This window comes from Penicillium cosmopolitanum (genome assembly GCF_028827165.1).
Source record: "Penicillium cosmopolitanum strain IBT 29677 chromosome Unknown utg000012l:1.0-3308103.0:1.0-3310761.0, whole genome shotgun sequence".
NCBI lineage: Eukaryota > Fungi > Ascomycota > Eurotiomycetes > Eurotiales > Aspergillaceae > Penicillium > Penicillium cosmopolitanum.
The window spans coordinates 1,142,117-1,988,430 of NW_026622682.1; the positions used below are offsets into that span (position 1 = coordinate 1,142,117).

The window sequence follows — 846,314 nt, forward strand, 5'->3', positions numbered from 1 at the left end:
TTCCAGATCTGTTTCCAGGTTCATTTTTATCGAGTTCAGGAATTCAAGGCTGCCAAAAAAGGAGGGATACCTATCACCTTTAAGTTTCAGAAACTTCTTCTCCGCTTGATCTCCAAGGTCACTTTCTTGCTGTCTTCACAAAAAAAAACACTTTCAGCAATCGCTGCAATTCCCAGACGCCTCCTTTCAAAACTGCAATACTTGCCTGGTGTCAAACACGCAGGTTCTCTAGGCTGTTCAATAGGCCAGCTCGCGGAATATTTAGCCCGTTGAGGTCTCAGTTTCAACTCCGCTTCTGCAGCTTCAAGTCTTTTCAAGTCGCGTCAAGACTTTGAGACGCCTTATTCTCTTCACACACCTCAGGTGTTCCCTTCACAGGCCTCAGGACAAAACCATATCTTGACCTCATCGCTTCCTTCTTCCAATACATCTGCTGCTTCCTGGTTGTGTTCTCACCTAAGTTCAAGGACGTTTCGGCACCTCAGGATTCACGCAAGATTCTGTCAGCTTTCGGTTGTCTGGTCAGGGCTTCTTTCTTGCTCTTGACAGGGATTCGTTCAAATCGGTAAAACGTCCCGAAGAACGAGGTTATCGATTCTCTTTTCGACAGTGATCACCGAGTCTCTCTTCCAAGACTACCGTCTAACTTCGCCTCTGCAACTTTAAGTATTCGGAGGACCTCTTCCTCCCAAACCCTCACGCACCTAATTCGCATCAAAGTTCACGACTGGCTACTTCACCTTGGCAATTCCATCTCCAACTTTGACCTGCAGGTTTCTTTAATTGTACGGAGTTTCAAGTTCAATTCCGCTTCTGCATTTTCAAGCCTTCGGTTGGAGTTTGGGAGCTGTGAAAGATCAACTGGAGGGGGGACCGCCTTTTCATCAAATCGTGCTCGCAATACTTCTACTGCCGTGACGCCAGCTTTTCAAGGTCAGTTTCTTCCCGTCTTACAGGGCGGCGTTCTCGCAAGGATTCTAAAGCTAACTTCGAATCTCTACTTCAGTAGCTTCACACTATCCTATATCACCCAAACCCATAGGGTCCTTTCCTTGCCTTGCATTTTAAGCTCGCAGGCACCTATTGTGACCTCAACGGCCGCCTCCAAACAACTTCAAGCTTTCTCCAAATACTCCAGCTACTTTCCGTGATCTTGACACATCTTGCCCAAGTTTCGACTCCGCTAGGGCAACTCGAGAAACCAACCATACATAATACGAGTCGCACAGAATCGCACCTCTCCATTGTTCAAAGATTCCTTCTGTGGAAATTGCTTGTCGTCACTTTGCGGTGCGTCTAGATCACATCCCCATGATTTCTGGGGAAAAGGCACCGGAAAAAAACATCGCAGACCGCAGTCTTCCATTCAGAATGGCGCACAACAGTAGCAATCATAGTAATGTGGCTCCTGAGGATGTCCATGACATCGCTCCAGGTACTTTCAGGGACATGCTCCACGAGGACAGGGCCAGGGCAGAGCTCGTAAGTGGACCGAATCCTGTATACTCCCATCGTTTCTCCTTTGCTTCAAATTCATTCTAACCGTCTTCCAGTCTTCCGAACCCATCGTGTCGGAACCAAGCGGCGGCACTAGTTCCGGGCAGCGCATGACAAGCGATACCTCTGCTGCTTCTGCTGCTACACTTGAGCCAATACAAACTAGTCCCTTGGACTTGGAGATGACCTCGTCAATTTCCCTCGGTCAATCATCTACACTGGGTCCCCTGAGCTCGAGCGGTGGTCTTCAGGCGAGCTCAATGGAACTCTCCGATCAAGTCAACAGAAATTCCAGTACTTTCCAATCATCAGCACTTCTTAGTCACCTTCCGACATTGGACAATGCTCCTTCGGGCGTGAGTCCTGTGGAAACGAGCAGTGTTCCCAATACAATGGCAGTTAAGCGCGAGTCTCGGGAGCTCTGCTGCTTGCCAATCCCTCGCCAGGTGATCAATACGGCCATACGGCTATCTCTTTCTCTATCCCGGTGCGAACCCAAAGCCGTTCGATTCGTCCTCCTCCAAGAGCTGATCCCACCTACTCTTTATCTTCTATACTGGATTCAATTCCAAGCTCTGGCTTTGGTGGTGCAATTGCCCCTCTTTCTAAGACCGAGAGCAGCCTGGAACCGGGCGAGGTCAGGAGCATCTCTACGCCTACTCTACATCATCATCAATCCTTTGTCATTGAGGAGCCTCCAAGGGTGAGTAATATCTAGCCAGCGCTATTCCCATGAGCTGTCATTGTCATTGTCTTGGTTACCTATCACTAATTGCCTTTATGAAATAGAACAATCTTGGTTCCATTGACCCGAGATACCAATCTAGAATCCAGCTCCTCTTCGCCTTGGGGGTCATCAATCTTATGGCCAAGCTGCAGCCCAGATTCGAGTTCAAATTCGGCGACAGGGATGGATCAAGGATAGGTGCAAGGCTCACGCTTTACGGCCATACGATCCTGGTCGAGCCTATCTACGCTACGATTGATAGGGCCAGGGTTGAGGGTTGTCGTCTTGCTCTCGAAGAGCTCAAGAAGTACAACCCGACTTGGTTGTTCCCACCCCTGCCCATGGATGGTCCCATTGGGTCGGAGTGGGATTGGACAAAGTTGTTGGCTGGTGAGAAAAAGAGAACCCCCTACCATTCCAAACCATACTATATCTTGTTTTGCAAGATTGAATCTAGTTCAAGGCTGACTTTTTCTTTTCTTCTTCTCAAGATTACTGCCAAGAGAGAGGTTTGGGACCTCCTCGCTACTATTCACATGTCCCCAATTTCTACCAATGGCACAGCGAGGTAACTATCGGCAATGATCACTTCCACGCTACCAGAGAGTGCAGCACGGAGCAGGAGGCGCGAAATAGGGCTGCCCATATTGCTCTTCGTGATTTGATCCTATCCGAGTTTTCTAATGACAATCAATACATCCTGCCGGCTGAATCTCAGTACTTGCCCGAGGTCAAGCTCGGAGGCAATTCTGGGCAGCTTCGGCGTTGGGGGTTGTCGGCTGATCCCTCTTCTTCTGATGATCGAGGAAGGTACTCGAATCTGACCTCGCCTACCTGGAGGGGATCACGTCGAGCAAAGGCAAACTATGTTTCGAGAAAGCGTCGAAACCAAGGACCCCCGCCCCCTCCAGCGAAGAGGATCAAGCAGACCCCTTCGAACGCTTCGGCAACCTATCGCCCTATCCCCGTCGTGGGCGAAGGTCGTAAGAAATTGCCATTGAAAAGCGCCCAACCTAAGGGTACCAAGGCCAATTGTGTCCCGGTTGAGAACAGTCGTTTACCAGAGGTCGAAGTCCAAGAGAAAGTCGACAATCGACTCGAAACTCTGAAAACTCTCCAGGAAATATTGAAGAAGTTTCCTGGAAATGCTGCCTATCTGGATTTGATGACTGGTATGTTACAAACACCCCATTGACCAACAGTCTTTCCCTGTCCCTTTCCCTTTCCTTTTCCTTTCCCTCTTCATCTTTTCTTTTTCTGTCCAATTCCGTGACTGACGTGTCAATCTACAAACACAGCAATTTGCGAGGTCATCAACGTCCAACGCCCTGAAATCCAATTCCACCCAACCAATCCCTCTGATCACGAAGCTGCCCGGGGGCAGCACACAATTTCTGCTTCCTTTGACCAAGGCCATCCCTTCCTGAGCCGTGCGAGTCCCATCTTCTTGGCAAATGTCAATCAGATGGGCGCTAATGCGGCGGAGTCCCTGGGCATCATGAAGCTCATCCTGTATCTTCTGCGAATGCTCCGTGAGGATGCGGGCTTGGACTTCGATGATGCAGAATACAAGAACGATCTGAAGTTTCTCAGGGACCTGGAGAATGAAGTCGAGCTTCGTTTTGCCCGCTCAATCTAGACATGATTGAAGACCTACCCGTGCCCGATGTTTCCATGATTATGATACAAGTGATGTTGAAGCTAAGAAGGTCTTTGTGTGGTGAAGGTCTGTCCGGTTTGTGCTCCGGTGTGGTTCATGATTGTTCTGCAAATCCATGAATGCTTTCGGCTTGGTTGTGGGTTTCGCCATCAAGATGTATGCCATGGCATCTTGATGTTGTGGTTCCTTTTATGTCTGTTGACGTTTTGTGTTTTCATGATGGCGGCGCGTCGGCATACAGAATAGTGCGTGAGTCTGCTCATCGGGGCTCATCACAGTGCTGGGGGTCTTCTCTATCCCCACAAAAAAGCACTCACACGCACTCGCCGCCTGCTATCCACGCACATGTGCCAAAATCCCAGGTTGTTCGACGAGGAGTCGGATACTTTATCGTCATCCGACAGCACGATACGGAGGGTGATACCCGAGCAGCATACCATGGTGAAAAGGAAGAATTTGAACATTCACCGCGAAACATCTGCTGAAAATGGACTGGCAGTGTTTCGTGTTCAACTTCTCTGAGTACCAAATCAAATCAAGTCTATGTACTTTGATTTGATTTGTAGCGGCGGAGGAACCCTTTGTTAATATCCATCTTTATTGTTATCGTCTATTGTTATTCCTAAGGTTTCCATGATGGTCTGAGTCGATGGAAAAGTTGAAGAAAGATGTTCTGCTCTGGCTCAGTGATTCAGGGCAAACAGGTCAAGGTCGCTCAAGTTTACAATGATATCCCCATGTTCATGGACATGGGTTTAATTCTGGGGGATGGGGTTTGATTTGGGATTCGGTCGACTATTGAGCAGCGCACCAGCTGTGGGGATCTAGAATAGTCAGGTTTTCGAGTCGGCTGAAGTCAGCTCGACGGTTGATAGGTTCCAATTTGATATCCATCTCTTTTCTACAGCTTCTTCTAGATCCGAGTTATTTGTAAATGTAGATCTCATGTTTGGTATGCCTTCGCACTCTGCTCGGGTACACCAGGCAATGGAGTTTGACATAGACTGGCCATGTGGTGCGGAGGTCGATAACTTCGCTTTGCTAATGTTAGACATTGTCAGTGACCTCGTAGACGACTGATAGATCATTGACTTGATTATAAGATTTAATTATTAGACTTAATTATTAGACTTAATTATTAGACTCTGTACGAGGGAAATTAGATCTGCCCGCATTGTATCAGGATCGAGGATATTCAGCGCGTGCCCTACAAGGATAGATGGACTGGACTGAATTGAACAGCGGTTGCTGTCCGATGCAGTCCAGTGACCAATCCCCATAAGCGAGGCTATTAAACACTCCTATTTCCCCTGACATATTCATCAAATCAAGCTAAATTGCATACGGTGTGTATGGGTTTATAGTACAGCTGATATTCATAAGGTTTGGGTTTGAGTTTGAGTTTGGATCTAGTTTCCTCTACCCAACAGAATAGAATAGGCAGAGTCCAATTCCAATGATGAGATGATGTGTATAAAGATAATTCAACGCCCGCTTAACCATCATTACAAGTATTATTTTTGTAGGGCTGGGCTGGGCTCACTTTCCAAGTTCGCCGAGCATGAGGTTGCGATCGGAGGAGCAGGAGACGACTGAAAAAAAAATTTGGTTAGCGAATTGTCAAATCATCATTTTCGCGCAAGATTTTGCTGGCTCTGGCTCTGGCTTGTACTCACCGATAGGCTCGTCGTTTGGCGAGAATCGCACATCGTTGACAGTACCCTTGTGACCAGGAAGCTTGTAAAGAAGTTTCCCAGTCTTCGAGTCCCAAACCACAACACTCCGATCGCCACTCCCAGCAGCAATCTTCTCACCCTTCGGATCCCAACTGGCGCGAATAAGATTCTTCTCCAACCCCACCGGCGCACCATCAAACGTAAGAACTTGCCGGTTAGCCGGCGCAAAGGGACGAATATCCCACGTCCGCACCGTAGAATCATGCGAATTAGAACACAACGTCTGCCCATCCGGCGAAATCTGTAAAGAAGTGATCGTATCATTATGACCAGTCATAGAATAAAGGACAGCCCTTTTGCGCAGATCCCAAACATGGATACTGTTATCGATACCACCACTGTAAATTTCATTACCGGCCTCAGACAATGCAACGCTTGTGATTGGTAGCTCGGTCTCGAGATATTCCAATGCGTCCTTTTGTCGCGGGTCCCAGATTCCAATGCAGCCGTCGTCACTGCCGCTGATTAGAAGTTCTTGACCCCGCTTGCTGATGTCGAGGGAGTTGATTATCTCTTCGTGGCCTACGTGGCGGCGGACGCGTTGGCCTGTTTCAACGTCCCAGCTTCCTAGGGTTTTGTCGGCGGAGGCGGAGAAGAGGGCTCGGGAATCGCGCGCCCATTGGAGGTCTAGGACTGCGCCTCGGTGGCCGGTTAGTTGGCCGTAGTTTTCACATTGGCCGTATGTGTTCCATAGTACTGTGGAGTGTTCGCGGTTAGTGGATTCTGTTCGGTTCGGTTCGGGGTGGTTTTTTATCTCTCTTTCTGGAGCTGAGCTGGTGAACGTACAGATTGATCGGTCCATCGAGCCGGATGCGATGTGTTGGGCGCTTGGGTCAAATCGGACAGCGAAGACTTCTCCAGAATGTCCTGTCAATTCCATGATAGGCGCATCTAGTCCACTGGTGCGCGGGACCTGTAGGGAGGGTATGATTAGCCAAGTTGTTTCTAAGCCACAATTTGATCCCCAATCCAAGCAGCAAACCACGAAGGGGAAACATAAAAAAAACATACCGATTGCACAAGAGTCCCATTCTGAGACGAGCCCTTGACTACCGCAGAACCAGGATTGAGCTCTGCATCGGGCTTATTCCTTTTCACGACGAGCTGGTTGGCCGAGCCAAAAGCCGCCTGCGCGGGACGTTTTTCTCCAGACATGATCGCGGCAGCGTTGGCCTTTCAATACCCGGTATGGGCAAAAATATAAAAATATGGGCCTCGTAATTGGAGCTGGTGGGTGGCTGTGGGCGTTTGGTCGTGGGTGCGGAGCGGAGCGACGAAAGATTCACCTTGAAAGTTCCCGGAGGAGCTCAGCGGGAAGAATGATATTCCTCCCCTCCTCTTCCCCCAAAGGCGGTCAAGCTGATTTGTGTACGGGCAGAGCTTCCAGCTAGTTACTTCCCTCCTCCCCGCAATCAACCTTGTTTCTTCGGTCGTCGCATTCGCCTTTGTGTGTTTGGGTATTGTCGGTTTATCCTGGTTTGAATACTATACCTCGTCGGTGTGCCCGTTCAGCAAATAATGTCGGCTACAAAGGCCTCCAGAATAGGGGAAGAGTGAGTTTTGAGTTGCATCTTGTCTGGGTTCTGTTGGAGTCTCCACTAACGCTTAGTTCTTTACAGAATATGGAAGTTAGTATTGCTTTTACACTTTACTTGACTTTACTCGCGATGTGGTGGCGCTTGATACCTTGCCCATGCCATACCATCCTATACCATACCATCCCGTGCCGACCTAATCTCTTCTCCTCTCCCCACTTTGCGCCAACTACCTATATACTTCGAACAACCGGACTAACGTACAAACCGCTAGGACGAGAATCGATAAAGTCAACGCGGAGCTGGTCACATTAACCTATGGCACAATTGTTGCGCAACTATGCCAGGACTATGACAGCGACTACCAAGAAGTGAACAAACAATTGGAGAAGATGGGCTACAATATTGGCATGCGGTTGATTGAGGATTTCCTGGCCAAGTCTGGGGTTGGTCGGTGTGCCAATTTCCGTGAGACGGCTGATATGATTGCGAAGGTGGGTACTTTATTCTTACAGATTTACGGAAGAACTTCATACTTGCAGAGTACTCTTGCAGAGTTACTGGATTGGATGAGAGGAAGATAGGGAGAGAGGTGGAGAGGAAGATTGCTGACATACAGACAAATAGGTCGGCTTCAAGATCTTTCTGAATGTAGCACCAACAGTCACCAATTGGACAAACGACAATAATCAGTTCTCCCTGATCTTCGACGAGAACCCGCTGGCGGACTTTGTCGAGCTACCGGATGACGGGCGCGCACAAGATGAACTATGGTTCTCGAATATCCTTTGCGGTGTGCTGCGTGGATCGCTAGAGATGGTATGTGTTATATTACAAACTTTGTTTTTGCCTTGGCCTTTGCCTTTGTCTTTGTCTTTTCCCCAGCCTCCCCTTCTCTCGGACTCGGACCCCGACCCAGATCCAAACCATGCACCTTACCTTAACCTTTGCGTCGGGACTGATCGCTGTTGCTCGCTCTGACCCTGACCTCTGACCGCTGACGTTGATCCCGGGATCCAGGTTCAAATGCAGATCGAGGCGCACTTTGTGAGCGATGTGCTCCGCGGTGACGACACGACGGAGATGCGAGTGTCGCTGGTACGATACATTGAGGACGAGATGCCGCCGGAGGATGAGTGAGTGATGGGTTGCATGTATTATGGCGTTGGCTGGGATGGTATCTTTACAATGTTCAACAATATTTCTACAATGATCACAATTTATAAAGGCAAAAGAGAGACAGAAAGAACCCTAACAACAGAAAATTCTTACTTTACTTCGTATGTACTCGGATATGGTTCGATCTGGTTCGATCGACCCTGTAGCAACGTAAGGTAAGGTTTCTGATCTATCGCGCTGTAGGAACAAGCGCAGTCCCCCGCCACGCGATTTATCGTGTGCAGGGGTAATGTTTCACCGTTAGTTGAGAAGAAAAGAGAGAAAGAAAAAGGATAATTTCCACGCGAGATGATTCCATATGATGTCTCTATTTTGTCTTGGAGTACTCCGTATACTATACTATACTATACTATACTAGTGCTGTAGTAGGTGGGATGTCTGGCCGTAATACTCGTAGGGCAGCGATGATCTGATCTGATGTGGTGGTGTAACGATACCCGTACGGTGTACCGCTCTGATACTGCGCCCCTCTTTATTCTTTATTCTTCCTCCTCTTTCACCTCTCTGGTCCTTCTCCACGGATTTTTCTACAGATCGAATTTGCCTCTGCATTCTCATATCTGGGCTTGGATAGTGGCTGCAGTGTCCGATTGGCCCGATCGGCGATCTTGAAGCGATCCCACTGTCATCTATCATATCTATAGAGGGCCAGCTGAGTACATTATAGCCATCGCTGTACCAGCACACACACACACATTCTCTCTCTTCTATTTCTACTGCCTTCTCCTGGTTACCTACTTCACCTTCTTCATCTCTCGTCCTTTCTATCTATACTATATCTATACCACAGGTATAGATATCTGTATCTGATATATCTGATACCCTACGGGTACCACCAGACCCAGAAATACGCAGACTGCGCTCTCCGGAACAAGATAATCCGGATCCGAACAAGCGACAGGCCGAACCCGCTCCTTCCAGTCTTGTCCCTTCCAGTCTCAGTCCCCTTCCACCTTGCTGAGATCCACTTCCCTTCGACTTCACCTTTACTCCTCCGTATACTCCTACTTTCCCCCCCTGCGACGGACTCCCTTTGGTGGTATGTCAACCTCTTCTTTCTGTGCCACTTTCAACCATCGCTTTGGCCACGCTTTTCCCCTCCTTTCCGCCTCCCCCCCCCTCCCCTCCTCTACCCAGCCACGTCCAGCCTGTGCGCTTTTTCCCGCCTCCTTGGTACTGCCGTTATCATCGATCGCGCCTCTCTTCCCTTCTCTTGGCCATTTTGAGCCTCTCACTCACTTGCATCTCCGTCGCTGATACCCTTTTTCTCTCAGTTGGATTCGTCCCAGTTGGTCGATTGCGCCCCCAAACAATTATTCCATTCGACACTCTTATCACATCACCGCGTGGCGTGCCTCCATCCGGAAAAGACCTCCCCGAGTCGCCGCACTTCTTTATCGCATTCCACCATCCCTGATATAACCACTTCTCTCTATCTTGCGCCCTTATACTCCCACGCGTCGCGGACTCGGTCTCTCAGACTTGAAGTGCTCACCGCTTCGGTCTTCGTCTTCTCCTCCACCCTTTCCCTCCCTCCCCCGTTCCCACGCGTTGCACGTCCCACCCCCGCGCCTAGGCTTGATCGCCTGAGTCGGTGGACGCGCGCCTGGAACTAATCACCACCTTCGATTTGAATTCGCATCCGACAGTAAATAGGCAAGGGCGGCCCCAGTCCCCCCGATCGCCACCATGAACCAGATGAATGCCGGTGGGATGAATCCCGGGGTCGGAGGCCCTGTCGGTGGTATCCCCATGATGAGCAACGGCTCCACTGCCCCTCGTAACGATCAAATCATGAACAGCAACTCCGATGGGAGTCTCAACAACTTGAATACATATATCTACGATTACTTTTGAAACGCGGCTACCACGACTGTGCACGCGCTCTTCTCCGCGAAGAATCAATGAAGATCAACACGGATCCCGGTACCAAGACAAGTCCCGGTAATCGCCAGAACGATATGAACGGCGTCGATGGTGACATGATGACCGATGGCAAGGATGGCGAGAAGATCAAAATCCCCGATGATCTGCCTCGTGCTAGCCTTCCCAACGACAGTACGCAAACCGCTTTCCTGCTCGACTGGTGGAGTCTCTTCTGGGAGTTCTGGCAGGCGCAGCGCAAGAGAGGAAACAACCACGACATTCGGCAATATCTCTCACACAACCAGGTTCGTCCATGGAATTCGCTTGGGGACCACCAAGCCGTATCGCCCTGGTAATCGAACTGACTTGCTCAATAGGCGCTTATGCGTGTCCGCGAGCAGCAACAGAATCAGCTCATGCGGCAACAGCCGATGATGCCTGGCCAGATGCCGCTCAACATGCGTCGCAATGGCATGCACCCTGTACCCCCCAACCTTCAGAAAACGGTGTTGCAAAACACCACTGGCCTGTACGTCCAGGACATCATGATGCTATTCCCCATCCCTTTTTTCACAGGGTACGTGAAGTGATACTGACACCCCTAATCTACTACAGCTCCCAACAGCAATTGGCCCAGCAGTTCCAAAAGAACCAACAGATGCAGATCATGCAGCAGATGCAACGTGACCAGCCCGACATGGACATGAACGGCAATCGACCCCAGTCCCCAGCATCTGCGGACAACGCCCCATCCCCATCGAAACGCCCGCGCCTGGAAGGAGGCCCCGTTAACGGACAACAGCTCGCACCTAACGGCCGTGGTCAAGGACAGGGAATGCAAGGACAGCCTAACCCCCAGGCTCAGGCTATTATGATGCAGAATGGAATGAACAGGGGAATGAACCCGGCGCAATTCCAGCAGTTCCAGCAAGGACAGGCTGCGCAACAAAAATCTATGCAGGTATATGCTCAAAACTTGGCCCTTCATCACACTCGCTCAGCATTGTCTCCCCAGGGTCTTCCGAACGGCGGTATGATGAATCCCGGCGTTATGCCGAATCAGACGGATCTCGTGGCGATGCAGGATGCCAATGGAGGAATGTTCCCGGGTGCCGAATACTATCAGAACGCCCAAATGCCCCCGGGTCGAAATGGCATGCAACAACCAAACGGCCAGCAAGGCGGCGGCAATCATGCTCTCCAGGATTATCAGATGCAACTCATGCTGCTTGAACAGCAGAATAAGCGGCGTTTGATGATGGCTCGTCAGGAGCAGGACAGCATGGCCCGTGACGGTCAACCAATGCCCGGCCAAGGACAGCTGCCACCCGGCACTTCCCCACAGGGCAGTCGCACAGGTGCCTCGCCGAACCCCAGTGAACAAATGAAGCGGGGTACACCTAAGATGCCCCAGAGTGGTCTTCCTGGTTCCCCCAGCGCCGGCGATATGGGCCAGAACCGCGGATCTCCTGGATCTATGAATCTGAACGGCGGCCCAATGCCACCCGAGATGGCGGCTCAGTTCTTCCAAGGCAACCCCAACATGCGTCCCCCAAGCTCTAACCCACAATTCACTGGTCCCCAGATGGGCCAGCCCATTCCTGCCGGTGCCGGCGGCCGCATGCCCAGTGGGCAGTGGCAGCAGCCCGGTCAGCCGATGCCCCCGCAGCACTCACCCGCATCTCAGCCCCAGGCCGGCACTCCCCAAGAACGGAATGCGATGCCTCCTCCTCAGGCTCCGCCTACTGGCCCTGCCGGCCGCACCCACCCTCAATCTCCCCAGACGGGTGCAAACGCTCCCCCCACACCTCAGCAGGGTAATAAGGCAGCTCCCGGCAAGGGCAAGAAAGAAGGCGCCAAGGAGAACACCCGCAAGCGACCCAAGAAGGGTGCTGCTGCCGCTGCCAATGCTGCCAATGCTCAAGCTCCCGAAGCTGGAGAGACGGCTCAGACGCCTACTCCATCCACCCCTGTCACTCCTCAACATCCTAATTCCTTCAACAAGGCCGGTGCCAACGGGGGTGCCAATGCGCAAATCCAGCCCACCTCGGCCCCAGCTCCGCCAACAATGGTCCAACCTACCATGGATCCCAATCCGCAATCTTACAATGATCTCTCAATTCCTGATGTAAGCTCCGTGGGAACTCCTAACCTTTCGTGTGTGATTGGACACCTCTTAACAATTCCGGTATTCTAGAATGCTTTCAATCTTGACTTCGGCGCTCTGGATAACCCTGATATCCTGGAGAGCTTCGACTTTGACACTTTCCTCAACACTGACGGTGATGGGACTGGCTTTGGATTCGATCCAAACATGCCTTTGAGCATCGACGGTGTCGAGGCCGGTCCAGACATGGGATGATTTAAAAAGTCTTGACGGTTCTCTTCAGGTGTTTAACCCTCTCCGATATACCCTTGTTTTTGTATATTTGATCGATTTAGTGCGTTGCGGTCTTGTTTTGTTTTGCCCTCTCCTTTTCCTTTCATTTTTTTGCCACCGGATACGATACTCTCACCCTTGGTCATTCCTCCTTGTTTTTACCATCCATTTTCCTCCACTTGGACTATTCGTGTGCGCATGCTGTGAGATTGGCGTTGGTGTCTTTGTCTTCCTAGTCTTTGGTTGCATTTCCCTCTTGTCTTGTCCCTCCCTCATTTCATTCATCTGATCTGCTCTGTCCAAGCCTTGGCTCGTTGCTGTTCCTGTTGCGATGCTTGTTGCGATGCTGAGAACTGACTGGAGACTGAGATTTTGATTCTGTATTCGAGATTAGTTGCACTGTGACCTACGAGCTTCGATTCGATTCGCTTCTCTTCTTTCTTTCTATTACTACTACTTATTACTCGACTCGTGTGATTAACCTAATTCCCCCGCCCATTGCCATCTGCTTTCTTTCGATATGGACTTTACCTACTGCACTTTTGCCTACATGGATAGGGTTTCCAGTCCAGTTCAGTCAGTATACTAGCAGCGAAAAGCGAGAATTGCCGCTTTGCTTTGGTTCCTCCTCCACTTCACTTCCTTTTCCTTTTCCTTTTTTTGACTACTACTTCTTCTTCTTGATTCCAGTTTTTGAAACTGTTGGTCCTTCTTTTGCCTCTTTTCTTTTTTCTTTTTTTTTGATAAAACCAACACCCAACCCCAACACCGACCCTTCTTCAACTTTTTGTGATACTTCCCTTGCCTTCTCTTCCCTTTTTTCTATATTTTCTCTTACTCGTCTTGCAAGGTTGACCATTTGAAATGCTGGGCATTTGTGCAACTAATTCGGGCTTGGAATTTATTTCTCTTTCTTCACTTTTTTTTCTTTTCTTTATTTTCTTAACGGAACGGAAGGCACTTTATAAACAGTGCCCCCCCTCAAAATTACCGTAGCAAGGGGGACTCGGAGGTTATGCGGATAGGTCTAGTATGGATGATATGATATATGAGTAGGAATTATGTGGACTCGGAACAAGGCCCCATATTATCAATGACGAGTGAGCGATATAAGAAGAAATGAATTGGATGACTCGAAGAAAGCAGAAGTCATTTGCTGGCTGGGAAATCTTGAATTTGACTTTTCATTGCAAGTTTTTTTTGATGGGTTTTATGGAATGGATTGAGTTGGGTTGAGTATTCAACGAATGTAATGCATTATATTGCCATTGTTTTTTGGCTTTTATGATTATGACTCCGAGACTATTTAGCCCTAGATGCCATGATTCAAGTTGTTTTACCTGTAGGTATCATGATACACCGCAATATAGAACTTGAAATGAAGTTAAAATATCCGACTCCGCAATGACCCACCAGGTGGAGGAAAAGGAAATAACTTCCTCGATTTACAATTTGGTTACCTCATCTATGTATAGAATGGATCTACATATCTGCCAGTGGTTGGAGTTTATGTACTCCGATCCGTAATAAAGTTGACTTTCCTTTTTTGGTATGGATTTACTTACTGATTATGGAGTTTAGTACAGCTATAGCTATAGCTATGGCTTCGAGTCCACGAATCCTGCTCGCACAAATACAAATACATTTCAAGATTTTTGCATGCATTCTGCTCTATACCCGATCAAATAAACTCCATCCTACTTCCGAGTCCGGAATAAGGTCAGGTCAGGTCAGGGCGTGCATAGAACGGGATGGGGATTTAGTAACCACGCGGAAGAAAGCAAAATCAAACTCGACTGTACAAGGGCGTGGGAGTTATCTTAGATAGTTGGAGTTGAAAGGTGCCCTTTATCCGAAGTTGACATTCCTAGAAAGGGAAACAGGATTCGCGCCCTCTTGTCGGCTCGGTTCGGGGGTATAAATGCCGGCTTTTCCAATGTTGCATCCCTAATATGTTGTACAACAATCTGCGTCGGTAATCCCATCCGCGTGGAATGGGACTGACGAGAGAGGGTAGTTAGACACAACCCTAGTGAATATCCCATCCTATCATGTCAAAGCTAGACCAAGTTAGATCCCGCCTACCATGAAGAGAAAAAGAAAAAAAGGCCAGGGTATTAGCTGGAAAGATAAACTTTTTTGCGGACTCATCTGTCTCTTTATTGTGGTTACACTACACTGATACGATGCGATGCGCGTGTCATCGAGCTTTTCTCTTCGGTGAGTGAATCGGAGCAGACAGGGCGCTGCGCATGGTGAGTTTAATAAAAGAAAACGACGGTCCTGCATTTTCCGATATTTTCTCGAGATTTGAATCTTTGGGATTTTGGTTTTATCAGATCGAATTTCCAGATGTGGTTTGTCTTTCTTTCTTTGCTTTATTTTTGTTTTACCCTGCCAAAGATGCTCAATGCTATTCAAATCGAGTTCTGGCAATGATATCATTATAATATACCCTCCTCCGCCCGTCGTTCATAATGGCCGATTTCACCGATGACTTAGGACCGACACTTTGGATTGTGAATAGTGTCTTTACCATGGTAGCGACGGTTACTGTCATCGGCCGACTCGCGGCTCGAAAGGTTCGCCGAATGGCCTTTGGAGCGGATGATTGGATTATATGCATTGCATTGCTACTGAATTGGGCTATGTTTTCTCTTGCCGCGAGAGGTGTGTATATACTATTTTCTTTTCCTCTTGCCTGCCAGTGTTTCTTTTTAGGGCTTCCTACATGAGATATCAGATAGAAAGAGCGAATCTACCTACATCCACATCCCTGTCCATATCCAACCTTTAGAACTAATATCCTCACCCCTCCAGCCCAAATCCACGGAATGGGAAAACACATCTCAACCCTATCCCCATCCCAAATAAAAACTTTCACCAAAAACCTCTACTTCATGCAAATAACCTACGTCCCCGCACCCCGGCCATAAAACTCTCCCTCCTCTGCCTCTACCGCCGGATATTCCAATACACTCAATCGCGCTTCTTGTGGTTTGTCTACGCCATGATGGCGGTGATAAGTATCTGGTGCATAATTAACCTCTTTCTGGTCATTTTCTTCTGTGTCCCGATCTCGGCGCTTTGGACGGGGACGGGGCCAGGGAGCAGTAGAGACAGGGACAGGGGGAGTGGCAAGTGTCTCGATCTGGATCCTTATAGTTATGCTGTTATTAATGTTGTTACGAGTTTGGTTGTTTGGGCTATGCCTATTCCCCGGGTTTGGAGGTTGAGACTTCCTAGGGGGCAGAAGGTGGCGGTTTCTTTGGTTTTTATGTTGGGGCTTTTGTATGTGAAGAGCGTTTTCTCGTATTCTGTTTTTCGCTCCCCTTTCACGTTGCTTTCACGAGGCGGTGTAACTAACATATTTCTCTTCGAAATTTAAGTGATTGTTCAACAGCGCTAGGGCGTGTCATTCTCATGCCCGATAAACACGAACAAGATAAAACTTGGTACTTTGCCAAACCCTGCATGATGCGTATCATCGAGATTTCGACCGGGATTGTCTGCACCTGTCTTCCCACTATGCGGATATCTATAAAGGAAGCGTTGAGCAGTACTTCCTTATGTTTTGGTTTTGGTTCCGGTGGTTGTTGTGCAAGGTCTACTGAAAGGGGGACTAATACTTCGCCGGGTGAGGATGTTGATGGATATCATGGAGGAGGAGGAGAAGCTGGTCATATGGGCTTACCGACGCCGATGAAAATGAAAAAGATACACGCAGATAATACGAGCAATGAAAGTGCGAATTTATGGAGACCCGGACCGATGGATGGTTGCCATACTGAGATCACGCGGTGCTTGAGTTTGGGCAATACTACTCACTGGCCCGGAGAAGAGAGGATATCGAGGCAAATTCTGGTTACGGAGGAGATTGATGTTGAGCTGAGGGCTGTTGAGAGGAACTCGAGTCGATCTTCGAATCGCTAGGATCTGTGTTTATTTATAGCCATTCAGTAAGATCTAAGATTGTTTTCAAGTTTACATCTCTTCTTAGTTTAGTTTACCAGATGCTCTGGATGCTACTTTCTATTTGGAAGATGACTATATATTGCCATGAGATCCAGCAGTAGCTACCCATGTACTGTGGAAATTACCAGAAATGTTACTCTACTCCGTATATATCAATTCATGTAACTGCACAGGCTCATGGGGTCCAGAATATTTTCGTAAAGTCGAATGCCACAGAGTACTTTATATTGATTTTGATCTTTTTTGTATTGAGTCTTAGGCGTCTTAGGCATCCAGGCCGTCCTTTCCATATCAATAGCTATTAGATGGCTTCATCCTCTACTCTCTCCTATTCTCCCTCTTCACATCACCAACTTTCCATCCTTCATCAACTCCAATCATACTTCATCTCGACTTATCACATACAACAAAGCATCCTTCCATCAAACCTCGAAATGGAGTGCATGATCGACCAAATCGCCGCTATCCCCAAGGAGCAACAAGTGCAATCCGATCTTCTTCAGATCCAAAACAGCCAAGCTGAAGCATTCCACGAGCTTCTCACGAAAGCCCAACCTCGACAAGCTAAAAAACGCCCGAAACCATCGCTTCCGCATCCTGAGAAGTTCACTACAAGGACCTGATTCGATACGTGGGACGCTGCCATACAAGGAAAACTCGCTGTCGATGGTGAGGTCATCGGCAATGCCAAAGCTCAGTTCTACTATGTCTATCTGAATCTTGATAGTCATGTGCAGGCAATGGTTCTCCCTCAGGTTGCCTCTGCTCAAACATCTGGTACTTACGAATACAATACCATCCTCGTTCAGCTCGCTCGTACTTTCGGCCGGGATAAGGATTAATGAATGGGATACAATACTCTTGATTGCAAGCTACCGCGCAAGCTCTAGAAATTTCGGTGCAGATGCTAGGTTTACTGGGAACGACGATGACAACGGTTTTTGGATGGATTTTGGTGCAACGGGGCTACTACTGAGAGTGATTGAATAACACGACTACTACACATCGGGATACGGGTGGAGATGGTAGTGGAACGAATCACATATTTGGTGCCTAAACATCTAGACACTCGTCTGCATCTAGCTACTATGTACAGACGCGCTCGAAATCAGTTTCACCGCTTCACACTCTGTAGTTGTTTGTCGAACTCTATCTTGCATAACGCCACACCTATTATGGTTACATTGCCCCTGACCCACAATCTTGGCAGTATCTCAGTACGGTAATAAATAATCGCATAAAAATAGCTCCCGTATCATCGCTGTATGGTCTATGCCCTGTCTAGAACCACTCACTTGCAAACACACCAACAGACTGGGTGACAAAGATTCGGTCGACTGTCTAGCTTTCTTTGATATAGGATTAAAAAAACAATAATAGTTCTGGTGGTCGCTGTATGTCTTGTGGGGGTATGGATAGATATGGGCTATATTGGAAATCTAATGGCGTATATCGGATATGCAGTCAAGATGGTTAGTTCGCACAAGAACAACAACGCAGCACACGACCCTCGGACAAGGACAGCGAGGGAACTCTAGCCTATCCAAACACCATTGAACCCCATACCATCAGTCTAGTCCGTGTGACGGACGCCTTCAGGATACCAGAGCATGTACCCACCACCTTTTTGATCCGGTCCTTCAGTAGGTGGTCTATTGGTGAAGTCTCCCAGACGCTCGAATCCAAGCTTGCGGTACAGGAACTCTCCATGAGAACTAGCCATGAGGCCTACGATATCTCTCTCGCTCTGGGCTCTCTGCAATACAATTGTCACCAACAGCTTCCCGATACCTTTGCCTTGGTAGTCCGGGTGGATAACCAAATTCGGGATGTACCACTTGTTCGTCCTCTCTGGGTGGGATGTCCAGTATTTCGCATCGCCCGCCCTGTTCCATTCTCCGAGCTGCTTTATTGCTGCCGGGTCAAACGCACAAGGCGGTTTAACAATCTCGTCGACCTTGTCATATACCCAGAAGACCCAGGTCAGGATACACAGCCACAGCCTGAACAAGCTGTTTGATGCCACAGACCTCTTGAACGCCTTCGCTCCAGCGTCATTCCCTTGACGCATGAACGAAATGTGGCCCACCGGTGTATCCATATCCGATGCCAAGCAAGCAACGAGCGTCACCGAGTCCCCTGCGACAAGGCGCCGCCGCGTTATCTGCCGGTACATACGTAACATGTCATCGGGGTATTCTGGCGCGCGCGGCGCGAGGAACTGGTCCATCGGGGACAACCAGTACGCTTTGGTGGAATTGTGGGCAATCGTCGAGACATCGGAGAATCGAGCAGGGCGAACGACAAACTTCTCGGGGCCAGCTGAGGTATCAGAGGGTGCATCGTAGCTCGGGGCCGCTTTGGCAGCTGGAGTCGCCATTGTGGTGAGCGCGAGGAGACCGTGAGCAGGTGAGCAGGGAGAACAAAAGAGAGGATAAATGAGCGAAAAGAGGAGAGAGTTGTGATATTCCCGATATTGCCGTATATCGCCCCTGCCTGGAATCTAGAGTTTTTTTCGCCCTAGGAAATGGTAGTCGACATACCCTGTACAAGAGTTTTGAGTAGCTCAAATATACACTTAGACCTCCCAGTCTCCAGTTTACCCCGCTATCAGGTAATCCGATTAAAGACAGCGAAATCAACCGCCTTGATATCACACCCCTATTTGCCTTGAAGAACGAAGTCTCTTCATTTGCACCACTCAGGAGTTAGATACGCGAACGTAGCGCTATTTTTCTCAAAGTTGTCGCGGAATACCAAAGCCTCGATCAAACTGGTGAACATTCGAGTCAACCGTAGCGTAACGATTGTATCTATGTTTCAGGAAAGTTACAACCCACCAACCCTTGGGAATTGTGTAATTTATCGTGACAAAACAATTCCAAGATCTCAAATAGACTAGATCGAATGGGGACTAGTGTGTTTCGGAATCGCGCGCTCCGCAAGCTTCGCACGCCGATGCCCTGAAACGGCAAGGAAAAAGGGAACGAAGGATGGTACTCGATATATAGCTTTATTGGAAGCAGCGATAAGGGGTATAAGAATTGAAATTTAATATGGGCCGAAGTGGGCAAGGCCAGTGCTTGGATACGAGCCCAACGAAGAGAAGACCTGTGGCTGGATGGGTTGTAGCATGTTTAAAGTCCTGGAAAAGCGCAGCCGAATCCGATCAAAAACTGAAAAGCTACAAAATACAAAGAGGTTCAAAATATTATCGTCGTCATCCAGCATCCAACGTGCTTCTTCTCGGGTTAGGCGTGGCAGCAGGGTCAGTATCTAACCAAATTTCATCAGCGCGAGCGCCATCAGATACTGCCAGAGTATACTCAAGATATGTTCCTTTTGTCTCGTATTTTAAGGGTTCACAGAAGTCCCTATAATACTATATCTTATAAGAGCACATCTCCGTTATGTATATCAGACCATGTCGTAGCATTCACCCTGCTACAGCATAGCTATATCTGTTATTGTTAGAATTATATGCACAATATAGCACCAAGTCTAATCCACCTTGGCAACAAAATCCGAACCAAAATACGCCCATGCGAAAAAGCACTCGGCCTTGCCATTGCAAATGCCAATGATCCTAAAAAGGGCATTCTTCTCTGCAAGAAGCCACGACCGGGCGAGATCATTAACGCGCTTGACTATGATAGTAACGGTATTGAAACGCAAGATTATCTCTTCAGTACACTCAATAGGATAGCCACCTCACAAGAAATGACCGTCGATCGTCTTACCGCGTTCATCAGCTCAGAATTGATGCATGAGATGATCCATCTGGGGGACAGTAATCAGTGTAAGTAGTTTCTGGGTGACTGGAACGTCCCAGTTGATTGGATCTACCATCTACGGGAAATGAATGGCACTAACTTACGTCTCTTTCTAGTTCCGCTCATGCTTTCTCCGACCGTTGAGGAGCAATACAGGTATAAGGGTTGCAGGAATATCGTAGGAACCGAGATGAAATGGAAAAACTGCGATACTTTTGCACTGATCGCACAGGGTAGGTCTTCGCCCCCCTCTGTCTGCAACTGTTGACTAAATCTCTTTTAGCAATTTATATGAACGCTTATTACACCGATGGCGACAAGCTCAAGAAACTTCCTGATAACCTTATTCCACCCAGCGAACAGCGCAATATTCCCCTCAAAAAGAGCATTCAATGAAGAAATCACATTCCGGCCTATAAGAACATGACTCGGTTCTTCAATACTCGATTTCTCCAGTTTCGTTGAAATAATATATTTCCGTTGACTTAAAAACGAGTTGATCATTTCTCCTTCAAACGTAACAAGCTGAATACAGTAAATATTAATTTGATTCTGAATATATAACACCAGACAAAACATCGAGATCTTTCCCAATAGTCTATGATAGGACGACCACATGGTTATTTTGAATCTCTAAAGAGGTTATTCTTCTATTATATCAACACAAAACAAAATCTATTCGAGTAGATAGGCATATACAAGAATAGTAGAGTAGAGTATGCCTTGTTCGCCCCTATTTAGCTTTCTCCACTGTCCTACCCACTTGTGTCCCACTCACACCGACTAGCGTTATGTTAATCACGACCGTCGGGATGTTTGAAAACCCCGCTCGCCCGCTTTTCTCTTTTATAACCTTTATTTTACACCCGACCATCACTCAAACACGGCCGCGCAATCGGTCAACACCTAATTCCTGAACCCTGGGCCCTTGCAATCATGGAGATCCTCGAGAGAAACATCAAAGTGGCATTGGTCGGTGATGCGTGTGTTGGCAAAGTAAAGAAAAACCATTTCCCCGATCATCAACGATATCACTGACCATATCCCGTAGTCGAACTGGGTATCTATGTTTCTAGATGACTATGTTTCAGATGATTATGTTCCAACAATTAATTACCAAAGTCGCCTGCGTAAATTTAGTTCTGTAAGTTCCTTTAACTGCTATATATGGTATCATGTGACACTATGAAACCCTCCCTAATATTCATTCTTAGACGATTGGTGTTTGTACCTTTGATATCTGGGATATCTCTGGATCACATAGCACACCCCAAGATAGGGCAAAATGGATCGAAGATAGCGATGCCGCTATTATTATAGTGGATCTCGCTAATCAAGACAGTATCAATAATACAATTTTGTGGTATCGTATGTTCTCTTTGGTTTTCCAAAGCCTGTTCATCATCTTTGGATCCCCTTGCAATACATATCAACAACTAACTCATAGATTTCTAGGAGAGATTCTGTCATCCCAGCAACACTCCAATAACCCAAAACATTTGCCGATTATAGTCTTTGCCTACAAGGCCTATGAAGATGATACTAAATACAAGATAAAGCCGACAGAGATCTCTTGGCCCGAGGAGATGGGTTCCACGCCATTTCACTACAATGAACATCGGGATACGACTAATTGGGAGACGGATGAGACTCACTTCTCCGCAATGCTTCTAGCGGATACATCTATGCGAAGACCCTTTGGATGGATCTTGGAGCAACTAACCGGTCAACCCGAAGTAGTATGTACTTCGAACTCTTTTGAATATTCTATTCGCTTAAGGTAAACTGACCGTCAACTTAGGGTTTCCAAGTCCATTACCCTTCTGGACCCGGCTTTTGGTATCCACCTCGCCCCGGTGAACTTGAGGAAAACCAGAGACAAATGGACGAGGCGTGTAAACTGCCTATGCCAGAAGAAAGTGACGTAGAGTTGTGATCAAGATCCTTTTCTAAGCCACCTCTTGGCTATCGAATTATGATCGTAACCACCGTATACCTTGTCTATCCAGATTGTTACCTCAAATGCTGTGTTGTGTCTATTTATTTGTCAGGCTATATAATCTTCCCTGCTGTACTTTGGTCTTATGACATGATGTCGACGCGAATAGCACTTCCTGTAGCCACTATCTGAAAGTGAGAAATGCTACTTTAGTTTATACGAGAAGCAGCCTCTTGGGTATTTGCTTAACAAGCGGTTTAATGTAATTTTAACCGAGCTAAACCGGTCCATTTTCTTGCTTACGGACTTGAAGGAACGAACATACTTTGATTCCAGTGACTTCGCTCTTTCGGCAGGCCAGCGTGCGATCGAAACCGGCGCCATTGATTCGGGCTGCGATCATCCAAATCGTGATAATATTTCGCACCCTAACGCACCAGTTCCTAGTAATAGCAATGTTGACTATGGTGCCAACAGAACTATTGATCGAAAGAGCGTAAGCCCTGAAAGGAAGAGTCTGCTCCACTATGAAACAGACACGACAGATTCGAAGTAGCATGGCGGCGATGGCAAAGTTTTTACGAGATCCGGACAAAAGTATGATTAAAAGAAAGAGAGCGGTTTGCAGGTCACGAGCTACCGAGTCCCATCTGCCGCAGGAAAGCAGCCTTTGACTTGGGCCCATTTCCAACAAGCTGAAGATCTGTCGGATATGATCACTTCTATATGGTTCTGGAATAAAATTCACAATGGATGCGGATGACGTGGTATCTGGCTTGAACATCATTGAGAAAAAGTTTGCGCGAATGTTGGCCCCAGTTGCAGAAAGGTGAGTGCGAAATTGTGGTATCCCCGTGATATTGAAGGCATTATTCACGGTTCATGCAAGTGGTGCGTAAGCTGTGCCGCAGCACAACAAATCTGGAGAAGAGTTCCATTGCTCTTTCAAGAATTTTGAGAGAGAAGAATCGTTGTCAACCATGCTAGCTCCAGGGGGTATATGCTGATCCGCTATTAAGTGTCAGGCTTCATGGGTCTGTATTTTTTATATCCTGTTCTCTGTCAATCTCTGATGACCAGCTCTTGATCAAGCTCCTTCGAGGAAGGTAGTAGGGAATCCCAACCAAGAAGGTATTTGTTGTGTGGTTCGATGCAGATTGCCATTTCAGAAGCCAACGTACCTAGACGATTTCAAGTGACGCGCAATGTCTTATTTTCACAAATGTCAAGCACGCGACAGAATTGATTGATGCAACCTTGGGTTTGTTCCTGGTGCTTTGTTACTTCGCTGAGGATTTCTTCGGTGGGGAGAGGCAGTGCGGCCAGTTCCTCCATGTGGTGAATCGCCTTTGATAGACCCTTTTTTGCTGCCACGGATATAACGTGGTACTTAAGGCTGGTCCGTCTTTAACACTACGAACGTACAGTACCGCCATTAAGCGAACGCCATAATCAACTCAGCTTCAGCTGGGCTACTAGATCGTCTATTCACTCTGACCGAGTACCTGGCCGTAGTCATTTCCAACAGTATCGAATTTTCTGCGTGAATACTAGGAAATATTAGAATCGGGATCGCTGATGAGATTTGGATACACTTACTTGAGACTGATTATCGAGCTTTATGAAAGTGAAACTCTCGGAATCAGTTGAAATTCCATGAACAGTAGTTCTTCCTTTCCGAGCTCTTTGCGAATTTGCGTGAGCAGCTTTCTGATAGGTCAGTAGTATGAGAGCACGTTCGGGGATGTCGTTAGGTACTTGCCCATATAATCCAACGCCTGGGGAACTCTCAATTGATTAATACGGGAGATGATATGCCTTCCGAGTGAAATTGAATCGACCGATGTACCGAACTCTCTTCTTGAGACGGCCAGGCTTGTAGCTCCTTCAGCCATGCCGCTGTTGGCAAATTCAGGATACAATTGCGTGGAATGATTGAGCATCTTCGCATCAACGTAAGAAATTCTCTGTTTGTAGTCACCCGTCACAATATCGGTGGACTCAGCAAAATCTGCCCCAAGGCGATCGACCTGCTCCGGTCCTTCGGGAAAGTGACTCCAGACAGCTGTTGCGATTTCCGACATATCATCACTTGACAGAATGAAGTCCGATTCGTTGTTCCTTGTTGTTCGAAGAAAATATTCCTCAAATTTGATATGCATTGAGCCCCAAGACTTGGGGCTGCTTTGATGTGGATACTCTGTTTCGTGTGATCGATTGTTCTGGGTAGTATCCAGGTACATTCGCCTTCGTTGGCCGACAGGACAGCAAATCCGTGATAGGCGAAGCTTTGGCCAATTCATGTCAAGCACCAACGCTTCCATGAGTCTCAGATCAGAAGTCGTACCACAGACGAAAGGAGAATATTGCCATAGTTCATTGCTGTTTGAGAAACCAGGAGGAGGAATCGTTGTCAGGCCATGAATAATTGTCATCTGTGCTGCGTCAGAAGATAGGGTTCCCAATAGTTGCCTGTTCCATAACTGCTGGCTCCGTACCTTGTCCTTATCTTTTCGTCATTCTCCAGCACCTGATCTGAGACCCTTGGGTCCTTTCCCAACGCATCCCAGTTAGCCAAAGTTTCCTGGACTTGGTCTGCCAGCTTCACAGATGGTGGGGCAGTTTGTTTGTCTGGGGGAGCGTACATAACCCAGAAACCATTGGGGCGTGGTGGGAGGGTGGCCACGGATATTGTTCGGAGATTGTGGAATCGTCCGTATCTCCCTTTCACATTGTGGTCTTCGGTGGACCAAGTGACAACCCGTTGGATTCGATGTATTCAAGGTTGTAGCTTTACCGGATCAACTCGAGGAACATGTCCACGAGACCGAAACAGAATCGGTGGAGAGAGAGCGAGAACATGACAAGAACAAGAAGAGCGATTTTATGAGCCAGTCCCAAGTACTCTGAGTCGCCAGTGAGCGCGGCGTTTGTATTGTTATTGCTGGCAATGGCTTTAAATTTTGAATCTGATCGGGGATTGAAGGCCTCTGAGTGCAGTGTGAAGCTGGTCAGTATTATGACAATTCTCAGGTACTATGAGGATCAAGATGCACCAGGCAACGTGTAATAGCGGTCTGACGAAAGTAAAAAGCTTGGAGGGAGAAGAAGAGGAAGAAAAGGAAGCGTACAGATGAATGGTGCCGGGGTTGATGCCATCCGATTAAGGCAACAAGGCAACCACCAGGGTTCGATATTGATATCGCGGTTGTGACCATTCAGGTTTTGACAGTTTTCTTCTTCGCAAATCGTTGCTAGGCAGAACGACCTGCAGCTTTAAACTAAACAATCTCTGGCAGATACTGCGCCGTCTTCAGGTGCAGTCGAGACATCAGGGTCGTGGGGATTATGAAGTTTAAGCTTTGGGGCCAAAAATTCTCTGCAGTGAACCTTTGCACTTCTTGGTCGTCGATGGTGATTTCCGAATTACCAATGATCTTCAGCTCTTGTTATTACCTGGTTAATGTTTCTCCATTCTTCTCACCTCGATAACGTCTGCAGCTCATCGCAAAGGGAAGGACCAACCCCCCCCACTATTGCCAGTAAGTATTCCAAAATGTCATCCATCTAAATTCCACACTGACTAGGAATTCCAGCTCCGCGATACTTGCTCATGTCTGAAAAATCCTTTCATCTCTTTCCGAGGCTGCCTACAGAGCTGCGACTGGAGATTTGGCGTCTATGTCTACCATGTCGCGTATGGGAAACGGATCTCCTGACCAGCTTCGGTCTTTACATGAAGCGTAATTCCAATGGCTCCTATCCCTGCGAAGTCACGCACACAGCTAAACTGAATGGCCTTCCACCTGTGATCACTCGGGTGTGTCAAGAGTCGCGCTACATTGCTCACGAATCAGGAAGCATCGTTCCAGATGATTTCTATGACGATTTACCAGGTGATGCTGTTTTTGTCTCGAGCACAACTGCTGGGATTTCCGACGAATTTTGGGTAGACCCCAAACGAGACTCTGTACATACAAATTGGACGCCTTATGCCGACGCAGCTTACAGCAACAACGACGGGAGTGCATTGGCCTCTCTTGCCTGGCACAGTTGCCAGGTAGTCGGTCGTCCTTCATTTATGTGCGACTGGTTTACCCGGATGATCGACCAGAAATATGAGAGATTTGATGTTTTCGAAAAGGTGCCAAGCTGGCTGGTTATCATGCGTACTGTTTTCATTCATGCTAGCTTTCGAGAAGCCGCACAGTCTGGTTTGTTTGGACTGCTAGGCGACGCGTCCGTGCAAGTTGTCTCCGTGTCTAACGAGGAGAAAATCAATGCTCTCTACGACTTTGTCGATGGATGCGATTGTCAGGCTTATTATATTGATGGCCCTCAGCGGGTCTCCTCGGAAGCCATAAAGCAGGAACTGAAGTCCCTAATAATCGAGGCAATGAGATCCGACAAGCTAGTGTCGAGAATGGATCCAGCCATCATGTTCCGCCTTTGTATATTAAGATGTAATAGCTCCAGCGAGGAAGAATTGCTTTCTGAATAGATAGCACAAGCGTAAAATTAAAGAAGTATATTAAACCGAAGATGTCTTAAAAATGGTCTTCTTAGAATTAGGTCAAAACGGGCAGCAACAAAGCGCGTGGCCAACCGTCAACCTTCATCCCCACGATGCTTTGCCTTCTCAAAAGCATCATCTTTCCCTTGGGATTTTCACACTCGTCCCAGTAGGAACCCCACAGCCAAGTACTTGGACATCAAGTTCCTCCATATCTCTATCTCCTTTTCATCTCCTTTGTTCTGCCGCGAGCCCAATCTAAGATCAACTGGAGTTGATACGAATCGTCGTGGATTCCGCGGGGCATCTAGTCAAAATCAGTATCAAATCGAACATGAATCAGAAGGGTATCGACAAGTTTGAACTTTGTCTGGATTGGCATGTCCGGGTCAGGAGAGCTATCATAGCTGCAGTGGTGCTCGGACTCAAAGAAAACAGGGCCATGGGTGTAGAAAGGTACCGCAGGATAATTCGGAGGCCAAGGTCTCACCGAGGAATTCCACGATCCGGCATTTTTGGATAGGCCACGGTGAAGATGTAGCGCTTCGTCGAAGGTAATGCGGATACAAGGTCAGATTTGGACCATCGGGTGACGAGAATGAGGCAGGTTACTCCGATTCTGGGACTGATCACTGGGTTGCAGTTCAAGAGTCCCAGTTTCCAAGGTCCTAGGGTCTTGTTAGTTATCAACACAGAGCAGGGATTGGAGACGGAAAATAGGGGCACTGACTGAGTAGATAACCACTCAATAGGGTGCAAATTTAAACACAGCTTACATGCTCTCAAACGATCGGTTTGAAGACATGGAAGTAGTCGGATTCGTGGAAGGTGGCCACGTTCGTCCAGAGCATCAAACGGTTGGCCGTGGAGAGCCTTTTCAATTGGCAGAAGCTTTGAGAGCTTTTTGCCGATCTTTCGCTGCTCCAAGAACGACAGGAAACAATCGTAAGTGTACTTTGAGGCTAGGGCGAAGCCGATACCATCTTCCGGGCCGGCAAGACTGGAGAAGATCATCTCCATGATCTCCAGGGGGGGGTAGGAAAATATGTTGACAGTACGGGTTGTTGACAGTACGGGTTGTTGACATATTGGCAATATGACTCGGGGAAGATATTGTGGTATCAGTAAAGGGATATCATCTGCTGGTGGGAAGTAAGCGTGGGTAAAGAAAGATATTGTGGTATGAGAAAAGAAGAGACGGAGGTGAGCTAGCTGCCCGACTTGAAAATGTTTAGATATTTCGTGCCCCAGTGAATGTTGGCAGGTGCCGCTTTTGACGATAGGGTATTGGGTCGCTCCTGTCTCCTATTTACTTTGGAAGTGCTTACGGCTAAATAGGCTATATTTACTATATTTGTTATCATATTTAAGCTTGAATACAGGTGATTATTAAATATTCTATTAATTATTTCTCGGTGTACTTCGCTGACAGGATAATTCTATTATTAATTAGTATAATAACTGTCTCGGAAAATGATATCTATACATCAGGAAGATATGGCCCGGGATTTCTCCTGGGATTCTGACAATATCCGTAAACCTACAAGAAATCTATGAGCACTGGCGGAATTCCGCAGAATAAGGACACTCTGTTTACTAACATCTGACTCAGCCCTCACCTGAATCCTATTCATACATATAAACATGTACTCTTAATATAGTACCGTCGTTTACTATCTAAACCGGTAAATTTAGTATCTACAATACGCTATATTAATCTTAGATACCACGTTGCGCGCTCTGATATACCGTTACAAATCACTTATATTACTGCATTATTCTATTGGCACAGGATAGTGTTCGAGTCAAGTATTTATTTGAACAATTAAATAAATCTCTATAGACTCGGAAATACACAACTCGCCCGGTGTATAAGAACTACGTACTGCTAGTTACATGGTGGAGTCGCTACTGCAGAAAGCTAAAAAAAAATGCAGTTCTGCCGTAGGTGAAGAATTTCCAGAATAAAGATAGAAATAAGAGGACCCCACTAGGCTACAGGTGCATTTAAACTCTACTAGAAATAACCCGGATGCTCTCCTGTACTCGAAGATCATCGCGGGCGGCCAAGGCTTATCTGGCCGCATCGACCGCATCGACCGAATCGACCCGCCATTGAAATCCACTGGGACACTTTTCCCTCCGCCATCCCCGTCCGCCACGCTTTACAACGCCCACCACAATCGACGATCGAGTTCTGTAAACTAACAGACCTCACTGGCCCGTCCATGCCCCTCGGTGGCCACCCTTTTCGGTGATGCGCTCGCGATGTTGGAGCTTACAGATGTTCAACCCCCGTCGCGCGTGGATGATGGTGGTCTGGGCCGTCCTGCTGTCGCTATGGCTTACGTCGGCGCAGGCTATGCGAGACTACCAAATTAAAGAGCTCAGGTGAGTTGGATTGCTGTTGCTTTCTCCGGTAATACTGTGCCCTTGCTAACCCTCTCCGTGAATCGCGCAGACAAGAAACAGAACACATGTTCTACCATGGTTTCGAGAACTACCTTGATCACGCCTTTCCCGAAGACGAATTGCGCCCGTTGACCTGTGGCCCCTTGACCCGTGACGAAAAGAACAATGAACATAACGATGTCCTCGGAAATTACTCCTTGACGTTGATCGACAGCTTATCGACATTGGCGATCTTGTCGTCAAGTCCGGAGAGTGGCGATCGCGCTCTGTCGAATTTCCAGGGCGGTGTGAAGGAGTTTGTGAGGCTCTATGGTGATGGATCGCAGGGCCCTGCTGGTCAGGGTGAGAGAACCAGGGGTTTCGATATCGATAGCAAGGTGCAGGTATTTGAGACTGTGATTCGAGGACTCGGTATGATCCCATTGCCACCGTTGTTTGGAAGCTTAGCTAACACTTCTCCAGGCGGACTCCTAAGTTCACACTTATTTGCTATCGGTGAACTACCCATTACAGGATATAACCCGCCAGAACGGGATGCCGAATATGCCAGCGCCTGGGACAAAAGCGGATTCTCCAAGCAAGACCATGGCATTATGTGGGAGGATGGATTCGTATACGACGGGCAATTACTCCGATTGGCAGTTGATCTAGTGCATCGTCTGCTCCCTGCTTTTTATACGGAAACCGGCCTTCCTTACCCTCGAGTGAATCTGCGACACGGTATTCCATTCTACGAGAACTCTCCTCTGAATGCCAACTCCAGCAAGAAAAAGGAAAAGGACAAAAAGCGGAAATATGCGTATATGAACTCTGCAGAAATCACGGAGACATGCAGTGCCGGCGCTGGCAGTCTTACCCTGGAATTCACTGTTCTCAGCAGATTAACTGGTGATGGCCGGTATGAGGAATTGGCTAAAAGAGCATTCTGGGCAGTTTGGGCCCGTCGAAGTGAGATTGGACTCGTTGGATTTGGGATAGATGCAGAATCTGGGAAATGGGTGGGACCCTATTCAGGAGTAAGTTAACATACTAGTAGCAAAGGCTTTTTGAAGTTCACGGATCATAGCTGACTGATATGACAGATTGGTGCTGGAATTGACAGCTTCTTTGAATATGCGGTCAAATCACACGTTCTCCTTTCCGAGGGGAGCGCCCGCCTTTTGACACTTCCAGCCCTTGGAGTCTGATGGATGACCATTATCTCCCCTTGACAGACTACCAACACTCTGCAGATGCCTTTCTCCAGGTCTGGGAAGATTCCCATACCTCGATCAATCGACATCTGTACCGTGGGGAGGGATATCAACATCCTCATCTCGTTGTTGGAGATGTCTCCACCGGCGCGACGCGGGCCTTTTGGATCGATAGCTTGAGTGCTTACTACCCGGGCTTGCTTGCCCTGGATGGCAAAGTAGACGAAGCAATTCAAATCCATCTCCTCACCACAGCCATCTGGACACGCTTCTCGGCCCTTCCCGAGCGGTGGAACGTGGCCACGGGTGATATTGACGGAGGTCTTGCCTGGTATGGAGGTCGACCTGAATTTATCGAATCAACCTACTACATCTACCGATCTACACAAGACCCATGGTACCTGCATGTTGGAGAAATGGTTCTTCGTGACCTCAAGAGACGCTGTTGGACCCAATGTGGATGGGCAGGTCTCCGGAATGTCCAAACTGGCGAGATGATCGATCGCATGGAGAGCTTCTTCTTGGGTGAAACGGCCAAGTATATGTTTCTCCTTTTCACTCCGGATCACCCATTGAACAAAATCGATGCGCCGTGGGTTTTCAACACCGAAGGCCATCCTCTGATCATCCCGAAGAAAAGAACTGCTCCCAAGCAGCCCTCCCGCCAGGCGCAATCGTGGTCTTCTGAAAACCCCCCTCAAGATACTTGTCAAGCTATCACCGCGCCTATTTTCGGCGTGTCTTTTACTGCTTCTCGACCTGATATATTCCATGCTGCCAGCCTGGCGCGTCTACATCTTCGACCTCGTCGTGGAGCACCCGAGGGCCCCATTCTCGGGAAATCGCCCGAGCACCAGAGCGTGTTTGTTTCCGATTTGTCGTCTCCTACAAACTATACCTTCTATCCTTGGACACTTCCGCCGCAACTCGTCCCGTTCGACGCAGTTAGTGCACCGATGGCCATGCGTCCCACATTGGACATATCATTCCCATCTCTTCCAGGCGGCGTCAATCTCGGCCCCGGGGCTCTAGAGCGAGTGCGAGACGGTATTCTAGTCAAAACAATCGGAGGGCTCCGCTTGAGCATGGTACAGGACGTCTCTCTTGGCCACGAGAACGAAGATGGATACCGGGTGCAAGTGATCAACAATGTACCGCTTGGAAAGGATGAGAAGGTATACATCTCTCGCCAGGTCACCTTTGATGTCGTCGATCCGTATGATCCGAACTTCACCCGGGTTCGCGACACAGCCATGCTAGACCTCGTCATTGACGTTCTGCCAGAAACCTCTCGCCAGCGCAATGCTTCAGCTACTCCAGGAGATGAACCACATGCAGCAGAGTCTTCAGAAAGTGAAGAAACTTCGGACCTTAACCTCGGCCGTCGCAAGCCCGCTCCCGCCGTCGTCGTTGACGACGAAAGCCCAGTCGACTCCCCCGAATCAACAATGAGAAGCATGCTATCAAACTTCGTCAACTCAGTCTCCGCCCTACTCCGCGATGACTCCGAGCCCGAGGAAGACGACGACACCACCAAACCCCTCCGCCTCAGTCTCCCCGCCACCCTACCAACCGGTATCGGCGCAGCACCACTCCCCGACGTCGAAGACGCAATAACAATGTCACTATTCAGCAAACCCTCCAAAGACCGCCTAACCTGGTCAACGATCTACTTCGCCAACGAAATCTGCGACGACCGCATCCTGCGAGACATCGTACAAACACACGAAGTCCTCGTCATAAAACGCGGCAGCTGTACATTCTCGCAAAAGTTGCGCAATATCGCAGCATTCCGGCCCTCACGCTCAGCACTGAAACTAGTCATCGTCGTATCCTGGGATGATGAAGAGTCCCAACAATCTCCTCCCAGTTCTCCGCAAGAGAATATTGAGAAGGGATCTGCGCCGTTGGCTGCGCTACGCGCTGAGTCGTCGCTTATTAGACCCCATCTTGATGAGGGTCAGGTTTCGGCTAGTGGGATTCCGCGTAATCATCTCGTTAGTTTGATTATGGTTGGTGGGGGTGATGAGACGTATGCGCTTTTGCAGTCTTCGACTGGGATTGGGATTAAGAGGCGGTATACTATGCGCTCTCAGGGTGTTCCTATTGCGAATTTGCACATAATTTAATTGGGGGTTTTTTTCTGGGTTTTGGCTTATGTTCCTACAAATACATGTATACCCGGAGATCGATTATAAATGCTAGTGGTCTTGGACTGTTTCCTTTCTTTTCGAACTTGTTTCTCTACGATGAAAATTCGTTGTATATGGTTATGGTTGGTTATTCCTGTGGTGTATATGTACATACTTCTCATTCTCAATTCATTCATCTTCCCCGTATTCAGAATGTCTGTCAAAAACCAGTATATAATATATACGTAAACAATCTACAAGTACTATCTAAAATCAAGGGAGATCTTTAAGCCTTACGCCAGAGCAACTTGAAACCAACGCTTAAATAGAAACTTACTTCTACTTCTACAATAAAAAACATGAAATCACATCGAAGAAATTCATTGAATCATTGAATCTTTTTTCTATAAAATAAGATATTAGATCAGATCAGATCAGATCTAGCCTAGCCTTGCTCCGGCACGACCCAATCCAGCCCCAATCCCGGTCCTATTTACTCCAGAGCAATACACTCAATCTCAACAGGAACACCCTTAGGCAACTGCTTAACAGCAACACAGCTACGAGCAGGCTTGTGAGTGAAGAACTTCTCATAGGTAGCGTTCATTTCAGCGAAGTTGGCCATATCGGTAAGGAAGACCTGCGCAAAGGGACTAGGATTAGCAATTGCACCACAAATCCATAGCATAGCATAGCATGGCATAGCATAGCATAGCATGGCATAGCATAGCATAGCATAGTTGTGAATGATATGGTTTGGTCAAGCTTACATTAACCTTAACGATCTTGCCAACGCTGGATCCGGCAGCGGTGACGATGGCCTGGATGTTGTTGCAGCAGGCTTGGGTCAGAGTGCCGATGTTGCCTTCGACGAGGTTTCCGGAGGCGTCGGCGGGGATTTGGCCGGAGACGTAGATTGTGCCGTTGGCGCGGATGGCTTGGGACTGGATTGGGGGGGAGTTTTGTTAGTTTTGCTTTTGGGGGGTTCTGTAGTGTTGGTGGTTTTGCGTTGCTTGCGTTGCTGCCCTGCGCTTGGCGGGGAAGCTCCCCGTTTGCTTGGAGCTTGGTTTGGTTGAAGGAGGGGGGGGAGGGGAGAGGCAGGTATTCAATTCAATTTCCAAGGGAGACGTACGTAAGGGCCAGCAGCTGTGAGAATTGATTGTCAGCATTGGATTCTAAGGGCAGGGTTTGTTTCTAGCTTGGTGCTGGCTGGCTGGCACAGCTCCAGCTGGTTAGGTGACGTGACTCACGAGGGCAGGCATCCTGGGCAGTAACGATGGTGAAGTTGGCAGACATATTGGCAATTCTTGAGAAGGGGATGAATTGAGGACGGGAGAGAGATGGATGAAGATGAAGAGATGATTTGAGAGGGAGACGAGAGAAGAGACGAGAACGATGCATGTTGGTGGAAGGCGGAGAATAAGAAGGGCGGGGCGCGCGGTTGGTGGGGGTTGCTTGCCTTTCCATTCGGTTTCCCTCGGGGAATGGAGGAATGCGGGAAAGGATGGCTTGTTTGAGTAAGTTTTTACGTTTACACTGGGTTTTTGGTTTGTTACTGGTTTGTTTGCAGGTGTAGTAGTGATTAATGTGTTAATGTGTAATGTGTAATGGGTAATGCGTTGATGTGTGGTATTATTGATGCGCTCGCTAGAATACTTGTACAGTAGGTAGGTCGTGGTATCGTGATCGGATCGCTAAGGTAAGTAAAGTAAAGCAAAGAAGGAAAGAAATGTACAGACACACAGAGACCAGTAGGTTAGGAGGAGGGGTTGGTGAAGTTGGCCAGATTGCCCAGCTGCTGCATCAGGCTGGCCGTTTGCTCAGCGGAGTATCCGAAGAAAACAGGGCCGTTGAAGGTGATATGTGCTGGTGGTGGAGGCTTGGCCTCTGACTGCGACGAGGTGGGTTCCTCCGGGTGCTGCTTCTGCTGCTTCATGCCAGCAGGGCCCTCATCCACAGGCTTCTCTTCAAGTGACTTGCCCCAATTGGCCCATGGTGATCCGAGTGACTCGGGCTTAACGACATGCTCTTCGGGCTTTGGTTTGGGAGCATCATGACCGAAGGGACAGCGACCAGCAGGCTTTGGCGGAGCATCGCCAGGTGAGGTATCAAGAGGACCCACGGGCGCTGGTGGTGACATAGGACCAGATGCCGATCCGGAGAAGGGTACTGGGGCAGGTAATTGCTCGGCGAGTGGGACATGAATTCCCCAAGGCCTGCTTGGGGATTCACCCACTCGGACCTCTCGAAGGGGCCGGTCAAAGTGACTCTCACGGCTGTTGTCATCATCCTTGTTCTCCCCTCATCCTCCTCCTTGTGTCCGTGTCCGTGTCCGTTCTCCTGGCCATGGCCATTCTCGTTCGTGTTCGGTGTGTCGGGGGCAACGGGGTCCACGTTCTCGGCCCATTTCTCGACTCGTTCGGTAGATGCGGAGTGGGAGGCCTGGTCATCGTCGCCATTGCCGTTGGCCTGTTGCGGGAGGAAGGCTTGGTGTTTCGCGGAGAGACCACTGATCATGTTGATTAATCCGCCATACTTGGCGTCCAGTTGACGCATATTCTGGGGGTCTCGCTGATATCGCTTGACGCAGATGGCATGGCTGCGAGGAATTTCATGTTTGTGACGTTCCACGTATTCAGCGATCTCCTCTGGCGAATGCTTATCCAGGTACCGGATCGGACAACGAGACACGGGGCATCGACTTCCCGAGGTATGAGCCGAGGGGGTTGTACTGGATCGTCGTTCCTCTATGTCGGCCTTGATGGGGTCCGAGTCCGGATTACCACAGGTATCGATGCGGATCTTAGGCCCCTCACTATTCGCAGCTCCTCCGTTCTGCATGGAGCCCGGGTGGGGTGATCGTGGAGGTTTGGAGAAAGGACAGTGCAGGTTACCCTGAGTCCCGTTGGTGGTGAAGTCTTTTTCCAGCGACACCGAAGGGTCTTCGGGGCCTCGGGAGAGGATGCACGAGTTGGTGGTGGAGTTGGGAGAGGAGCCTTGGCCATCCTGGGAGCGGAGCAAAGCTTTATATCCCTTCACCCCGTCCACGATGGCCCGGAAGGCAGTTTCGTCTACATTTTGGTGTGAAACGAGCGTCTTGATTACATCCATTGAATTGAGCGACTGTTCTTCGACTGGGGACTTGTGCTGCACAAGGCCTAGACACAATTCTTTCTGTTGATCCAGTAACCTTTGCTGCACTTCCATCGCATGCGGCCTATCCTCAGGGGCCAGCTGTCGCGTCACGGCTGTATACTGCGTTTCAAGTTAGCCAGGGTCATGGAATGAGAGAAACATTTCAAAGAATAGGCAAATGAAAGCAAGTCTCAATCAGATAATACATGTTAATCCGTCATCGCCACATAAGTGGCTCCTGATCTAGAGCTAATTTTCTCATCATGTGAGACTGGGGGAGGGTGGTGAAAGGGGGATAGGGGTAACGAGAACAAAGAGCAAAGAACAAAGGAGTATTTACCTGTTTGAAGACATCCTCGGAGTGCTGTTTGAGGTCGTTGTGTCTATTGGTAAGTCGGTAGAGGGTTAGTAGGAGGGCATCGAAGGCTTTGCCCACGGCCTGCAGCTGGTCCTGATGCGGTTCGGACGGATGGTCCTCGATCGGAGCAGGCATGGTGTTGCGAGATCCAATAATAGTATTACAAAGAAAGAAGCATCATTGAGCTTAGGAGCAGAGGAGAGCCAAGCTCGGTGCAAACACCCATAGGAGATGAAAGAGGAAGAAGCTGCAGGCGGCAGATTTATACCGAGGGCGCAGCTCCGGAAAAACGTTAAGCGAGGTGGTCCGTGCGGTCACGTGGATGTACTAAGGGGTGGGCATCGTGAGGATCATTGAGGATCATGAATTAAGAGTAATAGTACTCAGTATTGGGGCCATTGATATTAGTGGTGCTTAAATTGGAACTCATCTAAGTCCATATTTTAAAATAGTATTTAGTATTATCCTTGGAATACAGCAATGTTCAGGCTCTTGGTTGCGGACTCCGAGTGGATGGCTAGCTTGGCATCCATGCTGTATATATATTACGAGTATCAATGAACAGGTACACCAGCAAAGCAAAACACGCAATGGATTGCATGATTCTCCAGAAGTAGTACTAAGAGGAAATTCCACTAGTACTAGCCTGTGAATAATATAGTATAAATTGAAAATCTTAGCAAATATAATACACATACCAGCCTAAATGTATGTTGTAAGGCTCAAATTTGTCCACCTGTTGGTTCCTCTTGGACGTTTCATGGGAGCCTTGGATCTCCCAATCATTCTGCTTCATATAGCCATAGTCTGCTCTGCCAAACAACAGCCCTGCCGGGCTAGCTCAATCGGTAGAGCGTGAGACTCTTAATCTCAAGGTTGGGGGTTCGACCCCCCCCGTTCGGCTATTCCTAAAATCCTTACCTGAGATATCTTTTTGCTTCTCTTCTAAAATCAACCAAACGAATTAGCTAAAATGGCTGTTTCTATACTTTTGCTCCTTTTTTCTTATACATTGGTGGCGTATCTAGTAGTTCCCTCCACAAGGCCCAGGATTTCCCACCCTTCCATTGCCACTCTGTACTCTCAATCCCCTGTCGGACCAATGCACCACTGCAGAACCGATTCATCTTGGACGCAACGTCCGATCGCCTCACTGCAGAACTAATGCACGCAGACGAGTTTCAGAACCACCCCCCCGATCCCCTCAAGCCTGATTGGACTGGTGTCAACACCATCTTCGCCATGGGGTCTGTGGCCTGATGGTCTTAGAACGCCATCCCCGCCATGATGGGGGGGGGTTCCTCGGTCAGGCCGCCGGTTCTAGAGGTTCTAGATCGACACTGGGCTCTGAGATGGACAGGGACCGTGTGAGTCAGAGTCACCTATGCGTACGAGTACAAAGTAAATATGTAAGTATGTACGAGTATGAGTACTCGGTATGAAAGAAGGCTAAACAGGCCAAACCTACCGGCAGCCCCGTATGGTGTGATAGGCATGAAAGGTGAGCGGGTTGTGGATTGTGATTGGCTGGGGAGCGGAACTGCCCTGGCCCGCTGCAGGAAGAGGAGCATTAGTCCTGGCCGATCTTGTTGCGCTGGCCACCCACTACGGTAGCCTAGGGTAGGCGGGATTCTAGAAACCGGGTCGAATGCATGGCGTGACGGGGGGATACAGTAGATATACGTAGACCGCTGTTCGTGGCGGTACTGATAGAGGTACTAGGGGTAGTACATATGTACTAGAGGAGAATGTATGAGTATCATGTATGAAATGTAGAATAAGATATAATAGTATAGTATAGTATAGTATAATAGAATATGATATAGTACTCTATATTATATTATTATTTATAATTAATTAATACAAACCATGTGGTATACTAACTAGCACACCTAGTGTACCAGGAGAACACTAAATCTAGACTTGGAGGGGCAGACCACCTTATCACCGTAATTTTACCGCTGATTTTTTTCGTCCCCTCCTCCATTATCTCGACATCCTTTTTTACCCTTTTTTACCCCTCCTTTTCCCCTCTCCTTCTTCTCCTCTCCCTCTTCTCTTCTCTTCATCATGTCCCAATCCTCAGCCTCCGCCCCCGATGCCTCCGCCCAAGTCACCGGACACCCCGCCGCCCATGCCTCCCGCGCCGCCGAACTCGCCAGTCTTAAAGTAAGCCTGCGCGGCGCCCTGCGTCAGTTCCCGGACTTCCCTTCTCCCGGCATTCTCTTCGAGGATATCCTGCCTATCTTTGCCGACCCGACCCTGCACGAGGCTCTCATCCGTTCCCTGGAGCTGCACATCCTCGAGAACGCCGGCGGCGTCAAGCCCGATGTCATCGTCGGTCTGGAGGCCCGCGGTTTCTTGATGGGCCCTAGTCTGGCCCTGCGCCTCGGTGCTGCCTTTGTCCCCGTTCGCAAGCAGGGCAAGCTCCCCGGTCCCTGTGAAACTCAGGGCTACGAGAAGGAGTACGGTACCGACTTCTTCCAGATGCAGGCTGGCGCTATCAAGCCTGGTCAGAAGGTCATTGTCGTCGACGATATCATTGCTACCGGTATGTATATGTGCAATCACATGCATTATGCGGGCGTATTGCTACTAGCGCAATTGCAGCCCCCTTCAAAAAAAGAAAAGAAAAAGTGTCTTATACTAACGACTCTCATAGGCGGCTCTGCTCAAGCTGGTGGCGAATTGATCAAGAAGATGGGCGGCGAAATCCTCGGCTTCATTTTCCTCCTCGAGCTTGAATTCCTTCACGGCCGTGACAAGCTCCCTGCCCCCGTCTACACCCTTCTGACCGGCCAGGCCTAAGCCAGTGCACTGCTATCGACATTGGCATCGGCATCGGCATCGACTCCACTCGACTCGATTTCAGAGGCGACCGTCCCTTCCTGCCTGACGCAGTTAAACAAAAGTTTTTACCAAATTCACTTCGCTTTCCGCGATCTACCGAGATCGCCATAATGTCCCGTCCCAGCCGAAACCCGGCGGTGTGTTTCGCGCCAGCTCAGCCTCAGTTCAGTTTCCGTTATGGCCTGGCCTGGTCTGGCCTAGCTTAGCCCGCCCACTCCCGAACGGCCCATCCCACGTTCATCCGACATGTCACCGCATTGGTGTGGTTTCTATTTTTATCTTTGAAGTCTTCGTTTGTTCCGGTTGGCTTGATTGACTTGGCTTGGCTTCGCTAGGGCTCGCTGCGCTTTGCGGATCCGCGTCGGTGGTGTGTAGAGCCGGGCTCGCATACCCGAATTCTACTTCCATATTTATCAACATCCGTCAACATCACATCAACAATTTAACAACAATCAAATCTAATCAATCCCATACTTTATAGACAGATACATTTAGCTTCTTGTTTCGCTGCAATAGCAATCATTGCCATATACACCACATTGCCCTATAACCTTAGTATATACAATAGAGTATTGTATCAACTTGAAGGAATGAGCCACGAGTATGAGTACGAGTACCGCAGTGATCTATAGTAAATAGAGCCAGTATCCCCAGTCTGGGGAAAGCTTGTAATGTGTATTGAATATCACACATAAAAAGGAGTCATCTATGCCCATCTGCGTATGCACCATATAACACCACATCCATCCAAGCAAATCATGTACTAGTTGTAGTTACTAGTCAGTTACTCAGTCCACCCTCAACTCGGCCCGACTCAACCTTTCCCATTAGTTACTATTAACCTCATTCCTCAGGAATGAACCTCCTCATAACCCCCCCAATCCACCCCTCATCAACACCCAACTCCGCACACTCCTTAATAGCCCGATTCATACGCCCAATATACTCCAACTTCGGCGGCCCAACCACAATCCTATTCTCATCAACATAAACCAGAACATCCACCTCCTCCCCCGCATTATCACCAGCCTCAACACCAGCATCAGCATCATTTTGAACTTGGTGCCGGGCACGAAGTCGAAGTGCATGCCCCTCACTCTCAGCTAACCACTTCACAACCCTCGCCCCCAAAAACCACTTATTATAAGCACCAAGACCCTGTTCCCTTGGCCGAATCCCCGGCGAAACATCCAACCCTTCCTCCCCTCCCCCCCTCCCCTTCCCCGCCTTCCAATCCCTCCTTCCCTGCAGGCGGCGCATCAAAATCAATACCCTCAAACCCATCCAAAACCCCCCTCATCTACGGGATCCAATTCATAAAGAATGCCATAAACGCCATCCGTCCCATTCCACCCGGGCGAGGAGACTGGGACTTCGTCCGCGGCTTGGCTCTTCTGTTTTCCCGTACGTAACCCGGGTGGTGGGAGGACATTTGCGTAGCCCGCTTGACAGATTAGCCAGCGCCAGTGAGGGAGGAAGGCTATTGCGAGCGGGGTTGAGGATGTTGGGTTTGATCGGCAGCGGGTTGACATTTGGGTTGGGAGAGGTTTGAGCCGTAGGCGAAGTAGAGGTGTTTTTGTTTTGTTTGGCCTGAGGTGGAGGTTGGTGTTTGGGTGGTTGTGTTTGTGGGGGTTGGATTTGAGGGTGTTCTTGGTTCGGTTTGGAGGTGCATTTTGGATTGTTGGATTTGGGGTTTTATTTGGGGGTTTGTTTTGATTGTGTGTAGGTTGTTGTAGATGGTAGGTTGTAGGTGGGGGATGTTGGAAGTGAAGTGAAGTGAAGTCTGGCTGAGTTGGGTTGTTCGAGGTTGAAGGTTGATGTCGGAGTAATGGTGAGCAATTGCGTGCGATGAGTGGGGTTCGTCTTAACTCAGGGCAAACAAGATAGACCAAAGTTTTGTATTGGGTTCAGTGATCTACGAGTCACGATGGATCGAATCAATTTGAGGCTTGGATGTACTGGTTTCAAGGTTGGACTATTGGGGTACTGGGCTTTTATACACTTGGGGCTAAGGTAGCATCCACTCTGGTGGAGAATTGTTAGCTCTGCCAGTGCGGGGTTTGAGGAGTCATGTACTCGTATGATTTAGTTACTAGTTGGCAGTGAGGCAGTGAGGGGTTGAAATGTTTTTGTTTTTACTTTTGCTTGTACTAGATCAACTTGATCCATCTATGCTGGGCTACTCATATCTATAAAAAAACAAAACAATCGTGATATGATCATCATACTGATTCCTATAAAGACAATTACGAGTAAAGGCGCGGTATCCTAAGAACCCCTCTCGCTAACAGGGAAGAAAAAAGAACCACATAAAGAGCACAAGAAATAAAAAAATAAAAATCAAGGCAAGGCCAAGGTCAGCTTCAGCGTCTCGGAATTGTTCCACTCATCCGACCCCCCACCCCAGCCATCAAGCTCTGCTTAACAATAGCATCCGCCGCAGCCAAGGCAGCCAATCTCTCCCTCTGCCGACTACGATCCCGCAAATACCCCGCAGCCTCAGGCCTCATGCGAAGAATCCGCAGAATCATATCATCATTCGGATCAGCCTGTGCCTCGCGTCGCTTCTCCTCCTTGACCTTTTTCATGGTGCCTAGATTACGCGACAACATGATACTCTTTGCGCGGCGGGCAGCGGGGATTCCCAATCCGCCATGCCCGGGCCCCGTAGCGCCGAGATGAGCGGGTGCGGAGGCGCGGTTGCGATTCGCTTGTTGGCGACTTGCTGTTGCAGAGGCCATTCGCTCCGATGTGCGGACTAGATTCTCTGTTGGCTCGAAGTAGAAGAAATTGAGACTTTGGATCTCGTGGTATTTGGGGGATTTGAGAATGTCGATCGGGACGCCGCCTGCTTCGCCGGACTCGTCGTCGATGGCGTGGAAGAAGTTTAATAATAATAAGAGCCAGCGTGAGACGATGTCGACTTCTTGCATCGTTAGCGGCTTTTGGTGGGATGGTTTGTCGGATAATGGTGGGACGAGTAGACTTTCGATCGTGGCTAGGACTTCTTTCCAGAGGCGGGCCATTACCATTTTCATGGCTTCGCCAGTGAGCGTCTTGTTCATGATGGCGAAATTGTCGTTGAAGTAATTGAATAGAGGATCAAGTGCATTTTCAACATCTGCTGGTGTTGGGCCGGCTGGGGCTTGCTGTGCTCGGTTTCGGTTCAAGAAATTGGAGACGGTTGACATGGTGATGCCTCGAGATAACAGAGACTTCAATGTACGACGTGACAGACAGTGACTGATGTAGGCAGAAAGCTGGGAGAAGAAAAAAAAAAGAGGTTAATCGATACAATACGCTTCCTGTGGAAAGTCGTCGCATACCTTTTCAGTGATCCGGCGCGTCATATCCCTTTCCGTACGCTTCAATGTGCGGAAAGCTTTGCCGAAGTAGAACTGTATGTCGTCGCGCTCACCCTCCATGCTGACACGCAGCAACAAACGCCCTTGAGTGTCAAGATCAAGCCAGTATTCCCTTGGCAAGAAGTCGCTGAAGTGGACCGGGTCAAGCTTGATTGATGTTCGACCAACATAGTCATGGTCACCGACCGCGTCCCAATCCCAGATTGTGGCAATGATATTTAGAGGACCTTGCGTTGTAATGTCCACTGCGTCTTCCCAACGGGGGTTGAGGTTGTTATAGATGATGCGAGTCTTTGCAATTCGTTTTTGATATTCATCCGCCAAGACCACGTATGGGTCACTTCCACCGTTCATGTCGCATGCTTTCAGGTCCTCGGCTTCTACTACCTTGATGGTGAAAACGTAGGTCGTAGATTTGCGCACCTTCTTCAGCTGCGGAGGGGTGTTCTTTGCGATGACGTCCGCACATCCATCGACATTGATTTCACGCTCAAGCCTATCCAGTTGGGTGAGCGCATACTCGATGTTGTTCAACTTGACCAGTGACTATAACCATCGATTAGCAATAAGACACAAATATGGGAATATAGAGGTGCATAGTATCCATACCTCGGAGGAGAATTGGAACGGCTCGATCTTGTCTTTGTTAGTCCATGTGTCCTTGGCGAACTGCATGAGCTTCTCCTGAGTGGTCTGATTCAACGCCGCCTCCTGTTCCGGCGTGAGACGATCCAGCTCCCGGGCAAACATTTGCTCCAAAGATTCGCAGTACTTTGCCACGCCCTTGCCAATTGAGTTGGAGAGGGCAGTCATGAATTTCGCATACTGAAGGTCGTCATCCCACTCCATATGCACCAAGTTCTCCACGATTTCGTTGAATGACCGGAATATATCGATTACCGAGACACTGTGTCGATTATCGTCGGATGGCAAATTAGCCGGGTCTTCCCCGCCAATACCAAAGGCATCCTTTTTGATGGCCTGGTTGACCCATTCCATGACGCTCTGATCCGTTAAACGAAGCCACCTCCAAACAAATTCTTCCAACAAAGTTTCAACGTGGAAAGGAAATTCAGTTCTGCACAGTTGCCGTTAGAAAAGGGTGCATGTAAGACTTAAGGTTCGCCGGTACATACCCCTCGATAGTATTATGAAATAAACGGCGAACCGTCGCGAGCTGCTTGTACAAATCCATGCCTTCATCAATGTCGATTTCTTCCCCTCTGGATTTGGAGCGTTCAATAATTCGGATGATCATTTCATGCGCATCTTCAGCAAAGAGATGTAGGACATTGGTGCAGAGCGTTGTGTATGGGTTGACACTGTTCTAGTTAGATTGGACTGTTATAAACAATAGACGAAGTGTTTTCATCACTTACCCCATGATCTCAGGATTATTCCTGTACCGCTTCTGGATCTTGGTTGCGAGCTTTGTGAGTGCGTCTCCAAGTTCAATGACATTGTCGAACCCCCAAGTGTCTCCGTCGACTGGCACTAACTGGCCAAGGAAACTTTGGTACTTCTCCGTCGCCTTCTGAGCGAGCCCTTCTTGCACATACGAGGAGAATCGATCGAGATCCTCCGGGTCTTCTGTATAACTTGGATCCTCCTGGATATGATTCTCAAGAATGTACATCACAGGTCCAAGAGGACGTGGTTTAGCCTCAAAGCAGTCCATCATCACGTCGTAGAGTTCGCGTAGCATGGCTTCATGAAGCTTGGAAAGTGACACCTGCATCGCTTGGAGATCATGAATGGTCCATTTTTGGCGGTCAAAGACAGAGGAAACCGCCATGCTGCTGCGCTTCGATCGAGGCTCGCTAGCCGGTGACTCTTTTACAAAAGTGAAGGCTGAGTCCAGGGTGTTGAGATCGATTTCATTGTCAACGAACTTGGATTGGATGACGTCGATGAATAAAACGATGCGGGAGAAATTAGGGATCCGCCAGCGGAGACATATTTCATTAAGCAGCTCTGTAGACTGCTTTGACAGCAACTTCATCGACGGTGCATCGGAGGAGGCCTGGCTAGCCTCTAATTCTCGATCCCGTAGGTCGTGGCTCAGAGTCTGGGAGAGGATGTGCCGATATATCTCTGGGGATCAGATGGGATAAAAGTATATGTATCCGATTCGTCAGAATCGTTCCCTCCACCTAATGAGAGTGCAGATAAGTCGACGGGTTGATCGAAGGCATGAGACATCCGAGCCGAACGACCAGAGGATGTCCTCAATAAGTCATCTTCAGAAGCTGGATTGATTCCAGGAAGTGCCCCAGGTGTACTCTTTGCTAGCTCGGGGTTCGATTGAACAATGGCGAGCATCATCTGAGAGAGATCGGGTCCTTCGCTTTTCTTCCATGATTCAAAAGCTTCGTCCGTCTCAAAGTCATCCCTCGATAACGTTTTGTGAGTCTGAAGGTTGAGATGTGTTTGATAGGTCTTGAGATCTTGCAATGCTGCCTTTTCGCTCCACGTCGACTTATGCTTATCGATTTCCGATTGGGCTTGGCTTGATGTCATACCAAAGATCTTGGCTACATGCTGCACCAGCGGCATATCCTTGACATCGTAACTCAGCTGGGCCACGACCTCCGTTGTTGCTGGGCCATTACCTTCCATTAGATCCTGATCCTGCAGTAGAAGCTTATTCTCCAGCACAGACAGTCGATTCGCCAGCTCCGGGCGGTCCTTGGCCCAGTCGTGGCCGTGGCCCTTGAGAGTGAGCGCCAGAAGGCGCACGAAGAGGGCAACGTGTCGGTCCACCATGAGCTTCCAGCTATCATCGTCATGTTCCTTGCCCTTGCTCAGTTCCTTGATGGCGTTGGAATAGAAGATGAGGACGAGATCTTCGGCGCGACGATCTTTCTCCATGCGCTTTTTGAATGAATCTTCTTTCAGCGCATTGAGGAAGGCAGCGAAAGTGCGCACCACCAGAGGGTCCTGATATTCCTTCCTCTTCTCCTTGCCCATCAAGACCCCCGTCAAGCGCTTTTCGAGCTCGCCAACAAATCCATGGGGAATCCTTGTGCTTTTCGAATCCCTGATTAGGGAGAAGTCGCTCATCAAATCGTGGATCGAGGTGGACGACCGCTTTGGGCGTGCGGGGGCGACTGGGGCATTTTGGATGCGACGCGAACGAGGGCTGAGGAGATAGGCCAGGTAGGCTACACGGAGAGCGTGGCTGCTAGCGACGTTGGCGCTGAGAGGGCGGCGGCGCGAGACCGAGGAGTTGCGCGAATGGCGACCTTCATTCTGGATACTGTTGATCCGTCGGTTGACTCCTCGGGACTGAGTAGATGCTGTCGACATGGAGTGAAGCGGTGGCGGGATCGTGGAGGATTCGGAGGGGAGAGCAAGTGGAATGCGGGACCATGGATGAAGGACGCAGACCACCCGCTAGCTGTTTGTATTGTTGACGGAGGGCGGAGGGAGGAGGACCCTTGACAGGGAGAGAGGTTTGTAATAAATTTGGGGCGAATGTCTCAGGTGAGACGTTGCGACGGAACTGGTGGAGGTGGATTGTTTACTTTGGGGGTGGAGGAAAGGAGAGGAAGAGGGGGGAGGTTGATGAAACACCACAAAGGCTGCCGAACTACGATAGGCGCCCGAGCTAGAAACACTGCCTGACGAGATATGGGAGATGAGAGTATATGACAACCACTCGTTTGGGTTGAATGACAAAATTCGTAAGCCTTTCTGGTTTTTTGTCCAAGGATCCTGGTTATCCTGCGGGCGCTACGGAGGATACGCAGGCGCAATGCAAGGGTGGTCTAGTATACTCAGTATACTTCCCCCCCCAACTCATGACGAATGGGCATCACCGAGGTCCACCGCTGCTTCAGTCTAACTCTATAAGCTTGGTCGAGCAGAGTCGCTTATTAAAGGTGGTTATTATTGCAAGTTTGCCAAAGAACTCAATATTACGTTCCAGAAAGGTCCCTTCTATGTACTTTTTCTCTTGGTACGCACCACCGCACTACTCCGGAGATTGATCTACAAGAGGTCTATGCGCTGACTGGACGGAGAAAACCAGGCAAAACGAAACAAAACGAAACAGAAATCAGTTCTGGGACTGGGACTTCAGACACATTGCTGCTCTCGTTGTGGAGCCTCAAGTGGCTTGGTGTGGCTTCACGGATATGCGCCTACCCCACAGTCATCACGAGTTGTCACAAGCCGAGGTTGAAACAAGTGGTTGTTGAACAAAAGGAAATGTCATATTTCTTTTATTGGGCTGATTCAATATATGTCAAAGAAGCTGAGACCAATAGGCCTTGCTCCATTGGCCATCAAGGCCCTCAAGTGACGCCGAATAAAGGAAGAAAGTCGTATTGGTATTTACACACACAGAGAGAGAACGAACAAAATAAAACAGATTTGAATCACCACTTGTCCTCACCAGCCTTGCGAGCCTATGAAACGAAAGAAAGTTAGCACTGCTAGATCGATTCCAATCGGCGCATATCTTCTGGGAAAATCGTTTGCTTACCGGCACAGCATTGGGGCCTCCCAGCTCCTTCTCTAGACCACCCTCGTAGGTCTTGGGGACAGAGGGCTTGTCGGGGTGGTAGAGGCTGACAACTCCAACGAGAGATAGGAAAGCCACAACGAAAGCACCGAGGTGGAGGAAACCCTTGCCGGCGGAAACGTGGTTGTATTGCTCGGGACTGAAAACACCAAGGATCTCATTGTCCTCGTGGACGGGCTCGCCGAAGTTACGCTTCTCTTGCGCATCCCACCAGCCACCGTGAGGATCTCTGAACTGACGCTTCACACGGGGAGGGTTGGGGTAGTTGTTGTTCTGGAGGTTCAGTTAGAATGTGGACATGGGTATGGGTATGGGTATGGGCGTGTGCATGACGGTCATGGCGGAGTCGGCCGGCGGCCATTCGGAATTCGTACCTGGTGAGGGTCTTCGATCTCAGCGGAAGAACGAAGAGCAGGAATCTGAGAGAAAGCGGCGCGAGGGGCAATGGCGTGGCGAGCAGCAACCTGGGGGAGGCGCCGGGCCAGGATCCGTTGAGGAAGCATCTGTAAAAGCAATTGAGGTTAGAAATTGGGTGAAAAAGAAAGGCGACAATTCCCAGACCATAAGAAAGGGAAACAACTCACTGTGTCGCCTTAAGGAGTGGAGAGAGAAGGCGGGTGAAAGGGTGGAGGGGAGTGGAGTGACCAAGTGAAGTTGAAGTTGAAGTTGGAGGTTTGGGCGGCCAAACCCGGCAATATTCCCGCCTGAGGCATCAAGGCCAGCAACAACGCGGCGCGCTGACAAGGCAAGGCTCGGATGATAGAAAAAACCACTCCCTCACGTATTCCCCCCCCGTCCTGGTCGTTTTTTCATCCCCATCCACGCCACGAAGCCGATAAGCATGCCAAACTTCGTGTGGCACCTCGACTTGACTCTACCTACCTTCTGATGCCAAAATCGCCTACTCCGACTGCGTCATTGTTGGGAGAACTGGGGTCAACTGTACAGAAGGCCCCTGTCGTCCGCGACTTCAAGTCATGCAAAACGGCAGTTCCAATGGCCCATCACCCCAAGATGAACGCGTAACACCGGTTCCCGACACGCCTGGCCCCGAAGACCCCGTCCTAGAAAATACTCCCGCTTCTGGCCCCTACGAATCGATCCCTTCCGAGCCGAAAGACGATGAAATTGTCCATCAACTAGAGGGTCCCCCTCCAAGAAGCGAAGATTGACAGATACTACCCCGTCGCGTCGCTCAACGCCGCGGCCACCGTCGCCACCATGGAAGAAGGTCGGGGTCGAGGGGCCTACCTCGTTTCAGCTAGAGGGCAAGCGACGGTCGTCTCGTCAAAACGCGGTCCCTATGGAGTTTCAACCCCAATCCGACAAACGACATACTCGCGCCGCGCAAAACGACTATGCCAAGAAGAATACTCGCGATAGCGCAAAACCGGCCACGTCATCACCACTGGCCGTGACCCAGTCGCGTGCCGTGGTCAATGGCAAGCTTGGTGGCAAAGCGACTACAAATGGGTCTCCCCGGACGGCGCCATCAAGGGGAACTTCTACTAAGCAACAGTCTAATTCGCAATCGCCAGCATCTAAATCAAATCACTCGCGCATCAGATCTCGGAGCTCCGGTACCCAGCACCGTCCTCGACCCGGCGCAAACGGCGCAAGTCCCCACCAACTCCGTGATCGCACCTCCGCTTCAGCCATCCCCCCAACCGACGGCGACGATTTAGACGATCTCAATGGAGACACGGAGGAGATGGAATCCGGATCCCAAAAGGTTCCGCGACTTCGGATCAAAGTCAAGAAGCCGATTCTACCCGTTCGACACCCTGGCCACATCTCGACCAAGAAATATACCTCATTCCGGGAATGGGTAGAACAAGAGGATGCTCCGAGTCTGTTATCGGAGCAGGAGGCCTTGGAGGAAGCCCAGAGACGACGTCAAGTGCAGACTGCGGCCGAACCTGGTGGTCCGTTGAGCTCGGAGGTTTGCTCAGCCTACATCACCGACCAACAGGAGGAACCTCCCCCACAATACTCGCACCAGGATCATCTGGTTTCCCATGCACTATACTTCCAAAAATTGCTGGACAAGGAACACAAGCGTCACCGACAAATGGCGAAATTGTTTGCGCAGTGGTGCGCCGACGCCTACAGGAAACGCCATAAGAACCCCGAGGACATTCTTCGCGAACAACAAGATGAGCTACGAGTCAAACGCAAACAATTGGGCAAGGATTTGCAAAAGATGTTTGATTTGGCCCGTGCCGAGATTGATCAAGTTCGGCTGGCACGCTGGGAAGAAGAGCGAAAAGTACAGGATCAGCAAGCCCTTGACCGTGCTATTAAGAAATCAACAATGCTCTTCGAGAAGCGCCGCTCGGAGATTCTTGGAGAAGTTCCCAGCGATGCCCCGACCAGTGAAGGAGAAGAGGAAGGTACAGACTCTTCGTCTGAATCTGGAGCAGATAATGAAAGCAATATGTCCTCTTCGGAGTCAGATCTTGATGATGACGCCAATGTTGACGATGATGCGACTCTTACTGCAGAAGAACTTCGATTGAAATACGCCAAGCTCCCTGCCGAAGATAACGGAGACCAGATGTCTGTGTTATCTGGTGCCACGCCATCGGTGATGAACGAAAGCGAAGCTGTTCCTGGTGACACAGATTCACATGCAACTCCAGCCGATTCCAAGCTGGACGACCTTGATTCAGTAATGATGGATGATAGCGATAACTCGACCGATATGGACGATGACATGGGCGACAGTGATGACGATGACGACGACGAAGAGGAGAGCGAAGAGGAGTCTGGCGGCGAGGGTGACGATGGGCCTGGTTTGTTTGGGTTCTTCTCATCTAATGATCTTCCCATTGCTAAAGACGGAGAAGAAGTGAACGGGGAACAAGAAGAGGTGGACGTTGCGACAAACCCAGACGAAGATATGGAATTCAAATTAGCATCCGATGGGGAAGCCGAAGAGAACGAAACAGAAGACCCCGAGGAAGTTTCCCTTATTCCAAATGGTCTACAGGAAAGGACTTCTTCCGAAGGTACTCCAGCTGAAGTCGTTGAAGCATCTGTGGTGGACCCCATGGATACGGAGGATGTCTCGACGGCTGATACCCCCATGAACGACCATCCCCCACCGCCAGAATCACTCGAACTCGCGGAGCCCGAATCCAAACCCTCTATCGATGAGGAGGAGGAGGAGGAAGTTGACGAAGTAATAGAACGACCCGAATTAACCGGAGAATCCATCCATGATGCTCGGCCCAATGGAGAACTATCTAGTGAGGCCTCTCCTGGGACGTTTGCCACAAAGCCATCCGAACCCGAATCCGTTTCTTCATACGAACACGCCGTGGAGAAGTCATTACAATCTAGTCACTCCCCACCGCCCGGCTTGAAAACACCAATTCCACACCTCCTTCGTGGTACACTGCGTGAATACCAACATTATGGACTGGACTGGCTTGCTGGTCTCTACAACAGCCACATCAACGGAATTCTGGCCGACGAGATGGGCCTGGGGAAAACTATCCAAACGATCGCTTTACTCGCTCATCTTGCTGTTGACCATGGTATTTGGGGTCCTCATCTTGTGGTGGTGCCTACTAGTGTCATACTCAACTGGGAAATGGAATTCAAGAAATGGTGCCCTGGTTTCAAGATTATGACCTACTATGGCAACCAGGAAGAACGGAAGCAGAAGCGCAAAGGCTGGACCGATGACAATGCCTGGAATGTTCTAATTACATCATATCAGCTCGTCTTACAAGATCAGCAACCTCTTAAGCGGAGAAGCTGGCACTACATGATTCTCGACGAAGCTCATAACATTAAGAACTTCCGATCACAGAGATGGCAAGCCCTCCTTACCTTCAGAACCCGGGCCAGACTTCTCTTGACCGGTACCCCGCTGCAGAACAACCTCACAGAGCTGTGGTCTCTTCTGTTCTTCCTCATGCCCTCCGATGGCAAAGGCGCTGGCGTCGAAGGCTTCGCTGATCTCAAAGACTTCTCGGAATGGTTCCGTCGACCAGTTGAGCAAATTCTTGAACACGGAAGGGAAACCATGGACGACGAGGCCAAGCAAGTGGTGACAAAACTCCATACCGTTCTTCGCCCGTATATCCTACGACGTCTCAAGGCCGATGTTGAGAAGCAGATGCCTGGCAAATACGAGCATGTGGTCTACTGTCGACTGTCTAAGCGCCAGCGATTCCTCTACGATGGCTTCATGTCTATGGCACAGACAAAGGAAACTTTGGCTTCCGGCAACTTCCTGTCCATCATCCACTGTCTTATGCAGCTGCGTAAGGTGTGCAACCATCCCGATCTTTTCGAGACAAGACCCATCTCTACGTCATTTGCGATGCCCCGATCCGTGGCTACGGAATACAAGATGAAGGAATCCCTTGTTCGACGAAGGTTGCTTTTCGATCACCCTCTGACGAAGGTCGACCTGGACTTTCTGAACCTTGCACCCATATCTCGGGAGGATATTTCGCGCCGCTTGGCTGATGACAGCATTCGACTGATGGCCTTTGGGCCGTTCAAGACCCTCCGTGAGCGCCAATACCAGCGTACCAATTGGCAGATGGGTTTCGATGGGTCGCGCATGGAAACAATTCTGGAGTCATTGGAGAATGCTTGTCGTAAGAGGAGAATGGCCGAGCTCGAGCGTTCTCTCTACTTTGAATCAAAGCGCCATGGTCGTCGACCTATCTACGGTAGCAGCTTGATCGAGTTCCTCAGGGCTGGCACCAACAAGGAGCATGCGCTCTCTAATGCTCCGTTGCGAAAAAGTAACATGGCTGAATGGCTGTCAAGCCGGTCATCTGTACTTGCGTCTATGATTCTCACACTTGAAGAACGGGCTCTCGATATGGACGGTTACGTCCAAAGGTTCGCCTGCGTTACTCCCGCTGCAGTCGCTTCTGGCACGACAGAAGCTGCCTTGACCCCTGTGGAAACGCGACTCTTGACCAACACCGACAAAGAGCAACCTTACGACCCTTTCCATGAGTCACGAATGCGACTATCCATTGCCTTCCCAGATAGGCGGTTGTTACAATACGATTGTGGCAAGCTCCAGCGTCTTGACAAACTGTTGCGCGACCTCAAAGCGGGCGGTCATCGAGCTCTTATCTTTACGCAGATGACCAAGATGCTCGATATCTTGGAACAGTTCCTTAACATCCATGGACATCGCTACTTACGACTCGACGGTACTACAAAGGTCGAATCGCGACAGATGCTGACCGAGCGGTTCAACAGTGACCCTCGCATCTTGGCATTCATCCTATCCAGTCGATCCGGTGGTCTAGGTATCAATCTCACGGGTGCTGATACGGTCATCTTCTACGATCTCGACTGGAACCCCGCCATGGACAAACAGTGTCAAGACCGTTGTCATCGTATCGGCCAGACCCGCGATGTGCACATCTACCGCTTCGTGTCCGAGTACACCATCGAGTCCAATATCCTCCGCAAATCCAACCAGAAACGGATGCTGGACGACGTCATTATCCAAGAAGGCGAGTTCACCACCGACTACTTCACCAAGTTGCGAGAACAAAATAAGATCATTGAGGAGACCGACGAGCGCGACGGCCAAGACGAGGCTAGTGCAGCCATGGACCGTGTCCTGGGAAATCGTGTCACAACCGCGACCCGAAACCTCGAGCAGGCCGAGGATAAGGAAGATATCGACGCAGCCAAGAATGCGCAGAAGGAGCTCGAGCATGCGGACGATGGAGACTTTGAAGAAGCGCAGAGTGCCTCGCATGGGACCCCTGCTCAGGCTGGTACTCCCTTGCCTGCAGCAGAAGACGGAACCCAAGTCCCGGGCGCCACCTCGGTGCCCGTGGAGCAGCTACCTGGTCACATTGACGATTACCTGCTTCGTTTCATGGAATGGAACATGCGTGATGAACCCCTTGTACTACCACCGGACAAAAGTAAGAAAAAGTCCAAGAAGGGCAAGGAACACCACCTGAAACGACGTCGCTGAGGGAAGCTGAGGGAGAGCCTCGTCATGCAAGGGAAAGAGAGTGAATTTCTCATCACTCGAGTTTGAGGTCTATTGTTTTCTTTTTCCTGACTTCTGTCAGAGATGGCCGGGGGGTTTTTTCCCTGTTTAGCATGAGTCTTCAGCGCCCCACGCAAGAGTCTTCCCCTCGACGTTTCACAAATGCACATTTGTCTATTTCCGGAGCTGACTACCTAATTGAGTTCCTCTTTCTTTTCTTTTTCCTGTCTCTTTGCCTTTCTTTTAATTCTAATCTATTCATTTTGTGTGAACTGTGTATGTTCTCTGGTGTCTTTCTTATCATCATTATTCTCTTCTCTCTTGTGTTTTTTTTCTATATTTTTTTACCCTATAACCAACTTCATTTCTTGTCTTGCTCTCATCCCCACACACAGCCATCTTGTTTCTCCTGACATGATTCAAGAAGATGTGGACCATCTCTCTCACGCGACTTCTTTTGAAGGATGTCGGTGGCGTGAGTGGAGATGGACACTAATAGTCTCGAAGAAAGTGGAGAGAAAGAAGAGAGACGTGCATTATGAGGATATTGGCCGTGTATAGGTACTATACTGGGTGGGAATAGCGCCGTCTTTGTTTTGATTACCGTTTCCTCATCCGGAGTAAGGTTTTTTGAGTTTGGATGGGGGGCGGTGGTGGCTGGGCCTGTTGATGCTCCGATTTGTACTCTGTACTCCCTGTGTTTAATCTACGAAGATCCTCTCAAGATCCATCAAGATCCACTCTGTAATCTGGAGGGAGATCTCTACTCCGTAGCCTCCCCCAAGCCCAAGCCCAAGCCCAAGCCCAAGCAGGACCAGACCTCCCCTGATGAACATGGACCATGACCAAAAGTGGTTACTCTATAGATTGTAAAACTATCTCATTGTTTTCCATCAGCACTAGAGCTCAACTAAGGCATAGTGTTATGGGCCTAATTCCGACGGCGTCAAGCATAGACCAAGCTTACAGGCTTACAGAGAGCGCCATGTGCGTCGTTGTGGAGTACAAGTGGTTTATTCCGAAAATCCCTTCCGATCGGAACCGTTCTCCTTGCCAAATTCCAAATTATTTTAGATTAAACGGGGAGAAGAGGCACAAGCACAGGCACGGGCACACGCATAGGCACAGGCACAATGGCTAAAAGGCAAACCCGGAGAATATCCTCATCTTGTCAGAGTGGAGTATTTCGCAGTTCGGCATAGGAGGAAGCTAGGCTAGCTTCACACAATCCCATCCACAATCCCATACACAACTCACCGTGCACGTTGGTCTTTTTTTTCGTGGTTTTATTTTTATTTTTACGGAGTGCCTAGCACATTGTTTCCGCCAGCTTGAATCACCGGCCCTGCTTAGTACGGTGATCATGATTAGCCCAGAAGGGAAGACTTGCCCTGTGCTCATGATGCAAATGGGGGGTTCATCACGGACTTAACTCATCTTCCGTTATTTTCACGCTGACTGTTCAAGGTTCTGATCTAACGTTAGTCGTGAGACAGTCTTGCGTGCGCGGGTTTCTTGTTAGAGTTCTTGCTCCGATCTTGGAGAGCATCGCCTCGTACCGAGACAGAGCATTTTCTTGTTTTCTCTCTGGGTTTGTGCCTAGGTATTTTGTGAAGGAAGGTTATTTTCTCCAACATGATGACCCAACGACTTGTTCTCGACCCAATGGATGAGAGGAGAGGATCCGGAGAGCTGGTCAGGTCGTCGGTCACAGACCAGGTGGTCCATTCACAGCATTAGTTTACTATGGAGGATCAGGGTCGCCCGGTCGATCCTCTCGGATCACGTCGATCTCCCCCTTTGGAGCTCTATACGGAGTTCTCTTGCGGTTTACTCCGTACTCGAATAAGGATGTCTTGCCCTACCCTACCTTACCTGTGACCCATCTCGGCAGCAATGCTCCGTTGCCTCGTATAGCTAGGGCTAGTCTAGCTCCGTAGTCTGCAAGCTTCTAGACATCTCACCCACGAGGTTGAGGCGGGGCCGAGTGGATCCCTAGAGGTTACTTCCGATACGAAATACGTTGGAGACAGTTGGAGTCATTGGAATTATGGTTTGAGGTTCTGCACGGGTAAGTTCTTATCTTTCTAAGCGAGTCATATCATCGATTCGCTTGGAGAGTAACTACGTATGTAGCAATGTATGTACCACTGTCAGAGGAGGTCATATGGCAAAGACGTGGGTTCATTTTGTTGGGTCTATCCAAAGGATGTGGGTGTCTTCGGTTGAAGAGCACGGCTGTTGGAGAGAGTACGGTAGACTACTCCGTAGTGTAAATTGTGCCCCACTGATCACCGGACCGGGGTTTTGATTGGTGAACAGCATCTCGCAGAGGAAATACCCCATCTGGAGAGATAATCCCGACCTATTGGGTCCGTCCTGAGAAGCTTCGGGGAAACTCCCATGAGCTGCAGATAGAGAGACCCACGGTGATCCGGAAACCAGCTATAGTGTAATATCGAGCAGGGCCTTTGATTGCTCAGGTTTCTTCAAAAAAGAAATAATCCGCCTAGCCTATTGCATCGGGAAAAATGCGTGAAAAGGGGGTGTGGTGAGTGGAATGTCAGCTTAAAAAAAGCGGGCTTCATGCCAAGATAGCTTACCGTAGGTGTACTAGTACTCCTACCTACTCCGTACAGAGCATAGCATGTCATGTCTACCTTCTCCGTATGGAGGAGGTTATTTTGAATATCCATCTTGCATTATCGCAACTGGGGGGTCTGTGTTGCACCCCCTGGTCCATTCCCCGCGGTACCAGCCGCCATCTCTTGCTGCTTGAACGCATGGGTGAACATTGGCGTGGCCAGTGCAAGTCCTCCGATCTTGCTTTGATCTAGTCTAGGCGAACTATTCCCCAGCTTTTTCTATTATGTCTCAAGCTATTTGTATCTCGGCCAGAGTGCTCGGTTTAGATTGGCCAGATGGACGAGTGGCGCGATCCGAGGGAACCTTCGGTGCCTTGCTCTGCCTTTCTCTAGTAGTACAGTAGAATTTAATTTGGAGTTTGACTTTAACTCTCAAACAAAGAAAACTGTTAGGGTTTCGGGTGACGGCTACCGGGTGGCGGTCGGAATTGACGTATATAGAATTATCTCCAATTGTCACGGCAAGTGGAAGGGCTGTTCATTCCCGATCGTTGAACCATGGGAATCGGTGCAGAATAACACCTTGGGTAAAGAGTCCGGGGAAGCAGCCCTAGAAATGGATGTTACCATGTTCCGGATCGACAGGATATACGGATGAAGGAATTGTATGAAACGCGATTTGCACATGGCAAACCTTCTCGGAGTGCCGAGTTGGCAGTTTCTGCATCGTCCGGCGTGTGACAATATGCAGCCGCCTGGCACTGGCAGAAGTGATTGGTGGGGCAGTAGCATGAAAGGCATGGACAGTGCAGGAAGTGCGGTGGCGATTTCGGCCGGGTCTGTGCAGCCTTTCCCAGCTTCACACACACTCTCTCATCCTCTGATCCTTGGCCTCCTCTGTATCGGCATAAGGACTTCAGAGAACTAAGGCTAGACCGGAGTAAGTACCCGAGCTGCTATCAACCACTCACCACCTTAGCCCTGCGGACTGTCTTGGACGGGGTTGGCTGGGGTTGTCTGTACATCGCTTGGTACGCTACTGGGCGGCTCTGTCCTTCGTTGGAATCCAACTCAGATCCACTATATCCACTATTGAGGACCCGGGAAGATCATGGATGATCCACGGCCGGATCGATTGGCGAGCGGACGAACTGGTACCCCACAATCTCGACATTATTGGTCTCGTCCGAGAGGGGGGGGTTTCCCACTAGCTTGGACACTATACCTGTTTCCTTCCTAGCGGCTTCTGTTCAGGATGAACTTGCTGTTCCGCAAAAGGGAAGAACTCACCGGGGAAGGCCAGGGGATGGTGTGTGCATTGAATGGGGGGAGTAAATGGGAATGCGAGAACGAAAGTCAAGCGGGCGTTAAGGGCGCATGTCGATTCCTTCGTTGACTAGGATACTTACTCTGTATGTACTTGGTATGGCCCACGTTTTCTTTGATAGTGGTTGGAAGGGCCGAGGCCGAGTGATCCGAGACGAGGACCCTCCCACGTTCTGATACAGAAAAAGATCCTCCTTGATTTCCCGGCAAATCATCCGTAATTCAATTTTGTGTCCTCCTGTATGAGTATTTTGCACATGTCGAAGCCAGATAGTACATGTAAACTGTAAACCCGAAGGGGGAGAAGGTTTGAAACCGCTCAACGGCTCTGATCCCCTCTGCATTAGGGAAGACATCCGTGTGCAGAGTCCACCCAGAGACACCGCGTGAGAATCCCTGGACCGGTAAAGGATCGACAACCAATGACTTTCTTGGGTGAGAACCTGCTAGTCCCCACTGGAGGGATGGCTCCAACAAGGCCAGGGCCAGGAGGAGGCACAGCACAGCGCAACAGACCCCCTCCCTCCCTTCTTCTCCTCCTTGATCAAGTGGATCCTTTCTGCCTGTGGGGGAAGAAGGAATTGGGTCTCTGGGTTATCGGGACCGGAACTTTCAATCTACCTATCCACAAGGCTAGTTCGGTACCGCATGTAAACCATTGCAGGAGAGGCGACGATTCGTCGCCTAGTCCCTGGAGACACTTCCCATGTTGGAAGGGTTGCCGCCGACCGGATGAGGGGGAAGTGTAAAACGCGCAGTCCACATCGGAGTTGGAGCTGCAGGGAGCTAGATTGGTACTCGATAGATCACGTATTCATAGATGAGGGAGATAGAGCAAGAAGGGAATCGAGGCGGTCATTGCCAGCTGGACGGAGAAAGAAAAAAGAAAAGCACAGAGAATCTGTCAGCTGTCAACAAGATCCTGGCTGGGGGCGGAAAGATGATCTGTCGATTCCGCTTGTCTTTGTCTTGCACGAACACCCTACTGCGCCAAGCATTGCATTAGGGATAGACTGTGCCTCCGGGCTTGAGAGATTGAGAGAATCGTGGTGCAGCGCACGATGGCGCGAGATGTCAATGATCCACTTGGGAAGATCGCCGTCGACCCACCAACAACCACGTCAAGCATCGTCATGCCAATCCCGAGCCATGATCGACCATGCGTGCGCTGGGGCAAAGGGAAGAAAAGGGAAACGTTAGTGACAGACCCGGCACCATGGGAGATTGCGGTGGAGGAGGATCCAGGCCCATCCCCATTTGGGGTTGGCCGAGTTTATATCGCTCCCTCTTTCTCCAAACTTTCTTCTCTTGTTTTGTACTTATATCTATCTCTTCCCAATCTTCTCGTCTCCCTTATTCCTTCCCCCTCTCCTCCTGCTCTCTTCATCGTGCACTGTCCCGATCTACTTTACAACCCAGAATGAAGACTTCGATATCATCAGACGTGTGGGAGAAGAAGAAGGCCCTCATTGCCAAACTGTATATGGAGGAGGAATGGCCACTCAAGCAGGTCATTAAGCAGATCCGTTCAGACGATTTCAACCCAAGGTGAGCAAAAGATTATCCTCTTGGCTACTGGTTATTCCCCCCGCTAACTAACCACCTCCCCAGTGAAACACAATTGCGCAGCCGCCTCAAGAAATGGCGTGTTACAAAACCCTCCCGCCAAACTCGCAAGAAGCCTCAGGGCGTAGATGATGATTTCGACAAGGATGGAAGATCCTCTACGGCCTCTCCTCGCAATCAGAAACGATCGCCGATTCTAAGAGATGCGGGCAAACACCCGGAGTGGGCGCATCCTCTCTGTGCGCCTCAGCCTCACGTCGTTTCTCAACAATTGACTCCCAGCCCATCGGGCGATGGTTTAATTCGCGATCACTCGGCCATATTTGCCGATCCCAGTCCATCCACTTCTTTCGAGCACCCCGGTCAAACATCCACAGCGGCCCCAGGCTTAATGGTCAACACTTCCTCCGTTGTGACTCCGACCTATTCGACTCTCCCACTTTCACCCGAGTCATGTCTCCCTAGCCCGGGAGCAACAAATGCTCAAATGGCCCAGTGGCCTCCTCGTTCGGTCTCTCTCGACTTGGGTCTTAACCAACCGATGCATCCCCGGCCCCTTGGTACTCTGTCCCCTTTGAACCAGTCACTCCGCCATCCACTGTCCCCCACTCTGCACCTCTGCCAGCTTCTGCCTCGGGATACATGATTCCCCCCCCAGGAATGTTTCCTCAAGAATTCACTCACTATCCCGGAGAAGATTACCAAATTTACGACGCAAAGCCGTGGAAGCGCACCATGTCTCTGAACTATGATTACGGTCAACATCAACATCACCACGGCTATGGTCGCCCTGATCACTCCGACAGAAAGTACCACCACCAAGCAGCCTACCACCATCCCCACGGCGACATGGTTTCTCTCCCGCCTAGTCAACCGGTGATGTGCGCGCCCATGATGCCGTACTCCAACTAAAGTTTCCGGCTCGACTTTGGGCAGAACAGAACAGAACAGAACCTTGGGCCTGGCGTTTGATACTCGTGAATGAGTGGTTGTGATTATTTTCCGTGATACCTCCGATACCTCCGTTGCTTTTGCTTTTTTTTTCTCCCGATACTTTCTTTTACTTTTTTATCTGTTTCTTCCATGTCTCTCTATATCTCAGCATTGTAAAATGGGCGGCGATCTGTATCTAATAGATCTTGTTATGTATGAAATACTCGGTGTTGCACTCGTGGGCGGAAGGTTGATTTGTTCTACCTACTTTTGTTTTTGATTCACGGCGTTGTTGGAATCTGTTCTCTTGATACCTTATACCTCTGCTGTGCAGTGGTCTCTATAATCTGAATATTGTCAAATTGTGTCTCTGTCTGTGTCTGTGTCTGTGTCTGTGTCTATGTTTATCTATGCCTCTGTCTGCCTCTCCATGTTCCTCGCTCTCTCATGATAGGGCCTGCATTCTACCATCCTATCTGTTTTCGTTCCTGCATCTTGATACCCCCTACCAATACAATCCAATCATCCATCCATCTATCCATCCATCAATTTTGCTACATCAACTAATACAGCGCGAATTAATTGATCTACTCGCAATCTCCCAAACCCGCACGTGGCGAACTTTCAGATCAGTTTCACTATCGTCCCAATCTACGGAGTACTAGTGAAGACATCGGCGTATCTAGGCCAGCTTAGCGCAAACTAGACCAACTTTATCAATGGCGCAATTATGAGACAGGCAACCGGTGGGAGATTGCCTGCCTGCCCCATCTCCAACGCATGCTATGTGTTTTTCAAGTTTTTCCTGTCTTTTCTACCGAGACCAGAACAGACCGTAAAATCAGACCTGGACTAGTACTACTACTTGCAGTACTACTTACTCCGTTGAGGGTCCACCGGTTCTTTTACCGGGTCTAACGGCTCTCCAATTTGTATGATCTTCGGTTCCGATGGGAGATCCTCGACTGAAACTTTGTTTTTCTTTTTGGGGATATATCCCCGGCCTCTTGATTGAGGTTATGGTTGAGGTTGGGCCTCGGGAGAATGAGGAGGTGGTGAAGAAGAGGGGCTGGAGATCAGACCGTTGCTCGATCTCCGAGGCTTCATCAATACCAGTTCCAGTCCCAGTGCCGGTTCCTATTTTTGGGGGAGTAGTTAGGTAGTTACGGGCACGAGTACTCGCACGGCACTCTGTCTTAGGTAGGGTACTTTTTACAGTTTCTACGATCGCCCTTGGCCGGTTTCACATACATTGCAAAGTTATGGAGTATAATCGTACAGTATATTTTACTTTCCTTCGGCCGAGGAATCTGAACCGACAAGGGTTCTATCCCCGTTTTGTTTCATCAGTTGGGGTAGTTATCCTGGCCCCTGCATCGAACGGCATGATTCATGCTGGTCATGCGGAGTGCCGAGGATGAAACGAGGCTCAAACATCAGGAATAGCAACGGAGTTGAGACAGGAGGATCGCTGCAGGTATGTTGTGGCGTTTGCAGATCTGATTTTATTCGTATACGATGCGCATCGGATGAGGCTGGATACTAAGGCTAGTATCTCGCCACGCATCAGATTAATTAGTGAGCGATCACAATATGTGACTCGTGAGTATGCTGTACATAATAGAATCAAGTTTTTTTCTACTTGTGACAAAAATAGTATCATGATGATTTTGATAAGACTAATAGAAACCTCATATTGGAAACTATCCGATAATTTGATAGTGTTATCCCATGCGATGGGTCATGGTCATGGTCATATGGTCATGGTCATATGGTCATCGGGATATCGACGATCTCGTCTATGCCGTTTCCTTTCGGAGCAAACCACTGGAACCTCTATCCTGGATATATCGGAAATCCATTTTCTTTTTGTCTTTAATTATAATTATAATTATGGTTCCTGGTTCGGTTATCCGGGATACTCCAATTCCAATACCAAACTATTGCGTGCCCGTGGCAAAATTGGTGGTGGTCGGCAGATCGGCATCCCGGCTATTCTGCCAATGGCCATCTTCAGCATGAAGAGCTTAGGGTCCGACAGATTGGATTGACCGAGGTACAATGGGACAAATAGTTCCTAAGATATCCCTCATACTCCGTGATCGCACAGAGGCTATACGAGTAGATGCCAGAGACAAATCATTTTCCATTCCAACTTCATACTGAATCTATGTGTGATTTTCCGATTAACATGTAGCTAGCAGATAGCCGCGTAGACCAGCGTTGCATCGCAGCCCATCCGAGGGACCTCGGCATCTGCGGGGAACAGCTCTCTCCTCTCCGCAATTCCACTCCAACACCAACACCAACACCAACACCAACACCAACACCTCTCCTCATCTTCTTGTTTGGTACACCAGAGCGTACACCAAAGTCCCATCCAATTCAATCCAATCCAATCAAACATACCCGTTAACCTCTTCAAAATGCGTGCTGTTCAAGTCAGCGAATACGTCAAGGTTAGTCCCATTACCCGCCACCGACAGTCCTTCCTATATACGAAATACCACACAAGATCGAACCTCAATCCCCTCCCTCCTAAACAAACACCCCGCAAAAGCAAAACTAACAAACCAATCCATCACTACAGGGCCCCCCTAGACCTCAAAACAACCGAAGTCCCAACACCAACCCCAAGCCCAGACAAATACCTCATCGAAATCCACTCCGCAGGAACAAACTTCTTCGACATCCTCCAAATCCAAGGAAAATACCAACACCAACCTCCACTCCCTTGGATCGGCGGCGCCGAATTCGCCGGCACAATCGCCGCCCTACCCACCTCGTCAGCGTCAGCTTCGTCCTCACTCAAGTACAAGGTCGGCGACCGCGTCTTCGGCGCAACACAAGGCGCCTACGCCACCCATGTCCTAGCACCAGAATCCACCCTCCTCCCCGTCCCACCGGGATGGAGTTTCGAAGACGCAGCCGGTCTCTTCGTCACGGCGCCAACGTCTTACGGGGGCCTTGTTCATCGGGCTGGCGTTAAAGAGGGCGATTGGGTCCTCGTTCACGCTGCAGCCGGTGGAGTCGGATTATCCGCTGTACAAATTGCGAAAGCGAAAGGGGCAACTGTAATCGCAACAGCAGGCACTGCGCGAAAGCGTGAAATTGCGAAAGAATTCGGCGCGGATTATGTCGTTGATTATACCGACAAGGCCTGGCCGGAGATTGTTAAGAAACTCTGCAAAGAGAATCGAAGCGGTAATGGTGCTGCGGGTGTTGATATTGTTTACGACCCTGTTGGTATGATTGAGGCGAGTCTTAAGTGTGTTGCCTGGAATGCGAGACTTTTGGTTATTGGGTTTGCTGCCGGGAGTATTGAGAAGGTTGCGCTTAATCGGGTTTTGTTGAAGAATGTTAGTATTGTTGGTTTGCATTGGGGGCAGTATGCTAAGTTTGAGACGGGCACTGTCGGGGAGGTTTGGAAGGGGATCTTTGATCTTGTTGCTCAGGGGAAGTTCCGTGGTACGGCGTTTAAGGATGAGAGCTTTTTTGGCCTGGATAGTGTGCCTAAGGCTTTGCAGGCGCTTGGTGGGAGGGAGACTTGGGGGAAGGTTGTTGTTAATGTTGATGAGAAGGCGAAGAGTAAGCTTTAGTGGTGGGCTACGGGGAGAATCTGATCTGGAGATATAGTGTATATATGATATAGCAGGTAGATTTCCAAGTTTTATTTTCTTTCAATTGTTTCCTCAAGTAAATGATAGGTATATGTAGATATAGATGTAGGTGCGCAAGGAGTCATGCTCTGGTAAATAAACACCAAAACCCCATCCCAAAGGGAAAGAGTCTGAGCAAGTATAACATGAACTATGAAGGCCCTTTACTTGCTCTAGCAACTTTTTTTCCATTCTTTTTCCCTTTCTCTCGAAAGACAAACGAAAAAAGAAAAAGAAAAAGCACCGGAGTATCCCTAACGAGATCCCCCAGCTCACAATCCAGCTCCGGTCGGTCGCACCCACAAGACGTGGAAGTACGGTGACTGTCCTTGCAAGAAGGGTCCGTGTATTCGTCCGTGAGGACTGGGACAGCTGGATTGTGGAGTTGCGATGTGTTGTGTTTCAAATGTGTTTGTGGTCAGTTCGTTGTCGTTGGGTGGCTGGAGGAAAGGGTAAAAAAGCCGAAGCGTGCTCCCAGCAGAGCTCGATTCGATCTGGTTGATATCGTGTGAGTAGTACGCAATCTCAATCTCAATTGAAGTGAGACCACTCCGACCGCATATTAACGCAGAATGCAGCATCGGTTTCTGGTCCACGCGGTCGGAGTGGTTTGGTTTGGTTTGGAGTTGGCAGGTTGAGGTTGGAGAAGTTTGGAAAAATGGAGTCGAGTCGTCCCGTCCGAATTCCCGCCTCGCTTAGTGATTGTGGTTAGTCAGCGGCTCTACTACTGTACGACTACTATGGTATATGTTACTACTCGTATGTATGCTATGGCATGAATAATTTACTTGAGGTCAAGATCTCAATCTCAAACAAGGCATGAAGTAAACTGGAAGATTTTGTATGAACCAGAAAAAAGGGGGCTTAATTTGAACACTGATAATAACAAAGTGATATCGACAACAGGTCATGGTGCATCGTGTATGCATGAACTGACTGAACACTGCCAAACCAAACGAAGGTCAAGGTCCGAAGTCAAGGTCGAGTTCAAGGTCTTGTACTTGTAAATTACATCGCGAAGGGGTCTAGACTAGAAATCAGAAACAGAAACCAAGAAAAAGCCGAACGAAGCGATCCGAGACAGGACAGGACTCGAAACCGGTGACAGAGAAGAGAAGAGAACAGAAAAAGAAAGGCAACAGCCTCTCAAGTCCCACCTCATCCGGCCAATCAGAAAATATCCTCAGACCGACTCCAATCCTGCGCATCTCGACTAGACCAATATTTCCCATTATGAGCCCAGAACTCCTCACCCGTAACAGGGCACTTATCACGAACGAACCACTGCGGCGAATAAGTCTCGCCTCTAGTCTCACGTTCTCTCCGCTTAGCACGCTGTTTCTCTTCAACGCGATGTTTCTCGTCCGCAGCGAGATCATACTCGCCATCTTCCATAGCACGCTGGTCCGGACGCAATCGCGTATCAGTGGGAGGTAAATATTCCCTCAGACCCTCCGGTAGTGCATTCAGAGTGATCACGAAGGGGGTTAGGTTGAATGGTACACCTGTAGGACGAGCGTGTGCTTGCCAGACTAGCAGTGTCTTTGCGGACTCGGGGTCTTGGCCTGAGACTGGTGCTTCGAAGCCGGGAGTGTGGCGAGCGTAGATTTTGTCGTTCCAGCGGCCGCCGATACTCCATTTTGGTGATCCTTCTGCGTCGACTACTTTACCGGCGACTTGGTAGGCGGAAGAAGCCTTCCATCCGCGGGGTTTGAAGTCGAGATAGCAGACTTCGCCAGTGGTGTGGTTTTTGATTTCCATCAGACCGTAGTTATCGACAGTGGGGTTTCCAGTAATGATACCGATGACTGAGGAAGTAACCTTTTTCCAAGTGTACAGCTCTTCTCCACCGGTGACGGGTCGAAGTTTGAGGAACCATGTGCCCAACAGGTTAATGTCGAAGGATTTGCCGTAGAATTTAGACTTGAGAGATGATTCGCCCCAGTAGTCCCATTTGGGCGATTCGGCCCATGCAGCTCCAATTGGCGGGTGATGGCTGACTTGTTCCACGAAGAACCGGTAGCCCTTGTCGGGCCGGACGTACTCGAAGGTTTCACCAAGGAGGGGGTTGAAGGGCTTCGCAACACGGCCAATGGTTGAGGCGTATTCACTTGCAGCATATGATGCAACGTATAGCAGGCGTTCCATCGAGTCTGACCGATCGGCGGCAATATCAAGGAGATCAGTGTATTCCAGATCCTCTGCAACGCGTTGAAGTAAGGAAGTTGGTTCGTTGAAGGATACCGGCAGAGTCATCTTGGTCATGTCCTTTCCAATCATGGATTTCAAGATGCCCTAAAAAAACGGTTGGTTAGTCGTTTGCATTTGCAAAAAGTCAAAAAAAAGACAATATATCTATCAGGCAACTAATAACTTACCCAAAGGCCAATCTTGGGACGATTGTCATTGTCCATTTTGAGTCTTTGTCGCACAGGCTCTTCGTAGCCCTTAAATGAGGGTGCGATCACGGCAACCTTATCATTACGAGCCTGTGAACTTTCATCTTCAGGCTCCTTCGTCTCCTTCGTCTCTCCCTGAGTCATGTCCTCAACTTCAATCTCCCCCGCATCAATAGCATCGAAGAACTCATCCCCATCCGATTCAGAATCATAGAGACTGCTGATTTGCGACAGGTTAGAGTGCTTGCGGCTTAGGGTAGGACGGGCAGCAAGTTGAGCCGATGCCTCCCCGTCTTCCACGGGTGCGTCTGCATCGCGGAAATCTTCTTGGCTCTCCTCCAGTGTTTCCTGATCATTGACAGGTGCACGAGAAGGCGCTTCGCTAATTGAGCGGCTGGCGGCTGTGGCATTTTCCAAGGCCTCTTTCAGAGCACGCTTAGTTCGTTTCCGCTTCTCTTCCGACTCGCCCATCTTGGACTGAAGCTCTTCATGTTCTTGAGCGACGCGTGCCATACTTTCCTCCCACATTTGGCGCAGATGTTCTTCCCTGTTCAATCGGTATTGCCAATAGGAATCACGATCCCGCGAGATCTTGAGCAGGCTTTGGACCAGTCCCTTGAGACTACTGACGGCGCCTTCATAGGCACCGAGTGCTTGCTCAAAGGAAGGATCTGCAATTGCCGTGCCGGGATTCTTAGTCCGTTCTGCCTGTAATGAAGCAGTGACATTCGCAAGGAGATCCAGTTGGAGCTTCGCAGACTGCGCGGTGATGTTCAGGGCATCCTTATCCTCCGCAGGCGCTTCGTGGCTAGAAGCATAGTCGTAAAATTCCTCATCGTCATCGTTGCCATCACCATCGGGCATGGTTGTGGCATGGCTGGCATGGCTAGCCACCCTGTTGACTTCATTCGTGCTTTGGTCAAGAGAGCCATATGCTGAACTGACCTCGTCCTCGGGGGTAGTCTCAAGTGTTGTGCGCGAGGCATGAGTGCTCAGCCGCGTGATGCTGTTACCAGGCACGCCTAGAGTGGATGGAGGAGCGAGACTCTTTGTGCTGGGACGGTGACTTAGACCGGACTCGGATGGAGTTCCAACTGAACGGCCTTCGCTCTGATCCATCTTTGCCTGGCGAAGGACCTCGGCATTCTGATTGCGCTGCCGCTCTTCTTCCTTCGCCTCATCCTTGGCCCACTGGATCGCGTTGTTCAGCGACCAGAACCAGCGTTTGGCCTCAACAACATGGTTTGCCTTGAGATGGTACTTCACAGATGATTTGCCGTGAATCTCAAACCGAGTTTTATCCTGTGCATCCATGTTGAGTCGGGCAATTCTCATATTAATAGCGCCACGGCAAGCCGAACCAATATCATCTGGACAAACGATTAGACCAAGTCCAGAAAGCCACTTTCAAAAAAGAGAAAAAAAGCAGAGTGAAATACTTACCCTGGTGCTTATAATAGCTCAAAACGCCATCCTCCAAAACGAACCACCGCAGTTTGTAACCACTGGTATAGTTGGTCCATTTCTTAAGATATCCTCTCATTTCACGAGCATCCTTACCAGCTAGAGGCGCCTCGCCACCAATCGAAGCACGAGCCGATAAACCTTGAGCATTATTGTTACCAAGAATCGCTCTCTCCTGAATACCACGTTGTGCGATCACAGCAGCGGGTGATTTCTTAAGAAGAGCACGAGTCTTGTCATCCTTCGTGACATCCTGGGGCAACTTGCCCTTCTTATCACGGCGGAAAGGATCCGCTCCATGAGTCAAGAGTATTTGAATGAGCTGAGAGTCCTTATTCCGAGCACCCTCATGCAATAAAGTACCCCCAGTCTGTACAGTGGTAGGCTCAGTAACCAAGTCCAGAGCGTTGACATCCAAGATTCCCTCAGCGCGGGGTTCTTCCAATAGTTTTTCCAAACTCTCGTAATCCTTCTTCGCGAGCAGGACTTGGATTTCCTGCGTCTTGTTGTCGATGAAGAGCGAGCGGGCTAGTTGGAGTTGTTGGAAGATCTCCGGTGTACGCGCGACGTCCAGTGGTGTTTGACCGCGGTAGTTGACAATGGCATCGTTGACAGAGTCTCGGTTCAGCAGTTCCCGAATGAGAGATACACGGCCAAGTTGTGCTGCAAGATGGAGAGGGGTATTTCCCTCCCGATCCTGCTCGTTGATACACTGATCGTCTCCGGATGACAAGACAAACTCCACGACCTGGGGTTCGGCGCACTGCAAGGCCAGGTGTAGGATTGTGGTCCCGTATAAGCTATTCGCAATCTGAGGGTCCTGGGATTCCTTAATCGCCTTGGAAATGGCCGTTGTATCGCCGCTTCGCAGGATCTCAAATAGGCGGAAGGTCCGCACCGACTGATCGAGGGTCATGCTGCTTGTCTCCAGCTGAGGCTGGGCCTGGGCCTGAGACTGAGGCGCGGATGTGATCGCGCCTTTGTCCAAGCCACTCACAGCGTCGGCGTGGATGCTCTGCCTGCTCTGGTTGGACGGGATATGTTGGAGGGGTAGGCCGGAGGTTGAAGGGGATGTAGGATTGAGGGAGACCTTGCGAGTTTGAGAAGTGTGGCGGCTGTTACTGCGAGTGTGCCTCAGGGAGGAGGAGCCATTTCCAGAGGAAGTCGATCCGACCGAACCTTTATCGCTGTCTTCTCCGTTTTTGTCTTCGCCTCTAGACTTGTCGCGGTGTAAAAGGGAAAGTGCCAGGGCGCTGCGCGAGCGCTTGTGCTTGTGCCTAGGAGAGAGCATATTAGTGGACGGATTCCCATGTGATATAAGCGGGTGGGAGAGTGGCAGATCGCAGCTTCTGGCTAACTGAGAGCAGATCCGATACGATGTTTTCTTCTTCTCCAAAGGATCCCGCCCGTGACGCGCGGCTAGAAGAAGCTTTCGAGCCACTTTCGTCAGAGAGTCAATGGCCTTGGAGGCTAAGGCGAGTTGACGGCCCCAGACAACCGTGGCTCGTCATCCGTGGGAACCAGAGGGGGGGGGAAGAAGGCAATAACAACAGGGAAAACATAACAACTTGTACATACCCTTCTGGCCGTTCAGACATGATTCAAAATACACAAAACACTATTCCAAGTGCATGAATGGAGCTGGAGAAGACTTGGACGAAGAGAGAAAGCCTAAGGATTCAGGGTTATTTTCTCCCCTCCCCTCCTGGGAAAAGGGACGATCACTGCTCCGCCTTGGCAGACGCCGCTTTTCTATACACAACTTACATACATACATACAACACTCGGGGGCTCGGACCACGGGGAGGGGACAGGGTATGTATATTCTAATGCATTGTACAAGTTGATTGATGATGATACAGGGACGGGTCTACACCCCAAGTCTATCTCGTCTCGCCACTCACCAAAATCACCACACTCCCCAACTGTCTCTTCAAATCCTCCTTATTAACATCATGAGTATCCTCAACCTCGCCCCACATATCAGTCTGCCACTTAACTTCCAAACTCGAAGCCTCAGTCGCCTCCTCAAGTCCAAAGTCCTTCCCACCATTCCCATTCTGCTGAACATGACGGAAATTCTCACTCCACTCCGCAACCAACCGAACCGCAACAAGAAGACTCTTAGAAGCAAGAATCCCCCTCTCCAAACCCGCAAGATCATAAGCTTCCAATCCCTGCACCCAAGCACGAATAGCTTCCTGCGTAGCCTTCGGTTGAGCAACAGGTAGAATACTCTGCGTGTCCAGAATAGGAACAATCTCAAGACCAGGCCAGACCTTCGTAGACAGGAAGCTCATAATATCCTGCGAAACACGGACCTGAATCTCCCGTAGACTCTCGATGTGTTCTCCTTTATCATTCTGTCGTTCCAGTGGGTGTCGCTCCCGCTCTGGTTCCCAGCATAGCAATGTGTCTGTCTCCAGGTAGCGCATGGCTGTGGTGATGATTTGGTCGCGGGTCGTGTTGATGCCTTTGGCTTCTTCGCGGACAATATCCTCGGCGCGGGCGGCGAGGGAGGTCAGGGGGATTAGGTGGCTTTTTAAGGCTTGTTGGGCGGAGGTCATGACGTCCCATTCTAGTGCAATGGCGTGGGCTAGTTGGGGCTTTGTTGGTGGGATGGAGAGGATGTCCTTGTTCGGGGTTCGGACGGGACGCTTGTCTAGCAGTACTTGATATTCTCCTGTTGGGAAAAAAAAGCATATTAGTACATATTCACAGCACGATGAGATGAGCCCGGGATGGGAATAGGATGCAATTTGATGCGATGCGATGCGATGCGATGCGATGAATCACAATGGCTGTGCCAAAACTTACCAGGCTTCCCATGAACATGAACATCCTTCCAGAATCTCTTCTTCAGCGAAACATTCGCCCTGGTCGGTTGTGATTCACCCTCTGCTCCCGCGGCAGATCCTGCATTACCCTTCTGCGAAGCTGACTCCCTGAAAGCTTCCGCCGGGGTCGGAGCTTTAGGCGGAGGACCTTGAGCTGTGATGGGATGGGCGACGGCCGCTCTCACGGGCGAAGAGTGGATGTGGCGAGAGAAAACATTACGTCGTGCGACCGAAGCCAGTCGCGAAGGTAACACAACGCGGGGGAAAGCCATGATGGGGAGGGAAATCGAAGCAACGAATGGGATGGAAGACGGAGAGGTTCGATTGTTGCGGAGAAATTGAGTGAGCGGAACTTTTTTCGAGTCTCGGCCCGATCGCCGCCTTGCGAGTTTGGATGGAATTGTACATAGTCTACATACGGTGATGTACTCTCCTGCATCAGGTTTTTATTTATATTTATATTTATATTTATTTGTTATATGTTTTATATTCTTTTTATTCCTTCCATTTCATATTCCGGTTCTCCAGATCACCCAGTCGATCGTTCGTATTTGTCTTGGCAGCTGGCTCTTCTTTCCAGTTCTAGCCAGGGATCAACTGCAGTATTGCATCAGAGCCGGGACGCTATGGTCGGACCATATGTACGATGACACCAGTCTGACTCGCTTCGAATGGGTGGAGCTGAACTTGCTGAACTTGCTGAACTAGCTGAATATGATATCCTACGGAGTACGAGAAGCCTATGTATAACTAGCCTATAGCCTACAGCCTTTAAGAGAAATGGGGACTTGTGCTGCATGAGTTCCATTGATTAGAAATTATCAACAAAAAAGCAGTTCCAAAAAAAAATGATTGGAAAAAAGGATAGAAAACAAATCACAAAGACCTCCCATATTGCATATTGCATCTAGAATCGAGTCAAAGCAAATCAAGGCATAGGACGTGAAAGATGGAGAGAGAAAATGGGGAGAGGGAAAACTTGAAATTGACAAATTCAAATGAGGAAGACATTTCAAATGCTATCGCCAGAAAAGAAAGCCAGGGGAATCAAACCAGCAGATGAGAGCATGAGATGCAACGCGCAAGAGAACATTTCAGAATTCAGAAAAAAGAAGAGAAAAAAAAAGCAAATGACATCCGCCCATGCTTTTGTAATTTACACAAGAAAGAAAAGAAGAATCCAAAGAATCCAAAGAAAAAAAGAAGAAAAGCCTTCAAGGCTCAAATCGAATCAAAAGTTAGCCGCCCATTTTTGTTTTTGCTTTTTGCTTTTGGGGTGTTTTTTTCAAGGTTGTTCTCTCTTTTTGAATAGAGGAAGAACCAATGGTGCGCAGAGAAGAGCAAAAGCTTCAATAGAAAAAAAAAAGAATAACGAGAATCGCACGAATGGCAAATGTTGCCATAGTACCACATATCAAATCTGTCGGATCTCACAAAACTGGTAGGAGGGGGACAAGGATTTTTCTCAGGGTCTGCAGAGTCACACCCACGCCCACGCCCACGCCCTAAGGGACCAAGCCTAGCTGCAAGCAATGAGCAAGGTCCCGTTGTGGATTGTGGTTGTGGTTGTAGGTTGACACTGTATGATATGACCCAACCTGTCTCGATGAGAGGAATGTTCGAAAAGTAAAGCGCTGGACGCATCTAGAATCGAGTATCGAATCGAAAACCGAAGCCGAAACACAGAGAGAATGGGAGATTCGGGAGGAAAAAAGACCATGTCGGGTTTGGCATAGTCAAAAGAAGATCGTCACGGCATATCATCGTAAAAAAACAAAAAAAGAAGAATGAGAAAAACGGGAAAATCGAAAAAAGGTAACAAATGTAGAACCTTAAAAAAAGGTCCCAAGAGTGACCGAGCACATCTTACTTGCCGTGCCCGTGCATGGAGGGAGACGTGGACATGGCTGGGGGTCCCGCGTTATCGCCGCGGGGACTCCGAGTCTGCGGTGGCCTGTGTGATCCCCGAGATGTTTGAAATTGACAAGCACATGCCACAAAAGAGACTCCTTCCCACAAAGGGAAACTGGAGTGGGGGGGGGGGGGGGTTGCAGGAAGGAGGGGCGACGGAGATGGTATCCGGCGAGGCCAAGGTTGAGTTCAAGTTGAGGGGGGGCGGTTGATGTGATGTGGTATGGTGTGGTGTGAGAGAGATGTATATGCAACTGTTGTACTTATTTGGTGAAGTAGCTTGGGTAATAGGGCTGCTTCCTGCGATCCGCATCGGTGCGCTTCTTCATACGTTCGGCGTCATAGTCATCAGCGCCGTCACGGCTACCCCATGTTGTCTGTGCAGGTAAGAGGGTCAGCTAGTAATTCCAGGAAAGGCGAAGGGTGCTTGGATGCATATCAAGTCGATGATGGACCGGATGGATAGAACATCAGACGAATCAGAGGGATCAGACAAAAATGGGTGGGGTGGGGTAACAAAAACACAAAACACAAAACACAAAACACAAAACACAAAACATAAAACAAAAGGAAGAAAAAAAGGGAACGTAAAGGCAGCTTGCACACGGGACAGTGGTGGATAAGGGCATCTGCACGAGGGAGGAGTTGTGATCAAAGCGTTGTGAGGCGGGCATGTCATAGGAGAAAGCAGAGCCAATACGGGGGTTGGCTGGAGGATGAGGGGCTGGTTGACGCTTAGGCAGCCCACTAGTTTTCCCAGACACACAACCCCACGCAATAAGCCAGGAAATGAGAAAATGAGGGAAATGAGGGAAATGAGGAAATGAGGAAACGAGAAATGGAAAAAAAAATACAATACTTACCACATTCAAGGTCATCACGGCATACATCTTGATTGCTCCGTGGAAATAACCGAATACAACGGAGATGGGCAACAGAAGAAGGTCGACTGGGTACCGAATGTAATGACCAACCAACTTGATCCACTTGCTGGTGAACATCCACAAGCCGAGAGCCATCATTGCATGAGCATGAGAAGCATCGCCCCAAGTGATGGTAGCCTTGTGGCACAACCACACCAAGAGGAGGTCGCCCAACAGGGCCGGCGGCGACAAAGTCGTCAAGTGTACTGCATAGGCGCTCCAGGGCTGACGACTGCACGACAGGTTAGCTGCGGCTGAAAATGTAAATGAAAAACGATATACACTTTACCACTTTTACGTGGGAAAGTAAAACATAAATCAGAACCAAAGATTGACGAGGGGGCCAGAGCAGATCAACACAAGCCCATGTCTGATCTTTGCTGAACTGGGATTGGCGTCTAGGCAAAGGCCCACCCACCCCGAAAAGCCATGACCAGAAGGCAATTGCAGGGGAGATCAAACAATAGAGGGAATGGACGGGGAGAAGGACGAGAGAAGGAGGGTTTCACTTACTACCAGATGTGCTTCTCGTGGAACATACTGGTGAGATTGCTCCGCCAGTTACTTCGGGACCACCGCGCGCATTGCTTCAAGAATCGGGGATTATCTTCCAAGGTGGTGAGCACCTCCGCTTCGGGGTGGTACTGCATATAAGTCTCCCAGCCATGCGAGACCATCCAGCGAGTAATGAAGTTGTCGTCATCCGCATTGAGTTGATATTTTCCCCACCACCACTCCTCGTTGGTGAACCCATAAGTAAAGCCCTCATTCTGAAGAATCTGCGTCCGATAAGCCACCGTACGGCCCGACATGCACGGCAATCCTCCATCAATATTCGTCGTCGCGCCACAGTCAAAGTTACGACGCTCTAGGTATAAAGCTCCCAAATATCCCCAAACTCGCTGCGAGAGGCTAGGGTTTACCGCGCGGCGCAGACGCTGGCACGTCACGACACCACCGTATCGGTCATCCTTCTCAAAGGGCGCCAGAATCCAGGGAAGCACGGTAGAAGGCCAGCTCACGTCGTCGTCGGCAAGCAAGGTGATAGCGGTTCGGACTTCGGGAATCGCGCGAGTCATTTGGCGGCGCTTATTCGGGTGGGTGACGGTAAACAGACGAATGCGAGATTTGGAGGCTGGCATAGCATATAGCATGCGCTCGGCCTTCTTCCGGTTTGCTTCGATCGTCACCAGCAAGATCTCGTAGGGCTGGTTGTCGAGGATGGACCGAATCGTCTCAACCAATTCGTCGCCACAACCCTCCAGTGTGGGGATAATAACCGTGACATCCTGCGAGGTGAGTTTCGGGTTCTCCGGTGGCGGGATCGGCTTAAATGACCAGAAAGAGATCAGGTTCACCACTAGTCGAGCGTAGCGATAGATACTATTTTGGGTCAGCTGCAGCTCGTGCAGGTGGCAAAAAAATAACAAAAGAACCGCGACAAGAAACGAGATAATTTCATTATTCAGATGAAGAGGGGGGTGGAATAATTATTATCACTCACAAAAGTGCAACAAAGGCTCGCAGAAAAGGAAAAGCCATGGCGGGTCCAACAATTAATGGTCCGGAGTCTCTGGGTGATTTATAGAGTTGGTCGAATGTTCGGATGGTAACATTCAACTATAAAGTTCCAAGCATTAGCACTGGCATTGGTAAATCTCCGTATTCTCCGATTTGACAATGGGGAGTAAAAAGGAAATTTGAAAAATATAAAAAAGAAAAGACAAAGTAGTCTTCATCGGAAAAAGAATTCTTACCTATAGCCTCAATATTCCCGAATCAACCCTTTTTTTCAATCCAAAAAAAGGAAGAAGGGGGAGGAGGAATGGGCTGGTATTGCAAGTCGAGGCAAGCAAAGAATAAAAAACGAATGTCGGGGAAGACACAGCTTCCTCAACCAGCCCAAGGAAGGAGAGGGGAGGGGGGGGGAGGACGAGAGGAAAAGGAAGAAAAATAAATAACGAGATAGATGGGAGACGAGGTCGAGTTAATTTGTAGGGGGAGCACATGCCTTATGGGCCATCCTGATACTAATCCACGCGATGGTAAGAAAAAGGGAACTAAAATCAAAAATCCGAAATGTCATTGCCAAAAAAAAAAAAATGAGAATTAAAAAATACTTTTTTAAGAAAAAAAAAATAGGAAAATCAAAAATAAAAGAATCCGGACTAGAGCATAGTGCCCCAGTAGCCGTTGTCGTTTTGAGATTCCTGCAGGTGTAGTTTTTGCCTCGTGCGTCAGAGACCCTGGATCTAGATGGGAAAAGAGTGGAGGGATTGGCGGCCCATGCAGCAGTGACATGCGGTGGGGCCACAATGCCTTGGTATGTAGTAGTATAGTAGATGTACTGTATCATACTGTATTACAGCGGTTCGTTGGTTTTGGCTTTTTTGGCTTTTGGCTCAGTTCTTGCTCTCCTCGTATGCTCTGCGCTTCTGCTTGTTCGACTTCCTCCATGCGAGCTCGGTTCTAGCATTCCGGGCCTGAGACCACGCGCCCCTATGACGAAAGCAAGGCAACCACCTGAGTCGTTTGACTCTTTTGACGACGTCTGTATTCATTGGCTACTAGTCGTTCCTCTGTCGCAGGTACACTATCGTGATCGACTAGGTCATTTTAGTCTCGGCATGCATCAGTAGAACGAAACATCAACAAAAACAAGAATGGATAACGGGAAGCCCAAACTAAAATGAATAACGGAGTAAATTGAATGAAATTGAATTAAATCGGAAATAGAATCGGAAATGGGAAATCCGAAAAAAATATATACAGTACATATAATATAACATAAAAGTATTTAGTATTTTATTATGCAATCTCAAGAAAAAAGCAAAAGCCAAGGATAACATCTCCGATCATGCACGCGAGATTCTCTCATCGCTGCACATTCTGCATTTCCGGTTGCATCTCGGATGGAGATGCGTCGGCCCTTCATCATTGGTGCCCAGCCGAACCTTTTTTTTTCTATTCTTAACTTGGTCTTGATCGACATGGGTACAGGTACAGCAGGTACGAGTAGCTATAGATAAGTAACTAGTCGTGTACATCGTACACGTTACTAATAATGACCAATCTGAAGAGTATTCGTACAGGAGTTCTCTTCTGCCGTACTTCATAGAAATGCTGCACGCGCGCGCTATCAGGGGAACCACTCACGAAGAACATGAAACACTGATTAGTGGAAGAAATTGAGCAGACCCCCAGTATGCTAGCGTGTTTGGGTAAAGCCTTTCCGCGTGCTGTATGGAGTGTACCTCTCTCTGCTCAGCGCCAGGACCAACGCCAACGTGGAGCGAGAAATGATCGACCGTGATTCGCACGCCTTATGTGGCACAGGATGGATTCCTTAATTTTAACGTGCGTCTTGGAAGCAGAACAGCGCACCAGACCAGAAAAGCCCATCTCGACGACGAACCCACTCCTGCACGGTAACCGGGGCACGAAAGTCACGCGAAATGGGGCGGGAAATCCTAGCGGCGATCGCCACACGCCGTGACTTGGCCAGTCGTGGGCGGGTGAAGCTTGAGTGGGGCATTCATACATACTAGCGCCAAGTAATGGAGTTAGTGGGGGTTAAATATACACTGTAGTGTGGTATTTGTTGTGATACATGGGTCGTGTAGGGCGTATTTATGTGGTAAGTGTCAGCACGAAGGGAAACCTTGGAAACTTGATAGGATATTGTGGAGGGTGTAGTCAGTAGGTTAGCAAGAATGGCCGAAAAAGGTATCAGGAGGTATCATTCCGACCACCTAAGGCAACTCAAAGAAAGAAAAGGCGCGGTCGATGCCGCGGACGCCCCTAAACAGGGTTAGGCGACCCAACTGGGTGGCGCGAAGGTTGTCAGCAATAGCGACTAACCATCCATTAGCCCATTAGTCCAAGATAGTGCATATCCCGGTGACTGGAGGAGAATAGAGGAGATTGTCTGTTTATGAGAGAAGTACAGTAGATCATTTCGGTTGTGTTCGGTAGAAATATACGACACTTACCACTATACTAGTACATCCCTATATGCCATGGTACTTACTGCATACTTAGCTCTTGGATATACTTTTGCCGGGTGTATCAACTTTTCCCTATAGACAGGGGTTCACCAGTCATCCTCCATCCTCCCTTTTGCACATGGAAATCCTTCCAACATCCTGGCCAAAGTAGACGCGCACTGGCGTCTAATCTCAGCCGGAGCTCGTGCGGCCAGCCATCTGCACCCGGCCTAAAAGGGCCATCGTTATCTCCGCACGCGCTCGAGGATCGGCTGCAAAGTATATTGAAGAGATCACTGCACAGCCCAACCCGCCAAGTACTGGCTGCATTGTTCTTCGGGGTCCACGCAATCTGGTACTTTGTCACTTGCACAGGCCGTTGCATTCGATTTTGACTCTAGTGGCAACCTACAGCCCACCAACCCTTCTCTGCGTACGAGCTGCGACTGTGCTTGCCTCCCCCCTCCCTTTTCCAGTCAAGTGCTGCACCAGCCCTGTCGTTGGAATGCAGGCCCAGCAATAACCGTTAGAGGCGCAGTCCCCCCAGTTGCCTACTCTCGAACCGAACCGCCAGATCGTACCCCCCCCCCCCGGCCGATTCATGGATCATGGAGCACTCGGTCATGAGTGAAACAGACGCGTATCTCGGCTGCACGGACTCCCTTGGACCCAGTGTTGTCCGGGACTCCACACTGGAATGGAAATTCACAGCTCCGACTTCAAATCCCGGAAGAGTCCGGATCCACTGAGTCGCGCGCACTTTGTTCCTTATTTCGATATCTCATGAGGCAACAAGAATCTTGAGTCTTGAGTCAGCATAGCCACTCGGCAAAAATGGACAAGGGGGAGGGAGAGGAGAGGAAAGTAAAGTAATAAAAAGCGATCTTTAGTAAACCGAGATTAAACCGAATCAAACAAAGTGGAAAATCAAATGGTAACTAGAACTAGAACTAGAACTGCCACGGACATCCAACGGAGACGGGGATGTCTACCCCGAAGTGTACGGGAGTGCCTACGGAGTACAGTGCTCTACGGAAACTAAACTAAGTGGGAACTTGAATTCAACTTTCGCACCAAGACCTGACAGGACCACGGAAAGTGGGAAAAAAAGGGAGAGATGACTTGCAGCTGGAGACGGGGACGGGGACGGGGGGGGGAGGAGGTCGATCCCACACGGCTTTCCCCTCTCGTCCTCATCAGTTTACCTTTTTGGCGCAGACAAGCCGATTAGCCATAATTCGCTTTGATCTTCCGACAAATGGCAAGCTTAGCAATCCCACATCTGCGACGCCCGCCCCTCCTCACAAAATACACTATCCAACTCTCGTGTTACCCGTTTTGGTCGGGAATGGGGGAGCAACACCATTTAGATCGGCCGTGGGGCTCTCTCTCTTTCCCTGTACGAGTATCCATACGATAGGTACGGGAGGACTCCGTACAGTCACAAGCGGCGTTACGCCGAGGGTGGATCTTTGCGCGAGCGCGCAAGATCCACGCTTGTCGTCGGCCGAGCGAGAGGGAATTCAAAAAATACAATTAAAAACATCCAAAAAATCATGCAAAAAATAAGACCCTACTAAAAAGTACCTTTGAATAGAATAAGAAGGGGGAAACGACCTACAGAGTCGTATAAAATAGCGTATCCATAGTAAATTGGACAATGAGAAACTCCCCGTCCCATCTCCGTCTCCGTTCTCGTTCTCCATATTGATGCATTTCTGCGACGATAATCGACCCCACCAAGCGCCGTTCCTCTTCTCCTCAGCTCCACTCATTGTCGACGTGGTCGGCTTGTCAGCGTCCACAATTTCAAATCGATGTGCGCGGGACGAAACACATCTTTGTCGAATGGGTACACCCTGGGTACATATGTACTCCGTACAGGTGTAGCGCGTGCGATCTGGTGGCAACGGCCAGCCTCTCTCTCCTCCCCACCCTGCACTGCAGGGGGTTGCGCACTGTCCCGTGTAATATCACATCCGTTCTCCGGAGGCTCAGGAGTCGCTCCGTCTTTCGAGGAGCTTTCGTCCGATCTCCATTGGCTCGATACCTGGGGCATGCTTCAACCGTCTAGCCCTCTGCTCGCTTACTGGACCTGCCCGGCCGACGCCCTGATTTCTTAGCTGCAGCGAGGCTGCAGCCGCTGTAACCATCGAGGGTAGTCTCGGGTTTATCACCGATTTCGGTCCCCACTGGACTGTTCGTAGAGGAGGGTTCTTCCCGGTATTACATTTACGCTCCGTCGTTGGCTATAGTGCGATTTGTACCAAGGCGCGAAGTCGGCTACTCCAGTACCTACAGCAGGTACCTGGTCTAAGTGACCACTCCCTTCAGTCGGTCCTTTTAATTGTGGACACAATGGTTTCGGTCTCGGGCCTAGAAGAACATGGATATGGATATGGCGCAATCAATTCCCATTGATGAAGTGATTACAATTTTGCAATGCCATTGCGTGTTGCGCCTCGTGTTCGTCCCGTTCAAGTTACATCAATGGTCATCGTATACTTTGACTCCGTTCATAATCCGAGTGAACCTATGATTCATGCTCGTTTCCTGTGATCCACATTTAAATACTGCCAAGCCTTCACTCAATAAGTACAATGTATCTTCAGATGTCAATTCAAAGTACCTCTGTACCTTACCCTATTCAGTAGGAATGACATGAAAAAAACCCCCACGAGGATCCTCGCAGATTCCTTCGAATAGAACCCATGTAAGCACATACATAGTAAAGTAAGTATGTACATAGTAAAAAAAACCTCCCAGATAAAGAACGCGACAAAAAAGCGATAATGTACCGAGTAACTACTGCCCCTTTCGTCCAAGCGCATGACATGCATTTTGATATGCGGTCATTGCGCTCCCCAGTTCCAGCTCCAGATGGCTCGGGCCTCTCTCCATGAACGGCGGGAAGCACGAAGCTGTTTTTAGAACCTATGTCTCTGGGTCAGGCAACCCTGGCGTGGTCTAAACTTCAATTCAGACTGCTTGTACGCGGCTCTGAGGCTCATCCCTACTCGTATGTCAAGGATGTGAAACCGGCGAGTCTAGGCCAATACAAACCAAACCGAACTTGGTCGGGCTAGAACCTAGGTCCGAATCGACTCGACTCACGTAGCCGATGCCTCCGGATCTTCATCTTCACAAGAAGACATAAGCCAAATTACACCAAACCCACTGGTAAGCATGAAATGAATGCTGTTCGGAATATGTATGCATGCAAAGAGACGATCCCACCGCGGGACGGGTAGTTTGTGACGTCAACTTGAAGTAGTTCTAGTTCCAGTTCTAGGTTTTGCTGCTGTTCATGCAAGCTCGTTTCATAGATTTACAGTGCGGATCGGACGGGGGCATAAGGGAGGGCCGAAAGGAGGAAAAGGGGAAAACTAGAGAACTTTTTTTTTAATTAAAAAAGAGTACAGTATTCCATAAAAGAAAAAGAAAACCAAAAGTACATCCAAACTATCCCAAAAGAGAAACATATATATTACTTTCTAATACTGCAGAATACTCTCGAATCCTCGATTCCGAATGGAGGACTAGTGGAGGGGGCCCCGGGGCTAATACATACTTGCATACTCTGTACATACCATATGGATGTTCTCCGTAAATACAACCCGCTACCCCTATGTACATACCCCTGCTAGCAGCTAACTAATCTACGCCATACGACAACTGTACTCTACTGCAGGTCGGGAATGCAGGAGTTACTTCCCCCCGAACGCACTAATGCGCACATCTACAAGGAAGTGATGCAAAGGAGCGAGGCCGATAGCTTTCTAGAACCGGGGATGCACGATGGCGGCATGTTACCCCTGCTACCTGCTACATAGCGTCTGGCAAGCCTCGGCAGCCCGTTGAACCAGCCTCTCATATGCCGTGCTCGGCGGTTACCTCGGAGCGCTGGATAATAGTTCCATGCGCGCTGCTTGATTCGGAGCGAAATGTGATATCAGAGATGGGTGGAATGTATTTCTAATGCTAATGCTAATGCCAACAGGGACAGGGGAAGTACACAAGACGGGACTCGGAGTAGATAGTAGAATTCGAATGCAGCCAGGATTTTCTGTCATATTGGAAACATCTCCACTCCCTTTGTTCTAGTACATATGGCTACGATATGGCCAAGCTAAACTAGCTAACTAACTAACCTTCCTCCGTAATTTGATATAATCGTACATATCAAGTCATGTCATGCCCTCAAGCCACCCAGGGTCTAGCAAAAAAATAAGCATCGTGACCTATCACAAAACAGCTGCAAAGCCAAAAATAAACCCCCAATAAGATATAAGAATTAGGTCAATCTCAGCCCTAACGGGTATTTGGTCCCTGAAACTTGGCATGACAAGCAGAAGCAAGATTGAAATCGGATTGGAGGCTGTCCCGGATTGGAAGCCGAAGCCCGATCCTGACAGGGGTGTGGTGTGGTGTGGTGTGGTGTGGTGAGGTAAAATGAAAAAAAAGCACCAAAAGCACCAGACGCACAATGCTCTCGAAGGAATCTACGTAGGCTTCCAGAGCCACCCTGCAGGGTCAAAGCAAGACTCAAAGTCGACGCCACCAAACAACCCAATGGCCCCATACAGGTCAAAGTCCCCTTCTAAGCCATTAACCCCGCCAGAATCCTCATCTACTTCTTCGTGCAAGTTCCACCCACCAGCAGGTCGCCCATTACGGGTGAAAAAGACCTCCACTTTGCACCTTTTCGACTTCTTGCTGTCGTCGGCGCTCAAAATCGGACGATCCGGAATATCAAAGACCATGCCCAGACCAACCGTCTCGCCGATCTGAACCGGTGTTGTGAAGTCTCGCCCTCCCCATGAATCATTCACAAATCGACACCCATCATCAGAGCATACGCCCAAACTACCCCGTTCCCAACCAGGAGATCTCCAAGAAGGATAAGGGCCCGCTGCAAATCCCATCGTGAACCCGGATGCATCGTCACCATCACCACCGGAACCCGGCCCAGCGCGAAGACCCTTCAACTTGAGTTCAAAATAAATCGTCTTCTTCCTGCTCTGCGCGAATGGGGAATCCACCGCGGCAAAGTACAACGGTAAATGCGTCAATAGGACACAGTCGCCGTTCCGATCGGTTGAGCTTCCCTTCCAATGACCGCGGGACGTTGTGGTTAACTTGCCGTGGAATTCACGCGGCTGTACGGGTCGGATGTCGTGGGTGTGCACTTCGTTCCAGACGGTTGATGATGGTAAGACTGGGGTCCAGAGTGGGGTTGAGTCGCAGAATTGGTGGGCTCGATCTGCGTCGGTGGCGGAGGCGTTACCTGCGCCTGAACTGTAGTAGCCTGATACTGGGGGTGGTGGGAAAATCGATGTATCGGGGACGGCTTCTTGCCAGTTGTGATATGGTGGTGGTTGAATTGAGGCTGAGGTTGAGGCTGAGGCTGAGGAGGAAGCCATCTGTGAGTCCTCGTAGCTAGGCGGAGCGCCAGAGTGTTGGTTTTGGGCCATGATGGATATGGTCGAGTGTAGTGAGTGACTGTGACTGTGAGAGGTGAGAGGTGAGAGGTGAGAAGTGAGTGTTGTAGGGGAGATGTGGTGGTGAGTGAATAAGGTTGTCTGTCATCTTGTCCCACGGTTGCCAAGCGGGGCAGTGCCAGAGAACAAAAGATATACCCAGAGTACAGTAGAGTATACAGTAGATGATTACGCTACTGTGTTTATAGAATAGTACCAGTAGTGAATGCATAAATCAGACTTGCTTTAATTCAAGTTATTATCGTGAAACATTGCCAATCCAGCCAGTTAGCAGAGCAGAGCAGAGCAGAGCAGAGCAGAGCAGAGCAGAGCAGAGCAGAGTAGAGCAGAGTAGAGCAGAGTAGAACAGAACAGGCAGAACCATGGCAGTAAACAATAATATTATAGAAATACTAACATCTAGCATTATCGAATAATTCTGACATTCTGGTTAAAATAATCTGAAAAATCTTAGCAGAAACTTCTCTGTCGAGCTGTCACAAAAAAAGGGCACTTGGATCACCGGTCCTGCAGGTCTCACCTCACACAGTGGCAACTCGCAAGTTTGGAATTTCTTTCTTCGATCCCGACTGCGGTTCATCCTCCAATTTCTCCCTTTTCCTTCTTTGCTCGGAGTTCAGGGGGCTTCCCCTCTTCTCTTTTTCTCCTGTCCCCTTGAATCGCAGAGCATTCACTCGTTCAGCTCTCGATTCCACCACTACTCCAGCCCCTGTCTCTGTCCCCATGCGACCAAGACTCTGAACGCCATGTCGGACGATCAGCCCCGCAGAAGTCGGCGATCCTCCATCTCCGAGCATATTCAGCGCGTCTTTAATGTGGATCGACTGGATAAGGTAAATGAACTCCATCCTTTCTCCCCTGCATTTGCATTTGACCTTGTGTTAACCTGCCCGAAGAAACGCGCGAGCGATGGCTTTCAGGCGGATCAGGCGAGGAACGCTGCCTTGGTACCCAAGTCCGAAATCACCATCGGCTTCGACGTCGGTGCTGGTGCCGGCAGCACTATCGCTGGCGAAACCATGCCCAGTTCTTTGACACATTCCTCTCGGAATTCTCGCCTGCCATCCGTCAGTACGCCGGGTTCAAGTCCCCCAGTGCATCCAGTGCGGGTTCAAGATGAAGACCCCAAACAACCGGCTTCAGATATGAGTACCCCTAATGCTAATACCAATACCAACACTACCAACAATGCGAGTACCGCCGACATAGATCTCATCTGCAGATCTCCAACCTGGGAGAAAGACGTCAATCGCAAAGAACGACGCGCCACCAAGCGACTCGAGGCAGAGCGCAAAGAGCTCGAAAAGCGCCTCTCTCATCTTGAAGAGGCCCAATTCAAATTAGATCAAGGCATCTACGACAGAAATTCTCGCCGCTTGACGAAAAAGCAACCTCTAGGCAGCTCAACCCGCTCATCAAGTGCCAATACCGAAAGACCCAGATCATCAAGCTTCACCTCACTTTTCTCCTCCAAGCGACGATCTCGATCGCGAGCGAGTTCAATGACTGGCAGTGATAGGGAATCGCGTAGCTCGATCGAGAATGGACCTCCAACACTCCCCTTAACGCTGCCTGAACAGTTCGGTACTGCCGTCTCTCGTGAACTCGCAACCCGCCACGGAACAAGTCTGGTACCGTCGCATCAGATGCCTCGGACGCTGCACCACACTACGGCCAAGTCAGATGATCTTCGTGAGAACTGGAAGGTGGCTGAAGAATGGAAGGAAAAGAATGGAGGCACGGAGCCAAAGAACACTGTGACATCGAGAAGGGCATCATTCAGATCAAAATTCACAAGGTCGGATAAGCATGCTCCCAATGGATCCTCCACTGGCTATCCCCCCAGTAAGGCTATGGCTACACCTCATCCAACTACCCATGCACATTCGCAGGCGACGGAACTATCTGCAGATCTCGACCGCGATTCTTTCACCGCAGCACTTCGAGTCGAGAGAAACGCGCCAGGCGTGGCAAGCAGAAACCACAACGTATCAATTCCTAATGGTTCCCTTCCTCCGCGGAATCAGAGCCCGAGAAATACTGCACAGCTTGAAGCTTGCCCACCAGCTTCAGTCATAGCGGCCCGTCAAGCAAACAACGCGCTACGTACTCCCCCAGAGAACTCTCCCACTCAAACTAGCCCTAAGGCTTTCCATGGCTCGACAGCGATAGCCGCATCAACACCGGGGAATTTCCCAAAGAAAGGCCGAGTCGATAGTAGTCCAAAGACCTACAAGTCCTCTCCTCTGGCCCTGAATCCCTTCACAAACAAAGATGTCGATCAAAAGAAGGAGCGGTCTTCAAAATCTGCAACACAGCCCGCTGGTCATGGTCATGGCAATACGACGCCGTCTCGTCTCCCCGAGGGACAAGGACAAGGACAAGGACAAGGACAAGGACAGAGAGAACAAGGTCGTTTGAATACGAATGGCTTCAAGAAATCAAGCCCACCAACCCACCCAGTGGCGGACCATTTGGTCACTGCCAAAATGCAAGCTCCTGCCACTTCCCAGCACCAACGCCCAGCAAGTGAAAAGTCAAAAGAGAACCGGCCTACGAGTGTAGTCTCACCCGATCCGAAAGCCGAACATATGCAAAGAGAGGCAAATATGTCCCCTCTAATGGTTCCGCCACTGAAACATTCTGGCAGACGGTCCACGATCATCACGCCGGGGAGCCTGAAGTCAAACAACGAGGCACAGGGGGCACCAATCGTCGTGGCAGAGACACAGGAGGCATCGGCACTGGCACCGACACCAGCACTCGATCAAGTGAACTCGAAGACTGATTCCACACGCCGGGTCTACCAACTCACGGACGGAGGTCCAGGCAATACCTCTATGCAAAGCATACACCGACCGGGACATAGTCGAACATCATCGCATTCATCATACGGGGGATCGAGCTACGACACAGCAGATGAGGAAGTTCTGGATATATCCAAAGCTCATACAAAAATGAAACCTCAGCCCTCGTCACCTCAGACCTCGCCTTCTGAAGCCGCCAAGGCCCAAGCTCAAGCATCCAACTTCCAAGCTCCAAAGTCCCCCAACACAAACCCACCCATGAGTACTCAATTGCAAGATACCGGAACAAATGGAATAACCAACTCAAACGTCCATTTCCCCATTCCCAGGACAAATCCAAATCCACCCCTCGTCCCGGACGGTCCAATCGCAATGATGAGATCAAATCTAGTCCAACGCACAAAAAAGCCACTAAAGGACCAAGTCCTCGCAAAACTATTCGTCATCTGCTGCTCTTGCAAATACTGGCATGACATGCCGTCGGAGATATACGCCCGACTAGCATGTCCAGAGCGCCTCCCATCCGAGTCTCGTCTCGTTCGCACGTTTTCTCGCAAAAGTTCTTCGCGGCGGAACTCGATTTTCTCTTCTTCTTCAGATCCGTCGGGCAGGGGACTACCGAGTCAATTAAGGGTGCAAAATCCTTTGAATAAGGGTACTGGCGGTGGTGGTGCTGAGAATTGTAGTCCCGAGAAGCTAAATGGAAATGACAATGGAAATGGCGCTTCTGCGTTGGTGCCTGTTCAATGCAATTGGTGTGGACATGGTATGACCAGGGCTTGTTGCCAGGGGTGGACTACTCTTGTCCAAATGCGCGACAGACATCACTAAGAAAAGCGAAGCAAAACAAAGCAGATTGATACGATACTTCCACGATACTTTAATCAGATACACACAGCACAAACTCACGTCCCTCATGAGCATTAGCTAATATTCACGACGACACGGATAAATGATCATGGCTAACTTGAACGCTTACCTTACCTACCCTCCTGTACTTTCTCTGCGTCTTTTTCCTATCAAATTCACCATGCACTTCAGAATTGACTTCATATTTACATTTTTTCCTCATAAATTGCGCACACTTATATGGAAACGCATATCGACCTACCTAGGTAGATACTCATTCACTGCCTCTTAAGTGGAATTGTTGCACTACTTACACGCTGGGAGTATATATAGTTCATATGCTTAGCACTGCAATTATACATAGGCTTTTCTCGGTTTCTACATTTTGCCTTTATCGAGAATTATCATTTAATCTAGTTAATCAAAATCCTTACAATTGGCGCAGCTCTTCACAATTCCCCAGATCTGCACAGTAGCCAGTAGTTTTCTAAAATGAAATCCGATCAAACCACCTACTCTCCACATCAAGTCACGTGAACTCGGGCCTCAAGGAAAAACGGCCGGGATCAACCACATGCTTTAGCTCTACCTGCCCCATCACCACCAATTCGCAATGGCAACAGGCTACACCTGTGCCCAGTGCCTTCAGGTACTCCGCAAAGGCGTGCGGGTATCAACCCATACGCCCGCTCGCCTCCAAAGCCTAGCCCACGTCCGCCGAAGATGCGCCATCAGCCCATCGTGGACTCGCAGCTTTGGCTCGGAGCGCAACAACCGCCCACTCGGCGGAAACACCTCTGAGCAGCTCAAGGGTAGCGTTACGGCAAAGTCTCAATCTCAATCTCCTACCACCCTGTCGCAGAAAGCCTCCGCCTCAACCTCCACCGGCCCCTCCGTCGACACGCGAGCCTTGCTAAAACCCGACAATCTATTCCACTCCTTCTCGAACTCGCCCTCGCCAGCAATTCGCCAGCGAGCCGCATTCATCAAACAAAATGCTTTCTGCCCTCACCCAGACCATGCACAAACCCGTGCCCCCGTCTCGCCTCACGATCCCGAATCGCGAAAGACTCAGACTGTGGACGCAACTGCCGGTGGAAGCAGTTTACCCCCAGCTCACTCGCACTTCGAGTGCCCGGACTGCGGTGTACCGGTCTACTGCTCCGAGGGACACTGGATGGATGACTTCGAAGCTCATCTGGAGATTTGTGACACGCTTCGACAAATCAATGAGGACGATCATGATCTTCAGTCTGGTCGCTTCTTCCCGGAATTCAATTACCCCGGTGTTCAGGATGATAATTTCGTGGTTAACATGACTAATTGGGATACCCTCATGTATACTCGGGAATTTGACGCTGTTAATGATGATCGCTCTATGCGTCAGGTTACGCGCATGCTTACTTACCCGCAGACTATTGCTAGTGTTTTGCATGAGCTTAGTCCGTACAGTATTCGGGGGAAGGATCGTTTGACGCCTGAGGGGTTGAAGAGTGTTTCTGGTATGTTCATTGAGCCCAGCCCAGTTCATGGATAAAAGAGAAGAGAAGGGAATTGAATTGTACACACTTCACCAATTCAAGAACCCACCCGCTAACATACCCTCCTCCCAGCCCTCCGCTACTCCCTCCACCCACCCCGAACCGGCGAAGACATCGACCTAAAAGGCCTCCGCCTCAAAGCCCCCCCCAGTCCGAATCTTCATCCTCGGCGCACGAGCCGAATCCTCCCTCCCGCGCGACGTCTGGCTACAACTCCAATACATGTTCCCGCGCTCACTAATCCACCTCGTCTTCATCGGACCAGAGAGCATGTCAAACCGAGACGCAGAATTCCCTCTCTCCCGAACGAACGCCCGAAAACCCATTCGGCGGTATCGTCGAGGATCGTCTCGGCGGCCAGATGAAGATAACTACCTACGTCGATTACTTCCACACTATGTATCAGGCGCAGTATTTCCAGCCCTTCGATCCTTATCTTGATGTCTTTATGCTGTTCCATCCTGGTCTTGGACACCCTGCCAGTTCGCATGAGTGGGAGGAGACGCTGCCTCAGTTACTTGAGACGAAGGTTCCTATTCTTTGTACCGGTTATACGCAGTGGGATATGGAGAGAGATATCAAGTGGGTGGGTGAGAAGTGTAAGGGCGAGTTTGATATGTTGCTTGAACCTGGGGAGAATATTTTTAGAAGTTTGAGGTGGGATTTGAATGATATGGATCCTCATGATATTTCGTGCGGAAATTGGGGATTGTGGGGATTCCGTGGGAAGAGGTACGTTATTGTTCTCCTTTACCCGGTGGAAATTGTGGCGGTGGCTAACATGATATTTCATTTAGATACGAGGCTGCGATGAGTGACAAGGAGTAAGAAAGGGATCCTACACAGAGACAGATGCGCTCTACTCAACGGTGTAGGATAGGATATCAAGCGCCGCGCCCTTTCTTTTCTTCTCTTTTTTTCTGTACTATATTTGTTTTCTTGTTCTCCTGCCAGTGATTTGGGGAATATGTAGTAGATAGAATTTCCTTTCCTACCCAAGTTTCAAGTTACTTATGTCCTCTCCTCTCTCCCCTACGGTGTTCAAGTTGTTACTTCAAATTGTTAGACATCATATTCATATTCAGCACTGGCGTCCAATGATATTTTTTCATGGTTAGGGTCTCCACAGTATTGCAGGATTATGTACACACTGTACGATGCACGTTCTCGTACAGCCTTATACAGCCTCGAATAACGGACTCGGAAGGTGATCTTCAGATCAGTGGAGATGGATGTGATGTATCAATTCAACAAGCTGAGCTTAATGTTACTACGAGTGGTGATACATATATGACGTACTTTCTCAGTGTCGCAGATATAAACCCTACAGCTCTGCCCAGAGTACGAGTGAATCAGATATCAAACAGAACCAATTCAATATAAAAAATTAAGGATAAATTAAGCAATACCAAGTTCCTGAACGGAACAGAAAAATGTGGATTGTTGAGAAGATAAGGTAGATAGTAGAAGGGTATTGGCATCAAAAAGGGGTGGGTCGGAGAACACATCAAAGAGAATATTAGAATATTCACGTGGTCATCGAGCTTCGGAAAAAAAAAGCGTATGTGAAAAAGAATATGTATGGAGGAAAGAAAATAGAAGAGCCGGGACCGTGAAGAAAGTAAAGGTGATCAAATCAGAAAATAAAAAGTCGGCCCGGCCAGGGAGAAATGAAGTTCGGTTCAACAAAAACATGGGAGAATTTGATATGTGTGGTGGGTGTGGACAAGACAATCAAGGATGATTATTGCCGTTCTGAATTGAACAGCACCCCAGTTGTCCATTCCATCCAGTCTGGGATCTTCAAGATCCGCGATCACGATCGCGATCCATTTGCGCGTCACGTACTTCCATTCCATCCAGGATTAATTGGAATCCCAATGCGACTCAATGCGACTCAACACCGAGCCAACACCAAGCGAAGCTCATAGTATTTAAACCATCAGCAAACCAGCAACAGCCAACACACCAGCCATAGCGCCCGAAACCTGCAGCGAGGCAGCACCGCTAGCAGGAGCAGAAGTCGAAGCAGGCGCAGCACCAGTCTCGGTGTTAGGCTTAACGGGAACAGCAGTAGACTTGACCAGGGGAGTCGAGGAGCTAGGAGCGCGACTGAAGCTGACACTAGCGCTCGAGGAGAGAGGGGTGCTAGTAGGCGTGGGAGTGCTGGTCGAGCTGGGGGTCACGGTTGAAGTGGGAGTTGGGGTGGGAGTCACGTAGCCCGAGTGAACTAGGGTGAGGGTTTGGGTGACGCAGGAAGGAGTTGCGGCTGCGGGTGCGGCCTCTGCGGCGATGGCGATGGGGGCCAGGGCTGTGGCCAGCAGGAGGAGGGACTTTGCGAAGTGCATTGTGTTGGTTGTGTTTGTTGTGGGGTTTAGATTGGAGAGATGTTGGGTATAGATTGGAGGATTGGTTTCGTAGAGATTAAATGTAAAGAGTGAATGGAGCTGGAAAAGAATGCGACAGCCCGTGTCTGGGTGAAACGAATGGCACTGCTTCGAAAAGTCAGGAGAGTTGTGTGAGAGAAGAGAAGAGGTCTAACGCGGGAAATGATGGGACGTGGGAAATGAAGGCCCAAAGATTAGGGGTGGAACATCTTACCTGTTTGGGTTTAGTTTGATACGTAACCGCGCGACGGGCGGAATGTGAAGTTGGTTATAGTGGAGTTTAATTACAGAGTAGATTAATGATTACGGAGTAATTATTGCAGGAATTAGAATAATAGAATGTATTAAGCAATGCTCAAGCTATGTATATAGAGTCGAGGCATTGTTCAGCATCGTCAAGCATCGGGGTATCTAAAAAATACAGACATCCAACCCAGTCATGTCAAGTCAAGTCAAGTCATATCGTTGCCGCCAGCAATCTTGGCATGCCCTAGCAAAGCAGCCAAGAGCAATGAACAAGCCTAGTGAAGAAAGAGAAGCAAATATTTTTACTCTTCAGAAAAGAAACAGCAATGAAAAGCGCGCTCATGCGCTCTCGAGGCCGAAGCCGAGGTGTCGAGTCGAGTCAAGACGAGTCGAATCGAATCGAGTCGTTTAGATCATCGAAACAGTAGCAGCCACAACGGCAAAAGTCAACCAGTATCCACTCGCGTGCATAAGGGTCATAACCACGGGCGAAGCCCCCGACGAACTCGAAGTCCCATCATCCGCAGTAGTTCCGTTGGCAAGAGTACCGTTAATATAAATCTTCTCGGTACCGTTGACAGTCACAACGCGCGCGTTGGTAGTGTTCTTCGGCTCGGTGCCGTTGAAGAGGGACTCATAGTAGGTGCTGTTGTTGTTATCGTCGCATCCGCACTCCTGTTTTTCCTGGCACAGGCAGACCACGGGGATGGTGTCGTTGTGGTTGCTGGTGTGGTTGACGTAGTGGTATGGGTGTGAGTAGGGATACGCGTAGGCACCGTATAGCCAGACTCCTGGGAAGAAGGCTAGTGCTGCTACGGGTAGGAGGAATGGGGTTATTCCTAGAGGTGAGGCTCGACCGGCTGAGTAGGGAGTGCGTGCGCCGCCGGCATAGTATCTGCGGGGGTATGTTAGCTTCTGGTGGCGTTCTTCATATGGGTATGGTGTAGATGGATGAGGGGGGCAGGGAGTCCGGATCCGGGACTATGTAAAGACCACGGTCAGGATGAGGGAGAGTACCCTGCGTGTGAGGGAGGAGAGCCAGAGCCACGAGAACCACCACGAGAGCCGCCTTGAGAGGAAGTTGAACCGGAGGAATGGCCACCACTAGAATGACCGACGCTGTTGTGTGAATGGAAATGGGAATGGGAATGGGAATGGGGATCGGACGAGCCATAAGACGAGCCATAAGACGAGCCATAAGAATAAGAATCGGATGAACCGTACCTTCCACCGCCATAGGACGGAGAGACGCCCGAGCCACCGCTGGAAGAGCCGCCTCGATTGCTGCCAGAACTGGTACTGCCAGTGCTTCCCCTGCTGCCACCGCTGCCACTGGAACCACTGGAACCACCGGAGCTGCTACCTGATCGACCACCACTGCTGCCACCAGAGCTGGAACTAGAGCTGGAACTGGAACTGGAGCCACCGCGACTACCACCTCCTCCTCCTCCGCCGCCGCGTCGCTTTTCTAGATCGATGTATTCATGGTCGGCTGGGAGAATAGTATCACGTAGACTGATGTCGAAGCGGGGAATCGACAAGGAAGTGACACCGGTGGAGCCGAGTAGGAGGAGCGAGGTTGCCCAGGCTAACTTCATGATGTAAACAGTAGGTGTGTACGGAGTAGAACTCGTAAGAAGTTGAAGTTGAAGTTGAAGTTGAAGTTGAATGGATGCGACAGTAGTCGAAAGTGAGTGTAGATAGATACAGGGACTAGTTAGGTGCAGAGAGGAAAAAGCAAGTTCTTTAAAAAAGAAAGCGAAAGGATGACGAGAAAGGGTTCGGCACAGCCCCGGTGGACCAGGGACCCTGAACTTACTGGAACTTTACCCTGAACGAAAACGAGCGGAACCTATTACACTCTCCCGCCGCCACTTGAAGGAGCTTGAGTGGGTTCATACGAGTCAGACTTCCAGAATACTACCCTTTCCAGAGTTTGGGCGTCAGAATGACTTCATGTGAGGGTGCCTTAGGTAGTGCCCTAGGTGGCTATGACGGCCCCCAAACAGTACCAGTACATATGTGCGAGGGTCCTCGGAGAAAGAATCACGGAGCGGAGTGGAGAGTGGCGTACTAGTATATACGAGTAGAGTGAATGGGTCCATAGGATGTACAGTATATACGAGTATGATAGGAGTACCCTAGGGTACTTCTGCTTATCCACATCCACTAATCCTTTGAGAAAAGTGCCCAGCAAGGCGCAGTTGGCACTCACAGCCTCATAGCTTATTTATTACTAACAGAGTGACCATTGATTAACGTAATCCACGGCCGAGCTGCGCACACGGTCGGCCTGCGCACCCCATCGAAAATCGCGTCTTCCAGCCACTCTGCCTAGTTCAATTACCCACCATGCCACCAATTCGCACTGAATCTTCGCAGAAATCGGCCAATCAAGAGGGCAGGATCTTATTAGCCCTATCCGATATCAAAAATGAACGTATCATATCTCTTCGCGCAGCAGCAAGGCTATATGATATACCCGAATCAACACTCCGCAGTCGCGCAAAGGGTATATCATCACGCGTCGATATACGCCCAAACGGCTATAAATTGACCCAACTTGAAGAGGATTCGCTTACTGAATGGATACTCTCTATGGATTCGCGTGGAGCAGCCCCTAGGCCCTCTACTGTACGAGAGATGGCCGATATTCTTCTTGCAGCGCGTGGAACAACCCCCCCATTGACTGTTGGTGTTAATTGGGCGTCAACCTTTGTTAAACGACGCGATGAGCTTCGAACACGCTTCTCGCGACGATATGACTATCAGCGTGCTCTTAACGAGGATCCAAAGGCTATACGAGAGTGGTTTTTGATGGTACAACGTACGATTGAGGAGAACGGTATCCAACCGGAGGATATCTATAACTTTGATGAAACTGGCTTCGCAATGGGCCTTATATCAGCACAGAAGGTAGTAACGCGAGCAGAATACTACGGTCGGCGATCAATCCTACAGCCAGGAAATCGTGAATGGGTTACTGCGATTGAAACGATATGCGCTGATGGCTATTCGCTACCGCCGTGTATTATCTTTAAAGGCCAGGTTTATATTGCTGGTTGGTTTGAATCAAATCTCCCTAGGGATTGGCGAATTGAGGTTTCGAATAACGGCTGGACTACTGATGAGATCGGCCTACGTTGGCTACAAAAGATCTTTATTCCATACACTAATTCGCGCGTACGAGGGCGATTTCGTCTCTTGATCCTCGACGGACATGGTAGCCACCTTACACCTCAATTCGATCAAATCTGCTCTGAAAACGATATTATACCACTCTGTATGCCTTCACATTCATCGCATCTTCTACAACCGCTTGATGTTGGGTGTTTTGCTGTTTTAAAGCGTGCGTACGGTCGATTTGTGAGCGATTTAGCCCGAACTGGCTATAATCATATCGACAAGCTTGATTTTCTAGCAGATTATCCTCGCGCACGACTAGAAGCTTTCCAGCTAAATATCGTACAAAGCAGCTTTGCAGCTTCTGGTATAGTACCAGTTAATGCAGAAAGGGTACTTTCTAAGCTTAATATCTCTATCCGAACACCTACACCACCAAGCAGCAGACCAAACAGCAGATCTAGCCAATTCACACCAAAAACACCTAGAACAGCGATTCAGCTAGAAAAGCAAGCTTCTATGCTTAAAGAGCTATTAAACCAGCGATCACACAGCCCGCCTACACCATCAAAAATCATGCTTGATCAGATTATCAAGGGCCACTGTATAGCGCTACACAACACTGCGCTACTAGCAAAGGAGAACTCCAATCTACGCGCAGCGAATGAAAAGAAACGTCAAAAGCGCACTCGATCGACTAGGCAGATTACTCATGAGGGGGGCCTATCGATCGAAGAGGGCCTACAGCTAGCTCAGCAGCCAATTCAGCCGGTAGAAGCTAATGAGGTGGTATCGCATGAACAGGGTAATTTGCCTACTCAGCAGGATCAGCCACGCAGGAGGGCTCTGCCTACCTGTAGTGGATGTGGAGGAAAAGGCCACAAGATTAATCAATGTAAAAAACGCTAGATTAGTATTAATTAATGTGTTTCGGTTGCGATATTCTGTTTTAAAACTATATCATAGGGGTGGGTGCGCAGGCCGACCGTGTGCGCAGCTCGGCCGTGGATTACGTTATATTATTATATTATTTTATTATTTTATTATTCTATCCTATATTTTATGCCTTGGATAATTATTCGAGTAATGCTCTAACTTATACTACTAGCTATAGTAAATACTAAATACTAAACAGTTGTACTATTAGAAACTAGTAGTAGTAGTCTGAGGCAGTCCCAATACTGCAATACTGAGAGGGTACGAAGATAAGGACGTGCACTGCCTCGGGATCTTTTGTCTCTCCTCGACTTTGACTTCCTCTTCATCCACCGCAGCAATGCGTCCTCGAGGTCTGTCTACATCCTCCTCGGTCTCCTCCGTTCCTGACCAGGATCAGGTATGTACACTCTTGCGCCTTGTGCCCTCCTATCCGCTTCCCCCGGCCCCCCTAATGCCCCCGCTCCGCGCTGATCATCCTCCAGGAACTGGGGAGCATGTACGATTACCTCGCCAAAGTCATTCTACTCGGTCCCAGTGGTGCCGGCAAGTACGTTACACAAATGGATCCATTCTCTGCCATGCACATTTGCTAACTTCCGATTCACAGATCCTGTGTACTACACCGATTCGTCAAGAATGAATGTAAGCACCCCGGGCCCCCGCCATTCCATTCTATCCCATCCCCATCGCTAACATATTGCCTCCACGTTCCAGGGCGCATCCTCTCCTCACAAACCATCGGAGTCGAATTCGCTTCTAGAATAGTCAAGCTAGGCACCGGCTCCAGACGAAGACGAATCAAGCTCCAACTCTGGGATACCGCCGGCACCGAACGATTCCGATCAGTCTCCCGATCCTATTACCGCGGTGCTGCGGGCGCTATTCTCATCTACGATGTATCCTCCTACGCCTCCTTCGCCGCCTTACCGACTTTCCTCATGGATGCTCGCGCCCTCGCCTCACCGAACCTTACCGTCCTATTAGCCGGTAACAAGGCCGACCTCGCCGACACAAACGCAAACAACTCAGACTTCCCGGACGAAATGCGCCCGCCGCCAACTCCGTCCAGTACGACCTCAAGCAAGCAGTCCTCTATGCCCTTCGATATAGGCTTCGGCGGAGGGTCGAGCTCGATTCGCTCAACGAGTCAGATCAACGCTGGGACAAGATTGACTGCTACTTTTGCTGAGGGGAGAGACGTTAGCAGTGAGGATACGTCGCGGTGGGCGGCTCAGTCTAATATTCCCGTGGCGGTGGAGGTCTCTGCTTTAACGGGGGAGGGTGTTGAGGAGATATTTCAGCGGCTGGCGCGCATTATCTTGACTAAGATTGAATTGGGGGAGATTGATCCTGATGATCCCCAGAGTGGTATTCAATATGGTGATGGTGGGTTGTTTGGTCATGGGACGAGTGATGCGTCGAGTATTCGGAGCAGGGCTACTCTGGATGATAATGCTTTGCCTCTTCATCGGACGTCGCGGCGGCGAGGGAAGGGGCCTACGCAGGGGCAGGGCTGGATGGGTGGGATGAGAGAATGGGAGGATGTCTTTCGTCTGGGTGGTTCATCGTCGCGGAGAAATCAGGGCTGTTGCTAGATGCGATGCGATGCGTTGTGATGCGATCCACCCCATATGTTTCTTTGGTTGAAACTGTGCTGCACTGCATTGCTTTGCGTTGTTGTTTTCTTTTCTTTTCCTTTTTTGGTCTCTTCCTTTCCTTCGGACTTGTCTTTCGTTGAATATTCCTGCACGATACCCCCCTATTTTGCACTTTCGTTCATTATTGTTCTGCAGATACGTCGTCATATTACCCTAGTCTCTAAGAGGGTGGAATTGTTTTAGTTTAGTTACTTTACTCGAGGATTGGTTGGGTTTGAGTTCTGACTCGACTCTTTTTCCTTATTATTATTCATATCATTTCAATGTTTTTGTTCTCTTCTCTCGCTTCCAACCGATTCCCAAACACAACTAGTTCATCAATCAAATTCTAGACACCATCCCATCCCCATTTTTGGATTCACGCAAAACACCATATAAACCCATCATCATAGACGACATTATCAAAAGGACCCGCTCGCAGCAAAGCAACAAACTCAACAGCCCTTCCCATATTTACTCCGCAATACCAGCAATCAAAGTCTTAATCCCCTTACCAGCCTTAACCTCCTTAAAAGCCTGCTCAGCCTCCTCGAACTTCACAGTCCCAGTAATCAACTTCTTAACATCAACCTTCCCACTCGCAACAAGTCCAACAGCAAGCTTATAATCACCACTGCCGTAGCGGAAACTTCCCTTGAGAGTAAGTTCCTTAGAACAGGCCGCCATAATCGGGAACTGGATCTCGCTGCGCCCCATTCCACCCTGAACATACGTGCCTCCATTACGAAGGACGTGAATACCGGTGTGAACGGAAGGTTCGGCACCAGAGGCATCGATAGCAACGTCCGCGCCAGCACCGAGGTTATTCTCTTTCTTCATACGCTCCGCATTCTCGATAGCGGAAACTTTACCCGGCATGAAGGTAGATGTGGTAGCGTAATTCTTAGCAAAATCAAGCCGACTCTGCTGAATATCAACAGCGATAACAGTTGAAGCCCCAAACGCAGTCGCAACAGCACAACAAAGTAATCCAACCGGACCAGCGCCAAATACAACAACGCTCTGACCCGGGCTAACGGAAGCCTGACGAACAATATGAACAGCAACACTAAGCGGTTCCATAAGAGCGCCTTCTTGCAGCGACAGCGCCTCGGGAAGTTTGTAGCAGAAATCTTCAGGGAGGGTGTAGTACTTGGCTAAGGTGCCGTCGTAGGGGGCGTTGCTGCGAAAGCCATGTTTTCGCAGAGATTGTATTTGCCGGATTTGCAGGGTTCGCAGCGTCGGCAGGCGATTCCGGGTTCCATTGCGACTCGGTCGCCGACCTTCAGGCTTGTTACGGATGAGCCGACTTTTGTGATTATTCCTGCCGATTCGTGGCCTAGGACCATTGGTTCTTTGACGATGAAGGAGCCAATTGAGCCGTGTTCCCAGTAGTGGACCTATAGAGGGGGTTAGCTTTGGCTTTGGCTTTGGAAAGGGACTTTCCAAGGAATGAAGAACCACCGGCGATATGGGCCGGGAATACTGGTGTTATGGGTATACGTACATCGCTGCCGCAAATACCGGTGTAGCGGACGTTGATGATGACATCGTGGGGTTTCTTGAGCTCGGGAATGGGGCGGTCTTCGAACTTGACTTGGTGAATGCCCTCTAGGACGAAGGAGAGGTTCTGTTGGTTCAATTGAGCTGTTAGTCCGGGTGATCTGTACGAGTATGGTGTTGTATATTTTTCCGGGAAAGGAGGAGAGATGGGACAGCGGGGCAAATCTGAGATAGCCCCGCGCTTTGCATAGCAGTACTATTCATACCTTGGCAGTGGCAGCTGAAGTCATGGTGAATATGGAGGGGAGGAGAATCTTAGGAAGAGGAGGATATAGAATATGGAATTAAGAGAAGAAAAACCAAAGGAAAAAAGCGAGGAGTCAGGTGGTATATAAACCGGCAAAATGTGTGAAATGAATTGAACCGAGCTGTAGCTCCCCGCAGTATTAGTACTACTACTACGTAGTGTTAGTAACTCACAGTCGGGCGACCTTCCCCCGGTGGATCCAATTGGGATTTTAACCGCAGGGGGGCTCTTTACCCGATTTTTGCCTTTTGCCTGGGGGTACAAGTATTGTATTGTCGGTAATATCGGCCGAGTGTGGAGCTGCAGAGAGAGAAAAAGAGACTGACATCTGGTACGGACTCGGAACTGCCAAATAGTCTGACCGGTAGAGAATGAGATCATACCTGCTAGTTAGTAACTGCAGAGAACTGACTGTAGTTACCACTATGGAGTAGTACAGTACTTCACTACGAGTATACTGGTGTTAAGACATATTATGACAGTACAATTAGCCTATATCAATAGACCCAGAAAGATCCATTTAGTAACCCAATCCTAGACTTATATCTAGTAAACTAATCTATCTATATCTAATTATATCGAATATCTAATGACTAACTGATCAACTATAAACCTACTACTGTAGGTTAGTTACAATGTGCCATCGCTTCCCCGAAGCACGCCAGGCCATTCCATGATAATAGTCCGTGCTCCGCTCCGCCAAGACCCGGAGCTTCTCCTCTTCCTCACTTCTTCTCCTCACCTCACCTCTCTCCTCCTCTCCTCCACAAGCTCCGTTGCAGCCATACTCCCAATGATGGCTCGCACAAATACCCCCGCCCTTCGAGGCGTCCTCCGCAACCTTCGCGCCCGCCCTCTTACATTCCCGCAACAGAGACTGTTCGGCGCATCATCCCGCTGCTTAGCCAACGACAAGGACAAGCAGTCGCAACAGCCCTCCTTCAAAAGCCAGCTCTACGAGAGCACCCAGCAACGTCTCAAGCGCGAGAGAGCCGAACAAGAGCGTTTCGCGCAATATCAGCAGACCCAATCTCCCGGCAGTCGCTATGCCGCCTTGATGTTCGGTAAGTCGAAAACCCTCCGTCGACTTTTTGAAGTTCAAAAAAACCCTCCGCGAACTGCGATTGGAATTGAATTGAGTCGAAACTGAATTGAATTGAATCGAATCAATTAACTAACACTCCACTTCCCTTTCCAGCACTGGTCTTCTTCTCAACAGGCGCATACTACCTAGGTTCTCTAAAACCCGCCTCCCTCCCATCATCCTCAACAACAACACTCCAAGACCTCGAATCCCCCAGACACAACGTCACCCCCTCAAATCTCCAGGCAGCATGGGTAGACTTTGTCGAAATCCTCGGCAAAGAAAACGTTTCTACAAACGCAGGCGATTTAGAATCCCACTCCGGCTCAGACTGGTCCTCCTACTCCGCCAAAGAAAATGAAAAGCCCTTCCTAATCCTCTACCCCTCCACCACCGAGGAAGTATCCCGCTGCATGAAGATCTGTCACGCCCGTCTTATCCCGGTCACGCCTTACTCGGGCGGCACCAGTCTCGAGGGCCATTTCGCGTCTACTAGGGGCGGCGTCTGTATTGATTTCCGACGCATGGATCAAATTATTTCCCTACATAAGCGCGATTTGGACGTTGTTGTTCAACCGGCGCTTGGGTGGGAGGATTTGAATGAGGAACTTGCTAAGGATGGGCTCTTCTTTCCGCCTGATCCGGGTCCGGGCGCTATGATTGGTGGCATGGTTGGTACCGGGTGTAGTGGGACGAATGCGTATCGGTATGGGACGATGCGCGAGTGGGTTCTTAGTTTGACGGTTGTCCTTGCTGACGGAACTGTTATTAAGACGAGACAGCGTCCGCGCAAGTCGAGTGCTGGATATGATTTGACGAGGCTTTTTATTGGTTCTGAGGGAACGCTTGGTCTTGTTACCGAGGCTACGCTGAAATTGACTGTTAAGCCGCAGAGCACGAATGTCGCTGTTGCGTCGTTTGGAAGTATCGCCAACGCGGCTGAGTGCGTTACTAGTGTTGTTGAGGCGGGGATTCCAGTTGCTGGCGTGGAAATTCTGGACGATGTTCAGATGAAGTGTATCAATGCTAGTCAGAGTACTAGTCGGCAGTGGAAGGAGTCGCCGACTATCTTTTTCAAGTTTACTGGTACACCCGCCGCGGTGAAGGAGCAGATTGGCATGGTGCAGAAACTTGCGAATAAGGCTTCTGGAAAATCGTTCGAATTTGCCAAGGGTGAGGAGGAAATGACTGAACTTTGGAGTGCCAGGAAGCAGGCTCTGTGGAGTGTTATGGCTATGCGACGTGGTGCTGATGATCATGTTTGGACGACGGATGTCGCGGTGCCGATGAGTAAGTTGCCGGATATCATTGAGGCGACCAAGGCCGATATGACTGAGAGTGGTCTTTTGGCTGGTATTTGTGGCCATGTTGGTGATGGGAACTTTCACGGTAAGTTTTCCAGGATGGCAGCAGGCTTGCGTTGCAATGCGTTGCAATCCCTTTGATGGTGTGATTCTGATTCTGACGTTTGCAGCTATCATCTTATTCAATGATGGCGAGAAGAAGGTTGCCGAGGGCGTCGTTCACCGCATGGTGAAACGTGCCGTGGAGATGGAGGGAACCGTGACAGGTGAACACGGCGTCGGTCTCGTTAAGCGGGATTATCTTGCCCATGAGCTGGGTGAGACTACGGTGGATGCCATGCGCCGGGTAAGTTTGAAAAAATCTCAAAAATCTACCTATCTCTACCTATTCACAAATGACGACTAACACAATCTTTAGTTAAAATTGGCCTATGATCCTCTCCGTCTGCTCAACTGCGACAAGGTCGTTCGAATTGAACAGCCTGCACCTGGCGAGATCAAGAAATGGTAATTTACACCAAAGAAAAAGCACATAAACCCGAATTGAAAACCTTCCCACTTAATCCGATCCCGAGCCAGAGCCACGGCGGTGATGGTGGTGACGGTGGTGACGCTTGCGAGAGTCGCTACGGCTACGAGAGCGAGAGCGAGAGCCACCGGATCCTCGAGGCCGACGCTCGACGACCTCGACGACCTCGACACCTCCACGGCCTCCGCCGTAGCTCTCTTGCTGGGACTGATAAGCGGGTCTTCCGTATTCATCGTTGCCGCGCTGACCATAGCCGGACGATGAATCCCTGTATTAAATTATATTAGCATCGGATTTTTCTATAATGTCAATACATATGACACTTACTGCTCATATCCTCCACGGCTGTAGGAACTCTGCTGCACAGACTCATAGGTCGGCCGAGAGGATGAGTACTCATGGTGAGCCTCGGTACGCTGGTATTCGGTACGAGTACCTCCGTAAGTCTGACGGCTTTCCTCTTGGTAGTAGCTGCTGTTGCCAGATGGAGACTCGTGGTATTCCTCGCGGTGGTAGTTTTGAGGGGTGGGTTGGTAGTCGTTGCGACGGACTGGTTGCTCGTTGTAGGAGTCACGTCCAGAAGCGCCGTAGGAACCACCGCCAGAGCCACCATAAGAAGCTCCACCACCGCTGTAGGATGCTTCACCACCGCCATAGGAGGCACCGCCAGAGCCACCGTAAGAAGCACCGCCGCCATACGAAGCACCGCTAGAACCACCGTAGGACGGGGCCTCACTTTGATATCCACCAGTCTCCGGACGACGCGAAGAGTAATCATCACGACGGCTAGACTGCTGGCCATAAGAAGGAGTCTGGGTTTCACTTTGGTACTCAGAACTTCCATAGCGCGATGGAGCCTCGTGGTAAGATTGCTGCTCGTGACGCTCCTCACGTCTAGGAGACTGATGACGCTGGGGCTTGTGACGCTGGCGACGCTCCTCGTCACTATCGCCGGAGTCGTCCTTGCGAGGCTTGGGGCGATGGTGTCGTTCTTTCTTTTCGTCATCGCTGTCGTCCTTGTTTCTGCGCGGCTTAGGGCTGCTCTTTCGCTCATCCGAGCCACCTTCGAGAACCATGGAGCCTATTCCGCCCACCAGGCCACCGATCAGGCCACCAAGGGCACCGCCCCCGACGGCCTCGGAAGCAACCTTCTCCAGACCGGAATCGTTCTTGGATTGGCGGCCCTGGCCCTGGTTGTGGCCGCCGCCGCCGCCGCCAGATTGCTTCTTTCCAGGCAAGGTAATAGGTTTACCGCAGCCATGTCCGCAATCTTCAACGCCCTCTTTGTGGTTTCTGCCATGGAGAACGCCGTCTCGGCTCAATTGATCGCGAAGAGAGCCACGCTCTCTTTCGCTGTGCTCGCCCCACCATTTCTCCACCGTGGAGAACATGATTTGACGCATCTCGTTGGCGCCGTCGTCTCCATATTCGCGGAGAGCGGGGTGGTGGAAGACTCCATTGATGATTCTCGTCAGGGTTCGATCGACGTCGGCGTTCTCATCGTCCCAGCACTGCATCAGCTGGGGAACAGACCATTTCACCACGCTGGAGGCAATTCGGCCAGCGGGCTCGTTGAGAATGTTGGAGAAGTGGTCCTTAGAGAGCATGGAGTGGGTGGGGTTGGAAGAGGAATCGTCATTGAAGACGATGTGTTGCTGTTCCCGACTGCTCTGGATGACTTCCGAAGAGCCAGTTTCCAGCTCGGCCTTGACTTGTTTGATGATGGGGAGAACGTAGGGTGCCAGCACGGAGAAGACGAAGACGGTGATTTGATCCTGAACTTGTTCAATAAGGTCTGGGAGAACTGGGATTTTCTCAATGGCCTCGTTGATGCTCTTCAGCAGCTGGTCGTGCCATTCGAGAACAGGGTAGATTTGCTTCTGAACATTGTCAAGATAGCGAGTCCATTCCTCTGGTTCACGAGGGCTGATGTTTTGATTGTTCTGTCGCTGATCATCCGCCTTGGCCTTGAAGTCGTCCATTTTACCAGCTTCGTCATCGGTGTCGCCAATCAATCCGCTCGGAATCTTGCTAAGCAAATCCTGCAGGAGGCTAGGGCTATCACCCTCTGACTGAGAGATGACACCTTCCAAGTTTTGGAGTTCCGACTGCTTGGTCTTATCAGACAGCTCACCGAGCACGGAGTGGAAGAAGTCCACACCGCCGAAAGTACCGGTCACAATAGGATACACCGAGTTGCGAGCGCCACGAATCTGAACCTTGGTGTTACGACCCACATGGGGGAAGACGTCCCTTTCACCGAGCTCGAGCAGACTCAGTTCAGTGTAGTTTGAGTGCGCAGCATAGTCCTCCAGACAGTGCAGACCGGTACCCAGCAAGCGGAGAGCCTCGTGGAGATCTTCATCATTGCGAGAGCGAGCATAACGACGACCCAGCTGGATAGATTTGCCCAAAACGCGGCGAATCAGCTCGGCCGAGGTATCGATACCCATGTCCTCGGAGGCAATGTAGTTCTTCAAACCGGTGCGTTCGTCAATGGAAAGTTCGCGGCGTTCGTCGATTGGACCACGAAGGCGACGATCGTAGCGTCGGGCATCATCACCCTCAGCATATCCTTGGGGGGTTATCGATGTGTTCGGTGGGTTGGTAGCAGCCCAGTCGCTCGGTTGTGACTTCGAACTCGCGGGTGCCATAGCTGTAAGCAAGTTAGCCAACGTTTCTAGAGGGTAGACTGCCCAGAGGGCCGTTGATATGGAAACTTAAACATACCCAAAGCTCATGAAACCCAAGACCCAGATAAGAATCCGAATGGCCTCGGCACTGACGTACTTGACAGTGCCCACATCAACAGCCTGACTGTAGTCACGAAGCCAGTTACCAAAGTAAACACGCTTGACATCAAGCTTGCCGAACTTGCGGCCACCAGCAACACGGGCCAGGACGAGACTCAGAAGGGTATCTTCAATATCTCCATGACGCCAATTCTGACCTTCGATCTTGGACAAAGAAGCAATATTACCGGCACCAAAGGCATAAGCCTGGCCGGAGAAAGCAAGAAGAATGAGAAGGGAAAAGCCCCAGCTCGGTAGAGACAAACCCATGGTGTGGGGTTGATGGGGGCGATGAGGAGGCTCAAAAAAGATAAGGTCAAAGAGATGCAGAATGCAAGGAGGGGCAAGCTCTCAGGAGGTTAAAAAATGAGGAGCACAACATCCCGCTTGGTTGGTGGGGTTGGGCGTGTTGATGCGCGCTCTTGGCTGCTTGGCTTGGCGACAGCGCGGCCGGGGGGAAGGGGGGCTGTGCTTGGCGGGTTCCCATCAGCATCATGCAAGTGGAAATGTGGAAATGTGGAAATGTGGAAATTGCCATGTGTTCAACGCAAGGGAGAGTTGAGTTGATGTTGGGTTCAGCGTATGTGTATGTATATGCCTATAGTACATTATGTAGTGGTTTCATCTAGCCCTAGGATCAGGGGGCTGAAATGGATGGAATTGTAACATTGCCAGGGTCAATTGGGTCTGGAGAGGAGAGAACAGAGATAAGGATGATTAATTGGGTCTATAGGAATCAAAATGGAGTATGAGTATGGGTATGAGTATGAGTAGTAGATAAAGATGAGATGGAATGAATCCCAATGCAACGGTTGATTTCCCCCAAGTTCCTTCCCGCATGCGGCGGTGAGTCTCCCTCAACGAACTTCAGGAGAGCTCGGCCTATTCTTCCCCCAGAGATTTTTCTATCTTCTTTAGCCTTCCTTTCTTACACCCCTACCCACCCCCATTTACTCTGAACGTGTGACCCGTTGGCAGTAGTGCTTATTCGGACATGCGCCAGCGTAACCCAGACCACCTTCAGCTTCGTGATCTTTTTGCCCCCCCGCGCTTACGCCTTTGCCCCCGCTCCGTCTTGTCCGATACTTCAGCCCCCAGCGCCAGCACCGCCAGCACCACCACCAGCATTTGCACCCTCTAAATTGCTCTTTGTCTGCGCCCCCCCTACGATCGGAACATCTTTCCATTCCATTCCACTCCCATCTCCCAAAAAATCATGCGCAGTGCATCCCATTCTTAAGGCTTCTTTTGTCTCGTGAAGATCGCGGAGGAGATCGCCATGGCTCGTGTAGGCATTCCCTCTGCCCGCGAGCCGGCCTTTCCGGCAAGAAAGGGCAGTCGCCTGTCAACCGATTCAATAACGCGACCGCATTTGAAATTGAAGATGCGCACTTCTTCGAGAACATCGGGCATGGAGGATCAATGGACTGGTGACGCCGGGCAGGCCCCGTCACCCTTAGATGTAGATGCCTCACGCGAGTCCTCGTTTTTTCCAGAGTACTCCGATTATTCAAATTCGCCCGAATCAAAGAGACATGGAGGATCCATACGCTCCAGCAATCCCCGGGAAGGACGCCGATCGATACCGAGTCCGCATGGCATCCCGACTCATCCCATCTCATGTCATCCTCGGGGTTCAATGACTCCTCCGAGGGGCTGAGGAGCAAACCCATGAAACCAAAGGTTCACATCAAACCAATGCTTCGGAAAATGTCACGCGATGATGCGCCGTCCACTTCGATCGACCTGTCCCGATCCTCGACTGAGCAAGAGGGACTGGGCATCTACATGAACTTCGAAAGAGATCGCCGTCGCAGTGAATCTCTAACTGGCGTAACCTACCGCAGAACTCCTTCCGGCCTCCACCATAGGTCCACGAGCGGGACATCTCAGCTTTCTTCGGCGACCGGATCGAGTGGAGGTAAGCCAGCCGCGTCGCAATACGTTTATCCGATGCGCCCAACCCCGAGAGCATACACCCCACCATTGAGTCAATCGTACCAAACATCGCCCAGTGATAGCGACGGCGAGGATGATGGCTTAGAGGCGGAGTCTCGAACGGAGTCTCGAAACGGAGTCTCGGACACCTTCGGTGATGGAGACCCATCGTACACATCGTGCTTCCTCGGGGCCAATGCCTCGGCTCTCATTGCAGATCGAAGACGACTCCCTGACTCGTCTTTCTGGGATCTCGCAGACAAACATTTCGAGCCGACCATCATTTGGTTATTCCCGCGACAATGGAAGCACGTTGGATACGGCGTCTCCTACTTCTCGTCCGTCTCTCGATTTTGTTTTCCGGTCTCGGACGAGGACCAGCACCGACCCGGTCTCTCGGCAAGCCACGGTTCAGGCTGCCAGACAAGCCTTCGAGGCAAAGGAGGCTGCCAAAAACCGACGCCTCGAGAAACAGCAGATAAAGGCCGAAGAAAGGCAAACTCGACGCCGTGTGAAGCGTACACAGTCGGCGGGGCCGGGGCCGGTGCCTGAGTCACCGGCGTTTCAGTTGGGTGAAGAGGTCTCCGAGAAAACCGGGAACACGAATTCAAATGAGCGAGAGCCCCAGCCTAAGACTTCAAAGTCAGAGGGGCAGCCATCCGATTCATGGAAATCGCAATCCAAAAGCACGTGGGTGCTTTTCATGACTTGGCTTCGGACTCGAGTGTTCAAGTTTCGGCGAAAGCTGAAGAAGGTCAATTGATCTCACACATTTTTTTCCAAGTTATTGTTTGTCCATAGTTTACTCCGTACCATGAAGCGATCTTCCGTTCTTTTTTCTTGCTTTTGGGAGTCTACTCTTCTATTTTCATTTGGGCATACATGCAGCTGCACGTTGGAGGGTTTGATATTATTGGGAGTTTGGCAACGGCGTATTGATTTTTGGGCTGCCCCGCGCCTCATCACAAGGCAACGAATTCGAATTGGCGTTTTCTATTACCATCTTTTCAGTAATCCGAGAAACTAATCTCGAAAGTAGTCGAAAGCAGTCAAGGGATGAGTTTGTGCCATATTCCTGAGGCACACGAAAACCTCTGCCATGTGACGGCAGAATGTAAGCGGTGAGAGTTGCACCTCTGGCACCTCTGGCCTCCCATCTCCCCCCCATCCGCTACGGCGCACAGCAGCGACAACAACCGCCTGATAAGAGCTCCATCAGTTCGTGGATCTACACTTTTTCCCCAGGCACACCTCCACCCGGGGAGTGTCTCCTCAATCATGGTCTATGATTGGGCCGGTAAGCGGGACATCTGCTACCGCATGTACATCCAAGACAAAAAGGCACTGGAAGAGATCATGGAGTACATGCGAACCGCTTATCAGTTCGCACCAAGGTGAGTATCCCCATCCCCGCAGGGTACAGGGTACACTTATACTACTCTCCCTGGAACAGTGTCTTTGGAGCAAGCTGACCTTTGTATTCAATTCTTAGCAAACGCGCCTTCCAAACCCAATTCAAACGATGGGGGTTTCCTTCAAAGCAAAACCCAGCTCATAAAAATGCCCAGCTCGTCGCCCGCGTCAAGGAGCTATGGGAACATAACACGAATCAACGCGATATGCTCCGCATTCTCAACGAGGAGGGCTTTGAGATTAAAGAACGAGAGTTGATGCGCGTGCGCGCGAAGAATCGCTGGTTACTTCGTGTTCCTAATGGCATGAAATCGCAACTGCAAGCGCAAGCGCAATCGAACACGAACTCGAACACCACGGCCCAAGATGAAAATGCAAATGGAAATGCCCAGCAACAGGCGGAGGAGGATGAAGGCCTTCTCGCTTTACAACAGGAAGTGTACAAGCAAGATACGGACTTTGAAGGCGCCAATAACAACCTTGGGAATGGTACTCTACCACCATCCCAATCAGTAACGCCAATCATGGAAGACCCTTCGTCACCCAGAGTTTCAGCAGATGTCGTGGCCAAGCGCAAAGAACGCCTCGACCAGCTGAAATCAGAAAGTGCAGAACGATGGGCTTCGAGGAAACGACGGCGCCGAACGAGAGGGTGGGCAGGAATGCCAGCTGATCCACCGGGACCGCCTAGATTTCCATCCGAAACCACGATTGACGAGAGCAAACAATACCTCAATCTGGATAATGCCATGTATCGCCAAATACGGGATCATTTCCAAACGATTTGTGAAGAAGCGGGCTTTGTTAAAAAGACAGCTGCAGGCCCGGAAAGATGGCAAGCAGCTAAGGACAGATTGATTCAGGAGTCGCCGCATTTGCAGCAGGTTTTTAATGCCGAGCCTAACCAGCGTGATGCGAAGGCGTTGGCCCTGGATGTTGTTTGTACTGATGTGACGAAGCGCATGAGAACGCTTGAGCGACGGATGACGATTGCCGAGGCGAAAAATGCTCTGGGCATTAATCCGGAGGAAAGTCGGCAGATTCGAAACGCTTTTTATGATACACTTCGCGCGGATCATTTTACCAGCAAGCTCGAAGCTGGTGATGATCACTGGCAGGATTTGAAAACGCAGTGGATTCGGAGTTCGGCGTTACTTCAACGGATTCTTGAGCCTGGGCAAGCTGATCCGGGTCATATTATGAAACTCAAGGCTATGGAGGTTCTTTGTCGAGATGTGATGAAACGACTGCGTGATGATCAGACCAAGCGAGATCCGGCGCGGAAAAGGTCTACTCCTCGCAGTAATCGAAATCAGAACCAGAATCAGAATCCGGCTTCATCGAATGTCGCTGTCACCCCCCATTCCATGGGCAGCATGATTGACGACGGCATCAGTAATGGGATAAGTACACTCGCCTCACAAGCCCTCGCCAGCGCACCGATAACAGGCCATGATATTGGCGATATGCAAATCGACCCTTCTCTACTGCAAGCTGCAAATGACACATCATTCACGAATTCGCAACATCAACACGAGGCTGTTGGGGGAGGATTCGAATACATGGACCCCATAATCAACGCGAATCTGCTCAATACGCACATTTCGTTCGAAATAAGTCCACAGAGTCATTTACAGGGTCCTCCGCCCAAAAATTGGATGGAGAAACTGGCCACCAGGTCGATGGAGGAGCTCAGGCAGCTCATCTCGGCTAAATACCCCTACGCAATTGTCAGTAAGATCGAAGGCATGGATCGAGATGAGCATGGGATTGAACACTTTTTTCCTATTGAAGAGGATCCTGAGTTGGATTCTTATCTGGCTCATGTGGCTGGTAATGGTAGGAAGGCTTCTTTTAATCTGACCCTGGGACAAATTTGACCGCGGCTTTGCTGGTGTAACGTAACTAACTACCTGATATCTTTATCTCGATACATTAATACAATACCCCTACCCAATGAGAGAATAATTGAACCCTTAAAAGGCACCCTCCCTAGCTGTAGGAACTTTACCTCGCTTCAAAATAGACACATAGTATTACATTCGCGCATCAAACAATCCATTTATCAACACAAGTTTGATTTGAGAAACATACACATGGTTATTAACCTATACATCTAAACATATCCACCATTTTAAGAGTCCTAACTAGATCCCAAAGTCTGAACAACATTCCTGAAAAGAACACCAATAGAAGGCAAAGAGAATGACGGGGTATCGCCAAACACACCAGCCAGCCCCTTTCCTGAGGAGCCAGCGTTCTCGCCATCAGTAACTTGCGCGGAAACCTTCTCCTGTCCACGGCTGAAGATATTCGCCAGTCCAGAGTTCAGGTGACTGGTGACTTCTTGAGGCTGCAGGCTCTTCTGCGACGCCTTGTCCAGACATCCCAGGCGCTGAACGCTACCTGAAGCATCGACAACAATGTAGTCGCCAGAATAAGCGTCCGAAAGCAGAGCCACCGGAGAGCTTCCCAGACTCTCTTGGAAAACGAGGTCGAAAGAAGCAACATCGTAAATTCGAATGTGGAATCGGCCTCGGCGGCGCCTTTTGTTGGCACTACCGTCCAGTTCCCGGGTAGCGATGGCGAAGGATTGGGTCCTGGCGTTCACTGCGAGCATTGGTGAGTTACTGACATCGAGTGGGCTGCCGGGCTTGGCGAGTTGGATTGGCTTCACGACGTCGTCGACTGTGTCCCAGACAGCCACTGATCCGGTAGAGGCCACGATCAAGTATTTGCCGAGGAAATTGACGGAGCAGGGGTTTCCGAAGAAAACGCCCGTCCGGCGATAGTGCACTGTGCAGGTTCGCGCATCGATCAGGAGGACGAGACCATCGTTGGCACCGGAGTCTGATGGCAGGCAGACAGCAAGTACTGAGCCGTCGTCGGAAAAGCTCATACAGGCTGCGGGCAGAGGTGCAGATACATTGTTAAGACATCCCTTCAGATCAATGACACTTCGGCACTTCCAAGTATCCTGGTGCAAGTCCTCGGCATTTGTCTTCAGTCCGCTTCGAGTCCGGGCAGTTGGACACCAAAAGCGCAAGATCGCGTCATCTCCGAGCGTTGTGAATTCATGGCTGGATGGTCGAGCCGTGAGTCCGAGAACGGAAGCGTGGCGGTTTTCACTGAAATGGGGTGCGTCGATGCGAGTCACTAACTCCCAGTTATCGCTGGAAGCATTCCACTTCCAGAACTTCAGGAATATTTCCGGTCGTCGCAGGGGGCTATCGACAGTTTCCAGGTCATGGCGATGGGGAGTCCATGTATCAACAGTTGCTAACCACTTTCCATCTTCGACAATGTCCAAGTGCCGAACGTTGGGGGTCACGATTGGAGAGCCCTCTGGGCTCATATTCAGCGTTGTTGTGTTGGTTCGGGCCAGAGCTTGGCGAGAAATGTGAGAGTTTGCGCGAATGTCAAAGGTCTGGAGGACGGCCGAGCTTGGCCGTTGGGAAGAAGCATGCTGATTAGACAGGTGAGATGCGGGCACGGCAACAAGCAGTCGCTCAGGGTGCTGTGGGTGTAGTTTGGCAATGGCGCGGGATGACTTTCTCGAGGAAGAGTCTTTGTGGGTTCCGACGTCCGACGATAATTGAAGACCAGTCACATTGGAAAAGGGCTGCAACTCTCTCGCGGACAGTACCATAACTGAATTATCGGCTAACTTCACGACATAGGAATTGCCGTTCGGTGAAACGACAACGTTGCAAATTGGAGAGGATAAATGTGGCAGGAATTGCTTCCTGCCAGTATCAAGCTGCCACAAAACCAAAACTGACTCCTGGCCACCCGAGATAACGTAGTTTCCTATAAATCAGGACTGTCAGACATATTCAAACGCAGCATGCAGGGATCTTAAGCAAAACATACCATCCTTAGACCACCGCACGGTGCTAACCGCACCTCGGTGCCAGTGAAGTTTCCTGGGTGGAGACTTCTTCTCTGCACTTCGACCGAAAAGGGTGCTCGAAATATCTTGGTAAATGAGAATAGATCCGTTTCCTTCGCCAATCGCCAAATCAACGACATCAGGTGCGTGAGCAGACTTGACTCCATCGTGATTTTCTCGCAAATGAATGCAGGTTGCAGATACGGGCAGAGTAGCCTCTCTCCATGTGTACTGTGTAGACTCTGGGGTTTCCAGGTCAACATTGGGCGTGGTTCCCAGGAAGAGATGAACCCCATCACTGACAACAATAACACGTCCTTCATAGGCGACCTGGATTGTATTGATCTGTTCGCTGGTCTCGAGGGCGACTATATCGGGAAGCTTCTTGTCGCCAAGGGCACTGACAAGAACCTGTCGTTTCCCATCCTTTTGCTGCCCTATGAAGTATGATGCGACGCGATCAGTTCCCTCTCCTCCAGACACATCGGCGGCGATTGTCGAGTTGGTTGTTCCCCAGCGGGCAAGTCGCTTTCCGGTGTCCCAATTCCATGTCGTGACAAATGCAGGTGTGAAGATGTAGAGGACGTTTGGATCGACGGGGCTGAGCTTGTATCCGGTAACTTTCTGACCAGTCTCCATCTGCAGGGTACGGAGCAGGCGGGAGGTGGAGGTTGCGAAAACCTGCACAGCTGTGTCGAGGCCGACAAAAAGGTACCTAGCTTGCAATGTCAGTGACCAATATCTCAAAAAATTGAGACAATACAAAAGTATGTCATGTCAAAGACTTACGCTTCATCTTCGGTCACGATGGGGTCCAGATTGGTATAACGGCCGCCCACCGGACGAGAGAATGACCAGGGCGCAGGAGAATTTCGCTTCTCTTCGCCATTTAAAGAGGCATCACTCTTGCGCACCTTCTTGATCGCACCGGAAGATGACTTTATCGCAGAAGCTTGGGCTTCATTGGTTTCTGAAGTCCGACGCCGTTTAGTTCCTGCATCAACTGGCTGCGATACCTTCTCGGCGGCATCACTAGCGCGGGAGCGCTTTTGCTGTCGATTCGAATCCTTTCCCATGGTTGAAACCCTTAAATTGAGGAGGGGTTCACGGGTTCACAGTTTATGATTGACGATTTAAGTCCGGCGACTTTTTTTTTCCCGCAAAGGAAACGAAAACTCTCGACCGCCTTCCCTCACCGCCTTTCGCAACTTTCAATTTTCACTTCAAGCAAAGAAGAATGACATTCTAAGTCTCCTCGTCGCCCCGATAGCATCACGTTCACTTTTTCTCCGTTCTTCTCGTTCCTCTCAAAATTCGCGCGTCGTCACGATGATTATCCCCGTGCGCTGCTTCTCGTGTGGAAAGGTATATTGTTCGCCCTGACCTAGTCTCGAGCTTTTGCTGATACATTGTTCAGGTTGTCGGAGACCTTTGGGAGCGTTACCTACAGCTTCTGGATGATGGTATTCCGGATGGGTGAGTGTTGAGTGTCTCTACCACTATTTCACAAAATAGTGGTATTCGGTTTCCCCGTCCTCAGCTCCTGACAATGTTCTAGTGATGCCATGGATCAGCTCGGCTGCCGACGATACTGCTGCCGCAGAATGATCATGACCCACGTGGATCTGATCGAGAAGCTTCTCCGGTGAGTTCTAGTGCTCAAACACCCATCGAACCTCGTCGCTTTAGTCAATTATGCTAACCTATATCTCCTTAGCTACAACTCCGCCGAGAAGGACCGATCCAAGGCTCATGTCTAGTCACATACCTTTCACCTGACCCGCTTGGTTTCTACCCCCCTCGGGAGGATCGTATCGAATACCAACAATCCACTTCGAGGTCGACCTGAATGACCCGAAAGCATTGCATTTTATGTGAATCGCCACATTTTACAAGCTACTCTCGAAAAGAACAAACCACCGCCCACCCCCCTTCGGAGATCACAATCACAACACCAACCCCGCCGTCATTGCTTCCTCCTGCAACTCTATCTTTGTCGCCGCAGTGTTCCCGAACTCTACCTCAATGGCTATGGCTCTGTGTGGCTTTGTGTACTCACGCATTGTGAGGGTTGCTATGGACGGGATACAACACGGGCTATGTTGACTGAACTGAAGCGGGTATGATCGGGTTTGCTCGCCGATATGCATATGGGAAGGCGTTGGACACCACATGGAATTTGGCGTACTGGGAAATATCTTTTTTGTAGATAATTTATTACAATCATCAAAAATCATTTGATATTCTGCGTGTGTGGCCCAGATCAACGTATCAACGGTATGTAGTGTGTAGCTCTGCTTCACGCGCCCAAGTGTATCTTTCCCCCCAGCATCTTTCTGTCTTTTCAGCCCCACGAAATCCTGCCTGAACACCAAACTCACCCAACACCTGCTTGCATCTGCCCGCATCTCTGCATCTCTCTCTACCTTTTAGCCCCACTGTTCCTGGGGAATCAATGAGAATCGCAAGCGCCCGGCAACCCCATACGGACTAGGCGGTCGGTGCTCCGCGGCGTCTGAGTGGATACGCATGCATGCTCATCACGCCCCAGGCGCTTTTGTCTCCCAGTTATGGGGGTCGCTTGCTTTGGTGTTGGTCAATCGTCGTATCAGCAAGCTCCGTTGGAACCAACAGTGCTGAAAGCCCCGGGGCCATTACCGATGGTTTGTCTCGAGACGGCCTGAGCTCCCTCCTGCGTCTGTTGTGCCTGTGCTTGTGCTTGTTCAAGCGGGGATCGACTTTCCTGCTCTTCATCTTCGACTTTACAACTCCCCCGGAGCGCAGTGCGAGTGCGAGACTTTGTCTTTGTCTGGCTATTCGGCCGTGATGGCCGTCAGGTCGCCGATTTCTATTCTTCCATTTCGCGAAACACCAAGCCCATATGCTGGGTCGGACCTGATGTCAGCACCCCCGTTCAGGAACAGGAACAGGAATTCCAAAAACGATCGCATCGCACCCCATCGCTGACAGATACATGTGTAGGTCGCTCGAAGCACCCTCTGCCCCAGAGAGTGTGGGGTATTTCGAGGTACTCCGCCCCTGATCATGATCCTGAATCGATCAGTGCGGCGGATGCATTGGAGACCCCCTCTTTGGCCATCGGAGATCCTCATCACTTACACGAGGCCGATAAGAACGGCGACGGCGACGACGTGATCGCAGCGAACACTCCTATCGGTCACGGTCCGGGACTGAAGGTATGTAATAGAGAGGAAAAGGGAAAAGTGAAATAGCGATATATCTGTTATCGGGCGCTGATGGCAGCAGATCCAAACCGCGCAAACGTATCAGCCCAACCATTTCAGATCAGACGAGGACGAACCACCGCAGTCGGTGATACATGCGCCACCTGGATTTGGAGAATTTGTGAGGATTCCCCTCACCAATTCGCTAGCAGATGTGCCTAACCAAATGTCATATCTAGACAGGTACAGTGCATACATCGGACGAGGATGGTTGCGACGATGAAGAATCATCTTCGTCTTCGATCTCAGATCACGCCGAACCTCTGTATATTCCGAAGAGCACCAGTGGGGTAAGCGCATAGTACCCGAGACTCCCGATCAGAATGGGGGCATTTGAAGTTAACTTATATTCCGTCTCTCGTCAAAGATTGGCAATAGTCCTGTCTCGCCGCCTCCATTGACCACCACCATCGCACCTGTATTGGCTGATAGGGCAACTCCTCGTGCCCAGACACGAAACGATGACTTCGACGAAATCGGACGACGCACCCATTCAAGCAGTTTAGAAGGTTTTTAATCCTGACCATTCAATATTTTTGGTAGCTAGCTAATGATATGGTAGACATACCTGAAGGTAAATTTTTGGATCACAGCATACTCCCATCCTATACAGTACTCGCACGGGCCAAAGCCAAATCGAGCATCTATATCTCCATCTGTATCTCCATCTGCATCTCCCATACTTATATTATCCTAGGAACTTTTGGTAATAAAGAAACTGAAATCAACGTTCTACGAGCGGCTCTAACCGAATGCTGGACATTATGCAACACGCTCGCGAACTTGAGTTATATTAATCGACAACGGTTGTTTGAATCCTATCAAGATAACATGCAGGAAGACGCTTGGAGATCTTGCTGGAGACTGTGCCAAAAGCTTTATGATACTCATGACGACGACTATGCATCGCAAGTTAATCCAACCCTTGATCTCTGCCGAGACTTCTGCCAAGCGCTGTTTGAAGTTCGAGTTTCCGAGAATGATCTGGCCGATTCGGTCTTGCGAGTCAGCTTTGAGCTGAATAATCATCTTTATAATACACACGACCGCAACCTTCCTGATGCCTTCCGGGAACGAACGCTTGATTTCTATATCACACTGTGCCACCGACTCATGAAGCAACGAACTCGCTTGACGGAGACAGACTCTCTCCTGAGCGCTTGTTGGACATTGGCTGAAATGCTGTTCAGCATCCGCCAGAGTAAACGAGAAGGGAAAACGTTGGACGAGGATCTGCTCGGCTCCGCCGTTCAAGCATGTTGGGAGCTCTGTGATATCTTCCGTGAGGGGTGGACTATGCACAGTATGCGCAATTCAGACCGCGGCACGCCACGCCCTAGCCAAACTACATTTGCGCAGGTTTTTCAGCAAGTAGCGCAGCAGTCCGAGGTCGATCTTATGGATGATGTATCCGTTCAAATGGGAAATCCGGAAACACCCACAACTATCTTCGAAGATACAGCTACTGTTTCGCCCGATGAAGCCACGATTCCAAACATACTTGTTCTAGGCCATGGAAATGGCCACGCTTCTCATTCGGGTTGGCCCTCCAGTGCGTCGAGTATCTCAGAGAAGTCTCGATCATCTGGGCAAACGGCTTCCTCGGCAAACACGGTGACCACAATCTCGGAGGATCCTAATTTTACCAGGCTCAAGGTTCTCATCACCAAGGCCGCTATAAATAGTGGTTATCAACAAGGCGGTGCTCAGAATATGTCGTCCTTTGTCAAATCTTTGTCCTCGGACTCTTTTGGTTCGGCGCCCTGGCAGACGTCGCTGCTGAAGAATTACCGAAAGCTGGTGGCTTATGATCCTGCTTTCAGAAATAGTGGCTTACAGGCCCGTGTCAGTGCCATTGAGGTGGGCCGGGCATGTCAGGCAATGCTTCAGAATGGGCAGTACTCTTGGCTGCGGGATCTATATCGGCTGGTCTTTGGGTTTCACATAGAGGAGGCAATGACCAGGAAAGGGGTGACTATTCAGACATAATTGGGGCTAGTTCTTATCCCTGGCACTTCGTTGTTGATGTATAGATGTATATGCTATATATGCTATATATGCAGATGGTCCCTAAAAGGATCATTTTCTTAGTTGTAGTGAATATTACTCTATACTTTTGTTTATAACGATCGGCCTACTTAAGACCACAAAGGCCTCTGAGTACTGTCAGGATGCTGTGAAACATTATCTTAAGTTATGAAATGATATGTATCTTGATTTTTTTTCTTGGTGAAAACATGTCAAGCTTGTGAACATCATAGATACAATGAGGATCAAGGAATCAATATATCGCAGTATTCGATAGTACATGAGGAAGAGGCAGTAGAAGCGGCAAGCACCACAGGCATCGTAGGCATCTATAGCCGACAGTCCCACATTACTAGGCAACTCACAGGCCTGCAGCCTGTCAGAACCACCCCCACCTTACGCTAAGCGACAGTTCAAAGACTTCCAGGCACCAAGAGTGACCAAACGTGACTCCTCGCCGGTTTTATAAAGAAAACTATTACTTTCAGAGATCACTTGGTCCAGAAGCCTGTAAATTTTCTGGCTGCAATCAATCAATTGAAATTCAATTTAGCTCTAATGGGTGCGTTGCAGCTGTATCGAGGGAGAAAACGAATGGCATTAATGACAGATATCTTTAGGTTACTCCGAGGTACAGCTAAACCGTGTCTTTGACAAGAAATACGAACACCTCTCTGACAGCTTCGAAGGTTTACTGCCACATTTGTGGTGTCAGCTTCAACATCCTCCGACGCCGAAAACTGGGAGAGCCGGATCTGGCTAGCTGGGACTACACTGGCGGGCTATGCGATCAGCCGGGAGCTGACGAGGTAGATTTGGAATTGTGCGCCCGGAATGGCTGCTTCGCGGCAATCAATTACCCCAGTGATGACGATGACAACGTGCTCGAGGATTCAGACTATATCCCTCCGGATGGAAGAGATGACTACAGCTACCCTGGTGAATACGATTCAGAGTATGAATCAATCGATTCCATAAGTCTCTCTGGGGAGGATGATGGGGATGTTACAAACAGCGACTCGAATGGTAATGACGAAAAGGAAGATACTAAAGTCGATTCTTACTCGAAATGGTTGGCATTAACTTGGAATCCGCACGCCAGATTCCCCGGAGAGCCCGTTGGGATATTTGGGAACTTTGGTTATTCAATTAATCGTTCTCATGACGAATATGGAAATTTAATCCAGCCACATACTTTGCCAGGCGGATGCAACCCGGAGCTGGAGCATTTTCCCCGTGAGGGGATTGCGTACTCGGGCTATGCGATATCGCCCGAAGAGATGATAGGGTGTCGTACAGCTCAGTGTTTGGTCCACAAAAGCGCAATACAAGGACAATCGCAGCATATCAAATATTTTGAGCCTTGGGAGGCTTCTGAAGATTGGTTCTTGTCTGGGTTGTGTGACGGAATGCCTTCGCGCGATAGTGATTACCCTGAAGTATGGCCCGCGCAAGGTGGAGTCGACGAGCCACACGCCGAGAATATCAATTTTTATGTGGGTTATCTTTCTGAAAGCCAGGTTCAAGATTTTTGAATCACCATTCAACTTTCAGAGAGGCTAACAGCCAGCAGCCAGAAACGACACCCTCGGAAGAATGGGCCATGCCGTTCCATCCTTGGTGCTTCGATATCTTCTGCCGCCAATCCAAAGCTAGGTTCAACCGCATCAATATATCTGGACTTATAACGTGGCGCAATGCCGAGTCCTCCGACTGCGACTTTCGCAAGTTTCCTCGGTCAGAAGACGTTCGCAAATGCCGGCAGCAGTTCTGGCAGCATTTACCAGGCAAGGAATATCTGGCCGCCAACCCACTTTACGTTCCAGGTTTACCGACCATTTTGTTGAATGCAGCCAAAAAGGAAGAAGATTTATCTCACGGTGGAATAGAGGAATCCGAACTTCTGAAGAGAAATCACGCTTCATTTTCGATTGGTCATGGTGATGTGTTTGATTCTATGCCCCTCGAGATATGTCTACTAGTAGTCAGCTTCTTGAATGGTACCGACCTCAATAACTTAAGGATAGCTTCCAAGACGTTTACCAGACTTCCAAATAGCGTTTGGCATCAACTTGTCAGAGAGGAGATGCCCTGGCTATGGGAGTCTCGTGACGACGGCAAAGAAGTCCACGTTCCTTCATTCTGGACAGCAGTGACAGCAAATTCTCTGAAGTTGTTCAAAGAAGAACGAGACCACTATTCATTACTCCTGGAAGATGTTTATACTCCAACTACTGAGATAGTTGATTTCCTGCTTCCATTTCCAAAAGACGTACCCAATCAGCTGCAACTCTCAAGAAGAAATACAGATTGGCACAAGCTTTACACAGAGATCAAGAAAAATTGGAGCAGTCTTAGGGGGTTACAGAATCGACAGCGGATCTGGAAAGATGTGAAAGAGATTATCAAGCGGATTGAAAAGTATGAAACACGTTTATGAGAGTAGATGTTCAATTCAATTCAAGATTCTATAACCAATTCAGCCATACTTTCGAACGTGTAGCTATGTAGGCGTTCCCTCCATCGGGAACCAGAACCATCCTAACGCCACGCCCATGGTAACACAAGACAAAGGAGATACGGCGTATTGCCATAGTAAACAAGTAATCAATCCCACAAAACGGTTGAGAGTAGATGTTACAGTCTGGTTCAAAAGTATTTACCCACCCTACCCGCGACCCTCCCCACCAAAATATATCTCAGATTTATAATTCGAATAACAACACCATTGATTAATAATATCATTTGAGATTGTAAAAACGAGTAAAATATACACAAAACAACAAATGAGCCACTAATGTTTAGTGTAATATCCTCGTACTGCCTGTACAGCGGCCATTCGGCGTGGAAATGACCGAATTAGACTATCAATTACATCTTGATTAATAGCCCACTAAGCTTTCTTCAAAATGTTATGAAACTCAGTCTAAGCTAACCTTGAACGATTATTTAAACGTAGATCCGGTCGATCTTGAAAAATTGACGTTTTAGTAACTCCTCACGGGTTCAATTGGGCTTATATCTGACGAATGTAGCGGCCATTCCATAACATAAATTCTATGAGTTTCAAACCATAAATATGAATGTTCAGCGGTATGAATGCAAGCGTTATCCTGTTGGAAGATTATTTAAGGCTGATAATAAGGCTGTAGACCCTCCTCAATAGCGTTGATGTATGATAATACAGTATAACCTTGTTTTCCGGGACTGGTATCACGCTCTATAATAATAGGGTCAGAATGATCTCTAATCTAGATGACTCCTTAAACCATTTACGCAATATCCTTGCTATAACACCCAATATTAAGTAAATTAGGTCAGTATACTTCTGAACAGAGTCTAAAGACCCATTCAAGATATAAATTTGAGCGTTGTTAGACTGAGCATTCATTAGAAAATATTAACCGCTCTAGTTAAGTAAAACCATACTATTTTGGTACAAATTAACGCTAGCGGAAAGTGCTATACTTCTTTAATGAAATCCCTTTGTGAATTCTCTATTTTTTGATCTTATATATACATAAAATTTGGCGAATAGTAGATTTCGAGAAACTACCGGGTGCTTAATCAACTAAGACCACCTACGTTAAGCGAGGGTTTCTGCAAATAAGCATATAGATATAGCGTCTTGTTTGATTATTATATTTTCGAGGTCGCCTTATTTTAACGTGTGATTCAAAGTTATTTTGTTGATAGAAGCGTTGAATAGTGTTGAATACTGTCTTGCGGGAAACGTTAAAACAGCGGGTAACTTCTGACTGCGATTGGCTATATTTAACAGCCGTTACAATTACAGAATGTGTTTGGATAGGTAATTTGGTACTTGGCCTTCGATTTCTACTAATAATCTTACTGAATTCGTGTAGTTTTGATGTTTTGGGTGCCATTGCAAATTGTTGTGGTGGTGAAATATGTGGGTGGGGCGGGAAGTAGGTAAATACTTTTGAACTAGATTGTACTATCTTTTAAGTAAATTAGTTCAGCAAAATATTTAGAATAAGGTTTAATAGGCACTATAAGGGCTTAGTACTATTATATACCGATATGTAACCCTAATATATATAAATTTATAGCCTTGGCATTTATAACATAGTTGTTTCAGCAAAATAAAATACTGTCATTTACAGTTATTATAGTTTCTGAGTTGAATAGCTCTTAACCAAGAGGTTACTCTCAAGAAAGTTAGGTATTAGTATATATAGATATTACCCTATAATACTATAACTAAGACCTAGTTAAAGATATAACTAAAGATAAATACACTATAACTAAGGATAAATATCAAGAAAATCAAACACGAGTGCCCCTCCAAAACTGGTAGCATAAAACATGAAACAAGATGATTACCTTCCCCCGTAGCTCTGAACAGTGGCCAAATCTGGCTACTAATCCTCGAAGCTAAAGCGATGAGCTCATGTACCGCTAGTAGTAAAACAACTAGATTATACAACCTGCTTGGCACTATGTGGGGATAATGATATGTGAGAAGTAGTGGCTGAACTGGATGAAGATCTTGAGGTACTTTTGTTTGCTACGAGCTGTTGAGGAATTGGTGATCCCCAGGTCGGGTCTATTACTCAGAAATAAGACAATATCGATAAATCACATAATTAAGCTCGAGTAAGAGGAAATTCATAGTCAATCCTGCAGACTGGACAGGATGGTTGTTGTCGGCTTAACCACTCATCGACACAGGCAACGTGAAACACATGGGCACATTCAAGTCCACGGACATTATCTTCATCTTCCATTTTCTCCAAGCATATGGCACACGAGTCGTTTGAAGTTGTTATGCTTACACTTGACGACATTAATGTCAAGTTGATTAGCGTAGGAGCTGTCTCCAGATCTCTAATCTTCGGATCTTTCTTAGAAAAAGGTTGAAAAACCGGGCTTGGGAAGCAAGGTAGGGGGGACTCTGTGTTCAAGCCCGTTGTTATAGCTAGGTCACTCTTGATCATAGGTTGATCTAGGTTAAATCTATGTCAGTCATTAGCAAGACTTTTAAATGTCCCAAGATAGCGGGTTGACATATCGGAAGAGGCACAATTCACCTTTTCTGGGAATGAGTGATCTTCCACAACTTATATGTGGTGACCGGTATATTTCTGTTCAGATCATGTGCTGTTGGTAGGCACTGTTTATGCACCTTAGATAGATGAGATCGCATCTGAATAAAGGCCAGTACAGTATCCGATTCCAGTTGCTGCCATGAGGGTGCTCGGCTACGGCGCCAGAAATTGACACCTACAATAACACTGCTCAGGTAGACGTTAGAGCTTTTGTGACCAAAGCCAAAATTCCAGTCTAGATACTTACCTAAGACCAAGGACTAATATAACGCACACAACCGGGATCAGAAATGAAGGATAAGCGGGCACTTGAATGTCATTTGTTGACCTTGGCGGCATTATTATTTTTAACCCACAACAAGCATCAAGCGTTTTTGAAACTCCAGATCTAGGTCTCCGGAAGCTTAAAAGTAAAAAAGAACTGTTTCTGCTGATTCTCCCTTACGGGCACTCTCGTCACCTGACTCAACTCGCGGGATTTTTCTGAACCATTCCGTAGGCTACGCTAGTGTGCTATGGCTGATTAACAACCAAAGGTTTAGGGATTAATGCTACAAGACTTAGATTGCTAGCAAGTAGGTTTGGCCGTATGGATACGTGTAGGTGCGGGGATCAATACCCGAAGACGCCACTGTTTCATAAGCATCAGAAGCTAATAGCATTGCGGTGATCTCATTTATAGTAAAGAAAATAGAATTGCCGCCCAAAAGAATTTATGGGTGCAGGATATTCGCGTCTAGGACACGGTGTCTTTCATTCTAGTCTTTCCACATTTCACACCGGCTGAAGTACAAGGTGGCTCTCTCCAGCAAAGCTACACTTGTCTGCTCCGTATCAATCCATCCATAGTCCAGATCACTCGATAACCCAATTTCCTCAAATTTTTCGAGAAGAGTCCATGGTTACATTCTAGAGGCAAAGTTACCACGCAATGCGTGCCGTAATCCCCTTTGGCCAGACCCGCACTGACAGTTTGCGAAGTTCATCCATCAACAGTATTCCCAATGCAAGGGGAATAGGTAAGAACCAAAACTCGAGAGGTGCAGAGCCAGTGCCAAAGATTTGCTGAAGGCCCGGCTCCTCCGTGACAAAGATGGCAATGGATAGACTGACAACCATGCTCGCAATCAGCCACGGGTTGCGGCGTTGTTTGCGAATAGGATCGGCCTGTAGAATGGAAAGTCGCTTGTTGCGGACACTGAGAATATTACCCCACTGCATTATGAGAAGGGCAATAAAGTAAACACTCTGGCCAACAACGTTGAATTGGGTCAACTCGGCATCTGTGTAGCCGTAAAATCCATCCGCGTACTTCTCGAAGGCGAAGAAAAGTGCACCGGCAGGAATACCGGCATGCTTCCAGTAATAGTAAAAAAACATAGCATGCGCACAGATGGTTTCCAAGACGCCAATGAAAAGATAACTTTGGATGTAGACCTTCAAATTGATCAAATGGTCCTTTTTGTGATTGCGAGGTGGCAGATCAAGCAAGTCAAACTCCTGCTGTTCCATAATTAAGGACAGCGAGCATAACAAATCGGTGAAAACACAAATTATGATCATCAGGAAGGATGACAGAGGGAGAGGGACACCAAAAAAAACGTTCAGAATCACCGGCCAAATCTCGGACCACGAACCCGCAGGAAGAAGGTAGCTGATAACCTTCTGCAGATTTTGGAAGACCAGACGTCCGAGGCGGATTGCTTCAATAATCGAGTCGAATTTATCCATCAAGATTAAATCCGCAGCTTCAAGAGCCACATCACTGCCAGTAATCACAGCCACGCCAACGTCAGCAGCCCGCATTGCGGGCGCATCATTCACTCCGTCTCCAGTCACCGCAACGACATTATCGCGTGCTCGGAACTCGTTGACGATGCGAAGCTTCTGGTCTGGCATGGTGCGGCCAAATACAATTTCGTCATATTGGCAAACCAAATCCCAATCCTTGTCTGTGAGCTGTGATATAGAAGGGCCTTCAAGAAGCAGGCTGGTCTCTGGCCATCTCGAATCAGGCTCCTTCGACGATTGGGAAGAGGAAGAATTGCAATCACTCCGCCTTTGCACGATGGTCTCAAAGGTATCAGGCTCGGCTGTGCCACTGAAAATACCAATTTCACGGGCAATAGCGGCCCCAGTAAGACCAAGATCACCCGTAACCATGAAGAAACGAGCTCCAGCGCGACGACAAGATGCCACGGTTGCGGCAGCCTCCGGGCGAGGGGGATCAACGATACCGAACATACCAATCAGAGTCAGATCAGCAATTCCAGAAGCGTGGATCTCATCACCAAAAGCATTTGTTCCCAAAGCCTGAGTAGGGCTGTAGGGGCGCTGGCAGAGGAGAATGACCCGTTGAGATTTGCGAGACATCTGTTCTTGAGCAGCAGCAAGCTGTTGTTTGGCTGAATCGTCGAGTGTTCGGACAGTATTGGTAACGCAGGACCAGTAAAAATTGCAATGCGGCAACAGAATATCTGAGGCACCTTTCATTAAGAGGAGATAGCTGTTTTTCCCTGGCTCAGATATCTCAGACTTGTGTAGGGTGAGCATCCATTTATTCTTGGAATTGAACGGAATGGCGAAAACCCGCTGGTATCTTTCATTCAGCTCTTTTATGGCGCCTTGATGTGCTTCTTCAACAAATCTGAGCACAGCGCCATCGGTGGGGTTACCGAGAACCTTTCTCTCTGAAACGGGATAGTTGATAGTCGCGGCATCGAACGTGGCGTCGTTGCACAAAGCTGCAGCTTTGTGAAGATCCATAATGGGCCTCAAGCTTCCTTCTTTGACAGCTGAAATGGCCTTCTCGGCCGACATGACTTGATCCACAAATGTGGCTGTCACGACACTCATCTTGTTTTGGGTCAGCGTACCCGTCTTATCAGAGCAAATGACATTCACACATCCGAGGGTTTCGACCGTAGAAAGACCTTTGGGGAGTATATTATTGTTCTTCATGCGCGTGGCCACGAGCATGAGAGTGAGGGCAACCCCCACAGGCATTCCCTCGGGGATAAATGCCACGACACAACCCATCACGTCGTCAAGCATGGCAATGACATTCATATACTGGAAGTGTTTAACCCGGAGCCAGCCAACCCAGGTGAGAAGGATCAGGAGAGCCAGAAACACTGTCAAAACAACAATGATTCTGACGAATCGAGTAATCTCACGTTGAATGAGTGTTGGCTGCTCCTTGACCGAAGTAGACGACACTGTGATATGTCCCATAACCGTATGCTCTCCAGTCAGGACCACAATTCCCGTGGCGCTTCCATTGGTAACCATGGTTCCCATCAATGCAACATTACGGGTCTCTAGGAAATTGCTCTCTGTCATCTCGGTGGCACCATCAACGTCTTCAGACTCTCCAGTCAACATAGAACGGTCAAAACGGGTATCTCCAGATGTAGTGAGAAGGCGAAGATCCGCTGGCACCTTGTTCCCCACACTGATTTTGACAATATCTCCCACAACTACATCGGCGGCGGAAATTGTAGTAGTCTCGCCAGATCGAACTACCATTGCATCTGTCGGAACCAAGTCCAGAATGGACTTCATCGTGCGAGCAGTGGACCAATCCTGAAACGCCGAGAACGAGGCCTGCAAGAAAATCACAATCAAGACCAGGATAGCAAGGCCCAGGTTGTAGGGTGCTGGATCGGGATCGCCGAGAGGGCGCCAGCAGATAAAGAAGATTATCACACCAATCCAGAGAATCGAGCAGAATCCACCGAAAACATATTTTAATAGTCTCTTAAGGTAGTTCGTTGGAACGTGTGGCAGTTCGTTTTTGCCATTGCGAGCCAGTCGGGAAGCGGCTTCCGCAGAAGACAGTCCATCAATGGTGCTGTTGAAATGCCGATAGAGGACGTCCACGGACTGGTGATGAAACTGAAGACTATCAAAATATCGCGAATCATCGGGCGTCTCCCCCCTCTTGCTTTTGGAATCTTTCAGGTCCACCTCATATTTCTCGCGAGTCTCAGAATCGGCGATTTGAAAACTGATCCTACGGAACTCGATTGGAATGCTGGAAATGGATTGAGCACGGCTCCGAGAACGCGAGCGCGAGATAGATCGTCGATGCTCGGATCCTCTCCGTCCACGTCGCTCATTAGGCCCGAAGGAGATGGTCCGCTGCTGCATGCTGACGCCATAATGCTCGGGTTGGGGTGGGCTCTTTGCATTCTTTTCGGGGTCTTGGTCAAGCTGGGTGCTTGATTTGTCTTTATGCATACCCGGAGAGAAGTATAGAAGAGACGGCCCGATGAATTCAAAGGAGTAAAATGAGTCCGATCGCAGACAGAAAAAAAGCTACTAGCAGGGGTAATATTGGGAAAGGAAGGTTGAAGCAGTAGACTATTGAACGCTGGTTCGATCGTGCAGCGACCTTGCTTATAGACCCGCGTCCGCCTCTCCTAGCACAAACTGAGATACGATACAGACGCTTGATCTTATCCGCTAAGATAGCTTTTTACGTAAATTTTATACAACTAAATGTGTCAGAAGTGTCAAGCTTATGGACTGAGTGGAATCTCCAAAAAGGAGATTGATGGGATACGACAGAAAAAAACCCGCAAGGAAAAAGAAACCCATCAATACGAGATGGGAGTGTGGAGAAAAGTAACGGCCTGAGCTGGAGTGTACCTTCATCTAGAACTGTTGTTTCAAGGCAATCTAGCACCACCTAGGAAGCTGATTCCTCCACACGACCAAATTGGCCTAGTAAACAGGGCCACTAGCTGGGTTGGGCTCGGGACACGCGATGAGGGAATTATTTTCGCCATACAGCCACCATTTCTTAATGTCGTTATGCTTCAACTAAATTTTTTGAGATGTTTTCTTTGTGTTTAAGATAAGCTTTTGCTATGCGGCAATGGCGCGTGGGCTTCAGATTCGCCGAAAGAAATACCTCAATTAGGTAAGTCGATTAGAACAGAAAAGATTATTGCGAGCATTTTTCGCTATTGAATCATCACTCCTGTCTGGAAGGAACCATCAAGCGCCACGGTAAAGAAAGACGAAAAGGAATCAGAGACTATTTAGTATTTGAACCTAGGTTCATGTTTTCTGCTCCCCTTGGGCTGAACGTCCTAACGCCTCAAGTAATGGCCCAGGAATATTCCTGGTTACTAAAATTTGAAAATAGAAAAGTTTGAACAGGCTAATTATTTTGGAAGAAGATTGTATCACGGAGAACATGTAAAATAAATTAGAAATCGTGGTATTTTGGCAAAATAAAAGGGGTAGTATGTCGGGCTGAAAGCCAAAGTACAGTAGTCTATAGAAGCAATAGGAAGGAAATAGGGGGGCGGTAATAAGTGTAGGATAGAGGAGTTAAGGAGAGGGAAGAGAGGGAAAAGAAGGAGAGGGTGAGACAAGAGGAAAGGTCGGCTCTTTTATATTGAGGCGATATAAAGGAGAGGTTATAGGACAGTGTTGGTGCGTTAAACCACAGAAGGTAAGATTCACCACATTCAGTAATTTACAGTTACGCCGTTTACAGTATACACAGAAATCGTACTTCATTACCGGCGATTATTCTATTGCATTCGTCACGAAATCTAAAAAGGAAACCAAGATTCAGGAATTTCGGGGCTTCGTATATCCTCGCCTGGCGCAAGCTCGCTTCTGATGCAGAATATGTTGTACTTTGTGAAGAGCAACGCGAATAAATTCTTCAAATGGTTGGATTACACGAGAAGCAATAACCGAGACCCTCCACATGAGATGCGCCTTCCTTCGTTGCGTTAATCGATGAGATCCCACTGAAGACGGGGTTGCAATCAGAAGAGTAACGAACTTCTCCAGCAAATACCAAAAGAAAATCTCCCTCCTGGACGGTAATGATAGGGAAAACCATGAGAAAAGTATCATCTTTGGGTTGCATGGTGACAAACATAGACTTGTTCCGCGTTGTTGCTGCCTTTGGCTGCAAGTCAAAAAGCCCACCGAATGGTGTAGCTGATGGTTCGTGTGATCTGCTCAATTGAAAGACTGTCTCCTCTACGCTGGAGGACCACCAGTTGATAGCGCTGCGCCATTCAATTTCTGGAACATTGAGCCTGTCCGCTCCAAACGACTGGCTCGCCCACAGTCTTCCTGTCAAATCGCCCTTGCTCTCTTCGGCGAACCATTCTTCCGGTTGTTTAATATAGAAGCCATACTTAATCCCAGAGCTGGACCATCTCTACCAAAGCAGCCCCAGCTTCCGATAAATAGCTTTTGCAGAAGCGGTCGAATTCTTTAGTGCGATACAAGAGGATCTTGTCAACACCCGCATTTCGTATCTGGGACAACCGTTTCCACAAAAGACGGCACTGCCGTTGATTAGTGAGGCTAAGCCCATAGCCCGCTGCTCTCATGACCTGCTCAGTGGCGACCTTCTCGGCCTTAGTAAATTCATAAAGAGGGCCTTAAGGGATTGGCAAATCCTTTGGATCAAGAAGATCCGTGCCTTTCTTGATAGTTTCCCCAGACATGCAAATTTTGGAGTATCAACGGAATGGAAACGTTCGAAGGATGACGTGCCTCGAGGGTTAAGCTCGGACGAATTTGAAAAATGGCTGTGGGGACAGGGTATATAGACGTGCTAAAATGTAGTTGATTATGAATAATAATTACATAAGATGTTCAACTTACTTTCAGTCAGTTTCTCAAAGTTTGAGAAAGCCTCTCTTTGCATGCTTATGAGATGAGTGCAATACATATTGCTCTTGCTGAGCAGCCTCACGAATGAGAGGTTCAAATGGACTTTGGGCTTAGTGGCCCCCACAGAAACTCTCCATTGGGCGCAGCTATCTGGGCCAACATCATCATAGATTAATTCCCAATGGGTCCGAGCATTTGCCGAACCACCAGGTTTGCAGACGAGCATTTGGTTCAACGTACCAGTGACTTGTGAGTAGTCTAGCCACAGATTGTCGATAGGTCCACGGATACCGTGTGTGGCACTTCTTGCTTCTGAGAAACGAATCTTATCAGAAAAAAACACCTAAAAATTCTCCCTCGCGCACGGGAACGATGGAACAGACGAGCAAAGAGTCTCTTCAAAGACAGCTCCGGATTATCAGCGGAAGACTCAGGCTCTTCTGGGGAATTCTGTCACAGAATGTATTGTGGCACCCTCTTATTTCAAGCTAGCATGTAAGAGCACCACAACTAACCTTCTCAGCAATATCTACAACACCAGACCACTGGTCCCAACAACAATATTAGATATCGTTCTTCTAATCTCTGATCTTATGCCCCCATTAGCTTCCTTATTTGAAAAGAATATTTGCCATTGCAGGCTCCTCGTTAGATAATAATTTAATACGCGCCATCTCAAACCCCATAAAGCTATTACAAATGAGCTTTTGTTACAGCGAATGGTAGTTTTGTGTTCTAGGACGATCAATTCGTTACTTTGAATTGGAGGATAGCGCAGCTAAGCGAGTAATGTACTTTATTTAGTGAAGTCAGATGCCTATCATATGACGCGATGTAACTTCCTCTGCCCCTACACATTTGACAGAAAAACGACAGAGCAAGAATTGATATGAACTTTCAGCAAGTCAAGGGACCGACTTAGCCGAAGACAAATGACGCTCTCCTCGTCCATTCTTCCGACACATAAGCAAACTCCATGAGAGTGAAAGACCACATCCATTTTATGCCAGAGATACTAACATTGTTGAAGATGATGCAAATAGTGATCATTGACACTAAGGGCCAGTGATGTGTCAGAGTCAAAGTCTCCCCGATACAGTAGCCAAGAGATCAGGAAGGACTAGCCTCACGGGCATCATGAGTCCTGAGCTCTTCGATTGAAAGAGCCGGAGAGTCATGAAGAACTAGATTGACGGGCCGCTCCGGCTCATCAGTATGTCCTGGGCCAAGCTGCTGCTCATTCGTGGAGGGAATGACAGAGCGGCCGATACGGAACGGCGTTGGATTTGGCGGGGGTCCATTCTCCTGTCCGCCTTATTGGCAGGGCTGTTCTGGAGCGAGAAGCTATTGATATGGATTCAAATTCTCCTTGGAATTCTTTCAATGATTTCTTCTGTGCAAATTATTTGTTACAGTATAGCTTGAGGAGAGCCAATTATATGCTAATACTGGCCTAGCTTCTCTGCATTGGTTTTCAGCAGCTCAATAATCCATTCATAAAACGATCGGCGCAGGTTGTAATCAGAATCTATGCTCTGGTATCAACAGTGTGAAAGATAATAACTACATTCATTGGGATATTTATGCTAGATTTAATTCAATTCATCACTTTATTCCTACTTTTCTTGGATCATCTCTGTGAAATGGCATGGTACCTGTGGTTAGTAAAGGGAGCTACGCAAGGCCGGAGAAAGTTACATTTTATCTTATCTCATTTATCAAATGTGGGTCTTCTCTTGCTAGGAGCCGCTATTTTTGGTGCTATTTCGAGGAAATGGGAGATTGCGCTTGAGGTATTTCTTCCTATTTTGAGCCGACGTGATGGGAGAGCTGACATAAGTCAGATCCAGCTTATAGTTTGCACAATGTCGGTAACTTCCAATCAGTCCATTGCGTGATATATAATGAAGGGCTCGAGGTACATCTGTTCAACACAAATGGGCTATAAGTCGAAAAGATCAGCTAACTCAAAATCTTATCGCTGTATTAATATCGGTTAGCTATGTGACGAGGGGTTGTAAGTAGAGCAAGGTAAAATCGCTGAGAGGCTTGATTGTACCTTTCTTATGCGTGCGGTGTTGTATCTACTGGAAAACGAATGTACGCTATTTATATTAAGGGGCTGATCTAAATAATATTACTCGAGAGCTGTGATCCTACAATATTAGCATACTTACTTTAATTTCTATAAGATCTTGAAATCTTGATACAGGGGGGATTTATATGATCTTATACTATGAGGATTTCTAAGCTTTCTTAAGCAGTAGTCCTATATGAGCAGTACAGGACTGCTCTAGAAATTTTGAAAATTTGAGAAAAGTCGGTAAGAGTACATAGACAAGAGCAAAGAGGACTTGCGATGCGGCAGCTGCGTATTTGAGGGTCACACTGCGCTGTAGCCTATACAGTATCTACTCATTAAGTTGCGGAAGATCAGGTATGTGTAGAATTACTGCTTAATGGACATGAATTATTTTCTGGCTGGGCCAACTAGAAGCTAGGATGCAATAAGGCTTGACGTTTATGATAATCCATTGAGTAAATGAAAGAAATGTTTATTGGTGAGTGATATTAAATGAACTGATAATTTTTGCCATTGTCTGTAGAAAAAACGTGAGGATTAACACTAATGGATGTTGTAATATGTTGTTGATATTTCTGTGATATTGTCGGGTCTGTTGAAATGGTGATAACGACAGGAAAATATTCCTTGTCTGTATTTATGGACCATCAAGAACGAATATTGATCCCTCCGAAACGTACGCTCCCTGTGTTCTGTTGAATTTTGAGTATTTACAGTTCCTGGACGAACTCTGTTGGTGAACTTATAATTTGCAATGTCCGTTATAACGACGCTAGTGGAAGGGCTGGCTACAGTGCTATAAAAACCCTAGTTTCTCGCCGGTAAAATAAGCTTTCTTAATCACTTCTTTATCGTTATTCTGGGTCAAAGAATATGAAAAGCCTTTTATCTCTGCTGGTGATCCTTTGGTATGAAATAAACCCTTGTTGCTATGTAGTTGTGATTGGACTGACTTCTTGTATTACCCCCAGCTTGTCTATATGCGATACCGACTGTTTAAAAGTAAGTAAGTATAACTGCTGGGTCAATTAAAATGATGCTGATATAAGATATGCTTAAGATCAGCTCTCCTCTACTATCCCTCTTAGAACTATTTAACGGGCCTTGAATGACCTTGAAAATGAGCAAATCTGCGATTGCTGTAAGTTATAAGCTAAGTTTATAGACTGCCTACTAACGGTTAATATTAGGTTAAGAGAAATCCTTATACAGCCATTTGGCCTCCTCGGATACAGCGTATAGTAACAGCTGGTAATGTAGGTTTCTATCATTGTGGTAATTTTGAGAATAATTATCCTCTGCTGATAACTCACTGTATAGAAAGCCTGACTTTCCATCACAAGCCGCTTCATACCTTATAAGTTACCTTAGAACGTTGCTTATGCCTAGTACCATGGCTGGGGCTGTATTTTGTATCCCTGTGCGGATGCTGTTTGCTTGAGTTTCTAACTGTCGTGCCCTCTTCCAGTCAGAAAAGATTGCTGATGTTGTAACACTCTGGACCAGAGGCTACTTCCTTTTTGAGCTTAGTGCGGTTCCTGAGCCTCTGCAGCCTATCTGCGAGGCCTCACTTACTCTTTTTATCTCTTTTTATCTCTTCTCTATACTTAGTATCACGTACTCAATGTACTTATTTCTTATAATCAGGCCACTATTATATAATACTAAGTATTGTTTCACCTATTCAAACTCTTTTTCATCCTGTATAATGGTACTAAGGAGCTAGCTAGTAACCAGTTGACCAGATGATTAATAGAGATTAAGTACCTATAATATATAGTAGATAATAAAACTAATTCTTAAAGAACCTTTAAAGAATTAAGTAGTAATTATCTATTTAATATAACAAAGAGTCTAGAGATTTATTCTAAATTAAATATAGATTAGGATAGTATTAATACTGTTATAACCCTATATTATCTAGTAATACTAATAGAATTAATCTCTGTTAGATCTATATTATAATCTTATTAGATATCTTAATAGAATAGACTAGATCTCTCTTAATTCTAATAGGACTAGAGCTTACTACTAATTTAATAGATTCTATAATAACTTATCCTCTTCTTTTAAAGAAGTCTATTCTTAGTATTATAAAATAGAATAATAAAGAACTATTTATATATATAAGTAAAGTAATTATCTCTTTTAATAAGAAAGAGTTATATAGTAAACTTCTATAAATATAAATAAAGAAATATAGATATAAAAAACCAAAAAAACTTATATATTAAGAAAAAGAATCTAGAAAATATCTATCTCTATTACCTCTCTATATATTCTAATCTTAGATCTTCTATTAAATCTTTTTTAAAGTAGCTACTACTACTAGTACTTCTATAGCTACTATTACTCTTATACTTTTAAATATATAAAAGATTATTTATATATATCCCTAAGCAGCTCTAATATTATTTTATATCTATTACTTAGGCTATACTATTATAATTTATACTAGACTAGCTACTTTAGACAGAATATTTACTTTTAAGTATATATTTAATTAAATTAACTTAATAAAATATATTTATTATAACTTATTTAGTATAAAGAGAATATATGAAACTATAAGTTTTAGAGTCTTTTTATACCTTATTTATTACTTATTTAATTATCTAGATTTTTATTAGTATAATAGAAAATATAAAAGATATAAGACAGATAAGGTCTTACTAGGCTTAGAGGAATATAGATAAAGAGGAATTATTATAGATAGTTTATTACTAAGTAATTAATAAGATTAAGAACTTTATTACTTAATTATAGAGAATTCTGATAATTATATTTTATTTTAGATAGAGGGAGGAGACCCTATATATATTAGATATCTTAATATTTTAGCCTTTATTATTATTACCTCTCTTTTTCTATTATAGGCAAGCCTAGGCTGGTGGTACTAGGAAGCCCTTAGGTCTATTATAGGTAATCCTAGGCTAGTAGTACCAGGAAGCTCTGGCAGTACTAGGCTAAGCCCTGGTAGTACTAGAAGGCTCTGGCAGTACTAGGAGGCCTTCTTAGTTATATTTTTAACTAGATCTTAGTTATTATAGGATAATATTTATAAAAGTCTTCTTATATATTCTTATATAGGTCTAAGATATTATAGCTAGTATAATAAATAGTCTAGCTATAGCTATAGAGAGAGTTATTATTAAATAGAGTCTAAATTAGTAAATCTTACTATTTTATTCTATTATACTATTACTATATATATATTAGAGTAGAATTTATAGGCTAATATAGTAGATAATAAGAATAATTATAAGAAAGTATCTTTAGTAATTTCTACTATCTCTATTATGAATATTATACAGATATAACTAAGATCCAGTTAAAGATATAACTAGGATCTAGTTAAAGATATAACTAAGATTTAGTTAAAAGGCTTAGTAACCCAAAAAAACACCGGATCTTCGGTATACTTAGTATCCGACCGGATATTCGGTATACTAGATAACCGGCCGGATAGCTAGATAACCGGCCGGATAGCTGGAATACTAGCTATCCGGTATAACTATTCTAAGGTTAAATAGGGCCTTCTTTCCTTTAGAAATAATAATATACATTAATCAGAATCCTCTATAATCAAGCAACTAAGTCCTTAATCTTATTAATTACTCAGTAATCAACTATCTATAATAATTCCTCCTTTATCTATATTCCCCTAAGCCTAGTAAGACCTTTGCAGTCTTATAGGTTATGAGCCCGGATTGTCTATATCTGGCTATACCACCTTTTTATATATACTTTTTGCCCTCTTTTTTATTTATCTCCTATTTGGGAACTTTTGAAGTCTAAAAATATTAAATCCGAGATACCCCCGTATTTGGCCGAAATCTCAACAAACCTCAAAAAATATACAAAACCTATTGATATATATATATATCTATATATATATATATATATATTATATACTATGGCAAATCTTCAAAAAATTAAGGTGCCTAAGCTCTCAGGCATCAAAAATTATACTACATGGTCAATTAGGGCCTACGCTCTATTGGTCAAAGAGGATTTAGGGTTCGATACCCTAGACCCAGATGGAACAATATCCGATGAAACCACTATAACTCCTGTAAAAAACAGGAAGGCACTAGCTATTATTAAGCTATTGTGTGACGATAATCCTTTATTATATATAAAGGATAAAACTAGTACTATTCAGGCCTAGAATACCCTAAAGGAATTATTTAATCCTAAGGGTTTTACTACTGAATTCCTAGTATTAAAAGAATTTTTTAATACTACTCTAGGAGATTTTAACACTATAGAGCAATACCTTAATAAGGTAAAACTGCTTATTAGTAACCTAAAATCTAAAGAGATTATACTGCCTAATTAGGTAGTTATTACCTAGATTTTGAATAGTCTAGACGAAGATTATTCAGGATTTATACAAAATATTACGCAATCTCTGCGTAATGATCCTAAGGTATATACTATTGATTTACTGATAAAATCACTTATTAATGAATCATGTAGTAAAGAAGATAATACTATTTATAGTATTAATAATTCCTTCTTTAACAAAAACAATACAAATAAAATCACCAAAAAACTATAGAAAAAACAGCCTTATAAAGGCAAATTCTGCAAAAATTATTATAAAACTAATTATAATGTTAATGATTGTTATTTCCTATACCCTAATAAGCGTCCAGATTGGTGGAAATTAATTGATACAAACGATACAAACACTATAAACAATATAAACAACAAAAACAACAAAAATAACAAAAATAAAAACCTACAAAATAACGATCAAGTTGCTGTTGTTAATACTATTCTGTCTGATTCAGATAATTTTGACACTATACCTATTTAGGATATCGATATAGAGATTAATAATCTTCTATTAGATCTTAATAATAATATAAGTATTAATAATACCCCTAATACTAAAAATAATAAAAATATACTTATAAATAATAAAGGTTATCTAGGCAAACTGCCCTATTAGATTAGACCTATTTATAATTTTATTATTAATACTGCTGCTACTGTCTCTGTTATTATAAATTTAAATTATTTTTGTTATAAATAAGCAGTAAATAAATCAGTAAACTGGGGAAAAGCACTAAAAATACTAATAAAATATAAAGGAACTGTTATTATACAGACTAATCTAAACTATATATATATAATGCATAATGTGCTATATATGCCTGAATTAGGTATTAATATACTAAGTACTAATAGACTAAAAGGTATATCTATTTTCAAAGAAAATAGTGTATATATATATAATAATAAAAAACTAACAATAAAAGGATATAAAGATACCCTATATAAAACCAATACTAATATACTATATCCTAATAAGATACATAATATAAAATATCAAAATAAGCTACTATATCTAGAAGATAAAGATATAGAGATAAATAACTGGCATAGAAGATTAGGCTATATTGGTCCTAAAGCTCTTAAATATATACTAAGTAATATTATAAATATAAAAATATCAGACAAATACTTATATAAAATAGTTAAAAACTGTGATATATACCTAAGATCTAAGGCAAAAAGATATATAAATAAAAGGTCTAATAATACTACACTCTATAGAAGAGGAGAAAGACTATGTAGTGATATAGGTGGTCCTATAACACCAAAAATATATAATAACTATATATATTATATAATATTTCTAGATAAGCAAACCCGCTATCTATTTACTATATTATTAAAAAATAAAAACCTGAGATTCTGGAGTGAAGTTGTGTATATTAAGTAGTATCTAGTATATAAAAGGTTATATATATAAGAAAAGCTATCTACAGTAGATATAATATACTGTAATAGTACTTTAGGGATTATATCCTTCCCTATCTAGACGAAACTTATCCTTAAGTTTCTTATTTTCAAAAAGAATTTATAAAAGGTTAGAATTAAACGGTTACTATATTTAATTTCGGCCAGAACGAATAGTGCTAAGTTAATCCGTACGTTACGTATACGTATTATTAACGTTAGGTACAAATAGCCTTAATTATAAGCAAACGGGTAGGAGCAGATAGCTTTGTTTATAGAAGAAGTAGCAGTATATTGTTGTTGTTAACAAAAGTATGTTACCGGCTATTCTAAAACCTCTTCTTTCCTTTATCTATCTCTATCTTACTATTTCTATCTTACTATCTTTATCTTACTATTACTTTAAACTAGTCTGCGCTTCTCTATTATAGATAAGTTATAATCCAGAGCCTTACTTTACGTAGCTGTTACATTTTGCGTATTATTACTGATATTCTTCTGCAGTAAAACCTACTACCCTATCTACTAAGTATAGCCTTTCTCTAAAAAGGACCCCTAAAGTCGTTATTACGTCTAATTATATAGATAAATAACAATCTTATACAGAAAAGTAATTTTCTAAGCCTGATTCTAAGCCTGATTCTAAGTAAGATAAACTTACCCTAATCTATTAATCTTATAGCTTATGTACAACGGTAAGCAGATCTCCTATACTAAAGTATAGTATATCAGATATATTCAGTAAGTTTGTTTGTTTTTCGAGAATATATTTAATTATTTACTAATATATCTTTAGGCTGTATAGGCCTTAATAATAATAATAACCCTGATATAAGCCTATTTAAGTCTGCCTTAGAGCTTTCTCTGCTCTAAATTATTCCTGTTCATAATATAAACTAACGATACAGTCCTAAGTCTTATAGGGCTCCCTTATAACTCTGTACTACATACGTACAGCGTATCAGTTATAAACTTTCTGTATACAACTGCTATAAGAAGTACATAAATTAGAATAGGCCTTTTAGTTTCTGTGTTGTTATAGTCGTTAATAAGTAACCTGTTTTCGATAGTATATATACAAACTGTATATACAGCACCGGCTAGTTACGCTATTTATTCTACACTAAGGTAGACAGTTTTCCTTGCTTCCTTATTGATATACTTTGTAAGGAAAACCCTAGCTATTCTGCAGTAAAGGTATTTACTGCTAAGCGTACTATCTTAGCTACTTATAATACTTTACTTACTAAAGCTACTCTGCTTACTCTGGCTGCTCTAGTTATATCTGCTAGCCCTAATACCCCTAGGTATAGCTTTACTTAAACTCCGGTTATTTTACCTATACGTACCTAAGTACCTACTGTCTTCTTATATTTTTCTATATCTAGCTCTGCCTTAGTTAAGAGCTTTTACTCTTTAGCGCTAACTAATCCTTACTTTTCGGTCTCCCTTAACTAGGCTAACTAGCCTTACTTCTATATAATTTATAAGCGTCTTAATCTAGATCTAGAGAGACTTATCTATAATTATAGACGTCTTTATACTCTTCTTATTAAGTACGGCTAACTATAACCTACTAAGGTTGCTAAACCTAGAAATATCTTTAGGTTATAAGTACTTTTGCTTATATATTTCCTTAAGAAGTTTTAATAGTATTTTTATTTAATTCTGTAGAATCTTATTTATATACTATAGTTTCCTTAATCTTAATTTAGAATACTTCTAGTATCTTTTAGTTCTTTTTGTAGGAATAACAATAGCTAGAGGTTCTTCGAATAATATTTACTTAGCTACGTTAGCGTCCTAACTGCCTTAAATATCTTCTGCTAGAGCAGATTACTCTCCTACAGGCTTATAAAAAGAAGAATCTTCTTAATCTTTATTATAAAGAGAGCTATCTCAACCTTTATCTGATAATAAATTATTGCTTTCTAAAGCTTCTAACTAGATTTTCTCCTAGTCCTTTTTATTTCTGTATAGAAGACTTCTGTTCTTCTTAATAACGTACAATATAATTATATCCTTCTCTACCTTCTTATAATATATACTATTATATCTAAGTTTATCCTATTCTTCTTAAGTAAATATAGATAAATCTAAGTATATAGGAGAAGAATCTTCTTTTTTTAAGGATCTTCTATAGCTCCTTAGGTTACCTTAAGTAAATCCTAGCCTACCTTATAGCGTTTCTTGCTGCCGGTAACGTCTATAATCGTATAGGATTCGTTATATTTACTTCTAGAAGTTAAGATCTATTAATAAGATTCCTTAGTATACGGCTATTTAGCTCTTCAAGAGCGTACGTCCTAAGTAGATAGCTTTTAAGGACCTAATATAGTCTGAACTACTTACTTTTAAACTTTTTACTATTTTTATTTCTAACGAGAACCTAAGTATCCTTCTAAAAGCTTATTTTTATAACTAAACTATTACGGACCTAATTCATCCGGATTATATATACTAGGAGGAGTTTATTTACTTTTGTTCTTATATCCTATATATATTCTAACTTAACCTTATAACTGCTAAATAGCTAAGGGAGTTCTAAATCATTGCTAGATAATTATAGATATATTCTATATATAAGGTAGTAGGGGCTAAAACCTATATTTATATATTAATAATAACGTATAGCTACTATTGCAGTCAACAGATATAAGTCCTATACCTTTATCAGTTTATTTATAAAATATTTCGTAAGTATTTAACTAATTAAACTATTAAAGTTTTCGACCTTACTATTTATTTGTAGGTAATAAGGGGTTGTTGTTTTATACTTTATCTGTATAAGTTTTAAGTAGTATATAACTATACCTAATATAAAACTTATACCTTAATCTAATATAAGCTCTATCAGAGTACTATAATCTGTAAAAATTTAATTATAAAGAAACTATCCGACGGTCTCTTTATCTGCTTTTAGAACAGCCTATATAACTAACTACCTAGTTATATAATTAATAGCAGTAATAATCTATTAGTTACCGTTTAGTATTGTTAGTAATTAACCGATAAAGTTAATCCCCTATCTCTAGAACAGATAAATTCTTATAGTTACTATATACTATACTGTCTCTTATTCTAATAACTTTCTTAAACCTTACAAAACCTAATATTTAGGGTAGTTCTTAGATATTTACTTAATATTATATCTTATTTACGGCTACTAACCTTACAGTTTAACTACTCTATTTAGGCCTAGATAGCCTAAATAACTAAATTCCTTATATACCTAATATAATAGGTCTCTACAGAAGGCTTACTCTATAAACAGTATACAGAGCCTATCCTTATAGGTAAAGACTAGTATACGCTCTCCTGTATCTTTACTATTATATAAGCTTAGGTTTAGAGTAAACCTAGCGACAGCCCTTATAGTAAGTTTATTATTCAGTAGCTTCTAGCCTTCTAGAAAGCATACAGTAGTATTATACTATTCTTCTTTAGAGACTTATATAATAGTTTAAGAGTATTTAACTACCTTAGTTATATTAAGAGCAACGTCCTATACTGGTTAGGATTTTAATACGTTCGTAGGACTGTCTTTAATAAAATCTAGTCTCCTACTTAGTATATTAGAGACTACTGTATCTGATCCCTTCTAATACTAAATCTTTAGATTATACTCTTAAAACTCTTTAACCTAATATACTAGCTGTTTACTGTAGATAACTATTATCTAAAGATATTACAAACTTATATAGTCGGTAATAATTATAGTTATCGTGCTATTCTTAATATATTAATCCTATTTTTAGAGGGCCTCTTTAATAGCAAGAAGTTCCTTCTTATAAACTAGATAGTTTAGTTCTGTACCTATTAGTTTCTGGCCGTTAAAGGTAACAGGGTATAGGATCCTATCTTTGTCTAGCTAGAGCAATACTATCCTAATTACCTATTTAGATATATTAGTTTTGATAATAAATAGCTTACTATAATTAGCCTAGATTAATACAGGAACATTAACCAGCGTATTCTTAAGTATTTAGAAGGTACTTTTATATATAATCGTCTAAGTAATAGGCCTAAACTTCTGCTTTTATAGATCTATATCTATTTCCTTAAATAGTTTATAAAGAGATATATAAATTTATACAAATCTATAAATAAACCTTCGGTAATAGGTAGCTAAGCCAACAAACTAGCAAACTTTATAAACGTTTCTTAGGTATAGCTAGATTTAAATAATTTTAATCTTCTCTGGTACTAGATAAATCTGTCTATTTCTGATAATATAGCTACAGAATTCTAATTCTATAACTATAATTAAGTATTTTATAGGCTAAGTAATTAATTACTCCTTTCTAAGTACCTCTAAGACTTTATTAAGGTACCTATAATACTCCTTTAGTATATCTAAGTAGATTAGAATATTATTAAGATAGACAATAGCAAACTTACCTAAGAACAGATATAATATCTTATTTATAGTTGTCTAGAATATTACTAGAGTATTATATAGGCTAAAGGATATAGTAAGCCACTTATATTTTCCCTATATTATATTAAAAGCTGTCTTTTTAACTAAGTCCTAATCTATTTAAATCTACTAATATCTGGCTATAAGATTAATCTTAGTTAGAAACTTTACTGTTCTAATATAGTCTAAGAGATCCTAGATTTATAGTAATAGGTAACTATTCTTAGCTATTAGGTTATTTAAGGTTTAATAGTCAATATATATTCGCTAGGTACTATTTAGTTTCTTTACAAAGATAACCAGAAAGCCCTATATGCTTATAGAGGGTTAGATTAATCCTTTCTTTAGTAGGTTCTTAACCTAATATATCTGCTCTTAGAGCTTCTTATCTAATAGCAGATAGCTATTAATATTAACTAGCTTAGTATTACTAGTATAAATAGTATAAGATATTATACGTTCTGACAGAAGCTTATCCGGAAGCATATCTCAAAAGACTTTAGAGTAATTCTGTAAGATCTCTATAACCTTCGGATTATAATAGGTCAGAATATACTTAATCTGTTTAGCTTTAGTCGGTTTGTCTTATAGCTATAAAATAAATAATACAGCCTTAGTACCTCTCTTATATATAGCTCTATTAGCTTACTTTGCTAACAGAAGGTTAAAGTAGGTATTATCATACGATAGGGTAATTCTAGATCTAACTAATTCAATTATATAGGTTTCTTAATAGTTATATATCTTTATCTGTAAGCTTACCTAGTTAATTAAAGGGTTTACTAAGTATAGGAAGTCTTTTCCTAAAATAAACTTATAGTCTAGTAGGTCTAGTATCTATACAGTAACTATACTATACTAGGAACCTAGAGTAAGCAGGATCTAGATAGATATATCTATAACTAATCAGCCACTATTAGGTATCTTTATATATAGCTCCTAACTATTTCTCTTAGCTAAGCCTAGATTCAGACTGTTCTATAGGGTCTTATATAAGATAAATATATAAGACGCCCTGTAATTAAGTAAAGCCTTAATATATATACCTGTACTATACTTACCTAGCGCTACCCTATAGAAGAGTAAAGAATCTCCTATTATAAGTAACTATATAGAGATAACTAATCCTTTTATATTAGTGTCTAATTACTTTAATATAGATACTAACAGATCTAGAGAATTATCTGATAGTTAAACTATTAAAGCCTTCTTTATTCGACTAATAAATACTTTAATATTACTAGTCTAATCTAGTTTTCTGCCGGTTTAGCTTACAGATAGTCTCTTTTAAAGTATCCTAATTATCTATAGCTAAAATAGGTATCTCTTAGGGTCTTTTTCAGACAGCGGTTTTACAAACGGCCAGAGATAGTTAGTATTATACTTAGATCTATTAGATCTCCTTAGTCCTGTATAGTACCTTTAATACAGATACTATGTATATTACCTTGTTTGTATATAATAAACCGGTTAATAATATCCCTAAGAGCTTTTAGTTACTAACAGTTTATTTTTTATTTTTGCTAGAGATATAGCTTTATACTAATAATAATAAACTAGGTCAGAATATCCTTATAAATCTGTATATCTTTATAGTTTGCTATAGCAGTGCTCTTATTTATAGTATATTTATTAAATAACTAATAATCTTCCTAACGTATAGTTGCAAAGCATTCCTATTTCTGTATCTTTCTAAGGTATTTACTAAATACTTATAGAATCTATACTTTAAACTAGGGCTATATTCTAATTTTGTCTTAGAATAATAATGTATATTAACAGCGGTACGTCTCCTATTATTTATTTACTCTTTTTACTAGGGCTCTATATATATATATAACCTTATTATTATTATTAAGTTCGATACTAGTAAAACAGACTGTTTCTGTAAAAAAACGTTTGTAATTAAGAAGGAACTTCTAGGTAGCATTGTACTAAACTGTTCTATAATAGTTCTGGATTCCCTTAACTTATTTTAGCAAAGCTTTCTTTACTTCTTAGTATACTTAAACTTAATTATATACTTCTGATTAAATAGGAGTTAGAATGCTAGCTAGTATAATAGAAGGGGTAGCAACCAGAATAGATTACGTAGCTTCTCTAGCAGCAGCAGCAGTAGCTTCTATTTAAGTTTATTCGATTTCTTCTCAATATATCTATTTATATTCTCTTAATATCTAGAGATACCCTTATATATCTAGTCTATTAAGAAGGCCCTAATAGTTATTACTTATTTATATTAGTAGAGTCGATAAGATTTACTCTGTACTAGGTAAGAGCAGATAGGGGGTAGGGATATCGGTTTATATTTTTAGATATTAAGGTAGTTTCTTAGAGAGAAGGCAGTATATAATTTCAGATAGTTTTGGTCTAATCTGTTTATTATTTATACTTTTTCTTTTTATTTTCTTTTACTTCTATACTTTAGACTATATCCAGAGTATTCTCTGTCAGAAGGATACTTTTCTTAGGATAACTTAGGTAATTAGGGCTAGTAATAATAGCTAATCCCTACCTATCTGTTATTAATTATACAGATCCTCTCTTAGCTTCTTAAAATTATACAGCCTAATATAACGTAGCCCTCTTCTGGTGCCGGAGTTATACGATTTTCCTAAGAACTAGGGGTCTTCTGTGTCTCCTAACTAAATAAACTTAAATAGTTTTAATTCAGGGGTTTCGCAGCTTTATAAGGGGAATTCTAACAGTACGATAGTAGTTGTCCGTATACTCTGTCTAATCTTATTATTGTTTTTAGGATAATTTTAATCAGAAGAGTACTCTTTCTCAGAGATAAGTCTTCTTACAAATAGCTATAAAAGGCTTATTCGGTTTCGGATATACTACCATATAAGATTCTGGAGTGAAGTTATGTATATTAAGTAGTATCTAGTATATAAAAGGTTATATACATAAGAAAAGCTATCTACGGTAGACGTAACATGCCGTAATGGCACTTTGGGGATCACAAGGACTTTTAACAAACCTTGCTAAGTTTATTATTAAGCTTAACTATTTTTATTAAGCAGATCCTTAACTGGCTTTGTTAAGCTTTAACTAGTTTTGTTAAGTATTCTCTATTAAGCTTAACTAATTTTTGTTAAGCTGTCTTATATTAAGAGCTTTTTATCTTCTTATATATATATATTCAGATTTATAGTATTTATATAGTATTTATATTGTTTATATTAATTTATTTCTACTAATCTAGGTACTTATTAGGATATAGGAAATAATAATTATTAATATTATAATTAGTTTTATAATAATTTTTACAGAATTTTTCTTTATAAGGCTGTTTTTTCTATAGTTTTTTAGTAATTTTATTTATATTATTTTTATTAAAGAAGGAATTATTAATACTATAGATACTATTATCTTCTTTACTATATAATTTATTAATAAAGGATTTTATTAATAAATTAATAGTATATACCTTAGGATTATTATACAGAGATTATATAATATTTTATATAAATCCTAAATAGTCTTTATCTAGATAATTTAAAATCTAGATAATAACTATCTAATTAGGTAGTATAATCTTCTTAGATTTTAGATTACTAATCAGTAGTTTTAATTTATTAAGGTATTACTCTATAGTATTAAAATCTCCTAAAGTAGTATAAGTTCTACCTACCCGTTAGTATACCTGCTGGTATACCCTGTGGTTATATATAGTTTTATAGGTTCCTATATTCTAGATATAATCTAGAATAAGTAAAAGCATAGCCGTTTCCTGTACTAGGTCGGTTATATAGGTCCTTACTAGGTACTTATACTTATAGCGTAAACTAGGTAACGGTAGAAAGAACGCCCGTTCTTATATTGCGCTAGCCGTCTTATAGTTTAGTACAGTATTATTTAGCACAGCGAATCAGAGGCTAATTCTGACCGTTACTTACGTAATCTGATCCTGCGTTCCTTTCCTAGGAACGGTTGGCTCTTAGTAGCCTATCTGTAGGTTGCGGCCCCTGCGGCCCCTCATATTGCATGGTCTGTAACATAGGGTTTAGATAGATCTTAATATATAGATAACTTAAAGAAAATTTAGCTTCAGATTAGTATTAAGTATCTAAGGTATTATATACTCAGAATCCTATAATAATAATAGGGACCTTATCTTTTAGCTAAAAGATAGTCTTCTTAATATTATCTAATATAATCTTTCTGATTTATAATCTGTCTAGTATTATTATTCTATTAAATAGATACTAAATATTGTTTACTAATAGTTATTTTACTTTTAATATCTTTGTATCTAAAGGTCTAATTAAATAATTCTTTTAGTTCTAATATTATATCTTTCTATAAGACTTTATATAGATATCTATATACTCTTTTCTAGATAAATATATTCTATTTATATCTTTAATCTATAGTAGGCTAAGAATAATATTATTAATCTAATCTTTAGTAATATATATTTATTACTACTAGTATTACTTTTAATAACTAGTTTATCTTTCTTAATATTAATATTTTATTCTATCTTTATCTCTAATTTAGTAGTAATTTAACTTTCTTTCTTAGCTAATTCTACTATAATATAATAGCTTTCTAGCTAGAGAACTAGAAGATAAGAATATTTAGTAATATAATAACTAGCTTTTCTATTAGTAGTATCTTCTACTTTAGTAATAATCTTATAATTTCTCTTTATTAATCTATTAGATTCTTTTTAGCTACTTTTTAGTACTATCTTATTAGTATATTATATATATCTTAGTTTAATTAATAGAGATAGTTAGAATCTAATCTATTTTCTTAGTATTACTTATTCTAGTAGTTTGTAGGGTTTTATTTTATAAAGCTCTAAGATATCCTTATTAGTACTAATCTTATATAGAGAACTAATTAGACCTAGAAAGATATTTAGAATACTATAACTAAATAATACTATCTTTATAGTTATATTTATTAAACTTAGTAATATCTATTACTTTATCTAATCTAGCTACTTAATAGTATTAGTATCTATAAATTTCTTTTCTAGTTATAGTAGAAATTTAGTAAATAATATTTCTTTTTCTTATTTTAACTATAATAATTATCTTCCTACTTTAGTCTAGATATTTAGATTACTATATAGTATTACTAGATAGTTTAAAATATTCTCTAGATTTACTATCTTCTATTAGTATTCTATATAGATAATACTATTCTTTAAAACTATTTTTTTCTAGCTAGAAAAAAATATATAGAAACTATTCTTTCCTTAATCTAATAGCTTTACTATTAATTATTAACTTATTTACTATTATTATCTTCTAGATTAGATATTCTAATATATCTCTAGTATATATTAGAGAGTTAGAAATTTATATATATAGTTAGTAAGAGAGCTTAGCCTAGATTAGTAGTACTAGTAAAGATAATCTTTTAGCTAAAAGATTAGATTCTTTCTCTAGATCTTTAGGCTTTTTTTTTATATATTCTTCTTTATAGTCTTTACTAAAGCTATCTTAAGTTACTTTATATACTCTTTCTACTATATAATTACTTAGTAGTATAAGGTTTATATATATATTAGCTACTGTATAATCATATCTAATAAGGTTTACTATTATAGTTCTTCCTAAGAAAGATCTATATCTATTCTAATATTTATTATTAAATTAATAATATAATCTATATAGATAATTCTTTTACTTATTATACCTAAGAATATTCTCTTCTAGAGCTTTTTCTTTATATATATCTAGAAATAATTACTCTTTAGGATTTTCCTTTATATATTTAGAAATTAATACTTCTAGGACTTTTACTTTATATTTAAATTAACCGGCCCCACATAATATTTGTAAAATATTACTCAACCCTCCTACGGAGGGTCCGCCACCCAAACGCTAGATACCCCCTAAACGCTAGATACCACCTAAACGCTAGATACTACCTAAACGCTAGATTTTCACTTTTTCCTACACTATATGTTTGATCATTAATAACTCCACCAACAATACCTAAGAATAATCAAGAGATCGAGGATCAAGTCCTTAAAGCCCTAGTATTACTTTAAGACTAATTAAAGCCTAATTTCGTAAAAACTATATAAGAATTCGCGGTTCCTATAGATTAGCTTTGTTAGCGCTAGAAAGGGTAAAAATCCCTTTTTACTTAATAACCTAACAGACAGAAGCTTAATCCTATATAAGAATTAGCTCTCTATAAGTATATTAATTACTTTAATATAGTCGGGTTATTGATAAACCGTACGTAAATTAGTATTGCTGCTAATTTGATTCTTAAAGAAGCTTATTCAGATAAGACTACAAAACTACCATAAATCAGTAAACACTGGCTAGTATAATTTCTTTAACATTATCCTGAATTCTACTACCGTTGCTAAAGAGCTATCGATATCAAAAGAGCTATTGTATTAGATAAATTAGTAGTTAAGAGATAGTTTGATAACTATCAATGTATAGTAACTAAGTATAGTATCCTACCTAAAGATATCTATAATTTTAATAAGACAGGCTTCCAGATTAGTATCAGAAAAGATTAGTACATTATTACAAAGGAGCCGAGAAAGAAACTCTTTAATAGTTCTATTATAAATTATAAATCTATTACTATTTTAGAGGCTATCTTAGCTGATAGTTTTACCTATCTACTGCTTATAATTCTAAGTAGAAGACAGGTATTACTATAATAGTTTAAAGGCTTAGACAGTAATAAGTATATTTCTATCACTGATACTGGCTATATAAATAATATATTAGCCTACTAGTAGATTTAGCTCTTTTATAAGTAGATAATTAGTTATACAAAAAGAGCAAAATACCTTATCTTATATAATTATTTTAGATCCTATTTAACTAGATAATTTATTAAGTTTTATAAGAAGAATAATATAATATTATTCTTCTTGCTTATACATTTAAGTTATATCTTATAACCTCTTAATATTAGTATTTTTAACGTTTATAAGCACTGGTATAGTAAGGTAATTAAAGCTACAACAGCGACTAGTTGTATAAAGTTTATAAAGGATAAATTTCTACATATAATTACTTAAATTTGTTAAAAGACCTTTCGTCCTCAAATAATTAAGCATAGGTTTAAATTAGCTGGTCTCTGGCTAATTAATTCAAAGCTAATTATAGATAAATTATCTTTATATAATAATAATAATATTAGACCTCAAGATACTATACTATCAACGATATCACAACCTAGCAACCTCAGCACCCTAAAAACCGCTAAAAAAGTAAAAAGGATTAGTAACTATATTAATACTTATAGTCCTACTTCTTTATACTACAAACAGGCCTTAGATAAACTCAGAAAAAGTACTAAAATAACTATAACCTTAGCATCTGAATTACAGCGTTAGTTCGATACAACTTAAGCTGCTACAGCTGTATACCTTACCCGGTATAATACCTCTCGATGCTATACAAGAATTACTAGTATTATATCTTCTAGTTAAGTTAAGGAAATAAAGCGAAAGGAGTATAAATTAAGCAAGGAAGCTGATTAAAAGTAGCAGAGACAGAAGTAGAAGAAGGTCTTAGTAGAGATCAGGAAGTATAGACGAGCTTAAAAACGTCTAAAAAACCCTAATTCTTTTTGATTTATATAGATTTGTACCTAATATAATTATTTATTATAGAAAACTTATAAATCTACAATATATATTGACGTAATTTAAAGTTAAAGTTGAAATATTTGAAAATCTAGCGTTTGGGTAGTATCTAGCGTTTGGGTGGCGGACCCTCTGTAGGAGGGTTGAGTAATATTTTACGAATATTATGTGGGGCCGGTTAGTATCAAATAGATAGTAATTTAGAGATATATTCTTTATATATCTAGGACCTCTAGAACTTTATAGATAATTTTATAATTACTAATCAAATCAGAAGATTATTGTATATAAAGGACTATAGTAATAACTGTTTAATTAGAGCTATGTCTGTATACTGTTTATAATAATCTTAAAGAAGAGTTATCTATCTATTTAGGCTTCTACCTTGTTTTCCTGCAGGGATAAGGTCATATGCCACTATATGATATCCTATCAGGCCTGGGCCTGTTATAATTACTTAGTAGACAGTATATCTATAGCTTCTTTTTTCTTAATCTTTTTATATATATAGATCTTAATATATAGATTTATGTAAACTTACTTGTATATATTATTATAAAAGATCTTATGATAATAAGAATATACTTTTATAGTATACTACTTTAGAATCTTTACTTACTATTTCTCTAGAAAATCTTTAATTAATATATCTACTTACTCTCTATTACTTATATAACTAAATAGAAATATCTCTATAGAGATCTTATAAAATTTATTAAGAAAGTATTAGATTTTATTATTTAATAATTAATATTCTTTAGTAAGCTTACTAAGGATACTACCTATTATATCTTAATTATTTATTATCTTAGTTATAATAATAGTCTAAAAAGACTTTATAGAATATCTTTTAATTTTATATTTTCTATATAATCTAATCTTCTATCTAGATATATAGTAGTCTATAATATTAAAGAAAAAACCTATAATTATCTATAAATAAATACTATTACTATATTAATAGATATCTTCTAGTTTTCTTAGAAAGCTAGCTATACTAGTTTTATTAAATGTAAAGACTTTTTAGAATTCTAGAGCTAGTATTATACTATATATTATTTAATATATTAGCTAAGAAGGTACTATATAATAATAAGTTAGTAGTATAGAATCTTAAAAAGATATTATTAGTAAAGAAGATAAAGATAGAGATAGTCTTATAGTAGTTTTAGAGCTTATAAAACTAGCAGAATAAGAGAAATAATCAATAGTTAATTTAGAGACCTTAGATAATAGCTTATAAAACTAAGTAAATTATTCTATAGTATTAATAGGTATAGCTATATTAATAGAAAGTTTTTTATTATTTCTACTATTATTAATAGCTATAGTTTTAGAGATTATTTTCCTATAGAAAAATAAGATACTAAAGAATAAGAAGAATAAATAGATATAGTATTAGAGAATAGATTAGTTTAATAAGATAGTTCTAAGATAGAAATAGAAATAGAAGAAGATATAGATAAAAAAAAAAAATATAGAATAGAGAATAGAAGACTTAGTACTTAGTATTAGTAATAATAATAATAATAATAATAATAATAATAATAATATAGTATAGTAGGAATTCCTGCTCTCAAAATCAGTATCTCAGAGTTATATAATCAGGGCCTTAGCAATAAGGCTGCTGTTTAGTTTCAGGAGGATAAATAGTTTTGTTCTATAGTATTAATTTAATATATATATTCCTCTTTATTATAAAAATATTCTACTGAGGTTAATAAGGTAGCAGTATTAGTATACTGCTTATAAAAGGTTCTGTTATTTATTCTGTTAATTCTCTATAGTATTATACTTTACCTATTGTCTTCTTATACTCTGTAAGTATAGTAGTTTTGTCTCTTTATAATTAATCTGTCTACTAATGTAGATAGCCTATAAGTATTTCTATCTTATATATAGTATCTCTAGGAAGGCTTAATTAACAAAGGATAGCTAAGAATAAGAGTAATACTACTATAAAGAGTAGGTACTATATTTAACCCTAAGAAAATATAATAATCAGATATATTATAAATAGTAAAGAGTAGCTTAATCCTAGATAGGATTAGCCTATTAGATATTTAAAATATTAGCTAAAAAGAATATTAGAGTATCCTCTTCTACTAAGTATATATATTTTTTATAATCAATACTTACTGATTAGTATACTAGAGATACTGTAATACTTAAAGATATTTTATAAATAATACTAGGTTAACTATATAAGATAGCGGTTTAAAGATATCCTAGTATTAGCTATATATAGTACTTAATACTATATAATATTCTGTTATTATTTATATTATATTATCTATTACTAAAAGAATTACTGTTAGAATAGTATTGATTATTAACTATAGCGTTGTTATTATTATTAATAAGGAGTACAAAGTCTTCTATTCTCTGTTCTATATCCTTCTCTTTATTAATATTTTTTTCTACTTCTATTTCTATATCTAAATTATCTTATCAGACTAAATTATTTTCTAATACTGTATTATTCTATTTTTCTTATTTCTCTGTATCTAAGTTTTCTATAGGAAAACTATCTACTGATAAAGAAGCTATAATAACTTCTAAAGTTAAATCTACTACTACTAAGTCTGTGCTATTACTGTAGTTACTATTACTGCTATCTTATATTTCTATAGGAAAATAATCTTCTGAAACTATAGCTATTAATAATAATAGAAATAATAGTAAACCCTCTAGCAATATAGTAGTATCTATTACCGCTATAGAATAATTTACTTAGTTTTATAAACTACTTCTTAAAACTTCTAGATTAATAATTAGGGAACTCTCTTGTCCTATAAGTCCTAAAACTACTATAAGACCTTCTTCTTCTCCTCCTCTATAGATAATATTATTATAAGATTCTATACTATCTACTTAGTATTATATAGTTCTGCCTCCTTAACTAATATATTAAATAATATATAGTATAATACTAACCCTAGGATCTTAGAGAGCTTCTACTTTTAATAAAACTAATATATCTGAATTATTAAGGAAATTGGAGAATATCTACTAACAGAGTAGTAGTATTTAATATACTGTAATTATAGACCTTCTTCCCTGATATTATAAAAGACTACTGTATATCTAGATTAAAAGCTATAATATATAGAGAAAAATAGATTAGCAGATATTCTAAGATATCTTCCTAGACTATTATTATAAATAGGATAAAAAGTAATTCTGAATATATATATATAAGAAGATAAAAAGCTCCTAATATAAGAAGGCTTAACAAAATTAGTTAGGCTTAACAAAGCTAGTTAAACTTAATAAACTTAGTAAGGTTTGTTAAAAGTTCTTAACTATTATTAAGCAAGGCCTATATTCTAAGCTTCTGGAGTTCTGCTATAGGCCTATTTTAGCCTAGTCTATTTGGCAATACTGCTTATTAATAATCTTTTGCCAGAGGCTTAATTAGGCCTAGTCTGGCCTGGCTTACTGCTTAGCCAGAGTAATATAAAAAGGGCCTGTACCCCCCTAGCAAACCTATCTTAATCATTATCTCTTTTTGATCTCTCTAATCTAATCTTTTAATTACTAATCCTAAGGGTAATCCTCTAATACTATTTCCTCTTTTAGTAATCATTAAAGCTGTTCAAACATCCCCTGATGCCTGTAGGACTTCCCTGTCTTATACTATAATTAGATCTTTATAAAGTATAGTAATTTTCTTAAGCTTGTTTTAGATATAGATATAAATTTAGCTCTTTATAGTTTCTCTATAACAGTCACCTCAGGCGGCATACTAGGATGCCTGAAGCCTAAGGCTGACCCACACACGCTGCGTGTGGGTCAGCCGGGGGTCAACAAAATTCTGCTCTCAATAATCACACTATTACTATTTTGACTACTAACACCACCACTATAATAGATAACTACTTACTAAATAACCTTAATTAGATTTATTAAAAGCTAGCAGATTAAAATTAAATTACTAAGGAGGATATAGGTATTTTAACTATATAGTATAAACACCTAGAGCCTTTTATAATGTATATTCTACTAAAGTATATATATAATTTTAATAAAACTAGCCTGACTCTTAGCTAAGGCCAGCTATAAAATATTATTTTAGCTAATCTAAAATAAATATAAACCTATTTATCTAAATAAGGCTAGTTATTAACTAGGATTAAATATATTACTGCTAATAGTTAGAAGATAGAACCCTATTTTATAGTACTAGAGTTAGTTTATTTAATATAGTAGTATAAAGATAGTAAACTTTCAGAAGCTACTAAAATTATAGTTTTAGAAACTAGATATTTAATAATAATAAAATACTATAACTATAGATTATATATAGTATTCTAAGCTTACTATCTAAGTTATTAGCTAATATATATTAAATATATATTAAATATATAATAAAGTAAGAGGTTTACTTAACTATAATAATATTCTAGCTAATATATACTGCTAAATATAATGTATAGTAAGATTATAGGTTTAGTTAACTAAGAATATTAATCTCTTATATAATATATTAGAGAACTAATTACCTAAAAAACCTAGAATTATATATAAATTCTAAAAATAATTAGATAAATTTAGTACTTTAACTACTAAAGATACTATTTATTATATAAATAATTAAAAAACTAAGAATAGATAAAAGAAATATAATATAGCTATCTAAAACTAGATATCTTTAGATACTTCTGCTATACCTACTCTAATTATTTTTAGATAAAAGTATCTAGATTATATACTGATAAATATTATAGATAAGTCTATTACTTTTTAAAATATAATATTTATAGAAGTAGTAGTAGTAGTAGTAGTAGTAGTAGCTAGAATAGTAATTTTATAATTATTAAGAGCAGAATTTTATTAACCCCCTGCTGACCTACTTTTAGAGAGAGTAGGTTAGCCTTAGGCTTTAGGTATCCCTATATAACGTAATTCACCACCGAGTGGGCTATACCACCGAGTGGGCTACCTAACTAATTTTTCGCGTTCAACTATATTTATCTATCTTCTATCTACTACTATACCTCTAATTAAGCTAAGACTCTATCTAATAGGAAGGCTGTCTCTTACTTACTATTCAGGCTATAAAATCTAAAGAAATTAGCTCTATTTAGTAAGCTACAGATTAGTTTTAAGTTCTCTAGAATATACTTATATATTAACTATATAGGACTACAAATTACGCTAATACTTATGTAAATAACTATAAATTATCCTAAATTAAGGAGGACCTACTTATTCAGTAGATAATATCTATAGATACTTACAGTAGAGTATCTAGATATATAATAGTATAAGAAATAGCTAATCTGTTAATCTAAAAGTATAGTATAAAGGATTTTAAGCTAACAGACTTAAATTAGGTTATAAAAATTTATTAAATATTATCTAGAGCTTAAATCTTACTTTTTATAATAATATAACTACTAAAGGGTACTTTAAGAAAATCTAAAGATTATTAAAGAATAGTTTAACCTTATTTAAACTATAATTCAGTAATACGGTATCCTTACAGATAATATCTATAACTTTAATAAGACTAGCTTTATAATAGGTCTTTATATAACTTATAGAGTAATTATCTAATTAGAATACTATAGACAGAGATTAGTTTTATAGCTAGGAAACCGTAAATAGGTAACTATAATTAAGTTAATTAGTACTTTAGGATAAGCTTTTCTACTAATACTAATCTTTAAGGATAAGTAATATAACTAAGTATAGTTTTAAGAGCTCCCTTATAATTAGTATTTTAAGGTTAGTATAAATAGATAGATAATCAATAAGATAGATCTTTATTAGCTTAAAAAATAGTTTATTTTATTAATAAATAGCTGTATATATAGATAATATTAATTATTAGTCCTTAATAGATATAGAAGCTATCTTATATTAGAATTTAACTAAACTTATACAGATTATAATATTATACTAATCTGTATACCTGTATATTCTTTATATCTTTTATAACCTCTTAATATTAGATATTTTACTATTCTAAAGTATATATATAGTAGCTTAGTTAACTAAAAAATATAGCTTAGAGTTAGTTATATTAATAAATTTAATTTCCTTATAGCTTATCTATAAGCTTATATTAATATATTTAAATTAGATACTATTTAAAATAATTTCTAAGTAGCTAGATTAGTATCTTTTAATTCTAAACTAATATTATTATAGCTTAATATTTAACTCTATATACCTATACCTCCTAGAAGCAGTAGTAGTTAAGTAAGTATATTTTGTCTATATATACCTATAAACGTTGATCAGCTTTATAAGTAAGTATCCTTAATTAAGGCTTTCTTAAGATAATACTTAAGAAGCTCTCTATTATCTTTATAGACTGTACTAAACTAGCTTATTAAAGGCTGTTAAATTATAATATAAAAGAGTATCTTTCTTAAGGTAGAAAATATAAGACTATATACAGAAAACCTAAAGTAGAGGAAAAAGTATACTTATATAAATAGATAGATATCTTATAATATAAAAGAGTATCTTTCTTAAGGTAGAAAATATAAGACTATATACAGAAAACCTAAAGTAGAGGAAAAAGTATACTTATATAAATAGATAGATATCTTATAATAATAGTCTATCTGTATAAGAAGTATTAGAGCTTAAGAAAGCTTATAATATATTCTTTTAGATAATACTAGGTCTAAGAGTACTACTAGTATAGAGAATATAAATACTAAAGATATAGGCCCTATCTAAATATAGTAAATATAGTAAAATAGGGTATAAAAAGAATACTTATCTAAATAGAGAATAGGGAATATAAAGGTATTATAGTTAATATATAAATATAAATATACAGAAATAGCGGTTAGGTGGCCTACTCGGTGGTGTGGCCTACTCAGTGGTGAATTACATTACTGCCTACAGTAACTGTTAGTAGAAGCTATTATTTATTTAAATTATCTTAATAAAGCTAATATAGTTAAAGAATAGTATTAGATTCTTAGTAATTATTTTAGGCTAAATATAGCTATAGTATATACTAATAGTAGTGGCTCTATTATTAGTATTAATAGTTACCTTAGGTAGTATATAGAGATATCTAAAGCCTAAAGCTAACCTACTCATAAAATTGCTATTCTAGCTACTACTACCACTACTACTATAAATATTATATTTTAAATAGTAATATGGTTATCTATAATATTTATTAGTATATAATCTAGGTACTTTTATCTAAAAGTAATTAGAGTAGGTATAGCAGAAGTACCTAAAGATATTTAGTTTTAGATAGCTATATTATATTTCTTTTATCTATTCTTAGTTTATTAATTATTTTTAAAATAAATAGTATCTTTAGTAGTTACAGTACTAAATTTACCTAATTACTTTTAGAATTTATATATAATTATAGGTTTTTTTAGATAATTAGTTCTCTAATATATTATATAAGAGATTAATATCCTTAGTTAACTAAATCTATAATCTTACTATATATTATATTTAGCAGTATATATTAACTAGAATATTATTATAGTTAAGTAAACCTCTTACTTTATTATATTTTCGATATATATTAGCTAATAACTTAGATAATAAGCTTAGAATACTAAATATAATCTATAGTTATAGTATTTTATTATTAGTAGATTTATAAACCCTTAAGCTAGAGCTTTAGATATTTAATAAAGACTTAATAACTAGGTCTAAATTATAGGGAAATATACTATATATAGTAAATATATTATAAATAGTATATAGTTATAATATATATTTATAAATTTATATAATTTCCTTAAAAAAATACTAATATTATATATATCTCTACCTTATTAAGTAATCTAGTTATTCTTAGTTTAATATACTTATTTTAATATATAGAATAGAGATCTATTAAGTAGTTAAATAAGATAGGCTATATAAGCTAGATAATAATATAGAATAATATTATAGATATTACAATAATCTAAAAACTTATAGATTAGATAGCTATAATATCTATCTATAATTAGAAGCCTAGACTATATTCTTTTTTTAGGTATTCTCTAGTATTAATATAGAAAAAGTCTAGCTAATTCAGTACTAATATATTATTTAAATATCTAGTTTCTAAAACTATAATTCTAGTAACTTCTAAAAGTTTACTAACTTTATACTATTATATTCTATTAAATTAACCCTAGAGCTATAAAATAGGGCTCTATTTTCTATCTATTAGCTATAATATATTTAATTCTAGTTAATAACTAGCCTTATTTAAATAAATAGGTTTAGATTTACTTTAGATTAGCTAAAATAATATTTTATAGCTAGCCTTAGCCTAAGGTAAAGCTAATTTTATTAAAGTTATATATATATACTTTAGTAGAATATACATTATAAAAGGCTCTAGGTATTTATACTATATAGTTAAAATACCTATATCCTCCCTAGTAATTTAATTTTAATCTGCTAGCTTTTAATAAATCTAATTAAGGTTATTTAGTAAGTAGTTATTAATAAATTTATATACCTAGTCTTTATTAAGCAGACGTACGGTAGGATTATCTCTGTATACTCATATATTTATACTTATAACTACTATTCTAGCCATAGGTAGAATATATAGGCTATTAAGGCACTAGATCTAGCCTACTAATAATACTTCTTAATTATTATTTAGTTACTGGCTATATAGTATATACTGCTAGATATACAATTAAGGTAGTATACCTAAAGGTACTGCATTAGAATATTATATTTATATATTAATACAGCGATATTAGAATTTTTTGTAATCCTAGTAGCTCAATAAGCGGTTTAAATATATATTTTAACTGCATTATATTGACTAGATATTATAGTAGTAATATTGGTAGTTAAAATAATAATAGTGTAATTATTAAGAGCAGAATTTTGTTGACCCCCAGCTGACCTATATACAGCGTGTATAGGTTAGCCTTAGGCTTTAGGTATTCTTGGTTACTACCTAAAGGGAACTGTTAGTATTACTATAATAATATTAGTTAGTATCTAAACTTATTATCTTAGTATTTATTATACTATCCATATATTTAAACTATATAGGATCTATCTAAAACTAAAGATAATATCTAATTACTATAGCTATTACTTCTTTATCTAGAAGAATAGTTTTATAATCTTTACTAGACATCGCCAGAACCCATGTCAACCATAACCCAACCCAACCCAACCCAGCCCAAAATGGGTTTTGGGTCCAATTCAATAGGCTCTATAGATAACTTACTAAAACCTAGGTATCTCTTAGAAAATAATATAAAGTACTATTAGAGTATAGAGAATATTTATATAGTATAGAGAGAATTAAAGTTAGATAGAGAGTACTCCTAAGGATATATAAATACTACATTAAGAGAAACTATAGGTTAGAGAATAATAATAGTAGCTACTATAGTAGTATAAAAGTATTTAAAAGCCTCTAAATAGTTGGAGAGATATAATTAAAGATTTAATAAAAGAGAAATATAAAATAGAGCCTAATTAAAATATTTCTCTAGATTATAGATAGTTGTAAAGTTATAAAGCTATTTAGGCTATATATAGAAACCTAATAATTCTAAAGTACAAGATCTTTATCATTATATTAATTAATAAATATTAATAATTTAATATTAATATAAATATTTAGTCTTAGATTACTAACTTATTTTACCTATCTTTGAATATTCTTTTTATATTACCAGTAATTATTTTTATTAACTAAGTAATTTAAGAATTTATAAAATATTTATTAGAATTATAAATATATTTCTTAAAAACAAAAACTTAGTGTTTTAACCATACTAATTAACTAATAAATTACTATGGTATTTCTTATAATTTATATATTATTAGTATAGATTAAATCTTCTTTTTAATAAATTATTATAATTAGATAAAAATATTTTTAGATAATTTTAAAAATTAATTAATTATTAAAATAATAAAATACTATTTTTTCTTTAAAACTTTGAAAAATATTTTAATTAGCTGAGAAGTTACTTTAACACCTACTAATATGTAAATTATCAAAAATATAAAAATAATTTTTTATTACTAAAAAACAATATTCCGAAATTAAATACCTTTACTAATTTTGAAAAATTAAAATTAATTTTATTTAATTATAATACTTAATTATAAAGTACATTTAATCTATAGTAATAATAAATAAATTATTAGAAGTACTTTAATAATTTTATATTTCTTAAAAATTTAATATTTTAGAGAAAATAGTCTATATAATATCAAAATAATAATACAACTAAGAAACAATAGAATATATATCTATATATAGATAGAAATAGATAATTAGATAGTTAGATATTCTTTCCCTAATCTAGATTTTCTCTACTATCTCTACTATTTATTATAGAGTATACTATTCTATTGTCCTAATTATAGTAATTTATTTATATTTTTTATATCTAATTACAACTATTATAATTAATATAGAAAGATAAAAAAAGATTATCTAGAATCTTATAGATATTATTTCCTAATAACTATAGTCTTAGTGTTATTATTATATATTATTTATACTACTATTAGGATAAGACCTTATTGAGTAGTAGAATATATAAAGCAGTAGAGTCGATAATATCTTAGAATTATATATATATATAGTTTCTATCTCTAACTATTATCTTTATTATCTACTACTATCTATAGTCTAATATCTTAAAATGAACCTTATTACATATCTATAACTACTAATAAATAGTAGATAATAGATTAAATCAAGATTTTCTACTCTAGAACTAATAATCCTCTATACATGGTCTAGTAAGCTATAGTTATAGTAAAGAATCTTCCATAACTAAAGCTAACTAATACTAAAGTAACAAGCTCTAGCTAGTAATACTAATAATATGTATATAGGGATAAGAGAAAACCAAAATACTAGAAGCTTATACTACTAGTCCAGGGTAATAAGCTATAGTAGCTATATAGATTATCACTAAAGCTCTAAATTAGCTAAGAAGCTAGATTTTTAGTATAAAGATTATTATTTTAGAAAATACCTCTAGATATATAAGTTACTAGGTCTAGTTATAGTTAGAGTAGTTATCTAAGGTAGTAAAACGAGGCTTAGTAAACTAAAAGTACTATAATAAGATATAGTATACTATTTACTTGTTCATTAGATAGAATCTTAATTAGAGTCTCTCTCTAGAGCTTTTATATACTATTAGTAAAGAATAAAGAAATATACCACTAATATACTCTTTCTAGACTACATCTAGATAAATACTATACTATCGATCTATATACTTAAGAATTATATATAGATTAAATATTCTCTTTATAGATTTAGAGAATATTTTTCTAATTAGTATACTATAGTCCCTAGAGTACTATACAGGTATTTATTGTTCTAAAGTAAGCTTTTAGAGATATATTTAGTATAGAGCTATAAGAATATTAGTAGTTAGAATACTAATATTAGCTATATAGTCTATAATATTAGTCTGCTTATTATCTCTAAATATCTATTGATTAAGTAGATATAAATAGTAGCACTATAGTCGATTAGATAATTAATAATACTAAAAATACTATAGATAAAGTATTATCTAAATTTATAGCAGTTATAGAGATAGCTACTTAGTTATAAGTGAAGATAATAAGACTATTATTATAGAAAAGGAAATAGTAGCTATAGTAGTTAAATAAAATCTTTAGTATAAGATAGATCCTATATAGTTTAGATATATAGATAATATAATAAATACTAAGATAATTAATCTAGATATTAGTAGATATTACTATAATAATATTAATACTAATAATAGAGCTACTATTATTAGTATATACTATATTTAGTCTAAGATAACTATTAAGAATATAATAGTATTCCTTAACTAGTAGCTTTATTAAGAATAGTTTAGATAAATAATAACTTCTACTATAGAGATACTATAAGGAGCTATTCTAGATGATAATACAGATTACTATTAAATTCTAGCTTAGTAGTTATATATCATTCTAGATACTATAGATAAAATATAATAATAATCTATTAAAAAAAAAGAAAATAGATATTAGAGCTTATATTTATAGTAAGATACTTGTAACAGATAAGAGTTTAGTATATAGCTATAATCTATTCTCTAATTAGAAAAGTATAGATATATAGATAAGCTTTCTAAGTAAGATACTATAGGATAATTAGTACTAAGAATATATAGAGAAATGTCTTTAGAACTATATAGAAGAAAGTTACAGTAGTTTAGATATACTAGAGATATAGTATTACTTAACTCTCTATATTATACGTATAGTAGTAGATAATCTAGACTTTATTTAAAAGATAATTATTAATATAGATACTAAAGTACTTAAATATTTTCTAGAACTTTATCTTAATAATACTAAAGTATAGATAGATACAGTTATCTTCTACTTTAATAAATATGTAGTATAGCTATTATATATAGAGAAAGCTAAATTTATCTAATATAAACAAACAACTATAGTAGATAGTCTAATGATTATAGATATCTTTATATAGTAGTTTAAAATATCAGTAATTATAGACGATTAAGTTACTCTAGACTAGAATAAGATATGATTAATATAACTAATTATAGTTATCTAAATATATCCTAAGCTTATTCTATATTAATTAGAATAGCTAAATAGATAAAAATTATTAATAGTATTATAGAATAGATAATGAATTATAAAAAGAAAAAAACTCTACTGAATATTAATAACTACTAAAGTATTACATATATACTAACTGATTACTTAGTAGTTAACAGTTAGTAAATACACCTTATTATTAAGTAGAACTTTAATATATACAGAGATAGCTCTAAATAGTATCTCCTGAATGCTACTAGATAATCCTTAAGTATTAACTTATAACTATACTGTTACTATACTGAGCCTTATACAGGCTTAGGTTCTGTTAAGTAACTTTAAAGAATATACTAGAAAAAGTACTGAGTAGATTAGTCTGAAAAGCTTCCTAACTTATAGTATATTTATTATAAGGATTGAAACTAACTAAAGCATAACCTGAAAGGTATTATATAGTAACTTATTTAGGATTAATTATAAAGAACTAAATATATATAAAAATAAGCATCTGTATATATCTAGTCCCCTATATTATCTACTACTCTATAGCGTATTAGATTAACTATAATATAGTAGATTAGGATACCTTAGTAAAATACAATATATAGCTTCATTACTCTATACCTATTATAGAGTATATTATTCTACTCTTCTGATTATAGTAATTTAATTATTACTCTTTTTTATCTAATTCTAATAATTATAGTAGCTACTATAGTAAAGAAGAGTAAAAAAAGATTATCTAAGGCTATATATTTATTATCTACTCTTTATACTATCTACAGTATAGGTTATATAATCTATAGTTAACTTTTATTTTTATTTTTAATCAGACAAAGAGAACTATAACTAATAGTAGCTCTTTTAAATAGTACTGTAATCTTTAGTGTTATTATCTTAGTACTCTAGAGAATCTTTAACTAATAGTTTAGCTGATAAGTTAATTATAGTATATTGTCTCTAATCTTCTAATGGTAAGATTAAAGCTATTAAGTATACTAACCTACTCAGATTTACTTTATTAAGAATAATGATAATAATGTTAGAAATAATATTCTTATCTCTATAGTCTAGATACTACTCAATAGTAATAATTAGTTTTAGGCTAATTAGCTTACTAATATAGATTATCTTAAGTAAATTATCCTCTATCTTTTAGTTTAAAACTAGCTATCTAATCTAGATTATAGTAGATAAAATAAGGATATACTTTATATTCTTAGTAGATATAGATGTTTTTCTTTAGATTATATATAGTTAAACCCCTATATATAATTATTATACAAAATAACTCCTAGAGCTAAGTATCTTATCTAAAGACTTGGTACTAATTAGTAGTCGTTTTAGTCTAGATTATCTTAATAAGATAATAATAATAATTTTAGTTAAGTTTAATACTTCTATCTTTGCTAATAATACTATTTTTAAAAAATTAGAGTAGCTATACTCTAGAGAACTTTGTTAATCTTTTTATAAACTAATCTATTTTAAAATATTTTAAGTTAGTATAGCCTATATATTATATAACTTTAATAAGCTATTTTATTTTTATATTCTTTAAAACTAAAACAATAATTATTTATATAAAAAGTACATATTCTAAGATAGGAATACTTATAGGCTATCTGCGATACAGGTAGGTTAATCATAAAGAAATAAAACTACTATGCTTATAAAGTATAGTAACAAGATAGGTAAAGTATAATATTATTAAGATATAATAGAATATATAATTAAATATTCTATAATATAGTATACTAATATTATAGTCCTAATAATCTTAGAGAATTGTTTTATAAAGAAGAATATAGTTATTATTATTAATACTATAGAATATAACTATTTATTTTCTAAAACTATATAGTAGTCTTATTACTAAGGGTCTTTAACGTAATCAACGGCCGAACCGTACACACGGTCGAGCTGTACACCTGCCCCTATTACTAGATTTCGAATTAGGATAACATAACCGAAATACATTAATTAATCCTAAACTAGATTTTTTATATTGATTAATCTTATATCTAATCTTCCCGTACCTGCTGTAGGTAGGTAGAGCTCTCTTGTATAGCTGATCCTGCTAGGTAGGCAAATTACCCTGCTTATACGATACTACCTTATTAGCTTCTACTAGCTGATTTAGCTGCTAAGCTAGCTCTAGGCCTTCTTCGATTAATAGGCCCCCTTTATAAGTAATCTGCCTAGTTAATTGAGTACCTTTTGTCGTTTTTTTTTTATTCGCTGTGTATAGATTAGAGTTCTTCTTCACTAGTAGCGTAGTGTGTTGTAGCGCGATACAATAGCCCTTAATAATCTGATTAAGTATAATTTTTAACGGTATAGGCGGGCTATATAATCGTTGCTTTAATAGTTCTTTTAGTATAGAAGCTTATTTTTCTAACTAAACTACTGTTTTAGATGTCTTTAGTATAAATTAGCTAGATCTGCTGCTTAGGTGACTGTTTAGTAGTAAAGATATATTTAGGTAGATTAATACTTAGAAAGTACCCTTTCTATACTAACTTAGTATTATACCAGTAGCTATAAAGCTACTTTAAATAATATTTAGTTAGAAAGCTTCTAGCCTCGTACAAGTATAGTCAGCTAGGAAATTAAGCTTATCGATATAATTATAACTAGTTTGTGCTAGATTACTTATAAAGCAACCGTACGTATACTTTAGTACTATAAAGTACCTAATATTAAGTAGTTATAGTAGATATAAGGAAAACAAAGGTATACAGAGCAGTATAATATTGTTTTTAGTTAGTGTAGATTTAATCAAATTAAGGTATAAGATAGCTGCTGTATCTATCAAGAATTAGTAGCTAAAATTACCCTTGTACGTATAAAGTAGTGTATAGAATAAAGATCTTTTATAGCTAGCGTAGGTCTATTTTATCAGTAGTCTAGCCGTTATTTAATACTTTAATCTGCTAATTCTCAGGGAGATTTAATTTAAACTAACTAGTAATATAAACCTAGCCTTTAAATATAATATATAGTAGTAGTAAATAGCTATTAGAGCAGATAGTTTTAATAGCAGTAACCTATTTATAATTTCCTAGCTGTAGGATTAATTACCGACCGTAGTATTCTACTTATATTACTCTCTTTTACACTAATATAAGGCCTATTGCGAATCTAGTCTTATTAAAGTTGTAGATATCCTCTGGTTAAATTCTGTTATCTTCAATTATTTGTTACACTGTTAAAAACTATTCTTTTATAGACTTTAGGTCCTTGTTAAGAGTACGCTGATAATTATATTGTTTAGAAAAGCATATTTGAAGCTTATCGCAACGTTTAACAAATATTAATACCTAATTAATGCCAACGGTTAAGAGGATATTAGCTATCTCTCGTACAGTAGAGAGCCTTAGCACTGCTCTACACAAATCTATAGAGAGAACCCATTTAGTAAGTAAATCCTCTTCTAATTAAGTTAATTTATAGCTATTTGGGCGCTTATCAACGTATGCTCCTATTCTATTTGTACGATCGGCGAAGGTTGTATAAGGTATTTTGTATAGCTTCGCTACTCTACAGATAGATTTAGTATAGCTATTTTTAATATCGTTAAGGGCCAATAAGATCCTGCCCTCTTAATTAGCCGATTTACGCGTAGAATCAGCTCGAATTAGTGGTATGGTAGGTACTAAGGCCTTAAGCCTAATAGTGCTATAAATAAAATCTTTAATAATATCAACAATAATTAGCTCTTAGTTTATAATAGATAAATATAGCCTTCTCTATGTCTAGTAGCTATAATATACCTACTAAAATAGATTACTATATCTATCTGTAGTACAGAATTATTAAGATAAAGCTCTAGAAAGTAGTTAAATATATTAGTATCTATCTTAATCAGTATTTATTAAATAAGATATAGATTATCTACTACTATAAGTATATATTAGTTAATATCTAAAATTATCTTAATACTCTTACTAACTATACTATCTATATATTTAAATTATATAGAATCTATTTTATACTCAAGATTATATTTTAAGAATAGTCTAATAATCTTTACTATGTACTATAGAGCTAGATGCTCTCTAGACCTCTAATGTCTATATATATATACTCTTTAGAAATACTCAAAGTATTTAAGATAGCTTCTAGCAGTCATACGCTGACCTAATTACCCGCTAGTTGGGTCAACTATAATTAAACCCTTTTTGTATTCTATCGTTATTTTCTACTACTATAAAGGCTTAGAGTATCTTAGATCTGTTAAATATACTTTCTTGTTATTAATAATAATATATAGACTTTTTTGGTTAGAATAGGTATATCTGAGACCTCTAAGCCCTCTGAACTTTCTATATTTACGTTATCTTGTATACCAGACATTAAGCTTTATATTCTAAACTAATAATCGAATAATTACCATATTTGGATTCTAAAGAATCTTATAGCTGTAATAAAGAATAAACAGGGAGCTAGGCACTCCTCAGACCTCTAGCCTTTTTATATATATACCCTTTGGAGTACTTAAAGAGAGTGTTATATACGCTAGTGTAGTATTCAATGTAGCTTCTATCAAGATTAACTATCCTTCTTTAATAACTCTCTATCCTTGCTTCAGTATGTATCCCCCCCCTCCTCTGGGTCCTAATTTAATATATTCTAATGATATCTAGACTACTATATACTAAATAGCTACTATACTATCTCTGTTCTCTACTACTGATTTCTTTACTACAGACTATCCTAACATAGCTAAAATAGCTGTTTCTGCTACTAAAGCTATTACTATCTTTACTAAGAACAAGATAAAGAAGAAAATACAGAATAAGAGAATACTTAGAGACTACTATAATATTCAGAGATATTACTAAGAGTCTAGAGAATATTCTAGAGTTTCTAAAGATTTTTAATAAGATCTTAAAAGTTATTATCCTAATTAAGAATAACTTTAAGAAGCTCTAAAGCTAGAGCTAAGGGTGGTTCTAAGAGGAGAATTAGGTACTAGAAAGAGGATTATTACTATGATTATTCTTATTATTATTAGAGGTTAAGTTATACTTACTATTATTATAATAATATAATAATAAAACCTAACAGGAACTATAAGCTTACTAGAAAAGAAAAAGTACTAGTAAAGGCCTATATTGACTAATATTATCTATTGTATAACTATTATTATAAATATACCCTCATTTAATAAGTATATAATACAGGTCTATAATAACATCAATCTAGTAGAATTAAATAATCTAGCTAATCAGAGAACTATAAGACTATCTGATAATGGTCTACTACTTATAATATTAGAGAAAGAAATACTCTTAATCTAGTAAAGAGATATATGTATATCTTTATTATTAGATAACTCTTGCTATAGTAGTATCTAAAAGTAAGATAGTAGTATTCTAGATAACTATACTAGTTAATTAGAGATATAATAGGAAGCTAGTATTAGAATTTACAGAAACTAATTAATAAGGATACTTACAGAGATTTAAGGCTAAATTAGCAATAATAATATAGATAGTTATAATAGTTTAGTAGCCCTTAATTCTTATTCTGATACTATAGTCTCTAATACTCTATATATGAAAATAAGCCTATATTATTAGTATTACAATAGTATATAAGCTAGTCTAATATAAAGATCTTCTTTAGTAAAATACTACTTAGAATATATATATATAAGAGAGTACTGTATATTATAGACCTAAGATAAACTTCTTATATATAAGATATAGTACCATATAGTCTAAACTTAGGCATCAGGACTTATAAACTATAATTATATATACTCGGATAATTAGAAGCTATATATAGATACTTCTTTTCTTATTATAGTAGAACTTCTATATAGCAGAGAATATCAGAATAAATAGTTAATTGTTAGAGATTTAATTATAGGCTAGACTATTATAGATATCTATAATTACTATAATAGCTCTAGAGATCTATATTATATTAATATTTAGCTCTAATATCTAGTATATATTATAAATAGTACTAAAAGCATTATTAATTAGTCTCTATTTAATCTAGATATTATGTAGAAGTATAATCTAAACCCTAATTACTGGAGTAATATAATTTAGGAAATTTTCTATATTAGTATCTAGAATCTTTACTACTACTTTAGGAGTATTAACTATTATTATATAGAATATATAGACCTTATTAGATCTTAGAGATAATTATAGTCAATGATTTATATACTATTCTTAACTAAAACAATATATAGATTATTATTAAACCCAAGTCTTAGCTAGATAGAGCTAGAATATAAATTATTATATAAGAAAGTAAAAGTTAGCTAGCTATACTTACTTATATTAAAAGTTATCTAAAATTATATAGAATATAATACTCTTCTTATCTTGGCTCTACTAATATATAATTGTAGTTGATTTAACTATAATATTATATATTTAATATAGCTTAACTTTCTTCTATAGTATTTCTTATATAGAGATAGTATAGGTATAAGAATAACTATAATACTCTAGCTAAATAAGATAATAATTAAGAACTAGATTATATAGTAAGTACTCTTTATAATTTAGGAATATAGAAATAGTCTATCTCTATAATAATAGTATTAGATAGTTAATCTTTTTTTTTTAGAACTAAAGATTAAGATTCTTATATTAGCTAATATAAATAATCTAATCATATATCTAGTTAATATTATACTATCTAAGTATATCTAGACGATTAATCTGAGTTTTTTTTCTTATTATCTAGTCAGAAAATAATTAGTAGCTTCTATATAGTATCGATATTAGAATTCTTATTTTTCTCTAGCTTAGGTATATTTTTAAATAGTTCTTTAGAGATACTACTAATCAGTATACTATAATAGTCTATCTTATATATAGCATAGAGTTTATAGTAGATAGTATATATAGTTTTTAAGGAAGTTATAGAGTATACTCTTAATAATTAGTGAATTAGTATCTATTTACAAAGGATAATATAGTATTAACTTCATATAGATATAGTTCTTATACTTATTCTTCTTCTTAAATTAGTAGATTAGCTAATACTAAAGTATATAAAGAAGTATATAAGTTAAAAGGGTTCTATCTTAATAATTATACTTCTAAAGATAGATTGGAAATAGTGGATTCTCTAACTATAGATATTATCTTTAATACTTTATATAAACTAGGTCAGTCTACTAGATCTATTCTTTTAGAATAATTATTACTATCTTCTACTAGTTAGTATAGCTAGAAGAAGAGAGAGAGTATTCTTCTTATAATAGTTTATAAGGTTATATATATATAGCTTAAGTAGATTAGAGAAATATCTAGAAGTAGGTATAAGATCTTCTAGACTAGCTAATCTTATTCAGTAATAAGTTGATTTAGAGGCTTAGTAATTATAGCGTATACTAGATTATCTAGATTAATATAGCTAATAAGCTCTTTTATAATCTAGTTATATAGTAATATCTATAACTCTACCTTACTTATATACTTTAATAAATACCATAATAATACTTTGATATCTATATATACCATAGTATTAGTATCAGCTTACTATACTGGGATAACTATTAGATTACATATATTTAGTATTATATAGTTCTAGATAGAATAGAACTAATAATAGAAAGACTCTTCTAGATAAATAATTAATAGTATAGTCTAATAATCTATAGAGAAATAAAAATATATTAAAGCTCTCTATCTTCTCTAGGGATATATAGATAGTAGGTACTACTATGAAGATATTACTAGATATATTTAACTATATCTAAAAATTATTAAATTATATTAGTTTACTCTAATAAAGTATATTATGTTCGTAAATACATAGAAAGATTAAAAAAAATTAAAACTACTCTAGGTTATATACTATAATATATATCTCCTAAAAATATATAATGACTATCTATAGAGTAGAGAACTCTAGATTATCTAGATAAAGAGTATTTTTATAATTCTTAACTATTCTTAAGCTTGTAAAAGTTATAATTATAGATAGAGCTCTAGCTCTACTATACTAGATATTCTAGATCTAGAAATTTAGAATAAGTACTATCTATTTAAAAAGCTTATAGTAGAGATAATACTAATATACTATGATATAGAGATTCTCTTAGATATTTATATATATAATTTTCAACTACTTGAATTATTAGCTATCTACTACTCTAGACAGTAGAGAAGATAATATATTAGATTATCTTAATAAAGATTAACTACTAATAGTATAATAAAGAGATCGACTAGACCTAGAAAATAGAGTATCATATATAGCTCTTATTAGTATTAATTCCAGTATAGCTAGATACTATAGATAATATTATCTATTAATACTATTAACTAAAGTATCTAGAGCTAAATTACTCTACTAAAAGATAGTCTTTAAAGCTACTATAGTAATAGATTATTAATCTATATATAGTTTCTTAATTATGAAACTTATATAGATAGTAGATCACTATAATAGTATAGTATCAAAGATAGTATATTAAAGATAAGAATATTATATAAGCTATTAACATTTATACTTTAGTAGATACTAAATATAGCATCTATATATTTATTATCTTATAGATCTAGAGACTTTTCTAGGCTATTATATTAGTAGAAAATAAAGATAGAAATATAATTAACAGAAGCTAATAGATATTATTAAACTTATTAATCAGTATTAACTAGAAAGAAGATATTTTAATAAATAGTTAAGCTAGGATATTAGGCTATAGGGTCTATAGATTCTAATAAATAGTATCTATCTCAGCCTATATTATAGTTAAATTAGGGACTATTATTACATAAGGCTTTTTAATATCTTCTAGATTAGTAATCAGAGTATAGTTTAAGTTAGTATTCTTATAGATTAGATTAGAGTTCCTATCTGGAACTTATAAGCAGATTAGATAGATAACTAAGCTATTAATCAGAAGAGTCTTAAGTATAGTATTTAAGATCTAGATATATTAATAGCTAGGATAATATATATAGAAGTATAGCTATTAATAGATAACTAGCTACTAGATATAGAAAATATACATAAATTAGTATAGCTATAGAGTATCTAGTTATACTAGCTAAAGGAAAATAAAGTCTAAGTCTTAGAATAGCAGAGATAGTTAACTATAAATCTTTATAATATTATATATAAAATATATAATACAGCCCTTGTGGTAGTACTATTATCTATACTAGATCTTAATATAAACATATAGATCTGTAAGATAAATATCTTCTTAATCTATATTAGTTTAGATAGATTAGGATATTTAGCAGATTATATGTTATTTTTTATACTATATATAGGATAGACTGTATTCTTATTATACTTTATATATTACGAATAGATATCTTCTTTATTTAATCTTATCTAGAGCTAATATTTATATAAATAATATAGAATTCTATCTTCTCTTTTTACAGACTAGTATAAAACTTCTATAGTAGTATATATTCTCTATTAGATAATACTATATTCTTAAGATATAATATAGAAAGCTTATCTAGTAGAATACTAGATATAATAGATAACATAGAGAGTTTGGGCTTATGATTAAGGACTAGAATAGAAATAATTGAGAGAATAGAGTTTAACAGACTTTAAATAATATTCTTAAGAAGACTCAGTATAAAATTAATTTCTAGTAGAATAGAAGAAGATAAGAGAGATTAATTAATTAGATTAGAGAGAATAGAGGATAAAAGAGATTGTTTAATTAGTTTAACTAGACCTAGAGAAGATAAAGATAATTATTCACTTACTTTAGATGGTAATTATATTAATTATAAGCTTATAGATAAGCTAAACCCTCTTTTATAGAATAGAGAATAATACTAGAGCTTATATTTATTGTCCTATAAAGTATTAGTTATATATACATATATAGCTTAGAGATAACTAGAACTATACTAGTATATACTAGATTAGATTACTATTAGTACTACTAAAGAGAATAAACTACTATATATAGACTTAGTAAGCTATCATTAAAGCTCTATATACTTAGCAGATAAGAAAAAGTCTAGCTCAATATATAGAGGTAAATCCAGTATTAAGCATTAAGATACAGCAGTAGGTATAGATATACTATTAGAGACTAACTAAGCTAATAGTAATAATAATATAATAACTATAAGCTTATAGCTATAATAGCTCTAAATTCGCAATATTAAGATTAGTAATCTTAATACTAAGTACCTAGAAGTAGTACTATAATTAGACTAAAACTTACTCTCAGGCTTTAATTAATTATATTTTATATAGATATAGATTATTAAAGATACTATTATAGGGGCTCTAGTATTATTAGTATAGTAGTAAAGATAGGATAGTAAGAAAAATAGTAAAAGAGATAATGTAAGAGTAATATACTGTATACTATAGTAGTTTAGCTATACAGAATCGAATGAGTATATACTAAGTAGATACTATTTCAGGCTATTTAATGAGTAGATAGCAGTTATATTACTATAAGTTTTACCCTATCTTTAAGCTCCTATAAGACTAGTATATACTCTACTACTAATTTATATTATATAATTAATAGGTCTACCTACAATCTCCTCCTAAAAAGAGAGGGAGAGGAAGGGGAAGAGGGGTAAATAAAAGTATTGCTTATATCTAAAGGATGCTTATAATTATAATTAAGAGATATTAGAATAATGAAAAAGAAAATTATATTAATTATAGACTATATTATTAAATTAATTCTTTTTAAAAAGATATTTTTAAAAGATTATATAAACTAGATTAAGAAATATTTTAAATACAATAATAATATTAAAATTATCTAAAGCATTAAAGCATTAACTTAATTTCTTAATAGACTATGAATAATATATTTCAAATTTATTAATTTATTATTAATTTTTAAAATTATAGACAAATATTTTTAAAGAATTATATACATTAGACTTAAAGCTACTAAAGATATTATAATAGTATTAAAATTATTTAGAGTCCTAAAATAATTTTTTAAAGACAAAGAGAATAAAATTAATATTTTCAAAATATTTTTAAAAACTTAAAAGATTTAGTTTTAGAAATTATCTTAAGATATTATACTAACCTTTTTTTAAAAAATAAGATACCAAAAGAATTTAATAGTAACTAAAAACGTATAGGTTTAATAATATTAAGTTAAGAAAATAACTATATCTTAATAGACTTATAATAAATATATTTTTAGAGAATTATTTTTTTTTATTTTTTTTTAAATATAGTTTTTATATTATTTCTTATAGTACTATTATAAAGACTAAAGCCTGAAGCTATCTTTAATAATGTTAATAATTCAGAAGCCTATAATTAGGATTATGGTTCTTAAGATTTAAAAAAATAAGAATTATTATATTAACTAAGATATATATATATAGCTATAACTCTCTATTATAGGGTATAGTATTCTACTTTCCTAACTATAATAATTTAATTAATACTCTTTTTATCTAATTCTAACTAATATAGTAGCTATTATAGTAAAAAAGAAAAGAAAAGTCTTCTTAAACCTTATAGTTAATATCTCTAATACTAACTATTACCTTAGTATTATAGTCTTTATTAATACTCTATTAAAAATAACTAAATCCTAGAAATAAGCTATTAATAATACCTAAAATCTTGTTTTTCTAGAATACTTTATTAAATATCTTGATACTACTACTTAGTAACTCTAATAACTAAGATAGATAGGAATAAACTATTAGCTAAGTTTTCTAAGATCTATATTCTTCTTATATAGTTTAATAAATTAACTGTTATTATTATTATTGTTGTTATTGTTGATTTATTTATACTATTATTAGGCTTAAGGTGTGATTTAGTAGCAGAATCTACAGGGTAGTAGGACAGATACTATCTTAGAATTATATATATAAAGTTCTTGTTTCTAAAATACTCTATTCTCTCTCTTATTTACTACTAATGATAGCCTTAACAAAATAGACCTTATTACATATCTATTACTACTAATAAGTAGATAATAATAGATTAAATAAATACCTTTCACTCTAGAACTAATAACCCTCTATATATAGCCTAATTAGCTATAGTTATAGTAAAGAACCCTATATAGGCTTAGGAGGAATGCTATTCAGACTATCCTTTTAGTAATATGACTATTTTCTCTGTAATATTTCTGATATTTTCTGCACAAAGATAAGATATACCTCCGCTATATTTAATATACCTCTGAAATTCATCTATATTTGTTTTCTATCTTTTATACTATTATACTACTCTATCTTCGATTTATCTATTATAAAACTATTTATAATAATGCTTATAATACTACTTATATTAGTAATAATAATAGTAATAGTTTTTAATTTTATTTTATTTACTCTCTAAGAATATTATATAATATATAAGATATTGCTAGTAATTATAGTAGTAATAAAAATATAGATAAATATTAGAGGTCTATTATATATATCAGAGGTATATCTTAACTTTATGTAGAAAATATACACTAGAAAATATTAACGTAATCCACGGCCGAGCTACACACACGGTCGGCCTGCGCACCTACCCCTATAATAAACTTTTTAACCAAAATATATCAACAAAATATATTAATTTATCCTAATCTAGGGTTTTCTATATTAGTTAATCTTATGTTTAGTTCCTCTATATCTACTGTAGATAGGAGGAGCCCTTCTAGCTAGTTGAATTAGCTACTGGGGTAGATTAACTTATTTATATAATACTACCTTATAAGCTTCTACCGGCTAAATTAGCTGCTAAGCTATCTGTAGGCTCTCTTTGATTAATAGGCCCTTCTTATAAGTAATCTGCCTAGTTGATTAAGTATACTTTTAACGTTTCTTTTTATTTACTATATATAGATCAGAGTTCTCCTTTACTAGTAGTATAGTGTTATATAGCGCTATATAGTAGCCCTTAATAATCTGATTAAGTATAATTTTTAATAGTATAGGTAGGCTATATAATCGTTACTTTAATAGCTCTTTAAGTATAGAAGCTTGCTTTTCTAGCTAAATCACTATTCTAGGTATTTTTAGTATAAATTAGCTAGATCTACTGTTTAGTCTGCTGCTTAGTAGTATAGGTATTTAGATAGAGATATTAAGCTTAGAAAGTACTCTTTCTATATTAACTAGTACTATACTAGAAGCTATAAAGCTACTTTATACAATATTTAGCTAGAAAGCTTCTAATTATATATAAGGATAATCTACTAGAAAATTAAGCTTATTAATATAATTATAGCTAGTTTAGGCTAAATTACTTATAAATTAACTATATATATACTTTAAAACAGTAAAATACCTAATATTAAGTGGTTATAGTAGATATAATAAATATAAAGATATACAGAGAGGTATAATATTATTTTTAGTATAGATTTAATTAAATTAAGGTAATAAATAGCTACTATAGTTATTAAGGATTAATAGCTAAAATTATCCTTATATATATAAAGTAGTATATAGAATAAAGATTTTCTATAGCTAGTAAAGGCTAATTTTATCGGTAGTCTAGCTATTATTTAATACTTTAATTTACTAATCCCTAGGAAGATTTAATTTAAACTAATTAGTAATATAAATCTAGCTCTTAAATATAATATATAGTAGTAAGGTATAGTTATCAGAGTATATTATTTTAATTATAGTAACCTATTTATAATTTCCTAGCTATAGAATTAATTACTAACTATAGTATTCTGCTTATATAACTATCTTCTGTGCTAATATAAGGCCTATTATAAATCTGGTCTTATTAAAGTTATAGATATCCTCTGATTAGATACTGTTCTCCTTAATTATATATTATACTATTAAAAACTACTCTTGTATAGCCTTTAGATCCTTATAATAATATAACTATTAGTATACTCTTAATAAGGGTCTAAAAGCTTATTGTGTTATTTAATAAAGGTTAACACCTAATTAATACTAATAGTTAATAGGGAGGTTTTTCTATATACTATAAGAAGGATATCGGCTATCTCTTATACAGTAGAGAGTCTAGGGGCTGCTCTATACAAATCTATAGAGAGTATCTATTTAGTAAGTAAATTCTCTTTAAGTTAGGTTAATTTATAGCTGTTTAGGCGTATATTAACGTATAATAATATACCGTTTGTATAACTATAGAGTATTAATTTAGGTATATTATATAGCCTTACTGCTGTATAAAGAGATTTAATATATTTATTTTTAATGTCAGATAGGGCTAATAGGATCCTACCCTCTTAATTAGCTAATTTCTGCAAAGATTCAGTATAAGTTAGTAGTATAGTAGGTAATTAAACTAGGTAGAGTAACTAGAAGATATAATTTTCGATAGGGTGCACAGGCCGACTGTATACGCAGCTCGGCCGTGAATTACGTTATACTATTCTTACTTCTGCTAGAGATAGTAGAGAAGAAGATAGTAATAATAGACTACTAGAAGATAATAGACCTAGTAATAACTCTTATTCTCTTTATACTTACTTTATATATTCTTTCTTTACTACCTATATAAAGTATATAGCTAAGATAGCTCTTTATTCTCCTATAGGTAATATCCCTAAAATTAAATATAACTAGGATTATACTAATTCTGTTATCTATACTCTGTATAAGAATAACAGTAAGTTATACTTTTAGATATAGTACTCTTTCTAATTTAATTAAGTTTAATTTAATACTAACTTTACTTAGATACTCTACAGAATCTATAGTTAGTAATTTATACTAGCTTTAACTTATCTTTAACTAGATATATAAGATTAAGACTAATAGTACTACTACTCCTATTCCTAGGGCTACTGTTCCTATCTAGAGTATTATAAGTAAGGCTATAGCTATATTAGGGTTATATTTTCTTTTAGTTTCCTACTATAAGATAATCTCTGTTTATCTCTCTAAGTATAAGCTTTATTTTAATATCTAAAATATAGACTAGACTATATTAAGTTATATTAAGTTTATTAATAAGTAATAGAAAGAGCTAAATACTAAAGCTAGTTTATCTTCTGCTCTATCTCCTTATTATTCTAATAATCTTCTATACTTATAGATTAGTAATACAGACTCAAGTCTTTAGTAGAGCAGTATTTAATCTTTTTTCTAGAAAATTATAGCTAGTTATCTATAGAATATTACTCTAGATAAAGGAATTATTTTAACTCTAGCTATAGTCTAAACTACTACTAATATTTAGGCTCTAGTAGATATATATAGACTTCTATAGTAGTATCTTTATTTTTATTCTACTTATCCTTTCTTTTTTATAGCTAAGTAGCCTTATTTAGCAGAAGTAAAATAAAGTAGTTTTCTATTTCTTTTTAGTATTAATTTAAGTATATATTAAAGAAGTTTTAATAGTTCTTTATTATTGTTAGGATACTATTTTTAAGTTCTTTTCTCTCTAAATAATAATATTATATTCTTTATATTTTTTCTAACTTTAAAAGTTTTTTAGTTTATAATTTTTATCATATAACTTCTGTTATATTTCTTATATAATTTAGAGCTTCTCTATAGTCTTCTTATAGATATTGTATAGATAAATTACTTATTCCTTAGTATTTAGGGCTTTCTTAAAACTTTTCTTTAGAGTCTAGACTTAGAAGTTAGGATTATATCTAAGTAGTATATAGAAGAGGATTTTATTAGTTAATATATTAACTATATTATTATATATAAAATAAACTATCTTAAGAAATTAAGTCTAATTTAATTACTCTCTATTAATAAAATATATAAGATAATCTTCTAAAATCTAGTTAAGTCTTTTTATTTAATTATTAGTTTAAGAATAGAAGAGTATAGAGAATTATAATTTAATCTTTAAATAATAGTAGAGTTATAACTAGAATCTTCTTATAAAGATAGGGCTTAATTAGAGATAATCTCTTTTAGATTTCTATATTTAAGTTTAATTTAATTAAAGAAAAGGTTAGTAAAGTCTTCTATAAATATTCTTATTAATATAGAGAGAAATTAAGAGAATTTTATAAGTTAGTAGATAATTACTAGAATTATATTATATTCTCTTTCTTTAAAGATTATAATTAGAAGTTTTATTATAAAGTCTATACTTAGCTCTATAAATAGCTAATAGAGAATTAGAAAAGATTAGAGTTTACTATAAGATTAATATCTTAGTACTTTAACTCTTTAGTATATTAGATATATTTTAATATATTTTTAAATATTCTTTAGTGGCTTTTTCTAATAGAATTTTCTTTTTAAAAGTTCTTCTATATAGATTCTTCTAAAATATTCTATAAGTAATTTATTATAGTAAAGTTTAATTAGTTTTCTTTTTAATTTTTCTTTAATAAAAATATAGAGATAATTCTTATAATATAATAGTTTTTAGAGTTAATACTCTAGTATTTTTTCTTTAAATTATCTATAATAATTATATTAGTTCTTTTTTTAAACTATTGTAATAGGGATTTCTGCTCTCAACATTGGTACCCTAGGGTTAACGTAATTTACTACTGAGTGGGCCACACCACTGAGTAGGCCACCTAACCGCTATTTCTGTATATTTATATTTATATATTAACTATAATATCTTTATATTCCCTATTCTCTATTTAGATAAGTATTCTTTTTATACCCTATTTTACTATATTTACTATATTTAGGTAGGGCCTATATCTTTAGTATTTATATTCTCTATACTAGTAGTACTCTTAGACCTAGTATTACCTAAAAAAACGTATTATAAGCTTTCTTAAGCTCTAGTACTTCTTATACAGATAGACTATTATTATAAGATATCTATCTATTTATATAAGTATACTTTTTCCTCTGCTTTAGGTTTTCTGTATATAGTCTTATATTTTCTGTCTTAAGAAAGATACTCTTTTATATTATAATTTAACAGTCTTTAATAAGCTAGTTTAGTATAGTCTATAAAGGTAATAGAGAACTTCTTAAGTATTATCTTAAGAAAGCTTTAATTAAGGATACTTACTTATAAAGCTTATTAACGTTTATAGATATATATAGGTAAAATATACTTACTTAACTACTACTACTTCTAGAAGGTATAGATATATAGAGTTAAATATTAAGCTATAATAGTACTAGTTTAGAATTAAAAGATAATAATTTAGCTACTTAGAAACTATTTTAAATAGTATCTAATTTAAATATATTAATATAAGCTTATAGATAAGCTATAAGGAAATTAAATTTATTAATATAACTAACTCTAAGCTATATTTTTTAGTTAACTAAGCTACTATATATATACTTTAGAACAGTAAAATACCTAATATTAAGAGATTATAAAAGATATAAAGAATATATAGGTATATAGATTAGTATAATATTATAATCTGTATAAGTTTAGTTAAATTCTAATATAAGATAGCTTCTATATCTATTAAGGACTAATAATTAATATTATCTATATATATAACTATTTATTAATAGAATAAACTACTTTTAAAGTTAATAAAGATCTATCTTATTAGTTATCTACCTATTTATACTAACCTTAAACGCTAGTTATAAGGGAGCTCTTAAAACTAGACTTAGTTATATTACTTACCCTTAAAGATTAGTATTAGTAGAAAAGCTTATTCTAAAGTACTAATTAACTTAATTATAGTTATCTACTTATAGTTTCCTGGCTATAAAACTAATCTCTGTCTATAGTATTCTAATTAGATAATTACTCTATAAGTTGTATAAAGATCTATTATAAAGCTAGTCTTATTAAAGTTATAGATATTATCTATAAGGATACTATATTACTGAATTATAGTTTAAATACGGTTAAACTATTCTTTAATAATCTTTAAATTTTCTTAAAGTACCCTTTAGTAGTTATATTATTGTAAAAAGTAAGATTTAAACTCTGGATAATATTTAATAAATTTTTATAACCTAATTTAAGCCTGTTAGCTTAAAATCCTTTATACTATACTTTTAGATTAACAGATTAGCTATTTCTTATACTATTATATATCTAGATACTTTACTATAAGAATCTATAGATATTATCTATTAAATAAGTAGGTCTTCCTTAATTTAGGATAATTTATAGTTATTTATATAAATATTAGCGTAATTTGTAGTCCTATATAGTTGATACGTAAGTATATTCTAGGGAACTTAAAACTAATCTATAGCTTACTAAATAGAGCTAATTTCTTTAGATTTTATAGCCTAATGTTACAGACCCTGTAGCATGAGAGGCCGCGACCTATAAATAGGCCATCGAGAGCCAACCAGTCTACAACCACCACGACCGCCCGCAGATCATATGCAAAAACATCGCAAGAAATCATGGTCTTCTCACCAGAGCTATACGATACAGAATAACTGGGTTAACCGGTGGAGAAGCCACGACGAGTAACCTAACTACCGGACAAAGGGCGCTACCTCACGATTAGTCGGTTCCTACAGATTGTGCCGCCCTACGACAGCGCAATCCATACGATGGGACGGGACGCGCGACAGAAAGTATCGCAAGGACCAGACCATCGCACAAAGCACTATAGTTTTGAGCCAACGCAACAAAACTATAGAGGTTCGCACGATAGTGTTAGACGCAGGAACAAGGAGGCCGTACGACGAGCACGTGATCACAGGGTATACCAAATGGGTATACTAATAGGTAGACGGAACGGCATAATCTAGTATACCACCAGATGTACCCTCCGGTATACCACACCACGAAGGACTAGGATATATATAGGACACTCCCTACGTATATATATTTAGTTCTTCGCGATCAATTAATCTAAGTTACTACAGTATATCTTTAGATTATTCTTTATTTAGTTTTAACTCTTGTGACAAACATACTACGAGTAGGGGAGCTCTTCGGACTGACCTATTCGGTGTACTACCTGGCGCATCCTTTGAAGTTACTCAACAGGATCTGAGTCCGTATAAGGCTTAGTACAGTAACGGTATGATTGTAAGTCAATACTTAAGGATTATAAGTGATAGATATCACCTACAACCAACGACACAGAGAACAACTGGTAAGTTGTTTACCACAAGATCTAACCACTCACCGTGACCAGTTAGCTACGCATAACACCTAAATAGTAAGTAAGAGACGGCCTTCTTATTAGATAGAGTCTTAGCTTAATCCGATACGAATTAGAGGTATAGTAGTAGATAGAAGATAGATAAACACAGTTAAATGTAAAAAATTAGTTAGGTGGCCTACTTAGTGGTGTGGCCTACTCGGTGGTGAATTACGTTATATAACAGAAGCCTTAGCAATAAGGCCCCTGCTTTATTTCTAGAGAATAAGTAGTATTTGTTCTAGATTATAAATTTAATATATATATTCCCCCTTATAAAATATTCTACTAAGGCTGCTGAGGTAGCAGTATCAGTATACTGCTTATAAAAGGTTCTGTTATTTACTCTAGTATTTATTCTATTAATTCTCTATAGTATTATACTTAACTATTATCTCCTTATACTCTATAAGTATAGTAGTATTATTTCTTTATAATTAACCTATCTGCTAACACAGACAGCCTATAAATATTGATATCTTATATATAGCGTCCCTAGTAAGGCTTAATTAACAAAAGGATAGCTAAAAATAAGAGTAATAACTTTATAAGAGATAGGTACTATATTTAACCCTAAGAGAATACAACAGTATTTAAATATACTATAAAGGGTAAAGAGCGGTTAATCCTAGGTAGGATTAGCCTATTAAATATTCGAAATATTAGCTAAAAAGGATATCAGAGTATCCCCTTCTACTAAGTATATATAGTTTTTATAATTAATACTTACTAATTAGTATACTAGAGACACTATAATACTAGAAGGAATTTTATAAATAATACCGGATTAATTATATAAGATAGTAGTTTAGAGATATCCTAGTATTAGCTATATCTAGTATTTAGTACTGTCTAATATTCTATTATTATTTATATTATATTATTTATTAGAAAAAAGATTACTGTCAGAATAGTATTAATTACTAATAGCTATATTATTATTATTATTACCCTAGAGTACAGAGTCTTTAGTTCCCTGTTCAGTATTATCCTATTTATCTATATCTTTATCTATTTCTGTTTCTATCTAGAAATTATCTTATTAGGCAGATTTATTCTCAGATACTATATCTGTTTGTTATCCTTGTTCTTCAGTATCTTATTTTCCTATAGGAAAATAATCTTCTAAAACTATAGCTATTAATAATAGTAGAAATAATAGTAAACTTTCTAGCGATATAGCTATACCTATTACTGCTATAGAACAGTTTACTTAGTTTTGTAAACTGCTTCCTTATACTTCTAGATCAATAGTCAGGGAACCCTCTCGTTCTGTAAGCCCTAAAACCGCTATAAGACTGCCTTCTCTACCCTCTTCTATACTGATGTATTAAATGATATATAGCGCAATGCTAGTCCCAGGATCTTAGGGAGCCCCTGCTTTTAACGAAACTAATATGTCTGATTTCCTTCAAAAGCTAGAGGATACCTGTTATTGCTGTAGTATCGTCTGTTATAAGGTAATTATAGATCTGCTTCCTTAGTATTGTTAAAGACCTCTGTATATCTAGGTTAAAGGGCAGGTTTTATAGAAGATATAGGATTAGAAAATATTCTGTAAAGACTTTCTAGACTAATATTATAACTAGGATAATAAGTAGTTAAGATATAATATATAATATCTTAATAAGCTTGCTAAGGAAGATTAATTATTAAATAATAAGATTAGATACTATCTTAGTAAGTTTTATAAAGATCTCTATAGAGGTATTCTAGCTCAGTTATATAAGTAATAATAAGTAAGCTAATATATTAATTAAAAATCTTCTAGAGAAATAGTAAGTAAGGATCCTAAAGCATTATACTATAAAGATATATTCTTATTATAATAAGATCTCTTATAATAAGGTATATAAATAGATTTAGATAAACCTATATGTTAAAGCTAAGATCTATTAGAAGGTTAAAAAGAAGAATACTAGAGATACTTTACTAAATAAAAAGTAATTATCTGCTGTACCTCTGTATTCTTTAGCCCCTTCTGTTCCGGTTACTTAAGCTACCTCTGTTATAATACTAAAAGATTAACAGAAGGACTATATATTAAAAGTAATTAATAATATAGCTTAGAAGTTAGAAGCTCTTACATTAAAACTAGATACTTAAACAGATCGTTAGAATAATCCTTTCTATAAATAAAACTAAGGGATACTGTTAAATAGTATAGAGGTTAGTCCTCTTAGAGAATACTGAATATATAGGGGTCTATATAATAGTACCTCTAATTAATATAATACTATCTAAGACTTTAAGGTAAAGAGAATAATCTACTAGAATAAGATAACTAGTTAAATAACTCTAGAAACTAAGGTAAATCCGGGCCTAGAACTAAGACTATAAATAGATATTCTAAGAAAAGACTTAATTCCTAAATAATATACTGTATAGGCAAACTAAAACCTATAGCTATCTGTAAGTAATTATATCTAATTAATACCCTCTGCTCTAGTATAGTTCTTAGGCATATCTCTTAATAGTATCTCTAGCTATAACTATTATTCTGCTTTAGTTTAATATATTACTGTATTCCTTCTTAGATCTAAGCCTGTATAGGAAAAGCTGTTAGAGGGTAAGAAAGAATATAGAGAGGAATATTAGATAGGTTTAGTTAATACTATCAGAGAATAAGTCTAGGATAGTTATATAAGAAAGAGAAAACAGTATATATCTAAATACGTATATACTAGGAATACTTAGTAAGGCTATTTTTAGCTGTATATTAAGAAAGCTAATAAGGATAAACTAATACTTATATTAGATAATACCTAGAGAATCTCCTAGGAATAAATACTATAAGGTTTTCTGGTAGGAAACCTATCTCTAAATAATATTCTGTATTAGGTTAGAGAACTATAGAATCCTACTATAGCTAAAAAAAGATCTATAATTACTAACCTAATACTATAGAAGGTTTAGAAAACTAGTATTATAATCTTTATTAGTAAACTCCTTAGTACTACTCCTTATATTTAAGCTAGTATTAGAAAAGATATTAGTATAGATACTATAAGTTAGAAGCTTACTAAGATTATTAACTAAGTATTTATTAATACTACTGCTACAGATCTATCTTAATATATTAATACCTAGATTTAGAAATTATAGAAGAGAGCTTATTCCTATTTTATATTATTAGACCCTAATTATAATACTTTAGTTCCTCTGGTTATTAGTTCTTTAGTTAATTTCTAAACTATATAGGTTATTAAGGCCTCTATAAAGTTATACTAGGAATATATATAAGGGTTTATATATATAATAGCAGTTATCAGTAACCAGATTATTAAGGTATTAATTAATATAGAAAGTATAGTTAATATTATCTATTAAAAGGTAGTTAAGTATATAAGTATATTATCTAAGATAAAACTTAAGCCTTATCTTTAGCTTACCCTAGTAGACAGAGGTTATAGAATTAGTATTATAGTATATCTTAAATACCTATCTATTACTATTAGCAGTATTACAGTTAATTTCTACACTATAGTAATGGATAATACTATAAATAAGTTACTTCTTAGTAGATTATAGGTAAGTAATATAGGATTATAGACTAAGGAGATAACAGATAGCTAAGTTATATATACTATTTTTAATAAAGGCTGTAAGTAGACATCGCCAGAACCCATTTCACAACCCATTTCTTGGCATGCCAAGGAATTTATAACCCATTCAAAACCCATTTTGTATAAAAATTATATAAAATTAGCATAAATTAGCCTAATTAGGAAAGTCTTGGCATTTTTATGTAAAAAATAGGTCAAAATGGGTTCAAATAGGTTCTTGGCATGGGTTTTGGGTTGAAGGTTCCAACCCAAAATAGGTTATGGCGATGTCTAGCTGTAAGTAATATACTTTATTTATTATTTATTATCCTAGTAATAGTAGATCTATCTTTAAGAATTAACTATAGCCCTAGGACTCTGCTTCTTTAAATAATAAGTAGGGTATATAGATATATTATTATCCTCTGTTCTAGTACTATTTACTAAGGCCTTAATCCTCTACTCTAAATTACTACCTTCTAAATTAATTATATCTCTTTCTTCTTTCTCTTACTATTAGTTATATTCTTAGAAAATAAAGATTCTATAGCTAAAAATAATTAAAAATAATAAAACTATATAAAAATATACTAATTATATTAAGTTCTATACAGTACTAGTTAGGGGTTTTTCTGTAGGAAAACTATCTTCCTATTATATATAATAATTATATACTAGTTAAGGCTAACTAGTTATCTAGGAATATTATACTAGATTCTCTCTTAAAAGTATAACCGATATTCAACTATTATAGAAGAATTATCCTAAATATCTGTCTTACTATTAAGTACCGGTTAATATACTCTATAAAAGAAGGGCTGATAAAGTTTATTTAGTAAATTATCAGAATTAGATAGGATAATCTCTATTAGCCACCCTAATTAGCAGTATAAATAAATACCTTAAAAGGTACTATACACAGTATTATATACCTAATATTTAAACTAAATTTAATTATTTACTTAAGCCTTATATCTCTATAATTATAAGAGATACTTATCTTATCCTAGAATAAGAAATAATACTACTAGTAGAAAAGAATCTACTACCTTATAAAAGAGTACTTTTTTTAAGAACTCCTATTTAAAAGAGAAGAAGTACTAGCCTAGGAATAGAAGTATATAAAGAATATATAATAAAGTAATACCTCTATAATATATTAAAACTATCTTCTATAAAGTATAGTAGTACCCTAGTTTTAAGATTCCCTATATACTAAATACTATAGTTATTAAAATACTGTATAATTAACTATAAAATAATATACTTAAACCTTATAATAGACTATATTAGAACCTATAGTTTCTTATCAGTAAGAAGTAAACTAGTAAATATTAAATAGTTAATATAGTAATAATAATTAATAAAGTAACTAAATAGAATACTAATATACCTCTAATAGCAGATAAGTTTACTAAAGAGTTTATAGAAATAGTAATAGTCTCTTTAGTTAACCTCTTCTCCAGATATAATTAAATTAAACTGTATAAGGATAATTATAATCTAATAGCTATTTAAACTTTCCTTAGTCTACTTTACCAGACTATAATTCTCTAAGGTACTTTAAATTTAAGAGCTTAGTTTTAATAAGTAATCTCTATTATTCTGTATAGTATTTTCAGCATAAAGATATACTTATTTCTTAACAATATTGCTATTAAGGGTCTATAAATAATATATAATAAAGACTTTATAGAAGAGAGAATTTACCAATATATCCTAGAGTATATTTAGAATCTTAATAAAATACTATATCTTTTAGAATTAGCTAGAGCGGTTATCTTAGCTAAAAAGTCCTAGTTTATAATAAAGAGAATTAAAGTGTAACATGTTCTAGTGTCTGGATTTCTATACCACTTGGCCAAAAGAGACCATAATATCAAAGCTCTTGCTTTGATATTTCCAGACTATATATATAAAGGATTATAGGTAGCGCGCCAGTATACAGGAATCCCGTTATATAAAGTAGTTAGCTAGGTATATAATATTAATAGTTAATAACCTAATAAAGCAAAGGTTATAAAGGTTATATAATAGCCTATATCTTAGTTAAAGAATAAACTATATTCTTTTATTATTCTTACTATCTACTTCTGTATCCTGATTAAGAAATTTTAGATTATTATAAAACCTCTCTATAAGATACTGTAAAAGAATATCTATTTTTATAGAATAAAGTACATTAGATAGCTTTTAATAAGATAAAGTTATACCTTTTAGAGTTCTCCTTAGTCCTACCTATAGATTATAACTTTAAACTATTTCTTATAATTATTACTACAGATACTTCTATAAAAGGATAGGGTAGTATACTTATATAGGTTTAAAATAGTATCTGTAAGCCTATATAGTATAAATTAGGGGTTTGGTTAGATACTAAATTAAAATATAATACAGGAAAGCTAGAATACTATACAGTTTTAATAACTTTTAAGAAATTTTGCTATTAGTTATATAGGGTATACTTTATCCTAGAAACTAATACTAATATATTAGTTATCTAATTAAATTATAATATAACTAATCTCTCTAGTACCCTTATTATATACTAGATTATATAGATTTAGCTTTTTAACTTTAATATTAAATATATTCCTAGTACTAGTAATAGCACTATAGATACTTTATCCTACTGCCTACTAACTAATAAGAATCTATATAAAAGAGACTAGAAATAGGATATTAACAACTTTATTAATATAGAGATACTATATCTTAGAGCTAGTTATTATCCTATCTCTGTCTATACTAGTATTTCTAGTAATTCTGTTATTAATATACTATATAAAGGATACTATTCAGAATCTAAATAAATTACTAGGTATCTAATAAGCTTCTAAAGACCTAACTGTATAAGCCTATCTAAATTCTATTTATTTAAAAGAAAATATATAAAGTTTGTTGTAGAAGAGCGTTATCTGTTCTAATATATTAAAGGTAATACTAAACTGCTCTGTAGGGTCCTTAATAAGGAGGAAGAGTAATAAGCTATATTAAGAGATACTTATAATAATCTTAGATATAAAGAACGTAAAGCTATATATACCTTAATTAAATATTACTATTAGTAGTCTTATATATATAAAGATATATTAAAATATATTAGGATATACTTATTATACTAGGCCTAAGCCCTAAATTATTTATATAAACCTGCTATTATTATATAACTACTATTACTTTTTAATAAATAGTATATTAATATAACTTAAATACCCCTAGAGAATAGGGAAGGTATTATTATTTAGGTAAGGGACTCTGTTAGTAGATAGCTAGAAGTAAGAGTATTATATTCTATAAAATCAGAGAGTATTATCTAATTTATTAAGGAAGAGATTATTAGCTGTTATAGAGTTTCCTAGAAAATTATAATTAATATAGGATCTAAAAATTATAGAGAATTAACGGTCTTCTTAGAATATAAGCAGATATTAAGAGTTAAGATCTCTGTATACTATTCTAGTTCTAATAGTCCTATAGAATATATAATATAAATAATAAAAGATACCCTTTTAAAAATAACAGAAGGCTACCCTATAGATAATGCTATATAGTAGGTAAAGTAGCTATAGAGACCTTATTTCTAGTTAGTCCTAATAGCTAATTAATTTACTGTTAATATAATAACTAGAATAAGTCTATTTATCTTCCTTTACAGAAAGAACCCTATTATACCTATTAAGTTATAGGTACCTATCTAGAGTATATTACTATAGTATAAAGTCTAGAATTAAAAGTCTTTACTAACAATAAGAGTACAGTAATTTAAGAAGTAAGACTAGAATATTAAAGAAATAATTCTCTATATTTATTATCTAAAAGAAGTAAATACCTATTTCTTTGATAATTATTATTATCTTAGGAATAACTAATTCTAAATTAATAATCTTATTCTTCTATATAATATAATTTAAGGGATAGACTATAGTTTAAGAATAAAACTATAATTCTGTTAGCTTAGGTCTTATTAAATCTATATAGTTAAAAGTAGTTCTTATTTACTAAAGAAACTTAATAGTATAGTTCTATAAGATATAACTTATTAGTATAAAGTATTTAATAGAGATAGGCTAAAGAGATTCTATTCTTAAATTAATTTTAATATTACAGAGTAATATTTATTACTACTATAATATAATTCTGTTAGGTATCTAAGAGCTTAAGAAGATAGCTATTATACTAGGAGACTACAAATATATAGAAATAATTAAATTAAAATATAATATAGTTGATTACTATATTACTAAGGATAACTACTACTTAGAAGAACAGCAATATAGGTAGCTAAAACAGAAGATTATTTTTTCGGTAGGAAACAAATACCTTAGTACCTTAGTACCTTACTACCTTAGCTACTGTTTAATATAATCCTGATTAGAAAGGAACAGAGACTATTAGTTAATACTACTTAAGAAGGATATATTCTGGCCTTTCTCTTCTTTAAACTTAACTTCTTTAATACCCCTATTTTATCTTATTACTATTTTATTATTCTTTATCTCTTTCTTTATTAAATTAAACGTATTTCTATATACTCTTAAGTCTACTAAGCTACTTTAAGATTATAAAGTAGTTACTATAACCTAGTAACTATTTAAATAATTAGCAATTTAACTAGAGAACAGTTAAATAGTAAGGTAGGGAGAGAATCTAAGTTTTAATTCCTTACTTTATTCTTTAAGTAACCTATAGTTCTTTAATCCTTAAGAGTTCCTTAAAACCTTTAAAAGCCCTTACTTACAGTATCTTCTTTAAAGAAACTAAAAGAACTTAATTTCTTTAATTAATATAAATAATTACCTTCGTTCTCTTCTTCCTCTAAAAGACTGTATAAACCCTCCTTTATCCTTAGTTTAGATATAAGAGTACTATAAATATAACTAAAACTAAACTAGGCAGACTTATTTATACTACTTAAGCTATAGCCAGAATAGAAGAACTAATATCTTAGGGTCTGATAATTAATAGAGAAAAGGTCTATACTATTAATAGTATACTTAATATCCTAAAGATCTTAAGCCTAGAAGATAAAATAAACTAGCTCTAAATTATTATAGTAAATTATTTAAGATCTATAAGATAGTTAGAGAAGGTATCTATAAGCTATTTAACTATATTAGCTCTAAAGAACTCTAGAAAGAATACTATAAGGACTAAACTAAGTTTTAACTATACTAAGAATATACTATTAAGCTATAGTAGCAGAAGGAAAAAAATATAAGAATAATTAAAGAATACTGTTAGTATACTATATAAAGATAAGATAATAGTGATTAAGATAGTTAAAATACTATAGAGTTCTTCTAATAGATAACTAACCGTATATTTTCAGAAAAGGTTAGTAAACTACTAAATACTAAATTAACCTATAGTAATATTAAACTATCTATTAATAACTATATTATTAAGCATTATATCTTTATAAAAGGAAGCAGAGGCCTTAGGTTAAAATATATAGAACTAAGCAACCTAACCTATATATTTAATTAGCTAATTCTGTTACTAATTATATAGGATCTTCTAGACTATATAGGTCTATAAATAGACTAAGATAGATTTATATATCTAAAAGATAAAGGAGTTAATCTTCTCTAAATTAAGCTATAAGCAGAAACCCTTCCTTTTTCTTCTAAGAAGAGTACTACTCTACTAGAAACTAATATTATACCTATATCTAAGGATTATAATATAGAAGAAAAAGATAGTATTTCTAGTAAGGAACTACCTATAGAGAACTAAATAGATCTAGATTAAAGCCCGGATATTTAGGATAACCTTTCTAACCCTAAGATATCTCTACTAGCTTCTTTCCTAACTTCTCTATTATCCTTAGCTAAACTAGTTACTAATAAAAGTATTAATAAGGTTATCCTACCTACTTTAGAATATATAAAATACAGATACTTATTATAATAATTAATATTAGATAGGGTACTTAAGGATAAGACCTTTACTAAATAAAAAGAGAGTTTAATAGCCCTCTAGATCTTAGAAAGATAACTTACTTAATCTAGAGATATTAATATAAAGAACCTCTGTACTAAATATACTAAGACCCTAGTAGATACCCTAAAAATATTAAGTATATCTAAGAACTATCAGTAATTAGCTACTTAGGTTCTGCTATTATATTAGTATATTAGTAAGTAGGACTAATTTATAAGGGATTATCCTAAGTAGTTTTATTTCTAGTAGGAAAATAATCTTAGCTTCTATTAATTTTAGCCTAAATACTATCCTCTGCTTATCTCTAACTTTATAGTATATACTGAATAACTATTAGTAGAGACCTTACTCGATAGAATCTATATAGAAACTCCTCTAGATATTTATCCTACTAAAGATATATATAATAATAGTAGTATAATACTAACAGACCTTTTCTTATAGCTTAGTAAAGACCTTAATAGTAAATATTCTGATAACTTATAGCCCTTAATCTATTAGGAATTCTAGATATACTACTACTATCTTAGTCCTATAACTAAGGAACTTAGCTGGCTTAGGGAAATATAGTATTCTAATATTTAATAACTAATCTGCTAGAACCTATTCTACTATATATCCTATATCTTCTTTTAACCTAACTATATATAGTATTTAATCTCCTACCTCTATTATACTAAGAGTATCTAACCTAGGGAGAATACTATATTTTAGTATCTAAATATTAATATCTGTAACTATCTTAATACTAGCAGAAAGAGAGGCTTATTACAGAGATTTATCTCTCTTACTAAAGAGGATAAGAGAAATTATACTAAGCTACTAAAGGGTATATATAAAATAGGGTACCTATAGTCCTAGTAGACTAATATTCAGAAGTAAGATAATATTCTAGATAGTTTTATAGCCAGTATTAGAAGATCTATATAGATACCTATAGATAAAGAAAAGTATAGGATCTAATAGACAAAATAAATCTATAATATCGGTAACGTTTGTCTTTCTCTTTCCTTACTCCTCTATAGTTTAATCAGCCCTACTATAATAGTATACTGTACCTATCTACCCTAGTATACTGCTATCTAGGATAACTATAAGATATTAGACTATACAGAAGCTAATACCTAGCAAGAACTAGCTAATATATATTATATAATAATACTAGTATTAAAAATACCCTCTGGCTATTCTTTCTTATAATATAGTACTATTCCTTTTCCTTTTCCTATAGGGATATAGTTCCGGACTGTTTACTATAAAATCCTAAACTATCTAGCTAGATAGTAAAGATAGGATAGCCCTTTAGTATATATAGAATTAAATAATCTTTTTAGAAAAGACCTAAAAGTAGTAAGGGACTTAATTAATAACTAGAGAACAGAGACCTAGTATAAATATCTATACTGCTTTAAGATAATAAAGTATCTTAAGAAATAAGAGTTTAGAAAGAATTCTTTCTTTAATTAAATTAATAAAGAGATACTTATTAACTTACTAGAATATAGACTGCTATCAGAAGGGCCTATAACCGCTATAGCTAAGGACTTAATACTATCTAGTATTTAGTAAGCTACTCTAGAAGTAGAGGTAGGCTTATCCTATAGGGGCTAGGTACCTATTAATCAGTAATAGGGTCTAGAGAGCTTAATAAAGGAGTATTTAGAGTATAGTTATCCTATCTTACTAGTTTTATTTTAGTATTTTTATTTTATTTTATTTTATAATTAACTAAGGAACGGTTAATTTTTTAGGGGAGGGTAGTATATAATAAGGATTTCTGCTCTTAATATCAGTACCCTAGGGTTATATAACAGAAGCCTTAGCAATAAGGCCCCTGCTTTATTTCTAGAGAATAAGTAGTGTTTGTTCTAGATTATAAATTTAATATATATATTCTCCCTTATAAAATATTCTACTGAGACTGCTGATAGTAGTATTAGTATACTACTTATAAAAGATTCTGTTATTTACTCTAGTATTTATTCTGTTAATTCTCTATAGTATTATACTTACCTATTATCTTCTTACACTCTGTAAGTATAGTAGTATTATCTCTTTATAATTAACCTGTCTGCTAATGCAGACAGCCTACAAGCATTCCTATCTTACACTATCTTATTATTTTTTAGAGCTTCTTAATTAATCTTTTTAGTTTTCTTAGAGATTTATCTATAAGTAGATCTTTATTTATAGCTATAGTAAATATTATTTAAGAAAATATAAATTAAGAATAACTTAAAATCTTATAATATATTATATTATAGCCCTAACTTAGGAAAACTTTTTTATTATTCTCTAGATCTAAATAATTAGTATTACTAGACTTATCTATAGTCTTTTCTAGTTTTTTCTAATCTATAGAGATAGTAATATTATTTTAAATTTAGTTTAGCTCTAACTCTAGATTACTAGATATACTACTTATAGTTAGAGAGAAGAATAATAATAGACTTCTATAGACTAATATAGTTATAATTATTAATCTCTACTTCTCTCTACTTTTCTCTACTTTTCTCTCTAGATAGTCTTATACTAGTAATAATCTACTATATTTTTATAAATAATTTAGCTATAATTCTTTTATAAATTAGCCCTAATATCTCTTCTATAGATAGATCTTTTTCTTCTTCTAGAATATAAGATAATATATCTATAGGATTTATCTTATCTAAGTAATAATATATTATAAAATTAAAAGAGATAAAAAAGAGATATTATTATATCTATCTTCTATTAATCTTTAGTTAGTTTATAAGAAGCTTTAAATTATAATAATTAGTTAGAACTTTAACTTAGTACTAGCTCTTCTAAAATATTAATATTAGTATTTAAAAAAATACTAATATTATAATATTATTTAATATCCTTCTACTAATCAGTAATATACCAGTATATCTTAGGTAAGACCTCTGTATAGTTAAGGTTATCTTATTATAGAGCAAAATAGAACCTTATAGAATATTCCCGCTATAGTCTGTTAGTACAAAATCATTAATATTAATATTAATATACTAAAAGAATATCTTCTCTTCTGTCTGTATACTCTTTATTAGACATCGCTATAACCTATATTAACCATAACCTAACCTAACCAAACCTAACCAAACCTAGACTATAATAAGTTTTAGGTTGAATATTATAACCTAAAACCTATATAGGAACCTACTAGGTCCCTATTTTAGTATAAACAGATTGAATATACTAAGCCTTTAAATACTGTATATATCAGAGCTGTTTTTAGGCCTTATATATAGGTAATTTTTAGTTTTTTCTTTTAGATTATTATTATTCTATATTTAAAATATATATATAATAGGTTAGAAGATTTGTTAGTAGTATACTTAAAAATAAAATAAATTATAGAGCTTTTTAGTAAAGATAGTAGTATATCCTACTAGATTATAGATATATCTTTATAAATAGTCTTATTTCTTTAATAACTTTTTAATTACTAAATATTTTAGTTCTAAAATTTAACTATAATATAACTAATACTATAAAAACCTATATATAAAATCTTAGTATCTAATTTCTTTCAAAAAAAAAAGTTTATATTAGAATACAGTATATAAAAATTATAAAGAAATTATAATAAAGTAGGTTAAGATAGATTAAAATAGGTTACCTATTTATAACCTACTGGGCTTTAGGTTGGTATATTTAACCTAAGATAGGTTATAGTGATATCTACTCTTTATATATTTTATATATAGCTTTGTCTAATTAATTATTCTATATTTAAAATTTAGGATCTAAGTATTAAGTATTAAAAAAGTTATTAAGAAAGTAAGACTTTATATAAAGATATATATATAATCTAGTAGGGTATACCACTATCTTTACTATAGAACTCTGTAATTTAATTTATTTTTTAATATACTATTTTTAACCTTTTTAACCTGTAATATATATATTTTTAATATAGAATAATAATATTATTAAATAAAAAACTAAAAATACCTATATATAAGGCCCTAAAACAGCTCTAATACATACAGTATTTGAAGGCTTGGCATATTTGTCCTGTTTACACCAAAATGGGGACCCACTGGGTCCCCATATGGGGTTTGGGTTAAGGGCCTCAACCCAAAACCCATCAATAGGTTATAGAATTGGACCCAAAACCCATTTTGGGCTGGGTTGGGTTGGGTTGGGTCATGGTTGACATGGGTTCTGGCGATGTCTAGTCCTATATATAATCCTTAGCGGTATAATTAAGCCCTAACGGTATAATTAGGCCCCGGTGGCGTAATTAAGCCCCGGTAGTATAATTAGGCTCTGACGGTATAATTAAGCACCAACAGTATAATTAAGCCCTATCGGTATAATTAGGCTCTGTATCTAGTATACCAAAGATCCGGTAGTTTTTTAGGGTTATTAGCTTTTAACTAGATCTTAGTTAATCTTTAACTAGATCTTAGATATTATAGGATAATATTCATACTAGTAAATAAACAATCCTTATCTTAGATAGAACTAGATAATATAGCATACTCTTAGCCAGTAGCTTATTTACTAAGATATTATATACTATCTCTGCTATATCTACTTTAGGCCTGATTATACCTACTGTTTAATCTCTAGTTCTAAATCCTTCTAGAAAAAAAGATATAGAACTGGTATTCAAATACAGTACATAAAGATTATGAAAAATTATGAAAAATTATGCTAAAATGGGTCCAAATAGGTCGAAATGGGTTACCCATTTATAACCCACTGGGTTTTGGGTTAGGTTGGGTTCTAGCTACTATAACCCAAAACCCAGTAGGTTAGGTTTTGGGTCGGCATGTTCAACCCAAAATGGGTTATGGCGATGTCTAGACAAAGCTATATATAAAATATTAAGTTCTAAATCCTTCTAGAAAAAAAAGATATAGAACTAGTATTCGAATACAGTACATAAAAATTATGAAAAATTATGAAAAATTATACTAAAATGGGTCTAAATGGGTCGAAATGGGTTAGGTTGGGTTCTAGCTACTATAACCCAAAACCCAGTGGGTTAGGTTTTAGGTCAGCATGTTCAACCCAAAATGAGTTATGGCGATGTCTATATAGGACCTTCTCCCCCCCTAGATAAAATAGAGATAATATAATCAGAATCCTCTATAATCAAGCAACTAAGTCCTTAATCTTATTGATTACTCAGTAATCAACTATCTATAATAATTCCTTCTTATCTATATTCCCCTAAGCCTAGTAAGACCTTTGCAGTCTTATAACTAGTAAAAGTAATACTTTTTTATTTTAATCTTATTCTAAATTAGAGATATAATTATAATAGTTACTAAGTTATTAGGCTAGAGACCTGTAACTAGGTAAGGATATTAGATAGTAGAGATCAGATTAGACAGTTAATATACAGACTAATTCTTAAAGAGATTAAGAATTCTAAATACTTAGAGAATCTTAAATATATTAGGGTTCAGCTAGGCCTTAATATATAGGTAATTTAAAGAAGATTTAGCTTCAGATTAGCATTAAGTACCTAAGGTATTATATACTTAGAATCCTGTGATAAATTAGTTATATTAATTAGATATCTAAAATTATTAGAGATTATTTAATCTTAGGCTACTTTTAATTCTAATAAAGATTAAATTTAAGTAAATTAATTTTAGTAGCTAAGTAGCAGCTTAAAAGTAGACTAACTTATATCTATAGAAGATATATATCATTGTCTTCTAAGTAAAAAATAGATATTAGCCTAAGGCTATACTTATATAAGGTAGTTATATAACTTAACTAGCCTGTTAGTAAGTTAAGGCTAGTATAAGTTTATTATCTGTATTATCTTCTTAAAATAACTATATATCTTTAAATAAATACCTAGGACTCTATAATTAATCTTTTAGTAAGTATCTTTAAAATACTACTTAATAATTCTCCTAGTCTTAAGACTATTTACCTTAGTTAGATCTAACTTACTAATTTTAAACAGATATTATAGTAATTTATATATATATTAACTTAGATATATTTCTGACATTATTATTGCTAGTCTGCTATAAACTTTAATTAAATAAAAGATATTAGCTTAATAATAGTTAGTAGAATAACTATTCTAGTAAATAATTATTTAGTATATTTACTGTTATTCTTAAAAACTATACCTTTAGCTAAGTTCTGGCTAATATAGTTATTATAGGTATAGCTGTCTTAGTTTTAATATCCCTAGTATTACTATCTCTAAGCCTTAGATTTTAGCTAAAATTAAAGGCCTAGCCTTGTTTATAATACCGCTAAGATCCTACTGCTAGTTATACCTTCCTTATATACAGACCTCTAGTTTATATATCTGTTAATAGGCTAATTATAGCCTAGGGAGAATATTAGCTTTGATTATAGCTATTTTAAACTTAACTTCTTTAAACTTTTTCTCTTTTACCTTAGTTTCTTTTAACTATTTATCTTAAAACTAACAGAATATTTAATTCTTTAATAATATAACTTATTTAACTACTATCTATATAGTTCTTTATTTACCTATAGATATTTAACTATAGTACTAGATATACTTATGAATATTATACAGATATAACTAAGATCCAGTTAAAGATATAACTAGGATCTAGTTGAAGATATAACTAAGATCTAGTTAAAGATATAACTAAGATTTAGTTAAAAGGCTTAGTAACCCTAAAAAACACCGGATCTTCGGTATACTAGGTAGCCGGCCAGATCTTCGGTATACTTAGTATCCGACCGGATATTCGGTATACTAGATAACCGGCCGGATAGCTAGATAACCGGCCGGATAGCTGGAATACTAGCTATCCGGTATAACTATTCTAAGGTTAAATAGGGCCTTCTTTCCTTTAGAAATAATAATATACAACAATCAGAATCCTCTATAATCAAGCAACTAAGTCCTTAATCTTATTGATTACTCAGTAATCAACTATCTATAATAATTCCTCCTTTATCTATATTCCCCTAAGCCTAGTAAGACCTTTGCAGTCTTATAGGTTATGAGCCCGGGTTGTCTATATCTGGCTATACCACCTTTTTATATATACTTTTTGCCCTCTTTTTTATTTATCTCCTATTTGGGAACTTTTGAAGTCTAAAAATATTAAATCCGAGATACCCCGTATTTTGGCCGAAATCTCAACAAACCTCAAAAAAAAAAAAAAATTATACAAAACCTATTGATATATATATATATCTATATATATATATATATATTATATACTATGGCAAATCTTCAAAAAATTGAGGTGCCTAAGCTCTCAGGCATCGAAAATTATACTACATGGTCAATTAGGGCCTACGCTCTATTGGTCAAAGAGGATTTAGGGTTCGATACCCTAGACCCAGATGGAACAATATCCGATGAAACCACTATAACTCCTGCAAAAAACAGGAAGGCACTAGCTATTATTAAGCTATTGTGTGACGATAATCCTTTATTATATATAAAGGATGAAACTAGTGCTATTCAGGCCTGGAATACCCTAAAGGAATTATTTAATCCTAAGGGTTTTACTACTGAATTCCTAGTATTAAAAGAATTTTTTAATACTACTCTGGGAGATTTTGACACTATGGAGCAATACCTTAATAAGGTAAAACTGCTTATTAGTGACCTAAAATCTAAAGAGATTATACTGCCTAATCAGGTAGTTATTGCCTGGATTTTGAATAGTCTAGACGAAGATTATTCAGGATTTATACAAAATATTACACAATCTCTGCGTAATGATCCTAAGGCATATACTATTGATTCACTAATAAAATCACTTATTGATGAATCACGTGGAAAAGAAGATAATACTATTTATAGTATTAATAATTCCTTCTTTAACAAAAACAATACAAACAAAATCACCAAAAAACCATGGAAAAAACAGCCTTATAAAGGCAAATTCTGCAAAAATTGTCACAAAACCAATCATAATGTTAATGATTGTTATTTCCTATACCCTAATAAGCGTCCAGATTGGTGGAAATCAATTGATACAAACGATACAAACACTACAAACAATATAAACAACAAAAACAACAAAAACAACAAAAATAACAAAAACAAAAACCTACAAAATAACGATCAAGTTGCTGTTGTTAATACTATTCTGTCTGATTCAGATAATTTTGACACTATACCTATTCAGGATATCGATATGGAGATTGATAATCTTCTATTAGATCTTGATAATGATGTAAGTGTTAATAATACCCCTAATACTAAAAATAACAAAAATATACTTACAAATAATAAAGGTTATCTAGGCAAACTGCCCTATCAGATTGGACCTATTTGTAATTTTGTTATTGATACTGCTGCTACTGTCTCTGTTATTACAAATTTAAATTATTTTTGTTATAAACAAGCAGTAAATGAATCAGTGAACTGGGGAAAAGCACTAAAAATACCAATAAAATATAAAGGAACTGTTATTATACAGACTAATCTAAACTATATATATATAATGCATAATGTGCTATATATGCCTGAATTAGGTATTAATATACTAAGTACCAATAGACTAAAAGGTATATCTATTTTCAAAGAAAATAGTGTATATATATATAATAATAAAAAACCAACAATAAAAGGATATAAAGATACCCTATATAAAACCAATACTAATATACTATATCCTAATAAGATACATAATATAAAATATCAAAATAAGCTACTATATCTAGAAGATAAAGATATAGAGATAAATAACTGGCATAGAAGATTAGGCCATATTGGTCCTAAAGCTCTTAAATATATACTAAGTAATATTATAAATATAAAAATATCAGACAAATACTTATATAAAATAGCTAAAAACTGTGATATATGCCTAAGATCTAAGGCAAAAAGATATATAAATAAAAGGTCTAATAATACTACACTCTATAGAAGAGGAGAAAGACTACATAGTGATATAGGTGGTCCTATAACACCAAAAACATATAATAACTATATATATTATATAACGTTTCTAGATAAGCAAACCCGCTATCTATTTACTATATTATTAAAAAATAAAAACCAAGCAATAACAGCTTTAAAAAGGATAAAAGCCTTAATAAAAAATCAAATTGGTATAAATATAAAACAACTATTTACTGATAATGGTAAAGAATATATTAATAAACCAATTAAAAATATAACAAATAAATATGGTATTATACATAATACTAGTCCTGCTTATACAAAGGAGCCTAATGGCCTAATAGAGCGTATAAATCTTACCTTATTAGATAAGGTAAGGGCAATGCTGGCCAATAGTAATTGTCCTAAATACCTATGGGGTGAAGCCTTATTGGCAGCTACCTATTTATATAATAGAACACCACATAGTGCTCTAGGGTTTAAAACACCCTATGAGTTATATAATAAAACAAAACCCTCTATCGATATATATAATCAATTAAAAATATGGGGTTCTACTGCTTATTATACTATTAATAAGCAAATAACTAAGCTAGAACCTAGGTAGGAAAAGGCTATATTAGTAGGCTATACTGATTATGGCCACTATAAGCTTTATATACCTAATAAAAGGACTACAATAATATCAAGAGATATTACAATCCTAGAAAATAAATACTATAATTTTGATAGTATTAAGGATAATATAACTAATATATATCCAAACAATAATAAAAGGGTTACCCTGAAAACCCTAAACCCTAAACCTTTAATACATAAGATGAATACAAGAGCAACAGAATATATAAAAATAGCAGAGGATCCCTCTCATAAAATTGAGGTTCAAATACCAATAAAAAATAATATATACTATAATAATAACAATAATAATATACTCTATACTCTGTCTGATACAGCAGTAGAAGCTATATATAGGCCTATGTATAGTAGTGTATTAAACTTTGTTTTAACTACAACTACTATAAAGGAGCCTAATACACTAAAACAGGCCCTAGAAGGCCCTGATAGCCTATATTGGCAAAAGGCCTGTATAGCTGAAAATAATGCCCTAGTTAGCCAAAAGACCTGGGATATTGTTGATATACCTAATAATATAACCCCTATAAATGGCCGATGGGTTTTTAAGATGAAACCTACTATAAACAGAACAGCCAATAATACTAGTCATATTACTAATAGTAATAATACTATTAGATATAAAGCTAGATGGGTTATACAAGGTTTTAATCAAAGATTAGGAATAGATTTCCTAGAAACCTTTTCAACAACATGCCGAACAGAATCATGGCATATGCTATTACTAATAGCTGTTAATAAAGGCCTATATATATGGCAATATGACGTTAAAAACGCTTTCTGCCATGCTAATATAGATGCTGATATATATACTATATTACCAATAGGATTATATAATAATCCTAAATATAATAATAAATGTGCAAAACTTAATAAAGCATTATACGGGTTAAAACAATCCCCTAGACTATGGTATCAATACCTAAAATCAGTACTGGAATTACTAGATTTTGAGGTATTTCCATATGATGAAGGAATATATATAAATAAAAAGGATAATTGTATACTAATATGTCACGTTGATGATATACTAGTATTGCATAAAGATCTATCCTATATAAAAGCCTTAAAAAACAATATAAATAAATCTATTGAATTAGATGAAATAGGTCAAATTACTACATTTTTAGGTAATGATATATATATTGATTATAAGGCTAAAAAGCTATATATATATCAAACAAAATATATTGATAAATTATTATCTAAATTTAACATATATAACAATAATACATACAAACCAAAAGATATACCTGGAGAACCAGGAATAAAATTAATAAAAAATACTACTACTGCTAGTAATACTGATATAAAAGAATATCAAAAAGAAATAGGCTCTCTGCTATATTTAGCCCTAAAAACAAGACCTGATATAGCCTTTCCTGTATCATATTGTGCTAGGTTTATGTCAAATCCTAGTAAAGAACATTTTAAGGCTATACACTATATATGGTGTTATATACTAAAATATAATAATAAAGGTCTAATATATAACTGCTCAGGTAATAACCTATATATTAAAGGTTATTGTGACAGTGACTGGGCAAATGATATTAATAATAGAAGATCTACTACTGGCTATATATTTAGCCTAGGTAGTGATCTAGGCCTAACTAATCCTATATCCTGGAATAGTCAGCTTCAAAAAACAGTAGCTTTATCAAGCTGCGAAGCTGAATATATGGCATTAAAAGAAGCTACAAAAGAAGCAATATATCTGAATAATATGCTTATATATATAAATGATTATCTAAATTTAGGTTATACTAATACTATACCAATAATATTAATAGACAACGAAGGAGCTAAAAAATTAGCTGAAAATCCTGAATTCTATAAGAGATCAAAGCATATTGATATAATATATCATTTTACTAGGAACGCTATACAAAATAGCCAAATAAAGCTAGTACCGATACCCTCAAAAGATAATATTGCTGATATACTTACTAAAAATATAATTAAAAATATATTTGAAAGCCATATACCAAAAATAATAACTAATATTCAAAGCTAATCCTTATATATATATATATATATAAAGATTAAGGGGGGATATGAATATTATACAGATATAACTAAGATCCAGTTAAAGATATAACTAGGATCTAGTTGAAGATATAACTAAGATCTAGTTAAAGATATAACTAAGATTTAGTTAAAAGGCTTAGTAACCCTAAAAAACACCGGATCTTTGGTATACTAGGTAGCCGGCCAGATCTTCGGTATACTTAGTATCCGACCGGATATTCGGTATACTAGATAACCGGCCGGATAGCTGGAATACTAGCTATCCGGTATAACTATTCTAAGGTTAAATAGGGCCTTCTTTCCTTTAGAAATAATAATATACAACAATCAGAATCCTCTATAATCAAGCAACTAAGTCCTTAATCTTATTGATTACTCAGTAATCAACTATCTATAATAATTCCTCCTTTATCTATATTCCCCTAAGCCTAGTAAGACCTTTGCAGTCTTATAATACTAAATAAAGACAGACTTTACCTACTTCTTAAGCGTTCTGTTCCTCTAAGCTATACTGTCTATAATATAGATAACCCTAATATTAAGGCTAATATAAGCTATAACCTAAGCTATACTGTAGATATAACCCTATAATTCTGTAAGTCTATCTCTAAGGATTCTACTACTTCTTCTACTCTAGTGTTAAAGAGTGTCTTAATTTCTAATTTAGCTAAAATCTAAGGTAGCCTTATAGTAGAGAAATATACTGTTTAAACTATATCTAACTTTACTAAATAACTTATAACTTTACTAAAAATAGAGGTATATTAAATTCTTAATAATTACTATAATATTATCTTTAAGTAAATTAACCTTATTGAACAGATTCTCTATAATCTCTATCTCTAGTCTTAGTAAAACTAGATCTATAAGGGTATCTATAATCTTACTAAATTTAAAGCAAAGTAGGTATTAGTTACTAAGATAGCCCTTAAGTATACTAAAGATATAAAGACTATCTAGTCTATTTAGAATAAGGCTATATCTAACTAGAAAATTAATATATAGTATCTTTTTACTTATCTCTATAATAAAGATATATTTAACTAAGTAAATAAGATACTTTAGTAAGGTTTAATATTTAACTAAGTTTATAATATAATTAATAATTTAATAGTTAAATATCTTAGTATATTAGGTAGATATTTCTATAGCTAGAGGTATATTATTCTAGATAACCTTAAAAAGATTACTATACTTTATAAGTTCTAGAGACCTAAGGCTAAATATATTTATATCTCTAATTTTAACCTTACTTAGAATAGCTTTTACTATAAATAAGAAAGTAGTATTACTCTAATAGATTATAATAATAAATCTACTAGTAATAGTCCTAATAATACTACTACTGCTAATCTAGATTATAATTAAGTTTAAATAATCTTATTATTACTATAATCTTCTTCTGATACTAATATACTAGATACAGATAATATTCTTACCCTTAGTCTGCCAGAGGATATTCTAATAGAAGATATATCTTCTTTCTCTAATACTTTAGTATCTAAAGCTTAACTAAACTAGGCTACCTTATCTTAGATATATAGATTACTAACTAATTATATATATACTATTTATTATATATATACTATTTATTATACTAGTATAAACTATATAATTTAGATAGCTTCTAAGCTTAGTACTCTTAATACTTATCTTGTTTTACTCTATACTTTTAGAAAAATAATCTATATATATAGTAAGATTAATAAACAGAGTCTGTACTAGAAGTATACCTTAAAGCTATTTAAGCTCTTTTAAATAAACTTAGTAAGTAAAAGTTTTCAGTAGTTAGCTAGCTAAATTAATTTTTATATTAGAATCTTAATAGCTTTAATAATATACTAAGAGACTGATAAGGTCTTACTAGGCTTAGGGGAATATAGATAGAGAAGAAAGTATTATAGATAGTTGATTACTGAGTAATCAATAAGATTAAGGATTTAGTTGCTTAATTATAGAGGATTCTGATTATTATATCCCATATATTTTATCTAGGGGGGAGAAGGTCCTATATATAATCCTTAGCGGTATAATTAAGCCCTAACGGTATAATTAGGCCCCAGTAGTGTAATTAAGCCCTGGCGTTATAATTAGGCTCTAACAGTATAATTAAGCACTAATAGTATAATTAAGCCCTGTCGGTATAATTAGACTCTGTCTCTAGTATACTAAAGATCCGGTGGTTTTTTAGGGTTATTAGCTTTTAACTAGATCTTAGTTATATTCTTAACTAGATCTTAGATATTATAGGATAATATTTATAGATAAAATTTATATCCCCCCTTAATCTTTATATATATATATATATATATAAGGATTAGCTTTGAATATTAGTTATTATCTTTAGTATATAGCTTTTAAATATATTTTTTATTATATTTTTAGTAAGTATATTAGCAATATTATCTTTTGAGGGTATTAGTACTAGCTTTATTTAGTTATTTTATATAGTGTTTCTAGTAAAATAATATATTATATTAATATACTTTAATCTCTTATAGAATTCAGGATTTTCAGCTAATTTTTTAGCTTCTTTATTATCTATTAATATTATTAGTATAGTATTAGTATAACCTAAATTTAGATAATTATTTATATATATAAGTATATTATTTAGATATATTACTTCTTTTATAGCTTCTTTTAATACTATATATTTAGCTTTATAGCTTAATAAAGCTACTATTTTTTAAAGCTAACTATTCTAGAATATAGGATTAGTTAGGCCTAGATTACTATCTAGGCTAAATATATAGCTAGTAGTAGATCTTCTAGTATTAATATCATTTACCTAGTTACTGTTATAATATCCTTTAATATATAGATTATTACCTAAGTAGTTATATATTAGACCTTTATTATTATATTTTAGTATATAATACTATATATAGTATATAGCCTTAAAATATTCTTTATTAGAATTTAATATAAATCTAGTATAATATAATACAGAAAAGACTATATTAGGTCTTATTTTTAGGGCTAAATATAGTAGAGAGCCTATTTCTTTTTAATATTCTTTTATATTAGTATTACTAGCAGTAGTAGTATTTTTTATTAATTTTATTCTTAGTTCTCTATATATATCTTTTAGTTTATATATATTATTATTATATATATTAAATTTAGATAATAATTTATTAATATATTTTGTTTAATATATATATAGCTTTTTAGCCTTATAATCAATATATATATTATTATCTAAAAATATAGTAATTTAACCTATTTTATCTAATTTAATAGATTTATTTATATTATTTTTTAAGGCTTTTATATAGGATAGATCTTTATATAATACTAGTATATTATTAATATAATATATTAGTATATAATTATTCTTTTTATTTATATATATTTCTTTATTATATAGAAATACCTTAAAATCTAGTAATTCTAGTACTAATTTTAGGTATTAATACTATAGTCTAGAGAATTATTTTAACCTATATAATACTTTATTAAGCTTTATATATTTATTATTATATTTAGGATTATTATATAATCCTATTAGTAATATAGTATATATATTAGTATCTATATTAGTATAGCAGAAAGTATTTTTAACATTATATTACTATATATATAGACCTTTATTAACAGCTATTAGTAATAGTATATTATAAATATTATACAGATATAACTAAGATTTAGTTAAAGGCTTAGTAACCCTAAAAAACACTGGATCTTCGGTATACAAGGTAGCCAGCCAGATCTTCGGTATACTTAGTATCCAACCGGATATTCGGTATACTAGATAACTGGCTGGATAGCTAGATAACCGGCCGGATAGCTGGAATACTAGCTATCTGGTATAACTATTCTAAGGTTAAATAGGGCCTTCTTTCCTTTAGAAATAATATAACACAATAATCAGAATCCTCAATAATCAAGCAACTAAGCCCTTAATCTTATTGATTACTCAGTAATCAACTATCTATAATAATTCCTTCTCTATCTATATTCCCCTAAGCCTAGTAAGACCTTGTTAGTCTTATATATATACTATAATTCTGTTCAGTATATTATTAAAAGGTTTCTAGGAAATCTATTCCTAATCTTTAATTAAAATCTTATATAACCTATCTAGCTTTATATCTAATAGTATTATTACTATTAGTAATATAACTAGTATTATTAGCTGTTCTGCTTATAGTAGGCTTTATCTTAAAAATCTATTAGCTATTTATAGGGATTATATTATTAGATATATTAATAATATCCTAGGTCTTTTAGCTAACTAGGGCATTATTTTCAGCTATATAGGTCTTTTACTAATATAGGCTATCAGGGCCTTCTAGGGCCTATTTTAGTATATTAGGCTTCTTTATAGTAGTTGTAGTTAAAACAAAGTTTAATATACTTGTCACAGGATTCTAAGTATATAATACCTCTAATACTTAATGCTAATCTAAAGCTAAATCTTCTTTAAGTTATCTATATATTAAGGCCTATCCAAACCCTAATATATTTAAGATTCTATAAGTATTTAGGATTCTTAATTTCTTTAAGAATTAGTCTGTATATTAACTATCTAATCTAATCTCTACTATCTAATATCCTTACCTAGTTATAGGTCTCTAGCCTAATAACTTAGTAACTATTATAATTCTAATTCTTCTTTATTAACTATCTAAGGATTAAAGATAGTATCCTCTATATATTAAAACCCTATATTCTCTTATAATAGTACTTATTCTAAATCTGCTATATCTTCTCTGACTATTTAATAGCCTAAAGTTAAATTAATTCTAGATTAACCTAGAATCCTTATTAAACCTAAACTAGACTAAATATCTATCTATAAAACTACTAAATATATTATTAATATATTATTACTTCCTTTCTCTATATAGAATATAGATCTAAGGAATTATAAGTAAATCTATAACTAAAAGTATTATAGAACTTAATTAAGAGAGCCTAAAGAAAAAGAAATATAAAATTAAGTATATTAAAGAGTTTTTAGTAGTTTATATATATCTTAAAGAACTTACTACTTAAGTCTCTAAAATTTATATAGAAGATTTTTAAATAGTCTATCTATAAATTATAGATAAATTAAAGCTAAGAAATATAAAAAAGTAGAGAATTTTAAGGTTAATAAGTTTAAGAGATTATTTAGTATTTAAAAGTAAGAGAATTAGCTTTTCTAACTTAGTTATATCTTCTAAGATAATTTTAGGGTTTATAAGAATAAGAAGATAAAGATCCTTATAGAAGTTAAATATCTTAATTCTAATTATAAAAATAATTAGACTATAGAAGAGAAATATCTTAAGGATAATAATAATAAATATCTTAGTAACTAGAAGTACTTTAAAGAATAAACTCTTACTCTAATATATAATAAAAATATCTTTATTAGAGAAGTTAGTAATAAGATAAAGTATTATTACTAATAAATTAATAAAGAACTAAAGACTTTTTACTATTATCTTATAGATCTAAAGTATTATCTATCCTAGATATTCTAAGATAAATAAGCTTACTATTATATATTAAAGCTATAATAATAGTTAACTCTATATATCTAATAATATATAAAGAATATATCTACTACTTATATAAAATAGATAGAAAAAGTATAAAGTATATAGAAATTTAATAAAGTAAAGATATAAAAGTATAATCTATTTAATAATAATTTAAATTTAAGTCTAAAATATCTATAACTTAATAACTTATTTTTAAATTAGTCTAATAGTAAAGAATAAGATTAAAAGAATCCTAAGTATTTATATCTAAGAAGCTTTTATAGTTCTAGATTAAATCTAAATTAAAATAACTTTAATTTAAATCTAAATCTTTCTTATTTTAGAAATAAATCTTATCTATTTCTTTCTTAAAATAAAGATAATCTTAATTATACTTCTATTACTAGAACTAGTCTATCTAGTTTCTTTAATAAAATATTCTTTAGCTCTTATTTTAACTATAATAAGCTAGATTACTAAATAAATAAATATTATTTACTGCTAAAAGTTCTAGAAGCTAGGATCTAGAAAATCTACTTAAGATCTTAGTATTATTATAATAATACTTAGTTAAAAAGCTTAAAAAAAGTACTAGAGTTAAACTAACTTCTATAAGTTCTAACTTTTTGTAATGGTTACTAAGTTATCAGGCTAGAGACCTGTGACTAGGTAAGGATATCGGATAGTAGAGATCAGATTAGACAGTTGATATACAGACTGATTCTTAAAGAGATTAAGAATCCTGAATACTTATAGGATCTTAAATATATTAGGGTTCAGGTAGGCCTTGATATATAGGTAACTCGAAGGAGATTCAGCTTCGGATCGGCATTAAGTATCTAAGGTATTATATACTCAGAATCCTATAATAATTTATCCTCTTCTCTGAGCAATAGCCGGCCCGGGCATTAGTATAATATTAGCAGAAATGGGTAACTTGCTTAAAGGTGCTCCTTCTAAATAAAGGCTTCTGATACAATACTATTTTAGATTTGTTTATATAGTATATAAATAAAGCAGTATAACTATAAGACTGCAAAGGTCTTACTAGGCTTAGGGGAATATAGATAAAGGAGGAATTATTATAGATAGTTGATTACTTAGTAATCAATAAGATTAAGGACTTAGTTGCTTGATTATAGAGGATTCTGATTGATGTGTATTATTTTTTCTAAAGGAAAGAAGGCCCTATTTAACCTTAGAATAGTTATACCGGATAGCTAGTATTCTAGCTATCCGGCCGGTTATCTAGTATACCGAATATCCGGTCGGATACTAAGTATACCGAAGATCTGGCCGGCTGCCTAGTATACCGAAGATCCGGTGTTTTTTAGGGTTACTAAGCCTTTTAACTAAATCTTAGTTATATCTTTAACTAGATCCTAGTTATATCTTTAACTGGATCTTAGTTTTATCTGTATAATATTCATATCCCCCCTTAATCTTTATATATATATATATATATAAGGATTAGCTTTGAATATTAGTTATTATTTTTGGTATATGGCTTTCAAATATATTTTTAGTTATATTTTTAGTAAGTATATCAGCAATATTATCTTTTGAGGGTATCGGTACTAGCTTTATTTGGTTATTTTGTATAGCGTTCCTAGTAAAATGATATATTATATCAATATGCTTTGATCTCTTATGGAATTCAGGATTTTCAGCTAATTTTTTAGCTCCTTCGTTGTCTATTAATATTATTGGTATAGTATTAGTATAACCTAAATTTAGATAATTATTTATATATATAAGTATATTATTCAGATATATTGCTTCTTTTGTAGCTTCTTTTAATGCCATATATTCAGCTTCGCAGCTTGATAAAGCTACTGTTTTTTGAAGCTGACTATTCCAGGATATAGGATTAGTTAGGCCTAGATCACTACCTAGGCTAAATATATAGCCAGTAGTAGATCTTCTATTATTAATATCATTTGCCCAGTCACTGTCACAATAACCTTTAATATATAGGTTATTACCTGAGCAGTTATATATTAGACCTTTATTATTATATTTTAGTATATAACACCATATATAGTGTATAGCCTTAAAATGTTCTTTACTAGGATTTGACATAAACCTAGCACAATATGATACAGGAAAGGCTATATCAGGTCTTGTTTTTAGGGCTAAATATAGCAGAGAGCCTATTTGTTTTTGATATTCTTTTATATCAGTATTACTAGCAGTAGTAGTATTTTTTATTAATTTTATTCCTGGTTCTCCAGGTATATCTTTTGGTTTGTATGTATTATTGTTATATATGTTAAATTTAGATAATAATTTATCAATATATTTTGTTTGATATATATATAGCTTTTTAGCCTTATAATCAATATATATATCATTACCTAAAAATGTAGTAATTTGACCTATTTCATCTAATTCAATAGATTTATTTATATTGTTTTTTAAGGCTTTTATATAGGATAGATCTTTATGCAATACTAGTATATCATCAACGTGACATATTAGTATACAATTATCCTTTTTATTTATATATATTCCTTCATCATATGGAAATACCTCAAAATCTAGTAATTCCAGTACTGATTTTAGGTATTGATACCATAGTCTAGGGGATTGTTTTAACCCGTATAATGCTTTATTAAGTTTTGCACATTTATTATTATATTTAGGATTATTATATAATCCTATTGGTAATATAGTATATATATCAGCATCTATATTAGCATGGCAGAAAGCGTTTTTAACGTCATATTGCCATATATATAGGCCTTTATTAACAGCTATTAGTAATAGCATATGCCATGATTCTGTTCGGCATGTTGTTGAAAAGGTTTCTAGGAAATCTATTCCTAATCTTTGATTAAAACCTTGTATAACCCATCTAGCTTTATATCTAATAGTATTATTACTATTAGTAATATGACTAGTATTATTGGCTGTTCTGTTTATAGTAGGTTTCATCTTAAAAACCCATCGGCCATTTATAGGGGTTATATTATTAGGTATATCAACAATATCCCAGGTCTTTTGGCTAACTAGGGCATTATTTTCAGCTATACAGGCCTTTTGCCAATATAGGCTATCAGGGCCTTCTAGGGCCTGTTTTAGTGTATTAGGCTCCTTTATAGTAGTTGTAGTTAAAACAAAGTTTAATACACTACTATACATAGGCCTATATATAGCTTCTACTGCTGTATCAGACAGAGTATAGAGTATATTATTATTGTTATTATTATAGTATATATTATTTTTTATTGGTATTTGAACCTCAATTTTATGAGAGGGATCCTCTGCTATTTTTATATATTCTGTTGCTCTTGTATTCATCTTATGTATTAAAGGTTTAGGGTTTAGGGTTTTCAGGGTAACCCTTTTATTATTGTTTGGATATATATTAGTTATATTATCCTTAATACTATCAAAATTATAGTATTTATTTTCTAGGATTGTAATATCTCTTGATATTATTGTAGTCCTTTTATTAGGTATATAAAGCTTATAGTGGCCATAATCAGTATAGCCTACTAATATAGCTTTTTCCTGCCTAGGTTCTAGCTTAGTTATTTGCTTATTAATAGTATAATAAGCAGTAGAACCCCATATTTTTAATTGATTATATATATCGATAGAGGGTTTTGTTTTATTATATAACTCATAGGGTGTTTTAAACCCTAGAGCACTATGTGGTGTTCTATTATATAAATAGGTAGCTGCCAATAAGGCTTCACCCCATAGGTATTTAGGACAATTACTATTGGCCAGCATTGCCTTACCTTATCTAATAAGGTAAGATTTATACGCTCTATTAGGCCATTAGGCTCCTTTGTATAAGCAGGACTAGTATTATGTATAATACCATATTTATTTGTTATATTTTTAATTGGTTTATTAATATATTCTTTACCATTATCAGTAAATAGTTGTTTTATATTTATACCAATTTGATTTTTTATTAAGGCTTTTATCCTTTTTAAAGCTGTTATTGCTTGGTTTTTATTTTTTAATAATATAGTAAATAGATAGCGGGTTTGCTTATCTAGAAACGTTATATAATATATATAGTTATTATATGTTTTTGGTGTTATAGGACCACCTATATCACTATGTAGTCTTTCTCCTCTTCTATAGAGTGTAGTATTATTAGACCTTTTATTTATATATCTTTTTGCCTTAGATCTTAGGCATATATCACAGTTTTTTAACTATTTTATATAAGTATTTGTCTGATATTTTTATATTTATAATATTACTTAGTATATATTTAAGAGCTTTAGGACCAATATGGCCTAATCTTCTATGCCAGTTATTTATCTCTATATCTTTATCTTCTAGATATAGTAGCTTATTTTGATATTTTATATTATGTATCTTATTAGGATATAGTATATTAGTATTGGTTTTATATAGGGTATCTTTATATCCTTGTATTGTTGGTTTTTTATTATTATATATATATACACTATTTTCTTTGAAAATAGATATACCTTTTAGTCTATTGGTACTTAGTATATTAATACCTAATTCAGGCATATATAGCACATTATGCATTATATATATATAGTTTAGATTAGTCTGTATAATAACAGTTCCTTTATATTTTATTGGTATTTTTAGTGCTTTTCCCCAGTTTACTGATTCATTTACTGCTTGTTTATAACAAAAATAATTTAAATTTGTAATAACAGAGACAGTAGCAGCAGTATCAATAACAAAATTACAAATAGGTCCAATCTGATAGGGCAGTTTGCCTAGATAACCTTTATTATTTGTTAGTATATTTTTGTTATTTTTAGTATTAGGGGTATTATTAACACTTACATCATTATCAAGATCTAATAGAAGATTATCAATCTCCATATCGATATCCTGAATAGGTATAGTGTCAAAATTATCTGAATCAGACAGAATAGTATTAACAACAGCAACTTGATCGTTATTTTGTAGGTTTTTGTTTTTGTTATTTTTGTTGTTTTTGTTGTTTATATTGTTTGTAGTGTTTGTATCGTTTGTATCAATTGATTTCCACCAATCTGGACGCTTATTAGGGTATAGGAAATAACAATCATTAACATTATGATTAGTTTTGTGACAATTTTTGCAGAATTTGCCTTTATAAGGCTGTTTTTTCCATGGTTTTTTGGTGATTTTGTTTGTATTGTTTTTGTTAAAGAAGGAATTATTAATACTATAAATAGTATTATCTTCTTTACCACGTGATTCATCAATAAGTGATTTTATCAGTGAATCAATAGTATATGCCTTAGGATCATTACGCAGAGATTGCGTAATATTTTGTATAAATCCTGAATAATCTTCGTCTAGACTATTCAAAATCCAGGCAATAACTACCTGATTAGGCAGTATAATCTCTTTAGATTTTAGGTCACTAATAAGCAGTTTTACCTTATTAAGGTATTGCTCTATAGTGTCAAAATCTCCCAGAGTAGTATTAAAAAATTCTTTTAATACTAGGAATTCAGTAGTAAAACCCTTAGGATTAAATAATTCCTTTAGGGTATTCCAGGCCTGAATAGCACTAGTTTCATCCTTTATATATAATAAAGGATTATCGTCACACAATAGCTTAATAATAGCTAGTGCCTTCCTGTTTTTTGCAGGAGTTATAGTGGTTTCATCGGATATTGTTCCATCTGGGTCTAGGGTATCGAACCCTAAATCCTCTTTGACCAATAGAGCGTAGGCCCTAATTGACCATGTAGTATAATTTTCGATGCCTGAGAGCTTAGGCACCTCAATTTTTTGAAGATTTGCCATAGTATATAATATATATATATATATATATCAATAGGTTTTGTATATTTTTTGAGGTTTGTTGAGATTTCGGCCAAAATACGGGGGTATCTCGGATTTAATATTTTTAGACTTCAAAAGTTCCCAAATAGGAGATAAATAAAAAAGAGGGCAAAAAGTATATATAAAAAGGTGGTATAGCCAGATATAGACAATCCGGGCTCATAACCTATAAGACTGCAAAGGTCTTACTAGGCTTAGGGGAATATAGATAAAGGAGGAATTATTATAGATAGTTGATTACTTAGTAATCAATAAGATTAAGGACTTAGTTGCTTGATTATAGAGGATTCTGATTGATGTGTATTATTTTTTTCTAAAGGAAAGAAGGCCCTATTTAACCTTAGAATAGTTATACCGGATAGCTAGTATTCTAGCTATCCGGCTGGTTATCTAGTATACCGAATATCCGGTCGGATACTAAGTATACCGAAGATCTGGCCGGCTGCCTAGTATACCGAAGATCCGGTGTTTTTTAGGGTTACTAAGCCTTTTAACTAAATCTTAGTTATATCTTTAACTAGATCCTAGTTATATCTTTAACTGGATCTTAGTTTTATCTGTATAATATTCATAAGAAGATTAGAAGATAATATAATCCTAATATAGCTATAGCTATACTTATAATACTCTAGATAGAAATAGTAGCCCTAAAAATAGAAATAGTAGTACTATTAGCTTTAACCTTATATATTTAGTTAAAGATAAGTTAGAGTTAGTATAAATTACTATAGATTCTATAAAGTATCTAAATAGAGTTAGTATTAAAGTAAATTTAAATTAAATTAAAAGAGGTACTATATCTAAAAGCAGAACTTACTATTATCCTTATATAGAGTATAGAAAATAGAATTAATATAATTCTAGTTATACTAAATTTTAGAAATCTTATCTATAGAAAGATAAAGAGCTATCTCTACTATATACTTTATATAAATAGTAAAGAAAGAATATATAAAGTAAGTATAAAGAGAATATAAGTTATTACTAAATCTATTATCTTCTAGTAGTCTATTATTACTATTATCTCTATCTTCTCTATTATCTCTATTATCTTTATTACCTCTAACAGAAATAAAAGCAGAAGTAGTATAGCTCTTATCTTTTATATAATCTTTATTTTAATAAGTAGTACCTCTAATATCTCTAGAAGAACCTATAACTATAATTAGAGTACTAGCAGTACTAATAATAGTAGTAGTAGCTAATATAATAAAAGAATAATAAATTAAGGATAAGAAGAAACAGATTAAAGAAAATAAAGATAAAAGAAAAGTAAGGATTAAAAGAGTTATAGAAGAAAGCTTTTATTATAGAGATAATAAAGAGAGTATATTACTTTATTTATATCTATATATAAATATACTAAATTAGAATATACCTAAGAGCCTTTAATTAAGATAATACTATTAAGTTTAGTCTATTTAATCTAATTCTTACCTTTATTAATATTTAGATCAGTTATTACTTAGAGAAGAGAATAAATTATTATAGAATTCTAAGTATATAATATCTCTAATACTTAATACTAATCTAAAGCTAAATTCTCTTTAAGTTATCTATATATTAAGGCCTACCTAAACCCTAATATATTTAAAATCCTATAAGTATTCAGAATTCTTAATCTCTTTAAGAATTAGTCTGTATATTAACTATCTAATCTAATCTCTACTATCTAATATCCTTATCTAGTTACAGGTCTCTAGCCTAATAACTTAGTAACCATTATACTTTATTAAAAATAGTATATATAATTTAGCTATTTATTATCTCCTTAGTCTATAATTCTATATTACTTACCTATAGTCTGCTAAAAAGTAACTTATAGTATTATCTATTACTATAGTATAGGAATTAACTATAATACTACTAATAGTAATAAGTAAGTATTTAAGATATACTATAATACTAATTCTATAATCTCTGTCTACTAGAGTAAGCTAAAGATAAGGCTTAAGTCTTATCTTAGGTAACGTACTTATATACTTAACTATACTTTCTATATTAATTAGAGCCTTAATAATCTAGTTACTAATAACTACTATTATATATATAAACCCTTATATATATTCCTAGTATAACTTTATAGGGATCTTAATAATCTATATAGTTTAGATATTAACTAAAGAACTAATAACTAGAGAAACTAAAGTATTATAATTAGAATCTAATAATATAAAATAGGAATAAGCTCTCTTCTATAATTCCTAAATCTAGATATTAATATATTAAGATAGATCTATAGCAGTAGTATTAATAAGTACTTAGTTAATAATCTTAGTAAGCTTCTAACTTATAGTATCTATACTAATATCTTTTCTAATACTAACTTAAATATAAGGAGTAGTACTAAGGAGTTTACTAATAGAGATTATAATCCTAGTTTTCTAAATATTCTATAGTATTAGATTAGTAATTATAGATCTTTTCTTAGCTATAGTAGAATTCTATAGTTCTCTAATCTAATATAGAATATTATTTAGAGATAGGTTTTCTGCTAGAAAATCTTATAGTATTTATTCCTAGAAAGTTCTCTAGGTATTATCTAATATAAATATTAGTTTATCCTTATTAGCTTTCTTAATATATAGCTAAAAATAGCCTTACTAAGTATTTCTAGTATATATATATTTAGATATATACTATTTTTCCTTTCTTATATAACTATTCTAGATCTATTCTCTAATAGTATTAACTAAACCTATCTAATATTTATGTCTATATTCTTTCTTATCCTCTAATAGCTTTTTCTATATAGGCTTAGATCTAAGAAGGAATATAGTAATATATTAAACTAGGGTAGAATAATAATCTTTATTAGAAATACTATTAAGAGATATATCTAAGAACTATACTAGTATAGAGGGTACTAATTAGATATAATTACTTATAAATTACTGTAGATTTTAATTTACCTATATAGTATATTATTTAGGAATTAAGTCCTTTCTTAGAATACCTATTTATAGTTTTAGTTTAGAATCTAGATTTATCTTAGTATCTAGAGTTATCTAACTAGTTATCTAATTATAGTAGATTATTCTCTTTACCTTAAAGTCTTAGATAGTATTATATTAATTAGGGATACTGTTATATAGATCTCTATATATCTAGTATTCTTTAGGAGAATTAACCCCTATATAATTTAATAATATTCCTTAGTTTCATTTATAGAAAGAATTATTCTAATAATTTGTTTAAATATCTAGTTTTAGTATAAGAACTTCTAGTTTCTAGGCTATATTATTAATTACTTATAAGGTAGAGTTATTAGCTTATTAATCCTTAGGTAGAACAACCGGGATAGTAGGTATAGAAGAAACAGAAGAAATAGACTACTACTATAGTAATAAAGATATATAGAGAGAAGGAGATAATTTTCTTATAGGTTCTTTTATCTTAGTCTTTTGCTAAACCTTAGCTATAATATATAGGGTTATTTTTATCTGTTTATAGGCTATTTAGTAGAAGATCTAATTATAGTAAGAATAAGATCTCTCTGTATATTACTTATAAATTCTTTTCTGCTATTTTATTAGAAGATCCTTAATAAGTATAATTACTTAGTTAATATTACTTAGAAGACCTAATAATAATATTTCTATAGATACTTTATAAAACTTACTTAGATAATAATAAATCTTATTATTTATTAAATAATTAATAATAGTAAGCTAGTTAAGATATTTCTTAGTATACCTTAACTACTTATTATCCTAGTTATAGTAATTATCTAAGAAAGCCTTATAAAATATATACTAATTTCTTATTTTTTAGATATAATAATCTTTAACCTAGATATAAAGTAGTCTTTTGTAGTATTAGGGAAGAAGATCTATACTTATCTTATAATAGATAATACTACTATAATAATAGATATTCTCTAGCTTTCTTAGAAAGTTAGATATATTAGTTTTATTAAAAGTAGGGGCTCCCTAAGATTCTAAGGCTAGTATTATACTATATATTATTTAATATATTAGTTAAGACAGTAGAACAGTATAATAATAAGTCAGTAGTATAGGATTATATAAAGATATTATTAATAAAGAGAGGGAAGATAGCCTTATAGTAGCTTTAAGAATTATAGAACTAGCAGAATAAGAGGGTTTACTAATAGTTAAACTAGAAGCTTTAGGAAGCAGTTTATAAAACTAAGTAAATTATTCTATAGTAGAAATAGATATAGCTATATTACTAGGAAGTTTATTATTATTTCTACTGTTATTAATAGCTATAGTTTTAGAAGATTATTTTTCTGTAGAAAAATAAGATACTAGAGAATAAGAATAATAAATAGATATAGTATTAGAGAATAAATTAGCCTAATAAGATAATTTCTAAGTAGAAATAGAAATAGATAAAGATATAGATACAGAGGATAATACTAAATAGGGAATAAAAGACTCTATACTTAGGGGTAATAATAATAATAATACAGTAGTTAATAATTAATATTATTCTAACAGTAATCTCTTTTCTAATAAATAATATAATATAAATAATAATAGAATATTATATAGTACTGAATACTAGATATAGTTAATACTAGGATATCTCTAAACTACTATCTTATATAATTAACTTAGTATTATTGATAAAAATCCTTCTTATACTATAGTATCTCCTATATACTAATTAGTAAGTATTAATTTTAAAACCTATATATATTCTATAGATAGTAGTATTTTAGTAGACCTTTTAGCTGACTTTTTGAATATTTAATAGGCTAATCCTACCTAGGATTAAGCTACTCTTTATTCTTTATAATATATATTTAAATACTATTATATAATCTTAGGGTTAAATATAGTACCTACTTCTTATAATATTATTACTTTTACTTTTAGCTATTCTTTTATTAATTAAGTCTTTCTAGGGATACTATATATAAGATAGGAATACTTATAGGCTGTCTGTATTAGCAGATAGGTTAATTATAAAGAGATAATACTACTATACTTATAGAGTATAAGGAGATAATAGGTAAGTATAATACTATAGAGAATTAACAGAATAAACACTAGAGTAAATAACAGAGCCTTTTATAAGCAGTATACTAATACTATAACCTTAGCAGCCTTAGTAGAATATTTTATAAGGGAGAATATATATATTATAATTAATAATCTAGAACAAAACAGGAGCCTTATTGCTAAGGCTTCTGTTATATAATCCTAGGGTACTGATGTCAAGAGCGGAAATTCCTATTACAATATATATCTTTATAAAAAGGCTTACTGTTTTAATTAAATTTTTAATACTTAATATTTAGATCCTAAAATTTAAATATAGAATAATTAATACTAGATAAAGCAATATATAAAATAGTAAGATCTAAATCCTTCTAGAAAAAAAGATATAGAACTGATATTTAAATACAGTATATAAAAATTATAAAAAATTATAAAAAAATTATATAAAAATAGGTTGAAATAGGTCGAAATAGGTTATCTATCTATAACCCACTGGGTTTTGGGTTGGGTTAGGTTTTAGGTTGATATATTCAACCTAAAATGGGTTATGGCGATGTCTACTTTCGGCATAGTATAGGTAACAGCAGAAAGAACGCCTGTTCTTACATTACGCTAGCTGTTGTTTAGTCTAGTATAGTATAGTTTGAGATGGTGAATCAGAGGCTGATTCCAGCCGTTGGTTATGTGATCTACTCCTGCGTTCCTCTGCCTAGGAACGGTTGGCTCTCAGCAGCCTATCTGTAGGCTGCAGCCCCTCATATCGCAGGGTCTGTAACATAGGATACTAATATTAAGAGTAGAAATTTTTATTATAATACCTATATAGATATATCTATAGGTTAATATAGATCTAATCTGACTTATTATACTAGATCTTAATATCTATAAGTATCTAAACTTCTTCTACTATACTATATATATATTATTAATAAAATCTAAAAATATAAATAGATACTATATATAATTAAATAGACATTCACCCTATCAGCAATCCCCCCCCCCCTGGCAGAGAAATAATAGCAGTATACTGAATTAGAAAGTTTAACATATGGTGTCTGCGTCTCTCACTGTAGCGTCTGGTAATTAACCAAGAAAAGAAGCAGGAAAATGATTGGAGCCCATTGTCTGTTCACCAGGTATTGAAAGATTTAGCCGAAGTTGAGGATCAAGATCCGAGCCCATGAGAGCCGACCTCGTTTGAGGGCTCAACGCGTCCTGTACATCAAGCATCACTTCCGGTCCATAGGAAGTGTCTTGGGCAGGGAATGCCGGAAGCCAGAGATCTTCGTTCGTCACAGTGCCCATGTTATTTCCCCATACGTAAACGGGTGGGTCAATGGGTATTTCACTCAAGGAGCCTTCGCCTTCGGCATGTGCTCGGGAGGTGGTGTTTACAGGCTGTGCATAATCGGGTTCTCTTGGCTTTCGACCAGGAAATAGTGAATCAAGTTGATTGGAGACTTGGCGATCAAGAATCCTTTTGATCCGAGCTCGGATGATCTCAATACTTCGATCCAGACCAGGCATGGCCGTGGCAGTACGTTGAAGAACGTCCAGCAGGAACTTTAATTCTTTCCAAGCTGTCTGGTATGATTGTGAGGATTGAGATCCTTCTTCCGATGTTTCTAGTTGGTACACAGCAGCTGTAGCAGCCATATACGTGCAATAACTGTTCATGTATGTGATATGATGATATCCAAAAGTATGAATATACATTTGGAGAAGTTCATATATCGCGGTGGTGGCCCCTCGACATATTTTCCAGCTCTCTCGGATCGTAGCAGAGGAAGATACATCACCGCCTGCAACATAAGGCCGGTGAAGAAGAATCAGCGTATTGTGATACATCAAGTTGAGTGAAGTGATGTGTGGTGGTGGACTCCTATGAGGTATACCATTGCACGGTATACTAAGGTACGACGCCAGGGAGGAATGCCAGTCATCGAGCTCCTTTTTGATATCTATAAAGACAGCCATTCGCGGATCCGAGGACTTATCTGAGTGACAAGCGGACTGCGAGCTATAGAGTTCGAGCATGACTCGTGTGAGGATTTTGCAAAGCTTGCATAGCTCTGTGAAGCAGGACATGACATAGCCTGGAGTTGGGGGATATGGGGGGAGCTCTGCAGCCTTTGGGTCTGGTCCATAAAATGGCACCCATGGATCATGGTCGGTGAAGTCGTCCAGAAAATCTAATGATACGTTCTCGGCGCCCATCACAAAATTCGGCATCCTTCCTAGGTACAAGCTGATGTGCTTGTCCCAGGCGTACATGCTCCAAAAGAGACGTTTTCTGATCTCAATGTCCTCCGATGAGAGCGAGGTGGAATATTGTTGGAGTTTGTCGGGAGAGACGTGTAGGCCAAGATCAATGGCCATACGAAATGCCATACCGGAATATAACCATCCAGAGGAAGACCGACCACAAGCAACATCCCGAGCCGACTGCTGGAGTAATGCTTGGATTGTAGGAATGGCAGGGGGGGTTCAAAGTTTCCATGGCCAACAAGGCCTTTGCCTCTGCCATCAAACGGTCTGAAAGTCCCTGAAATGATTCACCATGACTATTCGGGCTCCACACTTTATCTGGTGATCGGATGAATCGACAGCTGTGGGCGAAAAGCACCTTCACAAGGGTTGAAGAGCAATGCGTAGCGGATTGATCTTCACGCGCAAGTAGAGGCATATCCCTTGTGAAAGCGGGGCGATAGACGAAAAGGAAACTCGGATGCAGCCAACACCAGTGTAGCTGCAACAAAGTTCTAGCGAGATCATTGGATAAATTTGCTAATGACTGGGATGAATTCAAGTCCATCATTTCCAGGTCTTTTTGCGCGGCAGCATTGGCCACCAGTCCTTGCCTGATATCTGCTGCTCGACTTTTATGTGTTGACAATGATAACAGGGATGCAACATATAATGGCTGAGAATTATTCCGGGGCAGATCTTCATGTATAGCAGATGTCTGGTTATGGTAGCCAATATCGCCGAGTGCATCCAGACTTATACAGTCGCCGCCCTGACTGCTGAAAGTCGAGCCGATAAAAGATGAACTGGATGGCGAAGTTGATGGTGTGTTAGCAGTGCGCTCCAGCTCACGAATGCGAGATTGCAACGAGCGCACATAGGCAAGGGAGGGCAATTTGTCATAGTGACAAGGCGACGCACTGGCGACACAAGCGGAGCAGCTTGGTGAAGCACCATCGCATTTGCTTTTTCGTCGTCTACAAGTCGAGCAGACGATTTTTTGATGTTTCACCATATCTTCGTGACAAAAGCGAAGCGGTGGGGCATGCTTTTGCCGGCTCTACTCAGAAAGAAATGGAAAATGGGGAGATTGGGATGGCAGATTTGCCGGGGAAGAGTGGGGAATGCCCCACGCTTTCCTGTTTATGGTCTCTAGTTCGGGATTTATCTTTGCCTTTTTACTGCTTAGAAGCTTTCGGCCCCCGCTTATTGTTCTACGAGCTCCCAGGATCTGCGATAATGGGCTGAATTGGAAGGGGAATGCAGAATAACAGGTATTCTATCCCAGATATATGTTCTCATAAATATAGTATAAAAGTACTCAGTTCCCGCTGAAAGGAATTTTTGGCAAGAATATTAGAGTACATATCTGAAATCTTTGTTCTCAAACTCTGTCCGGTCTTGCATTCCGGCCTCGTTACTTCTAGCCTTGTCAGACGGGCCATAGCGTGAGTCGCGACGGCGATTGATGATAAACATGTAGCCTTGGCTCATTAGCGTCAATTTACAGAAAAAAGGACAAGGATCCTACCAAGCAATGAAAGATGGCATGCTGCCTTGATTGCATAACCGACTAGCAGACCAATCGTGGCGCCCTCATATCGAGGGGCCTGCGATTCCTTCACCACAAAGGGCCCGGCAAAGTTACCCCAGCAATAGGCAGTACTAAAATAAGTTAGTTCAAATCCTAGATGCAAGCCTCAGACTATGGTAGCGCTTACAACACAAGAGCATTAGCCATAGCCCGGTGGGTATAACCAGCCATATTGGAGGAAATGGTCACCAATGAAACCGTGAAGCCGACAGATTGAGCATTTACTAGCCAAAAGCAGACCAGTCTCTGCCATTTTTGCTCCTGCGGAAGATAAGCCATACAGGCAGCTGCAACAGTGCAAAGAATATTGGCAGCAGTCGAGGTAAGCAGCCGGGAGTTGGGTACGTTTAATGTGATAGCGCCACCGATAATCAACGAAATGATGACAACTGCATCGCCGACAGATTTCAACTCTGTAGTCATCGTTTGGGAGAAACCCATATCCTTGATAATGATCGCCGAGAAAGAGTTCACAACACCGTTGGGAATGGCGGCGGCAAATACGGAGATGAAGAGTAGGATGGCTTTTGGATCCTTAAATGCAACCATACCTTGCTTCAGGTCAAACACCTTGTTCTTGATACCAGTTTGATTGCCAGCAACACGCTTGACCGCAATTATGCGCTCAGATTTGGTGAAGAAGAAGGCACTTGAAGGCGAATCAGGCAGAAGAAAGAAGATCACAAACGACCAGAGACAAGTAGCGCCTCCGAGAATGTAAAACAACAACTCCCAGCGTGCTGGGCTCATGTAAATTGGGAGCTTAGTGATTCCGAATGAAATATAGGATCCAACAATGCCACCCCAGCCAAGTGCCGAGTACCAAATACACTGGCGAAGAGGGATTTCCTGTCGTGTATACCAGAATCCGGTCATGAGGGTCAAACCTGGGGTGACGGCGGCTTCAAAGATACCCATTATAAAGCGAACACCCAAAGCACCGGAGAATGTATGGCATTGGGTCATGATAATAACCATCAATCCCCACATTATGCAGCTCACTCCCAATACACGTTGGGCAGGGAATCTTCCAACAAGCCATCCACACGGGTATTGACCAAAGAAGTAGCCGGCATACACCACTGAAACAGGTCAGCTTCTCATTTACCAGCACAATTGTCCGAAGGGAAAACATACTCGCTGAAAGGTAATTGAACTGTTGACCTTTCAAGTCCAGGGTCTCTTGGTATCCGAGTAAGTTTGCATAATTCAAGGCTGTCTTGTCTATGAACTGCAATGCCTGAGTGATGAGGAAGATAGGAAGTACAACGAGATCAATCTTCCATCTGACTATAGCTTCCTAAGAACTTCTCCATTAGGAATCGGCGACAAACCGCCCGGGAAAAAGCACTCACTTCCTTTGCAGTGAACTCAAGGTGCAATCCTTCTCGGTACTCCTTGTAACCAACCGCATTTCCCTATAAAATATCAGACTAGACCTCCATGAATGCTCCAAACACAAAAATATCACCTCATAGATCGAGCTCGCTTTTGCCTCTTCCAAATCGTCATGAATAGGAATTTGCAATGGAGCCGTCGCCTCAATATGCATACTGTCGGAGCTTTCCTGCTTTTGTGGCATTGCAGCGGATTTAAAGTGGTAATACAAGCAAGGAAAGTGGTTCGCGGCGTTCCTTTTATCTAAATGATCCACTTGGATCCCCATGACATATGGTCTAAACATTTCTCCGCGTGGAGGCTCGCAGATTGTGGGGACCAATCCCCGGAAACCGGGCATCTTCCGTGGCTACCCCGCCCACGGCGGATGCCCGAGAGGTTTTACCGGTCAATTCCAAGTCCATTGGAGATAAGACTCCGATAAACAGGATCGGGCGTTGTCCATAGTATTCATAAATCTAGAAGGCTGGCACGTTAACCTATTTTACATTTTACATTTTTTGTAATTCTATCTATCATTATACAATGCCACCTAGTAAAGATCAAAACAACACCTGGTTGGCCCAGCCATCAGGAACTTGTTGTCTCAAGGGAGATCTTCATGAAGGCATTTCACGTGGGCGTTTTACAATGGTTGCCGGCGTAGAAACTTATATCGTGGAGCCTAAGAAAAGCAACGCAAATGGCCACATTTTACTTTACTTCCCTGATGTATGGGGAATGTTTCCGAATGGTCTCCTGGTGATGGATGCTTTTGCAGACTCTGGTTATATTGTACTAGGGCTTGACTATTTCAGAGGTGTAAGATTTTCTCGGTTTTTTCTTCTTTTGGAAGACGCTGATTGATTCTAGGATCCGGTTTGGAAACATCGTCGCGATCGCCACGACCGCTCAAATCCAGAATTTGACTATGAGGGTTGGAAGAAAAAACACATATCTTTTGCGGATGAAGCCGTCCCACGATGGGTGAATGAAGTGAAGAGCTTGTATGGGCAGACATCGACCAAGTATGCCTGCGTTGGGTATGTATTTCCTCACTTTTATCAAGTTTTAATCTTGGGAAAGCTCTAACTGCAATTCTTGGATCAGATACTGTTTTGGTGCCCCATATGTCTGCAACGAGCTGGCCAAGAACACAGTCAGCGCCGGTGCATTTGCCCACCCGGCATTTTTGAAAGATGTACATTTTTCAGAAATAACCAGTTAGTTCCCCTTATATGGTTTTCTCACTAATTAGTACTAAAAGCTATCCAAAGAGCCACTATTACTGTCCTGTTCTGTGGAAGATCATACATTTCCTCTAGAAGCCAGACAGGTCGCTTTAGATATCCTGGAGGCGGGCCAAAAGACCTATCAACTTCAGCTTTTCTCTGGTGTATCGCACGGATTCGCCCTACGAGGCAATATGAAAAATCCCTATGAACGTGAGTTACTATTCTTAGCTATAAATGTACCCTGGAACTTGAAAATTGATATTCTCCAGGCTATGTGAAAGAGCAGAGCTTGAAGGCAATTATAGAGTGGTTTGACTTTTGGTTATCACAATAGTTTGTGTGATAGAATTATGTCGATTGGAGAAGTGGATATATTACAGTTAGGAGCAGGATGATTGATGAACAGTTAATCTTCTACATCTTTTGTATAGTAATCGATGTATTCTCGGAAAAGCAGTGCTGTAACACACTAATCAACTAATGGGCGAATAGTTCCCTCGGTACATTTTCAATTAAGCGCTCGCAGGGATAATCTAATGGCTCTCATGAGTACTAGTCGATATTGATGTTTTCCCCTCCGACAAATGATCCTATAAATTGAATTTGCCATGGAACATTGCGGAAATAACCCTCAATCAAAATATTCTCCTGCGACGGCGTTTCATGATTCCTTTCTCATGACATTTCAAACTTTTTCACATGAGAGTCAAATGTAGAAATTGTGAAACCAGTTTGAAAATATCATAACACGCGCCCAATTTATCACTGACGACAAAAAACATTAGCAGTATTAGGCTAGCGGTAGCCTGGCCTCAGCTTTCAATTCACAGGGCTCGGCGTTCAACCCGATTTTAAACTAATCTGCCGTTTATCAATTCCCCACGGGGACCAAAGCCGAGACTTTGTGGGGTCTCCGAGGCCTCTTGGACAGCTGGGGCTAGGGAATCGGCGGATGGCCGAAGGGGGTGAGCCAGCCCCAGAACCACAGGAGGATGGCCGCCTACTGTTGTACTTATAGTACAAGAGTGAGTGGCTCTTTATAAAAGCACCTATAAGAGATTTTATTCCTTCAGAAACCCCAACGACTAGTTTTTATAATAATAACTTTGAATATGGCCGCTGGTAAAGCTTTTGATTTCACTGGTGAGGTCGCCATCGTCACCGGTGCGGGATCTCGGATGCCTGGTAAGTTCGGTTCACATTATTGCTTAATCATGCAGATTAATATTCACAAATCCTAGGCGAAATTGGAAATGGCCGCGCAACTGCTATCTTACTCGCCAGACAAGGTGCCAAGGTGGCGCTAGTTGATTATAATGCTGAATGGGCTCAAGAAACTAAGCGCATGATTGGTATTGAGGGCGGCGTGTCAGAAGTCGTACAGACGGATGTAACTGACGAGAAAAGCTGCAAGAATGCCGTGAGTAAGACTGTTGAGCTATTCGGAACTGTGAATATTCTTATCAACATTGGTGAACATCCCTTCGCGCCTCATAACACTTATGGAATCTAATGGGAATTACTAGTCGGGGTTGGTGGTGCCATGGGAGATGCTACCAAGCTTGATCTTGCAGCTTGGGAACGCGACTTCAAGATCAATGTCACAAGTATGGTGCTGATGAGTCGTCACGCTATTCCTGAGATGAGGAAGAATGGACGAGGTGCCATAGTTAATATGTCCTCAGTCAGCGGTCGTAAGTCCCTGTTGCCTCTACTTGTTAAATAAGTTTAACGTGAAATATAGTTCTCGGTGGGAACCCCAGTCTCCTGTACCCTACAACTAAGGGTGCTATTATTCAAATGACACGTGCCATGGCTGCTCAGCACGGCCCAGAAAATATTCGGGTTAACTGTGTTTGTCCCGGAATGGTGTTCACCCCAATGGTACGAGACAGAGGTATGACGGATAGGATGCGCCAGGATCGTATCAACCAGAACCTCTTGAAGCAGGAAGGTACAGGATGGGATGTTGGTTATGGTATGAAAGTACCCCGTCAGGCAGTTCACAAAATACATTTAATAACTTTCAAGGAACAGCTATTCTCTTTCTTTCTAGTAAGGAGGCAAAGTGGATCACTGGATTGATCATGCCTGTTGATGGCGGCGTAGGTTGCCCCTTCAGAAATATCTAACGAGACTCAATCTAACCTTTCTTCAATAGACCACCGCAGGAAAGGCAGACCGACCAGCCTTGACGGCTGATACCCTTGCGGAGCAGAACACGAAGATTCCCAATAATGCTTAAGCAATAGTTATTTTATCTGTACAGGGTTTTGAATAAACCAATGTAGACAAATTCCATTTCCCCCAATATCAAATATCATCTCTAATAAGAAGTGGAATAAATTGATTCCTGGAATGTAATAAATTAAATGGCACTCTATAGCATGTGCAGGGAAGGATATAGCGAAACTGCGGAGAGTTAATAAGTTATGAATAGCTACAAACTATACTAGTGAATCCCCAAAGGCCATTCGGTTATTAAACAGCCATGATCGCCCCGGTGACTGCAAAAAGGAAGGCAACCATTCCGGAAGTGATGTGTAAACCCTGTCATACCCACTAGCAGAATGAGAATATGAGGATGACACCTCCAACCCCCCCTGATTGGGAAGCTTGTCTTTCGTCACAGAGCCCCATTATAGTTGAACCAGAAGCAACAGACACACTCGTAAAAAGAGAGTCTAAGGCGATGTTCAGACTCTCTATAATTTCCACCCCTTTCTTGGCCAGACTGTATAGTGAAGCTTGGCGACAAAGCAAGTTGAATCCTTCGAGAAATATTGAATAGCTGGTTTGCAAATCTGGGTATATCATACTTCGAATGCCGCTAGTAAGAAACCTTCTTTCGTCGAATTGGATTGAAAGCAAAGAAACTCCCAGGGATGCCAGGGCGTCGACAAGGTATATTGGAAGCAAGAACAGCCGCTCAGCTGGTGGGCCACCCCCTTCATTGTCGATAAGAATGTAGAGTTGCGTGATCAATGATATCATATGTGACGTCGTTTGTACCAAAGATCTTCGATGAGAGAGCGCCAGGGGATCTGTTGTGCATTGTGACTCGAGCATTTCATGTGGTCGAAGGCTGTTACATGGATCTGCAAACGCTCGGTAGAGTGAAGATTTTGTACTCGAGATAAGCAATTGAAGGCGCATCCTCTTAATAACAAGGACGGGATCTATGCTGTCCCAGCTTGTATCAGGGGCTTCCATCCAGAGTGGCGGGGGCAATTGATCAATGATGACTTCATCAAAGCGTTGCGCGAATTCTGATACTGTTGCTGGGATGTATTGATCGCTGGTCCATGATGGTGGGCTCAAAAAAGCTGTGATATAACGTGCTATCTTGATGTGAAATATATGATCCGTGAAAGGCGTAAGCACGTATGGGCTAGTAGTTAGTGGTTGGAGGCTGTCGTGCGGCGGCTCGATATCAAAATAGCCCTCGGGTATTAATGGCCAATGACCAAAAAATGTGCACATAAAACTAGAGTTCCAGTCAGCTCCTCTATTGCTTTCAAATAGTCGAGAAGACCAGAAGATCTTACCGGTCCCAGAAATACAAGCTCCAAAAAGTACGTCTGCGTAGTTCCATCTCAGTTTCATCAAGAGCGATGCCAGGGTCTTTGAGATGCAGGCCCATCTCATGCGCGTCCTTAACAGCAGCGCTCAAGCTTGACCAGCTCTCCCGTATTTTCCCATAGTTCTTGGAGTATCCTGTATGGAAAAAGCGATGCTGCACTGTTTCTAGAGAGGGCTTTCTATCTGGTGATTGTGATTTGTCCAAGTCATTGGCTAGCGTATAGAGCCATTGTTCTACAGCCTCTGGGTGTGTCTTCAAGATACCCTGGGTGGGATACTTTGGTGACGGAAGGGTTTGAAGGCTTAGTAAACATGATCGAATGATGAGAATGCCAAAGTCAATGTCCTCGTCGGCAAGAGATGCACCTGGGTCGCCGTTTGCCTTGGTTTCTTGCGCAGCCCACCAAACAGCATACTTGGCTTCAAATGATGATCCGTGAATCACTTCATAGATGCGATTGATTTCCTCTAGGAATATCCGGATGAGGAGATCAGTCAAACACTTTTGCGGCCATAGCCCCCACTGCCTGGATCGGACTGGGTCTATCTTTGAAAAAATATCAAGAGAAGAATCCTGAAGCGCGTTGGATTCTCGAGTCAGGTATTCCAGGGGACCTTTCTCTGTCTCAGAATCAGACTCGTGGGGCGAGAGTGTATTAGATGAACTTCTTTCGGGATTATTGACAGGCAGAGGAGTGCTTGCGAGTCGATTAGGCTGATGACGGTTTCGGGTTCGCCTCCCGTGAGGGCTGCTGGTAGTATACACACAGAGGTGCTTGACCCTCCGACTTATGCAATGATTGCATGGTTTCTGGCGGTCACACTGATATCTTGTTAGTGAGGCCAGTTGGAGTGATTGCAATCTGTGTACCTTTTGCTTCCTGCGATTACACTCCAAGCAGGATTTGATCGGTTTACGTCGAGTTTTTTTTCTCGGTCTGCATATTCTATTGCCGTCGCATGAGGAGGGGAGGATTCTTCACTTTTGCTTTTAGCTTTCGCGGGGTAGCTTGCTTTAAGGAGTCGATGTACATAAGCAGCCAAGGCTGAATCAAGGCTAATAAGCGCCCCTATTATCTTTCAGATCCACTATGAATCTTTAGCTTATCAATGTGTATCGTAGACACCTGAGTCGTCGTAGCCAATTTAGCATTTCGATACTTCGACCCTACTCATTTTTTGGCCTGCTTTCCGGTCTTTGATGGCAAATATATGTGTCGGCATGCCGGTCGATGTCATTATCAAGTCACTGACAAAGTTCATATTGCCAAGAAAGCCAAGTCGACGCCAAGCTGAATCCGTCTACCAAGACGTTGGAAACTGATTTGATTGGTGTTGAAATTCGACCCATCAGCAGTATTGGGTCACGATTCACATGATTTATGGCATGGTGGGGAATTTTGTTGGAGACCAGCAACTTTTAATTTGGGGGCCAAAAAGCAGGAATTTTTTGGCGGCATCTAAAACACAATTGCCGAGACGGTGGCCTTTCATCTCGATTTCTCAAAGTTAATTGATTACTAATGAATGTCCAGATTAGTTCAATGCTTCATTCTTCGGCGACTAATTGGCATGTCTTCGGAAAATGCCTATTTTGTTTCTGTAGATAGTTCTTGGTGATGTTTTACTTGATCCCCAAAACAAGAGTGGGGCCTCCCGGTGTGAAGAGGGGACCAGGTACTGATATTTCCAAGTCTTACGGTTTCAAGAATGTTTGAATCCAAAGTCTATCTAGATTATTAATTTCTCTATTGTAATTTTGTTCGTAGTTGGCCAATCTCCTAACTAGTCACCTGTCCTGCAACTCCTTCCGTTAAACTAATTAAAATAACATTTGCATCTCTTTCTCCTCGCGCACCCTACGTACACGGTGATGGAGTGTGGATATGTGGATGCATGACAAGGTGGTGGTTGGAGAAGACTCTAGAGCGAAAGCTATCTAGACACACAAAGGAACGACATCCTGGATGTCTCGCATGCAGGCATCTACGCAAAGTCATTTAAGGTAAATCGAACCTGGTAAAATAAGAGCATTTTGTAATATCGGGCGCAAGGCGATGTCGAGAAATAAGATCGTGAAACTGTTCAGTCGCTCAGCAAAGTGGTGGTTATGGATTGTGGCGAGTACTTGTTCAACTGGCTGTAAATATGTGATAACTCTATATAACTCTATTTCTCTAACATTGCCATCAAACTGAGAAGCATTCCAGCGCCAGGCGTGCTTGTGGTCCCTCGCTGTAACCCACAGCCCTGCTAGTACTTCCAATTCATTCGATTATCTCGACCCACACAGCTGACATTGGCCTCTTTCTCGTAACTTTATTCATTCAAGTACTAGGTTCAAAGAAAGACAACCGCGTTATCAAACCGAGCCGGTCAAATCACGCATTCTCAACACACTCATCCTTTGCCCCAACCTTTTCCGTATCATCAATATGAGCCAGAAGCTCAGTCTGGAAGGGAATTTCCCGCGCAATCCTCACAGGATCAAAAACAGACTTAGACTGAACGAAAATATCATCAATCTCCTCCAACGTGCGGCCCTTAGTCTCCGGACAGAAAAGATAAAAAAAGATAAACGCGAAAGCACTAATACAAGCGTATATAATATAATACCGCCATTGAATAGTAGCAAATCCAATCGGCGTCACTTCCGCCAAAAGGAAATTGAAGAGCCAATTTGCCGCGGCGGACATAGCGGTGACTTTGGCGCGAGTGCGTAAGGGTGCGATTTCTGCGGCGTACATGAATGGTACCAAAAACAGTCCGATCGGGAAGCAGAATAGTGCCATGAAATAGAATAGGATTGAAGCGCCCGCGGCGGATTTGTTGGAAAGATCGCTTGAAAGACCTGCTAGGCATGTTTGGGCAATTGTCATGCCGGCGGCGGCTGTGAGGAGTAATGGTCGACGTCCGACTCGGTCGATTAATAGAACTGCTATACCGGCGGCTATGAATTGCCAGATTTGTAGACAGCCTGTTATGATGCGGGAGATTGTACCCGATATCCCAGATCAGACTATGAAGAATGGATTAATTAGTATTTCATGAACATGTTTGATGGGTTGTTTCGCCGGATCAGATCATCTCATCTCGAATATTTTGCTTACCTCGAAGATAGTATCAGAATAAAACGTAATGATGTTAACACCCGTCATCTGGGCGAGAATATTGACTCCAACAGCAATAGCCGTTCGGTGCAAATGACGATTATTCGTCAAAGCAAAAGGTGAAGTCGAAACCGTCGATTCGTCCGCTGCATCCAAGAAAAGAGACTGCTTGATGATCTCCAACTCTTGCGCAACGTGCTCAGATTCAACTGGCACATCTTCCATTCGTGAAAGAACCTCGGCCGCTTCTTCCATACGATCAACGCGAGCAAGCCATCGAGGAGATTCGGGCAAAAATAGGATACACGAGACAACCACGAGGGCGAAAATGCCCTGGAAGGCGATGGGGAAGCGCCAGCTCACTGAGTTATCGCTGACGTAGTATAATCTATCCCAGACCAGAAGAAGTCAGCAAGTTTATCTAGCCTCCCGCGGTCACGATGGACGGTGGTGGTGATGCTTACCCAAATTCCAACCAAGTTGCAAGGACGATACCACCGATAGCAAACCACCCTTCTAAAAGAACCATGCGTCCTCGAGCCTCTGCGCCAGAAGACTCAGAGACATACATAGGAATTGTCGCGGTGAATCCACCGACACCCAAGCCTATGGTTCGTTTCCTGTTAGCAGAGCCCACGCATGATGCTATCACATACTGTGACAGACGGGAAAGGAAACCAGATAAATCACTCACCAGTAATAACTCGCCCAGAAATCAACTGTCCCAACGCAAAGGGACTTGCTTGAATAACGATTCCAACCAAGGCAACGCATCCCGCAAGAAAGATCGTTTTGCGACGACCGAGTTTATCGCCCAGAAACACGCAGCCCAGGGCACCCAAAGCGCAGCCGACTTCATAAATCGCGACCGTTGTTCCTGGAATGGCATGTCGGATTAGCCCGGTGCTTCACTTCAGCGTTTTAAAAAAATACCTTGACTCGCTCGAGCAAAGGCCGCGAGCATCCAAAGGAATTTATTTAATATAGGACTAACCTTGAATAGTAGAATTGTGCGATTTTTGGCTACCATGAGTATTGACCGTATCAATTTGGGGGAAAATAGCAATAAAAGATCCCAATGTCAGTAAGCCATTAGCAACAGCTTGGTCATAACCTTGTAGCACGAAACCGACCGCGCCAACAAGACCAATGACACGGCCGAGGGATTTCCCTCTCAGTGTAGTGATTCCCATCCGGGGCGATTGCGATTCTCTTTACTTTTCGCAGAATAGAGAAATTGCAAGATGAGATCAAGTTGGTTGGTTTTTGAGAAGATGAGAGAGTGATAGAATAGCACGTCACACCGCAACCGGAAGAAACAGAAATGCACGACAATGCGGGGGGGGACAACGCTCTACCCCATCAATTTCAATTTCCACAAATCCCCAGCTCTCCTTTACTTTGTTTACACCGTGGAAACCCCGTACTCAGTAGCAACTCTCTCCCCAGAATGGAGCCCCGGACTGGAGATTTTGTGGACCTCGCGGACGTTCACCGAGCCGAAGACAAGCATTTGCCCAGCCGGGCGGCGCTCAGATCGCCCATGCACCCGAGTTGGCTGATTTCCCCGGGCTTTCGATTCGTCGTCGTCTCCGTGGCGGACTCGACCGGGTGGGTCGAGAGGGGTTGGGGGGCGAAGGAACTTCGCCGAGTGATGCCGTGAAGTCGTGGGTGAATTCGCTTATCGGGTTACATGCGAGTTGGGAGCATACTGAGCTCAGCAGATGGCACTACGAGTATGCTAGGCATTCAGGTTGGAAATACTCGGTCTTTGTGTATCGAGGCTCACCTGTGGACTTGGACTCCTGTCGTGATTTGGGGGGGGGATGTATGTAATGTCTCTACTATATGAGGTCAGTGAATGACCACCGTGGCGCCGCATTGGGGTCCGGTATTCGGAGGAATGAATTATACTGCAGACCTTGTGAAGGGTAGGCAGCGAGTGAGACGCTAATTTCTCACGTTAATTGGTTCAAGTTTTATATGAGATATCTATTACTCTCTCTTATCAATAATATGAATTTGCCTTAGCAAAAGTGATAGGCATAGAGTTCACCTTTACTCAAATCCCAGCATAATATAATAATGTAATACATTATCACCAAGGGACAAGTGCTAGTATAGTAAATGAACCGTGTCTGTCTGTCCGAAGGAGTAGTGAAAAAGATTGAACAAGAATTCTAGCACGGTGTGACTTTTTATGAAATTCACTCCACCGAACAAGTCAATGCCCGAGCCCCGATGAACTCGAATTGATACAGTGTCAGTATCTACATATGTGGTCTGTTTAGAGTACTTCCTGCAAATCAGCTTCTGTCTTCATTCCTTGCCTAGCTGGGCCTGAGAATCGCTAACTGGGTGTATGTACAATATCGATTATGCCTCTCTTCTTCTCAGGATCCATTCGGGTTCTCAAAAGTACCCATGGAAATGATCAACTGGCCCATATCTTCTACTAGTATATTTGGATGACCAATCCCATCCTAGGACTAGACAATTGATCCAGGATCACAGCGGAATAGACTACAGTCCAGGAAATTGTGACTACGGCAAAACTATAAATGATTTTCATAAAGATCAAGTGGCCTTGTTACTATTTGACCTCCCCGCGGTCCATCTTACATGAAGATCTTTCATATGGCATTTTCTAGCTAAATAGATAAAATGGTATGATGTGAGTGACAAGAATATTAAGTTCAGCAGAGATATAATGTATCTATTTCAAGAAATAAATAATCGCGCAGTGGTGCCGAAAGGGTCTGGTTAAGAGAAAGAGACTCGGAAGGTACGCATAATGGCGCTTTGGAGTTATCAGATATTAACAGCTACTAGTAGTTGAACCAATAACTTGCCACAGGCCACAGGATAACAATTGACACCCCGCCGAGCGAAGCTTATCTATAACATACTCATAAGTTGCTGGACATAATTTCAAGGAATTCAGACTTCTTTCCAAGCACCTCAGGTTTAAGCGTAGATAATTCAGTTATTCCAAATTTTATTGATAAATATTTTGATTGTTTGTGCCGAAGCGATATTCAATTCGCCCCTCAGACCCAGAGAATATAAGTAAGTCTAACTTATGTAATAAAAATCGGTAATAGAGAGAAAAAGGTAGATAGTCGAGAAGGCGAAAGGGTCTGGTCAAGGTCCTGAGCAACAAGAACAAGAACGGTATGTCGGCAAGGTTCATGGCGTTCCTGTACACACGCGTTTCGTTTGGCGAAAAGTCGAAAAAAAAGAAGAAACAAACCTCCCATAGAGGCGAAAGTAGCCAAATCCGGGATCCCCGCCACGAGATTCAACCACATGCAGACGCTCCAAACAGGTCGTAAGAAAGAGAAAACAAAAAGAAAAAAGAGAAATAAGATGTACAAAAATGCTAATGCAGAGCAGATCGTGTCCAGGCCGTATCAAAGACAACAAGTACAAAAGAAATCAAAATCACATCATATCCGAAGATTCGATGGGTTGTAGACTTCTAATCATCACGTCGACCAAGCTCGTAAGAAGTCTCAGTAGACCCGCTGCGGGATTCTTCATCCTCCTTAAAGCTGACGCGTCGGATAAATGTAGGCATCAATCGTCTCGCTCGGCGCGAGGGAGACGAAGACGACAGGCGTGACGGGCTGATGATGGAGGGAACTTTCGTGTAGCGGTAGCGGTATTTCGATCCGAGGAGCATGACTCGGCCGTATGTCCAGAAGAGGCAGAAGCCTACGACGGCTGCGATTAGGAAGCCGAGGAAGGTAAGGAACATCCAGTGTTGGCCCATCTAAAGCTCAAATTAGCATTTGATTCTCTCTAAAGCATCACGAGGGGAGATATAAAAATTTGACTTACCCAGAAAATGAGATGGGCATCCTTGCCGTGCCAGCTGTTACCAGTGTGGTGGGTGAAGAAACTCCACGAGTGCTTATTGTACTCATCCTGCATCAGGATTCGAACACGTCCAGACTCGGAAGGCCCGTCACGCATGTACTCCTTCCAGAGCACGGACAAGAACAAGGGCCCAGTCGAATACATAACGGTAATGTACGGGAGCAGCCAGCTGCGGTCATAGGTTTGCAATAACTCGATCGTGCGGAGGAAAAAATGGGTGTTGGGGAACTGAGCCCATCGCATCGTTCGAGATACCTGTAGGAACGGTGCGTCGTACCCACGCGGGGTAGGCCAGTAGGGGGTCCAGTCGGCGGTTGCAGCCCTGAGAAAAAAAGCCTGGTCAGTAATTGATTCTATTTGGAGGGATGTGGGGGTGACAAACATCATCCAAATCGATATAAGTGCCACCGAAGTGAGCTAGAACGAAATAACGGATTGAATCCGCGCGCTGGATCGGATACTTGTAGCCGTCGAAGGTATCCAAGAACCAAGGGTATTCGGCAGCGATAAAATCTCGAGATTTTTCATTCGTCCAGAGCTAAAATGATCATTAGTTCAAGGCCAATTGATTCGATCCGGAGAAAGCGATAAGCGGTATCGAATTGAGGAATTGATCACATACAATATATTCGTAGTCCGGGTGCAAGTCAATGCAGCTCTGCTGCGCCTCAACCCAAACCTCAGGGATAGTCTCATTTTTGTACGTTTGGTGAATGATCTTGGGAATGATTTGCGGGCGTTGTTCAATCAAGCTTGAATTGGGCGACGGTAGTTCGGCGCGGTGAATCGCGTCGGCCGAGGCATCCTCCACGAGAAGCGAAAGAAGAGTCGAGACACTGCGGATCAAGAATGATAGGACGAGTAGGTTCACCAAGATGAAGATGAGAAGTCCGCGTCGCATGGTGAAGATGTCGGCGCCGGCCAAGCAAGAACCGAGACAATGGAATCAACAGCGAATAGGCGAAGAGCGCAAGAAATTCGAGTCGAGTCGAGTCGAGTAGTCCGGGGGAGTCGGGAGTGTCGAGTGAGAATCTCACGGACCGGGCCCAAGGCCGCGCGGGATAGAAAAGGGACACGAGATTGTTGTTCGATCGTCACGAGTGGAAGGATAGGTAGATTGGTCGAAAATATTATTATGAGGCGTATGGAATAAATTAGGCGCCGAGAGTAAAGGTGGTGGTGGTGAGAGGGAGAGGACGAGAAGAGGTCGAGGTGGTACGGTGGTAGTGGTAGTGGTAGTGGGTGAGATGGGTTCGTGTCAAAAGGGGGGAGGGGGAGAAAGTGGAGGATAGAAAGTGAGATATTGAAAAACGGCTCGGCCAAATAGGGGAGAATATAATAAGGAGTGACGGAGTGGGGAAGGGAGAGAAGGGAAAAAAGCGAAGGCTAAGGCCAAAGGAGAAGAGTGTTGAGGGATCTCTTCGCACTTTGAGGCGTTGCGCGGCGAAGTCTGAGCAAAGTGGGTCACGAAGGTTTGGTGAGACTCCAAGGGGTTTAGTGTGGTTTCTCCGTACAGAGAGAGTACCTGGTAGTACCCAGTACTGGAACACTGGTACACAGGGACCCAGAACAGACAAGGGGCAAAAAGTTAGTTTACTGTACAGTATGTAGGTACTGCGAGGTATATGAGAGGCTGTGGTGGCTGAGCCCCGGTTTTTCCTGCCTGCGACCATGTGTTGCTTAACCTGGATGAGTGATGATTGGTGGAGATGTTGATGACTAAGGTGGGGCAATGGCTGCCGCGAATACGATTACGCACTCGCAGTACAATACGGTAACACTGACATTGGCACTGGGATTGGCATTGGCACTGCCACTATGCAGAAGGAGACTGTATTGTACTGTACTGTGCCCAGCACTCGCACTCAGCACAGACCAAGTGCGATCGTCTGCTTTATCCCCCCGTCACCATGGGCACCCGACTGTAACTGTACTGTATGCAGTCGATAGTCACGATAGTCACCCCGTCACCATCCACTTTCGTGGGCCGAATGGGCCAACTGGCCAATTCAACTGGACAGTCACACTTGACCCAAGTCTTTTTTTCTCTTTACTCTTTACTCTTTTACCCTGGAACAAACGATCCATGCACTCCATCTCCAGGTTTTTAGCCTACTTTTTGCCTAACATGACGTGGGTGGTCGGGGCCGGGCCTGGGTTACCGGTCATCGCTGAGCCACCCTCTCCACGAGTCGTCGTCCTCCGTACCAATTCGGGACATTCTTTCGTGCCATGTCACACTGCTCGCCCCGCGGGGCCAAATGCCGATTTCTTATCGTCTGGGCGTATCTCAGCCTTGCCCTTGTCCTTGGCCATGGCCATGGCAACTTGGCCAACGCCATAGACTGACGATCGTAGGCTAGGGTCGGATCGGAGTTGTACAGAATACCACCACTGGTGCAAGGAGATAGACAGAGCATATAAGTTGTATACCATTGTATGGTTAAACCATCGTATGTAATTTGAATATAACAGCCATCCTTGCAGCCAATGATCCATAATACAACCTTACGGAGTATTCATCAATTGGGTCAGGCAACAGAAATACCACTAATCAGAGCGAGTCTAAAATAAGAGAGAGAATACGAGTACGACCAAGAGCATGAACTTGAACTTGAGGATAATAATAGTATTACGGCCGTAGTGATAATGATAATAAGAATGCAAAATACTCCGTAATAACAATAATAAAAGGGTATCAATCGCTATCAATGTAAAACAATGCATGAGGATCCCATCCTTCTCATAGGCACTCTGCACTTCATGCTCGGTTTAACGTTCCGCTAGAAGGCGACTTCAGGCGACCCTTTGACCTCGGCACCCCACCTAGATCAGGTTCGATTTCGATTTCGATTCCACCTCAGCGAACTGCCAGCAAGCTACACTTGCACAGCCTTGGACCACCCCCACCTTGCAATTTAAGAACTCTCTCAAAGTGGAGGGTCACCCCGCTCAAGCTACGTGTACATCATCACTAGGACATCACTTGGATCTTTCTCCGCGGCCATTTTCTCTTCGAAATCAGGTGTTGACGCCATCCTCAAAGGACCATCCTCAAGCTGACCTGATCACGCGCGGGGTACTAACTCTAGTCAATTGGCTTTTTTCGCCACGAGTCTGTCATTTAAGGTTCGGAAGTACGCGTCCCGATACAATGGCAATGGCAATGGCAATGGAAAGGCAATGATAAGCTTCCCACAGGAAATAGTCGCAAGAGCATATTATCGGACCTCGGGTGCGGCGGCGGCAGCAGCAAACTCTTGGTTGACGGTCGCATCAGTGGGGCCAGGGCGTTCTCGCTCCTCTGCATCAAGATTGCCCTCAAATAACCGCCGCCACCATCTCGGCGGATCAAAAGGACGATGACCACCATGAAGAGTCGGGTAAACATCATTGAAAAAGTACCAGACATGGCCCACGACAACGCCACAAAGTTCATCCTTGGGCACCATCTTATGCACGACCAGACTAAAGCCCATCAACACCCACGGAAGATATGGAGCTGTGAAAACGAGCAGGCCGAGGAAACTGAGTCGAGTCTCTGGATTCCGTCTCGCCCAGATATAAACGAGACTGGAAGACAGTGCGGTTCCGAGGAACGGTAACGAGAGGAATGGCGATATCAACAGCAGCGAGGCACAAGCGTAAACGATCAACCAGGTGAATTGAGCCGGGGAGCGACCAGAGGATTCTTCCAGAAGACGTGAGTAGCGTTGTAAGAAGAAGACGTGAAATAAGAGGTCAAGGTTTAGTGGACCGAAGTAGAGAAATGTGGATAGTAGACGCCAGTACTGCGATTTCGCATAGACGGTGCGGAAGCTGTAGAAGAGCTGAAATGGAGTCACAATGTGGCACTGTACCAGTACAGAGGTAGCCACCGTGGCCACGGTCCACCACCTTGTCACTGGGGGCATCTCGTAAAACCATTGTTCTAATGGAAACTGACCCATCTGCCCATTGTTCTCCCACAGGGCAGCCATGATGTGAGGTTATGAGGGGAAGGGAGAAAGGGAAGGAGGGGGAGTGCGGAGAATCAATGAGGCCACCTTCATGTATATCCAAGGCCAACCTGTCGAGTCCCCCAACACGTGACCCCGTGCAACGCGCGGGAGACGCGGGAGATCGCGCGTCTCCCGCGCGAGGCTAGACGAAACGAGTTAAACTACTCTTTCAACCCTCCCCAGCCTCCTCTTTTTTGCGCATTTCGCATTCCAATTGTTCTCCAAACTTATCCCCCCACCACCGTTGAACCAATTTCTCCTCTGATAATACTTTTTACCTACGGAGTAATTTCCATCCCCTCACTCCCTTCAACAAACCCCCCCGGGGAACCGAACCTCCTGCAAGGGCGAACTGAAAAAAAAGCGCATTGAACAACCTACAAAGTACCTGCATACGTTCAATCGCATCGCCTCGTTTCGGCAGGGCTTTATCGTCTTGAGCCTTATATCTTTTTTCTTTCTCATTCCCTCGCGAATCATTTTCGCAACCGAACAATGCCAGTCAAAACCGCATCCAAAGTCGGCAGAGGCCGCCCATCACAGTCAACAACAGCCAACCCAAGCTCACCATCAAGGGCGCGCAAAACTACCGGCACACCGAAGAAGAAACCCGCCGCAAAGCGACCATCAAATGTACAACGTATGTCTATCCCACCCTGCGCAATGCGAACCCAGTCCAACCCAGCCGGCGCACTTGTTTTCTTCCCCTCATCCCCATGCCAACCGCTCCCCAATCCACCCACACCAGCCAAACTAACCACCCACCCACTCAACAGCCGGAGACCCAACCCCAACAGGCCGACGCCGCCGCTACAAGCCCGGCACAGTCGCATTAAAAGAAATCCGGCGCTACCAACGCTCCTACGACCTATTGATCGCAAAACTTCCATTTGCCCGCCTAGTCCGTGAAGTCGCACTGGATTTACTACCCGCAGAACGGGGCTCGGAAATTCGCTGGCAATCACACGCTATTCAGGCGTTGCAGGAAGCTTCCGAGGCGTTTTTAGTGCATTTGTTTGAAGATACGAATCTTTGCGCTATTCATGCTAAGCGTGTTACTATTATGCAGAAGGATATTCAACTTGCGAGGAGAATTCGGGGGGTTTGGGCTGGTTTGGGGTGATTTTCTTCTTTTTTTTTCTCGAGCAATTTCTCAATTTCTCTCTCTCCCTACCTGCCTGCTGCCTTGTTGTGCCTTTTTTGCTGCGCTTTCTCTCTGCGGTCTGGTCTGAGCGTTTCTTTTAATTCTGGGTGTTGTGTTGCATTGTTATTTTTTGCAGCGGCTTTTCCAAGCCTACGGGCTCTGGGCTGGGGCATATTTAGTCGAAAACTGCCGGCGTATTATGGACATGATGGGGTGTGTTGTCTCGTCTCGATCGAGTTTCAACTTTTCAAAGTTATTGTGGGTGCTGGGTGCCTTGACACTTGAAATGTTTTGTTTTTAATCCCACCTTTCGTTTTTTGATTTCATTTCCCCCACCCCTTTCTCTCTTGACAATGAATGTTATTGCATTATATGTCTATGAAGTATGATGCTTACTGGGTTTCTTCCCTTCCCAATATACCATACCATACCACCGATACTTGCATGTTTACACCACTGCGGGCAGATTTAATTTTTTGTTACCATCTAATAAGTAAGCGCCGAGGGGTGTGAGAGGACGGACCCCTTAGGCAAAGCACTTGAATGAAACGGAAAGTTTAATCATACATCTATACTGTACGATCTCACCTCCTCTTTCAAGTTTCCTGACTTTCTAGACCTAAAGGCACCTGGTGTAAACCCGGGGTGTGATATCGGAACCGACGGTGTCTTGTACACTTCGAGATGGCACACAGCAGTCCAGTTGAACGGTTATAAATGGTACATATACTAGATATATTCGCTGGTCTATCTCGAGGCCTAGACTAGATAAATGAGACGCCTTCGCACCATATTCATGAGATGGTATCATACACTAACTCCTTCCCAATAGAAAAAGAAATCAAAAGACAAGAGGAAAACGTCCTCGGAAATGGAGAAGAAGAAAAGAACAGCAAGATATTGACGTTCACATCAAGGACATTTCGACGCCACATCCTTTCAAAGCAAGCGGATCTTGATCTAGACTGAACGTTTCAAGCCAGGCGGAAGACCCATAACCAGTCGTTGGCCCTCCTCACGCACACTACTAGCCTCTTCACCTTTACCCTGCCGTTCGAGGGTATCAGCAAGCATTTCATCCGTGACACTCGCCCAAAGTCGATGATTTGCTCGTTTCGCCATGGCCCGACCAGCCCTTGCGCTCTTTTCGGCCTGTTCGCCCACGACGCCGCGGAAATATTTCCAGCTCATGAATGTCAGCGTCATGCATGTGATCTGACTATTGCTGATAGCAGTCGCGGATTGCAGAGCCTGTTGGAGATATTGTTTTGTTTGTATAGTCGAGTCTGTGTGCACAGTAGAGCATACCAAAAAGTAAGCTGCTTGGATGTACTTGTTCGGACTGTGTTGGCAGAAAGACTCGAGCGTAGTCAAAATAGCAGGGAGGTGGGAATGTGCTGGATGAGTCGGATCCCGAATGATGAGGACTGTGTTTAGCGCGGAAAGAATACAGATGTCGCGGTAGGGGTCATTGCGAGAGATCTTGCTGGCGGATGGCGATAGTGTTAATAAGGGTGACTGGAAGATCGTCAAGGCTGATGCTAGATCTCCCGTCGCTTGGGAAATGGTGCCGGCGGCGTATTCCATGAGACATTCAATGGATTTGGGAAGGCTGGGCCCGAGTTCTTGGGTCACCTGGCGGAGGGATTTGAGAGTTTGACTAGCATAATCCCAGTCTGTTCTAGAGCAAGCCAGGAAGACCCGTTGCAGAAGGAAGTTGCAGTACAGAGTCCGGCGCCATTCAACGCGTCTTGCCGCATTGACCATGGCCTCTGGGATTTCCTGTGGCGTCTTAAAGTCCCCTGCAAATGTATGAGTGTGAAGTTTATTGGTGATATAATGGCATGCTTACCTTCGATCATGCGAATGCCTTCATCGAGGAACTTTTCCGCCTTTCGGCCATCGTATGAGTTCTTGGCACTCAGTGTAATGGAGCTCAAGAAATATGAAAGCGCATAGAGATCATGCTGAGGAAGCCAACTAAAACTCAAAAGTAAAGTTCCACTTTGAACCTGCAGAATATCCCCAGTATCGATTGACGATGGCCCGGCAGATTTTCCATTCAGGGGAACGGAGAACGAGCCATCAGGGCGCCAGCTGGGGTCATTGAGTGTTTCGTCCACCAGGGCTTGCATAACCTTGAGTTTTTCAGCCGATTGGTTCACATCGCACTCAAGTAAACTGCAGCAAATATCGACGATCTGTATCAAAGTTGAAAGCTGGGGGATGTTACGAAGTTCGTCATTTAGCTGATGGCTCCGGGCGATCGCTATAGCACGCTGTGCTTGTTCGATTGCATCAGAGCCGGCACCTTGCTGGAGATGCGCCAACGCTTCGATGACTGCTGCCATTGCCGCGACGGTTCTGTCGCCATTGCGATTGGCCATTGCCGCGATCTTATGGAGATGCTGGAGTGCTTGAAGGGAATCCTGATGCGTAGGGGCGGATAGTGAGAGCGAGACACGAAGAAAGCGAAATGCATACTCCCAGGCCGCATGTCGGTATCTGTAAGCTAATTAGTATTCTGAATTTCAAAAGCGTCCATGAAAGAAGAAAACATACGCCTCGACATCTTGGATCATTCCATCGACGGCTTTCAGAGAAGCTTTTGGATTGGACTTGTGAAGCATTCGTGCCAAAAGATGTTGCATGCTGTACTTCAAATCTAACATGCGATTCTGAGAAGCGTTAGTTGATTCCAAATGAGTGGACAAGATATTGAATGGTACTCACTCGTTCGCAGAGATCAATCTTTCGAAGAAGTTAGCCGCTAAACTCGATACAAAACTAAGAGGGAGGAACACTTACGCCTTTACTCAAAGCAGTCTCTGCTTCAAGGTCATTCTCCGTTTCCTCGAATAATGTCCGGGCAAATCGAAGTCTCACCAAGGCTTCCTTGCGGGGCTGTAGTCTCCAGTTCTATTGACAAACAGTGAGCGAATGGCACATATTTGATGTGGCTTGAGTTGCCTACCTTTAGAACAGCCTCTAGACACCCTAGCCCGGTAGAGATTAGCTTATAGTATTCCTCAACATCATCCCTTCTGGTAGATAGTGCCAAGGTGGTTCCATGGCTATGTGCGGCATTCAAATATTCGTCTGCCAGTGATAGAAGCAAGACTTGATAATCCACAGGCGGCTTGGAAGACTTTGCTGGCTTCTCTATGGACTGGTGACTTGGTTGCTTCTTCAATTGTTGCTTCTTGGGGGGGAGATTGCTTTTGCAGGTTGACTTGAATATCCTGTGATGGAGCTGGAATCACAACTTGTGGAACTGTATTGTTCGCGGGTGACGGTGTTGGTTGAGGTCGTACGGAATTGGACTTCGGCGTCGGCGTCGCGGGTGGAAGCTTGACCTCAAGCTTGGCAGGTGGCTGATCCAGGACCTTGACCTTTTCAGGCTTGATAAATTGTTGCGGTTGCGGCAGTTGCGGCAGTTGCGGCGGCTGCTGAGCCTGGAAAGTCTGTTGCGGTTGAATGTTTGGGATATTTTCTTGGGGGGTAATGGCCGGGGCTGATAGATTTCTGGCTGGAGTTGGCGCCGAGACTGTTGCCGGCGCTGGCATTGAAGTTACTTTCGGTGGAGGTGGAAGTGGAGGTACTTCGTCCACAGCCAGAGGAACTGCGTTTATATCGTCAAACTGTGGCAGGGAGGGGTACCGTGACCGTGGCGCGGTTGGCAGTGGGGTCTGGACGAAGAGTTCAGCCGGGTTAATGAACTGATGCTGTTGCGGGACCTCCTGTGGAAGAGACGGAGGTGCTCGAGGCACTGGGTTCACAGGTTGCGGAGCAAGGATAGGTGGATCCTGTACAATGGAGACTTGGCCTTGGGAGATTGGACCGGCGGAATACTGCTCTGGTTGTGGGCGCGGAGATTGCTGATGTATTTGAGGAATTTGGGGTTGCTGTTTAAATTGGGGAAGCGGAGATTGTTGCAGCTGCGGTCGTGGCGATTGCTGCTGGGCTTGAGGGTGCGACGGTCGTTGGACTTGGGGCCGTGGTGATTGCTGTTGGATTTGGGCACGCGGGGATTGCTGTACCTGAGGACGTGGCGATTGCTGTTGCTGCACCTGAAGGCTCGGGGATTGTTGTTGGATTTGAGAAAGCTGGGGTTGCTGTTGGATCTGGGCACGCGGAGATTGTTGCACCTGAAGTCGTGGGGATTGTTGTTGGATTTGAGCAAGTTGGGGTTGCTGTTGGATTTGTTGTATTTGGGCACGCGGGGATTGCTGTACCTGAAGACGTGGCGATTGCTGCTGCTGCTGCTGCACCTGAAGGCGTGGGGATTGTTGTTGGATTTGAGAAAGCTGGGGTTGCTGTTGGATTTGGGCATGCGGAGATTGCTGCATTTGGGGGCGCGGGGATTGTTGATGTTGTATTTGAGGGCGCGAAGGTTGCTGTATCATTTGAGGACGAGGGGACTGTTGATGTAACTGCGGAAGTTGAGGCGGCTGCTGCTGCATCTGCTGTTGCGGCAATTGCTGTTGCTGTTGCTGGTGGTGGATGAGGGGAGATTGCTGCAACTGCGGAAGGGAATTTGGTGCCGGGTGTTGGACAGGATGCTGCGGATGCTGAGGGTATTGTGGATAGGCAGGGTAGGGCATCATCCCCTGGGGGTAGATTGGCGGTTTGTTGTAGCCATTGTATGGCGCGGGTGACGGAGTGCCGGCATTGCTGTAGAGCAACTGCGGCGGCGGACCTTGTCCCTGCCCTGTTTGATACTGCGGGGGTATATACTGCGGGTATTGACCGGAATGGGGTGGTGGGAAGCTCATCGCCTTGATGTGCGCTCCAGCTGAAGCCGATCCCCCAAAGCGTGCGGGTTGGGCTCGGAAGACTGCAAGACGTCGTCGCGCGTCGGGTCACGGGCGGAGGACCATTTTGGAGATCAGCTGATAAGCACTTGCGATAGGCGGAGGTCCGGGCCACCCTGGGGGGCAGCCATTTACTTTGGGCGACATTTAAGTTATACTCGTTTACTCGGTGTGAATTAAAATTTAGAACTGGTATTTCAAGTTGTTAATGACTTAATTATCACGAAGTTGGCATTATATGATTGTAGTAGCCAGTGGTCAAAATAGTTAGATTAAACACGATATAAGGGTATATATAAAACAATTAACATCTAGCCCGCATCGCTTTCCTCCTCCCTCATTTACAACATTTGAATGGAAGAATATAAGGAGTTCATGGGAGAATTCCTCATTCCCGGTCGGATAATCTCTTCACCCAAACTAGGCGAAAAGGCGATCGGGGGGTGTTCACGAATCGTCCAAGGACATAGCTCATTGCAGTTCTCCACGCCAATGGACGGCTCTGCCGGATGGATTCTTTGAACTCCCCAAGCAGCATCGGGAACGTTGCCAGATCCCCCGAGTGATCTTTGTGTCCAAAAAGAGTATGTGACCTTACCGCCCTCTTCAGCATGGTACGGCTGTTTTCGACGGCATTTGAGTGTCGTGTCGCACGCACTACAGACCGTAATCCGTTTGCAAGACGCACAAAATGAATCGAAAATCTGACAAATGGTGGATTGGTAAACGCTCGATAGCCAAAGGTCAACAGAGCGATGGGCGCATCCAAAACGTGGTGTCATGAACTCCTCCTTGCCAACTTGGCCGGATTCGGTTGTAAGTTGATATTCCGAGTGGATGACCAACTGATCCTCTTCATTCAACTCGGGAAACAATGACATCTTGAGTTGAGTTGGCCCGTACTGTTCCGTGCACGAGTGCCAACAATAACGATCGGATACCGTGTTTCCAAACTGTGAGTTCAGGGCTCTCAGTGAAATCTGTCGTATCCGAAGATGGTCGATGAGATCCAGCTTATCACGGAAAGTCAACTTCTTGCACGGGCACAAATCAACAATGCCGGCCAGTTCTCCCACATTGCAGGTCCTATTCTCAGCCTTGCGTCGAATTTCGCGAGATGAGAAGGCGGTCCGAGGGTGTAATTTCAGGCATCTGGAGCATGTGCGCCAGCGGCTATTCTCCAACAAGGTAATGAATTGCCACCGTGGTGTAGTAAAATTATGGCCATTGCGATAATGGTGAAACAGAGGGGCGAAGTCGCGAGTGAATCGTAAGGATTTCGAGCTGAGAATTTCGCCTGAGATCGCGAGCATGCGCTTACAGGTCAGGGCGAAGGCGGCTTCGGGGATCAGCGTAAGGTGGGTGTTGATTTCAAGTAGTAACTCGGTTGGTAATTCCATGATGTAGCAGCGGCTGGGCTGCTCTTTTTGCTGCTTTCGCAAGCGGGTGTGTGGCCACGACTTCATTTTGATGGCTGTCTTCAGCTTTTCAGTAGCTCTATGAAGGCGCTCTGGCAGGGCGAAAGGGGACTCTTCAAAAGCCATGGGAATTGGTCGGTGTATTGACTTTGTCTAGGACGGGTTCCTGATCAAAGTATCGCAGTGAAGGTCCGTGAGTTGCTTTCTTTGTCTGGGTCGGACCACTTTCAATATATTGTAGTAGAAATGCCGCCTGGAGTGGAACTCGGAATGATGATGCTTCTGTTTCTCGGTGGGACGTGCTGAAATATCATATTGGAGTCGACGGGATCTGCATCTTGTGACGAACAGACGAGAGAAGCTTCAAAAAGGGAAAAAAAGAAAAAGAGAAGGGGATCTGTCGACCTAGAAGTATGCACAGGAAGAAGAAAGAGTTGCACGAAAACGGACCATGAGACTGGATAATCGAGGGCCGCTGACAATGTTATCAGCATTACATATCCCGGGGGACAGTGCTGGGCGAACTGATCATCATCAAGGCACGCGCCGTTTTTTGTCCGATGATCCCGATGCAGGGGCCCGACTTGTATTTACGCATTCAAAATTTCCCCATCAAGAGTTTCCCTTAAAAACAATGTCTATTGTCGGAAGTGGGTTGAGGAACTCTCAGATTCCCCGCCGGAAGCTATCGACCATTCAGGGTTTACTTCCGTTTGCGGCGATGCAGCGAACATTTCATCACCGCTTCCCTCCATTACTTTTATTTGAAGAATGGAAACGATCCCGGATATCATTGTGTGGAAAAATAAACTGAGGCTGATTTCTGTGGTGGAAGATGTGCTCATGATGACCTTGTCAACTGACAAACAGCCCTAATGTCCCATGACATTGACGCATGGCGGGATCCAGTGAAGTGCCAAAGAAGTCACGGTAACGTGATCCGGCCCCACCCGTTCGGACTTTTGATATTCCACTGCGGTTCGAGCTGTACATACAGTATAAGAAGAAAAAGAGATGATTCATTGACTTAAGCACGCCGTATTTTACATGATGGGTTAGGAATCGAAACATCACCGATCTACTCTACTCTTGATCTCCAATACCACAATGAACGGTCCCCTACCGATCTTCGAGCTGCCATTATAAGCGCCGAAAGCGGTACAATCCCGGATGACTAAGGCGGCTCCTCAATGGAGTAACCACGTGATCTTTAGTGCAGTATAGAGAGTACATACAGCTATGGTAATACCCTGTTGATCGATAAGAAACAAGACTGAAGTATGAAAATGTTGAATTTAAAAAGGAGGACATACATATCCCCATTGACCATAATAAAAATAACTTAACTGTGTAGTAACAGCTTCCATTCAGAACCTGGGGTAAGCCGAGTTATGACCGCCAGCCCTAAGCCCTGTCCCAATCGGGTACCCAGCGTCATGGGCCTCGACCTTCTACCTCCTACTCCTTGGCGGATCATGATCTGAGGACAACATCTCCAATGCTATCAACTTGACCGGTGGTTTTTTCAAACACCTTTCCTCCCGCCAACGTCCCCCCTCCCACCTACCTCCCTGTAAAAACCCAGAGTCGACTCGATTTTGCATTTCCTACCCCGCCTTCGATGGGCAACAACCCTTCCAAAGGCGGCGATGCGCCATCGGGCCATGTCCCCAATGCCTCGGGAGATCGAAAGGTCGTTCGCCGAACATCCCTCAATGCGATTCCGACACACAAGGCTACTGTAGCCGACCCTTCTGCCTCACGGGAGACAGCTGCGGGCCACTCGGCAGGTTACCAAGGCTCCGTTCAACACCGGCTACAGTCACGAAACACCCCCGATCATACCGCAAGAACCTCCGGAAAGTCAGAAAAATACGATGCAAAGAGTCCTGAATATACCCAAGGGAAGAATATTCCTGCGCCGGATCTTTCCAACCCGGTGCAAGTCCCGGTTGCGCGCCATGCCGCGGGACGCGATCCAATGGCCCCCTCGGCCCCGCCCATGAATTCCTACTATAATGCATCGCAACATCTTCAACGGCCTCCGCGATTGCCATTACCTATCGCCGATGGCACCGCCACGCCGGGATCTCCCATTATGGGGCCCGAAGATTCGCATATACAATCGATGCCGGCGGACCGACTTCTCGACGAAGAAATGAACCAAGAGACCTCCCATATTAGCAGTGAGGCCATGGACGGCGAGGAGGTGCTAGATGAACTCCAACCATTTACCCCAAGTGGCGTTGGAAAGGCTGTGTCTACAGTCATCGAATGGTCTGCACCTGGTCAAAAAGTTTATGTCACTGGAACCTTCGTCAACTGGGAGAAGAAGTTCCGACTACACCGAGGGTGAGTATAGCCTCCTATAATATCAAAATTTGAGAATGAAAGTTGGCTCACCATATCACAGCGACCACGATGGCGCAGTTATGTCGACTACATTGAATCTCCGCCCCGGAACCCACCACTTGAAATTCATTGTTGACGGAGAAATGCGAGCATCCGATACTCTTCCAACCGCAGTGGATTTCACCAACCACCTCGTGAATTATGTTGAAATCAGCGCCGACGATGCCCGTAGAGACAACGACACCCCGGCGGGCGTAAATGACTCGCAGAGTATAGCGGATAATTCCCGGGATGGAAAATCCGAGGAGACAACCGATGACCCTCCGAAAAAAGAAGAAATTGAGGAAGAGGTCCCTCCCGGCGATTTCGGCGGTGCTATCCCCCAGTTTCTCGCAGACCTAGATAAAGAAGAAGACAGCCCGGCGTATCTTCAAGCTGCGAATGTCATTGGAGACACAGCGACACCTCCAAGTCTACCTTTGTTCCTTGGCAAATCCATTCTCAACAGCACTACTCCCACCAAAGATGATAGCAGTGTCCTAAATTACCCTAACCACACTGTCTTAAACCATCTTGCCACCAGCAGTATCAAAAATGGTGTGCTCGCCACGAGTGTGACGACCAGATACAAGCGAAAGGTGAGACCCCGCCCCTAGGCCAGGCCATGCCTTATCGGGAATAAACTGACCCTTTACTTTAGTACGTCACGACCATCTTGTACAAACCAACCGGTGATCTGGAATGAGCGATACTTCAACCTAACCTATGATGTGGATTTTTACACTTGCGGAGTCGATATTTTGAACCATTTCCATGAAATACTACTTGGGACATTATGCAAAGTCCTCACTGCATCAAGAATTTGACGTTCTGTAAATTGGAGTTTAGTACGGCGTTGTTCTGTGGTTTATTTGCATTTCACCCCCCATATCTCCAGGCCCCAGCGACAATTTTGCATGCCCTTTTTGTTGACGGGGTAATTTTTATGAGAATCTTTCGAACCTATCAAATTTAAATATTGGAAAATTAATATACAGCGAAGTGTTCCATAACTGCAAGCAGTTGGTCGGATTTAAGTAGAACGATATCGGGCTGCAGACAACTCTTATTTACAGCCCCCCATAAGTGTACACAAGTTTATTTGGAATATGCCACTGGATCAATGCTGTCCCCACATTCGTGTTTTGTCCTCACAATGCTCGTCTAAGAGTATGGTGAATTTACAGAGGGCTCTCATGGCATTGAATTTATAATTTTTTCCTTCATATCACATAATCATATCTATTTTATTTGTCCTGGCGACTGTTTTCGTAGTATGCAACATCAATCCTCCCGCCACTTGACATGCACTTCATCTGTTCTGAATCGTTGTGTGCAAGAAGAGTCCTTCAGAGCAGTCCGGAAGCCAGACTGATAAGCCAACATTCCAGCTTGCGCGATCATGATTCCATTATCGATACAAAAGCGTTCATCCGTGGCGTAAACGCTACCACCACGATCCCGCGCCATAATTCCCATCATCTCTTGTAGTCGTTCGTTGGAGCCCACACCACCAACGATAAGAACTTGTTTGAGATCCAACATGTGCCATTGCACGCTCGGTGATCTCAACAAGCATAGCGTAAACAGTTTCCTGAAGCGAGAAACACAGATCCGCACGAGTAGGTTTGTTGTCGGAGCCGGAGTCGGAGTCGGAGCCTTGGTTTTGGCTTGTCTGCTGCTCCACGTTTGAGGCCTTCTCGGCATCTTCTCTCGCCCGTTCTTCCCCTCCTAACCCCAACGTCGCAGCCAAGCTATCGATGGCCGCCAAAATTCCTGAAAATGAGACATCCATGCCCTTCACCACGTATGGAAGGTCCACTAGTTGCCTGCCTTGCTTGGCAAGTTGCTCGATATTATAACCTGGGAACGGATCATTGGATATGTGTAATGTGCGCGCGAATCGGTCCAAACAGTTTCCAACAGCGATATCAAGAGTTTCGCCGAAAATTCGGTACCGTTGAGAGCTGTATGCGATGACTTGTGTATTGCCGCCAGAGACGTATAGGACGACGGGGTTGGTTGCGCCGGTAATCAGACGGCCCATTTCAATGTCTATGAAGAAGAGGAAGAGGAGAGTTAGTTAGTGTACCTCGATATAAAGAGAAGATAATGCCGTATGGCTGGGATGGGAAGAAGACTCACGCCCTACACAGTGATTCACACCGATCAATGCCTTGCCCCAAAGAAGACTCAGCATGCGCGCCGCAATTGCGACAGCTTGTAGCGGGGCACCCATTCCAGGTCCTTGGGTGAAGCAGATACAGTCGACCTCCTCGACCGACACTCGGGCCTCCTTGAGGGCTCCTTTCACCAGGTTGACAACCCATGTCCGGTGGTGACGGGCCACATCTTTGGGCAAAAAGCCTTCTCCAGGTGGGGAAACATAGGTGTGTCGAATGTTCGCGAGGACTTGTGGTGGGCTGCCATCTTTGGGATGTGACATAATGCCTATACCAATCTTGTTGGCGGAGCCCTCCATGCCAATGGCGATCATCTTGGAAGTCGTTGATATGGAAATATACGAAGTGAGAGGGAATGAGCTTTGATATGGTGTTGCTGTTGCTATTGCTTGTCAGGTATAACCTTCGGTGCACTGGTGGTCCTGCCGATTTTCGTTATCGTTATCGGTATCGGTAAAAGCGGCGACGGGACTGGACCAATCCCGTTTCGCCGAACGTTCTCCGAGGGCCAAAAGTTATGAATAATTACGGGTCCTCCATCTAGTTACATACTCTTTTACCCTTTCATTTTCCCTTCCCCCACTCCCTCAACTCTTTGCAGAAATCCTTCACCTTTTCTCACCTTGAGTATTTGAGCAAAGACTGGGACTGGAATAGGGATATATTGTCCAATCTTCTCTCTCCTCACCTCCCATCACCTCCTCATTCTTTCTTTCGTCATTCCAGCTACATCCCATACAACATGTCCTCCTCCACCCACTTCCCCGACCCTTCAAGCTTCCAGCAACAGTCGAACAACTTCATTTCTTGGTTGGAAGGAAGCCCTGGTGTTAAAGTCAACTCCAAGATTCTCCTAGCAGACCTTCGAGCCACTGGTGCAGGACGAGGAATCGGTAAATTCAACTTTCTCCCCCCCCCCCCACCACACAAAATCCGCAATGGTCAGCAAAATGGTTTGACAGGAAAGCACCTTCTCTAACAATATCTCTTCTTCATAATCATAGTGGCCCGAACAAACATCGAAGAAGGAGAAGAACTATTCTCGATCCCGCGTTCCCTAATTCTCGCCGTGCAGAATTCAGACCTGAAGTCCCTGCTCCCTCAAGATGTGGAGAACCTGGGCCCCTGGCTGTCCCTGATGCTAGTAATGATATTCGAATACTTGAAGGGACCTTCCTCTCAATGGGCACCCTACTTCCAAATCCTACCCACACAATTCGACACATTGATGTTCTGGTCTGCGGCGGAATTGCAGGAATTGCAGGCCAGTGCCATTGTTGACAAGATTGGCAAACAGGGTGCTGATGAGTCGATCCTCGAATCAATTGCTCCCGTTGTTAGGGCGAACCCGTCTCTATTCCCGCCTGTTGGCCAGCTCTCTTCATACGAGGGTGATGCTGGCGCTGCGGCGCTGCTGGAACTTGCTCACATGATGGGCTCCCTTATTATGGCTTATGCTTTTGATATCGAGAAGTCCGAGGACGATGATGACGAAATGAACGATGCGGATGACAGCTACATGACTGATGATGAGGAGGAGCAGTTATCCAAGGGCATGGTCCCTCTGGCTGATCTCCTTAATGCCGACGCTGACCGCAACAATGTGGGTAGAAACTGTCCTGGATCCCGTGACTGGACTTGTCATCTCTAACAAACCATCATTCTCTAGGCCCGTTTATACCAAGAAGAAGAGTCATTGATCATGAGGGCATTGAAACCCATTCGTGAAAACGAGGAGATTTTCAACGACTATGGCGAAATTCCTCGCGCAGATCTGCTCCGCCGTTACGGCTATGTGACAGAAAACTACGCCCCATTCGACGTGATTGAGCTATCCTTGCGAGATATCTGCCAAACAGCCGGTCTCCCCACTGACGACTTGGAATCGCAACCTAGGGTATGCCAAAAAACAAATCCACCAAAATCCACCATTCCTGCACCTTTCTGGACAATTGACTAATTTTGTTGTCCAGCTTCAATTCCTCGACGAGCACGAAGTTCTAGAAGACGGATATGTCATCCCGAGACCTTTGAACAATGCCACGCTTGAGGATATTCTACCTGCAGAATTGGTCGTCCTTCTTACGACGCTGTCGCAGACACCCGAAGAATTCGAACAGCGTCGATCCAGAAACAAGCTGCCAAAGGCGTCCATGGATGCGAAACAGGCTGCCCTTCTCTACAAAGTCTTACAGACCAAGCAAAGTCAATATGCAACATCGCTCGCTCAGGACACCCAGCTCCTACAAAGTCTTTCTCCTCCCCAGTCACCTGCATCTCTAGAAGGGTCATCTCGTCGACTGAAGATGGCGCTTCAGGTGCGCATGGGCGAGAAGGAGATCTGCCAGGCTGTTTTAGCGATGCTTGATTCCATTACGGCAGCTTGATTTATCGAACGAACTACGAACAACAACGAACAACGGCCCCGAGAATGGTGATTGAGGTGGAATATCGGATATATGATATGCTCTTGAGAGAGCAGGCTCGCGGTGGCCATACGAATTACGTTACGAAGCCAACAAAGGCCCAAAAAAGTGTCAAGATATTGGCGAGTGATTATATTTCTGTTAGATTTTGGAAGTTTCTCCTTTTCTGCCCTTGTTCCCTTTTTCCATCATCACAGGCATCATAACTTCGGTTATCCATCATACAAAACAGCGGTCTCTTCGACCTGCGCGCTCTCTCCTCCACCAGAAATCAAAGAAGGTAAATATGTACACTAACAAACGCAGACATACCCGCCAAGATGCTGGACTAGCAAAATGACAGGCAGTTGCAACAGTATCGAAGGGTAAAGGTGGAGAGGAGCGAGAAAAAGGGGGGTGGGCGTGGGCGGAGAAGAAGGAAGAAAAGAAGAAAAGCACAAGCGGGACCATCAAATCCCTTCGTCGCCCACGATATTCGTCAAAACATGAAAAGGTACTAAAACTACAGTGTGGGAGAAGGTGAAAAGTGGTGAGGTGAGGTGGGCCGACGGGATGATGGAGAAAAAAAAAGACACGAAAACGCCCGCCAAATGCTGCAAAGAGAAAAAACGTTAAGGGGAGAGGAATGGGAATGACAATCAAGCCTCAGACGATGCAGCTACCATAGCTGGCGGAGCTGGTGGAGGTCCATTTGGCCCTGGGTTATTGCCAGCTTGATCGGCTTGCAATCGTCGTTGAGCTTGGACCTGAGCTGCTGCTTGTGCTTGCGCCTGCGCCTGCGCATGAGCAGCTACTGCGGCCTGTTCCCGTGCCTTGGCCATGGTGATGGCCCGGTGTTGCATGATCTGGATGCTATAACCATCTGTTTCATACGAAGACTCTTCATCGGAGTCTTCTTGATCGAACTTGAATCGATCAGACCGAAGGGGATCCATTTCAATTTTACATCGCGCCGCAAGATTTCGACGGTCGATCATTAATCTTCCACCGCGACCAACCCGTCGCCGGAATGACGGCATACGAGATGGTTCTTCATGCATCTCCATGGCCCGCGAGGCAAGTTTATCTCCCCGGCCGGAGAGGGGGCTGACATCCAGCGATGTGTCCATTGCATCAGCCGATGCCTCTGAAGACGGCGGTGTGGGCAACTGTGCAGTAAAAGCCGGACGGAAAGCCGCAGTGTCGAATGTCCTTTCTGGTGACGGTGACAGCGGCGCACGGGTGTGGTCTACAAAGCCCTCGTTCCACTTGATGTGCTTTGCGATATTCTGCTTGATATCGCGCATAATCTCGTTCTCCTTCTCTGCCTGGTGATCTTCCAATAATTGAAGATCTTCTGCGCCTTGCAAGCCTGCCTTGAGTGGCATGCGGATTTGAGGAGCAGTGGGTTGTCGAGATGGCATCTCGGGTTGCTTCTTCTTGGGCTGAGTCGGGGAACTGTTAGCAATTGTGCAACAAAGACAAGGAACAGGACCAGAAGAACATACCTTTTGGTTGATGAGGTCCTCATCATCGTCCTTGATGTTGAGTTTGCGCTTCATATCCCTGACTTCGGAGCGTTGCGCGAAGAGGTGTCGTTCCATGCTAAGCATTTCTTTGCGAGCAACCTCACGTTGACGCACCAAAGCAACCAGTTGCCGTGCATCTTCAAGTTCTTTACGAAGTCGCCGCAGCTTCTCGGCACTCTGGGCATCCCGACCACGCGTTTTGCGGATCTGACGAACCTCACGTCGACGGAAACAGACATACGGATCGCTGTCATCAGTATCCTGACCAGTCTCGAACTACAGAAGTTCAATTGTTAGCAGAGTATTCGTCTGAAGTGCGGGGCGGTTACAAGGGCGCAATTGCGATTTACCTTCAAGCTTGGTTCGAGCGAACGATTACCGGCGGCGATTCGTCGTGACTTCCAATGCTCATATATAACCTTGGCGAAGCGCTTCACACACTCCTCCACTGCGGCATCCATGGAGTCTTCCATGTCTGCAAAGGCTAAAACGGGCGGGCTATCCACGGCAGCGAATGGCTGTTTCGCCTCGGCGGTCTCCTCAAAGAAGTTCATCGTAGCTTCGAAGTCATCTTCTGAACACCGGTTCGCCGGGTTCTTCTGATTGAAGATCTTGAGAAAGACATCATCCTCCTCGTTCATGTTATACGGACACCCGCAGCAGTCCTCCACCGTGGAGGAGAAGCGGATATACGTCGCAGGCTGCGAGAAGAGTGGAGGGTATAATTCGTCATATTGGAGGTTACTGAGGATGGTTTCGGGAGTTGGGATGTGCGCGGCAGTAACATTGCCTTTAGCAGTGGCATTGATCGCGACTTGCAAGTGAAATTCCTAGCGTGGCGCGTCTCGAGTTAGCATCGTGAAAATTTCGTGTCGCTTTGGTGATGTCATCACGTGATGATATGCAGGGATGAGGCTAGGCTAAAATTAGGACTGGGGGGAGGTAAAGGGCAACGTACGGACTCCTCGGCCTTTTCGACGCCGGTTTCGATTTGTTGGAGTGTAGACTGAAGTTCGTCGTCGATTACATCGATCTCATGTTCGCGAACGATGGGGATGGACGCCTTAGCAGTGAGCTTCTTTGGGCGCGTTCGGCCCAGGCCCCCGTACCGAGTCATAGCGTCGGGACGCGCAAAAGCGCAACGACCATGGGCGGGATTGGGATTAAAAGGGTCTCAATCGAAAGGCCTGGTCATGCGGTATCTCGTAGTCGTATTTTTGAGATGGAATTCGATGAGGAAGGGGGTGATAATGACGGTTGAAGTTGGGCGTGTTCGCAGCAGGCGGTTGGATTGACGTTGCAATGTCACCCGGTGATGGCCTGTTTTGCCGCCCGCACGGCCTCAGGGGCTCGCTTGCCTGTCCCGTTCCGGTTAGTCACTTGTCTGAAAGGGGTTAGTGCGGGGCTGGGCATTATCAAACTTGGTCTCTGCTATCATTCTGCTATCATTCTGGTGGTCCTTTCTACCCCGGCTTTGTTTTGTACTCCGCTCTATTCACTAGACCTGTGCCTGTGCCTGTGATTTGTTTTGTTGTATCCTCTCTTCAACCAGTTCCGGTGTTGACTCCTTTCATTCCTCTCTCCAACTCATCCACCTTCCCGCCTTCCCCTCACATTCCTCCCCCTCCTCTTCCACCGCAATGGACCAGCCATCCGAACCCAACGCCGCCGCCATGCACAATGTGGCGCGCCGACGAGGCTCCGTCGGAACTACACAACTGTTCGATAATATTATCTCGACTTCAAATTGTTCGTTTCCCCTGGTAATGTCGTCAAGACGAGGTCACGAGCTCCCCGCTGACACTCAAAACAACAGTCGATCGTGATGAGGTGGACCGCCTGCGCAAGCGCTTCATGAAGCTTGATAAGGTTCGATTAGCTTGAAACTATTTCCGATCTTCCCTCGACAACTTACTAACAATCGATCTCCCGATCTCTAGGATGGTTCCGGTACGATCGATCGCGACGAGTTCCTGTCCTTGCCTCAGGTTTCCTCCAACCCGCTTGCCACGAGGTACGTCCACGCAGTCGATGTTTCCAATACCCTACCACCACCACCACCACCCATATTGACTCGGATTATAATAGAATGATTGCAATTTTCGATGAGGATGGCGGTGGTGATGTCGATTTCCAAGAGTTCGTGACCGGCCTGTCGGCCTTCAGTTCCAAGGGCAACAAATCAGAGAAGCTTCGATTTGCATTCAAGGTCTACGATATCGATCGCGACGGATATATCTCCAACGGTGAACTCTTCATCGTCTTGAAGATGATGGTGGGCAACAATCTCAAGGATGTGCAACTGCAGCAGATTGTGGATAAGACTATCATGGAGGCCGATAAGGACCAGGATGGACGCATTAGTTTCGAGGAGTTCCAAGACATGGTGGAGAGCACGGATGTCAACCTGAGCATGACTCTGAGTAGGTCTCGCCTTATCTCCTTTTCTTCTACATGGGGATTGTGTTTTGTCATACTGGCAGATTCATTTGCTAACACGACTATCAGATCAAATATAAACCCGGCGATGGACATACTTGGAGCTCTACCATTGGTACTGCGTTGCGCTTGACCGCACTTCTCTGCGTGCATTCCCCATTCTGTTTTCTCTTTTCTTTTTAAATTTGTGTTCTGGTTTCGTCTGTTGTCCCTCTCGTTCTCATGTCCCTCCTCACTCTCTTTGTGGTGATCCATGCAGGTGGGCTTTCCGCCTTATGACTCTATGACCAGCGACGTGATGTCCTTTCCCCCCCCTGCAATGTAGTTTACTACCAATGATATTCCCATGCCCCCCGAGCCTCGGGCCAACCTCCGGCCGAACTGTAAGTCTCGTGGTGAGGTGCAATCTCAACCGGGAGGGGGTCCAGTCGCAATCCCAATCCCATTCCACAGCTTTCCTTTCCTATCCATTCTGCCTCGCCGGGGAGCTCTCGGTGTCACTATCCCTCCGAGCAGAAGCAGCAAAGCCCAGCTCGGCTATAAATGGACATCGTCAGCTGACAGGGGACCAGAAACGTCAGCAGCGGTGAAACTACCCAGGTTCCCAGTTGCGGCCAGTATACCGAAGGCGAAGGGTGTACAGGAGGGCGTGCGAGATCAGACCGAGTCCTGGGTTGTGCAGATTGCATCATTTTCCTAGTCTCGAGGGTTGGTCGGAACAGGATGAAACCCACAATTTTTTTTTCTTTTCTTCCCCCTTGACCTCGGCACTGTCCCCATCCCAACCAGAGTATCGGATCTGGTTGGGGGGCGGAACGAATCAAAATCGAAACCCTAGGGCGGATTTTGACTTGACACTTTGACTTGACATTTCTGGCTCCACTCTCCACTAATCGTCAACCTACTTGTCTTGGGTCGATTCAATCTTGCTGCAGATTGCAGATCCGGAATCGGGCAGACGATGCCCGATCTGTATTTCAAATCTTGACACCCTGACTCCCGTTTGGAGGCTTTTTTTTCTTGCTTTCTCTTCGTACTTCTGACCCAAGTGGATCAGATCAACTGTGCCCTGCCCTTTTGTTGCAGATATCCGAGAAGGAAGGGGGGGGAGGGGAAGGGAACAGCAGCGCAGCAGCTGTCCGAGCAATAATATGCGCCCCGGAATGTCCAGTCACCCTCCTTCTAACCCCCCTTTTATTATTATTGTCATTACTGCTACGGAGTACTTCGGTGTACTACTATTATTGCTATTATTGCTATTATCTATCATATTATCATTCTTCTTTTACTTTCTCTCCTCCTGCTTCTGCTTCTTTCGTTTTCGTTTTCTTCTTTTCTTTTCTCCCCCTCTCCGGTTGACTGCTTCACAGCTATACCTTTGTTCAAGCTGAACACGACTCATCTTTCAGGTCTGCTTACTCTTGATTTCTCCGTGGCTGAAAAGAAAGAGAGGGAGAGAAGGGGGGGGGGAGTGAATTCAATCCGTTCCATTAGGGCCTGGGATCCTCAGCCCCATCTCGCAAGTTACACATCCAAAAAGAAACAGAAAATAATAATAATAATAAATAAAACAAAACACCAAAAAAAGAAAACAAAAAAAAGAAAGACACACCTGACCCTGTCATCCCTAGCTTTTGGGAAACCCACCAGGAACCAGCGCACCGGGTTCCTGGGCGATCTCAGACGCGCAGAGTTCGTAGATCGGTGTGCGATCGTCGGCCTAGCGCCATCCCAAGTAGATAGTCTCAAATACTATCCCTTCCAGGTACCCGGTCCTCCACGAGTTGACATGTTTCTTGTTCGGTACCCTCCTGCCCCAGTTACAGCTCTTTCGTTCATTACTGTCTTCGCTTCTTACTGGGTACGTTCAGCCCTTTCTCAGGCTAACTATTCTCCCCTCCCCACCCCCCTCCCTCTCTCTCATCCATCTATCGTCATCCTTTATTTTTTTTGGCCCCCCTCCCTCTGCTCACGTTACGATCAGATTCGTCATATTTTGGGAGCCCTACTTTTTTCTTATTTTTGTGGATTCCATTTATTTGGGTCCTATTGTTTTTAGGTCACCCGTGGCTTTGGCTTCGTTTTATAAATCATCAATCATCTCGCCAATCTCTCATCCTCGTCTTCATGTAATCAATTCCCTTCGACTTTCCCTCGGTGGTCTTACTCTTACTCTCACGCTCACTCACTCTCGCTAAATTATTCTTTGTCGGTACGCCTCGTCTGACTCCGAATTCTATTCTGACGCCTCATTCGGTGGCTATCAATCTTGAAATTCTCCGTGGCTATTCCTTGGGTCCACATCCAGATCTACATCGTCTAGATCCATATTCATATTCACAACCCAATATCTGAAAACACAAAAAAGAACTTCCGGGAAATCACTACATCAAATTGAAATACTTCTACGAGGTACAGAGAAGCGAAAATACCAAGAAATAAACAGTGATCTACTGTAATATATCAATCCAAACAATCCAAAGCATTCTCCAAGCTGGCATCCTACGCAAGTCCGCCCTTGTCCCCCAACCCCAAAACTTGGGCCAATATCGACCTCCACAGGCTCCGGTGGGACGGCCTAATGGATGGCGACAGCCGCAAGCAGAATGAAAGATTGAGGGCAAGATCCGGCAACTCGACAGCCAGAGGCCGTGGAGCTGACTCCTTCGAGTCTTCCACCATGCATCCACGTGGAGACCCAACAGGGCTGTCGCAGGCACCAGACCGCGGATCGATGTCCTACAACTACGAATACACAGGCACATCCTTCGCCGACGGCTCACTGCAGGGCAACGAGATGTCATCCTATCCGCCCGAGTTTGTACGGCCACGCCAGCATCAAACGGCGTCATCTACGAGCGGCCAGCAACGCCGACGACCGCAAGAGGTGCCGCCATTCGTACCGTACGATTCGGCCATGCTGTACGGATTTGGTCAGCAGGGTCCAGCCCCAGGACCCTTTGAAGTTGTTCCACAGTACTCGCCACGGCAGTCTGCAGCGATTGAGGCCCTGTCGAACCAGTTTGCCGTTCCACAATATTTCACCCCCGAGGAACCCTCAGCGACGGGGGTCCCAGTCGGGCTCTCGCCTTATCTCAACGCGCAGATGCCATATAATCAACCTGGCCCCATGGCACGTCCGAGTACTATGCAACCCTTCCCCGCCAACATGACCGATTTCACCCCAATCGGCGGCCCGACTGGCCGATTGGAGCACCCCCCCTCAACAACATCAACAGCAGCAGCATCAGCAGCATCAGGCTGATAGCTCCGAGGCCGTGCCCGTGGACGAATCCTCAACTCTCAGACGAAGCCTATGCTCAGTACCGACGAGCACTGCGCAGCACCTTTGACCACACGCGCGCGGGACGATTGGTGGAAGCCAGCCGATCGCTGCTGGAAATTTCCGAGTGGCTTGTGGCTAACGCACGGGATCTTGGTAGGTTCGGCTCCTTTCCATGCTCTTTCATTTTTTACCTTGCGGGAGGTACAATGCTGGTACAAGGTTGCTGCCGCGCCCCAGAGCGTGTGGAGAGGTCGTACCACAATCGCACTCCAGCCTGGGCCCTGTTTTTTAAACCGGGGAGCTGTATTTTTTCTGCCTCTTTTGTTTTTTCTCTTCTCTTCCTTTGCGCCCTACACGCACGCGTCATACAAGCATCATCTGAGAGGCCCAGTGGGGGAATACCGATACCATAATAACCCTTGGGAATTATTACCAAAGAGTATCAAAATGAGTACTAATTCTTTTTCTACTTATTTCGATACAGGAATTCTGCGCGATGATCATCTTCTCTATCATGATCGATTACAACTCTGGAACGACTTTAACCTTTGCTGGTTAGCCGTGTGTCAGAAGCAGAAGGATCTGTTTCAAGATCTGATCACGACGGGCCATTCACCAGCGCATACGAGTCTCATCGGTCGAGATCAGTTGGAGGCCATGGGCAAGGATCTGATCCACCTTTGCGATCAGCTAGAGCAGCATGGGCTGGTCGATTATCAATTGGGCATTTGGGAGGAAGAAATCCTATGTGGTGCGTGAACAAAGCTTTGTAGAATTCCTGCTTCTTGCCCTCCTCCCCCTACCACAGCCCTCTTTTCAGGAATCGCATTGCGAAATAATTTCGAGTCTAAGCCTAACTAACCTTACATCAGTCCTTGGCCAATGTCTAGATGTGATAGAGAGTCGACCAGAACTCCTACGGGTCCATGCGCTACCCGAACCCACGGCCGCGGCGCCACGGCCCTGAATCAAAAAAAGCCCTAATTGACCAACGAAATCGTCCTCACCCCCTCCATCACGCCCCTCAAAACCAAACCTTCGGCTCCAAAATGCAAACACGGGTCCATCATCATCTGGCGATCAATCGCCAGAGGTTACAGGTACAGGTACAGGTTAGCTGCGGGGCAAAATATGAGGTGGCAGCCACCACGGCGCAAGCTATTGCCTACTAGCGCCATCCACCCACCACCCACCACCCGCGACGGGACGTGAGACGTGAGATCATCCAAAGCCAAGCCAAAGCTTTGGAACTGGTCAATTATCACGATTCGTCGCCTTGAAAGAAACGGCCCCGATCTCGAAGATCAGCTCGAGATTTGGGCACATCATCTCCTCTACCCTACTCTACGCTATGCTACGCTACGCTACACTACCCTACCCCTCTTGACTACTCATACCTATCAATCATCTCATCTCCACTCCACCCCCATCGCATCCCATCCCGTCTTCCCCGTGATGGAAGAGCTGAAATTAGCCCCATTTACGGGGACATCCGACACTCACACTCGCACTCACGCTCACGCGCACACCCACACCCACACACCTCCGCCTCACTCTGTCCCTGTCCCTGTCCCAAATTGGTACCGACTATGGAGTATAGTATACGCTATTGCTAGTCTAATCGCCGTACTACCCTAGTACGGTGTATTTCTACGATAATGACCAAAAATGTACATATCAACTTTTTCTTTCAGTGTTCGTGTTCAAATTCACCTTTGTGGTTTAGTGCCAGTGCAAGTACAAGTACGGAGTACGGTCCCCAAGTATTGTACCCTACCTGTGCCAGTGGTTAATATATATTTCTTCTTCCGAATAGTTGCTTACATTCAAGGCGCGGCGTCGGGAATACAAAAAAGAAAGGAACCTCGGATAGGAAGAGAAATACGATAGGAATATGCTCAGGCTCAGGCTCAAGCTCTCGGCGCAATGGATTATTATTAGCGTGACGATTACCGTATACGATTAATGTTTGTCGTGGTATTTGAGTTTCTAGGTCATGGACGCCTTGGGATCTCTCTTGCAGCTATTGTCTTCCATTTCCGATTGGTGTGCCAATCGATCGGGCCCGGTTCTTGGGGCTAAGAGGGTCAAGAGGGTCTGCCAAATACAGTCATCTGCAGGATGGCTTTTTTCATCACATATGTGATATGCAGACGCCTCATTCCGTGTCAGTGCCAGTGCTCCCTGAATGCGAAAGCGAGGCCGATTAAGACAAATGGTTATCCTTTAAGGGATAGGCGGCTGCCATGATCTGCACTAGTACTACATAGGTTTGTGGTGTCGACTCCGTATTCTCATCGATAATCATATATGCAAGTTAAAAGTCGGCTATAGCACTGGCATTCTCAGAAACTGAATAGTCGAAGCCCTACCCTTGTACGATTCGGATAATTAGGACAGGGAGATTCCTGGGGACATCCACACAGTTCAATGATATCAGTGATATAGAAGGTGCCCGTGGACTTGATCATTCGATGAAAGCTCCATATGCATTGAATATAGGATATAGAACAAAACTGGCACTTTTGAATGCCATGCAAGTGAAATAATACATGAGATAGATAATACAAGATAGTATCGCTGCAGAAGAATATCGCCTTTGTCCGGTTTCAACGCTTGACCCAGGCAGGCATCTTGCGAGCCTTGACATGACCCGGCTTCTTTCTCTCCACACGACGAGCATCGACCGTAATGACACCGGCTAAAGAGAAAAAGAAAAAGGTCAGCAACGCTCAAATATCGAAGACGGACTAAATAAGACAACTTAAACTTACCTCTCCGCAGCAATGGCTTCAGACCAGGTTCGTGCACCATCAAAGCTCGCGCAATCGCCAATGTAACAGCCTCCGTCTGGCCAGTCACACCACCACCCCGAACCGTAACCCAAGCATTGTACTTGTCCATTCGCTCGGTGGTACGCAGTGCCCACAGCGCACTCTCTCGGTCATGTACACGGGGGAAAGCCTCAACAATAGACTTTCCATTCACAAGGACCTCACCCTCACCCTCGACCAAGTGAACAACAGCCTTGGACTCCTTTCGCTTACCCTTGGCACGCGCCTTTCCATTCTCATCCAACTCGGGAGTCTCGCGCACCACAGCATACGGGTTTCCAGGACGAAGGAATGAGTCCAGCACGGTGCGGACTTCACCGGGGACCATCTCTGGCTGAATTCGATTCAACCGCTGGAGAATCTTAACCAGACTCTTATATTTCTTGACCGGCACGGCCTCGCCAACGTATTCGCGGAACTGCTTGAGCTTGAACCAGGCCATTCGGGGGGGCCTCGCCGGCAGGCAATTGAGGGAGGGCGGCGTAGCGGGCTTGTAGGGACTCCAGGTTGAGGACGTGGTCGACAAATCGCGGGCTACCGGAGAAGTAAGATGGAGAGGCGGGAACGATTCGGGCCGGATTGCGAAGGAAAGAAGTCGAGAAATCGATCTCTGGAGCAGCTTGAACGGGCAAATCTGGAATTGATTCGGGTTGGATTGCCGTGTTGGTCTCTGTCTCTGCCTCTGTCGCATAGGCACGGGCTAAATGCCTTGATGAAGGGATCAAGGAACGTTGTGGGAATTGCGAGGACAGTCGTAGGGACTGCATCGCCTGGACGAGGCCATTGGAGGAAGGCCGGGCCATTATGGTGAGTTGGGAGTTGGGAGTTGGGAGTGCCAATGATTGGGATATGATGAGCACTCGGGGAAGTTCAAAGGTTTCTCGGCCTTTCGGAGGAATATTCTTGCAGGTCCCAAATCACGTGCGCGGCGGGCGGGTTGCTGAAAATTAAAAACTTCCCGTTTGCCCCTCGATCTCCTCTTTCTTTCTTCCTTATCCCCCCCATTCTCTCTTTATCCCATTCAAGATGTCTTTCGGCAAGCTTTACGGTCTTCCTGTATGTTCTTGATTCCTTCTATTCAATTGTCTTTTCTTTTTCATCTTGACTGACTTGGTTTCCCCCCTCTCCAGGACAACCCTCGCACCATCTCCATCCTGGTCGCTGCCAAGCACAACGACCTGGACTTGGAGCTGGTCAAGACCGCTGCTAACTCTTCCGCCGAGTTCAACTCTGGTGCTGAGTTCCGCAAGGTCTCTCCCCAGGGCAAGATCCCTGCTTTCGAGGGTGCCAATGGCTACACTCTGACTGAGGCTATTGCCATCGCCATCTACGGTATGTTGTGACAACTTGTTCGGTTTATTTTTTTTTATACCCACCACCCACCTGCATTTCACCACTGGCCTCACAGCCAACCCCTTTCATGATGAGATGTATAAATTATAGTTATCCCTGTCAGAACTACACTGTTGAGAAACTACACAACTCTGAAAAATCACGCAAGAGAAGAATTGAGTACCCCGCTCGCGGGGAAAAATTCTTCACCTTGGGCGTGTGGACTTAGCCTCCTACCCCCTTGCCCCTTTCTTGCTTCACGTTGCCCCGTCAATGTTTTACCATTGCTCCTATTGTGGATCCACCTGTCAAAAAATCAAACCATGACTAACTTGATTTGATTTTTCAGTCACCTCCCAGAACGAGAAGACCACCCTCCTTGGCAAGACCAAGCAGGACTATGCTTCCATCGTCCGCTGGTTGTCCTTCGCCAACGGTGAGCTTCTGCCCCGTTTCGGTGGATGGTACCGCCCCCTCCTCGGCCTCGAGCCCTACAACAAGAAGACCGTCGATGAGGGTGCCAAGGCTGCCCTGAACACCATCGCTGTCCTCGAGGCCCACCTCACCGCCAACACCTACCTGGTCGGTGAGCGCATCACCCTGGCTGATATCTTCACTGCCGCTCTCCTCACCCGCACCTTCGCCACCGTCCTGGACAAGGCCTGGCGCAGCGCCAACCCCGCTACCACCCGCTGGTACAACACCATCATCAACCAGGCCGCTTTCAAGGCTGTTGTTGCCAACCCCGTCTTCGCTGAGGAGGTTATCAAGTACACTGCCCCTAAGAAGGAGGAGAAGCCCAAGGCTGCCCCCGCCGCCGAGGCCCCTAAGCCCGCTGCTGAGGCCCCCAAGCCCAAGCACCCCCTTGAGGCCCTTGGCAAGCCCACTCTCCCCATCGATGAGTGGAAGCGCCAGTACTCCAACGAGGACACCCGCACCGTTGCCATGCCCTGGTTCTGGCAGAACTACAACCCCGAGGAGTACTCCCTCTGGAAGGTCGACTACAAGTACGACGACGAGCTGAAGCTCACCTTCATGGCCAACAACCTGGTCGGTGGCTTCCACGCCCGTCTTGAGGCTTCCCGCAAGTACCTCTTCGGTTGCCAGGCCGTCTTCGGTGTCAACTACGACTGCGTCATCCGCGGTGTCTTCCTGGTCCGCGGCCAGGAGTCCGCTCCCGCTTTCGATGTTGCCCCCGACTGGGAGTCCTACACCTTCGAGAAGCTCGACCACAACGACCCGGCTACCCGCAAGTACATTGAGGACCTCTGGGCCTGGGACACTCCCCTTGTGATCGGCGAGAAGACCCTCGAGAACGTCGACGGCCACGTCTTCAAATAAGCGAGTGCATTTTGCACCTGCCATTAAAGATTTCCTTTCTCCCATCCTTGCCATCAACCCAATACCCCACTTCTTGTCAGCACCTTTTGCCTGACCTGATTAATGGTGGCGGGATTTAAAATACTCCCCTTTTTTTTCTGTTACGCGCCGATGTGGTTCATGTTTACGTTGTGATGTGAGATGATATGACTTGCAAGAGGTCTTTTTTTTTACCTACTTGTTTTGTCCTTGCTATTTAAATTAGCAATCAATGAAGGAGAGACCTTGGTCTCTGAAGAACAAACATTCTCCAGTTTTGTAGTTTCAAGTTCAAGTTTTACGTACACTGGTAGTCCGTAGTAGTCCGTAGTAGTCCGTAGTAGTCCGTTCTATATATATTCGGAGGTTCCCGCTGTTATTGCCATCCACGGTTCGGATCGACAACCTTGGAACTTCGCACAATCTAGACCCTTTCAAACCGAGATCAGCACACCACCTCAGTGCTATCATCAACTATCATACATTCAAGTTCAAGTTACTATCATCCCTCTCATCCCCTCCATCTCGCTTTATATTGCCTCGGTTGCATTCCAGTGGGGGCGTGGCCCGTGCAACGAAGGGGCCATTTGTCTCGCATCTCAACCGCGCCATCACTCAAACTTGAACTTTGCTAGTTCCGAGTCCTATTTTCTCTCCTTCCGATCAAAATCATTGGCAATCATCCCCTCCCATCTCATCGCATCCTATGACCCGAGTCCAGCTGTCACTCTCGCGTTGATCGGCGATTGCAACTGTCAAGCCTCACTAGCGCGGCGGTCTCCACTGCAACGTGGGGACTTCCCCAGGAACAACAAGCAAGACAGGCACACGACCAGGAACAGGACCAGGAACTGAAATAACCACCAAAATAACCCCATTGGACTGGACTCAGCCATGCTTCCACGATCGATCCTCCGAGTGCGCACATTACTCGCCGCCATCCTCCTCACCTCATTCCTCGTCTGGTCCTTTTCACGATACACGTCAGCGCCAACCCTCGACTTCGGCCGCACCGTACCCAACCTAACAACCGCCCAACAATCATTCTGGCGCTCACTTCACACTCTCCTCGAACAACATGGCCCAGATACAAACCCCCCTTGTCGAGGACGTCAAGGCGCCGACAGAAGGCTTCAACGCGGACGATAATACCAAACCACGACCAGACTACGTACTCGTCGCACGAGAAGACGTCGATACAATGCGAGAAGCGCATTCAAACTTTCTAAATGCGCTCAAATCAAAACCCGAGTCTTCAGCCAGACCTTCCAACCTACACCTCCAATATATCCCAGGAACAAAGGGCATCGTTTCAACCGCTGGCGGTTCTTACCTCCCCGTCCTAGTTATCTCTCTACGCATGCTCCGTCGCACCGGATCCAGATTACCCATGGAAGTCTTCCTCGCCGACGAAGAAGAGTACGAAGAGTATATCTGCGACGTCGTTCTCCCCTCATTAAACGCACGCTGTATAATCCTCTCAACAATCCTAGACGCCTCATCATCATCATCATCACCATCACTACCAACTGCCAAAATAACGAAATACCAATTCAAACCCTTCGCAATGCTCTTCTCCTCCTTCGAAGAAATCCTCTTCCTAGACGCAGACGCATTCCCCCTCACCGCCCCCGAGAAAATATTCACAAGCGACCCATTCAAAACAACCGGAATGATAACATGGCCCGATTTCTGGTCGTCTAGCGTTTCACCCACATTCTACGAAATAATAGGCCTCCCGACACCCCCGGCAATGAATTTGCGCGCATCAACTGAATCCGGCGAATTCGTGCTCTCGAAAAGGACGCATAGTCTGACGTTGATTTTGGCCACTTATTACAATTATTATGGACCGAGTCATTACTGGCCTCTTCTTTCGCAGGGTGCGGCGGGAGAAGGTGATAAGGAGACATTTGTTGCGGCGGCTATGGCGCTAGATGAGCCGTTTTATCAGGTTTCGCAGGCTATTTGTGCACTTGGGCATCGGACTGCTGGTGGGAGTGGGATGGCGGGTTCTGCTATGGCGCAGTTTGATCCGGTGCAGGATTATGCTCGAAGGAGGGATCGTGAGGGGAAGGGGAAGGGGAAGCACGGTGGTGGTGGGAACAAGCCAGATGTATTCTTCATCCACGCGAATTTCCCAAAATTTAACCCGGCGACGATCTTTCAGAGTGGGCATGAGGTACAGCCTGTTTTCGATGATGAGGGGGCTTATACGCGTGCTTGGACGATTCCGGAGGATGTTATTGCCAGTTTGAGGTTGAATGGGAATAGTGGGAAGGATGTTGAGAAGGTCTTTTGGGAGGAGATTCTTTGGACGGCTTGTGAGCTTGAAGGGAAGTTTGTTAGTTGGGGGGAATATGTGGGGATTTGTGAGAATGTTATGGATTATTGGAAGGGTATTTATGGAGAGAATCTTCCTTCTTGAATTGGGATGGTAAGTATGGTATGAAAAAAGTATTGTCTTGGATATCTGTCTTGTCTTCTCGTTGTCCAGTCCGGTCCAGTCCGGTCCAGTCCAGTCTCACCCAGGGTCAGCTGGTATGGGTATGATATACTCTACTTGACGACTCCTCAGAACCCCGAGATATCCCCCATAGCGGGCTGGACTGGATACACTATCCGCGGCGTTGAAGCCATCCCATGCCATCGAAAATCGATGTCTGGCTGGCTTCCTCGACTACGCACGATAGTGGCCTGTGGCATTGCTGCAGTATGAGACTTGGTGACTTGGTTTCTATCTTTACTTGGCGAATGTTTACCTCCAACTGGTTTGGAGGGAGAAATTGCCGGATGTTTTTGCCTTCCAGTTTATAAACAAATTTCATAGCGACTCGCACCGTCTTATAATGCAATGGAACTTTCACAAAAGAATCATATCAAAAAGTAGGGAGATACATTCAAGTTCGCATTATTGACACAGCGGCTTATCTTCTTTTCTCGATCGTTAGATTACAGCTGGGATATGATATTGATGTCGTAAGATATCACAGGTAAATAACCGGAAATCCATTCACAAATCTACCAGATTTCTGACAAATCGAAAAACTAGAGTTTCAGTAACTACATCTATGAGATATGAGCTAGTAAATCTATCCCTGCCGTTGACGAATCTGCTACACAAAAAGATACAAATCCAATCCCGTGGCACAGGATCATCTCTTTTGGCGACGTCCAGCAAAGCCCCAATGTATCTGATTTGCTGACTTGACGTCGACATCAAGCTCCTCCGCAAACTGCCAGACCAGGCCGGGGTTCTTTTGGAACAGCCGTCCTACAAAGACCATATCAAGACCACTGTTCAACAGGCCATTTGCCTGAACAGCTGAGGTAATCGCCCCAACAGTTCCCACAAGAAGGCGGTTGCCAAGGGCTTTCTTCACTTGGAGAGCAGCTGGAGCCTGGTACCCAGGTCCACCGATAATCTTCTGTCTTGGATCATTTCCTCCACTGGAAACATCGAGAACGTCCACGCCTCGACTTGCTAGCACTTTAGCAAACCGGATAGTCTCATCGACATCCCAACTGGGCTCACTCTCAAGGTGCTCCAGCCACTCGGTTCCGCTGACACGGAAGAACAGGGGCATACCCTCGGGCATGTTCTGCCGAGAGACATCCACGATCTGCAGCGCAAACCGAATCCTATTCTGGAAGCTACCTCCATAGTGATCAGTGCGTTGGTTCGATACCGGTGAAAGGAATTCGTGGATCAGGTATCCATGAGCGCCGTGGATTTCGATGGCCTGTGATCATCTGCGGTCAATATGAATTTCATGTCTAATGAATCAAGTGAACGCACGTCAAAGCCTGCCCGCACGGCTCTTTCAGTTGCTTTGCCCCATTCCTCTACCAAAGATTGGATTTCGCTATCAGACATCTCACGCGGAATAAGGTTTTTGTCCTTGTAAGCGATAGCGCTAGGAGCGGACACATCGTCTGGCCAGCCGTGGCGCTGTTGAGAAAAATTCGTCAATTTCTTGGAGACAGTAACCAAAAAAGACCAAGGAGAAATGTCATACCGGTGCGAAACCTTCGTTCTCGAAACCATTGACCTTCATAAAATAGTTAGACACGATTTTCCGGGGAGAAGAAGACAATATACCGATTTCATGGAGGCACCAGGGCCACGGGTCATGCTCAACCAGGGTGCTACAGTGCTTGCTTTGCGTCCGGCATGTGCCAGCTGAATGCCAATACGCTGGCCCTGGCCATGGGCAAACTCCACTATCCTTCGCAGTGGCTCAACCTGGGATTCTTTCCAGAGCCCAGAGTCCTCCGGGTGATGCGGCCATTGGGTGTGACCGCAGTAGCCTCCACAAACGATAGTCCCGGCCCGCGCGAGATAATACCACCGAGGTGAGCGAAATGCCAATCATTGTGGTGTCCATCTTCAGCAGAGTACTGGCAGAGAGGGGAAAGCTTTGATCATTAGTCAATTTTTACAATTCATTGCCGTCGAGAAACAACATACTAGAATGCGATTGTGCAGTTCAAGCCCTCTTATTCGCAATGGTGCAAACAGCTTCGGCAAATTTGGGCTACTATGAGCTGGCGAAACAGCTGTGCCGGCAGGTGGCTCTTGCTTCGGCGTGAAATAAGAGACCTAGTAGAAGTCAGCGTTGTGTTGGAACGCGGGTTGAGATTTGATCGGTACGAACACCAGCGGCTGGCTCATTGGGGATCTCGACAATGGCACCTTCGTCAACATTAGCGTACCGGGAGGGCATCTTCAACTGGAGTAGTTAAAATGGAGCAATCAATGGCTTTGTGCTCTCTCGTTTTGCAATTCATCTACGCTTAAATATGTGCCAGGTAGAGTTTATGTAATCTACTCTCGATGAATTTATAATCCGGTGCCTATCTCAGGTATATTAGCAAAATATTCAATTCTCCCCTAGACGCTTGTTTAGTACGAGATCACACATTGCCACAGCTTTAGAGTTCATGTCGATCCACTTTTGACAAACTTCAAGTCCGAGTCCACCGGAGTCGGATCTCTCTCACATTACCCGCCTCTGGAGAATTCCTTATCGATTAGACTGCGCCACAGTGGACTCTCAGGCGAAAGTTTGAGTGTGGGCAACTTGAAATTATCATGATGATATAATACAGAAATAAAGCATTTACTAATCAGCTGTTGAGTCCCACTGGCAAAGACGCGGATTCCATGCAAAGAAACTCGCCGAGAAGTTCACTCTAATTCATCCGAGCCGGAAACTTCCAGAGCCTCTTTTTAAATCCACTGGCCATAAAGACAGTGCAGTAAGCTTCATTTGACATCTTCTTTACCAACCTTATTAGCGATTCAGTGATGGCAAACAAGCTTGGCATATTCCCGGCCTCTGGCGGCCTTGGAGGTAGTACCCTTAGGCACCTTCTCCGGGCAGTCCCGGCCAATGAAGTGGTGCTCGTCGCTCGCAGCCCAGAGAAACTCAGCAACGAGGAAGCCGCTGGGGCTATTATTCGGAAAGCCGATTACGACAATGCCCAGACACTCGACCACGCGTTTGATGGAATTTCGTCTTTGAACTTGATCTCCTATGCTAGTATTCAACACGAGCATCGATTCATGGTAGGGTTTACATTTTCGATACTACCTTTTGGCGCCCAAATGCTAATCTAATTCCATAGGTACATAAATCCGCGATCGATGCGGCTCGAAAGAGTGGTGTTAAGCATATCTTCTATTCGTCTCTTGCGTTTGCTGGCGATGGAAATCTTGATACTAAGGCCCAAGTCATGCTTGCCCACCTTGCGACGGAGAAGTATTTGGCCCAGCTACATGACCAGGACCCACAGTTTACGTACACTGTCATTCGCCAAGGATTGTATTCAGAGTCTTTCCCACTCTATACTGCCTTCTTCGATCTCAAAGCTCCTTCCAACGAAATTTGTATTCCCCACGACGGCTCCGGCCCTGGCCTTGCTTGGGCTAAGCAAGATGAGTTGGGGGAAGCAACCGCAAACCTTATTGCACAACACGCCCAAGACCCCGTTGCTTTCCCTTATTTAAACAAAACCGTCCTTCTATCCGGCCCTCGTGCTTGGACTCTCAATGAAACGGCGGATGTATTCAGCCGCGTGCTGAACAAGCCAATTAGGATCCGCCAGGTACCCGTGGACGAATACGTCAAACAGCCACAGGTCCAAACTGGTCTCACATATGGTGGTGGAAACTGGGCGCCTCTCTGGGCGACTGCTTTTGATGCGATCCGAGATGGGGAGTGTGCAGTAGTGACCCCAAATCTGGCTCAAATACTTGGCCGCGAACCTGAGCAGTTTGACACAACTATCAAGAAAATGCTTTTGACCTAAGTGAGCACGTGTGGTGTGAAATTTGGGCCTAGCATACTGGCAATGAATAGTATGCACTTTTATGCGATGTGTCTGATTCCGATTTTCTAAGAGATTCTCTAGCAAGATCTAAAAATTCGCATGCAGATATATCATATTCAAGCTTCAGACGTATATGCCTGAACCGATACTTCCATCACCATATTCCTTTTAGAAAATTTGGGTGACTACGACCGTGACCCTATATAGCTATCATCTTGAGATTATTTAGCCATGGTCATCTTAGACCTAGACAAAGCCCACCCTTTGGTCTTCAGGTAATATACACTGTGGACTAGGACCTGCCTACTACCCCGCATGTTGCATAATTTTAGCTCAAAATAGATAGATAACTACATAGTCTTACTAGGTCTACCTACCTATGCTTGATCTATTGACAAAAGTATAAGATATCATGGCCAAGTTTGTTCATTTGTGCTGTACCATTTCAACATTTCAAGTTCGTCTTACTTCTAATTAATCATGATTTATCAGACAGCGAGCATTCCGCCGTCCACTATCAAGCTCGAACCGGTGACGAAGTTGCTAGCCCCGCTGGCAAGAAAGATGACAGCTCCCCTCAGGTCTTCAGGGGTCCCCCACCGGCCAGCTGGTGTTCCCTTCAAAATGAAATCATTGTAAACTGAGTCATTCTCCAGCTGTGTTGTCAAAGGCGTACTAATATATCTATTCCAAATTCAGTCTTTACTTCGAAAAGGAGCCAACAAGAGTATTGCAAAGAACCAAGAAAGATCTTACCCTGGGCAGATACAGTTGACCTGAATGTTGTGAGGGGCAAGTTCATTGCTGAAAGACTTTGTCATTTGAACGACTCCGCCCTTGGAGCTTGCATATGCAGAAACATTGTACATGCCCCGATATGAAGTTACTGAGCCAATGTTGATAATTTTACCAGGAAGCTTGAGCTGAAGCAACTTCTTTGAAATTTCTTGTGCGGCTACGTAGGTTGCCTTGAGATTGATGGAGAGAATCTGAAGTAATTGTCAGCGCTTTTCCATATGAGCAAAAGAAAAGCCCACTCATTCTTCATACAAGGTCGAGATCATCATCAGTGACTTCTGTGATTGGGCATCTTCTATTGACACCGGCGCAGTTCAAAAGGATGGAAGGCGTGATTCCTGCCCGCCAAATATCTTGAAAGGTTGAACGAATTGAAGATGGATCGGTCAGATTACACTCAAAAGTCCACATTTTTCGACCAAGCTCTGAGATGGATCTTGAAAGGCTTTCACTGTGGACATCATTGGGAATCTGAATAGAGACAATGTCGGCACCTGCAATTGCAAGGGATTTACACAGGGTTTGACCAATGCCACCTGTAGCTCCCGTGCAGATGACTGTCTTTCCTTGGAGCGAGAATAGCTTTTCGGTGGGCAAGTGATGCATGTTGTGAGAAAAAGACTGGGAAGATACGCTGAGGATCTAATAACAATATGGACAGGTTACAATGAATGAGGAGTAGGCGAGAAATCTTGAATTTCGTAAAAGTGCTCGCTAGGGCTTATTTATTGTTGACTACAGTCCAAAAGTCTGCATCTCAATTTCGACAGGTGCATTAAGCAGGTGAGTCCGCCGGACTCTTTGCCTGGTTTGCGCTATCTCCCATCCCTAATATGGTAGCGATTGATGATGCGGAAACTTTGCTTCCCCGACGGATGCCCACCGGAAGGTCCTTGCGTACGAGGATCAATCTCCGCACATAGATAATATAGGTTCCTCTTGCGTGAGCATATCCATAGGTTACTAAGTATACAACTCTTGGTAGATTCTTAGGCCAGGCCTTCCAAGCAGGCAAGATGAATTCCTTGGCACTGAGGTTATCTGGGTCCCAGCGAGACATCTTAGGAGAACGTGGAGTCTGTTGGAGACATTGTGGGCTTGAAAATTTGGTGGCTGGGAAGCAACGATGAAGCAATAACTACCTGGGTTGCGGCCAAGCCTCTGCATCCTATTAAACGTCGCTAACGGACGACCGGACCTCCACCGGACTCGGATTCATCAAAGTGGGACCCCGACCTTCCACCGGACCAAAATGTCCAAGAAATAGTCCAGCGCGCCTCCAATTACCACACGCTTTTCAGTTGCAATATGCCTTCTGCCTGATTGGCGCAATGTGGCATCTAGCCTGAGATGATTTTTAGAGTATATAAGAGACCATTTTTATAGATAGGCATTCATTCTTATGCCCACAAATCCAATTTCAAATTGCAAGATACTTGTCTCTGCTTCGTCACCTACTTTCGGTATAAATTTCATTATGACTTCTGTCTCAGCCGACCATCGACCCAAGGGGGAGGCTATTCCCTACCAGGGGAAACCTCTACCCAACGTTCCTCAAGACCTCGTGGTTCCCAACATTGTGAATCTGGACTTCGACGAGAGACTCTGGGTTCCCCAGGGTCAGGATGTCTGGTTCCGTCCCATTCTTTTCAATGTCACACAGGGCTATTTCGTCAACCTTATCCGTGTGCGTCGTTCCGGTATTTTGTCCCGCCACCGTCATTGTGGACCTGTTCACGCCACAGTTCTCCGCGGTAAGTGGCATTACCTTGAGCACGATTGGTGGGCGACTGAGGGAAGCCATGCTTTTGAGCCCCCAGGTGATATTCACACGCTCGAGGTGCCAGACGGCGTGGAAGAAATGATCACTTTGTTCCACGTTACTGGAGCATATATCTATGTCGACCCTATGGGTGTTCCTTTGGGAGTGGAAGATGTTTTCTCAAAGCTAGCCAGTGCAAAGGCCCATTATGAGCAGGTTGGGCTCGGTGCTGATTATGTGGACCAATTCATTCGTTGAACTCATGTTTACAAGGGTACACTGCCTTCAGCATTAAGTTCTTGTCTTGGTCAAATCTTCTGTTCGGCGTCCATGAAAAATATTATTGACATGTGTTGGAATGTGTTGGAATTTGTTCATTTCAGAGAGTTCATTCATGTGTATTAATTTTATTCCTCTAGTTCCACGAAATACATGGACCAACTATCAAACACCAGATATTTTCCTTTTTTCTCCTTTTAGCCGCAAAGTGATCGGATTAGAGAAGCATAATTACTGTTCTCGCAAAAAGTCAAAGTCCGGCTGGTTCCACAGCCAACTCTGACCTAGGAAGGAGTTATTCAGGGTATTTATATCTTGGCTTGTAGGGTCAGCTACAGAAACCAGCGAATTCGGCTGAAAGCGATTGTTTTCATCTGCGAAATTCCCCACGAATGGCCTCGGTTGTCCGCAAATATCAGCCTGCGGGCTGGAAGTTGGCGGGATATAAGCTCCTGGGTGTGCCATGGGATCGCAATTCTCCCATAGAACTGTAGACCAGAGCGATCAGCAAGAGAGCTAGATGCATCGGTACGCTCGTACATATAACATAGAAATTGTAGAGAAATCAATACGAAATAAGTTTTAAGAGAGGCATACCTTGCTGCACCGACTCTAGTGCATGGTCAATTCCCGAATAAAATGATGAAACGGGAACATCTTGAGCAAGATCAGGGTTCATCCCTGCGTGATCGTTGGGTGGAAGTTGGGATCTATATTCGGGTTCAATGACGCTTGATGGCGGCCCTGATTCCTCCTGGCCTCCACGCGAGAGCGTTTGATTAAATCGACGGATCATAGGAAACTGCATATTTTCAGATGGTTGAAAGTCGTCAGGCTCATGTGATTGGTCTGGTGGTCCGCCCATCGGATTGGGACTGTTCAATTCTAGAGACGGATTCTTTAGCAATGACTGCATTTCCTGTTTGAAAATTAGCTGGAACAGCCCTTCAAGGACCCTGACCGTCTGAGATGGAACTATGGATGATGCAGCGAGTGTTTTTTGTAATAAAATTGAGTTCGCGACACCTCTTTTGGCACCGCAAGATTGTTCTGAGCCAGGGTCAGACAGCGCCACCATTGCCAAAGTGACACCCGCAGTAAAATTTTGTATAGCAATGTATGCTGCTGCATGAGTGGTTTGGGCTACAATGAGAAGTTTGGCATATCGTGGTAGTATGCTGCAGGTGCGGCGAGCACAGTGCTTGCATTGTTCAAAACTTGTTCGGCGCGCGTCGGACACGCTCAAGCCGGAAAAAGCAGGTAAGCGGCGAGTACATCGAATAAAAGGGCGATGTAGAATTATTTGGATGTTATCATAGGCCAACTGAAGGGCCAGCGCCTGCAGTTGAAATAGTTGGCAGACGTCAGCCTCGGCGCTTGTCAAACTTCCCATGTCTAATTCAACATTGTGCTCCAGCCTTAACTCCAGAGGTAGTTGGTCAAACCACTCCACCAGCTTGGAGTTGATTTCTGCGGCTTGGTTAATTGCAACCTCCGAACTAGAGACATGCACATTATGAATATTGCCAATGACGGGGGCTGCAAGAGAGTATAGATCGAATTTATGCCGTTGGTATGAGCCCAGTGTGACCGGCGCTGGAGAATGGTTCGCAGGGCTCTCAATCGAATTCAACAATGGATGAACAGTTGAGATGTCATCCATATCTTGTGGCACGCTTACAGCGCAAAAAGAGTTATTAATCAAGGATGGCCGACCATAGGTCATTGAAGCGAACCTGATAGATGATTAGTTAGAGTATGATGGCCAAGCACTGGGATTTTAAGCACCTGTCGAGGACATATAGAGCCCACCAAGTTCGCTTGCGGACTTCAAGAACAATCTCAGTTGCCGGGCCCCAAAGACTTTCCTTATGTAGGCTCTGTGCCTGCGCACTGTGGATCCCCGCACCAAGTATAGGCAATGCTAAGTTTGGCTTGCCATTGTAGAGGTAGTAGGTGCTCAGCAAAATGCATAATTGAACACATTCTACGCCTCCAGTGTCCAAAACATCGAAATAGTGTAATCGAATCTGCTTGAGCATATCTCTCTGGAGCGAGGATAGCTCTTCTTTGGATATGTCAACTTTCGAGCGTTCTTCGTCAGAGGCATATCTTGCCCCTATGGTAAGGACCATCAGAATCAACACTGCTGTATTCCGCTGCTGCACAGTTATGTGTTGATTACTAATGATGTGCCTATACTCGTGTTCAAACGAAGGCTTATAGAAAAGCATCATGAACCAATGCACGGACCTCCAGTAGGACTGGAGCAAGAAGTCACAAACTGGGCGGGATGGAAGAACTAGCCCAGGAAAGTGTGAAGAAAGGCTAGTCTTTCCATCATCTTCCCTGTCGCCAGCTATGTGACTATGCGAGAAAGTCCCACCGGGAAGGGCGGACGTATTGCTGTGTGTTGTGGGTGAAATGACTGATCCCTGATCGTGCAGGTGAAAAAGCTAGCAGAGGTTAATATAAAAAAGGGGGGGTTTTAGCGGAAAACAGCAAATTACCTCATCAGTCAATTCCACTGCAGATGCTTGGACATATCTATGTGGCTGCTGGAGAGGCTCAGGTTGCTCGCAGGTGTCCGAGGGGATATCTGTCCGAGCCCTGTTCAACGACCTGAGAGGAGTATCGAGAGCTCGAGAGCTTGGCCTTGAGGTTGCGGGTAAATCGGACTGTATGTGCTGTACGCTTCTGCGCCGCCCATGCATGTTTTTTGCTGATCTTTTAGACTTTCTACAAGTCATGAATCAGTATTTTCTTTACAATACCCGGGTCATGCTGGTCTGTGACAAACAACGTACCGCAATGGAGCTGATGTTGTCTCACAGAGAAAGCCAGACCGGAGGCATAGAGAGCATGGCTTTTCAACATCACACTGGAAGGAAATCTGTCATTAATCAGGTACCCTTAGAATATTCTATCTGCTGTCTCTACCTTGAGTTTCTGCCTACGACAGCGGTCGCAGGCATGTCGACGGCTGCCCAACGATTTGAGTTGCAGTTGCGCACGTCTTGTGCGTGAAAAGGGCCGATCTTGCGCTCCACGTGAAGACGCTCCGGACCCCGGAGTATCAGGATCTTGCATGTTGCAAAGGTGGCACGCGACGCGTGAAGTGGAGTTAACGTGCATGTATGTAGTTGCAGTTCCCCCAAGATCTTTCTCGTATTACTAATGTGACCACCACGCCTTATGTAATCTACAGACACGACCTGACTATCATTTACTTACTTGCGCTTACAATCTTGTAAGCACAGGTATAAGCTTATTTAGATACCATATTGCATTAGCAGTGCTTGGCAGAACGATATTGACCCGTGGGCGATCAAAGATCAAACTCTAGCATATGATAGGACGAACTTTGCATCTTCTTTGATTTTGATTGGATACTTTCAGATCTCTCTATAAAAACTCACTTACCATTCTATGGTCACCTACTACTAGGATGAAGACCTTTTCGGGGGTTGATGCCATACTATTCTCGCCAGATTAGGTAGCAATAACCGGAAGTAAGACCCGCTATTCGCATGACCAAACACTTGCTCCTGGGAGCGTCACAATGTTACATCTTCAAGATAGCCGAATAAAAATAATCTGTCTGTTCGGGCGAGATATTATCATAGGCTCCTGGGAGCTTAAATCTGACCGATACTGCCTTGTCTTAATGAACATAGACTGAACAAGGCTCCCCACACCGATGCCCCTTCTTTAAACAATGAGTAAAAGTGAGTTTAACACTAATATATAGCCTTATTTCTCTCACTAATACTTCTTCGGATGGAAGGACCTCTACCCAGGCCAATCACCGCCCGTTTATGCCATGTATTTTAAGCACTTACAGTGAATCCTTGGCTATCATAACCAAAAGCATAATTAAACGTACTTGAACAACTTCTTCCATCGAGACAAGCGAAAGGTGCCGAATAACCTCAACACCCATAATTACCCTCAGACCACATACCTAGATGGCTGCCTCCATAATCTAGTAGTCCGACCTGCATTGCAATAAGAGCGACATCCAAGGACAAAAGGACTGCCCTTATCCAGTATAAGATTAGAACCAGCGTCAAGTGCCCCCAAAAAAACAAAGCAACCTGCTCATGCCGGTGATAATGACAATCAAGTCTGACACATACATGTTTAAGTATGTTAAAAATGTTGAGGGAAAGCTATACCGGTGCTCTCCGCTTCGGAAAACCCACCGCTGCTTATTAATTCACTGGTAGAATTGATTTTGGCGGCTAAGTCGACTTCTTGATGAGAACACAATATACCTTAAGGTTTGTCAGCTCACTAGATCGAGTTTGCTTTGCACATGGCGAGAAAAAGGAACGTTGATGTTAGCAGCAGCAGTAATGTAGAACTTACAGTGCATGTATGATTCCAGGGAATATCACCTAACAAGGTGAGCAAGATGTTGATGCAAAAGTCTGCTCCACATCCTCTTCGTAACAGCACCGCAAGAGGTGGGATAAAAACAGCGATTATACCGAGGCAGATGTCTCTGATCGAAAGCGGTCAGATAAATTGACATTTGATCATGCGTATAGTGTTCATAAGTCAATCTTCCTACTCACGACGCTGTGACGGCCATTTTCAATGTCCCGAACAATTGTAATCTCCCTTAAGTCTGAATGCAGTCTCGGGATATGAGAGATTATATTAATGAAACGAAAGATCTGGGTTTGAGTAGCCGCCATGATTTTCAATCCAGGAATTGTGACGAAGATACATAGTCGATGACGTAACTACTGTGCACGCTCGAAGGTATGGAGAGTCGGGTAGCATGGCTAAGGTATTATCATTTATAGCTGAAAGAGATAAATAGCTATTTAGGTAAATGTTTGCCAGAGAAAAATCTATCTAACTAAATGACTACTTACTATCTTCGTAGTCGATGCGCCGGATTCACATAAGTTTACCAAAATAACTCGCGGGTACGACCGTTGAAGATGTTGATTTGAACACTGTTATTTGAGCACATTGATGGCGCATAATGTAGTGATTAAAACAGAACGAACTTGGCTTTTTATCAACGGGCTCCAAACTGTGGCACGGGAAAATAAGTTGAGGCGTTCAGAATCAACCTTAGATAGCGCGCCTTCTCACTGTTGAATAAAAAGCGGAAAAGTAAATATTGTCAGTGGAACAAGGGCGGTCATGAAAAATAAAACACGATGTTTGACCCGTCAACGTTCAAGCAAATTCAAGTGCGTTCGTTCAGGCAAGTTTCACCATTAGCAGTTTCACCAACACCGTTTGACGAGATCCGAATTAAACGGTCATTTTGGTGGTTTCGGTTGAACCCCACCCACATCTTGCTGCCTTGGGCCATCGGTCACATGGAGTTCCGGGTCTTATTAGAGTCTACATCGAAAAGGAGAACCGTAAAGTTGCCATGGAATCGACATTGCGGGATGTCGGTATTTGTGATAAATTCTCAAATGTTGTTGATTATCGAACATGACTTAGAATAAAGATTTAATGGCATCTTTACTATGCATTCGCATTGCTATATATTTTTGCCTAGTATCTGTGGTGTGCTGGATCGTGGGCTTCGTCTGGTCGTCTGTGCGAGTCTACTCATGCCACCTCGGACTACCATGAGCCTTAGACGTTTAGTAGACGGGGATGCCTTTCAATCTTCTCAATCTTTTCTCTCGGCGGTCTAATGATGGTTTACAAGAAGCCAGGTGTTAGGGCTACGGCGCGGACAACGGATGAAGGTCATTAGATAAGGGCTATGGCAGGGGCCGTGAAATCCGAGAACTTTTTATGCTATGGCCGAGACTCGAAAGGTACTAAATACATCTTTTGCTTCAAGGTACCATCCTAGATAACCCAGCTACTTGGACCTCGACAGAATTCTCCTATTCTTCCAATACTTCCAATGTCCAAATTGGTGGTGGTCGAATGAGATTGAGCACGCTTGGGTGGACAGGTTACTAAAGTAAAGATGCAATTTTGGGGATAAAACAGATGCCAGAGCCTCCTCAAGTACATCCAGCAAGCTATCCATTCTAATCTTGACTTTCTCGTAATGCTCCCGTGTAACCAATGGGTTGCTGAAAACATCTTCAACGCCTAAAGGCTTGCCGTCGGCACCAGCGGATGTCCGAGTCTCCGGTGAATGTGTTCGGTGTTGTATTCGCATTCGCTTTGGACAATTTAGGAATTATCTATCGGAATGAGGGCTAAAGGTGTGAGGATACTGTGAAAAGCCGGCCCGGGGGTATTCCTCAATTGCTCTCCCCAACCGAAGGAGTTGGAGTTGTCCACAATCTTTGTCCTTCCGCGCAAAGCCATGTTAGTCTGTGAGAAGGTGTAGTAATGGTGAATCATATGTTTTAGATGTTTGAGGTTGGCATGCCTTTTATGAGATAGCTTCTTTGTCTTCTTCATATCTTTGCCACTCTCCTCCACCACCTATTAATACCATAATTATCTACCTCTATCCCACCCTTCATCATCATACAAGTGCTTCACATCACCAGCACCATCCAGGCTGTCAGAATACGGCTTACAGCATTTAAACAAAAATCGTTGTGGACTAATTGATTCAGTGAACGTTGACTAGTGTTTGCATAGTTTTATAGGCTTAAGTACACATATTTTTGAAAATTTTACCCTGTTTGCCCACGAGAAACATTCTGGAGATCAAAGAATCGCAAGTGCGTTACCTAGGCTCGCGACCCCACCTGAGAAAGACAGATGTGTGAGTATCTCTGTTGACGGAAAAACGACATTGAGGCCTACCTGTAATATTGATCGGTGCGCTTGTAAACATAAATGAATACTTATTATTCTGCTCACATTGAACCGACAGAGCCTGCAATGTTTAATGAGCATCATAAAGAGAATAATGGACGGAGGTGCAATTTTACCTCTAGGTCAAACATCTCGCCGATCATAACTCCCCAGCAAGCAAGGAGATACTCATGCAGATACCAGCTTTGGGAAGATGGCCATACTTCAAAGGAGGGAGCGTCGCCTGCAACTGCAGCAAAATAACTAATTACTCACTTGGATATTAGCACATCTTCAGAGATAAGGCATTGTGATACGGTAGAGGAAAGGGGAAACTCACGAGTCGTGGAGCCACGTCTTCATTTCTTCCGACTGCTCGACTCCAGCCAATGTAGGAATGGAGGCGGCAGACCTCTTAAGTTTGGCCGGGTCCGACTTCTGCAGCTGATGGTATCGCGACACGTAACCACTTCGGATGATCAAGATATCTCCCTTCTGAAATCGGGTGCCTTGATAGTTCGCGCAGGACAGAAGCTCATTCAAGGTAATCGCGTGGCTGGTCAATGGATCGTACGGTTTGTTGAACTTTTGCGAATAGCGATAATAGTCGAGAAACACGCCGCGACCTACTATGCCGCGACGGGAAATAACATGCATCCCACACCGATTCGTGAGCATCACATCCTTCGGACTCAGGTTATTGTAGAGAAATCCGTGGGTAAGATGGCCGAAATGTCGAAACCCATCCCACTGACTTCCAGATTGGATGTTCATCTCAAGTGTGTCATCGAATATACAATCACTGGAGGGATTTGGCAGAATCTTGAACTTGCATGGTGAACGATCGAAGTTTGGGTGAGCAGGAAGCTCCATGTTCCAGCTAAAAACAGTGTTAAGTATTTTCTTTTGAATCAATTGGAGAGAGCAATGTGTTTATGTGACAACATACTTGAGCGAAACAACGCATCCACTCTGAACTTCTTCTTTGACTACTTTACTGATAAGCTTCTCAGTCAGAAGATTTAGCCGGCCAACCTGTCCAAGGATAAATTCCAGTAGAAGTCAGCTTCGAGAGAGAGTTAGAAAGCGGATTTGGACTTTTGCATGATACCTCGTCGTTCGGACCCCATATCCAAGCGACCTCGGGACAAATTGCATTGGCATTGAGCTCTCTCAGCTCCTTGAGTGAGGGAAGGAAGATATTGTCTTGGTCGGCCATCATGGGGCAAAGTAATTCCTATTGAACAGCCATGTGGTAAAGGAATATCCCTGCTTAAAACCCCTAGTGGGCCGCAAATCTTCACAGAAAAACGAAACCCCGCAATTGAACGCCGGTGATGTTGTCCACCGGAACTTCCATATATGTAATATTTATGAATTTGACCGGAAAGGTCTCCCCACTGTTGCCTGTGCATTGATACTCCAAGTGAGGATGATTATTGGAAGTTGCGGAAAGGGCACACCTCGCCACGGGATAGAGTTTGGGCCGGGCATAGAAAAGAAGCACACAAATAAAGACAATTTGGTGTTGATCAACGTCTTGCCACGGGTCCGGAGAGCGAGCACAGACAAAATTGTTATATCCGGGCTCCGGTGGACATGCGCATAACGGGTTCCCCGCATATTCCTGCAGCTGAATCCCCAGATCTGCCTGGGGTTTACCTGAATGGAACGTGGGAAATATTCAAGTTGGAGCAAAACTCAATACCAAACTCAATAGCTGGTTTGTGATGCACGTCTCGCCCAGAACTGGATTAACTGGAGCCACATAAATAAGGCTGCTAACGCCTTACCTCTGCTACTGCGAACTTTTTGTAATCAATCCACCGGGCTCTTTTTTTTGCATCTACTTAGCAACACTTGATCTCTCTACTAGATCATGCTTCACAAAATCGTTGTGAATGCCTACAATCTTTGGCTCGTGGTCTTCGTATCCATTGGCACCATTGCAAGTGCTTACGGTCTGGCCATTATTGGATCCACCGTCGGGCAGCCCAATTTCTACGCATACTTCAACTTGCCTACACAGGGCGAGCCAGGATATGAGCACACCACCAACACGATCGGCGCCCTCAATGGTATAAACTCGGCCGGGGCAATCTTAGGATGCCTGGGACAGGCCTGGACAGCAGACTTTTTTGGTCGCAAGCGGACCATGCAATTTGGATGCGCTATCTTGATAATTGGCGGCGCACTATGTGCAGGTGCGGTAAACATGGACATGTTTCTTGCAGGTCGCTTTATCGCGGGCGTGGGAGCTGCCACCCTGGCTTGCATTGTGCCGATTTACCAGGCTGAGGTTTCGACAGCTGAGACTCGCGGTGCAATGGTCTGCGTTACTGGGATTATGTACGCCGTCGGATATAGCTTGGCAGGCTGGCTTGGATTCGCTTGCTATTACATGAAAGCGACCAGCCCGTACGCAGCATTCGCCTGGCGGTTCCCACTGGCCTTCCAAATTACCTTTCCTCTAGTTGTCCTTGCAGGAAGTTCATTTATTCCCTTCTCTCCTCGCTGGTTATTACAACAAGGGCGGCGAGACGAGGCTTTTGAGATCGTCCGTCGTTTGCACAAAGTGCCGGACGATCCCAACGACGCGAGAGCTAAACAAGAATTCCTTTTGATGGAGAGGCAGTTTGAGCACGATCGTTCGATGGTAATCCGTCCTTTCGAGATCTTTCGAACTCCTGCCAACCGCCGAAGAGTCCTTACAGCCTTCTTACTTATGGCTGGAGACCAATTCCTGGGCATTTATGTTATTGCCAACTACGGTGTCATTATCTATGGCTACCTTGGTTTCACCGGCGGAATCCCGCTGCTCCTCAATGCTTGCTGGACAACTTTTACCTTATTTGGCAACACCTGGACTGCCTTTTACTTGGATCGTGTGGGTCGTCGGACCTGTTTGCTTCTTGGGTCGATTGGCTGCACTGTATCTGCAATTTTCCTTTGTGCTCTGTCAGCAGAATACTTAGGCACAAGTATGAAGTCAGGATTGCAAGCCGCAGTTTTCTTTACATTCTTCTACATCTTCTGGTGGTGCTTTTTCATGGATGCGACGCAGTATGTCTACGTGACAGAAATCTTTCCGAATCATCTGCGGTCCCAGGGGGTGGCTATCGGTCTCAGCACCTTCTATCTCACCTCTGAAGTCACACTAGTTGCTGCACCAGTGGCCCTCAACACAATCGGATGGAAGTTTTATCTCGTTTTAATTATTCCATCCGTCTTCTATATCGCGGCCATTTATTTCCTCTTCCCAGAAACCAAGGGCCGCACCTTGGAGGAGATTGGTGCCCTTTTTGGCGATGCCGAGAATGTCGCGTCCCGTTGGTACGATACCACTGAGGAGGAACGCGAGAAGATTGCGCGTGAGGCATTGTCCGAGGCCACGGGTAGCAGTCCTGACGAGGAGCCAAAACCAGCTGCGGTTCATGCCGAGTCGCTCAGTGAATAGGGTGCGGCTTAATCCTCACCTGCCCAGGTGTGGATACAAGCGCATACAAGGATATCCTCACTAGTTTTGGTTTAAATAATGTTTTGTTTAGCTATTATTTAGCAACATCTTTTATATTGAAGCAATATTAAATTTCTATTTATATAGTGTATTATAGACACTCAGCATGCCTATTAAGCCGAACCCCCTCCCCCCAACAACAAAAAGCAGCGTGCTATTGAGGCTTATAAAGCTGCTTATGCCCAAAAGCCAACTTTATCGATTCGAAGCCAATACATTGAAAACAATACAAATAGCTTTAAAATTGAACAAGCCACCGACAAAGAACAGATGCGCTTGGGACTAGTATATTTAATTACGCCCTATACGTGCTCCACTGTGAGTAGGGCATGCTTCTCAACTTGAAAGCTCGCAAGTGCAAAGGCTTGTTATAAGGAGGTTAGGCTTGGTACTGATTATGTGGACTAGTTCATTTTCAGTCTCGCCAGAATTTCTCTCTTCTTATATCGCTTTCGCTCATCTGTATGGCTATCAAATGCGATTGATCACGCTCTCTTGGACAATTTGGACGGGTAAAGAAGCATTTGTTGAGATTCAAACCGGTGCTACCTATCACTGCGTTGATCACTCCAAGTTGCGGACTACCACATTCCACGAAGCAACTTGGAACTTAGAACACTATGTACTTCGAAATGTGTTCCCTACTGCTGGGCTTTTATTAGTCAATCGATCCTATCAACTTTGGAAGTCAGGATCTAGCATATTTATCCTATGATTCGTAAAACTGGATGTTAAAAATACAACTTGGAACTTACACTAATTAACGTAGTGCGTTCCAAGGTCCGCTGTTTACATCTATTTTATATCGTACATCCAATCCATCCAATACACACTCCAAGATCCAAAATCCAACATCTAGAATCTAGAATCTAAAAGCCAGGGCGAGGGCTAGACCTCCTTCACCTCTTCCCATCCCCATCAACCTCCGCCTTTCTAACAATCTCCCTAAACAACTCCTTACAAGGAACCCGACTCCCAAGTCTAGCACAAAGCAAAAAAGCCCCACTCAACTTCCGATGCAAACTATAAGTCTCCTCAGGAGGCGGACTTAGCCGTTCCCTAAGCATAACAGGAATCAAAGCCCTAACCCGATCAGTAATAGTCTGATCTCTAAAATCATAAACATCCTCAGAAGTTTCCATAAACGGCTCCGCAATAATCACCAACGAAGAAACATGCGCATCGGCCATGACCTCCGACTCATAACCCGTAAGATATCCCATCTCAGTACTGAGTTTCTTACAAGAGTCGCGATCATTTTTCGACGCGGCGATCAGCGTGCGCACGTACGTACTGATGAATTCGGCCGGGTATTCACGACTAGCGCCGAAGTCGAGTAATTCGAGTCGATTTGTGGACGTGTTGTATAGGAAATTCGTCCAATTGGGATCCGTTTGCATGTAGCGGAATTCCGCAATTTCACGCAGACAAAGGCGCATTAGTTGCGTGCCTATCCAGTCTCGTTGGTTTTGGGTGAAATCTTGGATTTTGGTTACGGCTACGCCGTCTAGCATTTCCATTGTTAGGACTTGTTTGCCTGAGGCTTCGGGGTAGATCTCTGGAACGACGAAGACGGGGTCATTGGCGAGTAAAGTGCGGAAGCGAGTGGCGGCCTCAGCTTCGCGGATATAATCGCATTCCCATGCGAGTTCTGTGCGGGCGTTGGCGATTGTTTTGTCCAGGTACAAACCGCGGGGGAGGAGGCGGGAGGCTGTCAGCAGGATTGAGAGATTGTTCAGGTCTGAGTCAATCGAGTCGGCGACGCCGGGATACTGGACCTTCACGGCGACGGGTTTACCGGTGGATTTGAGGACGGCGGAGTGAACTTGGCCGATTGATGCGGCGGCCATGGGGATCTCGTTGAAAGAGGAGAAGAGGTCTCGCCAGTTCGGGCCCAAGTTATCAGCTAATACCTTGTCACGCTGGGACGCGGGCATGTAGTCTGCGCGGTCTTGGACGCGTTGAAGGACCTGCTGGATGGGCTCGGGGAGCATGTTTGAGTCTTGGATACTGAGCATTTGGCCTAGTTTGAGAGCTGCGCCGCGCATTTTAGATAGCTTGGCGACCATTCGTTCTGTGTTCCCCGCACTGAACATGATTGATGAACCGTTGTCTTGGCTGCCTGTTGCTCGGCGGAGGGTCTCGCCGACGGCGCCAAATGCCATTGAGGTGGCTAGCCCGCCATACTGCCACATTCGAGCAAATCGAGAGGATGGCACGCGAGACTCCATCATCTGATAAGGGACGGCCTGGGCCTTTTCTCCGATCGCCTCTCCCAGGCCTTCGGGGGTGGGTGTCGCAGCATCCGGGACGACGGTGACGGGTTCGGTGGTAGTAGTGCGATATCCAGCAGCGTCTAATTCCTGCAATAATTCCGGGATCTCATGGGCCTCGAGTCTCTGGTTCTGGCTCTCGGCCTCTGCAGGTTTGGTTGGTGCAGCAGGTTTCGCAGTAGGCTTCGCAGGAATCCAATCTCGTTTCGGCTTCGGCTTGCCCGCTAGCATACGTGAGACTCTCGGACTATGGAATAGACCTTCGACCATTCCATCCGGGATCTCATTCTGGTGTGACTCCACCTCCGCCGATGCCGACTTTTCCGGGCGCTCGGCGGAATGAAACAGATCGGCATTCAGCCCTTCGCCGACACTAGCTTGAACTTGGACCGTGCCAGACGCCTTGGGCAGCTTTACTCGGGGGAGTCCGGATAAATCGGAATTAGACGAGGTCTGGCGCGAAGGTTCGTAAAAGACATCTTGTTGTTGGCTGACGTTCAGGCCACTAGGTGTCTGTGTCTGAGTTTCGGTGCCGGTGTATTGGGCGGCAGAAGCCGGAATCTGAAATTGAGCTTCAGCCTCAGGCTGCGAGTTCAAGGTTCGAGTGGCTGCATCGGCATTCTCAGGGGTTGAGTTTGAGGTTGAGGTTGCAGTGGAGGAATGGGGGTTGGGGGAGGAGTTGGCCGAAGCTTCGGGGGATGCGGTGCTCGGCGATGACGGCGAAGGAGCAGAGGGAGTCGGTGGCGAGTCGTCGAACCGACGAGCCAAAGCGGCCGCGGCTTGTGCGGTCAAGATCAACCCATCCGTTTGGGCTTTGATACCCTTGGTAAGGGAGGAAGTGCGAGTATAGACATCGAGCTGGCGTTGGCGAATACCTAGATGTTTAAGAGCGATGGTCTTGGAGACATTGAGGAACTGGACAGTGTCCAGCAGACGCCTGCCTGACATGGTTGGATGAGAGGATATAATTGAAGGTCCGATGTGGAGCAGTGCATGAAGGGCAGAATAGGGCGGTAGATAGGGAGTTCGATGGAGGGAAAGAATCGAGTAATGCAATCGAATAAGACAATGTAAAAGTGGGTCAAGTGGGTGAATTGGGTGAATAATGAGGGTGACTGTCCATGAGTGTGGTGGTTGATAGAGAATCCGCCGGGGCACGCGGCATTCTCCGTCGACTCCACTTGGCCTCGCCCGAGATATTCCTCTTCCTACATAATTACGACTATAATAGCTCACCTGCCTCCATTTTCACTCTTTTCCTTCAATTATCTCTACACATACACATACACATACACATACACCTACCTACACATATATTCACACATCCACACCCATACAATGCTCTTCGAAGACCGCCCACAGGACCTCGAGTCCGAAATCGCCCAGCTAGAAGCCCGCCTGCACGACATGCGCGCACAGCTAGACATCTCCACATATCCCACACCACCATCCTCACACCCAGACAAATCCTGGACAATGCCCTACACCAACAATAATAAGACTACCAATAATACCACCACCACAACCTCCAAGAAGGAGCAATTATTCCGCCCATCCTCAGTCCGCGCCTCCTCACTACACGCCCTCCTCCTCCTCTCAGACTCCGCCTTACCACTAGGCTCATTCGCCTACTCCAGCGGTCTTGAATCCTACCTCGCACACAACAAACCATCCCGCCGCACAAACCCAGTAACATCCTTCCACCATTTCCTCAAATTATCAATCGCCTCTATCGCAAGCACATCTCTCCCCTACGTGCTTGCCGGCTACCGCCGTCCCGAAACACTAGATACCCTCGACAACGACCTAGACGCCTCAACACCGTGTATCGTCGCGCAGCGCGCGAGTGTCGCTCAAGGGCGTGCCTTGATCGGGGTTTGGGAACGTGCTTTCCGCGTTAGCTTTGCCACACCTGAGCAAACCTCTTCCTCCTCTGATGCTGGCGTCACAACGGCTATCAAAGCCATTGATGAATTCTCCTCCGCACTCAAATCTTCCTTCGAAGACGTGGATGAATACGACCTCGGACCACGAGGTCACTTCGCTCCGTTGTGGGGCGTAGCCTGTCGGGCAATGGGACTGGATCTCCAACAAACAGCGTATACATTTGTGCTCAACCATGCGAAGGCTGTTCTAAGTGCGGCGGTGCGGGCGTCTGTGATGGGACCGTATCAGGCGCAGAATATCCTTGCTAGTCAGAGTTTGCAGGATACTATCATGGGGCGGATTGAGAGGGAGTGGAATACTGAGCCTGAGGAGGCGGGGCAGGTTGTTCCTGCGTTGGATTTGTGGGTTGGGAGGCATGAGTTGCTTTATAGTCGGATTTTCAACTCTTGAAGGGGGAATTGTGAAATATAATATAAATAAACGAATAAATTGACATGTACGAATATGAATAAGAATATCTTGGAACTTGAATCTTGCTATTACTGTGTTGTATTGTATTGTATGCATTGCTTTCGCTTCGCATTCATCGTATCCTAATTCTCATCATCATCCTCATTCTGAGACTCAGAACAACCCTAAACCAAAAGTAATCCTACATAACAGAGATCTAGAGCCACCTACTCTCTTCCAAGACATCAAAACACCGCGACGCCTCTAGAGAGTTCCGAGGATTAATCCAAGAACAGAACACTGACAGACACACAGAGATTCACACGCACACACAACCCGCTTACACAGCGCCCCAGCACCTTGCAAGCGAAGCAATGAAATGAGATAACAAAACCACCGATGCGTCGATCTAGATGCGATCGCATGAATTTTGAACAGAAACAGAAAGAGGAACACAAAGAGAATCAGACAGAAACAGAGCTCACATGACTCGTCAAACGCCGGTCCAGCCCATATCCCAGGAAAGAAGAAAACCAACCAACACCGCACCATGGACCTGTCCGAAAGTGACCACTAAATAAAAATAGAAAAGAAAAGAAGAATGGGTAGAAGAGAAGAAGAAAAAAAAAAAGAAGAAAAGGGGAAACAAAAAGGGTGGGATATAATACACGAATGAGAATTTTGGGAGAATAAGGGAAAATCACAGAGTAACATGCATGTGGTCATTGCTTCCGAACGACTTGTTACAATTGGGACATTTGCGTGAGCGCGATGTAAGGCGCTCTTCCACACAATCCTTGCAAAATACATGACCACAAGTTTTGATCACCGTGTTCTTGAAGTTCCGTCGGCAGACCGTGCATAATGCAAGTGACTAGATTAAGGTTAGCGGACCCATCAGCCAAGAAGTTAAGGTTATTTAGTGCAGCCATCGTGAAACTCACTCTTAACATTTCATACTCCGAAGAGCTGTTGCCCAAACTCTTGCCCTTCCAGTTCTCGAGACTCTTCTTGGTGTCTGAAAGAGTTTGTTTGAGACCCGCAATTTCGATCTCGGCTTGTCGTAAAGCGGATGATTTCTCCCCGAGAGTCGAGTCCTTCGAGGTCGACAGGGTCTTCAGTTCGACAATTTGGTTCTTCAGTCCATCTGCAACAATATCCCGCTCGGTCAATTGCTGCTGGATGACACGGTGCTTTTCAAGTGTGGAATTTAAGGACTCCTTGGTCTCGCTGACTTGCTTATCCATATTAGACAGCAATGACCGTGTGACGGCTTCCGACTCCTTCAGTTGGGAGACAATGTCCGAGGTCTTGTGGTTTTGCGCTCGAAGCGTGCGAACTTCAGCCTCGCGGGCTTCTTTGCTCTTCATCGCAGCGAAATACTTCTGATCCGCCTTGGCTTTCTCGGCCTTGAGACGATTGATCTTCTCCTCCCACGCACCAAGATCAGCAACCTTCTGCGATGCCAGTGTCGCATTCTTCTTATAAGCCGTTTGCATGGAAGTCAACTCGGTGTTGAGCATGGAATACTGGCGTTCTAAGCTGGTGTACTTGGAACGAAGCTCCTCCACCGGCATGTCCGTCAAATTTTCCGCAGCCTTGGCTCCGTCAATTTGCAGTCGCAATCGCTCGATCTCTGATTCCAGGGCTGTAATTCGGGCTTCACGGGCGTCCGCTAACTCTTGCAGTTTTGTGCCAGTGGATTTCTCTTGATCCTGGGCGGCCTTTCGGATGTTTTGGTCGGCCAGTAGTTCATCACGGGCATTTCGTATCCGCGCTAAATCGGTTTCGGCTCTCATTAACTGGGCTTCCTTCTCCGCAATGGCGCTTTGGAATTCTTCCTCCATCTCAATTTTGTATGCTGCCCTTTCCGAGCGAAGCTTTTCAGCTTCCTCGCGCAGTTGAGTATTTGTTGCCTCCAGGTTGTTGATGCGCTTTACCACATCATCATGTTGTGATCGGATTTGTTTGAAAAGGTCGGTATGGGCGTAGTCGTCGTTGGTAAGCTTAGATGACTAGGAATGTTTAGTCAGTGGGAGTTTCAAAAGGGTCTAGCTGGCAAGGAGCCTACCTTGATCTTCTGCTCGTTAAGCTGGCCGAGTAAAGTAGTGTTCTCCGCCTCGAGCTTTTGCAGCTGCTCCTTCTGTTTCTCAGAGACCACAGTGAGGCGCGTATTAGTTTCTTCCAATTCGGCACTGCGGTCTCCGACAGGAGTTCCACCGTTCGCGGGAGATGACTCTTCACGCTTCGCCTGGGAAGCTTCAGTGTTCGGCCGTGAGCCACCCAAAATGTATTGTTTTTCAAGCTTGGCGACTGTCACGCTCCTCGCCCGATCAAGTTTCTTTTCCGCAACCATGTATCGTAGTGATGCTGCTTCGAGGCTTTCTTCAGCTTGTTGCTTGTCGGCTAGAGCTTTCTCGAGGTTGGCGATTGTCACCTTCTCCTCGGCGAGCTTCTTGGCCAGTTGGCTCTGCAGATCTGCCATGTCTGAAGACACATCTGCCGATTTCGACGGTAAATGAGAAATAATGTCGCGGATATCATCTGATCGTGTTTTCAAATGCGCCTCAAAACTTTCCATATCTTCAAACTGCAAGGAGCTCTTGAAAGAGGGTTCTGCTTATATTGTCAATAATGGTTCCAAACATGCGTATGCGTTTGCGTTTGTGGCGACGCTCACGCCGAGTAAAATGGGACCACTAACCTTTCGCAACCCCTTCAGACCCAAGAATTATTTTCATCTCGTCGATTAACTTTTCTCTTGTCAGTTACTCAAATTCTCATATGGAAAGAGTGCCAAGGCTGGCACATCTCACATACCTGCTTGTACCAGGAATCGATGACCCGCAAGTGACTATCATGATACTTGGCTGCTTTTGACATTTCATTCACACGCGATTCCAACGACTGCTTGTCTCGCTTGAATTCCTGCATCTGCCGTAAAATCGCATCTTTTTGAAATCGCTATCAGGGAGGGGTATATCGTCAGCGCTGTGATGGATATGAATGTTAAAGACACCCTTGGGTCTTCAACTTTGAGCAGGATAGGGGCCCACGACATACCTCAAGATCATCTTTCCACGGCATATCGGCATCAGGGTGAGGTTTGCTCCCACCGTTCACGGTGGTTGCTTGCTTCTTTAATGGCGGGGCGGAGTCATTGTTGTCCGCGGCGGGCCTCTTCCGGTCTTCCATTTTCACGAGACCGGACTCTGAAGACAAGACGGGGGGGTTCGGCGGCCGGCATCAGTGGCTAGACTGACATGAGAGGGGGGGGGTTATCGTCACCACCGAACCGTCCGTCAGAAGAATCAAGGTACCGCGACCGTGTCCAATTCTGACAAAGACGAGCCCTGGACGAGATTGAAGGGGAAATATGTCACAATTAAGGTGTTATTTGGAGTGGGAAAGAGAGTCCAAGGGCGTGGTGTGAAGGGGCGGGGGGAGATGTGGTCAAGATTGAAGAAGGAGAGCGTTGAGAATTCCTCCTGGCTTTGCCTTCGCGACCGCACTGCTCACGTGACCTCCCGTTCACCCACCTCGCCCGCTTCGGGTGACTTTTCACATCTGAGAATCTTCAACCTAACAGTGTCGCCGCTCAGCGACGGACAGCAATGAAGTCCTTCTCGAGTTCTGCGATCAGTATGTCCTTCTGTGATTGTGATTGTGATGGAGAATCCCGTGCTAACGCTCTCTGTTATAGACAAGTCGGGCAAAAAGTTCGCCCCAAAGGCGCCCGTTCGCCGCGGTGCGCCTGCGCCTGCGCCCACTGCACCTTCAAGACGACCCAGCGCAGTCCAACAGGCTCAAGCAGCCCAAGCAGCGCAAACTTTACAACAAGAACGCGAAACCAGAGGCTCTGTTGGCTCTGTTGCAGCTCCATCTATTACCTCTGCCTCTGTGGAGCCCGAACAACCGGCGATCCCTGAAACCACCCCACCAGTTGCAGTTGCAGCTGCAGCTACACCTTCTCAAGAGCATCAGCCAGCTCCCTCACAATCCAAAACCGCAATTCCTATCCCCGTCCCAAGCGCAAAGCCTCTATCGCGACTCCTGCCACTCGAGAACCGAATATCATTCCTACCCCCGCATCTGATGTTCCGCCTTCCCCCCCCACTTCGGCAGTTGAGCCCCATCTCGAATCGGAGATATTTCCTTCGATCGAGCATGATCTCGAACTGTCTACTGCCCGTGGCGCCTCCACCGCGTCTGTACAGTTTTCAGATGATGCCATAGCTCCACACGAACCTGCTTCACCCCGCTCGACTGTCGTCCAACCCTCCGCAGCCGCCTCTGCGCCCGCGCCCGTCCCTTCCTTCAACCCAGTCGAATACCGGCCGACAAAGTATGCAAAGAAAACCTCAGAGATCACCAAGTCCCGGCAAAAGAGCCAGTCTCAAGTGAGTACGTCGGTTGGTCCCACCATTGACGGGACTAGTGAGACACCGGGAGGGTCGTTGGCGCCGTCTACCCCCGATCCGAGCCAGGCGGGGAAGAAAACCAAGAAACGACAACGATCAAAGACCGGCGCGTCTGATGCCGAGGGTACTGAAAAGGCAAAACGTGCTCGTCGAAAGCGTGAACCCACGCCGGACGATGCGGAGACTGTGGAAATTTTGCCCAACGTGATGAAGATGTCGGAGCTCTGCAAAGATCTCAAGACCGGAAAAAAGTCAAAGCGAGAGGTCGAACTACGACGATTGGAGCAGGTTGAATTGGAAACCAAGCAAAAAGCGCAGGAGGAAGCAGCGTCAACCACCGGAACTCCCGTGAAGGCCAAAGCGCCAGAAGGGGAGCAGCCCTCCGAACCCGCCAAACCCGCTGCCGGCCCAGTCATGCGTATTGTCAACGGAGAGATTGTTCTCGACACTGCGTCGCTGGAAGTTGATCGTCACGCCGATGCTGCCCGAGAAGCGGGCGATCTAGAAGACGTGGTGGAGAACCAACTTACTCGCAAGGTCAACCAAGCGACCTATGGCAAACGATCCAAGACCGAAAGCTGGGACGAAGAAATGACAGATCTATTCTACCGTGGCCTTCGCATGTTTGGCACCGACTTCATGGTTATCAGCAACATGTTTCCCGGCCGGTCTCGTCGACAGATCAAGCTTAAATTCAACAATGAGGAGCGTCGCGACCCGCAAAGAATCAAAGACACCCTTCTTGGCCCACGAGAGGTCATCGATATAGAAGAATACTCCGCAATGACCAACCAGACCTATGACGACCCCAAGCTCATTCAACAGGAACTGGATGAAGAAAAGAGAGTGATTGAGGAGCAGCACGAGAAGGAAAAGCAGCTTCACGAAGAAATGTTGCGCAATCCGACTGGAGGTGGAGGTGAAGAGGATTCCAAGGGCGACAAGGGCAAGGGCACTGCCAAAGGCAAGCGGAACAGCAGGAAACAAGCTGCCAAGAATGCCGGTGGTGGTACCGAAGAAGTTCTGGGCTCTATTGACGAGATCCCGGCCTTTTAATCAATTCATCTCATGGTTGTACACTGGAGTCTACATTGCATAGATACGGGGTTCTTTTTGATTCTGGGGTTTATGGCGTTTTGGGATCGGGAATGATACACACAGGTAGTTCAAGTTCTATCTCAGGTTTTTTTCGAGTCAGTCTCTTTTTATTCACTTTACCAAGAATTCTATCTTGTTATTTTGCTCCCAGCAAGTGCTATCATTACCATCCCTGACCACCTATCTGCGCCGAGTAGATCCAAACCCTGTCCCCGACGTAGTCGTCGAGAATTGCGGCGTCGCTGCACGTCGCGAACTCCCTTCTCCAGAATCACTAAACCTCGAAGAATCTCGCTGACTCGAGCGACGGGCACTGTTCCGTCCCATCTGATATCCCGCCGCCCCACCAGCCCCAAGACCAGACCAAAAACCAGGTCTCCATCCTTGACTCTGCGATCCAGAAGAACAGTCACTACTACTGTAAGGTGGCGGTGGTCCCCCTGGATAGAACCCATCGTCCCCTCCACCACCACCTCCCCATCCCCATCGTCGTCGTCGTCGCGGCTCTCTAGGTATCGGCGTATCACCCCAACAAGCCGCAGCAACGATGAAAACAAAAACGCCAATAAAAAGCACCCAAAACACAATCGAGACCATAGTTGTAGTCTTATTCGAATCAGAACCGCGATAAACATCCTTCCCAAATCTCTCCTCACCCTCATCCGTCAATAGCATCCGATACTCAACACCACAACTCCCCTTCAATACCCAAGGATCATCGGAATTCCGATACCCCTCACAGATAACATCTGTAGAACCGAGTTTGAATTCAGAAGGGAGGGACGCGGTACATGTCCACTGGATATCTTCCTCGTCGTAATCATAGCCTTCGTTTTTGCAGCGCATTGTTTCGATCTCGTATAGTTTGCAGATCTTCTCGTGGCCGATACATTTTAGTTGAGGGGCGGCGGAGACGCGGCGAGATGTGGTCATGCGATTTGTTCGGAGGGTTAATGCTTGGACGTTGGAGAGGAGGATTGCTCCTTTGCCTGGTGGTTGGTTTGGTTTGGCGCATGTTGTTGGGGTTGCTAGGAGGAGTGAGGCGAGAGCTGCTACCAGCGCTGTGCCTAGGTTGCGCATGGTGGTGGTGGCGGTGGTGATGGGCTTCGTTAGGTGGAGGAAGCTAGAGGAAGCTATCGCATCACAGTGAAAGAGTGGGTAAAGTGGTGGAAATAAGGAAATAAGAACAGGGTCAGACTGGAGGGCAGAATCCGGAAAGGACAGTCTGTCAACAAAAGCCAGTTATAGTTTCTCCGTCAAGTAACTGGAATGAGTTGGAGTTGTCCAGTGGGAGATCAGCAAAGGCAGTTCGGCCAAGGTTGGAAAGATCCACCCAGTCCACCCGAGGCCGAAAGTTGACTTCAACCCTCAACTTCAACCTCAACTCCTCTCATGAGGATGGGCGATTGACGAACTCCTTAACCAATGGCGCTTCCACAAAGTACGTTCTTTCCTGCTATCATAACTTGCATTGACTACCTACTGATACCTTGGTTTCCCAGCTGAGCTGCCCGTCCCGGTTGCGCCGCAATCCTCGTATGTCCAAGCGGAAGCCCCGAGCGAGGAGATGATCTAAAGCTAACCTCAGCTTCCCTTCTAGCCTTTCTTTCACGCAGGGATTTTTGCTTGGCCAGCTGTCGGTAGTACTACTCATCGGTGCCTTCATCAAATTCTTCATCTTCGGCGAAGCACCACCACCCCCATCGCGCGGCCTGTCCAATCGCACAACCCACCGCCGCTACAGCTCAGTCTACAACACGACCCAAGACCAAAAGACACTCCGAGAGAAGCCATCGAACTCCAACGTCCTCCGTCCAGTCCCAGCATCCTCCACAAACACCCGCTCCATCCTCCGAAAGACATACTACAGCGCCATCCCTACCAACCCCGCCAAACATGGCCGCCATCGAATGCACCACTCCTCCCACCAGCCCGAATCGCTGGACTGGTTCAACGTCCTGATCGCTCAAACAATAGCGCAATACAGACAAACAGCATACTCACTCAAGGACTCACCCACCGCCTCAATCCTAAGCTCCCTAAACGCAGCAATGAACAACCCAGAAAAGAAACCCTCCTTCATCGACAAAATCACCGTGACAGACATCTCACTCGGCGAAGAATTCCCCATCTTCAGCAATTGCCGCATCATCGCCGTTGACGACCCCACAAACGCCGACGGTGGAAGACTCCAAGCCCTCCTGGACGTCGACCTAAGCGACGACAATCTATCCATCGCAGTAGAAACCCAATTAGTCCTCAACTACCCGAAAGCCCGCTCGGCCATTCTCCCCGTTGCACTCTCCGTATCCGTCGTGCGATTCTCGGGAACATTATGCATTTCGCTTATTCCCGCCTCAACCGACCCAGTCGGCCTTCACACACCAGCAACATCGCCAGGGCCAAATCAAGATCAAGAACGAGAACCCTTCCCCGGTTCTCCAGGCTCAACCGAATCCCGCGATACGAATTCACAAAAGAGTAGTCCCAAGAGCAATGTTGCCTTCTCATTCTTACCAGACTACCGTCTCGACCTCTCCGTCCGCTCCCCTAATCGGTTCCCGCAGTCGTCTCCAGGACGTGCCAAAGGTAGCCCAACTCGTCGAAGCGCGCGTCCACGCCTGGTTCGAGGAGCGCGTTGTCGAGCCCCGGGTACAAGTCGTCGGTCTTCCGGATCTATGGCCTCGCATGGGGAGAACGGGCGTGCGTACTGGCGAGGACTCGGATGCCGGGTCTACTGCGCCGCCGCGCAGTGCGGGGTCGGCGGAGGGACCGATGCGATTCGATGATCGTGAGCGTGAAGCGGAGGGCTTGAGGTTTCGAGGACCTTTGGATCCGAGGTTAGGCTTGGGGGGTCTTGGTGGTGGGTCGAGGAGTAGTAGTTTTAATCTGGATATGGGTGGATTGCGGAGTGCTAGTATGACTCGTCAGGATAGTGCTGGGGCTGGGAGTGATCGGTTTGAAATGCCTGGTGGGTTACCGGCGGGGACTCCTACGGGAACTCCTACGCCTAGAGATTGATGTGATGTGATGTGATGTGGTGTGGTGACTCGACTCGACTCGACTTGGACGAGTATCACGTCTGGAGAAGAAGGTGATCATGATCTAATTCCCATGTAATGCCAATGCCTACGGATAGCATTGGGTGAAATGGTTCAAACTATATTTAAGAATAAGCAATGAACTGATTTAGTTTCCAGTTACCATTTATCAGACGACGTTAAAGTTCTCACGATCCTTGCTAGTTGCCGCGAAGAATTGCTTCACGTCCCATCACTCGGTCAGGGTCGGTAGTATGTAGGACGGGTATTGCCAATGTGGGTTTATGTTGTGATCATTCTTACAAGTGTGTTCTTTTATCTAGAAAGTGAAAGTGAAAGTGAAAGTGAAACTGTATAAAGATAATAGATACTAGGACACCCTATCCTATTGTCTATTGAAAGCCGTCAATCATTATGTATTTCCAAGATTTAATTTCCGCGAATCAAGACTCAACCAGCCACTGGAAAATCGAAATCTAATATACTTTACACAGCAGCAGCAGGCTGCAGAACAGTATCCACATAGGTCTTGCGATGAGGGTTAACATCGACCTCAGCACCCCGATTCAGCGGTGTCCACTTAGGCTCGTCTTGGAAGAGACGCATTGCCTTGACGTACTATAAGCCAGTCAGTCACTCAGTCACTCAGCGGGTATTTAACTCCAGCATGGGGCAATTGCATACGTTCTGCTCATTCGTCGTAAACCGATGATAAATCCCAGCAGGCAAGATAATCATATCATCCTTATTCAAACAAATCCGAATCCACTCATCCTCCTGTCCCCGAACATCAAAGTATCCCTCCCCATCAAGGATATACCGAATCTCCTCATCCTCATGCAGATGCTCCGCGAAGAACATCTTCACCTTCTCCTCGTAGATATCGCCCATCGTCGCTGGCGATACGCAGACCTGGTCGCGGTTCTTGTACCCGCGCGCTGAGGCTAGGGGTATCCACCGCCTCGAGTGTCGGGCAGTGGTGGTAGAGAACGCCTAGGTTGGCGAGGACTTCTTCGGAGACGGCGCGGCCGGAATCATGGGGCTCGCGTTGATCGCCCTGTGTCGTGGAAAAGATTGTGTTAGTACAGTACTGTTCGTGTTGCGTCATCGGATGGTGGGGAAAGAGGGGAGGAATGAAATGAAATGCGCAGCAGGCATGGAATTGAATGAGATCGGTGGAATCTTACCGGCTTGTTGTCGTACCAGTATGCGCGCATGGTGGATATGTATAAGAATGATGATTCTGCGAGAGGGGTTTGGAAGTAAGTGGAGGAATCCTATTGCTCGGGGGTGAGATGAGATTATATTCGCAACGCTGAACATCTGCGGCCCCGCAATTGGCTCGGCCGATGGTGCAAGTTGGATTATGTCATCCACGATACGGCCGTACCTTATCCCACGTGACCCTTCAATATTTTTATCTTATCGGGGCCTTTCATCCCGGCCTTACGGGGCACGCCTCAATTTGCAACGCTTTCGTTCAAACTCACGCCTTTCGCGATGGCCTTTCGAGCGCGTTCAGTCGTTCTTTTGCGCCGACGCATTGGAATTCCTTTGTCGGTTGGCAGACCTCGTGGGCTCGCGACTGTCGCCAACGGCACGCAGTGCGTAACTTCTTTCCCCTTGAACATGCATGCACATCCCATGGAACACTGCTAACCAAACCCATCAAATAGACCCTACGATGTCGTCGTAATTGGAGGCGGTCATGCTGGATCAGAGGCATGTGCTGCTGCAGCTCGATCAGGCGCACATACTGCGCTCGTGACGCCCTCGCTCTCAAATATCGGCGTATGCTCTTGCAATCCCAGTTTCGGCGGAATTGGAAAGGGAACGATGATCCGCGAGGTCGATGCTATGGATGGTGTTGCGGGAAGAATAATCGATAAGGCCGGTGTTATGTTTCGAGTATTGAATCGTTCCAAGGGCCCCGCTGTGTGGGGACCGCGTGCGCAGATCGACCGTGATCTATACAGGAAACATATGACGGATGAATTGGTCAATACGCCAGGTCTCAATATTGTGGAGGGCAAGGTTGCGGATATTGTTGTTTCGAAGGAAGGTGTTGAACATACACCCGGTGTCCAGGGCAAGATTGTCGGTGTTCGCTTGGAATCTGGAGAAGTTATTCCCACGGGTCGTGTGGTTATCACCACTGGCACATTCCTTGGTGGTGAGATTCATATTGGCTTGAAGACTTTTCCTTCAGGTCGTATGGGTGAAGCACCGACCTATGGCCTGAGCAAGTCTCTCCGTGACGCGGGTTTCCAACTCGGCCGGTTGAAGACCGGAACACCTCCGCGATTGGACATGAAGTCGATTGATTTTTCGGCCTTGGAGGTACAGAGGGGAGACTCGCCTCCTATGCCATTCTCCTACCTCAATGAAACTGTCGACGTCGGTGACGAAGGACAGCTGAATTGCTGGATGACACATACCAACGAGGCATCTCACGAGATCATCCGCGCCAACCTGGACAAGTCGGTGCATATTAGAGAGACTGTCCGGGGACCGCGATACTGCCCATCCTTGGAATCGAAAATCATGCGGTTCAAGGATAAAGAGCGGCACCAAATTTGGCTCGAGCCGGAAGGGTTTGCGCCGAATGAAGTGATTTACCCCAATGGTATCTCGATGACAGTTCCCGAAGATGCGCAATACGCTATGTTGCGAACTGTTCGCGGTCTTGAAAATGTCAAGATGCTCCAACCAGGCTACGGAGTGGAATACGACTACATCGACCCTCGAAATCTACGTGCAACGCTGGAAACAAAGCTGATTAGCGGTCTGTACCTGGCTGGCCAGATCAACGGCACAACAGGGTACGAGGAAGCAGCTGGGCAGGGTGTCATTGCCGGCACAAATGCGGGTCTGGAATCGCAAAACCGCGCCCCGATGACTCTTACTCGATCTGACGGCTTCATTGGAATTATGATCGACGATCTCATCACAAAGGGAGTGTCCGAGCCGTATCGAATGTTCACCACGCGCAGCGAATACCGCATTTCGACACGCTCTGATAATGCCGACTTGCGATTAACCCGCATGGCTCGTGATGCAGGCGTTATTTCAGACCGTCGTTGGAGCGCATTCACAGATACAGAAGCGCAAATCGAAGAATTGCAATCTCTTCTCGAAAATACCAAACTTTCCTCAACAGCTTGGTCCCGTAAGGGCTTCAAGGTTCGCGCGGATACTTCTATCCGCTCTGCGCTCGAAATTCTCTGTCTGGATGGAGCGAACATTGATACTCTGATCCCGCACATTGAATCCTCGGCGGCATACACAGCTTCATCATTTGCGCCTGAAATTCGAACTCGCGTCGCTATCGAGGGTCGCTATGCCCCCTACCTGAAACGACAGGAGAAAATGGCTCAGCGTTTCCAACAAGATGAGAATCTACTCTTACCTGCTGATCTTGACTACAATCTGATCAATGGTATCAGTAACGAGGAAAAGCAGGCGCTGGAGCGTGTCCGTCCTTCGAGCGTTGGTATGGCGCGTCGGATTGAAGGTGTCACGCCGGCTGGTGCACTTCGACTTCTGATGCATGTGCGGAGAGGTAGTGGATTCACCAAGGAGATTCCTAGCGATGACCCTGCCATGGCCGAGGTGTTGCGCTCATCTCCTTAGCCCGGGTGGGTAGTGGAGGTTATGGTTGTGGTTTGCATTTTGTGATTCGAGCGAGCAAAAATGGCGTTGATATGTACATTACAAGGGCTCAACCAAAGCTGATTCAAGTTCTATTCTGGCATGTACTTATACTTATATTTATATTCATACCTGTCCCATATAATAATGACCCAAATACATTAAAAGAGACAATCTCGATTCAGACATTCATTCAAACTATCATTCTTGTGTAGAACGAAACAGACATATATAAAATCCGCCATGGTGAAAGGGGCTGGCTCATCGTAAACATCCAGAGAAGAGCTGAAAAAGCCCTAAGAAGCCCTGTCTATGCCAGGGTGTCGACGCAGTAACTAACCACTAACTACGTGTCCAACAACCAACCAACAAAACAAGCAGGAAACTAAATCCATCCAACCTAAACAACTCTCCAACACTACCCCTACCCCTAAACTATTGTAGGTCATCTACTCGCCACGGAATACTACTAGACTCCTCTTTCCTTTCCTTCCCTTCCCTCCAGCCCCTAGCCCCCAAATCCAATCCAGGAACCCACCAACACGAACCCAACCGTCAAAAGCAAATAAAACCCAAACCCCGTATTCCAACGCCCACACGCGAAACCCAAAGCCCGAGCCCGAGCCCGAGTCCAAGCCCAAGCGCCAGCCCCCCCTCTTCGGCCCCCAAATCAAATCCAATCCACATTTCATTCCCCGCAAGCCCGACACGCGAGGGTCAGCGAGGGGGAGTCGGCATGCATAGCGTGGCGTGGACAGGATAGGACAGGACAGGACAGGACAGGTCGTGTGAATGCGCGCGCCCCCTTCCATTCCCATCCAGTCCCATCCAGTCCGTCCCAACACTACGGGACGAACGCAAGGGATTGCCGATCTTGACGAGACAGGGATGTGATGCCCGACTCCGTACCCCGTACATACTGTGTTTTCGATGTCGATGATGCGGTAGTTACTCACTACTCCATCCAGTATGAGGCAGGGCGGATAGGTAGGGCGCTATTGGTTCGATTGCTGTGATTGTTGGGGTTGGGGTTGGGGTTGGTTTGGTGGTCATGGCGGCGTGGCCATGCTGCTGCTGCTGCTGCTGCTGCTGCGCTGCATTTCACTGAAGATGAATTGCGATGCGATGCGATGCAATGTGATGGTCTATGGGTACGATATGTACGTACGTACGAGTATCCAAGGTGGTGGGATTGCATTGCATTTGCATTGCATTACTTCCACTCCACTCCAAGATCAAGGTTCCAAGATCGAGGCAACTTTTGGAATTATTGTTATTTCGCACTGACGTTTGTTTGCCTCCTGGATTTGATTTAGATTTAGACTTACTGTACGGAGTACAATTAAATTTACGGGGTAGTTACTCCCCTGGAACTTGAACGACATTTTCTTTTCTGACAGCAGCACTGGCAGAAGCAGCAAACAGATGAACCATCCATAGACTACTCGGATCTATGTGGCACTGGTGTACTTTGGCTATGCTTTCGTGGCGTGATGATTTCTTGCAGTACTTTTATTGAAGTTCTTTTATCTACTCCAATGCACCGAGTAAGTAGCCTACTGTATGTACACAGTAGTTAGTTCAAATTCCGTCCTGGTGATCGGGACAAACGAATGCCCAACCCAACCCAGCCAGGTGGATTGGGATTAGATCGTCATGTTGGAAGATGGGATGGAATGGGATGCAAGACTAATAATGCACGATAAAGTTAACTATGACAAAAGCCTTTCACTAATGCACCAGCCCCGATATGTCCTGAGATAGATAGGAAAACTGGGGAAAACTACGGAGAACAAACATACACTCCAATCCAACTCAATCTAACTATTGTACGAGTAGAGTAATCCGTCCGATTCAACCTGAGACATAACCGAAGAGAACCGACAAATTGGCCCCGAGAATACTCCGACTGGGATACTCGTACGTAGTGATGATTATATTTGGCGATCAATGCGTATACTGTATACGTAATTCTAAAGCCTCGTTCGTAAACGTCCCTTTATTTTCATTTCATTTGTCAATGAAACCGATTCCTCGCAATGCAACTTGCCCTTACCCATGCCCCTGCCCTTATTGGTAACTGGTTGCTTCAAAGTTTCTCCGCATTGATTCGGTATGATCGCTAGTAGGCAGCTCACTAGTTACATAGCAGAGCAGGTACAGAATGGCACTAACATAGCTAGTACTAGTTTGAAGGAAGGAGTACAGGGGTTCGTCCTTGCGGGATGCGCCGCCAGGTCTACGAGTACTGTACAGTACAAGTACATAATTTGCGCTTTGGAGTAATGATGGTGCCATTGATGACATCGTTCACTGTACGGTGGAAGGTCGCGGAAGGGGGGAGGGGAGGCGCGTGATGGGTACGGGTGTATCGTGTGATTCGAATCCTTCCATCAGATCAGGGATGGCGGCCGGCAGTAAGCAACCCCCGGAGAGGAGAGGAAATGGTTTAACCCTCTACTCAGGCTACTAGCACTAGTACTAGTAATATGGTGGCGAAAAGTGGGAGGCGTTGTAGGCAAGTCGAATTTGCGGCGTATATTGCAGGGGAATGAGCTAGATACCGATGGTTTGGATAATTATGTATCTCATGCAATGTGGTGCGGTGCAGATTTGTGAAGAACAGGGTAGAGGGAGCATACAGCCCTGGAGAATTATAAGCTAGTGCTTATTTACTCGTAATTATGCATACTAGACAGTATGCATTGCATTGCGCTATACTCGTACACTGCCAGTGTCTCGTCGAATTAAGGTGTTAAAGTATATACTAGTAATCTACTTTAGGGTCTCTGTGCCAGGTGGTTCGCACTGGCAGATATATATACATAGAGGCGGGGTGGGAAGGTAGATAGATAACCAAATAGACAGATATGCTGCATGCATAGTCTGCAGGTATTTTACATTTACGACCGTGTTCCTCTGGCACCTTCCATAATCCCAGCAGGGGTATACATATACTCCGAGTCCGTACTCCATACCAACGTCAGGCTTGCAGGAAACCGATAAGATATCGCATGCACAAACCTTCCTTCCAAGGTTCCCATAGGGCCGGGGCCGGGGCTGGGGCTGGGGCTGGGGCAGACAGACGGTGTCCCCAAATCCACTGGCAGACCAGGCCAAGCAACTTCCAAACGGTTGGGTCGAAACCTACACCAAATCAGATCAGACGCACAACTAGACCAATAGATGTACTCGTAAGTTACTTTACGGAGTACAGGACACTACACAAGACTAGTCTCGTCAACGGCCATGCGTGTCTCGGAGGAACATGTCACTCAGACTTTCCTCTCTTCTCATTCTCCTCTCCGCCGAAGGGAAGGGAAGGGAAGGTTTCTGGCTGTCCAGCCACATAGTCCCTTGTCCAGTCCAGTCAATCCAGTCCAGTCCGGTGCCTGTCCTGTCACTGGTGCCCTATTGCTGGTTGTGCATACAGAGTTCATAGTTTGTTCTGATGACAGCATGATCCACACCTTTGTACGACACGAGATCAAGACTTGGCTTTTCCATGACGAGGAGTACGATGCGGAGATCCTCTCCTCCTCATCCTCCTCCTCATCCTCCTCCTCATCCTCCTCATCCCCCCTCGAGGTCGAGGAAGGGAATGGGAGTGGGAGGGGGTCTCCTGAATACCGTGCACAGTCACACAGGATGGCTGATACGAGTCCACGAGTCCACTCATCCCGCAAGAGCGCGGGTCCGTGGTTTTGGAAAACTCGTTGGGGGCCACATGAGTGCGGGGCGAATACGTTTCTTTCTTTTTCTGGATGGAGTATGTAGTGAACGGAGGTGATTTTTTTTTCTTTTTCTTTTTTCTTTTGCTTTTCGCTGTTTGGCTGAGTGTTAGTCTGACAGACACGGAAGAAGGGGAAGGGGAAGGAGGGCAGGATGCTGCAATGCGGCTGGAGTGGATTGGATAGGATATTGGGGCTACGACGAGCATTATTTTTTAATTAAATTAAATTATCTTTTTAATTTTTTTGCTTTCAGGTGGAACCATCTAGTCAGGGCAGACTGAACAATACCGACTGCCTATTTTGAAAAAATCCACCCTTCAAATGCCGTCTATCACTAGGATCCGTAAACCATAATCCGTATATAAATTATCATTGATCCACCCGGGCACACCAAGGGTGGAGGGATCCAAGCCAAGTGCCAGTGCCCGTGCCAGTGACAAGTGCCAGAGCGAACGAACCAATGCAAGAGAGGGTACAAGGTTAAAAAGTTAAGAGTAGGTACGGAGTACTGGTGCCATGCTTGTACGGAGTATAAAGTTCTGGTTACGGCATTGAAATTAAAGACGACAATTGCCAGTGATCTACGAGATCCAGTCCAGTCCAGTCCACGGCACGGGCACGGTGAGAAGGGAAATAAAAGAGTGGTTCGATTCGGGATGATAGGGTGATCCTCTTTAGTCTACCGTAGTCTGGGAGTACGAGTACTGTAGCAGCTGTACTTAGTTTCCTCCGTAGTCCGTACTTTAGCTGAAGACTCGGACTTGAACTCGGACGGACCCAGAAGGCGTACCATACTTTGTATCGTGCGGAGCACAGTAACTCGCAGAGAGCCAAGCAAAGATAGCGAATAGCTTCTGAATAATGGGGAATAATCACGATTGAATTTCCCTCGGGCCCACACGATTTAGGATCCGTTCTCCACAGCAACTAACTGGGCCTTGGCTTGACTGGACTGGGCTTGGCTTGGCTGGGCTTCCCGGCTCCGATTATTTTTTGCCTCTAGCGTTGTGCCTCCGGTGTAGCCTCTAGTTACGGTATGGAGTAGGTTTACGGAGTCGGCTCGGCGAATTCGATTTCATCAAGCTAAGTGTAGCGCCTCCGCCTCCGCCTCCGCCTCCCCTTCCCTCCGCGCGAGTGCGAGCGCGACAGCCAATGTAAAGCTATGTTCGGAATACTAGTTCCACCGATCCCTTGATCGCTGCTCGTAGACCCCGAGAATGGCATAAATAGACGATCACGATGATCCTGATCACAGACCCCTTCTCTGATCTCATCTGTGTACTCCTTACGGAGTAGTGTACTTCGTACTCCGTACATGGGTCCCGTACTAGCAGGGCGCCGCGTTATTCGGAATGTTTCCCGCAGCTTTACTCTAAAAGAGGTCAGTGCCGCGTCTAGCATGAACCTTGGCACTGAACGGGGGCTAATGATGATGACATGACAGGACATGGGCATGGGCATGGAGATGGAGTTGGAGATGAGGGTGGATCAGATCAGAGAGATCAGCATCAGCTATCCAATCCTTCAGCCTCGAAGAGCCGTTTGTACAAACGAAAACGAGGAGGATCAGACCAGTGTGAGGAGGGAGTAGGAATAGGAATAGGAAGAACGAGGGATTTAACGGGGAGAGTAGGAAGTAAAGAAAAAGAATAGGAAGAGGGAGGACAGGGGGGGGCAAAGGGAAGGGGACCAGACCAGACAAGACCAGACCAAACTTCTAGACAAGAATAGAATAGAATACTCGTAGACCGACGGGTCGCGATTGGGGGGAAAGCTCCGTTCAACCAGACCAGACCAGACCAGAGTCGAGTCTCTACGAAGGGATTCAATTCACGAAGTGAACCTGAAGCTGAGCCACCAATAGGAGGATACAGTAGTGCAGTACGGAGTACTGGGCAGTAGTTTCTTGCCTCCGACCACCACCCCTTTCGCTTCACATGATACGAGTACTCATACTCCGTTCAATACGGAGCGAGCGCTTGTTATTGCTACTGTTGTTTGCTATTGCTGCGACTGTTTCTGCTGCCTACCTACCTGCCCCATCCCATCCCCTGCACCAAACCAAACCGAGAAAACTAGCGCGATCGCAGGAATTGTCCACGCGGGCCTCGTCCACTAGCGCTGGCGCTGGCAGAACTAGATTAACAGACCCAGACCAGACCCCGTACCGTACCCAGCCCAACCCAAACCAAACCAAACCCAAGTTCTGAGATTGACCTGACCCGAACCCGACTGTTACTCGTAGCCATTTGATTCGAGCACTAATGCCTGGTCGGTGCGAAACCGGATCGCCACCAGAGTTCCCGGTCTGGCTTGGATGGAGAGGGGGGGGGGGGGGACTAGCAGCACCACGGAGGACGGAGTACTCGTATGTACAGTCGGGACTAGCGACTAGCACGGAGCAGGACAAGACTAGCATCTCTTGGGAGAGGGGTACATAATTGCAGAGAGTTAGACCGGTGAAGATCATCAGACCCTGGTGCGGGATTTCTTAGCGCACTAGCACCGAAAACAAGGTCGGTCGACGCCACCGTGCTGCGCCCGGCCTCCCTCTCCTCTTCGTCTCCTAGTCTTGCTGCGGTTAGATCAGAGGATTTTATTGGGACAGTCTTAATATGGTGCGCCCCGCTGGCCAATACGAAGATCGACGGGGATTACTGACAGCTTGTTGGGTGGGTGCTTCGGGATTGTACGGAGGGAGAGGAGAGGAGAGGAGAGAGAGAGAGAGACTACTCTGGAAGAAAATACGAGTACTCCGTACTGCTCTCTCTGTAGGGTCCTGAACTAGATCAGAGTGTACTTACTACTCATGCTCAGTATGCATGTACGAGACTGTATGTACTCCTCATCCACGAGAACTTGAACTTTGTCCTCTCCCCGGCTGACAAGACAAGATGCATCATATCACGCATCCCCCTGTGCGGACGCTCCGAGAGTCTGGTACGGTGGTGCGCCGTCCGTGGATGTGGGTTCTTAGGGCGAATGGGGGACGGAGAGGAGAGAGGGGCGATCGGCGGGGTTGGCTTGGATTGGCCATAATGGCTGTGATTTCATTTGTGATTTGTTTGCTCACCACACACAGCCTGCGTAATCCGGGCGGAGCAGGCAGGCTCGAGGTCAGGTCGTGGCTCATCCCATCCCCATTCCCATTCCCATTCCCACTCCCACTCCCCCGTAAGCGCGCTGGGCGGGAAGACAGCTGGCCCAGACCAGGCCAGAACCTCCGGGGATCGACCGAAAGGGATCCGTGCCATGACTGGATCTGGATGAGGCTTCCTATTTGTTGGGGGGAGATGGGATGATTTCACCTGGTCCAGTCGAGGACCCCTTTTCTGGGTGTCCCGGAGGGTTGGGTCAGGCTGAGGAAAGTCGTGGCCGATGAGTGATAAGTGGCAGTATGTACAGTACTTCGCTTCGTACTGTACATACATCATAGGGTATGGATAGAGCAGAGTAGAGCATCCTGCGGATGCTCTACTCACTCTAACTCACACCATCCTCAAACTCACCCTGACATCTGTCATGGGCGTCAATTGAGTTTCAACAAGCGTGCGCCAGTGAGATCGTCTCCTGTTCACCCAGTTTATCGGGACGAACTGAAACACGGAGGACAGTTGTCCGAATGGTGAAGAAGCAAAGCAGAAGAGAGTTTCCGCCACGAGCTGCCGATCATGGGGGGGGAATGGGGTGGGAGAAGCAATACAAGATGGGATGGGAATCAGCTGAATGGTACGGATACTGATACAGATTGTACTGATACACTACGGAGTACGTAGTTGATGCTAATGCTAATGCTAATGCCAATGCTACTGGATCTGCTGGGGATCTCCCGCGTAACTTTTGCCAGGATCCAATGAGCCCCAGTCAGGTACGGGACCCTCTTGCCTTGGTAAAGTGTAATTAAGAGTGAGTACGGAGTACGGATACAGTAGGTTAGCATAAGTTTGTAAATATTTAGGTACCCAGTCTGTGCTAACGGTAGGTCAGGCCTCCAGATCTTGACATGCGGTGATCATTCGTGCCGCCCCAATTTTTGTGGTGGAGGCGATTTCAATAGTTGGTGGATTCGCCGTTGTGGGCAGGACAGAGTACGAAGACAGAGTACGGAGTACGGAGTACTCTGCCCACACACAGGGCAGACTCGGGAGAGTCGAGAGTACCATGGCTGAATAGCCGAATAGTTCTGGGCTAACCCTTGATCCTTGCTAATGCCATCCTTAATTCTAATTCTTCAAGAATCCCATGGATACAGAAACTGCAGACCCAGAGAGATCCTGCTGAGTCAGACTGACGTACGGAAAGAAGTTGGCTCCGTTCCTTCGTTCCCTCCCTTTTCAAGTTTCCCCACTACAATCGATGATCATTACACTTACACATACACTACACTACACTACACTGGGTATTATAGCAAGTATTATTACTCTTATTTTATTACTCTTATTTTATTACTATATTCTCTCCTCTCCTCTCCTCTCCTATCTATTCCATTACCCTAATACCTTACCCTAATAATAGCTATCCTCTACTATAATACTATACTACACTTACTACACACTCGGAGGGTAACCGCTCCCTCTTTTCGGGTCTGCCTACATTAGCGTCTCACTCTTCCCCCCTACCACTCAGAATCATATAATCATATCATACCAGTCCATATACGAGCCTCCTACACTATACCTACGACACTCTCCTCTCCTCTTCTCATCCCTAAACACCCTAACCCTAATAAAACGACCCAAACAACCCTCCCCCCCTAACCATACTCGTATCCATCCATCTCCATCCCCCCAACCAACCACATCTATAACCACTTCCACCACGTCCACCACGTCCACCATTCCACTTCCACCACTCTCCACCCCACAACCCTCCGACTCAGTGGAGCAATCCGTGGAACCAGTAGATCCCATCTCCAGAGATCGGTGCAACCTCTTGACTCGCTGACGCTCCTTGGGTCCGTGCTGACTGGTCGATCCCTGGAATTCTTCCAAGCCGAGGAGGGGTTAACTCAAAACCACCGCATCCGCTCTTCCTTCTCCATACCCTGGTCGATCTCCTAGCTTATTTTATTTTTTTGGGTGCTGGTGCTTTTCCTAGTCCGAGAAGGTCTAAGGTCCAAGTCCAAGGTCCAAGGTGTAGTCTCTACCGTCTACCCTCTGGTGATCGCGACCGCAATCCGGGGTACCTGGAAGGGAACTGCTTCACACACTTCCCTTCACTTCACTTCACTTCACTTCCTCCCCTCTCTTCTCCCTTTCCTTTCCACACTCCCCTCCCCTCCACTTCACTCCACATTCTTTCTCTTTTGACTTCCTTCGAGTCTCTTCCCCCCCCCTCCCTCCCCGTTTGTCTCCCCACCAATCTCATCATGGTGAACGGGACTGCCGCGGTGCTGGAGCCCACATTCACCGGCTATGTGGCCACCACCCAAGATGCCCTCATCCTCTTCGAGGCCTGTCTCACCGGCGTCTTGCATCATGTTCCTCGTCGCCCACACGACAGGGAGCGCTCCCATCTCGTGCGCTCGGGGAGTGTCTTCATCTATGAGGAGAATTCCTCGGGAATCAAGCGTTGGACCGACGGCGTCACTTGGTCCCCGAGTCGCATCTTGGGTAACTTCCTCGTCTATCGCGAATTAGAGAAACCATTCCCCCCGGGTGAGAAGAAGCGCGCCATGAAAAAGGCCAATCGTCGACCGGTCCCCTCCACCAGACCTGGTGAACCTTATCCTCGACATGACAGCAACGGCTCAACTGGTTCAGGCTACTCGCCCACCTCACCCCGGGACCCTTTGGAGAGCGCACACATCAGTCCGAACTGGAACGCGCCCTCGTGGGATCGCTGGTCGATTCGTACGGTTTCAAGGACTCCGGTCTGGTCAAGAAGACCATGTCCGTCACCGTCATGGGCATCACCCACCACTTGGTCTCCTATTATAGCGTTGAAGATGTGATGCGCGGCGCACTCAACCCACCATCCATAGTCGAATCACTGCGCTATATTCGACCTCGTGTTGACCTTACTCAGAAACAAAGCTTCCGGGCTCCGATCGACGATCTCGAGACGAGTGCCATGGAATCCGCCCATGATCCCTCCCACGCCGCTCTCTACGGATACCGGCCTCAACAAATCATGGCGCCACCAACATATGGAATGCCCAACCCACCCGCAGATTTCTATACCATGCACGCCGCCAACCCTTACCCCGCCACACATCCTCCCCAATCCGGCCCGATCGCCGGCTACTCCATGGGCGCGTCGATGCCAACACAACAAGCACCGAACCCATATCTCCCCTCACCCGCCTCAGCGGCATCCATGACCCCCAAGGTGGAAGATTACCACGCCTTCCGCACAGGACCGTACGGTGGCAGCATGGACTCAATGAGCCACTCAGCACTCTCCTCATCGATCCCAGGAGCTCTCAACACCGCGATCCCAAGCTCGATGAGCGATCGCAATCGCTCCACATCCGACCACTCCCCATCCGCCTACCGCAACTCATCCATCTCCTCCCGCAGCGTCGCCACAGACGCAACTTCTCCCATGGACCCTTCGACTCCCGCCACCTACTCCCGCAGCAGCTTCAGTATCCCCGGCCAGTTGGATTCATCGCATTCTCACCCCCACCCTCACCACCAGATGGACCGCGGAATCGGCCCTCTCGACCCGACTGTCCCGCGCCGTGAATCAAATCCCATGCATCAGCAGAGTTACTATGCGCCAGATCGCTCGCAGTATTACATGGGTTCCAACTCCACCGGTGAACCACGCGCATTACGCGACTGCTCAACCTCTGTCAACGTGGACGACGACCGCGCCCGCCCAGCCACAAATTTGATCCAACTACAAATTTGATATGATTCCCCGGTGAACTTTTTTTGGCTTCTTTTTTATTTCTCTCTGGCTACTGGTGTTGGCTATGGCATTATGGATGGCACGTTTCTTCAACAACTTTCTGGGAGGCTCCAAATATATAGAGTGTGTTCTCTGTTTTAAGGGAATTTCACTCTTCCCACTTCCATCTCAATCGGGTCCGGCTTGGCTTGATTTGATTTGATTTGACTTGATTTTTATTTTGACTTGATTGGTATAGTTCGGAGCGGGAGGAGTCGTGGTGGCTTTTTTTTTCCCCTGTTATGGTTCTACTTTTTATCTGCTCGTCGCTGTTCCTTTTCTTTCCTCCCCCTTATAATCCCTTCTCGCTTTCCTTTCCTTTCCTTCTGTTGGTACGACTATTTCTTCCTCTTGCTATGATAGAAACCCCCCTCGCCTTCTCTGGCTTCGTTTGGTCTGTTTCTGGGTGGTCCGCGTGTGCAAGTGCATTGTGCAAGTGCATTGTGCTGTGTGCGTCTTGGCTTTTGCTTTTGCTTTTATTATATCGATTTCCTGCCCTTATGATTACCTGAGGTGTTTTCTTTTCTTTTCTTTTCCTTTGCCGATATTCCCAATTCTCTTGTCTGGAGTGGGACGAATCCAAATTCGGTTCTTTTCAGCTTGGTTTGGAAGGAAGAGAAGAGAGGAGGGAGAGGAAAGAAAGAATCCGAATCCGAATCCGAATCCGAATCCCCGTTCATCATCATCGATCCCCAATTCCTACCCCCGCTGTTCCGTTCCTGTCCCTTTCCCTTTCCTTTCCCCGGTGTACTCATGTCTGTCTATAAGGATTCTGTTCTGTCTGTTCCGTCCTGTTCTGCTCTGTTTTCGTTTGGCTTGGCCTTTATGTCTCGTGTGTCGGCTCTCTGTTTTATCAGGAATAACCCTAGGCGGCGTTTTTGTTATTGTTTATGTGTCTTTCAAGTTTTTCATCCTTTTTTTTACCCCCCAACTCACGATGTGATGCAACGCAACTACTATTCTACCCAGTACCCAGTACCCAAAAGGAAACTCTTTTTTTCTTCTTTAAACTTTATAGGAATTGGTTCTGGTATCCTATCTTCTTCTATTCTATTCTATTTTACCGTTCCCTATATTTACCTCTAGCTTCCGATTCGAGGTCGAGTGTGGTTTGAGTCTCGTCGCATCCCCTGTCCTTTTCTGTTCCTCCTGCACTAATCATTCAAGTTCCAAAGTCTAGGATACGTTATGTATTTCTGAAGGAGGACTGAGTAGTTGAAGAAAGGGCGGCCCTTTGTTGTTGATTCGAGAATTACAGCCCTCTCTCCTGTAGGCTGGGATCTGTGGAAAAGATAGGAAAAGAAAGAAAAGAAAAACAAGTACAGAAAATGAATTATATTCTTCTCAAATAAAATGACCATCTTGAACCTGATTCTAGTATACTAGATACTATCAACTGGTACTTAGTAGTTAGTACTCGCTACTACTTTTCAAATCCAATCCAATCCAATCAGATCAGATCAGATCAGATGTACCTCCCCCCCCTCGAGTCTAACTAAGGCGAGACTTATTCCGAGTCTCTTCTTCCGTAGTCTTCATCCAGTATTCAAGTCCTCGATCACCTACCAGCACAATTTAAATTAAGCATTACAACCTTACCCAACCCCAACCTCAACCTTAACCCTAAGTTAGACTAGATTAGATAAGATTAAACACTCTCGAAGACCTGGACGCAGTGGAGCCTGTATAATACCTAATATACACGTAAGGATTTGAATTGAACTAAATTCCTGAACCTAAAAAATATGGGAACTGCAAGGTTACGCTTTTGGATTGAGATTTGGATTTGGATGTGGATTTGAATTCTGCAGGATCGGTGGGTGGGTGGATGAAAGAAAGGTTAAAGGTTAAATTTAGGTTAGTTATTCTTTGTCTTTGTTGAAAATGGATTTCGAGGCTTGGCGGTGTATGGTACCTGGCTGGGTATGGGTATGGGCATGGGCATGGAAATGAAGAAACTTGAAGTTGGGGATATGGTTAGTAGGAGTATTCCAAAGGTTCAGTTTGATATTGTATCATACTTGAGTGGGAATGTAGAGTTAAACTTGGATTTGGATTTAGATTTGCACCTCTAGTTGATTTTTACTAGGAAGGTGGATTGAAAGAAACTTGAACACGTGGATGGTGGTATTGGTTTGGGAGAGTAGTATGTTTGAGTTTCTGAATATGATTCATTCAGCAAGTCTTTTGAATTGACTATATATAAAAAAGAAAGAAAAAGAAACCGGGGGAAAAATCCAAAGGATATCTTAGCGACCTCGCTACGCTATGCACAAACTTGAAAATAAAAGAAAAGAAAAAGAAGAAAAAAAAAACAAGAAAAAAAAAAACAACCAATGCTAACCCCAAGCAACACTCCAATCACCCTCCAATCACCCTCCAATCACCCTCCAATCACCCTCCAATCACCCTCCAATCACCCTCCAATCACCCTCCAATCACCCTCCAATCACCCACTCTCCTTCAACCTCTCTTCCCAAAGCAACAGCAACGACGGCGTAAGCGGTCGATTAACCATATTCATGACGCGGGACGTCTCGCGCGAGTTCGAGTCCGAGTCGTCGTTCGAGGAACGCCCGTTCTCCGGAAGGGGAGGACCCGGACCAGTGAACTGTTCGGAGCATTCTGGAGCGAATGGTCTCAATTTCAACTCCTGGGCCAGTTTCGAATGGATAGGGCCACCACTCACCGGGGCCAGTAATTTTACTTTCATTCTCGTTTTTGTTTGCATTGTCGTCATCGTCGTCGTCATTGTCATTGTCCTCCAAAGTTCGTTTTGTAAGCGTAGTACTAGTGGCGGCAGTCGTAGCAGTAGCGGTCGTAGCAGTAGTACTAGTACCAGTACAGGTACTACTACTCATCTCATTATTCCCGACCTGACGCGCACGCGGCGAGACCATTGCCGAGCGCAGTGCGGATAGATTCATGATTGCTACGCCGTGACTTGGGCCTAGGGATACGTTGAGATTGTTGGATTGTGCTTCGACGCCGGTAATATTGGCCATGTTTGTCGTTGTTAGGGATGGGGGTGCGGCTGAGAAAGGTGCGAAGGGTGGTTGCTGTGTCGGGTTGCTTTGTAATTGGTATTTTTGTTGCACGTTCAAGATACCCTGCATGCCTTGCATTGTTTGGTTTTGGTTTTGGGTTCCCTGCATTCCCTGCATCGGGTTGAGCGAGCCATACTGGCCGGGATAAGGTTGTGGATATCCTTGACGTTCGGGGAGGTCGGTTTCTTTCGGTATTTCCATCTATGGTGCGAGTTGGTTAGCTTGTTAAGGTCTTTCTTCTTCGCTTATTCGCTTATATTTTCTTTCCAATCTGGTGCAAAGCACACGTTGGGGATGGGCCACATACCTTCCGACTGTATTTCCTTCCTGGCAAAGCAATGTAATCGTCAAAACTGCTTACAAGAGCAGCAAAATTGAAACCACGCTCCGTATCCAGCGGCTCAAACCGCTGTCCAACCTCCTTGTCGAAATCAACATCGCGACGTTTCGCTGGCCGGTAGGAAGGCAAGCTCAGCGACCAGTTGGGATAGTTACCCCACCAGGATTGTATGACGGGGTCAATATCGAGAGACAGCTTGACGCGAGACTTGAAAGACGGCTTCTGAATCAACATGACGAAAGTAAACTCGCGCGGCAGACCAGATCGCTGAAGATTATTCTCTTCAAGAGACCAAACGACTTCGCCGGCTTCGATATCGAACTGAGGACCTCGGGGGCTTTTCAGAGTGCGCGCTGAGCCTTGAATACGCATCATTTCGTAGCGACGGTAGCGACTATTCACACTACCGGAAGGGATCAGGTTAGCGCTTAGTGGAGCCTCGGAGATACCGATGGAGCCGGCGAGACTGAAAGTCCACTCCATCGTCTCGGGTGAAACGGTGCCGTAGATCAAGTGAGGTGCATGCATCAAGATCCGTGGGTTTTTAGGGCGGCGTTTGGGACTTGAAGTACCATCTGTCGCTAGTTGATCTGGTCCTTGGATGGAGGCACGAATTGTGGCGGATTTGAATCGGTGGGACAGAGTGTGAGGTGAATGAAATACAAAACTAAGAGCTAAGAAATCGACATGTTCGGCCTCGGGGTCGGAAACTGCTGAGCTAGAATAATAGCCATGTTGTAGTCGCTGGACATACACTGTGATGTATGCATCACCTGGAAGCTGCCGTTCGTAGATACTCTCTCGGTTGACTAGCAAACGGGGGTTGGATTTGTTCATGTCGGGTGGTTTGTCTTCTTCCTTTTCCTTCTCCTTCTCCTCCTCCTTTTCCTTGTCGGGGATGGTTGGTGGCGGTTGGGGCTGCGGTGGCTGTTTGGGAGGTGACGAAGTGAGATTCGTACCCCTCCCTCTGTTGATAGGTACTGATCCGTCCATATTGGGCAGTTTTCCAGTGGCCACGGTCGCTGTCCCCTCGTCCACAGGTTTGTTTGTTCTCCATCTGGTTTTTGAAGAATGAATGCAGCTTGCCATTCACAGCTGCATTTCCAAAAGAGTAAGTGCTTAAGTTAGTCAGAGTTAAAGAGTCAGAGATGTCGGCATTTCATAAATATGCTATCAAAATTTTGCCGCATCATCGGGATGATGTTAGCTATCAGGCGGGTTGTCATGTGTTACAGAGCAGTCAGATGAGTTAGACAGTGAACATGAACATGAACATGAACAGCCTGGGTGACTCATAGCTATGTCTGCCTGCTCTGCACGGGTGGGATCGGATATAATCCGTGGATCGAAGCCAAGAACCATGGCTAGAGAATGATCAGTACAGGTGAATCAGGGTAGCAGATGGAAAGAGTAGAGTTGGTGAAGTAGACGTATACAACGGACCGCGGTGCTTATTCTGCCAAGCACACCTTGGGGTCACTCACCGCCCCCGCATCATCCCCAGGACTAGCGGAACGGGTTAACAATTATCCGCGCCGATTTCGACATCAACTCCAGCAACTCGTCACGAGATCCATCAGATCTTCCAAGTGTTCGAGTGTATTGCATTCTCTCAGAAGACAGTCGAGGACTCGTCTAGGTGTCGTCTGCTGGGCCGTAAGCTTTTATTCTTCCCAGGCCTTCCGCTCCCACCAAATGTCTTGCAATCCCACTGACACTCATCATAGCACTACAGCTGTACTATATGACAGCCGATGTTTACATCTGTGGGGACCAACTTGACTCATTCGATTGTCTTTTCTGCCTGAGATAGGTCTCGTGCATACCCGGAAACAACTGGTTGGCACTGCTGCTTGCTGCATCTTCAACCCACCACCACCAGGGCATGCGTTGAATCGTACCCCGAAATTCAGCCAACTGCTTTTCTGTTTTCGTATTATCATATTGAGTTTACTCAGCTGACCGTCATATTTGTTTATTTCTTTTGTCTTGTACCACCATGTTGTCTGCAGGTGCTGCCCGTATGCTGCCCGTCCGAGCGTGCCAGGGGTCTCGGGTATTCTGCATTGGCAACCGGCTACCAATCCAACCCCAAGGGCAAGTGTCTCTGCGCATGGGTACACTGCATTCTAAATGCATTTCCACGTTGAATCGATCCCCGGGACTGGCCCTGTTTCAAACCAGGTAAGTCATGTCCCTATGGATTGGAGTATTTTCCCATCCTAACGTTGCGCTTCCAGGAACTTGCGACACCAAAGTCTCGTCTCAGCGAAGACGACCATTTGCGCGTCTAATAAAAGATGGACTGCATCGCAATCACCTAAAGATGAAAAAGAATCAGACTCGGAAAAGTCGGTCATTTCCCAAAAAAAAAAGAATTTGCGAAAGGGGAACCACTCCAGCTAACACTAGAGAAACAGGCCTCTTTCTACCACCAAACGCATCTTATCCAAGATCCCACTGGCCACTAAATCGCATGAAAATATCTACACCATTCCCAACATTCTCACCTTCTCGCGATTAGTTGCCGCGCCCGTGGTGGGGTATCTGCTCGTCCACGACTACCATGCAGCTGCGTTGTCACTATTTGCATATGCAGGTATCACGGACCTCGTCGATGGTTGGATTGCGCGGAAGTGGCAGCTGCAGACGGTAGTGGGGACGATTATTGACCCGATGGCCGATAAGCTGCTGATGACGATTGGCGTGGCCTGTTTGGCGGTGAACGGGTCACTTCCTGGTAAGTGAAGTGTTGTGTTGGTTGTTCGATGATTAGGGTTGCATCCAGGCTTGAGTCTACTGAAAATTGAGCTGGTGATGGGATTCTGAGATGATATGATGGGACGGAAGCTGATATTATACAGTATGGCTGGCTGTGATTATTCTTGGCCGTGATGTTGGCCTCGCCATCTCGGCAATCTATTACCGATGGATCTCTCTTCCGGAGCCCAAGACCATGGCCCGATACTGGGATTTCTCCCTGCCATCGGCGGAGGTCAAGCCTACAGAGATCTCCAAGATTAACACGGCGTTGCAACTGGTGTTGGTGGGTAGTGCGATTGCCCTGCCTGTGGTTCCGGAGACAATCATTACGGCCTGGCACTTGAGCGAGGCTATGACTGGATTCCAGTGAGTATTATTTCCCTCCCCGGCCCCCTTGCCTCTTTATTTCCCTCCCATTTATTCGTTTCCATTTTGCCGTGGATGTTCGGCTGCAGTGGCGGGTTTAGTCTGTTCTGGTGGTCAACCTAGCACATACGACCATAGGGTGTGGAGAACAGGGCTTCCCGTCCGCTCAGCCGTACTTAAGCCACACGCCGGCAGGTTAGTAGTATGGTGGGTGACCACATGCGAATCCCTGCTGTTGTATGTTTTTTTTTCGGTTTTTGTTTTTGTTTTCGCTTTGTTTTCGCATTCTTATCCTTTCCTTTTTTTTATCCTCATCCGTGCTGTGCTAATTTTCTAGATATCTGGTCGCCGGCACCACCCTCTGGTCCGGTCTGAGCTACGTCTTCTCCAACAACGCAGTGAAAATCCTCACCAAGGAAGAGATTCAAAAAAGAATTGCCCAGGCGGGCACCAAACGCAAGCCTTGAATGGACTTGCATCCTTAATTGAGTTGACCGGCATGCTCTCTGTATAGTAGACTTCTTGCATTGGAGCCAATGCTCCCGTTCCCTTTCCATCTAGCATTTTGTATTTTAACTTCGCATCTATCTGAAAAATTCTAGAATTCATTTACCTTTACAAACTTGAAGCATTTAATCTTCCATTTTCCAGTTTGGTAATGCTCCCCGCTGCAGGCTGCAAGCCCTGGAGCTGCATATTTATCCGGTCGGGCTGACGGGGCTCGAGTGTTGAACGTGCGTCAAGCATGTGCTTGGCCTAACGGTGTGATTTGACAGTGATTGGCTTATCTGCTAGTGGCAGGTGTATAAGTACGCTTGCCCCGTACTTGGTAGATGCACTAGTATACCAGTGGTACCTTGATATATATTTATAAGCTATGGATCCAGATAAAGTGAACACCAAGGTACTCCATACTCTATAATGTTATGCAATGCCTGGTTTACAGGATTAGTAACCTGTGGAGCTAAGCCAAGCGTACTCTTTCTGTTGATTAGAAATGTCGATCAACCTGTTTGCAGAATTTCTAAGCGGTGTGGGATGAAATCGGAGAGATCTCATGCAGAACCTTGACCTAAAGTCGCCGAGGATCAGGGCTGATTCATGAACTCTCCTCGGGCCCCGCGGACCAGTGGGGTACATTACTCTCAGAGTTCTTTCTTCCACCGGAATATATATTCCAAGGGGGGTTTTCCCGTATGAAAGGGCCCTAGAGTGGAGCACCCTTGACCAATCTGGTGCCCGACGAGGAATTCAAGATTCCGCAGAAGCTGCCACGGGGTGGTGGAAACTTTGAAGAACCAATAAAATCTATCGATTGGTTTCAATGCTGACCAGCAATCGGCTCCATGCCGGGATTAAATTCGTGGATGATGGTGGTATCTCCGGCCGAAAAATTTTGCAGATTGCGCTTAGACCCGCCACCGACAAATCCAGACGTTCTCAGCGACTCACCTTGACTCATGGTGGATATCCCCCCCACTATAGCTTCTCTTCGGATTTGGTGGTGGACTCCCTTTTTTTTTCCTGTCGAATTATGAGTCGTTATGAGTCGTTGCATTACCGATCATTGGGGCTATCTTTTCTTACAAATCCGATCTCTTCTTGGGTCCGGATTTAATGGCGTTTGCGTTTGCAATGGGAAAATAAGAGGCCGTTGTGTTAAAAACTCCCAACACGCCCATGCTCATGCTTAAACGGCTCTCTCCCCCTTCTCTCCACTCTTTCTGATCGTTGCTCTAACCTTTCTCACTCTCTTTTCTTTTTCCTTTTTCTTTTTGGGCAACAATTTCCCTACCAACTCTGTACATATACTCACAGACCCATCCCCAATACACTCCTAATATCTTCCTCTACTCAATCGAGGCTGGCGAGTAGTTTCTCTCTCACCGGCAAGATGGAAGACCATCGCGCCGTGGAGTCGCATCAGAGCTCCGCTCAGGAGTCTCAGCAATCTTATACCCAATCGTCCACTGTCAACGAGTCGTCAAATCACTACGAATCTACCGCCGCCGACGATGTTAAGCACGCCACCGAAGCCCCCATTGATCCTACTTCGACCGCGAGTTCAACCATCTCTTCCCATACTAGTGTCGAAGGCCGATGGGGAGAACAGGAGGGCGGAGACCCGGTCTCCCGCCGTGGTGCCCTGGAAGACCTGGAGGAAATGCGCCGGGAATTGACCCGTCTCAGCCTGCACCGTACCCGTTCGACTACCGCCAAAAGCATGAGCCGTCGCAAGTCTCGTGCCAGTCGCAAAGATGAGGAGAAGGCTCTGGATGGGGCCTCGTCTGATACCGAGGTCGATGCCGACTTCGATCTTAGCAGTTTCTTGGTGGGTGGTCATTTGGAACGCCGTACCACTGCTGGAGAACCGGCGAAGCAGATTGGCATTGTTTTCAAGAACTTGACTGTCAAGGGTGTTGAGACTGGCGCTTCGTTTGTGCGTACCCTCCCACATGCGGTGGTTGGCACTTTCGGACCTGATCTATATAACGTTATCTGCCGCTTCGCGCCAGTGTTGCGTGTTGGCAAGAAACCCCCCATTCGCGACCTGATTCATGATTTTAACGGCGCTGTTCGTGAGGGTGAGATGATGCTTGTTCTTGGTCGCCCTGGTGCTGGATGTACCACCTTCCTCAAGGCGATTGCGAACGATCGCGGTGCCTTTGCTGGTGTGGATGGTGAGGTCAGTTATGGTGGTATGTCGGCGGAGGACCAGAACCGTTATTTCCGTGGCGAAGTCAACTATAACCCGGAAGATGATCAGCATTTCCCTACGCTTACGGTCTGGCAGACCCTGAAGTTCTCGCTCATCAACAAGACTCGCAAGCATGATCGCGAAAGCATTCCCGTTATCATTGATGCCTTGCTGAAGATGTTCGGTATCAGCCACACCAAGAACACTCAAGTTGGTAACGAGTATGTTCGTGGTGTGTCTGGTGGTGAGCGAAAGCGTGTCAGTATTGCCGAGACTCTGGCCACCAAGTCCTCAGTCGTCTGTTGGGATAACTCGACCCGTGGTCTGGATGCCAGCACTGCCCTCGACTACGCCAAATCGCTGCGTATTATGACCGACGTCAGCAAGCGCACCACCTTTGTCACCCTCTACCAGGCCGGTGAGAGTATCTATGAACTCATGGACAAGGTAATGGTCATCGATGCGGGACGCATGCTTTACCAGGGTCCTGCGAACCAAGCACGACAATACTTCATCGACCTTGGATTCTACTGCCCGAGCAGTCAACTACTGCCGACTTCCTGACTTCCTTGTGCGACCCGAATGCTCGTCAATTCCAGCCTGGCTGCGAAGCCTCCACCCCGAAGACAGCCGAAGAGCTTGAGCAGGTGTTCAGGAATAGTAGCTCATTCAAGTACATCTCGGACGATGTTTCCAGCTATGAGAAGCGCCTCGAGGAGACGGAACAGGAAGATACCCGCCGCTTCCAGACAACTGTTGCTCAGTCAAAGAGTAAGACCGTGTCCAAAAAATCACCCTACACCGTCTCTCTGGCACGCCAGGTCTCGGCTTGTGTGAAGCGTGAGTTCTGGCTGCTTTGGGGCGACAAGACGTCGCTCTACACCAAGTACTTCATTATCATCTCCAACGGGCTTATTGTCTCGTCTCTGTTCTACGGAGAATCCATGGATACCAGTGGTGCTTTCTCACGAGGAGGCGCTGCCTTCTTTTCGATCCTTTTCCTCGGCTGGCTGCAATTGACTGAACTGATGCCCGCTGTCTCGGGCAGAGGTATCGTCGCCCGGCACAAAGACTACGCTTTCTACCGTCCCTCTGCCGTCTCGATCGCTCGAGTGGTGGTGGATTTCCCGGCTATCTTCTGCATGGTCGTTCCGTTCACTATCATCGTTTACTTCATGGCTGGCTTGGATGTTACCGCGTCCAAGTTCTTCATCTACTTCCTCTTCGTCTACACCACTACCTTCTGCATCACCTCGCTCTATCGGATGTTTGCCGCGCTCTCGCCCACTATCGATGACGCCGTTCGCTTTGCTGGTATTGCACTTAACCTTTTGATTCTCTTCGTTGGTTATGTCATTCCTAAGCAAACTCTGATCTCGGATTCGATTTGGTTCGGATGGCTCTTCTATGTCAACCCTGATCTCGTACGCTTACGAGGCAGTCTTGACTAATGAGTTCTCTGATCGTGTCATGCAATGTGCTCCTGAACAACTGGTTCCCCAGGGCCCCGGTGTCGATCCCAGATACCAAGGCTGTGCTTTGACTGGTTCTTCGGCAGGCAGCACTGTTGTGACAGGACAAGAATATCTGGCGGCAAACTTCCAGTTTACTCGCAGCCACCTCTGGCGCAACTTCGGTGTTGTCATTGCTTTCACTGTCCTCTATCTCCTGGTCACTATCTGGGCTGCTGAGTTCCTCTCCTTCGTTGGCGGAGGCGGGGGTGCCCTCGTTTTCAAGAAGTCCAAGCGTGCTAAGCAGGCCACTGCTCAAGCTGGAGAATCTAATGACGAGGAAAAGGTTGCCAACACAAACGATAATGCTGCCATTGCCCGCGGCGAGGCGACTTCCTCCTCCGACAATGCTGCCTTTAACCGATTGTCTTCGAGCGAGCGATGCTTCACTTGGTCTGATGTCGAGTATACGGTGCCCTACGGCAATGGAACTCGGAAGCTTCTCAATAACGTTAACGGATATGCCAAGCCTGGTGTTATGATTGCTCTGATGGGTGCCTCTGGTGCTGGTAAGACTACTCTGCTCAACACTCTTGCTCAACGACAAAAGATGGGCATTGTCAAGGGCGATATGCTTGTTGATGGACACCCCCTGGGAACCGATTTCCAGCGTGGAACCGGTTTCTGTGAGCAAATGGATTTACACGACAACACCTCGACCATTCGTGAAGCCTTTGAGTTTTCTGCCATCCTCCGACAGGACCGTGAGACTCCACGACAGGAGAAGATCGACTACGTCAACCGGATTATTGACCTTTTGGAGCTCAACGACATTCAGGACGCCATCATCGGATCTTTGAATGTCGAGCAGAAGAAGCGAGTCACCATTGGTGTCGAGCTGGCCGCCAAACCCAGTCTTCTTCTGTTCCTCGATGAGCCCACCAGTGGTCTCGACAGCCAAGCCGCCTATTCGATCGTTCGCTTCCTCAAGAAGTTGTCTCAGGCAGGCCAGGCTATTGTCTGCACTATTCACCAGCCCTCTTCTATGCTTATCCAGCAATTCGACATGATTCTTGCCCTCAACCCCGGTGGCAACACATTCTACTTCGGCCCCGTCGGCAAAGATGGCTCAGCAGTGATCAAGTACTTCGCTGATCGCGGGTTCAAGTGCCCACCGTCAAAGAACGTGGCTGAATTCGTCTTGGAAACAGCCGCAAAGGCAACCCAACGCGACGGCAAACAAGTCGACTGGAACGAAGAATGGCGCACCTCCAACGAAAACCGCGAAATGCTCGCAGAGATCGAACGCATCAAGACAGAACGCAGCAAACTCCCCGTCGAAGAGAGCGGTGGCTCGCAGCACGAATTCGCAGCACCAACCCCGGTCCAAATCGAGCTTCTCACCAAGCGCATGTTCATCCAGTACTGGCGCGATCCATCATACTACTACGGAAAGCTCTTCGTCAGCGTCATCATCGGTATCTTCAACGGTTTCACCTTCTACATGCTCCCAACCACCGTTGCCAGCATGCAAGACCGCATGTTCTCAACCTTCGTCATCATCCTCATCCCACCCATCGTCATGAATTCCGTCGTCCCCAAATTCTACATCAACCGCGCCCTCTGGGAAGCTCGTGAATACCCATCCCGCATCTACGGCTGGGTAGCCTTCTGCACAGCCAACGTCGTCTGCGAAATCCCCGCCGCCATCGTGACCGGCCTCGTTTACTGGCTACTGTGGTACTACCCTGTCGGTCTACCTACCGACTCTTCAACCGCAGGCTACGTCTTCCTCATGTCAATGCTATTCTTCCTCTTCCAAGCCTCATGGGGCCAATGGATTTGTGCCTTCGCACCCTCCTTCACCGTCATCTCCAACGTCCTCCCATTCTTCTTCGTCATGGTCAACTTGTTCAACGGTATCGTCCGCCCTTACGCCGATTACCCCGTCTTCTGGAAATACTGGATGTACTACGTCAACCCAGTCACCTGGTGGCTCCGCGGTGTTCTCTCCGCAATTCTCCCGCCGTCCAAATCGACTGCGCTGATCTCGAAGCCACCCACTTCAACCCACCACCCGGCTCAACCTGCCAGGAATACGCGGGCAACTTTGTCGATAACCTTGCGCAAGTCGGATACCTGGTCAACGGGTCCGCTACAGAGAACTGCCAGTACTGTCCCTACAAGACGGGTGCGGAGTACATGGCCAATCTGAACGTCCACGAAGATGACAAGTGGCGCTGCTTCGGCATTTTCTTAGCCTTTGTCATTATTAACTGGGCGCTTGTTTACTTCTTCATCTACACTGTTCGTGTTAGGGGATGGAGTTTCGGACTTGGATATCTGTTTGGTGGATTTGGATTGGCTATTGAATCCGTGAAGGGTCTTTTCAAGGGGAAGAAGGATGATTCGAAGTAATATCCTTAACCCTGATCCGAACTTTGTTCTTACTTTCTTTTTTTTTTTTCCTTTTTGTCTCTTTTTCATTCTTATATCCTCTCTTTTATTTTTCTCTGTCATCTATGCCCTACCTAATGTGCATTTACATGGAGCGTGTGTGTGCCATGCATGGTGTGCAGGGTTATTATCCTGCGTTTTGCATTATGGCTCGATTGAAGCGATTTGGTTGCTCAGATTTATTGAAAGGAGCGCCTAAAAGTACTAGTATATAATCTATCTAGATCCAATGAGATAGAAATTGAATTGTTCATATCGAATTCTGATTCTAACTTCCAATCCTAAATTCTAGGGTCGATCATGTCCCTTCAAATGTACTAAGTGTTGTATGTCAACCCTTAACCGTTACCCTGGAATAATTTACCTGTTCCGCAGTCCTCCTCCACGGCGGTTGTGAGTGGAGGAGGAGGAGGAGGAGGAGGAGGAGGAGGAGTTTTGCCCAAGTTCAACGGCTTCAATAACTCGAAACTGCAAAGCAATTCATCTGATACGCACATAACCCCACCCCAGTTGTCAAACTCCCCACAATACTGCAAATAGTTAGCCATAGATGCCACAGGTAAAGTTGTCCTAGTCACATAGGAATGTCACAAGACTCTTAGAGCAAGGGGGGTAGAGCTTACATTTGGGGCCGAGAAAATCGTCACTAAAACACGATCGTGCCAAAACTCATACCCATCTTCAACCACCATATGAGCCCGGCAAATCAGATCAATATCATGGCGCTGCAAAAAATTCATAATAACTTTCTTGCCAAAAAGGTAGCTCACGCCTCGATCATTAGGTTCCCAGTCCTCTTCCGTATCCGCTGGATCGCTCCAAAGGAGGTCGGCCAGTAGACCAGAATCTGACACATCGGTGGGACGGGCGATCTGGCGAATTTCCTCCAAATCGGTCAAAGAAGGTGATAGACCCCCATGCACGCAGAAAATCTTACTGGCGATAAGGGCAGCGATGGGCATGCAATTGAATACATTGACGAATTTCTTCCAAGTCTTGATGGTTGTTCTGCGCTTGCACTCATCGTAGAACCCGTAGATTCGGGTGATGCTGGCGCATTCGTGATTGCCGCGCAGAAGGAAAAAATTATCGGGATATCTCAGCTTATAACAAAGTAAAAGGAGAATGGTTTCAAGTCCGTTTTTACCGCGGTCCACGTAGTCGCCCAGGAAAAGGTAGTTAGTCGCGGGTGGGAAGCCACAGAGCTGGAATAGGCGGATTAGGTCAAAGAACTGGCCGTGGATATCACCGACCACCTTGACAGGTGCATTGAGATCTAAGAGCACGGGCTGCGAGAGAAATAATTCCCGAGAGGCGTTGCATATCAATTCGATTTCGCCGTCTTTAATGCAAGGGGGGGTTCTTCTTTGTCGAGTTACTGGCGAGGGCAAACTGACGTTTACGGCCCTTCTTGGTCGAAGTGTCGACAAGACCAAGGAGTCGTGAGATCATGTCATCCAGAATAGTGTTATCGATCATCTCCCCTTTCGATTTCGGGGCGTCCAAGGGTGGTCTGTGAACTGGTTCTACCGGTGTGCTGTCGACCAGAATAGACTCGAGGTTCTGCGCTGGACCAGGGATAGCTTCGGGCAGGTGGGTAGCGGGAGCATCAGAGACTCCACTAATCTCCCCTGAAAGCTGCATAGAAGTAATATCCTTATGGCCCACTGTAGAAGGATCACCATGTAATGGCGATGGTGGCGGACTTGTGCTGTCACTTTCTGGCGCATCTGCCACGGGCAGGAGTGAACTTGGTGACCGGCCTTCCGCTTGTACAGATTCTGATCGTATAGATTCCAAGGGCTTCTCACTACTTGACCCGATATGGCTGAGATTTTCACCGCCCTCTTGATGGGGTATTAATGCAGAATTGGCGTCCGACGGTCGATCGGTGTCAGATTTTGCCGAGATCTCTTGGAGTGTCTCATTGATTGGAACCACTGCTTTTTCGTCTGGGATGTCGTGCATAATATGCATATGACCGTCGACAGTATCATCTATTTTGACTTCTTGTTGAGATCGATCCATGGCCGGTGACGGATGAATTCGTCTGTTCGACAAATTTCGAAGCACTGGGTCATCGAAATCCGTATCTAGTTCCGGCCCAATCGTTGCGAACCCCCATTCGAATTGCCTCTCACTTTCTTGTGGGTTATTTATTCCAGTTGGAGGACCATGAACGAAGTTGCCCCATTCCTCTATTGGACCCGAGCTCGAGAGGTCGGGTAACGCCGCCGTAGTATATGTGTTGGCAAGGCCGCTCAGATGCTCCGAATCAGGACTGCTCAATTCACCACTCGGGTTGTTTTCTTCAATGCTGGGAGCCTCATTGACAGTATCGCTGTCATTATCCCGAAAGGTCAAGAGTGTAAATCTATCCGGATCGTTGTCTATGGTGCTCCTGTTGCGGGGTTTTGATGCTTGTGTGGTAGCGCTATCACCATCCGACGCTTCCGACCCTTCATCCTGATAGGGTGGTAGTGACTTTAAAGCAAGAAATCTCAAATGGCCAACAATATGTTCCATGATCGTGCCCCCTTGCGGAGTGTCGGTACAGCCACAGAATGGACATGACTCGAAAAGTGGGTCAACAGCTCGTGCATTCCTGCCAGCCAGCACACGTAGCTGGACTTCACTGAAAGCCCCCTGATGAGCCTGTCGCATATGCTCTATGTAGCCATCTCGCGTATCGAAAATCAACAGTCCGTGAGATTTTGAGTTGCAGCGCCAACGCAATGCATGGTCTTCCATATGCTTCAGCCATTGTTCATTGTGGCTGTATAGCTGATTTGGCGTGTCACATTCGTCAAAGAGGCAAACATATGCGTCCAAATCATTCTTGACATGAGCTCTAGGTTTTCTAGTCAGAATTTCCCCAGAGTAGATGAGAAAGAAAGGATGCCATTGGACATGACATGGCTGGCGGGACTTACTTCCACTTGGCATCATTCTGCATCTCTCGTGCTGGAATAGCATAAAAGCAGAACGGGCATGTTATTTCTCCGATTGCGTCGACGCAAAAATCCCAGTACGTACGCAAATCTTGTTTCAAATTCGCTTCTGCCTTCCTCTTCAAGCCATCAATGCTGGACGGTGATTGTTGGAATGCCAATTCGTCAGACAAATACTGGAGGTATAGTCTGTGCTCTTCCTCTCGTGTTTTTCGCATTTTTTTGTATCTCTGTCTCACTCGCCCAAGAGGTGCCACCGGGAATGGCAGCGCTTCGTGGCTGCTGAGTGCTATTGTCTTCACAACGGAAACTGTGGAAGGAGCAGATGCCTTTCTAAACTTTTCGACCGCTAGCGTGGTTGCGCTAAATCCCGTCTGTGATTTTTCTATGAGCTCAGCGGGAGCTGAAGGCAATTCTGACGGGATCTCTGGGTTGGAGACAGCCGTCTGTTGAGCTGCAGTCATCGGCGGTGGTGTTGCTTTCGGTAGAGGGGTTGCTGATGGGACTTTCAACGCACCATGGCTGAAACGAGATCTCTTATATAAAATTCTTTTTCGGCGAAGTATCATCGTGGAGACCATCCGACCCAGGATTTTCGCATCCATATTGCGGAATTTATCGCGAATATAATTTGCGAACACGACCTCCAGGCACGATTCCACATCGTTGCCCTCCTCATCCCGAATTGTAGATGCCATGGACACTTTGGCATTCTGCGTATCGCTGCTTGCTCTTCGAATCGTGTTTGAAAGTCTATGAAGGAGCGCTATTTGATCAGCAACGCCGCGCGTCAGCCGGGGTATCGCCTTTCTTTCGGGTTCGGGAACAGTCTCCAGTTCCGATGTTGGAGGTCTGTTGATTGACTCCAAAGCGTCAGACCCTACCATATAACTCAGTATGTTTCATTCGTCATCTCAGGGCGATATTCGTTTAACTGACAGGCTTCGACTTGATCCTCCAGTGTTTCCAGAAGCCCGGTAATCACATCATGCACCTCCTGTGCTTCCCTAAGACGGTGATCCAGCGAAGCGCGCCCTCCAACAAAAACGCCAATACTGGCAGTCCAGAGAGAAAATCTTGCAAGCTGGTCTTCCACTAGTGCCGTTTCCTGGGATGAGATTAATGCCGACTGCTGCAAGCATTTCTGGAAACGAGTGAGGCACTGGCCCGCCGCATCTGCAATCGATGGGACATGGTCAGGCTTTAGTGTCATGCTGATGACTGTGGCCTTCCGAAGAAAACAAAATTATGCATTCGATTGACCGAGGCCCAAATGATCAAATTATTGAGAAGGGAACGATGCAAGACTGGAACGAGAGGGGCAACGCCGGCCCGACCCACGTAAGCGGGGGGTCTTCATAGGGCATAGACCAGCATGGCGAATCACTCCCTCTCCAACCTCCCCCCACTTCTCCCAGTGAGCCTGGGAAATCGGAGGGATCATGACCGTCAGTCAAAATGTGGGATTGTTGCTGCAGGCGTCGGAGATGTTTCGTGAGATTGCCAAATATCTCCGCAAACATGGCGCCACCCGAGAGTCCAAGCACTTCTACAGCAGCGTAATGGCTCATTGCCTAATGATCCACGATCACATCAGCCGCATCAAATCGTTCGTCGCAGATGATAACAGCCTGATCACGAGCATCCTGCTTCGACTCGAGGCGACTGTCACTGTGAATATTTTGGAAACGCGACTGGTGCTCCCGACCACTGCTTACCCTCGACTTGCGGCTCTAAGCGACATCTGGAGCCAGACACAACGCGAGAGCGGTTTGATTGACTTGCAGCGCATAACACGATTGGTTGAGCTTGCAGGGGATCCTGGGAAGCAGGAGGAGATGATTGAATTCTTCGAAAACTGGGAAGATGACATTAAGAGCCAATACCCCGACGACCCTAGTCTGTGGGCCCAAGACGATATGCCCAGCAGAGCAAAAGTCAGAGGAGATCCTTCATACGTGGTTTTGAATGCTTCCCAGTCACTTTTTCGAGCCTTGGTGGAGTCGAAGGACTGTACATGCCAGCCTACGCATGACTTTAATGTTCGACTTTGTCTGGGCACCTTTCGAAACTCCCAAAAAGCCGAGAAAGAGCGAGATCACGACTGCGGATTCGACATATTTTTATCAAATATGCAAGAGCAATGGCATGAGGCAGATGTGTGTTTCGCCAAGAGTGCTGGAATCAACTTTGGGCAAGCCGACAAAGCCGCACAAAGCCCGAGGATTCCCGCCATGAAGATCAAGAATCTATGCGAGCCCATTAGAAAGAGGCAGCCTTTTGATCGCCTTAAATTGAGAGTCGGGGAAGATGGACGGCTGTGGAAGCTGCGATCCGAAAAATGTTCCTTCGCAGTGGATGAAACTAAGGAACCGGTATCATTGCAGCATTTCATCCAAGGTCAGTATAGGTCTCTTACCGACAAGACAAAACGTATCCTGGCGGTGATGCTCGGGTATGCTGTTCTTTATCTTCACGAGACTCCCTGGCTCACGCCATCATGGGGTCCTTCGAACATTTTGTTCTTCCATACGACCTCGTCAGCGATTCCTCTCAAGCCCTTTCTCCAAACCGAGCTAGCAATGAATGACACGGTCCCTTCTCAAAGCAATCCTGCCATGGATCGAGATAATTTTGATCCAGATGATTTCGACCCAGATGATTTTGATCCCAACGATCTAGACCCCGATGATATTATGGTCCACCAGTGCCCACATCTGGTGACACTGGGGATTGTCTTAATGGAATTGTATCTCGCAACTCCGTTTGAAGAGTTAGCCGAGAAATACGGGGTTCTATTGAATGATCGGACGAGATCTATCGATGCGGAGTTGGTTTTTGAACAATGCAAAAAAGAAATCCCGGAGAATTCCCAATTTCACTACGCCGTGAAAAAATGTCTGGACCCTAAAGTGTGGGAGGATAAGAATGGCGCCCGATTGAGTGGTAACACATTGAAATCAACAATTTACCATGAGATTGTTGGCCCCTTGGAAGATGAGTTAAGCCAGGCATTTAGTTACATTCCTCTTGACCAATTGGATGTTGTTGCGCAGGGTTTAGATCTTGCCAGTTGGGGCCAGGCCATTCAAAATCACCACGCCCCTGCTCATTCTTCCGAAACACCCATCCAAATGCCATTTAGGCAATCACATGGGCTTCTATCAGCCCACGATTTTAAGGATCAATATCAGCAACAGCGGAGTTCTTCGCCATTTCTTCAAGGTTTTGTCGCATTGCCGGCGATGCCGAATTTTCACCCTATTTCTTCTATGATGACTGTACCCCAACCAGAGAATTCGGTTCCGGTTTACTATGCAAGCATGGATTTTTTTGACGATGAAACAACCTCCGAAGAGCACTCAGTGGAAGCGTAAGTGCATCTCATTGACCTCCCCAGCTGAAGACCTAGCTAAAAGTCAGGATACATAAAACAGGTGTATCAATTACCGGAATTGGCGCCGAAGGTTCAAGGATGTCTATGAGAAGTACATCACACAACCACCCAAAACACCAGTTAAAATTGCTATTTTTGATACTGGGGTGGATCAGACACACCCAGATGTGGATGCATGCATTGAGCAAATCAAGGGTCGATTCAATTGGACCAACGAGAAATTTCCTGACTTGGTCGACGATTACAATGGACATGGAACTTTTACCACGAGCTTGCTGCTGGAATATTGCCCTGATGCAGAAATCTATATTGCAAAGATATCCGACGGGAAGCCGGTTGGCCCTGGTATCATTGCCAAGGTAATACTGGTCAGTTAGTTCTCTTCATCGAAATTCACTAACCTCGCACAGGCCCTCGACTATGCGGTTAATGAATGGAAGGTTGACATCGTTTCTATGTCATTTGGGTTTCGATCCCGGGATGTTGAAGGCTACGAAGAGTTGGAACGTGCCATTCACAACGCATACTCCGCCCATGTCCTTCTCTTTGCTGCTGCTTCGAACAGCGGGGCCAACCTGGACAGGGCCTATCCGGCACGCGATGAGAATGTGATCTGTATTAATTCAACCGATGCGAACGGGAATCGATCGCCTTTCAGTCCTACAGCCCTTGCGGATGTACTGAACCTGGCCACAGTCGGCGAGGCCGTGGAATCCGCTTGGCCAATGCGGTACTGCGATCCCCCATCCGGGCTCAAACATAAATCGGGGACATCGTATGCCACCCCCATCGCGGTCAGTATTGCGGGTTTCCTACTGCAATATGCCCGTTTGTATATTCTCGATAATGCACACCTGTTGCAACGGCAGTCAAAAATGAAAGCTGTCCTTCGGAAGATCGCCGAGAAAAGCCTGGAGTCTCGAGCCCGCGATGATTACCATTTCATTGCCTTGAGTCTCTATTCAGATAATCTTTTTGGCAAGGATCAGGACTTTATTAACTACACATTGCGGGATATACTTCGACAGTAACTAGCCATTAAAGATTTTCTGCACCGCTTGATTGTGGCACGCCGACCGTTACCAGCTCGTCCCCTTCTGCCAGTTGCATTCTTGTCCAATCTCCATCGCCATCGTGAACAACCAACTCTTCCTCCTCAAGAATGAGAATTGGCTTAGGTCCTTCCACTACCTCAGGCTCATTGCCCAGCATAGCGCCCTGCTTATAATCCACCGCCTCGCGCACTTCATTCGTCTTCCTCGCCACCTTTATCTTCCTCACGCGGAACGCCAGGACAAAATCCCCACCGTCTTCCCAGTGGACACCATTCTTCCTCGAGTGGGTGAGCCCAACCTTCGGTCCCCCAGATACAGGAACTACACCACCGCTCCACACCGTTCCATCCACTGTGGCACCGATATCACCACTGATCCCCCGCCCTGTCTGCGAATGACCCGTCTTTGCCCCGTGGACAACCTTCAACCCAACGATGAGGTACAACGGCTTCCTGTAGCGAGATCGCTCCAACCACCTCTGCACCGCAGGTGATGCATCGATGCATTCCTCCTGGATATAAGCGGGCCGAGGCACAAATTGCGTGGTGGTGAGGCTCTCGAAGCGGAAGCTCTCCTCGTCACTGTATAAAATCAGGACTTTCTCTCTTCCGCCATGAATTTATATGGGATGCCAGTGCGGGGTGCGGGTGCGCATCAAAAATAATTGTGGATTTCACGGAGTTGATAAATAATAAAATACGAACCTTTTTTCTAATCCTCCCTCGAGATCAATTCCAAACCCAAGGACCGAGAGAAACTGGGTGAGGATTCCGAATTTCCCCGCCCGCATGCGCTCGCTGGAGAAGGTGACATTCTTCTTATCAGATGAGAATATCCCAGACTCGGTCGGCAATGCTGCAGTAAAGAGGGGCTGCTCGGGTTTCTGCAGCGAGGTAATCAGATTGCCTAGTTTAATGGGCCCGGTTGGCGGCGGTGGGTAGTCCCATGTGGGAGCGAAGAAAAAGTCCGGGGTTTGACTGGCCATTTCGTAACTGAATTGAAATGGAATTTGTTTTGTCGGGTGAAAAGGAGGGGTTCAGTTGTTTCTAAATCTGACTTCCGATTCCGAAGATGCAAATGGGACCTTGTGATTGGGGCGCAGGACATGCGTATTTTCAGAAAAATGGATACAATTGGATTGACACGTCAATGGATGTCCCTGCTTAATAACTAACAGGAAACCTGGAACATTGTCTGGAGTTTGAATCGCTATTCTAGCCAAAGGCGGAATTAATGTTTGCATATCCATTTGTTCAGCCAATCCTAGGGTGTCATCCACAAAAGAGTACTCAAGTGCGGGTCCACTACTAGTAATCTGATCACTAAGCTGGAGGCCATTCTGAGATCTACTTATTTAGCAAAAGCTTCTTGGAAGATATTGAGTCCGAAATCAGAAAGGAAAATCAAAATACACCAAGAAAGAAATTTGTTGTGTAGATACTCAATTTCAGACCTTCACATACCCCGTATCATTTACTCCCTCATACTCCCGAAATGGCTTCGGCGCACTCGTACTCGTCATAGTGCACTGCCAAAGCATTCTCCTCTTGTCCTCTTCCTCCTTGTATTTAGCTAACTGTCCAGTAATACTATGCATAACACCACGATTATGGAATATGACCAAATCACCCTCTTCCCAGCGATGCGCGTAGATATTCTCCGCTGCATAGATCTTGCGCTGCATGCTGTAGATCTTGTTTCGAACTTGTCTCACGTCGTCCATGATCGTGATTTCTCCTGTTGTTGGGTTTCGGGTGCTGAGTTTGTAGACGCAGCAGCCGTGGACTTGGAGGAAGGGTCTTTCTGGGTTTAGCGGATTTCTCCAGACCATCTACAGAGGACGGAAATAGGAATGGTTAGTGAGACTGTGGATTTGAATTTGATGACATTTAATTTCCAAGAGGTGAGCACTTACGGGGTGTTCAGCCACTTTATTCCAGCTCCAATCCGACAATTTCTCAACGGCCACTTCACGTCCCATAGTGGGAATAGTAAGGCCATCCTCAGAGGCCTTGCACTGCCTGATATATTCGTAGGCCTGAGGCGCATATGTGACAGTGGTATTCAGAGCAAATTCCTGCTCATCGGGGCTCAAAAGAGCGAAAGCCCGAGCGCCTGAGAAAACTAATTTGTTTTCCAGTCTGTCAGCCCCGTGTTGGGAGATATGAAACAATTTGAATAGGATAGGCGTTCTACTCACAGGCTGTAGCCCCAGCTCCAATCTGCTTCTCCTGTCCATCTGGGAACTTAACTTTTTGGTCGGGCAGATTCGGACTGCGGATTGAGTGCAAGATCGTCACTTCGCCAGGCAGTCGCTCGTAGAATGGAGTGTCCATGTGCCATCTGTATGGGCGGGTGTATCCATTGTCGAGCTCTTCTTCAGTGAGAGGGGATTCATGGAATAGGGTATGGTCCTGATAAAAAAAAGAGTTTGGTTAGAATCGCACTTTACATGACATTCAATTTCAATGTTGCCACTGAAAACATAGTCTTTGGAATACTAACCAAGTGAACAACCTCAATCTCCTTCAACCCTTCATAATCGTAAAACTTTCCAGAGCCAATAATTCCAACTTGCGGAGCTTTAGGATGTCTCCCGGCTTTATACGCGGAGAGTATATTTTTCGGATCACTGACGGCTTTTTCGCCAGCGGAATGGATGTCGGATGCACTTTTGTCGAAGATCTTTGCAAGCTTTGGAAGGATGGTGGCGTCGATGCCTTTTTGTTTCCGGATGACGATTACTTGGTTTTCAAAAAAGGGCTTTTTGGAGAGTCTTTTTGTCTGTTTCTGTCAAGTTTTCTAGCTCCAGAATGGTCATTCTTGGGGGGAGTTGGATTTCGGCGCCGATTGCTGAGCTTTGTCTGATTTCATCTGGAAGGATTTTGAATTTTAGTCCTGTGGGTTCCGACATCTTGGATAGTGGGATATGAGGGGGAAAAAAAGACAGAATGGAGATACTCTGAAAATTGTTCTGTTGAAATTACTTCTTTTATTCTGTGTTGTTGTTATTGCATTCTTATAGATCGATGCAATGGAGGCGGAGCGGGTGGGTTCGGAAATTCACCCACCTCCTCTTTGGGCGAGATCTCGACCGCATCATCGCGATTAGATTGTGTAGATATCTTATCTGGGGTAAACAGTTCAGGTTAAATCTACTTAGACATAACCGAGAGTAAATAGTCTAGCTGGGATGGGTTTCCACAAGTCACCCGCTTGTATGGATCTAATTTATACAAATCCGCGGAGGTTGGCCTTGTATAAAGACGACAGATCTCTGGAACCTCAATAACAACAATCAATTGTTTGCACACCCCAGGGAAAACACCTCTAAAAACAGATATCATGGCCGTGGATTTCCGTCCTCTCCCTAAGACCAACGAGTCTCAAGTGGACTTTGGCACTGAGCTGAGCGGATTGAATCTCGAGAATCTCAGTGGTAAGTTGATATCTAATAAATCATCACATACAGCGATACACATACTAACTCCAAATCTATAAAGATAATGACTTCACCATCCTCCGCAAAGCCCTCTACGAAAACCAAGTAGTAGTGATAAAGAACCAAAAGAATCTCTCACCACGCGCCCAATACGAACTCACCCGACGTTTCGACCCATCAGCCGGTCTCTACAGCCACGGAAAAACAATCGACAAGCGCAGTGTCCTGCACGCAGATTTGACCACAATCCCTCACCAGCCTCAAGTGCAGGTCATTGGAAGTGGCACCGTCCCCGAATACGAAGGCCTATTCAACCTTCAATTGAAACATCCTCACCACAAATCTTTCCACAAGAATCCCATCCCGTCCGACCAAGATGCCAATTTCACGCATTTCTATCGCTGGCATATCGATTCGGCCATGTATAATCTCGACCCGCCACTAGTTACTTCTCTGCTAGCGGTGCAAGTACCCAGTGATCGCCGTCAAACGCTTCGCTACGACGATGAAACAGATACAACCATCGACGTCCCGCTCGGAACAACGGCATTCTTCAGCGGTTATCGGCTCTACGAAATGCTCACAGATGATGAAAAACACTTCGTCCGCACTAGTAAAGTCGAGTACGCACCACACCCATATATCTGGATGAGCAAGGCGAAATCCCGCTCCAATGGTCTAGGCATAATATCCGAAGGACTCGAACTCTCCGAGAACGACTTACCCCCATTCGAAGAGTCGAAGATAAAAACATACCCTATGGCGTGGAAGAGTCCCATCACAAACCAGCTAGCAATGATGGTCTATCCAACCTGCGTGCGCAAAATTCATCTCGAGAATGGAGATGTTCTTGACGATCTTGATGAGGTGAGAGAGAAGCTGTACAGATTGCAGAGAAGGGCGATTGAGCCGCAGTTTGTTTATGCGCATGATTGGAAAGAGGGGGATTTGGTACTTTTTAATAATCATGGCGTGATGCATTCTATTGTTGGTTCGTTCAAGGAGGATGAAGTCCGTCTTTTTAGACAGTGTAATATGGCGGCTAGTCGGCCTCCATTGGGTCCTGGGGATGATGTGCCGGGGGCTGAATGATTGGTCATAATCAAATTGCTTTCTAAAAGCTTCAAAATTGGGCTTAACACACTCAAAGAGACAAGACAAACGTTCCATTCAAATTCCATCTCAATACTGTCTCGTCTTACAAAGTTTCACAAAATGCTCTTAGTCCAGCTCAACCCATGAAGAACCACGGCTCCCGCTCAGCCCGCAGGCTCTCGGCGGGAAGTTTCATCGGGACAGGGATTGTACCATTGAAAAGACTGAGCTCGCGACATTCCGAGTCAGACTCCAAACTGTTTGAAGCAGTCGTTGCTTTGGCGGCGGTGGATGTCTCGCTAGTAACCGGAACCAGAACGCCACATTCCCAGTTCCGACAATTTATTTTTGGTTCGCCGGTAGCGCGATCCTTAACAAGACGACCCCTAGAAAAAATATGTCAGTGAGATTGGAGAGCCCAATAAGATCAAAGATATTCCATGGTATTCCAGCCACGCTTCTTCCAACTTACCAGGCAGATTCCGAGAGATTGGCACTTCCGACATAAGCCCATCCTTTGCACTCGGAGCCATCTGGGAGTGGAATCGATTCCGAGGGTCTGACAAAAGCAATCTAAGATAAATAAGATTAGCAGTGTGTCAATAACAGAGCCCGAAGTCCCATTCCCGAGGATATATAAATCAGACTCAAGCCAGAACTGGGGGCCAACAAACCTTGTTATGCATGAGAACGTCACGCTGGCTCTGACAATCCCTCAAGACACGCCTTGGCAATTTCGGATTATTCCAGTACTTCGAACCAAAGCAGACCGTTCCCCCAATATCCTGTGGTCGACGGCCTGCAGCCCGGGCTACAGCCTCCACGGTTTTCTGAGAGGGAAAGTAGACTCGGAACCGGTCTTTCCATTCCTCGCATGACCCTCGTAAGGGACTCGTCGCTTTGGCCGCTGGCTTGGTGTTGCGGAACTGATAGTCTGTGCTTCCATCATCACCTGAGAGGGTTTAGTATCGAGTAAAATCATAGAAAATGGAGAGGGGGATGTTTTTACCCTTGCAAGCGAGATAAATTCCGCGAAGAAGATCTTCGTTAAGCGCACCGAGGGAAGAAGTCTATCGATCATAGTCAGAAAGATCGCTTTTCAAGCATGTGCCCCGACATATATTGTGACTTACTATGAAATCAATGTTGACGGGCGACTGGGTTCGTAGGCCTAAATTCGACACAGCGCGGCCTAGCCCCGTGTACCCAGTCCATCTCCAAGTTTCAGCAGTGTGGGATCCGCCGCTACGAGAAATTCAAATTAGAAAGGCGAACCTCCGATAACAGATGACATAGGCGTGTAACTCACATTGAATGTACAAAAGCGTATCGGGCAGTTTTGGTAAAGTCAAACTTGGCCACTTTTTCAATAACACCCTGTGGATATGAGCTGGCTTTGAGGAAAATGACGAGATCGTTGTAGAATTGTGTGTAGGTTTCGTCGTTGGTGTTACCGGATGAGCTCTTCGCACCAGTTGTCTTTGTCTTCAGAGGTAGATCGATGATGAAAACAGTCTATTTTGTTAGTATCTCAGGAAGCTCATTTTTCTGTGGGTAGGAACTGACATTTTCCATCACATTCTGCGCACCCCAGTCAACTTGAATGAGATTGGCAGTGGGAACAACGATTCGAAGATACTCCGAGTGGAAAAGTAGCATCAATTTGGAATGCATGATATTTATCTGGCCATCGAGGGAAGGGAAACAAAATCGGAGATTGGGAATAGTTGCAGCATCTGCCTCATAAGCAGGGCGCTATTTGCAAAGTCAATAATTCACCGTCGTTTCGCTGGAAAAGGGGGGCTGGTTAGGCTTGGTTACCTCTTCATTTGCGGCGTGAACCACAAGCAAAATCCTTGTTTGATTTGTGTTCAGTTTGCCCAAAATCCATTCCATATCCCATAGGAATGAACTGAGAACGGCAAGTTCCAAGTCATCTTTTTGGAGCACTTCTTCAATCGAGATATCGTCGTGCTTGCGAGGGGAGTTAGATAGGCGCGTCTTTTTCACTATCCCAGATGGCCATTGAATTCCTGCTCCGGAGGGGGGCCGAAAGTTGACCATTGAGGGCGGGTTGCGCTGAACGTTGGCAGTCGGGGCGGGTTGAGTCGGAGCAGACTGAGTCGGAGTAGGTTGAGTCGGAGCGGGTTGAGTCTCGGGTGTTGGAGAGAAGTATTTGACATTGACGACTTCATAGCCTGGCGAACCCAACCTCGGATTGCGGTTCACCGGGCGCTTGCCCTTTCTATCAAAGGCGGTCTGAGATGATATAGCCGTAGATGTCTGATGGGAACCTAGAACTTCAAATCCAGGTGAAGGGGAAATCCTAGCAGCCTTTGGCAGACGCTCAGGTGAGGCCTCGACTTCCGAGGCCTTGCGTTTGCTCAGGCGCATGAGACGTTCTTGTTCCATTTGCTTGCGGTCGAGCCCAAATATTCCCTGGGTCGTTGGTTGATTGCTGGAAGAACTTTGAGCATCTGTGTCCTGACGTTGAGGCGACTTTTTGGGAGATTTTTTGACCTGAGGCGATGTGTTGGCCAGTGACAGTGCGATGGCATGTTTGAGATCGTAGTCATCCTCCGCAGCATCGGATTCATTGTCAGTATCTGAGCCGACGACCGAGTTTGATTTTGGAAAGACCACCTGCACATCGGACTCATCATCCGACTCTTTTGTCAAGTCCACGACGCGATCTTGGGATGATTGCTTCTTCGCCTCTTTGAGAGAAGCTTTGATGGCTGCTGCCATCATGGCGTCCTCTGAGTTTTCCGAGGCCATTTTGATGGTCGGGAAGTTTGATCAAAAGAAAGTGCGGTGATGTGGTGAAGTTGATAGTGCGGGTAGATGACGGGATGTTGTTCCCAGAGTTGCAAATGGGAATGACCAAGTGCGAGATACGCGTCACTTCGGTGTTAAATGGCAGCTTCGACCAGAGTAGAGTGGGTTCCTCTTGCCATTTGAAAGGAAAGAAAAGATGGAAAATCAAATTCCGATGAATTTAGTCATGCACTCCACGTTGTTGCAAAGTTATGTACGATCCGATCCGCCGTGGCCACCGCCGCCCTTGTTTACCACGGGTCACGTGAACATCGTCCGTATACAGCCACAGCCACAGCCACAACTTCAACTTCAACTTCAACTACATTATGAATTTAGGATATATCCTATGGCAAACCCCATTTCTAGAGATATTGCCGACTGTTAGTAGCAATTTGATGGTACAGATGGACTTGGGTCCCTGTCACGTAGACTCCTTCAATAGTGCTACTACTAGTTTGCCACACAATAACTAACTAACTACACCTTGGGACACGCCTATGTACACGATTCTGCTGTAAGATCTTGGCCTTTTAGATAAAGAGTATTAAAGAGTAGTAAAGAGTAGTAAAGAGTAGTAAAGAGTAGTAAAGAGTAGTAAAGAGTAGTAAAGAGTAGTAAAGAGTAGTAAAGAGTAGTAAAGAGTAGTAACTACTTGTACTGTACTTTGGCTACTTTAACAAGCACTAATTTTCCAACAACCCCTGCATCCATACACCTTTCAACACACTTTAGACCGCCACTTCCACAAATCAAGATCAGCAAGGTAGATTACTGTCAAAATATCCCAGCCCTTACTAGCCAATGATGTTGGACCAGTCTTGCTTTTTGAAATAACCTGCCACGCTATCGAGCTTGGGCGTATGTTCCAACTATGTATGTTAGCGTAAATTAACTACCTCACACAGTATGGCATGACACTCACATCCTGAGGATGTACGATGGCTGGATCGCCTCCGTAGTATCCAAACTCCTTCCAATAAGCCCAGTTGTCGTCGAGTTCCCGTTGTAGTTCAGAAGGAAATGGAACAACTGACTCTCCTTTGGGAAGCACGACGGCTTCAGCTTTCATACCTGTCACCTGCGAAAAGGTTTCGATCAGGTCGCGCAGCGTAATGCGACCTCTATAACCGATAACTTCCTTTGCAGCTGACTCAAGCACTAGGGCTCTGACAATGGGCCCAGTATCTTCTTCTGCAGCAATAAATGGTAGTTCCACGTCAGGGTCGAGTCCGCCAATAAACTGGACCACTCCACTGGAATTCTGCATAGAATAAGCTAATGTTCAAGTAGAAGGAGGGCAACACACTACCTTTCTAGGAAGGGTGATTGGATTGGAGACAAAGTTGCTCAAAAAGTACCCAGCCTGGAAAATGCTCGTTTTCGCCCATAGCTCGGGGTGGTTCTCTCTCCCATAAGTCTCACCATTTGCTTTGGAATCAAAATGATAGACATGGCTGTATTTCCCTCCAGACCATTTGGTTGCATCGGACAGGGATGACAGCACAAACCGTTTCAAAGAGGGAACCTTGGCTGCAGCATCGATAACATCCTTCAATTGTTGTGTCTCATGATTGGCGGCCCAGATATTCAGAGGCTGCGCTGCTGCTGTTGCTTTCGCTTGACTGGCGGGATCGCCAAACAGCCCCCAAAAGTCGCTAACAGCGAAGATGACATGCGCATCCTCAAATGCCGAGCCAAGTGACGATGGATCATTCAAGTCAGCTTTAACGATATCTGCACCACGAGCAGCTAACGCTTGCGCTTTCGAGCCGAGAGGATTTCTAGTAACCGCTCGAACGCGCCACTCGGGTTCCTGGAGGAATGTTTCCGCAACGGAACCTCCCTGGTTACCGGTGGCACCGAGGATGACAATGAGTTTCTGGAAAGCCATGAGGAAGATACGTTTGGAATGACTGGAAAGCTGACGATCTTGAATGGATTCAAATTAACGGACTAATAGACTGCCTCCGTTTTTATAGTTAACGGCCCTACGAGAATCGTTGATCTGAGTTGTCGAGTCATGGCAGTATCGTTTTCATTATCCACGACCAGCTCATTATTCAGCTGCTTACAGACAAGCTTAAAAAAACTTTCCGAGGATCCACCCACCTGAACCACGGAACCTTTAAAAATACGAGTATTTGCTACGGGGAAAAATATCAATACCGAGATTTACCCGACTATTTAGCTTTGGATTGAATAGTAATCATTCCGAGACTTCCAACAACCCAGAGAGTCTGTAGTAAGGAGCCCCACACTGTTCCTGGTAATCGTTGTTTATGCTCAATGCCCTCGCATGCTTTAATGTAGTAATGGTCTGATTAGTGATCCAACCGTACCCTTGTGTCAATACCACGAGGGTCATTACAAAGTTGATCGGAAGAGCGGACCGTACTTCAGATAACCTTTTGCATAAATAATTACGCAGAATAACAATGACAAATAATGAATAAGCACTCAATTTTAACCATTGTTTGATTTATGATAATTCAGTGCCCTGTGCATAATACACATAAGGGCGCTGAAAATGATTCAAGTAAATTTATCCTCAATACCGTTACATCGCAATGCTCTTGCAAATATTCCTCGTCTTGATAAGTGGGACTACGGATCAACTTAACGACACTAACGGACTGCTCTTCCTTTTGCTCATGTCTGGAACTCTGCTTGACGGGGAATTCATGGGCGTTTATGTTGCCGATGCTGCTATTTCGCACGTCAGGGTCCTTACTAGGAGCGGTAGTACTGCCAAGGGCCTACAGTCGTACCTTGTTTCTTGTAAAAGAAACCCGTGCCGGGAGGTAATTTGTTCCACCCGATGTAATTCCTGCGTTATTCTATTCTTACATTTTCAATGCTTCCGGGCCCAAAGGATATTCAAGGCCGATGATAATAAATTGCCAGCCAATACTCTCAGAACTTCTCTAGTGAATTAGCGAATTAATCAAGCGAAGTACATATAATGGTTTCTTTCTTTGATCTCCTCCCACCACAACATTCCTTAGCGCCCCATCAATCCCTAGACCTTACAATTGGAACAGCCCTAGCCCGCCGAATGCCACCACCGCTGCGCCTCCACACAGTCCCCAAACACCGTTATCCCATCCTCTGGGCCCCATTATCGTGACCCATGTATCAACCACACATACAACAGTCCACGCTGTCAAAATAGCTCCCATCTCTTTTCCCTTTTCTTCACAATGAAGCCAAAACAGCGCACCTGCCACAGCTATATCGCGTATCCCAAGGAATATCATTGCTTTGTCGGCTATGTCACGGCCTTCTGGTGTAGTAGGTACGACCCCAAGAGAGCTTGCAGCAACAGACGGAGATATAAGGGCCAAGGCTCCGAGAGAAAAGACAGTCGTCGTTAGGCCAAGGCCGATGAAGCGCCATGTTGAACGAGTAAAGAGGCGGTTAGGGAAAGCCATAGTATATCGGGCGCCAGAAATTGAATGGTAATTTCTTAGTAGAGGCTGGGATGAAAGAGCTTTTCTTTTCGATACTCATGCCATATGAGTTGTGGATCCTGAACTTTATATACCCCAGCACCCACTTGTAGTCAGCTATTTCAGCGCGGAGAGTTTAGAAATGCTCTGGTTTTATCCACACCTCCAGCTGATGAATAATCAAAATTGTCGACAGGGATACAAACCTGCCAAGAGTTTCAGGAATGCAACAACGTGCTCCAAAATACATGTCAGGTTTCCCGTGGAGCGGAGCGTGTAGTGTAATATGTGGAGAATGCAAACCAAGTGCACCAGTAATAAACTTGAAATAATTAAAAACAGAGCCACTAAATATTGGCATATTTACACTGTTTATACATATTGCACTCCCGATATCACACACGAAGGCTTGGACATATGCTGCCGTTTCGCATTCTGTCCACCACCGTATCAACGAGCGCAGACCACACACTCAAAACCAGCCACATATTGAAAGACCTTTCTTCTTCCAGCAGTGGAGAACCCAATGGAAAGAAAATAATATCAATGACCGATCCTACTATTTCTTTTCCAACGGGCGTACTAGGAGCCGAGGGCGCAAACAATAACCCCTCTGGGAGAAACCCGCAAGGAAAAAAAGAGAGGGCGTCCAAGAATACAACCAGGAGAAGAGACGAGCAAAAATGTTAGTGTTTTGTCCAACCAGAGACATATACTGAACTTATAGCTGAACTACAAGAAACGCAAAACCCAAATCAGGCTAGCACAACAAGCATATCGCGAGCGCAAAGAATCTACTATAGCATCACTAAATGACCGGATTCATCATTTGGAAGGACTTGTGGAGCAAATGAGCACAACATTTCTTTCCTTGAGTGATGATCTGGTAAAATCCGGGGCGTTGGCTCTGGCACCAGATCTTGCACAGACGATCCAGCGATCTACGAAACACTTTCTGTCTCTCACAAACCAGGCAGTTTCAATCGTGGATGGAGGCCCTGGGAGGGTGGAAACCGACAGCTATTTGTTGCCCCCGGACCCAACCTTACACATTAGGAACGCCTTTGCTAGCGCTGAAGCCAAAGGCAATCTCGCCGACGGCACCATTATTCCCACTCACTACTCTCCACTTCTGTCATTTCGCAGTGACAATACCACCACAAGGAAAAGTGTAGAATCAGGATTCGTCAATCGACTTCGCCTTGCCTGTCTTAAAGTCGGATACAAATGCCTAACTGATCCAACTTCTCGTCCCCAGACTATTGAACAAAGATTTGGGCTTCCCTTAGGCAAAGTGACACGGCAACGCTTGTCACATATTCTTCAAACACTTCTGCAGAATGGTCTCCACATCCATTCTGGTGAGCTGGAAGTCCCTTTCTTTGGTATTGGTGGTGCCGGGTCGCACTACATCGATTACCGGAGGGATTATATCACGGAAAATATTATTGACAGGCAAAAATCCATAGATGCCACTAATCAGCAGTTCGCTCATGAGATGCAGGATGCTTGGTTCGATTGTTACGACGTGGAAGGGTATCTTAAAGAAAGGGGCATCTTTCCGGTCAATACTTCCGAGCATCCGGCAGAAGCCCGACCGTACTCAGCTTCTCGAAGTGATAATAATGGTGAGCTGCAGGACGGCCAGAACTGCCTCACAATTTCGCAAAAGGCTCAGCAGTACGGGACTACAGCAAAGTTCGTAGAAGAACGAACCCTGATTCAACGTAAGTGCCCTACTATCGTAGTAATCACTACATGCCAGGCTGACATACATATCAGAGCTTACTAGATGCTATATTTGTCTTGGACGCTCTCCTGGATTTCCTCTCCTGGAAGTAGAGCGCTTTGTGATGGAACTGGAAAACATGTGTTGATTCTGTGTACCGAGGATCTTGCTGCTGTTGCTGAGTGTGATTGGTGATCCCCATTGCTCAAAAGTGCTTGTTGGAGGCGGTATGCCCTGTGTACTAAATTTTCGGAAATAATTGGGCGTTGTCCTTCAATGAATATTCTTTTGACTGCTAGGGCCCATCTAATGAGTTAATAGCTATGCAGGTGCTTCCCCACACGAAGCAAGACATCTAGCATCCAAGCTCCATAAAGACGAATGTCAAATCTGGAATATAGAAAAGACATTGAAAACAGCGCCGTATAGCCACATCGAGTGCGGCAGATCCATCTAACTTTTCCTGCCACCGGAAAAACTGTCTCCCCTATGCCATCCGGTGCTTACAGGCTGTTTTCTCAATAGAGGTCTTTGATTAATCTCTGAATAATGTCCATGCAATCGTCTTGATACCACTCCACTGGAAAACATTTCACGCCTGTAAATTCAAGAAAAGAAAACCCTAGCGCTCTGCATATGCCTTAAAACCTTCGATTCATGTACATCATTCTGAGACCTGACTAGTCTCTTCTTCCTCCAGGATCGTCGAGGACATGAAGCGCTCGTCCTTGATCTTGGCTTCCCAGTCATAAGGCTCTTCCTTCGGACGGACAAGCTCCGTTGAATCAGATGATTGAGGCGAAGGATATAAGTGCAGAAATTGCGTCAGAGCATCGCCAGTGAGATAAAGGCATAACCCTACGACGACTCCAGTAAACACGGCCCCACTCGTGAAAAGAATGAAGGCCTGGTGATAGGTCAGTGAATCAGGATAGAAAAATATATCAAATCAAATACAAATCAAATAGTAAGCATCCAATTGGTGGAAATTCGTACCTCGAATTTGAGCAGTAATCGCAAGGGCCACAATGCTATGGAGAGTAAACCATGGGCGATGTATAATAAGGGGGAGACAAGGAAGCCCAGCAAGGAGAGGAGATAGGATAGAAGGTGAGACAGAATGACGGAGAGAAAGCTCAGAATGAACCACAGGGGGTAAATGAAGGTGCCCAATTCCATTGGGTAAAGTCGAGTAGATGTTGAAGTTGTGAAGTGGTAGAAGTTAAGGTGAAGGAGATGCCCGAGTGGAACAGTGGAACCCCTCAAGGTTCAGGCATTCGGTATTCAGGCAGAAAGGCGGCATTTTTAACCTTAGGAACCAGGCATCAAATGCTGAGTCATCTAAATTTGGGCCGAGGTCCATCTCGAATTTGGAACAGTTCCAAGATTTGCCAATTTGGCAATTCGAGATTTGCGATTTATTCTCATCTCTCGACTATTACGGTCGATTTTTGAACATTTCGTTTTGCATCTTCGCTCGCATTGTTAATTTGCATATCACCTTCCATTTATTGCATGAGATACACCCCTAATGTCGGCGATCGCATCAGACCTACTCGCTACCTTCCCCATATCATTGCTCTTATCAGGGCTGGTCGCCATGGGACTTCTTTCGTGGCTTCGTCCCTCGGGTCGCGTTTCCTTCTACCACGCCAAGGATAACCGACTCCTTTTAACCAAAGCCTCCAAGTCCGGCGGCAAGGAACAGATATCCCTGGTGGATATCTGCCGGGACGCGACTCCAGAATCATGCAACCTGAACCCATTCCTCTTCAATGGTCATTTGCAAACAGTCTGGACGACATTGAAACACGACAATGTTCCCGTTTACTATAAGCGCAAGATGTTCGAGTCGGAAACGCCCATGTTTGCCGGCTCTTATGCGATTGATTTTGCGGTGAAGCCGTACGATATGCCCCCGAGCGGGGAACTCACCGACGAAGCAAGAAAGTATACCCAACCTGACGGTCTGCCGGAGCGAACATCTTTCTACTCTGAAGAAGAACTCGCTGCTCTGCCATCCGATGACAACAAGCCTATGTTGGTTCTTCTCCATGGTTTGAGTGGTGGTTCTCACGAAGTCTACCTGCGCCATATTCTTGCCCCTCTCGTCGAAGATGGTACTTGGGAGGCATGTGTGGTTAACTCGCGGGGCTGCGCTCAGACAAAGATCAGCACCGGTGTGTTATACAATGCCCGCGCAACCTGGGATGTCCGTCAATCCGTGAAATGGCTCAGGAAAAACTTCCCCAATCGCCCGCTGTTTGGCATCGGATTCTCGCTCGGTGCAAATATTCTCGCTAATGTACGTTCGGTGATTCCAATGAAGCGAACCAATAAGTCATTTGTTTCGACAAGCTAACATGATGCTACATAGTACCTCGGAGAAGAAGGGAGAAGACTGCCAATTGAAGGCAGCTGTTATCTGCGCAAGCCCTTGGAACTTGGACATCGGATCGGCTAATTTGCAGTCGAACTTCCTCGGTCGGGAAGCATACAGTAAAACGATGGGCACAAACATGAAGAAATTATTCAAATCGTGAGTTCGCAATTTATGCCCTTGGTATCATGAAATGGCCACTCATCCTATCTACCATCAGGCATATCGAAGAAATTTCGAAAAACCCTCGCATCGACCCTGAAGCGGTGATGAGCATCACTTATCTGCATGAATTCGACCGGTAAGAAAGCCTGCATTCACGATCATACACGATCTCTTCATATTCATATAAGCATATATGTACTAACCATTGGATCACATAGTCACCTGCAATGCCCAACCTGGGGATACCCGACCGAAGGCGCATACTATCGCGACGCCTCCTCAACAGACGCCATGCTCAACATCCGCATTCCATTCCTCTGTGTTCAGGCCGAAGATGACCCCGTAAGGCACCCTGGCTCCAAAACTACTGCATGAGTTGAACTTTTGGCTAACGATTACCAGATCGCTTCATACGATGCCCTCCCGTTCCAAGAAATGGCCCAAACACCATACGGTGTCATGGTTACTACCTCATGGGGCGGTCACTTGGGATGGTTTGAGTTCGGAGGCGCACGGTGGTTCGTGAAGCCTGTCAATAACTTTTTGAATAAGATGGCCCGAGAAATAGACACTAATATCCCGGGTGTTGTTGAAAACCCTGCGAAACTGCCAGGCCACATTGCCAGCCATCCCGGTCCTGGAAAGGATATCGATGCGGCCCCTCGGCCTGAGTTCCATTCTGTGCTGCGGAAGCTGGATATGAAGTTCCAGAAATAGATGGGGACATACATGAAGAGAGATCAGAGCTACTAAGCTACCAATCTCGGCATAGCTATTTGTGATAGATCATGATAGACTTACAGTTCATAAATAATAGACAGCGTTTATTTCTTTCGCAAGACCAAATCAACCTAGCTACTATTACACATTCCTAGATCCGGCAAAATGTAGGTCATTTGATCAATACCGCTTTCAACTAGCACCGTCCGGCGGAGCGACCGAGTCTCTTTCAGCCCGAAATGAGTCTGAGATAGTAGACCAAATCCTAGGCCAAAAAATATTCCAAAAATGCAAAAATATGTGACCAGACCCGGGCTCGATCCGAGGACCTCATCGGTGTTAACGATGCGTCATAACCAACTAGACTATCCGGCCGCTTGATATATTAGCTGCTCCACTTATGGCACTATCAACCAGAACTTGATTCAGGTGGGAGTTGCGGCCTCATATACGGGACCTGTCAAGAGTACTGTAGGCTATTTTCCGTATCATCTAGCACACTTCTGCTTTAAGTGAGCTGGTTAGGTCCGGTTTAATGGCAGAACCTGGGGATAATCAGTTTTGCCACCTTCACCCAATTAAATTTTAAATTTTCGTTAACCCCATCACTCTTGAATGGCGATATTACTTCGCGTACCTTGGCTTACTTGTTATTATTCTCTTTGAAATCAAAATTTTCTATGCAGATATAAAAGGCCATTGATTGGAGGATGTGAGTATAAATTTTAAGGGTTCAAACGAGGGCTGTCATTGTTGAACTGTCTGCGGTCCTTCCCATTGCAATGCGACATACATTTGAAAGCACAGAGGCTTGGACGAAGATAATCTAGCAGCTGCAAGACTGCCCTCTCGTCAAATTTGCACTAATCCCACCCTGTTCCCCGTTTCAAATATTGATCCCTATCTCCCGCCTGTATTGGCTTGCTGTTCATTGATAAATTCACAACCCCACGCAAACTCCAGGAATAGCCTCTTTCTGCAAAACACATGCGCGGAACTCAGTGCCATCCGGAAAATCCTCGCAGATCTCCCTAAACTCGGGATGATACAAGGCGTTCTTCAAGTCCCCATTGTTCTCCCAAACGGCGTAGTTGACGATAAAATTGCCATCTCCAATAGCGCCATGCAATTGAGTGGAGATGTAGCCGGGCGCTACTTTGAGAAAATCGGCGGTACGGGTCCAAGTCTTTAGGAATGACTCCTTATTTGCTCCTGGGGAAGCGAAATGATATTGAGAAGAACGACGGGGCCCACGGCAGGGCTGACGGAGAGCATGGCATCGAAGGTGGTGGAGCGGTCGAGGGGTTTGTGAATGGGTGCCATTTTGTGAGAGGTGTATGTTAGTAACCTGAAGTCACTGGTTAGAAGATATTACTTCATGCATAATAGTATGAGCCTACTTCAAATTTGGTTATAGACCTTGCTTCTGCGATGAGTTGCTGATAGAATACTATGTTCTTTGCTGTACGAACAACATCTTTTATCCTCACCCATACAAATGTTGTTAGATCGCGGCTCGGCACTGAGAGGCCCGGGGCCCGAATCTCAAATCCCAAAACCCGAAGCCCAAAACCCGACGCCCCGGAAATTTATATAATTTCATTGTCGCCGCCGCATCTGGTCTATCGAGTTTCCCCTGAAGGTTTTTGTGGGTACTCGCGGACTTCGCGCTGTCCTGGCTCCGAGTTCCGGGTATCGACTCAGTCACTCGGATCCTTTGCACTCAAATTCAACATACCCAATATTGGCATTTTGTGTGTCAATCACGAGTCAAAAATTTCCAATTGATTCCAAGCCCCAGCTTGGTTTCTTTTGGAAATTCAGGCCGATATGCACCAGCGAGGGACGCCATTGCAACTATAGAGCTAAATTCGTTGAGCTGCGTCTACTGCCGAGGGAGAAAAGAAATCTGCTGTAACCGGCAAGACCATGTTCAAACAGTATCCAAGCTAATATTGAGCGCCATTTTTCCCCGTTCTGTGCGAAACGCACAAAATAAAAGACACACTTAAATTTCGGGTTTAGCAGCGAGGATGCGCCGGCCAGAACAAGCAACCTTCAATCTCAGTGAAGATTTCAGATTCCACGATGAGGCACCTGGCCTGTTGGAAAGTTCATATTCTCAACAAATTCAAAAAAGTTCAACCGAAATAAATACCTCTGGGATTCCGCGAGAACTCTTCACAGTCGAGGATGGGTCTGTTTCATCGAACCAAAAATGCATAGCATTAACATGCTACAAATTTGGTCTTAAATTCATAGATCAACGCTTGCCATTCAATTACTCTATCTCCCTGTAGGGGGAGGTAATCTGGCAAAGCTGTCTAGAAAACGTGGCTACGCTTGTAACCATCGTACACCGGCAAAGCCTGGAAGATATTCTGGCGCAAGTGAACGACTCGGAGGACTCTCTTGAAACAACAGATTAAACACTATCTTGCGCCATGTATTTATTTGTGATTATGAGCATTATACTTGCTCGGTGTTTTGACCGCTTAGGGAACAGCAAGAGTCGGCTATTGCTCGGTATCGGTTGGCAGTCGTTAAGGTAGATTTGATTAACTCCCATGACTTGACCTTACTTCAATATGACCTCTTGTATCTGAATGTTGTTCGACAGCATGATAAAGGGAATTTTGCCTGGGCCATGACAGCCGTTGTATTGCGACTCGTGCAACGATTAGAGCTTTATCACGAAAGCACTCTATCCGGCACATCCCGGATGAAAGCTGAGATGTCACGTTATTGACCTGGAACATCGTCTACGCGAGAAATATTCGCGATATTATTATACAACAGCTACTGCTCATTGGCTCTGCACTGCTATTTCTTTGCTGTACACCTCCTTTGAGGTGTAAAGTTACTTCACCGCAGTTATAAAAAGTCCATCACAACCGTCCGAGTCGTATTGCGGTTATCAAAATCCATTTACTGCAACCACATATGACTGCGGCTTCGCGCTTAGATCACAATTATACCCGAGATACCACATATGTAACAAATACCATAAAGCAAAAATTAAAACTTCGCCCAAATCGATCACTGGGTCTACGAGATCAAGGATCCACTTGGCAAGTGGCAAAAAGGAATGTGACCAGACCCGGGCTCGATCCGAGGACCTCATCGGTGTTAACGATGCGTCATAACCAACTAGACTATCCGGCCATTGTTGAAGACGGGCTCGATTTGATGCTATAAGAAAGAATTCACTCGCCCTCGAGCTGCAAATAAAATCACCAAATAAATGGCAAACTGCCCATAGGATGGTCTTATGATAATCAAATCTAATATAGAACATGAAATCAAAGGCATGTGTATACACTCTCTTTCTGCTGCTAATTTAAATAATTTTATTCATGTTCGCGGTCAATTTGTCACAGCAACACAATACTATATATATCAAAGCGCTTATAGTCAAAACCTGAGCACCATAAATCACAACCTCAAGGGCTGGTAACCGAATAGTCGGAGCTCACACCGGCACTACTAGTAGTAATAATTCTTATTATGTTGTTTCATATACTAACATGATGCCAGGCTGTTTACTAGTAGTCCACTACTTTGGAGTGTTCAGACATTAAACTTGGAAGGGATAATTCTTTCTAGGTGAGCAAGCCGCAGGTGCGGGATAATACTTGATCTATTGAATCTTGGTAGCTAAGTAGAGGCTGAAGCTATCGCGATTATCGTGCTCTAGGGGTATGAATTGCGGAGATGAAGATCGGAGCGTGGATCCTGGGCAGGACTTGAGTACATACCGGACCTCGCGGGAATAATCCGGACCGACGCAGCTGTCTACTTCTAAGTCGGTTCTTTTGCATAGAGACAGTAGGCTACCCGAGGAGTATACTAGACTCACCTGTAGTCGTGCCAGGTGAAGCACCACGTGTAAATCCTTTTTTCGTGTGGTAAGCCATTGCATCAACGCCTTCTTTCAAAACGTTCCGGCCAAGGTAGAACTGATGCGATTGGTTATGATGGGGTAGGCAAGGGTCTAGCGAGTTCAGACTGGATATCGGAAAACGCGTCCGGGACCATTCGAAAAATTTGCTATTGGCCACAAAAACTTTGCGGCAGGATCCTTTCCAGCCAATTACTAGCTTGACCTTGAGTGAGGTTTCTAGTATGCAAGGCCTAATTGTTGAACATATTACTAGTCGTATCTTGTCACAATAAAAATGCAGTGCTCCGGTCATGCCCAAATATGACTCCCCACGCTTGGTTGGCTCCCTCATTTCCTCAATATATAGTACCACAACTTATATCAGCTATATCAAAGAAACTTGAAGGTTATTGCTTTAAATTTTATACCAATAAACGCCAGTGAACACCAGATTTATAATAAGGTTTCTGCAAACGGGAGAAGGTCAGTAGATGTTGATTGATGTACATTGGCCTTGGTATGGTATACAGGCGTGTGCTTGACTGCGAAAACTTCAAAAAAATACTCGCAAGATGCAAAAAGAAATGTGACCAGACCCGGGCTCGATCCGAGGACCTCATCGGTGTTAACGATGCGTCATAACCAACTAGACTATCCGGCCGCTTGTTGTGGTTGAGGTTCCACTTTTGCCACTATGATCCAAAAAAATCCAAAGACTTCGCCGCTGACAATCCACCCAGTCATTTTCTCTTTGCTGGCCTTCTCTCCTCTCAAATTGTAAAGCGTTGAAGAGCACCTGCACGAGAATTAAATAAATCACCGGCAATATTACTCAAATTAAAATTTCCAAGATAGCCGCTTCTTCGTAATCGTACTGTTCAAATATTCTTTTGGTTAGTTCAAAGGTCGTATGGCTGTTCCATTAATCTCTATTGACAATGTACTATTGACGGCCTCATATGTGGTAAAAGGTAGCTGAGAATAACCCTAAAATCCTGTTGTGTTTAAGGTGCACAGGGGTGATGGGAGCTTTGCGGGCGCCCTGGTCGCTAAAATCGGAACACATGAAGCCTACGACGCCGTCGCCAGAGAGGTCACCTCCAAATTTCTTTCTTGCCAGAGAAGCAAATCTTCCCTCCTCCAGCTCCGCTTGAAGAGTGCTTCCAGATTTAGTGAGTGGAACCAGGTTGCGGCTAAAAGGTAATCGACACGGATATTGGGTCAAAACTATGTTGGGGTAATTCTTTTGGATAGCAATTGGTTGTATGATGCATTCCGCCGAAGTTTCCCTCAGAACTCACTAAACCGGAATCGGGGATCGATCTCCCCGTTCAGATTTATATGCTGCATTGATGTGAACAAGGCGGCAGAAATAATAGACCGGATCCAAACGAATCAAAGAATATAGTATTAGGTACTGTAACTACGGTGATAATTTAATTGAGCGAAAGAATATTCTAAGTGCCCATAAATTCTTGGGAGTTAGATCACCTGCAGGGTAATACATGATTGGGAAATGGCATCTCCTAAGAGACGTTAATCCCGGGACCTGTCTTACTCGGGAACCAATCTTTCCTGAGATAATTTAGTCCCACGCTGAAACTAAATGTCCTTGGATCTGAAAGTGAGCGTAAGTGGCCTTCTATTATCAGGGATCTTGATATACCAGTATATAAACCTATTTCTGCCCTTGATGATGACAATACCTCCCCAGGACGATATCAGTTCGATCATTCATGGAAAGACATGAGAGTCTCATGTACTGAGCACCACAGCAGGAATAAAGAGCCCCGATGACCCAATTGAGACGTTTAGTACGGTCCAAGGGAGCTCTGCCCAGGTGATCGGGCCGGGCTAATGCAACTTGAAGCAGTTCGGCGTCTTCCCAAGCTGGCGACGGAACTGAATGAAGTCCTCGCGTAACCAGAACCGCAGATCTGTGATCTAGGAATCGCTGTCTTCAAGAATTGTACCAAATGGTTTCCTGTTGAATACAGCTCCAAAAGTAGTATTGCGTTTTATGGGTGTATTCTTAATTCTGCCCAGCTTGAAAGTACAATGTGGTCTAATTTTGACCACGGGATGCTTATGTAAGTATCCCCCCCCCCCTTTCTCGATATTTCTTCTTTTGTATGCCTGGGATATCAAATTCAACAGTCTTGGTTGATAATTCCTGGCTTTTTGGCGTACCGCAAAGGTATCTTATGACCGCTGAGACTTGCTTTGGATCATAAAGCCAAAAGTTTCCTGGTCACTTCATCAATGGCCGGATAGTCTAGTTGGTTATGACGCATCGTTAACACCGATGAGGTCCTCGGATCGAGACCCGGGTCTGGTCACATTCCTTTTTGCTTTTTTCGCCTTTTGTTTTTTTATTATTTGAAAAATGAAAAAGTCGACCGCTATCCTGCGGCAATGGTCTTGCGGCTTGAAGTTTCAATGATTGTATTCGGTGTTAACCGAAAAGTTTATTGTAGAAGAATGATATCAGAATCTAACAATGGTTTGGTCGAGGATATCTTGGAAGAACAGGATTACTTTCGTAGGGGCCAGCCACAATACCAATGTCCATCGCCTTGGAAGCGCTATGATCATAGATAAGTACAGAATTGGAATATTGGAATAGTAGTGCCATTATTTACGTTTTGCTTACCAACGAAATGATGATAAAGTAGGTAAAAACGAAAGTGGTGATAGAATCGGAGAAGAGAGCGAAGCTCTCTCGAGGCACGGCGATTGGGATCCGAGACACCCACATATCAACAAAAAGTAAGAAATATTAGCTAGATGGCAGCTTGTATGATATTAATTAGACACCACGGGAGATATAAAATACAGCACAGAATTAGATAGACTTGCTTGATCAACAGCTAAACTAAACTCAACTATTGCCGGCCGCTCCGCCCCAATGCTTAAATATTCCACGCAAATCCACGCAATGCTTGATCTGTGTCCAAAGACAAAAAGGGAAGCATTGATTTATTTAATGGCCGCAAGAAGGGGAGAAGGGGAGCTAAGTTATGGTCTTTCTCATGTTCAGATATCTGCTCCAATAAACAGTCAACCCACTCGAAGCCGCGCTGGGCAGAAATGTTACGGCGCTCCGTCATTTCAATCGCGATAATAGCAATATCTGCAATTCACTCCTCGCTGTCCTCATAACCCAGAGTCCGATGACTCACAATATATCGTCACATAGAATCGAGCTGTCGGCCAACGTGGCAGCGGAGTGAAATTATCCACTGGAAATATAAGAATCAAGATGAGTCGGAGCAACCAACATTGATACTATATCATGAAGGACAAGAGGAGGAATCGCATTCAGTAGCTTTATAGGGTTTGGGGAGAAAAGGCGCCCAAACGCAAAGAAGAGGTGAGCTTGGAGTAATAGTTAATTGTTATGAGACTAAATTAGGGGGGAGAGAGAGGAGGAAGGTGGTTGTGAGTAGTGGGAATAAACTATAGAAGACCTTATTAGTTAGTTAGTTATGCAAGGATGCCTGGGACTCTAGGCAGCGAGATTTGTATGCCAGCAAATGATTTGTCATCATCAAGCGGCCGGATAGTCTAGTTGGTTATGACGCATCGTTAACACCGATGAGGTCCTCGGATCGAGCCCGGGTCTGGTCACTTTTTGCTTTTTGCATGCCTCTTGAGCATAGACCAGCAGGCCGATGCCACTGGATTATTTTTTGGAGTTTTACTGAGCTCACAAACACATGTATTGGCTAAAAACTGAGCAAGACAAGGCATTGAGGCTGAGGACAAAGAGCCATGATTTTTTTCCTCAAAAAGTACTGAATGTATTCTATCAGGAACAGATGGTTTATGTTCTATATGTCTTGGTGGAGCTTATTGTGATGTCCTGGGCTCCAAAATCTGAGTTTGGGGCCTCATATACTCACCATAGCTTCGTGATGTCAAAATGAGGTAGCCTCTCATAACAAGTTGGCCGGATAGTCTAGTTGGTTATGACGCATCGTTAACACCGATGAGGTCCTCGGATCGAGCCCGGGTCTGGTCACATCTCTTTTTGCTTTTTATATTCTCTTTTTACTGTAGCTTGCTGATGTCAGATCTCAGTTTTTTGATCGATTTCAGTCCCGGCGGCCGGCGGGATAGAACACAGGACCAACTACTTCAAACCGAAGTTTCCAAGTTTGAAGACAATGCTAAGATCATATCCTGAAGTTTTGAGAGAACCTAGGACATGCCTGTCATAGTCACTACTAGTAAGAGTCAGCATCATGTTTGATTTTTCTGAATGCTGCTACTCTTACATGGTAAACTAATGGATCATGAAGGAGCTTGTATTCCCTTCTACTACATTTATTCTCGAAATTGAGGTCTATTCAGATATTGATTACTTAGCTATGCTCTGAGTGAGATCTCCGCCATGAGTAAACAAACCACACATTAGTAGAAGCCTAAAAATGGGGCCAAGATGTAAGCAGGCCGCTGGGACACATCAACAATGATTGAGCACATTCTCTCATAAGTTGAGTAATCTTGATGCCTCTTTTCATACGTATACGAGCGTTGATAGTAGCGGTGTTGGACTTGGCGAGTGGCTTGGGTTCTTGGCAAAGGGTCCAAAAGGATGCTCGCCAGCCCTAAAGCGCAGGGTGCTTCCCTTTCCGGCATGACCAACTGATCTGCACTCTAAGCCCCAATACGACAGTTCGTATAGCAGCGTCGCCAATTTAGCTGTAGCGGTGTTGGACTCTTGGCGAGAGGCCTTTTCTTGGCATGGGGTCCAAAATGTTGTTCTACTCAGCCTTGTCGCGCTGGGTGAGTCCCTTTCTGGCATGACGGCCCGATCTACACCTTCAGCCACCGATATCACAATTCAGAGATGAGATTGATGCAGGGCTTTGTAGTTAATTGTTAATTGTTAATTGTATATAAAGCACGTCCTGGGTCGAGGTTTTGTGTTATTATTATCTTCAATTATCATCACAGTTCTCAATCTCGAGTTTATCGATCTATACAACTCCTTTGCTTCACAATCTTGATTTACAAAGGTATTTAATTCACAACTTCGAACCATCCCACACAATGCGCTTCTCTATTTATTTCGGGGCTATACTCTTGGCCCCAATGGCCGCTCTGGCCAGTCCAACCATCGCCGCCGATTCCAATTCAAACATCCTCCGTCGCGAGAACAACCTGAGTCCCTCTCAAGGACGCGTGAGCCCAGCGCAAGTCCTAGCTCGCTCCCCTAGACCTGACTCAGACGACGATGACGATGTCGAGTGTTCAAGTGACCAGGTCAAGTGCGGAAATGCTTGCTTCCCTGAATCTTATAGCTGCTGTCCCAATGATTTCTCCGGTGGCTGTCCTTCGGATAAGGAATGCCGGAAGAAGAACGGCCGCTACGGTTGCTGCGATGATGACGACGATGACAAGTGCCGCTATGATGACGATGATGGCCGTAGCATCTTTGACAAGGTCGATGACTTCCGCGATAATGTGAAGGACAATTGGGATGACTTCTGGGGTAACAATGGTCCCTCTCTTAAGCCGGAGCTCCGAGTCATGGGCGGATTGACGGGGTTGGCTGTTGCTATGAGCTTTTTGTTGATGTAATGTGATGTGTGCAATGTGATGGAATGGTGTTTGGGTAAGGGTTTAGTTTGTACATAGTATATGATAAGCGATAGATGGACCACGAAATTGTCTCCTTTAATATGTTCGTTTCAGAAGAAACACAGTCTAGTCTCTCTTATAAAACGCAACGCTATTTCTCATAGTTCGTCAATAAAAGCCCGTAATCCATAATCGAATCAGGCTCCGCCGACGTGGTTGACAATGCTATTCACAATAAGTTGTTTTTTTTTGGAAAAATCTTAGAATTAGACCTAACCCAGTCAGAACGCCAAACCCCTGGTCTAGATACATGAGATGGTATAGACAATAGTCGCTTTTGTGATCTTGTTCAAGCAAATGAAACACTCTTCCGCTTTCCCTTGGCGGAGGACTTGGCCGATGAGGGCGCAGCCTTTCGGTCATCGCCCTTGGCGGCCTTCTTCTTCTGCCGGATGGAATCCTTAACAGCCTCCAGCTTGTCCTTCTTCTCCGTCATGCGGGCCTCGGCCTCCTTTCTCTTTGCTTCCCGGATTTCCTCCAATTGGCGTGCCTTCATCATCTTGGACTCAATTTGGCCCTCCTTCTCCGCATTTACCATGGCGAGAATTGTCATCATGCCCTCCTGAAAAAGAAAACAGAACATTAGTATCACAGCAACTGAATCATAGCAATTGAAATTTGAATTGGGCCACCCAAAGCCATAGTAAACGTACCTGATCATCCACAAAAACCTTGCCCTTCTTCTTGCCCTTTGGCTTCACCACACCAACAGGGGTGATAGCGTTCAATTTGGGCAAATCCAGCTCGGCATCTGTGTAGACTCTCTTCTTCTTCTTCTGGAGATTTGTCTGCTCGGTGCGTGCCTTATTCTTCTGTTCCTTGGGAGGAGGACGCTTGACGTTGCTCTTGGGCTTGCTCACACGCGAGCCACCGGAGACTGTGGAAGACTTGGAGCCCTTGCTACCTCCATCAGAGGCGCCTTTAGACGACCCTTTCGTGGGCGCCATATCGTAGTGTGGGAGGATTGATCGAGATTCGTAGTCGTGAGGCGGAAAAATGCGCCGGTGGAAATTTTGCGGCGTGAGGGCTGTCGGTAGACCGTGGGATTATTGGCGAAAGGGATCCAGAGGTCTGTGATCCGAATAGAAAGACCAAGAAATAAATCCGGCCGTAAAGAGTTAATTCTTAAGGAAATGTTTATCAGAAGAAAAGAACGAGGCAAATCAGCGTTGCGCCGAAATCAAAGAAAGAAATTTTTAATCAGGCAGGCGGTGACAAGACCGCCCCGTTCCACCCACCCAAACCTCACCTGTGAAACCTCCACCATCAGAGCTTCGCTGTGAACCTCCAATTCTCCCCTCTTTTCCCTGATCTTCGGACCAAGCGGACACCAATCTCTCACCATGACTATCAACCCTACCTACCTTGCGCAGCGGACGCGCTCCTGTACGTTCTCGTCCTGGACTCCCCTCCTTCATCGCCCCGAGGTGTTCCGACTGCTCGCCCGGAATGCACCTGCAATTGAGCCTTGCTCGCAGTGTACAGCTAAGCTAACGGATCTCTTTCCACTCATTTAGCCGTCAACTGGACCGATGCCAAGTTCCGCGTTCTCAAGACCTACCGGGAGTGGCTGCGCGCGGTCAGTTTACCCTTCATATCCCCCGACCCGATACCCGCCCTGCCCTTGTTGCGTTTCAAAAAGTCACATTATTTCGGCCCCTTGACGCTTTCAAATGGACCAGAGAGGCGGTTGCTACGCTTTCATAGATCAGGACGGCTCGGATGGGGAGGTCTAATCATGACGGTCAAGCTAACAAGATTCACGCCTACAGTCCCCCGAGATCCAGACCATGTACTCTCTGAACATGCCCGTATCCGCCATTCGCACCAAGGTCCGCCAGGAGTTCGAGAAGCACCGCTACGTCAGCCAGCTTCCTGCCGTTGACGTGCTGCTCTTCCAGAGCCACGCCGAGTTCCAGGTTAGTCCCGGCATCATGATCACAAGCGATAGGAATCCACTTGTTGGACGGTCAATGCAATGCAATGCAATCCCATACGTTATGCAGCACTTTGCGCGAAATGGACGAATGCAAAAAGGGAAACAAAAGAAGGATTACCCTCGTCCAAAATCCACCCCACCTCGAATCCGCATTGCATTCAACCGTCACAAATGGATTCCTATCACCATTGCGATACCCCCTCCCTCCCCCACTTGACGGAATCCAATACTAATCGACATAAACAGGAAACCCTAAACTACTGGAAGCAACTCTCCCACGTCATGAAGTACTTCCGTCCAGAGGAGGACCCCGGTGCCCGACTACCCCGCAACTTCGTCTCCGGCTTCCTGGAGGGCCGCAATTGAAAAGACCATTCCATCCATACCCCGCCCCCGCCAATCCCTCTTCCCTTTAGTCACTTTTTCCTTTATCGCCAGTATATGGCATGATAGCCGGTGGAGCTGTCCCATCGGCGAAGACATGATGTGTAAATATTGTCTGAGTAGGTCGCCGAATCTTTTGTCTTTTTCCAAGGCGATTTCTGTTTTGTGAACGTATTCTTGTTGTAGGTGTAGTTGTAGTAGTGGTAGTAGTATCATCTGTGAATTTCCTCCATTTAGTTGAACGAGAAATTGATAGAGGATTACTAGTACCCCTTGATGAGACTTTGCGTATGTCTTTGATGATCAGGTTCTCCGGTTATAGATATGGAAGTAATTCAAACGACCAATTAAATGGGACTTACAGGTCAGCAACATTACCTAATAAATTCAACTCGCGCCAGTAGTACCAGTATCCTCAAAAACCAATCAATAGCCATTAGGTAGGTATAGATCGATAAACGAAACATTACAATCCAAATCTCGCCAGCCAGAAAGAAGAAAAACCTCGGTAAATATGCAACTCCTCGTTATACTCTTCGACCACATAAATACATATGTTTCCTTGTACTGTCCCAGCTAGTTAGCCACTAACTAGCCAGTTAAGCACCAATACACGCAATTTTCTTTGAAAAAGGGAGCCACAATCAAGATCAAGCTCAAACCCAAACGCCCCAAAAACAAATGCAAAAACATAAAGTTCAGCTTCAATCTCGTCAAGATTGAGAAGTACACATACACTAACACACACTCGAGTCAAGCTCAATCAAGATTGCATGCGGTTACTGTTCTCCTCGTTAAATTGATCCCGAGCATCAGTGAACTTCTCCGTAACAACATCACAAAGATCCATCAAGTCGCTGAAGCCTTTCTCCAAAGCTTCCAGGGCAGTGGTAGTATCTATAAACCTCCGGGTCAGTTCTGACAAAAAATAGATATAGATATCATACAACGTGGCGTGCGGGGCAAGGAGCAGGAGCGCCATCCATTCCATTTTGTTAAACTTACCAGTTGTCTGAATGCGAAGGTGCATCTTGGGGTCAGAGGGATGGGGATGGTATATCCGCAGAACTCAACGGCGGGGCTATAGAAGATATATCAGTTAGTTATGTTATGTTATGCGACAAGAACAAGAACTAGTCCCCTCCCAAACTCGACTCGACTCAACTTACTTCTTCATAATAGCATATCGCAACGCATTACCCATAGTATGGCCTTCGTTTTCAAACTGGAACGAGGCGGATGTTTCAGAGGAACCGGGGAGCTAGAATCAGACGGGTTAAGTTAATAATTGTTCTTATTCCAAAAAGCCACTGCCGCGACAAATTAAAGTAGAGCAAAAACCAAGATCAAGAGAAGAAGTTCTTTCTCAGGCCCAGTCCTGCCGTTGGAAATGGTGTATAACGAACCACTACAACGCGCTTCTCCTCCAGCATGATGGGGTCGACCTCGGGCTCGGCGTCGATCATGGATTGATCTGCCTCTTGGGGCTCTTGGGAGTGAACGGAGGCAGGCATGGTGTATTGAGAGGGGGGTTGGTTGTTGGCTGTGTTCGCGCGGAGAGGAAGCTTGATGATCGGATGTCGCTGTTACCGGACTGGTGGTTATGCGTAGGATTATTCGAGGTGACGATTCGACTGTGCTCTGGAGGGGCAATTTCACTCGGGAACTTCGTGTCCAATTGCGCAAAAAGAAAGAAGGAAATGTAGTTGCGATTTCTAAGATTCAACTCTGCTGGGATTTCTGGATCGTCGGCGAAAGAAAAAAGTGGGTTATCGATAGAGGCTCACCGCCTGCCGTATGCAACACTTTGCATCTACTGGGACACTACATGCCCAGGTCAATGTTACAATATGACCGGCTATTATTTAGAAATTACAGTAATTCAAGTTCTTCTGAAAGATCGTCTCAAATGCGTGGCATATTAGGGGGTGAAATTACATTTGGTGTAGGTACCTGGTCTGGCAGGGTAGTCCGAGGCAAGCCCATATTAAACCAATCCAGCATCAGATCAGTGCAAGAGAAAAGATCAATCGATACCCATTCACAATGCTAGACCCATAAAGCAGCAAAAAGCAGCAACAGCAAAAGAAAACATCCAGAAAAGGTATATTGTAAAAAGAGCCAAGCAACGCCCCCAAACTCCCATTGCGAAAAAGGAGATGCATAAATATCCCGGACAAAGAATTTTCTCCCAACTGAGCATAAAGCTCAAAAAAACACTGTCGTACCTGAGGTTCAAGTTGAAGAAAATATAAACATGACTGGTCATATAAAGAGAAAGAAAAAAAGAACGGAAACCACTTGGTTCAATCAACCAGGAATGAATCAAGAGTCCCGACCAGCAGGTGTAAACAAAAGTTTGCTGGGACATGATCAAAGCCGCGGCCCGGACGTAGCGGGGAACCGGCTGTACTGAAGAAGAGACGTGCTTGGAGAAGAGGATAGGGTATACACCGATCGTCTCCTAGCATTTATTATCGACACATAACAAGAGGAATTTGCTTTGAGAAGCAAGTTCTTTTTGGAGAGCGGAGCATAGCAGAGCAATGACTTCTCTCACGAATGGAAGAGATCCCAAGCCCGTGCGCAAAGGCCGAGGAATTCCTCTTTCTTTCTCCGTGTAGTTTCCGGCGAGTCTCTGCCGGCGCCAAAAGGGCCGTAGGATGCTGCGCTAGCGTTGGCGGCAGGGTTGGGCCGGTGCTGAGGCTCTGGGCCATGTCCAAGCGGTGGGCTTCCATTATCTTGCTCGTACTCGCTCCGGGGACGACGGCGTGCAGTTGTGTCGGCGAACTGCATCATCGGGACCTGAGGCGGGTGATGAACCATGCTTTCGCTAACTAATGGAGCCGTCTTGGGGGCAGCATGGAATGCGTGAGGAGATGGCGGGGTGGGTGGCTGGTGGCCTCCATAGTGTACGATTCGCGGCAACAGTTCCTCCCGCCCGCCGGACATTTCTTGCACGGCTTCTTCGGCCGAGCGATACTCGCGTGATCGGTGGGGAGTTTGTGACTGGTGGTTCGGGGGCAGGCCGGGCGAAGGCATCGGTGCCAAATTCGATTGGGAAGAGTTGGTGCTCGAAGCGTTTAAGTAGACGCTTGGGCGGTTCGCATCCGGGCGGGTTGCATCTCTGTCCCGACCCAGAGCATCAGAGCCGAACACATCGGAAAGAGGAGGGAGGCGGTTGTTGGTCTGTGTAGCTGGAAGTTGATGCATGTGCGAAGTTGAGCCCAGAGTGGGACTCTGGTTCACAACATGGCGAGTCAACGGCTGAGGTTGGTGTCGACCAGTAAAGGTCTGGTTGAGCGGGGCGGATTGAATCACCCGTTCGTTGGCGAATTGCGATGCCGACGGAGGGACGATGGACAAGCCAGGCGGCGGCCGTCGCTTAGAGCTCTTGGGTCCCAAAAACTCGTGCGCGGATGGCCTGATGCCATCAGGGCCTTCATCCTTGGCTGACCTCTGCAGCCGTGCTTCGATAATTGACCGTTGCTGTTCGCGCACCGAGAGACTCCGTTGGAGCTGCTCTCTCATTGCAGGATCATGGGTCTGAAATCCGGGCGACAGGCATGCCAGACCGACATCCTGCATAGTGACACCGTCGCGGGCAGTCATAGGCCCATTAGGTGGTCGAACCGACAAGTTGCTACTCGATGAAGGGAGACTGGTCGAAAGGTCGAGCTTCCGAGGGCGAGGGCGGCTACTCTGCATGCGCGGCGACGAGGGCGGTTCTTTTTTGACGGTGATCTTTGGACCTGCGCTACCTGATCTGTAACCAACTGTGAGCAAATAATCTTTCTTCGACGCACCCGCACATCGGTGCAACTGGGTTCTGATTTCTCATATCCAACTTACGGGGAGGCCGGGTCTTTGTTCTCGGGGGTGCCTCTTCGCGGAGCATCCTGCGAGGTGGTAGACAGTCGTGATGGGGAGGAATTCGCCGCGCCCGGTGGGGGAGGAGGAGCTAAGGTCGGGCAATTCTTTGGACTGGGATCGCGGGTGACATGTGGCGAGGACAGAGATGCTGCCGTCGCGGGCGCAACTGCGGTCGACATGATGATGTGATGTGATATGATGTGATAAGGACTCTTTGACGACGAGGGTCCTGAACTGGATAGGACCGTTCTGGCTCAGGATGATCTGGATCAGTCGAAGTATACCTATCACCTATGGTATCTTTCTTCGCAGGTCGTGGGATCGGCGGGAATAGCCTCCGACCTCAAGTGTGGAGCATCAATAGTAGCGACAGCGACGTGCACAGATCCCGGCGTTAAGGGATTAGGCACTTTTGATATTCCAAGGGCCGGGGGAGAAGGTGGGAGGAGGGAGGAGGGGAGTAGAGAGGGAGAGAGAGAGTAAGAGGAAACAAAGTTCCCAGTCCAGAGTGACAAGCGAGAGAAATGGACCGGCAGAACTTTTTTTTGGAATGAGTTCTGGGCCCAGAAGGGGGGGAAATTAAGACAAAGGCTGAAGAGGGGGGGAGGAGGAGGAGGTGGTGGAGGAAGAGAGAGAGAGAGAGGATGTTCACCAGGGGTGGTGGATGTACTCAGTACTTTCCCTGAACCACTCACTCCCTCCTCCTCCCACTCTTCCACTCTCCAACCACTACCCACCAGCACCCACAACAAAGGCTAACTCAGTTAAACCAGCAGCCTAGAACCACCCAAACTCCCTCCGGAGTCCCCCCCCCCCAAGCATGGAGTACCAAGTACAGAGTACACCGCATGGGCTGCCTTTCCTCGTTCGTGGAGTCCAGAGTTCAAGTGGAGCCGCGCTCAAACACTTGCTGCACCACTGCCGGAGCCCGGCGTATCAGGATCATCTGCCTGAGACACGCCATGTTTCTACTTTGTCCCCCCTGTTTGAGGCTGGCCCTGGGTGTGGGTGTTCGTGTTCGTGGATCGTCACATCCTGACATACCGCAGCGGTTATGCATTTTGACACTTGTACAGTTCCAAAATATCCCAGGAACCTCACTCCTGGGATCGATTATGGGCCGTCCGCCCTACGAGTACGGAGTACCTACTCCATACTTCAGACAAAGAGGATAACATCCACTTCGACCAGACCCTCTTTCCTTTGATTCTGGTTTGGCCCCCAATACTCTTTCCCCCCTCCAAGACTGAGGCTAAGACTGGTCTCATCTGCACACGGGGCTTCTGGGGTCTCTGATCGGCGAGGACATGTGCTCCCGATCTGCATGAACTCGGCACCCTCACCCGCCTTCACACTTGGGCAGCAACTCATATCACGTTCTATGTCAAACATGGCGCAGACGGCGCTTATTATCGACCAGGGGGTGGAAGCATCTATCCATTTCAATCTTAGTCTATGGTCTTCCTCCCGCACTGTGTGTCGTGTGTGTCTGGTGTGTTTCTTTGTTCTTGGCGGAGTCGCTCCAACTAAACTCCCTCTGCACCCACAATCCTCCTGGCCACCATCCGCAACCCCCGGACCCAGGAACGAGAACCAGTCCTTCGCCCTGCGTGTGGATCACAAGAAGAAAAAAAAAGGTCGTGCCCTAGACTAATGCACGGAACCCTCTACCGACCGCAAACTATGCCCTGTCTGATTCCTTATCCTGGTCACTCTCGATCCCCCCCAGCAGCCATAGTGATTGGCTACAGCTTTCACGTCACTAATTTTTGGGGGACGCTGAAAGGATGAGTCGAAACGCACAGATCAACCTGGATCAGGGCTCTGACTGCCAGATTTGGTTGCTCCGATTCTAGTGAGACTAGCGTCGCAATGAAATTGCGTCTGCGACCGAGATTTTCAAACTATTTGAATGGTTTGTCTCGGAGTTGAATTGGATGTCTTGTCAGCTGGAGTACATACAAGTACGCTCCGGAGCGGAAGCATCTTACTAACTGATATCAGTCCCATGGTACAGATCCCGTGTATTGTATCACACTATCAGGCTCGGGGTGATCTTGACCACCCTAGCAGGTATATAGATAGATGTAGTTGTAGATATTATCCGTTTACTGACAAGAGAATCGGGCATGGTTTGAATATTGAGCCCTTCTCCCCTGGTCTTTTCATTCGTTGAACTCATACCCACCTGGGCATCTAAATATCATCTGTCTCCACCGTGGAAGGGGCCGAGACGTCTCGGATGGATCACTTCGTCGCAACCCGGCCACTTCTTACCTTGATCGGCCCAGGGATAGTTGATGCCTACAGTATGAGCATATCCGAACATGTGAAATTAATCTATGGTTGAGGCTCCCGTGTTACTGGTATGTTTGGGTGACTGCATAGTAACTCGCAAGCTTGACGAGCAAGTGTTCGATACAAGTTCCACCGAATCGCAGATACTAGTGCCATTCATGGATGTATGCCAGTGTTCATAATGTAATGTTCAAGAAACTTGAATCAAACGATCCGATATGCATTCAAGTTGTGTTTATACACTTTGGGTATCCTAATCAAGTCGTCGACGCTTACCACCCCGGTCCGGAGGCGCATCGTCCATTCCACGCCGCTCAAAAGGCATATCCTTGCGCTCCTTAGACGCGATCTTCTTACGCCGGCGCTCCAAAGCCTTCGCACGATCCCGCGATCCCATTTCCTCATACTTCTTCTCAAGCACCGCCTTTTTCAAATCCGACTGCTTCAGATAGTACGGGGTACTCTTCTTACCCTCGCGTATTAATTGCTTCTCCTTCTTCTTGTGATCGGCCATGACCTCCCGTTCACGCTTTTGATTTTTCCGCGTCTTCATCTGATCTTCCGCAGAGCGGATCTGCATCTTCAATTCCTCCTTTGCATCGGCATTCTTAGTCTTCGACAGTTGCATCTTGAGCTCTTTCAGCTCCGAGGCCCGGTACTCATCCAGGAAAGCGTAGTTTTTGTTCGCACCCTCGGAGTACTTTCCGGAACCACTGTAACCCATGACCGCTGCGTCGAAACGGGGATCGCGGGCTTTTGCAACGGCCGGTGGCTCAACTACCAAGCGCCTCCTTGTCACGGCACGCTTAGATGATTGAACCATGGGAGCGTGCTTCGAAGCACGAGCGGCCTTCTTTTCCTTGCTCTTTTCCTTATCCGCAGCTTCGCGCTTCTGTTCGCGCGCTTCGCGGATTTTGGCCCGGATGTCGTCGAGTGGGGAGGCCGTTGTGGTAGATTCGTCGGCGCCCGCTTGAGATCGCTTTTCTTTTCCTTTCTTGGATCCCATGGCGGCTTGGGCTTTGGCGAGTGCACCGAAGGATACGCTGCTCAGAGATGCCTGAATATCATCGTTGTCGTCACCGGCATCTGAGAATTCTTCTTCTCCGATATTGCTGCCGTTCTCGTCCTCGTCTTCTTCGCCTGCGCTGGCATCAGATCCCTGGGACTATTATCGGGAGTAGTTAGCCTCAATTCAAGCATGTCATTGGTGGGAACAAAGTCTTCATACACTGTGAGATTGTTGATCCTCATCGGATTGTCCCTCTTTGTCGCCGCGGACCTCGTCACCCATATCGGATTCTCCCGAGTAGACACTTTCGTCATCGTCAGTTGGCCGAGCCCGCACTCGGCGGTTCAGCATATCTGAAATTCCCATTGTTGGTAATTGTGAAATGCAAGTAGAGTTGTCGTGGAAGCAGTTCCACCATATTTTCCCTCAAGAAAAAAAGTACTGCCGGGCGGTGAGGGCGATAACAGACGATAAGGAAAATCATCCAAACCTTTCGGAAAGTCCCAAGGCACTTTTGATTCTGCGACTCTTTTTGCCTTTCTGGCTCATGTCTATTCTTTCTTGCGTTTGTCGACGGCCAGAATTGACCCGTACTATTATCTATAGACCTTGCAGAATCCCTCCTCCCGTACGTATATGATTCCATCCCATGTTCAATCCAGAACCCCTCAATTCTCCCAGAGAGTCAACTAAACTAATTGCCTCCCAACAGCTCATTTCTACCGTGCCTGTCGCTTTCTCCGAACGCAATTCTTTCACGCCAATTCCTATCAAATCTGTCAAACTGTCTCGTCGCGGTAAAGGGAGTAAGAGACGTGCGCAGGACGCCGCTCAAGATTCCGCGCCTAAACACCCCCGAGTCGACAACACGGAATTGTCGCATAATGGTCTAGAAACCATGGGCTCCAACTCCAATTCCAACCCCGCGCACCACAGCGCGCGTGATAGACGTCCCGGGCGAAGGTCACAAGCTGGCTCTTCCCAAACGAATTACCCGCAGAACGGCTTGGCCAATAATACGATCTCAACGTCAATACCAACACCGACACCACAATATGGTTATGGTTCTGGATATAGTTCGTATATGGCGACCCCGCCTGACTATGTTGCCGACTCAAATCAATATCCGACAGGGAACACCAACGGTGGAGCGCAAATGCCTTTTGGATCATTCGATATTCCGGGATGGAACCCACAAGCTATGAACTACGACCCAACGGCTACACCCCCGTCGATGCCGATGCCGATGCCGATGATGGACCCGAGATTGTTCGCTTCCATTATGGGAAACATGCAGGGTCAATTCCCCATGATGCCTTTTAATAATGCAGCCCCCTTTCAGGGAGTACAAGCACAGCCCATGAGCACAATGGCCAGACCACCCGGGCCAATTATCCATGGCCAAAAACCAGGTCCCTCTACCTCAAGGCCCCGACAACGAGAATCAACACCACCAGTCGATATACCATCCGCGACTGCGGAGTACATGAAGCAATCGTCGCAAAAACCTACAAGGTGTCCCACGCCACGACCATTACTCATTATCCTCGATCTAAACGGAACATTGGTCTACCGAAAACACAAAAAGCTACCCCCATCTTTCGTTTCTCGGGCCGGTCTTGAGCACTTTCTAGATGTATTAACGAAGAAATACGCCGTGATGATTTGGTCCAGTTCACAACCCGCTACCGTCGAAGCAATTTGTGCGAGAATATTTTCAAAAGAAAAGAAGCGCAATCTTGTCGCTTTATGGGGTCGTGATAGGTTCGGCCTCACACCTGTGCAATACCACGCAAAACTACAGGTCTACAAACAACTCCATAAAGTATGGAGTAGCATCGAAGTACAAAGTTCTTACCCAGGAAACGAATCCTACAAACCACCCAATCAAAATCAAAATCCGGCCAATATAAAGTCAAAACCAAAACAAACCACACGCGAACAAAAACAACAAGAGCAAAAGCAACGCGAGCAAGAAATGGAACTGACATCTTCCTTTCCCCCGGGCCAAAGATGGGATCAATCGAACACGATCTTAATCGACGACAGCAAACTGAAAGCCCTCAGTGAACCATTCAACATCCTAGAAATCCCCGAATTCACCAATAACGCAAACCTCGACGAGTCAAAACTTTTTTCCACAGTTCTTGCCAGACTTGATACGCTCTCGCGCCATGATGACGTTAGCAGAGTCCTGCGCGGATGGAACGAGATGGCCGATTTGCAAAAATCGAGTGTTCTGGATTTGGACATTCCGCCAGAAGACGCAGAAGAAAAAGAAGAGCCCTGGGAAGCGGACGATGATGAGGAAGGCGGTATCAGCCTTGGTGAATTCAGTATTAGTACCATCCCTGGTGCTCCGCCTGTTTGTAAGAATGGGCAGAAAAAGCAGAAGAAGGCCGATGTCAATGCCAATGTCAACGGTGCGACGACTGTACCGAAAACCCAACCACCAACGGACCCCGAAGCAATCAGACTCAGGAAAGAGGCTAAAAAGATTCGCAAGAAGGAGAAGAAGGTTGCTAAAAGGGCTGCTGAAGAATCTGCTCGTCAAGAAACCGCGGCGGCGGCGGCAACGGCTCCCGGTGAAATAACAACGACCGGGGCGAATCCCGCTCCAGGCACTACCACTGAGTATATTGGACAGCGCAAGCGGAAAGCAATGAAAAAGGCTCGACTGGAACAAGAACAAGATCCACTTGCACAAGATCCGGCAACGATTGACCCTTCTGCGCCACGGTATAGTTTCCGTACACGAGGGGCGCAAGTTTCAGCAGAGGCACAGGCACAGACACAGACACAAGATGGGGATGGCACTTCTATTCCTGTTCCTACGGCTACCACGACGCCTGCTTTTACTGGACCTTCGGAGGGCGGTGCTGATACATTTCCTGCCTATACTCATGGGGGTCGACCTGAAGATCGGAATCGGAATCGATCTCCTTCGTCAGCTTCTTCCGCTGCCTCGGGAAATTCCCTCTTAGATCGTCTTGAAGATGGTCTTGGTTTTTCGAAATGATTTTGATATCCTTTCTTACTTTGCGCTTGATCTGTGGGCTGGGGCTGGGGCTGGGGCTATTGCTAGAATAGCATGGTCTTGTTGTTCATTTTGTCTCATTGTTGAAGATAGACCTGTTTGTGTATTCTAGATTTTTTTGCTATGCATCGAGCGATCTCATTAGTATCTATCGTCCATGATATCATATCTCAGACACAGCTGAGCCACCTCACCTCACATTCTTTGTTTTGTCGTTTGTAGTAGGCACTAGTAGTTCGTTTGTCGTCTGCTAGTAGATATATGGCTTCACTTCTCGCTTCAGTGGCTTTCACCTTCTTCAACCACCCAGGCTTCCTTCCATTTGCCTTTTCTTCTAATTCGATCATTCCATAGGCCTGCTTTCTTGTCGTATCTTACGGCTATATTTAATTATGAGGTTAATTAGGGCTACGCTCAAGCAACCATGTATCAATTTGGTGATTTGGGGACTGTTTCAATACGTGACTATTATATAAGTTTTCCAGGGCTAAAGTACGTCCGTCTGGACAGGCACTGCTACTGGTCCGCGTCATCAGAAACTGGACCAAACATCGAGGACAGGGCCGCAGAGCCATTTTCGAAAAAATACGGCGACTTCTGAAGTCACGACGCTCCGGGAACAGTGGTAAGCCACTGGGCACTCCTCTATCTCCCGATACATTCTCAAGTGTTTCCTCACTACCGGTACCAACCGGTAGCACAGATAACACCACTAGCAGAGCGAAATCACTCTCGCAGAGTAGCGGGGCTAGCTTTATTATATTAATAGCCTCCATCTCACCTCCTACCTCTCTATTAAGATACACAATATTACCATTCCTGCCGTCGGGTGACTTGCTTGCGGTTTCATGGAACCTCTTTGCTGGTGCCTTGGGTGCATCATGCACTTGCACAACAACCACAACAGGACTTGGTAGGACGGGACGCGTCTATTCTTATCCAATAAACTAGAAAGCTTTGCAGGATACACACGAACCCGCGCAGTATTACATGAGCTCGCACGCCCTGGCTTCACTTATGAATCAACATGAAGGAAATCATGCATTCGGAGGAGTGATGATTTGGTCTGCTGGCTGGTCAGACGCCAATGGGAACAACGATTGCAGTTAATGATGGAAGCCCAAGGGCAGGAGGAGATGACGGGTCAAAGATGGTATTTACAGCATTGTCTATCATGGACCGCTGCCAGGTGATTCCTCTTTTTTCTTGCACTATACCAGATATTCCACATGAGATACCGACTATACTCTCTGTTTGGCATCTGCCACCAGAGCACCGCAATATTCTAGGCTACAGTTTTGTGGTTGGCTATGTTTACAGTATCCGAGGCGTCTATACTGATAGCAAAAGTAAAAACAACAAAAGTAGAAAAAAAAGAATAAAGGCATCAATTATACTAGAGTGGTGTATAGGACCGCTTCAATAGTTCAACAGGCAGTCGCTCCAGGCAGGCACCTTCTCTCACTCCCACAATTTCCTTCTTCACCAACCTTTACGTCAACCTCCCCCGCAATCTCCTCCTGTTTGTTACACTACCTTTGTTCCTTTGCTCGCCACCGATGAAATGCTCAATTCCCCATCTATTCGCATTGAGAGGCATGGCTGCCTCTCCCCAGTGGCTAGAAGCTGGAGAAGGACAGTGCCGTGGACACCCATCTGCACGAAACCAGACCAAGTGAGTACTTCTTGACCCCAAGTTTCGCATATACTTACAGAATAATAAAAAGTAATCTTCGCAAAGCCATCAATGAGGCATTTGGTCCCGTAATTCCTCTCCGCATTACTACCCCTGCTCTTGCCAACGATACCTCTGAGGATGCGATTCCTCTCCGCATTACCTCCCCCCCCGTTGTTGGCCGACACGATATTATCGACGAAGCTCCATGCCCCTTGGCAGAACATATCATGAGCTTGCCCTACAAGATGGCCATACAAGGGACTGATAATGCGTCGGAGGCTCTTCGTGTCCTTCGCGGAAAACCCATGCAGAGAGAGCCTGCAAGGCGCTCTAATAAAAAATGGGCGGGGAATTTGATTCACCAACATATCGATGCGAGTATATCCAATGTTGAGTCTGCCGTACTACAAATTGTGGGACCGCCCCCGGTCAAGCCTTGCAGGTGCTGCAGGAATCGCCATGGTCCATGGGCTAGGTGTATCGTTTCCCCAGAGGGCTGTGGGAATATCATATCAGCGTGTGCAAATTGCCATTGGTATGACAAGGATAAGAATTGTAACTTCTACAAAGCACCGGCACCGGCACCGGCACCTATGAATCAGCCTGGCAAGTCCTGGGAAAAAGGTCACCGGCACGCAAGCTCTCCCTTTCAGGGGCGGCTTCAGCATCAGGAACGCCTCACTACTATTGGTATGGCTGCCCCTCGTATCATGGAGCACCTTCACGCAGCCATGGCAGACCAGCGTCAGGAGGAAGCAGAAACTCGAATCACGGTCAAAATCATGGAAACTATCATCAATGATCCAGCTCTAGATGCGGATGAGCGATACATTGATTTATTCCGCCTTTTCCTCTCAAAATGGGACATACTCGGCTTAGCAGTGTACTGGGAGATATTTGTGATGAGGTGGCTAGATTGTTGGCTATGACGGACAGCTAAAGCGAGACTATGGAAAGTGTATTTTGAAGGGGTTGTAAAAATCTGTATTTTTTCTGTCACAAATCTCATTTCGAATGTCTCTGCATCACGTTTCATGCTTTAGAGATATCCCCCCGCTTTCGCACATTTTCTTCTCAAAGGATTTCTCTGAAACTTTCGATTAACCTGAAGTATTTCCTCTCATTTCCGCAAAGAGTTCTTCTTTACAAAGCAAAGCAACGCTTGTCACAAAACCTCAAACTCGGAAGACCTCTTGAGAAGGTATTTGTGATTTTGTTGAATTCATGACAAAACATATTCCGGCATAGCATTTGACTAGATTTTGTCACTCTCATCTATTTAAGGTGGTTCAGCCCTATACCAACCTCTCTAAAGACTAAGGTCTTTCTACCTATGGAGATATACAAGCAGTTTCTATGGAAGAAGAAATATTCTATCTCGGTCTGGGTTTATACTGGCGCGGGCCTCGGCCGGCCGCTGGCCATCAGTATCAGACCATCGGAATTTAGACGATCAAGTTGGTTGTTTAATTGCTGTCGTAATTTCTGGATACCTTGCATCTACTGGTCAAATTCGTCATGTCTTAGTAGCCGACGAAAACTAACGACATGGACAGCAAATAATCCGTATTCAGTATACCGTCAGTTTCCAAGGTTTATTGCGCAATTTGGTTAACTTACTGATATCAAAAAATACTCTTAATCTCTGATAAAACAACAAAAATTGCGGTCAGTCAATGCGGCAAATTCAAAAGAGCGAAGCCGATTCGAGCAATAACGGTCATCCGAGGAATTTCAGCCACTACCCAACTGGCTTTGGGCTTGTTGGAGAGTCAGGAATGGCTCCATTGAAGTCTGCAGAGTTGTGCATGTAGGAATCATCCCTGAGTGATCTTTGATAGGAACTTGCGTGATTGTGAGTGAGGTAAGGCCGCAAGGATAGAAGACAAGCAACAATCAGCCCAGCGTAGGAGTCGAGCGCGCATAAAAGTTGAACATTTGTGATGGGCACCTCGGGGTATGCTGATGTAATAACTAGAAGGCGAGCTAGACAGGTGCCGATGCTCAATATCGCAACTCCAAAAGTAGTGTACAAACCCAGTCTCTTCTTCCAGTCAACTCGGAGGTGACGTAGAAAAAAGAAGGGCAAAATAAATATTAACAAGTCCGTTGCAAAATGTAGGGCCCAGGTGATAACCCAGGAAATGAGGGAGCTCTGTACTCCACAAGAAGCCAGGCGAAATCTAATCTCTGTCAGAGTGGTCATTCCCTTATCATTGTAAATAGCATGATAATGATACGTACCCACTCACCCGGCTCCTAAGACAAATCAGAGCTATGCATGATAGAGATGCGATATATGACAAGGCAGTACAAATGGTGAGTATCCAGAGCGACAAGGAAACTGAGCGCAAAATGGATGGGAAAATATTGAAAAAGAAAGAGATAATAGCGGCTTTATTGAGATATTGCGTCGACAAGAGTGGAAACCATGCGACGAAAATTATCTGATAGATGATTTAGCAGCTAACCTTAGATGGTGACAGTGCGCGCTCACCTTTTCCGTCAACGGCAGGCTTTGTGTATTATGAACAAAATTAGACCAGGTAGAACTTGAATTTAACCAGCCAAGTTTTACCAGTTCGATGTCAAGTGCGGCTCCCCATATGCTGCTGAGCCAGGCAAGGCAAATGAAGTAATCACTGACGATCGGCTTTTTCCCTGCAGATGTAGTCGAAGGTAAAAACGAGCGAGAATCAGCCCGATGCAGAGGCAAATTAAACTCCATTCGACATACTAGACAGACAATATCAGTATCAAGCTTCTCCTGATCATACTCTGTTCTATTGAAACCTACAATGACCGTTGCTCCAGAAATAGATAGCATCGCACTTGACTGCGGCGGCCAAGAGCTCTAGACGCATAATATAAATGCTGGAATGGGGCGTCGTGCAAACACTGTATCAAGCAATGGATGCCGATCCTGTCATTGAGGGCAATAACTGAGGATGAGTAGCACAGTCAGGAAGGTAAATGAAGTCTTGACATGAACTGGGGGATGAGATGCTTTCCAGTCTCTCTAACGCATTAAATATCTCCTTCTTATTGAAAGGGTTTATTTTACGATCTAGGGACTGGTGGCGACAAGAACATTGTCAGGTGGTATGGTGACAAAAACCTTATTCAAATAATGTACCAATTGAAGGGTTCGCAACACGATTCGATTCATCCATCGATCTCAAACTTTTTTTTGACTTTCGGGACCCGAGGACACCGAATTCCCGCCAATGGCAATTTTTTACCCTTTCCTATTTTGGTCTTCACTGAGAACAGTGGCTCATTATCTTGTAGCTGCGACCGAGCCTAGATGGAACTTTGCTCTACTAGTATCCATGGATGTCAGGCCAATGCCGTATCGATTCACACTGGCATCCCTACTAATATTTGCCGATCATTTTTATCTTAGGGCGTTGCTGCAATATCAGGGTGATTTTGCAAGCTAAATTAGCTATCCATGAAAATTTTCTGTTTTTCTTTCTTGTCGCAGCACTCTAATTAATTTCTGAACTGGATCGGTTTGGACAGGTCAAATTTCACAGACAGAAACACCCGTTTACGTACAGCAGTTGTTCTGGTTGAAGTATAACATCAGAAAACCGAGACGCAAGCTTCGACGCGGTTGGAATGGAGTGCGAATATTTCCATGTCTTTGGCAGTGGGGGTCTATCAGACAGGGATCGAAGGAGAACAACAAAAGCATGTAGTAATTGTCAAAAATCCCATCGACGCTGCGGTAAGTAAAATAGGTTCAGTGCCTTTTAACTTGTCTTTATACATTTTAGAGACTAACGGTCAACCTGGTTTTTCAGACAACCCACTGCCATGCCTGCGTTGTATTGAGCAGGGGAACTCACATACGTGCGTTGAAGGCGCCCGAAAACAGCCTGCCTCTATTCATTACTCTGTTGAAGTGCCCATATTGATCTCAACCGGTTGTCAATTGGATCAGAGGACGGTTGGCGAAAGAAATACTCAAAATTCTGCTACAACTGTTGAAGGCCCGGCATACAATTCATTCAACTTGCAATCCAAACCCGCTACTGAGATACGAAGCTCCCATCCGAAAAGACTGGAAAGATCACTGCTTTCAGGCTCGGAATATACCTATGACCGGAAAGAAAATCCCGCAACACAACCACTCACGTTTGTGTCGGAGAATGTTTCCACTTGGTGTGCTACTGAATGTTCGACTCTAAATACTGAGGCACACGAATTTCGTTCTCCGGGCTTTTGCGATCACATATCTTCTGAGGTCCGTGGTCATGAAATTAAATGTCCGGACCAGACATTTTCGGCGGGGCGAATGCTTCCTGAAATAGAGCCTGTTGGAAATTTCAAGCCTTTTATTGTGCGGGCTGAGGGCTCGCATTTATTTCCAGAGGAAACATCGTATCCTGGATTCGCTATCTCTAGCGGTTGGGCTAGTACTTTTTGGTATCCTGAATCTCTAGATGGCCTATTGTCACGACACACAAATTTGCATTATTGAATATCTTCAGAGACTACGAGGACTTGACAGCTGGGCACTGAGGATCGGAATCAGATAGATGAGTAAAAATACAAAATTCAAGACCATGGTATAAACTATAGCCTCTACAGTAATATATAAACTGCTTCCAGCTTCCTTTTTGCACTACCAACTTACACGAGCGGGTTATATCTCAAGTTTGATCTCTTTTAGCTAACAATATAGTAGCATTTGACTAATAATCATCAATAACTGACGAAGAGAAGAATACAGATGTAAAATAAAACAGATACTGCATTACCATGGCAGTCATATCTGTGGTTTGTCACATTCTAGGTTCCTTAGGTCAGTCATTTGATCTTGACCTATAAATTTCATGGTCGGGGAGGTATTCAAGCCTCAGAATGCCTGCGATCTCTAACCCATGTCTCTGCTCTCGCTAAGGCCACCGGCATGTCCTCGAAATTCCTTTCCTTGCCTAGACAAGAGCCGGAACTCATTTCATTGGACTAGCTCGAATCATCCATCGTCTGTTCTACAATTCTTTCAAGTGCTTGAGAGTTGTTCCATGATGTGAATCGAACTATTTCGCACGTCAGGAGGAATTTGATCACAGAGTATGTTGAATATTTTTTAACAAAAGTATGATTTAAACATTGTTTCACTCTTCTAGATATGCGTATAATTGATCGAAAAGCTGTAGGTAGGGTTGTAATGCATGTCCCAGTACTCATCCCAGATAAGCTTAGTTATAGGCCCAATTTGACCCCCATTGATCGCGTTGCCATCAATGGATGTAAGGGGCATAATACCTCCGGCAGTGGTGCAAATGAATATTTCGTCCGATTCAAAAGCCATCTCAACGGGGACAACTTGCACATGAACAGCCTTTCCATTCCTTTGCGCAATTTCTAAGACGGTTCTGCGAGTAACACCTTCTAGAACGCCCCGATCTGGGGTGTATAAGGCATCACCTTTGACAATGACGACATTGTAACCAGGACCTTCAGTCAAATTCGCGTCCCCATCCGTGAGCAAAGGATAGGTAGCTCCTCGATCACCAGCTTCCTGTAGGCCACGTATCAGGTCTCCCCACTGTAGGTTCTTGACTGTGGGATCCATTGATCCCGGAGGGACACGGCGGACTGTTCGTGCAATAACAGCCTTCCCACCAACACGCTGCATAGCAGGCGGCATAGCCCAAACGTAAGGCTGCACAAACATGTAAAGTTTGTTGACAATATCTTTTGGGTCGGCCTGGCGAACGAATTTGAGACCCCGAGTAACGATTATTTCCACATAAGCGTCGCGAATTCCAGATTTAGCCACCATCTCCACTAATTTCTGTTTTATTTCTGATTTAGGCTGAGGGAGCTGAAGCCGGAGCTTTCGACAGCTTGCTTCCAATCGATCGAGGTGGTCGTGAAGGCGGAAAAACCGCCCATCCCATACAGCTGGAACGTCATATGTCAGGTCACTATGAAGGAAACCCTGGTCGAGTAGTGGAATTTGTGCCTGCGATAGCGGAACCAGGTCACCTCCAACCCAGGCAATTCCCTGGGCAAATGGGTTGCTGCTCGTTTCAAGCGCAGATTGTCGGGCTTCGTATTTTGCGATCACCGTATCCATTGACGCCATTTTGTGTTATTCTTGGTTAAGAATTTCAAGGAAATTGACTGTTGAATTGAGCTCAAAAAATGAGAAAAATGGTACTGTCGCAGTGTATTGAATTCGAATTGAATTCTTTGACACTGAGATTCCAATTAAGTTGTCGGTAGGAATGATCCTTTTGTATCTCTCAAGCGACCGTGGCGGTGCTACGCCAATTAGGCCCCATTTACTATTCCCTAGGAAACAGCATGAAGAAAACCAGCATCGGGTAGATAAGCGGCGTTTATTTTCAAGAGCGACTAGATAAGACGCTTAGGGGCCGCCCCTGTCCTTCCAAGGGTTATCACAACTCCCGGTGGCGGCTTCGGAACCCTAAATTGCCGAGGTATCCCTCCTCAGCTGGACCATCTAACTGATAAGTAGAAGTGTCGGCCGGTGGACATTATATTTCTGTGCCTAGAGATACTATGAAATCTAGCACTTAGTAGTACACTGTATTACTTTCCCATCTCCTACGACAATCAATTCACAGATTCTACTCGACTATTGTTTCAGATCTCGCTAGATTGTCGAGTATGACCAAGAAAAGGATCGTGGTGATCGGGTATGTTAGCAAAAAAGCGGCGGGCGATTTTATTTTTGAAAGAAAAAGAGAAAAAGGATCTAATTTGCTCTTTAGCGCAGGAGTCGCAGGGCTCACTACGGCACTCCTCCTATCCGAACGCAGCGGATACCGCATCACGGTAGCTGCGAAGCATATGCCTGGGGATTATGACGCCGAATACGCTTCCCCATGGGCTGGGGCTAATTATATGCCGTGAGTTGAGCAATCAGGTATGAGTGCATGTTGGCCATTGTCTCACAGAAAATTGCCAGGGTTTCGATACGTGGAAGCATGGCGGCCGAGTGGGATAAAAAGACTTGGGCATGGCTGCTAGATCTTGCGATGAACCGTCCAGAATCAGGCGTACATCTACAGGGTTAGTGCACATTAATTCAAGTTTTCTATGGGCAATCGAAGGCTGATAAAATAGCAAGAATGTGAGATCTATAGCAGAGCCAAAGATAATGGGTCCGCCACGGCGGATTGGTTTTCTGAGTTACTGGCACCAAACCCCTGGTTCAAAGATATTGTCCCAAACGTGAGCAGAATCTTCCTAAAGGAGCGATGATGTGTTTTCAAGCAGCTAATGAATTGCCTTAAAGTTCCGGGACATCACACAGGACACCCTAATTGCTGGGGTGGAGTCTGCTAAAAGTTTCACTTCGGTCTGCATTAATACAGCTATATATCTTCCCTGGCTTGTTTCTCAGTGCCTGAAGAATAGCGTAACTTTTCGTCGCGCAAATTTCAAACATATTTTGGAAGCTTCGAAAGGTATTCAGTTAGGGGGACCCTTTGACTTGGTAGTTAATTGTACTGGTCTCATGGCGTCTCAGCTGGGTGGCGTGGAAGATAAGTCGCTTGTGCCTGCTCGTGGCCAGATTGTGGTTGTCAGTAATAATGCGAGCAAGATGATCAGTATATCAGGAACCGACGATGGAGATGATGAGGCTTGTTACGTCATGACAAGGGCCGCGGGGGGTGGTACCGTTCTCGGTGGATCCTACCAGAAGGGTAACTGGGATCCTCAAGTTGACCCTAACCTTGCTGTCCGAATAATGAAGAGAGCGGTCGAATTGTGTCCAGATCTGACTGGTGGGAAAGGCATTGAACATCTCGATGTTATCAGGCACGGCGTGGGGTTGAGGCCAGTACGCGAGGGGGGGACCAGGGTAGAAAAGGAGCGTATTGGTGATACATTGGTAGTTCACAATTATGGCGCCGGTGGGGCTGGATATCAGTCGTCATTCGGGTGTGCACAAACAGCTGTCGACCTGATCGAGGAAGCATTGGGCACGGGCGCGAAACTATAGTGTTGGAATGAAATATGTGAAGATGGCAGGTAGAAATCACAACCAGACACATACGGTGTTAGCAGGGCCATGTATGAATCTGTTAAACACGGCATAATAGAAATTGCATTGAAAATACACAATCGCTTTCTCTCGCACTATTTATGAAGCTGCCGAAATCAAGAAACATGTGCCACGCTCGTAGTAAGTATTTCCCAACCATCCTAATATAGGTCAGGTCGATTTAAGGGTTCATCATGCTGGTTCTATGCCCTCGTGTGTCCACTTATGGCAATCTGGTCGGTATAGCGTATTATCATACGGTAATTTTCGATCCTAAGCGAAGGAACTGTCATCAAGTCCCTTCATAATGTAGATAGGGCTGTTATTTTGCTACATATTCTGAAATTGATAGCGACTGCCGATGATATAGTATTCTCCGCAGCCAGATGACAAGATGGAATGATATCTTGCCAAAAGTAATTTCAGGTTTTTGGGCCACTTTGGAAAATGAAATTACGGGAAAGTAAATCAAATCTCTGGCAGCGTGTCTTAGGCTCATGTTTATAGTATGTTCGAATGTACTATTCTGTTAAAGCTCATTTAAAGTACTTGTAAAAGGCAGCTTATCCCATCCTTTACTCGATCAAAAGTACCAAAATACCAGGTGTTTGACGAGATAGGAAGCAGGATCAAGACTTTTACGGAGAGAAAGAAGAAGAAAAATCATTGACCAGAATTCAAACATCACGGTGTGTATTAGGAATGATGAAAACCCAATTTACTAAACATATAGTCTTCAAAGGATCATTTATGTTCGAATACATAAGTTATTGAGTGAAACTGAGACTCTGAGATTCTGACCGCATAAGCAGATAAATCTTCCATATTTTATATCATTTGTCCGCTCAGTGGTGTCACTCAAGGTCTGCTTGAATGGTCTAGCTGATTCCTTTCCTTAAGTGATCAAGGGCATGGTCGTCTCCCGAGAGACCAATAACGTCGCCAAGCTCACAATAGTCGGATTGCCAAAGACCGGGGGATGATTTCGGGAATTGTGAACGGAAGCCCAAAATACGTTGTGCTCTTGGAGATAATTCTTTGATGGTCTCCAGGCTGATGATGAAAGGATTTGCTTCTTCCGGTGTCAAATAGCTACACTGTAGTGTAAAGGCTAAGCCACGACGAAGCTCTTCCCTAGTTTTGTTCTCTCCGCCACCATGAACAGTCTTGCCGCTCATAAGAACAGCGTCACCGGCTTTCATAGTTGCAGGGATAGTTTGGCCGTGCGATCCCAGATCAGAATAGTTATCCCATAGATTGGAACCTGGAATAACTCTGGTCGCACCGTTTTCTTCCGTGAAATCCGTCAGAGCAATAAGGAAATTGATAGTCGCCTCTGGAGCCTTCGGGCCTAAGAGATTGAATACCGGATATTGGCCTTGGTCTCGATGAAGTACCTGAGCTTTGTTTCCAGGTCCAATTTGGATCACCTGAGCGGCACCCATCCAATATGTCCCGGAATCTTGGTGAAAGATTCTCTCAGCCACCGCGTGAACCAATTCGTTTTCAAGTACTTGGTGACGGAAGACCTTGCTATGGGTTGTAACATTTGTAAGGCGCTTTGTATTACTGCCGTGAAAATCTTGCACTGCGCCGACATTGTGTTTTGAACCCGCAGTTATGGCCTCCAATGGTTTGTCGAGTTCGAGGTTCAACTCCTTCACCTGCTCCTTAGACAAAAGACCTTCGATAATGAGTGCACCGGCATGATGTAGCTTTTGGACGACTTCTTGCGGATCATCGGTTGGCAATACACGAGGAACACTGGCTGGAGTCATAAAGGGCGATATTTGGTGATTCCGTTGAGTCGAACGAAATATTCACTTTGAAAATATGTTTGAATTCGATGATTGAACGACTTTTCGTGGCTTGTATTTGCCATTTATGTACAATGAAAACAATATCTTTAGCTTACATTCCACAAGCGAACAGCAGGCAACATTCCAGAATCCCGGATCGAGCAGCCAAGATGTTGGCTCTCTGCCTAGCTCGTTTGGACAGAATGGGTGGCATTTTCTATCCGACCGGCTATCATACGTTATCTAAGCGCTAACCACTCATAATTGATAATGGAAGGAACAAACATCCAATGGTACGGGTATTCTCCATCGCCTCTAAGACCCATGTATTTGTAACACCGGTTGGTGGCAACAAGCGGGACCCCATGTTTCCCACATACCAATGAACAATTAAACCAACAATAGTCTGGAAATCACAAAGTTTATGGTCAAGAGGTGTCCTGTCACTCACAGCCTGCACTCCAGTCTCCACTGTCGAACTTTATTTGCCTCAACGTAGTCATTCTCTGAATCTCCGGTTCTCCGCGGGTCCCGGCCGATCTACTGCGCAAGCTCCCTCCATTCTGGAGCGGGGTTCACCTGACTATATCAGCGCTAAACATTCAAAGTTTCCTTTATACGCGACTTCTCCGCTCGCCTTATCTAGTCGTCTGGAGATTCTCCCTATCTTCGCCTCGCAGGACTCCCCCTCCCCACCCACCTCCTTTCTGAAATCAACAATCGGCTATCCTAGTCATGTCGCATGAAGCTCGGCAAAACGCTGTCAACTATCCACGGCAAAGGGTACGACTTCCCTACCCACGTTCGAAATCCGGCTGCCTGGTTTGTCGGCGTCTGCACAAGAAATGTGATGAGCGTCGACCTATATGCACTCGCTGTTTGCTGAAGGGAAAGGCTTGTCAATGGCCACGTACTGGTCAGCGTGATCGTGATCCCGATCCCGATCCCAATGAAGATGATGTACCGTCTCTTCATGACACTACTCCTCCAGCTCAGGGTATTGCTGATAACTCTAATCCCTGCGGGAATGACTCATCATCTCCGGTTTCAATATTCGGTGGAAATTCCAGGTCTGGAGACAGAGGCCTTCGTCTTATCGAACCACCGAGTTGCTCTATGGGCAATGCGTCTTCCATGTTTCTTGCATACTTTGTTGCAGAGACCAGCAGATACTTGACTACCGTTAGCCCAGAGAAGAACCCATTCTTAACTCATCTGCTACCGCTGGCTTTCTCGGATGAGCTAATACTCCACTCACTGCTGGCTCTTGGAGGGACCCATTTAGAACGTAGACAAAGCTCCCCAGAAATCAGCACACGGGTTTGCCGACATTATGGGCACGTGATATACATGCTTCAAGAGGCCATTTCTCAAGAATCGATTGAGCCGCTAGAATTGGTTCGAATTCTTCTAGCTCAGCTAATCCTTTACTTAATCGGGGTATGTTCTTCCTATCCTGTATGACCAGTATTCCCCGGAATTCCTTGGTAGCCGTGGAGTTACACGTGGATACAGGATTCTCCTGAATGGGAGTTAATATATGTTCATATTTTGATGCGTGTTTTTGGTTCTGACTTTCTATTTCCTAGATTTTCGGTCCTGCTAAAGATGAAGGAGCAATGATGCATATTCGAGCAGGAAGAAAAATTGTCCGTCGGCTGCTAAGTGCTTCCTCAAAAACAAGTAGTGCGCGAGTACTATATGGCTTCACCTTCGAATTATACACCTACCTGGCCCTTGTAGCCAGTCCTACGCCTTATAACAATGGGACAGACTCCGAGCTAGATACTCGCAGCTCTATCCTGCTTCCCTGGAACACCCTGAAGAGCTACGGGAATTTTGGTGCCATTGTTTCCCCCATATACCAGTCTCTAGAGATCATCCCGCGGGTGATTTCCCTTTGCACGCGACGCCAAGCGGATATCATGTTTCAAGAGTGCTCGTCAGAGCATTGGGCGGAATTTGTTCAATTAATGAGTGCCATTGAGAGCATTGGATCTGCCGATGATTTAACAGAACCCGGAGCCAACCTTGAACAGCAAAAAAGTATCTGCGTTTCAACTATTTATCGTCACGCTCTGGCAATTTTTGCATACGACGCTATGTGGTGTGGTAATATTGTGGAAGATGAGGGCCGACTTTCAGTCGTTCGTGGGCATGCCCTGAGTGCGTTGATGCTTATGCCAACTGTGATGGACACGCAATTCAGGAACGTTCTCCTTTGGCCAACTATCGTGATCGGGTCATGTCTTCTCAATGAGACAGAGTGGGACCTGATTAGAAAAGGATTATCCATCAGCGAGCCGCTCTTCGTGGTAATGAAGATGAAGACAATGCTTGAGAATCTATGGGCTGAAAATGACCCTATATATTTCGGACCTTATGGCCTACACAAACATATGCTATCGCATCAGAGTGTGATTTATCTTGCATAATGTATAATTGCAATTTATTTACGTTTGGTCATGTTTTACGTTTTATCACATGCACGACGTAGTAAGAAATTGACATATAGGAAAGGAGTGAAGCCTTTGCTCGTGATTGAAAAATGGTCAAATGATATAATGTGTACAACAACTTGGAATGTATGCCAATGCACGCTATAAATTTAGTCTTATTTGTAGTAACGGGATGTACATGATCACTTCCTGTAGCTCCCAATTACCAGCATCATTGGACGCGAGTTTAAGACGATGGGCCGTGCCTTAGACCGCGAGGCGGCTCATAAAATGACCTCACCACCAGCCAATTTGCGAGAGAAATTATGATAACAATCCCGAGCACGACCGGTGCCCAGTTCATGGTCTCCAAGTCAACAGGTACATACTGGGGGAAACAAACAAACAAAGCACCTATCATCATCCAGCAGACCGCCAAAATATTTATAACCGGGCCCGCTCGTCCAAGGTTAAAATATCGGGTTGAAGGGATACTTTGACGATTAGCTAAAAGAAGACAAATCGGCATAGCATATGATATCGTAAAGCAAACCGCCGACGCTCCAAATAGACCATTCAGGGCAGTGGAAGGTGCAAAACAAAGAACAGTGAAGATGGCACATGCTATGCATGATGCAAAAACAGCGTTGAAAGGCGTGTGGAAACGATGATTAACTTCAGATAGCAGATTTCGCATCGGCAAGCCACCGGCTCTGGCAAAAGACCAGATTACCCTGCTGCAACCTGTGATAATGCTGACCAGGCCATTAAGGGTCATAATGCAGTATATGAGACATATGACAACCACGAATGCTGTCGATGGCAAAGCGTCCCAGCAAATTTGAATTATTGGCATGCCTGCCAATGGTTGAAGAAGATTCTCCGGATGAGTGGTGCAGAATATTAGGCAAATCACCATCAACAAACCACCCAATGTGGAAAGAATAGAATTGGCAATCATCACAATTGGTACTTGACGCTCGGGGTGAGGGAGCTCTTCTGCCATGTGGGCTGCTGTATCAAAAAGGCAGACGGTCATCATGCCAGGAAGAAGGCCAAGAAAGAAAACCAGCCCATCAGAGGACCACCCAGTTTCGTTGACAACGTCAAGAAATGCTGTCTTTGCAGATGCTTTTGGCTGTACGACAGCGAGCAAGCTGATGCAGATAAATAGTGCAGCCACGTTCAAAAAAACTACCATAAATATCGTTAGGCCTGGAAGGCATTTAATGAGCAGCGTGTTGAATAACATTGCCACTATTATGCTGGCAAGTGCTAGAAGAAATATCTCCCATGGGGTAGGCTTGTACGCGTCCGAGACCAACTGCCCAAGGCTAGCAAAAAAGTCTGCCACAAATACGGCGTTGCCAGATGCAGCGAAGGTCCATCCAAATGTGGTCATTGAACCATTGAAATAACTCAAAATGGGCGCATGTTGGCGGGGGCTTAGGGTGGCGGTCCAAAATATTTGCCCTACAGACAGGCATAAAGAAGATTAGTGAATCAGGCAAATAAGAATCTGAACTAGGCCTTACCAGAAGTATGCGGATAGGCACTCGCGAGTTCTGCCAAGCTTATAGCCACGAGTGTTTGGCCAATTGCTGCAACTAGGAATCCCCAGAAATAGAAAGCACTGCCTCCGACCCCGGTTATGAGTGTGGTATAGCTGGCAATTGCAAGTGGTGGTGCAATAACCGAAAATTGGATACCGATGGTGCTCCAAATATTAAACCGATTGCGATCAAGCTGTGTCGTCTCAAATATCTGACCCTCTTCCCTTGTCTCCATTGGCTGGAGAACTGGGTCAAGCGAGTACTTTGTGGCTGACATCCTAGGGTTACTCAATTATCTTCGTCGGATTTTTTTCGATTACAATGCTTCATTCAAGCTGCCGAAGTTCAGAATAATTCCATATGTGTCCAGTAAAGAAAATAGGAGCGTGTTATAGCGGTGATGGCATGGGATGCACTCTGTTGAGAATTGTACTCCGAACATGAATGATATCTCATGGCGAAATTGAGATCAAACATATATACCTCTTCCCAAACTCATCTCGGTTTAAGATAAGCTGGTTTTAATTTCGATGTACTGTGCCCCTCTTCTGAATATACAAGCAAATGGCTTATCTACGCGCCAGTGTACTCGATAATTCTAGCATTGGTTGGGCGATGTCGAGCGCCACCGGTAATCCCAAACTTTGTTCTCATTAGCCCTAGGTCATTTGCGGGCACCAATAGCAGCGTCGGGGAATGACTTCAGAGCGTAAATATAAAATATAAAGTTTCGTATTAGTATCCACCAGATGCTGGCCCAGGTTCCGTTCAGAGACCTCTCAATCCATCTTCGGGGGACTGAGGGGATGGATGTCCTTAGATTATAGACATGCAGACTTATTATTCTGACCCCTCAGAAAGGGCCGCCTCAGAAAGAATGTGTCTAAATTAGGAGTTCCTGTCTGTACAAGGGGCGCATCGTATTCTAACAGCTCAGTCATGAAGATTAGCATCTCGCAAAGTGTAGTTTTCGAACGCATTACTAAGTGTAGAAAATGAAGAGGAGAGAGCCAACAAAGAAAGAGCACCTCAATACACCTCAGCTGCAATGCCCAAGACATGGAACATGTAAGTAACATATTAACTGATTGCTTAAACATATTACCAAAGCATAACAAAAAGCCGGCAAGTTCTTGGTGGATAGATTATTACTTGGTTCTTTTGCCTTTTGGCCCTAGTCAGTAATTTATTTGCATACAGGCACTAGTACACCCTGAGAGATTCCAAGAGAGCTCCATTATCCGCGGTTACCAACTATATTCAGAACTTCCTTGTGGATATGTCAGCGCTCCGAGGACTCAGGCGTTAGAAAATATGAATGGTAGATTTTTTTTGCGCAAATTCATGAACAAACAGGGGCTCAGAAATCTCTTAACAGCCGACTGTGCAGAAACAGAATGCGCTCGCCCCTTTATTCCAAATATTATATAGCCCTCTATCCAAACAGGAGCATTTGTGAAAAATAGAGGTTTATGTATATCGACAGGTCCCCCATCGCCTGGTTTGATCGGTGAAAGGGTGCAGTTTCCCTATATTGGCGGAATCCCTCAAGCTAAATTTCGTAAGACCCGAAATGTAGATCTCTTTATATGAAAGATTTCCGGATGAAAAGTTAAAACACATACTTTGAAATGTCAGTAGATAGTTACAACTGTCATAATGAATCGGATGCTTACTGGGATGAACAGGTAGGGAACTTCATTCTCATAACGCTTCCAAGCATCGCCATATTTCCTTCGGCATCTTTTGATATCTCTCATCGTGCGGTGGGTGATCATAATCATGAAAAAAATGAAATAAAACCAGGGAAATGGACTCCTAATAGTTGACTGTTAATTGTGACAGTCCACGGCCTTGCAAAGTGGAAAAACTTACTTGAACCCGGTGATCAGACCCCAGGACATGGAAAAAAACATGTCAGGGACATAATTCGGCTTCCTGACTATTGCGAACCAGCCATCAACCATGATATTATCACCCGTATCAGTTTCGATTATTTTTGGATTCTCAATAGCCTGCCAGGGTACTTGGGGGAATGTCTTCCGCTTCAAGTTGGCAAACCGACCCTTTTCTGCATGACGAAACGCGTTCTTTTGACCATTTGCACTATCCCACACCCAGTAGAAGAAGATATAGACTGTAGCAAATATAGAAAGGAGATAAGGATTCCAATGGTATTCGGAAGGCTCATGGTTTGCCAGGTAAAGAGCGCAATGGCAATAGGTGAAAGGCACACCAGCCATATTCCAGAAAGTGAGTAGAAATCCTAGTTTTTCAAAGTACATATCCCTATCTTAGAGTAAGCTAACCTTGAACACAAAATTTTTCAAGGGATTCAGGTAATCCTACCAGCTCGTGATAATCATTTGCTCTCCTTTACCACAAGCATTGGCATATAAGAAATGCACACCAATCAAGAATAGTACCTCATTCGAGACGAAGCCGTATTTTTCATATTGAAGAGCGGCGACCGAGCAAGTGATAAGGAACAATATAAACCATGGAATTCTGACCTCGTAAAACATCTTGAAGTCCAGGATACCGATTCGAGGATTTAGCTCGGCACCTATGAAAAAATCATAGATAACTGAACCAGATAATCTGTGAGTCCGTCCACGTAATATAGCTTGGATGTAGACTATAACGCTATTCAGGAAGCCGGAAAAGATAGCGACACTCATAATAGATCCAAATTCGTCAACCAGAGTGTATAAGGGGAATATATGCGTAATATGCAAGACTGCAGCAATGGCTAGCGTCGCATAAAAACTGCAGTACGCGGAGCAGTAGTAGGGAAGACATTTACCCCCTTCGTGCTTCAATGGACGGCCAAAACTGGAGACTCCAGGCAAGTAGCAATACATAAAGGCTTCCATAATGAAGAATGTCCAGTAGATTGCCCATGCCTTCCCAGTTGGATACGCTCCCTCATAAACCAATTTGCATAGGAAAATGACAAAGTCAGCCCAGGTTTGGTTGGCAGTGGGAAGAGGAAGCATGCCATCATAGTAGGTTGCACCAATCCACATATACCACATCAAGAGAGGGAAACCTATCATCAACAGAGCAGCACCAAATGAACCCCCGAACTCGAATTCATCGGACGCGCCGTCTGCGAATTTGAGGGTGGCATATGCTTTTGATTCAATCGCTTTGGCCTCTTGACCAGGCATTTTAGCGGCAATGGAAGCTTTCCTCATCAGTGCCATGGCTGGTGATTGGCTTGGGGTCGAAAGAGAAGATTGGTTCAAAAGCTGTCTAACGATTTTTTGTCGTGCGTACAGCTTTTTAAAAGGGGCATGTGGCCATGGATGAATTGAGCTTGAATGCTGAATTACCACGCGCTAATGAGACAGGTCTTACCGTCCAGTCTCGGTTCCTATTAGCCCCATCCCAGAAAATACCAGTACCCTGCTCAGCTCCTAGTTTGACCGATCCAGAAGCTTACAGCCAATGAAGGACTGAACTGAGCATTAAGTTCAACCAAAAAATCATTAGGGATCCAAATAGCCCCACTACGCTTGCGTCTAGATCTGCCGGACGGCGGGAATTCTTTTGCCTTGAGATAAGACTAAGCGGTTAGATAAACGATGATAAGCGGCAACTTGAAGAGGCCCGTGTCACAGGTCCCACGGGTGAGTTGCGACTGACGCGTCGCCGGTCCTGGTGCTGATGACAAGTATTTGGCAATTCTTGCGAATGATGGATCGAAAACGAGGGGTGTCATTACCCTTCCATAACATTTAAACTCGAGAGACTAAGTTAGCCGTACACTCTGTCGGGATCTAAGTTCCTTCCAGCACTCGTTATAAATATCGTGTACAAAATCACCAAGAAAAAACCACAGCCATCATCAAATTTCACCATAGTAAATGAAATATTTGCAACAATGGCCATACTTCAACAGCTGAACTTATTGACCGCTCTCCCAGCAATTGTGGTCATTTATTTTTTCTATCAGGCTCTGTTGTCTATATTGCATAGCCAACGAGCACGGCGAATGGGCTGTAAGCCCGCTTTCATCCGACCGTATAAGCTTCCGTTCGGTATTGATATCTTGAAGCGTTATATTGATACAACGCGGGATCAGATCCTCCAAAATGATGAGTTGGTACTCTATCAGGAGCTAGGTTTACGCCCAACATGGAATGAGAATATCTTGGGTAATTGGCATCACGTCACAGCGGACCCGAAGAATGTCCAAGCCTTGCTTGCAACACAGTTCAAGGATTTTGAGCTTGGCCCTTTGCGGCATAACTTGTTCGGACCTGTTATTGGAAAAGGTATTTTTACCACTGACGGGAAAGAGTGGTACGTTGCAAATTCATACAGCCGATATTAGTAGGCATTAACATTGAAAATAGGCAACATTCTCGCGCCCTCCTTCGTCCACAATTTACTCGCGGACAAATTGCCGACTTGGAACTTGAGGAACGTCATGTCCAACATCTTCTGGATAGGCTCCCCGTTCAGTCCGATTCTTGGACAGACACTATTGATGTATCACCCTTGTTTTTCAACCTTACTCTCGACTCCGCCACCGAATTTCTCTTTGGACACAGTGTCAATTCTCAGATCCTTTCGTCAAAGTCAAATGAAGGTCTTGATCCTGGGACAGTCAACCCGGATTCTAAGCCTAATGGTTTGTCCTTTGGCAAATCCTTTGATCGAGCAAATGAGGTAGTTGTGTTACGAAGTTATTTGATGGATCTCTACTTTCTCTACTGTCCTGCCGAATTTCGAGAAGACTGTGCGAAAATTCAGGAATTTGCCCGGTATTATGTCAACCTCGCACTCGCAGGGGAACTTCAACCAGGGACGAAAGAAAACGTTCCAGGGAGTCCTACTGAAACTGGTTACGTATTTCTCCAGGAACTCGTCAAGGAGACAAAAGACCCCGAAATGCTTCGGAGCCAGCTTTTAAACATCCTGTTGGCAGGGAGAGACACAACCGCAGGTCTTCTAGGATGGACTTTCTATCTTCTATCTCGTCATCCTGAGGTTTACCAAAAGTTGCGTGCCGTCGTGATTGAAACATTTGGAGAGTTCTCCAATAACACTACCATCACTTTCGAGTCCCTCAAATCCTGTTCCTATCTTCAGCATGTTCTATCTGAAGTTTTGCGACTACACCCAGTCGTACCGGAGAATAGTCGCCGCGCGGTTCGAAACACTACACTCCCTCGAGGAGGTGGTGAAGATGGAACATCACCAATTTATATCCGAGCCGGAGAGGATGTAACATACAATGTGCACATCATGCACCGCCGTCAGGACATCTGGGGCGATGACGCCAATGAATTTCGGCCGGAAAGGTGGAACGGGCGCAGACCGGGATGGGAATTTATACCATTTAATGGCGGACCAAGAATTTGCCTGGGACAGCAGTTTGCTCTGACAGAGGCTGGTTATGTCGTTGTGCGGCTGCTTCAGCGTTTTGACAGAGTGGAAAATATGGACAAGTCGACTGTTGTAAAACATAAATACACGTCGACCACTGCTCCTGTTCAGGCTCTCTTGCGATTTCACAGTGCGTCTCAATAGATAGTTCTTAGCCTCGCGAGGATTCAATTCAATTGTCTTTTTTTTAGAAACCCATGGAGCTATATTGCGGGCTTTCAATAGATGATTGTGATTACTGAAACTACCTAAATCATAATATTTCCTCACCATGAGTCGCTCCAGTTACACACTTGGAAGTCGAGTCTGTGTACATTGAACGGCAAGTAGATTGCCTAACGCGCCCAATGTATCCATGCAAATGTTTTTACTTGATGAAATCCTTTTGAAGGATAATGAAGTGGTCAATACCCTGAAATTCACCATAGTAGTTTCTACTTTCATTTTGATAACGCAACAGGCTCGTGGACTACAGTTTAGTTTCAAGCATGTTACTTTTCAATATCCTTCAACGAAGATTGCTCGCAACCGTTATCGAAAGTGTATTCTACTTCTTAATATCGATCTAACCCACGAAAGGACCCATTTTATCATGCCAGCAGAAATTGTGTCTCGCGTAGTTCTTCAACAGCCTCGGTAAGTCCCTTTCTTTTCGGAGCCCGAGGACACCGAGTCTCTGGCTGCTACGAATTGCACAGAGCCTATGGCTCAACTATTGGTTAGATAAGAAAATCTGTTGAAGCGACAGAGTGATGTCCATTACCATTCTGTACGAAGTTCAAAAGTCCAGAGTTAGTTTGATCATCAAGCACATATTCAAAATATTCCATATGAGCAACGGAATGTCTCATCTCTTGAATACTTGTTTTCTAACTACATGCTAGTCCGGCGGGACTCTCTAAAGTATTCAGAGACTATTGAATGAGCTAAGCTGCGCTGACTAAATCATTGAAGCATGGTCAGTGTTTCCGTTCTAGGATAAAAAAAGCGCTATAGGGACTGCTTTGGTATAGCTTCACATTATTTTAACTGGCAGATTTGTGCATCAACAAATGAATTGATGTCGCTTTCAATCCTTGCTGTTTTCCTCCTTCCTAATGACCAATTACGGTGCCAACTTGGTCATATTATTGTCGGATTGCTTCAAACTTCCCATGGTTGATACAAGCGCTATCAAAGACCTTTACTGATTTTGACATGACCTGGAAGCCTTCTGTGGTAGGTAAAGATCTCGACTGTATAGTCGGATTACCAAGACCGGTAACTTTGGCTGGCGAGGTGGACAGGGTAGACAGCCGAGCAACGAATAACTTATTTGATTTAGTAAATTGTCCTCTAACCAGTGCAAACTCAAAATCAATTGGTACAAATGAGATGACAGTTGTCCTACTACATAACTTGAATATCTCATTCTAATCCATGCATTTGTCGGAAAGTCCTTCCCGGGGTTAACTGACTGGAAGAAGAAAGTCTATTCTGTTAGCGACTAGATAACGACTTGGTAACGCGGCCATTCCGCGGATACGATAAGACTTTTTTTTTTTAAAAAAAAAAAGAATAAATAGAAAAAAAAAGAAAAGAAAAGAAAAGCAGACTAGCTCCGGTACAGTAGGCTGTGCTTTTTAAATTCTGCTCCAATATCTATCTACTATCGGGTACCAGAAAGTGAAAACGGTCATCTACTTGCGAACAACCATTGTCGGCGCCGAAATGAATTCAAACGACGCTGAAGTTCTCCGAAACAAATTGAATAGACATGCCTCCAATGCAAAATCTAATAAGCGTCGGATAACGCGAGCTGGGGTTGCTTGCATCAATTGCCGGCGGAAAAAGATTCGTTGCAACGTACAAATATCGGAAGGCACATGCACAAACTGCAGCTTGGATGATATTACTTGCCAGACTCACCTCTATGGTTCTTTGATCGTGAAACCTGATAGCCAGGAAACAAGTGATTTATTATCATGTCCCCATCTCAACAGCTCACATGACATAACATGCAACGTGGGGGAAAAGGAGGAGTCTTCACTACATGGTGTGTCGATACCGTCGCCTCGCGACGTCGAAAATGGAGTCCAATTCCTTAATGCTCAATTTGATTCTTCCAAGCCTAATGGTCTGAGAAAATACCTAGTAGGATGCTTCCTGCAGTTCATCTATCCCACGTTTCCTGTCATAACCTTCTTTCAAATGGCCGGTATCGCGGGTGCGAACGAAGGAAACGTTCCATCTTGTGGTCAATTCGTTTTAAATGCTTTTCTAGCGACATCAATCAGATTTGGTGACAGGAAAGTCCTTGGTACTTACGGAATACATTCAAAGGAGCGAGCGTTTGATTTTTTCTACTCGAATGCAAAGGTTAGGGCTGATTCCCATACTTCAGCATCACAACTAATCAATGCACAGTCTCTTTTCCCTCCACAGATGAACGAAAGATCTTATGCGGCAATACAAGGACTACTTTTAATGGGTTATTGCGAGACGAATTCTTCACAAGACACCTTTTTCTGGTTAGGCATGGCACATGCTGTTGCCGTTTCACTCAGGTTAGACAACGAACCAGCCAACATCCCCCAGCCAGAGAGAGGCCTTCGAAAAAGGCTATGGTGGTGCCTCTTTAGCCAACTTACGCTGTTGGAATTCACGACAGGGAGCGCCCCATATATTCAGACGCAACATGCTACAGTCTGTGTCTTGAATTATGAAGATTTTGAAAGCACAATTCCCTGTGTGCTGTCAGAAGATGTGAGAAAATTTGCCAACCTTCATAATGGTCGTGGGCCTCTCGGTATCGGAAATCAGTTTTTAAATTTGTTGGACTTTTTTCAAGCACAGCAAGGGTTTTCAAGCGCCAAGTTTAGCAAAGATTTGGATATTAGGTGGGGAATCAAGGCACCTCCCCACAGGACTCACGGCGCGTGCAATCATAAGCAATCCGACAAAGACAGTCATTTAGCGGAGAGCCTCGAGGCAGAAACACAGAGTTGCACATTTTTACCGCCAGAAGATGATCCCGAAAATGCGGATCTGCTTTACGGCATGGAACAAAAGCTGTTTGACTCAATCTTTGCATCAGGGGAAAATATCTCAAAGAACGAAAGATTGGATTTATATCAGACTCAAGATTATTTTGGCGATAGCGGGCCAGCGAATGAGGTACTCTAGGTGAAATCCTTAGATGTTTTTACAGCCTGCAATATACGACGTACCTATATTATTCCAAGCTTGTCCTTCTCAAAAACAGGAGCTAGTTCAATAGTAATCTTTAGAAAATCGGAAAGTTGTCGCGCGACTGTGTGGGTAGCCAATGTAACATTAGCTAGTCTGTAATTTGCTTCAAGTTTGACAAATTAACTGGCGAAATAACTATATCAGTATCGCGCAATACGCGACTACATTCTCACTCCGACTCCTGGACTAGAGCGGCGATGAAACTATGTATTTCAAATGTATGGCGAGTTTTGAATAGGCGCTTAGACACGCTTCTACAATAGTGGAATTTCCAATAGACTTCTGCCCTTAACGGTCTAAGAAAAGCTGATATGCAGTTGAGCATTTGAAACCAATAGCAGGAAAGGAGCATTCAGTCGGAGCCCAAGCTCTCAGTCAGACGTCTTTTTTTTGAAGACCTCGGGAGCCATTCGATGGGTCTTTCTATATTGCAGATCGTGGCATAATATACACGCACTTGGCCTCTGCTTTGAGTAAACCATTTTTGTCCAGAACTCTTGCCTCAAGGAACCACTTTCTACCCTCCTTCCGTCTCACCCATGATGTAATCATAATGGCACTAGGGATGGGTACGGGTGAACGGTATGTCACTTGAAGTTCGCCCGTAAGCAAAGACGCCAGTTCCTCCGAAGCAAGCATCCGGTATGTCTCGACGCAAATCCCTAGTGTTTCATCTAGCAATGATGCCAGGAGGCCTCCGTGGGCGGTGTTGATAAAACCATTCACACCCGCTTCAAGCTGAAAAAATGCGACGAAATGTGGCTCATCTGGATACTTTAAAGGATCAAGACCCTCATTATCATAAGCTGGGCCTTGCAAAGAGACTGGTTTTCGCATAAAAGCTAGGACTCGTGGAATGGTGTCACATGTGTTGATAGTTTTGTTGAAGAACATGTCTGACAAGTCACCTTTATCGTATCGCGTAATGAAAGGGACAATCTGATATGGACTTGAGACCTTTAAATAAGGATGGACAAAAGGCATCTCGATGAAAAAGTCAACATCTTCCTGGGAGACCGGAAGGGATTTAATCAGGCTTCGAAAGCTATGGTTATACATCACGCTTCAATGATGTTTGATTGATGAAGTTCAAAAGGAAACCTGTAAGGGCAATTTTGAGGAACTAATATTCTTAGAAAATTCTTCCTTCAGAGCAGAGGGTAGATTATATGCCTCGGCTTTTCAAAGTTATTCGCCGAATAACCGTGATTCCGGTCCGAAGTCCCGGTAATGCTGTTCCACTCTGACTATCAAGTATATTTGTGGACGAAACAAGTCCAGACGTGTCTTAAGAGTATAAAAGCTAGTATGCCTTTGGACTCTGGCCGCCAAGTCAGAGCTAACTTTAACAAGTTCAATTTAATCCGTTAGAAAGCGTGACCTTTTTAGGTAGTGGCCCATCTATATAGTAGTATACGTAATAATATTAGTAAATAGGACTCGTATTAGTTTTACTACAAAGATACTTGACGATCTGCTTTTAAACTTGAATGTAACAGCTATTCTGTAGGCTATTGAGGTGGCACAGACATTATGGTCCAATTGAAGGGGTAATCAACAATTATAGACAAGCTTAGCTCGGGTGAGAAAAGAAAAGGCAATTATCCCTGTCAAACTTTACCTGCTTGCCGTTCCAGGATTAGAATATCATTCATGGTGCGCAGCTGGTAAACTTTTCTCAATAGAATTTAACCGCTATGGGGTGTCGGGATGGACATTTTTAGCGAGGTATAGGTGGCGAAATCATGTGAAACGAATCCATAGTACTGAAGTGGATCAAAATATTCCTGAAATCTGGCTCATGAAAATATGATGAACAATAGTGGTGACAATTTTGGTTGCTTTCTTCCTCGGGCCCCGCGGGCCGCGAGAAGTGCTCATGCCAAGCCGTTGAATCTGGGAGGCACGGTTTGGCCACATCTGATACGCGCTTATGCGCTTATCTACACGATTGTCAGAAATTGGATTGTATCGCCCGGACCGCATACTTCCCAGAAACCACTAGCACAAGCCTGGTAAGCCTTTGTACAGTAATTCAAAAGATGATAATTGCCAGTGGATTATCTGAAAAAACGGACCGAGGCTGCATATGAGATGAGAAGATCAAGTTGGTTTAAGTTTTCAACTTGAATCTGGGCATATAGCTTTTGGGAAATACTATTAGTAGTAAGTAATGATTCAAATGATGCGGGTTAGTTCCTGATCCGAACCAGTCTAATATCAAAAAATAATAAAAGTCTAGCTTAAAGCAGAAATTTCGACCCCTGCACGCTTGTGTATATCACAACTTGGAACCCACTTCATCTGCGGTGATTGCTCTCAAAGCGCAGTACATAGCTACAGAGTTACTTTATGAGTGTCGTATTAAAGTTAATTGCTTGGAACGCAAATACAAGGGACCCAATATCCCCCCAGAATCGCCACCCACACTACTGTCATCAAGTCAATCCAAAACTGGATGAGCGCCTGCCGGGCCTATGATACTCGCAAATGACTTAATAAAACCTCGCTTATGCAGTCAAGTGGTAGCATATTAGCCTCTGCGTAGTAAGTAAAACCATAGGATTTGAATCGACAATCACAATCCACCCGTTTGCAAATTAACCTTTTGCCATTTCTATGACCCAAAACTTTCCCCTATTTAGTAAAAGCCCAAAGATATCAAGAAGAATCTCCGCGGACTATAAGCCACAGCATCCCCAGGGCGAAGAAGATTAAGGCTATTGCCCACTGGCAAGAGACAAGCATTTGTTCAGGATGCGGCCTAGCCCGATGTCCAATGTCACTCGTCTTTTCCCCAGCAAGCTCAATACTACTTTTTGACACTAGAGTATTTGCAAGTTTCTCGATCTTATCAAGTCAGCATGTCTCAACTACCCATCGCTTCATTGTGACAGAACTTACCTCTTCACATTCCACCTTAATTCTCACATAGTTGGGATCCTCCTTGTCATTTTTCTGTTGGATTCGACGAACGTAATGACAGAAGATGTTTGCCACACCCTCAATGTCCCGACTAGAATGAATCATCAAATCCAACGCATCCCTCTTTGTGAGTTTGACGTTTTGTTGAAATATTGCCGGATTGTGGAAACATAACTCAAGTGTAGCCAAGGCCATTGTTTGAGGAATCGCGCAGAAATTGAACACACTCTGCTCATTCAAGCCCGCGAGATATGACAAGCAATCACGGCAATGTTCTATGGCATTCAGAACCATCTCGGAACTGCAATTAAGGGCACTTTTGAGAAACTTTGGGTCGAAGAGGTCTTCGAAATTGTCGATGTGTTTAGACCAGATTTCTCTGGGCCAGAACTGGCGATCGTCATCAAAATCCTCACGAACATCGCGAATGATGTTATTTTTTTGCAAGAGGAGACCCATTGATCTGTACAGGGGCTGGTTTATCAGATTTTTGTCGCCCATTCCCGCCTCAACAAAGAGATGAGTCAAGCCCTCGCCAACGATCCCGGCTACATGCCAGCAATAGAGATCATATTCTTCCACTGAAGTCACTTTTCCATACCCTAGAGCGGCCTTTCCTGCAAAATCAGCCATACCAGTACCCATTCTTTGAGTTATGTCTTTGATGATAGCTTGGTAGGTCTGTTCTAGCTTCCAGAACTCAGCGATGACATTGTGAAACTGCACCAGGAGCTCGCGATCCTTTTCTTCAGGTCGATTTCCCGTGAAATTCCAGTCATAATCGTCAAGATTGTCCTTGAAGCTTCGAAGGAGTGATTGTTTCACATCAAGAGGAATCGATGTGTCGTCTTCAATCGTATCGAGGCCACGCAATATCAGATAGAACACGCACACTGGCATGCGCAGCTCTCGGTGGAGCTCTTTGATAACGGGGCTGAAGCTGCGGCTTGTCTGGTCCAAGAATTCAAAACAGACCTTGGCTGTTGCAGACTGTTGCGACTCGTGCCTGGCGTGTAGAGAGAATTGTCGTAGTTTCCTATAATATTGATAAACGAACCATAATTACTTTATTTGTGGTCATCATGTGGAAACAATCGACACTTACCATTTAATTAGCATGCCCCACTGATTGGGATGGAGAGAAAAGTAGAGGCCATCCAAAGCGATGCCCATGATAGCCAGTGGGAGGACCAGATAGAACACGCTCAGACTGGGTAGGAGTATTGGGGGCGCGAAATTCGATAATATATTACTGCCGACAATAAAATAAAAAATGAGATCCAAGGTTCTGACCGGGATTTGATGGGCTTTCCTGGAGTGGCAGAGGCTGATTAACCGTCCACGGTTGGATCAGTGACCAGGAAGAACTTTATCCGGTTATTTGGTATAGGTTAGTTATATGGGACTCGCATCAATCCAAGAAACGCAAAATTTCTAGGCACACGCTAGATGCTGATGCCTGGTTTGTCTTGGAAGGTAGTTCGATTCTGCGACTGAAATGGCGCATACATTAGCGGCAGATGACCCTTAAGGGCCGGAACGATCATACAGGATGAATAGACTGCCCTTGGAACCGCTATAATGACAGAAAATGATAAGCAAGAGCTCTATTGTGTCTAAGAGAAAGGGGTGGAGACTACTAGTACTGCCTATCTAGCCGCCTACAAAGATGGTGGTGGAGCGGGAGACAGTGTAGAAAAATGCCGAGAACAAATCAAGGTGTACCATCATCAATCCAAGTTTAAAAATGAGAATATTTGCTTATCAACCTCGGGAGACTTCATCTATAGGCTATTGATGTAAATCACATTCTTCTATGCCAAATTTTGTGGTACATGTAAAGCATGCGCGGACCTAATCAGATGGTGGTTTTGCGTCATGCAAGATAAATCCGACTGACGTACTACTAGTAGTAATAGCATATCTTCCTGTAAATCATACTATTACGGTTCGAAATAACAGAACGTTATTGTCAGAGAGATGATGGAAATAAAAAATCTCGGAAGCCCCACAGTGGATACAGTCCCAGATTATTTGTCTGCCTATCTGCCTATCTAAGCGCCTAAACGACATCAATTACGAGGTTGATTGAGAGACATATCGTCCGTCGGTGCAGACAAGTGTGATATTGGTAAATTACCTCGGCAGTTTCAGGCTGTAGCATGAGTACAAATCGTGCCAGCGCTACATAAACGTCGAAGGAACCCCAACTCTAACCCTGACGCCCAAGGAACCGGCAAGGCCTACCTAGGTAAATTCCACATCAAGAATCTCATACACTACCACAGTGTGACACATCAGCCGCCATGGAAATCCCCTCAGTTCAGAAGTCAATAATCTACAATCAGCCTGGAACAATATCGACTCAAGTTGTCGAACTCCCAGTACCCGAACCAGGACCTGGCGACGTACTCATCCGGCTGTACGGTCAAGCTCCTCTCCTTTGAGTTGTGGGATACATCTAACGAGTAAATTCAGTACTCACTCCGGAGTGTGTCATTCTGATCTTGCCGTAATGACGAATTCTGTACGTTCGACACGGGTGATCCCCATTATATTGAATTCACTGGCGTGAATTTTCCCAATACGCTGTGGCTGTTGGCTCATATCTCTTATAGTGGAGCACGCTGCCCGCCCCAACGCCAGAGGGTCAAGTGGGTGGACATGAAGGGGTCGGTCATATTGTCAAACTTGGTCCAGGTGCTGACACAGCAGGTGTCAAAATCGGAGATCGTGTTGGAGTTAAGTGGGTGTCTAGCACTTGTGGCAACTGTGGTTCGTCTCTCGTTTCTTCTGATCGTTTGTTCATGTTTTGTTCCATTCTCCTGACGTTTGTAGAGCCATGTCAAGCCGGATCAGACGGTCTTTGTTTCAATCAAGAGATATCGGGCTACTTCACCCCAGGGACCTTCCAGCAATATGTGCTCAGTCCGGCACATTATGTATCGCCTATTCCCGATAGACTTGACTCTGCTGAAGCAGCGCCTATGCTTTGCGCAGGAACTACTATCCATGCCGCCCTTAAGCGCAGCAATGCTAGACCGGGACAATGGATAGTAATTGCTGGTGCTGGCGGCGGACTCGGGCATCTAGGAGTGCAGCTGGCTAGCCGGGGTATGGGTCTGCGAGTAATCGGTGTCGATCACCCCAGCAAGGCGGACATTGTCCTTTCATCGGGCGCAGAGCATTTTGTCGATATCACCCAGTTCTCTAAAAACGACCAAGGAGCAGCTATCTCTTCCCACATCATATCGCTGGCCGGCGGACTTGGTGCTCATGCTGTCATTGTCTGCACTGGTTCTGACCAAGCCTATGCCAATGCCCTGCGCTTTCTGCGTTTCAACGGCACGTTAGTGTGTGTAGGGATACCAGAGCACGGAACACAGTCTATCGAATCTGCCAGTCCCGGTACGATAATCGGAAAACAATATAACATAACTAGCTCGGCCGTTGGTAATCGCCAAGATGCCCTTGAAGTACTTGATTTCGCTGCTCGTGGAATCATTAAGGCACGCGTACGCATTGAAAGTATGGATTCACTGGCAACCGTCTTCCAAGAGATGAAAGAGGGGAAATTGCAAGGAAGAGTGGTGCTCGACTTACAATAGTAAGTATATATGAACACGTTCAGGCTCATCACTCGACCGGCTAAGAAATATGACTAAAGAACGGTATCCTATCAATAGGCTCAAAGTATCAGACTTTTCTGGTAAATAATGCAATTTGATTTCACCCTCCATAATTCGTTCCTCAATCTCAGTAAAATTTCTCATTTTAATAGTTAGGAGCTGCGTCTGGAATGTCCACACCCCTCGCGAGGTGACAGGATCGATGAGTTCAAAGGTGTGAGGATGCTCAGATACTCACAGATCAACGTACGGCGTAGCATACGATGCAATGAAGTAGTAGCGGTTCGAACGAAAGTAATAGCTTGTGGAGAAGAAGAAGAAGAAAGTTGAGATGAACTACTAGATACATGTAGGCATGGATGCCTAAGTGGATTCCGCAGGCGTAAGGCATCCACGAATGGTAACGGTATCAGAAAAGCATGAATTAGCGCACAAATACAACGTCGTTGACGCATCTTCGTACGTGGTACTGCAAAGATTACGCCAATATTCTGCCAGAGGCTCGCGTGAAGTCTCACAAGATGAGCCCCGGGTTCATACCCTAGTTATCAACGGCTGTGATTGGTTCAGTGCCAGCCCTTCGAGCCTTTCTAAACTCCTAGGGGAGAATTCAAAGGCCGCGAAGATATCGATGCGAGGTATATTGGCCTGGATAAAGCCTTCTGTCTGCTGTTGTAGGAAATTGGATGTTAGAGGTCAACATTTCAGATTTACGAGCCCTAGAGCGACGAGCAGTTGACTCATTGAAGAATAGAGATATTCACCATAATGAATTTAAATGTAAAACTAATTTTATCATATCTTGATTCCGAGTCCTCGCACGATTCAGCACAAGTAACATCGTCGAAAATAGATGACCCTCCCCACCCCCATCATAATGAGTATATGCACCAACCAAACACCATGACACCAATCCAAAGAACCCAAAAACAAATAATCAACAAACTCATTATTCTCTCAAGACAACAAACTTTTCAACATCCCTTCTTCAATCCCTCTCCCTCTCACGTCTCCTCTCAAACCTAGTACTACTAATCTCCCCAGTCTCCCTATCCTCCTTAATCCCCAAAGCCCTCCTCAACCTCTCACTCTCCTCAATCTTCGCCTCAGCAAGCTCATGAACCTGATAAGACTTAAGATTCCTTCTATCACGCGGTGGTCCCATTTTTCCTTTTCCGCCAGAACCGGCACGGCCACCAGAACCGCTAGCAGCGGACTCTTCCATCTCCTTCAAAAGTTTAGCGCGTAACTCTTCGCATCGCTGATCGATTTCTTCATCGGATAGAATCTTCCCCTGGCCCTGGCCCTCTTCTTCGGAATCTTGTTCTTCGCCTTCCTCCTTCTCCGCCTTCTTGGGATCCACCTTCTTCGACTTTGCCTGCTGTTTTTGCTTCTCCTGCTGCTCTTCCTGCTCTTCCTCCAATCTCTCCCGTTCCTCCATAACAAGAACCTCAATAGCCCTCAACCGATCATGTTCAAGAATCTTCTTATCAGGAACACGCTGCTTAAATCCTCCCGAGGTGTAATTGTTCGCTCCAGATAATGGTGGTGGGTAGGGCGCGCCGGCACCGGTGTTGCGGGGTTTCATGAATGCGGTGTTGCGTTGGACGTAGCCGGATGTTCCGCTACCACGTGGGGTTGTTAGGCCGACGTTTGAGGACATTTTGATGGTTTGGCTTAGGGATGTGTAAGGGTGAGGTTTGGTTTGGTTGTGCTTGGTCGTTGACACAAGCTTTTGGGTTTGGGTTTGGTTTTGGTTGGTTTCTGCGCGTGGTGTGGGTTTGTTTCTTCACGCTGGTGAGGAGAGAATTCCTTGGTCGGATCGGGGTTTTTCAGGTCAGGTCCGGCCTGCAGATGTAGCTTGAGGTGGTACGGTAACCGAGGTGGTGACTGAGGTGGAGTGATGTCCAAGTCCGAGGGAATCTTGAGTTGGCCGGGGCGGCTGGGAATTCAGGCGGGTCCGATCTTATCAGTCACGTGATTGCGACCCTACCGCAGAACTAAATTTATAGAGTATAGTTAGGGATATAACCTTCCATTTTTTGAAGTTTACATTTATTTCTTTTAGAATTTACAAAATTGTATATATTACTCATAATAAAGAGCAAGAAATTTGAATAAGAGCAGGTAGGTAAGAGTGTTATCCAGTAATACATTAGCCATAGAATGAAAGCGAAAATGAAAAAAAGTGTTATCAACATCAACATCAACATCGACATCGACATCGAAATCAACAGCAGAAGGAGAGGTTCATTGATTGAACCAAGTGACACTGTATACCGAAGCAAGCCCGCATCTGATATGATTCGAGGCATAAGGTTATCCTCCTATTCATAAAGATATAGGAGGAAGGATGGATGGAGGGGAGGAGGGAGAGCACAAAGGCCCTGTGTATAATTAAAGTAAGCAGCAGGGCAGAGCAGAGCAGAGCAGGCAAACAAACCTAGCTATCCACTTCCACTCGACTTAGAGTTGACAAGACGAGAAAAGAGGAGGATAGACAGAGAGACATCAGATAAAGAAACAGGTTATGAGATAATAGTAGAATAGATAGTAAGAAGACGAGGAAGAAGGGGGGGGGGGAACACTAGCACCACGCCATGCAAAAAAGTTGTCTCGCTCTCTCTCTCTCCCTCCCATATTTCCATTTCCATTTTGCCCAGATTTGGGAGGAATTTCTCTCATGTCATATGCCGGAGATTCAAGTTCAAGTTGCGAAGAATAGTAAAAAAGCGAAGTAATTGCCGTTCCATTTCCATTTCCATTTCTTTCTCTCTTTAGCGCTTTCTGTTCCCGGGCGCGTGAGGTTAGAATTAGGATAGGGGGAAATCCCCAACCTAACCTAGCTCCAGCAGGGAAGAAAAAAATAAATAAGACAAAAGCACAGAAGACATAGAAACACACCATACACAATCATAAGATAAGAACAAGAAAAAAATGAACAGGAAAAAAAAAGAGAACAACCCAGCACCATGACACGTCCGATCCGAGATGCACACTAGAGCGAGAGAAAGGAAATAGGAAACAGAAAAAAAAAATGATGAGATGGTAAGGGAAAAAAAAATAAGAGGCCCTGTCTTTGCGCCGTCAAGCCATGGAGAATAAAGTGGGGAAAACACATTGACGTTTTGAGTAACTTCATATATCCGGTCCGAATCCCCCTGTATGTATACGCCCATATTAGATAAAGAAGAGGCAAGAGAATGACTCGGTTTTTCAGATCAGCATTAGAAAACAGAATTATGTGGGCAAGCAAAGGCAAAGTAAGTGTGCAACGAATTAGTGAGCACTGGTGACATCGACCGGGACCGCAACACCGGTGTTGCCTGTCTCGGGACTGGAAACCGAAGTCACCGTGCTGTGAGCAAGACCCTTCGACTCAAGGGAGTCGTCGACAGTATTCTGATTGTCCGTCGGGGGTGGGGTGGGAGGGGCGGTGCCGACAAAGGCCCGCGGCTGCTCCATCGGCATTGAGCGCTTCGATGGCTGAGGGGAGGATTTGTGAGAGTTGGGGGGAGTTGTCGAGGTGGTGTGGGGGAGCGGGCCGGTTGCCGGGTTGTTAGGGTCGAAGATGAGCTTCTCAATCGCGACTATCTGCTTGCCATAGCTGAACTTCTTAAGTTGGCTCAGCAGGGGCTTGATCTGGTCGATGAGGGCCTCGCGTTCGGCGCCCTTGAGTTGACCAAGAACCTTCTGGATGACGTAGTTACCATATTGGTCACGCATCAAGCCAAGGAGAGGGCTTTCGCCATTGCGATTGGGGACGAGGTCAGCGTAGAAATGATGTGATGACGCTGGCTCTCCTCGCCAAACTCAATGCTCTTCTCGACGACGTTGCTAGCGAACTTGTGCTTGGAGTAAGCCATAAGCTGGCCCATGACAATGACAATAATGCGGGTGCGGTCCTTCTCATCACCATTCTCAATGACATGTTGGATGACATAGTTGCCGAACTGGTCCGGGATGAGGGCGGTTGTACAAGCGTGGAGTTCGCCGAGGATAGACTGTCGGTCAATTTCCTCGCAATGCTCCAGCATTCTCTGAATAACACGGCAGCCATAAGGGTGAGCCGCAAGTCGGTTCACTTGGCCGCGGAATGCATTGATGATGAACTGCACGTAGTGGGATGGGACACGCTCAATGGCTTTCTGGATAACGTGGTTGCCGTTTTGGTCGCGGACACACTTCAGAACATGGTTCTCAAGCTCCTTCACCATGGCCGCTTGTTGATCGGTAAGGATGTGTTCCAGTGCCTTTTGAACGACACGGCATCCATACATTTGAGTCGACAGGGCGAGAACATGGCCGCGCATTTGGTTGGCCAGGATCTTCTTCTGAGTCTGATTGCCGTGCTCGAAAAGCTTCTGGACCACGTAGTTACCAAACACATCAGTCATCAACTGCAAGCAATTGGGCTGGATCTCGCGGAAAACCTGCTCCTTCTCGTCGCTGTTGGCAGTTTCGAGCTTTTGCTGGATGAAGCGTGAACCGTGCTGGTCGCCACTGAACTCAACGACATGGTTGTAGATATCCTTCAGCTCATAGCGCTTGTTTCCCTTGCTGTTCGCGCGGAATTCTTCCAGCAACGGGCTACGAACCACCTGCGTGGGGTCGTGCTCTCGGTGCGAGCGGTTGGCCATAGCAGCAGCACCAAGACCGATGGAGGGCATGGTGTAGTAACCTTGGATGGCGTTGAGACGAGCCGCCTGGTATCCTTGGTAATCATACGACGGTGGCATCTGCATCCGCTGCATGCTATTGCCCTGGCTCTGCGCGATCTCTTCCTGCTGAAGTCGCAGGCGGCGCTCGAAGGCCGCGATTTGGCTTTCGCCCATGCGACCACCAGAGTTACGGTACTGAGCACCATCGACACCGGCGTAGATCGGGCTATCCATGCGAGCATAGTCCGAGGGAGAGATGGATCCAGTCTCCCCACCACGTGAGCGTTGGTAGATCATGTCTGGAGCACCATCGGTTCCATATCCTGCCATTGTGTGGAAGGCAGCGTCATCATTGTTCTGGAACTTGCGAGGGAGGGAACCATCGAAGGAAGCGTGGGGAATGTAAGCAGGGCGCTGGGCTGTACCCTGGGCAGCAAATCCTCCATCGTTCAGTTGAAGATTGTTCAAACCCGCGTTGAGATCCACCGAGCCACCACCATAGCGACCGTCGATGCTGTTGTTGTCAGAGTAGAAGGAAGGGCGGGCAGAGTGAACAGGTCGTTGCGAGGCGTAGGAAGCAGAGTTGGAAGAGATGTGAGAGAGTCCACTGCGTGTCTGTGGGGGAGACATGCTGTCGGGTAGACCAGAAAGAGAAGACATGTTCATGGGAGTAGCCAGGTCATCCTGGCGTTGACCATCCATCGGGTGGGAGTAACCAGCTTTGGTAGGGAAGGTGGCACCGACTGGACTTCCGCCCAGACCAGTTGAACTCATCTGTCGTCGACCATCACCATTTCGAAGAGCTGGAAACCCGCCGAATTGAAGACCATCTCCGGATGGAGAAACGTTCTCAGAGCCACCGTTGTTCAGATAAGGTCGATGGCTGACTGTGCCCGCAGAAGTTCCGATACCCGTGGTGCGCGGCAGCGCGAAATATGAGGAAGCCGAGTCGCCATTGTTGTTCAGGGCTGGTGCACTGCGGTCGTTCGAACGGGTCTCGATCGGAGAGGTCGCCATACTGCGGTTCTGACCCATCGCGAGGGATGAGGTATTCACGGTGCTCCATGGTAGGTTAGGGCGTCCGACCCAGCCATCAGATTCGGATGATGAGAGCAAGGAGCCAGAGCCAGACTTTCCTTCAAACGCGTTCTCGCTAATGTGTTGATCTGGATCGAGGGGGTCAGCATTGAGCTCCCATCCGCAAGGTCTGGATGTATTCCACCTACCATCTGCAAATCCACCTCCGAGGTTGGAGTCGCCCCAGATATTGTTCTGCCAGCTGGACTTGCCAGCGCCGAAACCCTTCCCCGCATTGTTGCCATGGGAGCCGCGTGCGCGGTCATTGTTCATCCCAGATGAATTCATGTTGGATCGGCCGGACCGTACCTGTGAGGTCTGCGTCAGTGGCGTGTCCGATTGAAGCTGCTCCTGCTCCTGCGCCTGCGCCTGCACCTGCGCTTGCTGTGGCACCTGCTCCCGACCTGTCCCACTCACGTTGTGTACGCTGCTTGCATTAGCAGCCATCGTAGAAGCCATTCCAGAAAGCGATCGACGGAGCGAGGGTGTTCAGATTATGTACTCGAACGGGTGGGCGAAAAAGGTAAAGGTATTTGCAGGGAGGTCGAGGTGTCGATACTAAAATCACAAGGCCGAACAACCGATTTGTCGGCCAGATATTTGCAACGGGCACCAGGCACCAGAAACGGGCGTACACGAAAGAATATAAGACTATCGATGACGACCCTTGTTAGTGAAGGAGCTGATAGGGCGAGGGCGAGGACGTTTGGAGCTACTCACCAAAGGAGGGGACACCGAAGGGATCGACCGAGAGAAACGACAGGAAGCGACAGTGCCTTTCTTCGATGGAGGTTCCCTGTGGGGGGAGAGGAAATGAAGGTCGATAGGGAGTGTGAAGATTGTTCTTTTTTTTCGCTTTCTTTCTTTTTCAGGAGCCACCGATCCAGGACATGTACAGATAATACAGGATCAGGGAATGGGGAAGGAGAAGAGAGGTTGGAAAGGGAGCACCGTCAAGGTTAGAAATGCGGAAAAAGGAAGACGAGGAGGGTATCGATGCAAGGCGACAAAGAATTGGAAGGATGGAAAAATCTCCCCTTCGTTTGTCGCTGCAGGGCCCGGTTGGTAACCGGAGATCAGAATTGAGGGAGGCGCCGCGACGTTACTCTGCTCCGTGCATGCTCCAGGAATCTCCCAGTTTGCAGATCGTCCTCATGTGCCTTGTGGAGAGACGATTTCCCGAGAATGGCAGAGGGTTAGGACCCTGGAACGATTTGGCGCAAGGGGGGAGGGGGGAGGAGGGTGGAGGGAGATGGGTGGAGGTGAGGTGTGAGAGGTGTGGTTGAAGGCGAAGGCGAGGGCGAGGGATGTGGATGGAGGGGGGCGAGATTTCGTGTCGATAGAGTAAAATAGTGGAATGCGCTTTCGTTGCCTCAGTACAAAGGAGGTATTTTTTTAGTGGGTCAAAGATTGATGGGAATGTGGGCGAAAGACAAAGCACGGCATTAAATGTAGTTCAGCTGTCACACAGGCGCCAGCATGACAGCCAAGGGAGGTAGTGGAGGGTTTTTTTTTTAATTCCTTTTTTCAAGGTGGAAAAGGGTGGGTGGATGGAAGAGAATTCGACCTTCGAGAAGAGCGAATTATGAAGGGGGAAAAAACAGAGAAGGAAAAAAAAGAAAAGGGAAACTAGAAGAATAGCACAAAAGTTGGAAGGGAAAAGAAGGAAAAGAAGCCAGAATGAAGCAGTAAGATGGCCGTGATAAAAGTTGATAGATAAGCTGTGAGTGAAAAATGATGCTGGCCAAGCTGAGAGATCGGCCGCTTGGGTATGTATGTATGGTATGGTACAAACAGTATATTACGGCAGAGTTTATATACTGATAACTCCCGTGGTACTGGTAAGCACAATACCACACCAATACATACGATCGCCAGATCTCTGGCTCTCCCGGCGCTTCTTTTTAGTGCCCCATCCACTTTACCACATCCACATCCACTTCCACTTCCACTTCTTCCACTTGCCAACCTTGACCTTAACTACACACGGGCACATCGTATACCCTCTTCACCCATCACACTCCCCCCACTTCTCGGAGATTTGGGAAGGCACCGGGCCTGACCGCCACATCATCCACGGTCTGCATGAAAAGATCCATTCACCACGTCCCTGGATCCAAGCCACATCTGGTATTTATCGGGCTCTCCGGCCAAAGTGCACGGCAAAGGTTGAAGTCACCACACCACTCTCCTCCGGACAACTGTTCCTATCCACTTCCACCCACCCTAAGCCTTCTCGAACTCCTGGTATGTTTCTACAACCCACGGTCGACGCCAAGGGTCAGAGTCAGGGTCAGAGCATACCGGAAGTCGGGGCTGTCAGCAGCGTCCATATTGGTCTACCTATTACAGTATACCCGTCCTAGTAGCTCACCAGTAATATTATTAAGTATGCTACTGCTACTATTGCACCTACGCGAGGGGTGGAACCCAAAATCAGAGCGATCAACCGGGTCGCGCATTGCTACAAGAGTTTAACCAGTCCGATCCGATCAGGGGGGGGCCCACTTGGTCACGGCCCTAGCTGGAGTCCGAGCAAGGTACGGAGTACATTATTCAAGCTTGTTCGAGTTCTTGTTTTTGGTCTTGGTCTTGTTGACTTTGACCTGACATCTAACCCCATGAGTTTATTGAACGGGTCTCCCTTATGTACTCGTATTCCCTGGGTCTGGTCTGGATTCTGTCCGATCCGATCCGGTTAAGGGCGGAACGGAACATTTAGCATTTGACAGCTACGGAGCACTACTACTACTACTACATTTAATTATTATAATAATAGATTATTCCTCTTTTCTCTCGCTACCCCATTCTCAAGCCAAGGACCGCCACCTTCTGAACTGTGGATTGCCTGCCATTCCAGGCCTTTCGCCTGCTGTCGTTGGCGGAGCTGCTTTTTCCGGTCAAGAACTCAATGGGTAGAGACAGGGTAGGGCAGGGCAGGGCTGATTTACATTGATTGACTCATGGATCGACGCCAGGCTTGTTGTAAAATGATCTACTCCGGCAGTTCTCATCCCTAGAAGGTGCCAGCCCGGTCTAGCAATAGCAATAGTTTCAGTCCCCAGAAACTGACTTCCTCGAAAATACTAGTAGAAAAGAAATATAACCCTGGGTAGAGTATAGTCTGAGTCCTTCATCCTCACTTGTCTCACAAATAGTGTGCTCAGTTGCCCGGTTTGACGCTGCGCCGCGGCCGCTCTTTAGGGCCGGGAGCAACTGAGCTAGTAAAATGTTCCATCGACTAGGCCAGCCCCTTGCTTCGATATCGTCACACTGATCCTTGGATCCATCTGGGATACCTGGGATACCTACCCTACGCCCCGCAAGACGCCACTGCACTCCAGTCCACTCCACTTCACCCCTCTTCGGCTCGGAAGAATTACTTGGACCAGCCAGAATAGGCATGTCCGAGCTCATCCGCCCGAACTCACAGCCTGCTTATAGCTTATCTTTCTCAACGGCGGTGGATTGGAGAGGAGAGAAGGAGAGATATAATATTTCCTACTACAGTACAGTACAGTACAGTACAGTACAGTACAGTAAATCGGAAACAAGCGACGCGTCAAGACCATCCCCAGCTCCAGTAGAACTATCGTACTATGTAGTATGTAGAAACACCGCGGCCCCGACAAGATTGAAAAGAGACCGAGACATGGAACCCAACCCAACCTAAATCAAATCAAATCAAATCAAACCAAACCCACGGTCATACAACCGCAGCAGGAGCAAGGATCCGGACCTGCGGATCCTTGCACAAAAGTCACACAGTCCAAGTGTCTCCAGTCTCCAGTAGTCTAGTCTAGCCTGGGCATGGACATGGGCATCCTACCACTCACAGGAATTCTTCGATTTCCCCGGATCTTAGGCTGAGGGGCACGGATAACATAACGACTATACAAAGTATTCCATAGTTAGTTAGTTACTAGCATCGATATATGTATGTACGGGCGAGTAGTAACTATGAACTGCAGTGATCTTCAAACCTCTTTTCCTTTATTCTCTGCCTTGCATTCTACTGTATGTACAATATCCCGATTGCCGCCGCAGGAAGGTGGAGGCCAGATGCAAGCCTGACCAGCACGACCGCTCTTTCGTCAAAGCGAGTGGTGCGGTGCGGTTCGGTGCGGTGTGGTGCGGTGGACCACGTAGACATGTACCGAAAGAAGAATTTCCCCGACGTTTAACTACGTAGAAGATACGTACATTTTGATGTACAGTGCAAAAGTAAAGTCTGGCCAGCACCAGGACCGGGATCAGAATTCTGGGAAAATGGACAGCTATTTCTTTTTCTTTTCTTTTTTTGGTTTGGTTGGGGGATTTTTGCTGCACTGAATGGTAGGAGTGGGAGGGGGAGTTGATTCGATCGTGGTCGTGTCGTGATCTGATGTATCAGATTCAACAATTCACCGCATTTATAAATACACCTAGGCATACTCGGTACTTAATGAGGGGTCGCGGCGCCCCATCTGCCCAGGTGTCTGCACCGCTATTTCTACTCGTATGTACTACTCGTAAGTGTCTGGCTACAATGTCTGTGTCTGTGTGCTGTACATGATGGGACGAGCCACGCTGTTTGGCGCAGTGCGGTTTACAAAGTGTCAAGGGCTGGTTGTGTTTGCGATCGCGAGTGTCGAGTCTTGGCGATAAGCAGGTTTTTTTTCTCTTTCTTTTTTTGACAGTTCGTGGTGTTGGGATGAGGGGGTGGTCTGATTTATCTGGCTTTGGAGATTTATTGGGAAGTTTAGGATGAGATAGATGTTGGGTAGGTTGGTCAGTTATTCGGTGGCTAGTGCTACTGAGGTCTGATGGGTTGGGGGTGTTGGGGGTGTTGGTATGTATACGTAGTAGTTTGCAAAAGGTCTGTCTGTCTCGAGTCTAATGAGATGGTGGTGAGTATTTTAGTGTCCGAGTAAAAAGCTTAGATGTTTGATGTTTGGTCCGGCGTGTTTAGAAATTGGCGCCGTTCGTTATAAACTGCCCAGATTGTCCTTGTCAGGCCACCTCTGCTAGGTTGTTGTGGTTCTGGGCACTGACCTACTCAGTTGGATAAGTTCACCTCTGACTCACTTTAGCCCAACCCCAACTTTATCTGTTTCAACTTTGAAGTAGCATGCAAAAAAAAAAAGCAGGCCACGGACAAAATACATAATTCAGGCTACTGCCAGGAACACATCCTGGTTGACTTGGAGCCTGCACATGCTGCTGCGTGCATCCGTACACGAGAACTCTATCGGAGGATCCACCTTGCCAGGTCATCTTTGAATCAGTCCGGCCTTTTTACGATTGAATAGAATATATCCGATGTTCCATGGTTGGTCATCGTGCAAACTCGTGTCGGATCGGGGGATATTCTCGAGTATGATATACGCCAGGGCTACTACCTAGACCACGGTAGTAATCCTGCTACCATGACTATATATCTTGGTAATCGCTTACCACAGGGTCGCACATAAATACTACTAGAATATTTCCAAGGCTCCAATGGCCCTGGTGGGCTTGGAAGGTTCCAATTCCTTGGGGTTGGTCTGGAGGCGGAAACATATATATCTGCTAGCGAGTAGTACATGAGCAATGATTCTAAGTTGACGGAGCCCTGGAGGTCTTCAACTTGAAGTTTACCATGGACATCAATTTTGGAAGCACAAGCAGCTACAAAAGGATTGATAATGACCAAGCTACCAGCAAGTATATATAGATATTTATATCCTGATTAATGATATGTCAATTTTTGCCTTTGTATGGCTGCTTTTTCCATGGTTTATTGCCTTTGGAAAAACAACAATAACCAAAGGCAATAAACCATGGAAAAAGAAGCCATACCAAGGTAAAAATTGTAAAAATTGACATATGACTACCTAGGTAAATGACTGGCTTCTACTTGACACTGTGACCGGGCGCGATGAACACTCTGTTCAACATGCACCTACCTATCCTACAAGTTCTCACTTGCTGAAGGTCGGAGTATGCTCCGAATTCTGGAGATACTACTAGTACTACTACTATAAGCCAGTGGACTTGTTGATTGACATCTTGACTCGAGTCCTTGTCTCACCACTCTAATGAAGTAGTGATACATGCATGAATTTAATATTCTCCTTGGCTACCCATGTCAACAAACACCGATTGAAGCAGTAAAAAGTAAACAAAGTCAAGGTTTGTGAATGAGACATACATGCCTTCCAAGGTCATGACTATCTAGGGATCTGGCTACCTCAGGCCTACAGGCACACGAGCTAGGCAATGTGAAATGTGCGTGGACAGTAAGCATGTGCCCTCAGGGGAACCATCACCAACGGGGTTAGGTTAGTTTGTTTTGGTGGAGTCACCCCTTTTTTCATCCAATCCCATCGCATCCTGTCGCGCCGTCGGCCAGCTAACCACCAGCTAACTGCCAGGCACAGGATGGTCATTGGCCATTGACGACAGGTTTACGCACCAGCAGGTAAAGCCTAACCTATTCAGTGCTGGGGTCAGCTTGTTGGCCCCAAAAATAAAGGGCGAGGCGCTGGCCAACGAGTTCTGGACGTCAAAGCGGAGCCCTGGCGTTGCACTAGGCACTGCCCTCTTTTCCCTCCTGGCCTGCCCCTGTTTTCCCTTCATTCTCCATTCTCCAAACCTCCTCTCTCCCTCTCATCCTCTCTCACCCTCTCTCTCCCTCGTCTATCCTTCCATTCCAGCAGGTGTCGGCTTCACTCTTTCAGCTGCACGCCCTGCGATCCATTCTTTTCCCACTTCACGCCTATCCTTACCTTTCTCCGACTCTGCCATTCTTTCGAGGCCTCGACCCTCCACCACTCTGTATTCGAAACAATTCATTCCTACGACTTGCTTCAGCCCCAGCCCCGGATCTCATCCGTGACACTCTTTGGAATTTAACATTGTCGATCTCTGTTTTCCCCACCCAACCGAGACGCGATACTATCAACACAGTCGACTATCAATCCATCGACACCACTACTTCGACAGCCAATTCGACAAACATCTCAATAACGCGACCGCCAACATGATCAATATTCTTCCCCGCCTTGTCACTCGCGGTGATGACAGCAGCAACGGTGGCCTTTCCACCCCCATGGTCGACCTCCTCATTTCTCTCCTGGTTCTCGTCTTGCTCGCCCTCGCTCTCGTTGCCGGTCTTCTCGTCCTCCGCCGCAAGCGCCAGGCGATGAAACAATCCGTTCTCCCCGTACACAATGGCCAGGTCCCAACCCACAACCGTGGCATGACAATCACTACCAACAGGACTGACTCCGTGATGGTCTGTGACGAGAAGCGCAGCCTCATGGACAACTCGTCCAGTCCCCCACCCAGCCCGGTACCCGAGATTCGCATCACCTTCCCCGAAGAGGAGGATGCCTCCGGTAAGCGATCATCTAAGATGGTCGTGGTCCGCATCAGTGAACACGGCAGCTACGGCCTCGAGCCCTGCAACGAGGAGCTGCCACCATACCAAACCACCGACTATGGTCGATTCCACTCCCTCGATATCGAGCGGATGGGTGGCTTGAAGGAGAAGGAGGATATGAAGAGCTACTCCTAAACCGATCACGGGCTCAATAATCAACCTGCTACCTAAGCCGTGATCCACCAGACCGCTCCTTCCACCCAGCATCCTTTTTCTTCCACGACTTCCCAAAAGCATGACGAGCACCTTGGCGACTTTCTCTCTCTTCTTGCCTTCACATATACCTATTTCTCTGTTTCCCACCCATCCTGTCACACCCGTGGCATGCACATACCGTCGAACCGCTCTTATTTTGCTTGGCTTTTCTCCAGACGAGCCACTCGCCCTTTGAGTCCGGGGACCACCTCTGGCCCCTTCCAAGGGCTTAGTACCCTCTTCTCTGGAGATCTGCCAAATCTGGATTGTGTATAGCGAGGGACTGCCGATTTTCTGAACTTTATCTCTGGCGTTTCTTTATCATTTTTTCCCTCGTGGTCTTCCATGTTCATTTCTACCCTGCCACGTTCCTAGGGTCTGAAAGATGTTTGACAAACGTGTTTCTCTTTCTGTTCCATATTCTATTTCTCTTCTTCACTCCCTTTTTTAGGCAGCCTTTATTTTGTTTTCTTTTTTGGGCTTGTCTTCTACCTCCTTACTTTCTTCTGCGTCTCTAGGCGCTTTTCCCCGGCAGCTGGATAATGTATGTACTTAGTCCTCCTATCTTCCTAGGCAAATCTGCAATTTATTGCACTTGACATGCAAATATGTTCTTATTTTATTTTACTCTGTACTTTATATTCTCCACTATCTACTTTGCCAATGTATCAATCCGAGACGTAGTGTGCATCTAAACAAATCTTGTGTGCGACCCGCCCTGCAGCCAATCAGGAATGCTGACCACCACCCAAAGCCAAAGCTCTCTCCAACCCGCCGCTTTCCGCAACGTCAAGTCCAAATTTCCATTTCCGAACTACTTTACTACACCACACTCCTTTGGATCTCTTCTTTCTTTGTCTCCATTCGCAGAGGCGATGTGCAGCTTTTGATCTCCTCAAGGGAAGCCGCTCACCCTGAAGAGCACAGACAGGGGGCCACCTTTTCACCACCCGCCTCACTCAGATCAGTTTCCCGCTCGGCTCGACTCTCTCCCCTCGAGCTCTGCTGGAAGCGAGTCAATTGCCTCGATTCGTGCTTGAATTCGGCTTCCCTATCCTCGCGCAACTTTCGCATTCAAGTACCCCTCCCCCGACGACTCGGATTGCGCCCTCCTACCACCTGGCACCGCGCCGTCGGCATTCGGAATTTCGACACGACAGCTCCCGCGAATACAAAATTCACATACGGTGGTTCTAAAAATGGCATCGAAATCTCAAAAAGGTCCCCTGGGCAGCTCAGCTCCCAACAGCGACCAGATCAACGTCCGTGCCGCAGAACAGTCTAAACAATCGGCCATTCAGGAACAAAAAGCACGCGAATTAGAGAATGAGTTCAAGACTAAGCACTTTGGCGTGATGGGAGTGCTTACCTGGATATTGTGAGTCTAAGAGACCCCGGAATTCGGATGTCTGCTCGCCGCATAAGTGACGTCCAAAGAGAGACACTCAAGACTGACTGTGGTGGCTCTTGCAGATTACTTCACATTGCCGGAATTTACTTCTTCACAAAGGGCTTCCTCCTCACGCGCATGGTTCTCGACAATAAATCCTCGTGCCAGGAGCTTCCATTCGATATCACCTCGGGCTCCCAACACGCACCAGCACCATCAAACCAGCAAGCGAACGGATGTTGGCACCAGAAGTCTTTTGATAAAGCCGTTGTCATTATCATCGATGCTCTTCGATACGACTTCACTGTACCATTTGTGCCCAAGGAGGAGAGTGAAACGGCTCACCTTTTCCACGACAATATCCCCGTGCTCTACGAAACCTCCATCAACAGCCCCGCGAACGCATTCCTGCTTCCATTCATCGCCGATGCACCCACCGCAACTCTGCAACGATTGAAGGGCCTGACGACCGGAACTCTGCCCACATTCGTTGATGCTGGCTCTAACTTCGCTGGCACCGCCATCGACGAAGACAACCTGGTTGCTCAGTTGCACACTGCTGGAAAGACTCTAGTCCAGCTCGGAGACGATACCTGGCAGGCTCTGTATCCGGGATATTTTGACGCAAATCTGACTCGCCCGTTTGATTCATTCAACGTCTGGGACCTGCACACTGTTGATAATGGCGTTAACGAGCATCTGTTCCCGCTCCTTCGCCCGGAGAACAAGTCCAAGTGGGATGTGATCTTCGGTCATTATCTTGGTGTTGATCACGCTGGCCACAGATACGGACCGAACCATGCCGCCATGGCGAGCAAGTTGCAAGAGATGGACCGTGTCATTCGTGACATCATTGCCGCCCTCGACGACGATACTCTTCTCGTTGTGATGGGTGATCATGGAATGGATATCAAGGGCGACCACGGCGGCGAATCAGATGATGAGGTCGAGGCCGCTTTGTGGATGTACTCCAAGCGTGGCACTTTTGGTCGCACAAGCAGTGAAAGCCTGCTGCCACCTAAGAATGCGAAGGAACGTCCAATTCCGCAGATTGATCTTGTCCCCACGCTGTCTCTGATGCTTGGAATTCCCATTCCGTTCAATAACCTCGGCTCCCCCATTGAAGAGGCCTTCGCTGGCCCGAAGGGAAATGACTGGGCCAACCTGGCTACTGTGAGTCGCCTTACCGCGGCGCAGATCAAGAGGTATCAAGCTGCGTACGAAATTTCCCGTGGCGGTGCTGATGACGAGGAGTCGTTCTCGCTTTGGTCTGCGGCTGAGGCCGAGTGGAAGTCTAGCTCGAAGAGCTTTACGTCTAAGTCTGCTGCTGTTCGTTCTAGTTACGAGCTATATCGCAAATACCAGCGCCATACCTTGGATGTTTGCCGTGGGCTTTGGACGACCTTCGATGTTCCGAGTATGATTCAAGGTGTTGCGCTTCTCTTTGGAGGCATTGCTCTTTTGGTTTTGTACGCTCGCGGAATGAGAAACGACCGGACTGAGCTTTCTTCTCAGCTGCTGTCGTTTGTTGGCGTTGGATCCGGAGCGGGTGCTGCTGTTGGCAGTGTCTTGTCACTTTTCGGATTTACCGAGATGTCGACAATCGATCTGTCTGTTTTCCTTGCTGCGGTGGGAAGCATGGCAGGTTCTGCGGTTGTAATGGTCAAGAAGCCCGCGAACTTGACCATCCCCCTGCCGAATGGTATGTGGGGGTGGCTCGCAGTATTCTTCACTGTTTCTCAGTCCGTCGGATTCGCCTCAAACTCCTATACCATCTGGGAAGATGAAATTCTTCTATTCTTCCTCACCACGTTCGGCGTCTGTGCTGGCATTTCATCGATGCGCCAGAAGACAACCACCGACCGCGTCCTGGGCGTGTACCACTCGGTTCTGTTTGTGATTCTCGGCCGCCTGGCCTCCTTCTCCCGTCTCTGCCGTGAAGAACAAATGCCATTCTGTCGCTCGACCTACTACGCCTCCTCAACATCCTCCATTTCCGCCCCTTGGCAGCTCGGAATCCCCTTTGCGGTCGCCTTCTTCCTACCCGCTGTCATTCGTTCGTTCTACAGCGGCTCCAAGTCATACGAAGGAGCCGCCACTCTATGGATTAGTTACGCATTCCGCTTCGGTCTCCTAATCACATCAATCTTCTGGATGCTAGAAGGTGCCGACGACGGCGAATGGCTCCCAGTAAGCAAAGAAACTCTCAAAACCGTCCGCGTCTTCCTAGCCCAGCTCGTCCTCGCCATCGCTTTCGCCGCCGGCACAGGAGCATACATCTACTCAAAGCCCTGCATCAGCATCAGCGTGAACAAACCCCCCGAAGACCCCAACGCCCCACCAGCCCCCATAATCGCAGGCCAGGAGCAGAAGCCCCGTACGACAGTGACAATCCTCGGCTTCGGAAATATGTACGGCACGAGATTCTTCTTCCTAGTCATCAACTTCGCTCTAGCCATCATTCTCATGCAGAAACCAATGGGCCAAGGCGCAATCGCCCTGCTGGTCTGGCAAATCCTCTCCCTCCTCGAAATCCTCGATACAAACGCCCTAACCCTCTCCAACTCGCCCATCGGTCCAATCGTCCTAGGCCTCCTGGGTTCATTCTACTTCTTCAAAACAGGTCACCAGGCTACACCGAGCTCTATCCAGTGGGAAACTGCATTTATCCCCCTATCAACAATCAAATACCCTTGGACACCAATCTTCGTCGTGCTGAATACTTTCGGCGCGCAAATTCTCGCCGCCCTTGCCGTCCCGTTAACAGTTCTCTGGAAACGACCTTTGCAAACATCTGACCGTGTTGCGGCCGACGCTTCTGCTTCTTCTGCTTCTTCGAAGGGCGCTAAATCTGCAAACCCGGCCACGAGACTTCTTTCTGATGTTACTCAGGCTGTCGCTACCCATACCCTCTATCTGGCGACTATTAATCTCGCTACGACTATGTGGGCTGGCCATTTACGTCGCCACCTTATGCTGTATCGTATCTTTAGCCCGCGGTTCATGATGGGTGCTGGTGTGTTGGCTATTGTGGATGTAGTCCTTATGGTCTTTGCTGTTGGGGGTGTGCGATGGAGTACGCTGAGTGTTGGTGAGATCTTTGGTTGGTGAGAGGTTGGAGATGAAGTGGGTATTTATCCTGTGTATCATGTTATATCATCACATATCATATCATATCATCCCTTGATGGAGAGAGTCCTGTGGGATGTCTCTTTCCGTGGTTGGGATGGGATGATCCTCCACCCCAGGCTAATGGGGTGGAGTTGGGAGGCTTTTTGTTTTCATCTCCCTTGTTTTACTACTACCACTACTACTACCCTGTATTTCTTGCGTGTCTTTTCAGAGAAAATAAATAAATGTAATCACATGTTCAAATAACTTCCTATTTAATGATCTTGATATAAATTCTCCTAGAAATCCCGTCTATCCTAAGGTTCACCTCTAAGGATCAGTGCCTTAAAATATCCGCCCGAGAAGCTCTTCTGCTAGGCCAAATTTGCTCTTCCAAATCAAGCCTTACTGCCTACTGAATAATACTGGTAACGAATCTTTAATACTCTGCAAGATAGATAGATATTGCACACATGCAAATATACTCAATTGGATATCATAAACAACATCATCTATACAAAGAAACAAGAACCACAAAAGAATGATTCTCAAGCAACAAACTTTTCAATCACCCACCCCTCCCGAGGATCCTTCATCTGAACAACCTTCTTAGCAGGCAAAGGCCAACCCGTACCACCCGCATCACCAACCAGCGAAGGCACAACCCAAGCAGAGCGACGCACAGGAATACCATCCAAAACCTGCGTCTTACCAACAGGCTTTCCATACCGCAGAAGCGGCGTATCATGCGCAATAGCAGCAAGTTGCGGCCCACTCGGGACGACTAGGGGAAACATTCTAATCTTAGGAACTTGATCCGAGACCAGCGATGCAGAAGATTGCTGCAAATGCGAGAATATGATATACTGCGGCATTTCTTTGGGTGTGAGTTTCGCTAACATCGAGGTGGGATGGATGTAGACGGCTCGCTCGGAGATATCATCTGCATGACCATCGCGCGAGCGGAAGAGGGTCAGGTAAGGGACGTCAATGGCGCGGCGGGGAGCGCGTGGATTCTCCGGTGGAACGGGAGCCATGTCAGCGCGGATAGCGACGTTATCGATGAATCCTGCTGTGACGATTTGTTTCAGAGCCTTGATTTGCTTGGTAGATGGTTCGGGGAGTCGTGCTTCGTAGGCGCCGATTAGACCTGGGTTATTGGATCGTACGATGTCGGTTAATTGGCGGCGGAGCTGAGTTGCTTCCTTGAAGGCCTTGGCGCGGAGGAACATCTGTTCGCTGAAGGCTTCGCCGTCTGAGGCGTAGGCGTAGGCGCAGATTGCTGAGAGGGATTTGAGTGCGTCGGAGGTTTCGTCGTGTTTGCTTAGGAGACGGTGTACGCGGGCGTAGTCTTTTGCTTTTTGCTCGCGCTCTGTGTCTTCGAGTCGGTCTGCGTTGGTGTATACCTTTCTGTCATCCTCGTCGCTGTCACTATCGCTGTCATCATTCTTCTTTTTCTGCGGCTGGGTGTCGATCGGGTTCACTTGGTTTTCTGTAATGAAGAGATCGCCAACGGCCAGCGCAGCGACTAGTGCAATAACGTAGGGCATGCAGCCATGCTGGTGTCCGATGTAGAGCATCTTGCCGAATCGAGGGGAGAGGGGGTAGGTAGATAGACGGCGACCAATTTGCGTGACCTGGCCTTCGGCAGAGAGGGCACCGAGGTGCTTCAGTAGCTTCTCTGCCTTGGCGAGACCCTGGCGACTTGGAGGGGTGGGGAAGGGGAAGTTGATGACGTTGTGTAGGCCCATGCTCTTCATTTGAAGAACGACGCCTTCGATGGGAGTGCGAAGGATCTCTGGGTCGGTGTACTCATCGAAATCGTTTTCGAAGACAGCCGACGAGTACATCCGGTAGCAATGGCCCGGTCCAGTACGACCGGCTCGACCGGCTCTTTGATTCGCACTGGCCTTACTGATCCATCCGATCTGGAAGCTCTGAACACCGGTAAAGAGATCGTACTGTTTCTCCTTTGAACGACCGCAGTCGAAGACGTACTTGATTCCAGGGATAGTCAGAGAAGTTTCGGCAACATTGGTAGCCAAAATGATGAGTCGAGAGTCCTCTGGTGGTGCTTCGAAGACCTTCATTTGCTCCTTTGTGGGAAGCTGCGAATATAGGGGCAGAACATGGACGCGTGTGGATGAATCCATGGCATCCTCGCCCAAGTCGAAGCCTTCATCTTCATCTTCTGGCTCGTCCAAGCCGGTAATTTCCACATCACTTTCATCGTCATCGCCGGCATTATCCATCTCTGTGCCACCCAGTTCTAGATCCTCTGCTTCTAGAGGTGCATCGTTCGCTGTAATCTGCACCCGTGCCTGGGTCGTGTCCGCTCGCTGTGTAGGCCTGAATGCCTGTTTCAGCTGCTTGGAGAGCTGCCGGATCTCGTTTTGTCCAGTCAAAAACACAAGCATTCCACCGGGTGGCAGCTTGCGGTGACCTCGCGAGACCTTGCGGAATGCTTCTTCGACGTAATCACGGTGCGTGCGACGGGAAAAGTGGGTAGTAACTGGGTACTGGCGGCCCTCTGCCTGAACCAATGGAGGTGGTCCTTGTCGGAAAAGGGCTGCATTTTGTGTGAAATCAGAAATACGCAGAGTAGCAGACATGATGACGATCTTCAGCGGAGTGACTGTCGGATCTTCTGCCATCAGCGACTTGCGCAAGTCCACGATACGACTGACCATTCCGATGAGAATGTCGGTATTGACACTCCGCTCGTGCGCCTCATCGATGATGATGACGGAATACTTGCGGAGTGAAAAATCATCTGCAATCTCGCGAAGAAGAATACCATCAGTCATGAACTTGATGGCGGTCTTCTTGGAAGTCGTGGATTCGAATCGAATTTGATAGGAAACTTGATCGGAATACTGGCCAAGTTCCTGGGCCACACGGTTCGCCATACTCACGGCGGCGACTCGGCGAGGTTGAGTGATGCCGATTAAGCCGGGATTGGGACTATTCGGATTGCCGTATCCGGATTCAAATAGGAATTGAGGCAGTTGAGTCGTTTTTCCGCTACCAGTAGCACCCCAGATAACGATGGTTGAGTTGTTGTGGATTGCCTCCATGATTTTCTGTTCTTCGCCAACAACTGGAAGACCCATACGCGCATTTTGAATCTCTTCAGAGCGATCAACGGGGACGCTGAAAGCCTTGCGATAGGGGTCACCCTTGGTGACTTTGAGTTCCTCTGGAAGGGGCTCTTCCTCATAGACAGTGTTCTTTGCTTCCTTACTGGTAGGAGCAAATGCCTGCTGCTGTGCATAATCGTTGATCGTAGGTTCCTCTGGTTTGAAGCCTATGGCTTCGTTGATTTGTTGCGTAGCCCAAGATTTGAAGGCGGACTGTCTTGGTTTAATTTTGCGGGGAACATCCTCACTCTCATCCTCCGAGTCTTCTTCGTCCTCGTCCTCGTCCTCGTCCGAAGTTCCCTCGGAGGAGCCTTCAGAAGAGTCATCCTCATCCTCATCCTCATCCTCACCCTCCGAGTCGTCCTCAATGTCGCTTCCCGAGTCATCGGAATCCTCCGCATCTTCATCTTCCTCAGCCGAATCCTCCTCGCCTGACCCGAATCCCTCCCAAGAAGGTTCCTGCACACTGGCCAGCTTCGGGGCGGGCTTAGAAGCGCGCTTCCGCTTTTTGAGGATTGGGAAGCCGTCAGGTCCGAGTTCGAGAGGACGTTTCAGTCCGCTTCCAACAGGTGCCTGGGGTTTTGGGGGCCTGCTCGGGATCCGTAGCAGGGTCGGATGCTTTCAGGTCGCGATCAGAATCGTCTGTCTCGTATCCCGATTGATCTTGAGCGGCGGTGTTTTTCCGTGGTTGCACTGCAACAACAGGTTCGGTGACGCCCTCGTGCTCTTGACGCTTCCGCTTACCACCCAGATCTCTGAAGCTTTGCAGACCGCTGTTATCGGATTTCGACTGGGCGAGTTTCTTGAGGAGTTCGATGTTCTCTTCTTTCTTGAGTTTGTTATCCTGAGTGTGATGTTAGCACCTCGCCTATAAATCCCTTGGCTGCTGCACGCACAATATACTTATCTAAGCGCTTCTGCTTCTTTGACGAGACATTGGTATGCTGATCTCGAAGCTCGTCACGCAGCTTCTGTCTCCGAGCCTCTTTTTCATCTTTTGAGACGGGCGCTAGCTCCGCAGCGTTGGTGTCGACCGAATCAGTGGGCTCCTGGCGCCGGTGCTTTTGCTTTCGCTGACGGGGGACGAATTTGGGCATCTTGAAAGATCCTGCCTCTCAACAGATGCAGAAAAACCAAGAAGCTTGAATTGTTCAGTCGCCGAGTTGAACGCGGGAGAAAAAAAATGTCGGACATTTCGGGGGCGGTGTGTATTCTGCCCGCAATCTATTGTGGGGATCTGCTGACCGCCCTTCAACATCAACATGCGGCTGCCGCAATGCAAACACTCGGCTGTACCAACATCAATCATGGCGACTTTGGACGATGTATTGCAGCAATCGCTGAACTTGAATCTGCCATTCCCAGCAGCTACAAAGCAAGCAGCGGGCCTGGTGGATGGCGTCAAGACAGATGTCATGGTTATGAGCTTTAGCGATAAAATCATGGTCACCATCTCGCAACAAGGCCGACTCGCACATTGGGTATGTCTTGATGAAATCTTCGCTTAAGAATCCTGCTGACCTGAGAAAAGTTACATGTGCCTCTTGGAAACTCAAATCCGGGTACCGATGGCATGCACACTATCTCCGAGGGCACGGATGACAGCCTATTGCCCCTCAGCGGGTTGACAGCAACGTCTCTTCTGGGTGGTCATGCGCCTGGCCAGGATACAATCGGCCAGCTGGTTGCTCGTCAAATTGCCACTGCAATTGCCACAAAATCTCCCGCCGAAAAGCGACTTCTGGTTGTCGGCCTTGGTCTTGGCCCCAACTCAGGCACGGACCGAGATGCGTTCTTTTCCATCATCGATCTTGTTCTGCAATGCATTTAGGATACCATTTTGCCCTCAATGAAAATTATGATTCACGAATTGTCAAGCTTCTTCGAGACCGCTGGATTTGGTATCAACTGGAGTGGCTTCAAGCTATTTATTCCCGCCATTGATGTTGATCAATACAAACAAAATCATCTGCCCAGCAGATGAGATTTATCATGATCTAGGAAATACGATACAACAAAGTGCCAAAACCAAGTCCATCGAATCCACCGGATGTTGTTCCATAGTTTCCGCCTCCACCTTCCACGCCACTTGTAGAGTTAACATTCACCCAGTCTCGATAGGCGTTAGTCCACGACGAATCCAATCCCTTCAACTGTCCATAATGCGCCGACAACAGCTCAAATCCGGGACGAACAGTTCCACGTGAGTTGTTCGAAATAACAGTCTGATTGCCCTGGTAACTGTTGTACGCAGTGTATGGAACATCTTGACCGACGTTATACTTCCCGATATACTCGGCACTGTCTCGATATATTAGTATAAGCAGACATGGAGGGCCTCGGGGATAAATGGGACTAAACTCACGCATTGAGGATTTCATTGCTGTACTCCGCAAACAGATCATCACCTTGGTTGTATGCTTGTTGTGCAACAACCCCAAGAAGCACGGCATCCAGCGTAGAGTGACCCTGATCCCGGCCTGCTTCCTGGCCCTGTGTCAAAATCTTGCTGGATCCCGACTCAGTATAGTTGGCGATCGCGAATACAGGCAAGGCGCCATTTGAAGGGCCCGTCCGAACATAGTTCACAGCATTCTTATACATGGTTTCATTATCGGTGAAAATCCCAATTGCGATCAAGGAGGCAAGATTGCACAGATCCCAATTGGCCCAGTAATGGTAGTAATCCTGGCCATTATGGTCCTCTAGGAAGAGATTGTTCATGGGCGCGAACACATTGGCCAGCATGGTTCCCGTCGCGGTTTTGTTATCACTATTCCAACCAGAGTAATCCGACATCAGTTCGGCGGCATTGGCCATCTCGTACCCATATAGGCCGGAAGCAAGAAACTTGTCGCTGGTTCCGCCAATAGATGTCAATGTCGCTGCCCAAGAGCTGAGGATGTTGACGGCTGCGTCCGCAAAGGTTGTGTCATTCGAGATTTTCCAGCGGAGCGCGAGCTGATAGGCGGCTGCAGCATCACGGTAGAGATATTGGTAATTTTCGGAATCCACGCCATTAGCACCGCGATAGACAATCTCCTGCGGTGTGGGCTGGTACGACGCCTGTGCGTATGAGCTTGCTGTCAATAATGTCCAGGTCGTGTTCCATGGCTCGTCGGCGTTGGCCACATGGGTGTTGATGCGTTCAAAGTCTTGGGCGGTATGAAGTGCCCCAGGATGAACGAAAGCGGTCACGGCTGTTGATAAGGCGAGAACCGAAGTAATTGGTAGCATTGTGGGTAATGGCCTAAGAAGAGTGATGGGCGTTCGAAGTGTGCTTGGACAGGGTGGTCTTAAATCTAGATTGGAGGCATCTTTTAGTAGGATCGAGCAAGAAATGATGGCTTCCTTCAGAACCTTAAAATATTGGACTGAGACAACGGCCTGTTGTCAAAACTTAGTTAACTACCGGAACATGCTACTGATCGGCATAGTATATTGGGGTGGAGAAAGGGAGTGTTTCATGTCTCGATGCAAAAAGGGGGTGGGTTAGTCCTGAGGGCCCCATAATTTATATCCCTCTGAAACAGGAAGAATCTAAGATCTAAGCCACTGAAAAGTCAAAAGCTTTACAGAATGAACGATAGAAGTTTAATCCAAATAGGCAAAATGACGGTGGAACGTTTTGCGCACAGGCTTTTCGTGTCGATCACAGCTTTTCTAAGGTATATAACCGGGAAGAAAGTTGACCTACCGTAGCATGCGCCAATGGACTCCATTATGACGACTGATCCACTTATGACAGGGGCTTTAGGAGAGAAGAAGAACTGTTATCGGAAGATGTCCGTGATCTGCTCCGGGCACGAGATGAAAACTTGTCCGAGTCAACCCCTAGACGGCTATAGTACTGACCTGGGAGTTCAAACACCCAGGATTTTAGTCATTCCCTATTTGAAAGCTTAATATAAACGATATAGTCTAGAAAGATGAAGCAGACAATGGTCGGAGAAGGAATACAGAAGGCAGACGCGAGAAACCTTTGATTGGGCTTTCTATTATTGCATACGTGTGTAAATCTCTATCGATCGTTGTATGGAATTAATGAAGATTCTATCACAGCTTTGGAGAAAGAGAGAAAATTTTACATACAGTATGTGGTAACTCCTTTTGGAAAGAGAAATAACCTGATTTATCCCCGAAGCTTTCTCAAACTACTAAGAGAATCGATCGCAAAAGACTATCTAATTTGAGCTTGACTGAGGAGTAGGCAGGGTTTTCCATTTGCTCGTTGTATTAGAATGCATTGGTCTAAACTTATATACTTGAGACCTTGAATTGAATTCAAAGTCGGTACTCTTTACCAATACCAAAAAGAAAATTCTCTCAGAGAGGAAAAGATTCTAGTCATAGCCAACCCGATCCCAGGCTGAAACTTGTCTTAAAGTTCATATACAGGTTATTTGCTAGAAGACCCCCAGCAAAGATTAATTTCCATCATCGTGATTATGAGGATGATTATTCGCTCAGCGGGTGAGGTTCAAGTACGCGAACATGACCCAGATCCGGAAGCCTTAGCATAAACCGCATGAGGAAACAACGATCTATACCCCAACTTCTCCAAAACCCTCATATTCGAATTATCCGACTCGACATGGGCAAAGACCCACCGATGTCCACGTTCCTTTGCCCAGGTATGTACACGCCTCTTAAGTGCGCTCGACACTCCTCTCCCACGACATTCCGCCAGCGTACTCGTGAGCCCCGTATACGCAGCCACCTCACCGGACTCGACTTCCAAAGCCGTCACCGAAGTAGCTGCAATGATACGCCCATCCAGTCTTGCCAAGAATATAGTTGTATGCGGGATCTGGGTCGTAATCTCCGCAGTAAGTTTAAGACTTTCCGAGGGAACCCCGTTGCTTCCACGGCTGTGGTACTCAACAAAAGCGTCAAATTCATCCGATGTGGCAGGTGCAATTATCATATCATCAACAACGGTAGAAGTCTTGAACTGGACAGGTTGAGTCGTCTCTATATCATCCAATGAACGGAAAAGCACGTTATTCGAGCCTCCTCGGGCCGAAAAACCCCGGGCTTTCAGCCTGTCAAAAGTTGCCTCCGGAGCCGATATTGGGATGAAGATGATTACGGGGCGATCACAGAAAACATAGGTATTTTCAAGGACCCGAATGTCGTGTTCAAACAGCCCACTGCAGGTCGAAAATGCGAAGTTTAGTCGGAAGTCGGAACTGTCGGGCACAAATATGCCCGCCCCGCCGCATTGCAAGAATAATGTCGTGACTTGGCCGGTTGGGTGAAGGCGTCTAGCAGTTTCGGTTAGATTATAGACCATGGATCGCTGGGCTCGTTCGACTATCGTCTGGATACTATCGGTATGTTCATGTTCGGTTGTGGGATTGAGCATCGTTGTGGTGGGTTGAGTATATACGCAGTGAATCGATATTAACGGCGGGTATATGGTCGGATAAACGGTCAGCCTTGTATGGGTGCTGTTGACGGCGGTCTTGAATGAAAGTACCTACATGAATAAAGAAGTCAAGAAAAAGGGCGTGTTAATGGCGGTGAAAGATCTGAAGATCAGGTTACACAAGCTTCAGGTTAGAAGATTCCGACCTGCATGAGCCCCACCGCTCCTCCTACATACAGTAGCTCATCTATCGTGCTTTGAAGACATGGAAAGTTGTCTCGATTAGAAAAGGAATCAAATACTGCTCTCATCGCGCCATCGAAATACCCAAGGTCCGTGTGTTGATTTAAGCGACGGGTATTTTGGGCCACGCCGACCATCAGGGCGCTATGCATAGATTAAGTAAAAAATAATTAAAAGCCATCAGATCATCCTCGATAGAATTCCATCAAATCTACTTGTACGGACAAGAGAAGTGATGATTTGATACTACACAGCGTAAATTTTCATCATGGAAATCCCCTTTCAATCAGAGGACTGTTAGTTTGTGAAAATGTCTCACTAGGTCAGGTATATTTTCAGAGGCAAATCATGGTATAAGATAGAGTCAAGCTCATTGCTCCATTCCAACACAAAACATTTAAGAAGAGCCACAATAGCCATGGGATTAAGACTAGAGGGTTCATAATCAAAAGAAAGACGCCGACTGAACACTCGGAAACGAATAATCCCACTGAAGCACATCCGAAAAGATCAACTCCTCGAGGTTCTGAGCCATCTGACTATCGAACTGCGACTGTTCGACAGATCCCGGTAATTGTCCACTAGAAATGGGGGGCATCATACCCCCACCCCCCATTGCCGTTGACACAACAGGGGGCTGACTAGACCTCGGAGCCAATTGGGTGGTCATAGATTCCATGGCCGTTGCAGAACTGACATAAGGCGCACCAGATGGCGTGAAAGGGGTAGAGATATCCTGAACAGATTGATTTTCAAATTCTGGGTTCTGGGCGCGGTATTTGGCAAGTACCTGATTCAGAGAATCGGAAAGGTTCTGCGCAGCCCAGGAGTGAGATCTTGCACCCTCGAGAATTCGGAGGGCCTCGGCGACATCGCCATGATTTATTTCATCCTGAAGTGAGCCCGAGCCATTGATATATGCATCCATCAACAATGCAATACAAGCTAGGAACACCCCGTATCGAATCGCCGATAATCGTAGCCGGATTAGTACGATTGGATGCTGCGCGCGTTCAAGTTGGGACTCAGCTCTGATAAGCTGGCGTGCGGATTTGAGACATATTTCCCGGGACGTAGCGTACATTGGACTTTTATTAGGCCCGGATGTGAGATACCGGAGATGAAGCTTGCAACGCTGAGTGTGGATGACCAGGTTGAGTAGGTAGGCGTGAACGAAGATTCCAGCGGATGTTGATTCTGGATTGTCTTCGTAGTTATCGAGATTGAAAAAGAAGGGAATATCATGGATGAATTGGTCGAGTTGGAAGTCTAGTTTCATGAGATGTGTGGAATCTTCTGGTCCGCTGGAGTCTACGGCTGTTTGGCTTTCGTCGACGGTGCGCCGTGCGATTTCTGCCATGCGGATGCGTTGAAGAAAATATGACATCTCGGTTGACTGTGAGAGTGGAAATTCCGTCCGATAGCCATTATCGACAAGATCGGCATCGTTTATGTTGCGAGGTTTCTTGACTGCCATGTGTTTTGGGTGGGTTTGGTATACGCCCTCGTTTGGACCATCGTAAAGCACAGCTAATAACCTAAGCCCATGATGTTAATAAATTTCCAACTCATACAACTTTAGTAGAAGCTGTTTCCTTTGAAAGGTCGGTACTGACCAGTCGGTAGCGACAAGATACCACCATACACGCCGACCCATCTCGGCTCGAATTGTATTTGCAGTGGCCGCATTCGATTCATGATCGATTCGATGTAGTCCAAGCTCGCGGCTCAATAATAGACCGGTTGATATCAATGATCGATACCGAAGAGAAACTCCTTCCGTATTGCTTACAGCAAAGGCCAGGATGATGATTCCTTGGATCGTTTCTAAGGCTAGAGGTGGTCCATTTTCGCCATTCTTGATCACATTCATCGCGGATTTAATCCAAAAGGGCGTTTGAGAATTTATTTCGACGGCAGACGGAAAAATCGAGTCGTATCCTTCGATTTCATCGTGCCATGACCAAACTTCAACGGTATTCGCGATAATGCCAAGAAGTAGGACGAGGTGGCCAGGTTCAATTGGTTCCTGATTCTCAATTTTCCGGTAGATGTCATCGATTGTAGCGGGGAGCGAGGAATGGTGGACTACATGGTGTATGTAGCTAACGTTGGTGATGAATTTGTCTAGAATGAATCTAGTTTCGTTGTGAAATGGCAGCAATACACAACACGCCGGTTTACCGGTGTGCACGGTGAAGCTTGGAGCACTTGGGATATTCCGAATGCGTTCCAATTTGAACACGAGGTCATCACCGTGGATTGGTTCCTATACCAGCCATGATAAGCAATGTTTGGCCTTGTAATAGACAACCGGACCAAGGCCGCGTGTTGCTTACCCGAGAGCTTTGGACAGTGGAGACATGCTCCAAGTGAGCCACCACGTCCTTGACTTGGTCCAGACGGGGCGACTCGGACGATGATGGCGATCCCGACTGGCCCACCGCGATATGGGTACGGGGCGATGGTGAATGATGTTCATACTGGTGGGTCGCTGTGCTCGTGCTCGTGCTCAATGCCACACGTCTCTCCAAATCCGCAGCAAGCCTTCGGAGTGAATGCACCTCTTGAAGTAGTTGTGCTTGGCCAGCGTTGGCCAGAGATATGAAAGGGGTGGTTGTAGTAGCCGATAGTGAAGGTGGCTGATCAGAGCTGCTAGTTGGTGCGCCGGTATTCGTCCTAGCAATAACCGGAGATACGAAGGAGGCCATAACGGGCAATCTTTTCTGTTGCTGCTGCTGCGGCTGTCCAGGAATCTGATGATCAGCCAATGTTGTTGCTCTCTTACCAGCTGAGGGGCCAAAATGGCATGTTTTCCCACGCGATACACAGTTTGTACATGGTAAAGGTCGGTCACACCGAAGCTTCCGTGCCCTGCAGAACTCGCACGAGTATTGACCCTTGCGATGCGAACGAGGGGCTTCGGGCCGTGCTGATGGCATGGTGTTGAAGTTGCATAATGCAAGAGGGTATTCCGTGGGTATTCCGTTGATATAATAGACTGGGGACCGTTGTTGTTTCTTTGTTCTTTCCTCCATGGAGATAATGTCTCCGCGGGTATTCCGCGGCAGTCATCCCCGCCACATCAACCAATCAGCAACGTCGAATATGCAGGGTTAGTACAGTTAGTAGCATTTGTTGGCTTGCAGCTATACAGACAAGAAATTGAAATAGTTAGAATATAAAATTATTTACAACCAGAAAAATTGTACCAGTGCATTCAAGTCTAAGATACCCAACGAAATAAAAGTGGAGAAATGGCTAGCTTAATGACATGGGAAAGAAGAAGGAGAAGTCGAAGGTTTAATAGCACCAAAAGACGGGGAGAGAGACAAGTGTTGTCTCAAAAGGGAAATTAGCACACCAAACTTTGAAGTAAAACAGGCTTCACCCCATCAGAACTCAATCTTGAAGACCTTAGACTCGCGAATGCGTTCACCGTATCGGTAGAATACGAAAGGCACAGGTATAAACGCAACGGCGATGAATCCTAGGAGTGAATTTCCCCAGCCGTAGCCAAGCTTTGAAAACATGGCCGGACCAGCGAGTGGTATCAAAGCGCCGATCAGACAGCGTACCATGGTATTTGCGGCCGTTGCTGATGCTGAATATACCGTATAGGCATCAACTAAATACATGGTAGTTGCCATCTTGAATAATCTTAGCACAGAAAAATACCGAAGAAGAATAGTGAGAATTTCCACTCACGAAAGCAATGACCATTCCTGCGGCAATAAATGCCGTACCGATGATCGGGACAATCCAGTGAGCACCGAAGTGTGCAGTCCAGCCGTATAGGAACAGCCCGATAGGAGTGATGATGGCACCAACGACGAGAACGGGGAGTCGATACTCAGGCTTGGCTGGCCCACCATGTTTTTCAGTAAGGTACTTGGAGATTTTATCTGAGGTACCACCCGAGATGAACAATCCAATGATGGAACCAACCCCTAATCCTAAAGTCGCTAGGCCTGAGGGACCGGTTACAAAGCCATACTTCTTGGACAAGAGCTCCGGGAATGTGGTGAAGCATAGATAAAGATAGGCGTAGACTAGCGCGCAGTAGAGCGAAAGCAAGAAGATGATCGGCGAGATGAGCATTTTAATAGGGCGCCAAATAGAAAACACGAAAAGCTGACCTGGTGACTTTCCAGTGTCCAATGCCGACCGGAGATCCTGGTTACCGGTTTCCTTGCGCAGTTTCTCTGTTTTCTGCTTCAGGATCACGTAGGGATACGACTCTTGAAGAAACATAACCGGAATTGCGATCGCGCCGATGATAATCGCCATCAGCCAAAATGCCCAACGCCATCCTTTAGCAGGGGCGATGTACCCAGCGCAGATGGGTCCAATGGAAGGTCCCAGGATAATTCCAATAACGTAGGCGGACATTGCTTTGGCTCTGCCCTTAGCCGATATCATGTCGGCTACGGAGCCCGGGCCGAGAGTGACAGGGCATGACCCCATTATACCAGCGAGGAGTCGAAAGACAGTCAGTGACCCCATGCTATTTGCCACGGCGCAGGCCACATTAAAGACAATGAAGAAGACAATGCAAATCTTGTAAAGAATGGCTCTGCCGTAAATTTCCGAGAGAGGTGCAATGACGGATGGTCCGAAGGTGTAGCCGATTAAGAAGACCGTGGTGACAAAGGCTCCGAGGATCTCATTCGTTGAATCGAAATGTTCCATGATATCGGCAGTCACTGGAGAGCTAACGGTTGAGGTTGTCGGTCTAAAATAAAATTCCCAATGAGCTGCCATATTGTGAATATTGATTAGGGATGGGAGGAGTTCTTCATACGAAAGTAGGGTCATTAAAGAAATGATGGAGATGTTCAAAAATTTCTTCCTTGACGACCAATTGAGTGGGTTTGCAGGATCTTCCGGACCTTCAAAACTGATTATATTTGGATCCTTCTGTTTTTGTTCTTTCAACTCGCCAGCTGAATCGTGCTCAACATCAGCGTCGAGCGAACTCACTGGGCCCGAGTCCGAGGTTCATGGTTTGGATCGGCCATTTTTCGTTTCAAAATTGCACAAGTTGGGAGCTCAGATACCAAAGAAAACAAAATTGAAAGATTGAAAAACGAGCAGATGATTAATTAAAAGAAGTATCACCAGTGTACATAACTTGAAGAACAGCTGATATGAACAACACAGGGCGAAATTAGGCATATCGGGTGGGGCCGCGGATTAACTATGATTGGCTAGTTCGGAACTCCCGCGGGCTGATCCGTGGGCGGGTCTCACGCTAGTCTACTTTAGGATCTCCGCGGACTCCATGGACTTAACATCTGTTTAATGCCCGAGTCAATCAGCAATACTCCCACTGTTTTGCAGTTTGATTTTATTCCTTTCTTCTGTATTCTGTTATCTTCCTTATCGGGCTCCAATGGCTGATTTCCGCCTACTTCATCTGGTTAGATCTGGCCAGGCACCAGCTAGCTACCCGAATCTGCCCTGTCGCGTACATTTTCATTTCTTTCTTGTCTGCTTACTCTCAATTTTCCCAACTCTCGTCCTCCTTCTCCTCTCCCTCCACCCGTCATAGCAATGGCATCCGATAAAGTTAAAGTCTTCACCAAAGCATTTGGCTTCTTTATTCCCTATCTCGGTCGCACAGCTATCCAACGTGTCGCTGCATATGGCCACAGGTGGTCCTACCAAAACACTCCCGATGCAAAGAACGTCGTTGTCCTGGGTGGCTCATTCGCGGGAATTGAGCTCGTGAAGCGACTATCCGAGACGTTACCAACTGGATATAAAGCTGTGTGGATAGAAAAGAACTCCCACCTCAACTTTTCGTTCAATTTCCCCAGGTACTCCGTTTTGGAAGGACATGAGCGTGCAGCTTTCATTCCATACGACGGAATTGCAAAGAACGCGCCACCTGGAATTGTCACTCGCATACAGGACAAGGCAGTCGGTATCACAGAAAACAATCAAATACAACTCGCCTCCGGAGATAATATCGATTTCGAATATCTTGCTATCGCGACAGGCTCATCTCAGCCATTGCCCGTCCAGGTGACCTCCACTGAGCGGAATGATGGTTGTAAAGAGCTCCAAGGTGTGCAGAAGACCATCAAAGCGAGTCAAAAAATTGCCATTATTGGCGGTGGGGCTGTCGGTGTCGAAATCGCGAGCGATATTAAGGATTTCTATCCAGACAAGGAGGTCACCTTGGTTCATTCTCGAGACCAGCTACTAAACAATTTTGGCAAAAGATTCGGTGACTACACATTAAATGCTCTACAGGATGAGCTCAAAATCAGAGTGTTGTTAAATGAGCGCCCTGCTATACCAGGAAACTTTGCGCGAGCAGCTTCGCTGATGTTTTCAGACGGGCGTGAAGAAGAATTTGACTTGGTTGTAAGTTGCAAAGAGTCGGACGGATGAAAAGCTCCCCGAATTTTTCTCGTTTACCCTACAAATATTGCCTCTTCACCCATCTTCATCCTAACCTGCTAATATTCTTAATTAGATTGGTTGTACTGGCCAGCGGCCGAATTCTTCCGTCCTTGCGGGAAAATATCCCAACACCCTCTCCAATAATTCCCGCATTCTTGTTCGATCCACACTTCAGGTCTTCGACTCGACCAACCCTCAAAAGGATCTTCCCATTTTCGCCTTCGGAGATGTCGCAGATCACCCCGGTCCTCGCATGGCCCGCGCTGGGTTAATGCAATCGGGGGTGGTTCTGGATAACATTCTAGCCAAGATAAACGGCCAAGCACCCAGCCACACATATACACCCAATTGGTTTGTCGAGGGCGCCATAAAATTGACCCTGGGCAAGAATCACGAGGTTACCTACACGATGGATAACGATGGATCGGACATCATGATTCCCGATCGCAATGGGAAGCTTGATCTTGAAATTGAGTCTGCGTGGAAACGGTATGGGGTGGATTTCAAGCAGGCTAACAAAGGCAACACAGAACGTGATGTTCAAACTCCTGCCGCTGTTCAGCTTTGATGGAGAGAGCCACTTCCAAGAAATCTCTTTTGGGAATGACATTCATTTGCATATATTTCATTCATACTCTCTGACAACAAACTACTATCTTAGAATATTCTATTCACGAAATTCATCTCCAATCTGTTTGAAGTTTTTCTGATACCAATAACGAGCAAATGAGAATATACTAGGAAGACATGTGCTGATTATGCATATAGGAGTCTCTAGGCCAGCCCAGAAGAAGGCGTTCGTAGCTTCGTCTAGACAAGGTTCAGCCATAACATAATTTGATACCGAGTGGGTACATTTACGTCCTGGTTCTTCCGCCAATATCTTGGCCAACTTCATTGTTGTTATCAGACGGCCGGTTGATACAATAGGAGCACTAGAATGTGTGTAAGCTATAAAATCAATGATTTTCAACCTGCGATGAGATTCACAGGTAGCCGAAGATAAAGACTCCAACAACTAGCAGCTTGCGGTTAAATGTCATTTGTAGTTTCCATAGCATGGGCAATGGAAGAAGTAGAATAAGTAAATCTAAAACAAGGATTGGGATATCTCCGCCAAAAACATCGGCTCTAAATCCAGACAGACCCCCGGAGTATCTGGTGTCCAGTACTTCTTGATTGGAGAACAGCCAAAGGAAATAATGAGTATGTTGCTAAGATAACATGCCACATTCAGCCCTTGGACGACCCACAACGCGGATTTGAACCGAGACGAGACGGTGTTGAAAATTCTCGCAAAGAATAGCGTGACTAAAAGCCTCGCTATAAACGTCCCCGTATCAAATAGCATATATAGAATAATCGCGCGTATAGTGAAGGAGGCTCGGCTTTTGTCTGAGATTGATTCCGTATGCGTGCCAAGGCCATGATGCGCAATTCCGAGGCCCAGGCCACATATGGCGATGTTGATCAAATATGTCTCAATTAGCTGCTTTAAGAAAGGTTGGATTAGATAGACCCAACTGCAGCCATGATAACAGTTCAGTCATCCCACCAGTATCTTCTTATTGGCATTTCATGTGAAGTCCCCGGCCACAAAGCCCTTGACCGAAGTCTCAGGATGACAGCAATTGTTGGAAGAGTCGCCATCATGATAAATAATGCCTGGATAGGTGCCTTTCGGCCAATGAGCAAAGCTGGTTCTGTATATACCATGGCTGAAACAGAGTGGATGGAGATGTGAAAGATTCCTTAAAAAGCCTTCGGATCGGAGAGTAAACTCCTCAGAGTAGTAAGTAAAAAATGAATGGGGAATCTGAAGGGAGAAAATCGAGTGCTATTATATTTATTCCAATCTTACGTCAGAAGCTACTCTATCTGAGTGTTTGGGCTATTGAGAAGGTAGTACAGGGCTTGTGATCATAGACCCAAGGGTTCAGGCTCACTGCATTATCACCCTGCACACCATGCTTGTAGCAGGTAGTTAAATAGAGCCTGAGGGTGGCTATTCCCAGAGCATACATCCATAACATCTCATTGCATCCAGCCCCTCCGTATCCAGTAGAAAAAGGATTACCATAGGACGATTGGGAGTCATCCAGTGTCTAGCTAGCAGAATCCCGCATTCGAATCAAACATCCTGGCTGTTGAGGGCAGAGAACGTCGCTTCTTGTCGTCCTCGAAGTCTAATTTCACCTTTTTAGCAAGGTCATCACTTCTCAGGACACTTAAACCCGCGATGGCCATTCCCTTTGCCGCATGAAGGCAGAGATCATGAGACTCCTTGGTCCCTGCCACTGCAGTAAACCCAGCAGTGTGATTATTCGCCCCGGGCGCGGCATGAACGCCAACATATGCTTGAATTCCCGGGCACTCGTAGGTTACATTTCCTGGGAAGATAATGAATTAGCTAGGAATAGCATCCTACGGCAAGATTTCCTGACTAACCTTGGTCCGTTGATCCAGGAACTCCAGATGAGCTGAGATCACACCGGACCTCGATTCCCATTTCGGACATTGCTTGCGCATACGCTGTTGCCAGGGGCTTGTTGGGTCGCAGATCAGCGTAGGCATTGTGCCTGAAAGACTTGTCAGCTATAAGGTTTCCAGGTAGACAGCTAGATCAAGACACAAACATCTGAATCTCCAAGGTGCAACCAGCTTGTAAAGCTGCCCCCTCAAAGCAATTCTTCACTCTCCTAAAAAGCTCCTCCGCCATTGCTAGTGTAGGGGACCGGATATAGCAGTCTAATGCGGAAGAGCCGGGAATAATATTCGGCCGCAGTCCACCGTCGGAAATGATACAGTGCACGCGATTGCAGGGATGGATTTGCTGGCGCAAAACCCCTATGCTGTTGTAGGATAGGACAGCGGCATCAAGGGCATTTACTCCCTCCCAAGGCGCCATGGCGGCATGTGCGGTCTTTCCAGTGAACCGCACGGTGATCTTCAGACTTGCAAGGGTAGGCATGTACGCATCTCCTGTGAAACCTGGACATTCAGTGAAAGGACCGGGATGTACCATCATACAAGCGTCAACATCCTTATAAGCCCCAGCTTCGATAATTGGAATTTTGCCTCCAAGGCCCTCCTCGGCAGGTGTTCCAATCAGGCGGACGCGCCCTGGAACCCTTCGCTGGTCAAGTGATTTGGCAACTCCAAGGAAGGCTCCGATAGACATCATGGCAATTAAGTTGTGCCCACAGGCATGGCCGATTCCCGGAAGAGCATCTATATTGTTAGATTCCTGCTCGCCAAAAGATGGTGGGATTACTTACCATACTCCGCGTTGAAAGCTACCACCCGGCCGCCCTCACCGGCCTCTGCAACGAATGATGTATCAAGGCCGTGAGCGTGCCTGGTTACTTTGAAGCCCAAATCTTCGAGCATCGACGTGATGTTGTCGTGAGCCAACCTCTCCTGATACCCGAGTTCTGGATTCTGATGAATCTGTTTAGGAGCGTGTTAGAGGGTTCTGATAGAGGTATTTGGCCAAAAAACACTCCGAATTTTGTCTCGGAGCTCTCACCTTCTGGTTGATGTCCCATAATTGCGAGGAATATGAATCAATCACGCGCGAGATCTCCTCGGCATTTTCAAAACCGTGGCTTTCTCCTTTGTCAGATGTCTCGGGGAGTTTGGTCAACATTCTTTAACTTTGCTGTCAAGGGCGACAATTGAGAGGAGGTTCTAAAGATGGGAGATAATTGGATAGCACAGCCTTTAAAGTATCCTTGTCGCTGCAAGCCGATCTCGGCGTTGTTTGACTTCACTATGTATCAAGATGTCCTGACTCGGCTCGGTCGGGCCGAAGCCGAACATGACTGCGGCCTGAGATAGACCGTTCATAGAGCGGGGTTGAGCGGGGGCTTGTTGGATATTTGCATGGTTCTGTTAGACTGATACCGAGTCAAATCGTCACTGGAGAGATTGTATGAGAAATCAACTATTCGTGAAGTTGGCTAGCATGTGGGTAAGATGGAGATTTGATCAGATCATACATGACACTTAAGGCAACAAGGCAGAAACTATATTCTTGTGGGGGCGCCAACTGGTAAATGCGAGCTTATCGATCGTGCGGCTCTTGGCATCATGGATCCCCCATTCTTCCCCTCATTTTGACCCATGAAAGTGCCTACACCGACCAACAACCATGAGTGAAGCACATAGGTACGCCTTTCGCATAAAATAAACTTGAGCATAATCCGATTAATGAAGCTCTTGCTTGCAGATCTCTATCGGCCTGTCTGCGCTGCAGGAAACAGAAACTCAAATGTGGCGGGCCTGGAAGGATACCGTGCCAGCGATGCCGAGTGAGTAATTCGGAATGTGTCTTCGTTCCTCCACGGGCAGTACAGACGGGGACTAATATTTCGGACTCGGAGTAAGTCTTGAATTTCATTGATCTGTTTCTGTGGACATTTTATCGGTTTCTAGGTTCTAATGGTGGTTGGAATTGACTCAGTGCCAAAACAGCCAATCTTGAGTGGCGAATTGAGTTGATAGAGCAACAGCTCCGGCTAGAAATTGATACATTGCGAGCACAGGTTGCAAAAATATCCCACGATAGCAGTTTAGTCCCGCATAAGGGCTCTTTTTCACCACCTAATCCGGCGGCCCTCCCAGCAGTGACGCGGAACATATCTTTCAATACTGCCTCCCCTCCGGTTACCGATGAAAGTGAATGGAATGAGCTATACGGATTTTTTTTGCACCAATTGCAGCTCAACAATTGCAGTAATAGATGACCAGATTTTCTCGGCCAATGAAGCAATAAACAATCACCGACTGATGTCGGCTGTCATACGCGCAATTGCTTCCAGGGCCGTTCGACCCGAAACATATCAATCACATGTCGCAGCGGTTGACAATCTTATCATGCAAACCTTTCAAGGGCCAATGACTGACTTGCTCGGCGTTTATGCGATGATTGTATTTGTAATATGGACCGGACGAACACGCTTAATGGGCTACGTTGCCTCTGTGGCCACCGAATTGAAGTTACATGAAGCCGCGATTCTAATCGGAGATCAGGATACGGAGCATACCCCAGAATTGATTGCAAAGGCAAGAGCCTGGTTTACCTTATGCTGTTTGGACTTACAGTATGTATTGTTTTACTGTCTGTGCTTGACTATTAACTGAAGATTTGTAGAACGAACCTCAGTAGGCCCTTTGTCATAAACAACATGAGACAATATCTGGGTTATGCGAAGTATCTCGTCATGTCTCCCTATCGCCATCCCGTCGATAATCGCATCTGTGATTGTATTCAGGGATTCACAATAGCAGGTACGCATATTATATTTATTATCTTCGCCTATCTGTGCCTAATTGGATTAATAACTTGAATGTGGTAGGGGATCTGAAAGGAAAGCTACAGAACTCTCAGATGAGGTGCAAGCCATTGCCACAAGCGGTTATTGATCTTCTTAATTCCTCGGATGAAGCTGTCGACAAATGGCTGCATGAGGTGACGAATAAAGTCCATCCTCTCTACCAAACTTTCTCAGAGAAGCAAGATAGGAATCGACTACTGGTACCATTTGGCTTCATGAAGCTGTAAGCTACCCCGTTATACGTCTTCACTTATCTAGAATTTTGAATTGACTCTTGCTATCCGAAACAGCTACATCAACGGTCTCGTGTTACAGGGTATGGGGTCGCCAGATGACTTGACCTCGGATCCGGTTCGAATCGAATTCATTCGGCGGGCTTTGGATAGTGCAAGCTTGATTGTCGAAACACAGCATGATTCCACATCTTTCCGACGAGCATTCAAGTACAGCATAGTAAGTGCGGAGATAGACAAGGTGTTGTTTAAGAAATCCCGAATTTTGGCTAATCTCCAATCGGATCTTGGTCTAATAGGACTATGCCGGGGTGCCATTATACTACGCAATCTCTTTCATTTTGAAAGCTCTCCCCCTCGCTTACAGTTTCGTCGATCCTCGGCGTCTTCTCACTAGGGTTGAGCAAGCAGCTGAGATGTTTGATGAAGGAGGAGCTCAAGATACCGCCAATGAGCTTCGACGAGATAGAGATAGAATAGCAGCGTTGACCCAAACAGTCCTGACTCCTCGGACTATCCAAAATCCTAGTGGGGACATACCACTCGGTGAGCTCTTTGATATTCCTAGTTTCATCGAAGATATGGTACGTTAGATCCTGAACTATTAATTGGCTTTCTGTCAAGACTTCTGACAATTTTAGCAGACGTGGGACGAAAACTTCCCAGCATTGGGCATATTTCCTTCGGAGTAAGGGATTTAAGAAGATCGAGCAACAAAATAATCTATTATTTGATAATGTGATGAGACTTTATCAAAGGTCAGAGCACGACGAACATGCTTAGCTTTGGAATAGGCCCGAATAGGCTAACTATGCCAAAGAGTGAGCACAATAAAATCTTCAAGACATATAACCAATATCCGATATGAGGCACGAACCCAATGGGATAGCCTGCTGAGCTGCGTGTCTATACATAATCGATTTTGTCATTCTTTCCAGCGACCGGCGTTCTTCATGGCCTCAATGAACTCCTCTTTCACTCCCTCTGCGAATTCATCGTTGGTAAGAATGTCGAGGGAAATAAGAGCGTTTGCCTGGCCAGCTCTCAGTGCCTCTTTGTGAGCAAACTTCCCACAGGATGCTTCACGGAACCCGATTGAATGAGGAAAATCGGTTGCTTCAATCGAAAACATGGCCTGAATTCCAGGGCAAATGTAGGTGCAGCTACCGAAGTCCCTGTACATAATCATTTAGACTTTGAAACACACATGAAACAAATTGTTAACACTTACGAGCATCCCGGCTGATCATAAAGCACCCGGGACTCTTCCAATGTGGGCAGTTGTTCGGGCTCCATACCCAAATGTTGTATCATGTAATTGCGATATTGCTCAGCGAGGGTGTCATTTGAGACAACGTCTTCGTATAGAGCTGTCCTGCAGTGGAGATCAATAATTGTCTGCGATACTCAATTTCATGTGTTTTCTCAGGAACCGAGACATACCAGTCAAGCTCAACACTACATCCTGTTGCAGCGCCCGCAGCGCCGAATATGGGCTCAAATCTGGACTTGAGCTCTTCCAGCTTCTGCATTGTGGGAGCTCTTATGCTGAATAGACCCTCCGCGTAATCTGGTATTATATTCGATGCCTTTCCCGCCTCAAGAATGCATCCTTGAATACTGGAGCCTTTCTCGAGATGTTGGCGTAGCATCGAGATTGCAGCATACGCATGAACTATAGCGTCACAGGCATTTAATCCTTTCCATGGAGCGGTGGCAGCATGCGCTGCTAGGCCTTTGAATCTCGCCGTTACCTTCCAAGAGGCCTTCGTTAAGCAGAGCGGAGTGCTGAAGTCTCGCATCCCATGTGTCATCACGCAAGCATCAAACTCCTTCCAAGCACCATTTTTCGCCATGATCCATTTCCCGCCACCAGATTCTTCGCCCGGTGTTCCCATGACGACAATTGTACCCGGCAAATGATGTTCTCGGAGGACATGCTCGAGAGAAATTGCGGATGCTAAGGAAGAGATCGCAATCAAGTTATGACCACAGGCATGTCCCAGACCAGGGAGGGCATCTATGTTGCTTAGAGATGTGCTACATAGATGGAGGTATGTGGGCACTCACCATACTCTGCATTGAAACAGACTGTCCTTCCTCCATCAAGGACAGAGAATTTTGCCTCAAATGCAGTCTTGAGGCCATATACGCCTCGGCGAACTTTCCACCCACGGCTCTCGAGCCAGTTTGACAACAGCGCACAAGCTTTGAACTCCTCAAATCTTGTTTCTGGGTTATTGAAAATCTGAAAAGGAGATGTAGGTAAGTTTGGATTTCTTTTTTCGTAATCAATATGAGAATTTTGACTTACTTCAAGACTTAAGCGCGACAGCTCATCACTAGCACTGCTTACGGCGCTCACTATCTCCTTGATGGTGTCGGCTGACTGGAGAGTTACATGCTTTGCCATATTGGTCACTCGTCGCACAGGAAAATTTTGTCGAAGTAGGGAATCGAGTCTGGTAAACCGCGATTTATTTTTTATCCTTTTCGTCTCAAGTTAGCAAGCCATGATTGAGGTTTCCGTGAATTCTTTATCATTCGGCTAATGCACTGGTGGGTGCTATCTAAATGGTCGGCCGGGCCGACCGATGCGGAGAAATACGAATAGACTTCATCCGCCTCCAGGCTTGGCACTCAACAGCCGAAAAAGTTCAGCCGATAACCACTCTCTCAAGATTCATGAATGTACTAATAGTGCCGTGCTGCCGGCTGGTGGCAAGCACCCTATGCTATCGCAACTGCTCTGTTCTTTCTGCGATTGAAGTAACCTACGCTTGTGCGAATCATTATGACTGAACCAAGTTCCCATGACAATCAGCATGGTTCCAGTCCCTCTGACTTGGAGAAGAGTGATATGAAGCATATTCAGGGAGATGATGTCGGAGCGGTGATTCTTAATGGAACGGTTGAACAACTGCAATTCCAGGATGGCGAAGACCGAAGCGTTCTTTGGAAGATTGACAGATATTTACTTCCCATCCTCGCCTTCACTTATATGATCCAGGTAAGCTAGCCAACCTTGCCACGCAAGTTCAATCTCTAATGTTATGTTCTGCAGTTCCTCGACAAGTCTTGCATCTCCTACGCTGCACTTTGGGGCATGAAAGAGGATGCTCACCTTGTCAACGACCAATATTCCTGGCTCACAACTATCTTCTATCTGGGATACATGGCGGGGGAGTTCCCTATCAATTTTCTCTTCCAGAAATTTGACATTGCGCGCACGTGTGGCATTTTCATCATCCTCTGGGGCACGGTTCTTCTTTGTATGACTGCGGGTCATGACTTCGCCGGCCTGGCTACGACACGAGTCTTTCTTGGTATACTGGAAGCTGGAGTGAGTCCATGCTTTGTCCTTCTAACCGCAATGTTCTACCGAAGGTCAGTTCTCGAATCTATCAACCATCTTCCAATAGTCCTCTCCGGCTCACAAAGATCACAGATCGGAACAGCCTCTGCGAACATCCATATGGTTTTCTATGAATGGAGTTGCGAACATCATCGGTGGGCTAATTGCCTATGGAATCGGCCATATAAATTCGGCTCTTCCGGCATGGAAATACCCATTCGTAATCTTTGGCTCTGTGACGATTCTTTGGGGCATTGTCTTTGTAGTGGTAACCCCATCTAATCCGACCAAGGCTAAGTGGCTCTCAACGAGAGAGAAGGAGGTTGCAACATTGCGTGTTCTTCAAAACGAAACAGGTATCGATAACAAATCTTTCAAGATGGATCAAGTCAAGGAGTCATTGCTTGACATTCGATTCTGGTTGATCAACCTTCTCTGTCTGGCCAACACTATTCCTAACGTCTGATTCCCTTCCCTTTCGTTACTAAGTCGACCAAACTAACGACTCTCAGGGTGCTGTATCTGCATTCGCCCCGCTTATTGTAAATGGTTTCGGTTTCTCGAAATTCAACTCAACTCTTCTCGGCATGCCATCAGGTGCCTCACAGGTTCTGGCGTTATGGATATCAGGGTATGTTATGAGTTTACCGTGACGCTTCTCAAATTTTTAACGTCAATTTCTGCAGGTACCTGGCCTCTCGGTTCAACGGTATACGCCACTTTCTAATGATTGGTGGGTTACTGGTTGCTCTCCTCGGAGCAGTCCTGATCTTTGTCTACCGGACTCCAATCGCGTTGGCCGATTAATGTGAGTATTATTTACCAATGAGAGAATATATCAGACTTGCTGATAGTTTCAAGTGGCTATTATCTTCTTGTCGGTTTCAGTGCTACTTTCGTCATTTCCTTGACCTTGCTGCAATCTAATGTGGCTGGTCGGACCAAGAAGACGATTTTTACCTCTGCTTTCTTTGTTAGGTGAGTGTTAGCTTTTTTGTGAGCTATTGGTATTTACTAAACTATGTCTGAGTAGTTACTGTGTTGGTAACCTGATTGGGCCTCAACTGTTCTTCGAGCGAGAGGCGCCTCGCTATCAATCCGGATTTGCGTCTATGATTGCCTGCTTTGCGGCACAGATTGTCATAGTCGGCGTGATGTACGTGGTTAATGCCCGAGAGAATAGAAGAGTAAGTCAAACCTCAAAAAACTCTTGAATTGAGCACCGCTGAAGAATTGTAGCGCGATCGTCTGAATGCAAACGTTTCCGAAAATGATCAAGCAGCAGTTGTGTCTGTCGGTCTATCGGATATGACTGACGTAAGTGTCGCTAATCAATCCCATGCCGGAAAGAACAATTACTTAAATACTGATTACTTCCTCAGGTTCAAAATCTACACTTCCGATATGTCTTGTAGTCTTAACGGGTATAACCTGGACCTAAGGGTGCAAGCTGAAATTGATGGCAATGGCGGGTTTAGTCTTTCAATTGATATGATACTGTATATCCGAATACTTTCGATTCCTTTATTCATAATTTGGACTTTTTTCTTTGTATTTTCTCTCAATCAAACAGTATATTGTCAACCCGAGTGCAAGATTTCCGACTGAACAGGAGGCTGAAGAATGACCGTCGTAGATTCGATTAGAGTCTTGTGAGCTGAGCACAGTCACACTGTCATACTAGAATTTCCTTGCGCTTGGAGATCTTGATCTTCCTAGAACACTCCACACGTATGTGCATTATCAACAACTACGCCATTCGCAGGCTGGGTATAGAATCAGATGTTCATCATAGCAAGCCCTGACCCCGTAGAGGGAGACTGTACTATTTTACATACTAGAGAATTAATTCGAGTATGAACTGAAGTACACCGGGGCCTTAGCAAGCTAGTTGCCATCTCATGAGTCGTAACTACTAGTAATCCCTCGGTCGGGCCGGGTGGCCCGACCGATCATAAAATTCCAAAACATTCAAACTACTAGTACTCATTCGCTCTGAAGAAACGAATGGCTCCGATAATCTTTTTTTTTCAATCTTTTTTATAGTATTATTCTTTCCATTGTCTAGAAGAGCGTGATCAAAACTAAACATTCGCTTCTTATAGGGCGAGATATTGTCTTAAAATATCGCCGCTGGAATCTCGCGTACCGAAGGGTTAGGCGTTCCTTTGAATGAGCGGAGAATTCTGAAATACAAGAGAAATGCGTGAAGTTAAAGCCTGTCAAAAGCATGTGGGAGCGTCAGTCTCCTCTTCTCAATGGGATTCGGACAGCCGAAATCCTCACAATTGGTCAGCAGTAAGCCCCCCCTCCCCTTTGCGACAATTGACGAGGCAGGAAATCTTAACAGAATCTAGCTAAGAAAAGTTTCGGTCCTATGTACTACAATGTTGGTTGTACTCAACAGCAGCATGGGGAGTTCATTGACAGGTAACGCCATTCAATACATCTCGAAGGAATTTGCGGTGAATTCACAAGTTCAAAAGGCTTTGCCAATATCCATGTTTCTAGTCGGTACGTATGAAACTTCCAGCTCGGAAAGAACGAAATGCTAAATTATAATAGGATATGTTTGTGGTAAGCTTCAATAATTACGAATACTCCACAATTGACCAGCTTCTTATTTTCAAAAGGCCCGATTGTATGGGCGCCCCTCAGTGAAGAGTATGGCCGCCGACTCATTGTCATTGTGACATTTCCTCTCTTTGCGGTCTTCACCATGGCCTGCGCCTTAGCTCCTAGTTGGCCGGCATTTCTGGCATTCAGACTCTTGGCAGGGATGCTGGGAAGCTCAATCGTGGCACTGGGTCCGGGTATCATATCGGACATATATTGAGATCCTACAACCAGGGGTTGGAGCATAGCAGTATTTATGGGCGTGCGTCTCAAAGAAAATAGCAACATTGCTCTTTGAGGTATCAATGTTAACAAGAGACAGGTCACTGGATTTGGACCTATGCTGGGACCCATCGTTTCGGGATTTATCTCACCAGCCCTAGGCTGGCGCTGGTCCTTCTGGATCGCTCTGATATTTGCCGGAGTGACACTTATCTTTGTCTTGTGGTTTCCGGAGACTTATCAGCCTGTCCTTGTGAGAACTTATGCCCCCAATCATTTGCCCGAATCACCAATGGAAGATCCTCAGTCCTTCAAGCACCGGAATCGGGAGTGGAGATCAATTCTCCGCGGAGTTCTACTACGGCCGCTTCATCTTCTTTTCACAGAACCCGTGCTTGCTGCCTGCTCTATGTACCTGGCACTTTGCTACTCTATATTTTATATGTCATTCGCGGTCTTCCCCTACATTTTTCAGGAAGTCTACTCTTTATCGCCAGGTCAGTGTGGATTGGTTCAACTGACAATCGGTGCCGGTTGTGCCCTGAGTCTACCAATCTATTGGGCATACGAGACGGCTTTTCTCGGAGTTGTTGACATTTCTTCTGCACGCAACAAACAGGAGCTTTATCGCTTGCCACTTGCGTGTCTGGGTGGTCCTTTATTCGTGATATCCCTTTTTTGGCTGGGGTGGTCTTCTCGTGACGATGTTTCCTTCGCTGTACCAATGATGGCTGGCATTCCCTTTGGGATAGGCTTCATGTGTGTCTTCATTGCAATTCTGTATTCTCTCCCAATTTCGATCAGTCTGTTAGGTATATACTAATCAATTAATCAACCAGGAACTATATAACCGACGCTTATCGACTTTATGCCGCATCTGCCAATGCTGCTTCAAGTTGCAGTCGTTCATTCTTTGCAACGTTCCTACCCCTTGCCAGTTACCCTATGCTCTCACACCTTGGGATTGCTGGAGCTTGCAGTTTGCTAGGGGGGGGCTCAGTGCATTAATGTCTATTGTTCCGTTTGTCTTGATATGGAAAGGTGAAACTATGCGCGCGCGGTCGCCCTTCTGCAATGCTCTAAAGAGCGACAATGGCGACCTTACGGTCTCACATATGACCCACAATTCAGTGGAGCAGCCGCAGTCGATGGTCTAAAAGCCCTCGATTTCAACTACAGAAGCGCCCGACATCGGCTTCCACGCCGTGAACATGGAGATGCTCTTGAAAACCCTAATCACATGATATTCAATTTCCAAATATGGTTACTCTCGTACTTTTGGTCATGTTTCAGTTTGGAACGGTAAATTTCAAGCAAACGAGCGCTGTAATATAATATATCAATACTCCGTACTCGTCCAAAAATAGCCATGGCTCTGCCATCGTCCCAATAAAAACGTCTCAACCCAGGCAAGAATCAACTCATAAACAGTTGCAAATCGAAGCGAAACCCTGGACCCCTGGCAGCGTAAAATGGTTATACACATGACAAGCAGCAATAAAAGTTTGACTACATGCCAAGTGGCCGAACTAGCAAAGTCCAGCGATCGTTCTATTACTGTATAATGAAGGTAAATTCGAAAATAATGAACTACTTAGTCCATGAAAGACCTCAACTCAAATAAATGTATTTATGTATATATATACACACGTCACTACAACTATGGCATCCCAGAATCTGATATTAGATATTGTGATCATGCAGGTTGGAAAGTCACCTGACAAGGCACGGTCTACCCCTCATTTCGCGACATGTACAATGGCTTCCATCATCGAGAAGTCATTATATCGTCTATCACTTTGGCATGGAATCAGCATCACTCAGTGGTACGAACTCGGGGCTTCAGGTGGGAATAAATCATGGAACAATCTACTCGCCTCCGGGTTAGTCACTTCTGTAATTCAACTGCCTCAGCAGCATGAATTTGTTACACAGCTGAAGGCTGACAATGGTAATAGATATAAGTCCTGACTTTTTTCATACTTCAACCTATCAGAAGCACAAGGAGATCAACCCTTCAAGAGTCAAGGACACATGTAGATGGTTTCTAGATCACCCAGCCTTCCAAAAATGGAAGAGTAGCAGCCATGATGATCTCTTATGGCTATCGGCAGATCCTGGATGCGGCAAGTCTGTTCTCTCGAAGGCATTGGTTGATGATAAACTGGTTGATGATGGGTACGCCACAGTCTGCTATTTCTTTTTCAAAGACAACGAAGAGCAGAACAACATGGCAACGGCAATCTGTGCACTTCTACATCAGCTGCTTCTCGCTCAGCAAAGCCTGTTCCAAAAGCATGCGGAGCGTCAAGTACATCAGCATGGAACAAAATTAAAGGCAGATTCCAATGCCCTATGGCAGCTGTGGATAGCTGTGGCGTTCGATTCCACTAATGACGTGATTTGTATCCTTGACGCTCTGGACGAATGCCAGCAATCAGACCGCAATCGACTTATGCAAGAGCTGGAGCGATTCTACACGACTTCTCAAGAACGAAGGCAGGTCGGACAAAAGTGTTCCAAACTAAAATTCCTCGTCACAAGCCGACCGTACAGGGATATCGAGTGGGGTTTCGGCGAGTTAACAAATCGCTATCCAACAATTCGACTGGCTGCAGACGATGAATGGAAGAGAATCAGCGATGAGATAAACATTGCCATGGAGGCTAAGGTGGATGAAATCGTGGATAGGCGACGTCTCGGTGAAGAGATTCGGACAGCATTGAAACAAAGATTCTTTGAAATTCCAAACAGAACCTATCTTTGGCTGTATCTTACACTAGATGTGTTAAGAAACTCTCTTGGCCTAACGAAAAGAAAGTTGCTGCGACGGATCGATGAAATGCCTAAAAGCGTCGAACAGGCATATGAAGAGATCTTACGGAGATCTGATAATGAGAATGAGGGAGATGGAAGGAGGTTGTTGGAAATTATCGTTGCAGCACCACGGCCTTTGACGTTGTCCGAAATCGACATTGCACTAGAGATACAACCAAGTTCTAGGTCATATGGTGATTTAGACCTCGAAGGCACTGTCAAGAGAAAAGAGTGGATACGCGACGCGTGCGGATTGTTTGTCAGCGTAATCGATTCACGTGCCCACCTTATCCACCAGACAGCGAGAGAGTTTTTACTCCGACGGGTAGGTGAACATGCGGCACTTGGAACATGGAAACATTCGATATGTCTACAAGACGCGCATCTAGCCCTCACAAAGATATGCATTACCTATCTAAATTTCGATGATTTTCAGAATGGATATTTCCAGCGTCGCCTAAACTCCAAGCCAGGCGAGAGTTTCACAAATTATGCCGCAAACCATTGGATATATCATACACAAAGGGTCAATCTAATGCACGAGGAGTGGGCTACTAAGGCAGCTAAACTTTGCGAAGTGGGAGATGGGCGATTCCCATTTTGGATCGATTACCATAATTCTGCAACTCATTTGAGGCACGAAGTGAGGGAAAAACCAAGAACCTTGTATTGGGCTATTAAGTGGAGCCTGCTACAAGTTATACCTCTCTTACTCGACCAAGGAGGGGTCGATGTTGAAATCACCGATGAGATGGTTAAGGTGGCTGCATCGAATCAATTCAGTGGAGGGGCTGTGATGAAGCTTCTGCTCGACCAACGAGGAACAGGCGTCCCAATCACTGAGGAGGTAGTCATCGCAGCCGTATCGAATCTATCAAGTGGAATTGCTGTGATGAAGCTTCTTTTCGATCAACGGGGAGCAAACGTCCAAATAAGCGAGAAGGTAATTATTGCAGCCACATCGAATATATCAAGTGGGGGTGCTATGATGAAGCTTCTGCTTAACCAACGAGGAGCAGATATCCCAATCACTGTGGAGGTAGTTAAGGCTGCTGTATCGAATCTAGCAAGTGGAGATGCTGTGATGAAGCTTCTGCTCGACCAACGAGGAACAGATGTCCCAATCACCAAGGAAATAATTAAGGCTACTGCTGCTGCAGGAAATAGTGTAGTGATGAAGCTTCTACTTGACCAACAAAGAGCAGACCTTCAAATTACTGAGGGGATAGTTAAGGCAGCCATATTGAATCCATTTAGTGGAGATGCTGTGATGAAGGTTCTGCTCGACCAACAAGGAGTGGATGTCCCGATCACTGAGGCGGTAGTTAAGGTTGCTATATCAAATCCATTCAGTGGAGGTGCTGTGATGAAGCTTCTATTTGACCAACAAGGAGCACATATCCCAATGACCAAGGAGGTCGTTAAGGCTGCTGCAGCTGCTGGAAATGTTGCAGTGATGAAGCTTCTACTTGACCGAGGAGTGGACGTCCTGATAACCAAGGAGGTAGTTAAGGCTGCCATATCAAATCCATTAAGTGGAGGTGCCATGATGAAGCTTCTGTTCAACCAACGAGGAGCAGACATCCCGATTACCGAGGAGGCAGTTAAGGCTGCCGTATCGAATCCATTGAGTGGCGATGCTGTGATGAAGGTTCTGCTTGACCAACGAGGAGCAGATGTCCCAATCACCGAGGAGGTAGTTAAGGCTGCCATAATGAATCCATTCAGTGGAGGTGCTGTGATGAAGCTTCTGTTTGATCAACGAGGAGCGGACGTCCCAATCACCAAAGAGGTAGTTAAGGCTGCTGCAAAAAATAGCGCAGTGATGAAGCTTCTTTTTGACCAAAGGGGAGCAGACGTCCCGATAACCGAGGAGGTAGTTAAGGCTGCCACATGAAATAGCGTAGTTATGAAGCTTCCTTTTGACCAACGAGGAGAAGACGTCCAAATAACGGATCTTGAAGCTAGCCAGGGGCAAATCTAAGTTTTTTCAATGTAGATTATGTGGATTCCAGTATCTCTCAGTGAAACAAGACGAAATGCGCAGATAATATCGGGATTTTCACTATGCAAGCTCCCTTATCTTAGAACAGACTATGTGACACTACTCGCTGAGGGTTTTCTTTTCACATGTAACATGTTTTCAACGTTTGTTTGCAAAATCCTTCTGCAGTAATTACTAGAAGCTACAACCAAATCTTCATCGGTCACGTTGCCGACCGTTTTACGGTTGGGTATAAGCTTCCGTGCGATTGTGTAGCAGACATATCTCGAAGGTGGCCCATAATCTTTGCCACCTTCTCTTCAGGAAATTGCTGGAAGTTGAGTTGAATAGGGCCCGAAACTGCAGCACGATTTATGTAATAGTAGGAATTCTGGAACCAAATCTTGACTACTGTGAAGACTTGCTTATGACCTTGACCCCTGATGGACCCCCAAGAAGCGACACTTGCCGCAATAGAGCAACTGCAAGATGCAGAAGGCAGAGTTTGACACTTTGCCAGCTCAGATGTTGCTCTGTTTGCGATTTTTCTTACGTTTGTTTAGAACCTTCTAGGCTAGAAGTTCTAGCCTTGGATATCTAAGTTTCCAATTTTAGGCATTGTATCTGTGTTACAATCTATAAAAAGGAAATGGTATTATGACGTGTATGTACAGAATTGTTTTATTTACCCATATCATGTGAGTAGGGTTTGAAAGAGCATCTCTATGTTCTCGGCATGGAAATCGATGTCGGGCGCTTCTGTATCTCAATTTCATTAGCCTCTATCATCATAATAGAAATATGTCTAATTGTTTGCACCCGGATATTGTTTCTCTACAATCTAGGTAGCGAGGTATCAAAGGCCAAAAAATGCTTGCATCAAACTCCTCTCAACGACTATGGTTTTTACTCTCACGGCTGGTAGTTCGGATTGTGTCAAATATGTCGAGAAGGACAGTCAGGATCCGAAAAAGCATTTACGTTCGCGCTTATCATCAGACAGCGGCCTTTAACAAGTCTTATTTACTGGCCTTTCATGTGAAGTTCTAGGCAACAAAGCCTTGACCAAAGTCTCGGGAAGATAGCAGTTTCAGAAGGCTCGCCATTATAATAAAGAACACCCGGGTAGGTACCACTCGGTCAATAAGCAAATCTGGTTTTGTATAGACTATGGATGAGACACAGAGCGGGTAGACTTACGAAGAATTCCTTGTCAACGCAGAGAGTAAATTTTTCAAAATAGCAAAAAGTTCATTTATCAGGTATCCGAAGGGAAGAAATCAGGTTATATTAAATCCCTTCTAATCTCATGTCGGGAGTTTCTCTGCCTAGGTGTTCGAGAATTAGATAGTATTATAGGACTTGTGATCATAGACTTCAGATAATCAATAGTCCTTGTACTTTTCGAGCAATAGCAATCTCCATTCACAGGGTACTGTAAAAAGAATCATAAAGCCCTCTATGATGATAGAGGTCGAATAGGTACAATAATGGAGAAGGTGAAACATTGTGAACGTGTGCATGGTGATGATTTAGAACAAAGGAAGGAGGCTAATATTTTGATTTACAATGCCTGAGGTATATCCCTCAGCACATTGATTTCTTTCTGTAAACAAACTACAAGTAGAAGATTCATCGCCCAACCTTGGAAGTTCCTTGCTAGTGGCAAGGTTTTCTTGCCATTCTTATGACATCGATTAGTGCAGCTCGGCGATTTGAACATGCTGACACTTGTTGCACTTTCAGTATTGTGCTCCCTTCTACTTTTGACCATTCTTTCCATCCGCCGATGGGACAAGCCCCAAGCTCAGCCTGCAGGATATGCCGATTCTAAAAATGGTCGTATATCAGATCTTGAGCTATGCCCTCTGCTTATTGGAAACAAGTTAACCCAATGTCACTGACAGAACCAATTTTCGCCTCCGGAGTCAAGAGCGCTACCAAATCAGAGATTGCGGGCTCCCTTCGCAATTGAAAACGCATTCACCAGTTCTGACTCTGCGGTTGCCGACGCATTGTTCGTGAATCCAGAAATCGAGTGAACCTAAAATCAGGAGAGTTGTCGACGATAGGCCACGAGCTCGAGACACTGCGAGGAAATGAATCTTTGTTGGCTTCCATGACGATGGGCCACAGGAAGGCTCGATACATTCCACCTATTACCGAACTCCTTACTCTGTTAGAATTCACGTGACGAGCTGGTGTAAGCCCTTATCCTTAAGGCCTATACAGACAAACAATTTTCGGCTGTGGATTATTACGCAATGACAAACGAAATTTCATGCGCGGACTTTCCCGCCCATCGAGATAAATAGCAGCAATATCTCAAAGAAATATCACTTTTTCAACTATTTCTCTATCCTTCTGCAACCTATTGCATCCAGTCCAAGATCCAATTCTCCTTTACGCTCAATAGAATCCAGTACAGTCAAAGTACCCGAACTGCAAATCTGCCTCATTTCCTTTCGCTATCTCTACCATCCTCTAACAAGGAATAATGGCAGAGCTACCTGAGCCTGTTTCCAATCAGTTTGTCTTGAAGTGAGTGCGCTACTCCTCCTAAAAGTTCCTTTCTCAAGGTTTTCTGTCTAGTACCCTGTCACTTTATTACGGACCCCAAGTGAAGATCAAGATAGGATCTCATTTTCGCGAATATGTCGTCTTCAAAGACCTCCTCTGCTCAAAGTCATCTTACTTTGCGACCATGTTCGATGGTCCCTTCCGCGAAGGCAAAGGGCAAAAGGCCACCTTGGAAGAAGGGGATGGCCTATCCGTGTGCACTTTCGAGTCATTCATTCAATGGCTCTATGCTAGAGAGATAAATTTCAATGCCAAGGATCGCAGTGAGAGAATTTTGAACGCAATAGAGCTGGCGAGAGTTGGTGATATGTGGACTGTGCCCGAGCTAGAAGCTCCTGTCGCCCAGTACATCAAGCAGATCATTCTGAGCAACCGCTCCAAAGGCTCTAACTGCAATATTGATTTCATAAGCTCCGAACATATTGATTCAGCTTACATTTTACCATCAGAGCACCCAGTACGTCAGGTATTGGCTAAGGCGTCTGTTGAAGCCTTTATGCTGGCTAGCAGCTTCAAATTACTGGATGCAGCCCTAGAGAATCCTGAATTTGCAGCTGATCTCATTCAAGAGTTTGATGGGCCGTTTCGAAAATTCTTCTCTCGGCTTATGGAGATGTGTACTTGCAATTTTCGCTACAAGCTGTTTCGAGATCCGTTCACAGGGAGGGTTTGGCCGGCGAATGATGAAGACGATTACGACCTTTAAGATAGGCGTGTTAACAAAGGATTAAACGGTCCGACTTCGCTGCGAGGTCGGCGATAAAGAATGAGTAAAGTGGATCATTGGGATTATCTTACTATGTAACCTATCGAGTTTATCATTGAAGACTTGCTCCTCTACTACCTGGAAGGTAATAAACGGCTTTAGTCTCATTGAATCCAATCATTTTCCGGCTCTCGCTTTCAATTGGTCCTCTTCACAGGAATAATCAGTTTTAGTAGTATGTCCGAGATAATATAGCACGGCAGCAAAGCGAGTATATAAACGGGGAGCAATCTACGATAAGCGGGCAAGTAAGACGCAAATTATGTTCATTGCCATTACCTCAAACAATGGAGGCAAAGAACGAGATGCAACCGGGATGGTGTTATGACAGGAAAATGTCGCGTTCCAAACCTTCAAATGAGGCATTCATGTCAAATAATGCAAGAATTGCCGGCCTGTTTAGAGCTGGCAATTGGATTCATGATGCTTTAAATCCAATCTAGAATCTCTCGGTTCGTGACGTATAGGGTCAAACTACGGGTCGTCTCCGCATCGACTTTGTGGGGAATAACCTCGTTGAGACCCGTAGGTTTGAGAGTGGAGGCATATGGACAGAACAATCAGTTAGTCGTCGGAATATAACAGCCTCATACCGGGAAATATTACCTTCGTTGCGATGCGTGAATAAATGCCCAACAGCCAAGTAACCAAGAGGCCACGCCGAGAGTATTCAATAGCCGCCATTCCGTCAAGATAACCATCTGAAACAAAGTTAGACAAGAGGCGGGATGACAACGGAGGCAACAGGGACCGACGGGGAGATTTGCCCTCGGGGGAAACGTAGGCCTGGATCACTTCGACCGCGCCGTGATAGGCGTAAGGTCTGCGGGGAATGTGGGGAATCCATCGCGAGGCAATCGCCCCCGAAATGTTATGATAGTTTGACTTTGACACACCAGTCCAATCAGCAACGAAGAATTAGTCCGCCTTCCATAGCCTGTTTAAAACAGCAATTATCCCCGTCCTGATCTGCACTACCCACGGGGATTGCCCAGATTCCACATGGGGGGGCGATGCAGCCTGTCATCTATGGAGTCGATTGCCGGATCATCATTTGATATAAAAGGTGCCAATTTCTCCGCAAAATTGGATATCCATCAGTGAGCCTCTACGCTTCTTCTTGACTTATTTTACCCTGATACTTATATATTTTCCTTCGGGGAATAGAACCAGATATGAGTTCTACCGGCGGCAAAGATGATCTCAAGGGGAGACGACCCCTCTGCGGAGTATGTCGAGGAAGTTGGAGACATGAAGCAGCTGGCCTGCGCCAAAGATCAGGATGAACTGAATGGGATTGAGACCACCGCTGCGTCCAAAGCGGCATGGCTTATCTCGATCGTGGTTTCGATCGGTGGTCTGCTATTCGGTATGTCACCCCCATCTCCGTAAATTTACTAGTAGTGGATAATTAACCGTGGGTCTGACTTGTAGGATATGATACCGGATATATTTCCTCCGTTCTAGTCACCATCGGCACTTCTCTGGGCCGTGCTCTTACATCCAGCGAGCAGGAAATGGTAACATCTCTCACCAGTGGCGGTGCCCTGGTGGGTGCGGTAACAGCTGGTCTCACCGCTGATCGCTTTGGTCGTCGCTGGCCAATCTGGGGCTCATGTCTATTTTTCGTGATTGGAACGGTCTTACAAACTGCTGCCTATTCCATTGCCCAATTTGCCGTAGGAAGATTCGTGGTGGGACTCGGGGTGGGGGGTGCAGCCATGATTGTACCTCTATACAGTAAGTCTCCTTCTGGGTTTCTCGATCATTTCACTGAAGCTGGTTGACTGACGTATTTGAAGTTGGTGAGCTTGCACCAGCACAGTATCGTGGGCGCATGGTCGCTTTCAACAACATGAGCGTTACATTCGGCCAGCTGCTCGCAAGTGCTCTCGGTGCTGGTTTCGCCGAGGTCAAAGGTGAAGGATGGCGAGCCACTGTTGCTATCGGAGCAGCTCCAGCAATCATACTCGCTGGTCTTCTTACTCTTTGCCCTGAATCACCTCGACAACTCGTGTCCCATGGCAAGCGTGAGGAAGCCGAGGCAGTCTTGAAACGAATCTATCCCAAGTCCACTATCCTTCAACGTGAAGCCAAGATTGTCTCGATTGAGTTATCGCTACAAGAGAGTGTGGATTCAATGTCCGAGGAAACGGTCTGGACAGGCATTAGACGCGTTTTCACCACCCCCGATACCGGTCGCGCTGTCTTTACTGCTTGTATGATCATGGCTATCAGCCAGTTGGGAGGCTTCAACACATTGATGTACTATGCCGCGACACTTTTCGGTATTGTTGGCTTCGAAAATGCAACTGCCGTGGGAATTACTGTCTCAGCAACGAATTTCGTCTTCTCCGTTGTCAACCTGGTGATTGTTGACAAGTTTGGTCGCAGAATTATCTTGATGTTCACCGTCGCCGGAATGGCGCTCTGCATGATGATTGTGGTCATCGCATTCCGTTATATTCCTGTCAACCTCCATACCCTCGAAGTCGAGAGCGATACTGTCGGCTGGCCTGGCACTTTGGTTCTGGTCATGATTATCCTCTATGTTGCTTGTTACTCATCTGGTGTTGCCACCATTGCTTGGATTGGTACTGAGCTTATTCCACTCGAGGTCCGCGCTATCGGAACCATGATGGTACGTTATACTAAAACCCCTCTTATCCATCGCTTAATATACTAACCGGCTTTTTTTTAGAACACTGTTACTTGCTGGGGTACCAACATTATTATTTCCTCGACCTTCCTCTCGATGATGAAGGCTTGGACACCCAGCGGTGCCTTCGGATTTTATATGGCGATCTGCACCTTCGGCTGGGTCTTTATCCTATTTTGCTTCCCGGAATGCAAAGGTATGCCTCTGGAGGCCGTTCGAGATGTTTTCAGCACTGGATTTGGTGTCAAGAAGTCGAAGAAATGGCAAAAGGAGCACAAGAACGAGAAGAAGGTTCAAACCATGGTCATCGGTCATTAAGCCTTGCACACTGTCAATGGATTCGTAACTCCAATTGTATTTTATGTAGCCGTAAGAACATTTGTGCTTGAATATTACTTTCAATTCAAATGGATTACATTTCTCCTAACAATTTGCGACATTAGAAACGGTGTTCGGGTCCTGTCGGAAAATAAATCGGAAGAAAATCTATGAACAGGGCTTCCCCACAAAGAATTATCCGATACGACCTTACCAACTTGAGTATTTCTTCTTAGCCGACAATATTAGACAACGAACACAATGATTTTGATTGCTCTCAAATATCTTGCATTCAGAAATGTCACTGTAACATTGAACGATTGAGTTTCCCGCGTGCGGGGTTGACATCGTCGGGTAACGCTGGAGTTCAGGCACAATAAGATGCACCAACCAAAGGCCTGGAACATATTTATTCACGTTGTAAAGATCTAATATAATCAAAGATCTGCATTGTACGTCGCAACAGTTAAGCATTAGCGAAGGGCCCGTGCGAAGGACGCCATCAAGACTATAAAACAATACGGCCATTGCCACTTAAGCAATCATGAAAATAAACCCGACATTTCTTTCACAATGCTTTTAAAGAAGGCATTTCTCGCCTTCAGCCTCATTTCGTTGGGATGGACTGCCAACGTCGAACCCTTCAGCTATACCAACGAAACATTCCTTCTCCATGGCAAACCCTTCCAAATAATCGGCGGCCAGATGGATCCGCAGCGAATTCCGCACGAATTGTGGAGTGATCGGCTCGCAAAAGCACGAGCTATGGGCTTAAACACAATCTTCTCCTATGTATATTGGGACCAGCTCGAACCCGTCCAGGGAACTTGGGAAACGAGCGGCAACAATGACATCGCGAAATATTTCAAAACTGCACAGGAGCACGGGTTGAATGTGGTTCTTCGGCCCGGACCGTATATCTGTGGCGAACATGAATGGGGTGGATTCCCATTTTGGCTGAGTGAAGTACCCGGCATGGTCGTTCGCACGAATAATAAGCCCTTCCTCTCCGCGACGAAGTCGTACATTCAGAATCTGGCGAAGGATTTGAAACCCCTTCTCATAACGAACGGAGGGCCGATCTTGATGGTTCAGGTTGAGAATGAATATGGTTCATACGGAGATAATCATGTTTATATTGGTGCAATGCGCGATATGCTCAAGGCTGCATTTGGCAAGAATGTACATCTGTACACGAATGATGGGGGTGAAGAGTCTATGATCGAGGGCGGACAGATCTCTGGAGTATTGGCGGAATCTGATGGAGATCCGAAGACTGGATTTGCTGCTCGTGATAAATATGTGACTGATCCTAGCAGCTTGGGGCCGCAGCTCGATGGTGAGTACTACGTGACTTGGCTCGATCAATGGGCAAGCAACAACACCCACCAGACGGATGCGGGGAATAGGAAAAGTATCCAAACCGTTCAGTCCGATCTTGATTGGATTTTGAAGCAAAATTCCTCTTTTAGCATCTATATGGTACACGGTGGAACAAACTGGGGATTCCAAAACGGAGCAGACTGGGGAGATGCTTTGGAACCTATCACTACAAGCTACGATTATGGTGCCCCAATTGACGAGAGTGGTCGGACGAACGACATTTATCGCGCTATTCGACAGACTATTGCTTCACATGTTGGCGAGCATAATATCCCCGATGTCATCGACGAGGAGCCTTTGATTGAGATTCCGGATATCAAGCTCGGTCCCAGCAGCAAGTTGTTCGATTCTTTACCTGACCCCGTTGCAAAGAAGTCTCCCATCAATATGGAGGCCATTGGCCAGGCCGTCGGGTTCATCCTTTATCGACATGTGGCTACTTCTGCCACCAAGGGCAATATCAACGTCGGAGACTATCCCAGAGACCGAATTCTCATTTATGTGAACGGTCGGCGAATCGGTGTGATCGACAGTCTATATGTGACGCCAAATACGCTTGAGGTTAGTCTCAAGAAGAACGATGTACTAGACCTTCTAGTCGAAAATATGGGCCGCGTCAACTATGGAGAGCGGATTGTTGAACAGCGCAAGGGCATCGTGGGGAACGTTACCCTGGGCGACAGTGTGCTGTCCAACTGGCAGATCTACCCTCTTCCACTGGCATCGCCGCCAGACTCGACTTCCAGCAACGTTAAGATCGCAAAAGCATCAGGTCCAGTGTTCTTTGAAGGCACTTTTGACGTGAATAAGGTTGGCGATACATTCCTTGAACTTCCTGGTTGGACCAAGGGGGTCGTCTGGGTGAACGGAGTGAACCTCGGGCGTTACTGGACGATTGGACCTCAGCAAACCCTCTACTTGCCTGGATGCTATCTAAAAGAGAAGGAAAACAAGATAACGGTACTCGCTTTAGAGCCTACAGGCGAGGAAGGTTCTGTCCGCGGTATCACGACACGGAACTGGGGGAATAATCCAGACCCAGACGCGCCTTCGGGGTAGATCTATCAAATATAGACTATATAGTGGATAGCACCGTAAGGACATAGCTGGTCTTATGAGAAAGCATCATGCAATAGCTCTCCTTGTCCATAATCATCAATTATAAAGAGTATAAACCGCTGCCTCTGGGCCATGTCTCACGTTGATTGCCAAACTAAGCAATCAGACTCTTGACACCCTCCTCAATGGCACGGGGGTCAGCCCCAACAACCTCAGTGAACTTCTCGCCCTTGTTGAAATACACAATGGTAGGCATAGCGCGGATTCCGAGCTCCTGAGCAACGTCGGGGACTTCGTCGACATCGACCTTGTAGAACTTTGCCTGCGTGTATGCCTCGCTGAATGCATCAATCTTTGGGGATATGGCGCGGCATGGGCCACACCATGGGGCCCAGCAGTCCAGGACAACGAGGTCCTGGGAGTTGAGGATCTTCTCGAGGAAGTCGGTCTTGCTAGTATGGTTGTTAGGAATGTATTGGTTCTCGGTCCAATCCGGGGTGGAATGCTCACCTCTTAATTTCCACGACAGGCATTGTGAGAGGGTGGCTGTGAATGAGTAATTCTAGACGAGTTGATGGGGGTGAGAATAGTTGTTGGAGAGAGAAAAAGGGTGCGCAGGTGGGGGTGAGCTGATGTGACTCGGTCCTCCTGCGAGCCCCGCGGCTCGGATGGTTCGCGTCGCACGATCATGTCGTCATACTGATGGACGGCATTGACAGTGGAATGATTAATAATAAAGATAGCCCTAATAATCGTGTATTTAAGTCCAAAACTATCCGTCGATGATACTAGGAAAATTACCATAATTGCCATAGCTTGCGTGTACATAAATGTAGAAAATATACTAGTACGCTTACACCGAAGAGGAGAGAGAATCATTGATTCATCGTACACAGGACATTGTCATTGCCAGTTATTTGGAGAAAAAAGTAAAGTAGTAGATCCAAGACTGCGGGTTTCCTTCACACCGAGGATTCAAGGCTGAACAGGCATGAAAAGCACAAAACTTTTAGGGGCGATTGGGGTATTCACAAATGCTGTGTGCATTACAAAAAGAGCAAGATGATGTACATGAAATCGTATGGGGTTTTGGGTCGTTCATTTGAAAAGGAAAGTCGTGTGTAATGTCGTGTTTGAGGTTTGGCATCCAGTCGATGGGGAAGGATGGTTTGTAGAGAAAGGAGGGTGAGGGTAGAGGGGGGGAGGGCGAGGGATCGATGATTGGAATAAAGCATCACGTCCTTCTATCGATTCATCACGAGTTGTCATTGCCATGCGGGGACAACTAGCGGCTCCAGCGGGAGAAATCCAGATTTTGCAGGACGTTCGCCTCAGAAGCTGCTGTCCATTCGGACTCAGAGGTTGTCTTAGTTGGTGCACTTCGGGTTGGCAACTCCTCAGAGAAGATGTTGGCCTTGGTATTGCGGCGCTGGCCGGGGTATGCGCCTTCGGCGGCCTCGGCACTCTGCGCCTGTGCGGCCAGTGCACGATCGCGGACTTTCTTGATTTCGCGGAGACGAGTGCGCCAGGAGGACATGTGCTCGCCGCCTTGATGGTTCCAGACGAGGGAGAAGACGGACGCATTGAGAGCGAGAATCCGAACGAAAGATGCGAGATTCTTGCCAGAGATAATCTTCGGTGTGGCGGCAGGAGAGACTTCGGGGAAGCCTGGTTTACTCATGACCCTAACATGGTAGTATTGCTTCTCCGGGTCCGTCTCCCCCTTGGGAGCTCCAGACTCATCATATGCAACGTGGCTGGATGGGGTGATGACAATATTGACGAAGTTGAACTCTGACGGGATAGTATCGAAGTTGAATGGGAGATTGGACCGGTTGAATACTATGGTGACGAAGTTATTTCCAATGTTGCGCTTTTTGTTGATGCACTGGGGATCGTGATCGAAGTCAGTGGGCATCATTGTCGCAACGTGATAGACAATTTCCGTCACACGGTCACGCCATGCGTAAGTTGACTCTCCATCGGTATCGGCGTACAATCCCTGGGTGTTGAACTTGGGATTTCGGAGGGAGACCTTTGTTCCCAGCTCAGACAAGAAGTGTTCATAATCTGCAGAGCCACCGGAGTTGGCCAGAATCTCGGCTTCTTTGGTCTGGTGATTGTCAAGATAAACGACACCGATTCGATGTCCATCCACAATGTCAGTGCGATCGAAACTGCCAATGGCCCGTCGGGTGATATCGTCTTCAGGAACGGGAATCGGCTGCATGACGGTAGGAGTTGGGAAGGCAGTAGTCGTCATCTGGAGCATGATGTGACTAGGGAGAACAGCTGTACGCATTGCATCGGAGGGGTGGACATGGGCATCAGGAGTTGGGGGCACTTGATGCGGAAGAACTGGTGCTGTCCGTTGCTGGTAGACGGAGTAGGTTGTACCAGATGCCTGTCGTTTGGTGATTTGGGTCAAACCGGACACTCCTGCTGTTTCAACACTAACGATACTCATGCCCACGACCCAGGACTTCTTTGATACCGGGCCATCTTCGGGGGTGGGAGGAAAAGTTTCAAATGGAATTGTCTCGCCCAAATCCGAGAATGCAACTCGTTGCATCAAATCAATGAAGACTTGGCTTTGTTCTTCAACCACCTCCTTCCCATGCTCGTCGGGGAAGATAAGTCGGCTGGTAATCCAGTTCACGTGTTTTGGCCGATCCTGCAGTTTCAGAGACAAGAACCAAAATATCATAACATGGTAAGTCAGCGTCATGACATATTTTGACATTGCATCCTGAGAGGTCGATTCCATGGCCTCGGCCGCACCGGAAGCGATTTCACGAGAGCCAGCACTCAGCCGCGACGGTGGTGGAACGGTGGCTCGGACAACGGGAGATTCCGAGGCTTTGGAACGGAGTTCTTGTTCCTGGAGGTCTGCAGAAATCGAATGCAGATACCGAAGACAGTGCGGATCTCTTCTTCGCGCAAATTGACATACACATCAGGAAGTCGTGCGAGGAGGGCCAAGAACTCCAGGATATGGACAGCAATATTCGACATCGTGATCACCTTCGACATCTTGTCAAGAATGATTGTAAGCGATTTAGTCACAGAGAGTGGAATTTCGTGACAGCACAAAGAAAGTGCCTGGATACAACCACGAGATGTTGCACCCCATGAACCGATGATTCCCAGCATGAATGCCCGGACAAGGTCATCTTCTTCGCTTTTCGCAAAATGTTCATGATAGCTGACCAGCATGCAAAGCGCATCGAAAATACAGGCAGCCACGTCGCTTTTCTTCAAACCAGTAAGCCCAGGGGGGCTCGTGGTAAGTTTCATTCTTGACTTGGTCGCATAGAATGCTTCGTAGGAGCTTGATTTGCGGAATGGAGTTGGTGAAAAAGTCTTTGTTTCCCAGTTGAGGGCCGAGATGTGTGAGAACATAGCTGTAAATATCCCAATCGGTCTCCCGCTGGAGAAGCGAAATCACAATTTCAAGCCACATGTTCACTTTCAATATGCCAGTCGAGGAAAAAGTGTCACTCGATGGACTCTGTGCCTCACTTTGTCCATAAGCAAAGACAACATGACTCGACTCCCCAGGAGGCTGTTCTGGCAAGACTTGTGGCTGGGCGTATGTCCAAACCGGAGGCGTGAGCTTGGATGCTCGAGCAGCAGAGATTGAGCCACGGCCAGGGAGGGACTTGGATAGACTGGGCGCAGGAAGATCTTTGCCCGGGAGTTTGCCAATGGAGGGCGGGAGGTTTTCATGCTGAGGAACATCTCGGGGAGGACTTTCGCTGGACTTGGAACCCACATCGACATTGCGACCCAAGACATTCATCAGGAAGTCGTTTTCTGACGTCGAGACAACAGTTACAGACCCTGCCGAATCACACCGCAGGCGGAATAGCAGCTTCAGCACTGTGAGTCGCGAGTCTGTTGGCCTGTCGGAGGATTGAGCTATCTGCAACAAAGCCTCGAAAAGAATGACAGACTTTGTAGCAGAAAGGTTCAACGCTCGCAACATCATTTTGACCAGGCCAACAGCACACACATTCGCCAATGTAAGCTCTAGAACGCTTCCGGATGTTGCGGAGGTTCGACGAGGTGAAGGATACATGGGTGTAGCCTGGCGAGGCTCATCTTTCGGGGCATCGTTCTTCAGTGGTGCGGAAATAGTATCAACGAGACGTTTGAAGACATCGTCATTGCTGGAGTGGATAGCCGGTTCCGTGAGGAAGGAAACCAGGGATTCCAAAAACAAGAGGTCTTTCTCTTCAGAGAAATCTTGAAGAATAAGATCTAAGAGGCCATGCTCGTCTGAGAATAGCAACCTTTCGTTATCGGCAAGGGCTTCTTTCAATGTATCGAGAGCCAGTATACGAATATCGGATGGCTGGGTTCGAGACTGAATAAAACGTCCAATCAGCTCTTGGCAATGCTGGGCCCATGATGGATCATCTGAAGGATGGCAAAGGGCATCCTTTCTTATCATGTTGATGATTAACTCGGCTTGAGAAGGCTCAATGTGCTGATATCCTTTGGCCAGGAAACGAACGGCTTGTTGCTTTTGATCCCCGTTGAGCTGTTCCCAGAGAACTTCTAGAGCAGATGCGATTCGGATCATGTTGGCGAGGATATTCGACTTGGATTCATCGTGTCCAGATTTCGCAAGACCTGGCTGTGGGCTGGCTGGGGAAACGGGTGAATCCTCGTGTTCTTCAAAGACCCTTCTCGAGCAAAGGACCACCAGGTTGATGAAGTTGGTCCAGTCTTGTTCCAACGCCTCGTGAACATAGGACCCTTCTAGAATGTTCAAACACAGGTCCAAAATATCCGAATCAACTTTGCCATCGTTTCTCTGGGCAATAGCTGCAAGTGAGTCGATCAGTTGATCGAAAGGAATTTGCGGCATCCCAGCCTGGCCAAATGCACACACGAGATCACAGAAAACCAAGATTGCGCCTCGAAGGACAGTCAAGTTCCGATTTTGCTCTTCGGAGCATGAATCTTTCAAAAAGGTATGCAGCATGTTGACCATCTCAGTCTGTCTTCGGGATTTGGCAAGACTCCGTACTGTTCGGGAAGTCGGGCCAGACAGTGGCTTCACAGAGGCGTGAATGCTGCAGAGGACTTCGAGGAGATCAAGAAAACTGGCGTCAGGTACATCCGAATTCATCACAACTGCATCGAATACGGCAAGCGAATTCTTGATATCGACAGCCATGCTTGTCTTTCGGCAGATGGTGATGGTTTCATGAAGAAGACCTGCAATTTCCTCTTCTGTAGATGGCTTGCGTTGCAACGTGATCAAGTCGATTGCAAATTGAAAAAGATCTGCAAGGATGGCTTCATCGTGGTCGAGTCCGTTTATTTTGACGCCCTTCCCCTTTTTCGCTTTCGCCCGAGCTGATGCGATAAGCCCATAGAGCGAGTTGATCCATGAGGAAACAATATGAAGGATTGGAGTATTGGCAAATTCAAGCTTTCTTCCGTGATCCGATAAGGAGATCAATGACTGCACTCGTGAGGGAATCAGTTCCGGTTCCGTTGGGCAAGAGATTGCCTCGAAAATGATTCGCCTAGCAGTTGGTGTTAGATCCTGCCTGGCGGATATTGCCTGCAGTAATTTGGCCCCGCTCCTTTGAGCATCCATGGAGTCTTCATGATGTAGGAGGTGTTCAGCTACCTCCCAGAGAACAATGGACTGTTCGGGACTGAACCACGGAAGGTTTTTCGATACATTATCTGCTTCATCAATCGCCTGAGACAAGCTCTGTTTCTGTGACAGATTCCGCACCGCTGCCTCAAAGTCCGGGCCACCGCTCGGGGCGTCCGAAGAGCTTGAGACGATACTTGCGCGGTGCATTTGGTCGATTCCGAGAATGTGGCGGTGCGATCCCCGGCTTTCAGTTGTGTGAGACAAAGAGTCACTGCTACTTTCCTGGAAAGATACTGGAGAGTGTGATTTTGGGCGACCAACGCCTAGTGTCTTGAAAACATCCGCGAAGCTTGTGGAGGAGGGTTTGTGTTGTGGTGCGGGTGGAACATCGTCGGAAGACATCCGCCTAATCGCCGGCAGTTTGGGACTCTGATTCGAGTAATGAGAGAAGTAATATATGTTCCTTTCCTGTTCGTAGTACCCAGACAAGTCAGTCTATGTGCTGATATTGGTATTGGTATAATACAACCCCCAAGCCCGGGGAAAGAACGATCAGGAGAGCTCAGGTCGGGTGGAACCTCGTCATTTCGCAATCGCCTTGAGACTTCTTACCTGGATACAATAAGCTAGCCAGAGCTAATTACCACAAGGGCAGCTCCTATGCAAGTTCACAGTACATTCAGAGCCAGATACGATGCCCCGCGAGTTGTGACAAAAGTACGGTTCAGGAAACGATATTCAAGCGGGGACCCCTGTGGATCAACAATGGGGTAAGGTGGTATATCGAAGCTCGGGTGGAAGCGAGGAATGAATATATAGCAATTCGGAGCGGTCGATGGCCTGACGGAACGAGTGGTGGGATCACAGACACGAAGCGTTAAAGAAGCATGGGGTCTTGCAGGGACCAACTCGTTGGCGGACATGAGGTGTCCAAGTCAGGTGACTGGAGAGGGCGTCATGTGGGTCGAGGCAGAAAAACTTCAGAAGTGGGGGGCGGTCAGGGCCGAAGAGTTTCGCGGTCGACGCCTGCCGCGGGTTTTTGACCTTCTTCCCCCTCGGCAGTAGCTGAGACAGGCACCCTACATTTACATTTCTTCTATCGGGGTCTCAATTTCTCAGTGATTCACTCTTTTTTGTCTTTCTCTTTCACTGATATTTGTCTTCAATCTCTTCACCATGAAGTACGTTCTGGTTTCGGGAGGTAAGTTTTTTTTTCTTCTTTTTGCTTTGCTTTTTTTTTTTTTTTCAAGGCTTCGGTCAACCCCTCAACAAAGTTCAATTGCTAACAAATATTCATTATAGGTGTCATCAGCGGCATCGGAAAGGGCGTTATCGGTATTACTCCACCAGGAAACAAATGATTTGCTCTTGTTTTAACACCTCACAGCCTCGAGTACGGGTCTGCTGCTCAAGACCATGGGTGCCCGCGTCACCTCTATCAAGATCGATCCCTACATGAATGTCGATGCGGGAACTATGGCCCCCACCGAGCACGGAGAGGTTTTCGTGCTCAACGATGGTGGAGAGGCTGATCTTGATCTGGGTAACTATGAACGTTACCTGGGCGTCACCCTCGGAAGGGATAACAACATCACCACCGGCAAAGTCTATAAGCACGTGATTGAGAAAGAGCGTCGGGGAGACTACCTGGGCCGTACGGTCCAAATTGTTCCTCACCTGACCGATGCTATCCAGGACTGGATTGAGCGTGTCGCCAGGACTCCTGCGGACGGCACCAACGAGCAGCCAGATGTCTGTGTCATCGAGCTGGGTGGTACCCTCGGTGACATTGAAAGTGCTCCCTTCGTTGAGGCTCTGCGTCAGCTGCGTCGTCGTGCTGGCAAGGACAACTTCCTCCAGATTCACGTCAGTCTCGTTCCTGTCATTGGCAGTGAGCTCAAGACCAAGCCTACCCAACAGGCTATTCGTGACGCGCGCTCTGCTGGTCTGAGCCCCGATCTCATTGCTTGCCGTTGTGAGAAGCCTCTGGATCGCGCCACCATCGAAAAGATCGCCATGTTCTGTCAGGTTGAATCCTCAGAGCATGTCATTGGCGTTCACAACGTCAGCTCCACTTACCATGTACCTCTCCTCCTTGAGCAACAGGGCTACCTGCGCGTTCTTGGCGATATTCTCAAGCTTCAGCAAACTGTCAAGATCCCACAGGAGCTATATGTTAAGGGTCAGGCCACTTGGAAGAAGTGGAAGGTTCTTACTACTGCGCAGGAGCACACATTCGAGACTGTCAACATTGCCCTGGTCGGCAAGTATGTCAGTCTTCACGATGCCTACCTTTCCGTCATCAAGTCCCTAGAGCATGCATCCATGGCGGCTCGCAGAAAGCTTAACATCATCTGGGTTGATGCTTCGCACCTGGAGCACACTTGCCGGGACACCCACCCCCAAGAGTACCACAAGGCTTGGCACGACGTTACCACTGCCGACGGTATCCTGGTTCCTGGTGGCTTTGGTACTCGTGGTACCGAGGGAATGATTCTCGCCGCTGAGTGGGCGCGTACTAAGAAGGTCCCGTATCTGGGAATCTGCCTTGGCATGCAAATCGCGGTCATCGAGTACGCTCGTCATGTCTGCCAGTTTGAGGGAGCCAACTCGATTGAGTTGGATGACGGCACTAGCCACCCCATCGTTATTTACATGCCTGAGATCGACAAGGTCAACCTGGGTGGTACCATGCGTCTGGGTTCTCGCCCCACAATCTTCCAGGAGAAGTCTGAGTGGTCTAAACTCCGTGCTCTCTACGGCATTGACCGCACCTCAGTGGATGAACGTCACCGTCACCGCTACGAGATTAACCCCGAGTACATCGACCGCCTTCAGTCTGCCGGTCTCCACTTCATCGGCAAGGACGACCAAGGCGAGCGTATGGAGATTGTCGAGCTGGAGGACCACCCTTGGTTCGTTGGTGTTCAGTTCCACCCCGAGTACCTGTCTCGTGTTCTGGCACCTAGCAAGCCCTTCCTAGGTTTCGTTTCCACCGCTGCGGGCGTTTTCGACGAGGTCATGAAAGCTTCCCAGGTCACCGAGGCGGATAAGCTTACCAATGGCGTTGGCAACATTGTCATCTAATCTTTCGCTCATGGCTTTATGGTGTAACGGCAGTTTTCTTCTTCTTTTTCTTGCCCACTTTGGTACCTTGCTTTTTTTTTCTCATTTCTGGCATGAACGGCACAAGGCGTACGAACCATAAAAAATATCTTAGACAGGGGAATTGAATGCATGATGTGCATGTATTTGATTAACACATACAATATACAATTACATTATACCACTTTGGCTCTGTAGATATAAAAAATGTAACCGCACTCGCAGACCTAACTAACCTAGTTAGTTAGTTATTGACACCTTAGAAACCAGGCACTAATATTACCTAATCCGGACTAGCGTAAGTGGGCTGTCCGCTCGATTATCGGAGCCCTCTATTTGTTATGGTTGCCCGGTGGTGAGCTCTTTGTATTTCCGGGACTCACTTTTTGTCTTGCAATCCCACCTTCTCCCACACCCCTCATCTGGAAGAGTCTTCTCTCCCGATTCCACATATTCTTCTCTACACATTGAACCTCAATTCATCTCCCTTCTTCCATTTCTCTTGCCTACTTACTCCCTTTTCTTCTTTTTGTTGATACCCCACGTTCGGTGAAAATGGCGGATGCGCTTGGAGCTTTGTTGGAGGCAAGCTTGGACCCTCGACGGAACAAGGAAGGTGAGCGGATGCAATCATACGAAGATACTAAAACTGTGACTGACCGACTGCCTGTTTTCAATCGATTCTAGCCGAGCAGGCCCTTCGTCAGGAAGAACAGAAGCCGAACTTTTCGCTACAACTCCTCCAGATCACCGCCTCCGCTTCCCATCCCTACAATATTCGTCTTGCCAGCGCCCTTTGCTTCAAGAACTTTATCAAGCGCGAGTGGATCAATGAAGATGGAAACTACAAGCTTCCAGAGGCTGAGGTCACGACCATCAAGCGTGAGCTGATCACTTTGATGATTTCCGTGCCTTCGGGAATCCAGTCTCAGCTTGGTGAGGCCGTCAGTGTGATCGCCGACAGTGATTTCTGGGAGCGATGGGATACCCTTGTGGATGTGAGTGAATATTACTGCTTGCGGCGTCTGTTCCATGGGCTGCGCTGCGCTGGTCTGAACTAAGCTAATGAGGTTGTTTTGTTTTTTGTCTAGGACCTCGTTTCCAAGTTGTCTCCCACCGACCCTACTGTCAACATTGGTGTTCTGCAGGTTGCACACTCCATCTTCAAGCGGTGGCGCCCACTTTTCCAGTCCAACGACTTGTATGTGGAGATCAACCATGTTCTGGAGAAGTTCGGCACACCGTTCCTTTCTCTCCTCGAGGTAGGTTTTCAGTGCTCTATCCGATACAGCGACCATCGATTGAGTATTTGTGCTAACTTAAGCTTCTCTCCATTAGTCCATTGATAACTACATTGAACAGAATAAGACCAACAAGGAGAACCTGACACAAGCCTTCACCCAACTCAACTTGATGATCAAGCTCTTCTACGATCTATCCTGCCATGACCTTCCTCCCATGTTTGAAGACAATATTTCCGGCATCGCGACAATTTTGCTCAAGTACCTTACATATGACAACCAACTGCTGCACACAGATGACGATTCGGAGGCTGGTCTGTTGGAATACGTGCGTGCGGGTATCTTCGAGGTTCTGACCTTGTATGTCCAGAAATTCTTGGATGCCTTCGGCCCTCACGTTGGGCAGTTCATCCAGAGCTCGTGGGGCTTCTTGACCACTATCGGCCAAGATACCAAGTACGACATTCTTGTTAGCAGAGCTTTGCATTTCTTGACCTCGGTTGCCAGCATGCCTGAGCATGCGGCTTCTTTCCAGGCCGAGGAGACACTGAGCCAGATTATCGAGAAGGTTATTTTGCCCAACGTTAGCCTGCGCGAATCCGACGAGGAGCTCTTCGAAGATGAGCCTATCGAGTTCATCCGACGGGACTTGGAGGGATCTGATAGTGAGACTAGACGCCGAGCTGCGACTGACTTCCTGCGCCGTCTGGCCGAGAAGTTCGAGGAGTCTGTGACCAAGGTCGTTCTCAAGTACTCCGAGCACTACCTGGCCGAGTACGCCAAGGACCCTGCGTCGAACTGGAAGGCTAAGGATACCGCGACCTACCTCTTCTCTGCTATCGCAGCCAAGGGCGTGGCAACCTCCAGCCACGGTGTCACCGCAACCAACAGCCTCGTCAGCATCACTGATTTCTTCCAGCAACACCTTGCTGCAGACCTTATTGCCGATGATGGAATTCACCCCATTCTCAAGGTTGATGCCATCAAGTATCTATACACTTTCCGCAGCATCATCACAAAGGAACAATGGCAAGGTGTGCTTCCTGTGCTTGTCAAGCACTTGGCCTCTTCCAACTATGTGGTCTACACCTACGCTGCCATTGCTGTGGAGCGGGCTCTCTTCCTCAGCGATGGCCAAGGCCAACCGATCATCCCTCCTACTGAGATCACACCTTTGGCCAAGGACCTCCTCGAGCACATTTTCACATTGATCCAGAAGGACCCTGCTCCTGAGAAGGTGCAAGAGAATGAGTTCCTGATGCGATGCGTGATGCGTGTTTTGGTTGTCATCCGCGAAGGCGTGGTTTCTTTCACCGATGTTGTGCTGCAGCGCTTCATTACCATCACTCAGATCATCAGCGGAAACCCCAGTAACCCGCGGTTCTACTACTACTTCTTTGAGGCTATGGGTGCATTCATCCGGTAAGAATCCAGGTCCTCTGCTTCGTACACGGCCAACTTGCTAATACACGACAGGAATGCCGCTCCCGCCGACCCTGCTAAGCTTGAGCAGGCTTTCTATGCTCCATTCGCCGGCATTCTGCAGGGTGATGTGCAAGGTAGGCTAAAGTCTCCCAAATCACACTCAGGCGACCATACTAATCCATCTCTACAGAGTTCATGCCCTACGTCTTCCAGCTCTTCGCCGCGCTCCTAGAGGCTAACTCCTCCGCCACACTCCCCTCTTACTACCAAGAACTGATTGGGCCCATCCTGATGCCCGTCATGTGGGACTCGAAGGGAAACATTCCTGCGCTTGTTCGCCTTCTGGCCTCCATCATCCCCCGTGGCTCTGATTATATTGCCCAGCAAAACCAGATCGAGCCCATTCTCGGTATCTTCCAGAAGCTGGTCTCCACCAAGGCCAACGAGGGTTATGCCTTCGATCTTCTGGAGACAGTTGTTGCAAGCTTCCCACCGTAAGTCGCTGCTCCATAACATATCCATGAGAATTTTCAACTGATGGCCCGAATTAGAACCGCCTTGCAACAGTACTTCGTCTCCATCATGCAGATCATCATGCAGCGTCTGCAAAACTCCAAGACCGAGACTCTGTCCGTCCGCTTCGTCCGTTTCTACCACTTCGTAACGGCCCATGATGACAAGGGCTATAACCCCGACTTTATCATGCAGGTCACCGAGCAGGTGCAGCCGGGGTGAGTTGACTCTCCACCCTCCTTTTTTTCAACCCCACAGTGCTAATAAAACCACTCCAGCCTCTTCACCCCCGTATATCTCAACGTGATTCTTCAAGATACTCAGAAGCTCGCCCGGCCCTTGGACCGCAAGACAGCTGTGCTCTCCCTCACCAAAATCGTTGCCGACTCGGAAGCCTTCGCCACAAAATACTCGCAGAAGGGCTGGGGTTTCACCGTCAACACACTGCTGAAGCTCCTCGAACTTCCTCCCGACGTCACTCACAAGGACGATGTCAACGCTGAGGTAGACATTGATCAGATGTCGTTCGGTGTTGGTTTCACTCCCCTGAACACGATCCGCACCTCGCCTAAGGACCCCTGGCCCCAGACCGGTGCGGACCTCAAGGCTTGGGTCGGTACTTACCTGAAGGAGGCAGATAAGAAGCACAATGGACGTGTTTCGCAGATGGCAGGCTCCCGTCTGGATGACCAGGCCAAGACTGTCTTGGGAAGCTACATTTCCTAAATGGTCGGGTTGGTGATGCATTGCTTTATTTCATTTTCTTTCCTAAAAACAGAAAAAGAAATCGCAAATATTTCATGATCGAGTCCGTTTGAAAACTTCAGGGCTTGAAATAAGTCCGCCTGTTCTGTTGGTGGGAGGCGGTGTGCCATGCTATGCAATTATGAATTCTCTAGATCTGGTCTAGTCGGCCTACATTTATTTTATAGGATATTCCCATGTGCTGTTTCCTATGCAAATCTAACAATCTTAATGCACTTGTTTTGCGTATCAGTAACCAATCTTCACCGCTCCCCTGGCATCGCGAGCAGAGCCGTAGAGGCCACCATTTTGTTTATTCCGGATGTCATAGCTGGGTGGGAACTAGTCAGCTCTCCCTCCTTTACAATGATGGACCGATTAACTAAAGAACTTGAACATGCAAAATATTCGGGAGTTGCCGACCCCACATCAATACGTGGTTATGAAGCACGACTCCTGATTAGCTCCTCGTATTCTTCCGGGACTCATGGTAATTAAAAACCGTGGGCCCCGATCCGACGTTACAAATGACTATTCATGTCAGGATGCCCAGATACTCACAGATCAACGCAAGGCGTAGCATAGGATATAATGAATTAGTAGCGGTTCGAACCAAAGTAGTAGCTTGAGGAGGGAGAAGGAAGCTGAGATGGAACTAGGGATATGTAAGCGGGGAGGGTAGGTGACGGTTAGTACTAGCTACATAGGTATTTCCTGCTGAGAGCCACCCGTTCGCTCTCGGCTGATAGATTATTATACCGCTTTCAGTGTATTTAATGGGGCTGTTCACCTGGGGTCTGGTGTCGTTCTGGTTTTCCATATCGCCAAATAAACTATCGAACATAATTCGTGGCCCAGGCTGGTCGCCCCAAGACACTATACTAAATACAATATTCCATAACCTCATATTTCAGCGCTGAGTGCTGAGAGAATCGTCTTAAGTTATCTTAGAGTCTAATATTTCATACTAAATATTTTTACTACTAGTACTAACAGGTCGACGAATATTTTAGGGTGTGATAATGTTGATAAGATAACCATGGATATATATTATTTCAGCATCGCTCGATGGAAGCGTATTTCTGGTAATATACTAGTACTACTAGTTACTACTGTGTGACGGACCTTGCGACCTCATGAGGGGCCGCTACTCCAAGGCTCCAAGCCCTGGAGAGTTCAAGGTCACAGATAGGCCACCGAGAGCCAATCGTTGAGTCTTCGAAATGACCTCGGGAACCTTCCCGAGACCCAATCTTGATTTGGAATTCAGGATTGGGTCAGCCACCTGGGCAGGTCTGATTTGCCGACTCAGACTACATATAGTTACTGGGCTATACCACACTAGTAACCGATGCCTTGGTTCGATGAGGGGGCGAGCGATCAAGTTCTTTCTAGTCCTCCGTACTCCGTACCGTCGCCCACACTACATAAAAGGCGGGGCGCTAGATCATTAGTTGACAGACCATTCAGTCTTGGAATCTCGGACCGATCTACACCCAAGCTCAAAGATGCCTGATCCTTTACAAGGTCGATTAGCAAGGGGTGCCTCGCATCGGGTGCGCACCGGAATCAGAACTATGGTAGCTTGTGTGAGCTGCAAGGAGAGGAAGCTCAGAGAATGTCCAATCTCTAATCGCTGGTAGAAGTCTAACTAACTTCTTGACACAGTGTGACGGTCAAATTCCAGCATGCTCCAGCTGTCAGCGAAACAGATTAGGTAGGTATCTGAAAGGAAGGCTGGTCTGAAAACAGCCTGGTTAAGCAATATATAGTTTGTCTCGTCGAGGACCCCGTTACAAGGCGACAGCAGCCACGAAACTATACCACAATATTGGAAGAACGTGTTGAATTTCTAGAAAGCAGGCTACGAGGATTGCTCCGTCCGGACGCTGATAATTCACCCCCGCCGAGCAGCCCACCTAGCGCTCCTACCGAGGACGACAAGCACATACACATATCTAGCGCCATTGGAGCTCTAAGTTTGAAAGCAGCTGGATCAGAGCCCTGCTTTCTTGGCCCATCATCCACATTTGCTTTCTCGCGCTTCATTGGCACTGCTCTCCGCCAACCAGTTTCAGCCGTACCTTTCGAACTTATCGATCAAAACCACCACGATCTGGAAGCGCCAGGGCCATGCCAACTCCCAGATTACCCCGTGGCCGTTAGACTCAGCAACGGGTATTTCCAGAACATACACCCGCAGTATCCATTCCTGCATGAACCGACCTTCAGGATGTGGGATCACGCGTTAAAAGATCCTATCGCGGTGCTGACTCTTCAATATCAGCCAGGCCCACTTTTTTTCATGAACATGGTTTGTACTTTTTTCGATTTTTAGACCAAACTATTGTGTTAAGCCTTTTAGGTATATGCGATCGGTGCCTTACTATTACCGACTCCTGGATATGCACCGGAGGAACTATATGCTTCTGCCTTACTCTATATCGACGATATTCTTTGCCATGATACCTTGGAATCTATACAGGCATTGCTTTGCTGCGCTGCCTACTCTCTTAGATCATCTCGAGGGACTTCCCATTGGTAAGAATAACTTCGAGCATAAACATAGGCGGCGACTCACATGGCACAGGAAGCTCGCTACTCAGGCCGTATGCCAGTGCGTGAATCTCGGGTATCACCGCAATTCCAAGCAACTGGGATTGTCAGCTTCTTCACTCCAAAAAGAATTGCAAAAGCGCACCTTTTGGAGTGCATATGCGATGGAATGCTCAGCTGCCGTCATGTTAGGGCGACCGCTGAGTCTCCGTTTTCAGGAAATTGACGCAGAGGTAGGTAAAACTATTGTTGGTAACAATTTTGGTGTGATATCTAAAAGTCGATAGTTTCCTCTAGATATCTCGGATGCTTATCTTACAGAGACCGAAGTCAACGGTTCAACACGAAGATCTTTGACCGATACACCTACGATAATGACCTATGGAATTCATGCTTTTCGCAACCGATCACTTCTAGGCTGCATTCAGACCCAAATCTATGCCGACACTACTCTCAGTGATCCTGAAATTTGCGGTGCTCGTGTCCAAGAACTTTTAGACCGTCTTGAAAACTGGAAGGCGTCTATTCCACCTCCTATGCCCCCTCCCGAAAGCGGCACGCTTTCTTTCTTTACGACCCCGGATTGGTACCAGGCCAACTATAACCTGGTAATTTTGCATCTATTTCGTGTTCAAATAACGAACCAAAATGAAAGAGGGAAAGCAGTCGAGGCCGTCTTCAGTCGGTGTTTATTTGCCGCTAAGGACATTTGCCACAGCTATCGCCGCCAGTTTATTGGGAAGCCTACTACTTGTACCTGGGGTGCACTGCACAATTTGTTTCTAGCCGGCTTGACCTACCTTTATTGTCTTTGGATGTCACCAGAGGCACGCAGATTATCACGACACGACCAGATCAGTAGTACCTGTATTGATTGTACAATGGTCCTAGTGGTTTTAGCAGAGAGATGGGCTGATGCTGCTCCTTACCGTGACATTTTCGAGGCGCTTGCAAGCAGCACTATGACTATGATCGCAAATAGTCAGCAGGGCGATATCACTGCGCAACCCTCTCATCTTTCATGGGAAGAATATTGCCCAAAAGACCTGTCACAATGGGTGGAAAATGTTGCGGAAAGTGGAAATTCCTCCGGAATTGATCAGCTAATGAGTGGGTTTATGGACGATCTTTTTCCTTCGTAGCAGTATATAATTAGTGAAAAAGAAAGCAGGCAAAATACTTGATACTGGTAGCTATCTAGTGATTTCAAGAGGGACCGCTCAAATGAATTTCGTTTCTATAAGATTCTACCTGCCAACCACTTCTTTTCACGGTATCGGGATGTGTATATTGAAGGCAACCTGTTCGTGTAGTAAATGATATTTCCCAAAGAAGCGCCTTCTGCGGTATATGGAATTAAGGGTTTGTTCTCCATTTTTCCCACCGCAAATACTTGTCTGAAGCTAAATCCAGCTACGGAGCAGATTAAGCTCGTAGGCCGCGTCCCGCTAATGATATACACAGCCCGGGGTGTTTGTCTCCACAAACATAATATGATGGTACATTCAAGCAAATCCCAGGATTGCATAACGGCTCATGTAGGGTACGAAAGTCTCGGGTGATAACATGACTTGTATAAATTGTAACCAATATGTCATCTCCTACCAATCCTCCACACTACAATCTTAGTTTTCGTCGAATTTAAGTATCTCCTGATTGTAGTGTTCTGCTTGGAGCACGCTTGGCTTGTCAATTTCAGTCCCCCGTACTCTGTCTTGGCTGATGCTTCTTGTCCTGGGAAGTACTGGTCAGTCAGCTTTTGCTTTCGTATGCTAAACCCTAGATCTGGGACCCACTCTTTTTGATTCTCCATATCGGTGCCTTCCAAGATGCGGGTAATTTTGCCTGTAGACTTGTATGCTTGGAACCAGGGCCTGTCAAATATGGCGTCAAGTTCTTCGACACTCAGTCCAGCCGTCTCTGGGACCATAAAGAATACATAAGCCTGGGCGATGAGGCAACAAGCAGCGAAAAATAGAAACGCGCCCCAATTATTTGTTGTCGCTAGAAGCGACGGAAGCGCGAAATTCATGGCAAAAAAGAACAACCCTGCAAAGATCAATCAGTCAAAACGTCAAGAGAGGAATATCTAATCAACATATATGCTCGTACAGTGGAAACATTGAGTGATAGCTCCACCAAAAGATCGAATGTGATTCGGCCATACCTCTCCGCCAAAGACATACGGTAAAACAAAAAGGCCTACGGGTGGTAGTTAGCGGCAAGATATGGGAGAGCGTGGTTGGTCATTCAAAGCTAAGTGATGGTCTTACCAATTGCATACCCAAATGCATGGACGAAGAGGATGGCAATGGCTGCCCGGGACGAACTTCCATTTGCCTTGCCAGCCTGTTCATATTTGATATACACACCCAGGTATATATCCGACACCATCTGCAAAGCAGAACCCAGCAGGAGCGAACGTCTTCTCCCCAGGATATCAATCAGGAGGAAAGAAGCGATCAATGTAAAAAACAATTTCGACGTGCTGTACATTCCAGATAAGAATAGGCTATGGGTCGTATCCCCTGCCTCTCCTAGCAGATTGAGGATGGGAATAAAGTAAGATGTAATCGAGTTCGCGCCTGACAGCTGAGCAAGGGCGTAGCACAACAAGACCTGCTGAAGACGGCGCAGGTTGGATCGAACGGTGAAAGTCTCCTTGAAGTTGCCATAAAGCCTTGAAGAAGTCGCTTCATAGTGTCCCATGTCCTTTTCGATGGCCTTTTGGATCTCATTGAGTTCAAATTCGACCCGAGGATGGCTAGCTGGCAGACCTCGCAACTTGACCAATGTGTGTACAGCTTCATCGCGACGCCCAACCATCCAAAGCCAGCGAGGAGACTCACAAAGAAAGAAGCTCGCGCCAATTATGAGTGCAAAGAAAATGCACGGCGAGAACCATACAACCTGGTATTGCATCCGGCTGGTGGGTATGTGAATGTACGAACCTAAAACAGCGAAGATGGCGCATATGGATGATATATTCATCAGAACACTGAACCAGACAGCGAGGAGTCCACGAATCTCCGTCGGGGCGATCTCCACAATAGACATGGTTCCAATGACAGTCAGCGGCCCGATGCCCAGCCCACAGATAATTCGCGCTGCCCATAGGCCACTAACCGTGGGGGTCAAACACATGATTAGCTGTCCAACAATCCAAATCGTAGCATACAAGCGCCATGCCCAGAGCCGCCCGAGACGATCATTGATGAAAACGGACAGCAATGCACCTACTCCAGCGCCAGCGAAGACGATTGATACAAAGTAACGCAATTCGCCGGCATCATGGTTGCTGAAACCGAATTGGTCCTGGAAGCCAGGCAAAATTGGAATCACGGAGGATGAGCCTTGATCCCAGGCTGTATTGAGGAAAGAAATCAACCGCGATCCCCCGCAATTAGTTAAAGACCTTGCTTAAATGAACTTACTCAAAGGGATAGAGGCCGTGGCGTAGCAGAGGGTTGATAGGAGCAAATGCTTATTCCATACCAGCTCCTTCGGCATTTCGCGCAATGTCTCGACGTATACCGCCAAGGTAGATTTGGTCCATAGCGTGGCTAACGGCATTCTGATCCAACAAAGTAGAGAGTGCTTGGGTGATGATTCCTCAAGACTTCAAGATTTACCGCGAATATCGAAACGGGCGATGCTTGCAAGGTGCGAGAGATCCACGACGATTTGTACGTTTTATTAATCTCCAATAACAAAGGTTTATAGTATTCCGCCTTGTGATTTGCGGGGATGTGGGGCTTGTGTTGGGAAAACTGTAGTACATAAATGCCGGTGCGGTCCGTGGGCCCCTTCGGGGAAATACGAAGGCCACATTTCATTGGCCTCTTGCCTACGGTGCTCGATAAGAGCAGGATGGTCAGCAGGCATATAGGTAACTATATAGGGGTGTTTTACCTGACCGCCCTGAAGGCCTGTAACTCTCGGCTCCTGAGTCCAAAATTATTAGTGTTTCCCATACAAATTTGGACATCTTGATTACCTGCATTGCAACGAACTTGGTCCACCCGTTTTTCTCGGCGCAGAAATGCATCAGCGCAAACTGGTATGTCCACATTGATGAGGCTCCAATGTATCCGAATTTCCCGCCGTAGGTAACTAGGTCGCGAAGAGCACGCATAGTCTCTTCAATTGGCGTGTACGGGTCAAAGCGATGAATCCAGAAGACGTCAATATAATCTGTCTCCAGACGTGCCAGAGAATCGTTCACTGCGGTGAATAGTGCCGATCTCGAGAGTCCTTGTAGTGGGATCAGCACACATTGAATAAATTGTTAGAAAAAAAGGGTGGTTCGTTAGGCTTACCGAACTGGTTGATATAGTCTTTTGTTTGTCTAAGCTCGTCTAGGATAGGGTATGTATGGAACTGTTGCTCTCCCATACGGCTCCAGGTCTTTGCCATCAACACTAGCCTATGCCGCGGAAGGCTATATTTCCTTATAGCTTCCGCAATAACTCTCTCTCTGAATTGCTGTTGGAGTAAATGTTTGCCGTATCCCACTAGGTAGATCAATCTTGAGGTGAGTCCGGGTATATAGTTAACTAGGGTTCCTTGATGAAACGAATGGTAGTGACTCCACGATCATAAGCTCCCTTAAGTAGGGGAAGGGCCTTTTCAGGTCCTAATACCCAGCCTGCCTATTCTGGGTTTCCAATGCTTAAACACCCGATGATTGGAACCGACACCCGAAGACCACTGTTTCCGAGAAGTCGATAGTCTGCCTTGGTCTCATCTAAGGACTTTGCAACACCGGCTGGAAGACACGACATGTTCAATGGTGGATTGCGGTACCGGATTACTGAGATCAAGTGTAATTTTAAACTGAGAATCACTGGAAAGGTCAACTGACCTTTATACGCGGAGATGAAGTCACATGGAATTATAGACTATTCGCTACACTAATTTACAATATACTTGGACAGTGTTTGACCTGTGGGAATATTTCGGTGGGTCAGTTTTCTTGTCTGGCTAAGCCTTGATACCGACAATGGAAGGTGGAATGCGCCAACCTACCTCACATACTAAGTATACGTGACTTGTGGTGTCGCTTTCCGTCGTTGCAATGGGATCGACCCGTCAACACTGCGCAGCCAGCCAGCTAGCGAGAGTTCCCCATCTCTCAAGAGTCAATAATTATATGTATAACGCATTCATTCGCAAACGGCTATGAATGGTTAGTATGAATAGGACGATCCGTTGGCGGAGTACGAAGTAAATGGAGTCGATTCTACACTGTATCCGCTTTACCGAGATTCCCAATTAATCTTACGCTCGTACGGACTCGGAGTATCAATTCAATTTCAATTAAATAAGGCTCGTACAGAGTAGATCTCCGGGTTATGTTTTGCCGCCCATCCGTATAGCCCCCCAATCCATCGCCACAAGATGGAGGCCAGAACGGTTTTCAAGCCCTATTGCCAGCCTCGAATCTCACCAAGATTCATCGAAAGGTAGTGAGTCCAAGATGTACAGTAATATTCGAAATCAGCTTTACCTCCACACTCTCTCGCACTGTTTCCCGGAGCCCCACCAAAATCCAGCCATACCAGATTGGGTCAAGGATGACCCACTTGAGTTCTATCAATGTACCTTCAAAATGTCGTCATTAATTACTGTAATACTCATTTCCAAATGAAAAGCACTCTGACAAGAGATCTTCATCCTTCGTTTATCTCCGGAAGAGCAAAATTCCTGTCTCGTAATGATGACTGGATATGTACAGCTTTCCAATTGCCCCGCCCATATCGCTGACTAATCACCGTTGGATCACGCGACAGGACAGATAACGTCATGAATATTCCGTTCGAGAATTCTGAGTATCTCTACTCAGATACAGTCCCCATCCCAGGCTTGGAAAATCATCTGAAAATACAAGACTAAATCTCGCAGAATGCAGTCAGGAGGACCGGATCCCGAAGTAGGTCCCACCCTTCCTATAACCAACGACGCTAATATTCCTCTCAGCCATTGTCTAAATCCGAGAGCCGTCTCCTCGAAAAGTACGGAAAGCTACCACGTGGAGGCTTACTGGCTCAAAAGTCCAAGGTACTTAATAATACAGTTTCTTATAGCGCGCGCTAACCAACAATCGGCAGGAACGGACATACTTTGACTCTGGCGATTTCGCTCTTTCTACCGCTAATCGCGAGACTGACAACGGCGCTATTCAAACGGGTAGAGCCCATCCTTATCGGGAAAGCATTTCGCATCCTTATGCCTCTATCCCTGCCTCCAGTAACGTTGACGAAAATGCCAACGAAGATATATATAGAAAAAGTCCGAGTATTAAAAAGAGTCCTCTCCTTCACCAAACAGATATTCACGATGAACCAACAAACAAGGAGGGACAGGACGATCATATGTATCACAAGCGTTAAGACCAAATTATTGTATGTAAATGGAAATTGAATTGTATATCATTCAACAGGATAGCACGAGCAGCATAATAGTCAAAGAGGCATAATATAATATCTTTTCTGTTTGTAAGGCTACGGAATACTTTTTGATCTTATGATATCTATATCCTTAAAACAGTGGTGCTTTTGTACACTGACTAAGAATATTATCCCTTCTTGATATTAGGGTTCGAGGAATAATCAAAGAATATAGGTGGTAACACCGGATTCCCGAAGCTTTATACAGGTGTGCACATTAGGAGCAAGGTGTAATGCGAACATAAACCAGAGTCTGTCTGCTCAGCAACGGAGCATGATAAAGATGATATTAGATTAGACCCAAAGCATCTGCATCTCTGACGGTTTGTGAGCCTGTGGAGGGAATGAACATTATATCAAAGTAATAGTTTTTTATTTTTGGAAGGCTAAAAGGACTTTACGATATATAGCATAATTGGACGGTTGGATGATAATTTGTGTGTTAAGGATTTCTAAGTGGCGGACTATATCCTACTTACAAACCGGACGATAGGTTTTTGCCGATACGGATAAGGGGGCACAGCATAGAACATCTGTGACGAACATGCTACTTAAATTCCTATTACCCTTTTCTCTTCAAAAAACTATTGCAGCTGCTGTCCACTGGTGATTACCGTAATTTACTATGACCCATCAAGAATACATTGGTAGATGCGATGCGGATCCGAGTCTAGCCTAAACTGGAATAATGTGCTTCAGGTGGAGCTCTGGGAAACAGAGTGAGAGAGAGCAGAGGTAAAGCTGATTTCGAATATCACTGTATTCGCCATGAAGTTATCGAAGCGCTGCCATGGAAAAGGTCCGTGCGAGGGCGTCGCTTCTAGATAAGAAAGTCTAGATACATAATGGATTATTTCGGCTAGAGATAAGGTTCAAGTTGAGTTGCCTCGAAGGGGGGGGAAAAGTGTGAGTGAGGCGTTACAGCTAGACTTTTCTCTTCCTTTGCTTTTCTTTTCGCATGATCAACCCCATAAATTCGCACTCTGCCGCTTTCGGACAAGTCAGCTAGATCTCGTGGGGAGTATACTGTCTGTGATTGGGTCACCCCGCAAATGTTGTGGGCACGTACATCGGAAAAACTATGAGGACAAGTTCTATAAAATCATTGCTCGAGGCTGGTAGTGATTGTTATTTATTCAATCATATCCAAACTCTTCGCCACTCATCTCACGCTATCTTCGCGAAGTTCTACTCGGAATGGGCATAATGGATTCGCCAGCCATGTCAAAGGAAGATGCGGGCCCTCATTTCTCAAAAAGAGAGCTCGCAGCAGATGCCCAGGAGGCGAACACGACGGATCGTGAGCTAAGCATTCTTCAAGCCATGAAGCTCTATCCCAAGGCCGTCGCGTGGAGTATGATTGTATCAGCTGCCTCAATCATGGATGGGTATGATTATCACGTCATCAGCTCCCTCTTCGCACAGCCAGCCTTTCAAAAAGCCTATGGCGAACTGCAACAGAACGGCAGCTACCAGATTACTGCCCCTTGGCAATCAGGACTGAACAACGGTTCATCTGTCGGATGCTTGTTAGGCCTTTACTTGGCCGGGCATCTGACAGATAAGTTCGGTTTTCGTAAAACCATCATGTTTACCTTGTTCCTCACATTTTGCTTTATTTTCATCCAGTTTTTCGCAAACAGTCTAGTCTTGCTTCAGGTCGGACAAATCTTGCTAGGTTGGTCTATTGGTTATAACTGTTCATGATATTACCATGGTTTCTTATTCATCACACAGGTATACCACTTGCGGTTTTTCAAACCATTACTTGCGTCTACGCCGCAGAGGTCGCACCGACATCTCTTCGAGCCTTCTTGACAAGCTACGTCAGCCAGATGTGGGTAAGTTATTGATACATTCGTCTGTTTTTGGACTGACTAACGCACCTTAGGTTATTGGGCAGATCCTTGTTACTTGCGTAATTCGGGGTGTTCTTCATATGAAGGCCCCCTGGGCATACCGTATTCCCTTCGCCATTCAGTAAGTACTTGGCCATACTTCCAAAGGTTTCCCTTTCTCACATTCCGATAGGTGGTTCTGGCCGATTCCCATCTTGGTTGCTGTGCTGCTTGCTCCAGAGTCCCCTTGGTGGCTTATCCGACAGAATCGCATTGAGGATGCAAAGAAGGCCCTCAGGCGCTTGACATCTGGAGAATACGCCAGCGATTCGCATATCGATAAGACTGTGGCTCTAATGGTGGCAACAACAGAGCATGAACGCCGAATAAATTCTAGCACCAGTTATATTGCTTGCTTCAAGGGCACTGATTTTCGGCGCACAATGCTCGTTGTTTTCCTGTTCTGCATGCAGATCATTGGCGGTACAACCCTTCGGGCATATGCGACCTACTTTTTTGAGCAAGCTGGTCTACCTACAGAGCAGGCGTTCAACATGTCCATCATAACTTATGTACTAAGTTTTGTGGGGACGGTACTTTCGGTACGTTCTTTTTGGTCATGCTTATTCTCACAAGCTTCCACGCTGACGACAGGTTCTTCTGAAGTGGTTTCTAATGCCTTACATTGGGCGGCGAACGCTCTTTCTCTGGGGCCTTTACGTGAATACTGCTATTTACTTCGTTATTGGCGGGCTGGGTGTTCACAACAGCAACAGTGATTTCTCGTGGGGAATTGCTTCTCTCCTCGTGATCAATGGCTTCGTTTGTTACGTTTGCATGATACCCATTATCTTTGCGCTTGTTCCAGAGATTCCGTCAACTTTACTCCGAAGCAAGTCAGTTCCAATCGGCCGCGCTGTCTATACGGTGATCAACATCGCTGCTAGCGTTCTGACATCATATCAAATCAACCCTACTGCGTGGGGATGGGGTGCCAAGTCGGGATTTTTCTGGGGAGTCTCTTCTGTATGCGGGATTCTGATTACATATTTCATTCTGCCAGAGACCAAGGACAGAACAGTCACAGATATTGACCTTTTGTTCCAAAAGAAGATATCGGCAAGAAAATTCGCAAGGACCAAGGTCGATGCATCAGAAGTGGCTACAGGGCTGCATTGAGTTTGTGGCGATGGCTTGAGTCTATTTAGCATAATCGTGGTATGGATCTGAAGAGGTTACTATGAACTTGAGATACTCGGGCCAGTTTAAAGTTGTGCTTTTCGGGAGCAGCTGTGAAACGTGGTATTCCATTGTGTTTCATACTTATACTTTCTAATGGCACAAGCGAGTTGAGTAACAAGTAAGTGCAGTAAGCATATGATGGCCAATATCACTCACCCTACATTCTTCGTATACACCCTGTGCCTGTTACCAGTGAGTTAGCTCGGTATTTTCTGTCGCTTCCTAAAATCCTTCATCTGAATCGAAGGAAAACACTTTTTGCCCACACTCTGGGTTTTCCAGGCTCCCTCCCTGATTGTTTCACGCTCGCCCAGGCGGAGATTCTGCAAGTGCAGAAGTATCCATGTGATACAGACTTTGAACGCGAGACTAGAACAGAAAGTGAGGAACAATGTTTGTCCATCATGGACGAACTTCACCTTCAGTCGGTGCTGATGGCCGCACTCTCTGACAATCAGCTGCATATTTCCTGGAATCTGCGAGCTATTGCGAGGGAAGAAAGTTTAATGTACTCAGGTGATCTCGGCCAAAGTGAGTGCTATCTTATCTAAATACGAAATGTTTTTCGTCTATCTTTCATGCGTTATTTTCAGCCAAGGCTTACTCAGGTTGGCACACTGGGAATTGACCTTGGCTAATTAAAAAAGAGTAAGCATGAGACTGTTGTTTTGAAATTTGGAGATACTGCTATAGAACTGAGAGTGCAATTCTGGCCATTTTACCAAGGCCCATCTTGCTGCCTCGGCCCTCAGGAGAGTCGAAGTAGAACACGGTGCCCAATGATACCTCTTGCAGAGTTGAACTTCTCTTCAACCGAGATTTACCCTTGATGCTAAGCCCTAGTTTGTTCCTTGCTTTCCATTGTGTATGATAATATTTTCCCGGAGGATTTCCTTCTCAGTACCTGCTTGGATTGCTCCCCTCAGGTCTTGGTCACAGTATTTCATTAGGTGCAGTGCATTGCCTAAAACGGCCTCGATATATGTGAGCTACGGCCGTGAAGTTACCTGCCGATTGTGGAACGTGCAGTCCCCGGCCGGGGGTCTATGTCTCAGGTAAAACTTTAGGCCCGTAGGATAAGGATATTACGCTTGCAATGACGAAGCCCTCCGGTAAAACGCGAATCAATTTTGTGCTTGAATAAAACAAAATCATTGAAACTCACCTTGTTCTCTACCCTTTTCACACACTTTAACGTTGCAACTAGGCTGGGTAAACTAATCTCCATCCTCCTCTAATCAGCTGGAATTCAATAAAGCCCAGAAGTTCTTCCAGCGCATGCTCAAACTCTGTCAATGATGGCTGACTATCTCCCGCAGTATATCCATGATAAATATCCTGACAAACAACTTGAAACTTATCCTCAGGCTCGGCAAAGAATTGGAGCAGTCCTTGGGTAATTGGGCAAGAATATCCCCTCTTGATGAAGTGACACGTAATAAGTGAAAGCTTGAAAAGGGCATCTGGGGATAGTTCGTCTGCGACACGTTTCACATGTTCTTCCAATGAACGATTGCTGGCTAGGTCGTCTATGGCTCTGAGGCAGAACCTATTTGTTCGGAGCGATTGGCACGTGCACATAAGCACTCTGAGATCCGGGTGGAGACCTTTTCTGGCCAATTTGCCCTCAAATTCCAATGACCCTAGCCACCAAGCTTGTAGACATTTCAAGGCGGCCTGTGCAGCTTCCCGGGGCTTTAGCTGTAGGGTAAGAGACTGCGGCAGTCAGTTGTTGTCAATGCTCTGTTTTCGAGGCGGACTGACCATCGTGATTAATGTCCGAGGTGGCTTTCTCTTGTAATTTGTATATAAAGGGAGAAAATGAGCTTCTTCCATGAAGGTTATCCTTTATCTAAACATTTTCCGATGGGACTATCTCCTGAGGTCCCTATCTTATATACGCGATTTTCATGAGGAATTAGGGTCACTATATCCAAGGATTCGTCAACTACAACTCGAAGGGTCCTAAAAATCCTCGTATGGCTAAGGTGCACCACTGTAATTCGCTACGAGATATGTCCAAAGTAGAAACCACAAAGCTAAAAAAAAATATAACACCGAAACCATATTCAGGTATGTACTTATTCTTTCTCTTGTAGTAAGAAAAGCAGTTACATAACCATGGTTGTGGTTAGAAGAATTGGAAAATGCCGGCATTGTGTGATCATTACCGACCGAAGTATTATCGCAGTTTTTTCATTGCGTGTTGCGCGATTTGAGTCGTATTCTCCATGGTTTTTTACGAAAAAGCCAGTGGCCGTACTCTGTACAATAGCGTTGCGTTACCTCATTACGGCTCTTTGGGGATTTTTGCTTGTCCACGATCATAAAATGCAACAAGTTGGAAGGCAGCTCTGTGGCGTTTGGCAAGAAGGGCAGCATCGTCATAGAGAATAACCTTGGGAAGCTTCGTGGTCGGCAGGAGGTTACTAATCTACCTAATCATCGCGTAAAGATAACTAGTGGTCGCTTAAAGATAAGGCCCTGTCCCAACCGAATCCACACAGTTGACGGATTGCGGCGTTTGGTTATAAGGAACCTCGCCATCTTTATTACTTTAGGACGTTCCTAGCTGAAAGGTCTGCTTTTGGCATTCGCTTTCCATAAGTTTCAGTGACAAAACGAGTCATGGTCATAGAGATATGGCTAACAAAAGACTGGAAGCTGATTAGCTAAGGCTCAACCACCTCTTCGTTGTTGGGATTTTGGTTACAAAATCGTGAACGTTGGCATGCTTTTGAGCTAAAGAAATCTATAAAACATGCTACCTAGGTAGAAAGTAGGAGAATGGCTAGTCAGCTTGAATCTGCCCAGTGGTTCTGAGTACTCCGTAAAGAAAATGTATATAACCATCATGTACCCGTTTAAATCCCATCGTCGGGGGCGTATGAACAATACGACCGGCCAATCAAGAGTTTGCTCTTCGTGTCCACGTTTGAGAAGAGGTCGAAAATTCCCGAATTTTTGCTAAACCTTTGATTCGGTCCACTGTCACCAGACTAGGGCATTTTGACCATGGAATTGGTTGACAATTCTGGAGGGCAGAGTCGCGAGGAACGATCTCACGGTCGTATTAAGTTGACTTACTCTTCTTCATGGGAATGTTTCCCAACTAATTTCGAACAGTCAGCGTGAATCAACCATTGTACCGCAGTAAGCACAAAGTAGTTACTGGAAAAAGCTTGAATGATAATGATTGATTGTCAGGAATTAATGCCTGCTTTTGAGTGTTTAAGGGGAGCGAAAACAAAGATGCGAAGAGAGGATGGCCAGTGCTCCAGAGATTTCAGCACGCATCGTCTGACACAGTCGGCATGGTAAACAGAATTCTTGATAAGCCATTTCCAGTCGGAAAGCCAGTAAACATTATTATGACTACCTGGGGCTTTCATGAACAAAGCCCTCATGCGCTGCAATATTGGAGGTATTGAAAGATGGTGTTACATACCTAAAACGCGTGGTATCCTGCCTTTTTTCCCCAAGGTAGCTTCGATATTCTCGAGCTATCATCAGAAATAGTTGTATATAGAATACCTGGCGTCGTTGCTCAAGGAATTATCTGGTATTGCTCTCCTTTTTTTCGCATGGCACGTACTATTTGACCGCGCTGCACGCTTTTGTTGGTCATATATAGATTCATTTTAGAAATTTTGAGCTCAAAATACCGTAATGAATGTTTGTTGCAATAGGCCACGCTCTCTATCAAGTCCGCTCGGTATGCTGTAGCATAATCTTACGTATCCGCGTAGGTTTCTCTCTAGTCACAGGAATTTAGGCGTGATTTTGGACCATTCCAATTTTTGATCCCACCGCCAAGATAAAATAGACCACATTATAATAGAATCGGAATATCAATATTCCTGTACCAGTCTCGATACCGTGATTTACTTTACTTGAAATACGGTGCATTGTCTCGTAACTGTATCTAAGCCCTCGTATTGTAATAACTCAAACACTTAAATCCTCGTAGGGCGCTACTCGTACAGGGTTTCAAACAGGGGAAGCGGCCCCAAACGGTAGCGGCCTAGGCACACTAAGCAGGAAATATAGTAGAAAGTTCTAATAAAGACGTCACTAGAATTCAGCCTAGAATGTCTTTGCTTAAGCAGGGTAAAGAGAAACATTGCCGCTGGAATTGGGGGTTGCGGAGTATTCTTAAGTGCACGGACATTAAGACGGATGGAGATCAATAGCTAATAATGTCTGATAAACACAATTCTCCTTTCAGGCCCCCCAGGCCCGAGCCCGAGCCTCAGCCCCGAATGGGTCGTATAGACAAGCCTCGCTAAGCATTTGGAGTCTACACCAATCAAGAAGGAATTTATCAAAGTTATCGCAGCTCCGTGCGCAGGGCTTTTCAGCCCCAGCAAGCTCCTTAGCATCCATATCATCTATAAAAAGTAAGCACAATCCATATTCAGAGTCTCTGAACGCGCTCAATCAACCATTCATAATTACTCTCACCTGGTCCACTTGAAACCCACAATGCCATCCTTCAAGAGTCTGCTGCTCATAGCCCTCTCCCTCGCGGCCACTACAACGGCCTGCCCACAGGGCTGGGAGGGTGAGGACAACCAATGCTGCTTCGGCTTTGAGCAAGATTCGGCCGACGGCAATTATTGCTGTGTTGGCGGCAAAATGGGTGACATATTTTCTACGGCAAGCAGCAGTAGTGCTTCATGCTTCACAAAGATTCCAATGACCGCCAGCGATTATTCGCAACAGGTCTCTTCGGCATCATCGAAGTATCAAGCAGGTGCTACCGCAACTCCTGCTACCAACGTGGCGACTTCTACAAGCTCGACAAGCTCGGGTTCTGCAGCTGCCACCGCCAATGCCGCCATGCCGATTGCCACAGCTCAAGAAATAGTGCTAGGCGGTGCCGCAGTCATTGCCGGTCTTTTTGTGCTCTGATTAGGAAGGGGTTAAGTTGGCAAGATACTATTGGATGGCCGCCCGCCACAGGAGCCAGGGGGCTGGTTGGAGCATTTCGAGTTGTGATGTGTTCTGTAGACATCATTGACAATAAGGGCTCTAAGTTTTCCCTGTAAAGTAATCACAATTAGCAGAAGCCATAGAAAAACAATATTATCTTGGGATACCGAGTTTTACTCTCTACCGCATAGGCACAGCCTTCTGTAGTATGACTAGTGGGTGTAAGACGAAAGAGCAAGATGTGGCAGTGAAGGGAAAGGGGGAAAGCTGGCGTGCGATCTTTGCTAAATCATCAGAACTACCAAGCGATCCCACATGGTTCCATAGGACATAACGGTATTACAGGCAGTAGTAGTAGTAGTAGATTTCTTTTACCCGCGACCCCTCACAGCGTTGAACCCTGGATTGAGGTACAAGTGTGATTTGATCTGCATGGCAAGATCCAGCTGTTGTAGGTGCAGCAGCTGATCTTCCTGTTGCCTAGCAGATACGGGTATATATAAACCGCGTAACCTGAGGTCCAACTCCCAAAGCGATATGCAGGCTACAGCAATGACACTGGTGACACGCGCTGCGCACACTGCGGCCCTGAAATGATGAAAATGAAGGGCAGGGATGAGAAAGTCTGGAAAAAGGGACGATGCTTTGCTTCACGGACACTTCATAGTGCAAGTATGACTATGTAAAAAACATTGGAATAAGGCATAGGCACAGCCCACCCCACGCAGAAAGATTACCCCGTGATCATAAAACCAAGTGGTATCACTTCAAAACACCGTGGTAGAAAGGCAAAGACAGGCGAAACAAACAACCCCAACCCCAACACCTAACAACGCAATTATTCCCTTTGTCCGGTCTGCAGCACCTCGACACGCCCGCTGTTGTGCCAAGTCGCTAGTTTAGCACTACACTGGCTGCAGTAGTGGTTGACATCCTTGAGCGAGGACATCAAGTAAGGAATGCATCCGAGACAGAAGCAGCAACAGAGAACAGCAGCCCAACCACTATTAAGATGTTAGTATCGTACATCACATTTGATCAACCGGCGCAATCAACCAGTCGATCGGTTTTGTATTAAAATCAGGGCTTCAACTCACTGTGTCTTCGTTCCACTAACCGCCTCAATTCGCGTCATTTCGCGTTTTCCGCAGCATGGACAATCCACCGGACACGGTACTGATAAAAGCGCATGCAAAGGTGTAACCGTGGCATAGCCAGTCGGCTGGCCCTGGTATGCCCTGGCAGATTCGTTGGTGTGGGCGGGAGTGGGTGCATTATAGTCTCCGTGCAACGGAGGCTTCTCGGAGTGAGCACCTGTGGCTTCGGAGGGAGCTGGCTGGATGCTGCCCGAGTACGGAGGTGCTGCGAGAGGAGTGAGACCTAGCTTTGACTTAGAGATAGTCATTCGAAGACTCGGAGAATTGTGGGGACTGACCTTCGCTGTTCTGGTTATTGATCTGGTTATGCTCGGCCATAATGAGCGTTTGTTCTCGCAATCCTGGGGGTCTCAAGGTTGTAACAGAGAGCAGATCGCGAAAACACTAGGCAAAGCGAGTGGGCGAGATTTTAATTCGATCGTGAGATTGGGGGTCTACACTTTTATCACGAGCGGGTTATAATTAAGGCGCCCCAATTCGATCGTCAAGACTGATGCCCCTTCAAATCTAGCTACAGCTATAGGGCGTCTGAGAAGTAGTGCACTGTCCTATATCGTATTCCGTACGGATCTCGTGTGGATTTCGATGTGCTGTTCTACCTAAACCTTTAATGGTACAGCTCATCTTCAACCCTGAGACATATTCTCGTTTAAGGATTATCGCTTATTTCTCTAACTCGTGGCGTAGCCTCGTTGGGCAGCTGTCCGTGAGAGGAGGCTATGCACTAACTGGGGCTCGATTCGTGGATGGGCCGTGGGCCGGACTTTCTGTCTATAGTGTATTACTGGGTATGGCTTCAGGCTTGGTAGTGAATCGAAACGGACCGACTCAAAGGAAGCTAATAGCCAATTTCCAAGGCTTGACTCTCGCCTCGGTGAGGCTCCCGAAGAAAATCAATTCAGCGAGTACTCCCTATTAGCGCTGGAAGCCAGGCATCGCACCCCTTCAGCCCTTCAGCCCTTAAGCTTATAGACCCACGGGGCTCTTAGTCTAACCTAATTCAGTTGTCAACCACGACCTATTATACTAGTGCGGCTCATTCTAGTACCACCCTACGAGGATTTAAGTGTTTGAGTTATTACAATACAAGGGCTTAGATACAGTTACGAGACGAGGCACCGTATTTTAAGTAAAGTAAATTACGGTTCGGGAGTTAAAGTCGAAGAGTGTGGAGGTAAATCTGATTTTGAATATTACTGTATGCATTCAATGCTGTATAAATCATACATGGCAGCAACCCCGATGAATTCCCACCCGCAAAGTCTTTTAGCTCATCAGAACATGTCATACTTGCAGCCTAGAGCCTTGCGTAACTCTTTTTAAACCGATCAAGCCGAAAGCGATCGAGCATCGGATCTTCGACTCCATGTAGAATCTTCTTGGAAAGAAGCTCGCCAACAAGCGCAGCATTTGTTACCCCAGAGTGCATCACAGCCACGTCAAGCCCATCCAAGCCAGTTGAACCAAGGATGGGATATCCATCCTCCGGATCAGGCCGTACACCTACAGTGTAATTACCAAACTCGAGCTCACTTCCCTTCTTGAATGTTTTTTGCAATTGTTTGAAAAGCTCCTCCGCTGTCGCCTTCGGTTCATCACCGGGTTTTCCACCTGCAAAGCTAGCACCGAAACAAATGCGCCCATCGAGCCTCTGGCGCATGTGAAGGCCTTGCAAGTGGACCGAAGCGTTAAGATATCGCCGCTTAGTCGGTGCAGTATTCACAAGGAGACCCTCGCTACTCTTCAGTGGGAGCTTGATGTTCTCTGTTGCCAACAGTGGAACGCTTCCAAGACCTGCGGCCAGAATGACGTGGCTACCCCGAATCTCCCCACAGCCCGTCACCACACCTGAAATTCGACGATTTCCATCCTTTAAGAATCCAGTGACACTCGTAGTGAGCACTCTAGCTCCCATGGATTTGGCTTTAGCGATTAGTTGGGCTGCAGCGACGTGTGCTTCCAGAGTACCCTCTTCGGGAACATGAAGGCCCCATTCCACTGAGGAAAATTCGGCGTCGTCGATTTCAGGCTCGAGTGTAACAAGGTCGGTTTGGTTCATGCGCCTGATGTCTGTACCCCAGGCATGATGAAGGTCCTGGAATTTTGCACGCTCGTCGGGGGTTGTATCACAGGTCAAGTTGCCGCCCCAGTAGATCGGGAGGTCTGGCAGCTCTCTGCCAATTTCAGCCCAACGTGCCATAGAGCGGCGTCGGAAATCATAATAATATTTCTGAGTTGTGCTAGTCGCGTTGAGCCAGCAAAATGACTTGGGAGTCGCCACGCCGCCAACTGCTTCTGCGATGATAATGACATCCCTCTCCTTGGCCAAATGCCAGGCGATTGAGGCACCAACAATCCCGCCGCCTATGACAATGACTGGGGCAGATGGAACGCTCATGTTATCTCCTTGGTTGTTGCTGGGCGTCGTGGGGCTCATTGAGGAGTAGGAAGTCTCGCCCGGTTTTCTTGGATTTGATCCTACATTCTAGGTTCAAATTATTTCGACCTGTTTTTTCTTATAAATACATATTGCGATTAAAAAAGGTCTTGGTGATCGTTTTTGGCTCTCGTATTCTTCCAGTTTTTTCGGTTGGGAATGGTGGCTCGGAAGAATACGTCGGAAAGAAACCACTGGCTAGGGGTCCATTAAGTGACCCGCCTACGTCAAGTCGAAGTTTAGATCCTAACATCCAAGTGTCTCAGAACAAAAATCAAAAAATCTTGCCATCTTTCAAAAATTCATAAAAACGCACAGTGTCAACATTCCGTATCCTTATAATACCTCTGGTATGAGGGGCCTGAAACGGCGTCTTTTAAGGCTTGTTGAAAGGAGAAGTATCATGAATAGATGTCTTAAGATCTGATTGCGAGAAGGCAAAATATCTAAACCTTCAATTTGGAAAGGAGGAAATGAATTTTCTTAGGGATTTTTTGAGAATTAATGCATGGAAGTACCATTGCTGATCGGTGTGCGTAATTGAATACAAACAGTTTTGATTGTATCGGACGAAAAACGTATGAGAGCAGACTTGACATTGAACATAATTTGACAAATAACATTGACGGTAATAATCCAATGCTGCAGCAGCAGTAGCAGCAGCAACACGGGTCACGAAATTCTCTCTGTATACTGTCGCGCTGCATAAAATTGATATCTTGCGGCAGAAAAGGCTCGGAAGGACCTTCCCCATCGTATAAACACAATAACACAAAGTAGAATTACCGTAGCTATCAGCATGATGGTGACAATTACGTTTTTTATTCCCACCGCTGCCACCCAAGGTGTGAGTGCGAATATAAAGGCCGTGCTAAAGCTATTACGAACGACTGTAACAGCCACAAAAGCATCGCCAATTATCTATAATGTTTCAGGATCAGTATAGACTAGGTTTACCATGAAATGGTATAAATATACTCACATCTCTGTATGAATCTGTTAGGTAAGTGATCGTAATGCTGTTGATCGGAGCAATCCCCACAAAATACAACGCAAAGCCAACTGCAATCACTGGCCATGAGAGTCCATTGCTTAGACCGATAGAAAACATAACTGCACCGGCGGGAATGAATGGCACAAACGGGATCATAGCCCACAGACGGTATTCTGGTTCGAAGATACCGTTATTGCGACGAGAGAAATAGAGAATAATCCAGTCGCTTATAGGGCCACCGACGAGGGTCCCAATAGTGATATCAATAATGATTGGTAGATTCATAAGTCCAATTTTGTCTGAAGTGAAATTATATGGCGGTTGGGTCATGAAGGTCGATAGGGTGGTTGACATAACATCTCCAAGTCCGACCAAAATTCCATAAACTAAAGCCGTATATGCAATAGCTGAGATGGTTAGGAGAAGGACAAAGGGTTGGTATAAATGACGAAAGAAAGAATTTCTTCCCTTCCGTGAAGATGATGTTGTTGTAATTGCCAGTCTTTGCCAGTAGGTCTTCATTGGGATCTCTGGGTCCATGGTAGCCCTGGAATGTGACAAATTTCCCTCAGAAAGTGTGTGGAGTGGTTGTGGAGTAACCTCTTGATCGAATTGAGTGTGATACTTTACTCCTGATTTTCTGGCCAAATTTTTGACTTTGATATCCGGATCATCATCGAAATGAGTAGGGTTTTCATAGAGTTCTCCACTCCCGGATAGTGCTGAAACAGATGGGGGTGGCGCATATTTGGTCTCCTCGTAGCCGAAGCCAACAATGAAGATACATATGCCAAAAAAGATAGTGTTCCACCACCAGACCCATCTCCACCCCTGTCCTTTTGTGATATATCCAGCAATAAGCGGTCCAAGTGACGTAGTCAGTTTGAAGGACCAAATATATATTGAATTCATCATGCCACGCTCGTGCACAAAAAAAATGTCAGAGACCGTCATTTGAACGATTACCTCTTCTAATGCTCCAAAGAAACATTGAACCGTATTAATAAGCATTAAATCCGCAACAGTCTGCATCTTGGCAGACCAAATGCTCACACCAAACTGGATAATTGTGCTGAAAAGATAGAGTGGCCTTCTACCGAGCTTCAGGGAGAGTGGCACGAGGATCACAGCGCCGATTCCTAGACACGCGCAGCCAATAGCATAACTGTCGTTAAGAATCTCATAGCTGAAGCGGAGCTCTTCGTGCATAGGGCCCCGTGTTGGAGTTGGAGCGTTGATAGATTCATTGACCATAATGACGTACAAACACGCTAAACCAAAGCTAAGGTATTTGCGCTTCTTGGGCCAATTGAGTGGGTCATTCGGGTCTTGAGTGGGCTGGGGCTGTAAAATAATTCGGCCACCAGCAGGGCCACGCATATCTTCGAGGTGCACAGTGCCTGGTTGCCACATTTGGGTATGGCCGGTGGATTCATCTCCGCCTGTGCCTGAAACGTGAGACATTTTCTTGTTGGGAAAGTGAGAGCAACAAGTGTGAATGTTCGAACAGCATAGAAAAACGGATGGATATATAATCAGTCAAACTGGAGTAAGGGATCCACATCCCTTGAAACTAGGTTTCTTTGGCTTGGGTACTTATCGCAACGACAATTCGAGTTTGTCCATTGGGCGCGCACTAGTCGGGCCAGTCCGAGCAGCCAATCAGCGTGATATTTCACGTAAGCCTCCGACGCTGTAAATGGTACTAGTCGGAAATTTCCGAGTGGCGAAGGCATTAATTCTTGTGGCTCTTTTTGTAGCCAGTTCGATATTCTCCCTTGGAGCTAATCTAAGCTAGCCCCAGCTGCCAGAATCGTGGTGTTTGAATTTTTGCTTCTGCTATCTCCTCATATTCAAACTTGACGAATGCGACCCCCCATCCACTTCAAAAAATGGTTGTGGAGAATTCAATCAATAAGAAAGACCTATATAATTTGATCATGGAAGATCACAAAGGGCCAGAGATAGTGTCGAAACAGGAGCTTGTCGCTGCAGGTGCAGAGGACACGGCAAAGCTCTCAACCAGGTTCTATGTAGAGATGTAGACCCAATGGCCTTTGGTGTTATAGAACGTGGCTGCTGTAGCCAAAGAAAGACATATACAGTTGGCTCGAGATGGGATATACGCAAGGACCTCTCAGTTGATTCCATTCCAATAGACTAGCTTCTTGTGAGGAGTAAGTTCTGCATATATGCTTTACCAAGATCCTTCGTTGGCAGCAGCCTGCGTTTCAGATGGCATATCACCAATCAAACTTGTCAACAAGATGTCGATGCCACTGTATATTTCCATGTCCGGGATTCGCGACCTCCACCGCATCATGCACGAGCCCGTGGGCTGGGCTATCTGGCCCGCCAAATTAGCGGCCCGGATAGGCCCGGGCCCAAAAGCCCACGGGCTTTGGCAAGGTCTAGGTATGTTCAACTCAAAATGGGTTATGGCGATGTCTAATTATAACCTTTATAATTATTACTATCTCAACTTACTTTAAAGACTATACAAAGTATATACTCTTTATACTGAAGATCTACTAGGGATTACCAGAAGTTAGGCTATATAGTGTAAGGGTCTTATAAATTCATAGATAGGATTATTTAGGTAAATAATCAGTATTTAGAAAAGCTATAGTCAACTTTAGCTATAAGGTATAGCAAGAAAGCAAATGAGAGATAGCTTCCTTACGTTCAAGGAAATTCAAATAAACTATATAGGTCAGTATTCTCTGCAAAGTATATATACCTTATATATATATATCCCTGATAAATACAAAAGAAACTCTTAGAATCCTTAATACTTCTCTCTTATATTTCATAACCTCCAAGCCCATATTTCTTGATGATTAAGTATATAATAATAAGCTTTTCCTTACTGTTAGTATTATTTTAATACTTATAGCCATACTACAGAAAATCATTGACCGTACATTTCAATATTTATCAAATAGGTCTGTACGTTATTGTTACAGAGGCGGTACAAAGCGGTTAGGATTACAAGGCAGTCCTTTATCCCCTAGGTTAGGATTTACGATAGGAGCTGCTAAAGTTCGTCTTCTGACCAGGCCTATCTACTCCGTAGGAACCAAATCACTTCTGCCGATCTACAAACACTTCCATAAGCGGAGAAAAGTATTCTAGAAATAAATCGAGTATAGTGCTCTGAAGATCCCCAACACTGTTTTCTGTAGCTTCGTCCCTTGACCATAGATAAAAAAGAATACAAGTTGTCAAGTGTTCCTATCGACCATCAACCAGACAGCGAACTTCATGAGAACGGATTTGCCTGTTCAGGGATTAATAAACATAGACTTGCCTTCATTCAATCTCGCAAGATTAACTACGTCGACAATTTCACTGACAGAAGTATCTCACCGAGTGTATAGTTCATAATATTGAGGCACATATTTTGCTGGTACTGATAAGCTTGGTACTGTAGAGTCAAATAAATCCAGTACATTTGCGCTCTGAAGTAACCGGAGTTGAGGAACACAACCTCAGAGTGCGAAGTACGAGTGAGGAACTCTTAAATCGCCTCTAGCATAGAACCCAATAATTGCTTCTCGTCGGATAAAAAGCTATATTTCTTTCAAACAAATGGGATAGAAGCCCTTGTTCATGAGTATGCTTTATTCAATATAATCGAGAACGTTGTTCGTGCTTAGCTATGCGGAGCACCGCTGTGCCTTTTAGTAGCCCCCTTCTCTCCCCCATTACGTAAATATAGTAGTTGGAGTAACACGATTACACAAGGCACTCAGATGAGCGAGTGCTTTTGGGAGCCTGTTTCTCGTTTCTAGTTTGGAAAAGGAGAGCTTGGATCATCCCTCCCAGCCAAAAACCCGAGATTGGCGGCCTCCTGGCCTATGATTGTCTGAGCTTTGTCCTCCCAGCCTATGAACATGTCCATGACGTATGTCTTAGCGTGGTCGATGGCATTAAGAGTGCAGCTCTAAAGTAAAGAATAGTCCTACTAGTAGGTTATCAGTCTACTATTCTATGAACATTTCTAATTACCTTCATTGATTCTCTCTGCTCTCGACATCTCGCTATCTCTTCTAATTCTGATTGCCCGTCATATGGAAACGCCCCTCAAACTCGCTTCTTCTTTTTCGAAGGACCAGTAGCAGCATTTTGCGTGGGGCGTTTGCTTTGATGACCCTTCCACACCTTTTGCTGATTGATTTCCCAAGCCGATTCCTGCTTCCCAGATTCTGTTTTTACTTCATTGCCAATATCCAATTTTGTAAACAGCAAACGCAAAGTCCAGTTCTCTATTGCTCCGGCTCCACTTTCAATCTCTGAAAGGCATCGGAGTAGTTCAGAATGAAGATCTTTCAGCACATTCCGAGTCCGTGAAAATACCCCTCGACTAGATATTTGGTCTAAGATGTATTGCTTTAGTTCGGGTGATTGACCACGTCGCTCGTGGCGGCTCTGAAAAATGCTCAACATGACCGCTTTGGGGAATTCAGGGGAATCCATTGCAAGAATCACCGGGAAAGAAAGCTTTCCTTCGTCAAGATCGTCACAAAATCCCTTGTTCTGTTTGTACTGTAGTGTCCAAACTAAAGTCAGTAGAGTGGCATCTAGTTGCGCTAAGGCTGCTAGGGGAAGAATGGGGACACACATCCGCGCTCACGAGATTCTGGTAGTCATCGCGGATTTGGAAGTACCGTCCAAGAAGGGTTGCAAATTGAGTCAGATCAAGGTCCCTATATTACGTTAGTACGAACCTGCAGGGTTGTCATCATCTTCCAATTCACCTATTGATAGAGGCTTCTGATTTCATCAGACAACAAATGAGCCGAAAGAGGCCACCAGTTTCTACATTCTAGTCAGCGGGTGCTAGAACAAGATTTGAAATGAAAGTACCAACTGCCGTCAACCATGCTAATGTACTCCTCTTGGCTTGGCACATGCGTATGATAGCTCCAATGCAGATCGTGTCCCTGCCCGATATGTAGATTGCGCATTTCCTCTGTTGATGTCAGGCTTTCCCATTAGCTCTCAGGACAGGGTTGCACAAAAAGTACCTGAGTACGCTGTTTGGGCACTCTGCGAAAGCACTTGCACTAAGCACAAGGCCTCATTCAGGAGATAGGTCGCGGTGTTGATAGTCTGACCGATGCCAAAGATGCAGTGTGCCGCCGGCTTTCCTCTTCTTAATGAACTTCTATCTTGTATATCATCAAGTCTGCGACACAGATTGTCAGCCATAGCAATTGTACTTTATACGATCTCAGCTTACAATAAGGATGAGTTATGCAGAAAGTTAACGATGCCCTCGATGATAAGCAATGACTTCTCTGGGACCTTGTACCACAAGTTTAACGCCATTATCATTGTCTGTCGAACATTTTTGGATGGCATGGAGGCGATATACGTATAGGGGTTCAGGACAGTCTATAAAATGATCATTAGTAAAGGGATATGTCAAGTTCAAACTTGTTTTTCAAGACTTTACTTCGAGTTTTAGTTTTTTGATGGAAAAGCTTTGTGTCAAAGAAACTCCCTTCAATCCTGCCGAGGGTTAATCACACGAACTCAAACTTTCACCGGAAATGCATACTGTTCTGTTTTGGATTTTCGTGCTTGAAAAGCTCCGATGTGCTCATATTTGAAACGGGACCCGGAACCTCTACTGAGGCCGTAATAATCTTGATTTTATCTTTTCCAAACGCATCCAGATGATCGCGGTATGGATTTCCATCAGTTTGGTAGTAACGAGGACATCGAATACTCCAAATGAAGTTACCAGCCATTGAGTCTTCCAAAAGCCTTAACCAGCTGGTGATAGAGCTTGATGGTGTGAGGCTAGACATATACTCATCTCGTAGTTGACAAAAGCGCTTTTCATGGGCCCGTATCTCATCTCGAATCATTGTCTTAGCAGCATCTTGCTCTAGTCCATGCCACGCCATGACGAGGTTGACTGCATTCACCCAGGGTGTGCTTTCCTGGTTTTCAATGTGAGCCTTGTACTCCTTGTTCCAGGACAGCAAGTCATTGGTTAAAGCCAAGGCAGCATAGGCAACATAGGCGATTGGATCTGCAATATGCTCCTCCTCGGCGGTGAGTTTGATTCCTGTCCCCCAACGTAGGATTGCTAACGTCCAGCTTTGAATACGTTAAAACTGTTATAATGACATTTGTTCGATTAGGGTATACATACACTGCACCAACATCATCCAGTCTGAACGAGAGATAATTGTCCAGAGTCCCGAAATCGAGGTTCCTTCCATCTTCGGTCTTCTTCAGGAAAGCCTCCCAGCATGATAGGAGATAATTTCCAAAGACTGGGTCCTGTCGCATGAACTCTGCAACAATCTTTGCTTGGACTTCCGATTTACGTTGCTTCGCCTCCGTGAGTTTGGCTGTGATCGAGGTTGCGCCGCTTTGGCGAAGAAACTGGCGAAGCATTTCGTTTTCTTGCAGTACCTTAAGTAAAGAAAGCATTAGTGTTTAGATTTCATAGGAAGTTACAGAATATTTCATATACCTGTTCATCCGTTCCGCTGTCAAGATCATCTGTTTGAGTTTATTCGCTGGACAAAGCAGGTCAGGGATGCAGAAACGTACCATCGTGCAAAAATCCATTTTCAATAGTATAGGCAGCTAGAGCTAGCCTCTCGGGTCGGCAATTTGGAGCACATAATGAAACAAAATTTCCTGCATGAGTATTCATATTTCCAAACTTGGAGCCTATACCCTCCTCTCCATACAGATCAAGTTGGCACTGGACAGAGGCATGGTCCGCAATACTAGTCTGCCGGTGAATGCGTGGCTGAAAGAGCGAGGTAAATCCCTCGCAATCATAAATATCGCGAGGAAGAGGCACCATGTATGTTTCGGACATGGTATGTTGCCTTGTCTTGTTATAGACGTGATGGTGGATGACGATGGTTTCGAAGGTAAAGATGACTTGATAATTAATGACAGCAGGTTACTGGCACGCACAGAACTGTCCTTATATAGATCCCCATCCAAAATGCTTCTTCTCTATAGAGCCCGAAAGAAACACCTCCGATCATTCAGTGACGTACTTCTTCGCTGGCATGGAGGGGTAGAGTGGGTACGAAGGTTCATACTTCATCCCACAATATCAGAAGTTCAGTCAGTGACGCATGGGGTAAAAAATATAAGCGGGCCAGTGTGAGGAGTTTGATGTAAGCATTCGGAAAGATAATGCATGAATGACAACGCATACATGCTGCTTGGATGAGTTAGGTCAGGCGTAATGGATCCTTGTGTAACAGTTGTGGGCCTCCTTCGTTCTCCTCCCGCAACTCTTTACTACGATGTTTCCGACGTCCCCCTCCCCCAAGTTTAGTGCTATATAGTATGCAACTGGGGCTTTCTCTCTCTTTCTCTCTCCTTCTCTCTGTCCTTCTCTCTCACACACATCACCATCGTACGCATCTTACGCTTTGAAAGTATTCAATATAGCATCATTCCTATATATCTATCCATTCTTTAAATCCCTGCTGGATTTCGCTAAGGTCTTACCGCTACTAGTCTCCTGTCATAACTGAGGCAAATTGCTTATTGAATTTTCGGCTAATACAATGGATTTCGGGATTCCTTCGTTCATGGATCCTTCTTCCGAGTCGAGGACCAGCAGGGAAGTTGTCACATTCCTCGGCCTAGCCTTCTCTCTTCTCGTGCTTTACTCCGGTCAGAGATGCTTATTTGGAACCCGTGGAACTAAACTTCCCCTGCCGCCTGGCCCTTCCCTACTTCCAAGCTCAATTCCTGATCGAGATATCTGGCGAACCTTTCAACAATGGCACGCCAGGTATGGCCCAATAATCAGCCTGAAAGTCGGGGCTCTCACAGTCATCATTCTGGGAGATCGCCAAACAGCCCATGCTCTACTGGATAAACGTGGCAGTATCTACAGCGACCGTCCAAAATCTATATTTGTCGATAAATATTTCGACCGAGGATTCTTTCCAGTCCTAGCTCCGGCTAACGATTATTGGCGACTTCACCGGCGATTACATACAGCGCTGTTGACTACGAAGGCATCGGAAACATACCGTGACATCCAAGAACTTGAAAGTAAACAGCTGCTGTTTGAGATGCTGTCATCTCACGACTACAAAAGAACCTTTCATCGCTTTGCTGCAAGTGCTATGTTTACGCTTGTGTATGGAAAGGGCCTGTCAACTGACGACTTGGGCATGAACGAGATACGAGATATGGATGAGATGGTTGAGCTCGGTGTCCAGGCTATCTCCATTGGAAGCTTCTTGGTAGACGCATTCCCAATTCTCGATCGCCTGCCAAGGTTTTTCTCTGGATGGAAGATAGCTGCAGAGCGAGCTCACTGTAACACCAAATCTGCTTTTACCAGATGCATCAACATAGGCTTCTATGAGGATGGCTGGAACTGGAGCCAAGAAGTTAGCCAGAGAAAAGAAGCCCAGAGGCTGACCCCTGATCAGCTTGCCTATAATCAAGGAGAGTTGTACGTCGCAGGAAGCCACTCAGCCCGTATGGTTATGGACGTATTCGTCTTGACGAGCATCCTTCAGCCAGCTGCTGTGAAGAAAGTTCAACAGGAACTTGATCGTGTTATCGGCTCTGAACGCCTACCATTATTCGAGGATATGGAAAGCCTCCCATATATGAATGCCTTCATCTTGGAGATTCTGAGGTGGCGCCAAACAACACCACTTGCGGTGCCTCATGCCGCCGCAAAGGACGACGAATATATGGGCTATGGGATTCCTGCGGGTTCAATCGTCATCCCAAACCAGTGGCAAATGAATATGGATACCGAGATATTCGATGATCCCGATTCTTTCAACCCTGATAGATGGATTGAGAACCCCGAACTCCCTCTCTCTGTCTTTGGCTTTGGCCGAAGGGCCTGTCCAGGCCAGCAGATTGCTCATTCTACACTATTCATCGCGATCTCGCGGCTATTGTGGGCGTTCAACATCACATCCCCAGACAAAGACCTGAAAAAGCAATTGGCAGATCATTCGGGTCGCTTAGGTGCTGTCTACGTTCCTTCAAAGATCAACACCTCCTTCGAAATCTGAAGCTTAGACCGCAAAAACGTCGTTGAAAAAAGAGTGGGAATCTGCTGACAAGGATCGAAAGGCTATTCTAGCGAATATCAAGGAGAGTGCTTTTAGCTAAAAGGTTGAGACACGTTTACGCTCAATCGAACTTTGAACCACAAATCACCTGGTATGCGGTCGTTCGCTGTGGGATGAGTCGAGTCGAGTCAAACGGCTTCCAAAACCGGATCACCGAGGCCTTTGCTTCCGATGTGAGGCATAATGTAATCGCAGGGTTCAGTCGCCCAAGCCCGTAAAGACTGGATGGTCAGCAAGAGTATAAAGACATTAGGCGAGAGAATGTGCTTTTCACCGTTCCACCCTGAGATGTCGACTGGCTAAGCAGTGACCAGGGCCGCAGAACGACGGCTATGTCGAGTGGGGGCGGGAGATACAACGGCAGAAACACTGGAGTTGTTCAGTCATGGCTGCAGGGATCAATGGGAATATAGTACTTAGATAGAGAGAAAATTTTGTAATGGGTTCATATAAAACTACTTCATACACGATTCGCCCCTATCTGACATTCTTGAAAGCCGAAATTCATTACGTATCAGATGAATAACTCTACATTCTTGAATTCCGAAATAGGATCACAAAAGAAAACTACATTCCATCATCTCATTTCCACTTTCTTCCTTGTACTGCTCCTCGTTCTTCCCATTTGACCGATACTACTCCCTTATTTTTTCGATAGCGAGCTGGGCTAGTCCCCCGACATTCTTCGCTTTGGCGATTTGAAGAGTTGGAACATCAATATTGAGTTTCTTCTGCAGCTAACTTCGGATTTCAATTATCATTAGTGAATCGATTTAATCTCTCCCGGTTCTTGAGATGATTCCTTTTGACCGGAGTGCTCCTGTAATCCCTGCACAGTTTTTATAATAAGGAAATCTAAGATTGTCAGCAAATCTAAGATTAAAGGATCTTCTTTTACCTTAGCCAAAGATTAGTTAATTCTATGCCTCTCTGAGGAAAATATAAGTTCTCTAGATTCTGTAGTTGAACGATAGTAAGTAGTAAAGCGACGATTAGTATGATATATATCCCTGGGAATGTTCTTGACAAGCTGCTATAATCCAACTGTTACAGAGCATATATAATAAATATCCCTTCCTTTCTTAACCAGTCTTGTCTGCTTGATTATAGTCTTTACAGCCCGTACAATATTAATTTCTCTTAAAGGTTTAGTATATTCTAACATATATTTCTTTAATTCCTTACTTTTGCTGATATACTCAATATCCTTAACAGTACTAAGTTAAATAATACTGGCTAGAAAGCTCTTGCTGTAAATATGACTAGTAAAAGTAGCTAGGAAGGAATTTGCAGTAGTATAGTTAGCTTGGCTAACGTTCGAGCAAATTTCTATGATTAAGCCTAGTATCAAGAAGAAATCTAGATTAAGAAGCTTTATTATACTATAAAGGTTCTCTGTTTCTGTGACTTTTGGACCTAGGCAAATATACTAGTCACTATATATTATGTTAGAGAAGGTTTGATCCTGATACAGCTATATTAGTACAAGTATAATGGTTACTAAGTTGTCAGGCTAGAGACCTATGACTAGGCAAGATTATCGGACAGTAGAGATCAGATTGGACAGTTAATACACAGACTGATTCTTAAAGAGCTCAAAAATTCTGAATACTTGTAGGATCTTAAATACATTAGGGTTCGGGTGGGTCTCGATATACAGGTAACTCAAAGGAGATTCGGCTTCAGATCGGCGTTGAGTACCTGAGGTATTGTATACTCAGAATCCTGTGACAATAAGCTTCTTTATTATTAGGGTAGGTTGTAGAAATAATAGCAGTAAGCTTATTCTTAGAGCTATAGCTAATCATATAACTCTAGCTAGGTAGATAGTATTAGTAATCATAAGGAGGAAAATATAGTAGATCCTAAGGAGAGAGAGGAAATACCTAGCTTATACAGTTATAATTATAAGGAGCTATAGCTAATACAGTCTCTACTGCTATTATAACCTTGTTACTTAGGACGAAAGCAAAAGGCTCAGACTGATAATATCTTTAAGGTTTACTAGTAATCAAATTTACTATCTTATAATTAAATTATTATAATCTGCTAGATCTTAAGTTATAATTTATTTATTAGGATAATAAGTTTATAATATAATATCTAATAAATATAAAGCATTCAACACCTTAGGATAGTAAACTTATACCTTAAATTACGAGCAGGAATTTTATAATTCTAGAAGTTATGTAAGCTTGGCATATTTGTACTATTTACACTAAAATAGGGACCCAGTGGGTTCCTATATAGGTTTTAGGTTAAGGATCTCAACCTAAAACCTATTTTGGGCTGGGTTGGGTTAGGTTAGGTTATGGTTGACATAGGTTCTGGCGATGTCTAGTAGTAGTTATATAATTCTAGAAACTATTAAACTTCTTTTATATTTTTAGATATTAGCTAATCTAGAATACTTCTGATTTTATCTTCTTATATACTGAATCCTTTATTACTGATTATATATTCTAGGAAATCTGTTTCCTTAATATAAAATTTATACTTCTTAAGTTTAAGTATAACCATAGTCTCTCTAAGCTTTTATAGTACTTTCTTGTCATATTAAACGTAATCTTCTATAGTTTTAGAGAATACTAAGATATTGTTAAGATATTATATTTAGTAAAGTACATCCCGTTCCAAAAGTTCTTACCCACCCAACTTATCCATACCAAAACCTGGGAAGAAGTCGCCAGCATCATCTCCCAAGATCTGAATGTTGGCTCATGTAAAAAAGGGTACTCAGGATGAATGTTCTCGAAATAGGCATCGCTAAGCTGTGTTGCAGATTGATAATCAGGCAACATGCAAGGTGTCGGATTTGGCCAGTCGCCGTCATATTGCTCGGGCACAATACCGGGGGCTCTAGAAACCACCTGACGAAGAGAGGAATTTATCACCCTCGAAAAGGCAAAAATAGATGAGGTACCTAAATAACGAGGTTCCGCCCCTCCCTCATTGATACTCAGTGTACCAACTTTAGAAGCTAAGTCGTTAAATTCATCATTCTTGCTGTTAGGTTTAAATTCAGAAGCTTGAGTCCCCCATTCAGAGCTCAATGCTAGCATTTCAACAGATGCATTCGGTTGGATTTCTGGTTGTTCGACAAATCCCTCGAAGTTGAAAGAGACATTATCTGGTGAATTTTGATATTTTGGTTGTAAAACACTTTCAAGATAGGCCACACGCTTTTCTAAGGTGCCAGTATAATCTCGCGGTTGGAGTCGTTTTGTTATTCGGTCCTCCACAACGCAAGCTTCAATTGAGTCTAGGTCAAAACTGGCTCATGATGGGACATCGGAGCAAACCTTACTTTGACCGAATCGCTAGCAATTGGCGCATGCAGGGATATTATCATCACACTGCATAAATTGTCAGTTAAGAGTCAAGGAGTAGAAACGATGATCTTTCCTTCAGCTTTCTTTCTTTACAGTTCGCACAGGCTCCATGAGATCGGGGCAGTACCCTTTCACGTCGTGAGCCTGATGGTTTCTTTGCTAGCCTAGTCTCCGCCATGTTGGCTAATGGGCTGGTTGTCCGGTGGTGTCGAAGTACTGCGTGTGGGGAGGGGACTAGTGTAGTTTTAACAGAGGCCCAGATGAAGGCGGGGGCGGGGGCGCCGACATCGGTAAAAGAGGCGGCGGCGACTTGACTACGCCAGCTGATAACCGCCATGTTTTAATAATTATTTTTGACCTCCAGAAAAAAAGACCCCTTATTTTATTAACCGCAAAGGACAACCTTTTGCATGTAAAGAAGCGATCAGGTGATGGTAATAAAGCATTCCTTTTTGCATACACTCTATCGTGATCGGTCACTTTGCAGTCCTGGTTATTGGTTTAATAAATGTAGACTAAACTGTGACGGGCTTTCATCGAAGAATATAGCTAGTTCTTAACTTGGAAGACTGATCAGATTTCAAAGCGCTTTCTGTGGCCAGTTTATCTTCTATCCCTTGGTTTATGTGAGGATGCTCAGATGCTCACAGAGATCAACGTACGGCGTAGCATACGAAGCAAAGGAAACAGTAGCGGTTCGACGAAAGTAATAGCTTGAGGAGAAGAAGGAGGAAGCTGAGATAGAACTAAGTACATGGAGGCGTAGATACCTAAGTAGATGCCATCTACGTCAGGCATCCGCGAATGGTAACAACCCCATTTCGTTACAGTTTAACATAAACTCGAGGTATATTACTCTTCTGCTCTAAAGGGCAGGGTACTGATATAATTAGTAGATCTGCGAGAGGTAAAAGTATGGTGTAAATAAAAAAGTGGACAAGCCGATTAAGCACTTTGGGGTTAACCTTAAGAATTTACCTACTACCCTCTCTTTTCGTTAACTACTATTCTCTCTTTTTATTAACTATTCTCTCTTTCACTACCCTCTTTTTTTCGTCCCAAGGTATGTAAGTGAGCAAGATCCCCAATTAATGCATTGGGTACTACAATCCATGTTACATGAGCCTGCTGAAATATCACCATTAAATGAATCTCTCGTGTACTCGTAGTTGAACTTTGGCTTAACCACTGTACCGATCACAGTCAAAGGAGCCAAGAAGCAACTTGAACGGGCCAAGCCTACGAGTACGTATACCGATAACTGAGAACGCTAGCCAAAGATAAACATAACCTTGGAAGAAAGCTTGGAATGGAGTGATTACGCTAAATTTAACACTTATCTCCGACGACATTTATCTGTATAATATCAAAGCGTCTCATTATTAGGTAACTTAAAATACTAAGAACATCAAGTTATTTCCTGAAAACAACTTGAACATGTCAACCTTGGAACCTAACTTAATTCCCAATCAATATAAAGCACCCCAGGGCTGGTTCTACTTGATTTATACCATTCTCATCGATCCATCCCAAACTTAATCAGTTAAGAAATTTCATCGACAACCTTGGAAGGTATATTTAAACAAAGGTTTCTTGAATTTTTCTTAAAAGGGCTCAGGCATCCCTTAAATCGCCATATATGCCCAGGCGTTGAAAAGATCCCTTCCTCAGTATACCGCCATGTGGTATTATAACGTGCTTCATGGGTAATCCGGCCACCCGAGCTGGCCGGCCACCCAAAACACCATATTAAAAGCGATAAATTATAATTCGATATCTCAACAACCATACCTTTTTTCGGTCTATATCCATTTTATCAGATATTTCTATTGCAAGATATAGAGCAATATATCTCAGTTTCAATTAATATTATTGATTTATTTATCAGATTACCATTAAATACACTGTAATTTGTGTATTTTGTCAAAAAGGAGATATTTCGCGAGATATATATAACCAGACTATTTTTTCCTTCGGTTTTTATGACAAGGGTATGATAGAGGTTATAGAACTTCAATATTTAGCTTTGAATTACTATGGTTGTTGAGCTATCGAATTGTAATTTATCGCTTTTAATATGGTGTTTTGGGTGGCCGGCCAGCTCGGGTGGCCGGATTACCCATGAAACACGTTACTAGTAGCGTTCTGCTACTACTAACAATACATCCTCCAGCATAAGCCAAAATGCTATAGACTTCGCTAGTATTACCCCATTAGTATACCTAGTACATCCAGGTAATCTAATTATCGACAGCATGGCAGTCATAGTGTAATAGTGGGGGTACATTAAATCGGAAGGTGCCCTGGTCCTCCCAGTCCACGGGTACTAAACTGTAAGCGGTATCACCGGTGCCTGAGCATCCGCCGATTTTCTGCCCTGTCAGTGCGACCTTCCGACCCTCCGACCTCGTCTAGACTCTCTGCGTTTTCTTCTTCAAGATCCCTATCCTCGACTCTCCTTCAACCACTGCTATTCTTATTCTGTTTCTCCATTCTTATAATCTTTGGACGCCAAACTACATTTTTAATCCCCCTTATTCTTTCTCTTCACGACCTCGGGAATCCTCCAACACCCATCGATTCACCTCCCGCCAACTCCCGCCGACTCCGACAGCCTGCGCGCGTCAAAGCCGTTCTCAATTTAACAGATTGTCTCGGCCCTAGTATCTTGACACCTGCCTGCTCTCCTCTTGGATCCTTCCTGAGACCTCCACTTGAGATCTCAGCCTGAACGAAAGTCACCGCGCCAAGACCGTCAATTCTCCGCCGACTACCGATCAGGGGCCGGACCAGCAAAGACAAGACCGAACAACTCACCCGCCGACGACGCCCATGATGACATTCCTGCTCTGGATCCTGACCAGCTTCGTGCGCTGGATTCGGTTGAAGATCTATCAGTATGAGGTGACCTTTGCCATCTACATGTTGACGCCGACCGAAAAATTCATCTTCAGTACGTATCATCGTCAGGCCCGCCAGCCTCCAGGATAACCGGGGAGAGGAGAGGGCACCAGACCCCTCCTCCAGAACCCCCTTTGTCAATGTGCAATTGCTAATAACCAATCCCAACAGACTCCCTCCTCCTCACCCTCATCACAATGATCGCCGCTGGAATCTACATCTACCTCCCCGACCACCTCCGTTCGATCTACGGCCACCTCTACTACTACTGGGCCGGCGAGCGACCCTTCATCTCCAGCCGCCTGGGCTCCATAAGTTCCGTCTTCGGCGAGAGTGCCACAGCCGGACTCGAAGTCGTCTACGAGACAGCCAAGAACGCCGCGGCCGCCACAACAACTCAGCACCGTCTTGCCGAATTGTAAGGGGAGCCACATTTTCGTTGCTGGCAAAGGGGGAAAACGGGTCAAACCAAACCAACCTTATCAACAAAAAGGAAATCACATGCGGAAAAAAAATCGCGCTCCGTTAATATTGTTTGAGCCGAGGAGTTCGATTCCTTTGCCATAATGATGCTTTTATGCCATTCCGGCCGGCCGGCGCATCCTAGGCGTTATTTCTTCTCTTTCCGAACCATTCTCGACTCTTCTGTCATTCCAGAGGCGGTAGCTGGGACTGGGACTTATCGATACTAATTTGTCTCCGCGTTGCGGGGATTTCATGGTCATGCCTCTTCTATCTTTATCCTGTGTCTTTTTTTCCACATGGCCTTTTGGGCAAGCTTATACTGTATGATTATCATGTGCATATTTTTATGAGCGCACAGCTTTATCTTTAATGGATACCCTTCTGTGTTACAAGAAGAATTGTAGACTTCAGTAATTAGTAGGAATACCGCCAGGTAGTACTCATAATGTTCCAACGATGCAAGCCATTGTAGGCAAATTGATATTGACACAGTTCACAGACAGAATGAATATAAACAAACGAAATTTCCCAAAGCCCCCAAAAACGCCGAATAGTATGCCCAGAGGAGAGTGTTGTACAAGTACATAATTCGCAACACCACAAGTGTAACTTCCAACGCAACAAAAAGTAACCCCCCGTAAGCGGGACACCTCGAGCCCCTGCTCCTGCTCGTGCAAAAGGACGACTGAAACGGAGAATAATCGCATATCGTTTCACGCCGCACATGTGATCGAGCAGATAATCCCTTCCACTTCACTTCAAGACTCCTTCCCCCTCCCCGCGCGCTACCCCGCGAGCTCTCTTGATAAATCAAGAGGCCATGATATCATACACTCGATGCGCCGAGTAGAGAGGCAAAAGTTTCGCAAAATCAGCTTATTGCTCTGATTGGGCCTGAGCCTGAGCCTGGGCCTGAACAGCAGCCAGCGCTTCACGCTCCTTCTCCGCGCGCTCCCGCTTAATACCATCGATCATGCGCATACGAGACAACTCCTTATCAATTTCCTCCTTGTCAATTGGGATCTTGTGTGATTGTTCGGCTGTTGGCCAGAAGTCCTTTGTCTTGAAGCGGTCGTCGAGGTTTGTGCCGAAGTAGTACATCCAACCGATTGGGAAGAGAACGTACATGCCGAACTGGGATTATGTTAGCGGGGAAGGAGGTGGAAAGTTAGGTAAATACGGATGCGGATAGCATTGGAAGTGAATGAATGGATTGTATTCAGATGCAATTTTGTGTTTGGTAGAGTGAGTTGTCCAAGGGTTTGGCTTACCTTGAAGACTTCCAGGTTTCCGCCCTGGAGTTTGCGGATGAAGGACGACATGGTGGGTAAGTTTGAATTGTGGACCTGACGCTTTGATTCCTGATTGCTTGTTCTGATATAACAGGTATCAAGATCGCGATAGACCTTTAACGCGGAGGCCTCTGTGTAAAATCGGGGATATCAAATGTTCCTATGTCCAGGCCCGACTCGGATGATCTCGAATTGTCTGATGTTCCCACCCGGCAGAAAAGCCAGGCGGTGTGAGATGCATCGATTAATGCAAATATGATTACTCATGCATATCACCTGACCCGCCGCGGGCCTCGGCTCCCCGCAAAAAAGGCAGGCGTTTTGGCGAAGCCTCGAATGGCCTTGCCGACGCTTCGGCACAGCTGGGGTTGGTGTTGGTCTTTGTGTATTTCTATTTGAAGCTGCCCTCATATCATTCTTTCTAAGACTAACCTCCACCTTTCCCCTCCCCAAAAATCAACTCCAATTTATTGATCATCAGCAAACATGTCCAACGAACAAATCATTACCGTTACTTACCAAGACCGCGTTGCGATCATCACTCTCAACCGACCCGACAAGCTCAATGCCCTGAACCAGGACCTGTACTACCTCCTGGCCGAACGTCTACGAGAGGTCGAAAAACGCGATGACATCTACATCACCGTCCTAACCGGAACTGGCCGATTCTTCTCCGCGTATGAAGCACACCCAATCCCAGTCCCAATGTTATTTTCCCATTCCATTCCATTCCCAGCTAACACTAAATCCAGCGGCGCAGACGTAACCAGCAGCCGACCCAACGGCGACCTAAACTCCAACGTCCGCCGCGAACTAGTCAAATCCTTCGTCGCAAACAACACAGACGTAACTCGAACATTCTACAACCACACCAAGATCCTCGTCGTAGCCCTGAAACGGACCCGCCGTCGGCCTCTCAGCAGCCCTAGTCGCCCACGCAGACTTCATCTACGCAACACCACACACATTCATCCTAACACCCTTCTCCTCCCTGGGCCTTGTAGCCGAAGGCGGCGCAAGCCGCGCCTTTGTCGAGCGTCTCGGCATCGCCAAGGCGAACGAGGCACTGCTGATGAGCAAGCGGATTCCGTGCGAGGATCTTGTATCAACTGGATTCGTGAATAAGGTTATTCAGGCACCTTCGGGAAAGAAGGATGATTCGGAGGGCTTTTTGAAGGCGGTTCTTCATGAGGTTGAGGAGAGGTTGGGGTCGCATTTGAATCAATCTAGTCTTTTGAAGATCAAGGAGTTGGTTCGTAGGCCCGAACGGGAGCTGCTTGATCGTCAGAATGGGATTGAGGCGTTTATGGGTCTTGAGAGGTTTCTTAGTGGGGTTCCTCAGGAGGAGTTTCGGAAGTTGGCTTCGGGTGAGAAGAAGCATAAGCTTTAGCTTTGAGTCGGAGTCTTTGCGAGGTGGTCTGTCCTGTTCTGAGGTCTCTTAAGGATAGCCGTAGGGGGAGGTTCGGCTCGGTTCCTCTCTAGATTTGTAAATAAAGATATGATTGAGCTAGACTCATGATTAGAGTGAATGATCTGTCCGTTTGAATTTTTATTTCTGGTTGTTATAAAGCACATTTGCTTTCACTTCCATAAGTATTCTTGAATCTTTCTAACGGCCAGCATTCCCCAGCGAGGTCTTTATAATGCCCAGCCTAGCCCAACTCAGGGCAAGCCGAAACTTTGAAAAGACTTGTACATCTGATTCGTGGCATTGCCTCCCAGTGCAAGGGTCTCTAGCCCCTGAACCACAATGGCTCTTGGCGACTCCATATCCGAGGACCGTCCAACAGAAGAACGGAGCCGTTCAACGTTTAATAACGATTGACCCCAAACTAAATGTCTAGGGTAGGTCAGAATGTCTATCGAATGATCTTCAGGGTATAAGAATTATCTCATTGGATCTACATCGCATCATTTGATCCGCTCATCAAGTGCCTCATATTGTGGGTAACCTGCCCCATACTATTGCCGTCGATCTGGGTTCCCGAAGCAAATAAACCCGGGGTCGAAGCATAATACATATAAGACCCTGAATACTCGCCCAATTCGCGCATTCATCTCGAAACACTTTCTTCCAAAATTCATATCCCTCCTTTCAATATACCATTTCCGCGCGATCTTCCTTACGAAACTATGCGTCTCACATTCGTCATTCTTGCCCTTGCCGGCCTGTCCATGGCTGCGAAGCCCGAGGTATGAATATTCCATAAAGTTCTCTAACTGGATCAATAATCTAATTTTTCTTTTAGCTTGCCCCCGGTGCTACTTGCAAGAAGGATGGTAGCCTCGGAAACTGCAAATCGGGAGTTTGCGTGGTATGTCCCTGACAATAACTACTCGTACACATGCAGGAGACCCATGAAATCAGCTAGCTAATCAATGGTTGAAAACTTAGCAACTCCGCAACGCGCCTAATGGAAAGTGCAAATAAATTATCTCTATGGATTTCGGACTAAGGAGGGCGTTCGGATATGCTAGTACAGTACATAATGAATTGAAAGTCAGCCCTACTATTTGGCTCTTCTTCCAAGATTTTCCATATAGCATTGATTTTCATCTGTTTCTAGTAATTTAGTAATTTATTGATTCTACTAATTCTAGTGCGTAGGGCAATTGCCCAATGGGATCGTAAGTTCATTACAAAGTTCAATAGTTCTCGGAATTTTTCCTCAAGGAAAAAACGTTGTTACGCCCACGAGGCGTGGATGCAGATCATTGCTTCGGCCCGATGGAGCCAGGCCCACTCAACCAATCACCTGGGCAGGCTCCCAAGTATTAAAATATGTCCCATTGCTCCTGAATAGAGAGTAAACTAGTAATTACTGCTCCGTAGTATGTAATAACAAGGGCAATTTCGGAGGATTGAATGGCACAAGTAGTTCGAACTCGATCGATTTCATTGCAAGGTTTGGTGGTTATCCTTATTTTCAAGGATCCATTACAGTATGGCTTCGAGCTGAAATGGCCTAATGATCAACTTGAAGTGGAGGAAATAGAAATGGATCAAAAATTGAATGTATTTTCGCCGTTAGATGCAATCATAAATAATCTAATAAACATGTCTAAGCAAATATATGACTGGAGATTCATCACCCAAACGAAGTGAACCTTTGATTTACTCCGAATCACTGCTGTCTGCTTGTTGCTGACGCATCTGGTTCTGCAAAATATCCTGCCATTTACCCATAAACTCACTCATCCCACCCGGACCAGCGAGTGAAGCATCAACCAACTCCCTCGGCACCTTATGAGCCGAGTACTGCGGTGTCGCAAAAGAGTATGCCTCGGGGTCATTCTTTTTGATGAGACGGAACTCCGGTAGGAAGGGAGCGAACTCATCGTCCTCTCCGCCATCCAGTCCCTTGGGAGTAACGTTGTCAAGATCCTCTTCTTCCTCCTCCGAAGACGAGCCAGAGTCATCCACAGGCTGACCATTCGCATCCAATTCCGTAACACTGCCATCATGAAGAGAAATCCGCACAACGCCTCCAGCCATATCATCTTCCTCCTCTTCAAAACCAACAGGGTCCTTCATCGTCAAGATCTCGAGCCAGCTGAAAAGAAGCGGGTCCGTCCGCTGCGCCCAGGGATTAATGTCGATCAACCAGACTCGCTGGTGCGGCGCGGGTATATACACATCGAAAGTGAAATTCGGGTCGGGGAATGTATCACGCAGCTTATCGTCGAAGAAGGATTGGATGCGGGAGCGTAACATGTCGCGCATCGGGAATAGAAAATCGAAGTGATTCTGGTCCCGCTGGCACATGCAAAGAAGTTTACGATTGCGGACGAAGCAGCGGAACTCAAGCGAGGGGTTGAAGTTGGCGTATTTGCGCAAGACTAGGTGGTAAGGGACCTCCGGGAGGGGTCCATCGGCGGGAGCGGCACCACCACCATTTTCGCTTTCCTGGTCCGGAACGCAGTCATCGAAGGGATGGTCAAGGTCATGTGTGATAAAGTCGCTGCTTTTGAGAAGGAGGTAGATGTCGTTTGGTGTTTGGCATTTTGTGTCATTTGTGGCGGACATGAAGGTTGCGTCTTTGGGAGCACTCCAGTTCAGTTTTGGGGTGACTTGGCGAAATTCGGAGATTATGCTCTTCACTTGGCTGTGGACCTCTGGCCATTCTAGTGAGGGGTCAACCTCTTCTTCGCCGTCGTCTGAGAAGGTATCGTAGTCATCGTCTTCGGTTCGGGGACGGTTTTCGGGTGGGAGGAGGATACCGTCGGCGCGGAGGTATGTGACGAATTGTTCGGGCAAAGGAATGGTTTTGGATTTAGGGGCAAGGGTCCGGTACCTGGGAGATTGTTAGTAAAAACACTCAAATATCCATCAAAGGGGATCGATTGAATCGGCATACCGCGGATGCCAATCGTGATATGAGCAGTGCAGAATATGGGAGTATGTGATGGGTGGGAATGGCAGTCGATCGGGGAGGCCATTTGAGGTCGACTCGACTGGTGCACCTTCAGACTCCATCAAGGGCATTCTGAAAGTCAATAATAATTGAAAGATGAAAAGAATTCAAGTGTTGAAGATGACGAGGGGAACTCTTGCGAACGCGGGGATCTTTTTTCTTTGAGTCACCTGCCGATAAGATAGCTGACATAACCCTTCGGAAGCCCGCAACGGGCTGATTTGGTCTCAACGCGGCCTCCAACATCACCTCAACATCGTCGCCAAAATGGCCCCGGAGGCCCCAGATCCCCAGAGCCTGAAATCATGGCAGGATGCATTCCAATACCCGATCCCTACCGTCCGTCGGGTGGAACAGGAATTGCGCCGCGACATCGCAAGCAATAAGGAGAAGCTCCGAGCTCTCGTGGGGTAAGTTGTTCTTGTCGAATGATATGGTATGCTTTATTTTACTGACTGTGGTGGTTTATGTGATAGTACTCGATACCGAGAGCTTGTTGGGACGGCCGAAACCATTGTTGTGATGAATAAGGAGATTCAGAACGTGGATTCAATATTGTCTGACGTTGGACGACGATGCAATCCGCGCTTGGTCGAAAAGAAACACCTGCATGCTCGACAGATGAAGCGGGATATGGTAGAAAAAGGTATGTAATAGTGGGTGGTATTTTATATCTATACGATTACTAACTTCCCTTCGTCGGTTAGATGCCGATAAGCATACGTTTGGGGCCCAGCTGGCTCTCCTCCATCGGTGTACAACATCAATTGCGCGACTGTTGCGACGACGTGCCTCTCTTTTATTAATCGCGAAGATCTTGGTCGTCTCGCGTCTTCTGCACAAGACCCTCTCTCAGCAGGAATCGATCCCGCCATTCCTCGATGACCTCCGCAAGCAACTGGCGTCTTTGCGTCTTACCCTCTTGAATCGAATTGATAAACGTCTGGCATCTTCAAATGCCACCGAAGAAACGATTATCGAATCCCTGGCCGCTTATTGTCTTGTTTCAAGCACTTCATCCGACGAGGCTATACACAAATTCCATCAAGTGCGCCTTGGCGTTATCACCAGTCAGCTAGAGAAGTCGCGCGAGAACATTCCCAAGACACTTCGCATTCTTGTTGCCACCTTGCAAACTTCCAAAGTGCTCCGATCTCGCCAATTCACCGATGTACTATCAAAACTCAAGTCTAGACCGGTCTTATCCGACCCAGAGATTCGCAACTTGGATGGCCTGGAGATCGAGATTCTTGGCCGTTTCGCAGCCCCCGGCGTCATCAACTTCACGCCATATATCAAATTGAGCGATTTAAGCCGCAGCGAAGGTGTGGATTCAATCAAAGAGTGGTCTTTAACCGCGTTTGAGAAATTCGCCGAAGGTTGTCTAAAGAGTCTTGCTCATAGCAATGACTTTCAGGAACTTTTGTCTTTGCGTACCGAAACATTTGAGCTTTGGCTGGAATCATGGGGATCTACTATTATGCACCGCTCAGTGAACGTACTTGAGCGCCTTCGTGGTGTTTTTAATGACAATCTCAAGCGCGTGCTGACGACGAAAGTGGAAACAATCGACGAACTGTCTGGACATATCTCTACGACAATCTCATCTTGGCAAAATTCACAACACCACAACTCAAATGGGTCACTGTGGGACTCGGATATGATCTCTGCCGACTACTCCAACGGCGCTGCAACTTTCAAGCAGTCTGTCACTGACAGGCTCCTTGGTCGTGATGCTGATGTATCCGCGGTTCTGGTCAAATATCAATCCTGGCTCGCTTCTATTCGGGACGTGAATCAATCTATTGATACACTTCGCCGGCTTAGATGGACCGATGTTCTCGTGGGTAGTGAAGTTGAAGATGACGATATCAACATAACGCCTCAACTCAACGAGGAAGATCCACGCCTGTTGTCCGATTCTTTACAAGCTGCCATGCGTGAAGCATTTAACACTCTCCAGGTTTCGTTCAGCGAGGCCTTTAACGCATTCGGGTCATCGCACCAGAGCGAAAAGGCTACGTTTTTGCTGCGACTCATTCGACTCGTCCGTCGCGATATTCCTACTGGCTTTGTTGCCGACGACTTCCTCTTCTCTAGTGATGTTGTGCCGGGTCTGCAGAAACTTCTTGCTGCAGAAATTGTGGCCCAAACTGGCTCCCTATCCTTTGTGCCATCGTCCAATACCCACCCAGAGACCAAGAAGCTCAAGATTGTTCCCGGTCGATCCCTCTGGGAAGGCGAACCTCCAGTTCCGGTCCAACCGTCTCCAGGTGCATTCAAATATTTACGTCGCCTGGCAGCTATCATGGACGAAAACGGATCTGATCTGTGGGACCCGTCGACTTTGAGAGTCTTGAAGGAAGCACTGCAAACACAGCTCGAGACCCTGATCGGTTCCACGCTGGATGAGCTGGACAACTGGAAATCTCCAATTAAACCCAGCGAGTCATCGGAGACCAAGGATGAGGATCCCCAGAAGGATGAGAAGGAAGACAACAAGAAGGACGGCAAGGGGGGACGGCAAGGAGGGTGAACCCGACTCCGGTTCAAAGGAACAAAATAACAAACCAAAAGCCTCCGATGACTCCTCTCGCTCTGATACCATCCGCGACTGGAAAATTCAACTCTTCTTCGACGCCGTCTACCTTGCTCACATGCTGGGCGACCCGGCTCAGCTGGCTGATGTCGCAGGTCGTGTCCAGAAGAGTGCTGACGCCAACCCGGAAATGTTGAAGTCGATGCAGAAGATGGGGCAGGAGTATTGGAAGCGGACTGAGTTGTTGTTTGGATTGTTGGCAGAGCGATAGGCCTGCATATACTTACATTATTCTTCTGTTAGACTAGCGTGTTACTAAAGCATAATTCTCTTTGTTCTCTCGCTCCCTTCTCACCTCCCTTGTTCTTTGGCGGTAATACCTACCTCTAGTATAACTCCACATTGATATACTACCTATTGTCTAGCTCACCACCTCAGAATTTGCCATCCAATCTACTCAACTCTATGTTGACACCAAGGCATCTATTAAATTCGCATGATTAACGCTCTGGATATTTCCCAGGTAAATTTCGAACCTACCACTTAGCCGGCACTATAGACTGGTAAGAGTCCTAGTGCAATGTGGAGATTCCTAGGGAACTGCAAAAACAAATCCAATTACTAAATAAAATCGATTAATATTTTCTACAAGTCCCAGCAATTGATTTTCTCTCTACGCTAGTCTGTTCAATATCGGTTTTTTTACCCGGTGTTGTTGTGTTGCTACCTTCCTCTTCTGCCTTCCTCTTCGCCTGCTTCCATTCTCCTCCAGTCACCAACTTGCCACCAACACCTCAATTCTCATACCACATCAGACAACGCCTTTTCAATCTTCAACTGACTCAAAGTTCCCTCAACTCACCTCTTCCCTGTTCAACCTGCGCAATACAGTACCCCTTCACGTCAACGCTCGCCAGTCCGCGACGTAACTTTCAACTTCGCATCATGTCTGTTCAAAACTGTCCTTTCTACAACATCCTCATCCAGGAAAGCGATCCAGAACAAAAGTTTCTCAACCATGCCATCGCTAGACTCGAAAAACGCAAGGTTGACCTCTCACTTTTCGCGCAGGACCAGTCCCTGCATGATTGCATGATACTCAGGCCAGCACAGATAATCTCGCGCCTCTGCAAGATGTTTGAGAAGCTGGGGAAAAAAAAGCCTCTCGGATCAAGTCTCAGTTGAGATCTTCCGAAATGTCGTGGCTCCTCTCATGCAAATGCAAAACGGCCCGTTTTCACTTACTCAATACGTCGAACTTGCAGGCTCCGCCTTACCGATTGTTACTCCTCACCTCACCCTCTACCTCCGCGAGGTACTAACGTTGCTCCTGGAAAAGGATAACATGTTTGAACAGCTTTTGGCCAGTGAGAGATACGCCGAAGTCATCAAACGCTGGATCACCTCAAAGCAGCACCAGCAGCTTCTTGGGCAGACGGTGGTGGAGAACCTGGCTGAAAGGACCCTTCACCTTTGCGGCGCCTGCCCTGGTGACCATTCAATTGGCGACTCATGTACCGAATGGAGCGATATTCAGGAATTGATGCATCAACTTGACGACTTCACCAGGCCTACTCAGGCCGCAAACGAACACCCACCTCAAAAGCAAGAGAACACCGTGCCCTGGGAAAAAATGAGGGTCCTAGACCGCGACGAGAAAAAGACAAATCAAACTCGAGACAAAAAGAAAGAGCAGTTTGGGATACCTTCGTTTATCAAGGAAGGTCTTGACAAGCTGCATATCCCACTACCCCAGGGGATATATGGTTTGGCCTATACCAGGGAGCAAATTCAACGACAGATACCCCAACTCATCAGCAAAGCGGTGGATAGTTTCCCTTGCCGACTATGCTCGGAGAGACTGACAAGCAATTTAGCCACCCTTAGTCTACCGGAAGATCAACAGAATGTTTACCCAATGGCCACTACCGCGGAACAAGTCAACCTCTACGGCGAGCGTGTCGGAGCGTGGAAAGTTCTGCTTTCCGACTTGGCGATGGAAAAGGTCAAAAAGCTCATTGACGAGGGGATGTTTCCTCGTGTGGAATACAATCTTCGGGAGCTTGCTCAAGGGCGAGGCTGGAAAAAGCGATCGCGACAAGTACCCCATGGGTCAAAGACAGATTCGGTGCCCGTGGTCCCCATTCGATATAGTCCTCTTCCCGGAGAGATCTTCATCCTCTGGCAGGTCGATGTCGGCTATTACGATGAGTTGACAGCAAGGAAACAGTTTGGCCAAACCATCAAAGTTTGGGACATGGTTAGCCGCGAACAGGTATGGCTCATTCTCACAAATTCGGACTTCATACATGCTCATCGCGAATCTTAGCTTCTCCCGGCAGTCGATCGAATAATCAACCTACAGCAGCATTACAAGGAAGACATTGTGGATATCTGCAAGAAGGACCCAACGAAGCTCCCCGACGGGAGCTGCGTGCCTCAGCGGTGGGAAGTGCTGCCGGTTTATAACTCCGCAGGTCAACCCGAAAGAGCAAATAAAAAAAGCCAAGTCTTGGTCGACCTACTTGGTGAGTGGAACCGTTCTCATTTACAAGGTCCGGACTAATTCATATTTCTCGTACTAGGAAAGTTTACCAATGTCACGGACCCGTTTTTGAAAGCTCTTTCAAATGCGAAGGGCTACGAAGAGTTTCCCTTTGACTTGTCGCAGGAGGAAATTGCAATAGTAAATCATTCAAAAACTTCAAGTTTGATTTTGGGGCGAAGTGGCACTGGAAAGACAACATGTCTTCTTTTCCAGCTACTTGGTAAACATCAAGCCCGAGAGGGAATTCCAAATTCGGACCGAATGAAACAGGTCAGTCATTCGACCCAAAGGGCTTTCTTTATTAACATGTCATAGCTCCTCCTTACTAGATCTCCTCATTTGGCGGCCAAGCTTCAGCTGTACGCAAGGAATCTTATCCATACTGCGTCAGGAATCTCGAGTACCTGGATACCACCAGACGAGGAGCCTGATGAAATCCTGAAGTTACAAGACGTGAATTTCCCCTTTGTCTGCACGTATGACAAGTTTCTTTGGGATGTTAGAGAAGAGCATGCAGTATGTGCCCTCATTCGGAGTCATTAATTCTGATATTCACATATTCCACGCATTGCATTCTGCTGACCATCGGTAGGAACGCCGACCGACAAAAGTTCAACGAAGGAAACTATGCAAAATCGAAAGGCAAACCTGACCAAAAAAGCAACTTGAAAGCAACACCCGTCATTGATTTTGATATTTTCAAGTACGAGTACTGGGGCTGCCTTTCCGCATTTGCACCCCATGGCTGCCCATCGGAGCTCATTTTTGCAGAAATAATGGGAGTTATCCGGGGTTCAAGAATTTGTGCACAAAGTCTGCGGGCGCTTTCCCGCGAAGAATATGTGCCCAAGGGATCGAAGGTATCGCCTGCTTTTCCAGGCGTGGCAGATCGCGAAAAGGCCTTTGATGTCTATGAGCGGTATGAGAGACTCAAAAAGCAACGAGGTCAAATTGATGATTTGGACCGTGTCATGGATGTGCTGAAATACGTCGCGGAGAACCAGAATTTCGCATCCCAATTACGTCGTTGCTTCGAAGAAATCTACGTCGACAGTAGGTCCAACCTTTCCCTTGTTAATTGGTGTTGACTGACATATTGCGTCTAGAGATCCAAGACCTGAGATGCGTCGACATTGTTTTGCTTTTCAAGGCTGTGTTCAACGCTCGTGGAATTCATCTAGGTAATACCTCGTCCGTGAACTTAGACATGGCTGTGCTGACAATGATCGATAGCGGGCGATACGGCGCAATGTATTTCCAAGGATTCAGTCTTCCGTTTCCCTGAGGTCAGAGCTGCCTTTTTTGACGAACATGAGTCTACTGCCACCTTTTTGAAACAGAATGTTGCCAAGCCTAGTCAATTTATGCTGGCAAGAAACTACCGTTCTCACCAGGGTATTCTGAGCTTTGCGTCGTGGGTCATGCAGGTGCTTTGGAGCGGTAAGTCATGAGAAGTCCCGAATGGTCTATTTCACCCCAAGGGCTAACTACAGCTATCAGGCTTCCCGGAAACCATCGACAAGCTAAATCCCGAGGTTAGCCAAATCGATGGCCCAGTACCCATCATTTTTGGTAAGTGAGATCCCAAAATTGAACAGCAAATTATTCAAAATTAATCCTTCTTAGCCGGATTCGACTGCTCTGTTCTCTCATCAAGAATGATCGGCTTGACGAAAATGAACGACAAAGTCGCGAACTTTGGAGCCGAGCAAGTAATCCTTGTGCGGGACGATGATTCGAAAGTCAAATTACAAACTGACATCGGCGAGGTGGCTTTGGTTCTCACAATTCTTCAGAGCAAAGGAATGGAATTCGACGATGTGCTCATCTACGATTTCTTCGGGGGCAGTGACCTTGGAAGTAGCTATCGATGTCTACACTTACTGGCACAAGAGCCGCGGGGCGAATTTGATTCCAGGAAGCATGCGGTGGGTTCATCACTCGGATCTTTTCACTTTGCGCTTTCCTATACTGACCAAATTTTAACAGGCCTTGTGCGTGGAGTTGAAAGTGAGTAGCCCATGGAAGGTATTCTTTTGTGAAAGTGACGGTTTAACATCTCTTCTAGCAACTATATGTGGCAGTGACCCGAGCAAGAAAACAATTGTGGTTCATGGAGACCAGCGAAAGCGCCCTCGACTCCATAGTCAAAGCACTCACTGAAAACAACAGCCTAGGGCTTGTTGACATTGCAAGAAAGAAGGATGAACAAGTATGATTGTCCTTCCATATCCTCACGGGACTTGGCTAACTCATTCTCCAGTCTGCGGAGAAGTTGAAGGCTCTCCGAGCAGGCGGTTCTGTCGATCCCGCGCAATGGAAGAAGCGCGCTACACAACTTTTCCACCAAATGAACTACCAAGCGGTTAGTAAACTCTACTCTTTCCAAATTTTTGACAGGATCATTTGAGCACGAGTTAATGAATGCTCCAAGGCAATCTTCTGCTACAACAAGGCCGGCGATACCGAAGGTGCCGAACGGGCAGAGGCATACGATTGCCGTCGCGAGGGAAGAGGCCGCAAGTTCACGGACATCGATGGATCCACGAGATATTTCGAAAAGGCAATCGAATTGTTCCGTGGAATCGACATGCTGGAAGATGCCGCGGAATGCTACGAGCAAATTGGCAAACATGACAAGGCTGCCGGTTAGTTTCTTTGAAACAGAAAGGAATCGTTGCAATCAATGCTAACTCCACTCCAGACATTTGGAAGAACAAGGGCCAGCTTCAAAGGGCAGCTAAGCTTTACGAGCTAGGGTCATCCTTCCAAGCCGCATCAGAATGCTATGATGTCGATGGGGATTTCGAGAAAGCTGTCGAAGTCCTTCAAAGAGGGGATAAATTCGACGATCTTATCGTTTACCTGAGCCGGTATGTCTCGATCAAATTTTTGACTTGATCAAAATGAACGCTGATTTATTTACCTTTTCCATAGGAATCCCGACAAGCTGGACGCCAATATTCGACAACGGTACTCACGTCTTTGCAACATCCTACTGAAACAGGGCCGAGTTTCTTCCGACCTGAGAGTCGCGACTATCAACCTCCTTGGTTCCGAAGCCGAAAAAGTCGACTTCTTCATTGAGTTCGACCTGGTGGATGATCTTTGTTCGTACTACGCCACAAACGAGAAATGGATGGAACTATACAAGACACATGTCGAAAACGGAAACGTGCTAGAAGCAGTGAAAACAGTCAACGAGCACAATTTGATCAACCAAGTCGAACAAGAAACCTTCAAACAAGTCTTGAACTATGTCATAGTCTCAAACATGTGGACCAAGAAAGGCGTTCTCGAAGTTGGATTTTTCGGCACGGCGAAAGAAATTGCTGAGGACTTTCATGATGTGATCTGGATCAAGAATCATCTCTCTGAGTGGAAACTTGTCTTTGACATTTTAGATGTCACCAATGAAGATCCCGGTCATCCTCAAGGCTGGTGGGAGATGGAAAGGCCTACTGACGACCTCTTGTGCGCGTTTGGTAACATCGCCCCGGTTTTGTTTCGTTTTCAGAAGCACCTGGAAGTGTCAACGACTGTATACTTACCATACAATATGGTTCTGCTATTTGCAAAGCTATTCGAAATTTTAGTCTCGCAACTAAACCAGGGTTCAACCGAGAGCCTCACTTGGAGCGAAACTATGAGCGAAACCAGGGACGAAGCTCCGAATTTAACCCAGAGCCCAAGCCGGAGCACTTCTCGAAATCAAACAGGGAGTCCAGTCCAGAACTTCCGAGCCCAACATCCAACCCCAGACCCAGAACTTGCACATTCATCCCTCGATTCTCTCTACCTTGCTTGTGGAATATATACGCTCGGCAGGCATGAAAAAGCGCCTCTCAAGCAATACTGGTCGAAGTACTGCTCACCGGTCCCCGAAAGCAATTCCGATGGCACATTAGGGGCACTTAATTTCCAGGCTATGACATGGGCTCAGAACTTATTTGCTGATGCCATGGACCTCTTCGATGTGCGTGCGAAAGCCTTGATTGCACAGGAATTTCCTAAACGCTGCACACCCTTTCTGCTACGTGGATTGTGCATGAAAAGACGGACGGGGCAATGCAGTCAGCTTCACGACCGACCGACTACTGAAACTTGCCAAGAAGCTATGGTATCGCTCGCTATGATTTCGGGCATGTACGCTCATCTCACACAAACATATATGCGCCGAGTCATGTCAGAGTCCTTTCAGCGAAAGTTTCTAGGTCGCAGGGGGTATTGGTTGCAGCAGCTTGAAGAGAAGATCATATTTGTGACGCCTCTAGATCAATCTGGCCAGGCAATAATGAATGTCCGACATTTACTTGCAAAAGGGAAAGGCCGTAACGTCGCAGGTAACGTCGCAGGTAACGTTGCAGGTTGTTGGGAAGACTTGCTTCTTTTTCGAATGAAGAAGAGCTGGTACGAGATGCATACTTTCACCGGCATCCTGGAACAGTGTCAAATTGCGTATTTCCTTGGCCCAAGGACAACGACAATCTTCGCGCGGACGCTGATGAGAAAGATAACTTCCATCCTTTCCCGTCATCCGTCGTCGGATCATCCATTGATATCAACTAAAGAGGCCCTCCAAGCACTGGAGAGAGTGCGTCGAGCAGCTTCAACTGCACGCCAGGATTCGGGACGTACGGAATTGGTATTCTTTTTCCAACCAAGCTATTTACTCCTTTCTACTTTACTGACTAACCTTTGAACAGGCGCGTGGCCTTCATGGGTTTCTCAATGCGACGAAAATCGTTGATAAGTTGATTTTGTCGAATCTCCACCCGATACTTTCCGTTGTCGAATTCGGAGTTACGGCTTTTCTGTGTGCAATGAACCCTGGAAATGCGGTCGTCTTACCATCCTCCTGGGCCTTTCTACACTTGCCTGATATCATCAGATCCCCACTCGAGTTGGACGCTGCGGAGCCACAAGATAAGGACAGAAGGGAATGTATTATACCTCTCCGGGATGCTATTATTTCATTCTGTATTATTTTCGAGAAGCTCGATAATGAGGCGCAATTGCCATTACAATTCAAGGGCCGACATAAGTCTCCGGCTGTCCACAAACGACGAATTTTCGACTTGCTGCTTACGGTGATGCTGAATTTATCTCACTATCCTTCTCGGCCACGTGGGATTGATAGTTTGTCAGCGCGGATCTCAAAGGTATCTCTCTCTGATTAAAATTCAAGATCTTCTTCACCGTGAGATGTTCGAATGCTAACAGCAAGTTCTAGACCCTAGCACTGGTATCCCCACCCAACTGGGCCTCCCATACGATGGAATCCCCAGCCAAGCTGCGTGAAGGCGTGAAAGCAACATTTTCATGCTATGCCGGGAAAAACACGCTCCGGGTTGTCACACTGAACGACAAAACTACCGCTCCAGCATACTTGAAAGGATTTGTCGATGCTTCAGCACCAATCCTCAAAGTCAGTGAATGCATTAAGAATCGGTGGGATGACCAATTCGAACAAGATGTCCAAGATTCTAATGCTGCCGCGTTCCATTCCGTTGAATCTTCACATTCTGACGAATATTCGCCGGTCGAAACCAACAGCATCATCTTCCTTCAAAGGCATTGGAGACGCAGGAGAAAAGTCCGGGAAGAAAGGCAAAAAGCTGCACAGAGCGTTGAAGGACATTTCAACATGATTCTTTTCAATCATTGCCAGTCGCTTCTGCGTGCAAAAAAAGCAGGAGAGCCTTTAATTCCCAAATATCTCCACGTTGGGATGCGCTATCTGGTATTCACACAGGGGTATCGCTTCGTTGTCAAAGAGGATCTTGTGAAAAGCATTCTTACAAAAATGAGAGAAAAGCTCAGGTTCTTATTCGAAAATAAAGAACTGCGAGCAGCCGATCTGGAGGAACTGGATGTTCTTCGTGGGGAGGCATGGGAAGCCGAAAAGTCCTTCCGAACGAACTCCGGGCATCATTTGTTTTCCACCCTAGAGTTAAAGATACTGCCCCTCGGCTCTGACATTTTGTCTGCTGCAGAGACCACACTCGAGGATGCCCTGGGCAGGATGACGGAGATGCATCAGGTGGTGTTGGAACTCCAGGGCAGGCTGAATGCAATTTCCGCTGGATAGTGTTGAATCTCTTGTCTTTAATTTAGTAAACATATTATTCTTATCATTGACGCAGAATTTATCATGAATTCCAAATGTTTCTCTGTTTTCATCTTCTTCTGTGCTCAAGTATTGTATACTCCTCGCTGGCCAATCACGGCACTCTAAATAGGCGATTACAGCGGACAAGAGTATACAACTCGCACGTGAGGCAGCTACTAGTATTTACTAGGCCATACAGCTATTTAAATAGCTGAATTCCTACACCTAGTATAAACAGAAACTACTAATTACATGCTCTTCATCATACTAGTCATACTAGTAAGCTACAAAAACAAGGCATCGGGTGGCGTCTCTCTTTTGTATGTGATGACTCAGCGCCGCCGTGGGGAACCAAAACGTCACTGGAAGTTGGCCGTCGGGAAACTTTTGTCCTTTCGACACCTCCAACCATGGCGACTCCTCGACTCCCCTTCCTCTACCCGAGTCTGATGCGGGCTGTACGGTCATGCCAACCAAGAACATACCAATCCCTTCAAATTGCACTCCCCCGCACCTTTCACGCCAGTCGGGGGCGTCACCAGCAGAGCTACCAGCGACGATATGGCCCGGCCGTTGCTCCGAAGACGCCCCCCAATTCCTCCAAGCCTGCCGAAAACATATCAGACCAGGTCGCGGATGGCGCAGGAGAAGCTCAGGTGGAGATAGGCGCAGCTGAGCCGAATACTTCCCCGCCAGAGTCATCGCAGTCGCAGTCGCCGCCGCAGCCCGAATCCGAATCCGAACCACAACCCCAGTCTCCACCCCCGGACTCCTCCACAGAAACACCCGATGCCATTGACGCTGTTTCAGCCACTGAGGCCACGGAATCCTCCGCCGCAAATACCACGGAGCAAGCTGCCGCCGAACCGACCACGACAGAGGCCTCTATTGAGCCAGAAATGGAGGAGGAACAAGTTGAAGATGACGGTCCGGAAACCCCATCTTCTTCCTCTAAGTCTTCGAAAGATGTCGGCGAAGAAATGTCGCAAAGAGCCCCCTACGCCAATCAAAGCGCCTTCGAAGAAGTGTACCATATGCCCTCCCCATCAACATACCTCACCCCATCCGGAGAGCCGATTGCCTCCGGCGAGAAACCCCCACATCTGAGCCCCGCGCCCTACGTCCATCATTTCGATACATACTCTTTAGTCCTCGACCTTCACAGAGGCGGCTACACCAATGAGCAATCCATCACCATTATGAAGGCCATCCGAAGCAGCTTACAAAATAACCTCGATTTCGCAAAGCAAAGCCTGACCTCCAAGTCCGACGAAGAGAACGAGTCCTACCTTTTCAAGGCAGCTTGCTCGGAACTTCAGCAGTCTCTCCAGACCGCCCGGAATTCCGAGATCCAACACCAACGCGCATCGAGGGGCCAGCTAGAGCATGAAATCGACATCTTGTCCCAGCGCCTTACCCAGGAACTTTCCGGCATGAAGGATGATATCAAGGGCATGTTCAATGACCACAAAATGTCTACGCGCGAACAACAGCGGATGATTGATACATCGGTTCAAGAATTGAACTACAAGATCACCGTGTCTCTCAATAGTGACGGCAAGAGTGAAGCCGAAGGACTTCGGTGGGTTCTGACAAGACGTGCCGCGTTGACTGTTGCCACCTGTGCCTGTGAGTATCCTTCCATAATAACCTACCCCTCTAGTCTACTAGGATTCTAACTTTTTTTCTAGTCATGGCGATCGTGTTCCTCAAGTACGTTTCCACCCGCAAGGTGCAGGAACCGAAGGTCGTCAAGGAGGTAGAGCAGCCTGTCGCCAAAGAGGTCACCAAAGAAACCCATGTCGTCCACGACTCTGGAGCTCAGAAAAACTCCCCATCCATTGCCGAAGCGCATCTTGGCGAATCTCTGGGCTGATGTACAGCATAGAGCTATGTTTCCACCATTCATTTTTACAACATATTTCTTTTTGTCAATGCCTGCTTCCGATAGATAAAGCCTTGTACCTATACCATCTATAGACTTTGATACCCAATATACAATTTTCTAAACAATTTCTGATTCCAATATTTATTCCATCGCGTATGCTCAATAATTAAGCAATATCAATCATATCATGGCCTCCTGCCCTTCCACTATAGTACACAAGGTCACCGCCTACCGAATCCCATTCTGCCGACCAATCTTATCGGCATCCCCAGAAAGTAAAAGTAACAACCACCACTCCACGCCTACGTTGAAACCACCCCCCAATCTACCAATAATGTCACAATTACGTTCAATACCACGAGCCCTAAAGCTCCCCCTCACAAAATTACAAACCCCCCTCCAACACCGACCATTCACCCAAACCCATTCAACCCACGGCAAAAAACCACTACCCCCACGCCTCAAACTCGACGACTCAGACTTATCAGTAGCCTACCTAAAGGGTACCGGACCAGGCGGGCAGAAGATCGTAAGTACTCCTAAACCAGCTGGAAACTAATTGCAGTCATCCAGCTGTTGGAAGATACATAAACGGACTGGACTGTGTTGGATTTTCTGTAACTAACACACAACAGAACAAAACCAATTCCGCCGTCCAAATCAGCCACAAACCAACTGGAATTGTAATAAAATGCCAAGCGACGCGCTCGCAGTCTCAGAATCATAAGATTGCGCGGTCGTTGTTGGCGGATCGGGTTGAGGCTCATCTTAAGGGGGATCAGAGTCCGAGTCGGGTTTCTATTAAGGCTGAGGCGGCTAGGAAGAAGAAGGCTAGTAAGGTTAAGAAGGCTAGGCGGAAGTATTGGGGGTTGGAGGGGGAGAGTGCGGAGCTTGAGGGTGAAGAGGGGGGTGGGGATGATGGGGAGGTACTAGATGCTGATTCATTGGCAGGTGAAAGTGAGGATGGAGTTGGAGGGAGAAGGGTTGAGGAGGGGGAGGTGCAAGAGGTTGAGTCGAGGAAAGGTCTGAAGGATACTAAGGATGAGAGTGTATAAATCCTGCCAGTGGTGGCTGTCTTGTTGGGGAAGTTCCTAGAATCTCTCTGGTTTGAGGAATCTGCATTTATACCACATGGGCATGTATTGGTTGATGATTGCCCTTCGGCGTTGGCTTTCATTCGAATGGACTTGTATATTATTTAATGATAGATTGCATAAGACACATAATTTGAACATAACATAACACGAATTCCATTTACACTTGGTGGGATCCATCGAGTACGACCAGTCAAGGAATACCAATATCTCTCGAATCGGGCCAGTTCCAAAACCTAGTAGCCCGTGCCTTTGACTTATAACTGGAATGCGGTCTTTTGAACTGGCTTCGAAATGAAAATATTATCTGCGAACATGACCCTTCTTCTCGAAAAAAAGATAATCGAAAGGAATGAAACTCAAAATCAAGAATTGGATAATTACCATCCTTGAGTAGGTGAGTACGGGTTGACTGAACAGAATCTTGGTCGTCTTCCTGGGGTAGTCCGCGTCGCCAAACGGGTGCGCGTCCAGGGTGCTGTGGTCGAGAATTTCCACGAATTCTTCTGGGAAGTTTTCAAAGGAAGAGCTTGAGGTTGGCCGCAATGATCTGCGACTTGCTGCAATTCGACAAATATGTAGTTCGACAGCGTTGAACATGCAGATTCACTTCTTGATCGCCGAAGTTATTGATCAGGCAGCATCCCAAAATTCCACATAAAGTGCGGCATGTAGATACCGCTAGGATAACGAATCCATGGGGTCAGCAACCTGATAACTGATACCAGAGAATGTTTGAGTGTCGTCGCCGTGATGAACCTAGTCTCAGAGCTAGAGGGCGGCATTGCCATTGCCAGTCTGTCAAAAAATGCTGCACCGAATAGATTCAAAATCAAGAAGTATCCGGACTCCTCGGAAAGAAATTCAAATCAGGCAATAAATCCCAATTTCCACCCGCCGAAGCTCCGAGCCCCAAAAACTCCGGAAAATAATAATTCGTAAAACTGTCCTCGGGAAAATCATCCACAGGCACAGCAATAGGCAACGCCTCCACAACTCGCGGTCGAAGTTTCTGATGTACCTTCGCAATTATATTGGCCAGTGTATACGCCGCGTGACAAGGAAGGCCAATGCCATGCAACCATTGGACAAGATTGCAGATCAAAGTGTCTAGCTCGGCGATATTATATGTAGCTGCCAGTTGTGTTTCGTAGTTATTGAGTAAGCGGCAGATCACAATTGCCGCGAATGTGATCATGTGGTAGATGTGGTCGCTCAAGTGGCGGGTGTGTTGATCGACGGTGTCCATGGGTAGGTGGAGGATAGCGGTTGAGTGGCGAATCATTTCCGATACGAGCGAGTCTCGGCCCCGGGCGGATTTGGATTTAAGGGCGTGTTCGTAGAGGATTAGGTTTGAGAAGTGGAAGCCCATTGAAAGGAATTGGGATCTTGGTTGTTCTGTGAAATGAAAGTGTCAGCTTGATGGGGAGTAGGTAGGTGAGGTGGTGGGACGTACCGAGGAGAAATTCCCACTCCCTTCTCCAAGTTTGTAAATCCGCAACTGATTTCAATAGATCGGTCGGGGCCTCAATAAGATGCCGGTATAAAGTCCAATAAAGATGAATTTCCGCGACCATGCGAGTTTCAAAATTCGTCGCGTGATCAGAGTCCAGAATCAAGCGTGTGCGTTCAATGTGCCAGGACTGCAGCATTGATCGACGGCTTGTACCAATGCAATAATGCAAGTGCGCCAAGCACAGATGATTCCACAGACATCCAAGGCTGGCCGTCCTTTTGTCCAACCGAGCAGACGGCAGTGATTGAGCCGTGATCTCCGCAAAAAGCGGATTGGATTGAGAATGCTGTAGGGCAAATCCACTAAGGAGCCAGGTATCGATACTCAACGGCACCTGTCCCACGGTGGTCGACCACATGCAGAGAATAAGAGCGGCTTGGAAGAATTCCAGTGATTGGGGCGCCACTAGAAGGGTGCTCGAGACTAGCGAGCGAGCACATTCGTATAATTTCGGAGCGAGACTGGCGGCGAGTTCTTCCGAGGTATACCGGACTGCTATGAGACAGCACGCGCAAAAAAGCAGTGGCGCATTCCTCACACGCGGGAGAAGAGGCACCGGGTCGGACTCTGGGTCCCACATAATCCAATCGCCATAGTGTTCGAGAAAACTGCGAGGAAGGAGTTAGAGTTCTGTAAAACGACCATACACTCTGGGGCTAATTTCCCAAGGGCGCCGCCAAGAATGCTACCAATACATACATTGAAATCAGGGTGAGGGCCAGATCGGGGGTGATAAGGTCTTCTAGCACCGATCCCAGGGATTTTGTGTCAGGCGACGGCTTTAGACCTGAGTCGGTGGCCAGATCGCGGATGACCATAATCGGAGCCGCGGAAGATTCCGTCTCCTTGAAGGCCGCTGGGGTTGGGTCACCCGCTTCCGAGCTTGTCAGTGCGCTGGCAGGCGTGTTTGAGTCATTTCCAATGCTGGGGGGGACCCTCGCCCAGTCTATCCAGGAGGGTTGCCACTGTTCTCTCCAGGCGTTCGAGTCTGATTATCGTGTTAGTTTTGAATTGCTGGCAGACATGACTGACTGAACTGGGGCATACCGCGCATCAGTCCCAGAAGTCGGAGCTATCGGATCAGACTCATTGTCCTCAATGTCGATCAGCGAGCAGTTTTGACGAAGACGTTCACATCTGAGGCAGGCTTTTCCTGGAATACCAGGTTCGTAGCAACGAGTCTTCTGCTTTCTGCATGAGGCACACGCTCGAGAGGCGCGCCCTCGATCTGGCGGCATCGCGGACCCAGCAAGAAAGCAAAAGCCCCGGGGAAGAGGGGATTAAAGGAAAGACATGGTGGACATGGTGGACATGGTGGAGAGAGAGGGTTGGGTGTAATGCATATGGAATTGACCCGATTGTTGGAAAAGGCAGAGTATAAAATGAGGAAGGGTCCATTCATTCCCCACTTTCACTTTCGATAAGAAGTGCAGGAAGTGGCACTTCCGCAGTCTCGCGGCCTGAGATATCAGGCGTCAACATTGCTGCCACCCGAAACTAGCAGTAAACCAGCAGTATACTAGTAATACTATGTTAATTTAATTTCAACTAATTTTTTGAATATAGCATTAAGTATTATACTAAACATTCATTAACTCATCACAGTGGCTTCCTTAGCATTGTGTCTGAAGGATCTGGCCTCAGTACTGCCCACTGACTATACTAGTATTAGCATTGACTATATTATATTGTATTATTATATTGTATGCTTTATAGCTTTATATTCCTATAGCTTATAGACGTATTCTATTATTATATTCTGTATGGAATATCCAAGGAAGGAACTTGAACGCGGAATCAAATCCACATCGCTCCTTCCTTCCCAAAACTGTTCTAGGCAACTCATAGCGCGCTTAACCTCACCTCACCTTAATCACCTTTCAACTTCTCCCTCTGCATACATCCACTAACACTGCCATGCTAGACTCCTATCCTACATCTCGGAGCAACTCGGTCCCCATTCTTATTTGTTCCTAAGCCATTCGTGCCCCACAACCAATTTACCAGATCGACGCTCGAGCCCCGGTCCACATGGCTACCAACTCGCCAAGGAGGGATCCCTTCGGGATGCTTCCGTGGCATATACTTCGTGATATCTTCCTACGACTGGATGGTCTCCCGACGCTTCATAGGCTATACCAGGCCTCCCCCGTCGTTTTTTAATACCTCCATGAAGACAGCCGCCTATTCGTCAATGTTGTTGAAGCGCTTATTTCTCATACAGGACGAGAAGAGGGACATAGTCCCCTGGTTCAATTCTGCCTCCGGCGCTGTGTTTAGCTCTGGTGGCGAGCTGAAGAGCCGGACAATACGCAGAACCCGTTGCCCAAGTCCTTTCAGGAGGTCTACTTTCAAATCCAAAAACCAACATCATCCTCTGCCTCGTTACTGAGATAGAGGCCCGTGGAATGAGGCAACTGGAGAGGGCAGGCACAGGCCTCACTGAGGAAACCCCGTTTTGCGATCAGTGCCTTCCATCCTCCACGCCTTCGACATGTCTGGGTCGACTGCTTGCGTTGTCTTCGTATCTTGAAGCGAGTCTGCTTGATTGTTCCCTTGATTACTGGCTTTTACTTACTCTTCCAGTTATAATTGTATGACTGCTTTCATGAGTGCATTTCTCGGTGTCTAGAAGCGAGACCCAAGGTGCCCGCTCCTCAACGTCTTTCTTTCACCCCAAGTATGTTTTGGAGAAAATGTCCGACCGGAACACTGATCGTACTTGCCGACATCGAACCGCCAACCTGGGATGAGCAACAGCGGTTGATGGGAGCGATGCTAGCATACCATTTGGCCCGGAGACTGAAATTCGCTGGCAATAATGGTACTCTTCGGGTTTCTGCAAGTCCCTGGACTGCCAAGTTCTTCAACGACATGATCAATAATAACTACTCGTTTCTATCATTGGGAAAATTCTGGCAAATCGACTACGCAATTAAGAGAGAAACCACTTTATTGCAGCAAATCCGATACCCTACTTACTTCGTCGAAGGCATGTGCCTGGCTTTTATTCAGTGGCTTTTCAACTACGGATCGCCAGATATAGGGACGTCGGCAATGGCTACACCACGTCCATCGCTAATCTCTTTGAGTGAGCAAGAGTTGTAATTACCAGATGATCTATTCATGGTTCAGGGAATTCTGAAACAAATATCTGCTCTAGGACTAGGGGTGATGCTGCTTTTTGGATGGCCTTTCTCCGGGAAAACTTTCCCGAATAGCTTTCGTCCCTTTTTTTGACGTTTCGGGTTTCATTTCTGGGACGAACGCCGAATGGTTGCCCTGGGTTTTATGGCACCTGCTGAAGAACGATCCACACGCTACCCCGGTTCTCCCCACCGGACGATGAACCGATGTGGTGCCGGTGGATGAGTGTGTTGTCGCAGGAATAATTTGATGAAGGGATGCATTCTTTAGCCGATCGGTTCGATAATTTTGTAAATGGTATGATATGAAAGGTGTGAGTATGCTTAATTACTTATAGATCAAAATACGATGGAATGCCAGGCAACGTGTAGTAGCGGTTTGACGAAGGTAATAAGCTTGGAGGAGAAGGTAAAGAGGATGAGGATGAACAAGAAAGCAGAAACTAGGTACATGTGGTTTCCGGCAAGATAACCGGAAGCAACCATATGGGTTCATCGCAGAGTGAAGGACCGGTGAAATATGGAAGGCAGGTCGTTCTATGTGGTGGGTGAAAAAATGTTTCCAGCATATCTCCTCGGTTTCAGATACCTCGATGCAAAACCAAGACGCTCACCTCTACTACATTTGGGCCTTGACTTACTAGTAAAAGCTACTATCGCAGAATTATCCATGTGCTGCTACCAACAGTAGGCTGGGTGGATTTTAATATAGGCCGCGAGACTCTCAAATAGTGGCCATGCAACCTGGGTAGATCTCGAAACTAGTACTATTAAATAATACCACGAGCCCTTTGGGAACTTGTACTAAAATCAAAATAAATTAACCTCTAAATACTACTGCATGCTTATGTCTAATACCGCTCTATTAGCATCTGGTATTCTTCCCTTGTATACCATATACTGGTGATAGAAAGTATATACCTGATTTAAATCATCCAATCTCATCTCATCTCATCTATGCCCAGGTGCAAAAACTTGAATGCAAGCATCCTTAGAATGCCCGCAATTTTCAATCAACGTGGATGATTCTGCAGTCCTAGTCTATTATAGAATAGAACTGGGTTCCTGGTGACAAAAAACAAATGAAATAACTGACAGCTCAGGCGTCTTTATACCATCCAAAAACCGTTAAATCGATCAATATATTAAATTAGCAACCACCAAACCACCGCTAGTACCGCCTGATTTTCAGGATACTTGACCACTAGAACCACAAATTTTCCTCGCGTGGGTACGGAACAGTTAAACTAGAGAAAGGGTTTCTCAGCTGCCTTTGAATAGGCTCCATCAACCCCATGGCAATCAGTCATCGTTTGACCCAGAATTAAGGCCCAGTTGTCAAAAAACGCGAGATCGTAGCCACACAATCTCGTAATAGAAGGGCTCCTTGGACCATGGATGATATCCATTCCTCGTTCACATCATAATAGGCTCTACCTCCGAAGCCTTCCCTTGAAGAAAATCATGTGTTTATCAAATGATCGGCTCTGTCTATAACTCATTATCCCTACGATTTCCTTGACGCTGTTGTCAACTAGCGAAGAGGAACTTTTTAGTTTGGCAGTTGCAACAAGGCTTCTGGCCAGCTATAAGAAGAAAGGCATCTCCAAACCCAGGTCCTTCCAAATACCATTTCAAAGAGATCCTCCAGATCAGCTTTTGTTTTCATGCTTTTGGTTTTGTAATACTAGTAGTAAATAAATTGAGTTGGGCTGCCATTATCTTCCAACGGGCTTGCCCAGGGAGATTTGGATTTCGTGGCACTTAGTTCAGTCCTAAAATCCTTTGAAGCTTGAGATTTGCTTATGTCCTTCATCCATGAAATCGTTTTATTATCCTGCTAGTGTTCCGCACTAGCTTCTTTATTCACTTGGTAAGCCTTGACCAGTATCTACTGCATAATACGGAACTAGTATCGGCGCTTGCCCTACATGCGACTTTAACGCGTCGGGCATTGGAACGGGGTACCGGTATTTTACCCAAATACCGGAACCACCCTAACGCGTTATTCATGGACCTCCCACCGAGAACCAAAAAATGGACATAGGGGCTTCAAGAAATAGACAAATGTTTCATTTCCAGTTTGCTTTCTACACGCAACATACATGTGTGATTATCTGGAAATTACGTCTTTTTTTTCTTTTTTTCTTCTCTCCTATCACACATCGAAATGAGCCTTTCTCAGCTACCCACTGAGATCCTGTGGATCATTTCATCCTATCTTTTGCGCCAAAACGACATCTATGGATTGGTTAGAACAAATCGTCGTCTGTACCGAGAGCTGATAAAGTCTCTGCACTATTGGAATGCTCAGTACGATCATGGGTCGGCGTTCCCTGTTGCTGCCGAGTACAATCTCCTGCCGCAACTCAGAAATATCTTAGTCGGATTAGATCTTGCCCGAACTAAATCTCACTCGCCTCCCCAGCCAGGGACCCATGTGCCCCATTTGACCCGATGTCAGGGAAACCTGGGTGTTGTGAAAAGGGACCGGGGCCGGAAAGAAGAGGAAAGAAGATCAGATCCCTACTGGGAAGATATCTACACTCATCCTCTTCTCTCGCGAGGATACTGCTTTACGAATATTATCAATATTCAGCATGCCCTAGCGATAGGTATTAAGGCCGGACATGAAGAGGTTGTTCAGGCTCTGTTAGATTTTGGTGCAGAAGTCAACTTCTATCGTGGAAGTCATACTGCAAACCCACTTCCATCAGACTATACCAGCATAAGATGGCATAGCCAGGAAGTTGACATTGACAACCCACCATTGTTTATAGCTGTGCAGTATGGACACACTGAAATGGTGAGCAAGTTACTCGAGTGTGGTGCTGATCCACAGCGATACACCCCTTCGCCCTTGTACCGCGCGGTTGAAGATGATCATCGGGATATCGTTTCTGTTCTACTGAAAAGGAATTTGCGATCCCAGAAATCAGCATTAAAACTTGCTACATTACGAGGGAACTACTTGATGGTTGAATTTCTTCTGTGCAATGGCTTGAATGCTTCAGAGTATGGGAATGCTAGCCTACATGCTGCTGAAATGAAAGGTTACAAGAACATAGCTAATTTACTGAAACTTCATGGTGCGACCATTGATACGCTCTCCGATGGTGACAGAGAGAACTGGGAAGCAGAGGACAGAGATGGCACCGACCGCCCCATCGGATATGGGTGGTGCTCTGGTGCTCCTGAAGAAGGGTATCCTGATGACTCTTCAAAGTCTGAGTCTGAAAGTATAAATTCGATGTGAAAATAAATGCTGGAACATGTGCCAGTGACACATAAACTCCCGTTTATATTGATGAATAGGTCGTAGTATCATGAAATTATGAGTTTTTGTAGTCATGCCTTTCTATCCGAACAGGCAATAGGGTGGATTTATTTGTTTTCTTTCCCGAAAAATTCAATAACACGCATATTGCCTGAAAGGGTTATAGAAAGGGGCCCTATCAAGATAAAGAGAGAAAAAGAACAAGCGAAAAAAAAAGAAAAGAAACTACAGACTCCGTACAAAAATAGGTACTGATGGAAGTGATTTCTCGGATAACATCATAGTACAGCCGAAACATTACAACACACCGTGTATTCTGCGTGGATTTTTAATCATTACTAGGCTCCAACGTGTCTACTACTAGTAATATAGAAGAGGATTATTTTCTCGCTTCGCTTGGTTACTCGGAATTCCCTATGGCTCTAATGCACTTGTTTTCATCTCGCTTCAGGGGATAGCCGTCTAGAGCATTTGAAAGATCCACTTGACACAATATTAAGCAGGATGGACCCTGAGTCCTAGGTAGTACTACTAGTTGGACAACCAATTGCCTGGCATTACTACTATATCAACACACACCTGGGCATGGGCACTCAGGCTGGCATTTCGTATTCCTTCCCGAGGTCATTATATAAATTTCTCCAGGTCTCCAGGAGAATGCTATCTACGTTGTGTAGTAGTAGGTAAATGATACTAGTATAGTAGTAAATACCTACGTACGAAATACTAACGCAAGTAGTAATGAGGGTAAAAGCAAAAAGAATTAATTTCGAAATATGTTTATGTTTATACCGCTCCATGAACAAAATCATCATCATAGGTGTATCTCTATACATCAGTTAAAATCATCTCATCTCATCTCATCTGTGCATTGAAAACAATAATCATCCCTAGCCTGACATCCCACCGCACTAAAAGTCCATCCGAAGAGCAATACTAGGCTGTACCTGCTGAGTATTCTCCGTAGACTCATCCGACTTCACAGTCCCAGCACCAATACCCGCACTACGAAGAACTTCTTCCAAAAGCGCCTTCTGCTCTGGATTCATATTGGCCACAAGGACCTTGAAAGTGAGTTGGTCCGCCTTAGCAAGTTCCAGCAAATGGACGGCCGATTCCTTATGCACGGCTTGGCCCTCGCGTTTAGCACGGGCAAGTAGGGCAGACATGATGAGTGATATCGCCGAGGGCAATTCAGTCGGTGAGAATGTCGTGTTTGCTACACAAGACACGAGCGTGCGAGCAACGACTGTGCGGGAATTTTCTGGGTCGCTGGGGATATCGCCGTTGTCTGGGCAGCCGACTAGGAAGGCGATGAGACGGGGGAAGAGGTAGCGGGAGATCACGTCGTCGGTTGTGTAGCGGGGATTGGGCTTGAGGATGATTGAGCGTAGGCAGCTCGCGGCCACGGTTGCGAGTCCGACATCTTGGAGACAGTCGAGGAGCTCATTGAGGACTCGGTTGATGACTGGATCTTGCGGGGAAGAACATGTCCACCGGCTGTGAGGAGGAAAGTGATGGCCAGAAGGGTGTTTTTGGCACATGGCATCGAAGTCTCGGATTCTCGGCGCTGGGCAATTGTGAGAATGGTGAGGAATCGAGTCAGGCAGCCTCGCAGTTGGAATGCAACGACGTCCATTTCTTCTGGTATGTCGGTTGTGTGGGTGATGCTGTGAACGAACTGTCGGAAAATGGGGAGTGCTTGGGGAACAACCTGGGTCTGGCAGATTCCTGTAGCCAAGATGGTCGTGAAAATGTGCATGATGCAGGCGTGGAGGTCGTTGCGGATAATGGATGGGAAAACTGAAGCAACATCCACGAGTGATTTGAGGGCCAGGCGAATGAGAGTCAGAGAATCGTCGGAGGTTACGTTGAAGCGGGCGAGAGGTGTCGATTCACGTAGGTTGGGAAGCATGCCGGCGAGAACAAGGATAATGCTTCTTGTGAGCTCGAAAAGCTGCTCGATATCATCCGACAAATGATCGCTGCGCTCCTGGTCACTCTTGGCGGCAGGATGGTCCAGGGAAAGGTTCTGAGCAATCTCAACGATAACAGTCTGAATTGGGGTACTTTCCGTCAGGACAAGGCGGTCGAAAGTATCCATAGTCTCAGAGAAAATAGCATCCTGGTAGATGGCATTTCCAGAGATAATTGGTCGCAAGATTCTCTTGAGGGCCTGCAGGATTCCCAGACGCTGCGAGGGCGAAGTGCTTTGATCGACCAGAGATTCAAATGCCAGACCAAACAAGACAAAGAAGAAGGCCACTGGCTCTTCACGGTAGTTGATGGCGTCTCCCTTGCCCTTCGACTCGGCGACAGACGATTCTTCGTCCTTCTTCTCGCCTTCCTTGTCTTCCTTGTCCTCCTTTTCATCTTCGGGCTGTTGCAGCTTTCCATCAAGAGCATCGAAAACAAAATCAATATCCTTCTCAACTAGGCCAGCGATAGCATCAACAAGATTGAGCCACGAATCTTGGTAGAAATTGAGCAAAGTTTCACGATTCAAGGCAGCGTAGACTTCATCCAAATTGCTACTCGAAGTGCTCGTGCCCAAAGCACCCGAAATATCTGGCTCAAACCGCAATCGAGCATATTCCTGAAGAGAGTCGAGCCACAGTGGAGTGAGCTTAGCAATGTAAGGCTGGACGACCTGGGCAAGATATTCGTGGTCAGTGCTTGCAATCTGCAGTCGAGCCCATGCAGCGAACAGCGCCAGTTTGACCATAACGCGGGCATTAGAGTTCAATCCCTTCAGATCTCCAATCTCAGTAGTATCGGGGTTCTTTGCGAAGTTTTCCAAGCCCAGAACAAGCAACTTGAGAATTCTGCCCATGCGATCTACATTCGTCACAATGCCCGTAGAAATGAAAGTTGCCGACACGTTGATCGCCTCAGAGGCAAGCTCAGCCGACGAATCCGCAGCGAAGGCGGGGGTCAGCGCGGATCCAATTTGAGCCTGATATTGCTCCAGTAATGAGGCCTCTGCGAAGTCTGGATCAGGAGTCTTTCCAAACATCTTCAAGACCTGGTCAATGATCTTCAATCCCCAAACACGCAATTCAATGACATTGGCAGTGGATGCCAGGAATGCCATTCGAACAATATCTCCAACCTTGGCCTGAAGTGCCTGTTCTGCCGGGATTGCCTGGTCTGGCAAGATGGCTTCTTGAACAGTAGCGAGTAGCTCGGAAAGACAACTCATGGCAAAGTTGCGGGTCTGCCACTTAAGCAACTCCTGCCCTGCAACGCCATTTGCAGAGTCGACCTGCGCATCGCCAGCACCGGCAGCAAACCCAGCAACCTCGTCGTCAGGGATATCCGCAGCAGCGGTGTGCACGGCTGTGGTTGGTGGGGGCTCAACCTTGTTGCGGGTCTTTGTCATGATGTTATTGCACCGTTGGATCCATAGTTCAGTCTCCGTGAGCGCAGTTTGCTGCAGCCATTCGGTAATCATTTTCTTCAGGGGCCCGCTATCGGGTGCATCGTCGAACGCAAGCCAGATATCGTCTTCGAGGCCCTCACTCGCTGTCTCCACCACTGAAGCAGCATCTCTCTTCATCAAGTTGCTGAGTCCACGCACCGCAACATCTCGCATGAAATGGTCGCTGGCGCGGAGTTCGGTCTGCAGGCGCTTCACATATCCGGAGAAGTCAACGAAGCTGGAAGCATACAGAGAGAAATGATCCAGGCATTTCGAGCTCTCCGTAACCAGAGCAGGGTTTTCCTCCAGCTGGAATTGGCGGAGCAGTGTGAGAATGAGATTCCGTGTTTTGGCAACATCCTGTAGATCCGGTCCCAAAACGTTGATCAGAGAATCAACGCATCGGCTAATTACCACAGGCGTCAGGAAAGACATCTCAATGTTGGAAGTGGCCAAAGTAGCAGACTCTTCGTTGTGGGTGTCAGCGTTGTAAAGCTGCGCAAGCATGCCCAGAGAGCTAGATGCATATGGCGAAAAAGTCAAGCCAGCCGAATTGGCCACCCGTTCCAATCCACCGAGAGCCCAGAAATGAACGACGGGGTGAGGGTCATTGCAAAGAGACATCAATACGCCAACAATAGTCTTCAGATGCAGGCCCGCAGCCATGCCGCCAATCTGGGAATGAATACAGCCCAAAGCAGCGGCACATCCAGCTCGAGCATGCGGGTCTCTGTTCGCGACAATGGTATCAACAAGCCAATTCACCTGTGCATTGGTGCAAGCGTTGCCGGCACTATCGCAGAGACGACCCAATGCCTCGACACCAATGGTCCGCACAATGGGGTCGGCATCGATAACGAATTTCTGTTTCAATTAGTATCCAATCAATGGTAGTCACAGGAATCCGACGCATACCTGAATAAGCTCCTGCAAGGGCTTGTCCGTAGACGGATTTAACTTCCCAGCCACAAAGTCAGTTTCCTTGACCGAAACCTTCAGCACGTGCAAAAGCGCCACAGAGATGTTGACACCCAGCGCGGCCTTTCTCCCGGGGTTTCTTTGGAGGCCCTGGGAAGTCAGGAAGGTAGCAATCTGTTCCACGCTGCTTTCCTGGATTTTGGGCGAATAAAGCGCGATAGCGACTGAGAACAGATCGATGGCCGAATTGACGACACCAGTAGTGGGAGGGTCAACGGCTGTTTCTCCAGCTCTCGTGCTATACAATAGCACTGAATCATGCTCACTTGCTTGGCAGATTGGGAAAGTCAAAGCATCATCCACATCCTGATCCGCGGAGTCGATCGCAGACCAGGCAGGGGCATTTTCATTGCCGTTTGATCCAGTCAGGGCTGCATGGATATATTCACGAGCGAGTCCAGTAACGCCAAAGCCATAATTGTCGCAAAGATCCCACAGCCCATCAAATTGGCCAGTGGATCCAGCAATCGAGCTTTCCAAGGGCCGGTACTGCGCATCTGGGTCTGCGAACGAAGAGACGGCCAAACTCAGAAGAGTGGACTGATTGATAATTTCCCCATGGCTGGGATGATGGACATGTACCAATTTTGAGAAACATTGAAGAACCCGGCGACGTACCAAGATGGTGTAATCTTGCAGTTGGAGCGAGGGATGAAGGCGATGCGCGATTTCCTCCATCGATTTGGGGCGTGGAACATCATCCAGGAACTCAACCGTATTCTGGAGCATAGCAGCTATCCGCTTCGCGCCATCGGCGGTGATGAGTTTGCCGTTGAACTCCATGAAAACGAGCAACGAACTCAGCGCACATTCGCGGACATGAGCCAAAAAGCTTATCTCGAGCGTGCTTGGTTTGGCAGAGTTCTCCTTGCTAAGATGCTTTGGCAAAGCATTCTTCCAAAGCAACATCAATTGAGAAAGGTGGATCTTGACAAAGCTTGGCCCAAGGGGCATCAAACCTCCAATCAAGATCCAAGCTACCTGGATCTGGATGCTTGCAACGCGCAGTTCGGAGGTACTGCTAATCTTGAGCAAATCCGTCGCCTGGGTGAAGACCTGAGCAAAGACATCAACTGCACCATAGAGAGGCTGTAGACGCGAGGTACTCAGCATGGCCGAAAGTCCATTTGCATAGCCCACACATCGGCGAGGGGCCTGACGCGGTGTGGCAAGTTGGCCAATCTCTCGGTTGAGGCTGTTCATACAGATTGTCACGCAGGATAGTAGCTGGTGTGGGCATGCGAGCACGAAGCTACGCAAGCAGTGCGCGGTATGGATCTGAACAGTGTAGCTTGGATGAGGAAGCACTTGGAGCAAGGCGTCACGACAGCTATCAGCATGAACGCCAAAGGCAGAACCAAGTGAGGAGATCAACGAGGAAAGTGCACTGACTGTGCTTGTCAAAGTATACTTGCTCGGCTCCCGGCGCTCCTGAATGACTTGCGGGTAGTCCTTGAGAACATCATTGATGAGCCATCTAGCAGCATTCAGCTGACTATTCTCTCGAAGCAGCTCACGGCCAATGGTATCTTCGAGGATAGTCTTGACAAACTTCCGAGTCATCAGCAGGCGGAACCGGTTATATGTTACAGTCGGGTGGTTCAAAAGTTCGAGTAGCAAGTTGGAGGCGATTTGCCCGTACCGCTCTTCAACAATCTTATCTCCCAAATTCCGGAGGACATATTTGTAGCATATACAAATTCCAGCACGTGTGCGGTTCGTAGTTGTGCTCTTCAGATATTGCGTTGAGAGTTGGCGTAGAAGATCCGGGAGAAGGAAAAAGAGGCGCGAGTCCTTCTTCGGCGCATTCACCACAGAAGATTCGGACATCTCGTCCTCCTCTTCATCCCCGGGTCGAGGACCAGGCTTCTTAGACATGCGTTTTGACTTCTTCGACTTCGGCTTGGGTGCTGCGGTAACATGTGCTTCTGTCGCGTGCAACTTAACCAGACCTCGACCAAGACAAGCCGCAGCAGCATGTCTCACCGGCGCAATCGGGCTATCAATAACCTTCCACATGATAGTTTTCAGGTTCTCGAAATCATTCGCATTGTCGAAGAATGGAGTCGTGTTGATCAATTGCTCCATACAACGGCAAGCATGGACCTGCGCAAAGGTCGATTTGTCACTTGTCGCCGCATTGCGCGCCTGTTTCCAAATATCACGACCAGTCTGTTCATCGATCGGGACGCCAATTCCAATCACAATCTTGCGCAAGACGGAAAATATCACGCCCCGTAAGCCAGTATGGTTGCTTGCAGATTTCAGCAGCTTCAGCATACTCGCTGTAGCCACGTTCGACTGCATGAAAGCACTCTCGCCCGCTGCCGCAAAGACCTCGCCCAGACAATGCGCCGCAGCGAATTTAGTCTTCAGCTCCGCTTCGCTTTTGCCCGCGTTCAGTATCCCGATCAAATCGGTGATCGTCTCGAAGAGGATCCCTCGATCCCCTTTTGTCAGGATCGCACCAAAACATCGTCCCAGGTTATTGCGGAGGACTCGCGTGAGGGTCGGGGAGGATAGGGTCAGGATCTTAAATAATTCCTGCTTTAGCGATTTTTGTTGCGATGAGACCTGAGCGGCGTCGAGACTGGAAATATACTGGACTAGGTCAGAAGTGAAGGTGAGCAGGTAGAGGTCCTGCTGCTCCGAAGGGAGCGCATGGAGTTTAGGGATATCCAACTCCGGCACCGCATTTTCAGGAGATGAAGATTGAGCAGCGGGTTCAGAGGTCGACATTGGAGCACAGTAGATGAGGTTGTGGAGTCAATCCCCATCAACAGTGGAAAAAGGGGGGTGTGGGGTGAGGAAGAAGAAGATCGAGGTATAGAAACAGCGTCATCGCCCTTCCCTTATCGTTGTGTCCTCACCGCGGAGTCGGAGAAATATCGGTCCGGTCCGATTGTACTTCTATACTCCAGGCGCAACATCCACTTTTCGCCAGATACCTCTACCTTATGGTATAGAACACCACCACTCATGGCGCTTCAGATTAGCAGACTCCTGCGTTCCCCCCGCGGGGCTGCTGTCTGCAATGCGTGCCGTGGTTTTGGGACCTCCGCCGCGCTCTCCTCCGGCCATAACAAATGGTCCACCATCAAGCATGACAAGGCGAGAAATGACAAGGCAAAGAGTAAAGAACGCCAGATGGTGGGCAAAGAGATCAGCAGTGCTACTCAATGTAAGTTTCTTGGGAAGTCCAGCGCAACAATCAGGTACTAAAGCTCCTCTCTTCCTTTTTAGTATGGGGCGCCGACACAAAGTACAACCCCCGGCTAGCCCTTGCGCTTTCAAATGCGAAACGAGCCTCCATTCCGAAAGCAATCATCGAAGCGGCCATCGCACGGGGCCAGGGACTTAGTTTGTCGGGGCAGGCACTGGAATCGGTCACAATTGAGGCAATGCTCCCTGGAGGGGTTGCTGCAGTCGTGGAATGCCAAACGGACCAAAAAGCACGAGTGCTACAAGATGTGCGTTACATGATCAAAAACGGAGGAGGGACGGTGACTCCGACGACATTTCTGTTTGAAAAGAAGGGCAGGGTAGCCATGGAGAAGAAAGACGGTCTGAATGCGGATGACCATTTGGATCAGGCTATCGAGGCCGGCGCAACGGATATCATTACGGATGACAAGGGCCGCATCGTCATATTTACCGATCCTTCAGAAACGAAGAGTGTCGGTGAAGCCTTCACGAAGCTATCTGGTCTTACGATCGAGGAATTGGAAATATTTTGGGACCCAAATCCGGATACCCTGGTCGAAGTACATGATGAAGAGCAAGTGAAGGATCTTGAAGATCTGCTGGGCTCCTTGCGCGATGACCACACCGTTCAGGATATTTATTTGAATGCTGCTGAGAAGTTTTAGAGCCCACAGCTGCGCAGGTGTACCTACTTGTTGCAGAGTTGTTGGGGGGGATAGTGTACCATATATGTGTATAGATATAAGCATTCACGGCGTTTTCAAGTTTGGGTGAACATGACTGGCATTTTCACGAATTATTGAAAGGCATTTCGCCATTTTCCAATGAATTTGATAATAATAGTGCATCAAACCTCTCATTACAATCACTCCTTCCGCAAAGCCTTCATAGTGCTCCTCATCAAACCCGCGGTCCCGGAACTCCCAACCCCATCCAACCACTCAAGCATACTAACCCGATACTCCTGCCAAGAAACCTTCGCACCGCCATCCTTCTCAAGCGCCTGCAACGCCTTCTGAGTAACAGGTTTCCTCATCTTCGGCCTCCCCTCAACATCCACCCCCTGCGCATCTTCCAACTCGGCAAAAGCAGCCGCAGAAAGATTACAAAACGCCGCATGGTGACTGAGCGAGAATATCGATGCAAGGGTGACATGGAACGCACTTTCACGATCATAGTGTCTGGCCGCGTCATTCACGCTTCGCACGTAGGCCGTCATGGTCGTTGTAGTGGCGGCCGGAATCGTACAGCCTAGTGCATTTGGGTCGTCGGTGTTTAGGGCTCTGTTTCGCCAGAGGAGGTTACACATGTCCATTACGTAGCCGTTGAATTCGCTGACGAGGGTCGTGTCGTAGAGGGGTTCTGGTGGGTTGGGTAATGTTAGGACAGTGGATGTGAGTGAGGATTCGAAGGCGGATTTGTAGCCTGCTAGGATGGAGTTTAGGCCTGATATGGTTGAGATGCTGGGTGTGAAGGCGATTGTGTATACTGTTGGGGCTTGGGGGACTGTGATGCGGATTCGGGCATTTGTCGAGGCGTGGGAGAAGAGGTCTGCAAGGGATTTGTAGAAGCGGAGGACTGGTAGAATTGCTGGGTTTGTGGGGATGTTTTGCTGTTCGTCGTCGGCTGTTGGTACAAATTCTTGGATTGAAGATGCTAGAAGCTCTGCGTGTTTGACAACGTGGGTTAAGGGCTCTGACTCTTCTGAGACGGATGGGTCGAGTCGGAGTTTCACGCCCCATTCTGCAATCAATGCTGTGTAGAAATCGAGCAGAGCTGTTCTTGATGAGAGCGTTGCGTCTAGCAGACTAGATTCAAGTGGTGATAGTATGCTGGTTTGAAGAGATGCGAATGATTCGATGGGCAAGTATTGAAGCAATCGTAGAACTTGCTCCCGATTGTCTCGGCCATTCCAGACTTGGAGATAGGATTCCAAGAAAGCCCGTACCGAGGGAAGAAGCGACTGCAACGATTAGTCCAAGCTCAATGACGAGACGGGGGGGGGGATGCAAATGCGCTAGCTTACCTTAGTAAATGACGCATATCCCTCAACAAAGCTGAGAACATATGATAGCGACTCCGGTTCATCGTCATCATCATTGCGAACCTGCTCCAATCTATCATCCAAAAAGTTCCTCAACCACTCATCCAGACGATGATTCGCAGCTTCAGACTGCACCAAATGAAGATATTTCTGTGCCATCGCATCTCCAAGCGTAGAAATGATCTGATTAGGAAGCTCAATCCGATCCAACTTGTCAACAAAATGACCAATATCCCGAATTTCTTCCAAGGAGGTATGTTTCATCGACACTCGAGAAGTTTGCAGCACAGGAATAACAACCTCAATCCTGCTCCTCTTCACCGTCCCCCGATGAACAACCTGATAACTCGATTGCTGCTGATCAGCATCCATCATCTCCGCATTCCGATCCTGCAAAACCTTGACATGCCCAGACCATTCAGGATCAGGATGTTTGAAAAACAACCCCGCCCGCCTCGACCCAGCATCACCAACAACAATCTCAGGATAATAGTTCTTAAAAACCTTCAGCAAACTAACCAATTCCCTATCCTCACCACCGGCATTCTGAATCAGTTCCATAAGAGCCTGGATTCGAAACGGCTTCACATGTTTCCGCCGCGTAATGAGCGATAACAAATGGCAAAGCGGTTTCCGAAGACTAATCATGTCGAGATGATTGAACAAAACAGCATAAAGTTTGCCCAGGTGAGATTTGTCTTCAAGGATATCGTACGCGACAATCAACCAGCGTACCAGCAGAGCCTGCGTCGCGGGGGTAGGTTTGGACTTGCTAGGACCAAGACAACAAACGACCTGCGTAGCATATTTCGATAATATCCGTTCGCGGGGATACAGATTCTTCACAAGAGACGTCACTGTCCCTTGGTCGAGGTTGTTTCTTGTCGTAAGCACTTTGAGAAGACGGCCCAGGGCAGCCCGCGGAATGCCGCTCTCGTGCGCGTCCGAGGCAATTGTTTTGGCTAGTTGGCCGGCGTCTGTGTACCGCTGTTTGGCAGGGACATATGCCACTAAAACACTCATTAGTTTTTTTCTGTACTTCTTCTCCATGGCTGCATGGCCCGGTTGGCAGTGGGCAGAGATTTGGGATTCATACCGGCTTCTAGATGCTCCAGCGCATCGAGCAGGCCAGATTCGGCGCTTCCTATAAGTCGATTAATATTTGATCATTGACTGGGGGGAGGAGGGGGAAAAGGGGAGTTCGCGAAGTGACTTACCTAGATCAGCTGCCATGCTGAAATTTAGCGGTTTGACAATGTCTTCTCCTCGTGTTGCTGTTCCTCGAGAACTAAACTGGGGCAATCTGCATGCCCGCCGTCTGGCGCGTCAACGCGTAGATGGCCCAACGCGCTCTCGCCACTGGATAATGAGCGAAGGGCGGGGATGTGAAAACTGGGGATAGATATCGATAGTTGCAATTGAGATAGATGATCGTTTTGGTGTAAATCAAGTCGAGGCTGGAATCTTGCGTGGCATTCAGTGCGAGCGGATTGCGCGTGGAGAAGTTTGACTAAGACCCGATTGGGCAAGCATCAACAAGGGGAGTCCCGTTCAACAAAGAAAGAAACCCTCAACATTACTATTTTATTCTGGATATTTTCTATTTTACTAGTACTTCCAATACTCTTACATTCATCCATTTTAAAGGTGTCAATTAAACAATTTATTTCAAACTCTAAGTTGACTGCAGTCTCCTATAGGTGAAGTGTAGTTAGTTACGTCTCGAACGCGAACAGAATAGCCCGCCAATACTACTAAGTCGTAAATCTAAAATAAAAGCGAAAGATTGAAGGAATCGGTGTCACGTAAAATCAGCCAAATCGCAATTCTAGATCTTGGGTGGTCGACTCTCAATACTGGCATCTACGCAGAACCGCTCCGCTCCGCTCACTTTCTCTTGCGGGTCGAGGGCTTGGAGTTGTTGGTCTTGGAAGAGGACTGAGTAGCCACATCCTCCTTCGCTTCCTCCTTGATTGCCTTCTTCTCTGAATCGGCGGCCGGGGTGGACTCAGTCTCCTCCTCCTCATCGCTGTCACCTCCCTGGCCGAACTCATTGACACGCTTGTAGTCGGTCTTGTACTTCCAGCCCTGGTACAGCCAGATGAAGAAGATCACGTCGTCACGGAGCGTGGCCAGACGGTGGAGCCATGGCATCTTGACAGTGAAGGCGAACAGATCATCGATGAAGGTGTTCAAGAACTTGTAGGCCATCGCCTTACCGGGCATGTGGGCAACAGACTAGAATAGGAATGTCAGCAAGAGGGTTCAAGACGAATGGAGGTGCGGGGGAGAGGAGCTTACCTTGAGACGGTAGTTGATGTACAAACTGGGAACCATCATCAAGAATCCGTAAGCGTACACACTGCCGACAAGAGTCTCGATGATATACGAGTACCACGACTTGTGCGTGTTGTACATCAAGCTGTACGTAGCGTAGGCGAGGAGCAGGGGCACCGCCACGATATACAGGTAACGGAACGCAATCTCGTCGTAGTCCTTGGTCTTCTGCTCAGTCTCGGAAAGCTTGTGCTTGTCCTCAAAGACGATGACATAGGGAAGGAATGAAAACCAGGAGCTTGCGGGTGGGGGGCGCAGGCGCACGTCCACTGTTTTGGTGATCTTCCAGGCCTCGAGCAGAATTCCAAAGCCTTGGCTGGCAAGAATCATCCAGGAAGTGTTGTCGCTGTTGTCCATCAGGTAGAGGAAGATAACGGCTTGCATGAAAACGTTTGCCAGAATTGTGCGGACCGAGGTACCAACAGAATCCTTCTTCTTGCGCCAGTGAGACTGAATTTCGTGTTAGTGAGATCAGTGATAGAACGGGTGATATTCATGGGTGGAAGGCTTACAATATCGTTCTTGAAGGCAAGAGTCTCGAAGATCATGTGCAGGATAGTCACGAAACCAGTGGTACCGAGGAGCCAGATGTTGGTATCGAGAAGGATCTCCTTGACCATTTCCCACTCTGTTCCATCACCGCCACCGGGGACGGGGCCACCGTACGCAGCCTGACGAGCGCTCTGCTTGGAGCCTTCATCGATGCTAGTCACAAGGTTGAACTTCCAGTGAGCCATGTTGTCCAAAGTGATATGCAACGGCACTTCATCGACGGTAGAGTTCAGAATAATCATGTGAGTCTTGAGCTGCCAGAAAGTGTTGAGGAATAGAATTGGATAGTACCACCCATTCTGTCCAGAGGCATCGCGGGCTCCACTGCGCTCCAGTTGCACATATTGGCGAGTCGGGGCTGGAAGCTGACCAAGACGCTGAGTGCCGGCGTCAGGGATCAGAGAGACGGTGAAGTTGGGGTGGTAGTATGAAGCAGTTGTGACCTTCGGGGCGTTATCCTCTTCCGCGGACTCCTCTCCCTCGTCGGCGGATAGGAGATTCTTGAGCTTCTTGGCCTTCTTCTTGGGGAGATACTGGTTGAGCGGGCGAATGAAGTGAAGAGCGTCGTCGGTCGTGTAGTCCTTGGCAGCAGGATCCAACTGGAATCCAGTGCGCGCAACAAAAAAGTGCGCCCAGAGTGTTCCATTCTGCTGAACCGCCTTGGGAACCTTGATCGTGGTGTCGATTTCACGGGTATCGCTGTAGTTACCCATCGTGAAGTTCTTCTCCTGCATGACTAGCACACTGCTGGGGGATTTGAACGAGGGGACATTGTACGAAGGGGACACATAGATGCTGATATCGAGGGCGCTGTCGACCGGCCAGATGGGGGCAATGAGTTCGGGCAAGGAGCTCGGGTTGGTCACCTCACTGGGGGGAGGACGATCGATAAATGCGGGGATCGCGCCTGGTTGAGTACCAGGGACAGCATTCTGCTGGTTATTCTTTCCCATGTATTGGTTGATACCCCATTGAACCAGGAGAAAGATTCCCAGGCCCTGGAGGGCACCCTTGAGGCCAGACTAGAGGGGGGGAGTCAGTGAGGAGAACGCCAGCGTAGATGGGTGAATGCGCCCATGGGACTATAACATACACCGGAGGACTCTTCCTGTCTGCGTGGCCGCTGTTCAGACATAATGGCGGGGGGGGGGAGATGATAAGGAGAAAGTCAAGTTGAGGCCGCGGCGGCGAAGAAGTGTTTGGCCGTCGGGAACTTTGACCCGCGCTTGGCATTCTAGCGGCTTCCAACAGTTACAGTAGTACTAGTAGTAGTGGTTAGTACTAGTAATTATTTTAGTGCTAGTCTGATTTAGGGCATATTGGACGAATTGAATTGGTTATTTCATTAATTGTAATTAAATATTAAATATTCCACACTGTTTATCTGCTTGTGTTGGTAACTGTACATCGCACCTTTCCCCAAAGCGGTGGTGATTCTACAGTGGGGACCTCCACTCCACCTTTTCTCTTTCTACTCCGCAGTCTCCGAAAGCTCTCCCTCTCACCACCACCAGTCGCACACCCATACACCTACACATCTACCGTCGGCCTACCTTGCAGTCGCGCAATGGGCATCGTGTTTAAGCCCCCGCGCTGACCCTGACTACCCTGACCCTGACCCTGATCCCGATCCTAATCCGATTCCAATCCCCTCATGGACCCCCACTCTTTTCCCGATCCGCGCGCCCAATTCCCCTCGCATAACGGTCCTCGAGTATGGCTGATCACGGCGGGCGATTCGCCAATTGGTATCTCAGTTTCCCGACAAGCCCTCATGCATGGCGACTATGTACTGCTAGGCCTGGCACATACAATTCTTGATCGCGACGAGCGCCGCAGAAATGGCTTCGATGCATTTCTCGCCGAAGTGGACGAACATCGCGATGAGGGGTGGAAGCAGCGCATGAAGACGGTTCCCTCAGACATCAGGTGCGCATCGCAATTCTTATATCAAGCGCTTTAACATGAAGCGAGAACATATTTTGCCGGCATTCTCGAAAGACTTGAAGCTAATCGATATCTTGGCAATTAGAATGATGGGTGAATGCCAGGCGATCGTTGCCGAAACCGTCGCTGCATTTGGGCGTATAGATATCTTACTCTGCTGCACCAGTCAAAGTAAGTAGCCTGAGCCGACACAGAACCTTGCGCAATGGGGTGATGCAGGACTAATGCAATATTCAGCTCTCGTCGGTACTGTCGAAGAACTCTCCGCCTCTCAGCAAACCATGAATCTCGTCCGCGATCAATTCGAAATCAACTACTTCGGTCCACTGAATATAATCAAAGCCGCATTACCACACATGCGAAGAGAGCATGCCGGACATATAATGATCCTATCAGGAATCAGTACGCTCTTCTCTCTCCCACCCGTATAGGGTAATCCAATCCACACATCTAATCATTTACACAGCGGCGCATATCGGCACCCCCGGACTCGGCATGTACTGCGCAGCCGGTTGGGCATTGGAAGGATTCTGCGACGTGAGTATTCCCTCTCTATCATCCTCTTGAACTCCACCTAACCACCTTAATTTACAGAGTCTGGCCTACGAAATCGCCCCTTTCAACATAAAACTCACCATATTCCAATGCAGCATCGAAATAGGCATCCTAACGAACCTAGTAACAAGCGTCCCACCAATCTTCCCCGCCTACTCACCAGCAAACAACCACGCCCCTCTCTTCCGCGGAATCCTAAACCACCTCGTCCCCGTCTCCCAGACGCCCAATCCGAAGGCGTATCCCCGGTCTCCGCCAACCCCGATCCCAATTCCAATTCCAATTCCAACCGCAACCGCTCCAACACGCAAGAGTCATCAGAAAACTCAAACCCAAACTCCCGCGTCAGCTCAATCGAAAACGGACCCTTCTCCGTCCCAGAAATCGTCTCAATGCATCCACCACTCAGCTCAGCACATCTGGAAGTCCTAGTTTCCGAGACCGTGTACGCGATCACTTCGATTGGGGGCCATGAGAATCCGCCGTCAAGACATATTGTTGGTCAGGAAGGTGTTGCTAGTATTAAGGAGAAACTTAAGACTGTTAGTGAGGAGTTGGAGGATTTTATCCAGGCTAGTTTTGCTGTAGATGTTGCTGTTGATTCTGATCCGACGCTGCCTGCTTTGGGGTCTTTTAGTGGGGGGGTCTTTTTAGTGATACCCTATTGCAAAGTTTGGAATGGAATTTCTATCTACCCTACAGTACAATATAATGGATGTATTGAATTGAATAGAATAGCTGAGTTCATTGCTTCATTCATCCAATTTGAATGATATGTTCTCATTGTTGTGTCTAGACTAAATAGATTTAATAGGATTAATCTACAGATTCCGAAAATAAGATGAAGACCTTGGGAGAAAAGAAAGTAGACAGTGCCCGCGAATTGCCCGAATTTGAAACCTAGCATACACTGCATACCGGGATCTTGAATATCTTGGATCCAAGTCCCGTAAAGCAATGAATCGATAAATTCACCTATCCATCCATCAATCAATCCCTTTCTCTCGATGATTGGAAAGGCAAAAACGAAACCGAAAAACGAAATACAATAACGCAAGCGCAAGCAAAGGTAATGGCAAGGGCAAGGGCAAGGGCAAGGAGACGCGCGTGGGGGTATCGTATCCATGTTAAGTAAGTTAAAAAAAAATCATTTCTGCTTCAAATACCACGCCTCTCTTAACTCCCAAAGACTCCCAATATCCTGATTATTCCGGTAACAACGGAATTCCTTCCAGGAATTTCCAGTTCTGCCATCAGGTTTTCGCCCGTCCAGCTTTAAGATGTGGGTGATGACAGGGCTTGGGGTTTTGATGTTTGGAATTGTGATCGTTACTTCGAGCTGTTCCGGTTCCGGTTGTTGTGCTGCTTCATTGGACTCGGCCCCGGGCTGTGATTGTTGCTCTGCTTCATCAGTGGGTTGTTTTGGTTCTTCTTGGGGTTGAGTGGACGGTGGGTTTGTCATTGATCTGGCTGGGGAAAGTGGAGATGATGCGGGCTCCTCTTGGTCTTCGATTCTTTCGGTTTCGTATGAGTTTGTGTTGGTCGTGGTCTTTTCGCTTTGGTTCAACTCTCCGGCTTGTACTGGGATTTCCACGGATTTTTCCGGTAGTACAGGGTCCGTGAATGATCCTACGGGTGGAAGGCTGGTCTGAATAGATGGCCCGTCTGAATCCCGCATCTCGATATCTGTAGGTGATGAAGTTTCTGTACTTTGTTCAGGGTCCTTCGTTTGTGTGTTTGATCGCATTGCTTCTGATGATGCAGAGTTTGACGAATAATATGGAGATTTGACTATTTCCACAGATATGCCTGGGTTGGCCGGTGTGTCGACTTTGGGACTGGTAACTTCCTGTTCAACCGGATCCGGTACTGTCTCTGTCCCGAGTTCAGGGACAGACTGGATCTTGCGAGGTCTACCTCGCTTGCGCTTTGCTGGAGGTTCAGATTCCGGTTGGGGTGTCGGGCGTTTGAGACTTTCGTTGGCGGGTTTGGGACTATCATTCTGGTTCACGATGATGACTTGAAAAGCGCCGGTCTCCTGATCATTTTCGAGTGAAGCATCGGCTGTGGTGGCTGTTGTGTTTGCTTCTTGTGGCAAGATTACATCCACGGTGTCGTCCACCTCTTCCGCAGTGGAATCAGTAACTGCGGGGCCCTTGGATAAGCTTGGTAGATTTTCAGCAGGTCCCTCTGCATCACTCTCTCGAATTTCCGCTGGACTTGGAGTGGGAAGCTCCTGTTTGATGCTGTGGCCGATGGTCGGTTTTTCGGTGCCCGGTGAGACCTTTGCGGCATCTGCAAGAACCTCTTGGGGGGGTTGTAGCGGTGACTTCCACCTTGATGTCGCTTTCAGTGGGTGATGATTCCACTTTCTGAGCTCCAGGATGAGCACTGGAGAGGAAAGTTCGTCTCCCAGTAGGAATCGTAAATGACAATTTTGAGCCCTCGATGCGGTCGATCTAAGAGCTGTTAGTCTAGATTCCAGATATGCGTCTCAATAATCAGAAGAAAGGAGAGATGTGACACACCCTGACTTCCTTATCAATCTTAATGTTATTTTCGCCCTTCCCAAACCCAAAACGAAACCTCCAGACATCACCGAGCTGAATCACACCATGTTCAACAAGCTCGCTCAATTTGATTTTCGCACTGTCACCAGCGGGAAGCCTCTTGTTGAAATTCTGCTTCTGGCCCCAGAACTGTTCAAACTCCCGCTCTTTAAAGGTGTCGAAATCACCACTTTCCCGCTGTTTGCGAGCTTTCTCCGCTTGTCGCAACCATTCGGGATCGTAGCGACCATTCTCAAGGTCGAGCTGGAATTGACGAAGACCATCGCGCCAGTTATTCGAGTAGCGCAAGAATGATGCGGGTATGGGGAGTATCTTTTGTTCTTGGCTGTCTGGCTGGAGCTCGGTTTCGGGGTGGATATCTGCGGGGAGAAGAGCTAGGATCTCTTGTTTGTCGGTTTCATCTAGACAATTCCAAGCTTCGGGACTGGCGAGTAGTTTCTGAAAGAGGGAGGGTAAAGTTAGTTTTGCATCACGGTATAGTTTAGATATAGTCAAAAGCATAGGGCATAGGGAGCATAGTAACATACCACCAGATCCGCGTGAACTAATACCGACTTCTCGCTGGTCAATAGCGTTGCCTCGCTCCACTTTCCCCGGGGAGCAGCTTTCTTCGGAGCTCGTTTCACCGGGCTAGTCATCGCCTTTTTCGGGTGTGCACCTACATCGGTAGGAGTAAATGATTGTTTCGCGATCCGCCTACAGCAGGAACAAAAGCAGGTGTTAGCTCGCGATCAACGGACAAAGAAGTCCAAAGAGTGGAAGTTGTGGGGAACTCACCCCGAGCGGCCGCTTCTGCCGTTAGACACCGCCTTCTTCCGGCCCATTCTAGACAAGTTTACTTGGAGATGTGGACACCCTCCAAAACACCCTGGCGACAATAAGCTTCGGTCTGGTCACAGTTGCCAGAATGGTGAAATCAACACAGATCGCAAGGCTGGATGGTATGAATGGATCTCAATCGGAAAAATAAACTGGTCACTTTACTGACAAGTTTCCTTGAATAGGCCTGATGCTGGCTGCTTCCGTCGATGATGAGCAGGTGAGGCGAACAACAAGATGCGGAGATGATAAGAGGGTGTGTGAAAGAGTGAAAGAGAAACTGACCTGATTCGCTTTTAAACAGGCCGAGTCTGAGCCGTCAGAGATCAAGTCGCAATGCAAGATGATTTTCCGCCGATTGAACCGCAATGCTGCACCTCAAGCCAGTATTGAGTCCGGTCAATACACTCTCCAGTGAGTCGAGCGCATGTCCAGGAGTGTGGGTGGGGGGGAATGACAAAAGGTTGAAAGAAACAAAAGTTACAATGCTAAACTCTTCTTTTTATTCACCTAGCTACCTGATTCAAGACGACATTTGCTTCCTTTGCATCTGCGACCGGTCCTACCCCCGAAAACTGGCATTCACTTATCTCGCCGATCTGGCCTCCGAATTCACAACTACCTACGCCCAATCCCAATATCTATCCCCGACCCTTCGCCCATACGCCTTTGTCGAATTCGATACCTTTATTCAACGTACCAAGAAGCTGTACCAGGATAGTCGCGCCTCGCAGAACTTGGATAAGTTGAATGATGAACTGCGCGACGTCACTAAGGTGATGACCAAGAACATCGAGGATCTTCTGTATCGTGGAGACAGTCTGGAGCGCATGGGCGAACTGTCCGGTCGTCTGCGAGAAGATAGTAAGAAATACCGCAAGGCTGCTGTGCGCATTAACTGGGAATTGCTGATCAAGCAGGTAAGTGTTATTAATAATGATCCACCAACCCCGGTGACTGTTGATCATCAGCCCGCTAACTCCTACTCTCATGGAACAGTACGGACCTTTCGCCGGTGTTGGTTTCGTGATCCTCCTCCTACTCTGGTGGCGCTTCTTTTAATATCATCAGCTCCCAATGGCAGCGCTTCCTCAATTCCGATTCCCCCCATTGTATGTATGAATGTATGTAGCTATACGAATCCAAATTATTCATTAGACCGGCCTCGGCCCTTCTTTCAATTTTCACAAATAAAGTCGTAACAATTCATAGACCTCTACTCATCATAATAAATCCTCTAAATCTCATCCTCCTCCTCATCAAAATCATCCTCTTCACCCATATCATAAAGAATCCTCCCCCCCCTCCCCAGGCCCATCCCCATACTGCGCATCAAAATAAGGCAAAACAACCCCCTCCCTATCCCGCCTCTGTCGATCCGTAAGCCCAAGCTCAAACGTCGACTTCGGCTCCTCATCTTCCGCACGATCATCTAGCTCCATAGGCGGATTATAAAGAACATTATCATCCAAAAGCGTAACAACCTCCTTAACATGTGACGCCGCATACCGCGACGCAGGAGGAAGAATATACCACTCCAACACACCGCGTCCACTCTTCCGCCGATGTTCCAGTTCAAGCACAATCCCCTCCGCAGCACCTGTCCCGGTCAATTTATCCAGACGTCCGAGGATGACGCCATCTTGTTCTTCGTCCAGGCCGAAGACTGGGGCGACGAGGCTTCGGTCCCGCGCTGCTTTTTGCGCGAGGATGTGCGAGAATGAGTGTAGGGTTATTATGCTTGTGGCGAGGTAGGTTAATATGGAGAGGTGGGCGGGTTTGTAGGGGTTTGGCGCTTGTTGGTGCACTGGTAGTAGGCCTGGGATGTCGGTGTGGTATGCTACCACTAGTGAGGCGTCGGCTTTGGGTGTTGATGGATCTCGGGGTGTGATGAATGATCCTAGGAAGGAGGCTAGTTGGAAGGTTGGGTCTGGCTTTTTGGAGCTTAGAAGTGGGTTTATGGCGTCGATTAGGATGAGGCGGCCTATTGAGTAAGGTCAGTCATGGACGTGTTGCAAGAGCGAGACTGTTGAGCTCTTTGGCTAAACCCTGGAGCTGGAATGACTCACGTTGCGGTGGACCATTCTGTTTAGCAGGCTGGTATGCTGAAGCTACTTCGGACATGATATCCGCCGGACTCTTGCGGCGAGCGGAAATGAATGCATCGACGCCATCTGGTTTGCGGAGCGTTTCGAATGAAATGAGAGTGACATGGACTTTGGAGAGCTGTTCGGCTGGTCAGTATCAAACAATATGAATAAATTCTGACATAAATGACTCAGTGACTTCGTCCAACTCACCTTCGCACGTCTGATATATTCTTTGAGCAAGGGTGTCGCCGGCTGCTCCAACGAGTCAAGCAGCAGGGTAAACGGCGACGCGGTATCTCTCAAATTGAGCAATTTGGAAATAAGTAAAAGATTATGCGTCCGCCGATGGGACAGGTTGATTGGGGCCATGGTGCGCGGCGCTCTGCTCTGATGGCGGGTGATCTGGTGCAGGGGAGATGCGGATGAAGTGGGGTTGATTGCGCTGCAAAAATTTCGTGGGCTTTGAGGCTCGACGGGTCGGGCCGCGAACTGCGTGACTGCGCTGCATGTCTGGGATAGATGCTGTGGTTGATTCTTTTGGTTTACAGTGACAGGAATATATGGATTATTTTTGTATTGCTATCGTAGTCAATTGGATTCAAAGCTGAGGTTGAAATATTATGTGACGTCATTTAATAGGTCTTCATATAATGCTGATGGGAGGGGGTGTTAAAATATGCAAACCCGATCTTTATAAATCATGTTTAGGAATATCCATGGATAGTATATAATATGGTCATGGTATCTACCAATTTCGCGCTCCATACATCAGTAGAAATCCCATCGTTAGCGCGTGGCTCCAATGGCGGGGTATAGTCCCGCTGGTGCGGGACTCTGCTTGGGTTGTCACAATATATAACTAGTAGAGTAGCACTAGTAATACTATCTAAGGTACATTCTCAAAGATCCAAAGCTAGCTTAATTAGGCTGTATAAATATATAGATTGAGGGATTCAAGTTCTAATCTAAAGTTAGGAATACCGTAGTATAAATTAATGTGCATGACACTTCTACCAGATGTAAATGGGACCAGTCTACTACATGAAGCAGGAAATAGGTAAAAGTCACGTAGGGTATATATCGATAAACCCGGCTAATTTCTTTAACAATGGAATGGCGCAATGGTTAAGCTCACCGAATTCCTTCGGGTGCCCAGGTTCGAATCCTGGCTCCGACGTTGGTCGGAGTGGCGCAGTGGTTACCGCGTTCGGCTGCTATTTCCAAGTCATCCATTGTTTTTGTCTTTTTATTGTTCCATTCTTTTCTTTCTTTTTATATCTCACCTGCAGATAACTCGGAAGGTTATTTCTACCAATAATATTGATATCAACCCATTTATCAAATCTTCCACCCTTCTCCCTGCTTCCACTTCAGAATCCGCAATACCAAGAACAATGCCGTGCCAGCAATGACCATCATAGCACTAAAAAGTTGAGCTTTCCAGAAAACCCCTCGCTCCAAATCCAACAATGCTCCCGCAATTGGATTCCCAATAAGTAATCCCATCCCCGCGAAGACGAAACACATTCCCATCCGAGTACCCAATATACTCATATCAGGTGTGAGCCGTGCCAGAACAGTCGGTGGCAATGAGACAATTGCTCCAGAGGCATGGTATAGGTTCCTGTCAAGGGCAAAGGCAGCCCGCTTTCATGGGTCTGCATCCAGCAATAGCCGCTACCAGCAGCAGTTTTTGATCGCGTAAAAACAACACAGTTTGATTTCGATGCACATAACTCGGCACATGCCTGGTATGACGATGTTTGTGGATATCCCAGATCCCAGGTTCTGTATTGATTCACTAAAACCATACAACATGAATTAGCGGCCTGGGAAGGAAAAAATTGGCGACAACGCGGAGGCTTACTCTTATTATAGTGAAGTTTGAACTTTTTGCCATCTACAGTGTAGATACAACCATCATCGTGTGCAGCTTCTCATTGTAAGCATATTAGTTGACGAAAGTATGATAAGAGGGATGGAATATAATTTCTGAGAGGCCTTTCTCTCTAAATAGTAAGCATGTCTGCACATAGTCCAGGTGGAAACCAGCTAGCTAGGTTGTAATGGGGATCCACAATGGGGAAGAGAACTAGGTTGTGGCCCGTCTCCAGATTAACAATACTACAGCAAAAACCTTAACAGAAGACGTAAGTGGAGAACTATGCATGGGCATAGTGAATACGAGGCAGGCCCACTTTGGGACGCATAAATTAATAGATGGAGCTGGAGGGTCACACAGCATGCTTAAACCTCTCCCTCGGAGACGTTGCATCAATGCATCATGATATCTTTCATTGGGACTGTCAGCATACAGCGTAACATTGAATCCACAATCAATCATGGATAAATCTAGCTCCCGGCTTTGACAGAGCTCATTGAAACAGTTTACGCTAGGGAGAATCCGCAAGTTCAAAACTCGAAATTAAGAGTCTGCTACTTAATGCAAACTGTCCAATTATATATACTAAATAGAACCTTGGAACGATTGCACCTTCCTCCCTAGGCACACGAGATAACTAGTATTTCTATAGTACGCTCTTCGTACTTTGTATACTGTGCCTCTCAAATTGATGCGGCCCGTCGAACAATTATGTTACGCTGCAAGGCCTTGGCAACGGGGTTAGAAAATAATTAATTAGACATAATTTAAGTACATTTATTTTCGGCCTCTTTGAGGCTCTTAGTAACATGGCTTCCGGCTGAAATATCCGTTGCATTGCAATAGAGCTGAATCATCTCATCTGACCAAGTATCTTCGTTGGATATCACCGACAGAAAAAATCAGACAAATCTTTTAAATTGATTGCCAGAAAGGAGTGTAGTTACTATTCTTATGTTCGCTGTCTGGGTATTTTAGTCAATAATTGATATAGTGCTAGCTTAGCACAATTCAAAGCAGATCCTGAGAACTTTTGCTAGGCTACCCAGCAATATCATCTGAAGGGGTACTCCTCTGAAAGATTGACATATCGTCACAATGAAGTCTGATACTTCTTCCAATGATCCGGCGTATCAGCATCCATAAACTTCTCAATTCCATCCACAACACCAATTTCCCCCACAGTCCAATCGCCCATTTCCACACGCTCAGCCCAATTATCCAAAACCTTGTGAAGCTGCGAACTACTTCGAGTCCCACGGCAAGATTCCACTGATACCGTAGACTTGATACAGTTTATCAGATAACCCCTCGTCGTAATCATAACACTCATTCAGCAACACGCCATTACTACTCCGTGCATGACCGTTCCGACCAACATCAAAGGGGAGCAGGAGTCTGGTTTCGTTCCCTGCATCTCTACCAGTATTATCCGATACCTCCTCAATGTACAGCCCCGTAGGAATCTTGGCGCATCCGCGACCAGAACACCATTCTCCGCTCCACGGACCTGGCATCGTGTTGTATGCTTCACCTCGGAAGAGGAGAACTGGGGGAGCAGGGTAGTTACCCCGTTTGCGCGCTGTGGAGGCAGTATCATCATCATCGAAAGGTGAAAATGGCTGAGCTAGAAATTCGGGTTCGCTTTGTAATCGAATCCCTGGGCGATGTAGTCGAAGCTGATATCGCGTGCAGGTAGAGCGGAGAGAAATTCATGGACGAAGGAATCCTTTCGTATTATCGATGAGATTATCGTTGAGGTCGTGTATGAAATTTTGGCATTCTTATTTTGCGGAACAGCACTGGCATCTTTATTTTCCGCCTTGGGTAATCGAGTTGATGGGAGTCGAGATTCGATTGCGTCGAGAAGACGCGCGAAAGCCGCGACGGCTTTCTTGACATCGCTTTGAGCATATTGATGAGCTTTCCAGGGAAAGGATGGCGAGTGCCATTCACCTTTGCGATGGGCGGGATATGTGGTGACCTTTCCATCATTTATCATCTCTAGATATACATAGAGAATATTCTGTAAAGGTCTCCATGGATATACATCCTGCAAGTCCATGTCCATCCAATCTGGGAAAAAGGCTGCGAGCTCGGTCTTTTGATCGAATCTGTGACTTTTATTAGTACTAGTACCAGAGTAAAATATTCGGCTGCATCTATAATAATCTGATGCTTTTAGGTTAGGACAGACGAACAGGATGCCAACTTCTTCATCATTCGTAGTACAAGTCGAGTGATACAGCATCACGTATCGATCTCCTCGCGATTCCAGTATTTGAAACCGAAGAAGATCTTCCTTTCTAGCAAGTCCAGTCAGGTAATAAGAAAAGCTCCAACCTGAATCATAGAATCCAGTCACGTCTTTAGCTAACCGGAGAAACCGAACCAAATTAGGGTTCAGACGCGAGGCGAGGTCGAACGGAATCGGAGATGACTGCTCCCACCAACTGGTTGAGGGGAGCGAAGCGACATCTCGGCCAGTCCCGCTCCATGCATGCTCGAATATCTTATTGTGAAATTTTGCTGACAGCTCAGGGTCGAAACTGGAGTTTGACATACTGTGCCCTTCGGTCATCGTTGGGAGTATGGGTGACCCCTTTGGAAAAAATCCAGTGGTTTGTAAAAAAAAGGGTCCGAGTGGACTTTGAAGGATCTAGACCTGATTGGGGAAAATGGCTAGCTCTAGTCGGTGCTGCCGTATATAGTTACGAAGTGCCCCGCAGCTAAACAAGGGTACCTACAGTGATGGAGCTGCTAGAAATGCGCTAAATTAGCTTGTTCTTCTTCCGCAACGATCCGAGATAAAGGGTAACATTTACTCTTTACTGCGCCACGGGTTCAGAGACCGCAAATTCGAATAGAAAAATATGGAAAAATTAAATACCGAGCTAGGGCACGCTGGAATAAAGCGCAACTCTATTGGTTATCAGAAATTTGGCACACTGCTGCGCAGAGAATTCTTGGGCTTTTTGTATCTTGAAAGTTGGGGGGATTAAATTACCGAGGCAGTGAGTTGGTGTGAAAGAAAGGGGGAGTAATGAATAACTTCGAACTCGGAGTACAGTCTCTTCTTCAAGATAAACGAATTCTTATTCTCTTGCCAGAAATCAATCTACCACTAATACAAACTATCTTCCTACAAGCATGCCCCAGAGTAGCAGTTACCAGCAGCACAGTAGTCTGCAGAGCTTCCACAATATCCAGCAGTAGAGCAACATTCGCCAAATTGAGTCCCAACGCAAGTCTTATTCCCAGCGAAGGAAGGCCCACATTCACCGTTGATACTGAGGCCGCCGTCAGCTCCATCGCATTCTCCCGAATAGCAATGGCCTGGGCCGCAGTAGTCCGAGCCATCGCCGCAATAACCATAGATAGAGCAGCATCTTTGAGAGTATATTGATTAGTCGTTATTCAAGTGGCGGAGAAATCTGTTCAACTTACGAGCCAAAGCTAGGATTACTACATGTTGTATCTCCCCATGCCGAGCCACAGGTGCCATTTGTAGTAGCAACAGTAGACTGGCAAGCCCCGGAGACACAGTTTCCTGCACTGCAATAGTCGGATGTAGTTCCGCAATATCCGCTAATTGAGCAACAGCTGTATGCGATCAGCAAAATTATCCAACTGATATATTTTGGCCGGATATTGAGTTACCTATCGACGCCTGGACAGAGAGTATTTCCATTTGAAGGGCCACACTTGCCATCGGTTGAAGTTGACGATTTTGTGACAGGCGCAACACAGACTGAGTTGTCAAGCCAAAGGTTCGTGCAATTATCCCAAAGCTAATCCAAAATTAGAAAACAGCATGACTTGTCTTAGGAGGGGAAACTTTACGAATGTGTTGAGAGATCGAAGGTCGGAAATAGTGACGCCACTTGGATCCTGAATTTAGCAATGCCCGGAGAAGCAAATAGAGACAGTACTCACAAACGAAGAGCGATTGAGTTGCACTTGACAAATAAGTCTGATCAGTATGATATCATGCAAGATAGATTTGAATGACTCACTGTATCTCCAGAAACAACATCATAGAATAAGCCACATTCAGATGTAGTTCCTGATTGCGTTGGCTCAGCCGGAGTTGCTGTTTCCAAAGAAAGAAATCATATTATCAGATAGCTGTAACAACAACATTTGAATTTCAAAATTCCCTGACTCACCAGTGGTGTAGTATGATCCCGCCGTCGTGGGGGCATAGATAACACCCGTAGGAACGAAATTTCCTCCTGGCGGACTTGAATACGGTTAGAGAAAAAGCCAATGGCATAATGAGCGTAATCAACGAACCTTTGACAAACTCGCTGAACGTTATTCAGGAAGCCACAAGAGCCCAAAATTTTGGGGTTCCATGCCAAAAGCTGGGTTAAAGTGACATTGTTAGTGTCGGTAGAGTACTTATCTGCGAGATCTTGGCTAATATGAAATAAGCAAATCGAAAATTCTTGCAAATCGATGTAATGTAAGAAGGGAGAACATACCAGGACGGATTGTCTCGCAAAGTATCTAGCTCACAAGACAAGGGAAGACAAATAGAGTTGTGGAAATCGCAAAGAGCATCACCAGTAGCAGCCACAATAGCACCTGTGCTGACGTTGTATGTATCGGATATGTTAAAACATGACCTGTAACCGTCCTCAAAAGGCTCAACCAATTGTCCAAGACAGGTCGAAGAAGCCAAAGACCCTGTGGTAGTACCGGTAGCAACCGGAGAGCTTGAAGCAGTCGCTGATGCTACCGACAGGGTTGTGCCATATGTTGTAACAGGCAAAGTGGTGGAGCAGTTTTTTTGGATTGACTCATATTGCTGGAGAAGATATTGTGTGCTTTCACTGCTTGGCAATAATGGAGACATGAGGCGTTGACGCCACATTTTAATGAAGCATTCGCTACAAAGCTGCTACATGTTAGCCCTCAAACTGTGTAAGTCTTATTAGAATCAAACTTTACCAAACTTCGGTCGTATAGCCTAGTCACATCTTTCATAGTCTCTGAAATATCTGTGCGTAACCAGTCTGGATCTGAGCATTCGGTGGGGATGGCAGATGTGTCCGGGTTATAGCACGCATCTGGTGACCATCTGAAAGAAGGATTCGCGTGAGAAAGAAACCTTGGAACTTCATTAGAGGATGTTCGGGATTTCTTACCGCACGTAGTCACTTCCTTGCCAGTCTTGAGACTCCAGAAAGCACCAATTCGAGGAGCTGAGCTTGTTAACTGCTGTGTCCTAGAGGTCTGCCTCCAGATCTTGTGCTTACCTATCCTGCAAGCAGACTAGGTCATGGCCATCGAGCCACAAAGCTGGGATCGATTGTGCAAGCATGTACCTGCCATTGCTGTATACTGACTCTCCATTGCAATTTGCCTCGACTGCCAAATTCCATGAGCTAAGTGAGGCCCCGCACCCTTTGGTGCATAGAGTAGTGATGTTCTGTTGAGTCCAGTCTGTCTAAATGTAAGTACAGGGAGCTTTCAGAGATTCAAGTAGCATAGAACTAACACAAGCTGTCTGGTCCTCCAGCTGCGTTGCTACCAGTAGTCTTGTCACAAGAAATGGTGGTATTCCTATAAAGTTAGCCCATGTCCAACTTTGTAACCGTCTTACTCACAAGGCTTCTAGACATTGATCCGATAGACCGAATGCATCTCGAATCAAGTTACTCTCGTAGTTGTCATAAATTCTGAAAGAAGCTTGAACCGAGGCACTGAAGCCCAGTCCAAAGGCCAGGAGACGTAGGAGCATCCTCTCGGTTATAAGAAATATTTATTATTACCAAAAGTTGATGGCTATGAGCTCTCTGTCTTATTGATAATTTATTCTTTCGCCTTTCGAAAAAAAAGAAAACAAGCCACAGCTAGTTAGTAGCTCAAGGTTTTACCGAGATGAGTCCCACTACTGGCAAGCCGGAGATAAGTCGCCCCCGATGTAACTTGGTATCCAAAAATCCCTCAGAAATAAGTCTAGAGCGAGTTCTGAAAGGGACTATAGTTTCTCTGAGGAGGCACTAAAATTTCAACTGGTTCCATTTTCTCTTGTTTTCGGACGGTTGGACTAAGGAAGCGAGAAAAATTTGTCACCGGTCTGCATACACCTACGGAGCACTCCGTATACTTCGGCGCTTTCAGGGTTAGTCGCTGAACTAAATAGACTAGAGCACGACTGATTCTCACGCTAAGTGGGTCACTTGAACAAGCGGCGACCCTTACCCGGTCTTAGCCTCATTTTCTCTCAAAATCCAGAATGGATAAACTCTAAGCGATCGAAATTGGCTACGGAGGCTAAGCTTTTCAAGTTAGAGATAATTTTAATGTCTCAGATGAAAGAAATTCATTCGACAATTGGAAAAGGGTGTAGAATGTCAATGTTACAACCTATGGCTAAGGCCAGTAATAACAGTAGCACTCGAAACGAGATTCTGAATTTAAGACGAAGAACAATCCACTCGGAAAGTTTCTGAATTGCGAGGCAAACTTTCTTACCATGTTCGTTTTTAACGCTCTGGTACTTGGTGCTGGGATTCTTACTGCACTTCCAGCGGCAGCTGCAACAGGACAAGCACAGAATGGAAGCAGCATTTACCAAGCTAGGTTTGCACTACACAACCACTCTACTCCATTATTTCAAAATGTGACAGGAGTTTCGGCAAATCCAATGGTCAGAGCATTGCAATCCCATAACTCTTCGGAAAACAGTCTTCAGAAACGCGCAGACAACGGCCTTCCTACGGGAACCTGTGCCCCAGGCACTCCCTGTTCAAATGGAGCTTGTTGTAGTAAGGTATTGGTGCTTCGGGTCCCGCTACATTATTTTCCTTGAATCTAATTCCTCTATTTACAGACCGGTGTTTGTGGCTATTCTCCAGATGAATGTGGGTCCGATACCTGTATATCAAACTGCAACGCTAAGGCTGAATGTGGAGAGTATTCAGAGGGCGGATCTGTCTCTTGCCCCCTGAATGTTTGTTGCTCTAAATTCGGATTCTGTGGAACTACAGATGTATGTGCCTAGATATTCTTGATACTTTCGATTGCTTTTATTGATCATTGGCTGATATGAAAATCTAATTGCTAGGAATTCTGCGCTGATAAATGTCAAAGTGCCTTTGGAACATGTGGCTCGGTATCAGAACCTTCTTGCTCTAGCTCTGGTTCTGCGAAAAAGAACGATTGGATACTATGAAGGATGGTGAGTTCCTTTCCTGTAAAACCCATCAAAATGCGCTTGATTACTGAATTTTGACAATATATTAGGGCTTCGCAAAGACCATGCGATATACGCTTCCCATCTGATATTGATGTCACTGCTATGACACATATCAACTTCGGTAGGACCACCTAAATCTCTTCCTTGCGGTACGATTTCAACTGAATGAGTTCTAGCGTTTGTTTACTTTCACCCTACAACCTTTAAAATTGTCCCAAAGGACGCAAGTGATGTTCCCCTCTATTCCCAATTCACAGCTCTTAAGGAAAAAAAACCGTACGTTGTATCATCCCAACTTTCCTCTGGTCTTTCTATGCTCACACTTCAATTTTACCTTTTTTAGATCTCTCCAAACATGGGTCTCTATCGGAGGTTGGGCATTTAATGTAAGTAACCCCGAGATATCTCAAATGAATTCAAGTATTAATCAATGATAGGACGCCACTAACTCGCCTAATACCCAAATGGCTTTCAGCGATATGTCATCAAGTGCAACAGGTCGCAAAGCTTTCATCGCATCTTTGATTCAATTCATGAGCAATTATGGCTTTGATGGAGTAGACCTCGATTGGGAGGTAAGCCATCAAATGCCAAGGCTTGACTTTTCTCAGTGCTAAATAGTCTTTATAGTATCCAGCAGCGGACGATCGTGGCGGCGTTGAAGCTGACACGGGTAACTTTGTTCTGCTTCTCAATGATATGAGGGCGGCCTTCAACGGAAAGTATGGAATCAGCGTCACGTTACCATCCTCTTACTGGTATCTTCGTTGGTTTGACATTAAATCCATGGAGAAATCAGTGGACTTCTTCAATTTCATGTCATATGATATTCACGGTGTCTGGGATTCGTCAAGCAAGTTCGCCGGCCCCTATGTACGCCCCCACACCAATTTGACAGAGATTCGACTGGGTCTGGACTTGCTCTGGCGCAACAAAATATCTCCATCCAACGTCAATCTGGGCCTGGGATGGTATGGTCGCTCATTCACTCTCAAAGACCCATCATGCAATACCCCCGGATGTATATTCAGCGAAGGCGGGGCCGCAGGAGAATGTACCAAGTCCGCAGGCACACTTTCCAACGCGGAAATTCAACGCATCATTGCTAAAAATGGGTTAACGCCGACAATGGACCGTCAAGCGGCAGTTAAATGGATTACGTGGGGCTCCGATCAGTGGGTTTCGTATGACGATGGCGAGACTATGCAAATGAAGATTCAGGCCGCGAATGAGCTCTGCCTGGGTGGCACTATGATTTGGACGATCGACCAAGATGGCCAAGACAATACAAGCAGTAATGATCTGATGGGTATTGGAACGGCGAATGGAGTTTCTGCTTCTGATGCCGCAAAGATACGTGAAATTCACGCGAGTGCAAAGGCAGCGGCTACTACTCAAAACTCGTGTTATTGGTCTTTCTGTGGCGATGAATGCGCGACTGGGTTTATCTCCGAGGCCTGGGCTAAAGATCAAGTAGCGGGCATTGAGCTCGATATGAATTGCAGCGGTGATGAGGTTAAGACCCTTTGCTGTGCCCCTGGGACGAATACGGGTACCTGTGACTGGAGTGGATGGCGTGGTGTTGGCATGCCTTGTGCCACCGGTTATTGTCCTAATGGAACTGAACTCGTTGCAGTTAATAGTGAGCAAGATTTTCATCTTCAAATTACCATTTATTTTCTGGCCCTACTAATCAACGAGTCACTTTTTATAGCAAACTCATATACCGACAATTCAGACTTGGGTGCGATCCACGATTTGAGCTGCAATGGTATAGTTATCATATTCAAGATATGTCTGGTAATATACTGACCAACGATCAAGGTGGTTCTCAATCCTACTGCTGCTCTGGCTTTGTGCCATCATCTTTTGCCAACACAGACTCACTGAATCTCATTGGAGAAGCCGGTCTGACGAAGCGTGGCACTGGAGTTATTGCATCCCCTGGTACCAACAGCAACCCAGATGAGGCAATCGTTGGGAAAGAACTATTTAAGCGCAAAGGCGGATCTTGGTCAGACGAGGATCCTACCTGTATCGGTTTCACTAACTTCTTTGCTCTGGTTCTAGGTGAGTATCGTCGAGGCCTCCGCCATGTCTTGAAGACCGATTACTGATTCAATCTGTTAGGTGGTCATTTTGTGTGGTCCTTTGGAAGAGCAGTTACACAATTCGACGGCGCTCCATTTACCTGGAATGTTGGCCAAGAGATTCTCAATATGTGCATGAAACCAACAGAAGTTGTTGCTCATGAGAAAGCCGCGGGCGCTAATGGTGTCATTGCATCTGCTGCTGCAGCGTATGGCCAAGGAGCTGTAGGCCCCGGTATTACCGATATCAACAGTGCCAAGGCAACTGTGACTGCGGAGCCAGTGCAACTTCCTCAGACGTATGGACGATATACAAGAAAGTCTTATGACAAGGATACGAAGGACTGCTCTTTGACCTACGAATGCAAGTACGGTTTGGGATTTGACGAGGTAAAGGTCTCCAACTTCAACCGATCCGTGATAGCTGCTAAACATTATCTGCTATAACGATGATAGATCTGTGACAATCAGCGCTATGCTATCGAAAAGGGGTTTGACCACAAAACTGTTTATCATATTTCGAAAAGGCCCAAGAAGACCTACAAAGACAAATGGAATGATCGTCGGGGTTCGGAGTGGTACAGAGATGATTCATTGGCTGGCGGCTCTGGAAAATGGGCAAAAAGACACAGGTGCGAGGTGTATGTATATCACAGCCCTAAACTACGTGGTTGGTACAATGATCTAATTGTTCTCATGGACCAGTGACGAGTTCCCTCTTGGGTCCTTGCGAGAGGCAGCAAACAAGGCGTATCAGATTGTACGCCTCGTGAACGGTCCAGCAAATGCAGAACAAGGTTAGTCTTATTTAAATGCGACTTAATGCTTGAATTCACGAGAGATATGTTCTCTTTCCGGTGCTAACGGCTTCATTGTTATAGGAAAGGACTGGAAAGACTGGCAAGATGCTAACTGGATTCCATGCGTTGAACAGCTTGGACTTTGGAAAGCCAGACAAAGTCCAGTGACTTGGAAATTTTCGGACTTCCCCGAAGGTGACAACCGAGCAAATGCAGCACTGGATGGTGAACATTTCCTGCAGTATTACGGGGTATGTTGATTGCTCCCTCGTATTATCGCTTATTCATTGAATTCATCCGTACTGACTTCACATTGAAGTTTGATTCTCAAACACGTGACAGTGAATGCTGGGGTAAGTCGTGAATTTCCTTTTTTATACAAAGCTGCGTTGAGTTTATCGATACTTACTATCGTCGTGTCAGCTACCTACACCTGGGAAATAGGTGCTCGAGCAGGAACGTCAACTGTATCTGATCAAGGATTCCGTGTTATGCCTGATGATCCGTACGTACCACCCCCGTTCACTATATCAGTCAATTGTCCACAAGCCTCATCTAATTTGCATATGTATCAGAATGTTCTATGCTCCCTATAACTGGCCCCATTTCAACAACTATAAAGCAGCGCCCTCGGAAGATAATCTTCCCACGGAGATCTTCTCCGCTCAGTGGTTAAAACGCGAGATAGCGCGGTCTGTTCTTCAAGACGATCTGCCTCTTTCAGCAATTTTTGAGGCCGAGAAAGCAGTTGAGATCATTCAAGCAAGTGAAGTCTCCAGTGAATTTAGGCCTACAGATCCCGCAACACATTCGCGCGATCCAACCGACCAAGGAAGCAATGGCGGTACCAGCCATCAATCTATCGTGGCTGATCTTCCCCAAATGACAGGACATGCTCATGGTCGAGCCCACTTGCATGATCACGGACGACGGAGACCGCACTATTAAGTAGAGCAGCTCACTGCAAGAGAATATGGAGAGGATCAATATTCTAGAAAGACCTGCTTTACGTTTCGTCTTCCAGGATAAAAAGTTCATAGCCATTCGCCGCTGATATTGAGCGCTGGAGTGTTGCAACAATCTTGAGTGGATAGCGTAATGGAACCTGTGTTTTCAATTCAATTAGTTTCTATAATTCTTTTCGTCTCACTCGCGACGCATGTGCAGCTGAGCCTGCTGCATGTTATTCTGGCCAAAGAAACTTCCTACATAAACAAGAGTCCGGTTGCGCAGAGAAGAACCAAGCAAATTTTCAACAAAAGTGAGAAGGTCGGATATTATTTGCTATCGAGAGTGCGTTGTACCTAACAAGGTCCCAGTGGAGAACAGCCGGACAGTCGTCCGAACAGCACGGTTGGCACCTCCCGCCGACCGTAATAAACTTCTCAAGGTTCTGCCGGCGCAACAAGAAGTGCAATTGCGACGACGTGATACCCCCAGCCCTCATAGCGGCTTACGACCCTTTCGATTACCTCTCTGAAATAAGGTTGCCAGGAGTCATAGCCCCCTGAAGAAGTACCCCGCCCAATTTCTGCCGCTTCATCCAACCGCCGAAAGACCACACGGCTCCAGACACCACCTTTGTCTCCCAACCACCATGGCGGAGCCACCTGCAAAACGCGCCCGACGGGTTGACAGTAGCGCTATGTGGGATTCCAGTGATTCAAGAGCTCGCTCGCCAGATGCAACCTCAGACCAAGACCGCCGACGCCCACCACGAGACGACCGACGCGACGGTCCTCGAAACGATCGTCGATTCGATCAGGAAGATAGACGGCGAGAACGGAGCTGGTCTCGAGATCGCCGCGACCGAAGGGATAGAGATAGGGACGGACATGGAGCTAGGGACCGGAAGAGGAGTACCAGTCGAGAGCGTGGTGGCTATGATAGACGAGGTAAGCAACAGCTACAGCAACAGCTACAGCAACAGCTACAGCAACATCAGCCGCAGGAGCTACGAGAGCATGGCAATGTACAACCCAGACATGAAACCACGACTAACCGACATTTTCGCGCAGGATATGCATCAAAGGGCGACAAATTCCGCGACCGTTCCCGCTCGCGATCTCCAGTTCGAAATGGTAAGGCCCGGTCGAGGTCCAGATCTCCTCCCCGAGGATACAAAGGGGACCGTCGCTCTGATCGCAGAGACCCTCGATCTCGAGATGATGGCCGACATGCCAATGGTTCCGGACACAGCAAAGATGAAATGGACGTTGATTTCAAGGAAGATGCCGACGAGGATGAATTCGAGGCTATGATGCGCAAGAGCATGGGGTTCACACGGTTCCGGACTACAAAGAATACCAAGGTGCCCGGCAATGATATCTACGGTGTGCGGAAGGAAAAGAAGATCGAGTACCGCCAGTACATGAACCGTACAGGAGGTTTCAACCGACCTCTCAGTCCGTCACGATGATTCCATTGCTATGTTATATTGGTGGTATTTCAAGGGTTGCTTTCTTTTTTTACATGGGTTTCACTTGGAGGGACTTACATTCTGTCCCACCTTTTCCTTTTTCTTTCCCTTTTCCCTTTTCCAAGCCCTTTTTGCATTCGCGGAGCATGGTCCTCGGGTTATTTCTCTTCTAAAATCTTCTACGGCAAAGACCTGTTACTTAATTTCCATTTATCACAATTGGAAATTGGAGCATTATTAGACATGACCTGTCTTTCCCCCCCAAAATGCCTGACCGAAATGTAGTTGATTGAAGCTTGAGTGGCCTATAAAAGTCGCAGTTTCTCCTCCACCTCGGCTGTGACGTAGCTCTCTTTAGACCACCGCCGGTTTTTACATTCAACTCTCTACCAACTCCCCTGCCACCGTGGCTTCGTTACAATTTTTGACCTCAAATATTGTGCCACGAGTACTCAAAATGTCTGCTGCAGATCGTCGTGAAATCGTCGTCATTGGTAAGAAGAACAAGCTATTTGCACCATTTTGTACCCCGCGCCGTTACAACGACCGAATGCGCTGACCACATTTTTCACCTCCAGGCGGTGGTATAATTGGATGCTGCTCAGCATACTTCCTCACAAGACACCCCTCCTACGACCCAACCTGTCATAAAATCACCCTCCTCGAAGCCACCGATATAGCCGGCGGGGCATCTGGCAAAGCCGGCGGATTACTCGCGCAATGGGCGTATCCGAACAACCTCGTAGACCTCAGCTTCCCACTACACGCCCAACTTGCAAAAGAACACGATGGGAAAAACAGATGGGGTTACCGAGAGACAAACTGCGGCCAAATCGTCGTCCGAGGCCGCGCAATGACCGACAAACCCGCCAACAACAACAACAAACCCTCCGGCGAATCCCTACAGAAACGCAGCACGGCCGCAATGTCGAAACTCAAGTCCTCTAACACACCCGAGGATCTTGACTGGATTGAACCAGATCTTATACGCGCCTACGAGAGTATGAGCGGACCTGGTGAAACAGCCCAGGTCCACCCGTACCTCTTTACCACGTCCATGGCCAAACTAGCAGAAGAGAAAGGCGCGGAAATTATCCTGAGGACAAGTCACTGATATTTCTCGTCCAGACGGCGCAGTCGAGTCTGTCACATATATCGACAAAGCCTCTGGAGACTCACGCACCATCCCAGCAACAGATGTCATTGTCGCCGCAGGACCATGGACTAGCACCGTCCTCCCCGAAGCGCCCATTGCAGCAATGCGTGCTCACAGCGTTGTCATCCGCCCAACTCGGCCGGTTAGTGCATATGCGCTTTTTACGAATATCGAGCTCCCGGCCAATTTTAACCCGAGTGTTAAGTCGAGGGCTACGGCGACGGCACCGGAGATCTATGCGCGTCCGGATGATACTATTTATGCTTGTGGGGATGGTGATAAGCTTGTCCCTTTGCCTGCGACTTCTGCGGATGTGGAGGTTGATCTGGAACGGTGTCAGGAGATTGTTGATCATGTTGGGAGTATTTCTGATGAGTTGCGGGATGGGACGGTTCAGGTTCGACAGGCTTGTTACTTGCCTAATAGTACGGGGTTTGGGGGGCCTTTGGTTGGATTGACTCATGATAAGGGGTTGTATCTTGCTTCTGGACATACTTGCTGGGGGATTCAGAATGGTCCTGGTACGGGGAAGTTGATGAGTGAGTTTGTGTTTGATGGGAAGGCGAAGAGTGCTAAGATTGGATCGTTGGATCCTCGGGACCAGTTGTGATTAGAATAGTAGATTGAATGTGAACGTGAATATAATATTAAATACTATAAGAATATACATATACCAATGCAATTGTAAATGTATACTCCCACTACTGGTAGTACTACTATGCCCTCCTAAGAAGCTCGGGCCACGTAATTGCGGAGAGAACAGCAAGCTCCGTCTCCGCCCTCCGCCCTCCGCTGCAACTTGAACTTCTGTCAACTCTCCGAAAGTCCATTGATGCCCGTGCAAAGATGCGACTTGTCGGTTTCTCCCTATTAACATCGGTCCTCTATGCGACCGGGATCTCAGCAAACAATGATCCCACCGATGCCTCCATCCTAATCAACGAGGCCGCTCGCGCCAACAACCACTCCCTGCTATGGGGCCCCTACAAGTCCAACCTGTACTTCGGAGTACGCCCTCGCATTGCGAACAGTCTCGCTGCGGGATTGATGTGGGCCAAGGTCGATGACTTTGCCACCGCGCAGCAGAGTGAGTTCTACCCTGTTAATTGCAATTGCAACCCCCAATCTTCATAAGTGGAGTGAAATGAGTGCTGACTGGAGACCATGAAAGACTTCAGACACACCTGCGAACAAAATGAGGGTATGGCTGGATATGGATGGGACGAATACGATGTGCGGAAAGGTGGACGCGAGACTATCCACGATGCTGGCAACAGTCTAGACCTCACGATTGATTTCGTCAAGGTACCTGGCGGCCAGCATGGTGGTAGCTGGGGATTCCGCGTCAAGGGCACCCCTCGTGAAGACGGTAGCCCTGACCAGCCCACAACGATGATCTTCTATACGACCCTTGAAGGACTCGGCGAAGTAGGCGTTGATATGGACACTGCTTCCTCGAGCTCTCCGCTTGACGGCGACTTGAAATTCAATGGCTACTCCTCGGAGCTGGGCGACTTCTCCATCGATGTCACCTCTGGCCCGGAGAGTAATGAATATTTCAGTCACAGCCACCCTACTAATGGTGAGAAGCCATTGGGGCAGGGTATCGTGTCAAGTGCGACTATGCCGCAGCAGGCTCTCTGGCAAGCTAAAGGCATTCTGTTCACTCAAATGAAGGGCGAGGTTGAAAAGACCATCGAGCAGCATGGAACGGATAACCCCCCTCCTCCGGCACAGCTGTTTACTATTCCTCACATTCCTGGACAGGGTAATGTTCACATGGTCCAGAAGGTCTTCACTGGCGCATTCGAGGTATGTACCGTCTGAAAAAAAGCTTCCTTTGGATGCAGGGTCACTGATTTTGCTAGTTTGATGTTCTTTTCTCTTCCGGATCGGCCTCTGAGCCCATGACTTGTATGTTTTTTATCTGATTTCCGAACGAATAACCGCAATATCGTATATCTAACTCAATTATCAGCGGATATTCTCAACAAGGAGCTCAAGGACGCCTCCCTTTCGTTTTCGCAGAGGTTTAAGGAAGTCCTGGAGCCAAAGACGCCCTTCAAGTCGGAAGAGTATTCGAAATTCTCCAAGGCTATGCTCTCCAACTTGATTGGTGGTGTTGGATTCTTCCACGGTGACGATGTCGTCGACCGCTCCGCCTCTCCTGCTTATGACGAAGAAAACGAAGGCTTCTGGGAGGAGACTGCCCAGGCGAGGGCTGCCGCACAGCCCGTATTCGAGGGCCCCAAGGACCTCTTTACCTGCGTTCCTTCTCGGCCATTCTTCCCTCGAGGTTTCCTCTGGGATGAGGGTTTCCACCTGATGCCTGTCATGGAATATGACTCTGATCTTGCGTAGGTTACCGCTGCTGCTACCCGCGATGCAATGTGTTGTACTGATTATCTTTCTTTATTTTAGTCTCGAGATCATCAAGAGTTGGTTCCACCTGATGGACGAGGACGGATGGATCGCCCGTGAACAGATCCTGGGCCAGGAAGCCCGCAGCAAGGTTCCGCAAGAATTCACAATTCAATATCCCCACTACGCCAACCCTCCTACTCTTTTCATGGCCTTGGAAGCTTTCATGGACAAAGCGAGAACCAACAAGAACAAGAGCGACGAGTCGGAATCTCTCGATATTCCCGATGTAGCAGAGAACCTCCGCACCGCGACCCTGCGAAACCCCGAACTATCCGAAGCCTACCTCCGCTCCTTTTACCCCCTGATGAAGAGACATTACAACTGGTTCCGCAACACCCAACGCGGCGATATCAAATCATATGACCGCGAGGCATTCTCTACCAAGGAAGCCTACCGCTGGCGCGGCCGCTCTGAGCAGCACATCCTAACCTCTGGCATCGACGACTACCCTCGCGCCCAGCCGCCTCACCCGGGTGAACTGCACGTGGATTTGATCAGCTGGATGGGTATGATGACTCGTACACTGCGCCGTATCGCCGAGACCCTGGGCGAGGAAGATGATGCGGAGGAATTCGCTTACTACCAGAACGCTATTACTCGCAACATTGACGATCTGCACTGGAACGAGAAGGAGCAGACTTTCTGCGACGCTACTATCGATGAATTCGAGGAGAGCGTTCACGTCTGCCATAAGGGTTATATTTCTATTTTCCCCTTCCTTACTGGCATGCTTGGACCTGATAGTCCCCGCCTCAAGGCTGTTCTGGATCTCATCCATGACCCCGAAGAGTTGTGGAGTGACTACGGTATTCGCAGTTTGAGTAAGAAGGATAAGTTTTATGGTACCGAGGAGAATTATTGGAGAAGTCCCATCTGGATGCCTATTAACTATTTGGTCTTGAAGAATCTCTACGTAAGTTTGACTTTCCCCTCCCTGCTCGCTCCCGGGACGATTTCCTTTGCCAGTTTCTAACAACACATCTATCTATATAGGATACCGCCATCACAAAGGGTCCTCACCAGGACCAAGCGCGGGAAATGTACTCTCAGCTGCGTAAGAACCTGGTCGAGAACATCTTCAAGGAGTGGAAGGAAACCGGTTTCGCCTGGGAACAGTATAATCCAGACACGGGTAAGGGGCAGCGAACTCAGCACTTTACCGGCTGGACCAGTATGGTGGTGAACATGATGTCCATGCCTGATCTCAGCGAGAGTGCAAACAAGCACAAGCACTCCGAGTCGCATGACGAGCTGTAGGTTTGATTGAGGTGTTGATGTATCTTTGTCTTGACTTTGGCTTTGTATTAGATTTCCAATGTTGCATAAGATCTTTCAAGGAATTAGACAAGTGATTATGACGCTTCATAGCTGCAATTGATGCCGTTTTTTTACCGAGTCACAAAATTACTGGTAGTAGTAGCATACCTACCCTACTACTCTCCAAATCCGGACACAGAAGATTGTATTGTGTAAATGGCTGTTGCGCGCGGGTCTGACAAAAGTACGATCCTCGATAGAAAAGGTATCGACGTGCTCGGCGCGTCGCCACGACTTCTGGTTGGCCATTTCCCGTTGAATCCCTGTCGCAGCACGTGTACTCCTGGGCTGAGTCTGGATACGAAGGGACTAAATCCTCCCCCTCCCCCGCGTCAATTTGCAATTTAGCGACAGATGAGATCTTGATACTGAGAAGAAATTAGCCCAAATGTCAGACCCGAATGACTATACAGTGGGCTGGATATGTGCTATCACCACGGAGTATGTGGCCGCCCAAGCCTTCCTTGATGAAGAACATGAAGGCCCTGCACATCTACCCTCGCGCGACTCGAGCGATTACACTCTAGGTAGAGTTGGAAAACACAACGTCGTCATTGCTGTTCTACCTATGGGTTCTTATGGCATCGCCTCGGCCGCCCGGGTAGCCGAGAATTTGCTACATGGATTCCCAAATGTTCGCTTTGGACTTTTGGTGGGAATCGGTGGAGGCGCACCGAGTCAAAAACATGATATCCGTCTTGGCGATGTCGTTGTTAGTATACCCTCTAATGGACGGGGTGGTGTGCTCCAATATGATTTTGGGGAGACTGTTCAGAATAAGGGCTTTCGGAACACCAGCGTTCTTGATCAGCCACCTACAATCTTACGTGCAGCCGTAAATGGGCTCCAAGCTCGATATGAAATCGAGGGCCATCAATTGGATGATTCCATTAACAGAATCTTAGAGCGAAAGCCTCGACTTCGAAAGAAATATCAGAGGCCAGAAGAAACTAGTGATCGGCTTTACCTTAATAAGGTTCTCCATCCTTCAAAAGGCGAGCCCTGTGAAAAGAACTGTGCAAGTGATCCATCTATGCTGGTGTCACGAGTTTCACGGAGTGAAGATGAGATCAGCCCGGTCATTCACTATGGGCTAATTGCGTCTGCGGATCAGCTCATGAGTGATGGATTGCTGAGAGACAAGCTGTCGGCCGAATACGACATCCTATGCTTTGAGACGGAGGCTGCTGGGCTTATGAATGGGTTCCCTTGCTTAGTGATTCGTGGAATCTGTGACTATAGCGATTCACACAAAAGCGAGAGATGGCAAGGTTACTCATCTATGGTGGCTGCAGCATATACCAAGGATCTCCTATATCGCATTCCTCCACATCGAGTCATGGTGGAGACGAGAATTATCGAAACTCTAAAGCCAATCATCACCCAGTTTGCTGAGACAGCGGAGCGTATCGAGATCAGCATGGAATTCGACAGATTGCCCGCTGTTTTTGATGCCCAATTCGACTCCTATATCAACCAGCACGATGAGTTTTGTCTTCGGGGAACAAGGACTGGTGTGATTGATGAGATTTCCCAATGGGTCAATTCCCCTACAGGGAAACCCATTTTCTGGCTAAACGGCATGGCTGGAACAGGCAAGTCCACTATAACACGAACATTGGCAAGGGACTTCAAGGAATCAAACTTGCTAGGGGCTAGCTTCTTCTTCAAAAGAGGTGAAAGCAATAGAGGCAGCATGCAGTGGCTACTACCGACAATTGCGAAACAACTGGCGCAATCCGTTCCGGAGCTAAGACCGGGTATTCTCAATGCAGTCAGAGAGGATCCTGATATTGCGACGAAGGGATTGCCGGAGCAGTTCGATAAGCTGGTTTTAGAGCCTCTCATTGGTGTTATCAATTCTTGTCGTTTATCGCCTATTGTGATTGTGATAGACGCCCTGGATGAATGCGAGACACAAAATGATGTTGAAATTTTGCTTCGCTTATTACCTCGTATCGGGCAGTCAAAACATATGATCGCACGCGTTTTTCTGACTAGTCGACCGGAGATTCTTATCCGTTTGGGATTCTCGGAGATAAGCAACGATGCCCGAGACCTCGTACTTCATCAAATCCCCGAAGAGGCTACTGAACACGATATTACATTGTTCTTGCGGCACCAAATGGCATCTATCAGAAGGGAGCGGCTTCTCCCAGCTAATTGGCCCAATGAAAAAGATCTTCTTGACCTGACCAAATTGTCTGTCCCACTGTTTATCTTTGCTGCAACAATGTGCCGTCTTTTCCAGGATCATCAATTGGACCCAGTGGTTTGTCTCTCAGAGGTTCTATCCTATGGGGGCGAGGGATCTCAATTACATGGGACATATATGCCGGTTCTGAACCGAATTTTGGACACGAGAGCAAACAAAGAACGAGTGGCTGAAGAATTTCGAGCCGTAGTGGGTGCAATTATCCTGCTGGACAGTTCTCTCTCTATCGCTTCGTTATCTAACCTCATCAATATTCCAGAGAGCGTGATTGACACTAGGCTCAACTCTTTGCACTCGGTTATTCGGATTCCCAAAGAAAGAAATATGCCTCTCCGTCTATTTCACCTCTCATTCCGCGATTTTCTTCTTCACCCAGACACGAAAAAGAAAAGCTTACTATGGATCGATGAAGAAGATGGGCATTCAAATCTGGCTCTAAAGTGTCTAGCGTTGTGCCGAAGTTTGAGAAGAAACATATGTTCATTGCCCAGCGATGGAACTCTGCGAAAAGAGATTGATCAGCGGACCATCGATAAATGCTTTTCCCCAGAGACCAAATACTCTTGTAGGTTTTGGGCACATCATGTCAAGAAGAGTGGTGATATGATGCTACTGACTCGGGAAGGCTTCCAATTTCTTCGTGAACATTTCCTTCACTGGTTGGAAGCAATGAACCTGCTTGGTTTGGGATCAGAAGCTGTTTCTATCATTCAGGATTTAAAGTCCGACAAGGTAAGCCCCACAAAAACGGATCGAACAATCAATCTTCGGGTCCTGACCAGCGTAGATTGAAAAGTCTGAGATGTATTCGTTCTTGCGTGAAGGAGAACGCTTCGCGGTGAATAATCAATTTATCGCCGATAAAGCACCTCTGCAACTTTATAACTCAGCCCTTATTTTTGCACCCAAGAACTCAATACTCCGAGATCTTTACCGTCATGAATTTCCTCAGTGGTTAAAGCTTCTCCCAGAAGTCAACAAATTATGGGAGGCGGGGTCGCGGCGACTTGAGGGTCATAAGGGGGAGGATGATTTAGAACTCTCTCATATAGCATTCTCCCATGATAGCCAAATGATTGCATCATGTGGAAGCAGAAGGGGCATTTTGAATGACATTCATGCAGTTCGGCACACAATTTGGGTTTGGCATGCAACTACTGGTGTAGTGCAACATACTTTGAGCCTTCAGTTTGATCGAACCCATGGGAATGTATCCTCGATTGCATTTGCTCCTGATAACCAGCTACTAGCCTGCCGTTTTGAAGAAGGAGATGTCATTGTTTATGATCTCATTCAACGCACTGTGATAAACACTCTGCTTTCACCCGGGCTGCTTCGGGCCATGCCACGCGTTTTCACCACCACAACCAGCCTGGAGGCAATAAGGGGAGTGTCTCCAATATCTAAAGATGGCCGGAAGATAGCATACTCGCCACTTGGAGAGCCTATTCAAATATGGAATCCACTAACAAGTGAAAAGATTCACCAGTCCCCATTTAATAATGTCGGACCTATCACAATCTCCTCCGATGGCCGGCTGGTCGCCTCGTGCCTATTCTACAATATCCATAAAGCTAGCTCCAATATCTTCAATTCGTCTTCAAATGAGGGGGAGACGGAGGTGTTTGTGCAGGCCGGTTATCAATTAGAGCGCAGGGCTGATGTCGTTACGGCTTTGAAGATCTGGGATACAGTCACTGGTACAACAGAGGTCATGGACTCTCCATTTAACCACAGCACAAGTGTATTGCAACCCTTGAGCTTTCCACATAATTCCGATTATTTTGACTGTGGTTATTGGCCTCGTTTAACATTCTCCCCCAATGGCCAGATACTCGCCGTTCAGTCGAATCCATTCATCCAGCTATGGGATATTCCCAAAAAAGCATTGAAGTGGAAGCTCAAGGGCAACTCTGACTATCTAGCATTTTCCTTCGATGACATTTTGCTGGCATCAGGAACCCGCTTTAATACCATTCGGGTGTGGAATCTCGTCTCGGGCACCTTACAGCATGTTTTCTGCGATTTTGGGGGCCTTATTTCTCTTACCCTCTCCCCGAATGGATACATCTTGGCATCGAAATCGAGCGACGGCATAATCCAGCTCCGAGATCTTGGTGTGATATGTGAAGAGACCGTCTCTGATGTCTTCGAATGGTTTGAGGACGATAGACGACGCCAGGTTATTCTTCGCCCATCAGAGTTTTCTAGCTTCAACCCTCCGTCACCTTTCTCTAAATCGAATTACAGGACCCAGCATCCCCTGGTCAAAAAAGGGAAGCTTCAAGCCAGCTCATCACCGAGCCCACAAAATATCCGTCTCATGGCGATATCTCCAGATTGCCGATTGCTCGTATCCCTTGTATACACTATGAATGAGGATCCATGGGCCCAACTTTGGGATATTAGCGAAGGTCGGCACTTGCGCAAATTTGACCTGCATTTCCTCGGCACCGTTCTATATCAGCAGCTATTTCCCATAGCAATGAAGTCCTGGCCGTTGGATATGAGACATATGGAGCAGAAAAGGATGCTACTGACGGAATCAAAACATTCGAAATTGCGACAGGCGAATACAGACATAGCATTCCAGTGCGTGAAAGTGGAGTAACTTTTCTATCCTTCTCTCTCCTGATGACTGCCTTCTTTTTGCTGCGAACAGAGATATGACTTTCTCCCTATGGAACATGGCCCAAGGTTCGATAGCACATATAGATCTCATCTCTATGTCCCACCTTGACGTTGATCCTCATGAAGGCAAATCGGTGTGGGTACTTGATCCATTAGTCGCATTCTCTCGGAACGGCCGCGTCGCATATACCGGACCAAATTCCGATGGAAGGCTTGCTATTAACCTCTGTGAGACGACCTCAGGAATGCTATGCCATGTTCTAAACAGCCAGTCGTCGGGGTTTCGATTATTGTGCTTCTCACCAGATGGCCAGTCGCTGGCGGCTGTTACGAGTCACAAGAAAATCTCTGTCTGGGATGTCAACAGCGGCAGGCTGAGCCATAATTTTGATGAGAAAGAATTCATCAATAAGATCCAGTTCACTGTGGACTCTTCAGTACTCATCTCTAATCTAGAGCCCTCCAGACCTCAAGATTGTCCTATGCATCTCATCGGCCACCTAAAGGGTTTAAGTTGGGATATGTCAGTAACATTGCGTGATGAATGGATAAGCCACAGGGGCGAAGACATTCTATGGCTTCCTTCGGAATTTCGCCCGCATTTTGATGTGCTGGTTGTGAAGAATACTCTGATCATGGCCCACATAACAGGGCAAGTGTCCTTTATGGGGTTCGATTTCACACATTTGCATGGTTCTTCGGCGAATACAGAAGTAAGGAGAGACCTTTGAGGCAACGAGAAGGAAGGTGAAGCGAATTATCAACGAAAAAGAGAGACGGAAGAAATTCAAAGCGAGTGAATATTAACAATCACCTGAATGCCATACTATACAACAGCCACTGGCATTCTCTCGTCATCGTAATCCTTATGAAAGCATAAATAAGATGAATTTAAAAGAGCAAATGAAAAGCTACTAGTAAACAGAACTTAAATAAATACAACCAAATACACCAATGCTAAAAAATGCAGGGAGAAAAACAGAGAAAAAACAAAAGGGGGCGCAAAAAAAAACTCCAAAATGCAAAATGTCCTCCCTCCCAGACTCGGAGAGAAGGAGAGACAGGGAACAGAGAGATGCGCATCATATAACGTATTTCACATGCGTACTCATACAAAAAAAAGAAATCGGGGTATGTATGTAGATATGAATAGATGGATGAATAGAATAGAGAGAGAAAGAAGGGAAAAGGAAAAGGAAAAGGAAAACATGGCCTCAAGGCCCTCTCTGGCTGCGCGGCGGCCATCGTCATCCATGGAAAAACCATCGCAGGGCGTTATGTCTTCCAATCGTGCCAGAATTCGTAGCTCATGACAGTATGATCGCAGAATAAGAGGAGAAGTCTGTAATGGCGGGATGGGTGCCAGCCGTGCCAGGGTTCGTGGGGACGGTATGCGAGTGAGGCTTGTGCGTGTGATTCGGGGAGGGTGAGTTCTTTGGGTGGTGATTTGTCTGCGTTATCGTCTCCCTTTTTCTTCTGAGTTTGTTGGGCCGTGGAAGTTGCAGTAGTTGTAGCAGTGCTATGTCTAGAATTAGAGTGGAGGTCGGACTCTGCGTGAAATTTGGACTCTTTTCCAGAAGCCGTGGAAGAAGAAGATGAAGTGGTAGATTGTTGTTGAGAATCATTCTCATCCGGGTTCAGGATGCGGTAATTGAAAGTTTGCCAATCAGTTGGATCGATGCCGCGTGGGATACTCGGGACATCTTGGGGTATTTCGAATCCCGGCATCGGACTGACGGTGATGCCGAGGAGCGGGATAATAGGGCGTTCTTCTTCGGATTCTTGCGTTGAGAATGGCACGATCCAGTCCAGGCGGAATGTACAGCCGATTTCTTCGTGCCAGGTTAAAGATATTATAGCCACGCGTCCCTTTTGAGATGCTGCTATCACGAGGCCTAGCTCGGGAATGTATTTGACCATGTTGAAGCGGTCACAGAGTGAGCTGATCTCTGCGTGGAGAGAGACTCGTTGGAAGAGTGGGTTTTTGCAGACTATTTGGTATTCTGAGTCCATTGGGTAGGCGGCTAGGCTGATGTGGTGTTCAGAGAAATGGATGACTGGGAAGAAATTCGGCTGGGGGGGGCTGTAAACGTAATTAGCTATGGGGGTCTTTTTCGATTGGGTTTCTTTGGTATGCATTATTTAACGTTGAACTTACGGTGAACTGCCTTGTTCCTTAGTAGCGCCAGGGAAGGGTCAGGGTCCCCCTCCGAGCCATCCGGATACAAGCACGGTGGTACGCGGTGATGATCATCATGGTCATCCTCTCCGAGGAGGTTAGGTAAATGACCCTGTATCCGTGACCTCCGAGTTTTGTCAGTAAACGAATCCTTGATTCGATTTTGACGTGCGCTTCTAGTATCGTAAAAACGGGGCTCGCTGCTTCTTTCAGTCCCAGTATCAACGGCATAGACAACATCGAAGTTCCAAGGCATAGAGTCCTTCTCGAGGCCAAAATAGGAACGAGGTCTGTGTTTATCCTCAATGCAGCAATCGGAAGAAAATATATCATCCGGCATATAGGCAGGTGCCACGTCTCTGCTCGAGTCTTTGTGCTTGAAGCCATACACAAAAATCTGCGATGCATCAGGAACTCCCTCTATCCCCCGGGATGTGTCTAGAATTGTTCGTTGCGCAATATTCTGTGCATCCGGCTTGCATCCACAGGCTTCTTCTATTGTGCGGCACGGCTTGAATGTGCGCGGGTCGAGGGGAATGACCGACCAGCCCCTTTGAGGCGGGTTGTTGGATGGATGGCCAGGGTAATACACCCTAGACGGCCATAAATCATCCCATATTCTCCAGACAATAAGCCTATTGCTGATATCGGTGCTGACCATCCACATTCCATTTGGATTCAGATCAAAATTGGCAAAAGACACACAAGGAATATTATCGAAATGACCTCTGTAGGTTAGTCGCAGGTTGCGGGATCGATAGTTTCGCGGCGTAAGCTGATGTAGCTCGTAGAGCTGTTTCCTGCTTTCCACCGGTACCCAGGTTTGATCTGCTGAGCTCATACCAGCACTGGTATCGTCGGGGTTTTCAGTTCCATCATCTCTGTTCTCCGCAGCTGAATCCACCAATGCAAAAGCATATACAGTAATGAGACCCGTGTTGGCGCTGACCGCAATTAAACGAGCATATTTATGGGTGGCCAAGCCCCAGGCGCTCATTCCAACATTTTCCACGAAGAACGGATTGACCTCGGATCCATCAAAGGGTCGTTTGTAGCCACTCTTTGCGCATCGGTTGACTGCGGAGTAGATCGCTTCTACATGATAACCACAGATATTTCCCGAGTCTGTCGCCAGCAACAGAGCCTCGTCGCGGCCTAGATCATCCACAATGATGTTGTTAATTGTGTGGGGGTGAACACGATCAATATACCCTTCCATCAACGGTTCCTTCATGACAGGTTTGATGATCATTTCGGGTTGTGACCCCAATAACTGAAGAGGACCCTTTGGAATCCAAACAAAGATATCACACCGATGCGCCACGAAAATGAGATTTCTCCGTTGCGAGGCAGCCGACTTGGGGGGGCCGATTAGCCTGAGGTTATTTAATTTGCATGAAGGGTCCTTTGTCTCTTATTTCTTACCAGGTTATTTCGCCATGTCGCAATTGGCGGGCCAAACTCATCATGTTTCCTGCAAAATTCGAATCAATATCTCCATAACTCAAAATAACGGATTTTGCCCTCGGAACATACTTGGAGAACTGTCCGAGTCAGCTTTCAATAGCTCACGTGAGGGGGTATCGGAGATGCGATATATAATATCAGCCCACTCACTCTTTCGTCATCCTTTTCGACATTCAAAGCTTGAATACGAGGCCTTAGTCGTTGATTATCCCGGCCATCGGGACCGACCTTCCGGTCTAGCCTCCCGGGGCTGGGAGAATCCATTTCCCAAGCTATAAATGCAGGTGCGGGTGCAGCTGCAGCTGAGGCTGAGCGATGTCCGGGTGTGGAGAGGAGGTGGGACGGGGATGAAGGGCGAACAAGAGAGGGAAAGAAGGGAATGGGGTCGGGGTTGTCATTGCCAAGGACCTAAAATGGTGCAAAAGAGAAGTTCAGAGGAGCACGAAAAGGGTATTTCTGTACAGGGCGAGATGGTCAACGTCGATGACCCAAGCGGGGGTGGAGCTTCCCTTGCTGTCCACCGCCTTTGACTCGACCAGAACTTATAACCTTGGAAGCTACTGTCCTCGGCACTCCACTCCACTTTATCTCTACCACCCCCATCTTATTACTCCAACACATCATGGATTTGGTGGCTAGTATACGCAAAGAAGGGAGTCGGTGAGTTCTCTTTTATCTTTCTTGACCCCCGCTCATCTCCGCAGAACTGACTAACCCTCCACCAGTGGCGGCCGCAACGAGTTCAAATGGACTGACGTCCAGAACTCCACCCACCGCGAAAACTACCTGGGCCACTCGGTGATGGCCCCAGTCGGACGCTGGCAACAAGGCAAAGATCTAGGCTGGTATGCCAAGGGCGAGGAAGGTGACCAAGAGGCAGAAGCCCGCAAGCAACAAGAAGAACGACAAAAAGTCAAGGATGCCGAAGAAGAAGCCATGGCCCTCGCGCTGGGTCTTCCACCACCAGTAAAAGCCCAAGTCCGAGATAACGCCAACCTCGAACCCCTCGGCGGTCAAAATCCAGACTCGGCCCGAGAAGAGTCAGCCAAAAATGACAACAACGGATCTGGTGCGGGGAAGTCGGACCGAGAATCTCGCGGAGATCGCGATCGCGATCGCAGATACAGACGGGAGCGCAGTCGTAGCCCGCGGCGGGAACGAGAGCGACGGGGAGATCGCAGTGATGATCGTGGTCGGGATCGGGATCGCCGTCATCGCAGAGACCACGATGATCGGGCTCGTGGTCGGGATCAAGATCGGGATCGGGATACTAGAGATCGTCAGCCTCGTGGCCATCGGCATCGGTCTTGGTCCAGGGATCACGATCGTCCCCACAGAAGACGATCTCGTTCGCGCTCGCGAGACCGTCCTCATCGCAAAAATGATGGACATACTAAACATCGACGAGCAGATCGCAGTTACTCCCCCGCCGAGCGACGAGTTAATGCTGAGCGACGCCGAGACTGAATGCACAAATGACATTACTACCACCATGTTAACACAATTTAATTCTTTCGATACCAATTTCATCAAAATGGCGCTCGGGGCTTGGGACTTGAAATTCACTCAGATTTATGTCAATACGAATCAAACTTGAATCAAATCATCACTTGGTTATTTATAAACATCACATTGCTACTATCTATACTAGTCACCGGAGTAGTAGCTACCTTGGTAGCTACATCTTCTTTCAAATACAAGTAGGAACTAGTAAACAGCGGAGACGTTGAAATGGAATTTGTCATGAGATATCCCATACTAGCACGCGCGATCACTAGCAGCCTTGCTTAAATCGAACATCGGCGAGTATGAATGTTGAATGTATCCAATGGTTATTGTTATTAAGCGTCTATATATTTGTGTAGACATGGTGTGCTGTGTTTCGAATAGATGGCGGGTATTTCCCTATATGCATGTTTATACCGATAATACTATACAGAGCAATGAAAACAGTGGGATCCACCGACTCCCTTCACTGCGACTTGCGCGCCGCATTTTGGCGCTGCTCTAACCGCTTAGCCTCCCATCGTTGCCAGCCCGGCTCGGCCAGATCTTCATTGACCAACAAGTCGCGGACTCGCAGCAAACGGGACACTGTCAGGTCCGCGGCCCAATCGATCCACCCGAGGCGTCGAAGCAAACCGGTGATCACGAACCAACCACAAGCGCACACGAAGCCGGCTCCACAGCCAGCAAGAACCTGCCGGGGAGTGTGGTAATTCAGGTAGACACGACTGGCCGACACGGCCACTGCACTGGCGCAGAGGCCCACGGTCAAGGCACCCCGGAGCAGGAAGTCGGAGTAAGGGTAGGAGCTTGCGTAGGATGGGGTGTGTCGGAAGAGGAGGAAGAGGGTGAGGTAGACGGCGAAGAATGTCATGAATTGAGCGTGTGATGAAGGCATTCCATAGCCCTTGCCGAACATTTCTAAAATGTAGAATTAACCATTAGTGTCTCGGTTCCACGGTTGGGTGTGAGTGTGAGGGGGAGTGGGAGGGGATTGGAGAATGGACTGGAAGATGGGACCTACCTCGCGGTCGCTCTTCCTTGATGAGGCGTTTCAGTACAAAGTTTAATGCTTCACAGCCCAGTTGGCCAGCAAACATTAAGATGACCTCCATTTCTCTTGATGCCCAACATAGAGTGGCATAAGATACGCAGAGGGCTTGGGGGAGTAGAGCTAGCCATGCGGAGATGAAGGACAGGGGATCCTTGGGGTTCTAAAGGTGTTCGTGTTAAATGGAATGGTATGGAATATCACCAGGGACTTGACTCACATAGTGAACATGAGTTAGGGAGAGAGATGCCAACGGAGTATCCATGGTGCACCTTGAAGGGAGGAGGAGAATAGGTGGAGAGTTGAGCGAGTCAAGAGAGTTAAGAGAGTGTCAAGAGTTGCCAAGTATAGCTCGGCCAGGTTCCCATGCTGAACTAGCCGCTTTAAGGGCGATAAGATAGGGAAGGAACACACCCCCGGCACCTGCCTTACTTAGCTTACTTGAGGGTACTTTTTTTTTTGTTTTGGAGGGGTTCGAGGGAAGGCACGATCCTGTTGTCCATTTTTGATCAGGCACAAAAAAGGGCAGGAACGTTCCTTTTCTTTTTTTTTGTTTGGCCTCTCGCTTCTTTTTCTTCTTCACTTTTCACTCTTCCCACTCTCATCTTTCTCTCTCTCTCTCTCCCTCCCTACTCACAACTTACAAAGTTCCCCTCCACCCCTCGTGGCCCAACCTTTTACTCTTCATTTCAAACCATGACGCAGTCGCTGTTCTACTTCCCGTCCATTTCCTCTGCCGCTCACACTCAACCCGCCTCGTTACATCATTTGATATACCCCTCCTCAGCAAATTTACCAAATTTACCAAATTTACCAAATCCACACTACCGAGCACGAATAGTTCAACCTCAACTTCCTTGATCTTGGGATTTCGACAATAACCCTTCGGGGTTCCTGTTGGTCCCTTTCCGTTCTCGCCTCTTTTCAGACTGGCGTGTCTTTCCTGCAGGAATCGTCACCCCCCATTTCTGCCCGATCGCCACTCGATTTTATTCCATTTTCTACTTCTAGTACGCAACCCTCTTGCGGACGGGCAAGCCATGACCCTTCGCTCTTGAACAGAACCCATCCCGAGTTGCGGAGTTGCGGAGGCCAGACCGCGGCAGACGCATCTCAGATACCCTGTTCCTGACAACAGATCTTCCCCCAAGGCCCCTTCCCATTCATTCTACCAGGATGACCGATTCCGAAGAGGACGAACGCTCAGTCGAGCTGTCATCCATCGTCGCCATCTTCCCGGAGATTCACATCGACCCCGTTTCGCCGTTCAAAGCCTCTTTGGATCTACCCGTGACCTTACCATCGCCGACCCGTTTCTGCTTTGAACAACCGCCTGACCACGGTATGCCCGCCGCGCTGACACCTCCAACCTCCGTCGATGGCACCAAAGCTGAGCTCGGCCCGGTCGCAGCCCGCGATGTTCATATCTTATTACACCTACCTCCTCTCAGTCTTGAGATTCACCTACCGGAAGGCTACCCCGCCGAAAAGTGCCCCGTTGTCCGGCTCAACACTCACCCGCCATGGCTCCCAGCGCGTAGGCTTGAGAGATTGACCATCGATTGCGAAAGGTTATGGGAAGAGTGTGGTCGGGATATGGTGGTCTTCACTTACATCGACCACCTACAACAATTGGCCGAATCAGCCTTCGGAATTCAAGACACACCCGATGGCGAACTTTGTCTCTCGCAGGACCTGAAGATTGCCCTACTAGAGTTCAACAATAAGACCGAACGCGAGAAGTTCGAAAAAGAAACCTTTGAATGTGGCGTGTGTCTGGAGCCTAAAAAAGGTGCCAATTGTTACCGACTACAGCGATGCTCCCACGTCTTTTGTGTTGCTTGCTTGCAGGACTTCTACAACACATGCATCAGCGAGGGCGATGTGGATAATGTGAAATGTCTGGCACCGGACTGCGACACGGCCCATGGCACGGATCCGGTGGCAGGCGACGATACGCCGCGTCGTAAGAAGCGTCGAACTCTCACGCCCAGCGAACTTCTTCAGATCCCACTCGCCACGGACACGGTGAAACGTTATGTCTTCCTCCGACGCAAGAAGCAGATCGAGGCGGATAAGACTACAGTTTACTGCCCGCGACAGTGGTGCCAAGGTGCTGCTCGATCGAAGCGACACCCCAAACCAGTTGACCCGATGGCTGACGACGAGGCATCTGATGACGACGAGGGTCCTGCCGCTGGTGCGAATGAAGATGCTGCACCAATTCCAACAATCGAGGAGCGACTTGCAATCTGCGAAGATTGCAACTATGCATTCTGCAACATTTGTCGAAAGGGCTGGCATGGCGAGATTGTGCGCTGCGTCCCACCACGTCGCCAAGAAGAGTTGACAGAAGAGGAGAAGGCAACAGAAAAATATCTTTCTCTCTACACAACACCTTGTCCAGAATGCAACGTGCCATGCCAAAAACGCATGGGCTGCAACCACATGCGCTGCTTTCAATGCGAAACACACTTCTGTTATCTTTGCTCCGCCTGGCTGGATCCCTCGAATCCATACCTGCATTACAACCAAGGCGAAAGCAGCTGTTTCAACCGTCTCTGGGAACTTGAAGGCGGCGACGGCACCAATCCTGAAGGCGCTGAAGCACTACATCGCATCCCAGACGAACTCCTGATTTTTGAAGGCGACCATGACGACGCTGGCAGCGAGAGTGATGCCGACGTCGATGTCGATGTCGATTTCGATGAGGATGAGGATGACGGCCTCAACGGTTGGGATTTCAGCGATGATGAAAATGACCATATCTACCTCCCTCCCCCTCCAGCTCCTGTTCCACCTCGTCCGAACCGCGGCGCTGCTAGAGCCGCCGGTGCAAACGAAGGTCGAAACGTTGACCGTGCCGCGCGCGCCGCAGCATTGGAACGACAAGCACAAGCACACGCTATCGCCGAGATCCGACGCCGTGAAGCCGCTGAGCGTCCCGTCCGACCACTCGGACCAGGTCGGGAAGCGGTAGACTTCCGCGCTGGCTTACAGCGTTTCCTAGAGCTTGTGCAAAACGACCGTGAAGATGAGTGGGACAGTGATGAGCTCGACGATGATGATTTCTAAAGCCACAACTACGCCTCTCATGCTTCCTCGCATTTTTTTTTCCGTCTGATTTATTTCTTTGCACATGCCATACCACATATCCCCATGAGCGACGAAAATTCCATGAACACTACGCATGCAGCTTTTATGATGAATGTTTTACCTCTCCACTTTTTTTTTTGCTTTTCCATCTGGATCTGTATCCTTTTCCTTTTTTCTGCGCGTCTTTGCATATTCCCCCTTCCTTGCTTTTTTTTTTTCATCTGTCGTATGGGATTTATCTTAGAGGCTTATGCGCTTGATTTCTTTCACTGCACTGCATCCTAGTTCTTAGCGAGTCTCTTTACTTGTACATTCTAGATATCAAATCTCGTTTTGTGTGCGATACAGCGTCTCGATCTGTCTGATTTGCATTGCTGTCTCCAGGGTTTCGAGAGTACTTCCGGGCTTTCAACTGCCTAGCCCAGCGGACACAGTCACTCTTTTGCTTCTTCTCAACGGACTGGCGTGCAAAATCTCCGTGGAAGCTTAGAAAACTGGCATACGAAGTCCGAGCTTCCAAGGGTATTTTTTCCCTCAATTTTGAATTGAACATACTCTTAACTCCCAATTATTGCTACAGCCTACCAGATGCCCATTGATTCCCCGCGGAACAGTACTCGTAGCAGTATTTCTTTATATGTATCTTCAACACTGGTGATCGACATACAGTACTTCCCGAAACTGGTGTCACCACTTACACTCTTTGATTATTTCTCAACCCCTAATTGCCACGACAGACTAGTCTATATTGGGAGTTATTCCGGAGTATCCCTATCAGTGGGCCCTGTGTTGACTCTTACGTAGAGTAATCTGGATATGTAGCGGAGTGTATTAACCTGTAATTTGATACAAGCGACACCTCGTTACCCCAGGTTTAACAATCAATTACGAGTGGTCACACCAAGATGGCACCCAACGAGCCCCTTCGAAGCATGAGCTTATATACGACATGCTCCGCAGTGGGGAACTATCTCTGTCGCAGATGGCAAAGGCTGCTGGCTGCAACAAGCGTACCATCCTAAGACTCTCTTCCAATATTCGGACATTTGGTAGCGTCAAAGCACCCCCCAATAAAGTTGAGGAGTACAGGGCAACGAGATAGGTCGGGGTCGGTTCGGGCCGACAGTCGAGCCGACATCCAGTACCCACCAGACAGATTCCGTTTCTGCATTCTCTGGAGCACGATATAATTAAGTTTTGGTATTTCACCTTGAATATATGATAGCGCTCGCTTCTTGTGGACGACTCTCCTTGGATCTTTAGTCTTACTTAGCTTTATAACTACCAAGGTAACGCGTGCTTAGTCACAGTAGGGCCTGAGGTGTACTGGAGAAGCGCCAGACCCCCCCTTTCTACCCCTCTTTCTACCCTATGATTCCGCCTAACCTTTTCATTTCTCAAACAGCAAATCCTTCACAGAATCAAACTGATGACTCATCCTGGTCAGCCATGGCCCGTGAAAAAAATGAGACAATTCTTTAGGAAGCAGCACTCGGACAAGGACGACAAGAAGAATTTCCATTCTAGACAAAGGAATCAATCTGTGAATGATTCTTCGATCCACCATGCATTTGCCTCTGCTACGAAACCAGATCTGTGGCAACGCGCTTTTGATGACCTCGAGCCTAAAAAACAACAACTTATCAAGTCTATATTGATACCAAAATCCAACAAAACCATCGACTCTAATGATGTGAATACCGATCCCGGTGTCGTGGACCGTTTAAAGGCATTGAATGGGGTAATCGAAACCGTGAAGACCCAATATGAAATCGACCAAGGAAAATCCAGGATTAAAGAACCAGCCCAAAAGATTATTAAGGCTGTTCTTAGCTTTCAGGACCTTATCCAGTCAGCTGTGGCATTTGATCCGACAGGATACGCAACCAGCGTCTGGGTAGTTGTGTCTTTGGGATTGACTGTATGCTCGTATCTCCTAATTCAAAGAATTAAAGGTAAAATAACTAATAGAATCCACTTTTAGATGACGCAAAACTATCGCACTCAGAAAGTGGCTTGGCTGGAATCTTGCACCTTTCTCGCAGACGTTCTTACCCGGTATAGCTTGGTGGAGCGGGAATATCAAAAGGACCTGAATACCGATCAATGCATTGAGACAGCTCTCGTCCAGGTATACATCGCAGTCTTAACTTTCGCTGCCCAAGTCCAGTCACTTTATAACCGCAGCCGTGCCGTCTTGATCTGGAAGAGTATCTCTGAAGATTCTCTTTTCGATCTCCAAAAATCCATTGATGAGGCGGAGTCACATCTGGGCCGATGGCTTAAGATAGTTGACCGGCATGAACAGAGAGACAGGGGAAAGCAGCTTCTCGAAAAGGCAGACAGAATGCTTACTAATATTGACCAAGTGATAGACTCACTTAATGAACTTAATGGCAAGATGGTCCTTGCGGAGCTCAAAATTGCAGAGGAGGCTCATTACAACGCAAATACTGGAGAGGAGTATCAGGAATGTCTGCAAGAGACTCGAACTGAACTCCTTAAGGACATCAGGAGTTGGGCTACCGATCCGGATAGAAAAGCCGTGTTTTGGCTGCAGGGCATGGCAGGAACGGGAAAGTCAACCGTGTCACGGACAGTAGCTCGGTGGTTGGACGGCGAGGGTTTGCTAGGTGGCAGCTTCTTCTTCAAGAAGGGTGGAACAGACCGAGAAGACGCCAAACGACTCTTCACCACCCTTACTAAACAAATATTGGAAAGATTACCTCAGCTTCAGGAACCAGTCAAGAGGGCAATCAAGGAAACGCGTGGTATTGGAAGCAACAATCCACAAGAACAGTTCAACGAATTGCTTTTCAAGCCACTCAAGAGCCTTAATATTGGATTAAAATCCCCGTTGATCCTGGTAGTTGTCATCGACGCCCTGGATGAGTGTCAAGTGCCAGCTGATGTCGCGGCCCTTTTTTCAACTTTGCCAAAATTGACCGACTTGAAGAATGTTCAACTACGAGTCTTTATCACTAGTAGGCCAGAACCACCCGTCATTAAAGGGTTTCGATCAATCGGCAATGATGAGATTATTCTCCATCAGATTGAGAGGTCGATTATCGAGCATGATATATCAGTCTTTCTCCGGGAAAGGTTTCAGAGGATTAGAGATGATCATGGACTGGCGAAAAACTGGCCCGGGGAAGAGACCCACAAAGCCCTAGTAAATATGGCTGTCCCTCTATTCATTCATGCCGCGACAATATATCGATTCATCAATTGTGAAGGAGAACTTCCGAACGACCGACTGCAAGCAATATTATCTTCACACTCGAGCGATGGAATGGAGAAAATCGACGGCGAGTATTCAAAGTTGACAGGTATCTATCTCCCAGTTTTAAAGCATATTGTATCGCAGAAAGAGTCGAGAGAACTCAGATGCTGGATGGATGACTTTCGCCGAATCGTGGGTGCCACTGTTCTTCTCTTCAGCCCACTCTCATCCGTCTCCCTGGCCAAGCTCATTTGTTCAGACAAAGCGAAAGTTCAAGTCAGATTCAGTACTCTCCAGTCTGTGGTGTCAGTGCCAAAAGACAGTGACGCCCCTGTTCAGCTTCTTCATCTCTCGTTTCGAGAATTTCTGGTTGATCATTCAGCATCCGGCGAGTTCTGGATTGACGAACTGGCAGGTCATACACAGCTTACCAAGGATTGTCTTGAGTGTATGAATCGAGAATTAAAGAGAGATATAGGCCGTCTTTCAAACCCAGGCGTAAGAAAAGATGAAATTGAAAAGACGCTACTTGAGAGTTATGTTTCACCTGAGCTTCGATACGCTTGTCGATACTGGATACGCCATCTAGAGAATGGTGACCAGTCTGGCATTAACTGGAGACTAATAGAAGACTTTTTGAAGTTGCATTTCTTGCATTGGTTGGAAGTGATGAGCCTTCTTGGATGGGTTTCGGAAACGATTGGAAGCATTACGGCTTTACAGTCCCTGGCAAAGGTCAGTGACGTTGAACTGGAACCAAAAGATTAATACTAACTGCCAGATAAAGTCATCTCAGCTACCTGCCTTCCTTGAAGATGCAAGGCGATTCATTCTAAAAAATCGCCAAATAGCCGACGAGGCGCCTCTCCAGGTTTATTGTGCAGGACTTATATTTGCCCCCCAAATGTCCATAATTCGGAGAGAATTCAAAGCAGAGTTCCCCACTTGGATATGCCAGTTACCAAGAGTTGAGGAAAGATGGAGTGCAGAACTACAGACCCTCGAAGGCCATTTAGAATCGGTCCGGTCGGTGGCCTTCTCACCCGACGGCGCACGGCTGGCATCCAGCTCCGATGATAAAACCGTGCGTCTCTGGGACACGGCAACAGGCGCGCTGCAACAGACTCTCGAAGGCCATTCAGAATCGGTCCGGTCGGTGGTCTTCTCATCCGACGGCGTGCGCCTGGCGTCCGGCTCTGCTGATAACACTGTGCGTCTCTGGGACACAGCGACAGGCACGCTACAGCAGACTCTCAAAGGCCATTCAGACTGGGTTCAGTCAGTGGCCTTCTCACCCGACGGCGCACGGCTGGCGTCCGGCTCCGATGACCAACTTGTGCGCCTCTGGGATACAGCGACAGGTGTGCTACAGCAGACTCTCGAAGGCCATTCAGACTGGGTCTGGTCGGTAGCCTTCTCACCCAGCGGTGCGCGGCTGGCGTCTGGCTCTAATGATAAAACTTTACGCCTCTGGGATACAGCGACAGGCGCACTACAGCAGACTCTCAAAGGCCATTTAGACTGGGTCTGGTCAGTGGCCTTCTCACCCAACGGCGCACAGCTGGCGTCTACCTCTACTGATAAAACTGTGCGCCTATGGGACACAGCGACAGGTGCGCTGCAGCAGACTCTTGAAGGCCATTCAGATTCAGTCTGGTCAGTGGCCTTCTCACCCGACGGCGCACGGCTGGCGTCCGGCTCCAATGACAAAACCGTCCGCCTCTGGGACATAGCGATAGGCGCGCTGCAGCAGACTCTGAAAGGCCATTCAGACTCAGTCTGGTCAGTGGCCTTCTCACCCGACAGTACGCAGCTGGCGTCCAGCTCCGATGATAAAACTGTGCGCCTCTGGGATATAGAGACAGGTGTATTGCAGCAGACTCTCAAAGGCCATTCAGAATTAGTCCGGTCGGTGTCCTTTTCACCCAACGGCGCGCAGCTAGCGTCCGGCTCCGATGACCAAACTATAGGCCTCTGGGACACAGCAAAAGGTACACTACAGCAGACTCTCAAAGGCCATTCAGACTGGGTTCGGTCAGTAGCCTTCTCACCCAACGGCACACAGCTAGCTTCTAGCTCTGATGATAAAACTATAAACCTCTGGGACCTAGCAACAGGCACACTGCAGCAGACCCTCGAAGGCTATTCAGACTGGGTTCGGTCAGTGGCCTTCTCACTCGACGGCGCGCGGCTGGCGTCCGGCTCCGATGACCAAACCGTGCGCCTCTGGGACACGGCGACCGGCGCGTTACAGCGGACACTTAGTGTTAATGGAAGAGTCACCAACCTGAAATTTGATCAGGATGGATCATATATAATCACTAATCTGGGCTCCCTTGATGTTCAATCCGGGTCTGAAAATCATGCGTCTAGTTCAAATAATGTGAATCGGGAGATCTTCATCGATCAAGAGTGGATAAAGCTGAACGGCAAAAACGTTCTTTGGCTTCCTCCTGGGTCTCGGCCTAATTGTTCCGCGATCAATGGCAATTTACTTGCTCTAGGACACGCATCAGGGCAGATTTCATTTATAGGATTTCAAGTCTAGCAGGTGTCAGCCATTTAGATTACCTTTCCTTCCTCTATTTTCTAATCTCTTTGTAAAAGAAGGGCATGAGAGGAGAAGTCAATTTATATGGCTCTACGGTGTTGGTGGAATGTTCCATTGAGTTCCACAAGGATCCAAATTCAATACAGTCTATTCCGTTGTGGTTTGCCATAGTTGGCTAGATCTAGAAGGCCCCGAGCATACTAATCATAAGTTAAGGCGGAGCAAAAAAGTCGGACCTTTAGAACTTCAAGTTGGAGGCCCTTGCCAAGCCTTTATGCGCGCATAGCTAACTGATGTGCACTCAGTTGACCTTTTAGCTTGTCACTTGGGAACTGGAGTGGGAGAGGGACATGGCACCTTGCCAGATTCTCGTGGCCCACTTCAGCCCTCATGTTAACTTGATTGTATTCATATGGAAAGTTCTAGCTACAATGACTACTCTATACAGTAACGAATCTAACGATACATGAATTTAGGTATCCTTGAGAGTAAAATACTGTATAGACAATCTTACAGGAATATTTATATGCCGAGTCCATTCTTAATATGGTATAGTATATCTTGGCATTAGGATTCGAGAAACGATTGAAGAGTGTAGTTGGTGAGACCAGTTTCGGGAAGTACTGTAGATGCTACTATGTTTATATTGGGCAGTATCACATGACCCTTATCTTATCGGCTGCCACTGCCCGAGTGTTTGGCCATTTGGATCGGCCACACCGCGCATTCAATGGATTGATCGAGGCCTTTCGACCTCTAAACCCCCTCTATCACCAATCACCCATATATCACCCTGATGTTATTAATTTCTCTCACGGACGACACTCTTTTGGCCACCCACTACGTTCATTCCTAACATTTACTCACACTCAGCGGCCACCCCTCATGGACATCCCGCCTCCGGCTGGCGACGTCGCTATGTCCGAACCCGAGTCCGAACACCACATCGTCAAGGCCGACGAAATGGATCAGACGGGCACAGATATCTCGCCCATCTCAGACGATCAATTGATGGAGGAAGTCGCCCAAGGTATTCGCCAAGAACAAGAACAAGCTGAACAGGCCGCGCCTACAACGGAACCCACCCAGCCTGAGCAACCCCCCAAGCGACCCGAGCTTCGTCGAGACAACTCTGCGCCTCCTCCTCCTCCGCTCCAACCACCTCCTCCAGCCCCAGTTCAGCAGAATGCGGATCCCCCAACAGATTCCCTAAGTCTCGCTCAGCTGCGTAAGCTTGTGCAAGAAATGCCCAAAATCGAACAACCCGCCTATGCGTTCGAATATGCCGATTCGCAATCATTCCCAGATGAGATTGAGGAATGGTTTCAGTACAATGAGTTCGATCGAGTCATGTTGGTTGGCATGAAGTCCACTTTCGGCCGCCAATGGACCGACTTCACCTTGAGATATGCCTCGCAAACCCCTGGAGTATCATGGATAGAAGCCTCGGAAAGCTTGCGCCGGAATTTTGTTAGAGAGTCTCTCGATAAAACCCGGCACCCGGATGTTTCGGTGCGACTGGAAGCCCTGGAGAATATCTGCTATGCTGTGACGGGTACATGGGGTTCCACCGCCGGACGAGTCGCGCAAGACTTCCCATCCAGCCCCGATTCGAAGGCAGCGGAGACTTCTCGATCGAAATCTCTCCAAATTGAGTGGATTGAACAGAACGTCTCGCTTGTCCAGCAATGCGATGGAATTTCTGTTCTAGTGGAGAGGTTGAGTCAAATATTCGACAAGACCCGCCCCTCCTTTGGTCCCGACCCTGATGGGATTGAATTTGAACGTCTAAGTGCAGGGGACATTGCTGCTCCAGAACGCGAGGCCAATTTATTGCTCACTTCACTGTATTTTACTGTTGAAGTGGGCCGAAGGCAAGAGGGCCAAGACCCCCAGTGCACTCTAATTCGTGATTCGCTTGTCGAATCCAAGCCCTGCCTATTGGTTTCAATTGTTGAAATTATTGCGAGGCTACGATGGGACGAATCTGCCAATATTCCCCTCACTAGAATCATCTTGCTTCTATGGAAGACGTTACTCCTTGTCTTCGGTGGCACCGAGCGATTAAAGAGAGCCAAAGAAGTTCTGGAACCCAAATTCAAGAAGACCGAAGAAGACTCGACGAACCGAAGAACTCCCTTCTTGACTGCATCACCCTTGGACTATCAGACGTTCCGTCAGGAAATCACATCCAAATATCCTGCTTACAATCCGCCGCCTGCTCTCGTTCCCCTCGAGCTTGATAATAATTCAATTCTCCCACCTCTCCCCCAGCATCCCCACAAAGCAGCCGCGCCATTTTGCGGAGTTGGTCCGTCTGTCGCCAGTGGCAACGGCTCTATCCTGCAACAATCCGTTCACATTGCGACCCCGGCTCCATCACCGCCCCCATCGCCCATCGGCCCTGGTGGGAAGGCGGGCAAAAAGCAAAATTACCAAACCAACCAGAATTTCCCGCTGATGTATCCTCCTCTGGATGATACCAGTAATTTGATTGGTGGCAAAGGCTCCACCGAACGCCAGGATGTCCTGGTGGGGAAGAGATGGGAAGGCAACGACGTGCCAGCGTCGATTATTGAAGCGGGCAGACTGTTTTCCACGCACGTGAAGATGACACGAGCAATGCAACAACTTTGGGACGAACGCGAGAACTTCATGAAGTACGACCGTGGTTGGAATCACGAGCAACCCTCGCGTGTGCCTGACTATTCTTGGACCAACAAGCTGCCAGAGGATATGAGCCACCTTGACTTGGATGGCAGCGAACAGTCTTCCCAAACTGAGCCCAAGAGTCCTAAGGAGAAGATCGATGATCCAGATATCCAACGGCGACTTGATGCTGTGGAAGACTTTTATGTGAGTGAACGAAGCTTCTTATTAATTGTTAAATCGATTAAAAGCTAACGACGTACTCAGGCCCACACTTTGTCTCACCTTCAGTCCATTACAATCGTCTTTTTGAAGATCATTCTCACAAATGTTAGCGCTGTGGTTAACCAGGCCAATGCTTCCAATTCACAAAGCATGGTACAGAGCATGGTGTATGTCTTCTCGGATCCTAACTCGAAAAACGCTTCTAACGAGATTTTCTTCTAGCAATGGTCATGGTATCAATGGCGGGTCTGGGATGTTCCCCCCTGAGCTTCATATTGATGAGTTGGATAACATTCGATTACGGGAGATCACTGGAAAGGCTGTTTCTGGAACCTTGCTTCTCATGCTAAAATGGTTCAAGCGGTCTCGTATGTCTACGACCTGATCTTTCTTTTTCAGAAAGCCACTTGCTAACGGATCCTAGATATCCTCAAATTCGAATATATGACTCAGCTCTTGCTTGATTCGAACTATCTCCCATTGATTCTGAAGATGTTCGCCCATCAGGACGTTGACCAGGCGGTTGCGCAGAAAAACGACCGCGAGGAATTAGCGTTAGTCCCTCCTTACCCTCTTTAATCCCATCCGCGCGCTATACTAACTGTTTAGATTCTTCCACTTCTGCGCCGAACACTCTGACCACCGCATCGACTCACAAGACGACAACGGCGGAGACACCGAGAGCGAAGACGACGCAGCTCCACCCCCGATATCCCGCCACCGCCCCAATGTGAACGGCACCAACTCCGCTCGCGGATTATCGCCCGAAGAGTCCATTGCAGAGCAACTCGAGGGACCTACACGACCAGAGGTCGACGAACTAGGCTATCCGACCGCACCACCCCCGAAGGAGCCGATAACCGTCTTCTCCTTCCGCAACTTCTTCTCCTCCATCAACTACCTGCACATCATGCAAAAGATCACGCGGGACAAAGCACACCGCTGCCTCCTCCTCGTGCAATATAAGTCCAGCACGATTCTGCGCAAAGGCCTCAAGATCCCGGACCCCCATCTCCGCTTCTACACGCTGAAGCTATTCAAATCCCAAGTCCCCTACTGCGGCCGTAAATGGCGCCAGAGCAACATGCGCGTCATAACGGCCATCTATCTCTACTGTCAGCCAGAACTTCGCGATGACTGGCTCGCTGGGTCGGACGTGGATGCTGAGGTCGAAGAAGCGCTGCCGTTGGAACAGGCGCTCCGCGGACTCACGCATTGGTGGCATTTACGACGGTACAAGGATGTCATGGGCGGACCGGAGGGTGCGTCTATGATGGAGGAAGAGCGCGATTTTTTCGTTCGTGAACTTGAGTCTATGGATTGGGGTGGTGAGGATATGGCCGAGGAAGGTGATGTTGGTGGTAACCATGCGATGAATGGGACTGAATGGGATGGTGGTCTTCAGGTGGAGGGTTGGGCGTGAGAAGTTGAAATTGAAAGAAACACATGCCGTAAGCCGTTTTTTAGCGAGTCGTGCCAATTACAATACCCCTGCATGAGCAAAGATCGTCAGAATGCCAGTAGAATAAGAATATCAGAATGCTGTAGTGTAGTATACTTCCCAAAGCGGTGGCCCGGGGCAGCCACTGACAAGCCGCCTATCGATAAGCAACCACGTGACCTGACTTTTTTTTTCTTCGATCAACACGGCAAGTGCAACGGAGAACTCCAGTTCCAGTTCCAGCACCGTTCACTCCACTTCACCTCACCTCCCTCCGTGCCCATCATGTCCGACGAAATCGTCTGGCAGGTGATTAACCAGCAATTCTGCTCCTACAAACTTAAGTGAGTGTGCTACCCCAAAGAATTCCCGCAACCCAGTCTTGAGCAAAAAAGTTGGAAGAATCGGCATGGCGGATCCACCCATCGAAAAATTGCTTTCGCAACGATATGTGACAGCAATTATCTATGGACTTGACTTCAGCACCCTAGCGATGGAAAGGAACTGAAGCACACTGCAAGTAAAAGTGCAATGGGCCAAAAGGAAAAAAAAGAATGTGAGAAAGAAGAGAAAAAAAAGAACAACCTCACTAACAATCCAACCACCTCTACAGAACAACCAAGGAGCAAAATTTCTGCCGCAATGAATACAACGTGACAGGCCTCTGCAACCGGCAATCCTGCCCCCTCGCCAACTCCCGCTATGCAACTGTCCGTGCAGACCCCGAGACTGGAGTCATGTACCTGTACATGAAAACAATTGAACGAGCACACATGCCCAATAAATGGTGGGAGCGCGTCCGTCTATCATCAAACTACGCCAAGGCTTTGGAACAACTAGACGAGCGACTCCTATACTGGCCCAAGTTCCTGACGCACAAGTGCAAGCAGCGTCTCACCCGTCTGACGCAGGTGAATATCCGAATGCGCAATATCGCCAAGGAAGACGAGCGTCTCGGTGAGCGAGTTGTGCCTAAACTCGCGCCTAAGATCCGTCGTCGTGAAGAGACTCGTGAACGGAAGGCTCTTTCCGCTGCGAAGGTTGAGCGCGCTATTGAGCGGGAATTGATTGAGCGTCTTCGCAGTGGTGCGTACGGTGATCAGCCGCTTAATGTTGATGAGGGGATTTGGAAGAAGGTTCTTCGTGGTCTGGAGCGTGCTGGTGATGGGCAGCGGGATGAGGATCTTGATGATGGGGAGGAAATTGAGGAAGAGGAGGAAGAGGGTGTTGGTGAAGTGGAGTATGTTTCTGATTTGGACGAGGAGGAGGATTTGGAAGATATTGAGGATTGGCTTGGTGAGGGCTCGGGTGCTTCTAGTGATGAGGATGAGTCTGAGGAGGATGAGAGCGATGATGAGGATAGTGATGAGGATATGGCTTCCAGTGAGGATGAGAAGAAGCCTAAGCCTGGTTCTAAGCGGAAGCTTCCTGCGCCTACGGCTAAGCCGCGCAAGAAGGGTCCTCGTATTGAGATTGAGTATGAGACTGAGGGCGCTGGTAAGGAGCAGGTTATGGCTTAGGCTTGTTCGACTTGTTCGGCTGGGGCTTTGGGAAAAGTTCATCTGTTGCATGGCGTTCCAAGGATGTGGTCTATTTTCTTTTCCTAATTGTTTGTTTTCATTTCTTTGTCTGTGTTCTGTGATTCTATGGTCTGGATTCATTCCGGATAGTGCATCTACTTATACATATCTGTCAATACGGGTCTAGATACCATCTGAATGCTTAGTTACTGAATTATTTGAAACAATGCCTTTCATGTGTAGATTTTTACTAATGCTCGTAGTAGTAGCTGTTCTCAATAAACCCATACTAGTGGATGATGAAGCCGAACCCGATGACGTCCAAGTACTAGCAAGCTTACCAACCCACCAGCCCTTGTAGCACGGGTTGATACTAGTATGGAGTATATTCGCAAAATTAATATCATCTATATCATCTACTTACTCTTATTATTATTTAGGGACTCCCTCCAGGACGATCCAATTAATCTCCTGCAATTCTTCTGAAACCAAGTATAAGATCACGTGCCACAGCTGTTTCACCACCGCCACACGCCGCTTTGCTTTCTTGTTCTCTCCAACTCACCCACTGGAGCCGGCTCTTGGGCAACATAAATATAATTCGGATCCCGCGCGTTTTCTGTGCCTTCCTCCTTTCGGCCTCGCAAGGCTCTTGGTCAATTCCACCAGCATCTCACAATTCCCCCCGCCACCTCGGCCTTCAACAGAAGAATAGCTCCGCATCACCCCACCCCACATCCAAGCTGTCCTCTCCAACCACCACAAACCACTGTGAACAAACCACCTGAACACCCCCACAAAAGCCACAATGAGCTCCTACTTCTCCTCCTACTCCTCATCCTCCATCTCAACCGCCCTCAGCTCCCGACTCAACAGTCTCCGGCGAGCAATCACACTAGGCGACGAGAAAGACGACCCAGACAACGAAGACTGCTCACACATCTCCAACGCCCTGCGCGCCTACTACACCGAGAAAGGCCGCCCCTTCCCAGCCTGGCTCCCCCCAGACCCAAAAGCACCCCAAGCCGCACCCGCCCGCGTCCTCGCAACCTCCTCCCAATCCCCGGGCCAAGGCCAAGGCCCCGCCACCGGCGCCTACGGCCGAAGCAGTGGCGGCGGCCTAGGTGATCTATGGGGTGATTCCGGCGGTGCATCGCAAACTCCCGGAGCCCAAACAACAAGCCTTCGTCGCGGACGCGGTGGTGTCGCACCCCCTCTAGTCCCGATGCACAGCGCACCGCCTGGTCCAATGCATACACCTTCCCCACCGCTCGCGCACGCCCAGTCCCATTCGCCTACACCGTCTGGTTCATTGCATCCGGCTGGTGCGCGGCCGTTGCCGAGTCAGCGCTCTGGGTCGCATCAATCTGGTCAGCAGAGGGTTAGTCAGGACCGGCCTGGTGCGGGGTCTGCGCAGGAGAGACTCCGGGCGAGATTGCAGGGTGGAAGGTCGCCTAGTCCGAATGTTGATCCTAAGGTGCGGAAGCCGGTTGGTGGACCGGGTTCGCGGTGGTGAGGTGAGGTGCGATTGCGATTGAATTGCATGGTAGCATGGCGCTGGGTGTTTTGATTTTTGTATTAGTTTTGGCTTCATTGAATTTTGCCGTACATATTTACATCCATGAAGAATATGATTAGATTTCAGGAATATCTTGTATGTTGGTCGGCTACGGTTTCACTCAAGTTTCCAATGTAGCTGGATTCAATTGCCTACCTGGGTATAGTTCAAGTTCTTATACTACGAAGTTACGGAGTTTATTTCCAGTATATCGCGAGAGGCTATGATATCATATGATACCTAATTGACTTGTTTATAGCGTGGAGTTCCAATCAGCCTTGGAGTCCAACGCTCAAGGCGGTGATCTCTTAATACGAAGTGCGGAGTACTCTAGTGCGTTTTGTTAAACCTTGTTCATGTTTCGGTAAATTGGCCCAGGGCACGTTGTTTTATTTAAGGTACGAGTACGGAGTATCACTGGCAGAAATCATCAATATTTTCAAAGATAGTTTGTACCTGTCAGTACTTCCCATCTAGTAGTTAGTTGCTATCGACCTTATTTCCCCTGAAGAGAAAAAGCTCACACGACATGTAAAATCATTGAATCCCATGCTGATCGATCCGAGTCTGCCTTTCGATTTTGGCCCCAAAACTCAAGAACGAAAAGGAGGCTCAGGTTTCCTCATTGGACCCTGTCTGCATCAGCACAGGCCCATGGTCGGCCTGACTTGACCTAACATGAGCCGCAATTGGTGTATGGCCAAGTTGTGGACTGATAGACCATGATTATTCCCCGTTATTGACGACCAAGAAGCCAATTATATCTCTTGTGGGGCAAATCAAGGGACTTTCGGGGACAAGAATACAACCAAGCATACGCTAATTTCATGACATCTGCTCAGCCACGACAGACCTTAACTAGATTCGATCGTCGCTCTGATTTCCTCTCTTCCTTTCCTTTCTTTTTCTTCTTGCTTTCTCTCTCCTCATTTCCCTCCAGGCTACTATCCCCTCGCGCGGTTTTGTCCCATATTACTTTATCCCGTACTAGTATATATGCCACTCTTCACCATCACAGAGCGAGTACTAGTATAAATGCAACAATGACCGCTACCGGCCCCTCCAATTTCGGCCCTCTCACCACAATCTTCACTCCACCATCATGGTGTTCGAACGAGCGATGGATCGCCCACGATTCTACTAAAGGCGGCACACTTCTACGATGGGGCGCAACATGCGATTCTGGAACCATTGGCTTCGCATCTGAATGCTATCCAGATGGATGGTCAGGATCCAACGCCAGCGCACTGAGTTATAAAGGCTTCTCGCCCGGATTGGCGTGTCCGAGTGGATTTACCGGTGCTGCCTCGGCTAGCCATATTGAGCAATCTAATCATTTCGTTTTGTCTGAGTATATCACCGACTTGGGTCAGCATGATCTTGCTACTGCTTGTTGTCCCAGGTGAGTACCATGCGTTGCAATATACTTAAATGTAGACCTCGAAACAAACGCCCCTTCTTCAAGTTCTCAATATACAAACTTGAAGACGACTACTAGTCCTCCAATACAAGTACTAATACAATATCCTTCTTCCTTCTAGAAACTACGACTTTAACGGCACCATGTGCGTCAGCCACACACTATCCTTCGCCTCAGCCCACCCATTCCTAACAACATCCGGCTCAAAATGCATCCAAACAACAAGTTACAAATACTTCCAATCAATCGGTTCATCCGCCTCAAACGGCCAAGCAACTTTCGAAGCCTACCCAGTCATAATCGTCCAAGACTCCCGCTCCTCAACTTCCATCCCCCAAGCAACAGGCTCCAACGGCAGCGGATCCTCAAATTCGGGCACTCTATCTACAGGCGCTAAGATCGCTATTGGCGTTTGTATACCCGTGGTAATTATTATTACCGCTGCTTTGGTCTTTATTTGGTGGCATCGGCGGAGGACGAGGGCGAAGAAGGACGCTGCTGCTGAAGCTGCTGCCGCTGCTGAAGAGGTCACTTCTTCGCAGAAGGATCCGTATGCTGGGAAGCCGGAACTGGATGGTGAGACACGGGTTGATCCGTATAAGAGTCGGAATGGAGAATGGGAATTGGATGCGAGGGGTGTTGCGGTGCCCCCGGCGGAATTGTCTGCGTTGGGGGGTAATGTTTTGACCGAGATGCCGAGTCAGAAGAGTCCTGATACGCCGCACGCTGAGCTTCCGGGTGATTTTGGGGTTTTTGGTACGGAGGGGAAGACTGGGGATGATGCCAATGGTGCTAGTAAAAATGAGAGTAAGGATGGGAATGGGGATGGGAATGGGGATGGGAGGCATAGTCCGGCTCAGGATAAATAAGTTAGCCTTGGAAAGGACCTCGGGACTTCAAGTTGATGATATGGGTGTATATATTGGATTGAGTGGTCGGTCTTTGTTATTACTATGCATATAGCGATACTGAGTAGGAGTTAAGGGGATATAATTGGAGATTGTTTTTGATGATTTATTCAATTGATTGGGGTATATTGGTGTGCATCGTGAGCACATCGTCACTACATAAATCATCCACAGGGGAATAAATAGACCAAAATACTAGTAGTATCATGGTCAGACCACTTCATGAAAAAAAGAGAAAACGGAAGGAAATACAAAAGTCAAACTTGATATATTCAAGTTCTCCCACCACAGCTTTACTTCTTCTTGTAAGGCTCAGGAGAGAAGACCTTCTTGAAGCGGAAGTGCAACAGATCACGAATGACCTCGGAAGTCTGCTTCAGGTTCTGCTTCACAATAACCGAAGTAGGCTTGGAGAAGAGCTCATCAATCTCCTCGAGAGAAAGGTTCTTAGTCTCAGGCATGAAGATAATCTGGTAAAACCATCCAAGCAGGGCAATGCCACCGTAAAAGCCGAGAGTGAGACCAATCCGGGTCATGGACTCCATCATGCGAGTGAAGTTGTAGGTGACGATGAACGAGCACAGGAAGAGAGTCGCGTCGGCGGTGGTCATTCCGTAGTGACGGAGGTAAGTAGGGAAAACCTCGGACGGGATAACCCAGGTGAGACAGGCGTATGAACCGAAGAAACCCATATACAAGATGATACCAGTGAGATAGAGACCTTCGGCAAGCTTGGGGTGGGTGTTGTAGTCGATGGTGTATCCGGCACCGACTAGAACAAGACCAACAAAGAAACCCGGCAGCATGGCGTTGGCCCAGTAGCGACGACCAAATCGTTCCATGTAGAGCACGGCAGGGATACATCCGAATAGAAGCGAGCCACCACCGACAAGAGACATGAAGATGGCGGTCTTGTCGTCGAAGCCGATGTTTTTCATCAATGTCGACATGTAGTACATGACAGCGTTCACACCGGTCAGCTGGCCAAGGATAATCATGATATTGGCATACACAATGGCACGGCGGGCACGAGGCTTGGTGAAGAAGTCCATCCAGGGATACTTCTCGGTGGCAAGCTGCTCTTCACGCTCGGCGGTCACAGCCTGGCGCATACCGAGGAATTCATCCTTGGAGTCGTAGTCGCTGAAGCCGCGGATGCGCTTCCAGACAGAGTAGGCGGCGACGTCGCGACCCTTGTGCATTAAATAACGGGGACTTTCGGGGAGGAAGATCATTCCGACCAGCAGAATGGTAGAGAAGACCAGAGAGGAACCCAGAATGTAGCGCCAGTTACCGGTGACTGAGAAGAACATTGCAGCAATGGCGTATCCCAGGACCTCACCCAGGGCGATATTCAATTGATAGGCGGAGACAAGGTTACCACGAATGCGACTGGGGACTATCAGAAGTGAAAAAGTTAGTATATAAGACTCGAATGGATACGAAGAAAGATATCAGATATCAGAACTTACCACACTCAGCGACGTAGACAGGCACAGTACCACCTTCAAGACCAACACCGGCTCCGAGAATGAAACGACCGGCGAAGATCATACCGAAGTTCATCGCACCAGCCTCCAGGGCGGCACCAATGGTGTAGAGAATGCAAGAAACAATGATAGACATTTTACGGCCGAGATATTCGTTCGAAGGCGAAAGGATCAGGGCACCAGCGACGGCACCGAGGGGCATACCAGAGTTGACCAGACTGTTCAGCGAGTCATTCAGGTGTAGGTCCTTGGGTAGATCGATAGCACCGGAGATGAGAGACTGATCGAGACCGGAGAGCAGACCTCCCATAGAGGCAAAGGCGACGATGATGTAGGTAAAAAGGGCGGGGTTGTTCATTGTGACTTCGAAAAAGGGCTTGGGAAGTGACTGCAGCCGCTCTTCCAATTGTTGCAGCTCGGCATCCATAGCAGCTTCGGTCAATTCACGATCCTCCTTGGATTCCTTGAGGTCTTGAATATCGTCCACTTCGAAGGCGCCAACCTCCTTGTCCTCCCTGTGGGAGTCGGAGGGCATATCCTTGACTTCGGCCATGGTGTAGTCAATAGACTGCCTTTAGAGCAGAATGAGACTATTTCAAGAAGAGAAAGAGAAACGAGCCAGTCGTTCCAGTCTAATCCCTAACTATCAAGAGGGATGTAAATAGAGAAAAAGAATTGGAAAGAGGAAGATCAACGGAGGGGAAGGGGAAATGGAAGGGGAGACAGGAACTATTTGAAGCCGACCTCAAGTCACACTACACACTACGCAACACATTACAATGACGACCGGAAATACTCCGTACACTCTGACGCAAACCCAAGGGCCAGTACGAGACTAAGTGGAGAAGTACATATCGGGAGAAAAAGAAAAAAGAAAAGTCTAACAGGTTGGAGATCGCCTCCACGCATCATCCCACCTGGAGAGACGGGATGGGATGCCCCAGCAGCCTCTTCTTCTCCGTATGGAGACGGAGCTCTAGGTACGAGTAAACTCTGTCTCGCTCTCCGTGTGGAGAACGACCCAGTCGGCCAGCCGAGCCAACCACGGGAACGGTCGAAGCCGGGGATCGGGACTGGAGGCGAAAAAGGGGGGAGACACAGCGCAATGCAGGGCCTCAATAAATGTTCACCGGTGACCCAACAAGCCCTAGCTGCCCGGGAAAACGAGGGGAAATCTCTCCATCTGGAGAGATGGCCAGGGAGTAGACCAGAATGTGGAGGAGAACTACCGGCCCGGGGGATTCGATGGGTTATGGTCGGACAACTGGACGAATCGCAGGGCAGAAAAGCTTAGTATGGCCCTATTCCCAAGGGTGCAACGCACATCAAGTCTGTGCCCTAGTGGCGAAGAATGCTTGAACTCAAGCCACAAGACTCTATATTGTATATACACCCTCCTTAATCTTACTGCCATCCACGGGCACAGTCGGGATCGCAGTTCTGGAAAATTCCCGGCTTCCCGTGTTGATATTCAGTGAGACTCGGCCCTGAGTGGATCTTGGCGGTGCGGATGAAGACTTGGCCGAGTCCCCAGGCCGATGAAAGGGGATCCGCAAGCCGAAAAAAACACGGGCATCACATGGACTTCCTTTCGGACAGTCTCCGGGTTTGTGACTGAGTAGTATGGGGGATCCCGGGTCTTCTCCATTCGCTTACGCAGCGAAATCAAGAGTTGGGGTTCGTCTTCCCCATGGAGAGTCTCCAGTGCGGTGATCGGCGACACCTCGGCGAAATATGCACCAGTCAAGAGGCGATTTGAGGGCGTGGGATGGAAACCGATTCCCGATTATGGGATGTACCTGGACGAGTATCTGACTATGACGGGTCCCTGGACCATGTTTTTTCGGGTTCTTGTTTTCGCCCCAGCCACGGTGTCGGGTGAGAGGACCGTTGCGGGCTTTTCCCGCGACCCGAGATTGTTATTCGTCGGGTTGAGGTTTGATGTGGATTTCGATGAGAAACAACAAGGTTGGTGTCGATACTGGTTGGCCACTTATATTGATGGTGTTGAGATGGCAGTGGATGGAGGTGGGAAATTCCGGGAGAGATTGGAGATTGCATTACCATGTCATCCCACGCCCAATGTTGGTGGCCGTAGTCAGGTACGGTCCCTGTTTGGTCAAATGATTGTTTACCTTTTACAATTATTTGGGTCCGGACTACTGAATTCCCTTGATTCATCTCACTTGTACTGTGTTCTCCTCATACGTCAGAAATAAAGCGTATACCGCGGCATCCTAATTTTGCCCACTCCATTTAGGTTTCCCAAAACTGAATTCGGCTCTAGTAAAATTAAATTGTAAGTCCACGAGTTTCAATTTAGCGGGGTGCATTAGTGGCGGCTTGAATATGGTTTATCCAGGCGAGAGTCCCCGTTGTGGCTTCGTTCAGCTGCTATAAATACTCGTATAAATAGTGAGACTTGATCACGGGGTGCTGTCAGTGGTACTTCCATCACAGTATCCCTATTGACTGCCCAACTGTGTTTCCAACGTGGCGACCCACATATGTACGTTCGGCACATAATAAACTTCAGAGAGAAAGGTTCTATTGTGGGCTATAGAAGAGTATATGGAATCCGGAAAACTCTCGAAGACGGGCAACGATCGAGTCTTAATGAAACGCCCTTCACCAAGTGACATACCCAACTTCTGGGATAAATACTATATAAAAGTGATTGGGCATAGTTCAAGTCTCCTGCGCTTGAGTAGAACTTCGTGCTTTGGTTAGGATACATACGCCAAAAAGTGATTGGATATTACTTCATTTTAAGGGTCATCCGCATCATATGCGTTCCCGCGCACTAGGACTAGGTGGTCAGGGCACTATGTAGCTCAAACTCCAAATTATTTCTTTATCTTTACTGCGCGGACGAGTCAATGCCCTTTTCTCTTTAACCTAAGGCATAAATGTAGTAATCTTGTGGTGTTATCTATCGAATATTTTGGAACCAACCTCTTCTTTACTGTGGAATGGCGACCATCCTTCAAGACAGCTGGGCAATAATTTAGAGAATGTAGATTGAAGTTACGTAGAAAATTAAAAAAGATATGTCATAAAATCGTTCAATTGAACATCTGATCATAAAACCCCAGTCTCCTTAACAAGAACTGCAAATCCACGACCTGTGCAATACTGAATACATGATCCTCAGACACATTTTCCATTGCAGCTAGTCTTCAACAGTTTCAGCTTCCTTCATGAGTGCTTCAGACACGGATGCTTCGGTTATGGGTGTTTCGTTGGAAGGTACTTTGTCCACGGATGTTTCGTTCACGGCGGTGGTCTCAGCAGTCGTGGCAGTAGGAGCCGCACGTAGACGACGGCTAGATCGTCGCCGGCGTGCAGTTGCTCGTGCCCCCTCAAACTTTTTTTTCAAAAGCAGAGTCGACGAGCTTACTCATCTTCTCATACTCCCATGTAAGCTTCTGGAGATAATCACCTGCCATGGGCCTCAAGACCAGGGTAGTATTCAAGAGAGGTCCTAGTTGTTACTTGCAAGATAGGAATATGAACTATTGGTCGGGTTGAACAAGAGAGAATGGCGTTCTTTCTCGATATCGTCATCGACACTTTTGAGATCTCTGAGGACCGTACGGTATGCACCCTCGAGATCAGCGATGACTTGACGCCGGTGCGCAACCTCGTCCTACCCGGTAGACTCTCAGTCATTTGATTTAATTTGATCAAGTGAGTTTCGAAGTCTTACCGCTTTGCCAAACTGTTCAAGAACTGGGGACTTGTGATCCATGGTCGGAATACCAAAGGTGCATCCGGTCAGCATAGCAGGTAGATCGCGAGGATTACCGTCCATCGTGAAAATCGCAAAGTCGAATCTTGGAATGCTCAGATACGTATGTTCGAGATGTGAAGGACAAAAAAGGAAGAGGTGTGATAACAGTGGAGTGGAAGATGTCGAGGTTGATAAGGTTGATGAGGTTGAGGTTGAAGAAGCTAAGTGTACCTGCAGTGAATTAAGGTAAATAAGTATGAAAGTGAAAGAGTAAAAGTGGGTCCCAGATTTCAAGGTTGTTCAGGCAGGCACCAAACGCCCACTACTAGTCTGTTTTGGTAGTTATACCAATGCCTTGGATAGATTTAACTACTAGTAGTAGTGGTGAAGAAGCCCCGGGGCCCCCGGAGCTTAAACGCACCGCGCCTTATACGTGAGGGCCGAGCTAGCTGAGCAGCACACATAAAACTGTCTCTCTGTAGGTCTGTATAGGTCCACAGTATAAATTGAAGCTGCAGAGCCCTCTATAGGCTAACGCTCAATGTATTAAGGCATTAAATCACAATTATATATGCCTGTCGGGAGTCTAGAGCTCACTTATAGTTTCAAGGTGGGTCCCACTACTTACAACTTGCACTTGAACTTGAAACCTTGGAAATCTTGGAGGGCCAGCGATGTAAAAGCAAGTGCTTGATCTTATGTACCCAGATGTTATACTACGGTGCTATTATCGAGGCTCTTGCCTTCGACTTGAATTTACCTTCTCATAGGTACCTACCTAGGGTACTAAATTTGAAGTTGATAAGCTCATCTTGAGCATCTGTGATTGTTATATATAATACTAGTATGCAGTGGTAAGTAACACAAAAGTTTCCTTGTACTAGTAATGGACGAAAGCTACAACCACCTGTGGTGGAAAAAAACCTGTTACAAACTATTTCTCTTTGATCTCCAAGTAGATGTGTCCAATTATTTATAGTTTCAGTCTCAAAGCGGTATACCCAAGATCGAGAAAGTAATGACGTCATAGTCGAACACGAGAGCCGCATGACATGTTCCATTCAGATAAGTCAGACTAATAATAATACAAAAGCTATGTGAAACTTGTAAGTGATTATGTCCAAAGAGATCAGATTTCACTTTTGACTTGTGAAATGCTCAAACTTCTACAATGCGCAAAAAGTCCCTAGCTTCTACGAGGTGAAAATCGAACCAGATGGTCCTGGTTCCTTTCTCCTCAGCATGGACATTGGTCATGGAACACTCATCGCCATGTGGGTTACCTTTGGTGTTGCAAGTACTTTATTCTGGGCTCGCCTGTTGGTCCAAATAAACATTGTGAAGCGGCTTGGAAGAGACGATTACTTGATGCTGGCGGCTTGGGTGAGTATGGATATTCCAAGAGCACTAGTACAAGATTTGTTCTAACGACGTCGTGATACAGATTCTACACACTGTATGTTGTGCGCTTAATACAGTGAGCATTCGATGGGGCCTTGGCCAGCATTACGTTGACCTTGGTCTAACAAGCTTCGAAGCCGTTGTCAAATACCATTGGCTGGCATTTCCTTTCGCTACGCTCGCGCCAATGTTAGCGCGTATATCCTTTATTGCTCTTTTGCTTACATTACTTGCATTAATATCACAGCGGCGTCGGCAGTTCGGTCGGATTTTGATGTTATTGCAGATTGTCACTAATATACCCTTTATCATTCTCGCCTTTTGTCAGTGCCACCCAGTGAACAAGCTCTGGAGATTGACCATACCCGGAATGTGTTGGCCAACAAAAATATTCAAAGGGTATGCTTATTTTCAAGGAGGTATGTATATATTTTCAATTTCTTGTGTCTTTCACGAGTTCCATATGCTAATTTATAGATAGCGATCAATAGTTTCACCAATCTGTCGGGGACAATCTTGGCTGTGGATCTCACATATCCTCTTCATCTGGAACCTGCAACGAAAATTATGTTCATGTTGACGGCATGTTTGAGTATCTTGTGAGCAGGATCACATATCCTTTTTTGGAAGGTCACCAATTTCCCTAATTCTCAACCAGGGCTACCGTCGGAAGCATTATGAACACCATTTATGTCCAAGGCTTAGGGACACAAGATCAATCATGTATCATAATGTGCCCATAATGATTCCTTGGACCCAGCTGACCAGTTTTAGATACTCTCTGTTTCCAAGTTATTTGGTATACGTGAGTTACCCGGACCCGCTGCCCACAGCTGCCCAGGTATCATTTTGACTGAAAATAGGGTTGAAATCAACATTATTATCATCACGACTTCTATTCCTAAGATTAAGCCTTTGTTCGTCAAGACTCATCAGATTTGGCAGTCGAAATTTCATATTTCGAAATATGGATCGAACTTTGGTCTTCCACCGTGTTAATCAAATAATTGAGAAACCTGAAAATGGTGCAACTTGCATCACTCTCTTTACGCGTACCATATCTACATGAATAGCGGAGTCTCGTACGCTATAGGAATCTGTAGGAGTTGATAGAATAGTGGCAGCACCAGGGCTCACAAGTTTGTGACACTGGCAACAACGGCATAGCTTGAGGTATTTCATATATGCAATCTTTAAAAGGGCTTATCATGTCAGCCCATCAACTCCAAGGCGGCCAAGAAAAAGACTTTCCGATGGTCAGAAGAGATGGGCGCTTAGATTTAGCTTGTACAGGCTCAACCGACTGACCATCCGAGCTTTTGGATAAAGTTGAAAGGAAAGACCTGCTGCTTTCACCCGATGCCCTCGGCGCAGGTTCTTCGTAAATATATGTGGACGCGCTATTCAGGAATGCAACGAAAATTGAATCCTCTATCAGATCGCGAATGCTTCTCACGGCAAGGTCAAGAGTCTCGGGTAAGGGTGGTGTCGAGAATATTTTGTTTTGCAGAAGGTCATCACGTACCTTGACAGGTAGGTTGACCTCACGCTCTGCTCCGGGGAAAATATACGTCTCCAGTAGAATCTGGTAGAGGAGACTCAGATTTATATTTGTGGGGTGGCTGCCAGTGGTGGTCACGATTGAGTCCTTTGCTGGCTCAAGTAATGAGCGGAAATTTTCGCGATATCGCTTCGCTTCGAGGATAAATTCCAATGTTTCAAGGCAATGATTATGGGAGAGGTAGCTTGTGAATGCGCTAAGGGTGTACGGCGGAGGTGCAGTATTATTCAAGACTTCGTCGAGTGTCGGACGCCAAGCCACTCTGTAGGACTGAGATCGAAGGCTCTTTAACATAGTCGGCCTTTTTGGAACATCTATTGACGAGTCGTCGGAGTAGGAACTAGGAGCCATTTTGAGAGTTGTCAAAAAGAAGTTTATGGCTAGTTGGGATGCGTTAAGACGATTCCTTCAGGTAGTGTGAGCAGTAGGTCAGTTCGGTTTGTAAAATAAGTTTGTTCTAGGATTACGAGATTCGCAATAGTGGAATCTCAAATTTCTAAACGGTCTATCTGGGCGGTAACAAATGAAAGACCCCTCGTGATGTTCTAGGCCGCTCGAGGCTTAAAGCGAACCATGAGTGTATTGCCAGTTGTAACTGCCCAAAAGAGACAGATCAAGTGACCAGTACGTTTAAGGCATTCATAATATAGAATTTGGCACTCTCAGCTGGCTCACGACACATGTGGATTGAAGTTATCAGCGGCGGCCCTTGCAGGGAGCGATACATAACACCCCAGAAGTGGCTGTCACTTCCCCACCCTTCGATTCGATCATCTCACAAACCTTAATTACCATGAACCACCGGTACGAGTACACATTGGAATTTTCTGGAGTAGTTTTACCTGTCTCATGACGTATCAAGGTATGCATAATCAATCCGAAGTGGCCAACCCAAGTGGCCAAGCCAACGGCGCCCAATCTAGCCACCTCGAAACATGAGCTTTACTATATTGGGATGGTCATCAGAGGAAAGTGAGCCATGGTACTGATACCAGACGCTTACCGTTGTAGGAAGCTTGATATTCTGATAATAACTCCTCCTTGCAGCCCGTATATTGGAAAACAAATTAATCATCTCTGCTCTAATATCATTTGAGGACCAAAGATCCTAACAAATCAGTAGCACTGGCGAGAGCGGCCTAAATTTCTGACGTCTAGATCTATCCAACGTTATCTTAACTGCCCATGTCACCGGCTCACTAACTACCCCTAGGACGCCATGCCGTATCCGCCACGTTACGATCTCAGATCGTATGCAAGCTCGGGCGTGTCCCCCAAGTTGTCTTATCTTATTTTAGGACACCTTCACCGGTAATGTAAGACCACCTGTGGGCAAAATGGATTATAATATGGATAAATATCGAGTGGGTTTCATACTCTTTCCCCCTAGTAGGTAATGATGTGATTGTGCGGTCATGGTCCCGGGGCCCCACGGTACGCTGGATTCGCTCCAGGGCTTTGGTATCTAGACACCACGAGAACAGCCTGGTGAAGAATATTGCCCAGTACGAGCACACTAGGTAGTAGTTATTGTGCCACCCTTGGTGGCACACATGTCCAGGTTGTCTTCCGGTACATACTAGGGTTACCATGATCATGATATACCATTACTCGTAGTACTATCAGTGGTTGATGTGCATCAGTCGGGTCGGACCAAGCTACCTTGGTAAACTTCAAGTTCAAGCCCTTCCAAGTTAAGCTAAACTTCTTCCAAGTTGAACTTAGATACATACAGCGAAACCACAACTCCAAGTCTATTCTATATGAATGAAAATGTATTCAAGTATATCACCGCAATAACAGGCCAAAGAAAATGATTCACGCTTCCAACGCCTGATGCGCTTTGCAACAAAGATGATGCTCGGTGTGGATATACAGAGGACAACAGCCGGTTCGATTCGATCCGACCGAGTCAATGGGTGAGGGGGAGGTACGAGGAACAAAAATAATGCAAGTAAAAAAAATACAAAAAGCCAAAACCAAAACCAAAAGTCTAGAATCAAATCCTCTAACCGCGTACTTTCCGGTAGCTTGGAGGGCTCCAGGACTGTCTAATCAATTTGACAGCCCACACGGGAACCAATGAGACGGCTAGCACGGCGCAGACGCGCCACAACCAATCGACAGTGATCACATAGCGTAGGTTGAAGTAGTCACCCAGGAAAGGCACGCTGCCGATATATAGAAGCAGAGTACCGATTAGGCAGAAGATCATCACAGGGTGCCAGGTGGTGATTGCAATGGCGACCATGCCCAGCTCATTGAGAACGAGAGCCGTGAACGAGACACTGATCAAACGGGGGCCAGTGACGGTCTGGAGCAGAATTTGTGAAAGGCCTTGGATGACAGCGCCCTGGTAAATGGAGATCAAAACCCAGCTGAAGAATGAGCGGTAGCTCAAGCTCTTTCCCGTTTTCAGTTCCTTGTACAATTCTGGGTAGAGGTTGGCGAGTCGCTCGTCCACGTCGCGATCGAAGACTAGTGAGAAGACAGGTGCATTGGTATAGACAGTTGCGTAGCCGATCATGAGCCAGTTGATAAAGAGACCCTTGGGATCGAAGTGTCCAGCAATGCTGTACATGGTCTGGCAGACACTGATGATGAGACCACGGTGCATGATGAACTGCGCTAGTTTTGCAGATCGCTTGTATGAGTTGCGGCCATGCCAGACTAGGAGCTTGGTCAAGTGGTGGAATTGAGTGATGCTGAAATCAGCGGCTAGAGAGGCTTGTCGGCCCTCTTTACCCACTATACCGATTCCGACGTCAGCGGCCTGGATCATAGAGACGTCGTTACCGCCATCGCCGATACAGCAAACGCGTTTCTTGGTGTGTTGGCGGATCAAGGTGGCGATTTCTGCTTTCTGGGTGGGCGAGCAACGACAAGCCACCACGGCTGGCAGGAGAACGGCGACGGAGATGAAAGCAGTGCGGAAATGGCCGAGCATTAGATTGAGCGACTCGCCATCAATCAACAAGCAACAGTCAGTCTTGTTGCGGAGGAAATCTAGGGCTTCCTGGGCAACAGATTTATCCGTGACCTTTTGAACAGTATGGATGTATTGACCCCGTGAAACCAACTTTGCAGAGATCGCGACACAACGTGCTGTCTCAACCTTGTCTCCAGTCAACATCCAGATTTTCACACCGGCGTTGCGCATCAATTCTAGGGACGACTTGACATCTCGCTGAAGACGATCTTCGACACCCGTTACTCCAAGAAGCTCCAGGTCCCGTTCGAGATACTCGGTCACAACCTTAGCCACACCGATATCACGGCCCTGGAAAGACATGGAGGCCTGTTTATAATTGGCGGAGAATTCTTGGTATTGCGATAGAGAAAGTCGCTTGCGTCCAACGACGAGTGTTCGTAGACCCTCGCGAGCCATGTTAGCAGTTTCCTCGTCAAGCCAATCATTCGCTGCAACAATGGAGGTCATCACAGTATCCGCGCCCTTTTGATAAAACCAGATCTCGGGTTCGTTCTTGGTAGATGTTTCGAGGTCATTCTCATCTTGCTGGAACTCGACAATGATGCCCATTCGCTTGCTGTCCGATGTGAAAGGGAAGACATCGAGAATTCGGACACGAACAACAACCTGCTTGGAGTCTGTGGATTCGAGAACAATGCTTTGACGATCCCGGTAAGCCACCTTCAGCCCAACCTCTTCCGTGTAGCGAACGATGGCGATCTCATCCGGTGATGATGCTTGATAAGTTGTGACTTTACGCCCATCCTCAACCTCCGTTGTTGGCGTCACGTTATGGCAGACGGCAAGAGCCAAGATGATGTCGCGAACTCGGGAGCCGATTTCTCTCCTGGTACGGGGTGCCGCTCCTTGGCCAGCTTGAGTACCAAAAATAGTTGATGGTGTCGTCAAGGTGTTGCCTGCAAAACCTTGACGAATAAATGATCCGACTTCGTCCATTGCTTCGTTAGCATACGAGACGGTGCCAACATGAATCTTCTTCAGTTCCATTTCTATAGTCACGTTAGATTTAATCCGTGAGATAAATGTGTCTGAAGAGCTTACCGTTTTGGGTCAAAGTCCCAGTCTTGTCTGAGAGTAAGTATTCGATTCTTCCAAGATCCTCAGGGATAGTGCTGGTCCGCACGACGGTACCCGGGATATCCTTGTCTCGCTCGATGAATCGACCATACACAGACTTGGCCATATCCAAGTTGACTCGCAGACTCATTGGGATGATAGTTGAAAAGAGAATCAGATAGATCATGATTGCCACGTACCACACCTTATCGTTCGTTGGTTCAAACCCTTCCAGAGCGACCAGCACTACGGATAGAGTGAGCGTCAGCACGCATAGAATTTTGGTGAGGTTGTTGATCTCATATTCCAACAAGCCCACTTTCGAACGAGATGGTGAAGTGGAAAGAGCGGCTCGGGTTTGAGAGCCGGTGTAGATGATCGCGGCATATGTAATGGTGTTGGAGGCGAGGACAGTATTGGCCCAGGCGGTATTATCGATATTCAGAGGTGCAGAGTTGGAGTTATCGGTCTCGCCATTCGGAGTTCGTCCACCCTGAGGCTGCGAAGTCGAGGCCTTGTTATAATGCGCATCGTAAAAGCCCGTGGGAGGGCCCAGTTCAATCGTACCGACAAACTCGTTGACGCGCTGATCTGGAGGACTTGCGGTAATCTTGAGTCGGGTAAATTCGCTGAAAGAGAGTGATTGGGATAGGACAGAGGGTAAGCGGAGTTTCCAATCAGTTTCACCATCTAGTTGGTCGGTTCGAATGAAGGTATCGCTGGTGGAAGAAGCATTTGCTGCATTTGACGAATCGGCATTGGCCGAAGCATCGGCGACGGGCTCGGATGATCCCTGGCCCGATTCAAGTAGATCAGTCGATACTTCGGGGGCGTCTTCATCGAATGAGCTTGGGCGTTCCGTATTCGAATCATTCGAGAGGCTTTGAAGGATCACAACATCGGCGGGAAGACGTTGGTTCTTTCGGACTTTGAGAACATCTCCGACTTTCAAGTCGCGAGATTTCTTGGTCACTTCCAACACATTCGCTCTGTCCAAAGACAGAACGGTAAATTCTTCAGAATTGGCCTCCGCATCCCGCCGCGCCGGCCTATGTCATCGAGAGCTTCTTTACCCAGAGATATAGATACCACAAATGCCAGAGGAGCGATGTATGAAGACATGTACCCAATACGGAGCACTGGAATGATCTGTGACAATGCGACGAGGAGGAAATAGATGTTGAAAAAGAAGGAGAATTCGTTGTAGAGTGTCCGAGGAAGGAAGCTCCAGGGGGTATATTTGGCATTCGAAATGACGTTGGGCGGGTATTTGGTTGATTGGTACTGCCCGACAAGCACATCACGAGGCGGTTTGATTGTATCGTCATTGCCAGATCTGCGGAAGCGATTCGAGGCAGCTTGGAGGAAACTCGGGCCACGGAGACTGGGAAGGCGTAAACGGTTACCCTTTCGGACGGGCTCATCATCGTTAAATGGGCGGGTCGAACCACGGCGGTCAAGTAGAGGAGCATCGTCGTCGGTCATATTCCTGGAGCTACCATGTGACTGGCGCATACCCTCCTCGTCCGATCTTCCTGTAACAGCGCATCCGTATCCTCATCTGGCTCCCTGTGACCAGAGGGACTCCGCTTCCACCGACTTCCGACGCCAACGCGTAAATTCCGCAAAGCAATCCCTGGGCCATAGTTCCTTGTTCGACTCGTATAGTCTCGGGATACTCGCGACGATTGTTGTGGCGTGGCACTGGGATCTAGCTCCTCGAGGTCCAGGTCGTCGTCATCGGAACCTGAGTAGTCGCCGGGATGATCGGACTGTTGTAGCGGGTGTATGTATTCGTGTGAGGAGTTCATGATTGATGATACCCAAGGGGGCGTATCCACACTAGATCATGAACTAGAAGACAACAGTGTGGTGATCAGTAGATGTACTCGCAGGATCATCTCAGATAGTGGGTGGAGTTGTTGTTTCAAAGTGCCGCGTCGGCCATAGTGCTGAGGAAACGAGTGTGGAAACGGGTGGAGTAGGCGGCTAGTATGTGTTAGAGAGGGAAGAATGCAACGGCGGTCACGATATCTCCTAATGTTGCAGCCTGGGCTTGTTCAATATGAGGAGGTCAAGCAAGAAGAGAAAAAAAAGGTGAAGGTGAAATGGTAGCGTGGATGATCGCCCGTGACTTGCTCGTGACTGTCCGTGACTGCCTGCGCTGCCCCGTGCAATGCGTATGCGTGGCCTGACCGCCTTCCCCTTTTGGATTTATGGTTAAGGTGTCTTTTCGGACACGGAAGAATAGTTTCTCCGGGCCAATCCAAACGGGGCAAGCGCAACGCAGCGGCGAACGGAGCAAAGCACAGCAAAGCAGGTCGGGGCGAAGTGTTTCCTTCTTACTTCCCTTCCTACTTCCCTTCCCTTCCCCTTCATTTCATTGTTTCTTCCAACCCCTCCCGTTCGCGTGATTCCTTTGTTTCACCCTTTTACGCTTAATGGATTTCTAATTTGAAAGAGCTCTCGAGTTCGATCTGTGTTGGGGGTTTGTTGACTCCAACGTCACGGGAGACGTGTCAGGTTACTCGTACTCCTCCCTCTGAACTCCCCGAAGTTCAACTCCTCACAATACCCAATATAATGGCGCAAATAATATCGCCATCCGAGCAAGATGCGGAAACTTGGAATCCAGCTCTCCGTCCGGACTCGAGTATTCATCACCCCGAGCCGGTCGCATCGACCGATGCGTTGTCGGATCTCCTGGCCGCAGATAACGCCAAACAAGCACCCACTTCCGATGTCAAGTCCCCCCTCAGCGATGATAGCTTTTCCGCATGGGACATGCCCATCGAAGGCAACCAGATGCCATCGATAGACACCGCCGTGGAATCCACAACAGAGAATGCGCCGGCAACTTTGGATAATAACCCGAAGGTGAATGGCACCACGGACGCCGTCCCTGCCGAGGCGTCAACCTCGGATGAGTCCCAAGACCCCTTTGCGCAAGGCGCTGAGCCCTCGCAACCTCAGCCTGATCAGCCACCAGCTCCTTTGGTTGAAGCTGCTCTTGCTGTTGATGCTAACGAACCTACGCTCGCTCCGACCTCCGATAATACCGAACCCGAGCAGCCCCAATTGCAGCCCGACGTGCCAGCTGTCTTTCCCCCCCAGATTACCGAAACGAGAGAAGTTGTTGAGCCGACCACAACTGCCGGACCCCCTGCCGAGCCCGAGTCTTTGGCAATCGATAATAATCCTGTGCAGCCGCAAGGTGACGAGCCGAGCGTTGCCGTCGAGTCGACCTTTGAGCCTGTGGAGCCAGTAGCCACCGGTACAGAAACCAACGCCGAGATCGAGATTCCCACCGCCAACGAAGAGCCCGCTGAACAACCTTTCCAGACCGAATCGACGACCGTGGAATCGGTTTTCAACACCGACTCTCAAGAAGACCCCGCGGCGTCGTTCTTTGACGATATCGAAGGCGTCCAAGACCGAGCGGATCAAACCCCCGGACCTTGGGATGCCCTGGATGATAAGGATACCGGCGCGCAGCCAGTTGTTGAGACACCGACTCAAGCGGCTGAAAGTGCCCCATTGGCAGTGGAAACAACGTTGGAGGATGAGCCTACAGAAGATGACGACGCTTGGGGGCATAATGCTCCTATCGATGTGGACTCCGACGGAGATGACTTCTTCAACCAGCTGAAGACTCAAACAAAGCCCATCTTTGGTCCTCCAGAGACAGAGTCAAGATACGAGGAGGGTGTTCCCTTGCTCGATGAGCCTTATTCTCCTTTTTCTCCGGCGCAGGAGAAGATACAGGAGACACCGCAGCAAACCTCCGTCGACAACTTGTTTGACAAAGATGATGAGGATGCGGAAGGATTCTTCAGTTCCGCGCAGAAGCCAGAGCCCAGTGTTCCGCGTTCGCTCCACATCACGCGCAAAAGCACCTCGCAAGTAATGGATTCCTCCATTGGATTCCACATTGACTCTCCAGTCAGTGACATTTCGGCCGCCGCCCAGCTCGATAGCGTTCTTAATGCTGCATCATCTGACTCTACCGCGCCCCAGGTCCAAACAGAAGGTGGAGAACCATCGGAGGAGGATCTTGCCGCACGCTGGGAAGCCGAACTTAGTGATATGGGAGAGGATGACATAGCGGCGCGTTGGGAAGCGGCACTGAGCGATGATGATGAAGATATGTTACTGGGAGATGATGTTCAACCACCTACTGGACAGCAAACTGCTCCACAGGCTGCGGTTGCTTCCCTAACCAACGCTGGGCCGACTGGCTTGAACAGTCCCTTCCAGACGCCACAGAGCCAAGCTCAGCCCCGTCCAATCCCAGGTGTATACACTCCACATCAACCGACCACGGGCGACCTGGTGTCCGGACATCCTCTCCCAGGAGCTCCTCCTCAGACAAACTCTTACTTCTCCCAGCAGCCTTCGAACCCCGTTGCAACACGAGGAGAAAGCTATGCCGAGCAATCGAAGCAAGGCTACAAGTCGCCCTATGATCTCCCCGATGACTTGTCTCGTCCTCGACGGCCAGTAGCTACTCATAAGCCTGTTCCCCCGAAGGTGGAGAATATGCCGCCGCCCTCGAGCATTGGTGTGCAACAACATGCAGCGCCTCCCCCGATGCCATCTGCCCCATCAGCCATGGCTCCTCCCACGACTACACCGGCTGCTCCCCCGCCGGCACCGAAGAACTTTTACGAAGAGCTTCCCTTACCAGCCCCCAGATCTCGCCCTGCTAGCTCTGGGCGGTATACTTCCGGTCCCGTCGCAGCTGGTCCTGGTCCGACTGTACAGCCACCCATGCCACCACCACAACATGCAAATATAATGGCTCCACCTCCTGCTCCTCCTGCCAATATACCCGCTGCACAATCCTCTCTGCAGCTTCCGGAACCGGTTGACCCGTATTCATCTACATTGGCGTCAAGTGCGCCCGCTGGTCCTAGTGCCGCCTCTAGATATTCTCCAAAGCCTCCAGGTCTCAATCCGTCCGCGAAACCGCCTTCGCTTCCAAGATACTCACCAGCGCCTCCACCCTCAGCACCCGCTGGGGGCCGCAACCGCTACGCATCGCAACCACTATCTGTTCCTGGACAGCAGACATCTCTACCATTCCAGCCTCGTACATCTAGCCCCTTGGCTTATCACGAAAAGGTGTCGTATCAACCTGAAGTGACGCAACAACATCATATGCCACCCCCATCGCTTCAGCCATCGGTCGACCTGTCTCCCCTCGTCAGCGTCCAAGCATCGATCAAGGATCGCCGTACGCTCCACAGTCATTCAACGAGCAGGCGAATGCGTTTGCTCCCGAGACTGCCAGCCCACCAGTTGCTCCCCATCAGGCTCCCCCAACGAGTCGCTATGCGCCAGCGGAGTATCTTAATGAGTTTGCCAATCGTGTTGCGCCTAGCCCTACCCAAACCCAAGCTCCCCCGCTTCCGAGTCCTACTTATGCCCCGGCTGTTTCGGCTCCTGCAGCAGCTGGACCGACATCACCCCAAGCGGTTGATTCGCAATTTGCTGCTCCCCGCAGGTCTCAAACCCAGTCGCCTGGTCAGCAGGTTACCAGCCCCCGCTCGTACGTGCCATCTATAGAGCCTCCTCTTCCACGTCCTGCCTCAGTTCATGGATCTTCGTCACCAACTAAGACGTCAAACCCCTACGCACCCGCACAGCCATCTATAGCGAGCCGGGCTCGTGCGATGTCTCAGCATCTTGCTTTCATCACCCCCGTGGATGGTCAGGAGCAGGATACTCTTCAGCGGTGGAAGGGAGCGCCGATTTTCAAGTTTGGATTTGGCGGAGCAGTGGTTTCATGTTTCCCCAAACACATCCCACGCTATTCTGCTGGTCAAACGGCACCCATGATTAAGCCTAGCCCGGGCGAACCCAAGTTTTCTCAATTGAACCAGTGGTTGCCTCCCACAGACACTATTGTCCAACACCCTGGTCCTCTCAAGACCAAGGCTAAGAAGAAGGATGTGCTGGCTTGGATTTCAAGCAAGGTTGCGGCTTTCGAGAATGAGGTCTCCCCAGACTTTGATCACTCCGACCCGGATGCACAGAAGCGCCATGATGAGAAGATTTTGCTGTGGAAGGTCGCCAAAATCCTGGTCGAGAACGATGGGGTTCTAGAGGGATCGCCTGCAGTCGAACAATCCCTTCGGCAGGCCATCTTCCCCAATCTGCAGAGCCAAAACTCGGAGAACTCGTATGGAGGCACCTTTGCAAACTCGGGCAGCCTGAGAGCACTCAACAACCCCCTACAATCAGATTCTGTCGATCCTCGCTGGATGGAAGATTTGCGCAATGACTTGTTCTTGGGTGAACGTGAGAAGGCTGTCTGGGGCGCCGTTGATCGTCGTTTGTGGGGACATGCCATGATCGTCGCGTCAACCATGGACAAGTCGGTGTGGAAACAAGTGGTGCAAGAGTTTGTTCGACGTGAAATCAAGTCAACGGCAGCCAATTCCGAGTCACTTTCAGCTCTCTACGAGATCTTTGCCGGAAACGTGGAAGAGAGCATCGATGAATTGGTTCCCCCGTCTGCGCGGGCTGGCCACCACTTGATCAGTAAGGCTGATGGACAAGGAGCGTCAAAGAACGCCCTCGATGGTCTGGACAGCTGGAGAGACACTCTTGGACTGGTTCTTAGCAATCGCAGCCCCGAGGATCACCAGGCATTGCTTGCACTTGGGCGTTTGCTCGCATCTTATGGCCGCATTGAAGCTGCGCATATTTGCTTCATGTTCTCTCGAGGTGCTGTTTTCGGTGGTGCTGATGACCCCCATGCGAACATTGTGCTCTTGGGCGCTGATCACCAGCGCCATCCTTGCACTCTGCTTGATGAAGATTCATTCCTCCTGACCGAGATCTACGAGTACGCCACATCCGTTCTTGCAAGCTCTCCGATAGCAAATCTGCCACACCTCCTGTCATTCAAGTTGCTGCATGCTAAGCAACTTGCCGACCGAGGTCGCAAATCTGAGGCACAGAACTACTGTGATGGAGTCGCGGCGTCTTTGAAGGCCACCACGCGGCCTTCGCCATATCACCACCAATATCTGTTTATTGAAGTGGACGAGCTTTCCGCACGTCTCCGTCAAACCACTACCGACGGTGGTTCATCCTGGATTTCCAAGCCAAGCATGGAGAAGGTTTCCGGGTCCGTGTGGGCTCGCTTCAATAGTTTCGTTGCTGGCGATGAGAATGATCCGGCATCAGCAGGTTCTGGCAAGGCCGGGGAAGTCCCGGACGTTGGTCCCTTCGCTAATATCGCGGGAACGCCAACTGTTAGCCGGTCTCCCTCCGTGTCGGATCTGTATGGATCGTACCCCGGCGCAGGAGCGCAGCCAATCCCCGCTGGTGGTCCCTCGCGGTACATGCCTTCATCGAACCCGTACGCGCCTAATGGGTCCCCTGAGCAACCCCGTGGAAGATCATCCATGGATTCCCAGCGCTCTGCCTCGTATGGAGGTATCTCCTACGGCCAACGTCGGAGCTCGCAAGATATTTCATCCCCTTCAGCAGATACTCAAACATTTGCCGGAGCGATTTACGGATCTCCAGGTGCTGCTACTGGCTATCAGCCTACTCCTCCCCAGTCGTCTTACATGCCGCTTGCCCCGGTTGAGGAAACATCGGCCACCCAATCTCCCGCAGATTCGGCACCGCCTCCTCAATCGACTCTCAACGGGCTCTTCTACCAGCCTCAAGGACAGGAATCAGCCAACCAGTCTCAGTCTCCTTACTACCAAGGACCCCCTGGAATGCCGCAGCCAGAGAGCAATGGGTACCTGCCTCCCGCGACCAGCTCTAATTCTTACGAGCCACCTTCCTATGCTCCTGTTATGAGCTCTGCGCCGGAAGAGATACAGGACCCCGCCGAAGAAGAGGCGCCTAAGCCCAAAAAGTCCTTCATGGATGATGAAGATGACGGGGATTTGGCTGCTCAAGCTGCCGCTCTCAAGAAGGCCGAGAATGACCGCAAGGCGGACGAAGCTTTCAGAAAGGCCGCCGAAGAAGATGGTATGTTCCAAATCTGTGATTCTTCATTTCGAATGCTAACCCATGCCACAGCCAAGAAAGATCAACAAGGCCCCAAGAAGGGGTGGTTTGGTGGATGGTTCGGAGGTGCCAAAAAGGAAGCCGAACAGTCAGGCGGCGGCGGCGGTGGCGGCGGCCCTATCAGGGCCAAGCTCGGCGAGGAGAATTCATTCTACTACGACAAGGACCTGAAGAAGTGGGTGAACAAGAAGGACCCTGGCAGCGCCGAACCCGTTCGTGCTACGCCGCCTCCTCCCCGCAGCTCGGCTCCTCCCAGTCGCAATGCCAGCTCCGGCAGCATGCCTCCGCCTCCGATGCCACCGATGCCTTTTGCCTCAGGAAGTCGTCCCACATCTTCATCCAGTGATATGCCGCCTTCGCTTTCATCTAGCCCAGCTTTCTCTAGTCTTGGTGTGCCCCCGCCAATGGGCCCTTATGGCGGTAGCCTGCCGCGGTCTGTCTCTACCGGTGCCGCTCATCCAACACCACCTGGCAGCTCATCCGGGCCGCCTCCTCGTCCCTCGTCATCTTTGACGCATGCCAGCTCTATTGACGACCTCATCGGTGCCCCGCAAGCACGCAAGGGTAATACTGTCAAGGGCAAGAAGAAGGGCCGCTACGTCGACGTGATGGCCCAATAATCTGCAATTTCCGCATGATGGTTTTAGACAAAATACCTTGACTAGCTTTCGCAGTCAGGTGTCTAATCTCTTTTTCTTTCTGTTTTCCCTTTGTTTTATTATGTCCTCATGTCCCTTTCTCGTTTTATTTTCCCACGAATCCCCCATTCCCCCAGTACCTACCCTTTATAATAGATTCATCACCCCCTTCCTCAGCATCTTGCATGTGTTCTGTTGTGTCACTTGACAGACACATTTCTCATGGCGTTTGCACCTTGAGCCGGCTTCCCATCGCAAGGCTTTGCACATATCTTGCTTTCCGCTGCTCTTGCAATTCTCATCGCTTCCGAAGCGAGGGAGACGAATGTCTCCTTGCATCATGTATACATATCACTTTTCTCCCTTGCGGCTATACCGTGATTCATTTTGCTAGTTTGTTGGTGGTTTATTTTTGTTTCCGCATGGGGCTTACCCCATGTCTATGTCTTAATAACGATTTCTGGTAAAGCTGAAGCAGATCTGCTTTTGGTTCTATAAATAGTGATATCGTAACGTTCGTAGATATAATGTTATGAGTGAAGGTAATAATAAACTCCAGAGTGTTATGCCCAGGTGTGTCAGGCGCGTTTTTGCTCATCATGCTGCGAACGAGTTGATGTAATACTAAATCGAAGAGTCAGAAGGCTGCCACATACACTTTGTTGGATAGACCGCATGAACATACCGTCAAACACGACTCTTCCCCATTCCAACTGCCAGGTAGGTAAACATAAAGCACGAGAGCCGTCTCATTTATAAAACCTATTCGTTTCAGGTGCCAGGTTAGCTATCACTCTCCAAGGAGGCCAAGCAGGGGAGTGAAAGAGAAAAAGGGACCACTCACAAGCAACAACCTTCGGACTAAGCCTTCCAACACTCAAAACCCGACTCCAATCCTTCCCATCAATTCTCACCTTCGCCCAACCAGATTCATCATCCTCGCCAACCCCCCGCATCCGCTCACTCGGCAACTGCGACAACTGCTGCTCCGAAATATGAGCCGGATCAAGAGGCGGATTCACCAATGCAGACCAAACACTCGCAATCCTCAACTCATCCGTCACAATAGCAAGTTTCAATTTCCCATGCATGTTGGCCGATAATTCCAATTTGGGCCCTGAAGATGACGAAAGGCCTGATCCCGAAGTAGGCGCATTCGAATTTGAATTCGCACCCGTCGTCGACGACTCCACTGCCCCCACCATCCCCGTCTGCTGGAATTTACTCTTCGAATCCGTAGACGCAAGCCTGTTAAATCGATCTGAAATACTCTTCAACTGCGCCAACCCGGGTAAAATAATATGAACATCCGGGTCCGGACAATGCGGTTCATGAAGCCCATCAACAGCCGACTCGTGCAGGATTTTAATAGGAATTTCCTGCGTGATGCGAGTTTCGCGTTCGCGGGCCCGTCGATCTCCTGTTACCTCGCTGGATTGGTCTTGGTCTTCGGTGGCTAGGGCCATGTTTCCTTCGGTCCAGTCGGTTGATAGGACTGTTAGAGCTAACAGGGGCATTTTGTCCTTTTTTGTGAGGCGGAGTTGGGATTGGGATGAGCCGAATGTTGAGCGGAGGGCGCGGTTTAGGTTTGAGATGTTGATTTCGATGTTTATTGCTTCGGAGTTGGATTCCATTTCGTAGGTGTTTTCTTCGAAGATTGTGTCCTGTTTCTTTGGGTCAGAGTGGGATTCAGATTATATGCCTCCGCTGCCTCCGCTGCCTCCGCTGTTAACTTACAACAGGTATCTGAGCCCATACTTGGGTTCCTTGGTCTGGGATGATGGTGAAGCGCACCACATCGTACTCCAGTCGCATCCAGCATACTTTGCCGAGAGAGGAGAGTGAGGCCGTTAATTCTGTTGCGAGGGGATTAGTGGTGGGTATAGCAGTGATTGTGGACTTTCACAAACTTGAGAAGGTCTTTGTGTCCTTTAATTGCGTGCGGAAGCGCATTTTGGCGTGGGAGAGAGGCTGATGTGGAATGTTGATGTTGATGGAGCGACGTGCAGTCGAATTCGCGGCCTCCGGGGACGCGACGGGCTTATCTTATCGCTGCCACTTTACGCGGTCTTAAGGGTTCCTACTGGGAAGATCACCTTAACCTTAGTGAGATGACAACTTCAACTTCACCTTTCAACTTTTTTCAATTTTCAACTATAATTCAATCTGTCACCAATTCTATATAATTGTAGTCTTGATCTGTTCGACCTTATTCAACGCCAACGATGCTGCCAATGCTGCTCCCACACCAGATCCATCTTCAGACGCGTTTAATGCAATCAGGTCAATCTCCCCCACTGGCCAGTCAAGAATATCACGAAGACCCTGACTCGCCCGGTCTTTGAAACCGCTATACTTATTGAAGACCGACCCGTCAACACCAACGTGGCACTTTTTGGTCTTGTTCTTTATGCAAATGGCCGCGATGCCACAGGCATAGAGTCGCGCCGCACGAGTTGCAATCAACCCAATCAAATACCGGCAAACCTTCATCTCATCCACGGTAGGAGAAAAGCTAAACTCATCTTCGAACTCTTCTCTCATATCACTGAGGTCCTCAGAAAAATCCATTTCGGCGATGGAGAGAAAGGTCGCATCGACGGCGTTGCTTTGCCGGAGACTCGTGATATCCTTGCCTTGGAACAATACCCCCTCTTCGTGCAGCTTGACCATCACTAAGCGCAGCATTTCGCCGATATATAGGCCAGAAACCATTTTCTCATAGAGCTGAGTTCCAGGACGCAGTGATTCCGAGTCGATCTGGTGGTCGAATGGGGTGAAGGGGAGGATTTGGCGGTCATTGTCGAAGGCGCCGTATTCGGTGTTGATTATGACTTTGGCGTCCTCTGGAAGTCCATACTCTTTCAATTTGGGGACTAATCTGCATTCTTCCATGTATGCAGCGTTTGTACCGGTGCTAAATATGCTGCCAACTTTAACTTGTGGATCACGGTAGTTTGAGGCGATGAGGGTCCCGGTTGTGTCGTTGATCAACGCCACAACGTCTACCGGAATATTCTAATCGATGATCAATCAGCCGAACTTTCTGATCCCAACATCGTACAAAGACAATCTCAATTCACCTTTCTCGCTAACGCAGCTTCCAGCTGAGGCACCACGTCCTCGCCCTCCACGCCCGAGACGTTGAATTTCTTCGTCCAGCGCTGCAGTACTCCGCTTCGAATATTCTGTTGGTCGACTGGAAAAGAGAATGTGAAAGCCAAAGGCACGGAGATATTATCTTGAGACCCACTAGGATTCTCTTCTAGAAAAACCTGCAGGCGATCCGCAACAAAGTCCCAAAGCTGCTCTGCTGTCCCCGATTTGACCTCTTTCGGCAGCTTAAACTTCCTCTGCGTCTGCTCAAAATCCCTCTTTTGTTCTGATAGAGTGACATCACAAACGCGCAGATTCGTTCCACCCATGTCCAGTGTTAGATATCGTCCCGATTCACGACCGGGTGGGTTACTCGTAACCCATGTGACGTTCATTGGCTGTATAGAGTCAAGAGAGGGAACCGCTGCGTCAGTGAATGATTCGGAGGTTTTCTATGGCGTCGTGATAGGGATACCCACAATATTGCCCCCTTCTATGGTCAATCCCTTCCCAAGCTCGTTGACGAAATGCTCCGTGATCTTCTTTAATTCAGCTGCCTCAAGAATAAACCAGTCCTCGAACTGCTTAAGATGCCGGGTGAGATGCTCCGGGACGCCCTCGAGGATCTCAGGACGATAGCGAAAGCTCGACATGATTCTTTCGGCTATGAGTTCAGTGGGGGAATCCGTATCTTTCAGGTTCGGCATATTCTATTGACAAAAGTAGAAAATCAGAAAATATCCCGCGGTCGTTTGGGGCAACTAAGTAGATCCGGCAACGCAACGATGACCACATAATGACCACACTCCTAGGTAACAGAGTAGGCAAATAACTGCAATTCTGTTGAAGGAACATATCTCTTCACTGATATTATTTAAACCTGTCTCGCAATTTTAGTCCTCTGCTTTCGAACCGCCGCATCTAGAGGTGTGGACTTTTCTGTAGCCGCAGTGGACATGTGCGTTTCAAAACATTTTGCGGAACAAAATCATCGGTCTATAATTGGCCTTGCTTAGCCTTTTATTTTGTTCTCGAGACATCCAAGAAGAATCATACTCGAATGGATAGCATTTCGTGGGTCGGTCAGAGTCCGCAACTCGCAGATAAAAGAAATCCTTATGTATGCGGCTTGCCACACGGCCCGCTTCATCGGCCCGCATGCCGCACGGAGTAAATTTCAGAAGACTATAAGATAGCCCATTAATCTACCACATTTATACCTCAAAGAAGATCTCACACTCACTCAACTCTTACTTCGAAATCAGCCATTCATCATGTCAGAGACATCATCTTCCAAACCCCGTATCATCCTGGGCTTGATGACATTCGGCCCAGACCCCAACTTAGGAGCCCGAATCACATCCCTCGACGAATTCGGTCAATGCCTAGACTATCTGAAGTCATCCGGTCACTCCGAGGTCGATACAGCACGCATGTATCTCGGCGAGAAGCAGGAAGAATTCACCGCTGCAGTTGGTTGGAAAGAACGTGGCCTGAGCCTCGCAACGAAAGTCTACCCTACCAAACCAGGCATGCACAAGCCTGCAAAGCTGCGCGAGAAATTCGACGAATCTCTAGCTGCGTTGCAGACCGATCAAGTGGATATATTTTACTTGCATGCCGCCGATCGATCTGTCCCCTTTGCCGAGACTCTTGAGGAAGTTAATGAGCTTTCTCAAGAGGGTAAATTCAAGCGTTTAGGGCTGAGCAATTATACCTCGTTCGAGGTTGCGGAGATTGTTATCCTTTGTACGGAGAGAGGTTGGGTTCGTCCAACGATTTATCAAGCTATGTACAACGCTATCAGTAAGTTTTATACTTCGCTCAGAAACTCCGAATATACCCAACGGCAACTAACCGAGATCAACCAGCACGGAACATCGAGACAGAACTCATCCCCTGCTGCCGCCGCTACGGACTGGAAATTGTCGTCTATAACCCCCTTGCCGGCGGCGTTCTCTCAGGGAAATACAAAACAGACGCCATATCACAAGCACCAGCAGAAGGAAGATTCAGCGACAAAAACACTACAGGCGCCTTATACCGAAAGCGCTACATGAACCAACCGATTCTAGACGCAGTCAATCTGATCAGCCCAATCGCCACAAAATACAACCTGACACTACCGGAAATTGCTTTCCGCTGGCTGAATCATCACTCGCAGCTGCGGTTGGGGAAGGATGGTATTCTGATTGGCGTTAGTAGTATCGAGCAGCTTCATTCAAATATTGATGCTACGCAGAAAAAGGCTTTGCCGCGGGAAGTGGCGGATGTTCTTGATGAGGCGTGGATGTGTGTTAAGGCTACCTCGGCTGCTTATTGGCATCTTGATTTGAAGTATACGTATGATACTGAGGCAACGTTGTTCAAGGAGTGAACAAAGTATGTGTATCGTTTTTTTTTCTTGTATAGACATGACACATGCAATGAGAGTTGCTTGCCCTTATTATTTAAATTGGCAGGTGAAATAATATAAGAATCTGGAAACTTGACGCGCGATTGTGTCGTCAAAGCCTTCTAAAAACAGCGAATCTATGCCAGCAGGAAAATTGGCCCGATCTCTTTCTTCCACTTGCTCGATTCACATAGCTGTAGACTGTTATAATTGTCAACAAGCAACCCAGCCAATATGGCTTTCAAGTTCATAGCAACATGAATGTTTCAGTCTGACTTAAGGAAACCACTTCATGATATTGGTCATGTTGTCAGTAATTGTCTCCTTCAAAGGTGTCCATCCCTCTCGACCAGTCCATCTCTTCAACAAGTCCAGAGATTTCCGATCATCTGCCGTTAACTTGAGTCTCTCGCCAGGCAGGTCGTCAACAAATTTCCGCCCAGGAGCAACAGCACGCATCAACGCGAGAATTTCATTCCACGTGCATGACTCGCCCCAGGAGAAAAGCCTCTCATTCTTGATCTCAGGGTCCAGAGCCGCTGCGACGTGCAGAAGTGCAGTGTCCTTCACGTCAGTGTGGATAGCTGTAGAGATATTATCAGATACATAGACGAAAGTATAGATTTTGGGAATTGGAAAATACTAACTTCCTGGAGTTGTGAGGAGCTGCTGCAATGCTATTAAATCTCCATCATACAGAGCCTTAACAAACATCTGAGGAAGCTCAGCGTGACTTTTGCTGAGGCATTCACCCATTATACTTGCTGGAGTTATTGAGTTGACATTGAAATGAGGAGCTCTCTTCTCAACATACTCCCACAAAGCTTTCTCCGCAATGGTTTTCCCTGCTGCGTACACGATATAAGCCCGACTAGGCTTGTACGGCGGAGGTGCCCAAGCAAGCTCCACCACTGCGTCATTCCAGGAGTCAAAGGTCAGATGAACTTGTTCCATACTAGGAATAACCATAGCAGCAACTGAGCTGGTATAAACAAATTCTTTCACCGAAGGCTCTTTCGAGGCCGACTCCAAGATCGAGTGGGTGGCGACGACAATTTGAGGCAGGACATTGTTAGGGTTTGGATCGAGCCCCAGAGTGGCGACATGGATAACAGCGGAGACGCCCTTGACAGCTTCGTCGAAGGCATTCGAGGCGATGAAGTTAGGTACTCGGACGAGTTCAAAACTGCCATTCTCCGATGCTGTTTTGAAGAGATCCTCGACCAGCCAAGATGTTTTCTCAATGTCTCGGACGGTGCCTCTGACTTTGTATCCTCGCTCGAGAAATTGTAGTATCACATGCGATGCCAAGTAACTGTTGGCACCGGTGACCAGTACCAATGAGCCTTTGGGCATAGTGACATTTGGTCCAGGCATCTTTGGAATGGTAGCTAGAGAAACGCGAATCAAAGGTAGAGGTCGGCTTTGAAAATGAGCTTTGGAATGATTTTTGTTTGTCTTGTCTTGAGATTGCAATGGGAGTTGGGCCGTCTTTTATACACCCCGGGGCTATTCTGGTCTATGCGAATGCGAATTTTCTGAATTATGTAGCAATATATAAGCGCTTTGAAATCAGGAAATATTCTGAAGTCAATCAGCAAAGTTGTCTATGACTAGAGCGAGCAAACTATGATCTAGTCTGTGAAAGGAAAGTGCAAGATACTACAAAAAGGAGGTTGAAGACTTTTGAATGATCATCTCATAGTTACTGGCGGCCCGTGGATCCACACTACCCCCAAAAAGGAAACAGCAAGGTACTCTAATAGGCAGCTTACGGTACTTAATTATCACAGGAAGCCAAGAACACTTTTTTTTAGGGATCTTCGATTATTCTCAACCTAAGTTCGCTTTCTTCAAAAAAAAATTGGTATCTCGACGCGGTTCCGCTCCATGTATGCTTCAATTTATTGAATACAATTAATTGTACTTGCTGTTGTCAATATTTATTAAGGGTGTTCAATTTCCGAGGTCGCGCTGCTTAAGAATGTTGATATTAGTTTCGTAGAGGATTTTGAGTAAGCTCTAGATAATTTTGGCCGTATTTTTGAGTGTATTACATTAGGCCTTGGTTGTCTTTTTTTTTTCCTTTGTGATACTTCTAAGAGAATAGGTCATACTCCTCTAGCTCTTTGAAGCAACTTCATAATTCTTTTTGGGGATCTCTTGAATATTGAGACGTTCCGCCTTGTTGGTTCCGATTTCGAACTATTGTTCTTAATCCATCATGGCGTGGTGTGGGTTATTGGATAGGGAACACTCCTCCTGCGGTATACCCATATTCCGGGAGGGGAGGGGGGGGGGTCGCTCTATCAACCCCCTATTTCGATCATGGCCAACATCCATAGATGCGACCGTGGCTGACACGACTATAGAAGCTATCAGAGTTAGTCCTAGACAGGAAACAGAGACCACTTTATTTCTTATTATGTTTTTGAGGGATTCCGCGCGTTGTACCAATGGTGAACGGCTATCCAACATGCGTCCGTAGCCGATATGGGCCTTAGTACTACTACACGACGATATATTTTTACCGTGCGATATCGTATCGTATCGCATCGCATATCATATCGTCGCCCAATAATCATAGCGATAAATATCGCATATCGTATCGCAGGGTGTTAAAAAACCTTCATACTATGTACGGTAATTTTTGCAACACGATACGATATACGATATGCCAAAATTCCTGCGATATCGTATTGTGTGTAGCCCTATATAATAATAGACTCGACCTATAAATCATATTTATTAGGAAGCAGCAGACAATAAAAAATCAATACATCCATAGAAGCCAAAGACGGGATCGAAGTAGACAAAATAGGGCATGGAATTTTGAAGGGTTAGCAGAATGGCAGAAAACTGTGGTACAAAATGTCAAAGGACATAGTCCCACTTTGTTTTCAACCTAGGCCTTATGGTCCAGTAGAATGCAACTCCGCTAGCTCAATTGGCTGTATGTACCCCGAAGCGCCCCCCGCCCGCCGCGCCCCTGCTGGAACTTTTATAGAGAGCGTGCGACTTTTAATTGCGGCTGCGACGCCGAAACAAGAGTATCGCAAGGTTGGGGTATGTTACAAACTGAAATCCGGTAACAATTGAGCAACATCTAACCTCTACCAGGGTTCGACCCCCCCCGCGGAGTGTTTCCGAATCATTTTTTGTCGTATTCTATAGATTAATTCCCAAAGTTTCCTCCTGTGTCCTTCAACTTAATTTTTTGGCTTGTCTAGAAGCCCCGGTAGAACGAGCCCGACCCTCCCGAGGTATATAAAACTCATTTTTCGCGGTATTCTAATCTCGAGCCGCATTGATTCTTTTTTTTTCTTGGACGGAGCATGATTATATTTTAATCTGTGTATTTTATTACTAGGCTCAAACATGATACATACGGATTTCTGGCGAAAGTGCTGCAAAAATAGCTCTGAACCTTTCAGGTTCAACACACGCGAAGGGAAGACTCCCCAATTTAATTTTTTTTGACCGAAAAAAAATCAGAGGCACTATTCCTTTTATGAAGCCGATATCTTATATTACCCTGCAGGTATACCTTGGGAATATGATTTAGCGGAGTTATCAGCTGCCGTACTGTTTTTCCAAAAGCAATAGGGCAGGTTTAACTCCCCCGAAGTAGTGCGAAGGGTCTTGGATTAGGCCTCTATGATAAGAAGATTTAGCTCACTTAATATCATTGAGATTAAAGTACATGATTTTCTAGGTGCAAGGAGCATTGGGCAGGGTTTGTCGCGTTAACATTTGAATCCTCGCAAAAGTATTGACATCTCGCCATAGCACGTATAGCAAGTGTCTCATAAATCCATTGCACCCTAGATTTTGAGGTCCGCCATTGTGTTGGGCCATCCGTAGAACAGCCGAAATATGGGTTTGAGCCATATGGAAGTTACCCAGATGAATCTTGAATTTCAGGGTTGTTAGTGCCTTGGAGCCAGTGCCTTGGAGCCGTAGTTAGTGATATTAGCTCACCTCGTCCGATGCAAGCATCATTGCCGTTGCAAATGTAGAGTCACTGATCATTAATGCCTTTTCTATCTCCTGGGAGATAGATTTGTTTAGGGATTTTAAACAAGAAACTTTGTACTGTAGTGCCAGTTGCACGTAGTGCCCCTTTTTTTCAGGCCGCTCCGACTTCGTCTCCGTCAAGTGGCGGCAGGCAATTAGAAAAAGGCTATCCAAGGAGTCGTCTCTAGTAACCAGAAGCCGTGTCAATTCTTCTTTCATCAATTGGCAGTACTTTTCCGGGCTCAAAAGCCGGTTGCAGTTAACGCTTTGATCGGGAATAACCATCTGGGTATCTAACAGCAGTGTTGGGATGAGACCACAATCCAAAAAAAAGGGAAAAAAGAGTGGATAGGTGGAACCAACAATGATCGAGAAGAAAGTATTGAGACTCAGAAAAAGACCTGGCTAAGCTGTCAAACGGATCTCGTCGGCTTGATGATAAAGCCGTCTTGAGGCTAGGCAAAGATGACACATCATAGGCTACTTTTGAGCCCATCGAATTGCTTTTAGTGGGCTTATGATTTTTCTTCGTAGATCCCTCTTCCTTTCCGATTTTTTGGCCTTCGACACTGGCTGGATATTTGACAATACGAAAGCGATCTCGTCTAGCGTGTGCTGTACGTGCGGCGTGGGCATGAGCTCCCCTCCGAGACTCGGCCGAGACCGATTCCGCAGGATGAGACAAATTGACGAAGTGAATTTCACGCAGCATTTTTGGAATCCCGAAGAGAAAAATAAAACGAACGATGTATGGGGTAAGGATGTCACGAAAAGGAGAGTTGCTGAGTAGATTGGGGGCCGAGGATAAGCGATTTGTCAGCAATCGAATATAGAAAGTTACTCCTTCCTAATTGAGGTAACTATAAGCTATGTAACGATGTTGTCGTTTGCTACGACGAAGTAATGTCTGAGGTGGCTCAATGTAAATTTTGCTTGGATATCACAACCATGAGGTTTAGTACAAAAGAAAGTTGCCAGTCGACACTGGTGATGCATGTGAGTGAATAGAGGTCCTAGGAGGGTAAGGACAAGGAAGGTGACTTTAGATATCTGGGGCATCATTGCCTGAACACTATTACTACGTAGTGCTAGCTTGGACCAATGAATAGTTAGCGAAGAATTAGATACATGTGTGTATTAACTTAACTAACTACTACTCATATATCCTAGTTCCCTTGTTCCCTTGTTCCCTTGTCTTGGGGTCAATTTGGCTGGCCGAGGTCCTTCCATGATATCCAGTTTAGCTTATGTCAATTTTGCAGAGGGTCATAGTATTTTGGTGTTGTAGCCTGAAGTCTAGCTTTGGCCTGTTCATCCAAAGAAAGTCTTTGCGGGATGAATAATGTGAGAGGTGATTGGGGAGACTTCGAATTCTCTTTACCGTACAAGTTTGAGAAACGATCAACGATAATCCGACAGAAACGTTTGTCATCCAATCTCGCCAGATATACACCTATATCCACCTTTTCGAATTCATGCTTGCGTGAACAAAATAGCTTCGCCACGGCATAACGCCTCATGTCAACACTGACGTTGAAGATGGGAAGTTCAATTCGAAGACCTCTATTTGTCATTGAATACGGTTCCTCGAATTCAGAAGTTTGAAAAATGTCGTGGGATTCGGCAAAGTGTTGTACCGATGTGGCCAGTAGTCCATGTGGCTCATAGAGGTCCGCATGACGACTCGGATTTGAGTCAACCCAGGCGAAAATTGTAGTATCGCTTGAGGTTTTAATGATCTCTTCTTGCAATCGGAGGAAGGATTTCACCCCACCTTCTCCGTATAGCAAAGGCATGTTGATATTGAATATACCCATCAGGCAGTATGCCATATCTTCTGGTCGTGTTGTCTTGCGCTGGGAGACCCGGGACATTTTTTTGGCGATACAGACTTCGTTTAAATATATAGGTTGACTGAGGACTTTGTGAGGAATCCTTGTAATTTTAACAAGGGTATCAATAAGCGTTTTCTTTTTTCCAAGCATAGTCCAGTCATCAGAGAAAAAGTGGATCTTGCTGGGTGCCAGAAATTCCTGCAATGTCCAGCCCCGCTCAAACCATTTACTACTAGATAGTTGCTCAATGGTATGGACGTCAGCCAAATACGCGTAGCATTTTTTGGCCTGCTGATACCATCGAAACATGGAGTTGATGGCTTCGGACAGCTCAGCGCTGCTGTCCTTGTTGATGCAACATGTGTCGACCCACGCGAAATCGAATCCATCATCGCGAGCATTTTCACAGAAACTTTCGATCTTTCGATATCCTATTTTATGCCTGGTCACATCATTTGCGTGCAGCATCTCTTGGAAAGATATCTCTTCCTCTTTCTTCTCCCAGCGGTGAGAAAGGATGGCATATTTTTCTGGTACTTCATTATCGGCGAATTCCCAGAGCTCAAGGGAATGCGTGTGAATTAGACGCATTGTTCGATGAGTTTGGATACTCGATACTCCGTATTTGCTGCTGAAATGATGTTGGGACTTCGAGTTGGCGACACTCGTATTTATTCAGCCTCGCGTGTCAGGTGATAGGAAAGTGAGGCATCTCTGCATGTTTCAACCAGGATCATGATTGGTCGAATAGCGCAGTTCATGCTATTTTGGGACCTTCCTTATTTTCTATTTGCTTGAGCTCTTTGGAGTAGCACTAGCTACAAACTACATTCAAGTCGTTTGTGAAAAAGTCACGATAGAGCGCCATTGTTGTTGGTAAGGACTTAGCCTCAGAAATTCTAGGTGTATATCACACTGTGCCTCCTTTGTATAGATAATGACCTCCGCACACTTTCATCATCGTCTATCTGCTCCAGCGTATACGCCAGTAAACCATCTCCATGGTATTCCAAATATGCCCGGCCTACTAGTACTTATGTTCGGGCGAGAGGACTTGAGAGAGAGGGTACTCATCTATGACAACCATTCCCCATTCTATTGACTATCCTAATAGACACGGCATCCAATCGGATATCGCAGTTTCCGGATAAAATAGTGATGTTTCAGAGACAATTCACTGTAGAACACTTCAACTTGGCAGGTGCATCCGCCTGTAACTACTAGAAGTACCTGGTAAAGAAGGAAGGAGCCACCCAGGAGTAAACAAGTAAACAAACCATTCACCGCCACATGAGCTCCCCCTTCCCTCTTTCTCATCTCTCATCTCTCATTTCCCTTGCAAACTCATGTCTGTACCGAATGCCAATGTTTGAAGCCATTATGCTTCCTGCCGGCGGGTGGCATCTCCGGAAGCCATCGAGGAAGCAAAGCAACACGTGTTATACATCAGAATGACCCACAACATACTCCCCATTACGGCAGACGTGTTCAACTGGGCGATTCCGCCCGCTGGCCAGTCGGACTGGGACGTACGTTGCATTACGAGCAATATGACGATTCGTGGCGTGAGCATGGAATCTGTATCACAGCCGGCGAAACTAGTGTGGGTCATGGTCTCCGGAGACCAGGCCGGTCTATATCGGCAGGTAGATCGGAAATGTCTGGCTGAGTCAGATCTAAACGATATTCGTACGTCAATCCCTCAACAAGCCTACATTGACGCGGAAGGGGAATCGTCATCTGGCCACAAAGTGGCAGTATAGGGTGAGCCAGTGGTAGCCTTGCTGCATCCGGAATCCTACGCTGTCTCATCGATCCGGATACTGAGCAAGGACTAGCGGCTGATGATGCCCATATGGTCGAGGATATCGGTTCCGGGGGTGGGGTTAAGGATATCGTGAAGCACCCGACGTAATCCAAATCGCGAAGTCAATTCATGACTCTGTCAAAAGCATGGGGCTCCTAGGCAGTACTCAACATATATACCTTTCACTCAAGGACGACGAATGGGAATCTAGCTACTACCGGCCACACCTGGGGCTTCCGCTTGTGTCATATGAGGCGAAATGGGATGCATTGCGCAAAGTAACCCGTCTCCTTCCTCCGTCAATGGCCAGACGGCGCGCAGGAGTGGTGGACGGCCCATCAAACGACTCAAATATCTCACACGGAAGTACTTTGCCTGAAACTAGGCGCCGATAACTTCGCCGGAAACCTCAGTCTACACGGATGTCTAAAGAGGGTCCTCCAAGAAGCAGTGTACCCCAGAGAGGAGGTAGAGGAGCTGACGGAGATTACAGTATACAGACTTGGCTCCATGTACGAGGCCGACTATCTCCGGAAGGTCGGCCTGCAGTATCCGTCTATTACCGACATAGATGCTTCGAGTGTGATCGCGAGATTGCCAAGCCAACGCGCGATGATGAAGACTAAAACGTTGATGCTTCTACTGAAGTATGGCATCAACACAATGCCGATTGGAATCTGGCGCTCTAACGCCAAGTCTCTGCAGTATCTCACGCTTACGTTGACGGAAACATTGTACTCGTGGGAAAGTACCGAGGCATACACCACGGAGATGGCGAGCAGGAAAAAGGCATGGTATAGATTCATATACCAGGTGTGGCAAGGCCACCGTCTTTCTGTTTCTCATGACCAGAATGTCAAGATGAGCCGTCGTGCATTTTTGGAGGCGTTCAAGACCGTGAAGATGGGCGGTAGGAATCTTTCGCAAGTGTTTGCTTTTTGCTTTTTGCTTTTGTATGATTTCTTTTTACCATCATGATGCTTCAATGCACTTGATAGCTCTCACTCTTCGGTATAGCAAAAATGTCTTTTCCCCTATTCTCCGCACATTCAACCTATATTGCCCACTATTATTGAGCGCCTCCTAACGGGAAACGAGTAGCTACCTTAGATGGAATAGATAGCCCAATATATTCCATCTCGAGGCAGGTAGCTATTAGTTCGCGATTAGAATGCGAAGACGAGAACAGTCAACATGGGGTTTCAAACTTTTGCAACGCCACTATATGACGCCGATAAAAGTGCGTAATTCCCTGGTCCCAATTTTACAAAGTAGTAAATAAATTAGTGGAAAAAATCTCATCCAACTCCCAAAATTCTCCTAGGCCATGATGTCCTGCATCGGATAGTAACTGCGAAGAGTCTGGGAGACTTTGATCCAATGAAGCCGAAGGCACCTCGCTGGAATTACATGCCAGGATATCATTTTCAACGCGATTCAGAAGCTCGAAATCATCTCGCTTCCGCCGAATCTGAAGTCGTAATAATGTGCAAGCACTCGCCCATGTCTCCCGAATAGCATCTGGGCCATATCTATCAGCCAGCAATTTCAGCGTCTGGAAAACCTTCTCAACACGGCTAAGCGAGGCACGAGTATCGGTTGCCAGTAAGACGCAGAGGAGTTGGAATGGGACATTTAAGATATGCCACCAAGGTGATTGTGCCTCGGCCATCGTGGTGGCAACTTGAATCCCATCGTCTCCGAGTTGTAGGATTTTGTCCACGGCTTTAGTTGAAACTGTGTAACCGGCAACGCGGAGGCGGCGGTAGATGCAAAGTGCTATATTGCACCGTTTAAGTTTCATGGCTGGATGGGATGGCTTCAGTTGGACGGTTTGCTCGAGCATGCTTTCCAGTTCCGTTGCGTTGAGTTGGAGATTTGGATCGAGGGAGTCGGAAAGTTTCCAGAATATGCGGTTTTCTGTTGTCCATGCTTCCGATGGGAATGTGCAAGAAGCATCGCGGGGTATTATTCGGGCCTTTCCGTAGTCGTATGAGATCCATGTGTTGAATATTTGGGCAGTGTAGTATATTTGTCTTCTGAGTTGTGGGCTATATGTTTCTTGCAAGCCGTGAGCGGAATTCGGGTTGGTATTCGGGGCTGGCTCCACATGCAACTTGACCGTCTCAATCACATGCATTAGCGTGCAACTGGCGAGCCATGTTGGATTCGGTGAGCTGGTGAAGCGGAGATATAAGACGCGTAGTAGCCATCCCACAACGTGGTCTATGGTTGGCACGGCAAGTGTTGTCGAGTATTCCAGAGAAGCACGAGCATTGTAGATAATTTCAGACTGGAGGCCAGATGACTCCCCCTTGCTGAAAAGACAGGCTAGTGCTGCGATTCCTAGGAGAACGCAATTTGAAGGGTGCTCTGGCGGATGGTTGGTTGAAGCGGAGACGGCTGTGTGGACCGCATCAGGGTCTAGAAATGTGTAGACTGGCTGTATTTCCGCGAAGTAAATGTCTGCGAGTCGGTGCATGTGTTGTGTGGTCAAGATATCGGAAAATGGCCTTGTCGTGCTGAGATAGGAGGGGGCTTTATGTAAACGAAAGTTCCAAGAACAGAGCCTAGCCTCCCCCGAGGAGCAATCTGTTGAAAGGCCGAGTCGCTTAGCGAGAAGGTCTCCTGAATTGAGTGCTGCCCATTTTTCTGTATTTATTGCAGGAGTAGAATCCGTTTCAATCTCGCCTTTCTCTGCTAATAAGTCTTCATTCGAGGGTGACCTCTTCGTAGCAGGTTCACTGTATGTGCACTCCCGGCCGGTGTTGGAACAATTCCGACAGGGATGCCGGCCATTGCACTTCCGCTTCTTCTTCCGACACTGAAGGCACGCTTTCGGGGCCCTGTCTGGTGGCATGATATAATTCGCTGGGCGTGATATTGTCAAAGGTAGTTGGACGTTTCAAAGTTTGACGCGGGATAGGCGCGGTGCGGGCCGACCGGATCTCCCGCTTGCCGCATAATCTTCTTGCCGACCTTGGAACCTTGGAATATTCCATCCCAACTACCCCTTGCGCAAGAGGCTTCGCTAATGATCATTGGACCGAATGGTGCGTGGAAATACTCTTTGAAAAGGCAAAATGAATGATCGGGCAGCGCAAACAAGCAGGGCAGCTGGCACAGCTGCACAGCCCAACACAGCCTCAGCTCCGCCTGACATTAAAAGAGCCCCACAAAGTTCCTTGAGCTCGCTTTTGATTTCACCTAAATGAAACAGCAATTATGAGTTTCGGATTTAGTGTCGGGGACTTCCTCGGCATAATCAAGGACATTCATCACATTCGAAAAGTCTTTAACGGTGCGCCCGCTCAGTTCAAACTTCTCAATGTTGAGTGAGTTCTTTCCTGGTTAATTCCGACCGTGATTCGCATTCTCATACTGACCTGGACGCTCATAGAGTGAGAAACCTCTCCTATATTATACAGGATGTTGAGACACATGTACCACGCGAGAACCAGAAAGAAAAGCTGGAGCACATAGCAAACGAGTGCAAGGTCCTCAACCAAGACATCTGGAGAGTGATTGGCAAATACAGAGAGATAGACCAGACGCCAAGCATCAAACATATCTGGAAGCGCCTCACATTGGATCCAGGAGATGTCCGAGAACTTCGGGATCGGGTTTGCAGCATCATCGGATCCCTCACTGCTATTAATTTGCGCATCATGCAAGATCAAGTTCAAGAGCTTGTCAACTACAAGAATGAGGAACAGCATCAAAAATACCTCGACTGGCTGTCACCAGGAAGCGTTGGAGGGGATCAAGGGAAGCCAATTTACCAGCCGGAGACTGGAAGATGGTTCATTGAATCACCTAAATTTCAGAACTGGGTCCAAAATCCGGGCCAGACGTTATTCTGTCCTGGTATACCCGGAGCGGGAAAGACCAAAATGGCATCAATCGTTATAGATGAGCTGGATAGTCTCCATGAAAACGACCCTAGTGTTGGAATTGCCTACATTTTCTGCAGTTTCCACTATTCTGACGACAGTCGACAATCTCCGGAAAATATCTTAGCAAGCATCATTCGGCAGCTGATTCGAAGACTCCCTCTACTTCCATCCACGGTACACTTGTTATATGAAAAACACAGGACCAATGGTTCACGGCCTGCATTCCATGAACTCTGCAAAGCCTTCAAAGATGTTGTCCAAATGGCTTTGACACAAGTCTTTATTGTCATTGATGCGCTGGATGAATGCAAGGCGGCCACCATATCTCGTATTATCAGCCAACTATTCGAAACTCAAGCGTTTGGGAATTTGAACTTATTGGCAACCTCAAGATCTGTTCCTGTAATTGAAGCGAGATTCCAAGGCAAACCCTCTCAAGAGATCCGCGCAGAGAAAGAAGATGTTATGAAATACCTCAAGGGTCGTTTGGAAAGCTGCGAGGGCTGTGCTTTGATCCGAAGGCCGGCTCTGCAAGAAAAGGCTGTACTTGTCATCGTGGAGTCGGTCATGGGAATGTATGATTCTAAAAATTCATCTTCAAAATTCTTATACCATCGGATTATCTAACATTATATAGGTTTTTATTGGCCCAGCTCTATTTGGATTCATTGATCTCAGCCCCTGGAGCCAAAGAGATTAATAATGTGCTGGAGAGGTTGATAAACAGATCCAATCGAATTGACGGAGGAAACAATGCCGTTGACGATGCTTACCAAGATGTTGTAGAGCGTATCAACAATCAAGACCCACGTCGCCAAACATTGGCCAAAGATACACTATCATGGATTATTTGTGCTAGGCGACCGCTCACTACGTTGGAGCTACGTACCGCTCTTACCATAGAGCTGGGAGAGTCGGATCTGAATGAGGAAGATCTTTATGATCTTGAAGACATTATGTCCTCGTGTGCAGGGCTAATCACTATTGGGTCCGACGGTACAAAAGAAGTGGTTCAATTCGCCCACTATACAATGCAAGAATACTTCACACGAAATCAGGCTGTGTTTTTCCCAGACGCAGAGAAAGCCATCACAGCAAGCTGCCTCACTTACCTTTCATACGACATCTTTCTACGAGGAATGTGTTCGAATGATATCCAATATAAAGCTAGGCTCAGCCAATATCCGCTATACTCTTATGCCGCCAAAAACTGGGGCAACCATGCTCGAGTGCATTCAATAATCGATAATCTCTTGCTTTCATTTTTGAAAAACACCTGTCTACTGGATGCGAGTGTTCAAGCTATATTTTCCTTGGAAGGATACTACGGCTTCGAAAATTACTCTTTGGGAGTTCCGTTGGGATTCACCGCATTCCATCTGACTGCATGGTTCGGATTGGAGCATGTGTTGCGGTTCCTGATCAGCCAATGTGATTTATCGTGTGCCAGGGACTCCATGAACCGAGATCCTCTCGCCTGGGCCGCCTCTAATGGTCATACATCAGTTGTAAAGCTGCTTCTCGATCATGGGGCAGTGCCAGATCAGTATGACGATGATGGCCAAACACCGATTTCTCTAGCCGCGTTGAACGGTTGCACCGAGGTTGTGAAGCTGTTCTTGGATTACAATATCAACCCGAACCCCAATTATATTGCGAGTAAAATTCCTCTGGCGGAGGCATCGTATCGACGACACCATGAGACTGTCGAGCTTCTTTTGAATAGAGGGGCATATCCAGACCCCAAGGGCATTTACGGGAGGACCCCTTTCATGTGGGCGTGCTACAATGGCTCGATTGAGATAGTTCAATCGCTGCTTGATCACTCCGTCCGTAAAAGGGAAGCTTCTGATGCATTCAACGATTATTGTATCGATTTTGGCCGAATGGATGGTGAAGGAAATACTGCTATTTCCTATGCTCTAGGTCATGGTTATCATCATATCATTCGCTTTCTTTGCCAGAAAGGCTTTCTCCCGAGCAAGATTCTCACATCGATCAATTATTCTGCAATTGGACCCCCGATGCTAGAAGAGACATAACTGCTCCTCTGCAAGATATTGGACCGGCAATCGGTTGGCCTTTTATCGATTCACAAGGAGTGTCAAGCCACGAGAGCATGCCTGATCGACCAATGTTGAAATGTCCATTATGTCCTCAAAAAGAAGGTCCATATTACTCCCACACTTCCAGCTTGCTAAGACATGTCCAGACCAAGCATTACACGCCCACGAGTTATAAGTGTAAATCGTGTGGGAAATTCTATCACAGAAGGGACAACCTTCTCACGCATATTCATCTGCACCATGGGGGCATTGAAGCAGACGCGCCGAACCTCAAAGAAAGGTTGGATCCTCCAGAAAGGTGCCCTATTTGTCAAATCCCCCTAGGCTCTTGGGGGAAATTCAAGAAATGCATTGTCATGCATGGTAGGGAAATCTCGTCTACTAACTAGCTATTCTTGACGAAGAGCTGTAAAGTGGGATGAACTATGTAGATGAACACATACTGGCTTAATACAAAAATAGACTCATAGGGCGACTAAAAGGGACATGGACATGACGGAGTGATGCATACCTAACAAAATACTAGTAGAAGAAATCAACCTTGGAACCTCGAATTGTTCCGATATTTCCATAGGAATTCATCCAACCAATCAGAAACCACTACATTGACAGGAGAGCTAGGACCGGAAAAGCACCGGCCAACATTGAGCCAGTACTCAATGGTCCAAGCAAGGAGGTAACCTTTTCCCAATTATTTGCCCGAGAATACCAATATATACCATTTTTTCTATATTATATATTCTATTCCAGATACTATGGCATCATATCTAATCATATCATATATTTTTCCCGCTGCACATCATCAGTTCGCCCCGGACAACGCAAATATAGCGTCGCGGATCGGCGGGATTGTTGGTGGACCTCCTCATCCGTGCCCCCTTTTGGGCTCCACCTCCAAAAAGGACCATCAATTTATTTTATTTTGGTGCTAAGATTCTCTTTACCCTTTTTTTTCTTTTCTTTTTCATGATATATCTAATCCCTCCCATTTCCTAATTCCCCCTTTGTCGTGACCCTGCAGAATATTTCTCCGCTTTGTTATAGTATTACTAGTACTATACCTACTATACTGGTAGCACTACTACTGGTATTGTTGGTACCGAAGGCAGCTCCTCCTTACCGCCAGGCCCTCGTGTCTTCTCACCTCTTCACTCCTCCTCCTCACCAACAATTTCGAATTTCTCGCGTCTGCATCACCTGGAAATTACCACTCCTCGTGCCTCCTCCCTCATCTTTCTTCAGATAGAACGCATCTCAGCATGCGGGCTCGACAGTCCCTTCGTCCGCCCGCTTTATATCGACCCCCGTCAGTCTCATGCCACTCCGACTTGGCTGAACTTTGCCCCGTCTCCTTGTGAAGTGGACCACAGGGCTATATAGCCTTTTCACCCGTTCGGAATGCCAGCCAGTCGAATTAGTCCCCTTCGTCCCTCCATCCGCCTCTCGCCCGCCCATTCTCGAGAAAATTCGCGTTCCACCTCGCCCGCCCACCCGGAGTCGATATATCAGAAAATCGATCCCTTGCTAGCGAACCTCTCTCCGGAATCGACTCTCAATGCCCTCACCTCAACAGAAGCTGTACCGTCGAATGAGAAATTCTCCCGCGATGTCCTTTCTCAGAGTATCTCCCAAGTGTCGCCGGCCGAACGCGCCTTGGGGATACGCGCCGCGGTAGCCGCCCAGAACCTGAACATCTGGTATAAGGAGGTCCAGACCTGGACGTGGCCAAAACATGCTGATGCCAAAGAAGGGAAGGGATTCGTGCCACCGGTGGAGGTGCAGTCGGAGGACAACGGTTCAGCGTCGGCTGCTTCGACCTCCCTGTTCCCCCCTGGCACCAGTGATATCGCGTACTATGGATGTCTGCCGTCGACAATAGTGGAACAATATGAACAAAGGATAGAGGAAATACGCGACGGAATGGACAATTTAAACGTGGAGGAACTCAAAGAGCACGTTTTAAGTGCCCACATTCCATCCCGGTCTCGTCCTTCCTCTTCGACGAGCACGGTGTCCGTGCCTCCACCACTCAGCTATGTGCAACTTAGTGACTTCACGGCTGTCGTGACTGCTACAATCCTACGCGCATTGCCATTTCTCTCTCGTCTAAATCACCTTTTGACCACCTGGGATGTCCGACTTCTTGTCCTCCGCCAGATTCCCGGTCTGCTTCGCGAACTCAAATCCACTCGATCCGCCCTAAATACCTCCTTTCACGCGTTACGAACCTCCGACCCCTCCGAGAACAGCAGTTCCTTTTTATCCAGCTCACAATTACGCGTCGATCATGCTCAGCTCGAATCCGCGGTCGTCTCAGTGGGTAGGCGAATGGACCGAGTCCTGGACGCGTTGGAAGGTCGACAGGACTCTTTGCCTGAGAGCTGGATCGATGATCTCGAAGGAATCGAGTCGGATTTCGCTGCCTGGGTAGTTGAAGTCGATAAATATAAGCTTCGCACCGAGTGGCTCCGTGCCAAGCAGCAACACGAGAAGGAGACCAAGGCATCCGAAACCGTCGCGCCTCCCGTTGAAGAAAAGGTCAATACGACACCAACTGAGACACAATCGGATGAAGCTTTGGTAGAATGCCTCGAGCCAGAGTCAACACAGGAGTGTCCTCAGATGGAGACGATTGAAGAGGAGCCCAAGATTGAACCTGATCTCTCGTCAGAGAGTAATGCCGACGAACAGGAAACATCCCAGTTGACACAAGATTCAGGATTGTCTTCTGCAGAGAGCGATTCTACCCTCCCACCTCTCTCTGAGCCTGACACGCCACCTACCCTTCATACCGACGACGAGCCCAAGCATGTGCCTCAGATCGTGTCCTCCGATTGCGTAAATGAGGATGCGAATACTCCAACTCCAACGCAATCCGTCTTTCCACCTCTTCCGTCAATTGAATCCGAAGAGGATATCTCTCCCACTCAAGTGCCACTCCCAGTGACACCCAGCGTCGAAAATAAAGAGAATATTCCACCTGTCGGCTTTATACAACGACCAGCACCGCCGTCTCGGGAATCATCTGCCAAGCCCGCTGCACTCTCAGAGCGCGATACGGACGATGACCCTTTCACACAGAGACCCGCCTCGTCCAGGAAGAGTGATTCTGTGGCTGCACCGGATCTCCTTGTTTCGGACGATGCTTCCACAGAGAGTATCTACCAGGACCCGCCGAAACCTGTTGTAACTGAACAGGCAAGCAGCGCCAACATGACCAAGGATAAGAAGGATGTCCAGGCAACTGAAACGGCTGATATCTCCCTCCCATTTGTCCAAACTGCGGTGACTGCGGTGACTACGGTGACTGAGCAGCCCGAGCAGCCCGTAGCTACAGGCACTCCGGATAGGCGACCCAAGGAGGAATCGTCCCCCGCCCTTACGATGGAAAAGCCTAGGGTTCACTGTGCTCCAGTCCGCAGCTCTCCAAAGACAACACCAACCCGCATTCCTGTGTCGAAAATGCACAAGCCTCTCCCAAAGCAACCTCAAAGCCAGGTCCCAGTCAATTCTATCGAAGAGCCACTCAAAACCGCCCCGAAGCCCTCCCAGCATACACCACAGAAACAAGCGCCGTCCAAGAAGCCATTGCAGAGCCCAATCAAGCTTTCCAAGATACGACCCGCCAAGCTCGATCTCGCCAAAGCCGCCCCAAAGCCGCGTTATCGACGACCATCTACAGGATCCGTCGGCTCTCTCCCTTCGAACGACTCCTCCCTGATCTCCAGCCCTGGCGCCCTTGATCCCAATACCGACTCGTCCAAGGATGGTCCCCTTCTGACACCTCCTCTCTCCGACTTCCCCCAACCCCCCTCTTTCCCGCCTCGGGGTGATCATGCGTTGCGAGCTGATCGTCTCCGTCACCTTGAGAACCGCAAGGTGTCTCCTCGGACTACTTTTAAAGACAACCGCTCTCTCAGTCTGCCGCTTGAGCGATTCATCAATGAAAAGATGGACCTTCAAATGGACCGCGACCCGGTCTCTCCTGCCGGTCGAGTGCCATTGAAGAAAACATCGATTCCCCGAGATCTGCCTAATCCTTCTACCTTTCCTATTCCACAGGTGCCCGCTAGATCATCCAGCCGACGCCCTGCTTTGACCCGCGGAAAATCTGCTTCTGATCTTAAGTCCAGTAGCCAAGCCCAGAAGGAAGCCCAGAAGGAAGCGCAGCGCGTTGTGCGAACTTCTTTGAAGAGTTCTTCCCTGCGGACAATTTTTAATCAAGATCAACCAAAGTCTCTCCGCTTACGCCAGCGCTTAACAGCTCATCCCAGCCTGGAAAGTTTGGGCATGAGACGGCAAGAACTTGACTACGTCGAGGAGGATGTATCGGAACCGACAGATGTTGGCTCTCGAGCATCGTCACCGAATAGGCAACGGAGAAAACCTAGAGATCGTCTCGACGAGAAGGTTAACTCAATTTTGAACACGCTGCCTGGGCGAATCAACCTCGTCGATCCTAACAATGAGGCCGACACATCTTCGTCGTCGTCCTCATTGGATCGCAAAATGCGAGACAGATTTCTTTCGGAATCACCACCTGGGGCTCCATCTCGGAGTGCTACCCCAGCGCCTTCCTTTTCGCTCATGCCTGCTACCAGAAGGCGCTCACAAGTGTTCAAATCGGAGGATAGCTGTGTCAGGCTCTATCACCTCCAACATGCCGGACAGACAGCTCCCACAAAACTGTTCGTCCGTACTGTTGGAGAGGAGAATCAGCGGGTTATGGTCCGTGTTGGTGGTGGCTGGGCTGATCTGGGCGAATATCTTCGCGAATATGTCATCCACCACGGTCGCCGAAAGGTTTCCGAAACACCCCGTGTCGAAGTACAAGGCTTGACAGCTCGTTCCTCGCCTGGTTACTCCACCCCGGGCTCCATGCTGACCCCAGCCGCACCAGCCTACATGACCTCCGGCCGAGCGACTCCATCTCGACCCCCGTCCGTCATGAGTGCCCGACCTGCCTCGTCGCTCAATGTTCGCAAGGTACGGCGAGGATCCAATGCATCGGATGCAGTCGGCACTAGGTCCGTGACTACGAGTGCCTTGGCCTCATTCACCTCGCCCCCATCTGCCTCTATAGGCAGGCGTCGTCTCTCGGTCTCTTCCAACTACTCGTTTGGCGATGTGAACTCCCATTCTCCTGGAAATACCAACTCCCTGGCGCCAGATTCCCACTCCACCCCACTCGGTCTTGCCGGTCCCAAACCTCGGGCACGACATGTTTCCATGAGCCCGGAAGGTGAAGCCTGGGTTGAAGATGTCCTCCAGAAAACCCGCCTCTCCAGTTCGATCAACGCTCCCCTTTCCCACTCGGCGTTACCCCCAACCATGAGTCTGCCGAGCAGCACGATATCAGTGACACGGCTTCTATCCGCTCTTTGCCCAAGGTCCGCAGTGTTAGTGACATTGGATCTGTCGGCACAAGCAGACGCGTCGTACTGAAGGGCCTGGGCAATCGCAGATAAGTGGGATTATTTACCCAAAACTTTTCTTCACTCACAAGCCAGCCAAGTCTCATCTTGAGCTTGGTGTCATTTTCTTCTCGCAAAGAATTCTTCCACACAACCCATTGGTTATGGTTTCTGCATATCTCAGTATTAGCATCATCTTTCTTCTTGCCCTTTCTTGCCCTTTCTTGTTTATTCCATGGGCTATCGCATTATTTTGGTTTGCATCAGCGCGGCGAAATTGTGGAAACTGATCATATATTGTTGTTGTCTTGTTTTTTCGTTATTTTCTGCATTTTCTGGGTTCTGTTTTGGCTTTCTTGCTCGATATCCTGGTACACGTCTTTGTTTGCTTTTCTTCGTGGCTTGTATATAGCTTTTTTCTTGCTCGATACCTTCTCGGGCTATCTTTTGATATTGCATACACATATAGAGTGATCTCTCCTGAAATGTCTATTCCAAGGTTTTGTAGCAGAGTATGCTAGCGATGGTTTTGATGTGGGGATAAGATACTACGCGTAGGTTCTCACGGTTGATTCCACAACTCTATAATATAATTCAAGTTTATACTTCTATCAACTCACGATACACAACTTGCCACTAGGGCAAGAATCCTCAGCTCTCCTCCAACAAAGACTTGAATCCCTGCAGAATATCATTCTTCAGATCCTCAAACTCCTCAATTCCACAACTAATACGCAATAGTTGCGGATCGCAACCAGCATCACTCATCGCCCGCCACTCCATCAAGCTCTCAACACCACCTAGACTCGTAGCATGCTGGAAAACAAACATCTTACTCGGCAACCTCCGCGCATGTTCAGGATTCTTCGCCCAAATCGAAAACACAGGCCCAAATCCACCAGGCATCTGCTTCCGCAGCCACCCATCCTTCAAATCCTCATACTGCACCGAAGCATGCTGCACCCGCTCAAGCACCTGGTTCACAGGATTCGAGCTCTTATCACTCAACTGCTCCTGAAGCCACGCAACAAGTTTCTCCGCAGTCTGCGCTTGCCGCATAACACGCAAATGCATCGTCCTCGCCGACCGAATCCCCAACCACCCCTCAAAACTCCCCATAACACCACCCATATACTGCCGATCCTTATGCAAAGTGTTCAACCACCCATCCTTAACCCGATCCTCATGAAGAACAAGCAATCCACAAAGCATATCCGAATGACCACCCACATACTTAGTGCCAGAATGCATAACGATATCAGCGCCCAAATCGAGCGGATTCTGCAACGGCGGCGGCGCAAATGTCGAATCAACTGTCAAATATGCGCCTTTTTCACTCGCTTTCGCGCGGTAGTAGGCCAAATTGCGCGCTTCGCCGGTTGGGTTTAGCGGTGTTTCGACGTGGATTATGTCGCCTGGACCAGCTTGGTCGATGTCGGTTAATTCGAGCTTTTTTATGCCGTTTAGTCGGTGGATGATGTCTAGGACGCCGTGGCAGCCGTGGTATCCGTCGCCGATGAAGATTCGTTTTGGGTTGATTAGGACGACCATTGCTAGGAATGATGAGAGTCCTGTTGAGTAGGTTATTACTTCGCCGCCGAAGAGGCTGCGCAGGAGCACTTCTAGGCGCTTGGAATTGGGGGCTGTGTAGCGCGAATATACGTGAGAGTCGTCTGGGGCGTTGGGCTAGATGTTTTGCAAGTATGTTGTTAGTGAGTGGCTTTCTAGTGGGGGAATTGAGGTGACTTGGAATCGCCATTGTTTATGATACTAGGATAGTGATAAGGATTGATAACTCACATCGTTATTTTCTTCAGGGACGAGATTATCAGGGTCTCGTGCGTAGCGAAAGTTCACGGCGACATGCATTCCAGGTGCGATTGCGCGGTGTGGAGTTACGAAGTCGTCGGCGTGAACGGCTCTGGTGGCCATCCCCATGTCGGGGAGAGCTTTGTGTAGAGCATCGCCGGTCAAAACAAAGTTTGATCCGTTTTGGGTAGTGCCGTTTGATCCCATTGTGTTGTAGGTTGAGAGAATGAGATGTGTGTCTGTTACTAATTTGAGATTGACTGGGGGAATGGTCGATTTTTAGAATCTTGGGTAGAATTATCCTTCAGAAAGGTTGCTGCATAGTGTCAATTGTACTTTGGTTTGCGCCACAAACTTATATCAGCGAATGAGAGTATTCGTCTTCAGTCTAGATGGCTGTTGTCCACATGACCGGCGGAGACCGTGCTGTTGGGACTATTTGGAGACTACCCCATAGTTTTGTGGCACATGATTCTAATATTATACTATGCAGTTGAATGTGTATGATAGTGTGGGTTTACTCCAAATATCATGAACCTGGACTGTTTTCAATCCATGAATGTTTCGCTTGTACTACGCCTTGAGAATTTCACGTATGGATGAAAATAGTGTTTTGTTGCACTTAATACCTCGGAGGTCACCGAGCTGGTGTCACGCGTGCAGATTAAAGACCCAGTCGGATTAACAGCTGGCCATGACATAGAATTCTGCAGCAAACACAGTCTAGCGTGCAATGACCATAGCATATTCCCTTCTCGACCATTACAGCCGCTCGTTGGGGTCCACACGGGGACATCCGCTCAGGTGATCGGGGCTACTCCGAGCAGCCGGAGCAAATGTCCCTCCTTGCAACGCAGGAATTGGCAGGCCGAATCTTGGTGCGCATTGACCGGGAAGCTATCAGCTAGTGTAAGGACCAAACCTTGTGCGAGCCCGGTGGATTCGCCGTCGGTCTGGGTCCGTTCCGAACAACAGACTCATGCAAATGTCATCCTCCTTTCGTTAGCTGGTCGCGTGAGCGGGGACGGCGAGTAAATCAAGGGTCAAGATAAGACAAAGAAGGCATAAATGGCAACATGTGTTTATTTCAAGATCCAAGCAAGTCTTTGAAGACATACCTTCTCAAGTCTTGATCGATACTACCAGAATATCACATTCATCATGGCCGCAGCTGTCGCGTCTCTATTCGGTTACAAAGACAAACCTACCTTCGATCAGAAGGTGTCTCCCGTTGTCAAAGAGCCACCAAAGGCTCTTCCTGCCTCATGGTATCGCTCTGAGGAAATGTACGAGCTGGAACGCCGTGCTATTTACTCAAAGAAATGGATCTTGGTTACCCACAAATTGCGCTTCGATAAACCCGGAGACTTTCTTCGATTCCATGAAGCTGGATTTTCGTTCTTCCTCTGCAAGGATCGCCAGGGTAGCATAAATGGGTTCCACAATATCTGTCGTCACCGTGCGTTCCCTCTTGTTCAGGAGGATGAAGGCAATGTCAAAATCCTGTCCTGCAAGTATCACGGGTGGTCGTACGGCTTGAACGGAAAACTGGCTAAAGCCCCACGATTCGACGATGTTGAAGGCTTCCAGAAAGAGAACCAGGGTCTCCTACCTGTACACGTCCATATCGATGAACTTGGATTTGTTTGGGTGAATCTCGACTCATCTCCCACGCCAGTTCCCTGGGAAGATGATTTCAAGGGAGTCGACACGCAGGAGCGGTTCCAGAAATTCGATTTCAGCAACTACAAATTCGACCATACTTGGCAGATGGACGGCGATTACAATTGGAAGACGCTTGCCGATAACTATAATGAATGCTACCACTGCACAGTTGCCCATCCCGATGTGGCCAACTTGGCCGACTTGTCATATTATTATACGATCCAGAAAGCCGGACACATTCAACATTTCTCTCGACCAAGGGAGGACAGAGTTGAAGAGGATATTCAAAATGCCAGCACTTATTATTTCCCAAATGCTTGCATGACAGTCTCGTGAGTCCTCCATCTTCATCATAGATTGACCGTTTCTTTTGTACTAACCGAAGCACCAGGCCTCATTTCTTCTACATGATGCGCTGTGTTCCCACCTCCGTAGGGACATGCTCTATGGAGTATGAAGTATATCGCCATAATGAAGCCTCCGACGAGGATTTTGAGTATATCGATAGCTTTTTCAAGAGAGTGCTCGCCGAAGACAAATATCTTTGCAATGCCGCACAGAAGAACCTCAATGCTGGCGTGTTTGTTAACGGGCAGCTCCACCCCGAACTGGAGAGCGCGCCTCTTTTCTTCCAAAATACTGTCCGCTCTCTCCTCACATCTCATCGAAAGGAGGAGCAAAAAGAAAGTAGAGAAATATGGCCCGCCCGTCAAACCCCAGCAGGCTCAACCACAACGGAAGATATGGATTTTTGCTCTGGGCTTGCATGCTCAGCAGAGGGAAAGAGTGAATTGGAGTGGTAGTGGTGATAGTACTGTATTTGGTTCTGGATATTGGTATTGGATGATTTAATTGGGTAGCGAATTTCGATAACGAAGGCCTAGAAGGCCCTTTTTCATGTACTGTACTTTCAATTACAACTAATCAGACTGCCTGGAATCTGTTGTGTCATCATTTTCCCTTTATCGCTATATCCACTTGAAATTCAGTTTCTAGTTAGACCCTTGGGCGCGGGTCACATAAACCGGTGGGTCATTGGATCATCTCCGCACGGCTTACACTCCGACGACCCCGCGCTTGGTCTTTCATAAAGCATCGTACGCTGTACAGGACCCATCGTCAAGTTTATATTCTATCGTATCTCTCTGCTGCCTGTAGGTCCCCTTAATGAATTCTCGGGTCAGCAAGAGATCTCACCAAGCCTGCGAAAACTGTCGGTATGTCTCACTCACTCCTTGAGCCTGATCGCCCAGTGTGACATCTGCTGATAAGCTGTACTGCTGATATCAGGCGAAAAAAGACAAGATGTCCCGGGGAGAGACCGGCGTGTTCTACATGTACGCGCCTTCAGCAGTCATGCCAGTATAGCAGAGGGTGGGATGCATGGGAGGACTCTTCAGCCATGGTATGGTGTGGCGGCCCGTGTGATGGGAGTTACGGCTAAGATGACTAGGAGAGTCGATTGAAAATGCTCGAACAGAAGATGGACCTCATGCTGGAGGGTTCAATGTATGCTTTGACCCATGTCATGTAATGTTGAATGAGGACGCTGATTATGACAGGTCAACCCACGAAATTGACAACCCAGAGACACCGAAGTCGTATTCACACGGACTTGAAAGTCGCGAGGCTACGGCCGAGTCCAGCGACATGCGCGATCCATCCACGAAGCAAGATGGGTCCAGTGACAGTATAAGTCTTCAACTTCCAGAAGTGATGCCATTTACTTTACCATCGAAGGAAATCGTGTCAGAATCAATAGGTCTCTATTTCAGATACTGCCACAAGCAACCTCTCTGGCTCTTCGATCCTGAGGACCTAGCTTCTCCAGAGAACTGTCGCAATGAGGTTATCTTTGGAGTCCTGACACTTGCTTTGCGCTATTCTGATAATCCACTCTTGGAGGGAAGAAAGGATCAGATGTGTCGGCAGTATGCGGAGTCAGCTCGTGGTCTTGTTATGTTTCGCATTGCTCAAGGAAGCGTGGATCTGTCTACAATGCAGAGTCTTTGCCTAATCGCACTCGCAGAGTATACCTGTATGTCTGACTATCCATGGTTGAAGAAAAGTTTTATTGACGAGTGATTAGCAAATGACACCGATCTCGCTTGGCTACATATTGGTCTTGTTACGAATCTCGCCAAATGTGGAGGACTGGACGTTGAACAAAATGAAGGTTCTATCTTCCCTGCTTCGGAAGCAAAGCGAAGACTATTTTGGAGTATACACTTTTTGGACCAGCAGTATGGCCTGCGAAATATGCAGCTGGATATGTTCCAGGATATTCAACGACCGGTTTACATGGCCATGGGGGGCGTGGGATCTCCCCCGGGAAATGGGTACGAAACCTCCCCAGCTTCCACAGGAGAACGGGTCCTTTTCAGCAAGAGGTGACATCTGGGTTTACATGGTACAGCTGGGTTGCTTTTGGAGCGAGGTACAACAGTACGTATCTCATTGCTCGGTCGGCGATGCAACACCACCATGGTCGGTAAAATCCGGATACTCCATCTTGGGGGCTCATTTAATGGATATCGAGACGAAATTTCCAACTCGTCACCGATGGGATTCGGTGAGATTCTGGGAGCAGCCAAAAGAGGAGCTTCAAGCCGAGCGTTGGTACTGGAGCCCGTGGCTATATCTCCAATTTACCTACCACGCCATTCACAGCGTCCTTAATCACCCATTCATCTACTCGTGGCGACCGCAGCAGTCGGCCCAACTTTCTGTCCCAAACACATTCTGGAAGACATCCTCGGAGCTCGCCCTTATTCACTCAACCTGGACGGTCCGACTGATTGAAATGATTACTGAGAAAGAATACTTGCTATCCGATCCGTTTCTCGCTCATACCGTATCGATTGCGGCGACAATCCATATCTATTATTGCCGGGCTGCAGATCCATCCGTCCGAGAATCCGCCCAGCGCGCTGTTGAAATATGCACTAAGTTTCTGGGTGAACTAGCGACCAAGTGGCCGCGCTGCCAGACGATGGTGAGATTTTTTTTTTGTCAAATCGAACTACGAGACAAAACTAACAATGCTCAGTACCAAAAACTACAAAGTCTAGTTCATTCGGCTTTCACTGGAAGTCCAGATTCGAACAACAAGAGATCATCACGTCGGACGCTATCGATAGACACCGCTTTAATGTGGGATATTTTGCTTCACAACTCATCACGATCTTCATACTCGTCTTCGGGAGACGGGCTTTTTGACTTGTCATTCCTGCAAGCCCAAACGCCAAGCGAGAAGCATCAAGACAAACTCACTGTTGAGACAGAGATATTCCATCGCTCAACAAGAGCAATCGATACTTCCGATGGAGGTCAAGCATTACCGCCTTATTCAAGTAACGTGGGTGATCGGGATCGAGACAATTCCCAAAGTCCCATTCACGGGCCTTGGAATGCAGATACCATTGATAGCAACGCGACTCAGATTCCACTAACCCGAGAGCCGTTTTCTTACGGGCCGGGAGTTCAAGGAGATATGTCTTTTATGGATATTACGCATGATCCATTCTTTCAGTTCCAGGATCATCAGCAGCCGTACATGGGCATTTGGGAGATTGGAAATTTGTAATAGTAACGGCTTTCTTTTTTCTTGTCTGAAATAGCTTAGAATTTTGATTATGCATCAGCGAGTCCTTATTTAACGCGACATAGTTTCTGAAATCACAGCGCGAGATGAATAAAATGTATAACAGAAACCAAGTAGACTGAGAAGACTAAGCCAATTTGCCTGACTCCCTTTTCTGGCGTTAAAGGCGGGATAGAATGCCAACCCCCAGAGTTTCAGCCCGGAGACTCTCCGACTCCGCCTATCTTTCATATACCTGGCCTAGAGCCACCACAAGCAAACATTTACCTTTCGGCATGGTATCAATTATTCGGAGATGGAGCGATATCGATGAAGTCATGGCTGAATTGGAGAGATAGCTCCCAAGGTTGAGTTTGGAGGTGGCAGGCCGACTCAAGAATGCACAGATCCTTCAGCGTGCCCGATAACCCATTTGGGCTAGTTATTAATTGTTCGATTACCCTGGCCGATCGGCATATTCACAATTTCCCCGGTCACCTGAGCGGGGAGCCAACGAGAGGCAGAGAGATATGTAATAATGAATCTGTCCTTGGCTTCAAACGGGCGGGTTAAAATTCCCGCAATTGAAATCTCCACAATCAGAGTGAATTGATTCGTGCCCGCATTCCTATCGCTCCGCATCTGGCTGCCATGGGGTAGATTAGTTTGGTCCGGAAGCCATGCAGACGCGTTGTGGAGCATGTTATCTGACTAGGCTGTTTCTACCCAGAGAACAATGCGTACAAAACAGACCAGGATAGATGATGGAGATACTAAGAGGCCCACTGTAGGAGTCAGTAAGCTTGGAAACTGGGGTAGATCCAGACTTGAAGTGATCTTATAAAACGGTGATCTTCACCTCGATTTCTGGGACATATTCCCGGTCATAAATCCGAGTCTGCAATTGTTACTACTAGCTACTGTCGCTCAACACGCAATTGTTCTCATGTCGTCTGCATGTTAATCCAAAATCATTATTTGTCTCTGTATTGCGAATAATGACCACCAAAGCCGACGACGAGATGGGCAAATCCCAGCCCCAGGAAGGGGAAACCGACGTAATTTCAACTCCATCTGGCCCCGACATGGTGTCACTTGGAAATGTTGATCAAGCCCTCGCTGCGAAAATGACTTTAGTCAATGATGTATGTTACCTGACGCCAATTCGTTACCCAATGCCTTTTCTGACGTGTTTGTAGGCAATTGATCAAATCGGATTCACGGCATACCATACTAAATTATTCTTCCTCAATGGATTCGGGTAAAGCACACGAGACATGAAAAGCTGCAATATCAGGAATACTGACAAACTTGAATTTATGCAGATACGGTGTTGATTCCTTACTCCTTTTCCTCATGAGCATCTCCGCCGACCAAGTCGTAACGCAATACCCACCGAAATTCAACCGAGGCGCACAATTGGGTTTCTACCTTGCATTGCTAGTTGGTGCCTTATTCTGGGGTGGCACGGCAGACATCATCGGTCGAAAATGGGCATTCAACTTTTCGTTGCTCACTAGTGCTATATTCGCCATCACGGCCGGTGCTGCTCCAAATTATGTCGCGTGGGCTACACTGGTTGCCATCTCTGCATTTGGCTCAGGTGGTAACTTGGTCTTGGATACAACCGTTTTTCTGGAATATTTGCCATCCAATAAACAATGGCTTTTGACTCTTTTGGCTGGCTGGTGGGGTGTTGGCCAAACTGTGGCTGGTCTTATCGCTTGGCCGTTCATGGGTATTTATTGACTTCAACGTTGTTGCTTGAATGCCTATACTGACATTATTATAGCTGGATATAGCTGTCCGACCGACGGATCTGTGCCGTGTACAAATGAGAACAATATGGGATGGAGATATCTATTTTATACAAGCGGAGCCCTGGTCTTTGTCTTGAGCATGGCTCGAGTCTTGGTCATTCGATTCCACGAGACTCCTAAGTTCCTACTCTGCCAAGGCATGGACGAGGAAGTTATCAAAACACTCCGCGATCTCGCTCAAAAGCATAATCGAGAATGCGACCTCACATTGGAGCAGCTCCAAGCCTGCGGTCAAATTCACAGCACTCATGCTAAGAACAAAGCCACCTTTGCCGAAGTTGGGGTTCATATTCGTGGCCTGTTTGCGACACGAACTCTTACCTTTTCAACAATCTTGGTCTGGATCTCTTGGGCGCTCATTGGTCTCGGATATGCTCTCTATTACGTATATCTACCCGAATATTTGGCATCTCGGGGTGCATCTACGGGTGAAACCTCCCCTGACATCACCTGGCGAAACTATGCCATCACCAACCTGTGTGCAGTACCAGGGCCGATCATTGCCAGTTACATGTGTGAAACGCGGATACTTGGTCGAAAGGGGACAATGGCAGTTGGTGCCTTTATGACGAGTATGTTGAAACTTGAAGTCAATAGCTTATATCGTTGAACCTTCACTGACTGAGTCCAGTGGCCTTCTTTTTCGGATATACCGCTGTCAAAACAGGGCCTCAAAACCTCGGGTTTTCTTGCGCGATCTCGGTCTCGATAAACATTTACTACGCAACCTTGTACGCTTACACAGTTGAGATTCTGCCTTCAGCTCATCGTGGTACCGGTAATGGTATTGCCGTGGCTCTGAATCGATTGATGGGGATGGTCTCTGCGTTGATCGGTGCATTTACTTCAACGTCTACCTCGGTTCCAATTTATGTCTGCGCTGCATTACTGGGAATGGCTGGTATTTTGGCCATCTTTTTCCCCCTCGAGTCGCGTGGAAGGCAAAGTATTTAGCCTTCAAGTTGGAAGTGGGCTATATCCATGCACTTGCATGCAAGTTCTGGAGTTGTACTATCAAAACTCACTAGCCCTGTACTAGTATATCTCGAAATACAGTTGATGCAACGAGATGCAGATTGGTCATGTTTGCCCAAGTAAAGGTTGAATGCTAAGACATAAAAGAAGAGAACTATCACAAAAACACCAAAGCCAATGATTCACCATTTCAACTCCAAAAGGTCAGGCCGTTGATTCTGACAAAAGAACACAGAATTGCTAGCTATACATTCATTTCATGAGATCGTAACCGAGATAAGCAAAGCGATGCTTTAAGCAAGTTGTAGAGGTTGTCTAGTAAAAAGGGGATCACGACATCTGTTGACGCCTCCAGGGAATATCCTTTCTCAAGAGCTCACGTAGCTCCGGAGAGATGACCTTGGGCTTGTCCTTGTCCATGGACTGTTGAAGAGCACTTGGGGGATTGACGGAACTGCTGGAGCCAACAGTGCCTTGTTGTGTCTGTTTTCCCTTTCCAGAGTTTGATGCAGAGTCAGTGTCCGAGGTAGGTCGTCGTTGCTGGGCAGTGGGGGCACTGGGGAAATTGTCTCTCTTGTCGATGGCCTGGACCGCGCGCTCGAAGCGATGGAAGAGTGATTCTGCCCGCGTGAGAAGAGGGACCAGGTCCATGGTGTTGGAAAGTTCGTTGATGTATTTCAGCACCTCATCGAAATGTTTCAGGTGGTCCATTATGACGTCGCGATGTTTCTCGAGAATAGCAACTGCAATAAAAAGATGGAAGCTGCTGGAGAAATAGTCCGTCCAAAGGGTTTCCCATAGGCGAAGTGTGTCGCTCCATTCGAACTCACGCTTGTACCAAACAAGCAGCATTCGGAAAAAGAAGAAGAAGTTTGTGCTGTCAGCTGATTGAAGGTGGAGATAGAGCTGGGGATCCATCAATTGAACAAGCTGATCGAGGGCAAGGAGCTGAGAACGCATTCCTGATTGATCTCTGAGGTAATTTCGCTCCTGTACAATATTAGCTTGGATACATTGCGTAGGATGTGTTGCCGTGGGAAAGTTCTCACCATGCGGTCCATGTAGCCTACGAATGCCCAGAAAGCAACCGCATCATCCTGCATCACAGCATAGAGCGGTGCCAGCAGATCGCTCATTCCCTGGACATAACCTAGATCCGGATTGTGCTCGTTGTAAGTCAGGAGCATATCCTTCATCTGCTCTAGATGCACGTTGGTACCGGTCTCGGCAAATGGAGAGTCGGGGTCAGGGTGCGGGATGTCCTCTCCGGCGAAGAGAGGAATCGTCCGGTCGGTACGATGAACATCCTTCTCTATAAATGTGTTAGAATCATGCACCGAGAGAGGTTTTGTGAGCAGGACCATGTACCTATTCTGTTCCGTTGTTCTTTCCAATGCTCGAATTCTTCTGTCGTCGAATTGCCCTCGACTAGGCGTTCCCACCAGCCTCCCTTGAGCCGAATGTATTCATCTCGCTTGGAGTTCATCAAGGCCTGTCGCTCCTCGCGGCTGCTGTCCCATGGGTAGACACCGAGTAAGAAAAGCCATGCTTCTTTCCGAGTACCATCGTTCGGGTCAATACCCCCGTGGAATATTCTCTCCTTGACTTCTTCTTCCGTAATCTGTAACCTTCCCGACGTTGGGTCGAAAAATCCCTCCCATTCTTCCAGGGAAAGGGTTTTCCGGCGCTCTCTAAGGGCAAGGTTGCCAGTTTCTAGTTCAAGGATCTCAAACTCTCCGACTGAGCTGTTCTCAGATTCGAGAACATCTTGGGCAGTCCAGATGCGCTGCTTCCGCTCTTTCTCACTCTGTTCAGCGATGCTCATCGCCCATCGAGCGAGATAGATCCTGGCACTGTCGAATTCATCCTGCAGAGTTTGGATCTCGGGATTTTTCATCAGGCGGCGCATCTGTGGAGGGATACGTGGATTCTCGGCGATGTCGTTAGCAGTTCGCCGGGTAAAGGTCGTAATCTTGCTCAGGTGTTCCAGCACCTTCCACCGAGTCTCCTTGAGCGTCTTCATGAAAGGATCCATGCTGGCGTCTCTTGGTGCAGCGCCTCCACTTGGTCCTGCAGCAGTAGCCTCCGGCTGCGCTTTAGAAACCGTTGAGCCGTCTCCGGGAATGGCTGCACGTCCGAAGGACAGCTGATCTTCATCCGATGGGTTGATCAGGTAGATGTTGCGATCAACCGATGACCGCTCAACATCGACATATCTCCTCAACCATCGAAGAACCTCATCCCCGCCCCAGAAAAGACTACCCTCATTATCAAAAGGGTCGAAGCTTTCCTTAACCCGCTTCTTCTTCTGCAGAATCGTTGATTCGCACTCGCTATCGTGAAAGAATAAGGCAGGAAAACTGTCTCCCGATCGGGTATTGATGACCAGACTTCCGAACCACCATCCAAAGCTGGGAGGCCGCACGAGTAGAGAGTAGATTTCGGAAACTGGAACGGCGAAGGAGTAGAGGCCGATCGGATCTCGATAGGTGGTGGTGGCCGGAAGCGGCGGGACAAGATATCTTTGACGGGGTGCTGATACATCATCACACAGATCGACTTTGACGTATGTATCGTATGCATCGCCTAGGGATGTTTCGGGGACCCATGCGAGCAACAAAGAGGCAGCCTCATTGTTGCTGGGAGACGAACCGGCGGAGTGGACGGGCGCGGGAGGAGGCTTTTGTTGAACGAGAGCGATAAAACCGGCGATATTGTCTTTTGAGGATGCAGTAGGATGAACGTAGACCTGAGTTGCCAGTTAGTTGAGATGATATTCAATGTGGGGGAAAGGGCGGAGGGGATTGGAGTGGTGATGTACTTTGCTCTTTGAGTACAACAGTTTTACACCTTTGCGGGACTGCTGGTGTGCTATTGTGTTGTACTCGTCCTCATCTTCGTCGCTAACATCGTAAAACGAAGCCGATGGCGACGGAGGCGACGCAGGAGGGGTGTATTTGGCCGCCATGGTGAGGTCGTGAGTTGAGAAGTTGGAAGTGCGGGCAAGTTGGACGACGTAATGCCTGCTGATAAGATAAGCGCATGTGACACTGAGGGTCCTCCACTGCAATAGTTAAGGGCTAGTAACTAGTAGTCACTATAGTTATCCAGGTTAGAGTATTTGCGTATTTGAACAAGTTGCAATATTTTATAAATAATTAATATTGTATGCTGACACTTCTGGGAGTTCGTTCTCGAGTCTGGTTGTGGCTGTGGCTGTGGTTGTGGCCAACAGTATAGATTGCCACCATACTCATACTATAGTTACTCGTGCTAGGCAACAACAATGATTTGCTAGCGTGATCATGCAACTCACACCAAGACATATTTTTCTCTTTCTCTTTCGATTACCTTTCAAGTTGTTGCTGTATAATATCTACACAATCGAATCGGTCTAGGCTATATGCTGAATTTATTGAATCAATTATATGTAAAAAAAGTTCCGAGGTTGATAAACAACCTTTACGCCTCGTGGAGTGGAGTATCCTGAGAGTCCCATCAGCCATGGAAAAGGGCAGATACTACTAGAAGTACCTAGCTAGGTAGGTATAAATGGAGAAGCCTATTATACCTACCCCAGTAAATTTCCGACTGGGTACTAGTAAATAGAAGTTAGTGCTCACACATCTCCCGGTCGGAATGCCTGTTTCCACAATCGACGCGACCCCACGCGAAGAGGTCGACAAATTTACCACACAGTCTCTGGATACCTTTCAGAACAAAAACTGAGCTATCTCCTATACCTCTAGGGTGCCCTAAGGCTCTATCAAGGGCCTATCTCTTGTTAAATTGACACGTTCCTGAGTTTGCCAGTCAACAAGCTTGCCAGACTGGCCACCCGATTCGTGAGCAAGGCGATCAGCTATTCTGCTTACCCCTAACCGGATTTGGTTTAATGCATTCGTTGAGCAAAGGCAGCGCGCATCAAGAGCCTACAAGTCGTTCCTCTGAATGACCCAGGCTTAGAAACAGTGATGAACACCTGGTAAAGCCATTCTGAAGCGGTGCATGAGACTTGTTGTGAGGGCTGGTTAACGAGGACATATACTGTGTGATGGCAAAGCCATCGACAACCTATGATTCTTCTTTGAACTCCCCTTGATTAAAACACGTCGCGATGCAGAAATAACCAGCACCGATGTCCAGTAGTCAAAATGACCAGATGCCCATCTGGAGAAAAATACTTCGAACTGTCAATAATATGTAGTCATTGTTAATTATCTCTATGTTGACGCATGACGACTCTCAGAGTTGTCGGGTCACACGATCTGTCGATGCAGATGTCCTGTGGCTTGTGGTTATAAACGCAAATTACAATTTGCAAGGCTGGCAGAAAGACTTGGTTCGAGAGACAGAACAGCCAGTCGTTGTATGAGGCCTATGCAAGGATGAAAGTTCTCAATAATTCAGATGTCGTTTAGAATATCCTGTCTGAAGAAATGATGGTAGTCCTTCGGACCTGGCTAATAAATAGCTCCCTTGATTGGCACCCCTTTTCAAGCCTGATGGAATACCTGTGGCGGTGGTGATCGGATATCAGGTAAGATTATGCTTCCGCACAGCTGGCCCTTGGGCGACGAACATGGATCGTTAGACTTTCCATCTTCAGAAGCGTTCTGCTGAACATTCATCCGCAATGTTCTACCTGGTCTATCGACCCACTTTAGATCATGGAGCTTGACATCAACATGTTGGTCCCATCGGGGGATTTGATAACCACATTGGGAAACGATAAACCGCCACCAACCAGCTTCCCAAGGTTTCGATCAACAAGGATGCTGCTGATGATCAAGACTATGATTATTTCTCATGTCGTGAAAATCTATATTTTCAAATATAAGAGTGTCCCTCTTTCACTGCCACGCAAGGACTCACCGCTATCAAGGATCTAACGGAGCTTCAGTACATTGAACGATATTTGTCTAAGGATCAACATGACCGAGCTTACACGTACTCTTCCAGCCTCGTGGTATTGCAATGAGTCGCTTTACAACATGGAGCGGCGTGCTGTCTTTGTCAAGGTACGCGATCTCATTGAAATATCCACCAGCACAAACTGACATCGCCTAGTCTTGGTACTTGCTAGGACCCGTGACACGATTTCAAACCGTGGGTGAGCATGTGGATTACGAGGTTGCACAGCACCCAATTTATGCCGTTCGAATTTCTGGAGATGCTCTCAACCCAACTGCCGAGGAGCTGAAGGTCTTCTCCACTAAGACGGTAATTCAACCTAGAAATTTGTCCACATGAATTGATGACTGACATAAAGATATCCTCACACAGGGTAAAGAGTTGCAGAAGCATGTGACACCCACCGGTCTTCTCTTCTCGACCATTGCAGATGATGCACCAAGCTTTCACGAGTTCTTCCCCGAGCTTGAAGAGCTGCTGGGAAAAGTCGATTTTACTCGCCTTCCCTACCGCCGCAGCATCAAGTATGAGGGTCGTTTCAATTGGAAGACCATGTAAGTTAAGATCGCAGATATCTCCGGTTTTATTGTATCACTTGTTGACTCGTCTTAGGGTGGATGGCTACCAAGAGTGTTTACACTGCCAGTACACTCACCCGTCGTTTTCAATCTATTATCCGCCCACATTCTACACAGTGCGCAACAAGCACAATTTTTCTCAACACATTGCAGACCCCAACAAGCCCGATGATGGTCTATTCCTGTACTTCTTCCCCAACTGCACGTTGAATGTGTATGGTGGAGGCATGTCATCTTTCCGCGTGTGTCCCACTGCCGATCCTCACGTCACTCGCATGGAGTTCGACTATTATCACCTAGCTGAGGGTGAGAAATTTGAGGAGTACTTCAAATTTGTTCGACAGGTTGCAATGGAGGACTTTGAGCTCTGCGAGAAGGCCCAAGATAATTTGGCGAAGGGAGTTTACCATGAGGGTATCCTGAATCCCGAGAAGGAAAATGGCGTCTCCTGTGAGTTTTCGCGCGCTCTACTTCAAGTTCCTTTGATATATTTGATACTAATTTTCGCAGACTACCAGCAGCGTGTGTTCCAAATGGTATGCGAGCAGCACCAGGCTGATCGCAAAGAAATAGGCAATGACGAGACAACATTGGAGGAACGGGCGTCACCTTCCATGGTCCAGATGGCGGCATAGTACAGGGACAGATAGTCTTAGATAGTTTAATATGGAGTCACGTTCTGAAAATGCTGTGCATCTCATCCCGCTTCGAGGCCTAGACTTGTAAATGGAAATCGGCTACAGCCGATCAATGTCAGTGCACGGTACTCTGTGAAACGCGCATTAAAAATGCCACCCAAGGCCATAACTTATGCGAAGAGTCGCAGATATCCCGAAAATAGGCAAATGAGCTTCTGATAATCTCGCTCCCTCCGTTAGAACGGCCCGATAGCTGAGCGACGCAGGGAACTTTTTGGCTATGGGAGGTGTCCACGAGGCAAGCAGGCGGGAAATTCAAACTTAATCGGGAAATATGCTGACATGGAGGGGGCACTGCAGGGGTGACATCTACGAAGTGTATATTGTGGAGATTGGCAGCACTTGGGCCTCCGGTCGCGGTAGTATATCAGGTTGGGTATTGTGATAAAAGGCTGATTATCTCGAGCAATTGTGAGTCGATGATTTCAAATTAGAGCTCAAGATAATCTCATCTATCCATCATGGATTTCTTGAATGCATATTTTCTGTCGTCGCCGGCATGGGTTGTCGTGGCATTGTTAACCGCCGCTTTCCTTTTCAACGAAGCTTGGCCGCGTTTGTCACGACAAAAGAAAACTTACAAGCTCTCCAGTGAGCCACTCGCTAAGAGTGGTTCTGGATCTGGTCTGAGTGTTATAAAAGAGCCCGAGGTTCCAGAGGGCTGGTTGACCGGTCGCGATGTCTTCGAGCTGGAAAGACGCGCATTGTTTAGCAAAGTATTATTAATCCTGTGTCAATCCAGACGAACACTCACTAACGAACGACTTGCAGTCTTGGTTGTATATTGCACATCGCACTCAGCTCACGAAGCCAGGCGCATATCAATCATTTGATCTTGCTGGGTTCCCCGTCTTTTTGATCCGCGGAAAAGACAACCAAATCCGCGCGTTCCACAACGTTTGTCGCCATCGTGCTTATACAATCACCCGGAAGGAAACCGGCGCATCGACTGTCCTCGGCTGCAGATATCATGGATGGAGTTATGACACGACTGGAAAATTGGTCAAGGCTCCCCAGTTTGAAGATCTACCGGGGTTCGAAAAGTCAGAAAATAGTCTTTTTGAAATCCACACTCGAACCACCGACAGCGGACATGTATTCGTGAACCTGAATGCAGGAGATGCGAGTGCCTTTGAAAATTCCACTCTTTCGGCCTTGGATGCATTTTCAGACGCTGCTGTTTTGGGGTCATCTGAATGGGTCACAGGACAGACATTAACAGCCAACTTTAATTGGAAACTTGGACGTAAGATCGCGTGACCTCCCTCATAACGATCTTCGGTTTTGCTAACAACTTTCCAGCAAGCGAGCGTCACCATACAGGTCTCGTTGAACAACTCGAGGAGCGAGTTTCGGCGGCAATCACATCGTCACTATTAACCAAACTTGTCAAAATTGCAACACAGACAAACAAACAAGCCGACCTCTCACTGTTCCCGACTACCTTTTTATATTCATTCAAAGATGCTGGACTATGGCTCTCATTATCTTTCTTTCCAGCGTCCGAGACAAGCACGCACGTACGATATGATTTATTCGATTGTGCTCCGAAGATGACCACTGACGAAGGTGCTCTTGCTCGGGCAATCGAGGAGCCAATGCAAGATTTTGTCAAGGTCATTGAGGCTGAATACCGGTCTGTCGCAGCAGAACCAACAGACCTTTCTCCAGCTATGCGCGAAATATTGGGTTGTGTGCAAGAACACGCGAAACTAGAGAGAGCTCGGGGTGGTCAAATTCTCCCGGCAATGCATCAGCCGAAAGGGAGCTCCCTTTTCCAACAGGCTGAACAACGTATGTAACTCCATATTGAATCATGAGCGACCCAACACTAATAATTTGTAGTATGCAAGGAGTTGGATTGTTCTGGGCCGGGATCGCATGGGAATGGGAATGGTACTACATCAGGAGGGCTAGACTGGTAGATACCTAATTTCCAAGCAAGTTCCAAGGTTCCAAGGTTTTTATTGGGCGCGGCCGGGCGAGTCTACTAATATATATTTGTGTGAAAGAAAGTAGTAGTAGGTAGCGGTGATTGCATCGTGATGTTTTTTACTATCTCATTTCCTCCAGCGCTTCTATTGCTTTTACTCCATGCGCGATAGGAAAATTCGAGTATTTAGCAACGTCAACGTGGGTTGAGCGTTCATTGGATCCAGAAAATGAAGAGGCTTAGGACCCTACGCATTGATTCTATTTGTAGAACAAGCTCAACGCCAAATACGAGCCCACTCGGGATCCCACCTCGTATGATGCAAGACACGAGGATCAAGACCCCAAACTCCACAAATTCCATAGAGAGAAAACAAAGTTATTCTAGGTAAGACCTGAGATCTTGGACTGGCAGCTTCTCGTGTTATGGAATCCCAAAGACTGAGTTGGCTAAGCAAACCTTCTTTTCGGTGTCGCATTCCGAGATAAAATTAGTAGCGAACGATCGGCAGTGTACATGTGGTCCACCGAGTATTGGCATTATCAGCTCTTATATTTTACTCATTCAAATACTCTCCGGTTATCCGATAAACAGAGTATTCGCTATCACAGTGACCATGTGTGTGAATTCCCAGGTCCAGTATAGCGATTTCTAGTGTATGTCGTTCTTTTTCCCTTCGTTTTGGCCATGATCCTCTCATGCGACAAAGGATTTCCATCAAATAGTTGTAGAACTACTTTTCTACTGGTCTATAATAGCGATTGTCGAGTGATTTCTCACTATTTCCATTCGAATTGCGCGAAATTGCGCTTTGCATAGCCTTCGTGGTCGAGGAACAGGTTCGTTCGCTTGGGGAAAACTTGATGTAATTATTCTTAATTCTATTTCATTTCCATATTGCAATACCCATTTTTCTTATACTAAGGGCATATAATGATTGGGGGTGGAATTTTATGATATGTGCTCTGAAACAGACGAACATATGGGCGATCACATATGGGTCGTATTGCCACGCACGCTCCCTGTTGGCCTTTCCGTTCCCCCTTCGACCCTGAATGCATTCCCCACTCCCGTGAAGATTACATCCACCTTTTTCGAGCCAGTAAGGTGAAAGTCTACAATAACAGCTTCCTTCATATTGGGACCGCATTCCAGTACACATCTAGGCAATTTATACACGTCCGGACAAAATTGTCTAGCAGGGCACGATGTCAATCCCTCCCATCGCCAAGGCCACGTTGCAGGCGGCGGTCATCAATGCCGGGTCAAATGTACTTGCGCAAGGGATCAAGGCTTATCGTGATCAGGTATGTAGCGTCTTTCGGATTCATGTCTTTCAAAAATTAGGAACGATCGCGCGTCTGAAAGCGAGAGGGGCAAAGAAACCCGAGCTTCACCACTATGCAAATCCTGGCAAGATGCTAACCACGTGGAATAAAGATACCATTCGAGGTCGATAATACTGCTTTGATGCAATTTACTACCTGTGCACTCATTGTCTCGCCTCTCGGATATCTTTGGCTAGAGAATCTAGAAGCATGGTTTCCGAGCACAAAGCAAGTCACAGAAGACAAAGACAAAGAGAAGACCACCCCTGCAGATGGCAAACCTGGACCCAAACCCCGCCTCAATATCACCAACACAATTGCCAAGATTGTTATCGATCAAGTTGTTGGTGGCGCATGGAATACCGTGCTCTTCCTCGCTACAATGGGGATTCTCCGCGGCCTCGACCCGGCGACAATCCAATCGCAAATATATTCGGTGAGTGATGTCAGATTATTCGACCCGGGGGCCAAAACAACGAATCACCAGTAAATAAAGAACGTTTTTACGGAATGGAATGGATTTGAGGAGGGTGGTGGGGTGTTTCTTATTATTCCCGATACACAACTGCGTTCATCGGCGAAGCAAGGGCGATCCCGCACTTGAAACGTCCAAGATGATCCAACATCTACATGCGCCCGATTCACTATGATGCAATGAAGTACGGAAGTGTTGCATTCATCCGCTAACTTTTGTTTACTTAGGATTTCGTGCCCATCATGGTCGCAGGATTGAAACTGTGGCCTTTCGTTTCCGTACTAAATTTCACAGTCGTTCCTGCTGACCAACGCCTGCTTGTGGGAAGTTTGTTTGGAGTTGTATGGGCAATTTACTTGAGTTTGGTCTCGGGCTAGACAGGAAACGTCATTGCGCACTGCCAAATAGCCCCATCGCGGGTATGCAATGGTTTGCAACAAAGTGGGGTCCAGACAAAGCACGTAAATTAAACACGTTGCTTGAGGGTTAAAGCTTCCGAGGACTATGAGAGAATAATGATTTGGTCAATGCGAACGGAAGGATTCACAGGATTGAAGGATCATGATCCATGTGGTCAGCATTGCTAGTGATAACCGGATGTACTCCATACGGAGCACTTTCGTAGAACTAAGTACCGGCACAGCGGCCGTCACGCCATAAAAATAATTTGAATAGAAACTGAGCCCGGGCTAAATGGCAGACAGATGGAACAGGGCAGACTAAGAGAGTACGGTAGGAAAGGTAACGATGAAAAGGGTACGTGTTAGTATGTAGCGGATAACTCCAAAGAGACGGGGTACATATGTAAACAGCCCCAACATAGACCAAGCCCGATGGCCCCCCCGGTCAGGGGCCATCAAATGAAAGGGATGGGGCCAAAGTCAGAGACGGATCTAGGCAAGGGGTTCATAATACAAATACTTGCGTACATCGCATCTTCCTCTTATAGTTTAGGCACTCGTAGTTCATACTGGAGAAGGCAGGCACTGCGACGCGCGTTTTGAAGGCGTATTTTAGACAAGGCTGTCATGAAGAATAAATACTACTAGCTGCATTAAGAACGATCGGTGGAGCTCGGACAGAGAGCCCTCGGGGCCCGCATTGGTTGCTTTGTCCCGTGTCTTCAGGTCTTCAACGGGATCCACTGTAAGCCCCAGAGGTTGCAGGAAAGGTTAGTATGGCGAGGGCCCCTGTAAAGATTTGATTTGGAATTGGCCCCTTGGGGGCGACGGAGGGGGCATGCATATTATTAATTTCATGAGTAGAAAACGGTGGTACGTACAATTTGTTTGATAGGAAGCGACGGTAGGGATGGGTAGGGACTAATGAGACGATGTCTTTTTGGTCGTTTGGTATTTTGATAGGCAGATCACGATAAATCAATATGGATGCAGGATACCCGTAGAAGTGCGGCCAATAAAGTCCAGATCGACTCGCTGACTCAGATAAGTACTTATATGGAACACGATGTAGTACAAGGGGCCAACCGCAGTGCGAGATACTGTCCCTCTTAAGGTTGGCGGGCTTGGGAGGGTGCAGATTACACTCGGCGTGGTGGCGAAGGCGTTCTGGGCGTCGGGCGAGGAATCCGGGGGCCAAACATAGATACAGTCATACGGTTTTTATTAGGGACATTCTACCAAAGAGGGTTTGAAGGATAAGAGATGATAAAACTTCGCAAGACGAGTTTTCGAATGCAGACTGGGATGGTGAATATCGTGAGTATATAAATCAAGAAAAAATCGTGGAAGTCAGCTTCTAAGGCTGCAGATAAGTTACCAGAAGAGATAGTTATGAATGGGGGCCAAGAAAGAAATTTTTATTGGGGGTGGTAGTATGGCTTTCCAGATTGTGCCTAGCGTATTTTAATTCATTTTTCCCCAGTGATTTTCTACGATTCGTCGTCTTGACGATCGCTTCCGCGTCTGCACTGTCGATCGGGATTAAGAATAGTGACTGACACGAGGAACCGTCGTATTTTGTAATGAAAATAGAACGGGAAGGGAGGGTTGAAATGGAAGAGATATGACTTGATTAAGAAGTTATCTTTTCTCGCATAATCTAGCGAAATTAATAAAAAAACAAGTGAAGGTTATCATTCATATCGTACTGCATCGCCCGATCTTGGATTTGGGGGCGCTGTATTTGGCCCCAACCCGACGAATAGTACTGCTTATATTGGGGGCCTTGGAGAGGGTAGTAGTGAGAAGGTCAGTTGGTCAAAAGAAGGCGTCTGACTTGATCTCCCGGTCATCCACGTTTTTTTCTTTGTCCTTCCCTCCTATTGCGTCCACGAGTAGTTACGAAGAAGCGGATTGTCTTTGTGTACCAACCACGGCTGGATATAGTTAAACATACTATCCTAGACCTCCCCGACAGCCACCACCCAGTCAGTTCTTTGAAGATTGCCATATCCGGCCAGTTCAGCATAGTTCAGCCCCGTGCTAATTGGTGATACAGAAATCATTGCGTGGACAATGCCACGGGACTAACCTTGCTGGCCTTCCACCATTGACGATATTTCACCATGGTGACCGCGATGTCTTTCCCTTATATTCGACCACGCCGGTCCCCCAGCTACAGGAAAAAGGGGCCACATCGGCCGCCTCCGCTGAAGCTACAAACAACATTCTTCAAATCGGAACAACAGAAGGCAAAGCATAAGAAAGGTAGTATCGTTGAGCCGACTCTCAAAGCCGTGCGCGGCAGAGATTCCGGGTTGATTGATCACAAAGAAGGCAAGGAGGAAACAGATCTGCCATTGAGGAAAACAGCAGTTTCTGAATCGGAGCCATCGGGCAACGGAGAACCGTTGTTAACTCCTACAGCCCTGGATAACCCGGCCGAGAAGAGCAACAGCTTGAAGATGGAGGATACAGATACACGAGGGGTCTCTCCACAGGCTTCACTTCGCTTAAAAACCCACCTCAACGATGCTTCCAGCGATTCAGAAATTTCTCCTATATCTGACGATCGACCTCCTGTACGTCGCGGCAGTGGCCTCCGCCGATTCTTCCCCGAACTCTCGACCAATGTCGACCTGATTTCCCCTGTTAGTGCTGATAAAAAGAAGAAGCAGGTGGCACGCTTGTCCGTCCTGGAGAGCGAACTGGAGGAGCGAGTGCAAAATCTATGCAAGAGCCCTCAGGGTGAAGAGGAGGGCGATATTGCGGAGCAGAAAACCAGCTCGACCTTAGAGTCGGATGGCATCTTTGATTGCGCGTCCTCTTGCTACAGTCGACGGAGTTCATTATCCAGCCTGAACGAAGATCATTTGGACGACATGGAAGAATGTCCCATGTCTGCCGATGCATATTCCATCATTTCACCTGCCGCAGCAGGTGTCTTTGACGATTCAGCATCAGTCTGTCCGTCGCGAGCGGCGTCCATAACATCGAGACTACAAGTGCCAACCCCTGTAAAAAGGGTAGGAACTCACTCAACGAGAGGCACGTATTCACCACAGTGCAAGTCGGTTGTTTCAATTAATAATACAACCACGATGAACGATCTGAAGAACAAGCCCCTACCTCTCGAGCCTACTTCCGATGCCGACATCGCGCCCAGTCCATTAGCAGTGGGCCGTAACAATCGTCCGAGTCAGCAACAGCGAACCACCCATACCATCAACCCACACTCGCCATACTCACAATCATCCCCGAGCCATTCTCTCCTCGCCGTTCAACGGTCGACCACAATTATGAACTCGGGGTCTCCAGGCCACGGCTGCCATTCTTGCGGCGGACATTCTGCTGGCGGATATTCTGCGAGACCGCGTAAAACCAATCGTTCACAATGGGCCGATCGCCTGGAGAATGGCAAACCTCACATTCGTCAACTACCTTCCTTGGAAAGGGCGGCGGAGGAACTAGAGGAAGTTTTGGCAGATTTACAGAAATCCGGTTCAAAGCAAAGGACACTTCTCATACTTGATGGACCTCTGCAAGTCAGCCGCCACAATGGGGATCTTGTAGCTACACGCCCAGCGCCTCTGCCACCTTCGACGAAGCCTCACTCAATGACCCATCCCTCACCGTCGTTGGATTCATTGCGATCGAGCAAGTCGAGCAAGTCGAGCAAGTCGAACAAGTCGAGCAAGTCAACAAGATCGAAAAAGCCCGAGAAGCCGAAACGGTCCAGCAAAGTTCAAAGAGATAGCCGGCCTTTAAATCTAGCTGCTATCCCTGAGGGTGAGCTTAAAAAAGATGACAAGAACCAAAACAAAGGCCATCAGAAGAGCAGAAGTCTCGATTGTCAGCCTGTCAGCCAGAGCACTGACAGGAGTGCGGGGCCGGAAAGTAAACCTGCGACCAAAAACGAAGAAGCCAAGAAAGAAAAGCCGTTAAAGAAATCCTTCACCTTCTCGATGAAATCATTCAAGCGCAGCAAACCAGCACGATTGGCGGGCGCCCCCTTGCTCACCTCCAGCCTATCGTCGCCCTCGGACTCCTCGCTTGACCCACCAGACGAGCCCTCGTGCCTCCAGTCGTCGCTGTCCGATCCTACCCTGGCTGACGAAGACGAAGGTCCGATCAAACGGACCGATCTACTTCTGCAATTACCTCGTCTTCAGACACACGACCTTGGATTAGACAGTGTTTGCGACCGCATCGAAGTGGCCGGCCAAGGGGTCGCCCAGTGTACTAAGGGCAGCCCCGACGCCAGCCCCCAAGAAATTCCTGAAAAAGGCCCCCAAAAAAGCCCCACCAACTCCGCTTCCTCCAAGGGGCAAGCCCAGAGTCAAGAGCAGGAAAGGTTTACGCCTCCCGAAGAGAAGATCGTGGTTGAACCAGCCATGAAGGTACCCGAAATGACACGATATACATACGCCTTTGTCTCAACGGCACAGGCGAGTAGCGTGCAACTGCCCTCAGATCAAGTGTATGAACTTGCTGCGACACCTCCATCGCCCACTTCGACCTTGCCGAAATTTGGTGCGAGACAGCTCGTCGTGGCCAATGTCAATTTCCCACCAGACTTTCCATTGCGCCTGACCATGGCTATAATGGAAAAAATCGACTCACTAGACGACCTTTTTAATCTTGTTCTGGTCAACAAGAAATTCTACTCTATTTTCAAAAAGCACGAACTGCCTTTGATTAAAAGTGCACTTTTCAGGATGTCTCCACCAGCATGGGAGCTACGGGAAATGTCTCCGCCGTGGGCGACCGAGACTCAATTGCTAGAGCCAGACTCTCGAGTGCCCGAGTATACGCCTTCACTTTACCTTGATCGGTATGCTCAGGACATTTATACCCTTGCAAAGCTCAAGGCTATGATTCTTGTACGATGTTCACCATTCCTACGCCGCGATACTATTCGCGGCCTTTCAGGACTGGATATCGACCGTGCTGAGGAGGTCGATGACGCATTCTGGCGTATTTGGACCTTCTGTCGCCTCTTTGGAAGTAACAAAGGCCGCGAAAATGATCTCGAGGGCCAGGTTGACTGGCTACGAGGCGGTGCCAAAGCTAGAGGCTATATTGGTGCGTCGGGATGTATGACGGAACCCTTTGGTCTAGGAAATGCTCTCTTTGAACCGCCCGAGGGTTTCGGCAGAGGTAATGGACTTGGGCTATCCCCGAGGCAATTGTATGATATGACGGAGATCTGGACGTGTATGGGTGTTTTATTGCAGCCTCTTCATGGAAAATGCATTGAAGCTAGGAGAGTTGGCATCTATGAAGGCATGGATGTTCCAACCGATGATCCCGCGCTGGAAGAGCAAGTTCTTGGTAAGTCTGCTATTGAAGTATAAGCGAAAAAGAAAAAGAAGAAAAAAAAATCGATTCTAACGAGAAACAGAGGAGTGGACGTCTTTTGTCTTGACAATCGGTCTTTCTGCCGTGCTGGGTCTTAGCTCTCTCGCCCCAGCAGAGGCCACAGCTGCTTTCTTCAACAAGGCGCAATCCTCCGGATTGACCAAGTGGGCGCTGACCGAGACAGAAACAAGTCGTTCCTCATTTCTAAAGGAAGCCGTATCTCGTGTGTACGAGGACCACGAACGTTCTCTCACGGATGGAGATGGAAGTCCAATGGATTCGTCAGCCGAAATCCAAACCCAACTAGAACGTGAACAGCGTCACGCAGACTACAAGCAGGAGCTCCGTGCTCGACGAGCTCGTGGCCGTGAACTGGGAACTAGATTCTCGGAAGAGCGACCCATGTCCGAATTCAGCACCATCGTCCATAACCTTGACGGTGCAGACCCAGATGCACCTCCAGTCCCAGCTCTCCCCTCCCTGATGCTCGACCGCGCTTCTACATCAACATCCAGCACAGCTCCACCTCCTCGCACACCAACTCGATCTCTGTCGCCGCCACTTCCAGTATTTGACCTGGATGTTCCGTTCCACCCTCAATCACGCAGCCCGCCAGCGCAACACCCCCCAACCCTCTTCCCACCTCCGCAGCAACACCCCATACCGATCATACCCACACCTGTATTCTCTCAGCTCTCTCTTCCGCCACAAGTTCAAGACCCAGTTGACCGTGCAATCAACCACATGGTCAATGACCTCGGCTTTGACCCTGATGACGTGAAGTGGGCTCTTAAAATCACTGATACTGGCGAGGGAATCGATGTCCAAGCTGCTGAAACTCTCCTGAACCAGCAGAAGCAGAAGAAGAAGAAAAAGCCTTTCGGTCGCAAGGAAAGTCTTTTCCATACTGTGATGAAGCGTCAACGTTCAACGGACTCGGGTTGGCGCTTTACCTGAGATCTTCGGGTTGTTAAAACTATATCTGGCTTCTGTCTGCGTTGAAAGCGATTACTACTCCTATTTTTATCATGGGATTGAGGCTACCATCCTCTGCCCTTGTTTTGCCGTGGCTCATGTTGTGATCCATGCTGTATACCCTCCTTGTCCATCCACTGTCCCTTTATTCTGTCGAGTCTGTTTTGGCGTGTGGATAAACCGTGCGTTTGGGACATGTAATTTATATTTGGCTTCCTTTTTCTTTGATTGAAATTGTACATATTCCAGAAGGATCTCTGCCGAACCCGTTTACTTGCATGATGTTACATAAACCATTACAGCCGCCCGCGCGGTTGGACCGGTTATTTGTGTGTCCAGTAGAAATGTGATGCAAATCAAAATCACAGGTTCGTTGTTGATTCATAGAATGTAGTCTCGGTGTCTCTATTTGATGTATATTCGACCTTCGAATGGTTTCAGAGTTTCAAATACAGAAACCTCGTAATTGCCGACCAGCAGCTTCATCCCAGAAGTCCTCTCAGCAAGCTTGAACGGCTGGCTTTGCGCCGTAAAGTTCAAGATAATCAAAGCCTCCTTCTCCTCTCTGCTCTTCAAAAAGCAAAATGTTGCTGGATTCTCACGATCCAATACCTCAAAGGCCCCATGAATAAACAAATCTCGATACGTCTTCCTAAGCGTGAGCAGTTGCTTCCAAAATGATAGCACGCTTCCCCCCTCCGACTCTTGCTGCTTCACATTAATCTCAGGGTATAAGTCATGAGCTCTCATCCAAGGTTTGCCAGTTGTAAAGCCCGCATGCGGAGAATCATCCCATTGCATAGGCAATCGAGAGTGATCACGAGCGAGAATCCTCAGTCCGTCCATTATTTTCTTTTTGCGCAAAGTATCGATGCCGCTTTTTTCTAGGGACTCGGCTTCACGATAATAGCCCAGTCCCTCGATATCGCGATACTCATCAATAGGCCACTCAGGCGGCGCATTGATCATGCCAATTTCCTGCCCCTGGTAAAGAAACAAGGTGCCTGTCATGCAGACCATCATAATCGCAAGCATCTTCGCGCTGATCTCACGAAAAGCGGGGGAATCGTTGCCAAATCGCGATACAGAGCGCCCGTTATCATGATTCTCACAGAACGCTGTCGTCCATCCATCGCTTCCCTCGACAAAGCTCTGCCACTTGTAGACGACATCCTTCAACTTTGTCAATTCCCATGGGTGAAAAATGTATTTGTCCTCTAAGGCGCCCATCCCGATATGTCCGATGTCAAGATGGAATACCATGCTCAACTCCTTCGCTGACGCGCCGACATATTCCAAGACTTGTTTGGGATCGGGCGTATTCGCTAGCTCACCGACAGTAACGACATCCCCATATGGCGCGAGAGCGGTGTCATACATCTCGCGCAGGAACTCGTGAATACGTGGCCCGTTGCACCACATTGGGATTGCTGGTTGGATATAACTTTTGGGATCGACGATTGATACATCGGGGAAGGAGGTGTGTTTGCTGTATTTGTTGACCGTGTCGACGCGGAAGCCGTCAATACCCTTCTCCAGCCAGAAGTGGACTGCGCTTTCGTAGATTGCTTGTCGCGTAGATTCGTTGTCCCAATTCAAATCCGGTTGGCTGGGGGCGTAGAGATGGAGGTAGTATTCTTGAGTGTGCTCATCCCATGTCCCTAAAAATCACCGAAGGTCTATATTAGCATCATCGTCTCATATGAATCGACACGGTTTTAGTTGAAATTGATTCGGTGACAACAAACATGTACTCCCCGCAAAATATCCTCGATAGTTGCTCGGAGGCAGACGGTTCCCTTGTTCATCATATCGCGGTGGGCGCCAGAAGTACCAATCTCGTTTGGGATTATCTTTGCTGCTGCGACTCTCCTTGAACCATTCGTGTTGATCGCTGGTATGGTTGACAACGAGGTCAAGAATAAGCTTCATTCCCCGTTCATGGCATGCCTGTATCAGCTTTTCGACATCTTGAACTGTTCCGTACGCCGGGAGAACATTCTCATAGTCCGAGACGTCGTAGCCCATGTCGTGCATGGGCGAGTCGTACATTGGAGACAACCAGACGACATCGATTCCCAGCGAGTGGAGGTAGGGGACTTTTGCGATAACACCGGGAATATCACCCCAGCCGTCACCGTTCGAATCATAGAAGGAAGCTGGGTATACCTTGAAATATGTTAGTGAAGCAATTCAAAGTTGCTATTGTGCCAAAATACCTGGTAAACCGTTGCCTCCTTCCACCAGTTGTTCGCCCCTGTCGGCACGACCTTTGAAATTATTTCTGCATGGGGTGACATGATTCAAGTCTGTACCGGGCAAGACTCAACCTATCCGAAAAGAAAATAGCTCTTTATATTATTTCATTCTCGGCGTCCGCTCGGATGCTGTTGCTAATAGCCCCGCTCCATATTCCCGCCAAGGGTCCGAAACGTATCTGAGCATCGCCGACTAACGACCGACTAACTGCCGGAAACGTGAAATGTCCACTCCGATTCGCCAACATACTAACTCCACTCTTCTGCTTCCCCAGTTTTTCTCCAATTGCTGCTTCGGCTGCACTTTTCTTCCCCGGATCCACGACCTGCATGTCGCGCCACGGCACGGACAGTGCACATGCTGTGTGCAATATAAATCATACGACTTTTCCCTCGATTGCAAAGATCATGTCGCAAACGACGAACGAGATGCAGCCTGGCGTCTAAGACTCATATCTCCTCGCTCGATTATATTCCGAATATCTCACAACCCCAGTTGGTTGATAGGGCTGTTTTCCAATGAGTCTTTCATTGCAACATACGACTGGAGGGGATGGACTGGATGCCAAACAACCTGCTCTGCTGCAGGGTCAGCAGGCTGCTAAGAAGGAGCAGTCTATGACACTACGGGAAGCAGTGAAGCTGTACCCCAAAGCTGTCGGCTGGTCTGTGCTCCTCTCATCAACCCTTATCATGGAGGGATACGATCTCGCCCTGCTTAGCTCCATGTACGCCTCGCCAGCTTTTAACCAGAAATTCGGTGTCGAAGGACCAGACGGTAAATGGGCTGTTCCAGCCTCCTGGCAATCCGGCCTATCTAACGGAGCGCGATGCGGAGAGGTAATCGGACTCCTAATCAACGGTCTTGTCTCCGAGCGTCTGGGGTACAGACGCACTATGATATGTGCCCTGGCGACAATTACCGCGGTAATCTTCATTTTCTTCTTCGCTGTCAATGTTGAGATGCTCCTTGCTGCGGAGATCTTGGCCGGCATACCTTGGGGTATCTTCCAAACATTACCTGCTGCTTATGCGTCGGAAGTTTGCCCGGTCGTCCTTCGTCCATACCTGACCACCTTCATCAACATGTGCTGGGTCTTCGGTCAATTTGTCGCGGTCGGCGTGAACCGAGGATCTATATCGCGCGATGACCAATGGGCCTATCGGATTCCCTTCGGTGTGCAGTGGGTGTGGCCATTGCCCATCATGCTGGGCTGTCTTTTTGCTCCTGAATCGCCTTGGTGGTATGTCCGACAAGGGAACGTTCAAGGGGCTCGACGAGCTCTGCAAAGACTTACGTCTGGTAGCGATCCCAATTTCGATATAGATGACACGCTCGCTATGATTCAGCATACCAACGAGCTGGAGGCGTCTCTCTCGAGTGGAACATCGTACTGGGATTGTTTCAAGGGCACAAACCTGCGCCGGACAGAAGTTGTATGTGTTGTGTGGCTGGTTCAAACGCTCTGTGGCCAGAATCTGATGGGTTATTTTGCCTATTTCATGGTCCAGGCTGGTCTACCCCCTATCCAATCCTTCAATTTATCGCTGGGACAATATGCACTTGGTGTGATTGGTACACTGGGATCATGGTTCCTAATGACCGTTGCCGGTCGCCGAACCATGCATATCTGTGGCCTTTCCTGTTTATTTTTACTTCTCGTCATTACTGGGAGTCTGTCATTTGCCGATAGCGATGGGGCAAAATGGGCTATTGGAGTGATGTTGATTATCTTTACATTCTGCTACGACATCACCGTCGGCCCAGTGACGTACTCTCTTGTCTCGGAGCTCTCTTCAACGCGTCTCAAGGCTAAGACCATCGTCCTGGCCCGCTCATTGTACAACATCAGCAATATTGTCGTGAACGTTTTGACCAATTACCAACTGAGCTCTACAGCGTGGGGCTGGGGTGCAAGGAGCGCATATTTTTGGGCGGGCACCTGCTTGCTCAGCCTTGTTTGGGCATTTTTCAGGCTTCCAGAGCCGAAGGGGCGAACATACGAAGAGTTGGATTTGCTCTTTGAGAGACGTGTGTCAGCTAGAAAATTTGCCCAGACCTCGGTTGATCCTTATGAAGGCGAAGCAGTGGAAATACGGGAAGATCATTTTAATAAGGATTGAGCAGGGGTCTGAAATCATGTTGGAATTGAGTAAATCTTCCAAGGTTAAACTCACCAAAGAATTCGAGTTATGTGCTTCGCAATACCGCAACTAAATATATCAGCCGTTTTTAACCATGAAAACCTTTCAACTCACCCAAGTACCTCGAGCATCCCCCAAAGGGACAGGAAATTAATTACAGAAACGATCACTTTCCAGCCTAGAAAGTTTCAAGTTGTGGAGGCGTTGCGCTCTCAGGTCTGCAAGATTCACACCTGGACAGCGAAGGGCTAGGCAGCGACTTTAAGATGTTCCTTGAAAATAGGATAGCCATCATAACCTTGAACTGCCCAGCGTCGGTGTTCCCATCGCACCTTTCGCATTAAACGCCTTAACCTTAAGCGGGGCCATCAAAGGCCAATCAAGGCAGATCCTAGTGGGCTGTGGTGGCTTGGCTGGGTCCACTTTCAGGTGTGCGGAATGCGAATACGATGTTCCTTTTGCATCTGCGAGATACGATGTTTACCCAATGCGGCAGTAGAATAATTACAGAGTATAGAGTCAGGAATTTGTCCATTTTATAAATTAGGCTGATGATGTCCTTGTAGTTTGTTGTTGATATACGCTCTACGCAACAAAATTGCATATCCTATTTTCCGAATCTTTGAAACCTACAAATTCCAGTGACAAAAGCTCTATTTTCCAATCACTATGACGGCGGACATTAATAGCATTTATTTCTATAACCCTTCGCTTGCTGCCTCTATTATTTTCACAGTTGTCTATTTCGGTCCTTCTGTCTATCACCTCTACGCCTTGGTCTTCGCTCCGCTCCATGGCAAATTTCAGCGCAGCGGCCATTTCACCCCCCCTAGTCATTGGGGCCTTTCTGGAAGTCTTCGGATATGGCATACGTTGTGCTAGCCTTAAACAACCTGACAGTATTCCTCTATATGCGGTATCCGCCACTCTTATTGTTATCGCACCGGTTTTCGTGTGCGCGAGTCTTTATCTGCTGATGGACAGATTGATTTGGACTGGGAATGATGAGAAGTCCAGCGAACGATCGACGAAATTCCTTTTCATCAATATCCGACGTCGATGGCTACCCAGGATCTTCGTTACGCTGGATATCATCAGTTGCCTTACTCAAGCCTCAGGAAGTGGCATTGCTGCCTCTGGAGACTGGGAGGGATCAGCAAAGGATACTGGAAATGGAGTCTTGATTGGGGGTTTGGTGCTACAGGTCGTGACATTTACCGCTTTTCTGATCATCGTGGGTTCATTCCACCTCAAATCGAAGAATGACGGAAATACCATTGATCAAGGCGTGGGTAACCTTCTGAAGGGAATATACATCTCTGGGATCTTTATCCTAGTAAGTGAACCTCATCAAGTCAATTAGGGCTCGGCTAACACGTCTCTACAATCAAGGTGCGCTGTATATACCGCGTGATTGAGTTTGCCCTAGGGGTCGACGCATATTTGTTCATTCATGAATGGCCCCTATATGTTCTCGAAGCAGTCCCGATGATCATCGCCATTAGTGTTCTTGGGTGGTACCATCCAGGCCGATTTCTGTATCGACCAGGAACACCCCATGCTCAGAGATCCTCTCAATCGGCGAATTTCTAGTTTCCCCCAAGAACTTATTAGGTCACACCTAAATCTTTCCGACCGACTTGAAAACGGGCAGATATTAAACTTCCGTGCATATATCATTCGTTTTTTAGCTTTTCACGGTCTGGGTGTTGCCGTTGTTGCTTTTCTTCTTCCAGTGGTGTGATATATGGATATTGCCAGCTCCAAGAAGTCCAATACCACTATTAGTAAGCCAATGAGTCTTTTAGTAGATCTTTTTAGAATTTGATCTGATGTTCCACGTAATCTATTAAAATTCAAGGTCCATGGACTACGATCAAGCTTTTGACGTAATGTAAAATCTAATTCTAGACGATGTGAACGATCTTCAGGTTGATGGATGACAAGCCTAGACAATGGGGGCGGGAAACGTGGTGGGTGGTTCGACACGAAGTAGATGTATCTGATCTTTTCGCCATTATGATACACAATATAACCGTCCAATGCACGCATCGGTTTATCGGTTCCTTGATTCCAAGTACGAAGATTTCAGAGATTTTTGAGCTTCCCCTTCTATGAACCATCTCTCAGTATGAGGGGTATGTTTGCCTTCTCACGGCGCACCAGATCGACCTCGTGCTTTACCAAACGTTGGATATTGCCGGGTAACCCATAATACGCTGCATCTGCCCATTGTTCCATCACAATGGCACCAACGGACAAGCTCGGGTGTTTGTGGCCTCGAACATGAAGTAGGAATGGTCGCATTAGTGTGTCGATTGCAAAGTAATGCAAGAAAAGCGCCCGGGAAATAATGTTCGTGCTGGTAATGAGATTCATGAAATTTTGATTTTCCATCGAATGCCAGACTTTATACACATCACCGAGGCAGCGGAAGGCATCTTGAATTGAGTGTTGGAAAGCGAGGTAGGTATTGAGGAGGGACTCAAAAAAGCATAAAGTGCTTCCGTCGTGTATAAACGGGTGTAGCTGTTCAATGTCCCTAATGCAAAGATTCACGTCATCTTGATTCGGATGCATGTCCTTTGATAGCCATGGCTCTATTAATTGCATGACTTCCTCCGAGTTCTGTAAAAGGAACATTTTGCTGCCTTTGAATCTTCGTTGGATATGGGTGGTGATCAGGCTGCACCCACGTACCATGACGGCAAAATCAATCGCACCATCGTTCATGTAGTAAGCCTGGAAGACTAAAGCGTAGCATGTGGCCAATATACCGTCCAAGGAAGCAGCCGAGCAGCTATCGATATCTGCTAGAGCAAGTGATAGATACTTCAGGGCCTTTCCTCGATGGGAAATGGCCATGGCATTATAGTGAGAGTTGCTGGGTATTGTAAGGTCGTAGTGGGTTGCCCCGAGTGAGAGAATCGCATGCATCAGATGAGGGCACTGAAATGGCTTAGCGGTTGCCTCGAATCAAGAATAAGGGTTTTATTGCAGCTTACCTCGTGTGAATAGGCTGGAACGTCCGTGATCCATGACTGTTCGCTCCCAAAGGGTAGATGAGGGCGTGAAACGGTAAGAAAATGTTGGAAAAATCGCAAATCTTCACCCGTGAATGGTCCAGATAAACACATTTCAGTCTTGATGAGACTATTGGCGCCAGCTATAGACAGCTCAACGCTTTCATCTTCCGTGGTTGGTGCTGGGTATGTACATTTCATATCTCTCGAAAGGCAATTTGTACATGCTGGCTTTGTCTCTTGACACTTCGAAAAGGTTAGGCTCTAACGATCGACAGTGAAGCGTACCTCCGATCATCGACTCACCTTCACTTTTCGCTTTTTGCAATTCAGGCACCCGCGACGAGATTTTGTATGTGGACGTTTTAAACGACGGCGACTTTCAGAAGGTTGCGAGTGAGAAGTGCCATCAAGCATTGTTAGGTCGCCAACTTCCCCGGTCGGGATTCCAAGGATATCGGTGAGCTGACCCGGATGCAGTATCCATTCCATACTGTTCAAGATAGATTCCGGCGGAGACTTTGTTAGTCGCTTGGGGGGTTCCTGTGCAGAAGCTAGGACGGATTACGTTAAAGGATGTTCACCAAAGCGAAACAAAATGATTGAGCACTAACATCAATGACTGAGTCAAGGCAGCATCATTCTCTTCGAATACGAGCCTCAAAGACCAAGTAACCAATCATACTGCTCGGTGCCCCATGCTTTGTCATTTGTTCCCAGAGCTCGTATCCCTTTTGGCACGAACCAACGATATATGGTTTCGAGTATTGGACTATTTGTCGTGGCCTAGGGGAGCTCTACCTGATTATATGAAGTGGTCGATGCAGCCTTTGCATTTGGTATAATCTTTTCGCCGCCTTTTCTCGCCAAAATATTCCAGAATCGCGTACTCTTTACAGTAACGAATTTGTTGATTTTTCCAATCAATAGGCAAGTTCGATTCAAACACGTGTCATTGAAAATAACTGGAGTATTGAAGAAATGCCTCGTCAATTTCAGGAGTCTTATTCCCGATCCGACTCATCTCTGCGTAGTTAAAATGACTATACGCCCAATCTTCCGAAAAGGATTCCGAATTTACATTAGACGAGTCCGGTCGCGGTGATGAATTATCCTCAGGCCTTCGAGCCAAGCTTAACCCAAGCTCGTCAGAGCCCTGTTCGGGTATCTCAGAGCTCAAATTGAGATGTATGGCGATTGTTTCCATCATGGATGGCAGGGTTTGTCCAATTTTAGTCAGAAGTAGAGGAAGAAATCGTGCTCGACCACCAGGTAAGTCATGTATGAGTGTAAAAAAGTGCTTTAGGTAGTCTTGCGGGCCAAGCTTGAATCCAGAGGAGCGGAGGCCGGCGGCTGATAGGCAGGCCATAACATCGATCAATGTACATGCAACTTCGAATATTTTCTCAATCTGTGAAATATATACGTTAGCAATGAAACGATAGTGACGGTTGGCAATAGACTTACCAGGCCAATTCCATGCGTCTGCATACTTTGTTTGGATAGTTTCCATGTTGCAAGACACAGGTCCCTTGAAATCAATACTGGGTATCGAAAATCCATGCACTCATGCGTAGGACTAGTTGACAAAAATCCAGCAGTGGTGGAAAGCTGCCAGATCATGATCCGTAGCCATTGTTGTGAAACGCGCAAGTCGGCCATCAATACATCCGGTAGGTCGATATTCGCCGGCACGGCATTTTGAATTCTCTCTTCGAGCTGGACCAATGATTCTGTTGAGCAACTCGCATGGTCACCATTCCATTGACCAAGGAATTTCTCATCGAAGGGTCGATATAAATTGACAAGGCACCGAAATCCAATCGCGACATTGGATTGTGGCTCATCTAGCTCCCTGGTCTCGGCGGAAATCCGAAGAGTGATAGGTCTATGCCGCCGAATGGCATGGGCCCTGGGTTCAAGTCAGTTGGAAGGTTTTGAGATTAGGCAGATTGAAGACACTACCTTTCCGACACCAGTAATAACCAGAACAGATTCCCAGCTTGCGACGATTCTTCGCTGTCGTCTTGTGCGGACGTTTCACCGTCCAGCGCACTGGCGGTATAGATAGTGGTCGCTTCTCGTAGAAAGTAATATGCGTGTCGCTGATTTCCGAGCCCAATGTGGCATCCGTAAAGCAGAAATGCAGTAATAATTGTGCGCTTCATGGGCTCTTTAAACGGGTCTAGGTGCCTCCTTGCCTCAGTTGCCTCGTTAACCAGTCTCTCCCGATATTCTTCTTGGGTGGCACTGCCGTGATCATTGAGAATTTGAGGACCGATACAAAATCCAGTTTGTGTCACCACAAATGCGCAAAATGCCGTAACCAAGCAGTACGCGTGCAGACATTTGCCCGCTTGGTCAATCTGTCTTTGGAAGGCATCGGGATGCAATATCGGTACAGTGCCACGCATCCGAGAGAAGAAGTAATCGGAACACGATGCGATGAGCTCGTGACTGACAAGGCCTGCCGATCTGGAAAACTGACATCTTCCCGTTTCTCCTGAAGGGGAGGGAGCCCTGTCAGCCATGGGCAAATCATATTGTGTATTCTGCCCTGATTGCGATATCGAATCATGGCTCTGCATCCCTTTTGCTCTCAGCTCATTCAGAACATTTGCTGTTTTTCCTTGTCGCCCTTTTTTCCGATGCTTGAACGATGTGTGGCACCGTAAGCTGGCGGATTCGCATTGTTTGCACGGCCTATCATTGTTGCAGCGGACCTTCCGTCGACGACATTCATCGCAGGCCTGCTTGACCATCTCAGCATCAGGCATTGTGCTGGCTGTCAGCTAGGAAGCTATTGCGGAGGCTCGGTCCGGGGAGCGGAGAGATCTCGGGGTAAAGCCGGACCAAAGCGGAGCCGGATTCGGAGGAGATGGTGAGCCAATACAGCTCAATGCATTGGAGAATTGGAAATATGAGCGGTTAGTGTAACAAAAAGGCAATCAATAAACGCGCTCTATGGATAAATCTGTATGGTCTTAGACTCATACTAGGATTTCTGTGAGCCTTGAAAGCAAATATCGAGTCCTACGTCAATTCGCCTGGAGGTCAGACCTTGACTAGCCGAGATCGCCCCATTTGATCTTACATAAAGGCCTTGAGATATATGGTGTACTGGAATGTGAACAGGTATACAAAAATCATTCTCTCAATGCTCGATAAGTATAAAATTTCAAGTGGTCCGCCAAAACATCCGCGAACTATTGTTCCATGAAGCCTCCGCAACTTCCTGCAGTGGTACACCTTTTAATCCGGCCACAACAAGTCCAACTCGTTCAATAGTGCAGCTCTCATTCCTTGTCTTCACCATTTGACCCAGAATGAATTTATTGTGCTTTCTGCTTGGGGGTAGAGGTCTTGCAGCAGCAAGGAATGGTTCGATTTTCGGGTCCGTTTCCAATACCTCGCACCACGGAGCGTCGGTTTCGAGTTGCAATTTGTTCAAAGGGGACATATTTGGCCATTTCAATCTGCTCATCGCTGCGGAAAGACACACCATTAACACTGATATCCAAACCCAGTTCCACAAGCTGAAGCATCTCCGCCTTGGAGCCAGCAAATGAATGCACCAAGCCACCTCGCGGCAGCTTTGGCAGATATGGTTTTATGATTGAGATAAAATCTTCGGTGGATTCGCGAACGTGTAGAAATAATGGGAGCTGAAATTCTGTAGCCATCTCCAATTGATCCCTGAACGCACGCTGCTGTGTCTCTTTGTCTGCACGGTCAAGATAGACATAATCAAGACCAATTTCGCCGAATGCTGCGAGAGGGGAAGGCTTTTCGGCAAATAATCCCTCGCCTATTTTGCGAATTGTTTCCAGATATTGATTGGAACCCTCCTGAGATCCCTGTGCCTCGTAGATTTCGCCAGCATGGTACGGATGTACCCCAAGCGTCATTTTGCACATTTCTGGAAATTCCCTGACAAGTTGTAGGTTTTGCTTCGCCCCCTCAAGTGACATAGTGGTAAGCATCACTTTTTCGCAGCCATAATCCTTAGCTCTTTTCAGAACCTCGGCAAAGTCGGGCTCATGGTACTGTTTGCCACGGTAGATACCGCGGAACTGATCTGCAGTAAAAGTGACTGCGACCTGACGAAACAATCAGCATCGAATATAAAAGCAAAGAGATGCGATCCGTAGAGTCGATTATCATTCACTTACATCGAAATATCGCAGAGCCGAGTTCCTCGCTGGCTGTGCCATTTTTGTGCCACAATTGAGTTTTCTCGCTTGGCTGCGAGATGGAAAACACGTATACCGATTTTTGAGGAGAATTCGGGAAATTTATGTTGCGGTTGGGATTGTTTGCACTTGGTCCCCTTGGTGAAAAAATTAGAGCCAAGCTGTTTTGCTGCATAATCGGGTGCATGTACCCGACTGTGTTGGGTACTCGCACCCGGGCCTCCCCAGTACCTAGGGCTTTTGTTACCAGTACTTCCCAAAGCAGAGAGAGGTTATCAACTTTTGGGGAAAAAAAAAAAAAGGTATATTTACGGCTATCTTCTGCGGCATGAAGTCTACTAATCTTCATCATCTTCCTACTACCGTTCCGTCTTCCGACCGATGATCTTTTCTATGAGAGCAACTCGGATAAGTACTTTGAGGATACAAATTCTTGGTTTGCAATAAACTTATGCACCATGAAACTATTGTGGACTCGGAAATAATGGAAAACGATATAGAAGTAGGTGATGAGCTGTGCTATACAAACGAAATGCCAATAACATCCATGGATATTCCAACCGCCCCCACCACATCGTCCTCCATGCAAGACCACTGGCAAAAGATATCAAGTATGCATGTCAATCATCAACCATAGAAAAATTGAATCCTCCGGACCGTCCAGTCATCTAAACATTGAAATAGCAGACAGCGCTCAGATCGAATGAGAAAGCCGCAAATCCATCCTCGTGACCACAGTAGGGCTCCTTGTTTTGGCTATCATAGTCATATCCATTGTACGAGAATGAAATGCTACATCCTGCCTTGCCAGCAGGCGGGTTCCAGCATGCGGTAACATTGGTGTCCGAGCTAAGACCGCCGCCAGAGAACAGACAGTTGCTGCAAGTACCGTCCTGATCCGTGCAGGCGACGGGGTCGATCTTTGTTCCCTGGGCGTTGAAAGCCAGATTGCTGGTGAAGTAACCAACGCCACCCTCGCCTTCACCTGAAGCTCCTCCTTGGTCGGGAATGGTGACTCCCTCGCACTGAAAGGCGAATTGGGAGTTTCCGGATTTATCGCTCGGGTCGCGACGTTCGAGTTCGGTAGTCGGGATGGCGGTTGCCAGGGCAAGGCCGAGAAGGGATGAGAGGATGACTGCGACCTTCATGGTGATTTTGATTTTTGATATGATCTTTTTTTGGTTTGAAATGATATTCGAGAAAGAAGAATATGGCGTTTTGTAAGCCGACCGTGGGCTTTCAGGAGAGAGGCTGAGGATAGGAATGCTATTTAGAAGATATCTCGATCTATTCTATCGCTTTTATAGCCTCACCTTAATCGGGAATAACATGATCTGGGCCGAAATCAATAATAGTGGGGATGGCCCCCAGGGTCCTGCTGCGTCATTGTGCATTTCTTCATCCCTAATAACGGGGTTGTTCAATTCAGCCCCCATGCAGATCAGCAGATGATCTAAGACATAGCAGCGGAAATATCAACGATGTGTACGAAGTAGCACTTTCTGCAATATATACACGATGAAAAGTCTCTATGGTTCCCTCACAATTCGAACAATCTATGGGTAAAAGACCGAATTTGTGGCATATTGCCCTCATAGTTTATCTCTCCGCGATGTAGATATCTATATGCGTTCCTGTGCTATAAAACGTACTGTTACGATAAATCGCTTACTCCACCTCAACTTGTGGACCCTTCGGCAATAGGCAATGGCTAGAGGAAGCGAACTACTAGTAGCATCATGCGCTGGATCCTCTCCACACTTCAGAATGCTTAGTATTACTTCTTCGCTTCCGCCGTACTCCGCAGAGTCTGTTTATTTCTTGATTCCTTGAAGAACGCCCTCATTATGTGGGGCGCGGGACCGCAGATCAGGGGCCGAATTCTTAGCATGCTTGTCTGGAGGCGGATGCGAGCGACAGAGTAAGCTGACGCAATGGTACTTACTACCGATAGAAGTCATCGCTAAGCCCGATGCCACGCTGGGTTTCAAAAAAATTGCCACATTATCGTAGAAGAAGTTCAAGTTGGAGACCTCGACACGTGAGAGAATGGATTTACCCGCCGTGGCTGAAACAAACGGAGGTTTTGCGTAAAGATTTTGTTTTTGATTCATGTTTATCTAGCAGTAGGGTATACAAAGATCATATCAAAGCTCTGATCTGCGCGGTTAGATACCCCAGTCACCTCTGAGCAACGCAGGGACAAAAATAGCAGCGTTTGGTACGGGGTCCATGTCAATGTGTATGGCCAGTCATATCAAAGGTACCTCCTGTGTTCCATATAATATCGTCGGGCTGTGTACTATTAAACCACTCCTGGTCCAATGAAACGTCGCCAGTGAGTCCCGGAATGGCAGTGAACTCACAAAGCTCGTCGGGAAACGAGGAAAAGAACCCATCGAATGAAGGTACTGAGGGATTTGTTTGTTCTTCTATCGGAATAGCATTTTCCCCAAGGCTCACGGCAGCTGTTTCCATCATTGGATCGGCTCGCCAAAGCTTGGCCCACTCCTGGAATTGATCATATCCCGACGCGGACTGTATCGGGCGATTGTCCTCTAGGCTGGTAGGGGCATATAACCGTTGCCGGGCTCTATCAAGTGCTTCAATTACCGCCACTTCGGATTTGGCAGATTCGAGCCCAACGCACATTTTTCGAATTATTACCATTCCCTGTGTAAGAGCGGTAGATATTTGTGCCGTCTGTTCGTTGAGACTGTGAGCAATCAAAGCAAGCAACGCAATGCGGCATGCACTGAACTCGGTATATGAAACACGAGCAAGACCAACAGAATCTTGCAAGATTTGACACAGTTCTATTCCCCGGATAGCAGCCTTTAGTGAGTCGTCGCGCAATTTTTTGATGACATCCGGGGCCTCTTGGGCAGTTGTAATGGCCTGTGCTGTGCTATTTCCTGGTCCTTGGGCTGGAGTTATGATGAAGGGTCGGCCAATGTATATTATTGTAGTGATATAATAGATCTCAAGATGAATGTTTGATCGGAAGAGAGGCCCATTCTGGTTGAGATCTCTGCAATGAACCTGCGTTGGGAGACCAGACCACCAGTTGCCAAGTTGATCATGCATGGCGGCCAGCTGTCTGAGGTATCTCTGTTGTTTTGGCCTACTGCAGCTGCGTAGAGATTTGATCGATTCTGAGGCGTTCGCCAGATGTTTGGTAAGGATGACCGCGGCAGAAAAATTGGGCAAATTTGACCGATAGTCGGATGATTGGAAGCCTGCTAGCTCGCTTGGCATGGGCGTGTCGGTCTCGGCAGGCGACACAGAGGCTGGGCGACCATGTAGAATACTGATGCGACTATTGAATGTTAGATGACGGTCTGAATATTAGTAGTCCCCGATCATACCTTTCCAGTGCATAGGCCGACCACCAAAGACGATTTCTCGCTTCGACTAATCGACCATCAAAATCATCCCCAGGGAACTGCCTGTGCATTCCATTCTGTATTGCCATTTTTATTGCCAGGCCATAATATGTATATGCCAGGCCCGAGGTGTCAATTGGTAGTGTATATGATCCCATGAGCAGGAAAGCCTGGACACTCTCGACGCTAGCAGTTGTAATAAGATCCGGAATCAGTCGGCAGCAGAATCGATAAAGTTGAATTCCAATGTGATCATCTTCAATATCAGCGTTGGCAAATTCATTCGTCAAATTCGGACCTGTCTGCATATATGCAAATTGTGTACCAATGGCAAATGTCATGAGGAGGGTGCAGACCCAGCCAGCGTCATTGATAGTCAGCGACCCTTCCAAGTCATAATAGTATTCTAGTTTGCGATAAAAAATATCTTGATCGAAATAGAAATAATTAGTCAAGGCATACTCTAGGAATGTCTTGACCAAGAAATCAGCGATGGGCCTTGGTGGGAAGTACTGCTTGGCTAATGATATGCACGAGCCAGAAGACTGCAGGCCCGTCGCTCGAAAAAAGCCATTTCCAGTGTCCCCAGTAATCTAGATGCTCCAAATTAGTATATTCAAAATGGAACGCATTTTTTGCATATCTTACCTCGCCCCTTCCTGGCTTGGTGCCGTTGCCTAGACTTTGAAGTCGGCGCTCGAGCATCTTCGAAAAGTTCCAATGGGAAAGCTCTCCAGAATAGTCTGCCATAACATGTTAGATCCATTCTTCATGGAACAAAGCGAATTTGACCCACGCATGGTGTTTGTAGAGAGGGGATCTAAGGAGTAATCCTTGGCCAGGGCAAGGTCTTGTGTGATTGTAGATGGATTGCCATCATCATCGCCTTGTCTCTCATCCAAACCGTCTGCAACTGATTCGAGGTGAGCAGGCTCCAGCGAGATATTACCCATGAAATGGGTGATGATTCGCTTCATCTGAATTTCCCTTGCTGTAAGCTCCGGAGTCGGATTTCTGCCACCGTAACATTAGCCAATGTTCGAAAGCAAGATTGACACGAAGCAAGACAATTCGACTCACCCTTCAGCGTCAGTCAAGACGGATCTTCTCCCTTGTACTCGAACATTATCAAATCGGCATGTTCGTTGATAGCGCTGGCAACGATCACAAGGATTGCCACCGCCGCCTGCCAATCCCCAAAGTCATATTAGCTGATTGGGGTTATGATAATGCGACAGTTCCTGGGGGGGGTTATACATTTCTCTTTATGTTGGCGACACGGCAAGCAACTAGAAAGTACGTGTCAGTGCGTTAGGTCTACTGGCAAATGACAAGGGCGGAAACTCACGCCTGTGCGGTCCTTTGCCGCTGCGAATCTGGGACACGAGGGCGCCTTTGACGGCCACGTCTTGCCTGTGACCTCGGCTCAGCCATTACGTGGCATAATGTAGCAAGGGGTTTCTGATATTTTCAGTATGGAGTAACCCGGTGGTCGGCCGTTGTTGAAGTTGACGTTGTGCCGGCGGGCGGAATTTGCGGGCTTGGCGTCATGACGTCATGCATATAGGAGAAGTAAACAAAGGACTTGTTAGTATTTACGACATTTACAACATTTCAACAAACTACTAAATAGAAATAAAGATGCCTCAAGTTCTTTCTATCCACAAAATCGGTTTGCGGAAAAAATCTAGCCTTCAAAATTTTTGTAAGATGTGTCTAGGAGCGCCTAAATACTCCAGTCTGATCCACCTTCAAGTTCGGGTCCCCTTTCTCTGTCGATAAGTATCCTACCAGGGTCATATACTCCAAACTCTTCTCAATCGCTGCACTAATCTCACTCGTCAAAAAGAGAGAGTTCTCGGTCCTTTCTTCTTTGCCCCCTCAAAATTACCACATATTCTCGTCAAACCACTGCATCACTGGTGAGAATGGATGGTCAACTTCTGCGTTTTCAATATTACGCCGTAGTATTTGCATCCATTGGTCATGACGAATACGTGTGATTGGAATATTTAATTTTTCGCTCACAATGTCACAGAGTGCCGAGGCACTTATGCCATCGAGGCAAGTTAACGGATCAGATTCGTAGTCGTTCGGGTAGAAGAGGACATTTGAAACCAGCTCTGACACCTGGTCAACCCCAGCGACCGTGAGATGACCAAGTTCTTCAATTATAGCTCGAAGTCGAACGATGCTGTACACAAATCTCCAGAGGAAATCTTCCGTATGTGCGATGCCTTCCTCGCGTGTCCCTACGATAAAACCAGGGATGACTGTCCGAGCTCTCGGCGCAGATGATCCTTGTCGATGTAAATGTTGGTTGTACTCGTTGACGAGAAGCTCTGACATGAACTTGGTCTGATCATACCCGGACGCAGGGGCAAGCCTTTTGGCGATACTCGCATGGGTTTCTTGGCTTGGTGAAAGGTAACCACCAGAAACGTATATGAGCTGGCAAGGAATGCGCATACCGGACAGCCCCGAGAGAATATCGGCTGTGGAATGAACATTCACTGCCTCGAGATCCTCATAGTCATCCAGCCAGTTTACTCGGGCTCCGTTGTGAATGATACCATCAACCCCGTCGATATCTCTATTTCCAAAAAGCCGATGCCTGTGGTCTTCCTGTAGACCAAGCCCAGGCTTGCTGAGATCACCGAGCCATATCTCAATTTTTTCATGGAATGAGACCTGCCACCATTCTCCCAGCTCGGCCTGATGTTGTACCTTTTTTTCTAGCCTGAGTCTCATCACTTGAGCGAACTAAGCCGATTATTTGGCCAATTTCCGGGTTCTTTAAAAGAAATCGCAGGATTTGGCTCCCCAGAAAGCCGGAAAAAGACCGCCTTCTTGCGTAGCTTTAATTTGGACTTCAATTTGGCGAGCTCATCTAATAGATCTCTTGATGGACTTGCATTGCCAGGTGTGTCCGACGGGTTTGTGAGAATATCTTCAATGCCACAGGCTGTCAATTTCGGTTGGCGCGAGCTTTGAATTTCAATGATTTTTCCATATTTTCTTTTTATCGGGTTGGCCAGGGAGACTAATTGCATAGACGTGAGCCCAATCTTGCTGAGAGAAAAGTCCTTGCCTCGCAGCGACTGCTCGTAGGCCTCGTCTTTTCCGCGAGAATATCGGCAATTGTATTGCTGATCGTAATTGCAATGGACCTCTCAGCTGGTATTTCAATCAAGTTCGTATCGATAGATCCTCCTTTGCGGTACTTCTGAATAATGGTCTGGTTCATCTCCGATATCTCCTTACGAAGATGCTGCCGATCAATCCTTTTTGACATAGTCAACGGTAGCTCCTCAATCGGTATAAAGATGGTCGGGATCATGTACTTGGGGAGAGCTTTGCTCAACCGATGAGAGATTTCATCGGCGAGAGAATCCGACCAAGGAAAAGTATCCCGTCCTTGACATGTCAGTCCTTAGCGACGCGTTATATAAGATGAACCTTTCGGTTCCACGTGGTCCTTCAATTTTGTGGAATGAAATATTTCTACGAAAGATACTAAGACAATATTTTACAGATTACACGATCAAAGGCTGGGGCAAAGATGGCTCGGATATCGAAGCTATGAGAATTGTCGTACACGAGGATCTCACGTTGGAGATCATGCGAAAAATGATGGCCGTGATTGTGGAATGGGTTGGAAATATGATTAGCGGGTAGAGCAGCCATCGAAGGAGACTCGGATTGGGAAAGAAAACTTGATCATTCGCGTGATCATAAATGGCTAGGATATTCAACAGCTACTCTCAGAGCTATCTATCTATCCGAAATGCAGTCTTTCTTCATGTGATGACTGGACATACAGTCATTCAGATGCTCCACCTTCACGAATGCTATGCGTTTCTTGATGGTGAATGCAATATCTAAGATTTCGGTCCGTCCATGTGCGCATGTCCAGCCCTTCGTATCATGTTCATATCCAGTTCTTCTCTCCATCACACAGTTCACATCCTCATATGTCTGTCCACACTTTCGAGCAGATCAGTCTTTCGCAAAGACTCCTTAGCTGCCTCGTAAATAGCTCTTGCAGCCATGGGAGGGAACGCATTGCCGATCTGCTTTCGGGCGCCTGTCTTGTAAAACTGATAATCTCGTGGAAACGTTTGAAGGCAGGCAATCTCCCGATCTGTGAATGTTCGTCTCCCATCAGGATGATAGTTCTCCTGTCCACCAGCCGTGGTTATTGTCTTCGCTTGCTCATCCCAATCCAATGCCTTGCGGTACTCTCTTGACCACCGTCGCAGTCGAGTCGCCACGTCGTGATTTGGAGAGTCGATAGGCAAGTCGTAGATAGCATCGCGGATCGTTCGGAGTCTTGGTTGACCTGGCCCGCCGAAGGTCGGGCGAGGGAACTCACAAAGATTCTCTCCTGGTCTAAATATCGGTCAGTTATAGGAATCAGTTCAATCGAATGATCGTGGAAAAAGGAATAGCCAGTGAGAGCTTACCCTGCGGCGATAAGAATGAGCCGTTTTCGTATCTGCGGCACTCCGTACCCGGCCAGCTTGATAACTTCCCATCGCACCGAGTATCCCAGCTCAATCAAATCCATTATGACCCGATTTAGGTTGGGCCTATGAGCGTCATGCTCAAGACCAAAAGTCTCTTCCATGGTGAGGATGCGAGGCCGGACTCTTTCGACTGCTTGCCGAATACCTATCAGACATGCGGAGTTGCGGTCGTCATTCTCCTCGTTGTTGACTGTATGCGCCGGGAGTAGGTCTGGCATGGAGGTGAGCAATGCATGATATCGACTCGCAGAAAAGGCATCGGCTTCTGGAAGAAATGATGCGCCTCCATTCTCCGGGACTTAGTCTCATTTCGCGGGAAGTTGAGACCGTATGATTTCATCGCGTACTCGTTGATGTCGAAGGACCACTTGATTTTCAACCCTGCCTGCTTTGCCCCGCAAGATGCACCCCCGGCTCCGCAGAATCCATCACCGAACGTATACGCATTCTGGCCTTCCGAGGTGAGGTCAATATGAGTTGATGAGGTAGGTGGAGATGGCGGCGGTGTCGGAAGAATGTTGTCGAGGTCAATGATCTCAGGTGAATCATCACATCGACGCTGAATGGTTCCAACGATGGCACCGACCTTTGCTTCACCGAATGGTGTGGTGGGGCCTCTCCATTTCTCGCGCAGTTGCTTGTTGGTGAGTCCTGTTCCGGGGTCTGACTCCTCGAACGTCAAATCTCGAACCACCCAATTCGCATTTTTCACCGGGTTGTCATGATTTGAGTCACGATAAGAGTAGAATACCTTCAGACGACATGTCCGCACTCGAGCCTTTCCCCATAGGGAACGCTCATTGGTGAAGACGACCTTGGTAATGCCAACCACCTTGTCAGGTAGAACTTGACTTGTCCGTTGAGGCACCCAGATGAGCTCATTTCGGGCATGTGGGATGATATTCGGGAGTTTGTTGTTGTTGAATGCCTTTGGATGAAAAAGCCGGCGGCCCTTGAACAGAATACGATGGCCATGCCGGGTGATCTTTTCTATTCGGAAAAATGATTCGTCTTCCAGCTCTAAGTCCAGGCCAACTTCAAATGTCACGCCATCTTGTTGGAATGGCAGGTCCTTGATCAAAATGCTCTGAATCAAGCGAGGCGGGTTACCCAACCTTCTCACTGTGTCCTCACTTTGTTCCGGTTCGGGTCCCTTTGTAAGATCTATAGCGCGCTTGGAGCGCTTTCTGCCATCCGAATTCACTCGTGCTCTGTATCTTGACCCCGACTCTGGCTCGGGAACCTGGCTCCTGTTCATTGTGTCTCTGCGGATGGCGGCTTGAGGGCGAGAAGGGGAGCCGTCGGATGAGAATAGCACCCGCTTCACTGATTTCAGCTCCTTGGCCGGTATGAGACGTCTCTTTTGGGGTCCATCTATCTCAGGGTCTTCTGAGTTCAGAATTCTAGGACGCTTTCGCGAGTTCGAGGGAGGTGGTGTGAGGACGGGAGCTGCAAATGATGTTGCCCGTCCAGGTGTAGAGTTCGATCCACAGAGATGCCCGAATCTCACAGCTGAGCTAAAGTCAGCAAGGCGTTCCAACGACTTCTTCGATGCTATGACTTACTTGGAGTAGGGGGAATTGGTGGCTCATCACGGCGGGGGTCTTCCACGGTGAGGTCAACAAAGGAACGCTCCATGGTCTTGACTTGGTCTCAAATCGTTGTTTGGCTGTTTTTCGTCAAAGAAGGCAAGTCGAGACGGAACGGTCAGAAATTCAGCAGAGTATGACTGACCGATGCTTTCTCCGTACACGACGAGTAAAAAAATGGGGGTGAGCTATGAGGTCAAGGGTTGGTGAGGATTGGTGAAGGATGGGGGAAGGGGAGAAATGGGGAAAGGGAAGGGACAGTGAAGTGGGATAAGGGCAGTTGAGAAATGGGAGGTAGCCGGAATAAAAAGGTGGATGGGAAGGCTTTTTGAAGTTTTGTCAAGGGTCAGATCGGGGTTGAGGGTCTTTCGATCATGTTCGAGGTTGTCCGGGTCCCGGGTGGGAGCTGGTGATCCGAGAAGGTACTTGGGATAATAAGATATTTTCTATTTGAAAAATTGACAGTTCTAAATCATACATGAGCCAAGCAGGCTTTCTAGGTTTTTTCTGGAGTTTCTTGAAATGATGGTGTCCTTGCTGTGATATTTTTGATCTCCGTGGATTCCTGGACCTGGGACACAATTGAAGGTTTATCAAAGATTCCCCCCAAAAATGTAACAAAGACTTCTTGGACCATCTTTTGTACCGTATTTGAACGCGAACATATAATGCAAGAGTATTTATCAATGGAATGACCTCCCACAAAGAGACTAAGCATGGGTGGCACTCACCCGCACATGCATTGGTGTTCATCATGTTCATGTTCTCTCATCGAACTGGCTTTGTCCGTGAAGGTGCAAAAGTCTCCCACCTCCCAACTATGTATTTTCTTTCCTTTCTTGTCTAGTCAAAGTGTGATTCGTTTTACTTTAATTTGGATTTTCCCCCTTTTGAATGTGGAAAAATTATAATTTACTCATCAGCAATCTGGGACAACCCTCACTGAAAGGGCTTGGGTTCCACAGCCTATGATAGGGTATTCCAAGAACCTTCAATAAATTTTGAAATGCTGTTATAACAAGTTTCTAGCTTCTATCATTATATGTAGACCCTACACCTAGATTATCGGACTTTTTATTTACGATGCACTAATATAAAAAGAATTTGAAGCGTGACCATTATTTTAGAGGACACCGGGGAAATAGTGCGCGCTTCCAGGGTTGATGTCCTTTTAATGTTGCCTGAAAATCTACTACGAGTCCATAATGCACACTCGGGAATGCGAGAACAAAGGGTATCCCAAGCAATATAATAGTACTCATTTTCAATGTTGTAATTTGGTAGCTAGGATACTCAAATCTCGCGCTGATTTTCAAGGAGTGAGTGCATGAACTCGAATCTCTTCTCACCAAATACGATCCCCTCCAACCGGACCCACGTGGAACAGACGGGCCGTGCCGAGTGCGACCTGCAACCCGATCCTCGGGACTGTAAAACCTGACTTAGTACCAATCTCTCCTTCGGATGACATACGACTTGATAGAGGAAAGATAAGTGAGTACATAGTGAATGTACAATAAGGACGTGCCCGCGGGTAATACTTCAATTGCTCAAGATCTAATATAATAATAGGGAGCATAGCATGGTTTTACGGGGTCGATAGTCAGACAGCCATCCCAAAATGCGTCTATGTCCAATGGGAAGTGGGAAAAAGGAAAATCGTAGTAGAAAAACACGCTGTAATAATGAAAATGCTTGGCCGATTCATCGCGAATGAGCAAAGTGATATAATCGGAATGCAAGAAGGGGGCTGAGGAGGCATTGAGTTCGTCAAGTCATGTCGGTGGATATGTGAAGCGCAGCGATCGGGTAGAAATTAGGCACCGTTGGGCTCGTCGTCATCTGACTTGTAATTCTCATCATCTTCATCGCTGTCTTCTCCCCAGCCATCGGCTTCCAGTGATCGACCGCGGATACCAAAGCTCATCAGAAATCCGATGAAAGAAACTATTCCAAATACACCGAAGGCCAGGGCTTCGCCCTTCGGTTGAATCTTGGAGGTCAATGAGAAAAGTCCTCCGGAGAGGAAGGGGCCGACGGCACGTCCGGCCGCGGAAAGAGTTTGTGCAAGGCCGTTAAGAGCACCAAGAACTGCATGGTTTGGAGCGGAATTTGTGATCTAGTGGGAGTGAGTAGGTGAAACCAAAAATTATCGGGATCTTAAGAAAGAGACTTACCAGCAAAAGCGCACTGGTCAGACCACCAACCGAAGCGACAGTCTTGACCAGTAGCACCAGGCAAAGCTCGACGGCCATCAGTGCAGACTTTCCTGTCAGCCCCTTGCTCTCCTCGGTCTTATATCCAACAAAAGGCATGAGGAGGAATGAGAGAACAAATCCAAAAAGACCAGCGCGGTATGACCAGCGATTACCCATCTTATCGCGCAGACGGTTGAAGATGCATATCTGGAAGATAATCGTGACAGCACCAGCAAACCCCTGGGAGAGACCGATCTCAGACGGCGTCAGGTGACGGCCAGCGGGTGGCTTGGCCTGCGCGAAAATTGGAAACAGGGAGTTGAAGGAGACATTGCAAAAAGCAAAAACGAGATATGTCAACAGCAACAAGACCGTGTCCCGTGTGAATATCTCATCCCAGGTCAGTTCCTCGTGATTGCCAGCTTGACTTGACACCTCGGATGCGGAGTCCAGATCGCTGTCGTGTTCGTCATTGTCGGTACTGCTGTGGCGGAAGTGTGGGTAAGGAACGGCTTGGGGTATGCGAACATAAGTTGGCCTCGGGGCAAATCCCGTGAACTGCCAAAGCCAGGTGAAAAGGCTGCGAACCTTTTTGCCAATCTTCGGGAGGGTGTCTGCGTCCTCCAGGCTTTCGTCCAAGTATAAGGCGGTGATTACCAAGTCCAACAGAAGAATTACAGCGGAGACGAGGTTCGGCGCAAGGTAAGGATAAGTGCTCTTCTTTCCGGTAAATGGATTGCGCTCGAAGACCAGCAATCCTCCCAGGAGCGGGCCTGTGATACCTCCGACGCCGTATAGAACTGGCAAATATGTGAATGCCTGCGATTGGTTGCTTCGGTCGGTAATCTCACCGAGACAAGTCGACACCAAACCTTGATTGCCATTGACGATTCCCATCATCGCCTGGACTAGGATCGCTTGCCAAAGGGTCTTGCAAAAGCCAAATGCAATAAAGCATAGCGCCGTCAAAAAGGTTCCAAGTAAAATGACCGGCTTGCGACCAATGCGATCAGACAGCGAACCCCAAAAGTAATTGGTTGCAAGCTGCGCCAATGCAAACGCCGAAGCGATCGTTCCAACGTATACGCCGACCTCAGACGACTTCACCTCGGGGAATGTGGATGCCATGTCGGGAAGGTACGGACTGATGGAATTCAGTGCGGTCTGCTCTGCCAGAGCGATTATTGCCAGCACCGCCATTTGGCGCTTGGGCAATGGTGATTGTTGACCAGTTTGGTCAGGCGATTCATGGTGCGCATCGTAGGAACCTTCACCGGAGGACTCCGACTGGCCGGAATTGGGTCGCCCACGCGACTTCGGTGGCGGGGTATCAAAGGTCTGGTAATGCTGTGTAGAGGAGCGGCGTTTGACAGCAGTGCGATCTGTGGCCGGCATGGTCGTGAATAAGGATGGAGGTTAAGCCCGGCGGCCGCGGTTTGGAATCCGCCTAGGCAAAAGCGAAAGGAACTGCAGCCTGCGGTCGACAGGTCGATCGCAGGCGTGACTGCTTGCGTCGAGTGTGATCCGGTGCACACTGGATGGGAATCGTGATTGAAGGGCGGACAATGTCCAGGGTTAAGGACAAATAAGGTGAGGGCAGAATGAATGGTACAATCACCGAATGGTCAATGTCTAGCGGGCTGGAAAGGTTGGAAGTTGGAAGTTGAAGGTTGGCGGGCCTGGAAGCTCTCGGCGGATGAGGTAAGCGCGGAGAGGCTGAGTCATCATCTGTCGATCTCCGCCGGGGAAGCCCATTTTCCCCTTGATCGACATTGATATTTCTAATATCCCCCGTCTCTCACTGGTCTGCGAGCACGGACGATGTGATATAGCACTGCAGTACTGCAGCCATGTCGCACCGTTCCTGGCAGCTTCTCAGCCAGCCTCTTTGCCGGCCGGTTATCGGCATTCGAGAATACTGAATTACTTCTAAATAGCAACACTTGAAGGCGACCGCGAGAACTTGGAAGTGTTGTTTATTTTTCTGTCATTTGATATTCATAAAAGTGCGACTATCGTTATGTCTGATCCGCCAGTACGCCCTGCCAGCCAATCTAGATGCGATGTCTTCCTCATATTCAAGCACCAGACTTTCTCGCAATGACCTGCTTGAAAAGAGCTTCGAGGCGTACCCCTTCTTCGTCTGCTACAGTTCCATACGCCTTGGCACTTCCGTATGGGTGGTAAGGGAAGGGACTAAAATATATCCAAAGTTAGCATCACCATCATCGCATGCGGTGGGGAGGAGCAACTTACCCGTATTCCGGTACGAAGACAAGGCTCGCATTGGGCCCGTTCCTTTCAAGGTAGCTTTCGATGATCTTGGTCCACAACCTTTCCATACACAATCTCTCTTGTTCGAAGATAGGGTTGAGGGGCTCCGGGCATTGTGATGCCTGTGTTGTTCCGATTCTTGCGTGGAGATGACCAACCTAAGCAGCTTTCAGTGGCTTGAACATGCAAGGATTCTCTTTATTTTCACTTACGCGTGGGATAACCTCATCCAACAGTGTGCGGTCCTCATCGCTGATGTCCAGAATACGCTCGCAGCAAACCATCCAGTGGGAGAAGTCGGCGGTGATTTTTAACCTGCGGTGTGTCAGTTTTTTCTTTCGATGTGTCGCCAGGGGCTTGGTTGTTGGATCCTTACTCAGGAACAGCTTGGAGAATTTGTAGCGAGTGGTATGGTGTGGAAAGCGATCGATTGCGGTGGGTCTCGTGAAAGACATGGCCAGTCAGACCGAGCTCCTTGTCGACTTGCAGGGTGCCTTGGTAGAATTTGACCGACTCTTCGACGGTCCATGTGTCCCTATATCTCCGGTGAGTATTCAATTTGGGCAAGCAAATTAGTTATTTGAGTCCTTACTGTCCCGATTGGAAGTTGATGGCAACCGGTCGTAGCACCGCTGTTGATTGGAGAACATCGCGGTAGTTTTGGAGATGGTGTTGGGCATCTAGACCAACAGGTCTAGGACCGACGTATCCAACCCAAGAACTATGGGCTCTGTTGCTCCCATATTAGTTCTCCGGTACTTTTCTGGGTTTCGAGGGAAACTTACAGAACACTCATCTCCAAACCAACCTGGTCTAGCAGTTCTCTCAGGCGCGGAAACTCGGCAACAGGGTCCAGCTGATGGATATCTATCTCAACGCCATCTTGAAGAATACCCAAGATCAGCTCATGATTTGACAGGGACTATTCGTTTGTATCGATAGAATGCGCACATACTGTAACCGTGCTTCTTGAGCTCTGGAAACCAGGCTTTCCAATTTTCGAGACCGGGACCTCCCTTATCCACTCCCCAGGTTGTTCTATGGCGTGTGATTCCCATTCTGCAGTGTGTGATTCTTAACTTATAGTTCTCCAAAAGTTTTGCAACAGTTGGAGCTAGACGCGACCAAATTTATTTATCACTTTCGTTGCGCTGGGATCTACATCTCGCCCAGATCGGGGCAACGCTGACCTGTTCCCAAAATGGGAATAATTCCCGCAGGATGAGTGGGGCACGGCTATTGATTCACGGGCTGTGAATGGTCAAATTGGAAGCGGGTGCGGCGTTTTTTAACACTTTGGGGTAGAGTGGGTCCTTCGTCGGCGAACTTTGCCTCGCAGAATTGATCAAGTCCTCCGTGCTCCGCGATCTGATGTCAAGAGATGCGGAGAAGAGACTGGTAGCTATTCACATCCCACTTTTCTTTCTTGTGTTGTCTGATTTACCCCGCGCTAAATTGCGTGATAAATCAAGCTGGGCTATTATTGATACGGAGAATTTCACTCTCAATCGTTAACTAACATCGGAAGCTTGGAATCACATTGTTTATACACGAATAGAGGCCGGGCTATTTTATCATATCCAATGCATTCTGAGTATCTAAGACAGCCATTTATATTTATTTTCTATAATAAAAATAATAAATAAAAAAATAAATAAAAATAAAAATAAAAAAGCGGGTTTAGCTACTTTTCATTGAGGGCTGCTAAACTGGGCAACAAGACACAAGACTGCAAAATAGGAGAGAAGGAATATTTCATTCTGGTATGTAGCCGGCGATAAGGCTAGAGTTCGGGCCGATGAGTGGCAGCATTGCGCTTAATCATGGCAGTTATTCATTTACCTGTGCCGCGCCTCAGAAACCACCATTGGGGTGTAGTAAAACCTTTGTGAAACCGTCTGCTCTTTTGTCGAACTTATCGTATGCCATCTCCGCATCGGCCAATCCTAGCTCGTGTGATACTACGAAGCTAGGCTTCGCTTTTCCGGCGATTATAAGGTCTCTCAGATATCTGTTGTAGGATTTCACGTTGCACTGTCCGGTACCCATAGAAAGGCCCTAGAAGGAGAAAGTCAGAATGTTCTTTTCAAAAGGCTCTGGATATTGCCAAATATTCAAAAGACATACCTTCTCGAAAAGCTTTCCAAAGCTCAAGCTGATCATTCCATTTGCAGTAGCAGGGTCGGCGGCACCAGGGTCGCTGAGTAAACGTCAAAAACATGAAGCAACCAAGTATGAGTACAACGGAGAACTTACCTAGGGACGTAGAGTCCCGGAAATTCCCAGTCCACCACAAGCACGAGTCACCCGAATCATGTTCTCAAGAACAATGTTGGCCTTCTCGGAGGAGCCGTCGGAACCAACTGCCTGGTAGCCGACAGCGTCGATGGACCGGTCAACCTCACCACCGTTATGCGCGATAATCTGGTCAACTGCATCGCCCTTTGTGAAATCAATTGGAATGCACCCAATCTTCTTCGCGGCTTCCAAGCGCTCGGCGACACGATCAACCACGTATATGTTCGATCCTCCTCGCAATGCAGCCGAGTACGCCGCCATCAGACCAACAGGACCGGCGCCGAAGACAGCAATGCTTTCACCTGACTTGAACCCGGAAATTTCGACACCGTGCCAGCCTGTGAGAACCTTGTAAGTCATGGGGGAAATGTAGTGCGGAAAGGGATATCGTACCGGTGGGGAAAATATCTGTCGCGGGAATTAGTAAACTTGGAAGTGACCAAAATGCAAATGCTGTTGCTCGACATACCTGCAAGAAGAATAAAATCGGACTCGTGCTCCTTGCCTGGGGGGAGCTTCAGAGCATTGAAATCGGCATATGGGATACGAATATACTGTGCCTGTCCTCCGCGGTAAGGGCCCATGGCGACATAACCTGCAAGCTGTTAGAGAACTGCCATAGAAACCACATGTAGTACCATGGACTTTTTCTGACCGTATGCACCACCTGCGAATCCGGGATTGACACCAGTGCAGAAAGCCGTTTTTCCTTCCTCGCAGTTGCGGCAGCGGCCGTCGGCGACATTGAATGGCATCACAACACGGTCGCCTTTCTTCAATAATGTGACTCCCTCTCCGAGCTCCTCAACGATTCCCATATTCTCGTGTCCTTTTGCCTTTTCAGTGATTGTCGACAGTTGGTTCAGCGTGGAAATCTTACCGAAAGTTATTCCTGGCTCCGCGGCCGTTCTCCCTTCGTACATGCTAAAGACAGGTAAGTTTCGCACGTCGAAAACTCATCGCTCCATCCCCTTTCATTTAACCTACTGCAAGTCTGACCCGCAGATAGCAGCCTAGATCTCAGGTCAACTCCTGCGCTTTTCACTAGCGAAACTCAAGATATAACTCACAGTGGTGACCTTGACAATAACATCATCAGGATGCTGCAACTTTGGCTTTTCCACCTCTTCCACGCGAACCTTGTAAGGCCCGAGGTAGTTCAATGCCTGCATGGTGGTAGCGGACGTCATTTTGAGCTAAATGGACAATGTCAAAATGTTGGGGAGGTTTGTGTCTGACGGGCGAGTCGCGCGGGGTATTTGGATTTATTTGTACGATCAGCTCGGAATTGTGTCGCAGCGGCAAATGTCAAAACGCGGTGGTTTGACCCTCCGGTGATCCTTGTACTTGTTTCTATGGATGCGGGGTGTGTTGCGGCCGTGAGGGGAAATAAACCCCCCGCATTCGACTCGGGCAATATTGCCCGATCGCCGAGTTTTACTCAACTAGTTCACTCTACGTGGGGCAGATTTATTCACTTGGTAGGGGTTGCTCAATACGTCAGACAATTCAGGAGTCTGCATTTCATTGCTGGTGAGCTTGTTATGGACGCTGCTAAGGTTGTGGCCATGGTGGTGATTGATGGTGGGATATTTGATGAGGTTGTCAATTCTGGTAGGGTTTCTCAAGTGGAGGTGAAAGGAAAACTGATAATACAGAGGCGAAAATTAAAAAGAAGAAGAATTTTGAGCTTTCCCATCATGTATTAAAGATGACATCCTGGTCTATACATTTAGTCATACCGGAAAATGCGGTCTGAAGCAAGCCAGCCACGTCGGCCGATCCATTTTCTAGTAGAGCATGACCACAAGAGCGCCGCTTTATGATGTCCCAAATTCTCACGTTTGACTCGAACTGTTCGGTGAAGCCGGAAGCATGCCGGGTCTCGCATAGCCGGAAGTGGGCGTCCAGGATATCTCTCGCAGGGAGCTGCTTGTCTTCGGGAACGGCTCCCGAAGTAAAACCTCAGTAAACCCACTTTGACTCCTTAATGGAGCAGGTACTTTGCGAAAGAAAGAGCGGCCTTCCACACTCCATACTGACAACCGGTGCAATAGTACTAGTACCTAGATAGTTACTGATTTCAAGCAAAGGCTTTGTGGTCTATTGCTTCCATGCATATACATTTTATTGGACCATCCGTCCGGTTTTCGAATCTTCCCTGGTACCCAGCCGGGTAGGCTTATTAGTAGCTTTTACGGTTCTTAATGTCAGCTTTGCTTTATAGTACTACCTTGGGTGTTACTCGGTCATATCACCCTGTCTTTCATTTATTCAACTAGTTCCTTGAATGTTGTTTTTACTAGTAGTATCATTGTTCTATTATGTACAGCCCTTGGCAGTCTACAGATATAGACGGGCAGCCTAAATACCTATGGCAGATTCAACGAGCCAGCTGCTTCTATGTAGTGTGGCAGGCCACTATTCCTTTCCGCCATAGTAATCGAAAACTAGAACCTGAATAGTGAAATATTATAATTAGCAGACCGTTCATTTCTAGTTGTTTGCCATAGGTAATAGGGCCGTTGAGAGTAGTATACCCTCGAATTTCCTAGATCTATTGGTGGCGCTTTTGATGCTACAATATGTACAGGAATGGAATATGCACAACGTGTCAGATGATAGAAAACCATATTGGAAATAGTCAAGATCTAATTGAGGCTTGTCTGGCTGCAAGTGACACCTGAAGCCCAAGGTATCATCGAACACTCAACTATTCAAAGGAATGTCCCCCTCCACCACGGCGTGAGTGTCCAATTAACTTGTGTCCCAATAAAAGCCACACGTAGCCGTATGGGCTCTTGGGGAAAGGATTACCACTGGTCGGGGTCGGCATCGGCAAAAACGGTGCCAGCTGCGATCTCATCGTACCAAATTTGCCGAGTGCCCTGTGTACCCTTCATGCCACCATCATCATGCCAGCCATTGGCATAGAGTCCGACGCGGAACTGGAATGCACGGTCATCTTCGATAGTGGTGTTGATATCGTATTTTTCCAGAACCTTCGTGCCATCAAACCACAGCTTAAAGTAACCGGTACCATCGGTCTTCCAGCTGGATTGAATCTCAATTTTGTGCCACGCACCAGCTGACACGGTCGCCAGATTGGGGAAAGTGGTGATCTTCTGTGCACAGATGGTCCCATACTTGACTCTGGTATACAGCTGATCCCCGACAAGCCACACCATACTGGAAGGCATCCAATCATCACAGCCTGTGTCGGTGAAGTCGGCGATGAATTGAGCGATGTTATAAGACTGGGCTGGAGAGGTCTGCCAACTCTCCTGCAGGCGGAACATGAAGCCGTAGAAACCAGTGTCGCCGCGCTTATAGACATTGTTCTTGACAACCTCGGAGTGGTATCTTCCGGTATAGCTGGAGTCGTATACCTGGGTCATCTTCAAGGCGGTTGGACCTTCATAATAGACATTGGTCACTTCCTGGACGGTACCCGAATGCTCTTGATTCGTAGCATCCCAGCCCGCGAGTGTTCCCTTGTTGCTGAAAATCTGAGTAGCCTGAGTAGTCAGAGCAAGCATGGCCGCAGCCAAAGTGACTTTCAATTGCATCTTGAAGATTGCAAGGTGTGCTTTGTATAAGAATTGGAAGTTTTGGGAAGATGGTTAATATTTTTTTTGGAGTTCGAGATGCGATGACGATGCTTTTTAAGTCAATTCATCCGACGTCTATTTTCATACATCTGTATCTCAATTTCTGACGTGTGATACCAGATTGAGTTAATGGTATCTGGATTTCTCCTCATCAATGAGCCAACTTCAGTTTTCGGTGAAGATGAAACGAAGAATCGCTTAAAGTGGGGTTTCTGCAAAAGTTGGCCCAATATAGTCGAATTCTATCCGAGAAATCACAACGCTAATAGGGTCAATGTCACCTTTCGCTCGGCACGCTTTTCCCTCAATAATATCATGCCAATTTCCCGCTGTTCCCGCCGCCAAGATCCAGAGATGACCGCATATTCCAGTGGCATTAGCTTGGTAACATGATATGGATTTATTTCCTAGTATAACCCGATGCTAGTATGAAGCACTACACATGTTTCTGCTTTCTGGTTGGATTAGATCATTAGTTTTCATGCATGCACAGATATATTTTTAGTTCTACATGTCGAAGACAAACAACCATTCAAGGGGGGGCGGGACGGACCGATGAGACCCTACCCCGCAATGTGCCCCTGGCATATTAAAACTAATCGTTACTGGAATCACAATTTTCCTATAAATTAGGAAGAACTTGAAGCAAATGCCCAACCCATTAGATTTTATCTTCCATTTAAGATATAGACTGATGAGTCAATACTACCTCACATGATAGATTTCTTCTAGGAAGGTGAAGATAAATAGTTTAGGATTCTTGAGCCTGCGATCAGCTTCTGCTTATTATTTTTAGCCAGTTCATCTCGTAAGACGCCACATTATCAGCTAGTAAAAGCAGCTGCAAGCTAACATCGCTTGAGTCTTATGCTGTGCATATACAAGTTTTCTTCACCGCTCATTGGCATTGCCCTGAAGGAAAGTAATGTGTCGTGTTCTGGAATTACCCGAGGAATGCAAGCCTCGGCTGATCCGCATGTTGGCCTTGTGGCCTGAAAGCCCCTTGAAACATGCCACTTCCTATTCCGGCGTCGTAGCATTCCTCAGAAGCCACTTTTTGGCATGGTTGTGAGGGGTGCGGAGGTCGCAATTCGGTGGCGGGCTCGTTCGTTCCATGAACTGACTTGCCACGCCCCTTGCCCTTCTAACAGAATTTTGAGATTCCATTTCCGAACCCATACATTTTTGACAGCGATCGGCAAGTGTCCGTGCCCCGGCTTCTCACCTGCCATGCACGGAGATATTTTGGCTTCCGGGACTTTTTTAGGCTTAATAGTATAATCGGACAGGTCTCATGAGCACTTTGAAATAGTATATTCACGAGCGCAGTTGATCAGTGTCATATCAACATATCACAGTCATTTCGTAAGAATTCCAAGGCAATTAACGATGGTTCGATATGTCACTTGTTCAGTTTGTATGCTTCATCATGACGGTTTCTACGGAGTATTTGGACGGGTTTCCGAATGCGGTAGTTTGGGTCCATCCCATGAAGCATTCGACCCCTCAAGCTAAGACGAAGACGGCAGCACTGCTTGCAATAACCAAACAACCTATTTCGGACATTCATCTCAATCTGCGAACAAATTATATTGAAATCTATATAACAGTCCTTCAATCCCGCCTCTGTTTTCCAGTTGGTTAAAGCAAAGATCCTCTCATCAGATCATATCCCATCTTCTCTCTCGAATTTCTGAACTCAACCCTCTCCAAGACTTCCAATTAGTCCCTCAATCGGTCATAACCACCACCAACAAACCAATCTTCAAAATGCAGTTCACGAACGCCGCCGCACTCGCCTGTGCCCTCTTCTCCTCCATTCCCTCGCCTCCCCGGCGGAAGCCTCGTGGAGAACCACTGCCACAGTCCAACTCGCCAACGACCAATCGGGCGCAAATTCCAATGTTGCTGTCCCAGTTGATGGCAAGAAGCGCCCCGTTCAAGAGCTTTGGGGTCACACCGCTGTCGCTAAGCATGGCCTCGTCTTCGCATCGAGCGCCCAGCTCGTTGCTTTCCAGCAGACCACTGTCTGCACTATTACCGAAGAGCCTCGCGTTGATGTCACCCTGGACGCCAAGAAGACTTGGGCATCCTTCGGCGGTGTTGTCGATCTCTGTGCCGCTTATATTGTTTGCAAGTGTGAGGGTATGTGAACAACTGGAACCAATCATTTCTCATTGTCGAAGGAAATAATGGTAGTTTATAATCGGAGTGTTTGAATCTGTATATCGGTCACAAGTAGAAAATGTATCTAATCTAGCATCATTTGATTTCAAATATTTCACTTTTACATCCTTGAAATGAAGATAGTCAGCCGTTCGAACTTTGAAAATGAAATTCCGGCGTCTTTATGGATCAATTGGGGGAGAAAATTAGACGCCTAATCTTTGAAGAAATTTCATGGTAACTCAAAAGACACAGATACATAGTATACTATTTACATGTATTATAGATTGGCACACCCTTTCCTGTCGTTTTTGACAGAATTTTGCCCAACACTACCGCCCTACGGCTCCGTACCAGCACAGACCTAGTACTGCGCCAACAATAATCGACCCAGCAGGAGGCAACCGAAACCATGCATTGCTTGCATATGACACAGTTGCCACTACTAACCACCACGGGTCGTTTGCCAGGCTTTGTCCAGCGCTATTAGCCGCGGTCAAGTAGCCAATCTCCCATAGCCGGTACACAGCGGTGAATACCAGGCCAATTGCTGTGGCATTGACACCTCGCAAGAAACGAATCACAGACCTCCTCTTCCGTAACGCGCTCCAGAAACTCTGGATTGCAACGGCAAGGGTAATTCCCGGGACAAAAATGCCTAGCCCACCTAGAATTCCGCCGAAGACAGTTGGGTATTGCGAATGCTGGAGAGCTAGCGCACCCAAGAAGACAGCGAAGTTGAAGTTAGGCCCCGGAAAGGCTTGGATAATGGCTAAGCCTATCAGAAAGTCACGGCTAGAAACCCAGCCAGGACCAACAACATAAGAGCGAAGCAGCGGAATGACAACTGGACCTCCACCAAAAATCACAGTTCCTGCGAGGTACATGCCGGCGAATAGATCAAGCGGGAGTGGAGGGGGCATCAATTTAGCTCTAGCGACAAGAATTGCAATGAAGGAAGCTATTCCATCGTTAGTTCCAGTATCAGTGTAGCAGTCGGCTTAGGGAAAATACCAAAGAAAATAATTAATATAGCAACTCCAGTCCGAACGCGAATACTATATTTCGGTTGTTGACTTGCTTCACTCTCTATCTGCCGCGATGAGTTCAACAAGGCCCCAGAGGATTGTGGCAAAGCTCCACCAGGATCAACCTTCCTTGACCGAAGCGTTCCATTCCGCTCCAATTGTCCGGGTGAGATAGAGTCCATCGGCGTGGAATCTATGTTCGTCTCCTCTGAATCAGCTGGTTTTCTATGCCTGTTCTTCCAGGCAAGTCTTGTCCTGTGTATTAGGGAAAACAACCATCCATCCCATATAGCGATAGTGAGACCTCCAATAAGCATCAATACCGGAAAGTACCACAGAGTGTTATAACAGAGGCCTGCGCATGCACCAAAAATAATAAGAATGCGAGAAATTTTATCTTGAATCGCTTTTTCTGCGAGATGCACTGCAGAAACCGCGACAATACCGACAGTTGAAGCATTAAGCCCGGATAGGAGAGCGTATACCGGCCCAGGAAGGCTCTCGCTAACATTCTGGATACCAACCGAGAGGGCGTACATGCCGATTGCCCCCGGAAGACTAAAATTAATTTAGTATGGTCAAACGAAAGGTTTTGCAGACCCCTTACCTCCAAAGGAAAAATGCCATAATAGCCGGAATTACTCCCGCATGGAGTAGAACAAGACAAAAGAGCATCTTTGTGCTGCCTGGGCCAGGAAGGCCCTGGCAGATAGCAAAGAGCTCCTGATACTGTGCAAAGTGTCAGAGAAGGCTCTAAAGAAATGTATAACGTAGACTTTGGTACAGTCTGCTCATCCACCCATTTCTGTTTCCCTCCTTTCCCTTCCACAAATCGGGCGTGGAGAATTTGAAAGTGTACAGGAGGGCCCCCGAAAGCAATAAATCCTAGGTCCCATGTACGCAGAAAGACGTCGATCATGCGGTGAGCGAGGGGATCTTCGTCGTGACTATTCCGTCTGGTTTCGGCGTAGCTGCGCCACTTCTGTTTCAGCGAGCTAATGGACCCGCTATATCGCGAGAAAGGGGAGGGAAGTAACATATTAGAATTTTTGCATCGAAGTTGTTGACTTGACCACTGAGTTGGTTGCAAGTCCCAGGGTTCAATATATATGTAGCGAAGTGTATTGGATGAGCATTAGCTTAGAATTTCATGTCGCCTGCGACTAGTGATTGGCCACAATATCTCTTGGCACCATTCCAACTACCCCATGTGTCAATACTTTATCTGGTGATTGGTTGGAGCATCTGATAGGCTAGCACCAATGCGGTGTCCGATCGCTCCACACAGGTCAACCATGCGAAGTCCCAGCCCAGCTTGGGCCTTGGTTACAGTGAATCTGGTTTGAGCGAGTGTCTCCATATACTTCACACAAGGAGAGTGTAATTCCGGGCCGTCTCAGCACGCTTCCTGAAATCCTTTTCATGCATTCATTAGTATTCTAACTACCTCCCCGCCGGGAATTTGGGATCAAAATCAATTTGCCAATCCTGTGTTAAGAACTTCATAAAAGTACCATGTGTCACGACTAGTATGTCCTTCCATTCACCCTCTACTTCGGAGCTTAAATCCGCCACTATTGCCCTCACTATTCATGCTCGTTCCTTCACTGTCTCATCAATTATAGAATTTATACCTTCCTTCACCTGCCAATCGTGTTTTCAACTTTTGAAAATTCGATCTTGGAAAATATCCTTTTAGTATAGCACGATCTGACCCAGTGTCACAGGGAAGAACACCCCTCTCCTGTAAATCAGCGTCGACGACAAGCTTCACACCATTCTCAACGCCTTTTTTGAGCCTGGTTCAAAGCACTGTTATAAAGAATGTTTGGAAGGCCAATAAAGAGGTTTTGTAATATCCCCTCATTATTCAATTTGGTACATGTTTGCTTTGTTCTTTGAGGTGCTTAAATCAACAATGTCCTATATCTGGCCCTTGCTCTACCTATCTGTTAGAGAATAATCCATAGCAAGAATACTGGACGAATCGAGTCTTTAGAGAGTTTTGGCTATTTGGCCTAGTTATCTGGCCTACTAACTCTTGCTTTAAGTCAGTAGCAGACAATAATTATAGAATACATTTTGCTCTTATATTAGTACTTATACTGTAGGAAGCTATACAGATCTTATATTTATAGATTAGTTTGAAAGTATACTATAAACTGAGAACATTTCATATTAAATTACTGCTAGTAAACAGTAAACTCTAGATATAGGAATCTGAGATAGACAGCTAAGAGTACTATACTAGTATTCCTCTCTATTTCTAAAAATATAACTAAATCTAAGAACAAATTATAACAGGCTCAAACTTAATGTGCAAAATAATGCCTCGCCTCGCAGAAACATGAAAATGTCAGTAAATCTCAGGGGGACCAGCCATATCCAGAATAGGAAAAGAAAACATAGTCGTTAAGTTAATTGGGTACTGCTGAGAGATACTTCAGCTGTCACGGGATTCCGAGTATACAACACCTCAGGCATTCGACGCCGATCCGAAGCTGAATCCTCTTTGAGTCACCTGCATATCGAGGCCCACCTGAACCCTAGTGTATTTAAGATCCTACAAACATCCAGGATTCTTGATCTCTTCAAGAATCAGTCTGTGTATCAACTGTCCAATCTGATCTCCACTATCCGATATCCTTGCCTAGTCAACAGGTCTCTAGCCTGACAACTTAGTAACTATTACAATTATTATTAAAAAGATAATTAGTTATTGTGGATATCTGTAGAGTAGTATAACCTGAGTAATATTGTGAGATATTAGCTAGTTATCTTTAGTATCTAATAAGATTCGAAGCTATAGTATAATGATAAGTAATAGTAGAGATTCTAAAAGTAAATCTTAATGTTGAGACTTATCTATTATCTTAACTCTAGATAGATATCTAGGAAGTATTAAGTACTGTAGTAACGGTACAGTAAGATATAGAAAGGAGAAGTTAATACCTTGCTAGTTTAGATATTACTTTGTTTGTAGTGTTTGTTATCTTTATTTAGAAACCTTTAGAAACTTTAGGCTTTTAATTTTAGGCTTGTGTATCTGTGTTATAATCTATAAAAAGGAACTGATATTATTACTAGTATATCCAGAACGTATTATTTACTTGTCTTATATGATTAGGGTTTGAAAGAGCATCTCTATGTTCGCGGCGTGGAAACCGATGTCGGGCGGTTCTGTACTTTTTTTGAAGATAGGCTTCTCCGAGCAGGGGTATCCCTGATCACATCCCGCATTCATGGTGCGACGGCTTCACCAACCACTACACCAACCTTGGAATCTATTTAATCTAATCCCGACGATGTTTCTTCCCAAAACTAAACTGCTATATATTCCTACCCATTAGGACTATTTGTACTGAATTCATTGGTGCAAGCTGCGGACGCGATCTGGGTTAAACTGGGTTCCAAGATTTCCCCCGCCCGTGCCATCAAAGGGGAAATTGAAATGAGATCCAAAATCTAGCCTGCTCATTGGTTAACAGCACAGCGACAAGGGAAATTGACCCCGCATAACGTGGCTTCGATGTTTTGCCGCAATATTCCAGGGTTGAACAGATGTGATCATCGTAGAGAAGACCAACAGCTAATCATCAACCCTTACACAGGCCTCCGTCGCGTAGCCTCGGCAAGCATCATAACCTCATTGAGAGCATTCTGGTTCAAGAAAATGAGCTTTCACTGTACGAGTAAATGATAAAATCAGAAATTCGGGAGGAAATCCGATGCTTGTATTGAGTTCTGGGAGTCATACGCTTCCCCACAAACTTTGATTGTGGGAGAGAAAATGGCTATTTACGAACGTTTCGTAAACACGGTCCCATGGGGCGTTGTAGATCTGAGTGATACTCCTAGCCATATGGTGGCAACTAAATTGCAAAGGAACTAGTGAAGCGACGCAGACTTAAATTTCTCCTTTTTAATAGCGAATAAAGAAGCAACTCCTCAAGGCCACGCCACTGCGGCAAATGCAACAATGCTTCCCAAATTCCACTATGGAAGAACAGTTATATCTCTCATTGACTGTCTCATATAACAAATGATAGTTGGTGTACCTTGCAACTGCTCAGCCCCTGGATGTGTATCACTCGCATCGGAAATACCCAGAAACGATAAAGATCTTGTTCGGGGCTTTTGAAGAGCAATATCCACCGAAGGCCTTCCTGTTCCCAGTTGCTCCCAACGCTCTGGTCGTGACCATTCAGTCTCTGGTCGTGACCATTCAGTCTCATCGCCTTGGTGTGTCCGTCAGTGCGGTCCAATGCTGCAAGGTGGTGACCAGGGCCCGCAAAACGAGGTGTACTTTCGTCCCAGCGGGAGAGGGCAGTCGATATTGACTAGAGATGGTCAGCATTTGGAGGTATCAGATATTGTTGAACGGGAAATCTACAAACTTTTCGCTCCCCAGACTGGCGAAGAAGTTCAGTCCTCCGAGTTTAATCCTGGTGACACCTCTGAACCTGGGATTATCCCAGTACCCCGGAAAAGAAAGGAAAAATCCGCCAGAATAAACAAAAACCCTGCGCCAAGGACAATTGACGTGTTCAAGGGACACGAGCGGTAACTGGAGACTCCAGAGAATCCGCATACCGGAATGACAGTCGCTCGGACAGTTTCGAATTGTTCGCAAGCATCCAAGAAGTTGACACGCCTTGTATTTCAACGGGGGGCCCACGGTTCCGAAGAGGTCTTGAGATGCGGATAGGGCTAAGAGGGAAATCGCCGAGCCTGTTGTCCGGAAGTTTTAAGCCTTGATTCAAGGTGAATCCAAGCCACGGAAGCAGTTTTCATTTTGTGGGATAAATGGAATAAATCCGGGGGAGACCAGATGGTCCTCGTGTCAGAATAACCATTCATAATGGCGAGGAATATTGTATTTTGAACGAAATGGACCGTGTTGGATACATGGCGGTGGAGTGTTAGACGACGAGTGATCGATTTGGGCAACTGAAGACAGAAAGCAATTCTTGTTGTTCGGTTTTTGAAAAGAGGGCTTGGTTATCTCGCTTCTTCTGAACTTGAACATCTCCATTACGACGCATTTTCCCACCCGCTGGACTTCTCAAGCAGGCATTTTGTCCGGAGTCCAACGTCAAAAACGGTACGGAATCCGGGGCCAGGTTTGGGAAGCAATGTGGGCAATTTTTATTGTTCCTATTGACACCATTAGCATCCAGGAGCAATAGGCGTGTGAAATAAAAGGTCTTACTGGTCAAAAACCTCTATTGATGGGCAATATAACCGACAAAAAGAGTTGAAGGCTCCCTAATTGAGGCCTTTCCCAATCGGTAAGGTGGGAGCATCCGGAAGTTTCCCAACGAAAGTTGCCATGTTTTCTTCCCTGGTGCTCTCTCGCTTGTTTGCAAACACATTCACTCAGGCAGCTGTTTTCTGAGAGGGTATAAGAACCTGCCCTCCTTCCATTTCTCTCCTCTTCCGACTTCCCCTCTTCACTTCCCATCTCTCACTTCCACCTTCTGGACCCCTGATCCCCTCCCCCTCTTCTGTCGTGACTATCACGATACACTTTCCTCTCTTCTTAGTTTTCTTCCCTTTCATCCTTTTAATTTGCCGTTTGGGCTTGGGGGACGGTCAGCGGTGGATTGTGGTGAATCCTGGCGTAGCGCGATTCAGGGACGCTGGCTTGGAGGACTTGGTAAGTATCCCCCTCTTCCGTCCTTCTCTTTCCATCATCTCACCTCTTTCATCTAGACTTAGGGGTCGACCAGCGTGGTGAATTGTGGTTGATTGTAGTGGAGCGGAGCGTGGTTGGGGGACGCAGGTCTGGAGGACTTGGGCGACAGTAAGTATCTCCCTCTTCCCTCCTTCCCTTTCCTCATTCCCATGCATCCCGCCTCGGACAAGAAACTACATTCTGATTGACCTCATCTAGGGAAACCAGGGTGGTGGAGTGTGGTGGAACGTGGTTGGGTGGTAGGACTGGGGGAGTTGGGCGACAGTAAGTATCCCTCTCCTCGTCTATCTTTTTTCTTTGCATCATCTCATTCGACCTCCCACCATCCCACTTTCTAAACGAAGCAAGCTGCTGACGGGTTTCTTTTTGAAGATCGACAACTCCGGCCGGGCTCGGATTCACGGCTGGATCCCCATGGACACGCTTGATCATCGAGACGATGATCGTCCTAAAATTCGCTCACCCTGACTGTTCTTCAGTTGGAGGGCCGACAGATGAACTGGGACAAGATCAAACCCTCTTTCTTGAAGTGAGATCGATGACCTTCCATGTCCTGAAATCACGGGCAGCAAAGAGAACATGACCCGTGGGCCTTGAAGAGCCTTTTTTCCTTTCTCTCGCTCCCCCCTTCTTTTCCCCTTCCCCCTCCCCTTTCTTGTCATCCACGTTTTCAGCACCACTCCGCACACGCGAGTCTTAGGGAGGGCCGCAGGATGATCACCTCGGTCTGCATGTAAGCAGCGGTCAATGAAGGTTGGCCGAAACGAGTATCTGATTGTTGGCTGTGGGCATTTTTGTGTTGGCGTCGGCGAGGGGTTCAGAGGGACTGGACTTTATCTTCTATTCGATGATTAAACCGTTGTGATGATTCGAGGTTTCGCGTTCCCCGTGGGCTGAACATCCCCTACGGTTCGCAAGTACTTGTGGTACGACCCGGATCCATCAGATGAAAGGAGACACCCCACTGGATTGCCGAGAACGCCTGACAAAAAATCTATGAGAGTAATCAAATCTTCTTCATGTTTTTCATATTCTTGTATCTACTATCTGACTTGTTTACTCAGAATACAACTAGCCTCTTCCAACTTTTCTTCTTTGAACTCAACATCTTTCTTCTCTCTACTCATAGAATATAGCTCAAAATGGACGAGTTTTCTCGGTCATGAAGCAGGAAGCTGATCATATGTTCCCACGATAAGTAGTGTGCTTGATACTTCGTTTCCTTTCTCTGCGGAAACAAGTCTTCTTCTTCCAGCATCCCCATTTCGTCCAGGAATCATGTGCCCAGCCTTGGTCGTAATCGGCTTTTATCTCGTTTCAACCGTCAACATCATCTTCTCGAACTAACGGTACCTTAAGGTAGGGTTGAAACTTGCGCTTGAGATAAGGTTGTAGTAGCTGTATCTGCTATGGACACTCTATTCGCAGATTCGTACACCGCTCCAACCCCGATCAGGAAAGATATCAACAATGTCCATCATGATTTGGCCCATGCTCCTCTTAAACTCTTTCTCTTCCTTTCGCCTGTATCGCAGGAACACCTTTATCGGATAAACTGATGATCGGCTACATCCACAGTGTCTACATATGATATTCGCTGAGTTCAAAAACTCGACTGAAGCCGTAAATCGAGCTGCGCACGGCCCATGCGTGCATGCATGACATCATCCCCGCTTCCAATTGCACGGCCAACTTTTCACTTTCTCCAGTTCACAGTTCCCAGTTCCCACGCCATCTGACCTATTCACCTATCGCAAAAACCGCGAACGGCATCGAGTCGCACTATCTCTCCATGTCAGAAAAACTCAAGGATGCCGTGCTCACCGAGGCCGGTAACGCCCGGAAAGCCTCTGAGGAGGTAGCGAAAGCCGGCGCCTATCTCTACCCATTCAAGGTAATTCATTCCATACCTCGGCAGCATACAATCGACGCAGAATTGGCTAATCGAAATGTATGGAAATATAGGGCGTCTTTTACTTTATCACCCACAAAGATCTCTGGGGTCCATTCATGTCCCGCGCGGGCAGAACCATCAGTCTAGGGATGGGAATAACGACATTCATGTTCGTCTTCACCTATTTACCTCAAATGACGATCATGGCCTTTACCAGTGGTCCCTTGGCCGCTGTTTCCGCCGCTCTTCTGGTTCTGAGCGAAAGTTCTACGATCACCAATCTACTTTCGCGATCATTTCTCGTCGAAGATGCCCTCATGGATACCTTTGATGGAACTCTTATCGCCCGCGGCCAGGATTCTCTTGTTGCCGAAGGACGTCAAGTCAAGTCTCGCTCGAGTGGGGATGCCATTGCGAGATTGGGCAAGGTCTTCACCAAGCCTTTTTCCAAGTTGAAGCCCCAGGCCATTGTACGATCGTTGATTCTCCTACCCCTGAATCTTATCCCCGTGGTTGGAACATTGCTGTATGTCGCCCTTCAAGGAAAAAGGGTCGGCCCATCACTACATGCGCGGTACTTCCAGCTCAAGGGGTGGAACGGATCTCAGTCCGATGAATGGGTTAAGCGGAATCGGGGTGCTTATACTGGGTATGGATATCCCCCCCCCCCGCATATTCGATTGGCCATTACTGACTAGTAACGCGCGCAGACTTGGAATTTCAGCTTTTGCCTTGGAGATGATTCCCTTCGCCTCTATTGCCTTTTCATTTACCAACACCGTTGGAGCTGCGCTTTATGCTGCGGACTTGGAGGACGCGACCAAATAACTGTCCAGGCTGCAGCTCGCCTGAACAGCAACCAGTGGTCGCTCGGCATCAACTTGTGCTAAGCCTATTTCGTCTACCTCACTTGAGCATAGCCTGGGGTTGACTATCTTATCGGGTAAGGTTGGTGTTGAGCGACCCACCGGACATTGTCGACCTGAGCTGTAAGCTAGACGATCCTAGCCCAGCGGTTGGCCCGTGATAAGGGTTTCGCCAATGCTTGCCTCATCCACTCCTTTGAGTATAGAAGGCTCTTAGCAGCAGTTTTGCCTATTTATGATGCCCCTCTACTGAATGAATATCACACTGTCTATCTCTGTCAATCAATCCACCTGCGTGACTACGCGTAATAATCCATAATGAAGATTCTAATGCTCCATGGTGAGACCTGAAAGCGCACAAAATAAAATCAAGCAATAACTGAATTTTTCAGGCTCTCGACAATCCGGCGAGCTCTTTCGAGCCAAAATTCAGGGCCTGGAAAAAGTTACTCGACAAGCCCTTGGTCTTTCTCCTCCGCAACAGGTCGATTTCATTTATCCCACCGGGCCTTTCCCTTTGAAGCTTACGAGCAATGACTCCGATCTGCGCGGTCGGCATGGTTCATGGACCTGGTTCAATACCGAGTCGATTGACGGCATTTATCCCGGCTTGGACACAAGCTTAGAGTGCATTTCCTCTATTCTGAAGAGTTCCGGGCCATTTGATGGTATCATTGGCTTCAGTCAAGGTGCAGCTTTGGCGATCATGATCGCCTCGCTCCTTGAAGAGAATCGGAAAGAATCCTTTGATCGCCTGCAAGTTACAGGGGGCATTCCTCATCCTAACGCGTTTTCTGCGCGCTATCATCCCCCGTTAAAGTTTGTTGTCTGCATTTCTGGCTACGCCGCTTCCCATTCAACATATCGAGCTTTCTACAATCCTCCAATCGAAACCTCCGTTTTGCAATTCCTCGGAAGTATGGATACTATAGTGGATGAAAACACGTCGCTGAAGCTTATTCAATGTTGTGGGGGCCCAGAGAATGAAACAACGCCAGCAGTCTTGCGGCACCCAGGTGGACACACAGTTCCAGGTGGGAAACGCGAACTTGTGCCGATTGCTCTTTTTTATTAAGTCGAGTAGCGTTGAGTAATCTAACCATTATATTTCACTATGATATCGACAAACTGAAAGCTCCGGACCATGGCTTGCATAGATATTCATTCCTTTTCAAGCTCCTGTCGAAAGGTGCTCCTTCTCCGAATTCTCTCGCCATAGCGAATAAATACAAAGGGAATGAAAGTCATAAGCAGACTCAAAAATCCCAGTAAGCTCGTCCCCCAATTAACTCCAAGGCGATGGAACATGGGACTAGCAGCTAGAGGCAAGATGGCTCCAAATATAGAGCGACATGTGCTAGCAGCTGCCATGGCGCTTGCAGCGTATTTATGATAGGCATCGATTAAATAATTAATCAACGCCACGAATATCAGGAAGAAACCCATGCCGAAAGGTATCCCAGCTAGCATCGGTACAATCCAATGGATCTCGGCAGAGGCAGTCCAGCCGAGCCAGAACAAAGCTAAAACGTAAAGGGGTCCCCCAAGACATGCAAGTGGTAGTCGTTGGTATTCCTCAATGAAAGCCCATTCTGCATTTTGGGACTTTGCGCGGTAAAGAAATGAGTCGTACCACAGGAATATTATCATCCCGATTGCGGCTCCGACGGCAATGGGAAGAAACGCAAGACCGGCTATCCCGTCGCTCATTCCGTATATTCCCTGAAATATCAAGGGATATGCCTCAAAATACATGACTTTCTCGAGTTAGAAAAAATCATGATTGCATCCCCGGGAATGTTCAGGTCATCGTTGGCAGAGCTCACTCACAGAAAATCGCACTTGCATATGATAAGTACAAGCACGTCAAAGATATGATTGGTTCGCAAAATATCATATACACGGGCCTCGTAAAAGCCTTGACTAAAATGCCCTCAACTCGCTTTTTCGGGCGATTGGCTTGCTTGAGAATTGGCGCGAATGTCTCTGGTAGATATAAGACTGGTCCGAGGGTAACGGCCGCAAGAATCAGCGAGACCCAGAAAATCCACCTCCAGCCAACCTGGGCAAGAAATCCTGAGATCATCGGGGCAAATTGAGGACCTGCAGTCGTCACTGCCATTGAAAGTGCCATCATTCTCCCTCTTGCGAGTGGGGTTTGGTAGACATCAGAAAATAAACCTCCAGTGACTGCGATGGGACAAGATGCACAGATTCCGACAATGGTTCGAAAAATCAAAAATGCAGCCCAGTTCGTCGAAAGCGCGCAGGCCAGTGTGAATACCGTAAATAGGATGAAAGTTCCCACCATCACCACTCGTCGGCCGTAGACCTCGCTCATGGGTCCGAAAACTGAGAGGTCCCATAACGTACCCGATCAGGTATACTGACGTCGGTAGAACTTGCTGTGTTTCACTTTCGACGTTGAAAAAAGCAAATATGGAACGAATGCCACCACTTGGTATCGTTGAATCAAAAACGCTGTTAAATAATGTAAGAAGGCCAACGAAGACCACGCACATTTTCTTTCTCTGTTGGAATTTTAGTGAAATGTTTCTTTTCGATTGCGTTTCTTTAAAATGCGGCTGCTCGCCTACCTCGCTCCATTCCGCAGGATCCAATGGGCTATTTCGCTGGATATTCTCGTTTCCTTGTTCTAGATCATCCACGCTAGGGCTAGCTAGAATCGCCGTGACCCGATCGGCGTCGTTTGATTGAGCCATTTCCCCAAGCGCAAACCGAGACTTGAAAAAATAACGTCGCGGATTCGGCTACCTGATCCTTACCACAACCTATTTATATGATTCTTGATTTTTTTTTTCTCCTTCATACACGGCCCATACCTATCTATGATCGACAGCTGCCGTCCGGGCGGGGAGAGAGGATTAGCTAGCTCCACTACGACTCCACACGCCGATGAGGTAAAGCAACTCATACCGAGATAAGCTTTTTATTGGTTGATCATCTGTCAATTCCCATCGATTTGAGATCAATTGCTGACATTTTCACTCTCGTAATAATCCTTCTGTATAAATATTATTAGGCATTATATTTGCATCTCTATCTGCATCTTCTAAGAAAAGATCTGACGTGGTTCTGACTGGCCTTAATGTAGTGACAAGCTACCAGGTATGTGATCAGGATCTGCGACCAGTACTAATAGATCATCTCACTCTCAGTAAAATTGTCTTGAAACATTGAAAAAAGCATTTATTTAACCTACCCTGTAAGCACTGAGTCTCAATTCTTAACCGAATACCGCCGATTACTTATGGCCCCCAATCACGATAGTCGTCGCCGGGCACCGGAATAGGCTTAGGCGTGCTGGGACCCCCTCCAACTTCTCGCCATGACCTGCCCCCGTCAACACATTTGGAAAACGCGATCGGCGGAGCAGCATGAATGACAAGACTCGATTACCAGGCAAGAAACGGTGCAGAGAGTTCACCGGATGCTGGCAATGCCGATCGCGTAAGGTAAAATGTGCAAAATCTCTCGAGACGAATCTCCCCTGCTCGGCCTGCAAAAGGCTGGGCTTGGCTTGTGATGGCTCGAGCTCTCGCCTCGTGTGGTTGGATGAAAATAAATCGTACCGATCCAATGGGCGCCGGTTTATGCACTGCGGTTAGTTACTGACATCTACTTATTACCTCCTCTGCGCGATTCTGAATTCACTAACAAAAAACAGAGCGCACTTGGGGAAATCACCCGCCTCTTGCTTCTGACGCGGTCGATCTTCTGATCTCTGAGTGCGATTTGACTGAGGGCATCGGAGAACGATGTCTTATGGGTGCCAGCCATAGTCCGTTCTCTGTATTCCCCCTAAAAGTGGAAAGCATCTGGTCCAATGGGGGTAGAAACATGAATCATGCTACGAACGAAGACCGACTTCTCTTCCACCATTATGTGGACTATGTTGCGTCCATCATGGTGCCTTTTGAAAATCCCCATGGGCCTTCGAATCCCTGGAAGGTCTTTTATCCATCAGTCTCCCTTCGCTATTTACTCCCCGGGGAAAAGGCTTTGTACCACGCCATTATTGCACATTCTGCTTTCAACATGGCCAATTTAGGCCCTGAAAATCTCAAATCGATGCGATTACGATCGGCTACGAAACACTATAACATTTCAATACAATATGTGAACGAAAGCATTGGGTCTGTCAATAGGGATTCCGCAAGTACGCTTGCTGCAATTATGACATTGATGATGGCCGAGGTTAGTCCTTTTGCGGAGTTTCTTGGGCGGTAAATGCCAGCACATATGGGACATTTGCTAAAATTGGTCTAAAGGTATACAGCGGTCAATCGAAGAAATGGAAGCATCATCTTCAAGGGGCATGGGCGCTCCTCCTTGACCCGCACAGTTTCGAGCTCTGGGATAAATCTCCATTTACACGTTTCTCGGTTCAGAGTTTACTCATTGTGAGAATCATCAGTGGCACCGCTTTGGGAGGTGGTGAGAGTTGTTCGCATGAACTTGACTTGCAGCACGCATCATCACATCGAACTGTCGACACTGTAAATGCCTCCACTTCCAGAGATCTCGCATATACCTCATCGATTTTGTCAACCCCGGAATTTGGATTCACCATTGGGGCGCATAGGTCTTTACTTGAGTGCATATCATCTATAACAGACGCCAAACACAAAATGCGATCGAGCATGACTTTCGATGACCCTTTCGATGTTGACATAACTATCTCTCTTGTGTTAAGCTGTCTGGAAGATATTCGGATGCAGCTGGAAGGAAATAATGTCGTGGAAATTGCAGAAGATATTTCCCTGACTCAGAACCTGGCGCGGTACCAGCTGAGCGCATTCCTATATGCCACTTACATCCATCTCTTTCGATCACTCTTGGATGTGCCTCCACGCCGAGTTGCGAAATATGTGGAATTGGTATTTGTCAATACTCATGCCTTTTATTCTCGAAGCAGAGGAAATTTCTCCTTATGGCCAGCGTTCATCGCTGCAGTGGAAGCTTATACAGAATACGACATTAGCTTGGCCACAGAATGGCTTGAACAATCCAGCAATTTCGGGCTTGGGAACAGACGGAAAATCAAGCAAATTGTCGAAACTGTGTGGATAAGAAGGAATCTGGTGCAGTTGGAGACAAATATGGACAAGGGTCTTATACCAATAGATTGGAGGGAAATCGGTCTCGATACGGATATCCTCTTAGTTTGAAGCAAAAATTGTTGAACCCTTAATCCCTTTTATCGGAATTTCAATGCAGGGTCTGTGCGATCTGCGGGGGATCGCGCATTAAGGCTTACTTCGTTCGTACGGTTCTCAGTACTCCGCAATGGGGTAAATGGTAAATGGGGGGGCCACTTTAAAGTTTCGCGACCCCATTCCGCCTGAGTCATCAATCCATCCCTTGGTAAGCCACCCTGTTCCGATTCATGACGCACTGAATGCTCCACCAGGAACCTCAAGCTCGCTCGACTTCGAGTCTGCCGTACGCGACAGCTTTTCAAATGCCTGCGGCCCCAATGATATGGGTTAATGGGTATCCAGGCTCGGGAAAATTCACTGTCTGCGAAGTGATAAGACAGCTTGTGCCAGACGGAGCCATCATCCTAGATTCTCATAAACTCATCGACCCCGTCGAGGTCAAGTTTCCGCGACTACATCCCGATTATCAAAAAGAACGACATATTTATCGCCAAGCCATATTTAAACAACATGTATACAACAAAGACGCGCTCTCTAAACTAGTCGTGTTCACGGGTGAGTTCCAATCGCGCGTCCTCCTGTGCTACGAGTTTATACATCAGTTTGCTATGAGTCTTGACTAACTTCTCTGTCAGACTTTCAATCAAATAATGCTCTTGGCCGAGATGTGGCGACTGAGTATAAAATAGCTGCTCTAGAATCAGGCAGGCCGTTTTTGCCGGTCTACCTGGTCTGCGACGTCAATACGAATCTCAAGCGTGTCAACACTATCGAGCGTATCGATAGTGGGACGAAGAAGTTAACAAATGTCGAATTGGTCCGAGAGCTTCGTGAGAAATGCGAACTTTTTCACTTCGACGATTGTCCGGGGCTCACACTCGACTCGACAGGGGCATCGCCGCTTGAGATTGCCTCAAAGATCCTTGATTTTGTCGACAACAGCCGGCGTTCTTTTTAACTTCTTGAAGCTAAGATTTTTGTTTCGGGGGTTTTTTCCTATTCGCGAACTTGATCATGAGCATATAGGGCACTTTGAGCTTGTGTTTTACAGAATTTCGGCAGGACTTGATTTGGAGTTCGGCGTTGGATAAGCATGCATGAGCAACACTTCACTTCCAGTCAGCCTGATTGCATATTATTTGATAATAAAATAAAATCCTTCTAGTTTGATGGAGACAGTACTTGAAAATCATCTAACTGTGAAACTGATCACTCAGGCAATTAACCCCGCCCCCGCTACTAGTAGTTACCAGAGCCTCTGCAATTAAAAAGGTCCCGGTTGGTGGAAGAATTGTCTGCCATCTCGGTTAAACTTGGGCAATTTTGTCTCGTTTTCTCCGTCCGAGAACTCTGCGTGCGTTCCAAATCATCTATATTTGGAACATTATTAGGAATGGCTTGCCCAGACGGAGCGAGCACCCTTGGGAGAAAGGTCGGCCCCGGGGCGATAGTAAAATGGCGCCCCACTTCTAAAACCTCGGGGCGGGGCAGTACTGAATGCCACCGACACGGTGCCAGTGGTTAACAAAACAGTGTTTGGCATGCTAATGGGTATATTTCTACACAGAAAGGTAGTATTCATGAAGGGGAATTTAAGCAGATGTATGCTAATTCTTCTTTTTTGATTTTTCAAGAATACGTCGTCGAAAATGAACTAAGTTGCGGAGACGGTTACCAGTAGGTTTATGCATCAAGAAATATATAATCGATTACAAATTAGAAAAATTCCACAGAGTGCCTTAGCATTTTCAAAACCCATCAAGTGTACTTGGGATATATTCAGACTCATAATAAACCCCTAACATGCTATCCAGGAAGCGTGAGGTGTCTACAAAAGAGACATGTCAAAGGCTGAGAATGTTCGTCTCAACCCTGTGTAAAGTGTGTCCATATTGCCAAATTTCGCCCAGCAAACATCAACCACCCCAAGTGGTCGAGCAGTAACTCGACTATTTCATCTTCCTTGGTCTAGTGGTCATGATTTCCGCTTGTCATTAACACCGATAAGCGCGGGAGACCGGGGTTCGATTCCCCGAGGGAGAGTTTCTTTTTGCTTCATGATTTTTTGATCGGGGATCCACTTGATAGATAAGATAGAGAGACATGTTCAGCTTCAGCTGGCAGAGCACGCATCGTCCAGGTCATAAATGTACAGAAGGGGCATGGATTGGTGCGGATTCAGACCCATACCAGATGGCTACAAGTGGAATGATTAATTGCCAGCACTCGAAGCCCTTTGCATATACACATAACCAGACTTTGATTTGCGTATTGACTTAAACGGAGAGAGTTGGAAAGTGATGGGTAATTCTAATAATATTGCGCCAGCTGGATTTAAAATGGAGTACATTGGTGGAACTCGTGCTATGAAAACAGACAATTTGGACAATGAAAATGATGTATCCTATGCAAAATGTCCATTCAAAACCTTGCTTGTAGAAGCTAGTTCCGTATCGAAGACAAGGGGGTCCCCATGGTGTGCGTGCTTCTAAATTCAAACGGCCTCCCTGCGCTTGAGATCTGACTGATAGTTAGTACTGATAAATTGGTCATCGTACTTGATAGAATACTGACCATTCAGGAGTTCCGTGACCACAACCATCTGCTTCTGCACCTGGCGGATCTCCGCAAGAAGCTCCGCAACATCGGCCTTGGTAGCGGGAGCGGGCCCGAGAGAGACTGGTGTGGTTTCTGTCTCTTCAACCTCTTTGTTTTGCCCCGTTGGATCTTCGGACACCTCATCAGCCTCTTCACTAGTCCTTGAACCGGTTGAGGAGGCATCCTGGGGGAGATCAATTATGGCGGTTGCGGGGGCATCGTGGGATTGATCGATTATGTGTGCGATGGCAATAGCGTCGCTCTCGGTTGAAGGGGCATCTTCAGGGTGATCGATTAAGTGCCCGATGGCCAGAGCATCGAGAAGTGTCTCCGCTGATTAAGAATGTGAGAATGTTAGCGCAACACAGAATGGTGGCAGTAGGAATGTACTTACCGGCCTCAAAACGTCCATGAAAGGCCCTGATCTCAAAACCGTGGCGACGAACTACCTCACGAAGATGTCCAACTTCTCGACTAAGCTGTGACACCCGGATAGCGAGGCCAGGAGCCTCTCGCTCGGTGGTGTCAGTGGGAGGGTTCATAGTTGCTCTGGAATATCTCAGTATCTCGAAAGACGATTGGGTTTTGTGGGTAAGTGGATGGACACACGTCGTCGGCCAATGAATAATGAAATTCGAGGTGATGAAAGAAAGATGAACCTAGATAGGGCGAGTTCAATGTGATAGATTACTGCTATGCGGTAGATCAAGATGAGTTTGTGTGGTATGTTCCGGAGAAGAAAGAGGAAGCAGCTTGGGAGGTAGTTATAGGTGAATGGGTGTCGGGATAGGATGCCTGGGCCGCAAGGCATTAAGGGAACAAAAGAGGCAACAGCCGTGTGATTAATTACACCTTATCTGATAACAGAAAAACAGAAGCTCGTAAATCAATAGAAAGGAATGGATTGTCAAATGCTCAGAAATGAGGGGATAGTATAGGAATGAGCCGAGGCGGAAAGAGAATCTAGATATACTAGATATAGACTGGCGGGTGGGAGCCGACAGGTTCAGCTTTCTACGTACTCATAATGAGCAGAGCAACCTCGCTTGGGACGAGCTCGCTCATGGCAATGGTAATGTTTTTTGGTATCCTTTATGCTGCTACTTACTCCCGTACTAATTTACCATAGGTTCTCTTTTGCATGTTCATTGGGGAAAATCAGCCAGCTGCAAGTTTGCTTGCTATAGCCATCCGCTCTCTGAACCAACTCGGTCACCGAACCAATTCCTCTTCGAATCAAGCCACAGGACTTGAATCCCTGCATATTCGGCGTTTATTCATAAAGGCTTATGTCTTTGATCGGGATATTTCAATGCGGCTACACGTGCCCCCATTAATAGTGGATGGCTGTATTGGATTGCCAGATGAGAATCCCATAGATGGTTATAGTATCTACTTTCTCCCAGGGGGAAGTCGGGTAAACTACTTCAGGGAGCAAGTACGACTGGCTCAAATTCAAGACTCGCTGTACTGGGAGTTAGGCTCACAAAATTCGGACAATATGTCTCAGTCACAGCTGAATGAGAAGACCGAAAAGCTAACCTCACTCCTACAAGACTGGATCGAAGGACTGCCTCAGCAGATAAGGCCGCAAGAACCTCTGCTCTGTCTTGACTATCATCAGTTGGTATGTGTTACTGCACTTCATTATACGTATTTTCAGCTCATTATTGCCATAAACTCACCACTGCTGAGGTTTTTGGGCACCGACTGCCAGGAGAGCACCTCGAGGGGCGTTCAATACTGTGTTACTGCTGCACGAGCTCTTGTGGCGCTTTTGGATTATCATGACAATGGCCACCCGTTCTCCAAGTATGATACTTTCTCCCCCGCCGAACTTGGATACTCACAACTTATTGTCAGTTATTTACTACACCATGTTTGCTGGGGGATTGACCTTCTTTGCATTAATATCCTCCAGTGTAAGGCACCTTCGGTCATATGTGACCTTGAATTGATACGACGCGTCGAGGATTTCTTCCAAAGACGCCAACCTCATTTCGAGGACTGTCATACCTATATTGCCATTAAAGGATTGCTCAATGTAATCTCAAGAACGGTACAACATCCCCAGATTCTTGATACAGAGTTGGATCGGAATTTCCAACTGAACAGCGCTAGACCGTTCTCAAGCACTTATGACCAGCATGATCCCAATGTTTGAATATACAACAGTTTTTGAAATTCATAATTACGGATATGCCGACAAACTTAGGAAGGCACTGAGAAATCAAAGAGCCCAACTTTAGGAGGCTGATAGTTAAGATGTTAACTACAATGTACCCTTGAGAACGAATAGGGTGAAATAAGCAAGAATTATTGAGTACCGGGCCATATTTGATCAGGCAGCAAAATCTAAGAGACGAATCGGGAAAAGTCAGGACTACGAGAGTTCAAACAGATTTGACAAGTGGACCAAGGTGAGTCAAGGGAACAAACGTATCCACCGAAACAAATGAGTTCTCACTAGCGCCACGGACATCAGTGAATTCCGTGCCCGCCAATCCAGGGCAACAACAACAATAATAATTGGTGCCCCTACACATGAAGCAGAGCATGGCATGCATTGTTGTAAGCAATTAAAGTGTCTAAGTAGTTCATTTGGTAAGGTGCGGGTCACGAGCATTACATAAAACCCTAATTGGAGTGTCTGATAGCTAGGCTGATCTATGCGCGAGCTCCCCACATGATAACTAGTAAGTGTCACGCTACTCGGGGACCGGGGTCGGCCATTAATCTCGCCCAATAGAAACCGTATAATGGATACCAAGACGGACAATCGATAATGACCAGTTAGCGAGGGATTTATTGGGGCAGTGGCAACTCTGTATTTAACCCATGGATCTTCTACGTTAACGATCCAGACACGGAAAGGCAACCACGGCACGACCAAATAACGCGACCTATATAAGGGAAGTAATATTCCATGACTGCCATTCAACACATGTTTCTATCAATAAGTACTTTATTCGAATCGCGAAATCACAACACACCCGACCCTCTTTTATGATCATGCCGTCTCTCCAGCAGGTAAAAGATGCGAATCAGCATCTGAAAAACGCCAAACCCGGATTGGTCGCAGTTTTTGGTAAGCTACCGAGCATTGGCTGAGCGACTGTGTGGCACTAACGGAAGGCTGGCCAGCGGGTGGGACTAGTGGAATCGGCGAAAGCACTTGCAAGGAATTTATTCGCAATACCATCTCCCCGAGAGCATATATAATCGGTCGGAACAAGCTCGAAGCATCAAGGATAATAAATGAGTTAAAGGAAATCAACTCCGAGGCCGAAATACACTTCCTCGAGTGCGACCTAACTTTGCTCCGCAATGTGGACCAAGTTTGCAACGAAATTACAGAGAAAGAGAATTTGATCAACCTGCTGTTCATGAGCGCGGGCTTCTTGAGTATGAAGAGACAAGGTTGGTTTGATTGCCATCCATCGGAGGCGTTTCCTACTGACAAACTGTCTTCAAAACAGAAACATCGGAGGGGTTGGACCGTATGATGACTATCCAGTATTATTCAAGGATGCGACTAGCCGTCAATCTGATTCCTGCCCTTGCCGCTGCGTCCGCTGCAGGCGAACCTGCTCGAGTGCATTCGGCTCTTAACGCTGGCAAGGAAGGGAAAATATTTTTGGATGATCTTCCGCTAGAGAATCACTTCAGTTTGAAGAATTCTGCTACTCAGACTACCACAATGACCACGCTAGCATTCGATCAACTTGCGCTAGCTCATCCAGATATTATCTTTATCCATACGTCTCCTGGTATTGTTCGTACCAACATCACCAAGGGATTTGGGCCTGTCATCAGTTCTATCAGTGGTGCTTTTCTCATTCTCTTAGCACCTTTCTTGACAACACCCGTGCAAGAGAGTGGACAGAGACATCTCTACGCTGCCTTGAGTAAGGATTATCCGCCCGTGGACTCAGATAGTTCAAAACGTCATGTACAACGACTGAACAGCAAGTCCGAATTTTGCGGGGAGAACTCTGAGTTACAAGAGAATACCGGAAGAGCAATGTGGGTCCGCAAATTTGGGAGCATACGTTGCAGGTTTTCAGAACATGTACTTAGTGTTTTCCTTCGGTCGCGATATTTGCGTTTGTTTGTAGGTAATATGGGTATTTGATCAAATTGTCTACAGAAAATCTGGATCATTAGCCAAATTGACTGCTTTGTACACAGTCATATTCACGTCCAACCATTGCACTATATCATCTGACAAGCTGAAAGAAGTTCATGTGTTTTGACGTTTCCCTCCGAGTCGCATACGCAGGCGTAGTGATCATTGACATGCGGGGCAAGATATTGCGTGCATCTTTCATCCTCCAGGAGTGGATAAGTAGCTCGCTTGAAAAAAAAACGACTTCCAGGACCCCCGGAGGCTATCATGAAATATATGTAGAATGAAAGATTAGCTGAGGCCCAAAGAACTAGATATGGCGGTATGAACTGACTTATCCAGTACGAAATGAGGAGTCTCAGAAAAATAGACTACAAAATTCAGACGAGCAGCCACAGCTATTTAATTCCCAAGCTGTAATAGAGGCCTATTTGCAAGAAACAAGTGCATTAAATACGCGATACTAAGTGTGGAGAAGAGATGAAAACAGTAGGTGAGGCCTCGCAGATAGGCTGCAAGTATCGCACTAGGCCCAAAAGGGAAGCAGGCCTGATCCAGAGTGTTACAGCTTCTTCCCTTTTGCAGGCGGCGTGTCTTCACAAAATTCCACCATTCCACAAAATGACGGAGGATTAGAGACAGGATTCCTGTCCAATTTTTCTCGTTCTCATCAGTCAATGACAGTTACCCTTGAGGAAAACTGCCACCTCTGTTTCTCTGAACATAGTCATCAAAATTGATATCCACATCTCTGCAGAAGATTCTTTCTCCCAATCTGTGTACTCTTCTGCTGCTGGCTGAGTGAATGCCACATTACAATTCGTAGTCTGCTTCCTGAGTATCTTCCTGGATCTCCACTTCTCCAAAAATCCTTCTCCATAAGTTAGCAACTTTTGAATCCCATCCAAAAATAATGATAAAAGTACTCACCATCCATGATGGCGTCACCTTTTGATCAATGATTACAGTTCCAACTGCAAAGCATCCACGTCGCGACGGAATTGAGGTATAATTCTTCAATATCCACATGCTGATCAGCCTGAGAAGGCTATATAATGTCGGCATCTGTCCATTTACTCCGAATGCTGTGGCGTCTTCGACTGCCAGATTCGCGACAACATCCATTCGAAGATTTTCTGCCCATAGCTCCTGCGTCGACAGAGCAGCCCATGGCGATGTCGCTTCAGAAACGGCCACAGAGAAGAGTATATGGTTTGTGTATGTCGGGAAAAATGGAACGGCGTGGGCTTCGACAACCAATAGCGGTCGGATCGATCGACGGGACGCATTGCATTGTGTACGCATGATATTGCCCTTGTCTCTATGACCTGCTGAATTGGCGGCTAACCAACGACGATACTGCGAAAGTAAGGCAAAGGATACACGCGAGAGGAAGATTGAGGTTCTAGGTTGATCGCGTGTGTTGTGGGAAGGGGAACCTGGTGCAGTGTCAGTGAATGACTAGGCAAGGTAGCTCGGGCTGGTGTGGGTTGCTGCTGCCTTTTCCGTAGCTTCTTCGTGTGGCACCCAGGAAATATAGTATACTACTAGTATATGATATCCACAGTGTTCACATCATGCTTAACACGATAAATAGTAAGCTTGCCAGTGGTACCATTCATTAGGAGGTTCATATACCGTCAGGAACATGGTCATAAGATGACATATTCATGTTGAGTATATTAATAAGTAAGCTTGCTTGGAAGGTGTATTGAATTCTGTATAAATTAATTAGTAAACAAAGTAGTACCTAGGTAGTAGTTCTATTGGTGGCTTTCTCTTTCTATTTATATATTGCTCTTCTTTTTTCAAGTTTGCTCTGTCATTGTTACCGTGACATTGTCATCAAGTTGTTTACATGTTGCCACTGGCGGTGTTTGGCCAGTGCTTCTAAACGAACGAAGGGGCAGGCTTGCCAGTAGGGTTGGCATCCGTAGAGAAAGCACTCCACGGGTAGGAACAGAACCCATTGGCTACGGTAAGAAGAAGCTACGTCAAGAAGAAACCAGTATCTAGCAACAAAGAACAATCTATACAATTTTGCTAAGAATCAACGAAATCGTTTACCCTCATTCGGTCCAGTGCAATCCAATCTAAGAGGACTCCACAACCTTATCCTTAACATACAAATCAACATACTGATCAACATCATAGTTCTCCAGTGCGGGACGATCCCATCCAACCTGGAGAAGCTCATCAATGCGCGCCTGGTCAAAGTGCGCCTGCAAGTGACGCTTATACTTAGCCAGAATTTCCGGCTTAGCCTCCTCGCGACGGAGACGGTGGCCCAGGGGCGCCTCAACGGCAACCTCATCGAGAACAGTGCCGTCGTTCAGAGTGACGGTCAGAGCGTTGGGAATGGTACGCTTGGACGGGTCGTGGTAGTCAACGGTGTACTGGGGGTCCTCGACACACTTGATCTTCTTGCGGAGGGACTCGACCAGGGGCGAGGTTGCGGCCTCGGAACCGTCGGCGTAGTCGGTGGCTGTGAGACGGTTGAAAGAGAGCATGGTGGCGACCATGTATTGGACGCAGTGGTCGCGGTCGGCGAAGTTGTCCATTGCCTTGAATTGCTTGTCGATGATGCGGATGCAGGCTTCGTGGGTGCGGTTGGTGATTTCCTTGATGTCTGCGGCGGTCTTGCCCAGGGCGGCGAGCTTCTTGTTGATGATCTCGGCGGCTTCGATGGCGGTTTGGGAGTGGAATTCGGCTAAGCAGCAGTAAGTATATGCATGAGGGTTATTGTTTCGGGCTAGGTGATAGCTTACCAGGGTAGGAAACCTTGAACAGAACGTTCTCCATCACGTAGCTGCCATAGTCACGCTGGAACTTGAACTTGTTGCCCTTGAACAGGACATCGTAGAAACCCCAGGTGGGTGCGGACAGGACAGTGGGAACACCACCCTCACCCTTCTGCACCTTCAGAACGAGGTTGACAGCACGCTGGCAGGCATCACCAGCGGCCCAGGACTTGCGGGACATGGTGTTGGGGGAGTGACGGTAGGTACGCAGACTCTGTCCATCAACCCAGGCCTGGGTGATGGCGTCGGCGGTCTGCTTCTCAGTGAGGCCGAGCATCTTGGAGACAACGGCGGCGGTAGCGACCTTGACAAGGACGACGTGGTCGAGGCCGACCTTGTTGTAGGAGTTCTCGAGGGCCAGAACACCCTGGATCTCGTGGGCCTTGATCATGGCCTCGAGGACATCGCGGACCTTGAGGATCTTGCCATTGCCCAGGTTACCACCGGCACGGTTGGTGCGGGAGATCCAGTCGGCGACGGCGAGGATACCACCCAAGTTGTCGGAGGGGTGACCCCACTCAGCGGCGAGCCAGCAGTCGTTGTAGTCCAACCAACGGATCATGGCACCGATGTTGAAGGCGCCATTGACGGGGTCCAGCTGGTAGGGGGTACCGGGGACGCGGGGTCCGTTGGGGACGACGGTGCCCTCAACAACGGGGCCGAGGAGCTTGGCGCACTCCTTGAATTTGAGAGCCTCGAGACCACAGCCCAGGGTGTCCAGGAAGACGAGACGAGCGGTGTCAAACTGGTGGTTGTTAGTATTTCAACTTTTCGAGGGAGTGGAGGGGTAGAATTGGACCCTGTGGGACTAATTACTTACAGCCAGGTCGGAATCCACTTTGTACTGGTGAATGTAGCTGGCCATATCCTGGATCTCAGGGTCATAAGCCCTGTCGGCCGGGGCAGCCGGGGCACCAGATTGACGGGCAGACATGGTGGAAAACTGAGAGGTTCGGAGGAGACGAGGGGCAGCGAACTTGGAGGCGGGAGATGGAGAGGTGAAGGTGGAAAGTCTGGAGACGGGGAGGCGGGCCCAAGTGCGGGGAGATGAGTGGGTCAACCGTCGCACGGCGGGAAGGGACATGTTGGAATTGAGCGATGAGAAGGAGGTAGAAGGTACTCCAGAGAGTAGGGGAGGAGGAGGGGGAGGGAGAGGTTAAGATAAAGAACCGAAGGATGGGGGAGAAGGGGTAAGTTGGGGAAGGGAGGAGATCCTAGGGCGGAGGCGGAGGTTGGGGAGTTGGCAATGGGAGTGGGAGTGTCAGTGCTGAGTTCCCCGTCAACCTGACTTCATTGCCGAGGCGGTCGGTTACCGTCGGTTAGCCTTAGCATTGGCTACAGTAAACAGTAGAATTAGTAGAATTAGTAAAATTCTGCTTTTAATTCTTTATTTTAGTATCTCTTCTATTCAATTGATCTTTATTTCATGTATTCTAGCTATTCTCCTAAACAATGCTTCATTTACACCCGTTCTATACTCCTATGGTCTATAGCTACACATGCAGTACCACCACCACGCCGACCGGCGACTTTTTTTCCTCTATCATGCACAGCATCCCCCCAATTGAGTTCATGTCTGCCGATAATCGGACTGGCCCTGGCGAGTAAACACAGTACCAGGACTGCAAAACACTGACCTAGTGCCTGTAAAGCTGCCGGTTATCGGAAGTGGCCGACTTCAACAACATCCAGTTTGCATTTAGTACGGAATTACGGAGCACTTGATTCTATTTCCCTATAGCACACTCCGTAGTCTACTATGTCCTGCCTCTAGCTTATGGATACTTGGATGCTTGCAGCACTTGCATGCCACCGTGTTCCTCGGCCCGATCCCGGCCTCCTCGGCCCCCGCGGTTCACGTGGGATCGCCAGAGTGCATATTTCAATATTTATGTGCGCAGTACACAGTGATTAAGGATTAGACTAAATTTGAGATCGGACGACGCTAGAAATAAACTTGAAATTCAACATTGCCGGATCAGATCGTCAACCTAATTCTCTATTTAAGATCTCTACCCAGTGCGGAGTAGTTAAGCGCTGGCAGCCGCCTCTTCTTGGATCAACTATTATAATCGGGCGGCCCTAAATTGGAAATGTAACATTAATTCAACCAATAATTATCTAGATTCCTTGAAAATATAATCCCTGCACAGTAGAAGCGTTAAATTGAAGATGGAGATGCAATTCCGGCATCCAGGAAAACAATGATTGACACCCGATATACAAGGCACCAAGCTACTCCCAATCGGGAACACAAATTGATAATGCACTGGCAGCCCTCTAGAAAAGGCTTAATTCGTTATAAAAACTAAATGCAGACCCAGATACTTCATCAAATAATCCATCAAATTAAATAAATTCCCCAGTTCCTTTTTTTTCTCTCTTTCTTTATAGATAACCATGCTATGCCCATCTCCCAAAATCAAAGTCGCGACGCGGGTATCAATGCTTAATGCTCAGAACTAAATAAAAAGAACGCCGCCTCTTCCACCAGCGCACCTCCCTCCACCATATTCACTCCTTAACGCTCACAGCCTTCTTCCCAACAACACCCTTCTTCTTCGCAGTCACCCTCTTCGCACCCGCCTTCTTCACACCAGCACCGCTCCTCACCCTCTTCGAACCCGCGAGCCAAAATCTCCGGCCCACCCTTCCTCTTCCCCGTCCGAGTAACAAGATCCTCAATCGGACAACCCAACTCCCAATCTTCAGAATTCACCCCCGTGACCGCCCGGCATGGGGACATAACTTCCCATGTTTGATAAGTAAATGGTGCAGGGAGTACTTCAAATGATCCGGGATCCGCGCATCCAAATGACTGAATGCAGTAACCTCCGTCGCAAGGTCTGCGGGAACCCAACCAAGCCACTTGGTGATTCGAAAGATGTGCGTATCTACCGCGAAGCAGGGTCGTTGGAGACAGAAGAGGAGAACGCAGGCGGCGGTTTTTACACCGATGCCCGGGTATTTGATTAGTTCTTCCATTGCTTCTGTAGTGGGGAGATTGTGGAGGTGGTTGAGGGTTAGGAAGTTTTGTTCGGCACAGGCGAGGTCGTATTCTCTGTCTTTGTCTTTTTCTTTGTCTGACTTGGACTTGGACTTCTGCATTTCGGTTTTGGCTTCGGGTTCAATCAAAGTGGCAATATCATTCGAATCCTCCTCATTTTTCCCTCCCTGTCTCTCCTCACCCCTCAACCCCTCAAATCGAACCCTATTCTCCTCATAAACCAAATCAAGAATCCCCTTCAAATTCTTACTCTTAACATCCGCCAACCCACCCCGCTGAATCGTTTCAAAGACCTCCCTCAGCGGCGCCAATCTCACAGCATCCCAATTAACACCCCCTTTCCCAACCCCATCTTCCAGGACTCCAAATCTCGACGCGAGAGCTTTGTAGGACATGGCGGAATTGCTTCCCTGCGTCGCGGCGCTGAGGAGAGTTCTGATCAGTGCGTCTAGGACGCAGGGGACTTCGCCGCAGCCGGCGAATTCGATTGAGGGTCGTGGAATTGTTTTTGGGGCTATTGGTTCGCCGTGGGCGTAGGAGAGGAGTTGGTTTAGTTCTTCGCATTGGGTTGGTGTTGGAGCGGGCCAGGAGGGGAAGGGGGTTTTTCCTGGGGTTATTTTGTATTTTGGTCGGTTTTTCTCGGGCTTGGGCTTTGGGGTTTGCGAAGCTGGGGTTTGTGGTGAAGTGCCAGTGGTAGGGGTGAGTTCTGGGGTGAGGTGTAGATTGTGAGATGGTTCATCCAAGCCCGTTGCGACAGAAGTAGGCTCATTGCCATCTGCCAGTGTATTTGGAGGTTGCGGTGAATTGGTGATTGGAGTAAGATTTCCCAGATTGTGAGGTAGTTCTTCAGTCGTGGTAGCAGGAACTGGATTTGGTTGAGGGGAGTCTTCTTCTTTTTTCTTCACATTCGCTTTGGTCTTCAAGTTCTTTTTTGTCGGCGTTTTCATCTGAGAAGCTTTTGAGGCGGGCTTCTTCGTCTTGCTTTTTGCGCCTCTGGTGGGTTGCTTGCGAGTAGTACTCGCTCGTGCCTTCATGGCTTTCTTTCCGTCCAGCTTTCTTTCCTTGGGGTCAGCTGTACTTTTGCGGGCTGGTTTGGGTGTCATGGTGAGGGTGAATTGGAGCCGCAGTGATCTTGCAGATCATGAGAATGGGGGTGAGAATGAGAATGAGAATGGACTATGGAAGTGAGTCAATGTCCAATCCGAAGCAGGGATATCAATTGGAATGACGTCAATGGCCGAATCGGTAGTGTGTTCGATATTGAGCGGTTAGATCGGAATTGTCGAGATGAAGAAGAGAGGATGTAGGGTGAGGAGGGAGAACCTGCAAGTTAGAAGAAAAGGAAGAAATATGAGCACTGGTTGGTAGTAGAAACTTGAAGTACCGGGGATGGGAGGCACCGTGACTCCCTGCCAGAGTACTAATTACTAACCGGGATGGTAGCAAATATATAACTAGTCCTCACCAACTGGGCACCTAGTCACCACAATCCTAATTAAAGATAGAATAGATCAGAAAAACCGCATCCCATACTGGCCTTAATAATACAATCAGTGATTGTCAGTATAGATGTTCACCATGCTATCAGTAGCAGAGAACACTACCTTAGTATGAGATATCCTAGTTGAGGGTACGTGGTAGGACCTAGAGTAGTTATATATGCAAATATTGACACTTCTTTCATCCAATGGTTCTGTAGTGTAATTGGTTATCACTGCGGATTCTGATTCCGCCGATCCCGGTTCGATTCCGGGCAGGACCTCTCTCTTTTTGTATTTACTTTTTTGACTGGATGATTGATGGTGTGGTGTTTTTGTCAATTGATGAATCTGTCTGACTTTAATTAATATTTTGGTTCATAATTTACGACAGTTCATTCATACCAGACTTTTGATTCCAGTGAATACTACCCCTACTCTAGGGTACTCTCTAGTGGCACCACCCTGGGCGGCCCCGACTCCGAACTGCTTATCGTTATCGCCCACACAGCTTCATTATTTCCCATGCCCCAGGGTGCTCCCCATGCTTCTCCCCTGAACACTTTGGCGCCAATTCCCCATTTCTACCGCCTAGCATGGATTGCCTCAGATCGCATCTCCCGCAATCCCTGCAATCCCTCCTGGACTCCTGCGACTCCTCCTATGCCGAACATGCCCCATTCGCCGCTGTCGCCTTGACCTCCCTACTCGCCGTCTACGTGGGGGTGCTCTACATTCGATGCCAGCGCGAGGCTGCTGTGCCCTTTAACGTGCCTCTGCCCAAGGAGGTGCGCGACTCATCCACTGGAATCAAGTGGGAGGATGTCAAGGGACGAGAGAAGCAGATCCTGGAGGACCAGGTTCGAGGAGTGAGTTGTCCGAGTCGAGGAGCTAAACCTGAAGCTTGAATTTGAGCTACCTGCACCGAGACTAACTTTGCTGTGTAGAAATGGGATGAAAACTTGATCATGAGCTACTGCCCCGCCGACGGTCGAGTCCTCGGCAATGGCATCAAACCCGCAACAATCGCCGACGTCGACGCCGCCGTGCACGCCGCGAAAGCCGCCCAAAAAGAATGGTCCCAAACAACCTTCAGCGAACGCAGAAAGGTCCTCCGCACTCTACTCAAATACGTCCTCGACCACCAAGACGACATCGTGACAGCCTGCTGTCTAGACTCAGGCAAGACCAAAGTCGACGCGTGTTTCGGCGAAATCCTCGTCACGGCCGAAAAGCTGAAATGGACACTCGACCACGGCGAAAAGGCCCTCCTCCCCTCTCGCCGCCCAACAAACTTCCTCATGATGTACAAAAAGAACTGCGTCATCTACGAACCCCTCGGCGTTGTCGCCGCAGCCGTCTCATGGAACTACCCATTCCACAACTTCATCGGACCCGTCATCAGCGCCCTCTTCACCGGAAACGCCATCATCGTCAAACCCTCCGAACAAACCGCCTGGTCCTCAGCATACTTCCTAGAAATCGCCCGCAGCGCCCTCCTAGCCTGCGGCCACTCACCGAACCTCGTCCAAACAACAATCTGTCTCCCCAAAGTCGCAGACCATCTAACCTCACACCCGGACATCGCCCATCTAACCTTCATCGGCTCCCGACCCGTCGCGCACAAAGTCTGCGCATCAGCTTCTAAATCCCTAACACCCGTCTGCGTCGAACTAGGCGGCAAAGACCCCGCCATAGTCCTAGAAGACCCCACAACCCTCCGCAATCTACCCGCCATATCCTCAATCCTAATGCGCGGCGTCTTCCAATCCGCCGGCCAAAACTGCGTAGGCGCAGAACGAATCATCGCCCTACCATCCTCCTACGAAAAACTCATCGCACTAGTTGAGCCGCGCATTAAGAATCTCCGTCTCGGCTCAATTACTCTAGACACGGACCCCAATACATCCTCATGCCCTGATCTCGGCGCTATGATTTCCCCGGCTTCGTTCGATACACTTGAATCTCTTATTGCGGAAGCAGTCGATCAAGGAGCTAGACTTCTCGCCGGTGGAAAACGATTCGATCATCAGACTCATGTTCGTGGTCATTACTTCATGCCTACTTTGTTGGTTGATGTTACTCGAGACATGCGAATTGCGCAAGAAGAACTTTTCGCCCCGATATTCCTAGTCATGCGCGCTGAGTCGGTTAGTGATGCTATCGCGCTAGCGAATTCAACCGTCTACGCCCTCGGCGCTAGTGTGTTCGGATACCAGAGTGACCAGGTGCAGGCTGTTGTGCGTGGTGTCGAGGCCGGTATGGTCTCTGTGAATGATTTTGGCGCTTATTATGCTGTTCAGTTACCCTTTGGTGGGGTTAAGGGGTCTGGGTATGGACGGTTTGCGGGCGAGGAGGGATTGAGAGGCCTTTGTAATTTGAAGGCTGTTTGTGTGGATCGTTTCCCGAGGCTCGTTGGGACGGCGATTCCGCCGAGGGTGGATTATCCTATTCAGAAGACGGTTGGTGTTGCGGGGGCGAGGGATGGGGGGAAGGCGTGGGAGATGTGTAAGGGGGTTGTTGAGACGGGGTATCAGATTACTGTTGTTGGTTGGGGGAGGGGTTTAGTTAGGTTGTTGGGGAATATGTGATGTAATCCTGTGTGAGGGAGGTTTGGAAGAGAACTTGAAGAAGAACCCTGGAAGTATCACTAATTTGTATAGTATAGGAAAGGCTTAATAGTATCTTGTGTACGATGTTCATTGTATAGCAGATCAAATCAAATATCTTATTCACAAATAGTCACAGTGGTATTTTGTTCAAAGGGGATACACTTCGTCGAGATATCACATTGCGTCGCGGGTGCATCAGTCGTCATCCATTGCCCAGGCCCACCTGTCTAATTGTATTTTATGCCATCCGGAAAGTAACTCCATATACTCCAAATGCAAAGTGGGGGAAATTGGGAAGAAAGCAAGGTCGAAATGAAATGGTGAGGTTGAGGGAGAAAAAGGGAGAAGGAGGATGGCAAGGTGGGATATTGTAGCTAGCTACCAGGCCGTTTGTGGCAGACAGGTAGCTAGAATGTAGAATGAGTAAGTGGTATACCACTAAGGGTGATCAGCGATATTGTGAATGCTAATATCCATCTGATCATCAACCTTAGGGTGCTCGGGTTCCGCGGACCGGGGTTCAGGCTCAGTTTCCGCAGGAATAACCTTGCCATTGGTATCCATCGTGACACCATGAGCAGCGATTTGGAAATCCTCCACACTGGCGAAACCATGCGCAACAGCCTCCTTAGCCTTATCCAGAGCCTTGAGCTTGCGACCCTCACCGCGCATCAACTCCAGGTGATCGAAGTAGCCCTGGTCCACGGGAGTAACATATTTACCGCAGAACACGCCGACTTCGAAGTTTTGCGGCTCGCTCTGTCCATTGTCGCGCGCTACTTCCGCACAAGAGTCCTTCAGGTCGTCCAAGGTTTGGAAAACAACCCGCTCCGCACCGATGTGCTTGGCGATACTGTCCGCGTTACGGTTATGCGCGACCAGCTCTTGCGGCGAGGCAAGGTCGATACCGTAAATGTGGGCGTGGGTGATTTCGGGCGCACAGCTGGCAAGATAGACCTTCTTTGCGCCGGCTTCGCGGGCCATGCTGACGATCTCGCGGCTGGTGGTTCCGCGCACGATACTGTCGTCGACGAGGAGGACGTTGCGGTCCTTGAACTCGGCCTTCATGGCGTTCAGCTTACGGCGGACGCCCTTCTGGCGAGTCTTTTGCTCGGGCATAATGAATGTGCGGAAGACGTAGCGGTTCTTCACGAAGCCGTGGCAGTAAGGCTTGTTGAGGTACTGCGCGACTTGGGTCGCGGATGTGGTGGAAGTCTCGGGGATGGGAATGACCACGTCGATATCCTTGACGATTTCAGGACCCAGGACGTCGAGGACGCGGGCGCCGAGACGGTCACCCATACGTTGACGGCTGCGGTATACGCTGATTCCGTCGATGACGGAGTCGGGGCGGGCGAAGTACACGAACTCGAAAATATCGGGCGCGTAGTCTTTCTTCGGTGCCACTTGGCGGAAGACCGGCTCGCCGCCCTTTTCGATAATGACTGCCTCACCGGGTTGGATGTCACGGTGGTTGGAGAATCCGAGTTGGTCAAGTGCGACGGACTCGGAGGCCATCATGTAGTCGGTGCCTGGGCCGTCCAGGGAAGGACGGGAACCGAGGACCAGGGGTCGGATACCGTAGGAATCACGGAAACCAAGGAGACCGAAGCCTAAAGATGTTGGTTAATGATTGCACAGAATAGACGAGAGAGAAAGGCTGGGAGACGGGATATTTACCGGCAAGCATGGCAGTGCAGGCCCATCCACCCTGACAGCGCTCGTACATGCGGCTCAAGCTAGCGAAGAGATCCTCCTGGTTGACACGAGCCTTCTTAGTCTCGCTCAGCTCATCAGCAAAGATGTTGAGCATCAGCTCACTGTCACTGTCGGTGTTGATATGACGGTGCGCCTCGAGGTCCAGATACTTCTTCAGTTCAGGGGCATTGATCAGGTTTCCATTGTGTGCGAAACAGATACCGTAAGGGCTGTTGACGTAGAAAGGCTGGGCCTCAGCGCCAGCACTGCTACCGGCAGTAGGGTAGCGAAGGTGCGCAATACCCATGGAACCAGGCAAGTTGGTGATTTTAGCCCCATCATGGAAGACCTTGGCGGCCATACCGTTGGCCTTGAGTTGGTAGATACGGCCCCCATGCGCGCAGGTTGCAATACCAGCAGCATCCTGACCACGATCTGCACGCAGTCTTAGTACGATGATCCGAGTATAACAGGGTATTCACGGCCTCGAATGACATGGCCACTCACGTTGCAGGAGGTAGAGGGCCTCGTGGAGGTCCACGGCGGCGGTGCCGGAGGGGTTCGCCAGGATCAGAGCGATGATACCACACATCTTGACTGTGAATTCGCGGTCCTATTTCCCCGGAAATGTCAGCGCAGTCTTCAGAGAGGCATGCAAGGGATTGAATTGATGGTGGGGGGTGGTATTCTCAGACTCGGATGTTTCTCCGCAAAAAGATTCAGAAGTCTAACATCTTATTTTTTCCGAAATCATCATTGAAGGGGGAAATGTAGATAAACAAAAGGGGCACTGGAACTTGAGATACTCACCAAGGACGCAATAGAGAGGCAATGCTCGAAAACCCCCAGGAACGGAAAAGAAAAAAAAGAAGAAATTCAAATTGTCCCGCACGCTTCCCCACCTCCCACTTTTTTGCTGACTAACTTTGCTGACTCAGTGCCCTATATCGGAGCAGACACAGACAGCAGACAGCGGAGTAGGCAGCAGAGTACCCTAAGTAGGGAGAGTAGAGGAGGGCATTGACTGATACAAATGTTTTTTCTTACGGAGAATTCTGTATTAAGCTTATTTGTCTAGCTGTGGCTAACTAGTGCATAATGGTAGCACCTGACCAGGGAAGGTTAGACCATACATGAATGGCCGATCTTACTACAAAGAATGATTGAAAGCTCTAGCAGAATAAGCAAATATCCTCCATACTCTCGCCGGGTCCGATTCGCTGTTTATTAGTTGGATACGTCGAGGAGTGAACCCTGAACTTCTGTAAGGCTATGCCAAGACAACTTGATCTGGCCCAATTCTGTGCATATTGGGAATAAGGCTGATCTCTCAATTGACTACCTCAGCTACTTTCAAAATAAATAGCTGAAGCTTAATAACTGGTATCAATCCAATCCTTCCATCCGCTTCCTAGAACAGTATTCTTCGTCACTGCCGCAGAGATACTACTCTCATACAACCTCGCCGATGTATCAGCCCCATCCCCCGTATTGTTAATCTCATAATAAAACGGCGTCGCACCATCCGCCATAGTAGTCCAACCCTTCGCATTAATCAAAGAGCCAAGCTCCGAATTTTGATAAATCACCCGTGCAAGTACCCGCCACGGCCTACCGAGATAGACATCACCATCGAGATCGGTACCAGATGCAGCTTGCACGTTGCAGTTGTCAATAGCGTACCATGCCGTATCATCCGAGGTTTCGCGTGAGTTGGCGGTGATATAACCAGCTCCATTAGATACAATATCACACTCGCCAAACCAGGCCGATGCATCGCCGAAGATGTAGTCGACGGCCCCTTCAATCATGCAGTTGGAGTAATACTGCGTTCCGGCTTTTGCGTACAGAGTGTCTTGGTATCCGGAGAATTGGCAACCATAGAAACCAAGTTTATCGGCGTTGCCAACCAATCTGTTTCCCCTGTGTTACTTCGAATACTCTCATTTAAAGGAGGTTATTTGAGTTGAGGTCATTACTTACGCGACAGCCTGGGAACCTTTCCCGTACCCGTTGACCACATTGATGTTATACATCTTGAATCCATCAGAGACCACATTAACAGTGGCGCTCAGATCAAGTGTTCCAGCCTCGGGAGACGAGATTGTGTGCGTAATCGTGACCGTATTGCTCTTGTATGTCCCGGTGTTGGATGTTTGGCCGTACAAGGTGAGCGTACCCGCATAGTTAATTTTAAGCTGCTCTGTGTAGGTACCACTGGCAATATAGATGCATGCGGACGTAGTAGCAGATCCAAGGGCAGTGAGAGCACCACCGATCGTACTATACGTGCCTCCAGTCCCGACCGTCAAGCAACCGGACGGCGCGCTGGTCCTACTCGCACGGCGAGACAGATTGGCCGGGGAGCCAAGAGCCCCAGTGCCGAGACATAGGGCTGAGAAAATCGTAAAAAAACGCATCGTGTTGTTCTGAATGCCAGCCAAGCTTTTGCGGTTGATCGACAAAAATATGAACCATGACGAGACACGGAGGTGTTTTTATTAGCCAGCCAGGATTATGCGCGACCTGCGTGTGTCCCACCGGCCATTCGCCGGAATTGCTTGAATCGAATCAAATAACTTACTTCGTTTCATTCCATCTCCTCTTCGGCCCTTCTATTTCGGCGTGGCGGGTTATCTCCTCTCCACCGACAATTTCCCGTGAATAGCTGTCGTTGAAACTGAAACGCGGACCCCCCCCCCCCTCCATTCACAAGGAGAATTAGTCCCGGGCGCACTGCAGTTTGTGGATATTTCCTGCAGCAGAAATATTAGCCTAAAAGGCTTGCTTGATTGTTAGTTGTATAGCTAGAGATCAAGAAAACGCGACGGAATTTTGGTCATCCGTCCCCCAGACATGGCGCAATTCGTCACGGCTTCCCCGGAAAATCCACGACATGTGGACATGTGAATCGATTTAGCTTCACTGATTGGATTGTGAAAGTGGGGTTGCTTGTTGGACCTGCTTGCTTAGCTTTGATGGAAGAAATATGCCAGGGCCAAATGAACTATTTTCCTCGAATGGCGGGCCAGGTGGTCCATGTTTCAGTTTCAGTTCATGTAGATAGGCCGTGCGTTGTGAGACTGGGACTCCAGAAAATCGAAACTCGGTTCGGTTCGGTGGGTGTTTACAAGCAAAGGGGACAAACAAATGTCTATAAATCGCAAGTTCGAGGCGTAGTGTGTACCATAATTTCCGTCAAACGCAGCGAAGTAACCCACAATGTCGATGTCAAAATTGCTCGCCCTACTCGCTGTCACTGCACCAACTTTTGCTCTACCAGACGCAACTCGCATACTAAATGCCCGCGCTTCAACATGTACCCCCAAAGCCGGAGGGTCTTCCTCTACCGACGACGTACCGGCAATCACATCTGCGATCGCATCGTGCGGTAGCGGTGGGACGATCGTGATTCCTTCCGGCACAACATACTACCTGAACAGCGTCCTCGACTTTGCCGGGTGCGCAGATTGCGACTTTCAAGTCGAGGGACTTCTCAAATTTAGTTCGGACACAGATTACTGGGAAGGACGCACGGCCATGATCAATGTCAAGGGTATTGACGGTATTAAGATCCGTTCGGTGACCGGGTCGGGGGTTATTGATGGTAATGGGCAAAATGCGTAAGCTTCACTTTGAGTCAAATGCATGAAGATTGGCCCTAGTTTTGATCTTCAGATGGATATTAACATTTACTTCACCTTTGCTCAGATACGACCGTTTCGCCGCAGACAGCAGCTACGCCCGCCCAACACTGCTCTACATCACGGGTGGATCAGACATCACAATTTCAGGTCTTCGACAGAAAAACCCCCCAAACGTCTTCAACTCCGTAAAAGGAGATAGTGACAATGTCATATTCTCGAACTTGAAAATGGACGCTACCTCCAAGAGCGACAACGCAGCCAAGAACACCGATGGCTTCGATATCGGAGCAAGTACAAATGTCGCCATTTCGAATGTCAATGTCTCCAATGATGACGACTGCGTCGCATTCAAACCAGGTGCCAATGGAGTCACAGTTACCGACATCACCTGCACCGGCAGTCACGGACTCTCCGTCGGATCTCTGGGCAAGAGCTCAAATGATGAGGTGAAGAACATCTATGTTTCTGGTGCGACTATGATCAATTCTACCAAGGCTGTTGGAATTAAGACATACCCCTCTGGTGGGAGCCATGGTCAGTCGACCGTGTCAAATGTGACATGGACAGATGTGACAGTTGACGGATGCGATTATGCAATTCAGATCCAGAGTTGTTATGGCGAGGATGCGGATTATTGCGATGAGAATCCCGGCAATGCGAAGTTAACGGATATTGTTTTTGACGGATTTAGTGGGACTACGAGTGGGAAGTACGATGATGTTACGGGTAATTTGAATTGTGGAGCTGATGGGACGTGTGGCGTGAAGGTTAGTTCTTATACTGTTACTGCGCCGGATGGGAAGAGTGAGGTGCTTTGCGCGAATACGCCCAGCGGGTTAGGGGTAACTTGCACTTCTGGAGCATCGGGATAGTTGGGTTGGGGGAGGGGGTTATTTCTAGTATATTATAAAATCACAGCATGTCTCATGATCCTAATATTCTATCTATCTATCGATTTACATTTTGTAGTTCGCTGCTAACGCCCATTGAAGCTTGCAGGTTGTTCAACTTCCGCTTCTAACTTTAGAGTCATGAAAGAACTCTCTGGGCATGGGGGTAATTCTCCATAAGGATCACAAACCTCAAAGCCCATGTTGGTATAAAATCCTCTGGCGTTTTCAAACGAGGCGTCTTTCCCGGTCTCTAAACTCAATCTGGTATATCCTCTTTCCTTCGCCACGTTGATGAGATGCTCCACGATAGCCCGTCCAACTCCTTTGCGAGAATGTATTTCGACTGTTCTCATCGATTTCACTTCGCCATGTGTTGGTGACAATTCCTTAAGCGCACCAATTCCCATTAACTCGGGGCCCTTCCAGGCTGAGTAAAAAGTGACATTTGATGCCTGCAGGCTCGAAACATCAAGAACGTCACAGGAATCGACCATGCGATTTATTTCGGCCACATGCAAGGAAATTAAGGCAAGGACGGCTGGAGTGGATTTAATGTCGTCGATCTTGATGAGCATCTTGAAAGAGAGATTCGGTTCTGGAGAAATCGCGTAGGGTAGCCTGAGGGTATAAGCCGCAACGCGGGGAGAGAAATCTTGGTGGTCAAATAGAGCACAGGATGCAAGAGGGACTGTTTTCGTGGCAGTCGAAATATTCAAAATGTTCCATATGTTTTCATGAGAGTGATTATGTGTCATAATACTTTTTACGGCTAGTGATAATGATAAGCTAGAGAACGGGACACCTTGCGCAGAACATTCTAGAAGTTCCAGATTATCTCGCTGAGTCTTTGCAGCATTAAGGCTACAAACACCGGGGAAGCTATCACTAGAGATAGAGCGGCCTCAAATTCGATATGGATAGCCCAATGAGATCTGAATGCAAGAAGTGGAGCTCATAAACACTTGGATTGACTGACTGGGGTGTGGCGGACATGCACCCCTGTAGGCGGAATATTCTATAACTCGATAAATGCCAATTCGGGAGTCGCCCGCTGCAGTCTTCATTTATCTACTGATAGGCACAAATACTTCAAGTAGCGGCCAGGGGCCGAAATTTCGTTACAACTGCATTGTCACGTAGATATGCACAGCAGCCCCCACGCACTGTGACGTGACTCCACCATCAACATCAATCCCCGCTTTATCACGAAATCCATTCGCTCATCTCGCCTGGACTTCTACACAAGCTCGTATACTTCGGCAAGCTTGCCATTGATACAAGGTTGCCAGGCTGAACATGAGCCAAGCCACGGAGAGCGCTTTCGGTTCGGGCAACCGATGATTGGTCCGTATTGCATCTCCTTGGCTCCGGCCTCAATTGGACCTCCCGCTAGCTCAAAATAGTGTGGGTGGTGACCTTTATTCGGGATAGAACGATTCAAACAAGGATTAGGAAGGGGAAAGTCCGATTTTGTTCGAGGAATCCTCTTCGGACCCTGTTACCTCGAGCAGTCTTCTGGTTGACACATCATATTCCGCCTTGGCGCAACAAGACTTCTTCTTCCCGCGATACTCGCTGTGAAGTCAGAACATCGTCAACCCCTGGTCTCCCCCGACGCCATAATGCTTGGCATTCTAAGCTCTGGAAGGGGTAGGTTCGTAAGTGCGGCATCCCGAGAGGGTCTGTGTCGAACTCGTGTCTGTCAGGGCGATCGACAATTTCTCCAGTTGTAACGTGCAGGAGACAGCTCTCAAGCTGCAAGCAGTGGTACATATGTCGTCATTTTGGAACGGGCTAAGAAGTGAGACAATTGAATCAAAAGCAGTCACTCGCCCGTGGTCAGCCACAAGATCATTTGGATCATCACAATCTTAAATATGGAGTACACGGAGAATAAAGTACCACAGACAGGGTATGCCGACTGGGCCCGCATTAAGAACAGCTCTCCGCAGTAAAATCCTTCGGCCCGTAACAGGGCTGAACGGTTGATGCGACGAGAACAGGGAGAAGAACAAGATTGTAGTAAATTCCCAGTGGCTGATGGCAGCTGATTGGCGGGAATGCAACCGACCGCCACACCAGAAGCCACAACATGCCGCATGCACAGCCACATCGAGGGTTGAAAAGAGTCACGTGGAAGCTACTTACCCCACTCGAATTCCCTTTTTGGGAAGCTATCATGACGTCAAGACATTGAACAGTACATTTGATATTGAAATTTACATGTCAACGAGATATTTTAAGAAGAACGATAAATAGAAATAAAATTAAACAGACAGAAGTACGGAAACCCCAGCCAACCAGCCCCTCGAACCACCACCACCTGCATTCTGGTCAATCAAAATCAGGGAAGGCGTCCCCGTATGACGGAATAGCTCGAGCCCACTTGGCGCAGATCAGCCAGGGTCAACGTCAGAAGTTAGAATCAAGGCAGTTCACTCCAATCCAGTTCACAGGTTCACTCACACAGCTCTCTTTTACCTTTTCACCCTCCCATACCATACTTCTGTCTCCCAACGACGTCAGTCAAACAGTCCGAGGATTGTGGCAACCGTCTATCATTTCCCTCTTTGAGATTCCCTCTACGTATACGCAGCTCCAAACAGGACAGGAACGAACGGGGTCTACTTGCTCTGTGGCTACCTCATTCTACGGTACATTTCATATATAAGCCCACTCCATCCAGCCAGCTACTGTCGACTTTCTCAACATGCGTCCGTTCAGCGATATATCAACACACTCCTCCGCTTCATCGAGCACTGAAACTATCCCTCCTTCACCCAAACCTCTCTTCCCCTCTCAGGGTTGATCAAATAACCTCCACCACTTTACTCGCAACCACCCCGACCTCCCAAAATGGGTGCCGTCGTCTCTTGTGTATGTCTACTCTCACCTTAACTCCCCTCATCTCCATCGTATCCAACTAACATTTTCCCTCACAGATCCAAGGCGTCTTCCGAGCCATCGGCTCATGCCTAATGGCCGTCGTTAACGCCATCGGCTCCGTCCTCCACGCCATCATCAGCGGCATCGTCACTGTCGTCGACGTGATTATCTCCTGCCTTACCTGTGGCTACTGCTCGCGTCGCAAACGGAGTAGGGTCTGACACCGGCCAACGGATAAAGAGAAGAGCTTAGGCTCTCGCAACTAGTCATCCATGTAAGGCAAGGCTAGGGCTGGCTTATGACGGAGCTGCTGTTGCTGTGATGGCTACGATTCACGATTGATGCGCGTTCTCTTTTTTTTATCGCGGTTTTGTTTTATGTTGTGTTCCATACCCAGGCGTTTCGTTAGGTTAGGCTAGGTACTGTACTATATTGTACTGTACTCGGTGGTCTTGATCATGATAATGACCATGATTCTGGACAAGGAAATGAAAATTATCTTCAATTGATCTTGCTTTCTGGATAAAGTAAATGCGAAGTGATGCTATGCTATGCTATGCTATGTGCTTTTCAGTTCGTAGCTGTACAATATACTCAGTACATTTCCACTCCCACCACCACTACCACTTCCTCCCAAAGGTCTGCTTCAAGTTCATTCACCCAACAACCCTCAACAAATCCTCCTTAACCTCAGCAGGAATATCATCCCACCTCTCATCAAGCACAACCCTCGCAAAAGGATCCCCTTCCCCTTTCCCCTTCCCACCACCAGCACCACCCCCCACTCTCGAAAACCTCAAAATCAAGCCAAAATGAACCTCCCTCAAAGGCCACCGAACATGAACCCGACAGTTCCTCGCCCGAAAATACATCCCCAACAAAACCCTAAACGGCTCAATCCGCCTCTGCCGAATAAGCCGACTCGTAACAGCACTACTGCGCTCCGCATCGTGCTCATCTTCATCGAGATAGAAGTCCGGTGCTAGTAATTGGAGGAATTCGAATTGGGAGCGCGTCCAGGGACTGCGGAGGAGCTTTGAGGGTATCGGCGCTGGATGCAGGGCGTTTGAGGGTGAGGGGAGGCGGTAGATATTTTGGTTGGTTGGTATGTAGATTTCGGATTTGGGGCGGATTTGGATGGCGCCGAGGTTTAGCCATATTGCTAGTTTTTGGGGTTGGGCTGGTGTGGTAGTGGTAGTGGTAGTGGTAGTGGTAATGGTAGTCGTTGAAGAAGACTCGGAAGATGGCGATGATGATGATAATGATAATTCGGATGGTGGTAATTGTAGCAATAGTGCCGGAATGACAATATCCCCTTTCCCTTTCCTCCCATCGAGAGCTTTATCACAAGAATCAAAGTTATCACCAACACCCGCATCAAATAACGAGTCCAAATTATCCAAAATTTCCCGATCTGCAGGAGCGAATCGGAGAATTTTCGATTTCTGCGCAATGGCATGGTGGACGTATTCGCGTTGGCACCTGCGGAAAAGAGGTAATGTGCACCATTTGCATGATAATAAAGCTGTTTGGAGACTCGCTCGCTCTTCCGTGCCCAAGGACCAGAAGTCCAGTGGTGGTGGTAGGAAATCTGTAGTGAAGAAGTTGTCTCGGGAGCCGGGGTTGTTGCTGCTGAATGCTAGTCGGATCAGCCAGGTGTAGAGGAGTTGGCTGGATAGGGCGGTTGAGAGGATTGGTGAGGAGCGTGGGAGGTTTATTTCCAGGCTGTGGAGGAAGATTAATTGGAGGACTTCGATTGGGAGGGATTCCAGTCGGGAGGTGGAGGGTGAGGGTGTGGACGCCATTTGTATTGGGATTTATGATTGCATTTGCATTTGTGATGGGCCAATCATTCATTTGCTTTCAAGGCTGAAGACTCCAGTGATGGACCGTTGGACTGGTGATGTCCCCGCAATTGCGGCTCAACGGGTTCCAGATGGGTGGGTGGTGAAGATGAAGAGGTTGAAGTTGTTGATTGCTCATTGCAATGGAAATGTTGAGTGATTGGGCACTGGCATGACATCGAAATTCAAAGAAACCAGTTCAAATTCAAGTTCCAATCAGAGGGGACTCGGATCGACTTGAAGAGGGGAAGTGGGTAACTCGGGGCCAACGAGCCTGACAGTTACATGTCTTGGTGGGGGTGCATGAGATGGCTAGCAGTAATAGGTATTAGTACTAGTAATAGTTATCTGGAGAGCTCCTTTGATTATATATGCCCAGGCACGGAGATACACGGATCTATTTGATAAGCTCGTGGAGGTTAATACACTTGCTGTCCAGCACTAAGCTGATGCATTAACCTGCATAACATCGAGTCAGCAGTTGACAGGTCGATTCTACGATGTATAGTACATAAAATATATTCCATACAGGGAGTACCTTAGAGTAGTAATCAAACCTTGGAATGGATAACTGATAAACACATGGGAACCCTGTAAGAGATACCCTTATATCTGAGGGGACCGAATCTAACTCGATATATATCACTGTCCAGCTATCTCCAGATCAATCTCCGACTACACAGCAATCTACGTAACCCCTACGAATAAACCTACAATACTCAAAAACTCAAATATAACAAACGAGAAACCATCGGAATGAATTGTTTCTATACACATCCCAACCACCCAACCACCTGGAAGGGCAGTGCCTAACCGTACCCTGGCCTGAAAGCCATATGCGTGAGATAAAACGGGGGAGAAAAGGCAAACGAGGACTAAAAGTCCATCGCTTAGACAGCAGACAGATCGCCGAAGCGCTCCTGTACATGAGGTTAGCACTGTCTCACGCAAAGCATAGCAATGGCCATAGCCATAGGCCAGGCCATGCTTCCAACACCAAAACCATCTCCGGGCATCACGTACCTTGTAGCCGGGGGGCATCCACTTGCCCTTGGAGACAAGGGAGGAAGTCTTCTCGTCGATCTCGGGTTGGGCGGCAGCAACCTCGTCCTAAAAGAAAAAAGGTAAATAATTAGCACTGCACGAGTGGAACGGGGAGAATGATGATAATGCTTCGCCGGCAAATGCAAAGCTGCAAAAGCACCTGCACTAGCGCTATCTGTAACTGAAGGGATACGCACGACAGTGAGGTCCTCGAAAGGACGAGCAGTCTCGATGTTCTCAAGAGTCTTCTGGAGGTTAATCAGCTCAGAGTCGATCTTGCCCTTAGTCTGCTCAGCGTTCTGAACAGCCTGGGACTCGAAAGCATCGATAGCCTTGAGCTGGCGGGAGACATCGTAAGAGGCGGGCTTGAAGTTCTTGAAGTGGTTCTCGATCTCGTCGACGATGGCCTGGTTCTTCAGCACCTTGCGGTAGTGGGAGAAGTCGACCGCCTGCGGCTGCTCGGAGAGGACCTGGACCTTGCGGCGGGCGTCGTCGTTGCGCTTCTTGAAGGATTGAAGCGAGGCGGCGGTTTGGCCGCGGAGGCCGAGGGAGGTGGACACCTTTGCCCAGTCGATCTTGAGAGCGGCGCTGCGCTATAGGTAGGTAGGGGGTGTTAGTGAGGCGTGGGATGGGGGGGTTTTGCTGGGGGGGTGCTGGGGGGTGTTTGGTGGGATTTTTTGACGGGCGTAAGGAGAGCAGCGGGAGCACGTACAGCGGCCATTGTGACGGTGGTAGTTGGAGGGGGAGGTGGAGGAGAGGGGAGGGTTCAAAGTGCAGGGAGTTGCCGGGCGAGTTTGAATCGGAAAGGTTTGGATGCGGGCACGTGACTATCCGGCATCCGAGCATCGGCTGAGCTGGGAACATCAAACAGCATCAAAGTACGGAGAGCAGCATTCCAGTATGTATGTACATGAAATTTAATTAATTACAATATTGCCACACTGCTACATACTACACTGCTACAACTACTGCTACGCGGAATCATTAGATGATCAATTCTTTTGGAGTATTGTGTACACTATGAGCTCGCCATCTCGGCTACACCCAAGCCTCTCAAGAGAACCTAGCTACCTAGCATTTAATTTCAAACAGGCCATTGAGTATTCAGCCGTGCATCCGATTATATGCTGAGAGCCATGATCGAGTTCACGATATCGTTATCGTTCTCCCGCAGAGCCTTGACAGCCTTCTTACGGGAAACACTAGCCTGAGCCATGACGAGATCAATGTCCTTGGCCTCAAGACCGGACTCGTCAACCTCCTCTCCATCATCCTCCTCCTCCTCCTTAGTCTCCAGCTTCTCACCGAGGTCGGTGATGGGCTCCTTGCCCTTGCCGTGGTCGTGATCGTGGTCGTGGTCGTGACCGGCGTGCTCACCGGCAGCCTCGGCGGCAGCGAGCTGCTGGGCAGCGGAAGCCTGGGCCTGGGCGTTCAGGTCCTCGATCTTAGCCTCACCGAAGATGCTGTTGGTGTGGTTAGTGGGTTTGCGTATAGGTGCCAATGGGTGTTGGTGGTGGGTACGTACATCCAGGTGTTGCTGGAGGGGGACTTGTAGACATCGGGGTTGCTGACGACGAAGAGGACCTGGAGAAAGGTTAGCTGCTGTTGGGTAATTTGGCGCATTGGAGCCCTGGCACTGCACTGCAGCTGCAGCTCCTCTGCGGTGCGGTATGGTACATACGTTCTTGGGGCGGCGGAGAGTGACACGGGTGATGCCGGGAACGTGCTTCAGGCCGAGCTTAGCAATGGCCTTGCGAGCCTTCTTCTCACCACGGGAGTGGATGGCGACGGAGGCGCCGGCGGGGATGTTTGCCTCCTCGCCAGCCTCGGACTCGGAGTCGCTGCCCTCCTCGACGGTGTTGGGGACGTCCTCATCGGGGAGCTCTTGAACGCGGGGGTCGGCCATTGTGAATATGTGAAGAATCTGTCGCAGAGTCTAGGGTTAGCTATATAGGGCCATGGCAGTGCGGCAGTGAACAGCAATAGAGCTGTGGTGGAATGTGGGTGGGTGGTGGTGGTGGTGATGATGCTGATGGTGGTGGGAGGTGCGGGCAAGTCGACCAGACCCCTCGCAGAGGTCCCCCCCCCACGCACCGCACAATCGGAAAATGACGAATTTGGAGGTCGGAAGGGCAATTCAGCGATAGATCGGGGGGAATTCAACGCACCTGAGATGCCGGATTCAAGCTGTGGTGGTAGCGGGTGGATTTTGGTGGTGAGGTTCAAAGGTGCACGTTAGCTGTGTGGCCCGACCGAAAATCGTTAGCGAGGCGGTTGCCCCCAGATCCCACACAGCATGCATACACCACAAGTGCTACTATACATGGGGACCAGGTAGTTAACTTAGTACTAGTATTGAATAATTGTTGGTCAATATTTAATTCATACATCTAAATCATTAAATATATACTATTTTCCACTTTTTGTGGTATTTTACTCTCATTTAGGTACTTAGTATCATTTACTGCTCGCACTACCAAGATGTAAATATTATAGCACTACTTTTGTCATTGGCAAGTCTATGCAACAGTCATACTTTCAAGTCATACTTTCAAGTTAGTCCATACTAGTATGCTAGTTGAGAGGTATCAAGGACTTTGAATCATTTTTGCTGTAGAATATGCATACAGCATTTTGCTGGAAAATGCCAGCTATGGAAACCCGTCCCAGGACACCTCCGTCATCCTATGCACCGAACCCTCGTAATCATCTATTGGGCAGCCCGGACCTTGGCGTGGGACTTCTGGACCTCGTAGCGGGACTAAACAGATCGTTAGTATAACAGTTGACTGGGAGACGAGACGAGAAACTGGTGACACCAGAAACTCGGCCCGTTGGGTGGAGGGTCGTGTCTCACCTGCTTGCGCAGACGCAGAACCTTGAAGCGCTCAAAGTCGGTCAGGTTCTTGCGGCGCTCAACCTTGTCGGTCTTCTGGGCGAAGGAGCTCTTGGCCCACTTGCCATCGATCTCGTTCTTGGCCCACAGCTTCTTGACGGGGCCAGTACCGGCAGCGCGGGGAAGTTGGGGGATGGTGAAGGGAGTGAGAGTGGCGTGGGCGAGGGGAAGGACGTGACGGGGCACGATCTTCTGGGCCTCAGCGGAGGGACCGTCAACCAGGACCTGCAGAGACGATTAGTACTTGTTCGGGGAGTGGCAGCGATGGTTGTCTTGGGTTGTGCTGTTCTGATGTGTTCTGCTTTGCTTTGCTCTGCTCTGATCCATCCAGTCCAGTCCATTTCCTGCGAGTCGAATCCTTATCTTGTCGATCTGTGTTGCGCACAAGACCCAAGATCATCTCTTATCGAAATCCTCCTCCGATCGACTTCTCGCGATTCCCGGACCCGGACCCAGAGCAGTCGCAGTCGCAGTTGCATTTTCAGAACAGCACAGTCCAATTCAGACTGTACGTACACGGCGGTGGTCGACAATCTCAACGATGGCAGCGAGCTTGCCAGCGAAGGGGCCGCGGCGGATCAGGACGAGGCGGCCAACCTCGACCAGCTTCCAGGAAGCGAGGGTAATCTCGATATCGGCCATGGCGGAATTCTGCAAGAAATACAAGTTCAGCGGGAGAGTTGTAAACGGGCGATAGTGAATGCTGTACTCACGGTCGACAACCGGGTTGGTGGATGAGTCGGAAGGTTGTTTGTCGAGAAGTCGAATGAGTCCAAGTTCGCTCAGCGAAATTCGGATGTGCCCACACAAATTCCGCACTTCTCGCTTAGCCCTCCACTCCGGGCGGCCCCTAGGGTTGGCTGAGTCATCAGGTCCAGTGATCTCGGATTATTCGGGGCCACGCGGGACTATCATTAGTCCGACCCTAGCTGCCATTTTTTTCCCTTAAAAGCCTGCGCCTGCCTTCTTCCTTTGTCGAACACTATCAAACTCTGTTGACTCTGTTGACTCTGTCGAGCTTAATGTTGCTCAGAACTCAACTCAGCACTCAGTCTGTCATTGCAACTGCAACTGCCATTGCTACTAACTAGCAAGCATACAGCACTCATCCTCTCGGTACGTTCTACTTTTTTTCCTCCCACTGCTACCCTGCTCTACCTGCTCTACCTTACATGATGCCGTAATTTGCGATTGACCCAGTGTCTGTGAAACCCTCGCCGGGGTTTCGATACAGCGCTGTCGTATGATATTCAATTTTCTTACATATTCTGATACTTGTTCAATCTTGCCTACTCATTACATTGCCATCTTCAGTTGGACCTTGCTAACTGAATCAGTTTACTAGATACTCACCACCACCGCCAGCCATTGACATGGATCCATTGACTTAGGTATGTGATTGATCTTCCATTCTTTGTCATTATTACACCATCACCACACCACCACCACCACCCCCGGCCCGATGATTAAAACACTTATCACGCCTAGATAGTAATTGATGCTTCGGCACGTGATATTACCTTAACTACCAAGATCTCTGAGGACCATCACACTTTTCATTTGCATTGCATTGCATTTGCATCTGCATTGACTTGCCTGCTTCACACATATGCTTGGTTGAACTGCTCTAACCATCATATAGGATTATCTCCAGTCATGCCGATCCCTAGTTTAGTCAATAATCATAATAGTACAATATCGTCAAGTTCAATTACTACCTCCAGTTGTAGAGTAGAGTACCTTAAAAGGTTTACTTAATATTTGATTGATTACAAAAGTCGTGCTATATCGTGAAGGCTGGCCTACCGTACTAGTAGCATCCAGTCCAGCGAATCTCCCTCGCATCTCCTCCCACTCTATACCGCTGTTTTCGTTTTCGTTTCCAGTGGCTCAGCTTCAAAACATACCCCACCCGCAACGCAACGCAATGCAATGCACCGAATCGCTGCATCATGAATCGCCAGCTCCCAATGCAGAGGGTCCCTCCCGACTGAGCACCCACATGAAGACAAACTGGATCACGTACGAGTACACAAACAGGAACTGCGTGCGGCGGTTGCGTTGTCCCCGAGCAACTGTCTGCATGGAACCCGCGCGCATAGAAGAGTCGGCGGAATCGGGCAGCAAGACATATTTCAGCGAGCGTAGCTAGAAAATGGAAGTTAGTAAAAGGAAAAGGAAAGATAGAGCGAAACTGCGAACAATGAGAAAGGAAGAGAAACGTACCAAAAAGAAAGCATTGGCGGCAAAAGTGTAGATAAACACCGTCCAACCAACCCAACCACCCGTCCCCGACCCGGCGTTAGAATCTCAGACGCAACCAGTGTAACAATGATACCAACGAACTTGTACCCAGAGTAAGCGACCAGATCCAGCAGCTGCGAGTCATTATTGATAGCAAGGATGTACATAGCCATCTTGAGACAGAGGATCTCGAAGAGAATCACCGCGATGGCGGTCGTAGTGATCGAGCCCAATAATTCTGGGTGGAAATCCCCGCGGAATCCGGCAAGTAGCACCGAAAGCAGGATATATGTGACCAGCGCCATGACGGGGATGTACATATCGGGGGGAGTTGAGATCATCCCGCGGAGGGAGGAACATGGAGCTGTATTGCTGCTGGGTGATTTGGCCATTTGGCCCTGCGGCTGCGGGCATGCGGGCTTGTTGGCGGGACCAGGGCTTGTGGCGCCAGGGGAAGAGGACTAGAGCTAGTTTGGATAGGACGTAGGAGTTTGAGACGTTGAAGTAGTGCTTCAGAGCGACTATGGAGACGTAGCGATTGAACTGGAGCAATTGTTAGACTTGAAGAGAGGGGAAAGAGGGATTAGGGAGTCGAGGTATGCGTTACATTCTGCTCCATGTATTCCTGTCCGGCCATCATCGCGCTCTTGCCAACCTGGAATCCCATCTGTGCTGTGGGATCGTTGATGAATCCGCCGAATCCGGGGTCGTAGGTTTGGCCTTGTTGGCCCTGTGCTTGGCCCTGTGCGGGCGAGGGTTGGTATGGACCTCCATAGCTGGCACCGGGGGCGTTCGGGGTCTGCTGGGAGGGGGGTGGTGGTGAGCGCATCATTGGCACGGTCGATACATGCTGTGGGATGGGATGGTGAAGAGGCGGCGACTGGGCGGGGGGCGGTGCGAAGGAGCCCCGATACATTTTCTGAGGAGGTGATGCAGGAGGGGAGGTAGGAGGGGCGAGGTAGGAGGTAGGACGTGAGAGGTGGAAGATGAGGTTGAGAAGGTGGTGGAGGAGAAGCAGGAGGTGTGGTGGAGTTGTAGAGAAAGTGTTTATACGTGGCTGATAAAGGTCCGCTCGGCCTCCGGGCAGCTCTCGCCGATCCGCCACCTCCACCTTCGACTTCAGCTCTCTTCTTCTCCTTCTACTCACGACAATATACCCCTAATTTTCATCATGTTGGAAGCCTTTGAAATTCTTACCACCTCTGGTGTGGTGCTGTGGTCCAAATCATATGCTCCCGTGGGGGCGCATGTCATTAACAGCCTGATCAACGACGTTTTTATCGAGGAGAAAGTCGTGCCACAGAACGCTGCAGGAGTGTCGCCTGTCTTCAAGAAGGAGAAATATACCCTCAAATGGCGTCGCAATAAGGAATTTAGCTTGATATTCGTGGTACGTCACAAGTCCATCCATTCTGCTCCCATCCTACTCCAGCCCGCACCACCCTCAGCCCATCGAGTCATCGCATCGCAACTCACCTCACCTCTAGGCTGTCTACCAATCACTCCTCCACCTTGGCTGGATCGACAAACTTCTGGAGAATATTTCCACCATCTTCATCGATATCTACAAGGACCAGTTGAAAGGCAACCGCACCAGAATCACCACCTACCGCTTCGACCCGTACTTCGAGCAGCAAGTGCGCGAGCTTGAAGATAATACCGGCAGCGTCGCGGAGGTTTACTCTGCCGAGATCGAGGGCAAGAAAGACCCGCTGGTCTCATCGGACAATGGAGGTCCTCCACCTCCGCTCCCCGGCTTCTTGAAGGGTATGTCTAGGTCCACCCCAGCCCTGCCCAGACAATTGCTAACACTTCCCAGTGCAGCATCAAGCTGCGCTAGCCGGGGCGACCTCTGACGAGGGCACGCCACCAGCATCTCCTGATACTTCTAGATCTACAACACCAAACCACATCATCACGGGAAAGAGTGGTCCCAGAACCTCGCGCCGAGCACGCAAAGCCGCCAACGCCAGCGCCAATGCCTCGTCCGGAGACGAGCACTCTCGCAGCCGCAAGCCCGCAAAGAGCACACCGGCGAAGAAGATGCGCAAGTGGGACGCTGACGGATACGCCGATGAGGATGATGGGGAAATCCTGGACTACTCTGCCCCCGCAGAGGATGGGGATGCGGCGGCGCCCGCCGTCGAGGCCGTCGCGCAGGAAGACTGGGGCCGCAGGACGGGCAAGGGCCAGTTTGTGCTGAAGGAGCTGGGCGAGGAAGTTCATAATATCCTGGATAATGCGGATGCCGAGAAGAGCAAGGATGATGCTGGGTCTGGCGTTGTGGGCTCTGGATTCAATGCCATTGGAGGCTTCTTCCGCAATATTGTTGGCGGCAAGACGTTGACCAAATCTGATCTTCAGAAGCCGCTGAAGGCAATGGAGGACCACCTGCTGAAGAAGAACGTTGCTCGTGAAGCTGCCGTTCGACTTTGCGAGGGCGTTGAGGCTGAGCTGGTCGGCAAAAAGACTGCTAACTTCCAAAGTGTCGATGCGGCCTTGCGTATCGCTATGGAAGCATCTCTGCGGAAGATCCTCACGCCTACCTCATCTCTGGACCTTCTCCGTGAGATCAACGCCGTCACTGCCCCCACCACTAAGCAGCACGCTCCTCGCCCCTACGTGATGTCCATCGTCGGAGTCAATGGTGTCGGCAAGTCCACCAACCTGAGCAAGATCTGCTTCTTCCTCCTGCAGAACAACTACCGCGTTCTCATCGCCGCCTGCGATACCTTCCGCTCCGGCGCGGTCGAACAACTCCGCGTTCACGCCCGCAATCTGAAAGAACTCAGTTCCCGTGAAAACGTCGGCGAAGTCGAGCTCTACGAAAAGGGATACGGCAAGGACGCCGCGAACGTCGCCAAGGACGCAGTCGACTATGGTGCCGCGAACAAGTTCGACGTCGTCCTCATCGACACTGCAGGTCGTCGCCACAATGATCAGCGACTGATGTCCTCACTGGAGAAGTTTGCCAAGTTTGCCAACCCGGATAAGATCTTCATGGTTGGTGAGGCGTTGGTTGGAACTGATAGTGTTATGCAAGCGCGGAACTTCAATTCGGCCTTTGGAACTGGTCGGAATCTTGATGGTTTCATTATTAGCAAGTGTGATACAGTCGGTGATATGGTTGGTACTCTGGTTAGTATGGTTCATGCTACGGGTATCCCGATTGTTTTCCTTGGCGTTGGACAGCATTATGGTGACTTGCGTGGACTTAGTGTTCCTTGGGCGGTTAGCTTGTTGATGAAGTGATGCGATCTGATAATGTCTAGGTGTTGGATAGCTAGTTTGAGCTTTTAGGATTTGATTTAGCTTGTTATATGATCATTCAGTGCATATTGACTCATATTAACACACTAAGCTTCGTTTTTACCATTGCTATACCACTTTGCCACTTCAGCATCCCAATACACCTCTTGTTCATCACTGCTATCATCGTCTTCCTCCTCGGGATCCTCCTGTTCGTTGATACCACCCTTTACCTCTTCGACATCGCCGAATCCCAGGACGAGAAGTTCTGCTTCGATCCTTCGTCTAAATTCCGAAAAATTTCGGGCTCCTTCAAGCATCACTAGTACAGTCTTTCCATCTGTAGTTCGAGCATTGATGTCGGCTCCTCGTTCTACCAAAAGCCGAAGCATGGCTAAGAAATCATCGCAAGATTTTACCACACGGCGAAAAAATAAAAAGTGCAGAGGTGTTTGTCCCTGATAGTCTCTAGACTCAACATTAGCGCCTTTGTCGAGCAGAAATGCTGCCACTTCTTGGTTCAAGTTTTGAGCAGCCAGATGTAGAGCTGTCGTTCCTTTGCTATCTTCCATCTCAATATTAGCTACATGATCCACGAGCAGATATAGAGCTTCAGCTTCAGCTTCGTTCCTTACAGCCAGGTGAAGTGCGGTTAGGCCGAATTGGTCCGTCCAACAGCTCTTTCACGACCATCAAGTGTCCGTATTGAGAGGCCAAATGTAGCCCCGTTGCTCCCATGGTGTTCTTCTTTCTTACAAGCTCTGGCTTTGCTTTGCTATGACGCTGAGCGATTTCGGAAAACCCGAACGTACAGGCGGTAAAGAAGGGCCTATCTGGTGAGCTGAGAGGTTGTATAATCTTATCTTTGAATGGGTCGCTCCAATCCAAGATTTGAGAAACGGGCTCAACCTGCGGCAGCCACTGTCTAAACCAGGGCTTGGCATTTCTATCTCGTATAAACAAGCCGTTCAATGCATCTTTGATTTTCTCGGTGCTTTGCTGCTGACCAGAATTTTCAATATGGGATGCCCAATATAGAATCACATAACACTGAAGTGAGCTGCGCTCCAAGGATAGGTCTTCAAGAGCTGGGATTCCATCAGAAATGATCTTCAAGCATACATCGGCTGCAATGGCATGTCTTTTCTGTAGATTGAATCCGGGTTTCTCTTCAAAGAAATCCTTCACTGAGGTATGAATGAATCTGAAGGTGTTGAGATCTTCGTCAAACATGACGAGGTTGCTGCAGCTATCCTGGATCATCGACTCTGTGAGACTGTCGCGTTGGCCGGTGACATAGTAAGAGACTGCTCCCATCAGATCATGTTTTGAAATCGGTGCATTTGCACATAGAAGCCATCGAAAGAGCGTGAAGGCTACTTTTCGTGCCATATAACATGCTTGTTCAATATTGCTGTATATCGTTTCATAGAGCTGTGAGAGTCCCTCGGGAAGTGTCCTGCACCGTTGCAAAATGTCGCTTTCGAATAGTATTTGGTTGTGATCGGTGAGCAAAGTGACTTGCAGCTTGATCCAGAGGAACCTAGAATTGTTAATTCCATTTAAAATACTCAATAATTTGTCCCAAGAATTATGATATTTCAAATAACTTATATTCCTTGTGCACCATTCACTAGTTCCTTGGCCAATTTGTCGGTCCAGTTTTCGGAGACCGGAATTTCACGCATTTTCATGCTTTCGATACACTCGGTTACTTTCACTTGCACATACCTTTCGATATCTTGCTGGTTTTGACCGGCATCAATCGACAAGAATTTAAGCGATTTGAGGCGGGCGGAAATATCCGAGGAAGGTCGACTTGACAGAAGAATCTTGACTCGGCCTTTGGCATCATGCAATAGAGTCCTTATCAAATTCAGGAAGTTGGTCCGTCGGGTTGTGTCGCATTCATCTATCGCGTCGATACAGATTGTCGTCGTTCCCTGGTCTGCCAGCTGTAAAAGCAAACTTTTAGTATCGACCTACGAGAGGTCGGCGCCACTGTCTGCCTCGTCTTGCGATTGAAGGTATTTCTGTTTCACGACTCCTCGGATAGGCATACCCGGTCCTGGTCGGGATTATTGCCTTAGGATGCATCGAACCAGGGCCTCAGGATCGCTAAGTCTTCAATCGTGTGTGTTCAGCGAGCAGTAAACATATGCCAGAGGACCGACATCCGCATGATATTGATTACTTCGCAAGCTGTCGATTATGACGGACCTATCGGAGCGATGATATGTCAGTATGCTTAAAGAACCTCAGCCACAACGAAAATTTCTTACATTAGTGTGCTCTTCCCAGTGCCCGCTTGAGAAATATTAGCATTTGACATACTAAGGGAATTCATGGGAGCCGCTTACGATATGCATGAAGCCACATAAGTGAAGAACTGTCTGATGTTCTCCATTCCACATACTCGGGTCGTTGAAAAATCTCGAGCCCACAGTCTGGCAAGCGGTCTGTTCGAAGTCTTTGATGGTGCCCACCGTGCGAAATTGGAGAAAGCCAGTTGAGTATATTCTTTTCCTCCTGGCCTATATCCCGCTGTCAGTACTCAAGCTCAAAATAGTCTCCACGGATGCCATACCTTCGGATCTTTTCTGTAGGTCGATCATCCCATCATTATCGATTTTATCGGATCTTGGAAACTCTTCAGATACCCTTTCAGAATATTCTGCGCGTTCGTGACTGCTTCTAGCTTTTTTAAAACTGTTCGGTTTTCCTCCTGGGAATCTATCTTATATCAGCTTTGCGATTGGAAAGGTCCGGAGTGGCCGTTTATACTTTCTGAATCAACCAAGCGAGCGAGGTCATCCACTATCACTTGTTGCTTCTGAATTTCGTCCATCAATACCTTGAAGTCATTGTACATCTGAAGCAAACTTTTGACTATTCGCTCTACATAAAGGTTAGCCAAAAATGTTAGACTGGTATTTGGTTTTCGTGGCAGAAATGCATAGTGGCGGTCCCTGTCTCATAATAAGATTTCGCCTTTGCCATGAACTAGAGCACTAGCATATAGCGCGACCATCTGGCTCTGCAGAATGGTTTTAATCCGTGAATCGCTTTTCAAGTACAGAATCTCAAACACTGTATATCGGGGAATGAAAACAGAAAACATTTCGATTCCTTCGTAGACGACTTGAAGGTATTCCGAATCCTTGACCGCGACCTATCACCACTGTTAATTGCGCTTCCAAGAAATGTGAGAGGGCAAACGCGAGTAAAGGAAGTCTCAACAGACCTGGAGAATCAATTTTATCGCTCTCCAAGGAACAGCCAGATGCGTCGAATCCAACGCAGCGACCGAATCACCAAGTTCCTTGAACTGGGAAACTTTCTGAACGATCTTATCGAAGATCTGACGAAGCTCGACTTCGGTTCCATCTCGCTTTGTGTATTTCCATCTTTTCTTCTCGCACTCTGCCTGTCTGTTTTTAGCACTTACGAGGACGTCGTCAAGAACGGTCAGCTTTTCTGTCGCGTGGGGCCATATTAATGACTTGTCCTCGTCGTCCAGCTCTTTGATCGCTTCCACCCAGAGATCTGTTTGGTGTCATAAATATGTTAGAAGCTTTATTTCGCGGATATACATGGATTTTATTCATGATTCAAGTTCAAGCTGTATCAAAGGACTCCCGGATCACTCCAGGGCTGCTTACCAGACTGCCCGTGCGGAGGTAGATAAGCACCCGGCCCAGTCATATTGGGGTGGACCTCGGGATATATATTCAGGTTAATTTTAGATTCCGATCAAGCAGAAACCAATTTATCGATTTGAATGAGGCTCAATGAAATTATATGCTAGATACAGAGGCGAATTATTGAGTTTAGGAGGATGATTGTCCGCAATTCGGTGTCCAGGCTGATGCTGCGGGCCACGCAAATTCACCTGGGCACCATTGGGTATTTATTGCACTTTACTACCATCACAATGGCGCTTTTAAAGGTAGTTTTGGAAACAGTAGAAAAGCCTGCAAACAATTCCATATAATTAGAGACACAGACGTTTGTCCAAACTTGAAGCAGACTGGGATGAAGAACCGCTAGGATCCAAAAATAGACACTTCACAACAAAAACAACAACTGCAACAACAGTACAGTTTTAAAAAGCAAAAAATTGACCGACGCAGGGGTCGAACCTGCAATCTCTTGATTCGTAGTCAAGCGCCTTGCCATTGGGCCAGCCGGCCTTGGATGAAATGAAGTCCTAAAATTGGCTTTATGGGTCTGAAGAGATTTTCGTATACATTCCCCACATACTACAGCCAATCACAACCCAGGACTATACCTGTTCCCTCAACTGCTATAACTAGCAGTGGATAGTAAGTGCCTTTCCCATTCTCCATTAGAAAATAAATTGTGTCAACTCCTCCTTCGTCTTCAACTTCTCCCCCTTTTCCTCAGCACCCGGATGTGCCCAATTCGTTGGTGTCGCAAACCCCAAAGTTGACTTGGGCAATTCATCTCGCATTGAGGCCGACAAGCCGAACGGAGTGTGGAAGTTTATATTACAAGGTCTCGGGACGAGATGATTTTATCCGCGAGATTCCAATTTGTTGACAATTGATATGACCAATCTGGGGGCTGAAATACTAGTAACACAGGAGCCATGCAGACACTAGCCAATGCAGCGGCAGCAACCGGAAAGTAAGTGTTCGGCTGCGAGTACAAGAAGTCTGGATTTGTCAATGCACATGTCCTTCTACTTGAGCAAAGGATGTGAGATCGGAGCGATATACACAGCAGTAGTAACCTTTACAGTTGTAAATGAATGGACTATGAAATAAATGAATTGAATATGTATGACGAGCATTGAGCTGCTAACCAGGTAAAATGTACGAAGTAAGATAGATATAATTGGAAAAGAAGGTCTCATAAACACCAAGACGCCCAAGCCAAATAAAATCACTCATAGCGCCGAATTATCATTGAGGTCGCGCGTCAGTGGGTGTGTAGGAAGCTTGGCAGATCGGGCAGCGATAATGCCGGTACTCAAACCACGAGGATAAACAGCTTAAATGAAACGCATGATGACACCGATTGAGGACGAGAATTCCACTATCGCGTCTGGGACCGGTCCCTGCAGCTGCAGCTCCACAGCACGAGCCGTCTGAGGGGTCCGGTGATGTATCACGCTCGGGGGGTTGGCGACGAGGTAGTTGGGCGGGTTTGGGGTAGGCAAGATTGGGAGTGGATGATAAGGAGCAGAGACATATGGGGCTGGAACAATATTAGCTTATTGTAGAGTTTCTTGAGGGTCTTGGAGACGCGGAGGCTGAGACGACTTGGTGAGGGAGCCTTGGGCTTGGGAGATGGTTCAGATGATAAGGACTTCGGCCAAGACTGCTAGTTGAAACAAGTCTGGTACGAAAACGAGGTAGGGTCTTGGGAATAGCATGGCATGGAAAGGCGTGGCAAGGCATGGCATTTGCATTGCATGGCGTGAGCATGATGTGAACAGGGAAGACAAAGCGACGCGCAAGATCAAAGAACGGGAGAGGTGCCGAAACTCCGAATGCCCAGGCGCCTAGAGTGAAGACGGGGAATGGGGCACTGGTGGAGAGCCTCATAGGGTAGTTCGGTCCCTGGCCCAGCCCTGGGCATCTGGGCGTTCCCCGCATCACATCATCCTTAGATCAGGCCAAGATGTCGGTATCGGGGCTTTGCGAGTGCCAATCCCAGTGCCAAACCGAATGCTAAGACCCATGACTTGGAATAGAATGATGATGCAAGGAAGAGAAAGAGAGAGGAAGAGGAAGGTGGAAAAGACGGGATTTAAACATACCAGGTATCTTCAGCATATTGTTCAATGTCACTATTCGTGTTCTGTTGTTCGAGCCATCTTTCCACGGAAACCTGTTCCATAGAAGAGCTCAAGACAAGAGCCTGGTTAACAGGACGAGCAGCAGCAGCAGCTTGTCTCCTCCTGCGATGCCACACCAGAAATCTATTGAGTTGTAACGTGTATTAGCCTTGTTCAACCTTCGAGACGATTCGCATGCATAAAGTGGGGCAGGGAGTATGCCAAGACCGGTCTGTGTGTCCGACCCAGTCAACTAGCGCAGGACTCACATTGGAAGGATGCTGATTATCGAAAACAGTGCAATGGCCCCAATCACGATCCCGATCACCTCGCCTTGGGCAAGAGCGGCATCTTCCAACATGAGTGGGGAGCATGGGACCCCGCAGGCCTGGGTCCACGCGAGGAAGATGTGGAATACGAGAACAGGGACGTTGAGGCGGATCGCCCAATAATCGTCCGCTTGCAACGTCAAAGTCGGGGAGATGGACGTCAAGTGTGCCCTGCCCGTATGGCGTGGATTGGGGGATCGCTCAGGCTAATGCTAGAAGGTGCAGATAACCAACAGCGATTGAACACGGACCATTCTTTTGACAGTCAGATGGCCTAATATCGAAGGCGAATGGGGGTATCCTTTGTTATGTCAGAGGGGACAGTCTGATGGCAAATATTTGCCACCTGGGGAGAGCGGAGGGTCGTTACAACAAAAGACAGGGGAAAATGGACCAGGACGGGCGGGCAGCTTTGAACCGCGCGGTGAACTCTCAGACCTCACATAATGCAGGATGCCAAGGAAGGCTGAGGATGAGCCAAGAATGAGACATGTCGGGAAAAGGCAGGAAACGCAGGATGAGCCGAGAAGAAAAGGAGAGACTCGTCCAGCGCGGAACGCCAAGGCACGCCGAGAATCCCGCTCTTGGCACTCCGCGACTCTCTCTGCCAATCACCGCTGAGTGGCGGTTCATAACCGAACCAACGCCGAGACCAGTCGTGTGCGTCATCGAGGCCTCGGCGGAATAAAATAGATACTGTGCCAAGTTGGGTCCGCCGGAGGCCGAATTCTGGTTGGATGTGGTGATTGGCTGAGGCGGGGGTTGGGAAGTTCCCCAGATTGGCGTAAGAGATATTCGGAGCCAATCTTGGGGAAGGGTTCGGACCCCGTTTGCATCGCCGGGCAAATTCGCCATTCGGTACGGCCGGTGCACCCGAAGCCTGGAACAATCCTGGATTGGGACAGTTCTTGGCGTGAGCCAAGACAAAAGTATTTATATCAGCCAAGATCCCCCTCGGGGGGAAAAGAAAGGAAGATAGAACTTTGGAACTTTTGAACAGAAGTGTACTTTAGTCCAGACCGAGGATCAAATCTTACTTTCATAAGAGTAGATTCTCCTTGACATACACACCTACCCCCCACGTGTACACGTGTATGGACTCGCATTCTCTTGAGGATACTTTCTACATGACACCCCCTTGAAGAAAGCCCTATAGACGTATACGACTGCACACTGCACTCTACAAACACCCTTTGTATCGCCCACAACCCCCACATCTGAAAACAACCTCATCCTTCTTCACAAGGACACTCCTAGACACTCGACACCGCGTGATGTCTAAGGAGAGCCCCCAAACACAAGGCTCCAAGTCATCCAGCGATGTTTCCACGCAGTACCCTTTCTAAGCCGGCTCACAGTCTCACCTATGAAGAGGTGATTCAGGAGCTCGGCACTAACTCAGACGATGGCCTCACCACGAGCGATGTCAAGCAACGCCTGGAGAAATATGGCGGCAACGTTCTGGAGGGAGACGAGGGTGTCTCTTTTGCCAAGATCGTCATCAGACAGATCGCAAATGCCATGATGCTTGTAAGTTCAAATTTCAATGGAAGACGGCGAAATATGAAGACCCAATGTACTAACAACACCAACAGGTTCTCATCATCGCTATGGCCGTTAGTTTCGGTATCAAATCATGGATTGAAGGTGGTTTTATCGCCGCAGTAATCGCGCTGAACATCGTCGTTGGAGTTTACCAAGACTTTGCCGCTGAAAAGACAATGGATTCTCTTCGCTCTTTGTCTTCGCCCACAGGCGTTGTGACTCGAGATGGTAAAACTCAAACTGTACCCGCCCAGGAAATTGTTCCCGGTGATATGGCCGAGCTGAAAGTTGGCGACACCGTGCCTGCTGATCTTAGGTACGTTCAAAACCCCGGTGAAGACGCAGAGAAATATGGCTCATAGTTAACCTTTCTTAGACTTGTCGAAGCTATGAACTTCGAAACAGATGAAGCTCTGCTCACTGGCGAATCTCTCCCCGTCCAGAAAGAAGTCGACGCCACCTACGATGTCGACACCGGCCCCGGCGACCGTTTGAATATTGTCTACAGCTCCTCCACAGTAACCCGCGGCCGCGCCAGAGGTGTCGTGATCGGCACTGGTATGAAGACTGAGATTGGTGCCATCGCTGCTGCCCTTCGCGGAGGCGATTCCAAACGCCGCCCTGTCAAGCGTGGGCCCGAAGGCGAAACCAAGAAGCGCTGGTACATTCAAGCCTGGACATTGACCACTACCGACGCGATAGGTCGTTTTCTGGGAATCAATGTCGGAACTCCCCTCCAGCGGAAACTCTCGAAGCTCGCGCTTCTCCTCTTTGCTATCGCAGTCGTCTTCGCAATTGTTGTCGCAGCATCGAACGATTGGCGCGGTGATAACGAAGTAATCATCTACGCTGTTGCTACTGGCCTGGCTATGATTCCTGCTTGTTTGGTTGTTGTTCTGACGATCACAATGGCAATGGGAACGAGACAGATGGTGCAGCGACATGTCATTGTTCGAAAGCTGGATTCTCTCGAGGCCCTTGGTGCTGTCACCAACATTTGCTCGGATAAAACCGGAACCTTGACACAAGGTCGCATGGTTGCAAAGCGTGCTTGGCTTCCATCTGTGGGCACCTATTCTGTTGGAGCATCAACGGACCCCTTAGACCCCAAGGAAGGAGAGCTAAGCCTGACAGATGCGGCACCTATTGAACTGAGCGCTGAATCCCGTGCCGGCGACCCTGCTACACCCGAGGATCTATTGAAAGGCAGTGGTCTTTTGAAGTCATTCCTGGACGTTGCAGCACTCGCCAACCTAGCACATTTGCACAAGTCCGCCAGTGAAGGATGGCAAGCCCGTGGCGAACCGACTGATATTGCCATCCAGGTTTTTGCTTGGCGTTTCGACTGGGGAAATGATCACTTGATGAAGGGCGAGAAACCCATTTGGCGTCAAAAAGCTGAATACCCGTTTGACTCCAGTGTGAAGAAGATGTCGGTTGTTTTTGCCAAACGCGACGAGGAAACAGGAAACACCCAGGAAATGGTTTTTAGCAAGGGTGCCGTTGAGCGCGTTCTTGAATCTTGCACGACTATTCACTGGAAATCCGACTTCCCCGTCCCTCTTACCGATGAGATCCGCGACCAGATCCTGCAAAATATGGAGGCATTGGCTAAGGAAGGTTTGCGTGTTCTTGCGCTGGCTGGTCGTGAGCATACTGGAAACAAGGAAAGCAACGAACCCCCTCCCCGCGAAGAAATCGAGAAGGATCTTGTTTTCTACGGACTCATTGGATTGTATGACCCACCTCGCCCTGAAACCGCAGGTGCCATTGCTCAATGTTATAAGGCTGGCATTTCTGTTCACATGGTTACTGGCGATCACCCGGGTACTGCGCGCGCAATTGCTGCGCAGGTTGGAATTATCCCGTCCAATATGGATATGGTCGCGAAGGACGTCGCCGATGCGATGGTGATGACTGCTTATGACTTTGACAAACTATCGGAAGATGAAATCGACGCACTGCCAACACTCCCACTGGTTATTGCTCGCTGTGCCCCTAATACCAAGGTCCGAATGATTGATGCTTTACACCGCCGCGGAAGATATGTCGCTATGACTGGTGATGGTGTGAACGATTCGCCCTCTCTGAAGCGGGCTGACGTTGGTATTGCTATGGGACAGAATGGTTCCGATGTGGCCAAGGACGCTTCAGAGCTTGTTCTAACTGACGACAACTTTGCCTCAATCATCAACGGTATTGAAGAAGGCCGCAGAATTTTTGACAACATTCAGAAATTCGTTTTGCACCTGCTGGCTGAGAACGTTGCTTTGGCAATTACTCTGCTCATTGGTCTTGCTTTTAAGGATGACTCCAATCAATCCGTCTTCCCTATCTCTCCCGTTGAGATTATTTGGATCATTATGATTACTTCTGGTCTTCCTGATATGGGCTTGGGAATGGAGTCCGCGGCCCCAGAAGTTATGGACCGACCACCCCAGAGTGTAAGTTGAAAGAAAATCCCCCGAATTTTCCAAATGCAAATGCTGACTTGACGCAGAAACAAGGTATATTTACCTGGGAAATTATTGTCGATACACTCGTCTACGGTGTGTGGATGGCAGCTCTCTGTCTTTCCGCCTTCGCTCTCGTCATGTTCCGCTGGGGTGATGGCGACCTTGCGATGGGATGTAACACTCAATACAACGACGCTTCGACAGACTACACCTGTGACACCGTCTTCCGCGCCCGAGCAACAACATTCACCTGTATGACCTGGTTTGCTCTCTTTCTCGCATGGGAGATGATGAATCTTCGCCGCAGCTTCTTCCGCATGAAGCCCGAATCCAAGCGCTACTTTACCCAGTGGATGTATGATATCTGGAGCAACCGATTCCTCTTCTGGGGTATTATGGCTGGCTTTGTGCTTGCTTTCCCGATTTTATATATCCCCGTCATCAACCACAGCGTCTTCAAACACACTGCTATCTCATGGGAGTGGGGAATTGTCTTCGTTGAGACAGTGCTTTTCTTCCTTGGTATCGAAACGTGGAAGTGGTTTAAGCGAGTCTACTTCCGTCGCCAGGCTCGCATGCAGAAGGAAAAAGGAGACAAGGGTGGAGATCAGTACTATCTTGGAGACTTCAATCGCTATGTCTCTATGAGCCGCTCGGAGACTCAAGCCTCTGGTGGCATGAAGACTGAAGAGTCGATGGTTTAAGGACGAGACGAGAATTTCATACTAATTGGTGCATATGGAGGGCTATTTGCACACTTTGATTCCCTAGCATACGATTTATGAATACATAGATTTGCTTTTATTATACTGTCCATAAATGAACTTAAATAACGCCATGTATCGTTAAGAATCAATAGAATTCATAAGAATATTGAAAATGTTTCAGAAAATAATGTGCTTCATTTTATGGCTAAATGAGCTGCCAGTAATACTGTTGCTAAAGATATTCCACGAGTTGAAGATGGATCCTATCCAAAACATTTAAACATTGATATCTGAAAAGAGACCGGTCTATCAAGCCTGTGTAGGAGTTTCCTGAAAACTGATGCATTGTGAGCAAATACAGGTGGGTACAGCAAAATGAATGGTCAGCCAGATATCACTCAAAAGGCTCGAACTAGGCCACAACTTAATACTAGAGCCTGCCATAGGATTCCAAAGCCTTTCCTCCTCCGCGGCTTCTTCCTCTCTGCTATCTGCAGCTTCATCGGCTCCAAACATTGGAGCCAGCCTGAGCCTTCCAACCGCTATTCCAATCCATTTCAATACATTCACTATCTCCCAACCCGCACAGCACGCTGCTTTCATTAGTACATTCACGCCGAATACTGTGCTTTTAATAATCTGGCACCTCTCATCAAAACAAAAGGACACGCCAGGCCCGCCAAGGTGGTCAGTTCTGAACATCTCAACTTCCGAATAAAAGTTGCCAAGGAGTACACGAAGCTCGTCGGAAAAGTCGGGGTTGCAATCGAACGCATCACCCAATCCCGAAATAGTTTGAACGAGTATTTCCCGGTCTTCGACGAAAGTGTTGGGGTCGCGTTTCGGTATGTTGTAGATACTATCCATGATGTCCTGGAGAACGTATAGCTGAGACGTGAGCTTGAGACCGATATTTTTGTACCTGTGATCTGCGGGTCTCAGGTATGCTGGTTAAAATTTCAATATAAAGATGGGGGCAGGGAGGAAAAAAGCCGGAGTTTAAATAAACGAAATGTGAGATTTCAAAGGCCACAAAAATAGAAGGTTTGCATGCGAAACAAATATCAGCACAGCAAAACCATTGATTTATTATATTAAGTACTACGTATAAAAAAACCAACAATGTACTTGTTGGCTGCCACATATGAAAGGCGACCACAGTGAAAGCAAATAACAAAACCGAACATGAGACATGTCGGGGAATCTGCTTTGTCTCGTTGCCAGAATTATTGGCTGCTATATATAGCTACAGACAAACTCCTATAACATTCTAAACCATAAAATTGTATTAACTACTAGTATTTAAATATCTACACCCCTCGAAAAAAGCAAGTGACGAATCGGCCCATGCCAGTTCTAAAGGTATTCTGCCCTTGAATCTATTTATCATGAAGCAGCGTGAAATTTCCATCATAAGTGATATGACTGCCAAATATTCGGCTTTATCATGACTAGGGCATCGTGGCCTCATTGTCTTTAGGTTGCTCTTCTTGTTGGTGAGTTTCAGGATAATCGACGTCGCTCCAATGCTCAAAGAAGCAAGCCCCCTTCTTGAGCGAACCGACAGTTTCCCAAACCAAGCAGACCACATACATTGCCATTATGATTGAAAGAATCTCTGTAGCGTTGAGATGGTGGGCAAGTGGAAGTAGAATGGTGATGAGGCCGGTGATCGGGCGCATTATGATGCGAACGTGCTAAAATTGAATCAGAAACCAAGGAAGCCGTAGCTTTGTTACAGCCAAAACTTACCTTTGTCATCAGTAATGTACCTGGTTCATCTTGGCAGGCATGGATCAGAGCAAAGAAATATAGGCACATCATTCCGACACCAAGACCTTCGCAAAGCAACCACCGCTGCGCGTCCTCAAAGTCTTCTTCAGCTACCGAAGCCGCTGCGACGTGCCCACCTGCCAAAAGAGCAGCAATGAGTGGCAGATGAATCAGAGCGAAGGAGAACCCAGTGTAAATATTGTGTCGTAGCGGATGTGTGCTCTCCATAGACCCATCTGCATGTGTGTACAGCCAATTCAAGCAGAAAGCAATGATCAAAGTCCAGATAGCACGTAGGAGGCCCTCATTAAATCCAACGGCAGCATTTGAGCCCTTGACAATGAGATAAAGAAATTCACCCAGAACAATAATGTAGAACGCCGCGAAGCGGTCAATCTCATGTGCAATATCCACAGCAGTTGAATACTTCACGCGAAGCAACTTCTTCGCCACGGGACTATAGCAGAAAACCCAAATGAACTCCTCCAGCGATACCGCGACCGCAGCAGCCGCAATCTTGCCGCGAATCGATACATCCTCGAAATAGAGAGGAATATAGATACACAGGCATATAGACGAAAGAACGACCCACAGTCGTTGTTGCCGACGATGATGATAGCTTGCGAAAGAGAAGACAAGATGCGCCAGGTTGCTCGTTACACGGGCGACCATGTAGGAACCGACTGCTGCGCGCATGGCGCCGATATCTTCGTCAACCAGAGGAGCATTATTTCCGTAAACGACCAGCACGGCCATCAGCCAGAGTATCAGAAGGCGTTGAAGGAGGTCATCATTGTAAAACGAGTTCATCAATTCGCGAATGTCGCTCCATATGTGCCATGATGGAGCTAAGACCAACTGTAGACATATCGCGGTTAGTTTCTGCATGATTGGGATGCGGCTTTTCGTGTAGGGGGGTAGCTCACAATGTATTTGACAAGTTTTGCGCCCGAAATGTCTTCCGCGAGGAAATCCGCGAAGTTAGATAAGATTGCGACGTATAGCAAATCGAGGAATAGTTCAAAGCGACCTGTACACGCGAGGTGCGAGTAATTAATTTTCAGCATTCGCAGATCGCGCGTCCACGAGTGCGACTGCACTCTCTGAAGGTGTGCTGACCAGCTTGTCTTTCCTCGTCATGACGCTTGACCAAGCGACCGTGCTCAAACCATTGAAGCGCACGAGGTTGTCGGAGCAAAAAGCGCGGATTTTGCGCCTTCAGGTCATGCTCGTCGATTCCTAGAGCTTCCGACATCGTGTAAACCGCGATTGATCGCAACCTGCGTGTTGTCTGGCAAGGGGAAATTGCTGACGTGCTGACGCGAGGGGTGTTCGCAAAGAATGCTCTATCTTTGAGCTTGGCCGATCTAGGCCGATCTTGGTGCCCCACGTCTCTTGGCTTCTTGGCTTCCTTTCTTCTCCTCCGCGCCGGATTCGGTCGCGAGTGGCCGAATGTAACGATTTGTTTGGCCCAGAAATTTTCCAAAAGTGAACTCTTGATGACAACTAGTTCATAGCTGAGATCGATCGCTGGACGGGATTCGGTTTGAATCCGTGAAAGCTCAACAAATGGCAGAGTTAGCAACCGAAAATAGGGGCATCGTGATCTGACTGCCTGGGGTCGAGAGGCGAAGAATAGTGTAGGGGGTACCCCAGATTCCAGGACACACAAACTGAGAAATTCGGGCGGGGATGGGACTGATAAGGCTGGCTACATGGAAAATACAACCGGAATGCCCTCCTATAAAGGATGCAAGCACACAATATCTTCAAAATGCTTGGTGAAGCTCGGCATGCCAACAAGTGGGCCTGCCCAGATGCCAAGTACCAGATCTCCCAAACTCAACCAACTTCCAAACTTTTCTTTGACGACTCAATTGTGAACTTGGACTCGTTAATTTCGAATCGAGTCAGAAATTATTGCTTCTCGAAGAGCTTATCATATAGGCATTTTCTTGTACTATCAAAGCCGCTCTGTCCCACCCCGAAAAAGAGCCTTGGAGATGCTCGCACTTGACATCCATGGATGTAATGAAGAAACCAACTTGAATATATATATTTGGTCGTATTGTCACTAGTACTAGTACTTCTTTGCTTACCTACTAGATTTGTTCTTACTGACAGATGCCTTAGGTGGACGTGACATTATGGCAAAACCAGCTCGTAAGAACCTTGGAGGACGGATACTAGATTGTTCTCCTGCAACTATCCGGGGTACCTTGCAAGAATCACTCCACATTTGATCGTAAAGTAGATCAATTCAAGACCCTGCCGAAGCGGGGTAGTTCCAACGATATGCTATGCTGCAAGCTCAGATAATCGCTGTCTTGTCTACTACTAGTAACTCTTGAAAGTGACCACACGGGTGGAAATTAGCAAACCCCCTACGAGAAAGCTCGGTCTTTCTAGCACGTAGTAGCATCCTCCACGCATCGATATTACGACAATGGAGTGATTATTGCAAGACTAACCTGTGATCATCATGAGAATCCTAGCCTAAACCGAGGTGCCGTTCACAGTAAAAACGTGCACATGTCTTATGTTTTATTATTGGTTGACACAGGGCTACAGCTGGAATCCACACGAGGAATCACCACCCAGTCATTTTTGTACCTCACTCTCTAGGGAGCTCAATTCCTTTGTGCACATAAATTTATGCAGGAAAATCGAGGTCAGAAGGGTATCATTTACTTCGTACTCCGTACTCGTATTGACTTTTTGGGAATACCCAGGGCTTAAACAGGGGCGAGGGAGCTTACAGAGGGGGAAGGAGAGTCGAGTCAAACGAACCTATCCCAGGGGCCCGGGAGGACCATGCGTTCATGCGATCACGCGTTCACGAGGGTTTGCCCTTTGTGTGCTCCGGACTGCCCGGTCTAGCGCAGAGACGGAATATTGTGGGTCGTCAGTGGCGTAAAAATGCCGAGCTGGATCTCGTACCTGCAGTTCGAGAGAAGATCTGCGGCTCAGGGCTGAATACAGACGAAATTGTTTTCTGTAATTCCCGGTAGAATGGAACCGAAGATGGAGACATCCGGACAAGGCTATTGCAATTCCACAAGGGAAGCCTCCAAAGCAAATTATATAAGTTCTTATAAGAAATAATGTACTACAAAAAGGAGAAAAAAAAACATAAATTAAACCGGGGTTGAGCGGCTCTAAGGGTATCCTTGACGATGTTCAGGGGGTCTGACCACCTATCTACGGAGGTTGTGAAAAGTTTTCCGAACATTTACGATCTCGGGCTCCACTCTGCCTCTCAGATCTAGGACTAGTGAGAGCCAAACGCTTGTCTCCATCAAGCCCTTTTTTCTCCTGGCCAAGCCAATCTTGCCCCCGCTTTGATCGCGAAATTCCGCGAGCATCCACATCATTACACATCGCTCCAATCTACCGGTACGCAGTACATGGGCCGGAAATTTTCGATCAAGGAGGTCCTTACCCCTTTCTGTTTATTCCATTATAGATTAAAAATGTATCTGTACAGTAAATCAACATCAATCAACTGTTGATCACAACAGCCGCCAGTCAACGGCCCCAAGTACTCCAAATGATCCATATCTGGACCCCAGTAGCAGAATTCATATTTTTGGCATCCAAGGCTTAGTTCAGCTCGTTGGCGGCAACCTCGAGGAGGTTGTCCTGGCCCAGCGCATTCTGAGTGTAACGGGCGTTGTACTTCAGGATGTGCTTAACGGCGTTGTAGCTCTGGACGTTCAGAGGCAAAGGCTCGGTGCTGAGGAACCAAGCAACGCTCTCAGAGCAAGGAGGGGTGGTGAGAGAGCCGGAGTACTGGTAGATACCGTGGGAGTTCAGGTGGCCAGTCAGGGCAGAGAAGTCCAGGTTGTTGGTCATGGTGTAAGTGCCGGGGCTGGCAATGTCATCAATGTGAGCGAAGACATTGTCGAAAAGAGGAGTTGAGTAACCGAACTGGGAAAGCTCGAAGACGAAGCCAACAACGGCAATATCGCTAGCTGTTTATTGTTAGAATAATGCTCCAGTCCATTGATATTTAGATCTCGGAGTGGACTTACCAGAGCTCTCGAAGACGAAGTGAACCTCCATGGGGTAGTACTCCTCATTGATGCGGTGCTCGCTGGGAGTGTGGAAGTGGAACTGAGCCAGCTTGTAGGTGTTGTCCTTGGTAGTGAGGGTACCGTTGGTCAGGACAACCTCGAGGCCGGAGCCCAGGTTCTCGAACTTGGCTGCGTTGGCATGGGGGACGTGGAAGTGAATGTCGCTAGCCTTGGCGTAGTCAATGTCCTCAGTGTCGATGACAATGGGAGACTGGTTCTTGCCCTTAGAGCAGGCGGAGTTGGCTGAGTCCAGTCCGTACCAGTTCAGGGGACCACCGGTGTTGGTGTAGTTGAAAGAGTTGGCCGCAACCTTTCCATCAGCGGAACGAGGGAGGAGCGAGGTGCCACGGAGGCAAGAAGCGGACGCCGCAGCGACGAAGGTGAGGATAGAAGCAGAAACCTTCATTTTGAATGGAATTAAGATGAAAAATATGGATAATCAGATTCGATCTCAATTGCCGGCACTTGGAGGCTTTTATATTTTGCGCTGGAACTCGGCGTTACCGAGATTTATCCATTTGCGCAATAACATAATACAATGGCTGTAATAATAATCGTGCATGCTCCGCAAAATGGATCTCAAGCAGGCCCGCTCTCTGATGGGGAATCTGGTGGCGCCGATTTGGGAGATGAGAAAAAGCCTCTATTGTCCCTCTTTTAGTTGAGATCGACTGGAATTGGACCTGTTTTGTCCTTATTTACGACACAGAGAGCTGAGTGTGGAGTCATTTCGTTTCTATTGGTGTGTCTAGTTCTGGAAAGGCTCCATTATAGTGTGCTAAAGCCCCATCTGCGATCCCGTGTCGCCCACCTCTCGGAGCACCACAGAAGATTCCCACTTGCGTGGTTCGTCCGGAATCTATGAGAAATTCTAAAGTTTGGGTTCCATACTCGTAATGATCAATACCTGTTAAGGCTGACGCTACTGAAATCCATCTCGGAGAAGATCGGTTTTGTAAGAAGTAGGGGTTTGTGGATATGAGAAACCCTGACCGGCGGGTCAAAGGGTATCGGCAAGCCCGGGAGTAAACAACCCATAAGAGATATACGCTCGTGGATCGAGCAGTTAGGGCAAATGGCATTCCAAATGGTACGAATATTGAGTTTATAACATGGGGTCTGCGCAATCTCACGTTGATAATAGGCCCCGCAAGACTGAAATAGCCCCATATTACATGTAAACTAGAGCTCGTAACAAGCTTGAATCACCCCTCTGGAAGGGAAAAGGGAGGACTCAAAGCAGCTAAGACAAACGGGCCAAGAGTCAATTTGCAGCATAATGTTGAAGGTAAATAAATGGGTTGGGCTCCATAACTCTTGTGCACCGGGGCAATGGAATCGCCGTGTGGGCCATGCGCAGTGATTAAAGAAAAAAGTACAGGGGACCTGAGAATCCAAGCCAGTACGGAACAATATGGCTAGGTAGCTTAGCGTATTACACGAGAAATGTCTTTGAAGATTGAGAGTTGTAGACTGACAAGGAAATTAGTTTGACAGTATTTCCTAGAGTAGCCAAGTGATATCTCTTTTGAAAAAAATGGACCGTTTCCAAGAATTGTATAGTGCGGCCCCTCATTGATGGGGGGGGGGGGTACGATATCTTCTCGTTCAGGTTCCCGTGGATTTCCGAAATGAGCAGTTTGCAGACAGCTCAAGACACCATTCCGGAAATAAAGCCAGCAGAGCGTTACAGATCTCCTCGACGCGGAATTTTGTTGCTTCTTTCTTTTTCGACTATGTTCATTTCTTTGAAGTTTGTCTAAACCCCTTTGCATCAAAGTTGAGAGTGTCTTCACGGTCAATTTATGCGAACAATGTGCACCATATATGTGCCCGGTCTTTCCATCATTATTGACCTCGGAAGCAAACATGAGTGCAAGGAATCACTGCCCAAATTAGTTCATAGGCTTGGCATGAAAACGGCCCTAGCTCGATTGAACGTTGACGGTTTATTATCGCGTGGTCAACCCCTCTTGTCGAGGCCGATCCAGAAGGTTAATTATAGCAATAGCCAAGACGGGTTGAGGAGGGGTCCCTCCATCTTGATTGAATACTAAATTAAATTCTTCATTGTGTAGTCGGGTATAGATTAACCAAGGCACTATGAAAGAGTAAAAGGGGATTCCTGTCCATTAAGAGTCTTGGCAAAAAGGCGAAACGAGGCACTTGGCACGCATCATGCCATATAAAATGTAACCCAGCCGAGGGGTATTCTGCCAAGGCTCAGATAATCGAAGCAAGTTTTCAAAACTTGGCCTAGATCTTATATTTTTCTTTCCGGGGATTCTCCATACAACGCAAATTGGGTCACAATAGTAAGTCCCCGCGGGAATGGGCGCCCCGGACCCAGGACCGAAGTTCGCCATATTATTCACGGGGTAAGTGGAGAGAGAGGCAAAACATGCACACGGCATCGACGGCGATAAAAGGAAAGATCTAGTCCGGGCTATCTTGGCATTGCATCGAGAGTCCTGAGCTAGTGTCCACCAGAGAAATTCCTCGTGACTATCGCACACAGTTTGCTGAAAGACTGAGTTGCGAGAAGAGTACAATTAATTCGACGCAAATTTAGATTTCGCCAAATATTGTTATAAGTCTTTCCCCTTTCATGCCGGCTAGTTAGTTATATGTGGCTAGTTAGTTATATGTTGAACTTTGTGGGCAGTGCACGAGGCGGCGAAATTAGCGTTTGCCGAGAACTCACTAAATGCTATATCCGACCGTTGAGAGCTGAGGCTTACCGGAGACAACCCTTTCTACGGTCGTTGGAAATAGGAAGCCAGATTGAGACCCGGTAGGATCGCTAGGCCCAACATGTGAATTGACAAGCCACCCATTACGTTTTGCGCCTTTTTTTTGACCGGTATGAGTTTGCCATTGCCGCATTCCTCATCGCCGGTGACTGGAAATTTCGCCAATATTTCTGAACAGACTTATCAAAATAATCCAATGTCATCTCATTCATTATCGTCACATTTTACTGTAATCAGAAACTTGACTGACGATCTTCCGATTGATGTCGTGGATTTCTATCCTACTTACTCTTATCTTCTCATGCAGCCACCCAGGAGATGTTAGGTAACGGGTCATAAACACCACGATGATACGAGATGGAATAGAAATTTGCCCAGGTACGAGTCGCACATGATCGTGATGTGGGATTGCGTCTAACTTTAGCTCTCGGCAGGTCTAAGATCACTCCCATCCATATTGGCAACATATTCAGAAACGAAGAAACATCATCGTGATATTTCAAAATCTCTGGCAGGTTTTCGCTGGTGAGAGTGTTGCGAACACAGTGTTGATCAGAAAAAGAACGCCCGTAAATGAAACAATTGATCGAAGGGAAGAGGAAAGTAAAAATAAGTGTGTTGATACAAGGATTCAAAATCGAGTTCTCAGCAAAGCCCGCCCGCCAAAAAGTCCGGTGGAAGACAGCAGTGAAACCTCTTGCAAAGATAATTATTGTGCCCTAGGGCCTCTCTCTCATCAAGTGCATTTCTGAAATTCAGGGTGGCTTCCAGCTATGAACCTGAACTGACTTCGTCTTTGTCTGATAGCTCATTTCTAGGAAAGGGTCACATTATTGTGCGATCCTTTGAGAGAATGGGGATATCTATGCATATCTCGCCCCCGGATCAGGGCGGAAGGATGAGAAGCAATCCATTTGCTAAAATAAAATCGAACCACGAGGACGCCATTTTAGACGGGTACAGCAGATGGCGAAATCCCACCAAGCCTTGCCCGCCGAATTCCCATACCAACGAGAGTTGCCAGGCTGGATGCGATCACCGCCACAAGCAATGCGGCTCGAATGCCTTTCATGTAAGCAGTTAATATTCCTGGCAACTGTTCGGGGCCGAATGCATTGCGTAATCCAGTAGCGCCTGTTCTTAAAACCCCCGACGAGTCGATTCCGGGGAGTATTGAAATACTTCTCAGCAGGACATTATCAAGAGCGGACTGCCCCGCAGAGACGAAGACAGAGCCACCGAGCGTTTGGACAGCTATAAGAGATGAGAATTAATAAGAAAATTCCGGAAGCAAGGCAAAAACATGAATGAACTTACTTAGTACCATAGCAGTCACCGAAGGGAGATCGGAGGGTGCAGCGGTTGCTTGCGCAGTAACAATGGGGACTTGGAAGCACCAGCCAACCCCGACACCGGCGAGGATCTGGTATCCAACCCACACTCCCGCCGAAGAATCGATGTCCAATGTGTACAGTAGCCCGGACCCGATAGCTGTGAGCCCGGCCCCAAGCAAGAGGAAGGGCAGAGGTCGATCAAATTTGCTCAATGCGACCCCTGACAAAACCGTTGCAACACTCTGCGCGAGGATCAAGGGCAGGTTTCTGATACCACTTTCCGCTGCAGATACTCCTGAAACAACCTGGAAGTAAATCGGAAGGTAATAGACCAGGAGGAAGAATGTTCCTGCTAGAAGGTCGATGTAGATCATCGCAACAATCACATTCCGTTCAAACAGACGGCCGACCATAGAGGCTCGATCTTTTTGCCACCATTGAATGAAGATATAGGCGCCAAGCAAGGCTGCGAAGCCAACCAAGGTGCCGATAACAGTGGAACTCCCCCCAGGGGCGCGATATTCCGCCCCACTGAAGAGCCAGAGCATAACATACCATAGCTCCGATGAGAAGAAAGGCACCAGGAAGGTCCATTTGTAGAATCTTCTCCCTCAATGGTTGGTTTGAAAGTGACGATGCAGGAGGTGGCGTGTAGAACAGAGAGATGATCACCGCCGAGACACCTCCGATCGGCAGGTTGATATAGAAGCACCACCTCCACGTAGCATGACTAGTAAAAGCTCCGCCAATAAGCGGCCCTACAGCCGCTGCAATTCCATATGAGGCGCCGAGAATTCCGATATACGCAGGTCGTTGTTTTGGAGGAGCAGAAAATGCAATGATGGTGAAGGCGCCCGAAGAAATGCCAGCACCTCCAACACCCGTGATAGCTCGGCCAATAATCAGCGCAAGGCTATTGGGTGCAACTCCTAACAGCGGATTTTTGTGAGTCGATAGAATACGGATATGGAGCAGGTGGTATAGTGTTGACTTACCGCAAATTAAGCTTCCAATCTCGAAAAGCACAATTGCGATCAGGAAAGATAGCTTTAACGGAAAGTATTTGTATACTTTGCCCCACGCAGCCTGAAACCCGCCTAAAGTGATAAAAAAGGCTGAACCATACCAACCTACCAGATCAATTCCACCGAATTCATCCGTAATCCTTGGAATTGCTGTCGCAACAATGGTCTAGTGATGCGCCGATGGTCAGAATTATCGATTTTCAAGGTCGCTTTGACAGAAGATGCCGGGAAATTGCCCACCATATCTAGAGATACCTGTGAAGTGATACTAGTATTAGCCATTGACCCAGTAAGACGACCAAACGGGGGTTTAGCTGACAAGGAACATGCTCAAAGCCAGTGCCACGACAATCATGAGGAGCGCGAGTCCTCTCTTGTTCGGTTCCGGCGCGGCCACTTCGTCGTAAACAGTTTGGAAAACATGATCCGCGTTTCTTTCGGCATCCTCCTTGCCACTAGATGTGGCTGCATGGTGATAATTCTTGTAAATGGGAGATGTCCCAGAAATGGGAGTTGATATTGGGGCACCGTCGGGTCCAATATGCTGTTGGGGCAGCCTAGTAGACATCGCCACCTATGGAAACTTGAAAGTTCAAAAATGAAGAAAGCAAAGTCAGACCTGGGTGCAATAAAAATATCCATGACTGTGAGGGATTGGTGCTTTAAAAGTTCAAGATTGGTTCTCTGTTGACGTTGATATTCCGCCGAGTCGGCGGAAGAGAAACAGCTGCTGAGTCATCTCTTTGCAAACTTCCGCCGCGTCGGCGGAGAAAGGCGCCGGTCCTACCTTTGACAACAAGATCGAATCGCAGGAGGTGCAACCTGTACCCCAGTCGAGATAAACCACTCAGAAGGTATGTAGTATGCTAAATGTTGTATTCCTAACTTTCTAGACCCCTTGCTAAGCTTTTTCTTCATCAAGGGAGGAGAACTGAAGCAACCATTCGCGGACACCACGCCTTAGCCTGCGTGTTGATGCCAGCCTGCATTGACGTGTTCCGAGTACATTACTAGCGTGGACTTACTACTTCCCATACACCATAAACGAGAAAATTTCCTGTCATTACCCTTTTCCTTCGGTGCGGAAAATGCAATCCCCGAGACGCCGTGACGAGTTAGACTCGCTGGAGGACCAGGAGCCACCTCGAAAGAAAGTTCGAAAGGGAACCCGCAGCTGCTGGGAGTGTAAGTAATTGACCGAGCAACTAAAATCGGCGATTGAAAAAACATACTAACTTTCGATTCAGGCAAACATCGAAAGGTTCGCTGCCATTTTGCGCTCGATGGGGATACCACCTGCAGGGAATGCATATATCGTGGCACCCCTTGTCGAAGCCAGAGTCTGCCCGAACCAGAAAAAGAGTCCGATCGTTCAAATTTGAATGAACGCATGGCTCGTATGGAAAGGCTTCTAGAAAAGGTTGTCAACAAACTAGAGGTTTTTGAGGATGATGCCACTCACCCGGAGTTTGCTACGCCGCTGGGAAGCCCCGAACCGGGAACGCCGGTGCACGACAACGCGCCAGCCCTATCACTTTTCCAAAATGAATTGGTGAGCTCTGAGTTTCGGAAAGAGGTTCCTGCTTAGAATATGAATGGCTGAATTCGAATTTAGTTAGGCGGCCGACAGGATCACACCGTGAGGCTTCAAGCTACTTATTTCGGGAATACAACTGAGCGGAACAAAAACAACTTGCGACAGAATCTACTGGCACTGATGCCACCGAACCACGTGACGTTTGAACGTTTGAAAGATGCGAGCATTTCTTGGTGGTTGCTCCGCAGCCAATGCTTTCAGGACGAAGAGAGGTCGCTACTCCCCATCCCACTATCGGAGCTGCCTACTAGCCACCCGGCCATGATCGCAAAGTGCCTACTCCAGGTTGCTTTGTGTCTTCAACAGCTTCCAGCGCGCTATGACCTGGAATCCCTCCAGCTCCCTTGCTCTCCAAGACAGCTTATTGCGCAGTATATGTCGGTGACTGGAAACTCGAAAGACTTTGACGACGCTATGCTGAGCAGTCTTGACGGACTTGAGTGTTTGATCCTACAAGCAATTATTCATAACAATGATGGGAGGCTCCGGAGTGCTTGGCTGTCATATAGACGAGCTATCAACATCGCTCAGATAATCGGTCTGCACTCTCGAATCCAAACTGCCGGGTGTCTTTCAGGGCTGGACTCTAGGGCTAAAGTGATATGGAGCCACATAATCCACGGTGATCGCTATCTTTCGTTAATGTTGGGAATGCACCATGGAATCGGAGACGCCGCACTGGCGCCAGAATACCGAAGCATCCAGACAACCAATTCGGTTACAATGGATGCTCTTTGTCGGATCGCCGGCTCATTAATTGAGCGAAACCAGAAATTCCGAGACATCGACCCGGTTATGGTACGCATGACACAGAGTATAGATATCGACCTTCGTAAAATTGACCCTGAGTTGACCAAATCTCCAATTTTGAATCCTCTCAGTGGCAAGGCAATCCACGCACCAGAGGTTTATGCAAAGCTTATGACAAGTCTCTGGTTTCATCAACTGACCGCTTGGCTGCATCTGCCTTTTCTATGCAAATCGAGTATCCCAGGTCAATATGAGTACAATAGGACGTCATGCCTGAAAGCCTCTCGGGAGATGATTACTTGTTACACAGGGATTCGAGATCTGACATTAGACAGCTTCTGCTGCAGGTCTCTTGATTTTCAAGCATTTACGGCTGCAGTGACATTGGTGGTTGATATGTTGAGTTTGAATGACCCCCAGGATTACAGAGGGCAGGATTTCGCACGCTTGAATCTTGTCATGTTTAGCCTGCGGGAACACAAGGGTCGCGAGCATGGAGACAAAGTTGCTAGCCGTGGACTCGTTGCACTAGAGACATTGGTGGCTATACTCGTGGAAAACCAGCCAGTATACTTCAAGTTCCTGAAGACACCCACTCTTCAAGGGGCAGAACAAGGACGCATTAAGATTGAAATTCCTTACTTCGGCACGTTTTCACTCCATCGAAATACCGACAAAGATAGTGAAAGGCTTTTGAATCAGACCACCGCTGGGCACCCTGTATGCGAGAACACTTTACCCGCGGGTCAATATAACACGGCAAGCAATAACGATGGAGCCGGTCAGACCGCAGAGGAAGCCGGTACAGGAATCAACATGAATGATGATCCTTGGACATTCGACATTGACCTGACGGCTCTACCTCCGTTTCTATCTAACTTTGGAGATGACTGGGACTTGGGATTGTAGTGTATTTGAATTGCTGTCAGCTGTTTTGCTCCACAGTCGCATGAAGTTTTAGTCCTTGTGAATTACGATGAAAACAGACGACCGGGCGGTCTTTCGCACGGCGAGTGTGACTCATAATATGATTTCCGAGGTTTTTCCTCCCGGTGTATGAGGTCGTTAAAGAGACCTCGCGAGTCTCAAAAGTTACCAGCCTAGTGCCTATCTCTGCATCTGCCCGAATCAAAAAAGATCATTTTCAGCAGCCATATAGTCCGCCCACCTCCGAGAATTGCAATCTGTTCCGACCCCTGTAGCTTTCTCATCACCGTACGTATTTGCTTTGGGCGTATTCGGCCGGATGCGCGCTAGAAATATTAGATTCAGGGCATTGATCGGCAAAAGAGAGGGTCCAATGGAGTGAAACTTATTCGAGTAGTGTGAGACACCACCGACTGCAGATAGCCTTCAAGTTGTGCTCTTTATTACGTCTTCAAGTTACTGAGATACGATAGTTTGCTTTCTGCATGTGTTATTTACTGCTTTTCTGCGTGTTGGTTGACGTTTGCTGCTTTGTGCGCTGCTTTGGGCCTGGGCTTGCAGGCAATACTTTTGTTAGTAGAGTTTTTTGTATTATTAGTTAGTAATATAAACTATTAAATTACTTACTTTTAACCTATCTTTAACTTTCTTTTACCACTAGTACCTACTGGCTATATTATATAACTCTTACTAACAGTATCTGTTTCTAACAGTAATTCGCGACTTGGTTCAAGAAACAGCTTTTTTTTTAAACAATAGTTTTATAATACTAGTCATTGGACAGTAAATTTTACCCTACTAACCTCTGCTAGACTGGCTTGAGGAAACTCGACTACAGAAACGCCCAATCCCAGGATATACAATATTTTCTTGAGATTCCAAGCTACGAACGGAGCTAGAAGCTACTAGCACGGGCATCTGAAAATCTATGGACCGAAAGAAAAAGAAATTACTAGCTTGTCAAGCTTAACGCCGACGTTGATTATCTCAGTAACGCGAGCTCTCATCTAGTGAGGGTGGGTATGAGTAAACCCCGTAGTGGGACTAGTAAATTATTCACCACTCCCAGGCTCCTTCCAAGGTTATTCACAACTGCTCTAGAACGTCAGCCTCTTTTACTCAATTGAAGCGGCACTTCTCTTCCTCCCAAGGCATCTCCAGGACAAGTTTACCTGCACAATACTACGAGTAAAAACTCTCATTAAGTCCCAAACATGTGGCCCCTCGTAGTCCGGGATCCGCGGAGCTTCGATATCTGCGCGAAGACCCCCCTGCCGAAAGTGACGGAGATACTCCAGTCAGGCTGCGCCATCTGCGGCGAAGAAGAAGAAGGTTCTCTACTTTGCTCTTCGTGTCACGTTGTCTCGTACTGCGGCCCTGACCGCGAACACCAACATCGAGCAGCTCACCGAGAAATATGTGAGGCCATCAGATGGGAACGGAAAACCCTCGAACGTGCAGAAGCTCCCCCTAAGAGCTGTTAACGGTCCCAACTCCCTGGACCCCCCTGATAATCATATCTCCACTCATGGGCCCTATGGAAAGTGAGCTTCTGGCTGCGATTCACCATTGTTCCTCGCCGTATCTTCTGCAGCGAGTTCCCACAGTCAATTCAGTTTACGCCCAAATAGACTACTACGAGACCATGGGTCGTGTGATATCTCCCTTCAACCCAGAGATACAATTTGCCTGCCTGCCCCTGATTGCTCGGCTCGGTGATGACCAAGTCCTCTACGACACAGTGATTTGTCTATGTCGACACGGAGAGATTGACGGATGTGTCCTCAATGCTGATGTTTGCGGTCCGATTAATTTCCTCGTGCAGGCCCTTAACTTTAGCTTTCGGGGCCAAGTGACGATTGACATGGTACTTGCAATGGTTTTCTTGAAGATCAAGCTACTGCTTGATCTGATTCGTCTCAAAGAAGCCACATTGGCGCTCACCCCCAAGCTCCCACGGGAAATAGTGGATGAAATCCTGGAGTACATTCCAAGAAGTGGTGCGGTTCTTGCAAATCCAACCCTCATGCGAAGCATGGATCTCTCTTTGGATATCGCCAAGCTGGAGAACCAGGTTGACTTTTTGTTCAAAGATGTTCACCGTCAGAACCCATACTTCTGGCCAAAATTGGTCTCCCATAATGCGGATGACCCTGTTATTGACAAGCCTAGAGTGAACGAGTTGACGAATATTCCGTTATTGAACGCCCGGAGCCTTTTCTCACACCATGCGTATCACTGGTTTCAAACGCCTGGCGCCGTCGACATGATCAGAGAGAAATATTTCGCGGCCGGGTGTCATACTCATACCAGCCGGTAGCCTTCCCGATGCTCATCAAGATTTATGGGGTAACATCTATGTTTCTTTCCGTCAGCATGTACATTTAGCTTCCCCCACGCTCCCCTCCCCTCTCCACAACTAATGACATGTCATTACTTTCACACCTTCGTGTCTCTCCAACGCATAGTTCCAACTATGGAACACAGTGATTACAAACAGAGATACCCTTATCACAGAATTTACTACACACGAACGGCCAATTAGTACTGTAAGCCCCCAGAACCTTCGAGAAATCCGTGAATGAATTTGTTTATAGATGCTGTGACTCTTCAAATCCAGACTGATAGTAAGCTTCGAGAAAATGGAAATTGGGCTCGGTACCATATAACGGTGATGTGAATGATGCATACACCATCCGAGTGGGCGGAGGAATCGGCAATCCATAGCTTATGCCCGGGTTTTTCATTTCCTGCGACTCAGCATGTTTTATGATAATACCTTACCTCACATGTTCATCTCACTAAACCATGCAAGCCAAAAAAAAGAACGGAAGAGCAAAGGCTCTCATTATGATCGCTATTGTCTTGCAGGTTATTCTGAGCGTTGGGTCGCTAAGTCAGATAATTACCGAGGTAGCACGCGGGGGTTCTCTTCTACTTTATGATTGTCCTCTGACTCGGACTCTCTTGGATAAGGCCTTGGATGATGTTTTCAGGTTCTTTGGGTACTCGGGCTCCCTTACTCTGGTCCCTGAGTTTTATCTTCGAGTAGAATATTGGCCCGAAAAATGTAGTTTCCTTGCGTCTCCGTTCATGTTGTGGTGTTGTTCTCTGTTCCTTCTTAAAGACTTTCTTTACGGTGTGTGCATTTGGTACATTAAAAGATCAGAAGGGACAGTCAAAATCCCTCAGGTGCGAGAAAAGCCAGCAAGGACTTGCTCGGCCATGTGATTTTCGGCCTTTCTAGGGAATTTGGAGGGGCGGGATTGCGATTCTTAAAATCTTTTTACATACGCAAGCTCCCAAATCGTTTGCTGTGCTCGATTTCAGTCTTCTGGTCCATTTTGAATGGGAAATTGGACTGATTACTTGGATTTCACCGAATGCATAGGCATTTAAGACCCCGAGGCTTGTCGTCGACAGCTTCGTGCTTGCGGGATGTCCGGGATACCAGGACTTTTGCAATACGTTCTCCATCATGAAGGTCATTTTCTTTGTAAATCAAGCAAACAGATATAAGTCACAAATTATAAAGAGACACCTCGCTTTACAGATGACATGCTGATCCAAAAAGCGGTGTAAGATGTAAGTAAGATGTAAGTATCATGTTTGTGCCTGCTGACACGCGCCACAAGCGGTTTGAGACTAGCGCTTGGACCAAACACAACCCCCGCTTCCATCTCACCTGCACAACCTCAGCTTCAACTTCAACCACACACACACTGCTACTTCAAATATTGAAGGGTCCGTATATAAGCTATCCTCCTCACCTTCACTATGATTTCTCCCATCGGTGCCCTGCGCCGACCACTCCAAGCTGCCGTGAAGGACATCCCGTCGCGGGCCCAGCTCCAAACCCCACATGCCAGCTTCGGCTTCGGCCCTCTCCGCACACCAAGACGCACGAGTCATCCTCTGAAGGCCGCCATCTTCTCCTCGGCTTTCTCAACACGCGCTACATACTCAAACCACACACAAGAGCAACGCAAATCAGCCAGAAACTATTGGAGATCAAAGTCCATGGGAACACCTCTGGCGATGAGCTTTGAGTCTCTCGGCATCCGCAAGAACACACAGCTTTTCATCATGCTCATCCTGGCAGTCGGAGCTGTATTGGAGGCTTTGCTTTGGGGCGAGAAGGCCTGGTTATGGTGGAAGGGCGAGGAAGGAGATCGTCTTGACTAGAAATGGCCTGAGCTCGCGGTCGTGGCCTGGTACTTCATGCGACAAGGACTTTGTATGGCGTTGGGTTCGGAGTTCATTGCATTATACCTCAGATTCTCTATTTCTTATGTGATTTTCCAAAGTTTTCTAGAAATTGTGACTTCTCATTCATTCCATATTTGATCTCGGTGATTCCATCAGCTATCTGGGCAGAGGTTGCCTTCAAGTTTCGCTCTACAAACATACACACACACACATACAGAGTCGTGAAGATAATTTTATTGATGTAAATACTGTCGTGCCAGTGAATATCTGACATGAATCCATGCGGAGTGGTTACCTAGAGTGGCCTCAGGCACCAGTCTGATTGTTGTGGATCCACCCAACATTTAAGGTACTTTCTCGATAACCTTAGATAGTACCTTCCTTTCTCCACCTAAGGTTAGCTCTCCTTGATTCCCAAGGTCTGTTCCCTTCATGCTTCAACTTTGCCCTCTAGTAGGTTGCGAGCCACCTTACGAAAATTAGTTCAGGACGTCGATCACGTCGCATAGATCCAAACGAGCCATTGCCTCCTGTCCATGACCAAACCAACCACCCTCCCGATGGCGTTTCTGATGAGGAGCATTGTCAAAATCAGCGTTCCTTATCTATGACAAGAGGCAGATGCGGCCACTGTTCGAAGTATCACAGAACTGACAATTGTCCTTGCCTACGTCCTGATCTCCGACCCGAGTCTTGGTTCCCACCGCGAAGTATCTGGGTCTTCAAGAGGGGCGAATATCCAGATAAACCATACACGGGCAAAGTTTCGAGAAAACGGTCGGGCAGAAAGACAAACAAAAAAGCAGGGAAAGGGTCAACTACTGCGCCTACTGCTAAGTCCGATGATTTCTTTACTCTACCATCAGGTTCGAAAGAGCCTTCGCCGATGAGTGATTTCGTCAAGCTGTAGATGGGCTGACTGCCTGTGACCGACCTCTGGCCTCAACCTCGGTCATAGTTATGATGATTACAACGATTACGACTATCGAGGAGAACCGAAGAGAAAGAAATGGCGTGGAAGTTGGTGATACCGGAGCGTTCTGGTGCTTTCGGTTTCGCGTTTTCTGTAGTCTACCTGGCCGGATATCTCACCTGTCCCGCAGAGTGGTTTAAGATAGTGGCGCTTGTTTATTTATGGAATAAAATACCTTTCACTGGTCTATAATGTCATATCATTGCAAGGGTATGTAGTTCTCTATGGCCTCAGGCACCAATGTTTGTAGTTAGTGACCCGCACCTTAAGTCTCAGGGTAGTTTCGTCTATCACCACCTTTCAACCACCTTCATGTCATCTCTGTCTCTCTCCCTCCCTCATCGGCATTAAATTACTTCATGTTAGCACTCGGAAATCTCTAGTGGACCCGACCTACTCGTGAAGTTCATTCACTCGTTCCTCTCTAACATATACGTCAGGCATCGCATCCGAACCCAATATACGTGGCCCCCATCAGTTTGTCTCTTACTGTTCGGAGAGATCGTATTCCATTGAAAACCACATCCTCGTCGAAACCCACGATTCCACTACACCCTGCTTTCTTCTCGGAACTACACTACATCCAATATGGCGGCGAACCCTGCCGCCAACTCTGGTGCCGATGATACTCGCCGAGTCATTAAGCAGCCAGGAAAGCCACTGCCTATCAAGGACCAACTGAATCACCCCCCGGACAGCGTTTCAGATGAAGGCCATGCTCGAAACCAGCATGCTTTGGGCACAAGAAAAGGCCGATGCTCACACGGTCCAAAGAAATGGCACAAAACTCACACCTGTTCTTACTTACGTCCTGATCTTCGAGACAACGAATGATTGGAGCCGCCAGATGTCTGGGTGTACAAAAGGGGTGAGAATTCGGGTAAACCGCCCCAGCTCAGGGAGAAACGGGGGCGTGGAAAAAAGCCGGCTTGTTCTTATCCTCCTCCCGCACCTGCGGATCCATCTACTCAATCCTCAGCCGGTGAGGCCGCTTCGAAGGTGTCTACGTCGACGGATGAGGATTCAATCGAGATCATTGTATAGATGTGTTGGCTGGCAGCGACAATTTTCCGGGCTGCATCACGGTCATGACGAACACGACGACTGGGACGAGTTAGGCTTACAAGTACGACTACGACGACGATCACGAATACCAATGACAACGAGGAAAAATGAAATTGTGTGGAACTTGGGCTTTCTGTGTATCACCTTGACACTGGCCGGTCTCGCTTTCCGTGGCCCGAATGGCTGAGATATGTTTACTATCGCGCTACTGTTTCAGCATAGCTTTGCCTTTTCATACGATTTGATGCACCTTGATCCGCCATATTGCTATGGCATTGTTTCCTGCTTTCGATTCCTTGAATGGTAGCATCCACGTCTCCTTAATGGTCATTGGCATATATCGTATGCTATAAACAAGTAGATTTCAAGTTGCCATCTCAGCGTAGGAAGTGAATTCAAGAACTATCTATAGTTGTTCACCCGGCTGATTAAAATCACAATTCTAGATCGATTAGGAATTTAAACTGGGATTCTCGTCTCCAACATCGAAATCAGTGCTTTCTCTTTCTTATTAAAGTAGAATTACATTGCCACATTGACACTTCTGGACCTTTATTGTCTTTGGTGCATCGTTTCTCCATTGGTCTGTCCGGGGCCGTGTTGGTCCAAGCCCACAACACATGGCGAGGTGGATCTACAAAGACAGGAAGGTCACTTTTGAAAAGGCAGATACGGTGCCCAGGTGATGTGGATATTGGTATGGCGAAAATTCTAGGTGGTTCTCCGCCCTTCGTTTAATATCTACGATTTCAATTTCGAGAGGTAAAAATTCAAAATAAAAATAAGGAAAATTCAATTGTCGTTTTCTCTAGGTCATTAAGAAGTATCTTTGCATGGCCAACCCCAAAAACAAGTATGTCTCTCGGTGACGCTTGATCAAGGCCGTGTCTGTCGCAAGGAGATGGCACGGGACGGCTGGTTGGGGGGTTCGGATCGCGGTCGGCCTATCGTTCGAAATGGGGGTATTGATGGATCGAAATATCACGCTTTTTATGGAAGGGCGTTATGCTATTAGGCTTGGTGCCATTCGAGAAGTACTGCAGCTGGGTACAGCAGATTATGCGGCGACGACGCCGGGGAAGCAATCAGCGAGACCCTTCTTGTGCTTGTTCTCGGCGTGCTCGAGGAGACTATGAGGAAAGAACCACTTGTTAGCCATGGCGCTTTCAAGGATGGGTAGATTCACGAATCAACGTACGCGGGGGCCTTGGTGGTCTGCAGGAAAGTCTGCCTGCAGACCTGGCAGATGATGCTCATGGCCTTCTCGTTCTGTAAAACCTATCAGCGACCGGACCGACTTCCTCGAGTAGGAAAATTGAACAGGGAGATTGGGATTTTGCAGCACTATTCACGTACGCTCTTAGTCTGCGACTTGGCAGCAGTCTTGCCTGCGGTCGCGTTGCGCTCGCGCTTTTGCTGGGCTCTGGCTCCCTGTGTAGATAGAAGTCGTTAGTTCGCCTGTGCGTTAGCCAGGGCAGCGAAACGGGGGCACAAGGAAAAATTGCGCTCCCTGTATCACTGCCTTGAGAATTCCTCTTACGTTTCCCATGATTGCGATGTGAGTGGTGGGGGATAAAAGATTAAAGATTAAAGATCGAAGATCAAAGGGAGAAAATTTGCTGAAGTCGGGCGATTCGATGTGGGGCCGGGGAAAATCGCTTATCGCCCCTCCATCAACGACAATTGGGAACGGTCCTCAGGGATTGCTTTTGATTCGCTGGAATTTTCTCTTTAATTGCCACTGTATATTTACTAAAAATATGTATACTCAACAGATATTGTGACTGATAATTTATCCGGAAATTAAGCTCCTTATCCTCACTCGGCATACTAGTAGGGTGTGGTTGAATAGGGTAACAATGGAGAATATTTCTCCATTTTTTTTTTCAAAAATTTGTTTATCATTCAGCTAGAGTACACGCGGATCAGAAAATAGGCCGACAATGTATTGCAAAAACCGGCCTCCCCTAGCGAGTTGGAGTTCCTCGTAGAGTCCGACATTGTCGGCAAGAACATTCCCCAACTGAAAAATGAAGGCACTGCCACATACTTCGTACAAATGGAGAGAAAGACCCAGCAGTTACTGCAATAGTAGAGTCCATCCAGGCGATGAGTGCAGAGGCCATTCCTTCCGACGCCATCACGGTTCTGTCTTCTCTGTTCTCATGAAGCAAAACGAGCCGCCCAATTTGAATACCTATCATACCAATCACTTCTGCAAGGTCAGACACAGTTTCGGTTTTCGCGATAAGCAACGAGCTAACATCCTCTATTGTAAACTTGATGACTTGGCACCGATGTTTGAAACAACGACTTGCCGGAGGCTCGTCACCGAAGGCCTTGAGCAAATCCAGTTGTGGGGTAAATCTGTCAAGTATCTCACAAACATCATTTGCAAGTTCGGGGTCTTCTTGGAGAGCATCGCTCCAATCAAAAAGACACCTAGAGAAGTCGTCTCGGGCTTTTATATAGTGATAATTCAGTATGAGATCCGACATTATGAGGACGGTGACGGTAACTCGGAAGATACTTTCGATATTGGAACTTGAGTGTCGGGTCCGAGAAGGATAGCTTCAAACTTGATGTAGTGTACTCTAATAGACACGACTGTAAGTCTGCCTAGGATATGTAGTACTAGTAATAAGTGCAAATTCCGAAAAACAAAAATGAGAGGTGTATTTTTAGTCCACAAACAATAAACAAACAATAAACAATGGGCTCATTCCAATAACTCCAAAACACGAAGCTTGTGCCGGAGTTGTCAAAGGGGAGTGGGTTAACAAACCCGACAAAGGAAACTGGTCACATTTGTGGAGCTAGCAAGGATACGAACATCCACGAGGGGAAAGATTGAACAAAAGCATTTCCGAAAGATATGGAGAAATGTGCATTCACCGGAGTGGCTGAAATCGGTTGTTGGGCATTTATTCCGAGCACATGTGTCAGTTTTGAATGGCTTGTATACTCCCGATGTCCCTTAAAGCATGCGATAACACATTACCAACCTTGGAACACTCTGCTACCAGTAAGCTGCAGTTTTCCCGGGCTAGATTTCAAAATTTGAAGTTATTCTACAAGTGAATGGTCAAAGCATATATACTTCGCAAATTGCGGGCTCATTATATTCAAAGTTCATTTTCATCCGGCTCGCCTTGAGCTTATGAAATTACCCTCCAGATACCCCTTCTTTAGCCTTCCAAGGCTCTTAACATGTTATAGCCTGCCCATAGGCTCTTTGTATTGAAACCCATTCTTTCGGAAATGGTTTTGTTCAATTTTTAAACTCAAAAATGTCTCGAGTGACCCTAACCGAGAGTATAAATTTAATAGAATCATAAATTTAATAGAATCATTTCGTAGCTATTAAGGAAGACTCGGGAGACTCGACCTTTTCTCTTTGTTCTATCAATCTCTTTGAATATGAGAAATCAGAAGCCGATTGTTTATTGTATGATGAGGTGGTCTTTGTTTGTCTTGCTTTGTGTGCTTTGAATATACTCGGTATTGTATCTCGTATGCTTTGTTGTCGATTATACTGGCTTTCATCGAATGATTATAAAATTGACACCTGATCTTCTGATCGAGTCTCTCATTCCAGAAATTCGGGATATACCGACACTTCTACCAATCTGAAACATGTCCGACTCACAGCATGTTTCATTCCGTGAGTTCCAGGAGGAGGGAGCTTTATGTCAGGCATGGATTACTAACCCCAATATCCCTTGTCCAATTGGCATGAGTCAGCTTACTTCTCTGAGTGATTTAGATGAAGATTCCTGGGATATAAATACCCATCCAAACGGCTTGCCTCACTCATACAATTCTGTTCAGATGCAAGATCTTAATGTACCGAACCAGCAATATCATCTCACAACCGCTGAAATGTATTCCGATAATGGAGACACAGAACTTTCGTTCAAAGGACAGGCAGGACAAGGCGTGCTTTTCATCGAGGATGTAATGAGAAGCAAGAGATCCACTGGCCCTTGGATATCCGAAATCAGTAAGGTAGTCTACGAAGACCACTTCGCTCTCGATACCCTGCGACACGTCTTTGTGACTAACATTAGCAACTCAGAAACGAAGGCATTTGTGGATGCTCGTCTTAACCTTGGCAAAGAGGAAAAGGTTTGGGAGAGTGATGCTCCGCAGTTCCAGGAAATACTAGGCACTCGAATTGGTAAGATTGTGGCATATCTTCTCCTGGGTGCCTTTCCGCGAGGTACGCGAAAGATTTCTCGCATTGCCATGTGGACGACGGGACATCAGGTCAAGTGCATCCATTCCCGGTTCGATATTGAGGAGATCGACGCTTAGCTTTTTAGATACAAAGACGCCACTAACCCTTAGTTGAACTAATTGCAATTGAATATTTTTCGAAGATAGATGGATTTCTCCACATTGAATCTTAGACTAGTTTTGTAGTAAAATATTTTCACGATGAGACCGCTTTTGGTAACTGTTTCGACACCGTACACCTACCAGATGAGGAAAGCGTACTATCAGCATCGCCGTGTCATGATGGCGCAGAGGCGCTCTGCAGTCTGTTCTGAACGGGTTTTCTCATCCAATCATATCGATGCTAATTCCCCTGGGAATTCTATAGAGCATTATGATTCGACAGGAGATAGCCTCGGCCCCACATGACTTTTTTAGCCAAGTCTATCATGCAGCTTTAGTTACATTTCCATCCCGTCTTCGGATTTTGCAATTGGCAGAATAATATGGAGTGATGGAGCAACGGACCCAAGACCATGAAGCCGAGGCTTATAATTCATAAGCTCTGACAGTCCATTTATGTGAGAGCAGTAACGATGCATGCGATGCTGACACTAAAATATCAACGTAGGACCCACATAAAATAACTGACAGCCGGGGCTCACACGGACATTCCTTCAGCGAACCAAAAGCGACGTTCAGGGCCGCGGAGATAAAATAGGTAATTGTATGGAGACCATGAAGAAAGCTAAATACTTAGTTGCATGCACTGCCTAGCCCATGCAACAGCCTGCATTCGCCATTATGAAGATTCTTGGACAGGGCTCGACCCCACTTGTATTTATTTCCCACTGTCGCGTCTTTCTTCTTTGTCCTTCCGCTTAAACAACTCGAAATCTCCAAGGCGCGCATTGCGAGATTGGCTGGATTTGCATCGTATACGGCGTGATGGTGTCCACGCAACAACTGGCTGTTCTGGCCCTGTTTGCCTCTCTGTTCTTTGTGTTCAAGAAGCTTTCGGGGAGCAAAAAGGCTGGAAAGCTACCACCTGGTCCAAAGGGAAAACCAATTATTGGAAACTTACTTGACCTGCCTCCTGCGGGCCAGCAGGAATGCGTTCATTGGTTTAAACACAAAGAGGCTTATGGTTTGTCCCCCTGACTGTGAGGAAGCTTGTTTCAATTTTTGACACGCTTTCATAGGCCCTCTTAGCTCTGTCACGGTTCTTGGGAAGACTATCATTATAATCAATGACAGAAAGTTGGCAATTCAAATCCTAGAGAAGAACTCGGCGAAGCATTCTTCTCGGCCTCGGCTTGTCTTTGCCGACGAGCTGTAAGTGAAACCTTTTTTCTTATTCACAACGGGGCTGTTTGATCGAATCCTGTCCAGTACTCTCGGGGGAAAAATCCCTTTCCACCGCAGTGCCAAATGATCGACATATGCTAACGGATGATCTAGGTCTGGGTGGGGAAATGCACCATCAAGCCAAGACAACACCGCCCTTTTGAGGTCTTACCGACGAGCCATGGCCAAGATTATTGGAACACGCACTTCTGCATCTAAATTCGACGGGTTGCTGGAAGAAGAGACACGGCGCTTTCTTTGGCGGGTTCTTCAAACCCCCGAAAAATTCGTGGATCACATTCGAACGTATGTTTTGAACCAATATTAGGAATAAGTTTAGGATTTTATCGCTAATATGCACACGACAGTGAGGCCGGTGCTTTCATTCTCAAGATTACATATGGCTATAACATTGAGCCTCATTTAAAAGACCCTCTTGTGAGCCTCGCCGACTTAGCACTTCAACAATTTTCAAATGCTATCGTCCCAGGGGCGTGGCTCGTTGATATGATCCCTGCGCGTCAGTCAAACTCCCCGGATGATTTCCTTTCAATACTAAAATATGAATTTAATTAACGAAATTCGCAGTAAAATACATCCCGGCATGGTTTCCCGGCGCAAATTTCAAGAAGATCGGTGCCTATTATCTCGAAACTCTGACCAAGCTGGTTGAAAACCCAGTCATATTCACGAAGTATCAAATGAAGGAGAAGAAGGAGCGAAAATCGTTCACCTCAACTCTTCTGGAGCAAGGCGAAGACGAAGGCGTCATCAAGTGGTCTGCTGTGGCATTGTATGCTGGAGGAGCCGATACGGTATGAAAGAAACGATTGAGGTGTTCAAAGGGGATGATTCTCTGACATGAAATTATCACATAGACTGTTGCCTCTCTGGAAGGTTTCTTTTTGGCCATGGCGCTGTTCCCTGACGTTCAACGCAAAGCACAAGAAGAAATTGACAGAGTTTTTGGCAAGGCTTATTTTCCTACAATGGCCGACCGAGAGAAGCTGCCTTATATCGACGCAGTCGCGAAGGAAGCTCTCCGGTGGCATACAGTTGCCAACCTCGGTGTTCCCCATAGAACCGACGAAGATGATGTTGTGGATGGCTTTCTCATTCCGCGAGATGCTATGCTTCTTCCTAACATTTGGTGCGCGACATCGATAAAGACTTAATATCTGAAATTTTACTAATTCATCTCGCAGGTCTTTCAACAACGATCCCAAGGTCTATCCTGAGCCTCGCGTTTTCCGCCCTGAGCGATATATCCCCTCTGAAGGATGCGATGTGGCTCTTGATCCAGCTGAAGTGAGTTTCGGGTTTGGCAGGAGAGTTTGCCCCGGTCGACAAATCGCCGATGCTTCACTCTTCCTTACCATTGCAAACACACTGGCCGTTTTTGATGTGAGGAAACCGGTTGGAGAAGACGGCAAGGAGATCGACCCACCTCAGGATTTCACTCCAGGAATCATCAGCCACCCAATTCCTTACAAGTGCAGAATTACCCCTCGCACCAAGGAACATGAGAGGCTCATTGTCGATTTTGAAAAGTACCATCCATTCGAGAACAGTGATGCGGATGACTTGGATAAAGCCCTGAAATCGAGTTAGACAAGTTGAACGTCATGAGAATATTGGCAGTTGGTAGATATTTGAAGATGTCAGTGCCAATGAGCTACGTGCAGATAATACAGGTATTTCCTTTGACAAATTATAGCCGGTTTAAATTCGAAGATGAAAACTCCAGCGCATAAAAGAAAGCCCAAATACATTTATTTGTGTGCCATTGGTGCATTATCCACTGTATTTGGATTGCTTGTTTATCAAGAATAAGATTACTATTAGAAACCGTGCGAACAGCTGCTCCTCAGTTGTATCAATGAATGTAGACTCCATAAGGATCAAATGTTGGGTGACAGATAGATCCAATCCTGTACTGAGGAGTCCCGTTATGTTGATGTGAACACGGGGATTGGCAATGCCCTGTGCCTTGTTTTGTGATTTACTGTAGGGCTTCTGGAACTCAAGCAGTATTGAGGTTGAGAATCAATAGTATGCCGACACAAGCTCGAATGCATAAATTTTCACCACCGTGTTCCTAAACGCGAATAGTTAAAGCAACTTCAACATTTACGAAAGCTTGCAGAAGAAAGCGAAGGTATTATCAAGATGTGGAAGGTATGGTGATCTTGGTGCCCGATACCGCGGGTGTCTAGGCCAATGTGCACGCGACAACACCTCAATACTGGGTTAGACCCACATGAAGAAGCTTGATTTATAGAATTATAAAAGACTAGTGACTTTATTCTCTTAACGAAGAGCATCCTAGGAGCGACAACAAGAAAAGGCTTGTGTGATTTGCCGGTTACATACTAATAGACCCACACGAGTTAGTAGTGTGGTACACCGGAGTTGAAAGGATGGAGGAAAGAGGTTCAATGAACTTCTATATATAGGTTAAAAATGCCATCCGATTGCCTAGGAGGATTGGAGTATTTGAATTCTTTGTATAACATAGGTAGAATCTTCTGGATGATAATAGATGGCTAATGAAGTAGCAAAGCCAAACAGCGGTATTTTTTTCCATAATGATTTTTGTCACCATCTACAGGTATGATTACCAATAACAGAAGCCCGGAATCGTGAAATTTGGGGTATATTCAACTAAATAGATGGGTAGGGAGTGAGAAAGACTGCAAGGGAGGAAGACAATTTGGATTCCGGATGTATCTAAGACTTCGAGGGAATCACGATTTAGAGTTCACTCTGGACTAGGCCGGTGTGTTGGACCAACAAAGGTTGTTAAATTGGAATGGAGGGCTGCTAAATGGACCGCCCTTTTTGATAAATGGACGATGGGCCCATCTGAATCCAGATTAGTATGTAATCTCTATACAAATTTGGATACACTCAATCTATGTCTACAGTACTCGTTGCACTGTAAAAGTTTTTAACTCCCTATTGTCTACTATTAGTTACTGTCTTCTAATAGCATACTAGTACCTACCCAGGATAGAATATATTAGCTACTCTATTCCATCTTAGGTAGGTAATAGTCTACTATAGAAAGACGAAGACTAGAGAGATCAACAAGGGACTAGAAACTTCTGCAGCGCTATAGAGGTAGATTAGGTATATCTAAACTGTATGGAAATTACATACTAATCTGGTATCAGAAGGGCCCATGGTCCATTTAGCAAAACGGGCGGTCCATTTAGCAGTCCTCATTCTAAGAAGTGTTTTACCCTGCTTGGTGAAAGTCAATGCGTGGAATCAGACGACACGGTCCAGAACGCGTTTCCACATTGAGCGGCTCAGGTCTGCGGTTGCAAACTCCTCGATTTCCCCCTCTTGAAGTCGACCAGACCAAAGGTCCATCTCCGAGGCACGGGCAAACTGGAGGCGTAGCAATCAGCAATATTTCGACAAATATTAACGTAATAACGCAATTAAATACCTTGGTGCGATATAAAACCTTCCATACAATGATAGGTACAATAAATATGGGTATACCGATGTATGCAGCCACAAAGGTCGATGCGGACCAGTTTCCCTTGAGAAAGACATGAAAACCGGTAATAAAGGTGATGGTGCTGGCGCCGATAAATCCATACCATGCCGTGAACGGCTGAAAGGGGGACTTCCAGGGAAGAGATTCACGGTTGACACCCTGAGCCTTCAGTCCGGCATGGAAACGAATATAACAAAAGCAAAGCGTCGCCCACGCTATGAGTCCAGCAACCGTTCCCAGACTCTGCAGCCAAGCGAACGCCTGGGCCGCGCCACCTTTTCCTGAGACCTATTGGTTTCAAATTAAAAAATTGCCCATGGGTTCAAGAAATAGTCGGTTTATACTTACTCAGGTATGCCAGAAGCCCAAAAAGCCAAGCTGTAACCACGGCCACATAAGGGACGCCCTTCTTGGTAACCTTTCCGAATATCTGTGGTAGCTGTCGGTCGGTTGTCATGGCTAAAATCATTCGTGACCCAACCCAGCAATACGAGTTCCCTGCAGACCAGGCAGAAACCAGAATACAGGCGTTTACTATCGAGGGCAAAGCTGAAATCCCTGCTGTTTGAATAGCAATAACAAAAGGTGAACTGTGCGCATTACCGGCCCCAGAAACAAGATCCGGATTCCGTGGGTCAACTGTTATACTAATCAGGAGCGCTCCCAGAATATAAAAGAATCCGATCCGGTAAGTGATATATCGTGCTGCTTTCGGGATAGCATAATGTGGGTTCATTGCCTCGCCGGCTGTAATCACAACAGTTTCAATTCCGATGAAACTAAAAGACGCGTTGACAAAGGCGGATAGAAACCCAAGGAAGTGTCCTTTAGGGCCCATAATGTCATTATAGTTGGTCCATGCGCCAGGATTGTTCCAGTAGCGGAAGCCAATTCGATCACGAGCTGTGATGACAATAGAGACGAATATAAGACCAATGAAACAGATAACCTTGACTACGCCACCTATAACTTCAGAATCACCGTAGAAGCGGACGCTCATAAGGTTAATAAATAGAATAAGAGTGAGGCTGACAGTAATAACCACGGCCGGGGTTATGTCACTCCAATAAGATACTATCAAAGCAGCGGCAGACTAGAATAATGAGCGTCAGAAATTCCAAGTGCAAGGTGAAACATGCGTACCGTTTCCGAAGCAATAGCGATCATGAAGCAATATCCGTAGGATATAGCCAGCGAGAAGCCCACTGCCGGGTCAATGAATCGGGTAGCCCAGTGTGGAAAAGACCCGGCTGTAGGGAATAAGGTGGCCAATTCGGCAATGCTTTGCATCACACACCATAAGACTGAGCCGACAATTATGTAGGCGAGAAATAGTCCCGCGGGGCCAGCTTTAGCATACGCAGAGCCAGTACCAATAAAAAGACCGGTACCTATACCACCGCAGAAACCGATCATAGTCACTTGATAGTTATGGAGACGGCGATGAGTAGCACCCCGGCCGCCGATATTAAGTTGCAATTCATGTTTAACATCAGTAGAAGCCTCGCCGACTGGAGTGAAATCAGTCCGTCTGTCGGTCTGAATCGTCTCGTCGGCTATGTTCATGTTTGAATCTTTCATCTCGCCGCATTGACCGACTACGCGACTTCGTTGTTAATATAATAGTAGTTGTATGATCCCGCGTTTACGAAAGTCTGCGAGGGGTGGGGTTTGCGTAACACGAAAATGTTGTTATCTGATAGGTAAAGGGGGATTCGCGAAATCACATTTGAGAATATACTCAAAATCCTGAACATGTGAGCGGAGAAAGATAAAGTGTTTCTGATCACCATTATCTGGTATCTGCGGGGTACAACTTGCGCTTTGTTCGGGGTAAAATTGAACAAGTCTAATCATTGGCCGCCGGCAATGGGAACGGCTTGATCGTTACCATTGACCCTGCGGGGAATAGTCCGTTCTCAATATTTTGACCAATCATATCTAAGGCAACTATCACCGGTGCCATGCCGAAGACGCTTGTCTTGCCTACCCCCTTTTCACAAACGCCACCATTCCCAGGAATGTTTTCATCCGACCCGCGAGGAAAGGCTGGTGTTCACGCATGGTACTAGTCTGCTGCAGCTATCAGGAAGTCGATGCGGATAAGGAAAATCAGAATACATTGACTATATTCGCTTTGGATTGGTTTCTCAAGTCCTCTCGGCGCAATAGTACACCCCTTGAGCCCTTCAATTATATGTTCCGTTGTTCGAACGTCGTTCCTTTAATTGATGTCTATGTGATGAGTGAAAATGGAGGGGGGGCAATATAGCGTGCCTCTATCAAGGCCTCGGGTCGATTATCCTCAAGCATTTGAGGGAGGTAGACCCCTCATAGAAATTGAGATGAAGTCACCCTCATCATCTTCATCTGTAATGTTCCACTGCAGGGAGAATACATCCTCTTGTTCGGTCTTCTTGGCGTAGAAAAGGGATGTATATTCTCCACCGTCATTCTCAACCAGGAGAAAGTGTCCGTACCAAATGAAGTTGGATGTGATTTGGTTTGATGTGGCATTTTGGGTAAAGCCAACTTGGTGATCGCTCGAGTCCGGGCCGGGAACAAATAATTGCTGATTTTGAAAAGGGGGCTGGCTCGTACCATTCGCCTCCGTCGAATTGGAAGCTGGATTAGCTACCATAAGGCCAGAGTCACCAGGCGTAACTGAATCAATGGTCAATTTGCATTCAAGACACGACGTGTAATGGAAGGTTCATACAGGAAACCTGACCAACGTTCGTTGCGTTCTGGGGAGTCTTGTTTCCAACCACAGCATTGCCTAAATTTCCACAATTGGTGAGCGAAGGCCTATTGTTATCCTTTGGGGATCCTACCGTCGGCGTAGTACATCGGAAATCCTCCGATGTTGTCACCAAAGGCATATAGGTTATACGATTCCGACGGGGGAGGATCGCGATGCAATATGCTTTGCTGACACTGCAAAGCCCAAGAAGAGCAATTGCAACCCAAAGAAGACCCGCATCACGGAATGAATGAGAATCCAGTGAATGAAAATAAAAGCGATGGACAAGGAGAAATTCAGCCTCGAGGTCGGGGGCACGGCGCTTGAAGGGAAATAGTTCAAGTCCGGAACTTAGCTTCGGGCCTGGCCATAGTCTTGGTCACTGACCCCTGATCCGGCGACAATTCCTCTCCGGGTGATTCCACGATCAGGATGTTGCGAAATCCTGCGGCCTGCGATATGGAACCCTCCGCAGGGTCCACCTTTCTGAATCGGTTAAATGGTTGATCTTCACGGTGCATCGTCAGCTTGCAGGGTCAAATGGGGAAATGTCTATAAGCAAATTTGCTTTCTAATCGGGGACTAACTATCCGTAGTATACCATCGTTGATCTGTTGTAGGGGTGGGTCTTGACTGGGGGTGGCTTGCGCGGAGCTGACGTTGTTTACTCGGGCTATCCCTAAAGAAGCTTAAGATTTGTATGGTTTGGTGGGCCCAGCCAGCCGTCCCACCCGGAATCGGGGCTGATATTTAACCTTGATTTCAAGGCTATCGGGGCAGGGCTGAAATAGAAACTTGATGATTTTCCAAATTTCAACCTTCCTTCGCAATTTTATCAGTGATAGCCTGATAATTTCGCATTGCCTCACAGATCGTGCGAACCCAATCTAGTAGGTGTTATGTATAGTTATAGGTTACTCGGAATGAGCAAAATCTGGTGGAAAAGCTCGAAGGTCTAAGCTGGTACCTAGTATTCAGCACCGCCGAAATATAGCTTGGTTAGCGGCACGATCGGCAGGCCTTAGGCCCATGGATTGCATCGGCTTCGCGTTCACGAGTGGCTTGGCCCATCATGGCCTGCTCCGTTCTATTTGCAGCGAACAATTTATCTCGCAGTGGGTCACTCAACTAGAAATATTCGGAGTGTGGCCTAGTTATTTTCTCCTGAAAGGTCATGTCTCTCAATCTAATATAGATCATCATATGTAGAAAGATGTGCACATTGTTATACTATTTGAGCGCGTGTAAAGGTGGTTCATATTGAGACACCCGGCATATCCAAGTCCTTTAGTTGAATTCGACGCACACATTCGTTTTAACTATCTTCGAGGGTAGCATACGTTTTGTCGATTCCTGTCACTCTTTCATTCTTATTCATTCTCTCTGGTCCAAGATTTTTATTCTTATTTTTATTTATTTATTGGTCCTTTTTGATCCTCGACTTTTGATCGACGCCATGAAACCGGGCTTGGTAATTTCATTTATTTCTTTTCTTCTCGCCTGTGTCTTTGGTGGAACAATTCCCGACCACACCTCGCATGCCAGGTCGCTGTCTTCACTGCTGCCTTCTGTCGGAGCTTCTGGGGGGGAGCGCCTGCAGGGGAAACACAGCTAGCACACGCGACCAGTGGTGTGATTACAACATCCACACGGATTATACGACGGTCGTTCCAACGACAAATGTGACTCGCGAGTATTGGTTCAATTTGGAACGCGTTACCGTAGCACCAGATGGACGTTCAAGGAAAGCAATTGCGATAAATGGCTCTATTCCAGGTCCTACCATTGAAGCAAATTGGGGCGATGAGGTCGTCATACATCTCACCAACAGTCTCCCAAATGACCTGCAAAATGGAACTAGCATTCACTTCCATGGAATCCGGCAATTTTGGACAAACCAGAACGACGGTGTTGTGTCAATCACCCAATGCCCGACCGCACCAAACAACACGATCACCTACAGATGGCGTGCTATGCAATACGGCACGACCTGGTACCATTCCCACATAGGCTTACAAGCCTGGGAGGGACTATTCGGCGGCATTGTGATTCATGGTCCGGCCAGTGCGAACTACGACGAGGACAAGGGTGTTATAATTATGAACGATTGGGATGTCAACACTGTGGATGAGCTGTTCACCACTGCCCAAAAAGATGGTCCTCCCACACTTGACAACGCTTTGATTAACGGAACCAACGTATTTGGATCGGATGGTGCAGCCAACCAAACTGGTACTCGCTTTAATACATCTTTCACCGAGGGAACATCTTACCGGCTTCGCCTTGTGAACGCTGCGTGCGACACCCACTTCAAGTTCTCTATCGACAATCACATCCTGACGGTCATCGCAAACGACCTTGTCCCAATCACGCCCTACAAGACAACTATTCTGAACATTGCGATGGGTAAGAAAGGCCATTGACCCTTCGAAATGAATCCTACTAACGCATACCCAGGACAACGATACGACGTCATCGTCAAGGCCGACAAGGCATCGACCGCGAAGAATTTCTGGATGCGCGCTATTCCTCAAACCGCCTGCTCCGAAAATAAATCACCCAAGAACATCAAGGGAATCATATACTATGGCGATAAGCCTGCGAATCCAACCACGATTGGTCAGAGTTATACCGACAGCTGTTCCGACGAGGACATGTCGGATCTGTCTCCGATTGTCTCCGAAAGTGTTTCTTCGAGTCCCTATTATAACAGCTCTGAACCAGTCTCCCTTGGCAAGAACGGGGGTAGCCTTTACCGATGGAAACTCAATTCAACCTCCATGCACGTTGACTGGACAGACCCGACTCTGCTCGAGGTTTACCGGGGTCACCACTCATGGGCCAACACCAGCGGGGTGATAGAACTTCCCCACAAGAATGTGTGGACCTATGTTGTCATTGAAACCACTCTGTCTGTGCCTCACCCAATCCATCTACACGGGCATGACTTCGTCATTGTGGCTCAAGGCACTGGAACATACGATGGCGAGATTACTACGCTCGCCAAGCCACCCAAGCGTGATACCGCCATGTTGCCAGAAAATGGTTACTTGGTTATTGCCTTCAAAACCGATAACCCAGGAGCGTGGCTCATGCATTGCCATATCGGCTGGCACACCGAGGAAGGTTTTGCGATCCAGTTTATCGAGCGCTATAATGAGATCAAACCTCTGATTGAGTATAAGAAGCTGTATCAAAACTGCGAGACCTGGGGTACATACGAGAATAAGTACATCGTCGCCCAAGACGACTCGGGTATTTAATCCTTTCTGTTCTTACCCATAGGCAACTTGAGCTTCAAGTTCTATTCAAGGAGACCTGGGCCTTCCAAGATTCGCTATGTCATTTTCAAAAGAGTGAGTTGGCAATCTTCGGACTGCCCGTGGGTGCCCCTACTCAGTTATACTAGAATATACTAGACGATGACAAAATACGTTCACTCAACTTGAATTTCCTCCTCTTCAAAACCATTCTCCAAATTTTCTCAGCTTTGCCGAAGTTGTGGAGAACGTTTCGGAGAACAAATGGGGTAACGCGGGGGGTTGTGGGTGAGTTTCAATGACATAAAAATTGAAGATTGCTCGGGAAAGATGTGACAATTTATTCCCGACGCTTTGGCGATTGGTCCCTGATCCACTGCCAGTGCCCAGGTGCCCGTCATACGATTCAGATCATGGTGGTGGCTGAAGCTTGTACCTTTGCCCTGACTAAAGAAATTTTCTGTCAGTGGCGACCATGCGCTTCGAGCCGCGACGGGCCACGGTTGATACCAATTTCCTTATTGCTTCGACCAGCCATCCCGAGCCGGTCTTGGCATTGCCACCGGCAGAATTTTGCCGAAGCTCCTTTTTGTATTCGCGGATTTTTATCTCATTCATAGCTCGGGATACAAAATATATATCATAAAGCTTCGCGCGATCGTAGTTAAAGGGAAGATTTCGGCGCTTGGCATTACTCTTGTTGAGATCGGAAACTCACCATTTCCGGCTACCGTCGGGGTAGCCACGAGGGTCCCGAATTCCTATTATCTAATGGGTGGCCGAGCCGAAGCTTCCATTGGCTTAGACCTGCAGTAAAGTGGAGGTAAAGATCCACCGTCGCGCCCGGAAGTGGGCCGAAAGGACGCTTAATTCTGGCTGATCGCAAGCAACCCCCAAGCTTTGCATTTGTATGACCAAATTGGACCCTGCGCAGAGGGTTTGCGCTCCATGAAAGAATGTGCTCATAGGAATTCTAATTACTACCGATAAGCCCGATAACTCCCGCCTTATTCAAGTCCCGAGCCCCGGAATTTGTGCCCCAAACCTTCCATAAAAAGCAGTTAGTCGCGGGGGTCTCGGCTGTCGCATACGACGTTGAGCTCCACACCCACGGCCACCCAAGGATTTTTGCACACATACATATCTCTTCTTTCGTGTTCTTCTTCTCTCTCTCTCTCTGTCTTCTCCTTGGTTTGTCTCTATACACATTTACGGCAGACCCTTGTACATTTTCGACATGATTATTGAGGGAGTTCCCACACGTCCGGAACCCGTTGATTCGGAGGCCGGATCAGGATGGAAGGAAAAGGAGTTCGAAAAGGACATGCCCCAGTACCAGGATGCATTTGGTGACGAGACAAACGCGGAGGTGAAATACAAGACCATGGAGTGGTGGTAAGTTTCCAATACGAGGAACCTTTTTGATAGACATGATATCTAATCCCTGGGGCTATAGGCAAGCTGGAATGTGTAAGTGCATCATCGCGCAATGATCGCGTATCGATCGCGTATCTCGGAAGGAACATATCTCTGACTGAACTAGTTATGATCGCTGAGTCCGTTTCACTCGGTGTTCTGTCTCTCCCTGCGACTCTCGCCTCGCTCGGTCTTGCGCCGTGAGTATCACGATACTGGTTTCTTCCAACCCTCGCTAATATCCCCAGTGCTCTCGTTCTCATCATCGGTCTTGGTCTTCTTGCCACATATACCGGATATGTCATCGGACAGTTCCATCAACGCTATCCCCATATCCAGAACCTTGCCGATGCTGGTGAGGTTCTATTTGGCGCGTTCGGTCGCGAGCTTTTCGGTATTGGTCAGCTTCTGTTCTCGATCTTCATCATGGGTAGCCACATCTTGACCTTCAGTGTTATGATGAACACTATTACTGAGCACGGCACCTGCACCATGGTCTTCACCACCGTTGGCTTTGTGATCTGTATGGTCTGCTCGCTGCCCCGTACCATGAAGAATATGACATACATTTCTTGCGCTTGTACGTTACTAAGCTTCCTGCTGATTTGAATGAAACATTATACTAACGCGCCCCCTTCAGCTTTCGTCAGTATTTTCACTGCTGTCATCATCACCATGATCGGCGTCGGTATCCAGGGTCAGATTGCCCCCATCAAGGCCACCATCGAGACCGATCTGTTCCACGCCTTCACTGCCGTCACAAACATTGTCTTCGCCTACTGCGCTCACGTCGCTTTCTTCGGTCTTCTCGCTGAGATGCGCGAGCCCCGTGACTTCCCAAAGGCGCTGTACATGTTGCAGACCTTTGAGATCATCTTTTATACCGTTGCGGCTATCGTCATCTACTACTATGCCGGTCAGAGCGTTACCTCCCCGGCTTTGGGATCCGCTGGTCCGGTCTTGAAGAAGGTTGCTTATGGAATCGCCATCCCGACCATTATTGGAGCCGGTGTCGTCAACGGCCACGTTGGATTGAAATACATCTACGTTCGTCTTTTCCGCGGCACCGATCGCATGCACCGTCGCGATCTGACCTCTTATGGTACCTGGGTGCTTATCGGTCTGAGCTGCTGGATCATTGCTTGGATCATTGCCGATGCCATCCCTGTCTTCAGCGATTTGCTGAGCTTGATCAGCTCTCTGTTTGCTAGTTGGTTCAGCTGTAAGTCAATTCTTGTGTATTCTTTTATATCTGTTGCTGGTTGCTAACCAAATTTTTAGACGGACTCGCCGGTGTGTACTGGCTTCACATCAACCGAGGACAGTGGTTCTCTTCGCCACGCAAGATCGGCCTCACTATTCTGAACACTTGCATCGTTCTTATCGGTGCTTGTATGGTAAGTCATTGCTCTGGAATGAAGGTTGATACAAGTTCTCAACTAATATATTACAACAGTGCGGTCTCGGCCTTTACGTCTCCGGTAAGGCGATTCACGACGATGCCTCCAACAACGCATTCTCCTGCGCCAACAACGCGGAGGTTTAAGATTATCCTTGATAGACATGATAGATCTGTACGATGCATTTGCATTTTATGACTGTATTATAACATCCATCTGTATATATGGATCGGTTTATATTAGACATTAGCCTGTTCAATTTTGCAAAATAGACTGTTTGAGCATTTCCTTCCAAGGTTTCAAGGTTTCAGTCCCGATTACGCTTCTTCGAATTATGCATATGACTATAGTAAGCTCAAACGAGATTTTTATCCGAGCCTCCGTATGGGTTGTTCGCTGTGTTTTTTCTGTGGGTCTGTTCAGGACCAGGTACGCTCCGGCATTCCGCTTGATCCACCGAGAGCTGGGAAGGATGAGCCGCATCCGGCAGTCAGTGCAGATAAAGTGCCCACAATAAGCTTGAAATTATACTTTGAAATCATTAGCCTTGAAGCACCGTTGAAACTTTTACTGATCAGGGTCCGTAATAGCTACCAGCGTACATATTGGCCCGCCTGATGGTACAAAAAGTATGATCCAAGTTCATGATAAGTTCGTCTATTTGGAATGCCAATAACCTCTTCCGAGGAGACATGGTGACTTCGAGCTTATGACCAGACACTCTATCACCTACTGCAAACATTAAAGTGATAAATATAGTTGAAAATTGCAGCCAGATACCGACGAGATCCAATTCAATATATCTCAAGTCCTTGCACGGCAGTTCTCAACGCTTCAATGATCTCAGCCTTCAAACTTCCTCGTCCACGGGAGGATACGCGCCCTCATATGACAAAGCAGCATTCTTTTGTACCCAGACCTGCTCCTCGTCACTTTTAAAAGGAGGCGGAATCAAGCTATTAATCTTCCAAAGCCGACGCTCCGTCTCTTCAACATGATATTCAAAATCATAGCCCTTATCCAAGAGATGGGGCTTCATGATTTTATCCAGGCGCGATGTAGTACGAAGATAGGCTTTATCAGCGTCGGGAATACGAAGAGCGATATGCTTGATGACGACGCGGATGAATGGTTTGGTCGAGGCCGGCTTCCCGCCCACAAAGACATTCTCATCCTTGAGCTCGTGGAACTGTGTCACGACGTAGAAAGCTGGTAATCCGAGACCAGTGTACATTCTTGTTATATCTTCTGCAAAGAGTTGTTTCGATTCGACATTTTGGAATGTGTTCGCAGGGTGGTAGATTTGCCAAAGGGGCATGATGAGGGCCGGTTAGGTGTCTGGTAAGACTCGTGGGAAAATTGGGATAAAATGAGCTTTATGGGCAAGAACTTGAATGATTTAGAAGACGGGATTCATATAGACCACGTTTACAATTTATATAATTCTGGTCGGTAGAGTGATTCAAATACTATCAGTAATCCGACTGTGGAGGCCGGAGAAGAATAGTCAACAATTTAAAAGCGGCCTTGGTGAATAAGCTTTGTGTATCGTTGAACCGGAGATCGAAATACAAGCATACGTCACTTATACGTTGCACCGATGGTATTTTCTTTGGAAATACTTATCATCTTAGCGATAAAATGCGACTCCGTAGGTAAATCGCTGATGAGTAAACATTTCTCGACACGGCAATTCTATGATTATTCAACATTCCGCTTCCAGCTAGGTTGTTATGATATTTCCAAAACTGTATTCACAATACAGAAGGGAATATATTTATTTACTGCAACTGATCGTTGAACGTTATTCGTATTGTGCACGGGCGCAAGATCGGTCATCGGTTCCGGGTTGCCCACGACGAGATGAGTTATCAGTTATCGCCCAGGCAGAGGGTGCTAGATTGGCTTCGAGCAAATTTCGATTTGGAGAGCATAATGATGGACTCTAGCATTTATTTTGGCTATTTTAATTGGTATGAAATAAGGCTTTAATCTAACAAATCCAAAGTCCACTCAGTATCCAAGCCAAACAAAAGGACAAACGTGCAGAACATGTTCATAAATCATCTCAAATAATCCACAAAAGAAGGATTGCGGTACCGTTTCGAAAGATCCTAGAAAAGTGGCATCTTGGCCACATTCTCATAATCAATATTGTCGTCAACAGACTCAATCCGCTCCGTACACGTTCCAAAAATCTTATCCCAAAGCCGAGTCTGCTTCCCATAATTATGCGACTTCCTCCATCCCTTCCGATGATGCAAATCATGATCCTCAATAACAATTTCCGCATCAATCATCTGAAGAAGCCAGCTCAACGTAGTCGGAACAGTAAGATGCATCCTAAGGCCCGAGTGTCCAAAAACCTCCGCAAAAGCAACATACTGATGGCAAATCCACCACTCATAAAACCCCATCGGCAAACCCATAAGTCTCAGACTCGCATATGTCATAAAAGGGACGCCGACCATGTCGAAGAATTCCTGCTCGTGGTCTGCGTACGCGGCGAGTAGAGGGTTCGGGTGCTTTGTGAGATGGTGCGTTCTGTGGAATTTCCAGAAAAATCCAACGTCATGCATTAGTCGGTGGTACCAGTAGAACCAGAAGTCGAGAATAATTCCATATAGGCCGATTTCGAGAGGAAGCCAGGTCCATGATAGTGAGCTGGGCAGTGCGTCACGGTTATAGCAGAGGTATGTTGCCATTACGAGGCGGGATCCAGTTGTTTTGTAGAGTGATGCTACGACCTTTGCGATGCCGACGTCCGGCACGCCGTCGCGCTCGTGCTTGTCACCGTCTAGGAATCCGTATTTGTGGCCTAGGCGTCGTAGGACGTGGACTTGATAGATCACTGTTGCGTTGAAGGCGAAGAAGTATAGATTGAATGTTGCGAATGGGCCGAGTGTGCGGCCTGTTGCCATCATGTAGGTTTGGTGGAAAATTAATGGCAACGCTGAGTAGAAGAGGACCCAGCGCTGGAGGGACCACTGAGGCATGTATGGGATCTTTTCATCTTTGGTGTGTACGGGCACTTCTTTGTTTAGATCTTGGGGGTGGGCGTTTAGGAGCTCCAGGGCCCAGTGGTTGTGATTCCATTCTTTGCGGTCGGCGGTGCGCCAGGTAGATTTCATGGAATCCTTATTTAGAGGTTTCTCCATGGTGTCGTAGTCTAGTCTGCAGATGGACTAGAGGTACTTTTCAAGTTTCGCACTGTTCTTGGTTCGGTCGAGCTACGACGAGTCGTGGTGGATGAGTGGTTGTGTTTATATCTATACCATCTCCTCACAGCACATGCGAAAGCGCAAAACTACGACGCCCTCTATGAGTGGATCAAACTTCCCCAACAGAAATCCTCACCAAATGAAGGTCAAAGATCGGGAGGGTCCCATGGGAAACTGGGGCAGATCTACCGGTAGTTCGTCCATGTGAAGGTTCTCCCCGCATAGTCTGCCGAGGATTTCGGGCATGAAGGAGGAGGATTTGTTATGCAGTGTTTTCTATGGGGTACATAGCATTGTCTCCAATTCCAGGCGCTCCCATGACCTAGGGAATGCAGATCAATCGATCAAGGTTATTCTAGATGATGTACATTATGCTGGGTTTGAGGCGTCGTGCAGAAGATTAGCCTCGGCTGGCACTAACGTGAAAGTCAACGAATGGAAGATCTGCGATCGCCTGCCAGGAACAGATGGCTCGCTTAAATCGAGGCAATACAATTGGTGTGTGAGGTCGGAATTGACCCGCAATTGGTGAACAGGGCATCGATAGCCCAAACCCGAATTGGAAACCTCTGCGACCGTGTGAAAGTGGGAGAGAAAAGGACTGGGGAAGTGGGTAATGCAAAGATGGCTATATGGCTATATGCTTGCTCTTATATCATTTAGTGTTCCTAAGTTTAACACAACCCTGTGAATCTCTGATAGTCCTCCGTGGCTACAAATTTGTTGCTCCTCGCGCTCATGCTTGTGCTGGTGCATTAGATCTCGCGGACACTTCCTTAATTCGCCGATCTCGGGCAAAGTGTATTAGCGAGTAGGGGAAAAATCGGAATTCCCTGACAATCCTCCGGGGGTATTCCCAGGGAAACGACTAAACTGGGGAAGCCTTTCCGGGGATCGTCTTTCCCGAGGGCTTCAGTCTGGTCTGGTCTAGAGTGGATCGGCTTTGTGGTCTTCCTTGAGTCTAGATCTCATAGTATGAATCCATGAATGAAGTCCTGGTTACTGGGGCTGACAAGCTGCTACCTAGTACTACTACTAACTGCTACCTATGTGTGGTATAGTAATGATCTTGAAGTATCTACAATGACTGATATTGAACTATCTACTACTAATCTACTCAGCATTTCAAACATACTAATCTCTAGTGGCTGTGGCTACTGAAACAAAACAAAACATATTCAAATAATTCATTTTGCAGGCTTTGTTACGCCCAACTTATAAATTCATTGCAGTCCTAAGAGCTAGCTGCGGCCGGCGCAACAGTCTCCGCCTCGTCAAGAGGAGTAGGCGTCACGGAGGGCGCCTGCTTAGGCTCAGGCTTCTCGAAGCTCTTCATGGGATAGTAACCCCACTTGTCAAACATAGCACGGTCTTCGCCCCATCCATTACACTCAGTTGTCAGCATCTTTTCACCGGTAAAGACAGCGTTCGCACCAGCCTGGAAACAAGCGACCTGCTGCTCCTCAGTAAGTGCAATGCGACCGGCCGCCAATCGGACAATCGTTCCTGGCATCACAACACGCGCGGTCGCAACAGTCCGCAAGATGCGATCGAAAGGAATCATTTTCCGGTCACCAAGGGGAGTTCCGGGAATAGGTACCAGGGCGTTAACGGGGAAAGACTCGGGGTGCTTGGGCAGCGAAGACATAGTGTACAGCAGGCCGACGCGGTCAGTGTCCGACTCGCCCAGGCCCAAAATACCACCGGAGCAGACATTAATTCCAGCATCACGGACGTGGTCGAGGGTACGCAGACGCTCATCGTACGATCGGGTTGTGATCACGTTGGGGTAGAATTCACGCGAGGTATCGAGGTTGTGGTTGTATGCTGTCAGACCGGCATCCTTGAGCTCCTTTGCCTGGTGCTCGTCGATCATGCCTAGGGTCACGCAGACTTCCATGTTCATTTCGCGGATACCGGAGACCATGGCCTTGACGTTCTTCAGACTGGTCTTGCGGCCACGCATGTCACGCCAGGCGGCACCCATGCAGAAACGTGTGCTGCCGTTAGACTTGGCGATGCGGGCCTTCTCGAGAACGTCGTCAACGGGGCTCATCTTGGTTGCTTTCAATCCAGTGTCGTGGCGGGATGACTGGGCGCAGTAAGAGCAATCCTCGCTGCAACCTCCGGTCTTGATGTTCATTAAAGTGCACATCTGGATGGCGGATGGGTCATGGAAGCGACGGTGGACAGCTGCCTGGGGAGGTATTAGTGATTGTTCATCATCCCATTCTCATCTAATTGACTATCAATTTGATGGTTCCCATCAAGGATGACTCACCGAGGCGTATGTGAGTTGGTTCAAAGGGGTGTTATACACCTGGGCGACCTCCTCCCGGGTCCAACTCGTGCGCGGGGCACTAGCTGTGACTGCCTCGGCCAAGGCATTGGGGATTCTATTGGGGATGGCGGTGCTTGCAGGACCTTGAACAGTCCCGTACGACCGTACGAGGGACCGGGGGAGAGACCGGGCGATGGGGAGAGACATTTTGTGGGGGGAAGAAGGGGAAGAGGGGAGAGAAAGAGGAAAGAAGAAAAGAAGAAGAGGAGAAAGCGCTGGGGAAATAAGACGACAAGAAGAGACGACGAATAACACTCTGTGGGGAAAGCAGCAGCGATTATTGGTTCCGCTGGGCTGGGGACAACTTTAACTGCAGCGCCCTGAAAGTTAAGTAAATCACTTAAGTAACTCTTCGTTAAGAACTTAATTTTCTCCCAAGTTACCCGGTTCTCTCCCTCGTCTCGGCTGTCTGGGCTCTAGCTGGATTTCAGAACGGCCGATTTAGGAGCTTCTCGCTAGCTGTTGAGTAGGTTGACCATCACAATACTCTGTTGGGATCTTCACCCTTCCCCCTACTCCGTACGCCGTAATCTCCTTCCCAAAACTTTCCCTCGGAGATCACAAAGTTGGTCCGCCGATTGTAACCGAGCATTGGTCTATGCTTCCTATTTTATCTGATGCGATACTCCAATGCGATCAGCAATTGGTGTTGTAATTCGTCGAGTCACACCGTAAACGCTTGCGGCACTGGCGGTTCTGTTGAACCCCCTCCTCGTTGCGTCACCGTTTTCTTAGGGTTCCACTTCTCCCGTGATCAACCAATGATCACCCCCATATTTGAAGTGGAGGGGCGAGAACCAGAATGGTGAGGGTGAGCGTGTCCATGCCTGTGCTCATGGCCCGTGCTGATCACTGCCTTACAGCCCAGGAAGTGAATTCCGAGAGTTCACCGAGGGCCAATGCGGAATGTTTCGGCGGGAGAAAGTAAACCCAATGCCAGTGCCACTGATATACCAAAAGACTGGTGCCTAGTCGCATACAATTTACTACCATTTTAGGAAATTTCAGTTGCAAAAGAGAGAACCGTCATTATTCGTAATGCTAAACATAAACTTGAACACGCATTCATAGAATCATCATTAGTAGGCGGTGATCGGCCAGCGATCCGATTGTCCGCCCGGTTGCCCACCCGGGCCGCCGGTCACAAATTATATAAATCACAATACTAGCACCACCAACACATCGCTTCTCAACAAAATCTGGAGCAAACCAAACAGAATATAACAGCATGAAATCATAAAAACATGCGCTCGGGTCGGTTCATTCGAAAAGAAGATGTTCCTGGCTAGGAATTGCAAATCCGCAAAAGATCCCCTCCCAAAGCGGACGTAGCCATCGATAGAGCAAAAAGCATGTAGTTTCACGAGCATCAGTGCCCGGACCCCGAAGCAGAACTGAAGTAGAAGAAGCCAGACAGATTCAGGAGATACGTCATCGGCAGATCGGAAGGATGTGTGGGCACCGGAAAGGCAGGCCGGGGTGAGAGAGGTACGGTCGCCAAGAGACTCAGGGACGGGACGCAAAACATTGGATGTGCGTTCTTCGCTGATCTGCACTTGGCTTTCTTCAGCTTGCGTAGGTAGATCGGGGATGGGGGTAGAATCGGGCGTAGTGTCGAGGTCGGTGTGTGTTGACCGGGTAGCTACAATGGAGGTTGCGGTGTCGCTCTCAATAGCTAAAACAGGGGCTGGAACTTCTTGCAGATCTTCATCCTCCGACGCGTTGTCCAGTTCATCATCCTCGCGCTGATGTAAGATTTCAATCAGAGTTTCTGAATGAATTTGGGCTCGTCGGAAGTCCTGTACAAATCCCAGCCATTCAGATTTCAAGCTTTCCCGACGATTGCGACTATTTACACCATGTCGCGATTGAACAAGTAGATTGGACAGATTGATAAGATGCTGGTCGATCGTTTGCCCACCCCGCTCAAGTTGACCCGTAGTTTGAACAAGGATATAGCGTGCTTCAGCCAGCGTTTGCTTGCCAAGCGGGTGATTGCATGGCCTGGTTCCTCCAAGGATTTTGGTAAGCCCAAAGCACTTAACGCCTTCGCCGAGCGAAAGGTGGAGAATTTCTCCAAGAGAAAGATCGGTCGACATAGACATAGTGAGGGCGAATATAGTGATAAAAATAGAACAGTAGATAATGTACGAGTACTCCGTATTCAGCAGCTAATCTGATCTGACTGTAACCAGCGCGGATGCTGTGGCAACGACTGAAGACCGAATGAATTGCCAGAATAAACTGGATCTCTCATTTCCAGGACAACCGTCGCCACATTTATGTGCGACTGTATCGCTCAGGACGAGACTCAGCCTCGCGATGTGCCTTATTTAGAGCGCCCATATTTAGGGGAACCCCCAGTCCAGCTTTAGACCTACTCAAGTTTAGATCAGCCACACCACATCTTAAGCGCCCGGTCTAAGAGTGTGGTGCAGCATTAGCCACAGGCAGCAAGAAAACAGAAGGAAGAGACGGTGTAAAATGGGGGCCATTTGGGTGAAAGTGTGGTGGGCTGAGCTGGCGAAGGAATCGAACCCTTGTCTAGGGTGTGGCTGATGAGAGATGCCTGATCTTTGAGAGACCGGTGTTCTGTGCACGGTTGATTTAGTCCAGATGAGCGAGCGGCCCGAACCCTCTGTGGATTTGAAGTTGGAGCCTGGCGGTCGGTGCTCCAGGGTGACCGTATTTTGCTTTCAATCTTATCAATCCAGAAATGGAGATCTGCTGTCTCACGATTATGAATCTACGCTTTGTTTGAATTGGCACACCGAATTTGAACAAGACATGTTGGGTAGATGGAAATGCCTGCTCTAATTTCAGATCCTTGGGGGCTATGTCAAATGCGTACTTTTGAGCGACCAGGGTATCACCCTACCTCGTGATAGACGAGCATCGCATGCATTGAACGCCCCGCATTTGTTTCGTACATGACGTCAAATGAGTCCAAGGACTGAGACGATGTTATTCCCAGGCAAGACGTGGATCTGATTCAGAGAGAAGCCCAAGGGATGTTCTAGTCTAGGTCTGAGTGTGTCCGACTTTCGAAAGCAAATACAGTTTCTAGCAAAGAGTTTGAAGACTAAGAAATATAGAGCCCCAAAGAATTCTTTGTTAATACTTCATTGCTGCTCAGTATAAAATCAGAATCAAATCAGGAAGTACCGCGTACTGTTTATTATTTTCGTGAAGGACCTTCCGCGTCCTCCAGCATCTCTTGCTCTAAACTCGCGTGCACAAAAGCTGCTGTCCCGTGAACGCTGTTGTAAAGAAGAGGTTGCGAGACATAATACTGATTATTCGGTTAGCAGATCGATGATGTGGAGGGATGGTAACAACTCACCTCATAAGAAGCCGAAGAGTTCAAGCTACAAACAGAGACAGTCCCATTATAACCCAGCGTGCCATTCTCATTCTTGACCACAAACGCGTCAACAAGATGGTTATAGCATTTCCCCGCCGCCTTCCTTGCTTCAGAAGCAAACTTTTCAGGCAGATAGCCTAGTCGAGCCGCTTTGAATAAAGCGGCCGTAAACATTGCCGACCCGCTAGATTCGATGTAATTCCCCTGCTTGTTGGGAAGTGTCATAACTTGCCACCAACATCCCGTCTCCGGATCGGCGGCTGAGATCACAGATTCGGCCAGTTGTTCCAATCTCCGCCGAAGATAGTCAACTAGACGTTGGGGGAATGGCGACGAAAGTTCCAAGCCATCCACGAGTGACATTATATACCATCCCAAAGAGCGATCCCAGACAATTGGACTCGCTCCGGTGACTGGGTTCGCCCACGATGCAGTTTTAGACGCGTCATAGCCATGAACAAGGAGACCAGATTCGTTTTGGTAGCAGTGAGTCCAAAGCAGATCAAGTTGGTGAATGACATCGTCGGTAACAGATTCATTCTTAGGGTCGAAGTGAGCGGTGTAGGTTAAGAGGAACGGGACCAGAGAATACATTCCATCGAGATAGCTCCAGTTGGGGTACTCGAAGTACCAGTACCCCCCCGAGCGCATTTTTGTTCTGGAGGTTAATAGAATCTCGCAACGAGTGAAGAGCCTCTGAAGCGGTGGAAGTGTGATATTCCTCAAACTGATGCAGGAGCCCTTTGCCAGTGGACAGCCGGTCCAAGGGGTAACTGGTATCTTTTGTAGCATTTAGAAGATATGGCTTGATGCTATCTGTGCTAGTTTGCATGTATTTTTCCCAGTTGCTCTCTGCACAGACTGATCCAGGCGTATGATAGTAGTCGATTAGACGGATAATGGCTGACTGGAAGAAGCCCACTTGGAGATAAGTGGATGCCGATGGGCTTGACCCCTGTTCAACAACAGCTTGACCGCGCGAAATGACGCTGTCTGCCATCCAGGCGGAATATGGACGATTACAAGCCGAGACATCTCTGGCATAGAATAATATCAAGGCGAGTGGGAAGAATAAAAAATACATCTTGTTGTTATCAAGGAGCAGACAGGAAAAAGCCGACCGTGCGGACGTGTTCGCGCCTTGTCGATCATTTCCTTATGCTGTTGCGGGTTCCAAATGAAAATAACTGTGCCAAACAAACCTTGGAATTAGTATTATGATCGAGAATTAAACTGCGACAGCCAAGGAAAATTTTGTAACCATCACGCTGTCATCGGTACCCGGAACCACAACAAAGGTCTCAGCACTGTTATGTAGTCCGTATGTGAGTAGAACAGGATGCTGGATTGAATAGGATATCACCCCCAAGCTAGTTGATTTAGCCAATTATATAGCCCACAACATTCACACGGATGCGATCAATTCCCGAATAGCCAAAGGTATGGAGAGGTTGCACATGATGCTCACGTTCCATATTTACTGGGTAAAACTTTCAGCAGGGCTTTTCAGACTACAATTTTTGAGTTGGCCAAGCTATAAACGGGTAAGGATGCGGCACATAATTTATATATAGATCAAGTGGCGTATTAAAACCATGTACTACGATCATCATGCTATTCAACTTGGAAACATCTAAATATATAATACCGCCCTTTATTGATCCGACCAACCCGGAGATGCTTGGCTTCGCTTCCCAGTGGAGAAATACCCCGCTGCTAATTACTAGGTCAGTTGTCCTCGACTCGGGATGGCGCAGGATTTAGATGCACACCTGCAGGTAGTAAGCACTAATATTCACCTGGGGGGGCAAGACGCTGTGCATGGAGACGATATATGCTGTGCAGCAATTGGATACAGGCTATTTTCATGCCTGTATTGAGTCGTTCTACGAATGCCTGTTGTGCTTAGGCACCTACCAACTTGAATCACACTATTTCTGTACCAACAGAAAAATGACCAGGCGCCGAAGAGGATTTGCGTGATGAGAGCCTCAACACGATGGGTCATAGCAAGGAATGAATCTGGGCTGGCATGCCTTTTTACTGTACGAGCGGTATATTGAATTAGACCTGCAGGAGACTGACTTGTGTCACGCGATATGAGCGGGGGATCTTTCACCAACCTCCCTCCCATCTCCAACGCGACCGAGTGAAATCATTCTCCAGTCCGCAAAATCTTTAGGGCTTGCTCCACATGGATGCCGAAATCATCATAATCGGTGCAGGTATCTTCGGCCTCAGCACGGCTTATCACTTAGCCCAGCGCACCTCTGACCCTTCTGCCATCATCGTGCTGGATCGTGCGCCCCCACCGTCGAAAAGCGCCGCCTCTACAGATCTCAACAAGATTGTGAGAGCGGACTACTCAAATCGATTATATACAGAACTCGGACTTGAGGCGATTGAGGCATGGGAAAATAACCCGATCTTCAAGAATGGGGGTGTTTATCATCAAACGGGATGGATTATGTGTGACGAGAAGGGGAGTGATCTTGGACAGCGGATTCGCAAGAACTTCCAAGCCATTGGGCTTGACCCGATGCAAGAACTGAGCGAGGACGATGTTCGCCAGGATTGGGGTGGTCTGTTGAAAGACGCGGATCTCAGTCCATTTGGGTCGTTTTATTGGAATCCTCTCGCTGGATGGGCGGATGCCGGTCGTGCGTTGGAGATATTGGCTCGCGAAATCAAGGCGATGGGCGTGCGGTATATTGTTGGCGAGGCGAATCGACTCATACTGGGAGAGAATGGGGTGAAAGGCGTTGAGACTAAGTCCGGCGACAAGTTGACCGCAGAGAAGGTCCTTCTTTGCACCGGGGCTTGGACAAGCGCACTGATGTCATATACCGAGGATGCTCTCGAAATTTCCAGTGAGGATCGTATTGAGGCTCAGATGACAGCGGCTGGCGTTTGCGTCGCACATGTACAACTCTCAGAGGAACAAACTCAGTACAACAGGTTGCCGGTTTACGTCTATGGCGGACAAGGTAGGCCCTTGAACACTCTAATGCCTCTTCCTCGACCATGCTGACCCTGAAAATAGGGGAAACCATTCCTCCTACGCGTTCTGGAATTCTAAAATTTACCAGCTCATCCTCCTTTCGCAATACCATTTCCACACCAACAAATCACGCTATTTCTGTCCCAACAGAAAACCAGTCAGATGCCCCGAAGGGTTTACGCGATGAATGCCTCAACGCCATCCAAGCTCGTCTACCCCAGATACTCTCAAATAACCGCCCAGTCGATTACTATCGCCTCTGTTGGGATGCGATCACACCAGACCAACACCCCTTGATAACGCAACACCCACATCCTCATTTATCCAACCTGTACCTAGCCGCGGGTGGTTCGTTCCACTGCTGGAAATTCCTACCAACAATTGGTAAATACGTCACGAACGTCCTCGCAGGGATCAGCAACGGGGCCGACCGTGATGCGGCATGGGCATGGAAGTACGAGGGAACAAAAAGCAAGGGCGGGGTGCATTCCAAGTTGAAACCGGACAGAGAACTAAGGGAAATCCACTGAGCCGGAACCATTTTGGGCACTAAGTGGGGAGGAATGTCCATCAGAGCCAGAGAGTTATGCGCTTGCACAGCGACTCCATTATGCGGGGACGAAAAAAATGAGCCGAGGCTGGTCCAAGTCATAATTAGCACAGATCGCGTATAGCCTGGCGTGTACGATTCCCCGCATCCCCCGCTGAATGGAGCTCTAGTGGGCCTGAAAGTGGATGATTTCACACTGGCTGAAAGAAACAAGTGTTTCGGATTCGTTCATTTGACCAGATTCGCCATCCGTGCGGAGGGGATTCGTCTGTGCCGAGGATTGATTTCCAGCAATTTCGGCTCACGGCAATATACCTTTCTCCTCATTAATTTGACGACTCTGCTGACTTCTGTCTTTCCCTTAACGTCTTCCCTCTGACCTCCAGAGTTGATCCTGCCTTTCCCCCTACCGACTGTTCTTTTGTGTCATTTTGGTTCTTTCCCGATCATAATAAATCCATCGCCTGAACAGATTCGCCAAGCCAGCACACTGAAACTTCACGATGGACCTGGGTTAGTGAATATGGCGAGGAAGTGGAAATATCAACGGAATTATGTTCTAATGCCAATTTTAGGGACTGCTGCAGCGGCTCTCCTTGGAGGAACTACGGTCGCAGCCTACCTGGATGCCAAATTTCACATCAGGAAAGATGTCAAGGCCGTACTCACCCTCCGGAAGGGCGAACGTGAATATGCGAGCGCAGGTATGTCTTCGCGTGGGCTGGCTGGAATCAATAATTTGCTAACTCTCAAAAGTCAGTCGACAGAAGGGCAACCCGTGGTTTGTGCTCCTCGAAACTGCAAAGCAATATCCCAACATGACTTGTCTCTGGACCCGGGAAAGATCATACACCTACCAAGACGTACGGGAACAGGCTTGCCAGTATGCGCACTACTTTCTATCTCAAGGCGTGAAGAAAGGCGATCTGGTAGGCTTCTACCTCCAGAACCGCGCTGAGTTTATCATTGCCTGGGTTGGCCTGTGGAGCATTGGTTGTGCCCCCGCTGCTATTAACTACAATCTCACCGGTGATGCGTTAGTCCACTGCCTGAAGATCAGCGGGGCGAAGTTTACACTTGTTGATGAAGATCCGACCTGTCGTTCGCGTGTGGATGAGGTTCAAAGTACACTCACCGGGGAACTGGGAATGCAACTCGAGACATTGGATGAGTCCCTGAAAGCACGAATTCGCTCGTACCCGACCACTTTCCCGCCAAAGGATCTTGCGCTCAAGGTGGAAGGAGAATTCCCAGCTATTCTACTCTACACATCTGGTACGACCGGTATGCCCAAGGGATGTGCTTTCACCATGTCTCGACTGTACACTATGCTGTTCGTCCGTCGTGGATCGATGAATGATACCGTAGGACCCCAAGGGGATCGTTGGTACAGCTGCATGCCACTATACCACGGCACGGCTGCGATCAGTTTAATCAGCTGCTTAGTGGATGGCGTTAGTATTGCACTAGGCCCCAAGTTCAGCGTTCGCAACTTTTGGAAGGATGTCCGAGAGTCGGAATCGACGGTTTTCGTCTACGTTGGCGAGACAGCTCGCTATCTACTCGCACCTCCTCCATCACCCCAGGACAAGAACCACAAGGTTCGCTGCATGTATGGTAATGGATTGCGCCCCGATGTCTGGGAACAATTCCGTGAACGATTTGGCGTTCTCGAAGTAGGCGAGTTCTTCAACAGCACGGAGGGTATCTTTGGCCTCTTCAATTACAATCGCGGTCCCTTCACTGCTGGGAGTGTTGGTCACCACGGACTGATAATGCGCGGTCTTCTCCATAACGTCTTTGTACCGGTGGCAATTGACCCCGAGACTGGTGACGTTCTGCGAGACTCGAAGACCGGATTCGCCGTTCGCGCATCGTACGAGGAAGGAGGAGAAATTGTGGTTAACATTCCAAACCAAGAGGCCTTCCAAGGATACTGGCGCAATGAGAGTGCAACCGAGAAGAAGTTCCTGCGCGATCTCTTCAAGAAAGGCGATCTATATTATCGCTCCGGTGATGCGCTTCGCCGCCAAAGTGATGGTCGCTGGTACTTCCTCGACCGTCTTGGTGACACTTTCCGCTGGAAGAGTGAGAATGTGTAAGTTGTCGCATGATATCAGTCTTATTTCAGCCAAACTAACCAAGGTCTCTTAATAGGGCGACTGCTGAAGTCTCCGAGGTCATCGGAAAATTCCCTGGTGTTGCGGAGGCAAATGTCTACGGCGTGAAACTGCCCAACCATGAAGGACGAGCCGGTTGCGCCGCACTACAAATCACGCCCGAGGCGAGACAAACGTTCGACTTCGCTGCGCTCGCGCGTTTCGTTCAATCTAAGCTGCCTCGATATGCGGTCCCTGTCTTCCTTCGCGTCGTGGAGAACTCGACGCACATCCATAACCACAAGCAGAATAAGGTCCCACTACGCGACGAAGGCGCGGACCCGGCGCTCAGGGGCACCAAGGTGGCTGATGGCGGAGACGATAACTTCTTATGGATTGCCCCCGGGGAAAAGGACTATTCGCCTTTTGGAAAGGAAGAATGGGACAGGATAAGCAATGGCCAGGCAAGACTTTGAGACGGCGGTTTGATATTTAGTTTTAAACTTGGCTAGATAGTATATATGAATTAAGACCATTTTAACTTGAAGTGATTATCCCTTGTAGGTCCAGGCGGTTTCTGAGAACTCCCTCGTGGTATAGCTACTTCAATCTGTGATGTCAGAGAAATGACTTGAGAATAGGGACATGCTCCGATGTACCAACTTCCCTGTTTAGTAGGAGCCGATGCATGGCTTGGTAGGATAAAATGCATATTCAAGAATCCAGGCTGTTGAACTCATCCAGCACACTTTTTGGCTTCTGGTATGGCCCCAGACTCGTCCATTCCATATCCAAGCCAAAGCCTGCTGGTCCGCCAACCTTGAGTCCACGTTCGGTACCACTCCATAATGGGTGTGCTGGCATGCCGATCACATTCACGCGAAGTCCGTATCGAAGCTCCGGAGAACCAATTGCTTCACCATCCTGTCCAAGTATTGAAATTAGGTCAGGGACAGTGCAAATAACCTCGTGTTGAGACTTGTCATTCGGCTTATCCGGGTTGGCGTATGCGGCGTAGAGAAACTCATTCTGGAACGGAATTATCAGGCATCGGCTCTCATTCGTGTTATTCGCCTCGGATTTCTGGGAGCCTGGGAGATATTGATCCTCTTCGTCGCTGTTGAGGGGCGCGATCGTGCATTGACCCATTGTGTAGCCTCGACTGACGTCCCGCTTAACATCGATAATCTTGCCGCTGTAGAGGAGCCGACCTGGAGTTGTTTTGAACTAAATGGAGTGAGCTTGCCGCTTCTAGAAGACTGAAAAATAATTCTTACAATGGCCTCGATGAGGTTTTCCTTCGATTTCTGTGCTTTATGCACTGCACGGCCGATGTACCAGGCCTGTGACACCGTATTTGGGATCGCGTATTCCTTGATGGCCCTGCCACTCAAGGGCGCACATGAAACTGCGGCCATTAGACCGAGATCCACGCACTGTGTCCGTAGCATGCTCTCAACACGCCCATTTGATTCCGCGTTCTGTTCGCTGTCAATAAAAATTTCACCACCCTGAAACCGTAGACTCTCACCAGTACAACAGACGCATTCCCCTTCCCGTCTGCAATTACACAGGGGGGTTATCCGTTCTCCATAAACGTACGGGGTGCCTGCACATGTCAGTAACCAGCCATAGTTATCAAAAAGGGTGGTACATACCGTGCTCAAGAGTTGGATATGCTCGACCCATTAAATCTCCATCAATAACGGGGATATCGTGATGAACACTAGTGGGGAATGTAGACAATCCATTGCCTCCCCCAATCTCATCTGCAATGATCGCCTCGAAATGCGACTGTCCTGACAATTTAACAGAATAATCAATTGCAGCTGTTATCTCCGTCCCTGCAGCCATCCGTTCCCCTGAGACACTTGGAGCTCCGTACCAAGACCCAAGCACGCAAACGTCCGAGTCTTTGAGAAAATTTGGGGAGACCACTCTCATCTTTCCTGATGCACCAGGCTTCCTCAGACTTTCTAAACATTCCAGATACTGGAGATATGAAGATCCGCCGCCGCCAGTGCCAAGCACTCCGGTTCCTGTTGCGATAAATTCAAGATCAACTGGTGAGATGTACCACACACCGCCACGTACATCTGGTCTGTATGCCTCAATATTTATGGAAGAGGAGTGTTTGACTAAGGATTCGAGATCTTGAGCGGAGGAGCTTTGATTAAATTGTTTCTCGGCCTCATCCTTGCTACCCTCACTAGTAAAGTTGGTGAATTTGCTGGAATTTGCATCAGTGGCAGCGATGGTGCTGTTGCGATCTGGTATTGCCAGACTGCCGACAGCTTTGACAATTAACCGAGTTGCTTTGTTAGTGACATATTGCAAAGGGAGTTTATCGATCGCCACAATTCTGACATTCTCTCTGTCCGCACCACGAGCGACAGCCGCGTCGATCGCTTGGCTTTTAGCCTTCTCGAGGATAGCATTTTCATCTTGGTCAGCGAGAATCTCAATAAAATCGACCTCACCAGCAACCTTGGCAATAGCTGCGCCAACAGCATTTGCCGAGTCATGGTGTGGTGGAATAATGCATTCCGCAACACCTTTGAGATCATCCATCTGAATGATGGACCCTCCACCAACAAGTAAAAGGCTGATCGGTAGATCTGAAACCTTCATATCCTCTACAACACGTTCGAGGATCTTCTTTATCTGATTCCGAGCCCCCTGGACGACTTTTGCAGGTATTGCCTTAGCTTTGCTCACATCCCCGATTTCCGCTTTGCCGGACGCGACGACGATATCTGTCGCGGTCATAACGTCTCCTCCAAAAACAATCGCCTTGGTGGTTAGATAGTGACCAACAGACCCAGGTCCTACATTGACCCGATCCAAATCAGCATCATAGGTGACAATGCTACCACCTCCCAGTCCAGCAGATAGAACCTCCGGCATTGAGAAAGCAGTCCTCACACCGCCAACCTCCACAAAATTCGGCGCTTGTCGAGGAAATCCGGACGGAAGCAATGCACAAACATCACTTGTTGTGCCGCCAACGTCGACAACAAGAACTTGAGTATCGGATTTCGCAAGCTTGTTTTCACGGTCGAGCGATGCAAGGAACGCGGCCCCGGTCATACTATTCGTCGGACCTGAGGCAAAAGTTTTGATCGGCAGGTCTGCAGCCGTGGCAGCATCCGTGAGTGTTCCATCGTTCTGCGTGAGGAAAAGGGGACAATCGAGGCGAAGTTTCACCATTGCATCACAGAATGCATGGACAGTACGTTGAGCTAAATTCAAGATCGAAGCGTTTAGTATGGTCGCATTTTCGCGCTCAAGAAGGCCCACGCCTCCGATTGTATGCGAGCAAACTACCGACAGCGCTGGGTCTAACTCCAGCATCAGGCGCTTGACTGTCTCTTCATGTAGTCCTTGGTGATCAAGCGGGGAGAAAACTCCTACTATGGCGACTTTGGTGACTCCTGCAGCTTGAATGGATTTGACTGCGTCCTGAACTTGATCGGGGTTCAACGGTGTTATTTGACGACCATCGATCTCCAGTCCTATTCCCAGGGAGTTAGCTCAAGTGGAAATTTTGCTTTTTCAGAGCTCTGCGCACCTCCATCTAGATAGAACAAAGGGCCGCACATTATCGCTTTCAGAGTCGGAGGGAAATCTGAAAATGGCGGAATCTATAATATGATCCGGGGACGGAAATTAGCCTGATGACTAGATTGGCATATCACGCTTTGCTTCTGTATCACATTATACCTACCTGTCTTGTAAAAGGTCCACATAATCGGATCACAGCAACCTTGCTCAACCGTCGCGCATCAGCCTCAACGACAGCATTAACGAAGTGGGTCGTCCCGATGGCGACGCTGAGAACATCTTTACGGTCGACCTTCGATTTGGACAAGACATTCTCAATCGCGGTGTAAATTCCCGATGTCACGTCGGTAGTTGTTGGCGTCTTACTCGAAGCACACACCCCGCGCGATACCGAGGCGGTGGCAGCGATGTCGACGATGGCCGCATCGGTGTTTGTTCCGCCGACATCGACGCCGATACGAAAGGGCCCGGAACCAGCGTGGGTCATGGTGTTGGTGGACCTGGGATGGGATGAGATGGCAAGATAGTCGACCGTAGAGTGAGTATTGTACGGGTAGTTGGCCCCTATCTAAGCTGTCATGAAGAAATCGCTCAAAGCTGGAGATTTGCTTGGGGCTTTGTAGAATCCCGGAACTTTTGACTCCAAAGGGAAGATTTATAAACAAGAGATATGACCCCGCCCCGCTCATGTTATTATCGAAGACTCTCCCGATTGAACAAAATTACTAGCACTACTACCTACATCCATCTGAATTTATTCTAACTACTGGATCAGGTATGATTTTCGTTTGGATGTACTTCCTTTTTTTGGATCAGTCCTTTTACTCCTATCGTAATAGTTTGCTCGGGTGTTCCAAGGTTCCTTTTAGACTAGTTAGTTTGGCTCTTTGTTATCGCGAAGGTCTGGCCACCGACCAATCGTAGCTTGAATAATCGAGCGGGGAACTCAAGACCATAACAAAGAACGCGGGGTGGAATACTAGTATGTCAAAGGGAAGATAAGACATTACTCTCGATCGGCGTTTCTCGTCTCACGCCTGCTAGTCAGCCGATCGCCGTCTTTGCGACTCCTTTGTGGTCGGCTAAGTGAGAGGGGGTGGGGGTGTAGTACACTGTATTATTTTCCCTTATTCAGACGCGGTGCTTATGCTTATGCTTCTTACATTTTGCACATCACGGTTTCCTCACTCTGACTCCCCTCTTCAACCGAAACGATGAGGGTAAAGGCATTTCTGCGAAGTCTCAGAATCAAAGACGAAGGTGGCCCATCTCCGAATAGATGGATTAACAACGACATCAAGCCCATCGAGGCGGAACGCCGAACATGGGGCTTCTGGACATTCCATAACTTCTGTCAGCGATATTCCCCGACACGACCGATTCCTGGCTCAGAACTGACACATTCAGGGGTACTTATCAACTCAAATATCTCATCTTATATGACTGGAAGCTCCCTCATCGCCTTGGGATTGACATGGTGGCAAGCAATCATCTCGATTGTCATTGGACAAGTAATCGCGACGGCGCTTGTCGTGCTGAATTCGCTTCCCGGTGCTTATTATCATCGTGAGAAATCTCCACGTATTCAACACTTAGCAAGGAGTTGTGCTTATCCGCGTTATTAGTTGGATTCCCCGTTGTGAATCGTTATGTTTGGGGTATGTACGGGAGCACATTTGTGATTTTGAATCGGATTCTTCTATCTATCGGTGAGTAGACCAGCATATTCCTGCGCATGGTCCACTTGACACTTAACATTCTGACCATGATAATTAGTTTGGTGTAAGTGAGCCCCGTCACCAAGGCCGCAGAATATTTCAAATGATTGACCAAGGCAATGTCATCTAGACGGCTTTCAAGCCTGGATAGGCGGCGAATGCGTCTACGTATGCCTCCAAGCAATATGGCCGGACCTCGAATCTCGCATTCCAAACCACCTCTCTCCATCCACAGGAACAACAATAGCCAATTTCCTCGGCTACATAATATTCATGCTCATCTCGCTACCGGTAATCTACGTGCGGCCGCACAAACTGAAAAACCTCTTCTACGGCTCCGCCGCAACAATCCTAATCTTCGAACTAGTTCTCTTGATATGGTCACTTGCAACAATGGGCAGCGGTGGATTTGGCTCAACGATTTCCGGCTCCGCCTCGTCAAGCAATGGCGAATCATCCGGGTGGATCATCGCATTCGGAATAATCAGCACAATCGGTTCGATTTCGGCGGGTATTCTTAATCAAAATGATTATGCGCGATTTGCACGGAGACCAAAAGACGCGGTTTGGGGCCAGTTGATTAGTTTCCCCTTTTACGCTATTATATGCTCTGTTATTGGGATTCTTGTTACTGCTGCGACTCAGGAGCGATACGGCGGTGCGATGTGGAATTTGCCTACTCTGCTCAGTGCGGTTATTGAGAATGGCGGGTCTAGATCAAGGGCTGCGTCTTTCTTTGGTGGTGCTGCTTTGGTGATTTCGCAGATTGGTGTTAATGTGCCGGGTAATTCGTTGGCTGGAGGTATTCATTTCACCCCCCTAAAGCTTCGCTTTCGCCCGCATTCAAATTGTGTTGGATTAATCTACCAGCTTTGGGTAGATTATCACATTCTGAATATTGCTAATTTTGAAATAGGATTCGATATGGCGGCTACTTTCCCCCAGTACATCAACATCCGTCGAGGCGCATATCTGACCGCGCTCCTGTCCATCGCGTGCAACCCGTGGAAACTCGTGAATACAGCGACGACCTTTCTAGCGGTATTGAGTAGCTACTCAGTCTTTCTGGGTCCGATGACAGGACTAATGATCTCATCTTACTTCGTCATCAACAAGCGGAAAATCAAAGTCGATGATCTATTTGTCGGGGACTCTTCCAGTATCTACTGGTATACATGCGGTCTCGACTGGCGCGCCGCTGTAGCGGTGAGTTATAACTATAGTTGACTCCTTCCAGTAAAGCGCCAATATAACTAATCACTATCTGTAGTGGGTATGTGGGACAGTCCCCTCGCTACCTGGATTCGTCGCGTACGTGAGTCCAGGAATCTCGGTTCCTACTGGATTGACGCATTTGTACTATATTTGCTTTTTGTCCGGGCTTGCGATCAGTGCAGCTGTATACTGCACGTTTCACTGGCTCTTCCCCGTCACTGCCGTTCGAGACTTCGTGGACACTGCGCCACCTGCTCCTGTTTTGATGCGGGAGTATCGGGAGCGCTGGGATGGGGTGGAGACGGAGAGTGATCAGAAAGCTTGATTTGGGAAGATCGCTTCAAAACGGTTGTCACATGGAGAGTCTAGAACATGTGTACCCAATCAGATTGAATGTTCGCAAGTTCTTTGATGCAGCGGTGTGTGTTTATTGGGTTCCATATCATGGGGATGCTTCGCTTCGAATTATACGAAAGAGATGGCCCCATAATGCGGCAGGGGTCATGCGTGGTTTTTTGATGTTTGACAGCCCACGCGAGAGCTCGGGTTTAAAGAGATGTTCCATGATTCCATGCGTGGAGGCTCCAAGAAACATGGGGAGCCGCCGGGGTTTGGTTGAATCTGGGATCCCGTCGAAGCGATTGGACAAATATACCCGAACCCGACTCGGAGATCGATGAGATGCAGACGTGCGCTAGTCTAGAGTTGGACTATGGAAAATCCGAGAGACCAAGAATAATTGAAAAACTGCCATGTTGTCAGGTTTATCCCCGAGTGCGACGTACAAGCGATATTAATCTATAGTACTGACTCGGAGTAACTAACCGTCGAAAGGATCGTACGGTTAAGATCATGCGGCTAATTCCTACCATGGCTCTCAGTTCCTACTTTCGGTATTGTCCGAATGACCAGAGTAATCAAACGCTGAAAATTCTAACACGAACCGTGTGCTCTGTAGTCCGTACTCCGTAACAGCCTACAGCGTCCAGCGTATGATATCTCGAATTTTGGGCCAGGGAAACTTCACCCCGTCACATGCCAGGTTGTACGGCCGACTATCATCTAGACTGCATCGAGTTAGACCGGCCGAATGCAGCGGAGCTGAGATTGGGCTGTGGGTTTGGTTGATTGCCCTCACTAGCGATGCAGCCAGCAAGGAGCGGTAGGCAATTCTTTGACACGCCCAGGCCGAGGGCTTTCCAACCGATTCAATCGAAAGTACTCGTACTGTAACGGACCGGGGTCGACGCCACGGAGAAATTCAAGCGTTGCCACCGAAAAAGTCGGTTCACCGAAGGTAAACGGGGGCTCGGCCCCCAACACCCAACGCAAGGTGTGGTCGGCCCCACCGAACAGTCTCAGGGTTAGACTACTTTTAGTGGACCGACGGCCTGATCAGCTCTGGGTCGATTCTGGGGTCTGGGGTTTTCCCCGGGACCCGCAAGGGATGGGGATTTTGGAGATGGGAGGAGATAGGGTTGTGCGATCTGAGGAATGTGCCAGCAACAGCCCCTGATATATCACCACCACGCATTCATTCCGCACACATATCGCACTCTCCTCGTCGTGATCTCGGAGTTGGTACTCGGTAACACTCCGTTAGCCTTCTCGGCACACAACCGTGGCGTCTGGAGGACCATGCCCATCCGTCCCATGAGGCGTTGGTCACATCCCGCAAACGGGATAGCTTCCTAGGGGAGAGTCACCCCGCTCAAATTCCACCAACCACGGGGATGGCGTGACAGTCAAGGAAACGATCGGTTGCTTGGACAAGCTTAGCCGGAAAAGTCTCGGCTGAATGTAATTGGATCGTATAGTAGAGAAGCCCTGGGCTTCGGTTGTGGCTCTGGGTCAGGCAGCACAAGCTTACCCCTGTAGCACCGGATGGGAAATGAATCTTAATCGGGCTAAGGCGTACTCCGTAGGTAAATCCTGGACCGATGCAAGTGATTTGAATGGATTTGATTGGTCTGGAGTGCGGCAGGGTGTCATTTGAGGTAAAAATCCACGATGGTTGTGAGGTGGGAGTTGTGACTTGTGAGGGAAAAGTGCCTTCCTTCAAATAAGGCCCGCCTTCTTTCTTTCCTCCCCGCACTCTTCTCTTCTTCTTCAACCTCACTCCTCCTCCTCCTTTTCTCTTCTACCTCCTTCCCAGAGATCCTCCCTCTTGCTTTGTTGATAGGATACTCTCGCAATGTCCGAGACCAAAGGCTCTTCGGAGCTACATGGCAGTGAACATGAAGATCACGCCAAGGTGGAAAAGGTAGAGGTCCACCAAGATGAAGTCCTCCACAACCCTGAACTCATGAATGATGCCTTTGAAGGTGAGAATGCCGAGCATTCGATGGGCACTTGGGAGGCTGCCAAGAGACATCCCTGGGCTTGTTTTTGGGCTTTCATGATGTGCTTCACTATTGTGAGTTTCCCCCGCATTTCAACGCGCTACGCTGCGATGCACGACAATGCGCAATTCTGGCCCCCATCCGTGCGAATCCTCAGCTGATCTCGTGTTTCCCCCCAATCATAGGTCATGGAATCCTTCGACATGTTCTTGAACGGTAACTTTGTTGCCCTCCCCTCCTTTCAGAAACATTATGGTGTGCCTGATGGCAAGGGTGGCTGGGTCATCCCGACTCGCTGGCAGAGTGCCCTCTTCCAGGCTGGCCAATGTGGTGCTTTCGTCGGTGTGTTCCTGGCTGGTCCGGTGACAAACAAGCTGGGATACCGATATACCACTCTGTTTGCCTTGGTGCTTATGAACGCCACCATTTTCATTTCCTTCTTTGTGAGTCGTCCACTCCTTTTAGCCTCGAAGCTTATCCCCGCTAACCCGAGACCCTTTTTTTCTTATTTTTAGGCCAATTCACTTACTCTCTTGACTGTTGGTCAAGCACTGGAGGGTGTTCCATGGGGTTTCTTCATTGCTAACTCCCCTGCCTATGCCTCGGAGATTGTCCCCATCTCCCTGCGTGGTGCCTGTACTGCCACTCTGCAGATGAGTTGGTCAATCGGCTCCATTATTGTTGCCGGTGCGACATATGGTTTCAACAAGGGTACCGACGAGTGGTCCTGGCGTATTCCTCTGGCTTTGCAGTGGATCTTCCCTGTGAGTTCTACCTTTTCATGCTCCTTTTTATCCTGCATTGTAGACCTAATACTAATTGTTTAGACCCCTCTTATGATTCTCGTCTGGTTTGCGCCGGAATCGCCATGGTGGCTTATTCGCCGCGGCCGCAAGGAGGAGGCACTCCGTTCCATCAAGCGTCTTGGTACCAATGATCCCGCCGATGCTCAGCGCAGCCTTGCCATGATTGAGCGTACCGTTGAAATCGAGGCTAATATGGGTGGCGCCCCTACTCTGCTTGACCTGCTGAAGGGTACTGATCTGCGCCGAACCATCATTACCTGTTTGATGTATGCGTCGCAGAATTTCGCCGGTAACCTGATTGCTAACCAGGCCACCTACTTCTTCGAACGTGAGTACACTCTATAACTTGACTGATAAAGCACTCAAAAATAGTCATACTGACTCCCGAATAGAAGCTGGAATCTCCCCCGACCGCGCTTTCCAACTCAACCTGATCAACTCGTGCCTCCAATTCGTCGCCAACATCCTCTCCTGGTTCCTAACCTCCTGGTTCGGTCGCCGAACCATCTACCTCTACGGTACCGCAACCAACATCACCCTCCTCGTCATCCTTGGTATCTGCGCCTCCATCGCCCAGAGCAGCGCCACCAACTACGCTCAAGCCGTCCTAGGAATCTTGATTTCCTTCGGCTACGCCCTCTCCCTCGGACCCATCTCATACACCATCATCGCCGAGACCTCCTCCGTCCGTCTGCGCGCCCTGAGCACCGGTGTCGGCCGCGCTGCCTACTACGTCGCCGAGATTCCGATGATCTACCTCGCCTCACAGATGCTGAACACCACTGGCTGGAACTTGGCTGGAAAGTGCGGTTACGTCTGGGCTGGTACTGCCGTCGTCTGCTGGGTCCTTGCTTACTTCGGTCTGCCTGAGTTCAAGCACCGCTCTTACCGTGAGCTTGATATTCTGTTCAACCGCAAGGTTCCGGCCAGACAGTTCAAGAAGACTGTCATCGATGTGCGGGACAACGAGTAAGAAGATCAGTCATGTTACTGTTCTATGATTTGTTATTTTATGTTATCGGGCGGATGGAGATATTAGTCAATATTCAATACCCGTTATGAACTTGAATTATTGAAGCCCCGTTTTGTATTTCTGTAGTCATGTTGGTTAGGGGGGATTCATTCCCCGAGTTCATTTAATAGAATACATTAAGTGACTTGTACACTGCGAAACTCCTCAATTAGCTGACAGTAGCCAACAGTAGCCAACAGTACTCCAATTCCCGATAAGATTTAACTGGACACTTCTATCTGTAGCCTGATGCACCCCACACCTCCACCTCCGCCTCCACCAAATGCAGATCGCGGGGTAAATCCCCGCCAATCTAGGGTTACACGTGGACGACGCAGCTGGCATTCTCAAAGTAACCCTGTGGCTGGTCATGTGTCTCACTCGAGTCAGACTAAAATTCTAACTTTGGAAGACTATTTTTGGGGGCTTAGGAAGGGTCCAGGGCTTGTTTCTTTCTGGAAGTGCTGGGGTCTGAGAACTGGGTAGGTTATTTGGTTCCTACTTGGTTATCACTTGGACTACATACTATCTTCAAAGCGGGGATTATTCAAGTTGGTGTACTATTAGTATAAGCAGGAACTTGTTTGCGGGTGCAGTGTATCTAAATATTACTACACGGCGATTTATTGATGGATTTTCATCTCCTTCAAGCTTTTTCCTGGCTCGTCTTTTTGCCCATCATGGCCGCTATGCAGGAGTAACAACGGGGACGGCATGGCAATATAGTATGAGGAAGAGGAGGAGAAGTTGGAACTTTTTATTGATTACTGGGATGATTTTCTTTTGTGTCCCATTTTATCTAGATTAATTTTGCTGGCCGGTGGCTCATGATTACCTACTGAGGTACCTGCTAAGCTAGATTTGGATACAGAGAGCGTGTCTCCCAAATTTTATCCCCTTTAATAACTCCGAGTCTTTCTGCTTATTTATGTATATTATCTCTATTCATTCCTTTTTCTATTTGATATTTCTACCTAGTATATGCTCATCGATGCTTCTATACAGTTAGGTAACAATGGCAATAGAACGATAGTGTGAGTTGGCAGCGTCATCGTGACAGCTATGAAGCCCAGCACACTCCTTTTAGAAAACTGACATTTTTGAAGCATCCATCTTCACTTTATCAGTCTTCCATCCTTCCACTGCGCATATTGTATTTGATTCGACTTCCATTCTATTCAACAATCCACTCCACTTAGGCCTTCATCATCATGCCAGTGCAAAGTTCCTTTCAACGCGAAGCCATCGAGCTATATTTCTCCAAGGAATACAAAAATGGCACCAAACCCAACTCCCGAGACAGTTTCTATATGGAGGCTATAGAATATCTACGCGAGGTTCTCGTATCACGGCTTGCCTCCAAAGGAAATGTTTTCCTGTGCCAGGTCGATGATTGTGTGGTCACAGCTGTACGACAGGGCCTTGGGATCAGAGATGCAAATATTGATTCGATCCAAGTAACCGCATTCACTGAGACAATTAATTGTCCAGTGGAACATGATCGCGGCGAAACATGCAGTCATTATAGTATCTGGATGTGGGTCGTTTATGATGAGTCCTACCGGGAAACCTTTGACCCGAAAGAGATATCTCTGGTGCAACCACGAAACGGCACCCATCTTAAATATAAACAAATGGGACAACTATCCGATGCCGTTGAAGTATATCTTACGGGAAAACTGAAAGGCAAAGGAAAGGTTGACGACGATGATCTGGATTCCGAGTGTGGTACGCGAGTGCCGCATCTGCATAGTTTCCCTCATTTAACTATTGTGGACGTACGTGCTGAAGATGACGTTCGGGAGATGATCTCTGAGGAGTATGAGAAGATGAAGAGGGACCATGATACCCCTCGGGAGGACTCTGATCTTGAATCTTCTCGTGGGTGGCTTGATTCGATTAAATCTGATTGTGTCACTCAAAGCACGGAGGTGGATGAGCAGCATTGGTGACTGCGAGAAGTGACTTTGTCGCTTTTTATCTAGCTTGATTTTGCTTTGATATTAGGTGGCTTATGAGTGGTAAGGAGATATATTAGCTTTAGTAATACGAAAATTGTTTCTCAATGAACTATTCCCGTTTAAGGCTGGTTTGCTATAGGATTCGGATACCTACGGCGCTCCATGAGCGCAGGGTGGTCAGTAGTTGTATATGTACTCGTATAGCGGCATTTTACACTGGCATCGCAAAGTATTCCAAGCCGTTGTTGGCCGGTCTAGTCCCGCCTAGCTAGGGTGGACTAGTAGCTATCTGAGATGGAATAGAATGGCCAATCTATTCCGTCTCAGATAGCTACTAGTTTGCCATTAGAAGGCGATCCGAAATGGTTGGCAATAAGGACCCCGTAGTTTCAAAACTTTGCGAAACCACTGCAAAAATACTAGGTACCCTTATACACAACTGCTGACTGCCTTTACGGAGCGCCGTAGATAGCCAACTGGCATTTGGCGTACGCAGAGCAAAGCTGGTACGAAGTTCCAGCCCTATCAGTGACAATGCCATTCGGAAACCAAGACTTTTGCGAGAGCGGTGTATATGGAACAAGTAATTTTGACCATCTCTGAGTGACGGCGTGAGGGCTATATAACCGGTGGGAATTCGTTGACCACTGGCAATGAGCGCACACCTGGCGGAGAAGGAATTTGGAGAAAAGTTGCTGCGTACTATAGTGGCGTCCAGGGTGTTGGGACTGATCCAGGGATATCCTGGATATTTTGCGTGTTCATAGATGCAAGAGATAGTCGGCAATAGACACTCGAAGACCTTGAAGCAACCTTGAAATAGTTGATCATATGATGATGGATCATGATAGTCACTGGCGTTGACAGCTGAGATTCGGAGCTTCCATATTATGCCCAGGTGACCATAGATGTTGCCGGGGTCTCATCGGCTATACCGATGGCATCGATATGTGTTTTGTTTGAGAAGATACGCTACTCATAAAAGAGGTAGGATCGATATGGACGATAATCGCAATGAATTCAACGAGTTATGAGGCATAATGGCCGTAGCATATCATCGCTTCGACTTGTGGCGATCGAATGGATAGAAAGGAAAAGTACTTGAATCGATTTCAGGAACCGTATCAGAGTTTGTGACATGAATTCACTCGGGCATTCGCTAGAGTCATTCGTGCGAGGATTCGCTGCGAGGCGGCTGGTAGGGTCATCGGAATCCTCCATAGTCTGGCGCTGCCAATTGGGGCCGAAGACACCGATCTTTTCCGAGACTGTATCCCCAGGAATATAACCCCGCGTATGTAAAAGAAAGCCCATTTGTATAAATCGACAAGGACTTACCATGATTGGGAGGAGGAGAAGAGAGAAGAGGAGGAGGAGGGGAGGGAACGGACCCCGGCTCTGGTGAGCCATTTTGGTTTCGGGGGGCGGTGATTTTTGAAAAAAAAAAATGAATTCAGGAGGAGGCGAGTATCCTACCAGGTAGCAAACGAGTAGAGAATCGAGTACGAAGAAGAAGAAGAAGAAGTGGGAGTTGAAGCTATCGTGAACTTTTGTCCACCTGGTCGCTACTTCCTTCCCTACGTGCCAAGCTACGCTCCTCCCATCTTTGGAACCCAAGGAAATTTCTTCTTGATTACGTATCAGATTAGCTACTTGAGTAGAGACTAGGTGTTTTTTTCCAAAATCCCCCCCCCCCCCCCACCCTCCCTTCTATAGGAATTCACGATCCTCTGTTGACTTTGCTTCACGATTGCCAAATCGGGTGGCACTTCCCCATGCGCTCGGGGAAGCAAATTAAACCCCAACCGCGTCAGAATATTAATATGAGGATAATAAATTGAATCAAAATGCATACTCAGATCAATCAGCTTTCTGAATCTTGTTCCAGGTTGATTAGGGCGTGTATATTGGGCATAGGACACTTCCACTCTTCTTTGGCAGGTCAGTCAAAGTACCTCGAGATTGGGCTCGTTTCGACAGCGTACTCAAGACCATGACGATAGTTCCTAAAGTAATTCCTCGCCTCTGTTTTTTTGGTGGCTCTTTGTATGGAATGTACCAGAACCTTGGGGGTTCCCAGACAAATGGCTTTCCCATTTTATATCGGTCTTTCGTCAGATAGAACAGGTTGCGAGAGCACAATTCCTCGAACGACTCGGGACTTTGGCTTTCGAAGCAGAGGCGGGGACTTTCAGTCATCATTGAATGGGGAAGCTTCTCAGGACGACAGCCTAAGCACCAAGCGGCACGGATCCTCCATAATGGGTCCTCGTAATCAAGGCCCTGGCCGAGATTAATCCACCTTGTCATGACCAAGGCAATCATGGAATTTCCTTCAACTTGAAAGATTTCAAACGCGCAAACAGTGTTACATCTGGAACAGGTGTACGTAAATTGCAGTTCTTTTCCATATTTGAATGCATCCAGTTCAGACATTATGCTTGAGAGTTTAGTGTGGAAACAAATCTCATAAAGCCTCATTGGATTTATTCCTCCAGACATTTTCAGATCTTCCCATGTGGGAAAGAGCACCATATCTTGCATCCTGATATAAAGCCCCAGGGGCTTAGGGCATATTTGTGCTTCTATTGAGAACAATGTAGGAATGCACGAGTATTTCACCCTTCCAAAGCACCCGGTGTCGCATAAAGGGTGAAAGTAGGGACGGACTTGCGTCCACGAGAGAGATTCAATATTGATACCAGATGTTTTACCATATTGAAATCTCCTCATTGCGAGCTTAAGCTGGTGATGAGAAAAGCGACTTCGTGAATGATTGAAGTTGCTATGAGTTCTTAAACTCATTGTTGCCCCTTCACGAACTTCATCTGCCCAAGTGTATCCTTTGTAATCGCATTGAAGTCTGCAGGTTTTCTTATGCGCTAATCCGCTCAGTCCAAAGCTTTCAGAGCCATCGTACTTGTGTAACGTTTGGCAAACGTAACAAGCAAAGTACTGAGGCAAATCTCGCTCGAACCGGGCGAGAATAAATAGCTTTTTCGCCCTCGTAAGAGCAGTAGAATACGGCCCATAGGACATTCGAGAGAGCGCATAGAGTCTTTGGTTGCAGAGGGACAGACATTTGAGATCGGCAGGTGAAAGCATGTCACATATTCCAATATTAGCTCCGGAGGGAGGCCGGGTAGTGTAGTCATGCCATAGATCTTGGGGCTGATGATCTCAGGGCAGGGCACGATGAATGGCCGTGTATGGCCAGATTTGACACAAGATCGTAAATACTCCATCACTATTAGGCGCAGGGGCTTGTAGGAAATCTGTAAGACTGATAGTATGAAAAGGAAAGAAAGAAGAAAAAAAAAGAAGGAAAGAAGGAAAAGGTACGGAATAAATCGACAGCAGGCCGACCGTCTATGAGATTTACTTTGCGCAAATTTCACCCATGGATCCATACCACTCCGATGCCATTTATGGTGAGGAATACCAAATTCGACCATTGTCCTGAATAGCCGCATCAGAACTACGTCAGGGTATAGTACAGGGATTTTCGCGAAGGCTGGGGCCTTTCTACATTCCCAGATAAAATAATTATTTGTATTGCGAATTAATTTCCAACTTGCGTTCAAGGGTTGTCAGCATCTGAGTAACTTAAAAAAGTGAGGTGTTGCTGCCCGAGGCAATCGCGGCCTCGGACATCCAGGTTGAGGCTGCCGTGGCAAGCGACCATTCATCGCCTTCTGGCAGATTATACCCTGGTTTGCCCTTTATATATACGAAAGACACTCTGCTTCGGCAAACATCAAAAATCACCCCTTTTTTGACGAACTGAGGCGCCGCTAAGCGAGGTGACCACCACTATCAAAACCGAGTCGTTTCACGGCTCGCCCTTAAGACGAGGCCTCGCAAACAACAGCAATATCGGCATCTATGCCAAGTCTCATCGAGGATCTCCAAGAGTAAACAACATCAACCACTACTACCGACAGTCTAGCCACGGCTCGGCGGTCTCCAGAAATTAGCGACAGCAAACACGCTCCGAGAGCGGGAGGTATCTGGACAAAACATTCCCGAGACTCTACTCTACCTTCTGCCTCTTCGTTCCTACCCGATCCACTACCTCCTCTCGTATCGGCCAACTTTACGCCGTATCGCGAGCAAGTGTTGTGGGAGCTCGATAAGCAGACCAAGGCTGATCTGATGGTCGTATACTTCCATCCAGCTACGCAGGCACCGGTTAGTCTACTCGAATTTGGGCTCGCAGCGGGGGTTCCGGGGAAGGCTATCGCTGTGTGTCCTGAGGGTTACTGGAAAAGGGGGAATGTGCAGATCGTGAGCCAGAAGCTTGGGGTTGAATTGTTGGATGATGTTGAGGAGTTAGAAGGGGCTGTTATTAAGAAGTTATTACTTGTCTCACAACTATAGTACTATGAGTATTCTTCTTCTAGTATAGTTGTATAAGTCTAGTTTCTAAGGATCTTTAATACAGGTCCAGCTCATATTTTGTTGGAAAGATTCTCCATTGGCCTTGACCAAGGGCTTGAAACGGGCTTCATGATATTATTGAAAGGCTCTCCTCCAAGAGGTACGGGTGGAACTTCTGGCGTCAAAAGCTGTCATTTTCGGCCTCGATTACATAGGTCCCCATATTCTAGTTGCAATCTAGGCCATAAAACATTTGCTTGAAGCCATTCATTACTACCGAGTCGTTTGCAGTTATGGAGATTTATGATTATCATCGGAATTACGCCACTAAGCTGCGTGTCACTGCTTTGTAAGAAGCCTTTGCATTTTTTCAATGGTAGAGGAAAACCTAACTGAATAGGAAAAGCCTTACCGAGGACAAGTACAAGTAGAAACCCCCATCTCATCCAGAAGCAATGATTCCCTGATATTCCTCGGGCATAACCGCCCGTGTGGACAATAAGAAGGATTGTATACTAGTAAAGAAGGTTAGTAAATATCAATCGCACTGTGGTCTTCAACTCTGACATCAATATATTTGACTGATACAATAGTATCACGCATAATACGTAGACGTGGGTATTCTACTAGACTTGGTCAGTATCAGGTATTCTCCATGGCATCTTTTGAGAAGGGTGAATCACACTGGCGGCTAGTAATTAAGCTATTCTCATCACATATCAGTTGTTTGTTCGATTTTCAGATGCCTTTCAATTGGGATATCAAGCACTTACACACTGGTGGTCATATCATAGTCAGCTCTATATTCAAGTCATCTCTTAAATGAGGGATCAAGAATTAACGTACGAGCTACATTGCATCTTAGTTAGCCAGATATTTCTGAGGTATTCTTCAATCCGGGGATTTGGCACTCACGATCTGCCAATATCAATGCTGTTAACCTATATTCTAAAATTTTCTCTGCAGCGAGAATTCGAGTACTTACACCCTATACTCATCCCATATTGGTCAGCATATGAATAAGTCATCTCTTCAGAAAAATAGCACTTACCTTCTTTTCATGCCCCATTCTAGTCAGCCCTATAAATCGAAGTTATATCCCAGCTAGGAGGTCAATCACTCACGGACTATTCATTGTTCCATCTCTGTTAGTCTGGAAAGTCGTAGATTAAGTAAGGAGTCAAATAGTACTACTTACGTCCTAATCTCACCCATCTTTATCAGCTCTATATTCTTGAGTAAATATCAAGCTAGTGTGTTAATCACTTACACACTAGTCACCATATTATGGTTAGCTATATTTTTCGAGTCATTTGTGGGGTTGAAAGGGAGTTAAGTACTTACGAACTACACAAGCACAATATTGTCAGCCTATATTCTTCAATCGAACAAAATAATGCTTCTTTAATTTCATACATTAGTATTTTCGGCCTGATTATTGGCTTCCTTTGCAGAGCCTGCTACCACAAGGGCGGCAAAGGCGACTGTAGAGACGATATCCCACAACTTCATATTGGAAGATATATTTGTTTGCTTGTACGGAGGATAGGAATAATATAGAAAAATAAACTTCAAGGGAGATTTCAAGGGAGATTTCAAATTTTATAATTCCAGTGGCAAAGGACTGCTATTTATGCCCCTATCAATTTAGTCAAAATACTCGAGGATAAGTGATGCAAGGGGTAGAAAGGGTCACGGTTGAACTCACCGTTTCTCTTTAGCTGCACCACAGTATACAATCTGCAAGGTCGAAGTAGATCAAACACTATATTAGAATTCATAGGGAATGTCTTATTTCTACACCGACTTTTACTTCGCATGGGCTGACTCACGTGGTAACTGAGATCCAACTTGAAGTCCTTTTCTCATACTTGATGAGATCATGTCCAGCCTTCAAATCTAGTTGTAGATCCCAAACATTCCAGAAAACAATTTTCGTTCGCATCGTGTTCTACCCGTAGCGTCCAGTGGCCTCCGCATAGCTCTCGACTAGTTATGCTTCGGCATTGCCACTGTCTATTCCGCTCTGCGTAGTTGCACGACGGGGATACGCCTCAAAATCAGATTCAACCTCTTCTCCCTCCGGTCTCTGTTCTTTCCTCCTCGAGGCAGAGAATATCCGTTGAAGTGCTGCCTTCTGAGACCAAGCCCTAAAAAGAGGCCACAATGGGGCAGCGCTTGAAGCGATCAGGATTGTCCATAACCCCATTAAATTGAACAGCATCGTTGCTTCCATTGTAGCTTTGCATTTGTGATTGGGGAAGTGTCAGCTAACAGTATGTATCCAGGCTTTGATATCTTGAAATAGAACCTCGCAGCTACCAGTAGCTGCCAGATAGGAAAGGGTCTAGGTAATCTAGTAGAAACGATTCTGCTTACCTGGAGGCTGGAAGGCTAGAAGATAATTCACAATACTAACAAATGTACCTATAGTGCCCAGGCTGAGTAGAATGCAGACCAGAATCTTCTGCTTATTGCTTATTCGGCGATTCCACATTATTATAACTGGGTATACTAGAAGTAGAATGTCCGTTAAAGCGGGAACCACTATGAGAAATGATCTTAATTAGAACTTGAAGCTTTCCAGCAATAGATCCAGCAATAGAGAACTTAAATGGCCAATGGCCAAGGCTCATATGTAAATGTAACATCGCT

The 846,314-nt window shown here is 45.9% G+C and overlaps 278 protein-coding genes across 278 annotated transcripts; 139 read left to right on the plus strand and 139 right to left on the minus strand.

Moving 5' to 3' along the window:
• Window positions 1-1,371: 1,371 nt before the first annotated feature.
• On the plus strand, window positions 1,372-3,863 carry N7509_013206 (uncharacterized protein; the record flags this gene model as incomplete). Its single annotated transcript, XM_056637843.1, has 6 exons — window positions 1,372-1,482; window positions 1,554-1,984; window positions 2,071-2,200; window positions 2,287-2,792; window positions 2,837-3,396; window positions 3,523-3,863. The coding sequence occupies 6 exons, from the start codon at window positions 1,372-1,374 to the stop codon at window positions 3,861-3,863; spliced, it is 2,079 nt and encodes a 692-aa protein (XP_056481350.1).
• A 1,560-nt stretch (window positions 3,864-5,423) lies between these two features.
• Window positions 5,424-6,775, minus strand: N7509_013207 (WD40 repeat domain-containing protein; the record flags this gene model as incomplete). Its single annotated transcript, XM_056637844.1, has 4 exons — window positions 5,424-5,476; window positions 5,561-6,316; window positions 6,407-6,533; window positions 6,632-6,775. 4 exons carry the CDS (start codon window positions 6,773-6,775, stop codon window positions 5,424-5,426), a joined length of 1,080 nt encoding a protein of 359 aa, XP_056481351.1.
• Window positions 6,776-7,138: 363 nt separating this feature from the next.
• On the plus strand, window positions 7,139-8,295 carry N7509_013208 (TRAPP complex core subunit BET3; the record flags this gene model as incomplete). The annotated part of the gene is made up of 4 exons (XM_056637845.1): window positions 7,139-7,173; window positions 7,430-7,649; window positions 7,783-7,974; window positions 8,176-8,295. 4 exons carry the CDS (start codon window positions 7,139-7,141, stop codon window positions 8,293-8,295), a joined length of 567 nt encoding a protein of 188 aa, XP_056481352.1.
• Window positions 8,296-10,023: 1,728 nt separating this feature from the next.
• Window positions 10,024-12,562, plus strand: somA (putative cAMP-dependent protein kinase pathway protein (Som1); the record flags this gene model as incomplete). Its single annotated transcript, XM_056637846.1, has 5 exons — window positions 10,024-10,071; window positions 10,137-10,505; window positions 10,578-10,777; window positions 10,816-12,328; window positions 12,398-12,562. The coding sequence occupies 5 exons, from the start codon at window positions 10,024-10,026 to the stop codon at window positions 12,560-12,562; spliced, it is 2,295 nt and encodes a 764-aa protein (XP_056481353.1).
• Window positions 12,563-15,057: 2,495 nt separating this feature from the next.
• N7509_013210 (uncharacterized protein) lies at window positions 15,058-15,516 on the plus strand (the record flags this gene model as incomplete). The annotated part of the gene is made up of 2 exons (XM_056637847.1): window positions 15,058-15,250; window positions 15,401-15,516. 2 exons carry the CDS (start codon window positions 15,058-15,060, stop codon window positions 15,514-15,516), a joined length of 309 nt encoding a protein of 102 aa, XP_056481354.1.
• Window positions 15,517-16,989: 1,473 nt separating this feature from the next.
• On the plus strand, window positions 16,990-17,178 carry N7509_013211 (uncharacterized protein; the record flags this gene model as incomplete). Its single annotated transcript, XM_056637848.1, has 1 exon — window positions 16,990-17,178. One exon carries the CDS (start codon window positions 16,990-16,992, stop codon window positions 17,176-17,178), a length of 189 nt encoding a protein of 62 aa, XP_056481355.1.
• Window positions 17,179-18,128: 950 nt separating this feature from the next.
• Window positions 18,129-18,935, minus strand: N7509_013212 (uncharacterized protein; the record flags this gene model as incomplete). The annotated part of the gene is made up of 1 exon (XM_056637849.1): window positions 18,129-18,935. One exon carries the CDS (start codon window positions 18,933-18,935, stop codon window positions 18,129-18,131), a length of 807 nt encoding a protein of 268 aa, XP_056481356.1.
• Window positions 18,936-20,275: 1,340 nt separating this feature from the next.
• N7509_013213 (uncharacterized protein) lies at window positions 20,276-20,724 on the plus strand (the record flags this gene model as incomplete). Its single annotated transcript, XM_056637850.1, has 3 exons — window positions 20,276-20,354; window positions 20,445-20,561; window positions 20,612-20,724. The coding sequence occupies 3 exons, from the start codon at window positions 20,276-20,278 to the stop codon at window positions 20,722-20,724; spliced, it is 309 nt and encodes a 102-aa protein (XP_056481357.1).
• Window positions 20,725-21,264: 540 nt separating this feature from the next.
• Window positions 21,265-22,264, plus strand: N7509_013214 (uncharacterized protein; the record flags this gene model as incomplete). Its single annotated transcript, XM_056637851.1, has 5 exons — window positions 21,265-21,324; window positions 21,380-21,472; window positions 21,543-21,696; window positions 21,784-22,067; window positions 22,130-22,264. 5 exons carry the CDS (start codon window positions 21,265-21,267, stop codon window positions 22,262-22,264), a joined length of 726 nt encoding a protein of 241 aa, XP_056481358.1.
• A 1,721-nt stretch (window positions 22,265-23,985) lies between these two features.
• On the minus strand, window positions 23,986-24,702 carry N7509_013215 (Translation initiation factor SUI1; the record flags this gene model as incomplete). The annotated part of the gene is made up of 1 exon (XM_056637852.1): window positions 23,986-24,702. The coding sequence occupies one exon, from the start codon at window positions 24,700-24,702 to the stop codon at window positions 23,986-23,988; it is 717 nt and encodes a 238-aa protein (XP_056481359.1).
• A 1,178-nt stretch (window positions 24,703-25,880) lies between these two features.
• Window positions 25,881-26,768, plus strand: N7509_013216 (2EXR domain-containing protein; the record flags this gene model as incomplete). The annotated part of the gene is made up of 1 exon (XM_056637853.1): window positions 25,881-26,768. One exon carries the CDS (start codon window positions 25,881-25,883, stop codon window positions 26,766-26,768), a length of 888 nt encoding a protein of 295 aa, XP_056481360.1.
• Window positions 26,769-27,459: 691 nt separating this feature from the next.
• Window positions 27,460-27,800, minus strand: N7509_013217 (uncharacterized protein; the record flags this gene model as incomplete). Its single annotated transcript, XM_056637854.1, has 2 exons — window positions 27,460-27,509; window positions 27,557-27,800. 2 exons carry the CDS (start codon window positions 27,798-27,800, stop codon window positions 27,460-27,462), a joined length of 294 nt encoding a protein of 97 aa, XP_056481361.1.
• Window positions 27,801-29,064: 1,264 nt separating this feature from the next.
• N7509_013218 (glycoside hydrolase family 47 protein) lies at window positions 29,065-32,514 on the plus strand (the record flags this gene model as incomplete). Its single annotated transcript, XM_056637855.1, has 5 exons — window positions 29,065-29,171; window positions 29,242-29,603; window positions 29,655-30,208; window positions 30,275-30,373; window positions 30,439-32,514. The coding sequence occupies 5 exons, from the start codon at window positions 29,065-29,067 to the stop codon at window positions 32,512-32,514; spliced, it is 3,198 nt and encodes a 1,065-aa protein (XP_056481362.1).
• A 496-nt stretch (window positions 32,515-33,010) lies between these two features.
• On the minus strand, window positions 33,011-33,813 carry N7509_013219 (uncharacterized protein; the record flags this gene model as incomplete). The annotated part of the gene is made up of 4 exons (XM_056637856.1): window positions 33,011-33,157; window positions 33,288-33,461; window positions 33,650-33,663; window positions 33,768-33,813. 4 exons carry the CDS (start codon window positions 33,811-33,813, stop codon window positions 33,011-33,013), a joined length of 381 nt encoding a protein of 126 aa, XP_056481363.1.
• A 460-nt stretch (window positions 33,814-34,273) lies between these two features.
• On the minus strand, window positions 34,274-36,145 carry N7509_013220 (uncharacterized protein; the record flags this gene model as incomplete). Its single annotated transcript, XM_056637857.1, has 3 exons — window positions 34,274-34,702; window positions 34,750-35,772; window positions 35,993-36,145. 3 exons carry the CDS (start codon window positions 36,143-36,145, stop codon window positions 34,274-34,276), a joined length of 1,605 nt encoding a protein of 534 aa, XP_056481364.1.
• A 1,935-nt stretch (window positions 36,146-38,080) lies between these two features.
• On the plus strand, window positions 38,081-38,818 carry N7509_013221 (adenine phosphoribosyltransferase APT1; the record flags this gene model as incomplete). The annotated part of the gene is made up of 2 exons (XM_056637858.1): window positions 38,081-38,561; window positions 38,673-38,818. The coding sequence occupies 2 exons, from the start codon at window positions 38,081-38,083 to the stop codon at window positions 38,816-38,818; spliced, it is 627 nt and encodes a 208-aa protein (XP_056481365.1).
• Window positions 38,819-39,703: 885 nt separating this feature from the next.
• N7509_013222 (uncharacterized protein) lies at window positions 39,704-40,392 on the minus strand (the record flags this gene model as incomplete). The annotated part of the gene is made up of 2 exons (XM_056637859.1): window positions 39,704-40,105; window positions 40,141-40,392. The coding sequence occupies 2 exons, from the start codon at window positions 40,390-40,392 to the stop codon at window positions 39,704-39,706; spliced, it is 654 nt and encodes a 217-aa protein (XP_056481366.1).
• Window positions 40,393-41,223: 831 nt separating this feature from the next.
• On the minus strand, window positions 41,224-45,534 carry N7509_013223 (C2 domain protein; the record flags this gene model as incomplete). The annotated part of the gene is made up of 6 exons (XM_056637860.1): window positions 41,224-42,120; window positions 42,187-42,771; window positions 42,835-43,303; window positions 43,362-43,547; window positions 43,605-44,319; window positions 44,379-45,534. 6 exons carry the CDS (start codon window positions 45,532-45,534, stop codon window positions 41,224-41,226), a joined length of 4,008 nt encoding a protein of 1,335 aa, XP_056481367.1.
• Window positions 45,535-46,607: 1,073 nt separating this feature from the next.
• On the minus strand, window positions 46,608-47,256 carry N7509_013224 (uncharacterized protein; the record flags this gene model as incomplete). Its single annotated transcript, XM_056637861.1, has 3 exons — window positions 46,608-46,637; window positions 46,715-47,026; window positions 47,128-47,256. The coding sequence occupies 3 exons, from the start codon at window positions 47,254-47,256 to the stop codon at window positions 46,608-46,610; spliced, it is 471 nt and encodes a 156-aa protein (XP_056481368.1).
• A 474-nt stretch (window positions 47,257-47,730) lies between these two features.
• Window positions 47,731-52,730, plus strand: swr1 (putative SNF2 family helicase/ATPase (Swr1); the record flags this gene model as incomplete). The annotated part of the gene is made up of 2 exons (XM_056637862.1): window positions 47,731-47,899; window positions 47,929-52,730. The coding sequence occupies 2 exons, from the start codon at window positions 47,731-47,733 to the stop codon at window positions 52,728-52,730; spliced, it is 4,971 nt and encodes a 1,656-aa protein (XP_056481369.1).
• A 5,349-nt stretch (window positions 52,731-58,079) lies between these two features.
• On the plus strand, window positions 58,080-59,137 carry N7509_013226 (Clr5 domain-containing protein; the record flags this gene model as incomplete). The annotated part of the gene is made up of 3 exons (XM_056637863.1): window positions 58,080-58,207; window positions 58,271-58,785; window positions 58,851-59,137. The coding sequence occupies 3 exons, from the start codon at window positions 58,080-58,082 to the stop codon at window positions 59,135-59,137; spliced, it is 930 nt and encodes a 309-aa protein (XP_056481370.1).
• A 2,447-nt stretch (window positions 59,138-61,584) lies between these two features.
• N7509_013227 (NADPH:quinone oxidoreductase family protein) lies at window positions 61,585-62,757 on the plus strand (the record flags this gene model as incomplete). The annotated part of the gene is made up of 1 exon (XM_056637864.1): window positions 61,585-62,757. One exon carries the CDS (start codon window positions 61,585-61,587, stop codon window positions 62,755-62,757), a length of 1,173 nt encoding a protein of 390 aa, XP_056481371.1.
• Window positions 62,758-63,987: 1,230 nt separating this feature from the next.
• N7509_013228 (OSBP family protein) lies at window positions 63,988-67,971 on the minus strand (the record flags this gene model as incomplete). The annotated part of the gene is made up of 3 exons (XM_056637865.1): window positions 63,988-65,112; window positions 65,196-66,586; window positions 66,660-67,971. The coding sequence occupies 3 exons, from the start codon at window positions 67,969-67,971 to the stop codon at window positions 63,988-63,990; spliced, it is 3,828 nt and encodes a 1,275-aa protein (XP_056481372.1).
• Window positions 67,972-68,563: 592 nt separating this feature from the next.
• N7509_013229 (ATP synthase complex assembly protein ATP12) lies at window positions 68,564-69,789 on the minus strand (the record flags this gene model as incomplete). Its single annotated transcript, XM_056637866.1, has 2 exons — window positions 68,564-69,342; window positions 69,498-69,789. The coding sequence occupies 2 exons, from the start codon at window positions 69,787-69,789 to the stop codon at window positions 68,564-68,566; spliced, it is 1,071 nt and encodes a 356-aa protein (XP_056481373.1).
• A 1,902-nt stretch (window positions 69,790-71,691) lies between these two features.
• Window positions 71,692-73,893, minus strand: N7509_013230 (glycosyltransferase family 2 protein; the record flags this gene model as incomplete). Its single annotated transcript, XM_056637867.1, has 4 exons — window positions 71,692-71,805; window positions 72,292-72,583; window positions 72,868-73,734; window positions 73,856-73,893. 4 exons carry the CDS (start codon window positions 73,891-73,893, stop codon window positions 71,692-71,694), a joined length of 1,311 nt encoding a protein of 436 aa, XP_056481374.1.
• A 6,946-nt stretch (window positions 73,894-80,839) lies between these two features.
• Window positions 80,840-81,811, minus strand: N7509_013231 (SSH4 family protein; the record flags this gene model as incomplete). The annotated part of the gene is made up of 1 exon (XM_056637868.1): window positions 80,840-81,811. One exon carries the CDS (start codon window positions 81,809-81,811, stop codon window positions 80,840-80,842), a length of 972 nt encoding a protein of 323 aa, XP_056481375.1.
• Window positions 81,812-82,584: 773 nt separating this feature from the next.
• Window positions 82,585-85,476, plus strand: N7509_013232 (uncharacterized protein; the record flags this gene model as incomplete). Its single annotated transcript, XM_056637869.1, has 1 exon — window positions 82,585-85,476. One exon carries the CDS (start codon window positions 82,585-82,587, stop codon window positions 85,474-85,476), a length of 2,892 nt encoding a protein of 963 aa, XP_056481376.1.
• Window positions 85,477-86,107: 631 nt separating this feature from the next.
• N7509_013233 (putative mRNA processing protein (Mss51)) lies at window positions 86,108-87,863 on the plus strand (the record flags this gene model as incomplete). The annotated part of the gene is made up of 4 exons (XM_056637870.1): window positions 86,108-86,996; window positions 87,108-87,259; window positions 87,301-87,767; window positions 87,833-87,863. The coding sequence occupies 4 exons, from the start codon at window positions 86,108-86,110 to the stop codon at window positions 87,861-87,863; spliced, it is 1,539 nt and encodes a 512-aa protein (XP_056481377.1).
• A 1,106-nt stretch (window positions 87,864-88,969) lies between these two features.
• Window positions 88,970-89,383, minus strand: N7509_013234 (uncharacterized protein; the record flags this gene model as incomplete). Its single annotated transcript, XM_056637871.1, has 1 exon — window positions 88,970-89,383. One exon carries the CDS (start codon window positions 89,381-89,383, stop codon window positions 88,970-88,972), a length of 414 nt encoding a protein of 137 aa, XP_056481378.1.
• A 693-nt stretch (window positions 89,384-90,076) lies between these two features.
• On the minus strand, window positions 90,077-91,266 carry N7509_013235 (uncharacterized protein; the record flags this gene model as incomplete). Its single annotated transcript, XM_056637872.1, has 3 exons — window positions 90,077-90,563; window positions 90,686-90,787; window positions 90,893-91,266. 3 exons carry the CDS (start codon window positions 91,264-91,266, stop codon window positions 90,077-90,079), a joined length of 963 nt encoding a protein of 320 aa, XP_056481379.1.
• Window positions 91,267-94,067: 2,801 nt separating this feature from the next.
• N7509_013236 (putative Ras family GTPase (Rab4b)) lies at window positions 94,068-95,325 on the plus strand (the record flags this gene model as incomplete). Its single annotated transcript, XM_056637873.1, has 4 exons — window positions 94,068-94,127; window positions 94,213-94,277; window positions 94,338-94,372; window positions 94,445-95,325. The coding sequence occupies 4 exons, from the start codon at window positions 94,068-94,070 to the stop codon at window positions 95,323-95,325; spliced, it is 1,041 nt and encodes a 346-aa protein (XP_056481380.1).
• A 516-nt stretch (window positions 95,326-95,841) lies between these two features.
• On the minus strand, window positions 95,842-97,160 carry N7509_013237 (NAD(P)-dependent alcohol dehydrogenase; the record flags this gene model as incomplete). Its single annotated transcript, XM_056637874.1, has 3 exons — window positions 95,842-96,657; window positions 96,875-96,997; window positions 97,137-97,160. 3 exons carry the CDS (start codon window positions 97,158-97,160, stop codon window positions 95,842-95,844), a joined length of 963 nt encoding a protein of 320 aa, XP_056481381.1.
• Window positions 97,161-97,973: 813 nt separating this feature from the next.
• N7509_013238 (FAD-binding oxidoreductase) lies at window positions 97,974-100,076 on the plus strand (the record flags this gene model as incomplete). The annotated part of the gene is made up of 4 exons (XM_056637875.1): window positions 97,974-98,241; window positions 98,376-99,650; window positions 99,736-99,911; window positions 99,984-100,076. 4 exons carry the CDS (start codon window positions 97,974-97,976, stop codon window positions 100,074-100,076), a joined length of 1,812 nt encoding a protein of 603 aa, XP_056481382.1.
• Window positions 100,077-100,124: 48 nt separating this feature from the next.
• On the minus strand, window positions 100,125-103,156 carry N7509_013239 (Het-C domain-containing protein; the record flags this gene model as incomplete). Its single annotated transcript, XM_056637876.1, has 3 exons — window positions 100,125-100,362; window positions 100,422-102,734; window positions 102,825-103,156. 3 exons carry the CDS (start codon window positions 103,154-103,156, stop codon window positions 100,125-100,127), a joined length of 2,883 nt encoding a protein of 960 aa, XP_056481383.1.
• Window positions 103,157-104,270: 1,114 nt separating this feature from the next.
• N7509_013240 (uncharacterized protein) lies at window positions 104,271-105,587 on the plus strand (the record flags this gene model as incomplete). Its single annotated transcript, XM_056637877.1, is given in 3 exon segments — window positions 104,271-104,371; window positions 104,383-105,215; window positions 105,229-105,587. The coding sequence occupies 3 exon segments, from the start codon at window positions 104,271-104,273 to the stop codon at window positions 105,585-105,587; spliced, it is 1,293 nt and encodes a 430-aa protein (XP_056481384.1).
• Window positions 105,588-106,102: 515 nt separating this feature from the next.
• On the plus strand, window positions 106,103-108,117 carry N7509_013241 (Clr5 domain-containing protein; the record flags this gene model as incomplete). Its single annotated transcript, XM_056637878.1, has 2 exons — window positions 106,103-106,218; window positions 106,317-108,117. The coding sequence occupies 2 exons, from the start codon at window positions 106,103-106,105 to the stop codon at window positions 108,115-108,117; spliced, it is 1,917 nt and encodes a 638-aa protein (XP_056481385.1).
• A 263-nt stretch (window positions 108,118-108,380) lies between these two features.
• Window positions 108,381-111,205, minus strand: N7509_013242 (WD repeat protein; the record flags this gene model as incomplete). The annotated part of the gene is made up of 3 exons (XM_056637879.1): window positions 108,381-110,047; window positions 110,111-110,844; window positions 110,919-111,205. 3 exons carry the CDS (start codon window positions 111,203-111,205, stop codon window positions 108,381-108,383), a joined length of 2,688 nt encoding a protein of 895 aa, XP_056481386.1.
• A 253-nt stretch (window positions 111,206-111,458) lies between these two features.
• Window positions 111,459-111,889, plus strand: N7509_013243 (DNA-directed RNA polymerase core subunit RPB10; the record flags this gene model as incomplete). The annotated part of the gene is made up of 4 exons (XM_056637880.1): window positions 111,459-111,494; window positions 111,547-111,605; window positions 111,688-111,774; window positions 111,847-111,889. The coding sequence occupies 4 exons, from the start codon at window positions 111,459-111,461 to the stop codon at window positions 111,887-111,889; spliced, it is 225 nt and encodes a 74-aa protein (XP_056481387.1).
• A 1,214-nt stretch (window positions 111,890-113,103) lies between these two features.
• On the plus strand, window positions 113,104-115,363 carry N7509_013244 (uncharacterized protein; the record flags this gene model as incomplete). Its single annotated transcript, XM_056637881.1, has 6 exons — window positions 113,104-113,147; window positions 113,194-113,326; window positions 113,397-113,495; window positions 113,554-113,664; window positions 113,742-113,883; window positions 113,937-115,363. The coding sequence occupies 6 exons, from the start codon at window positions 113,104-113,106 to the stop codon at window positions 115,361-115,363; spliced, it is 1,956 nt and encodes a 651-aa protein (XP_056481388.1).
• A 597-nt stretch (window positions 115,364-115,960) lies between these two features.
• Window positions 115,961-117,794, plus strand: N7509_013245 (F-box protein; the record flags this gene model as incomplete). The annotated part of the gene is made up of 3 exons (XM_056637882.1): window positions 115,961-115,964; window positions 116,084-116,898; window positions 116,976-117,794. Coding segments are annotated over 3 exons (1,638 nt in total), but the record flags the coding sequence as incomplete, so codon positions are not given.
• A 3,601-nt stretch (window positions 117,795-121,395) lies between these two features.
• Window positions 121,396-124,716, minus strand: N7509_013246 (cation-translocating P-type ATPase; the record flags this gene model as incomplete). The annotated part of the gene is made up of 1 exon (XM_056637883.1): window positions 121,396-124,716. One exon carries the CDS (start codon window positions 124,714-124,716, stop codon window positions 121,396-121,398), a length of 3,321 nt encoding a protein of 1,106 aa, XP_056481390.1.
• Window positions 124,717-216,803: 92,087 nt separating this feature from the next.
• N7509_013247 (fungal specific transcription factor domain-containing protein) lies at window positions 216,804-218,111 on the minus strand (the record flags this gene model as incomplete). The annotated part of the gene is made up of 1 exon (XM_056637884.1): window positions 216,804-218,111. The coding sequence occupies one exon, from the start codon at window positions 218,109-218,111 to the stop codon at window positions 216,804-216,806; it is 1,308 nt and encodes a 435-aa protein (XP_056481391.1).
• A 1,212-nt stretch (window positions 218,112-219,323) lies between these two features.
• Window positions 219,324-221,143, minus strand: N7509_013248 (Major facilitator superfamily domain general substrate transporter; the record flags this gene model as incomplete). Its single annotated transcript, XM_056637885.1, has 6 exons — window positions 219,324-219,451; window positions 219,499-219,632; window positions 219,689-220,643; window positions 220,699-220,861; window positions 220,917-220,979; window positions 221,033-221,143. 6 exons carry the CDS (start codon window positions 221,141-221,143, stop codon window positions 219,324-219,326), a joined length of 1,554 nt encoding a protein of 517 aa, XP_056481392.1.
• A 2,142-nt stretch (window positions 221,144-223,285) lies between these two features.
• On the plus strand, window positions 223,286-224,418 carry N7509_013249 (SDR family NAD(P)-dependent oxidoreductase; the record flags this gene model as incomplete). Its single annotated transcript, XM_056637886.1, has 6 exons — window positions 223,286-223,358; window positions 223,415-223,645; window positions 223,700-223,867; window positions 223,918-224,151; window positions 224,211-224,278; window positions 224,335-224,418. 6 exons carry the CDS (start codon window positions 223,286-223,288, stop codon window positions 224,416-224,418), a joined length of 858 nt encoding a protein of 285 aa, XP_056481393.1.
• Window positions 224,419-224,843: 425 nt separating this feature from the next.
• N7509_013250 (fungal specific transcription factor domain-containing protein) lies at window positions 224,844-226,561 on the minus strand (the record flags this gene model as incomplete). The annotated part of the gene is made up of 3 exons (XM_056637887.1): window positions 224,844-225,660; window positions 225,722-226,453; window positions 226,524-226,561. Coding segments are annotated over 3 exons (1,587 nt in total), but the record flags the coding sequence as incomplete, so codon positions are not given.
• Window positions 226,562-228,136: 1,575 nt separating this feature from the next.
• N7509_013251 (sugar porter family MFS transporter) lies at window positions 228,137-230,058 on the minus strand (the record flags this gene model as incomplete). The annotated part of the gene is made up of 5 exons (XM_056637888.1): window positions 228,137-228,732; window positions 228,907-229,253; window positions 229,330-229,471; window positions 229,560-229,742; window positions 229,860-230,058. The coding sequence occupies 5 exons, from the start codon at window positions 230,056-230,058 to the stop codon at window positions 228,137-228,139; spliced, it is 1,467 nt and encodes a 488-aa protein (XP_056481395.1).
• A 257-nt stretch (window positions 230,059-230,315) lies between these two features.
• N7509_013252 (uncharacterized protein) lies at window positions 230,316-230,528 on the plus strand (the record flags this gene model as incomplete). The annotated part of the gene is made up of 1 exon (XM_056637889.1): window positions 230,316-230,528. One exon carries the CDS (start codon window positions 230,316-230,318, stop codon window positions 230,526-230,528), a length of 213 nt encoding a protein of 70 aa, XP_056481396.1.
• A 1,818-nt stretch (window positions 230,529-232,346) lies between these two features.
• Window positions 232,347-233,648, minus strand: N7509_013253 (glycosyltransferase family 32 protein; the record flags this gene model as incomplete). The annotated part of the gene is made up of 4 exons (XM_056637890.1): window positions 232,347-232,640; window positions 232,709-233,083; window positions 233,130-233,285; window positions 233,370-233,648. 4 exons carry the CDS (start codon window positions 233,646-233,648, stop codon window positions 232,347-232,349), a joined length of 1,104 nt encoding a protein of 367 aa, XP_056481397.1.
• Window positions 233,649-234,982: 1,334 nt separating this feature from the next.
• N7509_013254 (uncharacterized protein) lies at window positions 234,983-235,183 on the minus strand (the record flags this gene model as incomplete). The annotated part of the gene is made up of 1 exon (XM_056637891.1): window positions 234,983-235,183. One exon carries the CDS (start codon window positions 235,181-235,183, stop codon window positions 234,983-234,985), a length of 201 nt encoding a protein of 66 aa, XP_056481398.1.
• A 785-nt stretch (window positions 235,184-235,968) lies between these two features.
• On the minus strand, window positions 235,969-236,727 carry derA (putative ER-associated proteolytic system protein Der1; the record flags this gene model as incomplete). The annotated part of the gene is made up of 1 exon (XM_056637892.1): window positions 235,969-236,727. The coding sequence occupies one exon, from the start codon at window positions 236,725-236,727 to the stop codon at window positions 235,969-235,971; it is 759 nt and encodes a 252-aa protein (XP_056481399.1).
• Window positions 236,728-237,243: 516 nt separating this feature from the next.
• Window positions 237,244-237,871, plus strand: N7509_013256 (histone H3 family protein; the record flags this gene model as incomplete). Its single annotated transcript, XM_056637893.1, has 2 exons — window positions 237,244-237,388; window positions 237,525-237,871. The coding sequence occupies 2 exons, from the start codon at window positions 237,244-237,246 to the stop codon at window positions 237,869-237,871; spliced, it is 492 nt and encodes a 163-aa protein (XP_056481400.1).
• A 981-nt stretch (window positions 237,872-238,852) lies between these two features.
• N7509_013257 (uncharacterized protein) lies at window positions 238,853-242,853 on the minus strand (the record flags this gene model as incomplete). The annotated part of the gene is made up of 8 exons (XM_056637894.1): window positions 238,853-239,694; window positions 239,745-240,397; window positions 240,455-240,570; window positions 240,626-240,643; window positions 240,701-240,811; window positions 240,867-241,145; window positions 241,207-242,729; window positions 242,796-242,853. 8 exons carry the CDS (start codon window positions 242,851-242,853, stop codon window positions 238,853-238,855), a joined length of 3,600 nt encoding a protein of 1,199 aa, XP_056481401.1.
• Window positions 242,854-243,047: 194 nt separating this feature from the next.
• On the minus strand, window positions 243,048-244,250 carry N7509_013258 (uncharacterized protein; the record flags this gene model as incomplete). The annotated part of the gene is made up of 1 exon (XM_056637895.1): window positions 243,048-244,250. The coding sequence occupies one exon, from the start codon at window positions 244,248-244,250 to the stop codon at window positions 243,048-243,050; it is 1,203 nt and encodes a 400-aa protein (XP_056481402.1).
• A 1,495-nt stretch (window positions 244,251-245,745) lies between these two features.
• On the plus strand, window positions 245,746-247,221 carry N7509_013259 (putative Snf1 kinase complex beta-subunit Gal83; the record flags this gene model as incomplete). Its single annotated transcript, XM_056637896.1, has 3 exons — window positions 245,746-246,476; window positions 246,538-247,114; window positions 247,177-247,221. 3 exons carry the CDS (start codon window positions 245,746-245,748, stop codon window positions 247,219-247,221), a joined length of 1,353 nt encoding a protein of 450 aa, XP_056481403.1.
• Window positions 247,222-247,799: 578 nt separating this feature from the next.
• On the minus strand, window positions 247,800-249,012 carry kae1 (O-sialoglycoprotein endopeptidase; the record flags this gene model as incomplete). The annotated part of the gene is made up of 3 exons (XM_056637897.1): window positions 247,800-248,041; window positions 248,073-248,570; window positions 248,661-249,012. 3 exons carry the CDS (start codon window positions 249,010-249,012, stop codon window positions 247,800-247,802), a joined length of 1,092 nt encoding a protein of 363 aa, XP_056481404.1.
• A 428-nt stretch (window positions 249,013-249,440) lies between these two features.
• Window positions 249,441-251,085, plus strand: N7509_013261 (ribosomal lysine N-methyltransferase; the record flags this gene model as incomplete). Its single annotated transcript, XM_056637898.1, has 4 exons — window positions 249,441-249,591; window positions 249,703-250,301; window positions 250,368-250,595; window positions 250,672-251,085. The coding sequence occupies 4 exons, from the start codon at window positions 249,441-249,443 to the stop codon at window positions 251,083-251,085; spliced, it is 1,392 nt and encodes a 463-aa protein (XP_056481405.1).
• A 677-nt stretch (window positions 251,086-251,762) lies between these two features.
• Window positions 251,763-253,749, minus strand: N7509_013262 (uncharacterized protein; the record flags this gene model as incomplete). Its single annotated transcript, XM_056637899.1, has 4 exons — window positions 251,763-252,548; window positions 252,612-252,908; window positions 252,983-253,462; window positions 253,591-253,749. 4 exons carry the CDS (start codon window positions 253,747-253,749, stop codon window positions 251,763-251,765), a joined length of 1,722 nt encoding a protein of 573 aa, XP_056481406.1.
• Window positions 253,750-254,272: 523 nt separating this feature from the next.
• Window positions 254,273-255,151, plus strand: cnaB (calcineurin regulatory subunit B; the record flags this gene model as incomplete). The annotated part of the gene is made up of 5 exons (XM_056637900.1): window positions 254,273-254,381; window positions 254,449-254,501; window positions 254,573-254,646; window positions 254,721-255,055; window positions 255,141-255,151. The coding sequence occupies 5 exons, from the start codon at window positions 254,273-254,275 to the stop codon at window positions 255,149-255,151; spliced, it is 582 nt and encodes a 193-aa protein (XP_056481407.1).
• Window positions 255,152-257,652: 2,501 nt separating this feature from the next.
• On the plus strand, window positions 257,653-259,324 carry N7509_013264 (uncharacterized protein; the record flags this gene model as incomplete). The annotated part of the gene is made up of 4 exons (XM_056637901.1): window positions 257,653-258,208; window positions 258,379-258,510; window positions 258,842-259,108; window positions 259,230-259,324. 4 exons carry the CDS (start codon window positions 257,653-257,655, stop codon window positions 259,322-259,324), a joined length of 1,050 nt encoding a protein of 349 aa, XP_056481408.1.
• A 1,642-nt stretch (window positions 259,325-260,966) lies between these two features.
• Window positions 260,967-261,994, minus strand: N7509_013265 (mitochondrial 37S ribosomal protein uS9m; the record flags this gene model as incomplete). Its single annotated transcript, XM_056637902.1, has 3 exons — window positions 260,967-261,058; window positions 261,132-261,543; window positions 261,626-261,994. 3 exons carry the CDS (start codon window positions 261,992-261,994, stop codon window positions 260,967-260,969), a joined length of 873 nt encoding a protein of 290 aa, XP_056481409.1.
• A 223-nt stretch (window positions 261,995-262,217) lies between these two features.
• N7509_013266 (putative translation elongation factor eEF-1 subunit gamma) lies at window positions 262,218-263,864 on the plus strand (the record flags this gene model as incomplete). The annotated part of the gene is made up of 3 exons (XM_056637903.1): window positions 262,218-262,247; window positions 262,322-262,523; window positions 262,873-263,864. 3 exons carry the CDS (start codon window positions 262,218-262,220, stop codon window positions 263,862-263,864), a joined length of 1,224 nt encoding a protein of 407 aa, XP_056481410.1.
• Window positions 263,865-264,960: 1,096 nt separating this feature from the next.
• N7509_013267 (alpha-mannosyltransferase) lies at window positions 264,961-266,310 on the plus strand (the record flags this gene model as incomplete). Its single annotated transcript, XM_056637904.1, has 1 exon — window positions 264,961-266,310. The coding sequence occupies one exon, from the start codon at window positions 264,961-264,963 to the stop codon at window positions 266,308-266,310; it is 1,350 nt and encodes a 449-aa protein (XP_056481411.1).
• A 727-nt stretch (window positions 266,311-267,037) lies between these two features.
• N7509_013268 (NADH:flavin oxidoreductase/NADH oxidase) lies at window positions 267,038-268,609 on the minus strand (the record flags this gene model as incomplete). Its single annotated transcript, XM_056637905.1, has 7 exons — window positions 267,038-267,625; window positions 267,682-267,834; window positions 267,902-267,934; window positions 267,985-268,193; window positions 268,232-268,301; window positions 268,354-268,485; window positions 268,541-268,609. 7 exons carry the CDS (start codon window positions 268,607-268,609, stop codon window positions 267,038-267,040), a joined length of 1,254 nt encoding a protein of 417 aa, XP_056481412.1.
• A 584-nt stretch (window positions 268,610-269,193) lies between these two features.
• Window positions 269,194-270,197, plus strand: N7509_013269 (uncharacterized protein; the record flags this gene model as incomplete). Its single annotated transcript, XM_056637906.1, has 2 exons — window positions 269,194-269,454; window positions 269,514-270,197. The coding sequence occupies 2 exons, from the start codon at window positions 269,194-269,196 to the stop codon at window positions 270,195-270,197; spliced, it is 945 nt and encodes a 314-aa protein (XP_056481413.1).
• Window positions 270,198-270,706: 509 nt separating this feature from the next.
• On the minus strand, window positions 270,707-271,622 carry N7509_013270 (uncharacterized protein; the record flags this gene model as incomplete). Its single annotated transcript, XM_056637907.1, has 3 exons — window positions 270,707-270,902; window positions 270,975-271,207; window positions 271,269-271,622. The coding sequence occupies 3 exons, from the start codon at window positions 271,620-271,622 to the stop codon at window positions 270,707-270,709; spliced, it is 783 nt and encodes a 260-aa protein (XP_056481414.1).
• Window positions 271,623-272,493: 871 nt separating this feature from the next.
• Window positions 272,494-273,036, plus strand: N7509_013271 (2,4'-dihydroxyacetophenone dioxygenase family protein; the record flags this gene model as incomplete). Its single annotated transcript, XM_056637908.1, has 1 exon — window positions 272,494-273,036. One exon carries the CDS (start codon window positions 272,494-272,496, stop codon window positions 273,034-273,036), a length of 543 nt encoding a protein of 180 aa, XP_056481415.1.
• A 586-nt stretch (window positions 273,037-273,622) lies between these two features.
• On the minus strand, window positions 273,623-276,147 carry N7509_013272 (Zn(II)2Cys6 transcription factor; the record flags this gene model as incomplete). The annotated part of the gene is made up of 5 exons (XM_056637909.1): window positions 273,623-274,733; window positions 274,870-275,513; window positions 275,568-275,796; window positions 275,865-275,938; window positions 275,998-276,147. 5 exons carry the CDS (start codon window positions 276,145-276,147, stop codon window positions 273,623-273,625), a joined length of 2,208 nt encoding a protein of 735 aa, XP_056481416.1.
• A 3,761-nt stretch (window positions 276,148-279,908) lies between these two features.
• Window positions 279,909-281,026, minus strand: N7509_013273 (putative cyclase; the record flags this gene model as incomplete). The annotated part of the gene is made up of 4 exons (XM_056637910.1): window positions 279,909-280,071; window positions 280,148-280,687; window positions 280,757-280,842; window positions 280,919-281,026. The coding sequence occupies 4 exons, from the start codon at window positions 281,024-281,026 to the stop codon at window positions 279,909-279,911; spliced, it is 897 nt and encodes a 298-aa protein (XP_056481417.1).
• Window positions 281,027-281,686: 660 nt separating this feature from the next.
• On the plus strand, window positions 281,687-283,264 carry N7509_013274 (uncharacterized protein; the record flags this gene model as incomplete). Its single annotated transcript, XM_056637911.1, has 1 exon — window positions 281,687-283,264. One exon carries the CDS (start codon window positions 281,687-281,689, stop codon window positions 283,262-283,264), a length of 1,578 nt encoding a protein of 525 aa, XP_056481418.1.
• A 959-nt stretch (window positions 283,265-284,223) lies between these two features.
• On the minus strand, window positions 284,224-286,545 carry N7509_013275 (protein kinase COQ8; the record flags this gene model as incomplete). The annotated part of the gene is made up of 1 exon (XM_056637912.1): window positions 284,224-286,545. The coding sequence occupies one exon, from the start codon at window positions 286,543-286,545 to the stop codon at window positions 284,224-284,226; it is 2,322 nt and encodes a 773-aa protein (XP_056481419.1).
• A 390-nt stretch (window positions 286,546-286,935) lies between these two features.
• On the plus strand, window positions 286,936-287,934 carry N7509_013276 (urease accessory protein UreF; the record flags this gene model as incomplete). The annotated part of the gene is made up of 1 exon (XM_056637913.1): window positions 286,936-287,934. One exon carries the CDS (start codon window positions 286,936-286,938, stop codon window positions 287,932-287,934), a length of 999 nt encoding a protein of 332 aa, XP_056481420.1.
• Window positions 287,935-288,634: 700 nt separating this feature from the next.
• Window positions 288,635-291,129, minus strand: N7509_013277 (E3 ubiquitin-protein ligase BRE1; the record flags this gene model as incomplete). The annotated part of the gene is made up of 6 exons (XM_056637914.1): window positions 288,635-288,808; window positions 288,879-289,949; window positions 290,006-290,553; window positions 290,639-290,687; window positions 290,755-290,898; window positions 290,998-291,129. 6 exons carry the CDS (start codon window positions 291,127-291,129, stop codon window positions 288,635-288,637), a joined length of 2,118 nt encoding a protein of 705 aa, XP_056481421.1.
• A 474-nt stretch (window positions 291,130-291,603) lies between these two features.
• N7509_013278 (transcription factor TFIIIB subunit BDP1) lies at window positions 291,604-293,411 on the plus strand (the record flags this gene model as incomplete). Its single annotated transcript, XM_056637915.1, has 2 exons — window positions 291,604-291,957; window positions 292,152-293,411. The coding sequence occupies 2 exons, from the start codon at window positions 291,604-291,606 to the stop codon at window positions 293,409-293,411; spliced, it is 1,614 nt and encodes a 537-aa protein (XP_056481422.1).
• Window positions 293,412-293,633: 222 nt separating this feature from the next.
• Window positions 293,634-294,533, minus strand: N7509_013279 (DUF1183 domain protein; the record flags this gene model as incomplete). Its single annotated transcript, XM_056637916.1, has 1 exon — window positions 293,634-294,533. The coding sequence occupies one exon, from the start codon at window positions 294,531-294,533 to the stop codon at window positions 293,634-293,636; it is 900 nt and encodes a 299-aa protein (XP_056481423.1).
• Window positions 294,534-294,878: 345 nt separating this feature from the next.
• Window positions 294,879-296,474, plus strand: mmm1 (ERMES complex subunit MMM1; the record flags this gene model as incomplete). The annotated part of the gene is made up of 4 exons (XM_056637917.1): window positions 294,879-294,894; window positions 294,956-294,989; window positions 295,054-295,951; window positions 295,974-296,474. 4 exons carry the CDS (start codon window positions 294,879-294,881, stop codon window positions 296,472-296,474), a joined length of 1,449 nt encoding a protein of 482 aa, XP_056481424.1.
• Window positions 296,475-296,980: 506 nt separating this feature from the next.
• On the minus strand, window positions 296,981-297,711 carry N7509_013281 (acireductone dioxygenase (Ni2+-requiring); the record flags this gene model as incomplete). The annotated part of the gene is made up of 4 exons (XM_056637918.1): window positions 296,981-297,112; window positions 297,179-297,406; window positions 297,453-297,551; window positions 297,682-297,711. The coding sequence occupies 4 exons, from the start codon at window positions 297,709-297,711 to the stop codon at window positions 296,981-296,983; spliced, it is 489 nt and encodes a 162-aa protein (XP_056481425.1).
• A 283-nt stretch (window positions 297,712-297,994) lies between these two features.
• N7509_013282 (tRNA modification protein MTO1) lies at window positions 297,995-300,127 on the plus strand (the record flags this gene model as incomplete). The annotated part of the gene is made up of 2 exons (XM_056637919.1): window positions 297,995-298,098; window positions 298,171-300,127. 2 exons carry the CDS (start codon window positions 297,995-297,997, stop codon window positions 300,125-300,127), a joined length of 2,061 nt encoding a protein of 686 aa, XP_056481426.1.
• A 6,802-nt stretch (window positions 300,128-306,929) lies between these two features.
• N7509_013283 (uncharacterized protein) lies at window positions 306,930-307,403 on the minus strand (the record flags this gene model as incomplete). The annotated part of the gene is made up of 2 exons (XM_056637920.1): window positions 306,930-307,298; window positions 307,389-307,403. 2 exons carry the CDS (start codon window positions 307,401-307,403, stop codon window positions 306,930-306,932), a joined length of 384 nt encoding a protein of 127 aa, XP_056481427.1.
• Window positions 307,404-309,247: 1,844 nt separating this feature from the next.
• Window positions 309,248-310,737, plus strand: N7509_013284 (camp independent regulatory protein; the record flags this gene model as incomplete). The annotated part of the gene is made up of 2 exons (XM_056637921.1): window positions 309,248-309,577; window positions 309,622-310,737. 2 exons carry the CDS (start codon window positions 309,248-309,250, stop codon window positions 310,735-310,737), a joined length of 1,446 nt encoding a protein of 481 aa, XP_056481428.1.
• A 2,488-nt stretch (window positions 310,738-313,225) lies between these two features.
• On the minus strand, window positions 313,226-315,156 carry N7509_013285 (uncharacterized protein; the record flags this gene model as incomplete). Its single annotated transcript, XM_056637922.1, has 3 exons — window positions 313,226-313,401; window positions 313,664-314,024; window positions 314,131-315,156. 3 exons carry the CDS (start codon window positions 315,154-315,156, stop codon window positions 313,226-313,228), a joined length of 1,563 nt encoding a protein of 520 aa, XP_056481429.1.
• A 1,428-nt stretch (window positions 315,157-316,584) lies between these two features.
• N7509_013286 (cardiolipin synthase) lies at window positions 316,585-317,296 on the plus strand (the record flags this gene model as incomplete). Its single annotated transcript, XM_056637923.1, has 2 exons — window positions 316,585-316,903; window positions 317,028-317,296. Coding segments are annotated over 2 exons (588 nt in total), but the record flags the coding sequence as incomplete, so codon positions are not given.
• A 1,890-nt stretch (window positions 317,297-319,186) lies between these two features.
• On the plus strand, window positions 319,187-323,859 carry atrF (ABC drug exporter AtrF; the record flags this gene model as incomplete). The annotated part of the gene is given in 4 exon segments (XM_056637924.1): window positions 319,187-320,408; window positions 320,474-321,414; window positions 321,428-323,409; window positions 323,427-323,859. 4 exon segments carry the CDS (start codon window positions 319,187-319,189, stop codon window positions 323,857-323,859), a joined length of 4,578 nt encoding a protein of 1,525 aa, XP_056481431.1.
• Window positions 323,860-324,236: 377 nt separating this feature from the next.
• On the minus strand, window positions 324,237-328,062 carry N7509_013288 (uncharacterized protein; the record flags this gene model as incomplete). The annotated part of the gene is given in 5 exon segments (XM_056637925.1): window positions 324,237-324,428; window positions 324,522-325,276; window positions 325,296-326,749; window positions 326,832-327,729; window positions 327,789-328,062. The coding sequence occupies 5 exon segments, from the start codon at window positions 328,060-328,062 to the stop codon at window positions 324,237-324,239; spliced, it is 3,573 nt and encodes a 1,190-aa protein (XP_056481432.1).
• A 229-nt stretch (window positions 328,063-328,291) lies between these two features.
• Window positions 328,292-331,277, plus strand: N7509_013289 (S8/S53 family peptidase; the record flags this gene model as incomplete). The annotated part of the gene is made up of 3 exons (XM_056637926.1): window positions 328,292-330,222; window positions 330,287-330,605; window positions 330,657-331,277. The coding sequence occupies 3 exons, from the start codon at window positions 328,292-328,294 to the stop codon at window positions 331,275-331,277; spliced, it is 2,871 nt and encodes a 956-aa protein (XP_056481433.1).
• A 7-nt stretch (window positions 331,278-331,284) lies between these two features.
• On the minus strand, window positions 331,285-333,637 carry N7509_013290 (uncharacterized protein; the record flags this gene model as incomplete). Its single annotated transcript, XM_056637927.1, has 5 exons — window positions 331,285-331,882; window positions 332,006-332,293; window positions 332,765-333,132; window positions 333,217-333,425; window positions 333,502-333,637. 5 exons carry the CDS (start codon window positions 333,635-333,637, stop codon window positions 331,285-331,287), a joined length of 1,599 nt encoding a protein of 532 aa, XP_056481434.1.
• Window positions 333,638-334,643: 1,006 nt separating this feature from the next.
• Window positions 334,644-335,835, plus strand: N7509_013291 (TauD/TfdA dioxygenase family protein; the record flags this gene model as incomplete). The annotated part of the gene is made up of 2 exons (XM_056637928.1): window positions 334,644-334,740; window positions 334,805-335,835. Coding segments are annotated over 2 exons (1,128 nt in total), but the record flags the coding sequence as incomplete, so codon positions are not given.
• Window positions 335,836-335,974: 139 nt separating this feature from the next.
• On the minus strand, window positions 335,975-338,616 carry N7509_013292 (uncharacterized protein; the record flags this gene model as incomplete). Its single annotated transcript, XM_056637929.1, has 8 exons — window positions 335,975-336,224; window positions 336,311-336,411; window positions 336,513-336,790; window positions 336,848-336,908; window positions 336,972-337,083; window positions 337,148-337,353; window positions 337,405-337,593; window positions 337,660-338,616. The coding sequence occupies 8 exons, from the start codon at window positions 338,614-338,616 to the stop codon at window positions 335,975-335,977; spliced, it is 2,154 nt and encodes a 717-aa protein (XP_056481436.1).
• An 836-nt stretch (window positions 338,617-339,452) lies between these two features.
• On the minus strand, window positions 339,453-340,549 carry N7509_013293 (NmrA/HSCARG family protein; the record flags this gene model as incomplete). Its single annotated transcript, XM_056637930.1, has 3 exons — window positions 339,453-339,527; window positions 339,581-339,919; window positions 339,965-340,549. The coding sequence occupies 3 exons, from the start codon at window positions 340,547-340,549 to the stop codon at window positions 339,453-339,455; spliced, it is 999 nt and encodes a 332-aa protein (XP_056481437.1).
• Window positions 340,550-342,790: 2,241 nt separating this feature from the next.
• N7509_013294 (bZIP transcription factor) lies at window positions 342,791-343,949 on the plus strand (the record flags this gene model as incomplete). The annotated part of the gene is made up of 3 exons (XM_056637931.1): window positions 342,791-342,796; window positions 342,835-343,834; window positions 343,900-343,949. 3 exons carry the CDS (start codon window positions 342,791-342,793, stop codon window positions 343,947-343,949), a joined length of 1,056 nt encoding a protein of 351 aa, XP_056481438.1.
• Window positions 343,950-344,500: 551 nt separating this feature from the next.
• On the minus strand, window positions 344,501-345,015 carry N7509_013295 (uncharacterized protein; the record flags this gene model as incomplete). Its single annotated transcript, XM_056637932.1, has 2 exons — window positions 344,501-344,743; window positions 344,833-345,015. 2 exons carry the CDS (start codon window positions 345,013-345,015, stop codon window positions 344,501-344,503), a joined length of 426 nt encoding a protein of 141 aa, XP_056481439.1.
• Window positions 345,016-345,367: 352 nt separating this feature from the next.
• On the plus strand, window positions 345,368-347,098 carry N7509_013296 (putative hydrolase, alpha/beta fold family; the record flags this gene model as incomplete). Its single annotated transcript, XM_056637933.1, has 5 exons — window positions 345,368-346,141; window positions 346,224-346,375; window positions 346,437-346,517; window positions 346,600-346,723; window positions 346,784-347,098. 5 exons carry the CDS (start codon window positions 345,368-345,370, stop codon window positions 347,096-347,098), a joined length of 1,446 nt encoding a protein of 481 aa, XP_056481440.1.
• Window positions 347,099-348,041: 943 nt separating this feature from the next.
• On the minus strand, window positions 348,042-348,424 carry N7509_013297 (uncharacterized protein; the record flags this gene model as incomplete). The annotated part of the gene is made up of 2 exons (XM_056637934.1): window positions 348,042-348,253; window positions 348,301-348,424. The coding sequence occupies 2 exons, from the start codon at window positions 348,422-348,424 to the stop codon at window positions 348,042-348,044; spliced, it is 336 nt and encodes a 111-aa protein (XP_056481441.1).
• A 7,618-nt stretch (window positions 348,425-356,042) lies between these two features.
• On the plus strand, window positions 356,043-356,573 carry N7509_013298 (uncharacterized protein; the record flags this gene model as incomplete). The annotated part of the gene is made up of 1 exon (XM_056637935.1): window positions 356,043-356,573. One exon carries the CDS (start codon window positions 356,043-356,045, stop codon window positions 356,571-356,573), a length of 531 nt encoding a protein of 176 aa, XP_056481442.1.
• Window positions 356,574-356,922: 349 nt separating this feature from the next.
• On the minus strand, window positions 356,923-357,580 carry loc1 (the record flags this gene model as incomplete). The annotated part of the gene is made up of 2 exons (XM_056637936.1): window positions 356,923-357,195; window positions 357,287-357,580. The coding sequence occupies 2 exons, from the start codon at window positions 357,578-357,580 to the stop codon at window positions 356,923-356,925; spliced, it is 567 nt and encodes a 188-aa protein (XP_056481443.1).
• Window positions 357,581-357,976: 396 nt separating this feature from the next.
• N7509_013300 (NADH dehydrogenase [ubiquinone] 1 alpha subcomplex subunit 6) lies at window positions 357,977-358,938 on the plus strand (the record flags this gene model as incomplete). Its single annotated transcript, XM_056637937.1, has 4 exons — window positions 357,977-358,019; window positions 358,151-358,212; window positions 358,406-358,552; window positions 358,819-358,938. 4 exons carry the CDS (start codon window positions 357,977-357,979, stop codon window positions 358,936-358,938), a joined length of 372 nt encoding a protein of 123 aa, XP_056481444.1.
• Window positions 358,939-359,719: 781 nt separating this feature from the next.
• On the minus strand, window positions 359,720-360,470 carry N7509_013301 (DNA-directed RNA polymerase core subunit RPC19; the record flags this gene model as incomplete). The annotated part of the gene is made up of 4 exons (XM_056637938.1): window positions 359,720-359,853; window positions 359,904-360,037; window positions 360,126-360,217; window positions 360,363-360,470. 4 exons carry the CDS (start codon window positions 360,468-360,470, stop codon window positions 359,720-359,722), a joined length of 468 nt encoding a protein of 155 aa, XP_056481445.1.
• A 1,042-nt stretch (window positions 360,471-361,512) lies between these two features.
• N7509_013302 (uncharacterized protein) lies at window positions 361,513-363,008 on the minus strand (the record flags this gene model as incomplete). The annotated part of the gene is made up of 2 exons (XM_056637939.1): window positions 361,513-362,722; window positions 362,809-363,008. The coding sequence occupies 2 exons, from the start codon at window positions 363,006-363,008 to the stop codon at window positions 361,513-361,515; spliced, it is 1,410 nt and encodes a 469-aa protein (XP_056481446.1).
• Window positions 363,009-365,380: 2,372 nt separating this feature from the next.
• On the minus strand, window positions 365,381-366,502 carry rrp36 (putative pre-rRNA processing protein; the record flags this gene model as incomplete). The annotated part of the gene is made up of 2 exons (XM_056637940.1): window positions 365,381-366,292; window positions 366,356-366,502. The coding sequence occupies 2 exons, from the start codon at window positions 366,500-366,502 to the stop codon at window positions 365,381-365,383; spliced, it is 1,059 nt and encodes a 352-aa protein (XP_056481447.1).
• Window positions 366,503-366,683: 181 nt separating this feature from the next.
• On the plus strand, window positions 366,684-369,155 carry N7509_013304 (NIF domain protein; the record flags this gene model as incomplete). Its single annotated transcript, XM_056637941.1, has 2 exons — window positions 366,684-366,701; window positions 366,849-369,155. 2 exons carry the CDS (start codon window positions 366,684-366,686, stop codon window positions 369,153-369,155), a joined length of 2,325 nt encoding a protein of 774 aa, XP_056481448.1.
• Window positions 369,156-371,096: 1,941 nt separating this feature from the next.
• On the plus strand, window positions 371,097-371,780 carry N7509_013305 (DUF3716 domain-containing protein; the record flags this gene model as incomplete). The annotated part of the gene is made up of 1 exon (XM_056637942.1): window positions 371,097-371,780. One exon carries the CDS (start codon window positions 371,097-371,099, stop codon window positions 371,778-371,780), a length of 684 nt encoding a protein of 227 aa, XP_056481449.1.
• Window positions 371,781-375,988: 4,208 nt separating this feature from the next.
• On the minus strand, window positions 375,989-376,957 carry N7509_013306 (aminotransferase class IV; the record flags this gene model as incomplete). Its single annotated transcript, XM_056637943.1, has 1 exon — window positions 375,989-376,957. One exon carries the CDS (start codon window positions 376,955-376,957, stop codon window positions 375,989-375,991), a length of 969 nt encoding a protein of 322 aa, XP_056481450.1.
• Window positions 376,958-377,505: 548 nt separating this feature from the next.
• On the plus strand, window positions 377,506-378,847 carry N7509_013307 (FAD-dependent oxidoreductase; the record flags this gene model as incomplete). The annotated part of the gene is made up of 5 exons (XM_056637944.1): window positions 377,506-377,534; window positions 377,610-377,747; window positions 377,807-377,910; window positions 377,969-378,072; window positions 378,137-378,847. The coding sequence occupies 5 exons, from the start codon at window positions 377,506-377,508 to the stop codon at window positions 378,845-378,847; spliced, it is 1,086 nt and encodes a 361-aa protein (XP_056481451.1).
• A 920-nt stretch (window positions 378,848-379,767) lies between these two features.
• N7509_013308 (phytanoyl-CoA dioxygenase family protein) lies at window positions 379,768-380,667 on the minus strand (the record flags this gene model as incomplete). Its single annotated transcript, XM_056637945.1, has 1 exon — window positions 379,768-380,667. The coding sequence occupies one exon, from the start codon at window positions 380,665-380,667 to the stop codon at window positions 379,768-379,770; it is 900 nt and encodes a 299-aa protein (XP_056481452.1).
• A 756-nt stretch (window positions 380,668-381,423) lies between these two features.
• N7509_013309 (Zn(II)2Cys6 transcription factor) lies at window positions 381,424-383,123 on the plus strand (the record flags this gene model as incomplete). The annotated part of the gene is made up of 2 exons (XM_056637946.1): window positions 381,424-382,128; window positions 382,278-383,123. The coding sequence occupies 2 exons, from the start codon at window positions 381,424-381,426 to the stop codon at window positions 383,121-383,123; spliced, it is 1,551 nt and encodes a 516-aa protein (XP_056481453.1).
• A 1,527-nt stretch (window positions 383,124-384,650) lies between these two features.
• On the minus strand, window positions 384,651-384,956 carry N7509_013310 (uncharacterized protein; the record flags this gene model as incomplete). Its single annotated transcript, XM_056637947.1, has 1 exon — window positions 384,651-384,956. One exon carries the CDS (start codon window positions 384,954-384,956, stop codon window positions 384,651-384,653), a length of 306 nt encoding a protein of 101 aa, XP_056481454.1.
• Window positions 384,957-386,550: 1,594 nt separating this feature from the next.
• N7509_013311 (uncharacterized protein) lies at window positions 386,551-387,888 on the minus strand (the record flags this gene model as incomplete). Its single annotated transcript, XM_056637948.1, has 2 exons — window positions 386,551-386,968; window positions 387,029-387,888. 2 exons carry the CDS (start codon window positions 387,886-387,888, stop codon window positions 386,551-386,553), a joined length of 1,278 nt encoding a protein of 425 aa, XP_056481455.1.
• A 680-nt stretch (window positions 387,889-388,568) lies between these two features.
• N7509_013312 (cytochrome P450) lies at window positions 388,569-390,223 on the plus strand (the record flags this gene model as incomplete). Its single annotated transcript, XM_056637949.1, has 2 exons — window positions 388,569-388,990; window positions 389,044-390,223. The coding sequence occupies 2 exons, from the start codon at window positions 388,569-388,571 to the stop codon at window positions 390,221-390,223; spliced, it is 1,602 nt and encodes a 533-aa protein (XP_056481456.1).
• A 1,566-nt stretch (window positions 390,224-391,789) lies between these two features.
• Window positions 391,790-393,244, plus strand: N7509_013313 (Zn(II)2Cys6 transcription factor; the record flags this gene model as incomplete). Its single annotated transcript, XM_056637950.1, has 1 exon — window positions 391,790-393,244. One exon carries the CDS (start codon window positions 391,790-391,792, stop codon window positions 393,242-393,244), a length of 1,455 nt encoding a protein of 484 aa, XP_056481457.1.
• A 489-nt stretch (window positions 393,245-393,733) lies between these two features.
• Window positions 393,734-394,294, minus strand: N7509_013314 (PaaI family thioesterase; the record flags this gene model as incomplete). The annotated part of the gene is made up of 1 exon (XM_056637951.1): window positions 393,734-394,294. One exon carries the CDS (start codon window positions 394,292-394,294, stop codon window positions 393,734-393,736), a length of 561 nt encoding a protein of 186 aa, XP_056481458.1.
• Window positions 394,295-395,971: 1,677 nt separating this feature from the next.
• N7509_013315 (uncharacterized protein) lies at window positions 395,972-397,408 on the minus strand (the record flags this gene model as incomplete). Its single annotated transcript, XM_056637952.1, has 3 exons — window positions 395,972-396,160; window positions 396,215-397,271; window positions 397,341-397,408. The coding sequence occupies 3 exons, from the start codon at window positions 397,406-397,408 to the stop codon at window positions 395,972-395,974; spliced, it is 1,314 nt and encodes a 437-aa protein (XP_056481459.1).
• A 1,342-nt stretch (window positions 397,409-398,750) lies between these two features.
• Window positions 398,751-399,843, plus strand: N7509_013316 (zinc-dependent alcohol dehydrogenase; the record flags this gene model as incomplete). Its single annotated transcript, XM_056637953.1, has 3 exons — window positions 398,751-398,762; window positions 398,854-399,010; window positions 399,074-399,843. The coding sequence occupies 3 exons, from the start codon at window positions 398,751-398,753 to the stop codon at window positions 399,841-399,843; spliced, it is 939 nt and encodes a 312-aa protein (XP_056481460.1).
• A 1,009-nt stretch (window positions 399,844-400,852) lies between these two features.
• Window positions 400,853-401,527, minus strand: cwc21 (U2-type spliceosomal complex subunit CWC21; the record flags this gene model as incomplete). The annotated part of the gene is made up of 1 exon (XM_056637954.1): window positions 400,853-401,527. One exon carries the CDS (start codon window positions 401,525-401,527, stop codon window positions 400,853-400,855), a length of 675 nt encoding a protein of 224 aa, XP_056481461.1.
• A 1,616-nt stretch (window positions 401,528-403,143) lies between these two features.
• On the minus strand, window positions 403,144-406,061 carry N7509_013318 (mRNA-binding protein PUF3; the record flags this gene model as incomplete). Its single annotated transcript, XM_056637955.1, has 3 exons — window positions 403,144-403,606; window positions 403,678-405,691; window positions 405,752-406,061. The coding sequence occupies 3 exons, from the start codon at window positions 406,059-406,061 to the stop codon at window positions 403,144-403,146; spliced, it is 2,787 nt and encodes a 928-aa protein (XP_056481462.1).
• A 6,544-nt stretch (window positions 406,062-412,605) lies between these two features.
• On the plus strand, window positions 412,606-413,142 carry N7509_013319 (uncharacterized protein; the record flags this gene model as incomplete). The annotated part of the gene is made up of 1 exon (XM_056637956.1): window positions 412,606-413,142. One exon carries the CDS (start codon window positions 412,606-412,608, stop codon window positions 413,140-413,142), a length of 537 nt encoding a protein of 178 aa, XP_056481463.1.
• A 1,259-nt stretch (window positions 413,143-414,401) lies between these two features.
• Window positions 414,402-417,703, plus strand: N7509_013320 (mannose-ethanolamine phosphotransferase GPI13; the record flags this gene model as incomplete). Its single annotated transcript, XM_056637957.1, has 2 exons — window positions 414,402-414,580; window positions 414,676-417,703. 2 exons carry the CDS (start codon window positions 414,402-414,404, stop codon window positions 417,701-417,703), a joined length of 3,207 nt encoding a protein of 1,068 aa, XP_056481464.1.
• Window positions 417,704-418,251: 548 nt separating this feature from the next.
• N7509_013321 (ATP-dependent RNA helicase ECM16) lies at window positions 418,252-421,940 on the minus strand (the record flags this gene model as incomplete). Its single annotated transcript, XM_056637958.1, has 3 exons — window positions 418,252-421,309; window positions 421,392-421,687; window positions 421,740-421,940. The coding sequence occupies 3 exons, from the start codon at window positions 421,938-421,940 to the stop codon at window positions 418,252-418,254; spliced, it is 3,555 nt and encodes a 1,184-aa protein (XP_056481465.1).
• A 210-nt stretch (window positions 421,941-422,150) lies between these two features.
• N7509_013322 (uncharacterized protein) lies at window positions 422,151-422,674 on the plus strand (the record flags this gene model as incomplete). The annotated part of the gene is made up of 2 exons (XM_056637959.1): window positions 422,151-422,324; window positions 422,375-422,674. The coding sequence occupies 2 exons, from the start codon at window positions 422,151-422,153 to the stop codon at window positions 422,672-422,674; spliced, it is 474 nt and encodes a 157-aa protein (XP_056481466.1).
• A 166-nt stretch (window positions 422,675-422,840) lies between these two features.
• Window positions 422,841-424,263, minus strand: N7509_013323 (uncharacterized protein; the record flags this gene model as incomplete). The annotated part of the gene is made up of 3 exons (XM_056637960.1): window positions 422,841-423,144; window positions 423,209-424,093; window positions 424,256-424,263. The coding sequence occupies 3 exons, from the start codon at window positions 424,261-424,263 to the stop codon at window positions 422,841-422,843; spliced, it is 1,197 nt and encodes a 398-aa protein (XP_056481467.1).
• Window positions 424,264-425,323: 1,060 nt separating this feature from the next.
• Window positions 425,324-426,211, minus strand: N7509_013324 (GNAT family N-acetyltransferase; the record flags this gene model as incomplete). Its single annotated transcript, XM_056637961.1, has 1 exon — window positions 425,324-426,211. The coding sequence occupies one exon, from the start codon at window positions 426,209-426,211 to the stop codon at window positions 425,324-425,326; it is 888 nt and encodes a 295-aa protein (XP_056481468.1).
• Window positions 426,212-426,902: 691 nt separating this feature from the next.
• On the minus strand, window positions 426,903-427,934 carry N7509_013325 (fungal specific transcription factor domain-containing protein; the record flags this gene model as incomplete). Its single annotated transcript, XM_056637962.1, has 1 exon — window positions 426,903-427,934. The coding sequence occupies one exon, from the start codon at window positions 427,932-427,934 to the stop codon at window positions 426,903-426,905; it is 1,032 nt and encodes a 343-aa protein (XP_056481469.1).
• A 75-nt stretch (window positions 427,935-428,009) lies between these two features.
• On the minus strand, window positions 428,010-429,399 carry N7509_013326 (uncharacterized protein; the record flags this gene model as incomplete). The annotated part of the gene is made up of 2 exons (XM_056637963.1): window positions 428,010-428,726; window positions 428,797-429,399. 2 exons carry the CDS (start codon window positions 429,397-429,399, stop codon window positions 428,010-428,012), a joined length of 1,320 nt encoding a protein of 439 aa, XP_056481470.1.
• Window positions 429,400-429,852: 453 nt separating this feature from the next.
• On the minus strand, window positions 429,853-431,221 carry N7509_013327 (MFS transporter; the record flags this gene model as incomplete). Its single annotated transcript, XM_056637964.1, has 2 exons — window positions 429,853-430,107; window positions 430,166-431,221. 2 exons carry the CDS (start codon window positions 431,219-431,221, stop codon window positions 429,853-429,855), a joined length of 1,311 nt encoding a protein of 436 aa, XP_056481471.1.
• Window positions 431,222-432,013: 792 nt separating this feature from the next.
• On the plus strand, window positions 432,014-433,439 carry N7509_013328 (NAD(P)/FAD-dependent oxidoreductase; the record flags this gene model as incomplete). Its single annotated transcript, XM_056637965.1, has 2 exons — window positions 432,014-432,832; window positions 432,945-433,439. The coding sequence occupies 2 exons, from the start codon at window positions 432,014-432,016 to the stop codon at window positions 433,437-433,439; spliced, it is 1,314 nt and encodes a 437-aa protein (XP_056481472.1).
• A 1,541-nt stretch (window positions 433,440-434,980) lies between these two features.
• N7509_013329 (M20 family metallopeptidase) lies at window positions 434,981-436,520 on the minus strand (the record flags this gene model as incomplete). The annotated part of the gene is made up of 5 exons (XM_056637966.1): window positions 434,981-435,261; window positions 435,320-435,450; window positions 435,508-436,102; window positions 436,150-436,321; window positions 436,401-436,520. 5 exons carry the CDS (start codon window positions 436,518-436,520, stop codon window positions 434,981-434,983), a joined length of 1,299 nt encoding a protein of 432 aa, XP_056481473.1.
• Window positions 436,521-437,770: 1,250 nt separating this feature from the next.
• Window positions 437,771-439,135, plus strand: N7509_013330 (fungal specific transcription factor domain-containing protein; the record flags this gene model as incomplete). Its single annotated transcript, XM_056637967.1, has 6 exons — window positions 437,771-437,976; window positions 438,027-438,163; window positions 438,232-438,433; window positions 438,501-438,663; window positions 438,743-439,027; window positions 439,085-439,135. 6 exons carry the CDS (start codon window positions 437,771-437,773, stop codon window positions 439,133-439,135), a joined length of 1,044 nt encoding a protein of 347 aa, XP_056481474.1.
• A 233-nt stretch (window positions 439,136-439,368) lies between these two features.
• Window positions 439,369-440,856, minus strand: N7509_013331 (M20 family metallopeptidase; the record flags this gene model as incomplete). Its single annotated transcript, XM_056637968.1, has 5 exons — window positions 439,369-439,618; window positions 439,675-439,818; window positions 439,887-440,463; window positions 440,514-440,691; window positions 440,758-440,856. The coding sequence occupies 5 exons, from the start codon at window positions 440,854-440,856 to the stop codon at window positions 439,369-439,371; spliced, it is 1,248 nt and encodes a 415-aa protein (XP_056481475.1).
• Window positions 440,857-441,237: 381 nt separating this feature from the next.
• Window positions 441,238-443,213, plus strand: N7509_013332 (uncharacterized protein; the record flags this gene model as incomplete). The annotated part of the gene is made up of 9 exons (XM_056637969.1): window positions 441,238-441,453; window positions 441,508-441,830; window positions 441,892-442,258; window positions 442,311-442,429; window positions 442,485-442,592; window positions 442,660-442,776; window positions 442,832-442,985; window positions 443,038-443,115; window positions 443,181-443,213. 9 exons carry the CDS (start codon window positions 441,238-441,240, stop codon window positions 443,211-443,213), a joined length of 1,515 nt encoding a protein of 504 aa, XP_056481476.1.
• A 972-nt stretch (window positions 443,214-444,185) lies between these two features.
• N7509_013333 (MFS general substrate transporter) lies at window positions 444,186-445,644 on the plus strand (the record flags this gene model as incomplete). The annotated part of the gene is made up of 4 exons (XM_056637970.1): window positions 444,186-444,312; window positions 444,432-444,611; window positions 444,714-445,395; window positions 445,476-445,644. 4 exons carry the CDS (start codon window positions 444,186-444,188, stop codon window positions 445,642-445,644), a joined length of 1,158 nt encoding a protein of 385 aa, XP_056481477.1.
• Window positions 445,645-446,584: 940 nt separating this feature from the next.
• On the plus strand, window positions 446,585-449,350 carry N7509_013334 (ankyrin; the record flags this gene model as incomplete). Its single annotated transcript, XM_056637971.1, has 1 exon — window positions 446,585-449,350. One exon carries the CDS (start codon window positions 446,585-446,587, stop codon window positions 449,348-449,350), a length of 2,766 nt encoding a protein of 921 aa, XP_056481478.1.
• A 2,584-nt stretch (window positions 449,351-451,934) lies between these two features.
• N7509_013335 (BTB/POZ domain-containing protein) lies at window positions 451,935-452,723 on the plus strand (the record flags this gene model as incomplete). The annotated part of the gene is made up of 2 exons (XM_056637972.1): window positions 451,935-451,978; window positions 452,030-452,723. The coding sequence occupies 2 exons, from the start codon at window positions 451,935-451,937 to the stop codon at window positions 452,721-452,723; spliced, it is 738 nt and encodes a 245-aa protein (XP_056481479.1).
• A 1,257-nt stretch (window positions 452,724-453,980) lies between these two features.
• On the plus strand, window positions 453,981-455,760 carry N7509_013336 (myo-inositol transporter; the record flags this gene model as incomplete). The annotated part of the gene is made up of 4 exons (XM_056637973.1): window positions 453,981-454,152; window positions 454,218-454,523; window positions 454,586-455,424; window positions 455,485-455,760. The coding sequence occupies 4 exons, from the start codon at window positions 453,981-453,983 to the stop codon at window positions 455,758-455,760; spliced, it is 1,593 nt and encodes a 530-aa protein (XP_056481480.1).
• Window positions 455,761-456,333: 573 nt separating this feature from the next.
• Window positions 456,334-458,202, plus strand: N7509_013337 (uncharacterized protein; the record flags this gene model as incomplete). The annotated part of the gene is made up of 1 exon (XM_056637974.1): window positions 456,334-458,202. One exon carries the CDS (start codon window positions 456,334-456,336, stop codon window positions 458,200-458,202), a length of 1,869 nt encoding a protein of 622 aa, XP_056481481.1.
• A 154-nt stretch (window positions 458,203-458,356) lies between these two features.
• N7509_013338 (thioredoxin family protein) lies at window positions 458,357-458,735 on the minus strand (the record flags this gene model as incomplete). Its single annotated transcript, XM_056637975.1, has 2 exons — window positions 458,357-458,654; window positions 458,713-458,735. The coding sequence occupies 2 exons, from the start codon at window positions 458,733-458,735 to the stop codon at window positions 458,357-458,359; spliced, it is 321 nt and encodes a 106-aa protein (XP_056481482.1).
• A 752-nt stretch (window positions 458,736-459,487) lies between these two features.
• N7509_013339 (putative GTPase activating protein (Tsc2)) lies at window positions 459,488-464,227 on the minus strand (the record flags this gene model as incomplete). The annotated part of the gene is made up of 3 exons (XM_056637976.1): window positions 459,488-461,061; window positions 461,115-461,383; window positions 461,439-464,227. 3 exons carry the CDS (start codon window positions 464,225-464,227, stop codon window positions 459,488-459,490), a joined length of 4,632 nt encoding a protein of 1,543 aa, XP_056481483.1.
• Window positions 464,228-465,001: 774 nt separating this feature from the next.
• On the plus strand, window positions 465,002-466,912 carry N7509_013340 (putative CTP synthase; the record flags this gene model as incomplete). Its single annotated transcript, XM_056637977.1, has 3 exons — window positions 465,002-465,026; window positions 465,128-465,160; window positions 465,213-466,912. 3 exons carry the CDS (start codon window positions 465,002-465,004, stop codon window positions 466,910-466,912), a joined length of 1,758 nt encoding a protein of 585 aa, XP_056481484.1.
• A 573-nt stretch (window positions 466,913-467,485) lies between these two features.
• Window positions 467,486-470,835, plus strand: N7509_013341 (uncharacterized protein; the record flags this gene model as incomplete). The annotated part of the gene is made up of 8 exons (XM_056637978.1): window positions 467,486-467,546; window positions 467,618-467,928; window positions 468,022-468,192; window positions 468,269-469,593; window positions 469,648-469,730; window positions 469,787-470,090; window positions 470,148-470,327; window positions 470,388-470,835. The coding sequence occupies 8 exons, from the start codon at window positions 467,486-467,488 to the stop codon at window positions 470,833-470,835; spliced, it is 2,883 nt and encodes a 960-aa protein (XP_056481485.1).
• Window positions 470,836-473,366: 2,531 nt separating this feature from the next.
• N7509_013342 (uncharacterized protein) lies at window positions 473,367-473,596 on the minus strand (the record flags this gene model as incomplete). Its single annotated transcript, XM_056637979.1, has 2 exons — window positions 473,367-473,507; window positions 473,555-473,596. The coding sequence occupies 2 exons, from the start codon at window positions 473,594-473,596 to the stop codon at window positions 473,367-473,369; spliced, it is 183 nt and encodes a 60-aa protein (XP_056481486.1).
• Window positions 473,597-473,783: 187 nt separating this feature from the next.
• On the plus strand, window positions 473,784-474,551 carry N7509_013343 (fungal specific transcription factor domain-containing protein; the record flags this gene model as incomplete). Its single annotated transcript, XM_056637980.1, has 1 exon — window positions 473,784-474,551. The coding sequence occupies one exon, from the start codon at window positions 473,784-473,786 to the stop codon at window positions 474,549-474,551; it is 768 nt and encodes a 255-aa protein (XP_056481487.1).
• A 569-nt stretch (window positions 474,552-475,120) lies between these two features.
• On the minus strand, window positions 475,121-476,982 carry N7509_013344 (uncharacterized protein; the record flags this gene model as incomplete). The annotated part of the gene is made up of 4 exons (XM_056637981.1): window positions 475,121-475,458; window positions 475,522-475,611; window positions 475,683-476,774; window positions 476,844-476,982. Coding segments are annotated over 4 exons (1,659 nt in total), but the record flags the coding sequence as incomplete, so codon positions are not given.
• A 474-nt stretch (window positions 476,983-477,456) lies between these two features.
• Window positions 477,457-478,193, minus strand: N7509_013345 (uncharacterized protein; the record flags this gene model as incomplete). The annotated part of the gene is given in 5 exon segments (XM_056637982.1): window positions 477,457-477,466; window positions 477,480-477,663; window positions 477,729-477,974; window positions 477,986-478,057; window positions 478,088-478,193. 5 exon segments carry the CDS (start codon window positions 478,191-478,193, stop codon window positions 477,457-477,459), a joined length of 618 nt encoding a protein of 205 aa, XP_056481489.1.
• A 1,121-nt stretch (window positions 478,194-479,314) lies between these two features.
• On the plus strand, window positions 479,315-479,801 carry N7509_013346 (Endosulphine; the record flags this gene model as incomplete). The annotated part of the gene is made up of 3 exons (XM_056637983.1): window positions 479,315-479,341; window positions 479,389-479,469; window positions 479,520-479,801. The coding sequence occupies 3 exons, from the start codon at window positions 479,315-479,317 to the stop codon at window positions 479,799-479,801; spliced, it is 390 nt and encodes a 129-aa protein (XP_056481490.1).
• Window positions 479,802-481,064: 1,263 nt separating this feature from the next.
• Window positions 481,065-482,875, plus strand: N7509_013347 (uncharacterized protein; the record flags this gene model as incomplete). The annotated part of the gene is made up of 5 exons (XM_056637984.1): window positions 481,065-481,536; window positions 481,596-481,699; window positions 481,750-481,838; window positions 481,890-482,298; window positions 482,351-482,875. 5 exons carry the CDS (start codon window positions 481,065-481,067, stop codon window positions 482,873-482,875), a joined length of 1,599 nt encoding a protein of 532 aa, XP_056481491.1.
• Window positions 482,876-487,423: 4,548 nt separating this feature from the next.
• Window positions 487,424-487,852, plus strand: N7509_013348 (uncharacterized protein; the record flags this gene model as incomplete). The annotated part of the gene is made up of 1 exon (XM_056637985.1): window positions 487,424-487,852. One exon carries the CDS (start codon window positions 487,424-487,426, stop codon window positions 487,850-487,852), a length of 429 nt encoding a protein of 142 aa, XP_056481492.1.
• Window positions 487,853-488,711: 859 nt separating this feature from the next.
• On the minus strand, window positions 488,712-489,348 carry N7509_013349 (LITAF-like zinc ribbon domain-containing protein; the record flags this gene model as incomplete). The annotated part of the gene is made up of 3 exons (XM_056637986.1): window positions 488,712-488,877; window positions 488,971-489,253; window positions 489,309-489,348. 3 exons carry the CDS (start codon window positions 489,346-489,348, stop codon window positions 488,712-488,714), a joined length of 489 nt encoding a protein of 162 aa, XP_056481493.1.
• Window positions 489,349-490,327: 979 nt separating this feature from the next.
• Window positions 490,328-491,467, minus strand: N7509_013350 (NAD(P)/FAD-dependent oxidoreductase; the record flags this gene model as incomplete). The annotated part of the gene is made up of 1 exon (XM_056637987.1): window positions 490,328-491,467. One exon carries the CDS (start codon window positions 491,465-491,467, stop codon window positions 490,328-490,330), a length of 1,140 nt encoding a protein of 379 aa, XP_056481494.1.
• Window positions 491,468-492,404: 937 nt separating this feature from the next.
• On the minus strand, window positions 492,405-493,925 carry N7509_013351 (uncharacterized protein; the record flags this gene model as incomplete). The annotated part of the gene is made up of 1 exon (XM_056637988.1): window positions 492,405-493,925. One exon carries the CDS (start codon window positions 493,923-493,925, stop codon window positions 492,405-492,407), a length of 1,521 nt encoding a protein of 506 aa, XP_056481495.1.
• Window positions 493,926-496,547: 2,622 nt separating this feature from the next.
• N7509_013352 (bifunctional terpene synthase/polyprenyl synthetase family protein) lies at window positions 496,548-499,314 on the minus strand (the record flags this gene model as incomplete). The annotated part of the gene is made up of 11 exons (XM_056637989.1): window positions 496,548-497,009; window positions 497,086-497,170; window positions 497,222-497,282; window positions 497,335-497,436; window positions 497,492-497,652; window positions 497,707-497,861; window positions 497,923-497,978; window positions 498,028-498,575; window positions 498,631-498,896; window positions 498,958-498,986; window positions 499,038-499,314. 11 exons carry the CDS (start codon window positions 499,312-499,314, stop codon window positions 496,548-496,550), a joined length of 2,202 nt encoding a protein of 733 aa, XP_056481496.1.
• Window positions 499,315-500,023: 709 nt separating this feature from the next.
• N7509_013353 (cytochrome P450) lies at window positions 500,024-501,508 on the plus strand (the record flags this gene model as incomplete). Its single annotated transcript, XM_056637990.1, has 1 exon — window positions 500,024-501,508. One exon carries the CDS (start codon window positions 500,024-500,026, stop codon window positions 501,506-501,508), a length of 1,485 nt encoding a protein of 494 aa, XP_056481497.1.
• A 6,227-nt stretch (window positions 501,509-507,735) lies between these two features.
• On the plus strand, window positions 507,736-508,223 carry N7509_013354 (serine palmitoyltransferase small subunit family protein; the record flags this gene model as incomplete). Its single annotated transcript, XM_056637991.1, has 2 exons — window positions 507,736-507,853; window positions 507,973-508,223. 2 exons carry the CDS (start codon window positions 507,736-507,738, stop codon window positions 508,221-508,223), a joined length of 369 nt encoding a protein of 122 aa, XP_056481498.1.
• A 919-nt stretch (window positions 508,224-509,142) lies between these two features.
• N7509_013355 (uncharacterized protein) lies at window positions 509,143-509,588 on the minus strand (the record flags this gene model as incomplete). The annotated part of the gene is made up of 2 exons (XM_056637992.1): window positions 509,143-509,400; window positions 509,538-509,588. The coding sequence occupies 2 exons, from the start codon at window positions 509,586-509,588 to the stop codon at window positions 509,143-509,145; spliced, it is 309 nt and encodes a 102-aa protein (XP_056481499.1).
• A 456-nt stretch (window positions 509,589-510,044) lies between these two features.
• Window positions 510,045-510,948, plus strand: N7509_013356 (dodecenoyl-CoA isomerase; the record flags this gene model as incomplete). Its single annotated transcript, XM_056637993.1, is given in 3 exon segments — window positions 510,045-510,235; window positions 510,311-510,465; window positions 510,482-510,948. 3 exon segments carry the CDS (start codon window positions 510,045-510,047, stop codon window positions 510,946-510,948), a joined length of 813 nt encoding a protein of 270 aa, XP_056481500.1.
• A 1,725-nt stretch (window positions 510,949-512,673) lies between these two features.
• cdc123 (cell proliferation protein CDC123) lies at window positions 512,674-514,044 on the minus strand (the record flags this gene model as incomplete). Its single annotated transcript, XM_056637994.1, has 2 exons — window positions 512,674-513,853; window positions 513,917-514,044. The coding sequence occupies 2 exons, from the start codon at window positions 514,042-514,044 to the stop codon at window positions 512,674-512,676; spliced, it is 1,308 nt and encodes a 435-aa protein (XP_056481501.1).
• A 196-nt stretch (window positions 514,045-514,240) lies between these two features.
• On the plus strand, window positions 514,241-516,783 carry N7509_013358 (COG1/VPS51 family protein; the record flags this gene model as incomplete). Its single annotated transcript, XM_056637995.1, has 4 exons — window positions 514,241-514,383; window positions 514,450-514,619; window positions 514,681-516,483; window positions 516,551-516,783. The coding sequence occupies 4 exons, from the start codon at window positions 514,241-514,243 to the stop codon at window positions 516,781-516,783; spliced, it is 2,349 nt and encodes a 782-aa protein (XP_056481502.1).
• Window positions 516,784-517,731: 948 nt separating this feature from the next.
• On the plus strand, window positions 517,732-525,151 carry N7509_013359 (tetratricopeptide repeat protein; the record flags this gene model as incomplete). The annotated part of the gene is made up of 17 exons (XM_056637996.1): window positions 517,732-518,787; window positions 518,842-519,040; window positions 519,098-519,198; window positions 519,376-519,536; window positions 519,653-520,113; window positions 520,167-520,241; window positions 520,294-520,500; window positions 520,561-520,632; window positions 520,687-520,988; window positions 521,050-521,070; window positions 521,129-521,272; window positions 521,324-521,425; window positions 521,495-521,708; window positions 521,765-521,933; window positions 521,998-523,705; window positions 523,767-524,222; window positions 524,294-525,151. 17 exons carry the CDS (start codon window positions 517,732-517,734, stop codon window positions 525,149-525,151), a joined length of 6,306 nt encoding a protein of 2,101 aa, XP_056481503.1.
• Window positions 525,152-525,582: 431 nt separating this feature from the next.
• On the plus strand, window positions 525,583-527,048 carry N7509_013360 (CCDC90 family protein; the record flags this gene model as incomplete). Its single annotated transcript, XM_056637997.1, has 2 exons — window positions 525,583-526,801; window positions 526,864-527,048. The coding sequence occupies 2 exons, from the start codon at window positions 525,583-525,585 to the stop codon at window positions 527,046-527,048; spliced, it is 1,404 nt and encodes a 467-aa protein (XP_056481504.1).
• Window positions 527,049-527,394: 346 nt separating this feature from the next.
• Window positions 527,395-528,115, plus strand: N7509_013361 (peptide chain release factor family protein; the record flags this gene model as incomplete). Its single annotated transcript, XM_056637998.1, has 2 exons — window positions 527,395-527,589; window positions 527,696-528,115. The coding sequence occupies 2 exons, from the start codon at window positions 527,395-527,397 to the stop codon at window positions 528,113-528,115; spliced, it is 615 nt and encodes a 204-aa protein (XP_056481505.1).
• An 871-nt stretch (window positions 528,116-528,986) lies between these two features.
• Window positions 528,987-530,908, minus strand: N7509_013362 (uncharacterized protein; the record flags this gene model as incomplete). The annotated part of the gene is made up of 4 exons (XM_056637999.1): window positions 528,987-529,552; window positions 529,611-530,278; window positions 530,370-530,642; window positions 530,718-530,908. The coding sequence occupies 4 exons, from the start codon at window positions 530,906-530,908 to the stop codon at window positions 528,987-528,989; spliced, it is 1,698 nt and encodes a 565-aa protein (XP_056481506.1).
• Window positions 530,909-532,352: 1,444 nt separating this feature from the next.
• Window positions 532,353-532,778, plus strand: N7509_013363 (uncharacterized protein; the record flags this gene model as incomplete). Its single annotated transcript, XM_056638000.1, has 1 exon — window positions 532,353-532,778. The coding sequence occupies one exon, from the start codon at window positions 532,353-532,355 to the stop codon at window positions 532,776-532,778; it is 426 nt and encodes a 141-aa protein (XP_056481507.1).
• A 2,208-nt stretch (window positions 532,779-534,986) lies between these two features.
• On the plus strand, window positions 534,987-536,072 carry N7509_013364 (ankyrin repeat domain-containing protein; the record flags this gene model as incomplete). The annotated part of the gene is made up of 1 exon (XM_056638001.1): window positions 534,987-536,072. The coding sequence occupies one exon, from the start codon at window positions 534,987-534,989 to the stop codon at window positions 536,070-536,072; it is 1,086 nt and encodes a 361-aa protein (XP_056481508.1).
• A 932-nt stretch (window positions 536,073-537,004) lies between these two features.
• N7509_013365 (AP-1 complex accessory protein LAA1) lies at window positions 537,005-543,231 on the minus strand (the record flags this gene model as incomplete). Its single annotated transcript, XM_056638002.1, has 3 exons — window positions 537,005-537,466; window positions 537,529-540,378; window positions 540,430-543,231. The coding sequence occupies 3 exons, from the start codon at window positions 543,229-543,231 to the stop codon at window positions 537,005-537,007; spliced, it is 6,114 nt and encodes a 2,037-aa protein (XP_056481509.1).
• A 240-nt stretch (window positions 543,232-543,471) lies between these two features.
• N7509_013366 (post-initiation translation factor DPC29) lies at window positions 543,472-544,361 on the plus strand (the record flags this gene model as incomplete). Its single annotated transcript, XM_056638003.1, has 2 exons — window positions 543,472-543,673; window positions 543,736-544,361. The coding sequence occupies 2 exons, from the start codon at window positions 543,472-543,474 to the stop codon at window positions 544,359-544,361; spliced, it is 828 nt and encodes a 275-aa protein (XP_056481510.1).
• Window positions 544,362-544,561: 200 nt separating this feature from the next.
• N7509_013367 (Mis6 domain protein) lies at window positions 544,562-546,973 on the minus strand (the record flags this gene model as incomplete). Its single annotated transcript, XM_056638004.1, has 4 exons — window positions 544,562-545,659; window positions 545,723-546,750; window positions 546,837-546,884; window positions 546,958-546,973. 4 exons carry the CDS (start codon window positions 546,971-546,973, stop codon window positions 544,562-544,564), a joined length of 2,190 nt encoding a protein of 729 aa, XP_056481511.1.
• Window positions 546,974-547,627: 654 nt separating this feature from the next.
• N7509_013368 (CLPTM1 family protein) lies at window positions 547,628-549,764 on the minus strand (the record flags this gene model as incomplete). The annotated part of the gene is made up of 4 exons (XM_056638005.1): window positions 547,628-547,978; window positions 548,042-548,527; window positions 548,590-549,651; window positions 549,723-549,764. The coding sequence occupies 4 exons, from the start codon at window positions 549,762-549,764 to the stop codon at window positions 547,628-547,630; spliced, it is 1,941 nt and encodes a 646-aa protein (XP_056481512.1).
• A 519-nt stretch (window positions 549,765-550,283) lies between these two features.
• Window positions 550,284-552,035, plus strand: N7509_013369 (short chain dehydrogenase/reductase family protein; the record flags this gene model as incomplete). Its single annotated transcript, XM_056638006.1, has 6 exons — window positions 550,284-550,558; window positions 550,662-550,747; window positions 550,814-550,978; window positions 551,043-551,113; window positions 551,227-551,767; window positions 551,959-552,035. 6 exons carry the CDS (start codon window positions 550,284-550,286, stop codon window positions 552,033-552,035), a joined length of 1,215 nt encoding a protein of 404 aa, XP_056481513.1.
• A 243-nt stretch (window positions 552,036-552,278) lies between these two features.
• Window positions 552,279-554,525, minus strand: N7509_013370 (uncharacterized protein; the record flags this gene model as incomplete). The annotated part of the gene is made up of 5 exons (XM_056638007.1): window positions 552,279-553,438; window positions 553,524-553,590; window positions 553,660-554,139; window positions 554,229-554,397; window positions 554,479-554,525. 5 exons carry the CDS (start codon window positions 554,523-554,525, stop codon window positions 552,279-552,281), a joined length of 1,923 nt encoding a protein of 640 aa, XP_056481514.1.
• An 83-nt stretch (window positions 554,526-554,608) lies between these two features.
• Window positions 554,609-555,582, plus strand: N7509_013371 (SNAP receptor SEC22; the record flags this gene model as incomplete). The annotated part of the gene is made up of 5 exons (XM_056638008.1): window positions 554,609-554,642; window positions 554,706-554,776; window positions 554,825-554,934; window positions 555,035-555,440; window positions 555,520-555,582. The coding sequence occupies 5 exons, from the start codon at window positions 554,609-554,611 to the stop codon at window positions 555,580-555,582; spliced, it is 684 nt and encodes a 227-aa protein (XP_056481515.1).
• A 221-nt stretch (window positions 555,583-555,803) lies between these two features.
• N7509_013372 (Elongator subunit IKI1) lies at window positions 555,804-556,979 on the minus strand (the record flags this gene model as incomplete). The annotated part of the gene is made up of 3 exons (XM_056638009.1): window positions 555,804-556,504; window positions 556,590-556,746; window positions 556,821-556,979. The coding sequence occupies 3 exons, from the start codon at window positions 556,977-556,979 to the stop codon at window positions 555,804-555,806; spliced, it is 1,017 nt and encodes a 338-aa protein (XP_056481516.1).
• Window positions 556,980-560,119: 3,140 nt separating this feature from the next.
• On the minus strand, window positions 560,120-561,073 carry N7509_013373 (uncharacterized protein; the record flags this gene model as incomplete). Its single annotated transcript, XM_056638010.1, has 2 exons — window positions 560,120-560,606; window positions 560,694-561,073. 2 exons carry the CDS (start codon window positions 561,071-561,073, stop codon window positions 560,120-560,122), a joined length of 867 nt encoding a protein of 288 aa, XP_056481517.1.
• A 561-nt stretch (window positions 561,074-561,634) lies between these two features.
• On the minus strand, window positions 561,635-563,371 carry N7509_013374 (carbohydrate-binding module family 18 protein; the record flags this gene model as incomplete). Its single annotated transcript, XM_056638011.1, has 8 exons — window positions 561,635-561,881; window positions 561,940-562,122; window positions 562,153-562,283; window positions 562,304-562,465; window positions 562,509-562,585; window positions 562,662-562,735; window positions 562,789-562,914; window positions 562,980-563,371. The coding sequence occupies 8 exons, from the start codon at window positions 563,369-563,371 to the stop codon at window positions 561,635-561,637; spliced, it is 1,392 nt and encodes a 463-aa protein (XP_056481518.1).
• A 41-nt stretch (window positions 563,372-563,412) lies between these two features.
• On the minus strand, window positions 563,413-564,241 carry N7509_013375 (carbohydrate-binding module family 18 protein; the record flags this gene model as incomplete). The annotated part of the gene is made up of 4 exons (XM_056638012.1): window positions 563,413-563,578; window positions 563,757-563,947; window positions 563,999-564,038; window positions 564,108-564,241. 4 exons carry the CDS (start codon window positions 564,239-564,241, stop codon window positions 563,413-563,415), a joined length of 531 nt encoding a protein of 176 aa, XP_056481519.1.
• Window positions 564,242-564,979: 738 nt separating this feature from the next.
• Window positions 564,980-565,454, plus strand: N7509_013376 (killer toxin alpha/beta; the record flags this gene model as incomplete). The annotated part of the gene is made up of 2 exons (XM_056638013.1): window positions 564,980-565,190; window positions 565,273-565,454. The coding sequence occupies 2 exons, from the start codon at window positions 564,980-564,982 to the stop codon at window positions 565,452-565,454; spliced, it is 393 nt and encodes a 130-aa protein (XP_056481520.1).
• On the plus strand, window positions 565,455-569,540 carry N7509_013377 (glycoside hydrolase family 18 protein; the record flags this gene model as incomplete). The annotated part of the gene is made up of 16 exons (XM_056638014.1): window positions 565,455-565,495; window positions 565,571-565,684; window positions 565,750-565,823; window positions 565,879-565,978; window positions 566,046-566,088; window positions 566,140-566,277; window positions 566,333-567,344; window positions 567,417-567,473; window positions 567,527-567,772; window positions 567,833-568,182; window positions 568,249-568,424; window positions 568,498-568,589; window positions 568,674-568,843; window positions 568,912-568,945; window positions 569,016-569,097; window positions 569,168-569,540. The coding sequence occupies 16 exons, from the start codon at window positions 565,455-565,457 to the stop codon at window positions 569,538-569,540; spliced, it is 3,102 nt and encodes a 1,033-aa protein (XP_056481521.1).
• Window positions 569,541-570,189: 649 nt separating this feature from the next.
• N7509_013378 (SNUT3/LISCH7 family protein) lies at window positions 570,190-571,011 on the plus strand (the record flags this gene model as incomplete). Its single annotated transcript, XM_056638015.1, has 1 exon — window positions 570,190-571,011. The coding sequence occupies one exon, from the start codon at window positions 570,190-570,192 to the stop codon at window positions 571,009-571,011; it is 822 nt and encodes a 273-aa protein (XP_056481522.1).
• A 457-nt stretch (window positions 571,012-571,468) lies between these two features.
• Window positions 571,469-575,848, plus strand: cwh41 (mannosyl-oligosaccharide glucosidase; the record flags this gene model as incomplete). The annotated part of the gene is made up of 9 exons (XM_056638016.1): window positions 571,469-571,505; window positions 571,590-572,117; window positions 572,140-572,714; window positions 572,993-573,254; window positions 573,339-573,979; window positions 574,036-574,081; window positions 574,146-574,524; window positions 574,589-575,504; window positions 575,585-575,848. 9 exons carry the CDS (start codon window positions 571,469-571,471, stop codon window positions 575,846-575,848), a joined length of 3,648 nt encoding a protein of 1,215 aa, XP_056481523.1.
• Window positions 575,849-577,328: 1,480 nt separating this feature from the next.
• Window positions 577,329-581,485, plus strand: N7509_013380 (NACHT and WD repeat domain-containing protein; the record flags this gene model as incomplete). Its single annotated transcript, XM_056638017.1, has 3 exons — window positions 577,329-578,855; window positions 578,911-580,537; window positions 580,788-581,485. The coding sequence occupies 3 exons, from the start codon at window positions 577,329-577,331 to the stop codon at window positions 581,483-581,485; spliced, it is 3,852 nt and encodes a 1,283-aa protein (XP_056481524.1).
• A 544-nt stretch (window positions 581,486-582,029) lies between these two features.
• Window positions 582,030-584,664, minus strand: N7509_013381 (uncharacterized protein; the record flags this gene model as incomplete). The annotated part of the gene is made up of 4 exons (XM_056638018.1): window positions 582,030-582,837; window positions 582,909-584,309; window positions 584,359-584,477; window positions 584,551-584,664. 4 exons carry the CDS (start codon window positions 584,662-584,664, stop codon window positions 582,030-582,032), a joined length of 2,442 nt encoding a protein of 813 aa, XP_056481525.1.
• A 358-nt stretch (window positions 584,665-585,022) lies between these two features.
• On the plus strand, window positions 585,023-585,867 carry N7509_013382 (MMtag domain-containing protein; the record flags this gene model as incomplete). Its single annotated transcript, XM_056638019.1, has 2 exons — window positions 585,023-585,060; window positions 585,126-585,867. The coding sequence occupies 2 exons, from the start codon at window positions 585,023-585,025 to the stop codon at window positions 585,865-585,867; spliced, it is 780 nt and encodes a 259-aa protein (XP_056481526.1).
• Window positions 585,868-586,372: 505 nt separating this feature from the next.
• Window positions 586,373-587,222, minus strand: N7509_013383 (phosphatase PAP2 family protein; the record flags this gene model as incomplete). The annotated part of the gene is made up of 3 exons (XM_056638020.1): window positions 586,373-586,827; window positions 586,931-587,120; window positions 587,178-587,222. 3 exons carry the CDS (start codon window positions 587,220-587,222, stop codon window positions 586,373-586,375), a joined length of 690 nt encoding a protein of 229 aa, XP_056481527.1.
• Window positions 587,223-588,133: 911 nt separating this feature from the next.
• Window positions 588,134-590,032, plus strand: N7509_013384 (RBR-type E3 ubiquitin transferase; the record flags this gene model as incomplete). The annotated part of the gene is made up of 1 exon (XM_056638021.1): window positions 588,134-590,032. One exon carries the CDS (start codon window positions 588,134-588,136, stop codon window positions 590,030-590,032), a length of 1,899 nt encoding a protein of 632 aa, XP_056481528.1.
• Window positions 590,033-592,037: 2,005 nt separating this feature from the next.
• Window positions 592,038-594,044, plus strand: N7509_013385 (uncharacterized protein; the record flags this gene model as incomplete). The annotated part of the gene is made up of 1 exon (XM_056638022.1): window positions 592,038-594,044. The coding sequence occupies one exon, from the start codon at window positions 592,038-592,040 to the stop codon at window positions 594,042-594,044; it is 2,007 nt and encodes a 668-aa protein (XP_056481529.1).
• A 136-nt stretch (window positions 594,045-594,180) lies between these two features.
• On the plus strand, window positions 594,181-595,824 carry N7509_013386 (uncharacterized protein; the record flags this gene model as incomplete). Its single annotated transcript, XM_056638023.1, has 1 exon — window positions 594,181-595,824. One exon carries the CDS (start codon window positions 594,181-594,183, stop codon window positions 595,822-595,824), a length of 1,644 nt encoding a protein of 547 aa, XP_056481530.1.
• Window positions 595,825-596,712: 888 nt separating this feature from the next.
• N7509_013387 (FAR11/STRIP family protein) lies at window positions 596,713-600,124 on the plus strand (the record flags this gene model as incomplete). The annotated part of the gene is made up of 5 exons (XM_056638024.1): window positions 596,713-598,683; window positions 598,744-598,868; window positions 598,924-599,069; window positions 599,126-599,255; window positions 599,311-600,124. The coding sequence occupies 5 exons, from the start codon at window positions 596,713-596,715 to the stop codon at window positions 600,122-600,124; spliced, it is 3,186 nt and encodes a 1,061-aa protein (XP_056481531.1).
• Window positions 600,125-600,427: 303 nt separating this feature from the next.
• Window positions 600,428-601,662, plus strand: N7509_013388 (ribosome biosynthesis protein MAK16; the record flags this gene model as incomplete). Its single annotated transcript, XM_056638025.1, has 2 exons — window positions 600,428-600,486; window positions 600,756-601,662. 2 exons carry the CDS (start codon window positions 600,428-600,430, stop codon window positions 601,660-601,662), a joined length of 966 nt encoding a protein of 321 aa, XP_056481532.1.
• An 808-nt stretch (window positions 601,663-602,470) lies between these two features.
• On the plus strand, window positions 602,471-603,178 carry N7509_013389 (uncharacterized protein; the record flags this gene model as incomplete). Its single annotated transcript, XM_056638026.1, has 1 exon — window positions 602,471-603,178. One exon carries the CDS (start codon window positions 602,471-602,473, stop codon window positions 603,176-603,178), a length of 708 nt encoding a protein of 235 aa, XP_056481533.1.
• A 1,085-nt stretch (window positions 603,179-604,263) lies between these two features.
• N7509_013390 (uncharacterized protein) lies at window positions 604,264-605,509 on the plus strand (the record flags this gene model as incomplete). The annotated part of the gene is made up of 2 exons (XM_056638027.1): window positions 604,264-604,622; window positions 604,762-605,509. 2 exons carry the CDS (start codon window positions 604,264-604,266, stop codon window positions 605,507-605,509), a joined length of 1,107 nt encoding a protein of 368 aa, XP_056481534.1.
• Window positions 605,510-605,841: 332 nt separating this feature from the next.
• Window positions 605,842-607,591, minus strand: N7509_013391 (putative MFS sugar transporter; the record flags this gene model as incomplete). Its single annotated transcript, XM_056638028.1, has 2 exons — window positions 605,842-606,947; window positions 607,021-607,591. The coding sequence occupies 2 exons, from the start codon at window positions 607,589-607,591 to the stop codon at window positions 605,842-605,844; spliced, it is 1,677 nt and encodes a 558-aa protein (XP_056481535.1).
• A 2,931-nt stretch (window positions 607,592-610,522) lies between these two features.
• Window positions 610,523-610,852, minus strand: N7509_013392 (uncharacterized protein; the record flags this gene model as incomplete). Its single annotated transcript, XM_056638029.1, has 2 exons — window positions 610,523-610,687; window positions 610,748-610,852. 2 exons carry the CDS (start codon window positions 610,850-610,852, stop codon window positions 610,523-610,525), a joined length of 270 nt encoding a protein of 89 aa, XP_056481536.1.
• A 1,161-nt stretch (window positions 610,853-612,013) lies between these two features.
• N7509_013393 (uncharacterized protein) lies at window positions 612,014-612,775 on the plus strand (the record flags this gene model as incomplete). Its single annotated transcript, XM_056638030.1, has 2 exons — window positions 612,014-612,154; window positions 612,650-612,775. The coding sequence occupies 2 exons, from the start codon at window positions 612,014-612,016 to the stop codon at window positions 612,773-612,775; spliced, it is 267 nt and encodes an 88-aa protein (XP_056481537.1).
• Window positions 612,776-613,391: 616 nt separating this feature from the next.
• On the minus strand, window positions 613,392-614,084 carry N7509_013394 (regulator of G-protein signaling domain-containing protein; the record flags this gene model as incomplete). The annotated part of the gene is made up of 1 exon (XM_056638031.1): window positions 613,392-614,084. The coding sequence occupies one exon, from the start codon at window positions 614,082-614,084 to the stop codon at window positions 613,392-613,394; it is 693 nt and encodes a 230-aa protein (XP_056481538.1).
• A 1,657-nt stretch (window positions 614,085-615,741) lies between these two features.
• Window positions 615,742-619,592, minus strand: N7509_013395 (aminophospholipid-translocating P4-type ATPase NEO1; the record flags this gene model as incomplete). The annotated part of the gene is given in 4 exon segments (XM_056638032.1): window positions 615,742-617,714; window positions 617,767-618,770; window positions 618,788-619,287; window positions 619,299-619,592. 4 exon segments carry the CDS (start codon window positions 619,590-619,592, stop codon window positions 615,742-615,744), a joined length of 3,771 nt encoding a protein of 1,256 aa, XP_056481539.1.
• Window positions 619,593-620,364: 772 nt separating this feature from the next.
• sec16 (COPII coat assembly protein SEC16) lies at window positions 620,365-626,441 on the plus strand (the record flags this gene model as incomplete). The annotated part of the gene is made up of 3 exons (XM_056638033.1): window positions 620,365-623,017; window positions 623,083-625,782; window positions 625,834-626,441. 3 exons carry the CDS (start codon window positions 620,365-620,367, stop codon window positions 626,439-626,441), a joined length of 5,961 nt encoding a protein of 1,986 aa, XP_056481540.1.
• Window positions 626,442-627,056: 615 nt separating this feature from the next.
• Window positions 627,057-628,412, minus strand: N7509_013397 (checkpoint protein HUS1 family protein; the record flags this gene model as incomplete). The annotated part of the gene is made up of 5 exons (XM_056638034.1): window positions 627,057-627,083; window positions 627,145-627,221; window positions 627,304-628,123; window positions 628,197-628,315; window positions 628,370-628,412. 5 exons carry the CDS (start codon window positions 628,410-628,412, stop codon window positions 627,057-627,059), a joined length of 1,086 nt encoding a protein of 361 aa, XP_056481541.1.
• Window positions 628,413-628,637: 225 nt separating this feature from the next.
• Window positions 628,638-630,208, minus strand: hxkB (putative hexokinase; the record flags this gene model as incomplete). The annotated part of the gene is made up of 3 exons (XM_056638035.1): window positions 628,638-629,477; window positions 629,543-629,953; window positions 630,035-630,208. The coding sequence occupies 3 exons, from the start codon at window positions 630,206-630,208 to the stop codon at window positions 628,638-628,640; spliced, it is 1,425 nt and encodes a 474-aa protein (XP_056481542.1).
• A 621-nt stretch (window positions 630,209-630,829) lies between these two features.
• On the plus strand, window positions 630,830-631,932 carry N7509_013399 (aldo/keto reductase family protein; the record flags this gene model as incomplete). Its single annotated transcript, XM_056638036.1, has 2 exons — window positions 630,830-631,361; window positions 631,427-631,932. The coding sequence occupies 2 exons, from the start codon at window positions 630,830-630,832 to the stop codon at window positions 631,930-631,932; spliced, it is 1,038 nt and encodes a 345-aa protein (XP_056481543.1).
• Window positions 631,933-632,226: 294 nt separating this feature from the next.
• N7509_013400 (uncharacterized protein) lies at window positions 632,227-633,327 on the minus strand (the record flags this gene model as incomplete). The annotated part of the gene is made up of 2 exons (XM_056638037.1): window positions 632,227-632,534; window positions 632,598-633,327. 2 exons carry the CDS (start codon window positions 633,325-633,327, stop codon window positions 632,227-632,229), a joined length of 1,038 nt encoding a protein of 345 aa, XP_056481544.1.
• Window positions 633,328-637,217: 3,890 nt separating this feature from the next.
• On the minus strand, window positions 637,218-638,393 carry N7509_013401 (heterokaryon incompatibility protein-domain-containing protein; the record flags this gene model as incomplete). The annotated part of the gene is made up of 1 exon (XM_056638038.1): window positions 637,218-638,393. The coding sequence occupies one exon, from the start codon at window positions 638,391-638,393 to the stop codon at window positions 637,218-637,220; it is 1,176 nt and encodes a 391-aa protein (XP_056481545.1).
• Window positions 638,394-639,253: 860 nt separating this feature from the next.
• On the plus strand, window positions 639,254-639,565 carry N7509_013402 (uncharacterized protein; the record flags this gene model as incomplete). Its single annotated transcript, XM_056638039.1, has 1 exon — window positions 639,254-639,565. One exon carries the CDS (start codon window positions 639,254-639,256, stop codon window positions 639,563-639,565), a length of 312 nt encoding a protein of 103 aa, XP_056481546.1.
• A 1,364-nt stretch (window positions 639,566-640,929) lies between these two features.
• On the minus strand, window positions 640,930-642,091 carry N7509_013403 (fungal specific transcription factor domain-containing protein; the record flags this gene model as incomplete). Its single annotated transcript, XM_056638040.1, has 2 exons — window positions 640,930-640,944; window positions 641,006-642,091. The coding sequence occupies 2 exons, from the start codon at window positions 642,089-642,091 to the stop codon at window positions 640,930-640,932; spliced, it is 1,101 nt and encodes a 366-aa protein (XP_056481547.1).
• Window positions 642,092-642,831: 740 nt separating this feature from the next.
• On the plus strand, window positions 642,832-645,547 carry N7509_013404 (uncharacterized protein; the record flags this gene model as incomplete). The annotated part of the gene is made up of 3 exons (XM_056638041.1): window positions 642,832-642,944; window positions 643,010-644,080; window positions 644,143-645,547. Coding segments are annotated over 3 exons (2,589 nt in total), but the record flags the coding sequence as incomplete, so codon positions are not given.
• Window positions 645,548-645,624: 77 nt separating this feature from the next.
• Window positions 645,625-645,983, plus strand: N7509_013405 (uncharacterized protein; the record flags this gene model as incomplete). Its single annotated transcript, XM_056638042.1, has 2 exons — window positions 645,625-645,934; window positions 645,961-645,983. 2 exons carry the CDS (start codon window positions 645,625-645,627, stop codon window positions 645,981-645,983), a joined length of 333 nt encoding a protein of 110 aa, XP_056481549.1.
• Window positions 645,984-646,969: 986 nt separating this feature from the next.
• On the plus strand, window positions 646,970-651,016 carry N7509_013406 (GAS2 domain protein; the record flags this gene model as incomplete). Its single annotated transcript, XM_056638043.1, has 1 exon — window positions 646,970-651,016. The coding sequence occupies one exon, from the start codon at window positions 646,970-646,972 to the stop codon at window positions 651,014-651,016; it is 4,047 nt and encodes a 1,348-aa protein (XP_056481550.1).
• A 620-nt stretch (window positions 651,017-651,636) lies between these two features.
• On the minus strand, window positions 651,637-653,001 carry N7509_013407 (cystathionine beta-lyase; the record flags this gene model as incomplete). The annotated part of the gene is made up of 2 exons (XM_056638044.1): window positions 651,637-652,671; window positions 652,786-653,001. The coding sequence occupies 2 exons, from the start codon at window positions 652,999-653,001 to the stop codon at window positions 651,637-651,639; spliced, it is 1,251 nt and encodes a 416-aa protein (XP_056481551.1).
• Window positions 653,002-653,955: 954 nt separating this feature from the next.
• On the plus strand, window positions 653,956-654,795 carry N7509_013408 (Rieske domain protein; the record flags this gene model as incomplete). Its single annotated transcript, XM_056638045.1, has 1 exon — window positions 653,956-654,795. The coding sequence occupies one exon, from the start codon at window positions 653,956-653,958 to the stop codon at window positions 654,793-654,795; it is 840 nt and encodes a 279-aa protein (XP_056481552.1).
• Window positions 654,796-654,905: 110 nt separating this feature from the next.
• On the plus strand, window positions 654,906-655,262 carry N7509_013409 (RHO alpha subunit C-terminal catalytic domain-containing protein; the record flags this gene model as incomplete). Its single annotated transcript, XM_056638046.1, has 1 exon — window positions 654,906-655,262. One exon carries the CDS (start codon window positions 654,906-654,908, stop codon window positions 655,260-655,262), a length of 357 nt encoding a protein of 118 aa, XP_056481553.1.
• A 730-nt stretch (window positions 655,263-655,992) lies between these two features.
• N7509_013410 (fungal specific transcription factor domain-containing protein) lies at window positions 655,993-656,544 on the plus strand (the record flags this gene model as incomplete). The annotated part of the gene is made up of 1 exon (XM_056638047.1): window positions 655,993-656,544. The coding sequence occupies one exon, from the start codon at window positions 655,993-655,995 to the stop codon at window positions 656,542-656,544; it is 552 nt and encodes a 183-aa protein (XP_056481554.1).
• Window positions 656,545-656,794: 250 nt separating this feature from the next.
• On the plus strand, window positions 656,795-658,045 carry N7509_013411 (fungal specific transcription factor domain-containing protein; the record flags this gene model as incomplete). The annotated part of the gene is made up of 1 exon (XM_056638048.1): window positions 656,795-658,045. The coding sequence occupies one exon, from the start codon at window positions 656,795-656,797 to the stop codon at window positions 658,043-658,045; it is 1,251 nt and encodes a 416-aa protein (XP_056481555.1).
• A 995-nt stretch (window positions 658,046-659,040) lies between these two features.
• Window positions 659,041-660,816, plus strand: N7509_013412 (MFS transporter; the record flags this gene model as incomplete). The annotated part of the gene is made up of 5 exons (XM_056638049.1): window positions 659,041-659,187; window positions 659,242-659,303; window positions 659,368-659,780; window positions 659,835-660,434; window positions 660,494-660,816. 5 exons carry the CDS (start codon window positions 659,041-659,043, stop codon window positions 660,814-660,816), a joined length of 1,545 nt encoding a protein of 514 aa, XP_056481556.1.
• A 351-nt stretch (window positions 660,817-661,167) lies between these two features.
• On the minus strand, window positions 661,168-663,805 carry N7509_013413 (GTPase-activating protein GYP7; the record flags this gene model as incomplete). Its single annotated transcript, XM_056638050.1, has 4 exons — window positions 661,168-661,827; window positions 661,887-662,149; window positions 662,206-663,586; window positions 663,659-663,805. 4 exons carry the CDS (start codon window positions 663,803-663,805, stop codon window positions 661,168-661,170), a joined length of 2,451 nt encoding a protein of 816 aa, XP_056481557.1.
• Window positions 663,806-665,771: 1,966 nt separating this feature from the next.
• Window positions 665,772-666,964, plus strand: N7509_013414 (RHO alpha subunit C-terminal catalytic domain-containing protein; the record flags this gene model as incomplete). Its single annotated transcript, XM_056638051.1, has 5 exons — window positions 665,772-665,858; window positions 665,908-666,060; window positions 666,124-666,305; window positions 666,364-666,779; window positions 666,840-666,964. The coding sequence occupies 5 exons, from the start codon at window positions 665,772-665,774 to the stop codon at window positions 666,962-666,964; spliced, it is 963 nt and encodes a 320-aa protein (XP_056481558.1).
• Window positions 666,965-667,488: 524 nt separating this feature from the next.
• N7509_013415 (putative iron-sulfur cluster-binding protein) lies at window positions 667,489-668,952 on the plus strand (the record flags this gene model as incomplete). Its single annotated transcript, XM_056638052.1, has 4 exons — window positions 667,489-667,743; window positions 667,799-668,273; window positions 668,330-668,821; window positions 668,873-668,952. 4 exons carry the CDS (start codon window positions 667,489-667,491, stop codon window positions 668,950-668,952), a joined length of 1,302 nt encoding a protein of 433 aa, XP_056481559.1.
• A 1,216-nt stretch (window positions 668,953-670,168) lies between these two features.
• Window positions 670,169-671,140, plus strand: N7509_013416 (Mpv17/PMP22 family protein; the record flags this gene model as incomplete). Its single annotated transcript, XM_056638053.1, has 3 exons — window positions 670,169-670,267; window positions 670,401-670,724; window positions 670,991-671,140. The coding sequence occupies 3 exons, from the start codon at window positions 670,169-670,171 to the stop codon at window positions 671,138-671,140; spliced, it is 573 nt and encodes a 190-aa protein (XP_056481560.1).
• A 2,150-nt stretch (window positions 671,141-673,290) lies between these two features.
• Window positions 673,291-677,482, plus strand: N7509_013417 (uncharacterized protein; the record flags this gene model as incomplete). The annotated part of the gene is made up of 2 exons (XM_056638054.1): window positions 673,291-676,498; window positions 676,569-677,482. The coding sequence occupies 2 exons, from the start codon at window positions 673,291-673,293 to the stop codon at window positions 677,480-677,482; spliced, it is 4,122 nt and encodes a 1,373-aa protein (XP_056481561.1).
• A 423-nt stretch (window positions 677,483-677,905) lies between these two features.
• Window positions 677,906-679,800, minus strand: N7509_013418 (glycoside hydrolase family 13 protein; the record flags this gene model as incomplete). The annotated part of the gene is made up of 3 exons (XM_056638055.1): window positions 677,906-679,161; window positions 679,249-679,669; window positions 679,720-679,800. 3 exons carry the CDS (start codon window positions 679,798-679,800, stop codon window positions 677,906-677,908), a joined length of 1,758 nt encoding a protein of 585 aa, XP_056481562.1.
• A 477-nt stretch (window positions 679,801-680,277) lies between these two features.
• On the plus strand, window positions 680,278-681,882 carry N7509_013419 (uncharacterized protein; the record flags this gene model as incomplete). Its single annotated transcript, XM_056638056.1, has 1 exon — window positions 680,278-681,882. The coding sequence occupies one exon, from the start codon at window positions 680,278-680,280 to the stop codon at window positions 681,880-681,882; it is 1,605 nt and encodes a 534-aa protein (XP_056481563.1).
• Window positions 681,883-682,696: 814 nt separating this feature from the next.
• N7509_013420 (RTA1 domain-containing protein) lies at window positions 682,697-683,496 on the plus strand (the record flags this gene model as incomplete). The annotated part of the gene is made up of 2 exons (XM_056638057.1): window positions 682,697-683,239; window positions 683,296-683,496. The coding sequence occupies 2 exons, from the start codon at window positions 682,697-682,699 to the stop codon at window positions 683,494-683,496; spliced, it is 744 nt and encodes a 247-aa protein (XP_056481564.1).
• Window positions 683,497-684,015: 519 nt separating this feature from the next.
• Window positions 684,016-684,840, minus strand: N7509_013421 (uncharacterized protein; the record flags this gene model as incomplete). The annotated part of the gene is made up of 1 exon (XM_056638058.1): window positions 684,016-684,840. The coding sequence occupies one exon, from the start codon at window positions 684,838-684,840 to the stop codon at window positions 684,016-684,018; it is 825 nt and encodes a 274-aa protein (XP_056481565.1).
• Window positions 684,841-685,878: 1,038 nt separating this feature from the next.
• N7509_013422 (Zn(II)2Cys6 transcription factor) lies at window positions 685,879-687,703 on the minus strand (the record flags this gene model as incomplete). Its single annotated transcript, XM_056638059.1, has 3 exons — window positions 685,879-686,337; window positions 686,394-686,838; window positions 686,892-687,703. The coding sequence occupies 3 exons, from the start codon at window positions 687,701-687,703 to the stop codon at window positions 685,879-685,881; spliced, it is 1,716 nt and encodes a 571-aa protein (XP_056481566.1).
• Window positions 687,704-688,258: 555 nt separating this feature from the next.
• On the minus strand, window positions 688,259-689,140 carry N7509_013423 (TatD family hydrolase; the record flags this gene model as incomplete). The annotated part of the gene is made up of 2 exons (XM_056638060.1): window positions 688,259-689,026; window positions 689,099-689,140. 2 exons carry the CDS (start codon window positions 689,138-689,140, stop codon window positions 688,259-688,261), a joined length of 810 nt encoding a protein of 269 aa, XP_056481567.1.
• Window positions 689,141-689,787: 647 nt separating this feature from the next.
• On the minus strand, window positions 689,788-690,267 carry N7509_013424 (uncharacterized protein; the record flags this gene model as incomplete). Its single annotated transcript, XM_056638061.1, has 1 exon — window positions 689,788-690,267. The coding sequence occupies one exon, from the start codon at window positions 690,265-690,267 to the stop codon at window positions 689,788-689,790; it is 480 nt and encodes a 159-aa protein (XP_056481568.1).
• Window positions 690,268-691,354: 1,087 nt separating this feature from the next.
• N7509_013425 (Zn(II)2Cys6 transcription factor) lies at window positions 691,355-693,939 on the minus strand (the record flags this gene model as incomplete). Its single annotated transcript, XM_056638062.1, has 7 exons — window positions 691,355-692,438; window positions 692,488-693,098; window positions 693,154-693,248; window positions 693,302-693,519; window positions 693,586-693,691; window positions 693,763-693,794; window positions 693,854-693,939. 7 exons carry the CDS (start codon window positions 693,937-693,939, stop codon window positions 691,355-691,357), a joined length of 2,232 nt encoding a protein of 743 aa, XP_056481569.1.
• Window positions 693,940-694,221: 282 nt separating this feature from the next.
• N7509_013426 (uncharacterized protein) lies at window positions 694,222-695,256 on the minus strand (the record flags this gene model as incomplete). Its single annotated transcript, XM_056638063.1, has 2 exons — window positions 694,222-694,369; window positions 694,397-695,256. The coding sequence occupies 2 exons, from the start codon at window positions 695,254-695,256 to the stop codon at window positions 694,222-694,224; spliced, it is 1,008 nt and encodes a 335-aa protein (XP_056481570.1).
• Window positions 695,257-696,467: 1,211 nt separating this feature from the next.
• Window positions 696,468-698,672, minus strand: N7509_013427 (DNA cytosine methyltransferase; the record flags this gene model as incomplete). The annotated part of the gene is made up of 4 exons (XM_056638064.1): window positions 696,468-696,897; window positions 696,972-697,299; window positions 697,362-698,546; window positions 698,600-698,672. 4 exons carry the CDS (start codon window positions 698,670-698,672, stop codon window positions 696,468-696,470), a joined length of 2,016 nt encoding a protein of 671 aa, XP_056481571.1.
• A 1,767-nt stretch (window positions 698,673-700,439) lies between these two features.
• On the minus strand, window positions 700,440-702,216 carry N7509_013428 (MFS transporter; the record flags this gene model as incomplete). The annotated part of the gene is made up of 2 exons (XM_056638065.1): window positions 700,440-700,742; window positions 700,801-702,216. 2 exons carry the CDS (start codon window positions 702,214-702,216, stop codon window positions 700,440-700,442), a joined length of 1,719 nt encoding a protein of 572 aa, XP_056481572.1.
• A 683-nt stretch (window positions 702,217-702,899) lies between these two features.
• N7509_013429 (sugar phosphate isomerase/epimerase family protein) lies at window positions 702,900-704,153 on the minus strand (the record flags this gene model as incomplete). Its single annotated transcript, XM_056638066.1, has 7 exons — window positions 702,900-703,017; window positions 703,078-703,253; window positions 703,308-703,410; window positions 703,472-703,630; window positions 703,688-703,825; window positions 703,881-703,977; window positions 704,051-704,153. The coding sequence occupies 7 exons, from the start codon at window positions 704,151-704,153 to the stop codon at window positions 702,900-702,902; spliced, it is 894 nt and encodes a 297-aa protein (XP_056481573.1).
• A 796-nt stretch (window positions 704,154-704,949) lies between these two features.
• On the minus strand, window positions 704,950-706,583 carry N7509_013430 (glutathione-independent formaldehyde dehydrogenase; the record flags this gene model as incomplete). Its single annotated transcript, XM_056638067.1, has 9 exons — window positions 704,950-705,153; window positions 705,223-705,295; window positions 705,338-705,351; window positions 705,403-705,731; window positions 705,787-705,801; window positions 705,863-705,988; window positions 706,049-706,317; window positions 706,381-706,406; window positions 706,464-706,583. The coding sequence occupies 9 exons, from the start codon at window positions 706,581-706,583 to the stop codon at window positions 704,950-704,952; spliced, it is 1,176 nt and encodes a 391-aa protein (XP_056481574.1).
• Window positions 706,584-708,206: 1,623 nt separating this feature from the next.
• Window positions 708,207-708,962, minus strand: N7509_013431 (polysaccharide lyase; the record flags this gene model as incomplete). Its single annotated transcript, XM_056638068.1, has 1 exon — window positions 708,207-708,962. The coding sequence occupies one exon, from the start codon at window positions 708,960-708,962 to the stop codon at window positions 708,207-708,209; it is 756 nt and encodes a 251-aa protein (XP_056481575.1).
• Window positions 708,963-710,774: 1,812 nt separating this feature from the next.
• Window positions 710,775-711,157, plus strand: N7509_013432 (uncharacterized protein; the record flags this gene model as incomplete). Its single annotated transcript, XM_056638069.1, has 2 exons — window positions 710,775-710,805; window positions 710,871-711,157. The coding sequence occupies 2 exons, from the start codon at window positions 710,775-710,777 to the stop codon at window positions 711,155-711,157; spliced, it is 318 nt and encodes a 105-aa protein (XP_056481576.1).
• Window positions 711,158-711,502: 345 nt separating this feature from the next.
• On the minus strand, window positions 711,503-713,237 carry N7509_013433 (uncharacterized protein; the record flags this gene model as incomplete). Its single annotated transcript, XM_056638070.1, has 4 exons — window positions 711,503-712,131; window positions 712,185-712,756; window positions 712,806-712,927; window positions 712,983-713,237. 4 exons carry the CDS (start codon window positions 713,235-713,237, stop codon window positions 711,503-711,505), a joined length of 1,578 nt encoding a protein of 525 aa, XP_056481577.1.
• Window positions 713,238-719,688: 6,451 nt separating this feature from the next.
• N7509_013434 (uncharacterized protein) lies at window positions 719,689-720,618 on the plus strand (the record flags this gene model as incomplete). The annotated part of the gene is made up of 3 exons (XM_056638071.1): window positions 719,689-719,790; window positions 719,862-720,439; window positions 720,501-720,618. The coding sequence occupies 3 exons, from the start codon at window positions 719,689-719,691 to the stop codon at window positions 720,616-720,618; spliced, it is 798 nt and encodes a 265-aa protein (XP_056481578.1).
• A 356-nt stretch (window positions 720,619-720,974) lies between these two features.
• Window positions 720,975-721,731, plus strand: N7509_013435 (alpha/beta hydrolase; the record flags this gene model as incomplete). The annotated part of the gene is made up of 2 exons (XM_056638072.1): window positions 720,975-720,996; window positions 721,049-721,731. 2 exons carry the CDS (start codon window positions 720,975-720,977, stop codon window positions 721,729-721,731), a joined length of 705 nt encoding a protein of 234 aa, XP_056481579.1.
• An 86-nt stretch (window positions 721,732-721,817) lies between these two features.
• Window positions 721,818-723,379, minus strand: N7509_013436 (uncharacterized protein; the record flags this gene model as incomplete). The annotated part of the gene is made up of 3 exons (XM_056638073.1): window positions 721,818-722,413; window positions 722,499-723,008; window positions 723,073-723,379. 3 exons carry the CDS (start codon window positions 723,377-723,379, stop codon window positions 721,818-721,820), a joined length of 1,413 nt encoding a protein of 470 aa, XP_056481580.1.
• Window positions 723,380-725,308: 1,929 nt separating this feature from the next.
• Window positions 725,309-725,848, plus strand: N7509_013437 (uncharacterized protein; the record flags this gene model as incomplete). The annotated part of the gene is made up of 1 exon (XM_056638074.1): window positions 725,309-725,848. One exon carries the CDS (start codon window positions 725,309-725,311, stop codon window positions 725,846-725,848), a length of 540 nt encoding a protein of 179 aa, XP_056481581.1.
• A 230-nt stretch (window positions 725,849-726,078) lies between these two features.
• On the plus strand, window positions 726,079-726,797 carry N7509_013438 (uncharacterized protein; the record flags this gene model as incomplete). Its single annotated transcript, XM_056638075.1, has 2 exons — window positions 726,079-726,394; window positions 726,475-726,797. 2 exons carry the CDS (start codon window positions 726,079-726,081, stop codon window positions 726,795-726,797), a joined length of 639 nt encoding a protein of 212 aa, XP_056481582.1.
• A 1,536-nt stretch (window positions 726,798-728,333) lies between these two features.
• N7509_013439 (uncharacterized protein) lies at window positions 728,334-728,979 on the minus strand (the record flags this gene model as incomplete). Its single annotated transcript, XM_056638076.1, has 2 exons — window positions 728,334-728,770; window positions 728,832-728,979. 2 exons carry the CDS (start codon window positions 728,977-728,979, stop codon window positions 728,334-728,336), a joined length of 585 nt encoding a protein of 194 aa, XP_056481583.1.
• A 959-nt stretch (window positions 728,980-729,938) lies between these two features.
• Window positions 729,939-730,601, plus strand: N7509_013440 (fungal specific transcription factor domain-containing protein; the record flags this gene model as incomplete). Its single annotated transcript, XM_056638077.1, has 1 exon — window positions 729,939-730,601. One exon carries the CDS (start codon window positions 729,939-729,941, stop codon window positions 730,599-730,601), a length of 663 nt encoding a protein of 220 aa, XP_056481584.1.
• Window positions 730,602-731,449: 848 nt separating this feature from the next.
• Window positions 731,450-732,572, plus strand: N7509_013441 (uncharacterized protein; the record flags this gene model as incomplete). The annotated part of the gene is made up of 3 exons (XM_056638078.1): window positions 731,450-731,525; window positions 731,573-731,857; window positions 731,917-732,572. The coding sequence occupies 3 exons, from the start codon at window positions 731,450-731,452 to the stop codon at window positions 732,570-732,572; spliced, it is 1,017 nt and encodes a 338-aa protein (XP_056481585.1).
• A 2,087-nt stretch (window positions 732,573-734,659) lies between these two features.
• On the minus strand, window positions 734,660-736,451 carry N7509_013442 (putative 2-methylcitrate dehydratase; the record flags this gene model as incomplete). The annotated part of the gene is made up of 3 exons (XM_056638079.1): window positions 734,660-735,276; window positions 735,335-736,112; window positions 736,188-736,451. The coding sequence occupies 3 exons, from the start codon at window positions 736,449-736,451 to the stop codon at window positions 734,660-734,662; spliced, it is 1,659 nt and encodes a 552-aa protein (XP_056481586.1).
• Window positions 736,452-738,082: 1,631 nt separating this feature from the next.
• Window positions 738,083-739,477, minus strand: N7509_013443 (endonuclease III domain-containing protein; the record flags this gene model as incomplete). Its single annotated transcript, XM_056638080.1, has 1 exon — window positions 738,083-739,477. The coding sequence occupies one exon, from the start codon at window positions 739,475-739,477 to the stop codon at window positions 738,083-738,085; it is 1,395 nt and encodes a 464-aa protein (XP_056481587.1).
• A 971-nt stretch (window positions 739,478-740,448) lies between these two features.
• N7509_013444 (aldehyde dehydrogenase family protein) lies at window positions 740,449-742,443 on the plus strand (the record flags this gene model as incomplete). Its single annotated transcript, XM_056638081.1, has 2 exons — window positions 740,449-740,721; window positions 740,800-742,443. 2 exons carry the CDS (start codon window positions 740,449-740,451, stop codon window positions 742,441-742,443), a joined length of 1,917 nt encoding a protein of 638 aa, XP_056481588.1.
• A 459-nt stretch (window positions 742,444-742,902) lies between these two features.
• On the minus strand, window positions 742,903-744,754 carry N7509_013445 (amidophosphoribosyltransferase; the record flags this gene model as incomplete). Its single annotated transcript, XM_056638082.1, has 3 exons — window positions 742,903-744,077; window positions 744,145-744,597; window positions 744,670-744,754. The coding sequence occupies 3 exons, from the start codon at window positions 744,752-744,754 to the stop codon at window positions 742,903-742,905; spliced, it is 1,713 nt and encodes a 570-aa protein (XP_056481589.1).
• A 781-nt stretch (window positions 744,755-745,535) lies between these two features.
• Window positions 745,536-746,582, minus strand: pmeA (putative pectin methylesterase; the record flags this gene model as incomplete). The annotated part of the gene is made up of 2 exons (XM_056638083.1): window positions 745,536-746,076; window positions 746,146-746,582. The coding sequence occupies 2 exons, from the start codon at window positions 746,580-746,582 to the stop codon at window positions 745,536-745,538; spliced, it is 978 nt and encodes a 325-aa protein (XP_056481590.1).
• An 802-nt stretch (window positions 746,583-747,384) lies between these two features.
• N7509_013447 (putative extracellular exo-polygalacturonase) lies at window positions 747,385-748,681 on the plus strand (the record flags this gene model as incomplete). Its single annotated transcript, XM_056638084.1, has 2 exons — window positions 747,385-747,785; window positions 747,874-748,681. The coding sequence occupies 2 exons, from the start codon at window positions 747,385-747,387 to the stop codon at window positions 748,679-748,681; spliced, it is 1,209 nt and encodes a 402-aa protein (XP_056481591.1).
• A 104-nt stretch (window positions 748,682-748,785) lies between these two features.
• N7509_013448 (GNAT family N-acetyltransferase) lies at window positions 748,786-749,277 on the minus strand (the record flags this gene model as incomplete). Its single annotated transcript, XM_056638085.1, has 1 exon — window positions 748,786-749,277. One exon carries the CDS (start codon window positions 749,275-749,277, stop codon window positions 748,786-748,788), a length of 492 nt encoding a protein of 163 aa, XP_056481592.1.
• Window positions 749,278-751,558: 2,281 nt separating this feature from the next.
• N7509_013449 (uncharacterized protein) lies at window positions 751,559-751,809 on the plus strand (the record flags this gene model as incomplete). The annotated part of the gene is made up of 2 exons (XM_056638086.1): window positions 751,559-751,579; window positions 751,645-751,809. The coding sequence occupies 2 exons, from the start codon at window positions 751,559-751,561 to the stop codon at window positions 751,807-751,809; spliced, it is 186 nt and encodes a 61-aa protein (XP_056481593.1).
• Window positions 751,810-752,244: 435 nt separating this feature from the next.
• On the minus strand, window positions 752,245-753,393 carry N7509_013450 (uncharacterized protein; the record flags this gene model as incomplete). Its single annotated transcript, XM_056638087.1, has 1 exon — window positions 752,245-753,393. The coding sequence occupies one exon, from the start codon at window positions 753,391-753,393 to the stop codon at window positions 752,245-752,247; it is 1,149 nt and encodes a 382-aa protein (XP_056481594.1).
• Window positions 753,394-754,322: 929 nt separating this feature from the next.
• On the minus strand, window positions 754,323-755,197 carry N7509_013451 (F1F0 ATP synthase subunit d; the record flags this gene model as incomplete). Its single annotated transcript, XM_056638088.1, has 4 exons — window positions 754,323-754,352; window positions 754,456-754,542; window positions 754,674-755,069; window positions 755,189-755,197. 4 exons carry the CDS (start codon window positions 755,195-755,197, stop codon window positions 754,323-754,325), a joined length of 522 nt encoding a protein of 173 aa, XP_056481595.1.
• Window positions 755,198-755,596: 399 nt separating this feature from the next.
• Window positions 755,597-756,382, minus strand: N7509_013452 (nascent polypeptide-associated complex subunit alpha; the record flags this gene model as incomplete). Its single annotated transcript, XM_056638089.1, has 3 exons — window positions 755,597-755,939; window positions 756,002-756,060; window positions 756,158-756,382. 3 exons carry the CDS (start codon window positions 756,380-756,382, stop codon window positions 755,597-755,599), a joined length of 627 nt encoding a protein of 208 aa, XP_056481596.1.
• Window positions 756,383-757,186: 804 nt separating this feature from the next.
• N7509_013453 (60S ribosomal protein eL14) lies at window positions 757,187-758,014 on the minus strand (the record flags this gene model as incomplete). Its single annotated transcript, XM_056638090.1, has 3 exons — window positions 757,187-757,237; window positions 757,334-757,597; window positions 757,889-758,014. 3 exons carry the CDS (start codon window positions 758,012-758,014, stop codon window positions 757,187-757,189), a joined length of 441 nt encoding a protein of 146 aa, XP_056481597.1.
• Window positions 758,015-759,322: 1,308 nt separating this feature from the next.
• N7509_013454 (protein transporter YIF1) lies at window positions 759,323-760,532 on the minus strand (the record flags this gene model as incomplete). The annotated part of the gene is made up of 4 exons (XM_056638091.1): window positions 759,323-759,520; window positions 759,646-759,854; window positions 759,913-760,159; window positions 760,224-760,532. The coding sequence occupies 4 exons, from the start codon at window positions 760,530-760,532 to the stop codon at window positions 759,323-759,325; spliced, it is 963 nt and encodes a 320-aa protein (XP_056481598.1).
• A 255-nt stretch (window positions 760,533-760,787) lies between these two features.
• N7509_013455 (signal recognition particle receptor subunit alpha) lies at window positions 760,788-762,868 on the plus strand (the record flags this gene model as incomplete). Its single annotated transcript, XM_056638092.1, has 3 exons — window positions 760,788-761,006; window positions 761,104-761,383; window positions 761,436-762,868. The coding sequence occupies 3 exons, from the start codon at window positions 760,788-760,790 to the stop codon at window positions 762,866-762,868; spliced, it is 1,932 nt and encodes a 643-aa protein (XP_056481599.1).
• A 104-nt stretch (window positions 762,869-762,972) lies between these two features.
• Window positions 762,973-766,570, minus strand: N7509_013456 (ankyrin repeat domain-containing protein; the record flags this gene model as incomplete). Its single annotated transcript, XM_056638093.1, has 10 exons — window positions 762,973-763,448; window positions 763,501-764,408; window positions 764,597-764,813; window positions 765,282-765,399; window positions 765,453-765,465; window positions 765,526-765,598; window positions 765,650-765,763; window positions 765,878-766,037; window positions 766,110-766,411; window positions 766,528-766,570. 10 exons carry the CDS (start codon window positions 766,568-766,570, stop codon window positions 762,973-762,975), a joined length of 2,424 nt encoding a protein of 807 aa, XP_056481600.1.
• A 1,312-nt stretch (window positions 766,571-767,882) lies between these two features.
• Window positions 767,883-769,855, minus strand: N7509_013457 (uncharacterized protein; the record flags this gene model as incomplete). The annotated part of the gene is made up of 5 exons (XM_056638094.1): window positions 767,883-768,088; window positions 768,345-768,421; window positions 768,654-768,815; window positions 768,941-769,206; window positions 769,616-769,855. 5 exons carry the CDS (start codon window positions 769,853-769,855, stop codon window positions 767,883-767,885), a joined length of 951 nt encoding a protein of 316 aa, XP_056481601.1.
• A 465-nt stretch (window positions 769,856-770,320) lies between these two features.
• N7509_013458 (uncharacterized protein) lies at window positions 770,321-773,705 on the plus strand (the record flags this gene model as incomplete). The annotated part of the gene is made up of 4 exons (XM_056638095.1): window positions 770,321-770,530; window positions 770,596-770,861; window positions 770,922-772,989; window positions 773,046-773,705. 4 exons carry the CDS (start codon window positions 770,321-770,323, stop codon window positions 773,703-773,705), a joined length of 3,204 nt encoding a protein of 1,067 aa, XP_056481602.1.
• Window positions 773,706-775,159: 1,454 nt separating this feature from the next.
• On the minus strand, window positions 775,160-776,736 carry N7509_013459 (uncharacterized protein; the record flags this gene model as incomplete). Its single annotated transcript, XM_056638096.1, has 4 exons — window positions 775,160-775,405; window positions 775,461-776,339; window positions 776,408-776,511; window positions 776,601-776,736. The coding sequence occupies 4 exons, from the start codon at window positions 776,734-776,736 to the stop codon at window positions 775,160-775,162; spliced, it is 1,365 nt and encodes a 454-aa protein (XP_056481603.1).
• Window positions 776,737-779,084: 2,348 nt separating this feature from the next.
• On the minus strand, window positions 779,085-779,963 carry N7509_013460 (carbonic anhydrase family protein; the record flags this gene model as incomplete). Its single annotated transcript, XM_056638097.1, has 2 exons — window positions 779,085-779,455; window positions 779,516-779,963. The coding sequence occupies 2 exons, from the start codon at window positions 779,961-779,963 to the stop codon at window positions 779,085-779,087; spliced, it is 819 nt and encodes a 272-aa protein (XP_056481604.1).
• A 3,296-nt stretch (window positions 779,964-783,259) lies between these two features.
• N7509_013461 (MDR family MFS transporter) lies at window positions 783,260-785,237 on the minus strand (the record flags this gene model as incomplete). Its single annotated transcript, XM_056638098.1, has 4 exons — window positions 783,260-783,564; window positions 783,628-784,175; window positions 784,279-784,835; window positions 784,989-785,237. The coding sequence occupies 4 exons, from the start codon at window positions 785,235-785,237 to the stop codon at window positions 783,260-783,262; spliced, it is 1,659 nt and encodes a 552-aa protein (XP_056481605.1).
• A 520-nt stretch (window positions 785,238-785,757) lies between these two features.
• Window positions 785,758-787,925, plus strand: N7509_013462 (Zn(II)2Cys6 transcription factor; the record flags this gene model as incomplete). Its single annotated transcript, XM_056638099.1, has 3 exons — window positions 785,758-785,854; window positions 785,917-786,221; window positions 786,285-787,925. 3 exons carry the CDS (start codon window positions 785,758-785,760, stop codon window positions 787,923-787,925), a joined length of 2,043 nt encoding a protein of 680 aa, XP_056481606.1.
• Window positions 787,926-789,471: 1,546 nt separating this feature from the next.
• N7509_013463 (uncharacterized protein) lies at window positions 789,472-790,263 on the plus strand (the record flags this gene model as incomplete). The annotated part of the gene is made up of 1 exon (XM_056638100.1): window positions 789,472-790,263. One exon carries the CDS (start codon window positions 789,472-789,474, stop codon window positions 790,261-790,263), a length of 792 nt encoding a protein of 263 aa, XP_056481607.1.
• Window positions 790,264-791,720: 1,457 nt separating this feature from the next.
• N7509_013464 (uncharacterized protein) lies at window positions 791,721-792,128 on the plus strand (the record flags this gene model as incomplete). The annotated part of the gene is made up of 1 exon (XM_056638101.1): window positions 791,721-792,128. One exon carries the CDS (start codon window positions 791,721-791,723, stop codon window positions 792,126-792,128), a length of 408 nt encoding a protein of 135 aa, XP_056481608.1.
• Window positions 792,129-793,713: 1,585 nt separating this feature from the next.
• On the plus strand, window positions 793,714-793,959 carry N7509_013465 (uncharacterized protein; the record flags this gene model as incomplete). The annotated part of the gene is made up of 1 exon (XM_056638102.1): window positions 793,714-793,959. One exon carries the CDS (start codon window positions 793,714-793,716, stop codon window positions 793,957-793,959), a length of 246 nt encoding a protein of 81 aa, XP_056481609.1.
• Window positions 793,960-795,247: 1,288 nt separating this feature from the next.
• On the minus strand, window positions 795,248-795,739 carry N7509_013466 (uncharacterized protein; the record flags this gene model as incomplete). The annotated part of the gene is made up of 4 exons (XM_056638103.1): window positions 795,248-795,320; window positions 795,389-795,459; window positions 795,547-795,621; window positions 795,731-795,739. 4 exons carry the CDS (start codon window positions 795,737-795,739, stop codon window positions 795,248-795,250), a joined length of 228 nt encoding a protein of 75 aa, XP_056481610.1.
• A 2,087-nt stretch (window positions 795,740-797,826) lies between these two features.
• N7509_013467 (uncharacterized protein) lies at window positions 797,827-798,507 on the plus strand (the record flags this gene model as incomplete). The annotated part of the gene is made up of 1 exon (XM_056638104.1): window positions 797,827-798,507. The coding sequence occupies one exon, from the start codon at window positions 797,827-797,829 to the stop codon at window positions 798,505-798,507; it is 681 nt and encodes a 226-aa protein (XP_056481611.1).
• An 849-nt stretch (window positions 798,508-799,356) lies between these two features.
• On the plus strand, window positions 799,357-801,366 carry N7509_013468 (cytochrome P450; the record flags this gene model as incomplete). Its single annotated transcript, XM_056638105.1, has 7 exons — window positions 799,357-799,555; window positions 799,611-799,743; window positions 799,870-800,061; window positions 800,124-800,275; window positions 800,344-800,570; window positions 800,634-800,905; window positions 800,961-801,366. The coding sequence occupies 7 exons, from the start codon at window positions 799,357-799,359 to the stop codon at window positions 801,364-801,366; spliced, it is 1,581 nt and encodes a 526-aa protein (XP_056481612.1).
• Window positions 801,367-803,034: 1,668 nt separating this feature from the next.
• Window positions 803,035-804,832, minus strand: N7509_013469 (amino acid permease/ SLC12A domain-containing protein; the record flags this gene model as incomplete). The annotated part of the gene is made up of 4 exons (XM_056638106.1): window positions 803,035-803,151; window positions 803,213-803,547; window positions 803,615-804,359; window positions 804,410-804,832. Coding segments are annotated over 4 exons (1,620 nt in total), but the record flags the coding sequence as incomplete, so codon positions are not given.
• Window positions 804,833-805,571: 739 nt separating this feature from the next.
• Window positions 805,572-806,530, minus strand: N7509_013470 (uncharacterized protein; the record flags this gene model as incomplete). The annotated part of the gene is made up of 3 exons (XM_056638107.1): window positions 805,572-805,930; window positions 805,986-806,203; window positions 806,397-806,530. The coding sequence occupies 3 exons, from the start codon at window positions 806,528-806,530 to the stop codon at window positions 805,572-805,574; spliced, it is 711 nt and encodes a 236-aa protein (XP_056481614.1).
• A 1,017-nt stretch (window positions 806,531-807,547) lies between these two features.
• On the plus strand, window positions 807,548-809,272 carry N7509_013471 (uncharacterized protein; the record flags this gene model as incomplete). Its single annotated transcript, XM_056638108.1, has 2 exons — window positions 807,548-808,415; window positions 808,467-809,272. The coding sequence occupies 2 exons, from the start codon at window positions 807,548-807,550 to the stop codon at window positions 809,270-809,272; spliced, it is 1,674 nt and encodes a 557-aa protein (XP_056481615.1).
• Window positions 809,273-810,506: 1,234 nt separating this feature from the next.
• N7509_013472 (uncharacterized protein) lies at window positions 810,507-812,231 on the plus strand (the record flags this gene model as incomplete). The annotated part of the gene is made up of 7 exons (XM_056638109.1): window positions 810,507-810,664; window positions 810,726-810,739; window positions 810,813-810,885; window positions 810,934-811,265; window positions 811,326-811,907; window positions 811,967-812,082; window positions 812,142-812,231. 7 exons carry the CDS (start codon window positions 810,507-810,509, stop codon window positions 812,229-812,231), a joined length of 1,365 nt encoding a protein of 454 aa, XP_056481616.1.
• Window positions 812,232-812,935: 704 nt separating this feature from the next.
• On the minus strand, window positions 812,936-813,403 carry N7509_013473 (tautomerase family protein; the record flags this gene model as incomplete). Its single annotated transcript, XM_056638110.1, has 1 exon — window positions 812,936-813,403. One exon carries the CDS (start codon window positions 813,401-813,403, stop codon window positions 812,936-812,938), a length of 468 nt encoding a protein of 155 aa, XP_056481617.1.
• Window positions 813,404-814,199: 796 nt separating this feature from the next.
• On the minus strand, window positions 814,200-815,243 carry N7509_013474 (sterol desaturase family protein; the record flags this gene model as incomplete). The annotated part of the gene is made up of 1 exon (XM_056638111.1): window positions 814,200-815,243. The coding sequence occupies one exon, from the start codon at window positions 815,241-815,243 to the stop codon at window positions 814,200-814,202; it is 1,044 nt and encodes a 347-aa protein (XP_056481618.1).
• A 1,297-nt stretch (window positions 815,244-816,540) lies between these two features.
• Window positions 816,541-817,794, minus strand: N7509_013475 (biotin synthase; the record flags this gene model as incomplete). The annotated part of the gene is made up of 2 exons (XM_056638112.1): window positions 816,541-817,503; window positions 817,588-817,794. The coding sequence occupies 2 exons, from the start codon at window positions 817,792-817,794 to the stop codon at window positions 816,541-816,543; spliced, it is 1,170 nt and encodes a 389-aa protein (XP_056481619.1).
• A 1,010-nt stretch (window positions 817,795-818,804) lies between these two features.
• Window positions 818,805-819,752, minus strand: N7509_013476 (uncharacterized protein; the record flags this gene model as incomplete). Its single annotated transcript, XM_056638113.1, has 1 exon — window positions 818,805-819,752. One exon carries the CDS (start codon window positions 819,750-819,752, stop codon window positions 818,805-818,807), a length of 948 nt encoding a protein of 315 aa, XP_056481620.1.
• Window positions 819,753-820,825: 1,073 nt separating this feature from the next.
• N7509_013477 (uncharacterized protein) lies at window positions 820,826-821,662 on the minus strand (the record flags this gene model as incomplete). Its single annotated transcript, XM_056638114.1, has 2 exons — window positions 820,826-820,939; window positions 820,991-821,662. The coding sequence occupies 2 exons, from the start codon at window positions 821,660-821,662 to the stop codon at window positions 820,826-820,828; spliced, it is 786 nt and encodes a 261-aa protein (XP_056481621.1).
• Window positions 821,663-823,205: 1,543 nt separating this feature from the next.
• Window positions 823,206-824,542, plus strand: N7509_013478 (NAD(P)/FAD-dependent oxidoreductase; the record flags this gene model as incomplete). The annotated part of the gene is made up of 2 exons (XM_056638115.1): window positions 823,206-823,998; window positions 824,055-824,542. 2 exons carry the CDS (start codon window positions 823,206-823,208, stop codon window positions 824,540-824,542), a joined length of 1,281 nt encoding a protein of 426 aa, XP_056481622.1.
• A 523-nt stretch (window positions 824,543-825,065) lies between these two features.
• Window positions 825,066-827,137, plus strand: N7509_013479 (putative very-long-chain acyl-CoA synthetase family protein (CefD1); the record flags this gene model as incomplete). The annotated part of the gene is made up of 4 exons (XM_056638116.1): window positions 825,066-825,075; window positions 825,138-825,266; window positions 825,319-826,660; window positions 826,720-827,137. 4 exons carry the CDS (start codon window positions 825,066-825,068, stop codon window positions 827,135-827,137), a joined length of 1,899 nt encoding a protein of 632 aa, XP_056481623.1.
• Window positions 827,138-827,375: 238 nt separating this feature from the next.
• N7509_013480 (hydantoinase/oxoprolinase family protein) lies at window positions 827,376-830,712 on the minus strand (the record flags this gene model as incomplete). The annotated part of the gene is made up of 6 exons (XM_056638117.1): window positions 827,376-827,888; window positions 827,939-828,221; window positions 828,264-828,270; window positions 828,320-830,176; window positions 830,233-830,305; window positions 830,389-830,712. 6 exons carry the CDS (start codon window positions 830,710-830,712, stop codon window positions 827,376-827,378), a joined length of 3,057 nt encoding a protein of 1,018 aa, XP_056481624.1.
• Window positions 830,713-831,439: 727 nt separating this feature from the next.
• Window positions 831,440-833,483, plus strand: N7509_013481 (nucleobase cation symporter-1 family protein; the record flags this gene model as incomplete). Its single annotated transcript, XM_056638118.1, has 7 exons — window positions 831,440-831,578; window positions 831,633-831,791; window positions 831,851-831,934; window positions 832,002-832,007; window positions 832,074-832,727; window positions 832,860-833,149; window positions 833,214-833,483. The coding sequence occupies 7 exons, from the start codon at window positions 831,440-831,442 to the stop codon at window positions 833,481-833,483; spliced, it is 1,602 nt and encodes a 533-aa protein (XP_056481625.1).
• A 1,869-nt stretch (window positions 833,484-835,352) lies between these two features.
• On the plus strand, window positions 835,353-837,279 carry N7509_013482 (uncharacterized protein; the record flags this gene model as incomplete). The annotated part of the gene is made up of 5 exons (XM_056638119.1): window positions 835,353-835,643; window positions 835,686-835,943; window positions 836,016-836,264; window positions 836,328-836,634; window positions 836,699-837,279. The coding sequence occupies 5 exons, from the start codon at window positions 835,353-835,355 to the stop codon at window positions 837,277-837,279; spliced, it is 1,686 nt and encodes a 561-aa protein (XP_056481626.1).
• A 1,250-nt stretch (window positions 837,280-838,529) lies between these two features.
• On the plus strand, window positions 838,530-839,270 carry N7509_013483 (uncharacterized protein; the record flags this gene model as incomplete). Its single annotated transcript, XM_056638120.1, has 1 exon — window positions 838,530-839,270. The coding sequence occupies one exon, from the start codon at window positions 838,530-838,532 to the stop codon at window positions 839,268-839,270; it is 741 nt and encodes a 246-aa protein (XP_056481627.1).
• Window positions 839,271-846,314: the final 7,044 nt, after the last annotated feature.